This window comes from Mastigoproctus giganteus, chromosome 10 (genome assembly GCF_048544385.1).
Source record: "Mastigoproctus giganteus isolate SK-2022 chromosome 10, ASM4854438v1, whole genome shotgun sequence".
In the NCBI taxonomy this organism is placed as follows: Eukaryota; Metazoa; Arthropoda; class Arachnida; order Uropygi; family Thelyphonidae; genus Mastigoproctus; species Mastigoproctus giganteus.
This window is the reverse complement of record NC_143584.1, coordinates 146,316,688-147,256,575: the sequence shown is the minus strand read 5'-3', so window position 1 is coordinate 147,256,575 and position 939,888 is coordinate 146,316,688. Positions and strand designations below refer to the sequence as shown.

At 37.3% G+C, this 939,888-nt stretch overlaps 6 protein-coding genes and 1 long non-coding RNA gene across 17 annotated transcripts; 2 read left to right on the top strand and 5 right to left on the bottom strand.

Annotated features, from left to right (window-relative positions):
- Window positions 1–11,884: 11,884 nt before the first annotated feature.
- LOC150079348 (uncharacterized) lies at window positions 11,885–74,268 on the bottom strand. The gene is made up of 7 exons (XM_090382500.1): window positions 73,974–74,268; window positions 55,808–55,842; window positions 47,696–47,715; window positions 32,767–32,806; window positions 29,435–29,476; window positions 20,219–20,336; window positions 11,885–12,294 (listed from the first exon to the last, which is right to left on the bottom strand). Exons 1-7 carry the CDS (start codon window positions 74,209–74,211, stop codon window positions 12,248–12,250), a joined length of 540 nt encoding a protein of 179 aa, XP_090238626.1. The 5' UTR covers window positions 74,212–74,268; the 3' UTR covers window positions 11,885–12,247.
- Window positions 74,269–110,506: 36,238 nt separating this feature from the next.
- Window positions 110,507–166,765, bottom strand: Mob4 (MOB kinase activator 4). 2 transcript variants are annotated; one of them, XM_090384107.1, is made up of 7 exons: window positions 166,568–166,765; window positions 146,889–146,951; window positions 137,704–137,804; window positions 134,237–134,285; window positions 123,521–123,687; window positions 121,329–121,440; window positions 110,507–111,008 (listed from the first exon to the last, which is right to left on the bottom strand). In XM_090384107.1, exons 1-7 carry the CDS (start codon window positions 166,625–166,627, stop codon window positions 110,886–110,888), a joined length of 675 nt encoding a protein of 224 aa, XP_090240233.1. In that variant the 5' UTR covers window positions 166,628–166,765; the 3' UTR covers window positions 110,507–110,885. The 2 variants fall into 2 exon arrangements, with proteins under 2 accessions (XP_090240233.1, XP_090240234.1); XM_090384108.1 differs by having other exon boundaries at window positions 134,243–134,285.
- Window positions 166,766–188,879: 22,114 nt separating this feature from the next.
- Window positions 188,880–228,875, bottom strand: LOC150079346 (uncharacterized). Its single transcript, XR_016547573.1, has 3 exons — window positions 228,565–228,875; window positions 208,871–208,953; window positions 188,880–189,086 (listed from the first exon to the last, which is right to left on the bottom strand). It is a non-coding gene; the product is annotated as an uncharacterized LOC150079346 (long non-coding RNA).
- On the top strand, window positions 225,928–513,772 carry Rala (Ras-like protein A). 4 transcript variants are annotated; one of them, XM_090383831.1, is made up of 5 exons: window positions 225,928–225,972; window positions 426,124–426,274; window positions 460,848–461,056; window positions 490,786–490,960; window positions 513,566–513,772. In XM_090383831.1, exons 2-5 carry the CDS (start codon window positions 426,170–426,172, stop codon window positions 513,674–513,676), a joined length of 600 nt encoding a protein of 199 aa, XP_090239957.1. In that variant the 5' UTR covers window positions 225,928–225,972; window positions 426,124–426,169; the 3' UTR covers window positions 513,677–513,772. The 4 variants fall into 4 exon arrangements, with proteins under 4 accessions (XP_090239957.1, XP_090239958.1, XP_090239956.1 ...); XM_090383832.1 differs by lacking the exon at window positions 225,928–225,972 and adding an exon at window positions 425,299–425,355; XM_090383830.1 differs by lacking the exon at window positions 225,928–225,972 and adding an exon at window positions 425,436–425,473.
- LOC150079345 (uncharacterized) lies at window positions 229,318–363,799 on the bottom strand. 4 transcript variants are annotated; one of them, XM_090384037.1, is made up of 10 exons: window positions 363,133–363,799; window positions 307,126–307,260; window positions 297,419–297,585; window positions 284,825–284,982; window positions 279,373–279,450; window positions 272,769–272,927; window positions 263,043–263,123; window positions 253,389–253,540; window positions 248,736–249,011; window positions 229,318–230,540 (listed from the first exon to the last, which is right to left on the bottom strand). In XM_090384037.1, exons 1-10 carry the CDS (start codon window positions 363,309–363,311, stop codon window positions 229,388–229,390), a joined length of 2,538 nt encoding a protein of 845 aa, XP_090240163.1. In that variant the 5' UTR covers window positions 363,312–363,799; the 3' UTR covers window positions 229,318–229,387. The 4 variants fall into 4 exon arrangements, with proteins under 4 accessions (XP_090240163.1, XP_090240164.1, XP_090240166.1 ...); XM_090384038.1 differs by having other exon boundaries at window positions 297,419–297,553; window positions 363,133–363,211; XM_090384040.1 differs by lacking the exon at window positions 363,133–363,799 and having other exon boundaries at window positions 284,825–285,005; window positions 307,062–307,252.
- Window positions 513,773–527,985: 14,213 nt separating the features above from the next.
- On the bottom strand, window positions 527,986–751,088 carry Wdr24 (WD repeat domain 24). 2 transcript variants are annotated; one of them, XM_090383842.1, is made up of 13 exons: window positions 750,876–751,088; window positions 728,747–728,851; window positions 705,470–705,586; window positions 692,823–692,900; window positions 676,157–676,301; window positions 661,621–661,837; window positions 651,545–651,746; window positions 625,614–625,921; window positions 616,586–616,823; window positions 595,921–596,492; window positions 567,193–567,295; window positions 540,150–540,342; window positions 527,986–528,136 (listed from the first exon to the last, which is right to left on the bottom strand). In XM_090383842.1, exons 1-13 carry the CDS (start codon window positions 750,904–750,906, stop codon window positions 528,001–528,003), a joined length of 2,445 nt encoding a protein of 814 aa, XP_090239968.1. In that variant the 5' UTR covers window positions 750,907–751,088; the 3' UTR covers window positions 527,986–528,000. The 2 variants fall into 2 exon arrangements, with proteins under 2 accessions (XP_090239968.1, XP_090239969.1); XM_090383843.1 differs by lacking the exons at window positions 527,986–528,136; window positions 567,193–567,295 and having other exon boundaries at window positions 540,179–540,342.
- Window positions 751,089–771,021: 19,933 nt separating this feature from the next.
- LOC150079342 (lanC-like protein 2) lies at window positions 771,022–939,431 on the top strand. 3 transcript variants are annotated; one of them, XM_090382537.1, is made up of 10 exons: window positions 771,022–771,184; window positions 789,117–789,221; window positions 798,051–798,171; window positions 818,036–818,249; window positions 834,905–835,052; window positions 867,714–867,854; window positions 891,768–891,950; window positions 913,255–913,431; window positions 919,139–919,211; window positions 939,270–939,431. In XM_090382537.1, the coding sequence occupies exons 1-10, from the start codon at window positions 771,107–771,109 to the stop codon at window positions 939,347–939,349; spliced, it is 1,320 nt and encodes a 439-aa protein (XP_090238663.1). In that variant the 5' UTR covers window positions 771,022–771,106; the 3' UTR covers window positions 939,350–939,431. The 3 variants fall into 3 exon arrangements, with proteins under 3 accessions (XP_090238663.1, XP_090238664.1, XP_090238665.1); XM_090382538.1 differs by lacking the exon at window positions 771,022–771,184 and adding an exon at window positions 777,300–777,351; XM_090382539.1 differs by lacking the exons at window positions 771,022–771,184; window positions 789,117–789,221 and adding an exon at window positions 809,310–809,414 and having other exon boundaries at window positions 798,082–798,171.
- The last annotated feature ends 457 nt before the right edge of the window (window positions 939,432–939,888 follow it).

Sequence of the window (939,888 nt, the reverse complement as noted above, 5' to 3'; positions counted from 1 at the left end):
GAGGGAAATTCAAAATAATTAAACAGAGGTCCAGCTGAGTAATTTAGAATTATAAAAATGGTTATACAGTTTTATATAGAAAAAATCTTAACAATTGACAGTAAAAAATGCAAATTTCGTTAAATCATTTTAAGCTTATTTGAAAAAAATTTACAGAATATTACAAATTTCGAAGTGCATTGCATCCATATGTCACACGTCACTGTTAATAAAGGTGCCGGTACACCGTACTGTTGCGTACTGTCCCAAAAAAAGCACTGATAACAATAATACCTGTATTGCTACATAGTCCCCCCCCCTTGCTTTTTGTAGCATTTTAATTATTTGCATCCAGTGAAACAAGAAAATGGAATAAATTGCTATACCTGAAGAAATCAATGTTTCCCTCATTGTAAGTATGACTGTTACATTACATTACAATTGTTGCACTAGCAGGTGAACAAACAAAATGGTTACTTGATTTTTGATACAGAATGGAGTATAAGAATGTATAATATATATGGTGACAATATAGTAGTTCTCAATTGTTTGGAGTGATCAAGGTTTGAATCCTCTTGGAGACTGGAAGAATTCTTAAAGATCTCCTCCATTAAAAGCTGATCTCAGCATTAGCAAGGGCACATGATGCAAGAATGCAAGCTTATATAGCAACAGCCAAAAAAAAAAAAAAAAAAAACCCTTATTTCACCCATCCACTTGCTCCAAATTTTTGTCAAGTTCTGCCTTAAATCTATTTAAGCTATCAACTTCTACAACGACAGATGGAAGTTTGTTCCATCAATCAACCACCTGTTGGCTAAAGGCAAACTTCTGCACATCTATCCTACAATTGTCTTTCCCCAATTTGAATTTATGCCCTCTCAGGCAATTATTCTGAGCAAGACGAAGAATCCCATCAGCATTGAGTATGCTCAAACCATTCAAGGCTTTATACATCTCAATCAGATCACCTTGCAGGTGCCTAGTCTCCAGACACTGTAATTTGCAAAACTTAAGCCTTTCTTTGTAAGAGCAACCCTTTGTTCCATTCAACTAATCTTGCTACCCTTCTCTGTACTTGTTCCAAAAGCTCTACATCCTTCTTAAAATGAGGCCTCCAGATCTATATACAGTACTCAAGGTGTGGCCTGACTAAATTAGGATTGCTCTGAGTTATTCTGGGTTTGCATATGCAAATTAGCCTGGGAATTATAGACATATGGCCTGAGCTGCTACTATGCCAAAAATTTCCAAAATAAGGATATATACAAAGTGTGATAATAAAGTTTTGAGAATAATTCATTTAAAATTTTTATTTTGAAAATTATACAGATGTGAGGCCATTGCCTTCAAAGTAATCCTCTTCAGACTGTGCACATGCATTCCAGCATAGGATCCATTGATCATAACATTTCTGGTATCTGTTTTAATGCCTGCCTTACATTACTCTGAATTTCAGAAACTGACTGAAAATACATTGCTTTCAGGACTCCTTTTAGTCGAGGAAATAAAAAGACATCAGAAGGAGACAAATCAGACGAATACGGAGGGTGCTGCAACGTTGTGATTGATTTTGAAGTTAAAAACTCTCACTATAATGGTGGAATGTGTGGGAGCATTGTCATGATGCAAAATCCATGACAAAGCAATTTCAGGTCGAACCCAGTTGACTCGCTTGCAAAGCCTTTCCAAAACTTGAAGATAAAATTGTCGATTGACAGTTTCATTAGGTGAAATAAACTCTTTGGGGATGATTCCTTTTCGATCAAAAAAGCAAATTAACATGGTTTTGACTTTGGCATTCTTGCTTTTTTGGATCTTTGTGGGGAAGATCCCTTCCATTGTTGACTTTGCTTTTGTGTTTTGGGGTCGGAAGCAAATACCCAACTTTCATCCCCTGTAATCGAGCGAGCAAGCAAATCTGGAACATCTTCAATGCTTTCCAACATCTGAGAATTTCGCAACCAAATTTCTTTCTGCTCATGAGGTTTTTCGGTACCAGCTTTGCACACACTTTCCTCATCAACAAATTTTCAGTCAAAATTAATCTAACACTTTCCTGATTAATGTTTAGTTTTTTGGCAATCATTCTTCTGGTTAACTGCCTATCGCTTTGAACAAGATCATGCACACAATGTTTTCGTCATGAGTCGTGGAAGGATGCCCCGAACACTCAGCATCTTTAACGGATTCATGTCCTTCTTGAAACTGTTTTGCCACATTGAAAATGCATGGTTTCGACAGGTATCATTTCCATAAACTCTGGTCAACTTTTCATAAATATCCGTTGATGATTCGCCGCTTTTTACCAAAAATTTTATTACAACTCTTTGCTGTAAATTGCATTCCATTTTTCACAAAACTGAAACAAGTCTTTAATGAACCAACTTGTATAATGACTGAAACAACTGACGTTTACCCTTTGCAAGCAGATAGGGGGGGTTCATGCTACACAGCGGGAGGACGTAACTGTTTACAGTTACGTCCTCCCGTATCTGTTTACAGTGTGGCCACTTTGATGCAAACAAATTATTCTCAAAACTTTCACACCTCATACATGGTTTTCTACTAGAATATTTATCATCTAGAAAAAGTGAAAGCATAACGATATATATTTCTTGAACGTTTATTAGTCCTATAACAGGTATGCCACTGCATACTGTTACTTCACTTCCCCAAATTTAAGTTTTAAAACATGTAAGAATTATAGCAGTGCAAATTTTAATATGCCCAGAAACTTTTCAATTTTGAATTGCATGAGTGAAAAGGTAGTCATAAAATATCCAAGTTTGTGCATAATGCACTGCACTGGCCTGTACATATTCCACTTGCTGTGCACTGGAATTGAGGTATTCAATATATGTGGTGTATATATATTATTCAGTTCAGTGGAAAAGAATACAATTTACAAGTACACTACTTGTCTCCCCCCCCCAAATATTACAAGTTATGGAATGCTATAACTGTGGTGTGAGGGGTTTTTTTTTTTACCATGCCCCCTGAAAGGTTAAATATGTACAGAATGATACCCAAATGTTTCCCAGATTCTTAAAAAAAAATCACTTTGTGACTACTATTCTTTTTGAATATACCTTTTTCAGCAGTTTTGCCATTGCTGAAAGTATATAGTGCCTCTTTGGATATATTTTTTGTCATATTACTAAAATACTATTAAATCTCCTTCCTTTGAATTTAAAGTTTTGTCTCAGAAACAAAAAGAAATACAGGGAGGATTTCTTAAAAGGCTTCATCAATCAAGGCTGTTGTACTTGGCACAGGGGTATCCAACCTTTTTTTGATAGGACCCAAAATAAATTGAACACCCCATGTTGGGGCATGGAGAAGTGCATTTATTTCTTTCTTCTAAAATTAAAGTTTTAATCTTCATACAAAATTTGATGAATCATATCCTTATGTCCAATTCGGTTATCATTCCGAGGATCAAACAATCTCTTACCACAATTTCCCAAACTTTTGCAACTTTACAGTTATATTATAGAGCAGGGGTGGGCAACCTTTTTAAATGGCAATTTTTTTTTTAGCTTTCCATGATTTCAGGATTATTAAAATGGTCTATAATGAAAAAATTGTAATAAAGTTTTATGTTATTTATTGTAATATTTATACATACTTGTACATTAAATTTATTAATAAGAAAAATGAAATAAATTTAAGATAAAATTACAAAAATACAATTATAAAAAAAATTAAATCTAAAATTATTATAATTTCAAAGATTTTATAAAACCTTAATAATCTTAGATTTTTCAATTATACATTGTGATAGATTTCAATAAATACCTTCATAAAAATAAAATGGTAAATCCTCTTCAAATTATTTACTTTTACTTACTCCAAATTATATCTGTTGATTATTTACTGTTGAAATGGACGATACACTTGCACTGCAATCACATTCTGCAGAGCCAAGAGTCCGGGAATGACTACTGATTGCATGCAAATCTATGCTTGCTTACCAGTTTTGCCAGAAGCCATGCTTGCTTACTGTCTGGCAACACTGCTGCTCTCTTGAGTCATGATATATGGCACAAATTCAAATAATTCTCATTAGATGTCAAGCAATCAAAATATTAAAAACTTTAATAACAGCAAATATAATAAAAATTACAATAAACATAACTTCACGATATTCTTTGGTGGGCTGTTTATTATATATATTTTGAAAACGACTGCAGGCCAGATTTTCAAAGAAAGAAATACAATCCTTAATTTTGAAAGGGTTTTCAGAAAGCATTACTGTTAAACTCTGCTTAGTATTAATATATCATACAATTTGTTCATTGAAAGAAGAATATAACAAATTAAGCCTTTCTGAAAAGAAATGAAGTGGTTTCAAACCTGTAGTCTCCACATTCCTGGGAGATCTGCAATGGTGACATCAGAGATTCACATGCTGGTTTCAATAAATAAACTATATGGTTTGTGCATTACTATTATTTATTGTTACTTAAGACTAATTAGCTGATCTCAGAAGCACTGAATTAGAGGCTTTGATAGTGAAAAATTAGTTTTAGACATTCACTGAACTTACTCCTGAAATGGTCAAAAGCTCCTTCTAAGTTATAAATTTCATGACATTATTAATAATGAATAGTAAAAATCCTTGTTTTGTTTCCAAGCTGAGTCAAACTAACTTACAAATTGGTATAATTTCTATAAGTATCTGTTTTTATCAAAGATACTGTTCTAATCAACTTTGCAGCTTGTTAACTTCACTCCCCAATTTTATGGGGGAAGTAATAGATTTTCACATTAAGCCTTTCTGAAAAGAAATGCAGTGGTTTTCAACCTGTAGTCTGTGCATTCCTGGGAGATCTGCAATGGTACAAGGCAATTTCTGGACTTAATGTAGCCAAAAGTAACCCAAGTGTTACACGTGAAACCTTTCAACCCAGAAAACAAGTTTGAATGCAATTTGGATCCAGTCATTATTAGTAATATTAAGAAATTAGCTCAAAACTGGTTCAGGCTCTAAAAATTGTAAACTTTCACACTAATAAACTAACTTGTTCCAATTTTATATTTGGGACTTGGAATGGACCACACTGGAACACTGTTCCAGTTCATCACAGCATCCGTAATGTCAATATTGTGTATTTCAACATATAAGGTGACCTTTGAAGCACTTAAAAATCATGTAAAATTTTAAAGTGGCAAGTTACAGGCCAAGTATAAAATTTGAATTAAAAACATGTGCTTAGCGTTATAAAGAAGTAGATTAATATCTATATATTTTTATACGAATATATATATTGCTGCTCATCTTTTTAAACTCAAGAATAACTTCATCAGACAGACAAATTCCACAGAATTCATCAGACCCATGTTGTCGAGTTTACTTTGTTCCCAAAAAGTAAACGCGAGATTGTCCTCTTCTTAGAGCATCAATAAGAACAATGTCACATCACCTATGTTTGGTTTTTTTACCTTCTACATAAGGTAGTACTTTTTATGCTTACTGCTTCTCTACAGCCTACATTTTATTACACAGTGTACACTGTGTAATAAAATGTCATAATGTAAAAAACAGAGCAGAAGTAACAGAATTAAAAAACAAACACTGATAATTAATGCAGATTTTATTGTAATAAACATCACTGTGAGATTAAAGAGATGAATATAAAAAAAAAAGGAGTCGACTTATGTGGTGAACAGACGAATAAACATGAATTTTCACGGCAAAAAGCAAAGTTGACTTGTACATCAGAATATATGGTAGTTTGTTATTAAAAATAAGATACATTATGAACGATCATTCCATTTTATAAAATTTTCCCATTTCAGCCTGTTTCTATTGTAGCCTGCTGCCACTTACTCATAGTAAAAGTAATCAAATACACCAGTTTGACTGTGACAGTGTTGATTTCAGAGTGCTTGTCCCATTTATACAATAATAATTTACATAGAGGGAAACTAAAAAAAAAAAATTTTCCATTACGCATTCCTTTGTTCATGCGCAGCAGCCTTTAGTCAGTTGTCTTAGTTTCTTAACTTATGAGTGGATGAAGTTATAATGTAAAGGAATGCTAAATTATTGTTTATGGCTCCCACAAGAGCAATATAAATTCAATACTTATTTACAGAAAAAGTTTGGTTTTATTAAGAATAAGAGAGTGGAAACTGAAATGGAATGAGATATTTGTAGAATGAAATTTTCTAATGCTCAAGGAGTTTAACAATCAAGCAAGTTTAACTTTGTATAATTTTATCTACTATCAAGAGTATTGCAACTTTGCTTGTCCTCCACATTACTTCAGTCGAGGCAGTTTTCAGTATCAAATAAAGTTGCAACTTTTTTTAAAAATTTTTTTTTTTTCTTAAACTACTTTTTTTTTCTTACTTTTACCGGGTCTCAATTTTTCATTTTCAAAATCAGATAACTTGTTATAATGCAGCCGCCTTATAACATAACATTGCTGTTTGGGTTACAGAAAATCTGGTTGCTTTACTTATAGTTGTATCCTAGGAATGTAATGAAATTATAGTTAAAGAATACGAAGAAAATTTTACCTACTTTATTATAATTTGAAGAAATAAGGCATCACACTGAACAGTATGCACATAATATAGTATTTATTATACAACTGAATATTTCAGGTAACACTAAGATTCTTTTCCAAAAAACCCTGGCAAGAGGTTCACAATGCATTATTAGCAACCAAATTACATAATATTCAACTTTAATTCTCTATACAAAAAAATTAGAAACTGAGTGAAATATTAATCTGATGTAGTCTATAATTTAACAATATACATAATAAAGATATTAAAAGTTTATTAAAGGATATAAACTTTTTAATATGACTCCTTTCTCACTAAATGTATTATACAGTGTTGATAGTTTAGATGAGCATATCAGTAATTACATGATTAATATCATCACTGAAAAGTATTATGCTACACAAAGCTTGATGAAATAAAAAAATACAAATACAGAATTTTACATATTAGTATCATAATGTTTGAAGGCAACAATGTTCAATTCAAAGCATATTGCTTGATGGATAGCTAAGCTGAAGTTTGTGGTTTACAATTAAGAAATTATCAACTTAATCCATTATGAGGTTGAAGAAGCACAGTCACTAAAATCAAGCAGAGAGATCTAGCATTTCACAAAGAATGCTGACAATATCAAATAACTGCCCCTGCTGTTTAACCATGAATACACAGCATTACAACAAACAAATATTTTAAAAAAATGTTCTTGTTTATACTCCAGCATGACTGCTAAGGACAACAGAGTTTATAATTAATTGCTTTGACAATAAATACAATCATTAACCATACTTAGCAGCAATGCAGGCTTGAACCATGGTCTATTCAAATGCATGTGCATTACTGCACAATGCACTTTTTTGCTTTCCTACTTAGCTATGTTGGGCCTCTTGAACATAGTCTAGACATTCACTATTTTTTATGAACCTAGAAATTACTTAATATTTAAAAATCCTTTATACATAGAAAAATCTGATTTTTTTTTTTTTTTTCAAGTGAAAGTTAATCTTACATAAACAGGTTTCTGTTAAGTGATTTATAAAACAAGGAACTTCAATATACACTAAAAACATTATGAAGTTTATACTTTAAAAAAATTTCTTCCCATAAACTAGCAGTTGGATATTGAAATGAAGAGCTAACTCTGGAGAAAGCTTTGAATAAGTCAACTAAATACTTTACTGAATATGTCAACTGAGAATTTTACTGAATAATTAGAAAGTCTCTGCAATTACACATGACAAAAAACTGAATGCACACTTCTCAAACTCATCTGAATGATATTGATACCTATTATGATCATGCAAATTAAAATGCTTTATTCCTATGTAATTAATGAATACTGCATATCAAATCATAACTGAAACTTTATTAAAATGACAAAACTTATCAGTTACTACTAAATATCTAATATCTCAATCTTGTATATAAGGGTGCTTAACTGAGATTCAGCCAACCAAAACACTTGTTTCTGCTTGATTTTTTTTCCTGAGATATTTATGTTGCTATCTTTTCTCACAAACTCCTGTAATTATATAAGATCAAACTTATACAAATATAGGATATTGAATTTTCTTGACAATGGCAATCAAATATAGCAGCAGTATAAAGGCTAACCATGAATGGTCTTTACAAACAAATACAGCCCTGGATAAAAGTACGTTTATGCAGGGCTGTATTTGTTTGCCAAACATTTTCAGAAAAAAATGGGACTGTTTAAAAAACCTTCTGAACTCTTTCCACCCCACCCAACAGAACTGAAATCCTGCGTAAAAAAAAATTTTTTTTTTTTTTTTTTTGTTCATAACTTTTGACAGAAAACCAATATTGCGTTAGTACCCAGTACAAATAACCTTAGTATATAAAACATAACTTACAAATTTAATCTATTGTCTGGCTTATTATTTATATATCACTAAACTTTCTGTTCAACCAGCATGATGGCTGTATAATACAAGAAGATTGCAACCACATGACCAAGTACTAACTGTAAGACTAGTATCAAGTAAAGAAATTAAAAAAAAAAAAAATTTTATATCTGCAAAATGGCTCAAATCTAGATGTCCCATATGAATAAACAATTTAGTAGAAAAAAAAAACATTATAAATTGAAGGGAAACAAATATTCTGGGAGTTTCTTAAATGCACCCTCTAAAAGTACTAATTTTTAAAATATGCATTTTTCAGTAATTTGATAAACATTACTTGTCTACTATTAAACATTTATAGAAAGGGAAGGAAATATTACAATCAAATGGAATTTTCAATGAAGAAAATGTTCTTTTCTTCATTTTAATAACCTTTCTTAATATTTATTAAGACTACATACCAGTGTTTGCCCCCCTCTTAAATAAGAATGAATAAGTTTAAAATAAAAGATATCAATACAATGTGAACCTTATAGTTTAGGCTATATGAATATTAAATACGCAGACATACAACAAGTTTGATTTCAGAGACAAAAAGGGTCAAGCTGAAATTGGAAAAGGTTACACGTGCAGTCCAAGTGCATAAAACAATCTGAGAAAAATAGTTTTGATAGTCTCTCGTCTAAGTAATACTTAATTTTTAAAGACCTAGGAAACACCACATATCAAGTGAAGATTGATACAAACTTAATTCTGTATGAATGTCACTTAATTGCTGTAGGTACAAAAATAATTGAATTTAAATTTCTACGAATACAGTGGAACATACATGAAGTCAGAAATGACAATCAGTTACCATTATTCTGTATGCCATTAAATGAATCTTAAAATGCATGAATTCTGATAGTTTTAGCATCTCTTTATCTTACATAACAAATACATAGTAATATATGTTATTACTGATAGAGCAGCAATTATCATAATAAGCCAAGTTCAGATAATTGAGTGATAATAACAGCAGATCTGCCAACTTTCAAATTTTAGAAATTTTCTGTTAAATTTGGGGATTTTTAAAATTTAGGTCATGAAAGATAATTCTAACTGGTAGTTTTACAAATTAACCTTTAAACCATTGGTGAGCTAACAAACCTCAAGAGCTAATGAAACTTTTTATATTGTGTTAATGAAAAATAAACTAAAACTTTAATTTATTTATTACTTAAGGAATTATAAAAATGTCTCAGTATGTATTAACATGCCACTATCAACTGATAGTACCAAGTTAATACATACTTTTGTTGATTCAAAGATAGGACTAATGCAGATTTTACTTTCTTAGAAGTGCAGAGTCAAAGTTTTTCTCAAAAACAATCTTATTGTCTAGACTAGTAACACGAGAAAATGAAATATCATTTCTTATATTCACACTCGAAGAACTTAACTTCTGATAATAAATAAATCTATGCGCTAAACTCCCACTGAAACTTTATATCTGTGCCTGTAACAGTTTAAGATGGATAATGTGAGGGACGGGGTTTCTGGATATATAGTAAATTTATAGTAATTTTTTTTTGAATAAGTGTTCAAAAAAAATCCAATCAAATGCTGAAGTTATTGTAAAAATCTGAAAGCAAAGTAAAAACTTAATTGGGAAAAATCAGCTACATTTGACATCTGAAAGCATTTACATCTACTGTGACAATGGCCAAACTACCAAAATATCAAGGTTTGATAGCAAATGATTAATTCTAACTATATCATGGTTTTATTCAGCTATTACGGTTATTAAACCATACTTATTCATTTCTGATTCAAACGAAAGTAATATGCTCTTAATAAGCTTGATTGTGACAATGAACAGAGCATTTCCCCATCCCATGAATGTTTTAAGAATTTATGAAAAATCCTAGGATTGGGTGCATTATTCTCCTGTGTGAAGACATACCAACTTTGAGAGTATTACTGCAATTTTACTACATTGCAGCCTTAAGGAAAATACTGGCATATGTCACAAACTGTTAAATAGGAACTTACTTAGCTTGATATAACAAAATTCTTCATCTATGTTCTGTTTGTGGTACAGCATTTGATATATCTGTTCAACATTTGATTTATCAATATATGTAAGGTTTCAACATTTGATTTATCAATATATGTAATGTTCATAAAACTAATTAATACTTCATTTCCCATACAAATTTATCCTGGAAGGGTTCTGCTTAAAGAATATTATTAAAGTGGCAAAACATTCTATTTTCATAATTTTAAATTAAAATATACCTTCTGTTTATCAAATAAAATTCATTTTTATGGCAATTTCCTTTATTTCATAACTACTTGATTAACATTTTTTCAAATCTGACATAAGTGTTTAATAATTGAAATGTTCTTATATTTTGGCATAGCTGCCACCAAGGACATGTAACCTCATTACAAAGTTAAATCCTTTTGAGCCTGTGCGTTTATGTTTTTGAACAGTGTGTACTATCCTAGAAGAAATCTGCTAACTTCTCTACCAAAATGATGTAAAACTGTACAAGTTCTATTGTCTAATCTAACATCAGGCTTTCCAACATAACGAATGTACTTAATCTCATTAGCTAGTAGTTCATAGTTATATCTGCTAGGCTTGAGGTCAGGACTAATAAACTATACTTCATAAAACAAAAATGCATAATACTACTTGCTCCTTTTTTAGTTTAGCAATTTAAAATAAGCTAGGCATTCATATGCCTAAGATTATGTAATCTCATACCAAATAATTAGAATAAAATATAAACTGGCTATGGCAAGAGGAACTTTTTGCTAGGCAGTATTATATAAGGTTCCAAAAATTTCCACTCTTTGATCATTTATTTACTCAGCCTACAGTTTTGATTTTTTAAATATAGACAGGAGAAACTGAAAAAACATTAATCACTTTATCAAGGGTAGCAAGTTTTAAATTATTACAAATTTTATGAGAAGCAACTGCGCTATGGACTTAATGGGTGCTTTTTTATAAACAAAAATGAGCTAAAAAAATATTGTGTTAATCTAAAAAAAAAAAAAAAAAACAAAAAATTTTTTTTTCAACTTAATGTTTCCTAGTTCTCAGAAGAGAGATGCTGCTTCAAAAAAAAGCTAAAGCATCACCTACTTGTAAAGTAACATGAACAAACACACACAGGCCTATGAACTCTTACAATTCAACAAAAATTTCAAATAAATATTAAATAATCTTTGAATTAATAAATAAGAAAATAACAGTGTAAATAAATAAATCTATAAAATACATATCTGTCTTAACTTTTATCCTAAAACTATATAACAATAAAAACTTAGAAGTTTCTCTTAAAAATTTTCCCATTAGTAAATACTATTGATAAAAAAGAAATTATCAACATTTTAGAAATCATATATGAAAAAACTTCTGATTTCTTAACAGTTGAAAGAGATTTTATGAATAAGAGTTGCAAAATGTCTAATGGAATATATTTTAATACCAAATGATGCAAACCATTTAACAAATCAACCACATGACATCACTGATTGGCTGAAATATATTTTTAACCAACTGAAAGTAGTCTTTCAATTCAAACAGCTGAAGAATATTACATATCTATATTATATATTCAGTTTTTGTTCTAAATTTAAACCAGTCTGTAATAAAAAGTCAATTTGAAAAACTTGGGCAACACCTTTCCCATCTTTTATGGCACTGTTTATGAATCCATTATTTATGATGGGGAAGAAAATATAATGGGTAGTTAGGATTAAACTACCATTAAGAAATGGCAATTGTGCAACACAGTTGCTACTACTAGTACTGCATATGTGAAGAGTATCATAAGAATAAGAATTTTGAAGATGGATTACTTTTTTTTTCTCACCAGACATTAATGTCAATCTTTTAGAGCTCCACTGATTGTAACCATCATCTTCCTTGATCCTAAAGAAAGTATACATAATATTTATATTTTTACTATATATGAGAGAGAGAAGGAATCACTAAATATCTAAATTATAAATATATATGCTGCTCAATTTTCAGAAAGAAAACTGAAGAAATTCTAACTTTCTAAGGTAAACAGTTCTGAGTTAATTTGCAGTACTTATTTTTTATACTAAAACGGTTCTCATCATTAAAAAAATTAGTAGTCAAGGAAATGGAAAGGAAAAGAGAACGAACACATTACTTACATCATAAATTACTTAAATGATGGTGAAAAAAAGCCATAATGAATTCTTAGCCCTTTCCAGGGAAGTTATATCAGAAATGAGATTAATATAGGAAGATACTAAAAATCAGAAGGTGAATTTATAGAAAAGATTTAAAGTTTTACAGGAAAGTTCTACTTGTATGAAATACATGTCATTATTGAAAAATCTTTTCTAATATTGTACAAACTTTGGTCTGTTTAGTTGAAGTAGTGCAATAGTCAAGTGACTTGTGAGAGAAGAGAATGCTTCTCAGAAGAAATATATTATTACAGATTTTTTTCTTTTCTAAAACACAATATAATCAATTTAAGGATAACATCCTTGGTTTATACATAGCCTTGAACAAGAAAAGTTCATATGGGACTCACATCTGGTGAGTATAGGCTTGGCACACCCAGGGTCCTGAGCTGGATCATGATTCTTCTCTTTCTTGGTGATTCCTTTCTACTCTCTCTCTCTCTCTCTCTCTCTCTCTCTCTCTCTCTCTCTCAGGGTAACTTGGGAATTTTTTTTTTGCTGGTGCAGCATAAGCCTCAGGCTTCTTTGCATCATATGGCTAATAATAATAATGTTCAGCTATCACTTATAAGTTGCAATGATAAATATTTGTGGAGTGGTAAAAACATGCAGATTAACTTATATAATGAATAAATGAGCTTTGTAAAATGAAATCCCTTTAAATTCACAAATATATTAAACCATGGGTAAATTTTTGTGACAAAATTTGTATTTCTTAGGGATGATAACATCCTAAAGATTTTCCACTAAATAATTCTCCTGTTATAAACACTATCTATATTGGCTACTTAATTATCAAAATTACATCATGTGTGATTTGTTATTGTACCAATATTACACTGTTTATAACTAGAAAATGGTCCACAAAGCAGTGGAAATTGGTTCTATGAAGTAAAATCTTTCTATACCCTATTCTGTTCAGATGGATGAGTTTGAAGAATGCCTGAAGAATGTCTGCTCCCGGAGTGCATTGTGTTAACAATGAAATTTTGATGAAGTGGGGTTATGGCATGGGGCAGTTTCTCATGATTAATGTGGATACTAAAACCTTTGATAGTTGTGCAGGTAATCAAGAATGCTGATGCTCACTTAACATTTTGGATAATTTCATGCTCCTATGATGTGGCAGTTCTTTGGTACAGATCCATATCTGTTTGAACAGGATAATGCCCCATGTCAAACTGATGATACTATTCGATAATAGTTCGTGGACATAAAAGTAAAAGAGTTGGAATGGCCAGCACACTTCCAATTTGAATCAGGTGAGGACCAGACCAATACATCCCACATCAGGAGCTCAACTGGTCACTGTTCTGCAGGAGGAATGGAGGACTATACCCACTGAAGTCTATATTGGTGGAAAGCCTATCCATGAATGTCACAGTGGCCAGAGGGAGGACTGACAGCTATTGACATGAGTGGCAATGATATCAATGTGGAAATAACATGAATCCAGATACTTTTTGCAGAGTAGTATATTTAGACATGAAAATATTATGGTCTTTACACATTTTTCTCTATTACATAATTTTTATAATTTTTGGGAAGAAAATTTTAAAAATACATTTTTCTGCTCAATTTCTGTGTTCATTCTCAGTGTGGGAATGCAGTGGCAGCAGCACATGCATTTGAATTGACCACTGTTCACATCCACATTATGCAGTTAATGATTGGATTTGTTATCAAAATGATTAGTTGTAAACTTCTCTGGTCATGTCAAGTATAAGGAGTATAAACAGAACTTTATATATAAAAATTCCTCCAATAACCCACCTCCATTTTAGTTATTTTGTGTTATTCCTTAAACTGGGAGCAGAATCATATAATTCCATGCAATATATCTCATCAATTCGTCCAACAATGAATGATTTTTTTGGAATCCAAACTGTTGTTGTTAATCAAGTTTTGGGACTTGGGATGCCAAGTGAGGTGATGATGAATAATTTTTTTTCAGCTCACCAAGCTGGTAAGAGAAATCGGTCTGTAAATGGTCTTTACCAGGTTTTGGGACTTCCAGTACATAGAAATGACACCAGGAGTTGGTGAATATATGTTGAGTGAAGATTCGATCGAAAAATATCAGCAGTGAAGATAGTGATTTTTGATCTAAATTTTGGAGCATTACATAGTATATCCTATCAGGGCTAGCAGCACTGTTCCTTGAGTTGGTAAGAGATTGCTGCAGTTCAAACATGGTAAATGGTTGATTATAACACAAAGCACTGGTGTCAGTGAAATTCAGTTTCAATTTCTCAGTTTACAGCGTTAATTTTTTTAAAATGATTGGTCATAAGCAGTTGAGGAGGTCAATTGAAAAAATAGAATTAGCATTAGTAGAGGCATATGATGCAAGAAAGCAAGCTTATGTAGCATCAGCCAAAAAAAAAAAAAAAAACCCCACTCCCATTTCACCCCCCCCCCCCCGTTCATTCGAAATACCTGTCCAGCTGAGCCTTAAATTTATTTAGGCTATCAACTTCCACAACAAGGGATGGAAGTCTGTTCCACCAACCAACTACCCGCTGGCTAAAGGCAAATTTACGCACATCTATCCTACATCTGTCTTTCCTCAATTTGAATTTATGCCCTCTCAGGTGATTATTCTGAGCAAGAGGAAGAATCCCATCGGCATTGAGCATGCTCAAATCATTCAAGGCTTTATACACCTCTATCAGATCACCTCGCTGGTGCCTAGTCTCCAGACACTGTAATTTGCAAAACTTAAGCCTTTCTTCATAAGAGCAATCCTTTGTTCTATTCACTAATCTTGTTGCCCTTCTCTGTACTTGTTCCAGCAGCTCTACATCCTTCTTGAAATGAGGCCTCCAGACCTGTATACAGGTCTGGAGGCCTCATATCATATAATGCTGCATATCAAGGAACATTGCAGATGACATCTTGCATAAGGAAAGTGATTAAGTAGGTTACTTTTAATTCTGAGAGAAAGTAGTAACAAAAGAATGAATTATCCAAAAAAAAAAAAAAAAACTTTTCCCTCTGTGTTATAATAAATTAGTACCATAGCTTTTATTCATTAAGATTAAAATCCCCCAAAATATATGTATGTGTGTATGAACAGTATTTTATTTCCAAATGCTGAAGTATGGAAAGAGTCTGAAAATAGCATCTGGCTTAAACTAGCAATAATTTTTCTGTAAACTTAAATTCCTATGATAAAGTAAAAGGTTACATTAGCTAGTCAATTCTGAAAAATACCTTATTTGTAAATAAGCCTACTATTTCCATAATATAAAGGATTAACAGTTTAGGATAAAAAAAAAAAAATGATATAATATTTACAAAAATTTAATAATTATGTTATAAATTTTAAAGGAAGTATTACCAATACAGATATTTTAAGAATGTTACCCTTAAAAGAACTGTTTTATTCTCAAAGGAGTTAAGAGATTCCTTTGCATATAAATTTCTGAAGTTCTGAAATCTTGTATATAAATTTCTTCAGACTGGGCTAACATAAGGAGGTAGGGTTCCCCAAGAATCAATACTGGGACTACACTTGTTTTTGGCTTTCTTACAAGATATCGATGAAGGGACAGAGAACATGATGTCAAAATTTGCAGATAACAAGATCGGTAGAGCAGTTAATGATCAGTGCTAAAGCATAGCTTCCTAAGAATGACTTAGACTTTGCAGAGATAGTCAGGAAAGTAGTAGCTATTTTTTAATGTGGCAAAATGCAAGGTCTTATACTTGGGGAATAGTAACCCCAAAATAACTTACACACTTGGTAGGGTTGAACTAAAAAACAATACAGGAAGAAAACTATTTGGGAGTTACAATACAGTTGTAAATAAAATTCTCCAAGCAGTGTAGACAGGTGCAAGGAGGGCCCCATGGTGTCCTATCGACAATTTATCAAACATTTGCATGTAGAGATAGGGAGGTCATAATACCACTGCATAAGGCAATTTTGAGCCCACACTTGAAATACTGTGTGCAGGTGTGGAGACCACACCTAAAAAAAGACTGAGCTTTTCGAAAGGGTCCAAAGACAGGAAACACACCTCGTGATAATAATAAAAATAGTGGGTATATAAAGGCATAACTTAGTATCCACAATACATGCCAGTGAAAATACACAGAGAATGCTTGGCATTTCTGTTTCTCTTGTATTATCACCTTAAACCAGTGTTCCTCAACCTTTTCATTGCTGCAACACACCTTCAAAGACACTAAAATTTTGGGGCCCATTACACTCTACTATACTCATATACAGTAAACCCCCGCTATTCGCGGTATCTGTATTCGCGGTTTCGCGTATTCGCGATCGCCGATTTAATATAAAATGAAACCTAAAAATTTGTGAATTTTAAAGCGCCGTGAATATTTTCCGCCATAAAAAAACATGAGCGTGGCTAAAATTATCTTTCCCGGTCAAAACAGCGCTCAGTGGGTGGGGGGAGAGGGGTGACAAAATCGCGAGCGTGGATGTTTCTCGCTAATCCTTGTTCAGTATGCGTTATGCATTTGTCATGGAAGGTTTCGTCGTTTGCTTTTAATTTATATGCTTATAAATTGAATAAATTTATCAATTTATAAGCTTACAAAAATGATGAATCTACCGTTTTGCAGTGTAAAACAGACTTTTTCGAGTGTGTTAACAGAAGAAAGTGACTATTGTGGACAAGTTCTTTCTAACCCCTACAAAAATATGGCTACGAATAAAAAGAGAAATGTGAAAATATCAAAGAAGGTGATGACATTAGTGAATAAAATTGAGTTATTAGACAAAATTTCTAATGGTGAAAGTGTCTCCTCAGTGGCAAAACATTATAAAATCAATGAGTCAACCGTACGTTCAATCAAGAAATCGGAAGAAAAAATCCGCCGTAGTGTCCGTGAAAAACACGCTAATTGTTTCAAAAATTTGCTCTGTAACTCGTGATGTTAAATTAGAAAAAATGGAAAAGGCTTTAAATCTGTGGATAGAAGACCGAACTCAAAATAAAATTCCGTTAAGTTCACTTATCATTCGTGAAAAGGCAAAACTCCTTTATCAACACTTTAGCGAAACTGGTGATAGCACTGGCGGGATAAGTTTTTTTTTTTTGCTAGCAAAGGCGCTGGTTTGAAAGATTTGTTTGAAATTTCTAATAAATATTACATTTAATATTAAATTGTTTCTTATTTTCATTTCGATGCCATATGCTTGCATTTCACTATGTACTGTCTATGTACATAGTCATATTATGAAGGTACATAGACAAAATTTTAGACTAGTTTTTCTTATATATTTCATACTTTGGAACGGAACCCCTTTATTACTATGGGAGCCATAGCTCAGTATTCGCGTTTTCGGTATTCGCGACATTTCTCAGGAACGTAACCCCCGCGAATAGCGGGGGTTTACTGTATTCACAGACGGGAAGTTATTTCTGTTGGGTATATTTAATAATGCACTTATTATTTTTTTAAAACACTTTTAATGTCTTTTTTGAACGTACATGAAATTTAAAAGGAAATATGTAAAAAATTAACATAATTATATAAAAACAAACAAAAATACAATTAATTCTATTATAATATTTTATTTATTATAAAATTTTTTGAGTAAATTAAGAACAGGGTACCACCCCAGAGAAAAAAATGTTATGTTAGTTATGCCACCAATTCGGGACAGATTCAACCAATTAATGATTAGTAATGATTATTAATTGGTATTGCTTAGCACAACAACCACCCCACAGCTTATGTAATACTTGATTTACGGAAATTTGACTTTATGTAAGTTTTTGCCAGCCGGTGAAAATTTTAAAAAAATCATGACATGAATTTTGCATCCTGTTGGAATAAATGGAGGTATCGTAAAAATATCGTAATGTGAACCCAATAACACTTTTTTTTTTTTTTTTTTTGGTAATTTGTTCCAAGAATTCGGAAGTTGAAATTTTTGCTATATAACTAAGCTATTTAGCTCTCTAAAAGGTCATTTTCATAATGGAAATTGTACTACACTTTCATTGTTATCATATGTTCCGTTATAAGAATCAATTTTGACTGCCTTTGTGATATTTTTCTAAAACACATTTTCTGGAGGTCACTACCATAAAACAATAAAAACGATTTGCACTTTCTGGTTTATTGGGCTTTTCTGTTAGTGCAATCTATTATAAACAGGTTGATCTTATTGCATTTGCGATAATACCGATTACTGGAATTCTGTGGGTTTTTAAGTTATGGTATTATGGTGAAATCTTCAATCATATAAAAGACAAATAAATTTTCAGAATCTTCTCTTCATTCCTATTTACTTATTACAATGGTGAAGGGAAAGGGATCAACGGAAAGTGCAAGTGCTGGCAGTGCTAGAAAATAAAACAAAATTGATTTAGAAATGAAGATGATTAATTAAGTATGAAGTAGGACAAAGTTTGTCATCTATTGCATGGAATTAGGTCTCACTGCTTCAACAGTGAATACTATTTTAAGGGACAGTGCGTGTATAAAAGAACATGTTAGAGGATCAACACATTTAAGATCAACAGTGATCACAAAACAGCATTCAGGTGCTATATCGATGATGGAAAAGCTATTAATAATATGGATGGAAAATCAAATTCAGAAGCAAGTGCCCCCGAGTCCAATGGCCATTCAAGCAAAAGCAAGAAGTATTTATGAAGATATTAAGGATAAGTATGGTGAACCTCACAAGCCAAGTTCGTGGCAAGCAACGGGTGATTTAATAGGTTCAAGCATCACGCTGGTTTCCAAAACATTAAAGTATGCGGTGACGTCGGCAGTGCCGATTCTGCAGCTGCAGAGAAATTTTGCAAAGTGTTGGAAAAACTCCTTCTAAATCTGCATAGCCCTCAACTTCCACAGTGGCATGCTTATCAGCTGGAGAGTTAATTCTGGGCAATGATGCTCGAAAGGTAAAACTTGCTGACGTTATGCCTGTCTCCTCTCTCTTTTTGTAATTTTGTGCGCTTTTGTAATTTTTCCTGCGCATGAGATAAAAAACTGAATAAATAATTCTATTTACATGCTCGTCGAACATTTCTTTTTTGCTCCAATAAAATTCAATCAAATTTGCGAGTATCAAATAGCAGTGAAGATAGTATATCCTATCAGGGCTAGCAGCACTGTTCCTTCAGTTGGTAAGAGATTGCTGCAGTTCAAACATGGTAAATGGTTGATTATAACACAAAGCACTGGTGTCAGTGAAATTCAGTTTCAATTTCTCAGTTTACAGTGTTAATTTTTTTAAAATGATTGGTCATATTTTAATCAAATTCAATCATAAGCATTTAGGGAAATTCTGACTTAAGTAAAATTCCAACTTATGTAGAGTTCTGAAAACCCTTATGTAAGTAGGGAGTGGCTGTACAGTGAAAAAAAGTTTAGGTTATGATACGCTACTAATTCGGGACAGATTCAAGCATTCTGGAGTGGCATCCTGTTCTACAGTTTTACCATTTTTTTTTTTTATTTGCATTTTCTGCAGCACACGGGTTGAGAAACACTGCCTTAAACAATAGTTTATTTAACTTATGAAATTATGTAAGAATTGCAAGTACAGCCTTCATTCTTAAATTAAAGAAATGTGGCATATCTGTCATAACTATGGACAAATAAATGCAAATTTGGTAAAAATCCTGTTAACACAGACCTACCTGCTCTGTTACGGTGTTCACACAACCAGACTCCCTGCCAAGTCCCCAGATTTAGCTGACCTTCAGTAATTGGAATGGTAAGACTGGAGCCAAGGAAGCATGACTTTATATGGGCAGGCTAATAAATCAATATTCAAGTTCACAAAAAACCACAAATTACCAAGTTATGAAGTTTCAGTCTTTATGAAAAACACAGACGAGGAAATATTAATATTCAAGAGTAAAATTCAAATATGAGGTGCAATCAAAGAGTTCAAGCACTGACTTTGTATCTTTAAATAACTGCATTGTATCAAAATGTTCATTGACTCACTAGACGTAGTAATGCATGAATCATCTGTTTATTTGCAGTCAGTCTGAATTAGTGAGCATTGAATAGAAGATGTTTTGTGTGTTTTGTCACATTTTAAAATGTGATGATTTTATTGAGCAGCAAATTTTGTTTCAAAGTAGGGAAAAGTGCAAGAAATGTTACACTCCCAAGAAATGTTAACAGGTTTTAGAGAAGATGCTGTATGTTGTTATTTGAAGACATTTTTGTTGATTCACAGAGTTTAAAGAGGGCCACTTGTTCATCATAGATTATCCTTTTTCTGGTTGTCCTTCAACTTCAAAAACCAATGATCCAATCACTTATGTTCATGATCTAATCAAGAGAAACTGACATTTAACTATCTACACAGTTGCTAAGCAAAACTGGTATTTCTTATGGGACATGCCAATCAATTTTAACAAACAATTTGGGAATGCAATGCATTTAAGCCAACTTTGTGCCTTGCATCCTCAGTAATGATCACAAAGAACAGCGAGTTCTCGCATATCAGGATTTTCATCGACATGCTGCTGCTGATCCACACTTTGTTCCCTCCATTATTACTGGTAATGAATTGGGAGTGTATAGCTATAAGCTGGAAACAAAGGCTCAGTTCCTTCAATGGAAAGCTCAGTCTTCTCCAAGGCCCAAAAAAAAAAAAAATCAAGACAATCTTGATCAAATATGAGGATCATGCCTATCATATTTTTTGACTCACAGGCATTCTTCATTATGAATTTGTCCCGCATGGTCAAACAGTAAACCAGGAATACTACAGAACAGTTCTAAAAGCAAATGTGTGATTCTGTTCAGAAAAAAAAAGGTCACGTGGGCACCAGGGAGATGTGGTGTTTTTTTTGTTTTTTTTTTTTAATGGAAACCCAAAACGAGAGGTATTAGAACCTATAGTACTTAGTACCATGCTTGGGGTGGAGGTTGAGAAGATGAAAGAAGATATTTGTTGACATTATACTTGAACTTCTGCAGACTGTAATTTTCAGGAAATACATATGAAGGAAGGTTGTTCCAGAAAGCAGCAGTTGAATGAATAAACAAGGAAGATGAAAAGTTGGTTCTCTGTGTTTGAAGTTGGATAGTAAATGGATGTTGGCTGGTCGCGGCACGTGTTCGGACTGTTCAAAAAAAAGAGAGAGAGAGGGGGAATTAGAGAAGCCATTCAGAAGAAGTGCCATTGGAAGTATCTGTAGAAAAGGCATGCAGCAGAAATAGTATGTCTATGAGACAACGAGTGGAGAGACTCTGTTAGAGATGAGTCATTAATTACCCTAACTGCCCTCTTCTGAATAGAATCTATAAGCCTGAAAGAGGTTTTGGGTGCACCGCCCCAGATGTGGGAACAACATTCCATGTTAGTGGGGATTTGCGATTTGTAATTAGTGAACAGCTGTTTGAAATAAAAGTAATGCTGAGAGCAAAAGAGAAAACCAAGTTTTTTAGAAGCAGAGGAAGCAATATTTTTAATGTGTTTGTGCCAAGAGAGATTAGAAGTCAGGGTAATCCCCAAAAGAGAGATATCATCTTGCAAATGGAAATGGACATCGTTGAGATTAGAACCGAGACCACGTATATTTGTGACATGAACTAGGAAGTGTTTAGGAGGTTTAGATCTTTTTGCAGATAAGCCTACTCTATTAGTTTGACAATTCATGGTGTATTCATTAGTAAGAAAAAGTGGGGGGGCATGCTGTATGAAGTAAGGAAATTTTTGGATATGCTGTACACATGGTAAGAATATACCCAGATCCTTGACATAACGTAGCCTCGACAATGCCCCCTGCATACACACTACTCGCACTCCTGCCAGTAACTATTTGGCAGAGTAGAGGTAGCAAGATTATACACTAGCTAATCTGGAAGCCTCCTAGAGAGTTACCAATAGGTTCAGTCCAGTGTACTAACTAGCGGCCATCCTGCGAACACCGTTTTAGAGCTGTACCCTCGAAATGTAAGGAAGATTAGATCTCGCAATGATGTCCATTATAATCTCAAAAGTCATCAGTCATACTGCATGATGGAAGAGATGGGAAGGGTTGACTGGAACTTAGCTCTGGAGACTAAACATGGGTTCCACCACTTCAAGCCTCCAATAAGCAAAGTGGTGGTATTGCACCGGTTGATGAGAGTCATCTGCCACCTAGTATTGCTTGGTAACACAGAGGGGCGGCACTCCTCCATGTGGTGTGGGCACCACACTTCAACTTCTGTTTATGTTGGTTCACACCTAGGTGGTGACCCACAGTGTGCTTGCACATGGGGGTTATACCCACCATCGTGAGGGTGCAAGCAGAGGATTTGGCTGTCACAGACCATCCGGACTTCGCCGAAATGGGTCTACTTGACTTGAGTATCACCCTCATATCAGTTCCATCAGCATTTTAGGCTCCCAGGTAGCAAGTACAGCTTGTCTGGCATATCTGAGAGAATGTCTGCGACAACTTCAAGGACCATTCTGAAAGCAAGCATTCCTGATAGGGAATGCTTGCTTTCAGAAATTGCAGAGTTGCTTGCACCATAACAATGCCCCTGCACACTTGGTGCTTTACATTCAAGAATTTCTTGCAAAGAACTCCATAATTGTGGTCTGTCATACTCACCTGATTTAGCACTCCTATTGATTTTTTTTTTTTTTTTTTGTTTCCCTTGAAAGGTCAGATTTGCAACAACTGAATTATTCAGTATGCAACACAGGATCTATTAGAAAATTCCAAAACAAGCCTATCAGGAATGCTTGCTTTCAGAAATTGCAGAGGTGTTGCAATGGTGCATACAATGTAAAGGAGATACATCCAAAGAACCATAAAGTTCATCACTTCCCAAATATTAATTCAGTCCCTGAATGTTTTGACCACGCTTCATATTATGAAGGATTTATGAAGCAAAGGTAAGCAACTTTAACCACATTTTTCAGGGAATACATTTGTTTTAAATGCATGCACAGCTTTTTTTTTAAGGTAAATAATACCTAAATAACATTCTAAAATAATGAGAACGTTTGCTCCTGTAGATGTAAAATGTGATAATGTAAATTGTGACTTTTTTTACAGTCACTTTTCTTAAATTGTTCTGAGTAGAATGTAATACAATGAACAAACAATCATCTACTTTCTCAACAATAATTCTTATCTCACTATGCTCCTCAAAAAACCTGCAATGGGATGATATAATTTCTGTCCAGATAATTCAAATTATTACTACATCATATTTCTATGCTGAAGAAAGAATTTCAAAATACAGACAAACTGTAATAAACATAAACCTTACACTCACACTGGCTGGATAAAGAATTAAAACTAATTTAAGAATATCGACCTAACTAGGATAATATAATGATGTAGTATATAAATATACTACATCATTATATTATCCTAGTGAAGAACTTGTAGTATATAATGATGTAGTATATTTATATACTACATCATTATATTATCCTAGTTAGTTCGACATTCTGAAATATTTTTCCTTTGAGGGCAGTTTTCACTTTGGGAAAGAGAAAGAAGTCCAGTGATGCTATATTTATTGTTAACAGGAGAGATGGCTTCTACAGGGTTGGGATACACTTAAATAGAAAGGGTGCAAGACTATTTGCTGATGCTACTGAGGCAATGTAGGTGGATCAGAAAACTGCTGGATTGTGGGGAATCACACACACTAGTAGCTGCAGGCAGAGGTTGAAATCATTCTTGCACTGCTTCTACTGGAATGAGCAGCAGCCCAGAAAGCCAGTTGCTGAGAATTTCAAGAACTGCTGGGGGTCATGAAACAAATAAATACATGGGCTGAGTAACTAAGAGTAAGAACAGGTGCATGTATACTTGCATGTACACCAATGCTAGGAGTATAGTAAACAAATTTGATGAATTTGAAGTGCTGGTTAAAACATCCAAGGCAGATATTGTTGGAATATCAGAGACTTGGTGCCACTCAGATATAAGGGATGCAGAATTTAAATTTGGGAAGTAGAATGTGTACAGAAAGGAAAGGAAGATAGGAGGGGTTATGCTGTTAGTTAAGAAATGCATAAGATCTAAGGAAGTGCATCCAGTCGACATAGATGGACAGTGCAATGTTGAGTAAGTTTGGTGTTACATGACAACTGGGAAAGCAAAAATGAGGGTAGGAGTTTGTTATAGGCCTAATAACTCTGATGAGTACAATAAACAATTATACAGAGAAATAGAGTGGGCCAGTAAATCCGAGTGTCATATAATGAGGGATTTTTAACTTCCCAGATATAGACTGGAACTTGTGGATTGGTCACTTGCACACTAGCAAGGCTTTTGTGGATTTATTGGAGGATTGTTTTCTACAGCAGCATGTTAGAGAGGCAATAAGAGGGAGTAACACTCTTGATCTGATTATCAGCAGTGATTATTCATGAATTAAGATTTTACCGATAAAGGAACCACTAGGTGCAGCAGCACCTAGTGGGATTTACTTAAAGATGTAACTACCATTAGGGGTAAAGGGAAGGGTTTTTGCTTTCGTTAAGGCAACTACAGTGGTCTCAAAGATTTTTTAGGTTCTATGCAGTGGGACCAACTGAGGATGTTACCAACAGCAAATTCTAAATGGGACGCATTCAAGGAAGTAATCTTGGAAGCTATTAGGCTTTTTGTTCCAACTAAGAAATACCGCTCTAGGTTCAGGCCCAAATGGATGTCAGATGAACAAATGAAACTCGTGGCAGAGAAGAAAAATATACATAAATTGTCAGGTGACACAGAAGCCTGAGGTAGATACAAGCTAGTCTGTAATCAGGTCACAGAGGTTAGGCAAGCGAAGGCAGATTATGAAAAATCTTTGGCAAAGGATGCAAAGAAAAACAGCAAAGACTTCTTTACTTATATAAACTCTAAAAGGAAGGGGATGAATCAGATTGGTCCACTTGATATCAATGGTTTGACTGTATTTGATCAATCTCAGATAGCTGCCGAACTAAATGGGTATTTTGCATCTACATTCACACATGAGGAGTTATTCAAGAAGGAAAGGGCCAGATGTTTATCAAACTCTAACAGGGAGTTAAATGATTTTGTAATAACTGAGGGCAAAGTGGAGAAGAAATTGTTGAAGTTAAACATAAGAAAGGCACCTGGGGTGGATGGGATCTATACAGGTATATTAAAGGAGAAAGCAATGAAGTAAGCAAACCCTCAGCCATAATTATGAGAGCATCCTTGGAATCGGAGGAAGTCCCCACGGACTAGAGATGAGCAAGTGTATCTCCAATTCACAAAGGGGATCCAAGGGTGACACAAATAATTAGAGGCCTGTTAGTTTGACTTCTGTTCCAGGAAAAATAATGGAGTCACTGGTTAAAGAAGCATTGCAGGATCATTTAGACAAGACTGCAACAATAATTCAGACACAGCATGGGTTTGTCAAGGGTAAGTCTTGTCTGACCAATTTGATTGGATACTATGATGTGATCACAAAGAAACTGGATGCAAAAAATAATTTTATCATATACTTGGATTTCAGGAAAGCTTTTGATACTGTTGCACATGGAAGACTACTGTACAAATTGGAGCAGTATGGCATTAAGGGCAATTTGCTACAATGGATAAAAGGATGGTTGAGTGGGAGAAGACAGAGAGTGGAGGTCAATGGATACTGCTCTACGTGGACTAATGTTATTAGTGGTGTCCCTCAGGGTTCGGTGTTAGGCCTATTGTTGTTTTGTATATTTATCAATGATATTGATAAAGGTATATCAAGCTTAATGTCAAAGTTTGCAGATGATACAAAGGTTGGCAGGGTTGTTAATAACAAAAATGACAGTATGCTGCTGCTGCAACATGATCTGGAAAAGTTAGGTAGATGGACTGAGAAGTGGCAACTGAAGTTTAACATTGACAAATGTAAAGTACTGCATATGGGTAGCAGTAACCCTAGAATAATGTACCAACTGGGTGGTACTACACTCAGGGTAGTAGAGATTGAAAAGGACCTGGGAGTAATTGTGCAGGCAGATATGAAGTTTTTTGAGCAGTACAAACAGGCTGCCAGAGTAGATCATGGGGTGTTGTCAATAATATACAGGAATTTTGAAAGCAGGGATAAGGAGGCGATTATCCCCATGTATAAGGCAATGGTCAGGCCACACCTTGAGTACTGTGTACAGGTCTGGAAGCCTCATTTTAGGAAGAATGAGGAGTTGCTAGATGGAGTACAGAGAAGGGCAACAAGACTGGTGAAGGGAACAACAGGGTGCTCTTATGAAGAAAGGCTTAAGTTCTGCAAATTGCAGCTTCTGGAGACTAGGCACCTGCAAGGCAATCTGATTGAGGTTATAAGGCCTTGAATGTATTGAGCAGACTTTATGCTGATGTGATTCTTCCTCTTGCTCAGATTACAAACCTGAGGGAGTATAGATTCAAACTGAGGAAAGACAGTTGTAGAATAGACGTGCAGAAGTTTGCCTTTAGCCAGCGGGTAGTTGATTGCTGGAGCAAACTTCCATCTGTTGTTGTGGAAGTTGATAGCTTAAATAAATTCAAGGCAGAACTAGACAAACATTTGGAATAAATGGATCAGTGAAATGGGAAGGGGGTGGGGTTGGCTGATGCTGTGTAAGCTTACTTTCTTGCATCATGTGCCTCTACTAATGCTAATATCTCGAGAGTAGAGTGGATATTGATCTGTACAATGCCGTGTTTCGTCAGAAATGTCTTCACAAGTGCGGAATGGGTGGGGACATTGTTGTGCAAGAAGAACCAGCTGCCTTTCTCTCTTTACCTGTACATAGAATGCAGCATTGACTCTCTCCCCTTCAGGCATGAATTCCTTGTGAATTACACAGTTTGTCAAAAAATATCATTAGCACTCTCTTGATCCTGGACTTGTGTAAACGAAACTTTTTGGGCTTTGGTGACAATTTTGAAGTCCACTGCATGTTCTGACACTTCATTTCTGGGTTGTACTGAAACACACAACAGTCTTCTTCAGTGACAATACAGTCAAGGAAATTAGGATTGTCTTGTCAAGTCTGGATGAATTCTTCACATGATGACAATTTTTTGATTCTGCTGATCTATGAGGCTGTGCAGCACAAATATTGCGCCTTCCTTTTCCCTAAATCTTCTTGCAGAATTTGATGAATCATCTCCCTATTCATATCCAACTCATCAGCAATCATTCTGAGGGTCAAACAATGATCTCATGCCACAATTTCCAGAACTTTGAATAGATTGAGCAAGCCCAATGCTGATGGCATTCTTCCTCTTGCTCAGACCACACACACACACACACACACACACACACACACACACACACACACACACACACACACACACACACACACACACACACACACACACACACACACACACACACACACAAGGGGGCATAGATTGAAATTGAGGAAGGATGGTTGCATGACAGATGTGTTGAAGTTTGTCTTAAGGCAGTGGGCTGTTGATTGTTGGAACAAACTTCCATCTGTTGTTGTGCAAGTGGGTAGTTTGTGGCTCGTTCTTTATAAGTGTTTTCTTGCATCATTCACCACTACTTATACATAACTCAATGAGACATACGATTGCTTTCAGCCCAAGAATTAACCATAATACTCAAGCATTAACTGTAAATTAACTGCTTGGTATTATGGCAATGGTAGATCTCAACAAGTAGTTTAACCAGTTTAGTAGGAAACAGTGCAGTGTACTCCATGGATGAATTACTTATGTGCATGTGCAGCATTCATTAATATATGGAATGAAATTCAGCTCTGAATACTCAGTTTTTCTATTTTTTAGGCACATTTGCAAATGCATAAAGTGCCTATTGTCTTTTCATCATATCAATCACCTGTCAGCATGAAACAACTTGGCTCCAACTGGACAAAGTTTCATCAAATTAAAATTATATTTGGCTCTTTTAGAATAACTTGCTGAACCACCCCAAATTTTATTAAAATTAGACAAATAGAAATCTAACAATTATTTTATTTTTTTTTTCCATAAACATCACATAGGTTATCTGTATATTGTACCTGAAGCACTGGACATTATGTCCATAGTGCAATGTGTCGATTGGAAGAATAATGAAAGGACAATACAATGGATATGCAGAAAAGTCAAATTCTCAGTTTAAGTACCAGCATAGAAAAGTGGTTGGTTTTTGAAGTGCTGGTTTTTTATTATCATTTTAATAAACATTTTAATATAAGTAATGAAATATTGCTATGTTTATTTTATTAATCACGGACAATTCATGAAATACTACACATTGCATTTTAAGTTTTATTAACATCCAGGAGAAAAAAAGATGTTGCACAGACATGGACAATGTCCAGTGCTTCAGATACAAGAAAATAATACTTAGAAAGTCCTGTAAATCACTTTCCAAGTCTTATTTTCTCTGAAGACTTTGAATGACATTATGTTGTGACATACCTGCAGCAAAGTGAGAAGAATTACTTTCATATATTATCAGTTAATTAATTGATAAAAACATTATTTAATTTTCATTTTTATTAACCACAAAAAATAGAAAAATTTAATAAACTAAAAAAAAAAAAAAATAAAAAATAAAAAACACCCGAAATGTAATAGTGTATGTACGTTACCTAACTTGTTAATTCTTTTTGACAAAAAAAAAGTAATTATATAGCGAAGTTATGGATATAAGTGAGAAAGCTTATCGTCAAGAATAGATTTATAGATTATATAAATTAATAACTAAACATGAAAATATAACTTTTCTTAACAAATAAATGAGGTAATCTATGCAAAAATACTGAATGACAACCTGTGTTTGTCTGAAATACTGCTTGCCATCAACCAAACTTCCACTGGAATGTTGCCAAGCTGTGATATACTTATTATTTAGAAGAATAAATTAAAAGTTAAAATTTAGTGATAAAAAAAATTGTTTTTACTCACCATATCATCTGGTCCTTCACATGAGTGACGAAAAGGTGTGCTCTACAAAATTAAAACATTTTACTGTATCAAGAGTAAGCATAAAAGATTTCAACCTGAACACAAACCACTTTCCACAAATAACTAGTTTAATAATGGGTATCGGCTAAGATTTATGAAAATTAACTTTTGTATACAACATTCAGAAAGCAAGCAAGGTATGCATAAAGAATGGTAAAAAATAAATTCACTACCACACTAGTGATAACAAGGTAGATACAAAAGGATTCATCAGTTTATAGCTTTATTAAATAAAATTAAACAGATTAGATAGCAGATCTGATATATTTGTGCTGATTTAACCTACATAACCAAATTTTTCTGACTGACTTTTATCATTCTTTATAATAAGAGTAATTCACACAGTTCAAGGCTACCTCTACCTCTACATCTGAAGTAAACACAGATGGGCACCACCAACAGTGCCAGAATGACAGTTACTCAATCATATAACAACTGATTGATTATTAAAAAATATGCAAGTTTACTGCAGCCTTATTGGAATATCTCTGCATATACAGCCCTGCTTGGCATATCAATAAATATAGTGGACAGCACAGGGTGAGCAAATCTGTGCTTCTGTTGCTTTCTGTGCACAGGCATTTTTTCTGTTTAGTCCATTTCAGTGGTATGTTACGTTAAGTTATTTTAAATTAACTCTTTAGTTATTTTCCAGGAGAATATTTTCCAGGTTCTGCTGTAATATCTCATATTCCAGAGGTAAGGCATGTTTTGCTTTATATTATTTTTTCAGAATGTAAACAATAAAAAATAAAATTCCATCACTTTTAGAATTGTCTAAGTTTTTATGACTTCATAAAGCCAAGGTTCTACAAAGCAGTGAGCTTTGTAGAACCTTGGCTTATACCAGAGAATGACATGAAGCCTTTAGCTCAGAACTGTTTATAATAACATTGTTTCTAATTCTTGTAATTAAAAAAAAAAGGTGTAAGTTCTTGTTCTTTATTAACAATTAATTGAGTATAATTATTTTATATGTTGATGAATCTCAGTTATTTTTGATGCCTTGGTTATATGGATTTTGGGTGTTAATATTTTAGCATTACATTTACATTATATTTCCCATGTTGCAGCCAATCTGATTCATGATTTTAGTTCTTGGTTAATATCTATCACTAAGCTAGCTGACATTGCAATATGTGTAAGTAATTTTAATTTGGGTATTAATATTATAATAGATATTGTGTATTCATTTTAGAGTAAATTTATATGATTAATTGTGTTGAGCTTCTTTACTCCCTTGTCCTCTGGTGGGGATGAGGAGGCAAAGGACCTGAAAGGTTCACAAACATAGTGACTGTGAATACAGATCATATTTTTTGTGTAGTTTGAATCAAACCATAAACCCATTCAAATTTTATCTTCTTTAGTAGTTTCTTTCTGAATTAAACACTACTGATTTAATTAGCCTATTCACTAAAATTTCTTAACCAGGATCTAGTAAAATTTATATTCACTCTTTTTCATTGATCAGTATGTTTTAATGCATATAATATTCTATCAGTCACTAACTGAACTGGGGGATGGGGAGGTGGAAAATCTGAAAAGTTTTAATGAAATTTTCACAGATAAAGTTTACCTTTGTATAGAGTGATTGAAATGGATGGAGAAAGAAAAAATAACAATAAAATATCAGTGAGACAGTAAGTTTCCTTCTAGATATAAATTTATCCTATATAAATTACATAACTGACTGGAAAAGAATTACTGGAAGTGAAAAACTCCAAGAAACTAGCAAGACGATGTCTCCTTTACCAGACAAAGGCTCAACAAACTGAAATGAATTTTGAAAAGAAATAACCTAATGGAGTGAAAGAGAAATGGGGTTATGCAATCTAAATAAAGATAGGATGGTAAAAATATACTTTAGTTTCTCCTTCCCTTTCTAAAAATAAGCCTATAAAGCTTATTAATGAATAAAATGTATCTTCCACATAGAGAAAGCATACAAGAGATATTTTAGCAGCAAGAATATGACTAAATACAATATTTCATGACATGAGGTTCTTAACTTTTATAAACAGTGAAAAGGAAATAAGGGAAGGACAACAAAAGGAAAAAAAAATATGTACGCATATATAATGGTAGTTCAAAGGCTTAATAAATTACTATTGAAAATATAACTTTTGAAAAAGTTTTTATTTTAGCATTGTTGCAACACAGTTACCCTGAACTGCAATGCTTTTAAAATGCAATGTTTGCATGTGATATGTAAAATTTCACACAAAATAAGTCATCCCCCACTTCAATTTGGCCTTTCACAGCAAACACCAGCACTTCATTTGAGTGACCATTGTCCAGCAAGGTACTTCTAAAGTTCTGGAAAGAGGAAGACATAACTTCACTAGCCGACCGGGCTAGCCGAGTGGGTAAAGTACCTGCCCGGCAACCCAAAGGTCGCGGGTTCGATTCCCGCCTCGGGCTTGGATCAAAGTACTGCAAAAACCTTAGGAGGTGCAATATGGCCACAGAAGCCGATGCGCCAACAACTACCAAATCAAAAAAAAAAAAAAAAAAAAAAAAATAACTTCACTATATGTATACAAGTCTATCCTGCATCTAAAATTCTATACATTGCAACAGTAGACTAGTATAGTGGTGCATTATCCTGGAAGAAAAAACACCATTGCAACTTCCCTTGCTGTTTCTCCATGTTGACTTCCATGCAGTTTCCTATTAATTCTGCATAATACTGCAACTGTAATACATTCAAGGTAATTAACAAACACTACTTCCTAAACATCTTAAAATATTAGGACTATCACCATGCCTGCTGACTAGGCAACAATTTCTTAAGTGATGAAGATAATGTATGTTTCACATACAAACTTAAGTTAAGTGAAATATGCTGCAGCAGAATTACTAGTGTATTGGCACAAACCTCCATTTACTTCACAACAGTTACTTGCCCTTTAGATACTTAACAATAATACAAAGTGTGCATTTCTTTGTTCTGATAGTGTCAACAAAAATGGCTTACAAAAATTCTTGGAAAAAATAAGCACTACTGTTAGTGTTTTTTTTTTTTTTTCAAAAAACACTATTCAAAAACTGATAGTCAAAAAATACTATTCAAAAAACACTACTGATATTATTACACAAGGATACAGATATATTGAACGATAGGTACTCTCCTATATACAACTTGTGTAGACCATTATGGCAGAATTCATGAAAAATTATCTAAACACAGAAAATGTAAAAGAAAGTAAAACAAAAGTTATTTTATTTTTTCACTTTTACTGTTGTAAATATATCACATATTCACCTACCTCTGGAATAAGTTCTGTCAAGAACATTTCCATATCTTCCCTAGAAGATAAGATACATAGGTTATATATATAACAAAAAAATTAAGAAAGGGAAAGAAAACTTTAAAACAGTTAAATTTGTATATTAAGGTTAATAATTCTGCTATTCTTTGCAGGGTGTTCCCTAGCCGAATGAGCCAAGCCCTGCATCCAAGCTGATGGCATACATTTTGAACAATTCTGTAGGTTAAGCTATGGTAACTATACAACGTAATCATTTTCCAAGCTGTTCACAAAATATACAACATAACGTAAATTTTTTCCAATACTAAACTCAAAGTCAAGTTACATTTCAAATACCCACAGCTCAGTAATCACTGAGAATCAGATACATGTTGATAAACATTTTTAGTTTTAGTATTGGAAAATGATGCAAGGAAGCAAGCGTATATAGCATAACCAAAAAAAAAAAATAAATAAATAAATAAATAAATAAAACAAAAACTTCCCACTTCAACTTTTCACCCCTATAATAATATGTCTGTAATTTCTCCTTAAATTTATTCAAGCCCCCCACTTCCACAACACTCAGAAGTTTATTCCAACAATTAACTTACCTAAAAATCAACAATCAATTGGCTGAAAGCAAATTTCTGCACATCTATCCTGCAACCATCCTATCTCAATTTAAATTTATGTTCCCTCAAGTGTGTTGTCTGAGCAAGATTAAGGATGACATCACTATTTACCACTTACTAAATGGTGATGGACTTAAACACCTCAATCAGATCTCCTCAGAGGTGCCTAGATTCAGGACATTGTAATTTGCATAACTGGTCTTTCTTAGTAAGAGTACACTTTTGTTTCCTTTTACTAATCACCTTGTTGCAAGACTGCACTCATTCCAACAGACTCACATCCTTCTTAAAATGTAGCTTCCAGACCTGTATACAATATTCAAGATGTCACAATATTAAAAAAAAAAGTCGCGAGTTACGGTTAAATTTGAAAGTGTCAGCAATTCTGCCCAGACAGGACAGGAGGAAGTATATGATGAAAGCCTTGTCAATCAATTCAGCCCTGGAGAGATTGTGCAAGGCTCATGGAGTAGAATTTTTTTCCAGCATGGGCTGTGCTTGCTAAAAGGAGAGACTGCTTCAACAGGATGGGATACACTCAAACAGAAAGGGTGCAAGAAAATTTGCTGATGCTATTGCGGCAGTATTAGGCAAGTCGGAAAACTGCTAGCTTGGGAGGGATTCACAGACTAAAAGATTAACAGTAGCCACAGGCAGAAGTGAAAGTGATTCCTGCACTGCTTCTATTAGAATGAGCAGCTGCCTGGAAAGGTGCTAGGAGATTTCAAAGACTGCTGGGAGTCATCGTGGAACAAGTAAATACATGACCTGTGCTAGGGTAACTAAGAATTAGAGACCAGGTGCATGTATATTTGCATGTACACCAATGCTAGAAGTATAGTAAATAAATTTGATGAATTTGAGTTTGGTCAACACATCAAAGGCAGATATTGTTGGAATATCAGAGACATGGTGCCACATAGATATAAGCAGTGCAGAATTGGAATATGGGGAGTACAATGTGTACAGAAAGGATAGACAGGACAGGAAGGGAGGAGGGGTTACACTGTTAGTTAAGAAACACACAAAATCGAAGGAAGTACATCCAGTTGACATTGGTGGACAGTGCAACGTTGAGTCAGTTTGGAGTGACATAAGCACTGGGAAAGGGAAAATGAGGATAGGAGTGTGTTACAGGCCTACAGACTCTAATAAGTACAATCATCAATTATACAGAGAAATAGAGTGGGCCAGTAAATCAGAATGTCTTGTGATGGGGGATTTTAACTTTCTAGATATTGACTGGAACTTGTGGATTGATCACTCGCATGGTAGCAAGGCTTTTATGGATTTATAGGAGGATTGTTTCCTACAGAAAAATGTTCGAGGTTCAACCAGAGGGAGTAATCTCTTGATCTGATTATCAGCAGTGATTACTCAAACATTAATAATTTGCAGATAAAGGAACTACTATGTGACAGTGATCACTGTGTACTAATGTGGGATTTACTTAAAGATGTAAATACCATTAGGGGTAAAAGAAAATGTTTTTGCTTTCGTAAAGGTGACTACAAGGGTCTCAGAGATTTTTTTAAATTCTATACAGTGGGACAAACTGATGATGTTACCAACAGCAAATTCTAAATGGGATGCCTTCAAGGAATTAATCTTGCAAGCTACTAGGCATTTCATACCAACTAAGAAATATTGTTCAAGACCTAAATGGATGTCAGATGAACTAATGAGGCTTGTGGAAGACAATAAAAATGCATGGGATACATATAAATTATCAGGAGACACAGAAGCCTATGGTAGATATAAGCTAGTCTGTAATAAAGTCACAAACGACATTAGTCAAGCGAAGGCTAATTATGAGAAATATTTGGCAAAGGATGCAAAGAAAAACAACAAAGACTTCTTTACTTATGTAAACTCTAGGAGGAAGGGGATGAATAGATTGGTGTCCACTTGATATTGATGGTTTGACTGTTGATGATACTGCTCAGTTAGCTGACCCAGGACTCTGGGTGTGCTAAGTCCATACCTAGGGACCTGAGCTGGATATCACCATTCTTCTCTTTCTTAAAGAAGGGGGAGGACAGAAGTTTACTAAACTCTTAACAGGGAGCTAAATAATTCTGTAATAACAGAGATCAAAGTGGAGGAGAAATTGTTGAAGTTAAACATAAAAAAGGCAACTGGGGTGGATGGAATCTATCCAGTTATATTGACGGCAGCAGCGAGGGAAGTAAGCAAATCCTTAGCCATAATTATGAGAAAATCCTTAGATTTGGGGGAGGTCCCCATGGACTGGAGGTGTGCAAATGTATCCCCAATTCACAAAGGGGATTCAAAGAGTGGCACAAATAATTATAGACCTGTTAGTTTAACTTCTATTCCAGGGAAAATAATGGAGTCACTGGTTAAAGAAGCATTGCAGGATCATCTAGACAAGACTGCAGTAACAGTTCAAACACAGCACAGGTTTGTTACAAGGAGGTTTTTTGTGACAAATTTGATTGGATACTATGATATGGTCAAAGGAACTGGATGCAAAAAATAATTTTGATATCATATGCTTGGATTTCAGGAAAGCATTTGTTACCGTTGCACATGGAAGACTGCTGTACAAATTGGAGCAGTATAGCATTAAGGGAAAGTTGCCACAATGGATAAAGGGATGGTTGAGTGGGAGACAACAGAAAGTGGTAACTAATAGACACTTCTCTTCGTGGACTAATAACATTAGTCCACGAATGTAGTTGTAGAGTAGATGTGCAGAAATTTGTCTTTAGCCAGTGGGTAGTTGATTGGTGGAACAGGCTTCCATCTTTTGTTGTGAAAGCTAATAGCCTAAATAAATTTAAGGCTGAGCTGGACAGGCACTTGGAACGAATGGAGGGGTGAAATGGGAGCGTTTTTTTGGCTGATGCTGCATAAGCTTGCTTTCTTGCTTCGCATGCCTCTACTAATGCTAATGCTAATTAGTTGAGTCTCCCAGGGTTCAGTGCTGGGCCCATTGTTGTTTTGTGTATTTATCAATGATATCGATGAAAGTATATCGGGTTTAATGTCCAAGTTTGCAGATGATACAAAGGTTGGTAGGGTTGTTAATGACAGTAAAGACAGTATATGCTACTGCAGCAGGATCTAGAAAAGTCAGGCAGATGGGCTGAGAAGTGATAACTGAAATTTAACATTGACAGATGCAAAGTATTGCATATGGGTAGCAGTAACCCAAGAGAAACATACCAATTGTTGTTGTTGTTGTTCTGGAGGCTTAATGGCACATAAGCTGCTAAGGCTATAATGTGCCTATTCACTTATTATATTAAAACATGAGTTTTCCCTAAATCAAAAGAAAATCTGAAATCAGAAATAATTGAAAAGCCCAGTTTGCCTGAGAAAGTCAAAAAATTCAGAAATATTTGCCTTATCACCAATGAGGTTTTCAAGAGTTATTGGTTTATGGAGATTAACCAGTGAGATCAAGGATGAAGTTCTGGCTTGTTTATAATAGGGGCAGCCAATAAGAATATGTTTTACTGTCAAATTATTAGAACAATGTGTACATTGTGGTGGATCATCTCCTGTGAGTAAATGAAGGTGGGTCAGATGGGTATGTCCTATTCTTGCCCTTGAAAGGACTACTTCTTCTTGTCTCGATGTACGGTTACTGGAGTGCCAGATTTTTGGATCATGTTTAAACTGAAAGAGTTTATTATTAGTCTGAGAGTGCCAGAGTGCTGTCCATTGTAATATGCAAGCAGCATGAACAGTTAGTGCATAATCTGATGCTGGAACAGGGATATTGGTTAAATCAAAAGTAGTTGGATTTTTTGCAGCTTTATCGGCCAGTTCATTGCCTAAAATACCAGAATGGGATGGAATCCAGCAAAAAGTGACCAGTTGGTTGCGTTCTTTAATTTGCAGTAATAAGCTTCTGATTTCATTAAGAATAGGGTGGACTTCATCTGAGGAATTACATAACGACATGATTGAGCTGAGGGAATCCGTGTAAATAACTGATTTGAAGGAACTGTCTGAACAGAGATTTTCTAAAGCTAGTTTGATTGCATATAATTCAGCAGAAAATATACTAAATTCTGATGGAAGGGAAACTGATACAGTTGTATTTGGAAACACTGCAGCTGCTCCAACATTTGAATTAGATTTAGAGCCATCTGTATAGATTGGGGAGAAGTCAGTATATCTTTGAGTGTGAACTGCATGAATTTGTTTGACATTTGATGCTTGCAAAGTATTCTTTCTCCATTGACAGAGGTAAGTGTCACAGGTTGGAAGAGGAGGAGGAGTCCATGGTGGCTGAGTACATGTGGCTACTTGTTGTACGGAATGGACGGAAATATTCCAAACTTGCTCCAATTCAAGAAGGCGAAGACCAGCTGGCTTTACTATGCTAGGTTTGTTTCTGTATAAGATTTCAAATGGTGGGTTGAAAAGGTATGACTGAACGGGATGAGAGGCACAACTTTGTATCTTTACAGCATATTTGAGTAACAGTGTTTTCCTGCGTAAAGCTAGTGGGGGCTCGTGAGCATCAATGTAGAGACTATGTGCTGGCGACGTTCTGAATGCACCAATTGCAATTCTCAAAGCACTGTGCTGAATTGGATCAAGCCAGCGTAATACACTCTTTCTGGCAGAATCATAGACAGGAGCACCATAATCGAGACGGGATCTGATTAATGCCCTGTATAAACGAAGAAGCGAGGTACGATCTGCACCCCATGTTTGGGCAGATAAAGCTCTGAGTATGTTTAACTTTTTTAGACATGACGTCCGCACATTTTTAATATGGTCTAGGAAATTTAACTTGTTGTCAAGGATTAATCCAAGAAATCTGATGTTGCTGGTGACTGGGACAACGATGTTAGAAATTTTAAGTTCAGGATCTGGATGGAGTTTGCGTTGTCTACAGAAGTGGATGGCAACTGTTTTCTGCTGCGAGAGCCGATAGCCGTTGAGGCTTGCCCATTGTTGAATTTTATTAAGTGATATCTGAAGCTGTCTTTCAACAGACCTCATGTTTTGAGAATGACAGGAGATGGAAAGGTCATCTGCATAAAGGTAAGTCTCAACTGTATTTGGAAACTGCTTAGTGATGGAATCTATTCTCAGAGCAAAAAGAGTGGCACTCAGTACTGATCCCTGTGGAACACCTTCTTCCTGGATGAAAGTTGTGGAAAGGGCATGTTGGTATCGAACTTGAAATGATCTAGTATGTAAGAAGTTCTCAATAAATATAGGGAGGTTGCCTCGTAGTCCTAGAAGGTAAAGATCACTAAGTATACCATACCGCCAAGTGGTATCAAAAGCCTTCTCTATGTCTATTGAAACCATTCTAGATGTTCATGTTTGACAAAAGCATTACGGACGGCAAATTCAGCCTTGACCATAAGATCTAGGCATGACCTGTTTTGACGAAAGCCATATTGACTATGGCTCATTAGCTGTTCCGACTCTATGATCCAGACGAGTCTTCTGTGGATAATTTTCTCAAGAATTTTGCTGAGGCAGCTTGAGAGAGATATGGGTCTATAGCTATTCGGGTTGGATGGATCTTTTCCAGGTTTCAGGAATGCCAAAACTGTACAGTGATGCCAAGAAGCTGGAAAAACATTTTCTAAAAATATGCGATTGTAAAAGACCAGGAGGCAGCGCAAAGCTTTGTCATCAAGATGTTGTAGCATGACATAATAAATCCCATCTGGCCCGGCAGCACCATTGCGGGCAGTTTTAATGACATGTAAAAGTTCAGAATATTGCAGAGGTTTGTTATATGGGAGAAGACGGGCAGTTTGAAAATGAATAGCATGCTTTTCTTCAGTGTTTTTAATTCTTTGGAATGAGGTAGGATAGGCTGTTGCTGCTGAAATTTCGGCAAAAGTATTTCCCAAAGCATTAGCTATATCTACTGGATTAGAGAGATCTTTCCCATTCCAAGAGAGGATTGGAGAAGGTATGGTAGGAAACTTACCAGACAGCTGTCTAATTTTTTTCCATATTATTTTGGAATCAGTATTTCTGTGAAAACTAGAGGCAAAACGGATCCAGGATTCTTTCTTTGCTTGCTTTTGTATGAAGCGTGCTTTTGCCCTTAATTTCTTATAGTTAATAAGATTGACTGTGCTCGGACATTGCCGAAACAAATTCCAAGCTTTATTTTTTGCTCTCTTTGCTGTGGTGCATTTGTCATTCCACCAGTAATTATGATGTTTTCGGCCCAGGGGATTTGATAGTGGTATTGTATTTTTAGCCACATTTAGAAGATGCGACGTGATGTAATCTGTGGCATCATCAATATGTTGGAGGCGGATTTTTTCCTCATCAAGGTCGATTGACGATTGAAATTTTGCCCAGTCTGCTCGGACAAATTTCCACTTTCTGCACGGTTGAATTGAAGGAGTCTTTGCTATCAGAAAGTTGCATACTATTGGAAAGTGGTCACTGCCCATGGGATCATTTATTACATTCCACTCTATGGTTGGGACTAGTACTGGTGAACAAATTGTGAGGTCTATTGCTGATGTGTGTCCTGCTGGGAGCTGTACGTGTGTCGGTGCACCAGTATTGAGTATACTGAAATTTAGTGCCTCTAAAAAGCTTTCAATTAGTCGGCCACGTCTATCCAATTTGGGAGAACCCCATAATGGGTGGTGCCCGTTAAAGTCCCCTAATATACAGAGAGGTGGAGGTATCTGTATAAACAGGTCTTCAAGATCTCTTAAAGAGTAAGAACGGTTTGGTGGTAGGTAGATTGAGATAAGTGTTATTGCACTATGGAGAGTTATGCGAACAGCAACAGCTTCTATTTCAGTTTGGATTGGGATATGTCTAGTTGGGATCTTCGAGTTTACTAGGATTGCTACCCCACCATGGGCAGCATTAGCGGTATTTCGATCTCTTCGATAAAGGCAATAGTTCTTTATCGAAGGAGAAATTTGTGAGGTCAGGTAAGTTTCCTGTAGACAGAAGGCAGCTGGAGAATATCGGTTAATTAAGTATTGAATATCGTCAGTGTTGCAACGAAAACCTCTGCAATTCCATTGTAAGATACTGTGGTTCATTTAGGTTTAGTTGAGGATGATTCATCAGACTGTTTTTTGTTTGAGCACTTTTTCTGGTCTTTTTTTGGGAAGCTGGGGCGCCCAGTATCCATAATGTCATTTGCATGAAGTTCTAGTATGGGTTCCTCAAGATCTGAGTGTACATCTACTTCCATACTATTGGTGGATGATTCAGGTTTCTTGTTGTCTTTGGTAGTTTTTAATTTTTCTTTATCATGCGAGACTGTCCGAGTATCAGTTGGGATGCTGATTGGAGTGTTGGTCGATTCACTGGTTTTAGTTTGATGTGTGTCTTTTCCTGAATTAGATAGTGTATTTTTAACCCAATTAGCCATAGATGTGCTGGGGGGTATTGATACATCTGTTTGTACTGCTGTTGAAATAAAGCTTCAAGTGTGAGACGCATATGAACGACTGGGCATCGTCAACATAACCTGTCTGCGTGCCTCAGGGTATGTGACTTTGTGTTCAATTTTATATTTTTGAATTTTCTTCCCTGTTTTCCACATTTCACAGGATTTTGAAAATGCTGGGTGACTTTCTTTGCAGTTAGGGCAAATGGGACTTGATGCTGAACAGTCTGCTTGTGTATGTTCCTTGGAACCACAAATAGGACAAATAGCTTCTCCTCTGCATGCTTGTTGGGAATGTCCATATTTTTGGCATTTAAAACAACGAATCGGGTTAGGAATATAAGCCCGAATTCGGCAGTTTAAATAGCCAGCTTTTACTGAGGATGGCAAATCTGGGGTACTGAAGGTTAAAATGATTGACCTAGTTGGGACGAGATTTCCATCTTTTTTGGTCATTATGCGTTTGGCGTTGGTTACTTTTTGATTACTCAGTTCTTTAACTAATTCCTCTTCTGATATTGTAAGTAGGTCCCATTCGGTTATAACGCCTTTCGAGGAATTTAAGGTGTTGTGTGGAGTAATAGATACTGGCAGGCCACCGAATGTCGTTGTTTTGAGCAGCCACTCGGAATGTTTGGAGTTGGCTGTTTCAATTAATAGGTCTCCAGATTGCAGTCGTTTAACCATTTTTGGTGTTCCAGCAATCGATTCCAGAAATCTTTGGATGACGAATGGTGATAATTTGCCTACAGGTTGGTTGGAGAGAGAGTGTATCACCAGAAAGTTTGGCATTTCATTGCACTGAACTTCTCTTCGGAGCCTTTTTGCTTGGTTCACGTCTTCATCATTAGGTTTGTCTAGCCTTGAGTTTGAAGGCTCTAGAGGTGGATATTCATTTTTATCCATCGTTGCTCCTTTTAGCCCTGGGGGATAACTTTTCCCCCAGATTACCGGCCCCGCCACGGGGAGGCAGGAGCAGTGCCGCTCGGAGGCCAAGCGGTTGAAGTGTTAGTTGGTTAATAAAACAAGAAATATAGGAAAAAGAAAGGTGTGTTTCCTTTCTGTGTTCTAACTTGTGGTTTTCAAGTATAGAACTAGTTATAAAAGAAAGGCTTTTGCTAGAAACGTAGGAACTTAAAAGGAAATAACTTCAATCACTTTAGAAGAGCGCTCTATATATCACCAGAATATCGCTTGGCCTCGAAATACGCTTGGCACCCGGGGCCATACCAATTGTGTGGTACTAAACTCAAGGAAGTGGAGAATGAAAAGGACCTGGGGGTAATTATGCAGGCAGATATGAAATTCTCTGCACAATGCAGACAGGCTGCCAGAGCAGGTCACAGAGTCTTGTCAATGATATATAGGAATTTTGCTAGCAGAGACAAGGAGGCATTCCTGCATATCTCAGGTATGCAGAAATGAAGAGGAACTCATTGTATACATAAGGGACTGAAGATTTTGTAGCAAAAAAGAACATACTGTAGTTGAGCAAGAAGTTTCATGAAATATATTCATCAAGAATATATTTCATGAAACTTCTTGCATGAAATATATTCATCAAGAATTAGAGCTTGTACGTCATTTTTTTTTTTCAAACACCATCTACTTGCAAAAGTGAATTAACCACAATCATGTACCTTCATTCTTCTCTTAAAACATGCTCTCCTACTGAAACAGTGCATTTTGACAAAATATTTTAAAGCCCAAAACCATTTCCCCTAAGATACGCACGTGTTGTTGTTGTTGTTTGGTTTTTAGGAGCATTAGCAACTAAGGCCATATTGCTCCAGGGATATGCAGTGGTCATTCCCTGACCTTTCCGCATCCTCCGTATTTGGTGGTCACGGACTTGAACCCCGGTCTAATCAAGAAGCGTGTGCTATGCACCGCTGCTCCTGCCCATGGAGGCACCTGCGCGTGCACGTGTGTGTGTGTGTGTGTGTGTGTGTGTGTGTTAAATGTAATTAAAATCAAAATTACAGTTGATGGAAAAAAATAAATAAATAAGCAAGGTATAACAAATGCACCAAAATGTGCAAAGCAGCAGTAAATTCATCATAACTTTTAGGATAATAACATTCTTTCGCCTTTTTCAAATCTACATTACTTCTCTTTTCTACTATCCTTACCCTTCTAGTCTTTGGCACTTTGTACACACACATGTAATTTACAAATTAAACTTAGTAAATCATAGATCTTACGTTGTACGACTTTAAATTTTTCAATGTCTGTTGTCCTCTTCTGTCTTCTTCACCAACTAGTGGCTCCTCAACTTCTAGGACTTCACTCAAAAACTTCTTTCTGTAGAGCTGCTTTGCCGTGTAGATCACCCCTTGGTCCATAGGCTGGAAAACAGGTGTCATGTTTGGTGGCAGGAACATGCACTTAATCTTCTTATCTCGACTGACGAGTTTGTCAATGTCAGGGTGGGTTGGTGCGTTATCTAGCAAAACCAAGGCCTTTACTTTGCCTTCTGGGATTTTTTGATGTCTTCTAATTTCTGGCACAGCTTTCTTGTGGAACCAATCCATTGTTATTTCCGTGATAAACCATGCATTGTGGGAATTGTAGTAGTGTACCAGTAGATCGTCCATTACTACAATGTTTTGTAGGGCACTTGGTTTTTTGTTTTTCCCAATGATGACAGTTTTTAACATTTGGCTTCCGTCAGCATTTGCACACAGCAATGCTGAAACATGTTCCTTGCTCATTTTTCTTCCAGGCATGGTTTTCTCAGTCTTTGACGCTTGTGTGTTTTCAGGCAGAGCTCTCCAAAACAGTCCCATCTCATCAAAGTTGTACACTTGGTTCAATGATAACCCTCCTTTTGAATAAAATCATTCAGTTGTTTCCTGAAAGGCTCAACAGCTTCAAAATCAGCACTAAGAATTTCCCCACACATTTTGTTGTTTGAAATGTTATGCTGTCTCCTAAATCTAAAAAGCCAACCTGAGCTCGCTTGAAATTGTTCAAATCCTAACTGTTCAGCCAGTCTCTCCGCCGCTGCTTGAATTTCTATTCCTCCCACAGCCAAACCAGATGAACGAAGTTGGGAAAACCATTTGTACACAGCATCATCTAGTGCTTTATCAGTAGGCATCCGCATTCTTTACTTTTTTCTTTCTCCACGTTAAACTTGAGAACAAAATTAAGAATTTCACTTTTTTTCTTTTTAATGTCCGACACGGTTTGTTTTGCGATGCCAACTCAAGACAGATGCTGGACACTGAAGCTCCTTTTTTGAGTTTTTCTATCACCGATAGTTTATTGTGAAGAGAAAGCGTTTTATGCTTGCACTTCTGTCCTACACTAGGCTTACTTAAAGACATTGTTTAACTGCACAGCACAAACAACAAAAGACAGAAGCGCGTAACCGCGGAGCAAATGACAAACAACTGTCTGAACCGCAGCCGGGAACCAGGTTGTTTGTTCAGCGTGAGTCATCATGGCCCAATGACCTTGGACACAATACAATATGACCTTTGAGCCCGATCGTCATTTGATTTTTACACTTTTAAATTTTTTTAGAGCTGTCCAGATTAAGCGACGTACAGATTACCGGGGTCCGGATTAATGAGGGTTTACTGTATTTCACATCAGTCAATACTGACGAAAGACCTTTGTACTGAGGAGAGGCTATGCAAGCAAGGCCAAGGCAAAATGAAATTAGTGATTTTGAAATTACAGTTGACCACCTATTAGAAAAGCTTTTGAGCCTAAAGGCAAGAAAGGCTCCTGGAGCTGATGGAATATATCCAATAATTTTGAGGGAGGCAGCCAGAGAGTATGGTCAACCATCGAGGTTAATTACGAAGGCATCACTGGACTGCGGAGAAATTCCTTTGGATCGGAGAAGTGCCAACATATCACCAACACATAAAGGTGGTTCTAAGAGTGAAGTCTGTAAGTACAGACCGGTTAGTCTGACTTCAGTGGTAGTGAAAATCTTGGAAGCAATGATTAAGAGTGCAACCTAGGTACATTTATATAGAAATTGCATTCTGATGGGCACACAACATGGTTTTGTTAGGGAAAATCATGTTTAACTAACCTGGTAAGCTAATTTGACACAGTTACTCTTGAGCTGGATGGAGGGAGCAATTTCGACATAGTTTATTTGGAATTTAGTAAGGCATTTGACTTATTGACTTAACTTGTGTCCATCCCGAGAGGTTACTGTATAAGCTGGAACAGGTTGGGATTACTTGAAAGATTCTAAGATGGACTGCAGGGCAGAAGGTTGTAATTAATGGATATTCTTCAGATTGATATAACATCAGAAGTGGGGTCCCCAAGGATCTGTTCTTGGACCATCGGTGTTTCTGACTTTCAGAAAATATTTCAATGAGGGGATGTCAAAATTTTCAGATGACAAAGATTAGGAATCATTAATGATCAGTGCCGAGCAGTGCTCCATCAGAATGATTTGAACAGGATTCAAGAATGGTCAGTAAAGTGGCAGCTATGTTTTAATGCAAAAAATACAAGGTCTTACATTTGGGAAATAGCAACTCCAAATAACTTATACATTTTGTGGGGTTGAATTAAAAACAGTAGAGGAAGAAAGGGTTCTGGGAGTTATGATACAAGCATATATGAAGTTCTCTGAGCAGTGTAAACAGGTAGCCAGGAAAGCCCATGGTGTCCTGTCAATGATTTATAGAAAAATATCCTGTATAGATAGGGAGGTCATAATCCCACTGTATAAGGCAATTGTAAGACCCCACTCACAACAGTGTCAAAGTATAGAGACCTTGTCTAAAAAAAGGCATTGAATTTCTTGAAAGGGTCCAAAGATGGGCAACTCTCATAGTGAGATCAGCAAAAGGGTACTGTATAAGGAAAGATTTCAGGTATTGTAAGAGGAGATATTTCAATTACGTGCGCTACAGAGCTCTGCGATCAGGCACCTTAGTGGGGATCTGACTGAAGGATCTGAGAGGGGTTAGTAAAACGAATGAAGGTGAAATTTTCACTGTTATAAAGAATTCCAGAAATAGAGGCCATAAATTCAAATTACAGGGGAAGAAGTTTAGCATTAGTAGAGGCATACGATGCAAGAAAGCAAGCTTATGCAGCATCAGCCAAAAAAAAAAAAAAACCCTCCCATTTCATCCCTCCATTCTTTCCAAATGCCTGTCCAGCTCAGCCTTAAATTTATTTAGGCTATTAGCCTCCACAACAAAAGATGGAAGCCTGTTCCGCCAATCAACTACCCGCTGGCTAGAGGCAAATTTCCACACATTTATTCTACAACTATCTTTCCCCGATTTGAAACTGTGCCCCCTCAGATTCTTAGTCTGAGCAAGACGAAGAATCCTATAGGCATTCAGCTTGCTCAACCCATTCAAGGCCTTATACACCTCAATCAGATCACCTCATAGGTGCCTACTCTCCAGGTGCTGCAATTTGCAGAACTTAAGCCTTTCTTGGTAAGAGCACCCTTTCTTTCCCTCACCAATCTTGTTGCCCTTCCTTGTACTCGTTCTAGCAACTCTACATCCTTCCTAAAATGAGGCCTCCAGACAACAGTACTCTAGGTGTGGCCTGACCATTGCCACACCTAGACCTGCCCTGGCGCCCGTCTGCACTGCTCAGCGAACTTCATATTTGGCTGCACAATTACCCCCAGGTCTTTTTCAATTTCCACTTCCCTGAGTGTAGTACCACCCAGTTGGTATGTTTCTCTTCAGTTATTGCTACCCATATGCAGTACTTTGCATTTGTCAATGTTAAACTCTAGTTGCCACTTCTCAGTCCATTTTCCCAACTTATCTAGATCCAGTTGGAGTAGCATACTGTCATTACTGTCGTTAAAAATCCTGCCAACCTTTGTATCATCTGCAAACTTGGACATTAAACCCGATATACCTTCATCGATATCTTTGATAAATACACAAAACAATGGGCTCAACACCGAAACCTGGAGAACTCCACTAATAACATTTGTCCACGAAGAGCAGTGTCCATTGATTACCACTTTCTGTTGTCTCCCACTCAACCATCCCTTTATCCATTATAGCAGCTTACCCTTGATGCCATACCTCTCCAATTTGTACAGCAGTTTTCCATGTGCAACAGTATCAAAAGCTTTCCTGAAATCCAAGTATATGATATCAAAATTATTTTTGGCATTCAGTTCCTTTGTGACCACATCATAGTAAGCAATCAAATTGGTCAGACAAGACCTCCCTTTGACAAACCCATGCTGTGTCTTAACTATTACTGCAGGTTTGTCTAGATGATCCTGCAATGCTTCTTTAAGCATTGATCCCATTATTTTCTCCAGAACACAAGTTAAACTAACAGGTCTGTAGTTACTTGTGTCACCTTTTGAACCTCCTTTGTGAATTGGTGATACATTTGCACACCTCCAGTCCATGGGGACCTCCCCTGAGTCCAAGGAAGCTCTCATAATTATGGCTAAGGGTTTGCTTACTTCATTGCTGCCTCCTTTAATAACTGGATAGATCCCGTAAGACTACAGTGACTACACTGTACGAAGTTTTCTTTTAGGCAGATTAATGAAAGTTGCCTCTGCAGGTAGTTGAGGTTGACAGTGTGAAGAAATTCAAATATCAACTGGAATAGTTACCGAGGTGAGGAGGGAAGTGCATAATTTGTATTTTCTTATCTACTTTCATTTTTGTTGGCCAGTGCAGTAAAAGCCGGTGGGTTCCTTGCACTATATGGCTAATACTACTACATTATATTAGTAGAATATAAATGTTTAAACATTTCTTTGTTCTTTTGCTAATTATAAAAGGCTTTGACTGTATAAAAAAATTTTAATGAAAACAATGATAAAATGAACTAAATAACTTTCTTCTTTGTAAGAAGCAAGCTTCCAAATTTGTTACATTCAGCAAATATTAGTTGATAAATAAAGAATTAAGGAGATGAAGCTTGACCAAAAATTTCTCACCTGACATCTGGATCCCAGTTCTGAAATACAAAACAATGAATAATTGAAATAGTCAAATTTTGACATATAAAGCATTTAATAAACAAATATTTTAATTAACATTAGTTAAGAATAATTTTCCTATAAATTAACGGAAAAGTTTATTTATGCAATAACCAAAAGCTTCAGCCAACAAGGGATGCATTTTTTTTTAAATTTAAAAACAGGTTTTCAAAGTAATGTTTTTAAAGGCAAGTTTGGACTGAACAAGTTGAATCCCTTCATTTTTTATGTGGTTCTAAAGTCAAGTAGCTAAAGGTCTTAAGAAGCACTTGGGTAATGCCTAATAACTTAAAAGACTAAGAAGCAGTTAGACAACACTAGATAAAAAACAAATGTCATAAATCAGAAATCATCTTATCACTGTATGGGAAAGAAAAGTTTTAATTATTAATGATCTAGTTCTTTAGTTTATTAATCTGTTAAAATTATATAATGAAATGAAAGTAGGAATTTAATGAACAGATCATCACTATAATGTAAATTTGTTTATATTTTAGTCATTTTGAATATGTATTCTGTATTATTTGTCAATATATGTTCAATAATTTTAGCAAAAAAGACCAAACATGCAAGGGTGCCATTTGTTGTATCATTCCCCCAGCTTTGCTTAACACTGAAAATTTTCTTTGTGACATTTATTGTGCAGTATACTAAACATCACTATAGCAGGCCCCCGTTATAATGTGGTTCGCTTTACGCTGATTCGCTATAACGCTGTTCTTATATTATAACCCATATCTGACTATAACGCTGTCACAGATCACTATAACGCTCTTTTACAGATTGCATTTTTGGCGTATTTAACGAAATCGTTTCATTTGATGGAGTCGATAGCTTAAAAATGAATATCAAAACAACATTAAAACGTTTCCCACGCCGACTTGAGAAATTTTCCCACGCTCAGTGATATTTTCTAGCATGCTAATTTAACTGTAAGAACAATTATAAAAAAATAAAGAATTTTAGCAGTGGGAAAGATAGCTGTTCCACTGCAAGCAACAAGGGCTAGGCCGGCTGTTAGGATTGTAATGGAAAGACAACTAATTTTATTGAAGATAATATCCAATGCAGAATTCAGTTAAGTTCAATATTATATATAAAAAAAAAAAAAAAAAAAAAGAGAGAGAGAGATTAGCCAATATGATGATCTGAAGAAAACTCACCTAAAAAAAAAAAAAAAATGTGGAACAATTTAAAACTGGTAAGGGCTGGTTGAATAGATTTAAAATCTAGGGAGAAGCCGCAAGTGAAGATCAAGGAGCCGAAACTTTCAAAAAAGAACTTGTTAAAATTATTGAAGCTGGGATTGTGTGTTATACTTCTCAACAAGTTTATAACATAGATGAAGCAGGACTTTTGTGGAAAAGAATGCCTAAAAGAAGTTTCATATTGAAAGAATAAAAAACGTGCCAGGTTTCAAAGTGGCGAAGGATCGGTTGACGGATTGTTGGGTGGTAACGCTGCGGGGGATTTAAAATTAATATCCCTTTGTTTATTTGGAAGAGGGCCAAAGTTCAACCCAAAATTGACAAATTTTTCTTGATTAAATTCATCAATTAAATTAAATCAATTTAGATCAATTAAATTCATGATTTAAATTGAATTTTAAGTTTAATTTTGATACGTAAGTAGTTACCACATAATTATATACGTATGTAATGCAGAATATTTTATATGTACAAATATTTGAATATTAAATATTTTGACCGACATTTGTGCATCTTTTCACTACCGTTTATTATTGATTAGGAAATATTCTATGGCACTGACCACAACTTACAAATACATATGTTACCTTATGGGAATGCGGCACTCACTTAGCGCTCTGTTTTTCCGGAACGAATTATCAGCGTTAAGTGGGGATCACCTGTATTACAAATGGGAAGTTTCAGAAAAAAATAAAATAAATACATATTCTCAAATCTGACAACACTGGAACCAGACTTTGGAATGAAACTCCAACAATTGTACAACAGATAATCCATTGCAATGTCGACATTCATCTATCATACCACATAAATTGCAACATAATACTTCAGTGGTTTCTTTGTTATCAGGATCTTGTAAAGATCTTATAGTACGTCTGAGCCTTTTAACGGTTTGCTGAGTTTCGGCCTGTTTTTCGTTCATATTAGCTACACACTTCCTCTTGCTTTGATTTTCCACTTGCTCCGTCATCATTGAACTTATTCTCCGATTAGTTCGTAACCTTTCAGCATGTTTCTCTCTATATTTCCGTGCAGACTCCTGATGGCATCATTTTCTCTCGGAATTGGTGATTGTCAATCTAGGTCGTGGCATTGTGTTAATTACTACGTTAGTATGTATAATTAGCAAATCAAACATCACCGATTCCAGACACACCTGTCAAAACGCACTGGTCGATATCGAATCAGGAAATGACCTACGTAATGTATGAGCAATATTGTTGCATCCGGAAGTGCAGGACTAAAATATTTACAAACTATACAAATATTTAAAATATTTTCAAAATACTAAACTATTTACAAATATACAAACCAGTGCTTTTTTTGTAAAAAAATAGGTGCCAGTACTCATTCTTTGCTATCAGGAAAAATTGAAAATTAAATGGATATGAAAAGTACTCCAAAATTTTTTTCCCCTGATATTGTTACTTTAGTAGTAATGTTTTTAGAATAAGAACAACAAATTAAGTATATTAACACAGTTTATTAAGCATAAATTTATTATTCAAGTATATAAAAAATAAGTAAACTGTGAGTAAAATAAGTAAAAATAATTTCATAATAAAGTTTTTGTAGAATATTCCAAATTTTTATTAGTTCTCATCTAACACCCTATGCTGACTTCTTTTCCTCCTCTTTGTGTGTCGGTTGCTGATTGACGTTTCTGAAGCAGCCACGAATTGACATATTTTGTTGGATCGAAGCGGGACAGTGGTGGGCCTACAGTTTTAAGAAACAGTAGTGAAGAAACTGTTTTTGTCATCAATGAAGCGCTGGTTGGGCTGGCAATCAGATTCATTTGTGAAAATCCTCATTGACATTCACTCGGTGAAATCGGTATCATACTCAGAGCGTTCATCACATGCTTCAATTCTTCCGAAACCTTATCAATTAGGTATCCACGAATTGCATTTAACTGTATTTGATAATTTTCTAACTTCATTTTCACCAAATGCCAACAATTCATGTTTAGAAGGATTAATACCTTTGTTGTCTTTCTGTGGCATACTTGTTCATCATTACTTTTGTTTTAGCCATATTCATCTTTAGTCCAAAATCCTTACTAACTCTGCATAACTGATTAAGATTTTCCTCTAATTCTTTGGGATTGTGGCTTATGACCACAATGTCATCTGCAAAACGTAAATGGTTTAAGTACACTCCATTCACTTTGACCCCTTCCTGCAACCAGTCGATTCTTGTGAAAGCTTCCTCAAGGGCAGCAGTAAACAATTTCGGAGATATTGTGTCTCCTTGTTGAACTCCTTTCTCAATTTTAAATTTCCTACTGTCTTTGTCTAGTCTAATAAAGGGGTAGTGTTCTCATATATTTTCTTCAGAATCATAATATATGGGGTATCTATGCCTTGTCTTTCCAGTGTCTGAAACATTGCCTTATGCTGTATGGAGTCAAATGCCTTTTCATAATCCACAAATACCAGGCATAATGGTGTTTTATATTCATTTTCTTTCTCCATTAGCTGTGATATTACGTGAAGGTGATCCATAGTTGAGAATCCTGTCCTAAAGCCAGCTTGCTCTTTCTGTTGATTCTCATCAAGTATTCTTTCTAATCTGTTAGTAATGACCCTTGTGAACAACTTGTAGATGTGGGATAACAATCTAATTGGTCTATAATTTCCAATTTCTGATTTATCTCCTTTCTTATGCAGCAAAACTATGATTGCATTATTCCACTCCTTAGGCATCACACCTTTTCTAATGCATTTTGTGAAGAGTCTTTCCAGTTTTTGTGCCAGGTCTTTTCCTCCCAATTTTAACAACTCTACAGTAACTTGACCTTCCCCCAGGGCTTTCTGATTCTTCATTTTCTTCAAAACATGTTCTACCTCATCAGGAAGAATATCGGGTATGTCATATGTGTTACTAATTTGCAACCAATCTTCCCCACTGCTGGCATCATTCCCTCGCTCCTTGTATAATTCTCTATAGTAGTCTTCTGCTATTTGAATTATGCCTTCTCTGCTATTTATGAGTACACCATTGCTATTCTTCAGTTTCAGTAACATTTGTCTTTCTGTATTACTGCTCATAACTGCTGATTTAAGTCCTTTATTTTCCCTTAATGCTTGTTCTACTTTTCTTGTGTTAAATCTTCTTATATCCTCTCTGAGTCTCTTTCTAATGGCTTTGCATAACTCAGTATACTCAATTTTCTCCTTGTCAGTGTTTATCTTGCTCTTCATTTGTTGTCTTTGGTTCGTCATGACAAGTGTTTCTTGAATAATTTTTTCTTTTTGGATTTCTTTTTATCTATAGCTTTCTTGGGCTTTATCACTTTCAGAAAGTTGTAATATTCCTTGTCGATATCTTGGTCCTGAGCCATCTGCAGAAGCTGAAACTTGTTCTTAAGTTCCAGTGCATACTGCTTTTTCTCCTCTTCTGTTATCTCAAAGACCTTTGTATTATTTACTCGTATCAGTTTTTTCCTTTCTTTTCTTACATCTATATCAAGTGTGCATCTTACCAGTCTGTGATCACTTCCAGCATTTACCTTGTTCAGGATGGTAACATCATTCACGATATATTTTCTGTTAGTGAGGATGAAGTCGATTTCATTACTTGTTAATCCATTTGGGCTCTTCCATGTCCACTTTCTGTTCACCCTTTTCTTGAAAAAAAAGAAAAAAAAGTGTTCATTACTGAAAATGCTCAAGATTCTGCAAATTCCACAAGTCTTTCATCTCTTTCATTTCTTTCACCAATTCCAAAATTTCCTATAGTTCCCCTTTCTGTGCTGTTTTGTCTCTTTCCAACCTTAGCATTGAAGTCCCCCATAATGATAGTGTAGTGGGTTTTCTGCTCATCTAGAAGACTCAATTTCGGTGTACATTTCTTCAACCTCTTCATCATCGTGGCTTGATGTTGGTGCATAAATCATTATAACCTTCAGCTTGTACCTCTCAGAAATCCTGAGTAGTAGTCTTGACACCCTTGGTATTTTTGAAATCCAAAATGTTGTTTTTTATATCTTTATGGACCAGAAAGCCAACTCCACCTTCGCTCCTTTCACTGTTTCCATTGGTGTACAGCAGATTTCCACTTGATAAACTTCTAAGCGATTCATTCTTCTTCTTGTTTCAGCCAAACCGATGATATTCAAATTCATATTTTCTAATTCCTTTTCCAGTTCTAATATCCTGTCTTCATCAATGAGCAATCTTACGTTGTAACAGGCCAAGTTCAGTTTCCGTGCATGGCAGCCTGGTCATACCCAGAGATTCTTAGCACCCTCTGCTTCCAATCTGATCCTCTTGCTGCCGTAAGAGGAGGAGGAGTGATAACTGGGGGCCATTTGTTTCGTCATGCTGTCAAGTGCTGGAGGGTATATCATAATATACCATTATAATTATGATATATCTTTAAAGCTATAGTCAATGCATATATACCATTAAGAAAATATAGAATGAGGAGGGTGCTCAGACAGATAAATAACAAGCCAATTTAATGTTTGGACAGAAGCACATCAGAATTATGTAAGCCAGAGTTGTTTTTTCTAATTTAAATAATCTAAACATATGACATCATTGCCAATTAATGAATTTCTGAATTACTGTTTCTGATTGCATCATCAACTGTTCTGCTATTAAAGAAGTTTGGGCATAAAAAAAATAAAAACCAAGCATTTTCTTAATTCATGCATATTATCTAGTGCTGAAAAAAAGGAACTTAAAATTAGCAGCACCTTTCCCATCAAATTACCAAAGTGTGCACAAAGGATGGTAGAGGAGATTATATTTAAAAAAAAATATATGCTTTTAATTATTAAAAAAAATGGATTATTCTTAATTGTGTTCATAATAAATTGAAAATAAAGGGTAGTATTAAAAACGAAAAAAATTATAGTTCCTCAAAGCGGTTTAATATACTTAGAACATACATACAAAGAACGGTTTAATATACAAAAAGCTTTCGGCTGAGTAGACAGCCTTCTTCAGTTAAACAGAAAAATATTAAATGACAGTTAGAATGGAGATGTGCACTGCCAAACTGGTGCGTGATGGTGGTGGACCATAAAGGGTAGTATCAAAACATTAACAATTAAAATTTTTTTTTACCTTATCCTGATCTGAGGTGTGTCTGTTGGTTAGAAGGAAATCTGGACAACTGTCAATAGATTAATAGAACAAAAAAGATGGCATGGGGAAAGAACTTTTTATAAAAGAGATATAGCCAGATAGGTTGGACTGGAGGACTGAATTTTTCCTGCATAACTGAGTAGCAATATTTCTCTTCTGAGGTGGGATGGGGAGTTCATTTGTTTCTATATACAGGCTTTGAACAAAAAAAAAAAAAAAACCTCTTTTTTTTGTCATATTTGGGGTGAAATTTCTGCAATTAACGTTAAAACTGGATTAAGTATTAATGCTAATTTCACAATTTACAAATTTAAAATTTGCCTAATCAACTGGTTTTTTTCTAAATTAGAATATTGTTCTCCCATCCTCAGTTTAATCTAAAAATATCGTTGGTGTATTTCTGAAAATGAACAGAAATTGATTTTATTTGAATCAAAAATATAAATAAATAAATAATGCACCGAAGGGTGAACATTTCATATGACCACTGTGGTTTTTTTTTGTTTTTTTTCCAAATTTCAGTTTACATTCATTTCAAGGAAGTAAACTGTTGCACTGAGTTGTTACATAGGGAACAACTTTCCCATTGAGAAAAAGAACAGTTGATCATATATAAATACAGTACTTATATTGCTGTGCTATAGTCTATAGGTATAGTGACCATTAAACCAACTTTTTAAATTCTATCCTGCTTTCACACCTAAACTCCATCTATCACAAAGGCATGAAAGTAGATTTAATTTTCACCTATTAGGAGGACCAAAAGTAAAAACAATTTGAATTTGGCACTTTGTACTGTAATATATATCATTCCCTTTAATTGCTATTGTTTTTCACATGGTAAACCTGTTTCTTATCTTAATGAGTAATTTATTTATCTATGATTCAACATCCAATTTTGTTGCTCAATGGTGCAGTTCACAGTGTTCACAATGCAAGTGGATGCCAAATTCTTCTAAAACAAAACAATAAAATGTTTTCCTTTATTCCTCAATTAAGCATATTCAGATATAGATATATAATTAAGCATATTTAAATGTTATGGATTTCAAGAAAGGAAAAACAAAAATATGCTCACCCATTTCACATCAGTCAATATGAGTTGGGTGAGCATATTTTTGCATAATTCAAAACATGAAGTGCCCTATGAAATTTTAAAATAGATGAAGTACATATTATGCTTGTCAAGAATTAACGCAGCTGCCAAATGCAGTTTTTCAATAGCGAATAAAATTTGTACTACTAAAATGACACAATTAAAATAGAAATGTAAAAAGCTATGACCTTCTAATTTTTTATAGGCATTCCACTATATTTATATTGTGGTACACCTATTCTAATTTATATTTTCAAAGCAGACAACTCATGATAACGTAGTGGTGTTATAAAAGGGTGTCCTGCTTTCGTCTCCAGAAGATCTGGTCATTATATTTACCGGTGAACAAAAACAACTGACGGAGAAACAAATAACTATAATGAAAAATGACCACACTCAAAATAAAATATTACTAGATAACAAACAACTACAACAAATGCTACTTTATTCAAAGAATGGGTAATATATCAATTGCAGGAGAAAGGACTACACAAAATATTCTGAAAAGTCACTCTAGAATTACTGAGCATATAGAGACAAAAACTACAAAATTACATGAGATATCAAATATTTTAAAAACACTTCTAATAACAAGCTATTATTTGAAATGGAAAAATCAGTATTTAGACAAGTATATTATTGAAAATAATAATCAAAGATATCTTACTTCATTCAATGCCAGGCTTGCAGATGTATGCATAACTGAAAGGAACATATATAACAATTAGTCGTGAGAATGACTTCAGAATATCTTTTCAAAGGAAAAATAAGCTTCCTTACCTCTAGCTGGGTATCAATACCATGCTAAACATAACATTAACATGCAGTCTGATGTAAAATTACATTATATGCAAAAACTACATAAATAACTAGTAGGCTGGCATTAAAATGATTCAATACTCATGTATAAAATAATTATTTATAATAAATACATCTATACTGCTAAAAAATGTGTATATATATTAAAATAAAATTTATCACAAAAACAAAAATGTTGCGGGTTCATAAACATAGCAGTTATTTAAAAATGAATATATATTCAGAGAGAGAGAAACAACAGCAGAGAGTATTGTATAAGGTACAACTGAGAGAGAAAAAAAGCATTTATATAAAAAAAATGGAAATAAATTAAAAAAAGGGAAGTACAATACAGCAAACCCTCAACATTAATGGATCTTAATTTAATGTGACTTTAAAAGTAGTGGACAGTATCCATTAAACCAAGCTTTTTGTCCATATAGGACCCAGTGACATAACCCTTAGTCTGATGGTATTTGTTATCAGTTAAAATATTTCAAAAATAAAGCAGAGTACCAAGAAACCTAGATTTTCCACACCATCACCTTCCATCAGCAGGGATGCCATCTGAAGCTCCAGTGAGGATATTCAAGAAAAAGCTTCTGGCACTATAAGGCACAGAAGCGTTTAGAGCTCTTCTACTCCATACGGTATTACAACATTTAATACGGTATTACAACGTTTGATGTCTTATTTTATGGTACAGCATTTTTTTCTTAAAATTCTCACACTTCAGACATTTCTTTTTTTCCAAGTTTAATGGACAATTGGTTAAGCATATAAGCCTTATATCCACACAGTCCATTAAGTTGAGCTTTACTAAACATGCAACACCCACAGAGCTCACATCTGGTGAGTATGGGCTCGGCACACCCAGGGTCCTGAGCTGGATATTAATATTCTTCTTTCTTGTGATTCCCTCCCTCCCTCCCTTCTTTCTTTCTTTCTTTCTCTCTCTCTCTCTCTCTCTCTCTCTCTCTCTCTCTCTCTCTCTCTCTCTCTCAGGGTAACTAGGAAATTTTTTTAGCTGGTGCCCATAAGCCTCAAGCTTCCTTGCACTATATGGCTAGTAATAATAATAATAAAGTAAGAAATGCAATAATTTACTAAATATAAGTAATCACCTACTGAAATAATTTTACACTATATAAATGAATAAATACCAGTATAACATCAGTTGGGATTAGCCATTTTGGATGAGTGTAAAGACAAAATTCAGACTACAATGTCAATGTGATATGACTGAAAATTACATGCAATTCCAGAAGTTAGTTTTTTTAGATTAAATAAAAAAAACAAAAAAAAAAACAGGTTGGGGTCAGAAAATTCATCCTGCGGCTTTGAATGAGGATTAACCCACTTAATACAAGTGGGAGAGACACCAAAAAAGCTTCTCCAATCTCTTGATTACTAAACCTTTCTACTTAGTATATACACATTAATTATGATACATCTAAAGCAGGATTTTACTCTATCTGAAGTGAAATCCTCTTAAATCTTAATTTTTGATCAATGTTCTTGAAATTAGAAAACAATTTGAACTTGAGGAAGGACAACGTCTTTAGCAGGCTTCATTTATACATATTTATTCTTTTTTTCTCTTCCTTCCACTTCAATTACCAATACTTTTGGCTCTCTCTTGGAATTAATGTATTCAATTGCCATCAAAATTCCTCGCTATAATTTCCATCAAACTGAGCCTGAAAAGAAGAGAATTTTTGGAAGGTTTTCCCATCAGAGTTCCACTAGCATCTCCAACACTCTTCCAATCCATCTCATAAAAGGGGGGGGGGGGGTTACAGTGCAAACAGTCTCCTAGCACAAGCTGTCAGATATGAAATCATCCCAAGACATTCCAGAGAGAACACACAATACCAAATAACTTCATCAGTCATCTCATAGCCCATCCAGACCAAATGCTTGATTACTTACCAAGCTGTCAAATGGCACTCATCTGATGTCATAAGGTGACTTCTATATTTACCCCCCAAAAACAATTCATGCTTAGTCATATTCACAATTAAGTTAATCCCTTTTTTTTTTTACAATCGTCTTTTTCATCTCATGTAGTGGTGTATTACAGTAAAATCTGCATTCAGACCACCTACTTTTCAATTGAATTATTTCTGCTCTTTCTTTTAAAATACACTGTGACATTTTATTATGCTGCACAGTAAACTGTAAGGAAAGCAGTAAGCATACTGCTTACTGCTTTTTTAGTAAACCTACATAGTACTCCCAGATGTTGAAGGTGATGAAACCAAAACCTGTTCAGAGTGACAGATTTACAATTTTGAGAGCACTAATCATGGGTAGATTCAGGTTGTCCAAAAAGATCCAAAACACACACATTACTGTAATAGCTCAAATTCAGGTAAATCTTAAAATTTACCAATTTGCTAATAAAAACCCAAAACTAATATTGGCCATATAGTGCAAGGAAGCCCACAGGAATTTGTTGCACTGGCCAAAAAAAAAAAAAAGTAGATAAAAAAAAATACAAATTATGCACTTCTATCCTCATGCTGGTCTAGTTGACCTTTGAATTTCTTCAAACTGCCAGCCTCAACTACCTAGCAAAGGCAACTTGTTACAGCAATCAACTCACTGGCTGAAAGAAAACTTCCTACAATCTAGTCTAAACCTCTTCTCCTATAATTTGAATTTATAATCCATAGTTCTGGAATCCTTTATAACAGTGAAAATTCCACCTTCATTCATTTTACTAACTCTCTCAGAGCCTTATAAAATTGGACTTTTACCAATACACTTTGGTAAATGCCTGAAATATCAACACATTGCATTTTACTTCACACTAATTGGACTTTTACCAATACACTTTGGTAAAAGTCTGAAATATCAACACACTTCACTTTATTTTGCACTATTACTGCTCCGGTATACTAAATACTAATGTTTAACAGTTTGCATTGGTCAAAGCTTGTTTGATAATCATATCTGGAAATTATTTTCATTATGATTGAAGTACTGTATATTAGGTACTCCAAATATAGTGAATATGTTATCCAGACAACCTTGCGAGGATAGGAGATATCTCCCCTACACCGTTGTTTAACATTTGACATTAAACATTGGAAAACTGAATAAAGCAGGAAATTATCACCGCTTCCCTTTTCACACTGTCCAATCACCTCTATTCTGATTTTTAAACAGGTATATGGGAGGACATTTACTATATTCGGAATATAGTGAATATGTTATCCAGACAACCTTGCAGGGATAGCAGATATATCCACTTCATGCTTGTTTGAAAACTGGAAAAGAAATAAGCGATAATGTGAAAAGGGAGGCAATGATAATTTCCCAATTCATTCACTTTTCTGCTTTTTAAACAAGGGCATGGGAGAGGGGGGATATATTTGTCATCTTGCAAAGTTGCCTGGGTAACATATTCACTATATTTCAAATAAAGAATAATTATTGTCATAATCTGTTTATGGTTTATGTTTCTACGCTATAATTTGTAAAGAAAACTTTTCTAAAAAAAATAATTTGACTTATTTGAGTTGTTGATTTACAAATCACCTTCAACATCCTTTTGTCAAAATGAACTTATAAATAAAAGGATTTGCCATATCTAAGTTGTAAAAGTCAGAAATAAAGTGAAAAGTGTTGATATTGCAGGCTTTACCAACACAAACTGGTAAATCCTAGAATTATCAAAGGATATGATAAATCCTAGGCTTTCATAGCCTGAATTTCATGCTATGAATTCCATGGAATTTCAGGCTTTCAGTGCAAATTGATAAATCCTAGGATTATCTGGATTACACAGTAACACACACAAAGAATTTTAATACTATAGTATTTTTGAAAAATTATTTAATTTAGTCCATTTATATGTGGTATTAATGCTATTACTGTTGAATACAATTAGTCATTATATGCACATGAAATCTGATGTTAAATATATATTAAGTACAGTAAACCCTCGATTTAATGGACTAATAGGGAAGAAGAGGTGTCCATTAATGCCAAAAGTCCATTAAATCGAATGTAATCTGGGGGGGGGGGGGCATTTTTTATTGTTCTTAATGTAAAAAAAAAGCTTTAATACAATATACAGTACTGTACAATATAAAATTATGTTGCAATTTGGCCTTTGATTTACGGATATCAGAAACTTTGTTTTTTTACACCCTAAATTTCACAAACGTATGCCACTGAGAGACCTTGTTCTAATTTCTCAATTAGCTTTAATTTCTGTACCACATTTAAGTTCACATGCTTTCTTTTAACTCCTCTATCACTTGATAACATTTTAAATCGTAAAGATTGCAAAATTATTTAATAAATAAAGTCACAATTCAGAAATCACCGAAACGCTCTGTACACAACTGACCGCACGATAGATTGAGGCAGACTGAGACCGAAACAAAGTGAGTTGGTAGACCTGCAGTTTAGTGTCCCGGGTCACGTTCAGCGTGCAAGTCACCGTCTGCTCTTATCTGTTCTATGTAATCTGGGAAAACAGCTATTTGAACATGTTTTCAAAAAGAATAAAAAAACAATTTCCTGAATTTGATTATAAAAATAAAAGTAGGTAATTATCAAAATAATGGAAATAGGTAATTATTATTAATTTTTAATTAATAACACTGAAGTTTTGTATAACCTAAAAAAAATAATATGGTCGAGACTAATATGTACATTACTGTATTATTATTTGTCCAGTCCGTTAAATCAAGGGTTTACTGTATTTTTAAAATTTTCATATTATTATTATTAGTATTAGTATTAGTATTAGTAACGGCCGTATGGTGCAAGAAAGCCTATGGCTTATGCTGCACCAGCCAGAAAAAAAAAAAAAAAAAAAAAAAATCCGAACAAAACAATGATAAAAACAAAAATTAAATAAATAAATAATAATAATAATTAATAAATAAATAAAAATAATAAAATGAAATTAAAAATTAAATAAAAAGGAGATTAATCCTATCATCCTATGCGCTTCCCTTACCCGAAAGTACTATCCAGATGACCTTTGAATTTCCCCAAACTGTCGGCCTCTACCACCCATGAAGGCAACTTATTCCAGTAATTTATAACTCGCTGGCTAAAATAAAACTTCCTGCAGTCCAATCTAAACATTTCCCCCCGTAACTTGAATTTATTAGCTATATGGTGCAAGGAAGCCTGAGGCTTATGCTGCACCAGCCAAAAAAAAAAAAATTTAAGTTACCCTGAGAGAGAGAGTCAAAAGTAGAAGGGAATCACCAAGAAAGAGAAGAATGATGATATCCAGCTCAGGACCCTGGGTGTGCCAAGCCCATACTCACCAGATGTGAGCTAATTAGCCTGTAATGTAACTGAATAGTTCATCTAATCTAGCATAATTCCCACAAAATGCATTAATCTAAAGATTATATATTATATAGTAACAGAATTATAAAATATCAGTTACACCATAGTTAGCTCATAAAAGTAAACTACAATCGTAGTGTAAAGGCATCGATTTAATTGTATCTCATATTGTGACTACCTTCACAACGAGTTACCATGTATTGCACTACCTTGAATAAGTAAAGCTTCACCAATAGGTTTGTTACGTTCTTCCTGTCCTTCAATGGCCCTTGTCCATAAGATACAATTAAATCGATGCCTTTACACTATGATTGTAGTTTACTTTTATAAGCTAACTATGGTGTATTTACACTGAAATTTTATAGTATATTTAAGCTCATATCATATTATGCCTAGTGCATTTATATTTTACTAAAGTAAAAGAATGAAGAAATATAGAAAAAGTAAAAAGATATAAGTAACAGAGTGAAGAATATTTTCTTCACTCTTAAGAATGATATAAAAAAATATATATATGCATTATTATAAACAAATAAAAATAGATATGTACACACGATATCTATTTTTATTTGTATATATTTTACATGTTTTTATACTATACTTTTTTATTTATTTACTCTTTTCCATATATTTCTTCACTCTATTACTTATCATTTATATTCATTCTGGTCATTAGATTCTTTCTGTCCTTAATGACCCTTGTCTATAATCCCTCCCCTTTTTTTTCATTTTCCTTTTATATATCATTTATATATATATGATTATTATATATCATATATATATATCACATATATATATTAATGAATCAAAACATTAATCTGTAAACAGATGAATATATGTGAAAAATAAATATTTTCAATGTTACTGTACCTATAAAATAATAAATCAATATATTAACATTTTCGTTATTTATAATCAATACCAGAAATCATCATATATATTACAAAAAAATTACACTCGTATTGCACTGCTATTTATGTTAAAATGATATCAGCAATTTAAGTGAACTGGCAGTGTCATTTCTAATGCAAGCTTAAACCCAAGCCTCAAAGGCTGAAATTTGGTCACTGGAGCATGAACGTGTTCTCGTGACAAAATGAAAACAGAAATGCATGCAATTTTCTAATTATTTCAATGTTTGTGTTGAAATATAATCTTGCAACCTTTACTGCATTGCTGCTTTCTAGAGAACAAATAATAGTCACTAGTTAAAGAGTTACAAAACAAATCTCATTTATTTTCTATGTAGAAGGTTAATTATTTAACAATTTTTTGCACTCAATAATAGTCATTAGTTTGGTTATCACAGCATGGTGATTTTATAATATCACTTAATATGCACAAAATACTTATAATTTAGTCTATCTTTTGATATTGTAGTTCTATATTTATGTTTTATCATATTAATTTCAACATTTCACAAACTTCAAATAATAACCATTGTGACAGCTATTTCAAGCTTACCTTACTGGTCTGTCATCAGAAAACAGATGGCCTCTATTAATATACATATGCCAACCGCTGAATAACTTATCAAGTCTACGTGGGCAGTCAAGTGGAAAATAGATGTATTATTTCAATGCCTCATTATTTCAAACACAACCTACCCTACTTTGATGCCCATTTTAGGGGTTAAAGGTACATATAACCTTTGCTATGTGTTTAATTAGAAGTATTTCTTCATTCAAAGCACAATTTCAAGACTTACCAGTCTTCTCATCAGAGACTCATGAGCATTAAAAGAGTTTTAAGTGTCATTTCTAATGCAAGCTTAAATTCAAGCCTCGAAGACCAAAAGTTGATCACTGGAGCATGAAAGTGTTCTCATGACAAAATGAAAACAGAAATGCATACAATTTTATTTCAATGCTTGTGTTTAAATAAATAAAATAAAATAAATTGCAGCCATTATCAACCCACTGCAGGATGGAAGCCTCCTCAACAATTCATGCTGAAGGAAATGGACCATAATCTGCCACGCTGGTCCAGTGCGGGTTGGCAGATCGACCGTATGCAGCAGTCAGGGGCTTGAACCCCGGTCTACTCAAAGAGCGTGTGCTACTGCACTCTTCTCCTGACCACTCGGCTACGGAGGCACCCTGTGTTTAAATATAATCCTGCAACCTTTACTTCATTACTGCTTTCCAAGGAACAAATAAGATTACATCTGCATTTCACAGACTAATGCAAAATTTTTCTCTAAAGCTTATCATACTAACTAAGAAATACAGTTCAAGGCTTAAACCTTCTCTGCCACATGTACATGTATTGAGACATGTGGCAGAGAAGAAAAATGCATGGGATGCACATAAATTATCAGATGATACAGAAGCCTATGGTAGATATAAGCTAGTCTGCAATGAAGTCACAAAGGAGGTTAGGCAAGCCAAGGAAGATTACGAGAAGTCTTTGGCAAAGAATGCCAAGAGACGTGGCAAAGACTTCTTTACTTATATTAACAGTAGAGGGATAGGGTTGAATCACAACTGTCCACTTGATGTCGATGGTTTAACTGTTGATGATCCTGCTCAGGCCTGCTAACAGACTGAATAGGTATTTTGCATCTACAGTCACACATTAGTAATTCTTTGAGGAGGGGGGATGCCAGATGTTTATCAAAATCTAACAGGGAGCTAAATGACTTTGTAATAATGGAGAGGAAAATGGAAGAGAAATTGTTGAAGATAAACATAAAAAAGGCACCTGGGATGGATGGGATTTATCCAATTATATTAAGTGAGGTAGCAAAGGAGATAAGAAAACACTTAGCCAAATTATGAGCATCTTTCGATTTAGGGGAGATCCCTTTGGACTGGAGATGTGTGAATATGTATATCCAATTCACAAATGGGGATCAGAGTGACATGAGTAATTACATACTTGTTAGCTTAATTCTGTTTCAGGAAAAATAATGGAGTCGCTGGTTAAAGAAGTAATGCAAGACCATCTAGATAGGAGTGCAGTTATACTTCAGTCACAGCACGGGTTTGTTAAGGGGAGATCTTGTCTGACCAATCTGATTGAATACTATGATCCAGTAACAAAGGAACTGGATGTAAAAATTAATTTTGATATCATATACTTGGATTTCAGGAAAGCTTTTGATATGTTGCACATAAAAGACTACTGTAAAAACTGGAGCAATGTGGCATTAAGGGCAAATTGCTGTTACGAATAAAAGGATGGTTGTGTTGGAGATGACAGAGTAGTTATCAATGGACACGGCTTTTTGTAGACAATGTTATTAGTAGAATCCCCAGAGTTCAGTGCTGGGCCTATTGTTATTTACAATATTTATTAATGATATTTATGAAGGTATATCAAGCTTAAACTTAATATCTAAGTTTGCAGATGATACAAAGGTTGGTAGGATAGTTAACGACAGTAATGAAGGCATGCTTGCTGTAACAAGACCTACAAAAATTATGCAGATGATCTGAGAAATGGCAATTGAAGCTTAACCTTCATAAACACAAGGTAAGAGTAATCGAACAGTAGTAGTAGTGGCATGTGATGCAAGAAAGCAAGTGTATGAGCTTATGCAGCATCAGCCAAAAAAAAAAAAAAAAATTTCACACAACCATTCCCTCTAAATGTTTGAACAGTTCCTACTTAAATTTATTTAACCTATCAACTTCCACAACAGATGGAAGTTTGTTCCAGCATTTAACCACCTGCTGGCTAAAGGCAAATTTCCGCACATTTATTCTACATCTGTCTTTTCTTAATTTGAATTTATGCCCCCTTAGGTTTGTAATCTGAACACGTAAAAGAATCCCTTCAGAATTCAGTGTGCTCAACCCATGTAAGATCTTATACAACACAATCAGATCACTGTGCAGGTGCCTAGTCTCCAGCCACTGCAATTTACAGCACTTAAGCCTCTCTTGGTAAGAGGATCCCTTCATTCCCCTCACCAATCTTGCTGCCCTTCTCGTTACACGTTCAAGCAATTCTACATCCTTCCTAAAATGAGGCCTCCAGACCTGTACGCAGTACTCAAGGTGTGGCGTGACCATTGCCTTATACAGAGGGACAATCACCTCCTTTTCCCTGCTAGCAAAATTCCTATATATCATTGACAAAACCCCATGACCTGCCTTGGCAGCCTGTCTGCATTGCTCAGAAAACTTCATATCTGACTGCACAATTACTCCCGGGTCCTTTTCATTTTCTACCACTTTAAGTGTAGTACCACACAGTTGGTACATTTCTCTGGGGTTACTTCTACCCATATGCGGTACTTTGCATTTGTCAAGGTTAAGCTTCAGTTGCCACTTCTCAGCCCATTCTAGATCCCGTTGCAGTAGCACACTGCCATTACTGTCATTAACAACCCTGCCAACCTTTGTATTATCTGCAAACTTCGACATTAAGCCTGATATACCTTCATCAATATCATTGATAAATATACAAAACAACAGTGGACCTAACACCGAACCCTGTGGGACTCCACTAATAACATTAGTCCACGAAGAGCAGCACCCATTGATTACCACCCTCTGTCTTCTCCCACTTAACCATCCTTTTATCCATTCTGGATAAAAGGATGGTTAAGTGGGAGAAGACAGAGGGTGGTAATCAACCATTCTGCTCCAATTTGTACAATAGTCTTCCATGCGCAACAGTGTCAAAAGCTTTCCTGAAATCCAAATATATGATATCAAAATTATTTTTTGCATCCAGTTCCTTTGTAACCACATCATAATATCCTATCAAATTTGTCAGACAAGACTTTCCCTTAACAAACCCACGCGGCATCTGAATTATTGCTGCAGTCTTGTCTAGATGATCCTGCAATGCATCTTTAACCAGTGCCTCCATTAATTTTCCTGGAACAGATGTTAAACTCACAGGTCTATAATTACTTGAGTCAGCCTTTGATCCTCCTTTGTGAATTGTGGTCACATTTGCACCGCTCCAGTCTGTGTATACCTCCACTGAGTCCAAGGAAGCTGTCATAATTATGGCTAAGGGTTTGCTTACTTCCTTTGCTGCCTCCTTTAATATAACTGGACAGATCCCATCCACCCCAGGTGCTTTTCTTATGTTTAACTTCAACAATTTCTCCTCCACTTTGCTTTCAGTTATTCCAAAATCATTAAGTATCCTGCTACAACTTGATAACCTTCTGCCATTTTCAAACCTTAATAATTCCTCATGTGTGAATGTAGATGCAAAAATAATCATTCAGTTTGTTTGCTATCTGAGCAGGATAATGAACAGTCGAACCATCGATGTCAAGTGGACCAATCAGATTCATCCCCTTCCTTTTGAAGTTTATATAAGTAAAGAAATCCTTGCTGTTTTTCTTAGCAGCATCTTTTGCCAAGGATTTCTCGTAATCTGCCTTCGCCTGCCTAACCTCCTTTGTCACCTGATTACAGACTAGCTTATATCTGCCATAGGCTTCTGATTTGCTTGATAATTTATATGCATCCCATGCATTTTTCTTCTCTATTACGAGTCTCATTAGTTCATTAGATAACCATTTACGCCTAAACCTTGAACAATATTTCTTAATAGGTATGAAACTTTTAGTAGCTTCCACGATTAATTCCTTGAACGCTTCCCACTTAGAATTTACTGTTGGTAACATCGTCAGTTGATCCCACTGTACAGAATTTAAAAACTGTCGGAGAGCACTGTACTCACCTTTATGGAAGCAAAAACCCTTTCCTTTACCCCTGATTGTAATTAAATCTTTAAGTAAATCCCACATCAGTACACTGTGATCACCTAGTGGTTCCTTAATCTGCAAATTCTTAATACACGAATGATCACTGCTGATAACCAGATCAAGAGTATTACTTTCTCTGGTTGCCTCTCGAACATGCTGCTGCAGAAAACAATCATCCAATAAATCCACAAAAGTCTGACTAGTGTGTGAGTGACCAACCCACAAGTTCTAGTCAATATCTGGGAAGTTAAAATCCCCCATTATAAGACATTCCGATTTACTAGCCCACTCTATTTCTCTGTACAACTGTTCATTGTACTCATTCGAGTCATTAGGCCTATAACACACTTCTACTCTTATTTTTGCTTTCGCAGTGCTTATGTCACACCAAACTGACTCAACAGTGCACTGTTAATCTGTATCAACTGGATGCACTTCTTTTGATTTTATGTTTTTCTTAATTAACAGCATAACACCTCCTTCCTTCCTATCCTGTCTATCCTTTCTGTACACATTGTACTCCCCAAATTCCAATTCGGCACTCCTAATATCTATGTGACACCACGTCTCTGATATCCCAACAATATCCGCCTTTGATGTCTTGTCCAACACTTCAAATTCATCAAATTTATTTACTATACTTCTAGCATTGGTTTACATACAAGTATACATGCACGTATTCTTATTCCTAGTTACCCTAACACATCCCATATACCCACCTGTTTCACAATGACTGCTTTCAGTCCTTGAAACCCCTAGCACCCCTCGCTCCAGGCCTCTGCTTATTCTAATAGAAGTAGTGCAATCCCCCCAAGCTAGCAGTTTTCCAACCCACCTAACACTGCCTCGATAGCATCAGCAAATAATCTTGCACCCTTTCTATTTAAGTGTATCCCATTACTGTAGAAACACTCTCCCCTGTTAACAAGCACAGACCACGCTGAAAAAAATTCTACCCCTTGAGCCTTGCACATTCCCTCCAGGGCCAAATTGATTGACAAGTCTCTCATCATGTACTCCCTCCTATCGTGTCTGGGCAGAATTGCATCAACTGTGTGGTACTAAACTCAGGGTAATGGAAAATGAAAAGGACCTACGGGTAATTGTGAAGTCTGATATGAAGTTCTCTGAGCAGTTCAGACAAGTTTCCAGGACAGCTCATAGAGATTTGTCAATGATATACAGGAATTTTGCTAGCAGAGATAGGGAGGTGATTACCCTTTGTATAAGGCAATGGTCAGGCCACATATTCAGTACTGCATACAGGTCTGCAAGCCTCACTTTAAGAAGGATGTAGAGGCTGGAACAGGTATAGGGAGGGGCAACGAGATTGGTAAGGGAAAAAAAGGGATGTTCTTACCAAGAGAGGCTTGCCCTGCAAATTGCAGTGTCTGTAGACTAGGCATCTGCAATTTGATCTGATCGAGATATTTAAGGTTTTGAAAGGATTGAGCAAACTCAATGCTAATTGGATTTTTCCTCTTATTCAGACTATGCACATGAAGGGACAAACTCAAATTGAGGAAGGATGGTTGCAGAATAGATTTGCGGAAGTTTGTCTTTAGCAACGGGTGGTTGATTGCTGTCACAAGCTTTCATCCATTGTTGTGGAAATGGACAGTTTGAATAAAGGAAGAATTAGGCAAACTACTGGAGCTGACATATAGGTGAAATGGAATTTTTTTTTTTTTGGCTGATGCTAGCTTTCTTGCATCCTTTGCCAGTATTAATACTAATACTAAATTTGGATTTTAAACTTAAGAGTCTTCCTCTCGCTATACAGAATACTGTGTGTGTGTGTGTGTGTGTGTGTGTGTGTGTGTGTGTGTAAGGGGGGGGGAGCAGGGATCTGAAGCCTTCTTAGTGCCTTGGAAAATCCTTACAAAATACAGCAACTGTTATCCATTTGGTAATCATATTATTGTTAAAAAATTTATTCAGACTATGCACATGAAGGGACAAACTCAAATTGAGGAAGGATGGTTGCAGAATAGATTTGCGGAAGTTTGTCTTTAGCAATGGGTGGTTGATTGCTGTCACAAGCTTTCATGGATATAAAATTGGATATAACTTGTTACAGAGTGTTTCTGTCATCGGTTGAAATTCCACAACTGACATCCTCTAGTAAATGCATAAAAAAAAGAACACCAACAAAATAGTGTGTAAACTTCACCTATCAAATTTTTTGGAATAAGCAAAAAGTAGTAGTCAAAAACAGGACAATTTAAAAATGTATTCTTAATTCTGACACTCCGGAGGCCTAATTTCAGAAAGGATGTTGATAGGTTAAAGCAGAGGTTCCCAAGCTTTCTCGGTTCACAGCGCCTTAGTGTCCCTGTAATATTTTGATGGCACCCCTAGGCCAAAATAAATACCTAATGAATGGTTTTCGACCTTTTAATATATACCTATATAATAATTTTATTCTTTGTATAGAGGTACTAAATAAAGATCAATTATAGATCACCACAAAATTAAAAATATACGGTACAATGGATGCCATACACCTTTTTATAATGAAATAAATGTATAAATTTCAAAAAATAACTAAATAAAATAATAACTTTAAAGTAACTTAAACCGAAATTACACGGCACCCCAAGAATGTTGTTGTGGAACCCTAGTGTGCCGCGGCACCCCGGTTGAAAACTACTGTGTTAAAGCAAAAAGCACTGCCATAATTATAGAAGCATACTTGGATTCAGGGGAGGTATAGATTGGAGATATGTAAATTTTTCTCCTATTCATAAAGGAAAATCAAAGGGCAAAGTGAGTAATTACAGATTTGTAAGCATGACTTCTGTACTTCTGTTCCAGGGAAAATAATACGGTTAGTAGTTAGAGAAGTATTGCAAGATTATATTGACATGAATGTAGTTACACAGAAATCACAGCATGGATTTGTTAAAAGGAGATCATGTCTGACCAATCCGATTAGCTACTATGATGCAGCAACAAAACAAAAAATAATTTTGACATTACAAACTAAGATTTCAGTAAAGCTTTTGACACTGTTCCACATGAAAGACTACTATACAGATTGGAGCAGTGTGGCATTAAGGCCAGATTACTGCTATGGATAAAGGGATGGTTGAAACAGATAATAGAGTTTGGCTATAAATGAACACTGCTCTTTTTGGACTAATGTTAATAGTGGTGTTTCTCAGGGTTCAGTGCTATGTGCTTTTAGTGTTTTAAATATGTATACATTGATGAAGGCATATCAAGCTTACTGTCAAAGTTTGCAGTGATACAAAGGTTAGGAGGATGGTTAATGACAGAAATCAAGATGCACTACTGCAACAAGACTTAGAGAAATTAAACAGATGGGCTGAGAAGTGGAAATTGAGATTTAACATTAATAAATGCACGGTACTGCAAACAGGCAACAATAATCTCAGAATAACAAACCAACTGATTGGCACCAATCTCAAAATAGTGGAGGCTGCACATGACCTGAGGGTAAATGCACAATCTCCCAGGAACTTCTCTAAGCAGTGTAGGCAGGGCTGCCATGACAGCTCATGGGGTTTCTGCCAATGATACACAGGAATTTTACTGAGGACAAGGATGTGATTATCCCATTTCATAAGGTTAGGCTACATCTTGAATAGTGCATACAGGTCTGCAAGACTCATTTTAAGAAGTATGTGGATCTCTTGAAACAGATGCAAAGAGCAGCAACCAAATTAGTCAAGCATACAAAAGGAGACTTGTCATAAGACTTTGGTTCTACAAACTGCAGCACTTGGAAGCTAAGCATCTGTGAGGAGGCCTCATTGAAGTAGTTAAGGCTCTAAATGGACTGAGTAAACTAAATACTGATGGTATCCTTACTCTTTCTCTGACAATGCACATAAAGGGACATAGACAAACTGAAAAGAACTGCTGCAGGATATATATGCAGAAATTTGCTTTTAGCCAGAAAGTAACTGATTGTTAGAAAAAAATTTCCAGATTGAAATTTTTCCCAACAAATAGTGGAAGTGAATAGTCTGAATAAATTTAACCTTCCATCACTTGTGCCCTCAGTTTAATAATGATGCTCATATGGCATCTGTGAGACATCCCTTTTTGTTTTAATTATAAAAAAAATATTTTTAGCTTTTTTTTATTGAATTGAAAATGATGATCAATTAATTAAAACTCAAAAAATATTTTGAACAAAAATAAATGAGAGAAACTAAAAATAATAATAAAAATTACAGACTGAAACAAATGCTCGCCTGGAATCTGACAAATGTGACATGAACGTCTGTATTTTTGTCCGCTGTTCCCATTTAGCCTGTGAAGCCAAAGCTCTATGGTGAGATCAGACACCTGTCACTAGCATCTTACAGATGGCATGTTCCAAAATGAAATTCCCAAAAAAACAAGATAGATGATTTAGCTCACTAGTTTCTGTTAAAAGCCAAACAAAAATTTAATGTCTTGTAATTCAATATACTGCAATGAAAGCAAAAAAATACTAAATAAGTAGTCAGTGAATATTGGCAGGCAAAGGTACACAGGAAGATTTCATTTCATTTATAAATTTAAAAAAATAATAATAAACATTTCATTTTGTCAGACACCATACTAGCAGCAGATTATGGAAGCATTAGACAAAAAAAGGGGTTAAGCATATAAGGTGTTTTTTTTTTTTTTTGGCTGATGCTAAACTTTCTTCCTTACATCATTTACTAATACTATATAATATAATACTATTTGCCACTACTAATACAATACTATATATTGTGCAAATGTGTCCCCAGTTCACAAGGGGGATCACAGTGTGACATAAGTAATTACAGACCTGTTAGTTTAATTTCTGTTCCAGTGAAAATAATGAAGTCACTGGTTAAAGAAGCACTGCAGGATCATTTAGACAAGACTGCAGTTATAGTTCAGACACAGCATAGGTTTCTTAAGGGAAAGTCTTGTCTAACAAATTGATTGGATACTATGATGTGGTAACAAAGGAATGGATGCAAAAAATAATTTTGATATCATATACTTGGATTTCAGGAAAGCTTTTGATACTGCTGCACAAATTGGAGCAGTGTGGCATTGGAGGTAAATTGCTGCTATGGATAAAGGGATGGTTGAGTGGGAGAAGATAGAGAGTGGTAATCAAGGGACACTGCCCTTCTTGGACTAATGTTATTAGTGGAGTCCCCAGAGTTTGGTGTTGGATCCATTGTTGTTTTCTGTATTTATCAATGATATTGACAAAGGTATATCAGGCTTAATGTCCAAGTTTGCAGACGATATTAAGGTTGGCAGGGTTGTTAATGGCAGTAATGACAGTACACTACTGTAACAGGATCTAGAAAAGTTGAGCAGATGGGTTGAGAATTGGCAACTAAGGTTTAACATTGACAAACGTAAAGTACTGCATATGGGTAGCAGTAACCCCAGAGTAATGTACCCTTGTGGTACTACACTCAGGGCAGTAGAGGTAATTCTGCAGTCAGCTATGAAGTTTTCTGAGCAGTGCAGACAGGCTGCAATAGTAGCTCAGTTTCTTGTCAATGATATACAGGAATTTTGCTATCAGGGATAAGGAGGTGATTATCCCCTTGTATAAGGCAATGGTCAAGTCACACCTTGAGTATTGCATACGTCTGTAGACCTCATTTTAGGAAGGATGTAGGGCTGCTGGAAAGAGTACAGAGAAAGGCAACAAGATCAGTGAATGGAACAATGGGTGGCAATTACCAAGAAAGGCTTAAGTCTGCAAATTGCAGTGTTTGAAAACTAGGCACCTTCAAGGTGATCTGACTGAGGTGTATAAGGCCTTGAATGGTTTGAACAGGCTCAATGCTGACAGGATACTTCCTCTTGCTCAGATTGCAAACCTGAGGGGACATAAATTCAAATTGAGGAAAGCCAGTTCTAGAATAGATGTCTGGAAATTTGCCTTTAGCCAGCAGTTGATTGTTGGAACAAACTTCCATCTGTCATATCGTGGTGGAGGTCAACAACTTAAATAAGTTGAAGACAGAACTAGACAAAACATTTGGAGTGAATGGATGGATGAAATGAGAAGCATTTTTTTTTTTTTTTTTGGCTGATGCTATATAAGCTTGCTTTCTTGCATTATATGCCTCCATTAATGCTACTCTGTACACATTTCCACCCCCCCCCCCAAGAAGTTGGGGAAGGTGTTGCCCACCCCTGCCATGAAATTCCTCAAATTTATCTTTAAACACTCTCCTGCACACAGCAAACTACACTTATCCTCAAACTAATTCTTCACTTCACTACAGATCTCTCAATTTTAACATGTCAATATTCTATTCACTGCAGCATGAATGTTGATATCCTCTTATTAAATTTTGCACATTTTTTTTTTTTAATAGTTCAACAAATATCCAATGAAGTAACCAGCATTTTAATAAGTTTATTGTCAGTATCAAACAGCCATTATCTCTGTACAGTGACTAATAATGCATCACCATTAAATAAATTAAATGCTCAATTTCGAAATTTGTAGCCACTAGCACAGCAATCTTCGTAACGTTACAGCAACAGCATAGGTGATTACGGAAGGGGGGGGGCTTTCCCATTAGGCCTGGTCTACTTAAATTTTATTTTATACAGTGGGCTGCTTCTCAATATATAAAAAATCATAATAAGACCAAGCTACAATTACATCCTTAATGCAACTAACTGTTTTAACGTTTAGTTATTGGGCCCGAATGCTGAAATTAAATTAATTCATATTGATTGAGGGGAGGAGTTATGTTCGGCATCACGAGACAGTAAACGTTACTTTGTTTCAATCGTGATTTTCCAGTTTCCAAAGAGAAGGAATCGATTGATTTGGCTGCTAGTGAGGTTAAGACTTGTGACTTAGTGACATACATTAGCTACATCGTTCAAGGTTTCTGGAAGCAGCAATAATGCGTGCTTTACGGTGAAGAAACGAAAGGAATTTTTTTTAAAATTAAAAAAAAAAACCACTATCCTCAATACTGCGAAATGCACATATCATGTAACTTGTTCAATAATATCATACAAGTAATACATCCATGTCTTTACGTACTTTCAATGTGAAAAAGCCCAACAGCAAATCTTGCAATTTCGGGAACCTGTTTGAGGACCTCATCAGTGATGAGATGGCAGCCCCTAAACACAGGTCTTATATTGATTTTTCTTTGAAACCATGCAGAACCAATTTTTATTCCACTTTCAGCAGCCATTGGTATATCGCCTGGTTTTGGAGCACCCCTTCCAAATGCAAAATGCCTTTTTGAGTACATATTGTTTACCCGGGTTGGCATTAGATGGCAGACTGGTAGCTTATCACTGAGTGCAACTCGTTCGGAAACAGAGAGCGGATCACACGAACAGGAGGAGCTACCTTCGGTTCTTAAAAAAAAAAAAAAAATAAAAAATAAGACTAAAATAAAACGATGTCTGACTTTAAAGATCGAAGTGCCGTCATTTCATATCATTCCAGTATCAGTTTAATAAAAATAATATGACTATAATAAGGGGTTATTATTTTTTTTGGCACAAAAAATTTAACCATAATGTTCCTGGAGCACAGTTCACTATATAAAGTTTCATTTTTAAATCAATTTACAAAGTTTATTACTAAAACTAAGATTTTTATTATTATTATTATTATTAGTGAGCTTTCCGTTTCGTAAAATTTTCAATTTCAATATACTGTAATTTCTATTTATACTCCGATAATTCCCCGATGGCTAGAGGAACTTACATCTTCGTTATAGCCTTTTTTGACAGCCACTATCATCAATTGGCTTTTTGTGGAACCCTACAGGATCGATCTTTCGACGTGAGAATTGCGTGTAAACACGTCACTCAGGGACAGCAACCAGCCCTATACATGTTGTTATTGGAGTAGGGCTTTAGGAGCATTAGCAACTAAGGCCATATTGCTTTCTTGCATCACATGCCACTACTACTACTACTACTACTACTATTGCTCCGTGTATAAATTGTCTGTAAATTGCGTGTGTTCTGTGGGCGATTTGCTGTTTGCTGGACGAAATACCCGAGTTTCCGGAAAAAAAAAACCAAAAAACTATGCTACCTCGTGTGAGACCGACAAACTCAGCCACATTGTGAAAAAGGCCAATAAAAATTTCTCACGTCATCGACGGATTTTAACTCAGGTCTTTTCCACCGGTGTGGGGAGAATGGATATCATCATTCTTCTCTTTCTTTCTTTCTTGGTGATTCCCTTCTGCTTCTCTCTCTCTCTCTCAGGGTAACTCATTTTTTTATATTTATATTTTTTATATTTTATATTTATATTTTATTTTGGCTGGTGCAGCATAAGCCTTAGGCTTCCTTGCACCATATGGCTAATAATAATAATAATAACTATAGCGTGACGAGAAGAGGCGTAAACGGTGTGGCATGGGTGGCTTCTGGTCACAGTTACAAAATGGACTAAAAGACTTAAAATAACTGAATATAATTTATTTTTAAAAGTTGACAATAATTATTATTATAATAAATTATGAAAATCTGTTCTTTTTATATAAAAAGTATCAATTTATGTATAATTATTTTTAATTTTTTAAATAATTTAATTATACTTATGGAAACAAAGGCGCTTTTCCGGGATTAGGATATTAGAGTCAAAATTTTAAAATTCCTAGTTAATCTTCTGGTGACAAGTGAATTATGCGCAGAAAATTAGATCTCAATGGATGAATCTATTTTAGTTATAGGCGAACATAGTAAAGTGCACAGTGTACAACCAAAAATACAAGGTTATAATAATAATAATAATAATAATAATAACCTTCTTGTATTTTTTTTCCAATGAAGCTATTATTGTGTAAATATTTCTGATTGTTGTGTAAATAGTTTAATCTAGATCCTTCAGTCTTCACCATTCTTGTTTAGCGGTGATATAATTATACAGCAGTCACCTGTGGGATATATGCATATGTCTCTATTTGCAGTTGGTTCCCCGTCTTTTCCAACAAATATTGCAGCAACCTTTTAGACGTATTTTAACGTCCAATCACTTCGGCCATACATCCTTGGTTGGATTGTTTTTCAAGCAGTTATGTTGTCGCTTCAGCAGAATCGAAAATATCAAGTATTCCATATCCTGGCTTATTTGCCTCGTTGGATATAGCGATGAGAACAAATGGTAAATCTGGCCGCGTATTCTAAAACAGTATGGGCCATTTCCAGGCCTTGATTTACTGGTAATCTCTGCGCCCATTGATGCGAACGCCATTGCTAAATTGTACTCTCGTATATGTTCTCTGTAGTTATTTGCTTCACGTGTATTCCCTGTAAGCAGCTCTCGTAATAGAGAAGGTGTGTCAGGCAGTGGGTCAAGCGAAACCTTTCCATCATGATAGCATTTAGTGTATTTATTCGATGTGTTTAACTCATGTCTTCAATATCTTGCATTGCAATATTCACAGTTGTAACACTTATTTCCTATGTCATGCTCTTCCGATACTTCTATTTGATTAGTCCTACGGTGTTTCGCCCGTCTTCTCATTTCCAATCTTGCGTCTCTTTCTTCAATGCTTTCTGTCCGTCTTCGTAGTCGTAAAGTCTCGTTTCGGTCTCTTAGATCTCTCCTCTAATCGGGTCCTCTGCAGTGGGCAGGCGAACTAAGCATCGGTTACGGGCTGCATTTGAAAAGAGGGCGCCGAAATTTCTTTCGATTTTGTTTTCTAATTGGTTAATGGTTATCAGTATTCAACATTTAGCGCGACAAATTTTGCAGGGCACCACTGGCAGGGTGCAGTCTCCTAAGAGTTGCAGGTAGACCTCACCAGGAGTCTGCACGGGTAGCACAGTGGTATTGTCACCATTCTCCCCACATGGGTGGAAAAGGCCTGGGTTCAAATCCCGTTGATGACGCGAGGAACTTTAATCAGCTTTTTTTTCAATCCTTGGGTGAGTGAGTTAGTTAGTCTCAGGTGTAGATAACACTTATTATCTATAAATGCAGCCCGTAACCGACGCTTACATCACCTACCCACTTGCAGCAGCCCTGATTAGAGGAGAGATCTGTAAGATTTGAAAATCTTACAAAAATAAAATATTTTTTTAGACTTTGGAAGTTAGTTTTCCTTTTTGGATTCTTGCCGTTAGTAGGATAATATGGTAATAGCGTCAGTTTCAATAACAAGAATTATTCAGTAAGAATTGTAAAATTAGTGGGTAGTAGTAATGAAAAAACAGAGCCATTAGCATAACTTCCGTTGTAAGCAGGGAATAGACAGTGAATACTACGGCAAAACAGCAAGTGGTTTTGCGAAACAAACAAGTTAATGTTTATGCAAGGTCAATATAGTAGGGGCAATTTACTTCAGTCGCTAGACCGGAAGTCGATTCTTAAACGCACACACAAGTTTCCAAAAATAGATTCTGTGGTCACTAATGTCACTTTTTGTGGTTTTAGAACGCTATGGAGACAAGGCGTTATATGTGAAGAGTAAAGTTGTTTTTGGACAATCGGCACCATCAAACGGCATACCAGATGGCCGCAGATCCAACAGGTTGTAAAATAGGGGTCTATTGATCACGTGCTACTGAGCCGGCGGAATAAGGGGTTTTCCAACAAATGGAATGAGATAGAATCCGAAAGTAAATGTAATATTGGTAGAAGTCACTGGGAAATGGGCGTGGCGAAATAGGCAGTAAGAGGTAGAAAAAAGGCAGTGAAAGAGTTGCAGGACACACTAGTTGAGATTTTGGCGGTGTGGATGAAAATGGTTTAAGGACACAAAGTTGAGATTTTGTCTGTGTGAGTAAGAATGGGTTTAGTCAGACACATAGTTTAGATTTTGGTCGGTGCTAGTAAGAATGGGTTAGTCGTTGAGAAAGTCAGAGTTTTTTTTGAGTGGAACATAGTCAATGTTGGCTCTTTGAGACGTCTAGGAGTTGGGAAGAAATATGTGGAAGACAAAACGAGTCTCTCACAAGGAAAGGGTAGACTCAAATCTGCCGTTAAAGACCAAGATTCCTGAAATCTTGGAAAGCAAAGTGCTGGAATCGGATGGAATCGGAACCCCGACCGACATGATAGTAGCCATTCCGGAACAGGAGAAGTGCATCAAGCGGGCTGAATAAAATGAAGCCGAAACCTCCTGGCAGCACAACTACCAGTGCCTAATTCTTCAAGAATAGTAAGACGTCGCCCCAGATAGTAAAAATAAGCTGTACCTGATAGGAAGGATGAAAGATGACGCCCCGCCGAGTTCTACAAGTAAGTCGCTAGTTTGTAGTACATAGTACCTTCACATACACCAAGAACTGTAGAAACCCGGTAAATTGGTCAGCAGGACTTTAGAAATACCCAATTGTAAAGATAGTTTAGGAAAGAATCAGGAAGGAAGAACATTAAAAAAGGGGGAATTTATTAGATATAAGATATTTAGAATATTGGATATATGATATATGTAGAAAGGAATGGATGGAATTGATACTTCTTATTAATGGTATTTAAATGAAGCAGTATTAAATATAGGTAGGATGAAAAAGAATGGAATTGATATTTCTTGTTTAATTGATGCAGTATTAAGTATATGTAGGAAGGAATGGATGGATTTGATATTTCTTATTAATGGTATTTAAATGAAGAAATAGAAAGTATATGTAGAAAGGAATGGATGGAACTGATATTTCTTGTTTAATTGATGCAGTATTAAGTATATGTAGGAGGGAATGGAATGGATATTTCTTGTTTAATTGATGCAGTATTAAGTATATGTAGGGAGGAATGGAATGGAATTGATATTTCTTGTTTAATTGATGCAGTATTAAGTATATGTAGAAAGGAAGGGAATGGAATTGATAATTCTTGTTAATAGTATTTAATTGATGCAGTATTAAGTATATTTAGGGAGGAATGGAATGGAATTGATATTTCTTGTTTAACTGATGCAGTATTATACATGTAGGATGGGATAGAATGGAATTAATATTTCTTGTTAATAGTATTTAATTGGTGCAGTACTAAATAATTGTAGGATGGAATAGAATGGAATTGATGGTTCTTATTAATGGTAATTAAATGAAGCAGTATTAAGTATATGTAGAAAGGAATGGATGGAATTGATACTTCTTGTTAATGGTATCTAATTGAGGCAGTATTAAGTATATGTAGAAAGGAATGGAATGGAATGGAATTGATATATCTTGTTAATGGTATTTAACTGATGCAGTATTAAACATAGGTAGAAGGGGATAGAATGGAATGGATATTTTTTTACTAATGGTATTTAGAGGATGCAGGAGAAAAAAATATTAACAAAGGAAGGGATTGATATTAGCTTGTTGATGATTTTTACTGAAGTATGAATATGATGTATACACATGTAGGCGAGACCAAATCATGTTGTCATATGTATGAATTCAATTATTACTGTATTTGGTTTTAATTATGCTCATGTAAATATGTCTAATAAACTGATTTTTTTTATATACAACATTTGTGTGTTTTTTTATTGTTCTGAGGATACAAATCATGAGTACGAGCCTATCCAAAGGGAACTAAACACATTAAGGAGCTTTCCCCTTGAACTTAGAATTTTCTGTGAAGTAATAGTCAGATGCGCAAGTGGGGAGATATTATAAAGGGGATATATATGTATAAATAGGTGAACTAAACTAATGGATAATATAAAATATACAAATATAAAAGTATAAATAATATATATATTTCATTTCTTAATAATCCCCCCCCCACAGATCTAAGAGACCGAAACGAGACCCTACGACTACGAAGACGGACAGAAAACATTGAAGAAAGAGACCCAAGATTGGAAATGAGAAGACAGGCGAAACACCGTAGGACTAATCAAATAGAAGTACCGAAGAGCATGACATAGGAAATAAGTGTTACAAATGTGTTCAGTGTCGATCCACTGGTGATATTCTGGCTTATGTTACCCATTTATGGACAAATTCAATGGAAAGGTTCGGTGAGACACAAGCAATTGCTCTTGACATCTCAAAGGCTTTCGATCGTGTCTTCCAAACAAGCTTCCATCTTATGGTTTGCCAACTGTTTTCTGTAATTGTTTATCCAGTTTCCTGTCCGATTGCTCACTGAGGGTGATGGTAAATGGCTTTCTGTAGTCTAACTTCTCCACTAATGCTGGTGTCCCCCAAGGTACAGTTCTTTACCCCACTCTTTTCCTCTTGTATATTAATGACCTTCTTCCATTGACTATAAATCCTAACCATAGTTTTGCAGATGATAGCACATTGCAATCCATTTTCTGTTTTGAGAAACCTTGCCCGATCTCCAAAATTCCGATCTCCAGGTAATTCTCCAGTGAGGCAAAGACAACTTAGTTGATTTCAATCCTTCTAAAACTCAGTCTTATCTTATATCTCGCAAAAAGGATTCTTCTGCTCCTATGCTTATCTTTGGTGACACTCCGATTTCTAGGCAAGTTGGTATATCTCTTTTGGTGATTATTCTGACTTCTACTCTGTCTTAGCACAAACAAATATTGCTTCCTCTGCATCTAAAAAACTTGGTTTTCTCTTTCGCTCTCGGCGTTACTTTTCTTCCATACAGCTGTTCACTCTGTACAAATCACAAATCCGCCCTACCATGGAATATTGTTCCCACATCTGGGGTGGTGCCCCCAAAACCTCTCTCAGGCTTCTTGAATCCGTTCAGAAGAGGGCAGTTAGGTTAATTAATGATTCATCTCTAACAGAGTCTCTCCACTCACTGTCTCATAGGCATTCTGTTTCTGCTGCATGCCTCTTCTACAGATATTTCCATGGGCACTGTTCTTCTGAATTGGCATCTATAAATCCTGTTCTCGCTTTCAAAACAGTCCAAACACGTGCCGCCACCAGCCAACATCCATTTACTGTCCAACTTCAAACTCACAGAACCAACTTTTCATCTTCCTCGTTTATTCATTCAACTGCTGTTTTCTGGAACAACCTTCCTTCGTACGTATTTCCTGAAAATTAGTCTACAGAAGTTCAAGTCTAATGTCAACAAATATCTTCTTTCGTCTTCTTAACCTCCAACCCATGCACGGTGACAAGTACTATAGGTTCTAATACCTCTCGTGTTTTGGGTTTTCATAAAAAAAAAAAAAAAAAAATGATAGCAAGGTTTTCCCCTCCAGAAACTGGAGTTCTTTCGTCCAGAAAAACAGGCAAATCGACCAGAGAACACACACAATTTACAGACATAATACATATATGAGCATGTATAAAAATTATATAATATTGGTGTAAACACACCATAGATAACTGTTAAACAAAAAACTAATATTGTGCTCTTTCTTCACGAGTTGCCACTACCTTGAGCCGACCGGGCTAGTCAGGTAGGTAAAGTGCCTGCCTGGCAACCCAAAGGTCGCGGGTTCGAATCCAGCCTCGGGCTTGGATCAGAGTAAAATGCAAAAATTTTGGGAGGTGCATTACGGCCACAGAAGCCTATGCGCCAACAACTAACAAAAAAAAAAAAAAAAAACCTACCTTGAATAAGTAACGCTTCACTAAAAGAGAAGTCTATTGTTACTTATTCTCAGTGGGCACCACCACTCAGACGGCACTATTATCAAGGCTTGTTGGCCTTTCATCGGTGGGTGGGCAGGTACCCTGGTATTGGAGACATGACAATCCAGTTGTGAAGATAATCCCACAATATGAGAGATGCCAGAAAGTGCATGATATTATTTAAGTAAAATTAAATGCAACAAAGCATCATCATATCTTTAAGAGTATAATAATCTATATATTGGTGTAAATACACCACAGACAACTCTTAAACAAAAAATTACTTTAGTAGTATGAAGGGCATTATTTTACCTGTATCTCATATTGTGCTCTCTTGGTGGTGCCCACTGAGAATAAGTAACAATAATCTTCTCTTTTAGTGAAGCGTTACTTATTCGAGGTAGTGCAATACATGGCAACTCGTGAAGGAAGAGCACAATATGAGATACTGATAAAATTATGCTCTTCACAATACTAATGTAGTTTTTTGTTTAAGAGTTGTCTATGGTGTTTTTACACCAATATTGTATAGATTATTATACTCTTAAAGATATGTCTCGTTGCATTTAATTTTACTTAAATAAAAAATTATAGGTGGCCCTAAAATAACAGTTTGAGTTTTGAGACCTCACCAGGAAACGTTTCACACACACCAGGGATACTACTCCTTGCCAGCAAAACATGACCCATATTACGCAGTCACTGCCACCTGACTGGACAGTGGGCACCATGCACGATGGATCCACAGACTTGTATTGCTTGCACCACACAGGGCGTCCGTCAGCATTTTGCACAAGGTATTTGGATTCACCCGACCAGCACACTCGTCTCCAGTATCGAACCGACCTGTTATTGACACCACAAATGATTACAAATCAAATTATTACATTAGGATTACACGTAATTCAATACATAAACCCGTATTTGTGTCTGTAAATTGCGTGTTCTCTGGTCGATTTTCCTGTTTTACTGGACGAAAAACCCGTTTTTGAAGAAAACACTTTGCTATCTACGCCAGAGGCTGACCAATTCAGCCACAGAATAAAAAATGCCCATTAAATGTCCTCGTGTCATCGACGGGATATGAACCCGGGCCTTTTCCACCCCATGTAGAGAGGGTGGTGAAGATACTACTGTGCTACCCATGCAGACATTCTTGTTGACACCACAGTATCTGCCGTCAATGATGATCAACTGATTTCGTCATGAGTCATCGCTCATGAAGAAAAATCACCTTGGGCAATCCTTTACAGTTCTGTCGGCAGGTGGTTTGCCCTGTTCTACACCATTTTTGTACACATTAACCACAGTGGGCTGTAAGCAACCGATGAGACATGCCATTTCCAATATGGAAGCACCCGAAGTACCAGGTCCCACAATTAAAGCTTTTGACACTGTTGCACATGGAAGACTATTGTACAAATTGGAGCAGAATGGTATTAAGGGTAAGTTGCTACAATGGATAAAAGGATGGTTAAGTGCGAGAAGACAGAGGATGTAATCAATGGGTGCTGCTCTCCTTGGACTAATGTTATTAGTGGAGTCCCACAGGGTTCGGTGTTAGGTCCACTGTTGTTTTGTATATTTATCAATGATATTGATGAAGGTATATCAGGCTTAATGTCGAAGTTTGCAGATGATACAAAGGTTGGCAGGATTGTTAATGACAGTAATGGCAGTGTGCTACTGCAACAGGATCTAGATAATTTGGGCAGATGGGCTAAGAAGTGGCAACTGAAGTTTAACCTTGACAAATGCAAAGTACTGCATATGGGTAGAAGTAACCCCAGAGAAACGTACCAACTGTGTGGTACTACATTTAAGGTGGTAGAAAATGAAAAAGACCTGGGAGTAATTGTGCAGTCAGATATGAAGTTTTCTGAGCAATTCAGACAGGCTGCCAGGGCAGGTCATGGGGTTCTGTCAATGATATATAGGAATTTTGCTAGCAGGAAAAAGGAGGTGATTATCCCTCTGTATAAGGCAATGGTCAGTCCACGCCTTGAGTACTGCGTACAGGTCTGGAGGCCTCATTTTAGGAAGGATGTAGATTTACTTGAGCGTGTACAGAGAAGGGCAACAAGATTGGTGAGGGGAATGAAGGGATCCTCTTACCAAGAGAGGCTTAAGTTCTGCAGCAAGAAGAGCAGCAAGATTAGTGATGGGAGTAAAAGGGAGCACTTACGAGGAAAGATTTGTTTTGAAAAATGCAGCATCTGAAAACTAGGCACCTATGAGGTGATCTAATTGGTGTTTAAGGCCTTAAATAGATATTGTTCCTGTTACTCAGACTGCACATGAGGATGCATAAATTTGAGTTTAATGGCCTAATTTTTCTAGTTGTTGCTACAGTAAATATGCCTTGATTTCTGTCATTAACAATCTTGCAAATTTCTGTATCATTTGAAAACTTAGATATGAAAGCTTGATATATCTCCATAAACACTGTTAATAAATACTGCAATAAGTAAATGGCACACTTGAACACTGAGGGACCACACCAATAATAGTCTAAGAGGAAACGTGCCCATTAATAATCACCCTTTGTCTTCTGACAATCAACCAATCCATTACCCATAGTAGTAACTTGCCCTCCATTCAACACTGCTCCAATTTGTACAGCAGTATTTCATTGTAAGTGTGAACAGCTTTACTGAAATCTAATTATACAATGTTTGAATATTTTTTGCAACCAGTTTCTTTGTTATTGCATCATGGTAACTAATCGATTGGTCAGACAAAATCTCCCTTTAGCAATGACTGTAAACAACCCTTAATGGTTCAATGGTGAGAAAAATTAGTTGAAAAACAATTCAAAATGTCTACTCCATTTACTTATAATAGTTAGCTCAGGGGTTACAATTGATTAGTTTTTCAAAAGGTATGGGTTTGATTCCCTTCTAGACAGATTTTTTTTGGGCTCTGTTTTGGACCTTGGCTGGATAACTCAGGTGAGGATTACTGATTTTTCTCTAATAATGTTAAAAATGGATTAAGTATTAATGCTGATTTCACAATTTACAAATTTAAAACTTGCCTAATTAACTGCTTTTTTTTCTCAATTGGAATGTTGTTTCCACAACCCCAGTTTAATCTAAAAACATCATTGATGTATTTCTGAAAATGAACAGAAACTAATTTTTTTTGAATCAAAAAATAAATAAATAAATAAAAAAATAATACATAAATAAAATAGCAGTTGTTGAATGAGAAGATGCAATTCCAACTGCTCCCATTGAGCCAGCTTACCAGAAGGATGCACATTTCATATAATCACTGTTTTTTTTTTTTTTTTTTTTCCCCTTCCAAATTTCAATTTACATTCATTTCAAGGAATGTAGACTGTTGCACTGAGTTGTTACACAGGGAACAACCTTCCCATTGAGAAAAATAACAGTTGATCATATATAAATACAGTACTATATTGCTGTGTATACTCTATAACAGTGGTTCCTACCGGTGTGCCGTGACCCTTTTCAAGTGTGCTACAAGATTAGGAAAAATTCCACTGAGTTCAATGGCAATCACTATTTCGGTGTGCCGTTAATATTCGCCTTTTAACTTAGTGTAACTCGAGTGACAAAAGGTTGGGAACCACTGCTCTATAGGTATAGTAACCATTAAACAACTTTTAAAATTCTGTCCTGCTTTCACACCTAAACCCAATCTATCACAAAGGCATGAAAGTAGATCTAATTTTCACCTATTAGGATGGCCAAAAGTTTAAATAATTTGAATTTGGCACTGTGTACTATAATATATATCATTCCCTTTAATTGAGGTGCCTCCATAGCCAGGTGCAGCAGTGCTTCTTGATTAGACCGGGGTTCGAGCTCGTGACCACCAAATATGGAGGATGCAGAAAGGTAAGGAATGACCAACGCATATCCCCGGAGCAATATGGCCTTAGTTGCTAATGCTCCTAAAAAAAAAAAAAAAAAAACCAAACCAACCCTTTAATTGCTATTTTTCACATTATTATTTATAATATGTATTGCTGTTTTGTACAATAAATAGACACCAGTCCCAAAATGCAACCAATTTACAGACACAAATGACACCTCATGACCTTAATTGAGTTTGTTCCAATAATAAACAAACTATCCAGGAACTGTAATTAGACTAATTTGAAAGATCATCAGAGGCTCCAACATGTTCAAGAATAACATGGGAACATATCGATTAGCATAGATGTTGAACTTCCATGTTTATGGTCCCCTTCCCCACCTTTGAAGGCACCAAGACTTTGGTGAGGGCTACACAGTTTTCTCCAGGAAACCAATGTTTTGCAGAGCAAATAGACAAATTGTGTTCAGAATACAACCAGTTTACAGACATAATATAATACCTCATGACCTTAGTTGGGTTTGTCAATAGTAAAATACCTAGCACTAATGACATTAATTCAAAACCTTCAGAGGCTCCAACATGTCCAAGAATAGCATTAGCCATACAGTGCAAGGAAGCTGCAGGCTTTTGCAACACGGAGGGGGGGGGGGAGGAATACAAAACAAATTATGTGCTTCCATCCTCATGTAGATAACAATCCAGTTGACCTTTTAATTTCTTCAAACTGTCGGCCTCAACTATCTGTGGAGGCAACTTGTTCAAGCAATCAATGATTCACAGGCTAAAATAATATGGGAACATGTTGACGAGCACGGATGTTGAATGTCCATGAGCATCTCCTTCTCCCCCTCTCCTAATGGTACTAAAACTAGCTTAACCAAATTATTTAGTTATGCTAGTTTTACTTCAATCACAAGAACAAAAGTTCTCGTGACTGAAGTGACCTTTTGTGATGGTGATATAGCAAAGACAGCTATCACTGAAGAATTGGTAAGAAAATACCACAAAATATGTGACCCCATTATGTACACATTTCTAATTTGGAAATAAACATAATAATACCAACATAGGTTTTGAGTGCTTTAACTTCAAATATCACACTGATTAATTTTTGAAAAGGTTGGAACTGTTGTTTTCATGGATAATAAAACAAAGAAAAAAACAAACAAACCGATAAACAGTGTGTTGGACTTGCTTAATTCCGAGGATAATATATCATATAGAAATTTCAGTGATACGTTTTGAATTACAGAAATTTTCCTCTGAAATCCTATTGCTAAAACTCTACTATTCTGTTCAGTGAAATTTTAAAGAAAAACTGGATTATTTTTAAAAACTTAAAATATTAGTGCTAATAACAGAGGATTTAGTCCAAAATTCTGCAAATTATGCCAATATGATGTGGTTACAAAGGAACTGGATGCAAAAATTAATTTTGATATCATATATTTGGATTTCAGGAAAGCTTTTGACACTGTTGTGCATGGAAGACTTTTGTACAAATTGGAGCAGAATGTTATTAAAGATAAGTTGCTACAATGGATAAAAGGATGGTTGAGTGGGAGAAGACAGAGGGTGGTAATTAATGGGTGCTGCTCTTCGTGGACTAATGTTATTAGTGGAGTCTCACAGGGTTCGGTGTTGGGTCCTCTGTTGTTTTGTATATTTATCAATGATATTGATGAAGGTATATCAGGCTTAGTGTCGAAGTTCGCAGATAATACAAAGGTTGGCAGGGTTGTTAATGACAGTAATGGCAGTGTGCCACTGCAACAGTATCTAGATAATTTGGGCAGATGGGCTAAGAAGTGGCAACTGAAGTTTAACCTTGACAAATGCAAAGTACTGCATATGGGTAGAAGTAACCCCAGAGATATGTACCAACTGTGTGGTACTACACTTAAAGTGGTAGAAAATGAAAAAGACCTGGAAGTAATTATGCAGTCAGATATGAAGTTTTCTGAGCAATGCAGAGAGCCTGCCAGGACAGGTCATGAGGTTTTGTCAATGATATATAGGAATTTTGCTAGCAGGGAAAAGGAGGTAATTGTCCCTCTGTATAAGGCAATGGTCAGGCCACACCTTGAGTAAATAAAATTAAATAAATTTTCTGTTTATACTCCGGGACGACCAAATGATCAGGAGTTCACGAGATAGACAGAATACAAGAAACAGCACCGTATTCAGCAGTCACGGGCTTGAACCCCGGTCACTCAAGGCACATGTACTTATGCACCCACAAACCTGACCACTAGGCTAAGTACTGCATACAGGTCTGCAGGCCTCATTTTAGGAAGGATGTAGATTTGCTTGAGCGTGTACAGAGAAGGGCAACAAGATTGGTGAGGGGAGTGAAGGGATCCTCTTACCAAGAGAGGCTTAAGTTCTGCAAATTGCAGTGGCTGGAGACTAGGCACCTGCACGGTGATCTGATTGAGGTGTATAAGGCCTTGAATGGGTTGAGCACGCTGAATTCTGATGGGAGCCTTCTACCTGTTCAGATTACGAACCTAAGGGGGCATAAATTCAAATTAAGAAAAGACAGATGTAGAACAGATATGCGGAAATTTGTCTTTAGCCAGCGGCATATGCTGGAACAAACTTCCATCTGTCGTTGTGGAAGTTGATAGGTTAAATAAATTTAAGGAGGAACTGGACAGGCATTTGGAGGGAATGGTGTGATTTTTTTTTTTTTTGGCTGATGCTGCATAAGCTCATACACTTGCTTTCTTGCATCACATGCCACTACTACTACTACTACTACTACTAATAAATTGGCATTAACATTACATAAAATCAAGGATCCAGTCTCTGGACATAATTTTTTGGGTTTGGTTGTTATTTGGGTTTTAGGAGCATTAGCAACTAAGGCCATATTGCTCCAGGGATATGCGGTGGTCATTCCCTGACCTTTCCGCATCCTCTGTATTTGGTGGTCACTGGCTCGAACCCGGGTCTAATCAAGAAGCTTGTGCTACCCACTGCTACTCCTGCCCACCTGGCTATGGAAGCGGCCATTTTTTGGGTAGTATGAAAAAAATTATGAATACATCTTTATGCAATATCAAGATGGCTTAAAAGGACATGAATACTCAAATTTGGCCAGAATGTTGTTTTGGTCAATAACTCTCTTTTTCAAATAAAATCAGGCTTCAGCATTTCGACTGTTTTAAAGTTCCATAAAAATTCTCCAAAATGTTAAGATGATTATTACCAATTACTGTATAAGATTAAACACTTTTAGTGTCATTTGAATCTCTTAAGCCAATGAATAATGAAAATGTTTCCACATGTTTGATAAACTTTTGAGAAAAAGTATATTTAATCTTGTTTTTGTTAACAGGATTACCAAAAGTGGCATGAGTCTGTAAAGTTTAACAAAAAAAAAATATATATATATAAAAACCAACTTATTTTTACGAACAACTTACAGCAGTGTCCACCACCCAAAGCAGAAATGATACTGCTGCAGAAAACTAGGAAGTAATGGGAAAGAATGGAACTCAACATACACTGCACACATTCCATCATGATGGAGTGTGTACAATTAAAGAAGTCTATCACTACATGTATTTATCACTATTTCATTTTGATTTGTATCTGCTAAAAGAACAGTTCCAATCATTTAAAAAATGGCATGGTTGTATATAAGATGAATATAAATCACAAATACACTTACTGCATTTACTTGGTGCTATAAAGTTGAGAAACATAAAAAACACAACTAAATTTAAAAACCTTTTATCAGATTATTACAAAACATTAGTAAGATATTAATTTTTAAGTCTTAATAAAAATACTGTAAAACATTTGGTATAGTTTTGTTTTTGTAGTAAAGCACTAAAGCTATAAGGCATCAACGTAGTGTCTGCAAACTGCATATATTTTAATCAGTCTGCTTGTTTTCCAGATATAAAAAAATAGTTCAAAACGGTGGTGAAGCAGTTCACACCAGAGACAAACTAATTTGAGCATGTTATGAAAAAGAGAACTCATAAAATTTCTTCCTGCCTGACAGGATTCAAACCAATTACTGCAGGGTTACATGCTGTTATCAGTACCTATGACATATAACCAACACCCCATATGCTCATTAAGATTGATATCCAAATTTTCATAAGTTAGACTGAAAGAATTGCATTTTTATTTCATGACAGTGTGCCTAAATCAGTAGTAAGCAACCCATGGGCTGTGTACAGCCTTCTAGACTGCATAATGCAGCTCACAAAATAAATTCTACAAACTTAAAATTTTAAACTAAAAAAAAAAATATATATATATATATATATATATATATATATATACAGGCAACCACCGTATAACACAGTACTTCTGCAACACGGTTTCGCTCTAATAGGGTTTGAGAATTGTGGGAAATCTCGCATAACACAGTATTTTTGAGCTTTTGTGCTGGGAAACCCTGCTATCGCGTTAAATGCAATTTTCAACGTTTCCATTCCTTTTTGTGAATCCCTGCTGTTGACTTGCTAGTTGTTATCGCCTTTGTGATATTTTTCCAAATCACATTGCTGGAGGTCATTACCAAAAAACAATTTTCAGTTTCCAGTTTCTTCGTCTTTTCTGTTAGTGCAATCAATTATAAATGGGTAGTAAACTCGATCCTCTTGCATTTGCTATAGTACCAATAGCTGGAATTCTGTGGGTTTTCACGTTATTATGGTGAAATGTGTTTCCCCTTCCACAAAATGTTCAAACAGAATGTTCAAAATGTTCAATCATAAAAAAAAAAAACAAATAAATTTTCAGAAACTCATTACTCTGTATCTGCCGTGTTCTTTGTTATTAAATGCTTATAATTTTCACTGTTTTAAAGTCAGTGAACAGAAATATCAATTAGTTAGTATATATCTATTACAGAATGTATTAATTAAGCTATGTACACAAGCATAAATTTATTTTTATTTTGTTAACTGGAAAATATTCTTCCAATTTTCACATCTCATTTAACTTTGTTAATTGGTAAGATAATAAAGTTAAATTTGTGCTATATATCTTTAAAGTGAGGATCCACTGTATTTTGTTGGGAGATCCCTGGGTATTGAACTTGTGCTTGTGCACAAGTTCTGTGCTATTGAACTTGTGCTTGTTTGAGACCATAAAAAATTGTGACTTCGAAGCATGTAGATTATGACAGAACAGAAGGTATACGAAATCTAGATGCTGCAGGAGAAATTGTGCTTAGGAGCAATGAAGAGGAAGAAAATTAAATGAGTGTACATTATCTGACATTTAAGTATCACAGTTTGTAAGGTAAGACATTTGTTCAGTTATTACTATTTAAGTTACTACTATTATAAAAATAAAGTTAAAATATTAAGTTATTACTACTATAAAAATTAAGTTTTCGATAGTTATATATATAAAAAAAAGGTGTATTTACCTCCCTTTTTGTACTGGTTCTTAGTCCCATATAACACCGTTTCACATTACACGATATTTTGTAGGAACCAAAATACCGTGTTATACAGGGGTTACCTGTATAGTTAAAAAATATAACTAAAAAACAAAGTATATCCAAAAAGGAAAAAATTATAATTTGAAACATGAAAAAGAGGAAGTGCTAAATCCTCAGAGTACACAAGGCTAAACTCTAGTCCAACATTTAAATTTAAGATCATTTGGATTTCTAAATTTGCCTTTGTGTTTAGTTTACCAACAAAAAAAAAGTTGTTCTACATTGGTTGAAATCTTATTTGTGAACTGAGCAACTTTTGCTCATCAATGTAATCTAGTTACATGGCTGTCTCAGGGAGATGTCATCTTTGTAATCCTGTTGATGATGCACAAGTGAAAAAACCGAATGGATCTTCAAATTACTAAAAAGAACTGAAATTGGTTGGTTGCTCTGGAATAGTGATTGATATGGCCATAGTGGAATGGTTCATAAGGCACTAGATCTTATCTTTGTATTGTGTGCCATGTCTGTGTTTATGAGCAAATTTGCACTTTGTGCAGACAAAAAAAATTCAAATAGTTCATGAGAAAAAATCCCAACTTCCCTTTGCTGAGATCAGCTAATTACAACCCCTAAAGGGGCCTACAAGAATTTCACCAATAACACTGCAGAGGAGAAAACTGAGATCTTATAAGATTTGAAATGACAAATGACAGTTTTTTTTGCAAATTATGCCATTTCAAATTTTCTGAGCTAAAGCAATCTGAATAAAATTTTTAATTTGAATTTAATTTATGATGTCTAATTAAATCAAAATCTTGGCTATAAAGTTTCAATTGCTAGTTGTTAATCAAAGTTTCTGTTGTATCAATTAGCTGAATATATGAAATGCACATGAAATGTTATCCACTTATTTTTTGTAGCCAACAGATTTTAAACCAGTGAATACTGAATTGTTTTGGCATTAATGACAAAACAAACTTTAAAAAAGTTATTATATGAGTTTCCCTGATACTGCAAAATTTTAAAGTACAAGAATCATTAAAAATCACAAAGTTTATGTTGTCATGATTAGTAAGACTATTTTGATATTCACAAGCAATCTAAAATCTGCCAGCTGGGGGGTAAAAAAAAAAAGTAGAAAATTCAAGTGCTTTTTCTCATATACTGCATAACAGTTCACAAGACACTGCTGAGGGTCCAGCAATTCCTATAACAGGCTCTCATAACACTGTCTTGCTTTATAAATATGATGGTGTAACACTAGAGGTGTATGGTACACTCATTTTTATTTATTGACATATTCAGAAGCACTCGTGGATCCTTACTCATTCTTGGACAAGACACACAAGGGATCATAAACACAAAAAACAATGGATTCAGGATAGATGTGTGAAAATTTGCTTTCAGCCAGAAAGGAACTGATCACTGGACCAAACTAACTTCCATCTGGTGTGCGGAAGTGGATAGTTTAAATAAATTTAAGCAAGAAATAGATAAATTTCTATTTATAAGAAAAAGAGAGGATGGACAGATAAGGTGAACATTTTTTTTTTTTTTTTTTTTTGATGCTGCATAAAAGCTTGTCCTTACATCATTTGCCACCACTAATACTAACTCTAATACTAGCCCTTGGAATACTCTCCAGCCTGTGAACAGCTTCAAAATTAATATGGGCCATCTGTCTTTTGTTTGAGACTGTCCAGGCTCAATATTTTCAATGGCACCCCAATACAAACATTTCAGCAGGTTTTTTTTTTTTTTATGAAACCCCCAACACGAAAGGTATCAAAACCTATAGTACTTAGTACCGTGCATGGGTTGAAGGAGAAGTATGGGGGGAGGGGGGTACCGGAAACTTTGCTCTAGAGACTAAACATAGGTTTCACCACTTCAAGCCTCCAATAAGCAAAGTGGTGGTATTTCACCGGTTGATGAAAGTCATCTACCACCTACTGTTGTGGCTCCTTTCATTCTTAACCAACTGGCAACCTTGATATAATTAGCTAGTTCAAAACAAAAAATAAGCACTCTTTTCTGACATATTTATTATATAAAGTGTGGTTTCTAAATGGGCTACATCACTGTGGATGTCGGGTCACATTAATTTGCATCCAGTATTGTGAAATCAATTCCAAGTTTTGGGCATTAATTCAGCTTTGGATAATGTTCATGAAGTTGGTTAAAGTGGAATAACACTAGAAGCACAAGTGTTATTCCACTAATAGTAAAATTACTATGATCTGCAACACTGGGATAAATTTGCTTGCAGATTTGGAGGGACTCATATATACAAGTGTTGCAAATATTTTATGCACCTTCCTTTTATGCTTTTTTTTTTTTTTTTTTTTTTTTTACTAGAGATGTAGAGATTTTAATACACTGAAAGCTCTCCACTTACTCAAACCTGGCAACAAACATTTAATTTTAAAGTGCATTCAAGCATCCAAAAATGAAATTTTTGGCCATACAAGTTTTTTTTAGTGGAAACTGAGCACACACAGATTTATAAATATTGTTATAATGGATGGATTACAGGGGTGTTACTTTTTTTCTCAGCAACCAGAAATAATTGGTGATTTCTGGTAAGAGCATTACATTTTTCGGTTTTAATGTGTACATGATATAATATAATACATACAAAATTTTGTATAATACATACAAAAAATTTTGCAAATTTTCAAATAATAAACAAACTTGATTATAAGAAGCCAATATAATTTATCCAATGTACTGGTAATGAAATTATATACACAAAAAAAAACTTATTCTTGTGATGACAAGAGCAGCCCACTTCAACTAGCCACTATCATTTTCATTAAAATATTTTTTGTTTCAAGGTGATGTTAATGCACAAATATAAATTATCTTTAAATGATCTGAATAACAGCATAGTTCCAGTTATGAATAATTTTGTTTATGTGCATTATTCAGTTTACTGTTTTACACTTTCACTCTTAATTTCCTCTGAAATCTGGTTTTTTCTTGATGCTTTCATTAGAACAACAAAAATCATTCAAACCTGTAATTTCTCTCTATGGCATGTTATTACATCAGTAGTGTCCAATCTTTTTATGTATGAGAGCCACAATGGCACGTTTTTGGGAGAGGGTGCAGGATATACAAAACCTATAGACAGCACTCAGACTATAATGGAATGAAATGAAATTAAGCTAATGAAATGGTCCTAAGGACCATTTCATTAGCTTAATTTTTAAAAAAAGTTTCACATAGGCATTCTGGTAGCCATTTAGGATGTGTGTGTGTGTGTGTGTGTGTGTGTGTGTGTGTAGCACCTATTGCCTTCACCATGTCTATCCATCTGCATGTAATATAATTCAACCCACAGAGTATGGATTTTCAGGAAATTTTATATATGGCTCTTTTAGAAAGATTGTCAAACCATCCCAAATTTCATTAAAATAGGACTAATAGAAATTCAGCAATTATTGTATTTCATTCATCCATCCATCCACGTGTAATAACTATACTACCAGTGGGTGGATTTTGTAAAATTTTATATTTGACTGTTTTAGAAAGATTTGTTAAGCCATTTCAAATTTCATTAAATTGGATCAACAGAAGAAATCTGGCAATTACTATTTCTTCCCCACACCCATACATATCACACAGGCTATCCATATACTGTAGCTAAAGTACTGAATGTTATTTTCTTGCCATGTGGTGTTTGAATATGCTTTGCATTTCACATGCTGTTGATTACAAAGAATTACAAAATATGGAGTGAATATTATACATTAGGAGATATGTGCAACGAAGTGAAAACAATTACTTTTATATATTATTAGTTACCTAGTAATTAACTATTAACAAGAGTTATTTACTTTATTTACCATGACAAGGTAGTTATTTACTTTTAATTTCTATTAATCACAGAAAACTAAAAAATTCAATTAAGAAATAAAGTTAAGAAATAAAATTTTAACATACCCAAAATGTAATGCTCTACATACATTAATTAACTTGTTTATTTCTGATCTAATTATCACCAGATATCCAGATTAGAAATACTGTACACTTGGTAGGACTTATATTTTCAGAGGAGTAATTGCCTATATTGTTTGTACAAAGGAAATGGAACTAACAACTATTTTCAAATCATGCTTGTTTACAAAATAAAGAGCATGGATATGCACAATACAATGTACAATGCCTTGTGATATGCAAATTTGCTTATCTGCAAAATTTCTGAGACTGTTTTCCAGATCACAAGCAGCTCCTTGATTATTTGTAGTTCATGTTTTGATCATATTTTACTCATCATGGATCAGATGCTCAGTCATTCATTAAATGTGATTTTGTTTGGCAACTGTATGCACTAACATGAAACTTTGTCATAGTCATGCAGTATTCAATGGCCTGGAAGCACCTATTAATCCAGTGGTTATCAACCGGGGTGCCGTGGCATCTTAGGGTGCCATAAAAATTCAGGGGTGCCACATAATTTGTGTTTAAGTTACTTAAACTTATTATTATTTTTAATTTATATGTTTATTTCATTATAAAAAGGTGTACAGTATCTTTTTAATTTTGTAGTGATCTATAATTGATGTTTACTTAGTACCTCTATATACAGAATAAAATTATTATATACTGTATATGTATATATAATTTGTATTATTAAATGTAATTTTTATAATTATATTATTGTAATAACTATCACATATAACATGTATATTTTTTAATATATATATATAATATATATATATATATACAGAAAGAGAGAATTGGATCTAACAAGCAGAAAATTGAGTAGGGGTGCCGCAAAACAAAATAAATGACTTAGGTGTGGCATTATTAAAAAAAAGGTTGAAAACCACTGTATTAATCAATCACTTTTTCAGCAGATTTTACTGTCTGGTAATTGCACCTGTCAAATAAATCAGTGCAATACATCATCTTATTTGTTGGTAAGATGTCTGACATTAGATTTCGTGATAAAAACCAGAAAGAATTTTATACAAACACTATTGGTGGTGAACATGCAAATTACTGAAGAAAATTTCAGTTGCTATCAGAATTCTTTTTTTTTTTTTGTTTCATGTCAAATTGTCCTAGGCCATTCCTGTCAATAGAAAACACAATTTATAACTGAAAGTCCAAGGAGACACCCTCTGTACATTACAAAGACATTTAGATTTATTTATGTATTTAACTTTCATTCCCATTGCCTTGAGTATTCCTTTTGGTGAAACTTTGGAACACGACATCTAACTTTCATTGCCTATGGAGTTTTTGGGTTCAATAAGTTAATTTATGTCACACCATACAATCAGATAACCTCTAGATTTCTACTCAATATATGCTTAGACCAATAATTATGTATGAAATATTTTAGTGGATGGGCAGGTACCCTGGTATTGCAGACATGACAACCCAGTTGTGAAGATAATCACACAATATGAGAGATGCCAAAAGGTATATATGACAATATTTAAAAATAACTAAATGCACAAGGCATAATATGTTAAATACCTGCCCATCCACTGATGATAGGCCAACAGCCTGGAAACGGTGCCGTCTGGGTTGTGGTACTCACTGAGAATAAATAACAGTAGTCTTCTCTATTAGCAAAGCGTTACTTATTCGAGGTAGTGCAATATCATGGCAACTTGTCGTGAAGGCAGAGCACAATATGAGAAACAGAGAAAATGATGCCTACTACAACAACTACTTCATAGTTTCTTAAGAGTTGTCTATGGTGTATCTACACCGATATTATACAGACAATAAACTCTTAACATAATGCCTTGTGCATTTAGTTATATTTGAAATATATTAATACAATTAATCCCAAGTTTTAGGAACTTCCTTATGTGCTGTAGTATAATGACTAATGTATTAAGATAGCGTAGCTTAATTTTCAGCACTCACCTCTTGAATGATCCGCTTGGATGTGACGTGATTATAGAAGACACATGGTTAATGTGAATAAGAACCTTATTTGTACACAATCATAGTTATAAACGCGATTATAATTTGGAATTTCATTAAAGATTTGAAATAATTAATTAAAACCATTAAAATATGTACGAGATTAAGGGAATGTACATTCCATTTTACGGTTGTCAATTAAAATCATTCAGATGGGAATAGTTCTGAATGGATTAATATTAATAAACAGCTAATAGTTGCGCACGAGCAACTTTCAATTTACGTCTTCAGTTAGTATTGTGTGAAGAGAAAACGCGAACGGTTTAATAAGAAGAAAAGTTGATTCCCCAAACGTCATTCAGTGCACGTGAAAACTTTATAAAGGTTAAATTCCAAATAGGGGAATAGCTGATTGGGAGTTTTGTGTTTAGTACGTTAAATGACATATGTTGCCAATACCATTTAATAACTAGTGCTTCATTTTGGAGAATTTTGTAATTAGACTTCAATTTAATTATTGTGATAGCTGAATCTATTAGTGGGTTATGATTGTAGGAATGGACATGTCATGTTAACTCTGTATTAGATAGGTTAGATTTAAAACTATTAAAATGGTAATATGTGTGCGTATTAGAGATTTTAGAAGTACCAAATTTTGTCATAGTGCTCCTAATGTAACAGGTCTTACAGTCCGATTGGCATCGAATTAAGTATATGCTATTATTGTAATCCTGCATGGTGTATTTGTGTGTTGTTCTATATGAATTAAATTTGGAGCGTAATTTACTGTATGATGAAAAAAATTATGGTTATGTTTGTGTTTGTAAAAACCTGTTGGAGTTGTTTCGCATATTGTCTGTGATAAGGGGGGGCAATTTGGGTTCTTTATCAAGATGATTATTGCAATGATGTGGGTTTTTAATTCTGTTTTCACTCTGGAAATAATCTCTTTTATTAACTGTAATGGATATTTTCTAGCTATAAATTTTTCTGTAAGGTATTTTAGTTCTAAAGATAAATCATCTTGTGTATAGCTATATATTGAATGGCATTATGAATTTGGTTAAAAAGAACTGCTTCTTTAACGTATAGAGGATGATGTGAATAAAAATGTAAAAATTTACCCGTATATGTTTTCTTCCTATAAATCTTGGTACCTAAACCTGTACCAACTTTATAAATAGTAAGGTTTAAAAAATTAATCGTGTTATCTTTTTCTGTTTCTAGGGTGAATTTAAATCGTTCGTGTATTGTGTTAAATGTATTGCGTAGTGTATTGATGGAATTCTTATTACCTATTAAAAGTATGTCATCCATATATCTCATATATAATTTTATGTTAGAGGGAAAAGGCTGAAGTACTTTCTGTTCGATAGAAGCTAAATAAATCTCGGACAACGGGGCTGATATACCCAGACCCATAGGGAAGCCATACATCTGTTCGTAAACTTTGTCTTGAAACCAAAATTGCTTTGCTTTAAGTAAGAATGACGCAAGTTCTAAAATACTATTAATACTTAGGTTAGTGCATTTTACCAAAGTGTCATCCACGGTTAATAATCTTTTAAGGCTTGTAATGTACGTTCTATATGTACGTTCGTCTATAAGGAAACAATATCAGAGGATGCAAGAATATTGCTATCTATTGCTATACAAACCAAACTTGATAACCATCCAAACAGAAATCAGATTATTCATAAAATACATGGGTATTTCTTATCTGAAGTGGTAACTGAGGTGATGTGTTCATGTGTTTGTTTGGTGTTATATACCTGAAAAACCTCATAAGAGGTGAGATAATTTTTACAAGAAATGTTGATAAGTTTGCATATGCAGAATGTTTGAACGATACAATGGGACGTAAAGGATAATCCTGTTTATGCAATTTAATAATACCGAAAATGTTACGTAGGAAGAACATTGTTACGTATGCCCATCTGTTGAAGGGTACGGAAACAAATTTGCTTATCGTTTCTAAGTCTCCTTAATGTCACATCTAATTTATTCTTAAGTTTATTAATATTAAACGTGTCATTTATTCTATATGTTGTTGCATCTGAAAGAATATGCATCATTTTATCAATAATTACAATGGTTTGTTTTGTTTGTTATTTGGTTTTTAGGAGCATTAGCAACTAAACCCATATTGCTCCGGGATATGCGGTGGTCATTCCCTGACCTTTCCACATCCTCCGTATTTGGTGGTGACAGGCTCGAACCCCGGTCTAATCAAGAAGTGTGTGTGCTACGCACAGCTGCTCCTTCCCACCTGGCTACGGAGGCGCCTTAATTACAATGGTGTCCCTTCATCTACTTTCTGCATTATGATATTGGGATTCTTCATTAATGTCCGTATATCGACTAGTTGTTGACTATTAGACTTATTAGTTAACTGAGAGTTCAAATTGGTATTAGTTTTGTGAATAATCCGATTTTTGTCTGGATGGTTATCAAGTTTGGTTTGTATCTCAATTATTGCATCTTTAATAGGGTAGTTATTACAACTTATAGCAAAATTAAAGCCATATTGTAAACTGGATAATTCTGTGCTTTAAAACAATTGTGTGGAGATGTTTACAACTGATGTTTTTTGTGTTCTGATTTCCTTCTTAGAAAGTGAATCCCATTTCTTGGAATGTCTCCGTGTAATATGATTAACTGTTGATTTAATTTGTGGTGTATTTTTTGTAAAAGGTGATATTTCTCCCTAAATCTTTTCCCCAATTCTATTTTGACTATTGTCATAGCTGTGCTGTGATTGATACATGAGTATTTCTTAATCATGTTCTTGGTACATATACAAGCAAACTTCAGAACTATGTCTTGTGCAAGACATTTTTTAAGGAATAAAATATGAAGCTTACTGAAAAAATATTTAACCAGTAATCCAGAGTAATAAAGTTCCTTATTATGCATAAGGAACTTTATTACTTCCCTTTTTCTTGCACACATTTTAATGGTTTTAATTAATTACTTCAAATCTTTAATGAAATTCCAAACTAATTGCATTTATAGCGATGATTATGTATAAATAAGGTTCTTATTCATATTAACCATGTGTCTTCTATAATCACATCACATCCAAGCAGATCATTCAAGAGGCGAGTGCTAAAAATTAAGCTATGCTATTTTAATACATTAGTCATTATGCTACAGCACATAAGGAAGTTCCTAAAACTTGTGATTAGTCGATTTAGTAAATATCCTTTAATAATATATTTACACCTCTTCCGCACGTCTATCTTTTCTTTCTTAACCCCTCAATGCATTCATGTATGCATAATAAGAAACTTTATAACTCGGGATTACTCGTTAAATATATTTCCAGTAAGCTTCATATTTCATTCCTTAAAAACAAAAAACATCACTTGTAAACATCTCCACACAATCATTTTCAACCACAGAATTATCCAGTTTAGAATATGTCTTTAATTTTGCTATAATTTGTAATAACTACCCTATTAAAGATGTAATAATTGAGATACAAACCAAACTTGATAACCATCCAGATAGAAATCGGTTTATCCATAAAACTAATGCCATTTTCAACTCTCAATTAACTAACAAGTCTAATATTAATCAACAACTAGTCGATATATGGACATTAATGAAGAATCCCAAGATCATAATGCAGAAAGCAGATAAAAGGGACACCACTGTGATTATTGATAAAAGCACATATATAGATAAAATGATGCATATTCTTTCAGATGCAACGACATATAGAATAAAGGACACAGTTAATATTAATAAACTTAATAAATTAGATGTGACATTAAGGAGACTTAGAAACGATAAGCAAATTTTTTTCCGCACCCTTCAAGAGATAGGCATACGTAACAATGTTCTTCCTCACATCTTCGGTATTGTTAAATTGCATAAATAGGATTACTCTTTACATCCCATTGTAACGTTCAAACATTCCGCATATGCAAACTTATCAACATTTCTTGTAAAAATTATCTCGCCTCTTATGAGGTGTTCCAGGTTTAGGGTATATAACACCAAACAAGCATATGAACACACCACCTCAGTTATCACTTCAGATAACAATATTCTTGCCTTCTTTGATGTCGTTTCCTTATAGATGAACATACATATAGAAGCTACATTACAAGCCTTAAAAGAATTATTAACTGCAGATTGACACTTTGATAAAATGCACTAACCTAAGTATTAATAGCATTAGCATTAGTAGAGGCATATGATACAAGAAAGAAAGCTTATACAGCATCAGCCAAAAAAAAAAAAAAAAAACCCTTCCCATTTAACCCATCCATTCATTCATTCCAAATGTTTGTCTAGTACTGCCTTGAATTTATTTAATCTATCAACTTCCACAATGACAGATGGAAGTCTGTTCCAGTAATCAACTACCTGCTGGCTAAAGGAAAATTTCCCCACATCTATTCAACAACTGTCTTTCCTCAATTTCAGTTTATGCCCCATCAGGTTTGTAATCTGAGCAAATGAAAGAATCCCATCAGAATTCAGCATGCTCAACCCATTCAATGCCTTATACATCTCAATCAGGTCGCCTTGCAGGTGCCTAGTCTCCAGATGCTGCAATTTGCAGCATCTGGAGACAAGTCTTTCTTCATAAGAGCACCCCTTTGTTCCTCTCACCAGTCTTGTTGCCTTTCTCTGTATTCATTCTAGCAACTTTACATCCTTCCTAAAATGAGGCTTTCAGACCTGTACGCAGTACTCAAAGTGTTGCCTGACCATTGCCTTATACGAGGGGATAATCACCTCCTTATTCCTGCTCACAAAATTCCTGTACATCATTGACATGACCTCTAGCAGCCTGTTTGCACTGCTTAAAAAACTTCATATCTGACTGCACAATTAACCCACAGTCTCTTACATTCTCCACTACTCTGAATGCAACACCACCCAGATGGTACATTTCTCTGGGGAGTTACTGCTACTTATATGCAGTACTTTGCATTTGTCAATGTTAAATTTTAGTTGCCACTTCTCAGCCCATCTGCCAAACTTTTCCATATTCTGTTGCAGCAGCATACTGTCATTACTGTTATTAACAACCCTACCAACCTTTGTATCATCTGCAAACTTTGACATTAAGCTTGATATACCTTCATCAGTGTCATTAATAAATATACAAAACAACAATGGGCCAAACACCACTAATAACATTAGTCTATGAAGAGCAGTGTCCATTGATAACCACTCTCTGTCTTCTCCCACTCAACCATCCTTTTATCCATTGTAGCAACTTGCTCTTAATGCCATACTGCTCCAATTTGTACAATAGTCTTGTATATGCAACAGTATCAAAGATTTTCCTAAAATCTAAGTATGATATCAGAATTATTTTTTGCATCTAGTTCCTTTGTGATCACGTCATAATATCCAGTCAAATTGGTCAAAAAGTTCCCCTTTTAACAAACCCATGCTGTGTCTGAAGTATTACTGCTGTCTTGTCTAGATGATCCTGCAATGCTTCTTTAACTGTTGACTCCCTTATTTTCCCTGGAACAGAATTCAAACTAACAGGTCTTTAATTACTCGTGTCACCCTCTGATCCCCCTTTGTGAATTGGAGATACATTTGCACATCTCCAGTCCGATTAAGACTTCCCCTGAGTCCAAAGATGCTCTCATCATTATGGCTAAGGGTTTGCTTATGTCCTTTGCCACCTCCTTTAATATAACTGGATAGATCCCACTCCCCCCCCCCCCAGGTGTCTTTCTTTCATTTAACTTCATTAATTTCTCCTCCACTTTGCTCTCAGTTATTACAAAATCATTTAACTCCATGTTAGAATTTGATAAACATCTGGCCCTCTCCTCCTGCAAAATACTCATTTAGTTTGGTAGCTATTTGAGAATGATCATCTACAGTCAGGCCATTGATATGTAGTGCATAGAAAGAATTACAAAAATATCTATTCCATTTCATGTTGATGATGATGATGCCTAGTTTGTTTGTTATTTGATTTTTAGGAGCATTAGCAACTAAGGCCATATTGCTCCGGGGATATGCGGTGGTCATTCCCTATGGGTCTGGGTATAACAGCCCCACTGTCCGAGATTTATTTAGCTTCTATCGAACAGAAAGTACTTCAACCTTTTCCCTCTAATATAAAATTATATATGGGATATGCGGACGACAAACATTTAATAGGTAATAAGAATTCCATTGATACACTACTCAATACATTTAATACAATACACGAACAACTTAAATTCACCCTTGAAACGGAAATAGATAACACAATTTTTTAAACCTTACTATTTATAAAGTTGGTACATGGTTAGGTACCAAGATTTATAGGAATAAAACACAGAGGTAAATTTTTACATTTTTATTCACATCATCCTCTACACATTAAAGAAGCAGTTATTTTTAACCAAATTCATAATGCCATTAAATATAGCTATACACAAGATGATTTATCTACAGAACTAAAATACCTTACAGAAAAATTTATAGTTCAAAAATATCCATTACAGTTAATAAAAGAGATTATTTCCAGAGTTGAAAACAGAATTAAAAACCCACATCATTGCAACAATCATCTTGATAAAGAACAAAGCACCCAAATTGTCCTCCCTTATCACAGACAATATGAGAAACAACTCCAACAGACTTTTACAAACACAAACATAACCACAATTTTTTCATCGTACAATAAAATAGGTTCCAAATTTAATTCATATCGAACAACACAAATACACCATGCAGGATTACAATAATATCACATATTTAATTCGATGCCAACTGGACTGTAAGGCCTGTTACACTGGGAGCACTATGACAAAATTTGGTACTTCTAAAATCTCTAATATGCGTGCATATTACCAATTTAGTAGTTTTAAATCTAACCTATCTAATACAGAGTTAACACTACATGTCCATTTCTACAATCATAACTGACTAATAGATTCAGCTGTCAACAATAATTAAATTGGAATCAAATTACAAAATTCTCCAAAATGAAGCACTAGTTATTGAATGGTTTCGGCAACATACATCATTTAACTTACTAAACAAAACTCCCAATCAACTATTTCTCTATTTGGAATTTAACACGCATAAAATTTCCACATCCACTGAATTGCATTTTGGGAATTCTTATTAAACCATTTGCATTTTCTCTTCACACAGTGCTAACTGAGGACGTAAATCGAAAATTGCTCATGCACAACTATTAGCTGTTTATTAATATTAATCCATTCAGAACTATTTCCATCTTAATGATTTTAACTGACAACCATGAAATGGAATGTACATTCCCTTCTTCTCACACATATTTTAATGGTTTTAATTAATTATTTCAAATCTTTAATGAAATTCCAAACTGTAATCGCATTTATAGCTATTATTATGTACAAATAAGGTTCTTATTCACATTAACCATAGGTCTTCTATAATCACATCACATCCAAGCAGTTCAACCAAGAGGTGAGTGCTGAAAATTAAGCCACGCTATCTTAATACATTAGTAATATATTAATACGGTATTAAAATATATTTTATACAAAAATATCCTGTAGGCCGAGACCCAAGTTACCTTTTCCCTTAACCTTGCCATTTGTGAATTTGCATTTTGGTGAAATCTTTGGGGAAGTAACTCCTTAAATGACAAGATCTACTTACTGTATTAAATTCACACACTATTTCAACTGTGAATTCCTGTTGTCAGCTGAGAGGTGTGGACAATGGAATTTTTATGGTGATGTAATGTGTACACAAAACCATAATGGTTTCAGAAAAAATGTCTGATTATGAATCCAGTTCATGTTTTATAGGGCTGCAGCCATTCAGCGCTACTGTGCAGACAAAACTGAGCCTGGAATATTTCTCAGAATATAAAAAAAAAAAAAAAAAAAATACTCAGGACAAAATTCAGATTAGATTCTACTGATTTTCAAAATTATGTCTTTAGCCTGCTGAGTGAACTAAAAGTGAATTACTATATTATTATCATCTCCATAATAATGTCTAGGCCAATGGTTCTCAAAGCCTTAGGACTCATGAGCTGGTAAAATACCACAAGTGTTTGGTGACTATCATCTCATGAGTGGGTATAAGCAAAATAATATGGTAATTGACTGTTTTTATTTGCTATCTTCAAATCTAATAGTACAGTTTTGTGTTTCTCCATTTTTACAGACATTGGTCTAAACCTTGATATAAACTCAAGATGTAAAATGATTTAAAATGTGCCTCATACAATAGGTTTTATGACTATTTTAAGTTGCTCAAGTGACAAAAAAGAATGTTTCTAGTAAGGAAAATCCTGATTTGAAAGTAAAATTTGCTTTGTAATTTGCCATGCATTGTGTATATTCTTTTTCAATAAAGATTTTAAAACACCTATATAATTTTTGTAAAATACACAATGGAAATAACAGCTGATGAAAATCAAAAAACATTATTTGAAATGAAAACTTTCAAGATGGTACAGAATATGCATTTATTCACATGAATAAATCAGAACCCTTGAGTCTAAATACTGGGTTTTTCTTACACAATCAAAAATTATATAATTACATGAAAAAAAAAAATGAAAGAGCTTAAAGGAATGATCACTACCCCTGGTTAGCTGTTAAATGTTTAATAAATCAAGTTTAATCAAAAATTACAAAAAGTGCTCGTGTTGCAGCAGATCTAACAGAGAATGCAGATAAACTCACATTATCGGACGTTCAGGGGCAAAAGTGAAAGCTTGGGGAAGCAGTGAAATTACTGCTCCCCAAAGTACCATGTTGTGAACTTTGAAATCCAACCCCTTCCCTTCCCATAAGCATTAATTTTTAAACAATTCAGTTTAGGATGGCCTGAAATTGATCTACATACAGTCAGTCCTTGTATAGCACGATAGTTATGTTCCTAGAAACCCTCGTGCAATGCAAAATTGTGCAATATAAACAACAGGCCCTATGGGAAAAATAGGGTTAGGTGCCGACCACCCAAGATTGAACACACATTTCTAACCAAAACATTACCAAACACAATAAATAATCGTAATAAAATACGTAAGTATTTCATTATGATTACAAAAATAGTCGTAATAAAATACATATTTTATTACGACTATTACATAATAAAATATTGCTAATGCTTTTGCTTCTATCATAAGCAAACTTGTTTTTTTGTTTGATTTTCTATCCAAACAGATGACAGCCACTCCATCTCTTCCAATTCTTTGTGTCTTGATCTAATGGATTTTAATTACACTTTGAGTTGTTCCTGATATGAAAGTTATTTTTATTTTCTCTGCATTCTTTCTAATTCTCGGCATTGCCTCATTTAGGCCTGTAGCACATGCAATACCACATGGTCTTTCATTTCGCTCAAAGCGTTTCACAATTTCATATTTTTTCTCTATCGACAGAGGCGGCCAAAATCACACCAGCCTCCGGCCTCACCGGGAAAACCTAGGTGGGCCGGAGGCCGTGTGATTTTGGCCATACACCATAGTATGAGGTCACTAAAAATTTTCCCCGGGTAAGAATTTTTGACTCAGTCCGCCTCTGTTTATCGATATTGCTTTTCTTTTTCTCTCTGAATCTGTAGTGTCTTCACCAGGACACTTCCTTTTCACACCTTTTAAGTATTTTACTGATTTTTAGAGAATAAAGCACAATTACAAAATGAGGAGGCACGCTTGATACACGTACACAAAGCTGTGCACATGTAGCAACTGAATAAACAACACCGTAAAGGCAGAGATACACTATTAACACCTCACATTTTACTAAAGCACATTTCTGGGGGTTACTACCATAAAACAATAAAAACAATTTCCAGTTGCGTTTCTGCTAGTGGAATCTGTTATAAACTGGTAGTAAACTCGATCTAATGGCATTTGCGATAATACCGATAGCTGGAATTGTGTGGGTTTTTACCTTATTATGGTGAAATGTGTTTTCTTTTCACTGATATAAAAAACAAAAATACATTTTCAGAATCTTCTCTTCATTCCTATTGTGTTGCGTTCAGTTGGGGTGATTCTGTGTTCGACTGCCATTTCTTGTAAACACAAAGGCGAATCGTGCATAAGCGAATTCAGTTTGTGTTATATACAATATCGTTCCCCTATTTATAAATCGTGTATGATCGAATTCGTGTAGTGTAAACACGTGTTATATGAGGACTGACTGTACTAACCAAATTAAAGATTATTATCACCTGGAATCTAACAGTTAGAAATTTAAATCCATAAGGATTAAAATCAAGCCTAATGAACTACTGGACAACTGACATACGTTATTTGCCACCATTTTCAACTTTCAGAATTTGTGTATACTGGTGCCTTCAGTTTTATTTATTTTATATAATCATGTAGTTTTTTAATTGTGTAACTTTAGCAGAGAGGAATCCAATACCCGGACTTAAATTTTGATTTATTCTTGTAACTCAATGCATCGTCTTTACCATCTTAAATGCTTTTATTTACAGGTAAGGGCTTTCAGTTTCTCTAATGTAGAATAAATATACACATTCTATCAATTAACAAATTTAAAAAAGTTACACTGATAAATTTGATTTTTTTTTAAATTATAGAAAAATATTACACATGATCTAAAAACTTGATTATTTTACCACATCTAATTAATGTAAAGTATTCATCAATCTCTCTGCTAAGCATCACAAAAGTTTCCATAGAAGTAAAAGTGGTATATACTGTCCCACCAAAACTGCCCAGATACCCATGAAAATGAGTAAACTAGTCCTTCAACATTCTATTAACTACAATTAAACTGATGCATTTTAAAGAAAGTGTAGATGTTGACTGGAAGCAGAAATTCAATCAGGCTTTATCTAAATCCTTTAAATTAAGGGATAAGTGAGAATGGATTAATTCATAGGCTGATGTGTCCTGTGATGGTATAGTGGTTTAATTACTTGTTAATCATCTGGAAAGGTCTAGGTTCAAATCCTGTCAGACTGAAAGAATTCTAAAAAATTCCTTCCATTTTTTAATGATCTCAGATGGAAGAAACAGAGGTTTTTCCCATAAGTTATTATTTCAACTTTTTCAATTCACACATCATAAAAATCACGTTGTGCATAAATTAAATCTACATAAACATCAGACTACATATGCCTTTGGAAATGGGCATGATCAGTGGACTGAATGCTGATTTCTGTTACTACTATGCATATGAGATCAATATCACACACATGCATAGTGATAGAGATGTTCTACATAAAGTCTGGAAGTACAAGCAACCAAATTACGGATCCTTAACATCCAATAGTAAATGATATAAAGAAGTACTACAACAATGAAGACATAATACCTACAGCTCATTTTCAATAATTTCAAGAATTTTCAGCATGCCCTGATCTGCATATTACAGCGAAAGAAATTTCTAAAGCAGCTGAATGTTTTCTTTCTCACCTAAGGTTATTCTTTCTCGTCATACTCAATTTCCAATGAATCACATGGATATTATCAGAGAGTTTGTAAGGAGGAACCATTACTCATATCTATGAATGATTACTGACATTTAATATGTTGTAAGAAAGTCTGTTATATATCTGGAATTTATTGGGAAGTCAGACATGTAGCAGGTACCATTTCTGTGAGACCTATCTCTATCTTAATGGCCAGAAGTATGCAGAAAACCCATAGGACAACACTTCTGCCATGCATGGAAAATGAAATCGCAGTAAATGCTGATAGAATCACACGAGAAACAATCTCTTCCCCCAAAAAGTCCCTATAAATTTCCCAATTTTCCACTCTGAGATAAGAATCAAATTCTGAATATCAGCAGATGACTGGAGGCAAACAAAGTATTCCATGTTCAAATGATAATATAATTAGATGTGCCAAATGCTTTATTAGAAGGGAAATATGTGGGTGCGTTTTTTAGCTCTGCCTGGATACTTTTGACAGGACCAGTAGCACATACTGGTGAAGTTATACTTTTTAATATGAACAAAAAATCAAAGCACTTTTATAAATGCATTTTCAATAAGTTATACACAGCTTATGAAAATAAGAATTGTTTTAAACAACTGAATTTAATTTTATTTTTACTTATTAATACTATTCTGTTGGCAGTAGTAGCTGTGATCAATAAAAGAATTTTTGTTAAATACGATAATTTCACAAGAGCTTTGTGTATAATTTGAATAAATTCCGAGAATTTATTTTAATTTTGAATATGATCAATGAGAAATAACAAAAACGCATTAAAATAATTATAAACAGTTATTAAAGCAAGGCCACTGTTTAACATTGATATCATACTCTTCAGATCTCATTTAGTTCTCAGATAATTATAATTTCTACTAGAATATTCAATCCATCCACTTTATTAATAATTTATGCTGATATATATCTCTACTGAAGAATTACACTGGCAATCATTTAGTGCTATCAATTTTCTAAGAATGATAATATTAAAATACTTATAAAACTTCAAATTATGGAATCATTATACAAGTGATTGTTGAAAGGCATAATATAGTGCCACATTTTAAAGAGCAATCTGGGTATAAAAATTCCACACAATGAAAATACTACATACAATAAACCCTCGATTTCATGGACGAAAAAATTTTAATGGCACCAGAATGTATTCTGAGTATGCTGATGAGATAGGGAAGACAAGGAACTCGTGGGTCATGGCATCCAACAGAAAGTGTCCCAGTCCATTTTTAGGTACACTCACTACTGCATTGTTAAGCACTCATTTGTGCTCTGTTTCTTTATTATAACCTCACTTACAGTGTATCACATGACTCTAAAAGAAAACTGGTGACAAAGAAAGCATGTGATTTCAGCATTGCAGAAATTAAAGCTGTTAGAAAAGTCAGATTGTGGTATGACTGTTTCCATGTCTGTAAGGAATGTGGCATGGAAAACCAGTGTCAATATTTTTAAAACAAAGGCTAAATATATATACAGTACTAACAAAGTATTTTAACATTTGCCAACAGAAAGCACAGAAAGTAGTAATCAGTATGAACCTTTAAGATGCAATTTATAAATAATTTGTTAAAAAAGTGCTCAAATAAAATCAAGAAAAACAAAAACTTGTTTTTACTGTTTAACTTTATTACTACATTACAGAGCAACTGTTTAAATTGTCAATTCTGTGGAGCAATAATCAACTCCCCCACCTTCTCCCAGCAGTCCATAAAATCAAGGGTTTGCTATACTTTTATAGCTGAAAAAAATTAGTGTCTTATCTCATAATCTTTGTCTTCTGTTCTTTGCAAAATTAATGTATTTCATTCTGTGCAAACAAATACATTAACTTAATGCTGAAATATCATTTACGAATTATTATTTATGATCATTTGATTGAATACAAATATTGCAAAATTAGAACAGTTCCTTAGAACTGCATTTTTCATCTGATACTATGTATTGATATAACTTGCAAGAGATATTTCAATATTTAACTGTACAATGTACTGCTGATTTTTAATTTTAAAAAATAAATCTAAATATATTACATGAAAATATTTCTTATTATAATGAATAAAATAATACATCATAGAAAAACAAAAGCTGCAGCTGCACTGTCATTCTGTTTAAAACAATGAATTATAAGTAGTTCATTATATGGAGGGATTAAACTTGTAGTGGACATATTAAACATCAAAACCAAAGCAGAATATAACAAGAAACCATATTTCACATTGTTTCACTTTTTTTTTTCTTTCTTTCTTTCTTTCTTTTTTTTTTTTTTTTGATTTAGGAATTAGGCGCATATACATGCATGCACACGTGCACATACACAGTTTGAGTATACCTTCAGTTATAAGAGGAGAGCACTAGAAAAAATTTACACAAAGTTCACTTCCTACCAAGTCCAATGGCAAATGTCCAAAATCATTGCTTCTCCATAAATATTATAATAAATATGATTTATATAAACAGGTAATTTCATGTTTAGCATAATTTTTTTACATCTCCACACAATTTACACAACCTTCTGAACTGTGGACAAAATAAAATATTGTAATCAAAATTATTCCAAAATTCTCATCTGGATTGTCTATATTTTACAACAGTAGTACTAGTTCTATACAGTTGATTTTCTAATCTCAGATGTTGTTTTGTGTATACTGACAAGCTACTGGTTTTCAAAACCACCTGAACTGTACCACTTAATTATTGGGTTGTAATAATCTTGAATAATAAATATTTACTATGCTAGAGATACATATCACTCACATTTCAGTATGTCTAGTTAATGCCATTTGAGAAGAGCAAACACTTGGATGCAGAAGTCAACTGCTGTGCAGTTGCCCTGAAGTGTTGTGATATGGTTATTTCAATGAAGACACCTAAAGCAATCTTGATTTTCATGCTTCACTTTCTGTTGCATTAGCATCATCATCCAAAATTGGTACAATTAAATTATCCTTTGACATTAAGTTATATTTTGTGACAAATACTGTGAAACGGCGACATAGATAGGTCTCGTTCTAGAAAAGATTTTTTTATATTTTAGTTAAACAATTTTAAAATTTTAACACATTTTAAATAATAATAAAAATGGTTTAAAGAAATATTTCTTCAGATGATAAAAGAAAAATAAATTTAGCAAGACTAATTAGAGCAAAATTATTTCAATGCACTAAGTTTCAATTAAAACATACATCAAAAATACCTAATTAAAACACCCTGGACAGAATATGTCTTAACTGATATTGTATACAAAAGAGTATAAAAGTATAGAAAGAGGAAATTTGCAACATTAGATGGTTTAAAAATTTCAAATTACAATATTTTTAGAGTAATACGGAAAAATTTTAAATCAAACTAATTATCAAAAGTTAATCACTATGAAGGACTGCAATACTCTGAATACAAACTATCACAAAATAATATCAACTACTAGATCTTAATTTTTATAAACTGGAAGTAAAATTTCTTTTGATGTTTAGATGGCATACTTCTATATTATGATGGAAATTCCAACCTCTCCCCTAAATGCCGGCGTCTCCGTAGCCAGGTGGGAAGGAGCAGCGGTGCGTAGCACACGCTTCTTGATTAAAAACCGGGGTTCGAGCCCGTCACCACCAAATGCGGAGGATGCGGAAAGGTCAGGGAATGACCACCGCATGACCCAGAGCAATATGGCCTTAGTTGCTAATGCTCCTTAAAAAACCAAACCAAACAAACAACCCCTAAATGCATTAAATATGAAGGGCTGAAAAATGCTGTAAATTTTTTTTCAATTGCTTGTTTGTATTTTTTTTTTTTTAAAGCCTAACAGTAGCAATTTTTAGTCCTATAGATTCTGCAAGTATAAAGTTGCAATTTCTCATTGGAAACATGAAATGACTTCATAAACACTTCAATTCTTTTCCAGGTTATAACTCCATTCAGTAGAGGAGAAAAGAAGGAGGGGAGAAAAACAAACCCTTTTAAAAAAGTTACAAGTGGTAATGTGTGCAATAGCCAAAACAAAACATTTTTGTTACATTGGCTTTCACATAGTGGAATTTTTCATTATCCAACCAAACCTAAGAAATGCAGAATTTTAAGAAGAAACTTAAGGAATGTAGAATTGGAATTTGGGGAGTACAATGTGTACAGAAAGGATAGGAAAGGAGGAAGGGGTTATGCTATTAGTTAAGAAACACAAAATCTAAGGAAGAGCATCCAGTTGACATGAGTGGACAGTGCAATGCAAATCAGTTTGGTGTGACTTAAGAACTGGGAAAGCAAAATTGAGAGTAGAAGTGTGTTATAGGCCTAATGACTCTAATGAGTACAATGAACAACTGTACAGAGAAATAGAGTGGGCCAGTAAATCAGACTGCCTTATAATGGAGGATTTTTACCTCCCCAGATACTGACTGGAACTTGTGGATTGGTTACTCACACAAAAGCAAGGCTTTTGTAGATTTATTGGACGACTGTTTTCTACAGTAGCATGTTTGAGAGGCAACCAGAGGGAGTAATATTCTTAATCTAATTATCAGTGATTTTTCATGCATTAAGAATCTGCAAATAAACGAACCACTAGGTGGTAGTGATCACAGAGTACTGATGTGAAATTTACTCCAATATGCAACTACCATCAGAAGTAAAGGGAAGGGTTTTTACTTTCATAAAGGTGATTATAGTGGCCTCAAAAAGTTTTTAAATTCTATATAGTGGGATCAACTGATGATATTACCAACAGCAAATTCTAAATGGGAGGCATTCAAAGAATTAATCTTGGACGCTACTAGGCTTTTCATACCAAATAAGAAATACTGTTTCAGGTATATACCTAAATGGATGTCAGATGAACTAATGAGACTCAAGGTAGAAAATAAAAATGCATGGGATGCATATAAACTATCAGGTGACACAGAAGTCTATGGTACATATAAATTGGTCTGTAATCAAGCCACAAGAAAGGTTAGACGGGCAAAGGCGGAATACAATGGGCACAACACTGAATCCTGGGGGTCTTCACTAATAACATTAGTCCAGGAAGAGCGGTATCCATTGATTACCACTCTGTCTTCTCCCATTCAACCATCCCTTTATCCATAACAGCAATTTGCCCTTAATGAAATACTGGTAATAGGAGAAATTCTTGGCAAAAGATGCAAAGAGTTCTTTAATTATGTAAACTTTAGAAGGAAGGAGATGAATCAGATTAGTCCACTTGATATCGATGGTTTGACTATTGATGAGCCTGCTCCAGTAGCTGACAAACTGAATGAGTATTTTGCATTTACATTCACACAATCAAATATTCAGGGAGGAGAACGCTAGAAGTTTATCAAACCCTGACAAGGAGCTAAACAATTTTATAATAACTGAGAGCAAAGTGGAGGAGAAATTTTTGAAGTTAAACATAAGAAAAGCACCTGGGTTGGATGGGTTCTATCCAGTTATATTAAACAAGGCAGCAAATGCAGTAAGCAAACCCTTAGCCTTAATTATGAGAGCTTCTTTGGACTCAGAGGAGGTCTCCATGGGCAGTAGATGTGCAAATGTGTGTCCAATTCACAAAGGAAAGGGGGGGGGGATCGAAATGTGACATGAGTAATTACAGACCTTTAAATTTAACTTCTGTTCCAGGGAAATTAATGGAGGCACTGGTTAAAGAAGCCGTGCATTATCATCTAGACAAGACTGCAGTTATAGTTCAGACACAGCATGGGTTTGTTAAGGGGAAGTCTTGTCTGATGAATTTGATTGGATACTATGTTGTGCTCACAAAGGAACTGGATGCAAAAAATAATTTTGATATCGTATACAGGCAAACACCGTACTTGAACAACACGATTGATAAATTGTGGAAATCCTCGCACAACACGGTACTTAAATAACAAGGTTTCACTCTAACACAGTTTGAGAATTGTGGGAAATCTCGCTTAACATGGTATTTTTGAGCTTTTGTACTGAGAAAACCCTGCTATTATGTTAGATGTAATTTTCAATGTTTGCATTCCTTTTTGTGAATCCCCGCTGTTGACTCCCTAGTCTGTTATCACCTTCATGGTATTTTTCTAAAGCACATTTCTGGAGGTTTCTTTGTTTGTTTGTTTGTTATTTGGATTTTAGGAGCATTAGCAACTAAGACCATATTGGTCCTGGGATATGCGGTGGTCATTCCCTGACCTTTCCGCATCCTCCGTATTTGGTGGCCACAGGCTTGAACCCTGGTCTAATCAAGAAGCATGTGCTACGCACTGCTGCTCCTGCCCACCTGGCTACAGAGGCACCTGTTTCTGGAGGTCACTACCATAAAACAATAAAAACAATTTGCACTTTCCGATTTATTGGTCTTTTCTGTTAGTGTAATCTACTATAAACTCGTAGTAAACTGGATCTTCTTGCATTTCCTATAGTACTGATAGATGGAATTCTGTGGGTCTTCACGTTATTATGGTGAAATGTGTTTCCCCCATCCATAAAATATTCAATCATATAAAAAATGTAAATAAATTTTTAAAAACTCATTACTCTGTATCTCACTTGTGCGTATCATGTTTGTTGCCTATCATTTTTACTTTTTTAAATTTTACAACAATAAAAAAAGTCAGTGAACAGAAATATCAATTAGTATGTACATATTACAGTACATATTAATTAAGCTATGTACGTAAGTGTAAATTTATTTTTATATTTGTAACTGGATAACATTCTTCCGATTTCCACATATCATTTAACTTTGTTAATTGGTAAGGTAATAAAATTAAATTTGTGCTTGATATTTAAGCGGGGATCCACTGTATTTTGTTGGGAGATCCCTGGGTTAGGTTTGTGCTATTGAATTTGTGCTTGTTTGAGACTATAAAAAATTGTGACTTTGAAGCGTGCAGTTCTGACTTTTAAAGAGAGCAGAAGATACACGAAATCTAGATGCTGCAGAAGAGTGTGAATTGTGCTTAGCAGCAATGAAGAGGAAGAAAATTAAATGAACATACATTATCTGACATATAAGTCTTAGAGTTTGTAAGGTAAGATGTTTGTTCAGTTATTACTATTTAAGTTACTACTATCGTAAAAATAAAGTTAAAATATTAAGTTATTGCTACTATAAAAATTAAGTTTTCAATAGTTATATATATATATAAAAGGGTGTATTTTTGTTAGCTTGTGGAACGTAACTCCACCCCACTGAACATAACTCCACCTCACCTTGTACTGGTTCTTAGTCCCGTATAACACGGTTTTGCATTACATGAGATTTTGTAGGAACCAAGCTACTGTGTTATACGATGGTTACCTGTACTCAGAAGCTTTTGATATGTACAGATTGGAGCAGTATGTCATTAAGGGCAAATTGCTGCTGTGGATAAAGAGATGGTTGAATGGGAGAAGACAAGAGTAATAATCAATGGAGTCCCTCAGGGTTCGGTGTTCAACCCATTGTTGTTTTCAGTATTTATTAACGATATTGATAAAAGTATGTCAGGCTTAATGTCAAAGTCTGCAGACGATACAAAGGTTGGCAGGATTGTTAATGACACTAATGACAGTACGCTACTGCAATAGGATCTAGAAAAATCGAGCAGATGGGCTGAGAAGTGGCAATGAAGTTTAACATTAACAAATGTAAAGTATTGCATATGAGCAGCAGTAATCCCAGAGTAACATATCAACTTGGTGGTACTATGCTCAGGGTAGTGGAAAATGAAAAGGACATGGGGGTAATTATGCAATCAGATATGAAGTTTTCTGAGCAGTCTGCAAGAGTAGCTCATGGAGTCTTGTCAATGATATACAGGAATTTTGCCAACAGGGATAAGGGGGTGATTCTCCCCTTGTATAAGGCAATGGTCAGGCCACACCTTGAGTATTGCATACAAGTCTAGAGGCCTCAATTTAGGAACAATGTGGAGCTGCTGGAACGAGTACAGAGAAGGGCAACGAGATTGGTGAGTGGAACAAAGGGTTGCTGTTATCAAGAAAGGCTTAAGTTCTGCAAATTGCAGCTTCCAGAGACTAGGCACCCACGAGGTGATCTAATTGAGGTGTATGAGGCCTTCATTAGTTTCAGCAAGCGCAATGCTGATTGGATTCTTCCTCTTGCTCAGATAACTCACCTGGGGGGGACATAAATTCGAATTGAGGAAAGACACTTGTAGAACAGGTGTGCGAAATTTGCCTTTAGCCAGCGGGTGGTTGATAGTTGGAAAAAACTTCTATCAGTTGTGGTGGAGGCCAACTTAAATAAGTTCGAGGCAGAACTGGACAAACATCTGGAGTGAATGGAGGGGTGAAATGGGAAGGGTTTTGTTTTTTTTTTTTGGCTGATGCTGTATAAGCTTGCTTTCTTGCATCATATGCCTCTACTAATGCTAATGTTAATCTCAGAGACAGTCAGTGAAAATCTGAGAACAATGAACCACTTTATTTATGGATTGGTTGAGGACTTTATACCAGCAGAGATCATCAATACCCCAATAACTATAATGAAGTTAATTTTCTGGCATTTCTGATTCTAGGTGAACTGTAAGAATGCTTTATTTTCATATGTTATCTGAATGTGTCACATAATTAGTCTGCAGTTTTTGTTTGACAGGCAGAAACTGAGTAACCCTGGAGGCAAATATGACAGCCATGGATGCAACTATATTGTCAGTGGCCAACATGCATAGTACTACAATTTAGCCAATTGTGGGTCACAACTGATTGAATATTGATGATAGTAAAGCATTCAAACCTACATTGGTATAATTATGTTTATTTCTGAATTGGAAATATTTACATAATGACATCAAATGTTTTTGGGTATTTTCTTAACAATTCTTCAGTGACAGCTGTATTTACAATATCACCGTCATAAAAGGTCACTTCAGTCACAAGAACAAGTTCTTGTGACCGAAATATATATATAAAAAAAAAAATCCTATATAAATAATGAAGTTTTAGTTCTTAAAAACAAAAGTTGGGTAATTGTACTCCCTCATTACTTATGAAGCTTTCTTTTGATTTCTTTCTAATTTGTGCAAAAAAATTTCCATGACATGATGTAAAAAGTTTTCATTGAACAGACTAATTTATTGTGGAATCTTCTCTTTTGATTCAGTGATATTCAAAGGAAATCACAAAAAATTCTTTCATACAGATATCAATACGGCTGTAACATTTAAAAGGATAAATAAACAATAAGATAATCCTAGAGAAATATGAATGAAAAACTATTGCAGTCCAGTTTTTTTTTTTTTTTTAGAAAAAAAAAGAATTACAAAAACTAACAGACTAGAACAGCATTTATTTCACACCTTTGTAATGGCATCTTTCCCAACCATGAGCAATGTTGCAGGACCTCCAAGGTTTGCTTACCTCAGTGAAAATTTTCAGTGGAGTTATCTGAAGGAAAAAGTTTGTCATACAATATCACTGAGTAAAATGAACAAACGTGGAATTTTTACTGTTATAGAGAATTCCAGAATTCGTGGGCATAAATTCAAATTACAACAGAAGAGATTTAGACTAGATTGTAGTAATTAAAAGAGAAGATTCCACAAGCAATAAGACTGATTGATGATGAAAATTTCTTACATCACGTCATGGAAAATTTTCATGCATAATTACAAAGTATCATAACTAATGAGGGAGCACACCTACCAGACTGTTTTTAAGAACTAAAATGTGACACTGCAAACTAGTGATTTTTATTTTTCAGTATCATTTGAACAAAATTATGTCAGTTTGTTCAAATGATATTGCAAAATAAAAATCACTAGTATGTAGTGCCACATCACCCATCAACCACATAGGTTTACAATTTAGCTAGTGAAGAATGGATTCAAATTCCCCAACAACCAAGAGCTACTCTGTGATATCATAAATTGCTAAACCTACCTTTTACTGTTCGTGGACATGCAGTTTGGAGCATTTTACGGACACTGATTCATTTAATTTAAATAGAATTATGTTATATGAAGGTTATGGATTAAAGGACAAGAAATTATCTACCTGACTACAAAAGCAATGTCATAGCATCTTGAATTTATGTTATTTTATTAAGGTATGACTACAGTTTATGTGCAAAATAACATATCATAAAACCTCTAATTTTTTTTTAAAAACATAACAATGGCACTTTTTTGCAGCTAAATTCCTCACCAAAGAAAAATGTTCCAAGGAATTTCATGAGAGGGAGAAGCTGATTAACGTATATGGCCAAGCTGTAACTTCATCATGTCAAGCAAAGTTCTGGAGCAAGCAATTCTAAAAGGGAGAACCATTGGAAGATGACCCAAGGACAGGATGCCTGTTTCGAACATCACGAGAAATGTGTGAAAATGTGAAACTGAATGAAAGACAGATGACTAAAGTTTGCAGAAATAGTCCATGAAATTGACACACCAGAACCAAGGATGGATAAACTATAGATATCAAAACATTTGTTTTGTTTGGGGCCAAAAGATGCAGACTCAGCTTCAGAAAGAGAATCAGGCAGTTTCACATGACAACCCAAACATTTTTAAACAAGACCCACAGAGTTAGATTAGTAAATAGAGATAACGCCTTGTTTCTAGATCCATTATGGGATCTGGAAACCAATCAAGAAAACCTTCAAGTAGAAACTCAAGGGGTTGCCCACCGGGAAGAAGTTGGATTCCCCAGGGATTGGTTCTTTGACCACCACTGATTTTTGATTTTCATAAACGACACCAACAGTGGGATAGAAGGCTGATGTCAAAATTTGCAAGTGACGTAGATTGGTAGAGTAGTTAATGATCAGTACCAAGCAGCACTGTTTCAAGATGACTTGAACAAGCTGCAAGAATAGTCAGAAAAGTGGCAGCTATGTTTTAATACAGCAAAATGCAAGGTCTTACACTTGGGGAATAGCAACCCCAAAATAAATTGCACACTTGGTGGAGTTGAATTAAAAACCATAGAGGAAGAAAAGGATCTGGGAATTATAATATGGGCAGATATGAAGTTTTCTGAGCAGTTTACACAGGCAGCCAGGAAAGCCCATGGTGTTCTATTGATGATTTATCGAACATTATTCTGTAGAGATATGGAGGTCGTAGTCCCACTGTATACGGCAATTGTAAGATCACATTTGGAATAGTGTTCAAGTATGGAGAACTCATCTGAAAGAGACATGGAGCTCCTTGAAAGGTCCAAAGATGGGCAACTAGAATGGTGAGATCAGCAAGTGGTTGACCATATGAGGAAAGACTCTGAATATGTGGGCTACAGAGCTTGGCAACCAGGCACCTCAGAGGTGACCTGACTGATGTTTATACGACTCTGAAGGGAGTTAGTAAAATGAACAGAGGTGGAATTTTCACTGTTATAGAGAATTCCAGAACTTGTGGGCATAAATTCAAATTACAGCAGAAGAGGTTTAGACTAGATTGTAGGAAGTTTTCTTTTAGCCAGCAAGTCACTGAATGCTGGAACAGGTTGCCTTCACAGGTAGTTGATAGTTTGAATAAATTCAAAGGTCATTTTTCATTTATTAAGCAAAGAGAACCCTAGCTAAAAAATCTGGCAAATCTGCTATACATATTATACACATGGTACAATGTACAAATATTAACAATATATTATATACGCGAAAACAGTGTACATTAATTAATTCAATTAGCACGACATGACGAACCAATTATACTGTGCAATGGTCATCCCAAACTCAGCTACAGAACAATGAGTTGGACAAGCAAAATAGATAGAATACTGAAGTTACTCCAACAGCAGCATAGCACAAGGAACTGCACAGCAAGGCAACATTCAAAGGTCAACTAGATAGTAACTTATGTGAGGAAGGAAGCAATAAGATCTATTTTCTTATCTACCTTCCCCCCCCCCCGCAGCCAGTGCTACAAAAGCTCTGGCTTCCTTGCACTTTATGGCAAATACTATTACAGGTGGACCATCACTAATCCAGCAGCATTGGGACCTGTGGGGTGCTGAATTAGTGAGTGTGCTGGATCACCAATGGTTATTTTAGCACATACAGTTTACCCAACAGCTAACCACCTCATCCTACCTTTAACACATTAACTGCCAAGCTAGTTTAAGAAAAAAATTCCCTAGGGGCCAAAATATATTTAACAAATAATTTTATTAGTAATTCTAAAATAAATATTGTAATGTTAGTGTTTTTTTTTTTTTTGTGATATTTTAAACAAAAAAAAACAAGTCTTTTTTTTTTTTATGTCGCATATATGTGGCCGACATGGCCAAGTAGGTTACTTTATTTCTTGAGAAGCCATTTCGGCCACATAACACTATTACAGCATACATATGAAGGTTGTTTGTGATTAGTTTATTGCATGCGTGGCGAGCGCCGCAATAAAGCTAATTGTGATAAAATAAACTCTCAAACGTTGCAATAAGTTTGTCAGTATTGTTAGAGATTTTGTGAAAACAAGTTCATTAGCGCGCTGTATTATCCATCATATTGTGTTGTGTTTTTCCGCAAGTTTGTACAAGTGTGTTGTAAAAAAATTATCTAAAAAGGAATGGCTAAAAGAAAATTACTAAAATAAGAGAAACTGAGAGAAATTGCTGGAATTTACAATTAAGCAGAGTTAAACTTCTCACAGACACACTGCTGTCGAGTTTTTTCAGAAGTTCAACTTTATCTGTTATGGACAATCTATGGCGTTTGCACTTTACACCACGAGAGGCACTTCCTTTATGCACTGGAACCATGGCTGGGGCTAAATGCGAGCAGGTTATAATAATAAATACAGAAAAACATGTGGGAATGGCTTGCCAGTGTTTACGGGTTTGTGCCAACAGCTGATGCTGCAATCAAAGTCACCAAAACAGTAGCGGCAGGTCGGTACGCCGACCCGGGAAATTTGAAATTATGTTCGAATTACCAGTGATCGGATTAGCGATGGTCGACCTGTACTATGCTGTTGTAATTTCATTTCATGCATTTAATTGCATGTTTTTGTGAGTCCAAATAATAGCATGCTGTTTTTAGGCAAGAGCCAAGGCAACTAAAGCTATAATATCAGAATATGGCAGGATAAAGTGGCATATTAGGGGCAGCGGGACAATCCCTTTATTGCCATTTGGGTCTAGCTAAGTACAGCCAACAGTGAAAACCCGCATGCATGTGTCTGTGTACATACATATGTGAACTATGGCTAATACATGGTATTAGGCCTTATGATGTTTTTACAGAATAGCACCTGAAACAAATTAAACACCTATTTTAACAAAATGGCATCAATTTCAGAATACTCTCATCGTACTATCCAAAGTGTCTTTTTTTTTCCCTTTTACAAAATAATAAGCCTATAATGTTTCAAAAGTAGTACATTACTTAAAGAATTTATAAATAAGAAAAAAAGTATATTTACCTCAAATTCATCAAATATAGCTCTATGATGAAAATATGCATGGGAAAATATTCTGTATACCCTTCGACACACAGATCCCAATTTAGCTACAGATGATTCTTTTATGCTGACTCTGTATTTTTATTTAAAAAAAGTTAAATAATACATTATGAGAAGTACTACTCAAGATCAATTTCTATGACAGTATTAAAAGTTTCAAAATTAAGTACCTCCAAAATAAAATAAGGTTGATATTATCTCTCAACCTCAAAACACCACAATAATGTTCCTATTATTCATATTTGAATTCTTTTAAAATGAATAAAATAATATACTACTTAATTTATTACTTTGATGATAAAGCATTTATACAATTTGTAGTAGGCAATACACAGCTATTTCCTTATTTATTCACATTTTCCCCAGAGTTCTACCTTAACAAATTACTACTTCTAGGAGGGAGCGTCTGTCACATACTGTGAACTACAGTTAGTGTGCATTACTCACTTTAAATTTTATTCATGACTATATATCATAAATACTGTTAATGCGCACTGAGTTTGTAACTTTATTCCTAATTGTTTCTTTATTAGATACTTTCATTATCGTATGCATATAAGTTTTAAAAGAATAGAGTGGGAAATGCAACTTCTAGACTTCCCATACAAATGGACTGCCCTTGTCTCTTATCTATGTTTTGAATTGTAGACAGTTTTAATAGACAACACGAAAGGAGCTTTGAAAATAAGATGAGGACACTCTCTCTCTCTCTCGTTGCCACTACTGTCTGATTCTGGTTTACAAAATGTGAAATTCTCTGGAATTTAGATCTGGAAGTTCACAAAACTGAATTAAGTAATATATAAACAGATGTAGAGAATATTATCGAAAAAAAAAAAAGTACTTTTTTTTACAAATTTTTTTGATTCATCTTTAATTTAATGACTGGGCTATCAAGTTGAAATACAAAGAAATTAATATTTAAAGGCATATATACATACAAAGTTTTCATTTTTATAAAACTTCAAAATATAATAAAAATTCACCCCACAGGGCCTACCCTTATAGAAAACTCACTCACTACATGTAATCCACACATCTGGGAAATTCACTTGTGAATGAATTATTACACTGAAATTTAATTGCTACCCAACTGATGTACACTAAGCAACAGCTGGGTGGCAATTAAGCAACATTTAGTGCTTACTTTTCCTAGGGATAATAGCAATTTTTTTTTTCCAACTTTATTACTTTTTAAGAACTAAATTACCCAAAACAGGAGGGCGTTTGTAAAAGAACTGCTTCCTGCCTTCCAGTTAATACAATTTACTCTGGCCTACCACATGCATGAAAGATTAAAAATTGAGATATATGATTAATGACCAAAATTGTTCCCTACAGGTAGTCACTCTACACTGAGCAGTCACCTGTATAAAAAATGTGCTAAACATGTATTTTTGAATTAACTGCTATTAATTTTTACAGCATTGCAGACAACATACGTTGATATAGTTTGTATTTGCTAAATAAAATTTATTAAAGCCTTTTCCATATTTCAACTTTTTTCTTTCAGTTTATAAGTTAAATAATCCAAACACTAAAATGAAAAGTTGCATAAACAGTTTAAATTTTAAGTAGCACTGATATGATTTAGTTGTATGGGGAGGAAGATCTGCCTTGTTTTCTGGCTAAAAATAGGTATCTGCAGGGAAAAAAGGTTGTAAATTGTTAAAAAAAAAATTATTTATAATCAGTAATAACTATTAAATTAATTATAAATTTCGTGCTCAGTAGAGAAAAGCTAAACATTGGTTTTAGATTTGCTCAACGCAATTAAGGCTGTGAAGCATCAATATTCCACAATTCATTGTTCTGTTTTTCAAGATAAAAAAAAAATGGAGTTTCTTTGAGGAAGGGAGATTGTGCAACCTTTTCCCAAGCCAATTTGCTTCGCTATGGTGTAAAAAAAAAAAGTCATAAAAGTTACTCCTGCTGGATGGAACTTGAAACCACACCTTTTATTTGGAAAGGACAGTGATTGTAACCTGCCCTGCTAGCTACAAGGGTATATAGAAAAGGTTATTACAAAATGCAACGTTGCTAATAAAATGTGAGACTACTACACTACATAAAGATATTTGTATGTGCAAATATATTGTAAACAGAAAGAGCTAATTAAAAACACAACTGACTGAAGTAAAGCTGCAACTCACCTGCTTGGAAAATATTTGTTGCTATTCAGCAGACATGCTGCTCCATCAAGAGTATGTCGAGTATAATCTATTGCTGGGCATTCTTTTGGTGTTTTATGAGCAGCACAAAGAAAAATCCACTGTTCTGTAGCTGTCATCTGGGTACAGGATTCTGGATTGCATTCATTCTGAAATATATAATATTAATTTTCAGAAATATAGGATAAATTAATATTTGCAATGAGATTTTTTTTTTTTTTAAATTGAAATAGTCTTGTGGAAACTGATTAGGGTACAGCAGTGGTCTCAAACTCAAATTGCATGCAGGCCGAATGCACGATCTGAAAGCAGCTGACGGGCCGTACATTAGTTAGTCTCCATCTATATAGCAATATGAACTGCACAGCTGTGCATCCAGCTAACCAACTAGTGACTGACTCAAGGAAAATATATATCAGAAATACCAACTCAATAGAAAAAAATCGGAAACACCACAATACTGAAGCGCCACAAACTGTCGGCTGGCGAACTAAATTTACTGATTGTACCGACGTGGGAAGTTCTCCCACCTTACCCCAGTCACGTGGCCTGGCATACAAGCATACAGTGACAAAGACAAAGCCTCAACCTATTCATTCTATCTCTTTTTCCTTCAATAGCACACATAAGCTCAGTCCATATCTCTATGTCTCTAAAATTATAAACAATGTATTTACAACAAATACATAATTGAAATGTATTTGAGGGCTGTGTAAAATTGCTTCAGGGGGCCGCCAGTTTGAGACCACTGGGGTACAGGATTAATATCCACTCCTCACCATTTCATGGTATAACTCTTGGTAGGGAGCTATATTACTATTGAACAAATAAGGATGGGCTGTCGATATATGACTGAAATGGTTAAACTAGATAAATTTTAGTCTGCAACCTTATCACTACAGTAGTATTAGTTAGTGGCCTCCATGACAGTATGGTGATTTTGGCATTTGTCTCTTGTTTAGTGAGGTCTGGGTACAAGTCCTGTTGATGAACAGAAGAACCAGTATACTGTCATGGAGGACTAAATAGAAGGGTGCTTTGGCTAAAGAATAATTATAAATTAAATTATTCTGGAAGTAAGCTATAGTGCAAGGAAGGTATATCAAGGCTAGATCATTGCCAGAATTTGGAATGAAACCTTGATGTTTCATTGCAAGAAAGAAAGCTTATAGAGCATTAGCTACAAAAAAAAAAAAAACTCACCTCATCCATCTATCCCTTCCAAAAATTTGTCTAGTTCTTCCTTGAATTTATTCGGAATACCCACTTCCACAACAAGAAATGGAAGTTTGTTCCGACAATCAACCAACCACTGGCTGATGGCAAACTTCTGCACATCTATCCTGCAACCATCCTTCCTCAATTTGAATTTATGCCCTCCTCATGTGTAGTCTCAACAAGAGGAAGAATGCCATCAATATCAAGCTTACTCGTTCCATTTAAGGCGTTCCATTAAATACCTCAATCAAATCTCCAATCAAAATTCAAAGCAGTTTGTACATTTCCCAATTCAATAAGGTCCCTATTGTATTTGTTTTTCAAATCTCAACACATTGTTAAATATGCTACTGTAGCAACCACCAAGATATTTACCATCAGGTTAGAAGCTTAAACAGCAAAGAAAAAGAATTAACAAAACTAGCCTGATATGATACCAGAATAGCAATATCATAGGAACCAGTATGAACAGAAGGGTTGGATTTCAGGCACATCAGCTACTTAGACCATATTGCACCATTGTGCATTATGTCTGTGCAAGTATGCATTCACAGGTAGATTTGCACATTGTGCAGGATGAAATACCCAGAACAACTCATAGGAAACCCTGCTCCTCCCAACGGAGATTGGCTAACCAGCTTCAATTGAAGAGTCCTCCATGACAGTATGGTGATTTTGGCATTTGTCTCTTGTTTAGTGAGGTCTGGGTACAAGTCCTGTTGATGAACAGAAGAACCAGTATACTGTCATGGAGGACTAAATAGAAGGGTGCTTTGGCTAAAGAATAATTATAAATTAAATTATTCTGGAAGTAAGCTATAGTGCAAGGAAGGCATATCAAGGCTAGATCATTGCCAGAATTTGGAATGAAACCTTGATGTTTCATTCTTGGATGTTTAACCTAGAAGCTTAAACAGCCAAGAAAGAGAATTAACAGAACTAGGTTGACATAAGGATGATATCAGAATAGCAAATATCATAGAAAATATCCTTGCCTTATCTGCTGTAGTGCATCATAATATACAGTATACTGCACTATGATATTATCTCATTATCTTTGGTTTCACAATGATATTATGTCCTGCATATAGAAATTAAAATGTAATGCGTGCATTTAAATAAAGAATGCATAAACTGATAGTCTCCTTGCATCATTCATTCCTTCTAATAAACAATCATACCACAACAAAGATGCAAAAAAAAATTTTTTTTTTGGCACACATCCTCCCACTATATCATTATACATTGAACAATGAAGTTACTACCAAGTGAATTTACAGAAATCCAGATAGTAGAATAAATAATAATGAAAAAAAAAAAAAAAAACTTAACATTTTTCAAAGTAATTGCCTTCAGCAAATAAACTTGAGACTGGAGTAGTGATTTGTAATCATGCCCAGTCGTCTTCTGTTTTTTTACCCTACGCACATATATACTTAGTACACCAAGCAGCTGATGAAGGGACACCTCACCCCGAAAGCTTCTATTTTATTGCTTTTAATTTATATATTTTTTAAAAAAATTTAACACTTGTATTTTTAAGCTTTTAACACTATTTTATATCTCTTTTAGTATTTTATTTATGTATATATCTATTTATTATAATAAAGTTTAACTTATACTAGTTTGTCAGTCATTATTAGAAATTATATAGTAACTTGTGAGACTGTTTGTAGAGCTGTTGACATTTTTTTAATGCAATTGAACTGACCACCCACTAATTCTTTTATTGCATTTTTTTCCCTTTACACCATCAAATCATCCTTTGGGCATGGATTTGATTTCTGCACAATTATAATTTTCCTTGAGTACTCTAATAGGTTGTGGGGTGTAAAAATTAGAAATACAATGCAAAGGAGACAATAGTACATAGGTAGTACTATGTACTCTGGAAGCATAACTGGCCATCCCATAAGATGGGATGGGCAGCTATGCACTTGAATATTTTATTCTAGAGTAAACTTCGTATATGAGCAGTCAGGTACATGTGACATCAGCCCAAAACAATGCACTAATTCCTTGCATGAGAAAGCTAATTAAAATAATAAAAATATTATACACATACATAAAAGCCAATTATTAACAAAACACTTTAAATGGTATATGACCAAGGGCTAGTTACAATTAGCTGTAAGTGTTTACAATTGCTATCTACCAGTTATAGCTGTTACAGGCAGATGTAAGGATCAGCTGTTAGTTTCATACCAATTTGTCTCGCCTAACACTCTACCTTATATTACTTCCACATTATGACTATTATGACTAATTTTGCTGTAATTTAATTTTATACTTAAATAGTATTTATTATTACTATAGAAGCCCAAATATTTCTGTATCGAATTGGCACTGTGCCAACTGATTCAACAATTAGAAATTGACTTTCATATTGGCATATCACAGGGTAAACTGTGAGGTAATGCTGTAACATCATGATATGCAATGTTTGAAGAAGGCCTCAGAGTGTACGAGGTGCTTGCTTACAAAATGCAGCATTAGTAGATATAATGGTTCCAATATGCATTTCACTGTAAGCATAAAGTAAATTGAGCTTTTTGATAATCATTTCAAAGGATTAGTGGCTATACAGGGTGATTCAGAACTATGTTTCAGAAATGTGCATGGAGGTCAGGAACACGATAACAAGCAAGAATTATATAGGAACATATGGTCACATGCGCAACCCAGACGTGCTACACGCCCACAAAGAGACAGGAAGACGCAAGACAGGTGACACATAATGATAATTAATTAGACAAAGATGAGTTTACACAACATGATTCTTTTAAAAGAAACTTTTAAAGCAGGTGTTTGAAGTTGCGGCCTGCAGATGTAATACACGCCTCACAACGACGACGCATCGATGGACGAATGTTCGCAAGAATGCGTGGTGTATCAGCAACAAAACCACTTGCAGCAACGATCCGTGCCACCAGGTCCATGTCCGATTCCACAGGGGTTTCATACACTAGGCTTTTCATGTAGCCCCAAAGAAAAAAAATCATTTAGGGACAGGTCTGGTGATCGAGGTGGCCATGGAATGGATCCTGCACGGCCAATCCATCGCCCCAGAAATGTTGCGTCCAGATGCTGGCGGACAATGAGGGAGAAATGCGCTGGAGCTCCGTCATGTTGAAATCACATGCACTGCTACACATGGAGGGGTACATCATTCAGCAATTCCGGCAGGACCTGTGACAGGAAGGTGCAATAAGTCTCTCCATTTAGTCTCAATAGAAACACGTAGGGGCCGATCACACTGTCACCAACCAAACCTGCCCAGACGTTGATGTTGCAGTGACGTTGAGCAGCATGGGGCCATGTGGCTGTCGGATTTTGATGTGCCCACACATGCACATTGAAGATGCCTTCCAGTGTAAACATCGCTTCATCAGTGAAGAGGACGTCTGCTGTAAAAACCAACGTGTGAAGTCCATACGCTGCTGATAATCACCGGCGGACAGAGCCTGCACGTGTTGTACGTGGTACGGATGCAACTCGTCCTCATGTAAGATGCGCCACACGCTGGATTGAGACACCTAAACGTGCGCCAATAGCTCGAGTACTGTCCCTTGATTGTTTTCAATTTCTGCCAGCATGGCTTCTTACAGGACAAGTGCCGCGTCGTTCTCTCAGCATCAGTATCATTCATTCGTCCTCCGAAATGTCCCATTTCGTGCAATCGACTATGCAGACATCCAAACACGGTATGACAAGGGATGCGTCTGTTGGGAAACCGGTAATGATACACTTCCCTAGCGGCTGCTACACTGCAATTAGCTGTCCTGTAAACGAGGTGCATATCCACCATTTAGCTGTTCGTGTAGCGATTCATCCTTCTGCACACTCGTACACACAAATGACGCTTCCCGTCGCTTCATCCTGGCCACCTTTCCTCCCGACATGCAGTGCCCTCTTGCATGTCTGGGTTGCCCATGCGACCATATGTTCCTATATGATTCTTGCTTGTTATCGTGTTCCTGACCTCCATGCACATTTCTGAAACATAGTTCTGAATCACCCTGTATATAAGTATATTAGCATTTGACTGTGTACATTCGGATATTCTTCCTTTTGAAGCATAAGTTAAGACAAATTATTTGAAAGATTTATAAGGTTATTAGTATTTTAAAACCTTTGAAATGGAAGATAGTGATGAATCAAAGAAATTCAAATATATAACAAATGGTTATTGCAAGGGCAAATGGAATCTTTGAAAAAATGACAAGCACCTGACAATGTCACATGTACAGCTGCAATATGGAACTGGACTTCTGAACAATCCATTATGAAGAGAAGTGAATTCCACTAGATATTCTAATCAAATAATAAACAGAAATTGAAACTAGAAGTCCCAAATTCTGAAAAACCAACACAACTATGGTCCAATGACAACTATTTGAGTTTTGACCAAGAAAGACCAAGAGGCAAAAAATTCAACAGCTGTTGCAACAAAGATGCAAAATTATTTTAAATAGATTATACATTAGTATATACATAATCCACTAGATTCTGGCATGTTCATTCAGGAATGTAGAAAACAGAGGATGATGCTGAATTCGTCCATTACATCTTTCAAAAACTTCCACCCCCTCCAAATTACTATATTTGTGCTATTCCAAAACCAGGTAAAGATCCTTCTTTAGTTGAGAATTGCAGACCAATATCGTTGACAAGTTGTTTGGGCAAAATCTTTGAAAGGATGGTGCATAAGAAGGCACACTCGGGTTCTAGACTCCCAAAACCTTCTTTCTGATCACCAATATGGCTTTCGTAAAAATAGATCTACCCTAGATTTACTACTCAAAACTGAACCCAACATACATAACGCTTTTGTCATGAGACACTATCTACTGAGGGTGAACCTAGATATTCAGAAAGCATTTGATACCACTTGGCATCATGGTATTATTACTCAAATCATTCAGATCTTCCTCAAATCATTCAGAACTTAAGGTTATGCACCTTTTAAGTTGGATATCAAAAGGTGCTGTCAGCATCTCACATTCAAGAAGAGGATGTCCCACAGGGTTCCACACTGGGAGCTACCCTATTTGCAATTTGGGTGAACATATTGGAAGAACTTTCAAAAACCATCCAAATATACGTGTATGCAGATGATCTCACCATATCCTACCAGTCACAAAGTATGAATACTGTTGAAAGACAGTTACAAATTACTCCTGCCAGAATAGAATCAGGGACCTTACGTAATGGATACCATCTTGCTGAGCAGAAATCCACCACTACTCACTTTTGCAACTTATAGTCACTTCATCCTGACCCTGAGCTAAAGATCAATAACATTTCAATTCCTCTTGTTCACATTGTCTGTGTCCTTGGCCTGGTACTGGATAGGAACTGAACTTTCAAGCACATGTGGCCTACCTTCGAACAGGGGTAAAGGGAAGGGTTATTGCTTTCGTAAAGGCGACTACAATGGTCTGAGAGAGTATTTAAATTCTATACAGTGGGACCAACTGAAGATGTTACCAACAGCAAATTCAAATTGGGAAGCATTCAAAGAACTTATCTTGGAAGCTACTAGGCTTTACATACCAACTAAGGAATATTGTTCAAGGTTAAGCCTAAATGGATGTCAGATGAACTAATGAGACATATGACAGAGAAGAAAAATGCATGGGATACATATAAATTAACACGTGACACAGAAGCCTATGATAGATACAAGTTGATCTGTAACCAAGTTACAAAGGAGGTTAGGCAGGCAAAGGCAGATTACGAGAAATCTTTGGCAAGGGATGCAAAGAAAAACAGTAAAGAGTTCTTTACTTATGTAAACTCTAGAAGGAAGGGGATGAATCAGATTGGTCCACTTGATATCGATGGGTCAACTGTTGATGATCCTGCTCAGGTAGCTAACAAACTAAATGAATATTTTGCATTGACATTCACACATGAGGAGTTATTCAACGAGGGGAATGCCAGGCCAGAGGTGTATTCAACTGTGGCAGTAAGCTAGAGAATCTTGTAATAACTGAGAGTAAAGTGGAGGAGAAATTATTGAAGATAAACACAAGAAAGGCACCTGGGGTGGATGGGATCTATCCAGTTATATTAAAGGAGGCAGCAAAGGAAGTAAGCGAACCCTTAGCCATAATTATGAGAGCTTCCTTGGACTCAGGGGAGGTACCTACAGACTGGAGATGCGCAAATGTGACCCCAATTCACAAAGGAGGATCAAAGGCTGACACAAGTAATTATAGACCTGTGAGTTTAACTTCTGTTCCAGGGAAATTAATGGAGGCACCGGTTAAAGAAGCACTGCAGGATCATCTAGACAAGACTTCAGTTATAGCTCGGACACAGCATGGTTTTGTTAATGGGAAGTCTTGCCTGACCAATTTGATTGAATACTATGATGCAGTCATAAAAGAACTGGATACAGGGAATAACTTTGATATTATATACTTGGATCTTAGAAAGGCTTTTGATACTGTTGCACATGGAAGACTGCTGCACAAATTGGAGCAGTGTGGCATTGGAGGCAAATTGCTGCTATGGATAAAGGGGTGGTTGAGGGGGAGAAGACAGAGAGTGGTAATCAATAGACACTGCTCATGTGGATTAATGTTATTAGTGGAGTCCCTCAGGGTTCAGTATTGGGTCCATTATTGTTTTCTGTATTTATAAATGATATTGATGATGGTATATCAAGCTTAATGTCCAAGTTTGCAGACGATACACAGGTTGGCAGGGTTGTCAAGGACACTACTGACACTATGCTGCTGCAACAGGATCTGGAAAGGTTGAGCAGATGGGCTGAGAGGTGGCAAATGAAATTTAACATTGACAAATGTAAAGTACTACATATCGGTAACAGCAACCCCAGAGCAACGTATCAACTCTGTGGTACTACACTTACAGTGGTAGAGAATGAAAAGGACCTGGGGGTAATTGTGCAGGCAGATATGAAGTTCTCTGAGCAGTGCAGACTGGCTGCAAGAGTAGCTCATGGTGTCTTGTCAATGATATACAGGAATTTTGCTAGCAGGGATAAGGAGGTGATTATTCCCTTGTATAAGGCAAGTGTCAGGCCACACCTTGAGTACTGTATACAGGTCTGGAGGCCTCATTTCAAGAAGGATGTAGAGCTGCTGGAACGAGTACAGAAAAGGGCAACAAGATTAGTGAATGGAACAAAGGGGTACTCTTATGAAGAAAGGCTTAAGTTTTGCAAATTACAGTGTCTGGAGACTAGGCACCAGCGAGGTGACCTGATAGAAGTGTATAAAGCCTTGAATGGTTTGAGCATGCTCAATGCTGATAGAATTCTTCCTCTTGCTCAGAATAATCACCTGAGAGGGCATAAATTCAAATTGAGGAAAGACAGATGTAGGATAGACGTGCGGAAATTTGCCTTTAGCCAGCGGGTGGTTGGTTGGTGGAATAGACTTCCATTCCTTGTCGTGGAAGTTGATAGCCTAAATAAATTTAAGGCTCAGCTGGACAGGTATTTCGAACGAATGGAGGGGTGAAGTGGAAGTGGGTTTTTTTTTTTTTTTTTTGCTGATGCTGCATAAGCTTGCTTTCTTGCATCACATGCCTCTACTAATGCTAATGTTATCTGTTTGAAAAAGTTGAATATCCTCCGGTGTGTGTCATCCATGTCATGGGGTGTTGATCGACATACCGTGATCCATCTTTATAGAGCTCTCAGCAGGTCTCGCTCGGACCATGGCTCTCCAGTATATGACTCTGCAAGGAAAAGTACTTTAGAGTGATAAAACACGATCAAGCACAGTGCTCTGAGAGTTTCTCTTGGGGGTTTTCAGAACCTCCCCAGCTTAGTCTTCACAATGAAGCTCATGATCCTCCCTTACATCTCCGGAAGAAAACATTACTTTTGATGTATGATGTAAAAATCTGCAGTCTTCCCTCTCACTCTAGTTGGAAATGTCTGTACAATACCGAATGGGAGTCATTTTACAGCAGTAAACCAAATGAAAATCAACCTGCTGCACTTAGACTTAAAGAACTGATTCAAACATGGAACATAGAAATTGGCAATATATATCAGGACATGACACTGTCTGATCCACCTTGGACAAATATCCCTGCAATTTATGATGACTATTTTCAACAGTGGGGAAAGAACACTTTGCCTCCCTCCAATATCCCACAGTAACATGAAACTCACTCTGCTTCTAACTCACAAGCCTGTAAGATATATACAGACAGATCAAAAACTGAGACCCAAGTAGGTGCTGCAGCAATCTTCCCATCATTCACCACTTCTGTTTCAGTACCTGTAGAATGCAGTATCTTCAATGCTAAGCTTCATGCTATAAACTTAGCTCAGGATCACATTAATGAACTTCTAATTTCATCTGCTTTAATATACACTGACTCACTCAGTGCTGTCTCTGCTATAAGTAGTAATACCAACTCCTCTCATCCTGTAATAAAACAATCCATTCTAAATTACACGCTTGTAATGAGCTGAATCAAACTGTGACATTCTGCTGGATTCCAGGGAATTCTGGGAAAGCAGGAAATGAAAGAGCAGATCTCGCAGTCATACAACCAGAAATTACTATTTTGCAGACTTTTCAAATCCATATACCAATCATAAACATTATCTGCGAAGCATGTTACAATAATTGGTCACTAATCTGGCAAGGTTATCCAGGAAATAAACTATACCAAATAAAATCAGAACCAAAGCTGTGGCTCTCCAGCTTCCGGGAATGTAGACAAAAAGAATTTTATTAACGAATGACAGTGCTCCCCAATACATATCATGCCATGTACAACTGACTGTTCATCATTTATTAGTGGAATGTCCCCAACGTTAATGCAGATGCTTGGAGATGACCCTAATAAGAAAGAACTGTTTACATTCCTAAATCATATAGGAATATCATAAACTATAGTTATTAAAATAAAGTTAGTATTTCATATCCACCATTAGAAAGACACAATATGACCACAGCAGCTAATGTGTCGTTAAACTCAACAACAACCTTCCCCAACACATGAACAAAACATGAACCAAATTATGTCATTTCTTTATTCCTTGCTCGGCTGCATTTATAACACAGTATGCATTAACAGTATGGAATTCCAGATGAGCTTTAAAATCAAAGCAGTTTATTCCTAAGCTAAGCATTCAATATTTTCCCATACTTTTTTTTTTTTTTTTTTTTTTGTTTACAAACCAGTATATTTCATGTGGACTTTGGACTTTTAAAATAATTCATCCTGCTGAAATTTTCATCAGGCCTGTTTCATTCAAATAAGATTTACAAAGCACTACTAATAAGTGAAGTCATCTGGGAACTGGAAATAATTTTCTTTATAGCAAAATGAAACTTATATTAAAACTGCATTTGCTATAATGGAATTTTTACTATTTCATGAGGATTAGGATACCATTAGAAAACCATATTCTTGACAGGCATACAACATACAAAATTAAAAAACAGATACATATATTATAATAATAAAAAAAAAATTTACCTTTACCTGCAACTTGACAGCCAAGCCATTTAACTCCATACAAAATTGCCTGAAAATAAAGTGGAATACACTTGGTATCATGATTTGAAAATGAAAAATTGTCAGCCATTTAAAAAAAAATAATAATAATAATAAATTCTCAGTACATACAGCTATGTACATAATAAATTCAGTGAGTGGCATATATGCTATTAAAAAATACCAATTTTCTGAAGACTGTTAGTGAATATGAAAAATTCCAGCTATTTCATCCAAGACAAATTTTTGAATATCACTGATTTTTAATAAGAATGTGCTCATCTCCAAAAGATATCCTTCTCTGTAGTACAATGCAATTCAGAACTGCTGTTTTATCAACATGGACACCAAGTGCACACATCTCAAAATGAAGAAACCAAGTACATACACTGAGTGTTCATTGAATTATGACCACCTACTTAATGCTTTGTAGGTTCTCCTTTTGTCCTCAGTACAGCAGCTATCTGAGAGATGGCATGATTTGTTTATTACAAAACAAATTAAGGTCTGTAGGATAATCTACTTCAATATTAATAAGTTCAGAAAAGACTGAAGTTTCTGCTTGATGCTCTGCAAGAGAAATATCAATGTCAGCTATTAATAATGGTACATCTGTTTTACTTTTTTCATCACTTCTTATCAGAGTATAATCCTGAATGTCGACACTATTACTGTCATTTTTATCACTAGAATTTGTTGAAATACTTTCGTCAATGTGATTGGCTTCATCTGCAGTTTGTACATCTTTCTCCTCTTCATTCCTATTGATTTCTTCTTCCGTGACTTTAGTAGGATGAAAGAAGGTGTCTAAGCACTGACATTTAGCTGTTTCTTCTTCAATTTTTCCTGTTCCTTTAGCTTTATTTTATCCCATCCAGATAGCTTTTTTTATTGCTCATCTTGTAAATTCTTGTTTAAAAATTTTATCCCATACCAATTAAAATTTCGATAGCTTAAAAACTTTTTTGGTCACAATCTCACACAAGATGTAATTGCAAGAGTCACACAGCCCACAACTAATTTTTTTACATCATTCATGCTCAAATTTGTTTCGAAAAAACCTTTACCAATTTTCAAAGTTAAATCAACGTTACTAACTTTCATAGATACATACTTTTTAGGGTTAAATTCAAAGCTCATGCAAATTTACATAACATCAAGGTAACTGGTGAAGAGGCAAGTGCTGGCAGCATTGCTGCTGAAGAATTTCCAAAAACACTTCATATCATTGAAGCTGGGGACCAGCCATAACAAATATTCAATGTGGACAAAACCGAGCTCTTTTGGAAAAAGATGAGACTTTCAACTTACGAAACAGCAGTGGGAACCAATTAAGTCTGTAAGTAAAGGATTGCCTGTAGTTTTTCTAAATTGTTTCAGGCAAATTAAAAGTTTTAGCATTTAGCATTATCTTCTTTGAATTTTAATTCTGCTAATTTTGAAAAATTTCAGCATTTAGCATCTTTTCTTTTTAACCTTTATGCTACTAAATTTCATTTAGCATCGTATCTTTTTTTTATGCTAACTTGACTAAAAAAATTCTAAATTTAGCATTGAAAGACAGCTTCTTGTAATGCAAACATTTTACTGTCTGTTTGTAATATGGTCTATTTCACTGTAAAGAAATTGCACACCCTTCCATAGGCATCATTTTAAGGCAGAAATGTTGCAGGGGGAGCAAATGCTCCCCCTGCACCCACCCTAAGTACGCTACTCAGCATGCTCAAATACTAATATTGTTTTTAAGCGAAACAGAAGTAGAGTAACATAGTTTACTATATATAAAGAATAACATTTATTGTAAATATATGCTGCACAATAACTGTATAATAAATAAAAATGGTTTTGTTTTTATTATTGCGCATTAGCTACTAAGTCTATAATGCGCCTAAATAAAAATAAAAGGCATATATAACTGGTAGGATGGGGAAAACCTGAAAAGATCACTATATGCCACAGTACAGAGCTGGGCTGGTACAAGGATACCATGGAGGGTGACATGCAACAAAGTTAGTTAATCTCAAGAGGAGGGAATAGATTTTCCTCCAATGATCTAATCTGGGATTTTCAGCCTGTATAGCATGCCAATCAAATACAGTAACCATGAATACACACATAATATATAATAAAAAGAACACATCTAATACTAAGTCAATTAGCACACCAACAAAAGTAATCACTGCAACAAGGAACTCACAAAGAAACCAACCAATGTATTCATCAAGGTCTTGCAGATGCAGTGGGAATGTAGTATACACTCCTGGATTTCATATAGCACCAATGAAAATAAAAAAATTTAGAGGCATCAAATCCTATGAGCTAGGTAACCATAATTTAAGGACAGCAAGACTGATCCACTCTTGCTGAAGTTCCTTTATACACAAATAGTCTTATTATATGAGTTGTGACATAGAATTCTATTATACTACTGATTCTCTTCTCTCTTATGCCTTTTACCCATTTATGTCTTTTTTTGGCTCAAATGAGGCAAATAAAAGGCATAACTGGTAGGATGGAACAAATTATAGATTTGATATTTGTCACAGTCAGAAAGTTAGTACTTATGTCTCCTAAAGGTAGCCTACAGTCTATATATTGTATGTCTTCAAGAGACATATGTATACTATGGCAGCAGCATTATCCATATATAGAGGGTATGACAAGTCCACTGCCATGAGAAGTTTAAAAAAACCATTGTATTATTTAGAACTGCCAGCAGGAGGATGCAATGACAGAAATGGACCTTGATGTTAGCAATTGTGAAATCTCATCTAATTCTGCTGTTTATTCATTATTGTTTTTCTTTTCCAGTACGAATTATTTGATAGTAAGAATGTCAGTTTACACAATGCAAGAGAAAGCTAAACTAGCATTACTACAGTCTGCTGCTGGAACTCAGCAAGGGGTCTGTGACAAATCTGCAGTAGGCATAACACAAGTGTCTGCAGGTCCCCTTACACTTGTACTATAATCAAGGGCACTGTATTTATTTCCACATATCTTCAGATTAATATAATAAATAAGTAATAATTCATTATTCATATAATGAGTGAATTAATTTTAAAAAATTATATAATGAACTCTTCAAAAACAAGCAGTTGCTTTTTAAAGAGTAGATGTGCAGCCTTTGAACCAAGGATTTTTCTTTTCTGCATATCAATCATACTATCCATTTATTTTTTTAATCAGCACACTGCCACAAACAATTTCTAGAATTTCAACTAATCACATAAGGATAATTCAAACCATGTATGGGAGAAAAATAAATAAATAAAATTGCTGGAAAAATCATGCTACTGCATATGACCGGACAAGCTGCAGCTAATAGGTGCTTTATGCATTTGTGAAATTAGGAAATAAAGGTTACTTATATAGTCAATTAGCACACCAACAGAAGATATAATGAATAAAATAAATTCACAAATGTTTTAAAAATCTTAGAAAATTACCTGAGATGTTCATATTTCCAAACTCCTTCATCTTGTCCTTCAGGTGGTGTAAGAATTTCTTCAACATTTGCAGGATCTTTACGTATTGTCTGCTGAATAAACTACACATAAAATTCATAATAATTATTATTAGTTGCACTTTGTAATCAGCTTGTTGTATTTTGAGAGAGATTAAACAATTTACTTTCATGTTTAGTAAATATGAATGGAGTTAATGAATTATTTATTAGCAACTTGTTATAATGTTTCTGGTAAATACATGGACCATGCTGTGGGAAATCCACAGCATTGTCCATGGTTATTTCATCCCTAAATGGATGTATTTGCCATAGACACGGCAAAGTAATAAAGCATTTCTCAGTTAACAAAAGTCTGTGTAATGAAACTTCTAAATTTCAGGTACACAGAATAATTTAATAAGCTATAACTATAATAATAAATATCAATAAATACTGTATACTGAAATAGTATATATCATAAATCAGTTTATGTGTACAGTATACACAGAAGCCTACAATTTGCTACTTAATTATTGGCTTTAAAAAGGTATGCCCCCACCACCACCACCAAAATATCTCAGAAAAATCATTTTTCAAATAATGGGTATGTTAAATGCAAATCTCCACATACTAATCTATCTAACTAGTCACAAATACTAAGTTATCCAATTACAGCTTACTGTAACTGGAAATTAGGTGATAATGGGAACTAACAGTCCTATTACTATGTATGTAAAACTTTTCCACAGAATGAAATGCAATTGGTCAAAGGGGTACAATCAGTATAAATTATTTGAACATTTAATTTTTTAAACAGCAGCTTATGGCAAATGATCACAGTCAAAACATAACATTAACTGGCAATTCAATAACTTCAAAATTGTGTGAGGGAAGGGAACAACCATAAGGTATTACAAACTACTAACTTAAAACAATGCTTTGCAATGAAATAGAAATAATTTTTTTTGGAATCACTATGAAAGTACAAGGTGTTACTGAGATGACCTTGTCTCCTTTGATGCATGTTCTTTTGCACTGCTGGATTTGTGAAGTAAAAGACTAACAGATTTTGATAGACATAATTAAAATATGATAGAATAAAGAAGGAATGCATCTGCTTAGGTCCCATCTTGTCACAAACCACAAGGCATCTGCATCAAAAAACAACCAAGGGGCTTAGAATTTCAATAACCCGTAAATCTGCCCGAGGGCTGAGTTGAAAGGTTGTAGCCCTATGCTATGCAAACCACTTATAATTTATAAAAGAATTTCCATGGGATTAGAATGCAGAACTCCATCAATGATTTCCCTACTCACCACCCTCTAATGAAATTAATCAGAAGCAGAATTTGCAAAATGAACAGTTCATGGGAGAATATAAGTATAAAATAGTAACACCAAATTAAATTTAAAATATACAAAAAAAAAAAAAAAAAAAAAAAAAAATTAGTACAGAATACACCTGGACACAAAAAATAACCTATGAACAGGAAGATGCTAGTGAATATTAATTTCCAGTAAAAACAGTTTCATGTGAGCAGTTGAGGAAGCCAAACTTGGTACTGGCAGTAACCCTTAGAAAGTCAACTAAGATTATCTTATAAAGAGAAATGGGGGGGGGGGGGGTTAATTCTTCTTAGAGTAGGTTCTATTCTGCCCAATATTACTTCAAAAGTATGAGTGAAGGGAACAAATACAGAAAAATTACAAACTGCTCACTTTTTTGCATTTTCCATACGTCGAAATTTTCGTTTGATTCATTCATTTTATGCACTTGGAGGTTCCTAAGTACATGTACTGATAAAAAAAAAAACGACAGCAATTCAATAGGTGCATGGGTGCTTTCATTCTGTGTAGAAGATTATCTTCTACTTCATGGTGATTAAACATATAATGTACGGTTGTTATTTTGGAGAGGCACCAGCCAGTGATAGAGTTACCACTGCCAGGTGAAACTTGATATGCCTTCATAAATTTCATTAATACCGAAAAGGAACCCAGCACTGAACCTAGAGCAACTCCACTCTGGGTTCCAACAAAGAGCAGTAACCATTAATAACCACTGTCTCCTGCCAGCAAACTATCCCTGTATCCATAACAGTAATTTCCCCCTTGAGTTACCACCACCAGGTTAAACTTGATATACATTTGTCTATGTCATTCATGACTGATGCTGCATGATGATTTTAATGCCAACTGAATTCCGTGCGACCAAATCACAAGTATGGTATAGTGCAGGAGTAAATACGTAGCCCACAAGACACCTGCTAGTTAATTTTCTGCAGCCCTATCACTGCTTTTATTCTAATTATAGCATGTGTTCATTCAGTGATCCAGGAAATTTAAATACAAATGCACTACAATTGATAGCAAAGATAAAATCCTCCATCTCACTATACAGAAGCAAACAAACATTCTAAACTCTTTAGCCCGCATGTTGCAATTAAACCACATGGTCATATCGCACATCGTATAGAAAAGTGATCCAACTCAAAAATTGTTGAATTTGAGTTAATATAATAGGAGGATGCACAAGCTTGAACTCCATATCCTGAAAAAAATGACATATTTATAACTCCAATTTTGAGCCAGTAGAGTGCAATTGTGTCACTTTTCTACTAAGCAGGAATTGCCACTGATCACAGTAGAAAAGTGACACAATCAGAATTGCAAAAGACAAGACTGTATTTGTTGCACTGGTAAAACGACACTTTTTTTTAATTGTGACTACAAAATTTCCTTATTCTACTACAAATCTAAATTACACTGCTATAACTGTGATTTCAGAACTTAAGTGATAAAGTACAGTGTTTTTCTTCTGACATGAGAGTGAAGGTTACGGGGGGGGGCATATAAACAGACACTTGTGTTTACAAATATTTAGAAGAGACTGCCAGATCCGTGAACACTACTGATCTTGAGATTACCTTCTACTCAGACAACTGCAGTGGACAGAAGAATAAATTCACTGTTGCCATGTACATGCACACTGTTTCTACGTTGAGTATTAAGTCCATCACTCACAAGTTCGCAATTACAGGACGTACAAAATGAAAGAGATAAAGAGAACCAATTTATATTCCTTGGCAGTACGTTACATTAATATGTGCAGCAAAGAAACAAGGGAACCTGTATAGAGTAACTGAAATGACCCATGATTTCATCAATTTTAAAAACGTTTGTCAACATTACGGGAACAACTCAAAGACAGAAGATAATGAAAATGTAAAGTTAGGCGAAATTAAGATACTGGAGGTTGAAAAATGTGGTCCCAGCACATTCTTCATAAAAATATCATATGAGCAAGAGAACTTGATAGTGTGAATCAGAGCTATAATGCTCAATACGTTCTACGTTGATATCAATATTTGTAAAAGAATATGAGAAGTTTAGGGCTTAGAGGGGAACAGGTATCTTGTGTGTTATCAGACACTCAGCCTAAAACACTGATGGATCCAATATCTCTCTATTACAGAAGATTTAGGAGAAGTCCGGTTGGCCTGCCTCCCTAAAATGCACTCATGCACACCTTCTCGAAGGTAAGCCCTGTTACATCACTTAGGTGGCAAAGAACGTGTAGAGTGGTTCTCTTCAAGACGCCTAGTCAGTGTGAAGAGTAAAAGACCAAACCTTCGCGCATATGACAGCACAACAAAACAAATAGCCCTCAGTCCCCGGCAGCTTTCACTTTCCCTCTTACGGCAGCGAGAGGATCAGAGTGGAAGCAGAGGGTGCTAAGAATCTCTGCCATGTACGGAAACTGAACTTGGCCTGTTATAACGTAAGATCACTCATCGGTGAAGACAGGATATTAGAGCTGGAAAAGGAATTAGAAAATGTGAATTGGAATATCATCGGTTTGGCTGAAACAAGAAGAAGAAATGAATCACATAAGTTTATCAAGTGGAAATCTGTTGTACACCAATGGAAACGGTGAAAGAAGTGGAGTTGGGTTTCTGGTCCATAAAGATTTTAAAAACAACATTTTGGAATTCAAAAGTACATCACCAAGGGTATCAAGACTAATACTCAAGATTTCTAAGAGGTACAAGCTAAAGATTATAATGATTTATGCACCAACATCGAGCCATGATGATGAAGAGGTTGAAGAAATGTACACCAAAATTGAGTCTTCTAGATGAGCAGAAAACCCACTACACTATTATTATGGGGGACTTCAATTCTAAGGTTGGAAAAAGGCAAAACAGTGCAGAAAGGGGAACTATAGGAAATTTTGGTATTGGTGAAAGAAATGAAAGAGGTGAAAGACTTGTGGAATATGCAGAATCTCAAGGACTGTCAGTAATGAACACTTTTTTCAAGAAAAGGGTGAACAGAAAGTGGACATGGAAGAATCCAAATGGATTAACTACTAATGAAATCGACTTCATCCTCACTAACAGAAGATATATTGTGAATGATGTTACCGTCCTGAATAAGGTAAATGTTGGAAGTGATCACAGAATGGTAAGATGTACACGATATAGATGTAGGAAAGGAAAGGAAAAAACTGACTCGAGTAAATAATACAAAGGTCTTTGAGATAACAGAAGAGGAGAAAAAGCAGTATGTACTGGAACTTAAGAACAAGTTTGAGCTTCTGCAGACTGCTCAGGACCAAGATATCGACGAGGAATATTACAACTTTCTGAAAGTGATAAAGCCCAAGAAACCTATAGGGAAAAAGAAATCCAAAGAAGAAAAAATTAGTCAAGAAACACTTGTCATGATGAACCGAAGATGACAAATGAAAAGCAAGAAAAACGCTGACAGGGAGAAAATCGAGTATACTGAGTTATGCAAAGCCATTAGAAAGAGACTCAGAGAGGACATAAGAAGATTTAACACAAGAAAAGTAGAACAAGCATTAAGGGAAAACAAAGGATTTAAATCAGCAGCCATGAGCAGTAATACAGAAAGACAAATGATACTGAAATTGAAGAATAGCAATGGTGTACTTATAAACAGCAGAGAAGGCATAATTCAAATAGCAGAAGACTACTATAGAGAATTATACAAGGAGCAGGGGAATGATGCCAGCAGTGGGGAAGATGGATTGCAAAGTAGCAACACATACGACATACCCGATATTCTTCCTGATGAGGTAGAACATGCATTGAAGAAAATGAAGAATCAGAAAGCCCCGGGGGAAGATGAAGTTACTGTAGAGTTGTTAAAATTGGGAGGAAGAGACATAACACAAAAACTGGAAAGGCTCTTCACAAAGTGCATTAGAAAAGGTGTGATGCCTAAGCAGTGGAATGATGCAATCATAGTTTTGCTGCATAAGAAAGGAGATAAATCAGAAATTGGAAATTATAGACCAATTAGCTTGTTATCCCACATCTACAAGTTGTTCACAAGTGTCATTACTAACAGATTAGAAAGAATACTTGATGAGAATCAACCGAAAGAGCAAGCTGGCTTTAGGATAGGATTCTCAACTATGGATCACCTTCACGTAATATCACAGCTAATGGAGAAAGCAAATGAATATAAAACACCATTATGCCTGGCATTTGTGGATTATGAAAAGGCGTTTGACTCCATACAGCATAAGGCAATGTTTCGGGCACTGCAAAGACAAGGCATAGATATCCCATATATTATGATTTTGAAGAAAATATATGAGGGTGCTACCTCCTTTATTAGACTAGACAAAGACAGTAGGAAATTTAAAATTGAGAAAGGAGTTTGACAAGGAGACAATATCTCCGAAGCTGTTTACTGCTGCCCTTGAGGAAGCTTTCAGAAGATTAGACTGGTTGCACAAAGGAGTCAATGTGAACGGAGAGTACCTAAACCATTTACGATTTGCAGATGACATTGCGGTCATAAGCCACGATCCCAAAGAATTAGAGGAAAATCTTAATCAGTTATGCACGGTTAGTAAGGATTTTGCACTAAAGATGAATATGGCTAAAACAAAAGTAATGACAAACAAATATGCCACAGAAAGGGAAATAATGATTGAAGGAGCAGTAATTGAAAAGGTGGAGTCATATACTTATCTGGGACAAGTTATTAGCTGTAATAATAATAAATGGCTGGAAGCCAAGAGAAGAATAAATTTTGGATGGATATCATTCAGGAAATATAGTCACATACTGAAGAGCAATATTCCAGTTTGTCTGAAACGTAAAATAATGAACCAATGTATACTCCCCACCACGACTTATGGAAGTGAAACTTGGGCACTCACCAAAAGAATGGAAGAGAAGCTGAGAACTACACAGCGAAGAATGGAACAAATTATATTGGGAATCAGACTGTTAGATAAGAAGGAAAACACATGGATTAGGCAGCAAACTCAAGTAAAGGACATTCTTATCAAAACTAAAGAACTAAAATGGTCTTGGGCAGGACACATAGCTCGAAGACATGATGACAGATGGACTAAGAAAATAACAGAATGGTATCCAAGAGGAGCTAGAAGAAAACCTGGAAGACAAAGGCGGAGATAGATAGATGAAATTCATGAGTTTGTGGGTAGTAAATGGATGGCCAGTGCTCAAAACAGAAGGAACTGGAAAGTTGCTGGAGAGGCCTTCATCCTGCAGTGGATTGAAAATGGCTGAATGAGAAGTTTACCTCAATATGATACGTAGAACACTTCCGTATGATACTCTCCAAAAATTAAAACGAAAACAATTAAAAAATCAAATGAACACAATTAGAAATCAATTTAACGCAATTAAATATTAAGTACAAAATTAATTTAGCAAAAAAAATTGCAAAACGATTTTCCTTCCTGAAGCTGACAATGCTTTTCGACCGTATGTTGTGATCACATGAATAAAAATTACCGAATAGGGGTGAGCATGGAACTTAAATAGAGATTATTTGTCTTCGTGCATGCACATAAAGGACCACGAGTCGGAGATTAGATATGGCCGGCAAACATTAACAGAATTCTCATTTAATTTAATTATACTGAACAATCGCTCAGTCCTTTCCTTGTTCGCAACACAAATAAATGACCTAATATACAGCATTTCTTGTGGTGATAGCAACTCGTCTTATCAGGGTTCTATGCGGTTTCCTCTGAATTTTCGTGTTAATCAACACACGGCCTCAGTTCGTGCTTCTCGTTCAGCAGCGTCAGAATTAGCTTTTCATACCGTTAATGAAAAAAAAAAAACGTTTTATTTAATGAGGCCAAAATACTTAGTGTCCAATGTAATTATACAAAATTATTAATTGCAGAAATCGTCGAAATTAAATTACATGAGAATTCTGTTAATGTTCACCGGCCATATCTAATCTTCGACTCGTGGTCCTTTATGCGCATGCACAAAGACAAATAATCTATATTTAAGTTCCATGCTCACCCCTATTCAGTAATTTTCATTCCTGTAATCATGACATACGGTCGAAAAGCATTGTCAGCTTCATTAAAGAAAATCATTTTGCAATTTTTTTCGCTAAATTAATTTTGTACTTAATATTTAATTGCATTAAATTGATTTCTAATTGTGTTCACTTGATTTTTAATTATTTCTTACTGTAATGCAAGATTTTCAATTTTTTTGAGATTGTTTTCGTTTTAATTTCTGGAGAGTATCATACGGAAGTGTTCTACGTATCATATTAAGGTAAACTTCTTGTATTCTTTTACAAATTACGAGCAAGAGAACTATAAAAAAAATTGTGACTGACAAGAGACGTCAGTCGTCACAGGGTAAAACTATCGAAATGAAATCAGCATAGAATATACAAGTTTCAGGTAATAAAAAAAAAAGATATACTGGATCTGATTAAAACAAATCATATCCCTAAAAGTTATGAACTGTTTTATTATTTTTTGGCATTCAAACCTTATACCTTATTTTAATTAATAAGAGAATTATTGTATTTTTTTAGATTAAAATTCCATTTTCTGTTTGTTTTTGCTATTACACTGTTTATTTCAAAATATATTTTCATTAATTAACAAAATACACAATTTTTGACTAAACTATTTCAAAATGTTAATTTTTCTGTACCTTTCCTACATTAAAAGTGTCATAACTGAAAAAACATAAATAACAAATAAAAGTGACAACCCAAAGTCACGGTCTGGCCTCTATGATAGTCACGGTTACACAAATTTAAAAATAATATTTATAAAATCTGTTAGAAAGGTTTATTGCACTTTATCAAACTGGTAAATTTTTTCTAATCTATTATTAATGCCCACAAAAAAAAATCAGATGAAACCTTATCTGATTTTTTTTTTTTTTGTTTTTGCTTTTATGAAAAATCACATTTTTTGAGTTGTCAATTTTCCCATACGATATGCAATATATGGAAGGAATTTTCTGTACTGCCTGTCTATAGTATTTTTTGGTGATTTTTACGAATATTCAATTATTTGATTTATTCCATCCTTAAAAATGCCTGATTACAGTAAAAGTCGGTGCCAAAGTAATGGATATTGTAAAGAAATTAACACACAAGAATAACAATTAGGGTGAATTATGTTGCAGAGTGAGGACAAATACACTTGAATTATGGAAAATCTTTAAAGCAAAAAATCATACAAGCTATGAATCCATACATACCATTAAGAAAATATTGGAGGAGGAGGATGCCAAAATGGATGAATGTTGAACCTGCCAGTCAAATAGAGCAGAAAAACATAGCCTGGGACAGTTACAGAGCAATGAATAGTACTGAAACCTACAACAGTTACAAGGTGATTTGTAATAGTATCACAGATAAAGTTAGAGGCCAAGGCTGTGTATGAGAAAGCACCGGCTAAAAGAGCAAATAATAGGGATAAGGAAGAAAAAAGTAAATCAGACTGAACCCTTATGGGAAAGTCTTAGACAACCCAGCTGATGTTGCAGATGATGCTTCACATCACTGGTACTTAAATATGCTCTTTGTATTCACATCTATAAAAAGTTGCACTAAGTTGGGAACATAATCTCCTATTAAACCATTGTTTCTATCTGTCAGTTTCCAAATTTTGGCAACTTTCCTAAGAATGCCACCTACTGTAATTTTGAAAACTTCCTGTACAACTCTTTAAGAACAGATCCACTTTTCAGAGTTGGGCTGTTTACTATTTTCTTCAAAGGTGACTCAAGCAACAATGCAAGATGCATTGTGGCTTGAGTCACCTTTGAAGAAAATAGTAAACAGGTCATATATTTATTAAGTTAATATAGTCACACTACCTGGTAATAAAATAAAGTTTACCTGTTGTACAGCCAAAGTGCTATCCATTTCTTCAAAATGTTCTTCTGGCCAGTTACAAAAATTCTACAAAATAATGAAGAAGTACATTTAAAAGATTACTATAATACATCTTTACATATTTAATCAAAAGAAATTGCTACCTCTATGTATGATATAAAGCAGGACCTTACAAATTTCCTGAAAATCTAAGTTCCATCAAATAAAAGTCCAAATATTTCTGTGTATCATGCTATGAAACTGACACTGTGCAACCATTTGCAACAACAGGAACTTAGCTAATATTCTTATGTTGGCCTGTCATACTGTAAACATGAGATCATACTGTGGTGGCATGGTATGCCTCACAGCATGATCTAGTATCACCAGTCTGAAGAGTGCCTTGCAGTATGAAAGCACTTGCTATGGTGTACAGCCTTGGTCAATTACAATAGTTTCAACATAGATTGAAATGACTTTATTGAGTATAAGTGTGAATGGCAATTTTTTTTTATATTTCACAACATTAGCAACTATATGCATTAGTATCTGACTGTTCATATTCAGATATTCTTTTACAAATTTCTATGGTTTGTTTATATATTTTTTTTATATGCAATTTTGTAAGATAATGCAATCTCAAAGCATAAAGTCTGAGTGGAAAAGAGTGTGAAATCCAGAGGAAAGAAAAAAACTAGTCAATAAAGCAAAGACAGTATTGGTTTCAGTGTCAAAATCTAAGCAGCTCACAATACCATATTCAGAAATTTTGGCCATCGTAATGGATGTGATGAGTGAAGATTTCTATAAGTTGGGGACATCACAAGGAGTCTTAAAGCAATTACATTCAAGATCAGAGTTTTCATTAAGCGGAAAAAGCTTAATTGCATTGGAAGACATCCTTGTCAACAAGGAAATCTCACCAACGTCATGTGCAACTCGGCAATCCACAGGTACTGGCCAAGGATTTTTGAAGTGCATGTGCAAAAACCAAGTGCAAAACAATGAAATGTTTTTGTGTAAGAAAGAAGGTACTATGTAATTTCAAGTGTTATTTTAGCTTTGCTTGATGTAATACATAATATTTTAAATGCACATATCAAGAGTAATGTTTAATATTTTTCCTATTTTTGTTGGATCCATTATTTTTTAAAATCAACACTTCAATAAATAAATAATGAAAACTTCAATACATCATTTTAAAGGATTTTATTTATTTGTTTTTTAATACTTTACCTAAAATATTCTCGGCAATATTTGTAATGCCTAGGTATTATATACATTTTCTAGGTAAAGTATGAAATGCAAGAGCAAAATTCATTTATTTCATACTTTGCATAAACCACTTAAGCATTACATAGAATGCCTAGGAACTATGTACAACGCCTGGATTACACACACATTACTTGGATTACTATAACAGTATGCTGCAGTGCGACCACAGCCAAGGCACCTGTAACATCTGGTTACTAGATAAGTGTTTAAACTCCTTCATCCAATAACAATCCTTTCTCACTTTTCCAAAAAAGCAAAGTGAAATACAGTTGATTCCGGTTATTTGGGACACATCGGAACTAGTGCATTTTGGCCCGATTAAGCAGCTGCCACAATTATCCAAAGTTTCACATAAAAAAAAGTTACAAATACAATGGACCCCCACTTTACAACTGGTTCACTGTACAATCAAATCATGTTACAATGAAGCCACCATAGTAAAGTACCATTCACTATACGATGTGTAGTAAGTGCCAGTCAATTGTGATCACATTTGTGAATTGAATTTTAATTATATTAAACAGAGATTCTAATTAGCGAAAAGAGTAGGAATATTAACCACAGACTATAAAAGTAAAGATATATTAAGCACAAATTTACTTTTTATTACCTTACCGATTAAAAAAATTAAATGATACATGAAAATCAGAAGAATATAAGTGATAATCGGAATAATTAATACATACTGTAATATGTACATACTAACTAGTTGATATTTCTGTTCACTGACATTTGTGGGTGGGGGTTAAAATTTAAAACAGTAAAAGGACAAGCAATCAATAACAAAGAACAGCACACACAAATTGCAAGTAACATGATACGTGCAAGTGAAAACAGAGTAACAAGTTACGAAGCTTTAAAAATAGGAATGAAGAGAAGATTCTGAAAATTAATTTTTTTATATGATTGAAGATTCCATGGAAGTGTAAACATATTTCACCATAATAACCCACAGAATTCCAGCTGCCGGTATTATCGCAAATTCAATAAGATGAAGTTTACTATCCGTTTATGATAAATTGCACAAACAGAAAAGCCCAAAAAAACAGGTGACTGCTAACTGTTTTTATTGTTGTGACCTCCAGAAATCCGACCGAACCACATGGTACAGTCAGAGACAATTGTAGAGTAATCTCCAGTGTTGTGGTCTCCTGTCCCAATTAAGCGAAGTAAACCCTGGCTATTTTCTCAATTGGGTTCTGTTTTTTAAGATTTGCCCGAAATAAATGGCTGCCCCGATTAACCGGTGGCCCAAATAACCAGAATCCACTGTATCTGTTCCTAAGTCCCTAACTGGTTTCAATTTGAGTCCACATAGCTTTGTCTTAATTTTGTTAGAAACATTTTTTTTAATATCAGCACTGGAAGAACATGCAGACCCTGGACTAGCCTTAACAACTACTGCACAGGGAGTTGCATCCAATAAATTAGATACCTTGAAACAGATTTCTTAACGTTACTAAATAACCTAGTTGGACTAGCAGATTTATCAGATGAAGAATTTTTATCAGCACAATGATTTTTTAGGACAAACCATGCTAACTCCCAATACATGGCCTTGAATGGATTGAGCACGCTGAATTCTGATGGGATCCTTCCACTTGTTCAGATTACGAACCTAAGGGGGCATAAATTCAAATTAAGAAAAGACAGATGTAGAATAGATGTGCGGAAATTTGCCTTTAGCCAGCGGGTGGTTAATTGCTGGAACAAACTTCCATCTGTCGTTGTGGAAGTTGATAGCTTGAATAAATTTAAGGAGGAACTGGACAGGCATTTGGAGGAAATGGTGTGATTTTTTTTGGCTGATGCTGCATAAGCTCATACATTTGCTTTCTTGCATCACATGTCACTACTACTACTACTACATCTATGGAAGGGTTTAATTCACTACATTTCTTATGTATAATATATCACTGCATCCATTCTACAGAATCAAAAACCCATTCCACCGAATTCATCAGAGCCTCCCTAGATAGTTGAAACCCTGTAATCCTATCCTCCACCTGTGTAAATAATATAATGAAGAATTCCATTATAATCATCTAACAAATCTAATATCACACTTGCAACAGCTTTAATTTCTTCTCAAAATCCCTCATACACATATCATTAACCAGAGATTCCATTATTTTCCCTGGAACAGAAGGTAAAACTAACAGGTCTGTAATTACTCATGTCGCCCGTTGATCCTCCTTTATGAATTGGGCTACATTCACACATCTCCAGATCAAGGAAGCACTCAATTATCGCTAAGGGTTTGCTTACTTCCTTTGCTGCCTGCTTAAATATAACTGGATAGACCCCATCAACTTCAATGATTTCTCCTCCACTTTGCTCCCAGTTATTACAAAATCATTTAGCTCCCGGCTAGAGTTTGATAAGCTTCTGGCCTCCACTTCCCTACAGAATTCCCCATGTGTGAATGTAGATGCAAGATACTCATTCAGTTTGTCAGCTAACTCAGCAGGATCATCAACAATCAAACCATCGATATCAAGGGGACCAATCTGATTCATCCACTTCTAGAGTTTGCATAAGTAAAGAGGTTTTTGCTGTTTCTCTTTGCACCCTTTGCCAAAGATTTCTCATAATCTGCCTTTGCTTGTCTAACTTCCTTTGTGACTTGATTACAAACCAAACATATATCTACCATAGTCTTCTGGGTCGCCTCAATTTATATGTATCCCATGCATTTTTCTTCTCTGCCATGAGTCTCATTAGTTCATCTGACATCCATTTAGGCCTAAACCTTGATTAGTATTTCGTAGTTGGGACAAAGAGCCTAGTAGCTTCCAAGATTGCTTCCTTGGATGCTTTCCATTTAGAATTTGCTGTTGGTAACATCATCAGTTTATCCCATTATACAGAATTTAAAAACTTATGGGACCACTGTAGTCATCTTTAAAAAAGCAAAAACCCTTTTCTTTACTCCTGATGGTAGTTATTTCTTTGAGTAAATCTCACATCCGCACACTGTGACCACTGCCACCTAGTGTTCCTTTATTTGCTAATTCTTAATGCATGAAGAATCACTGCTGATAATCAGATCAAGAGTATTACTCCCTCTGGTTGCCTCTCAAACATGCTGCTGTAGAAAACAATCATCCAATAAATCCACATTGCTATTGTGCAAGTGACCAACTCAAGTTCCAGTAAATATCTAGGTAGTTAAAATCCCCCATTATAAGACAATCCGATTTACTGGCCCACTCTATCTCTCTGTACAGTTGTACTCATCAGAGCTATCAGGCCTATAAAACACTTCTACTCTCAATTTTCCTTCCTAGTGCTTAAGTCACACCAAACTGATTTGACATTGCACTGTCCACCCATGTCAACTGGATGCCTTTCTTAGATTTTGTTTCTTACCTAACAGCATAATCCCTCCTCCCTTTCTATTCTGTCTATCCTTTCTGTACACATTGTCTCCCCAATTCTGTATTCCTTATATCTGTGTGACATCACATCTCTGATATCCCAACAATATCCAACTTTGAAGTCTTAACCAGCACATCAAATTCCTTTGTTCTTACTAATATCCTTTATTCAATATATACAAAGCCTTACATCTGTAGTTCAGGAACAATCCTATTCTAGAATGCTGGAGGACCAATCAAAAAGTATGTTTGACCAGGGTAACACTACTACTACTACTGGTAACTATCTTGTACAGGCTTACATGGTAGGTGCAATTAGAAGAGCCACCCATATATATGACAGAGTTGGGGACCTACTTTTGTTAGTCACATTTGTTCTGCTTATAAGATGTAATCCATGTGTCACATATATTACTGGATTAACATAGGATTATGTAACTACTTCCGTAGTGGGCAACAGCAAACTGACAAAGCATCAAAAATTATTCAGATAATTCTGATATGTTTATCAATGAAATTTAAAGAGTCTGCTAATTTTACAAACGGAATGAAGTAATTGTAATAGCCCAAATTTTGAATTAAAAAATTATAAAATGCTGTTGTGAACTGGCCTTACTAATGGTCACACCACAAACTGGTAAAGGGAGGAGAGGACATGGCTTTTCTAGTCATCATATTAGCAAACCAAATGCAACACACACTTCAGTTGCATGTGTGCTTCCATTTCTCGCAATTTTAATTGTGCAATCTTTGACAAAAAAAATTGAAAATTCTCCTCCACCTCTAGAACATTTCGAAAGGTGCAGCTGTAATTACATTCAACAGTAATGCATTTTAAGATTTTAACAAAACCTCCTCATTGTGTTACACAATTTGTGAATAGCTCAGACAATCAATAGTCAAAAATTATGAACATATTAAAAAGATAACACACATTAATTGTATATCATTATAAAATACTGAATAATTTTTCATAACATGGGCTGTGCTTGTTAACAGAAGGGATGAGATTTATAGGAATGAGATACATTACTAGTTTGGGGAGAGGTGATACACAAACCAACAGTTCAATGTCAGCAATAAGCAGAGGTGAAACTAATTCTTACAATGCTTCTACTGGGACATGCAGCAGTCAGAGAAACAAGATAGGAATTACAAGGGCTGCCTGAAATCCACACAGGTTAGCAAATACATGGGCTATTACAAAATCATTTAGATTCCCTAAATGTCAGAGTTTGATTAGCTTCTGGCCTCCACTTGCCTACAGAATTCCTCATGTGTGAATGTAGATGTAGTGTGTTATCATTGGAAAAACCATGGATAGGATTTCCAGTCAGTGGAAGGTCATTAGTATACAAGATGAAAAGAATGTGAGAAAGAACTGAACAATGGTGAGTACATGGCGAAGTTAAATGACACAGGGCTGTCAACTATCACCCCAGTTAGTATTCATATGCTGGGGGCACTTCTTTAGAAGACCTTTATGCCAAATACCATGAAACACCTTAGATGTGTTATGAGCAACTGCTTGAGGCTCAACAAATTTTAAAAAAAGATGAGTAACAAAGGCCAATATATCACCAGTTGATCAACATCAACAGAATCCATATTGGTGATTGCTGATCTAATGAAAGGTTTGCAAGAAAATTGATGAGTTAGTGGTTGATGAATTTCACCATTGCTTTGGTGCAAATGGATGAAAACTGGATGGGAGGGATTTGTCACCATTTTTAGGAACTGGCTGCACATGGGCTAATTTCCAAGCAGAATACAAAAAACACTTGTGGAATAGTAAAGGGTGAAAAGGTGACATGGAAGAGGTGAACAGGTTTTGAGATCAAATGGAGGAATTCCATTAGGACCTGGAGCCTTCTTAGCATCAAGAACGTTCAGAATTCTTCTAACATCCTTCTGTCAGAAGACTAAAAAGGCACCAAGTAGAATACATTACAGGTGATGGGTTACCAAGATCGCTGATACAAAAGCTAGAAGAAAAATAGGATGCTAGTAAGTTGGTTTTGTCTTTAGCTGACGATACAACAGACCCATCAGGTTTTAAAACATTTACTGCTTTTTGAACACAACTATGTGGCTTTGGATTTTAATCCACTTAAAGGAAAAACCACCCTACTTTTAGAAATTTTTCTTCCAATTTGACAGAAGAAAAACTGGTTATTTTTATCAAGTAATGGGAGCTGATTAATTCAGCCATAGTGAGAAGAAAGCCCAAAAATGTTTCTGCCTATTCCAATCCAAATTGACTCAATCCCAGGTCGAAAAGGACATCAGAAAAGCCAGCAGTGAAAGTGTTAACAGAGGTGAGCATATTGATGGACAGAAGTTGCAACTGCCAGTTTTGGCAAGAGGCCAGAATGCTTAACTATCATTTGGACAAGAAGTCAGTTTTCTACTTGCAACCTGTTCAAAATCAAGTTCGGACTAATTAATAATTGTTTTACAATTATTGAAAGTTTCAATGTGGGTAGAAAATGCAGCATGTGCTTTTGATACAAGCTAATTGCAACATGCTACATTCTCATCTTAAACAGCCTTAGCACATTTACTGGAAAACAAAGTTTAATTAAAGGAGGAGGTTTTAGGGTGGACCACAGAATAAAACATTTCTTCCCTCGAAGAATAATTTGACTGGCACAAGCTGATCAAACATTGGGATCAGAATATTTAAAACAGTAATCCAACTAAGGGAAAAAACTAGAGAAATTATGCAGTTCATTCCATTTTGCAATCCTATAATGCCAAACAACATGAGGCTGAGACTAGCCAAGAGAGAGAAGCTCTGAGGGAGAACAGATCACCACCATGTTGTGATCTGAAGTAAACAGAGGTCCGCTAACAATCACCATGTACTATGAAGTACATGGTGAAGTTAGAGAGAAAAAGATCAAGGGTTTTCGATGTGTATTTAGGACTGTCTGATATTCTAGTAAAGTAAATGAACAAGCTACATGAGGTCATTAGTAATTGCAAAAGCCTCGTCACCTTGCATGTATACCAATGCTAGAAGTATAGTAAATAAATTTGATGAATTTGAAGTGTTGGTCAAGACATCAAAGGCGGATATTGTTGGGATAGCAGAGACGTGGTGTCACAAAGATATAAGGAATGCAGAACTGGAATTTGGGGAGTACAATGTGTACAGAAAGGATAGACAGGACAGAAAGGGAGGGGGTGTTATGCTGTTAATTAAGAAAAACGTAAAATCAAAGGAAGTGCACCCAGTTAATATAGATGAACAGTGCTCTGTTGAGTCAGTTTGGTGCGAGATAAGCACTGCGAAAGGAAAAATAAGGGTAGGAGTGTGTTATAGGCCTAATGACTTGAATGAGTACAATGAACAATTGTACAGAGAAATAGAGTGGGCCAGTAAATCTGAATGTCTTATAATGGGGGATTTTAACTTCCCAGATATTGACTGGAACTTGTGGGTTGGTCACTCACACACCAGTCAGACTTTTGTGATTTATTGGATGATTGTTTTCTGCAGCAGCATGTTCGAGAGGCAACCAGAGAAAGTAACACTCTTGATCTGGTTATCAGCAGTGATCATTCGTGTATTAAGAATTTGCAGATAAAGGAACCACTAGGTGGCAGTGATCACAGTGTGCTGAAGTGGGATTTACTCAAAGAGGTAACTACCGTCAGGGGTAAAGGAAAGGGTTTTTGCTTCCGTAAAGGGGAGTACAGTGGTCTCAGACAGTTTTTAAATTCTGTACAGTGGGATCAACTGACGATGTTACCAACAGTAAATTCTAAGTGGGAAGCATTCAAGGAATTAATCGTGGAAGCTACTAGACTTTATATACCGATTAAGAAATATCGTTCAAGGTTTAGGCCTAAATGGTTATCAAATGAACTAATGAGACTCGTGACAGAGAAGAAAAATGCATGGGATGCATATAAATTATCAGGTGACGCAGAAGCCTGTGGCAGATATAAACTAGTCTGTAATCAGGTCACAAAGAAGGTTCGGCAGGCGAAGGCGGATTACGAGAAATCTTTGGCAAAGGATGCTAAGAAAAACAGCAAGGATTTCTTTACTTATATAAACTCTAAAAGGAAGGGGATGAATATGATTGGTCCACTTGACATCGATGGTTCGACTGTTGATGATCCTGCTCAGATAGCAAACAAACTGAATGAGTATTTTGCATCTACATTCACACGTGAGGAATTATTACAGTTTGAAAATGGAAGAAGGTTATCAAATTGTAGCAGTGTGCTTAATGATTTTGTAATAACTGAGAGCAAAGTGGAGGAGAAATTGTTGAAGTTAAACATAAGAAAGGCACCTGGGGTGGATGGGATCTATCCAGTTATTTTAAAGGAGGCGGCAAAGCAACTAAGCAAACCCTTAGCCATAATTATGAGAGCATCCTTGGACTCACGGGAGGTTCCCACGGACTGGAGATGTGCAAATGTGTCCCCAATTCACAAAGGTGGATCGAAGGGTGACACGAGTAATTACAGACCAGTTAGTTTAACTTCTGTTCCGGGTAAAATAATGGAGTCACTGGTTAAAGATGCATTGCAGGATCATCTAGACAAGACTGCAGCAATAATTCAAACACAGCATGGGTTTGTTAAGGGAAAGTCTTGTCTGACAAATTTGATTGGTTATTATGATGTGGTCACAAAGGAACTGGATGCGAAAAATAATTTTGATATCATATACTTGGATTTCAGGAAAGCTTTTGACACTGTTGCGCATGGAAGACTACTGTACAAATTGGAGCAGAATGGTATTAAGGGTAAGTTGCTACAATGGATAAAAGGATGGTTAAGTGGGAGAAGACAGAGGGTGGTAATCAATGGGTGCTGCTCTTCGTGGACTAATGTTATTAGTGGAGTCCCACAGGGTTCGGTGTTGGGCCCACTGTTGTTTTGTGTATTTATCAATGATATTGATGAAGGTATATCAGGCTTAATATGTCGAAGTTTGCAGATGACACAAAGGTTGGCAGGGTTGTTAATGACAGTAATGGCAGTGTGCTACTGCAACAGGATCTAGATAATTTGGGCAGATGGGCTAAGAAGTGGCAACTGAAGTTCAACCTTGACAAATGCAAAGTACTGCATATGGGTAGAAGTAACCCCAGAGAAACGTACCAACTGTGTGGTACTACACTTAAGGTGGTAGAAAATGAAAAAGACCTGGGAGTAATTGTGCAGTCAGATATGAAGTTTTCTGAGCAATGCAGACAGGCTGCTAGGGCAGGTCATGGGGTTTTGTCAATGATATATAGGAATTTTGCTAGCAGGGAAAAGGAGGTGATTGTCCCTCTGTATAAGGCAATGGTCAGGCCACGCCTTGAGTATTGCGTACAAGTCTGGAGGCCTCATTTTAGGAAGGATGTAGATTTGCTTGAGCGTTTACAGAGAAGAGCAACACGATTGGTGAGGGGAATGAAGGGATTCTCTTACCAAGAGAGGCTTAAGTTCTGCAAATTGCAGTGGCTGGAGACTAGGCACCTGCGCGGTGATCTGATTGAGGTCTATAAGGCCTTGAATGGGTTGAGCACGCTGAATTCTGATGGGATCCTTCCACTTGTTCAGATTACGAACCTACGGGGACATAAGTTCAAATTAAGAAAGGACAGATGTAGAATAGATGTGCGGAAATTTGCCTTTAGCCAGCGGGTGGTTAATTGCTGGAACAAACTTCCATCTGTCGTTGTGGAAGTTGATAGGTTAAATAAATTTAAGGAGGAACTGGACAGGCATTTGGAGGGAATGGTGTGATGATTTTTTTTTTTTTTTTTTTGGCTGATGCTGCATAAGCTCCTACACTTGCTTTCTTGCATCATGTGCCACTACTACTACTACTACTACTACTACCTTGATTATCTGGAGTTATGAATGTTAAAATTGCCAAGGAAAATTACCTCAAATGTTAGGAAAGTTGAGTTTCATAAAAATGAAGTCAAAGAGTTCTGCGTGATTACTGGAGCTGGGAGAATGATAATGGCAACAGATGAATTTGACAGAATGGGAGCTAAACAATTTAAGCCAGAGAATGTGAAAAGGAGGAGATTCCAAATTAGGCACAAAATTTGACTATGCCAAGTAAATGTCTACAACAGACCTAGTGAGTACAATTGACAGGTTAACCTGGGTCTCTACTGCCTGAGAAAGTCCAAGTTGGATAACAAAAAATATTATCATCATTATTATTAAAATCACCATATTGCAAACTGCTTCACCCAGAACAAATATCAACTAGAGGGTACCAGTTACGCTGTACAAAGATATACATGACAACAAATATAAACATTTCTACAAAGGTAGACTGTAGAACAATATCCTGAATAGAGTATAGCGTTTAGAGCTGTCAGAGTTGATTAGTCGCCTATATTACAGTGTAAATAAGTTCTTTTTTTTTTTTTTTTTTGGGTCATTTTCTTTTTTATATTACTAACCAGAGCAAATTTAAACAAATTTATGGAGGTTTATTTTGAGGGAGTTACACAAATGAACAGTATTTGAAAGGAAAAGCCTTAATAATCCAACCTGGTTATGAAGTTTCAACTGTATTGGTATCCATTCATCTTGTACTACGGCTATGGAAGTTCTAGGATTGTCCTAGAACTTCTAGAAGTTCAGTTAGTATTAGTATTAGTGATGGCCGCATGGTGCAAGAAAGCCGATGGCTTATGCTGCACCAGCCAAAAAAAAAAAAAAAACCGAATAAAACAATGATAAAAAAAATAAATAAATGATAATAATTAATAAAAGAAAAGGAAATTAAACCTATCATCCTATGCACTTCCCTCACCTGAAGGTATTATCCAGATGATCTTTGAATTTCCCCAAACTGTCAGCCTCTACCACCCATGTAGGCAACTTATTCCAGTATAACTTGCTGGCTAAAATAAAACTTCCTGCAGTCCAATCTAAACATTTCCCCCCCTGTAACTTGAATTTATGTCCCCTAGTTCTAGCATCATTTATAATCTTGAAATTTTCGTTCTCTTTCATTATACTGATGCCTCTCAGAGTCTTAAACACCTCAATCAAATCTCCTCTAAGGTGTCTAGTTTCCAAACTCTGCAACCCACATATTTGAAGTCTTTCTTCATAAGGATGCCCTTTTGCCGATCTCACCAGGCGAGTTACCCATTTTTCACCCTTTCAAGAAGCTCGATGTCTTTCTTTAAGTGTGGTCTCCATACCTGAACACAGTATTCCAAATGTGGTCTAACAAAAACCTTATATAATGGGATTATCACGTCCCTATCTCTACTTGCAAAAGTTCGATAGATCATCGATAAAACACCATGGGCCTTCCTTGCAACCTGTTTACAATGCTCAGAGAATTTCACGTCTGACCGTATCGTAACACCCAAGTCCCTTTCCTCCAGTACTGTGTTTAGTTGAACTCCACCAAGTGAATAAGTTATTTTGGGATTACTGTTTCCCAGGTGTAATACCTTACACTTTATTGGATTAATGCATAGCTGTCATTTTTCTGACCATTCCTGAAGTCTATCTAGGTCTCTTTGAAGAAGCTCAGCTTGACAGTGATCATTAACTACTCTACCAATTTTAACATCTGCAAATTCAGACATCATGCCCTCTATCCCTTCATCAATGTCGTTTATGAAAATAAAAAACAATTGGTCCTAATACTGATCCTTGGGGAACACCACTTCTTACATCAACCCAATCTGAGGAATAGCCATTTACCACAACCCTCTGCCTCCTGCCCTGAAGCCATCCTGCTATCCATCTGAGAATTTTCCCAGTGATTCCAACCTGTTCCGGCTTATAAAGCAACCGCTCATGTGGGACTGAGTCAAAAGCTTTGCTGAAATCTAAATAAACAATGTCAAAATTATTCCCTAAATCCAACTCGTGAGTGACCCTTTCAAAATAGCGAACCAGATTTGTTAAACATGATTTTCCCTTTACAAAACCATGCTGAGTATCCTTGAGAATTTCAATTCTATCCAAATGATCCTGAATTCCACTCTTGATCATTGCCTCCATGATTTTCCCTACCACTGAAGTCAGACTGACAGGTCGATAATTTCCCACTTTCCCACCCTTATAACTACCCTTATGTATGGGAGATACATTGGCACTTTTCCAATCCAACGGAATCTCCCCAGCGTCTAGTGATGCTTGCATAATTAGCCTCAATGGTTCAATGCACTCACTTGCTGCCTCCCTTAAGATTATAGGGTATATTCCACCAACTCCAGGAGCCTTACTGGCCTGTAGGCTCGAAAGTTTTTTCATTAAATAATCTTGCGAAATTTCAATGTGATTAATTACATATTTTTCAACTTCGCTCCCACAATATCCCATTGCCACAAAAGGTTTTTCATTTGTAAATATCAATGCAAAATAACTGTTGAGTTCATCTGCAATGGCAGCTGGTGTATTTAATACTATCCCCTTTCCCTTACATAAAGGTCCAATCTGGTTTGTTCTGCTCTTCTTGGCATTTATATATGTGAAGAATTCCTTATCCCCCCCCCCTCTTTGCTCTGTTTGCTAGTGATTTCTCATAAACTGCCTTTGCCTGTCGAACCTTTTCTGTGGCTCTATTACAGATCACCTTGTAGATGTTATAGGCTTCAGCACTTTTTACTGCTCTGTAACCTTTCCATGCTGCCACCTTTTTCTGCTCAAGTAATATGGTAACTTCACTATTCATCCAACTTGGAACCCTCCTCGTGAAGTATTTTTTTAATGGTAAATACGCATTCAAGGCATCTGATTAATGTTTTAAAAGCATACCACAGTTAAATTGTATTCATTCTCTGTGTGACATCTACCCAGTTAATAGAGGCCATGTAGTACCTTAAGGCATTGTAATTTCCTTTTCTGAGATTAAAACCCATTCCTTTGCCTTTTACTACTGCTACCTCTCTCTTCATCATCCACCGTAGAACTCCGTGATCACTTCCTGCTACTGGTTCCTCTATTGTCAGCCCTGTTATGTCATCTGATTCATGGGTGATGATGAGGTCTAGGATATTCTTTTCTCTAGTACTTTCCCTGACATGCTGATACAAATAATAGTCATCTAGTTGATTTAAAAATTTTGTTCCCCATGTCGAGTTTCCTTCCCATTTACTCCAATCAATTAGAGGCAAATTGAAATCACCCATAAGACATTGATGTATACTTGCCCATTCCATTTGCATGTAGAGGCTTTTGTCATAATCTTCACAATCACCTGGTCTGTAGATTACTCCTACTCGCATTATACCTTTGTTTCCAACTATCTCACACCATGCAGATTCTATACTAGCACATGAATCCGGGAAAGCTATCATCACACTTAGGCTGCTTCTGATAAGATGCATTATCCCACCACCCCTTTTATCTACCCTATCCTTCCTAAATACATTATACAAGCCGTACTGAAACTCATCATCCCCAATTTCTGGGCGGCATCACATCTCCGTAAGCCCTATTATGTCCACAACTTGTTTTAACCAGCAGTTTGAATTCGCTCATTTCATTGACGACACTTCTAACATTACTATATAAACAATTAGGCCGATGATAACTTTAGAGAGGACTGTAAGATTTGTCTCAATCAGTAGTTGGCTCCAAGGAATAGTTTACAAGTTTGATCGGAGAACAGATTTAGATATGGGCAGAAGGGTAACCAGTAACATGATTAAGCAACTTGAAAATCCAATATTCAAAAAGGAGGTGTTTCTTTATGTGGGTTTTTTGAGTAACCACATGGTGAAACCATCTGGATATTAAGAGTTTTGATATTGGCACCAAGTAAGTTCCAATATAGTTAGCTATTAAGTGTTTGTCAGTAACACCTACCAAACCTTGCCTAATTGCTAACATGGCTGCAAGGATTTTAGCTATGTCAAAGTAATACTCACAAAAAAAGTCATACAACCCATGCCAACCCTAAGTCACTGTGTTGCTTTAATTTCCTGCATTATGAACTACTATTGCTGATCCTGATATCACTTTTCTTTTTCAGAATTCAAAAGGACATAACCAGTGACTTTTCAGGGTTGATGTCTAATCCTATGCTGAGTAGGTAGTTTTTGAATTCATGGATTTGGAAATTTTCTTGATGGACAATGTCTATGGCCTAGCTAGAATTATGGTTGTTGTAAAACATGATATTGTCTGCATAGAGTGCTGCATTATGATCTCAGAAGTAAGGATGGAGAGTGGCAGCAAACAGAAAGGAAGACAGGGGCACCACCTTCAGGAACTCCACGAAAGCAAGCACAAACATGGGTAAAATCACTGTTTTAATATATACGACTCTTTGGTTTAACTATTTTGTGAGAACTGAATTAAATTGCCCTTGATGTTGAAATAATATTGGAATATTAAAATTATTGTGTCAACTGATAAGTATTAAATGATACTCTGACATCTAGAAATAAAATGTCTAGTTGAGAATTCCTGTTTACTGCCAGCTGAATCCTGAAAAGCCTGTCCAAAAATTTTTTTGGGGTCGATCTACTAGGGATGATGGAATGCAAGTAGGAAGGCCTCTGAGAAAAGTAGTAAGTTATGAGGTGTGGAAGCATTTTTCCAAATAATTGAAGTAATCCACATTCAATGGAGATAGGTTTGTAATCCTTATATTGCTTTAGAGACTTGACTTTGGGAATAGGCTTGACATGAATAAAATGCCAAATACAGTCGATTCCGGTTATATGGGACACATCTGGACTAGTGCATTTTGGCCCAATTAAGCGGCTGCCCCAATTATCAGAAGTTTCATGTAAAAAAAAAAAGTTAAAAATACAATGGACCCCGCTTTACAATTGGTTCACTGTACAATCAAATCATGTTACAATGGACTCACCATAGTAAAGTACCATTCACTATACAATGTGTAGTAATATGTAGTAATATGCTTAATATGTACGCCGGTCATTGTGATCACGTTTGTGAATTGAATTTTAATTCTATTAAACAGCGATTCTAATTAGCAAAAATAGGAAGAATATTATCCACAGACTATAAAAGTAAAGATATATTAAGCAGTTTTACCCTTTATTACCTTACCAATTAAAAAATTAAATGATACGTGAAAATCGGAATAATTAATACATACTGTAATATGTACATACTAACTAGTTGACATTTCTGTTCACTAACATTTGTGGGTGGGGGTTAAAATTTAAAACAGTAAAAAGATAAGCAATCAATAACAAAGAACTCAGCACACACAAATTGCAAGTAACACGATATGCACAAGTGAGAATGGAGTAACAAGTTACAAAGCTTTAAAAATGGAAATAAAGAGAAGATTCTGAAAATAAATTTTTTTATATGATTGAAGATTCCATGGAAGTGTAAACACATTTCACCATAATAACCCACAGAATCCCAGCTGTCGGTATTATCGCAAAATTCAATAAGATCCAGTTTACTGTCCATTTACGATAGATTGCACTAACAGAAAAGCCCAAAAAACAGGTGACTGCTAACTGTTTTTTGGCACATCTGCAGTCCCCACGGACTGCAGATGTGCCAATGTATCCCCAATTCACAGGGTGACATGAGTAATTACAAACCAGTTAGTTTAACTTCTGTTCTGGGTAAAATAATGAAGTCACTGGTTAAAGATGCATTGCAGGATCATCTAGACAAGATTGCGGCAATAATTCAGACACAGCATGGGTTTTAAGGGAAAGTCTTGTCTGACAAATTTGATTGGATACTATGATGTGGCTACAAAGGAACTGGATGCAAAAAATAATTTTGATATCATATACTTGGATTTCAGGGAAGCTTTTGACACTGTTGCACATGGAAGACTACTGTACAAATTGGAGCAGAATGGTATTTAGGGTAAGTTGTTAGAATGAATAAAAGGGTGGTTGAGTGGGAGAAGACAGTGGGTGGTAATCAAAGGGCACTGCTCTTCGTGGATTAATGTTATTAGTGCAGTTCCACAGGGTTCGGTGTTGGGCCCACTGTTGTTTTGTTTATTTATCAATGATATTGATGAAGATATATCAGGCTTAGTGTCGAAGTTTGCAGATCATACAAAAGTTCGCAGGGTTGTTAATGACAGTAATGGCAGTGTGCTACTGCAACAGGATCTAGAAAATTTGGGCAGATGGGCTAAGAAGTGGCAATTGAAGTTTAACATTGACAAGTGCAAAGTACTGCATATCGGTAGAAGTAACCCCAGAGGAATGTAACAACTGTGTGTGCTACTACACTTAGGTTGGTAGGAAATGAAAAAGACCTGGGAGTAATTGTGCAGTCAGATATGAAGTTTTCTGAGCAATGCAGACAGGCTGCAAGAGAAGGTCATGGGGTTTTTATCAATGACATACAGGAATTTTGCTAGCAGGGAAAAGGAGGTGATTATCTCTTTGTATAAGGCAATGGGCAGGCCACGCCTTGAGCACTGCATACAGGTCTGGAGGCCTCATTTTAAGAAGGATGTAGATATGCTTGAGCATGTACAGAGAACGGCAACAAGATTGGTGAGGGGAATGAAGGGATCCTCTTAACAAGAGAGGCTTAAGTTCTGCAAATTGCAGGGAGGCTTAAGTTCTGCAAATTGCAGCGGCTGGAGAATAGGCACCTGCGAGGTGATCTGGTTGAGGTGTATAAGGCCTTGAATGGGTTGAGCACACTGAATTCTGATGGGATTCTTTCACTTGCTCAGATTACAAACCTAAGGGGGCATAAATTCAAATTAAGGAAAGACAGGTGTAGAATAGATGTGCGGAAATTTGCCTTTAGTCAACGGTTGGTTAATTGCTGGAACAAACTTCCATCTGTCCTTGTGGAAGTTGATAGCTTAAATAAAGTCAAGGAGGAATTGGACAAACATTTAGAGGGAATGGTTGTGTGCATTTTTTTTTTTTTTTTTTTTGCTGATACATAGGCTGATATGCTTGCTTTCTTTCATCACATGCCTCTATTAGTATATGCTTAAAGGTGTTGCTATTAGGATACAAGGCAATAACAAATTGTTTGATCCCATCTTGATAATGGAGCAGTAGAAGCAAGACTGTTTCTTGAAACCAAAAGATTGCTTACTGCATTGCATTTCAAGCTGCAACTCAATGGAATGTCTGTGGGGGCTCTTGAACTTCCCACAGACATCCCATTTTGAAAAATTAACATGTGCAAATTCTTACATGTGTTCTTCAATAAAATTTTACAAAGTTGATGGTGTATTTGAGGCAACCACATTTCCCAGGAATATCCTTTAGTCTTCCCTACCCCACTCTTTAAAGGCCAATGTAACCAAAACTATTTTTTTTTTTTTAATCTTTCCTGAAACACTATGTTATAGAACAATAAATAAATATATATATTTATCCCCACTTTTTATTTTGTTGCAATAGTTACGTACTGGTTTACTTTCTATTCACTACAAACTTGCCTTGCCATATGACTGGCACATTCTTACATTCTAATTACATACATGCACACAGAGACATATAATAGAAAGAAATCATACATAACCTCCCCCCCCCAAGACACACACCTTCCAATAACCCACTGTACTCCACCAATTCTCTCCATCCTCCACCAGCAAGGAATATACACTCAATTTATTACAATCATTGCAATATAATAATAGATGCATGTGATGCAAGAAAGCATCTGAGCTTTCTTGCATCACATGCAAGAAAGCATATGAGCTTATGTAGCATCAGCCAAAAAAAAAAAAAAAAAATTTCACACAACCATTCCCTCTAAAAGTTTGTCCATTTCCTCCTTGAATTTATTTAAGCTATCAACTTCCACAGCAGATGGAAGTTTGTTCCAGCAATTAACCACCCACTGACTAAAGGCAAATTTCCACACATCTATTCTACAACCGTCTTTCCTCTTGAATTTATGCCCCCCTTTAGGTTCATAATCTGAGCAAGTGGAAGAATCACATCAGAATTCAGTGTGCTCAACCCATTCAAGGCCTTATACACCTCAATCAGATCACCTCGCAGGTGCCTAGTCTCCAGCAGCTGCATTTTGCAGAACTTAAGCCTCCCTTGGTAAGAGGACCCCTTCGTTCCTCTCATATCATGGCCTTGTACTTCATAACTGGGTTGTAACCCAGGATGTTGAGAAGGAGGGGCTGACAGTCAAAGAATGACAACCCTAAAGACTACCAAATAATAATATGCCAAACTATGAATAAGATGCAGTTTTTAGAAAATGTAATGATGATTATGAGTGATAATTATTATGAAAAGGTAAAAATTTCTATGTTCCCAGGGCCAACCTGAATGCATCTTATATAAGAAGATTCCAAATGGTGCAATAACACACTGGCATACCTGGTGATCACTTAGTTTATCCATTCTGCATGTTACTAACCCACTGTCTCTATTCTGAAAGAACAATATAAAAATATGGCTCATTAAGAGATAACCACCAATTGATCTGATCATCGAGAGTAGTGCAAATGGCAGAAGTTTCGGAACGTGTGCTGTTTAACAAAGATAATAATCGCAGTTTAATCGTGTATCTGCCAGTTATCTTTTAATGAAATAACCCGCAATAGAAAGGTTTGTTTTAAAGTTAATTAGGGAAAAATCTGATTTATTCTTAATGACTAAACCAACAACTTTAATTCCATTACACTGGAATTTTTCATTTTATTTTATTTATTTATTATGTTTGTTTTTCCGTCCAATTCACCTACTCGTCTGCTGGGGTAGTAATGCCAGTTAAAAATAAAACAAAACCGCAGCATAAAGATGCGAATTTGCTTTAAAAGCTTGATAAATTTGTTTTCTATAAACATACAAAACAGACACGATGGCAGTTTTCACCCACCATAACTAGAAACTGTGGGGGGCAATGCCACTGTGATTACACCTGTGATCTGGATGACAGATTCAGAATGAAACAAGCCAAAGCTTTACATAAGTCTGTACTATATTTCGTGAAGATATAAAAAGAACATATTTTGTCACATTCCTTTAACGAACTTCAAATCCGAGATTCGAAAGCATATAGACGAAACTAATCCGTTAATTAACTACAACTTTTTGCGATAAACACAAAAATACTTTCGGAAGCCAAGCCGGCAGTGATACTCACCTCAGTTTTTGTACCAGGGCGATTCCGCCTCAGTATACTTGAACTATCAGCCATCTTCATGTTGATGCAATGTATGAATTTTTACTTAAAACTTCGCTTTCAATTAAAGCTTTTCAGCTTATTTAGAAATAATCACAACAAAAAAACTTAACGTAATCAGTAATAACTGAGGGGGTAAGAAAGGGGATATTAGCGGTATACAAAACATGGCGTCCTCTGGTGGACAAATGCTACAAAATCCAAATAAATATCAAAACTTAAAAACACTGTTGCAATGTTGGCAAACTTTCAGCAGTGGAAGGGCACAATGGTCTGCTTCAGATCTGCAAAAAATGGTTGCACACGGAAAGTGGTCTGAAAGAGGAGTGAACTGAAATTTATTTAAGAAGTGTTTCTTAAACTGTGGTGCGCAAGCACATAGCAGAGTGTAATAGTACTGTATTAATATTGGCAGAATGATTCAAGAAGGCAAACCTTATACGGCATCAGCTAAAATTTAAAAAAAATGCCCACTTCATTCAACCATCCTTTCCAATAATTTTTACAATCCTTCCTTAAATTTATTCAAACAGCCGCTTCCATAACATTAGGCAGAATTTATTTCAAAAACAAATATTCACTGAGTAACAACAAATTTTAGCATATGTTGCTCTGTGTATGTTGTGTGAGATAGAGTAAAGATGTCAGCTGGCTAAAGGCAAATTTCTGCACCTCTATTCTACAACTGTATTTCCTCAATTTGAATATATGTCCCATCAAGTGATTAATCTGGGCAAGAAGAAGAATCCCAGCAGCATTGAGCTTGCTTAAAACATATTGCACTTATTAACTTCATAACTTGATCAGGGGTACACGGAAGGGTTATTGCTTTCGTAAAGGCGACAACGATGGTCTGAGATAGTATTTAAATTCTAAACAGTGGAATCAACTGTTGTTGTTACCAACAGCAAATTCAAAATGGGAAGCATTCAAAGAACTTATCTTGGAAGCTATTAGGCTTTACATACCAACTAAGCAATATTGTTCAAGGTTTAGGCCTAAATGGATTTCAGATGAACTAATGAGACACATGGCAGAGCAGAAAAATGCATGGGATACATATAAATTAATGGGTGACATGGAAGCCTATGATAGATATAAGCTGGTCTGTAACCAAGTCACAAAGGAGGTTAGGCAAGCAAAGGCAGATTATGAGAAATCTTTGGCAAAGGATGCAAAGAAAAAAAGCAAAGAGTTCTTTATTTATGTAAACTCCAGAAGGAAGGGGATGAATCAGATTGGTCAACTTGATATCCATGGTTCAACTGTTGATGTCCTGCTCAGGTAGCTAACAAACTAAATGAATATTTTGCATCGACATTCACACATGATGAGTTATTCAGCAAGGGGAATGCCAGAGGTGTATTCAACTCTGGCAGTAAGCTAGATAATCTTGTAATAACTGAGAGTAAAGTGCAGGAGAAATTGTTGAAGATAAACACAAGAAAGGCACCTGGGATGGATGAGATCTACCCAGTTATATTAAAGTAGGCAGCAAAGGAAGTAAGCAAACCCTTAGCCATAATTATGAGAGCTTCCTTGGACTCAGGGGAGGTACCCACAGACTGGAGCAGTGCAAATGTGACCACAATTCACAAAGGAGGATCAAAGGCTGACTCAATTAATTATAGACCTGTGAGTTTAACATCTTTTCCAGGAAAATTAATAGAGGCACTGGTTAAAGAAGCACTGCAGGATCATCTAGACAAGACTTCAGTTATATCTCGGACACAGCATGGTTTTCTTAAGGGGAAGTCTTGCCTGACCAATTTGATTGGATACTATGATGCAGTCACAAAAGAGCTGGATACGGGGAATAACTTTGATATTATATACTAGGATCTTAGAAAGGCTTTGGATACTGTTGCACATGGACGACTGCTGCACAAATTGCAGCAGTGTGGTATTGGAGGCAAATTGCTGCTATGGATAAAGGGGTGGCTGAGGGGGAGAAGACAGAGAGTGGTAATCAATGGACACTGCTCATCGTGGACTTATGTTATTAGTGGAGTCCCTCAGGGTTCAGTGTTGGGTCCATTATTGTTTTCTGTATTTATAAATAATATTGATGGTGGTATATCAAGCTTAATGTCCAAGTTTGCAGACGATACAAAGGTTGGCAGGGTTGTTAAGGACACTAGTGACGCTATGCTGCTGCAACAGGATCTGGAAAGGTTGAGCAGATGGGCTGAGTGGTGGAAAATGAAGTTTAACATTGACAAATGTAAAGTACTACATATGGGAAACAGCAACCCCAAAGCCACGTATCATCAACTCTGTGGTACTACACTGACAGTGGTAGAGAATGAAAAGGACCTGGGGGTAATTGTGCAGGCAGATATGAAGTTCTCTGAGCAGTGCAGACGGGCTGCAAGAGTAGCTCATGGTGTCTTGTCAATGATATGCAGGAATTTTTCTAGCAGGGATAAGGAGATGATTATTCCCTTGTATAAGGCAATGGTCAGGCCACACCTTGAGTACTGTATACAGGTCTGGAGGCCTAATTTCAAGATGGATGTAGAGCTGCTGGAACGAATACAGAGAAGGGCAACAAGATTAGTGAATGGAACAAAGGGTTGCTGTTACGAAGAAAGGCTTAAATTTTGCAAATTACAGTGGCTGGAGACTAGTCACCGGCGAGGTGATCTGATAGAGGTGTATAAAGCCTTGAATGGTTTGAGCATGCTCAATGCTGATGGGATTCTTCCTCTGGCTCAGAATAATCACCTGAGAGGGCATAAATTCAAATTGAGGAAAGGCAGATGTAGGATAGATGTGCGGAAATTTGCCTTTAGCCAGCGGGTAGTTGGTTTGTGGAACAGACTTCCATCCCTTGTTGTGGAGGTTGATAGCCTAAATAAATTTAAGGCTCAGCTGGACAGGTATTTCGAACGAACGGAGGGGTGAGGTGGAAGTGGGTTTTTTTTTTTTTGGCTGATGCTGCATAAACTTGCTTTCTTACATCATATGCCTCTAGTAATGCTAATGCTAATGCTAATATTACACATATAGTAACATATATACACTTGGCAATCACTGAATAATGATCACCTATCTAATATCGTGTTGGGGCACCGTTCGCACAGATAATTGCCGTTATTCGCCTAGGCATTCACTCCACTAGATATCTGCGCGGTAGCACAGTGGTATCGTCACCGTCCTCTCCACACCGAGAGGAAAAGGCGTGGGTTCCCATCGATGATGCGAGGAACTTCAATGGGCTTTTTTTCACTCCGTGACTGAGTTAGTCGATCTCAGGCATAGATAGCAAGGTTTTTCTCCCAGAAACTGGGATTTTTTCGTCCAGAAAAAGAGGCAAATCGATCAGAAAACACATGCAATTTACAGACACAAATACAGGTTTATGTAAGAAATTGCGGTAACCTTAATATAATAATTTAAATACTCCACAAGATATGCAGCAGGACTGTGTTGCACTAATAAAGCTAACTGGACTCTCTTTCAAGAAGCCCTGAACAGAGAACTATCTGAAGATACTCCTCTTATCACTCAGTATCCACCTGAACAATACATGCAACACTAAGCAAACCCATTCAAGAAGCATATACTGAATTCATCCGTAAAAGAAAGCCCTTTAAGAAAGCAGCTGTTTGGTGGAACGGGGAGCTGGGTAATCTCAGAAAGGCTGTTCACCGCTCCAGAAAGGAATTCCAAAGAGCTCATGCTACGCTACCCCAGAAAGAAGTGGACATAGCCAGGATAGTTTATAAAGTCTGCAGAAATACATATACTGAGACAATACGAAAAAGCAAAAGAGCCTCTTGGCAATAATCAGTCTCTACAACAGAAAATAATAACCCCTGGGGACTCGTGTACCGCAATGCACGAATAAGCTCCCTAGAGGGGAAACATTAAATGCAACTACAAAATCTGATGGAGCTACTACCATGATTTGGGAAGACTCAGTTGAGAATCTTTTAAATATGCTCTTTCCCAATCACAGTGACCCTCTTATCTACGACCAATGAACAATGACTACTCCTCAGACAACTTTGAAGAACCATTCACAATGTGTGAACTACAAGGAAGGAAAGATTCCAGCCCATGACCTACTAGAGGTAGATATCATTAAAAATTTGCAGAGTATTACCCTCTGCCACTGCTGTCCACCTTCAATAGGTGTCTTGAGTATGGTGAGTTTCCTTCAACCTGGAAGAATGCTCACCTTAAATTAATCCTGAAAAGCTCAGACAAACCACCAGAAAAACCGAAATCGTACCGTCCGATAGCGCTCCTCCCTGTGATAGCTAAATTAATAGACTGCTACTTTATAGACTCAACAGTCATTACATAGCTGCGAACCTAGCTTCAACGACACAATTCGGAATCCAGCAAGAAATGAGTACAGTAGATGCAATTCACCAACTGATCTCTACAGATACAACCACAGATTCCAAGTACTCTGTGGCAATAATTGTTGACTTCGAAGGGGCATTCGATAGGATATAGCGGCCCAGAACCCTTAGAAGGCTCCGTCAGGTCAACATCTCAATCAGCTTATACAAACTCATACAAGCATACCTAACCTACAGAAAGATTACTGTTGCTGCAAAGTTTCAGCTCTTCACCAAGAAAGTTTCACAGGGCTGTCCTCAGGGCTCTGTCCTGGGACCATTCTTCTAGTCTATTGTCCTGGACGAGTTCCTGGGGATGGAACTTGAGCAAGCCTTCTCTATGGCATTTGCTGATGGCTTCATCCCGATAGTCTATGCTGAGACTAGGGCACAGGTGGAATCCAAATCCAACCATGCAATCAGAAAACTACAGGACTGGCTGCCTTACATCGATTCTCCATTTCCAGAGAAAAGACCAAATCAATCCTGTTGAAGGGAACCTTACAGATTTCAAGAGCTCCAACAATCAAGATCACAAACAGACCAATCAGGCTCTACTCTGAGATTAAATACCTCGGAATCTTGATAGACAAAGCTAACATTTTTTCTACACTTGCAGTGCCTAGCCTCCAAGATAAAGAAATACACAGCCATGATTACACGCATCAGCCAGGCGGACTAGGGGCTTAAACGGAGGGCACTCTCTCTCATCTACAGAGTTGCCTTCCTGCCCATAGTTTGCTACGGTGCAGCTGTATGGTGTCACAGAGTTATCCTTGACAGAAATCGCATAAAACTGGATTCTATTCAACGTCCTATGCTCTTAATCATTACAAGAGCTTGTTGCACCATAAGCACTCCTGCTCTCCAGGTCCTGGCTAGCTGTATGCCCCTGCACCTTGAAGTCATAAAGAGCGGACTGCATCAGAAAAGGGATCCCTTGCACAGTCGCTGGCATTCAGCTTGGTATGGAAAACGACCCAAAATAAGAAAAGAGAAGGACAGCAGACAAACTGCTTGAAATATGGCTAGATCACTGAAATTCGACAGCAAAAGGTGCTGTTACGAAAAATTTATTCCAACTGTATTGCTCACATACCCAAAGCCTCCTCACTGGTTTGCTCGAGGTCTCCAAGTCACAGGGCAAGTCCTGTTTTCAGGGCATGGCCCATTTAGACTATGCTTGGAATTGAAGAAAACCCATTCTGTCATTGTAGCCATGAAGAAAAACTGGGAGCATGTCCCCAGTATGACACCTACCAGGCTAGACTATTCACGAAGATACAGGAAAATCCTCAAAATTCTGAGCACCTTTTTCTCACAGAAGAAAACTTCTATATGCTCTCACGAGTTCGCTCAAGTTGTATTCCAGTGAAGGCGTTCTACCACTTGAGGTACACATTACCAATTCCAGGACAACCCAACTGATGACACTAACTGTTCGCAGTTTTTTTTGCACCTGAATACCTGTGGTTTGGTCGGGTGCCACTGAAATCTGACTTGCCAGATGTGGCATGCCAACATGGCGCTCTCCTTTGCAGACCTTCCTTGTTCTAGAAACTGTCTTCCTTACCCTGGCAATGGGTGGGCTCTCAATGCCAGGGGCGATTCCCACTTCTCCCCTCCCACCTCTTTGCTCCACCATCTTTCCTCATCCTCCTCCCTGTTCCTACTTTCATCATTTTTTCCCCTCTCTCTGTCAGGAAGCTCAGGCTACCCCTTACGCAGAGCAGCCAGAGTGCTGTGGACAACCTGGCTCACCTCCCAATGGTAGGGGGTTACAGGCAACGTGGAGTCTCACTAGGGGCCCCTGCAGCCAAGCAGCCAGAACATTACAACAGAATCCAACACAACACTTTTCACATACAACACACTACAATTTTTCTGGTTTTTACAGAGGTTCTGTATACATCACAAGAGTACTGATGGCACAGATGTGGGAAATCACAGGTGGCGCCTTACCCAAACACTATGTCCACTAGATGTCTGAAGACGTCAGTAGAGATCTGCAGCCATGCTACCTGCAAGCCTTTCCACAGAGTCGGAACAGATGATGGCTGCATGTCCATACGCCTCATTTTCCATTCTAAAACATCCCATAGATGTTCAATTGGATTGGGGTCAGGCGAATTTGGAGGCCAATTAAAATGGGTAATATCTTTATTGTGTTCCTGGGACCACTCGTGCGCAGTATGGCCCGATGGCACAGCGCATTATCGTTTTGGAAGTTCCCTATGCTGTCAGGGAAAAATGCAATATGACAGGGTGCACATTAGCATTAGTAGTGGAAAATGATGCAAAAAGCAAGCCTTTATTCTTCTGTCGGTTTGCTGTTTGCTGGACGAAGTCCCAAATTTTCGGAAGAAAACACAATGAAACCCTTCCTTGAGACCAACTAACTCAGCCACGTTGTGAGAAAAGCCTATAAAAATTCAAGCCATTTATGGGATTCGAGTGGAGGCCTTTTCTGCTAGGTGTGGGAGGACGTTGATTATAACAAACGTGCTACCTGCGAGGTTCCTATCTGCCTACGTTATCTAGATCTTCCTGAAGAATTAATGTCATTAACCATCCTGCCCCACTAAGAATCATCAGCAAACATGGACATTAAATTTTAAATTTCTAAATCAATACCATTACTAAACAGTAAGGGTTCAACGCCAAACTTTGTTTGCCACCTCTCAAAACATTAGTCCACGAAGAGCAAAATCCATTTATAAATAACTACGTTCTCTTTCTCCTATCGGCTGTCGTGGGCAGCACATCTTACAGGTCTAGAAGACTATGATTATAATCACCGTCTTCCACACCGGCGAGGTTAATAACGCGAGGAATTTTTATTAAATTTTTTTACAACGTGGCTGAATAAGTCGATCTCGCACAAGGTAGCATGGTTTTTTCACTCGAAAACTAAGATTTTCTTCCAGAAAATAGCAAACCGACTGAAGAATACATGCAATTACAGACACAATATACTGAAGCCTCATAGCATAGTTTCTTTGGGGAGTAATTCAGATCTAGGTAGACCCCCCCCTTTGCTACTTATTGAATCTTTCTATCTAGTTATAGCTTATCCATTATTCAATCGAGCAATACAGTTTAATAAACTCCATTAAACTGTATTGCTCGATTGAACTGTATTGTACAAGTTTACGTGTATCTACAATATCTACAGGAATCATCTGTATGTACAATTGTATCAAAGGCTGTCATAAAACCTAAGTAAATTATTTTTATTTCAAGTTTGTTCTTTGCATCTAGTTGTTTGTTTTTTACTTCACAGTAGATAATGCTCAGGAATGATGTCCCATTAATAAATCCAGACTGAGATTGCTTAACAGCTGTATTCCTATCCAGATGTTCTTTCATCACTTTTTTTTAACTATTGACTCCATTGTTTTTCTTGTCAGTAAAGTCAAACCTACAGGTAGATGATAATTCACTTTACCGTTTGAACCGTTCTTATGAATAAAACAGACATTTGAACGTCTCCAATCTGTAGGAACTTACCCTGAATCCAAGGATATTCTCATTATTAATGCTAAAGATCTGATAATCTCTTTTCCAGATTCTTTAAATATACTCGGATAAAGTGGTCCATCACCCCAGGTGTATGTTTACTTTTACCTGCAAAAATTTCTCTTTCAGTTTCATTTCTGTCATCATAAAATAATTCAACTCCCAGTCAGCATTATTATTCGTATTAGTAATGCCATATGATGCAGGTTTATATAGAGTCAGCAAAAAAAAAAAAAAAAATTACCCTCATTTGTCCGCGTGTGTCTAATTCTTCGTATTCGATAGATTTCTGGTATCCCTACTTCGAGTCGACCATAAATGTAAAATATTTATTCCATTTATCAATAACCTACACAATCATCATACATGTCAAATTGTGCAATGTGGTTCGTCCCTTTACTTCTTTTGTTAAGACTGATGGAACGGCCATCTGGCAATTCTAAGAAAGGTCAGAAGGGTTGACGCTGTAACAGACAGGTGTACGGGCTCTATTGGCAAGCACAAACTGCTGGAACATTAACCCCCCCCCAAAAAAATTATGATCATTTACAAAAATAATATAAAAAAATTAATTATCCAAATGTGGATTCAGTTTGCGTGCTTGATTTTTCAATTTACCAAATTGATTTTTCAATTTACCAAATTGAAAAATCAAGCACGAAATTAATCATTTCTTTTACTTTTTGTTACTTAACAAATTTATTGAACACTTATGAAACAGTACGTCGTCTGACAACTGACACAGTCTCTGCCATCCTTCTTGTTATGTGTTTTTAACAGTCGTTTTTAAGCTTTATGGTTCGTTTCAGCTAAATGGAGGTAAAATGTCATCAGTGCACGATTTCCCATTTATTTATTTTTAATTATTATTACTTCATAATTAAAAAAATATTTTTTAATTATCCATACCAGCTGAGCAATTCGCCATTACTAGGTTGGCTTACTTTAAACGCCAAAGCCAATTTTTTTGTCCCAGACAGTCTCCGATTATTATCACTTTATCACAGTCTAATCTAGGATTTATTGGTTGATTATAACTCCTATATTAGATTGTCTAATCTAGAATTTATAATCAACCCATGCATTTTTCATCACTGTCAAATATCTGTTTTGGTCTACACTTTGAATAATATCTCTTAGTTTGTAGAAAAAGCTATGAAGAGCTTCTATGATTGCCTCCCTGAACATTTCCCCATTTGATTTGGTATTTGCATTTTTTTAACATTTTGTGGTTCGGCAGAAAAGTTTTAAAATTCTTTGAGCCCATTATATTCGCCTTTGCTAAAACAAATTCCCTTTCTTTTCCCCCTCTATAATAGTTATTTCTTTGGGAAAATCTCACTTCAATACTCTACGATCACTGCCACCTAGTGATTATTTTACATGAGGATTATTAATATATGATGAATCACTGTTGCAGATCATATCAAGGATATTACCATCTTTTATTGCCACTCTAGGGTCCTTATGAGGATACAGAAGGTGAAACGCATCGTGACTCCCAAATGGGGACCCCCACCCCCTTCAGTCCCGGCAAAGAGGAACGGGTTTGTCCAGCATTAATTCTTTTGCACCTGAGTTTCACTCCAGAAGAGACCCTGCTCTTACATATTCATGTAAATGTAATCCACAAGAAATGTTATGTACTGAGTCAGCTGCCAACTCATAAGTTCCAATCATTATCTGTAAAGTTAAATTAGTTTCAATCAGTGTCTTTCCAATCTGTAAAGTTAAAATCTCCCATGATGAGACATTGTGATTCGCTGGCCCACTCTATTTGTCTATATGGTTTTTCATGATATTCATCACAGTCATTTGATACTCCTACTCTTATTTTCATTACACGTAAGATATGAAATTTTTAAACACATCGTTTTCATTTTCCCAATTCTAATGTCACACCAGACTAACTCGATATTATTCTGACCTGCAGTGCCTATTGGTTACTTGGTTTCGAAATATGCAACACGAAACTAAAGCTTTAGTAACGAATTTTTTAAGTTACGAATAAAATAATTGACCACTAAAATACACATGTACAAAATACTGTATATATGTATACTATATTAGAATGTAGAGGTCGGTTATAATTAAGGTGTGTCTTCAGTTGGCTGTAGGTAGAAAACCGTTAATTACACAAAATGAACTTTGCAAAGGATACTATCCAAAAAATGGGAAATGGAAAGTGAAAAATAAGTTTCAAAACTGCCACTGGGAGGAAATTGGCGCTCTATACAACTAGTAGAGTACTGTTTGGACGAACTGTTAGATATGAAGATTGAGGTGTTCAGTACTGTACTATTTGTGTTCCCTAAATGTAAGGTCTGGAAACTGAAGTGACCAGAAGTGTTACTCCTCTCTCTCTCTCTCTCTCTCTCTCTCTCTCTCTCTCTCTCTCTCTCTCTCTCTCTCTCTCTCTCTCTCTCTCACACACACACACACACACACACACGCACGCACACGATCACTGAGGCGATCGCAGTAATGCTCGAATGTCACGTTACATGTTCCTGGATCATAAGCTCGAACCTTCTCGAAGAAAGATGGTCCAATTACAAAATTGGCTGCAAACCTACTCCAAAGAGTAAAACGTGGATCTAAACAGAATTAAAAAAATATATAAAAATAAATAAATTTTCACTGAGTTAAAAGAAAAATTTAAGGTCCAATTCAAAGGTTTTTGTAACTATTGGATTAATAATAACCCTTTTCCCAGTTCAGTGCTCATCACACTCTACAATTGGGTGCTCAAGCGTTTACAAGAAGATGTGGATAATCGAAACTGTATTGTACAAGTTCACGTGTATCTGCAGTTCATTTAGTTCTTTAACAGGATGGCTTTTAGACTTGCCAAATGATGTCATTCCTTTATGCTACTCCCTAACATGTTTTCTGTCTGCGCTCCATCTTTCGTGGTGGAAACCCTTACTTCTTCAGTCACAACTGATATTTCTATAAGTAGAGAAAATGGGTTAATCTTCAACTCTAATTTCAGTGCTATAAGCAAATAGGCGTAGAAGATATACGTGTTCAATCTGCTATGCCCTACATAACAAAAGTGAGTCATTTTTTGTCCAGTGGCTGTAGGTCACAGTCCTTTAAATCTTAAATCTTTTTCCTGCTAAGTGTTGTTTTATTTTGTGTAAAAGTTCTTCATAATGAAACTTTTTTAAGTTTTTAAAATATATACTTTTGTTGTTTATAACATTATTATACTTCAGTAAAGACTGGAAACCTCGTCCTGTCTTGCCCCAGTGTAAAAATAGATGGGACATTTCTGTTAGTATTACAACTGCACTTTTAACTGATGTAAAGGATATCGGTTGCTCCTCCAATTTCGCACTTGGAACGTAATTGCAGTTAATTTCTTCCCAACAGATCAAAATAAAATTTGGTGATACCCCTCCTTCCCCTAAACGTTAAGAGTTAGTAATACAATGCACATTTAGCATACTTATATAAAACATGTGTAAAGTTTTTTTTTTTTTTTTAATATTTATTAGTTAAAGCGGTTCTAGCCAAGCAATGACAACCCCGCTGTCAGTTACACATAATTTAGTAGTACTCTTATATACTCCCTCTCCTGTTTGCTCAAGTACATATGTAAAGTAAATAAAAATTAAATAAATTTTCTGTTTATACTCCGGAACGACCACATGGTCAGAAGCAGAAATTTTACTTTACCCAGAGGTACGCTGGGTTCTGTGATCGAATTGTCTGTGACCCAAATGGGTCATAGAATGCAGATCAGAAAAAAAAAGTTTAATTTTAACGTTCAGTAGTTTGTTAATTTAATCAGAAATTTCCCTTCCCGTTGACACGCTTTTTGATTTACTTCACTTTGTTCAAATTTTCTGTCATAAGAATCAAGAAAACGGTTAGGGAAAAAAAAAAAACCCGCGTTTGGATTTAGTATTCGCAATGTGGTGTTACAGGAGAATACTGCGCATTTCTTACTTGGATCGAAGAACAACAAATGAGTGGGTATTAAATAAAATTGGCAGTTCATAGCATCAACAAAAGAAAACTCAAGTTTTTTGGTCATATAGTAAGAAGGTAAAACTTTCTGTTGAAGAATATAATGGAAGGAAAAACCGAGGGGAAGAGGTGCAGAGGAAGGCCTGCAACTAGGTGGAAGGATGGGATCAGTGAACTTCTGGGCATGACACTTTGCGATGCTGCTCGTATAGTACACGATCGATGCAGTTGGAGGTGTGTTGGTGGCCACAACAGCTCCTCAGGGAGCTATGTGACTGGAAGAAGAAGAAGAATGGCCATATAGTGCAAGGAAGCTTATGCTGCACCAGCCAAAAGAAAGAAAGAAAGAGTAATATAATAATAATTAAATGGTCCCTAATTCTATAATCATTTATAACCGCGAAAATTTCGTCCCTATTCATTTTATTTTTGCCTCTCAGAGCCTTAAACACCTCAATCAAGTCGCTAGTTTCCAAGCTGCGCGACCCACATATTCGAAGTCTTTCCTCATATGAATGCCCTTTTTCCGATCTCACCAGGCGATTTACCCGTCTTTGGATCCTTTCAAGAAGCTCGATGTCTTTTTTTAGGTGCAGTTTCCACAATTGAACACACTATTCCAAGTGTGGGCTAACAATAGCCTTATGCAATGGGATTATGACGTCCTTGTCCGATCTTACCTATTTGATCACATATTCCAAGTAATAATATCACACGTGAAACTCTTTTATTAATTACACTACTGAAACGCAAAATTACTCCATTTCGTAATTAAATATCTATTTATTAAATCATTTTTAATATAAACTCCATGGCTGGTTGAGACATTTCGAATGATATATGATTTATCTTTGTAGGAACAAAACAGAAGCCATTATCGTGAATTACATATATTCAGATTGTTGTTGTCGTTATTTCTAGTGCAAGGGGTTTACTTATGCCATATTGCATTTATACATTGAGGAACAGTTGTGATAATGAATAATAGACAGATTAATTCCATTTTATTCTTTCATTCATAATGTTATTAATAAACTGACATGCCTGTAGCCACGGTAACTTGTATTAAAGCTTCTGTAGGTGGTTACGATACAGGCGGATATAAAGTTTTCTGTGCAATGTAGAGAGGGACAAGCGGGTTCCATGGTGTCAGGACAATTGGATAAGAAAAAATCTGCACGTATTGAGTGATTAGTTTTGCATCATAGAATTACCACTAATTTTTGGCGCTCGTTCCAGAGAGCAACATTTTTTTTCCCCCCGAGGTGTGTTGAAGAAGGATATTCATTCCAAACAACTGCAAGATCACAGTAACAGTTGATCCTCTAAAACTTGACTATTATTATTTTCTTTTTGTGACGCCTCTCATCTTTTCTAAAGTAATATTCCCCAAAAATATAATTATTTAAAAAAATAAAAAAAGAGAAAGAAACTATGAATGTTTTAAAGCAGTTATGCTTTTTTTTTTTTTTTTTTTTTTTGTTTTCTTGCGAAAACCATTTGAAGCCATAACAGCAGCCCATTTAAAAATTCGTGGGTCCTAGACAATATATCATGGGGCATTAAATTGTTTATAACAATATTTTTAAAAAAAAATTAAATTTATGTAATGCTACAGAATCCCCTAATTTCAAGAGATAATAGAATTAGAGCAAGGGCACCCAGATCCAATTTCAGTATTCCTCCCTGGAAACAACAATTAACACAAGAAACATTTTCATATTAGCCCAACTGCTACAGGAATATTAGACGCGCCCTGTTGTAGTAGTGGCGGCATGTGATGCAAGAAAGCAAGTGTATGAGCTTATGCAGCATCAGCCAAAAAAAAAAAAAAAAAAATCACACCATTCCCTCCAAATGTCTGTCCAGTTCTTCCTTAAATTTATTTAACCTATCAACTTCCACAACGACAGATGGAAGTTTGTTCCAGCAATTAACCACCCGCTGGTTAAAGGCAAATTTCCGCACATCTATTCTACATCTGTCTTTTCTTAATTTGAATTTATGCCCCCTATGTTCGTAATCTGAACAAGTGGAAGAATCCCATCAGAATTCAGCGTGCTCAAACCATTCAAGGCCTTATACACCTCAGTATTGACGGCTTGTTTCACTCTAGTCGAGAATCCACCAGGAATGCTGAAACAAGACATCCTCTTCAATTAAAAAACCTGGACAGCCTAAGTCGCTTTTTTCCAGCAAACACAATAGAACTCTTCAACCAACTAAGAATTGAACCGAAAAACTCTGTAACGAAAAAGCCTACAGATTGAAAGTCTTTGCCGACTCCTATCGTCTTGTACAACTGTAGTGCACAACCAGTCGGCTTAAAAACTGCATTTAATTTTAATCCCTTTTAACTATATATATTCTCAGTATTCTCAGTATTCTAGATGTCAAAGATGCCAAAATTTTAAATACTCTATTATAAAATCATAATTACTCATGAATTTAAAAATTCTGTATTCAACCTTTCAGGGTGAACGTCCCATGGACTTTGTAACCTTATGCTCATGGGGTCCGCTTCACACCTTAGAATGTAACTCACACCCTTCTAGCTAATGGCTGTCCCAGGGGTGTCTTCTCAACAGAGAAATAAATTGATAAGAATAATAATAACCTGAACCGAGAATTATCACGGGCCTTGCCATACTACAAGCCCCGAACACAGTCTAATTTGTCTAGGTATAAATTCGGCCATGAACCATATTTGTTTCAATAGTCATCTCCGTCGACGCTCCTGAGTGTGCTTTCTTCATTTCAGCTCATGTTATGGTAGAGTTGAAGTGAAGTTGTGTTTAGGATGATGGCAGTACGTCACACAACTCGTACAGAGATACTGCGGTATCTTAACATTGACGAAAAGAAGTTTTGTGCTTTTACGAAAGGAAGGTGCAAGGTATTTCACAATTAATTATCCAATTTTTTCACTCTCAGAACAGACAAACCGGCCTCATAACTCAACTTTATATTGCATCAATATACACGAAATTACCAAAAATATGTGGCCACCTGTAAGATTTCAGAAAAGTAAACCATACCTACCATCCACGTATCAGGAACTAATATAAAAGCAACTCTGAAGATCAACAAAATGCAGTGGATGGGTGAGGGCGCTGTACTTGCGATTTCCAAAGGCAAATCATCACAGGACGTCATTTTAACAATTAATCTGTTCATTGCAGAAAAAGGGCAGTACCCTAGACCAACAGTAGGGTATTGAAATTTTGCAATACCTTCAGTTTACAACCTGTATAGAAATATTTGCAGTACAGAAATTTGTCATGAGAATGGAATTACAGAGTAGATCTGAAAGGTTTACATCAACTGAAATTTTATTTAGTTAATTGAAAGTCTTGATATAGAAATTCCTCTTTTCCACCTTTTATCGGAAATCAATACACCATTTAATTTGCAAATATACGTGGAGTACTGTGTTTTTTACCATTTGAAATTTAATTGTTCATTTCCACATAATGCCTTTCACAGAGCACAGATAATGAAATAATAATTTTATTTCTGATTATATTTTTCGATTTAACTAAGGCAAAACACGATTAATGTAACTTTATTGCTTAGAAATTGTATGGTTATGGAATCAGAGGCAAATTATATAAACTTACACAAAGTTATATCACATCCAGATAACCCCAGGGGCTCACATCTGGTGAGTATGGGCTTGGCACACCCAGGGTCCTGAGCTGGATATCATCATTCTTCTCTTTCTTGGTGATTCCTTTCTGCTTCTCTCTCTCTCTCTCTCTCTCTCTCTCTCTCTCTCTCTCTCTCTCTCTCTCTCAGGGTACTCGGGAATTTTTTTTTTCTCTGGTTCAGCATAAGCCTCAGGCTTCCTTGCACCATATGGCTAATAATAATAATAATAATTTATAGCTAGTATAACTTGAAGGGGGGGGGAAGTGTTCTACAGGGCATTCATTCTGGACCTGTCATTTTTTATATTTTTTTAAATGGTATTTTTACCGAAGTCTTTGACAATGAAAATTTATTTTCACTGTCAAAGACTTCATAATTTTATATGTGATTAAGTAAAAACATACCGCAAATGACATATATGTTATAATCTGATCCTGTTGCAGTGTAAAAACTGATACATGTCAACTGTCCAGTCATAAATAAAAACAAAACTAAAATGATGATGAAGATTGGATACTTGAATGTTTGCCAGTGATAAAACTGTAATAAAATCATAATTGTTTGCATAGAGGTAATGTTAAATATTGTTACTTTTGAGACTATTAAATCGGTTGGCAAACAGAATTATTTAGGGATATGGATTAATTACGCCTCCATTCAGCAAACTCACATGTAGGCGGATTTAGGTCCCCCCAATTGGAATTAGAAACATCATATCGCAACGTACTGTTGCGCTCGACAGAAAACGAAAGAAAGGAAAGAAGAGACTGTGGCAATCACGCTTCGTTGAAATTCCTACTTGGGGATTCTCCTGATATTAAAAAATAATACATTTTTCGTACAGGCATTACACCATGTACACACACACACACACACACAAAAAATAAAAAACCTTGCTATCTACGCCTGACACCGACTAACTCAGCCACAGAGTGAAAAAAAAAAACCACTAAAGTTCCTCACAGTCATCGACCCCGAGCCTTTTCTACCGGTGCGGGGAGGACTGTGATAATACCACTCTCCTACCCCCGCAGACACCATCTACATACAGCACCTAGACAGGTTACAGTGTTTCCCAACCTTTTTTTTACCATGCCCCACCTAAGTCTTTCTAAAATTCTGATGCCCCCTATGTAACGTTGGGAAACACCGATATACATATTTTTTATATTCAAAAATTGAATTATTTCCTAAATGAAGCCTAATTACAACTTGTTCAGGACACAAAACTTAGGTTTTAGGAAGAAATCATTAGGAAATTATTAAGAAAAAAACAGTAAGTAAATTTTCAAAACATATAATGGACAACTAAAATTCAAGTACAAAATAATTTATATGAAAGATTTTTTTATAATATTTTAATTTTTAGTAATTATTATTTAATTGTTTAATAATTTCAACATTCCATGTGAAGTCACTTCTAGATGAGTGCACTAAATTTAGTGAGACCCTTGTGCTTGATGCTTGCCGCAGAGAGATTTTATATTGGGCTCCAATTTAGTCAGCTTCAGTCTCAAGTCTCCCCGTTTTGTGATATCCAGTCGATTTCTTTTCTTTAGGAACAAATCATTTATGGCACTAAATCCACATTCAGCTAAATATGAAGATGGAAACGGTAACAATAGCTCTCTTGCAAAGTTGGTTGAATTTGGGTATTTAATTTCTGTTTCATCACAAAGCCATGCCATCGCTCCTTTTATATTGAATAAAGTTTTAACTGACTCATCATTTTGCATTTCTGAGAGTTCTTCTTGGTACTGCATTGATACATCAGACAAATCCACTAACATTGGTTGCATCATCCAGGTTGGAAAATCAATTTGTTTTAAATCAGAAAACCTTTCTTTTAAATCAGCGGACAGAATTTTCAGATGATCGACAATAACAAGTACAGCGGTATCAGTCACTTCACATTTTTGCAGCCAACGAAACTGTTCAAAATTTTTGTTACAAATATATTTTTGACATAATTCAATAAATGTAATGAAACCAAATATCTTCGCTTTTGCATCGACGAGAGTTTTATTTGTTCCTTGAAGTTGTTTATTTAATATATTTAGTTTTTCAAAGATATCGGCTAAATAACTCACAAATGCTTTACCATCGACCGTTAACAGATGCTTCATTTCAGGTTTGTCACTTAAAAAGTCACTAATAGTATCAAATAGTTCCATGAATCTTTTCAAGCAGTTCCCTTTCGAGAGCCACCTTACTTCAGTGTGAAGTAAAAGTCTCACATGGTCTCCATTTTGTTCTTCACAAAAAAGCTTGAAGAGACGCTCACATTTGGCATTAGCTTTAATAGCATTGACACATTTTATAACTGATTTTAGTACTTCATGAAGAACAGGCGAAATATTTTTAGCTACCAAGTTTTCCCTATGAATAACACAATGCACAAGAAGCATTTCTGGATTCTCATCTTTCATCAATTTTAAGCAGCCATTTTTCTTGCCCATCATATTAGGAGCACCATCTGAAGCGCAAGATGTTATATTTTTCATTGGTATATTATTGTCATCTAAGTAATTTTTTAGCTTATTATATATATCTTTGGAGGTAGTGGTGCTCTCTAATGATTTACAGAATAACATTTCTTCAGCAAAATTACCTTTATCAATATATCTCACATAAGTTATCAGTACGGCTTCACTGTCTCTCAAAGTTGATTCATCCATTTGCACTGAGAATTTTCTTGTTTTCAGCTTTCCAACAAGTTGTATTTCAATATCTTCACTCATTTCATCTATTCTTCTGCTAACAGTATTGTTATTGAGTGGCATAGCTTTCACGTCTTTGTCATCTTTTTCCAGAACTGTTTTAAGAAATGCTGATATTGATGGTTTGATTAAATTCTCTCCTATAGTATGATTTTTCCCAGATTTAGCAATGAGTAAAGAAATTTCATAACTAGCCTCAAGAGTACGATTGACAGTTGCAGTATGAGCAATAAACAGAGACTTTAATGTTGCTCTTTTTTCAAAATTCTTCTTTAAAGTTTGAAAGTAATCTAAATCTGAATTTACATGAGCATTATGTTTCGCCTTCAAATGCGCCTCAAGACGACCTCGCTTCATTGATTCGTTGGTCAAGCATTGTTGGCATAAAAGACAAAAAGGTGACCTTTGATCGTGGATAGCGGGTATGAAACCAAATTTTAAGTATTCCTCTGAATACTGACGAACTTTTTTTTTACTTGCACTACTCATTTTACTGCGCAACTGAAAGAAATAAATATAAGATAAATCAAAAACTAAAAATAAACTATGCATTAAAGTTAATTTAATTTTATTTTAATATATCAAAATTAATTATTAGTACGCTTTTTGAATGAATAAATCACACGAATTACTGAATTCGGGCTATTAAATCTGTGGTCTCTGTGAACAAGCAGATAAGTCTAATTTGTCAAAAATGAGATAAGTGCACTATAATAAAGTATTTATTATTTACTATTATGTGACACGCAGCTATCTTCGTTATTGTAGTTTTAGCGTGAGTAATAAATATTTGTATATTCGAATATATGCGTGTTTATATGAGAGTGTGAAGTTTATTTTTCCTCTCCTGCAAATTCGAGTTTTTGGACTTATTTGCTTATTTACTGAGACCACAGAAATACATATATGACAAATACATACCATTGTATATCACGGTTCTTCATTAATAATAATTCTGTGCGTGGACAAAGTAATTTTTATTTTAATCTGATATCGTCAAACCTATCCAAATGTACAGTCACGATGTCCAAACGAGCGTTTGTATGAAAGGAATTACCTATTTCATATAACATGCTGAGTTTGCGGTAGGCTACAGTAGACAATCACTTTGCTTGCACATTGCATATGCCATAAGCAATCGTCCAATACAGTATGTACTATTCCTTCACTAGGCATAGTAAGCAATACTCTCCGAGCAAACTGTAGTTGATATTACTCCAAACTTTCAAGTGCAGCTCTATAGAAAGTACAACATTTAACGAATGCTTATTTAAAATTGAGATACCAACAATTCTTCTTTTGTACAAGTTAAATCATAGTAGGCGGTTGTTTTAAACTCTAGACGAGCAATTTTTGAATTGCCCCCCTGAACAATCAAATTGCCCCCATGTGGGGCGTGGGACCCACGTTGGGAAACACTGGGTTAGACGATCATAACTGTTGACATGAGAACATGTGCTTCCACGCCCCCCCCCCTCCAGAAAAAAAATTATGGATCCGCCTATGAACTCATATATTTTACTTGATTGACAAATTAAAATTCAACTTATATCTTTTCTATTACATTAAAAACAAATTATCTTTACGACCAGAGTCCTACTTATTTTGCATTAGTGGGCTCTGTGACAACCCATTGCAGTAAATGTATGGTCAAAGAGCTAACACATCAGATCAATATCACTAATAATTTCTTATTTAGAAGCCCAGACAAGTTACTGGAAGTAACATTCGGAATTATGTGAAAAAGAGAGATTTCTTTTTTCGGACACAAAATTATGTTACCTCACCAACAGATGTAACTGAGCACAGGCATGAATAATATAGATATTATTAATAACAGAAATGAATCATAGATGGAAACTCAGTATGACTTACAAGCATCAAAAGTTCCCCATCTTAATCACCCGAAAAATAAAATTTCTGAACAAATATGATTAAAGAAACCCATCTCATTTTATTAACAGTATGCTTGTTAACCTTGAGTTTAAATTTAGAACGACACACACACACACACACACACACACACACACACACACACACACACACACACACACACACACACATAAAACAAACTGAATTTCTTGATTAGAAGATTTTTAGCTCTATATTATAAAAAAATAAGAAATAATATTGGCTTATCTCTCATTTAAAAGTGAAGCTCTAAAAGTGAAGTTGTAAATTATCGACCTGTCAGTCTGACTACAGTAGTAGGGAAAATCATGGAGGCAATGATCAAGGGTGGAATTTAGGATCATTTGGATCGAATTGAAATTCTCAAGGATACTCAGCATGGTTTTATAAAGGGAAAATCATGTTTAACAAATCTGGTTCGCTATTTCGAAAGGGTCACTCACGAGCTGGATTTAGGGAATAATTTCGACATTGTTTATTTAGATTTCAGCAAAGCTTTTGATTCAGTCCCACATGAGCGGTTGCTTTATAAGCTGGAACAGGTCGGAATCACTGGGAAAATCCTTAGATGGATAGAAGGATGGCTTTAGGGCAGGAGGCAGAGGGTTGTGGTAAATGACTATTCCTCAGATTGGGTTGATGTAAGAAGTGGGCTTCCCCAAGGATCAGTATTAGGGCCACTGTTGTTTTTAATTTTCACAAACGACACTGATGAAGGGATAGAGGGCGTGATGTCTAATTTTGCAGATGATGTTAAAATTGGTAGAGTAGTTAATGATCACTGTCAAGCTGAGCTTCTTCAGAGAGATCTAGATAGACTTCAGGAATGGTCAGAAAAATGGCAGCTATGCTTTAATCCAACAAAGAGTAAGGTATTACACCTGGGAAATAGTAATCCCAAAATAACTTATTCACTTGGTGGAGTTCAACTAAAGCCAGTACTGGAGGAAAGGGACTTGGGTGTTACGATACGGTCAGACATGAAATTCTCTGAGCATTGTAAACAGGTTGCAAGGAAGGCCCATGGTGCCCTATCGATGATCTATCGAACTTTTGCAAGTAGAGATAGGGACGTGATAATCCCATTATATAAGGCTTATGTTAGACCACACTTGGAATACTGTGTTCAAGTATGGAGACCCGCACCTAAAGAAAGACATCGATCTTCTTGAAAGGGTGCAAAGACGGGTAACTCGCCTGGTGAGATCGGCAAAAGGGCATCCTTATGAAGAAAGACTTCGAATATGTGGGTTGCAGAGTTTGGAAACTAGACACCTTAGAGGAGATTTGATTGAGGTGTTTAAGGCTCTGAGAGGCATCAGTAAAATGAATGAGGACAAAATTTTCAAGATTATAAATGATGCTAGAACTAGGGGACATAAATTCTAGTTACGGGGGGGAAATGTTTAGATTGAACTGTAGGAAGTTTTATTTTAGCCAGCGAGTTATAAATTACTGGAATAAGTTGCCTTCATGGGTGGTAGAAGCCGACAGTTTGGGGAAATTCAAAGGTCATCTGCATAGTACTTTCGGGTAAGGGAAGCGCATAGGATGATAGGTTGAATTTCCTGTTTTTTTATTAATTATTATTATTTATTTTTATTTTTTGTTTTTATCATTGTTTTGTTCGGATTTTTTTTTTTTTTTTTTTTTTGGCTGGTGCAGCATAAGCCATAGGCTTTCTTGCACCATGCGGCCATTACTAATATTAATATTACCTACTTATGACGCTGCTCTGGTCCACTCCACTTGTTATTTTGTTGCTTGTCTGTATGCTGTTTGTGGGGAGGAGCAACTAACTGAATAATTTTAACCCTGTTTTATGCATCAAATAATAACTAGTAGAGAAGCAATTTATCTACTTAACAAGTTCTGTAATTTTGCTTTTTATTGGAAATAAAATATTGTATTTTATTATTATGATTATTATTATTTGTGTATATAGTGAATCTCCTTGCTACTTTATAATTGACGACTGTTCTTAGTAATTACACTTCTATTCTACAGTTTTGTCTTGCAAATTTTTAAAATGTATATCTTATATCTGTTTATGTACAGCTCCACTTATACGAAATCTTACAGAAACATTCAGACAGGAACAAAAGTTCCTATCGATTGCCAAAATATGTTAGCTTGGATGACACTAAAAACATTAAATCAGTTAACTTTGTAGTGTTCCCTACAGTTTGTTAACACTCCTCTTCTTACTTCCATTTGGCTAATTTTTGTCTATGAATATGCCTTCAGGATAATATTCAGTTTTTAAAGTCCTCTTTATCGAGTAAGGCAAACAACCGAATTTTCATCACGGATAAAAACTGGATTTTCCTGCACTCTTTGAGAACACTGAAAATAAAATAAATGCATTAATTTTTTCAGCAGTTGTACATAACATTTTTATATATACATATACACATAGTGAATGAACATTTATTAGGAATACCAGTCAGTTTGCATGATAATTGGGCGTGCCGCTACGCAGCAGTGTGATATGTCTAAGGTTGTGGGTATTTGGAATTTTTGGGTATGTACAAAACAGAAATCAATAAAGATATGTAACAAATAATTAAATAAATAAATGTTCGAGTGCTTCTTATTTGTCTAGCAAAATTCTAGTGGCTTTCACTTAGTATGAAAAAGTTTGCTGACTCCCCAGCAGACCCTCGAAGTTTGCCAGAAGAGTTCTGAACTATCTGTTTATTTTAATGAGCGTTTTTAAATTTTACTGGTTTTGAAATATCGTAGTTATACACTACTTTTCCAAAAGTAATCCGAACTCGCTTCCCCTCCACAACTTAGTAAATAGTGTGAACGAGATGTATTTTTCCGTCCTAAGAACCAAGGCAAGGTTCTTACGACGGACAAGTTCCACTGTTCTATGGAGCGAAGAAGTTCGTTTACAGGCTTCAAATTAGGCGGCAGAGCGTGGGAGTGGATAATGTTTAGGGATGGTCACCTATTACAACGTATTGTGTCCGCAGTCAAGTTCGGAGGAGGAGGAGACAGAGTCATGGTATGGAGCCAATACTCGTGGTTCGGGCTTGGACGATATTTGTGATGCCATAAACTATTATCGTTGAGTTGTACTGTCGTTTTAAATAATTCCAGTAGCCATACGCTCTGACATTGCCATGGAAATGAGCCTTCCATATTCCTCAAAAACTTGTTTTGAGGAAAATGATGGCGACGACTCACCTGGTTAGTCTACAGTTCAGATCTCAATGGAATGAAATGGAATGTCAAATCAGGATTTAACCAATATACTCCTCCTCTTTTGCAGTGAATCGGCGAATGCTCTGAAGGAAGAATGGATATAAATTCCTGCTATGTGCTACAAGAAACTAATCAGGAGTGCTCCTCGATAAAGAGATGCTTTCACTGAGGAGAGTGTGCGCGGTAGCACAGTGGTATCGTCACCGTCCTCCCCACACCGGGTTCGAATCCCGTCGATGACGCGAGGAACTTTAGTGGGCTTTTTTCACTCCGTGGCTTAATTAGTCGGTCACAGGAGTAAATAGCAAGGTTTTTTCCCCCCAGAAAGTGGGGTTTTTCCAGCAAAACAGGCAAATCGACCAGAGAACATACGTAATTTATAGACAAAATAAATATATGGGTAGATCATTTACGGTAGACCCTAATATCTTAATTTTTTTTTAATGAGGAGAAGGTGGGTCTACATCTTTTTAATTTGTTTATCAAAACTCGTGTTTTTCCAAATGGGAGATATCCGAATATTTTTTATAAGATAATGCATACCTAGTCTACATTAGAAAAATGTATAAACTCTTTGGAGGGAGTCAATTAGGTAGAAAACAATAGATGTAATTGAAGTTTGTGACTCTACAATGGTTTAAAAAATTTGTTTATTTATTTTATTTTATTTATTATTATTTTTTTTTTTTAATGAAAACAGACAATCAATGCGGCTTAGCCAATTTAATCATGGAATGATATTGGGGAAAGGAGAAATGCCAGCATGACTTTCAGTGGCGTTGGCGACATGGACTATGGCGACAGCTATCCCAACTCGCGATTCATCTAACATTGTCTAGCCTAGACCAGTGTTTCTCAAAGGGTGTGCCGCGTCACATTAGTGTGCCGCAAAATTTTCCAAGTGTGACGCGAAATCTTAAAAAACAACTAGCGTCGTTTTTATTTTAACATCATTGTCCGAATATAAGTACAATACCATTAATAAGCATAAAGTACACGAATGATCTTTTTATGACGAATTGAAATTGCATTCAGACGCCAACACTATTTGAATAAAGACCAATTATCTGTCGCCCGCAGACCACGTGAATCGGACCGACGCGATACTGTATAAGTGCGCTGACCCCTGAATTACCTCAGAAAGTCAAAATATGGGATCCCGTCTCTAGTCTCTCTAGTTCTCTGGGAGTTGTACACGTAGGCATGCGGCGTATTACGTGTTTATATATATCGTGTTTTTAATATTGTCATATTAAATTGTGTTTGTGTTGTAAAGTAAATAATTTAGGGTTAGGCGATTTCTTAAGGTAATTTAAATGCATATAAAAATTAAAAATTCTACAAAACCGTTTTTTGTTTATTAGAAAAAACTGAAAATGGATATACGAAAATTTTTAAATAAAAACAAAACTATTGATATCGGCGACAGTATTTCTACAGCAGATACAAATATATCCATTGAAAATAGTGATAATATGAACAATACCAGCGCCGATGAATCTCAGCCAAAAAGATCGAAAATTAGTACAAGAAAATATAATGTAGATTACTTAAATTTTGATTTTACGTGGACAGGGGACATAAATTTCCCCTTACTTTTATGTGTTGTATGTGGACATAAAAAGCAAACAGTGCAATGGTTCCTAGAAAGCTAAAACGCCATATGGAAAAAGTTCATCAAAATTTGATGTCTAAAGACAAAAGGTATTTTGAACGATTAATGCCAAACAAATACAAAAATTGGAAAACACAATAAAAGTGTTTGACAAAGCACAAATTGCCTCCTATGAAGTAGCGCAACTTATTTCACAAAAAAGGAAACCTCATTCGATTGGAGAAACGTTGATCGGTCCTGCTTGTCGTATAATGGTTAAATGTATGTTCGGCAAAGATTCAGAAGCTGAAATAAATAAAAAAATTCCTCTTTCCAACGATACTATAAGTCAATTTTTTTTTTTTTTTTTTTTTTGTAGTTGTTGGCACATAGGCTTCTGTGGCCATAAGGCACCTCCCAAGGTTTTTGCAGTACTTTGATCCAATCCCGGGGCGGGAATCGAACCCGCGACCTTTGGGTTGTCAGGCAGGCACTTTACCCACCTGGCTAGCCCGGTCGGCAATACTATAAGTCGAAGAATAATCGATATGTCGGAAAATATAGTAGAAAATGTTCAACCAAAACTTGATGGTCAAATTTTTGCTCCGCAAATAGATGAGTCAACAGATATAAGCGGGAAAGCACAATTAATGGGATTTGTTCGATTCATTAACGGAGATTTAATTATGAACCAATTTTTATTTTGTCAAGAATTGCCAGGAAGAACGACAGGAAGGGAAATATTCAATTGTGTAGATAACGTTTTCGAAAACACAAAGTTATCGTGGAATTTTTGTTCAGGCATTTGTACAGATGGTGCTGCATCAATGATCGGACCTGAAAAAAGGTTTTTTTGGCGTTTGCAAAACAAAAAAATTCAAATCTTATTTCTACCCATTGCATTATTCATCGAGAAGCTTTAGTAGGCAAAACTCTCCCGACAGAATTAAGCATTGTACTAGATGACGTAATAAAAACTGTTAACTATATTAAAAGCATACCTTTAAAATCACGAATTTTCAAAGAATTATGCGACAGCATGGAATATAACTACAATTGTAATTGTTTATTACTACATAATGATATTCGTTGGCTTTCTAGAGGAAAAGTTTTAGCCCGTGTATTTGAATTGCGAGCAGAACTCTGTGCAATTTTTAAAAATGAAATAAGTACCGCAGGAAAACAAAAGAATCGTATGAAAATACAAAAATTTTATGATTGTTTTAACAATGTATTGTGGTGTGCAAAACTGGCTTACATAGAACATATATTTGCACATCTTAATATTTTAAATACTAGTTTACAAGGGCGAAACGAAAATATCTTAACATCAACAGATAAGTCAATTGCTTTTGATAAAAAAATTATGCTTGTGGATAAATAAACTTGATGAAAATAATTTAGCTATGTTTCCTAAGATTCCTGAACAGATGAGAAATTTTCTTGCACCAATGGTGAAAAACCATTTGGATTTGCTTCAAAAGGCAACGAAAACATATTTTCCATCTATTAAAGGCGCCTCCGTAGCCAGGTGGGCAGGAGCAGCAGTGCGTAATACACGCTTCTTGATTAGACCGGGGTTCGAGCCCGTGACCACCAAATACGGAGGATGTGGAAAGTCTCAGGGAATGACCACCGCATATCCCCGGAGCAATATGGACTTAGTTGCTAATGCTCCCAAAAAAACCAAAACCATCTATTAAATCGGAAAAATATGACTGGATTCGAAATCCTTTTATTAATGATACATCAAACTGGAATATTTGTCTTGAAGAAGAGGAAGAACTGATTTCCCTTTCATCCGATCGAACATTAAAAATCAAACATTCGGAATTTCATTTGGATACTTTTGGATTTTAGTCAGAGATGAATATCCAAAGTTATCTAAAAGAGCAATAAATATTTTACTCCAATTTTCTACGTCGTATTTATATGAGTTAGGATTTTCAACTCTCACTAACACGAAAAATAAAAAACGATCAAGATTGGAAAATGTCGAAGATGACCTGCGAGTTGCTCTGTATGAAATAAGACCTGATATAGCAGAAATAACAAAACATCGTCAATCACATATTTCACATTGACTATAATTTTTTAAATAAAAATTCATTTGATCTCTACCAAATATTTGAATAATTTAAAGCTTTGCTGAAGGCATACATATTTTCTTTTTGTAATTATTTATTTAATAATTTTTATATTTTATTTTGGTTGTAAGAATTGTTTGCATAACACAGATATGATATAAGTATAAATAAAAAAAATTGTTAATATTATTTTTCATTCTATTTATTTAATTTAGAAATTTCTTCTATGACTACGTAGGTGTGCCGCGAAATTTTTCTTCTTTGGAAAATGTGCCACGAGAGTAAAAAGATTGAGAAACACTGGCCTAGACTGCATACTATCGTTTGGGAGAAATGCCTGCAGAGGCGCATCGATCACTGAACCAAGGCTCTCTTCCATGAGCCTTGGTTCTACAATCGGACTGCACTTCTTAGTGCACTTCTTAGTGCAGTCCGATTGTAGATTGTAGAACCAACGCATGAAGAAGAAAAAAAAAAAAAAACATAAAGCTATGGACTCTCAGTTACGCAATTGTACAGACTTTACTGGGAAATATTATAGTGTGAATATAGTGCTTATGTTTTGATGGAAGACCTTGCTACCCGTGCCATACGTGGACTACCTCCTGGTCATTGGACTCTACTTAAACGTTATAATACTTCTACAAGTGCAGTTTGTCACAATGACTCGCTTCTCCTCTGGTGATGGCTTCCCGGAACCATTCCTGAACAGTATACGTTATGTTATAACAGACTGGCCTCGTGTAAGAGTGGTTCCAAAGCATGGAAGAGAAGTATTAAAATTACCAACGTTAAGTACCGATATTAACCACCGAACTATAGATCTGCAAAATCTCTAGATTTTAACCCAAAAATGAGTTTGTGTGTGAGATTGAAAGGTTATCAAACATATAAACCAGTTTTAGTTCATTATTCGGAACTGAGCGAGTCTATACCGGAGTACCATCGCCGTCATTTCGTATAGTTCATTCCTATGAAAAATGACAACCTTCTGGATGGGGTTAGTACACAGCAACAGGATGGTGTTTCTAATAAATTGCCCATTGAGTGTTTACATGAAGCTGTTTTTATATATAAGGCACATACATTATACAGGTACAGTATATAATACGATAGATAAAAAAATATTGACATACAGGATGGGCCAAAGTTACGCAACCTGTTTATTTGAATATTGCAAATTACTTATTTTTCCCATTTAACGTGAAAAAAATAAGTAATGTGGTCGCAACAAACCAATCTAGAATTGGTAGGTTATTTCTCGTTTGCTGATATTGATTTTACATTGTGTCTTAGATCAGCCTTTTTGAAATATTTTCCCGATCTTTTTGAAATATGGACCACTTTTTTATATTTAAGGTAGAAGCTACGGCCCACAAAAATATTAAACTATTCAAGCAAATATATCAATCACTATTTTTTAAACAGTGAAATGTTGTTGTATTTGAGGGTTTTTAGCACAAGAGCCTCCTGGACCATATTGTGCCTACAATGACATGTAGTCCTACTTAACAAATAGTAGTTTGTTGTACAGTATGCATACCTGTATAATCCCCCAATTTTAATAGGATTGTTGCTTACTGCAAAAGAGCTCTGTTTTATTGTCAAGTCCCGCAGATCTCTTTCATAAATGTGTGTGTGAAAAGTGTGTTAGTTGTCTGACGGCACCAAAGGTTTCCCCATCTCCGCGTTGTATTCTTTGTGAGTGACACAGAACTCTGTGGAGGGCAGAGATTTAAAAAGTGTGTGGGGAGTGGTCTGTTGTGTAGCTTCATGTTCTGTTGTTTCTCTGACCATTTAGCCGTTGGGCCCCTATTGGGACCCACCGTTGCCCATACTTTGCCACGATGAGGCAGGTCAGACACCCAGTAGATTATTTAAGTACTCTAGCAGGCTCCACCACCTAATTTCCAAGGATTTCAGTGGCAAGCCTAAAAAAAAAAAGGGGGGGGGGTACACTAGAATTTGGCAGCATTGTTAAGGGCTGTACTCGGTCGGTTTAGTGAGAGAGGAGAGAGACTGAAGACTGGAGGAAAAACAGATAGAATGATAGGGACGATAGAGTAGGCATCCCCAAAGAGGTCAGTGGAGACGAGCCCCACCAGGCGAAGTATGAGGGAAAGCAGGGGGGGGGTTGAACGTACAATGTGTACAGAAAGGATAGGAAGGGAGGAGGGATTATGCTGTTAGTTAAGAAACACCTAAAATCTAAGGAAGTGCATCCAGTTGACACAGATGAACAGTGTGATCTTGAGTCAGTTTGGTGTGACATAAGTACTGAGAAAGTAAAATTGAAAGTAGGAGTGTGTTATAGCCCTAATGATTCTAATGAGTACAACGAACAATTGTACAGAGAAATAGAGTGGCCAGTAAATCAGAATGTCTAATAATGGGGGATTTTAACTTCCCAGGTATTGACTGGAATTTGTGGTTGGTCACTCGCACACTAGCAAGACTTTTGTGGATTTATTGGATGATTGATTTCTGCAGTAGCATGTTCGAGAGCCAACTAGAATAATACTCTTGATTTGGTTATTAGCAGTGATAACTCGTGCATTAAGAATTTGCAGATAAAGGAGCCACTAGGTGGCAGTGATCACAGTGTACTGATGTGGGATTTACTTAAAGATATTACTACCATCATGGGTAAAGGGAAGGTTTTTTCTTTCGTAAAGGTGACTACTGTGGTCTCAGATAGTTTTTAAATTCTATACAGTGGGATCAACTGATGATGTTGTTAACGGCTAATTCCAAATAGGAAGTCTTCAGGGACTTAATCTTGAAAGCTACTAGGCTTTTCATACTGATTAAGAAATACTCTTCAAGGATTAAGCCTAAACGGATGTCAGATGTACTAATGAAACTTGTCGCAGAGGGAAAAAAAAAATGCATGGAATGCATATAAATTATTAGGCGACACAGAAGCCTATGGTAGATATAAGCTAGTCTTTAACCAAGTCACAAAGGAGGTTAGGCAAACGACGGCAGATTATGAAAAATCTTTGACAAAGGATTTGTCAAAGATTTTTCATAATCTTTCAAAATCTTTGACAAACGATGCTAAGAAAACCAGCAAGGACTTCTTTACTTGTATAAACTCTAGAAGGCAAGGGATGAATCAGATTGGTCCACTTGATATCGATGGTTCGATTGTTGATGATCCTGCTCAGATAGCTGACAAACTGAATGAGTATTTTGCATCTACATTCACACATGAGGAATTCTGTAGGGAAGTGTAGGACAGAAGCTTGCGTATAACAGTGAGCTTAATGATTTTGTAATAACTGAGAGCAAAGTGGAGGAGAAATTGTTGAAGTTAAACATAAGAAAGTCATCTGGGGTGACTTTCTTATGTTTTCTCCTGTTATATTAAAGGTTATCTTATGACTTTCTCCGGTTATATTAAAGGAGGCGGCAAAGGAAGTAAGCAAACCCTTAACCATAATTATGAGAGCATCCTTGGACTCAGGGGAAGTCCCGACGGACTGGACAAGTGCAAATATATCCCCAATTCACAAAGGGGGATCAAAGGGTGACAGAGTAATTACAGACTTGTTAGTTTGACTTCTGTTCCAGGGAAAATAATGGAGTCACTGGTTAAAGAAGCATTGCAGGATCATCTAGACATCACTGCAGTAATAATTCAAACAGAGCTTGTGTTTGTTAAGAGAAAGTCTTGTCTGACAAATTTGATTAGATACTATGATGTGGTTACAAAGGAATTCGATGCAAAAAATAATTTTGATATCATATGCAGTACTTGGATTTCAGGAAAGCTTTTGACACTGTTGCGCATGGTAGACTACTTTACCAATTGAATCAGTATGGTATTAAGGGCAAGTCGCTACAATGAATAAAAGGGTAGTTGAATGGGAGAGAAGACAGAGAGTGGACGCTGTTCTTCGTGGATTAATTGTTATTAGTGGAGTCCCCCGGAGCTCGGTGTTGGGCTCATTGTTGTTTTCTGTATCTATCAATGATATTGATGAAGGTATATCAGGCTTAATATCCAAGTTTGCAGATGATTCTAAGGTTGGCTGGGTTCTTAATGACAGTAATGGCAGTGTCCTACTGCAACAGGATCTAGAAAAGTTGGGCAGATGTGCTCAGAAGTGGTAACTGAAGTTTAACATTGGAAAATGCAAAGCATTGCATATAGGTAGAAGAAACCCCAGAAAAAAGTACCAACTGTGTGGTACTACACTTAGGGTGGTATAAAATGAAAAACACCTAGGAGTAATTGTGCAGTCAGATCTGATGTTTTCTGAGCATTGCAGCCAGGCTGCCAGAGCAGGTCATGGGTTGTTATTAATGATATACAAGAATTTTGCTAGTATGGAAGAGGAGGTGATTATCCCTTTGTATAAGGAAATAGTCAGGAGTCGCCTTGAGTACTGCGTACAGGTCTCGAGGCTTCATTTTAGGAAGAATGTTGGGTTACTTGAGCAAGTACAGAGAAGGGTAAAAAGATTGGCGAGGAAACAAAGTGATCTGCTTACCAAGAAAGGCTTAAGTTCTGCAAATTGCAGCGTCTGGAGACTAGGCACCTGTGAAGTGATCTGATTGAGGTGTATAAGGCTCTCAATGGGTTGAGCAGGCTCAATTTTGATGGAATTCTTCCTCTTTCTCAGATTACGAACCTGAGGGGGGCATAAATTAAAATTTAGGAAAGACAGTTCTAGAATAGATGTGCGGAAATTTACCTTTAACCAGACGGTAGTTGATTGCTGGAACAAACTTCCATTTGTCGTTGTGGAAGTTGACAGCTTAAATAAATTCAAGAGGGAATTGGACAAATTTTTAGAGGGAATGGATGTGTGAAATTTTTTTTTTTTTTTTGGCTGATGCTACATAAGCTTATACTACTTATAAGAGTGCAACTTCAAGAGTGGATCTTAGTCATTGCTTTCAGTAAGATCTCTTGGATATTTGTAAACGTCTACGCCCCTCTCTTGAACTGCATTCCACAACGGGGGAAGTTAATAACGCGTTTATAGTCGGCTGATCGGTAACCGTTTCTGCCTTTATTCAGGAAGGGCCCTTTTACTTTTTTTACGAGTATCAGTAATGCATCTAGCCTGTTAAAACTCTGACATCAGTGCCTTCAAGGATTGAATTTCCAAAATTCGGCTGTTGAACTTTTACTTTTTTTTATTTTCTTTGTTCTATTACATGCTTCGATAACATCCATAGAGTTATTACTGTTTTGATGAAACAGCGGAAAAGAAAAATGCGTTATTTTAAAGAGAGCACCACTTTGATAATTACAAATTCTGCTGCTTTACCTCACATTTTTGATACGATAATCATAGCACACGATGTTTACCTTTTAAAGAAGTGTTTTAGTAATATTCGTGCCGGTTAATTTTCATAACAATGATCGACTTGTTTCTTATTTGCATATTTTCCTTTCTTTTGAATCATCGCAATAAAACTTAGTTATTAATGTTTTCGTGTATATAGATTAATATGTATGCTATAAATACATTAAAACATTTATCCATTTTTATGTTTTTGCTTATGACTACCTTGTATTTCTACATGTTAATAATTCAGATAATTCTTCCTAGGAGAATTTAATTTGTAGTGTAAGAGTGAGTGTATTTGTGGTGATTTTCTTCATATCGTGAGATGTCTGATGCGCTTTGTAGCAACCATAGTTGCAGGTACGTACAAGAGATACAGCTTTTGCCATTTCACGAACTTTAAGTGATGTACTCGTAAGATTTGAGAGAGCATACGCATTTATATTAGAGTGAGAAGAAGGCCATTTTTTTAAAGAGAAAATATTCTTTTTTAAAATTTTATTTATGTATTAATATTATTATTGATATTGCGAGTATATTGTTGTAACTTAACTTTTGGACATTACTATAGATTAAGCTTATGCGATTTAAACTCTATTGAATACGTTGCAGCCTTATTTTGGGTTAAAAATATTTAATAAGTCCTTTTGTAATGAAAATGAAATTTTTTTTATGAATGAAAAATTGTGATCATTAAGGAAAATCGCGCTAACGCTGATTTAAAAAAATCAATTGATTTTTATGAAAAAACTAGTAGATATTATCTAAATTAAAGTTGGTTATAAGAACTTATTTTTTATAATCTTACTTGGTCAATCATCTCTCAAAGTATCAGTCCCTGTATGTGTTAATGTTTATTGGAAGAGTTTCTCTTACAAATGATTTTCATTAGTTTGTTTATGGTATTATATGAAATTAAGAAAATGATGAGAATCATAAAGAGTTTTATGACAAAATGTTACATGGAAAAGAGAGGAGTTTGCAAATATTGCAAATATTAAAAAACGCTAATTAAATGGCCCTTTAATTACATTAATTATATCTTTAATTATATTGTAATGGTTTTAGGGTCCGCTTCAATTATTAGTACCTATATTAGCAATTCTGTATTTCTTTATATAAAGACTGATTCAATTTTTAAACATTTAGTAATGTAAAATATTTTCGCGTGTCACTATGGTTCATTTTCAAAACTATTTCATATCATTAATTTTGGAAGATCGAAATTCAAAATATATTTAAAAAGGTATTTTACAATTTATTTTATACGAAACAACAAAATGCCAATTAATATTTAACAAAACTTAAAATTTAATAATTACAGTATAATTTTTGTCTGACCAATGAATAATTTTTGTCAACCAATGATAGCTGCCGACGTTTCTCTGTGTTACCTGAAACGTTTTTGAGTGTCACTGTGACCTGCATATTTGTGTTTCGCTACTATTGATGTTTATGACCCTGAGGGCTATTCAAGCTCTACAAAATAAGCCTTTTGTAGAATTTGAATAGTTTTTGTTCCGACGTCAACTTAATTTAAAATAAAGAGAGAAATCGTATATCTGATATGGGCAGGGGAGTATTCAGGGGTGGGAAGAGAGGGCATATGTCCCCCCCCCCTTAACCAAAATTTTGAAATAAAAAAAAAGAACGCAGGAGGCGTTCTAAAAAAAAAAAAAAAAAAAAAAACCCAAAAGCCTGGTCACTATGCCCTTCTCCCCCTTACGATGATACCTGGACCTGGTCGCAATGTCCCCCCTCCCCTTACGATGAACCAGGATACGCCACCGGATATGGGTATTTAAATTATTGTACCATATTTGGGGCTTCTTGGATATAATCCATACTAAAAGGAGCGCTCTGAAAATGTGGTGTGGAGACTGCATATTTTTATGGGCATTCATTAATGTCCTCTTATTTAAAATTAACGATAATAAAGCATCTACAGTACTTCAGAAACCATTATTTTCCTTCTTCTTCTTCTTTTTTTTTTTTTTTTTTTGTTTTTACAGGTCTCTTCAGTAGGATCAGCACCAGGCTGAATGACACTTCGGGGTCGCCTGAATAGTCCCCTAGCTCGTGCCCTGGCACATCGACATCCAGTGCAATGGCCCATTGTGCCCTCCAGCTCTTAATAAAATAGCTCCGACTGATGAAAGGTTTGGAGACCGCTGACAGATAAAATACACGTTTCTAAAAGAGTAACCTTGTAAGTACTTCTCTGAAATAGTAAAATGCCATAATACCTATACATTCATTACACTATAATCGATTTATTTTTTCATATAAAATCCATAATTATATACTGCAATAATTATAAATAATGATCTTAAATTTGCAAAAGTTGTGACCAATTTTATGTACACTCAAACATTACAGCAAAACGTATAATGTAATTTAACATGCAAAATGGGGTGGAAAGAAATATATAATATAATTTATGCATATTGAATTAAACCAACTCACATTACGTTTGCTGTCTGCCAAACAAAATGTACACACTGGTTTGCTTCCCAGAGTGGCAACTTTCATGATGTTATTTCCATCACTAAACCGACGATAGCGATAACGGATGCAAGGATAATCGGAAAAATCTCCATTGGCGTGACACGCTCGGACAGTAGCGAGATGTGAAATATAGCTGGCAGCCAGTCGAAGTGTTTCTATCTTAGATAGTTTCCTATCAGCTGGCTCAGTAGGAATGAGTGTTCTTAAAGCAGTAAATGCTGTGTTCACGCTGTGAGTACGATCTCTTTCTCTTGCATTGGCTACTTGTCTTTGTTGAACCATATTCCCTTTGTCATCATGATTCTCAGAACTGAAAACTGATGATATTTGTTTCTCGCCTTGAAAATCCTCATTTATATTATTTCTACAATTATAATGTATGAAGTCAATAGAACTAAAATCTCTACTTTTCCTTTCACTACACTCCTCTGCCTTAATAATCATGGTATGACTAAACATGATGTTTGTTCTTTGCTTACTCATGGCTTAATAAAAGGAAGATATTTTATTCTATATCAACTAAAATCCTTCAAGATTCATAGATTTATTGAGGCTCAATGGTTGGGAAAACACGCCTACACTGCTGCCTAGTTCCATATATATATATATCCCTAAATACATCCGGTCTCAGGGACAGCAAAAGAAGAGCACGCGCAAACCACGCCCCCGTTTCCACCACCTGGAAAGTTCCCTAGTTGTTCAACCAAACTATTTAACGAAGCCATCGAGTGTCAGTAACGGCAAAATCATAAACACGCGGTTACTTTCGCTATTCGGTTGCAACTTCTCTGTTTGTTATTACAGCCGTAACAAACGAGGAGAGGGATCAGATCCTGGAGGTGGGGAAAGCGGGGTTTGGGCCGACTAAACGGACCCATTCGTTCTACTCAAAAAGGCTGTCATGATACATGGGGAGTGTCTACTCCCCACCCCCTCTGTGTCCCTTTTTTCTTTCAAGAAAAAAATAGAAGAAAGAAAAATAGTATAAGATGAAGGTAATTTGAAAGCAGATTTCAATAGAATAAAATATTAAAATACTTTATTTAATTATAGTAAAATTCCATAATTAACCCTATTTTATTATGTTTAATGATGCAATTGCACTAACTTGTACATTAGTTTATGTATTAAATATAAAATTTTTATGACTATATTCATTATAAAAAAATAAACAAAATGTAACATTTAGAATTTTCCATATTAATTTAGAATATTTAGAATATAATGCTCAGGCAGGAGCGTAACCATATCACGACAGTTGCTTCTGGTTCTGATTATAGGAGTCTAAAATTGAGAGAGAGTGAGTGTGTGTGTGAGTAAGTAATCATTTTCTAAGTTTTCATTTGGCTGCGATGCTTGCAGGGTCGGAGCCAAATGAAGCATGGATCAATGACTAATTTTGTGGCTGGATTTTTTGCACCTCTGTTAGTGTGTTCGGGCATGCATATTTGTACACTATTTACATTCAGACAGTTCATTATTCCCATAGTTTACATAGGAAGAAAATAATAGCAATTTGCAATCTATTTTTTAAGTGGAAAGCCTAATCGCATAAGAAAATGTCTGGTAAATTGGTTAATTATGTGAGAAGCGTTCCTTCATTCCTTTCAATGCATATTTTTTGTTCACTGTACATATAATCAGGGACCGAATTTATGCCTGGATAAAAAAAGACAATTTGCTAATTTGGGTAACACATGACAACTACCTCCGAGATTCCATTATATTAACTGAATTATTTTTTTCAAATGAAGTACTCTTAAGTGGTTTAGACCCCAGATTTTTTAACTGGATTAATTTCGCAGAACCCTAATGTTTCATTACAGCTTGAGTTTCCGTGAAATTTTTAATGATAGAAAGATGAGTTTATGATCTTTCTCTCACTAAATTATATATTTTTATTTTTTTTTATTTTTTGCTTTTTTTAATGAAAGAGGGAAAGATAAGATAGAAAAAACTCTGGGATAAAGTTTATCGAAATATAGTTACAATATTTTAATAAGGATTAAGAAATATCAAAGATTTAGAACTGTCTAGAGCAATGGTTTTCAAAAATGTGTTTCGTGGAATATAAGATTTCTACAAAGGGATCCGAGAGGTTCTGCAAATGTTCGTCAATTTTTCATCATTTATTTTTTATTTAATTTGTATACATGCAATATTGCTTTAATTTATTGTTAATAATTGATGTTTTAATTTATTGTTAATAGTTGCTGTTTTAATTTATTGTTAATAAGTGTTGTTTTAATTTATTGTTAATTATTATTGTTTTTAAAGATAATTAGGGTTCTGTGAAAGATTTCACAGAACCCTAATTCATTCTTTCAACTGAAACAAATTTCAAGCAGACCACCATAAAGGATGACCCTGTTATTTCATTAAAATTATATAAATTAGAGTAAAAGCTTTGTTAGAGAACTTTCACATTGGCTAGGGAGCGAGCAAGCGACAGAGCGACGGGACGATGTTTTCGAATATGATCCGTACCTATATTCCGAAATGAATTCAAAACATAGGTACTCTTCTAAGGCAAGAACCGAGGAGCAATTTTATATAAAAAAAGTACAGGAATGAAATCCTTGTGTAGCATTCTTATTAGGTTCTACGGAATAAATTCCTTAGTGTTTTCCTCAAAGATATGAAAATTGGTCATACCTCCCCAATTATCAGAGCACCAAGACAGTGCTCTGATAACTGGGGCCAGTGCTTTCTCATACCCAGCCTTGCTTGTTTAAATCTTTCTGAGGTATTATTGGAAATCAACTTGTAGGCTTTAGTACTTTTGATCGTTCGGTAACTTTCCCATGCTTTATTTTCTGCTTTATTATTGACTGGCCAGCCCCGTAGTTATTCATCTCGGCATCTTCCTCATTTTTTCCTGATGTTACGGGAATGGGAACACGTTTCATTCCCTCAAATGACGGCACGTCGAGAATCAGTTTAAAGACTAAATTGCAATTCATCTATAAAACACGAATACTGGCTAATTAGTTTTGGCTCCAGAGCCGATCTTGTCTGTGCTAAGTCATTAGATGGGCTTCCCGTAGGGAGGGGTGAGGAAGAACACAAATTATAGGCAATCTCTCATAGATCCCTTCCTTGACGCTTTCTGTCAGGAAAGGAGATTGCTGTGTTTACTGAAATGTCGAAAGAGCTTCTTGGCTGTCATCTCCCTAAGGCATTTCGCAGTGAGCAGTCAGATACCTGAAATCTTGAGATGTTCTTGTTAGACGCTGGACCTGCTTCGAGACATCTCTCCTACCTCCTGATGTTACCAAGACTCTGTCATGCAGTGTGTGTGTGTGTGTGTGTGTGTGTTGCCATCATCATGCCAATAGTCCTTTACCCTTCCCAAGATAACAAACATTACTTCGCATTCTACAGAAAGAGAAAACTTAATCAGATGCTTTATGTTCGGCGTTAATTAAAAATGAGTAAGATAGCGTTATTGTAAAATATACTTTTTATAAACTACCTAATTTGCATATATCCGAGCTTAAAATTATTCAGACGCCATATTGCATATAAAGTTCATAATCTCCTGACGTGTATTAAATTAACCCCAGGGGATCATATCTGGTGAGTATAGGCTTGGCCCACCCAGGGTCCTGAGCTGGATATCATCATTCTTCTCTTTTTTGATGATTCCCTCCTACTTTTCTCTCTCTCCCTTAGGGTACTCAAATTTTTTTTTTTTTGGCTGGTGCAGCCTAAGCCTCAGGCTTCCTTGTACCATAATAATAATAATAATAATAATAATAATAATAATAATAATAATAATAATAATAATTATCATTATTATTATTATCTACTTCTATCCAGAGCACTCTGGATAGAAGTAGAACGGAAGAAAACCAAGGACATACAAGAGTGAGAGAGTGGGAGATTCGAGAAGAAGAAGAAGTAAAACAGTCGATCAGGAACACCCACAACTGGCGAACCCCAGGAATTGATAACATCCACAACTACTGGTACAAGCTCACCTGCACACATAAGCATCTAGCAGAGCAGTTCACTCGAATGATAAGGCACCCGGAGATAATCCCGAAGTTTCTCACCGAAGAAGTCACATATCTGAAGCCTAAAGAGGAAAATACAAGTAATTCGGCGAAATACAGGCCAATCACCTGCCTCTCAGCGATGTACAAGATCCTGACCAGCTGCATAACCAAGAAGATATCAGACCACTTAGAGAGTCAGAACATAATGGCCGATGAGCAGAAAGGATGCAAGCGGAGGATTAAGGACCATAGATGCAATTAACCATAGATGCCGCAGTTATGGAGCAAGCCTACAAGAAGCACCGCAACCTATACACGGCCTACATCGATTACCGCAAGGCCTTCGACTCCGTACCTCATAGCTGGCTAATAGAAACCCTGAAGATCTACAAGGTCAATCCGATAGTGACAAACTTCTTAGGAACAACAATGGCGAAATGGAGTACCACCATTAAGGTCGAGAACATCACAACCAGGCCAATCCCCATTAGAAGAGGAATCTTTCAGGCAGATGCTCTGAGCCCACTGTGGTTCTGTCTAGCACTAAACCCGCTATCTATCATACTTAACGGCAGCAAGTATGGATATAACCTCAAAGAAGGAAGAAAGAACCTGTACACTCTCACCCACCTGATGTACATGGATGACATCAAGCTCTACGCAGCAACCGAGAAGCAACTCTAGCAACTACTCCGGATCACCGAAGAATTCAGCAAGGTCATCAGGATGGAATTTGGTCTAGACAAATGCAAGACTCGCACACTGCAGCAGGGAAAATTAGTTGGCCGAAACTACGAGCTGCTGACTGGTAAAGAGATTGAAGCTATGACAGAAGGAGAGACCTACAAATACCTAGGGTTGATGCAGGCTCAGCAGAAAAACCTGACCGAAAAATATCATCAGAGACTCAGAAGCCTGCTGAAAGCAAAATTGAACGGAGGGAACACAGTTAAATCCATAAACACCTATGCAGCTCCAGTACTAACATACACCTTCGGGGTCATAATTTGAACTAACATCGAGCTAGAAGATATCATGCGAAAGACAAGGACAATGTTGACCAAGAGCTGCCAACACTACCCGAAGTCAACAGTGGAGAGACTAACAATAGCTCGGAAAGAGGGAGGAAGGGGCCTGATAGATCTGCTAGAGCAACAGAAAACAGCGATAGTTAACCTGAAGGATTACTTCGAGAACAACACAGCACCACCACTCGACCAGGCCATAAGGAAGATAGATAAGTGGTATACCCCACTGAACCTAAGCGAGGAACCCCCTCCCGCCCAGATGGTACAAGAAACGAAGTTAGAAAGATGGGCAAAGAAGACACTCCATGGCAGACACTACAATGACCTCCATCAAGGTCATATTGATAACATTGCTTCCAATGCATAGCTCACAAGTGGGACGCTCTTCCCAGAGACTGAAGGATTCATGCTCGCCATCCAAGACCAGGTAATCAACACCAGAAACTATAGAAAACACATCGCAAAGGAGCCCGGTATGTCAGATGACACATGTCGACGATGCCACCTGGCCTCAGAAACGATCCAACACATCACCGCGGGTTGCAAGGTGATCACCCAGACTGAGTACACTCATGGACACGACCAGATAGCCAGGATAACACACCAGAAGCTAGCGAGGAAATACCAGTTGACCAAAGAAAGTGTACCATATTACAAGTACGCACCCCAGACAGTACTAGAGACCCGAACCCACAAGCTGTAGTGGGACCGCGCCATAATAAAGGATAAGACCATCCCGCACAACAGACTGGACATAACCCTTGTGGACAAGATGGAAAAGGCCACCTACCTGATTGACATAGCGGTGCCCAACACTACCAATGTCCAGAAAACCCATGAGGAAAAAATAAAGTATACGAACCTGAGACATTAAGTCAAGGAGATGTGGCATATGCAAGAAATATCGACCATGCCGATCATCGTATGAACCACCGGTATGGTGCCAAAGACTCTACATATCAGCCTAGCAGCAATAGGTCTCCCAGAGAACACCTACAAGGAACTCCAGAAAGTCACAATCCTGAACACCTGTAGGATAGTCAGAGATTTCCTCGACCGACAGTAACACCAGACATTACAACCACCCTGTGTACTTGGTAGCAGTACCCGACACGGAGTGGAATCCTCAATCAAGGAGAAATAATATAAGAGCAATAATAATAATAATAATAATAATAATAATAATAATAATAATAAATTGTCCCACAATGTCAAATTGCATTCAAAAATTTTCACAATTACGTTTAAAATCTTAATCGCAAATTAACTTTTTGACACCATTCCATATGATGGTGTTTTAATTAACATTATGGAAAGTATGTTGAAGTTCTCTACAATTCTTAACATTTAATGATCACTTCTTTCCTTTTTTACGCAAATTTCTGCAATTTCATGCAATAAAGTAAAATAATTAAAAATAACGTTATAGATATATTGAACTGTTCAGCCTAAATATATTTCGAGCGTAGATCCCTTTTGAAACAGACGTGTCTTATTATAATAAATTCACATTTGAATAAGAAAATAAGTTATATTAGGTCTAGATCCAATAAAAGAACTCATATCTCTACTTTAGGACTATGCATTCATAGAAACAGCTGGAAAATAAAGGAATGGAATATATTTTTAAACAAAATCTCTTTTATAGATCATTCTTCTGGTATTTGACTTATCCAAGTAGAAATATAGGTGGAATCATTTTCCTAATTAGTTGGTTATAACAAGAGAGAAAATTATTACTGAGAAAAGTTGACTTTCTAATTCCAAGGGAATGTTCTGAAAGGTATCAGAAATTTTTGTGTCGAAGAGAATATATTAATAAATGGTTACTTTGCTTTTTTTAGGACAATTAACAAAAAATTTAATATTAATGGGCGCAAAAAGTAAAAAAAAAATAAATCTTTTTTGTAAAAAAATTAAAATTAAAAAATTCAGAAACAGACTTTGCTTGCAGAGTAAGAAACATCATTTTTCATTTTAAAACGAATTTTATTTCTGTTAAAATTGGTTCTCTCACTGGGCGTGTAACAGTATTTTCTTTAGATAACAAGATTATATTATATGATCTCCAAAAAAAAAAAAAAAAAAAAAAATCAAAACACAAAAAGAAATTTGTTCTTTCCCTGAAACAGTAAAACAAAGTATCACGCCCCTCCGCTTTGTCACACCTTCAAAAACACAACTGGAAGCACCCGTGAGTAAAATGGAAATTTGGTTGGACTAGTATCGTCCGAAAACGTTTGACGATTGTTCAATTTTTATTTTTATTTCTTTCTTTTTTTTTTTAGAACATTGACTTTCTAGAAGAAAATCGGCCGAAATACCAACAAAAGACTCTTTGGCAAATAATTCAGAAAAAAAAAAAAAAAAAAACAGAATCGAAAAATAATTACAATCTAATAGCTTGTCAATTGCAGTCCTTTTAAGGCAGGTGATTCCGTTCCAGTGTAACTGAGTTCTTTAGTTTCTGATCCCGCTACAAAAATGAACAAGAAAAGAAAAGAAAAACGTTATAAGTTTTGTGATTGATATCCAATAAATATTTAATTTTTCTTAACTTTATGAACCACACTTAGTATCTACTTTAAACACACACACACACACGATTATTTCATAATCTATATAAATTCAAAATTTTATCGGTTCAAGACTTTTTCCAATTATGGAATTACTATAAACGTACCAACTAATTAAAAAAAATTCAATTTGATGGGATATAACGAACACATGAATAACCACATCATCAAGACGCTGTCTATAGTGACATATTTCATGGTTGTTTGATTGTTCTTTCTGTAACCACTTTTCGAAGCCTACAGTTTTTGGGAACTTTTCATGAAACTCCAACGGAAGCAATTTCCTTCCGGAATTATCATTTGTAGATAGTAGATTGTTTATACCATTTGTATATATATCACTGTTTGGGTGAATTTTTGCTGCTTTTGAAGAAATCAAAGTCAACAGAGACTGCAGTGAAATCTAAATATCGGTGGATCGGATTGCTAAAAACCAGACAAACTAAATGTCACCTTGACTAGAATCTGGAGGAGGAGGATGGTTCCGTACACATGGCTAAGTAATAATGCCAAAATAGCTTCTATTTTGGCATTATTAGTTAAACATGATTTTTCATTAACATGTTATGCGTCCTTTAGGATGCCATTTTTATTTAAATGTCACTGTATTGAACACTTAATCGTTGTCTCTAAGAATTTTCCTACTATTGAAGTCAGACTAACCGGTCTGCAGTTACAGACTTCTATTAGAACAACCTTTATGTACTGGCGATATGTTGGCATTTCTTCAATCCAAAGGAATCTCTCTCTCTCGTCCAATGATGCTCTCGTAATTAGCCTCAATGATTCAATACTCTCTGGCTGCCTCACTCAAAATTACTGGGTATATATGCCATCAACGCTAGGACCCTTACTTGATTTAGGCTGAGAAGTTTTTTGTTTTATAAACAATCGTCTGTAATATCGAAATCACTAATTTCATATGTCTCAGCTTCACTCTCACAGCTCCTCCTCAGCATGAAGGGTCTTTCCTCAGTAAACGCTAACGCGAAGTACGGATTTAATTAATCGACAACAACATCAGCTGGTTATCTAAGACTTTCCCACACCCAATACACAATTATCCGACCTGATTCGTTTTGTTCTTTTTTATATTCACATACATGAAAAACTTTGCTCCCTTAGCCAGTGCTTTCTCATACACAGCCTTGGTTGTTTTAACCTTTTCTGAGGTATATATAATACCTTTATTGCAGGCAGTGAATAGTTACATGAATGCCTGATGCAATAATACCCACAACAGCGACAATGCTAGGGATTTAACATAAAATTAACCAATACAGGAAAAATTACATGAAACATATATTAAAACATAAAACGTATAATTACATATATTCCATATAAAAATTATATATTAACATGGGAAATGAAAGAACATTCATTTTTTCCCCCATGCTACGCACTGTGCGATGAAAAATGATGGCAGTTACTCAGCTGAAGACGAAAGCTGTTCCCTCATGATGCGTCTTCTGTAGGATTTGTCCTCTATGAACTTTTTTTGTAGTCCACATCCATCTCCTGGGCATTGTGGAGTATCTCCATAGGCAGGAATCTATCGCCTATCCTGAGCCTCCGCGCCACTGACTGCAGAGAGGGGAGGGTTCTTAAGGGTTTCGGGGGATCCTCCAATTGCACATATGCCAGAAACTTGGTGTATTGATTTCACCCGCTATCATTTTAATTGAGGGTGAAGATTCGTTCCGTGACTTTTCTGTTATGAAATACTTTGGTAATATCTGAAGTATGTAAGTGTAAGTGTGTAAGTGTGTTTAGGGTCAAGCGGCACCAGGGGTTTCCCCCATATCCGCGTAGTTTACGTTGTGGTGTGCCACAGTACGCTGTAAATGACAGAGATTTAAAAGTGTGAGGGTCTTGGATCGTTTAGTGTCGTGTACCGTTGTTCATCTGGTCGTTTAGCCGCTGGACTCCTGTTGGGGCCCAACGTTGCCCCACTTAGGAGGCAGACCAGAAACCCAGTAGCTTATATATACTCTGGCAGGTCCTGCCACCTAATTTCCTGCGATTTCGGTGGTTAGGACCTAAAAAAAAATTATATATATATATATATAGGGGTGGCAGTTTATGTTTGCAGAGGACCCACCGAAAAAGTCAGTACTTTACTCAGATGCAATGGTTTTTAGCGTGGTTTTCGTCGCCGACGCCCAGATTTCCAATCCGTAGGTGATGACTGGCTGCAGAAACCAGTATATCTATTGGAGCGTGTACTCAAACTCTGTGACATGAATAAGGTGTTGTTTGGCAAGCCAACTGGATCTGCAGACCTTGTTGTGAATGTCCGCAACATAGTGTTTGAAACTGAGTTTGGGGTCGAAGATGACGCCGAGATCTCGGTACTATTGCAGATCAACTTGTGGTTGTTGTAGGCTTCGGTACTTTTGATTTCTCGGTAACTTTCCCATGTTATCTTTTCTGCTTTATTATTGACTGGCCAGCCCCGTAGTCACCTATCTCGGCATCCTCCTCATGCTATATTTTCTTAAATGTGTTCATGGTTTCCGTGATTATTGTTTTTAAGGTTCTAATGTATAATTCTAATGTATTCGCCCACTCTTTGCAATTCGTCCAATTAATATAGATGCCATATAGCTCCTTAAATTGTCATAGTACACTTTCTGAAATTAAAACTCTTGCCTTTACCTTTAACTACTGCAACGTCTTTCTTCATCTTTCAACTAACGACTGCGTGATCACTAACTGCCAATGGTGCCTGTACTGTAATCCCTATGATATCTCTGATTCTTGGGTAATGATATGTCTAGAATATTCTTATGTCTAGTATTTTCTGTAACATGTTAGTATAAATAATAATCATCTAGCAAAATTTAAAAATTTTTCGATCCCTCTTGCTTGCGTCTAATACCAAGTGAATCTGTCTTCATTTCCTATTATGTTTTATTTTATTTATTTATTTTTTTAGAAATATATATAAAGTGATTTCACTACACAGTTAACGGATTTACCTGCATTTATGCCAAGTACATATTTTTGCATAATTTTATTTATTTTTAATGTTAAGTTCTGTATTTTTTAAAAAATTCAGATTCACTGAAGAGTTTAATTTTACATTTTTTTGGTATGCTAATTTCATGTGGAGTAGTATTCATTTTAATCGGATATGCAAGGACGTATTTTGTTTTTAAAAGAACTTTAGATTCGTTTTCTCTTGTAGTATTGTATTTTGTTTAACAATAAATATATAATTTTCAAAAAAAAAAAAAAAAAAGAGATTATAAATATGTGCGACCTCTAACAGCTTTCGATTCGAATGTTTACCTTTGTAATATGACACTAGGGACGCTGATGGCAGTGCTATGGCAGCTTGTGCTGACACGTTTGGCATTTAGTGATTCACTATAAACAAGTAGCCGCTGTTTTGAAAAGAGTGGTGTCTGAGAATTTATGGCGACGAGTGGGAGACTGCCCATTTCTCTTATTCTCTTGTCTGTCAAAACTAGTCAGTGACACAATGCTACAGTTGTGAAAAATGGCAAACGAATGTTAAAGGTAATTGCTATTACTTTTATTAAAAATTTCGAAATACTTTATGTAAGATTACAACATACTGCTAAGCCTAATGATTGCGTTTAATGGTTTGTTTGAGTGACGGTGCAGTTATGAAGATGTTGACGGAGTTCGTACGGAAAGATTAATGGAAGTTTTGAAAATTTATGTAGCTATTTTCATTACGATAAAAAAAAATTAAAAAAAAGATGGAAAACTTGCATTTTACCGGGTATATCAATGGGCCTGACGTCATTCTTGCAAATCTTTTAGTGTATCGTGTCTTAGTGTATCGTGCGAGTCAGTTATACATACCTAAATTGAGAAAACACTACCGCAGTGAATCACGGTTTTGATTTAATACAACGGCATATGAGAAAAAAACCATTGTATTATGCTTGGAAACATAAAATTAAAACATATAAAAAAGGTAAGTTTTTACAATCTGATACCCCTTCCCTCTGATGTATGTTGTACTGAATGACGTGTAGCTCGCTATGGTTTCTTAGGGTGTTTATCCCCCACTTGCTCCTGTTTTAAACAGCGGAAAGTGGGGGATAAACACATTCATGCATAAAACGGTTTTCGTAATCTATAGTATACAAGATTATGGACACATCTTTTTTCGCTTGAATCCGTCTCGAATTGGTGATGTAAACTAACAACCTTCTTTAAGTAGTTCAAAATGAAAATTTATTTAAAAAACTACATTTCTTTCGCTTGGATAATCCAGCGCCAAGAGGGAGAAAAGTGTTTCTTCAATCTACGTTTAAGTGACACGATACCCTAAACCTAGATTTGCAAGAATGACGCCAGGCGCATTGATATACCCAGTAAAATGCAAGTATGCCAAAAAAAAAATTACCAAGTGTGAGTCACAGATTAAGCATCGTATATGTTTAAATTGTGAAACGTAAATAATAAATTAACTGTACAGGATGAAATTTTTTTTTATTTTAGCCAAGTAAAATAGTTCGGAGCGAAAATATTTTATAATGGAGTGTAATAAAAAAGTTTATGTGCCATCAGTAAGTGAACGGAAGCAGCCTGACGTGTTACGTATAACTTTAAAATTTTTAGTCTTGAATAAATATTTAACTATTCCAATCTTTAGGCATTTTTGCCCAGTGAAACTTGAGCTAGTCTTGCTTTGGTACAGTTTAGCACTCCATCGGTAGCGATGCTTCGGCATTCCGAAGCGTTGCTATGTACTATGTTTGTTAGTTTGTTATTTGGAGCATTAGCAACTAAGGCCATATTGCTCCGGGATATGCGGTGGTCATTCCCTGACCTTTCCGCATCCTCCGTATTTGGTGGTGACGGGCTCGAACCCCGGTCTAATCAAGAAGCGTGTGCTACGCACTGCTGCTCCTTCCCACCTGGCTACGGAGGCGCCTGCTATGTACTATGCATGGATGCGAGACAAAGTAGCGCATAAAATTAATAAAATAAATAAAGATATATAAATAAATTCATGAATTTATTTATATATCTTTCATCAGATTGAAAGTGGCACATCGTTTCGTTCTGTTACTTTTGAAAGGCTGAATTATATAGCATTTAATAATTTTTAACGAGAGTATAAATAAAAAAATGAATGCAAATTAATGATAAACAAAATAAATATAAATCAATGATAAATACAAAAAACTGTTTACATCTGTATTTTAGTGCTGTTGAACATAAAAATAGCAAGTCGCATGTAACTAGATCATTCGCTACGCCTACTCACATGCTGAAGCCGGGTGGGTAAAGCGCCTGCCTGGCAACCCAAAGGTCGCGGGTTCGAATCGCGCCTCGGGCTTGGATCAAAGTACTGCAAAAACCTTGGGAGGTGCATTATGGTCACGGAAGCCGATGCGCCAATAACTACCAAAGGAAAAAAAAAAAAAAAAACACGCCTACTCACTCCATATTCTCACTGTGTAGTGAGTGATCTTGAGCCGCCTGTGTTTTCTTCCTTGCTATAAAGGGCAGGGCAGCGGTCACAACAGTCTCTCACTAGTTGTTAATGAGTTAGTATTTATGATATTGAAACTCACTCTTTAAGATACACTGCTCGACAAAATTAACAGAACACGTGGAAAACATGGTGAACGGTGCAGCTTGCGATGAAGCGGGACAAAATTTGGTATGATGGTGTACCGTTGAATAACGATGAAATGAGGAGACAGCAAGAAACTTCGGACTGGTATAAGGGAAATTTATAGGGGCTGTATAAGAATTGCCAAAAAAGGTCACATTACAGAAGTCGATACAATATGCTCGAAAATATTGTCACATCGCATCAATACGGCATATGATCCCATCCAACGACTAAAGAAGCCTAACAGTAAGCTATGCTCGTCATAAGGTCGTCTATAAGATTCTGTGCAGCAAATCTCATTCTTCCACCAGCTCAGACCAAGCTCAGAACCAAGAACTTCTGTTCCGGGTAAAATAATGAGATATTGACTGTAGGCATGCAATGCCCACACGTTCGATCGGTTTTAAGTCTGCTTGAACCTGCCGGCCACGGCAGTCGTTGGATATCATCAATTTCAAGATATTCCACCACCACCTGAGTTCTATATGCAGGGTCGTTTTCCTGCATGAAAAGAAAATCTGGACCAATCGCACTCCAAGAACGTCGCGCATAGGGTTCGGGGATCTGTTCTCGGCACCTCTGCGCAGTTACTGTACCCCTATCAAAAAAAAAAAAAAAAAAATGAAGAGGGGTGCGGTCGTTGATCATATTCCGCCACACCCGAGAAAACCGCCTCCACCTTAAGTGGCCCTTTCTCTGATGGAGGGATGGCCGCATTCCTCGTCTCTAGATGAAATAACGTCTAGAATCTATAGGCTAAAACGGGACTCATCAGAGAACAGAACTGTACTACATTTGCCATGGCTTCAAGTCACATGATCATGGCACCAGTTTCAGTGAGCTCTGTGGTGGTTTGGGGTTAATGGGACACAGATCACTTGCTTCCTTGAGTAGAGTCCACTTGAATTGAGCCTTAACAAAGTGCAGTTGGAAATGTTTTCCCCTGTGGTCGCAGAAACCTCAAGAGACAGTTGATGACAGGACATCGCAGGGTTCCGTCTTGCTGTTAGAGCCTGATAGCGGTCTGTTCTGGTTGACTTAGCCCTCGTGCGACCTTGGCCAGCTCTTCTTGTAATAGTTCCTGCCTCCTGAATCTGCTTCCATAAAAGTGTAAAGTTAGTACCTAGACGACACTTCGTGACACATCAAGCCAACATGCCACTTCGTCCTGCGACTGCCTGGATTCAAGTAGTCCAACAGCCCGCCATCTCAAGGAATTATCTAAACGACGATGATTTGCCATCCTGAGTAAAAAAAAAAAAAAAAAACGGGAATAAAGCGATGTGATCGCAACCCTTGTTTTTATAGGCATGAATAATTTGCATAATGTGCAGCTCTGTAGGTGCTGCACATTATGCAAATTATTCTGCTGAGATATTCACTCACAACAGTGTCTAAAACAGAGGGCCGTCAACCTCTTCTGCTGTCCTACGTGACAGCTTAGTGAGCATGATACATCGCCTTCTACCACTCTTTTAGAGATTTGAGGAATTTATAAAATCGTCTTCAATCGAGGCTGCAGTTAGCCGATCTCAGACAAAAGGTTGGTCGTAGCGTTCTAGGTGCATCAGCAGTTTAGGCCATATTGCGCTGTATATAAAGCATGTCTGTAAATTGTGTGTGTTCTTTGTTTGATTTACAGTTTTGCTGTAAATTGTGTGTTTTTTGAAAAAGGCCCATAAAGATTCCTCTCATCATTCAAACTCAGGTCTTTTCTACACGGTGTGGGGAGGACGATGTTTATACCAACTGTGCTACACACGTAAAATTAAAAGAAGTGCACCCAGTTGATATAGATGAACAGTGCACTGTTGAGTCAGTTTGGTGTGACATAAGCACTGCGAAAGCAAAAATAAGATTAGGAGTGTGTTATAGGCCTAATGACTCGAATGAGTACAATAACAATTTCCAGAGAAAAATAGTGGGCTAGTAAATCGGAATGTCTTATAATGGGGGATTTTAACTTCCCAGATATTGACTGGAATTTGTGGGTTGGTCACTCACACACTAGTCAGATTTTTTGTGGATTTATTGGATGATTGTTTTCTGCAGCAGCATGTTGGAAAGGCAACCAGAGAGAGTAATACTCTTGATCTGGTTATCAGCAGTGATCATTCGTGTATTAAGAATTTGCAGATAAAGGAACCACTAGGTGGCTGTGATCACAGTGTACTGATGTGGGATTTACTTAAAGATTTAATTACCATCAGTGGTAAAGGAAAGGGTTTTTGCTTCGGTAAAGGTGAGTACAGTGGTCTCAGAAAGTTTTTAAATTCTGTACAGTGGGATCAGCTGACGATGTTACCAACAGTAAATTCAAAGTGGGAAGCATTCAAGGAATTAATCGTGGATGCTACTAAAAGTTTCATACCTATTAAGAAATATCGTTCAAGGTTGAGGCCTAAATGGTTATCTAATGAACTAATGAGACTCGTAACAGAAAAGAAAAATGCATGGGATGCATATAAATTATCAAGCGACTCAGAAGCCTATGGCAGATGTAAGCTAGTCTGTAATCAGGTCACAAAGGAGGTTAGGCAGGCGAAGGCAGATTACGAGAAATCCTTGGCAAAAGATGCTAAGAAAAACAGCAAGGATTTCTTTACTTATATAAACCCTAAAAGGAAGGGGATGAATCTGATTGGTCCACTTGACATCGATGGTTCGACTGTTGATGATCCTGCTCAGATAGCAAACAAACTGAATGAGTATTTTGCATCCACATTCACACATGAGGAATTATTAAGGTTTGAAAATGGCAGAAGGTTATCAAATTGTAGCAGGATACTTAATGATTTTGTAATAACTGAGAGCAAAGTGGTGGAGAAATTGTTGAAGTTAAATATAAGAAAAGCACCTTGGGTGGATGGGATCTATCCAGTTATATTAATGGAGGCGGCAAAGAAACTAAGCAAACCCTTAGCCATAATTATGAGAGCATCCTTGGACTCAGGGGAAGTTCCCACGGACTGGAGATGTGCAAATGTATCTCCAATTCACAAAGGGGGATCGAAGGGTGACACGAGTAATTACAGACCAGTTAGTTTAACTTCTGTTCCGGGTAAAATAATGGAGTCACTGGTTAAAGATGCATTGCAGGATCATCTAGACAAGACTGCAGCAATAATTCAGACGCAGCATGGGTTTGTTAAGGGAAAATCTTGTCTGACAAATTTGATAGTATATTATGATGTGGTAACAAAGGAACTGGATGCAAAAAATAATTTTTATATCATATATTTGGATTTCAGGAAAGCTTTTGGCACTGTTGCGCATGGAAGACTATTGTACAAATTGGAGCAGAATGGTATTAAGTGTAAGTTGCTACAATGGATAAAAGGATGGTTAAGTGGGAGAAGACAGAGGGTGATAATCAGTGGGTGCTGCTCTTCTTGGACTAATGTTACTAGTGGAGTCCCACAGGGTTCGGTGTTGGGTCCACTGTTGTTTTGTATATTTATCAGTAATATTGATGAAGGTATATTAGGCTTAATGTCGAAGTTTGCAGATGATACAAAGTTGGCAGGGCTGTTAATGACAGTAATGGCAGTGTGCTACTGCAACAGGATCTAGATAATTTGGGCAGATGGGCTAAGAAGTGCAACTGAAGTTTAACCTTGACAAATGCAAAGTACTGCATATGGGTAGAAGTAACCCCAGAGAAACGTACCAACTGTGTGGTACTACACTTAAGGTGGTAGAAAATGAAAAAGGCCTGGGAGTAATTGTGCATTCAGATATGAAGTTTTCTGAGCAATGCAGACAGGCTGCCAGGGCAGGTCATGGGGTTTTGTCAATGATATATAGGAATTTTGCTAGCAGGGAAAAGGAGGTGATTGTCCCTCTATATAAGGCAATGGTCGGGCCACGCCTTGAGTACTGCGTGCAGGTCTGGAGGCCTCATTTTAGGAAGGATGTAGATTTACTTGAGCGTGTACAGAGAAGGGCAACAAGATTGGTGAGGGGAATGAAGGGATCCTCTTACCAAGAGAGGCTTAAGTTCTGCAAATTGCAGTGGCTGGAGACTAGGCACCTGCGCGGTGATCTGATTGAGGTGTATAAGACCTTGAATGGGTTGAGCACGCTGAATTCTGATGGGATCCTTCCGCTTGTTCAGATTAAAATGAATTCAAATTAAGAAAGGACAGGTGTAGAATAGATGTGCGGAAATTTGCCTTTAGCCAGCGGGTGGTTAATTGCTGGAATAAACTTCCATCTGTCGTTGTGGAAGTTGATAGGTTGAATAAATTTAAGGAGGAACTGGACAAGCATTTGGAGTGAATGGTGTGATTTTTTTTTGGCTAATGCTGCATAAGCTCATACACTTGCTTTCTTACATCACATGCCATTCCTACTACTACTACTACGAGGGCCAGAGGAAAAGAGTAGGGTTTCCAGCCCCGTGAGTTTTTCAGTCCGCACAGAAAGGACTTCAGCCAGTGAATACATACTTCTACAGACAAATGCACACACCGATAAGAGCGATAAGCTCCAGTACAGTTAAGTAATAATAATAAATCGTGCAGTTAAATAATAATAATAAATCGTGCAGTTAAATAATAATAGTAATAGTAAAATATAATAATATTATTATTAATTTTTATTATAAAAACACATCAGATAAGTATGTAAAAATTTGAAGTAAACTTAAAAACTAAATTAGGAAATAATGAGATTTATGATATTGTTGTTCTCCAGAAAATTATATTCCAGTATGTTTTTATTTATACGCTTCGCGATTGATCAAAATACGCTTTGCGATCGCGATGTGTAGAAATAAAACTTAACATAATTTTTCAGCTCCCGGCGTAGAGGAATACTCTAACAACCAGAAAATATCTAGTCACAGGCAAAAATATAAATTCTATTCCCCTCCTGAAAATTCCGAATGGGCCTCACCTGTTTTTTAACAACCATATCAAACGAATCGGGTCTTTCTGACTTTTCGTTCCTCCCCCACAGTAGTAGACATGGAAGTACATGTCTGGTGGTTTGCTACTTTATCTATCCAGCCAATTGGTTTGGTTTGGTTTTGGTTTTATTGGCGCATTAGCTACTAAGGCTATAATGCGCCAAATATCCAGCCAAAGGCAGTGCTGTAGTCGAAGACGGCTTGTTGATGCGAGAGGTTGACGGAGGTGAAAAAGAATCGTGCAGCAAAATGACAGCGCAATACAGTGGTAACCAACCATATCATTTCCGTATATCATCACAAGCATGAACCCTGGTGCAACATAATTTATTTCAGTATGCGCCTTTCTCATTTTTCTCTTTTCCTTTTGCGCTTCCTTCCCCGAGCTCCAGGCCCTAATTCAACCCCTGCATCATAGAATAATGGGCTACTGAACCGTCGCAAGAAGTGTGGTCTCCTTTAAGTCAGTATTTTACACCTACCTGATCGCGTCTTTGGTTCAGTTTCATATGGGCTTCGATTTCTTCAAACAGTTTCCAATTATCTACTTGAAAATGTTTAATTCTTGAGAAACAGCGCACACGGACATTTTCTCCTCATGAGGTATGAGGTATTGAGGGTCTAGCGGCTCCTGGGATTTCTCCCATCTCCGCGAATGTTCTATGTATCGGTGACAGTACCCTGTCAAAGGCAGAGATTTAGAAGTGTGTGGGTCATGAGTAGTGTTATATGTTGTGCCCATTGTTTATCCGGCTTATTGGCCGCCAGGCCCCTAATGGGACCAGACGTTGCCCACACCTCGCCACGTGGAGGCTAGCCGGGTGTTACCATTGAGTCATTTCTCCTCATGATGTCGTTCCCTTCTTACGCTCTGTTAGTTCTTTCCACGTTATCATTATTCACCATACACTTTTACTATGAATTTCCGGTTAACCGCTGATCACCTATACAGGCCAAAAAATATTTGTATTTTTCGTTGTCACGCATAATTTCCTGCAATCAGAGGAGTGTTCCATGACTTTCGTAGGATATTGCATATAAGAAAATGTTTCGCTCAGCGTAGTGGTTTTTGATAAACGCATCTACTATCATAAGTATGGTATTAGCTTGAATATTAACTTTTAACTGAAATACCTTCCCTAGCTTAGATCGATGACTGATTTTTTTTTCTCCCAAGGAATCCCCTGAAGCTCTCAAGAATAACAATAAGAATAACAGAATCACAGTCAATAAAAAGTTTAAAATCAGCATATTTTAATGTTTTTATTCTTTATTCGATGTATAGTATTTTATTCATTATACTGTATGTTTATTTAAATAAAGTTTTTAGGTTGTTTTGCTGCATGCTTTATTATTTCTTGTCTTGGAAAAAGACTCCAAGGCCCATTTTTAAAATATTTCGGTTTTAAATTGTCATTTAGTTCGTATACTGTATTAAATGAATCAGCTTCCTATATCTAGTCAGTTATTCCACAAACTCATTTCTTTAATTTGTCCATTGGTGGATAAATTGTAATGTCTCTCCTCTGGATATTATTTGTTTTAAAGAAAATGACTTGGATCTTCAAAGTCATTTTTCAATTTTCCTGTTGGGGGCCCCACGATTTTAGGGCCCTCGTACCGCTGCACCACCTATAGGATGATACGCCACTGCTGTTTATGTTATAAGCGAACCTACCTACAAACATTCAGCTTTCAAGCTTTACGCATCATTCTTGTGATTTTAAAAATAGGGTATATTGCCACTCTCCTTTTTCATTTCTTAATTCGGCATGCAGTGTGCTGACTTGAATAAAGCGCTACTAGTCGCACGTGCAGACAATTCCCATCGTCCTAGGCTCTTCGCTCATCGGGTCATAATTCACGCAGGTTTAACATAGCGTGAAGTGAAGGGAAAACACACATGCCGTACATTTGCGCCTTTGTTGCAGAAGGTCACTCATGCAATAGCGACTAAGTGGTGAGTTGCAGCAAGATTTAAAATTCTGAAATACAGTGCTAATTTTCAGTAGGTGCCTTTTGAAAGAACGTTTCTGAAAATAAGTATGTTCCTAATGAAACGAGTACTATGATATGGATTGCACACCTCAAACTATAAAATGAGATACAAGGCTATTCAAAGATAAATTTATGTAGAATAGAGGAACTGTTTCTTTGAACCCTTCCTTTAGGTATGATAGTGAACAAGGTCTATTATTTTACATGCATTTCTAGTTCACAGAATTCACTAATTCTGTGAACTAGTGAATATTGTAGACTAGAAAACTAGCGAATATTGTAAACTAGCTGATCCTTAGGCGATGAGGCTCGGCAGTTTCACACTACGTGCATTTTTTTTTTGTTAAAAAAAAAAAAAAAAAAAAGAACAAAACTGTCATATTAGGGCCGTCAGAGAATTACCTCATCTAGCTGTGTATTATGTCTGTAAATAGCTCGTGTTTTCTAGTTGGTTTGTCTGTTTTTCTGGACGAAAAATCCAAGTTTCCTGGGGGGGGAGAACCTCGCCCCCCCCTGGAAACTTGGATTTTTCGTGAAAAAAAGTGAAGAAAGCCCATAAAAGTTCATCGCATCATTGACGGCATTCGAACTCGAGCTTCCTCCGCCCGGTGGAGAGGATGGTGAAAAGTTTTAACTAGCATGAGTAGTGTCCTTCTGCATGGTTGGTTGTATCAGACCCATTATTTTCATAATGATTGGAGATTAGCAAAGGAAAATAAATGCGCCATATTATAGAGATGGATTTAAAAATCATCCAAGATACAAATTCGTCAATCAGGCACTTTTGTGGATGCATAAAACCTAGGCTCACCCCGTTCCTCCATTTTTAATTAAGCTTGCATTCAATTTTGTAATCCAGCATCATGTTAATGAAATGGCTAAAATGTAAAGTTCACCAGAATGGAGATATTTAAACTATTTTTAGTAATATTTTCGAAATTACAGCTTTAAACGCCGACCGGGCTAGCCGGGTGGGTAAGTGCCTACCTGGCAACCCAAAGGTCGCGGGTTCGAATCCTGCCTCGGGCTTGGATCAAAGTACTGCAAAAACCTTGGGAGGTGCATTATGGCCACAGAAGCCGATGCGCCAAAAAAAAAAAAAAAAAAAAAAAACAGCTTTAAACAGTCTTACTAATACCTTTTATTGATATCGACAGCATGCACTAGCTTTGCATACTTTTATTTATTTTTTTTATTTTAGCCAAAGTACACGTGTAGACGTTTCGCTTAATTATAATTATTTTATTATGTTTTTATTTTTATTAACATTGTGACATTTCTTTGGATATTAGATTTTCATGCTATATTGTATTTATTATGACGTTATATTTTATGATATTTCAGTGTGATGATTTTATTAGTAGTGTATACTCTGTTCTTAAATTGACTGAAATTTAGAATACTGTAGCCCTCGTGTTACGAGACGAATAGAAGGTTGCGTGAAGGACGTGAACTGAGAAAACTAGTTGCAATTAGAAGAAAAAAAAAAAAAAACACTTATAAGAAGGGTCATGTTTTTAATTGACTTTCATTTTTTTTAGTGAATAAAGGTTATGTTTTTACGTGACTTCGGGAGGGATTCGAGCAAAAACCGGTCGTTGGCCACGGTCAGGGGGTACCGTGTTCTAAAGTTTTATCCTTAAATTTTCTCAAGTTGGTTAACAGATTCCTTGAGGATTCTAATTTGTATTGTAGTAAGCCCAAAGAAGTCTTACATTTAATATTTAATTTAAGAAATAGCAAGTAATGAAGAATTATTAATCCAAATTCACTCAGCGAAAAAAATATATTTAATTATATTATTTAATTTCTCTTGTTTTTATTGTTAAAAAAGTATGTATTATTATTTCACAGAAAAAAACGTAACCCTTTTTCACTAAACAAAAATGAAAATCGATTAAAAAATACCCCTCTAATAAGTGTTTTTTTCCCCTTCTAATTACAATTATTTTTCTCAGTTCACATCCCGTACGCAACCTTCTGTTCATTACGTAGCGTAACGCAAGGGGCACCGGTATACAGAATTTTAGCCTTTCTGTGAAGGAAAAAAAAATTATATATATAATTTTTTTTAAAGAAGTTTGATATCTTATTTTATAAGTTTAGTTGAAAGAAGTCAATGTATTTAATTTGTATGTGAATATTTTTATATATAAAAAATTTAAAACAATATGTTTATAGGGGGTTGAAAAATATCCCCCCGCCCCAAGATGTCCCGCATTGGAATGCTAAGGATATGGTCACTTTATTGTAGATACGTCTAGTTACAACTGTTCTGGATAAAAATACTTAGCGTTCCAATGCCCTTGAGGCGTGCCATCTGCGTGTTTGACGTGGTCAAGTGCGCGAGTGCACACGCTCATTGAGTGGACCGGGGTTCAAGCCCGTGACTACTAAATACGATTAAAATTTGTATTGATTGATTTATTTTAAACTCCACTGACTGGTGGTCGTGCCGGAGTATAAACAAGAACATTCCTCGCTCTTTGAACCGCTGCTTCTCTTTATATGTAAACTCGTATACGTTTGTTCTGAACAAAATACACGTACACAGTTTCAGACAGTTTGTAAAAATCCGTAACAATGTTCTGATCATGTGGTGTAAACGTACCTTTAAGGATAAATTTAAAATGGATTGAGAAATCTATTTTAAATACCATCAGCCATCACTGCTTCGGGCATAGACCGGAGTACCTTCATTCAGTGATCCCACAAAGATCTACTACCACGAATCTTATGGAGACTCTATTTCGAATCCAACACGCTCTTAACTTCAGACAGCAATTAGATATTCTCTTCTTAGACGTTGCATCCGCTTTCGACAGTATATCCATCTCGGCTATTATTATCACCTTGGAGGAATATTTCCATATAACTGGGCACGTATTAGCTATAATAACGAGTTCTTTGAGGGAGAGACACATCACTGCCATAAATGGAATTTCCAAAGAGACCTTCCAAGTCAACAGGGGAGTCCCACTAGGTGGTGTCCTCTCTGCTACTCTTTTTGCAACAGCACTGCATCCTTTCCTGACCCAAAATCAAAAACAATTTGTCGGATATGCAGACTACTTGAAATTTTTCATCACCTCGAATGACCAAAACACATCCTTACAACGCAACAACAAAGCAAACTCCAAAATCGCCGAGTTGCAAGAATACCTTAATTGCATGGGGCTCCGACTAAACGAACACAAGACAGCACAAATGGTTTTCACCAACAAGGTAATAAAGAACCACATATCAATACGCGTAAATGGCAGCGTGGTCAAAAAAGTCAGGACACATATTGATCTTGGTCTGAAATGGGACGAAAACCTAAACTTCACACCCCATTTCGGACATGTAAAGAAGAAAACTTACGCAGCGCTATGGACCTCCAGACAAGAACTGGTAAGTATCAGGAACCCTGACCTTGTTAAACAATATATTTTAAGATGCGTCATCCTCATCCCTCTCTGTGCATCTCAGATTTGGTACTGGATGCTGAGATGGTTAAACAGGATCACTACGCAGCCATTTACAATCTCAAGAGCTTTTTATTTGCCAACTTGGATATCACGCCTTGGTCTCACATAGTTGTCACCAAGAACATTCTCACGCTTGCAAAACTGTTGACCGGGAGACTCGACTCGCCGAAAACTGACTACCTGCTGACTCAGCCCCACATGACGCAAAGGTGGGCGAATAGAACACCATCCCCTCCAATCAGTAGCGCGCTCATGCAGCTGGAAAGCCTTCGGCGATTTTTTCCTTCTAACACCATTAAGATCTGCAACGATCTTCAAGCAGACCCAGAAAAGCTTTGCACAGAGAAGAGGTAGGGCTGAAATGTTTCAGAATGCATTACTCCACCTATAAATGTTGAGTGAAGCCCACAGATGAAAACAAAACAGAATGCAGGAAATGAAGAATGAACTGGTCGGGACTGTTTTTGCTCCGAACTGGTGCTCCTGTTATGTTTATACAATTTGTATTGGACGTCTTGTCTTTCTGTTATCTCGCTGTAAATAGTGCTGTAGAACATTCTCTAATTCCTTGTAAAATTGCAAATTATGCTTGTGCTCTCTTCCTATCTGCATGTCATGTAAAAATAAGGCAATGATATGTATAATATAATTAATTAGACAATGTATAATTTATTAAGACAATATGTATAAATTATAAATGGATAATTATGTATATAACTTATATTTTATATATGAATGTGCACCTCCTGTTTAATAGCCGTAAGCGGGTATCTCTTAGGAGAAAATAAAGATAATAATAATGTAATTAACAATTAAATATCTGTCCCTCCTCACTGTCTTTACTGTTTGTTGCATATATAGAGTCATCAGAATTGGCAATTTTTAGAAATGAGATGCGTCATAGTTAAGAATTAGATGAAGTGAATAACAGGTATGTTATTTTGTTTATAAGCAATTTATATATCTCTATAATCCTTTATTAACTCTTGTAATATCTTTTTAAATCATTTGCTTTCATGTTAATCTGTTTTGCACGCCAGTATCATCTGCATTTAACCGAACAAAACCGAACACCGAACAAAATTAACAGAACAAAATGCTTTTCATGAATATTTTATTGTGAACAGTGTCACTGAAGGCGAATATTTGATATAATAGGCATCCCGGCATGCAAATTCCTAGTATCATAGAAATCGACCACCAAATACGGAGGATGCGGAAAGGTCAGTGAATGACCACCGCATATGCCCGGAGCAATATGGCCTTAGTTGCTAATGCTCCTAAAAACCAAATAACAAACAACAAACAAACAATAGAAATCGATCTACCACCTTACAGAGCCGCATGTTATGCAATTATTCATGCCTATAAAAACACAACAACATCACTTCATTCCCGTTTTTTCAGTTTGTCAGTGGGATAGCCATCTCCGGTACTCAGCATAGCAAGTTCATCGTTGTTTAGATGATTCGTTTAGATGTTTCACAAGGGTCGTTTCGGCACTATAGAAGCAATTTCAGGAGACAGGAAGAGCTGGCCAAGGTCTCCCTGAGGCTACATCAGCCAGAACAAATTGCTATCTGGCTCTAACAGCAAGACGGATTCCTACAATGTCCTGTCATCAACTGTCTCTTCAGGTTGCTGCGGCCACAGGTGAAACCATTTCCAACCGGACTATGTTAAGAAGGTTCAATTCAAGTGGACTCTACGCAAGGAAGCCAGTGGTTTGTATATCATCAACCCCAAACCACTCGTCGAAATTGGTGCCATGAACATGTGACTTGGAGCCCTGACAAATGGGGTACAGTTCTTTTCGCTGAGTTCCGTTTTAGCTTAAAAAAGGATTCTAGACGTTATTTCATCTGGAGACAACGAGGAATGCAGTACCATCGCTATCCATCGTGGCCAGCACGGTCAACAGATTTAAAACGATCGAACATGTTTGGGACGTCCTTGAGCGTCACATTACACGCCGACAGCGAACTCCTCGTTCACTTGGTGAGCCATGGTGGAAAAATAGGATTTGTTACCGCGGAATCTTATAGTCCTTATATGGGCTTGGTTCACTGCTGTCAGGCCTGTTTAACCGTTGGAGGGAGGGGCATACGCCGTACCGATGTCACGTGACCATATTTTCGAGCATCTTGTATCGATTTCTGTAATGTGACCTTTTTCATAATTCTTATGCAACCACTATAAATGTCCCTTATACCTGTCCGAAGTTTCTCGCAGTATCCTCATTTCATTGTTAATCTATGGTACATCACTTGTTCCACTTCAAGGCAAGCTGCACGAGTAGACCGTGTTTTCTACGTGTTCTGTTAAATTTGTTGAGAAGTGTATATATATACATATATTAATAAGGGCAGGGCATTATTTATTTTTTTGGCAATACTTTTCTTCTATACAAAATGAAATTTGTATTAAAGTAAAACAATATATGTATTAGAAAACAGTCAAATAAAAAAACAATATCTGCATATAAGTAAATTTAAATCTTTGGTGTTTTTTTTTTTTTTTGGTAGTTATTGGCGCATCGGCTTCTGTGGTCATAATGCACCTCCCAAGGTTTTTACAGTACTTTGATCCAAGCTCGAGACGGGATTCGAACCCGCGACCTTTGGGTTGCTAGGCAGGCACTTGACCCACCTGGCTAGCCCGGTCGGCAAATCTTTGGTGTAACATCGATAACACTGTTCACATACTTGTATGGGGTGAACATGAAAGAACCCATGAGGATCCATATACTGGCCCTTTTTTGGTTAAAATTTTAAGTTTGTCAGTGGTTAAAATTTTTAAATTTTTTTAAAAACTGGTTAAAATTTTTTAAAATTTTAACTTCTGATTGTTTTTTCTTTTAGCCAGTCTATTTGGAAAATTATTGAAATGGTGGCAGTTTGTGATGGATTTAGCTATTTTATATTAGTTTATTATGCATGGTGATTCAAAATTCATGCAATACAAATTAAGTATTAATTTATCATTGACAGCTTGATGCAATTTGATTTTCATTACTACAGCAGCAGCACTGGTCATTTGCGGATGTGTCACATTTGTTATTTACTCGTATGTTAGGCTTCAGTCACTAACGAGTACTGTTTTGTTTTCAACGAAGGCGGCAATATGTCATTTTCCCATCCATGTTCGGATTTTTATCTTTCAGTCTACTTCAAAGGAGTAGTGTACACTAACAGCTGTCAAAAACTGGAGGAATTAAAAGATAATATCGAATCAAAAATTTCAATAATAACTGTTCAAACACTGTACCAAATCTGATCAAAGAGAAGAGCAATAAGAACGAGATGCCGAAGAAAGTTTGTGCTTACATTTGGGAAGGAGAACATTTTCAAAATTTATTGTAATCTCTATGATAATTATGTTTATAATAATAATCGAAATAAAACTGTTATATACTATAGGCTGCATGCCTTCTGAATAACCCTGTAGTTTCTTTATCTTATATAAGTATTAGTGTACTGAAATAACTGTTATTGTAAATTTTAGAAATAAAAATTATACTTACTTCGTATAAGGTATCTTAAGTCAACTAGATGAGTTGTGCTCTCCCTTAGATAATATAGATTTTCATAATGCAAATTTTCCAGATTCAGCAGCGAAACTTGCATTGCTTTGCTTTTCATCATCGTCTCATGGATCTTTATGGTGGTTGATTTTTTTCCCCACTCTGCATATCAGTGCAGTTATGGCCTCATTGAGTAAAAAATTGACATAATTAAAAGCGGAAACACTTTTCTGGAATGAATAAATAAAAGGTTTTCCTCCAAAGTAGAATTTTGTATTTATATTATGATACGAGAATTAATACCATTTTTCTCAATTTCTTGGTTAAAAATAGCGAATTAATTTTCTCTTTCTTTGCGAAAAATATTGGATATGCATTTCTTCAATAAGATATAAATGAAAATTCGATTTTAGCTTCAATCTGGCTTTATCTTCGCCCTCATGTTAATGTTTCTCTGAAAGCTGTGTGATAATGTTTTTTTTTTTTTCCAACACTTTTTTCCAGTTCTATATAATATTTATGAAATTAGTAAAGTCACTGCAAAAGTTCCATCGATAGGCTTTAATTAAAAAAATATTGCAAAATAAAGTTGCTCTTCATAAACAGAAATTAAATATTTTTCTTCCCTACTTTATGCGAATTCTATATAAAAATTTAATCAAACAGTGTCATACTTTAGTCTTTTGGCATAAGTGATCATGTGTTGAAAGAAGTAAATTTTGCGTAGTTCGCATACTTGTTTGATACGAGTCACTAGCATACTTTGAGCCCATGTCATGTATATAAAACAGATTTCCCTGATTGAAATGTAAAAGATCCATAATTAATCTTTGCTTGGTTTACGATCATGTGAACGTCTGTGATTCATGTTACTCGAGGAATCTTGGTAATCAGTTGGTTCCAAAATATTTATAACACAGGAGTCACCGTCTTCGAAACAATCTCTAACCCGAGCATCCGAAATTTGCGAACGGGGCGAATGTTCTGATTCCCCTACGCTGATTGACAGATCTTGTTCTTGAGCAATACTTTTATCGGTTTCTTCAGGAGCTGCTAAAGGAGCATGATGAAGGTGTTCACGAGATACTCTAGTTAGTTTGATTTCAGGAAGCGTGTTTCTCCGATCAGGATAAGAAATCTGATGGCCATACTTGTTCTGAGGAGTACTTTGTGCTTCGGAAGTAACAGCATGTGTTGTTTCCTCTGCATGCTTTGCTTTATAATCAGGACAATGCTTTTTTTCTTTAGAAAAACATTTCGGTGAAAACTTTTTTCCTCTTTCAAACGTTGCTGCTGTTTCATTCAGATGTTCCAAGCTAGGTAAACTACTGTAATGTGTCAGAGGATCTCGTTTTTGATCACTAGCCACTTTACCTCGTTCCTCAAATGAAGTTCTTCTAAATTTTGTTTTTATGGAAGGTTGACTAGTAATTGTAGGTATAGTAGGTCGAAATAATGTTTTTATTGGAACTTCAGGCTTTTTTGAACTTGAGATTTGAGATCTTTTCAACTGTGGAGACATCGGTCGGGAATGTAGAAGTATATGTTTTTTCTGCCTTTCTCCGCTTTTATCACCATCGCTCAATTCAGGACTTGAAAGTGTCATTTCCACTTCTGGTAGTTCTTCTGTCGGAAGATCGAGGAGAGATTGAATTTCATCGTCATCATTAACTGATTCTTTAGAGGTTTCAGAAAATGTGACACCTTTACCTCTGTAATAAGGCGCAACAGATTTCCGTCTGTATTTCTTTAACATGCTTTTGAACACTTCAGCTTTTGAAACTTTTGGTGGTGCTACTTGGCTTACGAGTTGAGCTATAGTTGGTTTAGCCAATGCCTTTGGCGATGAGCCTCTTTTGGATGGAATTGGTACCTGAAGACTATCAGTAGACCTTTGGGATGGTTGGCGTTGTATAGTTGTTTTTTTAACCTTGCTGTTATCACTACGTTCAGCACTTTCAACTGGAACAGGTGACCTGGAATAAAATAAGGTTAATCCTTATTAAACTAAGAGAAAACAATGTTGTTTTAAATTGTTCATGTATAATTCTGTTAAATAATTAGGAGACTAAATCACAGCAGAAAACTAAAAATAATCTCCATTGTTAAATATATAAAATTTTTAAATGCGAGTTTAGTTATTTGGTAACATTACATAATAGCCTGTAGGAAAATTATGTAGATTCAGTAACTTTGGGATATAATATGTTGCTTTATCTTTTGAATGCACTTTTAAAAGTTTGCACTTTCAATCCATTCTCGACTCTTTCAAGCTCATCAGATAAGATTTTCTGGCACGCACGCATTGTTATTCACCGTTTCAGTTTCTCAACATCTTGTATGAGTATTTTCGCGCCATAAACAAGGACTCTCACATGTCATTCAAATGAAGTAAAATTCTGTGTTAGTTAGTGAGACTTGCGAAGCCATTTCACTTTATAGCGTCGATCAATGTACACCGAAGAACAGTGATTTCCAAACTTTATGCTACTACGCCCCCTTTTAAAAAAAATCTAATCTTGGCGCCTCCCCCCCCTTTATTTCATAAAATAATACAGACACATTTTTAAATGGTAAAAAATGTATTAATACAAAAAATGAAAAAACGTAATTATATATATATATATATATATATATATATATATATTCATTTTTAAATTAATTTGTTTTTAATGCGATGGATGTGCTTGTTTATTAGTACAAAGTTTATCAAATCTAGGTGTCATTGAGGAGAGTGCTACTCGTAGCTCTTTTTCTACTACTAAACGGGCTCGATATTTGGATTTCATTGCAGCTAATGCAGAAAATTCCTTTTCGCATAAATATGATGTTACGAATAGCAGCAGTACTTGCATTGCTTTGCTTGACAAAGTATTCTTCACTTCGATTCCACCAAAATTGAACTAGGGTTTCACTCTGAAATTTTTGTTTCAATGAAATATCGCATGATAATTCTATCAATTTTTCCTTTTCAATAGTTGGAAATCCAAATTCATCATCTTGTTCATCCACAAATGGATTCTGTATCCACGCGAACTTTGTAAAATCAAGATCTTCGAAATAATGTTAAAAGTGCATTAACAAACCATCCAAGTGTTCAGTAAATAGATTTTTGTTTGCTTCAATATTAACTCTGGCACAGAAATAATTTAAAAGTGGAAACATGTCGAACTTATTTTTTTGTAAATTTGATTTCCATAGCTCCAATTTTTTTTTTATGAATGCTTTCACTTTGTCTTTTTGAATCAGTGAATGCATTTGTGGTCCTTGCATTGATTTATTCAAAACACTCGATTTTCCAAAAATTTCAACCAAATAGGCAAGTTTAACAATAAAGTTATCATTCCTAAATAAATTTGCCTCTTCATTATGATTTTCATCAAGAAGAATTGCAATCTCTTCTTTGAGTTCAAACACCCTTTGAATCACTTTTGCACGAGATAGCCAGCGCACTTCACAATAGTATAGAAGTGAGGTATAATTAGCTTCCATATCTTCACACAGCTTTGAAAAAAACCTAACTTTTTAAGGACTGTTTTTTATGTAGTTTATAACTTTCGTAACTCGCTCATATTTTTTTGACACAAGAGCTGCTCTGTGAAGCATGCAGTGCGTCCAGATAACTTCGGGTGCTTTCTTTTTAACTAATGCTTGAAGACCTGCCTTGTGTCCTGACATTGACAGTGCTCCGTCAGTACAGAGTCCAACGCAGTTATTCCACTTTATGCCGTTCTCATCAAAAAAAGTGTCAATTATATTAAAAATTTCATTGGATGTGGCCTTTCCAGGAATGGGGTTGCAAAATAATATATCTTCCATTATATTAGTTTCTGCAACATTTCGAACATATGCAATTAAATGAGCATCTTTAGCTACATCAGTTGCCTCATCTACTTGTATGGTGAATTTCGAAGTACGCAGTCGAGAAACTAACTGATCGCAAAGATCTTCAGATATATCATCGATTCTTCTTCCAACTATTATCAGCAAGCGGTATTTGTGGCAACCGTTTCGCATATGATTCGCCGAACATTATTTTAACCATATCAATAGCTGCTGGCAAAACTAGTTTCTCCTATTGTGTGTAGTTTTATACATTTCGCGATTCTGTAAGAAACTTGGTACGACGCTAGCAATACATTTGATGGAACAGAAACTATTTTTTTGAACGTTTGCTTTTGTTTATTAAACTCATCTAATTTTTTTCTTTGAAAAAATTCTATGGGTTTACCAACGTATTCAGAATGCATAGTTTTAAGGTGGCGTTTTAATTTGCCTGGTCTCATACTATCTGCAGCCAAAACGTTCGTACAAAACAAACACATTAGTTTTTCCAAGCCATCTGTAATAACACTTGTGAATCCTAATGATAAATAGGATGAATCGTATTTTCTTGTCTTGGGAGTTCTACCTCCTGGTTCCCTGTTGCTTGTATTCCCACTACCTTTACTTGTATCAGCATCAGTATCTTCATTATTACTGGATTTTCTCTTGTAACCAGTCAAAAATTTATCCATTCGTCAAAATATATTAGGATTAAATTTATATTCTTAAAAAATACTTCTAAATTACTAACGATTATTATCGGTAAGTAATCACGCCAAAAACAATAAAAAAACACAATCGCACACCGCTGAAACCATATTTTCAACCATGCAGCTGATGCTATACTATGCAATCTACTTATATATGTCATACATAGTACGCACTAAATTATATATATTACATTACATCATATCATATCAATCATAATTCATCAATCCATTTCAGCAAAATATATTTTTTTCCAAATAAATTTTATCTCATGTTAATATCGAAGTTAGAGTGAGATAGGTGGCGGTAAATGGTTTAAAAAATAGGTTATAAAATTTAATGTTATGTTATGAAAGTTTATTTATATGTATATATTTTTTTATTTATATATGTTATGTTATGAAAATTACATTTCTGTTAAACTTTTCGCGCCTCCCAGTTTGGAAATCGCTGCCGTAGAACATAATTACAAACTTACTGGCCTTACTTTGAGCAGCTAAATCCCATCAGCTGCTCACAGGTCCAACGAATCCTGTGAATAGATGCCCAATAACTGTTCCAAACCTCAACCCTTCCAAAATAAATGAAGAGAAATAAAAAGAATTAATTATTATTAAATCAGCAGGTTATCTGGAATAAATTGTTAAATGTTATTGAATAGTTTATGTACAATTTTTCCACTATACTGCCATCGAAAAATGCCCTTGTAATGATATTATTATTCATATTATAGCAGAGCCTTGATTTCGTTAGTGATGTCATATAATATGGATTACTTACACTGAGCGGACAGAAATCACGGGCTGCCTACCTAGTAACGGGTAGGTCCACCCTTCGCCCGAATAAGGACAGTCACGCGACGAGACACTGAGTCCACTAGTTCAAGAAAGCGTTCCACAGGTATTTCCATCCATTCTTGCTGTATCTCTGTCCATAATTTCGTCGCATTCCTGGGTGGAGGATCTAAAGCTCGAACGGACCTTTCCACAGTATCCCAAAGATGCTCCACAGGGTTCATGTCCGGTGAACGGAGAGACCATTCCATGGTGGTAAAATTTGCGCGAACGCTCTTCGAGCCATCTTCTAGTCACCACGCCTCTGTGGGGAGGCGCATTGTCCTGCTGGAAGACTATTGCCCTGTGGGTGCGCGATGACAATGAAGGGATGCAGATGTCTGCAAGGATGGACACTTAACCTGGATCGTTCAGAGATGCGTCTAGACGTACCTGAGGTCCCAACGTGCTTTGGATCCTCCACCCAGGAATGCGACGGAATTAGAGACAGCGGTACAGCAAGTATGGATGGAAATACTTGTGGAACGGGATGGAAATACTTGTGAACTAGCGGACTCAATGCTTCGCCGTGTGGCTGCCCTTATCCTGGCGAAAGGTGAGCCTACTCGTTACTAGGTAGGTATCCTACGATTTCTGTCCACTCAGTGTATAGGTACTTATAAATAATCAACATAATTGGTATTATATTCATCGTAATAAATTTATATCTTTGGCTATTATTTTAGTCCACTTTGTAGGTCTGACGATGAGAAACAGTGACTTCTCGAAAAGTTGACAACTATTTAAGTGTTTCTGTTGAGATGTATTCAATTCATTTGCAACATTTTCAATACGAAGCTTAATTTTTCACCTTTTAGATTCGTATCGCTGATTTTAGTTCATTGCAATAAGATGAATAGCCATATAATACTCCTCCTGTAACTAATTAGTGAGTGAAGTGAATATGAGGGAATGCATTTACTGACATTCACACGAAAGAAGATTATCGGGATCTGATATATTTAAATGTAGTCCACGTAAACAGCTTGTACCCATTCAAATAGAACTGTTTAATAGTGGTAAGTGCAGTTCTTAGCATGGGAAGTGCTTAAAAAATTTACCCTTTTTAAGGGAAACAGAAAATATTTCAACCTTCTCGAAGGGAAATTATATTTAGTCTCAAGGGTCATTTGAATTCTATCCGATAGAATAAAATGAAAAACTGGGAAGTATGAATAATAAATGGAAGTGTTCAAGAAGATTATGCTAGAGGTTAATGAGGTTTGTATCAATGAGATATGTATAGAGTTACTTTAAGGAGACACCCTAAATGGATGATGAATGAATTAAGAGCTTGGTGGCAGAAAAGAAATCTGTATGCGATGAGTAACAAAATAACTCAAGCTAATTAGAGTAGGAGTGTTTTAAGCTTATTTAAAAAAATTATAAATAAATTAAAATTAAGATAATAATAATAAAGTATATGGGCGAAATTAACATGGGAAAATTCTGTATAATTAGAAAATTTCAGTGAACAACAATTATACACTCAACGAACAGTTGTAATGGGATAAGGAATAGTCATTAGGAAAATATCTAAGGGCGAGACCATATTTCTCAGAAGTACGGTGAACATTCGACTTATTGAGGGGAGGTCAGGTCGAAATTCAGGGGAACTTTAGGTGAAGTTCCCTTGAATATATAAGGACTGGTTCGTTGACAAGTAAGCGGAGTTTTTCGGAGTTAGCAAGTTGGGAAGCAGTGAGTAAGTTAGTAGTCGAGAGAAGTCGTGGTTGGGAGTTGTAGTTAGGTGCAGATATGTAACTAGTAGTTCAAAGAGAGTAGATAAATTTATAGTAAGTAGGCCGTTTAGTATGAATAGGCCACATTAAAGTGAGTTTGATCGAGGAGAATCTTGGATAATAACAAGGAATCTGATGTGGAAACTATTAAAGAAAGTGCCGGAAGATCAAGGAGTTGGTCCAAAAACTCGGAGAAATGAAAGTTATTGTAAGTACTGTTTCGTATTATTATTCCTAGTCAAGGAAATAATCCAAAAAAAGGGAGAAAGGCATTCTGAAATCATAACTGTGATAAATTTGACTAGCCTAGGAGGTAGCTGGATAATCAAATTGGATGTCGTAAAGAACTATATATAATTCAATTTAGAATCAGATATAGAACGGACTTGTCGAAATTGTCTATCCCAGTGGGGGAACATCTGTAATATGGAAAAGTTTTCTTGTGATAAATTTTGTATGTATTTAAGTCAGTTTCTATAATTAAACATGCTAAATTTTTCATGTGTATTGTCAATTGTCTCACTAAATTTTCTAGCTAAATAGATAAATTGCCTGGAATTTTGTTAACGCAGTCAGAGGTCCCAGGACAGCTTGCAGTTACCAGATAAAATTAATGTAGGTGAAAAAAATTGTGTATAAATAAGTAACTAATTATTTATATATAATAGTACACGAAAGGAGTGTATGCCTACAATTGACATGCCTATTAAGAAAGGAAGTCATACAGTGTGTTATAGGCCTAATAACTCTGAAGAGTCAACGAACAGCTGTACAGAGAAATAGTGCCAGTAAATCAGAAAGCCTTATAATGGGCGATTTTAACTTTCCATTTATTGACTGGAACTTTTGGTTTGGTCACTCACAGACTAGCAAGACTTTTGTCTATTTATCAGATGATTTTTCTACAGAAACAACAAGACGGAGTAATGCCCTTGATCTGATTATCAGCAGTGATTATTCATGCATTAGAATCTGCAGATAAAAGAACCACTATGTGTCAGAGATCAGCGTGTACAATTTGGAATTAACTTAAAGATGTAACTGCCATCAAGGGTAAAGAGAGGAGTTTTTGCTTTCATAAAGGTGACTATAGTGGTGTCAGACAGTTTTTAAATTCTATACAATTTGACCAACTGATGATGTTACCACCAGAAATTCGAAATGGGAAGCATTCAAGGAATTAATCATAGACGCATGCTTTTTTATATCAACTGAGAAATACTCTTCAAAGTATAGGCATAAATGGATGTCAGATAAACTAATAAACCTCGTGCCAGGTTTATTAGTCTCGCAGAGAAGAAAAGTGCCTGGGATGCATATAAATCATCGGGCGACACAGAAGCCTATGGTAGATATAAACTAGTCTGCAATGAAGTCACAAAGGAGTTCAAGCAAGCAAAAGAAGATTGTGAGAAATCTTTGGCGAAGGAAGCAAAGAAACAACAAAAACTTCTTTACTTATATAAACACTAGAAGGAAGGAGGTGAATCAAATTGGACCACTCGATTTCGATGGTTTGACTATTGATGATCCTGCTCAGGTTGCTGACAAATTGAATGAATATTTTGCATCTACATTCGCGCATGAGAAATTCTTTAGGGAAGGGGATGCCAAAAGTTTTTATCAAGCTCTAACAGGGAGCTAAATGATTTTGTGAGAACTGAGAGGAAAGTGGAAGAGAAATTGTTGAAGCTAAACATAAGAAATAGTTATAATAAGGGAGGCAGCAAAGGAAGTAAGCAAACCTTTAGCCAGAAGTATGAAAGCATACTTGGATTCAGGGGAGGTCCCCATGGATTGGATGGAGGTGTGAAAATGTATCCCCAATTCACAAAGGGGGATCAAAAGGTGACACAAGTAATTGCAGATATGTTAGTTTAACTTGTGTTAAATAATGCAGTCACTGGTTAAAGAAGCATTGCAGGATCATCTAGACAAGACCAGTAATAGTTAAGACACAGCATGGGTTTATTAAAGGGAGGTTTTGTCTGACCAATTTAATTGGATACTATGATGTGATCACAAAGGAACTGGATGCAAAAAATTATTTTGATATCATATATTTGGTTTTAAAGAAAGCTTTTGATACTGCTGCACATAGAAGACTGCTATACATATTGGAGCGGTATGACACCAAGGGCAAGTTTCTGGTATGAAATAAAGCAATGGCTGAGTGGGAGAACACAGAGTGGTAATCAATGGACATTGCTCTTGATGGGATTAATGTTATTAGTTGAAAAGAAGAATACAGTAGAACCAGTGGATACGGTAACTAAAAGAATTTGAATACAGAAAGAAGCTTTCGGGATCACGAACCCCTTCCTCAGCAGTACATACAGAAATGTAAACATAACGTTAAACGTTGGGAATGGAATCAACTAAATGAGCAGTGCGTGCTCAGATTGCTGGGAGAGCGCGCATATGAACGTGAGGGCACCTCCGTAGTCAGATGGGAAGGAGCAGCAGTGCGTACCACACGCTTCTTGATTAGACCGGGGTTCGAGCCAGTGACCACCAAATACGGAGGATGCGGAAAGGTCAGCGAATGACCACCGCATATTCCCGGAGCAATATGGGCTTAGTTGCTAATGCTCCTAAAAAAAAAAAAAATGAACGCGAGTGTTCAATCACTATGTCAGATCAGGTGATTGTTGTTGGTACCCGGTGCCTATATGGGATGACAGCCAGCGTTTGTCGTGCTTTAACATTACAGACTCCAAAATTGGGTGTAGTCTTGTACCTCTACTGCAATTCAAAACTTTATGACAGCTAGATATGTTTAGGGACTCTAACCATAGGCGATGATAGTACTGCCGAGATTGGTCTATCACTTTGCTGTCGCGGCTGGGATTGAGGTCATGTTGAGTTGATTGTAGAGTGCGCAGAGTCACCTAGGCGGATGGATGTATCATGTTATTAGTTGAATCTTCACGGTTGGGTGTTGGGCACATTGTTGTTTTCTATATGTATTTATCAATGATATTGATGAAGGCATACTAGGCTTATTGTCCAAGTTTTGTAAATGTTAGAAAGGTAGGCAGGCGGTTAATGACAGTAAGCTACTGCAATGGGATCTATAAAAGTTGAGCAGAGAAATGGCAATTGAAGCTTAACATTGATAAATGCAAAGTATTGCATATGGGTAACAGTTACCCCACAATAACATACCAACTGTATGGTACTATATTTTGCAGGGTAGTGGAAAATGAGAAAGACCTGGGCGTAATTGTTCACTCAGATATGAAGTTCTTTGAGGAATGCAGAGAGGCTGCCGGGACAGCTCATGGGATTTTGTAAATGCTGTACAGGAATTTTGCTAGCAGAGATAAGAAGGTGAGCGTCTCATTGTATAAGGCAGTGGTATGGCCACATCTTGAGTACTGCATACAGATCTGGAGGCCTCATTTTAGAAACAATGTGGAGCTTTTGGAACGAGAACAGAGAAGGGCAACGAGATTGGTGAGTGGAACAAATGGGTGCCTTTACCAAGAAAGCTTCAGTTTTGCAAATTGATGCGTCTGGAGACTAGGCAACTGCGAAGTGATCTGATAGAAGCGTTTAAAGCTCTGAATGGATTGAGCAAGTTCAGTGTTAATGAGATTCTTCCTCGTGTTCAGACCACACACACACACACGAGGTGGGGATAGGTGGTGCCGCTTGCCCTGTGCGGCTGACTTTGTGATCGCTCCTGAAGTGAAAGTGCTTTTTTTTTTAAATTTTTTTTCATGGATATACTTTGTTTCAACAATCACCGAAGATACCGACAGGAAGAACTGAGCAAGGAGGATCACCAGGTGATTTTTCAGACTTCTGAGAGTTACCGCTTCAGAGATATTTGTTTGAAATTTTATATATTGCGTCTGTATATCGACTCTATGGGGGCCATTATACGGTTGCCATAGCGATTGCATATGATAGCATTTAGGTGTGTTTTCTTAAATTTAAGAGTCTTTTAATAGCTAAAATCAATGGACCTACAAATTTTTAGCATCCCATTCTGTGTGGTTATGATCTATATAATTTGTGATAGTGTTTTAGCAATGAATTTTGTTTCCAAACTTGACGTGATTTCCGACTACGTGTATTAAACAATAGCGTCGCCGTATTGGTTAGCGATCGCGACAGGTTTTCACTCGCTCACCGCAGCCAATTTAAGTGGTTTAAACGTTCAAGATATATCCGTACAGTGTATACCAACCCTTTACTACCTGTTAGAGAGATACCAATATGGCAGCCGTTCAGCGTGGACACGTTATTTCCAGCTCCTGATTTTGTGTCTAAACATGTGGTTTAAGTGCTTTCTGTTTCAGGCAAAGTGTATCAAGTGTTAAAGAAAAATTAGCGGACTCCCTAGGTGAGACTATTTTTACATCTACTGGGTTATTTAGCAGAATACAAGCGTTTTTTACCTGTTCCCTTTGTTGGCAGACGGGTCACCATGCCGCTGACAACAAGGAAATAGGGAGGGTGACCAAATATTCCCGGTCAACACGTTCGGATCCTGCATTTGACTTGGGAGGGAGCTTCCACCTGAGTGACTTTGGACTGTGATACTGTCCCAATATTTTGAGACTGAATGTGATAAAAAAATTGACTATTTTGCGAAGAAATGACTATCGAGTTCCCCCCCCCCCATCTGCCATAGACTTGCAATAGACAAGCTACTGTACTGACCCGTACTGTGGAATGTGTAGTATTCCCCTCCGGCGCAGGGATTAGTCTTCTGACATTTATTAGCTGTGACCTTGATTGCAGTTCACTATCTGTGAAGCGAATGTCTACGGGCATTGTATAGAAAGTAACAGTATCCTTCTGGGCCGATCTTGGAACAACCTTCTCCCCCACTATTTTTGGAGGGGGGCAATCCAAAAACTTATTGCTCTGCTGCAAGGCTAATAATTGCACTACAAACACCTAGCTAGTGTCATTCGACGTCCCTATCATTCCTCTCTTTGAATGAAAACAATACAGACTCGGTTATCCGAAGTGAACCCAATAATATGAAAATGATGCAAAAGGAAGAGATATCAGGAAATTCTGGAGCGCCTATTTCGCAGACAGCTCACAGTGATGACCCGGTCATAGTGGACTGCTACGAGCACTCTGAATCCACGCACTCTGGAGCTTCCGCCTCCAAGCGGAAGTACAAGAAATATGTTGTACCCAACACTGATAGCGAAGACTCGCTCCCAAAGTGAAAACAAGTAATCCACAGAGCAAACTGCCACCCAAAATGACAAAGCCTCAGGAAAGCCACGGGATAAACTACGAGAGACCCTATGGACCCAGCTCTCCCGGAAGGAACCGTCCTGGGGCAGTCCCTTCTTTGCGAACTGCCCTGGAGAGCCTCTTTAAGGAGCCAACAAACAGGATTACAGCTGTCCTCCGCGCAGAGATCGTCTCCATTTGGATGAAAATGGAGCCATCCTGGTACAAACCCAGCTAGAGAGGGAAATTGCCACAGCAAAATTGGAGGTCCTCCAAAACAGTGGGGCAAACCACATGCCACAGCACGCTCCCACTTATTCACAGGCGCTGAGAAACAACATCAACGCTACAAATGGAAACCGTCCTGCAGGTCAGGCTGGAATAGCCCCCAAGAAAACCCCAATCACCAAACCACACCTAGTAATATTGAAACCAAGGTCAAACGAAGTCCACAAAACGAGTGAGGAAGTGAAACAAACAGTAATCAAAAAGCTTAAGGATGACTTCAAACACACGAAGATTAGATCTGTCAGAAAGACAAGAATCGTTGGAGTTATAATACATACTGACACAGAGCAAGATCTACGGGGAATACTACAAAATCCTAAAATACCCTCCTTAGGCCTCATAGCTGAACCTCCTAAAGAGAAAGGGCCAAGCATACTAATATTAGGCATCGACAAAGACGTGACCCCAGAAGAACTTGTTCGGGAGATCTATACCAAAAACTGCCGTCAGCTACCCACCGGCGATGAGCCACGACAACATATATACCGAGGTATAAAACAAAGCCCAGAAATGGAAATTGTGCTAACTGGATCATTGAACTGTCTCCGGCCGCTTGGAGAATCCTGAGCCAACAGTCCAGAATCTATGTAAACTGGGGCAGCCACCGTTTCAGAGAGCTGTGGCTGTTCCCAAATGCTTCCGGTGTTGTCGCTTTGGCTACACGACTCACACCTGCAAGCAGTCGCAACCCACTTGTGGTCATTGTGCCAACACTGGGCTTGAATATAACAATTGTCCCCAAAAAAAAGCGGAAACCGTAGGGTCAAACTGTAGGGCCATGAAGTTATCATTGCATCAGGGACAGTAAATGCCCTGTCTACTTTAAAGCAAAGGGTGCGCAACAATTAAGAATCAATTATGGAGAGTAATAACAACTGCTATAACATGTCAAAGGTGAAGATAGCACAACACAATGCGCAACGCTCCAAGGCGGTCGTAGCACAGCTAGTTAAGAAAGCTAAAGAAGAGACGCTAGACCTACTTCTTCAAAAGAGCTCTACACACATAAATATCAAGTTAGAGGGTACCCACTACAGTTTAAAATTGTACAAGTGGATGGTGAAACTCCTTGGGCTGCCATCGCTGTTTGTAGTTCTGACCTCACTGCAACTAAGATAACACACCTGTGCACAACCTGGGCAGTCTGCGCCCATATAGCATCGTCCCTAGGGGAATTTTACGTAGTATCCATCTACGCCCGACCAGGAGAAGACATACTCCCTACAATACAATATTTTCAGAATCTGCAGCAACAACTAGCAAATGCCAAACTTATATTAGGCCTTGATGCAAACTAGAGATCATCTGCCTGGCACAGTGAGACACCAGAACGGAGAGGAACAAAGTCCAGCGCCTAGAGGAGTACATATCAAGCGGCGACCTATCCATTCTAAACAGACCAAACCAGCCCCACACCGTCTCGAGCACTATGTGGGAAGCTAATATCGACCTAACCCTTGCAAGTCATTCCATAGCAGGACACCTCTCTCCTTGGGAGGTACAACAACACTGGACCACTTCAGATCACAGAGTGTTAACTTACAACCTCCACCGATCACTCCAAACGCAACATGTCACACGACTTTTATTACCAAGATATGCCATATCAAAGGCGGATTGGAAACTTTTTAAGCAGCTGCTGACGGAGAAAGCAGAAAACTTCCACCCCAATGAATTCAACCTAGACTGGCATCAGCGAGAGGTAACAAAACTAATCACAGAAGCGGCAGATATAGCCATCAAGAAGAAGATGCCATCCCTCAAAGCCGTTCCTTGGTGGGCGCCAGAGCTCACAGATCTCCGGAAAAGGGTAAATAGCGCCCGCATGGCATTTCAGGGGCCGCGTAGATCCTGGCCACAGGCAGAGGTCGATGTACTACGTCAACAGTACCGTGAGGTCAGAAATGACTACCCAACTAAAATAAAGAAAAGAAATAAAGCCTCGTGGGAAAACCTAGTAAATACAGAAGGAAATGCTAACCCCTGGGTAGTGGTGTATCGGGTCATCACAATCAAACTCCGCAGAGGGGAAGTCGTAACGGCAAACGAGGCAGCTCAGGGAACCTATACCAGAACATGGAAATCCTCTATAGACAATATCTTGGACCATATCTTCCTTCCTGCAACCGAGCCTCAAACTCAGGAACAAAGAAAACTATGTGAGGACAATAACTCATACACAACCACAGCTGTTGAACCTGCCTTCTCACCAGTGGAGCTCAGCATAGCGGCAGCGAGGATGAAAAATAGAAAGACCCCTGGTATAGATCAAATTGAGCCCGAGATGCTCAAGGTGGTGGAAGAAACTGTAGCGAACACAATATTAGGACTCCTCAACCGATGTCTCTCGGTGGGCCACTTCCCGTCCTCGTGGAAAACGGCACGAATAAAACTTATTTTAAAAAACCCGACGAAACCACAAGAAATGCCAGGGTCGTATAGGCCAATCGCCTTGCTGTCAATCTTCAGCAAGCTCTTAGAGCGCTTTTTCTACCAAAGAATCGAGAACCACTTCCAAGAATCAAACCTCATGTCACCTAATCAATATGGCTTTGGGAAGGGGCGCTCGGCTGTAGAGGCTCTGGAAAATATTATTGAAACAGCTAAAAACTGCAACACAAAATACTTCCTCCTAATATCGATTGACTTCGCAGGAGCCTTTGATTCTCTCTGGTGGCCTGCTGTTCTGGCCAGGCTTCGGAAGGCCCATATCACAGGAGACTCATATCGATGCCTCAAATCCTATCTTGAAAACAGGCGAATCACTGTTACCACTCCATACGCCTCTGTTTCTAGGCCGGTCCACAGGGGTTGCCCTCAGGCTTCTGTCCTGGGGCCGCTCTTGTGGAACCTGGTCCTAGACGAGTTCCTTAATTTGGATATTCCAAATGTTAAAACCCAGGCATATGCAGATGACCTGGTTCTGATGCTGCAGGCTGACAGCCGGGCACGACTGGAGACCATAGCAAACCGGGCCACTAGCGACTTGCAAAATTGGGCTAGCGCAAATCTCCTTACTATCTCCTCAGACAAAACAAGTTCAATACTTCTCAAAGGACTCCTTAACCCTAGAAGACCACCGCAGATTAAGATAAACGGGAAAACCATAAAGTTGCTAACAAAAATAAAATACCTTGGAGTGATACTTGACAGAAACCTTAGCTTCATGCCACATCTCTGCTACCTGAGAACAAAAATAAGAAGATATGCGAGCCTACTGGCCAGAGTCACTAGGAAAGACTGGGGTCTGAAGAAGAGGGCCCTTGGCGTCCTCTGTAAGGCATTCTTTATCCCAGCACTAGCCTATGTAGCTGGGGCCTGGTACACAAAGACTAGCACAGCTGTCAACAAGAAAAAACTGGAGATGACACACCGATCGATATTACTCATAACGAAAAGAGCTTGCTGCACTGTGAGCACCCACGTGCGCCAGGTCCTGGCGGGATGCCTTCTCCTGGACTTGGAGATTGCGTGCTGGGGGATGCTGTACCAACATTCCAAAGGAAAAGTAGTCTCTCATATAGGATTCACCACAGACCCAGCAAACTCCAAAATTGTGGAGAATAGACGGATTTTGCAACACTTGAAATCACTATGGCAAAATCGCTGGAACCTCACTAACAAAGGCTCCATTACTAAGAAGTTTATACCGGATGTCGGACAAGTTTATCCACTCTACCCAGCTTGGTTTTCGCTCGGATTCCAAACCACCTACCTCTTGACCGGACATAGCTGGTTTAGAAACAGGCTATATGACTTTGGAATTTCAGCTACTCCACGGTGCTCCTGTGGACAGGAGGAGTCCTGGGAGCACCTGGTCTATGAGTGTGACCAATACTAGGACCTTAGATGTCGACTATACACCAAGATTCACTCGCTTCTTCGAAACCAAGAGGACATCGTTCTACCAGAGGAAGAGACCTACAAAGCATTCACACTTTTTGCGCAAAATCTGTTCACAAGACAACAGACCCTCCCCTCCCCTTCAGTGGAGGTATCCCAAAAGTTCACAAATCCATGAATAGGACAATATCAATCACGAGACAACAGCCATCTCTCAATGGCCCAGAGTAATGGAAACACAACTAAGACTCTGACTCAAATTGGTCAAAGACACCACAGAAGACCAGAAGAATCCCATCTTGCCCTGTTGAGCACCTGGACTAAAGGACATCCAAGGTTGTCATATGACTCAACATACACTGTTTCTCTCTTGAACGGTGCTTTCTTTCCCCTCCCGTGGGGAGGGGGGGATTTTCCCCCACTCCTCCCCTTCTCCAAATCTCTTCCTTCTGGTGGAGCACGGGCCTGCTCCATTGCAATCGCGGGGCCATCCTCTCTATCGGCCCCTTACTTTTCTTCCCTCCAGTCTTCACACTCCCTTTACTGTTGACTTTCACAGCGTTTTCAGCTCCATGCGTCCAAATTTAACTACATCAAAATTTCCTGCTCGACCCATTTAGGCATATAGAAAATATTATTTTAGCGTATAGCCCCTCGCAAGCTTCTAAATTATTCTAACAAACGCTATTATTGTATCTTTAGTGTACAATAAAGATTTTCTCTCTCTAATAACTAACCGCGAGCAGCACTTTTTTTTTTTTTTTAGGTTCTAGCCACTGAAATTCCAGGAAAGTAGGTGGCAGGACCCGCCAGAGTACTATATAGGCAACACCCGGCCGGCCTCCCCGTGGTGAGGTATGGTAACGTCAGGTCCCATTAGGGGCCTGGCGGCTAACAGGCTGGATGAACATGGACACAACATGCTACATACCACATGACCCATATACTTTTAAATCCCTGGCTTGTCCGGTACAGTGTACATATGCGGAGATGGGAGAAATCCCAGGAGCCGTTAGACCCAAATATACCTATACCTGTAAGAGAAAAGTGTTCCAACCTTCTATGGATGTTTTTGTGACTGGCTTTCTCCTCCCTCACATGAGGTGGGGGTTAGCCCAAATCTTCACTAGTACACTCAAATACACCAAATTGGGCTACGAACTTGTAGCGGGTGTCTTTCTACAACAAAAACCAAGCCCTAGCTAACCAACATCCTGCCATCTCGGAAATCCGAACTCTCCTCAATTATCCGAAATAATCCTAATATGGAAGGAAAAAGTGATAAAATCCAAAATGAGTGGCAGCAGACCTCAAAGGACGACATTACAGTCATCGAAAATCACGAAGAGCCGGTGGACCCCCGCGCGGGAACTCCCTCCGCTAGAAGAAAGAGTTGTAAGCTAGCTGTCCCTAAGTCGGAGCGGGAAACCCGCTCACAAACCGACACAAGGGAAACGCAAAGAGGCCACGCCTCCCAACGGGATACCGCTGAGGAGAGACAGGCGGATCCACCACTGGACCCCACATTGCTTGAAGGCACCGTTCTTGAACAGAAACTGTTCCTGCGAACTGCCCTTGAAAACTTGTTTGAGAAGCATAACCACACGTATAAGAGCTGAAATTGTTTCCTTGTGGACCAAATTGGAAACAATATTGGACCAGATGCACTTGGAAAACGAAAAAATAACTTCCAGGCTTGATGCCTACCTGGAAAGTGGGGCAAATAAATGCCACAGCACGTTCCCACATTTGCTGAAGCGCTGAGAACTCAACGACAAGACCAGCGGACAACAACAACCATGCAAATTACAGCCATAAGGAAAGTTCTGTTACCTACGCCGTACCTGGTCATCCTCCGACCAATCTAACCAGAGGTACAAAAGTAGTGAAGAGTTAAAGAACATGGTGATGACCAACCTTGCAGAAGATTTCAAAACCATGAAAATAAAATCTGTGCGTAAAACACGAAATACAGGCATCATCATAGAGATGCAAACTAAGGAGGACGCCAGTAAGATCCTTAATAACCCAAAAATACAGACACTAGGCCTTGAGGCGCTACCCCCAAAAAAGAAAAGGTCCAAGTATAATTATCTTTGACACGAACAAAGACCTGACCCCAGACATGCTGCAAGAATAGCTCTACGTTAGGAATTTACAACAAGAGCACCCAAATGATGAACCAGCCACTCTGATTACCCCCAAATATCAAACTAAGGCCAGAGTAAGAAGCGCCACAAATTGAGTCGTGGAACTCTCCCTGGCGGCATGGTGAACCATCAGCCAACAAAACAGTTTTCATAAAGTGGGGCACCACCACTTCAAACAACACGTTGCTGTGCTCAAGTGTTTCCAGTGCTGCCGCTTTGGGCACACCACCCACACTTGCAACCAGACCCCAACTAACCTGAGTGTCACTGCGCAGAACGGGATCACCATTTCAGCGCATGCTCCAAAAAGAGAACCAACTGACGTGCGCAAACTGCAAGTCCCAAAGGCTAGATGCAAACCACTCCATCAGGGATAACAAGTGCCCTGTTTATTGTAAAGCCAAAAGCGCATTCCGAATGAGGCTAAATTATGGGGACATATCTTAGGCCCTTTAACTACAACAAAGTGCACTTTTTACAGCTCAACGCAGAACACTCCGAAGCGGTTGCTGCTCAATTGACAAAAAAGGCAAATGAAGAAAACTTGGACATCCTCCTAATCCAGGAACCCTATATCCACAGTCGGGAGGTCAGGGAATAATACCCCCTGGCATATAAAATCGTCCAGGATGGGCCGCTATAATCGTCCGGAACCCTGAACTGACGGTGACCAAAATTCAAACCTTCTGCCTTCCCTGGGCCGCCTGGGCACACACATCACTCCACTGGGTGAGATCTAGGCAGTGTCCCTCTACTGCAGACCTGGGGAGGACATCCTCCCATCTACAAGATACCTGCAAAGCAGGTATTACCTTATCCCTAATTCCGTACTGTTGGAAGGACATCCTCCTTCCAGCAGTACAGAATTAGGGATAAGGTAATACAGTGGACAAAAAGTTGGTTGAGTGGCAAAAAACACAATACTCAGAAAACATCAAATCATCAGCTGCTCATCAGTGGTCACTTCTCCGGGTGAACTGTTGCAGTTAGTGGGATCTGTACGATCCCACTAATTGCAATAGTTCACCCGGCGCTTTGGAGTCCTTAGAAAGGTAAGACATCTGTGAGGTAACGATTTTTTTTTCTCGCTCTGAGTAAAGGTAACTGTAGATTGGATGTAAGGAAATTTATCTTCAAAAAAAATCGAGAATTATTGACAATCGGAACCTACTGCCTCCTGCGCCTGTTTTGACAGAACGTTTTTGTAAATTTAAAGAGGAATTGGATAGATACGTGATGATATCCGATGAGGGTGAATCCATTTCCCATCAACATTGTAAAGCTCTTTTGCTTCCTTTCTTGTGTTGCCAATACTAATTCTGCTTTGTGATACCGATATTTGCTGTCATATTGAAATAAAAGTTTCATTCATTTCATTCTTTTTTGTCCTACAATTAGAAACAAATTTGATATTTTTGATTTATTATCACTAAATTACTACATTGTCAACCACTACTAGGATTCATTTAATTAGTGGCGTAGAACAAGTATAAATAAACCACTAATTAAAATAAAATGTGTAATAAATATTATTTCAGTTTTGTAAATAACGAAGGGACGGGGTCGAATCTTACCCCAAGGTACCTGAAGATATCTTGGCATCACTACAAGCTGCTTGAATTGAAGTTTGAGAATTGATATTGAAAGTCGAAGATTTCCAAGAACAGCTTTCTAAAGAATCGTTATCGATGTTGAGAAAACTTCCAGCTGGGCTGGGTTTTTTTTGTGCCATTCCGCCAAGTAATGTCCACATAGATGGTCTACGGTTTCCCATTTGTTCAGCACCTTCATCATCATCTTCTTCTTCTGAAACATCTGGTAATACAAGGCCTTGCTTCTCCATTGGAACCCTGAAATTAAAATAATATTGTAATGTTGAAAAAAATTAGGTCATCCGATAAAAATAGTGCGAATTCCTAGAAGTTGGTGATAAATAATGACATTTATTAATGATAATAAGAAAAAAATAAATTCATTACATATTACATTTTTTATTGTTGAGGCGATTTCGCAGTTATGATGTATATGTGCTCCCTTCATGTAGTTGCACTGATCATGCGAAAATAGCTGCACTTTTACAGTTATGGTTAATTAAAAGAGGAAAGAGGAGTCTAGTAGCTTTTCAATGATTCAAATTTCAATATGGTACTGCTTTTTTTTTTTTTTTTCTGCAGTTGAGTAGTCCCCTTTCTCGTTTATGATGGATGCTTCTGTCTTCTCAGTGAATTTTCTGGAGTTCCACAAGGTTGTGTTTTCTATTTCACTCATTTCACCTGTATATTAATGACCGTATTTCGCTAACTGGAAATCCTATCCTTGGTTTCGCCAATGGCAGTACACTACATTCCCCCTTCCAGTTTGAGTAGCCCTGCTTTGTACAAACAGCTTCAGTCGTAGTTTTACAATGGGGGCGATGAAAACTTAGTTAACTTCAGTCCTAAAACTAAGTCCTGTCTGATTTCTCATTAAAAAAAAAAAAAAAAAAAAAAAATCAGATCTTGATATTCCCATACTTATCTTCAGTAATAGTCAGAATTTTAGAAAAGATCGCACATCACCTTTTCGCTCTCGGCGTTGTTTTTCTTCTAAACAGTTACTGACTCTGTACAAATCCATCCCATTTGTCCTCACCATGGATTATTGTTTCCACATCAGCGGTGGTGCTCCCAAAAACTCTCTTAAGGTCCTAGAACTGTTTTCAAAAAAGGACAGCCAGTTTAATTATTGACCAGTCTCTCACAGACTCTCTACACTCTATATTACACAGACGTTCAGTTTTTTTCGGTATGCCTTCTCCTTGGATATTTCCACGGATACTGTTTTTCTAATTGTCATCTGTAAATCCACTTCTCTCTCCCTTATAAATCAGTCCTAAGACGTGCCTGAACTAGTCGACATCCATTCATTGTTAAACTCCTAACTTCATCCCCATTTTTCTCTCTTGCATCTGTTCTTTGAAACACGCATTTCCTGAAAATTAAAATCTACAGAAATTCAGTCCAACGGCAACAGGCATCTTTTATCTTGTCAACCTTCAACCCGTACACAGCACTAAGTATTATAAATTATAATATCTTACATACAGTAAAATCTCGTTAATACAAACTTGTTTATATGAAGCATGTACCATTCCCCTGCGAAAGGGATAGGCTTTTCTATGTAAATATCTTCGTGTATTACAAAGTTCTTTTTCACCCCGTGAGAAATAAATATTGTCATTTTGTATGTTTAACATGTTGTGAGTGAAATTGAAGTATGACTACTGCCCTCAGATGGTTCTACATTACTTTTTTAACTAGTGACTTCATTGTTTTCCCTGGAACAGAATTTAAGCTAACAGGTCTGTAATTATTCATATTATCTTTTGATCCCCCCCTTTGTAAATTGTGGATACATTCGCACGTCTCCAGTCCACAAGGACTTCCCCTGAATCTAACGATGCTCCCATAATTATGGCTAAGGGTATACTTACCTATTTTACTGCCTCCTTAATATAATTGGATAGATCCCATCCACCCCAGGTTCCTCTTTTATGCTTAACTTCAACAATTTCTTTTCCACTTTCCTATCAGTTATCACAAAATCATTTAGCTCCCTGTTAGTTTGATAAACGTCTGGTAAAAAAGTCTTTGCTGCTCTTATTGGCATTCTTTGCCAGAGACTTCTCGTAATCTGCCTTGGCTTGCCTAACCTCCTTTGTGACTTAATTATAAATTAGTGTATATCTGTCATAGGCTTCTGTATCACTTAACAGTTATGCTTAAAATCCCATGCATTTTTATTTTCTGTCACTTGTCTCAGTAGTTCATTTGATATCCATTTAGGTGTGATATGTCTTGAACAGTATTTAAAGTCTAGTAGCATCCATGATTATTTCCGTGAATGCTTCCCATTTAGAATTTGTTGTTGGTAACATCATTAGTTGGTTCCACTGTATAGAATTTAAAAACTCTGAGACCACTGTGGTCTACCAAAAAAAAAATCAAACTATTGTTTTTATAGTTTTAAAGTAATCAAATTCATCTGCTTTTATAGTTTTAAAGTAATCAAATTCATCTGCTTTTATAGTTTTAAAGTAATCAAATTCATCTGCTTTTATAGTTTTAAAGTAATCAAATTCATCTGTTAATTGCGTGTGGTCTATGGTCGATTTGTTTGTTTTGCTGGAGGAAAAACCCCAGTTTCTGGGGGGGAAACCTTGTATCTACATCTGAGACCGACTAACTCAGTCACAGAGTGAAAAAAGCCCATTAAAATTCCTCGCGTCATCGACGGGATTCGAACACAAGCCTTTTCCACCCGGTGTGGGGAAGATGGTGACGATACCACTGTGCTAATGCTCAAACACCACTGTAGTCTCTTTTACAAAAGCAAAATCTTCCCTTTAGTCTTGATGGTAGTTATATCTTTAAGTAAATTTCACACCAATCTGTGATCATCGCCACTCAGTGATTCATTGATCTTCAGATTCTGAATGCATGAAGAATCACTGCCAATAATCAGATCTAGAGTCTCTCTCTCTCTCTCTCTCTCTCTCTCTCTCTCTCTCTCTCTCTCTCTCTCTCTCTCTCTCTCATGCTGTGTGAATGACCAACCCACAAATTCCAGCCAATATTTGGAAAGTTAAATTTCCCCATTACAAGACATTCTCATTTATTAGCCCCCTGTTTTTCTGTACATTTGTTCTTTGTACTCGTCGCAGTCATTCAGCTCATCTGTGGTTGTAGAGATTTTTCCAGAAAATCTCCAGTTTTCATCTTATTATTTTGTACAATAACCACGTAGATTTTGAAACCATTATCTATGTTGATTGTCTGCAGTGAGCTGTTTGATTTGAATGGACTCCTTTCCATTCAGGCCCCTTCCGTGGATATTATGTGGTCATTTCGTTATTAGAACATTAATTAATAATGGAGAAATTATTATCAGTGCTTTATTTTAGAAAACATGCAAGTGAAAACTGGAGTATATGAAAAAAGAGTAACAGCAGTGGCAACGTCGTTGGGCAGAAAGAATTGTTTTTGGGTGCATCAGCTCCCACAGGTTATTATTTTTCATTCCTTTGTTTTGTTACATCCAGCTTTTTTTTTCAAGAAAACTGAGACTAAAAAAAAAAAAAAAAAAAGCCACAGATCGAATGGAATGCATCCATTGACAGACTGTCATCTGCAGTTAGTCCGGGTTTAGCGGCAAGCTCAATTGCTAATTGTGTCTACACGAACAAAACCATTCCAGCTTTTACTGCCAGCATGGGTGAATCATGCTTCAATGAAAATACTGCAAAATGCGAAACATTGGGCCTCTTTTTTAAACTTTCTTTGGGAATATTCTTTCTGTTTATAAAGCTAATTAACAACCATATTCTTTCAGAAAACCCATCAAATTTTCTTATTCTTGGCCTAAAGTCTTTTTTTTTTTGTGTATTCATATCCAGTTTTTTTTCCCTTTTTTTAAAGCCCTCTAGACTATATCATTTTACATAAAGTTGAATTGAGCGTAGTTCACGGCTGAATATTCTTCCCGATTTCAATAATAAGCAGGCATCGGGAAGTGCATCCATATTGTCAATTACCCTTCACTCATATCTTCTGGATGCTTCTTTATTCATAATATTAATTATCTTGAAAAGAGCGCTCCATTATTTGCAGTTGGTGTGCTCGCCCACTGCCTCACTCTGCTGTTTTGTTTCAGTGGTTGAATCTAGCATTAGATGTATGTCCTAGGAAAAATATACATATACCTAATAGTATATGAATAACTGTAATGTCGTAGGAAAAATATGTATATACCTAATAGTATATGATTATTTTGACCGAAACAGATTTGTCGTTAAAGTATATGTAATATATATGTATTTTATATGTAATCAATAAAGAAATAGGTCGTTGAAGAAATCGTTCAATATTACGAGGACTAAGTCAATTAACTTCTCTTGACTTTAGTTTGTACTATTCAAATATATTTATTTCGGAGTAATTAATATACAGTCTTCTGTGTTGTGAAATTACACTAAGAGAAATAATTGCAATGAAGTGCTAAATGATACTGCAACAAATATTAAAATAATTTTTTCTAAAAGATTGAAAGTTCATATTTTAAGTTATCAGGTTTTCCTAATGCGTAAAACACAGCAATCATTCCAGATATTCACATTTATTTCCTCTTATATTAGTATGAAACTCTTTTTTTGTTACAAAGGGTGCAAGAAGGTTATTGTTACAACTTACTGCATATATGCTACAGATCCTCTGTAGGTCTTCTTTTTATAGCTACGAGAAGCTTCAGTGTAAGGTATTTTGACATCAAGATCATCATAATACGAATCCTTCATTAAAGGTGGAGGTGCACCATTTAATGTATCGACACCGAGATATGAAACCTGTAAAATAATTAAATTAGCAATATTAAAGGGGCAAATTTTACTTTTAGCATAACGAGAAATAACAGTATAGATCAGAGGTTTTCAGCCGGGATGCCGCGGCACCATAAGGTGCCGCAACAACATTCCAGGGGTGCCACGTAATTTAGATTTAAGTTACTTAAACTTATTATTTATTTAAAATTTATAATATATTTATTTCATTATAAAAAGGTGTGCGGTATCTTTTTGATTTTGTGGCGATCTATAATTGATTTTGTGGCGATCTATAATTGATTTTGTGGCGATCTATAATTGATGTTTTATTTAGTACTTCTATATAAAGAAGAAAATTATTATATATATATAATTTTGTTTATAGTTATATTATTGTAATAACTATTATTAACATACTTTCTTAATATCATATATATATATATATATATATAACTGATATTAAATCAAAACTAATGCCAGTAGCATGGCAAAACTGTTGAGCGAAAATAATAAATATAATTATTAATCAACAGGGAGGGAGAAGAAAAGGTGAGACTAAAAGTTGTAGCAGGAAATCTATCTCCAAATAATTTAGAAAATCCAATTCAAAATAATAAATCAATTTTAAAATTTAGAGCCAATTACATAAGAATTTAACGGCGCGCGCCATCCTCGTAAGGTGCCACACCACTGACACAATGTAAGCTTATCCAGCTTATATAGACAAATCCCCCCTCCCTGTGTATTTTATTTATTTATTTGTCTATATAAGCTGGCTAAGCTTACATTGTATGAGTGGTGTGGCTCTGCTCTGGAGTGCTAGCCTGTCTGTCCTATATCCTTATTTTTCGCTGCATAAGGACCACCGCTATTCAAATCCTCTGCATTGGCGATTCGATCGGGGGATCGGATGGCGGTCTGATCCTTCGATTGGTTCGCCTATGCGGCGATTTGTCTAGCGATTGAAATGCAGTGATTCCCTGACCATTATTGGCCTTGTGGTCCTCTGTTGATATGGGGCATAATGATCAGTCTATTTTTGTTATTTTGGTTTTATTTTATTGTAGTTAGTTTAGTCTCTATTTGTGATATTTCACGTAATTTGGAACCGGCACCTTACGAGGGGGCCGCCGTTAAATTCTTATGTAATTGGCTCTAAATTTTGAAATTGATTTATTATTTTGAATTGGATTTTCTAAATTATTTGGAGATTTTCTGCTACAATTTTTAGTCTCACCTTTTCTTCTCCCTCCCTCCCTGTTGATTAATAATTATATTTATTATTTTCGCTAAACAGTTTTGCCATGCTACTGGCATTAGTTTTGATTTAATATCAGTTATACATTGGGCATCATGTGGAGGAATGTGCATTTGGCTGCCTCTAATAATAGCTTTATATTTATTTTCTTAATTTTCGTATTCTTTTTTTACTATTTTTCTTAACTACTTCATTATGCTAATACTGTATATATATATATATACACACACACACACACACACACACACAGAATCGGATCTAACAGGCATAAAATTGAGTAGGGGTGCCACAAAATAAAATAAATTACTTGAGGATGCCGTTATTAACAAGAAAGGTCGAAAACCACTGGTATAGATAATGAAAAATTAAATGTCGTATTACGCGTATAACTGAATACCTGTTGAAATGGGAGGACGTTGTTCAAACGAGCAACCATTTTATCACCCCCATCCCAAGGGATGCAAATTTAATTTTTAATTTCTAAATTTTTGTCATGAAAGTCATGAACTAAATAAACAAACGAAAACAGAAATTTTTAAATTTCTGTTTTCGTTTGTTTATTTATTATCATGTTCATAGTTAGGAGAGATTATAGCGTAGCTGGGAAGAGATATTTCTCTTGGAAATGATCCAGTGATGTACAATCAGAAACCTTGCATGCCTATGAATCGCCTTTGTGCAAAGTCTTATCGGCACTCCTCTTCCCACACCCAAAAAACAGACTGAAAACGGTATTTTGCAATGCTCAAAGAACACATAACAAAATACATTTTGGAATTAAGAAAATTACAACTATGTTCGAAACCTTTACACAAAAAAGAAAAAATATATATAATTTTTTTTTTAAACAAAACTATGATTCTGCTTTTTTTTTTACGTTACGGAAAACAACTTTACAGGATGGTGAGCTGGTAACCTTTTAGTAATGTTTATAGTACAGTACAAAAAAACTTGCATAATCGCTCTCATTTTTATTTATTTTAATTTTTAAACTATTAAACTCTGAAAGTCTCCCCCGTAACTAGGTTGCCCCTTTGTACGGTGCATATTCTGCATAGCAAGACGCGGCGGCCCCGGATACAGTGGCGAAATGATGCTCCCTTTTAGGAGTTGTAAACATGTGCTTTATTTGCCTAAACTTAGAGGCTTATACTTGCAGCATGGGGAATATTATGAATGATTGTGATTTTTTCCCCTTCGTCTATATAAGTACAGCAAACCTAAATTTATCATATTCGTGATGTCAGGAGAAATTAAAAAAAATTAATAAAATAAATAAAAATAATATATATAACTTAAGTGGTTAGATGGGCTGATATCCAGGTTCCAGTGTTTTAGGTACTTCCGGCGGCAGACATGATTAAAAACACATGAATAAAATATTGAATACATTGTTATTATTTGCAAAAATGATTCGTTGTTGAAATTTAATGATTACAGCTATATTAGCATTAGTAGAGGCATATGATGCAAGAAAGCAAGCTTATATAGCACCAGCCAAAAAAAAAAAAAAAAAAAACAAAAAAAAAAACTTCCCATTTCACCCATCCATTCACTCCAAATGCTTGTCTAGTTCTGCCTTGAAATTATTTAAGTTTTCGACCTCCACTAGGACAGAGAGCAGTTTGTTCCAACTATCAACCACGTATTGGCTAAAGGCGGATTTCCGCACATCTATTCTCAATCGTCTTTCCTCAATTTGAATTTATGTCCCCTCAGGTGAGTAATCTGAGAAAGAGGAAGAACCCATCAGCATTGAGCTTGTTGGGACAATCACCTCCTTATCCCTGCTAGCAAATTTTCTGTATATCTTTGAAAAGACACAATGAGCTACTCTTGTAGCCTGTCTGCACTGCCCAAAGAACTTCATATCTTCATGCACAATTAGCCCCAGGTCATTTTCATTCTCTACTACCTTGAGTTCAGTACCACACAGTTGGTACGTTATTCTAGGATTACTGCTACCCATATGCAGTACTTTACATTTCTCAATGTTAAACTTCAGTTGCCACCTCTCAACCCATCTGCTCAACTTTTCTAGATCCTGTTGCAGTAGTATACTATCATTACTGTCATTAACAACCCTGTCGACCTTCGTATCGTCTGCAAACTTAGACATTAATTCTGATATACCGTCATCAGTATTATAAATAATTCAGAAGACAATACTGGGCCCAACACCGAATCCTGGAGGACTCCACTAACATTAGTCCACGAAGAGCAGTGTCCATTGATTACCACTTTGTCTTCTCCCACTCAACCATCCTTTTATTCATTGCAGCAACTTGCCCTTAATGCTATTCTGCTCCAATTTGTACAGTAGTTTTCCGTGTACAACAGTATCAAAAACTTTCCTAAAAATCCAAGCATATGACATCAGAATTATTTTTGCATCCAGTTCCTTTGTTACCACATCATAGTATCCAATGAAATTTGTCAGACAAGACTTACCCTTAACAAATTCATGCTGTGTCTGAACTATAACTGCAGTAATAAAACAGGCCTACGTGCTCTGGATTCATAATGCGAAAATTTATTTTTATTTTGTTACACAGAGCATTGATAAAACTACTATTGTAGTTTTATCAATGCTCTGTGTAACAAAATAAAAATAAATTTTCGCATTATAACTGCAGTATTGTCTAGATGATCCTGCAGTGGTTTTTTAACCAGTGATTCCATTATTTTCCCTGGAACAGAAGTTAAACTAACAGGTCTGTAATTACCTCGTGTCATCCTTTGATTCCCTTTTGTGAATTGCGGATACATTTGCACGGATACATAGGACCTCCCCTAAGTCCACGGAAGCTTTCATAATTATGGCTAAGGGTTTGCTTACCTCCTTTTCTGTCTCCTTTAATATAACTGAATAGAATCCATCCACGAATTTGGTGAGCGGAAAAAATGGGTGCTCTTACCTAGAAAGGCTTCAGGTCTGCAGATTGCAGCGTGTGGACACTAGGCACCTATGAGGTGATCTGACTGATGTATTTAAGGCTTTGAATGAATTGAGCAAGCCCAATGCTGATGGTATTCTTCCTTTTGCTCAGACCACACACATGAGGGAACACAAATTCAAATTGAGGAAGGACGGTTGCAGAATAAATTTGCGGAAGTTTGTCTTTAGCCAACGGGTGGTTAATTGTTGGAACAAACTTCCATCTGTTGTTGTGGAAGTTGATAGTTTAAATAAATTAAAGGAAGAACTTTACAAACTATTGGAGGAAATGAACAGGTGAATTGGGAAGTGTGTTTTTTTTTTTTTTTTTTTTTGCTGATGCTGTATAAGCTTTGTTTTTTTTTGCATCATTTCCCCCTACTAATGCTTTTGTCAAGTTATTAATGTGTGTCGCAAAGTTGCGCTGCTATGCCACATAGTGAAGAACCAAAATTTCAATATCGATACAACTGGTAGGTGCAGTAAAATATAACTATTACAACATTGTTTTTATTTTATTTAATTGTACAGTATAGCACTTTTTCTTAACATTCGAGAAAGCTGGACGACTATATATCTTTCGAGTTTATCGGAAATTTAACGAACAGACTAATTCAACGACCATGCAAAAATGCTCATAAAAGTTACTCCCATCAATAAGGGAGTCGAATCGAGGCCTTTTTCTATAGATTATACGGTGCATAAGGACAGCGATCGTGACACTGTGCTTATGGCGAAGGCAGCGGCAAGTAGCTAAACTACTGCATGATCATGGAGGATTAGCGTAATATAAATACATCTAAATTTCCAGATCATGGACTATAAATACTAAATGGTATCACGAAAAACGACGAAGCACTATACATTAAGAAATCTGGCATGGACCCTCTTATAGGAGGAGAAAATGAAACCTTCATGATATTACTTATTTGAAATTCGTTCTTTCCTTCTTTTATTCACAAAATCCCCTGGCATTTTGAAACATTCAGCTACGGTTGGTATGGATTTACATCTATCCTTCTATTTGGTGATATAATCTGTGTATGTTTAACTGAAGAAGAGATCGCGCACTTCTGAAAAGCTCAAGAAGAGATCGCGCATTTTTGAAAACTAATATTGTTCCAATATTAATTTAGTGGTTTTATGTTTAATTTTAAATTGTGTATGCGTAAATTGTAAGAATGTTTTAGTATTATAATCGTTAAATGATGCATGGAAGCGGGCGTTTTCTGCATCTTCCAAAAAAAAAAAAAAAAAATCGTACTGTCCAAAAAAGAGCCTGTCCAATTCTGCTTTGAATTTTGCGAAACTGTCAACTCAGACCAATGTGGAAGGTAATTCATTCCAACGATCTACAACACGATGTTTGAGATCCAGCTTTCTGTTACGTCCCAGAATGTTGTATTTATGCGCCTTGTTCTTCTCCCTTCTATCAGTGAAAATATACCTCCCTCGTTTTCTGTTGATTCCTTCCATGGCCTTATACAGGGTGTTTCAAAAGTGGACTACTAGGAGACCGTCTAATTGGACCACACTTTCTGCCAAACAAGCTAACAGGAGAACTGTACCTTCAGTTCCTGCAGAATGTTCTTCCAGACCTCCTTGATGGTAATGTTCCACTTCAGCAACGGACCAGAACATATGGTTTATGCATGATGGTGCACCGGCACAATTTGCTCGAGTTGTGACTCGATATCTAACTAGAGGCCTCCGTAGCCGAGTGGTCAGGAGCGGGCGTGCAGTAGCACACGCTCTACTCATAGACCGAGGTTCAAGCCCCTGACTGCTAAAATACGGTCGATCTGCCAACCCGAACTGGACCAGCGTGACAGATTATGGTCTATTTCCCTCAAAATGAATTGTTGAGGAGGCTTCCATCCTGCAGTGGGTTGATAATGGCTGCAGTTTACTTTTACCTTTTTATCTAACTAGAAGGTGTTGTCAACGGTGGATAAGTAGAGGTGGGCCTGTAACGTGGCCTCCCAGATCACCAGACTTAAATCTTATGGATTTTTGTATCTGGGGGTCATGTAAAAAGTTTGGTGTACACTTCTGACATTAACACAGTTGAGAAATTGCAGCGTCGGGTGGAAGGAGCCTTTCAGCAAATCAGAAATGACCCAGGAATTCCTGAGAGGATTCGCAACTCAATGCAGAGAAGACTACAAAGCTGCGTACGGATGAAAGGACAGCATTTTGCACCTTTTGTAACATCTGTAAAATCCTGTAGTGTTGAAACCAAAAATTAAAAATGTATTATCTTATATTTAATATAACCACCCTTAGCAAAGGATTCACAACTTTTTGCTAAACTAGTGCCCCCACAGTTAGTGGGGGATCTTAACAGAGAATGTGCATTATCTCGAAAATGAAAATGGTTCATTTGCGGCCCGACGTTCACTGGGACTTTTTTGTTTATTTTAGTTTGTACTTTTCACCTTTGAATTATTGATCATCATTTTTGAAACACCCTGTATATCTCCCTGTCAGGACCTCTCTGACATGCCTATTTGTCAAGCTTTGCGGTCTTCACTTTCTGAGCTGTTGTTTATATGAACATTGTTTAGCACCTCTCACTAATCTGACTGCCATTCTTTGAACCGCAGATCTGTGTCTATAAGTGTGGCTTTCAGACGGGAACACAATATTCTAAATGTGGTCTCACCACCGTCTTATGAAAAGGATTATATTATCCCCCTACTTACGAAAGTCCTATATGTCAATGTTGGGAACATTTTTGCTTTAGGAATTGATTAATGTTATGAATGAAGGCATATCAGGCTTAATGTCTCAGTTTGCAGGTGATAGAAACGTTGACAGGGTGGTTAATGAGAGTGATCAGGATGTAGAAAATTTAGTCAAATAGGCTGGGATGTCGCAATTGAAGTTTAACTTAACATTGGTAAATGCAGGTACTCTGTATGGGTAGCAGTAATCCCAGAATAATGTACCGACCACACCCAAGGTAGTGGAGAACGAAAAATAACTTGAGATAATTGTGCAGTCATACATGAAATTCTCCAAGGTGCAGTCGAGCTGCTAGGACAACTCATCGGGTTTTGTCAATGATATACAGGAATTTTTCCAGTAGCTGTTATTCCGCTGTATAAAGCAATGGTTAGGCTTGAGTATTGCACACAGATATGGAAGCTTGATTTTAGGAAGGATGTGGATCTGTTGGAAACGGGTGCAGAGAAGATAAACGAGAATAGTTGGGGGGGGGGAGCACCAAGAGGTTATTCTTATCAAGAAAGACTTCATTCCTGCAAATGCAGTTTCTGGATACCAGACACCTAGAAGTAAATCTGATTGAAGCGTGTAAGCCTTTGAATGGATTGGGTAAGTTAAATGTCGATGGCATCTTTACACCTGTTCAGAAAACACGCATAAGGAGGCACAAATGATTTACCGCAATTCTTAATGATCCACTGCAATTTTTTGAGAGATGTGGTATTAAGATTTCAATGTTTGCCGATTATGTGAAACTGTATTCGAGTATCAACAGTCAAGATGATGCAGTTGACGTTCAAGCTGCTCTCAACTCTTTCGCTAATTGGGTTGCTTTAAATGGTCTGGAGGTTAATCCTAGGAAATGCAGCTCAATTTCCTTTGCAGTTTTTGAATTTTTTAGTAAACCAATATTTCATCAAGGATACTCCGATTTCCAGAGTTGCAAGTTGAAGATCCGGGAGTTACCTCTACTGCTGCATGTGGGTTTGATAAACATGTTAGGAATATATTAAACCAATATAAAAAAGCAAATTGGATTCATTAAACGGCAAACATATATATTTCAAGATCCCTCAGTTCTCGGTGCTCCTATTCAAAGCAACTGTACTCCCAATACTGGAGTTCGCTGCTCTTATATGGAACGCGTACTATACATATTTGATAGAGCAAATAGAATCACTGCAAATGAAATTCATCCACTATCTTTCCAGATGTAATCCCATGTTTTACCACTGAATTTTCTACCCGAATCTCTGTTCTTACTTCAAGCTTCAATGTTTGGTAACTCGGCGAACTGTACTGGGTCTGAAACTGTTGTACCATACCTTCACTGGTTCAACCTACCTGCCAGATCTTTTATGTCATTTTTTCTCCCCCCCCCAGGGTAAAAAAAAAAAATTGGCTGGTGCAGAAAAAGCCTCAGACTTACTTGCTCCATATGGCTATTAATATTAATAATAATAATAAGCTGTAAGTTGTTGACAACTTTCAGTTTTACCAATTTACCTCCCTCCCTATTTCTCAGACAAATTTTTGTCAGCAACCATCAATATGGCGTTATGTTGGCCCACATGATGTACAAACCCATGCAAAATTTCGTCATAGGTTGAGTGGTTCCAGAGATACAATGCTGTGATAGACAGACAGACAACCGAGCGACATTATAAGGGTTCCTCGTTAGACTACGGACCCTAAAAACGAACCTTACATTTGTTTTAAAAAAAATTTAATATTTGAGGTCGCGAGATAAGGCGTAGGTGAGGAAGAAGAAGATCCTGAAGGGATGCAGCTTTAACGAGTTCTCGGCTGTAGTTTCGTTTTTTCAAAGTTTTGCAGTTGATATAGTTGAAGTGCACGTGATAGTCTGAACTACTTCTGCTACACTGTCACTTTTGGGTGCCTCTAACATGGGCGACAGAATTTGCATTTGTTTCCACCGTGTAGAATCGAAAACATCTCTCCTGCATATTGGAAATTTTGATGTTTTTGGAACAAGTCGATTCTACACGATGGACCCAACGTAATATGGATTGTCTCTCACTCAGGTTCGAGCCCGTCACCACCAAATACGGAGGATGCGCAAAGGTCAGGGAATGACCACCGCATATCCCGGAGCAATATGGCCTTAGTTGCTAATGCTCCTAAAACCAAATAACAAACAACAACTCTCACTCAGTTAGGAACTATCTGCTTCGAGTCAGGCTGGGTTGTATTTTTTTCATGGCGGCAAACTCTTCGTATAACACATGGAATATTCATTTGAAATAATTAAGCTCAGTAGGTTAAGAGGAAGACGTCCCTTATTGAACAGTGCCTAGCTTAAGGAAACTCATCTTGGTATGAAGTTCTTATCCCCACCAGCAGTTTCAGGGCGATTTGCGAATGTTGTGCCAGAAAAAAACTGGAAGTTTGTAATACCATGGTGTTAAGGGAGTTGTTCAATTGAAATTGTATGGAAGAGAAGTTTCTTCTTTAAAAGAATCGTTGCGTTGGAAGGTTCCAAATCGTCCGCGCTGTGTTCATTTCCGGGTGAAATATTTGTGATTTTATGTATATTTTGGGAATATGCATACAGAACAGTCATAAAACTTAGAAAATACCTTCATATGCCTGTCAATAATCCAGTTTAGTTCAAAATCTTCATCGTCATCTCCAAAAGGATTAATCAGTTGTTCAGCTACCTGAAATGAGAGTAATATTGAAAATTTTGCATAACATTACAGTAATGTGATGTTATTCAGTTAGTGGAACCGGGTAATAAAATGTAATAAACTGCAGAACGGTTGAACACACAAAATGGGCGAAATTTCAGAAACTTCTAAATTTGAGTTTTAATAATTTATTTCAATAGGTGTTTTATCAATAATATTAAGTAAAACACTACTCAAAACTTTTAAGTAAAGGAACTATTATAATCTGAAATACTATCAACTGACAATAGAAATTATTAGAGCTAATTATTGGAGATTATCTCCTCACTTCTGGACAGCTAGATGCCAGACAAGATTGTCAACAATAATAAAATAGGAGCTACAGTTCGAAGTTAGAAAAAACTTGGAAGAAGGGAATAAACAATGAAAATAAAATTATTTAAAAATTGGTCTTTGTAAGAATGCCGTTTTCAATAACGGACTTTGTCGCTCTTTGCTACACTTTTTTTTCTAGCATACCCACATCGTTTCTCAGATAGGGTATCCGAACCTGTAGGGTCTATACAATATTGAAATGTAGCCTGAAACCATGATTTACATAATGGATCAATGACTTCTTTGGTCCTATAAGCAAAATTCCTGTTACATCATAAAAAAAATATCATGGGTTGCCCTGGGAGTCTGAGAGAACATGTCAGATTGTTTCAACTAATTATGTTTGATACTTCCCAGGTTATAAGATAATATAGAATTACAATTACCAGTGGCGAAACAACAATACTGCCAGGTTCGCCATTGTGGCGGGTGCCGAAGAGTCATGGCGTCCCATGGTTGGTTTGGCACGGTTGTTAGAGCACAGGGGTCTGTTCTAGAATTTCACATGTGGAAACGGGGGGGGAGGGGGAGGAGACAGAATTAGTAGTTCTATTACTTGTAGTTACCCAAATGTTGAACCTTTTATTTACCAACATTGTACTTTAATTCAATTTTCAAAACAAATCTTTTGGTCTTGTCAGTGCAGAATATCTTGGTTACTATCCCATACCTCTCTCTCTCTCTCTCTCTCTCTCTCTCTCTCTCTCTCTCTCTCTCTCTCTCTCTCTCTCAACCTTTCTGTCCCCAGCAGACGTTGACGTAAAACAGCTAAGAGTGAAGAGAGATGAATAATGCCCAGCTGGAAAAGTGTATCCTTCATTAAATCTTTGGTGGCGAAAATCTTTTCCTTAAGATATATGGTTTATTTATTTTCGCTCATTTGGTTTGCAATGCTACTGGCATTAAATTAATTATTTTATTATATATATACATATACACTACTTTTTAAGCTTATTTTCTAGTTTAATGAATTTTTATTAAATTTTCAGTTGTAATATGGCTGCAGTTATGCGGCGTTTATGTTATTGTAGGAATAAACAAACATTATTAGGTCAAAATTCCGATTAATTTTTGTTTTGCGAAAGGTGATGTAATTAATATTATTTTGGGAGGGGGGCATTACCGGTAATTAAGGCCTAACTGACTGACTGGCAGTTGTTGGTTCGCCTGTTGTTCTATGTTAACAATTAACATGAAATAAAGTAAAGAAATATATAAATGTAATATTTAAAATGAAAATGAAAGGTTAGAGGAAATAGCAATTAAAGAATAATGAAAAATGGGAAATTATTAAAGAATAAATCTAGAGAATTGGCAATAACTAAGAAAAATAACATTCTTTCACATGGCCGTCTCTCCGCTACTTCCTCAGGGGCTTTTTGCAGACAGCTATACTAAATCAATGTCTCATGCATACCCGTTTCTGTAGTCCCAATAAGGCGCCTCCGTAGCCAGGTGGGAAGGAGCAGCAGTGCGTAGCACATGCTTCTTGATTAGACCGGGGTTCGAGCCCGTCACCACCAAATACGGAGGATGCGGAAAGGTCAGGGAATGATCACCGCATATCCCGGAGCAATAGGGCCTTAGTTGCTAATGCTCCCAAAAAACAACAACAACAACATCAACAATAGTCCCAAATAACAGTTTTGGTTACTTCATAATCATGGTTAGTTTGAGATATCCTAATGTAATATGGCTGATATTTTGTGTGTGTGACACACACACACACACACACACACGGCGCCTCCGTATCCAAGTGGGAAGGAGCAGCAGTGCATAGCACATGCTTCTTGATTAGACCGGGGTTCGAGCCCGTGACCACCAAATACGGAGGATGTGGAAAGGTCAGGGAATGACCACCGCATATCCCGGAGCAATATGGCCTTAGTTGCTAATGCTCCTAAAAACCAAATAACTAACACACACACACACTGGTGTATATATATATATATTTTTTTTTTCTTTTCTGTTTAATACTTTTGAACAACTACACAGGGCGAGAGAGAGAGAGAGAGAGAGAGAGAGAGAGAGAGAGAGAGAGAGAGAGTAAATATTTTATATATATGTTTACATTGACCACTCGGCTACTTGCGGGTATTCAGTTATTTGAACATTTGAAAAGCAATTTAATAAAATAAATAAATAAATAAAATGCTTCAGTTTTTCTCACTTGGCTGAATATTTATTCTTATATATTTTTGTATTACGTAATCTATATTACTGAATGATTTATATATTTTGCTTTTTATTTAGTGAAATGACAATTACTTTGAAAATTTATTTGTAGTAGTTTCCGACTTTACCAGTTAATTCGTTCCTAGCGCGTGCTCGTAAAGCGGGAACATATTGCCTATATACAAATGTTAAAAATAGGGGTTACGTTCTCAACAATGAAATTAGTTAGCTAATTAGTTTGTTTAAACAATGATTGATTTATCCAAAGAAATGAAAACGTAGCCTGTAAAATCAAGCAAATTATAATAATAAAGAAACTATTTATGACTTACAAATGTTAAAGTATGTTTATTCTTCATCATCATCAACTAAATGCACACTCGTTGGTCGCTCATTATTGGCTTGGCACTCGTTGGTTTGTTGCACAAAGAGTCGTCTTCTTCAGAAATGCTTCAAGAGGCGTTTGTTTCCAAGATAATCTTATCTTTTCTTTATAAATTTCAATAGCACGTATAAGCATTTTTTAACGAAACGCACAAATTCCAACTAACACGATTTGCGCGGAGTAACAAGTTTACGAAGCTTAAAAAAAGGAATGAAGAGAAGATTCTGAAAATGTATTTGTTTTTTATACGATTGAAGATTCCAGTAAAGGGCAAATACATTTCGCCATAATAACTTAAAAACAACAATTCCAGCTATCGGTATTTTTGCAAATGCAATAACATAGAGTTCACTACCCGTTTATAATTGCTTGCCCTAACAGAAAAGAGCAATAAACCGGAAAGTGCAAATTGTTTTTATTGTTTTATGGTAGTGATCTCCAGAAATGTGTTTTTGAAAATTATCACAAAGGCATTCAAAATTGATTCTTATAATGGAACAAATGATAACGATGAAAGTGTAGTGCGTTTTAATTAATGATTTGAATTGGTAACTAATGCAATTTACTATAAAAACGACCTTTTAGAGAGTTATATTGCGAAAATTTCAACTTCCGAGGTCGTGGTATGAAGTACCAAAAACAACAATGTGTTATTGGGTTCACATTATGATATTTTCACGATACGATGGTGTCTCTGGAAGGATTAATATCGTAAAGCGGGAGTACACTGTATCATATAGCTACAAGCGTGGCTTGAAATGCGGTATTTATGAATGTTTATCATTCATTTTTTTTTGCAATTAATGTTGATATTTTCGATTTTGTTGATACTTGAAAAAAAAACTCGTAAATCGGGAACTGCCTGTATTGGGAACACGAAAATCACATTAAAATTTGTCGATTGGCTCTTGTTTTCTAATTACAATTGGAGTTTCATATAAGCGAGTTACTCTACATTATCAACTACGGCTCTCGGCAAAGTGAATGCCAACACCGCAGTTCCAGTAACACCATGTTCTTATCACGTGATCAGCAACTGTCGCCTCGCTCTGCATCACGTGAAAGGTTGTCGTCGCTTCCAATGCGTCTTCAACTTTGTTGCAGTAATCTTCGAATACGGCTAGGTACTCGGTGCTTTGTTCTCAGTTAACGGTTGTTCTCTGTGAGATTCCTACATTTTGCGCAGTATTTCTGTCGTGTAAGATTAAAATGCCGCATAATTGTATGAATAGTCCGGATGACTCTTGTTACATATGTGGAGAAGCCACGTTAGCTTCAAGAAAGCGTCCCTTAACTCGAGCCATAAAAAAGCTTACTTCTTGTATTTTGGGTGTAAAGTAGGCGATCAGTACAAGAAATGGGCTCCACACAAATGCTGCACTACATGTTCATCAAAACTCAACGCGTGGGTGAATCGAAAGGAACGTTCTATGCTTTCGCAGTGCCTATGATATGGAGGGAGCCAACAAATCACGTCACAGACTCTTACTTCTGTTTGGTGCCTCCTGTTAGAAAAGGGATGACAAATGAAGAAAAAGTGGACAGTGACGTACTCAAATATCTTCTTCTTCAAGATGAGTGTTTCCATTTACAATGGGTTTCCTCAGCCTACAAGTTATTTCTTGTTAGGAATTTTTTCCCGCAATAAAGTGCGGTTCAAGGTGTCTTGGTCGGTTAAGCCTCGGGCTGTCATGCACTCCCGTACTCCATCCATCCATGTCCTCCTAGGTCTTCCTCTTCTCCTTCTTCCAGGAGGTATCCATTCCAGGATAGCCTTTGGATATCTGTTTTCTTGCATCCGTTTTACATGTTCATACCATGTTAGACGCTTTTCTTTGATGGTGTCAATAATAGTCTTTTTCACTTCCATTTTTTCCCTTATGTGTTCATTCCGTTTTCTGTCTCTTCTAGAAGTTCCTGCTGAGCGTCTCCAAAAATCCATTTCTGTGGAGAGCAATTTGTTTTCCGCTCGCCTATTCAATGACCAAGTTTCCGCTCCATACAATAGAAATTGTATGGAGCGGAAACGTTGTACAATCGTTTGAAATAAGTTTCTTTGTTTTATTTAGGATATTTTTGCTCCACAGAATAGAGTTTAACATGCCGATAGCCTTTCTGCCGTCTGTAATTCTCTTATTGATCTCTGCTTGGGATGATCCATCACTTTGTAAGATTGATCCCAAATATTTGAATTTATCGACTTGTTTGGTTTTAAAACCTGCAATATTTAGAACGTGTCCTGGCCCTGAAGACAACATTTCAGTCTTGCTGAAATTGATTTTTAGACCCCATTGTTTATATTCCTCAAACAATTGACGACATGCATAATATGCATCTTTTAAGTCTTGTGCTATCACCACCTGATTATCTACAAAAAGTAAATTGTGAATATAGATGTTTTTATTAATCGGAAATCCCATTTTATTACATTTTTTTGACCAGGATCTTAGGCAGATGTCAATATAAATTTTGAAAAGTGTTGGTGACATGCAACAACCTTGTAATAAGCCTTTTGAAGTGTGGAATTCAGGTGACAAAACTGATCCCACTTTAATTCTGCATCTGTTATTCCTGTAAATTACCTTAATAATGTTAATCAGTTGTCCATCAATATTTGCGTCTTTCAGTGCTTCCCATAAGAGTTTTCTTGGAGCACTGTCATATGCCTTTTCAAGGTCAATGAAAATCATAAAGATTTTTTTCCCCTTTGATTGGCATTTTTCAAGGATCTGTCGTACTGTTGAGATATGATCTATACATGACCCCCCAGCTGAAAAACCACTTTGTTCTTCTGATACCTCGATTCGGGCTTCTAAATGGTTCCTGATCCATTTTCCAAGGATCTCTAACAGCGGGTTCAGGACGCATATTCCTCTGTAATTTGAACAGCTCTTCCGATCGCCCTTCTTATAAATTGATGTAATATATCCTGTTATCATTTCTTTCGGTATTTCTTCTCCTCTCAGTATACTATTTAACAGTTTTTGTATCAGAACAGCCACTCCTCTTCCTCCATATTTTAGAAGTTCCATGTAAACTCCTCAAGGTCCAGGTGATTTGCCATTCCTTCCTTCTTTTTAGCAGGAGTTCCACTTCCCTAACAGAAACTTTTAAGCCCGAGTCTTCTACACCAAAATCCTCCATCGTCTTGAACTCTTCCCGGTCTTCTTTTAAAAGTCCTTCATAGTACTCCGTCCAGTCTTTCAAAGGTATTAATTGCACACCAGCATTGTGTTTATTCTATTTTCTCAAGTCTTTAAGGACCTTCCACGATTCCGCTGATTGCTTTAAGCCCAATTTGCTATTAATAGTTGCGCATTTCCTATCCCATTCTTCATTTTTCGCTTCTACTACCAACCGATTGGCCATTTTCTTTTTTTCAACATAAATGTTCCTATATGCATCATTCCTATCACCCAGCCATTTCTGATATGCAAGTTTCTTTTTTGGTCCTTGGCTCTTCTTTTTGCCTAGGATTTCATGAGCTATTTTTTAACAGTATTTTTTAAATATTCGTAGATTTCTTCAGTATTACCTTTTATCTCTATGTTAATTGCAGCATCCAGTCTTTGGGTGAAGTTGTTTCTAATGATGTCGTCCTGGAATAGATCAATGTTAAATTGATCCACTTGTAGCATTTCTCTTTCCCTGCATTGTTGGTTGTCCACACATATTTTCTTAACCCAGTTCCACCTCAGTGTTGTTTTAACAAGAAAATGGACAGATCCACATTCAGCTCCTCTATAAACTCTGACATCTTTCAATACATATGTCCCTGAATGTTTTGAAATAATGTAATCTATAACTGATCTAATTTGTCTTGTCTCCTGTGACCAAGTATATTTATGGATATCCTTGTGTTGGAAAAATGTGTTTATTCTCAAGTCGGACTGTTCACAAAGATTGCATAGTCTATCTCCGTTTCTCCGTTGTCATTCCTCTCTTCCTCTCCAAATCTTCCAATAACTTTGATATTTTGTTCAGTTCCTACTCTTGCATTGAAATCTCCCATTAGAAATATCTCTTTGTTCTTGAGAATTTTTTCTATTAGTTCTCTAAGATCCTCCCAAAATTCATCCTTCAAGTTATCGGCGGTGTCATTAGTCGGGGCATATATTCCCAAAATACATATTTCTCTCCCGTATATTTTCAGTTCCAATGAGATCATTCTTTCATTAATAAATTGCCAGTTTTTGATGTTGTGTCTCAATTTCTTTTTAACAGCAATAGAAACTCCTGCTCTTGCTCTTTCACTCTTATCAACTCCACTCCAAAAATGGTAGTATTCTCCCATTATTTCCTCCCCACATCCCTTTTTCTTTGTCTCTGATAACACAACGATGTCTAACTTGAATTTTTGCAGTTCATCCGAAAGAAAGTTTCTTTTAGTTGAAAGGCCTTGAATATTCCAGCATCCTAAAATCGTAGTCATTTTCCGTTTTCCGAGTCGTTTTCGAAAGTGCAGTCTATTTTCATTTTCACTTGTAGGTCGTTTAGCATTTGTGTATTTTTTACACTGAACGAGGGGCTAGCCCGTTGCAGCAACCCCCAACCTGGAGGGCCGGGGTATCTCTCTTAATCTGGCCCCTACCCTTTGATCTGTCCGGCTTGGGAGGCCCTACCAGTAGCTAAGCTACCGCCAACTTAGCTCTCCGGGTCATCGGGACACGCAAGCCCCCCCACCGCGTACTCAAATATACCATCTGCAATTCGTCCTGTGCCTCACGGTGAAATACTACCTATTCCTGATCCATCGACTGTTTTTCTATACACTCTGATGAACAACAACTTGATATACACGAAGTACAGCAGTCGTCTATGTCAAGGGATACACCATTTTATCCAAACCTTTGTCCTTCTGAACGACATATGATCACAGAAAGTGAGTTTAATGGGAATTTCGAACTACCGAAGAATAAGGCAGAGCTGTTGGCCTCGCGGCTACAATAGTGGAATCTTCTAGAATCTAGATCATTCTGTGAAAGTGACATTTCGTACTTGAAATAAAGACTATGATAAATTCTATAAAACAGAAGGTGAACTCACTGTTTGTATGGATGTTTATGGTCCAGTGGCAGCAATGAACATGAGGCACGTTCCCGAAGAATGGCGACTATTTATAGACGCTTCTAAGGTTAGCCTTAAGGCTGTGTTATTACACAGTGGAAATATGCTACCTTCAATACCTCTTGCGTTGCCGTCTACAAAAAAGAAACATACGCAAACATGGAGAACATCCTCTTAGGTGTACACTATCAGAAGTATGTGGTGATTTAAAGGTAATCGTCATTTTTAGGACTACAAAAGGGTTACACTAAGTATTGTTGCTTTATCTGCGAGTGACACGTGCCAAGGATATGCACTACGAGAAGAGGAGTTGGCCTCAACGAAAAGCATTAACAACTGAAATGAAGAACGTAGCATTTGAACCTCTTGTAGATCCAAATAAAGTTTTGCTTCCACTACTCCACATCAAACTGGGGCTCATGAAAAATTTCGTTTAGGCTTTGGAAGTGAACGGTCCTGCATTCACATATTTGCAAGAGAAATTCCCAAGACTTAGTACAGAGAAGATTAACGCAGGCGTTTTCATTGGTCCGCAAACAAGCCAACTTTTCAAAGACGAACAGTTCGACTGTGCCCTTAGTGATAGCGTAGAAAGCCTTTCGAAATGGTTTGACTGGTTTTCTAGAAAATGTTAAAGCCGGAAACTTGTGGAAGATCTCATTACTGGGGTGCAACATGTCATTGAAGATGGATTTCTTCCCGCAAAACTGTGGTGCCGTCAGCAACGAATATGGTGAGCACTTCCATCAAGACATCGCAGCGGTGGAACAAAGATACAAAAAGCAAATGGATTGCCACCATGTTAGCCGATTGTTGGATGGCGAAAAGAAGGGATGCACCCGAAGATAAATACAAAAGACAGGCGAAAAGGTCCCGTATTTGATACAAGTGTGTTCGTAGGTACATCTTATTGCCATATAAATAAAAAATACCTTGTAAAAAATAATAAAAAAACTACTTTTTTTCGAAAACAAGAATCAATCTGCCATTTTGAGCACTATTTCCATATGTAGCACCCCAAAATATATAAACTACATTTACTTTCATGTCCGTAACAAGATATGACCCAAAATTTGTTGTTCAGTGTTATATGACAACTAAGTACACTGTTAAACCAGATGAATGTATTTTAATATGTATTTACTGAAGAAGTACCACATTTTAAAATACATTCACGTGGTATGACAGTGTACTTAGTTGTCATGCAATCTGTACTATTGACTAACCACGTATCGCGCTCTCTTTACAGACAACTGTTGCTTTTAAGGAAAAGTTAATTTTTTGTATTATCCTTATTAAACTATTTTGATATTTAAGAGATTTTGCTTTATTTAAAAAAAAAAATAAATAATAATAATAAAAGTTGACATTAGCTGTTAGTTAATTATTGTTATTACTGAAGGAAACATGATCAAAACATTTACTTTCTGTACATTTCGCAGTTATTTTCTTTCAAATCGATTCTAGTGACGTGTCTGCTACACATATGGCATTTAATTATATGAAAACATTTGATATGTGCATTACTGCTTTTCTTTTGCATACTCTGCACTTTAAAAATAATTCTGGATGCTGAGATTACTTGATAGCTACCAGTAAATAATCTTAATTCTCCAGTAAAACTTAATCTTAATTCCTCATGGATTTCGTACGGTTAGGATAATAGTACTTACCTTAAGAAGCCCCATGTAGAACATCAACTGCAGAATCGTGAATACCGGGATATAGTAGTCAAAACGATGTTGAGCACTGATGATAGGATCCGGACTGTTAATATACTGACGTCCAAATAGACAAGCCACAAAAAAGGCATACGTTGCCATAGTTACAACCTGAAAATATAGATAACTTATAAATTAAAATACAGTGTACTGTATTCATTGGCTTTCTAAATAAACAAGGATAGTTCATTTTTAGGAACCATAACAATGTTCTGTTGGGGTCGTTACAGTAGGTAGGTTATTGTAAATTGATGTAAAATACTCTCTAAATGAATAAATACATATTTGTAGTGTTCCGTTCGGTTCCATTCCATGACTCTGATGCTATGGGAATTTTCTGAACATTTATTTACAATAATTGTATTTATCTCTAGGCTATCCCAGGAATAAACGGTTGGATACCCTAGAGATAAATCCATCACGAACATGGAATGGATGTTTATATTTTAAAGTTGTGACTTATTTTTTTTTTTTTTTTTTTTGATTTGGTAGTTGTTGGCGCATCGGCTTCTGTGGCCATATTGCACCTCCCAAGGTTTTTGCAGTACTTTGATCCAAGCCCGAGGCGGGAATCGAACCCGCGACCTTTGGGTTGCCGGGCAGGTACTTTACCCACTCGGCTAGCCCGGTCGGCTTGTGACTTATGCAGGTGTAACTAAAAAAAAAAAAAAAATTAAAAAAAGCAAACTCAGTGTAGCATCAGGGTGTTTTCATCTAAATTTGGATTAGTTTCTCTTTTAAATCACATATTCGAGTCTTTTGACGTTTGGTCATTACATGGTTTTAGTTTTCTCATAGGAGAACCAAAATTATATATAAAAAGACTGCCTTTTTCTCAGGCTTAGGACAATAAAGGAACCGAATAGTTTCACTATTCCATGTGGATTTAGACTACATCCTTCAGAAGCCTATAGTTAAGTTTATATTTTCATTAGATTGCTTTCATTTTATACTGTATAATAATGGATAATAATTTTTAAAAAATACTATATGATATTCATAAATTCTTCAATAAATAAATACCCTAAATGAATAGTGCTACCGCAGGGACTTGTTTTCTTTTTGTTATGATATGCATTTCTTGCTTTGCAAAGGAAGTGTTTCAGGAGAGAAATATGAATATATGAAGCAAAAGTTCAGGTTGATGCAGTAGTTTCGTAGAATGAATAGATGCTTTCTAGTGATGCTTGAAAGATTCAAATAGCATGTAAGGGTTTCCAAGTTCTGTGTATGGTATAGTTTCTGTTTCGTAGTTTGTGAAACCCCCTACATAGTATTTTTAAAATTATTATCTAATATCATATCCTCTATAGTAGCGTCATATCATATCCTCTATAGTAGCGTCATATCATATCCTCTACGGTTCGTCGCCGCCTGCCACGTTTGGAGAAGGCTAGGTTCGATTCCTGTCCGCGACTGGAGGTTTGTTTGAGCTTTACGGCGCAAGGGCAACGAGACCATAATGCGCCTAGCGACTGGAGGAATTTCTAAACTCCTCTTCAATTGGGGTTTTAGTTAACCAATCTCAGGCAGAAGGAGAAAAGTTTCTCCTTGAGTTATTTCAGGCTATTCCGCCTGCAGAATATGCAGCTTGGTCTGTGGTCATATTACATTGTACAACCAAATGACGTGTCTCTTAATAGGATTAATCACCCAGTGTGGGAGAGGAGGAGCAGATGACTATGAAAGGAAGCGGAATAGCTTCTCAACCCTCAGGGTGGTTGTGTGGTAATTATGTCACTAATATTGCACACCAAATCCTTCTTCTTCTGTTATTAGAATGCTTTGATCTGTGCTGTTCGGAACCTCTCTATTTATACTAAATCGCTCTGCAGGAAATTCGGTAATTTTGTGAAGTTATTTTATGTAATAATTTGTAAATTTAATTCTTACCTTTCTAAAACTAATTCTACTAAGTAACATTATTTTCGACATCTTTTAAACTGAACTTCTTAAATTCAGTAGTGAATGAAGTTTTATTTATAATATTTTGTTAATTAAATTCTGTAATATTTTATAAAGTTAATTCTTCGCTGTATTGTCAGTTTAATTTTTACCTTAATAATGGCTGCTACAAGATCCACTTCGCATACTTCAACCGAGGATATCATGACTCAGACAGAAATGGCTATGATTCCCATATGAGTCATGGGTTCATATCTTGTAGAGCCTGTGGCATCTACTCCATGGTTGATCTTGTAGATAACAGTAGGTATTCCAAAGTCTATCAGTTGAGCTGATGGTGTTTTCCTTTTTTCCGATGTATGGAGTGTTTTGATCTCAAATCAAAACTTGGGGTATTAATAGATGAATTTGAGTCACTGGAGAAACGGGCGAATGCCCTAGAAATAAATATAAAAATGAGGATTCGTCAGGAATTCAAGTATCTAGATCCGATTCGAACCCCAGAACAGAATAATGCATAATGCAGTGGTTCAGGAGGAATTAGTTTTATTGGGAGATTCTATTGCCAGGGAAACCAGCAGCACTTTTTGTAATAAGGATAGGTGGACTAGAACCGGTGTTTGTCTATCAGGAAAAACAATTGATGATGTTACCAACGGATTGTCAGATTTTAAGAGGATGGGAGCATTATTATTCACGTGGAAGACTAATAATATTAAACGTACACGAACTGATGATGATGCGTTGAATAAATATAGGAGCATGCTGAAAAAATGCCACAGAATATGTATCTGCAATTCTGCCCAAGAACATTAGGGCTATATGTTGAAAACTTTTTGAATTACTGTAATTCAAAACATGAGGGAATCTTCAAGGATTTTTTTGGGAGGGAGGGGATTTTTATCAGCTTGGCCCGCCGTGGCGGAGTGGTCTCTACCAGTATCATTGAGGAGCCCTTAACGATTAAGGGATATTGCTATTTAGAGGGGACTGGGGTAATATTGACATGAGTTTATCTTATGATATGGGTCAAAGGATGCTTTCACACCTCAATAATTCCTTTTTTGTGGTTATAACTAGTCGATATTGGTAACACCAAGTGAAGTTTCAAACGAACGGGAAGGTAATGCTAGTGAAACAAGCCTAAATAATTTAAAGGAGTGTGTCTACAGTAGTTTCAGGAGTGTTGTCAATAAAATAAATGAACTTAAACTCATGGTTAGGAAAACTAACACTGAAATATAGTGCTAACAGAAACATGATGTAACCCAGAAATAGGCAATGAGTTTAACTATGGAATGTATAACGTATTTCAGAAGGATAGAAGGGGGGGGGGGGGTAATGCTTCTTATCAAAAGCAGCCTGAGCGCAACAAAAGCTTTTCCAGATTCAGGACTTATGCAAACCGGAATAGAAACTACTTGTGGTGTTCAGAAGTTAAAAGCAAAGGTAAAATGGGAGTGAATGCACACTACAGACCAGAAGATGGTGAAGGATGTGACGAGATCCTCTAAATATATTTGGAATAGACGAGCATGTGTAAATGAATATCTTATTATGTTTGATTTCAATTGTCCCCTTACTGGTTAGAGCAAGTTGGATGGAAACTAACGACGGAGCACAATTTTTTTTAACTAGATTAGTATTATTTGTATCATCGTGTTATTTAATTCAAAATCGGAACATTATGTTCGATACCTTGGTTGAAAATACAGTATTACTATTTCATTTACCTGTAAATTATTCCAAGGTTTTGTGTAACGTTCAGTAGCTTTTCTGAAACATCTGTATTAAGGATGTAAGAATAAGAGCAAATATCGTTTTAGGAAAGCTCCTGAATTTTAAAGAAGACGTTGGAATAATTCACATATAAATGAAATAGTATTAATCATTATGTTATAGAAATTACTAAGAGTAAGAGTATGCTAGCCTTGATCATCACTCATGAATCAGATGACAGCACAGGGCTGACAGTACAGGAACTATTAGCAGGAAGAAAGCACTCACTTGTTGGAAGGTGAAGAAAGAGGCTGCATGGGTTTTAATTTCAGGAAAGGGACTATGATAGTTTAAGATCTTAAGCTGAAATACCGTCACGTGGTCTATATCAACTAGGCAGTTAGCGCAGGGTGGCTGAATACATTAAAATTATAAAATGTCTCTAAAGCAATAGAGCAATAGCTTTAAATCAGTGAATTCATATATACGATTAAGAAAATATAGCACGAGGAGAATACCAGATGGTTGAGTAGAGAGCTGTCCAGTCTAATACAGCAGAAAAATATGGCATGGGAAAGTTAGTGAGATGAAATTATTGAAACACATGACAGCTACAAGTTGATCTGTAATAGCCCCACAGGAAAGGTCAAGCTGTCAAAGGCTGAGTATAAAAACTGGCTAAGTGAGCAAAGGACGGCGACAAAGAGTTTTACATATACCGTATATGAATAAAAAGAAGAAAACGAATCTGACACTTGCAAAGTGGTTGTGGAAAAGTCCGAGATAACTCAGCTGATGTTGCTGATGAATTGAACAGGTACTTGGCATCGATCTTTACAGATAAAAAATTTCGAAATAAAGCGAGGTTGTGGAGTTGGGAAGTATGAAATTAACGATATTAGAATTACATAAGATTGTTTATTATAAGAACTTTCAAGCCTAAATGCAAGTAAGGCTCCAGGCGGTGAGGGTATATACTAAGAATTTTGAGGGAGCAGTAAGAGACTACTGAACCATTAAGGTTAATTTGTGAGAGTACCATTGAACAGGAGAGATTACTTCAATTGGAAAAGTGTTAATGTATAACCAATGCATTAAGACGGTCCTAAGCGCGAAGTAGATAGCTACATACTGGTTAGTCTGACTTCAGGGATAGGGAGAATTATAGAGGCAATTAAAAGTTTGAAAACAGGAACATAAATGAAATTATAAATGATATACACAATGTTCTTACACAACACGATTTTGTTAAGGGAAAATTATGTTGTGTATCCTGGTTAGCTATTTTAACACGGTCAGTTATGAAAAGCAGCCTGAGCGCAACAAACGCTTTCCAAGATTCAGGACTTATGCAAGCCGGAATAGAAACTACTTGTGGTGTTCAGTAGTTAAAAGCAAAGGCAAAATGAGAGTGGAGGTACACCACAGAGTAGAAGATGGTTCACTCATGAACTGGATGTTAAGAAATAATTGCGACATCGTTTGTTTGGATTTTATCAAAGCCTTTGATTCATTTCCCATAAAGGGCTATTGTTATAAGCTGGAATATGTTCGGTTTACGAGTAAGGTTATAAGATAGATCTTAGGGTGGCTGCAGAACGGGAGACAAACAGTTGTGATTAATGGCTACTCTTCAGATTAGGCTAATATTAGAAGTGGAGTCCCTAAGGATCGGTTCTGGGACTACTGTTGTTTCTGATTTTCTTAAATAGCATCGACGAAGCGATAGAGAGCGTGATGTTAAAATTTTCAGATGATGTAAAGATCAGGAGAGTGATTAATAATGAGAACCAAGCAGCGCTCTTCAGGTAAACTTGGATAGGCTTCACTGATGATCAGAAACTTAGCAGTTAAATAATGGAGCAAAATGCAAAGGGTTACATTTGGGGAATAACAATTCCAAAATAAACTATGCACTTGGTGGGGTTGAAATAAAATCTGTAGAGAAAGAAATAGATTCAGGCGGACATCGAGTTCTCCTCCGCGTTGTGTAGAAGGTGGAAAGGGACATTAATCCTTTCTTTAAGCAAGTGTGGCTGTGAGGGTCAGTATATTTATGTGTCTAAATTGCATGTATTCTGTGGTCGATTTGCCTATATGCTGGACGAAAATATCCGAGCTTTCGGAGATAAAATCATGAAACTCTTGCTTGAAACCGACTAACTCAACCACGTTGTGGGAAAAAACACGTAAAAATTCCTCGCGTCACTGACGCGATTACACAGGCCTTTTCCACTCGGTGTGCGGAGGATAGTGATTATCTACTTCTCCCCTCCACCCCCGCCAGGGCTAAGGAGTGCCCAAGTGTGTAAGACCACACTTGGAATACTATGTCCAATATGGAGACCTCATATAAAAAAACAGATGATATCAAGCTTTCTGAAATGATTCAAAGACAGACGTACAGCTTACACAATGCTTGGTATGATCGGCAGAGGGCAGTGTAGCTAGTATGAGAAAATACTATATGGCCTGCAGAGTTTGGCAGCGAGGTACCATAGAGGGGATCTGACTGAGATGGCTAAAGCTTTAAGAGGAGACAGTAAAATAAATGAAGGCGAAATATTCACTGTTATTAATGATTCCAGAACTAGAGGCCATAAATTCAAATGCGTGAAAAAGGTTTAGATTGGATTGTTGGAATTTTACTTTTTATTACAGAAATTAACTGTTAATTACTGTAATAAAAATAAGTTAGGCTCTGTGGGTAGTTTCTTCGGGGAAATTCGAGCTGGAAATAGTCGCGTTCGACCACATATCTATGATGAAGATGATAAATATAATGACAATTTTATTGCATGTTATACATTTGGAGAATGGTCTGTGTAAGCTGTTATGTTAAACGATATTCAAGTATAACGAAGTAAAACTAAATAAATAATTTAAACGACAATCTATATCAAAGTGATCAAAAACGTTTAATATCACTTACTTGAGTATAAACTAATGGAATGCTTATCCAGTCATAACCCCAAAGTAGACCGCATTTTGATCGGAATTCATTCAATTCCTGAATAAAGTAAGAAAAAAACTTGATTTTAAAAATATATTAACCATTAGATTTCTTTTCAAAATAGATTTCTTTTGAAAATAAAAGTTAGTTACTTAGTTAGGTTACAGTAAGTAGTCTGCTACATTTCAGGCGCGTTCGATTGTTTTCTTAAATTAACTGATTTTTTCCCCCATTTTCTGTGATTAATAGAATTGAAAACTAAATATAGTTATCTCCTTATCAATCAATTTCTAAGATTATAACTTTAAAGAGCATTTAATAAAGTTCTATAATTTTGTGTTCTCTCAACTTAACTGTCCAGTTTAATTATAAGTGTATAATATTTATTACTTTCCTTCCATATACTTTTTAGTTTCTTTTCTCTATATATATGAACACCTCATATATATAGAAAAAAGAAACTAAAAAGTATCAAGTTCCCGGACTGGTGCAATAAAAATGGTCATATTTTTATTCAGAGTAATCGCTACTTGATTGAATGCACTTATAACACCGTTCTAAAAGTTTCTAAAAAGAGTCAGTGAAGATGTTCAAAGAGCTGATATTCAGTTAGGCGGTTACGTTTTTCTTTTTTTTCCTCAACAACCTGAAATCTCTTTCCTCTGAAGGCAATTTTCACTTTGGGAAAGAGGAAGAAGTCCGCTGGTGCTAGATCGAGAGAGTGGGATGATTGGTTGATCTGTACATTGCCATGTTTCGTCATAAATGTCATCACAACAAGTGCGGAATGGGCGGGGGGGGGGATTGTCATGCACCCAGCTATCTTTCTTTCGAAATTGCGGCCTCACCTAGGAAATGCGCTTCATTAGTCTTTGAATCACCTGTACATGGGGCGCAGCATCGCATCCACTCTCTCTCTCTCTCTCTCTCTCTCTCTCTCTCTCTCTCTCTCTCTCTCTCTCTCTCTCTCTCTCTCCTGCAGGTATAAATTCTTTGTGAATCACACCCTGTTTGTCAAAAAACATGATCAGCATCGACTTGACCCTTGACTTTTGTAAACGAAACGTTTTGGGTCTTGGCGATGATTTTGAAGTCTACTGCATGCTGTGGCGCTTCAGCTCTGGGTCGTACTGAAACACCCAACACTCATCTCTGGTGACAAGACAGTCGAGGAAATTAGGATTTTCTTAACAAGTCTGGATGAAGTTGCATGATGACACTTTCCGTTGCTTCTGCTCATCCGTGAGGGCACTGTCCGTCATAAATTTTGCACAGAATTTCCTTTTCCCTAAATCTTCGTGCAGGATTGGACGAATCGTCTCCTTATTCATATCCATTTTATCATTTGAGGGTCATACGACGACGTCTTGACACAATTTCCCGAACTTTTCTTTCCTCTTTTCGAGAGGCTGACCAACTCCTTGGGTCATCGCGAACAAATTTGCATCACGTCCCTTTTTTACATACAATTTGTATGGAAAAAAGAAATTTCCGGATTTTTATTTGTCCGATTTTAATGAAATTTGGAAAGTTCCACAAATATTTTTAAAATGCCCAAATATAAAATTTCATGAAAATTCGTCCATTAGGAGTTCCTCTGTTACATACGGATGGACTCACAGACCGACTGACATGGTGAAGATAATACGCGGATATGCGTATATTATGCGAAAGCTCCTAAAAATTAAATGTTTACAAACGCGGAACTTTTCATAACAATATTTATCGGACTTTTTTGGGCTCAGTCCACATTTAGAAATTATAACCACTCCAGGTTTTATACAATTATAACCACTCCAGGTTTTATACAATTATTGCCATATCTTTGCAGTTTTACAGTCAAACCATAGGTCTGTAAAATTGCAGACATATGGTTAATATTGTAATTAATAAACTTAAGTTTGCTATATAGAATAAAGTTTTCAGTGGATATGCCGATAGCTTTTGTGGCTGCTCGTTTTTACATAGAGGCGCTTCCTTAGCCAGGTGGGAAGGAGCAGCAGTGCGTAGCACACGCTTCTTGATTAGACTGGGGTTCGAGCACGTCACCACCAAATACGGAGGATCGGTAAGGTCAAGGAATGACCACCGCAAATTTTCCGGAGCAATATGGCCTTGGTTGCTGATGCTCCTTCCAAAAAAAGTATTTCATTAGTATCTTCAGTGAAATTACGTCATATGATGGCATCATTTCATCATCCTATAATAGATATATGTTTTTCAATCTTGTGTACGACGCAACCGCCTTTTAATAGTTACTGTTTAGTAGCAGTATGGCATCGAAGTGGTTAACTTCGAGAGAGAAAAGTGTAATTTTAAATTTTGTTAGACTATGAGGTTCCCATTTTAGCTGTTTCCACAGGCATTGGTACTGCGTACTCCATGGTGTTTATCCCTGTTCCCGTTTTTGGGAAATTCCTTTGCATTAAGTTTATACCATTGTTACAGGATATTATTATTATTATTGTTAACAGCTACAAAACAGCAATCAAACGTACCTAAGGGTGCAGCTACAAAGCATTATTACACAGCTTCAAAGCAGAAGCTTGGAGTATACATTTCCAAAGTAAAGAGAGAAGTAAATATACATAAGAAGACTAGTGAATTGAAATGTACAGATAAAAATAAAACTAAAAAAATAAAAGTAGGACTCATCCGTCCTATTTAAGTGAACAGGTAGGAGTAAGGCAGAGCACTGGTATTTCTTCACACACATTACACAATCAGAGTCTTAGAACTTGCAAGAAGAGTCCATTCTAGGGTCAGGTAAGGGATGAGGTTAGCAATTTAAGTTGCGTCTTGAAGTGTCAAATATCTCCACATTTGCTTTGTTCATTGATCTTGCATTCCTGTTGTAGTATCCATAATTTGTTCTCGCATAGGATGGTTTCAGCAGTGGATGGTTTCTTAACGCTCTAGTCGGTGCTTTGAAATTTATTTGTGAGACGAGATGAGGGCAATTCAGGGTACCATTTAATAGCTGGTTAAGAAGGAGTAAGTCGGCTTTATCTCTTCTTCTTTTTTCCAGCGTTTCGAGTCCAAAGAATACACACCACTCTTGGTAGGATTTCTCATTGCATTCAAGGCCACTTTTAAAGCAAACGTACTGGATTGCTCTTTTTTGAATATTTTCAATTTCTAATTTTTGGTAAGCAACACGTGGGGACCAGACCTGTGAGGCAAATTCTAGGGCTGGCCCAACATAGATTTTGTAGAGAAAGATGAAAAGTGCCAACTGATTGAAGTCTCGGTTAATTCTTTTCAGGAAACCTAGTTTTTTGCTAGCTGCCTTCACAATGTTAGAGACATGGACATCAAAGGAAAATGATTCTTTAATAAAGGTACCTAAATTTTTGGCTGTACTAACTTTATTGATTGCCTTGTTGTTGATACAATAAGAAAAATTAAGTTTGTTTTTCTTGTGTGCATTAGCAAAGCTCATCAGCTCACACTTATTTTCATTGACTGCCATTTTGTTCTCCTTCAGCCACTGAATAACTCGTTGAAGAGCTTCCTTTAGGATGATGCAGTCATTGGTACTGCGAATTGCTTTATAGATTTTTATGTCGTCTGCAAATATGTTGATTTTGATTTGGTAGTCTCCAAAGGTGCTTGGCAGGTCGTCAGGATATCAGATATCAGCTTTTCGTTACGTCTTGGTGCTTCTCAATAAACGTTGTCCCAGGCAACTGCCTCATCACAAAATTCAGTATAGAAGTTTAAAAAAAAAAAGGTATACAGTACTTTCATTTTGAAACCGCATTTCGACACTGACGGAAGATAGCCAGCAAGTACAGTGTGTTCTTAACTGTACAATAGTCGCTATAGCTGAGTTGGGAATTATCTGTGGGGTGGGGGAGAAATTCAGACTGTCAAGTTTACTTCTTCCTAGGTTAAGAGAAAATCCACGCGAGTTTTGAAGCGCGGGAGTATGTATTCAATTTTGGTAATACTATGCAGCACTGAACTTCAAATTGTGGTAACTAATAACTAACATTACAGCTGTCTACATTACCAAAACTTTGCATTTTTTATATTGTTACTGTGCTTTATATTCATGGCGAACTGAGTGACGCACTGTCAGAACACTGTAAGATGCATACGCTTGAAAGTCCAACTAGACGACTGGTTAATGCGCGAACACAGTAGTAACGTGTTTCAGTTAATCGCAGTTCGAGCCCATATATGACTGCTAATGGTGTAATGTTTTTGATTCTTTATGTTGTAAATTCCTTTGATCCTATGCTGCCGTACTTCAGTATAAACCAGAAAAATTAATTAATTTATTATATCTGTGCTCATTTGCATCAATTACTTCATCTACGTGTACAACTTCTTTTATATTAAAAAGGAAAAATATGAAACTTGACTACACTTTAACATTGGCATATGCATGGTACTGCATATGGGTAACAGTAGTCCCAGAGTAACGTTCCAGCTGTGTGGTACTACACCTAGAGTAGTGTAAAATGAAAAGGACCTGGGGCTAATTGTTCAATCAGATATGGAGTACTCTGAGCAGTGCAGACAGGCGCCAAGACAGCTCACGTGGTTTTGTCAATAATACACAGGAATTTTGCTAGCAGGGATAAGGAGGTGTTTATCCGATTGTATAAGACAGTGGTCAGGCCACATCTTGAGTACTGCATATAGGTCTGGAGGCCACATTTTAGGAAGGACGTACAGTTGCTGAAACGGATACAGAGAAGGGTAACGAAACTGGTGAGGAGAATAAAGGGATGCTGTTATCACGAAAGGCTTCAGTTCTGCAAATTGCAGCGTCTGGACACTAGGCACCTACGAGATGATCTGATTAAGGTGTTTTAAGTTTTTAAATGGCTTAAGCAAACTCAGTGCTGATGGGATTCTTCCTATTTCTCAGACCGTTCACATAGGAGGCATAAATTCAAACTGAGGAAGGATGATTGCAGAATAGATGGGCGGAAATTTGCCTTCAGTCAACGGGTGGTGGATTGCTGGAACATGCTTCCATCTTTTGTTGTGGAAGTGGATAGTTTGAATAAATTCAAGGAAGAACTAGACAAACTATTAGAGGGGATGGATAGGTGAAATAGGAATTTTTTTTTTGTTGATGCTGTATAAACTTGCTCTCTTGCATAATTTTTTACTACTAATACTAACTTAATGCTGTCAAACAATGCTATCAAAATTTTAACATGGTTCCATTCAGCGGAAAATTTATATGGCAGTTGTTCTTAGGTGTGAGACAGTCGCCCACACTTGTATTTGTGTGGACGCCTACATGCGTCCACTTGTATTTTCAAATTTTTTAATTACACATCACAGATATGCTACATATTATACTCCGAGAAACTATCAGCTTTTAAACGTAACTTTACATTACCTGAATACCAACTCAAATTTCAATTAGCAGTGTATTATGAATTATAATATTATCTATACTGCTTACCTCCATAATCAACTTTAAGCCATTAGAATCTGTTACACGACACTCCTGCCTTGCTTCTCGGAGAACATTTATAAACCACGTACATGGAATCCAAAATGTGTTAAACTCTGTGGAAGGCACGGACTGAAACATTTCCAGTTCTGTCTTCGTCAGGAATCCTGGGTAGAATGTTGGAGTAGTACTGGCGTGAAAAAATGTTTCTTCGTATATTTTTTCTTAAATGGATAGATATTTCAGAATATTTAAGTCAGTAAGCATTTTAACCTATCAAATTATTAAATATTAAGATGTAGAAAATTTATCAAATATTAAGTTGATAAAAAATAGAGATTTACAGAGGAGAAATTATTACACCAGTCTTTGTACCTACGACTATTTTGAATACAGTGTAATCAAGTAGTCCTTATAAGCAGTTTCCTGTGATCAGCAGTCTAGGAGCCGTACAGTCTTAAGAGAGGAAAATCAATGGGAAATATATTAACTTAAATTAATAATTAAATCAGCATATTATTATAGCCATTAAAAACCCAACAATGATAATGCCTATTAATTACACCCTTTTCCTGTTAAATACAATCGATATCTTCATTGTTTTCAGTCCTCGGCGGTAGCGTAGTTGGTAGAATTGCTGTCCTCCCCACACTGGGTGGAAAAGACCTCAGTTCGAGTATCGTCGATGATGTGAGGAATTTTTATGGGCCTTTTTCACAACGTGGCTGAGTTAGTCGGTCTCAGGTGAGGGTAGCATGGTTTTTTTCTCCTGGATACTCAGGTTTTTCGTCCAGCAAACAAAATCATCACAGAACGTAAACAACTTAACAGACAATATACAACATGGCCTTAGTCGCTGATGCTCCTAAAACCCTACAACAACATTGTTTTCATTAAAGATTGAGATAATAACGATCGATTAATATTATTTAGCTCATATTGAGTCACTTGATAGTTCCATGTAATAAAACTATTGCATAGTTTCAGTGCAGGCAATCTTACAATGTCGTAAGACTTGCGCACGGCTTTTTTGGACATTCTCGAGAATTGTAAATGTTTCATGCCAAAGCTCGTGCAGAGGCGATGGCTGTTCATCGAAGTAGAAATGACTGCATTAATGCAGCCCGTTGAATTTTTGGTAACTTTTCAGTGCTTGTAATGTCGACATTTGAGCAACAAGCAAACACGAAGTTGATTTGACTTGGTAAACCTCTCCATAAATATTTTCCATCGCTATTCATTCAACGCCAAAGAGATATATGGCATTGAATGTGGTACTGGTGCTTTGAGAAGGGTTGCAATCGTTGGAAGATGAACTGTGTGCGATTTAGAACAGATTAATTCTTCTGAAGTTGAGCAAAGTTTTATGACTTTTGCTCAACTTTGCAAAGTTTATAAAACTTTGCTCTAGAGTAGTGGTTCTCAACCTTTTTTACCCCCATGTACCCTTTTCACAATATGTCAGAATGTCATTCCCCTCTTTCCAAGATTGATGTCATCCCCCTTTCCAAGATTGTCTGACTCGAAAGGTGCATTCCAAAAAGATAAAAAAGTGAAATGTTTATCTTTATTTTTAATTTAATATGTGACATCCAATAGATTATGTACAATCTGTGTTGTCCTGTAGATTATGTAAAATCTGCAGAATTGTAGTTTGTAGAAAGTTCAATATTCCAACAGTTTGAGTCTGTCAACCTGTGGTCCGTCCCAATTCCCCCCCCCCCCCTCCGAAACCCTAAAATTCCCCATGGCTGAGAACCCCTGCTCTAGAGTCTAGACAAGTAGATACAAAGGTTTTACACAATGAGACCACTTCATCTCTCGGAGAGCGCGATATGAAAAACGATTCGTCCTCACACATTTAGGAATGAGTGAGAATTGTTATAAAGGGCAAATTTGTTGTACGGTCGTAGCTTTAGTAGATACCAAGACAGCAGACATGTAGACGCCATGCTAATGACATACAAACTCCTTGTATTTACGGCAGAAATATGTACACATTGTGCAGAAAAACCATTAGTTACCAATGTATGAAAGGACCGATTGAATAATCGTGGATTATTAGCTCCGTTGTTACAGTAAATTATGAAGATATTTAAGATAAGACATTAAAAGCATATGTGCATCAAGATTCGTTGTTAAGAGGTACATCGTATGATAATTCAAATTTGCAGGAGTATTATTATGGCACTGTAGTTATGAAAACACAGCTTCCAACAGAGCTTTAGTAGGTGGACTTTTGTTTTATTCTTTCTCTAAATTTACTATTGCAATTTGTGGTAAATTGTAAGTTGGTAAAAGAGATATACAACAGGTACTTTTAGAATTTTTTCTTTCTGAATTTAAATTTGACTGGTCTATGCTAAACACATTGGATTTTGGTTTCACTGCTCATTATACTCAGGTACTTCTTTTCTTTCCATTTTAATGCGAAATGTTTCAAAAAAAAGCTCAATCTTCCCAACATCCAGATTGCCCTTCTGTTTCGTTCCCGTCTGTTTAACCTTGACTAATCAGACAGGTTTGTCCACGGCCGTCATCACAAGGTCATTCCGACTTCATGACTAAGATCACGCAGTTTTCTGCGGTGATACTTTTAGCAGTCTTTCCCTGCTCCATCGTTCTCGGAGTTTGTTGTTCGCTCTGCTAGCACAACACGCTTTGTTCTTCCAACAAATTTCCCGAATCTTTGGCAAGCGTATCTCGGATGACTGTGTGATGTCATAGTTCTTTTCTAGCTTAAACTATGTAACACCAACAACACGGCGCATCATCCCCCAGAGGCAGGAAATGTTTAATTATCTTGAAAGTAATATTGTTTAAATTCTTTCTTTACGTAGTGTACCTTGCAGTACTATTTTAGCTTCAGCTGGGGTCTGGCGGCTAAATGGCCAGAAGAACAACGGTACACGACATCACACACCTCATGATCCATATACTTTTAAATCTCTGGCCTTTACAGTGAACTGTATCACACCACAATGTAAACTATGCGGAGATGGGGGAAACCCCCGGTGCCGTTCTACCCTAAACACACTTTACACTTTACTATTTTAGCTATCGATCGTTCTATTTAATAATGGTCCCTTAACTTTGCAGTACCTCAACTGAATTACTGTATATGTGGTAAAATGGTATATATTTTTTAATACCATTTCTTGTTTGCTATTGCAAATGGCACTTTTACCTTTTGTAGCTTTAAATATATATATACACTGTATATATAAAGAGTCCACGAAGAATTATCTTCGTGTTAAACGCTGCCCGTTACAATATTTGCGTGAAATATGCTTATTCACTAGTGTCCCAGTACTTTAAGTAATATGGCGTATATAAAACTCCAGCTTTATGTATTCATAGGTAACTCAAATAAAAGGCCAAGTTATTTTAGGTAATGGAAATACATGACCAAATGTGGTATATTTACACTGAGTGGCCCCTTTATTATGTACACCTACATAATAGTGAGTAGGTCCCCTCCCCCCTTTAGGCATCAGAATAGCCTGGATTCTTCATGGCATGGACTCAACGAGATGTCTAAAACGTGTTACATTTTGAATCAATTTCTTCTCACATTTGCTTAAAATTAGATGGTTCTTTTTCGGGAAGGATGCAAACTTGTGCACCGTAAAAATCCACCATCCGTCACATATTATCAATTAAGAAATTATGGCAGATTTTTATTTTTATTTTTTTTTTATTGGTTAGTGATCTGTAACGTTCAAAGTGAAGAAAGTTTCCTTCGTTAGGTGGTTTATGATAAACTTGGATATAAATCTTACATTCTTTCAGTAAATTTCACTCTATAAATGTATCTGGCGTGGACTTAACATTATTTAAAATGGTTAATATCGTATGCCTAACAAGAATTGGATATTCTAAAAACCAGTCATCATCGAAGTTGGAAAACTATTTTATACCATTAAGTAGAGGATGTATAGAGACTCTGTTTCATATTCACTATGAAAACTTCAGCTGGTTGAGTGATATTTTTCCAGCTCATGCCTATACAGGAGCTTCACAATGAATATAAACAGATAATATATTATTTTTGTATCATAAAAGCAGCAATGTCTTAACTCTAGGAAGATGATCTCTCCTTACTTAGAAATGACACAAATTGTATTATAACTACTAAAATACCAATTCTTTACGCAACATAGTATATAGATTCCGTTGAAAATATAAATAAGATCTATATAAATAACAATAAAGATCTTATTTATATTTTCAACGGAATCTATATACTATGTTGCGTAAAGAATTGGAGCGCTGAGAAAAAAAGACAATGATTACGAATCAGAATTTACTTCCGTCAGTACGTGTCAGAATTATCTGACACGTACTGACGGAAGTATATCTCCATTCTTTCAGAAAAACGGTTTTAATTAGGCAAGTGATGTTGGTCTCCTTGAAGAGGCCCACGTCCACATCGGTTCATTTGGGCATAGAATGGGATTCTGAGCATTCCAGTTAGTCAGTGTTGACTGCGAACATTGAAAGAAGCTTTATATCTTGAAAACGAATCCTTTTCAATAAAATTAGTCTCGAGTCATATTCCATACCAGGCTAATAACTTGCAAATGATTCAGAAGCATAGCCAACAGATCACTGGGAAATATTCAAGGAGCCGGCAGCAGTTCAGCATTAACTTATAGACTCGAACAAATGAATAGAATGTTTTTGAATGTTCATTCCTCTTATCTCACAAGACTCGAATGTCCCCTGGAATGTTTAAATTCCCTGAGCTTGTTTTGGCTTATATATATATATTTATTATTTATTTTTTTTTGCGATTGTAAAAGACACTTTTACCTTTTATATCTTTATATATATTTAAAGTTGCTTATTCACTAGTGTCCCAGTACTTTTAGTAACATGGCGTATATAAAAAAATCAGCTTTATGTATTCATAGGTAACCCAAATAAAGAGACCAAGTTTTTTTTGGTAATGGAAATACATGATCAAATGCGATATATTTACACTGAGTGGCCCCTTTATTAGGTACGCCTACTAATAGCGAGTAGGTTCAACTCCCCCCCCCCTTTAGTCCTCAGAATAGCCTGGATTCTTCGTGGACTCAACGAGATGTCGGAAACCTGTTACAGGGATGCTTGTACATTTTGAATCAATTTCTTCCCACATTTGGTTCAAATTAGGTGGTTCTTTTTCGAATCTCTGCGCCGAACAGCATGTTGTACCTGATCCCATACATGCTCAATTGGATTGCGATCTGTGACTAGGAAGGCCACCGCAGTAGGTTGAATTTATTCTCATGCACCTTGTACCAGTTCTGTGCAACTTTGGACTTGTGACATGGCTCATTATTCTGTCAGAAGAGCCCATTGATGGATACACTGCAGCCATAAAGGGATGCACCTTGTCGGAAAAATTTCTATATAACTTGCGGCATCCAAATGTTGTTCCATTGGTTGCACACTGGTACGAACACATGACCCAATGTGCAGCGTGCAACCACTTCTTACACGATTATACTGCCATCATCAGCCTGCATTGTTGACACCTGTCAAGGTAAGTCCATGAACTCATGCTGTTTTCACTATATTCTGCTTCTCCTGTCAGCTTGAAAAAACAGCAAGAAGTATTTCGTATTTCTTAACCCTGAATGATAGCAAGCTGGGCTTGCTATCAATCGGGAGTCTAAACTGCTGGTGGAACTGATATTCGGGTGACACACAAGTGAAGTCGATCTAATTTCATCAATATCCGGTAAGTCTGTGACAGCCAAATCCTCTGTTTGCACCTTCACGATGGTGGGGTTTTTGTAACCCTGGGTATAATCCCCATGTGCAAGTCCTGAAATACGGCACCTAGCATACTAGAGGCGACCACCCAGATGCAAACCAATGTAAGCAGAGGTCGATGTGTGACACACACACCACACGGAGGAATGCCGCTCCTCTGTGTTACCAGACAATACTAGTTGGTGGATGGCACCCGTCAGCGTACAATACAACCACTTTGATTATTGGAGACTTGAAGTGGCGGAACCCATGTTTAGTCCCCAGAGAAAAGTCCCGGCAACTCCCCATCTCTTCCATCATGCGGTTTCAATGATGTCTTTTGAGGTTATGATGGACATCCTGGCGAAATTCAATTTTCCTTACATTTCGAGGGTACAGCTCTAAAACGGTGTTCGTAGTCTGGTCCTTAGTTATTGCACTGGGCCGCTAGTGTATAATCTTCCTGCTACTAATCTGCCAGATAGTGACCAGAGGGAGTCCGAGTAGTGTGAATGCGGGGAAGGACATTGTCGAGACCACGTTATGTCAAGGAGCTAGGCACATTCTTGCTGTGTGTAAGCCATATCCAAGAATTTCAGTACTTCATACAGCAGTTCCTCCCTCCACATTTTACTACTGAACACATCATGAATTGTAAAACTAATAGAACAACCTTATCTGCGAAAACATCTAAAACTTCCAAACACGTTCTCGTTCATTTCACAAATATACGTAGTCTCAGTTCCAATCTCAATGATGTCCATTTCTACTTACAGTCTGCCAAATCCCATCTACTCTTTCTGACAGAGTCCCAATTATCAGTGGATTCAACCACTGCCCATATCAGTTGCCTAAATTATTTGCTGTATGATTCCTTTAGCTTCAAAGGCAGTACTTGTGCATTTGTCCGCTCTGATATTCCATGTTGAAGACTTGGTAATTTGGAATCTTCTCTTTTCGTCTGTTGCCTCTATCGTTTTCCCATCTCCACTAATAACTTGGAACTCTTTGACTTCCTTTCGTTGAAACTTGACTTTCTCCAGTCCAACTTTCCTAACTGTGAGATAATGTTAGTGATTTTAGTGTTCATAGCTCCAGCTGGCTTCCGTTTTCTAGTCACGTGAACCTAGCTGGTCGAAATGCTGAGGCTTTTGCAATTACCAATGACCTCGCACAGATTGTTCATTTACCTACCAGAATATCAGACAATCCTAACCACACAGCCAACACGCTTGATCTTTTTCTCATAAACAAGTCTTCTGAGTCCACGATCGAGGTCAGTGGTCCTCTAGGTACGTGAGACCATAACTTGGTGATGGTCTCTTCTCAAGTGGAGCCTTTTTGTCGTGGCCATTCTTAACCTCCTGTTGTTCGGAATTACAAGAATGCAGAATGGAATGACCTGCGAGATTTATTTTCTTCGATCTCATGGTCTGGTTACTGTTTCAAATCTTCTGATGTCGTTGTTTTCTCAGATCTTGTCAATGAACGTTTCTTGTAGGGATGAAATTCTTTATTGCACGGTTTTCGGTTTTCCAAAACCTCCGTTTTCCAATAAATATGCTAAGGCTGTTCAAGATAAGAATGTCGCGTATCGCGGTAAGCTTGTATCCAAATCTCCAGGTTCATTTTTTGCCTACACCAAAGCTCGCAACAGTTTTAAAGCAGTTATTAATCAGTCAAAACGATATTTCGGACAGGCTAAGAGAGTAGAAAACTTGCTTCTTGTCGAAATGATAGGCGTGCAATCTGATCTCTTGCCAAAGCTATTGGCTGCAACTTTTCCTCATATCTGTTCCCACCTCTGTCAAAACCAGATGGTTCAATTGCCACTTCAGCCAAAGATAAAGCTGTCTTTCTTCCAACTCGTGTATCGATGATCTTGGTAAACTGCCTACCACCATTCACATTACACTCCACTTAATTATTCCGTTAAAAGGATATCAGAAAGATTTTGAATAATCTTGATTCTAAGAAAGCTCCAGGTTCTGATGATATTTCTCCCCTTATTCTTAAAACGTGTGCTCTTGAGCTCACTGTTTTTTTGACTTTCTTATTCTAAAGGTGTTTTCCCTTCTCCTTGGAAATTTGCTCATAGCCAACCAGTTCCTAGGAAGGATGAAAAATACCTCCGATCCCATTGCACTCTTACTCTTTCTAAAGTAATGGAGAAATCAATTAACTGCCAGCTCTTAAACTGTCTAGAAACTTTCCATCTGATCAATGATCTCCAGTATAGATTCCATCATTGTAAACCGACTGGTGATATACTGGCTTGTGTTACATATTTATGGACAAATTCAATAGGAAACTTTGGTGAAACTCAAGCAATTCCTTTTTACATTTCAAAGGCTTTTGATCGTATTTGGCATAAAGGTTTTCGATATAAGCTTCCATCTTATGGTTTGCGAACTGTTGTTTTGTAGTTAGTTATCCAGTTTTCTTTCTGGCCGCTCACTGAATGCGATGGTAGACGGCTCTTTGTCTTCTAACTTCTCCACTATTGCCGGTGTTCCCCAAAGTCATCCTAACCATAGTTTTCCTCATGATAACACCTTGCATTCTACCTTCCAGCTTGATAAACCTTGCCTTGCACAAACAGTTTCAACTTCTCGAATATCCACTACAATACCTTAAATGATGATGTCCAGGTAATTTTTAGTGAAACAAAGATAGCTTAGTTGATTTCAATCCTTCTAAAACTCAGTCCTGTCTTATATCTCGCAGAAAGAATTCTTCTGCTCCTATGCTTAGCTTTGATAACACTCTGATTTCTAGGCAAGATCATATACATGTATCTCTATTGGGGATTACCCTGACTTCTAATATCTTGGCACAAGCGCATTACAAATATTGCTTTTGGCGTTACTTTTCTCCTGAGCAGCTGTTCACTCTGTACAAATTGCAAATCCGCCCCATCACGGAATATTGTTCCTACCTCTGGGCGGTGCTTTCAAAACCTCTCTCAGGGTTCTAGATTCCATTCAAAAGAGAGCCGTTAGGTTAACAGAGTCTCGCCACTCTCTGTCTCGTAGACGTTCTGGTTCTGCTGGTTGCCTTTTCTATAGATACTTCAATGGACACTGTTTTTCTAAATTAGTTTCTATAATTCGCGCTCTCTCTCTTCCAAAGCAGTCCGAACACGTGCCGCAACCAGTCAACATCTTTTACTGCCTAACTTTAAAACTCACAGAACCAACCCTTTTCCTTCATTTATTCATTCAACTTCCGTTTTCTGGAACAACCTTCCTTCATATGTATTTCCTGAAAATTACAGTCTACAGAAACTCAAATCTAATGTCAACAAATATCTTCTTTCATCATCTCAATCTTCACCCTATGCACGGTACTAAGTACTATAGATTCTAATACCTCTCGTGCTTGGGATTCTGATAAAAAAAAAAAAAAAAACCCGCTTTCATAGAGCCGAGACGACATTTACGTGACACGTTACGCCAACGTTCCACCTCCCTTCTCCTGCGACTACCTATCTTCAACTCGTCCAACGTCCCGCCATCTCAAAGAACCGTCTAAACGACGGTTACTTGCCATCCTGAGTACTAGAGATGTGGCTATCCCACTGAGCAAGCCAAAAAGCGGGAATGAAGTGATGTGGTCGCAACCTGTGTTTTTATAGGCATGAATAATTTCCATAATGTACGGCTCTGAAAGGTGGTAGATCGATTTCTATTGGATTTTCGGAATTTGCATGCCAGGATGTCTATTATATCAAATATTCTTCTTCGGCGACATTGTTGACAATAGAATATTCATGAAAAACATTTTGTCGAGCAGTGTATTTTGATCATACAACTGAGAAGATATACACTCGGTGAACGATTAAATGTTATCCCCGTTATGATAGAAAAATTAATCGTTGAAAAATGAACTGTTTCTTCATGTCTGGTAATTGTACCAGACATGAAGAAATGCAGTGATCTTTGCGAATTCGAAAGAGGTCATTATTGATGCTAATAGGGTAGGTCTCCCTCTCTGAAACAGTACCGCTAACGCGTTGTTTTAGAACTGTTGTGAGGAAAATACAAATTTGTATAAGCGCACCAGCCATCAAACTGACTTCGCAATACAATGTCCGGCTGTCCTGACTAATTTCCTGTAGAACATTGTGACGTATCTTCCACTAATTGTAGTATACGTAATAGTACACGACTAGTCCGCTGTAGCGCTACAGCAGAATTCTCTTCATTCAGCATAGCGATAATATCTTCGGGCGTGTTTTGTAATCTCGTGACATCATCTCACAACGTGGACAAGCTGTTATCCATAACCAGGGAAGCCCAGAATTTTATTAGGTGGGGATGTAAATGGCGACTGAGTGCATATTTCTGTGGAATTATTAAATCAAAGGACAATATCCATTCGACCGTGTGCTCTTCACAGTACAGTACGAGCTTACATATTAGCATTAGTAGTGGCATATGATGCAAGAAAGCAAGCTTATACAGCATCAGGCAAAACAAGTGGGGGGGGGGGAACTCATTTCCGTTCACCTTTCCAGCCACTCCAAAAGTTTGTCCAGTTCTTCCTTGAATTTATTTAAGTTATCAACTTGCACAACGACAAGTGGAATTCTACCAGAAATCAACCACTTGCTGACTAAATGCAAATTTCCGCACGTCTATTCTGCAACTGTTTTTCTTCAGTTTGAATTTGTGCCCCATCAAGTGCGTAATCTGACCAAGAGGAAGAATCCCATCAGCATTGAGCCTGTTCAAATCATTTAAAGCTTTAAACACCTCAATTGGATCGCCTCGCAGGTGCCTAGTCTACAGACGCTGCCGTTTGCAGAACTTAAGCCTTTCTTGGTAAGAGCACCCCTTTGCTCCCATCACCAATCTCGTTGCCCTACTCTGTACCCATTCCAGCAGCTCTACATTCTAAAATGAGTCCTCCAGACCTGTATGCAGTACTCAAGGTGTGGTCTGACCCCTGCCTAATACAAAGGGATAGTCACATCCTTATCCCTGCTAGAAAAGTTCCTGTATATCATTGACAAGACCCCATGAGCTGCTTTGGCAGCCTATCTGCATTGCTCTGAAAACTCCGATATGATAGCACAATTACCCCTAGATATTTTTCGTTCTCCGCTATCCTGAGTGTAGTACCGAACAGTTGGTACTTTACTCTGGGGTTACTGCTACCCATATTTGCATTTGTCAATGTTAAACTTCAGTTGCCACCTCTCAGCCCATCTGCCCAACCTTTCTAGACCCTATTGCAGCCGCATACCGTCGTTACTGACATTAACAACCCTGCCAACCTTTGTATGATCTGAAAACTTGGACATTAATCCTGTTATACCTTCATCAATATCATTGATAAATATAGAAAATGAAAATGGTCCCAACACCGAACCCTAGGGGTTCGGTGTTGGGACCATTTTCATTAATAAAACTAGTCCACGACGTGCAGTGTCCATTGATTACCAAAGATGTGCGGAAATTTGCCTTTAGTCAGTGGGTGGTTGATCGCTAGAACAAACTTCCATCCGTCGTTGTGGAAGTTGACAGCTTAAATAAATTCAAGGCTGAACTAAACAAACCTTTGGAGTGAACGGATGGGTGAAAAGGGATTTTTTTTTTTTTTTTGCTAATGCTAATAATTATGGCTAAGGGTTTACTTACTTCCTTTGCTAAAGGTCATTCAAATGAAAAACGCAAAACTAAAATGTATATTATTCAAAAACTAATGCTAATTTTGGATGATATTATTTAAGTTTATTAGCAGTACTGAGTCGCAAGGGCACCATCTGCTGGCGTTATTTGTAAGCGAGTAAATATTCAATTTGGCGATACCCATGCAGGCTAACACCATGGTAGACATGCGATCTATAATCCGATCATACCAGAACTCAGGTATACCAGAACTCAGAGCGGAACTGGAACAACTCATACGAGGTAACCGTCGCATTACTTTTGAAGAAATTGTCACAGTGTGCAAGCTTGGGTTTAATCAGCGCATATTATCGTTAGTGGGGAGTTGCACTTTCGAAAAGTGTTTGCGTGTATTGCTTCTTGGACTCTATAAGCGCGAGGAGACGCTTTCTTAGAAAATGTAGTAATCGGAAATGAATCCAGGGCCCACAGTTGCACAAGTTTTAGAGTACCGCCACATAAGGTGACCCCGACCGAAGAATCCATACCCATGCATCAGCCATGAAGGTGTTATTCGCTATATTTTGTGATCATAACGGAGTGACTCTAGAAGAATATCGCTAGAGAATGGAAAAGCAGTGATGAGTAACATATCGTGATGTGCTTCTGAACCAATTTAAGCCAGCAGTTCGAAAGAATCGTCGTGGTGTGTGTGTGTGTGTGTGATGTTCTTCTGAATCAATTAAAGCCAGCAGTTACAAATAAAGATGATGTGTTTCTGATACCAATTAAAGTCTGCAGTTCCAAAGAAACACGATGTGCTTCTGATACCAATTAAAGTCGGCAGTTCGAAATAAACGTCGTTATTTGCTGTCTTTAGGTGTGTGTGCGCGCAGTGTGATAACGCCCATCCTCACACCGATACAATGACTCAGAGTAGATGAAGTTAGAGGTATTAGCTAATCCTCCAGACTTAGTTCCTTGTGATTTTTACCTTTATATTCGCTAAAAGACACGTTAAGAGGACGTTACTTCTCGTCAGATGAAGAGGTCAAGACAACAGCGTTCTAATGGCTCTTTTCTAGGAATTCGTTTGAAGATTAATATGCATAGTTCTATTTTACTTTTACGGTTTCCATTTGAATGACCTTGGCACAATATAGATGATGCATTACTTTTAATTATAATATATAGTGTGTCAGTAATTTTTTACCAAAACGATAAGACATAAATAATACTTTACCTGCTTCTATTAGATGTTCTTTAGTAGGAAACCTTCTCTTGACAGCCATACTTATAGATCGCAAAACGAGCACTAAGGACAAGTTCAGATATCGCATTAACGTCCTCCGAAGAACTCGATCAGCTTCCTCTATCCCTGGCACATACAGAGCAATGATATTCATTAACCTAAGGTAGAGAAAAACATAGAAAGCACATGTTCCCGTTTATTGTTATTTCTAGAACTTAACTTATGTGGTGTGTGTAGATTTTTTATACGAATTAATTGGGCTAACTCAGGAATATCATCTCATGGATTCCACTTTCGTATTAAGGGATTTCCATAAAGGCTCTTAAGAAACATGTAATTTATCAAGCAGGCATGCTCCTTCTTGTCCTCTGAAGGTTGCGTTTTTCTGATTTATACTTCACGTAATGCATATTATTTAGAGAAAATTATTAGTACATTGATTCTCAGATTAAAAAAAATTCAATTTTTTAATACTGAGCTCATTCGGTAATCTTTTGCCACAGTAGCAAATCTATAATTAATATACATGCATGTGTATATTTCGCTTTGTGTGTGGATTAACTCCAAAGCAATTAAAGCTATAAAGCATCAGCATATTGTGTCACTAAAAAAATGTGTATTATGTGGTCGATTTGCCTCTTTGCTGAACGAAAAACCCGAATTTCCTGGAGATAAAACCATGCAGTCCTTGTATGAGATCGACTAATTTAGCAACGCGATATGAAAAATTCCCATAAAAATTCCTTGCTGGCAGACGGGATTCGTACTCGGGCCTTTTTCACTTGGTGTGGGGAGGATTATTTTCACTTGTTAACCTCAAGGGCGGTGTTTCGCTTTGCCTATGTTAACTTTTTGTTAAGATGCCAGAAGCATATAGCTTATAGAGATGCTTCCGCGAGAAGGTATACTTGTGCAATGTGATTCATTTTAAAGAACTCCAGAAAGTTCTCTAAAATTGACACCCAAAATATACATACATTTTTTCACTACAACAGTCCAGATCGTGGACAACAATATCTAGGTGCCACCCACCCTGTCAAACAAGATGAGCGATATCTAGAAGTAGCGCACCAATCAGTATGTTGGAGATGAAAGTCTGTTATGGCAATATCACTCGCCGAGGCAATGCACACAAAGAATTTTTCATGCATTTCTATTTGATCAAAGGCGGAATAAATTTTGAAGATTATTCGTTGATGTCAATATTATACTTTACATTGAGTGGTCACTTTGTTATGTATATCAGTCCTTTTCGCTAAATGGGGCATTCCTTCAGTAACAGCATAACTTGTTATTACTATGCAATATACAGTAAAGCAAGTAGGTAGGCGCGTAGGGATGCTGCATGTATGCAGTTCACTGCAATACAATTTGGCAAGACGAAAGGTTTAAGTGATTTTGAAAGTGGCATGGTAATCGACGTCTTATGCGCCAGGTCAGTTTGTTGTATGTTTTTAAGCGTATCAGCAACTTAGACCATATTGCTCTGTATATAACATGTATATAAATTGTATGTGTTCTCTGGTCTGTTTGCTGGCAAAAATACGCGAATTTCCGTTAGTAAAACAATGCTGCCCATGCCTGAGACCTGTTAACTCAGCCACGTTGTGAAAAAAGGCCCATAAAAATTGCTCAGGTCATTTATGGGATTCAAACTAAGGTCTTTTGCACCATGTGGGGTGACGGTGATTATACCAACTGTGCTACCCACATGGGAATAAGCGCCAGTATGCGTATCACGGAAACGGCAACCCTTCTAGGGTTTTCACACACGACCGTGTCTCTGGTATATTTAGAGTGGTCCAATAACCAGAGAACATATTGCCAACGAAAATCCTGTGGTCGGACACAGTTCGTTGATGCGAGAGGCCAATAGAGGGGCTGGCGAAACTTAGGCAGGGTAGCAGAAAGGCTACAGAAAGATATAACAACCCAGTACAATAGTGGTGACCAAAGAGACATTTCAGAGTGCACAGTTCATTGTACCTTGTCACGGATGGGGTGTCGCAGCCGACAGCTGAACCGAGTTCCACTACTGTAGCAAAAAACAAGATATGGTTAGAGTGGTCTCAGAAACGCCAATAACCGTATTCACCGTACTCATCTGCGAACGAATTTTTCCAAAGTGACAATGCGCCATGTCACAAGACCAGCATTATACAGAACTAATAATAATAATAATAATAACTAGTTCCGGAAACATGAGACTGAATTCAGCCTACTGCGGTGGTCTTCCCAGTTACGGATCTCAACCCAGTTGAGCATCTGTGAAATGAGGTAGAACAACCTCTTCGGAGTACAGATTCGCAGCCATCAACTGACTGTGGGGAGCAATTGAGCAAACATGGACCAGCACTCCCGTGGCATCCTTTCGATACTTTCCTGAGTTCGTGTCGTGACTAATTCAGGCTGTTCTGAAAAGCAAGTAGCTACTAATTGTCTATCTTATGGAGTTCGTTTATTAAGGAGTAAGGAGCTTGTTCATCATAGATGTCCTCGAATATTCGCATATGCGACGTTGGTAAGTCTGGTGTTAGCAACTCTGTGCGTCACCCTGTCAATTATCATCCCGTGAGTTTTTTAGATTTGTATTTCCTGAATATGAAATTTAACATATTGGATAAAAGTTAGTCACGTAAAAAATTAAAAATCTTTTAATTTGCAAATTATTTTAGAAGCTTTTAATTATCTTATAGAGGTTTAGAACACACGCTGCTTCTAGAAGCAAAGTTTTCCAACAGGATCCAAGTGCTCTACACAATTGCTAAAAATCAGCGTGTTATTTGTTCAAACTAAGAGTTAAAACATCTCTCGTTTGAACTTTGTCTCAGTACTTTACAATTTTGTACATTTTTTTATTATTATTTTATTATATAAAGTAAATAGCGTGCAGGCACATTAAAATTTTGTTTACTTGAACACATTATTAGTATTTTTAGGTTAACGTCCAGTGATTCGTAATATTTGATAATCTGGCAGAGCCTCAGTCCTGCGTACGCCGGCTTATCGAATTCCTACCGTGTACACTGGTCAAAACAATTGGAGGATCGATTGACAGTCTATTGGAACTTTACCGAATCAGTATCCGTTGTGGCCACAGTGCCAGCACACGTTCACGGACTGACATTCAAAAGTAAATTAAGTTCAACAAACGAAGGCTGAAAACATGCATATTCAGGCGTGCGACCGCTTCCTTACAGACTTTACCATGTTGCATGTGTATCTCATTCGTGAATTGCAGTTGCACAGCGCACCCGTCGATTATCGTCGTGAAACGTCTGAAATTATCATCTCAGACGGATTTGTCTGAGTCATCGAGAGATTGGAGGCGGGATAGCTAGAACGCCAAGTTGGGCATGGCTTAATATGTCACAAAGTGTCATCAGCCGGTTTTGGAATTAGTTCTAGACATCCGTACCGTTCATAGTCATCCATGTCAGGGTTGTGTAGACTTTCGGAATAGTGAGGAAATCTCTCTCTCTCTCTCTCTCCGTTACAATCGACTTGAATCTACACAACTACTCGGACGCTTGCAGCACGACAGGAACACTGTTTCCAACTCAAACCTCCGAAATTGTCTGTAAAGACACCGGCTTTATGATAAGGCCTATGGCGTGTATTATTGAGTGCCCGACCTTGTAGGGCCAAAGGATGTGGGCACTTAAGTCTTAATTGAACTGATCAGGAATGGCGTTGTGTTCTTGTCAAAAATAAGTCCTGGTGCAGCCTACAGTCAAATAATCGCTGGGTTCTAGTGTGGCGTGAAAGAGTAATCTGAAATACACTGTGTACGTACAAGAACACAGACAGTCAGTTCGGTGGAATTGGATTTCCAGTATGAGGCGACATTAGTCTTTGTGGCCCTGTAGTCAAAGATTCTCTTAGCATTAGCAAGGACACATGATGCAAAAAAGCAAGTTTATATAGCATCAGCCAAAAAAAAAAAAAAAAAAACACCCGCTTCTCATTTCACCAATCCACTCGCTCCAAATGTTTGTCTAGTTCTGCCTTGAATCTGTTTAAGTTAACTTCTACAACGACAGATGGAAGTTTGTTCCGTCAAACAACCACCCGCTGGCCAAGGGCAAGCTTCCGCACATCTCTCCTACAACTGTCTTTCCTAAATTTGAACTTATGCCTTCTCAGGCGATTATTCTGAGCAAGAGGAAGAATCCCATCAGCATTGAGCATGCTGAAACCATTCAAGGCTTTATACACCTCAACCAGATCACCTCGCAGGTGCCTAGTCTCCAGACACTGTAATTTGCAACACTTAAGCCTTTCTTCGTAAGAGCAACCCTTTGTTTCATTCACTAATCTTGTTGCCCTTCTCTGTACTTGTTCCAGCAACTTTAGATCCTTCTTAAAATGAGCCCTCCAAACCTGTATACAGTACTCAAGGTGTGGCCTGACCATTGCCTTATACAAGAGGATAATCACCTCCTTATTCCTGCTATAAAAAGTCCTGTATAACGTTGACAAGACACCATGAACTACTCTCGCAGACCGTCTGCACTGCTGAGAAAAAAACTTCATATTTGCCTGCACAATTACCCCTAGGTCCTTTTCACTCTCTACCACTGTCAGTGTAGTACCACACACTTGATATGTTACTCTGGGGTTACTGCTTCCCATATGCAGTACTTTACATTTGTCAAGGTTAAACTTCAGTTTCCACCTCTCAGCCCATCTACTCAACTTTTCTAGATCCTGTTGGAGCAGCGTACTGTCATTAACAACCCTTCCGACCTTCGTATCGTCTGCAAACTTGGACATTAAGCCTGATATACCATCATCAATATCATTAATGAATACAGAAAACAACAATGGACCCAACACTGAACCCTGGGGGGCGCCACTAATAACATTATTCCACGAAGAGCAGTGTCCAATGATTACCACTCTGTCTTCTCCCACTCAACCATCCCTTTATCCATAGCAGCAATATTCCTCCAATGCCACACTGCTCCAATTTGTGCAGCAGTCTTCCATGTGCAACAGTATCAAAAGCCTTTCTAAGATCCAAATATATGATATCAAAATTATTCTTTGCATCCAGTTCCTTTGTGACTACATCATAGTATCCAATCAAATTGGCCAGACAAGACTTCCTCTTAACAAACCCATACCTCTTCCCTGATGATGTGAAGGTCTGTACGTCCTACCTGTCAACCCCCCCCCCCTCCTCACCCGACCTGAATCTCATCGAGCACTTCTGGAATGATCTAGGAAGGAAGGGTTATTGCAGCTCGCCCGGACTGTCCAGTGTCACCTAATTTGAAACAACACTTAAACAAGAGTGAAGTGGAGTGGGGCCTATTTCCGCAACAACTCATGGGTAACTTGATTTTATCATGGAGCGCAAGTGCGAAACATGTCTGGCGGAGTCCATGCCGTCCGCAACGGTGAAAAAATTGTTGCTAAAAGCTTACAGTACTTTACTTCTGATGTGTCGTTTTCCAATAAAGCTGCAATTACTGTTCATTCTGAAGTCGCTTTGAACGTTACATCACTCTGATCGGAACTTAGCTCTAACTGCATAATGTGGTGTTATATCATCATGGTTACACAAACATCGTTTGCACATGTAATCCCAATGTAATTTTGGACATGGAATTTTGGACAGTGTATATATAATCCCAATGATTACATTTAAAACAAAACAATAGTTTAAATAAAGAAAAGTGTACTTTACACTGCATAATGATCAGTTGCGAAATATTGTCATCAATCTGTATGCCAGGATCCATAATGGAAATCGTTAAGACTGAATATGTTTATTAAAAGAACTTCGTACGGTTTCAAACGGCAATTTGAATGGAAAATACCTTTAGTAGTGCTGATATACATCAAATACAAATTAATATACCTTGATATATTAATATTAAGATTGTGTATATTGATAAAACCAATATCAAATAATTAAACTTCGGTTAATTACTGTGGCTAAAAGTGAGATATAGATTAAAGCTTTAACCATAGAAAACAGCCCCTTTCACGAGAACTGTGTGTGTGTGTGTGTGTGTGTGTGTGTGTGTGTGTGTGTGTGTGTGTGTGTGTGTGTGCGCGCGCGCGCGCCCCGGGAATTTTTGAATACATATTTTTATTATTCATCATTCATTTATCTTTACTGTGAGTCAGTTTAAAAACTCATGAAAATTATGCACTTTGTATAAAAATAAAAGGAGTAAAACTAATAAAAAATATTCCTTTAAAATTGTTAAAAACCCTTAAATCAATATAAAAACTGCAATTCTTTCGGTAACAATAAAGCGTTTGCAATAACATTTACCTTGCAGTTGAACACTGTCAACACATATATAAGTACAGTACATCATAGCAATCACGAGACTTTCCTTTACCCCTAATTCTCTGGACGTTAGAATTATTGGTAAAGCAATGGGAAAAACAGAAGTCGCTTGAGTCCCTATATATTAGAACAATTAATAGCATAAACAATAATAGGGCATGGGTTTTTATCCGCTGTTGGAAGTGACGGTTTTACAGTGGGGCAAATGTTGGCAGCAAACCAACGCAACGACCTTGGCTTTTTTTCCAGTACCTCTGTAATGCTTGCTTCACTGCATAGTATCACTGTAGCGATGGGAAGGTCTCATAATTACTACCCAATTCAGTAATTAATATCAGTGATTTTACACCCTTGTAGAATCCAAGTCGCTTTTAGATCCGTTCTAACAAGACTGATCAGTTCTGCTTAAGTAATGAAGTGAGGTTCATTTGATTTGATGATTGAAATTCTTGGCATGGCTTAGAAATAGTTTCATCCAGAGGTATCAACTGAATTACGGTTACATCTGTAGAGTATGTTGTTGTTGGTAGTATTTCAGGTAGAGGGGAGTCTTTCACTATGAAACGCAGGTCTTGATGCTGATGGAAGACTAAAAGAAACTATTGATAATATGAAAAAAGAGTTTTTGCTTTTTGGCTTGGTCACAAATTGATATCCAGAATGCAAAGCATATGAGAAGAGTAATATTTATCTTTGATTCTTCTTCAATGTGACAGAAGCTATAAAGATTGTTAACAGTTTACAAAAATAGTAATAGTTTTAAATGTAGAAATTCAGTATTACTGTATTATTATTTATAATGGCCAAAAAAAACTTTTTCCAATCATTCATAGTTCACCCATCACTAAAAAGTAGCCGTCTAATTCTGCCTTGAACTTTACCACACTCCCGCCTTAGCCACATTGGGAAATAATTTATTCCGCTGTACTTCAACACGCTGCCTAAAGATAAACTTAATTCCATTCAGCCTTCTACTACTCATTAATATTTTAAATTTATGCTCCTTGGATCTCTTCTCATCCACTAATGAGGACATCCCCTCCCCGATCATTTTACTTATTCCCTCAGTACCTTATACACTTCAGTGAGGCCTTACATAAAATATATTGTACCCAAGCTTTGCAGTCCACGTCCTCTAAGTCGTTCTTCAAATGGAAATCGATTAGCGCCCCTCATCAGCCTGGTTGCTTTTCTTCATAGAAATCCTGTATCTTTTAGATGCGGTCTCCAGACCTGAATACAATTTTGCCAAATGCAGTCTCATCATCGTTTTATACAGAGATAACGACATTTTCCCTACTTGCAAAGGTCCTGCAAATCATAGACGGTATACACCATGTGCTTTCCTGGCTGCTTGTTTATACTGCATGGGCAATTTGATATCTAGTCGTATCATAATCCCTAAGTCTTTTTCTTCCTGAACCAATTTTAACTCTTACCCCCTTCCCTCGCTCCCTACTTGCAAAGGTCCTGCAAATCATAGACGGTATACACCATGTGCTTTCCTGGCTGCTTGTTTATACTGCATGGGCAATTTGATATCTAGTAATATCATAATCCCTAAGTCTTTTTCTTCCTGAACCAATTTTAACTCTTACCCCCTTCCCTCGCTTAGTAGGTGACTTCTTTATTTTCTATTCCGTATGTGCAATTCCTTACATTTAGAAGCATTAACGTTGTTTCAGAATTTCAAACTATATGAGCAACTGATACAGTCATTCTGGAGCAACATGCCCTGGCTCTGTTCATTAACCATCATTTTTACCTTCAGATCGTCAGAAAATATTGACAGCTACCCTTGTATCCCGTCGTCAGTATCATTAAAGAAGATTAGAAATAGTAGGTACTCTGCTTGTTACACCGGTTTACCTTAAAGAATGTTCTTTTATGGTCATCCCCAGTCTCCTGTCTTTTATTCAGCCCCAATGCAACGAAGGATCTTATGAGTATTCCCAATTTTCTGAAGTTTATGCAATAGTCTTTCATATGGAACCGTATCAAATTTGATTTACTCTAAGGTCAAAGTAAATAATGTAGATTTTTCGTTCAACTGTTTTATAACTTCGTCATAATAATTTACGAGATTGGTCAGGCATGACCTCCCCTTCACGAACCCATGTTGTGATCTATTAAGGATACCATTCTTATAGAGATGCTCTTGCATTATATCCTTTGCTGTGGACTCCATGATCTTACCCAGCCATTAGAAAAGTTTCTTAGGCTGCGGAAAAGCTTCAGGGGTCGACAGTATATAGGGTAGAGCACAAAAGATATACAGGGTAGGACAGAAGTAGGTATACAGTATAGATATATAGTTTCCTATTTTATTTTTCTTCTTATTTTCAGGTAGATAATATATGATGGCTGGGAATTACCTATAAAAAATAAATAAGCAATTCTATACCAAGTTTTGCCCCGCCCTGTAAATACTGCTTTACTAAAAAGACTGCTTGTGAGAGCATCAACCTTCTGAAAATATTACTAAGCTCATGATTAGACACTGGACTTGAGAATACCAGTATCTCACAATCGATGAAGGAAGTGTTGAAAGAGGTGATTGGTAACTATAGACCGACTAGTTTGTTTACCATTTGAACACAAGTGTGGCAATTGATATATCGGTTTTATTGACACAGCGCAAGTGCGAAACATGTTTGGCAGTTTCTGGGTTTATTTGTCTAAGAAAACAATGAATTAATTGTTCTAGCGATTGACGATACACACTGATGTTTTCTTCCCCCTCCCCAATCCAGTTGAAACCGAAGTTTCTACTACCTAAAACAAGTTTTGGTTTGCAGCTTTCACGTATTCCTTGAATTTCGTCTTTGTTATGCAGAGTTGCCTAAACACTTCATCGTTATCAGCTACCAGCTACGCCCAAAAGGATTCTTATTTTCTACAGGGGATTATTCTACCAATCTGAACAATTTAGTTTCCAAAATATCATTTCCGGATTGTCGCAGGGCCTGCCAGTAGTTGGAGAAACAGTTGTGCTGGAACTGTTATTTCCTTTTGAGGAGTGAACAGATGATATTTATTGTAAAATGAATACATGGACAGTATGTGAAAGTTGTCTGCAAATAAGAACTTTTGACCTTATGAAATCAAAATGTTTATACTCGACCATTTATTAAAAAAAAAAAAAAACGGTAGTAATACTTTTGCTGACTTAGTCTGTTCTCTTTTCTTGACCATATATATCTCCCTATTCTCTGGAAATTAAGAAAGTAAATTTTAATAAAGGTAATGAGTATGATTAAGTTGGTTATATCATGCAGTTATATGCCCCCATTTGTGTAAATTGTGTTTTTATCAGAATCGTACCTTAATTACAGGGTGCCCTCTCAAAAAGGGAGGAGAGAGGGAGGAAGAAGCAGGCGACACTCACTTGTCAGGCCAAGGAATCGCAACGTACTGACTCCACCAACGAGCTGCTGTGAATGACACGTAAAATCCCAACATGAAGGAAAGCGGAATAAGATCCATGAAGGATGCACAGAAGTAGACAACTCTTTCAAATATTCTGGAAGAAAGAAAATAATATTTGTTTAAAAAGTTGTATGTAGAAAAGAAACTTGAATCCAGTACATTAATGAAAAGAGCAACATGTTGCATATATAGTTTTAATTTAAAAGTACGAAATGTTTTCTCAAAACAAGGATTCTGTAGTTGAGTGGGTTTGTCATTTACCTGCACATTTAGAGTGATCCAGGTCTGAATCCCATCCATGATGTGGTTTTGTTAAGATAAGGCATCCATAGCCGAGTGGGCAGGAGCGGGAGTGCAGTAGCACACGCTCTTTGAGTAGACCGGGTTTCAAGCCCCTGACTGCTGAATACGGTCGATCTGCCAACCCGCACTGGACCAGCGTGGCAGTTTATGGTCCATTTCCCTCAGCATGAATTGTTGAGGAGGCTTCCACCCTGCAGTGGGTTGATAATGGCTGCACTTTACTTTTACTTTTATGGTTTTATAAATACTTTTTGTATGTAAAACGTTTTCGCTATTTAGGAAGAGAAAACATCTCTTCCGTGGTTTCAAAGTCAACATTGATGTTAAGAGGCTGCCGTATGCACTTGAGTGATCGTGACTACTAAATACTTACTAAAGGCCGGTACACACGTTCAGGTAAACCTGTCAGTTATGCCTGCGCAGGCACGCCTGTACTGGTCTACCGGACGCCCATAGTGCATCCACACGCTCCGGTAAACCTATCACCATTCATTGAGTCGGCTGAATGGTGACATGTGTAGCGGCCTATACTTACACACAAGGTCTTGTGAACTCTTATGACCTTGTGTGACCGTCCCGGAGTATAAGCAGAAAATGTATTTATTTATGACAAAAAGAACTTCTTGAAGATCGTTTTGCAACGGAGATGTGTTCAGCCGTAAGGAAGTGTTTTTTCAGGGATTTTCTCCGGTAGCTTTAGAACGCTTGCCACTTTATATACTCAGTAACATATTATTATGTTGTTAACTTACATCTACGTATATGTCACATAAATTGCATATAAAAAGTGAAAAGCAGCCTTTAGCAACACCCATACAGGTGGTGCAAGTTTGCTCTGCTATGAAATGACATCTCCCTATTGCTGCTGCTGCTGCTTTAAAATTGCTGAGTAATTGTTAATAGCATTCGCCGATTCTGAAAGTTTATTTGTATACACTCCTGTTTTTAAAGAAGGGTAGTGACTAAAGTATACTGTGTTGCCAAAAGTAACCGGACACACGCATGTTTCAAAGAACATTTTATTGATACAGTGTTTAATAACATTTCGGTTTACTGTTGTCCTTAATTACCCGCTATATCCTCCTTTGGAGACACTGCAGAAATTTTTGATAACGGGAAACTGGTATTTTAATCCATTTCTCCTTCAACATAACGGTTAATTTAACTACTGATTACGGGGGTTTTGGCCTGGCTGGGAAGATGTCGGCGTTACAGTTCATCCGGAAGTATTCAGTGGAGTTGAGGTCGGAGATCTAGGTAGGCCAATTAAGGTTTTGCACGTCCGTGTCTTCAAAGCAAGTTACTTTAGGCTGTGCAGTATAACATGGTGCACTGTCATACTGACAGAAAGGCCTTCCCAATACTGCTGACACAATATAGGAAGAGCAAAATTATTCAGAATGTTAATGTACCGCATGGCGTCGTTGTTCCAGGACCAACGAACGATGGTCTAAGTCCAAACCACCAGACATCTGCCAAACTTCAGAGTTAAGACGACACCCACTGGCGAATGACGTTCTCCGGTATGCTAAGACCCCAAAACGGTCATCAGATCATCATCATGTGCACTCCATACCACGTCTTTCCATCATTTCAGGGAGTAGTTATGATGGGTGTGCACCAGGCAAGTAGACACTGTACGACGATGTTTTGTTTGTGTGCTACAAATCTGTAAAATTCGTGATATGCTGCTCTCTGCATACCATCCTTATGCTAATAATCAGTTCTGGTGGCTGCCCCGGACTCCTGGCTGACAGTGTTCGATCTACGTTCGATTCTTTATATTTCAGATCGCCTTCCGGTCTCGTTAATTTATGCATTCTGCCGGTCTCTTGGCTGTAATAGCACCATGACGTTTCCGTTTGGCGATTATGTTACTTTTGATCCAGAGTGTTGTAAGTTTGCTACAGTGGCACGAATAGATTGGTTGCTAATAATGGCATCCTATGATGACTTCTCGTTGGAGGTCGCTAAGCTCAACGACTCGACTTATTTACTGTATTTTGTTAACCTTTTTACTTTTGGCGTGAACACAGTTGCTTTTATACTTATTCCTAACAAGTAGATGGCGATTATGGTTCATTTTTCTCAAATCCCCTGGGTGTCCAAATAGTTTTGGTACTTTTGTGTAGGATATGAATTCTCTACTTTTTATATGCACTAGATATTCCTGTATTCTTTATTTAATGGGGTGTTTATATTAATTGTTATTTTTTCTTTATGTTATATGTAAACTACGTGATAGGCGAAAGTGCTAAAAATATTATTGTAAGTGGCCAAGCCGTTTTTCTAACGTAGCGTTGAACAAACTGATTTTGCTACATAGTGCAGAACTCATATTGCGGAGGCACCTTCATTCACCGCGAGTTGCCTTTATATTGCACTACTCTGAATAAAACGCGCTGTCAAATAAAACAGCAACATACTTCTCCACTGGAGAAGTATGTTGCTGTTTTATTTGAAGTGTTTGACACTGCCCAGACGCTACTTTTAATTTTGGGATAAGAAGAGCTGCAAATTTCAAAAAAAGGCCTCTGATAGACACTAGACGAAAGCAAAAAGCTGGTATAAAGGAAAAACAGATAGACATGAGACGCGAACTACTCGAGTGAAGCAGAAGAGGCTACTACAAACCAATACACTCACAGCCTGAAATCATCTTAGAGCTGACACGCCAGCCCATATCCGAGTTTTGACTCTGTTTGGAGTCTCATCAGTGAGCAGGTAGGTAATGTGAAAATTTTATTAACTTAGTGACAGCGGTTTCTACAAATATGAGATGCTGGTGGTTGCAAAAAAATAATATTATTTTTGTGCACACTAGTATATTAAGCGAATGGAGAAAGCCGGTGCTACAAGTGCTAAAAAAATTATTTTAAGTGGTGGACGAAGCCGTTTTTCTTAACGTAGCATTGAGCAACTTAAGTTTTATAAACAGCAAACTTAGTTTGCTCAACATCACGTAAAAATAAACGACATAGGCCACCATTTAAGATTATTTATATGTAAACTTATAGAACGCTTAAATTGTCATATTGTAAAACCCCTTTAAATAAATAATCTTTTATTGCCCACAAATAGATAGAGCTGTGATTGGACATTATATGTTGTGTATGCATGTAGCTGTACAATAAAGGTTCTTAATGGCTTTCGATACAGTTACCTTTAGCATAATCAAGAGTTTGGTTTTGGTAGCGCAAGGGTGCGCAATCTTGCACTCTTTATAACAGGACAAATAGGCTAATTTGCCTTGTTTTTTCGACATTTTTTTTCGACAAAGCAGTCGATTTTTAGTGTGTAAATAAAGTCGTTCAGAAATACAGTGGATAACAGGTTCGAGGGAATGAAGGAGAAAACAAGGTTTAAAAATCGGAATGTTGTAACTAGTGAATCATTTAATGAAAAACGTGTATTTCTTTTCAAATTCTGCATTTCGGAGAGATCTTATTTTTATGATGTCTTTTTTTTTTTTGTGAAATTGGTTTAACACGGCACTGAGTTGTTGTCTAAGCTTTCAGTTATTAAATAACTCCAGTCGACATACTTTTCAATTATAATATCCTACCATTCACTCTCAGTGTAATTTAAAAGCAACATGCAATAAAACTGCAACAAAAGAACCGAAATAGATGCAGATCATGGTTTTCTGCACATGTTAGAGCGTGGTTTTCTGCACATGCACTTCCTTCAAAACATGTAGTAAAGCAAACATCGATCTGAATTTATCGGTTACTTTCTATTCGCCATCGTGAAAAATTTTTAAATTAAAATCAGTGCGAATCTTTTAAAATAAGACTTATTTGTTAGAACCATATCACAAATTCTGTGGTTGTAAAGCTGTTAACTTTTACCGAAGCCCATTTCAACATTCTCCGGGCCGGAACTGAGAAAATATTTTGTCCTTAGATTATTCTAATAGGAATAATTGTATTGTATTGCTTGTATACAAGTAAATTGTATAAATAAAATTTAGGGGCCATCCTGTCTCAGCTAGAGCCCTGGATTGCATCTCTCCTAGCCTGCTATTGTTAATTACTCAGTTCCTGTAAAACCTTTGGAACTTTGATTATATGATTTTCATGGGTTTATCCCCTTTTATTTGAGGAGTTCCCCGTTCGATGTCATGGAATTAGTTTTTTACCTCACACTGGTCTGAGTTTTTGGCATTTCGTATTTGATGTGACGTGACTGTTATTTCCGTTCAGTACTGTTATTTAAGTTAAAAATGGACTTTGCGTGGTTTGTATTGAAGGCAGTAGTCATGCTTAATTTTATTTGAGAGCATCTGTTAGCCATTTTGCTGGCTGACATTTTCATCGTTTGAGAACTAGCGAAGTGAATTATGGATTTGGGAAGAAAAAGAAAAATGGTGTGATTAATTTAATATAATTTCTAGTAATGTGTTATATATTTTTTTTACTGAGCGCTGCTGATACACTCAGCAGCGCTGAGGGTATTAAATTAAATATGCCTCACTGAGAAGTGAGGCATATTTAATTAGTGATGTGAATAGAAAACATTTTCCAAGGGATTATTCTTGTGATTAACCATGATTATGTTATTAGTAGTGTATTTGGAAAACAGTAAACGCATTCTATGAAAAATCATGGTACTTAATGTAGTTCTTTATGACAAAAAAAAAAAAAAAAACCCAAACTATTATATTTAGACGAACTCTTCTAGGCCACCCGAATAATTAAATTCATCTGTCGTGCTGTGTGTCTTATGTCTGTTAATTACGTGTGTTCTATGGTCGATTTGGCTGTTTTGCTGGACGAAAAATCCCAGTTTCTGTGGGGAAAAACCTTGCTATCTATACCTGAGACCAACTAACTTAGCCACGGAGTGAAAAAAGCCCATTAAAGTTCCTCGCGTCATCAACAGGATTCGAACCCGGGCCTTTTCCACTCGGTGTAGGGAGGACGGTGATGATACCACTGCGCAGACAGTTCTTTATGACAATTTTCATTTACATAAAAAAAGACAATTACGTTTTCGCGTATGGCATTGATCTCTCTTATTATGATCCTTATCACTATAATTTCCCCCACAATTTGGCTAGGAATAAGCGATACAAATGTAAACAAATGTATCTAATACAGAAAGCCTCATTTAGTGTAAGGAATGCATTCCTGCGTTAAACAGGGTCATTATATACATTACATGCGAGTATAAATGGATGTATTCCTAGTTGCATTGATGCGTGGTATAAAAGTTACATATTATAATTATTTCGGTAGTAATGTTATTATTTGTTTTACATTCATAATTATCCCTTTGTAAATATAAGCTCTGTTTCTTCTAGGCACTTTAGGAACCTTGCTAGCACTCTTGCATTACTTTTTTTTTAAAACCAGGATTGGAGATCATTATGTCAGTGAATTCATTTAGAATCGTAAATAGCAAACTCCTGTTTATGAACACGAGAAACCAATAAAAAAAAAAATAATAATAAATAAAATATCCACTAACTGGTGGTAATAAAGGTTTTGCCGATCTGCCACTTAGAACGCGAAAAACTCTTTTCAAATATCAGATGTTCTGCTTATATTCCGGCACGACCAATTCAGAGAAACTTTTGCAACCGACAATTCTAACAATGAATATACTCATTAACCGTATTTAGCAGTTACGTGAACTTTTACTACGATTAACTGACATGCGTATGCCACAGAATTCCGCTCTTGACCACTTGGCTATGTCGATCGTAAAACTTACTCATTGGGAAGGATTTTGCTATGTTGAAATAGTGCACTATTTTTGGCGTATATTTTAATTCAAATTTTGGAGATTTTTATTACTTAGAACGATCTAAAGTAACGGACACTTAACTACACGTATATTGAAAATTTACTGGGTTCTCAGTATAATTCAATTACACTTTAGTAAGCTAATGAGTAATTAATCGACTCTGTACTCAGCTACTTGATAACTTTACTCTTTTTCATGATGACGTTTCGAACCCAAACTTTGGGGCTCATTCTGAAGTCTCGATGCTGTTCCTGTAGTTCCTTCTCGATGGCTAATTTTACAGTCACTGTCGATTTTTTAACTCGATAAATACACCCATTGGTCACTTTATTAGATACATCTACTTAATATCGACTAACAACACAGCGCAACAAATAAGGAATAAAAAATGTCCAGGCTCAGATCTTCTGGAGCCGGAAATTATTAAAAAATTAGTAGACATCTCTCCGCAGACTTTACTAAACCTCTTCAACACATGCCTGAAGACTGGAGTCTTTCCAACCCTACTGGAAAATGGCCAACGTCAAATTAATTCTAAAAAATCCCATGAAGCCACCGGAACAACCCGAATCATACCGGCCAATTGCCCTGCTCCCAGTTGCTAGTAAACTTGAAAAGATGCTTCACAAGCAACTCCTGCGCCAATACGAAGCTGCAAATCTCATGATGCCCACACAGTTTGGGTTCAAACCCGGAACCTCAACAGTGAATGTACTCCACAGTCTCCTGAGCTCGGCTGCTGCCTGCGATAGGAAGTACTTCTTGGTTATTTCGGTCGATTTTACTAGGGCCTTCGATACCATCTGGTGACCGAACGTCCTGGCCAGACTGCAGAAGGCAAAAACACCCATCAATCTTTACAAAATAATGAAGTCATATTTATCGCAGAGAAAAAATAAGTAGTGACTCCGTACAAGAAACTGACCAGGCCTGTTTACAGGGGCTGCCACCAGGGCGCGGTACTTGTACCGCTCCTGTGGATTATGATATTGGATGAGTTTCTGGCCTTCGACCTAGGGGAAGTCCATTCCGAGGCATTCGCAGATGACCTGATACTTCCTGTTGCTACAGACAACTGACTTCAATTGGAAACCTGGGCAAATCGAGCAATTCAAATTCTGCAAGACTGGATGAAGATACATTTTCTTAAGATCTCACCAGGAAAAACCTCCTCAATGCTACTGAAAGGAACATTAAATCTTCGCAGACTACCGCAAATTAATATAGAAAATACAACTATCAGACTATTCAGTAAGATGAAATACCTAGGAGTCATACTGGACAGGAACCAATCTTTCAACCACACTTGAAACATATCCGGGAGAAAATCAGTAAATATTCTGCCCTCATCGCAAGAACAGCTAAAATTGATTGGGGACTTAAGAGGCACACCTTGGGACTGCATTACAAAACGACATTTACCGATATACCGGCCATAACTTACGCGTTACTCGTCTGGTTCCGGAAAGCAACTACTGCAGTTTATAGACGAACACTAGACTGCATCCAGCGGACAATACTCTTCTCTATTACACAGGCATGCTGCATTGTGAGTACACATGTTCTTGGGGGAGCACTCACCCTTGACCTTGAGGTGGTGCATTCTGCTATGATACATGTGTTTTTGTAAAGGTATCACTACCAATACCAGTTATGTGTGTGTGACAGAGGTTTGTGTGTATTATGTGTGCGTTCTATTCTTATGTCTAGTGATTGATGCTTCTGTTACCCAGAAGCATCAGTCACCTGGACAGATGATTATGGGTACTCGTCCGCACCACGGGGAGGTGGGCCAGTCCCAATTGTGCTCGTAGTGTCTCAGTTCGAGACTTTGACCCACCTGATGTTGCCAGATTCCTCCGGGGGCCCACTCCAGAGGAATAATAATAATAATAATAATAAATAAAATTTAAAAAAAAAAGTTCTCGTGGTGTATTTATAATAAAAAATAAATAAATAAAATAAAAATTAAAAAAAAAAAAGGGAAGAGGAAGAAAGAAAAAAAAACATAAAAAAAATAAGAGATGAAGAGAAAAAAAAGGGAAGAGGAAGAAAGTAAAAAATAATAATAAAATAAAATACAATAAAAATATGAAGAGAAAAAAAAAGAACAAAAAAGAAGAGAGAAAAAAATTATCTATATAATAATAGATAAATAAAAGACAAGAAGGGGGAAAAACGTTCTCGTAGTGCATTTATATGTATAAAAAAGAAAGAAACGAAGAAAGAGAGGTTTAGTTGGATTTAGTTTGTTGATGGTTTGCAATCAGTGATCTCCGCCGAGCAAAGACGTCTACGGCGAAGGTTAGCTGAGGTGCTGATAAGTTGATGGACCTGGTCTGGGGAGAAATCAGGTTTCTTGCTCTTGAGGCGGTCTCTGTATTCTTGATACTGGACACAATCAAATATTAAGTGGTGCCAATTTTCGCTCTGTCCACAGTAGCATAAGTTAATATTTATAAGCTCAAATTGATGAAGTTTTTCATTAAGTGATCCATGCCCAGTTATAAGGAACGAGAATTCAAGACTAAGGGAAAACCAGATCGTATTTTTTTTGGGCATCACAAAGGTCACATCTGGTAGAAAATTTCTGGTCACCACCCCCACAGCTGAGGTGTCCCATCTGGTCTGCCACACTGTGCCATGATGCAGCATCTCACAAAAGGGCTTCCCTGCACCTTCCTGGGCCACTCCATTGACCCTACAGGAAACCTGAAAACAGAGAAAACAAAACTTTCCAACCACCTGCAGTAGGTCTGACAGGACAGGTGGTCAGAATCCACAAAAGGGGAGGTAACGAGGAAATTTCTGCCCAATCTCGTAAGATTATACTCAAAGTTACCATCATGGTTTCATCCTGGACTGTACACAACGTATCTGTTAACAGGTCATGGGGCCCTGAATGCCAAACTAAACAGTTTTAAATTAGTGAACGATCCTCGCTGTGTCTGTGGAGAAGTGGAGACACACCTAATGTACAACTGTGAAACTATGAGGATCTCTGCTGCCTCTTGACGACAAAACCGACTTACTTCCCTCGCGACATGGAATCAAGCCTGTTGGACTCGCAAGAGGAGTATAAGGAGTTGACAGAATTCGCCCAGGAACTGTTCATCAGAAGGAGGACACTTTTTGCTATTTACAGGGATCAAGAACAGACACCACAAGAAAACTAATCATCCTTGGACCCAACCAAACTGGCCCTCACCCAGATACAAGACTTTCCTTTGTGACTGAACTGGCATAATAAGGGACTCACAGGACCTGACCCAAGGTTGCGAAGGAACCTGCTCAAGATTGATACCCCCGAACCTGACAAACCACAGACGGACTCCAAACACCGAACTGCACGGACGGGATTTATCCCACGAATGACCTTAAAATTGGTCTAATCCCTTCTGGGATTAGACTGGGACAACCGGACAGATCGCAGCCCTGCTGCCAAATGCCATTTGGCGATCTGAATAGGGTGCTCTAACCCCTGGCAGGGGGGAGAAGACGGGTTTTTTGTTTCCTCCCTCCCCTGCTGTCCGTCCCCCTTTCTTCGCCTGGTGAGGCATTGGGCCTGCCTCACTGATTTTTTGGGGTCGCCTTCTCTATCGTCCCCATACTTCTGCCTTTCCTCCCAGTCTATCCCCCTACTCTGCCTAACACGCTAGCGTAATCCCCACACAACTTATCAAAAATTTTAAAAATGTCCAAATTTAAACTGCGCTTATGTAAACCTTTTGGCCTGCCAGAGTAAAAAATTCCAACTATTGGGTACCTGGTCTGCCTCCACGGGGCCAAGTGTGGGCAACGTTGGGCCACAGCAGGGGTCTAGCGGCTAAATGACCAGAAGAACAACGATACATAACATTACACTTACAAAATCCATACACTTTTAAATCTCTGGCTTTTACAGTGAACTGCTACACCCACAATGAAAGCAACGTGAAGATGGGGGGAACCCCTGGTGCCTTTAGACACAAATGCACTTTACACTAACTCCCCTTTACCTCTCAAAGCAGTCTGAAATCGTCGACGCATGAACTCAACGAGGTGTCGAAAGTGCGCCACAGGGATGCCAGTCTACGTTGGCTCAGTTGCTTCTCAGTTTGTGCAAATTGGAAGGTTGTGGATCTCTACTCCGAAGAGCTCCTTCCACTTCATCCCACTGGTGCTCAATTGGATTGAGATCTGATGACTGGGGAGGCCACCACAGTAGGATGAATTCACTCTCACGTTCCTGGAACTAGTTCTGTACAATTATAGTTAGCCTTGTGAAACAATGCATTACCCTGTTCGCAGGTGGATACACTGCAGCCATGAAAGGACGGACGCACCTGGTCGGAAACGATTCCAAATGACTTTTGGCATTCCATTCAAATGTTGCTCCAGTGGTATCAAGATTCAATGTTCACAACGAAAATACTTCCCGCACAATCACACCGCCACCAACAGCCTTAACTGTTGACACCTGCCAAATTGAATCCATGGAGTGGTGCTGTTTTCGTTATATTCTGCTGATCCCAGAGCTGATTCGATTAGCATGTAATGAAAGGATCCCAGATTCGTCACACCAGCCAACGTTTTTCCAAACCGTCATTCAAGCGTTGTTCCTAAGCACACTAACCTTACCTCCTTGTTTTTTTTTTTTTTTTTTTGTGTTGTTGTTGACAGAAGTGGAACCCGGTTTTGACTGCTGCGATACCCCATTTTTGAGATGATACGACGAGTTGTGCACTCTGAAATGCCTCTTTGATTACCTCTGTTTTAGTGGATTGTTCTTTGACTGACTATAGAATTAACCACCATTAGCTGAGTGCTATGTTAGTCATTGAACAAACCTCGATACATCGGAAACATCTTATGTGAAAACCCCAAGGGGCTGTAGTTTACGAGATATTCATAGTGGTGCGTCTGGTGCTAACTACCATTTCACGTTTAAAGTCGCTAAAATCTTTCACTATCACTCACTGAATTGCACACATACAGCACCCTTAAGTATCTGCCTACCTACTTTACATCGCATGGTATGAAGACGTGATACTGTTACTGAAGGAACGCTCCATTTCATAAAAAATGGTAGGTGTACCTAATAAAATGGCTACTCAGTGTAAATCTCTTGACGTTGCACTAAAACAAATTGCTACTAATCCTGACTTCACTCAATGAGGTATTATATATGTTTTAAATTTATTTATTAAATAGGAGTCAAATAACTAAAATAAAGAAATTTATTTTATTTGACTCCTAATTAATATTTTATATAAACAGGAGACTTTATTGTGACTTTAGAAAAGCCTTCAGACGAAAATTCATGACGAGGGCGCTGAATCTCTTTAAAAGTTACAGCTGTCAGTTACAGGCTCCGCAAAAACGATAAGTGTTTGCCTTTTATTTTCATGATTGTTATTTTATATTGTACTTAATACGTAGTCATATAGTTATAGTTACGCTGGTTATTTTTTATTTTTAATTTAGATAAAGAGTTTTTGTGGATTTTACTTACGATAGGTAAAACCGTTATTTCGTTCCATTTTTGTAGCCATTGTTTTCGGATATAGTGGTAGGGAATTCAAATTTTTTAATTGAGGTAGCTAGGTAGCTCTAACGCATAATTATATAGTAATACGCTTCACTGTTTCTATTTAATAGTTTCTATTCAAATACTGTTGACATTTAATTTATTGATTTTATTAATTTAAATTACCATGCCCCAAACTAGAGCAGCAAAGCAACGGGCACAAAGTGGCAGGAGTGCTGTGACTCGGGGGAGAACTGAGGGGGGCAATTCTCCAACGCATCACAGCCTAAAAAAATGTGCAGCTTGTGAAATGTTTGCCGAACTCTCTGGAACGGAACATGATATTGCCATGGGGGATGTCTTTGTGTGTGCGCGATGTAAGGAGTGTAAGGAAATCAGGCGACAACTCAGCGTTGTTATGGGCCTATATGAGAGTTTGAAGGACAGGGTGGATGCCCTCGAAAGATCTAAATTGAGGGGGCCCATCAGGCTCTCAGCTGCCCACATCAACGCCAGAGCTTGCACTTGGTCATCACGCAACACAGCGGCAACCCCTAAGGCAGAATGCGCTGGTCCCACAGGAACTAGTAGTTGTTGGTGACTCTATTGTCAGGGAAGCGGGCAACATCCTTTGTAAAAAGGATAGGTGGAACAGGACCAGGGTATGTCTGCCAGGGGCAAAGGTTGATGACGTTGTAGAGCGGATATCATCTTTCAAGGGCACAAAAGGTGATATAGTTGTACACGTTGGCACTAATGATATTAAGAGTAGGAGACCGGCGGAATTACTCAACAAGTACAGGTCACTGTTGAAAAAAAGCCGTGAAATAGGGTTGAATTTGAAAGTGTCTGCAATTCTGCCCAGACACGATAGGAGGGAGTACATGATGAGAGCCTTGTCGATCAATTCGGCCCTGGAAAGATTGTTCAAGGCTCAAGGGGTAGAATTTTTTTCAGCCTGGACTGTACTTGTTAACAGGAGAGATTGCTTCTACAGGGATGGGATACACTTAAATAGAAAGGGTGCAAGAATATTTGCTGATGCTATCGAGGCAGTGTTAGGTGGGTCGGAAAACTGCTAGTTTGGGGGATACAAAGACTAATAGTTTAACAGTAACCGCAGGCAGAGGTGAAGGCGATTCTTGCAAAACTTCTATTAGAATAAGAAGCGACCTGGAGCGAGGGGTGTTGGGGGTTTCAGGGACGGATGGCAGTCATCATGGAATAGTTGGGTATATGGGATGTGTTAGGGTAACAAGGAATAGGCATAGGAGCATGTATGCTTGCATGTATACCAATGCTAGAAGTATAGTAAATAAATTTGATGAATTTGAAGTGTTGGTCAAGACATCAAAGGCGGATATTGTTGGGATAGCAGAGACGTGGTGTCACAAAGATATAAGGAATGCAGAACTGGAATTTGGGGAGTACAATGTGTACAGAAAGGATAGACAGGACAGAAAGGGAGGAGGTGTTATGCTGTTAATTAAGAAAAACATAAAATCAAAGGAAGTGCACCCAGTTAATATAGATGAACAGTGCTCTGTTGAGTCAGTTTGGTGTGAGATAAGCACTGCGAAAGGAAAAATAAGAGTAGGAGTGTGTTATAGGCCTAATGACTTGAATGAGTACAATGAACAATTGTACAGAGAAATAGAGTGGGCCAGTAAATCAGAATGTCTTATAATGGGGGATTTTAACTTCCCAGATATTGACTGGAACTTGTGGGTTGGTCACTCACACACTAGTCAGACTTTTGTGGATTTATTGGATGATTGTTTTCTGCAGCAGCATGTTCGAGAGGCAACCAGAGAAAGTAACACTCTTGATCTGGTTATCAGCAGTGATCATTCGTGTATTAAGAATTTGCAGATAAAGGAACCACTAGGTGGCAGTGATCACAGTGTGCTGAAGTGGGATTTACTCAAAGAGGTAACTACCGTCAGGGGTAAAGGAAAGGGTTTTTGCTTCGGTAAAGGGGAGTACAGTGGTCTCAGACAGTTTTTAAATTCTGTACAGTGGGATCAACTGACGATGTTACAAACAGTAAATTCTAAGTGGGAAGCATTCAAGGAATTAATCGTGGAAGCTACTAGACTTTATATACCGATTAAGAAATATCGTTCAAGGTTTAGGCCTAAGTGGTTATCAAATGAACTAATGAGACTCGTGACAGAGAAGAAAAATGCATGGGATGCATATAAATTATCAGGTGACGCAGAAGCCTGTGGCAGATATAAGCTAGTCTGTAATCAGGTCACAAAGGAGGTTCGGCAGGCGAAGGCGGATTACGAGAAATCTTTGGCAAAAGATGCTAAGAAAAACAGCAAGGATTTCTTTACTTATATAAACTCTAAAAGGAAGGGGATGAATATGATTGATCCACTTGACATCGATGGTTCGACTGTTGATGATCCTGCTCAGATAGCAAACAAACTGAATGAGTATTTTGCATCTACATTCACACGTGAGGAATTATTACAGTTTGAAAATGGAAGAAGGTTATCACATTGTAGCAGTGTGCTTAATGATTTTGTAATAACTGAGAGCAAAGTGGAGGAGAAATTGTTGAAGTTAAACATAAGAAAGGCACCTGGGGTGGATGGGATCTATCCAGTTATTTTAAAGGAGGCGGCAAAGCAACTAAGCAAACCCTTAGCCATAATTATGAGAGCATCCTTGGACTCAGGGGAGGTTCCCACGGACTGGAGATGTGAAAATGTGTCCCCAATTCACAAAGGTGGATCGAAGGGTGACACGAGTAATTACAGACCAGTTAGTTTAACTTCTGTTCCGGGTAAAATAATGGAGTCACTGGTTAAAGATGCATTGCAGGATCATCTAGACAAGACTGCAGCAATAATTCAAACACAGCATGGGTTTGTTAAGGGAAAGTCTTGTCTGACAAATTTGATTGGTTATTATGATGTGGTCACAAAGGAACTGGATGCAAAAAATAATTTTGATATCATATACTTGGATTTCAGGAAAGCTTTTGACACTGTTGCGCATGGAAGACTACTGTACAAATTGGAGCAGAATGGTATTAAGGGTAAGTTGCTACAATGGATAAAAGGATGGTTAAGTGGGAGAAGACAGAGGGTGGTAATCAATGGGTGCTGCTCTTCGTGGACTAATGTTATTAGTGGAGTCCCACAGGGTTCGGTGTTGGGTCCACTGTTGTTTTGTGTATTTATCAATGATATTGATGAAGGTATATCAGGCTTAATGTCGAAGTTTGCAGATGACACAAAGGTTGGCAGGGTTGTTAATGACAGTAATGGCAGTGTGCTACTGCAACAGGATCTAGATAATTTGGGCAGATGGGCTAAGAAGTGGCAACTGAAGTTTAACCTTGACAAATGCAAAGTACTGCATATGGGGAGAAGTAACCCCAGAGAAACGTACCAACTGTGTGGTACTACACTTAAGGTGGTAGAAAATGAAAAAGACCTGGGAGTAATTGTGCAGTCAGATATGAAGTTTTCTGAGCAGTGCAGACAGGCTGCTAGGGCGGGTCATGGATTTTGTCAATGATATATAGGAATTTTGCTAGCAGGGAAAAGGAGGTGATTGTCCCTCTGTATAAGGCAATGGTCAGGCCTCGCCTTGAGTACTGCGTACAGGTCTGGAGGCCTCATTTTAGGAAGGATGTAGATTTGCTTGAGCGTGTACAGAGAAGAGCAACACGATTGGTGAGGGGAATGAAGGGATTCTCTTACCAAGAGAGGCTTAAGTTCTGCAAATTGCAGTGGCTGGAGACTAGGCACCTGCGCGGTGATCTGATTGAGGTCTATAAGGCCTTGAATGGGTTGAGCACGCTGAATTCTGATGGGATCCTTCCACTTGTTCAGATTACGAACCTACGGGGACATAAGTTCAAATTAAGAAAGGACAGATGTAGAATAGATGTGCGGAAATTTGCCTTTAGCCAGCGGGTGGTTAATTGCTGGAACAAACTTCCACCTGTCGTTGTGGAAGTTGATAGGTTAAATAAATTTAAGGAGGAACTGGACAGGTATTTGGAGGGAATGGTGTGATTTTTTTTTTTTTTTTTTTTGGCTGATGCTGCATAAGCTCCTACACTTGCTTTCTTGCATCATGTGCCACTACTACTACGAATAGGGGAACTGTTCTATTTCCACTCACTTCATTGTTGGTAGAATCGTTATAATCACCGTCCTCTCCCACGCTAGGTGGAATAGGCCTGAGTTCGAATCTTATCAATGAGGACACTTAGAGGTCATGGCGTCTATTCAGTTTGGTCGAGGTGATACTGAATTAAAACGTTTGTAGGAATTGCTGCACAGCTAAATACCAAATCGATACAAATTCAGATTCTTTCATTTGAATTTGTGAGGAAGAACTGCAGAAAATGCGTAATATTATTTTAATGAAGCTAACAGGATATTTTTTTTTTCTTAAATGAATTTGTGTCTATTCTGGATAAGGGAAGAAAACTTTGTTCGAAACTTATTTCAGGAAACGTTTATCAGGTTTCTTTACCACGGATATTTAACAAAGCCACCTTTATTTGGATTAGTAAAAAAAAGAAAAAAAAAAAAAAAACACCAACAAAAAAAAAAAAAAAAAAAAAAACCAGCTTTGATTGTTTGCCAAAATATGAAAGTCTGGAAATTGCAGTAAGCTATCAAACATCACAAACTGAAATTAGATTTTTTTTCACATTTTCTGTCTTTAAAATAAAACCATAGTTTCTATACTGATGGTATCATAACGCTTAATTTGTGGTTAACTATTTGATATAACGTTTTCGAGGTTACTGTTTTTAGTGTGAGTTATATGTACATGTACAAGTGAGTGTGCTCACGGAAAGATTGCATGTTGCTCGTGCTGAGAAATCCGGAATGACTCGCAGGGGAAGGCGCTACTCCCTCCGTCTGAGGTTGGCTAACTACTGTCTCGATTGGAGACGCCTTTAAGAATTTCACTACTCTCCAAAACTAGTGACAGTGGTAAACCAGCTATAGGGCATAGATTATATATATAAACAGTCTTGTTTCGCCATCGTTTGTGTTTGTGACATTGCTCTTTTAAAACAAACGTTTTTCACTCAAATAAATTGATTTCTTGAATTACCTTTGAATCTTTATAATGTTGACAAATGATATATCTTTTACTAGTCAGGAAGCAAAACTTACTAGAGGGTTTTTTAAATATTATAAAAATCTTGATTTTATTACAGCACAGTCACAGCTGTCGATAGGGAAGCTATTCTGCATTCTCTCGTAATGATTTCCCGCTTCCACCTCCTACCCTTATTCCAATCGTAATACGGAATGTGTCTTTTGGCTGTATTATGTGTGTTTAAAGACTGATTTGCTTATTGCGAGTGTAGAAATACCCAGGAATAACTTACGGCGAAAAAACAGTGCCCCTCCACCTGAGATCGGCTGACTACAGACCCGATTGAAGAGACCTAAAGAATTCCTTTATTTGCAGGCTGGAATCGAATTCAGAACTCTCTAAACGAAGGAATTTTTAAAGAATATTATTACAGCGTGGCGGCGTTGTATCGTGCTGAGTAAGCTGCTACTAAGGACAAAAATAATCTTAAGGATTAAGGATAAATAATCTTATTTATTCTTAATATCTAAGGGTTAAGCACAGAAAGATAATCTACTACAATTTTATGCAGGAAGAATTGTAGTGTCCTCCCTTCATTTTTATATTTAAGAAATTGTTATACTTAATATAACAGTATATTAAATATAACAATTAATTGTTATAATTGATAAATTACGTTTAAACTTAAATTTTAGCAACGTTTATTACTGTTGTGCGTTAGTAACAATTAAACACAGTATCCAGCAATACAAGTATCTTATGGGGTATTGAAAATACATTCTCAGTGTTTATGCTGTTGCTGTTGTTGGGTTCTTAGGAGCATTAGCAACTAAGGCCATATTGCTCCGTGGATATGCGGTGGTCATTCTCTGACCTTTCCGCATTCTCCGTATTTGGTGGTCACGGGCTCGAACCCCGGTCTAATCAAGAAGTGTGTACTACGCCTCAGTGTTTATATTAAATGTTTTTGTTTTCTGCCTTCTAAAGCCATTCCTGTATTATATAACCCCTAAACAGGTATCATCGATTGGATAGGTCCTATATCTGAGGATTTCACTGGAAATAGGTGTTAAGCCAGTCTTCCGTCCGTTAATGCAAATCCATACAGTGCTGGAATCAGGTTACGCAATCTCAGCGGATAACTCGCCGTTATCATAGTGTGAGTCTGCGTTTACTCCAGTCTATTTTCTTTAAGCAACTAGAAAATCTCAAGAGGAAGAAAAACGGTGCCTTTACGTTATACTGTACATATTATCTTTAAAAAAAAAAACGAAATGGCACTAAAGCACTTCACGTCTGTATTTCATTTATCTAGGACGGGCTTATTTTTATTATATTACATTTTTCTCCTACTTATTTAAACAGGAATATTTTCTTAAACGACAGCGTCATGTCCCATACGTATTGGGCGCCTCCGTAGCCAGGTGGCCTGGAGCAGCAGTGCGTAGCACACACTTCTTGATTGGACCGGGGTTTGAGCCCGTGACTACCAAATACGGAGGATGCGGAAACGGTCAGGAAATGACCACCGCATATGCCCGGAGCAATATGGCCTTAGTTGCTAATGCTCCTAAAAACCAAATAACAACAACAACCGTACGTATTAGCAAACTTCTCATATTCCGCTGTATCACGGTGATTGCATCTATCGGTCGCTTCTCTCTCGCATAAAATGCTAGCGGACGACTTGCAAAGCTCACGCTGGTGCCACATTGATACTCGTAATTCCCTTTGTAGTGGCATGTGATGCAAGAAAGCAAGTATATGAGCTTATGCAGCATCAGCCAAAAAAAAAAAAAAAAATTACAAACAATTCCCTCTAAATGTTTCTGCAGTTCCTCCTTAAATTTATTTAACCTATCAACTTCCACAACGACAGATGGAAGTTTATTTCAGCAATTAACCACCCGCTGGCTAAAGGCAAATTTCCGCACATCTATTCTACATCTGTCTTTCCTCAATTTGAATTTCGGCCCCTTAGGTTCGTAATGTGAACAAGGGGAAGAATCCCATCAGAATTCAGCGTGCTCAACCCATTCAAGGCCTTATACACATCAATCAGATCACCTCGCAGGTGCCTAGTCTCCAGTCGCTGCAATTTGCAGAACTTAAGCCTCTCTTGGAAGCAAATCTACATCCTTCCTAAAATGAGGCCTCCAGACCTGTACGCAGTACTCAAGGCGTGGCCTGACCATTGCCTTATACAGAGGGACAATCACCTCCTTTTCCCTGTTAACAAAATTCTTGTATATCATTGACAAAATCCATGACCTACCCTGGCAGCCTGTCTGCATTGCTCAGAAAACTTCATATCTGACTGCACAATTACTCCCAGGTCTTTTTCATTTTCTACCACCTTAAGTGTAGTACCACACAGTTGGCATGTTTCTCTGGGGTTACTTCTACCCATATGTAGTACTTTGCATTTGTCAATGTTAAACTTCAGTTGCCACTTCTCGGCCCATCTGCCCAAATTTTCTAGATCCTGTTGCAGTAGCACACTGCCATTACTGTCATTAACAACCCTGCCAACCTTTGTATCATATGCAAACTTTGACACTAAGCCTGATATACCTTCATCAATATCATTGATAAATATACAAAACAACAGTGGACCCAACACCGAACCCTGTGGGACTCCACTAATAACATTAGTCCACGAAGAGCAGCACCCATTGATTACCACCCTCTGTCTTCTCCCACTCAACCATCCTGTTGTCCATTGTAGAACTTACCCTTAATACCATTCTGCTCCAATTTGTACAGTATCCAATTTGTTATGATAGGCGGGTGGTTGCATCGTAAGCATGCATGCACTGGAGCGGAGCAGTTGCTAATATTTGTGATTTTTAATTCCAGTTTTTAAATAATGGATTTCATAGATATATTACCTATGTGCTCCGCTCTCCTTAGGATGCACTCCTTTTTGTGTGGTAGTACCGCGCAAAAAGGAGTGCATCTTGTAGGCAAAGACTTTTAAAGAGCAGTTTTATGAATCATATAATAAAATTTAATTACTCTAAAATATGATATTCAGAATACCATACATCAAATTACTATAATTCCTTACATGAATTAAATCCGAATACTTAACAGTGAAGAATTATCTTGGATTTAAAATTCATATAAAGTTTTAAATGCGCGCGAATGTTCAAGCCCGCGTGTGTATTAAACACGATGATGATCTTATATTCTTTCTACCTTGTGAACTCCTATGACATTTGTAGTCATCCTGGAGTATAAACAGAAAAATGTATTTATTTATGCTCAAACATGAGTGCCTTATTTCATGCAGGCAGATTTGGTTCACTCAAGAATGGAGCACGTTGCATCATTTTAGTTTGCCAGAAAATCAAATTGTTTCATTGAGTGTGCGCACACTCTCACATGAAATAATATGTTCCAGGCAACTACTATATAATTATATCACCGTAAAACAAGGATGGTGAAGACTGAAGGATCTAGATTAAACTATTTACGCCATACGTATGTTATGCCGGGTACAACTAGTTTTAATTATAATTAAAACACTGATCACTGCAACGCACTGATCAGTGCCAAACTTGGCGTCCGCTGAGTGCACAACCCATTATGTGGTTTGCCGTTACTGCGGTATAAAATCATTTGAAACTAACATGTTTATGTATGCTCATTATATGAAGTTGTTCGAGTCTTCAGACTTTTTGAAGTTATCCAATTCTTATTAACAGTGATCATTGTTGTTATTATTGTGTCCACTGAATTTAGAATGACTTAAAAGAGCAAAGTGTGGAAAACGTTGAATGGACCTGTACTTACATATCAAGGATGCAAACCGGATGCAATAAGTACATTATGATTAACTAGCATCACAGGTGATTAATAGAATCATCAGAATCTGAGGAAAATTTTGCGAAGAATGTTTGTAGCTCGGTATACGAAACTGTTATGCTTGAGCAAGCAGTCTATAACAGCAGGGGCAAGCAGTATTCTCTCAAAAGGAGGGAGTATTCTCTCAAAAGAAGGTTCACTCTTTTTGCAGACAAATAATGTTGAACTCTTCTCTTTACAGTGTTAGTTTGTTGCAGTATATTGATTAATGTTGCCGACATTAATTAAAAAAAAAAAAAAACGTCAAACGAAAAAGAGAATCCAACGGAATTCGACTCTCTTCCTCCCTCTCTAAATGTCCTGAAACTTTATTTAGACAGCTAAGTGCTGCACACAGAAAGGATAGTAAACTTGCAAATTATGCATTGGTGATAATGCCGCATTCTACACTGATTAGCCACTTTATTAGGTATCCTTTTACGTGAAAGAAAGAGCATCGTATGTTCTTAAAATGCGATGTAAAGGGAGAGAGAAGCCGTAGTAGTAATAGAGGCATGTGATGCAAGAAAGCAAGCGTATGAGCTTATGTAGCATCAACCAACCCCGCCCCCCCCAAAAAAAAATTTCACACATCCATTCTTTCTAAGAGTTTGTTCAGTTCCTTCTTGAATTTATTTAAGCTATCAACTTTCACATCGACAGATGGAACTTTTTCCAGCAATTAACCACCCGCTGGATAAAGGCAAATTCCCGCACATCTATTCTACAACTGTCTTTCCTCAGGTTCGTAATCTGAGCAAGCCGAATAATCCTATCAGAATTCAGCGTGCTCAACCCATAGGGATGATGTATAGTGCAAATTCAGTCTGAGAATATACAAGACGAAAGATTCAAGTGATTTTGAACGTGGCATGGTGGTAGTCGGTGCAAGATGTGTCGGTATGGGTATCTAAAACTAAACTATTACAAATTTGTATATTAGTGTCACCTGGAAATTTGCTTTTAACTACCCATATGTATGGTGTCTGTAAATTGCGTGTGTTCTCTGGTCGATTTGCTTCCTTTGCTGGACGAAAAATCCTAGTTTTTTCCGGGGGGGGGGATTCCTTTCTATCTACGCCTGAGACCGACTAACTCGGCAACGGAGTGAAAAAAAGCCCATAAAAGGATATGGGTATTTAGGAAGCTGCAACTGTGCTAGTGTTTTGAAATTGGTAGAATAATCAAATAGTATACTGCCAACGCGATTCTGTGGTAGGAATCATTTCGTTGATTCTAGAGGGCAAGGGAGGCAGAAAAATCTTGTTTAGGATAATAGAAAGGCTCCAGCTAGCAAAATTACAACCGACTGCAACAGTAGTAATCAAAGAGAGAGAGAGAGAGAGAGAGAGAGAGAGAGAGAGAGAGAGTCTTGCTATTTCACGCTGATGGGAAGCTGAGTCCATGGATTCATCTTGCCAGGTGGTTTTCATGGTACCTATTATACTATTGGAGCAACATTTGGATACCATTATCTGGAAATTGTTGCTGATCGGGCCTATCCCTTCATGTCTGCAGGGTATCCGTCTATGATTGGGTTTCTTTCAACAGGATAATGCCTGTGTCACAATGCCAGGATTGTATATAACTAATTACTGGAGCGTAAAGTCAGCCTACTGCAGTGGCCTCCCTAGTCAATCCAATTGAACATCTGTGGTATGAGGTGAACGAACTATACAGAGCAGAGATCGGCAACCATCCAATTTGCAACAATTATGTAGAACGTAGTTGAGTCAGCATGGACCAGCATCCTTTCAATATTGTGGAGTCCAAGTGGTGACGAATCCAGGCTTTCTGAGAGCTTAAGGGGACTTTAATCGCTATTATGTAGGTATACTAATAAAGTCGCCATTTATTGTATACTCCGAAGACAGATTCAAATAATGTGCACAATTTTCAAGGAAAGCAGGCTATGGCAAAATCACAATGTTCAAAAAGGGGGAAAAAAAGCCTTACCAAAAATAAAATTTCATTTCTGTGTTTATGAAAACTGTTAAAAAAAAAAAAAAAAAAACTTGTTGGAACTTGAGAAAAAATCTTCGGATGACGACACGAAATGACTGAATCAAGCCACGAGCGGCAGGAACCAAGTAGTTAAGAAATGCACAATCTTCACATAGGGAAAGGGGGGGGGAGAAGAGATTGAAATACCTCCCCAAATGGGGAAGTGGGTGTAAAGAAGTAAGTGCTCATCACAGGTGTCAGAACTGAATTCAACAATGTGGCATTCCAATAAGCAGCAGCAGCAGCTAAGAACTCAGTTGCTGTTTATCGGTGCCAAATTGATTGATAGCCAAGTATCCAAATAATTTGCCCTCACGGATAGTAAGTGGATAGTGTCGCTGTTCTCTTACGCCGAGTGTAAATAGCCTGGGTTCGATTCCCATCGCTGGCCAAAGTTGAGGGGTACTTTCATGGACGAAAGAGCTTTTATGTGCTATTTTTTCTCAGTGGGGTCATTGTGCAACCCCGAAAGACGGGGTTGCACAATGATCAGTTGTGATTTGAGTATGTAGAGGACCCTCCCTTCCTCTCCCTTCGTCAGCTCCATCTATTTAAAGCCGACACAAATTTGTTTTTTAAGTGAAACACACTCTTAAGTACAGAAATAAAAACAACAACAATAGCTTCAGACTGACTGCCGCCAAACTCGAGAACATGTAGGTTCATCGATATTAATACTGTATTTTAACATATTTTACTGAGAAGAAATTCATACTATCGAAAACTAGTCCGCTACAGAGACTGGAGTATCGCCAGTGATATGAATACAGTTTTTATATGAGTACATGTAACAAGAAAACGATCATGGAAAAGTAATTTATGTAGTAATCGTCTTGAAGGTGGCAACATTTGGATGTCGAAAGAAAAATACTTAGCAGTGCTAACATTAACAACTTTATGTTAGGCTACTTTTGTTAATACACAACATTAACACCAAAATTAACCCCTGTGTATCCAAAAACATGGCAGTCTTTCATAATGTCCAGAAACCGTCTATTCGGGACTAAATATAATGATAAAAAAGAAGGTCGTGAATGCCATTCCGGAGGTCACTGTATATCTGTTCAAAAAGCAAACATACTGACGCAACTAAAAAGCAATATCGATACGTACTACCTGCATCGAAAATCAAAACGAAGTGCAGAAAAGTCAGTACATAGCAGATAAAGCAAAGTTGTCACAATCAACAGTCAGTGTCCACCTTATTAGGTGCACCAACTTAAAATCGAGTAGGATTCCTTTGTGTTAGTAACAGCAGTCATTAATCTTGGTATGGATTCCGCTGACTTCTAGAGGTCGGTGGCATTAGTAACACATGCACACTGAACATATCTTACAATTCCTGTATAGTGGATGACATAGTTCCTGAAGTTGAATGGCCTTTTCGATGCTGTCGTCCCACACATGCCCTGTGGGACCGAGGTTCGGTGACTGTGGAGGAAATTGAAGTTCCTCGAACGAGCCCGACAACATTGTAAGTACAGTCTACAGCTTGTGTCACGGTCATATATATTAGCCATTCATATGAGGCCTCGTGGTGTACCTAATAAAGTGGAAATTATGTTATATTGTCACAATACACTCCCATAATAAAGCAACTATGAGACCACGAATAACGAAAGTGATTCTACTGTTAAAGAGCAGTCCTTCCAGACCCATTTATAAATCTCAGGAGAGATTGTTTTATTGTTGGATGCAGCCAGTGAAAAAACTTTAGTGTAGTCAAAAATTTATTGACAGCGCAAAATGTTCTACTAGGTGAATTCAAAAATGACAAGGAGATGACGCAACCTTGTAGAAAAAGCACATTCAGGATTTCAAAAAATAAGGATTGCATAGAAACCGCACAGCACAATAACTCCAATACGAGTGCATAACATTTAATTCAATATCATTGTAAATTATGTGTTTACAGTAATTGCCACTCAGTGCAACAGCAATAACAGAAATATTGTGTCAGACCTTATACTTACAATTCACAGTAATTTTACCTAAATCTAACACAATTCACTTTGTTCTGTATCTTTTGTGTCGTTTAAACTTTGAAGACTGGATGAAATAGTGGTTAATGCGCTCATCTTTCGTTGCACGTGACTCCATGTTTTATGACTGAATCTAGGTTGTTGACCGTTCTGACGATATTTAAGGCATCAAGGTTGATGTGGCCACATTGTGTAATTCCCTGATTTTAATGTACAAGGTGCTATATAAATTATTGAAGGCGTTACTGTTGTGACCAGCAATAAAGTTGCCAGTATATGTTGAATCCCGTTTCTTCATCTATCATTACAGTAGTAGATAGTTGTTATGGTTATTGTATGTTTCACAATATTGAATTAAATTGAAAGCATTATTATATTTTTGCTTAAAAAGTAAAACAAAATCCGAAAAATTTATGGAGCGGTACGTGAACCTGAAATTTCTAGTTAAATTGAGATTCCCGAAAGTTATGAATTATTGCTGGAAGTTTATGGGGCTCTGCACTCTCTCTCTCTCTCTCTCTCTCTCTCTCTCTATATATATATATATATATATATATATATATATATATATATATATATATATATATATATATATATATATATATATATATATATATATATATATGCCTCAGGCTCGGATCAGAGTAGAAAATGCAAAAACGTTGGGAGGTGCATTATGGCCACAGAAGCCGATGCGCAACAACTAACAAAAAAAAAAAAAAAAATTGTACCAATTGAAGAATGACCATGTGAATGATATAAAAAAAGTGGGAATGGATAAATAATGCCCCTCAAATTATAATCATAGGTCATAAAATGCAGAAGATCCGTGCAAAAATGACGCCATAAACCTGTCTCCTGAACAGTGGCATTAGTTCCCAACCTAAAAAAAAAAAAGTCCATCGACCATTTGGGCAAAATTCAGGCAGGACCGCAGGTGCCTAGTTTCCACCCGCTGCAATTTGCAGAACCTAAGCCTCTCTTGGTAAGATGATCCCTTCATTCCCCTCATCAGTCTTGTTGCCCTTCTCTGTACACGCTCAAGCAAATCTACATCCTTCCTAAAATGAGGCCTCCAGACCTGTATGCAGTACTCACGGCGTTGCCTGACCATTGCCTTATACAGAGGGACAATCATCTCCTTTTCCCTGATAGAAAAATTCCTATATATCATTGACAAAACCTCATGACCTGCCCTGCCAGCCTGTCTGCATTGGTCAGAAAACTTCAAATCTGACTGCACAATTACTCCCAGGTCTTTTTCATTTTCTACCACCTTAAGTACCACACAGTTGGTACGTTTTTCTGGCGTTACTTCTACCCATATGCAGTACTTTGCATTTGTCAAGGTTAAACTTCAGTTGCCACTTCTCAGCCCATCTGCCCAAATTTTCTAGATCCTGTTGCACTAGCACACTGCCATTACTGTCATTAACAACCATGCCAACCTTTGTATCCTGCAAACTTCGCCTGATATACCTTCATCAATATCATTGATAAATATACAAAACAAAAGTGGGCCCAACATCGAACCCTGAGATGGGACTCCGCTAATAACATTAGGCCACGAAGAGCAGCACCCATTGATTACCACCCTCTGTCTTCTCCCACTGAACCATCCTTTTATCCATTGTAGCAACTTATCCTTAATACCTTTGCCGCTTTCTAAGGAGCACAAGTTTTAAGAACAAGTGTAGAAATACCATTAAGATCTGGAGCGTTCTTAGCATCAAGATTGTTCAAAATCCTTCTGAATCCTTTTGACGGAAGACCACAGGAGGTATTGAATGGAGTATCCCGGGAATAGAACCATCTGGTTTTGACAGTATGAACAGAGATGGGCAAAACTTGCAACCAATAGTTTTGCTAAGAGACCAGAATGCTAGACTACCACTTGGACAAGAAGCAAGATTTTTAGGCTTAGTTAGCCTGTTCGAAATCTAGTTCTGACCGATTAATGACTGCTTTATGACTGTTGCACACTTTGGTGTAGGCAGAAAATGAACGTGGAGATTTGGATACGAGCCAATTGCGATATGCAACATTCTTCTCTTGAACGGCCTTATCACATTTATTGAAAAACCAATGTTTAGGTAACGAACGATATTTTAAGGTGAAGTTTGGTACAAAGGATTTTATCACTACAAGAATAATTTCACTGACACGACCTGAGCAAACATTGACGTCACAATTATCGAAATAGTAATACGATTGACTCTTGTTTTCGAAAAAAAAAAGTAGTTTTTTTGTATTTATACAAGGTATTTTTTATTTATATGACAATAAGATCCAGCTAAGAACATACCCGTATCGAACACAGGACCTTTTCGCCTTTCGGTTGGATTCAGCTTCGGGTGCATCCATCCCTTTTCACCATCCAACAAAAATCGGCTAACATGGCAGCACTCCATTTGCTTTTGTATCTTTGTTCCATAGTTGCAATGTCTTGATGGAAGCGTTCACCACAGTTTGGCGGGAAGAAATCCAGGTGAGAGTGCGTCTGAGCGGTATTGGTATCGTCACCGTCTTCCCCAAACCGGGTTGAAAAGGCCCGGGTTCGAATCCCATCGATGACGCGAGGAACTTTAATGGACTTTTTTCACTCCTTGGCTGAGTTAGTCGGTCTCAAGCGTAGATAGCAAGGTTTCCTCCCCTCCAAAACTGGGGTTTTTCGTCCAGCAAAACAGACAAATCGACCATAGAACACAGGCAATTAACAGATATAAGTCACAGCACGGCAGATGAATTTAATTATTCGTGTGGCCTAAAAATAATAGTTTGGTTTTATTTTAGGTGCCAGTGCAAGAAATGCATCTTCAATGACATGTTGCACCCCAGTTTTTTGAAAGAAGTGTAAGTGTGTTTAGGGTCAAACGGCACCAGGGGTTTCCCCCATCGCGTAATTTACTTTGTGGTGTGTTATAGTATGCTGTAAATGCCAGAGATTTAAAAGTGTGTGGGTTTTGGATCGTTTAGTGTCGTGTACCGTTGTTCTTCTCGTCATTTAGCCGCTGGACGCCTGTTGGGACCCAACGTTTACCCACTTGCGCCCCGTGGATGCAGACCAGGAACCCAGTAGCTTATATATACTCTGGCAGGTCCTGCGACCTAATTTCCTGAGATTTTGGTGGCTAGGATCTTAATAAAAAAAAAAATGGGGGACGCTTAAGTTTAGAAAAAGCCAGAAGAGGTTAATATGGTTCAGGCTTCAATTTAGAAATCGTTAATTTTGATTAGTTGCGTGGGGTGTACGTTGGCGTATTAGTCAGAGTAGGGGGGAGAGACTGAAGACTGGGGGGAAAATACAGAAATATGGAGTCGATAGGGAAGGAAACCCCAGGTGGTCAGTAAAGCATGCCCATGCCTCACCAAGCGAAGTATATGGGGTGGCAGGGGAGGGAGGAGACAGGAAGTCCGTCTCCTCCTCCCCCTGCCAGGGAGAGGAAAAAAAAGGTACCAGGCAAGGGAGCTGGTACAGATTTCCATTTGGCTACATGGCAGAGAGGCTGCAGCAGTCGTAGTGTAGTCATATAAGATCATGTCCGGTAGTAGAGTCTCTCGTGGGACAGTGTCCCGTTCGAAAGAAGTAACTGTAAGTGTTTTCATTGTCTAACGGCACCAGGGGTTTCCTCCATCTCCGCGTTGCTTTTATTGTGGGTGTACCAGTTCTCCGGGAAGGCCAGAGATTTAAAAGTGTATGGATTATGGAAGTGTGGTGTTTTGTACTATTGTTCCTCTGGCCATTTAGCCGCTGGCCTTTGCTAAGGTCCAACGTTGCCCCACTTATGCCCCGTGGAAGCAGACAGGTACCCGATAGTCTTTAGTTCACTCTGGAAGGTCCTGCCACCTAATTTCCTGAGATTTCAGTGGTTAGGACCTAAAAAAAAAAAATAAAAATAATAAAATAATAATAATAATAATAATAATAATAAATAATAATAAAAAAAATTACACATATATGTATAGAGATATATGTGTCATATCTCTCGATTGCGTAGGGGGATGTCGCTTGAATAAGGAAAGACCGAAATATGGGGGTAAGTTAATTTGGATTCATTGAATTTATGTGTGGGGGGGGGGAATTCTCTTGTGTAAAGATAGAGTGGGGGGGAGACTGAAGACTGGGGGGTTAAAGGAGGAAGAATGAGGCCAATAGACTAGGAGGCCTCAATTTGGTGTCAGCAAGGCATTTCCATGCCCTGCCAGAAGGAAGAATGGGGGTGGCGTGGAGGGGAGGAAACAGTATGATCATATCCTCCCCCCTGCCGGGGTGGGGTAGAAAGGGCCGAACAAGGGAGCCGGCACAGGTCGCCAATATGGCGTATGTGTGTGTGTGTGTGCAGCGTGGGAGCAGAGGCCCATCTGGTGAGTTGTAGTTGTAGTCAGGTCCTGCATCAGGCCTGGGAGGTTGAGTCATTGCCCTTAGCCGGGTAAACAGAAGAAAATCTTTATTGTACAGTAAAGATACAATAGCTCATGTGCAAAGCACGAGAGGTCCTTGTAGTGCTCCTCCTCATGTAATATAAGGTGCTCCCGTTCCTTCTGGTTAAAGCGTATTTTTGTGATGAAATGACATCTGATGTCCTCAAAGAGGGGACAATCGTGCATTAGGTGTGATCATGTTTGGTTTTTTCCGGCATAATGGGAAATCCCTGATGCCGAAAGTTGACAGCTTGGCATTAAAAGAGCCGTGCCCCCTTAGAAGAAAGGTGGTGTAGAGCCTCGGTGAGAACCAGTTTGGCTGTTCGGGATACACTTGGGTAATGTCTGGGATGAACTTCCGGGTTATCTCACCTTTAGTTGAGTCCGCCCATCGAGACTGCCAGGTTTGTTGAAGATATTTGGTTAGTCGTTTCTTTTCTGTGTTGCTGTTGTTGGTCGGATCTGTGGTGAAGCCAATGCAAGTTACACTGTTCCCTCTTGATAATTGATGTAGCGTGCCACAGCAGACAATCTCCAGGTCCAAGGGTAGGAGCCCCACAAGGGCCTGCAGTGCGTGTGAGCTGACCGTGCATGCTCTGTAGACGGTGAGTAAGATGCTGCGCTGTATCGTTTCTAGCTTTCTTTTATTGACTGCGGTGGTTGCTTTTTTAAACCAGATCCCTGCTGCATAGCTGATGGCTGGGATGAAGAAAGCCTTGTAAAAGAGGGTCAGGGTTCTTTTCCTTAAGTCCCAATCCTTTCGCGAGACTCTTGCTATGAGGGCTGAGTAGTTTTTGATCTTTTTTTGTAGATATACGAGGTGTGGGGTGAATGACAGATTTTTATCAAGGATGATTCCTAGGTATTTTAATTCTGTGGTCAGTTTTATGGTTTTTCCTTCTATTTTTATCTGAGGTGGCCTCCTGATATCAAGGGAGCCTTTTAAAAGTATTGAGGATGTCTTATCAGGTGATATTCTTAAGTGATTATTTTTTTACCATTCTTGGAGGGTGTCTATGGCCGTTTGCAATAGCCTCACGTTGTGCACGATTATCCGCCTCCAGCATCAGGACCAAGTCATCTGTGAAGGCTTGAGCATCTGCTCCGTTTAGATCCTGGTTGAGGAAGTCGTCCAACACCAGGTTCCAGAGGAGAGGCCCCAGGACTGATCCCTGTGGGCACCCCCCCCCACGAACACCGGCCGGGTGAGTTGGCTATAGGGTGTAGATACTGAGATCCTTCTGTCCGAAAGATAGGAAGGACTGAATATAGGACTGAAATGCAGGAAACATAGGACTGAATGCAGGACCGTTCACTTCCAAAGCCTTCACGAATTTTTTAATAATCCCCAGTTCGATGTGGAGTGGTGGAAGCAAAACTTTATTTGGATCTACCAGAGGTTCAAATGCTATGTTCTTCATTTCAGTTGTTAATGATTTTCGTTGAGGTCAGCTCCTTTTCTCGTAGTCCTTGGCACAACTGTGCCACTCGCAACAATACTTAGTGTAACCCTTTGGTAGTCCTAATAAAATGGCGATTACCTTTAAATCACCACATATCTGCCATATACTTCTGATAGTGTACACCTAAGAGGATGTTCTCCAAGTTTGAGTATGTTTCTTTTTTGTGGACGGTTCGCAAGAGGTACTGAAGGCAGCATATTTCCATTGTGTAATAACACAGCCTTAAGGCTAACCTTATAAACGTCTATAAATAGTCGCCATTCTTCGAAACTTGTCTCATGTTCATTGCTGCTATTAGACCATCAGCATTCTTACAAAGAGTGAGTTTGTCTGTTGATGGAATGTATCATAGTCTTTATTTCGAGTACGAAATGTTGTAATTTCACAAATTATCTAGAAGATTCCGCTGTTGTAGCCTTGAGGCCAAAAGCTGTGCCCTATTCTTCGGCAGTTCAAGGTCCATGATGAGGTCATTAAGCTCACTTTCTGTGATCTTATGTGGTTCAGAAGGATAAAGGTTTGGACAAAATTGTGGATCCCTTGACGTAGACGGCTGCTGTCTTTCGTGTATATTAAGTTGATGTTCATCAATGTCTTCATCTTCACCAGAGTGTACAGAAAAACGGTCGGGTGGTTCAAGAATAGGTAATACTTCACCGTGAGGCACGGAACGAATTGGAGATGGTATATTTGGGTCATCCCTTTTATAACAGGAGGCACCATACAGAAGTAACAGTCTGTGACGTGATTTGTTGGTTCCCTCCATATCATGGGCACTGCGAAAGCATAAAACATTCAAAGGCCTGGTGGAACCCAGAAGTCTCTGAAAGTTTCCACGTTAAACAGAATTTGCACAAAAAGTGGAAAAACTCCGGCTCACCTTCGGACAGAACTGCCTATTCCCGAGCTAGGGCGCTTTTTATTCGGAACAAGAGGAAGGCAATAAAACTTCACCTAGAGGATACCATAAATAAGGGGAAGCCCTTCCATAGAATCCAATCAGAGGATGCCATTGACTCACTCAATATGAGGAGCTGGCTCGACCATATAACTAGGTTCGCTGCTCAGCCAGAATCCACTACACCAATGGAATTCCCAATCAATCCGATTTCGATAGACCCTTTAAATTCAGTTCACCTCACCAGAGACCAGCTGATCGACGTAATGAATAGCTTAGCACCTACGGCCGCATCAGGTGCCGACGGAATTCCTCAGTTTATGCTGAAATGCCTCAGTACATTTGTTGTTGATCCAATCCTGTCCTTATTTAACAAGATCCTTAATCAAAACTTCTTCCCGCCTATGTGGCATGTCTATCTAGTAAGACCGCTGCCGAAAACACGCTCTGCTTCTCAGCCCAGTCACTTCCGTCCAATTTCCTCTGCATCATGCCTATTAAAGCTCTTTGAAAAAGCTCTTCTAAGAACATTAACCATCCAAATTATTCCACAACAGCTACCGCAGATCCACTATGCTACCCGGTCAAGATCCACCGCTACAAATCTAGTCACCACCACTACCAAGATCCTCGAGGCATTTGAGCACCGTTCCGAAATCACCGTTACGTATATCGACGTCCAGGCAGCATTTGATTCCGTATCCGTTCACGCATTGGCAAGGTTACTACGTGAGTATTACCTCATTGGTGGAGACGTGCTCTGGTTTATTCAGAAAATGCTCGAGAACAGGACCATTATTGTTCGCGATGGCAATCTGCGCTATACCAGGACTATTACAGCTGGAGTTCCACAAGGCGGGGTCCTGTCCGGAATCTTGTTCTCAGCTATTCTCGTGCCATTTGTGATAGGCCGAACTGACATCCTCACCTTTGCCGATGACATAAAACTGTTTACTCCTATCAACCCTGGAGACACTGCTGAATACCTTAATCCTTCAGAAAATCCAGAACCTTGAGGCCTTCCTCTCCGGTTTCGGACTTCAAATCAATCCTGAGAAGTCAAAACAGTTAACTTTCTCTCTCAAACGGAGCCCAACAATAGTACAACCCATTTTAAGAGGATGCGCGATTTCTGCCGTCCAACAACATACAGATCTGGGCGTTATTTTTGATCAAAAGCTCTCCTTTGTACCGCACATAGACAACTTGCAAATAAAGTTCTGTCGACTCCGGTGGATGATTAAACAACAACTAATGCACGTCCATGACCAGGCTGTGGGGTGCAGATATATTAAGATATGTGTTTATCCGGTAATATTGTATGGCGCCGAAGTCTGGACCTCAACTGCTACGACCCATCTTAGACGGATTTTCGCGGGGGAATTCTGGCTACTGAAGTGGGCCATATGGAAATTTCGGCTTCCCTCTACACCAAGGACCACCCAGATGGCGGCAGCTCTCAACATGAGACGTCTTCCTGCCATCATTCACGAGAGAAGACTCGTCTTTGCCATCAAAATGATGGTCGGCATTATTTCAGTGCCAGATTTCTGGGCTAACTGTGGATGGAGGATCCCGGTCCCAAGCCTTAGGGCTAATCCAATCCTACAGGCCATTCCAAACCGGTTAAAGCTAACTGAGCGGTTCCTACCCGTGCAATTGCTGCAAGACATACAGTCCTTGGACGGCGACCTCTACAAATTCGCAGTCGACAAGGAATATAGGCAGAAAGTACTCGGTCGACTTCCTTCCCAGGACCACGTTAGAGGACAGTAGACCCTGCTCCCGGAGACCTATTCATCACTGCCCTGAATCCATCATCTCAGTGTACAAACTTTTCAGGAGTCATAATGCTTTTTTTTTTTTTTTTTGTGTTTATTGTATTATATGATTTCTTTTATGTAAACCCCTGGCTTGTAGCCGTGAAGGGAGTTGTATACAGCAATGTGCTTTCTGTATATAATAAAGAATTATTATTATTATTATTATTATTAAAACATCCCTTTCGATTCACCCACGCGTTGAGTTTTGATGAACAGATAAGTGCAGTATTTGTGTGGAGCCTAGTTCTTGTCCTGGTCGCCTACTTACACCCAAAATACAAGAAGTATGCCTTTTTCATGGCTCGAGTTAAGGGACGCTTTCTTGAAGCTAATGTGGCTTCTCCAGATATGTAACAGGAATCATCCGGACTATTCGCACAATCATGGGGCATATTAATCTTACACGACAGAAATACTGCGCAAAAAGTAGGAATCTGACAGAACAACCGTTAACTGAGAACAAAGCACCCAGTACCTAACCATATTCGAAAATTTCTGCAACTGAGTTGAAGGCGCATTCGAGGCGACAACCTTTTACGTGATGCAGAGAGAGAGAGAGAGAGGCGACAGTTGCCGATCACGTGATAAGAGCGTGGTGCTTTTGAAACTGTGGTGTTGCCAGCGCTTTGCCGAGAGCCGTAGTTCATAACGTAGAGTAGCTCGCTAACATGAGACCCCAACTGTAATTCGAAAACAAGAGCGAATCGACAAATTTTAATGTGATTTTCGTGTTCAGCACCATGGAATTAGTTAAGATTGAATATTTTCGCTTTCTTAATATTTTACTTGTTGACCAATGTAATCATTACCCAACCACCTTAGCCTCAGGAATTCTTGCCTAAGCCGATGGCTGCAATAACCTAAGGCCAAAAATTCATCACTGAAAATGGTTTCAATGCGCCAGGTCATACACAGCAGCGCTCGTTATGATAATTTTATTGACTCTGTATTCAATTGAGTTTCAAAGATTTTATTAATGTTATTTTGTTTCTAAATCAGTAATTTTAGATAAATTTGTAACAGAAGCTTGTTATTGATATAACGATTACTTAACCACGTTATCATTTGCATCCATCGAGTACGTCATTTTGCTTTCTTCTGTACATTTTTAAAATATCACGTTACGAGTTTACTCATGCAGCGTCTATCAAATGTATGTGCTACAACTATATAAATTGTCATCATCCCTTCCATAACTACAGGGGAGAGAATCCCAAATTAGATACTCTGTGTGTGGTGGTCTGCTGTCCTACTTGGCAACGCATTCAACATGATCCGACAATAGAGTGTATTGTAGCTATCTCTGTGTTAGTTTCAGGTGCAAATTTAAAGGTGAAGCAGGATGGCGATACTTTACTCACACTCACACACGTATGCGTGCTACCAAATTAGATCTTTTTTTTTTTTTTCATACACTATGAAAAACCCGACAATAAAATCCTAAAATTTTAAGACTTAAACAGACAATTTCATAAATCAATTGAGAGATTTTTTTTTCGATATATTGCTGTCTGGCCCTCTGTAATAGTGTAGTGGTCTCGTCGGTTGTCACTCGCTTAGAGAGGACGGGGTTTGAATCTTTTCAGAAACTGGATTAATTTTAAAGACCTCTTCAGTCGGGACTGTAGTTAGCTAATCTGAGGAGGAGAGAGTGAATTTTTTTCTATTTTTTGGCTCTCACAGCGTGTACATTGGCAGGTGAATACATGTGCACACATAATACACTAGCGCAATATGGCGTAAGACGCTGATGCGTCATAAAATCAACAACAACATAATTTAGCCGAGGCTATTTACTTTTAGGGACTCTGTCCTCTCTGCTTTCTTCGCTTTACAACTTCCTGGTGGCGCAAAAAAATCAAATTAATGAATGTTTTACATCGATTAATTTTCCTCTAGCGTTTTTGTCTTCTAATTTTGTTGTTGCTTTAAAATTTCCATTCTTGGCACGTTTAAGTATCTAGCTACCCCATCTTCGACTGTCCTGCTAATAACCATCCACCTCTCCAATGATTCAAATGTCTACGTTGCACTTTACAAAAAAAAAAAAAAAAAAAAAACCCTCTGATTAGATGCTGTGCTGCGTTAGATTAAAAAATGAGTAATGCTGTTGTAGTGCGAGCTTTTATCTTCCTCCTGATTGCTGTTGTTGTTATTTGGTTTTTAGGAGCATTAGCAATTAAGGCCATATTGCTCCGGGATATGCGGTGGTCATTCCCTGACCTTTCCGCATCCTCCGTATTTGGTGGTGACGGGCTCGAACCCCGGTCTAATCAAGAAGCGTGTGTGCTACGCACTACTGCTCCTTCCCACCTGGCTACAGAGACGCCCCCTCCTGATTGCGTGTTCGTAATCTGACGTCATTTTCAGATTTACAATGTTAAATTATATCAGGACGCCAAATTTCACATAAAAACTTAAGCAGTTAAGATGGCGCATATTACTGTTAATGGTGGAAGATTAGTAAAACTTTGCAACACCTCTAAGCGCATGTGTGATACAGTTCTATCTCCAGAAAGTGTGTAACTATTTATCAAAGGAAGTCATGTTGAACACCGTGATCATCCTACTTTTGAAATAATAATTTATGGCTGGTTAACTATTTATTATTTATTTCACAATCACACCTACGCCAAAATGTACATTACGTGTAAAATTTGCAAGCTACTTTAGACTTATCCTATATATTTATCAAGCAAACAAACGTTCTGGGAAATTACATAATATCCAGAATAGCACATACATAACCCTTCAGCGAATAAATATGATATATAAATATGAAAAAAGTCTTTACACTTTGCTGATAATTATGCATAAAACTTATTTCAATGATATCAATGAAATATATACAAATAATTGCTTCATAATCAGAGGCAGCCGTAGCAGTTCGGTCAAGAATAAATCTCTATTTCCCACGAATTTTTGTAGGGGGAGTCTGAGTAAGGTTCCCATTGATGACTGAAATACTGAAAGTTGTCTTCAGCTGAGGTTGTAGTTAGCCGATTTCAGATGGATGAAGTAGCGGGTTTTCCCCGTGAGTCATTCCAGGTTTTTCAGCCCTTACAAAATGCAAGTTGACCCTTGACCTTACATTTTCACGGACAAAACAAAAAAATACGGATATGAGCGACAAGTTGGATTCCAGTGCTGTTAAAATAATCATTTGAATGTTTTTTTTTTTTTTTTTGCGTAATTACACTGTTAATCGGACTTGAGACCTAATTCAGGGGATAGCAAATAGTCTGTCATGCTGCATATTTTGACCAATAATTATGCATAGAAATAAAATATAATTTATTTCTATATACCTGTATTGTATTAAGTAAAATTAGTATAATTAGTTTTAAAATTATTTAAAATTATTTGTAATTTATCGGCATTCTAGGAGAGTTGGATAAGAAACGTCCTATAGACGGAATAAAGGTAATTCCTTTGTTTATTCTTGAATATACATGTATATAAAACACAACCCAGACATTCCAACAAAAATTAACATCACAGTTTTCGTAGGTATTATACAATTTGTTGTATGTTTATATTAAATATCATGAGTTGCAGTGATAGGCGAGAGTCAGCTAATAGCATCCCATAGTTTACGTTTTGCAGAATGACTGTGACGTGGTGTTTTGATATTTCTGTTATTATTGTGATGTTCTTCGTTGCCGATCGCGTTTACAGTAATTATTAAGAGTGAAGTTTAACTAGAGCTTTATACTAAGGATCAATGTAATATTAATTATACAGAACAAAAAAAAAAAAAAAAAAAATTAAAAACAGCACTAGTGGACTATGTAGAAAAGCTCCACAAACAGAAGTTACGTATTATGTATGGAGGGTGTATAAAATTACAGTTTCGTCATTTGTTTTTCAGGTTATATAACAATATTTTTATTATAATAATTATTATTATTAAAACTATTATATTATATAATAAAATTTTGTTTTTGTACTACTGATGTATGTCAGTAGTAGAAAAAAGTTTCTCGAATTGCGGAGCAATTTTTCTTTAACTGTTAGTAACCTATAACTAGAAGAGAAAAGGTAAAAACACGCAAATAAAATAAATTCTGTGTTTAATGAAGTCACTGTTTCTTGTATAGCTGTGAGGTTTGTGTATGTTGGCTGCTAATAACATGAAAATAAAAATCGAAATGATAAAGTTCATACCTAGCCATATAAACGTTAAGAGCCTTGTTAAATTTTAGTAAACAGAAGGAAAAAAAATTGGTGCATTTGGTTAAGTGTATGACATGGGTACAGTTGGAGGATTCCACCTGCCCAGCTTAGAGCTACTCCAACTATTTGTCCTCTTCATTCATGCCTCCACCTATCAGATCATTTCCTACCATACCAGATGCTCGGACGAATCCAGGACATCGACGCCGACCTTAACAAATTTGCCGTCAACCGACGATATAGATATGGGATACTCGGCCCAACGCCCTCCATGGACCGCGAACTGTCAGCTGCATCTGACAATCGCAAACTCCTTAACTAATATAGGGAATGGCGACCACAGGGGACGTGACGCCACCATCTCTTGACAAAGCGTTGCAACCCATCGCAACCGTCTAGACGGAAGTGAAACTGCCCCGATTGGAGACCCCTGTGAATTAATTAGTGAGCATAACGGGAAACGAGCCTGACAGTGCTCTTGCTGCTCTCTCCTATGAACTGTAAGGACAACAGTCACTACTGTAAATTGCATATGTATTTGTCATTTCGTTTTATCCCTATATCATTTAATGTCACCTTGTTTTTGTTCTTGAATGTCTTATGGTAGTTAATGTTTTTAATGTTTTTGTAACACCTCTTAGCTGCAAACCCCTGGCCTTTTGGCCGTGAAGGGAAAGTTGCAATACTTAACTTTGAAACCAGTTACAATAAAATGTTGCAATAAAGATTCTCTCTCTCTCTCTCAGTTTGTTATGGTTTTGTTTATAGTAGGGCCCTGATCATATACCGACTGTTTGTTTCTTAGGCTCGAATCCGTTCTCATCTTTAGAAAATGTTAAAAGAATAATGCACTTCTCGGCTTAGTTTAAAAACTAATAATTAATAATCTTTTAGTTTATATAAATATAAATGAATATTTATATAATACGGTGTAGATACGCCATAGATAGCTCTTAAGAAACTACGATGGTAGTGTGGACGGCATCATTTGCTCTGTATCTCATATTGTGCTCTTCTTTCACAAAGAGTTGCCATAGTATTGCCCTACCTCGAATAAGTAACGCTTCACTAATAGAGAAGACTATTGTTACTTATTCTCAGTGAGTACCACCACCCAGACGGCACCGTTTGAAATATTGTATGGGATAAAGATCTCTGTTATCCTCATACTAGTGGGCGAATAGAACACCATCCCCTCCAATCAGTAGCGCGCTCACGCAGCTGGAAAGCCTTCGGCGATTTTTTCCTTCTAACACCATTAAGATCTACAACGATCTTCAAGCAGACCCAGAAAAGCTTTGCACAGAGAAGAGGTACAGGACTGAAATGTTTCAGAATGCATTACTCTACCTCTAAATATTGAGTGAAGCTCACAGATAAAAACAAAAGAGAATGCAGGAAATGAAGAATGAACTGGTCGGGACTGTTTTTGCTCCTGTTATGTTTATATTGGACGTCTTCTCTTTCTGTTATCTCGTTGTAAATAGTGCTGTAGATGTGAACATTCTCTAATTCCTTTAAAATTGCAAATCATGCTTGTGCTGTCTTTCTATCTGCCTGTCATGTAAAAATAAGGCAATGATATGTATAATATAATTAATTAGACAATGTATAATTTATAAAGACGATGATATGTATAAATTATAAATGGATAATTATGTATATAACTTATATTTCTATATATCAATGTGCACCCCCTGGTTAATAGCTGTAAGCGGGTGTCTCTTAGGAGAAAATAAAGATAATAAAAATAATAATACTATCCCTATTAGACTTAGAAAAGCAAAAAAGATGTAGGAGGTGATAGTAGGAGAGGTAGAGGAAGGAATGCCGTAGAAGGAAGAAAGGGACAGCTACTCCTTCAACTCACACTACTCAAAAGCTCATCATAAATTCCTCGAATAGGCAACGCTTCCCCATTAGAGAAGATAAAAATAGAAAGTGGTACAGCTGTATCAGATATGAGGGGAACACATTTAGGTAATGGTCGAATATAGATAAAGCAAAAGTGCCTGATCTGATGTCAACAGATCAGGCAATTGACATCAGATCAGGCACTTTTGCCTTACCTATATTCGACCATTACCTAAATATGTTCCCCCCATATCCGATGACAGCTGTACAACTTTTTTATTTTTATTTTATTGGTATTTTGCTGTATTAATTTTTATTTTTGTTTTATTGGTATTTTGCTGTACTAATTTTTCTTTACAGTTCTCCAACCTTCTATTGGCTTAGTAATTTACCCCATAATTTTCTTAATTCATCATAACTTTTAGGATATTAACATTCTTTCATCTTTCACATATCTACTACACTTCTTTTTCAACTATCCTCACCCTTCTAGTTACTGGCAATTTGTGTAACTTTCACATCCATTTATGCACACTTTATTCAATATATTAATACAAACTTATATATCTATATATATATATAGTTCGCAAAAGTAGCGATAACAGCGATCAGTTTTTGAGTGTCTGCGAAGAAAAATGGATCGGCGTCGATATCTTTCCGACTTTGAACGTGGAATGATCGTGCTATCGAATGTCCTTATTCTCACCCAGAATCTGGCAGTCCACAATCAATCCAACCAACTCCACACTTACTGCAGTTCTACTGGGAAATCTAACGTAGGTATTACTATCACCACCAACGATCTGAGGTCCCAGATCACTGACTGGGCCACTGCCTCTGACTGGAAGCTGAGTGATCATAGGGCTATCCTATTTCATATCGCTCCTGCCAGTTCCGTCCATCCCTCTCATTCCAGAATGCCTGACTTTGTCAGCTTCTCCACAAAATCAATTGACTGGGCAGCCTTCGATGGATCAATTGAGCACGACTTCTCACTTTCCATGCTGGACTACCTTGACACTGCTTCGGCCACTGAACTATATGATCTCATTCAGCAATCCTTAACTAAAGCCTCATATATATTAGCCAGGAAGAAGACATTCACTCCCAGGGCCTGCTCTTGGTGGACAGCGGAGTTCACTAAATTGCGTAAAGATGTCCATCATGCCCGGAAACAGTATCAGCGGGATTGTGGATGGCCTCCTCCAGATGTTGTCCGACTCTATAATGAATACATCACTAAAAAAGAATCAGTACAAAAGCAATAGCATGCTGGAAAAAAGAAACGCGGATCAACTTTGTCAAGGACTGTGGCAATGCGAATCCCTGAAGGCTCTACAAAATTACTAGAGAGAAGACCTTTACCTCAGACATCTTGGGGTCTGTGGCCGTAGGAATGAATGCGTCAACTAATTGGCTCGACTTTGTCAATCTCATTCTCATAATCTTTTCCCAGCTGATGACCCCTTGAAAGATCTTCCCGAACATGCTGATCTTCGAGCAAAAAACGCTAGTTACTACTCTGAGTCCTCAGCTGACCCCTTTACCATGCTGAAGCTGGATGCAATACTGAAAAAAATTAATTCCAGGAAATTTCCGGGAATGGACCTTGTTGAATATCTTTTCATCCCCAGGTTCTATAAATTAAGGCCATCACATCTTTTGCTTCTGTTCAACAAGTGTCTACGAGACAGTCAATTCCCTAAGTATTGGAAAGAGGCGCTGCTCCGGCTCATTAAAAAACCAGATAAACCCTCAACTGAACCACGGTCTTTCAGGTATTTGCACTATTGGCAAATCTTGAAAAAATATTAGAGCGGCTAATGGCCCTCAGAGTTTCCACTTTTTTCCTTTCACAGGATTTAATCTCCCCATCCCAGTATGGCTTCACACTGGGCCGCTCCTGCCAGGAGGCCCTCGTTGATCTGGTCCTTCACCTGGAGAACTCTACCTCCAAATACGAACTAGCTATTTTCATCGACTTCGAGGGAGCCTTTGACACTGTTTGATGGGAAAGTGACCTTGAACGTCTCCGTGCCGCCAAATGCCCTTCCAGTTTGTACAAGCTGTTCCGGAACTACTTTTCAGAGCGCTCCGTAGTATTAAATTCAAAATTTCTTCAGATTACAAGGCCTGTTTACCGGGGTTGTCCTCAGGGCTCAGTTCTGGGACCCCTGGTCTGGAACATGGTTCTCCAAAACTGGCTTGGTAACTCCTTTTACAACACAAAAATTGTAGCATTTGCGGACGATCTCACCATTATCGCTTCTGCAAACTCACGCTCTGCTCTGGAAACCAATGCTCACCATGTTTTGTCCAATCTCTCCATCTGGACTAGGTTAAACAAATTCCACATAAATCCAGCTAAATCCAAAATGATGATCTTCAAGAACAAACTTGATCTGCGGAGACACCGCAAGTCAAGATCTCGGGTGCAACTGCCCTTAGCTACGCAGGCAAGAGTCTCAGGGGTTACTATTGACCACAAACTGCATCTTCCCACACCTTCAACACCCCAGCGCCAAAGTTAAAGATTTTTCTGCCTCCATTCACAGAGTCTCCCGAAGTGATTGGGGTTTGTTCAAGAGAACGTTATTGCTATACTACAAAGCAGTATTCCTACCCATTGTAACCTATGCTGCCGGTGTGTGGTTCCACCGTGCAGTTATTATAAAAGAGAAACAAACTCAACTCCATTCAAAGAGGATTGATCCTGGCCACCCACTGAATCTGCAGGACTGTCCACGGCAGCTATTCAGGTAATTGCGGGGACTTTACCGCTTGATTTGTTTATAGTTTTCCCCGGGCTCTGCTTTAGAGTCAAAAAGAAAATACCAACTTGTATTCTGGATATTGAGCTTAATCTTACTGCAGATCTAAAGCGTGAAAAAACACGATGTTACAACGAACTGGTCAACATCTGGCAAACCAGGTGGAATACATCGCCACAAGGCACAATAACTAAGAGATTCCTGCCCGAGGTAACGTTTTCAATGACCAAAACTACAAGATCCTAGTTCTCTCTCTCTCAGCCTTGAAATGTCCTTCTTGGTGACTGGCCACAGCTCCCTGAATGAAAAGCTATACCAACTGGGACTTCTAGCTACTGACCTATGCTTTTGTGGAGCCAAAGAAAACTGGTACCATCTTCTTTTTGATTGCGACTTGTACGAGGATCTCAGAGATCAACTTCGGAGAGGCATTCCCAATTTCTCCCCAAACCAGGTGGATCAACTAATCCAGCTAATCCAACTGATCAATTAAACCAACTAATCCATATTCTTTCTTCCCTGCAGGCCTTTTCATCTGGCATTTTTACACGTCGGAAGACCTTGCATGCCAATGCCAACCAAAACCAGATGAGTGATTATACAGCCTAGAAAGGCTAAAATTAAAAATAATAATAATTTTTTTTTTAAATGTGTATTTCTTTATTTTATTATTTTTATTTATTATTATTTTATTATTTTTTTTTTTATTTTACTTTTATGTACACCAGCAGCTTTTTAATTATTTATTTATTTATTATTACTTTTTTTAATTAATTATTTTATTATTATTATTATATATATTTTTTTGCCTGCACTTTTTTTTTCACAAGCGGCACCACGGTTTTTTTTTTTTCTCCTCTTCCCTCTGGAATGGGCTTCCAGAGGATTCTGGCCCACTCGCTGGCAACACCAAGTGGGTCAGAGTCTTCTGAGACGATACGTGTTTTTCTAGGACTGGCCCACTTTCCCGTGGTGTGGACAAGTACCCAGAATCATCTGTCCAGGTGACTGATGATTCTGGTTAGCCGAGAGGCCAGAACATAACACACACACACACACACACACACACACCTATGTCATTCACATATCTGGCCCTTCTTCATAGAGATACGAGGCTGAGTTGAACAAACGTTCTAGGTGCCGCCCTTACATATACACTTTTTGTTTTTTGTAGTTGTTGGCGCATCAGCTTCTGTGGCCATAATGCACCTCCCAAGGTTTTTGCAGTACTCTGATCCAAGCCCGAGGCGGGATTCGAACCCGCGACCTTTAGGTTGCCAGGCAGGCACTTTACCCACCCGGCTAGCCCGGTCGGCTTACATATACACACGTCCACATGTGTCATTTTCCAGTGGGTCCCAAACATGCTCAATAGGATTGAGATCGATGGTTTGGGCGGCCATGGGAGGACGGAGAATTCATTGTCATGTTCCTGAAGCTAGTTGGCAATCTTTCGAGCTTTGTAGCATGATGCTTTGTCTTGTTGATAGAGGTCGGAGTTGTCTGAATACACTGTCATCATGAAAGGGTGTACTTGTCGGCGACGATATAAAAGTAGGCGTTTCCATGAAGCCGTTGATTAAAGGTGATCAGAGGACCCAGGGTATGCCACGAAAACAGTTTTATTATTTAAAAGAGAGAGCCCCCCCTCAAGAGCATTTGGCCAGTCTGTTTCGTCAGTACCAATACTGAACACCAACATATGGAAACTCACGCCTGTGTTTATGAATTCTGTTTCTAACTCTATCATGCTGATGGGCATATCAGCATTTGGAGAAAGCAAAATTGAGGCTATAGCACCTAGATGCACTCTTAGTTTGTTGAGCAGGCTCGAGGCGGTGGGTTATGATCTGAGAACTATGAATAAATATAAATCAAAAAGATTAAATAAAAAAAAATTAATACCGAAAACATCAGAGACAGCATTTAATATGCACTATTCACTGCATGCTGCTCAAAATAAATTTATTAATAGAAAAATAAATATTTACTATTCTGTTAATTAATATATATATATAATGCAAGTGTGTGTGTGTGTGTATATATATATAAACTCTCGATTTAATGGATTTCGAAAATAACGCTCAACATCCACTGGACCAGGCTTTGTCGTCTCTACGATATTAAGCGACGTAACTGCCTCAATCTAATATTATTTACCATCATTTAAAATATTTTAATTAACAATAAAGCTGTTAAACACAATTAATGAAACTACCGGCCCTGCTTTCTTAGCTTATTAATATAGTATCTGATAATCAGATACAAAAACCGATATATGTATGGAGAATTTTTATTCTCGTGAAGTTGAAATAGTTTGTTATTGAAATGCTCTACCTAAGCCGTGTCTGTAGTTGTTATTGTTATGAAGAAATTGTAATCACAGCCAAATTTATGTCCTACAACCTTTACAAGGTTCACGTAGAGAGTGCAAGAGAGCCAGGATTTTTCTCTTCATTACCTCTCATTAGCCTGCCTAGTGTCCAAGTGTGTCAAACTTGAGTAGGAGTCGTCTGATAACAGGAGTGCTCAAGAGCTCTTCACTCAGGATAAGCGTTAGTCAGTTTCCACTGCCGCTATATGACACTAGAAAATTTAAAGCTCTTATACCGTTAACTTATACTGCTAAGTGCATTAAGTACTGGTAAGTGCAGTAGTAAAATATAGTATTGCAACATTAAATATTCTTTGCTTCATAGTACAGCACTTTTTATAACATTATAGCAACTTCGTCGACTATTATTGCTTTCGAGTTTAACGGACAATGGGATTTAGCTGATAGGTTTTTTACAATTCGTAATCCAGGTTTCTGCTATTTATCACTGGTAGCGCATTAGTTACGATCCTTGTCCTTCCACATGTAGGCCAGGATTTTCTTCGTCGTAGTGTTAGTCGGTCTCGGGTTGTAAGGTTCTCATCCCCAACCCCTAGACTCTTGGATTTTTTACCTGGAGATATAGGGAACCGACTACAGAATACACGTAATATACAGATCAGGACCTGAAATGGTAAATTTTACGAAACGGAACGATCATCAATATTCTTATTTTTTTATAATCAAGTATGTACATGCATTACAGATGCTTATGATGAACCAGAATGGCATTCTAGTGCTCTCCGGTCCACTTTAAACCTCATAACATACATGATATACTGACACTTCATACATGACGCTTTAGTAGTAGTAGTAGTGGCAAATGATGCAAGAAAGCATCAACAAAAAAAAAAAACTACACACTTCTCCCATCCATATCCTCCAAGAAGTTGTCCAGTTCTTCCTTGAATTTTTTAAACCATCCACTTCCACAACAACAACATAAGGAAGCCTGTTCCAACGATCAACCACCCGCTGGCTGAAGGCAAACTTCTGCACATCTATCTGGAAACCCATCCTTCCTCAACTTAACTTTATGTCCTCTCATGTGTATAGTCTCAGCAAACGGAAGAATGCCGTTCACATTCAGCTTACTCAATCCATTGAAGGCCTTAAACACCTCAGTCAGTTCACCCCGCAGGTGCCTAGTCTCCAGAAGCTGCAATTTGCAGAACTGAAGCCTTTCTAGGTGTGAGCACCCTTTTGTTCCCTTCGCCAATCTGGTTGTCCTTCTCTGCACCTTTTCCAGCAGATATACATTCTTCCTAAATTGAGGCCTCCATACCTATATAGATACTCAAGATGCCGCCTGACTATGATCTTGTACAAAAGAATAACCACCTACCTCCTTATCCTTACTAGCAAAGTTTTTGTGTATTGTCAAAACCTCATTAGCTATTCTGGCAGCGTCTCTGCACTGTCAGAGAATTTTATATCTGACTGCACAGTTACCCCCAGGCTTTTTCATTTTCCACTACCCTGATGATGCGACAACAACAACAGCTAACTACCTTTTTACTATTATAATTCGGGCATATAAACCAAGCTTTCTATTGCGAAAAACTTTTTTCCCTGATTGTCAAATTAATTTTCTGCATACAGTTATACCCTTATTATTATAATCATTACTAACGATTATACCAACGCACAGTTGATATAATGACCATCCTCCCCCACACCAGGCGGAAATGTGCTACGTTCGAATCTCGTCAATGAAGCGAGGAATTATTATGGGTCTTTTTCGCAATGTGGCCGGGTTAATTGGTCTCGGGCGAGGGTAGCATGTTTTTTTTTTTTTTTCTTTTCTCCCGGAAATTCGTGTTTTTTCGTCCAGCAGACAGCAAATCGACCACGGAACACACTCAATTTAAAGACATACGAGCGTGGCAATAAAGTTCCCGGACTGGTGGTGCTGTTGCGGTCATGTTCGATGAGTTAGAAAATAAACGGAAGGGTATGTTGTAATTCAACCTTCCCCCAACAGATGGTGGTACAGAGATTGCCCATTAGGCTGTCAAGTTGAAAGTTACAACCAGTAGCGTTATTGTTCCATGAGATTTTGAAATGTTGCAACGAACGAATGTCAAATTTTGCTTTAAATTGGGAAATCTGCAAGAGAAACGAATGAAATATTGAAAACTTTTTATGGTGATGAAACGTTAAGAAGCATAGTCTATAAATATTTCTATTATTAATTATAAATAGGACTAGGTCGGCCCACTTGTATTTGCTTTTAATCCACTCTGCTAATGTTAGGAACAGAATAAACTATAGAAAAATTATTTTTCACGTAGTGTAAAAGCGTTTTATTGCTAACCTCTAAAAAATCTCATTAGCTACCCAATATTGTCATTTACACAAAATATTAAAATAAATGGAATTTATTTCTATTTATTAATTATTATTATTATTTTTATTATGATTATGTCATTTTTATTTCATTATATGTTATTTTATTTTGCGTAGGGATGTACAGGGTATGTTTTTATTCGTCATAACAATTTATTCATCTGAATAACGTAAAATATTGTTTAGAAACAGAAATTAGCAGTTGAATTATATTTAATAGCATTAGCAAATCCATACCCCAACGCGCTCAATGTGTCCTCCACGTTTATCAATGTGTGAAATTGCGAAGAGCATGTTCCAATTTTTCCTCCGACACAGAAAACATTTCATCTTCAGTTGCTTTCTTCAGTGCTGGAACGGTTCGTGAATTGTTCTGAAACTCTCTCTCTCTCTGTTTGAGATAATCCTAGAGATAAAAATCACATGGATTTAAATCAGGCGACATTGGAGACCACGCCATGCTTTTGCCATACACCTCAGAGATAGCGGTTAGAAACTTCCCTTTTGTCAAAAATTTCATCCAGGTACTCCAGGACGATTCCTTCTGTATTCAGTGTTGCCAAGAAAATATCCAAATCTTTTCCTACAGAGTAATGGTGTTGTTCGTACAAAAAATTTGAAGCTTGCAAAACTGCAAAGAAGAGATAGTATGATGAATAAAATATCATCCTGTATGAAGTGTGTTATTTCATTTGCACAGTTCACCATAGTACTACACCCCTCGCATGTAGTGCAGTGGACCGTATAAGGTGGACAGTAAAAGGTTTGCATTTCATTTAATGGCGGCCCGAAATTTATAAATACTTCCCTTCGGGATGGTAGGAACTTTTTATTGGTGTTTTCAGAGTTTGACTGGTTAATCGGTCTCGGGCAAAGGGTGTATTTTATGGCTTTTTTTTCTCTCAGAAACTCAGATTTTTTAATCCTGAAAAGTACACACAGACCTTAAAATTCACTCACTCACACACGCAATACATCCACTTTTCATAGCCTTAATTGTCCCTTAGTGTAAAATATCTCTGTTAGGTGAAAGGAAGACGCTATAGATTACAGCACGGAACCATATAAAATCACAACAGAACTTGAAAAACTATATTTTTGGGTTTGAATTTCGGCACTTAAAATGGATAATATTAAACATATTTTAGGAGCTAAGATTCATTTCATTTTTATTTCTGATATATTCGTAAATTCAGAAATGGGTTTAATTCTGAGAGCAATTTCGCTTAGTTATGTTAACTGAGTTTAAATGTTAACCTTTAAATAAAAGCATTTAAGAGAATCGATGGTTCAAGAAGATGAGATTAGAATTTAAAAACGTTTCATTTTCAGTATTTGAATCAGTGTCTGAAGCTTCAAATTATTAGTATGTAGGAGAGACACAACTGATGATAAGAATAAGAATTATAGCAGAGTAGGAAACTGCCGACAGGTACTTTTGTTAATTCGACGACAGAATCTTCTGGAGTCATCAGCTAGGAGAATATTTGTGTGTTAAAGTGGCAGTTGGCTAAAAGAGGAATAGGTTGCCAGAAATAGTAAGTAGTAGTTCAAAAGTTACAAAAGGCGTTTAATGTTATTCAGTTCAGACGCAGAGGTCTAGTCGAGTAGACAACGTCTAACTCTTGACGGAGATATCTCAAAAAGTTACGTAATTGAGTTGAGGATTTTCTTTGAGTAGCTCTGTAGCAAAAGTTCGTGGATTGATTCGACGATGATTAGGCTTAATATTACGCATATACTGATAACAAGTATTATAAAAGTATAGGGAACTGAAGTTATATCACAGTAATGAATCATTCCTTTCCATCCATTGATCCTTACGATTTGACGTTATAATAAAAGAAAATGACTGAGTGGAAAATTCTTTGTCATAGGCTCTGAAATTTATATTCCTAGATAAAATAAGCAAGTTTTAGTTTGTCACCGATATAATTTTCTGCGTACAATTAATTTAATTTGAAATTCCGTTTAGTTAGGTACTAAAACCACTAAATACGATAAATATTTGTACTGACGATTTATTGTAAACTCTACTGACTTGGTTGTCGTGCCGGAGTATAAACAGAAAAATTTTAAATTTTTAAAACTGAAGTGTTACTAAATTACTAGCGATGATTTCTTCTTAGCTTACCTAAATTGTAAGTTTTTCGAGTTTGAAAAATGATTAGGATCTTCTATATAAAAGCAATTGTGTTGAAGATTATTTGCAGTTTGTTTCAGTTTTCCAGGTCATATGAATTACAGTTATTACATACCAGTATGCTTAATTTACAGAGTTAGAATACAGAGACATGCGATTCATACGTGATAATACCCTTTTCCTTTTACCAACCTTTTTTTTTACCTGTAGTAGTAAATCCTCAAAGCGAAATGCTGTTTATAAGTATTCCCGTGGACTCTTCACGAGCTTTTATGGATACACACTGAAACGGTTTCCGTGACAACTGTGAAAGGCATCTTAAGAGCACAATTTTTACTTGAATTTTAAAAAAAGAAAGAAATTGACTGGCTCGAATCCAGCTAAACTATCTATTTCAGTCAAAACTGTTAATGCACAAGATGCTTTCCTAGTAATGGTATGGCATTCGTCACATTCCGTAATGTCAGTTTCGAGAAAGAAAAAAAAAATTGAACGAATATTAGTCGATATAAGTATTTTGTTACCTAGTGGCTCTCTAATTGTCGGTCGTTTTAGCTCTTTTTTTGGAAAAACGAACTCACAAAATAATTAAAAGATAAATGACAAAGTTTGGATAAAGAATGGTATACATAAATCCTCTTTTATCCAAGCGCTTAGTATTCGATCACCTCTTAACATTTGCCATATTGCTGTTTAACCATGACGGCTAATTGACTTTGTTTACATTTTACTTATCCATCCTTTGACGAGCTGACAATGATCGGCTTGATATCGGGATAGTGAGCAGGGAGTCTTCTTAGTACAATACCCAATCAACAGTGCGTGTCAAAGGGGTGAAAATAAGCCAGGACGCAAAATTTATGTTTCCTATTGCGAAAACTTCCTTTTGCATTAGCTTGATAGGAAAGTACAAGTGAATTTTATCCAGTCACTTGGTGATTGTGCACGATGGGGATTGCGATAGAGAGAAGTCATCTGCGAGTCAGATAACTTCTATAAAAAATTAATTCAGAAAAAAATAATTAAGGCGGTAGAATTTTAATATATCTTATTACATATGAAGTTAAATTTCAATTTTAGTGTATTATCTATGCATAGCATGAACCAAAGTCGGGACAATTTTTAAAAAAAAGTCAGTAAAATACACTTAATTTTCGTCTTTGTGATATACAAGCATATTTTATAAGAAACAAAAGGTAGTTGGTTGCTAGGGGGTGCCGTGCATTATTACAGAAAATAAGAGGTCGTTAAATACAATGTTCAACGTGGCCAACTCTTTTATTTATTCTGACTTTTCATTCATATTGTATATTATCTGCCCACCTACCAGAACCAGAAGAAATTTAAACAAAAAAAATATATAAATTACATTAAGGCCACCCGGAAAGTTATTTCAGTATACCCATGTAATATCAGTGTAAATACACCATAGCATTATGCCTTGTGCATTTAGTTTTCAAAATATACCCATGTGTATTGTGTCTGTAAATTGTGTAAGTGTAAAGTGTGGTTTAGGGCAAACGGTACCAGGGGTTTTCCCATCTCCGCGTAATATACATTGTCTTGTGTTACAGAACACTGTAAAGGCCAGAGATTTAAAAGTACAGTATATGGGTATTGTTTACGTGTAGTGTTGTTAACCTTTGTTCCTCTCGCCATTTAGCTGCCAGACCCCCTGCTGAGGCCCGACGTTGCCCGCACTTTGCCCAGTGGAGGCAGACCAGGCACACCAGTAGTTTAAGATTACTCTGGCAGATCCTGCCACCTAATTTTCTTAGATTTCAGTGGCTAGGATCTTAAAAAAAAAAAAATAATAATAATAATAAAAAGCGCGCACACACACACACATGGAGTGATCGCGGCAGGGACAATGCTAGAATCTGAAGGGCCGAAAGTTTTGTGGGCGAAGCAATTGGGGTGTAGTTAAATTTGGACATGTAGGGCGCTCGCTGGCATACAGATAGAGTGGGGGGAAGAGGTAGAAATATGGGGACGATAGAGAAGGCGACCCCAGAGAGTCAGTGAGCCAGGCCCATGGGGAACTAGGCAAGAGAGTCCGGTTCAGATCGCCAATAGTGGCGTTGGAAGCGTAGCCGCACTGTCATGCATGGTCCGGGCCGGTATTTTCTCTTGTTTGAAATGCAGGTCTAAGTTTGGGTTGTCTTCTAGTCCAGTTCTCGTTCGTGATGTAGGTGTCTTCTTTTTAGTTCCTTTTATAGTCATTAGTGAGTGTGGTCACGTGCGATGTTTTCGGTTCTGCGAGTTGTTGGTGTTCGAAATTCAGTAGTGGGTAACCAGTGGTTTGTCTTGTGTCTGTTTGCTTTTTTCAGGGTTAAACAGTAAACATCTCTTGGGCAAATTGCGAGAGAGCCCGGTAATAGTCCTCCTCCAATAGTATGAGGTGCTCCCGATCCTTTGGGTTGAAGTGGATATTTGCGATGAGATGGCAACTGAGGTCTTCGTAGAGGGAGGCAATCGTGCATTAAATGCTTCCAGGTTTGCGCCTCACCGCAGTGGCATAGTGGTGATTCTACAATACCGAAAGCGCTAATTTTGCATTGAAAGATCCGTGCCCCGGGAACAGAAAAATGGTGTATAGAGGCCAGGTGAGAACCAGGGAGGTTGGCGTGGGTAGACTTGCAGGATGTCCGGGATAAATTTGCGGGTCGCGGCGCCCTTGGTTAAGTCCGTCCATCTGGATTGCCAGATTTGTCCAAGGAAGATTGTAAGGCGTTTCTTCTCTGTTACAGTGTTACTGATGGGTTGGTGGTGAAACTAATACAAGTCACTGTTCTTTCCTTTGAAAGGCAGTAGAGTAGGCCTCAACGGATGATTTCCAGGTCTAGGGGAGAGGGCAGGACCTCGAGCGTGCGAGCTCACAGTACAGCATGCCCTTGAGATGGTTGGTAGGATAGAGCGCTGTATAGTCTCTAATTTTTCTCCTATTGACTGCCGTGGTGACTTTCTTAAACCAGACACCCGCGGCATATGAGAGGGCTGGGATAAATATGGCTTTATAGAAGAGGGAGAGTGTCCTCTTCTTTAGGCCCCAGTTCTTCCGAGTAACTCTGGCAATAAATGCTGAGTACCTTTTAATTTTTTTTCTGCAGATATAAAGATGTGGGGTTCTTGTCAAGGGTAAGTCCGAGATGCTTTAGTTCTGTCGCTAGTTTTATTGTGGTATCCTGTATCTTGATTTGCGGTGGCCTGCGTATTTCGAGAGAACCTTTCAGGAGTATCGAGGAAGTTTTGGTTGAGGAAATTCTCAGATGATTGGGACTGACCCATTTCTGTAGTCTATCAATGGCCTAGTTTGCAGTAGCTTCCATTTGGGCTCTGCTGTCCGCCTGTAGCATGAGGACAAGATCGTCCGCGTACGCTTAGGTATCTACTCCATAAAGATCCAGTCCCAGGAAGCTGTCCAGGACAAGGTTCCAAAATAGTGGCCCCCAGTACGGAGCCCTGTGGGCACCCCCGATGAACAGGTCGCGTGACTTGGCAGTAGGGGGTAGTTACAGTGACCGTTCTGTCAGAGAGATAGGTTTGTATGCAGTCATATAGATTGTCCAGATGGCCACCAAAGTGAGTCAAACGCCCCGGAAAAGTCAATGGAAATGACCAGAAAATATTTTTTGTTGCAGTTTTGGGCTGCATTTGTTATGCGTTCAAGAGCGTCGACCGACTGTAAATTGTGTGTAAAGTGTATTTCGGGTCAGACGGCACCAGGGGTTTCCCCCCATGTCCGCGTAGTTTATATTGTGTGGTAATACAGTTCACTGTAAAGGCCAGAGATTTAAGTGTATGGATCTTGAGGTGTGTGGTGTCGTGTACCGTCGTTCTTCTCGCCATTTAGCCGCCAGATCTTTGCGGAGGCCCGACGTTGTCCCACTTTCGCCCCATGGAGGCAGACCAGGTACATATCGCGCCCGTTGGTATGTTTAACACATACATATTGTATTTTCCAGGTTAGATGGGGTTGCGTTGGAGATTGAGAGGCCAAAAATAATTTAGACAAGTTAAAATTTTGATGTAGGTCGCGTGCGCTGGCATGCAGTTAGAGGGGGGGGGAGACTGAAGACTGGGGGGGAAAGGTAGGAAGAACTGGGGTCAATAAAAAAAAAGACCCAGGCAAATATCAGTGGGGCATGCCCATGCTCCACCAGAAGGAAAAGAGGGGTGGCGGGGGAAGACAGGAAGGCCGTCGTCCCCCTCCCGCCAGAGAGGGAAGAATAGTGAGCTCAGCAAGGAAGCCCGCTCAGATTGCCAGTAAGGCTCTGCTGCAGTTTATCTGCTGTTTGTCATTGGTGTTGTTGTCCCCGCAGGTTCCGGAACTAAGGTTGTTGTCTCAGTGCGTATGCTATTTGCGTGATGATGTCTCTCAATGGTGGCTTGCTCGACTACTTTGCCAGCGGGGTCTAGTTTCCGCTCTTTATCTGGTAGGCGAGTTGTCACACGCGGTTTCTGCGGGTCAGCGCGTCAGCGATTCTACCTAGAAGCACCATCTTGGGTAGTTGTCGCTTCTAGGTCCATATGGAGAGTGTCTCTGTGTGTTGCTCTCAGTGGATTTGGATTAAGGTTCTTCTTCCGCCGAAGAGGTCCTGCACATATTTAGTTAGCACCTTGTAGCTGTACCCCTCCTCTAGTACACGATGCTCCTGGTTTTGTAACATGTATTGTGCTTCTGTGATTAGGCGACATCGTATTCTTCGTATAATTCAAAGTGGTGCATGAGGTACTCCCACGTTTCTTTCTGTCCGCAGTGGCAAAGAGGTGTGTTACGGAGGCCAAGTCAGTTTTTGTCGGATGGCACCGTGGCCGGTGAGCAGATAGGTGGTTATTAATCCTGGTGATAGCCAGTGTGGGTATTTTGGATAGACTTTGAGTACCTGAGGTATGAATTTCCGAGTTATTGTGCCTTTATGAGAGTTTTCCCAGCGTGTTTGCCAGGTTTGCTGTAGGTGTAGGGTAAGCCTCTTCTTCGCTTTGTTGTTATTTGTCGGATCCGTTATAAAATCTTGGCAGATGACAGTTTTGCCCTTGGAAAGGTGGTGGTGAAGACCACAGCGAACTATTTCCAAATCCAGTGGGTATAAATTGTGTTTGGGAAGAAATTTAAAGAAAAAAATTCAGTGTTAATCGTATTATACTTTCCCTAAAGTATATTAAAAAACTATATATTAAAAACGTCCATCAAATTCGCATCAAAACTTAAATCGCATTACCCATACTCGAACGAAAACGGCAGTCTTTTATAATTTGTATGTTAAAACTAGTCAGTGTTTAACCATTCATCTGTGTATCTTCGAACCTGTTCGCTGTTCGACGGAGAGATCCAAACATGTTAGAAAGATTGTTCTTTCACCATTTGTTTTAAAAGTCGCCTTAGATTTGTTCATTACTTAGGTTTTCCAAAGTCATTAGAATCCATAACGGGGGGGGGGGAAATCACATAATCAGACGTAAATAAATCCTTTCGAATTTTAGTAAGTACAATATCGCATTCTGTCATTTTTCTTTAGTTACTGTACAGGCACATACGTTTATCATGATTCTAGCTTTGCTACGTATGTCTTTTAATAAATAAATTTTATTATCACTAGTACCGCATTTGACTAAATTGTATCACTTTTACTTTCGCTCACCCTAGTTAAACGACGCTTTGACTGCATTATACTTAGGAAGGTGGTCATTATAGGAAAAGTTTAGTGGGAGAATCGCCAACCATCTAGGAAGACTCAGGATTGGTTTTTAGAACAATGGACGCAAAAGTGTGGACTAGGGAGTTTGTTCCTCAAAAATGTTAGAAAATCAAAAGTGTTAGAGAATTGGGAATATTACAGGTCTTATGGAACATGTTCAAGAGGTAATTCATCATAGGTGCAAAAATGAATTGCATTCATACTTGAATAACTTATTAATTAACACTAAAGTTAAGGATTTCCTTTGTATTTCCTTTCCTTTGTATTTAATGAAAAATATTAGCTCATCAAGACCCTTAAACCAGCAGTCTTATGATGAGGAATCAAAGACATTTATTTCAGTTCTAGGTTGTTTGGTTGTGTAAGAGTTTCTCAGCGTATTTAATACTGTAATCATAGTAAGCCGAATTTATATGACCCAATATGTGATGCTTATCGTGTGCATTAAGTTTATACAAGGGTGTGTTCAGATGTCGATTTTCTTGTTATTGTGATCTGAAAAACCAAGAATAACTCATGGAGGAAAATTTCTCCCTCTCTCTCTCTCTCTCTCCTCAGATTGGCCAACTACAGTCCCGATTTGAAGAGGTCTTTTAAAAATTTCTCTAATCTCCGACGACATTCGAATCAGACTTCCCCAAATAAGCAACAAGTGGAAAATGCGTTATAATGTAACTTGACTCACCCGAAGGGCTTTTATATGTATTTTACGCAGAATAAATTAAATAATTTCAGAACGAGTTATCGATTATGGGAATATTTTGGAAGAAAGAATTGATATGGAACATATGCATTGACTGGACTCTGGCTAAAAATTATCTAGATATCTTTATTGCTATTAATAAAAGACATAGGTGGACCCTAAATTATGAATATAATTAAAATCTTGTGTGAAACGTGTATCATACAAATATAAGAATAAAATCGCATATTAATTTTTATTTGTGAAAGAAGCACAAAGACTGAGGAATTTTGCTGTTCTGGAATTAAAGACTTTAATTATCATAATTAGGTAAACTGGGGTTTCACAAATTAGAAGTCGAAATAAAAAAAAAATATATATATTATTTATATATCGGTTATTGTGAGCCTAACAACTGATGAAATTTATTGATTCAGCAATAATTATTATTATATTACGTTCAGTCCTTCATTAGCCGATTGGTCAAACGCGAGGATACGGTAGTACACGCGTTTGAATTTACTGTGGTTCTAGCTCATGTGACTGTTTAATACGGCGATCTTCTTGCATTTTCTCCTTCTGTGTCTTGTAAACTCCTCTGGCCGTCTCAGATTATAAACAGAAAATTTATTTTATTTAGATTACTACAATTTCTTCTTTAATAATAAAGCGTATGATTATTAAATCACAGTATAAAAAGCTTAATTTTATTCCAGTAGTTTAGTATTCCATCGGAATACCAAACTGCTGTGATGACTGAATGTTTTTGGCATTAGCTCACACTTTTCGCTGTTTCGCGTCATACTAAAAATATATATTTACTTACCTTTTCTGTTCATCACCAAGAAGAAAGCGATACAATATAGTGAGACAGCCGTAACCTATTAAAAAAATAACCATCTCCCTGTACACTGTCTTCCATACACTTCCCCTCCACCGAAAGAGAAGTCGGATAAATCCACCGGAAGTAGAAGAAGCAACATCGTACTGATAGCTGACAGTCATAGTGACAACGATGGAAGTGGCGGTACCTTATAGAAAAACACTAAGATGGAAAGCTGTGCAGCAAAATTATGACAGTTACGTTAAGCTGCTAGTTTTTGTTTTTTTTTTATCTGTGTGTTCCCCGAAGATGAATTCGATACCGTGTTGCGCTAAGCTTGTTTTGGTTTAAATTGACGAAGATTTCATAAATGTGAAATATCCATTTGTAAACTGAAACGAATGCCACATAAACGTTGTTATATCAACTCCATTAATTATGAATTATTCCTTATGTATTTCCAGGAGATGAATTTTGCATTTTGTAGAATGCTAATACACTATTCCCATGGCTTTATGGCGCACACACTAAATGCAGCTTTATAGAATTTCCAAGGACTACCTTTTGCCTGTCAGTCACTAGCAAACAATAACAAGCAAAAATGACATACGTCAGGTATGATATACAATTCCTCTTCAGGGAGCAACTATACCATCAAACTCTCCCCTCCCAGGGCTTACAATTACTGCCAGAAGTAGTGTATAACAGTAGAAAAGTCTACTTGTCCTTGGCCGCCTGAAGCATCACGTCGTGGCTTGGGCTATATTCGGAGTTGGCACAATGTCTGTCTCTTTCTTCGAGCTAACGAGCAGGACACATTAGGCCTACCACTGCTTTAAGGTATGTCACGAGCATCGGAGAACCAGGATACACTGCCACATTTGAAAGTTTATTCATACTGCATTTTAGACCAAAATTTGAAATGCATGTCAAGTGCATATTAAAACGTAAAATTCACGGACATAATCCTAAGTACACTGTGCCTTACTATTAGATGTAAAATATTTAAATATAGGTATAATTTTCAAATTTATATCACCATTAACGTCTTCCATCTATTTTACAGATCTTTAATTATTAAGTATATGATTTTTTCACTCACTGATTAGTTGTTTGATTTCTTGACTCTAGAGTTCTCAATTGGTCTGTACTAAATAATCATTTACATTATTTTTGCGTTTTCTACGCATCTTTATTCTTCTGTTTTTGTAGTTCTTTAATTAATTAAACCGGTCAACAAATTTATCTATTTCTGATAAATAAAATGTATGTCCTTGTTAGTATTCATTGATCTCAGCAGATGTTCTTAAAGCTTTCTGTGACTATCACAGTTTAGTGTCTGACGATAAGTGGTTAGTTTATTTGCAGATCTTATTTTGCAGAGGTTAGTCTATCTGCAGAACTTATCAAAAATATTGCACTTTTAGAGGTTTTTTCCCCCTAGCAATTAAATTCACGTTAAAATGTTTAACATTTTATCATGAATTTAATTTCTAAAAAAACTTGCATTTATTTAATTTCTGGTTTTTTTAGATCGAATATTGTATTGAATTGATGCTAAGTATTTTATTATTGTTAAAATTGTTATTTCTTTTACTTTTTACAGTATAAAAAGGCATTTTTCCCAGATGTGGCCGAATATGATTGTTTCTCATATTTATTCAGAAAATTTTATCCTCAAATTTTTTAGCAAAAAACTTGACTTCTCTCAAAAATGACAGAACTGATTTTGTGTGAACCATTTCTTAAACTCGCTAGTAATTGTTTCATGAAAAATAAGTTATCACCTTACGAAATTCTTCTACGAAAGGAAAAGTTATATCTATGAGTGTACTTACATACATAATACTTGTATGTTAGAAACTTTTATTGATCTGTAGTAAGAAAAGTGGTTGAGACAGGAGTGTCCAACCCGCGGGCAGCATGCGACCCTCTCCTTCACATTTCGCGGCCCCTGGTAATGCAGCAACCTTAAAGTGTTATGCGCCCCCCCCCCCCCCCCCAGTTAAAACTATCATGTCACAAGAAAAAAAAACAGGTTTCGCACTGACTTTTGAAAATATCCATTTTGAATAATTATCGATTTTTTTTATATTGTTTTCTCATAATTTGTGTTCTTCATGTGCCATCTCCATCTTGGAGGTTGGAGATCATCAAACACCAGTAATCTTTTTTTCTACTCCTATGATTGATTTCTTCTGTGGAAAGTTCCGTCCAGTCTTTCATATAATTCATCTAGTTTCCTCTTTTCCTTCCTCTGGCTCTTCTATTGGGAATTTTTCCTTTTAAGGTCATGTTTTATATCTTCCTCAGAATTAAGCAATATTGTTATAACCATATAATTGGGATATTATTAGTATTGTGTGTAATAAATGGTGAATGTAAATGTAGATAAAAAAAAATTAAATTCTATTCCGAAAAATGCATAATTAGTGGTAAGGAATTGGTCTTGCGGCTGGCAACGCACTTGTCGCAACAACTCATGAGGTTCCCGACCTTCGGCAGTTTATCTGTTTCGGCTTCTAGCCTAAAAAGATTGGACGCCCTCAGTTAGGCTCTAGTGCACAATGATGCGTTCTGGTTTTCGCAAAATGAAAATTAATTATAAAAGAAATAATAATCCAGTGTTTATTCCTCAAATATTTTACGTTTTCTACGATCACAAACAGGCAAGATTGCAAAAAGGTTAAATGGAAAATTGACACGAATAGAGAGTGCTCTTAGACGTATCCTCAATAAGCATTTTGTGAAAGGAATTAACAGTATTATTGCAGTATAAACCTGTAGTTTATTCTCTTCCTCTTTTATATTTGAATCGAGTTCTGTAATTGTGATTTTTAATAAATTGGGCTCTGTTTTTTCTCTGCCAAACTAACCGAAAAATTCTACACAAAAAAAGCAAACCACTAGTTATTTTTTATTATCATTCCTGGATATATATTAAAAGAAATTCGTATTAAATAATAGGCAGAATAGCAATGAAGGTAGGAGGAAAATAGGAAGGCCTAGGATGACATGAAGAAAAAGGGTAAAGAATAAGTCACAAATGTTGTGAACTTATTTTGTGGAAGTACGAATATTGTAAATAAAAAGCACGGCGGGTGCCAAACTTATGCATTATATCCCATTAATAATTTCCACAAACTAATTTCTTTCGATTTTACATATTTCGTAGACTGTATGACTGTATGTCTTGGTACCATGTATTTGCAACTTGAAAAATCATTCATTTTTCAATACTAGTTTACAGTATCGCACTATTTAGTTTTCAAGGCGTTCCGATTGCAGAAATCATATCGCAGTATATATATACAAATTTGTACTTCATATTAAAAACGTGCTATGACCCCAAAGATGTCGGATTTATTTATGAGGCTACTCTATTAATATTTTTGAAGCGCTGAAAGGAAATTAAAATTACGAGTATACAGTTTGTCACATCTCTCTAAGGTCTTAATTATTATTTTCCGACAATTCTGAAAAATTGTACGAATGTTAAAAAAAAAAAAAAACACGAGTAGAAAAGAAAAGTGTCACATACAGACAGTCCTACAAAGAATGTAAGCTATGCCAACGCTTGTTGTATCAACCTGCACTATTACTGTTGCACGGATTGCATCAGTAGCACTGTGCTGCCAAATGTCAGTGCTTTCAGTTCGTTTTAATTTGTTTTAGCGACAAGTGAATAAACGGTACGTTTCGGAAGACTATTGTTACTTATTCTCAGTGGGCTGGTGCCCACTGATAATAAGTAACGATAGTCTTCCGAAACGTAACAATAGTCTTCTCCATTGGTGAAGCGTTACTTATTCGAGGTAGTGCAATACATAGTAACTCGTTGTGAAATAGTCACAATATAAGATAAAATTAAATCGATGCCTTTTACACTACGATTGTAGTTCACTATTATGAGCAAAGAATGGTGTCTTTTCACCGAAGTTCTATAGTATTGTGTATTATGTCTGTACAAGTGTGTTCAAGAGCTGATTTGAATGTTATATGGGCTGAGAAACCAGGAATAGCTCACAGGGAAAAACCATATTCCCTCTGAGATCGGCTGACTAAATAAACGACCCTCCTTGTACCTGCATGTCAGAACCTACAGCCCCAGTTTAATAGACCTCTAGAAATTCTTCCAGTCTTCTATGGGATTCAAATCGAAAGGTCCAAATGAGTGACAAGTTCAATATACTCTCACAAAGGGCAACAAAAGATAGAAGGTAGTCATAAATCATCAGGAGTTTTAGTTGTGGCAAAATGATGCAAACTTATTCAGCATATCAGTCAATAAAAAAAAAAAAAAAAAAAAAAACATTTCATTTGTCCATCCTTTCTGATAATTTGTCTAATCTCTCTGTAATCTCAGAAGGCCTATAGGATGCATGGGCGATTCTGAGATTACAAAGTTCTAAGATTAATGATCCTTCGGGTGGGGGTAGGGGGGATGAATGAACGGTTTTCCTGGGGCAGACTACTGTGCATAACACGCCAGTGACATTCCTGAAAGAAATACATGTATTAAATATCTTCATTTATTTCCCCTTGCGCAGAAATGCGTAACTTCATACCATCGACATTTTTGAAAGTTTAAATTATGAAATTTATTTAAATTTTGTATTAGTGTACGGCATTTTCTTTAAGTATCACCATTTACTATAGTTTTCATATACAGTACTATGTATTTAACAATGTTAATCTGAGAAATTTGACAATGCTCAGGGGTATCCGCATAACTAATACGGTTAGCTAGTTTGACATGCCCTAGAGCAGGGGTCGGCAACCTTTTTAGAGTGAAGAGCCATTTTTGATTTAATAATAATAAAAAAAAGAATCGGAAGAGCCGCACCTCGGCTCTTCCGATTCTTTCCGAAGCTGGGATCGGGGAGGAGTGAGTTTTTTAAGAAATGGAATAGAGTGGAAAGGTGTTCTATTAAAAAAAATATAGTTTTAAATATTATTTATTAATACTGAAAAAAAAACGTAACAAACATCCAATTAGGTACGAATTCAGGTGACTTTTGCCCCTGAACTTCTTGGCGCCTCCGTAGCCAGGTGGGCAGGATCAGCAGTGCGTAGCACACGCTTCTTGATTAGACCGGGGTTCAAGCCCGTGACCACCAAATACGGAGGATGCGGAAAGGTCAGGGAATGACCACCGCATATCCCCGGACCAATATGGCCTTAGTTGCTAATGCTCCTAAAAAAAAAAAAAAATCAAATAACAAGCTGAACTTCTTTAGCGAGTCTCAACATCAGGCGAGTTTGCCCTAATTTTCATCTTTAAACATGTTGAGACTTGCATTGTTCAGAGGTTTCTTGATTTATGTTTAATATAGTTCATTTCGAAAATATTTGCTCGCGGAAGTACGTCGCTTGTCGTATATGTGGGCTAAAAGTTAAAGAGCCGCAGTTGCATGTTCAAAGAGCCGCAGGTTGCCGACCCCTGACCTAGAGGATCGGTTTTGGGGCTCTGTATTGTTTCTAATATTCCGTAATTCAAAATTTGGGGAGGGGTATCAGGGGAAGCTGTCAACTTTTGTTGATGTTTGAAGGTTGGGAGCGTGGTTAACGACCAGTACCAGACTATGCTGCTTCAAAATGATTTGGAATATATGATCTGAAAAATGGCGGCTAATGTTTAACGCTGCTTTATGTAAAGGCTGGGGAACAAGATTCTGCAGGTAAGAAGAAGTTATTATTCCTCTATATAAGACAATGGTGTTCACCGTTTGAAATACTATATTCAGGTCAAAAGATCTCATATGTAAAAAAGACGCAGGGCTTCTAAAGAGAGAGTCAGAGAAGGGCAACCAGATTGGCGAGCAGCACTAATCGACATCCGTACGAGGAACGACTTAGATGGTACGGACTGCAAAACTGGGCAACAAGAAACAAAGACACCTTAGGAAGATGTAGGGATGGCTGAGTGAGGTGTACGCAGCCCCGTAGAGAAAGTAAAATGAATCAAGGACTGGTGGGACAGAGAATAACCAGGGGACAAAAATATAAAATATTAGAGAGAAACAGAAGGCTGGATATCATGAAATTTACCATAAGGAAGCACGTTTATGATGGTTGAGATCACTGGAATGAATAACCTCATTAGGTAATTTATTCTAGTTTTTTCTAAAGTATTTCCCATGAGAGAACAACGGGCCCAGCGATTTTGCTATCGTTGGAAGCAATGTTAGAAAAATTGTCAGAAGTTCATCGTTCATAGTGCTGTCAAGTATCTCCTGCAATTTTTGCCGAATCTCCAAGACGTCATTAGATGTTTTTTGCTTTATTCTTATCTTCATGAACAAGAACTCGCAGGCAGCAAAGGCCGATTAGTAGAGGGGATGGGATTCAATTGCATTTCTGCATTTCATTATTATTAATTTATTTCTTTGTTGAAGAGACACCTCTGGGACAGCCATTGGCTAGAGGGGTGAGGGTTACATTCTAAGGTGTGAAGCGGACCCATGAGCAAAAGGTTAAAAAGTTCATGGGACGTTCATCCTGAAATGTTGAATACAGAATTTTGGAATGCATGAGTAATTATGATTTTATAATAGAATATTTACATTTTTGGCATCTTTGAACATCATAGAATATTTACATTTTTGGCATCTTTGAACATCATAGAATATTTAAAATTTTGACATCATCTTAGGTTGGCATCTTGAGTACCGAGAATATATAGTTTTTTGAGCCGAGTGGCTGTGCACTAGTTACAGGAGACGATAGGTGTTGGCAAAGACTTCAATCTGTAGGCTTTTTCGTTACAGAACTTTTCCGGTTCAATTCTTGGTTGATTGAAGAGTTCTATTGTGTTTGCTGGAAAAAAGTGACTTAGGCTGTCCAGGTTTTTTAAGTTGCTTTGAAGAGGATGTCTTGTTTCAGAAAATCTGGTAGCTTCTCGACGAGAGCGAAACAAGCCGTCGATACTGGAAGCGTCTAATCTTCCTATTAGCAGTTGGGCTAATGTGAAAATGTTTCTTGTGTTGATTGTCTTTTTCCAGGGAGGAATGCTGAGATTGGAAAGTAGGATGCCTCTAGAGATAGTAAATGGGTGGTTCGAGATCCTGTTCAGCCATCTCAAGAGCCAGTATTCAATACTAAGGAACGCTTTCAGGTTGCTCGGTGGGGCAGAAGACCAAATTTGTGACGCATATAGTGGGATGGGAAGTATACTTTTCAAGATATACTTTTTAACAAGATCTGGGTTTTTAATGCCAATTAACTCCTGTTTGGCAGCCCAGAGCGCTGCATGTGTTTTAGCTTTGATGTAGTCAAAGTGCTCTGAGAATGTTAGTCCCTCATCCCATTTTAGGCCAAGGTCTACGTGCGATTTAACCTTTGGAACTTCGCATCCGCTTACCAGCATAGAGATATTGTTCCTGCTCTTTTTCTTTGTAATTGTCATTTGTGCGGATTTGCTTGGGTTTAAACGTAGTCCAATACAATCGAGGTAATGCTCCAGTTCATTTATTGTGTTATTGGCTTGTTGATTTGTTTGCTTAACTTGTTGTAGATCTTTAGATTTGACGAAGAATTTCAGATTATCAGCATATGTAATAAAGTTGTCTTTATGGGATGCAAAAAATGGTTCCAGAGCTGCAGCAAATAACAATGAGGAGAAAACGCCTCTCTGTGGCACTCCCTGCGAAATGGAGTAATGGGCAATAAAATTGTTATTACGGATTATGAGGCGTCTTTCCTTCAGAATGCTACATAAAATCTTCAGGAGATTGCCTTGTATTTTGAAGTAGAAAGATAAAATTTGTTCCAGAGCCGTTATCGAGATATTGTCAAAAGCTGCGGATATGTCTAGGAAGATAATATCGAGATGTTCCTTATTGTTGAGAGCGTTCTGCATCCAGAAAATGGTCTCAAAGAGATTTGTGACGGTTGATCTTCCAGATAAGACGAAGTGTAGGTGCAGAGGACGATGCCCGAAGCAGTGTTGGGTGAGGGCTTCTCAGAAATTTTCAAGATGGTGCAACTTATGTCTATCGGTCTATAAGTCTTTGGCGTTTTTTGGTTTATTTATTTTGGGAATGGGCCTGACTATGTAGCTGTTTCATATACAGGGGAGAGTACCTTTTTGAATGATTTGATTGAAAGTGTGATGCAACACCTCAATAATGTAAGGGCTGCTGATTTTTGCCATGATAAGTGGGAAGTTATCAGGACCAACAGTTGCTTTATTAGGAAATTCATTTATGGCTTTCGTGAGGTTTTCTTTGGCAATTGTGATGGTTGTTAGAGGTGTCTTTCTTAGTAAGTTTGAAACGGATTCTTCTTTTTCTACGATTCGGTGAAGGAGATCAGTTATTCTCTTCATGTTTTCTTCTGTTGCTAATTGGTTGGGCGTGGAAGTTGTCCAAATGCCTTCTTGGACCATTCGGTAAATACCTCGGCAGTCATGAGACCCATTTTTCTGTTATCCCGAACGATCCTTTTTCCTTGTTTGAGCTTTGTTAGTACATCTGCGTAATGTGCCTGTCGTCTCAGCTTTATAAAGTGAGCACTCTCTTTTTTGTACAGAATGTGGTCATTAGGATGTCCTGTCTTCAGCTACTTCCTGTAAAGTCTTTGCTTTTTGCGAAAGACATATTTTATCTATGGATTAAACCAGTTTTTGGATTTCCCGGTTATCCTTATGACCTTCGATGCTCCTTCATAGGCAATTTTTGTGAGCTTTAAGGCCAGTAGCTGGAGAGCTTCCTCTGCTGGCTTCGTGCTTAGTTCTTGCCATTTATATTCTCGAAGTTCTTTGAGAATGATGTTTGGCTTGATGTATTTTAAAGAAAAGGTCGTTCTGTGCATGCCGTTAAAATTTCCGCCGTCCCTCTGATTCGTTCCAGCAACACTGAGTGTGGTCTCTACAGCTATGGGATTGTGGTCTGATTTAAAGCGAAACAAGTTATCTGCTAATCTAATGCTGAGTTTATTGTAATAGACAACATCTAACCGCTGATTCCCTCTTGTTGCTGGAGTAACCAGCTGTTTCAGATTTAGTTGTGCAAGAATAGAGTCAAGATTTATTTTTGCGTCGGTATGTTTTGGAATTGGCATGTTAACATCTCCTAAAAGGATCGTATCTACAGCTGGATTGAGGTTAATGGTTAGCCATGCATCATTTCTTGAATCTCTAGTGTGCTCAGGAGGTAGGTATATAAGGCAGATTTGTAATTTTATTTTCTCATTGAAAAAGGTAGCACAGGTGGCTTCAAAATTATCTGATTTGGAGAGGTGTTCCTTTGAAGACTGATATTCATCTTTATACAGGATCATGGTTCCTCCACCCCGTTTTCCAGTTCTTCCAGTGCCAATACATTTGTATCCAAGCGGATTAGCTAGAATGTTTAGTTGTCTGTTATTGCGTAACCACGTTTCAACAAGGCAAATGTAATCAAAGTCAGCCATCATCATGCAGGTTTGTAGCGCGGGAAGCTTGTTGGAAATGCTTCGAACGTTCTGGAAAAAAAACACCGCAGGCTGCCAGTCCCCCGTCTCAAAGAATGGGGAGGATTTGGTTGCTATTGTGACGTTTCAGAAGGGCTGTTTGATCTTATCATCCATCTATCCCTGTATGGTTTGACCAGTGACCCTGCCGGCCAGTCCTGAAAATTCAGTAGCAACGGGGACTGTCCCATTGGGCACGTGACAACAAATGAGGCCTAAGCAGGATGCCTCGTCTTTAATTGTTTAACTTACACTGCTAATCCAAACTCAGTTTTACACATGTCTTTAATGTTACTGGACTGCGTTGCAGGGCCTAATCTGAAGATAAAGATCTCTCGTGTAGGAACAGCTGTAATATTATATTTGGCCAGCCTATTCAAATCTCGGTTGGATGTGCTACGAACACCAGTACCGTGACCCTTACGATTAGAAAATCAAGGTGCTGTACTGCCAGACATTATTACCAATAGTGTGGGTCCCATTCGAGGTGTTGCCACTTGTTTCTGGCAAGCGCGAATGCGTAATACTATTGGAACTGGGGTCGTGCAGTCTGCAGGATACTTCTGCTGTCCTGTTTTTTTCTCTTAAGTTTTCGCTGATGATTTGCTCAGCAGCGATTGAAATGAAAGCAGATTGAGGAGAATATGATGATGGGGCATGTGGAATCTCCGGACATGAGAGGGACAGAGCCTCTGAGGCAGCCGGGCTCTGACAGTCGTCCGCTCCATCTTCCTGTATATTCCGAGTGGCACTTGCCAAACCGCTGGACTGACAACTGGCTTTGTTATGAGTGGCGGGAGTGTAGTTGACCTCACGATGCAGAGAGCAATCGACTGCTTTGCTAATCTTTACACCTGGTTGATCACTGGATGACTGAGGGGAAGAAGGGGGCCTGTAGCCCTTATTCTTCATGTGGGTGTGATTTTCCAGGCTACCATCTTCTCCACCAGTCGCTTTACACTGTGTAGGATTTTGAGATTTTGCTCTTTAAGCAGTTTTCTTCTTCTTGTAGGGCGGATATGAGTTTATAGATGGGAAGTAATTGGTCAGAGAAGTTAGTTTACAATGGTAGAATTGCTGCTGTGTAATCTGTTTATTGCCGGTATCAGTCTTAAACAGTTTCTTCATAATCGTCCTATAAGGTCTCTAGTAAATTAGTACAGAGAAATAAATTAAAAAAAAAAACCACGTTCCCTGCAATGATAAAAATTGATGGGGATTTGAACGTAAACAACTCGCGCACATCGATGTCCTCGCGTTATCTGCACTGAATTTCCAATCGGTGCAGCATAATTACTTAATTGTGAACAATGCAGAAATTCCCAGTAATATTTAAGAAGATTTTTTTTTTTTTTTAAAACACAGCGTTAGATTCTAGAATTATGCGGGATTTGTTTGTTTGTTTGTTTATGGGGTTTTATGGCGCATCAGCGACTAATCATACGGGAATCGTAATGCATTGGCATAACTGAAAATTGGAAGCTCCCTCCTCAAATTTGATTGAAAGTGCGACCTTTCTTAAAAGCAAAAATTGGTATAATTGGGAAAAAATGTCCATATTCTTACTTTTAGATGGAACCTATCCATCATACCTCATTTAGCATTCACGTGGGCTTCCTTACGGCCACCAGTTAATAGAGCGGGTAGTAGTTCTACCTTTCAAAGTCAGGTATTTTAATACCTGCCAGGTTTTAATCCCTTTTAATATCTGTATACCTGGGATCATATAATTTATCACTGTCCGTTAAACGAAGACCTTCATTCCCCGCTGATTTCTAGTTTTGGATCCATTTCCCCTGGTGATGAACAAAGATTGGTGAATAATAAAGATGCTTATAAAATGCTTCAAAATTTTACGTCTTCCTTCTTCACAAGAAAAAATCCTTTACACAAATAACAACAAATAACAACAAATACAAACAATACAGTGGTAACAACTACTATTGACTAAAGAAACATATCTTCTTAGTAGAAGTCTTCTACGAATCACTCAGCAGTGGGGAATGATTTTCATGTAAATTATCGAAGACAGCTCACAAGACAAGTCGTTCCGGACTTCCTGATGTAACTGTACCTGATGCGACTTCCTGAACTTCTCTATCTCAGATTTCATCGACAGAGTATTTGCCTATGAAATAGGCCATGATGACTGGAACCTGTGTTTAGTAGTCACATTGCGACTCTCCCTATCCTTCTATTTATTTAATTTGTTTTGTTTGCTGTCTTTTAGGGCATAGGATTTTCCGGCCTTCTCTCTGTTGCGAAGAGGCTGCATGTATATATTATTTTTTCTCCTATTTTTTTTTTTTTTTTGTTTACTTTCATTATTTTATTTTTTATTATTCATTTATTAGTATTTCATATTTTGAAAACCCTCTTGGGGAGAGAGTTTGCTGGCCTCTTCACGATTGATTGTGAAGGATGGGAGTTATTTATTTATTTTTTATTATTTTTATTTTTACTTATTTATTTTATTATTTTCTCTTACTCATCTTTTGAGGGGATAGGATTTGCTGACTTTTTCACTGCCGTGAAGAGGCTCGGTTTTATTTTATTTTTTCCTCGTCATTATTTTTAAATTTTTATTTTATTTTATTTATTTATTTATTTTGTGCTAACCTTGTGCTAGAAGCAAGATTTAGTTCGTTCTCGGGTTTAGGCTCCCTAGGTACGTGGTTACTGGTATCAACTGGTCTTGCACTCCATTATTGGATGCGGGATTTTTTTTTTTTTTTTTTTTATTGAATGAGCCCAACCCGTTGGGATTATCAATACGAGATGCCAAGGTCCGCCACTGTTAATTCTTAGTTGTGGCCCACCTCCTTGTGGGGGTGGGCCACAACTAAGATGTTGTACTGGCGTACTCTCCAACATCTTCTCCAAAGATGTTGGATAGTACGCCACCCTTAAACTCAACATTCTCACCAGTAAACAGCTTTGCAAGTATCATTTGAAATGTTTCTTTTTTTTAATTGATTACTGAAATTCGTATAAAAATAAAAGAAAACACATATGCCATATATGGTTCTCAAGAAAAGACACATCTTTGAATGTATTTAGTTTTGATGCATTTGGCTGGCGGTAGTGAATTTGGTGTCAACACGTCATAGGAATTTTCCTCCGGTTTAGTAATGCGCCCTAGCGGAAAAACAATTGTATAAACAAGATGGAACTCATTACTGAGTAGTGTTTTTTTTTTTTTTTTGTGAAAAAAAAAAATTATCAAATCAAGGGAGACACCCTACAGTTCCTCACCTCACTCCTTCAAAATAGAATAATCCGGCTTACTGTCCACGGCCAAACATACGAGCGATGTGTCTCTTCAGGCGTGCCACAGGGTGGTGTCTTATCCGGCCTCTTATTTACAGCGCTCATCTCGCCGCTTGTTGAGTCCAGGCATGATACTCTATGCTATGCTGATGATATGAAGCTCCTCACACTGATTTCTCCACATGATGATCTTCTTGTGATAACAGCATCAATTAACAATATACTTCTGGAATTTGCAAACTACCTCAACCAGTTTGGACTAAAAATAAATCCAGAAAAGTCTGAATTTATGATATTCTCGTTAAAGAAAACGCCTTCCTATATTCAGCCAATACTATGCAATTCCCCTATTCCCATCGTCAAGAAACATACTGATTTGGGGGTTGTTTTTGATCCTAAGCTCTGCTTTGGTAACCACATGGAAAAGCTGCTCACCCAGGCAGCTCGACTCCGATGGATGGCCAAACAGCATTTGCATTACATTAATGAAGTAACGATCACCAGAAGATATATAAAAAGCACGGTATACTCTCCGCTTCTATATGCTGCAGAAGTATGGGCATCTGCCGCCCCTAGCACAATTCGACCACTCTTTTCTACTGAGTTTTGGCTCTTAAAATGGGTCATAAACAAACATAAACTTCCTCCACAGTTAAGGACAACTGAAATGGCCAGTTTGATAAAAATTCACAGGCTTCCCACGCTGATTAAGGTGAAATGCCTTACCACAACTGTAAAAATGATTACTGGAAAGATCTCGGCACCATCATTCTGGGACCTGTGCTCTTGGAGAGTCCCTCAGCCTTCCCTCAGAGCGACTCCAGCTCTATGCCCACATCTCAGCCGTCTCCACCTATCCGATAGGTTTCTGCCATATCAGCTACTTCCATGTGCCCAGTCTTTGGATGCTGACCTTAATACGTTTTCTAGTGATAAGGAGTATAGACGCCGCATCCTTAAATTGTACTTCCCCGTCCCTGATTCTGCTCCTTGAAGCTCGCCTTAACGCCGCAATCCAGAAATGCGACATGAGGATGGCTTACCAACGAGCCTTGTAATTTTCCACCTGTATATTATCTGTTCATTGTGATGTTTATAATTGTGTTATACTTTGAGTGTTGAGCTCCATTTACTTTTGATTCGTTCATATATGTATTTTATATTTAATTTATTAATTTCCTTTCTTACATATTGTAATATCACTGTTAACCCCTGGCCTTGTGGCCGTGAAGGGCTTATTGCAATGTATCCATTGTATTACCATTATTATTATTATTGCAATAAAGATTTCTATTTCTAAAAAAAAAAAAAGGTTTCATTCGTCAAACTGTCAGTTTGCTACAGTGCAGCATAAATGGGCAAGCTTTCCAGATGATCGCTTTTCTAGTGTCAAAGTGGCCAGAAACAACTAAACAACAACACACACACACTGTACAAACATGACATTACCTGTATTTCCATCAGCATTAATAGGATTGTTGCTTGCTGCTACAAAGCTCTGTTTTATTTCAAGTCCCACAGAACCACTTTAATAAGTTTACGCGAGCCACAGGAAACACTGATCGTAGGCAATCGTTTACATTTGCCTAATTTTAAAGGATAATCTAAATAATGCACGGATCCTGCAGTGAAAGTTGTCACAGACTAAACCTATTTTGTCTAGGCTTAAATTCTGACTGACGCCACTATATCTTTATCCTCATGATGTTGGTTTAAAATGGAGTTAATTTTCAGAGTAGTAGTAGTAGTAAGTAACGGACTTCAATTTAACGGAGTTCAGATTTAACGAACAAAACATTTCTGTCCTAAACGAAAAATTTAGAACCTATTTATATCTGATGACGTCGCACATCAGACAGATGTGCTGAAAATCCTTCTAATGAAATAAAGGCTGTTTTACTGCTAGGTAATGCACCTGCTCACCCTAATACTGAGAGGTTAGTTAGCAGTGATGGGAGAATTAAATGTGTTTTTCTGCCTCCTAACACTACTTCACTGATACAGCCGATGGATCAGGGTGTAATCGTTGCGTGTAACAGGTTGTATAAGAAGTTTTTGGAAGAGGTGATGGTTGTTTTGGAAGACGCAGAAGAAGGTACAAGAGGCACCAGGATACTGCAAAATTTACATGCATACAACATCAGATCTGCTGTCTTCAACTTAGCAGCTGCGTGGAAAGATATGAAGATTGCTACCTTGGTCAGTGCTTGGAAGAAGTTGTACGACGTCTAATTTTCGGGACACTCTTCTGGGGGCCGGCAACAAAAATGCAACTGAGAATGATGTGGAACAGTGGCTCGAAAATGATGGTGATCCGGGCTATCAAATTTTTTTATGAGGGAGAGATTGCGGAAAACGTTCTTCATGGAGAACAAGAGGACGATAATGATGACAAAGACGAAGAATGAGTTGCACCTCATCCTAAATTATCTGTTATAAGACAGCATATGGATGACATCATACATTATATTGAATCATCATCAGACCCTGATGTGCTTCCTTCTTATGAACATTTTAGAGAATTTCGATCTACAGTAATAAGGAAGCAGCACCAAGGTGTAAGGCAACTGAAACTTGATAATTTCTTCAAGACCACTTCATCAACTGGACCTGTTTCACCAGAACCCTCTACCAGCAAGGAATTAACACCTCTCCCGCCATATGACAGTTGTTTCTGACTCTAAAAATTGGGATTCTTTCAATGAAGTTAATATTAATATTGAATATTATGTATCTTTTTTTAATGTATGTTTTTTGTTCAATGGAGTTTTAAAGTATTTTAAAGTATTTTAAAGAATTTTAAAGTATTTTTCCCTTCTAAAATGGATTTAAATGAAAAAACTAATGTTTACATTGAAAACAACTTTGTGTGAACTTTAAGAAATTTTTTTTTTTTTTAAAGTGGTGGAAACACTCCAATAGTTACATTGTATAGTTTTTGGCCTACTGGGCTAGCCGGGTGGGTAAAGTGCCTGCCTGGCAACCCAAAGGTCGCGGTTTCGATTCCCACCTTGGGAATCGAACCTGCGACCTCGGGCTTGGATCAAAGTACTGCAAAAACCTTGAGAGGTGCATTATGGCCACAGAAGCCTATGCGCCAACAACTACCAAAAAAAAAAAAAAGTATAGTTTTTGACGTGTTTAATTAAAATAAAGTTTGGGTCCTGTCGTAAATTTATTTTTATATTTTTAACAGATGTTTTAGTGGCGTGTATAAATTACTCAATGTACATTATAATAATATTTTATTCATACTTATACATTATAATAACATTTTAATACATCCTGTACATTGTAAGCTCGTTATTAATATATGTTTTTAAAATACATTCGATTTAATTACTTTCAGCAATAGCGAACACGGCCTTCCCCCAATTAGTCCGTTAAATCGAGGGCCTACTGTATTAATAATAATACCATACTGTAGTAGTTCTTTGTAATAATTCTGTTAATATGGAAAGAAAAAATAATCATTTGTAATATTTGTATTTACTGAATTAATAAATGTTTCGCGTGAAACAATAAGAAATTAGAATACAGCGCTTAAATCGGTTGAGATTTATTACTAGAAATAAGTTGGCAGTACGGATAATTATTTAGGAGTAGCCTACAGTTGTTTTCAGCGGAAGACAGCTAGTCTGTTACTCATGTCGCAGTCGTTCAACTGAGCAAAAACACAAAATTGTTGACGAAGCAAAAGAAAAAAGTAGTGGTTGGAACAGACGGATCAAGGGAGGATAGCTGGCTTTATTTCAAGGAACGTAAATGGCTAGTGCAACATAAGAAAACTGCTACTTATACCTCTTCACTTCTAATTCAGTAGCTGAAAGACAACAATCAGGATTACTAATGAATCAAATTTAACTGTATTCACTATTTTAGAAACGTTGCTTCTAAACTGAAGTCATATGTTAACTCTGCTATGCCATATATTTTAATGCAGTACTTGAAATTTATGGATTATATTTGAAAGTTAATAAAATTTCCAAATATTTCATAATCCCAGCATTTAACCAGTACGTGAAATTTCAGATCTCACGGACATCTTTATGCTTTAAGAAACTCATATCTTGAACTTTCACTTTTAAGTTTATACAATAAGCTTAAAAGTGGAAAGTAATCACCGTTTTTATAGTGGACTATAAAAACGATAAATATTTTCCCCTTAAATTAATAGCATTATTTAAATTCTTTGTATCTGTCACCACACCTAAACATAGCTCTTAACTTTCGATCTTTTTAATTCAGGAATTTGTCGTTTAGAGAGTAAAAAAAAGTTTTTATGTATATTAACTAAAATATTATGCTGCATTTCGAGTTCAGCAAGAGCGAAAAAGAAGGCTGTGCGAATACGAAAAAAATATTCTAAAATGTAACTTATAATAATATTCTTTAAAAGTCATCTTACATTTCATCTTAAGAAGAGACGTAAGTAATACCCTCCTGATTGTATAGTGGTTTCGCTATTTGCCAAGTGTCTCGGGAGGTCTGAGTTCGAGTCCCGTCGTAAACTGGAGGAATTTCTAAAAAGTCATTTTCAGTCAAGGCTGTAGTTAGTAGTTCTCAGGCGCAGGGCGGAAGGAGTAGGATTTTTCAACCTGCACACTTTGCAAATCGGCTTGTGAACACGAGCTTGCATAAACATAATATACAATGGCGCAATATGGTGTAAATCGCTGATGAGCCTAAAACCAACTAATGCGAGAACCCAGTAAGTAACCAACTAGGAAATTCATGTTTTAACCCATTTATAGCCTGAATTAGTAAAGCATGATTATGTAAGGGTTGTTCAAAAACAGTCCAGTTTTGCTGAAGAGTAGTGACAGAACTACCAATTTTTTTTTCCCCTTTTACTCGCAGTGGGCAGTTTCCTCGTCTTCTGCGGTGTAATAGGGCAATGCATCATACCCACATGTTTCCTACAAACAAAGGAAGCATTCTTTAGCTATTCTGCGATTTCAGTTTTTATTTAAGAGCCTGGTCTTATTTTTAAAACTTAGCCTAGAGCACCTGCAGCATGCACTTACACTTTTTAGTCCAACGAAAAACTTTCCCATTCATGTACACCTACGAAAATGCTGCTGCTCTTCAACTATCCTGGCTACTTTTATTGCCTGCTCAAGAGTTGTTTCCTCTATTTTTTGCGCAACCTCGCATTTTTATTTCGATTTTATATAGCTATTTTTCAAGCAAAAAGATAAATGTTATGAATATAAAAATATATTTAGATAATTTAATAGTGATTTGATACGCCGTAATAGGTCAGAGCTTATTTTGAGTATTCCCGTCAGCTTAAACAAAAGCATCATACTCATTTTGAATTTGGTGGAACTTCTAGATTCCGTTAGGATAGTCACTAAAATAAAAAAAAAATCACCGAATGATACCAATATTTCAGTTTTCTACAGATTCAACATCCAGAGATCGAATGATGGTATCAAATCTATGGGAGTGCATACATTCGTTATCTTCAATTCCATCAACCTGATTCCATCAATAAAAATTTGAAGACTTATTTAATACCATCCTCCCATCTCATTTCTGGGCTCTCTCGATTTTTATAATCCCCCCCCCCCTTCCGTTCATAATTTTTTTCAAAGCAACTTCCAGATCTCTTGGAACAGAGAGTGGAGAGTCGAAGGAGCAGAGGACTCGAATGGCTGATAATAGGCATATTTTTGCATAGGGAACGGTCACAGTTGAATATTAAAGGAGCTCCTTCCGAAATCCTCACTTGGCTGTGTATATTTTGACTTTCATGGAGTTAAAATGATTTCAGACTAAGTCTGGTGGCAAAAAGATTTAGTCTAGTACAAATAGTGTGAACCATGACCTTCACTTGACTTATTTACTGGCAATGAAAATTTGGATATTGTTTCTGACGTTCTTCTTGATGAATGTCATTTGTGCGGATTTATTTTTACTAATTTAGCTCAGTGGAATAGAGGTAGGTTTCAAGTACTATTAATTGATTAGCGACATCTTGGATAACTGTTTCGGTAAGTTTTAATCCGGGAGCAACGAAAAACTTTTTAAATTATCAGCATTCAGAAGGAAATCCGGATGCGCACAGAGGAAACGTTCTGGAGCTTCTCCAAAGATGTTGGAGAGTATACCACCCTTAAACTCAACATTCTCACCAGTGAACAGTTTTGCAAGTTTCATTTGAAATGTTTCTTTTTTTAATTCATTACTGAAATTCGTGTAAAAATAAAATAAAACGCATATACCGGTATATGGTTCTCAAGAAAAGACACATCTTTGAATGCATTTAGTTTTGATGCATTTGGCTAGCGTTGGTGAATTTGGTGTCAACACGGCATAGGAATTTTCCTCCGGTTTAGTAATGCGCCCTAGCGGAAAAACAATTGTATAAACAAGATGGAACTCATTACTGAGTAGTGTTTTTTTTTTTTTTTTTTTTTTTTGTGAAAAGGTTTCATGATATTCTACAGTGCAGCGTAAATTTAAGTGACATTTGGTTGTAGAAAAGGTCGAGAAAGATCGGAAATTTTGAGATTAGTAAAAAAAATTCAACAGCCTGGTTCTGTGATCGGCAATAAGAAGTACTTTGCGGCAGAATAAAAAGTCTGCAAGGACTCCTGAAAATATACGTGTACAGGAAGTGTTTATCGTAGGCCAAGTAAATATGCGAAACAATTGTCGCAAAGGTTGGTTTTAAAACAAACGTCTACTTTAAGCATTCATAAGACTTAACACTCTGTTTTAATAAATAGATATAACAGTCCCTCCCTGACTAAAAAAGAAGCCTGTTAAAAAAGAATGACGATTCCCTTTTGATTCATTTTGTCAATATTTGGCAAACAGTGCACCATTTATTCAGTACGGGCACCTCCACGTCTTAGGGAATTCGTCAATAAACAGGAGAGAGAGAGAGAGAGAGAGAGAGAGAGAGAGAGAGAGAGAGAGAGAGAGTGTGTGTGTGTGTTGTCGGACCAGTATTGCTGCTCGACATGCGCATCAAATAGTTGGAGTCACAACTGCTGTGGAGGGCATCTCTGAATAAATTCTGACTACAGTTATGGTAAACTTCAGCTGGCATCTGCTAATGGTCTTGAATGCATAGGGATCACATACTGAATATATTTTTGCCCGAATAATAAATGCCCATCTTAACGTGTTTAATGACACCGGGCTCACTGATGCCAGTGTCATACATCAAAAAATATAAGCATTCAAAGCTATTGCATCTTTTCTTAATGACTTCTGTATACAGATGACGTAGCTAAGTGGCTAGACGCGGAAGATAGTAGTACACGCGATTAAGTTGACTGGTTCGAGCTCACGTAACCGCTAAATATGGTAATATCGTTGTGTTTTCTATTTGTAAACTCCAGTGATCAGATGTGGCCATCCTGATGTATAGACAGAAAATTTTATTTATTTATATACTTTCTAGTGCCTAACTGCACTGGTACGAACAATTCAAAATGAGTATATGAAGAGCACAGACAACAACAACAAAAAAAGTTAAAACTGTGGCACCATGCCAGTTTCCTTGAGTTCCCATGTTAAAAGTGTGTTGTTATCACTACCTTGAATGACCAAAATAGAGACTGTGGACGACCTCTACAACAAAAGTAACTACCAGGAGAAGAAAGACATAGAACCGGGCCATTAACGTGCTATTTCAAGTATTAAGAATCCTCTCTGTTATTACTGTAACTTTCGTGAGTGTATTAAAGGATGATGGAAAAATAAAATGTCAATATCAGTTTTCCTGCAGTTTGAAAATAGGCAACAACCTGTTTGCATAAATGATGCATAAGCAATAAAGAAAATGATTCGCGTTGTAAAACTGATTATAGCATGAAAACAATAGAACTTGTTTCTACATTGTAGGATATACTATTCCTATATAAGTATACCTCAATTTACGTTTAGGATAAATTACCGAAAGTGTCACGTAAATCGAAGTCAGTTTTCCCATACAAACTAGTAGAATGGAGAGCGTGGGTGGGCAGAAGCGTGCAGAATGCTATAATTTTACCTTGTATATTATCTTTTTTAGATTGAAACTGGGATAATTGAAACGCTTTCATGCGCACATACTGTTGAAACGTATGCAATCATAATGGGACAAAATTAGCTCGCCATCTGTTACATAAACAAACATAAAAACAATGTCATCATTGTGAACAATCAACGTTTTTCAGCGCACCGCCTTTAACTTTGTATATGACGGAACTCGTTAACAACAGGTGGCGCGCTTCAGAAAGCAGCTGTTCCTCCCGAGTCCTGCTTGCATTTGGCGATTACTCATTTTTGCATGCACAATGTCATCAGTCATGTATTGCTTCGTGGTTTTTCTGTAGTTGTAGAGCGGAAATGACCGCATGGAATTTCTTACTATGGAAATGACCGCAATCTGCTACAAGAAAAATACAGTGTTACTCCGTACTTTTCGTATAGTGGGTGGAAGAGAGGAGTTATGCGAAATGAATAGCATTATTGGATTTTATGCAGTGTCCTCAAGGGTAGCACAGTGGTTATAAATAAATAAATCTTTATTGTGAAGTATAGAATTATATACAACACAATATCCCATCACGGCGACCAGCCAGGTGTTCACATATAGGAGCTTTACAAAAACTAAATAATGAATACATTAAGGATTAAGGAGTATAGAAAAGTGATAAATATCAGTTTGATTTATGTTCACGGAGCCTAGGGATAGGGAACGGGAGCATCGTAATCCTCTTCTAGAAGGTCATGGAAGGCCAGCGACGAAGGCCTTGATGAAGTTTAAAAAGAACCATGGATGCTCCTATGACTGTGGGGCACATCGTTGTCTGTCTCGATACCTCCTTATCATTCTTCATCTTAAGAAGAAAAACTCAAGAAAGTTTAGGAGGAACCACAGTGAGCACTTCTTCATGGGTATCGGCCCGGTGTAAATTCCCAAAACACTCGTATTTGTGGTGTGGACAGCTAACAGCAAAAGAACCATGGATGCTCCTATGACCGTGGGGCATATCTTCTATCTTGATCGTTATACGATCGACAAAACTGAAAGACGAAATATAAATTTCCATGTCGACCAAGCTAATTGACAGGCCAAAAGCGAAATGCAAATATGCAACATTACACTGAGTGGACAGAAATCATGGGATACCCTACCTAGTAACGGGTAGGACCGCCTTTCGCCCGGATAAAGGGCAGTCACACGGCGAAGCATTGAATTCACTAGTTCACGAAAGTGTTCCACAGTAGTATTTCCATCCATGCTTACTGCACCGCTGTCCATAATTCCGTCGAATTCCTGGGTGGAGGATCCAAAGCTCTACCGGACCTTTCCACAACATCCCAAAGATGCTCCACAGGGTTCATGTCTGGTGAACGGGGAGGCCATTCCATGGTGGTGAAATCTGCGGAATGCTCTTCGAACCATGTTCTAGTCACCATGGCTCTGTGGGGAGGCGCCTTGTCCTTCTGTAAGAGTTCATTGCCCTGTGGGTGCACGATGACCATGAAGGGATGCAGATGGTGCGCAAGGATGGATACGTAATCTGGACCGTTCAGCGATGCGTCTACACGTACCAGAGGTCCCAACGTGTGCCAGCTGAACACGCTCCAGACCATTACCGACCGTCCACCTGCCTAAACCGTTCCTTGTTGACATGACGGGTACATAGCTTCGTGCGGTTTCCGCCAGATACGCACCCTCCCGTCCGCTAGAAATAGCTGGAAATGGGACTCATTGGACCAAGAAATCCGTCTCCAATCATCTAAGGTCCAGTGCCGATGTTCTTTCACCCAGTTGAGGCGTAGAGTCCTGTGTCGTGGTGTTAGCAGTGGGACTCTGGTGGGTCTGCGGCTCCCATAACCTATTGCTAATGATCGCCTGATGGTCTTGGTGGAGACGTTTCTGGCACCTCCCTCGTTGAAGTCGGCGGTGATTTGTACCACTGCTACTCTCCGGTTGGCTGAAACAATGCGAGACAGATTTTGACGGTCACGTTCATCCACCACTTTTCTTCGTCCAGAGCGCTTCCACGATGAGATGTTATTCCGGAAATGGCGTATTCCCGATACACTCTTGATACTGTCGAACGGGGATAGTGCAATTTCTGTACCACTTCCGCGATAGAGTGACCCATGCGTCGGGCACCCACTGTCATCCCTTTTTCAAAGTCGGTTAACTCACGACGTTTATCCATACTGACATCGAATTACTGTCTATGTGATGCAGTGTACTTATATACCTGCCAAGCGGTTGGGTTGTCCAGTAGCCAGAGGGATGAGAGCGTCGCGTTACCCAGGAACCAGGTATCATATGAATTCTGTCCTTTCAGTGTACATCTACTAACTAAAATGAGTACAAAGTTTTTCAACATGATTACCCCTGTTCGAATATAGTTTTAATTTCATTTTCTGTATTTTGATTTCCTTTGTGTTTCTTTCTTAAATTTTCAAAATCTTATAATTTAGTATTTAATTTGTGGTCTTGTTGTGTTATTTTAGTGAGTGAAGATTTTAGATTTTAGTGAAGGATTTTCTAAGAGGTTAGAGTTTAGGAAGTTAAGGGAGTAAACAAGTGTTTTTAGTTACCACTCAGAAAAGCATTTGGATCCTGTAGAGATGTTAAAAAGTTTAAGAAGAGTTAAGAATTAAGTTAAATAAAAATTATGATGAAAATACAAGGGGGTTCAAAAAAGATTTGTTTTCACGCAGAAGTAGTGATATAAGGTTGAAACAAATCACGCATTACACTTTTTCTGCATAGTTATCAAACAAAATGACTCATTTTTGCCACCTCTCAATACACTTCCGCAGGCTAGTTTTGTAGAAGTACTCTGACTGTTCTTCAAACCACGACTCGTCAGCAGAAAACAAAGTGTTTTCCACGAAGAAAAGATTTCAGAACAGGAAAGAGGAAGAAATCCGAGGGTGCAAGGTCGGTAGAATAAGCAAGATGCGGCAGTATTTCAAACCCACATTTGTGGGAATATCTCACTGCACATGCGAGGAGTGTATGGGGAAATGTAGACATGTATAGTATCTTCTGTACGGCGGCTCCAGGAACATTTGTTCAACTCCGCCATGTTATGCTGTGATGATACAAGACTCTGTAGAACGGCCAGAAATATGTGTTGTTATGTTATTTAGTTGTTTCTGGCCTCTTTGCCACCGGGAAGGCGATCACCTTCCCGGTGGCAAAGGCTTTGAATGGGTTGAGCACGCTGAATTCTGATGGGATCCTTCCACTTGTTCAGATTACGAACCTAAGGGGGCATAAATTCAAATTAAGAAAAGACAGATGTAGATTAGATGTGTGGAAATTTGCCTTTAGCCAGCGGGTGGTTAATTGCTAGAACAAACTTCCATCTGTCGTTGTGGATGTTGATAGGTTGAATAAATTTAAGGAGGAACTGGACAGGCATTTTGAGGGAATGGTGTGATTTTTTTTTTTTTGGCTGATGCTGCATAAGCTCATACACTTGCTTTCTTGCATCAAATGAAACTGAAGAATTAGAAACAAGCCAATTACGATATGCAGCATTCTTCTCTTGAACAGCCTTAGCACATTTATTGGAAAACCAAGGTTTAGATAAAGCATGAGATTTTAAAGTGGAGTGTGGGATAAAGGATTCCATTCCTGCAAGAATAATTTCACTGACACTGTCTGAGCAGACTTTGACATCAGAAGTTTTGAAACAGTAATCCGACCAAGGAAAAGAAGAAAAGAAATCTCGCAGGTCATCCCATTTTGCATTCTTGTAATGCCGAACAACACGAGGTTGGGAATAACCATGAGATAAAGGCTCCATTGGAGAAGAGACAATCACCAAGTTGTGATCTGAAGTGCCAAAAGGACCTCTCCCTTCGACCGTGTACTTAGAAGGGTTGTTTGTGAAAAAAAGATCAAGCGTGTTGGCTGTATGATTGGGATTGTCCCGTATTCTTGTAGGTAAATGAACAATCTGTACAAGGTCATTAGTAATTGGAAAAGCCTCAGCATCTCGACCAGCTGGGTTGGTGTGACTAGAAAACCGAAGCCAGCTGGAGTTGTGAACATACAAATCACCAAGGAAAATTACCTCACTGTTAGGAAAGTTGGACTGGAGAAAGTCAAGTTGCAAAGAGAGGAAGTCAAAAAGCTCCAAGTGATTAGTGGAGTTGGGAGAACGGTAGAGACAACAAATGAATTTTACACAATGAGGTAGAGAGATTTTAAGCCAGAGAAGATCAAAGAGAGTAGATTCCAAATTACCAAGTCTCTGACAGGGGATATCAGAACGGACATATGCACAAGTACCACCTTTGAGGCGAAAGGAATCGTACAGCGAATAATTTGGGCAACTGAGATGAGCAGTATTTGAATCAACCGATAACCGAGATTCTGTCAGAAAAGGTACATCGGGTTTGGCAGACTGCAAGTGGAAATGGACATCGTTAAGTTTAGAATTGAGACCACCTATATTTGTGAAATGAATTAGGAAGTGTTTGGGAGGTTTAGATCTTTTCGCAGATAAACTTGCTCTATTAGTTTGACAATTCATGGTGTATTCAATAGTAAGAAAAAGTGGGTGGGATATGCTGTATGAAGTAATGAAATTTTTGGATATGGCGTACACATGGTAAGAATATACCGAGATGCACGACATAATGTGGTCTCCACAATGCTCCCCGCATATACACTACTCGGGCTCCCTCCCTCCAGTAACTATCTGGCAGAGTAGAGGCAGCAAGATTATACACTGGCTGATCCGGAAGCCTCCTAGAGAGTTACCAATAGGTTCGGTCCGGTGTACTAACTATCGGCCGACCTGCGAACACCGTTTTAGGGCTGTACTCTCAAAATGTAAGGAATATTGGATCTTGCCACAATGCTCATCATAACCTCAAAAGTCATCAATCATACTGCATGATGGAAAAGATAGGGAAGGGTTGACGAGAACTTAGTTCTAGAGACTAAACATGGGTTCCACCACTTCAAGCCTTCAATAAGCAAAGTGGTGGTATTGCACCGGTTGATGAGAGTCATCTACCTTCTAGTACTACCTGGTAACATAGAGGGGTGGCATTCCTCCATGTGGTGTTGTCGCCACACCTCGACCCCTGCTTACGTTGGTTCAAACCTGGGTAGTCACCCACCATGTACTTGTGCATGGAGGTTATACCCAGGATTACTAACAGTCCCACAATCGTGAAGGTGCAAGCAGAGGATTTGGCTGTCACAGACCGTCCGGACGTCGCCGAAATTGTGTCCACTTGACTTGAGTGTCACCCGAATATCAGTTCCATTAGCGTTTTAGACTCCCAGGTGGCAGCAGCTTGTCTGGCATATTTGAGGTAATGTCTGTGACAACCTCAAGGACCTGGTTCTAATACTCTGTGCTTATTGCAATAAAACCACGCACCCACCAGAGAGAGTGCAATATTGGTGGGTGCCCACATTCCCACTCCCAGGCTGCCCACACCTGAAAGCACAAAAAAAAAAAAAAAGCCACCAGAGATAAACAAAACTGGCAGGCAGATGCAATAATCCCGCTCCCAGTCTACTCTGATCAGGAGCCAAGAAAGAAACAAACAAACAAACAAACAAAAAATAATAATAAATAAATAAAATAATAATAATAAAAATAATAATAAAAAAATAATAATAAAATAAAGAAAATCTTCTCCCCAAAAAAAAGTGTACAGTTAAATTAGATAGCATCAGTAACAACTGGAAGCAACGTTTTCTTACTAAAGTCCCTTCTACAATATTCTTGAAAAACAATGAAATGTTCCTCAGAGGACAGCCAAACAGACTCAGATCCTCTACTGTCTTCCAACTGCAGATTTATCAGTGCCCCCCCCCCGGAATTAATCTTATAACGGGCAATTATATAAAATATGTTCCCAAGTTTCACACCTACCGCAAACACAAAATGGATGATCCTCTAGGCCAAATTGGAACAGCCTACTTCTTAGAGACCCATGCCCAGTAATGAAGTGCGAGGCCTCCATAGAAGGATAGAACCATTTATTTAATTTATTATTACAATTAAAACCCACATTCGGAATAAATAGATAAGTTGTTGTCCAAGCAAGTCGGGCTGCAGTCCCATCGAATTTGCCAAATTTCATTCAATTTCTGAGTAATAATTTTTTTCTCCTGTTTAATTCCAACAGTCAGGTCATTTGTAATGCCCATAAAGTATATCTGCTTTCGTTTACGCAACAAAATAACTGAAAGCGCTGTATAACCAGTGGCAACTCGTGACCCTGATGTATGGGGAGTGTGCTTCTTAAAGGTGCATTAAAATGCCTTGGTTATAAGACATGTAGACACAGATGATAATAATGAGCAAGTTAAAAATACTACAAAACATTAACTGGACACTTACCATTAACAGACTTGGGTAATCTCGAAATTTTATTTAAAAATAAAATCCATTCTTCTCTTTTTGTTTGTTGAAAATAGGTTAATAACTTTTTCATTCAAGTTTGGTGCACTGTTCAGATCGGCACTGCTCGCTCCCCAGTTCCTTTGACTCGTTTTATCACCTCTAAAAAATGCGTATTGGTAGCCTGCTAACTAGGTATTGTCTCAACCATTGGGACCAAAATGTGGAACTGTGTAGCGCACAGTTCCACCTACGGTTAAACTTCAAAGTTGAAAACTATTTCGTGTTTTTATTCGTTTATTATTGGAATGATTATTGGAAATAGAGGATGAGTATACTATATGCGGATCCTGTTGATAAAAATATTCATTGCGTTGCATTGTTCTTCACAAAATTTCATAAAACTCCGTTGACTGTATATTTAGATTTAAAAAAGCTGGGGGTGCTGCAGTTCCGCAGTGCCTACCAACGAGCCGCCCGTGTATATAACACCACGCTGTATAACACCACCAAATCCGTTGGATTTGGTGGTGTTATACAGCGCTTTCAGTTATTCATAAAGTTATTCAGCGCTTTCAGTTATTCATCTCATAAAGAGAATATATGTGTCTGTGTCATGGTTGGCTCCCAGGCTCTCACCTAACTCCACCTGTATATACTGTATTTCGATAAAACCTCCAAAAAAAGAAATAGCCTGAAAGTATGTCTTATTATCTTATTGTGCTAAAGCACAAAATCCCGCACCCACCGGAGAAAATGCTATACCGGTGGGTGCCAGCAATCCCACCCCCAGTATCCTAGCCTGGAAGCCAGCAAAAAAAGAAATGAAAAACGTGGATAAATCACCTTCTACAATCTTCAATATGTAACAATTACTTTCCTCTTTGTTCAGAGTACAAATTACACTCGTATAAAATATGATACCATGTCTGAGGCTGACCACAACTACACAAAGGAGAATTTACGAGGCCAAAATGGTATAACTTAAAATTGAAGGACCCATGGCCAGTCAGGATATATGGCAATTCCATTACTGGGAAAAACCATTTATTATGCTTATTATCAAAAGTAAAAATGACCCTGGGGATACACAATCTCGTCACCTCCCCAGTGTCACTTATAACCGTTGTTGCCATTAGAAAACCAATTGATTTAAAATATCCTTCTTGGCCTTAGTCAAATTAGTAGCATTATCAAAAGTAATATTCATAAAAGAAACAATTGTACCTTTTTTGTTATAGTAGTAAAGTGCCCTATATACAATGTATAAGTCCAATGGTAAGTGGCCTGCCAGCACGTGCATTGCATTAGTTATAACTGTCCTGCATACATTTAAAATAACTAAAAGCATAGACCTCTGGATCGAAAGTAATTTTTGTTTAAACTTAACATTTACACCTCTAACCATAAAAAGAGTTAGTAAAAGCTTGTAATGCCGAAGTTTGACAAGAAATATGTGCTTAGTCAAAGCGTAATAAAGAGACGCCACTCAACTCAATAATCCGTTGTGGCCGCCGTAGCCTAGTGGTCAGGCGCGCGGGTGCCTAAGTACACGTGCCTTGAGTGACCGGGGTTCAAGCCCGTGACTACTGAATACGGTGCTGTTTCTTGTATTCAATCTATCATGCGAACTCCTCTGACCGTTTGGTCGTCCCGGAGTATAAACAGAAAATTTATTTATTTATATCAATTATGGAACAGTAGTGTGAAAAATCATTGATTGAACTAAAATCGGAATTTAAAAATCGCGATTAGGAAAGCATAATTTAAAAAACTTAGCTTAAAGGAGGGTGAGGTGCACCATATCGTTCTCTAATTGTCAATTACAATACTGTATAAATAAAATATCTTAAAATTGAAAATTAAAAAAGGAATAAGGCCAATAATCGAGAACGACGAACTTTCGATAGATTCATCTTCAATTGGCGTTAAAAAGGAAGAACAAAAGGGTTGCTGTTGATCTTAAGTACCCGAAATGTTATGCTGAACACGTGGTAATTTAATTCGCGTGAGGCTAAGTTTTTTTTTAAATTATGCTTTCCTAATCGCGATTTTTAAACTTCAATTTTAAACTCCGATTTTAGTTCAGTCAATGATTTCTCGCACTACTGTTCCGTAATTCATATAACAACAACGGATTACTGAGGTGAGTGCCGTCTCTTTATTAAGCTTTGACTAAGTAAATGAAATATGAACACAGACACTGTGTTCATATTCCATTTACACCTCTATGATACCACACTGAGGCAGCATAGGTGATACAATGGTAAAAACACTGCTCTTTTATATAAATTAAGCACCCTTCTTTTCAGACCCCATTCAGATCTAGTTACCCTTATTATTGCCGAACTGAACTTTTTAACTTTATCATGTAAGTAATTTAAGTGGGAGAAAGGACAATTTATCGTCTAGTCTTATACCTAATACTTCACAACAGACACAAAGGGAATCTGAACTTCATTAACTTTAGCCTTAGGTGGTCGTTCATTATTTAATTTCCCTTTAAGAAGCATAACGGTTTTAGAGGTAGAAATCAAATTATGCAAATGAGCCCCAATTTTTTAAATCCCGTGCTACTTCTGTCTCAGCTATAAATCTAGATTTCCTCATGACACATAAAACTAAATCATCAGCATACGCTACCTTATGTAACTCAGAAATCTGTTGTTCAAGCCAAAGATTAAGCAGCAGCATTCGGCCCCAAAATAGTGGGCCAATACAGATTCCTGTGGACAATCCCTCGAAATATTCCTTTCAAACTTTAAATGCCCTGATTTTAACATAATTTTCCTACCATTTAAATAGCTTTGAATTGTGTGATACAGTAACTGTGGACATTTCAGTCCCCTTAGCGCCATCAAAATACTATCATGCCATACCACATCAAAAGCTCCAGTGATATCAATAAAAATAGCTAAAACATACTTATCCGAAGCCTCTCTTACAAAAGACGAGGTAATTGAGAGCATCCTCAGCAGAACGACATTTCTTAAATCCGTATTGATACGGTAAAGTTAACCTACTCACATCCAACAACTGATTCAATCTTAAAAAAAGTAGTCTCTCAAAAAATTTGCTTAGGTTAGCCAGCAAAGAAATCGGCCTATATATTATCAGGCTCTTTATAGAAGTAAAAGTAAAGCTTACTTTATGGCCATTTATGAGTTAAATTGAAAGCATGGAGGAATTTTGGAATTTGGTTACTAATGTTGGCAATACCGATCCCTGTGGATTAATATATAAACTAAGTCCAAATAAACTCAGATCTGGGGGTATTATGAACACAGTGTCTGTAAATGGTGTAGAAACTTCTGACTGGTTTTCTACAATTAAGGCAATTACTTTTGAGTTATTTCCACATGATCGAAGAGGTGGGAAAGAAACAGTGGGCAACACTCCATCAGAAGGTACAATTCATTGTATGTTGGTTCTGATGACATTGAACTGTTTACTGTGTAGGATTTGAAATTTATTTTAGACAAGTTAATTGTTCTAAATCTCCTGTGGTTGATTTAGTGGAAAATGTTGCTATTCTTAAAATGGTTGAGATTTATTCCAGATCTGGTGAGTATGGACTTGGCACACCCAGCGTCCTGAGCTGGATATCATCTCTTTCTTGGTGATTCCCTTCTACTATTCTCTCTCTCTTTCTCTCTCTCTCTCTCTCAGGGTAACTCGGGGATTTTTTTTTTTTTTTTTGGCTGGTACAGCATAAGCCTCAGGCTTCATTGCACCATCTAGCTAATAATAATAATATTTTGGCTAATTTATACAGTAAATGTTTGCTTTAACCAACATTTTCTGGGACATGGAAGGTAGGGTTAGTAAAATTGTTACAGAAACCAGGAAAACAGTCAAATGATCCTAGGGGACAGGACCGTGCCGTGCTATGATACAGAGAGGCGGCCGCATCAGGCGGCATCGTAAGGGGGCGGCATAAGCAGCGAAATCAAAATACAGGAAATCAAAATAGGGGCGGCATTTCGAAGACTTCCATCATACTGAGAAAATCTACCGCCGGCCCTGCTAGGGGTGATTGCTTCATGAGTTCCCCAGTGACTATGCCTTTAGTACAATTTTCTACTTGCAAATACCTGTTTCCTTAAACTAGTTAGATATGGTGTCCACCAATTAACAATCTTCCTCTTAAGATTCTACTTTTTGGTTGCACAATACAAAGCTCTAAATAGCGCACTTTGAACATAGAATGCATATTCATTGGCATTTAAAATATTTAAAGATAACATAATATCATCTGAAAAATCTAAATCTAAACACCGGCCAAAACTTGACCATTTTATCTTTCTATAATTAAATCTAATTCCTTATTATCATTATGTCCACTGCTGGGGTAAATCCTCTTAACTAATACAAAACAACCGAATTCTATGATCACTATTTGTGTAGTTAGTTTGCACACACCAATGACAGACTCTCCTTAAAAGCCCTTGGGTTAAATCAATATTTGATCTTCCTGGTCTGATTTCCATAAAGAGAAGATGCATCTTGAGTAATATGCAATTTTTCAATCTTTTTATTATCTTGCTGATGAGGATCTTGTAGGTAGCACAGTTGGTAGAATCGCCGTCCTCCCCACACTGGGTGAAAAAAGACCTGAGTTCGAATCTCGTCGATGACGGGAGGAATTTTTATGGGTCTGATTTCACAACATAGCTGGGTTAGTCGGTCTCAGGCGAGGGTAGCATGGTTTTTTCTCCGGTAACTCGGGATTTTCGTCCAGGAAACAAAAAATCGACCTCAGAACACACGGAATTTACAGACAATATATATATACGGAGCAACATGGCCTTAGTTACCGATGTCCCAAAGAACAACAACTTGCTGATGGGATTCTTCCTCTTGCCCAGGTTACGCACCTGAGGGGGATAAATTGAAATTGAGGAATGACATTTGTAGAATAGATGTGGGGAAATTTGCCTTTAGCTAGTGTGTGGTTGATTTCTGGAACAAACTTCCATCTGTCGTTGTTTAAGTTGATTAGATTAGACTATTTTATTAGAGTCACCTGGAAATGTAATTTTAACTACCTATATGTATCGTGTCTGTAATTTGCGTGTTTTCAGGTCAACTTACCTGCTTTGCTGGACGAAACACTCCAGGTTACATGGAAAAAAAACCTTGCCATCTACGCCTGAGACCAACTAACACGGAGTGAAAAAAGCCCATAAAAGTTCCTCGTGCCATCGACGCGATTCAAATCCGGGCGTTTTCCACCCTGTGTGTGTCAAGTTGATAGCTTAAATAAATTCAAGGAAGAACTTGGCAAACGTTTCGAGCAAATGGATGGGTGAAATGGGAAGGTTTTTTTTTGTTTTTTCGCTGATGCTGTGCGAGCTTGCTTTCTTGCATCATGTGCTTCTACTAATGCTAATGCTAATGTGACCTTTGAGCCCGATAAGTAGGGTACAGTTCTGTTCTCTGATGAGTTTCGTTTTAGCAGATTCTACGTGGTTATTTCATCTGGAAACAACGAGAAATGCCCATACCTCCAACACGAGGAAATGTGCACTTAATGCACCGCACTGAACTACCGAGAACAGATTCTCTAACCCTATGGGCAACTTTTTAGGGGTGTAGTTGCCCAGATTTTCTTTTCATGTGACAGCACCACTGTACATAGAGCTCAAGTGGCGGAGGAATATCTTGAAATGGAGGACATCCAACGACTGCCGTGGCCAGCACGATCAAGATTTAAATCCGACCAAACATGCGTGAGACGCCCTTGGGCCTCGCATTACACGCAGAAAGCCAACTCCTCGGTCACTTGGTGAGGTGACATGAGATCTGCGCTGGTGGAAGAATGGTATTTGTTGCCGCAGAATCTTATGGACACCCTTATATCGAGCACCGCTGTCAGGCCTGTTTAGCCGTTGGTGGGGATCATACATCATACTGATGTAAGGCGATCATATATTCGAGCATCTTGTACCGACTTCTGTAATGTGACCTCTTTCGTAGTCCTTATCCAACCCCTATAAATTTCCTTTATACCTGTCGGAAGTCCTGTACCTGTCTCGCTGTCTCTTCATTTAATTGTTATTCTACGGTACACCGCCACACCCAACCAAATTTTGTCCCGCCATTTTCTACGTGTTCTATTAATTTTGTTGAGTCTATACAGGGTGTTTCAAAAGTGATGGTCAATAATTTTAAGGTGAACTGTACAGACTACAATATGCAAAAAAAGTCTAGTAAACATAGGTCCTTAAGTGAATCGTTTTCGAGATATTACACATTTCTAGTTGGGATCCGCCACTGACAAGGTGAACTGTACAGAGTTAGGATCCACCACTGACTTGTTTGTTTAGGTTATGTTATGGTCATTCTCTCCCTTTCCCCTGTCTCAGTGCTGTGAGATGTAGCAGGCATACTAGTAATTGTCAAGGATTGTCAGCATGGAATGAGATTACCGCAGCGAATAGTTTGCAGACATGCACTTCATGTATGGTAAAGCCAAGTGCAGTGCACTCGAAGCTGCACGTTTGTACTAAGAAGCATTTCTCCGCCGAAGGCAGCCCAACAGGTGCACATTCATCAGGATACATCAGCGCGTTAGAGAACGTGGGCCCTTCGCACATGGAGTACGAGCAGGTAGGCCCAGAGGCATAACACCTGATGTTGAGGATAGGGTGTTAGAAAGAATAGAACAAAATCCAGGAATTTCGACAAGGAGGGTTGCTCTGCAAGTGAGCGCACTGAGTCATAGCAGTGTGTGTGGCGAATTTTACATCACCAATTACTGTATCCCTACCATATCCAGCGTGTACAAGGTCTCAGTAATACAGACTACCCTAAGAGTGAACTTCTGCCAGTGGATGCAACAACAGTGTGTCCTGAAACCCCCACTTTTTAAACTACATTTTGTTCACTGACGAAGCTGGGTTTACTCATGATGGTATTTTTAATTTTCATAAACTGTCACGTTTGGTCTGACGAAAATCCTAATGCAATTCATGAGTCACGACGTCAGCAACGTTTCTCATTGAATGTCTGGGCAGGACTACTAGGAGACCGTCTAATTGGACCACACTTTCTGCCAAACAAATTAAAAATTCAAGTTATTATTTTAAGGTTGCCTGTAATTGAATACATTAACCCCTTATTTGTGTCTGTAAATTGCATGTGTTCTATGGTCGATTTGCCTGTTTTGCTGGACGAATAAACCTCAATTTCTGGGGAGAAAAACCTTACTATATACGCCTGAGACCGACTAACTCAGCCACGGAATGAGAAAAGCCCATTAAAGTTCCTGGCGTCGTCGACGGGATTTGAACCCGGACCTTTTCCACCCGGTGTGGGGAGGACGGTGACGATGCCACTGTGCTACCGGTGCAGACACTTGCTGCCAAACAGGCTAACAAGAAAGCTGTACCTTCAGTTCCTGCAGAATGTTCTTCCGGACCTTGATGATGATAATGTTCCACTTCAGCAACGTCAGAACATGTGGTTTATGCATGATGGTGCAGCAGCACATTTTGCTCCAGTTTTGACTCGGTATCTGACTAGAAGGTATGGTCAACGGTGGATACGTATAGGTGGGCCTGTAATTGGCCTCCCAGATCACCAGACTTAAATCCTATGGATTTTTTATCTGGGGTCATGTAGAAAACTTGGTGTACGCTTCTGACATTAACAGAGTTGTGGAATTGCAGTGTAGGGTTGAAGGAGCCTTTCAGCAAATTAGAAATTACCCAGGAATGCCTGAGATGATTCGCAATTCAATGCAGAGAAGACTACAAAGCTGCCTACGGATGCAAGGACAGTATTTTGAACACCTTTTGTAATCTCTTGTAACATGTGTAAAATCCTGTGGTGTTGAAACCAAAAAACTAAAAATGTATTATCTTATGGTTAATAAAACCACCCTTAACAAAGGATCACAGCTTGTGCTTCCATAGTCAGTGACGGATCTTAATAGAAAATGTGCATTATCTCGAAAACGGTTCATTTGCGGCCCGATGTTCACTGGGACTTTTTTGCTTATTTTAATTTGTACTTTTCACCTGTCTGCGTGGTAGCACAAGGGTATCGCCACTGTCCTCCCCACACCGGGGGAAAAGGTCCGGGTTCGAATTCCGTCGATGACGCGAGTAACTTTAATGTTTTTTTTTTCACTCCGTGGCTGAGTTAGTCGGGCTCAGGAATAGATAGCAAGGTTTCCTGTCCCCCCCCCCAGACTGTTTTTTTTTTTTTTTTTCGTCCAGCAAACAGGCAAATCGACCAGAGAACACGCAATTTACAGACAAAATAAATATATGGGTAGATGTAATCATTTTCTGGTGACCCTAATATCATTATCATGTACTTTTCTCCTTTAAATTATTGATCATCATGAGACACCCTGTATATATATATATATAATTATAATACAAATTAGGCATAAGAAAGAAATAAAAATTAAAGGAACAGATAACCACAAATGTAAGTGGCGGCATAAAGCAAAATCCAACAATACGTTGTGTAAACTATATATACAGTATATATATTTAAGGTTGAAGTAATAAAGCGAGAAAAAAAGAGCTAACAGATGGAAGTGTTAAGAACACAAGGTGCCTTTGGTACCTTGGTTTACTTCACTATGGTACTTTGGAACGTAGTTGAAGTGTTTTTTTTAATTTAAATGTATTTTGTTATGTGTTCTTTGATCATTGCGAAAAACATTTTGGAAATACAATTTGAAAAACAATTTTTATTCTCTTTTTGGGTGTGGGACGCCGATAACTCTGCACAAAGGCGATTCATATTTCACGCTGTGTTCCTGTGTATATCTCCCCGACAAACTAACGGGAGGAATCAACCAATCACTTTACAAAAACATTACGCTTGGTTTTATGAAAAAAAATCTAACTGGTTTTAAAATTAGAATTTTGTGGTTTGTTTACTTAACAATATTATATGTTATTTTGATTCTCATGTTGGCTTTTATTCAGTTAATATTTCGGTGTTCTTGAAAAATGGGGTAACCGATATCGATATAGGGATCTCATAGGAGTTGTACGACAGAGAGGGCTCTGTGTGATAGTGATGTTTCTGCCACCTTGTGGTAACCGGTGTATTTGATATGTACACATACCGTGATGCTCTGCGTTTGTAAAATATCTGTTGGTTTTATGAAATGAGGAGTTTTCTGTTATGGATCGCTGATGTTGCAAGTGTCTGAATTTTTGAAACTGAAGAATAGGTGATAGGTGGGTGTTTATAATTTTGTGTAGTTTTCTTGTTTACGAGAAAATTGATTTTTATTATAAACAATGTTTACTGACAGCCGACAATATATGCTACTATCTCAGATATTTCCTGTCCCAGCTTACTGTGGGATATTTTAAGTGGGAGTGACTATACCAACCTACTGGGAGTGTTTTAAGTGGGAGGGACTATACCAACCGACTGTGAGTGTTTTAAGTTTTTGTTTGTTTATTTATTTTTTTTTTTTAGGAGCATTAGCAGCTAAGGCCATATTGCTTCCGGAATATGCGGTGGTCATTCCCTGACCTTTCCGCGTCCTCCGTATTTGGTGGTCACGAGCTCGAGCCCCGGTCTAATCAAGAAGCGTGTGCTACGCACTGCTGCTTCTGCCCACCTGGGTACGGAGGCGCCAGTGTTTTAAGTGGGAGTGACACTACCAGCTTACTGGAAGTGTTTTAAATTAAAATGTTGTCTACTTATACTTAAGCTTAAATATTGCCCATAGAACTGAAGACATTTCTATTGAAATGCGCTTGCAGGCTGTTTATTAATATTTTAAAGCTTTCTCTGTGGCGGGTACACATTTCTGTTGGAATACTTTTTAAATTAATGAAAAAAATTATCCTTTGATTCAGTTTTTTAATATGTGCCTCCGCTACCGTACAGATATAATCAATTTACCTTCGGTTTCTTGATCTTAAAGAACTTTTACGTTACGGATGCCTTTTATTATGTACATGCTAATTATTTGATAAGTTGGATCTGTAAAATTAAGGCTAAAGACAGAAATAGTATGTATATATATATAATTGTGTACTGTTTCTACATATATGGTATTCCTTAGAAATATGTAGTATTTCTGAGAAATGCTACATTTCAATCTTTGATGTTTCACCACTGCGTTTCTTAAGCAATAAAGCTGTTACTCCATTTCTCCACTGTTTTTATCCATTAGGGACTTGCCAGCTTCCTTGTGATTTGCTGCCCAAGTAATTTTATACAGAAAACACTCACAGTTACCTATAGAAAAAATTCTGCCTTTTTAAATTCATCAAAACAATTTTAGGAATTTATGACATTGAAATATAATATTTTAAAAATCTTTTTATACTTTAGTACAGGCGAATTGGCACCTCCGTAGCCAAGTGGAAAGGAGCAGCAGTGCGTAGCACACGCTTCTTGATTAGACCGGGGTTCGAGCCCATGACCACCAAATACGGAGGATGCGGAAAGGTCAGGGAATGACCACCGCATATTCGCGGAGCAATATGGCCTTAGTTGCTAATGCTCCTAAAAACCAAATAACAACAAGTACAGGCAAATTGGATTTTGAAATGTCTGTTCTGAAAAGCAAAGTTGGAACTTCACTTTCTTGTGGTAATCAATATAATGGCATTCAAATACCAAATAGATTCTTTTGCGTGGGACACATGATCTCAATAGGAAAATCTATTTAGTAGGTTACACTGTACTCCATCCATGAGGAATGTTTTATGGTTTGTAAAATGCTGCAGTGAAACATATAGGATAAGAACTGCACACAAAATCACCCAAAAGTTGTGCACCATCATTTTATATTATATAGGGTCAGAGGAGTCTACAAAATAAAGAAAATACAAGAACATCACCATATTTAGAAGTTGCATGGCAGAACCATAGTCAATTTAGATGTGTGTGCTATTGTACCTTTGCATTTGACCACTTGAGTCTTGGGTTGACTGTGGTCCAATGGTTATGTGGTCCAGTGGTTGGGCATGCCCAACCACAATTACGGTGGTTATAGGTTTGAGCATGTAAGCTGCATGCCCCATTGCAAACTGGCAGCAAAAATCTACGTTATGTGGATTTTTGGCTCTCCTTGATAACTAATTCAATATGTATGCAGTCAAAATGATATGTAAACTCTTCTGGCTTTGGCCATATTGTGAAGAAACCCAAATTTATCATTATTTCCTCTGCTCTCTTTCAGCTAATAATAATAAATTATTAGCTGAAAGAGCAGCAGCTAATAATAATAAATTATTAGCTGAAAGACCCTCCCTTTTAGGGACAATGCCCTTAGGAACTTGTCTCTGTGCCCTTTTCCGTGTGATTTGCTTATTTACCACATGTATAATTAGTTTAATATGAACTAAATATTCTGTAAACTTTCACTGTTCCATTATTTTTTTAAATAATGTGTTAAATTTTTCAAAGTTAAATAAAATGAAGGAAATGCTTATATACCACATCTGTTTAATTAGTTAATTGTGAACTGAGTAGCTAAATCCTTGTGAATCTCAACTATCCCAACTTGGTATAATTCAGTAAGCTACTGTATTTTCTGGACAATAAGTTATACCTCAAATTATTCTAATTTATGCAATGAAATAATAATATTTTGCAGATTTTGGGAAAAATTATTTCATTGCATAACTTAGAAATAGATTCATGGTACTTACTAAAAAAAAAAAAAAAATAGTTAGTGCAGAACGAATAAGCTTTATTTGTCATAGAATGCTGAAAACTCACTGATAATTCTGTTACACATAATTTCAATTGTTATGGTATGAACTTTCACTTTCTTCAGAGAGTGCATAATTCCAGGTGCCATCAAGGCCATTGCTAGGGTATTTCAGAGACTGCTGGAAGTTATTGCGGTACAAATAAACACATGGGTAGCTAAGAATAGGAACTGGTGCATGTATACTTGCATGTACACCAATGCTAGGAGTTTGGTAAATAAATTTGAGGTATTGCTCAAAACATCAAAGGCAGATATTGTTGGGATATCAGAGACGTGATGTCACACAAATGTAAGGAATGCAGAACTGGAATTTGGGGAGTACAATGTGTACAGGAAGGGAGGAGGAGTTATGCTATTAGTTAAGAAACACATAAAATCCAAGGAAGTGAAGCCAGTCGACATCGCTGGACCGTGCAGTGTCGAGTCAGTTTGGTGTGACATAAGCATTGGGAGATCACAATTGAGAGTAGGAGTGTGTTATAGGCGTAATGAGTCTGATAAGTACAGGGAAATAGTGGGCCAGTAAATCAGAGTCTTATAATGGGTGATTTTAATTTCCCAGATATTGACTGGAATTTGTGGATTGGTCACTCGCACACTAGCAAGGCTTTTGTGGATTTATTGGATGATTGTTTTCTACATCAGCATGTTCGGGAGGCAATTAGAGGGAATAATACTCTCGATCTGATTATCAGTAGTGATTCTTCATGCATTAAGAATCTGCAGATACAGGAACCACTAGGTGGCAGTGATCACAGTGTGTTGAACTTAAACCCCAGGGGCTCACACCTAGGGTCCTGAGCTGGATATCATCATTCTTCTTTTTCTTGTTTATTCCCTTCTGATTCTTGTTCTCTCTCTCTCTCTGGGTAATTCAGAATCTTTTTTTTTTTTTTTTTTTTGGCTGGTGCAGCATAAGCCTTAGGCTTCCTTGCACCATATGCTAATAATAATCATAATAGTAATAATAAAAAAGTGGGATTTACTCAAAGAGGTAACTACCATCAGGGGTAAAGGGAAGGGTTTTTGCTTTCGTAAAGGCGACTGTGGTGGTCTGAGACACTATTTAAATTCTATACGGTGGAATCAACTGATGATGTTACCATTAGCAAATTCAAAATGGGAAGCATTCAAAGAACTTCTCTTGGAAGCTACTAGGCTTTACATACCAACTAAGAAATATTGTTCAAGGTTTAGGCCTAAATGGATGTCAGATGAACTAATGAGACATATGGCAGAAAAAAAAAATGCATGGGATACATATAAATTAATGGGTGACATGGAAGCTTATGATAGATATAAGCTGGTCTGTAACCAAGTCACAAAGGAGATTAGGCAGGCAAAGGTAGATTATGAGAAATCCTTGGCAAAGGATGCAAAAAAAACAACAATGAGTTCTTTACCTATGTGAACTCTAGAAGAAAAGGGATGAATCAGATCGGTCCACTGCATATTGATGGTTGAACTGTTGATGATCCTGCTCAGGTGGCTAACAAACTAAATGAGCATTTTGCATCTACATTCACCCATGAGGAGTTATTCAAGGAGAGGAATGCCAGAGGTGAGTTAAACTCTGGCAGTGAGCTAGATGATTTTGTAATAACTCAGAGGAAAGTGGAGGGGATATGTTTGAAGATATACATAAAAAAAAGTACCCGGGGTGGATGAGATCTATCCAGTTATATTAAACGAGGCATCAAAGGAAGTAAGCAAACCCTTAGCCATAATTATGCGAACTTCTTTGGACTCAGGGGAGGTACCCGTGGAGTGGAGATGTGCAAATGTGATCCCAATTCACAAAGGAGGATCAAAGGGCGACACAAGGAATTATAGACCTGTTAGTTTAACTTCTGTTCCAGGAAAATTAATGCAGGCACTTGTTAAAGAAGCACTGCAGGATCATCTAGACAAGAGTTCGGTTATAGCTCGGACACAGCATGGTTTTGTTAAGGGAAAGTCTTGCCTGACCAATTTGATTGGATACTATGTTGTGGTCACAGAGGAACTGGATGCAGGGACTTTGATATCATATATTTGGATCTTAGAAAGGCTTTTGATAGAAAGGCAATTTGTTCAGCAGTCTTCCATGTTGCACATGGAAGACTGCTTAACAAATTGGAGAAGTGTGGTATTGGAGGCAAATTTGCTGCTATGGATAAAGCGATGATTGAGTGGGTGAAGACAAGAGTGGTAATCAATAGACACTGCTCATCGTGGACTAGTGTTATTGGTGGAGTCCCTCAGGATTCAGTGTTGGTTCCATTGTTGTTTTCTGTATTTATAAATGATACTGATGATGGTATATCAAGCTTAAAGTCCAAGTTTGTAGACGATACGAAAGTTGGCAGGGTTGTTAAGGACACTAATGACAGTACGCTGCTGCAACAGGATCTAGAAGAGTTGAGCAGATGGGCTGAGAGGTGGCAAATGAAGTTTAACATTGACAAATGTAAAGTACTACATATGGGAAGCAGCACCCGCAGAGGGACGTATCAACTCTGTGGTACTACACTGACAGTGGTAGAGAACGAAAAGGACTTGGGGTAATTGTGCAGGCAGATATGAAGTTTTCTGAGCAGTGCAGACGGTCTGCAAGAGTAGCTCATAGTGTCTTGTCAGTGATATACAGGAATTTTTCTAGCAGGGATAAGGAGGTGATTATCCCCTTGTATAAGGCAATGGTCAGGCCACACCTTGAGTACTGTATACAGATCTGGAGGCCTCATTTTAAGAAGGATGTAAAGCTGTTGGAACAAGTACAGAGAAGGGCAATAAGATTAGTGACTGGAACAAAGGATTGCTCTTACGAAGAAAGGCTTAAGTTTTGCAAATTACAGTGTCTGGAGACTAGGCACCTGTGAGGTGATCTGATTGAGATGTATAAAGCCTTGAATTGTTTGAGCATGCTCAATGCTGATGGGATTCTTCCTCTTGCTCAGAATAATCACTTGACAGGGCATAAATTCAAATTGATTAAAGACAGATGTAGGATAGATGTGCAGATGTTTGCCTTTAGCCAGCAGGTAGTTGGTTGATGGAACAGGCTTCCATCTTCTGTTGTGGAAGCTAATAGCCTAAATAAATTTAAGGCTGAGCTTCACAGGCATTTGGAACGAATGGAGGGATGAAATTGGAGGGTGGTTTTTTTTTTTTTTTTTTTGGTTGATGCTGCATAAGCTTGCTTTCTTGCATTGTATGCCTCTGCTAATGCTTATAATGCTAATTAATTTACATGTAGTTAATTTTTTTAATTATAAATATAAAAATTATGGATTGTTTGCCTTATGACATCACGATTAGATTAGCCTAAAGAATAACTTTCATAAGGTTTCTTTCCCTCCACCCAACCATTTCCTGGGCCATAAGAAACTTTGGGAATGTCTACCTTTTGCTTGGCTATGAATCCTCATGGATCGTACTGAAAATACTCATTTTATCATTTAATTGCTTCTTGATCAGAACGGTCCATAATGTTGAATGTAATAATCTTGGAGAGAAATGTTGACAATATTAATTGGGGGAGGGGCATAATTTAGAAGCCATGTAGTTAATTTTGGAAAGAAAGAAAAAGTGAAGTAATAACAGTTTGGAATTGCTTTTTCAGTATTTTCTAGAATAAATTATTTGCACCCCTGCACCCCTAAATGTAAGAAATATACTTGTGCAGTATCTGCGAGAGACTGTGTGTTAATTATAAAAAATAAATTTTTAGTTGTTTTATCAAATTTAAAATGGTTCTTCAATTAATTATGATTTGCTGAACTCAGTTAAAAAATATTGAACAGAAATAAATGGGAGAAACCAATAATAATAATAATAGTTTTTAGCATATTTTTAAGGATTTTCAAGATCGCTCATTTCTTGAATTAAAGTGTAGGTGCTCATGCTGTGTTTGGCAGATGGAGAGTGTACACGTGTTTTTGTCAGCTATTTATATTTAGCTGGTAAAACCAAAGTTCTATGTAAGAAAGATACACTCTTGTTTGTTTTGTGATGATTCAAAAATTAAAAATTTTTGAATCATCACAAAACAAACTTGCAAAATGAGGGTTTCATGTATTTTGGCAAGTAATGTATGGAAGCAGGCTTATACAGCATAAAAAATAAAAAAAAAAAAAACCAAAAAGAAAACACGCACACACTTCCAATTTAGTTAACTCAATTCATTCAAAGCCTTAAGTACCTCAATCAGGTCATCTTTTAGTTGCCTAGTTTCCAGATGCTGCACATTTGCAGAATTTTTGGAAAGAGTACCCTTTTTGTTTCTCTCACTAACCTTGTTCTTCTCTACATCCATTCAAACAGATCTACACTGTGCTGCCACTTTATTAGGTACACCCTTGCTGTGCACACAACTGGTTTGTCCCACAAAGTTGCGAAAATCACATGATCACAGTTGTGGATATAAGTGCAGCAGAAAAACCTTTCTAGTATCAGTTAAGCATACAATCGTAAAAAGAATGGGGAAAAGGATTGATATAACGGACTTCGAACGTGGCATGGTAGTAGGTGCAAGACGTGCTGGACAAAGCATATCTGAAATGGCAGTTCTCTTTAACTTTTCATGCACCACAGTTTCAAGGATGTATTGAGAATGGTGCAACGAACAGAAAACATCCTCTCAATAGCACTCCTGTGGAAGAAAATCGCTTGTTGATGAGAGAGTTCAGAGAAGGATGACTAGAATTGTGCAAGCAAACAGACGGGCCACAATGTCGCACATCACGTCAAAATACAACCTTGGTGCACAGAACAAAATATCGCAATGGACCACTAGTCGCACTTTGTCGCGAATGGGCTACAACAGCTGACGGCCACATCGCGTACCTTTGTTATCGATGAAGAACAAGAGAGCACGCCTCCTGTGGGCACAGCAACACCAGCACTGGACTATCAACTATTGCCAAACAGTTGCTTGGTCTGATGAGTCGAAGTTCCTGGTGCATCATGTTGATGGAAGGCCCAGAATTTGGCAAAAACAACATGAATCCGTGGACCTGTCATGTCTGACGTATACTGTGTAAGGTGGTGGGGGCAGTGTTATGGTGTGGGGAATGTTTTCTTGGCACATATTGGGTCCATTGATACGCATAGATTCACGTCTGAATGCCACATCGTACCTAAACATTGTTGCTGACCAAGTGCATACGTTCATGTTGACAGTTTATCCTCAGTCAGATGGTTACTTCCAGTAGGATAATGTGCCTGTGCACAAAACCCAAATCACTATGGAATGGTTCCAGGAACACGACAATGACTTTTCTTTGTTGCAGTGGCTCACTCAGTTACCCGGATCTCGATCCTATTGAACATCTTTGAGATGAGCTGAAAAGAGCTGTTCGCTTCAGGCCTACACCTCCGTTGAATCTCAAGGAACTGCATGACACTCACTTCTACATGGTTCTCCATTCCTGCACAACGTTTTCAGCATCTTGTTCAATCCATGCCTAGATGAATTCGGCTGTTTTGAAGGCTAAAGGGGACTCAACATGCTACTAGGTAGGTGTACCTAATAAAGTGGCAGCACAGTGTATGTTCTTCCTAAAATGAGGCTTCCAGACTTGTATTACAATTTTCTTTACTTTATACAGCAGAATAATTACCTCCTTATCCCTGCTGCAATTATCTTTTTATCCATGCAAACTGTGTGAAAAAAAAAGTTCATATTTTTTTTCACATAATCTGCCTCAGTGAAACAAGCCAATGAAGATTTGGCAAAGAGGAATAACTTTGATGTAATTTACTTAGATTATGGAAAGGTTTTTGGCTGTGCCATATGTATGATTTGTGCTTAAGTTGGAAAGGAGGAATTGGGCAAATTATTGCTACAGTGAATGAAGATAGTAAATTGGAAGAATAAAAGCTGGTTGGAAATGAGCAGAGCCCTAAGTAGACTGTTATCTTGAGAAGGATCCCTCTAGGTTCTGTGCTTGAGCCATTATAAGGTGTGGTTATTAAGTAATGGGACTGCAGTTACTATTCACCAAGTGCTACCCTGTGAAACAAAGGCACAACAGTTGACCTTGAATCTTTCTCTAGTTATCCAAGTCACATTCCAGCACACTCATTCGCTTTACACTGAAACAGGTTTTCATTACTTGTTGTTTTTCCATTTTGCCATAAAAATGACAGACAGAAGAATCAAACAACGTAACAATTCAAAAAATTTTTAACAAAACTAAAAAAAACACCAAATGAAAGTTGATTTGTTACGTAAAGTTTATGGGGAAGATACTATGTAAAGAGCTCGCAAGTTTGATTGGCATAAAAGATTTTTAGAAAGTAGAGAGAATGTAAAAGACATTGAATGACTGGGCCATCCAGTATCCATGAAAACTGATGAAAATATGGACTGGGTAAGGACATTGATTAGAAGTTATCATAGTTTAAGCATTAGAATGGTTCAATCAGAACTCAAACAAATTTTAACTGAAAATTTAGGCATGAGTAAAGTGTGTGCCAAAATGGTATCTAAAATTTTGAATGAAGATCAAAGAATGAGAAGACTCCAAGTTTGCAAAGATGTTTTGAAAAAAGTTTAAGAAGAACCAGACTTTGAGTACTGTAATTACGTGCAATGAAAGTTAGCTGTTCCAGTATGGTCCAGAACTAAAACGCAGTTGATGTAATCAATGCAAAACAGTGTCCCAGACAAAAAAAAAAAAAGCAAAAATGTCAAAAAAAAAAAAAAGAAAACTATGCTTCTTGTTTTCTTTGATATTAAAAGAATTATTATGGCTGAATACATCACACTAAATCATACTGTCAATCAAACATATTACATTGAAGTTCTGACAAGAAAGAGACCTGAATTATGGACGGATGGTTGGATGTTCCTCCGGCACACAGAAAGTGTTCTCTCTTTGCCAGTTTCTGGCCAAAAAAAAAAAATCCCTGCATGTGTGAAAATGAATCCCACAAGACCCAGCCCTTTGTGACTTTTTTTCTCTTCCCAAAACTGAAAAATATACTTAAGGGAACCCATTGAAGATGTTCAGATAAAAAACAACCAAAGTGTTAAAAGGGCTTACAGAAAATGACTTCCAGAAATGTTTTTGCTTGGAAGAAACATATGAAACACGTATGCAAACTGCAGTTATTTTGAAGGGGATAACTTGTAAGTTATGAAATATTTTCATTTTATTTATTTTATTGCAACAGTCTTGTTATTTAATAACCACACCTTGTATTAAATTTTACATTTTATTTTTTACATTGAATTTTTTCTGTTTGATTCAGCAAGAAATTATATAGGACTGTGATGATTCCTGATGCTGGGGCTTTTTGCCAAAGAGTGAGTTTTCCAACTGTACAAATTGGTGGTTGGATCACATTCTATATTTACAGGAGATTTTATTTCTAGTATAATAAAATCTGGGACTATAAAACCAAGTGAGGATGTGATTGGTGCGTTTAAGGCCTTAAAAAGTGCATATTTTTTTATATATATAAGGCCTCAAATTTAATGTAAGGTGCATACATTTTTTTTCTCTTATAGAATGTAAATGAGAGAACATAGATTCAAATTAAGGAAAGATAATTGTATACTGGATATAACAAAATTTGGAATTTGTGAAGAGTTTTATCTTTTGTAAGAAGCTACCATCTTGCCTTTTAGAATCAGTGTGTATATAAGGAGTGGGGGTTGAATACAATAAATATGAAGCTTGGGTGAAATTTCTCTTTATGATAGATGCTACATGAGCTTCGCTTCCTTCATCATTGCTTAATAATACAGGATTTTGAGTCAAAGGAGTTCAGAAAGAGAAGGCCAGATTTGAATCTACAAATCAGTGAACATAGGTCCAAGTACTATATATTTAAAATAGAATTATAGAAGTAGCAAATTTAGTTGAATTTTTATAACCATGTAACTTACTGGTATCCTTCTTTTAGTATTTTTGTAGCTTTTATTTTAGAATAAGCCCAAAGACCAGCCCCTTGTGAAATTTTTCATGTGGTAAGTCTGCTTCTGGAGGAATGAGTACATAAGGCGGGTGAGAGATTGGTGGTTGCAAGAAACAAAAGTTCAGTCTCTGTTAGAAAACAAATTGTGTTTAGAAAATTGAGACTATAACAGACTGAATATTTGTGAACAAATTTGGAACTATGACAAAGGTTTGATTTTCTTCATAGATTATGCTTGCTTCAATAGTAGGAGTAGTGGCATGTGATGCAAGAAAGCAAGTGTATGAGCTTATGCAGCATCAGCCAAAAAAAAAAAAAAAAATTTTTGCTAAACAATTCCCTCTGAATGTTTATCCAGTTCCTCCTTAAATTTATTTAACCTATCAACTTCCACAACGACAGATGGAAGTTTGTTCCAGCAATTAACCACCCGCTGGCTAAAGGAAAATTTCTGCACATCTATTCTACATCTGTCTTTGCTCAATTTGAATTTATGGCCCCTTAGGTTCGTAATCTGAACAAGTAGAAGAATTCAGCGTGCCCAACCCATTCAAAGCCTTATACACATCAATCAGATCACCTTGCAAGTGTCTAGTCTCCAGACTGCAATTTGCAGAACTTAAGCCTCTCTTCTTAAGAGGATCCCTTCATTTCCCTCACCAATCTTGTTGCCCTTCTCTGTACACGCTCAAGCAAATCTACATCCTTCCAAAAATGAGGCCTCCAGACCTGTATGCAGTATTCAAGGCGTGGCCTGACCATTGCCTTATACAGAGGGACAATCACCTCCTTTTCACTGCTAGCAAAATTCCTGTATATCATTGACAAAACCCCATGACCTGCCCTGGCAGCCTGTCTGCATTGCTCAGAAAACTTCATATCTGACTGCACAATTACTTCCAGGTCTTTTCCACTTTCCTGAGTGTAGTACCACACAGTTGGTACATTTCTCTTCGGTTATTGCTACCCATATGCAGTACTTTGCATTTGTCAATGTTAAACTTCAGTTGCCACTTCTCAGCCCATTTCTCCAACTTATCTGGATCCAGTTGGAATAGCATTCTGTCTTTACTGTTGTTAACAACCCTGCCAACCTTTGTATCATCTGCAAACTTGGACGTTAAACCTGATATACCTTCATCAATATCATTGATAAATATAAAAAACAACAATGGGCCCAACACCGAACACTGAGGAAATCCACTGATAACATTTGTCCACAAAGAGCAGTGTCCATAAAAAAACCACTCTGTCGTATCCCACTCAACCATCCCTTTATCCATAGTTGACAAGTTACTCTGGGGGACTGCTACCCATGTGCAGACCTTGCATTTGTCAACGTTAAACTTCAACTGCCATTTCCTAGCCGATAACCCAATTTTCCTAGATCTTGTTGCAGTAGCTCACACTGATGACTGTCGTTTAGCACCCTACCAACCTTGGTATCATTTGCAAACTTAGACGTTAAGCCTGATACATCTTCATCAATATCACTAATAAATACTGATAATCACAGTGGACCAACCACTGGAGAACTTCACTAATAACATTAGTCCACAAAGAGCAGTGCCCACTGATAACCACTCTGTCTTCTTTCATGTAACCATCCTTTTATCTATAGGGCTGCGAGAGTAGCTCATGGTGTCTTATGAATGATATACAGGAATTTTTATAGCAAGGATGGGGAGGTGATTATTCCCTTGTATAAGGCAATGGTCAGGCTGCACCTTGAGTACTGTATTACAGGTCTGGAGGCCTCATTTCAAGAAGGATGTAGAGCTGCTGGAACGAGTACAGAGAAGGGCGACAAGGTTAGTGAACAGAATGAAGGGTTGCTCTTATGAAGAAAGGCTTAAGTTTTGCAAATTACACTGTCTGGAGACTAGGCACCGGCGAGGTGATCTGATAGAGGTGTACAAAGCATTTGAATGGTTTGAGCATGCTCAATGCTGATGGGATACTGCCTCTTGCTCAGAATAATCACCTGAGAGGGCATAAATTCAAATTGAGGAAAGACAGATGTAGGATAGATGTGCAGAAATTTGCCTTTAGCCAGTGGGTAGTTGGTTGGTGAAACAGACTTCCATCCCTTGTTGTGGAAGTTATAGCCTAAATAAATTTAAGGCTCAGCTGGACAGGTATTTCGAACGAACGGAGGGGTGAAGTGGAAGGGTTTTTTTTGGCTGATGCTGCATAAGCTTGCTTTCTTGCATCATATGCCTCTACTAATGCTATAGCAGTAACTTTCTCTTAATGCCCCAGTTTCTCCAGTTCATACAGCAGTCTTCTATGTGCAAACTGTATCAAAAGCCTTCTTGAAATCTAAGTACTGTATATGATTTTAAAATGTAGCTAGAGGTTACTGTGGCAACCATATTCCAAAAGGCCGGGCTGATGGCCAGTGATGCATTTATGCATAGTTAGGGGTTCCCAAAATGGTAGTGTGTGTCCAAAAACACATAACTTTGTGGCAGCAGGAACACCCAAAATACCCAGCAAGTCTTAACACACTACCTATGGCATCAGGTAGTACAGACATAGAAATGCTTTGCTTACTAGAGAAATGAAATAGTCAAAACCACATTTGGAATTATAGCTTTCTTCAACTCTTCTAACATACAAAATGTGTTGTCTTTTACAATGACAGCAATCATGACTTATGATATCCAGTTACCACTTACATTCATATTAGGAATCTGATAGCTGATTATAGTATTATCAATTAATCGAAAATAATATTAAACTTATTAAAATTCATTATTAATTAAATTGTATTTAAACAGAAATCATGACTTAGACTAGAGCTGCGAAGCAAAGATCACAGACTAAAGAGAGTGCTGTGACTCGGGGAAGAAACGAAGAGTACGATTCTCCAACGCATCAGTCTCAAAAAAGGTGCGAAAGTTTGCCGACCTTTCTAAAACAGGACATGATCTAGCCAAGGAGGATGGCTTTGTGTGTGTGTGTGTGTGTGTGTGTGTGCGCGCGCGCTAAGTGTCAAGAGTGTTAAGAAATTAAGCACTAACTCAGCGTTCTGATGGGAGTCTATGAGAGCTTGAGGTGTAAGGTAAATGCCCTTGAAGAAATTAATGAGGGGCCCGTCAAGCTCTCAGCTGCCCAGCTCAATGACAGAGCTCACATCTGTGCATCAGGCAAAACAGAGGCAATCTCCAAGGAAGAATGCCCTAGTCCCAAAGGAACTAGTTGTTGTTGGTGACTATTGTCAGGGAGATGGGGAATATACTATGCAGGAAGGATATGTGGAATAGGACCAGAGTATGTCTGCCAGGGGCAAACATTGATGAGCAGATATCATCTTTTAAGGGCACAAAAGGTAATGTTGTTGTACCCGTTGGAACTAATGACATTAAGAGTAAGAGATCTGCAGATTTACTCAACAAGTACAGGTCAACGTTGCGAGTTAGGGTTGAATGTGAAAGTGTCTGCAATTTTGCCCAGACACGATAGGAGGGAGTATATGATGGGAGCCTTGTTTATCAATTCAGCCCTCGAGAGAGATTGTGCAAGGCTCAAAGGGGTAGAATGTTTTTCAGCCTGGTCTGTGCTTGTTGACAGGAGACTGCTTCTACAGGGATGGGGTACACTTAAATAGAAAGGGTGCAAGAATATTTCCTGATGCTATCAAGGCAGTGTTAGGTGGGTCGGAAACCTGCTAGCTTGGGGGGGGATACACAGACTAAAAGATTAACAGTGTACTGCTTCTATTAGAATGAGCAGCAGCCTGGAAAGCAAGGTAATGGAGATTTCCAAGGCTGCTGGGAGTCATAGTGGAACAAGTAAATACACGGGCTGTGTTAGAGTAACTAAGAGTAGGAACAGGGTACCTCTGTAGCCAGGTGGGCAGGAGCGGCAGTGCGTAGCACATGCTTCTTGATTAGACCGGGGTTCGATCCCATCACCACCAAATACGGAGGATGCGGAAAGGTCAGGGAATGACCACCGCATATTCCCAGAGCAATATGGCCTTAGTTGCTAATGCTCCTAAAAACCAAATAACAAACAAACAAACAGTAGGAACAGGTGCATGTATACTTGCATGTACACCAATGCTGCTAGGAGTGTAGTTAATAAATTTGATGAGTTGAAGTGCTAGTCAAGACATCAAAGGCAGATATTGTTGGGATATCAGAGACGTGGTGTCACACAGATATGAGCAGTGCAGAATTGGAATTTGGGGAGTACAATGTGTACAGGAAGAGAGGATGGGTTATGCTGCTAGTTAAAACAAACACGTGAAATCTAAGGAAGTGCATCTAATTGATACTGGACAATGCAGTGTTGTCTGGTGTGAAATAAGCATTGGGAAAGGAAACATGAGAGTAGGGGTGTGTGCCTAATGAATAGGCACACATAGGCCTAATGAATCTGATGAGTATAATGACAATTGTGCAAAGAAATAGTGGGCCAGTAAATCAGAATGTCTTATAATGGGGGATTTTAAATTTCCAGATGTTGACTGGAACTTGTAGATTGGTCACTCACACACTAGCAAGACTTTTGTCAATTTATTGGATGACTGTTTTCTACAGCAAAATGTTTGAGAGGCAACCAAAGGGAGTAATACTCTTGATCTGATTATCAGAAGTGATTATTCATGCGTTAAAAATTTTCAGATAAAGGAACCACTGGGTTACAGTGATCACAATGTACTGATGTGGGAATTACTTAAAGATGTAACTACTGCTAAAGGGAAGGGCTTTTCCTTTTGTAAAGGTGACTACAGAGGTCTCTCAGACAGTTTTTAAATTCTGTACAGTGGGATCAACTGATGATGTTACAAACGTTGAATTCTAAATGGGAAGCCTTCAGGGACTTAATTTTGGAGACTACTAGGCTTTTCATTCCAACTAAGAAATACTGTTCAAGGTTTAGGCCTAAATGGATGTCAGATGAATTATTATTATTATTATGAGCCATATAGCAAGGAAGCCTGAGGCTTATTCTGCACCAGCGAAAAAAAAAAAAATTTCTGAGTCACCCTGAGAGAGAGAGAGAGAGAGAGAGAGAGAGAGAGAGAGAGAGAGAGAGAGAGAGAGAGAGAGAGAGAGAAGTAGAAGGGAATCACCAAGAAAGAGAATGATGATGATGTCCAGCTCAGGACCCTGGGTGTGCCAAACCCATACTCATCAGATGTGAGCCCCTGGGGTTTGAATTAATGAGGCTCATGGCAGAGAAGAATGTATGGGATGCATATAAAGTATCAGGTGACACAAGCCTATGGCAGGAATAAATTAGTCTATAATCAAGTCACAAAAGAAGTTAGACAGGTGAAGGCAGATTACGAGAAATCTTTGGCAAAGGATGCAAAGAAAAACAGCAAAGAGTTCTTTACTTATGTAAACTCTAGAAGGAAAGGGATGAATCAGATTGGACCACTTAACATAGATGGGTTGACTATTGATGATCATGCTCAGGTAGCTGATAAATTGAATGAGTATTTTGCATCTACTTTCACACGAGGAGTTATTCAATTAAGGGAGTGCTGCCAGAAAGTTATCAAACTCTAACAGGGAACTAAGTGATTTTGTAATAACTGAGCAAAGTGGAGGAGAAATTGTTGAAGTTAAACATAAGGAAAGCACCTGGGGTGGACAGGATCTATCTGGTTATATTAAAGGAGGTGGCAAAGGAAGTAAGCAAACCCTTAGCCATTATTATGAGAGCATCCTTGGACTCAGGGGAAGTCCCGACAGACTGGACATGCGCAAATGTATCCCCAATTCACAAAGGGGGATCAAAGGATGACACGAGTAATCTAGACAAGACTGCAGTAATAGTTAAGACACAGCATGGGTTTGTTAAAGGGAGGTCTTGTCTGACCAATTTGATTGGATACTATGATGTGGTAACAAAGGAACTGAATGCCAAAAATAATTTTGATATCACATACTTGGATTTCAGGAAAGCTTTTGATACTGTTGCACATGAAAGACTGCTGTACAAATTGGAGTGGTATGGCATTAAGGGAAAGTTACTGCTATAGATAAAAGGATGGTTACATGAAAGAAGACAGGGTTGTTATCAGTGGGCACTGCTCTTTGTGGACTAATGTTATTAGTGGCCTTCCCCAGTGGCTGGTCCATTGTCATCAATATTTATTAGTGATATTTATGAAGATGTATCAGGCTTAACATCTAAGTTTGCAGATGATACCAAGGTTGGCAGGGTGGTAAACGACAGTTATCAGTGTGAGCTACTGCAACAAGATCTAGAAAAATTGGGTTATCGGCTGAGAAATGGCAGTTGAAGTTTAATGTTGACAAATGCAAGGTCTGCACATGGGTAGCAGTCCCCCAGAGTAACTTGTCAACTGTGTGGTACTACAACCAGGGGAGTGGAGAATGAAAACGACTGGGGTAATCGTGCAGTCAGACCTAATTCTCTGAGCAGTTCAGACATACTGCCAGGACATCTCGTGGGGTTTTGTCAGTGATATACAGAAACTTTGCTGGCAGGGATAAGGAAGCGATTATCCCTTTGTATAAGGCCATGGTTAGGCTGCAGATTGAGTACTGTATACAGGTCTTGAGGCCTCACTTTAGGAATGATGTAGATCTGCTGAAATGAGCAGAGAAGTGCAATCAGATTGGTGAAGGGAACAGAAAGGTACTCTTACCTTTCTGTTCCATTCAATTCTGGAAATTGCAGTGCCTCGAGAACAAGAGCCTGCGGGGAGATCTGATTGTTTAAAGGTGTTTAAAGCCTTGAATAGATTGAGTAAACTGAATGTGAATGGTATTCTTCCACTTGCTGAGACTACACATATGAGGGGGCTTAATTCAAGTTGAGGAAGGATAGTTGCAGGATAGATGCATAGAAGTTTTCTTTCAGCTAGTGGGTGGTTGATTGTTGGAATAGGTTTGTCTTTTGTTGTGGAAGTGGATGGGTTGAAGAAATTCATAGGAGACCTAGACAAATTCTTCAAGGGTAAGGTTGGATGTACTGGGTTTTTTTGGCTGATGCCATATAAGCTTGCTTTCTTGCATCATTTGCCATTACTACTACTACATTGGTTCGACTTGAATGGTTATCTTTAGTATACTATGTATTTGTAGTACCTTAAGCTTTTTACAGAAGATTGGCTATATCCTTTTGGTTTTCATAAAGAAAAAAAAAAAAGCACAAGAAGGTAATTGTTGACTTGAATTTCTGTAGATGGTAATTTTCAGAAAATATGTATGAAGATAGGTTGTTCCAGAAAATGGGAATAGTTTGTTTTGTGAGTGTGAAATTGTACAGTAAAAGGATGCACTGACTGTGGCATGTATTTAGACTGGTATGGAAGAGAGAGAGCAGAAATTATAGAAGCCAACTTAGAAGAACAGTGCCCATGGTACTATCTGTGGAAAAGGCATGCAGAAGAACAGAATGTCCATGAAAGAGAAGGTGGAGAGGAGAGACTTTGTTAGAGATGGGTCATTAATTAACTTCATTGCCCTCTTTTGAATGGAATCTAGAAGCCCGAGAGAGGTTTTCGAGGCACTGCCCCAATGTGGTAACAATATGCATTGGTAGGGCAGATTTGATATTTGTACAGGGTTAGCAGCTGTTTGGAAGAAACGTATTGCTGAGAGCAAAAGGAAAAAACAAAACAATTTTTTAGATGCAGAGGAAGCAGTATTTGTGATGTGCTTATGCCAAGGGAGATTGAGTCAGGGAAATGCCTAATAGAGGTATGTGATTTTGTTCAGAAATATTAGGAGTAGAAGAATCTTTTTTTTTTGAGATCTAAGACAGAACTGAGTTTGAGGAGGATTAATCAACTAAGTTATCTTTTCCAACTGGAGAATTACATGGAGATTAGCATTTAACGAATTGGTAGCGAATATTTGAGAAGTTGAAGATGTTTGTACAAGGCAAGGTTTCTCAAACTGGAAGGTGAAATGCAAAGTGCTATCATTAGCAAAACTATGGATATTATTTCCAGTCAAAGGAAGAAAGTTTTAATATATAAGAGAGAGTGGGAGAGAGAACTGAACTTCAGAGAACACCAGCATTAGTTGAAAAGTTAAAGACAGAGCTGTTTCTTATTACACACACAGTGAGCAGTCAGAGAGAAAACTGGGTACCCAATTACAAAACACAGTTGATAAAACCATAAGATGGAAGCTTATTTAGGTGATATTTATGCAAAACATGATCAAAAGCCTTTGAAATATCGAGAGCAACTGCTTGAGTTTCACTAAATATTTCCATTGAATTTGTCCATAAATAGGTAACATAAGCTAGAATATCACCAGTTAGTTGACACTGAAGAAATCTATACTGCAGATCATTGACCAGATGGAAGGTTTCTAGATAGTTTAGGAGTTGGCAGTTAGTGGATTTCTCCATTTCTTTAGAAAGAGTAGAAGTAAGTGCAGTGGGAAGATAATTTGATGGGAGGGATTTGTCACACCCTTTTTAGGAACTAGCTTTATAAGACCAAATTTCCAAGCAGAAGGAAAAACACCGGTGGAATAAGAAAGGGTAAAAAAGGCAACACAGAACAGGAGTAAGCTCAGGAGCACAGGTTTTGAGAACAAGTGGAGAAATACAATTAGGACTTGGTGCTTTCTTGTCATCAGGACTGTTCAAAATTCTTTTGACATCCTTTTGATGGAAGATCACAGGGGGGAGGCACTGAATGGAGTGTACTGGGAATGGTTTACCAAGATCATCAATACACTAGTAAGAAGAAAAGTAGGTTGCTAGCAGGTCAGTTTTATCTTTAGCTAAGGTGGCAGTGGAACTACCTTGTTTTGACAGAGGTGGGAATAGAGATGGGCAAAAGTTGCTGCCAATAGCTTTGGCAAGGTACTAGAATGCTAGCCTACCATTTGGACAAGTAGCAAGTTTTATAGTTTTAGCCTGTTCAGAATCTGGTTTGGATTGATTAATAACTGCTTGACAATTTTTTTCAAGCTTTAGTGTAGGCAGAAAATGAGCCTGGAGCTGTAAATCCAAGCAAAATCTGATATGCAACATTTTTATCTTGAACAGTCTTAGCACATTTATTGGAAAACTGAAGTTTAGATGAAGGATGAGATTTGAAAGTTGAGTGTGGAATAAAGATTTAAATTACTAATCCAATCAAGGAAAAGAAGAATAGAAATCTCGCACATCATATCATTTTGCATTCTCGTACTGCCAAACAATATGGGGCTAAGAATGGTTGTGAGAAAAAGGCTTTGTTTGAGAAGAGACCATTACCAAGTTGTGATCTGAGGTTCCTAGAGGAACACTCACATTGACAGCATATTTGGAAAGGTAGATTATGAGAAAAGGATCAAGAGTATTGGCTGTGTGGTTAGGATTGTCTGGTATTCTGGGTAAATCAGCTATCTACAGAGACAACTGATTGAGATACTCAGGCTTTTAGTAGTAGTAGTAGTGGAGGCATGTGATGCAAGAAAGCAAGTGCATGATCTTATGTAGCTTCGGCCACAAAAAAAAAAAAAAAAAAAAAAATCATACATCCTTTCCCTCTAAAAGATTGTCCAGTTCCACCTTGAATTTATTTAAGCTATCAACTGCCACAACAACAGATGGAAGTTTGTTCCAGCAATTAATCACCCGCTGGCTAAAGGCAAATTTCTGCACATCTATTCTAAAACTGTCTTACCTCAATTTGAATTTATGCCCCCTCAGGTTCATAATCTGAGCTAGCAGAAGAAACCTTCAGATTTCAGCGTGCTCAAGCCATTCAAAGCCTTATACATCTCAATTAGATCTTCAGCCACTGCAATATGCAGAACTTAAGTCTTTCTTGGTAAGAGGACCACCTTCGTTCCCCCTCACCAATTTTGTTGCCCTTCTCTGTACACGCTCAAGCAACTCTACATCCTTCCTAAAATGAGGCCTCCAGATCTTTACGCGGTACTCAAGATGTGTTCTGACCAGTGCCTTATACAAAGGGATAACCACCAACTTTTCCCCACTAGCAAAATTCCTGTATATCATTGACAATACCCCATGACCTGCTCTGGCAGCCTGTCTCCATTGCTCAGAAAACTTCATATCTGACTGTACAATTACTCCTCCCACATCAGTACACTGTGATCACTGCCACCTAGTGGTTCCTTTATCTGCAAATTCTTTATACATGAATAATCACTGGTGATAACCAGATCAAGAGTATTACCCTCTCTGGTTCCCTGTTGAACATGCTGCTGCAGAGAACAATTATCCAATAAATCCACAAAAGCCTTGCTAGTATGAGAGTGACCAACCCACAAGTTCCATTCAATATCTGTGAAGTTAAAATCCCCCATTATAATGCAATCTGATTTTCTGGCCCATTCTATTTCTCTGTACAGTTCATTAGATAGTATGATTGAGGTAAACTTCTCTTATTATTTTACAAACAATTGTTCCTTGTACTCAATAGGCCTATAACACACTCCTACCCTGAATTTTGCTTTCCCAGTGCTTATGTCACACCAAACAGACTCAACATTGCACTGTCCATCTATGCTAACTGGATGCACTTCCTTAGATTTTGTTTTTCTTAATTATCAACATAATCCCACCTCCCTTCCTATCCTTTCTGTATGCATTATACTCCCCAGATTCCAATTCCACAATGCTTATATCTGTGTGACGTCTCTGATATCCCAACAAACCCCAGGGGCTCACATCTGGTGAGTATGGGCTTGGCATGCCCAGGATCCTGAGCTAGATATCATCATTCTTCTCTTTCTTGGTGATTCCTCTCTCTCTCTCTCTCTCTCTCTCTCTCTCTCTCTCTCTCTCTCAGGGTATTATAGAATTATTTTTATTTATTTTTTTTTGGCTGGTGCAGCATAAGCCTCGGGCTTCCATGCACCATATAGCTAATAATATCCGACTTTGATGTCTTGACCAGCACTTCAAATTCATCAAATTTATTTACTATATTTCTAGCATTTATGTACTTGCAAGCAGTGGCGTATCCAGGTATCTTCATAAGGGAAGTCACACCGACCAGGCTTTTGAGGTTTTTTTTTTTTTTTTTTTTAGAATGCCTCCTGCATTCTTTTTTTTTAATTTCAAATTTTTGGTTAAGAGGGGCATATGCCCCTTCTTCCCACCCCTGAATACACCCCTGCATGCAAGTATACATTCAGCTATTCTTATTCTTAGTTACCTTAACATAGCCCATATATTTATTTGTTTCATGATGACTACCACAAGTCCCTGACCCCCCCCCCCCAATACCCCACCTTCCAGGCCACTGCTCATTCTATCAGAAACAGTGCAAGAATCTCTTTCACCTTTGCCTGAGGCTACTATTAACCTTTTAGTCTGCAAATCCCCCCAAGCTAGCAGTCTTCCGACCCACCTAACACTGCCTCGATAGCATCAGCAAACACTCTTGCACCCCTTCTATTTAAGTGTATCCCATTCCTGTAGAAGCAATCTCTCCTGTTAACAAGCACAGACCACGCTGAGAAAAATTCTACCCCATGAGCCTTGCACAATCCCTCCGGGGCTGAATTGATTGACAAAGCTTTCATCATATACTCCCTCCTATTGTGTCTGGGCAGAATTGCAGACACTTTCAAATTTAACCCAAACTCACTACTTTTTTTTTCAACATTGACCTGTACTTGTTAAGTAAATTTGCAGATCTACTCTTAATGTTATTAGTGCCAGTGTGTACAATAATATCACCCTTTGTGCCCTTAAAAGATGATATCTGTTCTACAACATCATCAACTTTTGCCCCCTGGTAGACATGCCCTGGTCTTATTCCACCTATCCTTTTTACCCAAAGGCACACTATATAGCCCCAGCAGCTTATGCGCCATTAAACCTCCATAACACACACACACACACACACACACACACACACACACACACACACACACACACACACACACACACACACACACACACACACCTTTTTATCCAAATAACACCCATCTCCCTGGCAATAGTCACCGACAATAACTAACTCCTGTGGGACTAGCGCATTCTGCCTTGGAGATTGCTGCTGCGTTGCCCGATGCACAAGGGTGAGCTCTAGTGTTGAGTTGGGCAGTTGAGAGCTTGATGGGTCCCCCACTTTAATACCTTCGAGGGCATATGCCTGACTCTTCAAACTCTCATAAGTGCCCATCAGAACGCTTGCCTGAGTATCTCAACCAGCTGGAGTTGTAAACATTAAATTCACCAAGGAAATTTATTTCAATGTTAGGAAAGTTAGACAGGAAGCCAAGCTTCAAAGAAAAGAAGTCAAACAGTTCTAAGTGATTAGTGGAATGGGAGATCGACAGAGGCAACAGATGAATTTGAGAGAATGGAGTAGAGATTTTAAGCCATAAAAGATTAAAAAGATTCCAATTTACTAAGTTTCTGGTGGAATATCAGAGCAGACATCTCTGAAGCAAAAGGAATCGTACAGGATGACTGAGATAAGCAGTGGTTGAATCAACTGATAATTGGGATTCTGTCAGAAAAAATAAGTGGAAATGAACATCATTCAGATTTGGAACTGCAACCACATATATTTGTGAAATGAATGAGGAAATTTTTGGGAGGTTTAGATCTTTTTCCAGATAAGTTTGTTATATTAGTTTGACTATTCATGTTGTATTCAGTAGTAACAAAAGGTGTGGAGGACATGTATGAAGTAATGAAATTTTTTTGGTATGGCGTACGCATTACAGGAATATACTCAGCTCCTTGACATTTAACCACAGGGGCTCACATCTGGTAAGTATGGGCTTGGCACACCCATGGTCCTGAGCTGGATATCACCATTCTTCTCTTTCTTGGTGATTCCCTTCTACTTCTCTCTCTCTCAGGATAACTCCATAAATTTTTTTAGCTGGTGCACCATAAGCCTCAGGCTTCCTTGCACTATGTGGCTAGTAATAATAATAACTCTCCTTGGCAGTGCCTCCTCCCCCTGCATACACACTACTCGGACCCCTTCTGGTCACTATCTGACAGGGTTTAGGTAGCAAGATTATACACTAGCTGAACTAGAACCCTCCTGGAGGGTTATCAGCAGGTTTGGTCCAGTGGACTATCTATCAGCTAGCATGCAAACACCATTTTAAAACTGTACTCTTGAAATGTAAGATAAATTGAATCTCACCATGATGCCTATTTATTATAACCTCAAAAGACATTAATCATACTGCATGATGGAAGAGATGGGGAGTAGCCAAAGATTTGCTCTGAAGACTGAACATGGGTTCCACCACTTCAAGCCTCCAATAAGCAAAGTTGTGGTATTGCATCAGTGTCCATACCTAGAGTTATAACAGTATTGTCAACATGAAAGTCTTAGAGGATTTAGCTTCAATAGAATGACCTTTGTTAAAATGTATGTCCCCTTCCAAACATTAGCATGAATTGGCATTAATATGTGTGTTAAATGTGATCTTTGGAAGATTATTCACAATCTGAATCACCATATGAGTATTATGCCATCCCACACTTTTAAATGTAAATAATTAATACAGTGGCAGAGCAAGGTTTATAAGGGTTCAGAAAGTCCTGTGTGCAAGAATTAATTTGGGGCTACTCAGCTGTCTTTGTTGGAATTGAATACATGTATATCTTTTTTCATGATGTTGGCTTTGAGTTTTGCACCTGTAAAGATAAATGATTTTATTCAAGAAGACTCAGCCAGGAATCAAGTTTATGATATTAAAAAGAATTTGAGTTAATTTTATATGAAATTAGGCAATTATTATTATTAGCCGTATGGTACAAGGAAACCCAAACTTTTTTTTTTTTTGGCTGCACCAGCCAAAAAAAAATTTTTTTTGTTACCCTGACAGAGAAAGAGAGAAGTAGAAGGGAATCACCAAGAAAGAGAAGAATGATGATATCCGGCTCAGGACCCTGGGTGTGCCAAGCCCATACTCACCAGACGTGAGCCCCTGGGATTAATTGATGCCTTTGCACAAATAACTAATTGATATTGTAAATCAGGATATATTAAGCACAATGATAACAGTTTAAATCAGTAGTCTTAATTAAAAGAGTTTTGTTACTTCAAGTGTAGATGGTCAAATCTGGGTAGTTTTTTTTAAGCATGTGAAACTAACCACTGAATGTTAAACTGGAACTTTATTTTTTTACCTTTTTAACCAGCTTCCAAGGCACTCTGAAATTTACTTGGGTCACAAATACATATATTGCAGATAAGACAAACTTTCCTTGATCTTTATCAAGGAAAGTGTGCAGTGAAAATATTGTCTATTAATTAAGAGGTTTTATAAAATAATACATACTAGTATAGTTAGGGAAGGATGTTACGTGTTTGTTTTCCATTATTAATATAATTAATACCATGTGAAATTAATGATGTAGTTTATTAAGCTAATCATCCCAGAAACCTGAAGAGCATTTCATGATGAACTTCAGGTTTCTGAGAAGCATCGGCAAAAGGAGTCTGACAGCAGCATGATCTGATGATGGGTATTGGCAAGATGCCTGAAATGTCACATTATTATTATTAGCCGTATGTACAAGGAAGCCTGAGGCTTATGCTGCACCAAAAATTTGCGCACCCTGAGAGAGAGAGAGAGAAAGAGAGGTAGGAGGGAATCACCAAAAGAAAGAAGAATGATGATATCCAGCTCAGCACCCTGGGTGTGCCAAGCCCATACTCACCAGATGCGAGCCCCTAAATTGTATAGTGATTTAGGCGATTAGCTTAGTAAATTATATTATTTATTTCATGTGGTATATGAGTGGTATTAATTATAGTAATAATCTTAGTACATTCTAGCAAAAGATGTTGCCGACTAAACGAAAATTTGAGCATTATTAATGCTTTAATTTGGCAATAAAAGATTTAATAATGTGAACTGGTAAATGTTTGGAGTTAGTATTTTAGTGATATAATGTAGAAAGCTTTTTTTTTTTTTTTTTTAAGTCTGTATTCAAGGCTGTACTTTAAATTTTAACCAGCAGATATTCTCCTGCAGATTACTCCGTTATTGCGGAGCAGAGATGTTTAGAAAGTTGGAAATTTAAAGTTTAAAAAGAATTTTTGAAACGGCTGGCTATTGTCCCGAAATAATAAACTAATTATTTCGACGTGGGTATGCACAACAGTCGCGCACTAAGAAGGATGGCTGCTGATATCCGGTCCCTCCCCAAAGACTGTTTACTCATTTTTTTAATTAAGCGAAAAAAAAAAATAATAAAATAATTTTCTCTAGGTCAAAGCAGCGGCTGCAAAGAAAATTCCTTGGGTACGCACTACTGACGCTCATTGCAAGATCGAGTACGTATGCTGTCACAAAAAAAAAAAAAAAAAAGAGCAGCCGTTTGTCAGCTGTTATTCTAGTACGTCGTCTTTAAATAAATAAAGCAGTTACGATGAAGTTGAAACTCCTCTGACCCTTCGGGGTCGTAGTGGAATATAAACGGAAATTTTAAATTATTGTCCTAAGTGCTACGTGTAGTAATAAAGAAACTTTAATACTCTAATATAAACCCTCTTCCCCAGGGGTCGTAGTATTCATCTGCATTGTAAATACTTGGGCAGCCGATAAACCAAAGCCATAGTTGACAGTAGGTTTTGCATTTATTATTATTTTATTTTATTTTTTTTGGTGGCCACGTACGAATTCGATCGCGCAATATGCGCAGTGACCACGTACGTTATCCAGGACCACGGCCAGCTCTCAACGTGAGTAATTGCAAAAACAAGCATTTCTTCCGCTGTTGGGCATTTTTCAACGGTTCGCCGAGCGAACTTTTTTCTTTTGTTTTTTTAACTCTGAATTTATCTGGTATAACTGAAGTGCCGTATTGAAACTCACAGGAGATAGTAACGTAATGGTTGATTTGTACTTTTAATCAATATGGATTTGCTCATTGACTAGTGATTAATCCGAAAGTTGTAACCTATATATTTAATTAAATTTATTTATAATTATATTACTGAACAATCATAGGAGGGGTGTGTGTACTGTATTTATTTCTTTATTAATCAAAGGGCGAAGCTTCTCTCCCCCCCTCCTTTTGTATATAAGTACATAATTTTACTTTCAGTGTTTTTGGAATAATCACTGTTCCTTTTCCTCCTATCCTCAGTCAAAAGGTGTACTGTGTGTTTGTGTGAACACTGGTGCTTGACTTCCGGTAATGCATTGATGTATAACTAAGCAGTCGACACGCATGTCTGTCAACAAAGCATAGCGGATTTTACATAACTGTAATTTTTCTTGGTATAATAGCTGCGTTTTATTTAAAGGGCGCTGCTATTTAGCTTAAGAGCATCTTAAGTTGGAGTAGCACGATGCCGAATATAACAGATAACCTTGTTTGCCCTATTAGTTTTGGCTCGAAGTGTTTTGCTAGACGCCGGCGCTTGGAAGACAGAATGTCGAAGGCGAAATCTGCCCCACCTGCCTTGCACAAGGTAATAATGGTTGGCAGCGGAGGTGTCGGAAAATCTGCCCTAACTCTCCAGTTTATGTACGATGAGGTAAGCATATATAATGTTTTTAAGTATGCAGATTAACTTCTTATATGTTAGTATTGGCGATTTGGTTCTTCATATGTATAATCATAATATGCTTTATTTTCAGGTCAGTATTATTTTTACACTTCAAATATTTGTATTTTAGTTTCTCTCTAATATCATCTAATCGCACTGCAGTGACTAAACGAAGTAGCGTGTGTATCAATTTGTGATAGTTTTGAAAAACAGAATTGGAATTTACACTTCATAAACATTTCTTAAATGAAATTGCAACAGATTTTTCTGAACAAGTATAAGACAAGCTAGATTCATTCCCAATCAAATCAGACAGTACATGTAAACAGGTTACTTATGCTTTTTCAACAATAGTTCATTACTGCATATTAGGAAACAACGGTGGTACAAGTGTTGTATTTGAAATATACTACTAAGTATTATTATTTTCTTAAGTTTGATAAAATTCAAATATGATTTAGCTATTGAAATATGATTTCCAATATTACTAATACCCATGGATATGTTTCTTTTACACTGCATGTAAAAACAGCTTTTGCAACTGTGAAATTCGTGTATTGGTAATGAATAAAGAAAATGATTTGGGAGGGAAATTTTCTTTCCTCCAATGTGAACAGGCATGCAGAATCCAAGAACTCTAGTGTTTTTTTTTTTTTTTTTTTTTTTTTTTTGGAGGAATAAATGCAAAGAAACATTTTTTGTCCATCCCTTCTAATAATCAGTCTGCTCCTTCTTTAACCCATTATTGGTCAACATGATTGATTGGAAATTTGTCATGCCTGGTCAAAGATTAAGTGCCCATAAAATATTTGCTTATAACCTCCTCTCTGTGGAAAGGCAAGCCTGAATTTACATTTAGAATGAGAACAATTAAAAAGGTCTGGTCTGATGAATGTAAAGCTAGGAATATTAAGTTAACAGTACAGGTATCAGCTTTTTTTTTTTTTTTTTTTTCCATAAAGAAACTTATCCAGCATACTAAACATTAACAAATTATAATTATCTGATATGACTAAATTTTTGACTGTTAACTAATGAATTAACTGGTCAAAAATTTTTAAAAAGTTAATTGTTGTTTTGCTTTAAAATTACATTTTGGTTGCAAACAACTAAATTAAGCACTAGTGGATAATCAGGTGCTCCATAAAGATGAGGATCAAAATTTATGAAAATTATTGTGATACTATTTGTAGGAAAATGGGCTTAACAGTTTACCCCTGGCTTGTGGTTGCCATGAACGGTTGTGTAAAGTCTTGTGTCTAAGATCATTTATTATTATTCATATGTATTGTATATTAGAGTTCACTTGAAAGGCAGGTTTATTTTTATTTATTGATTACATAATGTTGCCTTTCTATTTCATAACATATCTGGACCATAGCAGTAAACTTTGGTCAAATTTCTTCTCAAAAAAAAAAAATTAAATGCCCGGCGTTTCAACAAATTTTCTAAATTTTAGATTGTCAGTTTACGTCACCTTCAGTATCTTCACTTTGTTCTTTCCCCACTCCTACACACACAATTTAGCTTTCACTATCATCACTGTACTTGGTTTGGACTCAGCAAAAATAAACAAACCTCTTCATTTAGAGAAATTTTTTCATGGGTGAGATTATAGTAAGCTCTTAGTGACTTTTTTGCTGTTTCTGTTTTTAGATGTTAAATAGTATGGGAAATGTCAGCAACATATTTCCAGTACCATTCAACATTAGTGTTGGTTAGGGATAAAAAGTAATCCTGCGAAGTAATAAAGGAATGGTAAGACAATGGTTGGATATATATTTCTTATTATACAATTAAGTTTTACATTACAATACAGATTTACATTTTAATTGAGAATATTAACAGGCATTCGAAAATCAACCAAATATAAGTATATTTGAATTTTAAACACTTCATGGATTTGTATATAAATTCTGTTTAATATCAAACTATGGTTTAAATGTAAAATATAGACAATATCCAGCCCTCTAATCATCAGCCATTTTCAATCCACTGCAGGATGAAAGCCTCTCCGGCAACTTTCCAGTTCCTTCTGTTTTGATCACTGGCCATCCATTTACTACCCAAAAACTCATGAATTTCATCTATCCATCTCCGCCTTTGTCTTCCAGGTTTTCTTCTAGCTCCTCTTGGATACCATTCTATTATTTTCTTAATCCATCTGTCATCATGTCTTTGAGCTCTGTGTCCTGCCCAAGACCATTTTAGTTCTTTAGTTTTGATAAGAATGTCCTTTACTTGAGTTTGCTGCCTAATCCATGTGTCTCTTCTTATCTAACAGTCTGATTCCCAATATTCGTTCCATTCTTCGCTGTGTAGTTCTCAGCTTCTCTTCCATTCTTTTGGTGAGTGCCCAAGTTTTACTTCCATAAGTCATGGTGGGGAGTATACATTGGTTCATTATTTTACGTTTCAGACAAACTGGGATATTGCTCTTCAGTATGTGACTATATTTCCCGAATGCTATCCATCCAAAATTTATTCTTCTCTTGACTTCCAGCCATTTATCACTATTACAGCTAATAACTTGTCCCAGATAAGTATATGACTCCACCTTTTCAATTACTGCTCCTTCAATCATTATTTCCCTTTCTGTGGCATACTTGTTCATCATTACTTTTGTTTTAGCCATATTCATCTTTAGTCCAAAATGCTTACTAACTGTGCATAACTGATTAAGATTTTCCAGTAATTCTTTGGGATCCTGGCTTATGACCACAATGTCATCTGCAAATCGTAAATGGTTTAGGTACTCTCCGTTCACATTGACTCCTTTCTGCGACCAGTCTAATCTTCTGAAAGCTTCCTCAAGGGCAGCAGTAAACAGCTTCGGAGATATTGTGTCTCCTTGTCGAACTCCTTTCTCGATTTTAAATTTCCTACTGTCTTTGTCTAGTCTAATAAAGGAGATAGCACTCTCATATATTTTCTTCAAAATCATAATATATGGGGTATCTATGCCTTGTCTTTCCAGTGCCCGAAACATTGCCTTATGCTGTATGGAGTCAAATGCCTTTTCATATCTACAAATGCCAGGCATAATGGTGTTTTACATTCATTTGCTTTCTCCATTAGCTGTGATATTATGTGAAGGTGATCCATAGTTGAGAATCCTGTCCTAAAGCCAGCTTGCTCTTTTGGTTGATTCTCATCAAGTATTCTTTCTAATCTGTTAGTAATGACCCTTGTGAACAACTTGTAGATGTGGGATAACAAGCTAATTGGTCTATAATTTCCAATTTCTGATTTATCTCCTTTCTTATGCAGCAAAACTATGATTGCATTATTCCACTGCTTAGGCGTCACACCTTTTCTAATGTACCTTGTGAAGAGCCTTGCCAGTTTTTGTGTTATGTCTCTTCCCCCCAATTTTAACAACTCTACAGTAACTTCATCTTCCCCCGGGGCTTTCTGATTCTTCATTTTCTTCAATGCATGTTCTACCTCATCAGGAAGAATATCGGGTATGTCGTATGTGTTGCTACTTTGCAATCCATCTTCCCCACTGCTGGCATCATTCCCTCGCTCCTTGTATAATTCTCTATAGTAGTCTTCTGCTATTTGAATTATGCCTTCTCTGCTGTTTATAAGTACACCATTGCTATTCTTCAATTTCAGTATCATTTGTCTTTCTGTATTACTGCTCATGGCTGCTGATTTAAATCCTTTGTTTTCCCTTAATGCTTGTTCTACTTTTCTTGTGTTAAATCTTCTTATGTCCTCTCTGAGTCTCTTTCTAATGGCTTTGCATAACTCAGTATACTCAATTTTCTCCCTGTCAGTGTTTTTCTTGCTCTTCATTTGTCGTCTTCAGTTCATCATGACAAGTGTTTCTTGACTAATTTTTTCTTCTTTGGATTTCTTTTTCCCTATAGGTTTCTTGGGCTTTATCACTTTCAGAAAGTTGTAATATTCCTCGTTGATATCTTGGTCCTGAGCAGTCTGCAGAAGCTCAAACTTGTTCTTAAGTTCCAGTACATACTGCCTTTTCTCCTCCTCTGTTATCTCAAAGACCTTTGTATTATTTACTCGAGTCAGTTTTTTCCTTTCCTTTCCTACATCTATATCAAGCCTACATCTTACCATTCTGTGATCACTTCCAACATTTACCTTATTCAGGACGGTAACATCATTCACAATATATCTTCTGTTAGTGAGGATGAAGTCGATTTCATTAGTTGTTAATCCAATCCATTTGGACTCTTCCATGTCCACTTTCTGTTCACCCTTTTCTTGAAAAAAGTGTTCACTACTGACAGTCCTTGAGATTCTGCAAATTCCACAAGTCTTTCACCTCTTTTATTTCTTTCACCAATTCCAAAATTTCCTATAGTTCCTCTTTCTGCGCTGTTTTGCCTTTTTCCAATCTTAGCATTGAAGTCCCCCATAATAATAGTGTAGTGGGTTTTCTGCTCATCTAGAAGACTCTCAGTTTCGGTGTACATTTCTTCAACCTCTTCATCATCATGGCTCGATGTTGGTGCATAAATCATTATAATCTTTAGCTTGTACCTCTTAGAAATCTTGAGTATTAGTCTTGACACCCTTGGTGATGTACTTTTGAATTCCAAAATGTTGTTTTTAAAATCTTTATGGACCAGAAACCCAACTCCACCTTCACTCCTTTCACTGTTTCCATTGGTGTACAGCAGATTTCCACTTGATAAACTTATAAGTGATTCATTTCTTCTTCTTGTTTCAGCCAAACTGATGATATTCCAATTCACATTTTCTAATTCCTTTTCCAGCTCTAATATGCTGTCTTCACCGATGAGCGATCTTACATTATAACAGGCCAAGTTCAGTTTCCGTGCATGGCAGCCTGGTCGTACCCAGAGATTCTTAGCACACTCTGATCCTCTCGCTGCTGTAGAGGGAGAGTGAAAGCTGCTGGGGACTGAGGGTCACCAACATCAACAGAGACTGGTATTTAGTATTAGCTGTATAGTGAAAGAAAGCCAAAAAATAAAGAAAAAAACTACATTTTATGTGTTCCCTTTTTTCATTAGTAACTATGTAGTTGACCTTTTAATTTTCTCAAGCTATCTTCCTTAACTATGGAAGTAACTTATTCCAGTAATTAACAACCCACTGGCAAAATGTAAACTTCTTATAATCTATTCTAAACCTCTTTTCCTATAATTTGAATTTATGGACCCTTAGTTCTGTAATCATAACTTCAAATATGCAGGTTGTAGCCTGCATATTTGAAGTCTTTCTTCATATAGGTGCCCTTTATATCTCACCATGTAGGCTGTCTGTCTTTGGATCCTTTCAAGAGGCTCGGTTTTTTTTTTTTTTTTTTTTAAGCAGCATAAGTCTCCATACTTGGAGAATGCCATGTCTGCCTGTACAGTAACTCTCAAATCCCCTTCTTCCTCTACAGTTTTTAATTCAACTCCATTGTGTTAAGTTATTTTGGGGTTGATTCCCAAAGCAATAAGACCTTGCCTTTTTCTGCATTAAAGCGTAGCTGACACTTTTCTGACCATCCTTGCAGTCTATCCATTCATCCTGTCGGAGCATTGCTTGGTACTGATCATAAACAACCCTCCCATTCTTTACATCATGCACAAATTTTGACATCACTCTCTCCATCCCTTTGTCAATGGAGGAACAACAGTGGTTCCAGACCCAATCTTTGGAGGTGGGGATCTTCTAATACTAGCCCAGCCTGAAGAGTAGTTATGAATGATAACCCTCCTGCCCTGCAGCCACCCTAGGAAACTATTTTAGAATTTTATCCATGATTCCAGCATGTACTACATTATACAGCAACATATTAGGAGACTAATTTGAATGTTCTATTAAAATAAATACTGTTGAAATTTTATCCTACATTCAGCTTATGAGGTACTCAGTCAGAATAATTAGCCAGATTTGTTAAATTTGATTTCTCATTACACAGCCATGCTGTTTCCTTCAGAATTACATTTCAGCGTAAATGTCTCTGTATTGCACTGTTGATCATTGTGTCCATGATTTCCCTACAAGACTGACTGGTCCGTGGTAGTGTTACCAACTTAGAGCTGTGTTTATGTCATGGTGATATATTCACATTTCTCCAATTCAAAGGAATTTCTTCTGAATCCAGAGATGTCCTCATAATTAACCTTAACCCAGTAGTTGTTGCACCCCATATTGTAAATATGGTCATGTGACAAGTGCCCAAGATAGCTTTGAATTTAGCTTATCATATATCAATGCTTGGCCTGTTTTTTAATGGATTGCATTATGCCATTTTTTAAGGAAAAATTTAAAAATGTGTTTTTTACATGTCATTTGGGAGGGATAAAAAAACATTATAGATATGTTATTGACGGTTCAACTATTGATGATCCTGCTCAGGTAGCTAACAAACTAAATGAATATTTTGCATCTACATTCACACATGAGATGTTATTCAGGGAGGGGAATGCCAGTGGTGTATTCAATTCTGGCAGTAAGCTAGATAATCTTGTAATAACTGAGAGTAAAGTGGAGGAGAAATTGTTGAAGATAAACATAAGAAAGGCACGTGGTGTGGTTGAAATCTATCCAGTTATATTAAAGGAGGCAGCAAAGGAAGTAAGCAAACACTTAGCCATAATTATGGAGCTTCCCTGGACTCAGGGGAGGTACCCATGGACTGGAGATGTGCAAATGTGACCCCAATCCACAAAGGGAGACACAGGTAATTACAGACCTGTCAGTTTAACTTCTGTTCCAGGGAAATTAATGGAGGCACTGGTTAAAGAAGCACTGCAGGATCATCTACACAACACTTCAGCTATAGCTCTGACACAGCATGGTTTTGTTAAGGGGAAGTCTTGTTTGAACAATTTTATTGGATACTATGATGTGGTCACAAAGGAACTTGATACAGGGAATAACTTTGATATCATATATTTGGATCTTAGAAAGGCTTTTGATACTGTTGCACATGGAAGACAGCTAAACAAATTGGAGCAGTGTGACATTGGAGGCAAATTGCTGCTATGGATAAAGGGATGATTGAGTGGGAGAAGACAGTGCTAATCAATGGACACTGCTCTTCGTGGACTAATGTTATTAGTGGAGTCCCTCAGGGTTCAGTGTTGGGTCCATTATTGTTTTCTGCATTTATAAATGATACTGATGATGGTATATCAGGCTTAACATCCAAGTTTACAGACGATACAAACTCAGGATTGTTAAGGAGACCAATGACAGTACGCTGCTGCAACAGGATCTAGAAAAGTTGAGCAGATGGGCTGAGAGGTGGCAAATGAAGTTTAACCTTGACAGGTGTAAAGTACTATATATGGGAAGCAGTAACCCCAGAATAACATATCAACTCTGTGGCACCACACTGACAGTGGTAGAGAATGAAAAGGACCTCGGGGTAATTGTGCAGGCAGATATGAAGTTTTCTGAGCAGTGCAGACGGTCTGCAAGAGTAGCTCATGGTGTCTTTTGTCAATGATATACAGGAATTTTTCTAGCAACAATAAGGAGGTGATTATTCCCTTGTATAAGGCAGTGGTGAGGCCACACCTTGAGTACTGTATACAGGTCTGGAGGCCTCATTTTAAGAAGGATGTAGAGCTGTTGGAACGAGTACAGAAAAGGGCAACAAGATTAGTGAACAGAACAAAGGGTTGCTCTTACGAAGAAAGGCTTAAGTTTTACAAATTATAGTGGCTGGAGACTAGGCACCCGCGATGTGATCTGATTGAGGTGTATAAAGCCTTGAATTGTTTGAGCATGCTCAATGCCGATGGGATTCTTCCTCTTGCTCAGAATAATCATCTGAGAGGGCATAAATTCAAATTGAGAAAAGACGGTTGTAGGATAGATATGCGGAAGTTTGCCTTTAGCCAGCAGGTGGTTGATCGCTGAAACAAACTTACATCTGTCATTGTAGAAGTCGATAGCTTAAATAGATTCAAGGCAGAACGACTTTGATTGTTGGAACAAGCTTCCATCTGGTTTTGTGGGAGTAGGTAGGCCATTATGAAAGAAGAAAATTGAAGTACAGTGGTCTTTGGTGTTGGGGAACTGACAAATGCACAATGAAACATGGAAAAAAAAAAAAAAAACAGATTAAGATATAACTAAAATTAAAGAACACTGTTCTTCCATGATATTACCTGTATAAAGAGCATCATGTCCCAAGACCTTAACTGATTCTTTGATCATATGCGTAACTCCTCAGTGGTCAGGGTGTCCAGTCAAGTGAGAAAAGGGAGATGTCATAACAGATTATTTCAAGTAATTCTTGGTATTTTAAAAATTCCTCATAGCAGTGCTAAGTGTGAGAATATTCATTGAAAAAAAATTGAATTTTGTTCTTCTGTTTCTTGTTAAGCTTTGGAAATACTCTTGATAAACCAGTCTGAAGAGCAGAGCCATTGTTATAAACAGAACTCTGACTCAACCTTTTTGAATAAATGCAAAGTCTGCTACAATATCTTTCTTGAAGCAGTCAATCAGTTGATGTTTAAAAGGTAATACAAATGAAAATCCACACAGGACACTGTTACTTAAGCTAATGTTTAAAAGCATGATTACTGCTATGGCTATATTTTAATACAAAATGTGTATTTTGTCAATGAAATTTAATTTCTACTGCATTGTGGACTTAAAAAAAACCCTTTTCCTTTCTCTCTGTGTGTGTACGTATATATGCCTGCATAGTGTACCTGTGCTGCATTGCACAAGATAGGCATAACAGTCCCTAACACTGTATATGGCACCTCCGTAGCCAGATGGGCAGGAGCAGCAGTGCGTAGCACACGCTTCTTGATTAGACTGGGGTTCGAGCCTGTGACCACCAAATACGGAAGATGCAGAAAGGTCAGGGAATGACCACCGCATATCCCCGGAGCAATATGGCCTTAGTTGCTAATGCTCCAAAAAACCAATTAACAACAACACTATATAGGACATTTAAATCTAATGTAATGAATATTGTTAGATTTAATATTAGACAAATGATATATAGATACAGTCAGTTCTGCTATAATGCGGAACATGTGTTCCTAAAAATGTCCACATGGTAATTCGTGCATTAAAAACAACAGGGCTTATGGAAAAAATAGGATAGGGGCAGGGCACTCAAAAACAAATTAAAACAAGTTCAGTCTGGTAAGTAAAACACCAAAAAAAGTTAGAAACCCAATAAAATTGCTAATACAGGTTTAAACATCTTAAATTTCTAATAAATATTACGGTAAATATAGCATTTTACCCTGACAAGATATGAAGTTTGTTTGATTGATATTTCTGTTCACTGACTTTTTTTTTTTTTTTTTCATTTTTTTTTATTGTAAAATTTAAAATAACAGCGAACATGGGATGCACAAGTGAGATATGGATTAACAAGCTTACGGAGCTTGAAAAATAGGAATGAAGGCAAGATTCTGAAAATTTTATTTATATGTTTTACATGATTGAAGATTTCGTGGAAGGGGAAACACGTTTCACCATAATAACATAAAAATCCACAGAATTCCAGCTATCAGTATTATCGCAAATGGAATAAGATTGAGTTTACTACTCGTTTATAATTAATTGCACTAACTGAAAAGCCCAATAAACCGGGAACTGTAGATGGTTTTTTATTGTTTAATGGCAGTGCCCCCCAGAAATGTGCCCCTCTGCTCACACTATTATGCTTCATGAAATTTCTGTTCGAACAGAAAAATGTGAGCGCCTGAAAACACGAGTCGACCTACAATATCGTGTTATTTTTGTGAATATAGCGAGTGAAACGGTGTGTCTCCCACCAATACAACTACAGTAAATGGGGAAATATAGCTCTCACACGTTTGACATTTTTTAAGCTTCATAATGTATTTCTGCGCAGGCCGCTATGTTCAGCTTGGTGCTGGGTTTTGTGTTCACTTAATGTTACTTGCAGATGAAATCACGCATGAACGAATGCGAAAATCGTGTTATACTCGCATTGTTCCCCAATATATTAGCTGCATTGGAGCAAATCTGTGTTGTGAAAATGCACGTTATAGCAGAACTGACTGTACATATATAGAGATTTATTATTATTTTTTATTTTTGGGAAGCACCTATGAGGTACCACACAGCACATGACAGGTGCTTTCACGCAGTTATTCTGAAATTTAACTAGAAAAGCTCTATGGTTAGGAAGGTAGGGAAAGTTTCAGTCATTAACCTCGAACCAAAAATTTTGCATAAATTCTTTTCTTGAGGGACCTGAAAGGTCCTGCATGAGCTTTGTAGGGTTAATGTTTCAGTGCATTCACTTGCCACTTCCCTCAAAATTACTGAATATATGCCATCAACTTCAGGATCCATACTTACCTTTAGTTACTCTTTAATTTCACTCTTAAGTGTAATTTCACTCTTTAATTTCATACTTCCCAGCCTTGCTCTTGCTGCCTCTCCTCTCTTTTGTCTGTAAAGATTGATGCAAAGTACCTGTTCAATGCATCAGCTAGTTTGTGTAAGACTTACCCACATCTGTTTTTTTTCCCCATTCCACCTTTTCTGGTCTTTTAAAGCTAGCCAGCTCATTATTCATACATCTCTGCATCATCCTTATGCTATTTTAACATTCATTTGTGGCATCTGTGACTGTTTTAAAGATATTTCATAACATATTCACCCTCCCTGTGCTAACTTAACTACCCAGTTGATATAGGGTGTGTAGCATCTTAAAACTGTCATAGGAAAGGGGATCTGAAATTAACTCATGCCTTTACCTTTAATAACAGCTACCTCTTTCTTCACCTTCCAACTTGGAACTGTGATAACTTCCTGCTAATGGTTCCTATATTATCTGGCTTGTAGGTGATGATTAGGTCTGGCATATTCTTGCCCCTAGTATTTTTTCCAACATCAAATAAAAATAATCTAGTTTATTTAAAAATTTTCTTCCTTTCCTGTTTGCTGTGATTGTTGAGGAGTAAATTGAAATAGTTCATAATTAGACATTCACACTTGCTTTGCCTATTACATTTGCATGTAAAAGCTCTTGTCATACTCTATACTCTTCACAGTCTTCTGTTATGTAGCATGCCCACCCCTCCCCATAATTTTATCTTTTACTTCCGACTACCTAAGAATTTAATTTATAAAATATTACAGAAAAGCACACACACACACAAAATTACAAAATAGAATTTATAAAATTTCAGAAATTAAATTTTAAAAAAAATATATATACAGTTGGTCATCGACTTACGACCGATTTCTGTTCTGACTGACAGGTCGATCCGGTCGTATCTCGGCCATATATTTATTAAGTCTTTTTTAACCTTTCTAATCTTTTTATCATCTTTTATTTTTCATTTTAAATACAGTAATGTTTTTATCTTTTACTTAGCGATACTGTACATACCTTCGTTTCTACGCCTAGGCTATCTCTCTCTATATCAGGTTAAATTCAAATGTTCTCTACATTTTAATTGGTTTATTATTCATACTGTTTATAAAAAAAAACAAAACTACAATCTATAACTATATTGTACATAATGTACTGTAAACACAAAATTACAATTTAAAATTAATGTAAAAATTAATACAAATGAAATTTACAAAATCAATTTTTAATCTTTTGCTTGTGCTGGGTTGTGCATCGTCAGGGTCATATTCTTGGGTTGAGGTAGGAGATGTTTATTTATAGAGACATTATGCAAAGCAAATCTTTTTTAAAACACTTAAACCACCCAGTACTAGCCTGAAAATCTTCTGCGTAATCGTCTCCGGCACGTGATTTTAAACTCTGAAACAAACTTCTAGCCTTTGCTTGCACTGTGTGAAGGCTCATGGGTGTATTTTTTTTTTTTTTTTTTTTTTTTTGTATTAAATCTTCCATCCACATAAACAACAATTTCTCCATTTCATGGATGGGTTGTTTGATTAAAATTGTAGACTTAATAGGTGCAGAACCTTTCACAGCTTCCCGAATTCTTTCTTTGTCCTTAAGTATCGTCGATACCGTGGAATGTGATAACTTCAAGTCACGTGCTATTGTATTCACTTTCTTTCCGCCTTCATATTGCTAGATAATTTTCATTTTACACTCTAAATCAATAGTTTTCCTTGACTTCTTAGCTGGCGTATATGTAGATGAAGGCATTTTCCTTTTACTAAACATTTTATGGGTATTTCAGTAGAATTTTAATTAATACACCACACGCAACAGATGCTTGAAAGCGACTGGGTGTATGTGAGAGAGAGCGACTGATTGTATGTGCCTGGTGCTGTCCTCAGGCCTCCCGTCATCAATGTGCCTCCTCACCTGGGTTATGGGTATCCTCAGTAGTGACGTCCTGATTTATTATTAATTTATTCATTTATTTATTATTATTTTTTTTTGTGGTCGTAAGTCGATGACCAAGTGTGTGTGTGTGTGTGTGTGTGTGTGTGTGTGTGTGTGTGTGTGTGTGTGTGTGTGTGTGTGTGTGTGTGTTTACTAACTTTTAACTCAAACTTTCTATGGTCCTTCAGAATATAGTTTTGAGATATGGTCCATCGTTGACATCACATGACTAGCATTAGTGATACTTTCATTATGAGGTTAGATCACTCCTGAATTATGAGTTTAAGCCACTAAAGAGGCTTGTAGTTTTTAGATTGATTGTATAGTATTTGCATAACATTTTTATGCGCCTTTTGCACAGTTTTGTTTCTTTCTGATCCTTGTTTCTGGGGTATAATTTAGATCTAATAAGGATTCTACAGCTTACCATATTTCAGTGTATATAAGTCAGCTGCTTCTGTTTTTTTGCCTAGAAAATTTGTGCTTAATCATATATTTACTGATCTCTTTTTAACAGTTGTCATTCACATTTCATGTAGTATGTATTATGATAAAAGTTGCATTAAGAACTACTGTCTACTTTTTGATTGTATCATTACTGCTCTTTCCTTTAAAAGTTTTCATTGTGGCATTTTATTCCACTGCAGACCAAACCATAAAGAAAACAGTAAGGGTATACAGTACTCTCTCATGTAGAAACTAAAACCTGCAGGATTAGTTTATGAAAACATGATATTGCCCTTTTTTGTTGTATGTGTGCTCTGTATACTTTACATAACTGTGCCATTCTTTGCCTGTTTAGTACTGGACTACAAATTAGTTTCCATGTAAACATGCATCAGTATGGAAGTGTGTATTTGTTATAAGAAATTAATGTCAAAAAGTTTGCTTTTTGAGAACTCAAAATAGAAACCTAAAAACAGCCCCCCAACAAGTTCTATGAATCATTTTAATCTGTGAAGATAATGATGATGGAAGCTACTAGGCTTTACATACCAACTAAGAAATATTGTTAAAAGTTTAGGCCTAAATGAATGTCAGATGAACTAATGAGATATGTGGCAGAGAAGAAAAATGCATGGGATACATATAAATTAATGGGTGACATGGAAGCCTATGATAGATAAAAGCTGGTCTGTAACCAAGTCATATTTGACTTGGTTACAGACCAATACCCAATTCAGTATTGGGTCCATTGTTGTTTTCTGCATTTATAAATGATATTGATGATGTTATATCAAGCTTAATGTACAAGTTTACAGACGATACGGAGGTTGGCAGGGTTGTTAAGGACACTAATGACAGTATGCTGCTGCAACAGGATCTAGAAAGGTTGGGCTGAGAGGTGGCAGATTAAGTTTAACATTGACAAATGTAAAGTACTACATATGGGAAGCAGCAACCCCAGAGTGACATATCAACTCTGTGGTACTACACTGACAGTGGTAGAGAACGAAAAGGACCTGTCTGTAATTGTGCAGGCAGGTATCAAGATTTCTGAGCAGTGTAGACTGTCTGCAAGAGTAGCTCATAGTGTCTTGTCAATGATATACAGGAATTTTTCTAGCAGGGATAAGATGATTATCCCCTTATATAGGGTGGCCACTGAAAGACTGAAGTCTTTGAAAAAGTCATAACTTGTTAATTTTTAATCTTTTTTATTTTCTTTTTTTACAGGTTATAGAGCATCCCGTAGAGATTAAAATGTGGCCACTGAAAGACTGACCATCTGTTCAGAATCTTCTGAAGCAATGTTCTGGCGATGCCTAGTTGAGTAGAGCAACAACGGGTAGAGGCAGATGGATTCTCAAGGACACTCTGCCGTACAGCTTCAATCGCTGCATCAGTGCGCAAGGTGCGCTTAGGACCTCTTCCCGGAAGATCGCCGACTGATCCAGTTCTTACAAACCGGGCGATTAGGTTCCGAATCATGTTATTGCTAGGAGGACTTTAAAATGTTGCCGGTATTTTCTCTGAGTTTAAATAATTGATTTTTCACTGGAGTAGAAAAACCCAACGAGTTTTACTCGTTGCTGGACATCATACATAGCCATTTTAATCTACAAGGGATGCTCTATAACCTGTAAAAAAAAGAAAATAAAAAAGATTAAAAATGAACAAGTTATGACTTTTTCAAACCCTTCAGCCTTTCAGTGGCCACCCTGTATAAGGCAATGGTGAGGCCACTCCTCGAGTACTGTATACAGGTCTGGAGGCCTCATTTTAAGAAAGATGTAGAGCTGTTGGAATGAGGACAGAGAAGGGCAACAAGATTAGTGAATGGAACAAAGGGTTGCTCTTAGTTTTTAAATTCTGTACAGTGGGATCAACTGAAGATGTTACCAACAGTAAATTCTAAGTGGGAAGCATTCAAGGAATTAATCGTGGATGCTACTAAAAGTTTCATACCTAATTAAGAAATATTCTTCAAGGTTTAGGCCTAAATGGTTATCAAATGAACAAATGAGACTTGTAACAGAGAAGAAAAATGCATGGGATGCATATAAATTATCAAGCGACTCAGAAGCCTACGGCAGATATAAGCTAGTCTGTAATCAGGTCACAAAGGAGGTTATGCAGGCGAAGGCAGATTACGAGAAATCTTTGGCAAAAGATGCTAAGAAAAACAGCAAGGATTTCTTTACTTATATAAACTGTAAAAGGAAGGGGATGAATCTGATTGGTCCACTTGACATCGATGGTTCAACTGTTGTTGATCCTGCTCAGATAGCAAACAAACTGAATGAGTATTTTGCATCTACATTCACACATGAGGAATTATTAAGGTTTGAGAATGGCAGAAGGTTATCAAATTGTAGCAGGGTACTTAATGGTTTTGTAATAACTGAGAGGAAAGTGGAGGAGAAATTGTTGAAGTTAAACATAAGAAAAGCACCTGGGGTGGATTGGATCTATCCAGTTATATTAAAGGAGGCGGCAAAGCAACTAAGCAAGTCCGTGGGAGGTTCCCACGGACTGGAGATGTGCAAATGTATCCCCAATTCACAAAGGGGGATCGAAGGGTGACACGAGTAATAACAGACCAGTTAGTTTAACTTCTGTTCCTGGTAAAATAATGGAGTCACTGGATAAAGATGCATTGTAGGATCATCTAGACAAGACTGAAGCAATAATTCGGACACAGCATGGGTTTGTTAAGGGAAAGTCTTGTCTGACAAATTTGATTGGTTATTATGATGTGGTTACAAAGGAACTGGATGCAAAAAATAATTTTAATATATCATATATTTGGATTTCAGGAAAACTTTTGACACTGTTGCGCATGGAAGACTATTGTACAAATTGGAACAGAATGGTATTAAGGGTAAGTTGCTACAATGGATAAAAGGATGGTTAAGTGGGAGAAGACAGGGTGGTAATCAATGGGTGCTGCTCTTCGTGGACTAATGTTATTAGTGGAGTCCCACAGGGTTCGGTATTGGGTCCACTGTTTTGTATTTTTATCAATGATATTGATGAAGGTATATCAGGCTTAGTGTCGAAGTTTGCAGATGATACAAAGGTTGGCAGGGTTGTTAACGACAGTAATGGCAGTGTGCTACTGCAACAGGATCTAGATAAATTGGGCAGATGGGCTAAGAATTGGCAACTGAAGTTTAACCTTGACAAATGCAAAGTACTGCATATGGGTAGAAGTAACGAGAGAGAAAAGTACCAACTGTGTGGTACTACACTTAAGGTGGTAGAAAATGAAAAAGACTTGGGAGTAATTGTGCAGTCAGATGTGAAATTTTCTGAGCAGTGCAGACACGCTGCCAGGACAGGTCATGGGGTTTTGTCAATGATATATGGGAATTTTGCTAGCATGGAAAAGGAGGTGATTGTCCCTCTGTATAAGTCAATGGTCAGGCCACAACTTGAGTACTGCGTACAGGTCTGGAGGCCTCATTTTAGGAAGGATGTCGATTTGCTTGAGCGTGTACAGAGAAGGGCAACAAGATCGGTGAAGGGAATGAAGGGATCCTCTTACCAAGAGAGGCTAAAGTTATGAAAATTGCAGTGGCTGGAGACTAGGCACCTGTGCGGTGATCTGATTGAGGTGTATAAGGCCTTTAATGGGTTGAGCATGCTGAATTCTGATGGGATCCTTCCACTTGTTCAGATTACGAACCTAAGGGGGCATAAATTCAAATTAAGAAAAGGCAGATGTAGAATAGATGTACAGAAATTTGCTTTTAGCCAGCAGGTGGTTAATTGCTGGAACAAACTTCCATCTGTTGTGAAAGTTGATAGGTTGAATAAATTTAAGGAGGAACTGGACAGGCATTTGGAGGGAATGGTGTGATTTCTTTTTTTTTTTTTTTTTTTTTTTTTGGCTGATGCTGCATAAGCCCATACACTTGCTTTCTTGCATCACATGACACTACTACTACTTACGAAGAAAGGCTTAAATTTTGAAAATTACAGTGTCTGGAGACTAGGCACCTGCGAGGTGATCTGATTGAGGTGTATAAAATCTTGAATGGTTTGAGCATTCTCAATGCTGATGGAATTCTTCCTTTTGCTCAGAATAATCGTTTGAGAGGGCATAAATTCAAATTGAGGAAAGACAGATGTAGGATAGATGTGCGGAAGTTTGCCTTTAGCCAGCGGGTGGTTGGGTGGAACAGACTTCCATCCTTTGTTGTGGAAGTTGATAGTCTAAATAAATTTAAGGCTGAGCTGGACAGGTACTCGGAACGAACAGAGGGGTGAAATGGGAGTGTTTTTTTTTTTTTTTTTTGCTGATGCTGCATAAGCTTGGTTTCTGGCATCATATGCCTCTACTAATTCTAATGCTAATGTTGAAATTCTTGGGTTTTAAAAGACGAGAAACTATGTATATTTTGTTAAAATGTACATATATTTAATAAATTGTAAATATATTGCCATTAATTCAGGCTTTCATACTTAGCATTTAAGTCAACCTTAAAATTTCAGATGATTTTTTCAGATTTTTCAAAGTTATATGCCAGAATATACAGTAACATATTTGTTGTTATTAAAGCATAAAATAGTGTTATTTTGATAGTTAATTAGTTGTTTGTTACACCTATAGTTTAACTTTAATTAAAAAATCTATCTTGAATAATTTAAAGTTTTTTTGTTTTTTTTTTTAAGCCCCTTTGAATTTGAGTTATTTACATTTCACTATTTAATGAAAAGTGTCTTTTTTTTTTTTTTTTTTGCTTCTCTTTCCAAAAAGAGGGACAGGGTGCTCTTGGATCTTTCAGCTGATTTATAAGTGAAAGGTATTATTAGGGAACAGAACATAAAATTGTTGGCTTATGCATTGATGTATGTAACCAAAAACCTGGCCTGTGACCTAGACATAAGAAAAATCAGCGAAGGTAAAGAAAGCCCACACGAGAAGCACGCAAAACCTTAGCCGAAAAATCTTATATGCAGGTTGCTTGGTGACTGAATCAAAGCATGATGTGTTCTCTGCCTGGTAGAAGAGCTATGGAACATAATTGAATATGCAGCTTTTTAGATTTGTTTAAATTCAATTTCTGTTACTTTTAAATCTTATTTCGGTAATTTTGCAAAATTAATTCCACAATATTTTGGAAATCCTGATCCTTAACTTTGAAAAAAGTGTTTCTAGTAAGTTAAATCCTTTCTGGTGACTTGTTAGCTTAATTTTAACTTCACTGGTGGATAAAGTTTCTGAGCTGGAGGGAATGGTTGATTTCATGAATGAGGATTGTTCGAGAAGAGATATTGTAATTAGTGTAAGGGAAAGCGACATAATAGTAAGCAATATATATGAACAACAAATGAGATCCGAAGATGTTACTTCAATTTACGAATTAGTTATTAAATTAAAGAAACAGATCGTGGATTACATGACAAATGAGGCAAATAAAATAACTAAAACAGTTTTGAATTATGTTTTGGATAAGTCGATCGATATGGAGACGGTGACTATGGCATTAATAATTGATAATGAATGATTGAAAGCTAGAGCTAATGAATTACAAGTTAAGGCTCCATTAATAGACGACATTGTTAAAGGTCAACCACTAGTAGAAAAAACTATGACATATGCTGATAAACTTAAATCGGGCAGTATGGGGGAAGATAGGAGTAGATCATTTGAAATTTATAACAAGGTGCTAACTCAAAAAAAGATTGTGGACACCACAGGGTGTACAAAGCAAAATATTATGGTAATAAGAGCAGGTGAGAATTCCAGTTTGCAAAATAGTCGGTAGGTAAGAGAGGCAGTAGTTAATACCCTTAAAAATGATTATAAGGAGATTAAAATACGTAAAATGAGGCCAATTTGAAATAAGGGGGTTGTTCTGGAATTTGAAGAAAAGAGTGATATTGATAAATTCTCTAAATCAGAACTGCTAAATTCAGCTGGGGTAATATATGATAAACCAAAATTGAATGACCCTACAGTATTAATTTATGACATTCTGAAAGAGTTAACCAAGGAGGACATAGTAGAAGATCTCTACTGTAAAAATTTAAAGCAGCATGGTTTTGAAAGAGATGAAGTGTTACAGGGGGTAACTTTCCGATTTCAATCAGGAGTTAAAGCAAAAACTACAAATTGGATAATTGGTTTTCCCCCGAGTTTATTAAGGTGTATTTTATATAAAGACAGGATATTTTTGAATTTCTCGTATAAATTTCGAAGGTTTACTGTTGTATCACAATGCTTTAAATGTCTAGGTTATGGGCACACTGTACAGTACTGTCACCATAAGACTGTGTTGTGTGGCCATTGTTCAGAAAATGGGCATGTTTATGCTGATTGTTTATTAAGAGATCAACTGGTCAAATGTGTTAACTGCAAGAGAAGAAAAAAAGATTGTAATCATTCGGTACAGGACAAGAATTGTCCTGAGTACCAGAGGGCTGTTGCAATATCTAATTTGAATATTAACAATGAGTAATTTAAATTGTAGGGAAGATAGTGGGAGGATTTCTGGGCACGTGGGAACATTGAAAATTATGCAGATAAACTGTCAATGTTTTCTCAAATAGTAATGGATGAAGTTAGAGTGGTTATGAATGAGAGTCAGTATGACATAATATGTATGCAAGAACCATATTGTGTCCACCAAGTTTGTCAAGGAGGGTGTAAAGTAGCAGGGATTCCACTTTCTTCCCGAATTATATAGTCCAGTAGTGATAGACCTAAGTCAGCTATTATAATTAATAACACTGATATAACAGTTACTAAAATGACAACTTTCTGCACTCAAAACAATGTGTGTTCAAATTGCTTTTTGTGGTTTCTCATTCTATTTAATGTCCTTATACTGCCCCCCTTCGCAAGACATTTTAGAAACAGTTCATTATATAGAAGGTTTTCTGAGTGTTACTGCAAATTCTAACCTAATGATTGCTATGGATGCAAATGTGAAGTCTTTGCTTTGGCACAGTGGTTTTACTGATAACAGGTAGATTATTGGAAGAAATTATATTTACATACAATCTTAATGTTCGCAATGTTCAGGGCATGCCATATACCTTTTCAACTGTGAACGGACAATCAAACATAGATATTACGTTATCTACAACTAGTATCTGTAATAAAGTCATTGGTTGGAAAATTCTTACTGAGGCGACGCAGAGTGACCACAGAGCAATACATTTTATTATCAAGTTTGACAGGTCAGTTTTTAATCTCTCAGTATGCAAAATATAAACAGATTTTCAATTAAAACAATGAATTGGGAAAAGTTTAGGCAAGCCTTACGTATAGAATTTGAGGGAGACACTGGAACACAATTGAATGTTTTAAATGCTTTGGAATACTCCTCATATATTCAGAATGCTTTGTATAGAGTAACATCTTATGCATGGAAGAGGAAAAAATGGGAAAAAACATAGTTCCTTGGTGGTCTGAGGAATTAGCGTCTCTTCGTAGACAAGTCAATGCTGCAAGAAGAGATTATCAAAGAAGACGATCATTGCCAGCTCAGGAAGTCGAATGGTTTAAAACCAATTACAAAAATAAAAAGAAATTATACTGTAAAGCAATTAGGCAGCATAAGACCCAATCATGGCAGAATTTTGTAAAAGAAACAGGAAATAGGGAGCCGTGGGGTTTATTGTACAAAATGTCTTGCAATAAAGTTCCCTTAGGAGATATATTTTACAGTGTAGAAGATATGTTAACATGAACCTACATTAGATTGGTTTTCTTCAGTTGCTGCAATAGTGAAAGCCTTTATAAGTGTGATGATATCGGACAAGACACTGCTGATCAGCTTAGAATAAGAATGGAAAACAGTTTATATAATGCGTCTATTGAAACTGAGCTATTTAATATGATTGAGTTACAATTAGTTATGAAACAAGTTAGATTAAATAAATGTCCTGGTTGGGATTTAGTAGAAAATACAGTAATGGTTAAGATGTTTGAAATTTATCCTGAAATATTGTTAAATATGTTTAACAAATGCCTTTCAGAATCAGTTTTTCCATAAAAATGGAAGTTCGCAATTTTAAAGATGATCCTGAAACCAGGGAAGAATCCTTCTGAGCCAAGAGCATACCGGCCGATACCTTTATTGGCTAATCTAGGGAAGATATACGAGAGACTTGTAGCCATAAGATTAGATGAATTATTAAAAGTTAATTGTACAGTTGAAACAAATCAATATGGATTTAAACAGGGAAAATCTGCTGAAGACGCCATATATGGCTTAGTTCATTATTGTGATACTGTTACTGATAAATATGTTATGGCAGTGTTCATAGACTTCGAGGGGGCGTTTGACTCACTGTGGTGGGAGAGTGTATTAAATGTGTTAGTAAAGATGAGTTGTTCATATCAATTATACAAAGTAATAAGAAATTATTTTACAAATAGGAAAATATCAATAAGGGCACGTCATTTGGTCTGCGATACACTGGTATACCGCGGATATCCCCAATGTTCCGTACTGGGGCCTGTGTGTTGGAACCTTGTATTAGATCAGTGGCTCTCTCGTAGTCGTAGTCTTGGAACACTGGCATTGTATAGCATATGCAGATGATTTGGTAATTTGTGTTTGGGGTCTTCAAGATTGGTCTTGGAGACAAGGATTAAGGAAATATTGGAGGATCTGACCCAATGGGTTACATTACATAAGTTGAATATCTTTATAACAAAAACTAAGCTGATGGTTTTTAAAGGGGCATTCAATTATGATCATCCACCTACTGCATGTATATATAATAAACAAATAGCGTATGTTGAAACCAGTAGTTATTTAGGAATAACTATACAGTGGTACCTCGGTTTGCGAGCATAATTCGTTCCGGAAACGTGCTCGTAATCCAAAGCACTCGTATATCAAAGCAAATTTCCCCATAAGAAATAATGGAAACCCAGATGATTTGTTCCAAAACTCAAAAATATTCATATACTGTAAAAATTATTAATACAAAATACATACCTTTTTATATTTTTGATATTTAAATTTAATATACATAAAGCAATCGAATTTATTAATTATTGGGTAGGACGACTTTCACTGTCTCTAACGGAATCACTGCAATCTGTTGACTTTTTCTTTTTGTGCGACTTTAACAAGGAATCTTTCCAATGACACTTGCTTTTGCCTCCTTTTGAGGATTTCAGAAATCAGATTCATCGCTCGCACTATTACAAAATGAGGAGGCACGCTTGATACACATAAACAAAGCTGCGCGCGTGTAGCAACTGAATAAACACCGTAAAGGCAGAGATACACTATTAATTAACACCTCACATTTTACTAAAGCACATTTCTAGGGGTTCCTACCATAAAACAATAAAAACAATTTCCAGTTGCGTTCCTGCTAGTGGAATCTGTTATAAACTGGTAGTAAACTCGATCTAATTGCATTTGCGATTATACTAGCTGGAATTGTTGGTTTTCACGTTATTATGGTGAAATGTGTTTCCCCTTCACGGATATAAAAAACCATAAATACATTTTCAAAATCTTCTCTTCATTGCTATCGGGTTGCGGTGATTCTGCGTTCGACTGCCATTTCTTGTAAACACAAAGGCGAATCGTGCATAGGCGAATTCGGTTCGTGTTATATAAGATATCGTTCCCGTATTTATAAATCGTGTATGATCGAATTCGTGTAGTGTAAACACGTGTTATACGAGGACTGACTGTACTCGTATTGCAAGACCTCGCTCGTTTATCAAGTTAAAATTTATTAAAAATTTTTGCTCGTCTTGCAAAACACTCGCATACCAAGTTACTCGTAATCCAAGGTACCACTGTAGATGATAAGTTAAGTTTTACAGAACATGTGGAAAATTTAGCGAATAAAGTAAGAACTTTTAGTGCTGCTATAATAAGGATAACAAGAACAGAATGGGGGTTAAATAAAAAAAAAAAAACCTTAGATTGTATTATAAGGCTGTTTTCCTGCCAATTGTTTCATATGCTGCTGGTATTTGGTATAGGAGGGCAAATATTGTTAGAATAAAAAATAAATTAAATTCCATACAGAGGGTGATGTTATTAGCAATTAATCAAGTATGTTGGACGGTTTCAACGAATGCCCTTCAGGTGATAGCTGGAGTGTATCATTTAAAGAAAGGTAGGGAAGTTAGCTTTATGGGAATAACTTCTAATACATCTGTTAATATGAAAATTGAGATAAAAAGAATATTAAATGAATCATATAATATATGGCAATGTAGGTGGAACGATAGTACGACTGGTCTAGTCACCAAATACTTTTTGCCAGATGTTCGCTATTTGTCATTAAACAAAAAATTAGATTGGTTTTTCCCAGCCATGATGGCTTCTTTTATACTGACAGGGCATGGATCATTAAAGGCAAAACTGTTTCAGTTGGGTATAGCGACAGATAGTTTTTGTGGGATTGAAGAAGATTGGAAACGTATTATTGGATTGTAATCTGTATACTGAAGAAAGATCTTTGTTGTTTCAAACAGTTTTAATAAGTAATGTTAATGAATTACACTTGTTTGTCTCAGATAGAGATAGATTTAATGTTTTTCAACATTTTTGTCTTATTGATTTTAGAAAAAGACTACAATTGCTGCAAGCCACTCCATAATATCCCAGTCTTTTTTTTTTTTTTCCGTTCTCGTACCCATAGTTTGGGGTTTTTTTTTTTTTTTTATATATATAGATATTTTTAATTAATTATTTTATTTATATATATAAATTTTTTTTTTTTTTTTTTTTTTTTTTGCTGGTACTCAGGATTGGGCACCCTGAGTAAAGTGAAGTGTAAAGTGTGTTTAGGGTCAAATGGCACCAGGGGTTTCCCCCATCTCTGCGTTGCTTTCATTGTGGGTGAACCAGTTCGCTGGGAAATACCAGAGATTTAAAAGTGTATGGTTATTGTGTATGTGTAGTGTCATGTACCGTTGTTCATCTGGTCATTTAGCTGCTGGACCCCTACTGAGGCCCAACGTTGCCTCACTTTCGCCCCGTGGAGGCAGACCAGGAAACACCGTAGACGAAGATTTACTCTGGCAGGTCCTGCCGCTTAATTTCCTGAGATTTCAACGGCTAGGACCTAAAAAAAAAAAAAAAAAAAAGAAAGAAAGAAATATATATATATTTTTGGTAAATTCGATGAGGAATAACGCTAAATTTCTGAAAGGCCAAGTGTATGGGCGAAAAACGTAATTTGGAGATGAATAAATCAATTCCTACTTGTATGGCATTCGCTTGCGTATGTGCAGGTAGAGTGGGTGGGGAGACTGAAGTCTGGGGGGAAAAGACAGAAGTATGGAGTCGAGAGAGGAGGCAACCCCAAGTCACAGTGGGGCATGCCCATGCCCCACCAGAGGGGAAAGTGGGAATGGCGAGGAGGGGAGGAGACAGTAAGACCGTCTCCTCCCCCCACCGGGAATAGGGATATTAAAGATGAAGGAGGCTAGGGTGCCCTCTTCAAGTCTCCAAATGGCGTTTGGCAGCTGTGCTGCGTTGTCTCTTTTCCTCAATGTCGAGTCGATTTCAGTCCAGTCGCTAATGGGGTAAGCCCCGTCCTTGTGTTTTTCACTAACTTGTCTCAAGGTTTTTTCTCTGTAGTAACTCCATTGGATGGTATTTTATGGTCTTGTATAGTTTAACTTGTGGTGGTCTTTCGTCAGACACGATTTATGGTAATTAGCAGTTTTCTCCTCTCGAAGAGGTCCTGGGCATATTGAGAAAGTGCTCTGTATTCCTCTTCTGTGTCAATGAAGTGGTATTCCAGTCCTTTCGGAAGATAGTGTATCTTTGTGATCAGGATGCCTCTGAGATCTTCATATTCTGGGCAGTTGTAGACCAAGTGATTCCAGTTCTCGACCTCCCCACACGTGCAGTTGGGGTTCTCAACAAGGCCGAACCCGAGAAGCTTCTCCTTAAAGGGGCCATGACCAGTAAGGAGCGAAGTCAAGTGCTTCCCCGGAAAGTACCAGGCCGGTTGCTTGGGGTATATTTTGCTAAGGTCGGGGAGGAATTTTCTTGTAATTTCTCCTTTTGTTGTATTGGTCCATCTTTGTTGCCACTCCCGAAGTAGGTAGGCCTGTAATCGGACTTTTTCTGTTTTAGTACTACTCGCTGGGTCAATTATGAAATCCTGGACGGTGGCAGCAACCCTCCTGGCATGCAGCAAGAGCAAGCCAGCTTTTACAGTCTCCAAATTGAGGAGAAGCGCTCCAGCAAGCACCTGCAACACCGGTGTGCTTACTGTTCTGCATGCTCGTGTGGTTGTTAATAAAATAGTCCTTTGTATCATATCCAGAGTTCTCCCTGAGTGCAGGATTTGCTGGCATCCACTGGTATGGCACACCCGCCGGTGGATGCGGGACTTTGTGCTATAGCACAGACTATTGGAACAGGCCTGGCTTTACATGACGTTGAACATGCGCCAGGAATTGGCTGTCCAGGAGGTCCAGGGACAGCTGCTCCCTGGTGGCAAAATGGCCTGACATGGATAACACATACTGCAGTATTGTAGTGTGTGTTAATACTATGTCAGGCCCATTGAACAGGCATTATTTCTTCACAGAGACATTAGGTGGAGATAGGCATATGCCTAGGGGCCGCCATAAACAGGGAACATACACATACATACATGGACATACGTGGAGAGGCACCCACCAGTATTGCACTACCTCCGGTAGGTGTGGGAATTTGTGCACATAAGCACATATATATATAATATCGGTGTGTAGATACACCATGGACAACTCTTAAGAAACTACAAAGTAGTTGTTGTTGTAGGCATCATTTGCTCTTTCTCATATTGTGCTCTGCCTTCACGACGAGTTGCCATGATATTGCACTACCTCGAATAAGTAACACTTCCCTAATAGAGAAGACTATTGTTACTTATTCTCAGTGAGTACCACCACCCAGACATGTTTCAAGGCTATTGGCCTATCATCAGTGGGTGGGCAGGTACCCTAGTATTGCAGACATGATGACCCAGTTGTGAAGATAATCACACAATATGAGAGATGCCAAAAGGTGTATATGACAATATTTAAAATAATTAAATGCACAAGGCATAATACATTAAGAGTTTAATATCTATATAATATCGGTGTGCAGATACACCATAGACAACTCTTAAGAAACTACAAAGTAGTTGTTGTAGGCAATACTAGGGTACCTGCCCACTCACTGATGATAGGCCAATAGCCTTGAAACATGTCTGGGTGGTGGTACTCACTGAGAATAAGTAACAATAGTCTTCTCTATTAGGGAAGCGTTACTTATTCGAGGTAGTGCAATATCATGGCAACTTGTCGTGAAGGCAGAGGACAATATGAGAAAGAGCAAATGATGCCTACAACAACTACTTTGTAGTTCCTTAAGAGTTATCTATGGTGTATCTACACACTGATATTATATAGATATTAAACTCTTAATGTATTATGCCTTGTGCATTTAGTTATTTTAAATAAGCACATATAGGACAGTAGACCCAGGCCGGTTTCATCTTGCCTGGAGACGGGTACCAGGCGGCAGCCCAGGTGTTCGCTGCTCCCTGGTGGTGAAGTGGCCTAGTATTTCTACACCAACACAGAGAACAAAGGTGGAAATTGGCTACTGCCTTGGAGTCACCATGACACACACACACACATACACACAAGCCCTGGATGATGGAAATGTGTATATATAATTATATATGAATGTATGTAAACTGTGTGTATTAATAAATGGGGAAAAAAAATGGAATGTCCACATGGAGAGTTCAATCCTTGGCCCTTTCTTTTGGAACATTGTTCTGGATGAATTTTTTGCCTTGGATCTGAGCCCTGTGGAAAGCCTGGCCTTTGCAGATGACGTGATTTTCCTTGTAACACGTGAGTGGTTGTAGAGCAAAGATCAAATGCTGCCCTCTTGTAGCTGTAGGAGTGGGCATAAATGCACATTCTCAAAATATTGCCTGAAAAAACCAAACAAATACTTCTAAAAGGCAATTTGGACATAAGAAGACATCCACAAATTAAAATTAACACAACTACTATAAAAACTAGTTACAGAACTAAAATATCTTGGAGTGGTCTTTAATTCTAAATTAACTTTTTATTCCCATTTGACCTATTTGGTGAAGAAAGTGAGAAATTATTCAGGTATGATTGCCAGGATAAGTTGATCAGACTGGGGGCTCAAAAGAAAGACCCTGGCAATCATATACCATGCAGTGTTCCTACCTGTTATCACCTATGGAGCCGGTGCGTGGTTCACCCGCTCAGGCATAGTAAGAAACAGGAATAAATTAGAATCGATACAAAGGACAATACTGCTCACCATTATCAGAGCATGTTGCACAGTGAGCAGACCTGCACTACACTTGCTGGCTGGAGCTCTCCTACTTTACCTGGAAGTAGCCAAAAGTGGCTTGTGTTATAGACTTCAAAAGGGCATACCCACCGATTTTCTGGGGATAGCTCTTGATGCAGCCGACACCATCAAGGCTGAAAGAAAAAGAATAGCCACAAAGCTCCATGAGCTATGGCAAACAAAATGGGAGCAGGAAACCAGAGGTCTAGTTACCAAAAGGTTTCTGCCATGAGTGGCAATGGTCAACCCAAAGCTGCCCAATTGGTATGCCCCTGGACTTTTTACAACATTCATATTGACAGGTCACAGCTCCCTAAAGGCAAAACTAACCTCCTTAGGGCTGACTGATGACCCAAATTGCACTTGTGGCGAGAGTAAGAACTGGGCACACATTCTATATGAATGTATAATTTATGACATCCCCAGAACACATCTATTGGCCCCCTTCCAAGGGGAGAAGGACATCTGTTCATTATAGAAGAGGAAAATTATGAAGCCTTTACAAACTTCACGCAGAAAGTATTCGAAATGCCCAGAACTATCCAAAGAATGGAAATCAGCCCCCCAACAATTAAATAATCAATAGTTAAAATCGCATATGTCTCCCACCACGCCCAGACGATGACCTAATAACTGTCAGGACAGCAGTATTCTGCACCCTGACATGACAAAACCAGATTGACCTGGGTAACTGCAGGACTACCCTGCCATAAATAGGAACCTGGGGCCCCACACCAAATAAGTAACCATGTAGGGGAGGGAGATGTACAGGCAGCCAGGGAAGCAGATTAGCTGAAAAATATCAGTAAGCTGGTAGCAAGGGGATGCAATGTAGAATGAAAGACAGAATGAATAGGCTGGTCACTGAATGAATTAGGAATTATGGTAAAGGGGAAAAAATGTCAGTTTTGGTGAAAGAAAGATGGACCCAGCACGAGGGAAAGAGAGTGAATGGTTGTTATGGTGAGTGGGAATGAGTGAAAGAGCAAATGTAATTGGCTGAAAGAATACAAAATTAATAACTTACACTGCTTTATATATACTAACAAACGTATACTAACAACACAAACACTATCACTGCATTCTTCCCTGGCCTGCAAAAAACTTGCAGCTAGGCCTTGCACCACAACTGAAGAATAATAGTAAGTTGAGGTGCCCAAAGAGTGCAGTGCAGAAAGCAAGACTTGAACAAATGAAATGAAAGCCAGAAGAATGAATGAGAGTGTAAGTGTGTGAGAAAAAGAACACAAACCATAAATGTTACAGTTAAGTTCACACTAACCCTAGTTTTAATCTTTTATATTTAGCTTAATTACTTAATTATTAACCATTAGTATTTAAATTACATTACACACCATTGCATCCCCCCCACTGGTGTGGGAGAAAGATGAGAGAGAGAGAGATGAGAGAGAGAAAATTTTTTTTAAATAAAATAAAATAATATATATATAATCGATAATTAATATAAAAATCAAATTAATACATGTGCCAGTAGCATGGCAAAACTGTAGAGCAAAAAATTAAATCAACAGGGAGAGGAAAGTAAAGGTAAAAGACTGAATCTGTAGTCGAAAGTCTCCGAAATAATTTAGAAGTTCAATTAAATCCAACTGATAATAAATCCATTTTGAATTTAAAATATAAAGCCAATTATATAATAATTTAGCAGCACCACCCTTGTAAGGTACCAGTTCCAAGAGACGTGAAATATCACCAAAAAACGGGACTAAAACGAACTACTAAAATAAAACAAAGTAACAAAATAATAGACTGACCATTATGCCCCATATCTATGGAGGACCACGAGACCAATAATGGTCATGGAATCACTGCATTCCAGTCGCTAGACAAATCATCTCAAAGGTGAACTGATCGAAGGACCAAACTGCTCCTCCATCCTCTGATCAATTCACAGATGCAGAGGATTTGCATAGCGGTGGTCTTTATGCAGCAAGAAATAAACTATAGAACAGACCAGCATTTTTTTTTAAATTTCATTTCATTCTAACTGTTAAAGCCATTATTCAAATATAAATCAGGTGGTAGTAGTGGGTTTAATGTGCCAAAGCTGCACCTATACCACCATCTATATTTTATTTTCTTTTTTCGGTCTATATAACCTGGTTAAGCTTACATTATGTCAGTGGTGTGGCTCTGCTATGGAGTGCTGGTCTGTTCTATAGTTTATTCTCGCTGCATAAGGACCACCGCTATGCAAATCCTCTGCATCTGTGGATCAATCGGAGGATGGAGGGACGGTTTGGTCCTTCGATCGGTTCGCCTTTGCGACAATTTGTCCTGCGATTGAAATGCAGCGATTCCATGACCATTATTGGCCTCATGGTCCTCTGTAGATATGGGGCATAATGGTCAGTCTATTATTTTGTTACTTTGTTTTATTTTAGTAGTTCGTTTTAGTCCCGTTTTTGGTGATATTTCACGTCTCTCGGAACTGGTACCTAGCAAGGGGGGGTGCCGCTAAATTATTATATAATTGGGTTTAATTGAACTTCTAAATTATTTCTGAGACTTTCGACTAGATTCAGTCTTTTACCTTTACTTTCCCCTCCCTGTTGATTTAATTTTTATGTTAATTTTTCACTATAGTTTTGCCATGCTATTGGTGTATTAATTTGATTTTTATATTAATTATCGATTATGTTACTGGGCATCATTTGGAGATGTGCATTTTGCTGCCTCTAACGATAGCTTTATATTTATTTATTGTTTTATTTCATTTCATTCTAACTTTTAAAGCCATTATTCAAATATATGTATATATAACCTAACACGAAAAAGTATAAAAATAGAATGCAAGTAAAGTGAAAATGCTGATTATGAATGAAGTAAATGTGTGTCTCTCCCACCCCCCTTGCCTGGTGGGTTCCCCACTGCCAGCTAACATATCCCACCCCCAGAGGGGGATGGGCAGTTTGACCTTCCTACTGGATTCAACAAGACATGGACTTGACAACTACCACCGATGAAGACATACTGCAGTTTTGCTGCCAACACGCCATTTGGTGATCTGAACTGGGTACTCTAACCTGGTTCCCTTTAAAATCCCATCCCCAGGCAGGGGAGGGAGGAGACAGGTCTGTCTCCTCCCCTCCCTGCTTCCCCCATCTTCCCCTGGTGGGGCTTGTCCCCACTGACTTGGGGGATGCCTACTCTATTGTCCCAATCCTTCCAGTCTCCCCCGACTCTAACTAAACCGACCGAGTACACCCCTAATAATGCCGCCAAATTCAGATCAGCATCAAAAAATTCAGCTGGTTTCTCGTAAACCTCTTTTGGCCTTTCTAAATTCTAGTGTTCATCCTCCCCCCCCCCTTTATATATATATATATATTTATATATAGGTCTTGCCATTGAAATCCTTGGAAATTAGGTGGTGGAGCCTGCCAGAGCACTTAAATAATCTACTGGGTGCCTGACCTGCCTCCTTGTGGCAAAGTGTGGGCAACGGTGGGTTCCAATAGAGACCCAATGGCTAAGTGGTTAGAGAAACAGAACATAACACTGCACAACAAGCCACTCCCCACCCACTTTAGCATTAGCATTAGTAGAGGCATTTGATGGAAGAAAGCAAGCTTATGCAGCATCAGCCAAAAAAAAAAATAAAATAATAAAATAAAATAAATAAATAAAAAATAACCACTTCCACTTCACCCCTCCATTTGTTCGAAATACCTGTCCAGCTGAGCCTTAAACTTATTTAGGCTATCAACTTCCACAACAAGGGATGGAAGTCTGTTCCACCCACCAACCACCCGCTGGCTAAAGGCAAATTTCCTCATGTCTATCCTACATCTGTCTTTCCTCAATTTGAATTTATGCCCTCTCAGGTGATTATTCTGAGCAAGAGGAAGAATCCCATCTGCATTGAGCATGCTCAAACCATTCAAGGCTTTAATCTATCAGATCACCTCGCTGGTGCCTAGTCTCCAGACACTGTAATTTGCAAAACTTAAGCCTTTCTTCGTAAGAGCACCCCTTTGTTCCATTCACCAATCTTGTTGCCCTTCTCTGTACTCGTTCCAGCATCTCTACATCCTTCTTGAAATGAGGCCTCCAGACCTGTATACAGTACTCTAGGTGTGGCCTGACCATTGCCTTATACAAGGGAATAATCACCTCCTTATCCCTGCTAGAAAAATTCCTATATAGATTTCTTTTTAAATCTCTTTTTAATTCCTTTTTAAATTCCTTTTTAAATCTCTGGCCTCCACGGAGTTCTGTGTCACTTACAAAGAATACAATGTGGAGATGGGGGAAACCCCCAGTGCCATTAGTTCCAGAATTAATTTCATATTAATTTCATTAATATGAAATTAATTCTGGAAGCAATGAAGTACAGAGACCACCAATGGCAGATCTGTGGAGACTTGAAGGTGATTGCAATACTGCTGGCCATGCAGTTGGAATACACAAAGTAGTGCTGTTTCCTGTGTGAGTGGGACAGTCGGGCTAGGTCCTCATACTACAAGAGAAAAGTCTGGCCTCTTAAGGGAAAATTAGCATCCCAGTGAAAAAAAATGTCCAGCACAGTCCTCTGTTTGATCAAAGCAATCTTCTGCACCCTTTACACATCAAATTGGGACTCGTGAATAACTTTAAGTGGATGAACCAGGATGGAGAAGCTTTCAAGTACCTGAGAGGACAATTTCCACTGTTGAGTGATGCTAAGGTTAAGGAAGGAATCTTTCTTGGTCTGCAAAGTTGTGAACTTTTAAAGGATGAAAAGTTTGAGTGAATCCTCCAGGGTAATGAGAAAGCAGCTTGGGAAGCCTTTAAAAGTCTTGTTCATGACTTCCTGGGAAACCGAAGAGCTGGAAACTATGTCGAGACTAGGAACAACCTTCTAGAAAAGTATCATCAATTAGGCTGCAACATGTCACTGAAAATCCAGTGATGAGCACGGTGAGCGATTCCACCGAGACATTTCGGCAATGGAAAGAAAATATCCAGGTAGGGGGAATGCTTCTGTGCTTGCTGACTACTGTTGGACAGTAACAAGAGATGCCCTGGAAGTGGAATACGAGTGACAAGCGAAAAGAAGGCGCTGTCGTGAATAGGCCACATTTTGAGAAAGTACTTTCAGTTCCTGTGCAGTTTTCTTGTGTTCTTGTTTTTTTATGTTTTAATTAAAAACAACTGATTTATGTTGTATCAAGAAAATGTAAATATGAGATTGTTTTAATATTACTTTTCACTCAGACTACTACTGAAATACTATATTCTTAGACAATAGCGAAAGTACTGTATTTGAAAAACTAGAGCTAATAAAAAATTTCTGAAGTCATTCGTTTTAATCTCTTCATGCTTTCTGCGATGAACACACACACACACACACACACACACACACACACACACACACACACACACACACACACACACACACACACACACGGGTGTATCCTGTTCTGCCAAAGGTATATTCAGATTTGCAAATAGGGCACAAGTAATGCACGTAGCTGAATCCTGATTCTTAGAACTGCCCTCAGAATTTCTTCCCCAAAACAAAGCATTACTGCTATTTTGAGCCCTTTGCTTTAGTCTTAGGCATGATTTTAGCCTAAATTTAATATGAAAACAAACTTGCAAAACTAAGACATTGAAAAAAATAATACTAACACTAATCCTGCTTATTTGATGGCAGTACAAACTGTGCTATTTTAGATTGTTATGTACTGCATGATGAAGTAACATTATAAAAACATTTGTTTTGTGCATTATAGGTTTAAATAAACACTACTGATACTGATTGTACTGCAACAACAAAACTATGTAAAAAATCTCCAGGTATCAATATTATAACAGTGACAACAGAATTCAAACATTCTTATATCGACAGAACACAATGGCGGCAGAAGTTGACTTTGGTTTTTTAAGAAACATCAGGCTGAGTAATGAATAAATTCAACTTAATTAGAGAAAAACAATTTCGGAGCCACTAAGTGGCTCCCAAACATAGCATTGCACTACGAAGTATCCTTCACACCAGGCATTGAAGTACAGGGTTGTTAAAATTAAAGTATCCCTATGTAGAGGACTCTGGAGAGAGTTCAAGGCTCGCACTGAAGAGAAATTTGGACAATAGGTACAATAAAGAATGCACTCGGTATTTATTGGGAAAAAAATTATTTACAAAATCTGTCCCTATATGGCGCTGTGGCAGTACAAATCACTCGAACAGCACTACATTGTTCAATGTGTCCTCCATTTTGGTCAACAACAGTTTCATTTCGAAGAACAGCATTTTGTACAGCACAACGTAACATGTAAACTGAATAGCCACACATGTCTAATGCTGACCTTCAGATCTGCCAGAGTTTGACATCCTTTCTGATACACCTGGTTCTTCAAAAAACCCCACAACCAGAAGTCGCATGGGGTGAGGTCTAGTAAACAATGCCTGATGACTCGTTTGTCTGTAAAGTGTTGCCTTAGCAATCTTTGGACACAACGGTGGATGTGGAGTGGCACACCATCTTGCATGAATGTGGTATCCTGAAGGCACCCACGTTGTTGCAGCTCTGGTATTATAAAATTTGCCAACATGTCATAATATCGCTATGCAGTGACGGAACAGGTGCGTGGTCCAGTCGGTGTTACCTGTTCAAAAAAATATAGTCCGATCATGAAGGTGGCTGTAAATCCACACCACACTGTCACTTTTGGACAATGCAATGGGACCTCTTGGATAACTCGAGGGTTTTCTATTGCCCAAATGCGACAGTTGTGTACATTCACTTATGCACATTCACGACCTCTACCTGGTTGAACACCAAGATGTCCTGTCGCTTCAAATTTCGCAATCATTTTGCGGACAGTCATAGGTCCACGCCTTCTACGCTTCTGATGCCAGAATTCTCTGATAGCCGCAGCTGCATTGTTGCTGTTCTGATAGTACATCTTCACTAATAGCACCTTTTCCTGCAACGTTGTTGGCATTGCTGCTGTAGTGCAGGCAAACATGTACTGTATATGATTTTGAAGAGTGCTTTGCTTTTATACAGTACAGTAGAGCTGAGTAGTGGCACTGTGGCAATAACTTTCGATTATGCAAATAACGTAAGTTATTTGCATAATCGAAACTTGCTCCAGAGCCTCCTCTACATAGGGATACTTTAATTTTAACAACCCTGTACTTGTTTTAGGTTTTGTTGTTTTATTTTTTAACTTCCTCTAGTTTTGTTTGTAATAAACTTGAATTAGTCTCCGTTATATCTATCCATTGTTGGGAACGTAGATAGACAGACATTAAAAAATAACTATGAATGTGAGTAAATTTTAAGCCATTGGTTACAGGCAGCCATCAATCTTCTGATAGTCAACAAGTTAACAGAATATTCTAGTCTAATTAATTTCTTGCTACCATGGTTAGTGAATGTAATCATTATTATCCAATGTGAAAATAAATGTTTTTCATCTGGAAGCTTTTTAATTAAAAGTAAGGGTAAAAAATGTCATATAGAATTATGTCCATGTGAATTTTAAGAACTTTATTTTTCAGTTTGTGGAAGACTATGAGCCAACTAAAGCTGATTCGTATCGTAAGAAAGTGATGCTAGATGGTGAGGAGGTTCAGATTGATATCTTAGACACAGCAGGACAAGAAGATTATGCAGCAATAAGAGATAATTATTTCCGATCTGGTGAAGGCTTCCTCTGTGTTTTTTCCATTACAGATCATGATAGCTTTTTTCTGACCTCAGACTTCAGGTTTGTTATCATACACTGTGCCTTCTTAATGTTATTTTTTCTCCATTCTAATTAAACTAAAATATAAAGCTGTGAATCACTGATATTGCAAGGTTGGTTCAAGGATGATCTGAATTTTGTTTTTAAGAGGCCAGCAGCAGCAGTAGGAAGGAACTGTTTTCATTTTGGGCCATACTGAAATTGTTATAACTTCCTGACATGTGGTCATGGTCCAGCATCTTCACAGTAGACACAAGAGAAGATGGAGATAGACCTAGTCGCTCCGAGTGTGGAATATGTATTAAATTTGTGCTGTAACATAATGTAAAATTTATCGAAATTTTACTCAGTTATGTGAAGCAACCTTATTGTGCATGATGTGTTTGACTGGGAACAATTTTTCAGAAGGCTGCAAAGCAAGTGTCCAGCTGATTATGTCATGGTTATATTCAACGGTTCACTGGTGCAGGCTTTAATCACCAGAAGGTGATTAAAGCCTGCACCAGTGAACCTGTTTATAAAATTAGTTCCAGAACTAATTTTATAAACAGGTTGATTACAAGTTCAGGGGATATTGTATCTAAAGTGTGCTTAAGTGTTGGAAGTGAAACAATTATTTATGGCTACTTACTTTTGAAAAAAATTTAAAAAGATATGTACATGATGCACTTTAGAGATGTTAATGTTTTACCAGAGGGAATAAAATATTGCCGTGTCCATTGAACATTTGCACCATTTTAAATTGGATCCAGATGCATTCCTTTCATCAAGGTATACCTCTCCTGGGTCAAAGTAATGCAGCATGGAGTAGTACTAGTACTACAAAGACCCACCATTACCAAAAAAACACAAGAATTGGTAAAGTTTTGTGGAATGCAGTAGGGGTACATACTCTGTCAGTTACCATAGGGTATGTCAATTAATATGCAATATTAATAACCTACTATGTAATGATGTACATAGCAGTTAATAAGAAAAGATCCAGGAAACTTCATGAATTGTCAAAGAGATCACATTATCATAATGTTGTCAAGGGCACTGATGTTGTCAGGAGCTCTGATGTTCAGGTCAACCTTGAATCACCCTTACATTTTCAGCAAGATGGAGGGATAGCTTTCACAGAATTTAATGTTTCTTTTGTACAGAGATAGTAAAAAGACCTTCACCTTTCCTATTTCATTGTTTTGGGAAATATGTAGTAAAGACCTGATTGCTTTTGTAACTTGAATATTTGCTCCAGTTCATATTTTATGTGCATTTCAAATAGTTTAGTTTTTATTTTTTTTAATATTGCAAATGGTGCCATAGATGGAATCAAGTCTATTTGACAACGGTATGATTGCCTGGCTCATACAATTTAACAACAATTCAGAGGTACATTTTGCCAAATACTACATATGTGTGACATCAGTGTTTTGCCCAATTGTATGCCTTACTTCTCATTTGCCTACTTATTTATATTTCTCCAAATTGTAAAATAATAAGAGAAATTAACCTCAATATAATACATAGAACACTACCGTATGGTGCTCTCCACCAATTAAAACGAAAAAATCGCAAATCTTACATTACACTAAAAAATATTTAAACACAATTAGAAATCAAATTAACACAATTAAAAATCAGTCTAATGCAATTAAAAATTTAATTGAAAGAAATTTAACGAAAAAAATTGCAAAAAAAGGATTTTCTTGTACAATTTTTTCGTACAATTTTTTAAATTATTAGATTAATTTTTGTGTTTCTTTGATTTCTAATTGTGTTCAGTTGAGTTTTAATTATTTTTTACTGTAATGTAAGATTTGTGATTTTATTCGTTTTAATTGCTGGAGAGTATCATACAGAAGTTAGCATTAGTAGAGGCATATGATGCAAGAAAGCAATCTTATGCAGCATCAGCCGAAAAAAAAAAAAAAAAACCACTCCTATTTCACCCCTTCGTTTGTTCGAAATACCTGTCCAGCTGAGCCTTAAATTTATTTAGGCTATCAACTTCCACAACAAGGGATGGAAGTCTGTTCCACCAAACAACTACCTGCTGGCTAAAGGCAAATTTCCGCACATCTATCCTATATCTGTCTTTCCTCAATTTGAATTTATGCCCTCTCAGGTGATCTCCAGACACTGTAATTTGCAAAACTTAAGCCTTTCTTTGTAAGAGCAACCCTTTGTTCCATTCACTAATCTTGTTGCCCTTCTCTGTACTCGTTCCAGCAGCTCTACATCCTTCTTGAAATGAGGCCTCCAAACCTGTATACAGTACTCAAGGTGTGGCCCGACCATTGCCTTATACAAGGGAATAATCACCTCCTTATCCCTGCTAGAAAAATTCCTGTATACCATTGACAAGACACCATGACCTACTCTTGCAGCCCATCTGTACTGCTCAGAGAACTTCATATCTGCCTGCACGATTACCCCCAGGTCCTTTTCATTCTCTGCCACTGTCAGTGTAGTACCACAGAGTTGATACGTTGCTCTGGGATTACTGTTTCCCATATGTAGTACTTTACATTTGTCAATGTTAAACTTCATTTGCCACCTCTCAACCCATCTGCTCAATCTTTCCAGATCCTGTTGCAGCAGCATAGCATCAGTAGTGTCCTTAACAACCCTGCCAACCTTTGTAACGTCTTTAAACTTGGACATTAAGCTTGATATACCATCATCAATATCATTTATAAATACAGAAAACAATAATGGACCCAACACTGAGCCCTGAGGGACTCCACTAATAACATTAGTCCACGATGAGCAGTGTCCATTGATTACCACTCTGTCTTCTCCCCCTCAACCACCCCTTTATCCATAGCAGCAATTTGCCTCCAATGTCACACTGCTCCAATTTGTGCAGCAGTCTTCCATGTGCAACAGTACCAAAAGCCTTTCTAAGATCCAAATATATAATATCAAAGTTATTCCCTGCATCCAGTTCTTTTGTGACTGCATCATAGTATCCAATCAAATTGGTCAGGCAAGACTTTCCCTTAACAAAACTATGCTGTGTCCAAGGAAAAAATGAAGTCTTCTCTAGATGATCTTGCCGTGCTTCTTTAACCAGTTCCTTCATTAATTTTCCTGGAACAGAAATTAAACTCAAGTCTATAATTACTTGTGTCAGCCTTTGATCCTCCTTTGTGAATTGGATTTACATTTGCACATCTCCAGTCTATGGGTACCTCCCCTGAGTCCAAAGAAGCTCTCATAACTATGGCTAAGGGTTTGCTTACTTTCTTTGTTGCCTCCTTTAATATAACTGGATAGATCCCATCCACCCAAGGTGCCTTTCTTATGTTTATCTTCAACAATTTCTCCTCCACTTTACTCTCAATTATTACAAAATTATCTAGCTCATTGCCAGAGTTTACTTCACCTCTGGCATTACCCTTCGTGAATAACTTCTCATGTGTGAATGTAGCAGCAAAATACTCGTTTAGTTTGTTAGCCACTTGAGCAGGATCCTCAACTGTTGAACCATCAATATCCAGTGGACCGGTCTGATTCATCCCTTTCCTTCTAGCGTTTACAAAAGTAAAGAACTCTTTTTCTGTTTTTCTTTGCATCCTTTGCCAAGAACCAGAGAGAGTAATATGACTTGGTTACAGACCAGCTTATAGCTATCATAGTCTTCCATGTCACCCATTAATTTATATGTATCCCATGCATTTTTCTTCTCTGCCATATGTCTCATTAGTTCATCTGACATCCATTTAGGCCTAAACAATATTTCAAGAGGAAACCAGAAAGTGTTCTACATATTATATTGAGGTAAACTTCTCTTATTATTTTACAAATATTGATATCAACCTAGAACATATTGAGCATTACAGCTCTCATTCAAACTATCAAATTCAAAGAAAGGGTCTGCAATTCTGCCCAGACACAATAGGAGGGAGTGCACAATGAGAGCCTTTCAATCAGTTCGGCTCTGGAGGGAATGTGCAGTGCTCAAGGGATAGAATTTTTTTCAGTGTGGTCTGTGCTTGTTAACAGGAGAGATTGCTTCTACTGGGATGGGATACACTTAAGTGTGGAAAGGGTGCAAGAATATTTGCTGATGCTATCAAGGCAGTGTTAGGTGGGTTGGAAAACTGCTAGCTTGGGATATTCACAGACTAAAAGGTTAAAAGTAGCTGCAGGCAGGGGTGAAGGTAATTCTTGCATCACTTCTATTAGAATAAGCAGCGGCCTGGAGCGAGGGGGTGCTGGGGGTTTCAGGTACTGATAGCAGTCATCATGAAACAGGTGGGTATATGGGACGTGTTCAAAGAAGCTAGGGTAACTAAGAATAAGAATAGGTGCATGTATACCAATGCTCCAGTTGATATAGATGAATAGTGCACTGTTGAGTCAGTTTGGTGTTGACATAAGCACTGCGAAAGCAAAAATAAGAGTAGGAGTGTGTTATAGGCCTAACGATTCGATTGAGTGCAATGAACAATTGTATAGAGATATTGAGTGGGCTAGTAAATCAGAATGTCTTATAATAGGGGATTTTAACTTCCCAGGTATTGACTGGAACTTGTGGGTTGGTCACTCACACACTAGTAAGACTTTTGTGGATTTATTGGATGATTGTTTTCTGCAGCAGCATGTTCGAGAGGCAACCAGAGAGAGTAATATTGTTGAACTGGTTATCAGCAGTGATCATTCTTGTATTAAGAATTTGCAGATAAAAGAACCACTAGGTGTCAGTAATCACAGTGTACTGATGTGGGATTTACTTAAAGATATAATTACCATCAGGGATAAACAAAAGGATTTTGCTTTCATAAAGGTGAGTACAGTGGTCTGGCAGTTTTTAAATTCTGTACAGTGGGATCAACTGATGATGTTACCAACAGCAAATTCTAAGTGGGAAGCATTCAAGGAATTAATTGTGGAAGCTACTAAAAGTTTCATACCTATTAAGAAATATTGTTCAAGGTTTAGGCCTAAATGGTTATCAAATGAAATAATGAGACTCGTGACAGAGAAGAAAAATGCATGGGATGAATATAAATTACCAGGTGACACAGAAGCCTATGGCAGATATAAACTAGTCTGTAATCAAGTCACAAAGGAGGTTAGGCAGGTGAAGGCAGATTATGAGAAATCTTTGGCAAAGGATGCTAAGAAAAACAGGATTTCTTTACTTATATAAACTCTAAAAGGGGATGAATCCAGTTATATTAAAGGAGGCGGCAAAGGAAGTAAGCAAACACTTAGCCATAATTATGAGAGCATGTTTGGACTCAGGGGAGGTCCCCACGGACTGAAGATGTGCAAATGTATTCCCAATTCACAGAGGAGGATCGAAGGGTGACACGAATAATTACAGACCAGTCAGTTTAACTTCTGTTCCGGGTAAAATAATGGAGTCACTAGTTAAAGATGCATTGCAGGATCATCTAGACAAGACTGCAGCAATAATTCAGACACAGCATGGGTTTGTTAAGGGAAAGTCTTGTCTGACAAATTTGATTGGTTATTATGATGTGGTTACAAAGGAACTGGATGCAAAAAATAATTTTGATATCATATATTTGGATTTCAGGAAAGATTTTGACACTGTTGCGCATGGAAGACTACTGTACAAATTGGAGCAGAATGGTATTAAAGAGTAAGTTGCTACAATGGATGACAGGATGGTTGAGTGGGAGAAGACAGAGGGTGGTAATCAATGGGTGCTGCTCTTCGTAGACTAATGTTATTAGTGGAGTCCCACAGGGTTTGGTTTTGGGTCCACTGTTTTTTTGTATACAGGGTGTTTAAGTTAAATGTTTCAGAACTTATAAGAGGGGTAGGGTACATCCTGACAACTCAAAATCATATAGCAATGTGGGGTCGGAAATGCTTTCCTGAAGCGGTGTTGTACACAGAAGCACCATAAAGAAAAGAGACCGTAAGTGAGAAATCGTTTTAATAATACATGAAAAGAAGCAAAAGGTACATGGATTAAAGTAAGTGTTCAAAGTTTCTTCAACCTCGTATTGCTTTCGCACAGTGGTACCTTGGAAAATGTGCTACAAATCCCCTTTTTCCTGCTGAAGTGTTGTTTTCCGATGAGGCATCCTTCACAAGGGAAGGAATTTTCAACACGCATAACGACCATATCTGGGCGGTCGAGAACCCGCATGCAATACGACGTCGTGCAGCACAAATTCGATTTTCGGTCAATGTATGGGCCGGTATTATGGGAGATCACCTCATTGGACCTTACCTGTTACCGTGTCGTCTAACCGGACCTATCTACTTGATCTTTCTGCAGCAAGTATTGCCACAACTTTTGAGAGATGAACAGATTTCTGCATCGACGCAACAGACAATGTGGTTCCAACACGATGGAGCCCCTGCCCATTATAGCGGAGATGTTCTTAACTACCTGGATGTCACATTTGGTCAACAGTGGATCGGACGTGGTGGTCCCGTGCGTTGGCCTGCTCGGTCACCCGACCTATCATGTCTTGATTTTTATTTCTGGGGTCATATGAAATCGCTAGTTTATGACACCCCTGTTGACAATGCTGAGGAGCTGGTTGCAAGAATCGCAGTAGCTGCCGAAGAAATTCGAAATTCGCCTGGAGTATTCCAGAATGTTCGGATGTCCATGCGTCGGAGATGTGAGGCGTGCATTGTAGCCCGTGGAAGAAACTTCGAAGGAAAGCATTTCCGACCCCACATTGCTATATGATTTCGAGTTGTCAGGATGTACCCTACCCCTCTTAGAAGTTCTGAAACGTTTAACTGAAACACCCTGTATTTATCAATGATATTGATGAAGGTATATCAGGCTTAGTGTTGAAGTTTGCAGATGATACAAAGGTTGGCAGGGTTGTTAATGACAGTAATGGCAGTGTGCTACTGCAACAGGATCTAGAAAATTTGGCCAGATGGGCTGAGAAGTGGCAATTGAAGTTTAACCTTGACAAATGCAAAGTACTGCATATGGGTAGAAGTAACCCTAGAGAAATGTACCAACTGTGTGGTACTACACTTAAGGTTGTAGAAAATGAAAAAGACCTGGAAGTAATTGTGCAGTCAGATATGAAGTTTTCTGAGCAATGCAGACAGGCTGCCAGGGCAGGTCATGGGGTTTTGTCAATGGTATATAGGAATTTTGCTAGCATGGAAAATGAGGTGATTGTCCCTCTGTATAAGGCAATGGTGGAGCCACACCTTGAGTACTGCATACAGGTCTGGAGTCCTCATTTTAGGAAGGATGTAGATTTTCTTGAGCATGTACAGAGAAGGGCAACAAGGTTGGTGAGGGGAACAAAGGGTCCTCTTAACAAGAGAGGCTTATTTTCTGCAAATTGCAATGGCTGGAGACTAGGCACCTGTGCGATGATCTGATTGTGTATAAGGCCTCGAATGGGTTGAGCACACTGAATTCTGATGGGATTCTTCCACTTGTTCAGATTACAAACCTAAGGGGGCATAAATTCAAATTAAGGAAAGACAGATGTAGAATAGATGTGTGGAAATTTGCCTTTAGCCAGCAGGTGGTTAATTGCTGGAACAAACTTCTATCTATTGTTGTGGAAGTTGATAGATTAAATCAATTTAAGGAGGAATTGGACAGGCATTTGGAGGGAATGGTCGTGTGAATTTTTATTTATTTATTTATTTTTATTATTATTTTATTTTTTTCTTTTGGCTGATGCTGCATAAGCTTATATACTTGAAATAACTGGGAGTAAAGTGGAGGAGAAACTGTTGAAGATAAACACAAGAAAGGCACCCGGGGTGGATGGGATCTATCCAGTTATATTAAAGGAGGCAGCAAAGGAAGTAAGCAAACCCTTAGCCATAATTATGAGAGCTTCCTTGGACTCAGGGGAGGTACCCATAGACTGGAAATGTGCAAATGTGACCCCAATTCACAAAGGAGGATCAAAGACTGACACAAGTAATTATAGACCTGTGAGCTTAACTTCTGTTCCAGGAAAATTAATGGAGGCACTGGTTAAAGAAGCACTGCAGGATCAATTAAGCCAAGACTTCAGTTATAGCTCAGACACAGCATGGTTTTGTTAAGGGGAAGTCTTGCCTGACCAACTTGATTGGATACTATGATGCAGTCACAAAAGAACTGGATGCAGGGAATAACTTTGATATTATATACTTGGATCTTAGAAAGGCTTTTGATACTGTTGCACATGGAAGACTGCTACACAAATTGGAGCAGTGTGACATTGGAGGCAAATTGCTGCTATGGATAAAGGGGTGGTTGAGAGGGAGAAGACAGAGTGGTAATCAATGGACACTGGTCATCGTGGACTGATGTTATTAGTGGAGTCCCTCAGGGCTCAGTGTTGGGTCCATTATTGTTTTCTGTATTTATAAATGATATTGATGATGGTATATCGGGCTTAATGTCCAAGTTTGCAGACGATACAAAGGTAGGCAGGGTTGTCAAGGACACTACTGACACTATGCTGCTGCAACAGGATCTGGAAAGGTTGAGCAGGTGGGCTGAGAGGTGGCAAATGAAGTTTAACATTGACAAATGTAAAGTACTACACATGGGAAACAGCAACCCCAGAGCAACGTATCAACTCTGTGGTACTACACTGACAGTGGTAGAGAATGAAAGGGACTTGGGGGTGGTTGTGCAGGCAGATATGAAGTTCTCTGAGCAGTGCAGATGGGCTGCAAGAGTAGCTCATGGAGTATTGTCAATGATATACAGGAATTTTTCCAGCAGGGATAAGGAGGTGATTATTCCATTGTATAAGGCGATGGTCAGGCCACACCTAGAGTACTGTATACAGGTCTGGAGGCCTCATTTCAAGAAGGATGTAGAGCTGCTGGAACGAGTACAGAGAAGGGCAACAAGATTAGTGAATGGAACAAAGGGGTACTCTTACGAAGAAAGGCTTAAGTTTTGCAAATTACAGTGTCTGGAGACTAGGCACCAGCGAGGTGATCTGATAGAGGTGTATAAAGCCTTGAATGGTTTAAGCATGTTCAATGCTGATGGGATTCTTCCTCTAGCTCAGAAAAATCACCTGAGAGGGCATAAATTCAAATTGAGGAAAGACAGGTGTAGGATAGACGTGCGGAAATTTGCCTTTAGCCAGCGGGTGGTTGGTTGGTGGAACAGACTTCCATCCCTTGTGGTGGAGATTGACAGCCTAAATAAGTTTAAGGCTCAGCTGGACAGGTATTTTGAACGAACAGAGGGGTGAAGTGGAAGTGGGTTTTTTTTTTTTTTTTGGCTGATGCTGCATAAGCTTGCTTTCTTGCATCAAATGCCTCTACTAATGCTAATATACTTGCTTTCTTGTATCACATGCCACTACCAATACTACTACTACTTCTCATTGGCCTACTTATTTATATTGGTTAACTTTGTTTTTTGTGCTTGAAAATTAGAATGTACAGACATGGCATTGTTCCAGTTTATTAAAATGAGACACATTATCGATAATTACACTATCCATCTGGTACCTAATATCTATTTCTCTGTTATGCCCTCATTGAGATTTGGTGTCATTCGCTGTCTGTCTCTTATACTTTCCAATTGTTTATCCAGTGACTACTTTTTCGTCCTGTATCCATTGTTTAGCTAATATGAAATATATATTTATTTACTTAAATAGTACCTAAATGCATTACATTAAATTCAAAAATAATAATAAATCTACCAAAACTGTTAATTTCAAAAGGTATTAGTAATAGCCATGTAGTGCAAGGAAGCCACAGGTTTTTGCCAAAAAAAAAAAAAAAAAGGGTATAAAGTAGATAAGAAAATACAAATTATGCATACCCCCTCCTCGTGTAAATAACTATCCAATTGATCCTAGAATTTTCTCAAATTTTAGCCTCAATGCAGAGGCAAATTATTCCAGTAATCAACAACTTTCTGGCAGGGCATTGTCGAGGCCATGTTAAGGGTATACCGTGTGTTACACCCTATCCAAATATTTCATTATTTCACACAACATGTACCTACCTTTTCTCACTACTGAATACACCATGAATTGTCAAACTATAGAGCATAGAGCAAACTTATCTGAAAAAATTTACACCTCCCAAAAACTTCCTCATTCATTTCACCAATATGCGTAGTCTCAGCTCTAATCTCAATGATGTGCATTTCCACTTACAGTCTGCCAAACCCGATGTACTTTATTCTGACAGAATCTCAATTATTGGTTTATTCCCTTCGCTTTAAAGGTGGTATGTGCATATATCCATTCTGATATTCCCTGTCAGAGACTTAGTAATTTGGAATCTTTCCTTTTCGATCTTCTCTGGCTTAAATTCTCCCTACCACATTCTATTAAATTCATCTGTTGCCTCTATCGTTCTCCCAACCCCACTAATCACTTGGAACTCTTTTTGAAACTTGACTTTCTCCAGTTCAAATTTCCTAACGGTGAGGTAATTTTCATTGGTGTTTTTAATGTTTACAACAATTGTTGGCTCCATTTTATAGTCACACGGATGTAGCTGATCAAGATGCTGAGGTCGAGGGGAGTGTTGTTTGGCATTATAAGAATGCCAAATGGGATGATCTGCAAGATTTCTTTTCTATTTTTCCTTTGTCAGATTACTGTTTCAAATTTTCTGATGTCAATGTTTGCTCAGATCGTGTCAGTGAAATTTTTCTTGTAAGGATGGAATCCTTATTCCACACTCCACCTCAAAATCTCGTTCTTTATCTAAACCGTGGTTTTCCAATAAATGTTCTTGGACAGTTCAAGAGAAGAATGTCGGATATCATAATTGTCTCGTATCGAAATCTCCAGGTTCATTTTCTGCCTACACCAAAGCTCGCAACAATTGTAATGCATTTATTAATCAGTCCAAACTAGAGTTTGAACAGGTTAAGGGTAGAAAACTTGCTTCCTGTCCAAATGGTAGTCGAGCATTCTGGTTTCTTGCCACAGCTATTGGCCATAACTTTTATGGCGCCTCCGTAGCCAGGTGGGCAGGAGCAGCAGTGCGTAGCACATGCTTCTTGATTAGACTGGGGTTCAAGCCTGTGAGCCACCAAATATGGAGGAACCAGAAAGGTCAGGGAATGACCACCACATATCCCCCGAGCAATATGGCCTTAGTTGCTAATGCTCCTAAAAACCAAATAACAACATAACAAATAACAACAGCCATAACTTTTGCCCATCTCTGTTCCACCTTTGTTAAAAACAGATGGTTCTATTGCCAATTCAACCAAGGATAAAGCTGACCTGCTAGCATCTCTTCCAGCTCATGTATTAAGCTGGAAGAAAAATAGGAAGGGAAAAAAAGGTTTACAAAGATCAATAATCTTTGTAAACCACCTCCCACCATTCCCAGTACACTCCATTCATCTTCCATCAGAAAGATTTTAATGAATCTTGATGTTAAGAAAGCTCCAAGTCCTGATGGTATTTCTCCACTTGTTCTCAAAACCTGTGCTCTTGAAATTACTCCTGTTCTGTGTTGCCTTTTTTCACTTTCTTATTCCAAAGGTGTTTTTCCTTCTGCTTGGAAATTGCTCTAATCCAGCAATTTCCTACAAAGGGTGGCAAATCCCTCCTAATCAGTTATGGTCTCATTGCAATTACTTCTGCTCCTTTCTGAAATAATGGAGAAATAAGTTAACTGCCAACTCTTAAACTACCTAGAAATCTTCCGTCTGATGAACAATTGCCAGTATGGGTTCCATCTGTGTTGATCCACTAGTGATTTTCTGGCTTATATTACCTTCTGTGGACAAATTCAGTGGAAAAGTTTGGTGAAACTTAAGCAGTTGCTATTGCCATTTCAAAGGCTTCTGATCGTGTTTGGCATAAAGGTCCTGTTATTAAGCTTCCATCTTATGGTATGACAATTACTTTTTGTAATTTGGTATCCAGTTTTCTCTCTGACTGCTCACTGTGGGTGATGATAGATGGTTCCGCGTCTTCTAACTTAGCATTAGCATTAGTTGAGACAAATGATGCAAGAAAGCAAGCTTATACATCAGCCAAAAAAAAGGAAAAAAATTTTTTAAAAAATTTAAAAAAATCTTCCCATTTCATCCATCCAGTCACTCCAACTGTTTGACAAAGTTCAGCCTTAAATTTATTTAAGCTATAAACTTCCACAACAGATGGAAGTCTGTTCCAGCAATCAACTACCAGCTGGCTAAAGGCAAACTTCCACACATCTATTCTACAACTGTCCTTCCTCAATGGGCGCCTCCGTAGCCAGGTGGGAAGGAGCAGCAGTGCGTAGCACACATTTCTTAATTAGACCGGGGTTCAAGCCAGTCACCACCAAATACGGATGATGCGGAAAGGTCTGGGAATGACTACCGCATATCCCGGAGCAATATGGCCTAAGCTGCTAATGCTCCTAAAAACCAAACAACAACAACAATCTTTCTCAATTTGAATTTGTGCCTCCCCTCAGGTTTGTAATCTGAGCAAAAGGAAGAATTCCTTTTGCTCAGATTACAACATGATTACAAATTGAGCCTGCTCTCAATCCTTGCAAGCCTTTATTCACCTCATCAGATCACCTCACAGGTACCTAAAGTCCAGAAGCTGCAATTTGCAGAATTTAAGCCTTTCTTGGTAAGGGCACCCCTTTCTTCCATTGCTGTACTCGTTCTCTGTACTCGTTCCAGCAGCTCTACATCCTTCCTAAAATGAGGTTTTCAGACCTGTACACAGTACTCAAGGTGTGGCCTCACCATTGCCTTATACAAGGGGATAATCACCTCCTTATCCCTTCTAGCTAAATTCCTATAGCTTCTCCACTAATGCTGGAGTTCCCCAAGGTTCAGTTCTTTCTCTCACTCTTTTCCTCTTATATATTAATGACTTTTTCCCATTGAGCAGAAATCCTATTCATAGTTTTGCCAATGATAGCACATTGCATTTCGCATTCAAGTTTTTGAAACTTTGCCCTGCTCAAACAGCTTCAACTTCTCTCGAATATCCACTACCAATTCCTTAAATGCTGATCTCTAAGTAATTTTCCAGTAGCACAAAGATAACTTAGTTGATTTCAATCCTTCTGAAACTTGGCCCTGTCTTAAATCTTGCAAAAAAGGATTCTTCTGCCCCTATGCATATCTTCGATGAAACTCAGATTTCTAGGCAAGATGATATATTTCTATTGGGGATTACCTTGGCTTCTAATCTCTCTTGGCATATACACATTACAAATATTGCTTCTTCTGCATCTAAAGAAACTAGGTTTTCTCTTTCACTCTTGGCATTACTTTTCTTCCAAACAGCTAGTCACTACAAATCACAAATCGCCCTTCCATGGAATATTGTTCCCACATCTGAGGCGGTGCCCTCAAAACCTCTTTCACGCATCTGGATTCCATTCAGAATTGTGTAGTTAGATTAATTAATGACTCATCTCTGACAGAGTCATTAATTGAGAAAGAGTCTCTCCGCTCTCTCTCATAGACCTTCTCATTCTGCTACCTTCTTTTTCTGTAGATATTTCTATGTGCAGGGCATCTCTGTGGACAGGAGCAGCAGTGCGTAGCACATGCTTCTTGATTAGACTGGGGTTCGAGCCCGTGAGCCACCAAATACGGAGGATGCGGAAAGGTCAGGGAGTGACCACCGCATAACCCCGGAGCAGTATGGCCTTAGTTGCTAATGCTCCTAAAAAAAAAAACCAAATAACAACAACTTATATGTGCACTGTTCTTCTGAATTTGGTTTCTATAATTCTCATTCTCTCTTTGAAAGCAGTCCAAACATGTGCCGCAACCCGTCAACATCCTTTTACTGTCCAAATTACTGTGCAAAGAAAAACAGCAAAGAGTTCTTTACTTATGTAAACTCTAGAAAAAAGGGGATGAATCAGATTGGTCCACTTTATCGATGGTTCAACTGTTGTTGATCCTGCTCAGATAGCTAACAAGCTAAATGAATATTTTGCATCGACATTCACACGTGAGGAGTTATTCAGTGAGGGGAATGCCAGAGGTGTAATCAACTATGGCAGTAAATTAGATAATCTTGTAATAACTGAGAGTAAAGTGGAAAAGAAATTGTTGAAGATAAACACAAGAAAGGCACCTGGTGTGGATGGGATCTATCCAGTTATATTAAAGGAGGCAGCAAAGGAAGTAAGCAAATCCTTAGCCATAATTATGAGAGCTTCCTTGGACTCAGGGAAGGTAATCATGGACTGGAAATGTGACCCGATCCACAAAGGAGGATTAAAGGGGGAAACAGGTAATTACAGACCTGTTAGTTTAACTTTGTTCCAGGGAAATTAATGGAGGCACTGTTAAAGAAGCATTGCAGGATCATCTAGACAAGACTTTATAGCTCGGACACAGTATGGGTTTGTTAAGGGAAGTCTTGTCTGATCAGTTTGATTGGATACTATGATGTAGTCACAGAGGAACTGGATGCAAAGAATTTTGATATCATATTTGGATCTTAGGAAAGCTTTTGATACTGTTGCACATGGAAGGCTTTTGATACTGTTGCACATGGAAGGCTGCTGCACAAATTGGAGCAGTGTGGCATTGGAGGCAAATTGCTGCTATGGATAAAGGGATGATTGAGTGGGAGAAGACAGAGCGGTAATGGGCACTGATCTTCGTGAACTAATGTTATTAGTGGAGTTCCCCAGGGTTCAGAGTTGGGTCCATTGTTGTTTTCTGTATTCATTGATGGTATATCAGGCTTAATGTCCAAGTTTGCAGACGATAAGAAGGTTTGCAGGGTTGTTAATGACAGTACGTTGCTGCAACAGGTTCTAGAAAAGTTGAGTAGATGTGCTGAGAGGTGGCACCTGAAGTTTAACATTGACAAATGTAAAGTACTGCATATGGGAATCAGTAGCCCTAGAGTAATGTATCAATCGTGTGGTACTACACTGACAGAGGTAGAGAGTGAAAAGGACCTGGGGTAATTGTGCAGGCAGATATGAAGTTTTCCAAGCAGTGCAGACGGTCTGCAAAAGAAGCTCATGGTGTCTTGTCAATGATAAACAGGAAATTTTCTAGCAGGGATAAGGAAGTGATTATCCCCTTGTATAAGGCAATGGTCAGGCCACACCTTGAGTACTGTATACAGATCTGGAGGCCTCATTTTAAGAAGGATGTTGAGCTGTTGGAACAAGTAGAGAGAAGAGCAACAAGATTAGTGAATGGAACAAAGGGAAGAAAGGCTTAAGTTTTGCAAATTACTGTGTCTGGAGACTAGGCACCTGCAAGGTGATCTGATTGAGGTGTATAAAGCCTTGAATTGTTTGAACATGCTCAATGCTGATGGGATTCTTCCTCTTGCTCAGAATAATTGCCTGAGAGGGCATAAATTCAAATTGAGGAAAGACAGTTGTAGGATAGATGTGCAGTAGTATGCCTTTAGCCAGCGGGCGGTTGATTGGTGGAATAAACTTCCATCTGTTGTTGTAGAAGTTGATAGCTTAAACAGATTCAAGGAAGAACTAGACAAACATTTGGAGCTGGTGGATGAGTGAAATGAGAAGGGGTTTTTTTTTTTTTTTTTGGCTGATGCTATATAAGTTTGCTTTCTTACATCATGTACCCTTGCTAATGCTAAATTCAAACTCACAGAATCAACTTTTCTTCTTCCTCATTTATTCATTCAACTTCTGTTTTCTGGAACAATCTTCATATGTATTTCCTTAAAATTATAATCTACAGAAGTTCGGGTCTAATGTCAACAAATGCCTTCCTTCATCTTCTCATCCTCCAACCCATGCATGGTACTAAGTACTATTAGTTAAGAAGCTCAATGTATTTTTGCAGATGAGGTGTCCATACTTGGACATGGTGTTCTTGCAATTACCTTATAAAGTGGGATTATGATCTCTCTATTTTACAAGATATTGTTGAATAAATTGTTGATAGGACGCCATGGGCTTTCCTGGCTGCCTGTTTACCTTGTTCGAAGAGCTTCTGTATTGTAACTTTTAGATCTCTTTCTTTCTGTACTGTTTTTAATTCAACTCGACCAAGTGTATAAATTATTTTGGATTTATTATTTTTTGAGTCTAAGGGTGCTTACACGTAGAACGCCGGTAGCCGCTTACCGGAAACCAGCAGCGACATAAAGTGGAAACTTCTCGCTATATATAAACACCTAGAAAAGAGTTGACCAATGCAACTTCTCGGTATGAACACATAGAAAGCAGTTGACCAGTGCAACTTCTACCTGTATACACCGTTAGGGTGCTTACAGATAGAATGCAGTTAACCACTTACTGGAACCAGCAGCGACATGCAGATGACCAGTGCAAAACTTTACCCCATTGCATGCCGAGAAGTTGCACTGGTCAACTGTTTTCTACGTGTTCATAACCAGTGAGAAGTTTCCACTTTATGTTGTTGCTGGTTTCCAGTAAGCAGCTACCTGCGTTCTACGTGTAAGCGCCCTAAGACCTTGTGTTTTGCTGCATGAAGACATAGCTGCCACTTTTTTGAACATTCTTTAAGCCTGTTCAAGTCATCCTGAAGGAATGTTGCTTGGCATTGCTCATTAATGACTCTTGCAGTCTTTACATTGTCTGCAAATTTTGACATCACACCTTCTATTCCTTTGTCAGTGTAATTTGTGAAAGTCAGAAACAATGGTCCAAGAACTGATCCATGGGGGACCTCACTTCTGATGTTATATCAATCTGAGGAATATCCATTAATCACAACCCTTTGCATTCTGCTTTGCAGCCACCCTGCAGTCCATCTTTGAATATTTCCAGTAGTCCCAACTTGCTTGAGCTTATACAGTAACCTTTTATGTGGGACTGAGTGAAATGAACTATATAAAAATTGTTCTCCACATCCGGCTCATGTGTAATTGTGTAAAAATAGCTTACCAGGTTAGTTAAACATGATTTTCCCTTAACAAAACCATGTGTGTCCTTCAGAATACCATTTACATCTAAATGTCCCTGGATTGCACTATCTTTGCTTCTAAGATTTTCACTACCACTCAAGTCAGACTAACCAGTCTGTACTTATAGACTTCAGTCTTAGAATCACCTTCATGTATTGGTGATACGTTGGCACATCTCCAATCCAAAGGAATGTCTCCAAGTTTCAGTGATGCTCTCATAATTAACCTCAGTGGTTCACCATACTCTCTGGCTACCACTTTCAAAATTACTCTGTATATTCCATCAACTCCGGAGCCTTACTTGCCTTTAGGCTCAAAGGTTTTTCTAATAAACAGCCATCCATAATTTCAAAATTGCCTAACTTTATATGTCTCATCCTCTCTGCAGCATGTCAGGGTCTTTCATAAGAAAAAAACAATGTGAAATGCCTATTCAGAGTACAGTGGATATCTAATATTTTGATTATCTGGGGGAGGGGGGAAATTCGGATAAACCACATATTGGAAACATTGTTTTTGCTCTAACTTCCATATCCCCTCAGGACTAGTATTGCTTTTTTCCTATTTATAGTCTTATTTTTCTTTATTTTCCTACAATGAAAATTTTCAAGCACTAAAATAATTCTTATATAATTTAAATAAATATATTTAATGAAGACTACATTCTTGGTTAAGAGAAAAATATCCAGTTTATGCTTTCTCTGTTTCTAGTCTCCCATCACCACTCAGGTGATGTGATGTGCATGTTAACATGAGAGACTGCTTCTACAGGAATGGGATACACTTAAATAGAAAGGGTTCAAGAATATTTGTTGATGCTATTGAGGCAGTGTTAGGTGGGACGGAAAACTGCTAGCTTGGGAGGGATACAAGGACTAATAGATTAACAGTAGCCGCAGGCAGAGGTGAAGGTGATTCTTGTACAACTTCTATTAGAATAAGTAGTGACCTGGAGCGAGGGGTGTTGGGGGTTTCAGGGACGGATGGCAGTCATCGTGAAATAGGTGGGTATATGGGATGTGTTAGGGTGAATAGGAATAGGAGTGTGTATGCTTTCACCACTGGCAGAGGTGAAAGTGATTCTTGCACTGCTTCTATTGGAGTAGCCTGGAAAACAAGATGCAGGATATTTCAGAGACTGCTGGGAGTCATTGCGGTACAAGTAAACACATGGGTTGTGTTAGGGTAGCTAAGAATAGGAACAGGTGCATGTATACTTGCGTGTACACCAATGCTAGCAGTTTAGTAAATAAATTTGATGAATTTGAGGTATTGCTCAAAACATCAAAGGCAGATATTGTTGGGATATCAGAGATGTGGTGTCACACAGTCATAATGAATGTAGAACTGGAATTTGGGGAGTACAATGTGTACAGACAGAATAGGAAGGGAGGAGGGGTTATGCTATGAGTTAAGAAACACATAAAATCCAAGGAAGTGAAGCCAGTCGACATCGCTGGACAGTGCAGTGTCGAGTCAGTTTGGTGTGACATAAGCATTGGGAGATCAAAATCGAGAGTAGGAGTGTGCTATATGCCTAATGACTCTGATGAGTTTAATAAGAAATTGTACAGGGAAATAGTGGTCCAGTAAATCAGTCTTATAATGGGGGATTTTAATTTCCCAGATATTGACTGGAATTTGTGGGTTGGTCACTCACACACTAGCAAGGCTTTTGTGGATTTATTGGATGATTGTTTTCTACGTCAGCATGTTCGGGAGGCAACTAGAGGGAGTAATACTTTTGATTTGATTATCAGTAGTGATTCTTCATTGATAATTTATTTATCCCTATTTTGTGTTACAATTGTTGGGAGATAACAGCAAGAAGAGATGGAGAACACATAAGCCAGAGGCTTTTTAGGGGGTGTTCCCTTTGAAAAAGATAACTATAAAACCAGATACACCATGAATCGGACATATTTCTACATTCCATTACAGAGACTTCGTAAACCAACCACATATGTCACGTGGTTAACAACAGTACTTATAATTACATTGTAAGTACTTTTACAATAACAAGTATGAAAGAAAAATTATGAAATAATTACATAGTGTTACAAGCTTTTTGACAGCTATTCCTTCAGCTTGTTTACATAATTTCCAAACTGGTATGCATTGTGGAAAGTTCAGGAGTTGAGTGGAAGGTGATTTAGATCAGACATCCCTGGTGATGTGTTCAGTTAGGAGCTTCTTGAACTTGTTTAGTGAAATGGCATTTTTGATGTTTTCAGGAAGATTATTCCAGGTTTTTGCACCTCTGTATTTTATATTTTTCTGACCTATGGCTTTTCTAAAAAGCAGAACCTTCAGGTTCGCTTCATTTCTTAAATTATATGTTATTCCTTCTTCTATTGTTATAAAAAAGGATCTGAAGAGAGGAGGAAAGTTTGGTGTTTTCAAAGCATTGTAGACAAAGACCGTCTCAGCTTTTTGTATCAGTTGGTAGATGCTTAAGAGTCTCGCTTCCTTATATCTCGAAGTCACCGATGCATTCCAGGGAAGGCCCAAAATTGAACGAACACATAGATTGACAATTGAATTGATTCTCGTAAGGTTATCTTGATTGGTCTTACCCCATGAGATGATTCCATATGTGAAGTGAGGCTGTATTAAGGAAAGGAATACTAGTCTGAGAAAAGGAGGTACCCAGGTAGAGGCTCGGGCGAGTATTCCTGCTAGTGACAAAGTCTTCTTTCGTAAGGTGATCATTTGTTTATCCCAACTCAGCTTGTCATCTAGCCAGATTCCTAGAAACTTGGTATCATTCACCCTTTTGAGTTGTTTTCCTTTGTATGTTATTTCGAAATCAATATTTAATGGTTTATTTTTCGTCCTAAACACCATATATTTGGATTTTTCTGGGTTTAGTATAAGCTGATTCTTTTGTAGCCAACTGTGCATTTCAGAGAGCAGGGCAGAAATCTTGCATTGAAGTTGGTTAGAGTCTTTATCAGTGATTAGAATGGAAATGTCATCGGCATACGCTACTAGGTGGGAAGATGGAAGATGAGAGAGAAATTCATTAATGTAAAGAACAAATAGAATAGGTCAGAGAAGTGAGCCTTTAGGTACTCCCCTGGAGAAATAAGAAATGTCTGAAAAAGACTGGTTTGTTTTAACGACAAATGGCCTATCAGTAAGGTAGTCTTCAAGGAGGTTAATTTTTCCTCTCAAGCCAAGATTGTTGAGCTTGTTGAGTAGAATATTATGATTTATGCAGTCAAAAGCTTTTGATAGGTCTAGAAACAGTGCTATTGCATAGTGACCCTTTTCAAGACAGTCCGTTATCCTAGAGCAGAAGTCAACAATTGCCAGGTCAGTGGATCTTTTTGAACGATAAGCGTACTGTTATTGATGGAGAAGCTGATTGACTTCCAGGAAGCCCATGAGTCTGCTGTGAAGAACTTTTTCGAATAATTTTGCAAAAACTGGGAGTAGAGCTATTGGACGAAAATTGTTGATAGAGTTACAATTTTTCCCCTTAGGAACAGGAACAATGACTGCTTTTTTGAATTGAGACGGGAATTTACCAGATTGAAAGGAAAGATTGTAAATATACTTCAGTGGTGTTAGAATTGAGTTAAGGACCTTTTTCAGCAGAGCAGGAGATATTTCATCAAAGAGCTCCTCATTGAGGAAAAAAGAGCTCCTCATTTAGTGCTTGACAAATTCTCTCTTTGCATTATCTCTAGAGTCAACTTCATCTTTAAAAAGGTTATTCACACTTCAGATAAAGTGATTACGGAGGGCTGCGGCTTTTTTCTGGTCATCCGATTTGCATTAAGAATCTGCAGAAAAAGGAACCACTAGGTGGCAGTGATCACAGTGTGCTGAAGTAGGATTTACTCAAAGAGGTAACTACCATCAGGGGTAAAGGGAAAGGTTTTTGCTTTCGTAAAGGTGACTACGATGGTCTGAGACAGTATTTAAATTCTATACAGTGGGACCAACTGATGATGTTACAAACAGCAAATTCAAAATGGGAAGCATTCAAAGAACTTATCTTGGAAGCTACTAGGCTTTACATACCAACTAAGAAATATTGTTCAAGGTTTAGGCCTAAGTGGATGTCAGATGAACTAATGAGACATATGGCAGGGAAGAAAAATGCATGGGATACATATAAATTAATGGGAAGCCTATGCTAGATATAAGCTGGTCTGTAACCAAGTTACAAAGGAGGTTAGGCAGGCAAAGGCAGATTATAAGGAAATCCTTGGCAAAGGATGCAAAGAAAAACAGCAAATGGTTCTTTACTTATGTAAACTCTAGCAGGAAGGGGATGAATCAGATTAGTCCATTTGATATTGTTGGTTCAACTGTTGATGATCCTGCTCAGGTAGCTAACAAACTAAATGAATATTTTGCATTGACATTCACACATGAGGAGTTATTCAGTGAGGGGAATGCCAGGCCAGAGGTGTATTCAACTTTGGCAGTAAACTAGATAATCTTGTAATAACTGAGAGTAAAGTGGAGGAGAAATTGTTGAAGATAAACACAAGAAAGGCACCCGGGGTGGATGGGATCTATCCAGTTATATTAAAGGAGGCGGCAAAGGAAGTAAGCAAACCCTTAGCCATAATTATGAGAGCTTCCTTGGACTCAGGGGAGGTATCCATAGACTGGAGATGTGCAAATGTGACCCCAATTCACAAAGGAGGATCAAAGGCTGACACAAGTAATTATAGACCTGTGAGTTTAACTTCTGTTTCAGGAAAATTAATGGAGGCACTGATTAAAGAAGCACTGCAGGATCATCTAGACAAGACTTCAGTTATAGCTCAGACACGGCATGGTTTTGTTAAGGGAAAGTCTTGCCTGACCAATTTGATTGGATACTATGATGCAGTCACAAAAGAACTGGATGCAGGGAATAACTTTGATATTATATATTTGGATCTTAGAAAGGCTTTTGATACTGTTGCACATGGAAGACTGCTGCACAAATTGGAGCAGTGTGGCATTGGAGGCAAATTGCTGCTATGGATAAAGGGATGGTTGAGTGGGAGAAGACAGAGTGGTAATCAATGGACACTGATCTTCGTGAACTAATGTTATTAGTGTAGTTCCCCAGGCTTCAGAGTTGGGTCCATTGTTGTTTTCTGTATTCATTAATGATATTGTTGATTGTATATCAGGCTTAATGTCCAAGTTTGCAGATGATACAAAGGTTGGCAGGGTTGTTAATGACAGTACGTTGCTGCAACAGGATCTAGAAAAGTTGAGTAGATGTGCTGAGAGGTGGCAAATGAAGTTTAGTATTGACAAATGTAAAGTACTACATATGGGAAACAGCAAACCCTGAGCAACGTATCAACTCTGTGATACTACACTGACAGTGGTAGAGAATGAGCCGACCGGGCTAGCCGGGTGGGTAAAGTGCCTGCCTGGCAACCCAAAGGTCGCGGGTTCGATTTCCGCCTCGGGCTTGGATCAAAGTACTGCAAAAACCTTGGGAGGTGCATTATGGCCACAGAAGCCTATGCGCCAACAACTACCAAAAAAAAAAAAAAAAAAAGTAGAGAATGAAAAGGACCCTGGGGGTAATTGTGCAGGCAGATATAAAGCTCTCTGACAGTGCAGACGAGCTGCAAGAGTAGCTCATAGTGTTTTGTCAATGATATACAGGAATTTTTCTAGCAGGGATAAGGAGGTGATTATTCCCTTGTATAAGGCAATGGTCAGGCCACACCTTGAGTACTGTATACAGGTCTGGAGGCCTCATTTCAAGAAGGATGTAGAGCTGCTGGAACGGGTAGAGAGAGAGGGGCAACAAGATTAGTGAATGGAACAAAGGGTTTGCTGTTACGAAGAAAGGCTTAAGTTTTGCAAATTACAGTGTCTGGAGACTAGGCACCGGCGAGGTGATCTGATAGAAGTGTATAAAGCCTTGAATGGTTTGCATGCTCAATGCCGATGGGATTCTTCCTCTTGCTCAGAATAATCACCTGAGAAGGCATTCATTCAGATTGAGGAAAGACAGATATAGGATAGATGTGCGGAAATTTGCATTTAGCCAAGCGGGTAGTTGGTTGGTGGAACAAACTTCCATCCCTTGTTGTGGAAGTTGATAGCCTAAATAAATTGAAAGCTCAGCTGGACAGGTATTTCGAACGAACGGAGGGGTGAAATGGAAGTGGTTTTTTTTTTTTTTTTTGGCTGATGCTGCATAAGCTTGCTTTCTTGCATCATATGCCTGTGCTAATGTTCCAGACATGGCTAAAGCCCTTTTCAAAGGGGTGAGTCATCTATAACAGAGATGCAAGGTTTTTAGCTATAAGCAGAGAAACTGACATAGAACACACACACATTTGAGAGATATGGCATACTGATGCTTCATTACCTAATCGATGCATTTTCAAAACTTTAAATTAAAAATGCTATATAGTTTTACATAAAATCCATTTGTCTCGGGATTAATTTTGCAAGTAAACAGTCCATTTATTTTCACAGTTTTGCTGATATCACCAATATCTGAATACTGTTCCCATCAAACAGGCTGTACTATTATATTTCTATTATCATTTCTATTATTTACCATCAAATACTGTCAAGTATTTGGAATTATGTAATATGATTATTAATAACCCTACTTAGTTTTAAAAATAAACCTGAAAAAATAGCATGTTTGTAGAAGGAATGATAATTTTAAAGCACAGAAAACCAAGTTCATAGAAATAAGCAGATGAGAAATAAAATGCACATTCAGGAAAACACCGATGTGCAAATGGTACCTGTCTAGCATGCATACTATCAGGAATGTGATTATCAGCAAACCAAACTGAATGCCTTAAAAAGAATAGTAGTTTTGCCACGTAGCAGTTGTGTGGAGAATTCTTTAAGGTTTTGTGGAGGGGGTGGATTGGCTTCACCTATTATTTATTTGGAATTTTTCAGCCTCTTTGTTAGTCACCCAGTGTGGAGGAGTGAAGATAGGGTAATAATTCTGGTAGCACTGTTTTTGTACTCACATCCAAATGGTTTTGATAAAATGTAAGAACACTGTACAGCCACTTTCTGGCTTACGGAAATTTGACTTTATGTAAGTGTTTGCCAGCCAGTGCAAACTTAAAAAAATCGTGGAAACTTATTTTGCATCCCGTAGGAATAAATGGAAGTATCATGAAAATATCGTAATGTTAACCCAATAACTGTATAACACTTTTTTTCCTTTTTTTTTTGGTAATTCATTGCAAGACCTCAGAAGTTGAAATTTTTTCTATATAACTAAGCTATTTATCTCTAAAAGGTTATTTTTATAATGGAAATTGCACTACACTTTCATCATATGTTCCATTATAAGAATCAATTTTTGAACGCCTTTGTGATATTTTTCTAAAACATCTTTCTGGAGGTCACTACCATAAAACAATAACAATTTGCACTTTCCGGTTTATTGGGCTTTTCCGTTAGCACAATCTATTATAAATGGGTAGCAAACTCTATCCAGTTGCATTTGCGATAATACCGATAACTGGAATTGTGTGGGTTTTACGTTACGGTATTATGGTGAAATGAGTTCCCCTTCACTGAAATCTTCAATCATATAAAAAACATAAATAAATTTTCAGAATCTTCTCTGCATTCCTATTTACTTATTACAATTGTGAAGGGAAAGGGACCAACAGAAAGTGCAAGTTCCGGCAGTGCTAGGAAATGAAACAAAATTGATTTAGAAATGAAGATGATTAATTAAGAATTACGAAGCAGGAAAAAGTTTGTCATCTATTGCACAGAATTAGGTCTCGCTGCTTCAACAGTGAATACTATTTTAGGGAACAGTGCCCATATAAAAGAATATGTTAAAGGATCAATGCATTTAAGATCATTCAGGTTTTGTGATCACAAAACAGCATTCAGGTACTACATTGAAGATAGAAAAGCTATTAATAATATGGATGGAAAATCAGATTCAGAAGCAAGTGCCCCTGAGTCCAATGGCCATTCAAGCAAAAGCAACAAAGTATTTATGAAGATATTAAGGATAAGTATGGCGAACCTCAAGCGAAGTTTGTGGTAAACAATGGGTGGTTTAATAGGTTCAAGCATTGCACTGGTTTCCAAAACTTTAAAAGTATGCGATGAAGTCACCAATGCCGATTCTGAAGCTGCAGAGAAATTTTGTGATGAGTTGGAAAAGAACCCCTTCTATATCTCCACAGCCCTCAACTTCTGCAGTGTTGTGCTTATCAGCTGGAGAGTTAATTCTGGCAATAATGCTCGAAAGGTAAAACTTGCAACGTTATGCCTGTCTCCTCTCTCTTTTTGTAATTTTATAATTTTGAAATTTTTGTAATTTTGTATACTTTTGTAATTTTTTCTGCACATGAGAAAAAAAAATTGAATAAATAATTCTATTTACATGTTCGTTGAACATTTTCTTTTTTGATTCAATCAAATTTGCGAGTGCTGCATAAGCATTAAAGGAAATTCCGACTTACGTAGAGTTCCGCAGAACATAACCCTTACGTAAATCGGGGAGTGGCTGTACATGTTTTTTCCAACTAAGCGAGATCTACTGCTTTGCTAACTTTTCCAGGTTTCCTGGAAGATTTCCTGACATGTATCCTATGGAAAGTGTACATTTCTTCCAGAGTTCCACATCGAAAGTCTTTAAGTTCTGATCCATGATGTCCTTGATGTACAGCTGACTTCTGCTGCAAAGGCAGATCCATGAGATTTATATTGGCATATTTGAGCTGATAGTTTTGTGGACGAGTGTTTTAATACTTTTGGTCATATAATGTATAATTCACCGTAAAAGTCATAAAATTGTATTCCTTGAGCTGTATGATGCGTAGATAGCTGTGTTGTGTGAAGATAATAAAACACTCGAAACCTACTTTGGTATTATGTTTATTTCTGAATTGGAAATATGCACGTAATGTGGTCAAATGTTTCATGATATTTTCTTACCACTTCTTCGGTGACAGCTATCTCTGCAATATCGCCATCACAAAAGATCACTTTGGTTACAAGAACTTGTTGTGACTGTGGCCTTCAGATAGGCTCTTCACTCTGTATTGCTTGCTCTGACAGTATTTCACAGGATCTATTGCCATGGAATTAAGTGTTCACTGTATTGTTTGAAAAGAAATTCTTTAGACAGTACAGAATGTAATGGTCAGGGTTGCCATTACTGTGGAGTAGAGATAAAGCCTTGAAGACTGGGGGTGTCAATCACACTGGTAAGCATTTGAGAAAGAAGAATATTGCTGGATGCTATGTGAACTCGCCAGGGAGTGATATTTAGGTTGGTGAACAAAACAGCCTTGGAGATGGTGAATGGGTTGCACGTGACCATATTCATCCATCGCATTATCCATATTTCACTGCCAGGAATCTGTTCACATACGACGGCGGAGCAGAAGACAAAATTAGTAACACGTAAGGTGCAATTGGTTGTAGGCACAGCTGGATGTATCTCCTGACTACCTCTACATTGAGTAACCCTGTCAGTTCTTGTCCTATTTCCGAGTACATCTTTGTTTTCTTGGTTGAAAAATGGTTCTGAAATGTGAGGCCCTCATCCCATGGCAAGCAGAGGTCTGTGTGAGACATCACTTTCTTTATCTCCAATCCATTGTATAGACTTTGATGTCATTTTTGATTATCTTTTTTGTGAAGGTGATTTGAGCTGATTTAGATATGTTTAGCTCCAGATTTATTTGCTACCCTGACTAAAGCATTGAACCATGTGTTAGATCTCCCAGAGATTATTTGGGGGTGACAATTTCAACTAGCTGATTTGCCAGGTTGGATAAGCCATTTCACCTGCTTTTGAGTTGCTAGTAATATTGAATTCAAATGTGATGGGAGAGTGATCAGAAGGGAATCTATAGTGTTGAGTGGTCATACTAAGGTGTGGGAAATTGTGAATAAAAGTACACGATTTCCCACATGAAATACAGAAATGAGATACTGGATCTTTTAAAAGATCCAGCATCTGATTTCCCCTGTTAAGAAGTGTGATTTGCTGGACTAAGCGAAATATTGCAATGATTAGTGTGAGATCTTCAGTGGCCTCATGTGTTGTCATGGGCATGTTAAAATTGCCTATAACGAATGTCAGGGTATTAGGTTGGCTGCTATGCATGCTAGGAGTTTGCTCTGTGAATCTTCTTTATGGTTGGGTGGTAGATATACAAGGCATCTGGAGTTGTATGGGTTCCTTTCTGAATGTGATGCATAGAACTTCAAAGTTATCTGATTTGGTCCCCTGGAATTATGGAGACTGAGGTAAGCGTGAGGCTGACCTATTATATCCAGTTTCCTTCCATGTGATAATCATGTTTCAGTCAAGCAGATGAACTGATATTCGGATAGTAACGTGATGGTTTGTAGAGCGTATAGTTGCACACATTTTGGTAGAAATATTTAAGGGAATTGTTTGCATAGGTTGGTATGAGGCTAACAGTGGTTGTTATCCCTATGTTGTTGATCTCGTGCAGTAGGATGAAGATGAGGTCCATTCATTCTCCAATATGTTGAATTGTTCGACTGTTCTGGCTTTGTTGGGCCATGCTGGGTTTGTTTCTTGAGCGGGACTATCCCTCTAGGCATCCCTTCTATTTACAAAATTGTCTTTGTGAGATGTTCCATTGATGCCCCTCCAAGAGGGGATTTAGGTTACGATTGTTGGAAGGATGACTGCTGGAAGATAATATGTGCATAAGTAGATCTGTCATTAGTGTCATAACTTACTCTTGAGTCTAGGTATGGAGTAATTTGAGAGGCCTGATTATGAGAGATACATAAACAATATCATACATTGATTCAAAAGGGTCCTCTGATACAGGTAAATGATTCATATTGAGTGGAGATGGCTATATTCTTTGTTTCCTGTTATTGGCAGATTGTTTCTCTTTAATACAACTAGGTTGAGATTTAATGGGTTGCTTCAGGTTTTGTTGACTATCAAGATATGCTGGTACCCTATATTCTTTTGTTATAGCTCCTTGGCCATTTTTATGGTTGCGCTCTATGGTAGAAGACTTGTTTACAGTGGTGAACTTATTTGTAACTGCTTGTGCTTTGAATTGTATTTATTCGAGTAGCGCTGAGTTTTGGACTTTAATTTGTTTGATCTCATTAATCAGTTGACTGTTTATGATCATCACACAATCATCACTTATCTGCAGGCAGTTTTCTACACACATCAGATTTTTCATTTCGCAATGCTTTGCGGGTGAGATGGCCACATCATGTTTACTTCTTTCAGGATGGCATGAGACTGCTGTGAATTGCAACAGAGAAGTGGAGGTTTCACCATCATTTGTGGGAGAATGATTGTTGTCATCAGCGATCTGCACCTGCTAATCAGTCTGGTAGGTGACTTTTTCTTCCTGTGCAAATGCAATAGTTTCAGCTGATACTATTGCATTTGCACAGGACCTCAAGGTATCTCATTATGTTGGGAAGCTGTGCTTGGTCCAACATTGTTGGGCTCATTGTTAAGTTAAGCCCACTCAGCCTTACTTTGTGTAAAGCTGAGTGGGCTGGTGAAGCAAACATTGTTTATGTTATTCCATTGTGTCCAATAAAATACATTCCATTGTGTAGTTGAAACAATGCTTTTCCTCACAGTGGCATGTTTTCTATCCTAAAGCTTCTCAAAGCCACTCACCTCTGTTGATATTCTTATGAAAAGAAGATAAATTCTGGTAGAGTTTGTGGGCATGAATAGTAAATCAACTAACTCCGAATTTTTGTAGTGGAAAGAACCTTAAAAAAAAAAAAAGAAAAAAGAAAGAAAGAATAATTTTCCGTTTTTAATATTCGTTACATAATGAGCTGCATTGATAGAACTTTTTTTCATACGTTAATTTCAGAATGTTTTTTTCGTAAATATTGACTTAATCTGTTGTGTTGGAGTAATGCCAAAAGTTTTGTGCAATTAATGCCCCCACAAAATTTAAATTTAGCCATGATTAATCATTTCATGCTTATATTTTATGATTATAAAAAATTTTTTTCTAAGAAATTAAGAGTAATTAAAAAAACTTTTTAAAAATTAAAACTGAGTATTTTAGTGGCCAAAAACCCAACGTTTGCAGTTAATTATAAAATCAAAATTTACTAAGTATTGCAATCTATTGTTAAAAGATCTAGCATTAGTATACTTCAAGCATAATTTTTTTTTTTTTTTTTTTCAAATATTAAAGCCTGGTCATGTCAGGTGACTTTATCACTTGTGTTATGAAAGGGGGCAAGGCTACTGCAGGATTTAGAAAAAAAAAATTGTTGGGATAGTATGATTAGTATTTGGTCCCCTAATTAAAAGCATTGTGAAGCACAAGTGCTGTCGTGTCTTTTGTCTGTAGACATGTATGTGTGTATTCAAAAGCTGATTTGTATGTTTTATGGGTTGGAAAACCTACTCCCCTACCCGAGATTGCTAACTACATTGTCAGTTGAGGACTAAATTTCTACAGTTTTAAATGGGAATCAAACCCTGACCTCTCCAAATTCATGGCATCTAGTGATGTATTATTCTGATCAAGTGCCACTCTTTTGGAGAGGTCTCGTCTGCCATGGAGGATGTTGCTTCACCCAGGATCTGCTAGAATTATTGTGGAAGATAATTTTTGTTCCCTTTGTTTTGCACAAGGAAAACAGAAGCTATTAAAATTATACTTAGCTCAACCACCTTATTCTTCTTCCAGAATGCACAAACTTAAACCAAGGATAGAAATGCATTGGGGCAAGAGAGCACACAGAAATAGATAATTTACTTAAACACAAAAAATATTCAAAATAAATGAATAAATATGTAAAAAGCTGTACTGCTTTAGATAGTTCAGTGTATTATAATGACTTGGAAAATTTTAAATTGAGGTCACTTTTATTCAGCTATATCCTTTTGTTTAATTTAGCCTATTCAGTTATTATAATTATATAATTTATAGTTCATTTATAAAGTTTTTCCTCTGAAACATATAGAGAGCAGATACTAAGAGTAAAAGGAGACGAGAACATTCCATTCCTCCTTGTGGGTAATAAAGCAGACCTAGAAGACAGTAGGCAAGTAACAGTTGAAGAGGCTCAAGGCAGAGCTAAACAGTGGAGTGTGCCATATGTAGAAACTTCAGCAAAAACAAAGGCAAATGTAGATATGGTAGGATTTTTTTTTTTTTTTTTTTAAATGGCAAAGTCTTTTTTTTTTTTTTTTTTTTTTGTAATTGATGTTCCTAATATAAAAATTTAAGTTATTTAAAAAAAAAAACACTAAGTCAGACTTTACCCACATTAGTTAAATTTTCAGCTCTGTTCCTCACTGACCTGAAGGAGAGAATTTTTCTTCAAGCTACTGGGGAACTAAATTCAGAGAAATGGATATAGTGCAAAAGTTTAAAATTTATCATATACTTATAACACTACTCTATGCTGAAAGTTTGTTTGTTTGTTTTTTTTTTAAATTGTAATTCTTGCATATTTTTTGTTTCCTTCATCAGTACACCTTTAAAAAATTATTTTCATACATCAAATGTGCTAGATTTTCATTATTCTCAGATTTTCTCAGTAGGCAATGTACAGCATGTGATATATATATTTATATATATCACATGCTGTACATTGTGATAAAAATGTGATATATATATTTATATATATCACATTTTTATCTTCTGTAATTTATAGAATTACGTTTATTTCTCTTAATTTAACTTTCCATTTGCCCAAAGAAAGTCCTACAGAGGATGCAAAATATTGTTTAGTATTAGCCATTTAATGCAAGGAAGCCACAAGCTTTTTCACTAGCCACACACACACACACACACACACACACACACACACACACACACACACACACAGTCCATTCAAAACATTGTGACCCCCCCTGTGTTTTAGCAGTTGGCCATTCCTCCCCATCTGGTGGCACACATCTCACAGTGAGAACCAGTCACTGCAATACTGCAGGTTTATGGTATATGGGCCATATGAATTACTTAATCTGTATGGGTAAGGGACATGATCTGATGGACTTTGAAAAAGGGATGATTGTCGGGTATTGAAAGATGACAGTACTATGGGAAAATGTGAATCTTATCGGCTATTTATGGAGTGTTGTAGTTAAGATGTTCCAAGAGTGGACAGAGCAGCAGTCATTTTGTCCCCATGCCTCATCAATGGTCATGGTGAACATAGGTTGCCCTGCCTTGTACAAGCTGATAGATAGAAAACAGTGGAACAGCTGACCATGGACTTTAACCAGGGGTGATCTGCAATGTTTCCAAGACATGATCCCTTGTTGGCCATCAGAGTAGGCACCAGATCAAGATACCCATGCTTACAACCACTCATTGTCAATGATTCCTGAAGTTTGTATCTGATTTGTGTCATTGGACTATTGATGTCTGTAAGGAGTTGCTTTTTCCAATGCATCATGTTTCCTGATATGCAGCATGGATGGTAGATGGAAGGTATGGGAACAAACTGTGGAGTGAAATCATTCTGATGTCCTGGTGCAGCAGAAACAGACAGCACCAGTGTTTTGGTTTGGGATGTTTTCCTGGTGATCTCTTAAAGCACCTAGACCACACTCTGAATGCTAAAACTACCTATCCATTTTGAGATGATCGATCAGGTACGCTCATTTATAGTGACTGTCTTCCCAGATGGCACATGTTGCTGGTATTGTTCAAGAGTGGTATGCTGAAAAAAAAAGTGACTTCCAGGTGCTACCTTGGCTACCAAATTCACTAGATATGAATCCCGTGCAATGTCTGGGATTATGCAGATCCACACCAACAGATCTTGGTGTGGATCCTCCGCCACAGACTGTCGCAGTCTCTGGGGTATAATCTTGGTGACACGGTACAACATACCTTCTGCAATGTTCAGTGGCCTTATAGCGATCATGCCTTTCTAAGTGGCAAAAGGACATATCCACTATTAGCTAGGTGGTCAATGTTTTCACTGAACAGTGTATATGTACATTGAGTTGGTTCTGTATTAGCAACACCTACCTAATAACTCGTGGGCCACCTTTTGCCCATAATAACGGTCTTTACACATTTGGGCTTGAACACTGCCAGCTGCTGCAGGGTTTCCTGTGTAGTGCAATCCGTGCATTGCACAATGTGGCCAGTAATGCCATACATTGTCAGGTGGATGGTCTTTTCCTACTGGAAAAGGACAATCAATGCTACAACTGATCTCACCACAATTGAGCATGTTTGGGAAACATGCTCAGTTGAGTTGATCGGATGAGTTGGGTGGCCATAGGAGGATAGCAAGTTCACTGCTGTGTTCCTGAAGTCAGTTAGGAATTTGCCAAGCCTTGTGACATGGAACATTGTCTTGTTGATGGATGCCAGAGTTATTTGGATACACTGTCATCGTTAAGGAGTGTACTTGGTGGATGAAGATAGAAAGGCATTTCCCCCCCCCCCAAGCCATTGGTTATCAGTGATCGACCTAGGGCATGCTACAAAAGCAATACCAAACGAGTTGAGCTTTGTGTTGCATTTCTCTAAATGCCGATAAGTATGATGGAATTGGAACTGGGATTCATCAAACCAAGTGGCATATTTCCATGTTAGTGGTACAGTGTTAGTGCTGATGTGCCCATGAAGGGTGCAGTTTCTTGTCTTGTGGTGAGCCTGGGTACTCTTGATATTTTTTGACAGCTGTAGCCTGTGTGAGCTAATGTCCAGTGCATAGTCCGTGTGGATATGCACCGGACATTAGCTCACATGGGCTACAACTGTCAGGTGTTTAGCTGAACCACAGGTGGACCACACGTGTGTCCTGTGGTTGGTCGTTCAACAGTTGAGCCAATCACAGTAAGTTCATGACACAAAAAAAAGTTCTTAATCAAGTTGACTGTTAAGATACCGGCACCTGCATGTCTTACCCCCACAATCATTCCATGTTCGAAGTCTGAAAGATCTCAATGTTGGCAGTTCTTCCTTGCAGACACTCAAAAATCTTGTATCAGCTGTTCTCAACTTTGAGCCTTCACCAGCATCACAAACTGATCAGTCCATTCCTGCATGGGGGGGATGCAAAGCCAATTTAATGAACAACCGTGCTGTTTCTAGCTGAACTGCAATTTACAATGTTACCTAGACAGTCAGTCAAGTTTAAGCTTGTTCAGTTTTACCTATGTAACATTGGGCATGACATGCTAGGAACAATACCCAGGGGCTCGCATCTGGTGAGTATGGGCTTGGCACACCCAGGGTCCTGAGCTGGACGTCATCATTCTTCTCTTTCTTGGTGATTTTCTTCTACTTCTCTCTCTCTCTCAGGATAACTTGGGATTTTTTTTTTTTTTTTTTTTTTTTGGCTGGTGCAGCATAAGCCTCAGGCTTCCTTGCACATATAGCTAATAATAATAATAATAACAGTATGCTGCTCTCATATTTTGGTTTCATCTCAAGAAAACATCAGCTGAAGCATGTGAAGTGTTGAGTCTTATGGTGAATCGGTGTTTCCATATAGCACAGCCTGCAGGTTTGGAATGTTTAAAGATGGACATGATTTGATTCAATCACAAAAATTGGTGGTCCTGGAGCTCCAACGACTGCTGTAATCATGAGAGATGGTGGTCATATAACAGTAAGGCAACTGGCAGAGATATTGAGAATATCAATAGAAAGCATGCACAGTATTGTCCATCACAATTTGCATATGATGTGTTTGTGCACACTGGGTTCCAAGGCCACCCACACCTGAACAACAATTTCATGTGGAGATTTGTCAGGAGCTGACAATGGTGAGGTTCAGCACTAGGTGATAAGTGGATGAGACATGGCTTCATCATTTCCACCCAGAGTAAGTAACAAAACTCTGTTTGGAAGCCTACACTGTTGCCAGCATCGGAAAAAAGCAAAAAGTCATGGTTTCTACAGGAAAGGTGATGGTCATCTCTGTTTTTTGACATTCAAGGAATGGTTTACCAGCATGTTGTGCCACATCATACAACTGTTGAAGGATCACATTCATTGCAAACAACCACAACCCCACACAGGTGGGTGGATGCCACATCATGACAGTGAGACCTCACATTGCTTATACTGTCACAGAGTGCTTAGCCAATATTGTCATATGTTCCTCATCCACCTTACAGCCCTAACCTTGTTAAAGGAGCTGCAAAGAAAATGTTTACAGTTGTCAGAAACTGTAAAGAGATCAGAGGCAATTCTCAAATGCATTTCAAAAAATGGCTTCCATGTTTTTGAAGAATAGCAGAAATGTTGGAATAAGTGCATTTCATCAAATGGGGAATACTTTGAAAAGGGCCATCAAAATATGGATGATTAATAAAGGTACGTTGTGGGGAAAAAAATTACGGTTATTCTGTATTTGAACAGCTTTCATATATTTATATACACATATGCACAGTAGAACGTTGATTATCCAAACTAATTGGGATGTTGGTTCGGTTAATAAAATAGTTTAGGTAATCAAACATACATGAGAATATGCAGTTTATATGAAACAAAGTATAATTAGGCCTACAATTAAATTATTGTATTCAAGGTTATTACTACTGTAATTTGAAATATGAAGTATTATAAAAAATAATTGATTTAGGAAATGTTTTGTAAATAATAACCGAAACGTTTTGAAGAAACAATGTATGTGATATTTATTTTGAACTTACCTAATTGTTTTGCATGGTTTCAACTATAAATTACACTTTTTTTACATAAACAGAAATAAAAAAATACAATTGTACACAAATAAGAGTATAATGAATTTTGGAGGTTTATTTTTTAAAATATGTAATCTTGAATTTTTCTTTGAACCATGCGAGATTGTCTTTTTTTTCATGGCAAGATCTCTCGTCCTCTTTAATAGCAATATCTCTATAGAGCTGCATTCAGACTGTTGCTCACACCATTCCATTGCAGTTTCTAGCTCAGTATGAGTGGGCGTGCTTCCCCTTCCTCTGGTGCATTATAGCCCACGCAAAGAGGAGGAGGAGGATTGGTTAATCCTCCTCCTCCTCTTCTTCATCATCAGAATTACCTTGGTTAAAGTCAGCATGTTCTTTATCCTGGACTAATGCAGCAATTTCTTCTTTGGTTAAAATATGATAACCAGGATCATCAGCATCATTGTTTAACCATGCCTCTGCACCACCTTGCCCATGCTTTGAAAACCCGGGAATCCCTTGAAATAAAGTTACAATCTCACCTACGTCTTTATTTAAATCTTGCACATGTGTGATAGTCTCTTCGGCAGCACCCCGAAGTTTATGCCATGCCTTTTTCAGATTTCCCTCCAACAACACGTTGCAGGCATCTGCTAGCATATAGCAACAATCCTTATGTTGAACTTCTTTGAAAACTCAACCATGCTCTCTTCATCTCCCTCTGGTAGAAGCAGGAATTGCAAGACTTGTTTTTTTGTACATTTTTTTTTTTTTTTTTAGTTTTTCTATAACACCTTGATCCACTGGCTGCAGCAGGGCTGTAACATTTGTTGGTAAAAACCTAACAATGAAGTTCTTGTCAATTGAATTCAGTTTTTCAAGAGGAGGATGGGATAGTGCATTATCGATAATAAGCAAAACTACCAGCTTTACCCTCCTTTTCTCGATGCCTCTTCACACTTGGAGTAAAATCTTGGCTAACCCAATCCAAAAAAAAAAATGATGGAATTCATCCAAGCATTTTTCTGAGCTTTATATCGTACTGGTAGGCAAGTTACGCCTTTAAAGCATCTTGGATTCTTGGATTTCCCAATCGCCAACAGTGGTAAAACATGCTGTCCACTTGCATTTGCACACATCATAACTGTAACACAGTTTGTTAGCTTTGAAACCAGGGGCAACCATTTCACATTGAAATGCAAATGATTTACGAGGGAGTGACTTCCAATTAAGACCATTTTCGCCTACATTATTAAACATCCTTGGAAAAACCTTCTTCCTCTGCCATTTTCAGAGAACTCTTTAAAAGCTTCTGCTCCTGGGACATCACCTCATGAAGCTTCTTGAATTTCAAGCTCCCTTATACCATGGTGAGATTGAAAATTTTCAGCTATCCTATACTGGCTTGAGATTCAGATGGGCTTTTAAACTTTTGATTCAGTTGTAATGCTTTTTTGCATAACAGAGGTCCAGAAATAGGTTTGCCTTGACTTCTCTTTTATAGAAACCATCTCATCACTAGCTTTTTTCATAGTTTTCATTTTTTTTGCTCTTTATGTCAGATATGGTTGCTTTACCAATATTAAAAATCTTAACAAGAGATGTGTGGTTTTGCCCTTTTCCAGTCTAGGTCACAGGAGACTTTCCTGGGTTATACTGTATAACCCAGGAAAGTCATTACGGGATATGTCATTACAGGAGTTAAAAATCAAATGTTGGCGTTAGCCAACATTTGATTTTTAACTCCTGTAATGACGAATCAAGACTATTTCTATGCTGTACTGCATATATCTTCAAATAAATAATTGTAAACGAATACATTAAGCAGCAGGAGTAATATTTTAGCATAACAACCAGTGCACTAAAAGTAGATCCTATAATTGGGGGGGGGGGGTGCAGGGTGGAGGCCAGAAGCTTATCAAACTCTAACAGGGAGATTAATGATTTTGTAATAACTGAGAGCAAAGTGGAGGATAAATTGTTGAATTTAAACACAAGAAAAGCACCTGGGGTGGATGGGATCTATCCAGTTATATCAAAGAAGGCAGCAAAGGAAGTAAGCAGGCCCTTAGCCATGATTGTGAGGGCATCCTTGGACTCAAGGGAGGTTCCCACGGATTGGAGATGTGCAAATATATTCCCAGTTCGCAAAGGGGGATTCATGACATTTTTCAAATTCATGACAGTGAATTTGAAAAAAGTGACACAAGTAATTACAGACCTGTTAGTTTAACTTCTGTTCCAGGGAAAATAATGGAGTCACTGGTTAAAGAAGCACTGCAGGATCATCTAGACAAGACTGCAGTTATAGTTCAGACACAGCATAGGTTTGTTAAGGGGAAGTCTTGTCTGACCAATTGATTGGATACTATGATGTGGTCACAAAAGAACTGGGTGCAAAAAATAATTTTGATATCATATACTTGGATTTTAGGAAAGCTTTTGATACTGTTGCACATGGAAGACTACTGTACAAGTTGGAGCAGTATGACATTAAGGGCAAGTTGCTACAATAGATAAAAGAATGGGTGAGTTGGAGAAGACAGAGTAGTAATCAATGGACACTGCTCTTTCTGGACTAATGTTATTAGTGGAGTTCCCCATAGGTCTGTGTTGTGTCCATTGTTGTATTCTGTATTTATCAGTGATATTGATGAAGGTATATTGGCTTAATGCACATGTTTGCAGACGATACGGAGATTAGTAGGGTTGTTAACGACAGTAAGGATGGTATGCTATTGCAACAGGATCTATAAAAGTTGAGGAGATAGGTTGAGAAGTGGCAACTGAAGTTTAACATTGACAAATGCAAAGTACTGTATATGGGTAGCAGTAACTGCAGAGTAACATATGAACTGTGTGGTATTACGCTCAGGGTAGTCGAGAATGAAAAAGACCTTGGGGTACTTGTGCAGTCAGATATGAATTTTTCTGAGCAGTGCAGACAGACTTAAAGAATAGCTCATGGGGTCTTGTCAATGATATATAGGAATTTTTCTAGAAGGGATAAGGAGGTGATTATCCCCTTGTATAAAGCAATGGTCAGGCCACACCTTGAGTACTGTATACAGGTCTGGAGGCCTCATTGTAAGAAAGATGTTGAACTACTAGAAAGAGTACAGAGAATGGTAAAGAGATTAGTGAGTGGAACAAAAAGTTGATGTTACCAAGATAGGTAAGTTCTGCAAATTGCAGCATCTGGAGACTAGAAATCTGCAAGGTGATCTGATTGAGGTATATAAGGCCTCGAATGGTTTGAGCAAGCATCAGTGCTGATGGAATTCTTCCTCTTGCTTAGATTCTGCACCTGAAGGGGCATAAATTCAAATTGAGGAAAGACAGTTGTAGAATAGATATGATTTTGTGCGGAAATTTGCCTTTAGCCAGCGGATGGTTGATTGCTGGAACAAACTTCCATCTGTCATTGTGGAAGCTGACAGCTTAAATAAATTCAAGGCTGAACTGGACAAACTTTTGGAGTGAATTGATGGGTGAAACCAGTAGGTTTTTTTGACATTAAAAACATTTTTTACAGGCATTATTTGGAAAAAAGCGTTATGTTACCTAGAAATCGTCACAAAACCTGATGCGCATTGGGTTGTACTTGTTGCGTGCAGTGACACAACTACAATGCATGTGCCCAAGAAAACTCAGTTGTATGCAACAAGTACAATACAACTCTTCCCCTTCCATAAATTGAATTTATGGTCCATAGTTCTGGAATTATAACAGTTAAATTTTGCCTTCATTCATTTCGATATCTTCTTTGAGAGCCTTATAGATCTCAATCAGGTCCCTATTGAGGTGCTTGGTTACCAAGCTCTATTTCTCACATATTTGAAGTCTTTCGTCATTTTCTGGATCTCACCATCGTGGTTTATCTTTCTTTGGATCCTTTCAAGAAGCTCAGTGTCTTTTTTTTTAGTGTGATCTCCAAACTTGGACATAGTATTTTAAGTGTGGCTATACAGTTGCCTTATACAGGGAGATTGACTTCCCTATCTTTACAGGCAATTATTCAATAAATCATCTGAAGAACACAATGGGTTTTCCTGGCTACCTGTTTTGACTGCTTATAGAATATCTTCCCATATCGTAACTGCCAAATCATTTTTTCCCTCTGCTTTAGGAACCATTACACGGACACCATAAAAAAAGTAAGAAGCGTTCCTGGGAGTGCCTAGTGTCCACTTCAGGAAGCACCGATCCCTGGGGCATAGTCTAAAAGGTGATAACCAACAAGCTCCCCCAGGGGCAAGGTCATTAGCACTACCAGAGCACTGGAGGGAAACCTAATGACTACCTGGGAGCAGTTGATAGGCAATACTGGACAAAATTTCCCCCACTCTTTCCCCCCCCCCCCCTTTCCTCTTGTATATTAATGACCTTCCATTGACTGGAAATCCTATCCATAGCTTTGCCGATGATAGCACATTGCATTCCACTTTCCATTTTGAGAAACCTTGTCTTGCTCAATCAGCTTCAACTTCTCGAAAATTTGCTACCAATTCCTTAAATGCCGATCTTCAGGTAATTCTTCAGTGGGGCAAAGACAACTTAGTTGATTTCAACCCTTCTAAAACTCAGTCTTGTCTTATATCTCGCAAAAAGGATTCTTCTGCTCCTATGCTTATCTTTAGTGACACTCCAATTTCTAGGCAAAATGAAATATCTCTTTTGGGGATTACCCCGACTTCTAATCTCTCTTGGCACAAGCACATTACAAATATTGCTTCCTCTGCATCTAAAAAACTTGGTTTTCGCTGTCGGCGTTACTTTTCTTCCAAACACTGCTCACTCTGTATAAATCGCAAATCTGCCCTGCCATGGAATATTGTTCCCACATCTGGGGTGGTGCCCCCAAAACCTCTCTCAGGCTTCTTGATTCCATTCAGAAGAGGGCAGTTAGGTTAATTAATGATTCATCTCCAACAGAGTCTCTCCACTCGCTGTCTCATAGACGTACTGTTTCTGCTGCATGCCTCTTCTACAGATACTTCCATGGGCACTGTTCTTCTGAATTGGCTTCTATAATTCCCGCCCTCTCTTTCAAAACAGTCTGAACACGTACCGCCAACATCCATTTACTGTCCAACTTCAAACCCACAGAACCAACTTTTCATCTTCCTCATTTATTCATTCAGCTGCCGTATTCTGGAACAACCCTCCTTCATATGTATTTCCTGAAAATTACAATCTACAGAAGTTCAAGTCCAATGTCAACAAATTTCTTTCGTCTTCTCAACCTCCAACCCAAGCATGGTACTAAGTACTATAGGTTCTAATACCTCTCGTGTTTGGGGTTCACATAAAAAAAAAAAAAAAAAAAAAAAAAAAAAAAAAAAAATCTTCAAGGAACTAGCAATTCAAACTATGCAAGAACAACACAAAATTTGAAGGACAACGCAAACTATATCACCTCAGCAATCGAAACCCCCCACCCCACCCTTGAGGAACTGGGTGAGGCTGCCACCATGATTAGAAATCGCAAATGCCCAGGACTGGACATGATTGAACCAGAGATCTTGAAGAAAACCGCAGAATTTGCACCGCACTTACTACTTACTCTATACAACAGATGCCTCGAAACAGGCAAATTCCTCACGACATGGAAAACTGCAAACACCAAATTAATACTTAAAAAATCCTAACAAAAAACCAGAATGTCCAGAGTCCTAGACCTATCGCACTCAGTTGTCAGCAAACTATACGAGAGACTGCAGCACAAGCGAATCAAAAACCACTACGAGAGGGCAGACCCTCTCGTAGTGGTTACCTACGAGAGGGTCTGCAAAAACCACTACGAGAGGGCTAGCAATCAGTTCTGATTTAAGCCAGGTTCCTCCACAGTTCAGCTCTTGGAAACCTGCCTTCAGATGGCACAGGAATGCAGGAAAAAATACCTACTAGTCATTTCAATTGATTTTGCTGGGGCGTTCGACTCAGTATGGTGGCTGAGCGTCCTGGGTAGACTAAGGAAGGCTGCAGTTCCTATCAACCTATACAAGGTAATGGAGGACTACCTATCTTGCAGGAAAGTAGAAATAAACGCCAACTACTAAAAAGTCGCAATATCTGTACACAGGGGTCTGTCTTGGGGCCACTCCTGTGGAATATGGTCCTCGACGAGCTCCTGGACCTGGTCAGGGCCCAGGCCTTTGTGGAGACTATTCTTACCATTGAGGCTGACTCTAGAGCCCAACTGGAAACCACTGCCAAGCAAGCTCTACAGAAACTACAACACTGGGCTACAAGAAACCAGTTAAAAATTGCACTGAAGAAAACCACATCTATTCTGCTAAAAGGAACCCTGCAAATATGGCATACACCACAAATTAAAATAGAAGATCTATTAAAAACTCGCTAACCAAATGAAATATCTAGGGGTTATCCTTGACAGACTTATCCTTTCAACCTCACCTACAATATATAAGGATGAAGATAAGATGTTACTCGGCACTGGTGGGTGGAGGTTACAAGAAAAGACTGGGGTTTAAAAAACCAACACTAATTATAAGTCAACCTTCATCCTTGTGATAACTTATGCTGCGGAAGTGTGGTACAGCAAAACGACGCTTGCACTCAATAGGAGAACTCTAGATATGATACAAAGGAACATTTTAACAACTACATGAGCATGCAGTATAATAAGCATACCAGCGTTGCAGGTGCTTGCTGGAGCACTCCCCCTCGATTTGGTGGCTGTAAAAGCTGGCTTTCTCTACCTGCATGCTGGGGGGGGGTTGCTGCCACCTACCAGGATTTCATAATTGACCCAGCAAGTAGTACAAAAACAGAAAAAGTCCAATTACAGGCCTACCTTCTCCGGGAGTGGCAACAAAGATGGACCGATACGACAAAAGGAGAAATCACTCAAATTTCTCTCCAACCTTAGCAAAATATACCCCAAGCAACCGGCCTGGTACTTTCTGGGGATGCACTTGACTTCACTGCTTACTGGTCATGGTCCCTTTAACGAGAAGCTGCTCGGGTTCGGCCTTGTTGAAGATCCCAACTGCATGTATGGCGAGGTTGAGAACTGGAACCACCTGGTTTATGACTGTCCAGAATATGAAAATCTCAGAGGCATCCTGATCACATAGATGTTCAGAATATGAAGATCTCAGAGGCATCCTGATCACAAAGATACACTACCTTCTGAAAGGACTGGAATCCCACTTCATTGACACAGAAGAGGAATACAGAGCACTTTATCAATATGCACAGGACCTCTTTGAGAGGAGAAAACTGCTAATTAACATCAATTGTGTCTGACGAAAGACCACCAGTTAAACTGTACAAGACCATAAAATACTATCAAATGGAGTTACTACAGAGAAAAATCCTGAGACAAGAAAGTGAAAAACACAAGGATGGGGCTTACCCCACAAGAGACTGGACTGAAACCGACTTGACACTGAAGAAAAGGGACTTAATGCAGCACAGCTGCCAAATGCCATTTGGCAACTTGAAGAGGGCACCCTAGCCTCCATCTTTAATACCCCTATCCCCCTGGTGGCATGGGGGGGATGGTGTTACTGTCTCCTCCCCTTCTCACTGCTCCCACTTTCCCTTTTGGTGGGGCATGGGTATACCCTAACACTATATGCTGCCATTATGTATGTGACTTGGGGTCGCCTCCTCTCTCGACTTCACACTTTCTTTTCCCCCAGAATTCAGTCTCCCCACCCACTCTACCTGCACATATTCAAGCAAATGCCCTACATGTTGAAATTTATTTAATCATCTCCAAATTATGTCTTTTGCCCATACACTTGGCCTTTAAAAAATCTAGTGTTATTCCTCATCAAATTTACCAAAAAAAAATTTTTTTTAATTTATTTTATTTTTATTTATTTATTATTATATTATTATTTTTAAAATTTTTTTTTAAGGTACTAGCCACTGAAATCTCAGGAAATTAAGTGGCAGGACCTGCTGGAGTAAATCTTGTCTACTGGTCTACCTCCACGGGGCAAAAGTGGGGCAACGTTGGGCCTCAGCATGGGTCCAGTGGCTAAACGACCAGAAGAACAATGGTACACGATACTACACTTGTACGATGTCCATACACTTTTAAATCTCTGTCATTTCCAGCTAACTGGTACACCCACAATGAAAACAACTTGCATTTGTAAACATTGCCTCTAAAATTTTTCCAATTACTGAAGTCAGACTGACTAGTCTATATTTACCCATTTCACTCTTAGAGCCTCCTTTATGTATTGGCACTTCTCCATTCCAAAGGAATCTCTTCTGAGTTCAGTGATGCCCTCATAATTAACCTCAATGGCTCAGTGTGCTCTCTAGTTGCCTATTTAAAAATTATTGCATATTCCCATCAATTGAAGGAGCCTGACTTGCCATTAGGCTCAAGTTTTTCTAATAAACAGCCACTTGTAATTTCTAAATCACTAATTTCATATATCAGCCTCATTTGCACAGCCTGCCTTCACTATGAAGGGTGTTTCATCAGTAAATAAGCTTGGTTAGCTAAGACTCTCCCAAACCCATTACAGAAGGCTCCATTCTGAAAGAGTTATTCACATATGTGAAAAACTCTTTTGCCTGTGTTATTTGATCTCTTAGTCCAGGGGTTGGCAACCTTTTTTGTGTTAAAGAGCCATTTTTGATATAATTAAAAAAAGAGAGAGAGAGAATTCGAAATGCAACACCTCAGCTCAAGGGGGGGCCCCCCCGAGTTTTTTAAGAAATATATAGTGGGAAGGTGTTTTATTGAAAAAATATATATTTTGATATACAAAGGGTACTAGGAAAGTTTTTTGCAATATGACGCAACAATGAATCACAGGAAGCTGCTTGTTGCTGCATGTTGAGACATGTTCATACGTGCATAGTAGCCGCCGCGCCAAGTCGATAGGCTCAGTTATTCATTAGTAGTGAGAGTGTAAAGTGCTTGCGATGGCATCGTGGTCACGAAATAAGATAAGGACAGTTTTGCGGTATAATTTCGTGCGTGGTTTAACCACAGACCAGTGCTTAGAAGAAATGACTCTTGCACTAGATGATGATTGTCCACATCGTACAACGATATTCAGGTGGTATAGAGAATTCCAAAGGGGAAATTTCACTCTGGAGGATTCTGGGAGGCCGGGAAGGCCACGAACGTCAGTTACGGAGTAAAACGTTACTGCTGTGAGGAAAATGCTTGACGAAAACAGGCGAGTGACCTACCAACAGATAGAGGATACTTTGGGCCTAAATGCACCAGCAATTCGTTCGATTCTGCAGGATCATTTGCACGTGAAGAAACTTTGTTCTCTCTGGGTGCCGCATCAACTGACTGAAGAGCAGATGACACGACGTGTGACTTGGTGCCGGGAGATGTTAAAAAGTTTGATAAGGGACAATCTCGGTATGTGAACAACATCTTGACAGGTGACGAGACTTGGCTGTACTATTACGATCTGCCGACCAAGGCTCAAAACAAAGTTTGGGTCTTTGATGATGACGACACACCCGTAATTGTCAGAAAATCCCGATCTGTAAAGAAGAAAATGATAGCTGTATTTTTCAAATCGAGTGGAATTGTGGAACCTGTCGTTTTGGACACGCAGAAGACAGTCACAGCTAAGTGGTATACTGAACAATGCCTGCCTAAAGTCATTGGATCTATGAAGAACCTGCGGCCAAAGTCAAGAATGGACACCTGGTACCTCCATTACGATAATGCTCCAGGTCACCGCGCCAAAGCCTGCACCGAATATTTGACCACGACAGGACTGAAACTTCTCGAGCACCCTCCCTACAGTCCAGACCTTGCTCCCTGCGACTTTGCACTGTTCCCGCATGTGAAAATGAAGCTAAAAGGGAGGCGGTTTTCCAGTGATGAGGACCTTCTACGGGCTTGGGACAACGAGTGTGCTTTACTCCCTAGTGAAACTTGGCAGAACTGGTTTAAAGATTGGTTTCGGAGGATGGAGAGGTGTATTGAATGTAGAGGAAATTACTTTGAAAAAATTAAATAAACAAAGCTGTATTGCAAAACTTTCCTAGTACCCTTTGTATTACTTATTAATACTGGGGGGGGGAACGTAACATACATCCAGTTAGGTACGAATTAATGTGACTTACTGCTGAACTTCTTGAACAAGTCTCTCAACATCAGGTGAGTATGCCATGATTTTCATCTTTAAACCTTCTGAGAGACTCACATTGTTCAGATAATTTCTTGATTTATTTTTAATATAGTTTGTTTGAAAATATTTGCTTGCAGAAATACATCGAACCAAAAACTGAGAGAAGTCCAAACGCAAATATTTTCAAATTTATATACTTGTCTGGTAAGCTATACCATGCATCGAACACAATTTGGTCTTGCTTTGTGTAGAATTGCAAGGGCAGCCTTTTGCCTTTCCAGATCCTCAATTTCAGTTTAAAGGCATTTTAGCCTTGCACTCCACATGTCCTTGATTTTAAGTTCTCTAATTCCAGTTCAAATTATGCTTCATGTGGGCTAGAAGAGCCCAGGTTTCCGACCCATCTTAGCAAATGCTGTCTCATACTCAGTGTTTGCCGCCATAAATTTTTCTTGCTATTACAAATCAACTTGTAACTGTTGTAGACAACATGTTTCTTCAACTAATGAATGTATGAAACTTCCTGGTAATGGTTACTGTACTGAGAGCCCTATAAAGTCATATGATTTGTAAATAATGAAAAAATCTAGAATATTCTTACCTAATTTTTTTTATGAAAACTCCAAACACGAGAGGTATTAGAACCTATAGTACTTAGTGCCATGTTTGGGTTGGAGGTTGAGAAGACGAAAGAAGATATTTGTTGACATTAGACTTGAACTTCTGTAGACTGTAATTTTCAGGAAATACGTATGAAGGAAGGTTGTTCCAGAAAACAGCAGTTGAATGAATAAACGAGGAAGATGAAAAGTTGGTTCTGTGAGTTTGAAGTTGGACAGTAAATGGATGTTGGCGGCACGTGTTCGGACTGTTTTGAAAGAGAGAGAGTGGGAATAATAGAAGCCAAATCAGAAGAACAGCGCCCATGGAAGTATCTGTAGAAAACGCATGCAGCAGAAACAGTACGGCTATGAGACAGCGAGTGGAGAGACACTGTTAGAGAGGCGTCATTAACTGCACCTAATTGTACTCTTCAGAATGGAATCTAGAGCCCTAGTTGGTTTTGGGGGCATCCCCCCCCCCCAGATGTTGGAACAATATTCCATGGCAAGGCGGATTTGCGATTTGTACAGAGTGAAGAGCTGTTTGGAAGAAAAGTAACACCAGGAGCGAAAGAGAAAACCAAGTGTTTTAGATGCAGAGGAAGCAATTTGTGCCAGGAGAGATTAGAAGTCAGGGTAATACCCAAAAGAGATATATATCATTTTGTCTAGAAATTGGTGTGTCACCAAAGATAAGCATAGGAGCAGAAGAATTCTTTTTTGCCAGATATAAAACAAGACTGAGTTTTAAAAGGATTGAAATCAACTAAGTTGTCTTTGCCCCACTGGAGATCAGCATTTAAGGAATTGGTAGCGGATATTCGAGAAGTTGAAGCTGATTGAGCAGGGCAAGGTTTCTCAAAATGGAAAGTGGAATGCAATGTGCTATCATCGGCAAAACTATGGATAGGATTTCCAGTCAATGGAAGAAGGTAATTAATATACAAGAGGAAAAGAGTGGGGGAAAGAACTGAACCTTGGGGGACACCAGCATTAGTGGAAAAGTTAGAAGACAGAGCCATATACCATCACCCTCAGTGAGTAATCAGAGAGAAAACTGGATAACCAATTACAAAAAACAGTTGGCAAACCATAAGATGGAAGTTTGTTTAGGAGACCTTTGTGCCAAACATGATCGAAAGCCTTTGACATGTCAAGAGTTTGTGTTTCCCGGAACTTTTCCGTTGAATTTGTCTATAAATGGGTAACACGAGCCAGAATATCACCAGTGGATCGACACTGAAGGAATCCATACTGCCGATCATTGACCAGATGGAAGGTTTCTAGGTAGTTTAAGAGTTTGTGCTTAATTGAGTTCTCCATTACTTTAGAAAGAGTAGAAGTAATTGCAATGGGATGATAATTGGATGGGAGGGATTTGTCACCCTTTTTAGGAACTGGCTGGATATGAGCAAATTTCCAAGTGAAAAATGGTGCAAAGAACAGGAATAAGTTCAGGAGCACATGTTTTGAGAACAAGTTGAGAAATACCATAATTCGTCAAAACCTCTTGACATCCTTTTGATGGAAGACCACAGGAGCATTGAATGGAGCGTGTTGGGAATGGTTGGAGGTGTTTTACCAAGATCATTAATACGGGAGTTGGAAGAAAAATAGTATGCTAGCAGGTCAGCCTTTATCCTTGGCTGAAGTGACAACAGAACCAACTGGTTTTGACAGAGGTGGGAGCAGAGATGGGCAAAAGTTGTGGCCAATAGCTTTGTCAAGAGACCAGAATGCTAGGCTACCATTAGGGCAAGAATCAAGTTTTCTACTCTTAGCCTGTTCAAAATCTAGATTAGACTGATTAATAACTGCTTTACAATTGTTGCGAGTTTGGTGTAGGCAGAAAATGAAACTGAAGATTTGGAAACAAGCCAATTGCGATATGCAACATTCTTCTCTTGAACAGCCTTAGCACATTTAATGGAAAACCAAGGTTTATATAAAGGACGAGATTTTAAAGTGGAGTGTGGAATGAAGGATTCCATTCCTACAAGAATAATTTCACTGACACAATTTGAGCAAACATTGACATCAGAAGTTTTGAAACAGTAATCCGACCAAGGAAATGAAGAAAAAATCTCGGAGGTCATCCCATTTTGCATTCTTGTAATGCCAACCAATACAAGGTTGGAATAGCCATGAAATAAAGGCTCCATTGGAGAAGAGACAATCACCAAGTTGTGATCTGAGGTGCCCAAAGGACCACTCACTTCAACAGTGTACTTAGAAGAGTTGTTTGTGAGAAAAAGGTCAAGCGTGTTGGCTGCTTGGTTAGGATTGTCTGATATTCTTGTAGGTAAATGAACAATCTGTGCAAGGTCATTAGTAATTGCAGAAGCCTCAGCATCTCGACCAGCTGGGTCGGTGTAATTAGAAAACGGAAGCCAGCTGAAGTTGTGAACATTAAAATCACCAAGGAAAATTACCCCACTGTTAGGAAAGTTGGACTCAAGAAAGTCAGAGTTCCAAGTGATTAGTGGAGTTGGGAGAACGGTAGAGATAACAGATGAATTTTACACAATGAGGTAGAGAGATTTTAAGCCAGAGAAGACCGAAAAGAGAAGATTCCAAATTACCAAGTCTCTGACAGGGAATATCGGATCGGACATATCCACCTTTGAAGCAAAAGGAATCATACAGCAATGGGCAACTGAGATGAGCAGTATTTGAATCAACTGATAACTGAGATTCTGTCAGAAAAAATACATGGCGTTTGGCAGACTGCAAGTGGAAATGGACATCATTGAGATTAGAATTGAGACCACGTATATTTGTGAAATGAATTAGGAAGTGTTTGGGAGATTTAGATCTTTTCGCAGATACGCTTATTCTATTAGTTTGACAATTCATGGTGTATTCAATAGTAAGAAAAAGTGGGGGGGGGGACATGCTGTATGAAATAAAATTTTTGGATATGGCATACACATGGTAAGAATATACCCAGATCCTTGACATAACGTGGACTCGGCAATTCCCCCCCCCCCCATACACAGTACTCGGACTCCTTCCAGTCACTATCTGGCAGAGTAGAGGTAGCAAGATTATACACTAGCTGATCTGGAAGCCTCCTAAAGAGTTACCAATAGGTTCAGTCCGGTGTACTCCGTTCAGCGAACACCGTTTTAGAGCTGTACCTTCGAAATGTAAATAAGATTGGATCTCGCCATGATGTTCATCATAACCTCAGAAGGCATGATGCATGAAGTCATACTGCATGATGGAAGGGTTGACTGGAAATTAGCTCTGGTGACTAAACATGGGTTCCACCACTTCGAGCCTCCAATTAATAATCATCTAGTTTATTTAAATATTTTGTTCCCCATAGTGAGTTTCCTACCACTTATTTCAGTCAGTTAGGGAAAAATTTAAATCACTCATAATAAGACTGCTACCCCATCCCACCTGCATCCAGAGATACTTGTCATACTAGGTGCCTCCGTAGCCAGGTGGGTAGGAGCAGCAGTGCGTAGCACACGCTTCTTGATTAGACCGGGGTTCGAGCCCGTGACCACCAAATACGGAGGATGCAGAAAGGTCAGGGAATGACCACCGCATATCCCCGGAGTAATATGGCCTTAGTTGCTAATGCTCCTTAAAACCAAATAACAAACAACAACAACAAACTTGTCATACTGTTCCTATTTGCTGGTTTGACTACTCCCACCACACAGAATTTGTTCTGGCTTGTACTCATGTTAGAGCTATTGTGTTGTTCAAGGCACATTGCTATTGCGATAAGTTATGGAACAATCCGAAAATATTAGATTTTATTTCAAGTTTGGAAAATGTGGCTGAAATATACAAATTGGTAATACAGATGTATGGTAATGATGATCTATCTCACTCGCATGTTTTTTCATTGTTTTGCAAGGTTTTGGGATGGCTGTCAGATTTGGGCAAGCAGATCTGTACTAGTTCTGCACTGTTTGATTGAAACAAAATATGCTCATACTTGAAGCATGCAAAGAGCTCATTCAAGTTGTTTGACGATCCCCTTTGAGATCCTTGCTTCCTTTGATCGTAACAGGTGACAAGTCATGATGGTTTGAATACAAACCACAAACAGAGTCAAGTATGAAATTGATGATCGATATGTTCTCCAAGACAAAAAAAAATTTCTGTTTTCAAATATCAAAAACAAAGTGATGTTGATTATTTCTTTCTGTGGTTAAGGAATCACCACTAGGAATTTGTTCCACCAGGTAAAACAAGAATAAAGCATACTATACACAAGTTTTGAATTACTTGTTTAAAGAATTCACTTGAATAAAAGGGTCTCTTTTACATAAGAATGCTAGGCCACATGCTGTACTGATTATCAAGAAGTTTTTGGCAAAGAATGGATACAGTGGTGCTGAAAGCACCCTGAATTAACATCTCTAGACTACTTCTTATTCCCTAAAATCAAATCCATCTGAAAGAACAATTTAATGGTTTAGAATAGAGGAATTTGTGGTGGTCAGTTCAGTTGAATTTAAAAATGCTTCCAACACTCAAGTCTCATAAGTGTGTAGCTGCTCTGGACAGTTAAGCCTTTCCTTCTAATATTGGTTTTCTTTAAATTGACCTCAGCCTCCGTTCAGTTTTTGAATCTAGAACTTGAATAGAATGATAAAAAATTATGTATAATAAATAAACAAACAAGGTAGAGAATCGTAAAGTACAGTTTATAACAACAGCATAAGATTTAATTTTGGAATAAAAGTCTGGGAATGCCATTTGCACATTCCCGGAAGCACGTTATGGTTAAAGACATGTCTTTTCTTCAATTTGTAAAAGAAAAAAAAAAAAAAAAAAAATAGTTGACAGGTATAAATATTTTGGTTTATGTTCATTTCAGAAGTATATTAATGAGACTTTGCACTGCGGAAATGTTTAAAAATGTCAGCAGTGTACTTCTGAAATGCACATAAACAAATTTTATTTGAAATTAAATTAAAAACATATAGTTATGGCATGAGAGGTAATACTGCACTCGCAACTCGAAATTCACAGCTAAATGTGCATGCTGAAGAATGAACATAATTTTTTTTTTTTTCTCCCTTTCTTTCCCATTTTTAGATTAAATTGAAAATGGCAAAAAACTTTCCCATTTGGGGGGGGGGGGGGAGCTCATTTGAATCTAGAACGAGAATATGCAAAATTTTAATTTAGAAATTGTAAAAATCTATTTATTACAATGGAGGCTACTTATTACAATAATTGACAACTAACAAAGGAAACTTTCAACAATTCAGTCTAATTCTTCTCCCCTTGTTGAATTTATACTTTGTTTTTAGTGTCCCTTGATAACATAAAATTTCACCTTTGCTCATTTTGCTTTCCCCTGTACAGTACCTATTCACCAAGCTCTATCCGAACATATATAACATATTTGAAGCCGATATGGGTACCCTTTTTGCTGATATTAAAAGGTGCATTACTCATTTTTGAACAACATTCAGAAGCTTTTTATATATACAAGGTGTGGAAATGAAGTTCCTGGACTGATGCTGTTGTGGTATGTTTTGATTTTGAAAATAAGTGTAAGTGGTATGTTATAGTTCAAACTTCCTCAGCAATTGTCCAGTAGGCTGATAGGTTGCAAGTAATAACCAGTTTCATTAGTGGTGTTAAATGTCACAATGTTGCAATTTAACAAGAAACAAATATGAAATTTTACTTTAAACTGGGAAAATCTGCAACAGAAATGTTAAGTTATACCAATGTTTTGAATGGTATAAGCAGTTCAGAGATGGGTGTGAGGATTTTCAATGACTCAAGAAGTGGGCATCTGTCAACCTCTCGAAATGAGGATAGAGTTGCAAAAGTTCAGGAAATTGTGGCAAGAGATTCTTGTTTGGCCCTCAGAATGATGGCAGATGAGTTTGATATGAATAAGGAGACAATTTGTCAAATCCTGCATGAAGATTTTTGGAAAAGGAAGATCTGTGCAAAATTTGTGCTGCATAGCCCATGGATGAGTAGAAGCAAAGAAGAGTGTTATCGTGCAAAGACTTCATCCAGACTTGTCAAGATAGTCCTAATTTCCTCAACTATATTGTCACTGGAGATGAGTATTGGGGGTTTCAGTATGACCCATAGAAGAAGCATCAGACTTCAAAATCTTCACCAAGGTCCAGAAAGTTGTTTCTGGAAGTACGATGCTGATCATGTTTTTCGGCAAACGGTGTGATTCACAAGTAATTTGTACCTGGAGGGAGAGAGCCAATGCTGTGTTTGATGTACAGATGTTTTAAATACTATTGAAGCACATTTTCCAGGTGAGGCCATAATTTAAAGAGAAAGGCAGCTGGCTCTTATTATATGACAATGCCCCCACCCATTCCACACTTTTTTGAAGACATTTTTGATGAAACATGTCATTGTACAGATCAACCACTGCCCTACTCTTCCGATCTAGCACCAATGGACTTCTTCCTCTTTCCCAAAGTGAAAACTGCCCTCAAAGGACAGAGATTTCGGAATATGGAGGACAAAAGAAAAACATGACTGCTGAATTGCTTTGGATGCCTTTGCTGATCTATGAATGACCTTGGAATACATGCTTCAGGCTACTCCAGAAACAGTGAACTGATGACTCAGGGAATTGCTTGCAGCCATTTCTGTCTGGCCCGTGCAGTCCTATTGTGTAGCATTCCAACTTGATCTTGTATTTACCATTATCACAGTATATTTAGTATACTACTAATTTTAGTCACAGAAATGTCAAAATAAATGTATTCTTTAGAACACCAATGAGTTTTCCCCTTTAAAATGTCCTACTTTAAGAATTAAACTGAAATTACAGTAATATATTCACTATATGCAGGTTCTAATAAGTTCTGTCAGACAAGTTATCTCAAAGCTAGTTATTTCTTAACTGACTAATTGCTTATGTTCAAAACAACCAAAAGTAAAACATCCTTTGCATGCACATTCCAATAAAATTGCACACTACTTAAAATTTACCAGGAAAGCAAGTCACTCTTGAAGAACTAAGGAAATCTCCCTTCAGCAGCTCAAACAATTCAAAAACTAAATACTATTGAATTTAAGCTTTACCAAAAGTAAAAAAAAAATTGTATCGTGTCCTCTTTTGTGTGTTTGTTTATGCAACTGACAAAAGTGTAATTCTTCTTGGACATATTTGAATGTTGTGTATTTTTGATCCTTTGGAATTAATATCTATAAAGCTACTTAAAGATGGAACTGAAGTAAGCCCTGTAACATGTAGTTGTATATTTAATTGCTATTTTTTTTTTCCAAATTCTAAATAAAAATGTTTAGAATTTGGAAAATTTGAATGTTTAATTTTCAATGTGGAGTTAAGTGTCATTTATTGACAGTATAAATTTAAAGTGTAAATATACATATAATATAAAAATGTGTAACAAGACTGTATTAATATTTTTCATTCTGTTTTACAGGTATTCTTTCACCTAATGCGAGAAATTAGGAATCAAAAGCGAGCTTTATGTAAAACAAATAATGGGCCAAAGAAACCAGGGCGGCGGAAGAAAAAATGTATTATATTGTAAACTGCTTGACCATGTCCATGTGGATATATTTATCTGGCAGAGTCCAATACAAAGTATGGGGAATAATTTCTTATTAACAGAAGTGGTGTTTTTTTTTTTTTTTTTTTTTGTGCTGATATAGAATAAAGGGAAACTATAAACGTCCTTGATGGTTTTCTTAAAGGCATTTATTTTCAGAATATACTTTGCCGTGAACATTACACATTAAGTCTAACGGTGCTTCCCGGTTTCATTCCTAAGGTATGAATGAACTTGGCACTAAAACAATTTAGTGATACAAGAGGATTAATTAATAAATTTCATAACTGCAGTTTGTTGGAGCTGCTTATTAAAAATGAGAGGGATGGGACTGTCATTTTTGACATTCTTGGGAAATGCTTTCAGAGTGAATTTGGTTTTTAAATTGATTGATTTAAATTACATGTGTTACTATATATTGTATGCCTGCCTGCATTTTTACAGATGTAAAAATTAGTAATGACTGAATTGTCTCTTTCATAAGAATGTAGATTTTTTCCATGTTTAATGGAAATACTGGTGTGAAATATCTTAAAAGGAAACTTTTGTAAGATTTTTTTTAATGTTAAATTCAGTGAATAGTTTTATTTTATGTTGAATGTGTGTAAGTATTGTAGTGAAGTTGTGTACTTTTTACTAATCATTAAAAAAATTAATTTAATATTTAATATGTTCCTTGTATTATCTAGTTTGCATTATAAAGTCTGCGTTATAAAGAAATGTATTTTCACAATTTTTTTTCATATACATAATCCTCAGGTCAAACTCACATTGACTAATAACTCAAGAATTAATTTGAAGAAATATATACATTTTTGTTTTGTTTTTGTCTTGGAGTTACTTCTAATAGAGGCTATTTGTCTGATGAGAGTGTCTCAAAACTGCAATGGTGGTGTCTTGAGCTTTAAATAAATAGTGGGTCCACTTTTTTGATGATGCTATTTGTATTAACATGATATTAGCAATTCAGATTGACTCATGGATAACTGTCATCTCCAATGGTGACCATAAACCCAACCAAGCTTTCAATTTTTTTTTTTTTTTTTTTTTTTTACAACAGCAGATGAATCAACTGTTAACTGAAAATAATCCAGGAAAACAATGTTTCTTCTGTCAGTAAACTTTGTTTAATAATGAATGATGAAACTGGTTTTAATAAATTTTCATGTAACATTTCTTGGGGGGTGTGTGAATGGTGTTAATGGTCACATATTTTGAGCTCTGACAAAGCAAATCAGTTTTAGTATACTGGTGGTTCCTTGTCAGTTCAAACAGTCATCTCAGCTAAGTATCATGGAATTTACTAAATTTAAAGTCAACCTATAGTTTTGAATCATAATGGCAAGAATGCCATTTCAGTTGCATTTACTTCTGTAAGTATATCTTGCTGAAAATAATACTGATTTCTCCTTTCACCAAGATTTTAAGATTCGTTGCTTGCATAATTGTTGCTTGTACATTTTCAAAAAGAATGGATTGTCAAGTGTAATTTGCATTGCACTTGTTCAAAACCTATAATCTCTTGAAAGATTGTACTCTAATGGAGCATCATTATAACATCAAAACACACGAGGCTAATAATAAGGTTACTATATTTTAACTTTCAAATATTATATAACTGTTAATACGAGGGGTGTTTATTTAATTCGCAGAATGGTGCAGGATTTTATGTTTACCTTGCAAACATTCCATAACTGTGACTAGAGGCACTCTGCCTGATTGCTACTGAGCAGACTGTGTGCACATGCCAGTACTTGAGCTAGTGTTGCATGAAGAGTTTTTTTAGCCCAGTGTCATTGATGATCGTTTTTAAGCAAGTATCACAACTGACATACAGATTGAACAGTGATTTGTTATTGTGTCAGATAGGACTTTATTAAATCCATCGGAAAAAGTTAGAGATAATGACACGTATAGTATTGTGAGGGTCTTTGTGGGATGTTAAATTGCAAATGACCCAAGACCTGGTCAGCCTTCCTCCTCAACTTGCAAGATAAGCAAATTACGCTTCATGAATTAGCTGTTAGAATGCCCATTTCATATGGTAGTGCTCACAGTATTGTGAAAGATCACCTGAAAATGTGAATCTGTGCCCGCTGGATTCCACACAGTTTGACTCCAGAACAAAAACAGCAAAGAGTAGACTTGTGCAAAGAAATGCTTGGTCGTTTTGAAACACAGGGTCAAAACTTCTGAAATCAAACAGTGACTTGTGGTGAAATTTGGAATTTTCACTATGATCCCGAGACAAAACATTTGAGTGAGTGGAAGCATTGTGTTTCACCAAGATCTAAGGAATTTTGAACTTCTCGTTCAGCTCACAAACAAATGGTTCTTGTTTTTGTGTTTTTTGACATAAAAGGCATTCTTGTTACACATGTTGTGCCTCGTGGAACAACTAAGAATAAGAAAGTATGGCCTGAGGTTATCAGAGTCAAACTTCGCCTTGCCATTTTGTGAGAAATGTCAAGAACTTTCTGATATGAAGTAGTTTCTCCGTCGAGACAATGCCAGGCCCAATATGGCTAATATTGTGCAGCCAGTGATCACTGCCATAGGTGTTGAGGTTCTGTCACATCCCCCTTATTTCTTCCTGTTTCCATGCCTGAAGAAAGCTCTGAAAGGCAAGCGTTTCATGTCTGACAACGATGCTTGCAGAGCCACAATGAAAGCACTTCTCAATCTTGAAAAATGGCTTGCAAGAAGCATTTAATGTGTGGGTGAAAGTATTCAGATGATGACAATTAAGATAAGATCTTGTGCCAGTCTGCAAATTAAATAATCACCCCCTCGTATATATTGATTTTTAAAATGCAGCAAAATTACTTGCATTGTAAAAAAAGCCTAGCACGAGTGAGTTAATAGTAATCACCTGGCTTGTATCCCAAGTTTGGAACATGTCTTCACTTATTTCTAAGCGTAATCGTTATGTTCTGTATTACTGTCACACAAAGGAAATGAGCAATAATGTGCATTACTTTTTATCTGCTATCTTTTTCAAGAATATTGTCTTATCATATCAGAATTTATTACTTCAAATAATATCTTGCAAATTTTCCAACGAATGGTATATATAGAATCATTAAATGAAAGATGTACGTTTTTATTAATTTCTTCATGTTGGAAATCAAACTAGGTTGCCAATATAACTGTCACACTTGCCAAATGTAATTGTACTGCCTTTCAGACAGTTGTAGGAACAGGTAGTTCTATTAAAATTGTAGAATATGCTGAAAGGGCACCAATATCATGTTATGCTTTTGGTCAGCAAAATGATCTTGCTAGTTTGTGGTTTCAAAAAGCTTACCAGAACTTCATCTTTAATGTCATTACATTGTGTGAATACTTCCTAAAAACCATTATATTTGGTAATATAATGGTTTAGATTGTTCCTGATTTTTAGATTTGTCACTATTAAATGTTTGATCTTCACAGGTAGCACAGTGGTTATTATCACTGTCCTCCCAAAAAAATGTGCAAAGGGTCTGGATTTTCCTGTGAATGATACAAGGAACTTTGTGATGACTTCCTGTACCAGCAGTTACCCTAACATTAATATCTTTCATAATTTTTTACATCTGCTTAGAAACAAAAATTGTAAAATGACTGAATCCTAGTGAAGCAGTTGTTTGCCCATGTATATAATTGCAATGGTTTGAGAATTAGACTATTAGTAAGGTTTTGTAAACTAGTATTTGTTGCCAGCCTCTTTTATACCATCAGTTATTTTTTCCTGACTGGTTTAAAAAAAAAAAACTCATTCTGTATGTAATCTGAAATCATGATAACACATACAAAGATTTTTACATTTTTGTATTAACTGTCAGCACCATCACTAAAATATTTCATATGTTATCTTTGATTTGATATCATGGTTGCATACAAGCATGAATTCTAACAGCATCGTGACTATGCACAAATAGATGCTGAGAACAGATTACCAACTTCATCATGCTAATATACTACAAAAAGATTGACTGTCTATTGATATCCTTGAACAAGAAAAGAATCATTTTTAGAAAAGTATAATATCCATTTTCTGCCTAATTCTCATTAAACCTGCTTTCTTTCCAGGCATACTTGGAGCTCTGTTTATTGTCCATCCCTTAGGGGGTGGACAACAGACAGTCCAGGATAGCTCAAGTTCCTTTGTGGTTTCACACACACAAAAATAAATCTTTTCCCCTGTTGTTGTGTCATTTGTACTTTTATACTGGCTAGTTCAACCAACCACTCTTGAAAAGATTCTGTTATACCTCAAATGTTTAATAACTGAGCAGGATTGCTTGTGCCATTGCTCTCATCCATTCCTAAGCAAGTGTTCAAATTCTTTTGCTTTGTTTCTGAGTTCATTAAGCAAGTCAGTAGTAATATCTTCAACTTTACACATAAACGTTGCAAGAGTCAATCTCACAGTTTTGAAAACTCCACCTAAGACAAAGCTCTTTCACTGTTTTGCAAACATTTCCTTACAAATTCATCATTGAGAAATGTTTTCTAAATTATGGCATATGTGTGCCATAATTTAGGACTTGCAAGTTTAAATGTAAGAACAATTATAAAAAAATAAAAGAATTAATTTTAGCAGCGGGAAAGATAGCTGTTCCACTGCAAGCAACTAGGGCTAGGCCAGCTATTAGGATTGAAATGGAAAGACTTTTTTAACTAATTTTATTGAAGATAATATCCAATGCAGAATTAAGTTAAGTTAAATATTATAAGAGAGAGAGAGAGAGAGAGAGAGATTAGCCAATATAATAATCTGAAGAAAATTCACCTAAAAAAAAAAAAAAATGTGGAACCATTTAAAACTGGTAAGGGCTGGTTGAATAGATTTAAAATCTAGGGAGAAGCCGCAAGTGCAGATCAAGGAACCAAAACTTTCAAAAAAAGAACTTGTTAAAATCAATGAAGAGGGGTATTGTGTGTTATACTTCTCAACAAGTTTATAACATAGATGAAGCAGGACTTTTGTGGAAACGAATGCCTAAAAGAAGTTTCATATTGAAAGAAGAAAAAAACATACCAGGTTTCAAAGCGGGGAAGGATCGACTGACTTTATTGTTGGGTGGTAATGCTGCAGGGGATTTAAAATTAATACCCCTTTTAGTTTATTTGGAAGAGGGCCAAAGTTCAACCCAAAATCGACACATTTTTCATGATTAAATTCATCAATTAAATTAAATCAATTAAATTCATGATTTTAATTGGAATTTTAAGTTTAATTTTGTAAGTAGTTACCACATAATTATATACGTATGTAATGCAGAATATTTTATATGTACAAATACTTTGACCGACATTTATGCATCTTTTCACTACTGTTTATTATCGATTAGGAAATATCCTATGGCACCGACCGCAACTCACAAATACATGTTACCTTATGGGAGTGCGGCGCTCGTTTAGTGCGGATTCACTTAGCGCTGTTTTTCCGGAACGAATTATCAGCGTTAAGCGGGGGTCATAATTTTCACTTTGCCATCTGATCCCCCCCCCCCTCTGAATACAAGACATTTTCATATCTCTGGTCTGCAAGAAAATCTAAATCTAAGATGCTAATTATAATTATGACTAAAGGTTTTCTTACCTATTGTACAAATTGGAGCAGAATGATATTAAGGGTAAGTTGCTACAATGGATAAAAGGATGGTTAGGTGCGAGAAGACAGAGGGTGGTAATCAATGGGTGCTGCTCTTCTTGGACTAATGTTATTAGTGGAGTCCCACAGGGTTCGGTCCACTGTTGTTTTGTATATTTATCAATGATATTGATGAAGGTATATCAGGCTTAGCTTAATGTCGAAGTTTGCAGATGATACAAAGGTTGGCAGGGTTGTTAATGACAGTAATGGCAGTCTGCTACTGCAACGGGATCTAGATAATTTGGGCAGATGGGCTAAGAAGTGGCAACTAAAGTTTAACTTGACAAATGCAAAGTACTGCATATGGGTAGAAATAACCCCAGAGAAACGTACCAACTGTGTGGTACTACACTTAAGGTGGTAGAAAATGAAAAAGACCTGGGAGTAATTGTGCAGTCAGATATGAAGTTCTCTGAGCAATGCAGACAGGCTGCCAGGGCAGGTCATGGGGTTTTGTCAATGATATATAGGAATTTTGCTAGCAGGGAAAAGGAGGTGATTATCCCTCTGTATAAGGCAATGGTCAGGCCACACCTTGAGTACTGCGTACAGGTCTGGAGACCTCATTTTAGGAAGGATGTAGATTTACTTGAGTGGGTACAGAGAAGGGCAACAAGATTGGTGAGGGGAATGAAGGGATCCTCTTACCAAGAGAGGCTTAAGTTCTGCAAATTGCAGTGGCTGGAGACTAGGCACCTGCGCGGTGATCTGATTGAGGTATATAAGGCCTTGAATGGGTTGAGCACGCTGAATTCTGATGGGATCCTTCCACTTGTTCAGATTATGAACTTAAGGGGGCATAAATTCAAATTAAGAAAAGACAGATGTAGAATAGATGTGCGGAAATTTGCCTTTAGCCAGCGGGTGGTTAATTTGCTGGAACAAACTTCCATCTGTCATTGTGGAAGTTGATAGGTTGAATAAATTTAAGGAGGAACTGGACAGGCATTTGGAGGGAATGGTGTGATTTTTTTTTTTTTTTGGCTGATGCTGCATAAGCTCATACATTTGCTTTCTTGCATCACATGCCACTACTACTACTATCTCTTGTACTGCTCCTTTCTAATTGGATAGATCCCATCAACCCCATGCACCTTATTTATTTTCAGCTCCAACAATTTCTCTTTCTTCTCAGTTATCAAAATCATTTAGCTCCCAGTTAGAATTAGGTACATTTCTGGTATCGCCATTTCTAAAAATGTCTTCATGTGTGAATGTAATGATAAATATTTATTCAGTTTGTCAGCAAACTGAACAGTTATGCCATTCATAACCAGTGGACCAATGTGGTTAATCACTTTCATTTTAGCCGACCGGGCTAGCCGAGTGGGTAAAGTACCTGCCCGGCAACCCAAAGGTCGCGGGTTCGATTCCCGCCTCGGGCTTGGATCAAAGTACTGCAAAAACCTTGGGAGGTGCAATATGGCCACAGAAGCCGATGCGCCAACAACTACCAAATCAAAAAAAAAAAAAACTTTCATTTTAGCCATAACATAAGCAAATAATTCTCTTTTCTTGGCATTCTTAGCCAAAGACTTCTTGGAATCTGCATTACCTCTTTAGTGACTTGATTGCAGACTAGTTTATACTTACTCTAGCTTCTGTACCACACAATTTATAATCATACTATGCATTTTTCTTCTGTGCTACTTCTCTCATCATTCATCTGAAATCCATTTAGATTTAAATTTTGAACAGCAACTCTTAATTGACCTAAAAAAGCTTAGTTCGATTCTATGGTTGGACCTACTGAAAAGAATTTAAAAACTGTCTAAGACTATTGTGATCACCTTTGACAGTAGTTATATCTTTAAACAAATCTCACATCAATACACTTTACCTGAAGAGTCATAGACATTACTCAGATCAAGAGTACTGTTTTCTCTAGTTTCTCTTAATGCGTTGGTATAGAAAACAGTCATCCAATAAATTCAGAAATATTCTGCTACTGAGTGAGCAAACCTCCCAAAATTTTATTGTCCACATCTGGAAGTTAAATCCCCTAGTATAAGACATTCTGATTTACTGGCTTACTCTGTCTGTATAGTTTATACTTGACACAGTGATTTCATAATATATTATGTAATATATTAATATATTCCTATTCTTCGTTTAGATAAAAAGTTTGTTTTCATAGTTGCACTAAACTGACAACATAGCTATTTATATTAGGGAAAAAGAGGGAGAACAAACTTTTTATCTAAATATTGTGTTAAATGTTATTACATTAAAGTTAGTCAAGCTAATTTGTGATGGCCACTATTAGCATAGTGCTGAGAAACTGATTAGCAGCAAACTGCATGGTATTTTTTATTTTGTACTTTTCTCTGGGAATAATCGAAGCTTTCTATGAATTCTTAAACATGCTGTTATTTGAAAATACATCTTTATTTTATGTAATCGTGCAAGTCACAAGGGATCTGGACCCGACTCCTCATGCTTGTGATGTTTTTGAGGAATTCAAAGGCTACATATAAAACAGCACCTCTTCTAACCAACTTGAACCTTTCAGAAATAAGAAATACTCTCATATTTATTTACTTATATATATCGTCCAACTTCAAATTTCCCCTCTGTTAAGAACTGTATAATTGCTCTGAACTGTTCTTTGCAGATACATTGCTGATCCTCCTGTTGGGTTGTGAATTTCTGTCTTTGACCGGAATCGATTTGCTTCAAAATGTCTAATTTAATTTTCAAATTCAGTCTTTTTCTTACATTTATAGTCTTTGTACTGCACCCAGACGTTGTTGCCTTTTTCATTCTTATCGGCCATTATTAACTCTTCGAAAATATAACTGCGTTGGTTGCATTAATTATGATACAATGTTCAAGTAAACTGTCCGTTATGACGATGTCTAATACTGTACTGAGTGATGACTAGACTTCGGATAAATGCATATAACGCAAATATTACGAGCAATATACTTGATTGTTTTTTTACAATGTTGATCTCGGAACTATGTAACAAGTCACTGTACTGGAATTAAATCAGCATGCGAGAAAATTTCACTGAGTGTGGGAAACGTTTTAATGCTGTTTTGCTATTCATTTTCAAGCTATCGACTACATCAAATGAAACGATTTCGTTAAATATGCCAAAAATGCAATCTGTAAAAGAGCGTTATAGTGATCTGTGAGAGCATTATAGTCAGATACGGGTTATAAAATATGAACAGCATTATAGCGAATCAGAGTAAAGCGAACCGCATTATAACGGGGGCCTGCTGTACTTCAGAGTTTCCCAGCTTGTGGCCCATATAACTTATGAACATGGTCTACAGGACTTGACAATTAAACAGCTTTTTTTTTTTTTTTTTTGCTTTAGGTAACAATCCATTAACTGAGGGAAGACAGGTATGCCTATAACAACCAAATGTATAAGTATGAGTACCTATCTTGTTCAGCACATCGCAGTGCATTTAATGTGTTTATATATACAGGGTGTCTCAATCCATCGATGCCGAAAATGGCTGTTCAAATGGTCACAAACACAACTTCCATAATGGGCAGGCACTCCGTCATGTTGAAACCAAATGTTGCGTCTCACATTTGCTGGAACTTCATCAAGTAACCCTGGTAGAACTTTTTCAAGAAAGATCCGATATTTAGCCGAGTTCATACGGGATGGTAACAGGTATGGGCCGACTAAGCAGCCACCGACCATACCTGCTCACATATTGCAAAGTGATGTTGTGCCGCACACTGTGTGGGCCCTCTACTAATCCATACACTAGGTGCATGTCTGACAGCTCACAGTTCGTATATTGATGCATGCCCTTTGTGCAGCGACTACTGCTTGAATGAGTAAACCAGAAATTTTCCCTCTCTCGAACTGATGAAGAGCGCTGTGTACCAACTTTGGTAACGTTTCCGGTTATGGGTTCCTATGCAATTCACATTCCTTTAGATGTTACCTACCTCCCCTAAACGTTTGTACTAATATTTTTGAGACACCCTGTACATATATACATAACACACACACAGGTAGCCCTTGTTTTGTAATAGTGCCAATCACTAACCACAACTTTATTTTTATTTATTTATGCTATATTTTTTATAAATTGAAAGTTTAAAATCATCAGACAATTTATCAGCATCATACTGTGGTATGCATCAGGCACTGTTCACTTGATTTAGGACAATCTGAGCCAATCAGCAATTACTGCATTCTTATCAGAGACGAGAAAGATTTCTACCCTCAAAATAGCCACTTGTGGATGTGGGTGGAAAAGGTCTATGCAATGAAGCATTAAGTTGGTTATTGTTTACTCTATTTATAGTTGTCGGAAATTTATTACACTAACTTTTTTTATTAATTGCACTATTAATAAAATTAAATAATAGTGATATCCATGTGTGGTTTTTGCCAATTGTGTTATCAAGTTTTAAAGAGACGGCATATCTGGTGAAAGCTCTAATGTGTGTAGGGCTATGAATATGCCTCCATCAACTATTACTACAACTATGAAGAATGCTAATAAAATAAAACAATCGATGCAAAGTGGTGGGTAAAATTTTTGGTGTCCAGAACCTAACCCTGTGATTTCTGATTGACTCAATCATATAAAGGGTTCCATTTGTACCTATCCAAATGGAACCTAACCACGATGTAAATCGACGACTACCTATATATATATATATAGTAGAATCCCTGTTAATCTGGACTTGATGGGACTGCACTTGGTCCAGATTAACCAGAAGCTATCTTTAACATACCAGTTTTTACTTAAAGTTACTAAATAGAATGTTAACTAAACTGTTTTTTTATATTAAATTAATTTTTTTATGTAAACCCCAAACATGAGGTATTAGAACCTATAGTACTTAGTACCGTGCTTGGGTTGGAGGTTGAGAAGACATTGGACTTGAACTTCTGTAGACTGTAATTTTCAGGAAATACGTATGAAGGAAGGTTGTTCCAGAAAACGGCAGTTGAATGAATAAACAAGGAAGATGAAAAGTTGGTTCTGTGAGTTTGAAGTTGGACAGTAAATGGATGTTTGTGTTTGTACTGTTTTGAAAGAGAGAGCGGGAATTATAGAAGCCAATTTGGAAGAACAGTGCCCATGGAAGTATCTGTAGAAGAGGCATGCAGCAGAAACAGTACATCTGTGAGACAGTGAGTGGAGAGAGACTGTTACAGATGAATCATTAATTAACCTAACTGCCCTCATCTGAATGGAATCAAGAAGCCTGAGAGAGATTTTGGGGGCACCACCCCAGCTGTGGGAACAATATCCCAAGGCAGTGCAGATTTGTGATTTATACAGAGTGAGCAGCTGTTTGAAAGAAAAGTAACGCCGAGAGTGAAAGAGAAAACCAAGTTTTTTAGATGCAGAGGAAGCAGTATTTGTAATGTGCTTGTGCAAGAGAGATTAGAAGTCAGGGTAATCCCCAAAAGAGACATATCATTTTGCCTAGAAATCAAAGTGTCACTAAAGATAAGCATAGGAGCAGAAGAATCCTTTTTGTGAGATATAAGACAAAATTGAGTTTTAGAAGGGTTGAAATCAACTAAATTGTCTTTGCCCCACTGGAGAATTACCGGAAGATCGGCATTTAAGGAATTGGTAGCAGATTTTTGAGAAGTTGAATCTGATTGAGCAGGGCAAGGTTTCTCAAAATGGAAAGTGGAATGCAATGTGCTATCATCGGCAAAACTATGGATAGGATTTTCAGTCAATGAAAGAAGATCATTAAGAGGAAAAGAGTGGGGGAAAGAACTGAACCTTGTGGGACACCGGCATTAGTGGAGAAGTTAGAAGACAGAGCTATCTACCATCACCCTCAGTGAGCGATCACAGAGAAAACTGGTTAACCAATTACTAAAAACAGTTGCCAAACCATAAGATGGAAGCTTGTTTAGAAGACCTTTATGCCAAACAAGATCGAAAGCCTTTGAGATGTCAAGAGCAACTACTTGTGTTTCATTAAACCTTTCCATTGAATTAGCCCATAAATGGGTAACATAAGCCAGAATATCATCAGTGGATCGACAGACGGAATCCATACTGGCAATCGTTGCTCAGACAGAAGGTTTCTAGGTAGTTTAAGAGTTGGCGGTTAATTGATTTCACCATTACTTTAGAAAGAGTAGAAGTAAGTGCAATGGGATGATAACTGGATGGGAGGGATTTGTCACCCTTTTTAGGAACTGGCTGGATATGAGCAAATTTCCAAGCAGAAGGAAAAACACCCTTGGAATAAGGAAGTGAAAAAAAGGCGGCAAAGAATAGGAGTAAGTTCAGGAGCACAGTTTTGAGAACGAGTGGAGAAATACCATCAGGACTTGGAGCTTTCTTAGCATCAAGATTCATCAAAATCCTTTTGACAGAAGACCACAGGAGGCATTGAATGGAGTATGTTGGGAATGGTGGGAGGTGTTTTACCAAGATCATTAATACATGAGTTAGAAGAAAAAATGGGTTGCTAGCAGGTCAGCCTTTGCTGAAGTGACAACAGAACCATCTGGTTTGGACAGAGATGGGCAAAAGTTGCGGCCAATAGCTTTGGTTAGCGACCAGAATGCTCAGCTACCATTAGGGCAAGAAACAGGTATTCTACTCCTAGGCTGTTCAAAATCTAGTTTGGACTGATTAATAACTGCTTTACAATTGTTGCGAGCTTTGGTGTAGGCAGAAAATGAAACTGAAGAATTGGAAACAAGCCAATTACGATATGCAACATTCTTCTCCTGAACGGCCGTAGCACATTTATTGGAAAACCAAGGTTTAGATAAAGGTCGAGATTTTAAAGTAGAGTGTGGGATAAAGGAATACATTCCTACAAGGATAATTTCACTGACTTGATCCGAGCAAACACTGACATCAGAAATTTTGAAACAGTAGTCCGACCAAGGAAAAGAAATCTCACAGGTCATCCCATTTTGCATTCTTGTAATGCCAAACAACACAAGGTTGGAAATAGCCATGAGATAAAAGGCTCCACTGGGGAAGAGACAATCACCAAGTTGTGATCTGAAGTGCCTAAAGAACCTCTCACTTCGACCGTGTACTTAGAAGGGTTGTTTCTGAGAAAAAGATCAAGCGTGTTGGCTGTATGATTAGGATTGTCTGGTATTCTTGTAGGTAAATGAACAATCTGTGCAAGGTCACTAGTAATTGCAAAAGCCTCAGCAATCTCAACCAGGTTGGTCGGTGTGACTAGAAAACAGAAGCCAGCCACAGTTGTGAACATTAAAATCACTAAGTAAAATTACCTCACTTTTAGAAAAGTTGGACTGGAGAAAGTTAAGTTGCAAAGAGAAGTCAAAGATCTCCACGTGATTAGTGGAGTTGGGAGAACAGTAGAGACAACAGATGAATTTGACACAATGAGGTAGAGAGATTTTAAGCCAGAGAAAATCAAAGAGAGGAGATTCCAAATTACCAAGTCTCTGACAGGGAATATCGGAACGGACATATGCACAAGTACCACCTTTGAGCCCAAAGGAATCATACAGCGAATAATATGGGCAACTGAGAAGAGCAGTATTTGAATCAACTGATAACTGAGATTCTGTCAGAAAAAAAATACATGGGGTTTGGGAGACTGCAAGTGGAAATGGACATCGTTGAGATTAGAATTGAAACCACGTATATTTGTGAAATGAATTAGGAAGTGCTTGGGAGGTTTAGATCTTTTCGCAGATAAGCTTGCCCTATTGGTTTGACAATGCATGGTGTATTCAATGGTAAGAAAAAGTGGGTGGGACATGCTGTATGAAGTAATGAAATTTTTGGATATGGCATACACATGGTAAGAATATACCCAGATCCTTGACATAACGTGGCCTCTACAATGCTCCCCGAATACACTACTCGGACTCCCTCCAGTCACTATCTGACAGAGTAGAGGTAGTAAGATTATACACTAGCTAATCTGGAAGCCTAGAGAGTTACCAATAGGTTCGGTCTATTGTACTAACTAGTGGCCGGCCTGTGAAAGCCGTTTTAGAGCTGTACCCTCGAAATGTAAGGAATATTGGATCTTGCCACAATGCTCATCATAACCTCAAAAGTCATCAATCATACTGCATGATGGAAGAAATAGGGAAGGGGTGACCGGAACTTAGCTCTAGAGACTAAACATGGGTTCCACCACTTCAAGCCTCCAATAAGCAAAGCGGTGGTATTGCACCGGTTGATGACTGTGTGATCATTTTTAAACTTTTCCTCTTATCAATGTGGAAAAGTGAATATGGTTATGGAGCAAAAGAAATAGACAAAGAATGGAAAAGGGAATGAATCTCTGCTTTTGGCAGATGGTATGGTTTCAACACACAAAGCAACTATAAGCAAAACACTACAGACTGACAAGGAAAGTGTGATGGCCTGGAACATGTTTTGCTGAGACTCTACAGTTCCCTTGACTTCTGTGGCTGGAGGCTAGTATATTTAAACATAATTGAGAATTAGGTGTACACCATGTTGACTACCCTATCACTCAGGTGACCTCTAGCAGGTATACCTAATAAAGTGGGCTTCATGTGTATAATAACTCTGATTCAAACTTTTATTAACAAGTTAAATCTTTATTTCTGTACAATTTTCACAAATAAATATGAATTACATCATTAAAAAAATTGTTCAATTTTGGAACTATATATAACAATTACATCATTTCTATTTCTCATAATCAGCCCTTATGAAAAGTCACATCATGTATATTCACACAAATGACCACACCCTGCTGGACACCACGGATAAGCCTGAAACCATTCTTGCATGTGCTGCGGATGGCCACCATGCGCACAACCTTGGCACCAAACATAGAAGCCTCGCACTACCTGGTGACTGAAATAGTATATGTTATATATAAGAACATCAATATTCCTAAAACAATCTTAATCAAATCTTACAGCCTTACTTTTCTATAACACAGTAGAAAAAAGTAACAGGTAGAGAAATACTGCTAGAGCAGCAAAACACGCTTAAGCATGGAAAAGTGTTTATTCCATAAAAAGAATAAGTATTTATCATTTTTCCAGAAATGCAGCTGGGATGCTTTGGCAACTTAACCTGTAAGAACATTGAACCTTTTTACTCAGTTTCTGTTGTCAAGTATTAATTTCAAGTATTAATTTGAACTGTTTTTTATATTCTGAACATAATATACAAAAACTTATTCACTTAATGTACAGTAAGTACCACAGAACACCATGGCCAGAATGTTTGCTTCAGCCAGTGTTGCTTTGCAGTGTTTTTTTTTTTTTTTTTGACAGTTGCAAACCTTTATACTTAGAATTCTGTATACATTATCAGGTAACTTTTTAAAACTAATGATTCAGAATAAAATATTCTGCAATCACCAGTTTTCATCCTCAGAGTATCAGCTGTTCTCTTCTGAAAAAAGAAAAATTGATAACCTATACTGATTTTTTTGTAGTTTAATTCTAACCTGCTTCCTACATTTTAAGAAGTTTTAAGTTAGTACAGATGAATGTGGGTAATGGGAAGAGAAGTACGCTACAAAAGCTGGATAAAGGAACAGAAAACCAAATTAAAAAAATTCATAAATAGTACTTAGAACTGCTATATAGAATTCCCTCTATATATTTTAAAGATTTACTGTGTACCTGATTCAGAGGTTAGAATTGTAAATTAACTGAGATGTAGTTTAACTATAATTTGAAAATATAGCTGTAATCCACGTTGAATGTTTTTACCATATCATATATTGTAGTTCCAAGATTGGAATCACGCATTAGTCCCATCTATGGCAATCAAAAATGGTAAATTTTTCAAAGCCATTTCTACCTCTTCTTTCTTTCTCTTTTCAATTTCACTAATAATGCCTGCTGTTTTGTTCCTCAACATCCATATTTTTTTATTATTTCACTGTAAGTTAACATTTTTGAACAATGGACCTCCATGGTTATGTCGTACGAAAAACAATGCTAATAAGCACCTAACACCTATGACACTATCCGGGATGTTTTTGGAACATGCCAAGAAAGCATTCCAGAACCTTGTTTAACAGTGACCAGGCCAGTATAATGGAATATGTGCTACATATTGATGAGATTAAATATTCAAATAAAAAAATATCTGTTTGTATTATAATTATTTAATTTATAAATAAATAAATTATTATAATTGAGAGGTTTCATTATTGTCTGTTATTAGCACCACATCATTGAAAGAATGATTTCAGTAAATCTCTGTCTAGACTGATTTCATATTTGGTTGACTCACTGTGCTGATGTAAATAGCTAATAACAGGTCGATGGGTACACTGAGAATATAGCAGGTGTCAGTTTAAATGTAGAGGGAATGGGATAGGTTACATTTCAGAATCTATTTTGTACTAAATCAATAGCAGACTTTATCTTCACTTTGAAATGCCATTTTCACACATTTTTCTATGAACTTTGTGTTGTTCTTATTTATTTGCATTTTTATTTTTTGTATTGTGCTTATTTCCTTACAAATGCCTAACACACTGCATTTCCTATCACATCTATATAAACAAAACAATATGCCTTTTTCAGATGTTATAACACAGAAAATCTTCTTAAACACTACATTGTAGTTCTATGGCATCTTACTGAAGGATATTTAAATCAAATTTAGCTGTGCACTACATAACATTTTGTGCATTTCACATATTTATGCAACATATAATAAACAGACAGTTTTACTTGAAAATGAAATTTCATATACAAATTCACACAATTTTTTTAAATTCTAAATATAACAGCAAAGGTGTAGTTTTGCTTTTTTTATTTATTGAAAATCTGGAAAAAGATTTATGACTGAAGTCTCCATTGTAAATCTGGCAGCTATGATTTCTACCTACAATGATTAAGTCATACCAGATGAACACAACATTGTCTACTAGATAAGTTCATCTTGAAAATATATGCTTGATAATTAAAAAAAAATCCATCCTTCCTCCACACACATTGTGTATTATATTTATTTACCATATTCAAATCTGCACCAAGTTGCTTATGTTCCTACTATGTCTGCATTTGTTGACTTAACCAGCATATGAAATTTAACCACACTCTTAGCATCACTATTTTATTTATTTATTTTTTTTTTTATGAAAGCCCCAAACACGAAAGGTATCAAAACCTATAGTACTTAGTACCGTGCATGGGTTGAAGGAGAAGTATGGGTGGGGGGGGGGATGCCGGAAACTTTGCTCTAGAGACTAAACATGGGTTTCACCACTTCAAGCCTCCAATAAGCAAAGTGGTGGTATTTCACCGGTTGATGAAAGTCATCTACCACCACTATACAATCACATAAGAAAGTGTCGTTCTATGTTCACTACAATTCAAACATATCACATGCAGTGGCTTCCAGGCTTTCTCTGGGTTATTTTTAGCACTATCTTTGCTATTGTTCAGTAATTTCACATGGCATTATAGAGCCACAGGGTACTGTGCTCCTAGGAAGCTATTTCCAAATACATCCCAATAGAATGGTTTGAAGCAGTGCACTGATCTAATCTACCTCTGTATTTAATTACCATTAATGCAGTCTCCCAAGCTAAAATTTTTCAAAACCTAACTGCCTCAATAGCATCAGCATGTGTTCTTGCACCTTTTCCATGAAAGTGTACCCCACCTTTAGAAAAGCATTTCATTCTCATACTAGGAAAATTCCATTAAAACATGAAAACTCCTAGCATTCCATTCTGTGTCATCATTGTCGATCCACTGGTGATATTCTGGCTTATGTTACCCATTTATGGACAAATTCAATGGAAAGGTTCGGTGAAACACAAGCAGTTGCTCTTGACATCTCAAAGGCTTTCGATCATGTTTGGCAAAAAGGTCTTTTAAACAAGCTTCCATCTTATGGTTTGCCAACTGTTTTTTGTAATTGGTTATCCAGTTTTCTCTCTGATTGCTCACTGAGGGTGATGTCTCTCTCTCTCTCTCTCTCTTCTAACTTTTCCACTAATGCTGGTGTCCCCCAAGGTTCAGTTCTTTCCCCTACTCTTTTCCTCTTGTATATTAATTACCTTCTTCCATTAACTGGAAATCCTATCCATAGTTTTGCCGATGATAGCACATTGCATTCCACTTTCCATTTTGAGAAACCTTGCCCTGCTCAATCAGCTTCAACTTCTCAAATATCCGCTACCATTTCCTTAAATGCCGATCTCCAGTGGGGCAAAGTCTTTGCCCCACTGGAGAATTACCTGGAGATCTTAAAGATTAGTTTCTGAAGTCTGTAACGAATGGAAAAATTCTTAGAAAACATCTGCGAATGCAATGTCAGTTGCATTTGCAGATGGCTGCAAATGTAAAGCGATTGAGTTGCTTGATGTCTGGAGTCAATTATAGTGTGTAATCATTACCACAATTTTATAACATCTCTATATTTAATATCCAAATGTTATCAGGCATCAGTATCTGCACCATTTGAAGAACCTTAAAAAGAATATACTACAGCAGGTATGAGAAATTTGTAGAAATCACTGATTTCGCACAAAAACCAGAAAATAACAGCTGCATTCAGTGCCAGGAAAGTAACAGATGGATGCAGGACGACTGCAGGCAAATGGCACGATACATTTAGTCCTAATATACCCATTTCAACACCAAAGGAAATGTGCATATACCTCCTGATTCCCACTGGAGGACACCTTAAATGTCACAGCATATCCAAACATCAGTGCAGATCAGGGATCACCCAGCAATGTTGCATGTTTGCCACTATGAACAGGAGTACAGTCAATCCTCGTATAGCACGATAGTTTTGTTCCTAAAAACCCTCGTGCAATATAAATAACAGGCCAAATGGGAAAAATAGGGTTAGGTGCTGACCACACAAGATTGAATACACATTTGTAACCAAATCATTACCAAACACAATAAATAATTGTAATAAAATATGTATTTTATTACAACTATTATGTAATAAAGTATTGCTAATGCTTTTGCTTCTATTGTAAGCAAACTTGTTCTTTGTTTGATTTTCTATCCAAACAGATGACAGCGGTTCCATCTCTTCCAATTCTTTGTCTTGATTTAATGGATTTTATTACACTTTGAGTTGTTCCTGCAATGAAAGTTGTTTTTATTTTCTCTACATTATTTCTAATTTTGGGCGTTGCCTCATTTAGACCTGTTGCACGTGCAATATCACATGTTCTTTCATTTTGCTCAAAGTGTTTCACAATTTCAAATTTTTTCTCTAACAGAGGCAGACTGGCCATAAGCCTTACCAGAGAAACCCCGGTGGGCCGGAGGCCAGAAGTGTGATTTTGGCCATAAACGCTAGTATGAGGCCTACAAATTTTCCAGGGTAAGAATTTTTGATCCAGTCCGCCTCTGTCTATCGATATTGCTTTTTTTTTTTTTCTCTCTGAATCTGTAGTGTCTTCACCAGGATGCTTCCTTTTCATACCTTTTAAGTATTTTACTCATTTTTATGGAATAAAGCACAATTACAAAATGAGGAGGCGCGCTTGATACACATAAACAAAGCTGTGCAACTGAATAAACAACACCGTAAAGGCAGAGACACATTAACACCTCACTAGCTCACACTTTACTAAAGCACATTTCTGGAGATCACTACCATAAAACAATAAAAACAATTTCCAGTTGCATTTCTGCTAGTGGAATCTGTTATAAACTGGTAGTAAACTCGATCTAATTGCATTTGCGACAATACCGATAGCTGGAATTGTGTGGGTTTTTACATTATTATGGTGAAATGTGTTTCCCCTTCATTGCTATCGTGTTGCATTCAGTTGGGGTGATTCCGCGTTCGACTGCCATTTCTTGTAAACACAAAGGCGAATCGTGCATAAGCGAATTCGGTTCGTGTTATACACGATATTGTTCCCCTATTTATAAATCGTGTATGATCGAATTTGTGTAGTGTAAACACGTGTTATACGAGGACTGACTGTACTGTCAAAGAAGATGAGATAATGCAAGCATTCACCTTGCCAAATGAAAGAGTGGTTTGAGGAATTCAAGGAACACTTCAAGCATCTCCTGGCCAGTCTAATTTTTCAGATCACAATCCCAAGGACCATCTGTGAGATGAACTGGAAGTTTTTTCACATAATTCTCTACCCAGAGCGCTCCAGGAGTTTGAGAAAGTTGCATAAATAGTCCTGGATAAATCTTCATGTCACTGATAACACTTTGTTGACTCTATGCCATATTGTGTTAGCCATCAATTTGAACCAATGACAGTCCAACATTAGTGTGTGGTCCTAATAAAGTGGGCAGGTAGTGTAAATGATTAGGCTGACACAGCCTGATCCAGTTCCACCTAACCTTATTACACAATATATTTTCTGTTTCTCTGACAGTCACTCAAAATTACAATTTCTTGTGGGATCAGCACTTTCTTCCCTAGTGTTCCCTCCATATGGCCTGGTGTATAGACAAAAAGACAACTAAGTTGCACACCAAGTGCCTGATTTAGTTTCTTCCAGGGCAATCACTTTTTGTTTCAGGCAGTTAATCTCATCCAGCAAACCACTGGGTTTATGCTTAATTTATCTGCACTCTCTCTCTGTACTTGAAATCACCCATGGCACTACTGTGACCATACGGAGATAGCTTAAAATATATGCCACAATCAGTACAACAAATAAAACTGATTTAAAGGAGGATCATTTTGAAGCAATTCCTTGATCAGTCATGCTATCTGGAGTCACAGTATTCTTGTCAGATCTAGTTTCCCATAATTGCAGCTAAATTTCTAATTCAAAATTATAATATACTATGCCATGTTGTGATATAATCAATAAAACAATCTGTATAATAAGAGCGAAATCTGTATAATAAGAGCGAAACTGTGTTGTAGAAGTACATTTGAAGTTGTCACAGACATTCTCTCAGATATGCTAGACAAGCTGCACTTGCTACCTGGGAGTCTAAAACGCTGATGGAACTGATATTCGGGTGACACTTAAGTCAAGTGGACCCAATTTTGGCAAAGTCCGGACGGTCTGTGACAGCCAAATCCTCTGCTTGCACCTTCACAATGGTGGGACTGTTAGTAATCCTGGGTATAACCTCCATGCACAAGCACATGGTGGGTGACCACCCAGGTGTGAACTAACGTAAGCAGGGGTCGAGGTGTGGCGCCCACACCACATGGAGGAATGCCGACCCTCTATGTTACCAGGCAGTACTAGATGGTAGATGACTCATCAACCGGTGAAATACCACCACTTTGCTTATTGGAGGCTTGAAGTGGTGGAACCCATGTTTAGTCTCTAGAGCTAAGTTCCGGTCAACCCTTCCCTATCTCTTCCATCATGCAGTATGATTGATGACTTTTGAGGTTATGATGAACATCGGAGCGAGATCCAATATTCCTTACATTTCGAGGGTACAGCTCTAAAACAGGGTTCGTGGGCTGGCTGCTAGTTAGTACACCGGACCAAACCTATTGTTAACTCTCTAGGAGGCTTCTGGATCAGCTAGTGTATAATCTTGCTACCTCTACTCTGCCAGACAGTGACTGGAGGGAGTCCGAGTAGTGTGTATGCGGGGAGCATTGCCGAGGCCACGTTATGTCAAGGATCTGGGTATATTCTTACGACGTGTACGCCATATCCAAAAATTTCATTACTTCATACAGCATGTCCCACCCACTTTTCTTACCATTGAATACACCATGAATTGTCAAACTAATAGAGCAAGCTTATCTGCAAAAAGATCTAAACCTCCCAAGCACTTCCTAATTCATTTCACAAATATACGTGGTCTCAATTCTAATCTCATCGATGTCCATTTCCCCTTGCAGTCTGCCAAACCCCATGTACTTTTTCTTACAGAATCTCAGTTATCGGTTGATTCAACTACTGCTCATCTCAGATGCCCAAATTATTCGCTGTATGATTCCTTTCACCTCAAAGGTGGTACTTGTGCATATGTCCGTTCTGATATTCCCTGTCAGAGACTTGGAAATTTGGAATCTCCTCTCTTTGATATTCTCTGGCTTAAAATCTCTCTACCTCATTGTGTCAAATTCATCTGTTGTCTCTACCGTTCTCCCAACTCCACTAATCACTTGGAGCTCTTTGACTTCCTCTCTTTGCAACTTGACTTTCTCCAGTCCAACTTTCCTAACAGTGAGCTAATTTTCCTTGGTGATTTTAATGTTCACAACTCCAGCTGGCTTCCATTTTCTAGTCACACCGACCCAGCAGGTCGAGATGCTGAGGATTTTGCAATTACTAATGACCTAGCACAGATTGTTCATTTACCTACAAGAATACCAGACAATCCTAATCATACAGCCAATACGCTTGATCTTTTTCTCACAAACAACCCTTCTAAGTACAAGGTCGAAGTAAGAGCTCCTTTAGGCACTTCAGATCACAACTTGGTGATTGTCTCTTCTCCAATGGAACCTTTATCTCATGGTTATTCCCAACCTCGTGTTGTTTGGCATTACAAGAATGCAAAATGGGATGACCTGCGAGACTTCTTTTCTTCTTTTCGTTGGTCGGATTACTGTTTCAAAACTTCTGATGTCAACGTTTGCTCAGATCGTGTCAGTGAAATTATTCTTGCAGGAATGGAATCCTTTATCCCACACTCCACTTTAAAATCTCGTCCTTTATCTAAACCTTGGTTTTCCAATAAATGTGCTAAGGCTGTTCAAGAGAAGAATGTTGCATATCGTAATTGGCTTGTTTCTAATTCTTCAATGTCATTTTCTGCCTACACCAAAGCTCGCAACAATTGTAAAGCAGTTATTAATCAGTCCAAACTAGAGTTTGAACAGGCCAAGAGTAGAAAACTTGCTTCTTGCCCTAATGGTAGCCGATCATTCTGGTCTCTTGCCAAAGCTAGATCATTCTGGTCTCTTGCCAAAGCTATTGGCCGCAACTTTTGCCCATCTCTGCTCCCACCTCTGTCCAAACCAGATGGTTCTGTTGTCACTTCAGCCAAGGATAAAGCTGACCTGCTAGCATCCCATTTTTCTTCCAGCTCATATATTAATGATCTTGGTAAAACACCTCCCACCATTCCCAACACATTCCATTCAATGCCTCCTGTGGTCTTCCGTCAAAAGGATATCAGAAGGATTTTGATGAATCTTGATGCTAAGAAAGCTCCAGGTCCTGGTGGTATTTCTCCACTTGTTCTCAAAACCTGTGCTCCAGAACTTACTCCCATTCTTTGCCACCTTTTTTCACTTTCTTATTCCAAAGGTGTTTTTCCCTCTGCTTGGAAATTTGCTCATATCCAGCAAGTTCCTAAAAAGGGCGACAAATTCCTCCCATCCAATTATCGTCCCATTGCAATTACTTCTACTCTCTCTAAAGTAATGGAGAAATCAATTAACTGCCAACTCTTAAACTACCTAGAAACCTTCCGTCTGATCAACGATTGCCAGAATGGATTCCGTCAGTGTCGATCCACTGGTGATATTCTGGCTTATGTTACCCATTTATGGACTAATTCAATGGAAAGGTTCGGTGAAACACAGGTAGTTGCTCTTGACATCTCAAAGGCTTTCGATCTTGTTTGGCATAAAGGTCTTCTAAACAAGCTTTCCATCTTATGGTTTGGCAACTGTTTTTAGTAATTGGTTTCCAGTTTTCTCTCTGATCGCTCACTGAGGGTGATGGTAGATGGCTCTCTGTCTTCTAACTTCTCCACTAATGCCGGTGTCCCCCAAGGTTCAGTTCTTTCCCCCACTCTTTTCCTCTTGTATATTAACGACCTTCTTCCAATGACTGGAAATCCTATCCATAGTTTTGCCGATGATAGCACATTGCATTCCACTTTCCATTTTGAGAAACCTTGTCCTGCTGAATCAGCTTCAACTTCTCGAAAATCTGCTACCAATTCCTTAAATGCCGATCTTCAGGTAATTCTCCAGTGGGGAAAAGACAACTTAGTTGATTTCAATCCTTTTAAAACTCAGTCTTGTCTTATATCTCGCAAAAAGGATTCTTCTGCTCCTATGCTTATCTTTAGTGACACTCCGATTTCTAGGCAAAATTATATATCTCTTTTGGGGATTACCCTGACTTCTAATCTCTCTTGGCACAAGCACATTACAAATATTGCTTCTTCTGCATCTAAAAAACTTGGTTTTCTCTTTCGCTCTTGGCGTTACTTTTCTTTCAAACAGCTGCTCACTCTGTATAAATCGCAAATCCGCCCTGCCATGGAATATTGTTCCCAAATCTAGGGTGGTGCCCCCAAAACCTCTCTCAGGCTTCTTGATTCCATTCAGAAGAGGGCAGTTAGGTTAATTAATGATTCATCTCTAACAGAGTCTCTCCACTCGCTTTCTCATAGACATACTGTTTCTGCTGCATGCCTCTTCTATAGATACTTCCATGGGCACTGTTCTTCTGAATTGGCTTCTATAATTCCCGCTCTCTCTTTCAAAACAGTCCGAACACGTGCCGCCACCAGTCAACATCCATTTACTGTCCAGCTTCAAACCCACAGAACCAACTTTTCATCTTCCTCATTTATTCATTCAACTGCCGTTTTCTGGAACAACCTTCCTTCATACGTATTTCCTGAAAATTACAATCTACAGAAGTTCAAGTCCAATGTCAACAAATATCTTCTTTCGTCTTCTCAACCTCCAACCCAAGCACGGTACTAAGTACTATAGATTCTAATACCTCTCGTGTTTGGGGTTCACATAAAAAAAAAAAAAAAAAAAAAAAATGTTATATGGGGGCTGCCTGTACTTACAATTAGTTGAATATACTATGTTTAATTTCATAAAGAAACACTTGCTGGATTTTGGCCCCAGGATTGCTGCTAGCAATAGCTATTTATAAAACCATATAACTAGAAAAGCTTGTCTGATAAAAAATTAAAATCCAACTAAATAATCAGTGATAAAAAGCAATCCAGTGTTTTGCAGCAGCAACTGGCTCTTCCCAAGATGAAATAAAATTTAGAACTCAAATAAATGAAAACACTAAAATTCACCAAACACTCCCTAGCTTATATGGACATAAAAATAAGTAATTGATATGTAATTAAGTAAAATAATGAATCATTACATACAAATTGTTAAAGTTAAACATAAAGAATGGCACTATGGTGGATGGGACTATCCAATTATATTAAGGGAGTCAGCAAAGGCGATAAGCAAACCCTTAGCCATAATTATGAGAGCATTTTTGGATTCAGGGAAAATCCCTACAAACTGAAGATGTGCAAATGTATTGTCAGTTCATAAAGGGGAATCAATGGGTGACATGAGTAATTACAGACCTGTTAGCTTCACTTCTGTTTCAGGGAAAATAATAATCACTGGTTAAATAAGTAATGCAGAACCATCTAGACAGGAGTGAATAAAGAATGAAATGAGCATGAATGAAATACTTTATCACTTTTAGCATTGAAGTTATTCTTCATACAAGCTAAGCTCACCTGTATTTCAAAAAAAAAATAAAAATAGAAAGGCAAATTCTTGTATAGAAATACAAAGTTCCTGTAATGCTAACAATGACCTGGCAAATTATCACTGTAAAAATATAATTTTTCTTTAACCTCCTATCAATCTGTGATTTGTAGAAATTCTTTGGAATATTCTGCAAAAGCAATTATGATAATCACAATTCTTGGAAAGTGTAAATTTTTAAATGGGTAAAAATAACAAGTTAACATTATGCATGCATTGCACTACATTTCAGGCATATCTGATTATCAAATAATGTACCTTGGGGATTAGAAGAATTTATAAGATCTCACATGTGATGGAAAGTTGGGATTTATTAACAGTCCATTGTAGGGAAGGGGGGAACAGGTGGACAACAGAAATGGGTTAATCATAAATTTGGAACAAAGATCACTAGGAATATTAACCTGGAATTTTGAAAAGGACTGGTACTCCACCTAATTTATGGTATCAGAATTGGGCTTAATGGAAGATTGGGTTGCCCAATCTTCCTTGGGACCAATGAAACATATGCCAAAAATCTGGTATCAGTGTAACTTTTCCTTATAAGTTAATATTCAAGAATATAAAAAATGCCGTGATTTACAAGTATATAAACAGCCCAAAATTTTATTTAAAAACAAAAAAAACTGTAGGTTAAAAACTAAACTCATTATTCACAGTAAGCAAAACTTATAAAAACATCACAAATGTTCTTGATTTATTTGGCAAGTGGCAAATTCACCTAGCCACCCCCTCTAGTAGTCTGTTTTGTTCAAACTATCCATTTCCACAATGGATGGAAGCCTGTTCTGGCAATCAATCACCCGTTGGCCAAGGAAAACTTATGCACGTCTATTCTGTAACCATCTTGCCTATAACACTGCAATTTGCAGAACTGAAGCCTTTCTTGGTAATAGCCTTTCTTTTGTTCCACTCACCAACTGGAGGTCAGCTAAATTACTCTGAGGCTATGACAGGTACTTTTGTGAAATGTCAAACACTTAAAACATGAATGTTTGGTTTTCAAACTGTAACTTATATCTATTTAACATTACCATTTGCTATATCATTATCTTTTATTTTATACAATGTTAATACATTAAATTAATACAGTGCTGGAAAAGTGAGGTTTCTCTCAAAAACTATTAAGTTTGCATTAATTGATATTTGAAGACAAAAATCCATGATTTTTTTTGTACCTTCCCTAGTATAAACAAATTTTTATCTGGAATGATTTTTTGCATTTTTTTTTTTTTAATATTTCACAAAATCGGAACTGTCCCAATCAGCCTTATGTTACCACATAAATTACAGGCATTGCCATTGATTTGCCTCTAATGTTTTCATGTTCACTCAAACCCACCACATATCTCTTTTTCAAAACTAATAAAGAAATCTAAAGCACAAGTACAACATAAAAATCTTTGCAATAATAACTCACCATACACTGCAACAAGATAGTACAATTTTGCAGTTATCACAATACCAGCCAACTCTAACCATCTGTTTTCTGCAATAACCACATAAACTATGAACAGTTGTAGATTGTTGATTCATGGTGTTTATTGTTGACAGACTACTCAGCCGTATTACTTGATTGGCAACATTCCATAGTTGAAAGTGACTAAGCAAGTCTGAAATATAAAGATGCATCAAAAATTTACAAAATAAATAAAATAAAAAAAAAAATGTACATTTAAAGACAGAGAGAGTAAACTTATTTTTCTTTCATTATTTTTCAGAAAAAATGAAATACTGTACTTGTATGTGTAACAAGGGACATTAAAAACTTCTCTCCTAAATACAAGTATGGGCCAGAATTAAGAAATGGGTTAGTTGTTTTGGATTACTGAAATGCATCAGATCAGTGTTAGTGTGCTCTACAGCCATTTTGTATATATGTGGGATGAAAAACCTCAGGAGAGGGACTCATAGCTCTATACAGGGTGTTTCAGTTAAACGTTTCAGAACTTCTAAGAGGGGTAGGGTACATCCTGACAACTCGAAATCATATAGCAATGTGGGGTCGGAAATGCTTTCCTGAAGCGGTATTGTACACAGAAGTCGTCGTGCAGCACAGATTCGATTTTCGGTCAATGAATGGGCCGGTATTATGGGAGATCACCTCATCGGACCTTACCTGTTACCGTGTCGTCTAACCGGACCTATCTACTTGATTTTCTGCAGCAAGTATTGCCACAACTTTTGAGAGATGAACAGATTTCTGCATCGACGCAACAGACAATGTGGTTCCAACACGATGGAGCCCCTGCCCATTATAGCGGAGATGTTCGTAACTACCTGGATGTCACATTTGGTCAACAGTGGATCGGACGTGGTGGTCCCGTGCGTTGGCCTGCTCGGTCACCCGACCTATCATGTCTTGATTTTTATTTCTGGGGTCATATGAAATCGCTAGTTTATGACACCCCTGTTGACAATGCTGAGGAGCTGGTTGCAAGAATCGCAGTAGCTGCCGAAGAAATTCGAAATTCGCCTGGAGTATTCCAGAATGTTCGGATGTCCATGCGTCGGAGATGTGAGGCGTGCATTGTAGCCCATGGAAGAAACTTCGAACACTTACTTTAATCCATGTACCTTTTGCTTCTTTTCATGTATTATTAAAATGATTTCTCACTTACGGTCTCTTTTCTTTATGGTGCTTCTGTGTACAACACCGCTTCAGGAAAGCATTTCCAACCCCACATTGCTATATGATTTCGAGTTGTCAGGATGTACCCTACCCCTCTTAGAAGTTCTGAAACGTTTAACTGAAACACCCTGTATAAGAGAAGCTAAATAACTCATGATGGCATTGAGAAAATTATAACCTAAATTCTTCAAATAAGTACAAAGTGACAGGACTTTTCCAGCAGGAAATTGGGCAAGATACATATCATTGTGCATATACTAGAACATGCTGAGTGGAGCTACAAATTTCTGATAAAAGAAGAAAAGAATGTCTGAGTGTTCTCCCAAGAATGACTAGGAACCAGTTTTATTACAAAAATTTAGTTAATATGAGAACAGACACCAAGCATATATGGCTAAATTAATTTCGACAAAAAATTATTTTCTCTTTCTGATCTAATAGAAAAAATAAAAAAAATAAAAAATAGCGTGTGTACACTGTATGCACGAAAGATGTTTTATTTTATCTGAAAATGGCGGCACTGGTAACAGGTATATATATCTCTGGTAAAAAAATCCCATTTATTATTATTACTAGCCATATAGTGCAAGGAAGCCTGAGGCTTATGCTGCACCAGCTAAAAAAAAAAAAAATTCCGGGTGTGTATGTGTGTGTGTGTGTGTGTGTGAGAGAGAGAGAGAGAGAAAACTTAAAAACAGTTGGCCAATACACTTGTCTGCTGCCAATCAATTAACAGTGGACTTGCTGAGACCAGCTTCTAACTGTTTACATAAGCCCAGTCCAGCCAAGGCCATTAAGCCCATGACAATGCTATCCTAATTTCTAACTTTCTAATTAAGTATATATTAAAAAAAGTTTAAGGGTGGCGCAAACCCCTCATCTGAACTATTTTAATATACAAAGTCAAGCAAAAACAACTATCCATTTTAAAAATGAAATGACTACTGTGCAAATCAGAAAAGAAATTTATTGTTATTACAGTTTAATATACAATAAAGCATTTGTATTACACTCCTCAGTGTTTGAAAATGATGTCCCTTAAATGGCCACCACCTTCGCAGACACAATCCTCTACTTGTATTTCCACACATTATCCACGTAATATGTAATGTTTCTGGTGTTCTTTCCATTTCATTACAAAATGTTTTGTTTCAACTGCTCAAGTGTCTGTGGATGATTTACATAGAAGGTGGATTTTAAGAAACCCATAAAATGAGATCACAAACAGATAAGTCCGGTAATCATGGTGATCAGTTTGTTAACAAAATGGAACAATGTGACTTGAAAACATTTCCTTTAAAGTGTCCATGCTATGTGCTGCAGCACCATCCTGTTGAAACCACACATTTCATAAGTATTCTCCCAAGAATGGATGCCTAGAAATAAATCTGGGTAATATGAGAACAGAGAAAGCATATATGGTTAAATTCCTCTTTGGTGAAGATCTTTTCTTACAAATTCTTGTAGCATGTTTATATATGGTTAAATTCCTCTTTGGTGAAGATCTTTTCTTACAAATTCTTGTAGCATGTTTATATATGGTTAAATTCCTCTTTGGTGAAGATCTTTTCTTACAAATTCTTGTAGCATGTTTATATACAGGGCTGAACCATTAGCATTTTCAGACAGAAACAGTAACTTTTTGGCTGTGAAGTGATTGTTCATGAAGGTGACAGACTTTTGGCTGCCCAACACCTAAAATTTTGTTTATTTACAAACCCATTCAAATGAGAGTGGGCCTCATCACTCATGATTAAATGACTGATTAAGTGTGGATCATCATTCACCTTCTGTAGGAATAGATTGCATAAATTAAAATGCAAATCACAAACAAGTTTTTGTTGAATCTCTGCATTTTATATGGATGGAACTTTAAACTGATATGCAATATACGGTGTACGTGTTGCTCCAATATGTTCTACTAACTAACAGATATTCAATGACTGAACTGTAATGTTTCTCTGATTCTTTCAATGTGGAGAACACACCACACACTTCTGACATGGAGGTTTTACATCCGTTACACATGATGCTGTTCTAAATTTGATAATCCAGTGTGTTATGGTCTTTTTACTTGGAGCACTACCATTTCTTTTGATGTTGAAGTGGCATCTAAATTCATGTTTAGTACTCACAACAGTCATCAAACTTAAAATATTTTGACAACAAAAGCAGGATATTTATTTAACCACTTCTCCATTTTAACTGAATGCTTTAGTGCACTCTACTCCAGACAGAAACAGTAGCAACCCCACTGCAAATGCTATGAAATGCAGCTTTTCACTTTTAAAATAGGTAACTGTTTTTGCCTGACCTGTACATCATTTCCCAAAGGGAAAGTGATATTATTTAACAAATGGAAAAATTAAGCAGGTCTTCTAACTTGCCCACTAATGCTGGTGTTCCCCAAGGTTCAGTGCTTTCTCCCACTCTTTTCCTCTTGTATATTAAGGGCCTTCTTCCATTGATGGAAATCCTATCCATACCTTTGCTGATGCATTCTACCTTCCAGTTTGAGAAACCTTGCCCTACTCAAACAGCTTCAACTTCATGAATATCCAAATGCTGAACCCAGGTAATCCTCCTGTGTGGCAAAGATAACTTAGTTGATTTCAATCCTTCTAAAATTCAGTCCTGTCTTATATCTCACTAAAAGGATTCCTCTGTTCCCGATGCTTATCTTCAATGACACTCCGATTTTTAAGCAAGATCAAATATCTCTATTGGGGGTTACCCTGACCTCTAATCTCTCTTGGCATAAGCAGATTACAAATATTGCTTCCTCTGCATCTAAAAAACTGGGTTTTCTCTTTCACTCTCTGTTAATAATAATAATAATTTATTTATCCCTATTTTGTGTTACAATTGTTGGGAGATAACAACAAGAAGGGAGGGAGAACACATAAGCCAGAGGCTTTTTAGGGGGTGTTCCCTTTGAAAAAGATAACAATAAAAACAGATACATCATGAATCGGACATGTTTCTACATTCCATTACAGACACTTCGTAAACCAACCACACATGTCGCGTGATTAACAACAGTACTTATAATTACGTTGTGCGTACTTTTACAATAACAAGTATGAAAGAAAAAAATATGAAATAACTGCGTAGAGTGTTACAAGCTTTTTGACAGCTATTCCTTCAACTTGTTTACACAATTTCCAAACTGGTATGCATTGGGGAAAGTTCAGGAGTTGAGTTATTATTATTATTATTAGCCATATGGTGCAAGGTAGCCTGAGTTATATTTCTTTCAAACAGCTGTTCACTCTATACAAATTGCATATCAATGCTACAATGGAATATCGTTCTCACATTTGGGGCAGTGCCCCAAAGCCTTTCTTAGGATTCTATATCCCATTCAAAAGAGGGCAGTTAGATTAATTAATAACTCATCACTAACAGATTTTCTCCATTCTCTGTCTGATAGACATTCTCTTTCTGCTGCATGACTTTTCTATAGATACTTCCATGGACACTGTTCTTCTGAATTGGCTTCTATAACTCTCTCTCTCTCTCTCTCTCTTTCAAAGCAGTCCAAACGTGCCGCAACCAGTCAACATCCATTTATTGCCCAACTTCAATTTTTTCTTCTTTCTCATTTATTCATTCAACTACATTTCCTGGAATAACCTTCTTTCAAACGTATTTCCTGAAAATTACAATCTACAGAAGTTCAAGCCTAATGTCAACAAATATCTTCTTTCATCTTCTCAACCTTCAACCAGTGCATGGTACTAAGTACAGGCAACTCTCGGTTTATGAACATTCGCTATAACGAACGTCACAATCATTCAAAATTTCTTAAAGTCGCCAATAGATAGAGTTCCTTATAAATTGAAATGCCAAACGTACAGTGAACATAACTATAAGATTTAAATAAATAAACTTTTAAAAAATATATTTATTACAATAATTATCAGAAATCGTTGAACTAGGCAATAAAATGGACCTCAACCTTGATGTGACTGATATGAGAGAGCTTTTGGACTCGCATTTTGAGGAATTAACAACCGATGAAATAACTGAAATAGAGACACATCTAAATTCTGAAGTAACAGGAGAACCTGATATTCCACAGCCTCCCAGAACATTTACAGGGCACAAAATGGCTGCAGCTTTTAAATCAATTTCTGAGGTGTTGGCAATCATTGAAGAAGATGCAAATATGGAAAGAATTGCAAAATTTAAAAGAGGCGTTTATGACTGTCTAGCATGCTACAGTGAGATTTTTGAAGGAAAAAAAAAAAAAAAAAGAATCTAACTGTGCAATCTTCTATAAAACATTTTAAAAAAGTGGAAAACCCAGCTGTTTCTTCATTATCAGATGCCCTTCCATCTACCTCATCTGTACCTAGTGTCACTTATGTGGAAAACACTGAACTCTGATGATGATATTGACGAATACATATGTATGTACAGTACATATATTATGTTAGTACACATTTTCTTTATTTCTATTTTGTAACTCTATGTTTTTAATTAAAATTAACAAGTACGTTATCATGTTTTTTTATTTTTTTTTATTTTATTTTATGCTACATATCGTATACAATAAACCATAATGCATACATACATTATAATGGCTTCTAATTTATACGATACATATCGTAAAAGCTCAGGAATGCAAGATACACATACCGAACAAAACGTATCAACTAACAATGTCTTGGAACGGAACTCGTTCATAAACCGAGAGTTGCCTGTACTATAGGTTCTAATACCTCTCATGTTGGGTTTTCGTTAAAAAAAAAAAAAAAAAAAAAAAAAGGTCTAAAAGTCTCATTATAAATAATAAACTGAACTGTTTATCACTTATAATAAAAATATGTAAATTAATACTTTGTAGTATTTATAATAATAATACCATAACTGCAACTTCTGTCTCAAAAAGTTGGAGATAAGGATGAGAAGACTAAGCAGGTGGCTTTCTTTTCTTTTAAAAGTTCACATTGCACTAAAAATTAAATTTCTCTGACAACTACACATTTCATATTAAAAAAAATACAGACACAGGATTTTTTACTAATACAGTATGCTTTCAAACATTAACTTACCTTGGTTTTTTCAGCTTGTGGATTTCACTTACATTGTCTTTTAAGATACCACTGATTTTGATTGTTTGAAGGAAGATACCGTTGCAGACTATGCCCTCTTCAGAAATGGTGAGTCAAAGTTGTGTCCCTAACAATGGCCCTGCTGTCAAGAATTGGCTGTCACCCAAAGGTTCACCAGAAAGACAATATCTGGACCCAGTTTTCATTTTCACACCTGGCTGAACATTCTCTCACACTCAGTATTGCTAAGAGAAATTGTTAAAATGTCAAGTATTATTTGGGGTAATTATTTCAAGCTTTCTTGTGCACTATGTATCTGTCAGTTCCCCACTAATGGACCACTGCACCACTCTACATCAATTATTTCATAATAGCATCCAGTAGGTTCTCACGCTGAAACTAACAGAACTGATGCTGCAAAACATGTATTGCTTCATATATTTCTTTATCTTGAATAATGTTAAATTTCTGATAAAAGCAATTTACAAACTAAAAAAGAAAAAATATGTCAACAATAACAAAATTTCAAATTTGAAAATGAAGAATTGCCAAATGATGAAATTTATGCTATCTTGGAATTTAATTTCATTTTTCAATGAGCAAAAGAACAGTCTTCTCTTGTTTTAAACTCTCTACAACCTTGGCAGAAGAGTAGCCTATGACCAAGTCAGTCTGTTTTAGTCTGCCATGGTAATCAACTTCCAAAATGGAAGAAGCAAGTTCAAAAATTTTTGGTATAATTTTTTTCTGCATATAACATTCTTCAACATATCTAGGAGTAATGACTTCAAGTATATAGATGTGAAGTACATTTGGATGAAAGAGTTTTGTTTAGATTTTCAAGCATTGTTTGTTTATTTGCATATTTAAAATAAACAAGCAAATCACTTTATTCAAGCCAGAAGAGAGGAATGTGAACAGACATTTTGAAATAGGAAGGATTACATGCTTGGAATTATCAGCTTACTTGGTCAGTTTAGGATTACCTTCAGTTTATGATTCAGAAGTTCTTTTGAGGTCAACAATTTTTCTTCTTCCAAAACATTTGGATCATGAACTGGATCTGAACATCAGGTGGTACTATCATTAGTGATTACCTGCTGTGCTTTTCACTTTGTTGACTGTGAAAAGTACTCACATGGCTTTTCTCACCACTTCTAACCTCTTCTTTAAATAGACTTGTCAAAGGTTGCTACTGTTCTACCAGTCTAGTTAAACATTTAACCAAGGATAGCAATTTGCTGTCTTTAGTTAAACTCATGTTTCATGTTTCTTTTTTTACTTTAGGGACGTGCATCAGCTTTCAACATTTCTTTCTAAATACCCACTAAATATTTATCCACTTCATAGGAAGGCATGCAGTCCTTCCCTCTTCTCAGCAAACAATAAGATGATAAGGGCAGCCTATTATCACTAAGTGCTCAATCCTCTCTTATACCCTTACTATTCCAGTTTTTAGGCCTATCATAACAGGTGCATTATCAACACTAATTGCTAGACATGACATTTTTTTTTAAAGGAATCCCACTTGCTTTTAGGTTATTTTCAAAAGAAAATGCCCAATGGTGTATCCTGTAGAGTTCTAAGTGCTCAATGGGATATAGCTTAGAATCACTTTATTACTGCCACCTATAGTAACTGAAAATGGTCCAATTTTTTTTTAAGAGCCATCACTATTATTTCTTTCCTTATCTGTGCAATTTCACTAATTGCCTTTTGTTTTAGTTCTACCACAACTTTATTTTGTTTGTAATTTCACTATTAGGAAGCATATCTCTGAAAAATATTCCTATATAATCAGCACAACTTAGAGAAAGATAAAAAGTTGCAAATAAACATCTGGCACATGTGATATCACTGTCACTACAAAATGCTATATCTATTTTTGCATGTCTTTCCATGCACTATCCTTATGTTTATTTGTTTCCAAATATCTAATTACATTTATCCCTGCCTGAAATTGAAAATTCCATCTACATACAGTGCACAGGGAAAATGTGTTACCTTTTTCATATTTAACAAAACCTTGTTTATATCTCTTCTGAAATTTTACATTGTATTTCTTTGGCATCTTACTGAAAGACGTTATTTACAAGTAGAGTGAAGTGGTCGCACATTACAGAGAACAAGGCTATTATTTCACATTTATATTATGTAATGTTGACTTGCACCTGATGGCTAATTCAATAATGAAAATAAGCAGAAATATTTTTAAAAACTCAAACTTTAACACAGTGAAAAGAAAAATACAGAAAGAGCTATTTTCTGCAAAAAGACAAGACTTTTTGTAGCCAACTATAATATGAGACAGAGAAGGGATCAAATTGAGTAAACCAGGTGGATTATGCATCATAAATCTGGATAGCTGGCAACTGTGTAATATTAATAATCTGTGGGATGAAATAATATATAATAGCATATTAATAAGCTATTATATATTATTCCATTATTTACAAGTCATGAGAGATGTATTAACTGAGACAATGGCTGGTTTTAGGTGTATTCAAAAGGTTTGGCTATACCTGATCCCATATTGTAGTACAATTCCCATTGTACTGATGAAAGACTGATTGACAGTTCTGTATGAAGAAAGTGTGTAAAATAAGGAAAATGCCTTATTCATTTGTATTGAATGAAGTCAGTAAAATCCTCTGACTAGTACATCAAATATTTTGGTAGAACAAGCATATGGCACATTTTGTTCATCATCTAAATTTTTCTTAAATTAAAAAAAGTTTAAGACTGTAATCTGTGATGTCATTCTTTATTTTAATATAATTAGATACAACTAGCAATAATAAATAGTTTTTTAATTGCACCCATATATTTTAAAAAAATGCTTTAAAAAAGTGTCTGCTGACATACTCTAAGCTATTATTAAACTTATTTTTATGAGTTTTATTGTTTCAATGCCCTTTTCACTGCCTTTGTAAAACTCATCTAACTTGGAGAATAAGAAACAGACTGGCATCTGTTGTATGGGCACAAGCCTGAATGATATTCATTTATTATTTAATATGATATATTGAATGCATATGCCTGCATACCACAGGGTATGTCTACCGTTATTATTTTTTGGAATTCATCCATCTAACTTCACCAGTCCCTAAGATATTAATGTTCAGCTCTTCCACTTCTTTAATGACATTGTTGGCCTTTCCTTTTTTGATACATGCTTGTCACACCTTCAATATTGGCCTTTCTGCAGATGCTTAGCATACCCTCACCATTTAAGGCTTGATGGAGACTAGCAATCAAAGGTTGACGTATTTCATTATATCTCCCATGGTGTTCCTGGGAGCGTAATGCAGTGGTTTCCTATTGCCTTTTGCATTGCAGCCCTCAAAGCTAGGTCTGTCACTTGTGGTTATCTGTTCAGGAGCCGTGCCATAATCTTTTGACTTCAGCCTCCTGGCAGTAGACAATTAAAACCCATGCCTTTACCTTTAACTACTGCAACATCTTTCTTCATGTTTCAACAAATCACTGGAAGTGATTTGTTGAAACATGAAGAAAGATGTTGCAGTAGTTAAAGGTAAAGGCATGGGTTTTAATTTCAGAAGAGGGGGCCATTGACAGTATAAAGTGCTAAATGGCATCTATTAAGTGGGCAGATTGCAGAGTGAGGGCAAATACATTTGAACTATGGAATACCTTTAAAACAAAAATCACAGAAGCCATGAACACATACAAACCATTAAGAAAATATTGCAGTAGGAGAATGCCGAAATGGATGAATGCAGAGTAGGCTGGTCAAATAGAGCAGAAAAAGATAGCATGGGATAGTTACAGAATGATGAAAGTACTGAAACCTACAACAGATACAAGCTGATTTGTAACAGTACCACAGATAAGGTTAGAGAGGCCGGGGCTGTGTATGAGAAAGCACTGGCCAAGAGAGCAAAGAATGGCCATAAGAAATTTTTCATGTATGTGAATACAAAAAAAAAAAAAGTGAATCAGATTGGACCTTTGTGCACTGGGTGTGGGTGCGTGAATGAGGCTGAGTCATATGAAATTACTGATAACTGTTTATTAGAAAAGCTTTTAAGCATGCAGAGGAGTAAGACTACTGGAGTTGATGGCATATACCCAGGAGTTTTGAGGGAGGCCGCCAGAGAATATATTAAACCATTAAAGTTAATTATGAGGGCATCTTTAGATATGGGAGAGATTCCCCTGGACTGGAGAAGTGATAACATATCATCAGTACATAAAGGTGGTTCTAAAAGTGAAGATGGTAACTACAGACCAGTTAGTCTGACTCCAGTGATAGGGAAAATCTTAGAGGCAATGATTAAGAGTGCAATGAATCCAGAGACATTTAGATAGATATGGTATTCTGAATAACACACATGGCTTTGTTAAGAGAAAATCATGTTACTCATGAGCTGGATGTAGGGAACAATTTCAACATAGTTTATTTGGATTTTAGCAAGGCATTTGACTCAGTCACTTATGAGAGGTTACTGAGTAAGCTCCTACTTATGTTGGGATTACTGGAAAAATTCTAAGGTGAATTGCTGGGTGGCTGCAGGGCACGAAGCGGAGGATTGTAATTAATGGATATTCTTCAGATTGGTGAAAAAACAGATGTGGGGTCCACCAAGGATCGGTTCTTGCCCACTGTTGTTTCTGATTTTCATAAACAATATCAACGATGGGGTAGAAGGACTGATGTCAAAATTTGCAGATGACGTAAACATTGGTAGAATAGTTAATGATCAATAGTACCAAGCAGCACTCCTTCAGGATGACTTTAACAGGCTGAAAAAAATGGTCAAAAAAGTGGCAGCTATGTTTTAATGTAGCAAAATACAGTAAACCCCCGCTTTTCGCCGTTGCTGATTTAATATAAAATGAAACCTAAAAAAATTTGAATTTTAAAGCGCCGTGAACATTTTCCGCCATAAAAAAACATGGGCGTGGCTAAAATTATCTTTCCCGGTCAAAACAGCGCTCAGTGGGTGCGGGTAGAGGGGTGACAAAATCACGAGCGTGGATGTTTCTCGCTAATCCTTGTTCAGTATGTGTTATGCACTTGTCATGGAAGGTTTCGTCATTTGCTTTTAATTTATTGCTTATAAATTGAATAAATTTATAAATTGATATGCTTACAAAAGTGAGCATATCAATTTATAAATATGGCTACGAATAACAAGGGATATGTGAAAAGATCAAAGGTGATGACATTAGCGAAGAAAATTGAGTTATTAGACAAAATTTTTAATGGTGAAAGTGTCTCCTCAGTGGCAAAACATTATAAAATCATTGAGTCAATCAATGGCAAAACATTATAAAATCAATGAGTCAACGGTACGATCAATCAAAAAATCAGAAGAAAAAATCCGCTGTAGTGTCCGTGAAAACGTGCTAATTGCTTCAAAAATTTGATCTGTAACTCATGATGTTAAATTAGAAAAAATGGAAAAGGCTTTAAATCTGTGGATAGAAGACCGAACTCAAAATAAAAGTCTCTTAAGTTCACTCATCATTCGTGAAAAGGCAAAACTCCTTTATCAACACTTTAGCGAAACTGGTGATAGCACTGGCAGGATAAGTTTTTTAGCTAGCAAAGGTGCTGGTTTGAAAGATTTGTTTGAAATTTATAATAAATATTACATTTAATATTTAATTGTTTCTTATTTTCATTCTGATGCCATATGCTTGCATTTCACTATGTACTGTCTATGTACATAGTCATATTACGAAGGTACATATAATACATACATAGACAAAATTTTAGACTAGTTTTTCTTATATATTTCATACTTTGGAACGGAACCCCTTTATTACTATGGGAGCCATAACTCAGTATTCGCGGCATTTCTCAGGAACGTAACCCTGAATAGCGGGGGTTTACTGTACAAGGTTTTACACTTGAGGAACAGCATGTGTGTGTTATGGCGGGTTTAAAGGTATGTAAGCTGCTGTGGCTATAAGGCACCTTGGGAAATAGTGACCCCAAAATAAATCATAGACATGGTGGAGCTGAATTAAAAACAGTAGAGGAAGAAAGGGATCTGGGAGTTATAATACAAGCAGATATGTAGTTTTCTAAGCAGTGTAAACAGGCAGTGAGCCTGTTTACACTGCTCAGAAAAGTGGTGTCCTGTGGTGTCCTGTTGATGATGTATCGAACATTATTCTGTAAAGATATGGAGGTCATAGTTCCACTGCATAAGACAATTGTAAGACCACATTTGGAATACTGTGTTCAAGTATGGAGACAATCTGAAAAAAGACAGCTTTTTGAAAGGGTCTAAAGACAGGCAACTCGCATGGTGAGATTGGCAAAAGGATGTCCATAAAAGGAACTCTAATTATGTGGGCTACAGAGCTTGGCAACCAGGTGCCTGAGAGATGATGTGATTGAGGTTTATAAGGCTCTGAGAGGAGTTAGTAAAACAAATGATTGCAAAATTTTCACTGTTATAGAGAATTCCAGAAATTTTTTTTTTTTTTTTTTGGTAGTTGTTGGCGCATAGGCTTCTGTGGCCATAATGCACCTCCCAAGGTTTTTGCAGTACTCTGATCCAAGCCCGAGGCGGGAATCGAACCCGCGACCTTTGGTTTTCCAGGCAGGCACTTTACCCACCCGGCTAGCCCGGTCGGCTTCCAGAACTTGGCATAAATTCAAATTACAGAGGAAGAGGTTTAGCCTAGATTGTATGAAGTTTTCTTTTAGCCAGCAAGTTGTTGATTGTTCAAACAGGCTGTCTTTGCAGGTAGTTGAAGCTGACAGTGTGAATAAATTCAAATGTCAATGGGATACTTACTTATATGACGAAGGAAAGAAGCAAATAATTTGTTTTTTCTTATATATTGATATTATTTTTATTGTTTTTGATTTTTTTTTTTTGGCCAGTGCAGCAAAAGCCTGTGGCTTCCTTGCACTATATAGCAATTACTATTACTATAAATAATGATTCTGCTTATATGAAGCATAATGAATCAAGCAAAGAACTGTAAATTTCAATCATGTCACTTTTTTATAATATCGGCCACACTCATATGATGCATAAAAACTTCAAAAAAAAAAAAAAGCTACAATTTGCTATTACAAAAATTACTGAAAATAAAAATGTAAGTAACAGTTAATTTATAGAATTTTTTTCTTGTAGAGTTTTTATGCATCACATCAGTATCACTGATACTATATGGATAATCTACTTAGCCTGCTTGTCTTTTTTCAGACATCACACCTAATTTTTTTAGGTTTGTTAGAATATATTCATTATGCACATATTGTCTTCACCGTGTCCATCTATCTGTCTGCATATAATGTGTCAAGTCATTCCAAATTTCATTAAAATCAGACCAATATAAATAGTAGTAGTAGTGGCATGTGATGCAAGAAAGCAAGAGTATGAGCTTATGAGGCAGCAGCCAAAAAAAAAAAAAAATTTACAAAACAATTCCCTCGAAATGCCTGTCCAATTCCTCCTTAAATTGATTTAACCTATCAACTTCCACAACGACAGATGGAAGTTTGTTCCAGAAATTAACAACCCGCTGGCTAAAGGCAAATTTCCGCACATCTATTCTACATCTGTCTTTCCACAATTTGAATTTGTGGCCCCTTAAGTTCGTAATCTGAACAAGTGGAAGAAACCCATCAGAATTCAGCGTGCTCAACCCTTTCAAGGGCTTATACACAATCAGATCATTGCACAGGCCTAGTCTCCAGCCATTGCAATTTGCAGAAAGTAAGCCTCTCTTGGTAAGAGGACCCTTCGTTCCCCTCACCAACCTTGTTGTCCTTCTCTGTACACGCTCAAGAAAATCTACATCCTCCTAAAATGAGGCCTCCAGACCTGTATGCAGTACTCAAGACGTGGCTTCACCACTGCCTTATACAGAGGGACAATCACCTCCTTTTCCCTGCTAGCAAAATTCCTATATATCATTGACAAAACCCCATGACCTGCCCTGGCAGCCTGTCTGCACTGCTCAGAAAACTTCATATCTGACTGCACAATTACTTCCAGGTCTTTTTCATTTTCTACAACCTTAAGTGTAGTACCACACATTTGGTACATTTCTGTAGGGTTACTTCTACCCATATGCAGTATTTGGCATTTGTCAAGGTTAAACTTCAGTTGTCACTTCTCAGCCCATCTGCCCAAATTTTCTAGATCCTGTTGCAGTAGCACACTGCCATTACTGACATTAACAACCCTGCTAACCTTTGTATCAGCTGCAAACTTCGACACTAAGCCTGATATACCTTCATCAATATCATTGATAAATATACAAAACAACAGTGGACCCAACACTGAAACCTGCGGGACTCCACTAATAACATTAGTCCACAAAGAGCAGCACCCATTGATTACCACCCTCTGTCTTCTCCCACTCAACTATCCTTTTATCCATTGTACCAACTTACCCTTAATACCATTCTTCTCCAATTTGTATAGTAGTCTTCCATGCGCAACAGTATCAAAAGCTTTCCTGAAAGCCAAATATATGATATCAAAATTATTTTTTGCATCCAGTTCCTTTGTAACCACATCATAATATTCAATTAAATTTGTCAGACAAGACTTTCCCTTAACAAACCTATGCTGTGTCAGAATTATTGCTGCAGTCTTGTCTAGTTGATCCTGCAATGCATCTTTAACCAGTGACTTCATTATTTTACCCGGAACAGAAGTTAAACTAACCGGTCTGTAATTACTCGTGTCACCCTTTGATCTCCCCCTTTGTGAATTGGGGATACATTTGCACATCTCCAGTCCGTGGGGCCCTCCCCCAAGTCCAAGGATGCTCTCATAATTATGGCTAAGGGTTTACTTACTTCCTTTTCCACCTCCTTTAATATAACTGGATAGATCTCATCCACCCCAGGTGCCTTTCTTATGTTTAACTTCAACAATTTCTCCTCCACTTTGCTCTCAGTTATTACAAAATCATTAAGCACCCTGCTACAATTTGATAACCTTCTGGCATTTTCAAACCTTAATAATTCCTCATGTGTGAATGTAGATGCAAAATACTCGTTAAGTTTGTTTGCTATCTGAGCAGGATCATCAACAGTCGAACCATCAATATCAAGTGGACCAATCAGATTCATCCCCTTCCTTTTTGAGTTTATATAAGTAAAGAAATCCTTGCTGTTTTTCTTAGCATCCTTTGCCAAAGATTTCTCGTAATCTGCCTTGAACAAGTGGAATCCTTTGTGACTTGATTACAGACTAGCTTATATCTGCCATAGGCTTCTGTGTCGCCTGATAATTTATATGCATCCCATGCATTTTTCTTCTCTGTCACGAGTCTCATTAGCTCATTTGACAACCATTTAGGCCTAAACCTTGAACAATATTTCTTAATAGGTATGAAACTTTTAGTAGCTTCCACAATTAATTCCTTGAATCCTTCCCACTTAGAATTTTCTGTTGGTAACATCATCAGTTTTTCCCACTGTACAGAATTTAAAAACTGTCTGATACTTTGATTTTAACTTTTCTTTTAGTTAATGGATTTTCATGAAATTTTTATATTTAGGCCTTTTAGAAAGATTTGTCAAGCTATCTTAAATTTAATCAACATCAGGCTAACAGAAATTCAAATAATGTTATTTCTTTATCCATATGTCCATATGGAATAACCAGGCTCCCACTGGAAGGATTTTAAATTCCACTCTAGTAAATAATATGTTGACTTTTCCTAAATTTCAACAAAATCAGACTAATAGAAATCCAGAAATTATTATTTATTTTTTCATACATATCACATAGGCTATCCATTTAGTATAAATTGTAGCTGAAACAATGGATATTATGTCTGTTGCCACACACTCGTTGGAGGAATGAATAGGCAACTTGGCAGATGCACAGAAACAAAATGTTCCTTATTCATGCCTAAAAGTCATAACTTTTTGTTCCTTTTTTTGTTATAAATCATGAATTATTACTATTTTCTAAGGCACTGCATAAATGAACTAATTTGTTTTTATATGCTTTTTTCTTTAAATTTTTATTTGTGTGGTCCCTCGATTTAACTTTCTATAAATGGAGGTTTCCTTTGTACAGTTCCATGAGCTCTGAATGAATAATTCTAGGTGAGTTGGAGGGGAGGGGGAAGCATAAGCTATAGGTTATTTTTGCAACAATCTTATACTGCAATTTTTTTGACATATGGATATTGTACCTTCATTAAACACTAATCTGAATCAGACAGTTTTAAAATGAAGAGGATACATTAAGATGAATATATATATCACAGAAACCAACAGTCACTGAAATGTTTATTTCTCTTCAAATCATTGCTAGATGAGTAAAATTTCAAGAAAAATTGAACAAGAATGGACATGTCTAACAATGATACAGAAATTTGCAGGGGAAAAATTACTGACATCTTTCAATCAGCAAAACATTGGCACCTCTATATAACAAAATCGATCATTCCCCTGAAAATATTCGTTATACAGAAATTTCATTATAAAGAAATATGACCTTTCCAACAATGAAAAATAATGTAAATTCAGAAATAAATCATGAGAAATAAATGGGAAATAAATCAGAAATAAGTGGGAATGGATACATTTTCTAACATTTTAAAATAATTTATTAATACATACATATTAAGAAATGACTACGTATATGATGCGCAAAATATATTAGTACACTTTTAAGAATTATGTCGTAAAATATTTGGTTATTTTTTGCTGTACGCTGGATTCTACTGTATACCATTCATAAAAATGTTCAAATTTGTTTAAACTTTAAACACCGAGATATATTTTCCGTTACATTTTCATTTTCTGAAGGCCTCGATGCAAAGTTTCAAATGCTGCTAACATTTATTTGGAAGGTTTAATAATTGCTCTCATTTTCATCCAACTCATCTTTGATATTGTCACTAGTTATTTAAATACGCTCCAAAATGTGGTAGTCACTCGGATATTCAACTACTATGACATTATCAACTCCTAAAAATTCATCAAGAACAATTTCTCCACTGATCAAACCTCGCTTGGAACTCTTCCCAAGATTGCTCTATGTCTTCTAGTAGTTCATCTCTCTCACCTTGGTTAATTAGCATTTTAGCAAAACCTGCTTTTGCAAAACAATTCTTAATTGCTGTTTCTGTCACATCTTAACTCCACACTTTCGCCAACTCTGATATGCACATCCACAAATCTATAACAGAATCTATAGATTGGTTGGTTTCTATTCTCAGTATAATTTTTTTTCAGTATGAGCCTTCGGTAGTGCATTTTCAAACTCTTGATAATGCCTTGGTCCATTGGTTGCAGTCATGGCTGAATTTAAACTTGTTGTGGCTATAAGCTATAACATGTATGAGGCCCTTCTCCCTTACTGTTCACCTGTGACAGTATTAAAAAAGAATTTTTTAAGATGGAGCAAGGTCCCTGGGAATGCGAGGCCCTAAGCTGTAGGTTGTTTAGCTTACATGTAAATCTGGCACTGGCTGCAGTTAAGACAAATTATTCAGAAAGAAAAAAAACAAGCTTCACACTTGTACGTTTCGAAATTACTGAGTGAAGGTGGGCAGTGCAGTTGTCGACAATCAACGAGATTTTTCTGTTTTCTTTCGTCATCTTTCTATCGAAATTTAAAATCCACTGCTCAAAAATTTCACTTGTCTGTCAAGGTTTTTTTGTTGTAGTTGTAGTCCAACTCTAACGACTTTACTCCTTTGAAACGTAGGGGTTGTTTACTTTTGCCTATTACCAAAAGCTTCAGTTTTTCATTACCAGTCATATTTGCAATCAAGAGTAATTCTCTCCTTACTATTTTTGCCACCTACACATTTATCAACTTTAAAAGGCAGTGTCTCGTTCAGCAAACATTTAAAAAATAGACCTGTTTCATCAACATTGAATATGTCTTTGGACTTGTAATCCTCAATATTTTTCAAAGCTCTTTCTTTCCAATGGGTGTGGTCTTATTCGATTGCAACTCCACTTTCATCAGAAATAACTTTTCCGAGTAAGCCATGATGCTCTTTAAAGTTATCCAGCCAACCAGAAAACAGACTTGAAACATTTTATGCCCCAGAAAAGATGCATACTTCATAGCCTTTTCTTTTATTAATAGTCCTGATATCGGCATGTTTTGGTCTTGAATAAACTTCATCCACTTAAAAACTGCTTCATCAACATCTTCCAAAAGGCATAATTTCGCACGTTCCAACTGAGTCCTGTTTCCTCAGGCAGTTTGAAAATCAAAACATGGTTTTTCAGAATAGTTGAGACACACTACTGGCAGGGATACCAAATTTTAAAGCGATTTCTTTTTCTTTTTTTTTTTAATGCTCTGATCTACACTATTAAGCACTTCCACTTTTTCACACTACACTCAAGGATTTCCTCTTAGACACTGTAAGGTTACTTGCACAGCAGTTAAAACAAAGCTGAAATTAGGGACCACTTGCAGTTACCATGTAAACAGAGACAGGTGAAATTTAGTGGAAGTGTGGATGACTCATTCTGTCAAAACAACAGATAAATTTCCAAGATAGAGGAAAATGATTCTCTCCTAATTCTATAATAGGATGCTTACGGTAGAAAATAGGTTGATCAGAGCCAATGCCCACATCGGGAATATACCTTTATCTTTGCCAATGGCTGTGGACAGCTGACCAGCAGGACCTCTCGGTATAGTAGTGTATAAGTTGTATAGGTTTTACTTTTTTTTTAGGCATTGCTGACCCTCTGCTGGGCAAAGGCCTCTCCCAGAACCTTGCATCTTTTTCTATCTCGCACCATGGTTGGCCAGTTTCCTCCTGCAGGGTTTTACAGGCACCATTAAATTGTAAAATGTTTTAGCTCTTAATTCATGGAATTAACACCATTAGCTATTAAAAGCTAAAGGGATTAATTCTTAATCCTTTTAGCTCTTAATTTGTGCTTTCTACAGCATCAGCTCTATTGCCTGAAGGCCAGAGGTGCAAACAATGCATACCCAGGTCTCTCGAAATCATTTTGTTATATGGAAACTATTTTCAATGTAATGACCAAGGGGAAATCAAAAAAGTTTGCTACATAGAAAATTTCGCTATATGGAAGTTCATTAAAGAGAGGTCCGACTGTGTTTTAAAGTTGTTTTTTTTTTTTTTTTGATTTGGTAGTTATTGGCGCATCGGCTTCTGTGGCCATATTGCACCTCCCAAGGTTTTTGCAGTACTTTGATCCAAGCCCGAGGCGGGAATCGAACCCGCGACCTTTGGGTTGCCGGGCAGGTACTTTACCCACTCGGCTAGCCCGGTCGGCTTTTAAAGTTGTATGAACATATACAGTACATAATGTGCAAATAATAAATACACAGTAGTGCAATTATTTCTTAATTTTTTCTGGCTTCCCTTTCAAATTGCAGAGATAGAGCATTTTAAATCCAGTGTTGATATTCTGTTGTGGTATTTTAAAATCGATTACCTGAAAAAAAGCAACCATGTGAAATGTACTTGGTCCCAAATGTTTCAGTTAACCAGAATTGTACTATACAAAGCTATCTTGCATTTCAGAGCTCTGTGACTCCTTCCAGAGTAAACACATTTATAATAATAACAAAATGAATTTACAATTTAAAAAACTAAATTTTGGATTATGTCAGGAATACAATGAATTACTGCACAAAGTAATGTTCAGGGAGTACTGCATCCCAGGAACTTGCTGGAAGTCCCTAGATCTACTATGTCACCTGGTCATTTTGCCTGAGTGGAGAGGAGAAGTGTGAACATTTGCTCCAGTTGTCTGTTGTTGGTTTGGCGCTGACACTGATAACATTATCAAGTGTTTTGGCCTGTTCTGGATTATGGCAATTTCCTCTGTTGTTTTGGTATTGGAGATGCCAAGTTCGTTCTCTGTTGATGGCAGTATTCTGGTTCTGGATGGATCTTGTATTCCTCGAAATAGGGACCCATACTAGGGTGGATTGCCATCTACCTACGTTTCTGTTGACTATACTGGTAAAATTTTGTTGAAGATCATGTGGAAGACTTCAATGAAATCTTCTTTATTGGTGATGGATTATACTGAGAACTTTAGGATTTTTGGTGCTAAACCTGTGGATTCCTCATATGGAATGGTATACTATATCTTGAGTATTGCATACAGGTCCAGAGACAAATTACATGTGAAGTAATCTGATTAAGGTGTTTAAGGCTTTGAATGGTTGAGCAAGCTTAGTGCTGATGGGAATCTTCCCCTTGCTCAGACTACACACATGAGGGGGCATAAATTCAAATTAAGGATGGATGGTAGCAGAAGTTTGCCTTTAGCCAGTGGGTAATTGATTCTGGAACAAACTTTCATAAGGTGTTGTGGAAGTTGATAGCTTAAATAAATTCAAGGAAGAACTAGACAAACTACTGGAGGGAATGGATAGGCAAAATGGAGTGTTTTTTTTTTTTTTTTTTTTTTATGCTGTATAAGCTTGCATTCTTGCATCATTTTCCACTACTAATGCTAATATCCCTCTGGGCCATGTTACCCCTTTTTATGTGATGGACATGTCCGTCCATTCTTCTTCCAAGCTTCTGGAATGCCTTGCCTATAAAGAACTTGCTATCGACAGTCAAGCAGCTATGGAATGGGGGGGCTATGAGGGCAAGCTAACTGCTTCAGGTTCCTCTTGCTAATGAAACAGATATATATATATCCATATTGTGCTGTTCAGCAAGTCTATTAATAAGCAACAGGTTCTGAGGTCAGTTTCACTGGCAAATTCCCCCCTTCCCCAGGTCCAGAGAATTTTCCAGTCTTTTTTTTTTTTTTTTTTTTCCAAGTTGGTTTTTATGGTACTAGGTTCTTAATGTATAGTATCATATGGAAAATAAAGCTATTAGAATCATACCATTGATTTATACCTGTTTTATCTGCTGACAGATCATGAGTTAGAGAAAACGTTTAGAGCAATGAGAGTCTCCATGATGTTATCAGCATCAACAACTTGAGAAAGGATTGTTTCCAATTTCTATACAGAATTTGATATTATCATCACGGGCATTTTAGGTGGCCATGGAAAAGAAAGTTCTCTTTCTCCACAGCCCCAGTTTTTTGGGAGGGGGAAAGAAAGGTTATGGCTGTCTGTTCAAATGTCAGTGAGGAGAAGAGAGTTCCCTATTTTGTATGTGGTATTGGTTTTGTAAATAGAAACAGGGTTGTCCAATGGCAAGTTCCAGAGTTACCTTAATTAGCATTAGCATTAGTACAGGCATTTGATGCAAGAAAGCAAGCTTATGCAGCATCAGCCAAAAAAAAAAAAAAAAAAAAACCCACTTCACCCCTCTGTTCGTTCAAAATACCTGTCCAGCTGAGCCTTAAACTTATTTAGGCTATCAACCTCCACCACAAGGGATGGAAGTCTGTTCCACCAACCAACCACCCGCTGGCTAAAGGCAAATTTCCACACGTCTATCCTACATCTGTCTTTCCTCAATTTGAATTTATGCCCTCTAAGGTGATTATTCTGAGCTAGAGTAAGAATCCCATCAGCATTGAGCATGCTCAACCCATTCAAGGCTTTATACACCTCTATCAGATCACCTCGCTGGTGCCTAGTCTCCAGACACTGTAATTTGCAAAACTTAAGCCTTTCTTCATAAGAGCACCCCTTTGTTCCATTCACTAATCTTGTTGCCCTTCTCTGTACTCGTTCCAGCAGCTCTACATCCTTCTTGAAATGAGGCCTCCAGACCTGTATACAGTACTCTAGGTGTGGCCTGACCATTGCCTTATAGAAGGGAATAATCACCTCCTTATCCCCGCTGGTAAAATTCCTGTATATCATTGACAATACTCCATGAGCTACTCTTGCAGCCCGTCTGCACTGCTCAGAGAACTTCATATCCGTCTGCACAACCACCCCCAAGTCCCTTTCATTCTCTACCACTGTTAGTGTAGTACCACAGAGTTGATACGCTGCTCTGGGGTTGCTGTTTCCCATGTGTAGTACTTTACATTTGTCAATGTTAAACTTCATTTGCCACCTCTCAGCCCATCTGCTCAACCTTTCCAGATCCTGTTGCAGCAGCATAGTGTCAGTAGTGTCCTTGACAACCCTGCCAACCTTTGTATCGTCTGCAAACTTGGACATTAAGCTTGATATACCATCATCAATATCATTTATAAATACAGAAAACAATAATGGACCCAACACTGAGCCCTGAGGGACTCCACTAATAACATTAGTCCACGATGAGCAGTGTCCATTGATTACCACTCTCTATCTTCTCCCCCTCAACCACCCCTTTATCCATAGCAGCAATTTGCCTCCAATGTCACACTGCTCCAATTTGTGTAGCAGTCTTCCATGTGCAACAGTATCAAAAGCCTTTCTAAGATCCAAGTATATAATATCAAAGCTATTCCCTGCATCCAGTTCTTTTGTGACTGCATCATAGTATCCAATAAAATTGGTCAGGCAAGACTTCCCCTTAACAAAACCATGCTGTGTCCGAGCTATAACTGAAGTCTTGTCTAAATGATCCTGCAGTGCTTCTTTAACCAGTGCCTCCATTAATTTTCCTGGAACAGAAGTTAAGCTCACAGGTCTATAATTACTTGTGTCAGCCTTTGATCCTCCTTTGTGAATTGGGGTCACATTTGCACATTTCCAGTCTATGGGTACCTCCCCTGAGTCCAAGGAAGCTCTCATAATTATGGCTAAGGGTTTGCTTACTTCCTTTGCTGCCTCCTTTAATATAACTGGATAGATCCCATCCACCCCGGGTGCCTTTCTTGTGTTTATCTTCAACAATTTCTCCTCCACTTTACTCCCAGTTATTTCAAGATTCTGTAGCTTACTGCTAGAGTTGAATACACCTCTGGCATTCCCCTCGCTGAATAACTCCTCATGTGTGAATGTTGATGCAAAATATTCATTTAGTTTATATATCATTTTTTTATGCAGAGAATGTTTAGAATGTTTTAGAAAGGGTGCAAGAATATTTGCTGATGCTATCGAGGCAGTGTTAGGTGGGTCGGAAAACTGCTAGCTTGGGGGAGACAAAGACCAATAGATTGACAGTAGCCACTGGCAGAGGTGAAAGAGATTCTTGCACTGCTTCTATTAGAGTGAGCAGAAGCCTGAAAAACAAGATGCATGGTATTTCAGAGACTGCTGGGAGCCATTGCGGTACAAGTAAACACATGGGTTGTGTTAGGGTAGCTAAGAACAGAAACAGGTGCAGGTATACTTGTGTGTACACCAATGCTAGGAGTTTAGTAAATAAATTTGATGAATTTGAGGTATTGCTCAAAACATCAAAGGCAGATATTGTTGGGATATCAGAGATGTGGTGTCACACAGATATAAGGGATGCAGAACTGCAATTTGGGGAGTACAACGTCTACAGAAAGGATAGACAGGATAGGAAGGGGGAGGGGTTATGCTATTAGTTAAGAAACACATAAAAACCAAGGAAGTGAAGCCAGTCGATATCGCTTGTGTCAGTTTGGTGTGACATAAGCATTGGGAGATCAAAATTGAGAGTAGGAGTGTGCTATAGGCCTAATGACTCTGATGAGTATAATAAGGAACTGTACAGGGAAATAGAGTGGGCCAGTAAATCAGAGAGTCTTATAATGGGAGATTTTAATTTCCCAGATATTGACTGGAATTTGGGGGCTAGTTACTCACACACTAGCAGGGCTTTTGTGGATTTATTGGATGATTGTTTTCTACATCAGCATGTTCGGGAGGCAACTAGAGGGAGTAATACTCTTGATTTGATTATCAGCAGTGATTCTTCATGCATTAAGAATCTGCAGATAAATGAACCACTAGGTGGCAGTGATCACAGTGTGCTGAAGTGGGATTTACTCAAAGAGGTAACTACCATTAGGGGTAAAGGGAAGGGTTATTGCTTCCGTAAAGGCGACTACGATGGACTGAGACAGTATTTAAATTCTATACAGTGGGACCAACTGATGATGTTACCAACAGCAAATTCAAAATGGGAAGCATTCAAAGAACTTATCTTGGAAGCTAATAGGCTTTACATACCAACTAAGAAATATTGTTCAAGGTTTAGGCCAAAATGGATGTCAGATGAACTAATCAGGCATATGGCAGAGAAGAAAAATGCATGGGATACTTACAAAATAACACATGACACAGAAGCCTATAATAGATACAAGTTGATATGCAACCAAGTTACAAAGGAGGTTAGGTAGGCGAAGGCAGATTACGAGAAATCCTTGGCAAGGGATGCAAAGAAAAACAGCAAAGAGTTCTTTACTTATGTAAACTCTAGAAGGAAGGGGATGAATCAGATTGGTCCACTTGATATTGATGGGTCAACTGTTGATGATCCTGCTCAGGTAGCTAACAAATTAAATGAATATTTTGCATCGACATTCACACATGAGGAGTTATTCAGCAAGGGGAATGCCAGAGGTGCATTCAACTCTAGCAGTAAGCTACAGAATCTTGAAATAACTGGGAGTAAAGTGGAGGAGAAACTGTTGAAGATAAACACAAGAAAGGCACCCGGGGTGGATGGGATCTATCCAGTTATATTAAAGGAGGCAGCAAAGGAAGTAAGCAAACCCTTAGCCATAATTATGAGAGCTTCCTTGGACTCAGGGGAGGTACCCATAGACTGGAAATGTGCAAATGTGACCCCAATTCACAAAGGAGGATCAAAGGCTGACACAAGTAATTATAGACCTGTGAGTTTAACTTCTGTTCCAGGAAAATTAATGGAGGTACTGGCTAAAGAAGCACTGCAGGATCATTTAGACAAGACTTCAGTTATAGCTAAGACACAGCATTGTTTTGTTAAGGGGAAGTCTTGCCTGACCAACTTGATTGGATACTATGATGCAGTCACAAAAGAACTGGATGCAGGGAATAACTTTGATATTATATACTTGGATCTTAGAAAGGCTTTTGATACTGTTGCATATGGAAGACTGCTACACAAATTGGAGCAGTGTGACATTGGAGGCAAATTGCTGCTATGGATAAAGGGGTGGTTGAGGGGGAGAAGACAGAGAGTGGTAATCAATGGACACTGCTCATCGTGGACTAATGTTATTAGTGGAGTCCCTCAGGGCTCAGTGTTGGGTCCATTATTGTTTTCTGTATTTATAAATGATATTGATGATGGTATATCAAGCTTAATGTCCAAGTTTGCAGACGATACAAAGGTTGGCAGGGTTGTCAAGGACACTACTGACACTATGCTGCTGCAACAGGATCTGGAAAGGTTGAGCAGATGGGCTGAGAGGTGGCAAATGAAGTTTAACATTGACAAATGTAAAGTACTACAAATGGGAAACAGCAACCCCAGAGCAACGTATCAACTCTGTGGTACTACACTGACAGTAGTAGAGAATGAAAGGGACTTGGGGGTGGTTGTGCAGGCAGATATGAAGTTCTCTGAGCAGTGCAGATGGGCTGCAAGAGTAGCTCATGGAGTATTGTCAATGATATACAGGAATTTTTCCAGCAGAGATAAGGAGGTGATTATTCCATTGTATAAGGCAATGGTCAGGCCATACCTAGAGTACTGTATACAGGTCTGGAGGCCTCATTTCAAGAAGGATGTAGAGCTGCTGGAACGAGTACAGAGAAGGGCAACAAGATTAGTGAATGGAACAAAGGGGTGCTCTTACGAAGAAAGGCTTAAGTTTTGCAAATTACAGTGTCTGGAGACTAGGCACCAGCAAGGTGATCTGATAGAGGTGTATAAAGCCTTGAATGGTTTGAGCATGCTCAATGCTGATGGGATTCTTCCTCTAGCTCAGAATAATCACCTGAGAGGGCATAAATTCAAATTGAGGAAAGACAGATGTAGGATAGACGTGCGGAAATTTGCCTTTAGCCAGCGGGTGGTTGGTTGGTGGAACAGACTTCCATCCCTTGTGGTGGAGGTTGATAGCCTAAATAAGTTTAAGGCTCAGCTGGACAGGTATTTTGAACGAACAGAGGGGTGAAGTGGAAGTGGGTTTTTTTTTTTTGGCTGATGCTGCATAAGCTTGCTTTCTTGCATCAAATGCCTCTACTAATGCTAATGAAATACATCAGTGGTAATGGAAGAGTTTAGTTTTTTTTAGGAGAGTGTTAGTTGCTTCTGGAAGATGCGCATTGGCTATCGCCAATGTGCATCTCTAAAATCATACCAAAAAGTTATTCAGCATATTCCACAGGATGTGTTTCTTGCTCATAACCACTTGTAATGACCAAGTGTCTGAAGCTAAAGACTGGCTCTTGCTAAATCAAGTGCATTAGATTATAAACAATGGGAAATTTAAGGCTGCACAAGTTGCACCACATGTTGAGAGTCTCAAGTGGTTTTTGAGGAAGGAGTAGCCAACTACTCTATGGATATAATGCATATTGGTAACGGGGTCTGATCTGCTCAAATTTGAATGCCTGTGCAAAAGATGAGGCACTTTCAATGTCCTCAGCTTTACATAACATAACTTAACATAAAAACCTTACTGATTATGTAAAAAACAGAATATGATAAGATAATAAAATTTTCCATTTATCATTCTCATGTAATATCACAGCATTTATGGAAAACTCTATAATATTTTGTGCTGGTAGTCCCTCTAAAGCTCAAAGTTTAGGCTTTCTAATTATAATATCACTTTATAGATGTTTATAAGTTCCTTGACATTATAACTTAAATTAAATATTCTGAAAAATATGTTTAACTGCATCTTCTTTAACAGGTTACTTCAAAAAGCTGGAACGACTCAGTTTTTAAATTTAAAAAAAAAAAAAAACCTTTATCCAAACATTTTTTGGCTGATATAATAAATAATAAATAACAATAATTCTTACCAACATAAGAGCTAAGCCAATGTTCTTGTGCTAACTCGTCAATATACCCTTTTAATCTATCACCTAATATTAACATAACAGATACAGATGTCTGCACATCTCCCTATTAAAACAAAAATTATATTAAAAAAGTGCTTTTATTGTCACTATAAAATGAAAATTAAAAATAAGCTAAAGCAAATAATGAAATAAAAATGAAGATAAACAGGTAATTTGTTTTAAATAATTATACCATACACTTTTAAAAGTAAAATTAATGTGTAAACATCATAGCAAAGCAATAATTAAAAGCTTACCAGCAGAAAAAAAAATAATTTCCAATCTACAGAATGCCTGCTATTTTTAAAGGTGGTTAGTTTTGAATCTGAATAAGAAATATTAAATTAAATATTAAGTCAACAAAGGTATCTGTGCAATTTATTCAAGAATACATGTGCTCATGTATTACAGATACTGATGTGATCCACCCCCCCCTCCCCCACAAACATTAAAAGTCTATACTACACACAACCCACCGTTAACTGAGTGCCATAAGTGGCTATCATATCAACAAATATCTTACTTCCAAAAATATAGATAATATTGCCTCAATACAAGACTGGGTAATAATCCTGTGCACTAATGATAGCTAGCACATACTGCAATATTGTTGTTGTTGTTTGTTTGTTTGGTTTTTAGGAGCATTAGCAACTAAGGCCATATTGCTCCAGGATATGGGGTGGTCATTCCCTGACCTTTCCGCATCCTCCGTATTTGGGGATGATGGGCTCGAACCCCGGTCTAATCAAGAAGCGTGTGCTATGCACTGCTGCTCCTTCCCACCCGGCTACGGAAGCGAATACTGCAATATGGATTCCACCAGCATCTGAAAGGTATCGGTATGAATCTTCTTCATTTTTTTTAAAAACACCGTCACAAACTTTGAGTCTTCTCGTATTTTGATCTTCATTCAAATTTTTGGCACCATCTTGGCACACACTTTTCAGTTAAAATTTGTATAACTTTTCTTTGTCCACACTGAGTTCTGATTGAACCATTCTACTGCTTAAATGATGATAACTTCTATTCAGTGTTCTTACCCAATCCATATTTTCATCAGTTTTCATCAATACTGGAGGTCTGGTCATTCATCATCTTTCACATTCTCTCTTCCTTCTAAAAATCTTTATGCCAAACACATGAGCTCTTGACATAAACTTGATGTAACAATTCATAACTTTTAGTTGGCATTTTTCTGGCAAAGTGCAAAAACACAAGGTAATGAAAAGCTTTCTCACTGCAAAACAAATCAGCATGCTGGAATGTGACTTGGCATACTAGGGGAAAGGTTCAAGGTCAACTTCTGTGCCTTTGTTTCACAGGTGGTGCTCAGTGCATAGTAGCTGCGCACAGTCTCGTTATTTAATAGCCACACCTCGCAATAGCAATAGTTGAGGTATATGATGCAAGAAAGCAAGCTTATACAGTATCAGCCAAAAAAAAAAAAGACACAACCTTCCCATTTCAGCCATCTGGTCACTCCAAATGTTTGTCTAGTTCAGCCTTAAATTTATTTAAGCTATCAACTTCCACAACAACAGATGGAAGTGTCTGTTCCAGTAATCAACGACTTGCTGGCTAAAGGCAAACTTCTCACAATCATTCTGCAACTATCTTTCCTCAATTATGTCCTGTCAGATTCTTAATCTGAGCAAGCGGAAGTATCTAGTCAGCATTGAGCTTGCTCAAACCATTCAAGACCTTATATACTTCAATCAGATCACCTCGCAAGTGCCTAGTCTCCAGATGCTGCAACTTTCAGAACTTTAGCCTTTCTTCGTTTAGCCTTTCTCACCAATCTTACTGTCTTTCTCTGTACTCATTCTAGCAACTCTACATCCTTCCTAAAATGAGGTCTCGAGATCTGTACACAATACTCAAGGTTTGGCTTGACCATTGCCTTATGCAAAGGGATAATCACCTCCTTGTCTCTGCTAGCAAAATTCCTATATATCATTGACAAAACTCGTGATCTGGCAACCCAGCTGCACTGCAGAATTACCCCCACGTCTTTTTCATTCTCCACCATAGATGGTTTGACCATTCATACATTTCTCTTGGATTACAATCTTACTGTCTTTCTCTGTACTCATTCTAGCAACTCTACATCCTTCCTAAAATGAGGTCTCGAGATCTGTACACAATACTCAAGGTTTGGCTTGACCATTGCCTTATGCAAAGGGATAATCACCTCCTTGTCTCTGCTAGCAAAATTCCTATATATCATTGACAAAACTCGTGATCTGGCAACCCAGCTGCACTGCAGAATTACCCCCACGTCTTTTTCATTCTCCACCATAGATGGTTCGACCATTCATACATTTCTCTTGGATTACTGCTACCCACATTCAGTACTTTGCATTTGTTAATGTTATACTTCAGTTACCACTTCTCAGCCCATCTGCTTACCTTTTCTAGATCCTGTTGCAGTAGCATACTGTCTTTAGTGTCATTAACAACCGTACTAACCTTTGTATCATCTGCAAACTTGGACATTAAGCCTGATATATCTTCATCGATATACAACATAACAATGGGTCCAAAACCGAACCCTGGGGGATACCACTTATAACACTAGTCCACATACAGAAGTATCCAATTATTAGTACTCTCTGCCTTCTCCCACTCAACCATCCCTTTATCCATTGCAGCGACTTGCCCTTAATGCCATACCGCTCCAATTTGTATAGCAGTCTTCCATATGAAACAGTATCAAAAGCTTTCCCGAAATCCAAGTATATGATATCAAAATAATTTTTTGCATCCAGTTCCTTTGTGACCACGTTGTAGTATCCAATCAAATTGGTCAGACAAGACTTCCCCTTAACAAACCCATGCTGTGTCTGAACTATTACTGCAGTCTTGTCTAGGTAATCCTGTATCACCTCTTTAACCAGTGACTCCATTATTTTTCCCGGAACAGAAGTTAAACTAACAGGCCTATAATTATTTGTGTCACTCTTTAAACCCACTTTGTGAATTGGGGATACATTTGCACATCTCCAGCCCATGAGGACCTCCCCTGAATCTCATAATTATGGCTATGGGTTTGCTAACCTCCCTCGCTGCCTCCTTCAATATAACTGGATAGATTCCATCCACCCCAAGTGCTTTTTTTATGTTTATCTTCAACAATTTCTCCTCCACTTTGCTCACTGTTATAGTTTGATAAACTTCTGGCGCCTTGCCCTCCTTGAATAACTCCTCATGTGTGAATGTAGATGCAAAATATTCATTCAGTTTATCAGTTACATGAGCAGGATCATAAATAGTCTAACCATCTATGTTAAGTAGACCAATCTGATTGATCCTCTTCCTTCTGGAGTTTACATAAGTAAAGAACTCTGCTCTTTTTCTTTGCATCCTTTGCCAAAGATTTCTTGTAATCTGCCTTCGTCTGCCTAACCTCCTTTGTGACTTGATTATAGACTAGCTTATATCTGCATAGGAGTCTGTGTCGCCTGATAATTTATATGCATCCCATGCATTTTTCTTCTCTGCAACAAGCCTCATTAATTCATCAGACATCCATTTAGGTCTAAACTTTAAACAGCATTTCTTAGTTGGAATGAAAAGCCTAGTAGCCTCCAAGATTAAGTCCCTGAAGGATTCCCATTTAGAATTCACTGTTGGTAACAACATCATTTGATCTCACTGTATAGAATTTAAAAACTCTGAGACCCCTGAAGTCACCTTTACGCAAGCAAAAGCCTTTCCCTTTACGCTTAATGGTAGTTACATCTTTAAGTAAATCTCAATTCAGTACATTGTGATCACTGTCACCTAGTGGTTCTTTTATCTGCAAATTCTTAATGTATGAATAATCACTGTTAGCATTAGCATTAGAAGAGGCACATGATGCAAGAAAGCAAGCTTATACAGCATCAGCCAAAAAAAAAACAAAAAAAAAAACACCCCATTTCACTAATCCATTCATTTCAAATGTTTGTCTAGTTCTACCTTGAATTTATTTAAGCTATTATGTCTGATCTACTGTATTATGTGAGGCTGCCCACTTACAATATGCATAGAAAAGGGTTTAAGATTTATCTGACCACAGAATTTTTTCCAGTTAGTGATTATTGTCCAACTGAAGTTTTTTTGTTTTGTTTTGTTTTTTTGTCTGTTCACATAGTGAAGGAAAATGAGCAAAATCACTTCTTTCTCTCTGAAAAATTTTAAAAACTGGAAGAAAGTCTAAATATATGTAACAAAAAGGATATAAAGGGATAAAAAAAGGAGTTACAGATCAAGGACAAGAGCACTCACACTGTGGACTCACCCTGAAGAACAAGTACAATACTTTTAATTTTTGGAAAGGAAGTGCAAATTTCAGTTAGATGTAGATTGTGTATAGCAGAATAGATGTAGACTGCCTCTTGCAAGAAGCGTCAATGAAAGATACAAGTATGAGCAGAATAAAAAATAAATTAGAAAGTGAAAGAGTATGAGAAATCTTAAAATAAAGAATGTATAGAGCATTTCAAAAGTATGTGCAAAAAATTCTGGGATGGTTTATTAGGGTCCAAAATAAGAAAAAAAAGTTAAATAAACAAATGTCCAAAACATTAGTCATTTATTTTTAATAAATGACTAATGTTTTGGACATTTGTTTATTTAACTTAATAAATGACTTAATAATAAATGTTAATAAATGACTAACGTTTTAGAGAACCCATATGGGTTCTCTAAAACGTTAGTCATTTATTTTTAATAAATGACATTTATTTTTAATAAATGACTAACGTTTTGAACAGTAAAAAAATAATAAAAAAATGAATCAGAATAAACAGAGACATACCTAGTAAAATGTTTACTCACACTAGCTATATGCCTTCTTATTTTTCTTTTTGTTATTATTGCTTTTATCATTTTTTATCATTTAAAACCCAACAACCATTTTTTTAGAATTCAAAGAACCACAGCTCTGTAATTGTTCAGAATCAGCTGAGAGGAGTTCAATAAGTTATCTACCTTGACTATAAATATGCTAAATATATATAAAAAAAAATTTTTTGTTTTATCATACTTTCATAAATGTCTGCATCTGATTTGCACAGGTCCGGCTCAATACAGTGAAGTAAAGAGGACCTTCACTATACTGAAAAGAGATTTAAAATTGTAAACCTAGAATGAAACGGATGTAATGAAATTGGCGTATCAAGCCAGCATAAAATTTTTGAAAAAAGAAGGGAATGGTTTGGTTTGGTTTTTAATGGCGCATTGGCAGCTAAGGCCATAATGCGCCAAGACAAATTTAAAATGTTATTAAACATTTTGGTAGCAAAGGCTACCACGTCAAACAATTAATTAGTATGTTTAAAAAGGTATAAAAGTAAAAGCATAAAACTTAGATCTTTGTATAAACATTAATAAATTGTAAAAAGTTAAAAACGTCAGACATATTGTCTCTGTCACATTATCTGACTGAGTGTAAATGGCTCAGTCAAATTATTAAAATCAGTAAAACACAAGCGTCGTGCTTCAATAAAAACAGGACATTCTACAAAAAGGTGACTGACGGTTAAAATAACATTACACATCTCGCACATAGGTGGGTCATCCGCCCTCAGCAAGTAGGAATGGGTTAGATGACTATGACCTATGCGGAGCTTGTTTGTTTTGTTTGTTTTTGGTTTTTTATTGGCGCATTGGCAGCTGTGGCCATAATGCGCCAAGACTATGCAATATTTAAAAGTTTAAATTCTCGGTGACCTAATTAGTTAGGTCACCATGTCCAGATAAATAATAACAAATATATAAAAATTAAATCAATAAAGAGATAACAATAACAAATTTTAAATACAATTAAAAACTTTTATTGATTTAAAATAGCTAAAAACAGCAGACACGTTGTCATTGTCGGATAAAATCTGACTGAGTGTATAAGGCTCAGTCAGATGACTAAAAGCGGTAAAACGGGTGCTGCTAAAATCTGGACAGTCAATTAAAAGGTGTCTAATCGTTAGGATTGTGCCACAGGACACACACATAGGAGGGTCATCAGCCCTCAGCAAAAACGAATGAGTTAAATGACTGTGTCCTATGCGGAGCCGAGCAAGAACAACTTCCTCTCTTCGGACCCTGTGTAGACTGGACTGCCATTGCGCAATTACAGGCTTAATGCGATGTAATTTATTTGTGGCCTGTCCGTGCCAAGAATCTTGCCATTGGGAGAGTAATTTAGAACGTATTATTTGCCTGTAGTCTGTATAGGGGACTGACAGACAATGATTATCGAGGGAAATGGCTGATTTAGCGGTATCAGCTAATTCATTTCCCCGGATCCCAATGTGGCTTGGGATCCAGCAAAAGCGAATATCAAATTCTAATTCCACGAGAGAAAAAAGAATCTGCTGGATCCTGGACAGGATCGGATGATGGTTATACCTCACCGATACTAGTGCCTGTAATACGCTCAATGAATCACAATAGATCATATACCTCTGGTAGTCGCGATTTTTAATGTGATCTAGGGCTGATTGTATTGCATGCAACTCTGCAGTATATATGCTAGTTTCTTGTGGGATCTTATAGGATAATGTTTTGTGAGGGAACAACACAACAGCAGATCCCACATGACATTCTAACTTTGAGCCATCTGTATAGATTGGCAGAAAGTCAGAATACTGCTGTCTATGTGATGCAAAGAGTTGCTGGTAGACAGATGGCGGTGTAGTAGCCTTCTCCCAGATCTTAAGGGAGAAGTCGCAAGTAGGAGAATAAGCATGCCAGGGTAAGAATTGCCTTGGTGACTGGGCAACTTTGTCTACCGTCAAGTTTAGCTCATTCAGCAGCCCTTGAATGCGAATACCAAAAGGTTTGTTTGCAGTCCGACGGATGTTGTAGAGGTTTTCCCAGCGTGGCTCAAAAACGGATGGCCACGTGGGATGATCGGGCAGGGATTTTAATTTGAAGGCATACTGTAAGGACAACTGCTTACGTCGAAGAGACAGAGATGGTTCATTTGCTTCAACGTAAAGGCTTTGAACAGGAGATGTGCGAAATGCTCCAGTGGCTGTCCGGATGGCTTGATGGTGGATTGGATCTAACCACCGAAGTGCACTATCTCTAGCAGAACCATAGACCTGACACCCATAGTCAAGTTTCGAACGGACAAGTGCCCGGTAGAGACGAAGAAGGGTAGCACGATCTGCGCCCCATGAAGTTGACGAAAGGGCACGGAGGATGTTAAGCCCTTTGACACATCTTGTCCTCAGCTGACGGATATGTTGTAAAAATGTCAGCTTTTTGTCGAAAATAAGTCCAAGGAATTTGAATTCTGCTACAACTGGGATGTTATTTTGCCCAAGCCTTAATTCTGGGTCAGGATGAAGATTACGTTTGCGACAGAAGTGTACACAAACGGTCTTCTGTGATGAAAATCTGAACCCATTAGCCAAAGACCAAGCTGTAAGATGGTCAATGGTTTTCTGCAGTTGCCTTTCAATGACCCTCATATTGCATGAGTGACAAAATATAGCAAAGTCATCAACATAGAGGGCATTGTTTACAGTGGGTGGAAGTTGTTCTGCGATAGAGTTTATTTTGATTGTGAAAAGCGTGACACTTAGAACGGATCCTTGTGGGACTCCCTCTTCCCGAGAGAAAACTCGAGAGAGGGTAGATCCTAAACGGACTTGAAACTGGCTATTCGAAAGAAAGTTTTTAATAAAAAGAGGAAGGTTACCTCTAAGACCAAAGTTATAGAGATCTTTTAAAATCCCAAATCGCCAGGCTGTGTCGTACGCTTTTTCAATATCAAAGAAAACTGCTACCAAATGCTCGGATTTAATGAAAGCATCACGAATGGACGTTTCCAATCGGATTAAATGATCCAGAGTGGGTCGATTCCTTCGGAAGCCGCACTGTGTCCTGGAAAGCAGACCATTTGTTTCTAAATACCATACGAGGCGTGCATTAACCATTCTTTCCAGGACTTTGCACAAACAGCTTGTCAGAGCAATAGGACGATAGTTACTTGGATTGCTAGAGTCTTTTCCTGGTTTTGGGAAAGCAAGGACGATAGCCCTTTGCCAGGAATCCAGAAATTGTTTGTGAATAAAAATTCTGTTAAACAGAATTAACAGGTGATCCTTAGATTGTGGTGAGAGGTGTTTTAGCATTTCGTAGTGGATGTCATCGGGCCCCACAGCACTTGCATGCGTGAAAGAGAGTGCTGCATTTAACTCTTCCTGTAAAAAGGGCTTGTTATAGGATTCAAGCCCTTTTGAAGAGAAGTTCGGTGGGTTTTTCTCAATTTTCTTTTTCAGGGCCAAAAACTCTACGGGAAAAGATGTTATTGCAAATGTTTCCCCTAGACTATTTGCAACTGCAGTTCGATCTGCAATTGGACATCCATTGTGCTCGAGGATCACTGAAGGGCATGGTGGATATTTTCCCTTCATTTTCCAGATCTTATCCCAGACTACTTTTGAGCTAGCAGCCTGAGTTATGGAAGATGTAAAACGAATCCAAGATTTCCTTTGGCTCTGACGTTGTACATAACGTGCTTTTGCACGTGCACGTTTGAATGATATTAAATTTTCAGTGGTGGGATATCGGCGAAATATCCCCCAGGCTTTGTTTTGTGCTTTTTTTGCTGCTGTGCATTCTGAATTCCATCAAGGTTTCGGGAATAGTGGGAACCGGCTGGATGATTTTGGGATTGCAATTGCAGCTGCTTGGACAATTGTTTCTGTGACGTACACGACTGCATCATTGATTGGCACCTGACTGACTGTAGCGATGTCAAGATTTGCCAGATGTTGAAAGGCATTCCAGTCAGCCTGATCAAGCTTCCACCGCGGTAAACTAAATGGAAGACATGGTCTACCACTAGTTAGGGTGATTATCACGGGGAAGTGATCGCTTCCATATGGGTTCTCCTCCACCTCCCAAGCAAGTGAAGGAAGGAGAGAAGGGGAGCAGATAGAAAGATCAATGGCAGAGAAAGTACAGGTAGGCATGTGGAAGAAGGTGTTTGATCCCACATTTAGGAGGGAGAGATCATTGTCAGTGAGCATATGCTCTATGACTCGTCCCCTTCCATTGATGTCAGCACTACCCCACAGAGGGTTATGTCCATTGAAATCCCCAAGAATTAAACAAGGGGAAGGCAATTGCATGATAAGATCATCAAGGTCTTTCTGGGGGATGTCAATCCCAGGTGGCAAATAAACAGAGCAGACAGTTAATAAGAGCCCCACTGTAAGGCGAATTGCTACAGCTTCAATGCTAGTTGTAAGCTGCAAAGGCTGAAATGGGATCTGGTTGCCGACGAGGATTGCGACTCCTCCGTGGGCAGGACCATCCACAATTCTATCCTTACGAAGGATGGTAATGTTATGCATGGTGGGGTCATCATTTGCCTTTAAATAAGTCTCCTGTATGCAAAAGCAAACTGGTTTGTGCTTTTGCAGGAGTGCCTTGATGTCGTCAGTATTTTGCCGGAATCCACGACAATTCCACTGTAGGAATTTAGCCATTATTTGGACTTCGTGGGTCCATCAGGCAGCTTCCGAGGTGCTGAGGGCTTAATTTTGCCAGTCTTGGATTTATCCTTCCTGGGGAAGTATGGACGCTGTCCTGTGTCCATTTCTTCCTCAGTGAAGAGTTCCAAAACTGACTCATCATGTACCTCCTTCTGCTCGACATCCATGTTTTCCTGGGTACTAGGTGGTACTTCCCCTTTCTTATGCTTTTGTTACTTGTGGAGCATTAGGAGGTACCGATATAGGAGTGGCAGCTGATTGGTCTTTCTGTGCAGGCTTTTGGAAGCTTAAAAGATAATGTGCGATGGGTGTAAAGGATTCTTTTGGAGGGATGGACATGTCCGTCTGAGTTCCAATGGAGCATCTCCCTGCTACCTTCTGGGCATAGGTAGGTTTGTTGATGTTGAGAGGTTTAACAGCTTTCCTTGCCTCCTGGTATGATATGTTTAGCTCTGCCTTCAGCCGTTGAATTTCTTTTTCTTCTTTCCACCTCTGGCATGCTCGTGAGTAGGCTGGATGTTCTCCCTCACAATTAATGCAGGTGGGTTTTGCGGCTGAACATGCTGTTGTTTCGTGGTCCTTTGCACCACATCGAGCGCATGCAAGGACTCCACGGCAGGCCATTTGAGAATGTCCATATTTCTGGCATTTAAAACACCGTAAAGGATTTGGAACATATGGACGTACTGTACAGTTGATGTAGCCAGCATTAATCTCATCAGGAGGTTTGGGCGAGTTAAAAGTCAGGATAATGCTCCTGGTTTTAACAAGTTTCCCATCCCTACGTGCACTAATTCTTTTCACGGCAATAACTCCCTGTGGTTTCAATTCTAAGCAGATTTCCTCCTCGGTTACGTCGAGAAGGTCCCATTCCGAAATGACACCTCTCGATGAATTGAGTGTTCTATGTGGTGTCACTGTTATGGGTACTCCTCCGATTGATGTTGCAAGGAGTAGCTGCTCAGACTGCCTGTCAGTTTTGGTTTCAATTAAGAGGTCTCCAGAACGGAGCCTCTTAACTGATTTGGGTGACCCTGCTAACCCATCCTACCCTTTCTGTATGAAGAAGGGCGACATTTTGCCAATCGGTTTTTCAGTGGTGGAATGAATAATTAAGAATTTTGGAACAGGCCCTGATGATATTTCTGTTCGCTGCCTCTTTGTAGCAATACTGCTATCAGTATCGTTTTCTATAGTTTCAGATAGGGACCGGGTTGGGGCCCCTGAAGAAGTGAGTTTATCAGGATTCATGGAGTTTTTTTAATTGTTCAGTGCCCGGGCTCCCCACCCACCACGGAGCCCAAAGGGACGCCCACTACCCGGAATGCAATAAATACGCTCAGGAGTGGAACGCCAGGGCTACCCAGACACTATACCCGCACCGCCGCCAGCCTGAATCCTGTCCCTCAGACCATGAGGGTAGGGGCATGGCATTGACACGGTTGACCCTCGCAGGCGAGCCTACTAGCCGATTGATCCTAGCCGGGCCTTCCAGGACCACCCGTCTTGTCGAAGCAGGGGCCAAAGTGGTGTATTGAAGCTGGGCCCCTCAACCACCAGGATCCCCCTTTCCGAATTTCCACAGGTCGCAGCGCACGGCAAACACGCCGGATTCCATTGATGTAAGCCTGGAACCTGGGCTGTGGGCGTTGGATCCCAGTGATGCTAGTCTGGAAGTCCAGCAGCGTCACTGGGAGATCCCCTCACCACGTACAGGTGCCCACGTCGAAGGGAAGGGAATGGACCAAAAGTTATTTGTTAACACAAGAAAGCTGTATATGGTGATGCTGCCTCTGCTGAATATCACATAAAATTTTGGTCTAAGCAGTTTAACACTTTTGCTTCTGGCTTTTCTGACAACGACAATCTCAACGTGGGATTGAGTTAATCTGGATCGGAAAGGGGGAGATAAATATTTTTTGATTTTTTTCTCACTAGACTGAATTAATCAGTCCCTGATGAAAAGTGCTTGACAAAATATCTGGGTTTTCTTGTGTCAAATTGGAAGAAAAAGTTCTAAAAGTAGGGTAGTTTTCCCTCCAAGTGGATTAAAATCAAAGCTGGATATTTGCATTCAAGAAGTTAATAATTTTTTGGAGTGCCTTTCTCATATTTATGGGTTTTTTTTTTTTTTTTTTTTATATATCCCAGTTTGTGCTTAGGATTTTTGCACATATTTTGAAACATCCTGTATAAACCTATGTTAGGAAACTTCTCGCAGTCATAAGCCTTTTTCTTCATGCTTGGTGCAGTAACCCTATAGGCAAGATAGCAAGGAGTTTATTGCAGGTTAAACTGTTTATAGTCATACCTATAAAAACAGGGAAGATGGAAACGATTTAAATAGTTGCTATAATGTGATCAGTGAGAAACTGATCTGATCTGATCTGTGTGTACATTATTTATACACAGGACTGAAGTAAATGTCAAAGGAAATGTTCCATTGCACGGTTTAAATGGTTTATTAAACTAGATTATAGATAAATAATATTTAAAAGTTTAAACTTAAATGTTATTTAAGTTTAAACTTTTAGAAAGTAAATGTTTCCTTTGCCACAAAAACATTTACTAGTGTTTTTGGGTCATAATAATGACAGAAATGAGCTGTGTGTGTTGTTTTTTGTGATATTATTAGACATCAGATTGTAGGCACTAAAAACAGGTCAAATATGCACTAAAACACACAACAATTTTTACATTTATTACAATTAATTGAACAATATTTATTGCAATTTAACATGTTGAATACAATTTCTTTGTATCCAACTATGTTAAAGTAATAAAACTGTTTATGAAAAGTTTTAGCATATTTTTTTTGATTGTTTTCACTTACAAACTCACACCTGGAATAATTTTTTGTTAAAATACAGGCAGGTCTCGATTAATGCGGTTAATTCGTCCCGCGAGCGCATCGCGCAAAACGGAATAGGAAAAATTATAATTGGTCAACCTTCTGGAATGTCCATAAAAAATTTAAAAATACCTTTTAAATAACTTTTTAACTGTATATAATGTAAAAGATAATGAAAATAATTATGGAATTAAATGTTTATTGCATAAAACAGCGGTTCTTAAACTGTGTGCCGTGGAATATTTTAAATTTTCAAGGGAAACAGCGATACTCGACATCTGTCGGACACCGTGCGAACTACTAGCTCGAGGTAGTTCACAGTTTCAGCATTTCTTATTAAGTTGTTTGGACCTAACTACTAAACAAAACTGTTAGGTATTTCTTTTGGTCTGGGTGTGCCTTGAAAAAATTACTGAGACATTAAAGGCGCCGTGAACCGAGAAACTTTGGGAACCTCTGACATAAAATACACAATGAAGAAATTACTGTTGCGGAAATATTTGAACAGTGTTGACTTTCTTTTTTCATCAATCAATTTCTGATAGCCGACAACAATCTTCTCTGGGCCCTGGCGAAATAAATATCGCAGAGAACATCAAACCTTTTGTTTGAGGTTCTATGCGATACGAAAGATTTCATCTAATTCTTTTACCGTTATCTCCTTCGCGGTAACATTTTCATCTGGCTCATTTAAAAATTTGAATTTTTAAATGCAAGTCTGCATTGACTTTATTAGCAGGAGACAAACACGTCTTCTTCCGATAGTTGATGGAACACACCGAGGCGGGCAGCAGGAAAACATTTGTTTATTGACCGTATGACTCGCAGTAAGCTTAACGCACGATTCAAATCTTTTTCAACTATGGCATAAAAAAAAAAAGATCGCGTTAACTGGAAATTTGCATCGTGTAAAGTGAAAATTGGTATCATTTTTCAAATAGCATTAACTGAATATCGCGTTAATCGAACTCACGTTATGTGAGGCCTAGCTGTACGCAATAATATATTTCTCAAAGTGGACCATTGTAAATTTTTGCTGTTTATCATCCAAGATCATTTCATATGCAGAGAATGACCTATCTACTTCTACGGAAATGACTGCATCATATTTAGAAATGTGAGCATTTGAAGTCTTTATTTGAAATGGAAGTTCATTTCCATTTACAAATTCATCTATTTTCTTTAAAGTGTGAAATCATGAATTCTTTTCTAAAACATTACAGGTAACTCTCAGTTTATGAACAAGTTCTGTTCATAAACGTTCTGTTCCAAGACGTTGTTCATTATAAGTTTTGTTCATTATGTGTATGTTGCATTCCTGAGCTTTTACGATACATATCATATACGTTAGCAGCCATTTTACAGCATAAAACCATGTACTAAACATTGAATGGTCTACACAAGCGTTTCCCAAACTGTGTTCCGTGAAAAATCGTAATTAATAATTAAAAAAATAAAATAAATTAAATACATTTTGCATATTTGTAGTGTACACCACTTTTGTAGCATTATAATTTCTAACTTTATTTTTTTTCGGTTATTAATATACTGGCAAAGACTAATAATTAAATAGACTGCAGAACACTATTTTAGCGGGCTTTTGCATAGAGAAGTATGCTTAGAGGTAATGACATCTAAAAAAAAGTAGCATTGTAGTGATCTAATACGCTATTCGTATGCGATTTAGCCTGGAGTACACGGGTTGAAGGAGAGGGGAAAGTGAACCAATATCATAACTAAACTCACTTGTTTAATTTTTTTTTGATAATTATCAGTATTTCAAAATATTATTAAAATAAATGACCGTAGATTTGTGTTGAAAAAAGGAACTTTAAAACGAGAAGCAAGTACTTCTAGTAGTGCAACTGTGGTCAATGAAATCTTTTTTTTTTTTTTTTTATAGTTGTTGGCGCGTAGGCTTCTGTGGCCATAATGCACCTCCCAAGGTTTTTTTTTTTGCAGTACTTTGATCCAAGCCCGAGGCGGGAATCGAACCCGTGACCTTTGGGTTGCCAGGCAGGCACTTTCCACACACGGCTAGCCCGGTCGGCTCAATGAAAACAAACACAATATTGTCACATTTCGAAGTGAGGTTGAATATCGCAGCTTTTTGTTCCAGAAAAATCTGAAGTGAAAAAGCAGGAACCAACTAATAAAAGACCAAAACGAAAGTATGATGACAGTTATTTGAATTTCGGCTTAACGTGTTGGAAATGAAGATGCTCCTGATGCACAGTGTGTAGTATCAGGAGCATCTTCTGATGTAATAAAATATTAGAAACAGTTCTTTGGATCCCGCTAAACTTGTGTTTCATAAGTGTTCCGTAAATATATTGTGAGATGAAAAGTGTTCCGTGGTTAAAAAAGTTTGGGATATGCTGGTCTATACATACATTTTATTATAATGTGTGTATGTGTTATGGTTTATTGTATATGATATGTAAAGTAACGTAAAATAAGAAAAGAATAAAAAAACACAATATTGTACTTGTTAATTTTAATTAAAAACATAAAGAGTTACAAAACAGAAAAAAGAAAATGAGTACTAAAATAATATATGTACTGTACATACATATATATTCAACTTTTACTCCACAATTCTTTCTTTATCTTTAATAATTGTTGCGATACTCGATAGATTCACACCATAATGACAAGCTATGTCCACCTTCTTCTGACCTCTTTCTGTCTTTTTATAATATCTAGCTTAGTTTCTAAACTAATACTGCATCTTTTATTACTACCACTATCAGCACCAGCACTACTATTTCACTTTGGATCCATGATCGCTTATATTTTTAAAAATATATTTTTAAGTCACCAAATGCAGAACTACACTTAATGGTGTCTATAAAAACAACTGACCAGGTTTCTTGTTGTATGATGCGAAAGATCAATCGGGTGCATAAGCTTCCCTTTCCCAGACCCTAAGTTAACCAGCAGTTGACCATCTAAGAAACTTAGGCAAAGCAAGTGACGATCCTATTATATTATAATAGGGGGAATCACCGATTTCTTTCCCACGAGAAAACATTCTACGTGGCATGACATGTAAACCAGCGTTTTTTTACTGGCTAGATTAGTTTTATTAACCAAGAGCAGTTCAGTACAATTATCATATAATAAAAATTTTTCGATGATTATTGTAATAAATACATTTTTTCAAAGTTTATTTATTTAAATCTTACAACTGTGTTCATTATACGTTTGGCATTTCGATTTACAAGGAACTCTTATATATTGGTGACTAAGAAATTTTGAACAAATTGTGACGTTTGTTACAGTGAACATTCATAAACGTTCGTAAACTAAGAGTTGCCTGTACTGTATTTTATTCTTATTTCTTCTCCTGTCTCCAGGCACAGCTGAAATGTGCAATGCAATTTGACTTTTTTCATTTCACCAATTGTGCTGCCCAAAGAAAGTCCCCATGTTTCAAATTCAGTTAAGCAACTAAGTAACCATGAACAATAAAGATTTCCTAGCCAAAGAATTAGGTCCTTCAGGTTGTCACAGATATTCTCTCAGATATGCCAGACATGCTGTACTTGCTAACTGGGAGTCTAAAACGCTGATGGAACTGATATTCAGGTGACACTCAAGTGAAGTGGACCCAATTTCGGCGAAGTCCGGACGGTCTGTGACAGCCAAACCTTCTGCTTGCACCTTCACGATGGTGGGACTGTTAGTAATCCTCGGTATAACCTCCATGCACAAGTACATGGTGGGTGACGACCCATGTGTGAACCAACGTAAGCAGGGGTTGAGGTGTGGCACCCACACCACATGGAGGAATGCTGCCCCTCTATGTTACCAGCCAGTACTAGGTGGTAGATGACTCTCATCAATCTGCACAATACCATCACTTTGCTTATTGGAGGCTTCAAGTGGTGGAACCCATGTTTAGTCTCTAGAGCTAAGTTCCGGTCAACCCTTCCCTATCTCTTCCATCATGCAGTATGATTGATGACTTTTGAGGTTATGATGAACATCGTGGCGAGATCCAATATTCCTTACACTTCGAGGGTACAGCTCTAAAACAGTGTTCGCAGGCCGGCCGCTAGTTAGTACACCTGAATGAACCTATTGGTAACTCTCTAGGAGGCTTCCCAATCAGCTAGTGTATAATCTTGCTACCTCTACTCTGTCAGATAGTGACTGGAGGGAGTCCGAGTAGTGTGTATGCGGGGAGCATTGTCGAGGCCACGTTATGTCAAGGATCTGGGTATATTCTTACCATGTGTATGCCATATCCAAAAATTTAATTACTTCATACAGCATGTCCCACCCATGTTTTCTTACTATTGAATACACAATGAATTGTCAAACTAATAGAGCAAGCTTATTTGCGAAAAGATCTAAACCTCCCAAGCACTTCCTAATTCATTTCACAAATATACGTGGTCTCAATTCTAATCTCAATGATGTCCATTTCCACTTGCAGTCTGCCAAACTCCATGTACTTTTTCTGAAAGAATCTCAGTTATCGGTTGATTCAACTACTGCTCATCTGAGATGCCCAAATTATTCGCTGTATGATTCCTTTCGCCTCAAAGGTGGTACTTCTCAACGTTTGCTCAGATCATGTCAGTGAAATTATTCTTGCAGGAATAGAATCCTTTATTCCACACTCCACTTTAAAATTTCATCCTTTATCTAAACCTTGGTTTTCCAATAAATGTGCTAAGGCTGTTCAAGAGAAGAATGTTGCATATCGTAACTGACTTGATTCTAATACTTCAGTTTCATTTTCTGCCACCTCTGTCCAAACCAGATGGTTCTGTTGTCACTTCAGCCAAGGATAAAGCTGACCTACTAGCATCCCATTTTTCTTCCAACTCACGTATTAATGATGTTGGTAAAAAACCTCCTACCATTCCCAACACGCTCCATTCAATGCCTCCTGTGTTCTTCCGTCAAAAGGATGTCAGAAGGATTTTGACGAATCTTGATGCTAAGAAAGCTCCAGGTCCTCATGGCATCTCTCCACTTGTTCTCAAAACCTGTGCTCCTGAACTTACTCCTATTCTTTGCCGCCTTTTTTCACTTTCTTATTCCAAAGGTGTTTTTCCCTCTGCTTGGAAATTTGCTTATATCCAGCCAGTTCCTAAAAAGAGTGACAAATCCCTCCCATCCAATTATCGTCCCATTGCAATTACTTCTACTCTTTCTAAAGTAATGGAGAAATCAATTAACCGCCAACTCTTAAACTACCTAGAAACCTTCCGTCTGATCAACGATTGCCAGAATGGATTCCGTCAGTGTCGATCCACTGGTGATATTCTGGCTTATGTTACCCATTTATGGACTAATTCAATGGAAAGGTTTGGTGAAACACAGGTAGTTGCTCTTGACATCTCAAAGGCTTTCGATCTTGTTTGGCATAAAGTTCTTCTATACAAGCTTCCATCTTATGGTTTGCCAACTGTTTTTAGGAATTGGTTATCCAGTTTTCTCTCTGATCGCTCACTGAGGGTGATGGTAGATGGCTCTCTGTCTTCTAACTTCTCCACTAACTTCTAACTTCTCCACGGTGTCCCCCAAGGTTCAGTTCTTTCCCCCACTCTTTTCCTCTTGTATATTAATTACCTTCTTCCATTGACTGGAAATCCTATCCATAGTTTTGCCGATGATAGCACATTGCATTCCACTTTCCATTTTGAGAAATCTTGTCCTGCCGAATCAGCTTCAACTTCTAGAAAATCTGCTACCATTTCCTTAAATGCCGATCTTCAGGTAATTTTCCAGTGGGGCAAAGACAACCTAGTTGATTTCAACCCTTCTAAAACTCAGTCTTGTCTTATATCTCCAAAAAGGATTCTTCTGCTCCTATGCTTATCTTTAGTGACACTTCGATTTATAGGCAAAATGATATATATCTTTTGGGGATTACCCTGACTTCTAATCTCTCTTGGCATAAGCACATTACAAATATTGCTTCCTCTGCATCTAAAAAACTTGGTTTTCTTTTTCGCTCTTTCGCGTTACTTTTCTTCCAAACAGCTGCTCACTCTGTATAAATCGCAAATCCGCCCTGCCATGGAATATTGTTTCCACATCTGGGGTGGTGCCCCCAAAACCTGTCTCAGGCTTCTTGATTCCATTCAGAAGAGGACAGTTAGGTTAATTAATGATTCATCTCTAACAGAGTCTCTCCACTCGCTGTCTCATAGACTTACTGTTTCTGCTGCATGCCTCTTCTACAGATACTTCCATGGGCACTGTTCTTCTGAATTGGCTTCTATAATTCCCGCTCTCTCTTTCAAAACAGTCCGAACACGTGCCGTCACCAGCCAACATCCATTTGCTATCCAACTTCAAACTCACAGAACCAACCTTTCATCTTCTTTGTTTATTCATGCAACTGCCATTTTCTGGAACAACCTTCCTTCATAAGTATTTCCTGAAAAATACAATCTACAGAAGTTCAAGTCCAATGTCAACAAATATATTCTTTCATCTTCTCAACCTCCAACCCAAGCATGGTACTAAGTACTATAGGTTCTAATACCTCTCGTGTTTGGTGTTTACATAAAAAAAAAAAAAAAAAAAAACACTGCAATAGTCACTAGATACTATCTAGTGGCTATTGCAATATCCACCACATACTATCCAAGGAATCAACAAATTCTTTTATACAATCAAAATTTTTAGCATAAAACGGCCTTGTAACCATGTTCTTGATCTTGTGAGAACAAGGTCAGGTTGGGGAGGAAGAGTAGGTAGCATATTTCTGTAAGTTGCTATTCTCAAAGGTGTTTTTGACAAAATATTTTTTTTCTAATTTCACCAAAATTCTCCCGAACTGCCTTTGCCAACCTGATCCATGCTATTTGCTAAGCAAGTAAAATGGATCAGATTTGGATAGAAAACTTGTAACGCAGAAATTAACATATATGAGCAGCATCACTAACAAAAATGTGGACTTTTTTACTGTGGGTCGATTCTGGTCAAAATAACTGCAGAGAATCATTACAAAATCTTATTATTGTAGAGTAATTCACCTTTTCTAGGGCCTTAGAAGCAGGTAAATATTGATGTGATGGTTCTGTATCTAATCTGCCACATATAAAATGTGCAATAATAGCAGCTATGAATGTCTATCATTTTGTCAACATTCAAAGGTAGTTTTCTCTAATATATTGAAGAATTTTGTGAATAATGTTGTCATAAATAGCATTAAAGTATTTCTTTATCAAGGTAGATTCATCTGGAATATTTTTATTTAGACAATAAAATTTTCAAAAATTTCTTGAAAATTCACTCGTGTAACTTATTGGAAGGGATATTGCTTCTTATCAGGGCAAGACACAAATCTTTTGAAACCCATTTTTCTCTTCCTCTTCATGATTAAAAGTGACTGCTCTGGAAATTTTTCCTTGATTTTCCTTTGCTTAGCCATAATGTGCATTGCTATTTTTATATGTTGGTCAATTTGGAAATTTTTCTTGCATGGAACATTCTTTTCACAAACAACACAGAACACAATAATGCCATCCATAGCAAAACCTTTTCCATGGTTCCATATGGAGGTTTTTGACAGATTTAATTTTGGTATGCTTAATGAAAATAACTCATCTGATGTCAATATAGCATGAGAATGAATAGCGAAATAGCATTAAAACATTTCTCATCCTCAGTGAAATGTTCTGCCATGCTAATTTAATTGCACTACAGTGTCTTAAGTAGTTCTGAGATCAACATCTCAAACAAAATGACCAAGTTAAGGAATATATATATTTTTTTTTTATGAAAACCCCAAACACGAGAGGTATTAAAGGTATAATACCTATAGTACTTAGTACCATGCTTGGGTTGGAGGTTGAGAAGACGAGAGAAGATAGTTGTTAACATTAAACTTGAACTTCTATAGACTAATTTTCAGGAGATAAGTATGAAGGAAGATTGTTCCAGAAAACGGCAGTTGAATAAATAAATGAGGAAGATGAAAAGTTGGTTCTGTGAGTTTGAAGTTGGACAGTAAATGGATGTTGGCTGGTCGCAGCACATGTTTGGACTGTTTTGAAAGAGAGAGTGGGAATCATAGAAGCCAATTCAGAAGAACAGTGTCCCTGGAAGTATCTGTAGAAAAGGCATGCAGCAGAAACTGTACGTCTATGAGACAGTGAGTGGAGAGATTCATTTAGAGATGAGTCATTAATTAACCTAACTGCTCTCTTCTAAATGGAATCTAGAAGCCTGAGTGGGAACAATATTCCATGGCATGTCAGATTTGCGATTTGTACAGGGCGAATAGCTGTAGGGAAGAAAAGTAATGACAAGAGCAAAAGAGAAAACCAAATTTTTTAGATGCAGATTAAGCAATATTTGTAATGTGCTTGTGCCAAGAGAGATTAGAAGTCAGGGTAATCCCCAAAAGAGATATATCAACTTGCCTAGAAATCAGAGTGTCACCATAGATAAGCATAGGAGCAGAAGAATCCTTTTTTCGAAATTTAAAACAAGACTGAGTTTTAGAAGGACTGAATGACTTTGCCCCACTAAAGAATTACCTGGAGATCAGCATTTAAGGAATTGGTAGCGGATATTAGAGAAGTTGAAGCTGATTGAGCAGGGCAAGGTTTCTCAAAATGGAAAGTGGAATGCAATGTGCTATCATCGGCAAAACTATGGATAGCATTTCCAGGCAATGGAAGAAGGTCATTATACAAGAAGAAAAGAGTGGGGGAAAGAACTGAACTTTGGGGAACAGCAGCATTAATGGAGGAGTTAGAAGACAGAGAACCATCACCCTCAGTGAGCGATCAGAGAAAACTGGATAACCAATTACAAAAAACAGTTGACAAACCATAAGATGGAAGCTTGTTTAGAAGACTTTTATGCCAAACACAATCAAAAGCCTTTGAGATGGCAAGAGCAATTGCTTGTGTTTCAACAAACTTTTCCATTTAATTTGTCCATTTTCCTAGAAAACTACCTAAAAATCTTCCATCAGATAAATGATCACCAATGGACTGACACTGACAGAATCTATACTGGTGATCATTGATCAGATGGAAGATTTCTAGGTAGTTTAACAGTTGGCGGTTAATTCATTTCTCCATTACTTTAGAAAGAGAAAAGTAATTGCAATGGAATGAAAATTGGATGGGAGTATTTTTGTCACTCTTTTTAGGAACTGCCTGGATATGAGCAAATTTCCAAGCAGAAGGAAAAACACCTTTGGAATAAAAAAGTGAAAAAAGGTGGCAAAGAACAGGAGTAAGAACAGGGACGCAGGTTTTGAAAACAAGTGGAGAAATACCATTAGGACTTGGAGCTTTCTTAGCACCAAGTTTCGTCAAAATCCTTCTGACATCCTTTTGACGGAAGACCACAGGAGGCATTGAGTGGAGTGGGTTGGGAATGGGATGTGTTTTACCAAGATCGTTAATACATGAGTTAGAAAAAAAATGGGATGCTAGCAGGTCAGCTTTATCCTTGGCTGAAGTGACAACAGAACCATCTGGTTTTGACAGAGGTGAGAGAAGAGATGGGCAAAAGTTGCGGCAATAGCTTAGGTAACAAACCAGAATGCTTGGCTACCATTAGGGCAAGAAGCAAATTTTCTACTCTTAGCTTGTTCAAAATCTAGTATGGACTGATTAATAACTGATTTACAATTGTTGAGAACTTTGCTGTAGGCAGAAAATGAAACCGAAGAATTGGAAACAAGCCAATTACGATATGCAACATTCTTCTCTTGAACAGTCTTAGCACATTTATTAGAAAACCAAGGTTTAGATAAAGAACAAGATTTTAAAGTGGGGGGTGAGATAAAGGATTCCATTCCTATAAGAATAATTTCACTGACAAGGTCTGAGCAAACGTTGACATCAGAAGTTTTGAAACAGTAATCCGACCAAGGAAAAGAAATTGCGCAGGTCATCCCATTTTGCATTCTTGTACGTCTGTACACCTTAACCTCTGCTTACGTTGGTTCACACCTGGGTGGTCACCCACAGTTTGCATGTGCATGGAGGTTATACCCAGGTTTACTAACAGTCCCACCATCGTGAAGGTGCAAGCAGAGAATTTGACTATCACCCGAATATCAGTTCCATCAGATCAGTGTTTTAGCTCCCAGGTAGCAAGCACAGCTTGTCTGGCATATCTGAGAGAATGACTGTGAAAACCCTCAAGGACCATCTTGCACCATATATGCAGTACTGTTTGTAATATTTTTGGCATTAGCATTAGTAAAGGCATATGATGCAAGAAAGCAAGCTTTTGCAACATTGGCCAAAAAAAAAACCACTCCTATTTCACCCTTCCGTTCGTTCGAAATTTATTTAGATTTAAATTTATTTAGGCTATCAACTTCCACAACAAGGGATGGAAGTCTGTTCCACCAATCAACGACTCGCTGGCTAAAGGCAAATTTCTGCACATCTATCCAACATCTGTCCTTTCTCAATTTGAAAAAAAAAAAATCCCTTTCAGGCGATTATTCTGAGCAAGAGGAAGAATCCCATCAGCATTGAGTATGCTCAAACCATTCAAGGCTTTATACACCTCTATCAGATGAACTTGCCGTCACCCACAGTTTGCATGTGCATGGAGGTTATACCCAGGTTTACTAACAGTCCCACCATCGTGAAGGTGCAAGCAGAGAATTTGACTATCACCCGAATATCAGTTCCATCAGATCAGTGTTTTAGCTCCCAGGTAGCAAGCACAGCTTGTCTGGCATATCTGAGAGAATGACTGTGAAAACCCTCAAGGACCATCTTGCACCATATATGCAGTACTGTTTGTAATATTTTTGGCATTAGCATTAGTAAAGGCATATGATGCAAGAAAGCAAGCTTTTGCAACATTGGCCAAAAAAAAAACCACTCCTATTTCACCCTTCCGTTCGTTCGAAATTTATTTAGATTTAAATTTATTTAGGCTATCAACTTCCACAACAAGGGATGGAAGTCTGTTCCACCAATCAACGACTCGCTGGCTAAAGGCAAATTTCTGCACATCTATCCAACATCTGTCCTTTCTCAATTTGAAAAAAAAAAAATCCCTTTCAGGCGATTATTCTGAGCAAGAGGAAGAATCCCATCAGCATTGAGTATGCTCAAACCATTCAAGGCTTTATACACCTCTATCAGATGAACTTGCCGGTGCCTAATCTCCAGACACTGTAATTTGCAAAACTTAAGCCTTTCTTCGTAAGAGAAACCCTCTGTTCCATTCACTAATCTTGTTGGTCTTCTCTGTACTTGTTCCAGCAGCTCTACATCCTTCTTGAAATGAGGTCTCCAGACCTGCTTACAGTACTCAAGGTGTGGCCTGACCATTGCCTTATACAAGGGAATAATCACCTCCTTATCCCTGCTAGAAAAATTCCTGTATATCATTGACAAGACATCATGAGCTACTCTTGCAGCCCATCTGCACTCCTCAAAAACTTTATATCTGCCAGCACAATTACTCCTAGTTCCTTTTCATTCTCTACCACAGTCAGTGTAGTACCACAGAGTTGATACGTTACTCTGGGATTACTGTTTCATATATGTAGTACTTTACATTTGTCAATGTTAAACTTTTTTTCCACCTCTCATCCCATCTGCTCAACCTTTCCAGATCCTGTTGCAGCGGCATACTGTCAGTAGTGACAGCATACTGTCAGAAGTGACAGTATGCTGTCACTACTGACAGTATGCTGCTGCGTGTAGTTAGTCAGTAGTGTCCTTAACAACCCTGCCAACCTTTGTATCGTCTACAAATGTGGACATTAAGCTTGATATACCATCATCAATATCATTTATAAATATAGAAAACAACAATGGACCCAACACTGAACCCTGAGGGACTCCACTAATAACATTAGTCCATGGTGAGCAGTATCCATTGGTTACTACTCTCTGTCTTCTCCCCCTCAACCATCCCTTTATCCATAGCAGCAATTTGCCTCCAATGCTACACTGCTCCAATTTGTGCAGCAGTCTTCCATGTGCAACAGTATCAAAAGCCTTTCTAAGATTCAAATATATAATATCAAAGTTATTCCCTGCATCCAGTTCTTTTGTGACTGCATCATAGTATCCAATCAAATTGGTCAGGTAAGACTTTCCCTTAACAAAACCATGCTGTGTCCGAGCTATAACTGAAGACTTGTCTAGGTGATCTTTCAGTGCTTCTTTAACCAGTGCCTCTATTAATTTTCCTGGAACAGAAGTTAAACTCACAGGTCTATAATTACTTGTGTCAGCCTTTGATCCTCCTTTGTGAATTGGGGTCACATTTGCACATCTCCAGTCTATGGGTAGCTCCCCTGAGTCCAAAGAAGCTCTCATAATTATGGCTAAGGGTTTGCTTACTTCCTTTAATATAACTGGATAGATCCTATCCACCACAGGTGCCTTTTTTATGTTTATCCTCAACAATTTCTCCTCCACTTTCCTCTCAGTTATTACAAAATCATCTAGCTCATTGCCAGAGTTTACTTCACCTCTGGCATTCCCCCTTCTGAATAAATCCTCACGTGTGAATGTAGATGCAAAATACACGTGTAGTTTGTTAGCCACCTGAGCAGGATCATCAAACAGTTGAACCATCAATATCCAGTGATCCAATCTGATTCATCCCTTTCCTTCTAGAGTTTACATAGGTAAAGAACTCTTTTCTGGGTTTTTTTTTGCATTCTTTGCCAAGGATTTCTCATAATCTGCTTTTGCCTGCCTAATCTCCTTTGTTACTTGGTTACAGACCAGCTTATATCTATCATAGGTTTCCATGTCACCCATTAATTTATATGTATCCCATGCATTTTTCTTCTCTGCCATATGTCTCATTAGTTCATCTGACATCTATTTAGGCCTAAACATTGAACAATATTTCTTGATTGGTATGTAAATCCGAGTAGCTTCTAAGATAAATTCTTTGAATGCTTCCCATTTTGAATTTGCTGTTAGTAACATCATCAGTTGGTCCCCCTGTATAGAATTTAAATACTGTCTCAGACCATCGTAGTCACCTTTACGAAAGCAAAAACTCTTCCTTTTACCCCTGATGGTAGTTACCTCTTTGAGTAAATCCCACTTCAGCACACTGTGATTACTGCCACCTAGTGGTTCCTTTATCTGCAGATTCTTAATGCATGAAGAATCATTACTGATAATCAGATCAGAGTATTACTCCCTCTAGTTACCTCCCGAACATGCTGATGTAGAAAACAATCATCCAATAAATCCATAAAAGCCTTGCTAGTGTGTGAGTGAGTAGCCAACCCACAAATTCCAGTCAATATCTGGGAAATTAAAATCCCCCATTATAAGATTCTCTGATTTACTAGCCCACTCTATTTCCCTGTACAGTTTCTTATTATACTCATCAGGGTCATTAGGCCTATAGCACACTCCTACTCTCAATTTTGATCTCCCAATGATTATGTCACACCAAACTGACTAGACATTGCACTGTCCAGCGATTTCGACTGGCTTCACTTCCTTGGATTTTATGTGTTTCTTAACTAATAGGATAACCCCCTCCTCCCTTCCTATCCTGTCAATCTTTTCTGTACACATTGTACTCCCCAAATTCCAGTTCTGAATTCCTTATATCTGTGTGACACCACGTCTCTGATATCCCAACAATATCTGCCTTTGATGTTTTGAGCAATACCTCAAATTCATCAAATTTATTTACCAAACTCCTAGTATTGGTGTACACGCAAGTATACATGCACTTGTTTCTATTCTTAGCTACCCTAACACAACCCATGTGTTTACTTGTACCGCAATGACTCCCAGCAGTCTCTGAAATATCCTGCATCTTGTTTTCCAGGCTGCTGCTCATTCCAATAGAAGCAGTGCAAGAATCACTTTCACCTCTGCCAGTGGCTACTGTTAATCTATTAGTCCTTGAATCACCCCAAGCTAGCAGTTTTCCAACCCACTTAACACTGCCTCGATAGCATCAGCAAATATTCTTGCACCCTTTCTATTTAAGTATATCCCATCCCTGTAGAAGCAGTCTCTTCTGTTAACAAGTACAGACCAGGCTGAAAAAAAATTCTACCCCTTGAACCTTGCACAATCTTTCCAGCATTGAATTGATCGACAAGGCTCTCATCATATACTCCCTCCTATCGTGTCTGGGCAGAATTGCAGACACTTTCAAATTCAACCCTAATTCACAGCTTTTTTTCAACGGTGATCTGTACTTGTTAAGTAATTTCGCTGGTCTCCTACTCTTAATATAATTAGTGTCAACGTGTAAAACAATATCACCTTTTGTGCCCTTAAAAGATATCTGCTCTATAATGTCATCAACCTTTGCCCCCGGCAGACATACCCTGGTCCTGTTCCACCTATACTTTTTACATACCATGTTCCCCGTTTCCCTTAGAATAGAGTCACCAACAACTACTATTTCCTGTGGGACCAGTGCATTCTGCCTTAGAGGTTGCCGCTGTGTTGCAGGCGCTTCCGTAGTCAGGTGGGAAGGAGCAGCAGTGCGTAGCACACGCTTCTTGATTAAACCGGGGTTCGAGCCCGTCACCACCAAATACGGAAAGGTCAGGGAATGACCACCGCATATTCACGGAGCAATATGGCCTTAGTTGCTAATGCTCCTAAAAACCAAACAACAACAACAACAACAACAACAGCTGTGTTGCATGATGATCAAGTGCAAGCTCCGGCATTGATGTGGATAGCTGAGAGCTTTATGGGCCCCTGAATTTAGATCCTTCGAAGGCATCCACCCTGTACTTCAAGCTCCCATAACAACACTGAGTTGTTGCCTGATTTATTTACACTCCTTACATCGCGCGCACACAAAGACATCCCCCATGGCAATATCATATTCCGTACCCAATTGCTCCATAAACAACATGCAAGCAGTGCATTTTAAAAGGCTGTGATTCGGAGGGCAACTGCCCCCCTCAGTTCTCCCGAGCCACAGAACTCCCATTAGCTTGAGCCTTTTGCTTTGCTGCTCTGGTCTGAGTCATGATTTTGTTTTAATTTCAATAAAATTTCAATTTCAGTACAAAATTATAACCCTAAATTTGTATTCCAACACAGTTATATAACACTATATATCTATATATATTTTTCAATATCAAGTATTATCTACAAGTTCCGTTTATATAACTTCCGTATCAAGTTATGTATTAATTAATTATGTTATATTTGTAAAATGTAAGTCGTTATATGTATTTAGTTAAAAAGTACAATTTAATTGACAATGAAGTTTAACAAGATTAATAGATTTTACTGATTAATTGACACTATTATATTATATAATATAATATACTATACTATACTATACTAAGCTAACGCTATCTAGTTCGGGATATAACATTGTATCGTATAACAATTGTGGCAAGTTACGAACGGTAAATCTACGGACACTTTAAGTATTAATTAACTTCCAAAATCTCGCTGTCTCAATTCAGAATAAACCAAGGATATTGACTAGGTCTATAAGCTACTTATAGAAAACAATTTAATATAACAATTGGTCAATAAAGCAGCTAAATATGGATAAAAATCTTCTTGTTCAGTGGAGCTGCAAAACTTGTAACACATGGATTGGATACCCTTACCGATACTAAGTAATAACCTACAAAATCTCTATCTAACTTAAACTTTAAACTAAGTATTGTAACCAGGAATATAAAGCTACACTAGAAAATAAGTTAATATGCCAATTTAAGCTAATAAAAGAGAAAAACTTCTCTATTTCCAGGAGCAGTAAAAATTTCGCCTGCACAAGGCTACTCTCGTTCCCGTGTCATATGCATATATATGCACTAATGACTATAATGGCCACAATATGCATTCACATATGCACATATACAATTGCATATAATCTGAAATCTAGATATTATATAGTGCAATTATCCTTCTGTATATATTCATTTTCCTCTAATGCATAATTAGAGGAAAATGAATTAAGCATAATACATGTATATGCATAATTAAAATTCATAGACAATTACAGGAAACCTTCGTAACGTTAGAGGATGCAATGAAATCAACTAATTCTTGCATTCTCTGACATAAAATTCCTTAAAAAAAAAAAACTAATGATTTATTTAATAAATATTTTGATATATCATTTAATACAACTGGGAACTACTTTGTGTTGTTTTCAAAAACTTTAAATATACAAGGTTTTCAGACCATAATTTTCATTTATATACCTCTAATATATAAATCAAAGGACAAAATATTGTAGTAATACTCATATAATAAATTTATATATCGTGTGTGTGTGCTGTGTGCTAAATAATTAATGAATCAGTCAGCACACAGTAAAGTGTCAATTTAGTGTGGTCATCTATATACTTTTTATAAAGAGAAATATAATCAAATACCTGGTTTATTAATATACTACCTGAGAAGCATGATAATGCAATAAATCCACTATGAGGTCAGTAAAACACCAAGATGGCAATGGTGGCATAGCAGATGTTGCCAATCTCCTAGTCTGATCTTCTACATCACTGGCAGTCATATCTATTTCTGTCTCATCTTCACAAGCACTTGTAACAGAACTAGGATCGTTAGTGATTTCAGGAGGTGGAAAGCATTCCCGAATTGGATGACGAGGCTGGAAAGCTTCAGCAGGAAGAGTCCAGTCTTGGGCACTATTTAAAGTTGCAATTTCACTATAATCAAATCCCATTAAATGATCAATGTCACCATCACCAAAGAAATAATCCCCTTGAACATGGACCATACTAGTAGCTATATTTGTAAGAGTACTGTCATGATCTGTTTCTGTTGTATCTGAATCATCTTCTGTAGCTCCTGATGTATCAGCTACCAGACGATCTGCAGTTCCATAACTAGCACCACCACCACTAACATGTCTGCTTCCACTTTTGCTTCCTGCATTATACACAGTATTTCCACTGTTATGTCGGCTTGATTTCTGATTATTACCATCTTGTGAGCTATCAATTCCTGATAAGAAATGATAAAATCATATTAACAGATTAAAATAAATATTAGGAATGCATTTTTTAAGTTATCCTAAAATTAAATTATTGAGTTATACAGTTAACAGCTTTTAAAAAATATTAAGATTAAGAGAAATCAAGATTAACAATATTTAAATGAAATGTACCAGAAATTGAACTAAATAATGAAACAAAAAAATTAAAATATTGTACAAAAAAAATTACACAGCTATATTATTAAAGCATTAATTTGCTTGCTATTGAGAGAGATATTTTTGCTTGTTTTCTATTTTTTATTTGTTATTATAAAGGGTAAAATTTTAAAATAAATTTTTACTGCTCAAAATAATTCATGGTATTGAGTTATGAATAATATATATAAAAAGAAAGAGAGTTACATATAAAAGTAACAATAAATAAGAATAGAGAAATTATTTGCAATACAGATGCTCTGGTTTATAAATCAATATACAGGGTTGTTAAAATTAAAGTATCCCTATGTAGAGGGCTCTGGAGCGAGTTCTAAGGCTCGTACTGAAGAGAAATTTGGACAATAGGTACAACAAAGAATGCACTCAGCATTTATTGGGAAAAAAAAAATTAGTTACAAAATTTGTCACTATATGGCACTGTGGCAATACAAATCACTTGAACAGCACTACAATTGTTCAATGTGTCCTCCGTTTTGGTCAACAACAGTTTCATTTCGAAGAACAGCATTTTCTACAGCAGAACGTAACATGTCAACTGGAATAACCAGCACATGATGTCTAATGATGTCCTTCAGATCTGCCAGAGTTTGAAATCCTTCCCGATACACCTGGTTCTTCAAAAAACCCCACAACCAGAAGTCGTATGGGGCAAGGTCTGGTGATCGGGGTGGCCAAGATGTCTGGAAACAATAGCTGATGACCAGTTCATCTGTAAAGTGCTGCCTTAGCAATATTTGGACATAACGGTGGATGTAGGGTGGCACACTGTCTTGCATGAATATGGTATCCTGAGGCACCCACATTGTTGCAGCTCTGGTATTGCGAAATTTGCCAACATTTCATAATATCACTGTGCAGTGATGAAACAGGTGCAGGGTCCAGTTGGTGTTACCTGTTCAAAAAAATATGGCCCAATCGTGAATGTGGCCGTAAATCCATACCACACTGTCACTTTTGGAGAATGCAACAGGACCTCTTGGATAACTCAAGGGTTTTCTGTTGCCCAAATGCAACAGTTGTGCATATTCACTTATCCATTTAAGCAGAAGTGAGCTTCATCACTCCAAAGGATGTTCCATGGCCAAGTGATATCCACTGTCATTCGTGCCAGAAACTGAAGTGCATATGTGAAATGAATATCTGCATCACCATGCTTTAGTTGCTGTAGCATGTGCATCTTGTAAGGATAGTGCCGCAACACTAGCCTTACAGTGGAATATGGCATGTCCACTTCACGAGAAACAGCTGGCACACTTGTGCTACCACATGGACATTGACGATAAATCCACGACAGCCATAGCCACATATTCAACACGAGAGGAGTCCACTCAATTTCGACCTCTACCTGGTTGAACATCAAGATGTCCTGTTGCTTCAAATTTCGCAATCATTTTGCAGACAACACAGACAGTCGTGGGTCCACACCTTATGCGCTTCTGATGACAGAATTCTCTGGTAGCCGTAGCTGCATTGTTGCTGTTCTGATAGTACAGCTTCACTAACAGCGCCTCTTCCTGCAACGTCATTGGCACTGCTGCTGTAAGGTAGGCAAACATCTACTGTATGATTTTGAAGAGACTGCTTTGCGTTTATACAGTACAGTAGAGCTGAGTAGTGGTGCTGTGGCAATAACTTACAATTATGCAAATAATTGTAAGTTATTTGCATAATTGTAACTAAGATAGTTACGTGCCATACAGTGACAAATTTTGTAACTAATTTTTTTTTTTTTTTTTTTTCAATAAATGGTGAGCGCATTCTTTATTGTACCTGTTGTCCAAATTTCTCTTCAGTACGAGCCTTAGAACTCGCTCCAGAGCCCTCTATATAGGGATACTTTAATTTTAACAACCCTGTACATGTATTTTCAGGACAAACAAAAACTGTGTCTTACTCCCACCCATTTCTACATAGTTCAATGACAATACGGCATTTCTCCAGAGTTACCAAAAACCTGGTTATTACAGTAAAACCTTGCTTTAATGGATTATATGGAAGTAAGGCCTATCTGCCAAATGCAGTTATCTGTTAAACTTTAAATAACACATTCTTGATGAAATTGCTAGAATGTTATGAAAAAGTGCTGTGCTATGAAAAAAAAAAAAAAAAAAAAAAAACCATTAAATATTATAATATTGCATTTTACTGCACTTGCTGTGTGGTGAAGAAGAGCCTGAAATTTTCTGTTTAGTATAATGGTGGTGGAAACTGATTAAAGCTGATCTAGAGCCTGAAGAGCTCTCAAGTACGTTCACTGGATATTCAAATAACTTTCTGCTGATCACATACATAAATAATATATCCATAGCCAAGTGTCTCAATAGGTATTTACTAGCAAATAGTGTTATTTGAGGACAGGAAAAGACTGAAAATGGAGGGATACGAGATCTGTTTATCAGATCTTGTATTTAGTGGCCCCATGTTTTCCAGATCTTGTATGGAGAAGTTCTTTGCTAGAGCTTCTCCACACTGGGAAAGAAACAGAAATTCTACAGGCGCTCCTTTATATATTATCTAATGTAATGTGAGGTTTTCTTGAAGATTTTCAAATTCAACCAGTATGAACATCCAGTGAAAAAATTCACTACAAAGCAAACAATGTCCTTTTTAGAGTGAAATTTTTATTAGAATTTCACTATCACTGAAAATGATAAGTTCTGCCATTTAGTTGTGTACTTGCTGTAAACAGCCTAATTCTTTTAAACAATACTAATTTAACTATATTAAATAATATGACTTGCAAGAACTCAATCATAATTCCAGATGGCTACACTTTAGAAAGGAATGCCCTCTGACTGAAGACAAAGTATAAAATCCAGACACAGAGTAATGTTTAAGTATAAAGGTGTCCCACCCCCCACTTAGTGCTCTTAACTGGAACTATAAAAACAGAGCACCAAGTAAACCCATATAAGTACGGGAGATTTATCCATAGGACATAATGTAAATAATTTCAACTAGTTGGCATGACCAGGGTTTCTGGTTGATTTTAAGGAACCATTTCTATATATAACAACAACATTAAATGTATTAAACATTTAATGTTGTTTAATAACTAACTTTTATAAATTAGCAAAAAACATAAATACAGTACATGTTCAAAAAATGCAAGAAAACGTATCTTAAAATTACTAAACCTTGCACATATACTACATTCACATTATTCACAATAACAGCTTGTAATATTAATTTTCAGTCTGCTCAAAACCACTAAATGTAGTGTAAATCAAGCACTCTCCCAAGCACACTTTTTTTTTTTTTTTTTTGTGTCCAATTTAGTTTCCAATAACAAGATTTCCAACAGCTTTTCACCTTCTTTGCATTATTAGCACCAGCTGATTCACTTGATCTCTTTGAGGTTATTTAAAAAAAAAAAAAGTTGAAACTACTTGGTAACATGGTAAACTAAAATCAATCACTCAGACACATATACAATACATAAACCAGAACTGACTAAAAACCAAAAGTAAACTGAAAAATTATAAACATTTCAATACACTTTAGTTAATAGAACCCCCCAAACCCCCAGTAGATGCTCCCTTTTCCTAATAACTAACTTCAATAAACTTTAACACTTCAATAAGCTTTAGTTAATTAGAACCCCCCCCCCAAATCATCAAATGCTCCCTTTATCAAACAGAACTTTTAATTTATCCATCACCTGCAGATGGGGGATATATAAAGTGAATATTTTTGTAGTATGCAAGAAATGGTGCAGTGACCGCTTCAATATATTTTCTGTCTATAGCATTGAATGACTAGCATTTTATAGCCATGGGTACAAGAACCCTGTGCCAGTACAAACAGCTACTGAAATTAACACAGAGAGGTAAATTACCAATGAACAGTAAAAATAACTTTTGGGGCAATAAACAGACAAACCTCAAAAATTCTTCTTGTCATAACCTGGAAATGCTTTGCAGCATTTCCAATTTATTTGACATCAATGCAGCAGTTTTCTCTTTACACTACTGGTTAAAAGTCAATTTAAATCGAAGAACATACCTTTGAAGGTGAGCACGGTGAATTACAGTTGAATGGAAAATTAAACTGAAGAGCATTAAAATTTTTTTCCGATGGGACCTTTTAGGCATCAAAGACCTGTTAATGGGTAACTTCTTAAAAGGCAATTGGAATGAATGGTACTACCCAAGCACCACATATCAGACATCTATAAATATGCTCATAGGCATTTGAGGAGATAATAGTACAAATTGTGAATGGAACTCTGGCGATCAATGGAGTTAACAGACTTCCATTCACAATTTTGCCTAAGCATGGTGATAGTTAGTTTGATGAAGGCAGCGTAATGGTCTACAGCTGTTTTTTGTGGTTTTGCTTGGGACTATTGTTTGTTTTGGACAAAACCATGAATAGTGAGGTCTATCTAGACATCCTGGACAATGATGCGTTACCAATGTTGCAAACAGCATGACGAAAAATACACAGAGCTGTATCATCAGCACAATGCTCCATGTTATACTGCTCACATTGTGGACTTGTTTGAGGACATTAGTGTCGAAAAGTTGTACAGGCCAGCCTATAGCTCTGACTTCAAAGAAGTCTTCTTGAACTCTTTGAAAACCTAGAAATACTAGAAAATACTACAAATACTAGAAAATATGGGAGGATATTTATAAACAAGTCAGTTAATATACACAACTGCCTTACATTTCAGGCACTTCAATTTTTTTTTTTTTATAAATTAGCATTAGCATTAGTTTTAGCATTAGTAGAGGCATTTGATGCAAGAAAGCAAGCTTATGCAGCATCAGCCAAAAAAAAAAAAAAAAACCCCACTTCCACTTCACCCCTCTGTTCGTTCAAAATACCTGTCCAGCTGAGCCTTAAACTTATTTAGGCTATCAACCTCCACCACAAGGGATGGCAGTCTGTTCCACCATCCAACCACCCGCTGGCTAAAGGCAAATTTCCGCACGTCTATCCTACATCTGTCTTTCCTCAATTTGAATTTATGCCCTCTCAGGTGATTTTTCTGAGCTAGAGGAAGAATCCCATCAGCATTGAGCATGCTTAAACCATTCAAGGCTTTATACACCTCTATCAGATCACCTCGCTGGTGCCTAGTCTCCAGACACTGTAATTTGCAAAACTTAAGCCTTTCTTCGTAAGAGCACCCCTTTGTTCCATTCACTAATCTTGTTGCCCTTCTCTGTACTCGTTCCTGCAGCTCTATATCCTTCTTGAAATGAGGCCTCCAGACCTGTATACAGTACTCTAGGTGTGGCCTGACCATTGCCTTATACAATGGAATAATCACCTCCTTATCCCTGCTGGAAAAATTCCTGTATATCATTGACAATACTCCATGAGCTACTCTTGCAGCCCGTCTGCACTGCTCAGAGAACTTCATATCTGCCTGCACAATCACCCCCAAGTCCCTTTCATTCTCTACCACTGTCAGTGTAGTACCACAGAGTTGATACGTTACTCTGGGGTTGCTTTTTCCCATGTGTAGTACTTTACATTTGTCAATGTTAAACTTCATTTGCCACCTCTCAGCCCATCTGCTCAACCTTTCCAGATCCTGTTGCAGCAGCATAGTGTCAGTAGTGTCCTTGACAACCCTGCCAACCTTTGTATCATCTGCAAACTTGGACATTAAGCTTGATATACCATCATCAATATCATTTATAAATACAGAAAACAATAATGGACCCAACACTGAGCCCTGAGGGACTCCACTAATAACATTAGTCCACGATGAGCAGTGTCCATTGATTACCACTCTCTGTCTTCTCCCCCTCAACCACCCCTTTATCCATAGCAGCAATTTGCCTTCAATGTCACACTGCTCCAATTTGTGTAGCAGTCTTCCATGTGCAACAGTATCAAAAGCCTTTCTAAGATCCAAGTATATAATATCAAAGTTATTCCCTGCATCCAGTTCTTTTGTGACTGCATCATAGTATCCAATCAAGTTGGTCAGGCAAGACTGCCCCTTAACAAAACCATGCTGTGTCTGAGCTATAACTGAAGTCTTGTCTAAATGATCCTGCAGTGCTTCTTTAACCAGTGCCTCCATTAATTTTCCTGGAACAGAAGTTAAGCTCACAGGTCTATAATTACTTGTGTCAGCCTTTGATCCTCCTTTGTGAATTGGGGTCACATTTGCACATTTCCAGTCTATGGGTACCTCCCCTGAGTCCAAGGAAGCTCTCATAATTATGGCTAAGGGTTTGCTTACTTCCTTTGCTGCCTCCTTTAATATAACTGGATAGATCCCATCCACCCCGGGTGCCTTTCTTGTGTTTATCTTCAACAGTTTCTCCTCCACTTTACTCCCAGTTATTTCAAGATTCTGTAGCTTACTGCTAGAGTTGAATACACCTCTGGCATTCCCCTTGCTGAATAACTCCTCATGTGTGAATGTCGATGCAAAATATTCATTTAGTTTGTTAGCTACCTGAGCAGGATCATCAACAGTTGACCCATCAATATCAAGTGGACAAATCTGATTCATCCCCTTCCTTCTAGAGTTTACATAAGTAAAGAACTCTTTGCTGTTTTTCTTTGCATCCCTTGCCAAGGATTTCTCGTAATCTGCCTTCGCCTGCCTAACCTCCTTTGTAACTCGGTTGCATATCAACTTGTATCTATCATAGGCTTCTGTGTCATGTGTTAATGTGTAAGTATCCCATGCATTTTTCTTCTCTGCCATATGCCTCATTAGTTCATCTGACATCCATTTTGGCCTAAACCTTGAACAATATTTCTTAGTTGGTATGTAAAGCCTAGTAGCTTCCAAGATAAGTTCTTTGAATGCTTCCCATTTTGAATTTGCTGTTGGTAACATCATCAGTTGGTCCCACTGTATAGAATTTAAATACTGTCTCAGTCCATCGTAGTCGCCTTTACGGAAACAATAACCCTTCCCTTTACCCCTAATGGTAGTTACCTCTTTCAGTAAATCCCACTTCAGCACACTGTGATCACTGCCACCTAGTGGTTCATTTATCTGGATTCTGAATGCATGAAGAATCACTGCTGATAATCAAATCAAGAGTATTACTCCCTCTAGTTGCCTCCCGGACATGCTGATGTAGAAAACAATCATCCAATAAATCCACAAAAGCCCTGCTAGTGTGTGAGTAACCAGCCCCCAAATTCCAGTAAATATCTGGGAAATTAAAATCTCCCATTATAAGACTCTCTGATTTACTGGCCCACTCTATTTCCTGTACAGTTCCTTATTATACTCATCAGAGTCATTAGGCCTATAGCACACTCCTACTCTCAATTTTGATCTCCCAATGCTTATGTCACACCAAACTGACTCAACACTGCACTGTCCAGCGATGTCGACTGGCTTCACTTCCTTGGTTTTTATGTGTTTCTTAACTAATAGCATAACCCCTCCCCCCTTCCTATCCTGTCTATCCTTTCTGTAGACGTTGTACTCCCCAAATTGCATTTCTGCATCCCTTATATCTGTGTGACACCACGTCTCTGATATCCCAACAATATCTGCCTTTGATGTTTTGAGCAATACCTCAAATTCATCAAATTTATTTACTAAACTCCTAGCATTGGTGTACACGCAAGTATACCTGCACCTGTTTCTATTCTTAGCTACCCTAACACAACCCATGTGTTTACTTGTACCGCAATGGCTCCCAGCAGTCTCTGAAATACCATGCATCTTGTTTTTCAGGCTTCTGCTCATTCTAATAGAAGCAGTGCAAGAATCTCTTTCACCTCTGCCAGTGGCTACTGTCAATCTATTGGTCTTTGTCTCCCCCCCAAGCTAGCAGTTTTCCGACCCACCTAACACTGCCTCGATAGCATCAGCAAATATTCTTGCACCCTTTCTATTTAAGTGTATCCCATCCCTGTAGAAGCAATCTCTCCTGTTAACAAGTACAGTCCAGGCTGAAAAAAATTCTACCCCTTGAGCCTTGCACAATCTTTCCAGGGCCGAATTGATCGACAAGGCTCTCATCATATACTCCCTCCTATCGTGTCTGGGCAGAATTGCAGACACTTTCAAATTCAACCCTAATTCTCGGCTTTTGTTCAACAGTGACCTGTACTTGTTAAGTAATTCTGCCGGTCTCCTACTCTTAATATCGTTAGTGCCAACGTGTACAACTATATCACCTTTTGTGCCCTTAAAAGATGATATTCGCTCTACAACGTCATCAACCTTTGCCCCTGGCAGACATACCCTGGTCCTGTTCCACCTATCTTTTTTACAAAGCATGTTCCCCGTTTCCCTGACAATAGAGTCACCAACAACTACTAGTTCCTTCGGGACCAGCGCATTCTGCCTTGGGGGTTGCCTCTGTGTCACGCGATGCCCAAGTGCAAGCTCTGGCGTTGATGTGGGCAGCTGAGAGCTTGATGGGCCCCTCAATTTAGTTTCTTCGAGGGCATCCACCCTGTCCTTCAAGCTCTCATATAGGCCCACAAGAACGCCGAGTTGTTGCCTGATATCGATACACTCCTTGCATCGCGCACACACAAAGACATCCCCCTTGGCAGTATCATGTCCCGTACCCGATTGCTCTGCAAACATCAAGCAAACAGTGCATTTTATAAGGCTGTGAGTCAGATGTGGGCATCATCGGGAGTTGCTGTTATAATAAAGAAAGAATGGGAAAACAAAATATTAGACTACTCTTGGATATCACCTAGAATATTGAAATTAATACTAAAAATTCTATCTTATACAATAACAATCATAAGCATCTACGCACCAGTAGAAGGAAACATTAGTATTAATATTAGTAACGGCTGTATGGTGCAAGAAAGCCTATGGCTTATGCTGCACCAGCCAAAAAAAAAAAAAAAAAAAATCCCGAACAAAACAATGATAAAAAAAAATAATAATAAATAAATAAATAACTAAATAATAATAATTAATAAAAAAAAAAAAAGGGAAATTAAACCTATCATTCTATGAGCTTCCCTTACCCAAAAGTACTGTCCAGATGACCTTTGAATTTCCCCAAACTGTCGGCCTCTACCACCCATGAAGGCAACTTATTCCAGTAATTTATAACTCGCTGGCTGAAATAAAACTTCCTGCAGTCCAATCTAAACATTTCCCCCCCTGTAACTTGAATTTATGTCCCTTAGTTCTAGCATCATTTATAATCTTGAAAATTTTGTCCTCATTCATTTTACTGATGCCTCTCAGAGCCTTAAACACCTCAATCAAATCTCCTCTAAGGTCTCTAGTTTCCAAACTCTGCAACCCACATATTCGAAGTCTTTCTTCATAAGGACACCCCTTTGCCGATCTCACCAGGTGAGACCTTACCCTTCTTTGCACCCTTTCAAGAAGCTCGATGTCTTTCTTTAGGTGCGGTCTCCATACTTGAACACAGTATTCCAAGTGTGGTCTAACATAAGCCTTATATAATGGGATTATCATGTCCCTATCTCTACTTGCAAAAGTTCGATAGATCATCGATAGGACACCATGGGCCTTCCTTGCAACCTGTTTACAAGGCTCAGAGAATTTCATGTCTGACCGTATCGTAACACTCAAGTCCCTTAGTTCTAGTAATCCCAAAAGTTTTTTTGGGATTACTGTTTCCCAGGTGTAATACCTTACACTTTGTTGGATTAAAGCACAGCTGCCATTTTTCTGACCATTCCTGAAGTCTATCTAGGTCTCTCTGAAGAAGCTCAGCTTGACAGTGATCATTAACTACTCTACCAATTTTAACATCATCTGCAAATTTAGACATCACGCCCTCTATCCCTTCATCAATGTCGTTTATGAAAATTAAAAACAACAGTGGTCCTAATACTGATCCTTGGGAAACCCCTCTTCTTACATCAACCCAATCTGAGGAATAGCCATTTATCACAACCCTCTGCCTCCTGCCCTGAAGCCATCCATCTAAGGATTTTCCCAGTGATTCCAACCTGGTCCAGGTTATAAAGCAACCACTCATGTGGGACTGAGTCAAAAGCTTTGCTGAAATCTAAATAAACAATGTCGAAATTATTCCCTAAATCCAGTTCGTGAGTGACCCTTTCGAAATAGCGAACCAGATTGTTAAACATGATTTTCCCTTTACAAAACCATGCTGAGTATCCTTGAGAATTTCAATTTGATCCAAATGATCCTGAATCCCACCCTTGATCATTGCCTCCATGATTTTCCCTACTACTGAAGTCAGACTGACAGGTCGATAATTTCCAACTTCACTTTTAGAGCCACCCTTATGTATGGGAGATACATTTGCACTTTTCCAATCCGAGGGAATCTCCCCAGAGTCTAGTGATGCTCGCATAATTAGCCTCAATGGTTCAATGCACTCGCTTGCCGCCTCTCTTAAGATTATAGGGTATATTCCATCAACTCCAGGAGCCTTACTGGTCTGTAGGCTCAAAAGTTTTTTCATTAAATAATCTTGCGAAATTTCAATATCATTAATTACATATTTTTTAACTTCGCTCCCACAATTTCCCATTGCCACAAAAGGCTTTTCATTTGTAAATATCGATGCAAAATAACTTTTTTTTTTTTTTTTTTTTGTAGTTATTGGCACATCGGCTTCTGTGGCCATAGTGCACCTCCCAAGGTTTTTTGCAGTACTTTGATCCAAGCCCTAGGCGGGATTCGAACCCGCGACCTTTGGGTTGCCAGGCAGGCACTTTTCCCACCCGGCTAGCCCGGTCGGCCAAAATAACTGTTGAGTTCATCTGCAACGGCAGCTGGTGTATTTATTACTATTCCCTTTCCCTTACGTAAAGGTCTGATCTGATTTGTCCTGCTCTTCTTGGCATTTATATATGTGAAGAATTCTTTATCCCCTCTCTTTGCTCTGTTTGCTAGTGATTTCTCATAAACTGCCTTTGCCTGTCACACCTTTTCTGTGGCTCTATTACACATCACCTTGTAGCTGTTATAGGCTTCAGTACTTTTTATTGCTCTGTAACCTTTCCATGCCACCTTTTTCTGCTCAAGTAATGTGGCAACCACAGAATTTTATGACGAATTACAACAGATCGTAGACCAAACTAACAAAAACTACTATCTCATACTAGCAGGAGATTTTAATGCAAGGGTTGGTGCTCAATCAGTAGACAAATATGTAGGATCAGAAGGCGAACCCGTGGTCAACAATAATGGAAGATGCCTGACAGACTTCTGCATTTTTAATAAACTTAAAATTACAAATACTTTTTTCAGACACAAGAATATCCATAAATTCACATGGGAAGCAAGAAACACAAGGTCTATAATAAATTATATTATCATTAATGAAAATTTAAATGACAAAATTAGAGACACTAGAGTATTCAGAGGCAGTGAAATTGACAGTGATCACTACCTAGTAGAAAGCACTTTCAAAATAAAAAGAAATTATCTTAATAAAAAGAAGAAAATACCAACAAAAACTACTAAGAAATTAAAAATACATTTGTTGGAAGACGAAAGCACTAAATTCCTGTTTGAAAGTCGATTGAAAGGTAAACTCAAATCAGACGAAAGTGATAATGTTGAGTTTTTTGATTTTGATTTGATTTGGATTTTATTGGCGCATTAGCAACTAGGGCCATAATGTGCCAAGACCAGGTAATTTGTAAAAATTTAACATCTCAGTGACCTAATTAATTAGGCCACCATGTCCAGATCTAAAAATAAATATATATAAAAGATAAATCAATAAAAGAGATAACAACAACATATAAATTTTAAATACGATTAAAAACCTTTATTGCTTTCAAAAAGCTAAAAATCGCAGACACATTGTCATTGTCGGATAAAATCTGACTGAGTGTATAAGGCTCAGTCAGATGATTAAAAGCGGTAAAACAGGTGCTGCTAAAATCTGGACAGTCAATTAAAAGGTGTCTGATCATTAAAATTGTGCCACACGACTCACACATAGGAAGGTCATCAGCCCTCAGCAAAAATGAATGAGTTAAATGACTGTGTCCTATGCGGGTCCGGGCAAGAACAACTTCCTCCTTACGATTCCTGCGCAGACTAGACTGCCACGGTTCAATTACAGGCTTTATACGATATAATTTATTAGCAGTCTGTCTATTCCATGAATCCTGCCATTGGGAATATATCTTTTGGTGTATTATTTGCCTGTAGTCTGTATAGGGGACTGACAGGCAGCGGTTATTATTGGGAATTGCTGATTTGGCTGCGACGTCAGCCAAATTATTTCCCCTAATCCCAATGTGGCTGGGAATCCAGCAGAAGCGGATATCGTATTCACGTCCAAGGAAGAAGTGAATCTTCTGCTGAATACTAGACAGAACTGGATGAGGATTATATCTCACAGATATTAAAGCCTGTAACACGCTGAGAGAATCGGAATATAAAATGAACCGTTGGTATTGGCATTCACTAATGTGATCCAAGGCTAACTCTATAGCATTCAGCTCTGCAGTAAATATACAGCATTCAGAGGGAATCTGCTCCGATGTAGTGCTGTCTGTACAGACAGCAGGAGATCCCACATATGATTCCGACTTTGAACCGTCTGTGTAAACTGGCGCGAAGTCAGAATGTTCAGCTCGGTGTGCTGAATAAAGCTGCAGGTAGACAGATGATGGAGTGTCCGACTTTCCCCAATTTCTGAGGGACAAGTCACGTGTTGGAACACGAGCATGCCAGGGTGGAAGAGGTTGCTTTGGTGTTTGGGCAACCTTGTCTACCTTAATATTAAGTTCTTTGAGTAGCTCTTGGAGACGAATACCAAAAGGACGATTGGCAGTCTTACGGGTGTTGTACAAATTTTCCCATCGTGGCTCAAAAACGAATGGCCACGTAGGATGGTCTGGCAGGGATTTCAGTTTTAAGGCATATTTTAGAGACAACTGCTTACGTCGAAGTGATAACGGTGGTTCGTTTGCTTTGACGTATAAGCTCTGGATGGGAGATGTTCGAAATGCTCCAATAGCGATACAGAGAGCCTGATGATGGACAGGATCCAGCCATCGAAGTACACTGTCTCTGGCCGAATTGTATACCAGGGACCCGTAATCCAGTCTGGATCATACAAGTGCACGATAGATGCGTAGTAGGGTGCATCGATCCACACCCCAAGATGTTGAGGAAAGAGAGCGCAGAATATTCAGCCCTCTTGAGCACTTTGTGCGGAGTTGACGGATGTAATCCAGAAAGGTCAACTTTTTATCGAATACGAGTCCCAAGAATTTTGTGTCCGCTGCTACTGGAATTGCATTTTGTCCGAGCTTTAATTCAGGTTCAGGATGAAGATTACGCTTACGACAAAAGTGTACGCAAACGGTCTTCTCCGGCGAGAACCTGAAGCCATTAGCAAGAGCCCAGGAGTTGAGGCGATCAATAGCTTTCTGCAGTTGTCTTTCAATAACCCTCATGTTGCATGACTGACAAAATATGCTAAAGTCATCAACATAGAGGGCACAGTTTACAGTTGGAGGAAGTTGTTCTGTGATGGAATTGACTTTGATGGCAAAAAGCGTGCCACTTAATACTGATCCTTGTGGTACTCCCTCCTCTTGGCTGAAGGAACGAGAGAGTGAGGATCCCACACGAACTTGGAAAGATCGATTCGCTAAAAAGTTTTTAATAAAAATGGGGAGTTGCCCCCTAAGGCCAAGGCTATGCAGATCTTTTAAGATGCCAAATCTCCAAGTTGTGTCATACGCTTTCTCCATGTCAAAGAACACCGACACCAAGTGTTCGCGTTTTAGGAAAGCATCCCGGATGGATGCTTCCAATCTAATAAGATGGTCCAAAGTGGACCGGTTCCTTCGGAAGCCGCACTGGATGTTGGAGGGAAGGTCATTTGTTTCGAGATACCAAATTAAACGAGAATTAACCATTCTCTCCAGGATTTTGCACAGACAGCTAGTCAGAGCAATAGGACGATAATTGGTGGTGACTTTTGGATCCTTTCCTGGCTTAGGAAAGGCAAGAACGAATGCCTTTCGCCAGGAGTCCGGAAACTGCCCTTCAGTAAAGATTCTGTTATACAGAAGGAGCAGACAATCCATAGATTTTGGTGAAAGATGTTTAATCATTTCATAATGGATGCCATCTGGTCCAACGGCACTTGCTTTGGAAAGAGCGAGGGCTCTTTTCAGTTCCTGAATAGTGAAATCCCCGTTGTAGGGATAAATGCTCTTAGATTTAAAGTTATGTGCCTGTTTTTCGATTTTATATTTCAGGACCAGGAACTCTGGGGAATACGAAGATGTTGCAGAGATGTTAGAGAATGTTTCCCCAAGAGCATTGGCTATTGCAGTTGGATCTGCAATAGCGCATCCATTATAATCTAGGATTGAAGAAGGGTGGGATGTATATTTCCCCTTCATTTTCCGGATTTTATCCCAGACTACCTTAGAGTTGGTAGACTGGTTAATAGATGATGTAAAACGGATCCACGATTCCTTTTGACTCTGATGACGGATGTAGCGTGCTTTGGCTCGTGCACGTTTGAAGGCTATAAGGTTGTTCGTGGTAGGATATCGGCGAAATATCCCCCACACTTTGTTTTGAGCCTTTTTTGTTGCTGTGCATTGTGAATTCCACCAAGGTTTGGGAAATGGTGGAAACCGGGCAGATGTTTTTGGGACAGCATTAGCAGCTGCTTGGACGATGATTTCTGTGATGTACTTTACTGCGTCATTGATCGGCTCCCGACTGACTGTACTGAAGTCGAAATTTGCCTGATGTTGGAAGGCATTCCAGTCACCGTGATCAAACTTCCACCATGGTAACCTAAAAGGAAGACATGGTCTCCCACTGTGTAACAAGGTTATCACAGGGAAGTGATCACTTCCGTATGGATTCTCCTCCACTTCCCAAGTGAGTGAAGGGAGTAGAGAAGGGGAGCAGATAGAGAGATCAATGGCAGAAAAAGTACGGGTAGGCATGTGGAAGAAGGTGTTTGTTCCAGTATTTAGAAGAGAAAGGTCATTGTCATTGAACATACGCTCTATGACTCGTCCCCTTCCGTTGATGTTAGCACTACCCCACAGGGTGTTATGTCCGTTAAAATCCCCGAGAAGTAAGAAAGGGGGAGGCAGCTGCGTTAGAAGTTCATCAAGGTCTGCCTGGGAGATGTCAGTCCCAGGTGGCAAATAAATGGAGCACACAGTTAATAAAAATTCCACTGAAAGGCGAATTGCAACAGCCTCTATGCTGGTTGTAATTAGCAAGGGCTGCACTGGGATCTGGTTACCCACAAGGATAGCCACTCCCCCATGTACAGAGCCATCCGCAATTCTATCTTTTCGAAAAACTGTGATGTTGTGCATGGTGGGATCATCATTTGCCTTTAGATATGTCTCCTGCAAGCAAAAGCAAACTGGCTCGTGCTTTTGCAGGAGGGCCTTGATGTCATCAATATTTCGCCGGAATCCACGACAATTCCATTGTAGGAATTTAGCCATTATTTTGGCTTGGTGGATCCATCAGGCGGCTTCCGAGGTGCTGAGGGCTTACTTTTATCAGTCTTGGATTTGTCTTTTTTGGTGAAGAATGGACGCTGTCCCGTGTCCATTTCCTCCTCCGCAAAGAGTTCCAAGACTGAATCTTCGGGTACCTCCTTCTGCTCGACATCCATCTTTTCTTGGGTACTAGGGGGGGGACTTCCCCTTTCTTATTCTTTTCTTTCATAATTATCTTTGTTACATGTGGAGCATTAGGAGGTACCGATATAGGAGTGGCAGCTGATTGGTCCTTTTGTGCAGGTTTTTGAGAACTTAAGAGATACCGCGCGATGGGAGTGAAAGACTCCTTTGGAGGAATGGTCATGTCCGTTTGAGTTCCGACGGAACATCTCCCTGCTACCTTCTGGGCGTAGGTAGGTTTGTTGATATTCAGGGGTTGGACCGATTTCCTTGCCTCCTGGTATGATATATTTAGCTCTGCCTTCAGCCGTTGAATTTCTTTTTCTTCTTTCCACCTCTGGCATGCTCGTGAGTAGGCCGGGTGTTCGCCTTCACAGTTAATACAGGTGGGTTTTGCGGCTGAACATGCTGTTGTTTCGTGGTCCTTTGCACCGCATTGAGCGCATGCAAGGACTCCACAGCAGGCCATTTGAGAATGTCCATACTTCTGGCATTTAAAACACCGTAAAGGGTTCGGAACGTATGGATGCACTGAACAGTTGATGTATAGAGCTTTAATCTGATCAGGAGGTTTAGGAGAGTTAAAAGTCAGGATAACGCTCCTGGTTTTAACAATTTTTCCATCCCTTCGCGCAGTAATTCTCTTAACGGCAGTAACTCCTTGTGGTTTCAGTTCTAAGCAGATTTCCTCCTCGGTGACGTCGAGAAGGTCCCATTCCAAAATGACACCTCTCGATGAATTGAGTGTTCTATGTGGTGTCACTGTTATGGGTATTCCTCCGATTGATGTTGCACGGAGTAGCTGCTCAGACTGCCTGTCAGTTTTGGTTTCAATTAAGAGGTCTCCAGAACGGAGCCTCTTAACCGATTTGGGTGACCCTGCTAACCCATCTAACCCTTTCTGTATGAAGAAGGGTGACATTTTGCCAATCGGTTTTTCGGTGGTAGAGTGTATAATTAAAAATCTTGGGACAGGCCCTGATGATGTTTCAGTTCGCTGCCTCCTTGTAGCAATAATGCTATCTGCCTCTCCGTCATTATTTTCAGATAGGGACCGGGTTGGGGCCCCTGAAGAAGTGAGTTTATCAGGATTCATGGAGTTTTTTTAATTGTTCAGTGCCCGGGCTCCCCACCCACCACGGAGCCCAAAGGGACGCCCACTACCCGGCATGCAATAAATGCGCTCGGGAGTGGGACGCCAGGGCTACCCAGACACTATACCCGCACCGCCGCAAGCCTGAATCCTATCCCTCGGACCATGAGGGTAGGGGCGTGGCATTGAATTTCCACGGGTCGCAGCGCACGGCAAACACGCCGGATTCCATTAACGTAAGCCTGGAACCTGGGCTGTGGGCGTTGGATCCCAGTGATGCTAGTCTGGAAGTCCAGCAGCGTCACTGGGAGGTCCCCTCACAACGTACAGGTGCCCACGTTGAGGGGATAATGTTGAGGAAATCTGGTCAAACATGAAAATCAATTCTGGGAGATGCTGAAGAAAGTCTTGGATATAAACCTATAAAAAATAAAAACTGGCTAAGAACTTGGAATGAAGAATTGAAACAAATAATCAATGAGAAAAAAAAAGACCTATAAACTGTTCCTACAAACTAAAGACCTACATCTACACATAAAATATAAAAAGCTTACAGCAGAAGTCAGAAAACTAACCAGAAGAATCCGATGAGATGACTGGGATAAATTTGTTAAATCTTTAGAACGTGATATCACGAGCCCACAGAGAAGAGGTATTAAATTTTTTTAAGAAATTATAACTAGACACGATTTATTTGATCATTTGTGTCTAGTTGTAATCATCTCTCAAGCAGAATGGAAGCAACACTATTCCAAACTATGGTATAACCCAGGCACTAGGGAATTGGAAGATGAATCTGTGATAACCAAAGATGAAGAAAATATAACAATGGAAGAACTAGAATTAATATTACAAAAATCGAAAAACCGAAAAAGCCCAGGCATAGACAATTTGAATGTAGAAATATTTAAATATGGGGGCACCTTACTAAAAAACACACTACAAAAATTATTTAACATCATATGGCATAAGCAACAGATACCCAAAGATTGGGAAACGGGAATAGTAATCAATTTACACAAAAAAGGCTCCAGAAATAACCCTAACAACTACAGAGGGATAACACTGCTGTCAACTGCTGCAAAGCTATACTCTAATATACTAAAGTATAAACTTAATAAATACAGTGAACAATTCTTAGAAGAAGAACAATGTGGGTTCAGAAAAGGGAGAAGCACAATAGATGCCATTTTCTCACTACAACAAATTTTGGAGAAAAGAAGAGAATTCAATCTACCAACATTTCTGCTCTTTATTGATTATGAAAGAGCATATGACAATGTAAACTGGGAAAAACTTTGGCAGAGTCTACGTGAAGAAAATATCCCAACCCAACTCCGGAAAGCGATCCAAAGCCTACATAAAAACTCATAAGTCTGTATAAAATATTCTAATGGCCAACTATCAGACCTAATTAACACCAATAAAGGGTGAAACAAGGATGTGGACTATCACCAAATTTATTCAATATCAATAAAATTCTTAAAGAATGGAAACAAACAATTAACAACGGAATACAGTTGAACAACAGGAATAAAATCCAAACTATATTATATGCTGATGATCAAGTTATAATTGCAAAATCCGAAGATGAACTACAGATAGCAGCAAATTAACTTAATAAAATAGGTAAAAAGTACAAGATGAAAATCTCAACCTCAAAAACAAAATCAATGGGATTATGTGGAAAAAAGATACAAAGAGTCAAAATTGTTATTGATGATAAAATAATAGAACAAATATCTGACTTCACCTATTTGGGAAATTTAATATCAAATGAAGGGAAAGACATCCACACTAAACTACAAAAATATAATAAAATGAATGGAATGATTAAACACCACTTGGGAAAACAAATGACAACTGAAACAAAATTATGACTGCACAACATCACTTCAAAACCAGCCCTCTTCTACAGCTGTGAGACTTGGGCCATAAATAAGATATATGCACACAAATTAGAAGCAGAACAAATGAGATTTTTAAGACCATTATTAGGCTTTACAAGACTAGACCATCAAAGAAATTTAGATATCTGTGAGAAATTAAAAGTAGATAACCTAGTAAATGACATAAAATGGTATCAGGAAAAATGGATCAGCCACATAGAAAGAATGAACCCAGACCGGATCCCAAAATTAGCCTTTAACTACAAACCTACAGGCAAGAGGTCGACCAAGACAACGATGGCGAGATCAAGACCGCCTCCAAGAGCTACAACAGAACAGGTCTTAAAAGACCTAAGCCGGACCAAGTTCATGATGATGATGAATTTTTATTTTTTAATCATTATTCTCACTTAAGTTTATATCTCAAGCGTCATGTAGAGGAAAATGCTTCTTGCTGCCTCTGATGTATGCTTTACCCCTTTTTTTGTAAGATTCAGTTTTCAATTATTTCAAACATTATTCAAATATAAGTATATCACGACAGTAGTGGGCTGATTTGCTAACGCTGCGCCTGTGCTGCCATCCATAGTTCATATTTTGCCTATATAATCTGGTTAAGATTACTTTTGTCAGTAGTGTGGCTTTGCATTTGAGTGCTTGTATCTGGCCTATTTTTAATTTTCGCTGCATCAGGACCACCGCTATTCAAGTCCTCTGGGGATTGGATGGTGGACTGATCTTTCGATCAATTTGCCTTTGTGGTGATTTGTCTAGCGATCAAAATTCAGCGATTCCCTGACCATTCAATAATGATCAGGGAATCGCTGAATTTCGATCGCTAGACAAATCGCCACATCGCCAAATCGCCTCTGTTGAGATGGGGCATAATGGTCAGTCTATTTCTGCTTTTGTATTGTTTTATTTTATTGTAGTTGTTCACATCTCTGCTCGTGATATTTCACATCAATTTGGACCTGGTGCCCGTCAGAGGGGGCGCCGTTAAATTTCATTTAATTAGCTATTCAAAATTTAATTGATTATATTTTATTATCGTTGTATTTAGAATTCTAAATTATCTTCGAGAGTTTCTGCTGCAATAATTTTATTCTCTTCCCTCCCTGTTGGTTTGATCGTTAAGTATAATTTCACAATTTTCGCTCTTCTGTCTTGCCATGCTGCTGCCATTTTTATTTATTTTTTATTTTCACTTAAGTTTTTATATATATATATAAACAAGCTCCTCACTGAAGCAGCAGAGGAAGGTGAAAAAAGCAGAATTACTACTAAAGTATAATAGTCAAAGCTTTTCTGAGTAACAATTAACTTAATTTGTGCTAACCTTTTTCTCCTTCACTTCTATATACTTCACTTGTTCCTCCAAATGTATTCCACGAATAATCTAGTGTTAAACTTGGTCCAGTTGCATATAACATTTTTAACAGTCTCCACGTCTGAGCTATATGTGGTCGTTTAATTTCAACTGCCACATTGGCATTATGATCACACAATTCTCCCAATGGTCTTCCAGATAACTGATAATGTTTTGCACTTTCTATGAACCATTCCATAGAGATATTCTATAATTAAAAATCAAATGAGAAATTTAATAAAAGAAGGGAGATATTAGCAAGAAAATATATTTTAATTTTACAAAACATTTTATACCATTGCTATTTCATTTCCCGAAAAAAGAAATAGCAAAAATTTTGAAATTATTTGTAATCAGAAACTTCACAAAATAAAATATGGCCAAATTAACCAGTTTTGTTGAGGCATGATGAAATAAGCAAACATTACAATTAATTGCAAGTAAGAATATGAAAAACTAAGTTAATTGTTTGCACAAATATTAACAAATAAGATGGTAATAAAACGTACAAAAACTAATTCATATTGTGAAGGCAATCACAATATGAATGACACGTAACAAAAACAATGCCATTTCACCTACTTCGGTGATTTACTACAAACTAAAATGATGCTATGCCCTAACTTGTTAAATTAGTGAATTTTACATAGTCTGAGGCTTTCAGCCCTAAAACCTTCTTAGTCTTTTGTCTGTTCATATGTAATAACTCTGTGGATGGATTTTCATGAAATTTTATATTTGGCGCTTTAAGAACAATCTGTTGAGCCTTGCCAAATGTCAATTGAAATTGGACCAATAGAAATCAAGTAAATATTATTATTATCTTTTTCATACATATCATATAAGCTATCCATCTACTGCATATTGTAACTGAAGCACCCAATATTATGTTTATTTCAGTGAAGTGAAAGTAGCTACTTTTATATATTATTAATGAATTAGAAATTAATTTACAACAAGATAATTAGTTATATACAAGGTGTGGCAAAAATTTCTATTAATCACAGAAAAAGAAATAAAAATCTAGCACACCCAAAATGTAACACATTCCATACATTAAAAAACTAGTTTCTTTATTCTTTTATAAAAAAGTTTTTAAAGGAGGCTGTGATCTAAAGTTGATACCCATTATTTAGTTTACAGCCTCTTATGAAACAAAGATAAATATGTTTGTGATTAAACCTAATTACTTTTCATAGATTTTACAATGCAAAGAATTTATTTATTATTTTTTTTTAAATTCAAATACACTTTTGCTTATAATACAATTTTATAAACTGCTATTTTCACTACAAATCATCATTATCAGTAATTTAATCTGGTGACTGGTGTGTTCCTCTGATGAGCCGTCTCCACCACCTCTCTCATGTGCCGTTTGTTTAAGTTCTTCAAAATTTTGAAGCCCTGCTTCATCCAGTAATGTCCCGATGAAGGTATTTTTTGGTCTTTCCCTAGGACATTTCCCCTCCATGGAGTCCAGAAGTAACCCACCATGTCAAATCACATGTCCATTCCATTTGACTCTGGTTGATCTTATTCTATCAAGTATTTTTCTTTGTTATTGGACACATCTTAATACTTCCTCATTTGACATTTTTTCAATCCATTTAATTTTTTCCATCTGGCACCAGCACCACATCTCAAAGGCCTCAAGTCTCTTTTTGTCTCTCTTTATAAGAATCCACATCTCAACCCCATATAGTTCCAATGACCAGATATATGTCATTATTATCTTCTTCCTAATTTCCTGAGACATCACCTTCTGTGTTATCAATGACAGTTTATTCTTGAAAGATTGTTTTGCCATTGCAATTCAGGTTTGAATCTCTGTTTGACACAAAATGTCCTGTGTAAAAACCTGCCCTAGATACCTAAAATGATCAACCTGATCTCTTTTTCTCCATCCCAATTTCAAAAGGAGATTGCCCTTCTACCAATCAATCAATCATCATTGCCTTTGTTTTCTTCACTTTAATCCTCATTCCATACTTTAGATTGATTGATTGATTGATTGATTTGATTTTTATGGCGCAAAAACAGCAGGGTTATAGTGCGCCAGGAAAATGTTAAAATATAAAAAGGTAAGACTGGTAACTTGTAAAAATGTTACGTCGCCTAAAAATACATAAAATCATATAAATAAATAAAATCAGTACAATGATAAAAGCAAATTGTATATTTCATATGAGTGTATACATATTGATCAACTTTAAAAATTTAAAAACTGCTGACACATTGTCGTTGTCATTTAAAATCTGACTGAGTGTATACGGCTCAGTCAGATGGGTAAAAGCAGTAAAACGAGCATTTATAAAACTGGAACAATCACATAAAATGTGTTGGACGGTTAAAATGGTGTCGCATTGCTCACACATAGGAGGGTCATCAGCCCTCAGCAAAAAGGAGTGTGTTAAATGACAGTGTCCTATGCGGAGCCGAGCAAGAACAACTTCCTCCTTGCGATCCCTGCATAAGCTGGACCGCCAAGGATGGATCACAGGCTTAATTCGACACAGCTTGTTCGTAGTAACCAGGCGATGCCACGAATCATGCCACTCAGAATGCAGGTTACTATGGATCACTAGCCTGTAGTCTGTATAGGGGACTAACAGGTCAAGATTATCCATCAGGGCTGCCGATTTGGCTGCATTGTCAGCCAAATCATTTCCTCTAATCCCGATGTGACTGGGGATCCAGCAGAAGCGGATATCGAATCCAGTTGTATAGAGATTGTATATTATCTGCTGAATTCGGGACAGGGTTGGGTGATTAGTGCGTGACACCGCTGATAAAGCCTGCAGTGCACTCAATTGAATCGGCATATATAATACACCGTTGGTATCGATGTTTTCTTATGTGATCTAGAGCTAGCTCTATGGCATGCAGCTCTGCAGTGTAAATGCTGCAGTCAACGGGTATCTGCTCTGATATGGTTTTATCTGGAAAAACAGCAGCAGATCCCACATACGATTCTGACTTCGAGCCGTCTGTGTAAACTGGCAAGAAGTCAGAATGTTCTGCACGGTGTTGTGAATAGAGCTGAAGGTAGACAGAGGCTGGAGTATTAGACTTTGTCGCAAGTTTGAGCGAGAAGTCACATGCTGGTGTTTGTGCATGCCAGGGTGGAAGGGGCTCCTTTGGCGATTGAGCAACCTTGTCTACCGACATGTTAAGCTTATTGAGTAGCTCTTGAATGGCCGATTGGCAGTACGTCGTGTGTTATAAAGATTTTCCCATCGTGGCTCGAAAACGGATGTCCACGTGGGATGGTGTGGTAGGGACTTCAGCTTGAAGGCATACTGCAGAGACAACTGCATTCGCCGAAGCGACAAAGATGGTTCATTTGCTTCGGCATACAGACTTTGGACAGGCGAAGTTCTAAAAGCACCAGTAGCAATACGGATGGCTTGATGATGGACGGGGTCAAGCCAACGAACAGCGCTATTTCTGGCAGATGAATAGACCTGAGACCCATAATCCAATTTTGAGCGTATTAGCACACGGTATAAGCGGAGTAGAGTGCATCGGTCTGCACTCCAAGAGGTAGAAGAAAGAGAGCGGAGAATGTTAAGCCCTCTCGTGCACTTTGTGCGTAGGTGACGAATATGTTGGACAAATGTAAGCTTTTTGTCAAAAATGAGTCCCAGGAATTTCGTCTCTGATAAGACTGGAATGGTGCTTTGTCCAAGTCGTAATTCAGGCTCAGGGTGGAGGTTACGTTTGCAGCAAAAATGGACGCAAACGGTCTTCTCCGGTGAGAACCTGAAACCATTGGCCGTGGCCCAGGAGTTAAGACGGTCAATAGCTTGTTGCAGTTGTCTCTCAATAACCCTCATATTGCATGATTGAGAAAATATACTGAAGTCATCAACGTAGAGTGCACTGTTTATAGTTGGAGGAAGTTGTTCAGAAATAGAGTTTATTTTAATGGCAAAAAGCGTGACACTTAAGACAGATCCTTGTGGTACCCCCTCCTCTTGGCAAAAGGGCCGCGAAAGGGAGGATCCTACACGAACTTGGAAATAACGGCAGGATAAAAAATTTTTAATAAAAACAGGAAGGTGACCTCTTAGACCGAGATTGTAAAGGTCTTTTAAAATACCAAATCTCCAAGTTGTATCGTACGCTTTTTCCATGTCAAAGAAGATGGACACCAAATGTTCTCTTTTTAGGAAAGCATCTCGGATAGATGTTTCCAGTCTAACTAAGTGGTCCAATGTGGACCTATTTCTTCGGAAGCTGCACTGAAAGCGGGAGAGAAGGTCATTTGATTCTAAATACCATAAGAGCCGAGCATTGATCATTCTCTCCAATATTTTGCACAGACAGCTGGTCAGAGCAATAGGACGATAGTTTTTTTGGATATTTAGGATCCTTTCCTGGCTTAGCAAAAGCAAGAATAGTTGCCTTGCGCCAGGTTTCCGGAAAGTGCTCTTCGAGGAAGATTCTGTTGTACAGGAAGAGCAGATGGTCCATGGATTCTGGTGAAAGATGTTTGATCATTTCATAATGGATGTTGTCTCGTCCAACAGCGGTAGCCTTTGTACGGGCGAGTGCTGTTTTCAGCTCATGGATATTAAATGGCCCATTGTATGGGTGGGAGCCCTTCGATGTGAATTTACGGGCCTGTTTTTCAGCGTTGCGCTTTAAGACCAGAAACTCTGGGGAGTAAGATGATGTTGCAGAGATGTTAGAAAATGTTTCCCCAAGAGCATTGGCTATTGCAGTAGAGTCTGCAATAGTACATCCATTATATTCAAGGACCGATGAGGGGTGTGCTGTGTATTTTCCCTTCATTTTCTGGATTTTTTCCCAGACCACCTTAGTGCTGGTCGTCTGGGTAATGGATGATGTGAAACGGATCCACGATTCCTTTTGACTCTGACGGCGGATGTAGCATGCTTTGGCTCGTGCACGTTTAAATGCTAATAGGTTGACCGTGGTAGGATATCGTCGAAATATCCCCCCGGCTTTGTTTTGAGTCTTTTTAGCTGCTGTGCATTCTGGATTCCACCATGGTTTTGGAAAGGGAGGAAACCGCGTGGATGTCTTTGGAATCGCAGTTGCAGCTGCATGGACAATATTTTCTGTTATGTACGTAACTGCATCATTGACAGGCTCCTGACTGACTGCAGAGTTGTCAAACTTTGCCAGGTGTTGAAAGGCACTCCAGTCAGCCTGATCAAACTTCCACCGCGGTAACCTGACAGGAAGACAAGGTCTCCCAGTAATTAATGTGGTTATCACGGGGAAGTGATCACTTCCATACGGGTTCATTTCTACCTCCCAAGTAAGCGAAGGGAGAAGAGAAGGCGAGCTGATAGAAAGATCAATGGCAGAAAACGTACGGGTAGGCATGTGGAAAAAGGTGTTTGTTCCCACATTAAGAAGGCAGCGGTCATTGTCAATGAGCATACGCTCTATGACTATTCCCCTTCTATTAATGCTAGCACTACCCCACAGGATGTTATGTCCATTAAAGTCCCCAAGAAGTAGGAAAGGGGGAGGCAACTGCATTACGAGATCATCAAGGTCTTTCTGGCAGATGTCAGTCCCAGGTGGCAAATAAAGAGAGCATACAGTTATAAGAACCCCATCGTAAGGCAAATTGCTACAGCCTCAATGCTAGTTGTAAGCTGCAAAGGCTGAAATGGGATCTGGTTGCCGATGAGGATTGTGACTCCTCCGTGTGCAGGACCATCCACAATTCTATCCTTACGAATGATGGTAATGTTATGCATAGTGGGGTCGTCATTTGCCTTTAAATAAGTCTCCTGTATGCAAAAGCAAGCTGGTTTGTGCTTTTGCAGGAGTGCCTTGATGTCATCGGTATTTTGCCGGAATCCACGACAGTTCCACTGTAGGAATTTAGCCATTATTTTGGCTTGGTGGGTCCACAGGCGGCTTCCGAGGTGCTGAGGGCTTACCTTTTTCAGTTCTGGCCTTCTCCTTCCTGGAGAAGTATGGACGCTGTCCAGTGTCTATTTCCTCCTCAGCAAAGAGCTCCAAAACTGAGTCTTCTTGTACCTCCTTCTGCTCAACATCCATGTTTTCTTGGATACTAGGTGGTATTTCACCTTTCTTATTCTTTTCTTTTGTATTTGCTTTTGTTATTTGTGGAGCATTAGGAGGTACCGATATAGGAGTGGCAGCTGATTGGTCCTTCTGTGCAGGTTTTTGGGAGCTTAAAAGGTAACGTGCGATGGGAGTAAATGATTCTTTTGGAGGGACGGACATGTCCGTCTGAGTCCCAATCGAACACCTCCCTGCTACCTTCTGGGCGTAGGTAGGTTTTTTGATGTTAAGAGGTTTCACTGCTTTCCTTGCCTCCTGGTACGATGTTTAGCTCTGCCTTCAGCCGTTGAATTTCTTTTTCTTCTTTCCACCTCTGGCATGCTCGTGAGTAGGCCGGGTGTTCGCCTTCACAGTTAATGCAGGTGGGTTTCATGGCTGAACATGCTGTTGTTTCGTGGTCCTTTGCACCACATCGAGTGCATGCAAGGACTCCACGGCAGGCCATTTGAGAATGTCCATATTTCTGACATTTAAAACACCGTAAAGGGTTCGGAACATATGGACGCACTGGACAGTTGATGTAGCCAGCTTTAATCTCATCAGGAGGTTTGGGAGAGTTAAAAGTCAGGATAAAACTCCTGGTTGTAACAATTTTTCCATCCCTTCGCGCAGTGATTCTCTTGACGGCAGTAACTCCCTGTGGTTTTAATTCGGAGCAGATTTCCTCCTCGGTGACGTCGAGAAGGTCCCACTCCGAAATGACACCTCTCGATGAATTTAGTGTTCTGTGTGGTGTCACTGTTATGGGTATACCTCCGATTGATGTTACTCGGCGTAGATGTTCAGACTGCCTGTCATTTTTTGTTTCAATCAAGAGGTCCCCAGAACGGAGCCTCTTAACTGACTTGGGTGTACCTGCTAACCCATCCAACCCTTTTTGTATAAAAAAGGGCGACATTTTACCAATCGGTGTTTCGTTGGTGGAATGCATTATTAAGAACCTTGGGACAGGCCCTGATGGTAGTTCGGTTTGCTGCCTCTTTGTAGCAATAATGCTATCTGCCTCTCCGTCATTATTTTCAGATAGGGACCGGGTTGGGGCCCCTGAAGGAATATGTTTATCAGGATTCATGAAGTTTTATAAATTGTTCAGTGCCCAGGCTCCCCACCCAACACGGAGCCCAAAGGGACGCCCACTACCCAGCATGCAATAAATGCGCTCGGGAGTGGAACGCCAGGGCTACCCAGACACTATACCCGCACCGCCACCAGCCTGAATCCAGTCCCTCGGACCATGAGGGTATGGGCGTGGCATTGACACGGTTGACCCTCGCAGGCGAGCCTACTAGCCGCTTGATCCTAGCCGGGCCTTCCAGGACCACCCGTCTTGTCGAAGCAGGGGCCAAAGTGGTGTATTGAAGCTGGGCCCCTCAACCACCAGGATCCCCCTTTCCAAATTTCCACGGGTCGCAGCGCACGGCAAACACGCCGGATTCCAGGTATAGTTCAATCCAGGTATAGTTCAATGTCTTTCAATATGGACTTTAATAGCTTGCAGCAGAATCTTGGACATGGGAGTAATAAGACATAGTTCTGTAGTCTTGACATACTGTTGGTGTCATCTTTTTTGGGCATAGTGATTATGATTGATGTGCAGAATTCCTCTGGCCACCGTTCTTCCCTAAACATCATCTTTATTAGTTCAAATAGAGATTTCTTCATATTTTTTCACTGTATTTTGAAAGCTCTGTGGTTATGTTGTTGATTCCGGGTGCTCTGTTATTGCTAAGATACTTTAGGGCTGCATTGAATTCTTCTTTAGGTATTTCTTCCTCCATATTATCTTGTTCTTCTAAAGCCATATTCTGTATGTGCTTGAGTTGTCACAGAGCTTTTCCAGCTTCCCTTCTGCTACTCGAGATTCAGTACTATCATTCCCCTTTTTGTCCCTTATTGCTCTCATTTTAATTCAGCTGCACTTTCTCGTTAACTCTAATTTTTCTGTGTGCCAAGTCCATCCATTCCTGTTGTTCAAGCATTTTAATCTCCTGAGCGTTCTCTGCCTACCACTGTTCTCTTGCCTTTCTACATTCTCTATCAATTTCAATCTTCTATAGTTCCTTCGATCATCTTCATTATTTTGGCCTTTCAGTCTTCTCCTCTCATCCATTTTCTGTAGGATAGCATCAGTGATCCAAGGTTTCCTCCTAAATTTTTCACTCTTCCCCAGTGCCTCTGATGCCACTTTACATGTCATCTCCTTGATTAAAGACCAGTTTTGCTCTAAATCTTTCATTGTCTCCTCAGAAGCAATATCATTCATCAGTTCTTGAAATATATTTTTTGTTCTTTCCTCTCTAAGTTTCTCTATATTCCATTGGATGAACGGTTTTCTTTTATTTTTGCACTTCAATTTTAGTTCTTCACAAGTGAGTGGTGTAAATCTCCACCTGCTCCCAGAAAGGACATTGCTTTCTTCTCTTGGTTATGGTATCTCTGCTTTACTAAAATGTAATCTATTTGATACCTTTGTGAGTTGCCAGGATTCTTCCATGTATTCCTTCTCTCTCCAACCACCTCATTCCAATCCCCCATGATTATCACATTGTCTCTTGATCTAGTTTTCCGTACTAATTCTTGAAACTGTTCACATGTCTCCTTAACTAATTCGTCAGCACCATTTGAGGTTGGCATATATACTTGTATTATCACCATGTCTACTGGTTTTGCCACAAATATGGCCATGATGAGTCTATGCCCCAATGATTCCATATGGACCAGTGCTCTCACGAATCTTCTTGTCATAATTATTGCCACTCTCCCATCCACCATTACCTCATATACAAATCATAAAAAAATTTTAAGATTTCCAAATGGAACTTCCTCACTTATCTTTTTTAATATTTCAAATTTGAAAATCAGAAAGGAAAAATGAAGAATAATTTAAATATTAGTACCAACACAAGAATTAAACCAATATTACCTTATCTTCATGATTAGAAAATATTAACATAGAACTGAAAGCTGAGCGGAACTGTTCTGTTAAATTAGGCATTTTCCTGAAAAATACTGGAAGTCGAGATGAATAGTTTCCTCCTTTCATATTTGCTGTGCTTTCGCCAATAATTTTATCACTAGCAGCATAAGAAATATGGCCAAAGTTATTAATGTCCAGTGCCACAGGATTAGCACAGTCTCCAGGCCGTACTGCATCTCTAAATACATGTTGATAAAGAGTACAGTCTTTACTTGTAGAGAGAAGAACATGAGGATCGTTTCTCCATGCAAAGCCTATAAAAATTAAGATAGTGTATTTAAAATGCAGGCACTCTACTTAATCATTGGGGAAGGGAGTGGGAGGAAGTATAACTGAAATACTATGAGTCATGGATGCAATAATAAAAAAACTTTGGATCAAAATGCATGTTATAGCATTTTTGATACTTTTAACCATATGCTGCTGAGGAAGTCAGAGTTCAATGATGGATCCAGAAGAATGTGGCTAAAACACTCCCTCTTGTCTGGAAATTAACTGCGAGAAGTTAATTTATAAATTTTAAAAGAGAAAATAGAAGAAAAGCTTTATTGTTTATTTATTTAATGAGGAAGAAGTAGAAAAATGGAGTTTACTAAGAATATATCATAACAAATTATGGTATTCCATTCATTTTTTAATTTCTAGGAAAATGGTATACTTATATAATGGTTGGTTGGTTAATATGTTGTTTAGTGGCACAAGGGCTGCTAAGGCCATATTGTGCTTGATTCTATTCCATAGTGCAATTACCAGTTAAAATCTATAAAATAATCCTGTCTGCTTTTAAGATTGTTTGTTTATTTGGTTTTTAGGAGCATTAGCAACTAAGGCCATATTGCTCCGGGATATGCGGTGGTCATTCCCTGACCTTTCCGCATCCTCCGTATTTGGTGGTGACGGGCTCGAACTCAGGTCTAATCAAGAAGCTTGTGCTACGCACTGCTGCTCCTCCTTCCCACCTGGCTACGGAGGCACCTGCTCTGCTTTAAGAAATCAAAGAACTCAGCTAGATTTGCATTGTCTCCAATCAGATGGGGGTAATGTCAAAGGTTCTTGCAGATGTGAAAGGGATTTGAAAATTGTGTTTCGATAATTATTATAATGATTGAGATTTATTAGAATATGCCTCACCGTAAGTGTAGTCTGACAAAAGATAGAAATAGGTAGATCTTCCCCCTTGAGTAGATAAATATGGATTAGATATGTATGCCCAATACGCATCCTAGCCAGGATCACCTCCTCTTGCCTATTTGATTGAATACTTGATGGACACAACTTAGGTTCCTTTTTAAATTGAAGCAGTTTATTGCCGCACTGAACCTGTCAGATTTGCAACCATTGCTCTTCACATGCATTTTTTATGACTGATTTGTAGTCTGTATATGGCACTTGGTAGTTAGGAGATCTTGCAGTGATTGGATGTTTAGCGGCTTGATCTGCATATTCATTTCCTCTGATGCCTACATGACCTGGTATCCAACAGAAAGTGACTGATTGGTTTACAGCTTCTAATGCAATAATCTGTGATCTGATTTGCTTCAAGACGGGGTGGATTGGTTTGGATGGATTTTTCAATGGTTTTCATTGCACTCAGAGAATCAGAGTAGATCATGATTTGCTTCCTGGACAGATTAATCACGTGATCCAGAGCTATTTTAATCGCCCACAGTTCAGCAGAATAGATGCTGCATTCCTTTGGAAGGGACAAAGTAGAAAAGATAGAAGAAACTGTCACTGCGCCTACTGTCCTACTTGTTTTTGAGCCATCAGTATATATTTGAAAACACAGAGAATTTTCTGCTACATGTGCAACATGGAGTTTCCTGATGGTAAGGTCTGCTGCTTGCTTCCCCCCCCCCCCCCCCATTGTCGGAATGAAAAATCACAGACCGGTGTATAATCAGACCACGGAGGGTCGTGTGTGCTCATTTCCTGAAAGACATTACCCATGTCTAGATTCCAACACTGTGTTAACTGTAGCAACCTTATCCCAATAGACTTGTTTTCGTTAGGTTTGTTTTGATAAAATGTGGTCCATTGGGGCTCAAATAAGTATGGCAAGATAGGATGAAAGAAAAGACTCCGTATTTTTGCTGCATAGTCAAGGAACAACATTTTCCTCCGAAGATGGAGTGGAGGTTCGTGTGCATCTATATATAGACACTGTACAGGGGATGTTCTGAATGCTCCTAAAGCAGTTCTTAGGGTGTGATGGATAGTGTCTAGCCGAGTTAGTGCACTTTTCCTGGCAGAGTCATAGATTGGAGCTCCATAATCCAAGTGAGATTGGATTAATACCCAATATAGCCGAAGCAGAGTGTATCAGTCAGCACCCCATGTCAATGAAGTACTCTGAGGATATTTAATTTTTTCAAGCAAAAGAATTTTCTCAGGTATGTGATGTGTTATAAGAAGTTTCAGGCTCAGGGTGGATCTTATGTTTTTTTACAGAAATGAATACAGTTGGATTTTTGTGCTGATAAGCGATAGCCATTGTGAGACATCCACGGCTCAATTTTAACTGAGATCTGAAGCTGTCTCTCAATAGAATTCAAAATTTTTTCTTGGCACAAAATCATGAGGTCATCTGCATAGTGATATAATTCTACTGTGCTTGGAATAATATGGATGATATTGTTTATTCTTATTATAAATAGCATAGGACTCAAGATAGATCCCTGAGGGACCCCTCCTCCTGTATATGAATTCTAGAAAGAGCATTTAGATGATTAACCTGAAAGGTTCTGCCCTGGAGAAAGCTCTGAATAAACAAAGGAAGCCTGCCTCGTAGACCAAAGGTGTGAAGATCCCATAGAATACCGAAACCCATGTTGTATCAAAGGCCTTTTCTAAATTGAAACTTACCATAATGAGGTGGTCATTTCTGACAAAAGCATTTCTGGTGTTTGATTCTGCTTTGGTCATCATATCTAATGCAGATCTATTTTGCCAAAAGCTATACTGATTTTTATGTAAGATGTAATGTGACTCAAGAAACCATGTGAGGTGCTTGAGAACCATTTTCTCCAGTGTTTTCCCCAAACAAACTAGTTAAGGAAATTGGATGATAATTTCCTGGATTAGAGAGGTCTTTTCCTGGTTTAGGGATGGCTAATACAATTGAATGTCTCCAAGAGCAAGAATAAACATGTTCCTGAAAAATTCTGTTAAAAAATATTAAAAGAGTTTGTAAAGCAGTATCATTCAAGTGTTTTAGCATAATATAAAATATACCATCAGGGCAAGTTGCACTACTGGGTGCTCTGTTAAGAGCTTCCATTAACTTGGATATTGTAAAAGGCTGATTATATGGAAGAGACAGACCGGTTTTGAAATTTAACTTATACCTTTCTGCTACCACTTTAATTTGTTGGAATGGAGCATCATATGTATTTGCTGCTGAAATTTTTGCGCAGGCTTCAGCAAAAGCGTTTGTATGTCTTTGGGGGAAGACAGTTCCTGTCCATTACAGATCAATATTGGAGAGGAAGACAATGGATATTTGCCATTCAGATGTTGGATTTTCCTCCAGATTAATCCAGTATCAGTGTTTTTGGTGATAGTGGAAGCGAACTGTATCCAGGAATCTTTTTTGGCTTTCCTTCTTATTTGTTGTGCTTCAGCATTTAGTTTCTTGTAATTTATAAGGTTAATAATAGGGATGCTTGCGGAAAATATTCCAAGCTTTGTTGTTTTCTTTTTTTTTGCTCTATTACATTCATCATTCCACCAGTAGTTTTTGCACCTGCATGGATGAGTTGACAACCGAGGAATAGCTTTGTCAGCTGTTGCTAGTATCCATTTAGTAATATGGTCATTACCTTCATCTATTGACTGGTTCAGAATGAAATTTTTATCTAAAACTGTACTTGGGGAGGGAAAGATCGAAGGCAAGAAACGCCCAGGCAAACCAAAAATGGCATGGCTAGATAACATCAACACCTGGCTTCACATGACAACAGCACAAATTCTACACGCAGCGCTAGACAGAGAACAATATCAAAACTAAGTCGCAAACGCCATTCGGCAGCATTAAAGAAGAAGTACTTTGGGAAAATTTTATCCAGTTTGCCTTTGTAAATTTCCATCTTCTGCAAGTATCCGGATAGGTGGAGGTAGTTTGGAATTTACAAGTAATTGGAAGATGATCGCTATTGTGGGGATTATCCAATACTGCCCAGTGTATACTTGAGTGCAGAGTGGGGGAGCAGATAGATAGATTTATGGCTGAAGTATTTCCTGTGGGAAAATGAACATGAGTATTTGCACCGGAGTTCAGCAGAGTTAAATTTTATTTGTCCAGTAATGTTTCTATTAGCTGCCCTCTTTTATCCATACGGAGACTTCTCCATAATGGGTGGTGTCCATTAAATTCACCCATCAAACAAATAGGAGGTGGTATCTGGGCAAGGAGCTCATCAAAGTCTCTGAGTACATACGTTTGGTTCGGGGTTTTTTTTTTTTTTTTTTTTTTTTTTTTTTTTAAGGAGCATTAGCAACTAAGGCCATATTGCTCCGGGAATATGCGGTGGTCATTCCCTGACCTTTCTGCATCCTCCATATTTGGTGGTCATGGGCTCGAACCCCGGTCTAATCAAGAAGCGTGTGCTACGCACTGCTGCTCCTGCCCACCTGGCTATGGATGTGCCGGTTGGTATGGTGGAAGATAAATAGAAACAAGAGATAAAGATATTCCAATTTCTATTCTTGCAGCAACAACTTCTAAATTAGATTTTAAGGGGATTTGTCTAGACGGATTAGTAACTGATACCAAAACCACTATACCTCCATGGGCTGCATTCCTTTCATGCCTGTACAAAGTATATTTCTTTATTAAGGGGATCACTTGTGGAATTGGCACCTCTGTAGCCAGGTGGGCAGAGGCAACACTGCGTAGCACACACTTCTTGATTAGACCAGGGGGGGGGGTTATTGGGTTTTATTGGCGCATTATGATTAGACTGGGGTTCGAGCTTGTGACCACCAAATACGGAGGATGCGGAAAGGTCAGAGAATGACCACCGCATATTCCAGGAGCAATATGGCCTTAGTTGCTAATGCTCCTAAAAACCAAATAACAACAACTTGTGGAGTTAAAAATGTTTCCTGTAAACAAATGCCTGTTGGATTGAAATCTTGGATTAGGTCATAAAGTTCATCTGTATTAGTACATAGTCCTTGACAATTCCACTGTAAAATGCACTTCATTATTTAGTTTTAGTGGTAGGATGATCCAGTTGCTTTTTAGAGGTGGTAGGCTTATTGCGATCTATTTTAATTTTATTTTTTTTAGGAAAGATAGGCCATCCAGTGTCCATATCTTCTTCGGCATAAGTTTCTGATATAGATTCTTGTTGAGTTTTGTCATCTATATCCATTTCTGCAGTATTAATTTGGGTTTTAGTAGAAGATTCAGCTTTTGTCATCCTGGTCTCACTTTGGAACTTGATGCCACTAGTAGAGGGGATGGAAATTGGAATATTACAAGTCTGGTCAACTTCAATGATGTTATTTTGCTTTTCACTTCCTGATAAGTCACTTTATTTTCAACTTTAAATTTCTGTATTTTTTTCCCAAGTTTCCAAAACTCACAATTTTTAGAATATTCAGGATGATCTTCCTTGCAGTTAGGGCAAACTGGAGATGTTGCAGAACAGTCTGAGTGTGATCCTGGGATCCACATTTTGGGCATATTGTGTTTCCTCGACATGTTGTCTGAGAGTGTCCGAACTTCTGACACTTATAACACAATATTGGATTTGGTATATGGCAATTTAGATAACCAGCTTTAACAGTATTTGGTAAGTTTGGAGTATTGAATGTGAATATTACACTACGGGTTGGAATGAGATTGCCATCCCTACGAGTCAAAATTCTCTTAGCGTGTACGACCTGTTACATTCTATTGAATGTAACAGAACAGTTACACTCTTCTGTTACATTCAATAGATCCCACTCAGAAATAACACCTTTGGAACTATTTAGGGTTGTGAAGGAAGATATTTTAACAGGGATACCATCAAATGTTGTCATCTTTAACAACAATTCTGAATGTTTCAACTGTGTAATTTCCACAAGCAAATTCCCTGATTGTAACCTTTTGACCATTTTAGGTGATCCAGCAGCATTTTATAGAAATCTCTGTATGATAAATGGAGAGAGTTTGCTCACTGGTTGCCTAGTTAAGGAATGGATAATCAGGAAAGTTGGATACTCAGGTTGATGATTATCTATTTTTAAGTGCTTATGTTGCGCACTACCTTCATCAGAATTATACCAATCTATGGTATTTGAGCTTGAAGGCTCTAAGGCTGGATAATTTTCTTTATCCATGCCGACTCCTTTTTGCCCTGGGGGATTACCTTTTCCACCAAGGTTACCGGCCCTGCCACGGGGAGGCAGGAGCAGTGCCGCTTGTGGCCAAGCATAGGAATTAGTAAGTTTGTATAAACAATAAAGAAAAAGGTACTTTCCTTTTTCTGGCCCTCTTTCTATACTTTTAAAAAGTAGAGCTAATTAACAGAAAAACTTTTAAACCAAAATAAACAAGGAAAAACTCTGTCACTCTAGAAAAATCGCCCTATAAATCGCACAGAAGATCGCTTGGTACCCCGGGGCACTTATATAATGTTTGTAATGTTTGAACAGTATGTTGCACAGGTTATCTTGATCAAGTTATTGAAACAAACTACCATTTGGTGCTGTGGAAGTGGGTAACTGAATAAATTTAAGGAAGAATTTGCCACATTATTAGACGGGATGGACAGATGAGGTGGGTAATTTCTTTTTTTTTGGCTGATGCTGTATAAGCTTCCTTCCTTGCATCATTTTGCCAGTACTACTACTAATAATAATGATAATAAAATACAGGCACTCTTCTACTTATGTACAACTTGCAGCTGTGTACCAAGCACAACGCTGTCATGTTCGGTTATAAGAATCAATTTTGAACACCTTCATGACATTTTTCTAAAGTAGATTTCTGGAGGTCACCACCATAAAACAAAAACTATTAGCAGTTTCCACTTTATTGGGCTTTTCTGTTAGTGAAATCTATTAAAATTGGGGGGTAAACTCGATCTTATTGCATTTGAGATGATACTGATAGCTGGAGTTCTGTGGAATTTTTCAGTTATTATGGTGAAATGTGCTTCCCCTTCACTGAAATCTTCAATCATATAAAAAACATAAATAAATTTTCAGAATATTCTCTTCATTCCTATTTTTTGAGCTTCGTAAAGTTGTTACTCCGTATCTCACTTGCACGTATCGTGTTAGTTGCAATTTGTGCATGCCGTGTTTTTTGTTATTGATTGCTTATCTTTTTCACTGTTTTAAATTTTAAACCATCCCCCAAAATGTCAGGGAACAGAAACATCAACTAGTTAGAAGGTACATATTACAGCACGTACTAATTACGCTATGCATGTAAGCTTAAAGTTATTTTTATTTTACTAACCTGTGGGAAATATTCTTCCGATTTTAATGCATCATTTAATTTTGTTAATTGGAGGAAGTAAAGTGTAAATTTTTGCTCTATATCTTTATTTTTATAGCCTGTGGATAACATTTCTCCTATTTTCACTTATTAGAATAGCTATTTAATACAATTAAAATTTGCAAACACATTCACAATGACTGGCGCTTACTACATATCATATACAGTATTGAACAGTATTTTATTTTGGAGAGTCCATCGTAAAGTAATTTGATTGCAGATGAAATTAAATTATGTATCATATTTAGATTAAATTAGTTTTGAATAAATACTGTACTCTAAATTATTATTCATTGTATATTTTTTCAGCCTCATTTAATTCAGTTACAAATTGTAAAATTCTGTACATGATGAAGTTTGTTGGGGGTTATAATCTCAGTGCATTATACTGTACATGTATTTTGTATCTAAGACCAAAGTTGGACTTACATACAAAATGGCCTTACATACATGAAAAAATACCGATTAAGTACGTAAGTTGAGGAGTGCCTGTACTTGAAATGAGGCACTTCACCTATGTAAGGATCTACTTTTAACTAATAGAGTTGTCTAACAATCAAACAGTTGGGAATGTTTTCTTCTCTCTTGCTGTTTCATTGTCACAAAACACAACAAAAGAGGTTTATTGTTTTTTGCAGTGTTAACAACAAGATCAGAATTATTGAAGAAGTAAAGGAGAAAACATCCATGAAAATTAAGACTATATCACTAATAAACAGATTCTACACTTTACAGAGGTGAAGTGTTTTCGTTCCAAGTATATACTTATACAGTTGAAATATATATTATATCACATAGTTAATTTAAACCCATATCACACTATGCCTTGTGCATTTAGTCTTTAAATACTTATTTCAAGTAAATACTCATGTTATCACCCTTTATTAAATTTTTTATCTCAGTCTGCAGACAATATGGTTTTAGTGTATATAAATCAATATGCACAGGGGCTAATTTCAGGAAAAAGATTCTAATAATATAAATGTATCATTCACATTAAAAAATTATGGTGGCATTATCCATCATCTCGTATAAGGACATGATTACGGCCAAGTAGTTAAATGCAAGTAAGAGTTATGTGTTCTGTGTGTTTGAATCCAAATGTGATAGGGCAAAATACAGTAATATTTTTTCAGTCTATATCTCAAACTCACATTACTGCAAAGATTTTTACATTGCATAAACCAAAAAATAATGGTTTTTGACTTGTCCAGAATGCAAATTGTTATCATATTTATCATATCACATCATAAAACTGTGAGAATTGAAAGCTAATACTTTTCCCAGCAGAAGACATTCAGGGATTAATGTGAAATATGAATCCATGAGCATGACCTACTAGTTTGTTTCAATATATCTGAAGAATAATTTTAGTGCGAAAACAACAAAAATTCTTTCACACACCATAAAATCAATTTGGAATGATAAAAACTGCATATGTATTAAAATTTCAAAGAAGAGTTTTTTTTTTTTGTTCCTAGTGCACAGAACAGACTATCCATTTACTAAGAGTTCAGCTTAATGATACTTCTTACACGATCCTGCTTTTTTCTTGTCTGCTTGATAAGCAACAGTTTTTTAAACTATCAAGATAAATCGAAGAAATTTCAGCCTGGAGAGATTGTGCAAGGCTCGTGGGGATAGAATTTTGCTCAGCATGGTCTGTGTTTGTTAACAGAAAAGATTCCTTCTACAGGGATGGGATACGCTTAAATAGAATGGGTGCAAGAATATTTGCTGATGCTATCGAGGCACTGTTAGGTGGGTTGGAAAACTGCTAGCTTGGGGGGGGGGATTTGCACACTAAAAGATTCACAGTAGCTGCAGGCAGAGGCAAAAGTGATTTTTGCACTGCTTCTATTAGAATGATCAGCAGCCTAGAAAGCAAGGAGCTGGGGATTTCATGGACTGCTAGGAGTCATCATGGAACAAGTAAATACATGGGCTATGTTAGGATAACTAAGAGTAAGAACAAGTGCATGTATACTTGCAAGTACACCAATGCTTGGAGTATAGTAAATAAATCTGATGAATTTAAAGTGCTGGTCAAGACATCAAAGGTGGATATTGTTGAGATATCAGAGACATGGTTACATACAGATATAAGTAGTGCAGAATTGGTATATGGGGAGTACAATATGTACAGAAAGGATAGACAGGATAGGAAGGGAGGAGGGGTTATGCAGTTAGTTAAGAAACACAAAATATAAGGAAGTGTATCCCGTTTATATACATGGACAGTGCAATATTGAGTCAGTTTGGTGTGACATAAGCACTGGGAAAGAAAAAATAAGAGTAGGAGTGTATTAAATGCCTAGTGACTCTGATGAGTATAATGAACAATTGTACAGAGAAATAGAGAGCCAATAAATCAGAATGTCTTATAATGGGGGATTGTAACTTCCCAGATATTGACTGGAACTTGTGGATTCGTCACTCATACACTAGCAAGACTTTTGGGGATTTACTGGATGATTCTTTTCTACAGCAGCACATTCGAGAGGCAACTAGAGGGAGTAATACTCTTGATCTGATTATCGGCAATGATTATTCATGCATTAAGAATTTCCAGATAAAGGAACCACTAGGTGGTAGTGATCACAGTGTACTGATGTGGGATTTACTTAAAGATGTAACAACCATCAGGGGTAAAGAGAAGGAATTTTGTTTTCCTGTTTTTAAATTCTATACAGTGGGACCAACTGATGATGTTAACAACAGCAAATTCTAAATGGGAAGCATTCAAGGAATTAATCCTGGAAAGAACTAGGCATTTCATATCAACTAAGAAATACGGTTCAAGGTTTAGGCCTAAATGGCTACGGTTCAAGGTTTAGGTCTAAATGGATGTAAGATGAACTAATGAGACTAATGGCAGACAAGAAAAATGCATAGGATGCATATAAATTATCAGGAGACACAGATACCTATGATAGATATAAGATAGTCTGTAATCAAGTCACAAAGGAGGATAGGCAAGCAAAGGCAGATTGCGAGAAAACTCTGGCAAAGAATGAAAAAAGAAAAACAGCTAAGTCTTCTTTACTTATGTAAACTATAGAAGGATGGGAATGAATCAGATTGGTTAACTTGACATCGACAGTTCAGTTGTTGATGAATCTGCTGAGGTAGCTGACAAACTGAATGAGTATTTTGCATCTACATTTGCACATGAGGAAGTCTGTAGGGAAGAGGAGGCCAGAAGCTTATCAAACTCTGGCAGTGAACTAAATGATTTTGTAATAACTTGAGAGCAAAGTGGAGAAGAAATTGTTGAAGTTAAACATAAAAAAGGCACCTGGTGTGGATGGGATCTATCAAGTTATATTGAAGGAGGTAGCAAAAGAAGTAAGCAAACCCTTAGCCATAATTATGAGAACATCCTTGGACTCAGAGGAGGTCCTCACAGACTCCCCAATTCACAAAGTGGGATCAAAGGGTGACAAGAGTAATTACAGACCTGTTAATTTAACCTCTGTTCCAGGGAAAATAATAGTCACTGGTTAAAGAAGCATTGCAGGATCATCTAAACAAGACTGTAGTAATAATTCAGACAGCATGGGTTTGTTAAGGGGAAGTTTTGTCTGACCAATTTTTTTGATTGGATAGTATGATGTGGTAACAAAGGAACTGGATGCGAAAAATAATTCTGATATCATATACTTGGATTTCAGGAAAGTTTTTTATACTGTTGCACATGGAAGGCTACTGTAAAAATTGCAGCAGAATGGCATTAAGGGCAAGTTGTTAGGGTTCAGTGTTGAACCCAATGTTGTTTTGTATATTTATCAATGATATTGATGAAGATACATCAGGCTGAATTTCCAAGTTTGCAGATGATACAAGGGTTGGCAGGGTTGTTAATGACAGTAATGACTGCATGCTACTGCAACACATTTTAGAAAAGCTGAGCAAATGGGCTGAGTAGTGGCAACTGAAGTTTAACATTGACAAATGCAAAGTACTGCATATGGGTAGAAGTAAACCCAGAGAAATCTACCAACTGTGCAGTACTACACTCAGGGTGGTAAAGAATGAAAAAGACCTGGAGGTAATTTTGCAGTCAGATATGAAGTTTTCTGAGCAGTGCAGACAGGTTGCCAGAGCAGGTAATGGGGTTTTGTCAATGATATATTGCTAGTAGGGATAAGGAGGTGATTATTACTTTTTATAAGGCAATGGTCGGGCCACACCTTGAGTACTGCATACAGGCCTGGAAGCCTCAGTTTAGGAAGGATGTAGAGTTGCTAGAACACGTACAGAAAAGGGCAACAAGATTGGTGAGGGGAACGAAGGGATCCTCTTACCAAGAAAGGCTTAAGTTTTGCAAATTGCAGCATCTGGAGACTAGGCACCTGTAAAGTGATCTGATTGGGATGTATAATGCCTTGAATGGGTTGAGCACGGTCAATGCTGATGGCATTCTTCCTCTTGCTCAAATTATATACCTGAGGGTGCATAAATTCAAATTGAAGAAAGACAGTTGTTGAACAGATGTGCAGAAATTTGCCTTTAGCCAGCAGGTAGTTGATTGCTGGAACAAACTTTCTGTCGTGGAAGATAGCTTAAATAAATTCAAGGAACAATTGGACAAACCTTTAGAGCAAATGGATGTGTGAAATGGGATTTTTTTTTTTTTTTAGCTAATGCTGTATAAGCTTGCTTTCTTGCATCATATACTAATGCTAAAACACCTTTACTTAAAAGAACTAAGTTTTAAATGCAGAACACAGTTGAAGGAAAGTATGTGAGAGGCAAAAATCTCTGGGATCCAAAAGAACCATAAACATACTTGATTAATAGTTAAATCCATAAAATAAATGAATACTGTGGGAGGAAAAAAATCAGTTCCTATGAATTTTGTATTATATGTGAATTAGTATTAGCAGTTGTAAATAATGCAAGAAAGCAAGTTTATACAGCATCAGAAAAAAAAAAAAACCATTGCATATTAGTCCATCCCTTCAAATTAATGTGTATATTTTCATTATGATAAATTTTCAACATTGTTACCATCACTTATAGTAAATCTGTACAATAAAAGTTGTATTATTTATAGAAAAATGTGATATACACCAAGCATGATTCTTGATATAAATAAGACTTATTTGTTATTATTTATGCAACATTGGGATATGATGTAAGTCGTTCTGGTCTCAGCTGTATTGGGTATGTTATCTCCAATCAATTATGTATTCATCTGACAAAAAATAAATGGACATTTATTTATTTATTATAGAGCACACTTTCATACATCTGTCAAATATCCAGTTATTTGCAACATCTAATCCATTTTAATACAAATAATGTAGTTTTATGCAATATCTAATCCATTTTAATACAAATAATGTAGTTTTATGCAATATCTAATCCATTTTAATCCACATACAGCAGATCCTGCTAATATGTGTGATGGCAATCATTCCAAAAAAAAAAAAAAAAAAACAACATAGCAGAAATGCATGCTATGGCATGCACAGCTTCATATAACAGTCAAGAGAATAGGTTCCACAAAAGCTATAAATTGTTATAGTTATTTATCATCTTATATATCATCTATAGTTACTTATTTTTATCAATACATATTTGCTATGATTGATAAATAACACATTAAAAAACACAAAAGTTATTAAATAAAAATTTATTGGAATAAAACATATACAGTGTTCTCTCCAGGACCTATCGAATGGGTGCACCGCCCAGTGAATTTAACTGACCGCCTGGCTAAAATTTAAGTGATTATTGGGGTACCGTATGGTACTGATCTCGATCAATATTAATTTGAACATACTATGTGACAGGAGCATATAATGTTAAATTATGCAATTAAATTTTGCTCTGAGTCACTTAATTCACATTTATAAATAACAGAAAATTTTATAACATTGCGAAGTATTACTTTTCCCACCTGACTACTACATAATGCCACCCGGATGACAAAATTTTCTGGGGAGAATACTGATATATGAGTAATATTGTTTCATATCTGATGGCTAATTTTTTCAAATGGAGGAAGGAGGGAGGGAATATTTTTGTATTGGTCCAGTATTTTTAAAAAATGAATGTAGTGTTTTTAAATGAATGAATGATCAGCTGATTAGTTTGCTTTTTTTTCCTTCTAAAATAAATCTGTAACTGCTCATTAGATCACCCAATTTTTTTTTGAACATTCAGATTCTTTTAATGTCAGAAACCATTTTTGCAAAAGCTTTAAACTTTCCAATTGTATTTCAATATTTAAGGCTTTCCATTTTTTTAAATACTTTGTCTTCTTTTTTTCTGTATTCATTTGTTTATAGTACAGGTTCTAAGAATATGTATATATAGGAACTGTATATAAATTTTTACACACAAAATATATAACAAATCCAAATATAGAAGACATGCTCATAGACAACAATAAACTAAATGATGCTAGTGAAAAAAAAAAAAAAAAAAAAACAATATAACATGGCAATGCATGAGTTTTGTATACATAACTTCAAATTGTCATACACCTAATGGTGAACAAGGTGTCAAATAAACATTGGTGTAACTTGAAACATGCATTGTAAGATGACATATTATAGCAGGATGAACTGTAGAAACCTGTCTATACAGAATATCTATAAATGTTCAAATATTATTATTTTATTTAATCTGACCTCATTAGTTTTATGTTATTGTGGTTCTGAAAGTGGTGGTGGTGGCGCTTATCCATCACATAAATTTTTTTAAAAAAATTTAAGAAAAATTTGTAAATGAAATCAAATCTTTCCATGTAACTTGCTCAATCAGTATTCTCTAAATCATGGATGGCAACCTGCAGCCTGCAGTCATTTTCAAAATACAGTCCATTCCGGTTATTTGGGACACATCGAGACTAGTGCATTTTGGCCCGATTAAGCAGCTGCCCAAATTATCCCAAGTTTCACGTAAATAGTTAAAAATACAATGTCCCTCCCCCCTTTTTGTACAATTGGTTCACCGTACAATCAAATCACGTTACGACGAACTCAATATAGTAAAGTACCGTTCACTATACGATGTGCAGTAAGCGCCGGTCATTGTGAGCACGTTTGTGAATTGAATTTTAATTCTATTAAACAGCGATTCAAAATTAGCAAAAATAGGAGGAATATTATTCACAGGCTATAAAAGCAAAGATATATTAAGCAGAAATTTACCTTTATTACCTTACCAATTAAAAAATACGTGAAAATCGGAAGAATATATGTGATAATCGGAATAATTAATACGTACTGTAATATGTACATACGAACTAGTTGACATTTTTGTTTACTGACATTTGTGGGTGGGGGTTAAAATTTAAAACAGTAAAAAGATAAGCAATCAATAACAAAGAACAGGCACACACAAATACGCGCAAGTGAGAACCAAGTAACGGGTTACAAAGCTTTAAAAATACAAATGAAGAGAAGACCTGAAAATTAATTTTTTTATATGATTGAAGATTTCATGGAAGTGTAAACACATTTCACTATAATAACCCACAGAATTCCAGCTGTCAGTATTATCGCAAATTCAGTAAGATTGAGTTTACTGTCGTTTATGGTAGATTTCACTAACAGAAAAACCCAATAAATAGGTGACTGCTAATTGTTTTATGGTTGTGACCTCCAAAATTTTGAACAAACCATGTGGTACCATCGGAGACAATCGTAGGGTAATCTCCAGTGCTGCGGTCTCCTGCCCCGATTAAACAGCATGCTGTCCCAATTAAGCGAAGTAAACCCTGTCTATTTTCTTGCTTGGTTTCTGTTTTTTAAGATTTGCCCCAATTAACCGGTGGCCCAAATAACCGGAATCCACTATATATATAAAAACCAGCCTGCCATATATATTTTTGAATTAATGGAATTTCTGATGTAAATTTAGAAAATATTCTGCACATTGCTACAAAAAATATCGATTCACTGATAAAAACAAACAGTATCAAATCTCTCATTAAAAATAAAAATAAAATACTGCAATTTTGTTACTGGAATTGTATTTTTGTAATTTTATCCTGAATTTCTATTTCGTTTTTTTTATTAATAAAATTAATTATGTGTATGTATAAATATTAAAATAAATAATAATATAAAACTGTTTGACAATTGTTTAATTATACACAATTTTAATAATCCTGAAAATAATCCTAAAAATCATGGAAAGCTAAAAAAAAAATGGTCCGCATGTACCTCATAGCCATTTTATTTGGCCTGCCAGTTATAAAGGTTGCCCACCCCTGCTCTAAATGCTTATACAGTTTTTTTTTTTTTTTTTTTTTTCATTTTGATATACTATAAATTACGAGGCATAAATTTTTGTTGGAGTTTAACAGATCCCAACCACACCAAGTGCATGGTATGGTTGGTTGTGTCCAGTTACTATTATTACTGTTCATCAAGGAACTCTCCAACTATCCTACAGGTGTTTAGGATCACAGCTTTCTGGAGTTCCATGTAAATGTTCTCTGGGAACCTATTGTTGCTAGGTTCTGATGGAGGCTCTTTGGCACCATCTGGTAGTTGACTCAGTGATTGGGATGACCATATTTCTTTGACTTCCTGTCTCAGGTCTGTGTAACTCCTGATCTTTTCCCTGTAGGTTTTATGAAGGTTGCTAGTGTTGGGCACTACCAACCTCCATAAAACGATCAAGGTAGGTACCCATTTCCTTCTTGTCAATGAGGGTTATGTGTGGTCTGTTGTGCAGGATTGACTTGTCTGTTATTATGCAAGGTGCCAATACAGTGTGTGAGTGGGCGTCTCTAGTACAGCCTATGATTTGTACTTGTGATATAATACACTTTCTTCGACCAACTGCTACTTTTGTGGTAGCTTCTGATGTATGAGGTGTGTCCAAATTTATTTCTCACAAAATAAAGTATATGCATGGGACTGCTTTTAGTCTAACTGCCAATTAATTCTGAATGATTTCAGAAGATGGCAGCACAATAAACTATCACATTGATTGCAGTGCCTTAAACAGTATACTATGTTTATAATAGTAAAAATGGTGTCCGCCACTCATAAAGCAGACACATGCACAAAAAGACAATTGTGTCAACTTGTGTGAAGCAATGCTCACTCGAGATGATGCATAAATGGATATTTCTTTTCCTTGACTGTCACAATGAATGAGACATGGTTTTTACTCTTCAATAGAGAAACAAAACATTAGTCTGTCCAATGGAAGCACACTGATTCACCACTGCCTAAAAAGCTCCATGTTGCTGCAAGTGCACAGAAAATGATGGTTACTTTTTTCTGGAATATTGATGGAATAATCCTTACACATTTTGTACCCAAGGGTAGGGTCACTACAGTGACAGGAAACTGATATGCAGAAGTTCTCAAGAAAACGTTTCTCCCAGCACTTCAGAAAAAATGTCCACACAGACCGAATCACATTTGTTTGCATCAGGACAACACTTCACCCCCATCGTTCTGGAAATGTGCAAAACATTCTTAAAGAAAACAAAATTGAGGTTATCCCACATCTTCTATACTAGCCTGAACTTGCACCCAGTGACGTTTGGTTGTTCCCGACGATGAAGGATATTCTTCGTGGCAGAAGATTTCCTACCTGAAAAGCATCTGCTTCAGCCATTTACCAGCAAGCTGAACATACCTCCAAAGAAAGCTTTGCTGTGGCCTTCACAGCTTGGAAGAACAGGTGTGAAAAAATGTGCACGGCTTCTAGGGGAATAAGTTGAAAAGTGAGGCAAGTATCAGCTCTGTATCTTATGTACTTTATGAGAAATAAATTTGGAGACCATATAACTTGAATGCACTTTGTATTATCCTAGTGACCTGGTCATGTCTATGAGTGTACTCCATCTGGGTGATCACCCTGCATCCTACGGTGATATGCTGGATTGTTTCCGGGGCCAATTAGCATCAATAGGTGTTATCTGTCACTACGGGGTCCTTGGCAATGCATTTTCTGTAGTTCCTGGTATTGATTATCTGGTCTTGGATGGTAAGCATGAATCCTTTGGTCTTGGGAAAGTGCTTCTGGCTCATGAGCCTTGCGTTGGAAGCCATCTTATCTATGTAGTCCTGATGGAGGTCACTGTAGTGTCTGTCATGGAGTGCCATCTTCCATCTTTCTGTTTTTGTTTCTTCTGTCTGTGTGAGTGGGAGTCTCCTTGTTGAGGGGTGTGTGTGCCAGTTTTCTATCTTCCTTATGGCTTGGTAGATTGCCACTGTGTTTTTTTGGAAGTATTACCTCGGGTTCTGATCACCTCCATCTGTTCTTCAATGAGGTCTGTCATACCCCTTCCTCTCTCTCCTTACCGGGCTATGGTCAGTCTCTCGGTCAGTCACTTTCATAAATCTCCTCCAGGTCGGTGTTAGTCCAACTTTGATCCTGAAGGAATATGATAGTACCGGAACTGCATAGATGTTTATAGCTCTGACAATGTTCCTGCCATCCAGCTTTGTTTTTAATAGGCTCCTCCATCTCTGACTGTATTCCTCAGTCAGGTGCACCTTGATCATGTGTTGTAACTGTTGAGTCTGCATTATCCCCAGATATTTATAGGTCTCTCTCTCTCTCTCTCTCTCTCTCTCATAGCTTCAATCTCTTCACCAGTGGTCAGTTGATAGTTTCAGCCAACTGAATTTCCTTTTTTATACTCTGGCACAACTACTAGGTCAGGGGAGTTTACAATAAATCATGATTACAATCATTAATCGTATTTAGCAGTCATGGCTTAAACCACATTTCACTCAAAAAGCATGTGCTACTATACCCTCATTCCTGACTACCGGGCTAAGTCAGTTATAAAAATGTTCTTGTTTGTGCTCTGGTACAACAACAAGGTTGGAAGAGTTTACAATAAATACAATCGTTAATCATATTTAGCAGTCACAGGCTTAAACCACTGTCCATGTTGTTATTGTTTTTTGGTTTTTAGGAGCATTAGCAACTAAGGCCATATTGCTCCTGGGATATGCGGTAGTCATTCCCTGACCTTTCTGCATCCTCCTTATTTGGTGAGCATGGGCTCAAACCCTGGTCTAATCAAGAAGTGTGTGCTACACACTGCTGCTCCTGCCCACCTGGCTACGGAAGCACCACCCATGTCCATTCAAACAGCGTGTGCTACTGCAGTCTTGCTCTTGACCACTTGGCTATATTTCTCTGATGCAATCCATGGGTCTTGCATTTATAACTAGGCCAAATTGCATCCTGATGTTGGTGCTGAACTCTTCAGTGATCCAGAATAGCTGTTGGAGTTGATACTTGGTTGCTGAATAGAGTTGGATATCATACATGTACATCAAGTGAGAAAAGGTGTAAAGGTTCTTTTCCCTTCTTTAAGGGTATATCCAGCTTGCTGTTGTTAAGCATGGTGGATAGTGGGTCGAGTGCCAGACAGAACCACAGTGGACTCTGCATCTCCCTGGAAGATCAGTCTGATTGTGATGTTCTCCACCCCTTGATGGTGGTCCTCCACTAGCAACCACGGTTGCTGTTAGGAAGTGTGTCAGTGTTGGGTTGACTTTGTAGATCCGCAGTGTCTCTATCAGCCAGCTATGGGATATGGAATTGAAGGCCTTACAATAGTTGATGTGGGCCATGTATAGGTTGCAGTGCTTCTTGTAAGCTTGCTCCATAACTGCCACATCAATAGTCAATTGCTCCTTGCATCCTTTCCTTTTCTCATCTGCTTATATCCCTTCTGCTGCTTAGCCATGATGTTCTGGCTCCCCAAATGCTCTGATATCTTCTTGGTTATGCAGCTGGTCAGGATCTTGTTCGCTGTTGGGAGACAGGTGATCAGCTGTTTGCCAGGTTTCTGGTGTCTTTGTCCTTAGCCTTCAGATAGATGATTCCTTGAGACTCTAGGATTGTATTGAGTGCCTTATCTGAGTGAATTGCTCTGCTATGTGCCAGTAGCTGTGGATATTATCTATCCCTGATCAGGAAGTCCCCTGTGGGACTTCCTGATCGACTGTTATACTACTCCATCCCGAATCCCTGTCATCTCTTGTACGTCCTTGGTTTTCTTCCATCGCAGGTCTATCCAGGGGATGCAGCTATCATTGCTAACTTTGCTGCTCCACAGGTTGCCCCAAAACTCCTCAAGTGCCATCTGGCTGGTGGAAGATGGATCCATTGCCCTCCTCCTCTTGTCCAACATTCCTGTAGAAGGCTCTCTGGTTTTCATCAAATATCCGGTTGTCTGTTGTCCTAAGGGCACTCTCCCTGTATTAGCAAGGTCTCTTGCTGAGTGCAAGGAGATCTTGCTTGATGATATCCAGGTGTTCTTCGATCCCATGATTACAGGTCTCATGTTTACTGTGGACGTTGTCTTTCTTGAAGATGGTCTTCACTTTTCTGATCAGCTTCTTACTCCTATTGCCGTGTAGGTACTGGGTCACTTGGCCTATCTTCACACAACTCATCTATCTTCTGCTGCAGCCTTCTTTCCTAGGCTGGTGGTTCCTTACCTTTGCATTTTATTTTCTATTGTTCTCTGGTTTCTCTTCCATTCATCCTGATAGCTGCTACAGTAGTAAAGTAAATGACTGTGCAGAGGCATCCAGTTTTATTTCATTATTGTTGAGATAATCCAGTATTATTCGCTGAATGAGGTGGTCTCTAACTTGCTATAGGATTCTGCTGAGTCTCTGCTTCAGTATGGCATGGGTCTTTATGGAGTCCATTTCCTCAAATTCTTCCAGGGCCTTTTTTCACTCTTCTTCTATTCTAGATATCGTGATCTTGTCTTTTTCTACTTTGGGTTGTACTTCTTGTACTTGCTGTTCCTCCTCGGGTTGTGGTTCAGTTGTGTCCACATTCTTTGTAGTTTGTAACTCTTGATTGGTTGTCACTGCTTGATTTTTTTCCAAGATTGAAGGAGCTATCAGATTCTTCATGATAATGGTCTGCAATTTGCTGTTCAGTGACCTGAACAGATGGGAACTGTTCCAACCATTTGGTGTGTGTGTTTTCATCCTGTATACTGTCATATCAATCTTTATCTTGGTTACTTCACAATGTGCTTGAATGCTGAACATATTCATTTTAATGCTCCACTTCATGCATTAGCTTTTTCTTCCTTCTTGGGTGCCACTAGTGCAATTGCACAGGAAACACTTCTAGTTGGTTGGGTTGGATGGTTTTGCCCTACCCTTGCGGTAGCCATACATTAGCATTAGTAGAGGCATATGATGCAAGAAAGCAAGCTTATGCAGCATCAGCCAAATAAAAAAAAAAAAAAAAACCTGTCCAGCTCAGCCTTAAATTTATTTAGGCTATCAACTTCCACAACAAAGGATGGAAGTCTGTTCCACCAATCAACTACACGCTGGCTAAAGGCACATCTATCCTACATCTGTCTTTCCTCAATTTAAATTTATGCCCTCTCAGGTGATTATTCGGAGCAAGAGGAAGAATCCCATCAGCACTGAGCATGCTCAAACCATTCAAGGCTTGATACACCTCAATCAGATCACCTCACAGGTGCCTAGTCTCCAGAAACTGTAATTTGCAAAACTTAAGCCTTTCTTCGTAAGAGCAACCCTTGGTTCCATTCACATGGAATGGCACCACTCGTTCCACTGTCTTTCTCAGGAGAGAGTCTCCAACTTTTGAACAAGCCCTCTGCCTAAGGCCCGAATACGAGTGACTTTATCCTGCATTAGCTTTTTCCTCCATTTATCCTTTATTAGCTTTGGCTTTTTTGTCATCCAGTGGTGGGTGGTAGTTATTGGCAGTGACACCAAATTGCACCACTCTCTGCCTCAGCCATCGCTTCGAACTTGGGAGAGGTAGGTCTGATGAAGCAGCATGCAGTTCCATCCCCTCCCCCAGCAGAATTCAAACTGCGATCCATCACATTGGTGGTCTGGCATCGTACCACTGAGCTAACCACACCCCCTTTTATTATTATTATTCTGATTCTATCATTTACATTTGTTCAACAACTAACAGAGGGTTAATAAATAATTCTGGCTAATTATCACTTGGGGTAATTCATAGATAGAGTGTTAGGCTATAATTCTCCTCTATACAGATTTTTTTGTTTTTCTGGTCCCAGTAATGTCCCAATGGAAAGAGAAAAATTAAAGTCGAAAGCACCACAATATGCATACTAGGAGATAAATTTCATCCTGAAACCACCAATGTTGTGCATTGGTGGTTTTATGTGTTTTGGGGCCGGACTGGGGTTCCTTAGCTATCAATTCTGGATGCATCGAATCATTGGTATGACTGAGTGAGAGAAGTCGTTAGAGGAAGTTTTATGTTCATTTAAATTCAAGTGTTGCACTGAAGTATTCTATGAATAATAGTCAGGTAAATTTCTCTAATTTTTTTTAGATTAACATTGACAAATGCAAGGTACTGCATTAGTTAGCAGCAATTCCAAAATAACACACCAACTATGTAGTACCATGCTCAGGGTGGTGGAAAAACAAAAAAAACCTGGGGTAATCGTGTAGTCAGACATGAAGTTCTGTGAGCAGTGCAGACAGCCTGTTGGGGCAGCTCATGGTGTTCTGTCAAATATACAGGAATTTTGAAAGCAGGAAAAAGCCGGTGATTATTCCATTGTTATTCCTTTAAATGCATAAAAAAAGATCAGGGTTTTATAAAAGTACTTCTCTGAACATTTCCCATTTAGCATTTGTACTTGGTAGATTAATTAACTGTTCACATTGAATATATTTTAAATAATGCCTGAGACCATCATAATGCAAAATTTAGGATGTACCTTGAATACTACTACAAGTCAGGAAGTCTAATTTCAAGGTGGATCTGTTGGAATGAATGCAGAAAAGAACACGATTATTCATTCAGGGACTCAAAAGGGTACTGGAAACTAAAGACCAACAAGAGACTTGACTGAAGTGTTTAAGGCTTTAAATTGACTGAGGAAACTAAATGTTGATGGCATCCTTACCTTTTCTCAGCTGGCAAACACAAGGGGATATAAATGAATATAAATTTAAAATGGGGAAAGAAGAAAAAAGGGTGGTTGCAGGATAGATGTGTGAAAATTTGTTTTCAGTCAGAGAGTAATTGATTTTTGGAACAAACCTCCACCTGATGATGTGAAAGTGGGTAGTCTGAATAAATTAAAAACAAGGAAGGATTAGAAAAATTATTAGGGGGAATGCACAGATAACGTGGATAGTTTTTTTTTTTTTTTTTTTTTTTGGCTGATGCTATATAAGATTGGCTCCTTGCATCGTTTTCCAATAGTAATACCAATACTATATTGGATAATAAAAAGAAATATCTTTAGTAGTAGTAGTTTTGTTATATATAAAAAAAAATTTATATTTCCCAAAAGTGGGCACAAGTGCACTTTCTGCACGAACATGGAACTGTAGAGAATTTTTTGAGGCTACAATTTCACAATTAAGAAAATAATTAATGATACAGATTAAAAGTGAATACTATACTGGAGGAATATTATTATATATTTAGATTTTTTAATCAACATCGATGTTAATTAACAGACATTTAAATTTCTAAGTTTTTCTGTTGTTAGTGTCTTTTATGCTCTATTGTGTACTAGAGTTAATATCACTGGTAAATCCATCCCTCCCACCCCAATGCTTTTTCAAAATTTAAGCATGGTAATTTCTCATCCAATCCATTTTCAATGATCATACAACTCTATTTCCTGATAACCATTATCCGGACCAGCGTTTCCCAAACTTTTTTAGTCACGGAACACTTTTTATCTCATAGTACATTTTTGCAACACTTTTCATCTCACAATATATTTATGGAACACTTACGAAACACAAGTTTAGCAGGAGCGAAATAACTGTTTTCTAATATTTTATTATGTACGATGCACTGTGCATCAGGAGCATCTTTATTTCCAACACATGTAAAACCAAATTTAAATAACTGTCGTCATACTTTCGTTTTGGTCTTTTATTGGTTGGTTCCTGTTTTTTCACTTTGGATTTTTGGGGAACGAAAAGCTGCGATTGTTCATCCTCACCTTGAAGTGTGATAATATTGTGTTCATTTTCATTGACCACAGTTACACTACTAGGAGTACTTGTGTCTCGTTTTAAAGTTCCTTTCTTCAACCACAAATCTATAGTCATTCATTTTAATAATAACTAGGGGGCTTTGCCCACCCCCCGTGCATGCTTTTCTACTTAAAATGTAGAGGTATACAGAGTTAAGTCAAATCTTTTTATGTTAGATATTGATCAGTGCGTATCCTGTCGATACGCACTGATCAATATCTAATCAGGAAATGACCTATGTAACTTTTCACCTGTGCATTTGTAGTGCTCGGCATTCTCAAGGTCGAACAAATATCACTATGTAATTATTTACTTGTGTTTACATAAGTCACTTAGGAAAAGGCCTTTTGCTTCAGGTTCCATAAAGCATGAGGAATATTACTGCATCCAAAAGAGCAGGACTAAAATACTGAAATATTTACAAACTATAAATATTTAAAATATTTACAAAATACTAAACTATTTACAAATATGTATACAATATTCATTAATATACAAAAAATGCTACAATGGAACATCAAATGTTAGAAAGGGAAGCACGTGCACAAGATTGGTGAACGCTATGCAGGCAGTAGTCAATAATTAATTGCATTTTTAGTTACGTAATTGCCTCGCCCTTTTCTCTTATTGGCTTGAATAAATATCACTAGGAAAAAACTTTTTTAATGTATAGAGAGATATTTCAAAATACTGATAATTATAAAAAAAAATGTATACAAGGAAGTGAGTTTAGTTGTAATATCGGTTCACTTCCCCCTCTCCTTCAACCAGTGTACTCCGGGCTAAATCGCATACAAATGGCATATTAGATCACTACAATGCTAGTTTTTCGTAGCTGTCATTAACTCTACATATTTCTCTATGCAAAAACCCACCAAAATAAAGTGTTCCGTGGTCTATTTGATTATTAGTATATCCCAGTATATTAATAATAAAAAAAATAATAATGTTAAAAAATTATAATGATACAAAAGTGGTGTACACTACAAATATGCAAAATGTATTTAATTTATTTTATTAATTATTGATTAAGATTTTTCACGGAACACTAGTTCACATCTCACAGAACACTAGTGTTCCGTGGAACACAGTTTGGGAAACGCTGATCTGGACCAATACTGATGTTAAGTAAAACACAATGCTTGAATGTGAGTATATTTAGAATTTAGCTCATCAACTATCTACTTAGAGTCATCAGTGATGTTATCAAAGCTATCCTATAGTGGATTAATATAGTTCAGCCCCTTCCTCTTAGTGTTCACATATAAGAAAAACTCTTTTACTAATGCCCATGGTGCTTTGGCAAAGTCATTTTACAGACTGCCTTAGCATGTCTTACTCCTAGCGTAAGCTTATTACATAATTTACATTCATCCAATGTAATCTTCCTTGTTGTTGCAGACAATTCACGATATTGAATCACATTGATCACTGTTCAAGTTCTATGATTGTGCACCTTACTCTAGTTTGAATAATAACTCTTTAAATGCATAAAAAAAGATCAGGGTCTTATAAAAGTACTTCTCTGAACATTTCCCATTTTAGCATTTGTACTTGGTAGATTAATTAACTGTTCACATTGAATATATTTTAAATAGTGCCTGAGACCATCATAACGCAAAATTATTGCATCCTTGCAAAATTCTAAAACCTTTCCCTTTGCCATGATAACAATTATCTCTTTAGATACGCCACATTTGGAGTGACCAGATGGGTGAAATGGGAAGGTTTTTTTTTTTTTTTTTTGGCTGATGCTGTATAAGCTTGCTTTCTTGCATCATATGCCTCAACTAATGCTAATGCTAACATAATAATACATTATGATCACTCCTGGTAAAGGTTCCTTAAAGCAAAAATTCTCAATATCAATTGATTCCTCAGTTAAAATGAGGTCACGAATATTGTTGCTGCACATAGCATGGCATCCATATTCATGACTTCATATAACATGTTGATATGAGAAGCAGTCTAATAACTCCAGAAATATACTACTACTGTTCATATGACTCAACCATAAAATCTCAACCTACCTCAGTTAAAATGAGGTCACGAATATTGTTGCTGCACATAGCATGGCATCCATATTCATGACTTCATATAACATGTTGATATGAGAAGCAGTCTAATAACTCCAGAAATATACTACTACTGTTCATATGACTCAACCATAAAATCTCAACCTACCTCTGGAAAATTAAAGGTCTCCTATTCATGTTTCATCTGCTACATTTCTTTCTCTCTCTCTCTCTCTCTCTCTCTCTCTCTCTCACACACACACACACACAGTACATAAGCTCAAATGAAAAAAAAAAAAAAAAAAGAATAAAATAAAATAAATGATTACTGTGATTCTTTTTGTATGAAATTTTCTTTCAACTTACCTGTAGTCACATCTCGATGTTCATTAAATGCTGCAAATGGAACGTATGGTCTACGTATATCCCAAATGTTTACAGTAAAATCTACAACTAATGAACTACTTGCAATGTTGTATTTCCTCTGAGGGCGCCATTTAATATGAGCTACAGAAGCAATAGTCTGAATGCAGTGTTCCAATTCAGGCTTGGAAGTAATATTCCACACCTTTAAAAAAGTAGGAGTTATTAAACAAATATAGATGAAATTATTTTTGCTGAATGCAAAACAAAATTCATTTAATCATTTTAACTATTTGCATATATTACAAATGTCAATATAAGTAAACATTTAAAAACAGCAATTACAATTATGAAAATAATATTAACTAGGGGGCTCGCCAACCCTCACACATGCTTTTCTATGTAAAATGTAGAGGCATGATGGAGTAAGTCAAATCTTTTCTACGTAAAAGACACACCTGTTGAAACGTACTGATCGATATCTAATCAGGAAATGACCTATGTAATTATTTACTGTGCATTTGTAGTGACATAATTGCCCCACCCACTTGTATTACATGACCCACATCCCTCTTCTCCCATTGGCTACTCCACCACGCAGCATTCTCAAGGTGGAATAAATATCACTATGTAATTATTTACCTGCATTTACATAGGTCACTTAGGAAAAGGCCTTTTGCTTCAGGTTCCATAATGCATTAGAAACACTGTTGCATCTGAAAGAGCAGGACTAAAATATATAACTAAAATATTTACAAACTATACAAATATTTAAAATATTTACAAAATACTAAACTATTTAAAAATATACAAACTGTATCGAGTCATAGTGCAATAATTAAAGACAAACACCAGCCAAGGAATAGAAAATTTTTTACTATAAAAATAATGTGATACACTATTGGAAATATTACAATAAATAAAATAAATTACGATAAAACATTAAAAATATAGTTAATAATATACTGAAGCAATAAAACTATCTAAAATAAACTGGATTAAAAGCGATAAAACCTGAAGCTTTCGGAGACTGCTTTCTCCTTCTTCAACAGTATGTTTTACTTTAACTGTTGAAGAAGGAGACAGCAGTCTCCGAAAGCTTCAGGTTTTATCGCTTTTAATCCAGTTTATTTTAGATAGTTTTATTGCTTCAGTATATTATTAACTATATTTTTAACATTTTATCATAATTTATTTTATTTATTGTAATATTTCCGATAGTGTATCACATTATTTTTATAGTAAAAAATTTTTTTTTATTCCTTGGCTGGTGTTTGTCTTTAATTATTGCAGTATGGAATTTCCCAGCCCCATAGGCCTGTTTGAAGATGTATCGAGTCAGCTGACATTACAATGGAACATCAAATGATGCTGGGCGTGGTCATGCATTAGACAGTGAAGCACGTGCACAAGATTGGTGAACATTATGGAGGCAGTTGTCTTTCAATGGAAGGCAACAATGCAATTATTTACATGCGCATTTGTAGTGACATAATTGCTCCACCCTCTTCTCCGATTGGCTCGAATAAATATCACTAGGAGGAAAGCTTTTTTAACGTATAGAGAGATATTTAGCGTGAAGAATAATTTTAATTATTCCGTGCAATTCACAGAATTCTATGCAGAACTATACAAAGACAATTTCATGATACTATTGTGATGGGAAAAGGAGAATACATGGTTATTCACACTGAAATATTAAGAAAAAGGAAACATTCCTAGGCCAGGGAGAGATCATGTGAATATTTAAAGAGTAAATTTATTGTGTTAAGTGATTTACATAGTTAACCAACTCACTACATTCTATCTACTTATTCACGGCAATGTTTCTGGATTTTTTTGTTTTTAAATTGTCAGTAATCCTAATTAAAGCTATTGAAATACAAAGTATTTAATTAGCTTTAATTAAAGTAAAACCTAACCTAATTAAAATACAAAGTAGAACAAGGTTTGAAAGCGACCACAACAGCTTCTGAAAACAAAAAAAGATATTTTTTCCATTGAAAACAAATAAAAAAGAGGAAACATATATATTTAATATATATATATACCACATTGTTATCTTACAATTCCCTAATCAGTTCCACAAGCTCTGGATCAACTGACATAATTTGAAGCTTAATTAATACGTACCGTAATATCTACATACTAACTGATATTTCTGTTCACTGACTTTTTTTTTTTTTTTTTTTGTTGTTGCAAAATTTAAACCAGTAAAAATGATAAGCAATTAATAACAAAGAACACGGCACTCACAATTTGCAACAAACACGATACAAAGTAATGAGTTTCTGAAAAGTTATTTATGTTTTTTATATGATTAAATATTTCATGAAAGGCGAAACACATTTCGCCATAATAACATGAAAACCCACAGAATTCCAGCTATTGGTACTATAGCAAATGCAAGAAGATAAGAGTTTTACTACCCATTTATAATAGACTACACTAACAGAAAACACCAATAAACTGGAAAGTGCAAATTGTTTTTATTGTTTTATGGTAGTGACGTCCAGAAATGTGCTTTACAAAAATAACATGAAGGCAATAATAACTAGCGGGTCAACAGCAGGGATTCACAAAAAGGAAACTGAAGATTAAATGCATGAGGCATAATATGCCTTGGGTCGAAATTAACTATATATCGGTGTAAATACAGCATAGTTTACCCATAAATTTAACTACCTGAATAGTGTAAAGGCATCGTTTGATTTTACCTCATACTGTGACTACCTTCACAATATGAGATACGGATACCAGGTATTCCACTACTTTGAATGGGCACCTCCGTAGCCAGGTGGGAAGGAGCGGCAGTGCGTAGCACACACTTCTTGATTAGACCACGGCTCGAGCCTGTGACCACCAAATATGGAGGATGCGGAAAGGTCAGGGAATGACCACCGCACATCCTCGGAGCAATATGGCCTTAGTTACTAATGCTCCTAAAAACTAAATAACAACAACAACTACTTTGAATAAATAACACTTCTCTAGTAGAGGAAACTACTGTTATTTATTCTCAGTGGGCACCACCACCCAGATGAGTGGGGAAAAAAACTAAACCTTGGGGGACACCAGCATTAGATGATAGATACATGATAGATACAATGATAGATACAATATGATAGATACAAGTTGATATGCAACCAAGTTACAAAGGAGGTTAAGTAGGCGAAGGCAGATTACGAGAAATCCTTGGCAAGGGATGTAAAGAAAAACAGCAAAGAGTTCTTTACTTATGTAAACTCTAGAAGGAAGGGGATGAATCAGATTGGTCCACTTGATATTGATGGGTCAACTGTTGATGACCCTGCTCAGGTAGCTAACAAACTAAATGAATATTTTGCATCGACATTCACACATGAGGAGTTATTCAGCGAGGGGAATGCCAGAGGTGTATTCAACTCTAGCAGTAAGCTACAGAATCTTGAAATAACTGGGAGTACAGTGGAGGAAAAACTGTTGAAGATAAACACAAGAAAGGAACCCGGGGTGGATGGGATCTATCCAGTTATATTAAAGGAGGCAGCAAAGGAAGTAAGCAAACCCTTAGCCATAATTATGAGAGCTTCCTTGGACTCAGGGGAGGTACCCATAGACTGGAAATGTGCAAATGTGACCCCAATTCACAAAGGAGGATCAAAGGCTGACACAAGTAATTATAGACCTGTGAGCTTAACTTCTGTTCCAGGAAAATTAATGGAGGCACTGGTTAAAGGGGCACTGCAGGATCATTTAGACAAGACTTCAGTTATAGCTCGGACACGGCATGGTTTTGTTAAGGGGAAGTCTTGCCTAACCAATTTGATTGGATACTATGATGCAGTCACAAAAGAACTGGATGCAGGGAATAGCTTTGATATTATATACTTGGATCTTAGAAAGGCTTTTGATACTGTTGCACATGGAAGACTGCTACACAAATTGGAGCAGTGTGACATTGGAGGCAAATTGCTGCTATGGATAAAGGGGTGGTTGAGGGGGAGAAGACAGAGAGTGGTAATCAATGGACACTGCTCATCGTGGACTAATGTTATTAGTGGAGTCCCTCAAGGCTCAGTGTTGGGTCCATTATTGTTTTCTGTATTTATAAATGATATTGATGATGGTATATCAAGCTTAATGTCCAAGTTTGCAAACGATACAAAGGTTGGCAGGGTTGTCAAGGACACTACTGACACTATGCTGCTGCAACAGGATCTGGAAAGGTTGAGCAGATGGGCTGAGAGGTGGCAAATGAAGTTTAACATTGACAAATGTAAAGTACTACACATGGGAAACAGCAACCCCAGAGCAACGTATCAACTCTGTGGTACTACACTGACAGTGGTAGAGAATGAAAGGGACTTGGGGGTGGTTGTGCAGGCAGATATGAAGTTCTCTGAGCAGTGCAGACGGGCTGCAAGAGTAGCTCATGGAGTATTGTCAATGATATACAGGAATTTTTCCAGCAGGGATAAGGAGGTGATTATTCCATTGTATAAGGCAATGGTCAGGCCACACCTAGAGTACTGTATACAGGTCTGGAGGCCTCATTTCAAGAAGGATGTAGAGCTGCTGGAACGAGTACAGAGAAGGGCAACAAGATTAGTGAATGGAACAAAGGGGTGCTCTTACGAAGAAAGGCTTAAGTTTTGCAAATTACAGTGTCTGGAGACTAGGCACCAGCGAGGTGATCTGATAGAGGTGTATAAAGCCTTGAATGGTTTGAGCATGCTCAATGCTGATGGGATTCTTCCTCTAGCTTAGAATAATCACCTGAGAGGGCATAAATTCAAATTGAGGAAAGACAGATGTAGGATAGACGTGCGGAAATTTGCCTTTAGCCAGCGGGTGGTTGGTTGGTGGAACAGACTTCCATCCCTTGTAGTGGAGGTTGATAGCCTAAATAAGTTTAAGGCTCAGCTGGACAGGTATTTTGAACGAACAGAGGGGTGAAGTGGAAGTGGGGTTTTTTTTTTTTTTTTTTTTTTTTGGCTGATGCTGCATAAGCTTGCTTTCTTGCATCAAATGCCTCTACTAATGCTAATGCCAATGCTAAGTTAGAAGACAGAGAACCATCTACCATCACCCTCAATGAGCGATCAGAAAGAAACCTGGATAACCAATTACAAAAAGCATTTGGCAAACCATAAGATGGAAGCTCGTTTAGGAGATCTTTGTGCCAAATACGATCGAAAGCCTTTGAGATGTCAAGAGCAACTGCTTGTGCTTCATTGAACTTTTCCATTGAATTTGTCCATAAATGGGTAACAAGCCAGAATATCACCAGTGGATCAACACTGACGGAATCCATACTGGCGATCGTTGATCAGACAGAGTGTTTCTAGATAGTTTAAGAGTTGGCAGTTAATTGATTTCTCCATTAATTTAGAAAGAGTAGAAGTAATTGCAATGAGACGATAACTGGATGGGAGGGATTTGTCACCCTTTTTTGGAACTTGTTGGACATGAGCAAATTTTCAAGCAGAAGGAAAAACATCTCTGGAATAAGAAAGTAAAAAAAGGTGGCAAAGTACAGGAGTAAGTTCAGGAGCACAGGTTTTGAGAAGAAGTGGAGAAATACCATCAGGACCTGGAGCTTTCTTAGCATCAAGGTTTGTCAAAATCCTTCCGACATCCTTTTGACGGAAGACCACAGGATGCATTGAATGGAGCATGTTGGGAATGGTGGGAGGTGTTTTACCAAGTTCATCAATACACGAGTTGGAAAAAAATTGGATGCTAGCAGGTCAGCTTTATCCTTGGCCGAAGTGACAACAGAACCATCTGGTTTTGACAGAGGTGAAAGCAGAAATGGGCAAAAGTTGCGGCCAATAGCTTTGGTAAGAGACCAGAATGTGTGGCTACCATTAGGGCAAGAAGCAAGTTTTCTAATCTTAGGCTGTTCAAAATCTAGTTTGTACTAATCAATAACTGCTTTACAATTATTGCAAGCTTTGGTGTAGGCAGAAAATATAACTGAAGAATTGGAAACAAGCCAATTACGATATGCAACATTCTTCTCCTGAACAGCCTTAGCACATTTATTGGAAAACCAAGGTTTAGATAAAGGTCAAGATTTTAAAGTTCAGTGTGGGATAAAGGATTCCATTCCTACAAGGATAATTTCACTGACTTGATTTTCACCGAGCAAACGTTGACATCAGAAGTTTTGAAACAGTAGTCCGACCAAGGAAAAGAAGAAAAGAAATCTCGCAGGTCATCCCATTTTGCATTTTTGTAATGCCAAACAACACGAGGTTGGGAACTGCCATGAGATAAAGGCTCCATTGGAGAAGAGACAATCACCAAGTTGTGATCTGAGGTGCCTAAAGGACCACTCACTTTGACCGTGTACTTAGAAGGGTTGTTTGTGAGAAAAAGATCAAGCGTGTTGGCTTTATGGTTAGGATTGTCTGGTATTCTTGTAGGTAAATTAACAATCTGTGCAAGTTCATTAGTAATTGGGAAAGCCTCAGCATCTCGACCAGCTGGGTCAGTGTGACTAGAAAATGGAAGCCAGCTGGAGTTGTGAACATTAAAATCACCAAGGAAAGTTACCTCACTGTTAGGAAAGTTGGACTACAGAAAGTAAAGTTGTAAAGAGAGGAAGTCAAAGAGCTCCAAGTGATTAGTGGAGTTGGGAGAACCGTAGAGACAACAGATGAATTTAACACAATGAGGAAGAGAGATTTTAAGCCAGAGAAGATGAGATTCCAAATTACCAAGTCTCTGATAGGGAATATATTGGAACGGACATATACACAAGTACCACTTTTGAGGCGAAAGGAATCATACAGCGAATCGTTTGGGCAACTGAGATGAATAGTAGTTGAATTAACCGATAACTGAGATTCTGTCAGAAAAAGTACATGGGGTTTGGCAGACTGGAAGTGGAAATGAACATCATTGAGATTAGAACTGAGACCACGTATATTTGTGAAATGAACTAGGAAGTGTTTGGGAGGTTTAAATCTTTTCGCAGATAAGCTTACTCTATTAATTTGATAATTCATGGTGTATTCAATAATAAGAAAAAGTGTGGGGAGGGGGAACATGCTGTACAATGTAATGAAATTTTTGGATATGGCATACACACAGTAAGAATATACCCAGATTCTTTTTTTTGCAGAAAGTTTGACATCGCATTGCACTGCACTTCTCTTTGGAGGCTTTTCGGCTGGTTCATGTTCTCATCATTGGGTTTGTTTAGCCTTGAGTTTGAAGTCTCTAGAGGTGGATAGTCGTTTATATCCATGGTTACTCCTTTTAGCACTAGAGGATAACTTTCCCCCCAGATTACTGGCCCTGCCACGGGGAGGCAGGAGCAGTTCCGCAAGGAGGCTAAGTGGTTAGAAGAGTTAGTTGGTCATTAAAAAAAGTTTGTTTGTTTGTTATTTGGTTTTTAGGAGCATTAGCAACTAAGGCCATATTGCTCTGGGATATGCGGTGGTCATTCCCTGACCTTTCCCATCCTCCATATTTGGTGGTGACAGGCTCGAACCCCGGTCTAATCAAGAAGCGTGTGCTATGCACTGCTGCTCCTTTCCACCTGGCTACGGAGGCGCCAGTGAAAAAAAAAAAAAAAGTAATGTATGTCATGAAAAAGAAAGGTGAATTTCCTTTCTGCTCTTACTTGTGACTTTTCAAGTGAAGAACTGGATTATAAATGAACTACTAATAGAGAACAATATAATTTAAAATGAACTTTTATTGCTGAGAAAGATTGCTATATAATTGCACTTTGAATGCTTGAACTCGAATTCGCATGGCACCCAGGGACTGAACCCACTGTATAGAATTTACAAACTGTCTGAGACCACTGTAATCGCCTTTATGAAAGAAAAAGCCCTTTCCTTTTCACTTTATGGTAGTTACATCTTTAACTAAATCCCACATCAATACACTGACATTGCCATCTAGTAGTTCTTTTATCTACAGATTCACAATGCACGAAGAATCACTGCTGATAATTAGATCAAGAGTTTTGTTTTCTCTTATTGCCTCTCTAATGCTACTGTTGGAAAGAGTCATCTTCTGTTTGAAGGCCAATAAATTCACCAAAGTATTGTTAGTATGTGTGAGTGACCAACTCACAATTTCCAGTCAATATCTGGAAAGTTAAAATCCCTCATTATAGCACATTCTAATTCACTAGCCCACTCTTATTTCTCTGTATAGTTGTTCATTATACTCATTACAGTCATTAGACCCATAACACACTGCTACTTTCATTTTCGTTTTGTCTGTGCTTATGTCACACCAAACTGACTCAGCACTGCACTGGTCACCCATATACACTGCCTTTGATTTTATGTGCATCTTAACTAAGAGCAAAATCCTTCTCCTCAACAATCCTGTCTGTCCTTTCTATACACACTGTACTCTCCACATTAAAAATTTGTTTCCCTTTGTCTGAGTAACACTACGTCTTTGATATCCCTGAAATGTCTAAATTTGACTTAACCTGTACTTCAAATTTACAAAATTTATTTACTGTGCTCCTAGCATTAACATACATGCATGTATACACGCAGCTGTTCTTATTCTTAATTACTCTAACACAGCCCCAGTATTTGTTCGTTCCATGAGAACCACCAGCAGGCCTCGAAATCCTCAGTACTTTGTTTTCCAGGCTGCTGCATGTTTCAGTACAAGCAGTGCAAGAATCTCTTACACCTCTGCCTTGTGCTGTTTTTTTTTTTTTTTTTTTTTTTTATCTATTTATCTGTATATCCTCCCCAAGCTATCAGTTTTCCAACCCACCTAACACTGCCTCAATCACATCAACAAATATTCTTACACCCCTTCTATTTAAGTTTATCCCATCCCTGTAAAAACAGCCTCTTCTGTGAACTAGTACAAACCACACCAAGAAAAATTCTACCCCATGACCTTTCACAGTCTCTCTAGGGCCAAACTGATTGACAAGGCTCTCATCATGTACTCCATCCTACTGCGTCTGGGTAGAATTGCAGACACTTTCAAATTTAATATTAACTTGCAACTTTTTTCTCAACATTGCCTTGTACTTAGTAAGTAAGTCTTTAGATCTTTTTTTTTTAATATCATTAGTGACAAAAAAGGTGATACTGTTTTGTAACAATATCAACTTTCTGCCCATAAAAGATGATATATGCTCTACAATGTTATCAATATTTGGCCCTGGCAGACATACCCTGGTCTTATTCCACTGATCCTTTTTTGCACTATATGTTTCTCTGACAACAGAGTCACTGACAATAACTACCTCCTGTAGGACCAGAGCATTATTCCTTGGGGATTGCCAATGCACAAATGTAAGCTCTGGTACTAAAGTGCACAGCTAATAGCTTGATTCATCCCCCCCTTAATTCCTTCAAGGGCATTCACCCTGTTCTTCAAGCTCTCATAAATGCCCATCAGAATGATGAATTCATACTTAATTTCTTCACACACATACTCTACACCAAACACACACACACAAAGACATTATGCACACCACTAGTTAAATTTTTTTTGATCACTAAGATACTGGAATATCCTCCTGTACCTCCTTCTTCATGTCACCATGTTGTTTCTTCCAAAGTCACCATGTAACTACTAATCAATTTCAAATTCAACAGGTAGGTAAGCTGCATGATGTCAAAGCTGTTAAAGACGGAGGAATAATAATCTATATCGACATTAATCAGTTGTTATGAAGATGAGAAGTGCTTGGCAAGTGCTTTTGTGGCTGCTGATTAATGTTGGATACAAATGTTTATTCTTCCAACTTTAAAGTTTCTAACATCACATGACTTGAATATTTCCTGTCCTGCCACTAAAATTTTCACATGTCTAGCAAACACATAAAGGCTTCTGAAAAAAACCATGGGATATAGCTGGGGCATGAATTTTTTTAAATGCTTTATTGAATAAGAAAAGTAAATTTAAAAAGTATTTATATATTGACATATTTATTATTATAAGTTAATATATTTATTATATACATTAATAGACATTTAATTGCCAAAGGAATCTAAGACAATTTAATTTAAACAATTACATACCTCAGAACCTTCAGGACAATACAGAACACAATGAACATAAGAAGCTATTAAAAATTAACTCATTACCTTTATGGTTTTATCTCTTCCTGCAGTAGCCAGCCACTTCTTTTCTTCTGGATGCCAATCACAGGTGAAAACAGGACCATTATGTGCTGTAAATTGGCGTTCATATTTATCAGTTCTCCTCAAATCCCAGAGTTGCACATGCCCATTTTCCTGAACTGCAGCAAATGTGAAGTATTGATGAGGTGAAAACTGCACGTCCCTCACACTTTCTGATTGACTAGATCAACAAACAATTATATAAATATATTATATATAAATACTGCACTAATTTTAATATTAACAAAAGTAGAATAAATATTTTATACGGTAAAAAAAATTTCAAAGAAAAGTCAATATGTATTTTTGCATTAGTATTAACACACAAGTTAAATATAAAATAAAATAATACCCAAAACACATGCAAAATTTAGCAACTATAACTTAATAAGTTTGCTGGTACATATACAGAATCTTGCCATTCACAGGGGTCACATTTAAGAAGATTCTGCAAACAGCAAGGCTAAGTGTCTATGGAAAGGAGGTTCTTGGCTCCTTAAGATATTTTTGTATAAAATATATTTTCATACTGTTTTAATATATTTTATACATATTTATGGTAATACCAATTCTGACAAGTATGTACTGAATGGCCATTTTATTAGGCATACTTAATTAATGGTGAATAGTACCCCTTTAGTCCTCAGAACTGCCTAGATTTGTCACGACATGGGCTCATGAGGTAGCCTCAGGAATACTGATCCAACTTGACTTAACTGCTTCCCATGATTACTGAAAACTAGATGAGTGCAGATCTCTACTTTGAAGAGTTTGTTCTACCTCATCCCACAGATGCTCAGTTGGATTGAGATCTAGTGATGGGGAGAGGGGGCAGAAGTAGGCTGAATTCACTCGCTCTGTTTTGGAAGAACTTAGTTGCAGATGGATACACTGCAGCCATGAAGAGATGTGTCTGGTCAAAAACAATTTACAAATAACTTGTGGCATCCAAATATTGCTCCACTGATATCTTGAGGGTTCTAATGTGCACCATAAATATGCTCCCTACACTATTACACTGGCTGGATTACACTCTATTACTATTACACTATTACACCCTACCTGTCAGGATGGGTCCAAGTATTCATGCTGTTATCATCATATTCTGGTCCTCCCATCAGTGTAAAACAACAGAGACCAGGATTCATGAGACCAGGTAATATTTTTCCAATCCCCTATTGCCCACTGTAATCATACCTTTTCATTTTTCACTAACAGGAGTGAAACCTGGTTCAGTCAATGGTTGAAATACCCCATCCACAACAAAGTACAATGAATTGTGTCCTGAAATACCTCTTTAGATGACTGTAGTCTTTCTGTTACTCTGCACAAGTCTTGTCAGCCTCTTTAGCCTATCACATCAGCAAGCTGTACTTTATCACAGGATCTGTTGACTGGATGTTATTTAGTTACTGGACCAATCTTGATATACCCAAGCAGTCATATGTAAAAACCCTAGCAGAGTTAAAGTTTCCAAGGTGTGTTTGGTACTAATACCATGCCTTGTTAAAAACCACTTAAAGATTTCATCTTGCCCATTCTTACACTGAATTACAATACATACAGTATCTCTATGTATCTATCCACCTGCTTTATATTGCATAATAAGATCACATGATGCTGTTATGGAAGGTTTTTTCCATTTCATGTTGCATTCTTAGCATAATTTCAAATTAAGGAAAGATTGTTGTGGAACAGATGTACAGAAGTTCACCTTCAGTCAGCGGATGATTGATTGTTGGAACAAGCTTCCATCTGTTGTTGTGAAAATGGGTAGTCTGAATAAATTCAAGGAAGAACTAGACAAATTCTTGGAGTATGGATGGGTGAAGTGGGTAGGTTTTTTTTTTTTTTTTTTTTGGCTGATGCTTTAGTTTTCTTGCATAATTTGCCACTACTAATACTAATCTGCAAGATTTCTATTCTTCTTTTCCTTGATCAGATTACTGTTTAAAATCTTCTGATGTCAATATTTCCTCAGATCGTGTGAGCAAAATTATCCTTGTAGGGATGAAATCCTTTATTCCTCAATCCATCCTAAAATCTTAGTTTTTATTAAATCTTGGTTTTCCAACTAATGTGATAAGGCTGTCTAAGATAAGAATGTTGCATATTATAATTGACTTGCATCCAAATCTTCAGATTCATTGTCTACCTACATTAAGTGTGCAACAATCATAAAGCAGAGTAGAAAACTTTCTTCTTATTCAAAAATCAGCAAGCATTCAGGTCTCTTGCCAAAGCTATTGGCTGCAACTTTATGCCCATCTATATCTCTTCTCTGTTAAAACTTGATGGTTCTATTGCCCCCACAGCTAAAGATAAAGCCAAGATACCAGCATACTACTTTTATTCTAACTCTTCTATTGATGATGTAGGCAAACCACCTCCTACCATTCCCAGTAAACTTCACTCAATGTCTCCTGTGGGCTTCAATGAAAAGGATGTCAGAAAAATTTTGAACAACCTTATGCCAAAAAAGCACAAGACCTTGATGATATTTCTCCACTCGTTCTCAAAACCTGTGCTCCAGGGCAGTGGTCGGCAACCAGTGGTCCGCGGACCACCGGTGGTCCGTGAGAGAATTTTGGTGGTCCACAGAGTAATCTGAATATATTTGCAATTTTCGTGTTTATTAAAATGTTTCATTATATTCTGATTCTACTTTTTTGCAATTTTCGCCTTATTACGTTGCATGTTTATAAAAGACCCAGTGCAATATCCGGTATTAGCGATGCTTTTATTGTAAAAAAATATAGAAAGCTATTTCTATTTCTTATCAATGGCCTAGCCTGAGCATGGCGTGCTTCGCAGTTCTTAGGTAAGTGATCAGTGATATTTTTATTTTAACTGTGCACAGTGTGATATTTAATGGCATCAAAGAGATGGGGTTTGATAACTATCTTATTTCTTGTTTGGTTTTAGATTCAAATAAAATAACCCCAATGAGTGAGAAAAAACAAGCAGGCATTTTGGCGCTTCTTAGGTAATACATCTTGTTGTCATGAGTTGATTAATGAATCAGAGCCTCCGCAGCCACCGCAAGGCATCATCAGGAAGGACATTAGAACTGGGGGTGGAGAGAAGAAAAGGTTCAAAGTTTCAAGAAAATATGATGCGAACTACTTGAAGTTTCAATTTATTCAAGAACCTGGAAGTGAACTGGATCCATGGCCGCTTTGTATTATATGTTCTGAGCGTTTATCCAATGATGCCACGAAACCTTCGAAACTCGGCAGGCACTTGCAGTCAAAACACCCAGATTTAGCTAAAAAGCCAGATGAATACTTCCAAAGGATGTGTAAAAATTTGCAAAAGCAAAAAAGTTCATTAGCAACAATGATTGTTGAAGATAAGTCCTTAGTAAAATCTTATTTTATAGCACTTCAAATCGTGAGATGTAAAAAGCTGTATACAACTGGAGAAGAATTAATTAAGCCTTGCTTTTTACAAGCCTGTGAAGAGGTTTTGGGGAAACAGGCTGTCCAGAAACTGAAAGGAATTCCTATGTCCGTTGTTGTTGTTGTTGTTGTTGATGGGGTTTTAAGTGCAATGGCTACTTAGGCCATATTGCACTTAGAAAAGTGATTCATACTGCCTGTGTTGTTTCATGTAGAGACAGTTAGAAATGGCTGTACAGACCTATTTGTTTTAAGAAGGAAAAGAATTCTGTGAGATTTGATTTTTCGCCTATGATATGGCTAAGTGACAAAGGTTCCTTTAAGCTTGCCAGAGAAATGAATGATACTAATCGAGCATTATTATATAGAGTACATTCCAGAAGTATGTGTTTGACTGTGAGTGGTGTATGGCAATGGTTACACTGAGGAGGGTCATTCCCTGACAGGAGGAACAGATGAGTTAAATGAGTATGGCCTATTCTGGCTCTGGCCAGAATTACTTCTTCTTGTCTGTTTGCAATGGGGCTGGAAGCCCATAATTTTGGTACAGGTTTAATTTGGAAAAGTTTATTATGAATTTGCGCTTGCCATTGCAGAGTCCATCGACCATTACATATAGTTCGGATCTTAATTTTATAATCTATGAATGGTACTAATGAATTCGTTGGGGCTGCTCTCGATGGATGTTTGGCAGCATCATCCGCAATTTCATTTCCTGGTATTCCAGTATGGCCAGGTATCCAGCAGAAAATAATCTTTTGTTGATGCTCTCTCAGACGTATCAACTCTGTTCTAATGAGCTTTATTAGAGGGTGATTAGACGGAGAGTTGTTTTGCAAGGCTAATAAGGAACTCTGCGAGTGTGTATATTAAGCTCTTTTGAATTGACATATGGAAAATGTGTTCTATAGCAAGCTTTATGGCATATAATTCAGTAGTGTAACTACTGCACTCTTTTGGGAGAGATAGAGAAATGATAGTATCGGGGAGTACTACTGCTGCGCCTGTTCCACTTTCAGACTTCGATCCATCCGTATAAATTTTAATGAAGTCGGGATAACATTGAGTATGAGCTATGTGTAGCTGTTTGATATTTATATCTGATAGGGAGTGTTTACCCCATTGTTGGAAATAATTGTCACAAGATGGCATGATAGCAGACCATGGAGGGTTGGGATCTATAGGATCTTGTAAGATTTTATTAAAGTGAATATCCCAATCTTCTGCTAGTTGTTTTAGCCTAATACCAGCAGGCCGAACTGACTGTGGTTTGTTTCTATACAAGGTCGTAAAATGTGGATTATAAAGTATTGACCAATTAGGATGGGTCATTTGGCTTTGGATCTTGGTTGCATAGTTCAGCAGCAACATCTTTCTCCTGATATTTAGGGGAGGTTCATGAGCTTCAACATACAAACTTTGCACTGGAGATGTTCTGAATGCACCTAGTGCTGTTCTGAGAGCTGAATGTTGAATAGGGTTGAGGCGAGATAAAGCACTCTCCCTAGCAGAGTCGAAGACAGGTGCACCGTAGTCCAGTCATGATCTGATTATGGTTCTATATAAATGAAGCAGGCTGTAACGATCTGCTCCCCATGTTGTGGCTGATAAGACTCTGAGTATGTTTAGTTTTTTTTGACAAGTAGTCCGGAGATGTTCAATGTGCTTTTGGAAATTTAACTTATTGTCAAAAAACAATCCTAGTAGACGAATACAATTAGTTATGGGAAGCGGATGGTTATTCAAATGCAGCTCGGGGTCCGGATGCATATTGCGTCTGGAGCAGAAGTGAATGGCAGTAGATTTCTGGCTGGACAGTCTATAACCATTTTGTGTCATCCATGTCAGGATGCGATTCATTGATATTTGAAGTTGGCGTTCAATGTAATGCATGTTTTGAGAATGACAAGAAATTGAGAGATCATCTGCGAAAAGGTATGAGTCCACAGTTTTCGGAATGAATTCAGTTATATGATTCATTCTCATTGCAAACAAGGTAGCGCTGAGAACGGACCCTTGTGGAATTCCTTCTTCTTGGATAAAGATTTTAGAGAGGGTTCCCCGATAGCGAACTTGAAAGGATCTCCGTTGAAGGAAATTTTGGATAAAATATGGTAAATTACCTCTCAGGCCAAGAGAATGTAGATCCTTTAAGATGCCAAAACGCCACGTAGTGTCAAAAGCTTTCTCAACGTCAAGACAGACCATGACGAGATGTTCCTTTTTGATGAAAGCATTTCTGATATTTGACTCGGCTTTGATCATGAGATCAAGTGAGGATCGGTTTTTCCGGAAACCGAATTGGTTGTTATTTATTAAGTTTTGAGACTCAAGGAACCAAGTGAGACGGCGATGTATCATTTTCTCGAGAGTTTTGCTGAGACAGCTGGTAAGGGATATCGGTCTGTAGTTTTGAGGAGCAGAATGATCTTTACCGGGTTTTGCAATCGGTAGTACATATGAATGACTCCAGGAGCTTGGGAAGGTATGTTCAGAAAAGATTCGATTATAAAATATGAGCAGCGAAGAGAGTGATCTTTGATCTAGATTTCGGAGCATTACATAATATATCCCATCAGGGCCAGCAGCACTGTTTCTTGAGTTTGTAAGAGATTGCTGTAGCTCAAACATGGTAAATGGTTGATTATAAGATAAAGCAGAATTGTCAGTGTAATTCAGTCTGGTTTTCTCTGCAACTGTTTTGCGTTTTTGGAATGACTGATCGTAAGCATTACAAGAAGACAACAGAGAAAATACAATTCCCAGTGCATTTGATATTTCTGTGTGATTAGAGAGTTCTTGTCCATTCCAGTTTAGTATCGGGGTGGATAGAGGTGGAAATTTATTGTTCAAACATTTTATTTTTCTCCAGATTAATCTGATGTCGGTATTTTTATTAACTGATGTGGCGAATTTAATCCACGTTTCTTTTCTTGCTTTGCGTCTGACATAGCGAGCTTTAGCTCTGAGCCGTTTATAGTTAATAAGATTGGAGGTGGTAGGATATTTGCGGAAAAGATTCCATGCTTTGTTTTTCTCTTTTTTTGCATTATTGCAATCTTCGTTCCACCAGTAATTTATTTTTCGTCTATTACTTGCTTGATATTGAGGAATTGCGACGGATGCAGCTGCCAGCATTTGATTTGTGATATGCTCAGTAACACTATTGATGGAACCGAACTGAATGATATCGTTGTCAAATGAGATGTGCGATCTATATTTTGCCCAGTCAGCCTTTGAAAATTTCCATTTAATTGGACTTTCTGTTGAAAGGGAATAGGATGTTTGAATTTTGCAGATTAACGGAAAGTGGTCGCTGCTATAAGGATCACTTAGAGATATCCAATCTATACTTGGAAAAAGGATTGGGGAACAGATGGAAAGGTCTATGGCAGATGTTGAGCCCGTAGGTAGGTGGACATATGTAGGAGACCCAGTATTCAATAATGTTAAATTCTGCCTATCGATCAGCATTTCGATAAGCTTACCTCGTCTGTCTGAGGTGGGGGAACCCCATAATGGGTGATGTGCATTAAAGTCTCCTAGTAAACAAAACGGAGATGGTAACTGCATGACAAGATTTTCAAGTTCCTGAATAGTATATTGATGACTAGGTGGAAGATAAATGGAAACCAATGTTAGAGTAATACCATTAACAACACGCGTGGCAACGGCTTCTAAGGATGTTTGTAATGGAATACGTCTGGCGGGGATGCTTGAGTCCACGAGTATCGCTACCCCTCCATGAGGGTTATTGGAGTCAGCCCTGTCTTGTCTGAATACAGTGTAATTTTTGATTGAAACTGAGACCAGAGATGTCAAATTAGTTTCTTGTAAGCACATTGCAAGAGGTTTATAGTGATGAATTAATTCGTGTATATCATCTAAGTTACTGCGAAGACCTCTACAATTCCATTGGATAACATGTTCCATTATTTGGTTTTGTAAGAGGAAGTTGAATCTGTCTGCTTTTTATGCATGGGTTGTTTGAAACGGTCAGATTTAGATTTTTCTTTTTTGGGAAAATTAGGGCGTCCTGAATCATTTTTATCCTCCATATCTCCATCTGCATGCAATTCAAGAAAATCCTCTTGGTTTGGCATATCATCAGTATCCATGCTTGTTGGTTGTTTCACCTCCACAGGATCTGGTTTATGCAATTTTTCTGTCATTGTACTGTGGGTTACGTTTTGAGTTGGAACTGTGAGTGGCGTATTATTACTTTGGTCCACTAACTGTGATTCAGATGTAGGTTGAGTTGTTAGTACTAATCGAGCCCAGTCGGCGATCGATTTCTTGGGAGAGACTGACACTTCTGTCTGACATGCTACTCATTTGAAACTATGGGAAGCCGAAGCATAAGTGGTTTTTGGAATACTTAATTTTACTTGTCTTCTAGCTTCTTGAAAAGATACTTTATTTTCAGTCTTGTATTTCTGTATTTGTTTTCCTAACTTCCAGAGATCGCAATCTTTGGAGTAAGCTGGGTGATTGCCCTTGCAATTGGGACATTGTGGGGTTTGAGCCTTGCATTCCGATTGAGTATGAGTTTTGCAACCGCAGTTTGGACATGTTGCATCTCCACGGCATGCTGTCTGGGAGTGGCCAAATTTCTGACATTTGTAGCATCTCAGAGGGTTTGGGATAAAGGGCCGAACACGACAGTTTAAATAGCCTGCTTTCACTGAGGATGGTAGGTTCGGTGAACTAAAGGTTAAAATTATGCTACGTGTTGGGACTAAGGTGCCGTCTTTTCGTATCATAATTCTCTTGGCCTGAGTGACATTTTGATCCTTTAGTTCCTGGATTATTTCTTCCTCGGGAACGTTCAAGGTCCCATTCACTGATCACTCCCTTGGAAGAATTCAGGGTGTTATGTGGAGTGACTTGAATTGGAATTCCACTTAAAGATGTAAGTTTTAACAGGAGGTCTGAGTGTCTCGGGTGAGAGGTCTCTATTAGCAAGTCACCGGACTGAAGACGTTTCACCATTTTTGGAGATGCTGCTGCATTTACAAGGCATCGTTGTATGATGAAAGGTGGAAAGCTTGCTGACAGGTTGTGAAGACAGAGAATGAATAATCAGGAAAGATGGAGATTCCTGCTTGTTTGCATCCTTTTTTTGTCTTTTCGACAATGAGAAGTCATGATCGGTTTCGTGGCTGTCATGTTGAGAGCTTTTTGGCTCTAATCGTGGGAAATCATGAGTATCCATTTTTACTCCTTTTAGCCCTGGGAGAAGGTCTTTCTTCTCCCAGATTACCGGCCCCGCCACGTGGAGGCAGGAGCGGTGCCACCAGTGACCAAGCGGTTATTTAGGTTAGTAGAGTGTGAGTATTTAATATAAATACAAAAAAAGAAAGGTAGATTCCCTTTCTGGGTTCTTACGTAAGACTTTTTAAGTGAAGAACCACTTTAAGTGAACAAAACGGAAGAAAATCGCACAACAAAAAATAGAACTATATCACTTTCAAAGATCACTTTATGAGTCGCAGAGAAAAATCGCTTGTCACTATCGCTTGGCACTCGGGGCCTTCCTATGTCCGCTAACACTGAAGTGCAGAATTGAAGATATGGCCGAAGATATTGAAAATCAAGTGACTGCACTTGTGAAAAATTCTACGTTTTATTCAATTCAACTTGATGAATCAACAGATATAACTAACAAGGCAGTTCTTTGTTTTATGAGGTTTGATTGCCAAGGAGAATTAAAGGAAGAACTCCTCTGTTCACTAATCTTGTCGGGTAGAACAGGCTCTGAAATTTTCAATGCACTTAATGGTTATTTCCTGAAACACAGTATTGAATGGAAGAAATGTGTTGGGATATGCAAGACGGTGCCGCAAGCATGACTCGACATCGTTCAGGAGTTGTAAAAGTGAAAGACGTTGGACATCCACACATCTTGTTTACTTATTGTATTATACATCGTGAGCAACTTGTGGCGAAAAGATTATCTCCAGAACTGTACAAAGTATTCTCTGATGTAATTAAAATTTTAAACGAAATTCACCACAAAGGGCTCAATTCTCGAATATTTCAGGCACTTTGTGAAGAAACGGGCTCTCAGCATACTCAAGTTCTTCTTCATGCTGAGGTGAGATGGCTGTTGAGGGGCAAAGTACTAGTCCGATTGTTCAACCTGCGCCAAGAAGTCAAGTTATTCTTCCAGCAGCAAAATAATTCGAGGTTCCACGATCTCTTGTCCGACAATGATTGGCTAGCTAAGTTTGCATACCTTGCAGATATTTTTTCTCCGTTAAACGAGCTGAACACTTCCTTGCAAGGACAGCTTATGGATGTGTTCACACTGCGAGGCAAAATGGATGCATTTCAAAGGAAGATATTGCTGTGGCAAACGCAGTTGGCTGAAGAATATCTGTAAATGTTCCCAAATTTTGATGATTATATGAAACAGGAGGATGTCAACTGACAGGTAATAACCCTTGTTCGATTGCACTTACAGTCACTCACTGACTCTTTTGGTTGTTATTACCCAAAAGAAGAGGACCCCAGACACAGAAATACGTGGATAATAGATCCATTTTTGGCGAAAATCGAGGATAGTAATTTGAACATGAAATAAAAAGAAAGCCTAATCGATCTATCATCCGATGACAGTCTCAAAGGTAAATTCCACTCATCCCTAACAAGATCTCATTTTTGGCTTTCCGTAAAAAGTGAGTACCGAGTGCTGAGTGAAAAGGCCATCAAAATTTTAATTCCATTCGCAACTACATATATGCGTGAAAAGACATTTTCATCAGTTACAGCAATTAAAAACAAGTACCGCTGTCGGCTAGAAATACAAACAGCTTTCCGTGTTGCAGTAACGTCATTGGAGCCAAGAATCCAACAGCTTATTTCAAACAAGCAGCAACAAATGTCACACTAATTATTTTGCTATAATTAATCCTTTATACACCTCTATGTCGAGGTGCACTCGATATTGCTTTCTGAATTATGTGTAATATGGTCCCTGAATTAAAATATTCAGAGCTACCATAATTAGTAGCACTAAATGTTTTTCACTTACTATCTAAATGATTGTGATTTCTGAATTTTTAGCACTATATTATTAAAATTATATCTAAAAATTTCATTTTTACCTCTGTCTCACATAAATTCATAAAAAAAGCCAAGACACCTTTACTAACATTCACAATATGAGTGTTATGGCATAGCTAGTCATTTTAATATGAGTGCTGAACTTAATATTTTACAAACTTCCTGTTTTAATCTTTCTATTAGGTCTGTTCAAAAAGTGTCCAGATTATGCTTGGTGTTTAAGCAGGCTGGGATAAATAGCAGAGTGCACTATGACAAAGAAAATGTGTTCAGACATGTCTCATCCTTACCTCTACGCAGTAAGCTGTCTGCTGATAGCAAAGATATTTTCACATCTCAGTCACTGAACAGTGTGCATGTGTGTGTGTTAAATTTTTCTTTAAAATCTAAAAAAAACAAAAGTCAAATCTCCTTATTAAAATAGCATATGGGCACACTGCAGTAGGCTGTAAACAAGTTTTTGATGGAAGCTGTCATCTCAAAGAGGACAAGCAACAGTCTTCAACTTCAACAATTGAAATCATGTCTCAAGTGCAAAGCTTGTAGCACTTGAGACATGATTTTAAACATTTTTTTCATGATCAAAACATTAACTGTTCATGAAATTACTGAAGACACCATCAGAAACTTTGAACATGAAATGCATTTCTGTAATGTTTGTGCTGTGACTATTAATGGATGAATGACATAAATGCCAACAAGCTGCTTCTGATTAATGATAAAGCATTTTTGACATATATCACAACTGGAGATGAAATATGGATTTATGAGTATGATCCTGACACCAAACAACACACATCCCAAAGGAAGATTTCTGATTCCACCAAACCAAAAAAAGCAGCAAGTGTGCAAAACAGAAAGAAAGAAAAGTTGCCATCATTTTATAACCATGAGGGTCTTGTCCACCACGAATATATTCTAGAGGGACAAGCAATTAATATAGAGTTCTATGTTTAAGTTCTGAGATAGCTTCCTAATGTAAAGTGAAGAAAAACACTAGAAAAGAAGAATCTTAAAGAACGGCTCCCTATGATAATTTGTGGTTGCATTGACTGCTACTTTTAAAATTTTTTGGCCAAAGAGAATTGCTCTAGGCCAGCAACACCCAATTCACCAGATATGGATCCACACCTTTTTTTTTTTTTTTCCCCCCCCTAAACTGTGAAAGGAAATTTATGTCATACAAACAATAAAGAATAAAAAGTAATGTGGCAGCTCAGCTTTTGGCAATTTCAAAATAAGCTTTTCAGTTCTTCTAAGAGTGGAAAAATTGTTGGACTGAGTCACCTCAGAAGGCTGTTAAAGTCATCACCCCATAAGTATGCTTATTGTCACTATTATCATAGCAGTCCAGATACTTTTTGAACAGACCCTGTACAACCTTTAAATCATCCATATGTCTGGAGTGTAATCAAGCCCCTGAGAAAGGAAATATTTATTTAATTATTTTATTTCTTTCTAACATTTTCACTTTCTAACTTTATTTTAGAACATTTTTATTTCTTTCTGACATTTTCACATATGTAACAGAGTGTCACTCTTTCTCCTAGAGTAAAGATTCAGTTCAATAAATAGTACAATATTGTGTGAAATATTAAATAGAAAAAAATTTAATTCTCAATAAGATTAACAATAAGCTCAAACTGACACTTATGCAGTACGATACACATAACATTCACATAAGGATTAAAATATAAATAAAATACAGGCAGTTCTCGACTTTACAAGTTAATTCGTTCCTAGCGTGCGCTCGTAAAGCGAGAATTTATTTCACATAGACATAAGGTTAAAAATAGGGGTTACATTCTCAACAATGAAATTAGTTAGCTAATTAGTTTATGTTTAAACAATTATTGATTTATCCAAAGAAATGAAAACGTAGCCTGTAAAATCAAGCAAATTATAATAATAGATAAATTATTTACGACTTACAAATGTTAAAGAATGTTTATTTTTCATCATCATCGACTAAATGCACATTTATTATTGGCTTGGCACTCTTTGGTTTGTTGCACAAGGAGTTGTCTTCTTCAGAAATGTTTCAAGAGACATTTGTTTCCAAGATATTCTCTTTTAATAATAATAAATTTCACGATTGCATGCATAAGCATCTTTTAACGGCACACACAAATTTCAACTAACACGATTCACGTGGAGTACCAATTTTACGAAGCTTAAAAAAAAAAAAAAAAAGGAATGAAGAGAAGATTCTGAAAATTTATTTATGTTTTTTATACGATTGAAGATTTCAGTAAAGGGGAAACACATTTCACCATAATAACGTTAAAACCCACACAATTCCAGCTATCGGTATTTTTGCAAATGCAAGAAGATCGAGTTTACAATTGCTTGCAGTAACAGAAAAGCCCAATAAACTGGAAAGTACAAATTGTTTTTGTTTTATGGTCGTGACCTCCAGAAATGTGCTTTAGAAAATTATCACAAAGTCGTTTAAAATTGATTCTTATAACGAACATATGATAACGATGAAAGTGCAGTGCATTTTAATGATCTGAATTGGTAACTAATACAATTTACAAACCATGCTCACGACCTTTTATATGGCCTTAAGGTCACACTCGTGACCTTAAAAATGACATTTTAGAGAGATAAATAGCTTGGTTATACAGCGAAAATTGCAACTTCCGAGATCTTGAAACGAATTGTTATTGGGTTCATCTTATGATATTTTAACAACACGATGGTGTCTCTGGAACGGATTAATATCGTAAAGCTGTGTACACTGTATTTTATAGCTACACACGTGGTTTGAAATGCGGTATTTATGAATGTTTAACATTCATTTTTTGCAATTAATGTTCATATTTTCGATTTTGTTAATGCTTGAGGGAAAAAACTCTTAAACCCGAGAACTCGTAAAGCAAAAACTCTTAAAGCGAGAACTGCCTGTATTAAAAATATACACATAAATAAGTTCCATATGATCCAGTGAACACAATAATGATCACTACAAGAAATCACATTTCAAATTTTTGATTTTTAACTTATTTATTCTTGCAGTTTAAAATTAATTGTGTTGTTAACAGCTTGTTGTAACATTCTATTTAAACATTTCATAAATTATCCTCTTACATATTTCATCCTGTATTTATGTGCTTTATATAATATGTAAGGGGTTATTTATTTATCTTATACTTCTGTACTCTGTTACAATAACTAATAAAAAATGTGTTATAGTAATGAATAATAAATATGTCCTTGGCGTTTTAAGTGCTAACATTTTGATGCCTCCTCTTCGGTGAAACAGAAAGCATCAAAGTTCAGGAGGTGCCACATGCTGAAATAATCTACCCAGTCACTGAACATTAATAGAGAGTGGGTGAAATGAGCTAATTCTGGCATTGAGAAAATTTGTTATGTCATATCTAACAAGTCGAATCTACCTAACAATTTATCCTTTTCTTTGTCTGACAGTCATAAAACTGTATGTGTTTACAGTGACTTTTATCAAATACTTAAATCTGGATTATTTCAGGATAACCATTATTCTAAAGAATTTCTGAAATCTGAGCATTAAAATTAATAAAAAAAGAATCACAGATTTGAATAAATATAAAAAATTCTTAATACATTAAAACTGTTTCTAAATTAAAAACTTCTGATCATTAATATTATTAGAGTGTCTTTTTCAGTTTTGTTCTATATTTTTTCCAAGAATTCTGGATAAACTGTATTACATTACTTAAATCTGGCAAGAAAGAGAAACTATTTACCATTTATTAACATGATCTGTGTGTCATGTTCATTGGTCATACTTAAATTTATGAGTATCACAAGCACTTGTTTGTCAGGTCCCTAGCCAAAGTCTGATTGGTGTGATTAGCACAGAAACCAAGCACTAGGTCTTCCAGTTACAAAACTGGAAGATTCAATGATATATTCAGATAGAAGAAAAATAATACTGAGGAAGGTATTCTGCATGCACATATCTTGAATCTGAACATACCCTATAAGGATATTGCTTAAAAAATAACCTATCAGATCGTATATATAAAAATTTGTAAAATTACCTGTAGAATGTGCTAACAGCCTCTCTCTTTCTCAAATCAAAACACTTCATAGTTCCATCTTGAGATCCACTCAATAATATATGCGATTCTGTGGTATGAAAACATACCTTATTTACTGTCCTCTTGTGGTCTTGAAATACTATATCTGAAAATACAGATAAAATATTTTGTGGCTATACAAATGGTATTAAATTTATAATTTTCTCTATTAACACACATTTCAATGTTAATAAACTGTAGATACAGAGTTTATATTTTTATTTCTTTTTATGTCTAGCTGTTATTTTATTCCACATCTTTCCCCTCACTCAGCCACTTTTTTTTTGAGAAGAGAATTAAAAATTTCCACATACAAGTAACTTCGCTATTTTCATTTATGGTGCATAGATATGGATTTTTTCAGGAGGAATATTATGCCTTACATTCATGAACAGATAAATATGAACATCAGTCAGAAACAGTATTTTGCAGACACAATGATACAATGAAGTTAGGCTTATTTAATAGCAGTCATAAGAAATATATATGTAAAATAAAAAAAAAATAATGTCACCTGGTTATATGCAAGGTTTATATGTAAGGTTTAACGTAAAACTAGATAGCGAAATACATGGCACTCTATCAGAAATCTGTTAGCTTAGTATAGTATTATCAATTAATCAAAAATGTATTAATCTTATTAAATTTCATTGTTAATTAAACTGTACTTAAACAGAATCATGACCCAGACTAGAGCAGCAAAGCAAGGAGCACAAAGTAGCAGTAGTACTGTGGCTCAGGGGAGAACCAAAGGGGATGATCTCCACTGCATCACAGTCTAAAAAAATTTGCGAAATGTGAAATGTTTGCAGACCTTTCTAGAACAGGACATGATCTAGTGAAGAAGAATGTCTTAGTGGGTGTTGGGTGCAGAAACTATAAAGAAATTAGGCACAAACTCAGTGTTCTGATGGGAGTCTATGAGAGTTTGAGGTGCAGGGTTGATGCAATCGAAGAAATTAATATGAGGGGCCCCATCAAGCTCTCAGGTGCCCAACTGAATGCCCAAGCTCACTCCTGTGCATAAGGCAACACAGTGGTAATTCCCAAGGCAGAATGCACTGGTCCCACAGAAGCTAGTTATTGTCAGTGACTCTAATGTCAAGGAGATGGGGAATATACAGGTAGTTCTTGACTTTATGAGTTAATTCATTCCTTGCGTGCACTCGTAAAACGGAAATTTATTTCCCTTAGACATAATATTAAAAATAGGGGTTACATTATCAACAATGAAATTAGTTAGCTAATTAGTTTATGTTTAAACAACGACTGATTTATCCAAAGAAATTAAAACATAGCCTGTAAAATTAAGCAAATTATAATAATAGAGAAATTATTTATGACTTACAAATGTTAAAGAATGCTTATTCTTCATCATCATCATCGACTAAATGCACACTCTTTGATCACTCATTATCGGCTCGGCACTTGTTGGTTTGTTGCACAAGGAGTCATCTTCTTCAGAAATGCTTCAAGCGGCGTTTATTTCCAAGATAATCTTCTCTTTTCTTTATAAATTTCAATAGCATGCATAAGCATTTTTTAACGGAATGCACAAATTGCAACTAACATGATTTTCGCGGAGTAACAAGTTTACGAAGCTTAAAAAAAAAAAAAGAATGAAGAGAAGATTCTGAAGATTTATTTATGTTTTTTATACGATTGAAGATTTCAGTAAAGGGCAAATACATTTCACCATAATAACAATTCCAGCTATCGGTATTTTCACAAATGCAATAACATTGAGTTTACTACCCATTTATAACTGCTTGCAGTAACAGAAAAGCCCAATAAAATGGAAAATGCAAATCGTTTTTATTGTTTTATGGTCGTGACTTCCCTTTTTTTTTTTTTTTTTTTTTTATGAGAACCCCAAACACGAGAGGTATTAGAACCTATAGTACTTAGTACAGTGCTTGGGTTAACTGTGCGTCCTGAAATGTGCTTTAGAAAAATATCACAAAGCCGTTCAAAACTGGTTCTTATAACATATAATAACGTGCGTTTAATGATTTGAATTGGTAACTAATACAATTTACACTATAAAAATGACCTTTTAGGGAGTTATAAAAGTAAACTTGAACTTCCAAGGTGTTGGAATGAATTACCAAAAAACAATGTGTTACTGGGTTCACATTACGATATTTCCGCAATACGATGGTAATGGATTAATATCGTAAAGCAGGGTACATTGTATCGCATAGCTAAGCACGTGAAATGTGGTATTTATGAATGTTTAACATTCATTTTTTGCAATTAATGTGCATAGTTTTGATTTTGTTGATACTTGAAAAAAAACAAAAAAAAACTCATAAAGCGGAAACTGTCTGTATTATGCAAAAACAATATGTGAAACCGGACCAGGGTATGTCTGCCAGGGCCAAAAGTTGACAATATTCTAGAGCAGATATCATCTTTTAAGGGCACAAAAGGTTATAATGTTGTACACGTTGGCACTAATGACCTTAAGAGTAAGAGATCTGCAGATTTACTTAACAACTACAGGTCAATGTTGAAAAAAAGTCACGAGTTAGGGTTAAATTTGAATGTGTCTGCAATTCTCTCCAGACACGATAGAAAGGAGTATGTGACAAGAGCCTTGTCAATCAATTTGGCCCTGGAGAGATTGTGCAAGGCTAATGGGGTACAATTTTTTCAGCTTGGTATGTGCTTGCTAACAGCAGAGACTGCTTCTACAGGGAGGGGAGACACTTAAAATACAAGAATATTTGCTGATGATATCGAGGCAGTGTCAGGTGGGTCGGAAAATTGCTAGCTTGGGGGGATCCACAGACTAAATGATTAACAGTAGTCACAGGCAGAGGCAAAAGTGATTCTTGCATTGCTTCTATTGTAATGAGCAGCAGCCTAGAGAGCAAGTTGCTGGGGATTTCAAGAGCTGCTGGAAATCATCATAGAACAAGTAAATCCATGGCTGTGTTAGGGTAAAAACAGGTGAATGTATATATGAATGTACACCAATGCTAGAAGTATAATAAGTAAATAAATTTGATGAATTTGAAGTGCTGATCAGGACATCAAAGGCAGATATTGTTGGGATATCAGAGACATGGTGTCACACAGTTATAAGCAGTGCAGAATTAGAATTTGGAGAATACAATTTGTACAGAAAGGATAGACAAAGTAGGAGGGGTTATACTGTTAGTTAAGAAACACAAAATCTAAAGAAGTGCATCTGGGTGACATGGGTGGATAGTGCAATGTTGAGTCAGTTTAGTGTGACATAAACACTGGTTACTTAGACTAGGCACATTATAGCCTAAGCTGCCCTTGCGCCAATAGCTCTCAAACAACAACAACAACAACAAAGACTGGGAAAGGGAAGATGAGATTAGGAGCGTGTTATAGGCCTAATGACTCTGATGAGTACAGAGAACATTTGTGCAGAGAAATAGAGTGGGCCAGTAAATCAGAATGTGTTGTAATGGGGGACTTCAACATAAGAAAAGCACCTGTAGGGGATGGGATCTATCCAGTTATATTAAAGGAGACGGCAAAGCAACTAAGCAAACCCTTAGTCATGATTATGAGAGCATCGTTGGACTCGGGAGGTTCCCACGGACTGGTTGTTGTTGTTTGGTTTTTAGGAGCATTAGCAACTAAGGCCATATTTCTCCGGGATATGCAGTGGTCATTCCCTGACCTTTCCGCATCTTCCGTATTTGGTGGTGACGGGCTCGAACCCTGGTCTAATCAAGAAGCGTGTGATACGCACTGCTGCTCCTTCCCACCTGGCTACGGAGGCACCACCCACGGACTGGAGATGTGCAAATGTATTCCCAATTCACAAAGGGGGATCGAAGGGTGACACGAGTAATTACAGACCAGTTAGTTTAACTTCTGTTCCGGGTAAAATAACGGAGTCACTGGTTAAAGATGCATTGCAAGATCATCTAGACAAGACTGCAGCAATAATTCAGACACAGCATGGGTTTGTTAAGGGAGAGTCTTGTCTGACAAATTTGATAGGATATTATGATGTGGTTACAACGGAACTGGATGCAAAAAATAATTTTGATATCATATATTTGGATTTCAGGAAAGCTTTTAACACTGTTGCGCATGGAAGACTATTGTACAAATTGGAGCAGAATGGTATTATGGGTAGTTGCTACAATGGATAAAAGGATGGTTAAGTGGGAGAAGACAGAGGGTGGTAATCAATGGGTGCTGCTCTTTGTGGACTAATGTTATTAGTGGAGTCCCACAGGGTTCGGTGTTGGGTCCACTGTTGTTTTGTATATTTATCAATGATATTGATGAAGGTATATCAGGCTTAATGTCGAAGTTTGCAGATGATACAAAGGTTGGCAGGGTTGTTAATGACAGTAATGGCAGTGTGCTACTGCAACAGGATCTAGATAATTTGGGCAGATGGGCTAAGAAGTGGCAACTCTTACCTTGACAAATGCAAAGTACTGCATATGGGTAGAAGTAACCCCAGAGAAACATACCAACTGTGTGGTACTACACTTAAGGTGGTAGAAATGAAAAAGACCTGGGAGTAATTGTGCAGTCAGATATGAAGTTTTCTGAGCAATGCAGACATGCTGCCAGGGCAGGTCATGGGGTTTTGTCAATGATATATAGGAATTTTGCTAGCAGGGAGAAGGAGGTGATTGTCCCTCTGTATAAGGGAATGGTCAGGCCACGCCTTGAGTACTGCATACAGGTCTGGAGGCCTCATTTTAGGAAGGTGTAGATTTACTTGAGCGTGTACAGAGAAGGGCAACAAGGTTGGTGAGGGGAATGAAGGGATCCTCTTACCAAGAGAGGCTTAAGTTCTGCAAATTGCAGTGGCTGGAGACTAGGCACCTGCATGGTGATCTGATTGAGGTGTATAAGGCCTTGAATGGGTTGAGCACACTGAATTCTGATGGGATCCTTCCACTTGTTCAGATTACGAACCTAAGGGGGCATAAATTCAAATTAAGAAAGGCCAAATGTAGAATAGATGTGCGGAAATTTGCCTTTAGCCAGCGGGTGGTTAATTGCTGGAACAAACTTCCATCTGTCGTTGTGGAAGTTGATATGTTGAATAAATTTAAGGAGGAACTGGACAGGCATTTGGAGGGAATGGTGTGATTTTTTTTTTTTTTTTTTTTTTTGCTGTTGCTGCATAAGCTTATACACTTGCTTTCTTGCACCACATGCCACTACTACTATTACTTCAATTTTCCAGATGTTGATTGAAACTTGTGGTTTGGTCACTCATACACTAGCAAGACTTTTGTGGATTTACTGGATAATAGTTTTCAACAAGCAACACATTCGAGAGAAAACCAGAGGAAGTAATAGTTTTGATGTGATTATCAGCAGTGATTATTCATGCATTAAGAATTTTCAGATATAGGAACCAGTAGGTGACAGTGATCAAAGTGTACTGATTTGGTATTTACTTAAAGATGTAACTACCATCAATGGTAAAGGGAAGGGTTTTTGTTTTCATAAAGGTGACTACAGTAGTCTCGGAGAGTTTTTAAATTCTATACAGTGGGATCAACTGATGATGTTAAAAACAGCAAATTCTAAATGGGAAGCCTTCAAGAAAATAACCTTGGAAGCTACTAGGCTTTTTACCACTAACTAAGAAATACTGGTCAGGGTTCAGGACCAAATGGAGGTCAGATGAATTAATGAGGCTCGTGGCAGAGAAGAAAAAAAAAAGTGAGGAATGCATATAAATTATCAGGTGACACAGAAGCCTATTGACAGATATAAGCTAATCTGTAATCAAGTCACAAAGGAGGTTAAGCAAGTGAAGGCTGATTACAAGAAATCCTTGGCAAAGGATGCAAAGAAAAACAACAAAGGCTTCTTTACTTATGTAAACTCTAGAAGGAAGGGGATGAATCAGATTGGTCCACTTGTTGATGGTGGTTCGACTGTTGATGATCCTGCCCAGATAGCTGACAAACTGAACGAGTCTTTTGCATCTACATTCACACAAGGTATTCTATAAGGAAGAGGAGGACAGAAGTCTACTAAACTCTAACAGGGAGCTAAATGATTTTGTAATAAGAGAGAGCAAAGTGGAGGAGAAATTAGCATTAGCAGAGGTACGTGACTCAAGAAAGCAAGCTTATACAGCATCAGCCAATAAAAAAAAGAAACCACCCCCTTTCCATTTCACTGATCCATTCATTCCAAATGTTTGTCTAGTTCTGCCCTGAATTTATTTAAGCTATCAACTTCCACAACAGCAGATGGAAGTTTGTTCCAAAAATCAACTACCCACTGGCTAAAAGCAAACTTCCGCACATCTATTCTAAAACTGTCTTTCCTCAGTTTGAATATATGCCCCCTCAGGTTAGTAATCTGAGCAAGAGGAAGAGTCTCATTAGCATTGAGCCTGCTCGATCCATTCAAGGCCTTATAAAACTCAATCAGATCGCCTCGCAGGTGCCTAGTCTCCAGAAGCTGCAATTTTCAGAACTTAAGCCTTTCTTCATAAGAGCACCCCTTTGTTCCGCTCACCAATCTTGTTGCAGTTTTTCTGTACTCATTCTAACAACTCTACATCCTTCCTAAACAACTTCCTAAATGAGGCTTCCAGACCTGTACATAGTACTCAACATATGGCCTGACCATTGCCTTATACAAGGAGATAATCACCTCCTTTTTGCCGCTCGTAAAATTCCTATATATCATTGACGAGACCCCCACTGTTGTTCTGCTATCCTGTCTGCACTGCTCAGAAAACTTCATATCTGACTGCACAATTACCCCAAGGTCTCTTTCATTCTCCACTACCCTGAGTGTAACACCAACCAGTTGGTACATTTCTTTGGGGTTACTGCTATCCACATGCAGTGCCTTGCATTTGTCAATGTTAAACTTCAGTTGCCATTACTCAGCCCATCTCCCAAACTTTTCCAAATCCTTGTTCAGCAGCATAATGTCATTAATTGTTATTAACAACCCTGTCAACCTTTGTATCATCTGCAAAAACTGTGACATTAAGATTGTCACAGTTTTTCCATCAATATCATTGATAAATATACAAAACAACAATGGGCGCAACACCGAACCCTGAGAGACACCACTAATAACATTAGTCCACATAGAACAGTACCCATTAATTACCACTCTCTGACTTCTCTCACTCAACCGTCCTTTTATCCATTGTAGCAACTTGCTCTTAATGTCATATTGTTCCAATTTGTACAGTGGTCTTCCATGTGCAACAGTATCAAAAGCTTTCCTGAAATCCAAGTATAGGCAACTCTCGGTTTACGAACGAGTTCTGTTTCAAGACTTTGTTTGTTATACATTTTGTTCGTTATGTGTATCTTGCATTCCTGAGCTTTTATGATACATATTGTATACATTAGCAACCATTTTAAAGCATTAAAACCACGTACTAAACACCGAATGGTCTATACAATGTTTTATTATAATGTATGTATGCGTTATGGTTTATTGTATACGATACCTAGCGTAAAATAAAATAAGAAAAGAATTAAAAAACAAGGTATCATACTTGTTAATTTTAATTAAAAACATAGTTACAAAATAGAAATAAATAAAATGAGTACTAACATAATATATGTACTATAAATACATATGTATTCAACTTTTACTTGTCGATTTCTTCATCAGAGTTCAATATTTTCCACATAATTGACACTAGGTGCAGATGAGGCAGATGGAAAGGCATCTGATAATGAAGAAACAGCTGGGTTTTCCATATTTTAAAATTGTTTTTATAGAAGATTGCACAGTTTTTTTCAAAAATCTCACTGTAGCATGCTAGACAGTCAAACACTTCTTTTAACTTTTGCAATTCTTTCTATATTTACATCTTCTTCTTCAAAGATTGCTAACCCCTCAGAAATTGATTAAAAAGCATTTAAACATTCTACGTGGCGTGGTGTGTAAACCAAAGTTTTTTTACTGACTAGATTACTTTCATTAACCAAGAACAGTTCAGTATAATTATCATAATAATTTTCTGATAATTATTGTAATAAATACATTTTTAAAAATGTTTATTTATTTAAATCTTACAATTATGTTCACGTTTGGTTAACATTTGGCATGTTTGTCATTTTGTTTTATAAGGAACTATCTATTGGCGACTTTAAGAAATTTTGAAAGAATTGTGACGTTCGTTATAGCGAATGTGCATAAATCGAACATTCTTAAACCGAGAGTTGCCTGTATATGATATCAAAATTATTTTTTCCATCCAGTTCCTTTGTGACCACATCATAGTATCCAATCAAATCGATCAGACAAGACTTCCCCTTGACAAACCCATGCTGTGTCTGAATTATTACTGCTGCCTTGTCTAGATGATCCTGCAATGCTTCTTTACCCAGTGACTCCATTATTTTCCCTGGAACAGAAGTCAAACTAACAGGTCTATAATTACTCGTGTCACCCTTTGATTCCCCTTTGTGAATTAGAGATACATTTGCACATCTCCAGTCTGTGGGGATTTCCCCAAAGTCCAAGGATGCTCTCATAATTATGGCTAAGGGTTTGCTTACTTCCTTTGCCACCTCCTTTAATGTAACTGGATAGATCCCATCTACCCTAGATGCCTTTCATATATTTAACTTTAAGAATTTCTCCTCCACTTTGCTCTCAGTTATTACAAAATAATTTTGTAAGAGTTTTATAGACATCCGGCCCTCCTCACGTGTGAATATAGTTGCAAAATACTTATTTAGTTCAGCAGCTATCTGAGAATGATCATCTACAGTCGAACCACTGACATCAAGTGGACCAATCTGATTCATCCCCTTCCTTTTAGAGTTTATATAAGTAAAGAAGTCTTTGCTGGTTTTTTTAAGATTTTCATAATCTGCCTTCGTTTGCCTAACCTCCTTTGTGATTTGATTACAGACTAGCTTGTATCTACCATAAGCTTCTGTGTCGCCTGACAATTTATGTGCATCCCATGCATTTTTCTTCTCTGTCAAGAATCTCATTAGTTCATCTGACATCCATTTGCACCTAAACCTAGAGCCGTATTTCTTAGTTGAAACAAAAAGCCTAGTAGCTTCCAAAATTACTTCCTCGAATGCTTCCCATTTAGAATTTGCTGTTGGTAACATAATCAGTTGGTCCCAATGCATAGAAGCTAAAGAATCTCTGAGACCACTGTATTTGCCTTTATGAAAGCAAAACCCTTCCCATTACCCCTGATGGTAGTTACAACTTTAAGTAAATATCAAACCAGTACACTGTGATCACTGCCACCTAGTGGTTCCTTTATTGGTAAATTCTTAATGCATGAATAATCACTGCTGATAATCAGATCAAGAGTGTTACTCCCTCTTGTTGCCTCACTAACATGCTGCTATAGAAAACAATCACCCAATAAATCCACAAAAGCCTTGCTAGTGTGCAAGTGACCAACCAACAAGTTCCAGTGGATATCTGAGAAATTAAAATCTCCCATTATGAGACACTCTGATTTACTGACCCACTCTATTTCTCTGTATAACTGTTCACTGTACTCATCATAGTCATTAGCCCTATAGCAAACACATACCCTCATTTTTGCTTTCCCAGTGCTTATGTCACACCAAACTGACTCAACATTGCACCGTCCATCTATGTCAACTGAATGCACTTCCTTAGATTTTACATGTTTCTTAACTAATAGCATAACCCGTCCTCCTTTCCTATCCTCTGTGTACACACTTTACTCCCCAAATTCCAATTCTGCATCTCTTATATCTGAGTAGCACCACGTCTCTGATATCCCAAGAATATTTGCCTTTGATGTCTTAATCAGCACTTCAGATTCATCAAATTTATTTACTATATTCCTAGCTTTGGTGTACATGCAAGTATACATGCACCTGTTCTTACTCTTAGTTACTCTAACACAGCACATGTATGTACTTGTTTCATGACCCCCAGCAGTTCCTGAAAACCCCAGCAACTGGCTGCTGCTCATTCCAATAGAAGCAGTGCAAGAATCATTTCCACCTCTGCCTGTGTCTACTGTTAATCTATTAGTCCGCGAATCCCGCCAAGCTAGCAGTTTTTCGACCCACCTAACACTGCCTCGATAGCATCAGCAAATATTCTTGCACCCCTTCAATTTAAGTGTATCCCATCCCTGTAGAAGCAATTTCTCCTGTTAACAAGTACAGACCATTCTACACCATGAGTCCTACACCATTGGGCCGAATTGATTGGCTCTCATCATATACTCCCTCCTATCGTGTCTGGGCAGGATTCCAGACACTTTCTTTTTTCTTTTCTTTTTTTTTTTTTTTGATAGTTGTTGGCGCATCAGCTTCTGTGGCCATAATGCACCTCCCAAGGTTTTTGAAGTACTTTGATCCAAGCCCGAGGCAGGATTCGAACCTGCAACCTTTGGGTTGCCAGGTAGGCACTTTACCCACCCAGCTAGCCCGGTTGGCCAGACACTTTCAAATTTAACTTTAACTCTTGACTCTTTTTCAGCATTGACCTGTACATGGTAAGTAAATCTGCAGATCTCCTACATTTAATGTCATTTGTGCCAACGCATACAACGATATCATCTTTTGTGCCCTTAAAAGATGAGACTAAATTGTTGAAATGAAACATAAAACAGGCACCTGAATAGATGGAATCTATTCAGTTATATTGAAGGAGGCAGCAAGGGAAGTAAGCAAACCCTTAGTCATAATTATGAGAGCATCTTTCAATTCAGGGAGTTCAGGAAATCCCCATGGACTGGAGGTGTGTAAATGTATCCTCAATTCACAAAAGGGGGTTCAAAGGGTGACACAAATAATTACCGACCTGTTAGTTTAACTTCTGTTTTGGGGAAAATAATGGAGTCACTGGTTAAAGAAGTGATGCAGAATCACCTAGACAAGACTGTAGTAATAATTTGGACACACCATGGTTTTTTTTTTTTTTAAGGGGAAGGCTTGTCTGACCAATTTGATTGGATACTACGATGTGGTGACAAAGGAATTGGATGCAAAAAATAATTTTGATATCATATACAGGATCTCCGCGGCTTACGTAATACTTGACTTTTTGTAAGTTTTTGCAGGCCGGTGCAAACTGAAAAAAATATGGAAACTTATTTTACATCTGTAAGGATATTATGAAAAAAAAATATAATGTGAACCCAATAACATGGTTTTTTTTTTTTTGTAATTTGTTCCAAGTCCTTGGAAGTTGAAAATTTTGCTATATAACTAAGCTATTTATCTCTCTAAAAGGTAATTTTTATAATGGAAATTGCACTACGCTTTCATCGTTCCATTATAAGAATCAATTTTGAACGCCTTTGTGATATTTTTCTAAAGCACGTTTCTGGAGGTCACGACCATAAAACAATCTGCACTTTCCAGTTTATTGGGCTTTTCTGTTAGTGCATCTAATTATAAATAGTAGTAAACCCGATCTTATTGCATTTGCGATAATACCGATAACTGCAATTGTGAGTTTTTACATTATTATGGTGAAATGTGTTTCCCTTCACTGAAATCTTCAATCATATAAAAAAACAAATTCTCTTCATTCCTATTTATGTATTACAATGATGAAGGGAAAGTGACCAACGGATAGTGCAAGTGGTGGTAGTGCCAGGAAACGAAATAAAATTGATTTAGAAATGAAGATGAAAATGATTAAGAAGTACGAAGCAGGACAAATTTTGTCACCTACTGCATGGGAATTAGGTCTCGCTGCTTCAACAGTGAATGCTATTTTAAAGGACAGTGCACATATAAAAGAACATGTCAAAGGATAAAAAGTCAACACAAAACAGCATTCAGGTGCTATATTGAAGATGGAAAAGCTATTAATAATATAGAAGGAAAATCAGATTCAGAAGAGAATGCCTCTGAGTACAATGGCCATTCAAGCAAAAGCAAAAAGTATTTATGAAGATATTAAGGATAAGTACGCCAAACCCCAAGCCAAGTTCGTGGCAAGTAATGGGTGGTTTAATAGGTCCAAGCATTGCGCTGGTTTCCACAATGTTAAAGTATGTGGTGAAGTCACCAGTGCTGATTCTGCAGCTGCAGAGAAATTTTGTGATGTATTGGAAAAAATTATTGATGAAGGCGGCTAATTCAACGCAGCAAATTTTTAACATTGACGAGACTGCTCTGTATTGGGAAAAAATTCCGGATTGAACATACATTGTCAAAGAGGAAAGGACAATGCCAGGTTTCACAGCTTCAAAAGATAGGGCCACACTCTTGCTTGAAGCTAATGCAGCAGGAGATTACAGACTAAAAACATTGCTTGTGTACCACTCTGAAAATCCTCGTGCACTTTAGAATGTCAATAAAGCCACCCTATCTGTGCATTTCTGATCGAACCAGAGAGCATGGATAACAATAACTCTCTTTGAGGATTGGTTTAAATGCTGCTTCATTCCAGGTTGAAAAATATTGTAAAGATAATGTTCTTTTCAAGATTTCGCTTCTATCAGGTAATGCTCCTGGACATCCTATGATTTCCATTCGAATGCGAGAGTCATATTTCTATCACCAAACATGACTTCACTCATCCCAACTATGGATCAGGGTGTTATTTCAAATTTAAAAGCATACTATTTATGCACAACATTTGCCCAGGCATTGTCAGCAGTAGACAGTGAGAAAAATTTTACGTTAAGAGACTTTTAGAAATCTTACAATATTTACCACACCATAAATTACTAAAAGTTGTTGGTGCATGTAAGAAAATATGCCCGCGGCACGTAAAAGGCTTCAAAGGATTTGAAAAAGACAAATCACATGCAGAGGTTACAAATAAGATTATAAAGGTTGCAGAGCTACTTCAGTTGAAGGTTAATGCCAAAGACATGGAGTAGTTAATAGAGTAAGGAGAGAAGGAATTATCTAACAAAGAGCTTACTGACTTGAAGGCTGCGATAGTGAAAGAAGAAAATGCTGATGAAGCTCAAGATGAACCAAATGAGGAGCCAAGATGCTTCATCACCAGAGGGATAGCAATGGCATTTTGCGAAATTGCATCAGCATTGGCGAAGTTTGATAAGATGGATCCTGACAGCGAATGATTCTTAAAAGTTAAGAGGGGTGAATGATATGCTTGCTTGCTACAAAGAAATCTACAATGAAAAGAAAAAAGCCACTGTACAGTCATCCATTAATATGTTCTTTCATAAGGTTGAGAAGCCAACCCCTACTAAATCTCCTCAACCTCCACAGCGGCATACTTATGAGCTGACGACGTCAATTCTGGCAACGATGCTCGAGAGGTAAAACTTACTGATGTCATGCTTGTCTCCTCTCTTTTTTTGCAATTTTATAATTTTTAAATTTTTTTAAATTGCATGCTTTTGTAATTTTTCCTGCGCATGAGATAAAAAATTTAATAAATACAATAAATAATTCTATTTACATGTTCGTCGAACCTTTCTTTTTTAATTTAATCAATTCAGTGAACACAGTTGCACAGTGCTGCACAAGCATGGGACAAATTCTGACTTGCATAGTGTTTTGCGGAATGCAACCCTTAGATAAGTTGGGGAGTGGCTGTACTTGGATTTCTGGAAAGCTTTTGATACTGTTGCACATGGAAGACTGCTGTACAAATTGGAGTAGTATGGCATTAAGGGCAATTTGCTGCAATGGATAAAGGGATGGTTGGGTGGGAGACCACAGAGAATGGTAATAAATGAACACTGCTCTAAGTAGACTAATGTTATTAGTGGAGTCCCCCAGTGTTTTGTGCTGGGACCACTGTTGTTTTGTGTATTTATCAATGATATCGATGAAGATATATCAGGCTGAATGTCCAAGTTTGCAGATGATACAAATGTTGGCAGGGCTGTTAATGACCGTAAAGACGGTATGCTACTGCAACAGGATCTAGAAAAGTTAGGCAGATGGGATGAGAAGTGGCAGCTGAAGTTTAACATTGACAAATGCAAAGTACTGCATATGGGTAGCAGTTACCCAATAGAAACATACCAACTGTGTAGTACTACATTTAGGGAGTGTGGAAAATGAAAAGCCCTGGGGACAATTGTGCAGTCTGATATGAAGTTCTCTGAGAAGTGCAGATGGGCTGCCAGAGCAAGTCATGGAGTCTTGTCAATGATATATAGGAAATTTGCTAGCAGAGAGAAGGAGGTGATTATCCCTTTTTGGTCAGGCCACACCTTGAGTACTGCATACAGATCTGGAGGCCTCATTTTAGGAAGGATGTAGAGTTGCTATAAGCAAAATTAAAATAATGATATTCCACATGTTCAATATATATGTATAAGAATGAGCCACTATTTAAAATATTATGAATACATAAAAAACTGATTGACTTCATGCTGAATAATTAAAAATACTAATTATTTTGATATCAGGCTGCAAACGATAGCAAGTTAACATGCTTTATGATACACGTAATTCAAAATCTGGATAATTTATATGTGAAAATTACTCAGCTTAGAGAGCTAAAACTCCATTACAATTTGTTGATATAATTCAAATTTATAGTATTAGTACTGACAAATGATGCAAGGAAGAAAACTTACCCAGCAACAACAAAAAAAAAAAAACCACCTCATTTTAGGAAGGATGTAGAGTTGCTATAACGAGTACAGAGAAGGGCAACAAGATTAGTGAGAGGAACAATGGGTTGCTCTTACCAAGAGAGGCTTAAATTCTGCAAGTTGCAACACTGGAGACTAGACACTTGTGAGGTGATCTGATTGAGGTGTATAAGGCCTTGAATGGTTTGAGCAGGCTCAATGTTGATGGGATACTTCCACTTGCTCAGATTAAGAACCTGAAGGGAGATTCAAATTGAGGAAAAACAGTTGTAGAATAGATATGTGGATGTTTGCCTTTAGCCAGTGGGTAGTTGATTGCTGGAACAAACTTCCATCTGTTGTTGTGGAAGTTGATAGCTTAAATAAATTTAAGGCTGGACTAGACAAACATTTGGAGTGACCGAATAGGTGAACTGGGAAGTTTTTTTTTGTTTTTTTTGGTTGATGCTATATAAGCTTGCTTTCTTGCATCATATGCCTCAACTAATGCTAATGATATACTGTGAACTAGTAGTGAAAGTCTCACAAAATGAATGAGTTCATCTGTTGCAAATAAACAGTAATGATGACATACAGTCTAGGAATGTAAAAGAGAAAGAAATTGGCCTTTGGAAATTATTAATGAAACATAAAACAAACATAATGCATAAATCTGGCACCTGCATTGTTTCTTTCTTTCTTTTTTTTTTTTTTTTAAATCCAGCCAGCCTATTTTCCCTCTGCTGTAAAACTACCTTAGAGGAAATATTCAGACGTGCATTTTTTTTTTTTTTTTTTTTACTGGTTGAATTTTAATAAAATTAGGAACTTTTCTAAAAGACCCAAATATAAAATTTCACAAAAATCCATTTACTGGCAGTCGAGTTGACAGCTACTATGAAGACGATAGGCACTATACACATTTGCAGACATTCTTAAAAGTAATTAACCATTATTATATATTTATATAGCTGCATCACTGTGATTTAGCTGCTTATGTTCTGAATGGGTTTATGCTCATATTTTATAATTTATGAGTTTATGTGAATGTTCATAAGGTCAAGTTTGCTGTTATAATTTAATTTAGTTCAGCATTTAGTTAAACTTTGTTGCATGGTACCATAAACTGGAAGAATGCTGATGCCATTCCTTTTTCTTATATTAATAAGAAAAAGGAGTGCCATCAGCAATCTTAAGTACTAGTTTGTACTAAAAAGATAACTACATGGCTGAATTAAAAATTCATAATCACCACTGAGTTCAGGAGACAAATATTTTCCACTGTCAAAGTCAATACTAATGCAACTTTACTCTATTTCATTTATTGATTAGAGAATCTCTAACTGAGAGTCTGGAATATGAGCTAACTGGAGAATGAAAAATCTATAGAGAACAGAGAATTCTGTTATCATTAAATATTCTTGCCTACTTCCTTCTCATTTTATGAATACAATGTATATCTGTATGCAGAGAAAACACAGGATTATTTATTCATTCAATTTCAATAATCAGAATTTTCTTATATATATATATATATATATTTAATGGTGCTAGTCCTAGTAAACATACCATTCAATGTATCCTATTATCAATAATTTGCCTCATTATCATAATTTTATTTCATTTTACTTACCTGCATTTATTATTAATTATTTGTTTATTTGTAGGGTATAACTAAAACTAGCTCAGATTATCTAAGTCTTTTGGCCACATGGCTCTCTTGGGTATACTTTTATAGTGTATATTCTAAAATCTTATCTTCCATTTTTGGCCTAAATGGTTAACTCTGTATGCATATTAATTTTGCCTTAGGGCTCTATGGTATAGCTTTTATTGTACAATATTGTACTTTAAGTACTGTTCACATCCTTTATCTTAAATCCTTATCTTACTTACTATTGTAATTATTTTACAGACTTATGTAATGTTTAATCAATAATTTGATGGCATTAATCTGATCTGGAACTCTTTTTCCTACTTTTCATACTGTTCCTGCAATTCCATTCAAACATTTTCACTTTTACTTTTCATTAAGTCTATATATATATAAAACAGCCATAAAATTGCTTTTAAGGGATACAAAACTTTCAAAAGGAAAATCTCAAAGTGTAACTTTCTCATCATTAGGCATACCTTGTTTTGTGCGTGAGGTCTTATTCAGATTCCAGGTAACAACGGAACCATTAGTTGCTGCTGTAGCCAAGATGTGATCTGTAAATCATAATATAAAAGTTAACAAAATCACAAGTTCCATATTCATAGGTAATACAAGATTTCATAAGAAATTTAATTACACAAATAAGAAGTTATATACAAATAGCAGATTTATTTATTATGGCAAAAAAATAGCAGACTTTCTAAAATATTTCTTGGACATAAAAAGCACTTTTACTCTTTGTTTATTAATTTTCAAAGCAAGAAAGCCAGCTAAGTTGTGCCTGTGAATCAATTTGAATGTTTAAAAAAAAAAAAAAAAAAAAAACAAGACATTTACAGTACAATTATAAAACAGTTTTTATCTAGCAGTTAATGAAATATTTCTTAATAATTCTAATACACAGAAACTTTTCCTAGTGTCATCAGTTACCTAGTACTATCAATAACATGAGTAATTCAAGTATCAAATGGTCTGAATACAGGCTAATTTTGGAGACTAGTGCTGATTTCACAGTGGTGCTCAGATTCTCTAGTAGTTTTCTGCTACCAAGGGGCCCTCAGGTTGGAAAGCCTTAGAGTCCCTTGGTAAATATATTTCAGATACAAAAGATTTGGTTCTAACTTAATAAGAAATGTCATTAGGGGGAACAAAAAAAAAAAAAAAAAAAAAAAAAACCAGCCTCTTTTAGAAGAAAATTTTTCTTTTACTTCCAAATACAATCACTGGAGATTAAAACTTCTGACAGGTAAAAATAATAAGAGCATGATAAGGATAAATATAATACCTACTAGGACTTATACAACAAATTTCATTGTAAAATGGGCAGAAGGATCAGCTTCATAACTGATTTATGATCAAAGGAATGTTAAATTAGAATTATGGGATGAATACAGCAGTAAAAAAGTTAGCATAACAGTGTCAACCAAGTTAAAGATAAGATTGGATGGTTTTTATGTATCCAGTGTTTTCTTAAAAGAGTATATCCAAAATTAAAAAAATAAAAAAAGACAGCAGAGGACCAGAAAGCGAGTTTTTTCCCCTAACACTGTGACCATTCTTAAAGTGGCAAGACTATCACATTTTAACGAAACAATCCACCATTATCTATGAAATAATACAACACAATGAGCAACTTATGTCACTTGAGATATGACAGCATCAGAAGGCCGAGGCTCATTAATCAGAAAGACGACTCCCCCCTCCACATCGCCTAAGCTGAATCTGCAGGAAACTGACTGACCTAATGTGCAGTCCTCACCTTCTTGGGGTGTAACTTGTCAGCACAGTACCAGCTATACAGCTGCTGAATAAATGAGGACAGGCTGCAAAACATGGGACTAACCCAATCAAACTGGATAAATTTTAGGCTAAAACCTTATTACCATGGTGGTACAATGCAATGAAAACTCATACTTCCTGGGTCATTGCCAAGGTCAACAAGGTCCCACTGTGCTTGTCAGGAAACCAGCCACAATATTAAATATACTGTTGGAACAACCATCAATGTTAGATGCTTAAATGGCAAAGAAATGATGGAATTAGAGAATAAAACTGATATCCGAATAACAGATATCACAGAAACAAAGAATATAGGAGACAACAGCTAAACAATAATTATAAATTTGTTTATTCTGGAAGTACAGTGCAAGGAAGATGTAGCATTAGCTTTTGACTAGTTTGGAAGAAAGTTTAATTGACTGGGAAGCATTATACAGTTGAGTTATGTGTATAGAATCTAATAATTTTCCAAATGCTGTAATATATTATCGACCAGAGGTTTCCCATCTGTGTCTGCCAGGTTCAAATGAATGATCATTATTTGATCATTTTCAAGAAATTAAAATAAATCTCTCGACAATCATATTTGGAAAAAATAAACAAGCTATAATTTATCATAATAGTTAATCATTAATTTGCATTAAGTAAATTAAAGCATTTCAAAGATAAAAAATATTTCATACAATTCAATTTCGTAATAACTCAATCTTTTCAGGCATATATTTAACAACCAAATATAAGCAGTTTCAAGGAAGGACATTTGAAAATCATAGCATCATGCATACATACATTAGCTATAATAGTTTATTTTCCAAAAAAAAAATATATATATATATACATTAGAACCAGGATAAGAAGTTTTCCAAGGGAGTGGAGATTTAGAACTTCTTACAAGGGAAGACTTCTTATAAGGGAAAAAGACCAAAGGGTAAAAGGTAAACTGTAGCCATTATCAGTCCACTGCAGGATGAAAGCCTCCTTGACAATTCATGTTGAGGGAAAAAGGACCATAATCTGCCACGATGGTCCAGTGTGGGTTGGCAGATAGACTGCACTTAGCAGTCAGGGGCTTGAACCCCGATCCACTCAAAGAGCATGTGCCACTGCACTCAAGCTCCTGACCACTTGGCTACGGAGGGCACCAAAGGGTATGAAATATTAACTACACAAATAAAAATGAAAAGATACACATACATAAGTTAAAGATCATTTTTAAGTAGTACTGTATTTCAAAATTTATAAATATTTTACTCTGCCCATGGGAAACATTTTTAAACTGAGGATTTCTAATTGCTTAACATTCTGTTCATTAAACTCATTAGCAAGTTGGAAGAATGAGCTCCTTTGGAGTTTCAAAAGGACACAATTACAATAAGACAGAGCAACAATCCACTAAGTAATTCGGAACTGTTCATAACCATCAGAACTTAATGCTTAACATGGTTGACGTATCCAATTATGGATATCAAAAAACAATGCAATATGTCACTTCCACCATATCAAAATGTTTATACTAAAAAGGTTTCAGCACTGAAAGCCTCTGACTACGGAAAATTCACTAATTGAACAAGTTAGCGTGCAGTATCATTTTAGTTCATAGTAAATCACTGAAGTAGGTTAAATGGCATTATTTTTGATATATCTCATATTGTGAATGCCTTCACGAGTTTCCCTTGATATTGAACTACCTTTGACAGCGGATTCTCAGCAGATCCACCACCCCTGAGTGGTGGTATCTGCTAAGAATAAGTAACATCTCAGTCTTGTCAGTGGCGAAGTTGCTTATTAGATGTAGTGCAATATCAGGGCAACTCATTGTGACGACATTCACAATATGAGATGTACAAAACTATGCCATTTCACCTACTTCAGTGATTAACTACAAACTAAAATAATGTTATGCACTAACTTATTCGATTGCCAAAATGTTTATATTGTTTTATATTTTTTTAAATATAAAAATAAAGAATTTCTACATTTAAAAAAATGTTTTAAGTGGGAAAACAACATTATAATAATACACTGTGTATTCTTTATCATATACTTTTATGCAGGAAAGCTTTTTACCTGGGAAACTTCTTACGAGGGAAAATAATACATTACAATATACAGAGTTGAAAATGAGAATTAAGAAACCAAACCTAGTACAGGGAAAACTTCTTATGCAGGAACTTCTAATCCAGGTTCTACTGTATAAAGTTTATTAAAGTCTCTCTAAAAATCTTCCTTCCAAAAAGTTTAGTCTATAGCAAAATGCTACATTGGTATAAGCTAGACCGCATTACTGACAATAATAATTTTCAAGTTCTAATAACAGACTTGGCCTCCCTTTGCATTCACTAAGTGCTCCATAAATGCTCAAAAGGAAGAATATGTAAACTGATGAATGTTAATATGTATCAATGTTATGAACAAATCATTATTACTATCTTTTGCTGAAAGGAACAATAAAGCTTTTTTACAAGAACACTTAGTACATTTATATTTATTTGTATATTATATTAGCATAGTATATTTATTTTTTCTTAACTTTATCTTCAGTAGAGCAACAGCAATATTCAGCTGATTAGTAACTGTTACATAAATGTTTTCTATCTCTTCTGACTTAAATATCTGCAACTGAAATATTCTCTTTCTAAAATGGAACACAATGTTTCCTGCTAATGGGAGAATTGACTAAAAGAAAAATGTCCTAGAAAAAACATTTATAACTCATGAATGGTGAAATATTCTCTATATTCCACAGAAGCTGTTATCACTATCTTGCTTTGAAATATATTCTACAATTAATGCAAACACTGCAGCTTATTGCTAAGATTAAGAGGAATATATCCTTCCTTTCTTCTAGTGTTTTCTCACATAACCAAGTAACTGCTTTATACAACCTGTGTCTCAGCATTTATGCCACATATATATATTAGGCAGTATTCCTATAGTATTAGGCAGACAATATTTTTACTTCCACAGTAAAGCATGGTTAACATATTAAAAAAAATTTGACATAAGTCAGTAGTACTGACTTATGTCACTTAAAAATTGACTACTGAAATTAACTACCAATATGCATAGTTATTGATCAATTTTATAATACAAAGGTGGGTCAACATTCATAATATTTAAATACAAGTGTTTTATTCTTAACTCCTTAACATTCACACATAATTAACGTATTTAGGCCTAAGATTAGTCGGAATATATATATATATACTGAATATGCCATAAGAAGGTAGAGACTACAAAAAACTTTTAAACTTGCTAAGTTAAATGTGTTTCTCTGGTATATTTTTACACGTTAGCATTAGGAAAGGCATATATATTTCACAACTATGTAGAACTTTCTAAAATGGGAAGCTGGGTGATGAAATTTTTCTGTATACAGGGTGCAGAGGAACTCTACCAAAAAACTTGAACAGGTGATAGAGGGTACCAAACGAAACACTTTTTGTCGAGTAAACATAGGTCGTAAATGAGTCACTATAGCAGCAGAAGCTATTAAAGGGTTGTAAAAATTAGAACAACACATTCAGTAATTTAATGTCATTTAATGCATACAAATCATTTGCTGTTGCACACAAAATAGAAAAAACAATCCATAACACAGTGCTCGAACATACAGCAACCATCAACATTAACATATCATGCATTGAGAGGTCCTCAGAGTGGTGCATATCTGCTGCTAATAGCATAAACATGTAATGTCATATTATGATCAGTACAGGTACAGACATGGGGCGTTTCACTGTTGCAGAAATGGCGGATATCCGTTTAATGTACGGTGCAGCAAATGAAAATGGAAGAGAGACTTGCAGGATTTACCAAGAATGCTTCACCACACAACATTTGCTGCAATATACCAAAGATTGAGGGATAGTGAATATGCATGATACTGGACGTCGGCGCACTGCTAGGACACCCCAGTTTGAGGAACAGGTTTTGCAGATCTTCGCTAATACTCCTTCTACCAGCACAAGAGCTACTACACACCGACTGGGTGTGCAGCATCATTTGGTGTGGGATGTGGTGCACAAAGCCAGACTACATCCTTTCCAATGCCAGAAAGTGCATGGACTAGAACCTGCTGACTTTGTCTGCCGTGTTGAGTTCTCCCATTGGTTTTTACAGGAAACCAACTTGCAGCCTGATTTTGTCAATAATGTGTTTTACACTGATGAGGCATGTTCCACCCAAGAGGGATTGTTCAACAGCCACAACGGTCACGTGTGGGCAGAGAATAATCCCCATGCAATGGTTGATCATGGCTACGAACACAGGTTTAGTGTCAATGTATGGACTGGCATTGTGGGAAACATTTTAGTTGGACCAAACACGTTGCCTGCACATTTAGATGGATGACTCTATTTGTGTTTTCTAGAGCAAACATTTCCAGAGTTGTTAGAGGATATTCCTCTGATTATCAGAGCACAAATGTAGTTCCAACATGATGGCGCACAACCACATTTTGACAGACGTGTACGCGAACACTTACACACAACCTTTCTGGGCAGATGGATTGGTCGAGGTGGACTTGTAGCCCAGCCAGCAAGGTTGCCTGATCTGTCTTATTTGGACTTTTTCTTTTGGGAATACATGAAGACTCTTGTGTATGAAACACCAGTTGAAATAGTGGAGAAACTTATAGCATGGATTGTCGCAGAAAGTGCAGAGATACAAGGCAATCCTAGGAACTTCCAATGCTGACAACATTCAATGATGCATCTGTGTGAGTTATGCTCCGAACATCATGGTCACCAGTTCGAGCACTACTTATGAATTTTTTTATATTTTATGTGCAACAGCAAATGATTTGTATGCATTAAACGACATTAAATTACTGAATGTGTCGTTCTGATTTTTACAATCCTTTAATAGCTTCTGTTGCTATAACGACTCATTTACAACCTATGTTTACTTGGCAAAAAAATGTTTCTTTTGGTACCATCTATCACTTGTTCAAGTTTGTCAGTAGAGTTTCTCTGCACCCTGTACATGGCACAGCTGAGGATTTGAAAAAAGATGATACAGAAGAGTTCTTTACCCTTTGCAGTCCAGCATTATTTTCACTGTCTTCCCCATGTAGTCCAGCTTTAACAATAAAAAAAATGGCTAGATGAGATGTGATGTTCAAAAATTATTTATTTTTGGTTTATGTGAACTAATATATAATATAAAACAGTGTTCCAAACCAGTTTAAAAGCTCTAATGCAATATTTCTTCCTGGAAGAAAACATTCACAAATTTTTCCATCTTCCTTTTGTTGGTACATTTGTGGGTGGGCAGAGATTCAACATCCAAAATAACTGCAGAAATCTCTTTCTGCTAAATACATTCTTGAAAAACTGAATTCTGCCTAACCATTCTTCAGACTAATACAGTCGATTCCAGTTATTTGGAACACATCGGGACTAGTGCATTTTGGCCCGATTAAGCGGCTGCCCCAATTATGCATAGTTTCACAAATATAGTTAAAAATACAGCTTTACGATTGATTTTCTGTAAGACCAAATCACGTTACGATGGACGCAAAATACCGATCACTATACAATGTGTAGTAAGCGCTGGTCATTGTGATTATGTTTGTGAATTGAAGTTTAATTCTATTAAACAGTGATTCTAATTAGTGAAAATAGGAGGAATATTATCCACAGGCTATAAAAGTAAAGATATACTGTAAGTACAATTTTACACTTTATTACGTTACCAATTAAAAAATTAAATGATACATGAAAATAGGAAGAATATTTTCCACAGGTTAGCAAAATAAAAATAAATTTACGCTTACGTGCATAGCTTAATTAATAAGTACTGTAATATGTAAATACTAACTAGTTGATATTTCTTTTCACTGACATTTGTGGGTAGGGGTTAAAATTTAAAACAGTAAAAAAGATAAGCAATCAATAACAAAGAACACGGCACACACAAATTGCAAGTAACACGATATGGCCAAGTGAGAACGAAGTAACAAGTTACACTGTACACATACCGAGCTCTGCACGCCAGTGCTATCTGGGACGACACCATGATTGTCACCCCACCGGTTGTCATTTTTATAACCTCAATTACTTGTGTCCTGGCAGAGTTATCGTCAAAGCCGTTGAACGTAAATGCTCTACCTCCACAGAAAATATGCAATTTAATTGTGAAAGGTAAGTGTTTGTATATATTTGAAATTAATTAAAATACAATAAATTTATTTAAAATGTATTTAATAAATTTAAATGTTTTCTAACAAAAATAGCATAAAAAAAAATTAGTGGTAGTGAATGCAGGAAAAAGCGAAAATGCAATGAAGAAGATAATCGAAAGATGAGCAACAATTTACAGAGTTGGTTGAAGAAAGGGAAAACGGATGCCACACTAAGAAGTGAAGACAATGAAAACCACTTAGAAATTCTGTCTCTTGAAAAAGGACCACCAGAGGAAGAAATTAACTCAAATAACCAGAGAGTTGGAAGTCCCACCTTTCGAAGAAATTTCAGGATATGTACAATGGACAGATGAAGAAGCCGACTCAAATCAATTTGATGTTAATGCTGACCCACCTGACCAGAATGATGTACGGTTGAAGATTCCATCTTTTGAATAAGAAATTCTAGAAAATTTACAATGGACCAATGAAGAAGCCAACATAATGAAGATTGATTATAATGACCCACCATTGGGGCCAGTAAAATCAGACATTAGATGTGTTTTGGTACAGCATGTACCTGATCAAGGAAAGGATGCAGATTTTCAAGAATCAATAATTAATGGGCGTAAATTTTCGAAATAATTTTCTTTAAAAAACGTTCCAATGGTGAAACTGTATTGTGTGATTGGCTGATGTATTCAAAATCTTGTAAAGCAACATTTTGTTTTCTGTGCATTTTGTTTGGCAAAAGCATAAGCACATCGGAATTGATCATCTGTAATTCCAAAAAAGGGTTTTAAGGATTGGAAGAACCTTAACAGAATTGTTGATCATGAAAATGCAACAAATCATCAAAATGTGTTTTTAGAATGGAAATGTTTTGAAAAAAAATTGTAAGCTGGAGGACAATATTTTACAAAACATTATAACTGAAACAAAAATAGTGAAGCATTTTGAGAGTCATTTTAGATGTTATAATGTTTTGTGCCAAGAATAATCTTCCTCTCAGAGGATCAAATGAGCAAATTGGGAATGATAATGCATGGATATTTTTTAATTTAATTCAACCCATAAGTCATTATAATCCCAATCTAAAGCAACATATTTCTAGTCACAAAGCACATTGTGTTAATTATTTGTCCAACAGAGTAGAAAATGAGTTTATTTCATTCTTCAGTAACCATGTTTGTACTGAAATCATTTCTAAAATTAAACAGGCAAAATATTCTATTCTTTTCGATTATATGCTGGACATGTCCCATCATGAACAAATGTGTCAAATAATAAGGTATGTGTGTACTGATGACAATCACAACATATCAATACAGGAAAGTTTCATTGATTTTTTTGAAACCAAAAGAAAAAACAAGAAGTGGTTTAGCCACAGAAATTTTAAATAAATTAAAAGATGACGGAATCGATATTAACAATGCTCATAGGCAGTGATATGACAATGGGGCAAACATGTCCTGCAAATACAAGGGAGTGCAAGCAATTATTTCCGAAATAAATAATTTTGCAATTTATGTTCCCTGCTCGGCCTATAATCTTAATTTGGGAAACATACATGTCGCATGCATTACACCGATAATGACGACTTTTTTGGAACTGTACAGGCCCCGTATAAATTTTTCTCCAACTCAATCAGCAAGTGAGATAAATTAATGTCAGTTTTAAAAATAACTCTTAAGAGTCATACCAATATGCGTTGGACATCTAAAGCAGCAGCAATCAAAGCTCTATGTTCTCAGATTGAAGAATTACACCAAGTTCTAAACAAGATGGAAGAAGAAACTTCTTCAGAACTTGATCGACAAGAAATTGATGACATTCTTGCTAAAATTGATTATAATTTTGTATTTACTTTTATCTATTTGGGATACAATTTTAACTCAAGTAGATAAAGCCAATAAAGCCATTCAGTCGAAAAATATATAACTGGAACTAAAGCTTCCCAATTGTTAAAAGGGCTGGTGTTGTAAAAGAAATGAAAGAGTGTGAATTTGACCACATTTTTGAAGAATGTGCCAATATTGCTAAATGTATAAATATAACAATAGTATTAAAAAAACAAACAAAAAGAGGAGCAAACATGTTACAACTTTACGAAGCTTCCAAGGGGAGAATTGATTTCTCCGCTAAAAAGGCATATCAAATGAGGCTTTAGATACACTCGTATGTCAGTTAACATGGAGGTACGAAAAATTTAACGATATAGCCACAGGCTTCAATTTTCTTTCTGGTGGAAAAATTGAATCTACGACTGTCATCAAATTACAAAAAGCAGCTGCCGATTTCACATTAAAGTACGATGAAGATTTAAATGCTGTAGAAATTTCGTCAGAAATAGCAAGTTTTAAAATGCATGCTACATCTATTTTTCCAAAAGTATATTCAGCCACTAGCTTCAATTTTTTGAAAATTATTCATGAATATGAACTTTTAGAATCGTTTCCCAATGAATATATTTGCATTACGAATATATTTAACGATCCCAGTGACAGTTGCATCATGTGAAAGAGGTTTCAGCAAGCTGAAATTGATTAAAAACTATTTACAGTCATCATTAAGACAAGAAAAATTATCTGATATGGCCATTTTATCAATTGAGAGGACCATATGTAATCAGATAAATTTCGACAAAATTACTGATGCCTTTGCTTTTCGTCACTCAAAGCTCGCAAAATAAAATTGTAATCTGTACATATAAAAGCCATGTGTTTGTCTGTAATATATTATTGTTTATTTATAATTAAAATTATTCTAATTCGTGATATTTTTTTTGAAACATTTGTTTCAAGTATTATAATAATATTGTTATTGTTTTTTAAATGAATGACACATAAATAAATCTGTTATATATTTATAATAAATACTGCTTATGAGAATAAAATTCACTTTAAACAGTTTTTATTTTTTTGTCATCCTTTTATTTTTATTAAAATGTGTACCAGAAATGTATTTTAAATAAGTCCCATTTTTTTTAAAAAATATTTTAGGGGAGGGTGCAATTTTTCATTCTTGCCTCAGGTACTAAAATGGCTCAGCATGGCTCTGCTTACAACACTTGGCCCTTTCCCGAGAATGAAGCAATCATGCTTGCCATCCAAGACCAGGTAATCAACACCAAGAACTACAGGGAATACATTGCCAAGGACCCCGAGTAACAGGTGACACATGTAGATGATGCCACCTGGTCTCAGAAACAATCCAGCACATCACCACCCAGACAGAGTACGCTCACAGACACAACCAGCTGGCCATGATAACACATCAAAAGCTAGTGCAAAAATACCAACTGATCAAAGAAAGTTTATCATATTACAAACCCCAGGCCGTACTGGAGACCTCGATTCACAGACTATACTGGGACCATGTCATCATAACGGACAAGATGATCCTGCACAACAGACCAGACACAACCCTCACTGAAAAGAAGAAAATGACAATCTACCTGATCAACATGGTGCCCAACACCAGCAACCTCCAGAAAACGTATGACAAAAAGATCAGGAAGTACTCAGACCTAACGCAAGAAGACAAAAATGTGACATGTGGAACAAGTAATGACCATCCTGATCATTATGTCAACCACTGGCACGATGCCAAAGAGCCTCCGTATGAACCTAGCAATAATAGCTTCCCAGAGAATACTTCCATGGAACTCTAGAAAGCTGCAATCCTGAACACCTGTATGATAGTAAGAGGGTTCCTCAACCAACAGTAACAATAATAATAATAGTAACTGGACAGAACCAACTGCCACATGCACTTGGTATCAGTACCTATCACAGAGTAGAAAAAAATCCCATAAAGGGAGAAAAGGCTGGGGTTGCTGTTTTTTTTTTTTTTTTTATAATAATAATATAATAACCACTGGCCTACTGGCATTCATGCCAGTAGGCCAGTGGTTCCCAATCTTTTGTCACTCAAGTCACAGTTTAAGTTAAAATACAAATATTAATGGCACCCCAAAATGGTGATTGCCATTTTTCCTAATCTCGCGGCATACTTGAAAAGGGTCGCAGCACACCAATGTGCTGAGGCACATCGGTTGGGAACCACTGAAGTAGGCATTCATGCCACAATATGTAAGGACTTCCAATTTTCATGCCATAATATGCAAGGACTTCTAATTTTTTAGCTAGACAAACTCAAGTTTCATGCATTAATTCAGGGTCTGGGAATGCTCTTTTTATGTAAAGAACAAGTAATATAACCCTCAAATACATTGTACATGTCATAGCAAAACTCAATATCTTCTATTTTTTGGATGACACCAAGTTTCCATTAGCCAAATTATGTTGACATTAGTTGTCATAGCCAGGTATTCAAATGCACTCATTTAATTGACAACACCCCTGACATTACTATAGACAGAGTTGAAACTGAATTTTTTTGTATTGTTACACTCCTTGTTTTAAATGCAATAGCTTCTCATTGATTTAAATTCAGTACTGGAAAGATATGTTCTCTGCACATCTTTACAATATCAGGTACTATTTGGCTTTGGCAGCCTTCAAAAACTCTTGAGATGTGAACAAGGTGTTGCTCTGACCCATATCATTACAAAAATGCCTACCTGTAATACCCCTGCTTCCCCCTCACTAGCAGTTCCCCTCAATCCTTAAGGCCTCTTTCAATGACATTGGCAAGTATCCTTGCACCACTTCTGTTCAAATGTATTTCATCTCTCAGACTAGATTCCTTCCACATACTAAGGTGGAAAGCATCTACACTATTCTGGCCACACTGATAAAAAAATGACCTAAAAGCCTTTCAGAATTTCTTTGGTTAACCCATAAAGATGTGTTGACAAATGTGTTGCATTATGGCAAAAAGAAGAGACTGTGCTGCAAAATGCAATATATTGCAGCATATAGTCTATTCCATTATGCCTAGGCAGAAATGCAGACAAATACATCATGACCTAATTCTCAGTACTTTTCAGGGTACCCCTATACTTATGCAACAGGTTATTAGTTCTTGTGCAATTAATATCAGTAGTTCCCACATGAATAATAATATATTTTTACGTGTTGTACAGCTGAAATTTATTATGAATTCTCGTTAATATGTATTTTTTTCAAAATGCCCCTATCAGCTTCATACTTTTTTTTAAAGTTTGGAAAATGACTAAATGACATTAATTTTTAATAATAAAGCACATTAATGAACTCTGATATTCAAATTCAACATTAAAGTGAACTATACCTTCCACTGTATTCCAGACTACATCAGCACAACTGAAGTTCAAATTTAAATTTTTCCCAACCCTTAAGTTAAGCCTTTCAACAAATTCCTCCTCTTCGATATTAAATATTTTGAATACTGCAATATTAAAAAAAAATTAATTAATAAATTTATAAATAATACATACATTAAATAATTAAATGAAACAAATAATTAAATAATAAACTGAAATATTTCAAATTTTAATATAGAAGCAAAATTAAAATAATGATATTCCACATGTTCAATATATATGTATAAGAATGAGCCACTATTTAAAATTATATTATGAATACATAAAAAACTGATTGACTTCATGCTGAATAATTAAAAATACTAATTATTTTGATATCAGGCCGCAAACGATAGCAAGTTAACATGCTTTATGATACACGTAATTCAAAATCTGGATAATTTATATGTGAAAATTACTCAGCTTAGAGAGCTAAAACTCCATTACAATTTTTTGATATAATTCAAATTTATAGTATTAGTACTGACAAATGATGCAAGGAAGAAAACTTACCCAGCAACAACAAAAAAAAAAAAAAAAAAAAACACTTCTTGCATTACCTGTCCATCCTCTAATAATTTGTCTAATGTTTTCCTTAAATTCATTCAAAGCACCCGCCTCCAACTGAAAGCATTATTACAATTTCACTGGTACTTATGCATTGGTGCAGAATGCAATACAAATTTTTTGTAAACTGGCATAAATGTTAAAGAAATAAGCAGGTTATTTATATGTGTGGGCTGTAATTATGAACGTCAGGTCAGCCTCTCATTCTCGTTCTCTCTCTCTCTCTCTCTCTCACTCTCTTACTAAAGGTGAGCAGATGAACAAGCTTATAGCTTGTTCATCTACTCATTTTCTTTAGATTGACTCATTTTTAACATAAATCATGTAACATCACAGTTCTGTTCCAAAGTTATTGAAGGTAAACATAGTGACAAAAATGGAAGAATTATTTCTAGTGCTTTCCAAGAGAAACTCTTGGTTGACTAATTCAATAACTATCTATGGTTAATAAATGTAACTGCTGATATAACTCAAATCTTACATCTGTGTAGGCAGTTGCTATTGTTCACTTTGAAGAAATTATTGAATCTGCAATTACTATATTTTTACTTGTGAGTATAATGTAATTGATGCTATTTCCACAGGTAAATTGGGACATCTGAAGATAATAAATCATTCAAAACCTACATTAGTATTATTATATTTATTTCTGAATTGGAAATATGTACACAATGGGAACAAACGTTTTGTGGTATTTTCCTACCACTTCTTCAGTGACAGCTGTCTTTGCAATATCACCATCACAAGTAATCACAAGTACTCATAGTTCTTGTGACCAAAGTGATCTTTTGTGACAGTGTTATTGCAAATGCAGTTGTCATTAAAGGAGTGGTAAGAAAATACTACAAAATGTTTGATCCCACTATGCACATACAGTGATGCTCAAAAAATTGCATCACTTCAATATTTGCTGAATTTCTGTGAAATTTGGAAATATATCATATATATATATATATATATATATATATATATATATATATATATATATACACATATACATATACATACATATATATATATATACATATATATTTGAGTTAAGTTGTAATGTATAACATGAAATGAAAGCTAGTAAAATAGCTACTCAAGAAAAACCAAAAACCTATACGGGTGCTAAACGTAGCCTGGAAAAAATACATATATGCTAAAAATATAAAATAAGCAATACAAATGTACAATTAAAAAGTTAATTATAGGCGATCAGATACATTTAAAGGGACTTTTTCAAGGGCTAACCCTTTCAATGTATCAACCATAATTAACGAACTATCCGTTTCTGTAGTCATCGTTTACGAGCTATCCGTTTCTGTAATCATTAATTGTGACGAATTAATATTGCAGATTAGAAATAATATTATAAAATATATATAAATTAACTATCCTATTTTCTTTTTACATACTTCAATATATACATATATATATATATATATATATATATGTATATATATATATATAAGATAAAATATAAAAAATAAAATAAAAATAGATGGAGAAGTTATTAAACACAAAATGCCGAACCTAGTTGAAGAAAAAAAAAAAAAAAAAAGAGAAAAAGAATGTTAAGATCCTATAAAAAAAAAAAAAAAAAAAAAAAAAAATAATAAAAATAAATAAATAAATAAAATAAAATAAATAATAATAATAATTAAGTAGAATTAAATCCGAATTAATGCCGAATTAACAGGCCAATTATATGTACAAAAGCTGAAAGAAAAAGAGGGAGGGTGATAGAGATAAAAATTATAAAATAAAAATTAAAAATTAAAAATTGGTACATAGATCAGGTATTTCATCAGGGGGCTACACCTGATCATGTACCAAACACTGTGTTTCTATGCAAACTCATGCTGATGGAGAAGCTGAAGAAATGAAAAGGAAATAAAAAAATAAAAAATAAAAAATAAAAAATAAGAAATTTTTTATATATCTCCATAAACATGAGTGAGGTAGCCCCAACGCAGTGTATTTAGATTAATAAATTAAGTAACGTAGTGTAACCGCAAATGCAGTGTATTTAGATTAATAAATTAAGTAACGTAGTGTAACCGCAGTGTATTTAGATTAAAAATTAAGACAATTGAGTAACGCAAACGCAGTGTATTTAGATTAAAAAATTTAAAAAATTACGCAACGCAGTGTATATGGAAATAAATTGTAATAAATAAATAAATAAATAACAAGGTAGCGGTATAGAAAAAGGAAGCAATGCAAGGTAGGGGAGGGAAAAGAAGTTAAAAATACAGAGGCGAAGATAGTGAGAATGAGGAAAGTGAGAATGTCCGAATCACCCTCGTATTACACTAATAGTTCAACGGACTGAAAGACGAAGAGTAGAAAGTAGAAAGAAGTAAAGTGAAGGAAAAGAGTTTAAAGGATACTAGGCAAGCTGGGGATGTAAGTACCCAACCTCATAGAGAGGGCCTTGGCTATGAGAGTGTTAGTAGAAGTGGAAATTAATACCGCTAGCTTGTATTGTATATTTTACGAAATAAAATAAAATAAAAAATATGAAAAGGAAGAAAATTAAATACCTATGATAGTTGGCAGAAACAAGTTGAGTGAAATATAATTAAGAAATGACAATAAAATATGCGATCATGATTAATAAGGTACAATTACGCGAATATGATTAATAAGAATGGAATGCAAACAGAGGGAAAACTATGACAACGATGGTGGAGTTGCTCAGAAGAGAAGAACTATGGGAGCCCTCTGTGGTCAAAATAAAATAGAGAAAATAAGATTGGACATAAGTAATTATTGATATTAAATTACGAAAATGAAAAGAAAACTTAGGAAGTGAAAGAACACGAACATCGTTCTAATAGAAGTTATAATAGAAGTCATTATGTGTGATCACTTTCCAAGTGGTGGAAATACCACCATTCAAATGTACAACTATACAAGTATCGAATTAACCCTAATCAAGGTGGAACATGGTGAAACCGAATTTTTCTTTAATGAAATCAGAGAGATTTTTTATAATAAAATTTAAGAAATTAATAGGAATGTCATTATTGCGAAGTTTGGTATAGAGATCATTCAAAGCACCAGCGAAAAGTGATTGATTGCTACTAATATTAGCTAAACGGATAATTTGTGTGTAGATTATATTTTTATGAACCTTAATCGAAATATTCGAGTTCCAATTTGTTAAATAGATAATATTAAAATTAAATTCGCTTCTTTTGTCAAATAGTTCCAAATTATGACGAAGAGGAGGACTATTTAAAGTAATACTTAAATCCAAAAAATTTGCATGCTGGTTGCCAAAGTTTTCTTTATTGAGAGTGAGTTCAGTTGGATATATGGATTTAGCAATATTTTCAAAATGAATGTTCAGAATAAGAATGTCATCAACATAGCGGAATGCATAAAAATTAAGGTTCGGGTTGTTATCAATAAATAGATGTTCGTAATAATGGAGAAATAGATTAGATACTATGCTAGAAATTTGTGAACCCATGGGAACTCCTATGGATTGTTTATAAGCATATTTACCATCGTGGATGTAATTGTTTAGGATACAGAGGTTGATGTAGTTATTCCAAGTAACCTCATCTGTTGATATAACGTTTTTGTATTTGAGGAACAATTGATGAAGTACATTAACAATTAGGTGATGCGGTAAGGAGGTAAATAAGTTGGTGAAGTCATATGTTTCAATACTAAATATGCTGGAATATGCATTGGAATTAAAAATTTTAATAATACTGTGGTTGTTGTTAATGATCCAAGTGGTAGGGATATTAATAAGGATAGTAGTTAACAACTTGAAAAATTGTTTACCTGGATGATAACAGCCACTTTTTTTGGCACTAGTGATGAATCTGAAGCCAACTGGATGTTTATGGAATTTGGCTATCATATACAAGAAAGGCAAAGTAGAATTGCGAATTTTGGTATGCAATTTTTTATGCAAAGCTATAATTTTTTTGATGATGGTATTAATGCCGAGATTACAGCGTGAAAAGGTGGAACTACTTTCTACTTCCTTTTTGAGGGTGGTGTAATAAAATTGCTTGCAGAAGATAGCAAAGTTATTAGAAGCCTTATCTACCGGAGTGATGATAAATTTTTGTTGTAAATCTGAGATGGCTTTTTTCAGGTTAAAATACTTGGTATGCGAATTATTATAAAGGTAGTAAGTTTTAGAAATAATTTTTTTAATGTCTTGAAATGTGACATTTATCCAATTATAGAAAGCTTCGTGTGGTATTGTATATTTATATGCTAACTTGTTGCAAAAATTCAAGATATTCAGATAAATATCTTTATATATATTATTGAGGTTGGCCTTATGGACTGGTCTGAATTTAAAACCTTTTTCCATAGCGGACTTTAGTGGAATGTTGTTAATAATGTCCAGGTTACCAGTAATAATATGTTTATGATATTGATCAACGTAAGGAGCATATATGGGATCATCACAGTGACATGGAAGATCTAAAGCTTGTAAGTTGCCTAAATTAGTAGCTAGAGTTTTATAATTACAAATTTTAAGTCCAATAGGAGATTCATAGTTGAAGCAGTGATGGATCTTGAACTTGAAATTATTATAAAATGGGAGAAAATTATTATGATTATTAAGTAAATAATGCCAAGGAATTTTATCGAACCAACTATGAGTAAATTTAATAGTACAGTATTCATTACTGTATGTAGTAATGCGACCTAGTCTAAAGAGAGAGATGTCTAAAATAATATGCTTAAGTTGAATATTTTTACATTTAAAATTGCTAATAAATAAAGTTAAGGCTTTTAGTATAGAGTTTTTAATATTAAAGAGAAAAAGAGAAATGTTGTGTACGTCAAGAATGGTATTGTCCCAGGAGCTAATAATATTACGAAAATTGTGCCGAATATGCCTATGATGACGATTTGATTTATTTCCACGTTTGTATCTACGCTTATTGTTATTGAAGAAATGACTAAGATGGAATAAATTGTAAATGCAGTGGCTGGAGTTTAAACAACCATTGCTTAAAAGAGTTTTGTTAAAAAATCTATTGTTTAGGCCGTAGGGATATAAAGATTTATAAGTGCACATAAATAGATTCTCATAATAATCACGAAGAACGTTGTCATTGATAATGGCAAGTATTTTAATTTTAACGTTGTTGAAGCCATGGTGGTGAAAATGGAAAAGTTCTATTTCAGTATCTAAAATGTTATCAAGTAAAAGATTTTTACTTTTGGATCTGTGCCCATTGATTCTAATATTAAGAGAATTTGTGGTTTGGCCTACGTATTTAACATTGCAAATATTGCATGTGAGCAAATATATGACATTTTTAGTTTTACAAAAAGGAGGATAAATAGAGTTAGATTTGGATTCGGAGTTATCCATCATGGGACAAGTGAGACATCGTTTATCTAAACATTTTTGAAAAAATAAATTTTGGTTTAAAATATGTGTAATGTACTCAGGTTGGTTAGGGTTAGGGGAACGATTCTCCTGTTTAATATTTAACACTACATCCTCAGGAGTGGGATGTAGCGCAACACGTTTTCTAGCTGAACTAGGGGCAACACAGTGCTGACTCGCCGTATTGTTTAAAGAGACGTAGTGCATGACAAGTGGGGTAAAAATTAAATAGGGCAAATTGTGTTAGCAACGAATCCATCTAAAGGGAAGGAGTGGGGGTTGCATTTAAAAGTAAGGAGTGGGGGTTGCATTTAAAAGTATGAAATACCCCTGATGAAATACCTGATCTATGTACCAATTTTTAATTTTTAATTTTTATTTTATAATTTTTATCTCTATCACCCTCCCTCTTTTTCTTTCAGCTTTTGTACATATAATTGGCCTGTTAATTCGGCATTAATTCGGATTTAATTCTACTTAATTATTATTATTATTTATTTTATTTTATTTATTTATTTATTTTTATTATTTTTTTTTTTTTTTTTTTTTATAGGATCTTAACATTCTTTTTCTCTTTTTTTTTTTTTTTTTTTCTTCAACTAGGTTCGGCATTTTGTGTTTAATAACTTCTCCATCTATTTTTATTTTATTTTTTATATTTTATCTTATTTATATACATGTATCCTGTTTTGCTGCTTTGCGCATTCAGGTGCACGTTACTGTTTTTTCCTTGTTTTTCCTGTTTTTCCACATCCTTGTTTTCATATTCCACGTATTTCATTTAATTTTAGCTATCTGCAGCTTTGCGCGTGGCTACTTTTAAATGCAACCCCCACTCCTTACTTTTAAATGCAACCCCCACTCCTTCCCTTTAGATGGATTCGTTGCTAACACAATTTGCCCTATTTAATTTTTACCCCACTTGTCATGCACTACGTCTCTTTAAACAATACGGCGAGTCAGCACTGTGTTGCCCCTAGTTCAGCTAGAAAACGTGTTGCGCTACATCCCACTCCTGAGGATGTAGTGTTAAATATTAAACAGGAGAATCGTTCCCCTAACCCTAACCAACCTGAGTACATTACACATATTTTAAACCAAAATTTATTTTTTCAAAAATGTTTAGATAAACGATGTCTCACTTGTCCCATGATGGATAACTCCGAATCCAAATCTAACTCTATTTATCCTCCTTTTTGTAAAACTAAAAATGTCATATATTTGCTCACATGCAATATTTGCAATGTTAAATACGTAGGCCAAACCACAAATTCTCTTAATATTAGAATCAATGGGCACAGATCCAAAAGTAAAAATCTTTTACTTGATAACATTTTAGATACTGAAATAGAACTTTTCCATTTTCACCACCATGGCTTCAACAACGTTAAAATTAAAATACTTGCCATTATCAATGACAACGTTCTTCGTGATTATTATGAGAATCTATTTATGTGCACTTATAAATCTTTATATCCCTACGGCCTAAACAATAGATTTTTTAACAAAACTCTTTTAAGCAATGGTTGTTTAAACTCCAGCCACTGCATTTACAATTTATTCCATCTTAGTCATTTCTTCAATAACAATAAGCGTAGATACAAACGTGGAAATAAATCAAATCGTCATCATAGGCATATTCGGCACAATTTTCGTAATATTATTAGCTCCTGGGACAATACCATTCTTGACGTACACAACATTTCTCTTTTTCTCTTTAATATTAAAAACTCTATACTAAAAGCCTTAACTTTATTTATTAGCAATTTTAAATGTAAAAATATTCAACTTAAGCATATTATTTTAGACATCTCTCTCTTTAGACTAGGTCGCATTACTACATACAGTAATGAATACTGTACTATTAAATTTACTCATAGTTGGTTCGATAAAATTCCTTGGCATTATTTACTTAATAATCATAATAATTTTCTCCCATTTTATAATAATTTCAAGTTCAAGATCCATCACTGCTTCAACTATGAATCTCCTATTGGACTTAAAATTTGTAATTATAAAACTCTAGCTACTAATTTAGGCAACTTACAAGCTTTAGATCTTCCATGTCACTGTGATGATCCCATATATGCTCCTTACGTTGATCAATATCATAAACATATTATTACTGGTAACCTGGACATTATTAACAACATTCCACTAAAGTCCGCTATGGAAAAAGGTTTTAAATTCAGACCAGTCCATAAGGCCAACCTCAATAATATATATAAAGATATTTATCTGAATATCTTGAATTTTTGCAACAAGTTAGCATATAAATATACAATACCACACGAAGCTTTCTATAATTGGATAAATGTCACATTTCAAGACATTAAAAAAATTATTTCTAAAACTTACTACCTTTATAATAATTCGCATACCAAGTATTTTAACCTGAAAAAAGCCATCTCAGATTTACAACAAAAATTTATCATCACTCCGGTAGATAAGGCTTCTAATAACTTTGCTATCTTCTGCAAGCAATTTTATTACACCACCCTCAAAAAGGAAGTAGAAAGTAGTTCCACCTTTTCACGCTGTAATCTCGGCATTAATACCATCATCAAAAAAATTATAGCTTTGCATAAAAAATTGCATACCAAAATTCGCAATTCTACTTTGCCTTTCTTGTATATGATAGCCAAATTCCATAAACATCCAGTTGGCTTCAGATTCATCACTAGTGCCAAAAAAAGTGGCTGTTATCATCCAGGTAAACAATTTTTCAAGTTGTTAACTACTATCCTTATTAATATCCCTACCACTTGGATCATTAACAACAACCACAGTATTATTAAAATTTTTAATTCCAATGCATATTCCAGCATATTTAGTATTGAAACATATGACTTCACCAACTTATTTACCTCCTTACCGCATCACCTAATTGTTAATGTACTTCATCAATTGTTCCTCAAATACAAAAACGTTATATCAACAGATGAGGTTACTTGGAATAACTACATCAACCTCTGTATCCTAAACAATTACATCCACGATGGTAAATATGCTTATAAACAATCCATAGGAGTTCCCATGGGTTCACAAATTTCTAGCATAGTATCTAATCTATTTCTCCATTATTACGAACATCTATTTATTGATAACAACCCGAACCTTAATTTTTATGCATTCCGCTATGTTGATGACATTCTTATTCTGAACATTCATTTTGAAAATATTGCTAAATCCATATATCCAACTGAACTCACTCTCAATAAAGAAAACTTTGGCAACCAGCATGCAAATTTTTTGGATTTAAGTATTACTTTAAATAGTCCTCCTCTTCGTCATAATTTGGAACTATTTGACAAAAGAAGCGAATTTAATTTTAATATTATCTATTTAACAAATTGGAACTCGAATATTTCGATTAAGGTTCATAAAAATATAATCTACACACAAATTATCCGTTTAGCTAATATTAGTAGCAATCAATCACTTTTCGCTGGTGCTTTGAATGATCTCTATACCAAACTTCGCAATAATGACATTCCTATTAATTTCTTAAATTTTATTATAAAAAATCTCTCTGATTTCATTAAAGAAAAATTCGGTTTCACCATGTTCCACCTTGATTAGGGTTAATTCGATACTTGTATAGTTGTACATTTGAATGGTGGTATTTCCACCACTTGGAAAGTGATCACACATAATGACTTCTATTATAACTTCTATTAGAACGATGTTCGTGTTCTTTCACTTCCTAAGTTTTCTTTTCATTTTCGTAATTTAATATCAATAATTACTTATGTCCAATCTTATTTTCTCTATTTTATTTTGACCACAGAGGGCTCCCATAGTTCTTCTCTTCTGAGCAACTCCACCATCGTTGTCATAGTTTTCCCTCTGTTTGCATTCCATTCTTATTAATCATATTCGCGTAATTGTACCTTATTAATCATGATCGCATATTTTATTGTCATTTCTTAATTATATTTCACTCAACTTGTTTCTGCCAACTATCATAGGTATTTAATTTTCTTCCTTTTCATATTTTTTATTTTATTTTATTTCGTAAAATATACAATACAAGCTAGCGGTATTAATTTCCACTTCTACTAACACTCTCACAGCCAAGGCCCTCTCTATGAGGTTGGGTACTTACATCCCCAGCTTGCCTAGTATCCTTTAAACTCTTTTCCTTCACTTTACTTCTTTCTACTTTCTACTCTTCGTCTTTCCGTCCGTTGAACTATTAGTGTAATACGAGGGTGATTCGGACATTCTCACTTTCCTCATTCTCACTATCTTCGCCTCTGTATTTTTAACTTCTTTTCCCTCCCCTACCTTGCATTGCTTCCTTTTTCTATACCGCTACCTTGTTATTTATTTATTTATTTATTACAATTTATTTCCATATACACTGCGTTGCGTAATTTTTTAAATTTTTTAATCTAAATACACTGCGTTTGCGTTACTCAATTGTCTTAATTTTTAATCTAAATACACTGCGGTTACACTACGTTACTTAATTTATTAATCTAAATACACTGCATTTGCGGTTACACTACGTTACTTAATTTATTAATCTAAATACACTGCGTTGGGGCTACCTCACTCATGTTTATGGAGATATATAAAAAATTTCTTATTTTTTATTTTTTATTTTTTATTTTTTTATTTCCTTTTCATTTCTTCAGCTTCTCCATCAGCATGAGTTTGCATAGAAACACAGTGTTTGGTACATGATCAGGTGTAGCCCCCTGATGAAATACCTGATCTATGTACCAATTTTTAATTTTTAATTTTTATTTTATAATTTTTATCTCTATCACCCTCCCTCTTTTTCTTTCAGCTTTTGTACATATAATTGGCCTGTTAATTCGGCATTAATTCGGATTTAATTCTACTTAATTATTATTATTATTTATTTTATTTTATTTATTTATTTATTTTTATTATTTTTTTTTTTTTTTTTTTTATAGGATCTTAACATTCTTTTTCTCTTTTTTTTTTTTTTTTTCTTCAACTAGGTTCGGCATTTTGTGTTTAATAACTTCTCCATCTATTTTTATTTTATTTTTTATATTTTATCTTATTTATATACATGTATCCTGTTTTGCTGCTTTGCGCATTCAGGTGCACGTTACTGTTTTTTCCTTGTTTTTCCTGTTTTTCCACATCCTTGTTTTCATATTCCACATATATATATATATATATATATATATATATATATATATATATGAGAGTTAAGTTAATAATGGTTAGAGTTTTTTAAAAGTAAAATATGATATACTAGCTTATCGGGTAAACCATAAACCATGGCGGGTACCCAACGTGACCTGGAAAAAATCAATCTATGCCATGACATAAGCAATAAATATATATAAAAATACCATTAAAATGTTAATGGTAAATGGTTAATGGTTAATGGTTAATGTTAAAAAAAAAAAATATATATATATATATATATATATATATATTTTTTTTTTTTTTTTTTTATGAAAATCCCAAACACAAGAGGTATTAGAACCTATAGTACTTAGTACTATGCATGGGTTGGAGGTTGAGAAGACAAAAAAAGACATTTGTTGACATTAGACTTGAACTTCTGTAGACTGTCATTTTTAAGAAATACATATGAAGGAAGGTTGTTTCAGAAAACGGCAGTTAAATGAATAAACGAGGAAGATGAAAAGTTGGTTCTGTGAGTTTGAAGTTGGACAGTAAATGGATGTTGGCTGATGAAGGCATATGTTCGGACTGTTTTGAAAGAGAGAGTGGGAATTATAGAAGCCAATTCAGAAGAACAGTGCCCATGGAAGTATCTGTAGAAAATGCATGCAGCAGAAACAGTACGTCTATGAGACAGAGAGTGGAGAGGCTGTTAAAGAGGAGTCATTAATTAACCTAACTGTCCTCTTTTGAATGGAATCTAGAGCCTGAGAGAGGTTTTGGGGGCACCACCCCAGATGTAGGCACAATATTCTATGGCAGGGCGGATTTGCAATTTGTACAGAGCTGTTTGGAAGAAAAGTAACACCGAGAGCGAAAGAGAAAACCAAGTTTTTTAGATGCAGAGGAAGCAATATTTGTAATGTGCTTGTGCCAAGAGAGATTAGAAGTCAGGGTAATCCCCAAAAAAAAAAATCATTTGGCCTAGAAATCGGAGTGTCACCAAAGATAAGCGTAGGAGCAGAAGAATCCTTTTTGCGAGATATAAGACAGGACTAAGTTTTAGAAGGATTGAAATCAACTATATTGTCTTTGCCCCACTGGAGAATTACCTGGAGATTGGCATTTAAGGAATTGGTAGCAGATACTCGAGAAGTTGAAGCTGATTGAGCATGGCAAGGTTTCTCAAAATGGAAAGTGGAATGCAATGTGCTATCATTGGCAAAACTATGGATAGGATTTCCAGTCAATGGAAGAAGGTCATTAATATACAAGAGGAAAAGAGTGGGGGGAAAGAACTGAACCTTGGAGGGCACCAGCATTAGTGGAGAAGTTAAGAAGACAGAGAGCCACCTACCATCACCCTCATTAAGCAATCAGACAGAAACTTGGATAACCAATTACAAAAAAGAGTTGGCAAACCATAAGATGGAAGTGTGTTTAGAAAACTTTTATGCCAAACACGATCGAAAGCCTTTGAGATGTCAAGAGCAACTGCTTGTGCTTCACTGAACATTTCCATTGAATTTGTCCATAAATAGGTAACATAAGCCAGAATACAAAGGGTACTAGGAAAGTTTTGCAATATGACGCAACAATGAATCACAGGAAGCTGCTTGTTGCTGCATGTTGAGACATGTTCATACGTGCATAGTAGCCGCCGCGCCAAGTCGATAGGCTCAGTTATTCATTAGTAGTGAGAGTGTAAAGTGCTTGCGATGGCATCGTGGTCACGAAATAAGATAAGGACAGTTTTGCGGTATAATTTCGTGCGTGGTTTAACCACAGACCAGTGCTTAGAAGAAATGACTCTTGCACTAGATGATGATTGTCCACATCGTACAACGATATTCAGGTGGTATAGAGAATTCCAAAGGGGAAATTTCACTCTGGAGGATTCTGGGAGGCCGGGAAGGCCACGAACGTCAGTTACGGAGTAAAACGTTACTGCTGTGAGGAAAATGCTTGACGAAAACAGGCGAGTGACCTACCAACCTAAATGCACCAGCCTAAATTTGGGCCTAAATGCACCAGCAATTCGTTCGATTCTGCAAGATCATTTGCACGTGAAGAAACTTTGTTCTCACTGGGTGCCGCATCAACTGACTGAAGAGCAGATGACACGACGTGTGACTTGGTGCCGGGAGATGTTAAAAAAGTTTGATAAGGGACAATCTCGGTATGTGAACAACATCGTGACAGGTGACGAGACTTGGCTGTACTATTACGATCTGCCGACCAAGGCTCAAAACAAAGTTTGGGTCTTTGATGATGACGACACACCCGTAATTGTCAGAAAATCCCGATGTGTAAAGAAGAAAATGATAGCTGTATTTTTCAAATCGAGTGGAATTGTGGAACGTGTCGTTTTGGACACGCAGAAGACAGTCACAGCTAAGTGGTATACTGAACAATGCCTGCCTAAAGTCATTGGATCTATGAAGAACCTGCGGCCAAAGTCAAGAATGGACACCTGGTACCTCCATCACGATATGCTGCAGCTCACCGCGCCAAAGCCTGCACCGAATATTTGACCACGACAGGACTGAAACTTCTCGAGCACCCTCCCTACAGTCCAGACCTTGCTCCCTGCGACTTTGCACTGTTCCCGCATGTGAAAATGAAGCTAAAAGGGAGGCGGTTTTTCAGTGATGAGGACCTTCTCCGGGCTTGGGACAACGGGTGTGCTTTACTGCCTAGTGAAACTTGGCAGAACTGGTTTAAAGATTGGTTTCGGAGGATGGAGAGATGTATTGAATGTAGAGGAAATTACTTAGAAAAAATTAAATAAACAAAGCTGTATTGCAAAACTTTCCTAATACCCTTTGTATCACCAGTGGATCAACACTGACGGAATCCATACTGGCGATCGTTGATCAGACAGAGTGTTTCTAGATAGTTTAAGAGTTCGCAGTTAATTGATTTCTTCATTACTTTAGAAAGAGTAGAAGTAATTGCAATGGGACGATAATTGGATGGGAGGGATTTGTCACCCTTTTTAGGAACTGGCTGGATGTGAGCAAATTTACAAGCAGAAGGAAAAACACCTTTGGAATAAGAAAGTGAAAAAAAGCCTCAAAGAACAGGAGTAAGTTCAGGAGCACAGGTTTTGAGAACAAGTGGAGAAATACCATCAGGACCTGGATCTTTCTTAGCATCAAGATTCGTCAAAATCCTTCTGACATCCTTTTGACGGAAGACCACAGAAGGCATTGAATGAACCATGTTGGGAATGGTAGGAAGTGTTTTACCAACATCATTAATACATGTTGGAAAGAAAATGGGATGCTAGCAGGTCAGCATTCTCCTTGGCTAAAGTGACAACAGGTTTTGACAGAAGTGGGAGCAGAGATGAGCAAAAACTGCAGCCAATAGCTTTGGCAAGAGACCAAAATGCCTGGCTACCATTAGGCAAGAAGCAAGTTACCTACTCTTAAGCCTGTTCAAAATATAGTTTCGACTGATTAATAGCTGCTTTACAATTATTGCGAGCTTTGGTGAAGGCAGAAAATGAAACCAAAGAATTGAAAACAAGCCTATTACGATATGCAACATTCTTCTCTTGAACAGCCTTAGCACATTTATTTGAAAACCAAGGTTTAGATAAAGGATAAGATTTTAAGTGGAGTGTGGAATAAAGGATTCCATTCTTACAAGAATAATTTCACTGACATGATCTGAGCATAGAAGTTTTGAAACAGTAATCCGACCAAGGAAAAGAAGAAAAGAAATTTCACAGGTCATCCCATTTTGCATTCTTGTAATACCATACAAAAGGAGGTTGGGAATTGCCATGAGATAAAGGCTCCATTGGGGAAGAGACAATCACCAAGTTGTGATCTGAAGTGCCTAAAGGACCACTCACTTTGACTGTGTACTTAGAAGGGTTGTTTGTGAGAAAAAGATCAAGAGGATTGGTTGTATGGTTATGATTTTCCAGTATTCTTGTAGGTAAATGAACAATCTGTGCAACATCATCAGTAATTGCAAAAGCCTCTGCATCACGACCAGCTGAGTCATTGTGACTAGAAAACGGAAGCTAGCTGTGTTGTGAACGTTAAAATCACCAAGGAAAATTACCTCACTGTTAGGAAAGTTGAACTGGAGAAAGTCAAGTTGCAAAGAGAGGAAGTCAAAGAGCTCCAAGTGATTAGTGGAGTTGGCAGAACGGTAGAGACAAAAGATGAATTTGACACAATGAGGTAGAGAGATTTTAAGTCAGAGAAGATCGAAAAGAGGATATTCCAAATTACGAAGTCTCTGACAGGGAATATTGGAACGGACATATGCCCAAGTAACACATTTGAGGCGAAAGGAATCCTACACTAAATAATTTGGTCAACTCAGATGAGCAGTAGTTGAATCAACCGATAACTGAGATTCTGTCAGAAAAAAATACATGGGATTTGGCAGGCTGCAAGTGGAAATGGATGCCGTTGAGATTAGAATTGAGACCACATACATTTGAGAAATGAACTAGGAAGTGTTTGGGAGGTTCAGATCTTTTCGCAAATAAGTTTACCCTATTAGTTTAACAATTCACGTTGTATTCAATAGTAAGAAAAGGGGGTGGGACATGCTGTATGAAGTAATGAAATTTTTGAATATGGCGTACACATAGTAAGAATATAACCAGATCCTTGACATAACGTGGACTCGACAATGTTCCCAGCATACACACTATTCGAACTCCCTCCAGTCATTACCTATTAAGAAATATTGTTCAAGGTTTAGGCCTAAATGGTTGTCAAATGAACTAATGAGACTCGTAACAGAGAAGAAAAATGCATGGGATGCATATAAATTATCAAGCGACTCAGAAGCCTATGGCAGATATAAGTTAATCTGTAATCAGGTCATAAAGGAGGTTCGGCAGGCGAAGGCAGATTACGAGAAATCCTTGGCAAAAGATGCTAAGAAAAACAGCAAGGATTTCTTTACTTATATAAACTCTAAAAGGAAGGGGATGAATCTGATTGGTCCACTTGACATCGATGGTTTGACTGTTGATGATCCTGCTCAGATAGCAAACAAACTGAATGAGTATTTTGCATCTACATTCACACGTGAGGAATTATTAAGGTTTGAAAATGACAGAAGGTTATCAAATTGTAGCAGGATACTTAATGATTTTGTAATAGCTGAACGCAAAGTGGAGGAGAAATTGTTGAAGTTAAACATAAGAAAAGCACCTGGGGTGGATGGGATCTATCCAGTTATATTATAGGAGGCGGCAAAGCTAAGCAAACCCTTAGCCATAATTATGAGAGTGTCCTTGGACTCAGGGGAGGTCCCCACAGACTGATGTGCAAATGTATCCCCAATTCACAAAGGGGAATCGAAGGGTGACACGAGTAATTACAGACCAGTTAGTTTAACCTCTGTTCCTGGTAAAATAATGGAGTCACTGGTTAAAGATGCATTGCAAGATCATCTAGACAAGACTGCAGAAATAATTCAGACACAGCATGGGTTTGTTAAGGGAAAGTCTTGTCTGACAAATTTGATAGGATATTATGATGTGGTTACAACGGAACTGGATGCAAAAAATAATTTTGATATCATATATTTGGATTTCAGGAAAGCTTTTCACACTGTTGCGCATGGAAGACTATTGTACAAATTGGAGCAGAATGGTATTAAGGGTAAGTTGCTACAATGGATAAAAAGATGGTTAAGTGGGAGAAGACAGAGGGTGGTAATCAATGGGTGCTGCTCTTCTTGGACTAATGTTATTAGTGGGGTCCCACAGGGTTCGGTGTTAGGTCCACTGTTGTTTTGTATATTTATCAATGATATTGATAAAGGTATATCAGGCTTAATGTCGAAGTTTGCAGATGATACAAATGTTGGCAGTGTGCTACTGCAACAGGATCTGGATAATTTGGGCAGATGGGCTAAGAAGTGGCAACTGAAGTTTAACCTTGACAAAAGCAAAGTACTGCATATGGGTAGAAATAACCCCAGAGAAACGTACCAACTGTGTGGTACTACACTTAAGGTGGTAGAAAATGAAAAAGACCTGGGAGTAATTGTGCAGGCAAATATGAAGTTTTCTGAGCAATGCAGACAGGCTGCCAGGGCAGGTCATGGGGTTTTGTCAATGATATATAGGAATTTTGCTAGCAGGGAAAAGGAGGTGATTATCCCTTTGTATAAGGCAATGGTCAGGCCACGCCTTGAGTACTGCGTGCAGGTCTGGAGGCCTCATTTTAGGAAGGATGTAGATTTACTTGAGCGTGTACAGAGAAGGGCAACAAGATTGGTGAGGGGAACGAAGGGATCCTCTTATCAAGAGAGGCTTAAGTTCTGCAAATTGCAGTGGTTGGAGACTAGGCACCTGCGCGGTGATCTGATTGAGGTGTATAAGGCCTTGAATGGGTTCAGCACACTGAATTCTGGTGGGATCCTTCCACTTGTTCAGATTACGAACCTAAGGGGGCATAAATTCAAATTAAGAAAGGACAGATGTAGAACAGATGTGCGGAAATTTGCCTTTAGCCAGCGGGTGGTTAATCGCTGGAACAAACTTCCATCTGTCGTCGTGGAAGTTGATACGTTGAATAAATTTAAGGAGGAACTGGACAGGCATTTGGAGGGAATGGTGTGATTTTTTTTTTTTTTTTTTTGGCTGATGCTGCATAAGCTCATACACTTGTTTTCTTGCATCACATGCCACTACTACTACTATCTGGCATAGTAGAGGTAGCAAGATTATACACTAGCTGATCCAGAAGCCTTCTAAAGAGTTGCCAATAGGTTCGGTCCGGTGTACTAACTAGCAGCCGGCCTGCGAACACCGTTTTTGAACTGTACCCTCGAAATGGAAGGAAGATTGGATCTCACCATGATGTTCTTCATAACCTCAAAAGTCATTAGTCATACTGCATGATGGGAAAGGGTTGACTGGAACTTAGTTCTGGAGACTAAACATAGGTTCCACCACTTCAAACTTCAAATAAGCAAAGTAGAGCAACTGCTTGTGTTTCGCCAACTTTTCCACCATTGAATTTGTAACATAAATGGGTAACACAAGCCAGAATATCATCAGTGTGAACATTAAAATCACCAAGGAAAATTACCTCACTGTTAGGAAAGTTGGACTGGAGAAGGTCAAGTTGCAAAGAGAATAAGTTAAAAGTTTCAAGTGATTAGTGGAGTTGGGAGAACGGTAGAGACAACAGATGAATTTGACAGAATGAGGTAGAGAGATTTTAAGCCAGAGAAGATCGAAAAGAGGAGATTCCAAATTACCAAGTCTCTGACAGGGGATATCGGAACGGATATATGCACAAGTACCACCTTTGAGACGAAAGGCATCATAAAGCGAATAGTTTGGGCAACTGAGATGAGCAGTGGTTGATTCAACCAATAACTGAGATTCTGTCAGAAAAAGTACATAGGATTTGACAGACTGTAAGTGGAAATGGACAACATTGAGATTAGAACTGAGGATATATGTTTTGTAACATTATTATCCTAGTGCCGGGATCCCCAAACTTTTAGAGAAGCGGGTCACATATGAAATTATCGTAGGTTGGAGAAATTCCTAATTACTGAAAACTACACTGTCTGCAAAACTTTAATGTTATGAAGAGAAACAAATTTTATACCTACCTTATATCTGCAGATTCAAAAATAAATCGATGGATATGTAATATAAAATATACCAGTTTCTTTATATCAAATTTTAATTATTACTTATTTGTTATACTAATCACAAAAATCACAGTCAGTAATACAAAAAAATTAATTACTTATTTATTGTCCTAATCACAAAAATACAGTTAGTAATACAACAAATTAATTACTACTTATTTATTGTACTAATCACAAAAATATAGCTAGTAATACAACGAAATTAATTATTACTTATTTACTGTTATAATCACAAAAATACAGTCAATAATACAACAAAATTATAATTAACGTGATTTTTTTTTTTTTTTTGATTTGGTAGTTGTTGGTGCATCGGCTTCTGTGGCCATATTGCACCTCCCAAGGTTTTTTTTTGCAGTACTTTGATCCAAGCCCGAGGCGGGAATCAAACCCGCGACCTTGGGGTTGCCGGGCAGGTACTTTACCCACTCGGCTAATTAATGTGATGATTGTGGTTGTAGAGTGTGACTAAGTTTTGTAATATTGGGTTTTAAAGAACTAGTTCGAATTCTTAAAAAAAAAAGTCATGTAAATGAGGGTCAGTTAGATGTGATCGTATTTTTGATCTTACATATTTCATTTTTGAAAAGCTCTGCTCACATATATGTACTTTCAAAAATTGTTGTAACCTTTCTTGCAACATTTTTTAATTTTTGGAGAATCTGACTCAGATAATGTTGAATAAAACTGAATTAGATTTTCATTTTTTAAATATTGTCTTCAGTGCATCATTAGAATGAAAATCTACCAACTCTAATTGTAAATTCTCATCAACATCGTTGATGGGTATATGAAACAGATTTTGAAAAAGTTCAAACACCTTTGAATTATTTTTAAAATCAGAAAATCTATCCACAATTTTTCTGCAACAAACTAACATTTTGAACAAAAGTTCAAATAAGTTCAAAAGCAACCAATACAGCTGCACAACTCCATCTGACATTGTGGAGGTGAGCAGTTTGAATAAATTTAAGGAAGAATTGACAAATTATTTGACGGGATGTGTGTGTGTGTGTGTGCGCGCGCGCGTTTAGCCAATGCTGTATAAGTTAGCTTCATTACATTATTTGCCACTACTAATACTGATGCAACTGCAGTCGAGAATGTAAAATGATGAACCAAGATGTTTGACATCTGGAGTGAAATATCATTTATAATTCTTACCAAATGATGGACTAATTAACCTCTGCATTTAATGCATAAACATCAAAAGGCATAAGTAACTTCATTAACCATGCAAAAAATTAATTAATGATGTTCTTAATATGTGCAAATTTTCCACTGAATCTGTTCAAAAGTTATTTCAAAGTGAAATAACTTTTGAACAGACGAGAAGGGAATTATTTTCAAAATACATAATAATATAATTTTTTTTCTTCAATGCATAATTTTTTCTTATGGTTGCCATTACTTCAGTCATACTGATTTTTTAATTTCTCGTGTATTTATTTCTAATGCCCAAGAATTTACTTGACATCATTATCATTAAATCTGACTTGCTACTAAAGGGATTTTTATTGAAATTTAATAATACTAATCTCAATATCTGCTTTAAAGAAAAGTAAAAGTAATTTTGAATATATACTTATATCATCACCTCATCAACCACCAATAAAATGAACCAGTCCACTGCAGAGGAAAAACTAATTACATCAAGAGTCTTTTCATCCGAATTTACATTGAATTCGCCAAAAGTTCCCACCCAGCTTTTTTTTTTTGTGTAGGGTGGTGAATTTTCTCTCACACACCAGAAATCACAAGTGTTGCATCAACCCTGCATGATTAAGTCACCAATCTAGTTTAGTTTATCTTAATTTCTTTTATTTCCATTACAGTTCTTGTCTTGAAGACAAAACAAAGATGTTTTGAAACACTGATTAACTGAAAATAGATCTACTAGTTTTGCAGTTTGGTAAAGTGCCTATGGCACTTTACCAAACTGCAAAACCTTATATAACAGTGCACCTATATATTCCAATAAACTAATTTTCATATATTAAAAATTACATGTACAGTAAGCTGTGTGGTTCTATGGTTTTTTTGCAATAATAAAAATGATTTAACAAACCATTTAGGAATTAGTTACAATCCTACACAGTGGACTTTTTGGCTCATAAAATGGAAATAAATATGGGTCAATTCCAGTAGCTCACTCTGTGCATTTTGAAAGAAACATATGAGAACTTTACGAAATTGTTGACAAATATTAAGTATGAAGAACATGGTTAGTTGGTTTGTGCTGACTTTAAAATAACAGGCATGTTATTTGGGCAGCAATCAGACTACAGAAAAATGTCCTGCTTTTTGTGAGTGGGACAGTTGGGCAAGGAGTAAGCACTGGGATGTCAAGGCCTGGCCAAAGAGAGACAGTTCATTGCCTTGACCAAAGAACATAATTCATAAATCACTAGTAGACCCCAAAACTGTCCTCCTTCCACCTTTACATATCAAACTGGGGTTGATGAAACAGTTTGTGAAAGCTTACCTCAGGAAGGTCCCTGCATCAACAATCTTTGTACTAAATTCTCATCAATCACTGAAGAGAAGCTAAAACAAGGTACTTTGTCGGACCTCAAATTTGCAAACTGATGAAGGACTGAGAATTTGTGGCAACTATGAATAAAAGAATAAAACAGGCATGGATTATCTTCAGGTCTGATGTTGACAACTTCTTAGGGAACAACAAGAATCCAGACAATAAGAATATCGTTGAAAATATGTTGGAAAACTTCAAGAAGCTGGGCTGCAACGTGAGTGTCAAGGTACATTTTTTAAACTCCCACATCGACTACTTCCGAGAAAATCTAGGAAGTGTTAGTGATGAAGAGGGTGATCAGTTTCACAAGGGCATCGAGGATAAGGAGATGAGGTACCAGAAGGAGGTGGAATATCAACATGATGTCTGACTATTGCTGGATGCTGAAGAGGAACTGTAAAGTAGAAGGGTCTGCAAGAAAATCAATGAAACAAAAATTTGACCCATCATAGATCAGTTTTTAAAATGAGAGGAAAGTGTTTAGTGGACTTTTTTACCACACTGCCCTTTTTAATAGTGTTTTCAACATGTATTTAAATAAGTCTGGTAAAAGTAGCATTTTGTTATAATTTCAATGCACAAATTCTGCCAAAATTAATAAAAATTTGTGAAAAAATCAATTTTTTTTCATGATTTTTGAAGAAACCTGATGGGATGAAAACCAACAGAAGTCAATTTTGAAATCAGCATTAGAAAATGATTCAGAAACATCGTTTCTGAAAAAACATCAGTTAATTATTTTCGAAATACATAGTAGTGTAATCTTTTTTCTTCAATGCATAATTTTTTCTTACGGTTGCTGTAATGGTACAACTGAATTAATTTCAGTCATACCATTAATTCAGTACAACTGAATTAATTTCAGTCGTACCGATTTTATAATTTTCATGTATTTATTTCTAATTCCCTAGAATTTACCGTGTTTAGAGAAAACCAAATCAAAACCAACCTGTTTGGCCTACCATAGTGCCAAAGTGAAGTCATCTAACTTATCCATAAATCACTTGTCATTTCATGTATATTTTTATCTAGTTTAGACCTTAGCAGTTTTTGCTATCCTAAGTGTAACTTCCAATCGAAGAAAGGATGTCGTGTGCTGTTGTTTACAAAAATTTACTTTGTAACTAATGTAATGCACTTAACTAACAATAGTTGTATTCCCCTCCAGAGGTATCTGTTTGTAATTAGCATTCCACTGATATACTCTTTTATTGCATCTCTAGCTGAGGGGAGAAACTGGGTGTCTACAGAAATTAGTTTCTGATGAATCCTGCCATTTTCAAAAATTATTCTGCAACTAAACACTAAATATATATTGAAGAAAATATACAGCCAATTTTTAGCTAATTTCCCCTCTTGGAAATATGGTAGTAGGATGCACAGTAATCACTTTTTCCAGTTTCCAATATGAATTGCTAGTTTTTTGAACATGGTACTTTTTTCATAATTCGTTTTGGGGGATATGGTCGGGCCTCACAGTATGCAGAGGCACATTATATCAAAATTGCACTGTACTTATAAAGACTTGGAAACCCCATTTCAAAAAACAGTAACAAGATTGGTTACTGTGAGAGTGACAGAGAGATTTGTGATCTCTCTCTCTCTCTCTCTCTCTCTCTCTCTCTCTCTCTCTCTCTCTCTCTCTCTCTCTTTAAATGGGTTAATTAAACTAAATGCCGAGGACAACTTTACACTGTCATATGACATACAGGAAGTCATATGTAACTGAGAAGGGATATTTGTAGAAGAGATGACAAAACTTTTCTTCTAGTCTAAGAATGACTGATTGTTGGAATAAACTTAAACCAATTCTTGAGAAAGTTATAAGTTTATCAAAAGAGGGGATTGGCCAAGTATTTAATAGAAACAGGTAAATGAACTGAGGGGAGTTAACATTAGTTACTTTTTATTTTAATGATGCTAATTAAGTTTGCTTCCTTGCATCATTTTTTTTAATACTAAATGCTCATAACTTGTGTTTTTTTTTTTTTTACCTACCATTTCTTCCAGCTACCACAACTTGCGTTGCATCACGGTTGATAGCCAAGGCATTAGCTGGGCCTTCCAGGGTGTAAAACATTGTCTTAACACCCATTTCTGACCCTAAAATAATATTAAAAAATAAAAAAATCAATAATATTGTTAAAAAATTCTTTATATTTGTATTAATAATTTATTATACCAATATAAAGTTAAGTAGCATCAAACTCAAGATATTTAATAATGAAAAGGATTTATAGAAGTGCCTATATCTAGGGCTCACAATACCAGTCAAAATTTTAATACCGGTATTTTGGTATTTTTAATTTATGAAACCGGTATTCCAAAAAAAAAAAAAAACATTTTTCGCAATAAATTTTGATGAAAATTAGGTGCAATAAAGTAAGGAAAAAACAAGTAATTACTTGAATTCACGTTTTAAATCAAACTTTTATTACAATAATAAATATTCTAGCAAAAATTATTAAACATAGTTATTCTAAAAACAAAAAAATAAGCATCCACACTACCTGTCCAAATAAAGTGAGCTCTTAAGAAACTCAATAGTGTTATGGTTTAAACTGTATCTAATCATAAGCCGACAAACTAATTAGAAGAACTATATCAACTTTTCAACAATTAAGAGTTTTTAGGTTATCACAAAAAAAAAAAATAATAATAAATAAAATAAAAAACAACCGGTCGATTACATGATACATACCAATGACTTTGGAAAAATACAAGCAAGATTATTGAACTCGAACATATTTTTACATAGAAAGATCACTATAATAATTCAGTAGATGGTTACAGTACTTAAGATTCCTTCAGTTTGTTACTTTTTACTTTTGAAGGCATCTCCATTGCTTAGAGGTTGCCTTGTAATCCCCTTCATTGTGAACGGTCGTTCCAGGAACCGTTGTGCAACCCTCTGGCTCGCATAGCTCTGCAACTCCTCTCCACGTAAGTTGAGGCCGTGCCCCTCTTCCGTCTTCCCGGCAGCAACAAATTCATCACTCCTTTCGGCCATCTCTCGTGAGGCATCCGTTGGACATGCCCGTACCACTGCCAAATCGACGGGATTTTTGTGTTCCACGCGATCCACTACATTTACTCACAAATTCCATCTCTTCATTATGGTCTCATTCTGAACTCTATGGAGGCAAGACACGCGGAATCCATTGTAAACCATCCTTCTCCACCATATATCAAAACACTCTCTACTATCATTTGGAGTATCATCTGGGGTTCCTGTCGAATGTCTCGACTCCACAACACACCATTCAGTTGCTTAACAACACTGTAATGTAAAATTATAAAATTTGACGTTGATATCAATAACGTCTGTGAGTATGTTTAAAATGTAATTTGTTGTGAAAGTTTAACTACCGAAACTGTAAAAATAGCCTAAACGATAATGAATGAGCAAATGAAAACAGTATCTACAAGTTCAGCCAAAGCTGACAGAGGATTTTCTCTGATGGAACAAAATGTGTACAGATAAGAGGGCATCTATGTCTGTTAAAATAATAATACATAATAGACAGCTAATTTTGGTACATATTTAATTAGCGGCAGAAAACGTCCTTTTAGATTCTGTGCCAGTTGGTGCTTTGTACTGAGATAGCCGTAGATGAGTTGCAGTTTAACCCCCCCCCCCTTTATTCCCTCATCTTCAAAAAATCTTAATTTCTTTTTATCAAAAATAAAAAATATTTCCTTTTTTGCCTTTTTATGGCACTATATCCATATTAACGAAGGAAAGGAACTGACAGTTAAGCTTGGTGGGGAAACCAAATCTAAGTTGTAGGGGGGGTTATTTATTTATTTATTTATTAATTTTTATTTCCCCTCTACCTTAGTATTGCTGTCAGCGGCCATTGTTATGACTTTCTACAGCAGTTCCCCTCAAGCACTAAGCCCCACAAGCTACCTCACTGCGTTAAAAAATGAGAATTTACAGGAGCTGAGGGATATTCACCCCCCCCACACACGAGTATAGATATTATACAGGGTGTCTCAAAAATATACGGCATAACTTCAGGCATGAGTTCCTCATATGTAGACAATAAAAATATTTTATATCAACATAGTTCCAGAAATGCTTGGTTTCCGAGTTTTGAAGGTCCGTCTATGACACAATTGTTCACCTCACTTTACAGTAATTGTTCAAAATGTCCACCTTCTGCCTGAATACAGGCCTCACACTGACATCTCATGGACTCGCGAAGATGATGCCAAATTCCTGGCATATTTCGTATTGTCTCACAACCTGCCACAATTCGATTGCAGAGAGTTTCCATATCAGCTACAAGTCGGATATACCAATGACTTGCATCATTTGCCACTACTAATACTAATAATGTACATGGGTAGCAGTAACCCCCCAGGGTAAAGTACCAATTGTGTGGTACTACGCTCAGGGTAGTGGAAAATGAAAACGACCTGGGGGTAAGTGTGCCGTCAGATATGAAGTTCTCTGAGCAATGTAGATGGGCTGCAGGGCAGCTCATGGAGTTTTGTCAATGATATACAGGAATTTTTCTAGCAGAATAAGCAGGTGATTATCCCATTATATAAGACAAGGGTCAAGCTACATATTGAGTACTACATACAGGTCTCGAGACCATTTCAAGTCAGGATGTTGTTGTTGTTGTTGTTATGGGATTTCTGGCGCAAGGGCTATATAGGCCATATTGTGCCTATCAAAGCAATTAAGTGTACGTGTGATAACTGCTCTGGGAGCAATTAGAGTTGGTCATACATTTTAATTTTTTTCAAGTAGGTGAAAAATTCGGAGAGTTTTGCATCATTACCTATGATGCTGTTGAGAGACAAGGGGTTTGAGATGGAGCTGAAAGTAGTCTGTCGGGCAGTGTCAAACAAGCTACATTCAATCAGAATGTGCTTCACTGATAACGGCTGCAAACAGTGCGTGCACTGAGGGGGATCATTTCCTGTGAGCAGAAACAGATGAGTAAGGTGAGTGTGGCCAATTCGGGTTCTGGCTAGAAGTACTTCTTCCTTTCTGATTTTACGGAGGCTAGAGGTCCATAGTTGTGGTTCGGGTTTCAATTGAAACAGTTTATTATGTGTTTGCTTTTTCCACAAAAGAGTCCATTGTTCCATACATATTTCTTGTATTTTATGTTTATAATCAGGATAGGGAACAAGATCATTTGATAAGGCTACGTTGGAGGGATGCTTTGCGGCATCATCAGCGCACTCATTTCCAGGAATACCGCTGTGACCTGGGATCCAGGAGAAGACAATAGTGCAATGTTGCTCATGGAGATGTATCAGTTCTTGTCTTATTAGCTTTACCAAAGGATTGCAAGGAGAGGTGTCTGTGAGAGCTAAGAGAGCACTCTTGGAATCAGTGTACACTATACTTTTATTCGTTGACAGGAGGGAAATATTTTCCAGGGCAAGTTTAATTGCATAGAGTTCAGCAGTGTAGCTGCTGCATTCAGCTGGAAGTGGAATAGAAACAGTTGTATTAGGGAAGATAGCAGCTGCACCCACTTTATTGCCAGACTTTGAACCGTCAGTGTAGATCTTAGAAAAGTGGGAATAATTTTCTTCATGGACAAGATGCAATTGTCTGATGTTAACATCTGCTAGAACACCTTTTCCCCATTTTTCAAAGTAATCATCATATGAAACAGTTAAGGTAATCCATGGGGGATCCGGGTCTTTTAAATCTCTGATGATATTATGAAAGGAAATATTCCAGCATTCTAATAGGTTCTGTAATCTGATACCGGCAGGTCGGATTGTTCTGGGTTTGTTTCCATAGTGTGTTCTCCACTGCGGATCATACAGTAGTGGCCAAATAGGATGAGTGGGGATGCTTTTAATTTTAGCCGAGTAGTTTAACAGTAACATCTTTCTCCTGATACTGAGTGGAGGTTCGTGAGCCTCAACATACAGACTTTGAACAGGTGATGTTCTGTATGCACCCAGAGCAATCCTAAGGGCAGCGTGTTGGATTGGAGCAAGACGAGCCAAAGTACTCTCTCTGGCAGAGTCATACACAGGCGCTCCATAATCTAGGCGAGATCTAATTAGAGACCTATACATGTGGAGCAGGGTGTACCGGTCTGCACCCCAAGATGTACTGGAGACGACCCGAAGTATGTTAATTTTCTTAAGGCAGGTGGTTCGTAGGTGTTTAACATGCTCCTGAAAATTTAGATTTTTATCAAAAATTAGCCCTAGGAGACGAATACTGTTAACGATTGGAAGAGGATGATTGGCCAAGTGTAACTCGGGTTCTGGATGCATTTTCCGCTTGTTGCAGAAGTGTGTGGCCATAGATTTGTGTTTTGATAGTCGATATCCATTTTGTGTCATCCATAGTTCAATATTATTTATTGATATTTGTAATTGCCTCTCAATATAATTTATAGTCTGAGAATGGCAGGACAAGGTAAGATCATCAGCATAAATATATGAGTCAACAGTGTTTGGAATGCTGTTTGTGATATTGTTAATTCGTATAGCAAATAGAGTGGCACTGAGGACAGAGCCTTGAGGGACACCTTCTTCTTGTCTGTACGTGTGAGACAGAGCCTGCCGGTATCGAACTTGGAATGTCCTGTGGCAAAGGAAGTTTTGGATAAAATATGGTAAATGCCCTTTCATATCCATAGAATGGAGATCCTTTAGGATTCCATAACGCCATGTGGTGTCGAAAGCTTTTTCTATATCAAGACACACCATGACGAGATGTTGATTCCTGATAAAAGCGTTTCTTATATTTGATTCAGCCTTTATCATGAGATCTAAGGATGATCTCTTCTTCCGAAAGCCAAACTGATTGTCGCTGATTATGTTTCTAGACTCAAGGTACCACGTCAATCGACGGTGCACCATTTTTTCTAAAGTTTTACTTAAGCAGCTGGTTAGAGAAATCGGTCTGTAGTTGTTAGGGATCGAATGATCTTTTCCTGGTTTAGGGATAGCAATTACATATGAATGTTGCCAGGAGCTAGGAAATGTGTGTTCATAAAATATCCGATTGTAAAATTTCAGTAGAGAGGATAACGATTGCTGATCTAGGTTTTTAAGCATTACATAGTAAATTCCATCAGGGCCAGGGGCACTGTTGTGGGACATATTTATAGATTCTTTCAATTCTGATAGAGTGAGCGGTTGATTATAGGGTAAACAGCGGGTAGTTTTGAAATTTAGTTTGAATTTTTCAGTATCGGCTTTAATTTTTTGGAATGATGGATGATATGCGATGGAGGCGGACAATTCAGAGAACACTGTTCCTAAGGCATTTGCAATATCTTCGGGATTAGAGATCTCCTTCCCATTCCAATTAAAAATAGGTGCAGGTAATGTAGGGTATTTACCATTTAGCTGCCTTATTTTTTTCCATATTATTCTGGCATCAGTGTCTTTATTGATTGTTGAAGCAAATTTTATCCAAGAGTCTTTTTTAGCCTTTCGCCTGATGTACCGTGCTTTGGCTTTAAGTTTCTTATAATTGATAAGGTTGGCAGTGGTAGGGCATTTTCGGAATAAGTTCCATGCTGCATTCTTTTCTCTTTTCACCTTATTACAGTCATCGTTCCACCAGTGGTTGGTATGTCTACGATTTCTTAATTGAGACTGTGGGATGGCAACCTTTGAAGCTGATAGTATCTGCATTGTGATATGTTTTGTGACAGTATTGATAGAGGCAGACTCAATGATGTGATCATCAAAAGAGATATGATTTTTATATTTAGTCCAGTCTGCTTTAGAAAATTTCCATTTCATTTGTGGATCAGTTGTTTTGGAGTTCGTGGTTTGAATTCTGCATATTACTGGATAGTGATCACTGTTGAGAGGATTGTCAAGTGTTGTCCATTCGATACTTGGGAAGAGGATCGGAGAGCAGATTGAGAGGTCTATTGCAGATGGTGTTCCAGTAGGAAAATGAATGTAAGTGGGTAAACCTGTGTTCAGTAATGTTAAATTCTGTCTGTCTAGTAGTGTCTCAATGAGTTCTCCGCGTCTGTCTGAGACGGGGGATCCCCATAGTGTATGATGTCCATTAAAGTCTCCTAATAGGCAAACTGGTGACGGTAATTGCAAAACAAGGTTTTCTAGTTCATGAATCGTACATTGCTGATTGGGAGGGAGATATATTGAAACGATCGTTAAAGAAATGCCAATCATTACACGAGCCGCAACAGCTTCTAAGGCAGTTTGAAGAGGAATTTGTTTACAAGGAACCCTTGAGTCTATGAGTATGGCCACTCCACCATGAGCACTGTTTGTCCTGTCTTGTCGAAAAACAGTGTAATATTTAACTGACACGGACACTTGTGGTGTTAGATTTGTTTCTTGTAGTCATATGCTCACAGGATGATAACGATCAATTAGTTCATATATATCGTCTATGTTGCTACGAAAGCCTCTGCAATTCCATTGAATTATGTTGTTCATTGTGTTGGTTTTGAATTAGAAGTTGAATCTGTCTGTTTTTTAATGTTACTCTGCTTGTGACGGTCAATTTTTATTTTGTCCTTTTTTGGAAAGACTGGACGTGTGTCTATGTCGTCTTCTGCATGAAGATCTAGGATAGGTTCATTACAAGTATTGTTTTCTGCAATATCCATAGCTGTGTTATCAGATAATTTCTTTCTAACATGAACTGAATTTTCCTTCTGATCTGCAGTAACTGGATCTAATTTAGCAGTGGATGGTATCGAGATCGGGGTATTGTTTGTCCTATCTACTGTTTGGTGTTTTGTTGGCTGTGATGCAGGTGATAGCAATGATCGAGCCCAATCAGAAATTGACACTTTTGGTGGGACTGATATATCTGTTTGCGTTGAAACTGTTTGTTGTCTTTTGGATGCTTCAGCATATGTACGCTTAGGCATGTTTTGTAGTAGGTTCTTTCTGGCTTCAGGGTATGTGACCTTGTTCTCCACTTTGTATTTTTGGATTTTTTTCTCCAGCTTCCATTGCTCGCAGGATCTGGAAAAGGCTGAATGGTTGCCTTTGCAGTTTGGACACCGTAATGATTCAGCATTACAATCAGTATGGACATGTTCTTTTGATCCGCAGTTTGAGCAAACTGAATCTCCTCGGCAGACAGTTTGGGAATGTCCAAACTTCTGACACTTGTAGCATCGAATAGGATTGGGTATATAAGGACGGATGCGACAGTTTAAGTATCCTGCTTTTACTGCTGAAGGAAGGTTTGGTGTAGAAAATGTGAGAATGATGCTACGAGTAGGAACAAATTCTCCATCTTTCTTCACCATTATTCGTCTTGCTTCAGTAACTTTCTGGTCTTGGAGTTCTTGAACAATTTCCTCCTCTTTGACGTTCAACAGATCCCATTCGGAAATTACTCCTTTGGAGCTATTCAGGGTAGCATGAGGAGATACTTTAGTAGGAACTCCACCAAACGATGTAAGTTTCAGAAGGGACTCAGAATGTTTACGATTGGTGGTTTCGACTAATAGGTCGCCAGACTTCAGTCTTCTTACCATTTTTGGTGATCCGGCTACACTTTCTAGACATTTCTGTATATAAAAAGGAGACAAAGTACCCAAAGACTGATTCGTTAGGGAATGCAGTATGAGGAAAGATGGATATTCCATTTGAGGTACATCTGTTTTCATCCTCTTCCGTGTTTGATAGTCAGAGTCAGTTTGTTGCAAATCCAAAGAAGCAGGATTTACAGTCTTGAGAGGTGGAAAATTTTCGGTATCCATAATTGCTCCTTTTGGCCCCGGAAGGATAACTTTTCCTTCCAGGTTTCCGGCCCCGCCACGGGGAGGCAGGAGCAGTGCCACGAGGTGACCAAGCGGCTGTTAGTTGTGTTAGTGAAATAAGAAAAAGAAACAGAAAGGTGACTTTCCTTTCTGGGCCTTTGCCTACTACTTGTAGTGCGAAAGAGCTACTCTAATAGAAAATGAGGAAAACGGTATTTAGAACGAAAAAGAATCTATATCTGGCAAAAGCTCTTTAGGAGGATCGCTTTAACGAACGCACTGAAATCGCTTGGCCACGGAACGCTTGGCACCCGGGGCCTCAAGTCAGGATATAGAGCTTCTGTAATGAGTACAGAGAAGGGCAACGATATTGGTGAGGGGAACAAAGTATTCACTTATCTAGAAAGGCTTCAGTTCTGCAAATTGCAGGGTCTAGAAAAAAGCTCCTGTTAGGTGATCTGATTGAGGTGTTTAAGGCTTTGAATAGACTGAAAAAGCTCAATGCTGATGGGATTCTTTCTCTGACTACAAACATGAGGGGGCATAATTTCAAACTGAGAAAGGTTGGTTTCGTGATAGATGTGCAGAGGTTTGCCTTCAGTTAGCAGGTAGTAGATTGTTGGAACAAACTTCCACATGTTGTTGAGGAAGAGGGTAGTTTGCTGATGCTGTATAAGCTTGCTTTCTTGCATCATATGCCACTACTACTAATAATAATAATAACAGGGTACATAATACAAATCTGAAACAACTTCCAGATGATAGACAATAATATTTTTAAAAAAATTTTATTCACTAAATAGAAAATCTTCAAGCTGCAGTATTTGGCAGCATGATTGAAACCGTAACCATGGTGGAATTCACCGACAAAACTTTATCTTCTTAATTTTGTCTTTGTTCAACAGCTTCTATATAAGCTGTAAATTGTATGATTTCATCCTGATAAGTGACATAACACATTACATGGCATATTAAAGTCAACAATGTGCAACTCACCAGCTTGTTCAGCCACCACCTTGGCTGGAATTATTATGCACACAGGTGTCCTTTATGAATTTTCCATACCACTGCAGAAGCGTAGGTCTACTCGACAGCTTCTTTTTAAAGTATGTTTGAAATTTACACATAACAACAGTGGCAGACTGCAGGTCATTGAACCAACGTACACACTGCGCTTACTCAAGGTTGGTAACTTTTGCCATGATTACAGTTTTGCAATTATGCTGCCATCTACACACACACACACACACACACACACACACACACACACACACACACACACACACATTTTCTGGTTGGTAAATAAAAACTTTATATCCTCTATCACCTGGAAGTGGTTTCAGGTTTGTACCATGTAATCTGTTTACACAACATTTTAGTTTTGTTAAGGAGGTTTGTGGACACCCTGTGCAGGAAAGTGCCATAAAGCTGCATCATCCAAGTGCCCAAATCAGTTAGGCAATGGAGAACAGGTAGGGTCTGACGAAGTTTGAAAGAGGGCGACTGTTGGTGTGCATTTAACAGGTGTTACAGTAGCCAGAATGGCTATGCTTCAAGTGTCATCTTCAATGAATGGAAAAATGCTCAGTAATCATCCAAACAAAACCATGGCCAAAAATGTATGGTGACAGAGCAAGGTGATTGATGTTTAGGGTAGATTATTATGTGTAATTATTGTCAAACAATGGAAAAACTGATCTGTGCATTTAATGCAAAAAACATTATAAGGCATCAGTACCTGCAAAATGCAAAGAGTACTAAAAAATATATACTACGGGAGAAAGAAACCTTCATTAAAGTCAATGTTATTGGACACTGGATATTGAACAGAAAATACAATGGTTCTGGTACCAAGAAGTAGAGGATGGATGCAGGACTGAAAGAAAATCATGTCCAAATTTACTTTTCAACACCAATGGAAGAGTGCACGGGAAGTTGTTAGGTCCATCAGCAAATTAGGTCATACTGTGCCATTGTGTGATATGTTTATACAAGTATGTATTCATGGGCCAATTTGCATATTATGCAGGCTAAAAATTACAGAACAACTCATGGGACTCTACCTCCTCCAATTCAGGTTGGGTAATGACAGAGGAATGAGTTAGTTAGTTAGTTATTCGGTTTTTAGGAGCATTATCTAAGGCCATATTGCTCCAGGATATGTGGTGGTCATTCCCTGACCTTTCCGCATCCTCCATATTTGGTGGTGATGGGATCTAACCCCAGTCTAATCAAGAAGCGTGTGCTATGCATTGCTGCTCCTTCCCACCTGGCTACGGAGGCTTCGACAGAGGAATGAAATGGTGCATCTATCAGCATAATCCTCAACACCATTAGCTCACAGTAAAAAAAAAGAGGCCACAGTGTATATTCTGACTTCTTTTGCTGTTGTCTGTATATAACAATGCATTTTTAAGACAAGACATTTAGAGCAAGTACAAAGTTAGAAAGCTGCTTAATGCAAAAGTTTTTCTTCCATTAAATTATGTTGCACAATACAATGAGGTTTAATTCTAATAACAGATTAAACACTGCAATCGATGTAAAGATTTTACAGACAAAAATGATTCAGTTTATTAAAATGGAAATAAAGCTTTACAGAAAACATTCCAATAACCCAATAATTTAAAGGCCAATTTTGGCAATGTCTTGAAATCCTTGTGGACATCACCATCAAGTCTAGACTTCACAACAATATCCACAAGTGCTGTTTAATCTGTTATTAAAATTAGTTATTTCCCATGTATGTCTTTTACCCAAGAGATTATAATGAGGGTTTCCATAACCAGTAAGGTCTGTAGTATAGTATTTCTCCTTCTTTCTCTTCAATCAGACTCATCTTCGACATAGAACTTATTATCTGAGTGCAAAACAACCAAACCGCCATGGGAAGAATCTATACATCCCACTACTTCCTCTATATGTGTAATTGTCAGTAAGCTTCGTATGTTCGTGGTCAGAGTGTTTTACTGCACCTGAAAATGGCTAACTCAGTCCCAAATGAAAAAGCCTTTAGAAATTCCTCCCATCAGTGACATACTCAAACTCTTTTGCTTCCTTTGGTGGAAAATGATGAAGTCATTTGTCATCTGCTGAAAAATTTGAGTGCAGAAATCTAAAATATTCAGAAAAACTGGATCAGTGCTCTTCAAAAGGGAACATTTTAACTCACTAAACAAGCCAGATAGAAATTTTACTTATGTATAATACTGCTGTATAAAGACAAGTGAATAGTAATTACCCAATGCTTGTATGATTTCCATAAGAACCAGTCCTACTAGCAAGGTACCAAGGTTCCCACTGTGCAAACACTCTTGAAAAAATGTTATGTTTGTTCATTTGTTATTTGGTTTTTAGGAGCATTAGCAACTAAGGCCATGTTGTTCCGGGAATATGCGGTGGTCATTCCCTGACCTTTCCGCATCCTCCGTATTTGGTGGTGACGGGTTCGAACCCCAGTCTAATCAAGAAGCGTGTGCTACGCACTGCTGCTCCTTCCCACCTGGCTACGGAGACGCCCGAAAAATGTTATGTATACTGTGTCAATAAGTTAAGATATGAGGGGGGCACTAAAATTTTTTGCCTAATATAAATCACAAAGGTTTTTCATGAAACAATATTGTCAATCCATGCTGTGACTCTTCCTGTACGCTTCACAGAAAATTTCAGGTTTGTAACTATATTCTTCTCCTTTACAGAGGGCATTGAAGTGTAGAAGGCAAATGAAGATAGCAAATGTTGAGAGAATCAAGAATTATGCTGCCATTGAGTATCTTCACTTGAAGGGAATGTCACCAAAACAAATTCATGAAGACATGCAACAAACATTAGGGAAATGTTGTCTTTCATACGTCATAATCAAAAACTGAGTTGCAGAATTTAAGTGTGGAGGAGACAGTATTGAAGATGTATCCCACAGTGGGAGGCCTGTTACCACATCAACACCTGCTTGTTTGTTTGTTATTTAGGAGCATTAGCAACTAAGGCCATATTGCTCCGGGATATGCGGTGGTCATTCCCTGACCTTTCCGCATCCTCAGTATTTGGTGGTGACGGGCTCGAACCCTGGTCTAATCAAGAAGCGTGTGCTACACACTGCTGCTCCTTCCCACCTGGCTACGGAGGCGCCTCATCAACACCTGCTAATGTGGATGCCATTCATGACCCAATCATGCAAGACCACACTGAGACAACATTCAACATCTCTGATGAGCAATCTCACAATATTATAGTGAACGTTTTAGGAATGAAGAAGGCTTCTTCAAGGTGAGTCCCTAGAGCACTGAATGCAGATCAGAAGCTGGAAAGAATAAGGTGTTGTCATGAGATTGTGCGCCATTTTGAAGCTAATGAGGTTCAGTTTTGGGGAATGTATGACATTATGGAACAAAACTTGGGTACACCACTTCGACTCTGAAACAAAAGAACAATTAAAACAGCAGAAGTATCCCTCTTCCTCCCCCTCCTAAAAGGTCATGGCATCCATCTTCTGGGATACAGAAGGAGTGATCGTGGATGATTTCCCAGCACAAGGCACCACTATCTTTGCTGATTATTATTATAACCTACTGAGACATTGCTGCAAAGCAGTGAAACTCAAGAGGCACAGGAAATTGGTCAAAGGAATCAACTTGCATCAAGACAATTCACTGATGCACACAACATTTGTGATTCAAGCAACCCTGCATGACTGTGGGTTTGAGCTATTACAGCATCCACCCTACTCACAGATTTGGCTCCATCAGACTATTTTCTATTTCCAAATCTTAAAAAGGATTTGAAAGGACAGAAATTTGACATTGAAAACATCGTGATGGATATAGTCAACAACTCATTTGAGTCCAAATCTGAATTTTATCTGAGTGGGTTATGAAAACTAGTGGATCAGGGCAGAAAGCGTGTTGAATTAAGGTGGAATACGTTAAAAAATTAACAGGTTTTCCAACTTTCCAGAATTCCTTCTATGAAAGGCTAGAAACTTTTCAACCTCCCCTCACATTGCGGAGATAAGCTCTCACAATGAGAAGGATGAAATTGGTAACCTAATCAGCTACAGTCAGAAAATATAGTTTGAGAGCTTCCCTTTAGATTATAAAAATCACTGTTTATCCACAATTAGGAGCATCTTCCTACTAATAGAAGTTCAAACCTCTTGAAAAAAGATTATGATTATAAAACTATACATATTTGATGTAATACATTAACCTTCTGTCACCTGCGCCCTCAAATTAACAGTGATGCTTGTACGGAATCTGTGAGATGGCTTTTTTTGTTTTAATTATAAAAAATTTACTTTTAACTTTTTTGGAAAATTGAAAATGGTGATCTATTAATTATGATTTTCTAAACTTGATTAAAAAATATCAAATAAAAATAAAACCAATAATAATAATAAAGCAAATTTTTATCATATTTTGTAGAATTTTAAAATCACTCATTCCTGGATTGATATTCATGGGGTCTTTGGCAGATGCAACATGAACATCTATATTATTGTCAGCTGTCTGTGTGTGGCCAGTGAAATCAAAGCTCTATGGCATAATTAGATACCTGTTGCTGGTATCTCAGAGATGCCACACAGGAATGGGAATTAAAACGTATATAACCAGTAAGAGAATCCTGGTGGACAAAGGTACACAGGAGGATTTGATTTCATTTACAAATTAAAAAAAAAAAAAAAACAGAAAAATTTTAAAATGTGCAACATGAACATCTATACTAGCAGCAGAGGGTTAAATTATTTTTTCATATAGTGAAATTTCATTCATATCATAAAAGAATAAAAAAAATTTATGTACAGGTAATCCTCATATAACACGGTAGTTAGGTTCCTATAAAATGTTGTGTTGTGTTGTGCGAAACCATGTTATACAGGACTAAGAAAAAGTGCAAAAATGGTGGTTACGTTCCAAAAGCTAACAAAAATACACTATTTCATTAACAAAAATACACCATTCTAGATTACGTGTATCTTCTGCTCTCTTTAAAAAATCAGTAATCTGGTTTTAGCATTAGCATTAGTAGAGGCATATGATGCAAGAAAGCAAGCTTATTCAGCATCAGCCAAAAAAAAAAAAAAAAAAAAAAAAACACCACTCCCATTTCACCCCTCCGTTCGCTCGAAATACCTGTCCAGTTGAGCCTTAAATTTGTTTAGGCTATCAACTTCAACAACAAGTGATGGAGGTCGGTTCCACCAACCAACCACCCTCTGGCCAAAGGCAAATTTCCGCACATCTATCCGACATCCGTCCTTCCTCAATTTGAATTTATGCCCTCTGAGCTGATTATTCTGAGCAAGATTAAGAATCCCATTGGCATTGAACATGCTCAAACCATTCAAAGCCTTATACACCTCTATCAGATCACCTCGCCGGTGCCTAGTCTCCAGACTCTGTAATTTGCAAAACTTAAGCCTTTCTTCGTAAGAGCAACCCTTTGTTCCATTCACTAATCTTGTTGCCCTTCTCTGTACCCGTTCCAGCAGCTCTACATCCTTCTTGAAATGAGGCCTCCAGACCTGTATACAGTACTCAAGATGTGGCCTAACCATTGCCTTATACAAGGGAATAATCACCTCCTTATCCCTGCTAGAAAAATTCCTGTATATCATTGACAAGACACCATGAGCTACTCTTGCAGCTCGTCTGCACTGCTCAGAGAACTTCATATCTGCCTGCACAATTACCCCCAGGTCCTTTTCATTCTCCACCACTGTCAGTGTAGTACCGCAGAGTTGATACATTGCTCTGGGGTTACTGTTTCCCATATGTAGTACTTTACATTTGTCAATGTTAAACTTCATTTGCCACCTCTCAGTCCATCTGTTCAACCTCTCCAGATCCTGTTGCAGCAGCATAGCGTCAGTAGTGTCCTTAACAACCCTGCCAACCTTTGTATCATCTGCAAACTTGGACATTAAACTTGATATCCCATCATCAATATCATTTATAAACACCGAAAACAACAACGGACCCAACACTGAACCCTGAGGAACTACACTAATAACATTAGTCCACGTTGAGCAGTGTCCATTGATTACCACTCTCTGTCTTCTGCCACTCAACCATCCCCTTATCCATAGCAGCAATTTGCCTCCAATGCCACACTGCTCCAATTTGTGCAGCAGTCTTCCATGTGCAACAGTATCAAAAGCCTTTCTAAGATCCAAATATATAATATCAAAGTTATTCCCTGCATCCAGTTCTTTTGTGACTACATCATAGTATCCAATCAAATTGGTCAGGCAAGACCTGCCCTTAACAAAACCATGCTGCGTCTGAGCTATAACTGAATTCTTGTCTAGATGATCCTGCAGTGCTTCTTTAACCAGTGCCTCCATTAATTTACCTGGAACAGAAGTTAAACTAACAGGTCTATAATTACTTGTGTCAGCCTTTGATCCTCCTTTGTGAAGTGGGGTTACATTTGCACATCTCCAGTCTATGGGTACCTCCCCTGAGTCCAAAGAAGCTCTCATAATTATGGCTAGGGGTTTGCTTACTTCCTTTGCTGCCTCCTTTAATATAACTGGATAGATCCCATTCACCCCAGGTGCCTTTTTTATGTTTATCCTCAACAATCTCTCTCTCTCCTCCACTTTCCTCTCTGTTATTACAAAATCATCCAGCTCACTGCCAATGTTTACTTTACCTACATCATTCTCCTTCCTGAATAACTCCTCATGCATGAATGTAGATGCAAAATACTCGTTTAGATTGTTAGCCACCTGAGCAGGATCCTCAACTGTTGAACCATCAATATCCAGTGGACCAATCTGATTCATCCCTTTCCTTCTTGAGTTTAAATATGTAAAGAACTCTTTTCTGTTTTTCTTTGCATCCTTTGCCAAGGATTTTTCATGTCTGCCTTTGCCTGCCTAATCTCCTTTGTGACTTGGTTACAGACCAACTTATATCTATCATAGGCTTCCATGTCACCCATTAATTTGTATGTATCCCATGCATTTTTCTTCTCTGCCACATGTCTCATTAGTTCATCTGACAACCATTTAGGCCTAAACCTTGAACAATAAATTTTGTTTGCTTTTGCTTGATAAATCTTTGTGAACTTCATCGTATGGAACTAAGCATTTTTGAAGCTCTCCCCTTTGAACTTTGGTCTCCTTTTATTCAAGAATCTGCATTCAAAAATAAGATTCTAATTGCTCGGCTAACTATATGCCTTCCCGTATGCCTTTCCCGTAGCCTAAAATTTGGAAGTTTAGAATTTTCATCTGCACTATCATCCTCTGAATTGATTTGGTTTTACCTCCGATGCCATTTCCAACAAATCCATTGGCCAGCCTCTTTTTCTACCAGTAATTCTTGAATGCCTTCAGTAATCATATCTTTTTTGTTATTTTAGGAGCATTAGCAACTAAGGCCATATTACTCTGTGTTTATTGTCTATAAATTGCGTGTGTCCTGAGGTCGATTTTCTGTTTTGCTGGACAAAAAAACCCGAGTTTCTGGGAGAAAAAACCATGCTACCCTCACCTGACTAACTCAGCCACTTTGTGAAAAATACCCATAAAAATTCCTCCCTTCATCGACGGGAGGAATCCCTTCATCGACGGGATTCTATCAACTGTGCTACCCACGAGGGCTTCAGTTGGTTGGTTGGTTATTAAGAGTTTTATGGCGCATCAGCATCTAAGGCTATTGTGCACCAAAGGGCTTCAGTAGTCATATCATCAAAACCTTCCCCTCCTACCAATATAGCAAGTTCTACTATAGCACCGATTCCATTTTCTGCCGATTCGACCACATTTCCTGAATGAACTCACTATGGCCATACATTTTTCCACACGCATTTAACATTGACCGTTTTACTTCTTTCAGCGATAAAGCTATGATTCTGATATAGTCCACAATTGAGAAATGTTTCCATGCCTCCATCACTTCAATAAATTTGGAATAAATTTTTTCCAAAATCCATTGTAACGATTTTCTGATGTAATTTTGGATATAATGCCTTGATCCACCTTTTAAAGGTCGATATAATGCCTTGATCTTATGGCTGAATGAAAGAAGTTATATTAACTTAGTACAACTGTGGTGGTAGGAACATAACTTCAACATTTGGATGACTTAAATCTTTTGGATGGCCTGGTGTGCTATGCAATAGTAATGAAAATTTGAAATCTGGATTTTTCCACAAGTTCAACAAGCACAAGTTCAATAGCACAGAATGTAATATGGGGATTTCCCAACAAAAAAAAATACAGGGATTTCTCAATTTTTGTTTTGACTAGCAAGTCAACACCAGGATTCAAAAAGAGTGAAAATGTTGAAAAATTACATCCAACATGTCAGGATTCCCTCCCCCACACAAAGCTCATACCCTGTTATGTGAGGTTTACCGAAATTCTCTAACCATGTTAGAGCGAAACAGTGTTATACGGGAGTTGCCTATATTTTATAGAGAAACACAACATAATTACAACATGATAAAAAATGAAATAAAAGAATAAAAATAATACTGATTTCTTCTTTTTATAACTGTTTTTAACTTTTATTTAACACAGATGGACCAGTCTTTCCAAAACTGGTTAGAGAATAATTAACCTACTAGCAGTCAAGTGAAGGTATAATTAACAAATTGCACTCTTAAGAGCATTCTTGACTCAGATTCACAAAACAAAACACAGATTCTCAAAATTTTAATAAACTGTAAAATTACATTCGAAAGCTTTGCAAGTTTTTACTTCTGGGCAAATAAAATGGTTTTTGAGTGCAAAATAACTGAAAGAAAAAACAATATGGGAGTTTTCAAAACAACAACTCATCATATGACTGCCAACAGATTAATACAGTAATGCTATGCATATGATTTTTAATGTCTCAATGAAAACAATACTCTTAATTTAAACACCTATTTCATTTGTAAAAGACATGTCAATTTTGAAAAGCTGCATTTTGTTCCAACATGTATTACAGTACTACAGGAGATATTATTAACCATGGTCTCATGCTCCTTAAAAGACAGAACTTCAACTCTGATTTTGGGAATATCAAGAACTATTACTATATTTAATACCACTCATATACCACATGAAATTAATAATATAGTTTATTAAGCTATTTGCTTAAACTAGGCGCCTCCGTAGCCAGGAGCAGCAGTGCGTAGCACACGCTTCTTGATTAGACCGGGGTTCGAGCCCATGCCCGCCAAATACGGAGGATGCAGAAAGGTCAGAGAATGACCACCACATATCCCTGGAGCAATATGGCCTTAGTTGCTAATGCTTCTAAAAACCAAATAACAAACAAACAAACAGCCTAAACTATTATACATTAAGGTGACATTTCAGGCATCTTCCTGATGCCCGCCATCAGACCATGCTGTTGGGGGAACAGAAAATAGAAAGGGTTACAAATATGAATATATTACAATTACAAATATACAATTCTAAAGTATACGTTTGAATTACTGTTACAATAGAAACCGGATATTAAATTAGGTAAATCTTAGGAGATTAAATTCTTACCTACTGACAGACTCCTCTTGCCAATGCTCCCAGAAACCTGATGTGCAATACAGGCAAGAGGTGCTGCCAGCAGTTCTTGCCTATATGCACATCAGGTTTCTGGGAACAGGTAAAAATTTAATCTCCTTGTATTTACCTAAGATTCATCTAATTTAATATCTGATTTCTATGGTAACAGTAATTCAAACTTAATACTTTAGAATCATATATTTGCAATTATAATATTGGTAACTGTAATATTGTAATATATTCAAATTTGTAACCTTTATATTTTCTGTTCCCCCAACAGCATGGTCTGATGATGGATATCGGTAAGATGCCTGAAATGTAACTTTAATGTATAGCAGTGTAGGCAAATAATTTAATAAACTATATTATTAATTTCACGTGGTATATGAGTGGTATTAAATATTATAATTAATCTTTGTGGAAAACAACTACATAATGTCCTTTCCCAACTATATTAATATCAAGAACTGTCCACCATCAAAAGTACCATCACAAAGATACCATCACAAAAAACCATCACAAAAAAGGGGCAAACTAGCATCTGAATGTACTCTACATTGCTCTTCTGTTATCTTTGCACTTGGGAAAAGTGTAATTGTAATGCACGAATAAAGATTGAGGAAGCTGTAAGGCCATGTGCCAAACTTCCATTTTTTCCCTTGCTATGGCAGGTTCAACTCCTGAGTGCATTTTTGCCTCTTTGTGTCATCAGCTATGGTAGTGTTAATTTTATAAAATTTACAATGTACAGCTGATTTATGTGTAGGTTTGTATTCTTGAATGTATTTGTGGGCAACTTATTTTAAATCAGATTACCATTCCAGCATTAGAATGTCAGGTTCCACAAATTAAATTGAAATTTTTACTTTATCCAAAAATGTACTATTATAAGTCAAATAACATTGATATTCTTTACATAACGGCAGTAATTCAAGAAAATAATGTTTTGCTGATGTACTAAAAAACTATGGATTGTTTTATCTTATATTAGCTCCCAAACTCTATTCATGATGTATCAGTGTATTAAGAATGCTAACTGCATGTTTTATAGATCTATTTATAGTAGTAGTAGTGGCATGTGATGCAAGAAAGCAGATGTATGAGCTTATGCAGCATCAGCCAAAAAAAATTACAAAACAATCCCCTCTAAATATTTGTCCAGTTCCTCCTTAAATTTATTTAACCTATCAACTTAGACGACAGATGGAAGTTTGTTCCAGCAATTAACCACCCGCTGGCTAAAGGCAACTTTCCGCACATCTATTCTACATCTGTCTTTCCTCAATTTCAATTTATGCCTCCTTAGGTTCGTAATCTGAACAAATGGAAGAATCCCATCAGAATTCAGCGTGCTCAACTCATTCAAGGCCTTATACACCTCAATGAGATCACCTCGCAGGTGCCTAATCTCCGGCTGCTGCAATTTGCAGAACTTAAGCCTCTCCTGGTAAGAGGATCCCTTCATTCCCCTCACCAATCTTGTTGCCCTTCTCTGTACACACTCAAGCAAATCTACATCCTTCCTAAAATGAGGTCTCCAGACCTGCACGCAGTACTCAAGGCGTGGCCTGACCATTGCCTTATACAGAGGGACAATCACCTCCTTTTCCTTGCTAACAAAATTCCTGTATATCATTGACAACACCCCATGACCTGCCCTGGCAGCCTGTCTGCATTGCTCAGAAAACTTCATATCTGACTGCACAATTACTCCCAAGTCTTTTTTCATTTTCTACCTCCTTAAGTGTACTACCACAGTTGGTACGTTTCTCTGGGGTTGCATTTTTCAATGTTAAACTTCAGTTGCCACTTCTCAGCCCATCTGCCCAAATTATCTAGATCTTGTTGCAGTAACACACTGCCATTACTGTCAGTAACAACCCTGCCAACCTTTGTATCATCTGTAAACTTCGATACTAAGCCTGATATACCTTCATTAATATCATTGATAAATATACAAAACAGTGGACCCAAAACAGAACCCTGTAGGACTACACTAACACTAATAACATTAGTCAACGAAGAACAGCACCCATTGATTACTACCCTCTGTCTTTTCCCACTCAACCATCCTTTTATCCATTGTACCAACTTACCCTTAATACCATTCTGCTCCAATTTGTACAGTAGTCTTCCATGCGCAATAATGTCAAAAGCTTTTCTGAAATCCAAGTATATGATATCAAAATTATTTTTTGCATCCAGTTCCTTTGTAACCACATCATAATAACCAATCAAATTTGTGAGACAAGACTTTCCCTCAACAAACCTATGCTGTGTCTGAATTATTGCTGCAGTCTTGTCTAGATGATCCTGCAATGCATCTTCAACCAGTGGCTCCATTATTTTACCTGGAACAGAAATTAAACTAACTGGTCTGTAATTACTTTTGTCATCCTTCGATCCCCTTTGTGAATTGGGGACACATTTGCATATCTTCAGTCCATGGGGACCTCCCCTGAGTCCAAAGATGCTCTCATAATTATGGCTAAGGGTTTGCTTACTTCCTTTGCCACCTCCTTTAATATAACTGGATAGATCCCATCCACCCCAGGTGCCTTTCTTATGCTTAACTTCAACAATTTCTCAACAATTTTGGCAAAGGAAGTAAGCAAACCCTTAGCCATAATTATGAGAGCATCCTTGGACTCGGGGGAGGTCCCCACGGACTGAAGATGTGCAAATGTGTGCGCAATTCAGAAAGGGGGGAATCGAAGGGTGACACGAGTAATTACAGACCAGTTAGTTTAACTTCTGTTCCGGGTAAAATAATGGAGTCACTGGTTAAAGATGCATTGCAGGATCATCTATGGTCTAACACTGTTGCCATTAATTCCTAATACATATACATTTTATGAACATAAAGTCAATACAATAAATGTCAGTACATAAGAACCAGAATTTTCACACTAGGTGGAATCCAACAACTTGAACACAACACTGACTCAGCAAACAGAAAAAAATGTAACACCGTATAGAAAGTTCTTCCAGTTTATGATCAGATTGTCATGAAAGCATTAGCATTAGCATTAGCAGAGGCATATGATGCAAGAAAGCAAGCTTATTCAGCATCAGCCAAAAAAAAAAAAAAAAAAAAAAAAACCACTCCCATTTCACCCCTCCGTTCGTTCGAAATACCTGTCCAGTTGAGCTTTAAATTTGTTTAGGCTATCAACTTCAACAACAAGTGATGGAAGTCGGTTCCACCAACCAACCACCCGCTGGCCAAAGGCAAATTTCCGCACATCTATCCGACATCCGTCCTTTCTCAATTTGAATTTATGCCCTCTGATTCAAACTTATAAGCTGCACTGAGCTGTTAGTACAAAAGCAATCCTGGACACAAGAAATTTCATACCCCCATTGTGATTAGGTGCATAAAATTATAGGGTGAGGGGATTTTTTTAATTGACAATTAAAAGCTATGGGGCAGCAAGGTCATATTCATAAGCTACATATGTTCAAAGGATGGTTGCGGAAAGAAAAATATTAAGGAAACTGAAAATTCATAAGGGTCGAGATAAATTAACAAGTGAAAAGTCCTCAGCATGTTCCTTGCATCACTGACTACTAATATACCATTCTTGGACTTGGGTTGGAAGTGACAAACTAATATAATGTGAATACTAAAATTTTATTACATAATAATGAAAATTTATGTTCAAAACACAACACACCTAATCAACATCACTCACATTTCACTAATTTTATGACAACGAAATGTAATCCAATATTATGTTTATTTACGATGATGCCATTGTCGGTATCAAATAAAAAAAAAAAATCAAGCACTACAAGCTCGCTTTTGGCCACAAGCATGATACATGGTCTGCGGAAATTCGACGGCCGACCACACTGTTGCCATTAATTCCTAATACATATACATTTTATGAGCATAAATGCGAAAAATCAATTATACCTGGTTTGGGGTTTTGTTGTGTAGGACCCATGATTTCGATTAAGAAAAACAGTAGTAGCAAATATTTTAAACAAAGTATCTAATGTTCTAACGACAAAATGAATAGGTAATAGAGAAGCGATCGTATTTGGTGATTTTTCCATGCAGAATTCGCTATAACTCTCACAAAAGCTTTATAACTAGTGTTGCCGCTAGCAACTACACCGACTTAACCTGCTGCCCCACTACACACCGTCATCTAATAATTTTTTTTTTATTTTTTTACACTAGTAACAATCACATATCACTAGATCGTGGATATAGCACAGCTTGGCTTAATCAGTCAATCACATATCACTAATATATTTTACTACTCTGTGGGAAGAATGATATAAAAAAAATGTTAGGTTCCTGCCAAAGCGGCCGCAGTTGCGCCTTAACCAAATTATCAATCTCAACCTAGAAAATTAATACATTAATTAATAATAAATGTACAAAATACATTTATATATTTTATATTTAAAATACATTATTATATTTATATATCAATGTATAAAAAATAATACATAAATTAATGTTAAATTTATCCGTTAAACAGATTTTATTTAGGTACTGTATTTATCAATTTAAATCACAAAATATAAAATACATAAAGCAATCTACATATCATTATTATTATTATTGTTAACAGCTACAAAACAGCAATCAAACATGCCTAAGGGTGCAGCTACAAAGCATTATTACACAGCTTCCAAGCAGTTCGAGTATACATTTCCAAAGTACAACGAAAAGTAAATGTACATAAAGAGAACGCAAAACGGTAAATAGAAATCTATAGATAAAAATAAAACTAAATAAATAAAAATAGGACTGATACGTCCTATTTAAGTGAACAGGAAGGAGTAAGGTAGAGCACTGGTATTTCTTCACACACATTACACAATCAGAATCTTATAGGCTGCAACGAGTCAATTTTAAGGTTCGGGTAACGGAAGAGGTTAGCAATTTCTGTCGTCTCTTGAAGTGTCCAGGGATGTCGAATATCTCCAGATTTGCTTTGTTCCTTGATCTTGCAGTCCTCTTATAGAAGTTGTAGTATCCATAATTTGTTCATGCAAAGGATGGTTTCAGCAGTGGATGGTTTCTTAAAGCTCTTGTCGGTGCATTGAAATTTATTTGTGAGACGAGATGAGGGCAATTCAGGGTACTATTTAACAGCTGGTTAAGAAGGAGTAAGTCGGCTTTATGTCGTCTTTTTTCTAGCGTTTCAAGTCCCAAGAATACACATCACTCTTGGTAACATTTATCATTGTATTCAAGGTCACTTTTAAAGCAAATGTACTGTATTGCTCTTTTTTGAATATTTTCAATTTCTAATTTTTGGTAAGCTGCATGTGGGGACCAGACCTGTGAGGCAAATTCTAGGGCTGTCATAACATAGATTTTGTAGGGAAAGATGAAAAAGTGCCAGTTGATTGAAGTCTGGGTTAATTATTTTCAGGAAACCTAGTTTTTTACTAGCTGCCTTTACAATGTTTGAGACATGGACATAAAAGGAAAATGATTCTTTAATAAAGATACCTAAATTTTTGGCGGTACTAACGTTTTTCATTGCCTTGTTGTTGATACAATAAGAGAAATTAAGTTTGTTTTTCTTGTGGGCATTACCAAAGCTCATCAGCTCACAATTATTTTCATTGACTATCATTTTGACTACCAGTTTGACTACATTTTCATTGACTACCAGTTTGACTACATTTTCATTGACTACCAGTTGATGTATATAAGAAATACTAGCGGACTTAAGGATGAATTCTGTGGGACACCAATTTCAGGCTTGAAACGATAGGAGATTTCACCTTTAAATGTCATGGACATTTCTCTACCTTCCAAGTAGTTTGCAATCCAGTTTAGTGCCTGTCCTCTGATACCATAGCGATGCAGTTTATTGATTAGTCTCTGATGGACTACTTTGACGAAGGACTTGCTTAAATCAAGTAAGATATAAATGAACTAATGAACTAATGAGACATGTGGCAGAGAAGAAAAATGCATGGGATACATACAAATTAATGGGTGACATGGAAGTCTATGATAGATATAAGTTGGTCTGTAACCAAGTCACAAAGGAGATTAGGCAGGCAAAGGCAGACTACGAAAAATCCTTGGCAAAGGATGCAAAGAAAAACAGAAAAGAGTTCTTTACATATTTAAACTCAAGAAGGAAAGGGATGAATCAGATTGGCCCACTGGATATTGATGGTTCAACAGTTGAGGATCCTGCTCAGGTGGCTAACAATCTAAACGAGTATTTTGCATCTACATTCACGCATGAGGAGTTATTCAGGAAGGAGAATGATGTAGGTAAAGTAAACATTGGCAGTAAGCTGGATGATTTTGTAATAACTGAGAGGAAAGTGGAGAAGAGATTGTTGAGGATAAACATAAAAAAGGCACCTGGGGTGGATGGGATCTATCCAGTTATATTAAAGGAGGCAGCAAAGGAAGTAAGCAAACCCCTAGCCATAATTATGAGAGCTTCTTTGGACTCAGGGGAGGTGCCCATAGACTGGAGATGTGCAAATGTAACCCCAATTCACAAAGGAGGATCAAAGGCTGACACAAGTAATTATAGACCTGTTAGTTTAACTTCTGTTCCAGGTAAATTAATGGAGGCACTGGTTAAAGAAGCACTGCAGGATCTTCTAGACAAGAATTCAGTTATAGCTCAGACGCAGCATGGTTTTGTTAAGGGCAGGTCTTGCCTGACCAATTTGATTGGATACTATGATGTAGTCACAAAAGAACTGGATGCAGGGAATAACTTTGATATTATATATTTGGATCTTAGAAAGGCTTTTGATACTGTTGCACATGGAAGACTGCTGCACAATTGGAGCAGTGTGGCATTGCAGGCAAATTGCTGCTATGGATAAGGGGATGGTTGAGTGACAGAAGACAGAGAGTGGTAATCAATGGACACTGCTCAACGTGGACTAATGTTATTAGTGTAGTTCCTCAGGGTTCAGTGTTGGGTCCGTTGTTGTTTTCGGTGTTTATAAATGATATTGATGATGGGATATCAAGTTTAATGTCCAAGTTTTCAGATGATACAAAGGTTGGCAGGGTTGTTAAGGACACTACTGATGCTATGCTGCTGCAACAGGATCTGGAAAGGTTGAACAGATGGGCTGAGAGGTGGCAAATGAAGTTTAACATTGACAAATGTAAAGTACTACATATGGGAAACTGTAACCCCAGAGCAACGTATAAACTCTGCGGTACTACACTGACAGTGGTGGAGAATGAAAAGGACCTGGGGGTAATTGTGCAGGCAGATATGAAGTTCTCTGGGCAGTACAGACGAGCTGCAAGAGTAGCTCATGGTGTCTTGTCAATGATATACAGGAATTTTTCTAGCAGGGATAAGGAGGTGATTATTCCCTTGTATAAGGCAATGGTTAGGCCACATCTTGAGTACTGTATACAGGTCTGGAGGCCTCATTTCAAGAAGGATGTAGAGCAGCTGGAACGGGTACAGAGAAGGGCAACAAGATTAGTGAATGGAACAAAGGGTTGCTCTTACGAAGAAAGGCTTAAGTTTTGCAAATTACAGAGTCTGGAGACTAGGCACCGGCGAGGTGATCTGATAGAGGTGTATAAGGCTTTGAATGGTTTGAGCATGCTCAATGCCAATGGGATTCTTCATCTTGCTCAGAATAATCAGCTCAGAGGGCATAAATTCAAATTGAGGAAGGACGGATGTCGGATAGATGTGCGGAAATTTGCCTTTGGCCAGCGGGTGGTTGGTTGGTGGAACCGACTTGCATCACTTGTTGTTGAAGTTGATAGCCTAAACAAATTTAAAGCTCAACTGGACAGGTATTTCGAACGAACGGAGGGGTGAAATAGGAGTGGTGTGTGTGTGTTTTTTTTTTTTTTTGGCTGATGCTGAATAAGCTTGCTTTCTTGCATCATATGCCTCTACTAATGCTAATGCTAAAGATGGATTCGACTTGTTTTCCTTCGTCAAGCACCTGGGATATATTCGAGACAAAAGAAATCATATCTGTGCAGGTGGAAAGGCCCTTGATAAATCCGTGTGAGTAATCCGACAAATATCTATGTTTATTATGAATATCAAACATTAAAAAAGCAGAAATCTCCAGTATACTACAATGCACTGAATTCGCATTATAGTAAAATAATAGATACCGTAATGTAGAGTGAAAAACTAATGTTAAAAATAGAGTACGCGCAGATAAAAATAAAAAATAGTCTTCAGTTTTTTTTGGACCTTGTATTCTTTCTTTCTATTACCTTGTTCAAAACCGTGTGGGGGAGGGAGTTATGGAGATAGCGGAATACCATCAGGCTCCTGGATCCCGAGGAGTCAGAGGACCAGACGGCTGATTTGGTTATCGTTGCTGGGTTTTAGTAGCATCGGCAACTATGGCTATATTGCTGCGTGTATATTGTCTGTATATTGTCGTGTGTTCTGAGGTCGATTTTCTGTTTACTAGACGAAAAACCCAAATTTCCGAGAGATAAAACTATAATATCCCTGCTGGGATGGACCAACTCAACCACGTTGTGAAAAAGGCCCCTAAAAGTTCCTCCCGCCATCGACGGGACTCGAACTTAGATCATTTCAGCCCGGTGTGTAGAGGACGCCGATCCTACCAACAGTGCTATCCACGAGGGCCGCTGATTTGGTATGATCACTACAGATCGCATCGGAACCGTACAGCAATCAGAAGGGAGAGGTCTCAGTTTATAGTTTCCTCACTGTTAATTGGCCGAAAATTAGTGAGATATGGTAGCATTAGCATTGCTAGAGGTACATAATGCAAGAAAGCAAGCTTATGCATCATCAGCCAAAAGAAAAAAAAAAAAAAAACCCTCCCATTTCACCCCTCCATTCGTTCCAATTGCCTGTCCAGCTCAACCATAAATTTATTTAGGCTATTAGTTTCAAAAACAAAAGATGGAAGCCAGTTCTATCAATCAACTACCCGTTCATTAAAGGAAAATTTCCGAAAATATATTCCACAACTATCTTTCCTCAATTTGAACCTGTGCCCCCTCAGGTTTTTGGTCTGAGCAAGAGGAAGAATCCCATCAACATTCAGCTTGCTCAACCCATTCAAGACCTTATACACCTCAATCAGTTCACTTTGCAGGTGCCTACCTTCCAGGCGAAGCAATTTGCAGAACTCAAGTCTTTCTTGGTAAAACCTTTCTTTGTTCCCCTTACCAATTTTGTTGCCCCTCTTTCTACTCTTTCTAGCGACTCTACATCCTTCCTAAAATGAGGCCTCCAGACCTGTAAACAGTAAACACTGTAAACACTCTAGGTGTGGCCTGATCATTGCCTTGTATAATGCGATAATCACTTCCCTGTCCCTACTAGCAAAATTCCTACATATCATTCACAAGACACCATGACCTGCCCTGGCAGCCCGTCTGCACTGCTCAGCGAACTTCATATTTGGCTGCGCAATAACCCCCAGGTCTTTTTCACTTTCTAATTCCTTGAGTGTAGTACCACACAGTTGGTACGTTTCTCTTCGGTTACTGCTACCCATATGCAGTACTTTTCATTTGTCAATGTTAAACTTCAGGTGCCACTTCTCAGCCACCTGCTCAACTTTCTAGATCCTGTTGCAGCAGCGTAGTATCATTAGTGTCATTAACAACCCTGCCGACCTTCGTAACATCTGCAAACTTCGACATTAAGCCTGATATACCATCATCAATATCATTAATACATACAGAAAACAACAATTGACCCAACACTGAACCCTGGGGGACTGCACTAATAACATTAGACCACGAAGAGCAGTGTCCATTGATTACCACTCTCTGTCTTTTCCCACTCAACCATCACTTTATCCATAGCAGCAATTTGCTGATATGGATAAAGCAGCAAAGTATTGTTCACCAAACAATACTAATCCTTTTGGACTAGTATTGTTTGGTGAATGTTGAATCCAACTTAGATTTGCTACTGATTGTACATAGTACATATCTTTGTTACTGATGAATCTTTTCCTACTGATGAATTTTGATAGCGTGAAGTGTGGTCCATAATATTTGGGGGATCTTCCTCTGTTTGCTGATCGTGATACCAGTATGGACATTTTGGTAAAATTCCAGGCGCCCGTCACACAAATAACAGCAGAACTGAGCACAAAATTTACACACAAAACACTAAAAGCTGCTAACGGGAGGAACCCTAGGACCGCAACAACTACACTTATATAAATAAATAATGAGGCCCCAATCAGAAGGGTCTCCAAAATCTCTGTTTCAAAAACTCATTGCTGTATTTTTTATTAATAGTCTGCGCCTGTGGAATCATCACAGTGTGTATAGCACAGTGGTATCATCAGCGTCCTCCCCACACTGGGTGGAAAAGTCGGTCTTCGGCATAGACAGCAAGGTTTTCCGCCCAGAAATTGAGGTTTTTCTGATCCAGGAAAACAGACAGAAGACACACAGCACGGCAGATGAATTTAAATATTCGGGTGGCCTAAAAATAATAGGTTTTTTTTTTTTTTGTTTTTGGTTTTTTTTTTTCCTAATGTTTTTAAAGTGATTTTTATCGGAAACTGAACTTTCTACCTGCCAAGGTCAATAAACATTACTTGAAGATTAATTTAAAAATTACGTTTTGTTTTCGAAAATAGTTTTTCCGATTTTTATAGAATTTTATATTTAGTTCTTGTGTCATATAATTTGTTTGTTTTGTTGTTACAATAAAATGGGGGGGGGGGGGATGTCTGTAAATTGCCTCTGTTCTCTGGTCGATTTTAATAAATAAATTTATAAATTTTCTTGGCCAAAAAATTCCAGTTCTGAGGGGATATCTACGCCTGAAACCGACTAACTCAGCCACGCTGTGAAAATAGCCCATTAAATTTCCTCCCGTTATCGACGGGATCCGAATTCAAGCCTTTTCCACACAGTTATGCAGGAAAGACAGTGGCGATACCGCTGTGTTACCAGCGCAGACGGTATAAGCATTTAGGAAACAGCAACTGTGCTGGTGTTTTGAGATTGGTAGAGTTATCAAATAGCATAATGCCAACGGCGATTCTGTGGGTGATCATTCATTTCGCAGACTGGTACAAGATCTTATCTTAATTGTCATCATCTGAATCTTCTGTGGATCTCTCCCTTGAACTTTACACACTTTCCCCACCGTCGTACCCACGCATTAAATTCTTCTTCAAAGCCATTTTTCAAAAGACTGCAAAATGCTCCCGTTGCCGGTGTCAGATTAAGATACAGGCCAGCAGGACTCTTTTCTGGAACGCCATTCTTTAAGGGCCACCAAAAACAGAAGAACAATGAGGCAGAAAAAAAATATATATATATCACTGAAAAATCTTTCTGTTCGTGGTGCGGAAATACCTTTGTCCGGCGCTGGTTGTGGCTCTGTGAGAATTGTTGTGTCGGAAACGAAATGCTTGCATTTCATAGCTTTCTTCAGACGTGGAAACAGGAATAAATCACACTGAGCTAAGTCCGTGGAAAAAGGGGGATATGGAAGAACCTCGGCAACTATTACAGTGTCACTGAGAGGTTAAATTTTCATATATTACCTGGTCTTGGCGCATTAAAGCCTTAGTTGCTAATGCGCCAATAAAATCCAAACCAAACCAAAACCTATAACAGTGATCAGTGATTGCATAATAATAGCAGTATGGGGGGGGGGGGGAGCCTGGCATTGCCTAGATGGAGAGACTACTTCACACCACCGGAATATGGCGTCCTACCAAGTTACTCATTACAACGTGCTTCATTCATCTTTTTTACTGTGTCCGATGCATTTCAGCTCCATCTGACACAACAGCGAATCACATATCGCTGTTCAATCTGTATGTCCAACATGATACTTGCTATGAAATGATCATCAGTGCTCACGCAACACTAGTTCGACAAGTACTGGCATGCGCACTCAGAGTCTGCTCTGTAGCGATCAGGAAGTGTGTCTCTAGCGGCAATTATGCAAAGTTCGCGCTGTAAACATAATATCTATAATTACACATGTCACTCTTTGTGAATTGGGGATAACATTCGCACAACTCCAGTCTGCGAGCAACTCCCCAAAATCCAACAATACTCTCATAATTATGGCTAAGCGATTCCCCACTTCGTTCGCTGCCTTCATTAATACAGGGTGTTTCAAAAATGATGGTCAATAATTTAAAGGTGGAAAGTACATGTGGACATGTGTTTTGTAAAGGGCAGCTCCTAGAACGTCCGTTCAACTCCAACTCGTATCTCTGCGAAGAACAGTATCACTACAAATAGGCCAGATATGTTTGTGACGTAAGTTTGTGTGTACATGTATTATGTGTGTGTTCTGTTCTGGCATTTTGGCTACCCAGCAGCATCGGTCACATGGACAGATGATTCTGGACACTCTTCCACACCACGGGAAGGTGGGCCAGTCCCAGTAAAACACGTACCGTCTCAAAAGAAAATCTGAATCACCTGATGTTGTCAAAAGATGGACCAGGTTCCTCTGGGGGCCCATTCCAGAGGAAGAGAGGGAAAAAAAATCCAGTGGTGTAATAAAAAAAATGTTTAAAAAAATCCCGTGGTGATATGTAAATTTAAAAAAAAAAATGAGAGAGAGAAGCTACATTAGTGCAGAGTGGGGGAGGAATGAAGGGGAAAAAAGTACGCTAGGGCAGACCGCGAAGAGTAAATGAGAAAAAAAATAATAAATTAAAAATAAAATTAAAAAAAATTAAATAAATAAAATAATTAATAAGATAAAAACAAATGTAGATAATTCAAATTTTAGATTAGTAAAATAAAATTTTTAAGTTGCTGTTTGGGGATCCCCATTCTGTAGAAGGCTTTCCTGCGCTTGAATACTTGCGTCGAGAAATTCTGGAAGGTAGGAAGGTTCTGTGGTGTCTGAAACAGAATGTCCAGTTGGTTTTCAGTGAGAGGGATGGTATTTGCTAGGTCTTGCCTCAGGTCCTCGTAGAGAGAGCACTCGAAGAGAAGGTGGAACCAATTCTCCTTGGCCCCGCAGTAGCGAACGTCTATGGGTATTAGGCCTAGTTGGAAGAGCTTCTCGTTCAATGAGCCATTCCCAGTGACTAGGAATGATGTCTCAAGAGTTAGAGAGAGCCATTTCTGTGCTGACTTAGAGAAGGGGAAAGCCACATCCGGCAGGAATCTCCTTGTAACTGCTCCCTTGGTGGAAGTGTCCCATCTTGTCAGCCAGAAACAGCGTGTTTTCTCTGCCTTAGGGTCAGTGTTCAGGTTTAGCTCAATGTCTAAGATCTTGGTTATAATTTCCTTGTTGATTTTAAATGTCAGGCCACGGAAGGTTACATACAAGACCATTGGAAGCATCCCAGCAAAGACCTGGATAGCAGCAGTGGATACTGTTCTGCCTACCCTATGGGTAGCCAGAAGCATTGTCCGTTGTATAGAGCCTAATTTGCCTATCATATTTACCAATCTAGCTCGGTGGAACCAAGCAGCTGCAGCACACGTCACGATCGGAAGGAAGACGGCTTTATAGTACAGCTGAAGCGACCGCTTGAACAGGCTCCATTTATTCCTGGTGATTCTGATGGTTGAGCCTGAAATTTTTTTCACCTTGGAACTGAAATAGATGAGGTGGGGTGAAAGCTTAATTTATACTCCAAAAGCACCCCTAGCACAGTGGTCTGTTTGACAATGGGAAGTTGTACTCCAGAGACTTTAACTTACGGAGGCCACCTGTGGTCCAGCTTATTTTTAGAGCATAATTTTAGTCTTGCTTGGATTTATCCGTACTTTATTTAGTGCAGCCCAGAAAGAGGGGTCGTCAAGGACCCGATTAGCGTTGTCTTCTATGGCTTTGCGAGAGCGGCTGGACACAACTATCGTGAGATCGTCCGCAAAAGCAACAATCTTGGTATTGGCAAAGGAGCGGGAAAGCCAGTATTGTAGGATCATGTTTCACACGAGAGGTCCCAGGACTGAGCCCTGAGGGCACCACCGGGTGATTGGGCTGGAGACATCATGGTATTTTTACTTCGAATTACTATTCTACCTGAAAAGTAGCTTTGAAAAAGTTTATAGAGATGGCTGGAACAGGAGGCTGTCCGGAGGCGTGCCAGAGCACTGCCCCACCAGACAGTGTCAAACGCACTCTCGAAGTCAATGAAGATGGCAAGTTCAAATATTGCTTCAGAGTTTTCTATGTGCAGAACTAGATCGAAGACAACCTTCTCACAGGATTGTCCTGGACTGAAACCATACTGGCAGGGGAAGAGGATATTCTGTGTTTGAAAGAGAGCTGTGGTCCTGAGCGCCAAAGGATTTGCCAAAGTTTGCAAGTAGCGCAATTGGACGGTCATTCGCGGGTTCTTTTTCAGTATCAGTAGGGTTCTTGTTCTGCTTCTTAATTAGTCTCAGTAGCGAGATCTTCCAGTCAACACAAAAACATCCCTCCTGAAGACATTTGTTTCTACAGTAAGAGTATATACTCTGGCCGAAACTTGTGAAGACGGAGGATGAAACTGTATTCAATGAAATCTAATCTTGGACATTTTTGGATGTTAACATTTTGCAGAATTGCTGATAATTCTTCCAAGGTGAAAGGTTCTGTGGTTTCATCTGATTCATAACTGTTGTTTGCAGTACGAATAGCAGTATACTCAGACAAGTCCTGAGCAGTGTTGTCTGGTGAAAATAGCTTATCAAGGATGTGGTTGGCTGAGTTCTCCAGTTGGAAGTCTCCCGGGAGTCTGCAATCACTGTGCTGAAGATGTTCGGATTGTAGGATTTGTCAATCATGATCTTGTAGACTAGGCCCACGGATTTGTCGTGCGACATTCTCTGACAAAGTTAGACCATGTTGCTTTCTTCCTAGCAGCAATAGCCTTTCAGTATTCATTTTTCTTAGCGATGTAGTCGCTGAATAGTCGTGATAATTCTGGGGCTGGCCAGCCACGGTTTCGCTGGTAAAATCGGCTAGATCGGTGGACGGACCGTCTAAGCAAGGTGAATTCCTGAGTCCACCAAGGGCATACATTGGGACGGAAGATTTTCTCCTTGGCAAATTCATAAGAGTCCTTTAGGACAGCTTGCTGCAAGGGTGGTAGCTAATTCGTCACCAGTGCGGACACTGTATTGGGTTGGATCCGTGAGAGAGAATTCTGAGACAATAGATCTTTTAGCATTAGCATTAGCATTAGTAGAGTCATTTGATGCAAGAAAGCAAGCTTATGCAGCATCAGCCAAAAAAAAAAAAAAAAAAAAAACCACTTCCACTTCACCCCTCTGTTCGTTCAAAATACCTGTCCAGCTGAGCCTTAAACTTATTTACGCTACCAACTTCCACTACAAGGGATGGAAGTCTGTTCCACCAACCAACCACCCGCTGGCTAAAGGCAAATTTCCGCACGTCTATCCTACATCTGTCTTTCCTCAATTTGAATTTATGCCCTCTCAGGTGATTATTCTGAGCGAGAGGAAGAATCAAATCAGCATTGAGCATGCTCAAACCATTCAAGGCTTTATACACCTCTATCAGATCACCTCGCCGGTGATTAGTCTCCAGACACTGTAATTTGCAAAACTTAAGCCTTTCTTCGTAAGAGCAACCCTTTGTTCCATTCACTGATCTTGTTGCCCTTCTCTGTACTCGTTCCTGCAGCTCTACATCCTTCTTGAAATGAAGCCCCTCCAGACCTGTATACAGTACTCAAGGTGTGGCCAGACCATTGCTTTATACAAGGGATAATCACCTCCTTATCCCTGTTAGAAAATTCCTGTATATCATTGATAACACACCATGAGTTACTCTTGCAGCCCGTCTGCACTGCTCAGAGAACTACATATCTGACTGCACAATTACCCCCAGTTCCTTTTCATTCTCTACCACTGTCAGTGTAGTACCACAGAGTTGATACGTTGCTCTGGGGTTGCTGTTTCCCATATGTAATACTGTACATTTGCCAATGTTAAACTTCATTTGCCACCTCTCAGCCCATCTGCTCAACCTTTCCAGATCCTGTTGCAGCAGCATAGCGTCAGTAGAGTCCAGAATAACCCGGCCAACCTTTGTATCGTCTGCAAACTTGGACATTAAGCTTGATATTCCATCATCAATATTATTTATAAATACAGAAAACAATAATGAACCCAACACTGAACCCCAACGAACTCCATTAATAACATTAGTCCCCGATGAGCAGTGTCCATTGATTACCACTCTCTGTCTTCTCCCCCTTAACCACCCCTTTATCCATAGCAGCAATTTGCCGCCAATGCCATACTGCTCCAATTTGTGCAGCAGTCTTCCATGTGGAACAGTATCAAAAGCTTTTCTAAGATCCAAGTATTCAGGGTGATTCACTACCAGTGCGACAAACTTGCAGGAGGTGTAGGGGGCACAACGACGAATCGGAATCACATAGCATTGCAGCGTCCGAAATGCCTTCGTCATGCGGTAGAGGACGTTGAACGGGAGGTCGCGTGAACAGCGATCCCGCTGGAAGTTAGCAGTTGCGAAATGGTTCCCGAGACAATAGAATGGACGAGTATTCAAACGTTGAACTAGCCGATATGCACCTCGTGTTTGGAGATGCAGACTGTAACGGGCGCGCCGCTCTGCGCTTGTACCAGGAACGTTTCCCGCACAGGCGTGCTCCTCATCATACGATTTTCTCACGTGTGCACAGAAGGTTATGTGAGACTGGTTGTTTCACGAGAGGTACCGTGAATCGGTGAATCGAGAGCGAACGACGAAGACGCCAGACAATGAGGAGAATGTCCTAGGTCTTGCAGAAGGCAATCCGAGTACGAGTACTCCAGTGATAGGCTAACATTAGCATTAGCATTAGCATTAGTAGAGGCATTTGATGCATGAAAGCAAGCTTATGCAGCATCAGCCAAAAAAAAAAAAAAAAAAACCCACTTCCACTTCACCCCTCTGTTCGTTCAAAATACCTGTCCAGCTCAGCCTTAAACTTATTTAGGCTATCAACCTCCACCACATGGGATGGAAGTCTGTTCCACCAACCAACCACCCGCTGGCTAAAGGCAAATTTCCGCACGTCTATCCTACATGTGTCTTTCCTCAATTTGAATTTATGCCCTCTCAGGTGATTTTTCTGAGCTAGAGGAAGAATCCCATCAGCATTGAGCATGCTTAAACCATTCAAGGCTTTATACACCTCTATCAGATCACCTCGCTGGTGCCTAGTCTCCAGACACTGTAATTTGCAAAACTTAAGCCTTTCTAACGATTGGATATTTCCCAATCCACTGTATGGAAGATACTGTCAACAAACCAAATGAGTTCATACTATCTGCAACGCGTCCAATCATTGGAGCCTGCGGATTATCCACGCTGGAGGAGTTTTGCTGCTTGGTTTCTTCAACAGAAACGGTTCGCAAATGCTGACTTCCAGCGGGATCGCTGTTCACGCTACCTCCTGTTCAACGTCCTCTACTGCATGACGAAGGCCTTTCGGACCCCGCAATGCTATGTGATTCCGATTCGTCTTTTTGCCCCCTACATCTCCGGCAAGTTTGTCGCACTGGTAGTGAATCACCCTGTATAATATTAGAGTTATTCCCTGCATCCAATTCTTTTGTGACTGCATCATAGTATCCCATCAAATTGGTCAGGCAAGGATTTCCCCTTAACAAAACCATGCTTTGTCCTAGCTATAACTGAATTCTTGTCTAGATGATCCTGCAGTGCTTCTTTAACCAGTGCTTCCATTAATTTGCTGGAACAAAAGTTAAACTCACAGGTCTATAATTACTTGTGTCAGCCTTTGATCCTCCTTTGTGAATTGGGGTCACATTTGCACAACTCCAGTCTATGGGTACCTCCCCTTGTGTCCAAAGAAACTCTCATAATTATGGTTAAGGGTTTGCTTACTTCCTTTGCTGCTTCCTTTAATATAACGGACAGATTCCATCCACCCCGGGTGCCTTTTTTATGTTTCACCTCAACAATTTCTCCTCCACTTTCCTCTCAGTTATTACAAAATCATCTAGTTCACAGCCAGAGTTTACTTCACCTTTGGCATTACAATTCCTGAATAACTCCTCATATGTGAATGTAGATGTAAAATACTAGTTTAGTTTGTTAGCCACCTGAGCAGAATCGTCAACTGTTGAACCATCAATATCCAGTGGACCAATCTGATTCATCCCTTTCCTTCTAGAGTTTACATATGTAAAGAACTCTTTTCTGTTTTTCTTTGCATCGTTTGCCAAGGATTTCTCATAATCTGCCTTTGCGTGCCTAATATCCTTTGTGATTTGGTTGCAGACCAGGTTATATCTATCATAGGCTTCTATGTCACCCATTAATTTATATGTATCCAATGCATTTTTATTCTCTGGCATATGTGTCATTAGTTCATCTGACATCCATTTAGGTATAAGCCTTGAACAATATTTCTTAGTTGGTATGTAAAGCCTAGTAGCTTCCAAAATAAGTTCTGTGAATGCTTCCCATTTTGAATTTGCTGTTGGTAACATCATCAGTTGATCCCAGTGTATAGAATTTAAATACTGTCTCAGTCCATCGTAGTCCCCTTTACGAAAGCAATACACCTACTCATTACACCTGATGGTAGTTACCTCTTTGAGTAAATCCCACTTCAGCACACTGTGAACACTGCCACCTAGTGGTTCCTCTAACTGCAGATTCGTAATGCATGAAGAAGCACTACTGATAATCAAATCAAGAGTATTACTCCGTCTAGTTGCCTCCTGAACATGCTGATGTAGAAAACAATCATCCAATAAATCCACAAACGCCTTGCTAGTGTGTGAGTGACCAACCCACAAATTCCAGTCAATATCTGGGAAATTAAAATCCCCCATTATAAGACTCTGATTTACTAGCCCACTTTATTTCCCTGTACAGTTTCTTATTATACTCATCAGAGTCATTAGGCCTATAGCACACTCCTACTCTCAATTTTGATCTCCCAATGCTTATGTCACACCAAACTGACTCGACACTACACTGTCCACCGATGCCGACTGGCTTCACTTCCTTGGATTTTATGTGTTTCTTTACTAATAGCATAACCCCTTCTCCCTTCCTATCCTGTCTATCCTTTCTGTAGACGTCGTACTCCCCAAATTTCCGTTCTGCATTCCTTATATCTATGTGATACCATGTCTCTGATATCCCAACAATATCCGCCTTTGATGCTCTGAGCAATACCTCAAATTCATCAAATTTATTTACCAAACTCCTAGCATTGGCGTACACGCAAGTATACATGCATCTGTTCTTTTTCTTAGCTACCCTAACACAACCCATGTGTTTACTTGTACTGCAGTGACTCCCAGCCGTCTCTGAAATATCCTGCATCTTGTTTTCCAGGCTTCTGCTCATTCCAATAGAAGCAGTGCAAGAATCATTTTCACCTCTGCCTGTGGCTACTGTTAATCTATTAGTCCTTGTATCCCCCCCCAAGCTAGCAGTTTTCCGACCCACCTAACACTGCCTCGATAGCATCAGCAAATATTCTTGCACCCTTTCTATTTAGTGTATCCCATCCCTGTAGAAGCAGTCCCTTCTGTTAACAAGTAGAGACCAGGCTGAAAAAAGATGTTGACTATCCTTTCACAAGTATTATTATGCCTGCCACGTCTCAGAACATGGAGAGAGGGGAAAGGGAGAGAATGAGCAAACCTAACCAAACAAACAAGTCATGGTGGATCCCAACTAGCAAGGTGCAATATCTCGAAAACGATTTACTTAAGGGACCATAATAGCAGGGGCTCATGTCTGGTGAGTATGGGTTTGGCACACCCTGTGTCCTGAGCTTGATATCATCATTCTTCTCTTTCTTGGTGATTCCCTTCCACTTTTTGACTCTCTCTCTCTCTCTGTCAGGGTCATTCGGGAATTTTTTTTTTTTGTTGGCTGGTGCAGCATAAGCCTCAGACTTCCTTGCACCATACAGCTAACAATAATAATACTACTAATTATAATAATAGTTGCTCCAAGGGACCTACCTACCCCAAGATCGGAGTGGCGGCTAAGGCAGATTGTTGCGCCACCTGGCATCACTCGCTAGAACTGCCACTGGATATAAGCCGAAGCTAAACAGGCCCACCTCCAATAATGGATGATGTCGCAGAGAAATATTACTCACACTGCATCGAGTGTGGCGCAGGATAAACTCACTTACGTTCAGACCTTAGGCATAGGGGTCGGTCCGACATATCAGAGACAGTCTCCCGAGGAAGACAATGGAGCGAGTTGCGCTGTTCCCCGTATTGCTACAAAAGAGAAGGGCAAGATCATGCAGACCCACCCACTGTAAGTGCTTCCTGAGCAACTCCGCTAGTGACTACCCAGGTAGGGAGAAAACGCCAACGCAAGAAGTGGAGCATCGAAATGAATACGTACATCATGCAAACATACTACAAAATAACGAAGCTGGAGACCTATATGACAACTTACAGGGCGAGACTACATACCAAGTGTCTGGAACGATTCCCGGATTTTCAGGTCTCCGAACAGTGAATAGCAAACCAGAGAAGGACCATCGTCACGAATAACATAATAGCTCATGCAATTTTGGAAAAAAATAAGCAGGACGTGAGCGATCAACTACAAAGGATAAAGAATATGGAACCAGAGGGGAAAGCACATACCATCGCCGAACCAGAGGCAGAAGAGCAATAGGAAATACAACCCGCAGCAGCTGAAGTGGAAATAGACGAGGTCATGATATTCAGAACAGCAGACGAGTGGAAAAAGGCCCTAACAGAATTCGAAGGAATGGACCCCACAAAGACTCACGTGATACCCAAGCAGAAGCCGAATAGAACCTTGTGGAGAGTCACATACCACCTCAATCGGCACACAATACCGCATTACCTCGACATCAATGGTCCAACACTAGAGGCCATCCACACAGTCGCGTGGATGGCCTCTAGTGTTGGAGGCCAACCACATTAAGGTGCTGTAGCAGCCACGAGGATTAGTGGAAGAGAAGCGGGCGACCAGAAGCAGAAGAACCGAAAACAGAAGGAACCACCAGCTTGGGAATGAAGACGTCAGCAGAAAATAGAAGAATTAAGAGTCAAGATAGGCTAATTGACCAGTACTAACGGGGCAATAGGAGTAAGAAATTAATTGGAAAAGTGAAGAGCATCGTCAAGAGTGACAGCGTCCACAGCAAACATGAGACAAAAAATCATCAGAAAATAGGAGAGTACTTGGACACATTGAAGCAGAACCTCATTGCACTCAGCAATAGACTACGCAGATAAAAAGAGAGCTCCCAGAGGAAATCTTCGGTGAGGACTAAACAGGTTTCACAGGAATCTCGGAGAAGTCGGGAAACAAAGGAACGGACCACTCGAGAAGAAGACGATTGTGGATTTCTGGGGAAACATCTGGAACACACGCAATTAATACACCTAAACACACAGCACCGCAGATGAATTTAATTATTCGGGTGGCTTAAAAACAATAGTTGTAAAATAGTTGTTGCATGATTAATGTTTGTTGATAATGAGATCAAAAATGTTATTCCCTCTTGTTGCCTCTCTGATATGATGGTGCAGAAAACAGTGTGTGTGTGTGTGTGTGTGTGTGTGTGTTGTGTGTGTGTGTGTGTGTGTGTGTGTGTGTGTGTGTGTGTGTGTGTGTGTGTGTGTGTGTGTGTGTGTGTGTGTGTGTGTGTGTGTGTGTGTGTGTGTGTGTGTGTGTGTGTGTGTGTGTGTGTGTGTGTGTGTGTGTGTGTGTGTGTGTGTGTGTGTGTGTGTGTGTGTGTGTGTGTGTGTGTGTGTGTGTGTGTGTGTGTGTGTGATCAACCCACAAGTTCCAGCCAATATCTGGAAAGTTGACGTTCCCCATTATAAGACATTTTGCTCTTTACTGTCCCACTCTATTTCTATGTATAGTCGTTGGTTGTACTCATTATAGTCCTTAGGCCTGGAACAGTCCTGCTCTCAATTTTGTTTTCCCAGTGTTTATGTCACACCAAACTGACTTAACATTGAAGTGACCGCCCATGCGAACTGAATGCACTGTCTTAGATTTTATGTGTTTCCTAACTATCAGCCAACCCGTCCTGTCTGTCCTTTCTGTACACATTGTACTGTCTAAGTTCAAATTATTCATTACTTTTATCTTTGTGATACCACGTCTCTGATATGCCAACAATATCTGCCTTTGATGTCCTTACCAGCACTTCAAATTTATCGAATTTATTTATTATATTCGTAGCATTGATGTACTTGTTGTTACTCTTAGTTACTCTAACCCAGCCCATGTACATGTATTTACTTATTCCATGATGATTCCCTGCAGTCTTTGAAATCCATTGGCCATTGCACCTTGCTTTCCAGGCTGCTGCTCGTTCCAATAGAAAATAATACTGTACACAGGTTCTTCGTACTGCATCCGTCCTCCTTATTGATCTGAACAGAAAGAGTATTTACAAAGGGTACTAGGAAAGTTTTGCAATACAGCTTTGTTTATTTAATTTTTTCAAAGTAATTTCATCTACATTCAATACATCTCTCCATCCTCCGAAACCAATCCTTAAACCAGTTCTGCCAAGTTTCACTAGGGAGTAAAGCACACTCGTTGTCCCATGCCCGTAGAAGGTCCTCATCACTGGAAAACTGCCTCCCTTTTAGCTTCATTTTCACATGCGGGAACAGTGCAAAGTCGCAGGGAGCAAGGTCTGGCCTGTAGGGAGGGTGCTCGAGAAGTTTCAGTCCTGTCGTGGTCAAATATTCGGTGCAGGCTTTGGCGCGGTTAGCTGGAGCATTATCGTGATGGAGGTACCAGGTGTCCATTCTTGAATTTGGCCGCAGGTTCTTCATAGATCCAATGACTTTAGGCAGGCATTGTTCAGTATACCACTTAGCTGTGACTGTCTTCTGCGTGTCCAAAACGACACGTTCCACAATTCCACTCGATTTGAAAAATACAGCTATCATTTTCTTCTTTACACATCGGGATTTTCTGACAATTACGGGTGTGTCGTCATCATCAAAGACCCAAACTTTGTTTTGAGCCTTGGTCGGCAGATCGTAATAGTACAGCCAAGTCTCGTCACCTGTCACTATGTTGTTCACATACCGGATTGTCCCTTATCAAACTTTTTTAACATCTCCTGGCACCAAGTCACACGTCCTGTCATCTGCTCTTCAGTCAGTTGATGCGGCACCCAGAGAGAACAAAGTTTCTTCACGTGCAAATGATCTTGCAGAATCGAACGAATTGCTGGTGCATTTAGGCCCAAAGTATCCTCTATCTGTTGGTAGGTCACTCGCCTGTTTTCGTCAACCATTTTCCTCACAGCAGTAACGTTTTCCTCCGTAACTGACGTTTAGCCTTCCCGGCCTCTCAGAATCCTCCAGAGTGAAATTTCCCCTTTGGAATTCTCTATACCACCTGAATATCGTTGTACGATGTGGACAATCATCATCTAGTGCAAGAGTCATTTCTTCTAAGCACTGGTCTATGATTAATCCACGCACGAAATTATACCGCAAAACTGTCCTTATCTCATTTCGTGACCACGATGCCATCGCAAGCACTTTACACTCTCACTACTAATGAATAACTGAGCCCATCGACTTGGCGCGGCGACTACTATGCACGTATGAACATGTCTCAACATGCAGCAACAAGCAGCTTCCTGTGATTCATTGTTGCGTCATATTGCAAAACTTTCCTAGTACCCTTTGTATAAACGGCTATAACCTATTCTTGTATGGGTTTCTTTTTTTTACAACGCACAGATTGAGAACCTCAGATTTTTGTAGTATGATGAACTGCCATTTATTTCAATTATTGTTGACAGATATCTATAAAAAAAAAAATGTGGTAAATCTTTGCAATGGGCATCCTGCCTTTGATTTTTCTAAGGCGTCGCGTGATCCTGTGTTTGATAAACGAACTTCTCATAACTGACATGATATTTATGCCTCTTTTAAAGATCAATCTTATGACCTTTCACTTGAATAAAGGACTTTGAAAAGGCATAAAACGTTTTCTATTCAGAAATTGCAAGCTAGTTACCGTTATAGAAATTCATACGTTTCAAAACTGCCTTTTGAAATTTTCCGCACACAGTTCCCCATTCTAATCGACCAGTGTTAAACAACTGTGGCGGCGAATCCATAAAAACTGACACGTTCATATGTGATTTTTTTGATATGTTACTACTCTGTGCACGTGTATACACAGTCGTGCGTCTTACAATGGCTAATGCATGTTTAGAGAGAAAAGTATTCGTTTATTCAACGCATCACGTCTAAAACATATCTATTTTAATCAAACTAATTTAAAGGTATGTTTCTAAATTTTATAACATAGTACACTTTCATGGGCGTTTAACATGATAATTGTTCTTGGAAAGTAGAGCGATAACATCAGTAGAGTTGTACTCTCGAAATGTAAAGGAATGGTGTATCTCACAGTGTTGTCTATCATATCCTCAAAATTTATGACTTATATTGTTTGATAGAGGTGATGGATTTGTGGGAATGCCGTAGTTTTGCCCCAGTTATTCTTAAAGAATAGCCCTCGAAGTTTTTAAAATGCAATATAAAGAATTAAGCTTAACTGAATCTGGACCAAAAAAAAAAAAAAAAAACCGGCTTTCAGCTGTCATCAGAGTTAAGAAAAAAAAAATTATATATTCATTAACACTACACCAATGCCAATTTTATTATTCCCCAATTATTGAAGTGCCTTTTGATTTGCATAATTAATTTTGTTGTAATGAAGTAATTTGACCATAAAAAATAATTTAATTTTGGCATATTTATACAAGAGTGTACTTCTGCATGTAACTCATTTTCTTCTAAACAACTTGCTAATGTGTGCTAAAAATAGCAGCTTCTCTCAGGCATCCACATATTGATGCACACTAGCTTTGCTATGTTTCATTAGTGACATACACTGGCTTCACTTCACTGAGTGGTTGGTACACATATCCTTTTCATGAAATGGGTCTCTGCTTACTAACAACAACATGTTTTTGTTCTGTGCAATATAAAGCAGGTGGGCAGATACATACGGATGCTTTTGTGTTCACGTGCATGTGCGTGCTTGCAATTCAGCTCAAGAATTGTCAGGAAGATTTAAGCCACTTTGAATGTTTTATGACAGATATACTGATGTGAACATTTCAGAAACTAACCTAACTGGGATTTTCATATATGACTGTGTCTCAGGTATATCAAGGTTGGCACAATAATCAGTAATAGCTAGCAGCAGTGATCCTATACATGGAAACAGCTTATTGATGTGATAGACCAATGGATGCTGAGAAGACTTATGCAGGTTAATAAAAAGACTATAACAAACCCAATACAATAGTTGTAACCAAAGGGTTAGTTCAGAACACAACTCATTGTACCTTGTCATGGATGGGGTGTTGCAGCGAATGACCAAACTGGATTTCACTTCTGTCAGCAAAAAATAAGAAGATATGGGTATAGTGAGCTCAGAAACACAAAACTGGAAAGTGGAGGATTGGAAAAATGTTACCTGGTCTGATGACTTGCAGTTTAATGTTATGAGGAGCAGAATATGATGAAAACAGCAGTAGTTCATGTCCCAATCCTGCCAGCTGTCAACAGTGCAGGCTAGTGTTATATTAAAATATCACATAATGTGGGGTGTGTGTTTATGGTTTGTATATTGGGCTCCTTGATACTAGTGGAGCAATATTTGAATGCTATAGATCATCTATAAATTGTTTCTGACCAGGTGCATCTCTTCAACCTATACAACCTTCAGTCTAACTTGCAGGTAGATACATCACGTATCTACCTGCAAGATAAACTGTGACTGTAGCAAGATAGATATACCTCCTTAGTTACCAGATATCATTCCAGTTGAGCACTTATGTTATGACATGGAATTGGCTCTCTGTAGCCGAGTGGTCATGTGCGGGAGTGCAGTAACACACGCTCTTTGAGTAGACCGGGGTTCAAGCCCCTGACTGCTAAATACGGTCGATCTGCCAACCCACACTGGACCAGCATGGCAGATTATGGTCCATTTCCCTCAACGCAAATTGTTGAGGAGGCTTCCATCCTTCAGTGGGTTGTTGATAATGGCTGCAGTTTGCCTTTTTTTTTCCCACAACAATCTGTGGAACATTGTGCCATGCTTTTGGTATCTCATTGAGTCTGTGCCAGAACGAATCCAGGCTCTTCTGACTACTTTGTAACTCAAAGTGGCTACCCAGTGTACATTTTCATTGTGACTCCCATTGTTTCACTGAGAAAAACTGGGCCTGTTATGTGAATGGTCATATGCTTGTGTAAAAAAAAAAAATATTGAAAAATATGTTTTCAGTATATAAAAAAATGCATTATTCATAGCTGTAACCACTACAGTGTTAAAATTGGATTGCATCAAAGGAAACGGTTTTGAATTATTTGTTATCTATTTTATTTTATTAAAATGGCATAATTTATATAGGATGCACCCATTAGAGGGGTTAAAAAAGACAAACAATAAATTAAAAATGTTCCTTTTCATACAGTTCTTTTCTAAATGTGCACAAATGCTCACCCTATAGTGGGCAAGCTGTTGGACTTTGTCACTTTTAATATGCTTTATTATTTTTTAATTTTAATGTTGCTTTTAATAAAGTGTGAATTTTAATGTTCCCATTGTGATTTTCAGTTTGATTTGCAACATTGATTATTTTTTATTTAGAGAAGTATAACCAAAAAAAAATCCACAAAGGGGCTGTGTTGCAAAATTCACCATCCACCTGCTTCTGTATTATTTTCTTGTAGAGTTTTGGTTTAATTTCTCATGCTTCTAATTGGTGTGCTCTGGAAGAATCTGGAAATTAATTTTTTTTGGATGACAAGGCTGCCATTATTATTTGCTCTTATTATCCAGTATAGTGTGTTAGAATAAGAAAAGAATTATAAAATTGACTGTTTAAAACCATTTCTTGTCTTTTTTCCAAAAATATTAAGTGTTGCATACATTATAACAGCACACTTTTTTGCTGCTTGGGCATGCCAAAAAAGTTTCTTCATGTGACTATTTTGGCATGCCCACTGCATAATTAATCATGCTCTGCATTAGAGGTCTTCACGGGCTCAGGTCTGGCCCTCGGGCTTCAGCCTGACCCAGCTTTCGGGGCGGGTAACAAGAAGGATATTCGGGCCACATAACACGAATGATGTTCAGGCTTGGTTCAGGTACAAATAATTATAATGAATTGTTATTTCCAAATATTTTGGACTATTTCCTACATATATATATTTTTTAAATATTTTTTATGCATTTAACTTCTTAAAAGTTTTTTAGAAAAATTGTGTATTAGTTGTCTGTTGGCACTTTTACTTGGCCAATAAGATGCACTTTGGCAGAATCTCCAAAATTAACCGAAATTTGTACTCTTTCGTGGAAATGATCCGTTCTGTATTTTTGCTCAGTAGAGTAGCCTTTATCCTTAATAAATACTGTATACTGTACACATACAACTAAAAAGGAACCCATTGCCAGGGAGACATAATGACTCATATACCCTTGATATAATGTAAATTGCAGTTATGTCCCCTTATGTGTGATACCGTTAATCCCTAGTTCTATTACATCCGAGATTTTGGGTTGCCCTACTTTCAATTCTAAGAACAATCACTTTTAACACTTTCTAACTGCTTTGCTATATCCAGTACTGACCAATAATTTAGAAATACAGGTGAGGGGAATGCTTACACATCATTCACACAGTGAGAATTGCCAGTGACAGTCAGTTCTAATTTTTTAAATTTAAGTAGAGGTGGATATCGATATTCCTTTTGGAATTATGTTAAATATGGTAAATTGAAAATTTATTTCGTTTTCTTTTTTATATAATTAATATCGATAATTATTTTGTATAATTATTATTGTTATATAATTATTAATATTGAATCTGAAAGTTTATTATTTTCAAAGTAATGCTAGCAATTTTATTTATATAAAAAGTTTCAAATGGGGTGGGATAAAAATCGGTTCTTTGAAAAAAAAAATTCTGGGTCAGGCCGGGGCTGTCAAGACTGTGGCCTCGGGTCGTGCTGGGTAAAAATAAAAAAATTAGGCCCGTGAAGACCTCTACACTGCATGCAGCACTCAATTTTTCAGAAGAACCTGTTTGTTTAATAGGTCTGTATAAATAATAAATTATCTGCTGTTTAAAAGTTTTGATTTCAACAATTTCAGTACCCTTATGAATTATATAATTTGTTGTTTGAATTGTGTCAGTACTTAGTATATAGCAGCCAAATCTGGAGTTTGCACCTCGGCCCCAGAATGGCTGTATCTTCCAGTGAGCATTTGTGTAAACAAATTGGAACACTACTAGTATAGCTAGTTGAACAATGTTGTTTTCATAGTACCAGAGGGAAGCTGTTGAGGCCACAATTTAAAACTTTGTTAAATTAAATTACTTAACTTCAGTGATAATTTGGTGTCATTGAAGAATAGGAAATTGAGACATCTCCAATGAAGACAAGTAGTCTGCATTTCCTGGAGTCAATTATTCCTGGATCACAAATATAATTCTTAGATGGATAACAGGATGGCTGTGCAACTGGAGGAAAAGGGTTGTAAACAATGGTTGATCTTTAGAATGGACTAAGTGGGAACCCTTGGAGATTAGTGCTTGGATTCCTCCTGTTTCTGATTTTACTAAATTATATTGACAAAAGAATACATGACAAGATGTCAGAATTTGCATATGTGAATATTAGGAATTGTTGACCAGCAACGAACAGAACTCTTACAGGCATAGCTTAAATAGGCTTTAAGAATAGTTAGATAAGTTATGCTAGGGAAATAATTCCAAAATAACATGCACTTGGGGAAGGAATTGAATTAAAAAATGGTATAGGTGAAAAGTGATTTCAGGGTTATGATACAGGTAGATATAAATTTCTCTGTGCTTAGTAACTTGTTTTAGGATTATAAAAAAAGAAATCACTAAATTACTATGTAACAAATACAGCAAATTCCTGCTGCAATTAAAGTTGAACTTGATAAGGTGTGATTCTGCTCCTATGTACCAAGCCACCTAATATTCAAAGTAAAATAAAATATATAAATAAGAAAAGAAAAGACAAAGTAACACTCACCTTCAGCAGTGCAAATGCACAATTTCTCCTATCCAACCAAGAATTTGTTATTTTATTTTGAGTATATGGTGGCTTGTTACATAAGAACAAAATCGCACATTTCCAGGTTAAACCTTAATTGCAGCAGGAAGTTGCTGTTGTAATGTGGTTTGGTGTTCTCTTTTTCATGAGTCTTAGTGATATTATATATATAATCTTTATTGTATACAAACGTGGTATATACAATAGACCCTTCACAGCAGCAATGCCAGGGGTTTTACCTTACCATGTTAGTCCCTATAATAAATGTTAGCTTTAAGTTTATAGTGGGGTTACCAGACCTCTCCAGAATTGACTATTTGATCCAGAAGGTTATTGATTTCCGACATGGATTACTTATGAGTAACCCTTCTCGTGGAAGGGGTTTCTCAAAAGAACTGCAAATCATCATGTACTTGAGACTGCTCTGTCCAGGTCAGTATTCTGCGTAAGTACATTGTGAGCTCTCAAAATATTTTTCAACTTATATTTTCACTTATCACTATTATGCTGCATTAATGTGAATATTGGTAGCACATTTAGGGTATTGCAAATGTCTTCAGCCCTAGGTGCTGAGTGGAGTTAAAAGTTCAAAATAATGAAATTAGTGATTTATTTTTAAAATATAATTATAAATTTATTATTAGAATCAGTTATTATAAAAGCTACAGGCTTTTGTATAATAATTTAATAATTGCTACTTCATTTCATAACTTTACTACTAAAGCAAACATGGTTATGTCAACCAAGGCTATCTTGGAAATAAAAACACCAATTATACCACAGAGCCAAATGCAACAAGTGAATGCTATATTCAGAGAAGTTGAGAGTTAATTGGAGGCCCCCAGTGCAAACTAGGGCTGGTATTAGCTCTCATGTGGTGAGCCCCCTTGTTTTGCTCTCATATAGCAAACCACCGTATTATAGGTATGAAACATAAAAACAAAAAAAAAATTAATAAAATAAAGACAATAATAATAAAATAAAATTTTATTCCCATGAAAATTTGACATTTATTTATTTGATCTTTAACTAAATATAGTGATTAGTTATAATTAGTGTTTTTATTTTCACCATAGTTTTTATTTTATCTTTAATTACTATTATAATTAATTAAAACTATTGATTAATATTATATTACAACTATAATTTCATTTGTTTATTTATTAATTAACAAATGAAAAAATAAATTCAAATTCTTTATGTTGAATCTATTTTTTCCCTGGATTTGAAGGGGAAAGAATTATGGGCTGTTTTTATTTAGCTATCAAGTTGCTAATCATTGGAATAAGTTTGTATTCATAGGTAGTTGTTGCTTGGGGAAATCCAAAGGCCTGCTAAATAGGTAGGTACCTAGTAAGAGAGAAACATGTAATGTAGTAGTAGTAGAGGCATGTGATGCAAGAAAACAAGCTTCCCATCAGCCAAAAAAAAAAAAAAAAAAACCATTTTACATATTCATTCACTCTAAAAGTTTGTCCAGTTCCTCCTTGAATTTATTTAAGCAATCAACTTCCACAATGACAGATGGAAGTTTATTCCGGCAATCAACCGCCCACTGGCTAAAAGAAAATTTCTGCACATCTATTCAACAACTGTCTTTACTCAGTTTGAATTTATGTCTCCTCAGGTTCCTAATCTGAGCAAGAGGAAGAATACCATCAGAATTGAGCCTGCCCAATGCATTCAAGGCCTTATACACCTCGGTCAGATCACCTCGCAGATGCCTAGTCTCCAGATGCTGCAATTTGCAGAACTTAAGCCTTTCTTGGTAAGAGTACCCCTTCGTTCCCCTCACCAATCTTGTAGCCCTTCTCTGTACTTGCTCAAGCAACTCTATATCCTTCCTAAAGTGATGCCTCCAGATGCAGTACTCAAGGTGTGGCCTGACCATTGCCTTGTACAAAGGGATAATCACCTCTTTTCCCTGCTAGCAAAGTTCCTGTATATCATTGACAAGACCCCATGACCTGCTCTGGCTGCCTGTCTGCACTGCTCGGAAAACTTCATATCTGACTGCACAATTACTCAATTACCACACAGTTGGTACGTTTCTCTGGGGTTACTTCTATCCATATTCAGTACTCTGTATTTGTCAAAGTTAAACTTCAGTTGCCACTTCTCAGCCCATCTGCCCAATTTTTCTAGATCCTGTTGCAGTAGCACACTGTCATTACTGTCATTAACAACCCTGCCAACCTTAGCATCAACTGCAAACTTAGATATTAAGCCTGATATACCTTCATCAATATCATTGATAAATATACAAAACAACAGTGGGTCCAACGCTGAACCCTGGGGGACTCCACTAATAAAATTAGTACACAAAGAGCAGCATCCATTGATTACCACTCTGTCTTCTCCCACTCACCCACCCTTTTATCCATTGTAGCAACTTACCCTGAATACTATACTGCTCCAATTTGTACAGTAGTCTTCCATGCACAACAGTATCAAAAGCTGTCCTGAACAATTATATGATATCAAAATTGTTTTTTATAATAATAAAATAAAATTAGTAATAAATTTTAATACTAATAAAATTAGTCCACGAAGAGCAGCATCCATTGATTACCACTCTGTCTTCTCCCACTCACCCACCCTTTTATCCATTGTAGCAACTTACCCTGAATACTATACTGCTCCAATTTGTACAGTAGTCTTCCATGTGCAACAGTGTCAAAAGCTGTCCTGAACAAGTATATGATATCAAAATTGTTTTTTGCATCCAGTTCCTTTGCAACCAAATCATAATATACAATTAAATTTGTTAGACAAGACTTCCCTTAACAAACCCATGCTGTGTCTGAATTATTACTTGTCTAGATGATCCTGCAGTGCTTCTTTAACCAATGACTCCATTATTTTACCCAGAACAAAAGTTCAACTAACAGGTCTGTAATTACTCATATCACCATTGATCCCCCTTTGAATTGGGGATACATTTGCACATCTCCAGTCCATGGGGACTTCCCCTGAGTCCAAGGATGCTCTCATAATTATGGCTATGGGTTGGCTTACTTCTTTTTCCACCTTCTTTAATATAACTGGATAGATCCCATCCACCCCAGGTGTTTCTTATGTTTAACTTTAACAATTTCTCCTGCTATCTTAGCAGGATCATCAACAGTCGAACCATCAATAATCTTATTCATCCCCTTCTTTCTAGAGTTTATATAAGTAAAGAAGTCCTTGCTGTTTTTCTTAGCCTACTTTGTCAAATATTTCTCATAATCTGCCTTTGCCTAACCTCCTTTGTGACTTGATTAAAGACTAACTTATATCTACCATACGCTTCTGTGTTGCCTGATAATTTATATGCATCAAATGCAATTTTCTTCTCTGTCACGGGTCTCATTAGTTTATCTGACATCCATTTAGGCCTAAACCTTGAATAGTATTTCTTAATCTGTATGAAAAGCCTGGTAGCTTCCATGATTAATTCCTTGAATGCTTCCCATTTAGAATTTGCTGTTGGTAATATCAGTTGATCCCACCGTATAAAATTAAACTGTCTGAGACAACTGTAGCCACCTTAACCCCTGAAGTAATATCTTTAAGTAAATCCCACATGAGTACACTGTGCCACCCAGTGATTACTTTATCTGCAAATTCGTAATGCATGAATAATTACTGCTGATAACCAGATCAAGAGTATTACTCTCTCTGGTTGCATCTCGAACATGCTGCTGCAGAAAACAATCATCCAATAAATCCACAAAAGTCTTGCTAGTATGCGAGTGACCAACCCACATGTTCCAGTCAATATCTGAGAAATTAAAATCCCTCATTATTAGACATTCTAATAATATTAAACTGCTACCTACAATTAGACATTCTAATAATATTAAACTGCTACCTACAATTAGACATTCTAATAATATTAAACTGCTACCTACAATTAGACATTCTAATAATATTAAACTGCTACCTACAATTAGACATTCTTATAATATTAAACTGCTACCTACAATTAGACATTCTTATAATATTAAACTGCTACCTACAATTAGACATTCTAATTGTAGGTAGCAGTTTTTTGTCTGAGTTTGAGTTTTTTGTTGGTACAGCAAAACAGAAAAGCCTTTGGCATGCTTGCACTATATGGTTATTATTAAATTAAGGATGATGGGGGTGGATTTCCTGATAATTTATTGTTTTTTAATGTAAATGGTACACTATTTAATGTAAATGGTGCATTTAATTTTAAAAATGCCAATTATCATATGAAGGTGAATCTGAAAAATTCATAGCCCAGCATAAAAAAATAAGTACAAACTAATTTAAAGTGCATTATTTTTCAACCTAGTTACACCATAATGCTATACATCAATTCAAACAGTGTTTGAGGCTTACAGTTCCCTTATTAAAGACTATCACCTTGCACCCCTGAAAAAAACATATATAGTATGCATTTATTTTTAACCACATTGTCATTGGGGAAATTCAATCTTTTAAATAATTTTACAGGAGTGGGAAAACATTGAAGTTACTCAAGGCTAAATGAAGTGCTTGGGGTAGAGGGTGTTATGATTTCAAAGGCTGCATTATGAATAGCATTCAGCCCATACCGTGGTGTGTGTAGGAACATGACCTTGATGGAACAGCATTTTTATATCATTCCTCTTCTGTTTTTCTTGTTTTCTTCCCATAATTTTTAATGAGAGATGCATAATATTTTCCTGTAATAGTGTGGCCTTTCCAAATGGTCTTCTAAAAGAATACCCTAGTCAACCCAAAAAACTGTGGCCATAATCTTTCCTGCAGATGGCTGTCTTGAACTTTTTGGGGATTGGTGATGACATCAGATTATATTCACTAAAAATCAAGTCAGATATGTACTTAAATATACATCAAAATGCTGATATGCATTACAATTTTTGTTTATTATGCATTACACTTTTTGTTTATTACATTTAATTAAACCACAATTTCTCTCTATTCAACATGTTAAAGTAATAAAACCGTTTATAAAAAGTTTCAACATTTTTTAAAAAAGTTTTCAAAGCTTTCAAACTCACACCTGGAATAATTTTTGTTACAATTAACAATAATATATTTCTCAAAGTGGTCCATTGTAAATTTGTGGTATGTTTCATCCAGTAAAATGTTATACACGGAGAATGACCTTCCATTCTGCTTCTATGGAAGTCACTGGACTGTATTTAAAAATGTGAGCTTTTGAAGCCTCTAACTGAAATGTAAGTTCATTTCCTTTTCCGTTTATAAATTTCAATCTTCCTTAAACTCCTGTGTTCTTTTCTAAAACATTATTGTGTTTTCTTATTTCTTCTCCTATGCCTGGAGGTATAGGAGAAGAAATTTACAATTCAACCTTTTCTGTCTCTCGAATTGTGCTGTTCAAAGAAAGTCCCCACGTTTTAAGTTTGGTTATACAACTAGGTAACCAGCTGAAATGGGTCTAGATGAACAATAAATGTTCATCCAGATCCATTTTATAGCCGAAGAATCAGAAAGCATTACCTTAGAATTACCACTAGCCACTGAATGTGTATTATCTAAGGAATCAACAAATTCTCTTATAGAATCAAAGATTTTTTAACATAAAATGATACTGCTTGTAACCATGTTCCCCATCTTTTGAGAACAGGATCGGTTGTTGTACAGTTTTAGGAGCATCAGTAACTAAAGCCATATTGCTCCATGTATAATATCTGTATATTGCATGTGTTCTGAGATCAGTTTTTCTGGATGAAAAACCTAAGTTTCCCCTCACCTGAGACCGACTAACTCAGCAGCTAAATGTTGGACTTGAACTCAGGTCTTTTTCACTCAGTGTGATGAGAGCAGCGATCCTCTCAACTGTGCTACCCACGAGGTCAACAGTATCAGGTAGGAGAGGAAGAGTAGGCAGCATGTTTCTGTAAATTGCCATTCTCAAATGTGTTTTGACAAATTTTTTATACTACTCTGCTCGACAAAATTAACAGAACAAAATATTTTTCACGAGTATTTTATTGTGAACAGCATTGCCGAAGGTGAATATGTGATATAATAGGCATCTGGTATGCAAATTCTGAGTATCCAATAGAAATCGATCTACCACCATATAGAGCTGCACATTATGCAAATTATTCATGCCTATAAAAACACTGTTGTGACCACATCACTTCATTTTTGTTTTTTGGCTTGCTCAGTGGAATAGCCACATCTCTAGTACTCAGGATGGGAAGTCATTGTCTTTTAGATGATTCCTTGAGATGGTGGGCCATTGGACGACTTTAAGCCAGGCAGATGCAGACAGAGGTGGCACATTGGCTTAATGTATCGTGCAGTGTCATCTTGGCACTATGGAAGCAGTTTCAGGAGACAGGAACCGTTAGAAGAAGAGCTGGCCAAAGTTGCCCGAGGGCTAAGACAACTAGAAGTCTGCTATCTGGCTCTAACAGTGAGATGGAACCCTATAATGTCCTGTCATCAACTGTCTGTTGAGGTTGCTGTGGCCACAGGTGAAAACATTTCCAACTGGACTATGTTAAAAGGGCTCAGTTCAAGTGTACTCTACACAAAGAAGCCAGTGGTTTGTATACTATTCATAAGGGCGTCCTTATGAAGAAAGACTTCGAATATGTGGGTTGCAGAGTTTGGAAACTAGACACCTTAGAGGAGATTTGATTGAGGTGTTTAAGGCTCTGAGAGGCATCAGTAAAATGAATGAGGACAAAATTTTCAAGATTATAAATGATGCTAGAACTAGGGGACATAAATTCAAGTTAAGGGGGGGAAATGTTTAGATTGGACTGCAGGAAGTTTTATTTTAGCCAGCGAGTTATAAATTACTGGAATAAGTTGCCTTCATGGGTGGTAGAGGCCGACAGTTTGGGGAAATTCAAAGGTCATCTGGATAGTACTTTCGGGTAAGAGAAGCGCATAGGATGATAGGTTTAATTTCCTTTTTATTTATTTTTTATTTTATTTTTTTATTTATTAATTATTATTATTTAGTTATTTATTTTATTTATTTTTTTTTTTTTTTGGCTGGTGCAGCATAAGCCATAGGCTTTCTTGCACCATGCGGCCGTTACTAATACTATTAATCCCAAACCACTGCAGAGCTCTTTGAAACTGGTGCCATGAACATGCGACTTGGAGCCCTGACAAATGGGGGTACAATTCTGTTCTCTGATGAGTTCCATTTTAGTCTACAAACAGATTCTAGATGTTATTTCATCTGGAGACAATCAGGAATGTATATCATCCCACCAACATCAGAGAAGGGGACACGTATGGTGGAGGCTGTGTTCTCTTGTGGGGCGGAATAATGATCAATGGCCACACTTCTTCATGTTTTTCATAGGGGTACAGTAACTGTTCTGAGGCACCAAGAACAAAGATCCTGAACCTTTTTTTGCTACTTTTTAAGGGTATTGTTGGCCCAGATTATATTTTATGCACGGCATCACTGCACATAGAGCTCAAATGGTGGAGGAATATTTTGAAACTGAAGGTATCCAGTGTCTGCTGTGGTCAGCAGGACCACCAGACTTAAATCCGATCAAATGTGTGGGCATTGCATGCTGACAGCCATCTCCTCAGTTACTTGGTGAGCTAAGGTCTGCACTGGTGGAAGAATGGAATTTGTTGCTACAGAATCTTACAGACACCCTTATAAATGTCCCTTATACCTGTCTGAAGTTTCTCACTGTCTCCTCATTTCATCATTATTCTGTGGTACACATCCATACCAAATTTTGTACCGCTTCATTGAAAGCTGCACGAGTTACACCACGTTTTCTACTTGTTCTGTTAGTTTTGTCGAACAGTATAGAAACAAATTTGTTAATTTCAACAAAATTCTTCCGCATTGCCTCTGCTAACCTATGTAAGCCATGGGCTAAGCAAGTAACTTGCCTCAAATTGGATAGAAAACTCGTACTGCAGAAGCAGCTTTTACCATATACGAAGCAGCGTGACTAACAAAAATGCAGACTGTTTTGCTATAGGTCGATTCTGGCCATAATAACTTCAAAGAATCATTAAAAAATCTTGCTGTTGTAATTCACCTTTTCTGGGGTTTGCAGCAAGTAAATATGGATGTGATGGTTCTGCATCTGATTTTCCACATAAAAAATGTGCAATATAGCGGCCACAAACATCTGTCGTTTCGTCAATGGACATCCATCTGTAATTTTCTCTAATATCTTGACAAATTTCTTGAATAATGTCATCCTAAATAGAATTAAGGCAATTCTTTCTCAAGGTAGATTCGTCTGGAATATTTTGATTTGTACAATATTTTTTCAAAAATTCCTTGAAGACTCGATTGTCTTAACTTATTGAAAGGGAATCGGTTTTCCCTTCTTTTGAAGTACATGGCTTGGTTGAAAGTGACCACTGTAAATATTTCCTTACCTTTTCTTTGCTTGGCCCTAATGTGAGATGCTGTTTTCACATGTTGCTCGAACTCGAATTTTTTTCTTGCATGGAATGTTCTTGAGAGAGAGAGAGAGAGAGAGAGAGAGAGAGAGAGAGAGAGAGAGAGAGAGAGAGAAGGGAATCACCAAGAAAGAGAAGAATGATGATATCCAGCTCAGGACCCTGGGTGTGCCAAGCCCATACTCACCAGATGTGAGCCCCCGAGGTTAATTTTTGTTTAATGAAAACATTTCATTTGATATAGTTGATAGCATGAGAAGGAATGGCAAAATAATATTAAATAATGATGGTTCTAAGATTGAAGTGGGAAATTACCAGCCAGTCAATATAACTTCAGTAGTAGGGAAAATCATGGAGACAATGATCAAGGGTGGAATTCAGGATCATTTAGATAGAAATGGAATTTTGAAGGATACACAGCATGGCTTTGTAAAGGAAAAAATCATGTTTAACTAAGCTGGTTAGCTATTTTGACAGGGTCACTCGAGCTGGATTTAGGAAATAATTTCGACATTATTTATTCGGATTTCAGCAAAGCATTTGACCCAGTCTCATATGAGTGGTTACTTTATAAGCTGGAACAGATTGGAATCACAAGGAAAATCCTTAGATGGATAGTAGCATGGCTTCAGGGCAGAAGGTAGAGGGTTGTGATAAATGGTTATTCTTCAGTTTGGGTTATTGTAAGAAGTGGGGTTCTCCAAGGATCAGTATTAGGACCACTGTTGTGTTTGATTTCCCTGACATTGGTGAAGGGATAGAGAGCGTGATGTCTAAATTTGCAGTTAATGTAAAGATTGGTAGAGTAGTTAACGATCACTGCCAAGCAGAGCTTCTTCAGAGTAACCTAGATAGACTTCAAGGATGGTTAGAAAAATGGCAGCTATGCTTTAATGCAGCAAAGTGTAAGGTATTACACCTGGGGAACAGTAACCCCAAAATAACTTATACACTTGGTGGAGTTGAACTAAAGCCAGTAATGGGGGAAAGGGACTTGGGTGTTATGGTGAAGTTAGGCATAAAGTTCTGCAAGCATTGTAGACAGGTTGCAAGGAAGGCCTACTGTGTCCTATCAATGATTTATCGAACAATTGCTAGTAGAGATAAGGACATCATAATCTCATTATATAAGGCTATTGTTAGACCACACTTGGAATACTGTAGTCTTGGCGCATTATGGCCACAGCTGCCAATGCGCCATAAAAAACCAAACCAATCAATCAATCAATCTTGGAATACTGTGTTCAAGTATGGAGACTGCACCTAAAGAAAGACATTGTGCTTCTTGAAAGGGCCCAAAGACAAGTAACTTGCCTGGTGATATCAGCAAAAGGGTATCTATATGAGGAAAGACTGAATATGTGGGTTGCAGAGCTTGGAGACTAGACACCTTAGAGGAGACTTGATTGAGGTGTTTAAAGCTCTGAGAGGCATAAGTAAAATGAATGAGGATGACATTTTCATGGTTATAAGTGATTCTAGAACTAGGGACCAAATTTCAAGTTATGGGGGAGATGTTTAGACTGGATTGCAGGAAGTTTTTTATCTTAGCCAATGATTTATAAATTGCTGGAATAAGTTACCTACATGGGTGGTAGAGGCTGACAGTTTGAGTTTGACAAATTCAAATGTCAGCTGGATAATTACCTATGGGAGGAGGGAAATGCATAAGTTGTCCATTTCCTTGTCTCTTATTAATTAATTATTTTTTAAAAATTTTATTCTTATTATTTTATTTTATTTATTTATTTACTTTTTTTTTTTTCTGGGGCAGCATAAGCCATATACTTCCTTGCACCGTGTGGCCATTGCTAATACTAATACTAGTACTTAATAGTATTGAAACGTTTCCCATGCTAATTTAATTGCAATACAGTGGCTTGCTATGTAGTTCGAAGATCAACATTTGAAAATGATCAAGTTAAGGAATATTCAGTACTGCTTGTAATATTCATGTTACAGGGGGTCCCTGCTATCTGAGTCACCACACTTATGAGGATTTGAAAATTAAAGAATTAAAGCCCTTGAGAAAATTGACCAAGCACTTGAATATTTTTGTGAGAATGACCCTCTTCATGATCGTGAGCAAAAGTTAAGCACAAATTTAAAGACAACTGAATGCTATGGCACAGTTTTATCTGAAAAAATAGGGCAAAAAAAAAAAAAACAAAACCCTGGATTCATTCTTTATTCATAAAACTGAAAAATAGTGTAGCTTCAATAAACTTTTCTTAGCCTTAAATTGTTCAGCATATTATAATAAAAAATGTGTAATAAAATAATTGTCTCATATTTCAGTTCCTTCAATCCATTTTTCACTATGTACAAGTACATAATACACATTATGAAAATTTGGTTCCTGTTTTAAGTGAAATTTTCTGGAACCAATTATCCTCGGATAACAAGGGACCCCCCCCCCTCCTGTATATGCATTTATATGCACTAGTGACTACAATGGCCACAGTATGCATATGTGCAATTGCATATAATCCAAAGTCTAGCAATGAAGCTTCCATTGCAAACTTTGCAGATTTGTTTTTTGGATCATTGTGGTGAGCCCATATAATGTCAACAGGTATGTATCTATTGAAAAATCATATTTTGGCATAATTTGTTGAGATTGTGATGACCTGAGACATATTGAGCTTATGCATCCCATTTTGATGCTTTTGTGATTATATCACCTGTACTTTGAGACATAACTCTTCTGCTTTATTTACAATGCTAGTCTTCTATTGGATATAATCATATCTAGAATTTTTCAACGTTTTTTGATGTTATTGATGTCAGTGGCTTGCGATTTCAATTTGTCTTAACAAGATTGTTGTTTATGTTTGAATTCAGCCCGCAAGCAGCAGAATTAGCAGTTTCATAGTGTTTCTTGCATACCTTCAAATATTTGTTTCAGTGTTAAAATTTTTCCTGCAGATATTTTCCACTTCTACCTACTATATGGCTCAGCAAGACAGAGCATATTAAAATGGCTTGATCCTGTACATCACAATTATCTCTGAATTGCCCTAGGAGCTTTTTGTACATCACCAGTTCAGAGTCTCTATATAGAAGCACATAAACCACCCCTATTCCTTCATCGGCATGCTCTGCTATTAAATTATGCAGCTAAGATCAGAAGTTTCCCACATCATCCTATATGGCAATATATTTTCACACCAAAATGGGATAATTTGTATAAAATAAACCTTTGCAAAATAAACCATGCGGCATTAGATTACACATATCTTGGGGTTTAAATATGGATAACATAACTCCAAATGAAAGCATGGCTACAATGCCATGGGAAATACCATTGGCAAATACGGATAAACATTTCCAACAATGGGGAAAGCATAACCTTCAAAATTGCAATATTAAGCAGATTCATGCAGCTCACTCCTTCCAGTTCTCTTGTTACACTCGGGCGCCTCCATAGCCAGGTGGGAAGGAGCAGCAGTGCGTAGCACATGCTTCTTGATTAGACCGGGGTTCGAGCCCGTCACCACCAAATACGGAGGATGCGGAAAGGTCAGGGAATGACCACCGCATATCCCGGAGCAATATGGCCTTAGTTGCTAATGCTCCAAAAATAACAATAACTTGTTACACTCAAATTTACACAGATGGCTCCAAGACAATCTGAAGTTGGTGCAGCTGAAGTACTGCCAAATTTAACAATATCTCATCAGCTTCCTTTGGAGTGCAGTAGTTACACCGCAGAACTGTACGCTATCCTGATGGCATTAAAGAATGTAAAGCAGTCTTCATACCCTGAAACCATAATCTATACAGACTCCTTAAGTGCTGTATCTGCTCTTCAGCGTAAACTTCCTTTAAGTCACCCCTATTTACAACAAATTCAAATAAATTTAGCACAGCTTCATACAAACAAGCAAGAAATAATCTTCTGTTGGATTTCTGGACACTCTGGAATCACAGGCAACGAAAAAGCAGATTTTTCCACCAAGAATGCTAGTCTCATAACATCAGACATCCAGATACCTTACACCGATTACGAACATGTCATATGAAGTGCCAGAAGCAAAAAATGGCTGTTCATTTGGCAGGAGAACAAAACCAATAAATTGTTTCAAATTAAAAATGATCACAAGCTGTGGCCATCAAGCCTCAGAGGGAAGTTGTACTTTCTCGATTGTGGATTGGGCATATCCACCTAACTGACAGTTACCTACCCACACGGAATGATCCTCCACTATGCAGCAACTGCCAAACTGAACTCACAATAAAACATCTTATTCTTGATTGCCCATTATATTTAAGAGAACAACAAACAGGTTTTCTCTTCACATCTATGTTCCTCTAATCAACTTACTTTACAGAAAATTCTTGGAGACCGACCAGATATAAATGATCTCTTTACTTTCCTGAGAACAATAAACAGATTCCATCTAATCTAAATCCATCTATTTATTAAGCCTGTACCAAATAATATTGTAATAGGTGCATTGTAGTCTTAGTAGCCCTTGCACCAATAAATCAAACCAACAACTTCTTCTACCTATTTCCAATGCTTGGTTGATGCGATGATATGAAGGATTCACCTTATTGAAGAGTATTAATAATTAAAATCTGCGATATGTATTTCTAGAGCATGAAATTTATAGATGTTTCTTGTACTTAAACTGAATCAATGATAATCAGAAATTTAATGCTTCATTAAAATGAAACTATGAAATTCAGTAATTTTTTTGTTTTTAGTTGCTGAAACAGATCAGATTCATAATGTCTGAGTCACGTGAATTTGAGAATACTTTTCCAGACTTTGATGGCAGTAATAGTGTGTACGATTCTACAAGTAAAAAGGTATGCTGAAATTTCATATAACATTGAAAATTTTCTGAATACTTATAAAGACTTTATTTATATATTTTCTAAATATATATGAAATTCTTCCTAAACACATACAAATGATTTTATTTTTATCTGATCTTTTGGTGAGTAAGCATTCTAGCACCTACCACACTTGTGGAGTAAATATTTTTCTGTTTTGTGATTGTTTTGAAAAAGTAATCATAAATTGACTAAATATTACGCATGTAGTCATATTATTTCCCAGATATTGACTGGAATTTGGGGGCTGGTCACTCACACAGTAGCAAGGCTTTTGTGGATTTATTGGATGATTGTTTTCTACATCAGCATGTTCGGGAGGCAACTAGAGGGAGTAATACTCTTGATTTGATTATCAGTAGTGATTCTTCATGCATTAAGAATCTGCAGATAAATGAACCACTTGGTGGCAGTGATCACAGTGTGCTGAAGTGGGAGTTACTCAAAGAGGTAACTACCATTAGGGGTAAAGGGAAGGGGTATTGCTTTCGTAAAGGCGACTACAATGGACTGAGACAGTATTTAAATTCTATACAGTGGGATCAACTGATGATATTGCCAACAGCAAATTCAAAATGGGAAGCATTCAAAGAACTTATCGTGGAAGCTACTAGGCTTTACATACCAACTAAGAAATATTGTTCAAGGTTTAGGCCTAAATGGTTGTCAGATGAACTAATGAGGCATATGGCAGAGAAGAAAAATGCATGGGATACATACAAATTAACACGTGACACGGACGCCTATGATAGATACAAGTTGATCTGTAACCAAGTTACAAAGGAGGTTAGGCAGGCGAAGGCAGATTACGAGAGATCCTTGGCAAGGGATGCGAAGAAAAACAGCAAAGAGTTCTTTACTTATGTAAACTCTAGAAGGAAGGGGATGAATCAGATTGGTCCACTTGAGATCGATGGGTCAACTGTTGATGACCCTGCTCGGGTAGCTAACAAACTAAATGAATATTTTGCATCGACATTCACACATGAGGAGTTATTCAGCGAGGGGAATGCCAGAGGTGTATTCAACTCTAGCAGTAAGCTAGAGAATCTTGTAATAACTGAGAGCAAAGTGGAGGAGAAATTGTTGAAGATAAACACAAGAAAGGCACCTGGGGTGGATGGGATCTATCCAGTTATATTAAAGGAGGCAGCAAGGGAGGTAAGCAAACCCTTAGCCATAATTATGAGAGCTTCCTTGGACTCAGGGGAGGTACCCATTGACTGGAGATGTGCAAATGTGACCCCAATTCACAAAGGGGGATCAAAGGCTGACACAAGTAATTATAGATCTGTGAGTTTAACTTCTGTTCCCGGAAAATTAATGGAGGCACTGGTGAAAGAAGCACTGCAGGATCATCTAGACAAGACTTCAGTTATAGCTAGGACACAGCATGGTTTTGTTAAGGGGAAGTCTTGCCTGACCAATTTGATTGGATACTATGATGCAGTCACAAAAGAACTGGATGCAGGGAATAACTTTGATATTATATACTTGGATCTTAGAAAGGCTTTTGATACTGTTGCACATGGAAGACTGCTGCACAAATTGGAGCAGTGTGGCATTGGAGGCAAGTTGCTGCTATGGATAAAGGGGTGGTTGAGGGGGAGAAGACAGAGAGTGGTAATCAATGGACACTGCTCATCGTGGACTAATGTTATTAGTGGAGTCCCTCAGGGTTCAGTATTGGGGCCTTTATTGTTTTCTGTATTTATAAATGATATTGATGATGGTATATCAGGCTTAATGTCCAAGTTTGCAGACGATACGAAGGTTGGCAGGGTTGTCAAGGACACTACTGACACTATGCTGCTGCAACAGGATTTGGAAAGGTTGAGCAGATGGGCTTCGAGGTGGCAAATGAAGTTTAACATTGACAAATGTAAAGTACTACATATGGGAAACAGCAACCCCAGAGCAACGTATCAACTCTGTGGTACTACACTGACAGTGGTAGAGAATGAAAGGGACCTGGGGGTGGTGGTGCAGGCAGATATGAAGTTCTCTGAGCAGTGCAGACGAGCTGCAAGAGTAGCTCATGGTGTATTGTCAATGATATATAGGAATTTTTCTAGCAGGGATAAGGAGGTGATTATTCCCTTGTATAAGGCAATGGTCAGGCCACACCTAGAGTACTGTATACAGGCCTGGAGGCCTCATTTCAGGAAGGATGTAGAGCTGCTGGAACGAGTACAGAGAAGGGCAACTAGATTGGTGAATGGGACAAAGGGGTTCTCTTACGAAGAAAGGCTTAAGTTTTGCAAATTACAGTGTCTGGAAACTAGGCACCAGCGGGGTGATCTGATAGAGGTGTACAAAGCCTTGAATGGTTTGAGCATGCTCAATGCTGATGGGATTCTTCCTCTAGCTCAGAAAAATCACCTGAGAGGGCATAAATTCAAATTGAGGAAAGACAGATGTAGGATAGATGTGCGGAAATTTGCCTTTAGCCAGCGGGTGGTTGGTGGGTGGAACAGACTTCCATCCCTTGTCGTGGAAGTTGATAGCCTAAATAAGTTTAAGGCTCAGCTGGACAGGTATTTCGAACGAACAGAGGGGTGAAGTGGAAGTGGTTATTTTTATTTATTTATGTTACTTTTTTTTTTTTTTTTTTTTGGCTGATGCTGCATAAGCTTGCTTTCTTGCATCAAATGCCTCTACTAATGCTAATGCTAATTCTAATTTGGTTCTACCAGAATGTGTGATTATATAAAAAATGACAGTCAGCTGCCATTTTAATGTTTCACTTTTGTGTTAGTTTTCTAGTGCAGTTTTCCATGCAAAGTGATGTATGATCAATTTTAAAAAAACAACACAAAAAACAAATTCTTTTAATCAAAAGAAGACCCATCAAAGTTTTTGTTTTATGATTATAAGTTAAGAATTTTTTAAAATTTGATCTTATGCTACTTTTTTTTTCAAGAATTTAAAAGTTGAATTTGAAAGAAATTGAAAAGCTATGCGCATAAATATTTTTAAATATTAATTGTTTTCCTATTTTGACTGTATGGCCAAATATTAGATCAGAATTTATTGTTAGAAATAAAATAAAAATCAATATTTCATTTAAAAAATATTTGAAAATGTTTTAAAATAGTTAAAAATTATAAAATAAACCCTCATTATTATTATTTTTTTTCTTTGCAGTAATATCTGTTTATATATGTATTATTTGTTAAAAGCAGTTGACGTTTGACATTGATATACGCAAGGTACAGGTAAAACCAGTTATAATGTAATGCTCAGGGTCCAAAGAATCAAATCGCGATGTAAGCAGGATCATGTTAGAAAATTCTAGCCATTTTTTGAGCATTCAAACTTCATACGTACCATCAATTATGGTACGTATGAAGTTTGAAGTACCATCAGTTAAATATACATAAACATGATAAACACACACCTTTTGTCACAAAATTAAATCAGTACTCACAAAAACTGCTTTTCTACGTGGTTGTATTGGTTGTATTTGTGTTTTGAAATTAACAAACGATCAAAAATTCGGGAGAAAAAGGAAAACATAATGCACTCCTTTTTACATGCCGGTAACAGATCATTACTGGCATAAAACAACAAAAGGATTGTGTCTTGTTGTTTCATGACTTCTGTGATTTTACATGCATCTAGTGAACTCAGCTGGACAGGTATTTTGAACGAACAGAGGGGTGAAGTGGAAGTGGTTTTTTTTTTTTTTTTTTTTTGGCTGATGCTGCATAAGCTTGCTTTCTTGCATTGGATGCCTCTACTAATGCTAATGCTAACCCTAAAAAAATATTGTATATGTTCAAACACTTTGCAGTAAAGTTACAAATTGTTTATTATTGTTCTTACGGAAATCAAAGGATATTGCAGATTCGTGTTTAACTGAAAATAGCGCCAAGTAAATATTGCCAATTAATCTGAAAATATCATCAAATATCAGCACAAGGAATCCGAAATGTTGATCTTCAGTGACTAAAAACATGTTTCAAATGATGAAAAATGGGAGCCATGCTTGCACCGTGTTATAAGCGGAATTGCATTTTAACAGGTTTCAGCTCCCAGAATAACATACCAGTTAGTTAGTATTCAGTAGTGCAAATGATGAGTGAAAGAAAGCAAGCTTATAAAGTTTGGTACCAATCTTAAAGTAGTGTAGAATGAAAGTGACTCGGAGCAGTACAGACAGTCTGCTGGATAGCTCAAGGAGTTTTGTCAATTATATACAAATAATTTTCCATCAGTGACAAGATGGTGATAATCCCATTGTATAAAGTAATGGTTAGGCCACCCATTGAATACTACATACAGGTCTGGAAGCTTCATTTCAGGGAGGATGTAGATCTGTTGGAACAGGTGTAGATAAGTGCAACAAGATTAGTGAAGAGGGAACAGAAAGGGTATTTTTACCAAATAAGGCTTCACCTTTGCAAATTTCAACACCTGGAAGCGAGGCACCCGTGAGGAGACCTGATTGAAGTGCTTAAGGTTTTAAATGAATTACATAAATGTAAGGATAGCATCATTACTTTATTTACCAGGAAACACATTAGGGGATATAAATTTAAATTGTAAGAGGATGGTTGTAGGATTAATATGGTAGTTTGAATAAACTTAAGGAAAAAAATTTTTTTTTTTTTTGGCTGATACTCTATAAGCTTATCCTTACATCATTTGCCACTACAGGTGACCCACACTTAATGCTGATAATTCGTTCCCGAAAAACAGAGCGCTAAGCAAGCGCCGTATTCCCGTAATGTAACATATATATTTGTGAGTCATGGTCTATGCCATAGGATATTTCCTAATCAATAATAAAAGGTAGCAAAAAGATGCACAAATGTCGGTCAAAATATTTAATATTAAAAATTTGTACATATAAAATATTCTCTATTACATACGTATATAATTATGTGGTAAGTAACTACATTACGTATCAAAATTAAACTTAGAATCACGAATTTATTAATCTGATGGACCTGGGCTGTCGAGTTTTCGTAACTTTGGTCAATTTTGGGTTGTACTTTGGCCGTCTTCCTAATAAACTAAAAGGGGTTTTACTTTAAAATCCCCGTAGCGTTACCACCCAACAATAAACTCAACCAATCCTTCGCCGCTTTTGAAGCCTAGCATGTTTTTTTTTTTTTTTTCTTTCTTTCTTTCAATATGAAACTTCTTTTCGGCATTTGTTTCCAAAAAAAGTCCTGTTTCATCTATGTTAAAAACTTTTTGAGAAGTTTAACACCACTCTTCAATAATTTTTAGTTCTTTTTTGAAAGTTTCGGCTCCTTCTTGATTTGCACTTGCAGCTTCTCCCTGGATTTTAAATCTGTCTTACCAGCCCTTACTAGTTTTAAATGGTTCCACCTTTTTTTTTTTTTTTTTAAAGGTGAGCTTTCTTCAGATCATCGTATAGGCTAATCGCTTTTTCTTTAATAATATTTAACTTAACGGAATTGTGCGTTAGATATTATCTTCAATAAAATTATTTAGAAGTCTCTCCATTTCAATTATAATAGCTGGCCTAGTTGTGCGTTAGATATTATCTTCAATAAAATTATTTAGAAGTCTCTCCATTTCAATTATAATAGCTGGCCTAGTTACTTGTAGTGGAACAGCTGTTTTTCCCGCTGCTAAAATTAATTCTTTATTTTTTATAATTGTTCTTACAGTTGAACCCGCCAGTACTAAATTATTGCACACATCCACTTGTTGAATGGAATCGATTTGCTTCAAAACGTATAATTTAATTTTCAAATTCAGTATTTTTCTTACCTTAGTAGGCTTCGCACCGCATCCAGATATTGTTCCTTTTTAATTCTTAACCACCATTATTAATCTTCAAAAATGTAACTGTGTTGCATTAATTATGATACAACGTTCGAGTAAACTGTCTGTTATGGACGATGTCTAACACTGTACCGAGTGATGACTAGACTTCGGATAAATGCATATAACGCAAATATTACAAGCAATATACTTGATCATTTTTTTTAAAATATTGATCTTGGAACTACATAACAAGTCACCATAGTACAATTAAATTAGCGTGGGAGAAAATTTCACTGAGCTTGGGAAACTTTGCTATTCGTTTTCAAGCTATCGACTACATCAGATGAAATGTTTTCATTGAACATGCCAAAAATTCAATCTGTATGCAGGTAAAAGAGCGTTAGAGTGAGATATGGGTTATAATATAAAAACAGCATTATAGCAAATCAGCGTAGAGCAAACCGCGTTATAACGAGGGCCTGCTGTATTAATACTAATAAAAAAAATTTCCACTCAAGTCTTGTCTATACACTATTCTATGTGATCAAACAATACAATGTATAAGCAGGCTTTGGAATTTTTTTTATACTAATGCCGTAAAAAATATGTATTAGTCTTCCATGATAGTACCTTTTTTATGGGTGGAGAAAGTGTTAATTTGCAAAGTTCTTCAAAACTGTTTTGCTATAGTTCCTAGGTGCCACTTTAAGTAGTTAATTAAGAGTTCATTATTATACTTGTAAATTTGTTACTCATTCTCAATGTGTTTTTAATGTTTCATTTATAGCTTTTTGGCTGTCTTTTTAGCATACTTTCTATCCTTTGATTTCTAATATGTAATCCTTATTATCATAAAAGCAGTGTGACTTTTTTTGTTGTTTATAGTAAACTGTCGTCTTTCTCATACTTTAACTACAAGAGTTGTACTGAAAGTAATGCCTTTTGATCTATTAATTTACAATAATATTTTTCTAATCTGCAAATAATGCCCCCAGTCAAACTGAAAACATTTACACTATTGTTTATCCTAGTGCTAAAATGTGATTTGGTAAACTATCAAAATATATTACTGCTCATTTCCATTCTTTTCAGCTTCATTATCCTCTGCTAAATGGTGGGGAATCCAGTTAGCCCATTATTTTCTGAAATCCTGAAGTATTTTGGTTGTTTCCACAACATTTTGTCTATCAGATGTTTTAAACAATTTTCCTGACAGTGATTCATGTCTACAATATCATATTTTCATTGTTTCATTTTCAGCAGCATTCCAGGTCTCTGTTTTTTGTTGATGCCTATTATTTCTCTGTGCTGAAATTTCTTCATCCATCCATGCATCCTTGGACATTACTGACACCATTTGTAACTTACCATATACTTGTTCTTAGTAATTTTTGGTGCATCAGCTACTCAGGCCATGGTGCACCAGTATCTGTATAAGTGTATTGATGCAACCAATTTTTATGCTGTGCTGGCTGAAAAAACCTACTCCCTCTGTCTGAGATTAGCTAACTACCACCTTAATTGAAGAGAACATTGAGATTCGAACTCAAATTTATCCAAGCGAATAGCAAATAATAAAACCACTATATCACCGAGAACTTACAACACGCATTAGTCAGGCTGTTACAGATGTCAGTAGCATTCCTCTTTGGAAAAGAATTCAGTAATGTCTTATCATGTTTTAGCTTAATATTCATGGTTAATCTTAAGAGATCTAGAAAGAAAAAATATACGCTACTTATGTAACACTTTGATGTGTTGAAATAGAAATTAATTTTAAGATCACAAAGGTATGCATTGCTTGCTGAGATGACCTTGTTTCCTTTGCAGCATGTGCTTTTGCATTGCTCGATTTGTGAAATTCTTTTTATCCAAAATGATAGGCATTTAAACAGCCTGTAAAACTGCTGAAGGGCAGTTTTACAGGCTGTTGACATAAACTGTCAAAGTTGTCGATAACGTTTTGACTAACCCTGTATTTCCATAAATTGTCTATTTTGTTGGCACCATTTTGGATTAATCTTTCATTAGAGGGTGCTATGGGTGTTTGGGGTTGATAACTGAAGGAGTTCTGCTTTGCTTTCTTTTTGTCTTTCATTGGGTAAGCATTTCATTTGTTAGTGGTTTGCATACAATGGGACCACAGCTTTCCAATTCAGCCTTTTGGCAAGTTTAGAAATTATTGAAATGGTATGTCTTTTGTTTCAGCCACTTTTTCCTTCTGGTTACTGACAAGGTGGGCCCCCAGCAGATGAAACCTTTTTTATTCTATTGTATATTTTAATAGTATTCTATCATTTATCTTTTGACTCTTTAGTTCATAAATCGAGCAGCACAAAAACAAAGGAAATAAGGGCCTCTTAGCAAGCAATGTACACTTTCATTATTCCAAAATAATTTCTTTCTATTTCAGCACAGCACAATGTTATGTAAATAGATTGTAATTCCCGTATTTGCTCTCTTTGTTCACACAATTTTGAAAAAAAAAAAAAAAAATTTGCACACCTTAAGGAAGAAGATTATTTACTTTTCAAATACATCATTTACTTTTAATAGCATTCTCCCAAGGACCTATTGAATGGGCGCACTGCCCAGTGAATTTAACTGACCGCCCAGCTAAAATTTAAATGATTCTTGTACTGCTCACTGATCTCAATCAATATTAATTTGAACATACTATGCAATGTATTACACTTTCCCACCTGGCTACTTCATAATGCCACCTGGCTGGAAAAATTTTCTGGAGAGAACACTATTTAACTTTCATACAAATAGCAGCAACAAATCATTGGTATGGAAATTAATGATCACAGGCATTACTTTTAATACAACCCTCATAAAATTTCTTTGACTAGAAATTAGTACTACTAATTGTATTATCAGGGATATGTTTATGAGCTCTGTTGATTTTGGTTGTCGGGTTTATTATTACAATTAACTGAATGATAAAGACGGTCTTTCCAATACAACAAGTTCAGGTTAACTAATTGAAACTGCAAAAATATTTAAGCTAACACAATATATCTAACATGTAAAACATTTGTTTTTGAATAGTTAAAGAAGCATATTGAAAAGTCCCTACAAACTAATGTACATCTTTTACTGCAAAGGCTGGAACATGGTTTAAGCAGTGATGTCAACTGGCATGACTGTTCAGTTTACACAGGCACTTCAGGTAGGCTTATTTATTTGTTTATTTCATTTTCTGTTGTTAATATCAAAATTTTTGTGAATTTCTCTCTCTTCTCTCTCTCTCTCTTTCACTCACACACAAGCTATATTACTGCAGGTTTATTGTAATTTTATTTCATTATTGATTGATCCTGATCTCTGACTCAAAAATTATCTTTAAGAAATTATTTATTTATGTATTTATTTCAGTTAATGTCAAAACTTTTGTGACTCTCTCTCTCTCTCTCTCTCTCTCGCGCGCGCACACACACACACACACACACACACACACACACACACACACACACACACACACACACACACACACACACACACACACACACACACACAAGCTACATTACTGCAAGTTTATTGTAGATATTCTGTTATTGATTTAACCTGATTTTATTAAGTAAGTTTTTAGGCACTCCATTTTATATATATCAATAAATATTTTTATAAGTCAAAATGTATTCAGTCACATTTCATTCAGTATATACTGATTGTAAAATATTAAAAGAAGAGATAAATTTAAATGTGAATATCTTAAAAACCATGAGATACATCCCTTTCCCTCCTCTTTCCCATTTAGTCCCAGATGCTAGATGAAGTTCTCTCTTTCCTCCTCACCCTTTAAGTATTGAAGGAATTTATTGACAGTGCTGTTGAATAGCCGTCTTATTTGCTGTATCTCAGAAATTATGTTGATGCCTGTAGATTGCATTTGTATATGCCTGGTTTGCCTGTTTCAGCAAAAAAAAAAAAAAAAAAAAGGAAAAAATAACCTGAGATCAACTGGCTCAACTAAAAATATTCAGCTGTGATTTTCAGAAAAACTTATGATATAAATTGCTAATATACAGAATAATGTTCATTAATGTATTAATGTATACAGAATTCTGTATACAAATATACAGAATTAAAAGAATTAACTAAGCTTTCAGTAAATTATATTTTTCTTTCCCGAAAAAGTCAAGACTCTCTCCAAAGCAAAAGAATGTTTCTTTTGAATGCTTACATATTGGATTAGATTGAATGCACTGTTACCTGTGATATTGAAGAGACTAGCATACTCATGGAAATACAGTTAATAAAATCCTTGGAATCATCTGATTAAAGAAAAAGAATAAGAAGTGTGTAATGTAACTTTATCTCGCATTTAGAACATATGTTGACTTAAACACCTCATAAATTTTCATTTCATTGTTAATCAAAAATCAGGTTTAAGTAAGAGAGCTATGCACTATATTGGGGATGAGCAAAAATGGTTTAGGTAAAAAAAAAATTAAAACATTTTTAAAAAATAGTTTAGGCAAAAGTAATGGTACAAAGTGCATTCATTTTATAAGGTCTCCAATTATTTCTCACAAAATAATCAAAGTATATGCATAGTACTGTTTTTAGTCTAACTGCTAATTAGTTCTGAATATTTTCAGAAAATGGCAGCACAGTGCAGTGTGTCACATTGATTGCAGTGCCCTAAAACGGTATACTGTGTTTATAATGCTTAAAACGGCATCCTTCAATCATTAGGAAGACACACACACACACTAAAAGACAGTCATATCAACTTGTATAAAGCAGTGCTAACTCAAGATGTTGCAGTGAATAGATCTTTCTTTTTCTTTGTTGTCACAATGGATGAGTCATGGGCTCCACTCTAATCAGAAATGAAACATCACTCTGTCCAATGGAAACACACTGATTCACCTCCACCCAAAATGTTCCATGTTGCTGCAAGTGCAAAGAAAATGATGATTGATGTTTTCTGGGATATTGGTGACATCAGGATTGGATTAAGGATGAAAGAGGCCCCCAGCCATATTTAAATTTGAGGCCCTGTTTAACACACACACACACACACTACCTTGCCATTAATATCTGGACACCCCTCCATGGATAGGGAAACAGGGCCTGTGCATGCAACACGTCACAGAACCTGCTATAAATATGCACACTGGGCTTCAAACAGACAATTGCAAAAATGGGCGTGCAAGATGACATGTTCAACAGAATTACCTCAACAGTTGAACAGAATTGATCACATCAACTAATGCTAGACAAATATAATCGCAAACGCAATAAGATGGAATTTACTACCCGTTTATTCATAGATAATATTAACAGAAAAGCCTAATAAACCAGAAAGTGAAAATTGTATTTTTTTTTTTGTTTTATGGTCATGACTTCCAGAAATGTGCTTTAGAAAAATATCACAAAGATGTTAAAAACTGATTCTTATAACCTAACATAGCAATAAACGGTGGTGTTTGTCTGGTTATTTTTGAAACAACTTCCTCATTCTACGTTACCTGTTCAGACAGAATCTTTTTCTGGTTCGCTCAATGTAAAGTGTTTTAATTGGTAAGCATTGCTTTTGCTGACTTAATATTTCTTGTCTATATAAAATGTATGTTTAATTAGTGCCTAAAATGAAGAAAGCTACAACAAAAAAAAAAAAAAATTTAATTTAGAGAAAAAATTAAAAATCGTTAAGGAGTTAGAAAATGGTGAAAAGGTTGTGACATTGGCCAAGAAATGCAGCATAAATGATTCTAGCATTCATTGAGTTAGAAAATGGTGTAAAGGTTGTGACATTGGCCAAGAAATGCAGCATAAATGATTCTAGCATTCAAAGAATTAGGGAAATGCTGAGAAAATTAAATGTTCAGTTATCTGTTCCGCATCATTGGCTGCAAAAAGCACTACAAAAGTGAGAAATCCTATAATAGAGAAAACTGAAAAATTAAAAAAAAACTGATAGAAGATCTTAATCAAAAAAGAATGCCTCTTAGTTCAGATAGTATTCGCACCAAAACTCTGCAAATTTTTAATTGCTTACAAGAAGCCGGTCCATCCAATTCAGACATCTTTCAGGCCAGTAAGGGGTGGTTTGAAAATTTTAAAAAACGTCAGTCTTCACAATCTAAAATTAATGGGCAAAGCAGCCAGTGCAGATATGGAAGCTACTTCTTTGTATCCAAAAACTTTAAAGGATGTTATTGCAACTGAGGGCTATCTAGCAAGTCAAATGTTTAATGCTGATGAGAATGGCTTATTTTAGAAGCGTATGCCAAGCCGAACATTCATTTCAAAAGAAGAGAAAACTGCCCCAGGTTTCAAAGCTGCAAAAAATAAGTTAACACTTTTGTTATGTGGCAATGCAGAGGGCAACTTTAAGTGTAAACCACTTTTAATTTATACATCAGAAAATCCTTGTGCTTTTAAAGGGATATCAAAAAGCTCCTTACCAGTTCATTGGAAATCAAGAAAAAAAGCCTAGATGACAGCTAAAATATACTCGTATTATGCCGTCATACACCAACTGTATTAAAATTATGGTTTGTACTGTTTAAAATATTGAAATGACTAGATAGAACAAATAAAGTTTAATTGAATAAATAATTACAATGTATAAAATATAATATTAAACTGCAGGATACTATTTACAATAAAATATATTTAAAAAAAACAATTAAATTAAAATACTAGATAATAAAAGGGCTAAAAATACACCATAGCTTTCAAAGGCATCTGCCTCCTTTTTCAACAGTAAAGTTTTATCGTACAGCACATCCTTAAATATCAGCAGGCTCATGGCTCATGGCACGTGGTTCCACAGGAGTATGGGCAGTATTCTCCTCATGTGTACTGGAACCGGAAATGGCTCGGGAGCATGCCAGGTGGAACTGTTCATCACATCCAATGATCACTGCCTCAAAGAGGGGATGAATATGTATTCCCCTGTCTCTATTAATAGTACTGTTGCCGGAGGAACAGATCCGCAAGCTCTCGAGCCACTTGCGATCCCAAAATCTATGCTCCCTGTCGACGATAACAGCTCCATCTGGGGAGATGTATTTTTAGCACTTTTATTATCTAGTATTTTAATTTCATTGTTTTTTGTAAATATATTTTATTGTAAATAGTATCCTGCAGTTTAATATTATATTTTATATATTGTAATTATTTATTCGATTAAACTTTATTTGTTCTATCTAGTCATTTCAATATTTTAAACAGTACAAAACCATAATTTTAATACGGTTTGTGTATGACAGCATAATATGAGTATGAATATTCCCAACCCCAGAGGCCTATTTGAAGATGACAGCTAAAATCTTCAACAATTAGTTTTTAAATTGCTTTTGTGTTGAAACAAAAAGATATTGCCTGAAGAAGAGCATAGTATTCAAAATCTTGCTCATTCTTGATAATGCACCCGGTCATCCTGCACATTTGTTTGATCTACACCCAGATGTGAAAGTTTCTTCCAGCGAATACAAGTGTGATAATTCGGCAGATGGACCATGGTGTTATAGCTTCCTTTAAACTTTATTACAGTAGAACGTCAGTTATCAGGAATAATTTGAAAGCCTGATCTTTTTTTTTTATATTAACGGTATTACAGTAAGCTCTGGTTATAGTATATAGTGTGTTTAAGGTCTAACAGCACCAGGGGTTTCCCCCATCTCCATGTTGTTTACATTGTCGTGTGATACAGTACACTGGAAAGGGCAAAGATTTAAAAGTGTATGGATATTGTGGTGCGTAGTGTCGTGTACCATTGTTCTTCTGGCCATTTAGCCGCTGGGACCCTGGTGGATCCCAAAGTTGCTCACACTAAGCCCCGTGGAGGCAGATCAGGTGCACCAGTAATTTGTTTTACTCTGGCAGGTTCTGCCACCTAATTTCCTGAGATTTCAGTGGCTAGGGCCTTAAAAAAAAAAAAAAAAAATTGGGGAGATAATGCTAGAATTGGAAAAGCCTGGTGAATGTGGTTTAATTTTGTCAAATTTAAATTTGGACGTGTGGAACGTGCGCTAGTGTACAGACAGAGTAGGGGAGAGAGACTTAAGGCTGGGGGGAAAAGTCAGAAGTATAGAGACGAAAGAGAAGATGACTCCAGTGATGTCCATTGGGGCATGTCCATGCCCCACCAGGAGAAAGTGGGGGTGGCGGGGAAGGAAGGAGACAACAGATCGTCCCCTCCCTTCCCCCTACCAGGATAGGGAAAGAAAGTGGGTGAGGCTAGGTGCCCTACCCAGATAGCCAACTGGCAAGGTGGCAGCTTAGCTGCATTCCAAGTCTTGGTTTTCACAATGTGTCCAGCCAGGGCTGCTCAGGCTGTTTTAGTGCAGGGTTCATAGTGATGAGGTTGTTCTGGTCATGCTATGTGGTTGGCAAGTTTCTTGGTTGCGGTAGGGTTCTGCACCTTGTGAACAAGTCTTGGGCAAACTTTGTGAATGGTTTGTAGTTCTGTTCGTCATCAAGTAGGCAGTGTTCCTGGGATTGTACTGGAGCTGAGTGATGAGAAGGGCTCGGAGATCTTCGTACAGATGGCAGTTGAACATCAAGTGGTCGCAGGTTTCTTGGGAGCCACGTGCACATAGGGGGTTGTTTTCAATGCGTAGTATGGGAGTTTGCTGTGGATGGTGCCACGTCCAGTTAGAAGATAGGTAGTTTGTAGTGCTGGTGAAAGCCAGGTCGGGGAATGGGGAAATATTCTGTCATTGCCCGGTATAAATTTTCGAGTTATTTCTCCTTTGGTGGAAGTTGTCCACCTTTCCTGCCAAATTTGTTGTAGGTAGGTCAAAAGTCTTCTTTTCTTGTTGGATCTGTTGTATGGTCGATATAGGTAGCAGGTTTGTCCCTACTGAGTTGGTAGAGCATTCCAACATGTGTGACCTCCAGGTCAAGGGGTAGCAATCCTGCAGTGCTTGCATGCTAACCGTGTTACATGCCCTGGTATTGTTAAGAAGAATTGGCCTGTAAATGGACTCCAATTTTCTCTTATTGACTACGGTGGAGGCCTTTAGTGAAACCACGCCCCAGAGGCGTAAGTGATTGTGGGAATGAATACGGCTTTATTGATCCAGCGTGCATTTTTTCAAAACCCAGTCTCGGCGGGTCACCTTAGCCACCATTGCCGTGTAGGGTCCTGATCTTTCTTTGTATATAGTTCAGGTGTGGGAGGAAGGATAGGTTCTTATCTATTACTATTCCTAGGTGCTTTAGTTCAGTGACAAGTTTGACTGTAATGCCATGGATCTTGATTTGTGGTGGTCTGTTGGCACCAGGGAGCCTTTTAGCAAGATGGATTGAGATTTTGTGGGCGATATTGTGAGGTGGAGTCGTACCCAGTCCATAAGGGTGGTGAGGGTGCGATTTGCATAGGTTTCAAGTTGAGCCCTTGAGTCAGCGGCCAATATTAGTGACAGATCATCTGCATAAGCCTGAGTGCGGACCTCCCCAAAGTCCATACCCAGGAACTCATCCAGGACATAGTCCAGAGCAGCGAGCCAAGAACCGAGCCCCGGGGACAACCTCGGTGGTTATAGTGGTAACGTTTGAAAATTGAATTTTGATTATAATAAGCGAAAGATCAAGTTTACTACCCATTTATAACATTGTACAAACAAAAAGCCCAATAAACGGAAAACTGCAAATTGTTTTTATTGTTTTATGGTTGTGGCCTCTAGAATTCTATATGAACTTCAGAACTGTGCTTTAGAAAAATATCACAGACTACTGGGTTTTCTTGGAAACCATGAGTCAATTTCAGATTAGTTTAGCTCCAGATTCGGTAAGGATAATATCGGCTTGAAACTGTGTGATTTATTATTTTTCTCAATTTTTTACAGTAAAATGTGAATGAAAGAAAAGTGTAATTTTAGCATTGCAACAAAAAACGGAAATTATTAATAGAATTAGAAAAGGAAATTTTGGAAATTTCTCCAAAGAGTTTAATGTGGGGACTTCAACAATTTACGACATCAAGAAAAATTCCAATGCTATGACAGAATTTGTGTAGATTATGGATAGTGAAGGAGGATCTAGCATGAAAAAGACTGTCAAAACCTGAAAATGCCGCTTTAGAGAGCACTTTATTTGTGGTTTCTTCAGAAGCGAAATTTAGGTGAACCAGTGTCTGGCTCAATATTGGGTGAAAAAGCATTGGATTTTAAGGTTCCAAAATTATGAGCTAATGAAGATTTTAAGGCAAGCACGGGATGACTGAAAAACTTTAAACTAAGACATGGTATTTGTGAACTAGATATTCAAGACGAGAAACTTTCTGTAGATGAATTTGCAGCAGTGTCCTTGTAAGCTTGCTTTAGTTATAGAAAATTAAGAGAAAGAAAATGTTTATAATGTTGATGAGACGAGCTTATTATGGAGATCATTACTAAGAAAAACCTTAGCCACTAAAATAGAAATGCCTGCACCAAGTTTTAAGATGAGAAAAGAGTGAGTTACAGTTGCTATGTGTAAAAATGCCACTGGGATGCACAGATTGTCCATGCTCATTATCGGCAAGTCGAAAAAACTGAGAGCAATTAAAAATCTTTCAAATTTTCCTATTTTATATAAAAAAATCATAAAAATGCCTGGGTGGATGTTTCTGTTTTCCGAGATTGTTTTATAATTTTTTTTATTTAATTAATCTTATTTAAATTAATCGTAAGGTAAGATTAAATTTATTTTTGTTAGATTAACTTAGATTTATTAGATTAAATTTATTTAATCTTACCGGAAAATTTTCCTATTCGATTATCCGGAAAATTTGTTAGTTTAGAGCTGTACCCTCGAAAATTTGCCATAGTTTTGCCGATGATAGCATATTGCATTCCACTTTCCATTTTGAAAAACCTTGCCCTACTCAATCAGCTTCAACTTCTCGAACATCTGCTACCAATTTCTTAAATACCAATCTCCAGTGGGGCAAAGACAACTTAGTTGATTTCAATCCTTCTAAAACTCAGTCTTGTCTTGTATCTCGCAAAAAGGATTCTTCTGTTCCTATGCTTACCTTTGGTGACACTCCGATTTCTAGGCAAAATGATATATCTCTTTTGGGGATTACCCTGACTTCTAATCTCTCTTGGCACAAGCACATTGGAAATATTGCTTCCTCTGCATCTAAAAAACTTGGTTTTCTCTTTCGCTCTTGCCTTTACTTTTCTTCCAAACAGCTATTCACCCTGTACAAATCACAAATCCACCCTACCATGGAATATTATCCCACATCTGGGGCAGTGCCCCCTAAACCTCTCTCAGGCTTCTAGATTCCATTCAGAAGAGGGCAGTTCACGCCTCCGTAGCCAGGTGGGCAGGAGCAGCAGTGCATAGCACACGCTTCTTGATTAGACCGGGGTTCGAGCCCGAGACCACTAAATGCGGAGGTCAGGGAATGACCACCGCATATCCCCGGAGCAATATGGCCTTAGTAGCTAATGCTCCTAAAAACCAAATAACAACAACAACAACTGAACACGTGATGCAACCAGCCAACATTCTTTTACTGTCCAACTTCAAACTCACAGAACCAATGTTTCTTCTTCCTCATTTATTCATTCAACTTTTGTTTTCTGGAACAACCTTCCTTCATACGTATTTCCTGAAAATTAACAACTACAGAAGTTCAAGTCTAATGTCAACAAATATCTTCTTCTTTCGTCTTCTCAACCTCCAACCCAAGCACGGTACTAAGTATATAGGTTCTAATACCTCTCATGTTAGGGGTTTTCATAAAAAAAAAAAAAAAAAAAATACGAGAACACTTGTATTGTCGTCAATAAAATTAAGTGAATTCGAACTGCGGATTAGGACAAGTAACACTGACATAATAGGGCTTATGGACACGGGATGCCACTCGGAGGTAGGGGGTGATAAGTTTCAGTACAGTATTTATAATGTATTTAGGAAGCATAGGCCAAAAGCCGACCAGGCTAGCCGGGTGGGTAAAGTGCCTGCCTGGCAACCCTAAGGTCGCAGGTTCGAATCCCGCCTCAGGCTTGGATCAGAGTAGTGCAAAAACTTTGGGAGGTGCATTATGGCCACAGAAGCCGATGCGCCAACAGCTAACAAAGAAAAAAAAAAAAAAAAAATTCCTGGTATTCCTGTGTGCCCTGGGATCCAGTAAAAAGTGACACTCTGCCTATTTTTATGAAGATCCGATATTTGAGTTGTTATTTGATTTATCAATGGATGTGGAGAGCGAGAATTGCCATGGAGGGCTGTCACTGCACTTAAAGAGTCTGTATAGATTATAATCTTCAGAGTGAAGTTATTAGCAATCAAAGTCAAACCCATCTTAATGGCATAATGTTCTTAAATAAATAGTAGTCCGTGTAAGGAAAAGGAGCTTGATCATTTACACTCATATGTTCCGCAATTGGAGAAATGTTCTGTTGTACATAATTAATACTCGCTTCAGGTACATTATTGTTAGATGGAGCGGCATTGCTGGTTGAAGGCACTGCTAAATCCAACGCTTGATTTTCTGTTTGTCTTTTACGCAATTTCAATAGTCTTTGTTGTTCTTGCACACTCATTGCTACCTCCATCTTTATTTTGTAAGGTGGGTTGCTCGATACTCTCAACAGCACTTAGCATTTGACTTTGGCCCCATTGAACACACAGCTATAGCAGTGTGGCATTCACAGTTCTGAAGTTCATAGCCTTAGTTGCTAATGCTCCTAAAAACCAAATAACAACAACAACCTAACAATGGAACGTAACAAAAATGCGGATTGCAACAATACAAATACTTGTATTGTTGTAATCATACTATTCAACAAATGGCTGCAACCAAATGGGTCGTTAGGCTATTGGCTTGGATTTCTCTAACCTCTTCCAAACAATTCAGTAGAGTAAGTAGCGAGCGTGAATATAAAACATTACATTGTTCATAACTTTGGTTCTAGCTGTTCAATTTTAAAACGGTTCTGATTTTCGTCAGACATTTTCACATAAGACATGTTTTGTGCATACAGGGTACACACACGGTGTTTTGTTTTTTTTTTTTTGGCTGGTTCAGCATAAGCCATAGGTTTCCTTGCACTGTATGGCCATTGCTAATATGTAATCTGCAATTGGATTTAACTCTTCAATTAAGAGTAATGGAGTGTTACATCTGGTTGACACCACTCTATGGTTGCAAGACTTGGACATTAAAGAAAGCAACAATTAAGAAATTGGAGGCATTTGAGATGTATATGTATAGAAGAATATTGCACATTCCATGGACAGCTAAAGTATCAAATGTAGAAGTGTTGAGATTAGTCAGCAGAGAAAGGAAATTGCTCTTTAATCAAGAAACAAAAAAACTTCTTTATTTGGTCACATTGTGAGACCTCAAGAAGAATATGCAGTGCCACAAATCATTCTGACTGGAAGAATAATGGTAAGAGGAAGAAAAAGAATATCATGGCTGAATAATTTGAAGGAATGAAAAGGCAAAAATATGGAACAGTTATTTCATGATGTTTTTGACAAATGCTGATTTCCAACCCCAGATAAGACAGCAACCTATGATAATGAGTCCATAGGGACCTCTACTGAAACTAAACATGCTCTCATAATTATGGCTAATGGTTTGCTAACCTACTTTGCTCCCTCCCTCAATATAATTGGATAGATTCAATCCACATGAGATGCCTTTTTTGTGTTTATCATCAATAATTTCTCTTCCACTTTCCTCTGTTATCACAAAATTGTTTAACTCCCTGTTAGAGTTTGATAAACTTCTATCTCACCCCCCTCCCCAAAGAATTCCTCATGTGTGAACATAGATGCAAAATACCTATTCAGCCTGTCAGCAACCTGGGTAGGCCCATCAACATCAAGTGGACCAATGTGATTCAAATCCTTCCTTTTACTGTTAATATAAGTAAAGAAGTCTTTTCTTCTTTTCTTGACATTCTCTGCCAGAAACTTCTCATAATCTGCCTTGGCTTATCTAACTTCCTTTGTGACTTAATTGCATACTAGTTTATATCTACTATAGGCTTTTGTATCACTCGATAATTTATATGCATGCTGTGCATTTTTCTTTTCTGCTACGTACCTCAGTAGTTCATATGACATCTATTTATGTCTAAGTCTTGTTTTTATTTCTTAGTTGGTATGAAAAGCCTATAGCTTCCATGATTATTTTTCTGAATAAATAATTACAGCTAAAGGAAACATCATTAGTTGGTCTTACTGTATAGAATTTAAAAACTGTCTGAGACTACTGTAGTCTCCTTTATGAAAGCAAAAACCCTTTCCTTTACCCTTGATGGTAATTACATCTATTAGTAAATCCCACATCAATACACTGTGATGACTGCTACCTAAGGGTTCTTTTATCTGCAGATTCCTAATGCATGAAGAATCATGGTTGATAACACTGGTTGGCATCAATTTTCTCCCCGAAATAATTTTGACAGATTCTCTTAGGAAATATGTTCAAAAACTCAGGTATGTGCCTAAAAAGTTCTCTCCACCCTCAGTTTTCAAATATCTTCGGTTAATAACCAAAAATCAAGACCAATAGTTTGTTTAATCATATTTTCCATCAATTTTATATATTTATTGTTTTTCATGAACATTCAGATTTCTAGAGCATTCAGGAGCTTTCTGCAACATTCTAGAATATTGTTACATGCAGAAGAAAGGTCAGGATGTTTTTTCTAGAAACATTATGAGCCTACTAGAAACTTCTCTACCAATATATATATATATGAGTGGCTTCCTCGCTAAGCAAGCATTTTTGTATCTCAAAAAGTGTGTGCTTCAGAGAGCTAGTGGTGAACAAAGTGAACAAATTTTTTAGTGAATTAGTGTTTGTAAACAAGTATTGTGTGCATTAGTGTAAATCAGGAACTGTGTTTAAATTAGAAATAAAAATCTACAATTTCTTAATTGCATTGTGTGCCCGTGCCTCAACTGTACATGAAATATGTCACATTCTTGCTGAAATAAGCCAGATAGCTTTGGTTACATTTGCAGAGAAGTGGTATTAAAATTGCAGCGGAAGCCACTGTCACAACTTGTGAGAAAAGCCTATGAACTATTTTGGATGTAAAGTCAGAGATCAAGGAAAAATATTTGCTCTAAAGATTTCCTGTAGCTCATGTTCAAGGATATTAATAGGCTGGCTTAGAGGTAGTCATAAATCAATGCTTTTTGCTGTTCCGGTGATATGGCAGGAACCTCAAGACCACATAAACAATTAGTAGTTTTGCCCCACCAATATTTCTAGTTTTTCATGGAAAATCCAAGCATAAATTAGAGTATCCCAACATACCTTCTGCTCTAAAGCCAGTTCCTCGCTTTGATACAATGCCAAACCACCAGAAACTTATGGACTTGACTCTGATTCAGGTTTGGAAAAGGAGTCTCCAGAAGATGCAGAACCCAGAACGAGTTCAGATCCAGACTTTTTTAACTCTTGATACTGCAAAACCACATCTAATCACTTAGGCAGAATTGAACAGTTTGGTCAGAGATTTGGACCTCTCCAAAACCAAGGCTCAATTACTAGGATCGTGGCTTCAGCAGTGGAATCTTCTTGAAAAGCATGTCAAGGTGTCTTTTTATAGGAAGAGGCAATCTAACATAACCTATTATTCCATGGATGGTACTTTAGTTTATTGAAACAATTCCTGGACATTGGGAATTTCATGTACAGCTGCTCCATACATATGGAGCACGTCCCCAAGCAGCGGAGGATTTTCATTGATTCATCCAAGGTCAGTTTGAAAGCATAATGGAAATAAATATCCATCTATACCATTGGCCCATGCAATTCACATGAAGGAAACATACAGGAACTTACAGGTTCTTTTGCAAAAAATATGCTGTCAAGAATACAAATGGAATATCTGTACTGACCTAAAAGTGATAGCTTTGCTGACTAGGTTGCAAGGTGGATAAACTAAATACTGCTGCTTTTTATGTGAGTGGGATAGCTGAGTAAAGGATTGCCACTTTGCCAAAAAAAAAAAAATGGCCAGACCATTCAGAAACTACACCAGGCCAGAAAAAGGTAGCACATCTTTCTTTGGTGGATAAGTCAAAAATCTATTTACCTCCATTGCACATCAAGCTAGATTTGAAAAAAAAATATTTGTGAAACAATGGACAAAAAAGGAGAGGGATTTTCCTGTTTGAGGCAAATGTTTCCTTGAATCAGTCAGGGAATGATAAAAGAGGGAATTTTTGTGGTTCCTCAAATCAAACTGCTATTCCAAGATGAGGAATTCACTAAGAAATTAAATTCTATAGAAATAGACTTCTTCCTTCTAAAGAAATACACTTTTGCCTTATTCCTTCCAGAAATAAGAGACTGGAAAGCATTCGAAAATGTCTGCTGGAACTGTTTAGGAAATGAGAAATCACAAAATTACAGTGAAATTGAGGATGAACTAATTTTAGTGTACAGACAGTTGGGATGCAACCTGTTGTTAAAGCTTCATTCCTATGTTCTTATATGGACTTTTTTTCTGAAAACTTGGGAGCAGTCTGATGAACACGGCAAAAGGTTTCACCAGGATATTTCTCAAATGGAAAAGATAGCTGATTATCCCCTACAACATATTGGCAGACTACTGTTGGAATCTCATATGGGAGACACCAATGGATGATTAATCCAATGGATAAAAGGAAAACATGGATAAAAGACAAAAAACAACAAAATAAGAGTTTTGTTATTAGATAAACATTTTTGTAAATAAAATAAGGTTAATAAACCCATTGTTCGATATTTAGTACTGTATGTAACATTTCCTTAACATATAAGAAATCTTTTTTTACTAGAAACTTAGTTTTTGACTTTAATCCCTTTTCCCTTAAAATTGTTGGGTGTTACAGCAGTATGGTTGCAATATTTTAATTCAGCAACGTCAAATCTACAAGAATTACCCTAAATTTTAACAAGGAGCTAAAAAAAAAATGTTTTTTTTTTTTTTTTTTTGCCTATGCAGTATTGCTGTCTCTCTCTCTTGTTGCCTGTCTAACCTGCTGCTGTAGAAAGCAGTCATCCAATAAATTCCACAAAATTCTTGCTAGTGTGTGAGTGACCAACTCACAAGTTCCAGTAAATATCTGAAAAGCTAAAATCTACCATTATAAGACATTCTGATTTGCTGGCACACTATTTCTCTGTACAATTTGTTGTACTCATTACAGTCATTCGGCATGTAACACACTCCTACTCTCATTTTTGTTTTCTCTGTGCTTATGTCACACCAAACTGACTCAACATTGTACTGGCCACCTATGTTAACCGAATGCACTATCTTAGATTTTATGTGCTTCTTAATTAAGAGCAAACCCCCTCTCTCCCATCCTATCTGTCCTTTCTGTGTGGTTTTAGGGGAGACCCCGGTGCTACTTGATGATAAACACTGTCCTTTCTGTATTTATCTGGCCGGTGTGGGATTCAAAACAGAGAAGTACTGTACATTTACAGTGCGATCTCCTCCAAACTTCAGTGCCTGCACCCCCCAACCTCCCATTTCAACCTTTTTGCCTTGTGGACTCTACCACTACAAAACTTTCTCTCTCTGTTCTTAACAGTTCCCTTCCCTCTGTAGGATGGGCTCCTTCCACAGGGGTGCCCCTCTGTTTCCCTTTAACTTCTGTTTCTCAGGTGGGAACCTTCCTCTAATCCACCTACTTTTCTTCATCTCTTCCTTCCCTCCTCAACTATCTCCCCTGTGTTCCTTTCCAGTAAAAAAAAAAATTAGGTGCCCTCTCTGGAAAGGTTTGGTGAAGCAAGGGTTTGCCGTAGCCAGAGAACCCTTCACACCCTAGAGCTAAGTGGCTAGAGGAACAACATGCCAACACAACTGAACATATGACTACACAGACTATACTAAAATTCACACTATCTCCAACCTTTACAGAGTTTTTACTGCAACATAGATTATACAACATGGCGTTAGGGAGGGGAAGCCCCAGTACAGCTTGATAGCAAACACTATACACTATGTCCTTTCTATATACAAGCAGTCACTGTGCACCCGCAGTGCAATCTCTCCCTTTCCCCACCCAAACATTTCACCTAGTTGACTCTACCACCACGAAACTTTTACTGTTTTTGACAGTCCTCCCTCCCCCCACTGCATGGAGAATGGGTTCCTTCCGCAGGGGTGCCTCTCTATTCCCTCTAACTTCCTATTTCCACGTGGACAGTATTCCTGTCCACGTGGAAATAGGAAGTTAGGAAGTTTCATCTGTTCCCTCCTACCTTCACTATTCCCCCACTCTCTTTTCACCTTCCAGAGCTTTTTTTTTTTTTTTTTGTCTTCGGGCCCACCCTGGCAAGCACAGGTGCAAACCGGAGTTCACCACCATCTGAGACTATATCTGTCTCTTACTATGCACAGTTGCCACCTCGGGGAAATGGATAGACAACATAGGGTCCCCACTAGAGGCTCCTGTGGCTAAATACCAGATGAATGACAGATCAACACCAAAACTTACACTACCTCTGGTATTTACAGAGTTTGTAACACAGAGAATATTATGTGGTTTTAGGGGAGACCCCAGTGCCACTTGACAATAAACATCATGTCCTTTCTGTATATATTGTACTCCCCATATTCAAATTCTGCATCCCTTATATATGAGTGACATTACGTCTCTGATATCCTCACAGTCTGTATTTGATGACTTGACCGGCACACCAAATTCATCAGATTTATTTACCATGCTCCTAGCATTGGTGTATATGCAACTATACATGCACCTGTTCTTACTTTTAGTTGCCCAACACAGCGCGTGTATTTCCTTGTTTCATAATGACCCACAGCTGAGCTTTAAATCCCCGGTACATTTGCTATCTGGGCTCCGCATGTTCCAATAGTAACAGTACAGGTATCACTCACTTTTGCCTGCAGCTATTGTTAATCTATTAGTCTGTGTATCCCCCCCCCAAAGCTACCAGTTTTCTTGCCCATCTAACACTGCCTTGATAGCATTAGCTAATATTTTTGCATCCTTTATATTTAAGTATATCCCATCCCTGTAGAAGCAGTCTCTCCTGTTAACAAGCATTTATAGCATAGAAACAACCTTAAGTTTAGGGGATCGGTAGAAAATTTTACAAATTGAAAGGGTGTCCGTATGCTAAAGTTTGAGAACAATTGCAGCTTTGTACAACAGAAAGCGTGTGTGTGTGTGGTATAGTTTAATAGAAAAGTAAGATGAAACTTTTAATGGGATCACTTGTGAGGCTGCATGTAAAGGCATTTGTACTCTCTCTCGTGAACTCCTCTATATGGGGTTGTGCTGCAGTATAAACAGAAAACCCCCAACTCAAGGTGAAAAAAAAATTTTAAAATATACAATAAATACACAGTACTGTAGAATTGATCATAACTAAATAATATCAGTATTGATGCATTAGTGTTTAAGGAAATTTAGTATTAAAAGGCTTTAAGGAAAGGAGAAAATAAATTTTTTAATGTGTGAATCTTATATAATATATATGTTATTGTAAAATTCCGAAATCCGGTAAATCCTAGGATTGACCACTTTACATTGATAAAGACCCAAAATATCAACACTTTTCACTTTATTTCCAACTTTTAACACTCTGACATGGTAAATCCTTACATTTGCAAGTTTGTAAAAACCAATGTAAGAACAAAATTCTTACACTTATCCTAGCGAATGTTATGTTATAAATATTATAACATAACAAGAAAAAAAAAGATGTATATAGTAAATAATATTATTTACATAGGATGAATTTCAGCTTAGATTGCGATCGCTCTGTCCATACAGTCAAGCAGGGGAGGATTAACGTAACAACGGGAGGTAGCAGGACGGTACACAAGACAATGGGAGCACTGGAACACTAGTACAAAGGGGGCACCGCAAGGCCAGTTCATGGTCGCATAAACAGAAAGTGAGCAGCTCTTTGGAAGGAAAGAACAAGGGAACCGACTCCCCCTTGTGGAGAGGAAGATTTTAAGAACTAGGAGGGTGAAGAAAACCCTGGATGCGATATACACTATGTAGAAATGGCTGCCGCTATTTGAAACAGACCGACTCCTTGAGCACTTACTGATTTCAAGGAGCGGTAGAGAAGAAACAGAGTGGACTAATGGCGGTAAGTGAATCGGGAATGATCACAAGGAAATATCTAGAAATTGCTAGACGCCCTGTAGTTCATCGAAGTTGATGAAAATTTCGTAAACAGGAAGTTACCCCAGGAGAGGGAGGGCCAAGAAAAAACGGAAGAAGTGGGAGAGAGCGAATGAGAATAATGAGATGATGGAGAACGAACGACGATTGGATTAAAATAGAATGAGCGGCTGAAACAAAGGGCAGATGCAAGACAGGGAAGAGAAGAGTTTTTCTTGGGAGAGTTGTGAGTTTTTGGCAGTGTGGAAGTTTTGAGAGTTCCGTGGAGATGCCTGAGTGATGTTCGGCTGGAAAGAAATCCCGAGAAGTGCCGGGAGAATCGCCAGAAAATAACGGACAGAGTAATGAGTTGTGGGAGTTGCTGTTCAAGAGTTGTTGGAATAGGAAGGAGATAACCGTTGAACGATGGAAACACCTATGCTGGAGCTGAGAAAAAAGGATCGAAAAGCCTCACCATAGAACGATAAGGAAGAGCTACATAGCCAGGCTTCCTGATAAAGCAGTAAGAAGAGTCCTGATAATTCTATTATGCTTCCCAGTTTCATCGAACTGATCAGACGCCCAATAAGCAGGCCGGAGCAACTTATTTAATAGCCGTATGGAAAGAAGAGCGAGTTCCTGAACGTAGGAGAATCCCCGTAGATGAACAGCAGTACTTTGCCGATGAAAAATTCCAGTTGGAGCCTGATGATGCCCTATGCTGTTGATGATGAGTCGCCCCTGAACTGAGAAAAGGTAGTGTAAAGAGTGATTCCCTAAGTTAATATGTAAGTACGAGATAATAATTTTAAGCTAGATTTGAAGAGAAAAATGTTTATTTAGTTGATAGTAGATTTGAAGAGAAGGACTTTAGAAAAATGTTTATTTAGTTGATAGTAGATTTGGTATTGATTAGTATAAAAGGAAGAAAAGGGTTCATAGATGTATGTACTTCATCTCAAGGATAAGTTAAAGCAAGGAAGATTTAGATACATGTACTTGAGACTGGTATGTTCTAAGTTAAGAAGTAAAGGTGTTCTATGTACTTGAAACGTTACAAGATATTAAGATTGAATTATTTTGGAAGGGATAAATTAATGAAAGATTATAGCGGGGATTTATAAATCTAGGACAATATCCATAGAGGTGTTAAGCCCACTGAGGTAATTCCAGTTGGGAAGTTTAACTGTTAGAAAGAAAAAATAATGTTATGAGATGTAACCTAAACCAGAAGGAGGAAAAGCAGAAAGACACGAAGAGACATATTATATCATTTGCTATTAATTTTACATCTTAACACACATATAATGCCAGTTATTAACATTATACCAATTGATGTTGTATGATACAATTCTTTAATGTATATACTGTGAAATAAACAAATTTGTATATGTTTATCATGTGTAGTATTGAGTCATTCTGAATACTCAGCCAGTCCAGAGGAGACATACACGAACCATTATTCCCCCAGAATCTGTGATCTTCTGTGCAGTATACAAGTCAGGTGTTAACGTGGAGGGTGGTAAATTAAGGGGGAAATTTAATTGAGAAATACAAAATTAAAAGTGGTAGGTCTGGAAGGTTAACGAGATTTATTATAAAAGAAATAAATAATAATAATATAAAAGAAAAAAGTATTATCCCCCCAGAATAACTATTATCCACAAACCACCCCCCACACCAACATTTCAAAATAAGTAAAGTTATTTATTTTTTAGGCAAGTTTTCTTCACAAATTCTAATGTCAAAACAGAAACATATGAATCATAGAAACATAAACCATAAATGGTTATGATTGAATGCGTTATTCACTTTGGAATATATAGTGAATGTGTTACCCCAGAAACTTTTCAGGATAGCAGATATATCCTCCATATGCTCTTATTTAAAAATTGGAAAAGTGAATAAAGCAGAAAATTATCATTGCTTCCATTTTTCACATTGCTTGATCATCTCTTTTTTGATTTTTAAACAAAGGAATAGAAACAAATCATCTTGACTTGGCACCATCAAAAAAGATTGAGATTGTGAATACTGCAACCAAAGTGATGGTTACAGTGTTTTGGGATTACAAAGATGTTTTTGTTTGTAGACTTTATGCAAAGAAGCACAACTTATTGTGCAATGCTGACACATTTATCCATATCTATTAAATGAAAAGATACCTGGCTTCTCTGAAAAATGTGATTTGCTGCTGTTCAATAATGCATGACTGTACTTTGCCAGGCAACTCATCAACTTTTGCACCATTTCAAGTGAGAGATATCAGAGGGTCCTATGTGTAGCCCAGATCTAGCACATGCAATTACTATCTTTTTCTGGCAATGAAGCAATGTGTTGAAGGCAGTTGTGTGGTTTCACTAATGATGACCTGGAAACAGTAGGCAATAGCTGAGCAAAAAAAGGACATGGACTTCTATCAATAGGAAGTAGTAAAACTTATCCCATGGTATGTTAAGTGTCTCAATCATCGCAGTGAATATATCAAAAAGTAGTGGGATGGCAGTACCGTATTAGTGACTGTAATAAACCAAAAACCTTGTAAACTTATGTTCAACTGTTTCTTATATATTACAATGAAAACAAAGTACAGTACACTGTTAAGTTAATACAGTGGTTGTCTAGTGCTGCAGCTATTGATGAGGTTGTTATTCTTAAATCTAAAAAAAAATCTTGCAAATGGTCTGGCCCAAAGTCTGCTGGATATGAGAATTTCTATTTAGTTCATATAATCATTAAGAATTTTGTCATTTAAAAACAGTGGTGTGGACCTGCAGTTAAAATTCAATCATTAGATCTGTTAAAAGTGCAAAACTACCTTATCCTCATAAAAAAGCAGATCACTATCCCTATTAATTTGGAAGTTGTTTTGTATGGATTTCTCTTTTCATTTAACTAAATTATGGTACTTAAATAGAAATGAAGTGCTATATTAGCAGTATATTTTTATGTTTACTTTATAGGTATTGCATTATTGTATTTTCATCTGTTTTCTGTATCTACTGATGAACATAGAGAAGTTTATCTTCAGAAGTCATATTCCTATATTGAGAGATCACTTTCAAATGCAAAGAAACACAGATTGTCATTTATGTGTGGATATCCTGGACCTTTGGCACTCGGAAGTGTTATTTATCACAAAAGTGGTAATGAAAAGAGTAAAGATTTAATTAAAAGGTTAGCATAGCTACATTTCTAATTCTGAATTAATGCTTAATTTCTATGTACACGTGCACACATTAGTATCCCTCAAATTTAAACCACACTTGATATGTGTAAGCAGTTAGCTGAATGTTACATGCAGTTAAAATGGCTAATCGGGTTCCTAAGTTTAATTTATGTTTTTTGTAGTTTGGGTAAGTGGCATTAAAAGTCATTTTAATTACTTTTATGTGCCATATTCAGCCACAACCTTACATATGTAAAATGTGACTTAACACTTCATCCACTTTTACAGTTATTAAAAAGGAGCATGTGGGTCTATATTCCCAGCCCTGCATAACAACACTGAAAAGAGAAGTAATAGTCAATTTTGAAAATGTTTCACATTAAAGATATATTCACTTTTCCCATTCTTAAACAAGGACATATGAGGAATATGTGATCTAGAGGTGTTGAGGAATTGGACGGGTGAAGCAGCTACCCCAGCTCTGGATATTGTTTAGGAGACCAGATCTCGAGGAGAAAGAGGAATTGAAAGGGAAAGTTGTATCCAGAGACTGTTTCCCTCTACAGTCTAGATCAGGGGTCGACAACCTGTGGCTCTTTAACTTTTAGCCCACATGAAGCAAAGTTTGAAATGGAATTAGAGAACTTAAAAATCAAAGACGATGTGGAGTGAGTGCAAGACTGAAATGACTTAAAACTGAAATTGAGGATTTGGAGAGGCAAAAGGCTGCCCTTGCAATTCTATGCAAATGGATGGCGATAGATGAGTTGAAAAAGCAAGACCAAATTGTATTAGATGCGTGGTGTGGCTTACCGGGCACGTATATAATTTTGAAAATATTTGCATTTGGACTTCTCTCAGTTTTTGGTTCGACAAATTTCTGCAGGCAAATATTTTCGAACATGAACTATATTAAAAGTAAATCAAGAAACCGTCTGAACAGTGAGTCTCTCAGCACGCTTAAAGATAAAAATTACGCCATACTTTCCTGATGTTGAGAGACTCGCTCAAGAAGTTCAGCAATAAAAGTCACATTAATTAGAAATATTATTAATAAATAATATTTCAAAATATATATTTTTTTAGTAAAACACCTTCCCACTCTATTCCAATTCTTAAAAAACTGCATCCCCCCACAGCTTGAGCTGAAGTGCGGTTCTTCACTCAAAAAGGTTGCCGACCCCTGGTCTAGATAGATCTTGGAGAAATCCTATTAAAACAATAGGCCTATTCATACTAAAATTCATATGGAGGTATGAATATGAATTTTAGTAAATCAAGCAAGTCTCTTTTCTTCTGTGCTGAAACCTTTCTTTCCTCTAGTTACAACAAAAGCTGTTTAATGTTCTCAAGAGAAAGTGGCCTGCCTTGTGATTTCAGCACCATAATAACAAGAACTTTGAAACCTTCAAGATTGCTCAAACTTACCTTATACAATATTTGAAATTGTCAATCTCGTTCATAACAAAGATTTTGAATACAAAGTCAGTTCACATCTTCCTTATTTAAGTTTTTCTTCCGCTTTGTAACGGCTTTCTCCAGTGATGCTGTAGAGAGAAAGTCTGTCTGTTCCATCTGACATATCATGAACTTCCGCAGTCTTCTTGCCTTGGCCAATTATTAGGGATGTAAATAGTTTTCTTCTTTGCCGCTAATTCCACTGAATCAAAATCTCTGTTGTAAGGCAGGAATGAATGCCCAGATGCAAGAAATTTCTACTCAGTAATTTCAACATTTTTATCATTCCTCTGCACATATTTCATTAGTGATAATGCTATTTTAATGTTTTGGTTTTGGCTGCTGTATCTGTCTTAAAAGATTATAATATGTCTTTTCTGTATTTTCTGAATGGTACTGTTGGAAGTACTTTAGCAAGCAAGAGGTTATTTCTTAAATCATGGATTCCCAGGTTATAAGCATACATATTTATTTTGTAGTATGCATCAGATACTGGCAATACTGGAAAAGGAAATGCTTTTTGTAAATCTGTAGAGTATACAAAAAGATCTTCACTAGCATTGACTGAGCCTTCTTTCATACATTGTCTTACTTTCTCAGCTTCCCTTAAGTGAAGCTCATGGAATGTCTCAAGCTTGCATTTGCAGCCTACAAGCCTGCAGCTTGTAGACTAGTATCAATGACTTAAAGACACAAATTTGTCATACTTGCATATGTCACTTTCTGAGAAAGTGAAAGTGCAGATTGTATTGGGTGTTAAAAACATGTCAATAAAAACTTTCTTTTGCAGGAGGCAGTTGTTTTTTTAGCCACTTTTCCCTGTACAAATTGTACAATTTGTGCACATCCAAATTTTCATTCAGATATTTTTATGTTGGGGTTGTATGTCCGTGTGTAAAAGATTTCTCAGTAGGGAAGCTTTTAGTGTGTTAATATCACAATCTTGGTAGGAAGTTTTCCGATGTTTTCTTTCTTTCCTCTTAAGTCCTCTCTTGGTGACCTATCTTCTCAGAGCTTTGTCACAGCATGGGTAAGCCTCCCATCACTTACTGTGAAAGTATCTAAGAAAATTTTCTTGCATAGTTCAAAAGTGTCCTCAGAAATGGTCAAATTATATTTATTCATATGCATTTGTGCAGATCTTATGCACTCATATGGACGAGGTCTTATAATATTTACAAGGTGGACTAGTGTGCATAAAAAGCATTTTGCTTACCAAACTCACCAATTTCCCAAAACAGTTTGTACAAAAGTGCCCTCTGTTCAACACTTATCTTACTCTGGCATTTTTTCTTATACTCACGGTCAGTATCCACAAATACTTTGGCTTGCACCACGTTGCCACTTTGATGACAATAATGTTCACCACAGCTACATTTCTTCTTGACTGCTGTTTTGCAGTAGTCCTTAGACTTCCTGTCTTTTCCTCAGTTTAGTCACATTATCTGAGTCACCTACCATAATTAAATAACATTAAACTGTAATAGAACAGAGCAAGAGAGCAAAATGAAGGAGATGCTTACAACAGATCAGGTTATAGTGATAGTCACCATGCAGGGCTAGGTGGACTTGCACCACTTGTTCCTAAACTGCCTGACATTTTCATTCACAGTGAATGAAAGTGTCACAGTTGGGCGATGTTACCAACAGTAAATTCTAAGTGGGAAGCATTCAAAGAATTAATCGTGGATGCTACTAAAAGTTTCATATCTTTTAAGAAATATTGTTCAAGGTTTAGGCTTAAATGGTTATCAAATGAACTAATGAGACTCGTGACAGAGAAGAAAAATGCATGGGATGCATATAAATTATGAAGCGACTCAGAAGCCTATGGCAGATATAAGCTAGTCTGTAATCAGGTCACAAAGGAGGTTAGGCAGGCAAAGGCAGATTACGAGAAATCTTTGGCAAAAGATGCTAAGAAAAACAGCAGGGATTTCTTTACTTATATAAACTCTAAAAGGAAGGGGATGAATCTGAGTGGTCCACTTGATATCGATGGTTCGACTGTTGATGATCCTGCTAAGATAGCAAACAAACTGAATGAGTATTTTGCATCTACATTCACACATGAGGAGTTATTAAGTTTGAAAATGGCAGAAGGTTATCAAATTGTAGCAGGGTGCTTAATGATTTTGTAATAACTGAGAGCAAAGTGGAGGAGAAATTGTTGAAGTTAAACATAAGAAAGGCACCTGGGGTGGATGGGATCTATCCAGTTATATTAAAGGAGGCGGCAAAGCAACTAAGCAAACCCTTAGCCGTAATTATGAGAGCATTCTTGGACTCAGGGGAGGTCCCCACGGACTGGAGATGTGCAAATGTATCCCCAATTCATAAAGGGGGATCGAAGGATGACACGAGTAATTACAGACCAGTTAGTTTAACTTCTGTTCCGGGTAAAATAATGGAGTCACTGGTTAAAGATGCATTGCAGGATCATTTAGACAAGATTGCAGCAATAATTCAGACACAGCATGGGTTTGTTTAGGGAAAGTCTTGTCTGACAAATTTGATAGGATATTTTGATGTGGTTACAAAGGAACTGGATGCAAAAAATTTTTTTTATATCATATATTTGAATTTCAGGAAAGCTTTTGACACTGTTGCGCATGGAAGACTATTATACAAATTGGAGCAGAATGGTATTAAGGGTAAGTTGCCACAATGGATAAAAGGATGGTTGAGTTGGAGAAGACAGAGGGTGGTAATTAATGGGTGCTGCCCTTCGTGGACTAATGTTATTAGTGGAGTCCCACAGGGTTCAGCGTTGGGTCCTCTGTTGTTTTGTATATTTATCAATGATATTGATGAAGGTATATCAGGCTTAGTGTCGAAGTTTGCAGATGATACAAAGGTTGGCAGGGTTGTTAATGACAGTAATGGCAGTGTGCTACTGCAGCAGGATCTAGATAATTTGGGCAGATGGGCTAAGAAGTGGCAACTGAAGTTTAACTTTGACAAATGCAAAGTACTGCATATGGGTAGAAGTAACCCCAGAGAAACGTACCAACTGTGTGGTACTACACTTAAAGTGGTAGAAAATGAAAAAGACCTGGGAGTAATTATGCAGTCAGATATGAAGTTTTCTGAGCAATGCAGACAGGCTGCCAGGGCAGGTCATGGGGTTTTGTCAATGATATATAGGAATTTTGCTATCAGGGAAAAGGAGGCAATTGTCCCTCTGTATAAGGCAATGGTTAGGCCACACCTTGAGTACGGCATACAGGTCTGGAGACCTCATTTTAGGAAGGATGTAGATTTGCTTGAGCGTGTACAGAGAAGGGCAACAAGATTGGTGAGGGGAATGAAGGGATCCTCTTACCAAGAGAGGCTTAAGTTCTGTAAATTGCAGTGGCTGGAGACTAGGCACCTGTGCGGTGATCTCATTGAGGTGTATAAGGCCTTGAATGGGTTGAGCATTCTGAATTCTGATGGGGTCCTTCCACTTGTTCAGATTACGAACCTAAGGGGGCATAAATTCAAATTAAGAAAAGACAGATGTAGAATAGATGTGTGGAAATTTGCCTTTAGCCAGCGGGTGGTTAATTGCTGGAACAAACTTCCATCTGTCATTGTGGAAGTTAATAGGTTAAATAAATTTAAGGAGGAACTACTGGACAAGCATTTGAAGGGAATGGTGTGTGTTTTTTTTTGGCTGATGCTGTATAAGCTCATACACTTGCTTTCTTGTATCACATGCCACTACTGCTACTTCCATGAACTTTCATTTTTTATTCTTATGGTATGGAATACTTTAAAAAGTGGATAATGTAACATTGTTGCCAATTTCAAGTTTAGCATAGCTTATTCTAAACCTCCAATACTGTTACATTTGATCACTGAACTGTAATAATGTTTTCCCAAAGTACTGTTAAATTTAAGAATTGTAAGTTTGTTTGGTATAATTTTATTAGCTTGAACAAATGTTCTTTCTCTAAGGTATATTTAAAGAGAAATTCTGATGAAGAAGGATCTATTTTCAGATACTACAGCAATCTCATGGCAGTTGCAATGTGAAAAAATTTAGTATAATTATCGCATTGTCTTATTAATATTGAAGGTGACCAAAACATTTCTTATGGCCTATGTGGAATAAGGACATAAGGACTATACTACTATTACCTAAATAAGATATTTTGCACAGGAGATAATAGCAAGAGCACGTGAGGAAGATTTTTAGCTGAATTTTCAGGATGGGTAAAAAAGTAAGATTGCTAATCTCAAAATTCCAGCCATTGATTAACAGTCTAAAATAGTGTGCTAAGAAATGCCATTTCTGTGCACTACTGAGAAGAGCAAGTGACTTTTTTTGCTCTAGAGATGCTCACAGCTCAAAATGAGCATATGATGTAACCAACAAACAGGATATAGCTCAACTAAAGCAACCATAATGACACCTACTTGCACCATGAAAAAGAGACATGCATAATATCTATTTCATGTAATGAAGATATTAGTACTTACTGAGTTTTGCATTCACACAGAATGCAAAACTCAGTAAGTACCAATATCAGTTGATCAGATGGAGTGTGAAGCAAAAAAAGTACTGACTGTTATTCCAGTTACAATAACATAAGAGCTAGAAAGAATCCCTGTTATCATGCTAAGGAATCATTCACAGTTCCTGATTATTTGGCTGAAATAAAGCTTCAAGATCTTGATACACAATTTACTTCAAGTGCACAAAGTTGTTTTTGCCAGTGACATTCAGTCTTGAGTTCTAAATGAGTATGTGGTTGGAACACTGGACAGAGTGAATATAAAGGTTCTTTGGGGAGTACAGAAGTAGTGATTTATTTGTGACTTCATTAGTTCTGATCCAGATTCTTATCTCATGATTAATGGAAGCAAAAATATCATGGTGAACCCTTCCTCTGCCTCATACTTGATGCTGCAAGACACATATCAGGAAAAATGACAAGCTCATGGTGGGCTTGATAGTAACATGATAGCTTGATAGCTCATGGTAGTAACATATCACTACCTTTCTTTAAAGAACCTTCGCAGTCCACAAATATTACTGGAATAATTGAAGTATTGCTCATTACATGTACTGTAATGAACTATTTTACTGCTATTTTACTAGCTGTATCTAGTTGTCATAAAGTAAATTCGAAGGCTTTCAATTCAATCACTTTTCAACAGAAACAGCAGGCTTCTTGGGAAAAGAATAACCCAGTATTCTTTTACCAAGTGTGCATAACGTGTTAATGCACAGATCACAAGTCATCACTGAAGCCATTCTTCCAGCAGGCTTGCTATTGGAAAAGATGCAAGAAGCATTGAATTAACATTTGATAGCATATTGAAAGAGTTATTCCTGGAAATTAGCATTAGTAGAGGCATACGATGCAAGAAAACAAGCTTATGCAGCATCAGCCTAACTTCCCCCTCCCATTTCACCCCTCCATTTGTTCCAAATGCCTGTCTAGCTCAGGCTTAAATTTATTTAGGCTATCAACTTCCACAACAAAAGATGGAAGTCTGTTCCACCAATCAACTACCTGCTGGCTAAAGGCAAATTTCTGCACATCTATTCTACAACTGTTTTTCCTCACTTTGAATCTATGCCCCCCCCCCAGGTTCTCAATCTGAGCAAGAGGAAGAATCCCATCAGAATTCAGCTTGCTCATCTCATTCAAGGCCTTATACACCTCAATCAAATCACCTCACAGGTGCCTACTCTCCAGGTGCTGCAATTTGCAGGACTTAAGCCTTTCTTGGTAAGAGCACCCCTTTTGTTCCCCCTCACCTCTTGTTGCTCTTCTTTGTACTTGTTCTAGCAACTCTACATCCTTCCTAAAATAAGGCCTCCATACCTGTACACAGTACTCGAGGTGTGGCCTGACCATTGCCTTGTATAATGGGATAATCACCTCCCTGTCCCTGCTAACAAAATTCCTATATATCAATGACAAGACTCCATGATCTGCCCTGGCAGCCCGTCTGCACTGTTCAGCGAACTTCATATTTGACTGCACAATTACCCCCAGGTCTTTTTCACTTTCCACTTCCCTGAATGTAGTACCACACAGTTGGTACGTTTCTTTTGGGTTATTGCTAACCATATGCAGTACTTGGCATTTGTCAATGTTAAACTTCAGTTGCCACTTCTCAGCCCATTTGCCCAACTTATCTAGATCCAGTTGGAGTAGCATACTGTCTTTACTGTTGTTAACATCCCTACCAACCTTTGTATCATCTGTAAACTTGGACATTAAGCCTGATATACCTTCATCAATATCATTGATAAATATACAAAACAAAAATGGGCCCAGCACTGAACCCTGGGGAACTCCACTAATAACATTTGTCCACGAAGAGCAGTGCCCATTGATTACCACTCTCTGTCATGTCCCACTCAACCATCCCTTTATCCATTGTAGCAACTTACCCTTAATGCCATACCTCTCCAATTTTTACAGCAGTCTTCCATCTGCAACAGTACCAAAAGCTTTACTGAAATCCAAGAATATGATATCAAAATTATTTTTGATATTCAGTTCCTTTGTGACTACATCATAGTATGCAAACCCATGCTGTGTCTTAACTATTATGCAGGCTTGTCTAGATGATCCTACAATGCTTCTTTAACCATTAATTCCATTATTTTCTGCAGGCTGATACATTTATTACACACACACACACTTCCAGTCCATGGGGACCTCCCTTGAGTCCAAAGATGAAATAAAATAAATTGTCTGTTTATACTCCAGGACGACCAAACGGTCAGAGAAGTTTGCAAGATACACAGAATACAAGAAACAGCACTGTATTCAGCAGTCACGGGCTTGAACCCCGGTCACTCAAGGCATGTGTACTTATGCACCCGCACGCCTGACCGCTAGACTACGGTGGCCTTCAAGAAGCCTTCATAATTATGGCTAAGGGTTTGCTTACTTCCTTTGCTGCCTCCTTTAATATAACTGGACAGATCTGTCCATCCCAGGTGCCTTCAACAATTTCTCCTCCACTTAGCTCTCAGTTATTACAAAATCACTTAGCTCCCCGCTAGAGTTTAATAAACTTCTGGCGCTCCCCTCATTGAATAACTCCTCATGTGAATGTAGATGCAAAATATTCATTCAGTTTATCAGCTACCTGAGCATTATCATCAATACTCAACCCATCTATGTTAAGTGGTCCAATTTGATTCATCTCTTTTCTTCTAGAGTTTACATAAGTAAAGAACTTGTTGCTATTTTTCTTTGCATCCTCTGCCAAAGATTTCTCCTAATCTGCCTTTGCCTACCTAACCTCCTTTGTAACTTGATTACAGACTAACTTATATCTGCCATACGTTTCTGTGTCACCTGATACTTTATATGCATCCCATACATTCTTCTTCTCTGCCACGAGTCTCATTAATTCATCTGACATCCATTTAGGCCTAAACCCAGAACAGTATTTCTTAGTTGGAATAATTTTATAGTAGCCTCCAAAATTAAGTACTTGAAGGCTTCCCATTTATTGGCAGCATCATCAGTTGATCCCACTGTACAGAATTTTAAAACTATCTGAGACTCCTGTAGTCACCTTTATGAAAGCAAAAGCCCTTCCCTTTAGCCTTGATGGTAGTTACATCTTTATGTAATTACCACATCAGTACATTGTAATCACTGTCATCCAGTGGTCCCTTTATCTGCAAATTCTTAATGCATGAATAATCACTGCTGATAATCAGATCAAAAGTATTACTCCCTCTGGTTGCCTCTCGAACATGTTGCTGTAGAAAACAGTCATCCAATAAATTCACAAAAGTCTTGCTAGTGTTCCAATCAATATCTGGAAAGTTAAAATCCCCCATTATAAGACATTCTGATTTACTGGCCCACTCTATTTCTCTGCACAATTGCTCATTATACTCATCAGATTCATTAGGCCTATAACACACACACACACACACACACCTACTCTCATTTTTCCTTTCCCAGTTCTTATGTCACACCAAACAGACTCATTATTGCATTGTCCACCAACATAAATTGGATGCACTTCCTTAGATTTTATGTTTCTTAACTAACAGCATAATCACTCCTCCCTTCCTGTCCTGTCTATCCTTTCTGTGCACATTGTACTCCCCAAATTCCAATTCTGCACTGCTTATGTCTGTGTGAACACCACGTCTCTGATATCCCAACAATATCTGCCTTTGATATCTTGATTAGCACTTCAAGCTCATCAAATTTATTAACTATACTCCTAGCATTGGTGTACACGCAAGTATACATGCGCCTGATTCTGCTCTTAGTTACTCTAACACAGCCCATGTATTTACTTGTTTATCTATGACTCCCAGCAGTCCTGGAAATTTTAATTGCCTTGCTTTCCAGGCAATTAAAATTTCCAGGATTCATTCTAATAGAAGCAGTGCAAGAATCACTTTTGCCTCTGCCTGCGGCCAATGTTAACCTTTTAGTCTATGTATCCCCACCAAGCTAGCAGTTTTCTGACCCACCGAACACTGCCTTAATAGCACCAGCAAATATTCTTGCACCCTTTCTATTTAAGTGTACCCAATCCCTGTAGAAGCAGTCTCTCCTGTCAACAAGCACAGACCTGGCTGAAAAAAAATTCTACCCCTTGAGCCTTTCACAATCTCTCCAGGGCTGAATTGATTGATAAGGCTCTCACCATATACTCCTTCCTATCATGTCTGGACAGAATTGCAGACACTTTCACATATAACATTGACCTTTCACTTGTTGAGTAAATCTGCAGATCTCTTATTCTTAATGTCATTAGTTCCAACATGTACAATAATATTACCATTTGTACCCTTAAAAGATGATATCTGCTCTACAACATCATCAACTTTTGCCCCTGGCAGACATACCCTGGTCCTGTTCCACCTACCCTTCTTGCATAGTATAGTCCCCATCTTCCTAACAATAGAGTCACCAACAATAACTAGTTCCTGTGGAACCAGCACATTCCGCCTTGTAGATTGCCTCTGTGTTGCCTGATGCACAGGAGTGAGTGAGTGAGCTCTGCCGCTGAAGGGCATTTACCCTTCACCTCAAGCTCTCATAGGCGCCCATCAGAATGCTGAGTTGGCACCTAATTTCTTGACACTGTAGACACCTAGCACACAAAGGTATCCTCCTTGGCTAGATCATGTCCTGTTTTAGAAATGTATGCAAACATTTCACAAATTTTTTGAGACTATAATGCGTTGTAGAATCGCACACTTCGGTTCTCCCCTGAGTCACAGTACTCATTAGTCTGTGATCTTTGCTTTGCAGCTCTAGTGTGTGTCATAATTTCCATTTAAATACAATTTAATTAACAATGAAATTCAATAAGATTAATAATATTTTTGATTAACTGATAATACTATAATACGCTAACAGATTCCCAATACAGTGCCTCGCACTACGCTATTAGTTCGAGATATCTGTATGTTACGCTGTTTCTTATCGACTACAATATGGTGGCTAGTTCAACAATATTGGCGCCACACCAGGAGTTTTAACTTCCAAAAATCTCTAGTTAAATTCAAAATAAGAAGTTAACGAATGCTACTAAACTTATTTAATATCTCTGTAAAATTCTCCAATATATCCAAAAATGAAGGCTTGATCCATTCATTTCCAGTGCTATCAGACTCATTTATTACAAACCTTCACCCTGAAATTGAAAATTAAAGCTTTCAAAGTGTTCCTAGTATTTCCACATCAACATCTTTGTGAATCATGGATCTGGATGGCTTCTTGAAGCAGTGAAGCCATTTGCTTGAATAACATGCTTTTTTCCTTGTTGTTCATTTTGTTTATTCTGCGTAATAAATAAATTACTGGCTTAAGTAAAGCTTAAACTAGTAAAAAAGTAAAGGTAAACTGAAGCCATTATCAATCCACTGCAGGATGAAAGCCTCCTGAACAATTCATGTTGAGAGAAATGGACCATAATCTCCATGCTTGTCCATTGCAGATTGACCGTATATAGAAGTCAGGGGTTTGAACCACAGTCTGCTCAAAGAGCGTGTGCTACTGCACTCCCACTCCTGACCACTTGGCTATGGAGGCCTCTTGTTAAACCAGCATTTCTATCGTTTTATTTTATCTTATATTGTGAATACCTTCACAACAAGTTGCCTATGTATTGCACTACTTTGAATAAGTAACGCTTCTCTGCTAGAGAAGACTACTGTTACTTATTCTCAGATGGGCACCACCACCCAGATGGCACTGTTTCGAAGCTGGTTGGCTTCATCATCGGTGGGTGGGCAGGTACCCTGTTGCAATAGTGACAACCCAGTTATGAAGTATAACTCCACAATATGAGAGATGCTGATTGTGTGCATGATTTAATCTAAATATATTTCTTGACGAAATGTCAGAGTATAAAAAAGGCAGTTTAAGCATGGGTAATTCATCTCCATCATATCTACTACCCCATTTCTATTTATTCGAAGTAGTGCAATACCTAGGCAACTAATGAAGGTATTCACAATATGAGATATAATAAAACGATGCATGCATACTACCTGGGTAGTAGGATATGCATTACCCCTGCTTAAACAGCCTTTTCCAAAAAGTGAACAGTTCTGAATTATTTATTGCCAGTTTTTAAGGTTATAAGTGAGGCAAATTTTTACCTCATTTCATTGATGTGCATGTGATACCTCAAAAAACACTGGTACAATCAGTTACAGATTAAATAAAAACTAAAAATGGCTAAAATATATAGATAAAATCAAATGATACTGATAAAAGTAAAAATATATTTTAAAATCCTTAAAATAAACACGCTAAGAATAAAAGTGCACACTTTCGGCATAGATATGATACTTTTCTCAACTGTAAAAACTTGAATCAAAGCACTGCAATAAGTATTTATTATGTGGCTTCACCCACAATGGATGTCCAGGAATCATCCTGAACACTCATTGTTAGAACAGAAATACCTACCAGGAATAACAATGCTAAGGCATTGTTTCCTGGTAGGTTGTTCTGCTCACATTAACTGTGAATATTGGATTTGCAGATGACAGGAAATCTCCCATAAGCATAATCCTTGAGTTCCCTTGGGTTTCATCTTGAAATAACCTGCAGCATTTGTGGCAATCAAAAGAGTTAATCTATCTTTTTCTGGTTTAAAATCAAGCATTAATTTTTCTCTCTGAACTAATGCAGGTTTTGTAGGGATCTTCCAAAAATTCGGTATAATATTGCATTGTCTTTTTAATATTGAAGGTGACCAAGACATTTCTTATGGCTTATTTAGAATAAGGAAACAAACACTGTACTATTACTGAACTTATTCATCAGCACTAGCAGCTCTCCTTTACACCCTGTAAATAAGGTGTAAATAAGGAATAAACTATTCCTTATTTACACTGAAACTTTCATTCCTGGATTCCTCTCTATGCTTGTCTTTCACTCTCTCAAAAAGACTCAAAGGCTTACTCTGAATGGTGGAAAGTCCAAAAAATTAAGACTTTCCAGCCAAAGTCGTGCATTCTCATTTTCTTATGATTGTTGATTGCAGTAAGGCTGTCTTTTTAATTTCAGCACTGATTCTGGTCTTTTCTTTAAGAGTTATTCATACATCTGTGCAAGCATGGTCTAGTTAGCCTTCCAGTTTCGAGCTTTGCTAGTTTTATTAATTTAATACAGTCTGCCTTAAAGGTTGCTGCTGTGTTCCATGATGTGCAAGTGCAAGCTCCAGTGTTGAGGGCAGCTAAGAGGTGATGGCCCCCCAACTTAATTCCTTTGAGGGCATCCACCATAGTCTTTAAGCTCTCATAAACACCCATCAGAATACTGAGATGATGCCCAATATCTTCACACTCTTTACATCGAACACAAGAAAGACGTCCCTCTTGGCTGTATTCCCATTCAGATAAATCTGCAAACATTTAACAATTTGTACATTTCATGAGACCATGATTCAGAGGGTAACAGTCTCCCCCCCCCCCTCCTGTTCTTCCCTGAGCCACAGCACTCCTGCTACTCTAAGCTCTTTGCTTTACTGCTTTGGTCTGAGGCATGATTTCCATTCAAATTCAATTTCATTGAGAATACTACAATAAAGTAATATACTTAAATGTAATAATAACACTATGCACTGTTTATTCAGTAATAATACATATTATGCTATCAAGTTTACGTTATTCACAATATTGAGCTTACTTTAATGTATTATGTTATTGAATTTACACTATAACGTTATGCTTATAAAGTTATATTTTTTTATAATAGCTAATAAAATTATCTGTTAATGCCAACCTGTATGATTTGAACTTTTGAGATTCCTATTTACCACAATTAAGACACTAGAATATCCCTTCCACACACTATGGTACAAAGTTACGAGATACGATATTCACACCAAATCACCAATACGACGGTTCTACGTATATTAAGTAGTACCTTACAAAATCTCTAGCTAAATTTAAAAATAAACTAATGAACTTGACAAGGACTATAAAGCTATTTATAGAATGCGATTTAATATGCTAATTAAGTCAATAAAACAAAGATTTTTCAGAAACTTATTCATTCTCAGATTCATATCCATTCTCAAACCAGCCTCAAGTGTGCTTTAATTTCTTAACAAGCACAATATGGCAGTGTCCCAACCATAATGACTCTGAATTTCATTTTCATACATATAAGGCGTTGCTATTAAATAATAGGACTGTTGCAATAAGATAAATATAATGAAATAATTTAGGGAAGAGAAAAAAGTCACAACAGCTAAGTCTAGTGAGCAAGATGCAGTTCACACACAGGGATTTGTTTTTTGACCAGAAACTGGCAAATAGAGAGTGCATTGTGTGCTGGAGCATCCAACCATCCTTCCACAGTTCAAGTCTCTTCTTTTGAAACTTTTTACGCATCCATGTTGGAATTTCAATGTAGCATGTTTGATTGACAGTCTTGATATGGTGGGATGTATTCAGTCATAATAATTCCTTTAATATCGAAGAAAACAAGAATTGTGGTTTTCATTTTTGGTTTTGACATTCTTGCTTTCTTTGGTGTGGAGGATTGTTTTTTCTTTCATTTTATTGCCTATCTTTTACTTTCTTGTTTGTACTGGAACAGCCAACTTTCATTGCAAATAATTACAGTATTCACAAAGTCCAGATCTTCTTCTGTTTTTTTCAAAATATATTCACAAACTTGGAGTCTTCTCATTCCTTGATCTTCCTTCAAAATTTTTGACACCATTTTTGGCACACTTTTCAAACATTTGGCACAATTTAAAATTTGAATAACTGTTTCTTTGTCCATATTGCTTTCTGATGCAACCATTCTAATACTTAAGCAATGATCACTTCTAGTCATTGTCCTTACCTGGTCTGTATTTTCATCAGTTTCTATGGAAGCTTGGTCATTCATCATCTTCCACCTTATCTCTTCCTTTTAAAAATCTTTTACGCCATTCAAACATGGGAGCTCTTGACAATGGTATCTTCCCTATAAACTCAGCGTAACAACTCCTAACTTTCAGATGGTGTTTTCTTTATTATTATTATAATTATTTTATTTATTTTATTTTTTTTCAATTTGAGGATGATTTATTTTGTATGATTCCTTTGTCTGTCACTTTTCTGGCAAACTGCAAAAACTGTTGCATGTAACAGTTACATTACAGCGATTAGGTATATGTGATACACCAATTGATGTATAATGAATCACAATTTGGGTGACAGGAAACAAGGTAATATATGCTATTATGTTGGTTTTTTGCTAAAATTGAATTGAATATTTGCTGGAGTTTTAAAACTTTGAGGTAGTTTATTAATAGAAACTAGTTCTACCCAGTGTAACATACAGCGTCTTTCTGATTATGGCATAAATAGTTTAATCTAGATCCTTCAGTCTTCACCATTCTCGTTTAGCGGTGATATAATTCTACAGTAGTCACTTGCAAGATATGTGCATATGTCTCTATTTGCAGGTGGTTCCCCATCTTCTCCAACAAATATTGCCAGCAACCTCCATTTTGGATGTAGGTGCATTATATCGTCTCTTATCTAAGACTGGGTCTTCTGTAAATGCCATGTGCACATTCATTGTTGGATTGGCCTGGGTTATTTGATGCATTTGTTTATATGATCAGCAAATGGGTTAACTTGTTGCAGCATCTCATCCAATTGTTTCATTACTTCAGCCATACACCCTTGGTTTGATTGTTTTTCAAGCCGTTTTGTTGTTGCTTCAGCAGAATCAAAAATATAAAGTTGTCCATATCCTGGCTTATTTGCCTCATTTGGATATAGCGGTGAGACCAAATAGTAAATCTGGCCCTGTATTCTAAAACAGTATGGACCATTTCCACGCAATGATTTAATCTCTGCGCCCATTGATGTGAATGGCATTGCTGAGTTGTACTCTCGTATATGTTCTCTGTAGTTATTTGCTTCACATGTATCCTCTGTAAACAGCTCTCGTAATAGAGTAGGTGTCTCAGACCGTGGGTCAAGTGAAACCTTTCCATCATGACAGCATTTAATGTATTCAATTCGTTGTATTTAACTCTTGTCCCCAATATCTTGCATTGCAATACTCACAGTTGTAACACATTTCCTATGTCCCGCTCTTCCACACTAATTACAGCTTGTTGATTATTCGCATCCAGTACTTCTATTTAATTAGTCCTACGGCATTTCACCCGTCTTCTCATTTCCAATCTTGCTTCTCTTTCTTCAATGTTATCTGTCCGTCTTCATAGTTGTAGAGTCTTGTTTTGGTCTCTTAGTCTATTAGATCTCTCTCCTCTAATGTTTCGTTAGCATTTCCTTTACATTTTCTCAAAGTTCTTGCACACTGTTCCACCGTTTTTATATTTATTAGACCTTAGAACAGTTTAATAAAATTGAAGACAGATAAAATAAACATACATCGATAGCTTTCAGGCATAGGTTGCCTTTCTTTAGTCAAAAAAGCTAGTACAAAAATTAATAAAGAATGCCTGGTGTTGGTGGTCATGCGAGGTGAACAGGTGATGGCAACAATTAGCTTATTAGTTTATTAATAGTTTATTAATTAGTTTATTAATAGAAATATTTTAGTGAAATGTAATTCTCTCACTAATACCTTTGTTGGTTAAATTATTAATTGTTACAATGAAGTATTTCTTATAACCAGTTAATCAAATCTATGTTTTTCTTTTGTTTAGTTCTCAATAGACTTTGTTGCATCGCCTAATGTTATGAGGTGTTTTTTATTTTTATTTTTTTATTCAGTCTAGAAAAATTGTACAAAGAAGTCATGGATCTAAATTCTGATCTTCCTGATGAATTGTTGTATGGGCGTGTTGGATACCTATTTGCCCTTCAGTTTATTCAGAAGTATATGGGTAAAGCAGCAATAAATGAGGACATCATAAATAAGGTATAATTCTAAGTTACATTGAATAAAAGTTAAGCAAGTAATAAAAAAAATACTCTTGTGTGGTTTTTGTATACAGGGTGTAATCAAAATGTTCAGGGACTAAACTAATATTTGGGTAATGATGAAGCTTACTAGCTATTCAGGTGCCTCCGTAGCCAGGTGGGAAGGAGCAGCAGTGCGTAGCACACGCTTCTTGATTAGACCGGGGTTTGAGCCCGTGACCACCAAATACGGAGGATGCGGAAAGGTCAGGGAATGACCACCGCATATCCCAGTGCAATAAGGCCTTAGCTGCTAATGCTCCTAAAAAAAAAACCCAAATAACAATAACTAGCTATTCAGACAGATATCCTTTGAAATAATCTTCTTGATACTATACACAGATTTCATTGCTTATGAAACTTCTGGAAGCATTTCTGATAGCCTTTTGAAATTACTAATAGTTCTTGGGTTGTGTTCTGAATAAATTCTTCAGTGTTGCAAATCTGTGACTTTTCAGGAGGATTTTAAGCTTCAGAAAAAAAACTGCAGGCGACTAAATTTGGTGGCTATGACAGATGGAGAACACAGTAATGGAGTGCTTCACAAAAAATTCTTGAACGGAAAGTGCCAATCATGGCATTATTTCCCTGGAGCTCACTTTTCTGAGGGTTTTCTCCAATATCAGCATTATGCAGTTGCTGTAGAACTGTTTTGTTGAATTCCTGGTTTACTGTTTGACCATCGTGGCCAAATTCAAATAAACAATGTCCTATAAAAAAAAAAATATGATAAGCATGATTTTTACATGAGACTGCCTTGCTTTTTTGGGTCTTGGAGAAGAGAGGGTCTTCCATTGAGCTTCAGGGCTCTTTGTTTTCAAATCATAGCCATACTCCCATGATTCTTCACTAGTAATGATAGCAGAAACAAAGTGTGGGTCAGCAAAAGCATGCAAGAACTTGCTGCTCTCGGCAATCATCAGGGAGAATGCAAAGCACAAACTTGGATGACATATGTTGCAATCACAAATCTTGTGCTAAAATTGATTGGCAATATAAGAAATACTAATTTCACTAGCAATACTATAATAATTAATGATAAACACCAGCCAAGAAATTAAACTGAAAATTTACTATACAATGAAATAATATACAATGAAATGTGATGCAAATAAAAATAAAAACACTGATTAAATTATAGTTACAATATAATTTAAAATTTAAAATATAGTTAAAAGCAATAAAATTAATTAAAATAAACTAGGTTAAAAGCGATAAAACAACGAAACCTGGAGCTTTCGGAGAACTGCCGTCTCCTTCTTCAACAGCATGCTACTAGTGCTAAGACACATCCTTAAGTAGCCGGTCCATGGCACTCATGCACGTGATCATCAGACACATGATCTAAATTCTCCATGCGCGTATCGGAAATGGAAGTGGCTCGGGAGCATGTCAAACAGAAACGGTCATCCCTTCTGAAGACAACTGCCTCAAACAGGGGGTGTAAACGGATCCCCCTGTCCCTATTAATAGTATTGTGACTGGATGAACCGATTCGCAAGCTCTCGAGCCACTTGCGTTCCCAAAATCCATGGGCGTGGTCAGTAATGACCGCATCTTCAGGGGAGATCCGATGCTGCTTTTCCCAGAAATGCTCTGCCACAGCAGACCTCGCATAGTTAGCAGTCTTGATAGCGGGCGTGTGTTCCCCAGACGGTCCTTTAAACGTCGCCCCGTTTCCCCCCACATAACACTCCTCACAATCCGGGCACTTAATCTCGTAGACCACATTGCTAGTATGGTCCTGGGCTACGGGATCTTTAACTTGGGATATCACTGTGTGCAACCTCCGACCTGGAAGTTGCACACAGCGAGTCTGGCACTCCCGCAATGCCCATACAATACGTTCTGAAAGGCCCGGATAGTAAGGAATGTATGCAGTAGCCACAGGGGCAGGCCACTCCCTACGATTGGACTCAACCCTATGAATATATTTGTCCAAGACCCTCTGGGGGTATCCACATTTCCTGAGGTCTGCCGTGACTTTGCAAATTTCTATTTCCTTTTCTTCAGGGGTACTACAGTGGGTCCCCACCCTATTCAACAATGCCCTGGCTACACTCTTCTTATGATGACAAGCCTGTGCTGAGCTATAATGAACAAATTGGCCATGGCACATAGGCTTTCTATAGATCGTTGTTTTTAATCTAGATCCATCTCTGCTCACCAAGACATCCAGAAACGGGAGGGACCCAGCTTCTTCCACCTCCGAGGTAAATTGTATAAATGTGGAAAAGCTGTTGAGCAAATTGAGCATCTCATCTTCCTTTCCCTTTTTTAAAATAGTGAAGGTATCGTCCACATATCTCCTCCACTCGCGCATGGGGAAATTCAACTGATGAAAAACCCTAGTTTCCAGTTCCTCCATTGCCAAATTGGCCACAATGGCACTGATGGGGGAACCCATGGCTGTGCCATGGACCTGCTTATACATAACTTTTTGAAACACCATGGTAGTGCTTGTGAGGCAAAATTCAACACCTTTACAAATATCATCAATGCTTAGTAAAGATCTAGCACTAAAGCAATCATCCCGTTCCAAGGCCGATCTTACACAATGCACCTCATGTTCAATGGGGATACATGTGAACAAGGATACCACATCAAACGAAATCATGAGTTCGTCTTCACCTATAGATTGGCATCTTATAAAGTTCACAAATTCCTTGCTGTTCCTGATTACTAAACAGGAGCGTCCCACTATAGGAGAGATGACTCCAGCTAAAAATCCAGATAAAGCATAAGTGGGACTACCCACAAATGATACTATAGGTCTCAACGGAATGCCCACCTTGTGCGTCTTTGGGAGGCCATAAAACCGAGGTAATCGACAACCTGAGGCATGAAGAGACCAATAAACTTCTTTGGTTATTTTACCAGCCTTATGCCATCCCTGTATAATGTTGTTGACTTGTCTCTCCAAACCAGCTAACGGATTTCGATGGGTAACTTTATATATGTTGCTGTCCTGTAAAAGATCCAGAGCTTTTGCACAATAATCATCCTTATTCAGTACCACTGTGGATCTGCCTTTGTCTGCAGGTAACATTATGATATCCACATCTTTTCTGAGTTGTCTTAATGCTCTTTCATGTTTATGACTGAGATTAGAATGTGCTGTCCTGGTCTGACTCAAAATAGCCGCAACCCTAACCCGTATCTCATCAGCTTGGGTAACAGGTAACTTGTTGATGGCTTTTTCCACTCCCATAGCTATCTCTGCAATGGGAGGTCTGGCAGTTCACTAGCAATGTTGTTTTTGTTGTTTGTTATTTGGTTTTCAGGAGCATTAGCAACTAAGACCATATTGCTCCGGCGATATGCGGTGGTCATTCCCTGACCTTTTCGCATCCTCCGTATTTGGTGGGCATGGGCTCGAACCCCGGTCTAATCAAGAAGTGTGTGCTACGCACTGCTGCTCCTGCCTGCCTGGCTACAGAGGTGCCTTAGCAGCATTGCAGATAATTAAGTATCAGTGATTTTTTTAATGTAAACCCCAAACACGAGAGGTATTAGGACCTATAGTACTTAGTACCATGCTTGGGTTGGAGGTTGAGAAGACGAAAGAAGATATTTGTTGACATTGGAATTGAACTTCTGTAGACTGTAATTTTCAGGAAATTACGTATGAAGGAAGGTTGTTCCAGAAAACGGCAGTTGAATGAATAAATGAAGAAGATGAAAAGTTGGTTCTGTGATTTTGAAATTGGACAGCAAATGGATGTTGTCTGGTCTCAGCACGTGTTTGGACTGTTTTGAAAGAGAGAGCGGGAATTATAGAAGCCAATTCAGAAGAACAGTGCCCATGGAAGTATCTGCAGAAGAGGCATGCAGCAAAAACAGTACGTCTATGAGACAGCGAGTGAAGAGACTCTGTTAGTGATGAATCATTAATTAACCTAACTGCCCTCTTCTGAACTGAATCAAGAAGCCTGAGAGAGGTTTTGGGGGCACCACCCCAGATGAACAATATTCCATGACAGGGCGGATTTGCGATTTATACAGAGTGAGCAGCTGTTTGGAAGAAAAGTAACGCCGAGAGCGAAAAAGAAAACCAAGTTTTTTAGATGCAGAGGAAGCAATATTTCTAATGTGCTTGTGCCAAGAGAGATTAGAAGTCAGGGTAATCCCCAAAAGAGATATATCATTTTGCCTAGAAATCAGAGTGTCACTAAAGATAAGCACGGGAGCAGAAGAATCCTTTTTGCTAGATATAAGACAAGACAGTTTTAGAAGGGTTGAAATCAACTAAGTTGTCTTTACCCCACTGAAGAATTACCTGAAGATTGGCATTTAAGGAATTGGTAGCAGATTTTCAAGAAGTTGAAGCTGATTGAGCAGGGCAAGGTTTCTCAAAATGGAAAGTGGAATGCAATGTGCTATCATCGGCAAAACTATGGATAGGATTTCTGGTCAATGGAAGAAGGTTATTAATATACAAGAGGAAAAGAGTGGGAGAAAGAACTGAACCTTGGGGGACACCGGCATTAGTGGAGAAGTTAGAAGATAGAGAGCCATCACCCTCAGTGAGCGATCAGAGACAAAACTGGATAACCAATTACTAAAAACAGTTGACAAACCATAAGATGGAAGCTTGTTTAGAAGACCTTTATGCCAAACACGATCTAAAGCCTTTGAGATGTCAAGAGCAACTACTTGTGCTTCACTGAACCTTTCCATTGAATTAGTCCATAAATGGGTAACATAAGCCAGAATATCACCAGTGGATTGACACTGACGGAATCCATACTGGCGATCGTTGATCAGACGAAAGGTTTCTAGGTAGTTTAAGAGTTGGCAGTTAATTGATTTCTCCATTACTTTAGAAAAAGTAGAAGTAATTGCAATGGGACGATAATTGGATGGGAGGGATTTGTCACCCTTTTTAGGAACTGGCTGGATATGAGCAAATTTCCAAGCAGAAGGAAAAACACCTTTGGAATCAAAAAGTGAAAAAAGGCGGCAAAGAATAGGAGTAAGTTCAGGAGCACAGGTTTTGAGAACAAGTGAAGAAATACCATCGGGACTTGGAGCTTTCTTAGCATCAAGATTCGTAAAAATCCTTCTGACAGAAGACCACAGGAGGCATTGAATGGAGTGTTTTGGGAATGGTGGGAGGTGTTTTACCAATATCATTAATACATGAGTTGGAAAAAAAATGGGATGCTAGCAGGTCAGCTTTATTCTTGGCTGAAGTGACAACAGAACCATCTGGTTTGGACAGAGGTGGGAGCAGAGATGGGAAAAAGTTGCGGCCAATAGCTTTGGCAAGAGACAAGAATGTTCGACTACCATTAGGGCAAGAAGCAAGTTTTCTACTCTTAGCCTGTTCAAACACTAGTTTGGACTGATTAATAACTGCTTTACAATTGTTGCAAGCTTTGGTGTAGGCAGAAAATGAAACTGAAGAATTAGAAACAAGCCAATTACAATATGCAACATTCTTCTCTTGAACAGCCTTAGCACATTTATTTGAAAACCAAGGTTTAGATAAAGGACGAGATTTTAAAATGGAGTGTGGGATAAAGGATTCCATTCCTGCAAGAATAATTTCACTGACATGATCTGAGCAAACGTTGACATCAGAACTTTTGAAACAGTAATCCGACCAAGGAAAAGAAGAAAAGAAATCTCGCAGGTCATCCCATTTTGCATTCTTGTAATGCCAAACAACACGAGGTTAGGAATAGCCATGAGATAAAGGCTCCATTGAGAAGAGACAATCACCAAGTTGTGATCTGAAGTGCCTAAAGAACTTCTCACTTCGACCGTGTACTTAGAAGGGTTATTTGTGAGAAAAAGATCAAGCGTGTTGGCTGTATGATTAGGATTGTCCAGTATTCTTGTAGGTAAATGACCAATCTGTGCAAGGTCATTAGTAATTGCAAACGCCTCAGCATCTCGACCAGCTGGGTCGGTGTGACTTGAAAACGGAAGCCAGCTGGAGTTGTGAACGTTAAAATCACCAAGGAAAATTACCTCACTGTTAGGAAAGTTGGACTGGAGAAAGTTAAGTGCAAAGAGAGTAAGTCAAAGAGCTCCAAGTGATTAGTGGAGTTGGGAGAACGCTAGAGACAACAGATGAATTTGACAGAATGAGGTAGAGAGATTTTAAGCCAGAGAAGATCAAAGAGAGGAGATTCCAAATTGCCAAGTCTCTGACAGGGAATATCAGAACGGACGTATGCTAAAATACCACCTTTGAGGTGAAAGGAATCATACAGCGAATAATTTGGGCATCAAAATGAGCAGTAGTTGAATCAACAGATAACTTAGATTCTGTCAGAAACGTACATGGGTTTGGCAGACTGCAGGTGTAAATGGTCATCGTTGAGATTAGAATTGAGACTACGTATATTTGTGAAATGAATTAGGAAGTGCTTTCGAGGTTGAGATCTTTTTACAGATAAGCTTGCTCTATTAGTTTGACAATTCATGGTGTATTCAATAGTAAGAAAAAGTGGGTGGGACATGCTGTATGAAGTAATGAAATTTTTGGATATGGCACACACATGGTAAGAATATGCCCAGATCCTTGACACAACGTGGCTTCGACAATGCACCCCGCATACATACTACTCAGACTCCTTCCAGTCACTATCTGGCAGAGTAGAGGTAGCAAGACTATACACTAGCTGATCCGGAAGCCTCCTAGAGTTACCAATAGGTTCATTCCTGTGTACTAACTAGCGGCCGGCCTGCGAACACTGTTTTAGAGCTGTACCCTCGAAGTGTAAGGAATATTGGATCTCGCCACGGTGTTCATCATAACCTCAAAAGTCATCAATCATACTGCATGATGGAAGAGAAACAAGGGACAAGGTATTCTTGTATTGATTGCGGCCTCCAGGGTTACCCCTATATACCGCTGTAGCATCTGTAGGTTATTTATAGCCGGCAAGTGTGTGTAAGTGTGTGTGTGTGTGTGTAAGTATATATGTGTGTTGTGATGGTTGTTGTTTGCCGGCCCTGGAGTCTTAGCAGCCGGGAGGCAGGGAGCAAGCTACCTGCGTCCCGACTCCCGTCCCTAGCCACGTGGAGGCGCTCCAGGAACTATCTAAATTACACTTAGTGGGATTCCAACAAGTGGAATCCCGGTTATAGTAAATAATGAATAGGGAGGATAAAGTAGGAGAAAAGAAAGTAGAAGAAGAAATGAGAGCAAAACACTCTCTCAGGAAAAAGAAGAAACAGGAAAAAATGGAAGAGAAACAGAAGGGTTGACCGGAACTTAGCTCTAGAGACTAAACATGAGTTCCACCACTTCAAGCTTCCAATAAGTAAAGTGGTGGTATTGCACCGGTTGATGAGAGTCATCTACCACCTAGTACTGCCTGGTAACATAGAGGGGCAGCATTCCTCCATGTGGTGTGGGCACCACACCTCGATCCCTACTTATGTTGGTTCACACCTGGTTGGTCACCCACCATGTACTTGTGCATGGAGGTTATACCCAGGATTACTAACAGTGTCCCACCATCGTGAAGGTGCAAGCAGAGGGTTTGGCTGTCACAGACCGTCCGGACTTCGCCGAAATTGGATCCACTTGACTTGAGTGTCACCCGAATATCAGTTCCATCAGCATTTTAGACTCCCAGGTAGCAAGTACAGCATGTCTGGCATATCTGAGAGAATGTCTGTGACAACCTCAAGGACCAAATGTCTGATCATATCACGAACACGAGTGATGAAAGGCGGCTAACAACACTAGCATCTTTTCTAAGAGCTGTATTTAATATTTTGTGGATTTCTGTGGCTTTTTTTTTGTTTTTTTTTTTTGTTATTTGATCAAATTTGCTTCCCAGTAAAATTGCTCATTTTAGAATGAAATGAAAACAAAAAATACCTATTTAATGCATTTATTGTGACTGACTCTGTATGAATGAGCAAGTCATGATTTACTATTTCTAAGTGAATATTTTGAATTTTGAATTTAGCTAGAGATTTTGTAGGTTACTAATTAAATATATACAGAAACTTTGTATCGTTCAGAACTTTTAATTGTGGTAAATACATAGCTCTAAAGTTCAAATCATGTAGGTTGGAGTTAGTATGATAATTTTCTTATTATCAAATTAATTAATTAATAATGTTAATTAATTTAACATTGTGATCATTATGGTATAGCGTAATGTATATCTCGATTTCAATAGCTTAAGGTATAACATAAAACTATATAGTATAATGCATATTACTGCATTTAGGAAACTGTTAGTTTAGTGTAGTATTGACAATAAATCAATTAATGCTATTAATTTTCATTTTTAATCAATTAAATTGTATTTAAATGGCAGTCATGTCCCAGACTAGATCAGCAAAGCAACAGGCACAAAGTAGCTGAAGTGCTGGGCTTAGGGAAGAACCGAAGGGAGAGATTCTCCAACACATCACAGTCTAAAAAAGTGTGCATCTTGTGAAATGGGGTGCCTCCGTAGCCAGGTGGGCAGGAGCAGCAGTGCATAGCACACTTCTTGATTAGACCGGGGTTCAAGCCCGTGACCACCAGATACGGAGGATACGTAAAGGTCAGTGAATTACCACCGCATATCCACGGAGCAATATGGCCTTAGTTGTTAATGCTCCTAAAAATCAAATAACAAACAATAACATCATGTGAAATGTTTGCAGACCTTTCTGGCACAGGACCTTATCTAGCCAAGGAGGATGTCTTTGTGTGTGCTGGTGCAGAGTGTGAAGATATTAGGTGTCAACTGAACATTCTGATAGGTGTTTATGAGCGTTTGAAGAATAGTGTAGATCCCCCCCCCCCCAAAGGAATTAAAATGGAGGGCCCAACTCAGTGGCAGAGCTCACTCTTGTGCAACAGGCAACACAATGGCAATCTTCAAGGGCAGAATGCGCTGATCCCACAGGGGCTAGATATTGTTGGTGATTCGATTGTCAGAGAAACTAGAGATATATTTTGCAAAAATTATAGGATAAGCGTAATAGCACCAGGGTACGTCTTCCTGGGGGCAAAAGTTGCTGACCTTGTAGGGCAGATATCATCTTATAAGGCAACAAAAGGTGATGTTGTTGTACACGTTGACACTAATGACATTAAGAGTAGGAGATCTATGGACATGCTTAACAAGTATAGGTCAATAATGAAAAAAAGTTGCAAGCTAGGGTTAAATTTGAAAATATCTACAATTCTGCCCAGACACAATAGGAGGGAGTATATGATGAGCCTTGTCAATCATTTTGGCCCTGAAGAGATTGCACAAAGCTCATGGGGTAGAATTTTTCTCAGCATAGTCTGTGCTTGTTAAAAGGAGAGATTGTTTTTACAGAAATGGGATACACTTAAATAGAAAGAGAGTAAGAATATTTGCTAATGCTATTGAGGCAGTGTTAGGTGGGAAAACTGCTAGCTTGGGAAGATTCACAAACTAATAGATTAACAGTAGCCACAAGCAGAGGTGAAAGTGATTCTAGCACTGCTTCTATCCAGATGAGCAGCAGCCTGGAAAGCAGATGTCTGGGGATATCAAGAACTGCTGGGAGTCATCATGGAACAAGTAAATACATGGGCTGTGTTAAGATAACTAAGAGTAAGAACAGGTGCATGTATACTTCCATGCACCTGTGTGTGAGTGGTAATCAATGGACATTGCTCTTTGTGGACTAATGTTATTCGTGGAGCCCCCCCCAAGGGTTTGATGTTGGGCCCGTTGTTGTTTTCTATATTTATCAGTGATATAGATGAAAGTATATTAGACTTAATGTCCATGTTTGCAGACTACACGAAGTGGCAGGGTTGTTAATGACAGTATGCTACTGCAATAGGATCTAGAAAAGTTGGATAGATGGGCTGAGAGGTGGCAATTGAAGTTTTACATTGACAAATGCAAAGTACGGCATGCGGGTAGCAGTAACCCCAGAGTGACAGTACCAACTGTGCAGTACAACACTCAGGGTAGTGGAGAATGAAAAAGACCTGGGGTAATTTTCTGCAGACAGGCTGCCAGAGCAGCTCATGGGATCTTTTCAATGATATACTGGAATTTTGCTAGCAGGGATAAGTAGGTGATTATTCCTTTGTATAAGGCAGTGGTCAGGCCACACCTTAACTACTGCATACAGGTCTGGAGGCCTCATTTTAAGAAGGCTGTTGAGCTGCTGAAACAAGTACAGAGAAGGGCAGTGAGATTGGTGAGTGGAACAAAAGGTTGCTCTTACCAAGAAAGAATTAAGGTCTGCAAATTGCAATGTCTTGAGGCTAAGCACCCCTGCAAGGTGATCTGATTGAGTTGTATAAGGCCTTGAATGGTTTAAGCAAGCTCAATGCTGATGGGATTCTTCCTTTTGCTTAGATTATGCACCTGAGGGGGCATAAATTCAAATTGACGAAAGACAGTTGTAGGATAGATGTGTGGAAATTTGCCTTTAGCCAGTGGGTGGTTTATTGCTGGAACAAACTTCTATCAGTCGTTGTGGAAGTTGATAGCTTAAATAAATTCAAGGAAGAACTGGACAAGCATTTGGAGTGAATGGATGGGTGAAATGGGAAGGTTTTTTTTGGCTGATGCTGTATAAGCTTGCTTTGTTGTATCATATGCCTCTACTAATGCTTAGTGAGTCAGGGAACATGTTGTGATGTCTTAACTTACAGTTTCAAGAATCAGATCAGTCCTTGACTTTTTTTTGTCATACTTTGTATGTGAAACAGTTTGCCCTGAGGAGATATCCATAGCTTTCTGTATGTTGTGTGTATGGGCGCCTCCGTAGCCAGGTGGGAAGGAGCAGCAGTGCATAGCACATGCTTCTTGATTAGACCGGGGTTCGAGCCCGTCACCACCAAATACGGAGGATACGGAAAGGTCAGGGAATGACCATCGCAGAGCAATATGGCCTTAGTTGCTAATGCTCCTAAAAACCAAATAACAAACAAACAAACTGTATGTTGTGTTTTGCTTCCTTAAAATGTACTTACCATTTTGTATTGTCTTTATGAAATAATTTATTTCATAAATTTAATAAATAAAAGCTAATCACACAGATAAATTGGCAAAAAATAGGCACCCAATACTTCCAACTCAACAAGTTACCAGTCTGTTCTTTGATTACCTATACATAGATGGATTTTGACACTTACTGTCTAAAAATTGGAAAAACCCAAAAACCAGCAAGCACCAGCTCCAATGATTTCCAATTTAAAGACTACATTCTAAGTTATTAATATTTTAATATTGGCAAGAAATTAAATTCAAGAATAAAATTATACAAATTATTTCTAGAAAACCTGACATATGGCTCCCCTTTATAATGAGAAAATGTGTCCCCAAAATAAACAAATTGACTGCAGCTACTCTGTGCAAAGTATTTGCAAAGTTTTGCAAATAGTATCATTGGTAAGTCTTTCTTGGTAAGTATACCCTTTTGCTCCCCCCTCACTAATCTCATTTCTCTTCTCTGCATCAATTCCAACAGATCCATATCCTTCCTAAAACAGACAGAATTCAGAATCCCTCCTTTCCATAAATTGGAAATGCTTTGCAATATTTCCAGTTTGGCCTGCAGTTCAGCCATTTTTCCCTAAGTATCAATCAAATCAAATAAAATATAAACACCATTGAATGGGTCCAGAAATTTAAGACCCATCATGGGCTGTCTTTCAAAAGAATGTGTGGAAAAAGTGCAGCTGTTGACACCAAAGCTATGTAGAAATGGAAGGAGAATCATTTAATAAACGTTTTGTTGATATGTGACCAGAATGACATCTTCAGTGCTGAATAAACTGAACTTTTTTTTAAGTTGCTCTCCATTAAAATGCTTATATTTAAAGGTGAGAAATGTAGTGTTGGAAAAAAAAAAAAAGGCAAACAGTAGGTTACCATTCTTCCAGCAGCAAATATACCTGGTGCAGAAAAGCTTCTTTCTTGATCTTTAGGAAAGTCTAGGAGCCTCAGTGCTTTAAAGGTTTGAAGACAGTCAGAAATGACTATGTATGAAACAAACCAAAAAGGCTTAGATGTCATCAAAAATGTGTGAAGAGTGGATCAGAGACTGGTCACAAGATGAACAGTGAGAATAAAAAAAATTGCTGTTGGTGGGAAACCCTATATCCCTTACTACCAATGAGTAGCCTACATGCAATCACTGTTCAGTACCTGTCACCTGATATATCAGTTCTTCAGCCATTTGATCAAGGTGTAATCCAGTGCTTTGAAGAAAAACTACTGAAGAATGCTATTAAACAAAATTGTGCTGTCTTGAAAACAAAACCCAATGTGAATTCAACATGTTGCAGGTGATGTATTAATGTGATTCAGCATGGGATGAGGTTGATGAAAAGTGATCACCAACCGCTTCAAACATGCTGGATTTGTCAAATTGAATGATGCAACAAATGAAGCTTCACATGCTTTTTTGTATATTAATTGCAAGGAAAGATCAAATAATACTGAAGAAATAAATCAGAGAGTCTTAAATCAAAGAAGAAGTAAAGAGAGTCAGAGAGTATCAGAGAGTCTTATAATGGGAGATTTTAATTTCCCAGATATTGACTGGAATTTGGGGGCTGGTCACTCACACACTAGCAAGGCTTTTGTGGATTTATTGGATGATTGTTTTCTACATCAGCATGTTCGGGAGGCAACTAGAGGGAGGAATACTCTTGATTTGATCATCAGCAGTGATTCTTCATGCATTAAGAATCTGCAGATAAATGAACCACTAGGTGGCAGTGATCACAGTGTGCTGAAGTGGGACTTACTCAAAGAGGTAACTACCATTAGGGGTAAAGGGAAGGGTTATTGCTTTCGTAAAGGCGACTACGATGGACTGAGACAGTATTTAAATTCTATACAGTGGGACCAACTGATGATGTTACCAACAGCAAATGCAAAATGGGAAGCATTCAAAGAACTTATCTTGGAAGCTACTAGGCTTTACATACCAACTAAGAAATATTGTTCAAGGTTTAGGCCTAAGTGGATGTCAGATGAACTAATGAGACATATGGCAGAGAAGAAAAATGCATGGGATACATACAAATTAACACATGACACAGAAGCCTATGATAGATACAAGTTGATCTGTAATCAAGTTACAAAGGAGGTTAGGCAGGCGAAGGCAGATTACAAGAAATCTTTGGCAAGAGATGCAAAGAAAAACAGCAAAGAGTTCTTTACTTATGTAAACTCTAGAAGGAAGGGGATGAATCAGATTGGTCCACTTGATATCGATGGGTCAACTGTTGATGATCCTGCTCAGGTAGCTAACAAACTAAATGAATATTTTAGCATTAGCATTAGTAGAGGTATTTGATGCAAGAAAGCAAGCTTATGCAGCATCAGCCAAAAAAAAAAAAAAAAAAAAACCACTTCCACTTCACCCCTCTGTTCTTTAAAATACCTGTCCAGCTGAGCCTTAAACTTATTTAGGCTATCAACCTCTACCATAAGGGATGGAAGTCTGTTCCACCAACCAACCACCTGCTGGCTAAAGGCAAATTTCCGCACATCTATCCTACATCTGTCTTTCCTCAATTTGAATTTATGCCCTCTCAGGTGATTTTTCTGAGCTAGAGGAATAATCCCATCAGCATTGAGCATGCTTAAACCATTCAAGGCTTTATACACCTCTATCAGATCACCTCTCTGGTGCCTTGTCTCCAGACACTGTAATTTGCAAAACTTAAGCCTTTCTTTGTAAGAGCACCCCTTTGTTCCATACACTAATCTTGTTGCCCTTCTCTGTACTCGTTCCAGCAGCTCTACATCCTTCTTGAAATGAGGCCTCCAGACCTGTATACAGTACTCTAGGTGTGGCCTGACCATCGCCTTATACAATGGAATAATCACCTCCTTATCCCTGCTGGAAAAATTCCTGTATATCATTGACAATACTCCATGAGCTACTCTTGCAGCCCGTCTGCACTGCTCAGAGAACTTCATATCTGCCTGCACAACCACCCCCATGTCCCTTTCATTCTCTACCACTGTCAGTGTAGTACCACAGAGTTGATACATTGCTCTGGGGTTGCTGTTTCCCATGTGTAGTACTTTACATTTGTCAATGTTAAACTTCATTTGCCACCTATCAGCCCATCTGCTCAACCTTTCCAGATGCATCGACATTCACACACGAGGAGTTATTTAGCGAGGGGAAAGCCAGAGGTGTATTCAACTGTAGCAGTAAGCTAGAGAATCTTGTAATAACTGAGAGTAAAGTGGAGGAGAAACTGTTGAAGATAAACACAAGAAAGGCACTCGGGGTGGATGGGATCTATCCAGTTATATTAAAGGAGGCAACAAAGGAAGTAAGCAAACCCTTAGCCATAATTATGAGAGTTTCCTTGGACTCAGGGGAGGTACCCATGGACTGGAGATGTGCAAATGTGACCCCAATTCACAAAGGAGGATCAAAGGCTGGCACAAGTAATTATAGACCTGTGAGTTTAACTTCTGTTCCAGGAAAATTAATGGAGGCTCTAGTTAAAGAAGCACTGCAGGATCATTTAGACAAGACTTCAGTTATAGCTCGGACACAGCATGGTTTTGTTAAGGGGAAGTCTTGCCTAACCAATTTGATTGGATACTATGATGCAGTCACAAAGGAACTGTATGCAGGGAATAACTTTGATATTATATACTTGGATCTTAGAAAGGCTTTTGATACTGTTACACATGGAAGACTGCTGCACAAATTGGAGCAGTGTGACATTGGAGGCAAATTGCTGCTGTGGATAAAGGGGTGGCTGAGGGGGAGAAGACAGAGAGTGGTAATCAATGGACACTGCTCGTCGTGGACTAATGTTATTAGTGGAGTCCCTCAGGGCTCAGTGTTGGGTCCATTATTGTTTTCTGTATTCATAAATGATATTGAGGATGGTATATCAAGCTTAATGTCAAAGTTTGCAGACGATACAAAGGTAGGCAGGGTTGTCAAGGACACTACTGACACTATGCTGCTGCAACAAGATCTGGAAAGGTTCAGCAGATGGGCTGAGAGGTGGCAAATGAAGTTTAACATTGACAAATGTAAAGTATTACACATGGGAAACAGCAACCCCACAGAGCAACGTATCAGCTCTGTGGTACTACACTGACAGTGGTAGAGAATGAAAGGGACCTGGGGGTGGTTGTGCAGGCAGATATGAAGTTCTCTGAGCAGTGCAGACGGGCTGCTAGAGTAGCTCATGGTGTATTGTCAGTGATATATAGGAATTTTTCCAGCAGGGATAAGGAGGTGATTATTCCCTTGTATAAGGCAATGGTCAGGCCACACCTAAAGTACTGTATACAGGTCTGGAGGCCTCATTTCAAGAAGGATGTAGAGCTGCTGGAACGAGTACAGAGAAGGGCAACAAGATTAGTGAATGGAACAAAGGGGGTGCTCTTACGAAGAAAGGCTTAAGTTTTGCAAATTACAGTGTCTGGAGACTAGGCGCCAGCGAGATGATCTGATAGAGGTGTATAAAGCCTTGAATGGTTTGAGCATGCTCAATGCTGATGGGATTCTTCCTCTCGCTCAGAATAATCACCTAAGAAGGCATAAATTCAAATTGAGGAAAGTCAGATGTAGGATAGACGTGCGGAAATTTGCCTTTAGCCAGCGGGTGGTTGATTGGTGGAACAGACGTCCATCCCTTGTCGTGGAAGTTGATAGCCTAAATAAGTTTAAGGCTCAACTGGACAGGTATTTTGAATGAACAGAGGGGTGAAGTGGAAGTGGTTTTTTTTTTTTTTTTTTTTTGTCTGATGCTGCATAAGCTTACTTTCTTGCATCAAATGCCTCTACTAATGCTAAATGCTAATGCTAATGCTAAATTTTTGAGGACGTGTGTTATTGCTTGAACTTAGAGGGAAAATGTGTTTTGAAGACTAAGCCAAAGTGGATACTGACATCACGTGTTTCAGGATGTGCTTGGCACATGAATGAAGAGAAATTTGTTGCTGACATAATGGAACCTGAAACTTGTAGTGATGAAGAGGAGGAATCTACTGTGGTTGAGCAAGAAGTTTCATTGGAGGATGCTCATCAAGGATTAGAACTTGTACATTGTTTTTCTTATATAATATCAGTGTAAATACACCATAGTTTACCCATAAGTTTAACTATATACATAGTGTAATGGCATCGTTTGGATTTTATCTCATATTGTAGCTACTTTCACAATGAGATACCAGGTAATTCAGTACTTCAAACGCTTTTCTAGTAGAGGAGACTAGTGTTATTTATTCTTAGTGGGCACCACCACCCAGACTAAATGCTCAAGGCATAATACTTCAAAATATTATCATTATCTTCACCATTTGGCAACTCTCATATTGTGGAATTAACTTCACAACCGTGATGGCATGTCTGCATTAACAGGGTACCTGCCCACTCACTGATGAGTAAAGCTCCGAAACGCATCATTGTGAAGGTAGCCACAATATGAAATAAAATCTAAATGATGCCTTTACACTACGTATGTAGTTAAACCTATGGGTAAACTATGGTGTATTTACACCAATATTATATAGTTAATTTCAACCCATAAAATATTATGCCTTGAGCATGTATTCTTCAAAATTGTTTTTCTTAAAAAGATCTAGAACTCCAAGAGGAACTATCCACTCCAAAATGATCAAATAACTGATATAAAGTGCCTACAAGGACTCCCACTCCAAAGTGATCCTCCTGAGAGCTACTAGCATTACCTCAGAATCATAGATGATGTTGGTAGAAAAGATAAGAAAAAAAAAATTTAAATATCAATATTATGTTATACAGCCTAACTGTAAAAGTGAATTAATTGCTGTCATGCACCTTAATAATTCTCTTAAAACATACTTTGCCACCGAAACAGCATATTTTGACAGATTGTTTTAAAAGTCTCAAATGAAATCCCATCTTTGATCAGACCAAGAAAGCAAGTGTATGAGCTTTATGCAGCATCAGCCAAAAAAAAAAAAAAATCACACCATTGCCTCCAAATGCCTGTCCAGTTCCTCCTTAAATTTATTCAACCTATCAACTTCCACAACGACAGATGGAAGTTTGTTCCAGCAATTAACCACCCGCTGGCTAAAGGCAAATTTCCGCACATCTATTCTACATCTGTCTTTTCTTAATTTGAATTTATGCCCCCTTAGGTTCGTAATCTGAACAAGTGGAAGGATCCCATCAGAATTCAGCGTGCTCAACCCATTCAAGGCCTTATATACCTCAATCATATCACCGCGCAGGTGCCTAGTCTCCAGCCACTGCAATTTGCAGAACTTAAGCCTCTCTTGGTAAGAGGACCCCTTCATTCCCCTCACCAATCTTGTTGCCCTTCTCTGTACACGCTCAAGTAAATCTACATCCTTCCTAAAATGAGGCCTCCAGACCTGTACGCAGTACTCAAGGCGTGGCCTGACCATTGCCTTATACAGAGGGATAATCACCTCCTTTTCCCTGCTAGCAAAATTCCTATATATCATTGACAAAACCCCATGACCTGCCCTGGCAGCCTGTCTGCATTGCTCAGAAAACTTCATATCTGACTGCACAATTACTCCCAGGTCTTTTTCATTTTCTACCACCTTAAGTGTAGTATCACACAGTTGGTACGTTTCTCTGGGGTTACTTCTACCCATATGCAGTACTTTGCATTTGTCAAGGTTAAACTTCAGTTGCCACTTCTTAGCCCATCTGCCCAAATTGGTCCCGGGTGCCAAGCGTATTTCGAGGCCAAGCGATATTCTGGTGATATATAGAGCGCTCTTCTAAAGTGATTGAAGTTATTTCCTCTTAAGTTCCTACGTTTCTACCAAAAGCCTTTCTTTTATAACTAGTTCTATACTTGAAAACCACAAGTTAGAACACAGAAAGGAAACACACCTTTCTTTTTCCTATATTTTTTGTTCTATTAACCAACTAACACTTCAACCGCTTGGCCTCCGAGCGGCACTGCTCCTGCCTCCCCGTGGCGGGGCCGGTAATCTGGGGGAAAAGTTATCCCCCCAGGGCTAAAAGGAGCAACGATGGATAAAAATGAATATCCACCTCTAGAGCCTTCAAACTCAAGGCTAGACAAACCAAATGATGAAGACGTGAACCAACCGAAAAGGCTCCGAAGAGAAGTTCAGTGCAATGAAATGCCAAACTTTCTGGTGATACACTCTCTCTCCAACCAACCTGTCGGCAAATTATCACCATTCGTCATCCAAAGATTTCTGGAATCGATTGCTGGAACACCAAAAATGGTTAAACGACTGCAATCCGGAGACCTATTAATTGAAACAGCCAACTCCAAACATTCCGAGTGGCTGCTCAAAACAACGACATTCGGTGGCCTGCCAGTATCTATTACTCCACACAACACCTTAAATTCCTCGAAAGGCGTTATAACCGAATGGGACCTACTTACAATATCAGAAGAGGAATTAGTTCAAGAACTGAGTAATCAAAAAGTAACCAACGCCAAACGCATAATGACTAAAAAAGATGGAAATCTCGTCCCAACTAGGTCAATCATTTTAACCTTCAGTACCCCAGATTTGCCATCCTCAGTAAAAGCTGGCTATTTAAACTGCCGAATTCGGGCTTATATTCCTAATCCCATTCGTTGTTTTAAATGCCAAAAATATGGACATTCCCAACAAGCATGCAGAGGAGAAGCTATTTGTCCTATTTGTGGTTCCAAGGAACATACACAAGCAGACTGTTCAGCAACAAGTCCCATTTGCCCCAACTGCAAAGAAAGTCACCCAGCATTTTCAAAATCCTGTGAAATGTGGAAAACAGGGAAGAAAATTCAAAAATATAAAATTGAACACAAAGTCACATACTCTGAGGCATGCAGACAGGTTATGTTGACCATGCCCAGTCGTTCATATGCGTCTCACACTAGAAGCTTTATTTCAACAGCAGTACAAACAGATGTATCAATACCCCCCAGCACATCTATGGCTAATTGGGTTAAAAATACATTATCTAATTCAGGAAAAGACACACATCAAACTAAAACCAGTGAGTCGACCAACACTCCAATCAGCATCCCAACTGATACTCGGACACTCTCGCATGATAAAGAAAAATTAAAAACTACCAAAGAAAACAAGAAACCTGAATCATCCACCAATAGTATGGAAGTAGACGTACACTCAGATCTTGAAGAACCCATACTAGAACTCCATGCAAATGACACTATGGATACTGGGCGCCCTAGCTTCCCAAAAAAAGACCGGAAAAAGTGCTCAAACAAAAAACAGTCTGATGAATCATCCTCAACTAAACCTAAATGAACCACAGTATCTTACAATGGAATTGCAGAGGTTTTCGTTGCAACACTGACGATATTAAATACCTAATTAACCGATTTTCTCCAGCTGCCTTCTGTCTACAGGAAACTTACCTGACCTCACAAATTTCTCCTTCGATAAAGAACTATTGCCTTTATCGAAGAGATCGAAATACCGCTAATGCTGCCCATGGTGGTGTAGCAATCCTAGTAAACTCGAAGATCCCAACTAGACATATCACACTCCAAACTAAAATTGAAGCTGTTGCTGTTCGCATAACTCTCCATAATGCAATAACACTTGTCTCAATCTACCTACCACCAAACCATATTTACTCTTTAAAAGATCTTGAAGACCTCTTTATACAGATACCTCCACCTCTCTGTATATTAGGGGACTTTAACGGGCACCACCCATTATGGGGCTCTCCTAAATTGGATAGACGGGGCCGATTAATTGAAAGTTTTTTAGAGGCACTAAATTTCAGTATACTCAATACTGGTGCACCGACACACGTACAGCTCCCAGCAGGACACACTTCGGCAATAGATCTCTCGATTTGTTCACCAGTACTAGTCCCAACCATAGAGTGGTATGTAATAAATGATCCCATGGGCAGTGACCACTTCCCAATAGTATGCAACTTTCTGAAAGCAAAGACTCCATCAATTCCACCCTGCAGAAAGTGGAAATTTGTCCGAGCAGACTGGGCAAAATTTCAATCATCAATCGATCTTGATGAAGAAAAAATCCGCCTCCAACATATTGATGAAGTGACAGAATACATCACGTCGCATCTTCTAAATGTGGCTAAGAACACAATACCACTATCAAATCCTCCGGGCCGAAAGCATCATAATTACTGGTGGAATGACAAATGCACCACAGCAAAGAGAGAAAAAAATAAAGCCTGGAATTTGTTTCGGCAATGTCCGAGCACAGTGAATCTCATTAATTACAAGAAATTAAGGGCAAAAGCACGCTTCATACAAAAGCAAGCAAAGAAAGAATCCTGGATCCGTTTTGCCTCAAGTTTTCACAGAAATACTGATTCCAAAATAATATTGAAAAAAATTAGACAGCTGTCTGGTAAGTTTCCTACCATACCTTCTCCAATTCTCTCTTGGAATGGGAAAGATCTCTCTAATCCAGTAGATATAGCTAATGCTTTGGGCAATACTTTTGCCGAAATCTCAGCAGCAACAGCCTATCCTACCTCATTCCAAAGAATTAAAAACACTGAAGAAAAACATGGTATTCACTTCAAAACTGCCCGTCTTCTCCCATATAACAAACCTCTGCAATATTCTGAACTTTTACATGTCATTAAAACCGCCCGAAATGGTGCTGCCCGGCCAGATGGGATTTATTATATCATGCTACAACATCTTGATGACAAAGCTTTGCGTTGCCTCCTGGTCTTTTACAATCGCATTTTTTTAGAAAATGTTTTTCCAGCTACTTGGCATCACTCTACAGTTTTGGCTTTCCTGAAACCTGGAAAAGATCCATCCAACCCCAATAGCTATAGACCAATATCTCTCTCAAGCTGCCTCAGCAAAATTCTTGAGAAAATTATCCACAGAAGACTTGTCTGGATTATTGAGTCGGAACAGCTAATGAGCCATAACCAATATGGCTTCCGTCAAAACAGGTCATGCTTAGATCTTATGGTCAAGGCTGAATTTGCCATCCGTAATGCTTTTGTCAAACGTGAACATCTAGTAATGGTTTCAATAGACATAGAGAAGGCTTTTGATACCACCTGGCGGTATGGTATACTTAGTGATCTTTACCTTCTCGGACTACGAGGCAGCCTTCCTATATTTATTCAGAACTTCTTACATACTAGATCATTTCAAGTTCAATACCAACATGCCCTTTCCACAACTTTCATCCAGGAAGAAGGTGTTCCACAGGGATCAGTACTGAGTGCCACTCTTTTTGCTCTGAGAATAGATTCTATCACTAAGCAGCTTCCAAATACAGTTGAGACTTACCTTTATGCAGATGACCTTTCGATCTCCTGTCATTCTCAAAACATGAGGTCTATTGAAAGACAGCTTCAGATAGCACTTAATAAAATCCAACAATGGGCGAGCCTCAATGGTTATCGGCTCTCACAGCAGAAAACAGTTGCCATCCACTTCTGTAGACAACGCAAACTTCATCCAGATCCCGAACTTCAAATTTCTAACATCGTTGTCCCAGTCACCAGCAACATCAGATTTCTTGGATTAATCCTAGACAACAAGTTAAATTTCCTAGATCATATTAAAAATGTACGGACCTCATGTCTAAAGAAGTTAAACATACTCAGAGCTTTATCTGCCCAAACGTGGGGTGCAGATCGTACCTCGCTTCTTCGTTTATACAGGGCATTAATCAGATCCCCTCTCGATTATGGTGCTCCAATCTATGATTCTGCCAGAAAGAGCGCATTACGCTGGCTTGATCCAATTCAGCACAGTGCTTTGAGAATTGCAACTGGTGCATTCAGAACGTCGCCAGCACATAGTCTCTACATTGATGCTCATGAGCCCCCACTAACTTTACGCAGGAAAACACTGTTACTCAAATATGCTGTCAAGATACAAAGTTGTGCCTCTCATCCCGTTCAGTCATACCTTTTCAACCCACCATTAGAAATCCTATACAGAAACAAACCTAGTATAGTAAAGCCAGCTGGTCTTCGCCTTCTTGAATTGGTGCAAGTTTGGAATATTTCCATCCATTCCGTAAAGCAGGTGGCAACTTATACTCAGCCACCATGGGCATCTCCTCCTCTTCCAACCTGTGACACTTACCTCTGTCAATGGAGAAAGAATACTTTGCAAGCATCAAATGTCAACCAAATTCATGCAGTTCACACTCAAAGATATACTGATTTCTCTCCAATTTATACAGATGGCTCTAAATCTAATTCAAATGTTGGAGCAGCTGCAGTGTTTCCGTATACAACTGTATCAGTTTCCCTTCCATCAGAATTTATTATATTTTCTGCTGAATTATATGCAATTAAACTAGCTTTAGAAAATCTCTATTCTGACAGTTCCTTAAAATCAGTTATTTACACTGATTCACTCAGCTCAATCATGTCATTATGTAATTCCTCAGATAAAGTTCACCCTGTTCTTGATGAAATCAGAAGCTTATTACTGCAAATTAAAGAACGCAACCAACTGGTCACTTTTTGCTGGATTCCAGCCCATTCCGGTATTTTAGACAATGAACTGGCTGATAAAGCTGCAAAAAACCCAACTACATTTGATTTAACCAATATCCCTGTTCCAGCATCAGATTATGCACTAACCGTTCATGCTGCTTGCCTATCACAGTGGACAGCACTCTGGCACTCTCAGACTAATAATAAACTCTTTCAGTTTAAACGTGATCCAAAAATTTGGCGCTCCAGTATCCGTACATCGAGACAAGAAGAAGTAGTCCTTTCAAGGGCAAGAATAGGACATACACATCTGACCCACCTTCATTTACTCACAGGAGATGATCCACCACAATGTACACATTGTTCTAATAATTTGACTGTAAAACATATTCTTATTGACTGCCCCTATTATAAACAAGCCAGAACTTCATCCTTGATATCATTGGTTAACCTTCATAAACCAGTAACTCTTGAAAATCTCATTGGTGATAAGGCAAATATTTCTGAATTTTTTGACTTTCTCCGGCAAACTGGGCTTTTCAATTATTTCTGATTTCAGATTTTCTTTTGATCTAGGGAAAACTCATGTTTTAATATAATAAGTGAATAGGCACATTATAGCCTTAGCAGCTTATGTGCCATTAAGCCTCCAGAACAACAACAACAACAACTGCCCAAATTATCTAGATCTTGTTGTAGTAGCACACTGCCATTACTGTCATTAACAACCCTGCCAACCTTTGTATCATCTGCAAACTTCGACATTAAGCCTGATATACCTTCATCAATATCATTGATAAATATACAAAACAACAGTGGACCTAACACCGAACCCTGTGGGACTCCACTAATAACATTAGTCCACGAAGAGCAGCACCCACTGATTACCACCCTCTGTCTTCTCCCACTTAACCATCCTTTAATCCATTGTAGCAACTTACCCTTAATACCGTTCTGCTCCAATTTGTACAATAGTCTTCCATGCGCAACAGTGTCAAAAGCTTTCCTGAAATCCAAATATATGATATCAAAATTATTTTTTGCATCCAGTTCCTTTGTAACCACATCATAATATCCTATCAAATTTGTCAGACAAGACTTTCCCTTAACAAACCCATGCTGTGTCTGAATTATTGCTGCAGTCTTGTCTAGATGATCCTGCAATGCATCTTTAACCAGTGACTCCATTATTTTACCCGGAACATGTGCTGTTGTGTGTAGTAATTACTGTACATATGTGCCGTTGTGCGTAATAATTACTGTACATATGTGCCGTTGTGTGTAGTAATTACTGTACATATGTAATTTATGAATTATTCGTACTACACTTACAATCAATGCAGAATGTATAATCTGCATTTTCTTGTTTAATAACAAAACTATTACCAATTTTATGAAGTACAGTCAGTCCTCGTATAACACGTGTTTACACTACACGAATTCGATCATACACGATTTATAAATAGGGGAATGATATCTTATATAACACGAACCGAATTCGCGTATGCATGATTCGCCTTTGTGTTTACAAGAAATGGCAGTCGAACGCGGAATCGCCCCAACTGAACACAACACGATAGGAATGAAGAGAAGATTCTGAAAATGTATTTATGTGTTTTATATCAGTGAAGGGGAAACACATTTCACCATAATAACGTAAAAACCAACACAATTCCAGCTATCAGTATAATCGCAAATGCAATTAGATCGAGTTTACTACCAGTTTATAACAGATTCCACTAGCAGAAACGCAACTGGAAATTGTTTTTATTGTTTTATGGTAGCAACCCCTAGAAATGTGCTTTAGTAAAATGTGAAGTGTTAATAGTGTATCTCTGCCTTTACGGTGTTGTTTATTCAGTTGCTGCACGCATGCAGCTTTGTTTATGTGTATCAAGCGTACCTCCTCGTTTTGTAATTGTGCTTTATTCCCTAAAAATGAGTAAAATACTTAAAAGATGTGAAAAGGAAGTGTCCTGGTGAAGACACTGCAGATTCAGAGAGAAAAAGAAAAGCAATATCAATAAACAGAGGCGGACGGGGTCAAAAATTCTTACCCGGGAAAATTTTGTAGTGGCTTCATACTAGCGTTTATGGCCAAAATCACACCGGCCTCCGGCCCACCGGGGTTTTTTTTTTCGTGGTAAGGCTTATGGCCAGTCCGCCTCTGTCGATAGAGAAAAAATATGAAATTGTGAAATGCTTTGAGCGAAATGAAAGACCATGTGATATTGCACTTGCTACAGACCTAAATGAGGCAATCCCGAGAATTACAAAGAATGCAGAGAAAATAAAAACAACTTTTATAGCAGGAACAACTCAAAGTGTAATTTAAATTCATTAGATTAAGACACAAAGAATTGGAAGAGATGGAACCGCTGTCATCTGTTTGGATAGAAAATCAAACAAAAATCAAGTTTGCTTACGATAGAAGCAAAAGCATTAGCAATATTTTATTATGTAATAGTTGTAATAAAATACATAAGTATTTTATTACGATTATTTATTGTGTTTTGTAATGTTTTGGTTACAAATGTGTGTTCAATCTTGGGTGGCCGGCACTTAACCCTATTTTTCCCATAGGGCCTATTGTTTATATTGCACGATTTTGCATTGCACGAGGGTATCTAGGAACACAACTATCATGCTATACAAGGACTGACTGTATTGATATAATGTACTCTCGAGATAATCTTCTCATTCCCCTGGGGGATTTATATAAAGAGTTTTGACTGTGTGTGCATGTGTGTGCTTTGTTACAGTAGTTTTCATTATGGTCTAAGTTTACAACCTTGTCTCAGAGTCCAGTCTCCACTGCAGTATAGCAAGTAAGTAACCCTTTAGCATAAATTTCCTTATTAACTTGATAAAGTACCTGTATATTCCTTAACCCCTAACTTACTCTTTATATGTTTGGTTTTTTACGAAATTTAAATGTGCAAGATAATGTAGCCCAGATTAAATAGTTTTCTAGCTTTAGTATCTTAAAAACTTTAGAATTATAAAAACCTGTATTAACTCACTGTGTGTATACATTCTTGAGTTTAATTTTACATTTTTCTCTTTCTGTCAACTTGTCTTGAGAATAGAATGCCAGAGCAGATTTGGTACATTGACATCAACTGCAATTTTATGTAGTTAATTGAAATGTGCTTTTGCATAAGAACTCTCTTCATTTCCACCTCTGAATAATAATCAATAAACCATTTCGGTACAAATATGCATGAATTTTTTTTTTTTTTTTTTTTTTGTTACCTTTTGAAATTTAATCTTGGGTATGCAAATGCCACCTTTCTGTGGTATTGTATGGATTGTGCCTGTTTATATATGTAGTATAATTTTATAGCAATAAAGATTTTATACATTAATAAATATTTATTCTTCAAATGGGCATAAATAAATAATAGAGGCTCTTAAAATCAAAATATGCTACGTTCCTGTTATGCTAATTATTTTAAAAAATGACAAAATGATGCAAAAAAGTTAAGCTTATGTAGTATCTGCCATTAAAAAAAAGTCTGTCTGCTCTGGTCGCTCTAACTTTAATCTTGATATAAACAAATATATGTCATTCAGTTTGTTATTTAGTTTTTAGGAGCATTAGCAACTAAGGCCATATTGCTCCGGGATATGCGGTGGTCATTCCCTGACCTTTCCGCATCCTCCGTATTTGGTGGTCACGGGCTTGAACCCCGGTCTAATCAAGAAGCGTGTGCCATGCACTGCTGCTCCTGCCCACCTGGCTACGAAGGTGCCAGGTCATTAAGTAAAGCTCTCATTGATCAGCTTCTGAAATACTGCATTGTTTAACAACTGGCCAATGAGAGCTTTGCTCAGTGGTGTGTATTTGTTTATCAGGATTAAAGTTGGAGTTAACAGAGCATAGCTTCATATTTTGCCTACTTCTTCCAAGGCTTGGTGGCAACTTGTTACAAAAGCTGACAGCTCTTTGTCTGAAAACAAATTTCTTTATATTCAGTTAATAATTATTTTCTTTAACCCCTTCATGGATTATCCCGAGATATCTCATTTTTAGTTTTATAAGTTATTTGGAACTTCACGAAATATCTCGGGATACAATAATACCTGAGCAAACAATAATACCTCCAAATTTAAGATTGAAACGTATTTTCTCGGGCATTTATCTTACTAATTTTGCATTAGCCAGATAAATCTCGAGATTTCTCGGGATTTTCTTACGTCTGGCAGCAGACAGCTGGCTTTCATTTTACTTATATTTACTTATTGTACAGCAATGTTAGAACTGTAGCGCACGTTCCTATGTGTCACCAGTAAGCAAAATAAAATTTGCCATCCTAAATGCTGAATACTGATAAGTGTTAACTAATTAGAAAACTATATTGAAAAATATTTCGGCACCCTCTTGAACTGCCGCCTGTAAGCGATGCTTACCTCGCCTATCCACTTGCAGCGGCTGTGTGTCAGAATGTAGTTAGTTCACGATTATTGCTTGTGGTGGGAGGTTACTGCATATGTGTTCCATTCATTTTTTAAATTTATTTATATAATGAGTAGTGAAGAGTGTTTTTCTTTTCCTTTCTTTTAGCTTGTGCTAATTTATTAAAAAAAATCTGTATAATTTGCAAACTTTTTGAAATACACAAGATAACTCGGGATAGCCCAAATGGGTTAATTACTCCCATGTATTTTATACTAAAATGTTTATAAAAAACACAAAAAATTATACAATGAGTATTCGCATGATGCATACTTTTAATCTGTAAAATAAAAAAAAGTCAATCCGTTATGGCACAGCCGACTGGGCTAGCCGGGTGGGTAAAGTGCCTGCCTGGCAACCCAAAGGTCGCGGGTTCGAATCCCACCTCAGGCTTGGATCAAAGTACTGCAAAAACCTTGGGAGGTGCATTATGGCCACAGAAGCCGATGCGCCAACTACCACCAAAAGAGAAAAAAAAAAAAAAAAGTAATGGCACATTTTCAGGAAAAAAAATTTCTGGGTAGAGGTTAATTTGAATCTTTGTCCTCCTCATTTGCATCATCTTTAAGAGCAGAAATATATATTGTTAAGGTTACCTCAGTTAGATTCTCATGCAGTTGGCTGCTTTTCGGACTTCATAGTCTGCACAACTTGTTGCTCTCCTTTGTATCCTTTCAAAAAAGTCAGTATATTTCCTAAAAATTAGGTTCTAGACTTTAATAAGTATTCAAGATGTGGTCTGACATCTGATATGTACTGTGGGATAAATATCCTGGAAAAATTCCTGTATACCATTGATAGAACACCCATGCACTATTCCAGCAACCGTATTGTCCTGCTCAGAACTTCATGTATTGTTGTGTTATCAGCCTTACACCCTTCTCATCTTTAACTGCTTTGAATGTAATGCCCTCTACTTAATCATATAATATTTAAAAGAGAAAATTAGAGTTACTCTTCCCTTCTTGACCTAGCATCAACTTATTGAACATTAACAGTTTGATCAAGTTGTAGATGTTGTCTGATTGATTTGGACAATGAATATTACCATTTAAAGTACTGAGCTGTTTCATTCTTGTAGTACCAAAAATTTTAGCATAAATTAATAAAATTATATGTTAATATATTAAATCAGTTCAGAAACACAGTTACTTTTCATATTGCTAATATTTTCTTGTTTCTTTTTCCTGCAGCAACATACTTGAAGAATATATGATAGTTGATAAAGGAGTATATTGCTTCAAAAGCTTCTAATATATGTTGTATTATTTTATTGTTTTTATTCTATATTCTCTCATATCTTAATAATCTTTTCACTTTTGGTCTATTGTACTTTATATTTTATAATTGTTATACTTTTAATCTTGTATTTTAATTTGTAATTTTATATTATTGCAGTTTTGTTTCTACTGTTTGTCAGTTACAACAGAATTTGTTTATCGTATATACTAGAAGGATATTTATTATGTTTTATTCTTTTTGTGAAATGAGGTTATTTCATGTGTATGATGGTCTGTTTTTTGTTGTTTTTTACCTGCCATCTAAACTGTTATGTTGTTTTTTACTGTGTAAACTGATATGGCATTTCTCTGTTTTGGATGTAGTTGCATTATATTATCTCTTATCTAAGTATGGGTCTTCTGTAAATCCCATGTGCACATTCATTATTGGATTGGCCTGGGTTACTTGATGCATATAGATGTAGGAAAGGAAAAAACTGACTCGAGTAAATAATGGTCTTTGAGATAACAGAAGAGGAGAAAGAGCAGTATGTACTGGAACTTAAGAACAAGTTTGAGCTTCTGCAGCCTGCTCAAGACCAAGATATAGACGAGGAATATTACAACTTTCTGAAAGTGATAAATCCCAAGAAACCTATAGGCAAAAAGAATTCCAAAGAAGAAAAAATTAGTCAAGAAACACTTGTCATGATGAACCAAAGGCAACAAATGAAGAGCAAGATAAACACTGACAAAGAGAAAATTGAGTATACTGAGTTATGCAAAGCCATTAGAAAGAGACTCAGAGAGGACATAAGAAGAAGATTTAACACAAGAAAAGTAGAACAAGCATTAAGGCGAAACAAAGAGCTCAAATCAGCAGCCATAAGCAGTAATACAGAAAGACAAATGATACTGAAACTGAAGAATAGTGATGGTGTACTTATAAATAGCAGAGAAGGCATAATTCAAATAGCAGAAGACTACTATTGAGAATTATACAAGCGGCGAGGGAATGATACCAGCAGTGGGGAAGATGGATCGCAAATTAGCAACACATACGACATACCCAATATCCTTCCTGATGAGGTAGAACACGCGTTGAAGAAAATGAAGAATCAGAAAGCCCCAGGGGAAGATGAACTTACTGTAGAGTTGTTAAAATTGGGAGGAAGAGACATAACAAAAAAACTGGAAAGGCTCTTCACAAAATGCATTAGAAAAGGTGTGACACCTAAGCAGTGGAATAATGCAATCGTAGTTTTGCTGTATAAGAAAGGAGATAAATTAGAAATTTGAAATTATAGACCAATTAGCTTGTTATCCCACATCTATAAGTTGTTCACAAGGGTCATTACTAACAGATTAGAAAGAATACTTGATGAGAATCAACCGAAAGAGCAAGCTGGCTTTAGGACAGGATTCTCAACAATGGATCACCTTCATGTAATATCACAGCTAATGGTGAAAGCAAATGAATATAAAACACCATTATGCCTGGAATTTGTGGATTATGAAAAGGCATTTGACTCCATACAGCATTAGGCAATGTTTTGGGCACTGGAAAGACAAGGCATAGATACCCCCATATATTATGATTTTGAAGAAATCATAATATATGGGGGTATCTATGCCTTCATAATCATAATATATGAAGAAAATATATGAGAACGCTACCTCCTTTATTAGACTAGACAAAGACAGTAGCAAATTTAAAATCGAGAAAGGAGTTCAACAAGGAGACACATCTCAGAAGATTAGACTGGTCGCAGAAAGGAGTCAATGTGAATGGAGAGTACCTAAACCATTTACGATTTGCAGATGGCATTGTGGTCATAAGCCACGATCCCAAAGAATTAGAGGAATATCTTAATCAGTTATGCACAGTTAGTAAGGATTTTGGACTAAAGATGAATATGGCTAAAACAAAAGTAATGATGAACAAGTATGCCACAGAAAGGGACATAATGATTGAAGGAGCAGTAATTGAAATGGTGGAGTCATATACTTAGCTGGGACAAGTTATTAGCTGTAATAATGATAAATGGCTTGAAGTCAAGAGAAGAATAAATTTTAGATGGATAGCATTCAGGAAATATAGTCACATACTGAAGAGCAATATCCCAGTTTGTCTGAAACGTAAAATAATGAACCAATGTATACTCCCTGCCATGACATGGAAGTGAAACTTGGGCACTCACTAAAAGAATGGAAGAGAAGCTGAGAACTACACAACGAAGAATGGAACAAATTATATTTGGAATCAGACTGTTAGATAAGAAGAGAAACACATGGATTAGGCAGCAAACTCAAGTAAAGGACATTCTTATCAAAACTAAAAAACTAAAATGGTCTTGGGCAGGACACATAGCTCGAAGACATGATGATAGATGGACTAAGAAAATAACAGAATGGTACCCAAGAGGAGCTAGAAGAAAACCTGGAAGACAACAGCGGAGATGAATAGATGAAATTCATGAGTTTGTGGGTAGAAAATGGATGGCCATTGCACAAAACAGAAGGAACTGGAAAGGCTTTCATCCTGCAGTGGATTGAAAATGGCTGATGATGATTTGATGCATTTGTTTATATGACTCAGCAAATGCGTTAACTTGTCACAGAATATCATCCAATTGTTGCATTACTTCGGCCATACACCCTTGGTTTGATTGTTTTTCAAGCATTTTGTTGTTGTTGCTTCAGCAGAATCGAAAATTATCCATATCCTGGCTTATTTACCACGTTAGGATATATAGGTGTTAGACCAAATGGTAAAACTGGCCGTTTATTCTAAAACAATATGGAACATTTCCAGGTGGAGGTTTAATTGCTGCACTCATTGATGCGAACGACTTTTTTTTTTTTTTTTTTTACTGTTTACAATATTAATACTATATATATTCACAAAAAAAATTATTAAAATTTTTTTTTTAAAAATATTGATATTGTATAAATGTAGGTTTATCAAAAAAAATTAAAAGAAAATATTAAAAAAAAAAATAAAGACAAGAAAACATAATCAATTTAAGTTTTAAAAATGTAAAAATGGCGGAATAGTGTGTAAGAACTTTGAGAAAATGTAAAAAAAAAATGCTAACGAAACATTAGAGGAGAGAGATCTAATAGACTAAGAGACCGGAAAGAGACTCTACAACTATAAAGACGGACAGAAAACATTGAAGAAAGAGAAGCAAGATTGGAAATGAGAAGACGGGCGAAATGCCATAAGACTAATTAAATAGAAGTACTGGATGTGAATAATCAACAAGCTGTAATTAACATGGAAGAGCGGGACATAGGAAATATGTGTTACAACTGTGAGTATCGCAATGCAAGATATTGGGGACAAGAGTTAAACACATCGAATGAATACATTAAATGCTGTCATGATGGAAAGGTTTCACTTGACCTACGGTCTGAGACACCTACCCTATTACAAGAGCTGCTTACAGGGGATAACATGTGAAGCAAATAACTACAGAGAACATATAAGAGAGTACAACTCAGCAATGCCATTCACATCAATGGGCGCAGAGATTAAATCATTGCTTGGAAATGGCCCATACTGTTTTAGAATACACGGCCAAATTTACTATTTGATCTCACTGCTGTATCCAAATGAGGCAAATAAGCCAGGATATGGACAACTTTATATTTTCAATTCTGCTGAAGCAACAACAGAACGCTTGAAAAACAATCAAACCAAGGGTGTATGGCCGAAGTAATGCAACAGTTGGATGAGATGCGGCAACAAGTTAACCCATTTGCTGAGCCATATAAACAAATGCATCAAATAACCCGGATTTAGATAAGAGATGATATAATGCACCCTACTTCCAAAACAGAAGTTGGTGCAATATTTGTTGGAGAAGACAGGGAACCATCTGCAAATAGAGACATATGCATATATCTCACAGGTGGCTGCTATAATAATTATATCACTGCTAAAGAAGAATGGTGAAGACTGAGGGATCTAGATTAAACTTTTTATGCCATAATCAGAAAGATGCCATATGTTATGCTGGGTACAACTAGAAGTGTAAAAATGCACCTTATATTGAAAACAATGTTGGCCAATCCCAGAATTGTGTATGTTCTACACCCTCCCAACTTTGCCCATTATGACTTCATATTTCTGAAAATGACGAGAAAGCCCCATAGCCACTGCTTCAAGGCCAGACAAGCAGCTAAAAGAATGGCATTCAGAATGTAATAAGAGAAACATTGGAAAAGTGCAGTGAATTCAGAAGAAAGTCTTTCCAGAGGTCACGTTTGTTTACCTTATATAAGTATAGTTATGCTATAAAAATCAAAGGTTGCAGGGTTATATATCAACATTTTACTGAAATAATTTGATAACTGTGATCATTTCTATTCAAGTTCTGTAACTGGAGGAACTTAAGTGTATGCAATTTTTAAATTATAAAAATCATTCTTTGTCTTTTTTTTTTTTTTTTTTTGAAAAGTCCTCATAATTAGTACATTAGAGACTGATTCAAAATTACTATAAAACTATATCATTTCATATAATTTTAATGAAAATATTGTGTGTTAGGTTGTTTCTGCAATACTCAAGTCAGGTCAGAATTTATCTTTGAGGTTAAAACATCATTGTCCTCTCATGTATGAATGGCATGAAAAATCATATTTAGGAGCTGCCCATGGACTTTCAGGAATTCTTTATATGTTATTACAGGTTAGATGGACTTCTTTTTTTTTTTTTTTTTTTTTTCCAATTTAATTTGAAATTAAACTGTACCAGTTACAAATTTAAGAAAGCAATTAGAAATTTTTTCATATTGTGTACAACTTATTGTACACGATATGAAGTAAAATACTGAGTAAAAAATAAAACTTTATATATAAGAAAATTATTCTCTCTCTCTCTCTCTCTGTTTTCTTTTAACCATTTGACTGAGCCGTATACACTCAGTCAGATTTTATCCAACAATGACAATGTGTCTGCTGTTTTTAGCTTTTTGACTTTAGTAAACCTTTTTAGTCACATTTAAAAAATCTTATTATTATAGTTACTTGTTTACTGATATTTATCTTTTAGTTTATACTTGTTTTCATACCTTGACTTAGTGACCTAAATCATTAGGCCACTGAAAATTTTACTTTTTATGACCAGGTTTTGGCGCATTATAGCCTTAGTCGCTAATGCGCCAATAAAACCCAAGCAACAACAACAACTCTCTGTTTTCAGAACAGCATGAACCTGCATTACTTTGCTGTTTCTTAAAAATTCTGAAGTGAAGTGCTAGTAACTTTAGTTAATAATTTATTTAAATTGCAAATAAGCAATTCTTAGTTTAAAAAAAAAAAAAAAAAACACTACTCCTTTACCAAATAATTCTAATGGTAGTTAAGAAAAGCATATTTCTGAGGAAGAAATTCTTGAAGCATAAAGGTTTTAGCATATATCACTTTGTAGAAACTTAATTTTCACTTGACATATCACTAATTTGTATTGATGATTTATTGTAAACTCCATTGACCTGGTGGTCGTGCCAGAGTATAAACAAGAACAAACAAACAAAATCTCTTTATTTTTTTCCTAGCTTAGTTTCCTGTCTCTCCTCACACATCATCTGAAAGGTATTGCCTCCATAGCCAGGTGGGAAGGAACAGCAGTGTGTAGCACATGCTTCTTGATTATACCGGGGTTTGAACCCATCACCACCAAATATGGAGGATGCAGAAGAGTCAGAGAATGACTACCGCATATCCCCGGAGCAATATGGCCTTAGTTGCTAATGCTGCTTAAAAAAAAAAAAAAAAAAAAAAAAAACCAAACCTGAAAGGTATTTGAGGATCATTAATTTACTTAATTTTTCAAGTCTTACCATTTTATAATGCTCCTCTAGAGATCTGTGTTTTTTTTTTATTTCTGGTTATTAGTATGGAACTTTTGTAAGGTCCAAGTGACAGCAATGAGAAGTTGTCATCCATTTGAATTTGTTTAGTTGCTAACAATCCCAAGTAAATTTAGTGAGTGCTCCTTGCTCAACAAGGTTGCTCTCACAGTGGATTTTGCAGTCAGGTGTAACTGAAAATATGTAGTGCCCACCTTATTCTTCCCACCTTCAGACTTCTTCCTCTTTCCTCAAATTAAGAAACACTTACAGGGCTACAGATTTCAGGCTGATGAAGCGAAAGCCCTGGTTTCCTTCTAGAAGTGAAAAGTTTGTTCAATAGGCCCAAAAGAATATATCCATAGATGGGGAAAAATGTGTAACTCAAAAAAAAATGTCTAACTCTTCTACATAGAGAAAGATCAAATATTTTTAGGTGAGGGTAAATACTTTATTGACTTCCCCTCATTTATGAAAAGTGCAGGGATTTGTTTGCAACAAGCATACTTGACTCCATGTGCCTCCTTTAATTAAAAACTGTAGTTTTCATAGGCAGGATAGAAACATTGCATTGTCTGTTTGTGAAGGTATAGCCATTCTGTTGGCCTTCCAGACATCCCCCTTAGAGACATCTTGGAAGAAGTGACCATAGGAATTTCAATAACTCTTATCTCAGTATACCTTTCTTCAAATCTGACATATATTCTTAAAGAACTCAGTGCACTTATAATTACCGACTCCTTTCTGCTTATTAGGCAACTTAATGGACATTCATCCTCTGTGGGGATCTTCCCACATGGATAATAGAGGGCAAATAATTGAAACATTATTAGATAAGCATAGCTTTACCCTGTTAAATATCAGTTCCCACACCTGAATCATTTTTGCACAGGAACCACTTCAGCCATAGATCTCTCCATCTGTTCCATCATCTTCCAATTATGTGTAACCTCCAAACAGCAATCAAATTTAAATCAGGGCATCAAATAACATGGAAAATTGCCAAGTTAGACTGGGGTAGCTAGTCCTCTTCTGTATCTTTTGATGAATAGATTATCCAATTTCATTCCACTGATAAGGCTAAACCTCACAAGCCAAATATTTGCTGCAGTTCTCACTGCTGTGCCACAATCTTCTTACAGCACAGTGGATGTGGTATATTAACCATGCTTGCAATAAAGTAAAACATGAAAAGAACAAAGCATGGAACTTATTTTTGTACTTCATAAACTACAAGAAACTTAAAACTAGAGCTCAGCTAATTAGATGCAAAGCCAAGAATAAATCTTGGATCTTATTTGCCTTCACAATTACAAAAGAGATGAACAGCAGATTGATCTGGAAGAATTTTTAAATTGTAAGGGATGAGATCTTTCCAAATCTGGTGGGATAATGAATGCCTAGCTGAAGCCTTTGCCAAAGTATCTGCTACAACTTCATAAGATTCGTAGTTCCAACAAATCAAAGCAACAACAGATGGCGCACTATGGCCAATACACCTAATAAATTCACAAATAAACAACAAACAAACAACAGCAACAACAGAAAAGTATATCATAAATTTTAAAACCAGCCTCTCTCTCTCTCTCTCTCTCTCTCTCTCCCCCCTACTCCTTTACAGTATCTGAGTTAAAAGAATCCCTAAATAAAACATTCAATAACATTACTGGCTCAGATGGAATATATTACCTCACGTTACAAAAACTAAATGAAACATCTCTGTCCTCTTTATTGACCTTTACGCAGTTGAATATTCAGTGAGAATTCTTATTCTTCTTCATGGAAATATTCAATTATTCTTGTTATGCCTGGGAAAGAATAGTCATCTCTGGATAGCCATTGACCTATTTCTTTTACCAGTTGCTTAGCATGTTTGCTGTCCCCTCCCCAAACACAGATATGCATCCATTCAGTTGTGGTTAATAAATGCATGGCACATGGAATGAACAACTGATTGATATTAGCACACTGATTGAACTATGGGGTTGTTGCATGATGGCTGGAATTTTTCTTGGTGTCAATCGCACTGTCTGGAGAGTACTATTTATAGCACTTTCCATACAATGCAATTGATTCTTGCATGATGTATACAGCTTAAAAGCTGTATACATCATGCAACCAGGTATACAGCCAGTTCATAGTTTCATATGTTCTTTTGCTTATATTGTTTAAGTTATTTTATCTAGTTTAGTATTTTCCACAAAAAGAAAAGTTAAAATTTTTGAAAATTATGCTTGCTGAATTCTTTGGTTTGAAAAAATAGTAAAAAATTTTACCCTAAAGGGATGTTATAACGAGAAGAGAAGTGCCCTAAGGAACATCAAGGATCCTTGCAAATATAAAAAGCAGTGAACGTGTTAAGCAAGATCCCAGAAAAGATAGTGCTTAAGTAGCTCAAATGATTTCTTGAATCTGAAGCACTAATAAATCAAAAATCAGATGACTTTAGATGAAACAGGTGCTCATTTGATTTTGTGGTCAAAGCCAAAGTCAACATTCACAGTGCTTATATTAGGAATGAATGTTTAGTCATGGTAAGCTATGACACAGAAAAAGCCCTTGATTCCACATGACTATATTTTCAGAGATCTTTACACCCTAGGATCACAGGGATATCTGTCACTCTTAATCCAGAAGTTCCAGTATCAAACATTTCTAGCGTATTATTGAAAGGTACTTTCTCAGACTTACACTCAGGGAGATATTCTTCAAGGACCAAAATATTTACTGCTACACTTTTTGCCATCAAATAAACACCATAATACAAGATATTCCAGCTGTTACAGAAACATATCTGTATACTGACAATCTTAAAATGTTTACTGTCACTTTGCATAATATAGACACTATCAAAAGCCAACTTAGAGTCTCGATAAACAAAATATAACTCTGGAGGTCAAACAACAGATAACATCTTTCTGGAAAAGGTTTTCTGTTTCTCGAACCTGAATTATGGCTGGAATATTACATTATTCCATTTTCTAATGGTACCTATTTTCTAGGTTTAATAATTTACAATAAACTCAAACTTTCAAACTGTGTTTTAAAAAACGGAATATTCTCAGAGCTCTTTTTTCTGAGGCATAGAGTGCTGGTAGGAACACCCTGCTTCATTTTTTTCCTGTGCTAATCAGGTCTCAATTAGATTATGGTGCTCTTGTATATGATTCTGCTAAAGAAAGTACTCTCATACAGCTCAACACTATACATCACAGGATACCTCTAGGTCAGGGGTGGGCAACTTTTTTCGTCAGCGGGCCGAATGAAATTTTCGTATCATGATGCGGACCGGAATAGATTGAACGATTTAATAAAAAAAATCAGAACCTAAAAAATGTTATATTACTTGAATTACCAAATTATTAATGTATTTTTAAAAAAAATATCTGAATGTCCAATTATCATTGAAAATGCGGCATTCCGCATCAATTTTTCTTTTTTTTTTAATTGGCTCATTTTATGGGCTATAAATTATATTAAATTAAAAATTGTAATAATTAGAAAAGGCATAAAACATAAAATATCTCTCACCAATATTATTTTTTTCAATAAGAAGTCAAACCCAAAGGAACTTCGTTCGATCGATGCTACAATAATAATTAGGAAATAACTCTTTGACGCTGCGTAGAATCGCTTGGTTACTGTTGTACTGGCCGCGATTCCCGATTGAACCGAATTAAGCCGAACATTTACGGCGAGTGTAGTCAGGTATGGATTTTCTATATTTATGCATTTACCGAGGGGACCGGATTCAACATCGTCGCGGGCCGGATGTTGCCCACCCCTACTCTAGGTGCTTGTTGAATGTCCCCTGTCCAAAGCATATACAGAAACTCCCCGACTTACATAATAGTAATAGTAGTAGTAGTAGTAGTGGCATGTGATGCAAGAAAGCAAGTGTATGAGCTTATGCAGCATCAGCCAAAAAAAAAAAAAAATCACACCATTCCCTCCAAATGCCTGTCCAGTTCCTCCTTAAATTTATTCAACCTATCAACTTCCACAACGACAGATGGACGTTTGTTCCAGCAATTAACCACCCGCTGGCTAAAGGCAAATTTCCGCACATATATTCTACATCTGTCTTTTCTTAATTTGAATTTATGCCCCCTTAGGTTCGTAATCTGAACAAGTGGAAGGATCCCATCAGAATTCAGCATGCTCAACCCATTCAAGGCCTTATATACCTCAATCAGATCATCGCGCAGGTGCCTAGTCTCCAGCCACTGCAATTTGCAGAACTTAAGCCTCTCTTGGTAAGAGGATCCCTTCATTCCCCTCACCAATCTTGTTTCCCTTCTCCGTACATGCTCAAGTAAATCTACATCCTTCCTAAAATGAGGCCTCCAGACCTGTACACAGTACTCAAGGCGTGGCCTGACCATTGCCTTATACAGAGGGATAAACACCTCCTTTTCCCTGCTAGCAAAATTCCTATATATCATTGACAAAACCCCATGACCTGCCCTGGCAGCCTGTCTGCATTGCTCAGAAAACTTCATATCTGACTGCACAATTACTCCCAGGTCTTTTTCATTTTCTACCACCTTAAGTGTAGTACCACACAGTTGGTACGTTTCTCTGGGATTACTTCTACTCATATGCAGTACTTTGCATTTGTCAAGGTTAAACTTCAGTTGCCACTTCTTAGCTCATCTGCCCAAATTATCTAGATCCTGTTGCAGTAGCACACTGCCATTACTGTCATTAACAATCCTGCCAACCTTTGTATCATCTGCAAACTTCGACATTAAGCCTGATATACCTTCATCAATATCATTGATAAATATACAAAACAGCAGTGGACCTAACACCGAACCCTGTGGGGCTCCACTAATAACATTAGTCCAAGAAGAGCAGCACCCATTGATTACCACCCTCTGTCTTCTCCCACTTAACCATCCTTTTATCCATTGTAGCAACTTACCCTTAATACCATTCTGCTCCAATTTGTACAATAGTCTTCCATGCGCAACAGTGTCAAAAGCTTTCCTGAAATCAAAATTATTTTTTGCATCCAGTTCCTTTGTAACCACATCATAATATCTTATCAGATTTGTCAGACAAGACTTTCCCTTAACAAACCCATGCTGTGTCTGAATTATTGATGCAGTCTTGTCTAGATGATCCTGCAATGCATCTTTAACCAGTGACTCCATTATTTTACCCGGAACAGAAGTTAAACTAACTGGTCTGTAATTACTCGTGTCACCATTCGATCCTCCTTTGTGAATTGGGGATACATTTGCACATCTCCAGTCCGTGGGAACCTCCCCTGAGTCCAAGGACGCTCTCATGATTATGGCTAAGGGTTTGCTTAGTTGCTTTGCCGCCTCCTTTAATATAACTGGATAGATCCCATCCACACCAGGTGCTTTTGTTATGTTTAACTTCAACAATTTCTCCTCCACTTTGCTTTCAGTTATTCCAAAATCATTAAGTATCCTGCTACAATTTGATAACCTTCTGCCATTTTCAAGCTTTAATAATTTCTCATGTGTGAATGTAGATGCAAAATATTCATTCAGTTTGTTTGCTATCTGAGCAGAATCATCAACAGTCGAACCATCGATGTCAAGTGGACCAATTAGATTCATCCCCTTCCTTTTACAGTTTATATAAGTAAAGAAATCCTTGCTGTTTTTCTTAGCATCTTTTGCCAAGGATTTCTCGTAAACTGCCTTCGCCTGCCTAACCTCCTTTGTCACCTGATTACAGACTAGCTTATATCTGCCAAAGGCTTCTGAGTCGCTTGATAATTTATATGCATCCCATGCATTTTTCTTCTCTATTACGAGTCTCATTAGTTGATTAGATAACCATTTAGGCCTAAACCTTGAACAATATTTCTTAATAGGTATGAAACTTTTAGTAGCTTCCACGATTAATTCCTTAAATGCTACCCACTTTGAATTTACTGTTGGTAACATAGTCAGTTTATCCCACTGTACAGAATTTAAAAACTGTCGGAGACCACTGTACTCACCTTTACGGAAGCAAAAACCCTTTCCTTTACCCCGGATGGTAATTATAACTTTAAGTAAATTCCACATCAGTACAGTGTGATCACTGCCACCTAGTGGTTCCTTTATCTGCAAATTCTTAATACACAAATGATCACTGCTGATAACCAGATTAAGAGTATTACTTTCTCTGGTTGCCTCTCGAACATGCTGCTGTAGAAAACAATCATCCAATAAATCCACAAAAGTCTGACTAGTGTGTGAGTGACCAACCCACAAGTTCCAGTCAGTATCTGGGAAGTTAAAATCCCCCATTATAAGACATTCCATTTTACTAGCCCACTCTATTTCTCTGTACAATTGTTCATTGTACTCATTCGAGTCATTAGGCCTATAACACACTGCTACTCTTATTTTTGCTTTCGCAGTGCTTATGTCACACCAAACTGACTCAACAGTGCACTGTTCATATATATCAACTGGATGCACTTCTTTTGATTTTATGTTTTTTAACAGCATAACACCTCCTCCCTTTCTATCCTGTCTATCCTTTCTGGTCACAATGTACTCCCCAAATTCCAGTTCAGCATTCCTTATATCTGTGTGACACCACGTCTCTGCTATCCCAACAATATCCGCCTTTGATGTCTTGACCAACACTTCAAATTCATCAAATTTATTTACTGTACTTCTAGCATTGGTATACATGCAAGCATACATGCTCCTACTCCTATTCTTAGTTACCCTAACACATCCCATATACCCACCTATTTCAGGATGACTGCCATCCGTCCCTGAAACCTCCAACACCCCACACTCCAGGTCACTACTTATTCTAATAGAAGTTGTGCAAGAATCACCTTCACCTCTGCCTACGGCTACTGTTAAACTATTAGTCCTTGTATCCCCCCAAGCTATCAGTTTTCCGACCCACCTAACACTGCCTCGATAGCATCAGCAAATATTCTTGCACCCTTTCTATTTAAGTGTATCCCATCCCTATACAAGCAGTCTCTCCTGTTAACAAGTACAGTCCAGGCTGAAAAAATTCTACCCCTTGAGCCTTGCACATTCTTTCCAGGGCCGAATTGATCGACAAGGCTCTCATCATATACTCCCTTCTATTGTGTGTGGGCAGAATTGCAGACACTTTCAAATTCAACCCTAATTCTCGGCTTTTGTTCAACAGTGACCTGTACTTGTTAAGTAATTCTGCCGGTCTCCTACTCCTAATATCATTAGTGCCAACGTGTATAACTATATCACCTTTTGTGCCCTTAAAAGATGATATCTGCTCTACGTCATCAACCTTTGCCCCTGGCAGACATACCCTGGTCCTGTTCCACCTATCCTTTTTACAAAGCATGTTTCCCGTTTCCCTGACAATAGAATCACCAACAACTACTAGTTCCTGTGGGACCAGCGCATTCTGCCTTGGGGGTTGCTGCTGTGTTGCGTGATGACCAAGTGCAAGTTCTGCCGTTGATGTGGGCAGCTGAGAGCCTGATGGGCCCCTCAATTTAGATCTTTCGAGGGCATCCACCCTGTCCTTCAAGCTCTCATATAGGCCCATAACAACGCTGAGTTGTTGCCTGATTTCCTTACACTCCTTACATCGCGCACACACAAAGACATCCCCCATGGCAATGTCATGTTCTGTTCCAGAGAGTTCGGCAAACATTTCACAAGTTGCACATTTTTTTAGGCTGTGATGCATTGGAGAATCGACCCCCTCAGTTCTCCCCCGAGTCACAGCCCTCCTGCCACTTTGTGCCCGTTGCTTTACTGCTCTAGTTTGGGGCATGATACTTTAAATTAATAAAATCAATAAATTAAATTAATTAAATGTCAATACTACGCTATCTAATAGAAACAGTGAAGCGTATTACTCTATAAATTATATGATAGAGCTACCTAACTACCTCAATTAAAATTTGAATTCCCTACCACTATATACAAAAACAATGGCTGCAAGATTCGAACGAAATAACGGTTTTACGTATATTAAGTATTACGTATATCTACAAAAACTGTTTATCTAAATTAAAATAAAAATAACCAGCGTAACTATAACTATAAGACTACTTATTAAGTACAATATAAAATAACAATTATGTAAATAAAAAGGCAAACACTTATCGTTTTTTTTTGGAGCCTGCAACTGACAGCTGTAATTTTTAAAGAGAGTCAGCGCGCTCTTTACTCGACTTTACGTAAGTTTTTGCTGGCCAGTGCAAACTTAAAAAAAACGTTGATACGTATTTTGCATCCCTTAGGAATAAATGGAGGTAGTGTGAAAATATCGGTAATGTGAACCCAATAGCACATTGTTTTTTTTTTTTTTTTTTTTTGGGTAATTGGTTCCAAGATCTCGGGAGTTTAAATTTTTGCTATATAACTAAGCTATTTATCTCTCTACAAGGTTATTTTTATAATGGAAATTTCGCTACACTTTCATGGTTATCATATGTTCCATTATAAGGATCAATTTTGAATACCTTTGTTATATTTTTCTAAAACAATTCTCATTTTCCGGTTTATTGGGCTTTTCTGTAAGCGCAATTGTTATAAATGGGTAGTAAACTTGATCTTATTGCATTTGTGGTAATACCGATAACTGGAATTATGTGGGTTTATATGTTATGGTATTATGGTGAAACGAGTTCCCCTTCACTGAAATCTTCAATCATATAAAAAACATAAATAAATTTTCAGAATCTTCTTTTCATTCCTATTTACTTATTACAATAATGAAGGGAAAGGGACCAACAGAAAGTGCTGGCAGTGCCAGGAAATAAAACAAAATTGATTTAGAAATGAAGATGAAAATTATTAAGAAGTACGAAGCAGGACAAAGTTTGTCATCTGTTACACAGGAATTAGGCTTCGCTGCTTCAACAGTGAATACTATTTTATAGGACAGTGCACGTATAAAAGAACGTGTTAAAGGATCAACACACTTAAGATCAACAGTGATCACAAAACAGCGTTCAGGTGCTATATCGAAGATATAGCACCTGATATGGATGGAAAATATGAATATATGGATATGGATGGAAAATAATATGGATGGAAAATCAGATTCAGAAACGAGTGCCCCTGAATCCAATGGCCATTCAAGCAAAAGAAAAAAGTATTTATGAAGATATTAAGGATAAGTATGGCGAACCCCAAGCCAAGTTTGTGGCAAGCAATGGGTAGTTTAATAGGTTCAGGCATTACGCTGGTTTCTAAAACATTAAAGTATGCGGTGAAGTGCAGAGAAATTTTGTGATGTGTAAAAAAAAAATTATTGATGAAGGCGGCTATTCAATGCAGCAAATTTTTAACGTTGACGAGACTGCTCTGTATTGGACAAAAATGTCGGATTGAACATACATTGCCAAAGAGGAAAAGACAATGCCAGTTTTCAAGGCTTCAAAAGATAGGGCTATGCTCTTTCTTGGGGCTAATGCAGTGGGCGATTATAGATTAATACCACTGCTTGTGTACCATTCTGGAAATCCTCGTGCATTTAAGGGCATCAATAAAGCCACCCTACCCACGCATTTCTGATCGAACCAGAGAGCATGGATAACAGTATCTCTCTTTGAGGATTGGTTTAAATGCTGCTTCATTCCCAAGATTGAAAAATATTGTAAAGAGCACGATGTTCCTTTCAAGATTTTGCTTCTATTAGATAATGCTCCTGGACATTCTATGCATCTAGATGATTTCAATTTGAATGTGAGAGTCATATTTCTATCACTAAACACAACTTCACTTATCCAATCTATGGATCAGGGTGGTATTTTGAATTTAAAAGCATACTATTTACGCACAACATTTGCTCAGGCATTGTCTGCAGTAGACGGTGAGAAAAATTTTACGTTAAGAGACTTTTGGAAATATTACAATATTTACCACGGCATCTTAAACATTAATAAGGCCTTGGGCAGAAATTACTAAAAGTTGTTTAAATGACGCATGGAAGAAAATATGCCCACGGCACATAAAAGGCTTTGAAGGGTTTGAAAAAGACGAATCATGTGATGAGGTTGTAGAGCTACTTCAGTTGGAGGTTATTACCAAAGACGTGGAGAAGTTAGAGGAAGAAGAGAAGGAATTATTTAACGAAGAACTTATTGATTTGCAGGCAGCGGTAGTGAAAGAAGAAAATGCTGATGAAGCTCAAGATGAACCAAATAAGGAGCCGAGACGCTTCATCATCAGAGAGATGGCAATGGCGAGGTTTGAGAAGATGGATCCTGACAGCGAATGATTCTTAAAAGTTAACAGAGGGGTGATTGATATGCTTGCTTTGCTACAAAGAAATCTACGATGAAAAGAAAAAGCCACCGTCCAGTCATCCATTAATATATTCTTTCGTAAGGTTAAGCGGCCAATCCCTTCTAAATCTCCACGGCCCTCAACCTCCACAGCGGTGTACTTATTAGATGAAGACGCTGATTCTGGCAGTGATGCTCGAGAGGTAAAACTTACTGATGTTATGCCTGTCTCCTCTCTTATTTTCTAATTTTGAAATTTTTTTTAAATTGAATGCTTTTGTAATCTTTCTTGTGCATGAGATAAAAAATTGAATAAATACAATAAATAATTCTATTCTCGTGTTCATCGATCATGTCTTTTTTGATTCAATCAATTTAGCGAGCACAGTTGCATGGAGGAAATTTCGACTTATGTAAAATCCGACTTACATAGAGCTCTGCAGAATGAACCCTTACGTTAATCACGGAGTGGCTGTACATAAAGCAAATAAACTGCCACTTCACCTTTGGAGGGAAATCATGTTATTTAATTATGCAGCAAAAATTTAGAACTTTCCACTCCATCTTATCTGGCCATACTTCTTTGATGATCAATCGAGCAATTATTATGCATGTAAACTCAATAGAAATAGGCCTACCTGACTTCAATTACAGGACTTAATGAATAGTTGGAATAATATAAAATAGACAACATATTTCAGGACACAGGTGTATCTATTCTTTTATTGCCCAGACATACAACTCTCTGTGTTGATTATATTCAGCAATTTGGAAAGCATTCTTTATCAAATCAGATGCATGTAACCCACTCATTTGCCAATTAACACTACCTTCAAATATACACAAATGGTTTGAAGATGGGAACAGTAGTGGCATACCCTTACTTTTCTATCTGTGTTTCCTGGTCAAATACAGTATCTATTCAGCCAAACTTATGCAATTCTGTTGGTCTTAAAAAATATCAATTCTGCTTCTAACCAACAAATCATAATATACACTCATGAGCCAAAGCATTATGACCACTTAACTAATAGCATGTTGGGCCACCTTTCGAGGTGATAATTATTTGCACCCAGCGTGGCACTGACTTCACAAGATTGCAGATGGTATCCTGGACCAGCTGGACAGAAGGACATCCCAGAGTTCAGCAATGGAGCAAGGCCCTGGCAAATACTGCATTCCACCGCATCCTGAAAGTGTTCGATGGAATTGATGTTGGGGAATTTGTTGACCAGGGGAACACACAAAATGCTTGGACGTGATCCTTGAACCATTCCTGCAAAATACAGGCCTTGTGACGCAGGGTATTGAAAGAATGAATCTAATGCCATCTGAATACACAGTTGCCATGTAGGCAACTTCACTAGATGCTTTCCTTCCAGGTAGGGCAAAACTTGTCTGAAACAACACTGAGGTGCATAGTGTGCATAGTGTTTCCTGTGGTTTCCCACATCTGTGCCATATGTACACTTTGAAGAAATACAGTACTGTAAATGCTAGAAAAGTGTTGTGTTGAATGCGTAGTGTTATGTTGGGTTCTGTTATTATGTCCTGGCATTTGGTCGGGGCCCCTGGTGGGACCCCATGTTGCCTGCACACACACCACTAGAAGGTAGCCAGGCTGCCCGTTATTCTCTGGCTTGTCTCCACCAGGATCATCTGAGCTTCCTGGATGGGAACAAAAAAACCTGTTAAGGTAGAGTGTGGAGTTTAGAGTCAAGAGGGGGGGGGAAGACAGAAAATTTGGGGATGAGAGGGAAGGCATCATCAGGCAAAAAGGAGAATGGGATAGGGAAGAAAAGTAGTGGCGCAAGGGTGCACCACTGTGATCACCATTTGGCACATTTTTCTTCAGAATCTCTTCATGTAGTCCCGTTGTAGTGGGCTCATGACCAACGGAGCTATGCGTCCAATAGCAATGTTTGGTCCAAATTTAGGAGTCAGGTCTGGAAGAGTTTGATTCCGGTAATAGTCCAATTTTGGGAGTCATGTTCGATAGTCGCATTTAAGGCAAGTAGCCAGATCTTTTATGGTTGATTTGGTGATATCATTCTTCTCTTCAAGTCTGTGTTCAGGTCTAGATCTCATGTTCAGTCCCAGTATTGGGTTGTCAGAGTCAGTAGTGATTTCTCAGTTTGGTGGTAAGGTTCGTAAAAAAAAAAAAAAAAAAAAAAGAGATCTTGACTGAAGGAAGTAAATGTCTTGTCTTCTTTGTTCTGGAGTAGTTGGTGCTTACAATTCTTGGGGAGATAATGTATTTTTGTTATGAGATTACATCTGAGTTCCTCATAAATCTTGCATACATTAGGTGGTCCTAGGACTCTTGGGACCCAGTGGCAGAGTGGGTCTTCCTTCAGTCCTAGCACGCGGAATTTCCCTTTAATTGATCCATGACCTGCCAGAAGGTAGGTGGCATGCAGGCTGGGGGAGAACCATGGTGGTAATTTTGGGAATATATGGTCAATGGCCAGGAGGAATTTCTTTGTGATGCTGCCTTTGGTTGAGGTAGACCATTTGTTTTGCCACACCTGCTGAAGGTGCTCAGTGAGGCGTCTTTTTTCCATATTTCTGTTATTGGCTGGGTCTGTCGTGTATTCCAGGAGGGTGGTGGTGGTTGTGATTATGGTTCCTTTGGAGAGATGTTAGAGAAGGCCAGTTCTAACCAACTCCATATCCAGCGGCAGTGCTCCAGCAAGAACCTGGAGTGCATCTGTGCTGATCTTGCACAGATGCACTGGTGAGGAGGATATTCTGTTGTGGCAAGTTTTCTTCTGTCTGCTGCAGTAGTGGCTTTGGTGTACCATATTGGTGAGGCATACGTAGGGACATTCCTAGGGTATATGGCACTTGGGTGCCATTTGAAATTTGGCATCCCCTTTAAAATTTTCTTCATATGTGTACATAAGTTTCAGGTTTTCAGACGCCCCTTGAATGTTGCCACCTGGGTGCAGTGCACCCCTTGCACCCTTGGGACAGCTGTCCCTGGATATATATAATGGCTGGCAGAAATATTGCATTGTAGAATAGGGTCAGAGTCGACACTTGAAACCTCAGTCCCCGTGGGCGACCCTGGCCACCATTGCCAAGTAGTTTTGGATCTTTTTTTTGTAGTTCCGCCGACTGGGCTAGCCGGGTGGGTAAAGTGCCTGCCTGGCAACCCAAAGGTCGCGGGTTCGAATCCCGCCTTGGGCTTGGATCAAAGTACTGCAAAAACCTTGGGAGGTGCATTATGGCCACAGAAGCCGATGCGCCAACAACTACCAAAAAAAAAAAAAAAAAAAACTTTTGTAGTTCCAGATGCAGTGTGAAAGGGAAATTTCTGTCCAGGATCACACTCAGGTATCTGTGGCAAACGTTCTAGTAGTTCCTTGAATTGTAATTTGGGGTGGACTGGTGATACATAGGTTTCCTTTAAGGAGGATGGAGTTAGTTTTGTCTGACAATATTTTCACATGGTTTTCACTAGCCCAGTATTGCAGAGTAATTAGGGCTCTGCCATTATTTCTAGTTGCGATCTGGAGTCAGCTGCAAGCGTCAAGACCAGGTCACCTGCAAAAGCCTGAGTTTAAACTTCCTGTAGGTTCACATGTAGAAATTCAACAAGGACTATATTCCGGAGGAATGGGCCCGGAACAGAGCCCTGGGGACAATCTCTATAGACCTGTCGCTTTACTTGACTATATGGTGCTTTGACAAAAATGCCTCTTTGTGTGAGGTACATTTTGATACAGTTGTAAAGATTTCCTGGTAGCCTTGCAGCCCGGAGTCAGCCGAGGATGTTTGACCACCAAAGTGAGTCAAACACCCTGGCGAAGTCAACTGAGATGACTAAGAAATACTCTTTGGGCATATTTGTGGCAGCTGTGATAATTTTTTTCCAAGGTGACTATAGGGGACTGGCCCTTTGTAAACCCAGATTGATTTGGAGAGTTTAGTCCAGCAATACTGTAGTGAGCTTCAACCCTTTGGTGTAGAAGATGCTCATAGAGTTTGCTCAGTACTGATAATAAGGCAATGGGCCTGTAAGGGTCCGGGAGGTGTTGGGGCTTCCTAGGGTTTTTGAGGATTAGGCAGATGCTGGCAGTTCTCCAATCAGTAGGAAACTAGCCCACTTGTAGGCAATGGTTGAACAAATTGAGTATTGTCTGTGGTATAAATTAGTAGTAGTAATAATAGAGGCATGTGATGCAAGAAAGCAAGCGTATGAGCTTATGTAGCATCAGCCCAAAAAAGATTGTTGGAAGTGCACAGTATTCCCACCTTTTTTTTATAGGGAAAAAAAAAAAAAGCATTGGGAGTTTATAATAATAAACATTATATCCAGTAAATGACATCTTTAACAATTAACAGCATTCAACTTCCTCCTCCTCCCTTTTATCCATATCTCACCCATTTTGTATGTACAATGCCACATTTAAAATTAAAACAGCTGGGTAATCATTGTTATTCCATTTAAAACTTTATGGATGTTATGCTTATAATCAGTCACATATTTTCCAATTTCCATAACTCCACTGAAGCCATTTTGCTCTAATCTTGCAAAATCTGAAGTTTAGACTGTAAATAGAGGCTTAGAAATATAAGATATATTTGACATACAAAAAAAAAAAAATACTGTGATTAAGTAGACACAGTTCACCCATCTATACCCTCCAAGAATTTGTCTAGTTCTTCCTTGAATTTATTCAAGGAAGAACTAGACAAATTCAGAAGATGGAATCCTATTCTAACAGTCAGTCAACCTCTGACTGAAGGCAAACTTCCACACATCTGTGCTGCAACCACCCTTCCTCAACTTGAATTTATGCCCCCTCATGTGTGCAGTCTCAGCAAGTGGAAGAATGCCATTAACATTCAGCTTACTCAATTTATTCAAGGCTTTAAACATGTTAATCAGATCTCCCTGCATGTGGCTAATCTCAAGATGCTGCAGTTTGCAGACATGAAGCCTTTCTAGGTAAAAGCATCCTTTTGTTCCCTTCACTAGTATGGTTGTTATTCCCTGCATCCATTCCAGCAGATCTACATCCTTCCTAAATGAGTCTTCCAGACCTGGATACAGTGCTGAAGATGTAGCCTAACTATGGCCTTATACAAAGGGATAATTGCCTCCTTATCCCTGCTAGCAAAGTTTCTGTTTATATAATTGACAAAACCTCATGAGTTGCCCAGGCAGTATGTCTGCCTTGCTCAGAGAATTTCATGTCTGACTGCACAATTAACCCCCAGGTCTTTTTCATTTTCCACTACCCTGAGTGTAGTACCACACAGTTGATAAGTTACTCTGCCATTTCTGTTAACCATATGCAGTACCTTGCATTTGTCAATATTAAACTTCAACTGTCATTTCTCAGCCTATTTGGCCCAATTTTCCTAGACTTTGTTGTGGTAGCTCATCCTAATGACTGTCATTAACCACCCTGTCAGGGGCCTCCATAGCCCAGTGGGCAGGAGCAGCAGTGTGTAGCGCACGCTTCTTGATTAGACCGGGGTTCGAGCCCGTGCCCACCAAATACGTAAGATGCGGAAAGGTCAGGGAATAACCACCGCATATCCCCGGAGCAATATGACCTTAATGGCTAATGCTCCAAAAAACCAAATAACAACCACAACCACCCTGCCAACTTCTGTATCATCTGCAAACTTAGACATTAAGCCTTATATAGCTTCATCAGTATCATTGAAAAATATTAAAAACAACAATGGGCCCAGTGCTGAAACCCAGGAAACTCCACTAATAACATCAGTCCATGAAGATCGCTACCCACATTGATAGCCACTCTCTGTCTTCTTCCACTTAACCATCCCTTTGTCCATTGCAGTAACTTGTCCTTAATGCCACATTGTGGGTTGGTCACCCGCACAGCAAGAATTTTGTGGATTTATTGGATGAGTGTTTTTTGCAGCAGCATGTTTGAGAGGCAACCAAAGAGTGTAATACTCTTGATCTGGTTATTAGCAGTGATTATTTGTGCATTAAGAATTTGCAGATAAAGAAACTAGGTGGCAGTGTTCACAGTGTACTGATGTGGGATTTACTTAAACATATAATTATCATTGGTCTCAAACAGTTTTTAAATTCTGTACAGTGAGACCAACTGATGATGTTACCAACATCACATTTTAAGTGGGAAGCATTCAAGGAACTAATTTTGGAAGCTACCAGGCTTTTCATACTGATTAAGAAATACTATTCAAGGTTTAGGCCTAAATGGATGTTACACGAGTTAGGGACTTGTGGCAGAGAATAAAAATGCATGGGATGCATATAAATTATCAAGTGACACAGAAGCCTATGGCAGATAGAAGCTAGTCTCTAATCAAGTCACAAAGGAGATTAGGCAAGCAAAGACAGATTATGAGAAATCTTTGGCAAAGAATTCTAAGAAAAACAGCAAGGACTTCTGGGATGGATCAGATTGGGTACACTTGATATCTATGACTGTTTATGATCCTGCTCAGATAGCTGATAATCTGAATGAATATTTTGCATCTACATTCGTGCATGAGGAGTTAGTTTTTAAGGTTTGAAAATGCCAGGTTCTCAAATTGTAGCAGGGTGCTTAATGATTTTGTAATAACTGAGAGCAAATTGGAGGATAAATTGTTGAAGTTAAACATAAGAAAAAGGCACCTGGAGTGGATTGGATCTATCCAGTTATATTAAAGGAGGTGGCAAAGGAAGTAAGAAAACCTATAGCCATAATTATGAAAGCTTCCTTGGACTCAGGGGAGGTCCTCATGAACTGGAGATATGCAATATCCCCACTTCATAAAGGGGGGATCTAAGGGTGACACAAGTAATTATAGACCAGTTAGTTTAACTTCCGTTCTGGGGAAAATAATGGAGTGACTGGTTAAAGAAGACAGTCTGCCAGAGCAGGTCATGGGGTATTGTCAAAATGATATACAAGAATTTTGCTAGTAGGGAAAAGGAGGTGATTATCCCTTTGTATATGGCAATGGTCCGGCCATGCCTTGAGTACTGCATGCAGGTCTGGAGGCCTCATTTTAGAAAGGATGTAGAGTTGCTTGAGTGTGTACAGAGAAGGGCAACAAAATTAGTGAAGGGAATGAAGGGGTCCTCTTACCAAGAAAGGCTTAAGTTCTGCAAATTTCATCAGCTGGAGACTAGGCATCTACGATGTGATCTGATTGAGTTGTATAAAGTTTTGAATGGGTTGCACACGCTGAATTCTGATGGGATTCTTCCGCTTGCTCAGTTTACAAACCTCAGGGGGGCATAAATTCAAATTGAGGAAAGACAATTATAGAGTAGATGTGCAGAAATTTGTCTTTAGCCAGCAGATGGTGAATTGCTGGATCAACTTTCACGACAAACTTCTGTCTGTCATGAAAGTTGATAGCTTAAATATATTCAAGGAGGAACTGGACTAACTTTTAAAGGGAACGGATGTGTAAATTTGGGTGTTTTTTTTGGCTGTTGTTACATAAGCTCATACACTTGCTTTCTTGCATCGCATGCCTTCACCTCGCCGGTGCCTAGTCTCCAGACACTGTAATTTGCAAAACTTAAGCCTTTCTTCGTAAGAGCAACCCTTTGTTCCAATCACTAACCTTGTTGCCCTTCTCTGTACTCATTCCAGCAGCTCTACATCCTTCTTGAAATGAGGCCTCCAGACCTGTATACAGTAATCAAGGTGTGGCCTGACCATTGCCTTATACAAGAGAATAATCACCTCCTTATCCCTTCTAGAAAAATTCCTGTATAAAAAAAAAATTAATAAATTTTCTGTTTATACTCCAGGACGACCAAACGGTCAGATGAGTTCACAAGATAGACAGAATACAAGAAACAGCACCATATTCAGCAGTCACGGGCTTGAACCCCGGTCACTCAAGGCACATGTACTTATGCAGCCGCGCGCCTGACCACTAGGCTACGGCGACCCCTTTTGATAAGACACCATGAGCTACTCTTGCAGCCCGTCTGCACAGCTCAGAGAACTTCATATCGGCCTGCACAATTACCCCCAGATCCTTTTCATTCTCCACCACTGTCAGTGTAGTACCACAGAGTTGATACGTTCCTCTGGGGGTTGCTGTTTCCCATATGTAGTACTTTACATTTGTCAATGTTAAACTTCATTTGCCACCTCTCAGCCCATTTGCTCAACCTTTCCAGATCCTGTTGCAGCAGCATAGCATCAGTAGTGTCCTTAACAACCCTGCCAACTTTTGTATCGTCTGCAAACTTGGACATTAAGCTTGGTATACCATCATCAATATTATTTATAAATACAGAAAACAATAATGGACCCAACACTGAACCCTGAGGGACTCCACTAATAATATTAGTCCACGATGAGCAGTGCCCATTGATTACCACTCTGTCTTCTCCACCTCAACCACCCCTTTATCCACAGCAGCAATTTGCCTCCAATGCCACACTGCTCCAATTTGTGCAGCAGTCTTCCACGTACAACAGTATCAAAAGCATTTCTAAGATCCAAGTATATATATCAAAGTTATTCCCTGCATCCAGTTCTTTTGTGACTGCATCATAGTACCCAATCAAATTGGTCAGGCAAGACTTCCCCTTAACAAAACCATGCTGTGTCCGAGCTATAACTGAAGTCTTGTCTAGATGATCCTGCAGTGCTTCTGGAACAGAAGTTAAACTCACAGGTCTATAATTACTTGTGTCAGCCTTTGATCCTCCTTTTTGAATTGGGGTTACATTTGCACATCTCCAGTCTATGAGTACCTCCCCTGAGTCCAAGGAAGCTCTCATAATTATGGCTAAGGGTTTGCTTACTTCCTTTGCTGCCTCCTTTAATATAACTGGATAGATCCCATCCACCCCAGGTGCCTTTCTTGTGTTTATCTTCAACAATTTCTCCTCCACTTTACTCTCAGTTATTACAAGATTATCTAGCTTACTGCCAGAGTTGAATACACCTCTCCCATTCCCCTCGATGAATAACTCCTCATGTGTGAATATCGATGCAAAATATTCAGGTTAGCTACCTGAGCAGGATCATCAACAGTTGAACCATCGATATCAAGTGGACAAATCTGATTCAACCCCTTCCTTCTAGAGTTTACATAAGTAAAGAACTCTTTGCTGTTTTTCTTTGCATCCCTTGCCAAAGATTTCTCGTAATCTGCCTTCGCCTGCCTAACCTCCTTTGTAACTTGGTTACAGATCAACTTATATCTATCATAGGCTTCTGTGTCACGTGTTAATTTATATGTATCCCAAGCATTTTTCTTCTCTGTCATATGTCTCATTAGTTCATCTGACATCCATTTAGGCCTAAACCTTGAACAATATTTCTTAGTTGGTATGTAAAGCCTAATAGCTTCCAAGATAAGTTCTTTGAATGCTTCCCATTTTGAATTTGCTGTTGGTAACATCATCAGTTGGTCCCACTGTATAGAATTTAAATAGTCTCAGACCATTGTGGTCGCCTTTACATAAGCAATAACCCTTCCCTTTACCCATGATGGCAGTTACCTCTTTGAGTAAATCCCACTTCAGCACACTCTGATCACTGCCACCTAGTGGTTCCGCTATCTGCAGATTCTTAATGCATGAAGAATCACTACTGATAATCAAATCTAGAGTACTACTCCCTCTAGTTGCCTCCCGAACATGCTGATGTAGAAAATAATCATCCAATAAATCCACAAAAGCCTTGCTAGTGTGTGAGTGACCAACCCACAAATTCCAGTCAATAACTGGAAAATTAAAACCCCCCATTATAAGACTCTCTAATTTACTGGCCCACTGTATTTCCCTGTAGAGTTTCTTATTATACTCATCAGAGTCATTAGGCCTATAGCACACTCCTACTCTCAATTTTGATCTCCCAGTGCTTATGTCACACCAAACTGTCTCGACACTGCACACTGTCCACCGATGTCGACTGGTGTCACTTCCTTGGATTTTATGTGTTTCTTAACTAATAGCATAACCCCTCCTCCCTTTCTATCCTTTCTGTAGACGTTGTACTCCCCATATGACAGTTCTGCATTCCTTATATCTGTGTGACACCACGTCTCTGGTATCCCAACAATATCCGCCTTTGATGCTTTGAGCAACACCTCAAATTCATCAGATTTATTTACCAAACTCCTAGCATTGGTGTACATGCAAGTATACATGGACCTGTTCTTTTTCTTAGCTACCCTAACACAACCTATGTGTTTACTTGTACCCTAATGATTCCCAGCAGTCTCTGAAATATCCTGCATCTTATTTTCCAGGCTGCTGCTCAATCCAATAGAAGCAGTGCAAGAATCACCTTCACCTCTGCCAGTGGCTACTGTTAATCTATTAGTCCTTGTATCCCCCTCCAAGCTAGCAGTTTCCGACCCACCTAACACTGCCTCGATAGCATCAGCAAATATTCTTGCACCCTTTCTATTTAAGCGTATCCCATCCTTGTAGAAGCAGTCCCTTCTTGTTAACAAGTACAGTCCAGGCTGAAAAAAAGTCTACCCATTGAGCCTTGCACAATCTTTCCAGGGCCGAATTGATCGACAAGGCTCTCATCATATACTCCCTCCTATCATGTCTGGGCAGAATTGCAGACACTTTCAAATTCAACCCTAATTCATGGCTTTTTTTCAACAGTGACCTGTATTTGTTAAGTAATTTTGTCGGTCTCCTACTCTTAATATCATTAGTGCCATCATGTACAACTATATCACCTTTTGTGCCCTTAAAAGATGATATCTGCTCTACAACGTCATCAACCTTTGCCCCTGGCAGACATACCCTGGTCCTGTTCCACCTATCCTTTTTACAAAGCATGTTTCCTGTTTCCCTGACAATAGAATCACCAACAACTACTAGTTCCTGTGGGACCAGCGCATTCTGCCTTGGGTGTTGCCACTGTGTTGCGTGATGACCGAGTGCAAGCTCTGGCGATTTGGGCAGCTGAGAGCTTGATGGGCCCCTCACTTTAAATCCTTCAAGGGCATCCACCCTGTCCTTCAAGCTCTCATATAGGCCCATAACAATGCTGAGTTGTCGCCTGATTTCGTTATACTCCTTGCATCGCGCACACACAAAGACATCCCCCATGGCAATATCATGTCCCGTACCCGATTGCTCCACAAACATCATGCAAGCAGTGCATTTTAAAAGGCTGTGATTCAGAGGGCAACTGCCCCCCCCCCTCAGTTCTCCTTTGAACCACAGTACTCCCATTAGCTTGAGCCTTTTGCTTTGCTATTCTGGTCTGTCATTATTTCATTGCTCCAGTTTGTACAGCAGTCTTTTATGTGCAACACTGTTAACAGTATCAAAGTCATAACATTGTATGGTATGTCATAACTTTGAAGAAAATCTAGATAATATGACTCAGCCAGAAATAGCAGTCAATTGCATAGTCCTTTGGTTCTCTTCATGATAATTATGAATTAAGAATGCTGTAATCATCCTCCCAATGACCTAACACAAGATCTGCAATGTATGTGGGTGACCCATTTCATTCTAATTCCAGCCTTGCATTCAAAGTATAATGCATACCACATGTGTAAAAAAATTAATGAGGATTAGCAACAATATCAAGACATTATGCATGACGTTAAATAGTTTACTCATACTACTCATACTCTTACTGTTTGTTCTTGGAAATTCTTTACGTATTGCGTGTGAATGTTCTTATGGTACTTAAATTTTTTGTTTTATAGTGTGTTATGTCTGTACAAAAGTGTGTTCACAGGCAAAAGTCTGAACACACTTTATGCCTACAATAACATTTTCATGTTATTACGGGTCAAAAAATTTAAAATAACTCAGATGGAAAACGTTTTTGCAGCATATGACAGATGTTTTTTGATTAATTATTGCATGAAGCAATCTTCTGATCAACAGTGAGTAGCATTTGCATTATATTAGTCAGTAGTTGCACATTTAATGCTTTCACTCTAAGCTGAATATTTGTGAGATGCAACGTATCTCCCCCCCTTCAGAAAAATTGCAACTATTCTTTTCCAAAAAAATTTTGGATAATAGAATTTTTGTTAACATTCTCATAATCAAGTTATAAAAATATACTAAAATCACCTGACTTTACAATAAGGAAAAAATATGTTGTACAGGAAACATACATGGAGGAAATCGCCATGTTAATACATTTCCTGAAAATTACAAGAAAAATGCAAATGTAATCCCATAAGTTTCTTCAAGTTTCTCAGTCTTCAGCCTGCTCTGGTACTAGAGACTGTATTTTGTGAACACAAAAAGTTGAACTTTCTTTAACCACCATATATAATAATAAAATCAAAATTTATAGTATAATTGAGCATATAAATTTATTCGTGAAAACCACATATAAATCTGAAATGTTCTTTATGAAATTGATCTCATTCAGTCCTAGTCCACTGGAAGCTGATATTCCTTTTAAATTAATTTTAAATGAATAAAATTATATTTCAAAAAAATGAAATTAAGTAATGATTAATCACAATTTTGTAAAAGAGAATTCATGATTTGTAACTTATCCTGGAAGTGCTGTTTTCCCCTTCTTCCTTTATTTTAAAGGCTAGAGATTATTTAAGTGCTGTGGAACTCAGTGATCTTGTAAAGCCTGGTGTTGACTACATGCTGTCACTGAAATTTCCTTCCGGAAATTTTCCATCTTCTCTTGAAAACAAAAGTGATAGACTAATTCACTGGTGTCATGGAGCTCCTGGAGTTATTCACCTACTCTTATTAGCTCATGAAGTAAGAGCCTGTTTCATTCTATATTGCTGTAACTGTTTTTTAGCTAAGATAAGATTTGTATTTTTGACATTCAAGATTTAAGAAAACACTGGCACAGTTTTTTAACATAACTATTCAATCAAAAAAAAAAGTTTTTGTTTCAGCTTATTTATAATTTATTTTGTATAAAAGTTGCTGATTAGAAATGAAGAAAAAGTTTTTTAAAAATTAAAAATATTGACATAATTTGATTTATCTATAACATAGGATAATTTTTTTTTCCTGAATGTACTGTTTTCTAAGCTAATATGTGGCCCTTTGTGAGGATTAACCATTAGTTTGTAGTTGATGAGAAATACATATCAACTGGAATGCCATACAATCTTACATATAAGATCAGTTGTATAGAAATATCAGTTTATTTGCCAAGAGAAAATAGCTTCCCATCCCCACCAGCATAAACTAATAGTGCAGTAGATTTCAAATTAGCATCTAAATAGTCTTTTTATAAAAAGGCAGTGTAAACAAATTAATAAATATTATAAAACACCAAATACAGTAAACCCCCGCTATTCGCGTGGGTTACGTTCCTGAGAAATGCCACGAATACCGAAAACATGAATACTGAGTTATGGCTCCCACTGTAATAAAGGGGTTCCGTTCCAAAGTATGAAATATATAAGAAAAACTAGTCTAAAATTTTGTCTATGTATGTATTATAGGTACCTTCATAATATGAAATGCAACTATATGGCATCGAAATGAAAATAAGAAACAGTTTAATATTAAATATAATATTTATTAGAAATTTCAAACAAATCTTTCAAACCAGTGCCTTTGCTAACTAAAAAACTTATCCCACCAATGCATTACCAGTTTCGCTAAAGTGTTGATAAAGGAGTTTTGCCTTTTCACGAATGATGAGTGAACTTAACGGAATTTTATTTTCAGTTCGGTCTTCTATCCACAGATTTAAAGCTTTTCCATTTTTTCTAATTTAACATCACGAGTTACAGAGCAAATTTTTGAAGCAATTAGCACGTTTTCACGGACACTATGGCGGATTTTTTCTTCCGGTATCTTGATTGATCGTACCGTTGACTCATTGATTTTATAATGTTTTAAGCTGATAAGCGAGTTTCTGAGACAGTGGACACCTTAACCATGTTTGGGGGGGGGGGCAAAGCTTGGAGACAAATAATTACATCAATAAATTTTTATTTAATTATTTAATTATACAAGTAGATTATAGAATACAGTATTACATCAATACAAAAACACATACATAATGTATATAAATTTAAAATATAAAGGAAACAAGAATTAATATAGATAGATAATAATAATTTCAATAATCACATATTGAATAAGAATTGAATTCTCCGTGTATCGCTTGCAAACCTATTGATGCTTGGAGACAAATAATTACATCAATAAATTTTTATTTAATTATTTAATTATACAAGTAGATTATAGAATACAGTATTACATCAATACAAAAACACATACATAATGTATATAAATTTAAAATATAAAGGAAACAAGAATTAATATAGATAGATAATAATAATTTCAATAATCACATATTGAATAAGAATTGAATTCTCCGTGTATCGCTTGCAAACCTATTGATGCTTGGAGACAAATAATTACATCAATAAATTTTTATTTAATTATTTAATTATACAAGTAGATTATAGAATACAGTATTACATCAATACAAAAACACATACATAATGTATATAAATTTAAAATATAAAGGAAACAAGAATTAATATAGATAGATAGATAGATAATAATAATTTCAATAATCACATATTGTATAAGAATTGAATTCTCCGTGTATCGCTTGCAAACCTATTGATGACATTTTCAATAAATTTCTTCTTTGCCGCTTCCTCTTCTAGTTTCTTCCTGTGCCCACTAATCATACATAAACCTGATAAGCGAGTTTCTGAGACAGTGGACACCTTAACCATGTTTTAACACTTCTCAAGGTGCTGAAACTTCTTTCAGTGGTACAGGTTGTAACAGGTAATATCATACCAATAGTTATTGCCGAATTAATAGAAGGGAAATAGTCGCAATGTTCCAAAACTTCTGATAAAGTTTGGGGAATATCAGTCAATGAACCCAAAACAGGAACACGTGTTTTATTGCTGCAATAGATGAAACACATGTTCTATGGTTACCCCGCCAAGGGCCGAAACCAGCCAACCCAGAATAAAATTTTAAGGCAGACAAAGCGTCCCATGGTCGAGGGTGTAATGTTACATATCTCAGTCACTTTTACGATTATAATCTGTGGAATTTTTTACTCGATTCCAGGGAGGGGCAAGTGCCAGTTTGACACATTTGAATTTTTACAGGTCTTTTTCCCAACATGGCTGAGTTAGTCGGTCTCAGGCCAGGGTAGCATGTTTTTTCTCCCTGAAACTCTGTATTTTCATCTAACAAAACAGAAAATTGACCTCAGAACACAAGTAGTTTATAGACAATATACACAGGGCAACATGGCCTTAGTCGCCGGTGCTCCTGAAAAAAAAAATATATGGTTACTGAAGATGTTCAAGAATTACTGGTGTAAAAAGAGGCTGGTGAAGTGGATTTGGTGGAAATGGCATCAGAGGTAAACCAAATCAATTCAGAGAGTTAGAGAGCAGACAAAAATTCTGAACTTCCAAATTTTACACTAAAAAGCAAAAAGGAAGGCATGAAGCTAGCCAAGCAATTATAATCTGAATTTTTGAATGCAGATTCTTCAACTGAAAGGAGTCCAAAGTTCAAAAGGGAGCTTAAAAAGTGCTAAATTCCATACGAAATTTACAAAGATCTATAAAGCAAAAACAAACAAATCCAGATTACTGATTTTTTTTTAAAGAGAGCAGAAGATACGCAAAATCTGGAGTGGTATATTTTTGTTAGCTTTTGGAACGCAACCCCCCTTTTTGTACTTGTTCTTAGTCCCATATAAAACAGTTTTGCACTACACGAGATTTTATAAGAAACTAACTACTGTATTTTACGAGGGTTACCTGTACTGGAAAAACAAAATAATAAGATTCTTTATTAACATAAATTGTATACAATAGTGATTACTTACAAGAAAGCCAGAGGAAGCTTACAATACGTTGTTTATACAAGTGATTTTTTTATTAGAAAAAAATAAAATAAAATAAAATAAATAAATAATAATAATAAAAAAATAAATAAAAAATAATAATCGAATAATAATGTAATAGTAATTAAAATGAAAAAGGACTACAAGTTGTGCATAACATGAAATGACATTGGCTAACTAGGACCGGCACATACATAATTGTCCTTTACAAATAGAAAGATAGGCCAAGATGCCATTGCGATATGCCTTGTCAATAGACCACAGGTTGATGTCGATGTTGAGCTAGTTGAGTGTCCAGAATCACATTTGAGAAATGTCTCTTGAAATTCTGTAGCCTCTGGAGCCTTGAGCACAAGGAGAGGGTACTGTGGAGATGTCTGCCTGGCAACCACCAACCAACTGTATTCCAGATGTTGATGTGATCGTGCTTAGCTGAGCATAGATGAAGGAATGCCTTTATTTTTAGCACATGGGCTCTGTGGACTGTGGGTGTGTATTGCAGGTTGGAGCAGAGTGCAGATTTATGTCTTGTAGATCTGGTTCAACCAAAAGTTGGCCCACTTCAGCACCCAGAATTCAAGGCCCCATAGTTTCCTGAGGCTGATGGGTGGTGCTGCAGACCAAACTTCCATGGCATAGAAGAGCACACTACAGAAGTAAGTTGCAAGGTATTTCCGGATTATTTGCTTATTGTGCATTTTGCACAGATCTATTTTCATTCCCCAGAAGGCTCTCAGGGCTTTGGAATGCTGAGCTTGGATTTGTTGTTTATAGGTGAGGTTGGCATCAAGAATTACTCCTAGGAATTTGACACTGTCTGTGGGAATCAGAACATTTCTTGCCAATTCTGGATGTAGAGAAGATGCAGTATCAACAGAAGTCCATCCGACTTGGGAGTAAAAATGAGATAGTTTGACTTCTGGATTAACTGATATGCCAGAGATGCAGTATCAACAGATGTCATCCGACTTGGGAGTAAAGATGAGATAGTTTGACTCTTGGATTAACTGATATGCCAAGAAATTTTGCATACTTACAGAATGTATTTAGGTAGCTGTTTACGAATTCAGAGAAAGTTTGTCTTGCTTGTGAATCACCAACACAGAGTTTGCATGGAAAGTAGCATAAATATCATCAGCATATGATAGGAATGCTGGAATTTGATCCATTACTGGAACAAGTATTGCTGCAAATAGCAAGGTTGAGTAAGAGAACCACCTTGTGGGATCCCTACCTCCATACTTTTACAGACTAATGCCATCCATTGCCTATGAAGTGAAGCATTCTCCCAGATAGCAGATTATTGAGGATCTTGAATATATTTCTGGATATCTCGTAGAATCTTTCAAGTAAGGTAAGAAGTGGCATGATTTGGACTGAGTCGAAAGCAGATTTTCATGTCCAGAAAATTGGTTTGAAGATCTTCGTTGTCATTCCAGGCATGAAGTATTTTCTGTGATAAGGACTGTAGGCATGTTACAGTACCCAGAACATAATGGGTATGTTCTGGCCTCTGCGCAAAGATTGCAAGTGCTACATCATTATACATGCACTTTTCAAGGCATTTCAGGAAGGGAGAGGCAATTGATATTGGCCTGAAGTCAGCCAGTTTTTCGCATGAGGCTTTTTCGGAACTGCAACGACTCTATGACAGCCAGCTTAAAGGCACCTGTGCATATTTGAGTACTTTAAATTGAGAGTAGGAGTGTGTTATAGGCCTGTGACTGTGATGAGTATACCAAACATCTATACAGAGAAAGGGCCAGCAAATCAGAATGTCTCATAATGGGGGATTTTAACTTTCCAAATGTTGACTGGAATTTGTGGATTGGTCACTCTCATACTAGCAAGACTTCGAATTTCTTGGATGACTTTTTTCTACAGAACCATGTTAGAGAGGCAACAAGAGGAAGCAATACTCTTGATCTGGTTATCAGCAATGATTCTTCATGCATTAAGAATCTGCAGTATGTCTTATATTGTGAATACCATCAAAACTCATTGTCACGCAGCCACCTACTAAGTAACTAGGAATTGACATCTAAGTACATCTCATATCATGAATACCTTCACAACTCGTTGAAAGTATTCATAATACCTTTGTAATACTGTTGTGAATACCTTCGCAACTCATGAAGGTATTCACAACGATGTACTTAATGATGCCAATTCCTAGTTACTTAAAGGCTGCATGTAGAAATAATGCACTTGCACTAACTTACACGTCATTTGACTATTTCGCAACTCGAGGCTTATAGCCCTAAAGTGCTCTATGATCTTAATTACTTGCACATCACTAGGCATCTCTCATATTATGGAGTTGTACTTCGTGACTAGGTTGTCATCATTGCATCACCAGGTCACTGTTGAACAAAAGCCGAGAATTAGGGTTGAATTTGAAAGTGTCTGCAATTCTGCCCACACACAATAGAAGGGAGTATATGATGAGAGCCTTGTCGATCAATTCGGCCCTGGAAAGAATGTGCAAGGCTCAAGGGGTAGAATTTTTTCAGCCTGGACTGTACTTGTTAACAGGAGAGACTGCTTGTATAGGGATGGGATACACTTAAATAGAAAGGGTGCAAGAATATTTGCTGATGCTATCGAGGCAGTGTTAGGTGGGTCGGAAAACTGCTAGATTGGGGGGACACAAGGACTAATAGATTAACAGTAGCCACTGGCAGAGGTGAAAGTGATTCTTGCACTGCTTCTATTGGAATGAGCAGCAGCTTGAAAAATAAGATGCAGGATATTTCAGAGACTGCTGGAAGTCATTGGGATACAAGTAAACACATGGGTTGTGTTAGGGTACCTAAGAAAAAGAACAGGTGCATGTATACTTGCGTGTATACCAATGCTAGGAGTTTGGTAAATAAATTTGATGAATTTGAGGTGTTGCTCAAAGCACCAAAGGCGGATATTGTTGGAATATCAGAGACATGGTGTCACACAGATATAAGTAATGCAGAACTGGAATTTAGGGAGTGCAACGTCCACAGAAAGGATAGACAGGATAGGAAGGGAGGAGAGGTTATGCTATTAGTTAAGAAACACACAAAATCTAAGGAAGTGACGCCAGTCGACATCGCTGGACAGAGCAGTGTCGAGTCAGTTTGGTGTGACATAAGCATTGGGAGATCAAAATTGAGAGTAGGAGTGTGCTATAGGCCTAATGACTCTGATGAGTATAATAAGAAACTGTACAGAGAAATAGAGTGGGCTAGTAAATCAGAGTCTTATAATGGGGGATTTTAATTTCCCAGATATTGACTGGAATTTGTGGGTTGGCTTCTCACTCACACACTAGCAATGCTTTTATGGATTTATTGGATGATTGTTTTCTACATCAGCATGTTTGGGAGGTAACTAGAGGGAGTAATACTCTGATCTGATTATCAGTAATGATTCTTCATGCATTAAGAATCTGCAGATAAAGGAACCACTAGATGGCAGTGATCACAGTGTGCTGAAGTGGGATTTACTCAAAGGTGTAACTATCATCAGGGGTAAAAGGAAGGGTTTTTGCTTTCTTAAAGGCAACGATGGTCTGAGACAGTATTTAAATTCTATACAGTGGGACCAACTGATGATGTTACCAACAGCAAACTCAAAATGGGAAGCATTCAAAGAACTTATCTTGGAAGCTACTAGGCTTTACATACCAACTAAGAAATATTGTTCAAGGTTTAGGCTTAAATGGATGTCAGATGAACTAATGAGACATATGGCAAAGAAGAAATATGCATGGGATACATATAAATTAACATGTGACACAGAAGCCTATGATAGATATAAGTTGATCTGTAACCAAGTTACAAAGGAGGTTAGGCAGGCGAAGGCAGATTACAAGAAATCTTTGGCAAGGGATGCAAAGAAAAACAGCAAGGAGTTCTTTACTTATGTAAACTCTAGAAGGAAGGGGATGAATCAGATTGGTCCACTAGATATCGATGGTTCAACTGTTCAGGTAGCTAACAAACTAAATCAATATTTTGCATCTACATTCACACATGACATGAGGAGTTATTCAGGAAGGGGAATGCCATAGATGAAGTAAACACTGGCAGTGAGCTAGATGATCTTGTAATAACTGAGAGTAAAGTGGATGAGAAATTGTTGAAGATAAATACAAGAAAGGCACCTGGGGTGGATGGGATCTATCCAGTTATATTAAAGGAGGCAGCAAAGGAAGTATGCAATCCGTTAGCCATAATTATGAGAGCTTCCTTGGATTGGGGGAGGTACCCATTCTGGAGATGTGCAAATGTAACCCCAATTCACAAAGGAGGATCAAAGGCTGACACAAGTAATTATAGACCTGTGAGTTTAACTTCTGTTCCAGGAAAATTAATGGAAGCACTGGTTAAAGAAGCACTGCAGGATCATCTTGACAAGAATTTAGTTATAACTCAGACACAGCATGGTTTTGTTAAGGGAAGGTCTTGCCTGACCGATTTGATTGGATACTATGATGTAGAAACAAAAGAATTGGATGCAGGGAATAACTTTGATATTATATATTTGGATCTTAGAAAGGCTTTTGATGCTGTTGCACATGGAAGGCTGCTGCACAAATTGGAGCAGCGTGGCATTGGTGGCAAATTGTTGCTATGGATAAAGGGATGGTTGAATGGCAGAAGACAGAGTGGTAATTAATGGACACTGCTCATCGTGGACTAATGTTATTAGTGGAGTCCCTCGGAGTTCAGTGTTGGGTCCATTGTTGTTTTCTGTATTTATAAATAATATTGATGATGGTATATCAAGCTTAATGTCCAAGTTTGCAAACGATACAAAGGTTGGTAGGGTTGTTAAGGATGCTACTGACACTATGCTGCTGCAACAGGATCTTGAAAGGTTTTGCAGATGGACTGAGAGGTGGCAAATGAAGTTTAACATTGACAAATGTAAAGTACTACATATGGGAAACAGCAACCCCAGAGCAACGTATCAACTCTGTGATACTACACTGACAGTGGTGGAGAATGAAAAGGACCTGGGGGTAATTGTGCAGGCAGATATGAAGTTCTCTGAGCAGTGCAGACGAGCTGCAAGAGTAGCTCATGGTGTCTTGTCAATGATATACAGGAATTTTTCTAACAGGGATAGGGAGGTGATTATTCCCCCCTTGTATAAGGCAATGGTCAGGCCGCACCTTGAGTACTGTATACAGGTCTGGAGGCCTCATTTCAAGAAGGATGTAGAGCTGCTGGAATGAGTACAGAGAAGGGCAACAAGGTTAATGAACGGAACAAAGGGTTGCTCTTATGAAGAAAGGCTTAAGTTTTGCAAATTACGGTGTCTGGATACTAGGCACCGGCGAGGTGATCTGATAGAGGTGTACAAAGCCTTGAATGGTTTGAGCATGCTCAGTGCTGATGGGATACTGCCTCTTGCTCAGAATAATCACCTGAGAGGGCATAAATTCAAATTGAGGAAAGACAGATGTAGGATAGATGTGCGGAAATTTGCCTTTAGCCAGCGTGTGCTTGGTTGGTTGGTGGAACAGACTTCCATCCCTTGTTGTGGAAGTTGATAGCCTAAATAAATTTAAGGCTCAGCTGAACAGGTATTTTGAATGAACGGAGGGGTGAAGTGGAAGCGTTTTTTTTTTTTTTTTTTGGCTGATGCTGCATAAGCTTGCTTTCTTGCATCATATGCCTCTACTAATGCTAATGACCAGTGTACCTGCCTACTCACTGATGAGGAGCCAACAAGCTCCAAAACAGTACCGTCTGGGTGGTGGTATCCACTGAGAATAAGTAACGGTAGTCGTCTCCATTGGTGAAGTGTTACTTATTCGAGGTAGTGCAATATCATGGCAACTCGTTATGAAGGTATTCACAACATGAGACGTATTTAATGATGCCGATTCCTAGCTACTTAGTAGCTGGCTGTGTGTAGAAATGATACACTTGCACTAATTTACACGTCACTAACGTGGAATTTAATTTAAGACATAACTGCTGTCAAGAATAAGGGAAAAGGCCTTTGCTTTTTGTAACGGTGACTACGGAGGCCTTAAACAGTTTTTAAATTCTGTGCAGTGGGACCAACTGGTGATGTTACCAACAGCAAATTCTAAAAGGGAAGTAATCAAAGAAGTTACTAGGCTTTTCATACCAACAAAGAAATACTGTTCAAGACTTTCACCTAAATGGATGTCAAATGAACTATTGAGATATGTGCCACAGAAGAAAAGTGCATGGAGTGCATATAAATTATCAGGTGATTCAGAAGGTTATGGTAGATATAAAGTAGTCTGTAATCAAGTTACAAAGGAGGTTAGGCAAGCTAAGGCAGATTATGAGAAGTCTTCTGCAAAGAATGCAAGGAAAAACAGCCATGATTTCTTACTTATATTAACAGTAGAAGGAAGAGATGAATCACATTGGGCCACTTGATGTCTGTGGGTTAACAGTTGATGATCCTGCTCAAGTTGCACACAAATTGAATAGATATTTTGCATCTGCATTCACACATGAGGAATTCTTTAGGGAAGGGGATGCCAGAAGTTTATTGAACTCTTAGCGAGGAGCTGAATGACTGTGCTAACTTTGTATGACTAAGGAAAGTGGAAAAGAAATTGTTGAAGATGGGCTAAAAAAGGCACCCGGGGTGGATAGGATCTATCCATTATTATTAAGGGAGACAACAAAGGAGGTGAGCAAACCCTTAGTCATAATTATGAGAGCATCTATTGATTCAGGAGGGGTCCCTGTGGACTGGAGATGTGTGAATGTATCCCAATTCATAAAGGGAGACGAAAAGGCGATGTGAGTAATTATCGACCTGTTAGCTTAACGTCTGTTCTAGGAAAATAATGGAATCTCTTGTTAAAGAAGTAATGCAGGGCCATCTGGACAGAAATGCAGTTATACTACAATCACAGCATGGATTTGTTAAGGGGCAGTCTTGTCTAACCAATCTGATAAGTTACTATGATGGAGTGACAAAGTAACTGGATGCAAAAAATAATTTTGACATCATATACTTGGATTTCAGGAAGGCTTTTGAAACTGTTACACATAAAACACTGCTCTACAAACTGCAGTAATGTGGCATTAGGGGCAAGTTACTGCTATGGATAAAGGCATACTTAAGTGAAAGAAGACAGAGTAGTAATTGATGGGTACTGCTCTTCATGGACTAATATGTGTTCTTCATGAACTAATAGTGTTCTTCAAGGTTCAGTGCTAGGCTCATTGTTGTTTTCAATATTCATCAATGATATTGATGAAGGTATATCTCTGCTCATTTGAATTTTTGCTACCCTAAGAACATCATGCCAGAATCATCTGATGCAGCCACAAACAAGGATTAAATTCTTGAGGTGAGTGGAAGCATTGCTTTGAACCATATTATCAGATAAACATGGATATATATATAACTCTTCTCCCCCAACTAGCAGTTTCCCTGAACTCTTGGGCCCCAGGTGCCAAGCGATTTATTAGTGACTAAGCGATTCCCAGCGATTTATAGAGTTAGAAAAAAAATATATCCGTTTCTTTAATTTTCATCGTTAACTTACTTTCATTTTTTTGCGAAACAGCTCTTTGTCTTACAAGCAGTAAGTGAAGACACAGGAAGGAAACTCACCTTTCTTATTTTTTCTCTTAATCTCACTTTACTAACCTAACACAGTAGCCGCTTGGTCACTAAGTGGCACTGCTCTTGCCTCCACGTGGCGGGGCTGGTAACCTGGGAGAGGAAAGTAACACTCCCAGGGCCAAAAGAGCAAACATGAGTAGTAAAATAACTACTGATACTACAGGGCTTCAAGAGAAAGCCCTACCAAGTAGAGATACAGAAAAGACAAAGGCAAAGAGACAGAGGACTGATATGGACCCACCAAAAATACCGACATACATTGTTATACATGCGACAGGAGATCAGACATTAGGACGTATGTCTCCCTTCGTAATTCAGAAAACGTTAGAGGGTCTAGTAGGATCTCCCAAGTCTGTTCGACGACTGAGATCCGGGGACATACTAGTAGAAACAGAAAGTCCTAATCACTCCCAGAAGTTGCTAGCTACGACAATCTTTGGAGGATTACCAGTAGTTGTAACACCACACAACACGCTGAATTCTTCCAGAGGAGTGATCTCAGAGTGGGACCTCTTAAATGTGTCAGAAGAAGAGCTCATAGAAGAATTAAGAAGCCAAGGGATAACAGCAGTGAAGAGAATCAATATCCGAAGGGATGGAAATATAATTCCAACAAGAACCCTAATCATAACCTTTAATACTCCGAAACCTCCAGCAACAGTAAAAGCAGGATATCTGAACTGCCAAGTAAGACAATACATTCCAAATCCATTGCGATGTTACAAATGTCAGAAATTTGGACATTCGCAAATGGCATGCAGAAACTCGGCTACCTGTGCAAAATGTGGTTCTAAAGAACACGAGACTACAGATTGCTCTGCTAACACCATGATATGTACAAACTGTAAAGGGGAACATCCAGCCTACTCAAAAACATGTGAAAAATGGAAACAAGAGAAACTAATTCAACAGAGGACTGATATGGACCCACCAAAAATACCGACATACATTGTTATACATGCGACAGGAGATCAGACATTAGGACGTATGTCTCCCTTCGTAATTCAGAAAACGTTAGAGGGTCTAGTAGGATCTCCCAAGTCTGTTCGACGACTGAGATCCGGGGACATACTAGTAGAAACAGAAAGTCCTAATCACTCCCAGAAGTTGCTAGCTACGACAATCTTTGGAGGATTACCAGTAGTTGTAACACCACACAACATGCTGAATTCTTCCAGAGGAGTGATCTCAGAGTGGGACCTCTTAAATGTGTCAGAAGAAGAGCTCATAGAAGAATTAAGAAGCCAAGGGATAACAGCAGTGAAGAGAATCAATATCCGAAGGGATGGAAATATAATTCCAACAAGAACCCTAATCATAACCTTTAATACTCCGAAACCTCCAGCAACAGTAAAAGCAGGATATCTGAACTGCCAAGTAAGACAATACATTCCAAATCCATTGCGATGTTACAAATGTCAGAAATTTGGACATTCGCAAATGGCATGCAGAAACTCGGCTACCTGTGCAAAATGTGGTTCTAAAGAACACGAGACTACAGATTGCTCTGCTAACACCATGATATGTACAAACTGTAAAGGGGAACATCCAGCCTACTCAAAAACATGTGAAAAATGGAAACAAGAGAAACTAATTCAGAAATACAAAACAGAACACAACACAACGTACCAAGAAGCAAGAAGAATAATAAAGCCATGGCCTACAAACAAGCCATCATATGCACAAGCGGTGATCCAATACAAATCAGTAGAAGTGCAAACCGAAATTTCCATGCTGCCAAAAGAATCACTTAATGAAATGAAGGCACAAAAACAGGAGAAAATAGTGAGTACTCAAATTTCTATTCACACAGAACAAATACCAACAAATCAGCACCACAACAAAGACCGAGGTAAACCTACAAACACCAAAACAACCGAACAGATGGATATAGGAAAAATAAACACAACGGAAGAACCAGTATTAGAAATTTTCACAGAAGAAGATATGGACATGGACAGGCCTCAATACCCTAAAAAAGATAAGACAAAATATAAGAATGTTCCATTTCGGAAACAACCCGAAAGCCCTAGAAAAACCAAATAATGGATCAGTTCATCCAGTGGAACTGTAGAGGACTACGGACCAATTACGACGATGTCCAGTATCTAATTACACACCATACGCCAATATGCTTCTGTCTTCAAGAGACATACCTTAGACATCAAGAAACTCTTTCAGTAAAAAATTATACAATGTATAGGAAAGACAGAATAAGAGATGGGCCAACACATGGAGGAGTAGCCATCTTGGTTCATAACCACATCCCAACTGAACACATTCCTTTAAACAGCAACCTCGAAGCGATAGCTGTAAGAATAACACTAAGATTTAAGTTAACCATCTGTTCAGTGTACCTTCCACCAGGATCAGATATAACTTTTGAAGAAATAGACCAACTAATCTCCGAACTCAAATCACCTTTCTGTATAATGGGAGATATGAATGGGCATAGTCATCTGTGGGGAAACACTGACATCAACAGACGAGGACGAATAATAGAAAGAATAATAGATCACCATAATCTTTCTCTACTTAACAACGGTAAACATACTTATTTTCACTTTCCTAGTCGTACGACCTCAGCAATAGACCTAACCATATGCACCCCTTCACTGCTACCAGAGTTAAAGTGGCAAGTAATAGAAAACCCATACAGCAGTGACCACTACCCAGTAATCACCACACTGATCAGAAATACTCCCTGTCATCCCAGCAGACCACCCCGCTGGAAAATAGAAAAAGGCAACTGGGAAAAATTTAGAGAACTCGCAATATTTAATTCACAAAGCATTCAAGAAAAATCAGTCGATGAAGCTGTGAAACACGTCACAGATACCTTAATACAAGCAGCTGAGCAAACAATACCCAGAACTTCAACTCGTTTCCCGCTACATCCAAAATCCTGGTGGAATGAGGACTGTATGACAAAAAAAAGACAACAAAACAAAGCATGGAATAAGTTCCGGAGATGTCCTACAACGGAAAATCTGATAAAATTTAAACAAGCACGAGCGCTAGCCAGGTACACAAGGAAACAAGCCAAAAAAAATTCCTGGATCCAGTTTACTTCCTCAATAAATAGAACAACAAATACACAGACAATATGGAATAAAATACGGAAAATGAACGGGAAATACAAAAACCAACCATCCTTAGTATTACACTGGAATGGCGAAAGCATTACTGAACCTTCAGAGACAGCTAATATACTAGGAGAAATATTTGCCAGAGTATCGTCAAAACAATCATATCGTGAAGAATTTTTGACCTATAAAGAGAAAACTGAAAAAAACAGAATTAATTTTAACACCAAACATATTGACTCCTATAACCAACCAATTACATTGCATGAATTACGTGAAGCATTATCAAAAACAAAATCAAGTGCAGTTGGACCAGACAACATACATTATGATATGCTTAAACATCTGAAGCAAAAAGAAATAGAAAACCTTCTTAAACTGTACAACCGCATTTTTCAAGAAGAGCAATATCCTGAAGCTTGGCATCATGCAATAGTATTAGCTTTCCAAAAACCGAATAAAGATCAGAAGGACCCAAACAACTATCGACCGATAGCGCTCACTAGCTGCTTGAGTAAAGTTTTGGAGAAAATTATCAACAAACGATTAATCTGGTTTTTAGAAACAACCAACTGGTTAAGCAGTATGCAATGCGGGTTTAGAGGTAATAGATCCACCCTAGATCACCTCGTAAGAATAGAAACAGACATAAGAGATACATTTATAAGTTCAAAACATATGGTTAGCATATTTTTTGATATAGAAAAGGCATATGATACAGCTTGGAGATACGGTATACTACAAGACATCCACGATACAGGCCTCAGAGGACATTTACCGCACTTCATTCAAAACTTTATGAAAAACAGAACATTTCAGGTCAGAGTACAGAACACCATGTCAAAAATATATAAACAAGAAGAAGGAGTCCCCCAGGGGTCTGTCCTCAGTGCTATACTATTCGTCATAAAAATAAATGGCATCACAAAACAACTTCCATCCACGGTGTCGCATGCACTATATGTAGATGACTTCAGTATATCGTATCAAGCACAGAATATGGGAACAATAGAAAGGCAACTGCAATGCGCAATTAACAAAATCAGTAGTTGGGCCCAGAAAAACGGATTTAGAATTTCACAACAAAAAACAGTCTGCGTACACTTCTGCAGGAAAAGAAATTTACATCCCGACCCTGAACTAACAATAGAAGGTCACAAAATACCCGTCAAACAAAGCGTAAAATTCCTTGGACTCACTTTAGACAACAAGTTAACCTTCGTAGAACATATAAAGCAGTTACGAATACAATGTATGAGACGGCTTAATATCCTTAAAGTATTAACATCACTATCTTGGGGAGCAGACCGTTATACCCTGCTCAATCTGTACAAAACACTAGTAAGATCAAAAATAGATTACGGAGCACCTGTTTATGCTTCCGCCAAAAAGAGCGCCCTCAAATGGTTAGACCCAATTCACCATAGTGCACTACGAATAGCAACAGGAGCATTCCGCACATCACCTTCATACAGTCTTTATACAGAAGCGAATGAACTACCATTGTTCCTCAGGAGACAAAAGCTGGCCCTACTCTATGCATACAAGATAAGATCCACAAGAAATCATCCGACTTGGGCATCATTATTCTCACCAAAATTTGAAAACATATATAGGAATCGCAAAAGTGCAAACAAGCCTCTAGGAATCAGACTGCAAGAGCTACTGACAACATATGATCTTAACGTAGATAATGTTGCAAATCTTGAAAGGCACATAATACCACCATGGATAAACCACTCCGCAACTTGTGAACTCTCCACGCAAACCTGGAATAAAAATAACTTATCAGACATTAACTTTCAACAACTGCATGCAGCACATAGAACTAAATATCCCAATCATTTACCAATATATACAGATGGATCAAAAGCAGAGAACCATGTAGGAGCATCGGCAGTATTCCCAGACACTACACTGGCACGCCAACTTCCAAAAGAATGCAGCGTCTACACTGCAGAATTAGTAGCAGTTCAGATAGCCCTGGAGTACTTCAGAACCACATATCATTTGAGAACAGTAATATACTCTGATTCATTAAGTGCAATACAAGCCATTCAAACCACGACCAATACAACCCATCCAGTTCTAGTGCAAATTAAACAGATATTAACGGATTTAACAAAAGAAAAAGAAGAAATACTTTTCTGCTGGATACCAGGACACAAAGGGATAAAAGGAAACGAAGAAGCTGATAGATTTGCAAAATCAACAACTAACCTTCAGAAACAACCTTTCCCAGTTCCGTATCAGGATTATAAACCAATCATTCAAAACCGCTCTCTGACACAATGGCAAGAACTCTGGCAAAAACAAACTTCAAATAAATTATATAAAATAAAACCAAAAGTTGAACATTGGAAAACAAGCACAAGAAAATCAAGGAGAGAGGAAGTTGTTCTGACTAGACTACGAATTGGACATACACACCTCACACATGGCTATTTACTACGTGCAGAAGAACCTCCAAGATGCCAAACATGCAATACTACCCAAACAATCAGACATATACTCATAGAATGCCCAACCTATGAAAATGATCGACGAAAGATTTTCTCATCATTATATAAAAGAAATCAAGACATCACCCTCGGAGATATCCTAGGTGACGAGGGACGGGTATCAGACATTTTCAGATTCATGCAGACAATCAACATCTACCATCTACTATAAATAATGATAGAGTATATAATCACAGAAAATATTTAACTGCAGTTAATACGACAAGATATAGAGAATCAATATACATACAAAGACATAATATAACAAATGAACTGGCGCATTATGATCTCCGTTGTCAATGTGCCAATAAACAACAAAACAACCAACCAACCAACCCTGAACTCTTGAGGTACCCTCAATGATACTGACAAAAATCCTTGCACCACATTGTTCAAAATAATGCTGTCTCTGCAAAATAGATTCCTTTTACTACAAGTGTGTGCCATGGTGAAATAATTTTCCCCCAGAGCCTTGCATGTTCCCTTAAGTCTTGAGTTAATCCACAAGGCTTTCAGCATGTAATCCCTCCTATCATGGCTGGTTAGAATTTCAGCCACATACATATTCTGACCTAACTTGTGCAGTGTTTTTAACATAGTCCTTTTAACATGACCTGACCATCCAACAAATGGTCAGGTCATGTTTTTTTAATATCATTACTCCCCAAATAATAATGCTCTCTTTATCCCCCTTAAAATCCAACGATCTGTTGGTAACATCATCAGTTGTTGCTTTCAGCAAACACACTCTGGTTCTGGTTCAACTATCTTTATTACAAAAAATATTACTTGTTTCCCTGAGAATAGAGTCCCCTGATAAAACTAAATCTCCTTCAACCAGAGCAGTATGCACTTGACTGTTCTTATCTGGGACCTGGATTGGGGTGCATCACTTGACAGGCCTGACGTAGCCCATTGGTCAGGGGCGAGAGTGCATAGCACGCATTCCTTGAGTAGACTGGGGTTCAAGCCCGTGACTACTAAATACAATAAATATTTGTATTAACGATTTATTGCAAACTCCACTGACCTGGTGGTCGTGCCGGAGTATAAACAAGAACATTAGTCCAAGACGAGCAATATCCATTTACAGCCACCCTCTGTCTTCTTCCACTCAACCATCCCTTTTTCCATGGCAGTAACTTGTCCCTTAATGCTACACTGCTCCAATTGTACCGCAATCTTTGTGGGAATAATGTAAATCAGAAGCTTTACTGAAATCTAAGTGCATAATGTCAAAATTATTATTTGCATCCAGTTCCTTTGCTACTCCATCATAATAACTAATCAGGTTGGTCTGACAGGATCCTCCCACCTTAACAAACCAAGTTTATATAAACACGCACAAAATCACTTTGTGAGTTGCAGCTTATTTTGTGTTTCAACAGTTATCCACTTTACCTTCAAAGGAAGTGCCTGCAAAATGACTGTGTTGTATTTAAATACATGCCTGAACCCACCTCATCAGTACTGTAATTCAGAAATCAGACGGTCCAAGTATCATTCAGATTTGCTGGCATACTTGTTCTGCACGTTGTTAAAGCATTTCAGTGTTGTTGAGGCATGTCTCATAAACAATGGATTTTAAATGACTAAACAGTAAAAATTGAGGAACTCAGGTTCAGGGAGCCAGCAGGCCATTATAACCACTAAAAGGAGATGGAGTGCCATCATGCTTAAACCACATGTGATGGCAGACAGCAAGAGGAACTTCATCTGGTAAATTGTGTAAATCATTCCTTAAAAAAAATCAGAATAGGATTCTATGGTTGATCTTTCAGGAGATGGAGTGCCATCATGCTTAAACCACATGTGATGGCAGACAGCAAGAGGAACTTCATCTGGTAAATTGTGTAAATCATTCCTTAAAAAAAATCAGAATAGGATTCTACGGTTGATCTTTCAGGAGAAACAAAAGTATTGATTAATAGTTGGCAGAAATTCCTGCTCACACTTTAATACTTAATTGTTGAACTGATTGATGACATGTGGATTCTCTTCTCTGGGATCAGTGTTGTGAAGTGGTCATGCTACTGCTTGTGAAGCCGTCTTCTTTAGAAAAAACATGGAAACTCGAAAGTGATCAAGCACACCATTATAGGAACCAACTACAAAAAGCTTTTCGTGGTAGAAAATCAGCTTTAGTAAGACCTCAGAATCTCTGAATGTGATATAAATAAAGCTGTTATTTCTGTAAAATTCTTCACAGTTGTGAGTTCCTGCACCCTCTGTTGCTGCTATCCTTCAGCTGCTGTTTTCAGGATTTTCCTCCATGTGATCTAGGACCTGTTCTTCCACCTAACAGTTCTGATGTTGATTAGTATATCACCATTTGAACTCATTTGTTGAAGTGATCCTGTATCTCCAAGATGATCATCTATTTTCTGAAAGGTTGTCTTATCTCTCAGATAATGATTCAGAAACCTTTCTGTATACAAATGTCTTGCTATGGTTGTTGCATTACATTCAGCAGGTCCGTACACGAGATGCCTGTCTGTCATTTCTTGGTTTGAATAAGCCTCTATTCTCATTTCAAATGCAAATGTAGGGAAAACCTTACCAGACTGCATTCAGAACTAATTTTATGGTAAGAAGTTACAATTACAAACAGTAAAATCCCATTTTAAAATAAATTCAGAGTGTGCATACTGGAATATTAATCACCTTTTACATCTACCTGCCTACCTATGCTCTTGTAATGTGGTTTTTTTTATTTTCTGGTTAATTTCTGGAACACAAAAGGGGCTGCAATCAGAAACAAATGAATTACACACTGCCACTTAATGGCAAAAAAAACTTAAGGTTTGTTCTTCCCCTGCTCCCACCAAACTGCACTTAAACCAATTTTATGGTCATCATCATCAGCCATTTTCAATCCACTGCAGGATGAAGGCCTCTCCAACAACTTTCCATTTCCTTCTGTTTTGTGCAATTGCCATCCATTTACTACCCACAAACTCATGAATTTCATCTGTCCATCTCCGTCGTTGTCTCCCAGGTTTTCTTCTAACTCCTCTTGGGTACCATTCTGTTATTCTCTTAGTCCATCTGTCATCATTTCTTCAAGTTATGCCCTGCCCAAGACCATTTTAGTTCTTTAGTTTTGATCAGGATGTCCTTTACTTGAGTTTGCTGCCTAATCCATGTGTTTCTCTTCTTATCTATTCTGATTCCCAATATAATTCGTTCCATTCTTCGCTGTGTAGTTCTCAGCTTCTCTTCCATTCTTTTGGTGAGTGCCCAAGTTTCACTTCCATGTCATGGTGGGTAGTATACATTGGTTCATAATTTTACATTTCAGACAAATTGGGATATTGCTCCTCAGTATGTGACCATATTTCTTGAATGCTATCCATCTAAAATTTATTCTTCTCTTGACTTCCAACCATTTAACATTATTACAGCTAATGACTTGTCCCAAATAAGTATATGACTCCACCATTTCAATTACTGCTCCTTCAATGATTATATGCCTTTCTATGGCATACTTGTTCATCATTACTTTTGTTTTAGCCATATTCATCTTTAGTCCAAAATCCTTACTAACCCTGCATAACTGATTAAGATTTTCCTCTAATTCTTTGGGATCGTGGCTTATAACCACATTGTCATCTGCAAATCGTAAATAGTTTAGGTACCCTCCATTCACATTGATTCCTTTCTGCGACCAGTCTAATCTTCTGAAAGCTTCTTCAAGGGCAGTAGTAAACAACTTCGGAGATATTGTGTCTCCTTGTCGAACTCCTTTCTCAGTTTTAAATTTGGTACTATCTTTGTCTTGTCTAATAAAGGAGGTAGCGTTCTTATATATTTTCTTCAAAATCATAATATATGGGATATCTATGCCTTGCCTTTCCAGTGCCCAATGTGATACTGTATGGAGTCAAATGCCTTTTCATAATCCACAAATGCCAGTCATAATGGTGTTTTATATTCATTTGCTTTCTTCATTAGCTGTGATATTACATGAAGGTGATCCATAGTTGAGAATCCTGTCCTAAAGCCAGCTTGCTCTTTCGGTTGATTCTCATCAAGTATTCTTTCTAATCTGTTAGTAATGACCCTTGTGAACAACTTGTAGATGTGGGATAACAAGCTAATTGGTCTATAATTTCCAATTTCTGATTTATCTCCTTTCTTATTCAGCAAAACTATAATTGCATTATTCCACTGCTTAGGTGTCACACCTTTTCTAATGCATTTTGTGAAGAGCCTTTCCAGTTTTTTGTTATGTCTCTTCCTCCCAATTTTAACAACTCTACAGTAACTTCATCTTCCCCTGGGGCTTTCTGATTCTTCATTTTCTTCAACGCGTGTTCTACCTCATCAGGAAGGATATTGGGTATGTCGTATGTGTTACTAATTTGCAATCCATCTTCCCCACTGCTGGCATCATTCCCTCGCTCCTTGTATTATAATTCTCTATAGTAGTCTTCTGCTAGTTATAAGTACACCATCACTATTCTTCAGTTTCAGTATCATTTGTCTTTCTGTGTTACTGCCAATGGCTGCTGATTTAAGTTCTTTGTTTTCCCTTAATGCTTGTTCTACTTTTCTTGTAAGGTGGTAGATGACTTTCATCAACTGGTGAAATACCACCACTTTGCTTATTGGAGGCTTATTGAGGAAAGACAGTTGTAGAATTAATGTGCGGAAATTTGCCTTTAGCCAGCGGATTGTTAATTTCTGAAACAAGCTTCTGTCTGCCATGTGGAAATTGATAGCTGAAATAAATTCAAGGAGGAACTAGACAAACTTTTAGATGGCATGGGTGTGTGAATTTTTTTTTTTTTTTTTTTTTTTTTTGGGCTAATGCTACGTAAGCTCATATGCTTGCTTTCTTGCATCTCATGCCTGTACTAATGCTAATTTTGTTTGGTATACTAATTATAAAAATGAATGGAGGTCTGGTTGATTTAGCATGGATTTTTATATATTGTGATGACACTAGATTTTTCAGAAATATCCTAATTTATTCTGCATTTATCCTGATTTAATGCATTTAGGTATTTCAAGATGACAAGTATCTAGATACAGCCAGAGAATGTGGTGAGATAATATGGAAGAGAGGTCTTTTAAGAAAGGGTTATGGAATATGTCATGGAGTAGCTGGAAATGCATATTCATTTTTAAGACTTTTTCAGGTGACAAACGAAGAAAGGTATTTGTACAGGGCTGTGAAAGTGAGTATTTATAGGATGAAATAATTTTTATTTATACAAATTATTATACTGTATTTCAAAGCTCAAGTAAATTTAGGGTAGAAAGCCTTGAGCGCTAGAAGATTTTGCACAGGTTGGTGCAGTATTCGCAGATTTTGTACATAGCCGTGAGCAAGTCAGGTTTTCTAGAAATGCAGTCTTGTATTGTGAAGAACACTTCATGGTGAAGTGTTCTTCACCATGATTTTCCTTGGTGCTGGGCTGTGGACTTAAAATGACTTGACACTCCAGTGACAAGAAATAACAACAATATGTGAGATGCTTAATGTTCTCCAAGTATCAGATTAATGCATTTTTAACAAATCTTGTTTGAGGCTATTGCACTAACCTGTACAATAATGTTCTATTATGTTTCATTTCTTTTTGTATTCAGATATAATATAAAAGTGTTAATTACTTTACAGTTTGTTTTTAAGCAAATTTTAAAAAATTATATTTTTGATTATTATGATTTAAATATTAGATTACCCTCAAACTTGGTATTCTATGTAATTACTTGTCATTTAGTAATTCCAGCTGTTTTATATTGAATTTTGAAACTTAAGACAACAATATTTATGTTGTTTTCTTAAATTTCCTTTTATCCCCTGCGCAGAGGAATTTATCACTTTGATTTTACAGCAGCTAAATTCAGCAGCACTTAATTAACAGTGAGCCATGCATTTTTATTTTCATTTTATATATTTATTATTATTTTTTTTTTTTTTGGAGGCATATAGATTTGATATTCATAACCCTTTCTTTTTTGCATTTGAAAAATTTTCAAAAAATCAATCATTCACTATGTTGCATCTTTTGAAATAAATAAAAACGATTTTTCAATAAACAAAATCCTGTTTTTTTTTGTTTTTTTTTATCTGCCACTTTGGGCTGAAAACTCACATATCATATTTCTTTCAGTACACATGGGACTTTTGATCCAGTTCTATATAACAATCTTGTAGAAGTTAGTTTCAGTTAGACCAACTTTTGGTAGCATGAACATAGCTGCCATCTCTCCAGATTTACAGTCATCTTAACTCATTCATTCCTGCTGAGAGCAGATGACACTCCTATGTTTGATCAATGTGACACCTTTTTAACAGTGAGACATATTTTATCCGAGTGCCCACTTTACAGGCAAGAATGTTGTCTATATTTTACTGCTTTTAGCCATCTTATACACTCAGTTAGATTTTTATCTGACAATGCAAATTTATCAGTTGTTTTTAGTTATTTAAAATGTTTAAATATTTTTACACATATTTAAAAGATACTGTCTTTATTTCTACATATCTTTATTTCTATATATCTTGATGTAGTGACCTAATTTTTTAGGTCGCTGAAATATAAGTCCTCTTTTATATGACTGGTTCTGGCACATTATAGCCTTAGTCGCTGATGTGCCAGTAAAACCCAAAACAACCAACCAGCCAATCTCCATACACTTGGTGCTCTGAGGATTTTCAAAAGTGGGAGGTAAAGCAGTTAAGAGTGGCAGGGGGGATTAAAATTGTGTTCCAGGGAATCGTTAAGCTTTAATCAACATGTAGCAATAAAAAAAATCCACATTATTTTGATCACAATGCATTGTCAGAGATGGGGTGCAACAGCATACTTCACCAAATTTTACTCTTGTCAGCTAAAATCATCTGCTGCCCCTGTCAGAAAACACTGACACTAGACATTTGAGGAGTGGAAAAAGGTTGCCTGGTCCAATTACCATTTCCAGTTTTTTTTTTTTTTTTTTTATGAAAATCCCAAGCACGAGAGGTATTAGAAACTATAGTACTTAGTACCATGCATGGGCTGAAGATTGATAAGATGAAAAAAAATACTTGTTGACATTAGACTTGAACTTCTATGGATTGTAGTTTTCAGAAAATATGTTTTAATGAACATTTTTCCAGAAAACAAGGTGAAGGAATAAATGAGGAACAAGAAAAGTTGGTAATGTGAGTTTGAAGTTGAACAGTAAAATGATGCTGACTGGTTGCAGCATGTGTTCAGACTGGCTTGGAAAAGCGAACAGGAATTATAAAAGTCAATTCAAAGAACAGGCCCACGGAACAGTGCTACATGTCTATAAAAAAGACATGCAGCAGAAACAGAACATCTGTGAGACAGAGTAGAGAGACTTTGTTAGAGATGATTCATTAATTTACCTAATAGCCCTCCTTTGAATAGAATGTAGAAGCCTGAGAAGGTTTTGGGGGCACCACCCCAGATGTGGGAACAAAATTCCATGGTAGGGAGGATTTGCAATTTGTACGGAATGAGCAGCTGTTTGGGAGAAAAATAATGCTGAGAGAAAAAGAGAAGAGTTTTTCAGATGCAAAGGAAGCAATGTTTGTAATGTGCTTATGCCGAGAGAGAGAGAGAGAGAGAGAGATTAGAAGTCAGAGTAATCCCTAATAGAGATATGCAATCTCTTCTAGAAATCTGAGTGTCATCGAAGATAAGCATAGTAGCAGAAGAAACCTTTTTGTGAAAAATAAAACAGGACTGAGTTTTAGGATTGAAATCAACTAAGTTATCTTTGCCTCACTGGAGAATTACCTGGAGATCAGCATTTAGGGAATTGGTAGTAGATATTTGAGAAGTTAAAACTGTTTCTGCAGGGCAAAGTTTCTCAGACTTTAAGCTGGGATGCAATGTGCTGTCATTTTAGCAGAACTGTGGATAGAATTTCCAGTCAGTGGAAGAAGAACAATAATATCCAAGAGGAAAAGGGTGGGAGAAAGAACTGAACCTTGGAGAACACCAGCATTAGTGGAGAAGATAGCAGTCAGAGCCATCTACCATCACTAACAGCAAGTGGTCAGAGAGAAAACTGGATACCCAATTACAAAACACAGTTGGCTATAGCTAAAATAGAAGCTTATTTAGGAGACCTTGATTTCAAACACGATCAAAAGCCTTTGAAATGTCAAGAGCAACTGCTTGAGTTTCACCAACTTTTCCATTGAATTTGTCCATAGATGTGTAGCATAGACCAGTATATCACCATTGGATGAAATGCTGATGGAATCCATACTGGTGATCATTGATCAGATGGAAAGTTTCACGTGCAGCGAGCAGTCAGAGAGAAAACTGGATACCCAATTACAAAAAACAGTTGGCTAACCATAAAATAGAAGCTTATTTAGGAGACCTTTATGCCAAACATGATCAAAAGCCTTTAAAATGTCAAGGGCAACTGCTTGAGTTTCACCAACTTTCCATTGAATTTGTCCATACATTGGTAGCATAAACAAGTATATCACGAGTGGGTCAAAGGCTGATGGAATCTATACTGGCGATGATTGATCAGATGGAAGGTTTCAAGATAGTTTAGGAGTTGGAAGTTAATAGATTTCTCCGTTACTTTAGAAAGAGTAGAAGTGCAATGGGATAATAATTGGATGGAAGGGATTTGTCACCCTTTTCAGGAATTGGCTGGGTATGAGCAAATTTCCAAGTAGAAGGGAAAACACAGGTGGAATAAGAAAGTAAAAAGGCAATATAGATCAGGAGTAAGTCAGGAGCACAGGTTTTGAGAACAAGTGGAGATAGCATTCAAGATTTGGTACTTTCTTGACATCAAGGCTGTTCAAAATTATTCTGACATCCTTTTAATGAAAGACCACAGGAGGCATTGGGAATGGAAGATTGTGGTTTACTAAGATCATCAATACATGAGTTAGAACAAAAGTGGGATGCTTGCAGGTCAGCTTTATCTTTAGCTGAAGTGATAGTAGAACCATTCGGTTTTAACAGAGGTGGGAATAGAGACAGGTAAAAGTTGCTTCCTTTGGAAAGAGACCAGAATGCTTGACTAACATTTGGAAAGAGACCAGAATGCTTGACTAACATTTGGAAAGAGACCAGAATGCTTGACTAACATTTGGAAAAGAGGTTTTCTACTCTTAGCCTAATTGAAATCTAGCTTGGACTGATTAATAACTGCTTTACAATTGTTGCAAGCTTTGGTGTAGCCAGAAAATGAAACTGGAGATTTGGATACAAGCCAATTACAATATGCAACATTCTCCTCTTGAACAGCCTTAGCACATTTGTTGGAAAACCAAGGTTTATATAAAGGACAGGATTTTAAGTTGGAGCGTGGAATAAAGAATTTCATCCCTACAAGAATAATTTCACCTACACGATCTGAGCAAATGTTGACATCAGAAAATTTGAAACAGTAATCCAACCAAGAAAAAGTAGAAAAGAAATCTTGCAGATCATCCCATTTTGCATTCTTATAATGCCAAGTAACTCAAGGTTGAGAATGGCCATGTAAGAAAGGCTTCACTTGGGAAGAGATCATCACCAAGTTGTAATCTGAGGTGTCTAGATGACCACTCACCTCAACCGACTTAGAAGGGTTGTTTGTGAGAAAAAGATCAAGAGTGTTGGCTGTATGGTTAGGATTGTCTGGTATTCTGGTAGTTAAATGAATAATCTCTGCGAGGTCATTAGTAATTGCAAAAAGCCTCAGTGTCCCAACCAGCAAATTTTGAACATTAAAATCATCTAGGAAAATTACCTCACTGTTAGGAAAGTTGGACTGGAGAAAATCAAGTTTAAAAGAGAGGAAGTCAAAGAGTTTCAAGTGATTAGTGAAATTGGGAGGCCAATAGAGGCAGCAGATGAATGTGACAGGTTGGTGTAGAGTGATTTTAAGCCAGAGAAGATTGAAAAGCGCAGAATCAAAATTATGAATCTCCTAGAGTGGATATATATCAGATATATCAGAGTGCATATATGCACAAACATATATCTTTGAAAGATATATGGTTTGTGCTTCAAAAATATATGTTCTTTTACTTCAAAGATAAATCTTTGAAGTAAAAGAAATCATACAGCAAATAATTAGAACTGAGATGAGCAGTGGTTAAATCAGCCGATAATTGAGATTCTGTCAGAAAAACTACACAGGGTTTAGCGGACTGTAAGTGGAAATTTACATCATTGAGTTTGGAACTGAGACCACATATATTTGTGAATGAATGAGGAAGTGTTTAGGGGGGGGGGTCCAGATCTTTTCGCAGATAAGTTTGTTCTATTAGAGTGACTATTCATTATGTATTTAGAGTATATGTATGAAATATGTATGAAATAATGATATGTATGAAATAATGAAGTTTTTGGATAGGGTGTACACACGGCAAGAATAAACCCAGCACCCTGACATAACATGGCTCAATGATGGCCCCCTTCATACACACTATTCAGACTCCCTCTAGTCACTATGGGTGCCTCCGTAGCCAGGTGGGAAGGAGCAGCAGTGGGTAGCACACATACTTCTTGATTAGGCCAGGGTTCGAGCCCGTCACCACCAAATATGGAGGATGTGGAAAGGTCAGGGAATGACCACCGCATATCCCAAAGCAGTGTGTGTGTGTGTTATTGCAAAACCTGTGAAAATGGCTTAAATGAGTTTCTTGAATTACATTCGACTTGGTAAAAAGATTTTCATTTCATCATAAATTAAAGAAAACTTAGCAGAAAATCTTTTAAAATATTTTTAAAAAATATGAATTTCAACTTACATTAAAATAGTGATTTTGATGCTATAATATCATAATATAATCATATTAGCTAGTCAATGATAGTTAAAGTTGCATTTCTTTAAATACTTTCGGTCTGATTCAAATTATCATATATTTTTATAATAAATAATCATTTATGCAATACATTATAGTTTGCTCAATGGTGCTATGAATATGGAAAACACAACTGTAGAACACCTGATCGGCCTCTTTCTCTTTTTGAGGGTAAGTTACTAGTGAAATAGCAAATTACAGCAAAAGTTTAAAACATTAATTTTTCCTTACTTTCATTTCGATTTTGCTATAGTTAGTAGAAGTAAAGTATAAGCAAGTGTTGGAAGAAAGCAAGCTTATAAAGCATCAGCAAAAAAAAACCTTCCCACATCATAAGTTACCTACATGGGTGGTAGAGGCTGACAGTTTCGGAAAATTCCAAGGTCAGCTGGATAGTTACCGATGAAAGGAAGGAACTGCATAAGTTGTTTATTTCTTTTATTAATTTAATTTTTTAAAAAATTTTCTTCTTATTATTATTTTATTCCTTCCCTTTTTTTTTTTTTTTTCCTATTGCAGCATAAGCCATAGGCTTACTTGCACCATGTGGGCATTGCTAATACTAATACTAAATACAGTAATGCAATTTAACTGGAAGCTTCCAGTTACTTTTGAACAGTTAATTGATACAAGGAAGCAGACTTTCTATATTGACAAAATTGGAGGGTCACTTTATCTGTATCTGTCAAAAGAAAGTGACCATCCAATTCCATTTGAACTTTACTTTTTTTTTTTTTTCACTTTACCTAATTATGTAATATGAGGATAAAAATACTTGTTGCCATTTTCATTCATGTTGTTACTGTGATGTTTCTGTCTACCAAAGGATTCTCATTTCTGTCTTGATTACTACATATCTTCTTTTTCAACTTTCAAAATTAAAGTCTCTCCCCCCACCCTCCTTATGTATCACACACGGTAATGGCTAATTACCAAAATAAAAAATAAATAACCAAATAAAAAAATTGTCCCAGTTTTAGTATTCCTCAAGTATGACATTTTCTCCCAATTTGTATCTTTAATTATTTTTTAATTAGAGTACTAAAACAGTAAAAAATTCTTTGAGGCTCCATTTTGAAGTAAAAGAGGGTGTCACCCTACTATATATGTTAATTTTTCGTAGAAGTTTTGCTGACCTTATGTTTTTGCCTGCTTCTCAACTGTGAAAGTTGACCTTAAGGTTTTCAGGTGACAAAAAAATAATAATAAATATATATACAGTAAACCCCCGCTATTCGCGGGGGTTACGTTCCTGAGAAATGCCGCGAATACCGAAAACGCGAATACTGAGTTATGGCTTCCATAGTAATAAAGGGGTTCCGTTCCAAAGTATGAAATATATAAGAAAAACTAGTCTAAAATTTTGTCTATGTATGTATTATATGTACCTTCATAATATGACTATGTACATAGACAGTACATAGTGAAATGCAAGCATATGGCATCGAAATGAAAATGAGAAACAATTTAATATTAAATGTAATATTTATTAGAAATTTCAAACAAATCTTTCAAAACTATCCCGCCAGTGCTATCACCAGTTTCGCTAAAGCGTTGATAAGGAGTTTTGTGTTTTCACGAATGATGAGTGAATTTAACGGAATTTTATCTTGAGTTCGGTCTTCTATCCACAGATTTAAAGCTTTTTCCATTTTTTCTAATTTAACATCACGAGTTACAGAGCAAATTTTTGAAGCAATTAGCGCGTTTTCACGGATACTACGGCGGATTTTTTCTTCCGATTTTTTGATTGATCATACCGTTGACTCATTGATTTTATAATGTTTTGCCACTGAGGAGACACTTTCACCATTAGAAATTTTATCTAATAACTCAATTTTATTCGCTAATGTCATCACCTTCTTTGATCTTTTCACATTTGTCTTGTTATTCATAGCCATATTTTTGTAGGGGTTAGAAAGAACTTGTCCACAATAAAGTCACTTTCTTCCGTTAACACACTCGAAAAAGTCTGTTTTACACTGCAAAACGGTAGATTTATCACTTTTTTAAGCATATCAATTTATAAATTGATAAATTTATTCAATTTATAAGCATATAAATTAAAAGCAAACGACGAAACCTTCCATGACAAGCGCATAACACATACTGAACAAGGATTAGCGAGAAACATTCACGCTCGCGATTTTGTCACCCCTCTCCCCCCACCCACTGAGCGCTGTTTTGACCGGGAAAGATAATTTTAGCCACGCCCATGTTTTTTTATGGCGGAAAATATTCACGGCGCTTTAAAATTCACATTTTTTAGGTTTCATTTTATATTAAATCGGCGATCGCGAATACAGATACCGCGAATAGCGGGGGTTTGCTGTATATATATATATATATATATATATATAAAGAGAGAGAAAATTACTGTTTTAGCTGTTGTAATAGTATAAGAATTTTTGGAATTTATGGGTTCAGGAGGGTAACAAGTGTTGTGGTGGTTTCACTGCAGTGAGATACCAGTGCACCTGCCTCAGTGTGAAGAACCATGGAGTGAGGTGGGCAGAGGCCTAGAAGGGCTTTATGTAAAAACAAAAGAATGTGTAATGTGTGGAACAGTTCCGAAAATATGGCGAATACATAGAAAGTGTGGGACCTGCACTCTGACCAGTGCTAAGCAGCTATAGCCAAAGGGAATAGTAAAATAAAATACACTTTTAGAGAATAAGAAATTTTTAATTAATAAGTGGCTTTTGTATATAAGGTGCTATTTATTAATTAAAAATTGTTTATTCTCTAAAAGTGTTTTATTATATATATATTTATATATGGTCTGGCCCAAAATCGCAACTGCCAGAATCCTGACAGTATCTACTATATTGCAAAAATATATGAATATCATTTTATATATATATTAGTTTTTTAGTTAGTGAAAGTTTACCTTATTAGATTAATTTTGTAGAAAGAATATAAATTATAACAAAAATTTTAACAGCAAATACCTCTCTCAATTTGAAGACCATGTTGTCTGTAACAGAAACAGTTTTAAAATACAATCAGCAAATAAAAACGACATAATAATTTTTTTACTTTATTATATTTCATTTAATTGCTAAATTTTCAAGTCAAATTTTGGTATTTGTATAGGGTGTTTGAGCAATAATTATAAGTATAGCACTTAAAAGTTGATGACGTAGAGCAGATATCACCTTTTAAGGGCACAAAAGATGATATTGTTGTACACATTGGAACTAATGACATTAAGAGTAAGAGATCTCCAGATTTACATAACATGTACAGGTCAATGTTGAAAAAAAGTTGCAAGCTAGGGTTGAATGTGAAAGTGTCTGCAATTCTGCCCAGACATGATAAGAGGGGGTATATGATGAAAGCCTTGTTGATCAGTTCAGCCCTGGAAAGATTGTAGAATTTTTTTCAGCCTGGTCTGTGCTTGTTGACAAAAGAGACTTCTTCTACAGGGATGGGGTACACTTAAATAGAAAGGGTGCAAGAATATTGGCTGATGCTATCGAGGCAGTGTTAGGTGGGGTTAGAAAACTGCTAGCTTGGGGGGATACACAGACTAAAAGGTTAACAGTGCCCACAGGCAAAAGCAAAAGTGATTCTTGCATTGCTTCTATTAGAATGAGCACCAGCCTGGAAAACAAAGTAATGGAAATTTCCAGGACTGCTGGGAATCATAGTGGAACAAGTAAATACATGGGCTGTGTTAGGGTAACTAAGAGTAGGAATAGTTGCATGTATACTTGCATGTACAGCAATGCTAGGAATATAGTTAATAAATTTGATGAGCTTGAAGTGCTAGTCAAAGACATCAAAGGCAGATATTGTTGGGATATCAGAGACGTGGTATCACACAGATATAAGCAGGGCAGAATTGGAATTTAGCATTAGCATTAGTAGAGGCATACGATGCAAGGAATCAAGCTCATGCAGCACCAGCCAAAAAAAAAAAAAAAAAACTCAGATTTCACCCCTCCGTTCGTTCCAAATACCTGTCCAGCTCGGCCTTAAATTTATTCAGGATATCAACTTCCACAACAAAAGATGGAAGTCTGTTCCACCAATCACTACCCACTGGCTAAAGGCAAACTTCCACACATCTCTCCTATGACCGTCTTTCCTCAATTTGAATTTATGCCCCCTTAGGTTCTAATCTGAACAAATGGAAGAATCCCATTAGCATTAAGCATGCTCAAACCATTCAAGGCTTTGTACACATCAATCAGATCACCTCGCAGGTGCCTAGTCTCCAAACACTGTAATCTGCAAAGCTTCAGCCTTTCTTCGTAAGAGCAACCCTTTGTTCCATTCACTAATCTTGTTGCCCTTCTCTGCACTCGTTCCAACAGCTCAACATCCTTCTTAAAATGAGGCCTCCAGACCTGTATACAGTACTCAAGGTGTGGCCTGACCATCGCCTTATACAAAGGGATAATCACCTTATCCCTGCTAGAAAAATTACTGTATATCATTGACAAGACACCGTGAGCTACTCTTGCAGACCATCTGCACTGCTCAGAAAACTTCATATCTGCCTGCACAATTACTCCCAGGTCCTTTTCATTCTCTACCACTGTCAGTGTAGTACCACAGAATTGATACGTTACCCAGGTGCCTTTCTTATGTTTATCTTCTCAACTTTCCTCTCAGTTATTACAAAATCATCTAACTCACTGCCAGAGTTTAGTTCACCTTTGGCATTCCCCTCCTCATGTGTGAATGTAGATGCAAAATACTCATTTAGTTTGTTAGCCACCTGAGCAGGATCATCAACAGTTGAACCATTGATATCCAGGGAACTAATCTGATTCAACTCCTTCCTTCTAGAGTTTACATATGTAAAGAACTCTTTGCTGTTTTTCTTTGCATCCTTTGCCAAAGATTTCTCATAATCTGCCTTTGCCTGCCTAACCTCCTTTGTGACTTGGTTACAGGCCAGCTTATATCTATTGTAGGTTTCCATGTCACCCATTTCTTTATATGTATCCCATGCATTTTTCTTCTCTGCCACATGTCTCATTAGTTCATCTGACATCCATTTAAGCCTCAACCATGAACAAATATTTCTTAGTTGGAATGTAAAGCCTAGTAGCTTCCAAGATTAATTCTTTGAGTGCTTTCCATTTTGAATTTGCTGTTGGTAACATCATCAGTTGGTCCCACTGTATAGTATATAAATACTGTCTCAGATCTCTGTCTGAGACAGTATTTGGAGATTTACAGGACTGCTGGGAGTCATAGTGGAACAAGTAAATACATGGGCTGTGTTAGGGTAACTAAGAGTAGGAACAGGTGCATGTATACTTGCATATACATCAATGCTAGGAATAAAGTTAATAAATTTGATGAGCTTGAAGTGCTAGTCAAGACATCAAAGGCAGATGTTGTTGGGATATCAGAGACGTGGTGTCACACAGATATAAAGAGTGCCGAATTGGAATTTGGGGAGTACAATGTGTACAGGAAGGACAGACAGGACAGGAAGGGAGAAGGGGTTATGCTGTTAGTTAAGAAACACAAAATCTAAGGAAGTGCATCCAATTGATTTTGGTGGACAATACAATGTTGAGTCTGTTTGGTGTGACATAAGAACTGGGAAAGGCAAAATGAGAGTAAGTTTGTGTATGTTATAGGCCTAATGAATCTGATGAGTGTAATGAGCAATTGTGCAGAGAAATAATGTGGGCCAGTAAATCAGAATGTCTTATAATGGGGGATTTTAATTTTCCAGATATTGACTGGAACTTGTGGGTTGGTCATTCGCACACTAGCAAGACGTTTGTGGATTTATTTGATGACTGTTTTCTACAGCAACATGTTCGAGAGGCAACCAGAGGGAGTAATACTCTTAATCTGATTATCACCAGTGCTTATTCATGCATTAAGAATTTGCAGGTAAAGGAACCACTGAGTGACAGTGATCACAATGTACTGATGTGGGAATTACTTAAAGATGGAACTACCATCAAAGCTAAAGGAAAGAGATTTTGCTTTCGTAAAGGTGACTACAGGGGCCTCAGACAGTTTTTAAATTCTGTACAGTGGGATCAACTGATGTTACCAATGTTAAATTCTAAATGGTAAGCCTTCAGGGACTTAATTTTGGAGGCTACTAGTCTTTTCATTCCAACTAAGAAATACTGTTCAGGGTTTAGGTCTAAATGTCAGATGAATTAATGAGGCTCATGGCAGGGAAGAAAAATGTATTGGATGCATATAAAGTATCAGGTGACAAAGCCTATAGAAGATTTAAACTAGTCTGTAATCAAGTCACAAAGGAGGTTAGACAGGGATTGCAGATATGAAAAATCTTTGGCAAAGAATGCAAAGACTTCTTTACTTATGTAAACTCTAGAAGGAAAGGGTTGAATCAGATTGGATCACTTAACATAGATGGGTTGACTATTGATAATCATGCTCATGTAGCTGATAAACTGAATGAGTATTTTGCATCATCTACATTCACACATGAAGAGTTATTCAATGAGGAGAGTGCCAGAAGTTTATCAAACTCTAAAAAGGAGCTAAGTGATTTTGTAATAACTGAAAGCAAAGTGAAGGAGAAATTGTTGAAGTTAAATATAAAAAATGCACCTGAGGTGGAACACTCTATCCAGTTATATTGAAGGAGGCAGCAAAGGAAGTAAGCAAACCCTTAGCCATAATTATGAGAGCTTCCTTGGACTCTGAGGAGGTCCCCATGGATTGGAGGTGTGCAAATGTATCATCAGTTCACAAAGGGGTGGGGTTCAAAAGATGACACAAGTAACTATAGACCTGTTAGTTTAACTCGTGTTCCAGGGAAAAGAATGGAATCACTGGTTAAAGAAGCATTGCAGGATCATCTAGACAAGACTGCAGTAATAGTTAAGACACAGCATGTGTTTGTTAAAGAGAGGTCTTGTTTGACCGGTTTGATTGGATACTATGATGTGGTCAAAGGAACTGAATGCCAAAAAATAATTTTGATATCATATACTTGGATTTCGGGAAAGCTTTTTATACTGTTGCACATGGAAGACTGCTGTACAAATTGGAGAGGTATGGCATTAAGGGTAAGTTGCTACAATAGATAAAGGGATGGTTAAGTGGGAGACAACAGAGAGTGGTAATCAGTGGCCACTGCTCTTCGTGAACAAATGTTATTAGTGAAGTTCCCCAGAGTTCAGTGTTGGGCCCATTGTTGTTGTGTTTTATATTTATCAATGATATTGGTGAAGGTATATCATCTTTAATGTCCAAGTTTTCAGATGATACAAAGGTTGACAGTAAAGACAATATGTTACTCCAGCTGGATCTAGATAAGTTGAGAAAATAGGCTGAGAATTGGCCACTGAAGTTAAACATTGACAAACAAAGTACTGCATATGGGTAGCTATAACTGAAGAGAACCATACCAACTGTGTGGTACTATACTCAGGGAAGTGGAAAGTGAAAAAGATCTGGGAGTAATTGAGCAGTCAAATATGAAGTTCAATGTGCAGTGCAGACAGACTGCCAGGGCAGGTCATGGAGTCTTGTCAATGATATATAGGAATTTTTCTGGCAGTTACAGGGAGGTGATTATCTCATTATACAAGGCAATGGTCAGGCCACACCTAGAGTACCGTGTACAGGTATGAAGGCCTCATTTTAGGAAGGATGTAGAGTTGCTAGAACGAGTACAGTACAAAGAAGGGCAACAAGTTTGGTTTGGGGAACAAAGGGGTTCTCTTACCAAGAAAAGCTTAAGTCCTGCAAATTGCAGTGCCTGGAGAGTAGGCACCTGTGAGGTGATCTGATCTAATCAGCATTCAGCTTGCTCAAGCCTTGAATGGCTTGAGCAAGCTGAATGCTGATGGGATTCTTCCTCTTGCTTAGATTAAGAACCTGAGGGGGCACAGTTTCAAATTGAGGAAAGACACTTGTAGAATAGATGTGCAGAAATTTGCCTTTAGCCAGTGGGTAGTTGATTGGTGGAACAGACTTCCATCTTTAATTGTGGAAGTTGATAGCCTAGTTAAATTTAAGGCTGAGCTGGACAGGCCTTTGGATCGAATGGAGGTGTGAAATGGGAGGGATTTTTTTTTTTTTTTTTTTGGCTCATGCTGCATAAGATTGCTTTCTTGCATTGTATGCCTCTACTAATGCTAAACATAAAAAACTGGAAATAAGAATACTTTCAGAATATGAAAATTTAGATTAATGTATTTTGGCAGCTGCATAACATTTGTCATAAATATCTTTAACATAACTAAAACTGTAATTATACAGGTATTTGTTTTTAGCTGTACTTTCGCAAATTTCTTTGACAAATGCATTAGGCATGACCATCTGTGCCAGAAGGATATTTTGAAAGGCGTAACGTGAAAATATATCCCAGGAAAAAAAATATTCCATTTTCTTATTATTATTATAATAATAATAACTAAGGGGCTGCTCTCACTTCTTTTGATAAAGTGAAATAAAATACTTACAGAAGCTTTTGAAACTGTCTCTCTTCCTCTGCTATGAATACATAAATATGTTACGTATGGAAATCAAGAATGATATCTCGGGGGTCATGTTAAATAAACATATAGAGTGACCATTCTTAAACAAAAGCTTGTTTTACCACAGTAAAACAAGTTTCTGTTACGTATTTTAGTATTTGTTACATATTACCACGTAACCTGCATCTCTCTTCTCCCATTTGCTGAATAAATACCACTAGGAAGAAAATTCTTTTAATGTATAGAAAGATAAGAAATGGTATTTCTTGTTAAAGATTCTGCAGTGGGAGAGTAAAGAATTCTTCTATTTACAACAAAAGTGAATATTCAACGCCTATCATGTGCTCAATGTTGGATTATGGATGGTACATTTAAAACTATGCCTACAATTTTTTATCAGTTATATACAATACATTCACCCATCGGTAATGAAAACTATCGAATTCTTCCCTTAGTTTATGTGTTGATAACGAATAAGAGCAAAGAAAATTATAAGCATTTGTTTCAAGGTATGATTGACTTTGCTAATGAAAATGAAAAATTGAATTGAGACCACAGGTCATATTTACTGACCTGGAATTAGTTGCAATAAATGCCTTCAAAGGCAGTTCCCTAAAATGTCTAATAAGATCTGTTTTTCCACCTGGGACAATATGTTTGGAGAAAAATTCAAGAAAGTGGACTGGCATCTTAGTATGGCACCGATGAAGAATTTAGTTTGCTGCTTCGACATTTGTGTGCCTTGCCATTTATTCCTTCTGGCGAGATACCACAACCATTTAATGTTCTGAAGCCACTTTTACCGAGGGAAGCTAGTAATGTGATAGTGGTTTGAAGACAATTATAGCCAGGGTGGCCAAGTGGTTAAGGTGCCAGACCCTGTAAAGATGGTGGCCTTAAGGCAGTTAAGAGTCGATATAATCATATATATATATGGAAAAATTAGACGGTATATGTGTAATGGTACGGTAATTTGCACTCCTCCATTATTTCCATATATGACTCCATTCAACTAGGAATTCCACACACCCAAAACAATGTTGAGGTTTGGCATAGAAGATGGGAGTGTTTAGTTGGACGAGCACATATTGGCATTTATAGGATCATCAAGGAATCTCAGAAAGAACAGCAACACGTGAAATTGTTAACGAGGCTGAATGCATACTTCGTGGTAAGTCCTGTCCAAAACACAAGGCGACAGTTGATAGAGAAATGAGAATAATGACGGTTGATGGTGTATATATATATATATACACACAGTCAATATTCCGATTATTTGGGACACATCGGGACTAGTGCATTTTGGCCCGATTAAGCGGCTGCCTCAATTATGTGGAGTTTCACGTAAGTTTCAACAGCTTTACTATTGATTTTCTGTAAGATCAAATTACGTTACGATGGACTCACCATAGTAAAATACCGATCGCTATACAATGTGTAGTAAGCGCCGGTCATTGTAATCATGTTTGTGAATTGAAGTTTAATTCTATTAAACAGCGATTCTAATTAGCAAAAATAGGAGGAATATTATTCACAGGCTATAAAAGTAAAGATATACTTATTAAGTACAATTTTACACTTTATTACGTTACCAATTAAAAAATTAAATGATAAGTGAAAATAGGAAGAATATTTTCCACAGGTTAGCAAAATAAAAATAAACGTATTAATTAAGCTACGCTTACGTGCATAGCTTAATTAATACGTACTGTAATATGTACATACTAACTAGTTGACATTTCTGTTCACTGACATTTGTGGGTGGGGGTTAAAATTTAAAACAGTAAAAAAGATAAGCAATCAATAACAAACGGCACATACAAATTGCAAGTAACACGATATGCACACGTGAGAACGGAGTAACAAGTTACGAAGCTTAAAAAATGGGAATGAAGAGCAGATTCTGAAAATTAATTTTTTATATGATTGAAGCAATGACAGAAAAGCCCAATATACAGGGGACTACTTATTGTTTTATGGTTGTTGTGATCTCCAGAAATCCGACTGAACCACATGGTATGGTCGGAGATAATCATAGGGCGATCTCGAGTGCCACGGTCTCCTGCCCCGATTAAACAGCATGTTGTCCCATTTAAGCGAAGTAAACCCTGGCTATTTTCTCGATTGGGTTCTGTTCTTTAAGATTTGTCCCAAATCTTAAAGGCTGCCCCGATTAACCGGTGACCCAAATAACCAGAATTCACTGTATAAATATGTATACATATATATATATTTTTGGTTGTTGGGATTTTTGGCTGTCAGGAATCTGGCTGTAGGGATTTTGGGCGGCACTGTATATATAAAGCAAAAAAAAGAAAGTGAGGAAGACAGAGTGACAGAGGGAGATAGAAGATAATAAATAGAATATTCATAATAAGAAATTACAAAATTGATAAAATGAGGATGTTGCCGCAAAACTTACAAAACCAGCCTCTCATTGGGTGTCAATGGCCAGGATTGTATGCTGGTGTCAGCTTATCTGTTTGCACCAGGATTGGCTTTTTCTAAATTATTTTAGGAGCGTTCCTTCTGCAATACCCTTTATCAACCCCAGGGGCTCACATCTGGTAAGTATGGGCTTGGCACATCCAAGGTCCTCAGCTGGATATCATCATTCTTCTCTTTCTTGGTGATTCCCTTCTACTTCTCTCTCTTTCTCGGGGTAATTCAGATTTTTTTTTTTTTTTTTTTTTTTTGGCTGGTGCAGTATAAGCCTCAGGCTTCCTTGCACCATATGGCTAATAATAATAATCTTGACCTCCCCCCCCCTTTTTTACTTTAATATGTATGGGTTTATTTTTATTTTTGCTCTGCTGGTTTGCCACTGGCACCTTCTTTATTTATTGGTATTTTTATTTAAATTATTATAAACAACATGTAGATAATGCTTGCTATTCTAATTTTCTTTCTTTTTCTTATCCTTTTCCTGTTTTTCTATTTTCTTGCATATTTTCTATTCATATATATATATTTCTTTCCCTTTTGATAACAATGCCTGTGGTTTTTAATGATGTATTTTGATTGCATTATTCCATATAATGTTAGAACTAAGAATAACAATTCCATTTCTTGCTTTTTTATCCTAATAAACCTGAATTCTATACACCAACATGCCTGGAGTCATGATTTTTTTTTAAGTTCCCATCACAAGGTCAGCTGTTAATTTCTAATTTTATGTGTTCACATAGGACTATTACCAAAATTTTTGCAAGCGTTGGGGAGGGGGGAATTCATCCACACTAGATAGCCGTTATCTATCTGGCAAAAAAAAGTGATATTGTTTAAATCCAAGGGACCAAATGCTCCCTCTCTTGCTGTGTATTCTAATGCACATAGTTGACCAGAATAACTATACCTATTGGCAATTTTATATGTTAGCAAACCAACACTATTCTATCCAGTGTAATCATTTCCTAAAAGCAGTAGCAGTCTTAAGAACACAGGCGCTCCGTAGCCAGGTGGGAAGGAGCAGCAGTGCATAGCACACGCTTCTTGATTAGACCGGGGTTCGAGCCCGTCACCACCAAATACGGAGGATGCGGAAAGGTCAGGGAATGACCACCGCATATCCCGGAGCAATATGGCCTTAGTTGCTAATGCTCCTAAAAACCAAATAACTAACAAATAACAAATCTTAAGAACACAAGATTAACAGAAGAATGTATGCAGTATATGATAATCTTTTGTCCATGACAGCAATAAAATGATGGAACAAACAATTCAATGAAGAATATGCTGCAACGGAAGATGATGAGGGGTCCAGTCAGCTACACAACATCATTACATTTGAGATAGTTTTTGAAGTAGATGCTTTGATGAAGGAAAATTGATGTATGCTCATTGATGAGTTGGGTGATACTCTAGAAATTGACCATGAATTTGTGCAAGTTTTTATTTATAAATACAGTATTTGTATTATATTGTATTATTATATTGGTGTGTGTACCCTTTGGTACCGCCCAATTAGCATGTTAATCTGGGTTTACTGCTGCCCAGATGCAGTACCTTGCATTTATCAGTTTTAAACCTCATTTCCACTTTTCAGTCAGTCTGCCTAATTTATCCAAATCTTGTTGGAATAGGAAAACTTGAATACTGTATTAACTGACTTGCCAACCTTTGTATCATCTGCAAACTTTAGTGTTATGGTTGATAAGCCTTTAATAATAACATTAAAAATATTGAAAGCAGTAAGAAGCCCAATACTAAATCCTGAGGGACCCACTAATAGTATTTGTCCAAGAAGAGCAGTGCTCATTAATAACCATTCTGTCACTCAACCATCCCTTTATCCATAGCAGTTCTAAAATAAAACAATACTACACTTTTAAACATGCAATTTTTTTTTAAACAACATATACTTTTAGAATGTATAATGCAAACACTACATTCATCTATGACCACCTGTTAAATCTGTGCTGCCTCTTCACTTCTTTAGATGTTATTCTTTAATAATGTTGAAAAATAATAAAAAAATTCTTTTTACTTTAAATAAGGTCAGTAATCTTGTAACATTTCTTTACCCTACTTAAAAAAAAAATAGAAATTTTTTTTTAAACAACATATACTTTTAGAATGTATAATGCAAACACTACATTCATCTATGACCACCTGTTAAATCTGTGCTGCCTCTTCACTTCTTTAGATGTTATTCTTTAATAATGTTGAAAAATAATAAAAAAATTCTTTTTACTTTAAATAAGGTCAGTAATCTTGTAACATTTCTTTACCCTACTTAAAAAAAAAATAGAAATACCTTTTTAATGCCATGCTTTGAAATATTTAAAATCAAACCATTCTAAACCTTCTTTGCTATAGTGTTGCATTCATGCTTCTTTATTAGCTTAAATTTCTGACCTTTTTTTTTTTTTTTTTCTGTCTTTTTTTTGTATCAGAAGAACATTAAAATAATTCAGACAACAATCACTATCAATTTCACCATTTAGAATTAACCTGTACCTGGAAATTCCTTTAAACTTCTTAAAGAACATTTAAATATATATTTCATTCAGCTCCATTGTATTCTCCTCTTCTCTTTGGGCCCCCCCCCTAGTGGTTGCACACAGTGAGCATATAATGATTTCATCTGTTGTGCTGTATACGTAAGATATTTTCACAGTTTTCTCAATTGTTATGTGAAGCTTCTAAAAATGAACCATATATATATATATATATATATAGACAAATGTATTATTATCGTGTATTAGGGGGAGGAGCTGAACTGTCAGATGTAATTACCATGGAAAAATTGAGAATACATGCATCATAAAAACAGATTACCTGAAATAAAATTAAATTAAGGTTTAACATAAAAATAAATGATAGTACCTAAAGCCATGGGTCCTAGGACTTTAACTACTTCGGCAAAGGGTCTGCAGCGAAAATCATAGGAGTTACTGCAATAAGCCAGGTCTCTGTTTTTGTTACAATGTACACGTTAAAAAGTGTGTACGTATACATCTTAGCCGACCCGACAGAGACCAAAAGGAAGGATTAAAATTAGAGTATATAAAATATATAAAAAATAAAAATAAAGTAAAGCCAAAAAACTAAAATAATGCCGATAGAATTCTGTAAAAGAAAAAATGAATGAAATCCAAAAGAAAGCAAAATAATGGGTCAGTCTTTTCTATTCAATTCGATATTATGTTATGTTCTACTTTTTATTTTTATTTTTACTTTTTTTCCCTATTTTTAGTTATTTATGTATTGTTGGCTGGTTACATTTACATATAGTGATATTTCACGCAATTCGGAAAACGGTGCTTAGCAAAGGGGGGCACCGCTAAATTTTTCTTTAATTTGGACTCTAAATTTTCTAAATTATTTAATAATGTTTCTCCAACAGTACTCTATTCTTAATTTTGCATGTTAAATTCTTCTTCGCTCTACTTGTTTGCCACGCTACTGGCATATTTTCATTTCTTTTTATTGAAACATAAAATTACATACAGGTGTGTGTGTGTGTGTGTGTGTGTGTGTGTGTGTGTGTGTGTGTGTGTGTGTGTGTGTGTGTGTGTGTGTGTGTGTGTGTGTGTGTGTGTGTGTGTGTGTGTACACAATGGCTTGCAATAATATAAGCTAATGAACATGCTCTGTTTACAATGTGATAATAGATAAGCCATTACGAATATAACATTTAACAGCATTAGACAATATATAAAAATAACTCAAATTCCAGTTCACAGTTCCTCTGTTGATGACAACAAACATCACTGGTGGCAAAGTTCTTTGTAACAGATAAAAGTAAAATAGATATAAAAAATAAAATGAAATAAACTCTGGCGGAGGTATCAATCACAATCTGCAATACCACGCTTTAACCTCTCATTATGGACCTTCTTCGGTGGATTAAGGATAAGCAGGAAAATCTTGCATTATTGAAATCTAGCAAAAAATATCATAAATCAAAGAAGGAAGTGAACGGAGTTGAAAATGCTGGGCTATGTGTGTGCATGCACATGCAAGTTTTGTTGAGTGGCTGCTAGGTGATTTGGGATATGTTCTGATCATCTGGGACTCCTAATGTTGGTTGTCCACCTTGGTTGGTTAGCTTTACATCATGTTCTGAGGACTCTTGCTATGTTCCCCTAAGTCTGCTTGTATCATTAAGCTTATACAGCATCAGCCAGGAAAAAATAAATAAAACCCTTCCCAATTCACCCATCCAGTCACTCCAAATGTTTGTCTAGTAGAGCATTAAATTTGTTTAAGCTATCAAGTTCCACAACAGATGGAAGTCTGTTCCAGCAATCAACTACCCACTGGCTAAAGGAAAATTTTCACACATCTATTCTACAACTGTCTTTCCTCAGTTTGAATCTATGACCCCTCAGGTTCGTAATCTGAGCAAGTGAAAGAATCCCATCAGCATTAAGCCTGCTCAAACCATTCTACACTTCAATCAGATCACCTCACAGGTGCCTAGTCTCCAGACACTGCAGCTTGCAGGACTTAAGCTTTTCTTGATAAGAGCACCCATTTTTTACTCTCACCAATCTTGTTGCCCTTCTTTGCACTCATTCTAGCAACTCCACAGCTCTCCTGCAACCATCCTTCCTCAACTTGAATTTATGCCCCCCTCGTGTTAGTCCCAGCAAGTGGAAGAGTGCCATTAACATTCAGTGTATTCAATCCATTCAAGGATTTAAAAACCTCAATCAGATCTCTCCACAGGTGCCCAGTCTCGAGAAGTTGCAATTTGCAGGACTGAAGCTTTCCTATGTAAGAGCACACTTTTGTTCCCTTCACCAGTCTGGTTGCCCTTCTCTTCTCTGCAACTGAAATTTTGTTGTAACTGGAGCGGTGGTATATCAGCTGTCAATATCAGCATAAAACGCATTTAGTGGCTATGGCTCTACTCAATGACTTGAATCATTAGATCAGGGGTCCCAAACTTAGAGAAGCGGGCCACATGAATTTTTGGAATATTTGACGGGCCAGAGAAAATTCCTAATTACTGAAAACTACATTCTTTGCATAACATTGAAGTTATGCAGAAAAACAAGTTTTATACCTACCTATATCTACAGGTTCAAAAATGAACTGATGGATATGTAATATAAAATATACCAGTTTGTTTATATCAAATATTAATTATTACTTATTTATTGTACTAATCACAAAAATACAGTTATTAATACAACAAAATTATAATTAATGCGATGAATGTAGTTGAAGAGTGTGACTAAGTTTCGTAATATCGGGTTTTAAAGTACTAGTTCCAATTCTTAAAAAGTCATGTGAATGCCGGTCAGTTAGACATGATCGTATTTTTGATTTTACATATTTCATTTTTGAAAAGCTCTGCTGACATATACATGTACTTCCAAAAATTGATGTAACCTTTTTTGCAAATTTTTTAATTTTTGGATAATCTTACTCAGATAATGTTGAATAAAATTGAATGAGATTTTCATTTTCAAATATTGTCTTCAGTGCATCCTTAGATTGCAAATCTACCAACTCTAATTGTAAATTCTCATCAACATCGTTGACGGGTACATCAAACTGATTTTGAAAAAGTTAGACCTTTGAATTATTTTTGAAATCAGAAAATCTATCCGTAAAATTTTCCTGCAACAAACTAACATTTTGAACAAAAGTTTTAGTGGAAAAATTACAACTAGGCATATTTTTAGATATATTATTGCAACATGGAAAATGTGAAAAATTATTCCTAAGCAGTTGACTTTTAAATAACTCCAGTTTTGTTTCAAATGCTTTGACATTATAATACAATTCATTGACAAATTTGTGTTGTCCTTGTAGTTTCATATTAAGAAAATTCAGGTATTCACATATATCTGTTAAAAAGGCAAGGTTCCACAACCATTTGAGATCTGACACTGCTGGAACAGGTTTCAATTTTTCATTCATAAATAGATTTATTTTGATCCTAAGTTCAAAAAATTGCTTCAACGCATTACCGCAACTGAACCATCATACTTCTTTATGGTACAACAAATCACTGTATTCAGACGGGTCTTGCTGTTGATATTACAGTTGACATGACTGAATCTACTCCCAAAAATTTTCTGCTCAAAGACTGCTGGTGAATTATACAATGAAATTGCATTGGTTTTTAATATTTTTACTCTCAAGATATTTATGAAGCTGACCCATGAACCCAATTTTAGTACTGACCATATTTTTAGCTCCATCCATCGTAACCACTGATAGCAAATCCCAGTTCAAATTGATTCCATCAATTTGTTCTGACACACTCAAAAATATATTTTTACCTGTTGTATCTTTCAAGCTTTTTAATGCAACTAGCTCTTCAGTTACTGCAAAATTTTGATTTTCACCTCAGATATAAATTGGCAATTGAACTGTATGGCTTGTCTCTTTGCTCTCATCAATTTCTATTGAAAAATGTGTGAATTCACGAACTTTTTCTATGAGTTGATTTTGAACATTGGCTCCTAAATCTTCAATTCTTCTTGTTACAATTGATAAAGATAAACTTACAGACGCAAAATTCTTTACTTTCTCAGGACATACTTCTGCAATTGCCAAACAAATTCATTTTACAAATTCTCCATCGTTAAAGCCCCTTCCTTCTTCGGCAATGATTTGGGAAGCTCAAAATCTAGCTCGAACTGCAGATACATTTTGATGAGTAAAAGTTCTAATCTTCTTTTGTTGACTTTGAAAAGTTTGAGTTTATTTAGTGCTTGGAGTTTTTTCTGCTGCAAAGCTCCTTGAAATTTATCGTAATTTGAGACGTTTTGTGGTGTAGTGATGTTTCACATTATATTCCTTGAACACTGACATGTCTGTGTGCAAATATCATTGAGCAGTGCAAAAAAGTAATTAATTGGCCACCCCTCATTAAAAATGTGACACTCAGCATCAGTTTTTATTTTTTTCAACATCAACTTCAACATGATTTTTATGGGGATACTGGAATAAAAAAAAAATACTTGTGAATATTGAAGTAAGCACTGACATGTCTTAAAATTTTATGAAATATTTTAACATAAAGGTTATTATTAATTCATATCACTCTTATTTGTAAAATAATAAGAGACATTTACCTCAGTATAATACGTAGAACACTTCTGTATGATACTCTCCATCAATTAAAACGAAAAAATCAAAAATCTTACATTACAGTAAAAAATAATTAAAAATCAATTGAACACAATTAAAAATCAATCTAATGCAATTAATTTATCTAATTTTTAATTGTGTTCGTTTGATTTTTGTGTTCAATTGATTTTTAATTATTTTTTACTGTAATGTAAGATTTTCGATTTATTTGTTTTAAATGCTGGAGAAAATCTAAAACGAAAGTATCATTTGGAAGTGTTCTACGTATTATATTGAGGTAAACTTCTCTTATTATTATTTTGCAAATATTGATATCAACGTAGAACATATTGAGCATTACAGCTCTGGTTCATACTATTAAATATCACTCTTATATCACGTGAAATGAATAATATCATTTATTAGGCTGTTTGCCTAATAAACTACATTATTATAATATAAAACTATATTATTAATTATAATGTAGTTTAATAAGATGATGTTTCAAGTATTGTACCGATACCCATCATCAGACCATGCTGTGGGGAGAACAGAAAGGGCTACAAATGTACAAATTTGAATATTTTAGGATATTAGTTACAATTACAATTACCAATATTACAATTTGCAAATTACGATTCTAAAGTATTAAATTTTGAATTTCTGTTACAACAGAAAACAGGAAATCTAAGGTAATACAAAGAGATTAAATTCATACCAGCTGACAACTGCCTCTTGCCAATGCTACTAGAAACTTTGTGTGCATGCAGGCTGTTAATTTATAGCAGAGAGATTAACTCCATTAACCAATAGGATAGTGTCGTGTTTTTATCCTGGATCCGGGGTTCTTGTATAGTAGAAGCCAGGGGTGACCTTTGCTCCCATGCACATCAGGGTTCATGTGCAAGCTGGTTCAGGATCTTACCGATACCATTCATCAGACCATGCTGCTAATGCCAGGTTTTATTCTGCATCCGGGATTCTTGTGTAGTGGAAGCCTAGGGTGACCTTTGCTCCCATACTCTGACCATCAGGGTTGGTGTGCAGGCTGGCAAGGGATTAGGGAATCCCTAATTACTGTCTCTAATGCCTATTGCTATTCAATGACAGGGTCAAGATTAACAGATTACTTTAACGATGTTTCAAAGAATAGCTTTGGGTGGAAATAACAGAATTAATATCTAACAAGACTTAAGCTGACAACACAGGTGTCAACACTATTAATCAACCAATCAACCGACGAATGTTAAAATAACCTTTAAAATGTGTTTTTCATAAATTTTATTGTGATCTAATATAAACATTAATTTTTATGATCTAATTGAAATATCCATGGGCCGGATAAAATTCTTTTCGACGGTCGGATCTGGCTCATGGGCCATAGTTTGGGGACCCTTGCATTAGATTATTGATGACTCAAATCAGTCATTAGCCAAGATGACTCCAGTCATTGAATTATCACTCACTCGCATCAATGTTAAGTGGCTGGGGCTTCACTCAATGACTCAAATCACTAAATTGAATCAATTACTAGTCATCACTAGTATAGAAGATATTACTGCATCGAAAAGTTATTTATTCGTTTGCAATTTCTTTAAAAAAATTTTACTTTTTTTTTTTTTTTTTTTTTTACTGATGTTTCTTCATTTTAATGTAACCTGATGTATTATTTAAAAAAAAATAATGTGTATACACAATGCAGATAGTGTCATCAAAAATTATTGATAATACCAGTTTTAACTTCAGGGACTCACATCTGGTGAGTATGGGCTTGGCACACACCAAACTGGATATCATCATTCTTCTCTTTCATGGTGATTCCCTTCTCTCTCTCAGAAATTTTTTTTTGGCTGGTGCAGTAAAAGCTTCAGGTTTCCTTGCACCATATGGCTAATATAATAACAATAATTGAATGGCATTTTTCACAGCTTATCATTGATCTAAATATCTTTAATCTCAATTTTTTTAGTTTTGCCTTTTTGGGATTTTCATGACAGTGTAACAAGAAGATTACAATCACCAAAAAAGCAGGGAATAAAACATCCATGAAACGTGTGATTTGTAGACTCTAAATGGGTGAAGTGCTTTCAGTTAAAGTATTTATATTAATAACAGTTGCAGTTTAGCCCATATAGAGATGTATATTGTGCATTTATTTACTTTCTAAATATTATTGATATTCTGTAATTAAAATTCCTTTTCCTTGATTGCACACGATCAATATAATATAATTCGTTTTTAATTCTAGGACTAGCTGGAACTATCTACTTCCTTTCAGATCTGTTAGATCCACTCAAGTCTGCATTTCCTGCTTTCCAGTTGTTTTAAATAATGTTATGAAATATTATGTATGCATATAATGTCTTAACTTCTTTACTTTTTTATATAATATTTACCTTAAGTAAATAAATGTGCAGTGTATATTAATTAATTTTCCTAGTAATTCAGAATGCTGAATACAGTTTTCCAATTCTGTATATTTATATGTTGTGTTTTTCTTGTCACAGTTAATAAAATAAATTTTTATGGCAAAGCTGTAAAATAAAAATGCCTCTTCCTTTGTTTTTCTAACAGAAAGAGATTACAAGACTTCTGAACAATCTCAGTACCAAGAAGTCTGAAGGTTCTTAAATATGTGATGCAGAGTCAACTTCTGTTTAATGTCACATTTCTATACTTTTATTCCACTGATGTTTTTTGTTCACTGCAGAAATTTGCTCATATGCAAACAATTCCTTTAAAAGTTGAAAAATCCCTTCCTTGCAATAAACATCTTTTGCACCTGCCCCAACTCTTTCAAAAGTAACAAAGAAATCCATGAACTGCCAAATCTTACACTGTGTTCAAACTTTCCATCTGATTACTGA

Bases quoted from the DNA above. Each gene is read 5' to 3' on its own strand.
- LOC150079348 (XM_090382500.1), bottom strand. From the start codon at position 74,211: ATGCCAACCCGGGTAAACAATATGTACTCAAAAAGGCATTTTGCATTT. The intron at 29,477-32,766 runs GTAGGTGAATAT...TTAATTTTGTAG, and splicing joins TGACAGAACTTATTCCAGAG to AGCACACCTTTTCGTCACTC. The intron at 20,337-29,434 runs GTGAGTAAAAAC...TTGATTTATTAG, and splicing joins GTGAAGGACCAGATGATATG to CCTGCCCATATAAAGTCATG.
- Mob4 (XM_090384107.1), bottom strand. From the start codon at position 166,627: ATGAAGATGGCTGATAGTTCAAGTATACTGAGGCGGAATCGCCCTGGT. The intron at 134,286-137,703 runs GTAATTTTCTAA...CTTTATTTTCAG, and splicing joins TGGAAATATGAACATCTCAG to GCAATTTTGTATGGAGTTAA. The intron at 123,688-134,236 runs GTAAATTTTTTT...TATATATTTCAG, and splicing joins CTGTCAAGTTGCAGGTAAAG to AATGAATGCAATCCAGAATC.
- LOC150079345 (XM_090384037.1), bottom strand. From the start codon at position 363,311: ATGACTGTCAGCTATCAGTACGATGTTGCTTCTTCTACTTCCGGTGGA. The intron at 263,124-272,768 runs GTAAGTACTATT...CTCTCATTTCAG, and splicing joins TCTACATGGGGCTTCTTAAG to GTAGCTGAACAACTGATTAA. The intron at 230,541-248,735 runs GTAAGATTCGAC...ATTTTATTCCAG, and splicing joins ATATCTTCAGGTACCTTGGG to GTCACCTGTTCCAGTTGAAA.
- Rala (XM_090383829.1), top strand. From the start codon at position 426,086: ATGCCGAATATAACAGATAACCTTGTTTGCCCTATTAGTTTTGGCTCG. The intron at 426,275-460,847 runs GTAAGCATATAT...TTTATTTTTCAG, and splicing joins TCCAGTTTATGTACGATGAG to TTTGTGGAAGACTATGAGCC. The intron at 461,057-490,785 runs GTTTGTTATCAT...TGAAACATATAG, and splicing joins TTTCTGACCTCAGACTTCAG to AGAGCAGATACTAAGAGTAA.
- Wdr24 (XM_090383842.1), bottom strand. From the start codon at position 750,906: ATGGGTCCTACACAACAAAACCCCAAACCAG. The intron at 705,587-728,746 runs GTAGGTAAAAAA...TTAATATTGCAG, and splicing joins TGTGGTAGCTGGAAGAAATG to TATTCAAAATATTTAATATC. The intron at 528,137-540,149 runs GTGAGTTATTAT...ATACTATTTCAG, and splicing joins CTATCTTGTTGCAGTGTATG to TCACCAGGTAGTGCGAGGCT.
- LOC150079342 (XM_090382537.1), top strand. From the start codon at position 771,107: ATGTTTAGAGAGAAAAGTATTCGTTTATTCAACGCATCACGTCTAAAA. The intron at 867,855-891,767 runs GTTAGATGGACT...TTTATTTTAAAG, and splicing joins TTCTTTATATGTTATTACAG to GCTAGAGATTATTTAAGTGC. The intron at 919,212-939,269 runs GTAAGTTACTAG...TTTTAATTCTAG, and splicing joins GCCTCTTTCTCTTTTTGAGG to GACTAGCTGGAACTATCTAC.